Below are 989,701 nucleotides of genomic sequence, written 5' to 3' on the forward strand. Positions count from 1 at the left end.
AACTTCCAGGGCACAATCATAACTGGATATGAAAGAGCATGAGACTCACATCCTCAAAATGCCTTCTTTCAGACATCTTTGTCTTTTGGGGAATCGTGTCTGGGTTTTCACCACAAGATATTCAAAATATTCCACCCACTTTCAGTGGAATTGCTAAAAGATTTAGTCAGATTTGAAGCAGAGACCAATTCAACAGTCTTTTCTACCCGGGTTATTTGCTCCCGTGTGCCTCACAAATATCCCCCCTTATGCTTTCAGCATTCTTGTTGAATAAATTTCCCTAGGCCAGTGAAAGCCTTAGGGAAAATGTGTACAGCAGAAGCACAGAAGTAAGGGTCTGCCCTTGAGTGTTCTGCTTCATTTTCAATAGATATTCAGTGTCGAGCAAAGAGGATCCATCGCTGCTCTAACCAGACAAAAGATGAGGAGAAAGAAAGAGAGAGAATGAACACACAAACTGAGATTCTGGTCAATCTGCTCCCTACTTTGAGTAATAATTCTATAACAAGAAACTCTGTTTTCCCCTACGCTCCTTCACTGAATCAACCAAAGCTTCTATTTCTGCATCCTTCTGCAGGGCCTCATTGCTTGACAGGGTTGTTCCAAGACAGCTATTTCCCTGAGTCAAGTGGTAGAAATTCTCTAATTTGCATCAGCTCTAGTCTAGTCCTGGGAGCCTGTCCAGTAAAACAGGAATAGGAAAATTTACATTTGGACTCACAGATTTTTCACAATCTAATTAGCAGGTGAGAGAGAATCCCATTGCAAAATATGCATCTAAGGATCGTCCTTAATGTCAGTGACCACGTTTTTCAAGGTTGGTATTTGACAATTAGCAACCTTAACATTTGCTTCACTTGAAACACCATGGAGTAGCCATATTACAACAACCTTAAAAGAAACCAGTGCTTTATTTCAGCAAATAGATATTGTCTTCCTCTAAACCATCTCTCCAGTGTTGCTACTAACAACACACAATTAAATTCTTAACCAAATCAAAGAGAAATAAATTTCTTTCACCGATCATTTTCCCCTATAGATTCAAGGTTATTTTTAGCTTCCTGGGGGTTTTTTTTGGCACAGGCAGGCTCTGGAAATTGAACCCAGGTCTCCAGCATGGCGGGCGAGAATCCTGCCACTGAGCCACCGTTGCCCACTCTATATTCCTGGCTTTTGATTGACTAAATTGGTTCTCTCCAAGAATCGAGAATGAGGGGCTCACCAGTAAATAAATGACAATTGGATGTGATTTAGGAATGTTGCACTTGAAGAAATATTTCTTGTACACACACCCCTCCTATGACTGACCAAAGCTTATGGGCCTTGTGGTGGGAAGCATAAACTACCATCTGTAACTTTTTAATGAAAAATGATCTCAAGCCATAAGAAGCAACTAACCCTCACCACAGCAGCTGGACCCTGTCTCCAAAGAGAATTATTGGAGAACGAGTGCATGCATAGCATTGCTTTTCGAGAATCTGATTAGATACAGTGTGGTAACCAGTCAACGTGAACTTAGCAGGACACAGCTTCAGAAAGTGAGATTTACTATTCTGTTCAGTTCAGGATACTTTCTGGATTTCATGAGTAGAAAGGCATTGTTTCTCTAATTTCAGCAGAAGCGGGGACAAAATATTTCACACTGTCTGTTACTAACATCATGGAAGGAGAAAAGTTAAATGGAGGTAAGAAAATAAAAATCAAGGTTAATCCCCCATATTACTTCTAAAGATTGAGGGGCCATACACTGGTAGAAAATCACATCACATGATTTTCGATAATTGAGGGAACGAAACACCATCAAATGCAAAGATCAAAAGCTAGGGTACCTACAGGGCCCAGGAAAATTGTGGCATTTGGGCACACAGGCCCCATGTTGCCAGACCTCCCAATTGTTTAAGAGATGTAAGAGACGAAAATTTTACTCTTTTAAAAGGATTGCAGCCCAAGCAAAACACTTGTGCACATTAGATTTAAGTCATGTGCCACCAAATTGCAACCCTTTCATTTCACAAAATGAGGACACTGAAGCTCAAGGAGCTTAGATCCAAAGTTAAATAACTACTTGCGGGAAAATCCAGGCTACTTGTGTGGCATTGGGAGACCCAATGCCAATTCTGTGTTGTGTGAATACTCTTCAGTGTAACTAGCTTATCAGCATAGTTATATATTTTTATGTCAGCAGTTCAACAGAGTAAAGACTACAGAAAGTAGGGGGAAAAAGTAACCAAGAAGGCCCTTCCACTCTCCCATATTAGCTACCCAATATGCAATTATGCTGCTGAAGAAGAGATTCTAAAACTTCCCAACAAGCACCCACTATGCTATGTGAAGTGAGATGCTTACAGATATGCAAACACAGATTCATTGCAAGATAACACAGGAGCACACAGAACACTTCTCAGATTAGAATCTGACTCAAGGAGTGCAAACCATCTTCTAGGATTGTGACACTTTCACAAAATGACAAGCGTGTTGACATAAGGCAATGAACACAATTGACCAGTATTTTCTAAGATTTTACTTGTTAATGCCTTGAAATAGCAAACATTATTTTAAAATGTTTTAAAATAACTCATACGGCAGTATTTACTTGTTCCTGTTGAGAACCAAGAACAAAAATAGCCAATCATGGAGACTTGCATAAGAATAGTGTGCTACATTTTTTAAATAAAATCATGACCAATTCTCTAAGAAGCAAAACCCACAAAACTTTCACAAAATAAGATAATGCAAACTCAGGGGGACATTTCACTCCTGCAAAGAGAAAACAAAAAGTAATGTTCTATGTAAGAATGTTATCGGAGTGCAGTGACTTGCATCTTGCAAGCATGTAGAATGCATTATGTATGCATAAGAGGTTTGCAATAAAACTGGGATTTAATAAGTTTGCATAAAGAAAACTTCAGTTAACACATCTAAGATGAACATTTCAGTAACAAATACTACCAAATACTTGAAGTACAAATCAAAAGTTTTCATTTTTAAATACATGTATTTATGTGCAAATTAAATGTGATATATGTAATACATACACATTTAATATATTTTTATAATAAAACTGACAATCAGAGCATGACTTAGAATATTCACTAACCCAAATTTTTGCATCTGTTTCATTTAGAACTATATAATCATCAAAGGAAAGTAGTTGAAAAAAATCCATTTACAGAAGGATTGACAATTTCTTATCGTATGTTACTATTAAGGAGAAACATTGATCAAATACTTCAAAATTACATAGTATTTTTAAAAAGTTATTGTTTAGCTGGCTTGCCTTCTACCATTGTGCAGTCTCAGAAGACTTTAGGAGAACAAAACAAATAATATCTACTATAGACCATATAACTAAATGTTCTCTTAGGTTATCAAAAAGAATCAAATTAGAACAGAAGCACATTGTAAACAGCTGGTCACGTGGTCACATACTTTAAGCTAGGAGGTTATTTTGCACGGTCGGAGGAGCTTTAAAAGGATCTAGGAAGACAGGAAACTGAACCAATCACTAAATACTACCATGATCTCATGCTTCACTTTGGGAAACAGTGTAGTGGCAATAAAGAGAATTTTAGGGCTATTTTAGATACAAGTATGCAAGGATGGTGAGCTTGCTGTCTGCAAGGGAGCTAACTGCTCCCTTATAAATGTCAGAACCGACTTCAGAAGGATCTGGGCCAATATAACATCATCTCAAAAAATAACAGTTATTAATATAGCTCACACTGCAAATGGTATTTTGAATCATACCATCCATACAAAATTAAATTTCCAAAAGTTAAATCCTGTAATCCCACCACATTTAAGTGGCACAGCTCTAACCAAGTTCTTAAGACCCAACATTCTCATAGGTATTAAATGCTTGGCTGCAATTTTATAATTGTATTTCCCATAGTGAGAAATAATTTGTTCTCCCAAATATGCAATGCTTCTTTAATGAACATGCAGATTTCCAAGCTTGCATTACATTTGTCATGTCTTATGTAAAAATGTTTTAACAGCAAAGACTAGGATTATCTGTCTTTATATTTCTTACAATTTAACAATGCTATACACAAAATAGATGCTTAATATATGTTTGTGGTTAATATTCATCAAGTTCCTCTTTCATTCAATCAATCAGATATCTATTCAGTTAATTCAAATAAAAAAACAGATCGAAATATGAGATGTGCTATTTGTTTCATGTATTTTCTTTGATGCCTTTATATGAATTAAGGTTTTTCTTAACAATGTGTTCTGGATTCCATGGAGCATATCTTCTCCGTTGATATTCCTAGCTTTATAGTCACAATCCACAGAAAAATAAAATAATGATTTTGAGTACTGTTTATAACAGAGAATGGTCTTTAAACCTTTTTCCAAACATAATGATATATAAGTGTTCCATCTTCTTATGGAAAACTTAAATGGATTTTAATACTAACCAATCCCCAATGTCATGAAACTTAATCCTCCAGTGTCTGGCCAAGTTTAGATTGGGGCACATCCACTGTGCTTTCATATCCAGCAAGATGGAAGCAGGAAATCTGTGGTCATTTATCTCATCCTTCTTAGTTAATGGGGAATCCCATCCCCATTTTACTCTGAGAGATACCATTTGGCATGGTCCTTAAGACACTGCTGCTTTGTGATTTTCAGCTAGCAGCTTCAACTGACAGTGTCAAATTCTGGCCACATTAGGCCAGAAATTGCAGCCACTCTGAGATCACACCTCTGTTGATTGCCTACCTCGTACATGTCCAGACCAATTCTCAAAGCAGCATATGGCAATGGAGGGAGAGAACAGAGCTAGGCTTTTGATTCTGGATAATGCTACTTTCAGTCAAGTAGTGTCACCTTTTACACCTATTTCGTCATGAGTAAAATGAAGGGTTTGCATTAAAAGGCTTTCTGAGGTGCTTTCCAGAGTTGGAAATTTAGTATCTCAATCTGTCAGAACCATCACATTCTCGTCTATTAAATTGGGACGTTGTGAAGATTAAATGAGATAACAGACATATTAAATCTTTAATTTGGGACTTTTATCACCTTTGTCACTGCTATAGCCCAAGTGACCAGAACAGTGTCTGCCACTTCACAGACATCCAATAAATATTTGTGCATGAACAGGGAAAGCTGGAAAAAAGCCCATGAATGTGAGTCTCTCTTGGTGGTTGACTACACTGATGCTAACCCAGGAGAGCCCCAATCGGTCTGCCTGTCCACTGGCCAGTACCAGTCATGAGGAAGAATAGCTGTGCCCCACTTCACATCTCGCCTGCTTATCTCTGGTGCAGTTTGACATCATGCCCATCATGGAAAGATTCCCACAGCGTTTGCTCTAAATCTCTTAAACCTCTAGGTAGCAGTTTTATGGTTGTGGGATTTGTCTGCATCACCCCACTTTCAGTATTTGTGTACCCATTTTTTTTTCAATGATGCTGCCAACTGCTGAGAACAACTTTGGCAAATGAGAAAGACACTTTTTTTCAGATGCCTGCCTGGCAGTTTGCCAGTTCTGAGCCATCTCCCATCACCCTCTTGGCATGAAGCACATATTAATCAAAAGTCCTGGATTATTCAAGGCAGATCCAATTTCAAATTGTTCTTTTGTCAAAAAACATGTCAAATCATGTGTACCTCCCTTCTCTGTTCAATCTGTTCTCAGTTCTTGTTTCAGAGCTCTAAGGACATGATTTCCCAGGGTGTTTTCCCCAAACCCTCATCCTCTGAGATGTACTGTGGGGGGGGGGGGGGGGGAAGTGCTGTGGGAAAATAGTGTGGGGAATTACTGCATACACAATTCATTTAAAGGCTCTGAGAAGTCCTGTAGAGAAGAATTAGTTTTTCTAGCATTTCCACAAATCTTTTTTGATCAGAAATATTGTACTTTTCCGCAACACCTATTAACACCCCTAGAATGAAGGAACACTGTTGGAGAACATGCTCATTAGTCTATTTTAATTTGGTCCAAGAAGGAAATGCAACAAAATTTATGAAGAATTATCAACCTTTAAATTATACTGCAAACAGACGTTCTAGTGAGGGGGTAGCTCTAGCTTTGATAGAAACTAGCATTATATTTTTAAAAGGCAGGGCCCCAGTGAAGCATCTTATCTTCACAAGGGATCCATCTGTAACCTCACCTATTGCAGCCAAGGTTGGGGGAGGGCAGAAAGGATTTGATAGCTTCAAACAGAAAGCAGCCACAGAGAAAAAAAATTCTGGCCCGTAAAGGGAAATCTGCCAGCCAACATGCAGACAAGAGATCAGCTTCTCCCTAGATAACCCCACATGGATTCATTTTAGTTACAGCAGAAAGTTGTGTTTGTTTTGTTTTAAAGAGTGTATTCACACTGGAGGAAAAGCACATATCATAAATTTCTCCCACTGGATGAATTTGCACAAGAGCAACAAGAAAAATCTGAACCAAGAAATGCAATTGATGAAGGTCACGTGTGAAATCAGAAAATATCTGTCTGTACTAAAGAATGATGTCCTAACAGGGCTGATTCCTTTATGGGCATGCTGTCCCTGAGAGCACACACTGAGTCCCACACCACCACAGGGGTCTTTTGATTGCTCAATACAACTGTGGGTGGCCCGTGTCTCCTGCTTTAGCAGGACCACCAAGGAGTGTTCTGCGGAGAACTAGGTAAGCTGCCCCCTGAGGGTTCAGCATCAGGCACCTGGGCATCTACACTTTATTAACAGCTGTACAACTAACTGATCCCAATGCAGCCAGAATTGAGGGCCATTGTTTCATTCTCTTCCAGAAGATGCTTAATCCTCCTGGCAACACAGAGAAAGAAAAGAAGACAAGCCAGAGATAAACAGAACTGGAGTCAGGATTCTGGCTTCTTTGGCACACCCTTCTCATCTTGAGTGAGCACTCCATATGCAAGTTGGTAATTAGCTGCAGGTGAGGGGTGGACAGAGCTAGAGGCTGAAAGTGACTTCAGATGAGAATCGTGTACAGCCTGATGTTGACAATAATAACAGAGAGTAGAGGCAAGACAGAAGGCCTTTACAAACCCCATGAATGCTTTTGAAGTACAGGAAGATTCCTTATAGCAAATTCATTTTAATCAAATCCCCAAAGACCAATTTCTTTAATATCATGATATGAAAACATCTACAGTTTGCAGAGCATTTTATTGCAATGTCTCACCTGGAGTTCCAACTGCATCTTCCCATCAGATAGCCACTAAGAGTACATAAAATATAAAACATAAAATAATAAAAGCAGCCAGCATTTACTGAGCTCTCATTACATGCCAGGCAACATGCCTGGTGCTGTAAGTACAGTAGCTCAGTTATTCTTCACCACAACCCAGGGGGGTGTGTAATGACACAACAAGAAAATTGAGGCTTGGAGAGGTTAAGCACCTTGCCCAAAGTCACACAGCAAATGAGCAAGCCATGAGGCAGGGTCAAGCCCAAGGCCTCTGACCAGAGTCCACTCTCATGGCCGCAGCACCAGGCTGTGCCTGGATGGATAAAGCTCAGTCACTTGCCTTGCACGGTCGGGAGATGTGTGTGCTCCGGGGGAAGACCAGGCAGACTCCTCCAGCTTTCTTACTGTGGCTGATGCTCCCTACCCCACCTATGACCTGCAGGATAACATTTGTCCTGTGGGTCAAACACCTTCAGAATTAACTCATTCTCAGGTGATCCAACTTTCACTTTTCTGGTATTTCTGAGCAGGACCCTTCCACAGCACAGGAAGGGTGTGTTTGAAAAACCCTAATTCATCCCTGATGGATCCAGTGCCATCTGCTTGGTCCATACCCTAGCTCTATACCCGGACGGTTGCAGCCTTTATACAGGCTTCCTGCTGTCCCTTCAATGAGCTTGTACTGTATTTGTACAATTGATGAGAGATCCATTTTCTTTAGACATGGATCACTAAACTCAATTCTAGACTATAAGGAATAGTATATTCCTCCGTTAGTGGCCTTTGGCTAAATAATAGCAACAATTTTCAAGAACAGATTGTTTCATTCCAGACAGGTAAAATACCATTTAATCAGTTCAGCTTAGTACAGCGATTTCCAGGTCTCCAAGGATAGGCCATAGTAACAGTGCTTTGCTGATCCGGTTTCCACAAAAATCTATTAAAAGAAAATCCTTTAGAACAGATGTGTTCACAAATCCCTGTCCACAAAGCAGTCAAGCTATTTAACAAAAATGTTGGTTCTGTATTTGTTTTACTTGTGATAACTGTGTTTGCTGCATCTCCATGGGGGTGGGATGGAGGAGGTGGACTGGAGAAGAGGGAAAGAAGCATTGGCAGAGGCAGGCAAGGATGAAAGGAAACAGCAATGGGGTGAAGTGAGGGGGAGAGAGAAGGAGACGACAGGGCAGGACAGTCAAAACCAAAGCATCAGAAAGATTTTCCAGAAAGCAAGAAAAATCATACCACAGGTCCTGCTTTTTCCTGAATTTCAGCAATTCTTCCCCAATTCAGTACTCTTACATCACTTTCCATCTCACACCTTTTCCTCCCCTCTGTGTATCCTCTCTCAGTGCAAGAAACCACTGGAGCCTCTAGCCAGAAATCTGTGAGTCTTTTTTGACTCCCCTCTCTTTCTCACACCAGCACTGAGTCAATCACCAAGTTCCATTAACTCTTCTACTTTATTGTTGCTCACACCTGTTCCCCTCTCTCACTGCCACGGGTCTCTCCTGCAGGCTCTGCTTGCCCTCCAATCATAGCAGCCGAAGGGCTGTATTTCAAATGCAAAGTCATCACCTAAGTACTTGTATCTACAGACACTCCGCTCCTATCTCAGTCCCATGTCCCAACCCCCACTGACACTCCAAGTAAACATCAAACTCAGCATGGCAGACAGGACTTTTGAAGATGAGTCTCTGCCTCTATTTCCAGCTTGATCCTTGTTCCTGACTCTCTTTCTGGTCCCATCTATATTCCAGCAGCTTCCTAAGTATTCCCCACCTCCCTGGCTGTCCACATGTGTGGGCTTCTACATGGAATGGCTCAACCCCCCCAACTTCCCCCATCTTCCTGTCCCTTATTCTTCTACTCCAGGGGTGCATCTTCGCTGATGCTCCCCGCTGTCCTGCCCCTGAGCCCCCACAGTCTTTTGAGCTGGCCTCATTCAGAGCCATTGTCACTGTCACACCAGCTTTCAGTCTCCAGAAGTGAGCGCTTTGGGACCAAGGAATTCTGTAGGATACGCTCAACATATAGCCTAAATGCTCCCTACACAATAGCTATTTAATAATTGCTACTTGAAAGAATACGTGCCCACACCAAAACTTCCACAGTTCAGAAACTTTTATTTGCAGAGTGCACACTAAACCAAAAATAAAAAAATAAACTTTCCATACCCTGCAGCACTAGGTTTTCACTTTAACATAATATGGATTTAACAAGACCATCTGATTAGCCCATCTGGTTGATTAAAATGATTTTCTTTACCTGCGAATACGAATAGGAATTAAAAAGAAAAAAAAACTATCATATTTGGATTGTTCTTTCTGATGAAATACTCTCTGCGGTTTAGTCACAGTGTTTATTGATGTTTCCACAAACATATCTATCCTGAAGCACAGTTTATTTTCTGGACCACAGCGCTCTAATTTCAACCACCCCAGAGAATACCCATCATTTTCATCCAATTCCTTGACTTTATAGGAGGTCTTCCTTTCTCCTCAATGGGGCAAATGAACCATTTTCTGTCAGTTAAACTCACAGTTGCTGCCTGAGATGTCCTTTGTGCAAGAGAGAACAATTCATTAGGCAGTCAACAATATCACATGAAGCACCATGAGGAAAATCAAGGACCTAGATAAAGAGCCTGCAATTGAGGACCATCCATTTTCAGATGTTCCTTGGAGAAACTGTTGCTATAGATAGCCCTCATTCTTCCCAGCCTATAAACATATTTTCCCTGTTTGCTTTTGCTTTTCCTTTTCTGCTTCCCCAGCCTCTCTGTCCGTTTTCTTTCTTCCTTTCTTCCTTTCCTTCTCCCTTGCCCTGGCCTGAGCCTGGCATTGACAGCTCCTTAGCATCCAGAGAAGAGGGGATTTCGTCCCACCCCTTCCCTCAGTCCTGCCTGTCCCAAGCTCCAGGGGAAAGTCCCAGCACCCAGCCCCCATTCGTGAGAAGCCCTTCAGCAAAATATTAAACTTCTCTAAGATCCTTTTCTCTTGATGGAAATCTCCTCTTGCACAACCTTTTACGCAGGCTGCTGTATTCGGTGAGATAACAAATATAAAACGCACTGATGCCAAAAAGTGCTACATGAATCTCGTCATCACGATGTTTATGATCATTTTTTTACCTAAAAAGGTAAGAAATAATCATGTGTCTCTCACCTGACCAAAGTAGCTACTCCGATCTTGATTTACACACCTCTGCCCAAATTTACAATCCCATTTTTTAAGAATGTAAACAATGATGGATGGGGGAGAGGGAAGTAGGCAGTGGTGGGGGGTGGTAAATTTGGTAACAAAAGACTGGGATTTCCACACAAATCCCTTTGGGAAGCATTGCTCACAACAACTGAATGGGTATAGTCATAACAACAATGATAATAATAATAAATAGCATTTATTAAGTGATTTACCACGTGCCAGGTACCCTTTAAAGAACTTTACATGTATTAACTCTCTGATCCTCCCAACAACGCTGTGAAATAGATACTGTTATTGACCTCATTTTGCAGAGAGGGAAACTGAGGCACACGAGGCTAAGTACCTCAGCCATCTGAGCAGAAGCCACACTCTCGAGCAGAATGCTTTGCTGCCTTTCATCTTAGAGCTGTGCCTAAGCACCGGGGCTAGAGCCAAACTTCCCAGGGTTCAAGGCTATTACCACTTACAATAACATTCCTATCAATGGGATGATAAATACTGCATACATGGTAAGCACAATAAACGGTAGCTATCAACACGCTGCCTCAATTTACTTTCTTTGCTTTCAAAACAATGAACTGGCTTTGCTGATGGCCCCCAAAGCCAAGCAGTTTCTGAAAGCAATAATTTAAAATAAGATTCCAAGTTGCAACCCACTTAGACACACAGTGAGGAAACTGAACTGGGATCACTAAATACATTAGATTCAGTTCTTCCCAGGCTTCATGGCAGAACGGGGCAGCAAGAAACCAGCAACACTTATGTTGCCATTTACTCAGTGCTGAGATGGCCCTCTGTGAATAGAATTAATTTAGTTTGTTGGCCCCAAATCGACCTATACAGGGTAAAGCAGACACAGCCTAAGGTCTGTCTCTCAAAACAGATAAGGTGAAATAGGGAGCAAGGCAATTTTAGATCATTTTAATGCAGTTAGTCCCGAAGAATAATTTAACCTAAAAATGCCTGTTTAGCCTTAATGAAGGTTTTTTAAAATGAAATAATTTGGATAATTGTCCCAGATTTCCATTTCACTTTGCTTGTATCGACAGAACTTAAACTTGGAATTGAGAAACCCATGTTTAAAAAGGATCAAGAACTTGGTTATCTGTTCAGGTAGAAGGGAGGGCCTACCCAGTTAGGGCATCTTTGGCTATTTTTCTTTCATGGACCCTGTCAATACTGTCTCTCTAGTTCCTCCTATCATAGGAAAGACACCATCAATTATTTCATCATACAGTGTGATATATCCAGCATATTACTCCTCACCGAAGTATTTTCAATTTAGGAAAAAGCCACTATATAAGGGAAAGTCTTAATAGAATGCAATGAATCATTATTAGTGGCATTTCAAATATCCACAGTAGGCCCGTATCTTTGAGCAGGGAAACTTCCCAGCTTACTGTCAAATCCACAGGCAACTATTTACTCTATATAAAATGAAAACACTTTAGACTTGGGGGCATCTTAAGAACCAGAAATAATACATCATGATATTATAAAAATCAAAGCAATACAAACCCTCATAAATGGAACCTAATGGACAAAGGGATTATCTGCTCAGTATACCAAAAAGCTATAAAATAACAAAAGACATTTTCTGACCAAAAATGTAAATGTGTTCTGTGGTTTCCTATGTTTTAATACAATGTGAAAGCTACAGGAGATATTCTCTTCAAATGTAATGATGCATACACTTTACAAATTGCTGCAGCGGTGGGGAGCGAGGATGGATTTCCAGGGAACACGGTGGAGGAGGGAGCTCCGGGACTCATCCTTCCAACAAAACTATTATTCAGGCAGAAACAACTAGGAGCAACTATTATGAAAGTCCAGAGGCCAGAAGAACACTGTATAGCATCCAGGAAGGAGCAGGAGTTAGAGGCAGATAAATTACAATAAAGAATTTAAATTGTTCTTGCCACATAGTGGCTATCTGCGCCCCTCCACCATTCTTGAGGCAGGCTGCTTGCCGTGGGGTCCGGTCTCTGGCTGGCTGCTGGTGAAAGAGACATAAAAATCCTTTTCCCTGAGAACAGGGGTGAGCTCAAGGGATCTCTAACTTTTGGTTAGAGAATCCTATTGGTAGGTCCCAGCTCTGAGGGCAGGTTTGTTTCAACCCTGCCCCGACAAAGGCAGCAGCAGCAGCCATCGTTTCAACCCTCCCAGGACAGAGGTGGAGGTGGTAGAGATTTAAAGTCACACTTTTTCCTCAGGCCATGGGGGACAGTTAATTGAAGGGCTGCATTTGCTAGGCAGACCAAGAAAGCTCAGTTTGGAGAGCCACTGTATAAGCTTTTGGAGCTGTTCCTGATCCCCTCCCCAGGGTGCTTTGGAGCCAATTTTACCCCCTTCGTGGGTCGCTCACCCTCTTTTATCCGGGAAAGTCCTCCCTCAGGTGTCCCTCCTACCCGAATTTGCCCTCCATGCAAAGACAGTGTGAGACAATGAAGGGAGTGTAAAAACATATGGAGGCAGACGGTCTGGGACGAAGGCCTACCAGCTTCAAATACCCAGGACAGGGAAGGCCTGTGCCCTGGGGAGGAGAGGGGACAACCAAATGCCTATAAATAGGGGAACTGCAAACAGAAGACAAGCAAAACCCAGGACAAGACAGAGGCCAAGAAAAACAGGGGGAACTCTTCACACTGCTTTTGCCTTGGGAGGATCTCCCTGATAGGAAGGCTGAAGCTCAAGAAAATCTCTGTCTTATCACTACCTGGCTATAAAACCAAGAAGCAGACATCCCAGGGAGTAGATCCCAATGTTAACATTTTAAAATATTAAAATGTACAGTGTGCAACAGAAGAGTACAAGACAAAGAAACAGGAAATAATGGTCCAGCCAAATGAAGTGGATAAAACTACAGAAAACACCACCAGAAAGACAAGAATGTATCCATACCAAAAAAGGCCTTTAAAAAAAATTATTATAATGGTTAAAAATGCTCAGGAAGATGAAGGAAAACACAGCAAAAGAATTAAAGGATATCAAGAAACCACTGAATGAACAATATGAGTGTCTAAGTAAAGAGACAGAAATTTTAAAAAGGAACCAAACAGAACTAATAGAGTTGAAGAACACAATAGCTGAAATGAAAAATGCCCAGAAGGATTTCAAGAGCAGATGGGAGCTGACATAAGAAAGAATCAATGAACTTGAAGATAAGATGCTAGAAATGAGCCAGGCTGAGAAGCAAAGAGAAACAAGAAATATTAAAGTGAAAATAGCCCAAGAGAGTTGTGGAACACCTTCACGCATGCCAATATATGCATTACGGAAGTCATAGAAAGAGAAGAAAGATCAAAAGGGGCAAAAGGAATAGCCAAAGAAATAATGACAGGAAACTTCCCAAACTTACCAAAAGACATAAATATGCACATTGAAGCAGCTCAGAGAACACAAAACAGGATAAATAAAGGAAAACCACACCCCATCATATATTGACTATACTATCAAATGCAAAATACAAGGACAGAGTTCTGAAAGCTGCAAAAGAAAAGCAACAAGTCCCAATTAGATTCATCAGAAACCATGGAGGCAAAAAGGCAGTGGGTTGAAATTCTTAAAGTGCTGAAGGAAACAATTTCCAGTCAAGAATTTTATACCTGGTGAGATTCTCTTTCAAAAATGAGGGAGAGATTAAGAGATTCTCACCACTAGATTACATGCACTGCTAATGGGAGTTCCTTCAGATTGAAAGGAAAGGACAAAGGACAGTGGTTCAAAGCAACATAAAGAAATAAAGACCTGTGGTAAAGGTAACCATTTGAGTAATTATAAATATAAATATTATTGTATTGCATTGTTTGGTATGAAATTCTACTTCTTTTACTTCCTAAGTGTGCTAAAATGCAAATCCATAAAAGGTGATGATAAAGCTGTGTTTTGGGTCATGCAATGCACAAAGATATAAGTGGTAGCAAATACATAAGAAATAATGGGGGATAGAGGGGTAGAGGAAATGTATATGGGCATGCTATTGAAGTTAAGCTGGTATCAACCCAAATGTGGTCGTTATATACTTAGGATGAAACATTTTAATGCAATGATAACCACAAGGAAAATAGACGAAAAATATTTCCAGATAGAAATGAGTACAACACTTTTTGTGTGTGGTATAACACCAAAAAAGCAAATAACTATAAAAATAAGCTTTAACAGAAGTAAGGGTCCAAAAAGTACAAGAGGTTAAATAACAAATGGCAGGGCGGGCCACGATGGCTTAGCAGGCAGGAATGCTTGCCTGTGATGCCAGAGGACCAGGGTTCGATTCCCAGTGCCTGCCCATGTAAAAAAAAAAAACAAATGGCAAAAGAAAGTCTGGTATTAACAGTAATGATTTAAAATGTAAATTGGTTAAACTTTCCAGTCAAAAGGCAGAGATTGGCAGAATGGATTTTAAAAAAAGCATGACAACTATATTCTGCCTGCAAGAGACTCATCTTAAAGTCAAAGACACAGGGAGTTTGAGGGTGAAAGGCAGAAAGCTTTCCCTCTGAGATCAGGAACAAAACAAGGATGCCCACTTTTACCACTGTTATTCAGCATTGTACTGGAAGTTCTTGCCAGAGCAATTAGGCAAGAAAAACAAACAAAAGGCATCTGAAAGGAAAAGAAGAAGTAAAACTTTCCTTATTTGCAGATGACATGATCCTGTATATAGAAAATCCTGAAAAATCCACAACAAAGCTCCTAGAGCTAAAAAAAAAAAATGAATTCAGCAAAGTGGTGGGTACAAGATCAACACCCCAAAATCAGTAATGTTTCTATACACATGCAATGAACAATCAAAAGAAACCAAGAAGAAAATTCTAATCACAGCAGCAGTTAAAAGGATCAAATGTCTAGGAATAAATTTAACCAAGGATAGAAAGGACTTGTGCACAGAAAACTACAAAATATTGCCAAAAGAAATCAAAGAAGACCTAAATCAATGGAAGGATATTCTGTGTTCATGGACTGGAAAACTAAATGTCAACACACCCAAAGCAATTTTTAGATTCAATGCAATCACAATAAAAATTCCAACAACTTACTTTGCAGCAATAGAAAAACTAATCATTAAAATTACATAAAAGGTAAAGGGCCCAATAGCTAAAGCCATCTTGAAAAAGAAGAATGAAGTTGGTTGCTTCACACTTCCTGATCTTAAAACTTATTACAAATCCAAAGTATCAAACCAGCATGGTACTGGCACAAGGACAGACATATAGACCAATGGAATAGAACTGAAGATTCATACGTCAACCCTCACATTTATGGCCAATGGATTTTTTATAAAGTGACAAAGACCACTCAATTGGGAAAGAATAATCTCTTCAACAAATGATGCTGGGAAAACCAGAACTGTATTTGCAAAAAAAAAAATGGAAGAAGGACCTCTGCCTCACATCATATAGAGAAATCAATTCAAAATGGATCAAAGATTTTAATGTAAGAGTTAAAGCTATCAAACTCCTAGAAGAAATCATAGAGAAGTATCTTCAGGACCCTGTGTTAGGCAATGGTTTCTTAGACTTTACACTTTAAGCAAAAGCAACAAACAAACCTCAGAAAGGTAAGTATAGAAGACGGACCTCATCGAAATGAAAACTTTTGTTCCTGAAAGGACTTTCTCATTAAAGTAAGGTGACAACCTACACATTGGGAGAATATATTTGGAAAACACATATCTGTTAAATGATTAATACCTGTAATATATAAAGAAAACTTCAATCTAACAACCAAAAGACAAACTACCCAAATAAAAAAATAGACAAAAGAGTTGAATGGACATCTCTCCAAAGAAGATATAGAAATGTCTAGAAAGCACATGAAAATATGCTCAACATCATTACCCATTAGGGAAATGCAAATCAAAACCACAATGAGATACCATTTCACATTCATTAGAATGGCTGCTATTTAAATAAATGGAAAATAACAAGTGTTAAAAAGGATGAACAGAAATAAGAACACTTATTCTTTGCCAGAGGCAATGTAAAATGGTCCAGCAGCTGTGGAAGACAATTGGGTTCATTCCTCAGAATGCTAAGTAAAGAATTATCACATAACCTGGCTATCCCTCTACTAAGTATATACTCAAAATTATTGAAAGCAGGGATTCAAGCAGCTATTTGCACACTAATGTTCATAGTGACATTAATCACATTTGCCAAAAAATGGAAGCAACCCAAGTGTCCATCAACACTTGGATAAACATAATATATACCTATTAAAGGAATATTATTCAGCCATAAAAAGAAATGAAGTCCTGATACATATGACAACATGGAGGAACCTTGATGAATCATGTTGAGTAAAATAAGCCAGAAACAAAAGGACAATTATTGTATGAGCTCAGTGACTTGAAACAATTAGAATAAGCAAACTCTTAGGATCAGAATTTAGGATAGAGGATACAAGGGGAGTGAAAGGGGTGGAAGAGGGAATGGGAAGTTAAGGGTTAAAATGTACAGGATTCCTATTTGGAATGATAGAGATGTTTTGGCAATGGATGGTGGTGATGGTAGTACAAAATTGTGAATGCAATTAACAGCACTCAAATATATATCTGAATATGATTAAAAGGAGAAATCTTAGATTGTATATGTGGCAACATAATAAAATTTTTTTAAAAATCTACAGAACTGTACTACACAAACAGTGAACCCTAAGTTTAACCATGGACATTAATTAATAGTACAATTATAAAAATGTGTTATCATCAATTGAAACAAATGTTCCACATGGATGCAGGGTGTTGGTGGTAGGGTGGTATATGCTTATCCTGTGTTTTGAGAATGATTGTTCTATAAATCCACACTTCTGTAATAAAAAAAACTTTAAGTGTTGCGGGTAAGTCAGACTGATGACTGACTTCCAGCATGTGTATTTTGAACTATAAGAAAGGAAATGTTCTACAGCTAATTGTAGCACTGTCCATTGAAATTTATTGTTTTTGGCATATATGTTATTTTTCACAACAAAGAAAAAAGTGATGATTAAAAAAAATACATATATTCCTTCTAACCTCCAATATTATGGAGGAGCTAGAAGGAAAAATCTGAGATGACGGTATGTGTGTCAGTTTGAAAGGATGTATGTAGCCTAGAAAAGCCATGTTTTAATTCTAATCCCATTTTGTAAAGGCAGTCATTTCTTCTAATCCCTATTCAGTACTGTATGTTTGAAACTTTAATTAGATCATCTCCCTGGAGATGCGACCCAATCAAGAATGGTTGTTAAACAGGATTAGGTTAAGATGTGTCTCCACATCTCCTACATATGGGTCTTGATTGGTTTACTGGAATCCTATAAAAGAGAACAAGAGAGAAAGTCACAAGATTCAGAGAGAGCAGAGCAGAACGACATAGCCAGGAGAAGCAGAGAGTCCACCAACCAGCAGCTTTTGGAGATGAAGGAGGAAAATGCCTCCCAGGTTGCTTCATGAAGAAGGAAGAGAGGAGAGAAACCTAGCAGAAGAACCTGTGTTCGCCATGTGCCCTTTCATCTGAGAAACCTTGCCTGTGTTCGCCATGTGTCTTCTCACTTGAGAGAGAAACCCTGAACTTCATCAGCCTTCTTGAATCACAGTATCTTTCCCCGGATACCTTAGATTGGACATTTCTATAGACTTGATTTAATTGGGACATTTCCACAGCCTAAAAACTATTAACTTGCCACTTATTAAATTCCCCTTTTTAAAAGCCTTCCATTTTCAGTATATTTCATTCCAGTAACAGTATGGTAGCCTGTGACAAACTCTGGGATCTCTCCTGTAACTACTTGTTGAAGAGTGCTTTGCTTTGAAAACTATTGCTTTTTTTTTTCTTTTTTCTTTTGCTTTGTATATATGTTATATTATACAATTAAAAAAGTAAAAAAAAAAAAAAGAAAAGAAAAGAAAGATTAGACAAGCACACCCCTTACACAGGGAAGGTTCTCGCTCATTAAATAATAAAGCTTTTTAGAATAAATTATGTGTGGTGGAGCTGTGTGTCTGCATGCACATAATGTATATGCATGTGTGTCCCCAAGAAAATATGCCTCCAACCAAGATTTAGAGACAAGACATGATGTTTTGAATTTTCACCAATTTTTCTTAACAACTTTTCAACACCATGATGATCTTTGTAAAAATTCTTTCTGTGCCTGTATGCATTATTATATAGTAGAAGTCCAAATTCTGAATGTAGAAAATTTGTATCTTTTAAGGAATTGACTACTCTCACCATCAGAACAACTACCTTCAATAGCAAATTACATTGTGCTGTGTATTATTATACACAGCACAATGCTAAATAGTATTTCAGTCTGGCCTCTATGTTTAATAATAATTTTTAAAACATATTTTCCTAAAGTCAGGTAAAAGATTATTGATTGATTGAACCCAGATCTCTGTTTTGTTGTTAAAGAAAGTATTTAGAATCAAACATGTATGGGTTCAAATTGCAACTCCAACATGTTCTGGTTTATTCTCCAGTGAAAGAAGAATATTCATACCTTCCTTATAAGATTGTTCTAAAGATGAAGTAAATTAATCTACATAAAGCAGTTAGCACAGCACCTAGCATACTGTAAGTGCTCAAAATGGTAACTGATACTGATATTGGGCCTAATGTTGGAAAAGGAAGGCATAAGGTACTCACTCATAAGAATCTTACCATCTTGTTGGGAAGATACCACTAATTCACATTAAACATCTAAATAATGAGACTGAACTCTGGGTCATCTAGAAAGTGTTGTAGGAGTACAACAAAAAAAAAGAAATCAACCTAAAGAGATCAAAGTACTTAATGTTCTGTGGAATGTCTGAAGAATAGCATTTCTTTCCACCTCTTTCTCTCAAGTCCATGATTTTTTTCCCTCTAGGATCACCTCCAGGTTAAAAAAAGAAGTCCAAGCTGCCTATTCATTCATTGAAATCCAATACAAGGAGTCAGACAGGGGATCAGCAGGTGGTTAACTGGCAGACCAAACCAGAGGGATCAGGAACTAGCGATGCAGATGTGGCAGACTCTTTGGGAAGGAAGCTCAGGAGATGAACAGGTGTTAAGGAGTCAGGTAATAGGCATAAGCCTGGGAAAAGAGGTGGTGAGATCTGTTACCAGATATCAAGGATTTAGCCATAGGGCTTAGGGAACCAACAGCTGGATTCTAGAAACCAGGAAAGCTGTTAAAAGAAAGATACATCCTAGGATTATTGCTGTGTCGGACAAAATATCAAGGCAGACAAGGACACAGTTATTGAAATTGAGGTACTGATGCAAAACAAGAGCGTGATCACTAGCTCTGTGCAGAAAGTAAGAGGTGACCAATAAGCAGAGTCTTCAAGCCCCTGGACTCATCTACAAAAGTCTCTAACAAGAAACAGACTTAAGACAGCAGACTAAGTGCCTCCATCTGAGAGAACCAAGGAATTGTGGCATCAAGGAATTAGAGTGATCTGCTCAAGAGCTCTGCCTCTGCTAAAATTGGAAATAAACTGGAATGCAGATTGTAGGGTGAGCTCACACTCCAGGTGCTTAATAAATATATGTTGAATGAACAATATGAAGCTAATTAATTCTCTCTAGCATGATGCCTGTCACTTCCCCCCATAGTCAAGTCATTCATTTATTTCTTCCACCAATGTTCATTGAACACCTACATACTGGCCCTATTCTGAGTGCTGTGGGTACAGAGCTGGCTCATTCCTACGCCACAGTCCTGAATGACTATCAACAAGCTCCCAATCTAGTGGGAAGTGAGAACCTCTTGGCAACCAGGAATCTTTAGATCAGGCGCTCTTCTCAACAGGCAAGTCAGCTTTCTGCCAGCATTATATAATGGAGCCAGTACACAAAGGGAAAGCTCATAGGGGAGCCTACACTGTACCTCTGTAAACAGGCACAAGAGGTAGAAGAAGAAAGTAGTTTTCAGAACATTTCAGGATTTAGCCAAGCAGATGGCCTCCCTCCTCTATTCACTAGCTATGAAACGTTGGGCAAGAACCATACAAAACTGTTTGTGCTTCAGTTTTCTCATCTTTAAAGTGGGAAAGATAATGGTATCTACCTCAAGGGTTCCATTATGAGTGGCACAAGATAAGCAATGAAGAAAATTTTCTCATTTTTAAATTTATGTTGCTAATAGCTTCATACTATGCCTGTTAATTCTTAGAAGTGGGATTAACTTGGCCACTTTGATAAATTAACTAGTGGTGGAATTGAAAACAATACTTAGACTTCTTTTTTCCAATTCTTTCCAACACATGGTTTTGGTCCTCCTCATCTCAAATCCAAAATATTGGAAATATTTCTTCAGTATTAATAAATAAATAAGAAATAATTAAAAAAATGTTTTGTATCAGAGTAATGCACTATATCTTAAAATAAAGTAATTAAACAGTATATTTTCAAAACCAAAGATTACTAGAAAGAAGAGGAAATAGAGAGAGAAAAAGAGAAAGAAAGGAGAGAGCAAAAGAAGGAAATCACAGTTACATTTGGTGTTAAAGTTTATTATACTTGGTAATTTGAAACTTGGTATGCCAGTTTAAAACTGTTGTATACCCCATAAAATCCATGTTCTTTAATCCTCACACAATATTGTTGGATGGGATCTTTTTGATTAAGTTATTTCCATGGAGATGTAGCCTACCCAATTGTGGGAGGACCTTTTGATCAGGTGGTTTCATGGAGATGTATCCACTCATTCAAGGTGGGGTTGCTTACTGGAGCCCTTCAAGAAGGAACCATTTTGGAAAAAGCTTCAGAGCCAACAGAGCCCACATGAAGCCCAAACGGTTGGAGACGCAGTGAGTAAATGCCCCAGGGAAGGCTGTTTGAAACCAGAAGCCAAAGGCTCAAGAAGATGCCAGCCATGTACCTTCTCAGATGACAGAGGTGTTCCAGACCCATCAGCCTTTCTTGAGTCAAGGTGTCTTTCTCTGGATGCCTTAGTTGGGGCATTTGTATGGCCTTAGAACTATAAACTTGCAACTTAATAAGTTTCCTTTATGAAATCCAACTCATTTCTTGTATATTGTATTCCTGTAGCATTAACAAACCAAAACACTTGGTATGAGCTCTTTGAAATGTGTGGCTATCCAGCATTCATTCATTGAGTGCCTAACATGTGCCAGGCATGTTATAAGTGTAGACAGTCTAAGTGAGCAAAGGCAAAGTCTTGATCTCAAGGAGAACACAACAAATTGGGAGAATGGACAATAATCAAATAAATATAATTCAGGAAATTGCAAGGGCTATGAAGAAATATAAAGCAAGGTCAGGAGATAAAGAATGATGAGGTAGATACTTTACATAGGGTGGTCTCTCTGAGGATGTGGTCTTTGAAGCCAGAATAGAAAAGGGAGGAACATAGGCAAGAATCTGGGGAAAAGTATTCCAACCAAAGAAACAGCAAGTGAAAAAGTCCTGAGGAGAGAAGGAGATCAGTGCATTCAAAGAATGGCAAAGATACTAGTGTGGCTACTGGAAAATGAGTGAGAGGGAGATGGCATAAGATGAGGACACAGAAGTAGGTGGAGGCCAGATCATCTTGATCATGGAAAGGGTCTGAAATTCATTGTAAGTACGATGGAAAATCATTGGACAATATTGAATAAAAATGTGACATGATCTGAATTTTTCAAAGATCATTCATACCTCTGTGTGAAAAATAAACTATAGCAAGACAAAATTGGGAAATGGAGGCTATTGTAGTCATCCATGTAAGAAATGATATTGGTTGGACTGTGGTGGTGTCATAAAAGTAGCAGTGGTAATAATAATGGGAAGTTTCGGACACATTCTAAAAGTAGAGCTGGCAACTGACTGTTGAGCTGGCCATTGGGCATAAGAGAAAGAGATAAAGCAAGGATGACTCGGGTATTTTATTTTGATAACTGGTTGAATGATGGTTCTCTTTACTGAGATGGAAAGGACTTGGAAAAGAAGGGGCTTGGGTGGAGTTAATCAAGAGTAAGACTCTGGACATGTCAAATTTGAGATGCCTATTAGACATCTGGCTGGAGATGCTAAGGAGGCAGTTAGACAAAAGTCTGGAGCTTAGGAAACAGACTGGAGTTGGGGGTACAAATGTGGAAGGCATTACTTCCTAAATGGAAAAGGGGTAATCAATAAGTAATGGGAGCAAAAATATATATAAAAGAAAACAAGGCTAAGAGTGATTTGATCAGTGAGTGGAAAAGTATCTGCAAAGCTCCCTTCGGGAAGTGGTGAGAATGGGGAAAAATTCAACTTCCCCAAGTTGAATTCTTGATATTCTCACAAACAGTGTGGACAACCAAAGCTATAGGCTGAGCCCCCAGTCTTGGGATTTGTTCATATGAAACTTAACCCCACAAAGGATAGGTCAAGCCTACTTAAAATTTATGCCTAAGAGTCACCCCCAAGAGAGCCTCTTTTGTTGCTCAGATGTGGCCCCTCTCTTCAGCCAACACAACGAGCAGTCTCACCACCCTTATCCTCTCTACGTGGGACATGACTCCCAGGGGTGTGGACCTTCCTGGCAACGTGGGACAGAGATCTTGGAATGAACGGAGACTCAGCATCAAGGGATTGAGAAAAACCCTAGAATGAGCTGAGACTTAGCATCAAGGGATTGAGAGAACCTTCTCGACCAAAAGGGGGAAGAGTGAAATGAGACAAAGTGTCAATGGCTGAGAGATTCCAAACAGAGTCAAGAGGTTATCCTGGAGGTTATTCTTATGCATCAACTAGATATCATCTTGTTATTCAAGATGTAATGGAGAGGCTGGAGGGAACTGCCTGAAAATATAGAGCTGTGTTCCAGTAGCCATGTTTCTTGAGGATGATTGAATAATGATACAGCTGTCACAATGTGACTGTGTGATTGTGAAAACCTTGTGTCTGATGCTCCTTTTTTTTTTTTTTTTTTTTTTTTTTTTTTTTTTTTTTAAGAGAGAGGGAGGAAGGGAAGGAAAGACAGAGAGAAGGAAGGAAGGATAGAAGGAAGGAAAGGAAACATCTTTAAACATTTTCTTGTTTTATTGTATTTTGTTTGTTTGTTTGTTTTTTACATGGGCTGGGGCCGGGAATCGAACCGAGGTCCTCCGGCATGGCAGGCAAGCACTTTGCCCGCTGAGCCACCGCGGCCCGCCCTGATGCTCCTTTTATCTACCTTGTCAACAAAGGAGTAGAACATATGGAATAAAAATAAATAATAGGGGGAACAAATGCTAAAATAAATTTAGTTTAAATGCTAGTGATCAATGAAAGCAAGGGGTAAAGGGTATGGTAGGTATAATCTTTTTTTTTTCTTTCCTGTGTTCATTTTATTTCTTTTTCTACTGTCTTTTTATTTCTTTCTCTGAATTAATGCAAATGTTCTAAGAAATGATGAATATGCAACTAAGTGATGATATTGTGTATGTTGTTTTATTTTGTTTCTTTATTTTTTTAATTAGTAAATAAATTTTAAAAAAAAGAAAACAAGGCTAAAGACCAAGCCCTGAAGTATTTCAACATTTAGAGGTCTATAGGAAAAGATGACTCAGCCCAAGAGACTGAAAAGGAGTAATCAATCTGGTAGGAGGAAAATCAGAAGAATGTAGGATACTAGAAAGCAAGGAATATAGAGTATCCAGAAGAAAACAAATGAACTAAGTATATGAAAATACAATTCATAGAAAATGAAGTACAAATGGCTTTTGGAAAAGAAAAGATATTCAATATCCCTCATAATAAGAGAAATTAAAATTTTAAATTCACTGCTATGTCATTGTTCACCCATCTGTTTAATAAAGATCAAAAAATTTTATAACACCCTATGTTGGTGAGGCTGTAGGGAAACAGACACTTTCATACATTTCAGCATGTTATCTATCTCTTATATAAGCAAATAGTAGAACATTGATATACATAACCTTGTATGTGCCTTGAACATCTTCCAAAAGATAAACAATAATCTGGTAACTGCATTACCCCCAAGCATGAGAAGTATGTGTGGTGGAAGAGAGACTTATTCTCAGTTTAAACACTTTTGTACCTTTTGACTTGTTTACTTTATGCATGTATTAACTGTTCAAATATTATTTTACAAGTTTGAAAGAAAGAATACTGGCGAGAGGTCAAGTAACATAAAGACTGGGAATTGACAATTGATGAGGCAAGATGAAGCTCACTGTGACCTTGATAAGAATGAGTTCACTAAAGAGGTATGGATGAAAACCTGATTGGCTATTCAAGAGAGAAGGGGTGGTGAGTATGTGACAACAGTGAATATCACCTGCTAGATAATTGGATTATTGCCTACAGTTTAAGAAATGCAGAACTCTCTTTCCTACTAATCCCTGGACCAAAATCATTAGGAATCATCCAATTTAGACCTGAATACAGTGGTGAATAACATATTCCTACTTGAAAGAGAAATTTTAAGACATAATAAATATTCTTTTTAATCAAATTACTCTTTGTCTGCATAAGCAGACCCATCTCTAGGGTATGTCCAAGAATAGAATTTGCACATAAATCATGCAATATACCTCATTCTACAAATGTGAATTTGCAAGTTGCAAAATTTGGCATGCACTGCAATGCTGAAGACACTTGTTTTCCTTCTCTCCTAATTGTACTTCATTAAGGTAACATCAGTACTCACAACAATAGCAAATAAATGCAGAAATAGCCAATTTTAGCCATATAGACAAAAAGTAGTTTTTCCTTATTATTAGTCTTTTCTTTGTAATTTTGCAATTAAAAAGAGCATGCTGATTATGAAAAGAATGAGAAATCGTAAAAAGTGTCCTGGATTAGAAGAAATTAGTCATGCTGTAACTCCCTGTGTGTCCTTTAGCAAGACATTCGCTTTCTCTGTTTCTTCCATCTGTTAAAATGAGTCAGGTGGACTAGAGACCCACCATTAGAGTTAATATTCTGTTTATTCAAAGCAAGAGGGATGTTATAGCACCTAATTTTTCTAACACCATCTAGAATTAATTTCTATCCAGCCATGAGAAGATGATTGGATTATAATCTCCCTTTCCCTTTCAAAAATGATCTCTTTGCTAAACAAAAATCCAGTTTTGCTGCTAGAAATAAATTTCAATATCTAAAGGATAGTTTCAATGTGCAAAACCATGTTTAATATATATCATCTCTGACGAAGAATTAACAGAAACGTTAGGGAACAATCCACCAGAGAAAAAGTTTAAATGATTTAAAATTTCTTATTAATTTCTTTTCATCATCACACCTTCATCTCTAAATTTACTCCTTCATACTACAATGCTATTATGACCAAATTTAATACAATTAGTAATTTTTCTCCTTTCATAGTGATACAATTTTAAATTGCCTAACTCTCATTTGTGAGAATAATATATAGGTTATATGACTGTCACAAGACACTTTTTCAGATACTGAAAGTCAGATAATAAGTAGTTAGGAATTCTGTTATTCATAGGAATCAGAAATTTTATAAACTCTAAAGTTACTCAGTAAGTATTTATTGAGAGTTGAATAGTGCCATGTAGATCAAGCAATAATTTCGCTGTTAAAAGGGATAGTCATGGAAGATATTTGACAGTTGAGACTCAGGAAGCTGTAGAAATGATTTCTACACAAAGGGGAGATTATTTTTCAGGTTGAATCCAACCAGTAGCTGTTTCCTCATTTCAAAAAAACCATGGAAATACATATAACTATTTCCAGGCTCTCAATGCAGATTAGAAAACTCTGAGAGAGATAAAAGTACAGCAATGATTTGTAAAGATCAACCTCACTCCAGGAAACAAAGGGGGGGCAAGGATTTTGCAGAGTATAGAGGAGTCACAGAGATCTTACCCGCTTTTGATGCGATTATGGATTTGATGCAAATTATGTTTGATACAATTACCTGAGGAAATGGTTTATGCCAATTCCATTAAAGGTTGTTCTATGTACTTGCGAATGGAGCAACTGAAGATCCTCTTCCAATTGTAACCCTAAAATTGAGGCAACGTAGGACCATTCTGAGGCAGCAGATGGAAGACCCAAAGAGTGTAGGACCCAGAAAAAGAGCCACACCCAGAGACCAGCACTGGGTGGGAGAGATTTCTCTGGTCCACACTCACCTGAGGGCTCACCAGTTCCCTCATGTGAAGGGATGACATGACACTGTCAAAATAAAGTTTAATGTTTACTGTAATTTGTTAGATGTACACTCATGTTTAAGTTAATTGTAAGTACATAGTATTCATTTCATAGCACTAGTTAAGTTATTTTCAATTGTATAAACTTCCTTCAGATCTTATTAAAGAAAGCTAGTAAGTGGGTGATCCCCAGGACCCCAGATATCAACTTCAGTAACAATTCAGTTACCCAAAATGACTAGACCAAGTAAGCATTATCCTTAGCACAGGGTGTCTGAACAAGTATTATTCCTACCTGGGTATACATATTACACTAGCCTTTAAGTAGGCACTAATGGGGTAACAAATAAGGTATCCATAACATTGTGCCTGACTTCTAGAAACTCATTATTGGAAACATATAATATAGTTGGAGAGGCAAAGCTGATATACATATACCCAAAGCCTATATACATACACTCCATTGGTCAATGAAGGCCTACATACAAGATACCATCCTGAACTAAATATAAAGATGAATGAGACATGCACCTCAAAAAATCATAATCTTATAGTTAAGGGAGGATATATTAATAGCAAAAAAAATAATTGCTAACATCTATTGAGCTCACATAATATGCCAGGGACTGTAGCAGGATCTTTATATAGCACATACATCATCTCATTTAATAATCATACTAACACTATGGGGTTGATATTATTAGCCCCATTTTACAGATGAGGAGACTAAATTCACAGAAGTGAAGTAAGTGGTCCCAGGTTGTAAAGTTAGTAAGTAGGACTTTTCTTCCTGGCTCTTTAGCTTTTTGTAAACACTATCTCCCACATGTTGACAATTTATTGTGATACAGAAAAGGTCATAAGAGCAGACCAGGCAAAGAACCACAGTTTTTACAGAGGTCATTTTCATCAAGGGAAGTGGAAATGTTTGGTGGAGAAAATGCCTCTGAGTTGGCCATCAGTGATGGCAAGGATTCTAAAAGGCAATGGGTAACTATAGGAAGTAGGATTATTCCAGGAGGTAGGAGGTGCATGCATGAGCAAAGGCATAGAAGCTGGAAAGGAAATGCTTTGTAAAAGAGGAATTATTAATAGCCTGGAAAAGATATGGTTGGTTAGAAAGAAAAGCAGGTTGGAATCAGGTTGGAAACCAATGGTAACAAGCAGATTTTAAATGCTACTTGAAGGAATTTAGGCTATTTGGTAGTACCATTGACCTATGAAAAGATTTTTGAGAAAGAAGAGCATAATCAAAGCAGTTCTTTTAGATGGTTAAATAAGAAAACAACAACTAGGTGATGATACGTGACAATTATTAACAAACATGAGCTCAGCATGAGGAAATATTCCTGCTGTAATATAAAGATAGCGCCAGTAGACTGTTTCAGGGATGGCTAGTCAAATAAATGAACTGATCTCATCTTGACCAAAACATCAGTCTAGACTGGGACAAGAAGTTTACAACCTAGTTTCATTGGTTTCACCCCAGCAGTTTGATCACCCTGGGAGAAATGCTCAAGTATCAAGGAAAATAAAATAATATTGTATAATAATGCTAATCTTTACAGAGCTCATACTGTGTGCCAGGAACCATCCCCCAAGCCCTTTACAGTAACAATCAGGTGGCTAATTCAGGAATCAAAAAAGCCCAATGCAAAAGAGCTTAAGTGTTGTGAACCGTTGAAATCAGGTTGTCTGAGAGACTAGATACTTCACTCACTTTTCAAGTGATCAGATTACTAGTGGCATCCGATATAGTCTCTTCTTCCTCCTGGCAGTCATGAATCAACATCAAGAAATACCAACTTTCCCTTTTCTGAACTCCATAAGGACCATTTGTCCCTAACTTGCTTCCACTTCCAAGATTATGGTTTATTTTACATTAGTCACATTTTATGGTGTTTGTTTCCTGGCACTCCTGTTTCTTCAGTAAGTTTCTCCAAATCACAGTGTAGGACGGGTTATTTCTAGGAAAAGCACCTCCAAATAAACTGATTCCACCCACTATGTATTCGCTCCAGTGCCTTGTTTCTGCATTTTGAAGCACTTCTGGAACCTGAAGCTCACTGTCTGTAAGTGCCTAAACTTTCTCAATGTAAGTGGGGGAGGGAAGTGCAAAATCAAAAAATAAAACAACCAAGAAAAAGATTTTGCAACCACCATCAGTCTTAAATAGCAAAGGAGATTCACTGACTGTGTGTAAGTTAAACACTTAAGTAAGTTTATTAGGACACAATGGGGATGAGGGGGAAGGCGAGACACTAGTTTGAGCCAAAGTATTACACATAATCTTTTTAACACTATAAATTATTTCTTAATTATCTTTGTATCTTTGAGTTGCCTAGCACAGTGAACTGTACACTCTAGACACTGAATAAATATCTGCAGAATAAATGACATAAGCCATAGGTTGGTGGAAGGGAGAGGAAATAAAATTCAAATAGGAGCAATTCACATGTTTAACAGTTTGAGTTAAAATATCTGAGGAAGAATGGAGGATAATGGCTAAATATGAGCAGAATATTGGATTTTGATACAGATTTAATGATCCATTCTTTTACAGGCCAATATAATGAACACCTTTAATAATAGTACCCAATTCAACAACTCAGACTGTTACCAGGTATCCTCTCAACTAAAAGAAAAATAGTGAGCATTTCTTCATCCACCCCAACCCACCTGCTTTACCCAGTCTTCTCTATTTCTATAGGAAATGGCAGCTCCTTCCTTCCAGTTGCTCACCAAAACCCCTTGACTTGCATCTTTCTCTCACATCACCAATCCATCCATCAGCATGACTTTTAAAAATATATACAAAATCTGATCACTTCTTACATCCTGCATCATTCCCGCTGGTCAGAACCACCATCCTGGATTAGTTTTTTAAGGAAACTTCCTTAAGGTCTATGTACCCTATGGCCAGACAGAATGAACCTTTAAAACCTAAGTCCTATCATGTCAAAATCTTCCTCTTGCTTTCTCTGTGCCACTGCAAGGGAAGTTCTCTCTGTCTGAAAAGTTGTTTCTCCAGGTATCTTCAAGGCTCACTCTATCACTTCCTCTAAGTCTTGCTCAAATGTCACCTTCTCAGAGGTGAGTAAAAACTGGTTGAAGAAATAAATGAATGAATGGATTTCAAATCAGTATCTTTTTATAATTATCAGACAGTTTTGTTTTGTAATTATTCTATTTTCCCTATTATTATTTTTTAATATATGACCTGGTTTTAGTTTGCCATGCATTTTTCTCAAGTTATGCAGATTTAGATCCCTTTGTAATGTTTTATATGTTAACTCTATGATTACTTGATGACCTGGGATGTTTGGAAATATATAATCAAAACCAATATTTTCTGCGGTAGTATGCCAAGACTTTATATTTACAAAATAAGTGAAGTAATCTTTTCTTTATGATCAAGGAGATAATTGTGTATCTACCCGTTTTGCCAAAGTTTTGCCTACTGTCACAAGCATGAATGTGATTAATGAAAAAAGTAAGAAAGCGGTGAGAATAATACAGAAAGTTAGCTTCAAAGATGAAAAACAACAACAAAAAAGCTATTTCTCCCATATGACCAGGATGTAGAAGGTATAGTATCACTACAGGAAGCAAATTTGGCTGTTAAGTTGATGAAGAATAATTACAGTTGTCAGGCAGAGAAATGAAGAGATTGTGGGAAATAGAGCATTCCAAAATTCTCACAAGAGTTTGACTTCACGTCATAGTCCCAAAACTCATTTTTTTTTAAAATATTTTTTTTTTTTTTTTTTTTTTTTTTTTTTTTAAAGAGGGAGGAAGGGAAGGAAAGACAGAGAGAAGGAAGGAAGGATGGAAGGAAGGAAGGGAGGAAGAAAGGGAAACATCTTTAAACATTTTCTTGTTTTATTGTATTTTGTTTGTTTGTTACATGGGCTGGGGCCGGGAATCGAACCGAGGTCCTCCGGCATAGCAGGCAAGCACTTTGCCCGCTGAGCCACCGCGGCCCGCCCCCAAAACTCATTTTAATGCTCTAAGATCCAACTCACTTTTCCAGAAGTCATCGTTGCCAGTTTTCATCCTGCCAATTGCAAGATGTTCCAATGTGATTTTTGTGTTTGTTTTGTTTTATTTGTTTGAGAATTCATTATCACATTGTCAGATTTCTAGGTCATTGCTTGGAGAGGCAATTTTAGCTGTATTTTAAATCACCCATGTGATAAACCTTTCCTTTGGAAAGACCTCTGTCCCAATCATCCAAAATAATTTCATAATCTCTTGGATTGAGAGTTTATAGAGTTGAGGCCCACATAATTCTTTCCTTGACTAAGATAATAAACTTTTCCCAAGTTGAAAAGAACTTTCCCAAATCATGTTGTAAACAAAATTGTGACACTCTGAGTGTCAATTTCAACACACCAAATGTTTTTTCAAATATTCAAAGTAGAAACTACTTGGTTCATTCAGTGGGACCCTTTCTGGTTTTGCTTAGGTACAAACATGTGGTGTTTATATTGGGGTAGAACCTCTCTTGAAGTCAGTATTCTTGAAGTCTCTAGAAGCACTGGGCTTGGATAAGTTCCTCAGTGCTATACAAAAGACAGAGTTGGTATAATTGTACAACAGCCCACAGTACATGCTGTAATTTTGCCAGGTTTTACAAACTAAGGAGGCTTGACCCTAATCATTAGAGAGATGGGCAGCCTCTAGGGTAAAACCCAAGTGCTGTAGAAATATCATTAAAACTATTATTGGACATCTATCTGGTGCCAAAAATACAACCAACTCATCCTAGCCATCCAGAGAGAGACAGTGCTTCTGCACTTCACTCAGGACATGTGAACTCTTTGGCAATTTTAACCCAAGCAAATACTGAAGTGGAAAAGCACTGGTCCCAGAAGGCACCCAGGCAACATTATCCTGCCCTTTCTGATTCTGGATTACTTCCAATTCCAGTACCCTTTATCTTCTCCTTATGTAGCCAAGACTTTGATGTAGGTTGATCATGTTTGACCAATTGTTATCTGTAAAATACTTCTCATCTCTAGCTCCTCTTTCTTCATGCCAAATACCTCTGCTTAGTTCAGTCCTTCATAACCGTGACCTGGACTAATACTAGAGCATCCTTATTGGTCTCTCTAACTTGTCTACCTACCTGCCCCACCACCACCATCTATCCCCTTACATACACCTTCCTCATTGCAGCCAGAGTGATATGCCTAAAACATACGTGGAATCATTTCCTCCTAAGTTTAAAGCCCTTCAATGCCTCCACATTCACTTATTCATTCAACAAATTCCCAGTGCTTCCAGCACAACAGTAAACAAGACAAACAAATCTTGGCCTTCTTGAAGCTTGTTTACATTCTTGTTTATGGATAAAAGAAAATAAATAGACAAATATGTAATGTAATATATATCTATAAAGCATAAAAAAGAGATAGAGAGGATAGGGATAGGGAGATTGTAAGTTTTAGTAAGGGTAACCAGGGAAGCCCTTTCTCAGGAGAGACCTGAAATGAAGGGAGATGGTCTACTCCAGAGTTGTCATGAGGAAGAAAGTTCCAGGCAGAGGGAGAAGCAAGTGTAAAGCCCTGAGCCTGAGAGATGTCAGACATATTCAAGGCACATCAAGAAGGCTTGTTTGATTGGAATGCAATGTGTAAGGAGGGTGGAAGATGAAACCAGAGGGGGACACGGGTCAATTCAAATAAGAACGTAGATTTTAATTTAAATGTCTAAATGTGAAGAAGACATTGGAGCTTTGAGCTCTGGGGAATGTCTTCTGATTTATGTTTTAGCGGGACCATTCTCACTTCTGTGCAGAGGGTATACTGTAGAGAGGCAAAAGTAGAACCAGGGAGACTGACCCCCACTGTCACAGCTGTGCTCTTACTGAGACCCGGGCAGAGGTGATGGTAGCTTGGGCTAGGTTGGCGATGGTGGTCAGATTTGAGATAACTGGTTGTATTTGTTTCTTAGAGCTGCCACAGCAAAATACCACAAACTGGGTGACTTAAAACAACAGACAAAACCTGTGTCTGATGCTCCTTTTATCCAGAGTATGGGCAGATGAATAAAAAAATAAGGATAAAAAATAAATTATGGGGGGTGGGGATAAAGGGTAAAAAACTGGGTAGATTGTTTCTTTTCATTTATTTTTCTGGAGTGATGCAAATGTTCTAAAAATGATCGTGGTGATGAATACACAACTATGTGATGATATTATGAGCCCCTGACTATATACTAAGGATGGACTATACGCATGTGAAGATTTCTCAATAAAAATATTAAAAAATAAAAAACAGACATTTTTTCACTGGAAAATAGTCCCTGCAGCTTCTCTTTTGTCTTCAAATATCTCTCCTCTTACAAGGACAACAGTCACTGGATTTAGGCTCCATCCTAATCCCAGCATATGGCATCGCCTTACCTTGAGTACATCTGCAGACTGTTTCCAAATACGATCACACTCACAGGGTAGGTCTTCAACATCTCTTTTTTGCTTTCTGCAGGGGGAGGGAAGTACAAGTCAAAACACACCACTGGCCAATAGGATTTTCTGAAGGATGGAATGTGGGGTATGAGTGAAAACAAGAAGAGAAGGGCTTAGCATTGCCTATGGAATAAGGTCGAAGCTTGCGGCACAGCGTCAAGTTCCTCCCAATCTGATGTCTGCTTCCTTCTCTGGCCTATCTCCCACTACTCTGTGCCTAATATATTCTACTAGGAATCCTGAATTCTGGGGGTTTTCCTGCCCATATCCCACCCTATTGGTGTTTCACAGGTTATTCTTTTTTTTGTCTGGATTTCTCTTCTCACCTATAATTCTTTCTTAACTTCCAAGACTCAGCTCAGATGGCATCTCCCCAGGAATCCTTTCCAGGTTAGACTAAATACCTTTCTGTGTGCTTCCCTTGGCAACCAGGAGTCTTATCTTAGCATTAGTCACATTATAGCAAACCTCTGGTTTTTGTCGCCCTCTCCCACTAGGCTGTCATCTCCCCAAAAGTAGGGAACCTGCATTTTTCATCTTGGTATTCCCACTAGCTTTGTCCTTGCTTGCACATAGCAGAGGATTAATAATTGCTTGTTGATCTGAAGGGAACCTAACAGGGACTCTTCATGCCATTGGATCAGCCTGATCATAGATCAGAGGGAATTATATGGCCAAAGAGATAGAGAGCATAAAGCTTTTCTGGATAAATCCCATTGCCTAGAAGGGGAAAACTGACCACGCAAGCTCATGCTTTCCATACGGAGAACTCAGGGCCTGTGGCCAAATTTAACCAGCCCCAGAGCATCTCTGGATGTGATCAAGACGGGGTCAGGGGTTAATAGATTGGGGGAAAGGAAAGAAAGAACACAGTTACCTACTTTCTTTTGCACATGTACATAACAAGCAACCAGAAAAATGGAACAGCCAGGCACTGGATGTCTGTTGCCTTCACCTGAGTCCTCAACGCCAGCCCATGCTGCTTTTCACTGTTATGACTGACAGAGAATATTAAGAGAATCAGTCTGCAAGCTGCAGGTACAGAGCAATATTCAGGAGATCTATAATCACGTTACATAAAGTGGGTTTATATAAAGTTGACAGAATGTGCTGATGTGAGCCATTTACAGTTCAATTGTAACAGAGCAGTCTGGCAAGCAGCTAGCTTTATCTGGGAGATGATGTACTTTGGATTCTGCTATCAAGTCAGATTTAGAATAACAATCTGAAGAGAATGCAATCCCCCCTTTTAAAACTCCTGCCTTTTCTTCTCTTGGATTCAGAGAAGCAAAAGAAGCTAGAAGAGTCTGCCTAATCCCAGCAGACTTTTCATTACCTTTTACAGAAATACATCTCTTCCAGAGATTTTGTTCAAAGGAAATATATTCAATATACAAAACTTGATTTAATACAGTAGGCAACAAATTCTTTTTTTAAAAGAGATCGGTGTCTTTGCACTTAAAAAATTGCCAGATGAATTAATAAAAGCTTTCAATATTTTTCAGCATAACTTTACTAGTTTCTATAAGGCAAATAGCCAAAGAAAATTTTATAAAGGGACTAAATTAAAAACTTTCAATTTATATATGATTCATGTATGTGAAAAGGCTGAAAACTGCTTCCCTTAAGCTCAGGACTATAATGTCACTTGATTCTATTTTAAGAAACAATCACAAATATTAGTTTCAAATAGTTGTTCCAATTTTTTTAGGTTCTGTCTGTTTTAATTATGTCTTTTTTTGCTATATTGAGTTTTTCATTTTTAGGTGTAAATATTTCAACATTTTCCTTTAAAATGGGTGTGTGTGCTATGATAGTAAATGACTTTCCCTAACACAAAAGCATTAAGACTAGCTACCTTTTTTTTCTGTAATTCTATGGTTTACTTTTTCAAAAAAATGTTTTTATTGTTAAATATAACATATATACAAAGAAAAGAAAGAAAAAGCAATAATTTTCAAAGTACACTTCAACAGAACAGACTTCAGAGTCTGTAGATACAGAACAGACTTCAGAGTTTGTTATGGGTTGCCATTCCACTATTTCAGATTTTTTCTTCTAGCTGCTCCAAAACACTGGAAGCTAAAAGAAATAAAATTTTTTTGTGTGAAAAATAACATATATACAAAAAAGCAACAAATTTCAAATCACATCACAACATTTAGTTGTAGAACAGATTTCAAAGCTTGGTCTGGGTTACAATTCCACAATTTTAAGGTTTTGCTTCTAGCTGCTCTAAGATATTGGAGACCAATAGGAAGCTCAATATAATGATTCAGCAATCATACTCATTTGTTAAACCCTACCTTCTCTGTGTAACTCCACCATCACCTTTGATCTTTCTCCCACTCTTTAGGGGTATTTGGGTTATGCCCACTCTAGCTTTTTCATATTGGAAGGAGTTGTTGATAATATAGGATAGGAGGTTGAAACTAGTTGATATTCCATAGAAACTGGCCCCTCTGCATTTCAGGGCTTACCTGGTCCAGGGACCTAGCTGGAGGTTGTAGGTTTCTAGAAAGTTATCCTAGTGCATGGAACCTTTGTAGAATCTTATATATTGCACTAGGTATACTTTAGGATTGGCAAGAATGGTTTTGGTTGGGGTTTGGCAAGTTATGATAGGTAGCAATGTCTAAATGAAGCTTGCACAAGAGGCTACTTAACTCTATCTGAACTCTCTCAGCAACTGATACCTTATTTGTTACACTTCTTTTCCCCCTTTTGGTCGGGATGGCATTGATCCCATGGTGCCAGGGCCAGACTCATCCCTGGGAGTCATTTCCTACACCGTCAGGGAGTCTTTCACCCCTGGATGTCATGTTCTATGTAGGAGAGAGGGAATGATTTCACTTGCAGAGTTGGGCTTAGAGAGACTGAGGCCACATCTGAGCAACAAAAGATGTTCTCTGGAAGTAACTCTTAGGCACAGCTATAGATAGGCTAAGCTTCTCTGCTACATACATAAGCTTCACAAGAGCAAGCCTCAAGATCAAGGGCTTGGACTATTCATTGGGTGTCCCTAATGTATGACACAGTATCAGGGGTTTCTCTGGTCGTAAAGTTTGATAGTTTCATATTTTTCCTCCCATCCCTCAAGAGACTGTGCCAATACTTTCTGATTATCTGCTTAGTATACTCTGGATGTATCCAGGCATTACATTAAGCTATACAGGATTGAAAGCCCTCATTCTTATTCTGGGCTCCCTGTGTTTAGATTTTTAAATGATCAATCCAGACAGATTGAGTTAGATTATTTGGCTTATGTTTTTACACTAAATCTTTGATCTATTTGGAATTTTTGCTAACATAGTGACTGAAGCGAGTATTGAACTTTTTTTTCCCCTAAGTAATTCACCAGTTGTCTTAATACTCATTGAATAATCCATTTTTGACACTAGCACCTTTACCATATATTTCATTCACGTATTTACTTCAGTCTCCTTCTGGACTCACTGTTGTATCTCATCTTTCTGTCTATTCTTGTTTAGGAGAACCACACTGCTTTAATTACTGATATCTTGCTTCCAAGTAGAAAAAGTTACCCTCATCAGAAAGATTACCCTCATCATCTCCCCTTTTTTTTGGCCTGGGCAGGCTCTGGGAATCACTCTCCTTTTTAAGAATTTAATTGGCTGTTACATTCATTGGCTATTATATATTTCAGAATATTGTTGACTATCATACAAGATTATCTATAAAATCTTTAGTCAAGCTCCCTCCAAAAACTCTTTTGGGGGGTTGGTTAAGATTGCCATTCACATATAGGTTGACTTTGCGATCACTGACAACTTTAGAGAGATTTTGTGTCTAGCCATGAAAAAGTGTTTTTCCATATCTTGTCTTGTTTTATGTCCTTCAATATTTTTTATCATCTTCTTCATAGCTTATGTATATTTCATCTTAAATTTACTCCTAGGTATTTTGGATGTTTATAACTTAGAAATGATAACTTGCCCAGGTACCACACATCAAGATTCAGAAAAGATCTTAGCTCCCAAACTTTAGTCAGCACATACTGTTAACATGTTCCCTAATTTCTAATTTCTAGCTCATCCTGAAATAAATGTGTCCTCACTGAGGTTCTTTAGTCATATCTTTTGGAACTTTGTTATTTGCAACTGCCTAATATCCTTTGAACACTCTTTTAATATTTTGGTGGACTTGTACGTTGTGAATTCAGCCTTTCCAAAGCAAAATTAAAAAATCAAAACAACTAACAAATAATACTCTCTTTCTAGACTCTCTTGCAGCTGTCATACAATCGTTGGGCCCAGGTTTGCTAAGCAATTACTCTCTAATACAAGTGAAAAAGTAAAATATGGAAAGTAGCAACATAAATCAGTTTGGCCACAAGTGGGGAGATCCATCTTCTGGCAAACGAGGTAGCACAGGCTTTTGAATCTTCAGCAGGAGTCTATAGCTGAGTTCCCACATGTAACACCAAACATAAGCAGTGGAAGGTAGTAGAAGTTGTGTCTTTGCAATAACAATCCTGCAGCATGTGGGAAGGGGGGACAGTGTCCAGGCCAAATTATTCCAGTATGTGTCACATTCAAATCTTGTCCATTGGCTTTTGCAGAGAATCTGTGAGCTACCTGAAGATACTTTGATAACCCTCTCTCATGCCAGAGTGGATTCTGTGGCTTATAACTAAAAACCTTGACCAATTCATAATTTAAAGACAGAAACCCAACTAATCTGAGGAAAAAGAACTATCAGCAAAAGTGGATGGATTATGCCTACGCTTATCTCTCTATTCCCTAGGCATTTGTTTAATTATGGCCTTTACTATGCCTCTGGCTAGTAAACAAATTTTTTGTTTGAATTCCTAAAGTGCTGCTAAACTTGGCTCCCTGGTGTGAAAAGCAAACATACTTTCATAGCACAGGACTTTGATCCCTCAGATGTTTAATTAACCATGTGCTATGGAGAAAATGTGTGAATTTGTTAATTTGTTTTGTTTTCTTCCTTGTGAATGTTGGCCAGCAGTAAATCTAGTGCAATATAGGTATGCTTGCAAGCACATTAAGGATTCATACATGACTATTAATCCAGGCATAAAAAATAAGCACACATATTATTTTATTGCTAAACTACATACTGGTCTCAGCTACACCATTCACCATAAACCTATTTTAGTGGGTTTCTAGAGCTACATTAATAAGCTAAAAGAGACCAAAGTTTCAGAATCAAATGACTGGGTTTATTGACTTTGTTATTGGCTTCCCACACCTGAACACCAACTGAAGGTATAAAAGCTCTCTTCAAGATTGATGGGTATAAAATATGTAACGTAAAGCTGAATATATATTCCATTTTCTCCTTTTCCTAATTCCATATTTTCCTCCCACCTCATACACATGAATGAGCTTCCCGTTTCCAGTCTCCTTTCTGTTCCCTTAACTAAGATAGCAAAATATTTCCTCTATTCTGTTCTTCCTTAATCAAAGTTTAAAGGTATCCAGGACTTCTTTTTTATTTGCCTTAACCAAGACCAAGATCACCCTTACTCTTTCCCAAGAGTACACCTCATGCTCTGTTTAAGGCATCTGTTAGTCATTGGAAGAACTCTTATTAATTCCCAAAGTGCTCATACCAACCTCAGGTGCCATTTAATTTCTCTAGCTTCAGAACCTCTCACCTATAACCTCCATAAGCAAAGAGCATTGCTGGAGCTTAACGCAGTTCCTGGTACATATCAAGTGCTAAAGCAATATTTATTTAATGATGTTTGAAGTTAGATGGTCACTGATAGTTTCTTGGGTGTACATGAAAATGTATTGTATTCTAATTTCAAATTTCCACTGTGTTTGAAATGGTCTATGGTCCAACAAGCAAAAAATATTTTAAATGAATACGTATTTTCCTTCTGAAACTTAGTTTTCATAATTTACTATGGAGCAAAGAGGATTAGAAGGAAATTCATATTCATCCCTAAACTGCTTTAACTGGATATTTCTCTAAAAACTTTAGAGCTCTGCTTGTACAAGCAACTTAAGTACTAGAAGTAGATTATTCAAGGGAAGTAAATCACAGGGACCATCCAATAGAATTGGACTGAAACATCTAATCAGTGAGAGTCAATTATCTTAACTGTTTTATGTAGTGGAATCAGTATTTCTAGATTCCATATTACAATGTCATTACGTAGAAAGCTTCTATCAACTTGAAAAGTCTGACTTTCATTATGACCTGACTAATAGTCCAAGCTGTCAAGATGGCCTTTTTTCCATGAAGATATGGCTAAAATGTTTTTTTAAATACCAGTTTCTTTGGGTCTAGATTTATCCAATTGTCCTTCTGAGAGAGAGGTCAAAGCTCAAGTAGCTGCAACAGATCTTCCCTTTTGTGCAGCAACTCATTTTTCTCCTATTGACCTTCCTTTTTCAGCAATAAAAATTGCAGAAAAAACTAATAGCAATTAGGAAATCAAGAAGAATTTTACACGCGAAGCTTTAGAGTATTGTAGCCTGAAACAATATTGTAGGCTGTCTGCAAGAGCCTCCAGGAACGTTACGCAGAACAGGACTAGGTACGAGGCTGCAAGCCTCCAGGAACGTCATTCGGAAACAGAACAAACGGGGATCGAGGATCCAAATTTTAGGCTCCAAAGTAAGTTTTATTAGTCTCGGGCCATATGGCTCAGCCAACCAGCCTCTGAAAGTCTGAGCCCGGATCAGGGTCTGATAAAAGGTACTTATAAACAGAATGGCTGGTAGCATCTTCCTAATATGGCAATTGGTTACACTTGAGAGAGGTGATTGGCTGCTGGCAACATTTCCCTAATATGGCAACTGGCTACATTTAAGGTGATTGGCTGCTCACTGGTGGGAGGTGATTGGCTGCTGGTAGCCAGAACCAGGAAGGGTTGTGAAAGCTAACAGGAGTGGATGAGTGTTTACAGGGGGGAAGGGTCTGCTTGCTGCCAGGAGCTTGCTTGCTTAACTGAAAACTTGAAGAGTAGTGGCCTTTATAAGTACTTGAAATCATTTGTTTATTGCCTCAGATTAATCATGTTGCTTGGAATTAATTGGCTTGCATATAAGTACAATTAAAAACATTTTCTTTTCATACAAAAAAACAGATGGGTACTTGGTTTCTAATAAAGCAAAAGTGATGACAGAATGAAAAAAGGAAAATAAGGGGAGCTTTCCAAAACCTACAAAATTATAATTGCATCTTCCTCTTAAAGAATACTAAGGGGTAGTTTTTCCCCTTCACCCACTGGGAGTTTAGTTTCTCAGCTTCAACCACACTTAACAGGCCCTTACAGTTTAATGCCCATACAGCACATTGAAAAGATAGAACAAAGCTATAAATAAGCACTTTAAAATCATGAGTTTGCTATTTGAGCTCTTTTGAAGCCACTCTGCAGAATATCAAGTCCATAATGGTTGGAAACAAACAAAATAGGTGACTGTTATTAATATTAAGTGACTACTTACAAAGTAGAGCCTTCTTTTACGCACAGTCTCTCCATTGTTGACTTCAGTCTGGGTGACCCATTTCTTTGCTATTTCAAATTGTGTCAACTCCAGTGATCTCTTTTCTTTATGTACCACATTGCAGATTAAGGTCATTGATTTTTCATAGAGCAACAGAGAGAAAAAAAAAGAAAGAACCAAGAACCCAATTTTAATCAGTCACTGGGAGGAAAAAGGTTAGTCTGTTAATTATCTGTTAGACAGCCACTGTGTGCAGAGTCCTGGAATAGATTCTTTAGGGGGGACCGAAAGCAAAAGATGGTAGTCATGACTCTTGAAGAGCTGACAACCCAACAAAGCCAGAAAATACAAAAATAACAGCATACAAAAATATAGGAAAAATACGTAGAATGAGTCTGAGTATTCAGCGCAGGACCAAAATCAATGATGAGTATGATTTGCCATCTGAACTTTTGAGGTACAGTCTCCCCCACTCCTCCTCTGGGTCTTCACTGCTCTGCTGGACATATGGGATGGACCATAGGACAAGAAAACAGGGTCAAGCAGATGCAACACACGTGTACCCATCTTTCATTACACAGTAATCTGAACTATTCAAATTTCACTTCTGATGTGTGAATAAAGTCCTGGGAATTTCAATACCGGGACTATATTCTAGAAAACTATTAACTTATTTGAAGGTGAATGTTTTTCCCCAGTTCTGATTTAATAAAAACCATTCAATTTGGTTAGTAATTTGTATTGGATTTCTTAAGAAAAAATAAATTTTAAACAACTCTCCTCTTGTGAACCTGGGCCAAATGAGCAGAAGACAATGTGAAAAATGAAAAAATAGTTTTGATTACCCCATGCAGCATGAAGAAGAGCATGGTGTTACTTCTCCTGCTTCTCCTGATAGGGACTATCCACACAGAGGACACTTTGTGAAAAGCAGGGAAAGATGAACACAGAACAGCAACCTGGGGAAAACTCACCAAGCATGCCCAACCGCTAATGCTCTAGCTTTTCCTTCCTGTTTTTCCTATACATTTTGGCAATGAGAATCACCAAAACAAAGGATCATATGCATTAAACTTTTTCAAGGCAAGCTCCTATTCTAAAGATAGTAAATTCTTAATGAGAACAGAAAAAGAGGTATGTGATTCTTTTGCAGATAGATGGTTACTACTGTGGATACCAGCATATTTGTTGGGTTTTTTTTTGAAGTGCTCAATAAAAAAATACCATCCATCTGTCCTTAATCTGGAAGTGACTCAGTGGTTTAGAAGCTTTTATTTAAAGCTCACAGGATTGCTATACATTGACTTAACTGCCTAAATGTGAAACTCAGGCCTTCAATTAGACGCCCCAGTGAGAAAATTATGAGTAACAGAATTATGTTTTTTAATAACCACTTATTGTCTTCCAGAATATTTAACTTAATATCTTATGCCTTCCTTGACATCTAGTTAAAATGTTAGTCGCATCTAACTGAAATTGATGAAATCTAAAATGTATAATTAATGACCTCTTTTGCAGAAGAGTAGAAAATTAACTTTATTTCTTTTAGAAAAGGTGTTATTCTCATGAATAACCAAATTTCTCTAAGTTGTTGGAAGTAGTTTAGCTTAATAGTCTTATAAAAAAAGATCACAGAATTTTTATTCTTCCTTTTGCAAAAGAAATAAAAGCTGCATGCACTGTAACACCACTGCACAAAATTAGAAATTGTATGCTGGCTACTTCCATGCTCAGCCTCCACACTCACTGCTTACCATGCCCCTTTTGTGCCTTCCATATTATTCTGTGTTTATTTACCTCCCTCACAAGACAGTAAGCTTTTTTTGGAAAGCAGGAAATAGTCTTGCTCATTGTAAACTTCAGAGCACCCATCTCTCAGCCCAGTGATAGAAGAAAACTCAATAAATGTTTGCACAAAAGTATTTTACAATTTAAATTGGTAAATATACAAGCAACTATTTACCATATACAAAGAGAGTGAGTTTTGACATCACAGCCCTGATGACATCAAGATTTCCAAGGAAATAGTGTGTCAGCAATCCCTTACCTACCTCCACGTTTCTCCAACCTGGCTTGGAGACGCTCTGACTAAATACTGCAACATCCCTCTTTATTCCCAAACTGCTTTTGATACCAAATATATGTCATGTTCTGCAAGGTTGAGAAAGAGCCCATTGTCAGCAGAACTTAACTGTGAGTAACGCTCTATTCTGAAGGTATAGGTCCCTGGAAAAACTGCTCAGGACTTTATTAGTCCCTAGTTTGTGGACCTAATACAGTTGGACATGAAAAGGCAGCATTCCTTAGCCAAAGAGCATATGTCCTAGGAAGATGGTCCTGTAACCTAGTTTTGATTAGAGAAGGGAAGATTTTCCAGCTGCTGAAGCTGGGTTTAAGGCAGTGCAGGCATGGTGATGGTGAGTGTCATGAGTCTACAGCGTGTTGACATCTTCTTGGGGTTTACTAGTGTTTCAGTTCACATGGGTTAGGGTGCTTGGCTTCTCAATGCCCACTTCCACCCACTCTAGTTGAACACAGGGATATCATATAGGGAATGAAAAGGCTGGAACAGAAATCTTTTGGATTCAACTTCCCCAGCTCCAAGAGTAGCAACATCTAGAAGAGTGAGCAGGGCTAGCTTGAGGCTCAGCCAAAGGGAACTCCTATCCTTGGACCAGAGAGACCAAAGCATGAAGCCCAAGGGTGTTGCAGACAAATGGTCATAAGCAAAAAGTTTCAATAGAAGGAAAAAGGTCAGCTGGTTCAGGAGAGTCATAGTGATATGTCAAGGGAGGATGCCTTTGGTGGATTTTCATACTAAAATCTATCAGTAGGCAAGGAATGGTTAAGGGCTCTGATCAGTTTGGACTTGTTGTTGCCTTAGTTACCAAGGATATCAGAAAGGGAGTGAGAGCTTACAGGTGTAAATTTATCTAGGAACAGTTTTTGGTATGAAGTTGTTGTTGGGGGGGGGGCATTTTGTTTGTTTTTAGCTCATTTTTTTGTTTGCTTGTTTGTTTTTTTTCCAAAATCAGAATCAGAGAACCTCCTTTTGCTCTGGGTAGGGGTAATAGTATTGATGCAGGAGGTGACGGAAATGCTGGTAGAAGAAACATGAGTGAAGGCAGCAGAAAAAGCTCCAAGGAAGTCTCAATTAAAGATGACCCATTTATGGTTCCAGGAGTAGCACCTCTGACTGAGACCAGTGAAGGGGAAGCCAGAATAACTCAACTGGTTGCACTAATGCATTGCCTTTGGCACGTAATGCCAGGTATTTGAGCAGCTGAGAGACCAAGGGAGCCAAGATAACACAAGAGCCAGAGTTTGCTAAAGGAAACCATTGTGAGAGCTACACTCCCTTTGTGGTGTGCAAAAGTATACTCTTCCAGTGTATGTTGGACTGGATAGCTGAAATTTTCCTCCAAGAAAGAGCTATCCATGTGAGACTGGCACTACACCTGGATGCGTTGTAGAAAGGCAAGAGAAATCAGGACCTGCCTTTGTCATCTGCATCAGCATTCCTCAGATATTTATTGAATGATTATCAGGCACAAGACATTGTTCTAGACACTGGGGATACATAGTCGTGAATAAAAAAGGTAAAATCCCTGCTCCCATGGAGCTTTCTTTTTACTTGGTGAAAGTAAAGATTAATAAGTAAAATATGAGAATATATGGAGAAAAACAAACAGGCAAAGGGGATAAGGAATTTTGGGGAGTGGAGGGAAAGGGTGTAATTAAAAATAAGTTGTCCAGGGAAGGTCTCACTGAGAAGGTGATGTTTAACAAGTGACGTTTAACAAGGTGATGTTTAACAGATTCTTCAAAGAACTTTGTTTTATATTATCCTTAAATCAATGTTAAGGGCACTCAAGAAAGATAAAAGAAGAGGAGATGGGCTAAGATATTTCCTGAGAAGCATATGTGATTAATGAAGAGGACATATGTTGCCCAGCAGCAGTTCTGTTGGGCTCCCATCCCCACCTTCAGCAAAATGGCGATCTTTGCCTTCTGGGTGCAACCACAGCCTGTTCATAGTGCCATGTCCTCTCCAGACACTGCTTCATCCCTGATGGATGCCCCGATGGATGATGGATGCTCTGCGGGATACCCTTCAGTGCTAGATCTCCCACAAGGAACTCAGAGCATTACTAAAACCTGGAAGAGGATGTGATGGAATGGGTCTCCCTTCCTTTTGCTACAACAGCCATTTTATTTTCCACAAGAATAACTCGTCAGGCTGTTCAGGGAGGCAGATTTCTTTTCTAAAGAATTAGTGAAATTTCAGAAGGGGATAAAAACAGAGGAAGATCAAATAATAAGATTCCAGCAACTTGGACTTTCCCCTTGAAATATTTCAAGACTTAAACCATCATAAAGGGTGTCCCCTATGGACCCTTTCCTTCAAATCTTACCCTGAATCTCTTACACACATGTATACACACACATACACACACTCACACAACTTTACCTCGACCACTTACTTCTCACAGATACCTATTAATGCTAGGGGGAAAAACAGCAAAAGCAATATAAACCAACTCTATCTAGCTTTTTCATGTTACCTAGTATGGAGGAGGGGTGGTGGTAGCTAATTCCTCATTAATGGACCTTCTTTGTTTTTTATAGTTATAGTTGATAGAATTATTTCCTTCTTAACCCATACTCTGTCTCCATCTTATAACCAGACATTTGGTTTCCAAACTGACTGCATTTGAGTAACAGCTCCAAACCCATAAGCCACGTGGAAATCCAGCCACTTGAAGAAAATTATTTGAAAGAAGAGAATTAACCCAAAGTATTCTCAGAAGTTAGAAAATAAACCTTGAAATTTGTCTCTGAAATGTCTCCTTCAAATGGACATCCCATTGAATAAAGAAATTAAAGTTTCCACTATGTCAGGAATTGAATAGCTATTAAATATTCAGAAGACTGAAGGTAGAATAGCTTGGTATTTTTTACTCAATAAGTCATTGTAGAGAAAAAAGCCCAGTTTACATACAGCTCACACTGGACCATGCCACAGCATGGGAAAACTGATTGGCATGGCACTCAGATTTGTCAAGAATCATTTGAGTGTTTAATAGAGGAATAATTAAATATTTCTCTAATATTTTATTAGAGGAATACCATGTTTGAGAGCTCAAAATGATTTGATGAGCTCAATCCCTTTTCCTTTCCCCAGAATATTTTATGTAAGTTTTTCTTGATAAGGTTGTATTTTCATCTAATATTCTCTTTATGCAAATGAATGTTATTTACATATATAAAACCAGTTAAGAAATCAAAGTGACACCCAATTGATATTTACAGGCAATTTCATCTGCTTATTTTTCAGTTTCTTAGAATTTAAATTTAGCATTTTCTGACTCGTATCCCATTAGATTGGTACACTTAAGAGTTAAGCTGATTTTCTTTCATTAAAGTTTACTTTATGTGGTTTAATCAGTGAGCATATAATTGCTTAAAGTATTCATTTTATAAGATTTTTCAATAAATTATCAAGGCTGTTTAAATCTGAAAAACAGTGCTATTTCTGTACTTGTGGTCATAGATACACAGCACAATCTTACAGCTAGTCAGCTTGCTCTTCTTTAATCTAATAAACCAGCTAGAAAAAAAAATGACTCTGTTTTTTCTCTTCTGGATTTCTTTTTCTTTTTATCTATATGATCATGGCCCTTTTATAGCTTATCTTTTTTTCTCAGAGGCATGAGTTTTTATTTTGAATCACTTCTTGATCCATTGGGTAATATTTAGCATTGATTGACTTATTTAATCCTCATAACAACCTAGGAGATACTTATTATTATTCTTATCCTCATAAATATAAGGAAACTGAGTGCACAAAGAAGTTAACTTTCAGGTTAGTAGTACTGAGAGTACGACTAATTGGGTCTCCCTCATACATAACACATTGCTTTACCCTAGTAGCTTTCAGAAATTTCTCCTTGTCCTTTGTATTTGACAGTTTGACTACTATGTGTTTTGGCATATTTCTCTTCAAGTTTTTCCATTTTGTTGTTCATTGGGATGTTTGGATGTACATATTTGCATGCTTTGCTAAGTTTGGGAAGTTTTCACTCATTATTTATTTGGATATTTCTTTTGCCCCTCTTTTTCTTTCTTCTCCTTCTGGGCTTCCCATAATGTATATACTGGTATGCTTGATGTTGTCCCAGAGTTGTCTTAGGCTACTTTTGCTTTTCATAATGCTGTTTTCTTTCTGTTCTCCAGCCTGACTCATTCCAAGTGTCTTGTCTTGTTTTTTCTTTTTTTTTCTGTTTACATGGGCAGGCACCAGGAAACAAACCTGGGTCCTCTCGTAAAGCAGGCAAGCGTTCTTGCTACTGAGCCACCATGGCCTGCCCATGTGTCTTGTCTTCTTGTTCACTGATTCTTTCTTCTGCCAGTTCCAAACTATTCTAGAAACCCTCCTTGGAATTTTAATTTCAGTTATTGTAGTCTTCAACTCCAGTAGTTCTGTTTGGTTTCTTTTTACATTTTCTTTCTCTGTTTTAATATTCTCAATTCAATTAATGAATTGCTCATTCATTGTTTTCTATATAATCTTTAGTTCTTTCCATGCATTTTCCTTCATCTCTCTGAGCATATCAAGGATAATTTTTAAAAATTGTTTGTCCTGTATGTTCACAGTTTGGTTTTCTTCATTGATATTTTGTGGATTTTTATTCTTTTCCTTTGGATGAGCTATCATTTATTCTTTCCTTTTTTTTTTTTTTGTCTTGTAATCATTTGTTTCACACTGTACATTTTAATATTTTAAAATGTTAACTCTGGGATTTATCCCTGAGCTGTTTCTTGAATACCTTCCCAGCTAGTGATATGACAGAGATTTTCTTGAGTGCCAGGAGCTAACAAATCCAAACAAACCAATGCAAAAAATAAATAAAAAATACCTTTTACAGTCTTTGCCAATTGGCTTTGTGTTAGTTAGTGCTGGTCTTCAGAGTTCAGCCCTCCTAGAAAGAAGGTCAGCCCCAAGGCTGACATAATATACAGGGTCCATCCTGACTTTTCTATCTGTGTCTTGTCCTGGGCATGCACTTGCTAGTGTTTATAGGATTTGAATACACCATCTATTCCCCTGGAAACAGACCTTCTCTCTTTCCAGGGTGCGCACTGCAGGACTTAAAACAGGCAGGACTTTGTCCCAGGCCACCCAACTCAATTGTTTCTTATACTACTTTAGTTGTCTCAATCTGCTTTTGCCTAGAGGGCAGATTCTGGGGAGGGCTGGGGGAGGAGGGGGGCAAACAGAAGATGAGTTTCCTAGGTCAGCCTCATCTCACTCTTCCCTGGATGCTGCTCAGTGTTCTACTAGACTGTAGAGTTTCAAAATAGTTGATTCAGACCATTCCTACCTGTTTAATCATTGTTCTAGCGGAAGAACCAATTCCTGGATCTTCCTATTACATCATCTTCCTACAGTCCCATCTATTTTTTTTTAACTTTCCAAAAAGACAAAGGTTTAGTGTCGCCTAAATTGACAGCACTTGACTTATGAGCTGCTTAGTAGTGCTTTCTTTGATGCCAAAAAAGCATTTGATTTGACGTGGCAAAATAATACAATCTACTTAAGGATAATATTTGAGCTGAATTCAAGGTTTGCTTTTTTAAAAAAAAAAGCAGCATGTAATCTTCAGTTACCAATGGCTGATTTCCAGGTTCTATTTTGAACGTGATAATTAGGCCTGGAAATTTTTTGCTAACTTTGTTATATAAATCACACCTTTGGAGGGAAAATTGGACAAAATAACACAATAGCAATAGAAAATGATTTTGCCTTGAATGATTTTTTTTTAATCTATTCAGTCAGATAAGCTAGGTGCCAGGCTTTTTGCCACATGTAATGATTCCTAGAGCATTTAAAAATTCAGTCCCTAATTTTTAAAAATGAGTGGCCCTTGTTTTTGTTTATTCCACCTTCTAATACAACCTTGAGTTCCTGGGGCCTTGATTTCCCATCCCTTGACTGGCCAGAGACTCATTACAGAATGAATGCCCTGAACTATCAGAATCTTAAACATTTCTCTTTTACATGATATTTTTTTTTCATTTTCAACAACTTTTTCTGGAAAGAATATAAATTAACTCATTTTCATGTTTTTTTATTCCTATTTCTACAACCTTAAAATTTTTTGAGACTAAATTACACAGATCTTAAAGATTTTTCTTAGTCTAGGCAATCCCCAAACAAAAACCCCGCATTGTGCAACTGATGAGAGATAGCCCTGTAAGAGTCAGCCAAAAAGTGAGTAACTGTATCAGGTCTTGCCACAGTACTGCTTCCCACAGTGGAAAACAAAATAAAGATGGTCCTACTGAGTAGCATTGAGTGTCCTATTCTGGCTCCTCAAGAAGCAGTGTCTGGTTTTGATGGGAAAGTCCAATTCCAATGATAGACTCAAGACATCTGCAGAACTAAATATATCTTTAAATACAGCACAGCTTGAAAAACAGATCAGCTCTCATTTCAAAACAGTATATTGTTAACCCTTTTCAAGGAGTGGAATTCCTTGAAACAATTATCATCATAGAGAAGAGCTACCACAGAAAATAATTTGGATCCAAATCATTTCCTTTTATCTCAAAATAGGACATTCCCATGGTAGCTGCATCCTACCTTAAATTACTTTATGACATCCAATGGAGTTCCAAACGCTGAAGCCAAGAACAAAAGCAAAATGGATATAATTCTCCTATTCATGGATTGAGGTCAGAATCGAGAGGCTGACTCATCATAGAGTCCTTAGCAAGTCATAGTCCTTGTCTGCCATCCATTTGTTCATTTGCTATTGTGAGCTATTCAATTGCTGGTTTTCTTTCTTCATTCAAGGCAGAAACATAAGGTCTAGGCCAGAGAGTGGAGTCCTTAATGGCTCTTTTCTCTCTCTCGCTTTCCTGCTTGACAAGATAGCCAGTTGGCTTATGTAGCCAGTTGGACACAAATGCCTTTGTCATCTCATCTCCTCATGTGTTCCTGCTTTTACCCCATGCTAGTGTGTTTTTGTCTCTTATCTTTTCAGAGTGCAGTTTTCCTAAGAGCACATACTCTCTATATTGTGAGATAGGATACTTACCATGGTGCAGTTTAAATTATATATATATGTATTTTAGCAATTCACATACTTTAAGGAAATCACTTTCCCTTTATTCACTTCCTTCTCATTGATGAAGATCCTACATTATTAAGGGGACTTTTTGCTTTCAAAATCTAGGTCCTCGTTAATCTAGGTTTTGGTAAACAGGCATTTTCAAAGAAATATTTTGGATTTCATAATTATTTTTCCCTTTTTTGTACCTTAGCACTATTATATGGAGTACATGTTGAATAATTTATTCCATTCTGCCATTCTCAACTTGCCTATCAGTGGTTTCTGAACCTGCTGCATATCAGAATCACTTGGGGAAACCCTTCCCTTACAGATTCTGATTTAGCAGTCCCTGAAATACCCAGGACTATTTTTAAGCTTTTAATTTTTTTTTTCTTATTCTGACTCTCACCCTTCCCCTCCCCCCCAAATAAAAAAAGAGTGTTTGCATTGCACAGTCAATGTGAAGTAGTTGAAGACGGCCACAAAACCTACAAACATGTGGCTTGCGAATACAAATTTTTTTAAGTAGCCCTAGTGATTCTGAGGTAGACAGTCCCCTGGCCAGTAATTAAGAAACTCTTCTGGCAACTTATAGTAGCAATGAGAGACATCAAAGTGGAGGTGGTAATGGAGAAAAGACTGATGCGGCTGGAGCAAACAGGTTGGAACTAAAATGAGTGGTTGAGCTAAAAGGATAATGATCCTTAAATGCTAAGTTAAGAAATACAGATTTATTTTATAGATAATAAAATGCTACCAAAGGTTCCTATAGAAGTATGATCCAGCCACAATTTTTAAAAATATAATTCTGAAAGCATTAGGGTGATGATTTGATGGAACAGAGATAGGATGAGGAGACCCTGATTAATGAAGGAGGGGAAAGAAGGAATAGATATATGAGACAGCAAAGGACAACTGTTAGGTCTTAGAGTTAGAGTGGGGATGGGAAGATCAGATGGAAATAGGAGTTGAAAGTGATCCTCAAGTCTCAAATAGGAGTTGAAAGTGATCCTCAAGTCTCAAACTGGATCAGAGGGGAAAATTGTGATTCTAGTAACTAAAAACAGAGGTACAGATTTTTTAAAGATAATAACTATAGTGATACATTTCTTAGTTGAAAATCAAAATCCACATAATTCTGGAAAGATACTCATTAGTCAGTTGAAAATTTCAGTCTGGAATTCAGAAGAGAGGTCAAAACAAGAGCAGTATGGTTAAGGTCATCAACACAAAGGTGCTAATTAAAATAAGGCAAGAGACCACTTCTCAGGGAATTAAGATATATAGATAGTGAAGGTGTTGTGATTAAATGGGGCCTTAAATTTGAGGGTAGGCTGGCTGCCTCTTCTGTCCTGCCATTGAATCTAGAAGTTCAGTGAAGAGGCCATGTAGGGCATACGAGAAGAAATTAATTGGGGAAGAGAAAAAAAAAATCATCTAGCAGCATCAATAGTCGTATCAGTCAGGACATACCAACTATTGTAACAAACAGCCCCCAAATCTTAGTGGCTTACCACAATGAACAGTTTATTTCTCACTTATGTCACAATTTGATAGGATTGGTGGGGAAGGGGGAGGAGCAAAGGGTTGGAGTTGATAAGGGCTTGACTTTGATCCTTGTGGCCATGCAGGGACCCCAGTCTGTTTGCTCTTAAACTACAGTATCAAGGCTACCCTGGCATCAGACAACCAGATGAGAGAGAGAGAGGGAGACTGTGGAGGATTCCACAAGACATTTTAGGTGTCAGACCTACAAGAGGTAAATATCACATTTACCTACATTTCACAGGTCAGAACTGAGTTACAAGGCTTTATCTAATTGCAGGAAATGCTGGAAAATGTAATTTACTTGTGTGCCTAGGAGGAAAAGGAAACAGATTCTGTGAGCACATGAAAGTCTCTCTATCATAAGTTGCCCTTCTGTTTACACTTATCTCTTACACATCTCCTCCAAGACCCAGAACAAACAACTACCTCCCTGTGCTGGTTTGAAAGGAAGTATGCCCCCTAAGAAAAGCCATGTTTTGATATAAATCCCATTTCATAAAGGTAGAATAATCCCTATTCAATACTGTATATTTGAAACTGTAATGAGATCATCTCCCTGGTTGATGTGATTTAGTCAAGAATGGTTGTTAAACTGGATTAGGGGATGACATGTCTCCACCCATTTGAGTGGGTCTTGATTAGTTTCTGGAGTCCTATAAAAGAGGAAACATTTTGGAGAATGAGAGACTCAGAGAGGGCAGAGAATGCTGCAGCACCACGAAGCAGAGATTCCACAAGCCAGTGACCTTTGGAGATGAAGAAGGAAAATGCCTCCCGGGGAGCTTCATGAAATAGGAAGCCAGGAGAGAAAGCTAGCAGATGACGCCGTATTCGCCATGTGCCCTTCCAGCTGAGAGAGAAGCCCTGACTGTGTTCGCCATGTGCCATCTCACTTGAAAGAGAAACCCTGAACTTCATCGGCCTTCTTGAACCAAGGTATCTTTCCCTGGGTGCCTTTGATTGGACATTTCTATAGACTTGTTTTAATTAGGACATTTTCTCGGCCTTAGAACTGTAAACTTGCAACTCATTAAATTCTCCCTTTTAAAAGCCATTCCATTTCTGGTATATTGCATTCTGGCAGCTAGCAAACTAGAACACTCCCTATGAATGGTAACTCCAAATTCCCATTCAATCATTGCATCCAGCACAAAGACCAGAATTTTGAGTGATGATCAGACCCCCACCAAGACTAAACAGGATTACTCAAGTTCGTATAAATTATGGGCTAAAAATGCCACAAACTTTCTGCCCCTCACCTCATGTACTCCCTATATTCAGTGGCTGAATGGGCACAAAATTACTACCAAAGGCACTTCCTATAATGGCCTAGCTGAAATTTGGTAGCCTAAATTAGAACGGGAATGACTTCCTACTCAGACCAGGAATTAGTCTAATATCAGAAGAGAACTGTGAAAGAAGCAGAGGGAATACTTTTCCCAGTTATTACTCAATTCATTTGGTGCTCAAAATATTGCAGTGAAATATCCACTAAATAAACATTTGTTGAGTTCATTATACACACAGAGCACAAAGGGGAATGCTTTGAGAATTTCCCAGTCCATTAGTGCTATGGGTGGATAGATAGGTAAATAGTCGTAGGGATATTATCCCGATTTTATATATATGTAAAGAAAAACACAGAAACATTGACTCACATAAATCATACAGTTAGTAAGTAATAGTCAATACTTAAATATATATATATATATGGATGTATAGTGCCAGGAAGGTTAGTAATAAATTGCTAGTCATATCAGTCCACCCTTTTCTTTTAAATTCAATGCATTTTTCACAGATTACATGGTGTAATCAAGTACATTTAAAAACTAAGTTAAAGGTGCATTACAAGAAACATTATGCTTAATACCTCTACACATCTACCCCTTGTTCTGTGGCACCACAATGAAGAGGGTAACCTCTTGAACTGGGCATTTAGGATTTTAGACCCTTCCCACCCAAACTACCCAACTTAAAGACTCTGCTATACTCACCAGTCATTCCACCAAAAAAATAAATGCTATGAATGACCCCATTTCCTTGTGTTCTTTCATCCTTTACTTACCTTTTGGAATATTAGGTCTTTTTTTCTCTGCCTATCTAAATCCTGTCCATTCTTCAGGTCTCTAAGTAGACTCCTCTATGGAGCTTTTCCTGACTATTTCAGCATACCTCAGTTTTCCATTATCTGAATTTACTGTTTATAATATTATTTTGGCACACCATCTAAGGTGGGTTGAATGGTGTGCCCAAAACTATATGTCTACCAGAACTGTGAGTATGACCTTATATGGAAAAAAGCTTTGCAGATGTGATTAAGTTAAGGATATTGAGATGAGATCATCCTGGATCTCCCAGGTGAGCCCCAAATCCATAATGTGTCCTTATAAAGGTAGAAGAGAAGACACAGACACACATAAGAGAAGGCCATGTGAAGACAGAGGCAAAGATTGGAGTGATGTATCTACAAGCCAAGGAACACCAAGGATTGCCAGCTGTCACTAGAAATTAGAAAACAGGCATGGAGTAGATTCTTCCTCAGAGGCTCCAAAAGAAACAACCCTACCAAAACCTTGATTTCGGACTTCTGGACTCCAGAATTCTGAGAGAATAACTTTCTACTGTTGTAAACCACCAAGTTTGTAGTAACTTGTTATGGCAGCCTAGGAAACTAATTTTGCCTTTTTTCATGCCCAGTAGGTGTAGAATTATATATATATTTTATTTTCTAAACTTTTGGTATTTTTAAAATTCATTCTGTGATTAGAATAAGTTTTCTTTAATTCCCTGCACATTTACTTCATACAAAGTCATAAGTTGGCAGATCTTTTTTTCAGTTTCCTTCCCTGGTCAAAAATATGAAAGACAAATAACCTTTCAAATCTTTTCTACGCATACCTGCCTTAAAAATCAGAAAAGAACCCTATGCCATCTTTCCATCCTTCTCAGGGCAGCCAGCCTTCCTGATCTTATAGGTTTACCTACCGTAACCCTTATGACTATACAAACTCTGATTTTTTCTCCATTCTTTCCTTACAATGTGCCTGTCCTCTCCCAGTCCTAGGTGTCCAAACCTAACATAATAAACTTGCAGGAAGAGGTAGATGCTGAACATGGCTCTTCTGAGGTGGCAGTTTCAGGACAACCAGTATGTGTATGCAAAGTGTAGTCAGTGAGATAAGACTGGAAATAGGAGGGCAGCATGTGAATAAATTTTGAGATCCCTCAGATAATAAAACCATTTGTACATCGGCAAAACCCAGTGGTCTAACATTGCTCAGCAAAATATCATTAATATACAAGGAAAAACCTACTTTAAAATGGACTCAAGTAGAAAAACATCATAAAGTAAGTCATCTACAGGAATAAATTTTAGTGTTGAGGTCTCGCATCCTTTTTGTAGCTTTCTACATTATTAGTTTGTGGTTATAAAACATAATTATATGGAAGCTGGCCAGCTACCTAAAATAAAAAGTTCAATTCTTAAAGGAAAAAAAAAAAGAACTGTGTTCTGGCTTATGAACATTTAATTAGAGAGAGATAATAATGAGCAATGCTTTAGAGGACAGCTTTCTGTTTAACAGCAAATTGGCCTAGTAGAAAAATGAATAAATTTAAAGCATGAACATTATCTGCCTTCTCTGCAAGTCTGCTGCCTGGCAGGACCACAAATACAATTTTCCAGGCCCATCAGAAGTAGGGCAGGCAGATTCTGACCACTTCTGAGAGAGACTTGTGAATGGGAAGATTGTATTTGTTTGATTATGAGCCTCAGTACTTGGAGACCATGTTCTGTTGATTCCCTTGGCACACCCTTGCTCCGTGTCATGTGCATTTTTGGCAATCACAAGTCTTTCAATACTGGTATTAGAAGCCCCTTCACCTTTGCTCATGAGCCTCAAGAACAGAAGAGGAAGCTTCCACCTAAGCTAGAGTCAGCGTGGGTACTTCCACACCACTTCAGGCCCAGCTGCCTGCCCATCTGAGAAATTTTCCCCCATTCCATCATAAAATATTTTATTATGCCAGTTATGGGAAATCCAATCACTCCTTCATAGTGAGATGGAATAAAATACCTGGAGAACCAGAGGAATAATCATAAAACTGACCAAGGATGTGAGTGTGATGATATAAATGTCTTTCTAATTTCAGTGATTCCTTATTCATGAAAATAAAGGAAATGAGACATTCATTCCCCTTTTAACTACAAATCTAGATATAAATGTATTTAAATAGAAGAGTTAGGTTGAGCATGATAATCATCAACTTTTCATTACAGAAAACTAGTATATATATATATATATACATACATATATACATATATATACTTATACACATGCATACATATATATAACTATACATATAAAACTTAGATTCACAAATTTTTATTTTAAATTTAAGCACCATCAGTATAAAAGAGATACACAAGATGAAAAAAGTACAAGTCTCTTTATTTCTTTTTTATTTTAGACCACTCCTCTATTTCAAAGAGCATCAAAGGGTAAATTGTTTACTATAAAACTAAGATGGTGTACTAATTACCTGCAAAGTTTTTTAGCTCTATTATCTATCACACAAAAATGGAGAAAACTGCTCTTTTAGTTTTATTATCCTTTTTTTTTTTCATTTCATCAACTTTACCACCAACTGAATTAATAAGTAATGTGTCTGTGAATCTTAAAAACGGACAAAGCTCTGAACAGTAAAAAGTCTGCTTCCTAGCCGTTTTTGTTGTCAGGAATTCTTCTGATCATCATCTTTGCTGTGTTACAATAAAGGCACTCTTGAATCTTATTATAAATGGCAAAACAAGAATATCTTTAAAAGAAAAACTAGTTTCAATGATCCTTTTTCTTTTCATTGCAATGCAATGCTTCCGATGAACCAATGCTTTTGCACAATTCCTCATCAGAACTTGTATCTGTCCTATATTTAATCTCTCTAACTTCAAATATGCTAAAGAAAGATGAAAAAAATCTCAAAACAGAATGAAATCCTGTGGCTACATCTCTGAATGGATGATTAGTCATCTTTGCCTTCCTAGTGTTCTCCTCTCCGTCAGGGAACTGGTGCCATGAATGGAGGTGGCAGATAGGTGGTGGCCTCACGTCCCTAGTCATGGCTGAGCCCGCAGGAGAAAATACAAAGGGTTTTACCCAGTCTTGGCTATTAAGACACTTAAAGGTGCCGCGCACCTATCTTCAAAACTTACTTCCTGCGGATCTCTGTTTAAACGAAAACATCAAGCCCCAAAGAGTGGCTTTCTAATGCTTCAAACAGACAACCTGCATCCTTGCAAGGAAAATACATCTTTTAAAAAACAGTTCTCATTTATTTAAAAAATATCATCTGTGCTTAGGACCAAAACATTCTTCTAAACAACATCATGTAATGGAAAGCAAAAGGAACAAAGGGTGTTTTAGTAACTAAGTTTTGTTTCGTTACATGAATGCAGCACGAAGTTTACATATTTATGTGGGTGTAATGATGTAATCCAATCTCAGAAAATTCATACATTAAATTATGTTGGATGTATGCATTCCTGAGCACTGAGAGTAACAATACATCCTGAGCACTGAGAGTAACAATACAAAACTACAAACATTGTTGACAAAGAAAAAAACTTTGCCACCTTCATGAAAAAGAAATGAAGCTATTTATATAAAGTATTTTGATCAGTCCTCTTTTAACTTAAAATTGAATTATCCCAGGACTTTCCTTCCAGTTTAAAAGGGCGCAGCAGATCTTCCCAAGGATCCTAACCCAGGCTGAATCTTAATTTCCTACTCTTACTTCTTTCACTTTACCCTAAAATTTCCCCTATTATTTTTTTTATCCTATTGTATTGTGCATAAACTACAGCAAATCCTATTTGAACAATGTGGGAAACACACTGAATCACATCTCTTTCCCTGTCCCAAGAGGCAGGTGGAACCTACTCTGTCTTGTTCAGAGGGTCTATGTCCAGAGCTCACCATTCCGCTGCCTTGGGAAAATTATTTGGTCCTTACAGCAGCCTCACTCATCGCTTCACATTGGCAGAGAAGAGAGTTTGTATGTATGTGTGTGTGTGTGTGTGTGTGTGCATTAAGAATCACCATGCCCCCAAGAGAACCTCTTTTGTTGCTCAGATGTGGCCTCTCTCTCCAGCCAATGCAACAAGCAAACTCACCACCTTCCCCCTGTCTACGTGGGACATGACTCCCAGGGGTGTGGACCTTCCTGGCAATGTGGGACAGAAATCCTAGAATGAGCTGAGACTTAGCATCAAGGGATTGAGAAGAACCCTAGAATGAGCTGAGAGTCATTCTATAATAGGGGGAACAAATATTAAAATAAATTTAGTTTGAAATGCTAGTGATCAAAGAAAGGGAGGGGTAAGGGGTATGGTATGTATATACGAATTTTTTTCTGTTTTCTTTTTATTTCTTTTTCTGAATAGATGCAAATGTTCCAAGAAATGATCATGATGGTGAATATGCAACCATGTGATGATATTGTGAATTACTGATTATATATGTAGAACAGAATGATCAAAATAAGAATGTTTGTGTTTGGTGCTTTCTGGTACTTAAAAAAAATTTTTTAAATTAAAAAAAAAAGAGTCTACAGTGGTTGCTACATCTTGCACACTAGCTCTATTTAGCATGATGCCCTCTATATAATACAACATTGTGATGTCTTGTGGAAGGGAAAGGCAAATCAACTCCCTGCAGTCTACATTATATTATATGGCTGGAGAGTTGGATAGTGAAGCCATCTTATAAAAAAAAAAAGAAAAAAAGAATCACCATGTAGATTTTTGTGGTACATACAGACCCAGGTACTTGCATTTTAAAGTTGCCAAATTAAGCTTATCTCAATTTTACCCCTTCTTCCTGGTAACCTCAACAAACGGAATTGCCCTCTTTACACTCCTTCTCTGGTATTGTTAAACCCTTAAGTGACAAGATTATGCCCCCCAAATTCTTTAGCTCCCTCTTTGCATGTCCAATGGCCTCGCCCAATGCTATGCATATAGTAGTTAATATTTGTGGATCACTTACTGTATGCCAGCACTTCTCCTATTGGTTTACATATACTATTGCATTTAATCATTTCAACAATGCTATGGATTCAGTATTAATTTTATCCACATTTTACAGATCATGGAACTAAGGCAAAGAGATGTTTGGTAGCTTATTTGTGCTTATTTCTGTCATGTACCCCGGAAAAGCCATGTCCCTTAATCCTTATCCAACATAGCTGGGTGGGATCTTTTTGATTATTTCCATGGAGATGTGTTTCCACCCATTCAAGGTGGGGTTGCCTACTGGAGCCCTTTAAGAGGAAAGCATTTTGGAGAGAGCCAAGAAAGCCAACAAGCCTACACAGTCTTTGGAGCAAAAGAAAAATGCCCCCAGGGAAGCTTTATGAAATGAGAAGAGAAAGCTAGCAGACATTGCTTTGTGCCCTCCCAGCTGAGAGAGAAACCCCAAACTTCATCAGCCCTTTCTCTGGCATTAAGATATCTTTCTCTGGACATTTTAATGGCCATAAAACTGTAATTTGGACATTTTCATGGCAATAGAACTGTAAACGTGCAACCTAATAAATTCCCTTTTTAAAAGCTATTCCATTTCTGTTATACTGCATTGCAGTAGCTTTTGCAAACTGAAACATTAACCAAAGTCCAAGTCTACATGAGTAAGTGGCAGAGCCAGGATTCAAACTCCTGTACACTAAGTATGAACTCCAGTTCACTAAGCAACACTTCCTTCCATTAACCACAGAAGCTTAATCAACTATTTTTAAGCAGTCATAGAAACATTTAATGATGTAGAAAACATGAAGATACAAAATAAAATAATTTGGTTTTTTAAGATGTATGTGAGCATATATAAACATATTTTTAATGTTCCTATAATAAATGTGAAATATTTTATAACTAAAAAATAAATACCTTTTGAGCAATGGTAAGAATTTGAAAAGGCTGTGACATAAAATTTTATTTTTTTAAAAATTGCAAACAGAAAGAAACACACTTGGCTTTGGCTATAATCAGGACCCTATAGTTCTTTTAAAGTACAGTATTATGATGCTTTCAAAAGAGAGCCTACATTATCTGATGCATGGTAACAGTGTTATTTATTACATACAATTTCCTCACAACTCTTAATTTTATGATTGGAGCATCTGGGATATAAAATGATAGGTAATTTTTAAAATGACTGCATCGATATAATAATATATGCTTTAAAGCCTTCAAAAGTAAAATAGTTGCAATCAGTTGTCTTACATTAAAGTAGTCATTTGAAATTAGTCTTATATAATTAGCATGACCATACTCTGATGTACTTTGAGCAGTTCCAGGTTACATCCATCATCCTGGCATAACTGTCAACAGTGCCCCCTTTCACTCTCGTAACCCTGGTTTACTATGGTTACACTATGTAATCAATTGCAGACTAGTTATGCTGAAGAAATTTTATAAACTGTCACTAAAATATGGGAAATGTGGTTGTCACAGTACGTAATATTCAATTATTTGAATAATTTTCTTCCACCGGGAATCAAAGTAAATTTTGTTAATGAATTGAGAGTACTTAGAATAACCAGGTGCCAAAATATCTTCAGATGATTTTTCAAAACACTCAAGAATTAAAACTTTTAATTTTTTCAAATAGAGTTAAATTTATTCAAAGGAAAAACCTAAACACAAGAATTTTAGAATGGATCTACTAGGTTTTAATAACGTAGAAATAAATAATTGTGAGTTTATCAACTATTCTGGAAGATATATGTTTCAGACAATTTCTGCATGAGATAATAGCTCCAAAGTCCTTTCTTCAACATTATAAAACACACATAGAAAGTGTACTGGTTTGAAATGATGTATGTACCCTAGAAAAGCCATGTTTTAATCCTAATCTCATTTTGTAAAGGCACACTTCTTCTAATCCCTATTCAGCATTGTATGTTTGAAACTGCAATTAGATCATCTCCCTGGAGATGGTACTTAATCAAGAGTGGTTGTTAAACTATATTAGGTGACGACATGTCTCCACCCATTTAGGTGGGTCTAGATTAATTTCTGGAGTCCTATAAAAGAGGAAACATTTTGGAGAATGAGAGATTCAGAGAGAACAGAGAATGCTGTAACACCACAAAGCAGAATCTACCAGGCAGTGACCTTTGGAGATGAAGAAGGAAAATGCCTCCCAGGGAGCTTCATGAAACAGAAAACCAGGAGGGAAAGCTAGCAGGTGACGCCCTGTTTGCCATGTGCCCTCCCACTTGAGAGAAGCAAGGTGTCTTTCCCTGGATGCCTTAGATTGGACATTTCTATAGACTTGTTTTAACTGAGAAATTTTCTCAGCCTTAGAACTGTAAACTAGCAACTTATTAAATTCCTCTTTTTAAAAGCCATTCCATTTCTGGTATATTGCATCCCAGCAGCTTGCAAATGAGAACAGAAAGTTTAACAAGTGGCTTAGATTTTAGGATACAGCGTACTAAAATCAGTTTGGTCAGTTAAAAGTTTTATCTTACTCATAAGACTGAATATGATGATATACTGACTCATGATACTACTTCCTTAAAACAATAACATCTGTCACTTTTAAGATTATCAAAGTCACTTTAAAACAGAGAACAAAAGATTTTCTAGACAATTTTCAAAGAAAGCAGTGGGGAGTGTTCTGAATGATAAACTCAGACTGGTCACATGATCAGTTTTCCAAATTTGTGAAACACCATACCTGTATCATCTCTACTGAACGTTATAGAAAATGAAAACAAAACTAAATATAATTGTAGAATGGTGCTTTAAAAGAACTTTTTCAGAGAATCATATTCCTTAATTATTTTTCCCATTCTCTTCAGTCTATTTCTGATTCACTTATGCCATAGTAGATGTTTATATTTTAAAGTAACAAGTCTACTACTTGAACACATTGAATCTGCAGGCATGAATACATTTGCATACTTTGAGATCAGTCTTTAGATCACTGTTCTTGTGACCCTTATGACCATTTCTGGGAATTCAAGGAAGCTTCTATTGGCAGTAGCAACAACAGCATCTCTAAATCCTCTAGACTCTGCTTTTGGTCCCAGTGAAAGATTAACCATATAGTAGCAGCATGTCCCCAACTTTCCTCTAAAGCAGGCACCAGTGAGGTCTGATCTCTATCAAACTTTGTGGTTATTTGATTGGTTAAAATTATAATTAATCTGTGGTTATTTGCAAGACTGATCATTTGCTGGGCTAGGTCACTTAGTAACTGAGTACAAAGTGATAGGTCATCTAGATCACAATGAAAAATAAAACAATAGCATCCACTATCACTATTTGAAGCTTTGAGTGTTGTAAAAAGAAGTCTGGAAGGAGATAAACTTGTGCCAAAAATTTTGTGTAATCATGACAATGAAGATAATAAATATGGGAAAGAATATTTTCAAGAGTGAAATTCTTCAAAATTTTTTGATGCTCCTCTCCCATGTGTTCCTACTATAAGATGAAGGAGCTAATTGCAGGCAGTAGCAAGGTCTATCACTCTTTTCAACCATAAAACTTCCCTTTGTATCAATAAAAACTGCTATGCCTCCCACTCCAAAACATTCTGGTATCTTTTACATCTATTGCCAATTGCATACATAATTGTATTTTCCAACATCAGGTGCACCACAGATTTCTGTTGTTTTGGTTAAGCTTACTCCACCCCCAAGAATACTATCTAGTGCTGAACAGAAGGAGATTATGAAGCCTGGGGTATTCTCCTGCTAAAGAATTTCCAGTGCGGTAACACTACTAGCCTGACTCAGATATACCAGCATGTCTTGATATATTTAAGAGACATTCTCTTCTTATAATTTCTAGAGTGTCTAAGACTTTCTCTTTAGATATCCCAATTTCTTGGCTGAGCTCAGAGGATTTCCCCTCCAGGAGTTCCTATGCAGTCTGTAAACATGCAGAAACTAGTTTCACCTGCTGTGGACAGCAGGAAACTCCCTGACTCCAGCTGCATTTAGAAGCTAACACTTGAGCACCATTCCCATGTGGCCAAACTCTGCACATCAGCACCCGGCCAGAGCTGTGTCCTTAACTGATTTTTGTTTGCTTATTTCTTTGCTTAATTAATTTTTGGTATGAAAATGGAAGATTTCAGCAAGCGAAGGTCATGAGAATGTGAGAAAACAGTTGAAAGGCCAATTGTTCAAATAAAAGGAGAGTGTCCATTTTAACTCAGAAGCTCTGCCTTACAGCAAATGTTCAGGGACCAAGTAATGGCATCTCCTGGGTGTGACTTGGCTGTGGAAAGTGCTCAGCTTGAGGGAGCGGGGATCTGTCCTCCCTGTCCCCAATCTCTCCCACTTCTAAACCATTTTCTATACTTTCCAAATTGATTATTATAAAGCTCTTATTGTAGACTAGGTCAGAATAGTTTAGTAAAATTATTTGTCTCATTTATTTGTCTCACTAAATTGAAGCTCATCAAGGTAGGGACTATATCTTATCCATTTTTATATCTTTTATATTGTATTTCAGGCAACAGCTTCTAATAAACATTGAATTAGTTGAATGAGTGTCCTGTTGGGTTTGGCTACTCTTTGGGGCATAGGATAGGGTAAACTAAGAAGGAAAGAATAAGCAAACCTATTCATCAGTATGCAGTTTCCTCTTTGAATTCTGTATTGTTAGGACTGTGTTCAGCTACAAGTAAGAAAAAGACTAATCCACTGGCTTAAACTAATAAAGAGGGATCATTGTTGTTTTTTACCTCACACAAGGCCAGGGCAGTGGTTGTTCGAGTGCTATGTGCTGACAGCCCAGGTAGCTTTTATCACCTTTTAGTTTGCTAAAGCTGCTGAAAGTGCAATATACAAGAAATGAGTTGGGTTTTAATAAAGGGGACTTATTAAGTTACAAGTTTACAGTTTTAAGTCCATAAAAATGTCCAAAATAAGGCATCCAGAGAAAGATACCTTGACTCAAGAAAGGACAATCCAGAAAGGCATGTGGCTGGCATCTGCTGGTCCTTGGGCTTCTCATTTCAAATAGTTTCCCCAGCTGGGCATTTTATATCTGCATCTCTAAATGTCTCTATGTCAGCTCTGAGATGTTTCCAAAATGGTTGCCCCTTAAAGGACTCCAGTAAGCAGATTAAGACCCACCTCAAATGAGTAGAGACACATCTACCACACTTGGGTAGGTCACATCTCTATTGAAGCAACTTAATCAAAAAGACCCCATCCTACAACAAGTCTGCCTCCACAAGACTGGACTAGGAAAAAGAACACAGCCTCAAACCAGCACTCTCCTCTTCACGATATTAAATGTATTAGCTTTTCCTCTGCATGATTTAAATGAAGCCCTTTGTTCTGTGGCTATACTCAGGGCAGGAAGAAGGGAATGGGGTATCAACCATCTCTTTTACCAGTAAAGCAAAACTTTACCAGAAGTCCCTAACTGGCTTTTACTTACATATCATTGGTCAGCATTTTCGTGACATGGCCACTCCTCTACATGGAAAGTTGGGGAAATAAATAAATGGCTTTTCCAGCCTTGTTACTGAAAGGAGACAAGAGAGCAGGGAGATGGAAATTGCTGTTGGCTCAATCTTACAGTCTTCCTTTCCCATTTCCTTTGCCCCTAAGAGAGCATCATCTCCAGAATATCCATATATACATGCTCTTTCTAACACTTTTACCAGTCTATATATCAAAACTTGTTCCAAGAAAAGGATCTAGAACTTATAGTAACTTCTGACAATGGCAATGTGAAAGGAACGAAACTCTTAAGCTAGACAGCATTAGTGTCTCTTGCCACATGCTCTGCTGGCATTTTGAGTAGGACCATTCCTTGTTCTATAGGATATTCCTCGTCATATTAATTGGAGCAATTTAAAATGTCTCCTCTCATTACCAAATGCCCCCTAAAGAACTCCCAGTTGAGCCACTGAGCTCAAGGAATGGTTCTCCAGGATGAAATGTCAGAAATCACAGCTAGGACCTGGGTAAGAAATTAAGTTGGGAAAGAGTGTGGAAAGGAACATTTGATAAGACAAAGAAACTTTCTCAGAACCCCTATAAAGTTAATGCCATCTGAAAAGAGAAAAGCCTAAAGAACTTTTCTCCATCATCTGCCATTAGCTCTTAAGAAAAATAGAAACCATCTGAGGTCCTGGTCTGGACACCACCACCATATTTCACAGTCCATCAAAGACCACAGAGGAATAAGAACAGGGCTGGTGAACTGGGTTTGTCACTAAGTTTAGGGATGGGCCAAAGGAACAGACATCTACATAAATACACACACTTTTATTTTTTATCACCACAATCGACTTTTTTTCTTTCTTTTTTGTGAAAAATAACATATATACAAAAAAACAATAAATTTCAAAGCACAGCACCACAATTAGTTGTAGAATATATTTCAGAGTTTGACATGGATTATGATGCCACAATTTTAGGTTTTTACTTCTAGCTGCTCTAAGGTACTGGAGACTAAAAGAGATATTAATTTAATGATTCAGCAATCATATTCATTTGTTAAATCCTATCTTCTCTGTATAACTCCACCATCACCTTTGATCATTGTATCCCTCTCTTTAGGGATATTTGGGCTATAGCCATTCTAACTTTTTCATTTTGGAAGGATCTCCACTAATATGGGATAGGGAGATGGAACTGGTATTCTGGAGAAGCTGGGCCCTCTAGGTTTCAAGACACATACACATTTTTTAAAAACCTGTTTTCTTCAGTTATCGTTCACATACTATAAAATTCACTCATTTAAAGCGTACAATTACAGTTTTCTTTTCAAGGTGGGTTTTACTTGCTTCAAGGGAACTAAATTATTTCTAAGGGATTTGCAGCTCAGGGATTTTCCAGCTTGTTGTGCTCTCCACACCTACTCTATTTCTGAGGGGATGAAAGGTGATGGAAGAGGGGTTGCCTACCTCTGAGACCATTGCTGGAGGCAGAGACTCTTCACCTGCTTCCTCATCCTTGTACCAAATACACGGTGAATGAGGACGTGCCCTGAGCAATAATCCTCACAATTATGAATGATATTGTCCTGCATTACTTTCTAGGAATATTCATGAAGCTAGTATTACTTTGTATATTTTCATGTCTGCATTAAGTAGGTAGGGGTTAAGTATGGTTATCTTCACATTGCTAATAAAGAAACAGAAAGATATTGGTTTTAGGTAACTTAGTCAAAGTCCAACCATTTATAATTGGGTTAACTAAGCTGAGATTTCCAGTGAGAATGCTCTGCTTTTATCTCTTAGGTGAATAAATGTTAATGGAAGTTTTCTACAAAGCTGAAGAGCAAAAATTACAATAAAATGCAATTCCTTTGTAAAATATGCTTAATGTATTCTTTCAGATTTGATCTTTTGTTACTAACAATGAACATTTAACACTTATATAGCACTCCTAATCCACAAAGCACTTTTCAGATGTTAACTAATTAAACATCACAAGCACCTTGGGAATGAGAAAGAAAGTTATTATATTAGAATTACATGCTTTCTGTAAAATGTATATTAAATACTTTATTTTGAGCTCATCAGAATATTAGTGACACGTGAAAAAATCCTATTTTCACTAATTAATTGTTTTCTCTCTATAAAAAAGTATTAAAGTATTAGTTAGAATCTCTGAAGTTTTTATATTATTGAATAGAGTAATTTGGAACTTGAGACTCAATATATATTTGATATGACATATTATGACATGAAAGTGTAATAATGGCATTAATGCGGATTTACTCTCAAGAGAAGGTGAAAAAAATAATCAACAACAATAAAAATTGCTAACATTTGTTGAGACTTTATTGAAAAAAGTTTGGGATCCATGGACATTGTTAGGATACATAATGTCTAGGTACCTTATAAGTCATAAACATAATTAAATGTGAATATAGGAAGTGAGCTAAAGTTCTAGCACCATTTCAGATCTGGGGAAAAAAATGATAAATTTCATATTTCCAAGATGAATTTTAATGCTTGATAGTTATTTTGAATGCACATATATTAAAAGTGTTCTCTGGCACCAACTACAGTTAATTTTTTATTTTTTACTTTGTTAATAACTTTAACACAACCGTTAAACCTACTATTGAGTGGGGAAAATGCCATATGTAAAGTTTCTTCTGTAGATTTACAAAATGTTTAAAGATGATGTGCATATGTGTGCTGTTATAGTATAAGCTAAGACCAAGTGAAATAAAACCCTCACATCAGGAAGGAACCAAATCTAACTTAACTTGTTTAAGATATAAATGGTTTCAAATATTACACCAAATTCAGTGGATATTCAATAAGCATTCTCCATGCACACAGTGTCTATACAGCTTTTGCTAGGAATTTTTAGTAAGGAGGAAGAATTTTTTTAATTGTCTAACATCTTATTTATATTTGGCTATATTAGTACAAATTAATTTTATTTGTACACACTTCATATCCACCAAACATACATACCCGCCTTCCCCCTTCCCCATCCCCTGGGAAACTCTGATCTATATTCCATCTCTGCAGATTTGCTTTTTCTAGAGATTTCTTAAAAGTGACATTATGCGATATTTATCCTTATGTGTCCTACTTATTTCACAGAGTGTAATGTTTTCAAAGTTCTTCCATGTTGCAGCATATATCAGACCTTCATTCTTTCATATGGCCAAATAATATTCCATTGTGTATATGTACCACATTATTTTTATTCATTCATTTGTTGATGGACACAAGTTATTTCTACCTTTTGACTGTTCTGAATAATACTACAAACATCTTGATAGAAATGAAATGCTTATATACTATGATGTAATATACCAAGATATACAACTTAACATCTGGGGTGAATCAAAGAATAGCACCATCCTGTAATAAGTTGTCTTATATTACTGTGGATTGGATTTATACTTAATTTCAAATAATGACCTTAGTAGCTCTCTCACTAAAATGCAGAAAAACCTAAATGACAAATGTAAATGTTATCTTTGTCATAATGCTACAACAGTGGCTCCATTGTTTCCTCAATGTTTTAAAAGGATGCCATGTTCACTTGAAAATCAACTGAGAGTAAATCTCTGAAGTTTCACTGTACTTCCTTATCTTCCTTCTCACACCAAAACATTCCCCCTTTCTTCACGGAGTAAGAGGCACAACCCTAAAAAGCCATATATGGTCAAAGACATTAGAAAATAACTCAAATTTTTTAAAACACCCATGATATTACATCATTTATTAGAAAGTGGCATACATTATACACTATTTTGTTACTTTTTTCCCAGTTAATAATTCCATCACTCATCCACATTGCTGAAGACATAAATATACCCTCATGACAATTACAAACAACATAAAATTAGGCATAGAGCTTACAAATCATCCATGTCAATGATATTTCGAAATTCTTATTAGATTAATGTCAGTTTTATTAGACCTCCACTTTGAATAACTCATTTCCTTTGCTTTGTCAGAAAGACAATTAACTACTTTAAAGATATATGTCAAGATAGGAACAATAAAATTTAGAAATGATTAGATAGTGCATAGAAAATCATTAAGGCATTTTAAACTTACTTTCAAGGGTGGAAAGTTTTTCTTTTATTTTCTCTTCATTTATTAGCTATTACTTTAGGAATGAGAACTCTTGTACCTGATACGTGTGTTATGTAAGGCCAACGGTGCCAACACTACTCACATTTCTTTTTCATCACAAGCAAAACTCTCTGATTCAAGATATAGGGCCTAACCATCAAACAAATCTTCCAACTTAGGAGTCAATCATTTTGATAAAACCTCCAAATTTGATGATGCTAAAAAAAGTTACAATGAAAAGAGGAAAATGTGACAAAACAGCAGGGCACACTATATTCTAACTTGTCTCACTAAGGAATTAATGTGCTACAATGTTTGATCACAATCCAGTTGTTGAATGAAATGACTGCATGACAAATGAGCATAACATATCATATGCTGCAAGTATCACAAGGACTATCCAGATAGTAAAGGGGAAGTTTCATGCCCAAGAAGGGCAATATCTTATGTTAGTAGTGCCATAGAGGGTGAGAATATTTTAAATATTTTTTAATGAAAGTAACATTTTCCCATGTGTTTCTACATGGGATTGTGCTATATAGAGACTTTGAATCTGCATTTTTCATTTAGCATTACACTTATGTTACATTTTTTTGAGCAAGACTTTTGTAAGTGTGATTAAGGTTTCTTATCCTGATACACACTGAAGTCAAAAAGAAGGAAAACAAAGAGTGAAAAAATGGGCAGTCAGCCCCATATGCCACAGTGCTAAAGCAGGACTTTAATTAAAAAAAAAAATCCTTGTCACCATTATTGGTCACCTTGGCTTTCCATAGAGCATATAAATAACGGCAACAGTGTGGCACATGGTTATATTACTCTTTCATGTTGCAAGTGACAAAAAATTCAACTCAAACTGCCTTAAACAGTAAAAGAAATTAAGTTTAAGAAGCTAAGTTCCAGAGGCAGTTCTGACTTCAGGTAAGTCTTGATTCAACAGCTTCATCTATCTTACCCATGGCCCAACATGACTGTATCTCACCACTTTACCTTCCTTGCATTTAGTTTTACTTTCAGGTGCCACAAAATTGCCCTTTGTGGCTCCATCTGCAGCAGCTCAAAGCCTGACATCCTCATATCATGCCAATAAGAAAAGACCCTACGAGTAAAATACAAATCTCTGGTCTGGGACGTAATTGGTTCAGGTTGGATCACACACCTAACTTCAAACCAGTCACAAGGGCCTTGGTTTGAATTAACAAACCAATCAAAGGCCAGCCCACAGCTGAGAATTGTGTCAATACCACCTACCAAGATATTGGCTGAGAACAGAGGGAGTTAGGTTGAGGAAATGAATGTTGCAAACCAAAACAAAAGAATAATAACATAAAACAGTAAAATGATGCACTCTGTACCAGTCCATCATTGTTCCACTCTGCTTGGCTCACACCCATCTTCCTTAGTCCGCTGTCTTCACAAAATAAAATGAGAAGCATTTGTAGAAAATTCATGGGTAAGCAACAAAGATAATTAAATTTATGTGGATTATTTAGCCTAAGGAAGAGAAATATGAAATCTGACCTAACAGGTTCCACAGAAATCACAGGAATAGCTGTAAAAAAAAATTACAATCTACCTAATTTTCCCTTTCTAAAAAGACAAAGGTACTAGTGTCCTAGGTTTTTCCTGTATTGAATTCTTCTCACTATTTGTTTTGATTTCCTAGCTGCTAAATCAAATATCATGCCATTAATGGGTTGAATTAAACAATGGGAATTTTTTGGTTCACAATTTTCAGGCTAGAAGAAACCCAAAATCAAGGCATCATTAAAGCTGCACTTTTTCCCAGAAGACTGTGGCATTCTGGGACTGGCTACTTGTGATCCTTGGTCTTTGGCTTTTCTGTCACATGGCAATGCATGTATCAGCCTCTTCTGGTTTCTTGGGGTTCCATAGACTTCCAGCTCCTTCCCATGTCCTTTTTCTCTGTTTGACTTTCACTCTGCTTTAAAGGACTTCAGTAATCCAGACTAAAGCCAAACCTGATTCATGTGGGCCACACTGAAATTGAAGTAACATCTTGAAGGGATCTTATTTACAATGGGTCCACACCCACAGGAATAGATTAAATTTGAGAACATGGTATTCTAGGGTACATAGCTCCAAGCCATGACAGTCTACTCTCTGGATCCCCAAAATGCATAATTTTTTCCCATATGCAAAACACAGTCATTTCATCAAAACATCTCATCAAAACATCTCAAAAAGCCTTAAGTCATTTCAGTAACAATGCTATGTACAAAATCTCATCAAAATCAGTAATGGGTATTATCTTTCCAGGGGCACAGTCCCCTCTCTGTGGACTAGTAAAACCTAAAAACACACTATTTGCTTTCAGTACACAATGGAGGGATAGGGATAGGTTAAACATTCCCATTTCAGAAGGGAGACATTGGAAGAAAAATAAGAGTCATGTGTCCCAAACAGGTCCAAAACTCAGCAGGGAAAAGTCCATTAAATTTCAAGGACTGGGACTCATCTATGGATTTGATGTTTTGTTCTCTATGTCTGATGGAGTAGCAAATCCAACCCTTCCAAACATTTGCACAGTGAACACTGGGGTGCAGGCTCCACCCTCTCTTGGCATGGGGATTGTGGCCAGGCTCTCCGCAACACTACAACAGAGCACCACCATCTCCAAGCATTGGAGTGACAACACCCTCCCTGAACATAGCACAAGGCCTGCCCTTCTGAGCACTTTTGCAGATAGACTGCCCTCTCCAAATGTAGGGGTGAACCTGCCCTTTCCACACACATGAGTGGGCCTGCTCTCTTGTCCTCAGGAGATCTCTTGGATCCAGACCTCAGTTTTGATAGTTCTGCTCTTGAAATCATTCTTCCTTCAGTTCATCCTTCCTCTATCCCTTTGGATCCAGGCTGACAGTGACTCTGTTCACACAAGTTTCACCAAAAAAATATAAAAAATTGTTGGCTTTGAGTGCAGTTGAGAGGGGTCCAAACCATCAGACAATAGATCTTTCCACATAGCCTTCCTACATAACTGCATGTCCAATCCTTAATTCCACTGAAATGTCTGACTGGACCCATTTACAGTTAAACCCTCACATGGAATCCTATTCTCCAGGGACTCATTTTCCAGAAGCTTAAGAAGGTCCCTGAGAAAGCTGCCTCCAGCTCTAGTCTCAGCACACACTATTGGGATAAGCTCAGAATTTTCCAAACCATCAATTTCTGGTTTCTCTGTGCTTAAGAGTTCAGTTCTCAGCTTGTCCCTTTCCTTTTGCATTTTAGTATAAGCTGCAAGGAGAAACCAGGCTGCACCTTCCACACTTAGCCTGGAAATCTCCTCAGCTAAATATCCAAGTTTATTACTTTCATGTTCTGCCTTCTGTCCAACATCAAAATACAATTTTGCCAAGTTCTCTGCCACTTTAAAATAAGGATCACCATTCTTCCAGTTTCCAATAATACATACAACATTTCTTTTTAAGGCTCAAAGGAAGTACTTTTAGCATCCATATTTCTACCAACAGTCTCTTCAAAGCAATCTAGACTTTCTCTATTAAACACCTCCCAATTTTTGAGGGCCATTACCCAATTCCAAAGTCATTTCCATCAAATACATATTTGGTATTTGCAATAGCAGCATCCCACTTTCATATCAAAAATTGTTTCAGTTTCCTGGAGGATAAATCAAATACCACCCAACCACCCAATGGGTTGGATTTTAAAATAGGAATTTATTGGCTCACAATTTTGAGAATAGGAGAATTCCAAAATCCAGGTGTTATCAAGGCAATGCTTTCTCCCAGAAGACTGTGGCATTCTGGGGCTGACTGCTGGTGATTGTTGGTCCATAGCTCTCCTGTCACATAGCAATGCACATGATGGGTTCTCCTGGTTTCTCTAGGTACATTAACTTTTGCCTCCTTCTGATGCTTTTTTTTTTCCCTATCTCACTTTCACTCTGCATATAAAGGACTCCAGTAATCCAGATTAAAACCCAAATGATTTATTTGGGCAAAGCTTAATTGAAGTAATATCTTGAATAGATCTTATTTAAAATGGCTCCAAACCCACAGGAATGGATTAAATTTAAGAATGTTTTTTGGGGGTACCTAGCACCAAACCTCCACACTATTAGATTCCCTGATGTGTCACAGAGCCAGGCTAGAAAGTTCTATCACTCCACTATGGTTTAGAGTGGCAGAACTAGCCTGATCTCTTGTCTAAGCATCCTGTCACTCACAAGCATAAAAATCATGAAAAGAAATAATTTCTTTTGACTGCTTACTATGTGTCAGACAGTGTGCTAAGAGCTTTTTATGTATGCTTTTGTTTAAGTTTCATAACTCCACAGAGTAGTAACATTATTGTCCTCATTTTGACTGAGAAGGAAATGAAGTTGAATTTCTTCCCCAAGGTCATACAGCCTCTAAGTAGTACAAAATTCTCCCTACATATCCAAGTGAGTAGCAGTACTGAGGCAGTGGCAAGGCTCTTAGAAAAAGGCACTGTTTTTAAAAAAGAAGACTAATAGTTTTATTAAGAACTCTTTGAGGATAGCTACCATGTCTTATGCTCTTTGAATGCCCATAATAGCCAGTCCAAGTCTATGACCATAATTGGTACTCATTGAATATGTTGGCAGATGGATTATTCTGACTAATGATAGGCTTAAACCATTGTTAAAATCCATCTATCTAATTATAATAGATTCATAGACCTAATTGGGTCCTAGTTTCTTTTACATGCTTTATCTATACATATAGTTTCTTTTACATGCTTAATCTATACACTAGCCCTCTCTAAAATCAGGTATTGCTTCATAACAAACCATCCCCAAATTCAGGTTATAGAACAATAAGCTGGTTCTCAGTCATCTGCCTCTGGGTCAGCTGAAGTGACTTTGTTTCAGACTGGACCAGGACTGCTCTGCTTCACAGGTCTCATCCACAGGCTCAGGTAGAAAGGACAGTGGCTCCCTGGGGCATGTTCTCCTCTTGGTGGAAGCAGAAGAAGAGCTCAAATCCTATTGTGGAAACACATGGCAAACGTTTATTCACATCATATCCTTGAACACTTTGTTGGCCAAGACCAGTCACATAGCCAGGTAGGGAAATATACTTCTCCCACTGAAGGGTTTGGGGTGCGGGAAGGGAGTAAGTATTTTCTGAACAGTAATTTACTCTATCACAGATCTTCAAATAAAGGCCTAGGAGAAGATTTTTACTATACACATACACCTTTATTCAATTTAGAAAATATTATGAAGTAGGTACAATATAGCAATTATTGAGATGTGTACTGGACCAGCAATAGTGAACATTAGTTTAATGGTAAAACTAATATTACTCCCTTGTGAGTCCCATTGGTAGATATACTCTTCTTCTTTTTATACTTGAAGAAACTAAGGCCACAAGAGGTTAAAATAATTTCATCAAATCCACACAAATAACAGTGGTAAAAGTAGACTGCAAAGCCTAAATTCTAAATATAAAGCCTGATCATAAAGCCTAAATTCTTTCAACCACATAAATGCCATTCCTAATAAGAGATCAATTCTCACGGCTTCAGAAATGAATGATGTAAAGTAGGTCACTATGGGCATCAGTTAGGACTTGATTAGGCAAGCAGAACCAATATGTGTGATGGGGAATAAGGAATATATTATAGCCATTAGTCCTTATACAACCGTACGAACTGGTTAAGTGATCTGTGTAAGTCTGGATCTGGTGCTGAGCCTTAAGGGCCTGCAATTAGAAAAAGAAGATGGCTATGATGGGACACATGGACAAACTAGAACATGCAAAGAAAAACTAGAACTTCATCTAATCCCTCACCACCTCCAGTCCTGATGATTCAGGTGACTTTGGATAAGTTCTCAACATTTACCTCAGAGCTGAACATGCTCCTGGATTCACAGAAGGTAAAGGAGATGTCTGATGGGAGTTGGAGGAACTGTGGACCCAGCAGTTTCCCCTTGCCAACAGGAGATCCAAGGGGGAGGGGGTCTCTAATCACAACAGCACCTGCCCTGCAGTGATCTTCAGAGCATAAAAATACTGCCCTTCATTTCCAAACCCTGTCCAAATTTCTCTCGTGGTCAATTCTAAATTAGAACCATATGGGAAAGGAAACTTGGGAATTTGACATGATACAAAGCCATCTTGCCATGTTAGTACTTCTACAATGAATTACCTCAAAAGTGTACTTGAAACATGAAAGTACGAAATAAGATTTGCTAGCACTTTCAAGTGCCACAGGGTAAAAAATACTGAAAGATGTCAGAGTATTTGTGTCCAGAAGCTTCTTCCCCTACTTTTTTTTACTGTCATATTTTGAAGTTACCTCTTTTAGGGGATAGTCATAAGGCTATGAGTACTCATTATTTATTTAACAATGATATTTCATACTTAAAGAGCCTGAACATTTAGTATTCTCAGCATAATGCTACTCTGATATATACTATTTTGGTTGCAAGTAGTATATATCCACCTTAAGTGGAAAAAAGGGAACTCATTGGCTAATGTACCTACAAATTCAAGGACAGATATTGCTTTAGGCATGGCTAGGTTGGGGGATGCAAATAGCATTATGGGGATTTACTCAATATCTCTCAACTAATCTCTGCTACTCTTTGTGTGTAAAGTTCAATAAGATTCATATTTTCCTACTCCAGAGTCCAGATGTCATAAAATATAAATGTCAATATTTCTAAGTGCACATCCTTACAACTTGAGATCACAGAATTAAATAAGTCCTTCTTTCTCACCACCTATATACCAAATTTCATTGAAGGATTCTAGGCCCACCTATCTGAGTCAGATATACACCCCTTGGATCAAACACTATGGGCAGAATGAAATTCCATGATTGGATAGACTTGGGTTTTCTGCTCACTCCTACAGCCAGGAAGCCTATGTTATTCTTTTCTAGAAAGCATGACAGTGGCATAACAAAGCACCTTTATTAGTTATCTGATAACAGACGGAGGATAGAAGTAAAAAAACAAAAACAAAAAGCAAAACCAGCTCATGTTGGCAATAGAATCAAATGCAGTTTTCTATAGATAACACTGCTCTGCTGCTGTCTCAATTTAAATTACATTCAAAAAGTGCCACTAAATGAACTTGGTTGCCAGTTTTAGCTTAGAGGAAAATAAAAGAAATCCGCCCACCAGATATCCTATAATGGATTGCTTTTGTTTGGGTTGTTTTATTACAAATAATCACCCATACAGTTGTTACCCCTTGATCATGTACAGTTCCTTTGTTATACCCCCTCGAAACACATACGAATGGAAAGGTTTTCTAATAATGAAGAATACCTTCCAAGTGTAATGGATTTTATTTTGAGGTAAATTGATATAAGCTATCCTTTTACACACATAAAAATGAAGAACACTTATTGAATGCTTTCTATGTGTCAGGCACTGATATAAGCACTTCATACATAATATTCATTTAATCAGTATTCAAATGGACTTACAGAAACATGTACATGATACATGCATGCAGTCCTACATACCCACAATTGGCACCACTGAACTTCTGTAAAATAGCGTGCCACCATATACTACAGGGGCATAAAGTGAAAAAGCTCTCAGCTGCTACAGTTTCTCAGGAAGGTTTCAGGTGGGGTGTTTTTTATTATTTTTAATACAATTTTATTGAGATGTATTCACATACCATATAATCATACAAAGTATACAATCAATGGTTTACAGTATCATCAATTTTAGAACATTTTCATTACCCCCCAAAATAAAAACAAAATAACACCCAGAATGTCCCATCCCATTATCCCCTCTTATTATTCATTTATTTTTATCTTTATTTTCTTACTCATTTGCCCATACACTAGATAAAGGGAGTATCAGTGATAAATTTTTCACCACCACATGGCCACATGGTAAAAGCTATATAGAATATAAGCTATTTTTAATAGCATGATTTAAAATTATTTTCTTAGCAGCTTTGTTTCCAGACAGAATGTAAATCCAGAAGTAATACCACTAAAATTGACACACAACTAAAAGCACAAAGGATTTAGTCATTCACACATTCCTTCACTCTACATTGACAGCTTGAGCTAAGAACTAGGAATCTCCAGAAGCATAAGACACATCCTTGCCCTGGAGAAGCTCACAGTGTAGTGGAGGAGAGCCCAATGCAATGCAGGCAGTGCTGCAACCCACAGATGTCCAAAGAGCTATGCAAACACAGAGTGGAAGATCATTAATTTTTGCATAGGAGTGTCAGGTACGGCTTTTAAGATGAGAATCTTGATGGAGAAATAGGAATTTTCTAATCAGAGGCCTACAGAATGGTATTCTAGGAAGGAAAAGCAGTACCCACTGCTATAAAACTTTGTGGATTAAATGTGTCACTGGCAAGATGGGAAGGAATGCCTGGGACACTAAAAGGGTAGATCAGACAGAACAAGTCAGGAATATGATATCATGCCAAGGGGTTGGAAAGATAACTCTGGAGGGAGTAAAGATGGTGGGTGACAAAGGAGAGAGACTCACAACACATAGAGCTTTAAGAGGTGATAGAGGCTGAAATAAGACAATGCAAGTCTACAGATACATTTCACAGTTTGATGAAATTACTCAGTAATGGATTGAATGAAGAAGTCAAGGAAGAGGGAGGAATCAAAGTACCTCTCCTGTGTCCAGTTTAGGAAACTTATTGGTTGGGGATACCATTAAAGATATCAAAGAGAAGAGAAGAAGCATTTGGGAAAAGAGCTCAGGGCATGGGTGGATTGGGAGAGAGAAGAGAGTAGTAATAACCGAGGATGCTAGTCATTAACTTTGTATTTTACCAATCACTATATAAAATAATCTCTTATCCGTAATACATCATTCTTTGATATATTTTTATTAATCTCACCTAATGTGACCATCATGCTCAATGCATGTTATTAAATAACAGTATGAACCAAGTTATCTATTTCTATATTTCCAAAACTACATGAGGGGTATAAGATTTTGAGGAGCAGAAATCTTATGTTATGTTTAGTATTTTACTTTCATGAATATTACAAATGCTTTGGGGGAATAAATACCATCTGTAGGGTATGTGATTGCACACTATTTGGGGGAAAAGCATTTCTTCTGACCTAAACTAGTGATCTCTTTATCAAGGCTGAGAATTGACACAGTGCATATTTCATAACCTCCATTTTCACATGGAAATGTTTTCATCTGTAGGAGTCTAAGGAATGCTAAACCTTTTCAAATGATATCTTTCATTTCATTCACAAAACTAGAGGACTACAGATTCTATCAGATTAGGATAATACTGTACACAACAGAAATAATAACAGCCACTAGTTGTTGAATATATGTAGCACTTTTCAGTGATGTTTTGAAAAACTTGCTTCCTACATATTATAACTTCCACAGTGATCTTATATAAGCCATTCAAATGTATTATAAGAGAGGTAGTTGAGCTTTTTTTTTTACCGGATTTCAGGGGGAATGGGGAGGGGTGATGTCTAGTCTCATTTCAAACTGTCTTTTTCATTTACTTTTCTTAATGCATTCAAAAGTTGTTAAAGTTTCTTATATAAAAATATGATTGATTGTTACAGTGACAGTAATTGCATTTTAGCAAAAGTAACCATTATAGTAATTTCTTCAGGGAAGAGAAATCTAACTAAAGTAGCTAGTTACTTCCTCACACATTAACTTTGAAAAATTTTTAACATAAAAATACTTGATAAAGGGAGTTGAGACTGAAGAACATAAGATGGCATGCAGTATTTATAAAAAGGCTTCCATTAGATGGTTCACAATTTTATGTAGCTGTTAATCACAAATTAAACAAACAGAAGAGGAAAACACTAAAATTTCTGTACTAGTGGGTCAATTAAACTAAGTCGTCAATTCAAGCTTTTTAAAAAAATGACACTTAGATAGCTCTTATGTTCACTTCTAAACTACAGAAGGTAGTGATTTTCAAGCCATCAAGATTTATTTATATCATACCTTTAGAAGACTGAGTCAGATGAATACATGAAGATATTATGATTGCAAATTTTAAAAAAAGAAAAAATAGCAATTATACATGTGCATAGACAGAATAATGCTGCAATAGTAATAATTTGTACATGCTAAATCACAAATGAATCAGCATTAGCATTTAATTCCATGTACCCACTGCACACCCGAATACTAATCAGCAACTAAAATAGGAAATGTGTGGTACTGCATGTATTGACAAAATCTCAGTTCAGTATTCTTCAAACACCAGCAATTTAACATGTACTGTATCCTAGGAAAAGCAAGTTTAACATTTTTTACAGTTATCTCTCTAAAATTCCTTTTCCCCATTATTCAAAGTAATATACTAACTTCAAAACTGGTCAAAGATAACTGAAATGTTGTTTAACCTGGAATTGTGTTTTCTAATATTTATTGTCAACCATGTATAGACAGTACCTGCCATAAGGAGGATAAAGCAGAAACCTCAAACTCAATATGCAAATAGAATGTAAGTCAAAGTAACCTAAATCAACTGCATGAACTCTTTTTTTTTTTTTTTTTTTTTCATTTTGAGGAGTGGGGACACTAAGTACACAGGTATATTTCTATCCTTCCTTAGCCTTGTTTTTGAAATGGACACCAGAACTGTAAAAGAAAAATGTATTTTTAAGGCTTTGACAGTGGTAAAGAGGTTTAAACTGCATGATTTTCTCTTGGCCACCTCTATTCCTCGCTCTCCTACCTACGCTAGCTTTGTATTTAAACTGGCTCTTGTACTACTTCATTTTTAGAGTTGTCCTTATAGAAGAGAATCTCGCTCACAAAGCCATATTTCTTTGAATTAGTACCTTCCTTTACTTTGTTCACTATCCCCCATTTGGTGGTTTGGAGCTATGTACCCTAGAAAAACATGTTCTTAAACGTAATCAATTTCTGTGGCTATGACCTCTTGTAAAGAGGACCTTTTGATGAGGTTACTTCAGTTAAGGTGTGGGCCAACTGAATCAAGATGAGTCTTAATCCTATTACTGAAAACCATATAGGGAAGGTCACAAAGAAAGAGGAAGAGGGAGCGGCCAGAAGTAGAAAGTTAGTAGAATCCAAAAGAGAAAGGAGAAGCCAGGAGAGGCTGCTATATGCATTGTCATATGACAGAGAAGCCAAGGACGAAGGATCACCAGCAGCCAGCCCCAGAATGCTATCATCTTCTAGGAGAAAGCCTTGATGATGCCTTGATTTGGACTTTTCCTAGCCTCAAACCATGAGCCAATAAATTCCTGTTGATTAAGCCAACCCATTGCATGGTATTTGCTCTGGCATGTAGGAAACTAAAACACCCACAGATTCCAGATCCTATTTCATTTGTCTGTACCATTTTGCCCATTATAGTACAAGTTAATTCCTATGTATAGCAGGAGTACAGTGAGAAAGTTGCAAATGTGTGTGTGTGTATATACACATATGTTATCTGTTTCCTTTAAGTTTTATTGTATAAGGATTTAGAATAAAGTTGGCCCTGAATGGTTTTTCAGGAAAGTACTATTTTCTTGAAGCCTAGCTGGTATCTCATGTATTTAGTAACACAACATAAAGGTAATTACAGAATAGTTACAATAGAAGACATCAAAACAAAATGCATCAGGGCAAAAGACCTGATAAGCATCTGCTAAGGAAGTTACAGGGACTGTATCAGTTAAGATGCTTTTAGTTACAAGCAGCAGAAAACCCATTTCAAACTTGCATAAACAACAAAAATAATTTATTGACTAGGGTAACTAAAAGTCCAGAGAATGAAAGAGACTCAGGTGCAAATTATCATCTGGATTTGGGACCACTTATCTCTGTTCTTCCGTTCTTTGCTTATTGGCCCTGCCCTTGGGCTATTTTATTGGCCCTGCCCTTGGGCTATCTTAGTGCAGTACTGCCAGCACTAACCAGGGCCACATTCTTTCTCATTCACATCTCCCAAGACAAGGCATCTTCTTCCCCAGCCAGAGAATAAAAATCCAGAGCTTCCTGCTGATTGTTCCAATTCGTAATAGCAAGAAAGGAAAGACCTATTGGTTTGGAACAACCAGAACACACACCTGGCATGCACTAATGCAACACTATAAGTTTTAATAATATTGAAATCCTTCTAAACCAGACAATAAATAGCCAACGTTCTGAGTCTCCCCAAGTGTCCATTATTGCACAAGCAACCCATGCTGGGTAATCCTCTATCCTGCAACTAAAAAGTCAGCACCTGCAAGGTAACGATCCATTAAGACTATGCCTGCTCCAGCAGGACAGCTGGCATCTCTTCTGTTCGATGGATCTTGTACTAGTTGTTAAACATTTTGAATATCATCCCAACCTATAGCTGAGTGCAGGACCAATGCCACCTGAGTTGAGTTTGAAACTGTTATGTACCCCAGAAAAGCCATGTTCTTCTAATCCAATCTTGTTGGGTGGGACCTTTTGATTAGGTTATTTCCATGGAGATGTGACTCCACCCATTCAAGGTGGGTCTTAATCTGCTTACTGGAGTCCAGTAAGATGCTCAGCTAAGAGATGAAATCCAGAGTTTGCCCCATAGAAGCCAAGAGAGGACCCTAGAAGCTTAGAGAGAAGCTCTGAAATGCTATGAGAAGACCTGCAGGACACAGAAAGAAAGCCACTGGAATCAGCAACTGAAAGCATCAAACCAGGAGCAAGGACCCACAGATGCCAGCCATGTACCCTCTCAGCTGACAGAGGTGTTCCAGATGCCAGCACCCTTTCTTCACAGTCCAGGTATCATCTTGTTGATGCCTTAATTCAGACATTTGCATGGCCTTAGAACTGTAAATTTGTAAACTAATAAGTCCCCTTTGTAAAAGCCAATCCATCTCTGGTATATTGCATTCCAGTAGCTTTAGGGAACTGAAAACACCAACCAAGTGAAATGACTTTTATGCAAGGAGGAAGTGGCAAAATGTTGGGGAGGTAACCACAATGTCCCCTACAGACACTGGACCCTCTGGGCCTTTGCTTTCTTCATTCATCTATTATAGTCAACAGCTTCATAGATGAACTAGCATTTCAGATTTCATGTCCATCTTCTAAGCTGGATCCCATACTGTCTAACCTTATTTTTAACTCTAAAGCCTAACTGATGGACTTCAAAGAGGGGTATGGGAAAGAGGTATAGCAAAAGTCCTTAAATCCATATTCCAATCCAATCATTATCAATAGATTGAATATAAGAAATATATCTCACATAGACAAGTACTATTGTTTTAAAATGTATGTAGATGCTATTAATTAAATAAAACATTTTAAATTGTCCTGCACTTATTATACCTCTTTGTCATTAAGTATATTCTCTATCAACAGTTACTCAACTACAACTACTATTGTAATTTAGCAAGCAGGGCTTTATTTCACAGAAGGACCATGAATAAATAGAGATACAAGTCTGGCCACTGTCACAGAGGCCAGAAAAACAGTGGCTCAAACAATGGGCTCTGATTTCTTTCTCATGTAGGAGTTGGAGCGAATGCAGTCCAGGAGTCATACAGCAGCTCATCAGTGTGCTGGATTGAGGCATTTTCAATTTTGTTGCTCTCTCGTTCTCAAGATGTAGCTTCCAGACCATGGTCTACGATGGTTTTTGCAGCTCTTACCATCGTGGTTGCTTTCTGTTCAAATACCATCCACCAGATCCTAAAATATATGGCCAGACATAGGAACAAATGTAGCTAGGAATGTGCGCAGTTAAAAGTTGGGGGTTCTAAGGGGTGCATGCATAGTTCAGTGGTAGAATGCGTGCCTGCCGTGTGGGAAAACCAAATTTGTCCCCATCCATGCACCCAAAAATAAAATAAAATGAACTTTGAAACCAAGCTTTATCATTGATTGTATACTTTGGATGATTACATGGTCTATGAATATATAATATATATCATAAAAAATAAATAATTAAAAAATAAGTTGGGGAATCTATTCCCAAAGAAAGAAGGGGAGAACCAATACTGGGGGACAACCAACAGCCCTCACCAATCCACTTGGGAGAAAGTAATGGGTATTTGCAAAAGGTTTTCATATTCCTGGTTATGAAGCTTGTTATCAGATCATTTTCAAGATAACATTTCACACCCTTTAAGTTTTGTGGTTCCTGTCTTTAGTCCATAACTCATCAATTCTACTTTTATAATTGGTCTACATCCATTCACTAAATGTGTGCAGTGAAGAGATTTTAGAGTCAGTACAAGAACATTACAAACATTGAGGTCAGCAGGAAACTTTAACAGTATATGGAGGGGGGAAAACAAATTTGGGAGTGACTCTTCTGCTAGAATGAGACTTTTAACCCCCTTTCTCTGATGACAGGCTATCCAACTACAACTAAGAGGAAGAAAAATTAGAGTAGATTCTCAATATTGCTAAGACTTCTAAACTTATTTGCACAGAACTACAGCCAAATTAGACTTTGTATAGCTTGAAAACCTGGTGCCCTTCTTTAAAGCAGATTCTTCTCAAATGTCAAGGTCTTCATAAATGTTAACAAATATGTACTGAACTTTGCAGCTGAAACAAAATAAAACAAGTCAAACCACCAATACAAACAACAACAAAAACAACCAATGTTGCCAAATAAAAAAGGAAACTGGTGGGGGGTGATGGTGAAAGAATGAAAAAAAATGCAAAGAATTTGTATCGCTAGTGCTAAAATTATTCAGAATAGTATCCCTAAAGTAATCCTGTGATTCATCTCATCATTCTTTAACTTTTTCCTGAGCCTTATTAAAAACATTTGTGTTTTTATGGGGGTAGTCTCCCATAAAAGAGAATCCTGGGTAGTCTCATGTGTCCCTCAGATTCACTGTCCATCTTTCCCCTCCCTGCTCTTACCCTGGAGGCTGGCCTATATGGACAGCCTCCTTGGGTTTGCTTACTTAGTAGCTTCTTGCTGGATTCCACAAATGAGAGGCACCAGCAGGACACCAGACAATGGGAGGAGAGTGAAGTTGCTTATTTATTCCTCTGGTTCCCGTCACGCAGACTACATGCTGGCAGTGCCTGTCGTCCTCTACTAAAGCTCATAGTTCCTGTCCCCTGGTCCTCTCCTACTGCAACAGCCATGGCTGCCTTCCCCGCTCCCTTGGGCCTATAGGAGATCTAGGTAGCCCCCTTTTCTTGGGTCCTTTAAGCTGTCTACAACTTTATAATTTAATGAACTCCTTCATTAAATTCTCAATTGCCCCTTTTGAGTGAGCTATCTGTTTCAGGCTGGGCTCCTGATACCATAAGGAAGAAATGACTCACTCAGCAAAAAACCATTCCTACTAGTCCAATAGCTACTAGGCCATTCTTGATTTTGAAACTGTTTTCCTTTCTACCTCCTAAACTTGGATCAGTGCTCTTTTTTAAAACTTTCATAACCATTTCCAAATCAGCCACATGGCTCTCCTTATTAAAAACACTGGCTATCATTTCCCAACCTTGTCCATTCCCCCACTTTTTTTTTTTTTTTTTGATCATGGAATAGGCAACCACACCTCCCTGCCATTCCCCCACTTTTGAACTGCTCATGTATTTGTAAGCCATTTCTAAATTTACTGATGCTTGCCCTAGAGTTTTCTTTTTCAGGGCTTTTAGAGTTTCCGTTATGGAGACAGTTTTTTTTAAATCTACTTTCTGTACACATTCCCTGAATATGTTTCTTAAGCAGTGGGTATGTGATATTTGTTATTTCAAGGAAGCAAATATCTCATTCTCTTTCGGCTTGAACTGGGAAATGAGGTGAATATAGCTAAACTTCCTCAAAATGTATTCCTCAAACTGCACTTTCACTATAAGCAGCACATTTGCAAATGAAATCATTACTCCTCAACTGCAGCATCTCTTAATGTTATGGGGCCCGGAGATTTCATCTTTGAACTTCTTCTCTACCGAACTCTTCCCTTGGTAATCCTCAACAAGACTCGTGGTTTTAAAAGCCAAATGGACACATTTTAACTTCAAACTTAACATATCTAAATCCAGACTACTAATCTGCCCTCCACCCCAAATCTGTGAATTCTCCAATCTTCCCCTCTCCATTATTGATAACTCCAGTTTCCAAGGCCAAAAATTTTGAAGTCATGCTTTACTCCTCTCTTTCTTTCTCACACCCTATAAATAATCCGTCAAGAAGTTCCATCAGCCCTATATGCAAAGTGTATACAGATGCCAACCCCTTCTCACTGTTTTCTCTGCTGCCATTCTGGTCTGGGCCATCACCATGGAGTGCCTGGACTACTGCAGTAGCTTTCTTGCTGGTCTCCCCTGCTTCTGCCTTTGTTCTTCTAGAATCTGAACAGACCAGCCAAAGTGCTTTCTTTTGAAACCTTGGTTATACCACATCATCCCTCTGTTCAAAACCCTCACTGGACTCTGCTTTCACATGGAGGAACTCCCAAAGGCCTTATATAGCCCACGAGGTCCCACAAGATGAGGCCTCTGCTGTCGGTCTGGCTGCATCTCCTGTTCCACTGCAGACACACCAGTCCCCTCGCCTGGGGATATTGTACCTGCAATGTCCTCATCTGCCAAGGTATCTACCTGGCTCAGTGCCACCATTCTCCACCCTGTCTGTCCTTCAAGTCTCTACTCAATGTTAACTTTTTAGGGCATGACTCTCTCCCTCCCATAGTTAGCTATCATAATTTGACATATTATATATTTCATATGCTTATTTAATACAGATTCCATGAGGGCAGGCATTGTTTCTTGGTTTCATCCACTACTTATTTTCAGCTCTTAAACCTGCGTCTGACATAAAGCAGGTGCACAATAAATATATGATGAATGAACGAACATATATTTTTATGTATTTTAAACAAAACTCCTTTCACAAAACAAGTGGGCAAGTGGAATGCCTCAAATAAATTATTTTAGAAACTCACATAAATGGAGTTCCAACCATGTGTTAGGTTCTGGGTAGCACTTTACAAGCATGATCTCAGTGAATTCTCATAGCTGTCCTATGAGATTGGTCTTATTATAACCAACTTACAGATGGGATGTTATATAACTTGCTCAAGAAGTGAAAAAGTCAGTAACCTCATATCTGACTGCAAAGTCCACTCTCTATTATGATTATTCCATACCTCCTTGAACTTAAAAAGAATAAAAATAAAATAGATGGACTAGAATTTTCATCTAAAAGGGCACAACTAAATGCCTTACTAAGGTTCTAAGTGTGTGAAAATTTTAATTCCTAGCTTTTAGAGGGAAAAAACTGGGTGTACCAGGCAAAACTCTGAACAGAGATTAGAGAGGCAGATCTGCACACCAGGAGATGTTGGCTAGAGAAACTCTGCTCTGAAAGCAACATCTTCTCAGCCCTATTCCTGTGGTCTACTCATTCCCACGTACTCCACCATCCAAAAGGATGAGAAATCATTTCAAGTTTGTGTTTACTGATTTGACCTGAATGTGTACAAGAAGACTGAGATCATTAAAGAAGTTCAGGAATAAAATTAGTGCTCTTTTTTTTTTAAAGAGCACCTCTATCTTTGTCAATTATGAAACAGTAGGGAGAGCCTTCCTTTGCCCTTCTGCTGGCCATTGGAAGCGATCTGGGTTTGGCACAGGCCCTAGTCTTCTCTGAGTCATCTTTGCTTTGAAAGATAAAATTCGCCCCACCATGTTTTAAAAATAATCCAAAAAAAGAAAGGTGGTAAAAGTTACAGTACACCCCAAGACACAAGGTAATATACCTGGGAAACATTTGCAAGTAGGTACCTGAAACTTTTAAAACCACATCAATAAAGGAAGAGGTATGTGAATGACTTGAATATTCAAACTTCAAGTATGTTGGCAAATCAGAAGGCCTATAAAACAAGGCAACACCCTTTATAACATACCCTAAGGTCTCTATCTCATAAACAGAGATTCTTAAGGAACATCTTGCATAAGTAATTCACATTTGGGGCCAGCAAAAGCCTCCTATCAATGAGGAATTTTAAGTGCCAGCTTCTTTCAGATAACATTCACAGGATAAATGTCTTAAGATTTCAATTCCTTGTCATTTGATCTGAAGTTATACTTGTTTTGTTTCAGAAGTAACGTCTCAGAATAAACAAAACTTACATAAAACTTAAGATTTTAGAAGCATTTTATATCTTGATTTTCTTTAGAAAATTTAAAGTAGAAGAATCATAAAATACCTGGATTCAAATATATCTGAAACAAGGCAGTAAAGTTAAATTTACCAAAGCAAAATCAAGATTTCAGTACTGATAGATACAAATCTATGTATTTACAACCTTTGGTTTTTCTATTGTACATCTTATATATTCATTGACACAACTTTCCAATATATCTGTTTCTGTTTTTTCAAGTTATTAACATAGCACAGCTTGTGATATACCTCATAGGAGAAGATTCTTCAGCACACCCAATTTCAGGTTTATAATGGCTAGCTCATACTAAGACTTGGGTGACAGCTGCAGCTCTCCAGAAACTAGTACTAAAAGGTGCTAATATCCCAGGAAGCACTTAAAGAAGACAAGTTGTCTCAGTCTAATTTAAGGTTGAGCACTGTATATAGAAAAAAGCTGGCAGAAATTCAGCAACCAGAATTCTGTGTCTCCTAGCAAAAGACAGTTGGACAACTCCTCTAAAAGATAGCAAGATGTTACTCAAAGTCAAACATTTGCTTCTCCATTTGCTAGCAAAAATTGTACTCTTTCATCAAATTCACTATACATTATTCTTTTAAAATTACATACCCATCACTAAGTGGCTGAGTTCACTACATATTTGAGCTAACATAATCAAATAAAGAAAACAGGTCTGTCTGTAAAGTCAATGCAAGCAAAATTAAAAGCCAAACTTAACAGATGAGATCAACAAAGGAGATCACTGTTAGGTGAAGAGGGTTTAGAAACTTCAGCTATGAGGATTTGCCATGCCCATTGCCAACAGAAAGCAACTCACTTAAGCCTCTTAAACAAAAATCCTAGTGAAAGTGGAATCTTGGTTGCATACAACCATTTTTGTTTTTGTTTTTGTTTTCCTTTACCATATGGTATTAAAGTTAAGCTCCATTGAGCCTTACATGAATATCTAGGAGATAGTTTTTTCATTTTTGGTAATAACAGTGGTAATAACAGGTCGGTAGTTTGGGATTAATTTTTTAAATAGAGAGAGTTATATAAATGTAAGATGCGATGGCAAGTGCGATGACTGAGATTAAGATAATAATGCACCATTTCTGTTTTTTTTTGTTTTTTTTTTTGTTTTTTTTTTTTTTAAAGGAAAGACAGAGAGAAGGAAGGAAGGAAGGAAGAAAGGGAAACATCTTTAAACACTTTCTTGTTTTATTGTATTTTGTTTCTCCGTTTTTGTTACATGGGCTGGGGCCGGGAATCGAACCGAGGTCCTCCGGCATAGCAGGCAAGCACTTTGCCCGCTGAGCCACCGCGGCCCGCCCACCATTTCTGTTTTAATACAATTCTCCTTTTGGGACATCCCTCCTAAAATGACCTACAGCTTTTGTACACTGTGCATTACCTTTGTAGTCAAGGGTACCAAAGAGTCTATAATACAACCATATTTGTCCTTCCTGAGATTTTCAGAAGGGACTTCCATCCACTAAACTTTACAAAAGCAAAATTTCTTCTCTACAGCATCCATTGCGATTTTTCCTGCCAGGTGCTATAATTACATATCTAGAAAACTGAAAAGAATCCACTGAAAAACTATTTAGCAAAGTAGCGAGGCACAAAATTCATACACAGAAACCAAACAAAACTCAGAATGACCATATAGTGGAAGAAAATACACACTTCAAAGAGTAAATAAATGATAAATTACACAGGAATACACTTAATAAGAAATGTTGAAACACTACTGGAGGGTATATAAGGAAATCTGAAGTAAGGGAAGATGTTCCTGGTTGGTATATTTAATGTCAAAAAGATGTCAATGCTTTCTATGTTAATCTGTAATTATAACACAAGTGTTTATTCTTTTCTTTTTTTCTTTGAGATGATTCCAAAGGTTTTTTATCAAATGTTAAAAAATATTACTGTGGTAAAATACATATAACATAAACGTTACTATCTTAATCATTTTCAAGCGCATAATTCATGTTAAATACTTCATAATGTGCAACATCACTATTTCCAAAATGGTTTCATGGCCCTAAACAGAACCTCTGCATTCAATAAACAATAACTCTTCCTCCCTCCGACCCCCAGTAACCTCTAATCTAACTTTCTGTCTCTATGAATTTGCCTATTCTGGTTATACATATAGTGGTAATGGTTCATGAATAGACAAACAGACCAAGAGAATATTGTAGAAAGTCCCAAAAGAATTCCAAGTGTATACTGCAGTTCAGTATATAATAAAGGTAGCATTTCAAAACAATGGGGGAAGAGACCACTTCAATAAATGGTGGTAGAATATTTGAGGGATAGATGTGGGAGTCATACCTCACATTATATTCTAGCAAAATCAGCATAAATTTCAAATGAATAAAATATTTACATGTAAAATAATCAGAGCATATAAGTAAGTACTAGAAGAAAGCACAGGAAATTAATTTCTAACATCTGTCTTAGTTTACCAGGTTGCTATGATGAATATGAGTTGGTGAGAACACCAGGAATTTATTGGCTTATAGTTTCAGAGGCAAGAAGTCCAAATCAAGGAATTAGAAAGCTTACTTTTTCCCAGATCTGTAGCATGCTGGTTGGCTGGCAATCCTTTGGGTTCGTTGGCTAGCATCTCTGCCTCCCTTCACATAGCCAAGTCCTCTCCTATCTCAATTTCCTGCTCACTTCTGGTTTCTGGCTCCTCCCTGGAAGAGAGAGCCAGAGGAGGAACAGGAAGTGAGAAGTTAGCAGAACTGGAAGAGAAAGGACAGGGCCTCGCCGTACGACCTGAGGCAGAAATCCCAAGGATCGCAGGAGTTGGCACCAGAACACTGTAGTCCTCTGGGAGGAAGCCCTGCCAGTATCTTGACATTGGACTTCTCATCTCTGAAACTGTGAGCTCCCATACGCTTGTTGTGTAAGCCAACCTATTGCGTGGTATTTGTGGTATCTGCTAAGAAAGAACTAAGACAACATCTCAGAGTAGAAAGTCTTTGTATTTATGACTCAAAATCGAGAAGCCGCAGTTAAAGAAATAATAAATTCAATGACATAAAAAAAATAAAGAAAATTAAAAGATTAGTGACAAACTGTGAAATTCTTATCATAGAAAAAACCAATCTTCCTAACATATGAAGAACTATTAGAAAACAATAAACCAGCCATATAACAGAGAAATGAGCAAAAAAAAAAAATACATTTCAAGTCATAGAAAAAAAAACAAATAACTTGAAAACGTAAGTAGATGATCAAGTTCACTCAGAATCAGAGAAATCCACATCAAAACTTTACAGAGATACCATTTTCAGGTTGGCAACGATCCAAAGGCTTCATAACACATTCTATTGTTTGTAGGAAAACAGGGCCTCTCAAATGTTAGAAAGAGTGTAAATTGATTCAATGTTATGGAAGGAAATTTCACAAGGTTTATCAAAATCAAAATGATGTATCCATCAACTCCACAATTTCACTTGTAACAATTTATCCTGCAAAAATACTTGCCCACATGTGAAATGACATTATGTGTAACATTATCCATGCCAGTATTGCTTGAAGTAACATAAAACTGGAAACTCATATGCCCATCAACAGGAGATTGGTTGAAAATTTTATAGTACATTTACACAGTGGAGAACTACCCAGAGGTTTTAAAGAAAAAAATGAGAAAGATCTGCATGTATTGATCATCAAGTTGCATTGTTACATGCACAAAAGTGAGGTATAGAATAGTGTGTATTATGTGCTACTTTTTGCAGTATTTCCTGGTATATGGATAAAGAAACTCTGTAAGATCCTTTAGGAAAATAGAATAATTATGGCTGCATTCATGTGTACATAAGTGAGTAAGAGAGCTCTGCAAATGGCAAATAGGGTGAGACCTAACGTTTTCCCCATGTTCCTCTTTACATTATTTTAAAATGTTGAACTCTGTGAATATATGACATTTTAAAGGAGAAAAAAACACTGTTTTTGCCAGGAAGAGCTGTTCCTTTATAGCCCCAGTTACAAGTAAGCCATTTGTTGTTGGGAAGAGTGGGAAGTCAATTAAAACTATCTTTTTCACTACCAGAAGGACTCTTTCTACTAAAAAGTATACTGCCCAAGCCACACTTTGGGGAAAGAAATAAGTAAAATACATACTTCTTTTGGTTGTTTTATCTAAGAAAAAGGGAATTATGCCCAAATGTTGTATTCCTCCTTTAAGTCTTCCTCTTCTTTTTAATCCTTCTTAAATAGTAAACAACTTTTCTGAACCTTCCTCATAACATGCTTCAGATTTTCCTTTCTTTGTAAATTGAATTTTTTTCTATTTTTGCTGATTTTGACATTAATCTTAGAAGTCTCTTTAATTTGTCCACAAAATTTTTAAAGTTCACTGTTTTAGATAGACACATTGTTTTAGTATAAGTCCATCAAATTAAAAGTATGGTGAAAGAATTACTTCTCAAATTAAATTGAGGGAACGTTTTGTATAATTAACCTCACCTTGTATTTGTTGCCTATGATTTCACACCCTGTTTTCAGTCTAACATTTTAACTATTTATCCAGGTCATTTCTCTCTTTTCTCTAGGATGTTAGCAAACTACCAATTCAACCACTTTAGTCTAACCAATATTCCGAATTCTTTCACCCAGGACATCAATAAAGATAGGAAGAAAACTATCTTCATAGCAGATTTCTACTAATTACCATTTAATGCATCTCTCTGGAAATACAGCCATGCCTAAGTCCTCTAACTGTAACTTTGCTAAATGGTTTAATTACCTAGAAGAGGTGTAAACCAAACCATACTACTGCAGTTCTTTGAAAGCTTCTTTGCTCTTCTTGCAAGTGCTGCAGCTAGTAATATTTCAATATAGATATACCCAGACCTGAACCCACTTAGATGGAAACGCATCTAATCTTCTTTCCAAAGGTTTCACCAAAGAATGAAATGTAGGAAAATCATTATAATACCAGTGTGATGACAGAAAAATAAACATCACTAATGTAAAATTATCTTCAGCTAATGTTTCAAAGGAGAGTTAATAACACACTTTACAGCTATTCTTATGTGGTAAAGATATTGTGGAAGAGATATGCTGGGAATTAGAAAAACTGTGAAAAGCCTATGTTCTTTTAATCCAGTCTTGTGGGGGCAGACATTTTGATTAGGCTGTTTCCATGGAAATGTGACCCCTCCCATTCAAGGTGAGTCTTAATCCACTTACTGGAGTCCTTTAAGGGAGAGACATTTGGAGAGGGATCAGAGCCAAGAGAAGTTAAGAGAGAAGGTAAACACCTGCGGAGACATGTGGGCTCGAAGGACCAGAAGACATCACCATGTGCCTCCCATGTGACAGAGGAACCCCAGATGCCAGGAGACTTTCCTCTGAGAAGGTATCCTCTTGTTGGTGCCTTAATTTGGACCTTTTCACATCCTTAGAATTTTAACTTGTAGCTTAATAAATCCCCTTTGTAAAAGCCAATCTATTTCTGGTATATTGCATTTCAGCAACATTAGCAAACCAAAACAATGATGTTTAGAGGGAGAGGGAGGGTGTGGTGTGGAGTTATATAAGTTTGCTGTATGGAAACAAAGTTTTAAAGAAACTCTGGGTCCAGACAGTAAAGAACATGGGAAAACAAGAGAAAGAACAAACTGAGGAAGGGCTCATAATTAAAGCTGAACTCAGGAATCTCTGCATATTATCACATATCCAAAGTAAAGGAAAGAAAATGATCATGAAATGGCACTGGACAGGCTGAACAGCAAGATGGCTACAAGAACTGCAGCTTTAACCTGAAGCTGGTCTGGGCAGGAAAGGATCCTCCATCTTCAAGGGTATAGTTTTCTGAGAAAGGTCTATCTGCCCTGGTCTTGAGAATGGAAGTAGAATTGACTAAAAAGAAAAGCCAGAGATTTCCAGGGTTTGGACTTGAGAGAGCAGCAACTGCAAGGAGGGAGATAGCTTAGGAAAGATGGTTTAGTGCTTTCAGCCTAGATTGAACTAGTGAAGCACTATACACTAATATCTCATTTCTTCTATTTAGTAGTTTGTTCTGAAATTATCCAAGAGATAGTAATATTAGTTGTGGAATTGAATAGATTGTGTGTACTATATTTTGGCTGATATCACAGAACAGACATGTTCCTGAGAAGAAAAGGGGGGTCAGGCTGTAGAGAGTTATTTGGAGGAGAAATCCCTGCCCCTTACCCTGGGATCCCAGAGTGATTGAGAAAGTAAGTTTTGCTTGGGATGAGGGGCAGAAAAATCCAGCTAAAGATACTTTTTCTCTGGGGTCTGAAATTAGTGCTTCATCAACCATTTAGAGTTTAATTGCAAAAACATAAATAAATTTCCCAAGCCCCTTGTTCCCTTTATAAATAGCACTTTCTCACTGGTATGCTATTCTTCATTTACCTAAAAAGCAAATTTAGGCTTTTTAGTAGTTATCCACAAATACATAGCAGCTTTGTGGATCCTGATTTATTTATTATTGTTATTTGTGGTCTCAGTATTGGTGTTGCAAATATACTTATTAAGTTAGTCAAAGATGCAGAGTTAGTTAACATGTATGTTACTTAAACATGACAGAATTCAGTCATCTTCACAAATATGATAAGTTTTAATGGGAATGAATGGAGATTAAATCACTTAAACAGAAGAAAGGGATATTAGAAATTTATATAAGCATGGAAGAATATTATTAGTAGTCATGATATATCAGAAGCAACAACAAAACTTTTATATTGTTCACTGACCAGATGTTTAAATACTGTGTTCCAGTTTAAAGTCTTATGACATAAGTGAGATGAAAGACAAAGATTTTTTTCTGATGGAGAAATATTCAGAAAAGTGTAACCAACATATGAATGCTTGGTAAATGACAGGCGGAAAGCCTAAATGTAGTAGGGTAATAGACATTAGAGAAAAGACCATTAAGGTAAGGATACATTTTAATATTCGTCAAATTTTAAGAAAGCAATCATAGATAATTGTGATCAATTTTTCTATATTTCAGTAGAAGCACAGAAAAATTAAGCTGCAGAAACAGAGTTTAAATATGAAATGACTTCCTTTTCATAATGACTACATGATATTGTGAAATATCACCAAAAGATATATTTAAGTTCGATGACAAATACTCCTCTATCTCACAGATAGACTCAAAAGAAGAAGTGCAAAATTCTTTCTATCCCTAGAATCTTGAGATTACCTATACAATTAAGGATTAAAATCATCCCTTAAAAATGATTTAATAGAGAGTTTTTTGATCTTGGGCACCAATCAAATTTTTATATAGTGATGACTAGTAATATTCTTTAATAACTGATATTGTACTAAGTGTGGCGGGAAGCATAAAAATCTAAGAGTAAGACACTTAAAGTTTGGGCTTGACCCCGCTATTCACAAATTCTATGATTCTACAACTGAGTCCCCTCATTTAGAAAATATAACATCTGACTTCAACAGTTTGAGAAATGATAAAATACCATATGTAAAAGCAGTCTGAGAAATGTAAAGCTTTGAACACATTTAAGCTTTTGTTATTGGAAGTAACAATAATACTAAATGTCTCAGTGGCACATATTTCTTAATTAGGAATATGAAACTTTTCTTTCACTCCTTAACCAAAACTCTGTAAGGCAATCTATATTTAAGAATTAGGGTGCACAGGGAATTCAGTGGTTAGAATGCCCACCTTCTATATGGGAGACCCAGGTTCAATTCCTGAACCATGCACCCCCCCTGCAAAAAAAAAACAAAAGAATTAAAGAAGGACCCTGAGGTTAACCATTTACTTTTGTTATTTTTTGACAAAAATATATATTCAAAAAATAAAGTTTACAAAGTTCATTGCTTGAAGAATTTTAACAAATAAATGTACTTGTGTAACCATGTCATGGTTTGAAACTGTATGTACCCTAGAAAGACATTCTTAAACTTAATCCATTCCTGTGGGTGAGGACCCATTGTAAGTAGGATCTTTCGATGGGGCTACTTCAGTTAAGGTGTGACTCACCTCATTCAGGATAGGTCTTAACTTCTTACTGGAGTTCTTTATAAACAGAATGAAGAGAGAGAGAGAAGCTGAAAGCAGCAAAACCCAGAAGAGGAGAAACCAAAAGATGCTACTACATGCCTTGCCATGTGACAGAGGAATAAAGGATTGCTGGCAATTTGATGATGCCTTGATTTGGATATTTTCTCTAGCTCAAACTGTAAGCTAATAAATTCTCATTGTGTAAACCAACCCATTTCATGGTATCTGCTTTAAGCAGCCTAGGAAACTAAAATAAATCTTCTTCCAATTCAAGATGTAGAACACCACCAACATCCCATAATATTCCATCAGCCTTCATCTCAGTCAACACCCTCTCCCTGAAGTTAATCACTATTGATTCATAATGACTGTTTTGGAAGTTCATGTAAATCAATCATATTGTATGTAGACATATCTTTTTTCTAGCTTCTTTGCCTCTATGATTTTTGTGAGCTTCATCCATGTTGTTGCATGAAACAGGAGTTCATTCTTTTTATTGCTGTAAACTATTTCACTTTAAGAATATATCACAACAGAAGTGCTTCGGGGATGGCAGAGATAATAAGCCTCTGAAAATTTTGTTCTCTCTGAAAGAAATTCAAAAACTGGCAAAAATAATCAAAATCACTTTTTCAAAACTCTGGGGGAAAAAATGAAGGGCTGCAGTGAACCAAAGAGCATTTATTCAAGAAACACAACCGAATCTTGGAAAGAGCCGTGAGCTTTGTGATGTTTTAATTTGCCCTATTTCCATCCTCCCCTATGTGGATCCCGTGTAGTCTTGAAAATCAGCAACCTTGTACAATGGAATGGTGAAAAGCAGACTAGCAACCACTGAAGGAGATAAAATGAGATTGAAACTCCCAGAAAAAGCTGAGTTCCCAGTGAATTGTCACTATTTGACCTGTGTGGCAGTTCCCTGGGACGAACCCAATCACAGAGCATGTCTTTCTTTTACCTGACTCAGAATTCTCTCAGTGAGGAGACTGCTTGTCTAAAATAATCAGTGGCAATTGTTTAACATCAGGGCTGCCTGAAGCAATGATACTGTTGGACCAAGAAGAAGCTTGCCAAAAAATGTATAAAGAAAATCTGGGGAAAGACATGTTCACATGGAGTACCAAATACCTTCAACATATTTTAGGGTATCTAAAACTACATGATTGTGCAGAGCTGGAAATGCCTTTGAAAGATCTGTGAAGGTTCAAATCTCTCACCTCTAGTTGAAATTGAGGCTCTATGTAAGCAGGTAGTGAAGGCTAAGACAGATGCATAAAGTGTCTGAGCAATGAGGATGTGCCCCAACATACAAAGACAGCATCCCTTGACAAAAGCTGGGAGATTTACTGGTTCAAGAAATTTAAGGAACTCTCCCTGTAATCATAAGAAGGCCTTTATGCTAACTGAGTGGAGATTTCAGTAGATGCTCTTGACAAAAAGTCACAGAATTACTCTGGGTAAGTCACTAAACAAAAAAGATCAATAACAAACAGCAACAATAACAACCTCTGTGGGGGGGAATCCTTATTTTGCAGTTACCCCATTGTGTTATTTTTAAAGTCCAGTAGTCAACAACAAAAATTGCATGGCACACAAAGACACAGCAACATATGGAAGTTAAACAACCTACTCTTAAACAGTCAGTGGGTCAGAGAAGAAATTGCAAGAGAATCAGTAAATATCTTGATGAATGAAAATGAGAACACAACCTACTCTTAAACAGTCAGTGGGTCAGAGAAGAAATTGGAAGAGAATCAGTAAATATCTTGATGAATGAAAATGAGAACACAACATATCAAACCAAGGGATGCAGTGAAGGCAGTGCTGAGAGGGAAATTTATAGCCCTAAATGCCTACATGAAAAAGTAAGAAAGAGCTAAAACAAAAGTCCTAGATGAACAATTGGAGAAACTACAGAAAGAGCAGCAAATTAATCCCAAAGCACACAGAAGGAAAGAAATAACAAAGATTAGAGTGGAAATAAATGAAATGCAGAGCAAAAGAACAGTAGAGAAAATCAGTAAACCAAAAGTTGTTTCCTTGACAAGATTAATAAAATTGACAAACTGTTAACTAGACTGTCAAAGACAAAAAGAGAGAAGATGCAAATAAACAAAATCAGAAATGAGAGGGGGGATTCATTAACAAGAACCCCAAAGAAATAAAAAGATCATAAGTGGATACTATGAGCAACTGCATGCCAAAAAACTAGACAGCTTAGATGAAATGAACAATTTCCAAGAAGAACACAAACAACCTACATTGAACCAAGAAGTAATAGAAGACTCAACAATCCAATACAATCATAAGAGACTGAATCAGTCATCAAAAACCTCCCAAATAGGAAAAGCTCAGGACCAGATGGCTTCACTGGTGAATTTTATCAAGAATTCCAAGAAGAATTAATGCCAATCCAGTTAAAACATTTTTAAAAATTGAAGAAGAGGAAATACTACCTAACTCAATCTATGAAACCAACATCACCTTAATACCAAGCCTGCTAAAGATACTACAAGAAAAGAAAACTACAGACCAATCTCTCTAATGAATATAAATGTAAAAATCCTCAACAAAATACTGGCAAATCAAATATAACAGCACATTAAAAGAATTATCCACTACGTCCAAGTGGGTTTTATTTCAGGTATGCAAGGGTGGTTCAACACAAGAAAATCAATTAGTGCAATATACCATACCAACAAATCAAAAGGGAAAACCTACATGATCACCTTGATTGATGCAGAAAAGGCATATGACAAAATCTAGCATCCTTTCTTGATAAAAACACTTCAAAAGACAGGAATCAAAGAAAATGTCCTCAACATGACATTTCACAGCTAACACCATACTCAATGGCAAGTTATTGAAAGCTTTTCTTCTTTTATCAGGAATGAGACAAGGATGCTCACTATAACCACTGTTATTCAACATTGTGCTTGAAGTTCTAGTCAGAGCAATTAGTCAAGAAAAAGAAATTAAACTTTTCTCAAATTGGAAAGAAAGAAGTAAAAATTTTGCTATTTGCAGACTATCAGGATCCTGTATTTAGAAAATCCAGGAAAACTATGAGCAAAGTACTTGAGCTAATAAATGAGCAAAGTGAAATACAAGAACAACATGTAAAAATCTGTAAGGTTTCTATACATTAATAATAAGCTATCCAAGAAGTAAAAGAATTAACAATCTAGGAATAAATTTAACTAAGGATGGAAAGGATCTGTACACAGACAACTACAAAACATTGCTAAAAGAAACCAAGGAAGACCCAAATAAATGGAAGGACATCCATGCTCCTGGATTGGAAGGCTAAATGTCTTTAAAATGTCAATACTACCTAAATTAATCTACAAATTCAATGTACTGACAATCAAAATTCCAACAGCCTATTTTACAGAAATGGAAAAGTTTATTATCAAATTTATTTGGAAGGGGAAGGGGCCCCAAATAGCCAAAAACGTCTTGAAAAAGTGGTATGAAGTGGAGGACTCATGCTTCCTGATGTAAATAATATTATAAAGCCACAGTGGTCAAAGCAGCATGGTACTGGCATGAAGAAAGATACATCAATCAATGGAATTGAACTGAGAGTTCAGAAATAGATCCTCAGTTATAGTCAATTTAGCTTGAGAAATAATTATTTCATCATACTTTTCATTTAATGAACTTTTATTAAAGCATCTGAAATAGAAAACCATGTGCCTTGCCATGTGGCAGACGAGTCAAGGATCACTGGCAGTCAGTCTTCCAGAAGAAAGCATTACCTGCATGACATTTTTCTTAACCTTACAAATGTAATTTAATAAATTCCCATTGTTAAAAGCCAACCGGGAGCCTGCCCATGCCAAAAAAAAAAAAAAAAGCTTACCCATTTTGATGGTATCACTTTCAGCAGCCTAGCAAACTAAAATATACTATCCAAAGAAATTAGGCAAGAAAAAGTAATGTAAAGAATCCAGATTGTAAAGGAGTAAGTAAAAGTCTCTCTATTTGTAAATAATCTTGTATATAGAAAATCCTAAGGAATATATGTGCACACACATGCTCACTAACATACAGACAAGCTAGTAATAATAATACATAAGCTCAACAAGGTTTCAGAACACAAAATCAATAAACAAAAATCAATTGTTCTTCCAGGGCAGGCCATGGTGGTTCAGTAGGCAGAGTTCTTGCCTGCCATGCCAGAGATCTGGGTTCGATTCGCAGTGCCTGTCCATGCAAAAAAAAAAAAAATTCAATTTTACTTCCATATACTAGCAATGAACAATCTGAAAATGAAAGTAAGAAAAATTTCATTTACAATAGCATCAAAAAAGAATAAATGTTTAGGAACAATTAACAAAAGTGCAAATCTTGTACACTTTAAACTACAAAATATTATTTGAAGAAACTAAAGAAGACCTAAATGAATGGAAAGACATGCCGTGAACATGGATTGGAAGACTTAATGCTGTTAAGATGGCATTACTACCAAATTGATGTACATATATAACAAAATTCTTTTCAAATCCCAGCTCTTTTGCTGTAGAAACTGATAATCTGATTCTTAAACCAATATGGAAATGCATAAAAACAATCTTGAAAAACAGAAGCATATTTGGAGGCTAATACTTCCTGATTTCAAAGCTTACTACAAGATTGCAGTAATCAAGACAGTGTGATGCTGGTATATGGATAGACATATCAGTCGATGGACTATAATTGAGAGTCCAGAAATAAATCCTTATGTTTAAGGTCAATTGATTTTGACAGGTTGCCAAGACAATTCAATGGAGAAAAATAGTCTTTTCAACAAACAGCATCAGGATAATTGGATATGCACATGCAAACAAATGAAGACGGACCCCTATCTCCATCAGATGGAAAAATTCACTCAAAATGGATGAGAAACCTAAATTTAAGGTATAAAGCTATGAAAATGTTAGAAGACATAGAAGTAAATCTTCATGAACTTGGGTTAACAAGTTCTTAGATACAACAACAAAAGGACAAATGACAAAAGAAAAAAATAGGTAAATTGGACTTAATAAAATGAAAATATTTATAAAGAACTCTTGTGACTCAATAATTAAAGGACAAGTAACCCAATTAAAAGTAGGAAAGGATTTAAGTGAACATTTTCCAAAGATATACAAACTTCTGATAAGCACAAGAAAATATGTTTAACATCATTAGTCATTAGGGAAATGCAAATCAGAACCACAATGAGCTGTCACTCCATACCCACCAGGATGACTGAACTAAAAAGACAGAAAGTAAGGGGCATTAGCAAAGATGTGGAGAAGTTGGAACCTTCATACAGTTCTGCTAAGATTATAAAATTGTGCAGCCACTTTGGAGAATAGTTTGGAGTTGCTCAAAATGTTAAACATACAGTTACCATAGGACTCAGAAATTCTACTCCCAGGTACACAATCAAAAGAAATGAAAATATATGTCCACACAAAACCTTGAATATATACGTCCATAATAGAATTATTAATAATAGCCAAAAAGTAGAATAATCCAAATAGCCATTAATTGATGACTAGATGAAGAAAAAAATGTAGACTATCCATACAATGAAATATTATTCAACCATTAAAAATAATGAAGCACTGATATATGCTATTACATGGATAAACTTTGAAAACATTATGCTAGGTTGAAGAAGCCAGTCACAAATGGTCATATATATTTCCTTTTTTTATGAGTGTCCAGAATAGGTGAATCCACAGAGATAAAAAGTAGATTAGTGGTTATCAGGGGATGTGGTAAGCAGGGAATAGAGAATGACTGGAATGAGGAGGGGATTCTGTCTATGGAAATGAAAATGTTCTAAAATTAGTATGATGGCTGCACAATTCCAAAAATACTAAAAACCACTGAATTGTACACTTTTCCAAAGTAAGTTTTATGCTTCACGAATTAAATATCAATAAAACTGTTATATAAAAAATATATGCCACACTGTATTTAGTCATTCTGTTGTTAATAGGTGATTTTTGATTTTGGCTATAGATAAACCTATATGAACATTCTTATACATGTTTTTGGTGGACATGCATTCATTTATCTTAGATCTAGAACTAGAACTGAATGTGCTGGGTTATATAGTAGTTATATATTTAACTTTAATAGATTTTGTAGTAGAAAGTGAAGCAGCAGTAATATAAAAATAAACTACTAGAGTCAGAAAGTGAATTTAGCAGTTTCCCTGGGTAAGAAGTCAATTTTCAATCATATTTCAATCTAACAACAATTGGAAAATGAAAATTTTAAAAAACCACCAATTTTAATAGTATCTTAAAACATCAACTATCTAAAAATAAGAATAAGAAAAGATTTAAAAACCACTACACAGAAAGGTACATAATACTAGGGAAAGAAATTAAAAGAGGTCCAAATAAATAAAGGCATATACTATGTTCATGAAATGCAATACTTAATATTCTTGATTTCAGTTCACTCCAAATCACCTCCTTAGATTTAATGTAATACCAATGAAATCCAAGTACCTTGCAAATTATGTATGAGGGTGGATTTGAAATAAGAGGGATGAGTCAGGAAAGAATTTATACAAATATTAAAATAAATTCACATAATTGCTGTTTTTTCTATATTTAGCCTAACTTATCAAGAGAAAATGGATTTCTAAATTATTTAGGTGCTTTTTTATTATTGTAAATCCATTATTCCATATATCCAAAGTCTATGGTCAGTATTGAAAAGCAACATCAAAACATTAGCATAAATTTCAGTGCTTTTTGTGACGCAAATTTTGTATTAATTTTTGAATTTATAACATGTTTGTTTTTTAAGAGAAAATGAGAGTTTGACAGTTTTGGTGCACAATTTTTTTCTAAGTGAAGGAAGTAGGTCTCTTTACAGAGTTACACAGGTCTTCTGAATGGGAACATGCTCCACTTAGAGCTCTGTTTCCTGCTTGAAGGGACAATTAATATGCTTACTACTTGTAAAACAGCATGGCTCATTGGACTAAGCTTTGAATCAGTAGTTTAGAGTTATAATCTCACTTTTGCTACTAATTCAATTTGTGCCCCTAGGCAAGCCATTTAACTTTTGTATTTGTTCATCTGAGAATGGGATAAAATTATCCACTTATTTGCAAGAGTAGCTAGTAATAACTGATTTTGAATATAAAGAAAAGCATACACTATATTCTGACAAGTTAAAATTACTACAAACATATTACAATTCAGTTTCTCCTAAAGGCTCAGTACTACTTTGATTGAAATTTGTCTGATCTAAGTTAAATGAAGCACAATAAAAGTGCCGTTAAGTGCTTTGTTCAATTTGCATGGTTAAACAAGTGGGAAAATCCAGTGAAGTTAACTCTGTGAAGACAATTTTTTTAATATTGAGGAAAATAATTTCCCCTACCCCAACCCCCACCAGTCTTTCTTTCGTGAGTATGCATATGTATTATTCTCTTTCTATCACCAAAGTACAAAACTTCACATTCACACAAAAATAACAGCAAACTCACATCTATTCTTTTCCTGTTCTTATTTCTAATTACTTAGACATAGATTTTAAATAATTATTATTCTTAAAAATTTCTCATAATTTTATCTCATCACAGATTCTTTAAAAATGCTCTCTCCATATTATAAAAGTGGGCAAATATTCAGAGCCTTCCTTTGTCTGGTACTTTATCTTACTTTGTACAATATGTGCAAAATATATAATATATCTGAAAAAATACAAAGAATGAATTTTTTATATACAAAGAAATTTAAAATGTACTTAGGAAAGTTCCTCTGAAAAAATTTTAAAAGAATACTTTTAAATGTTCAATAAAAAGGTTGCAATTGATTTCCTAAATTTGAATTTTATTGAAAATAGAGGACAATGAATTGACTCTTTATAACTGCTTCAGGTACATTTATTGTTTCTCTGAGACTCAGTTTATTTTCCTTACCTACAAAATGGCAAGAACATTAGCAAGGCTGCCATTCTCACAAACTGATAATGAGAATCGAATGAGAATGCATAAGGAAACTCTTTGAAAACTGCTTATCTTGTTAGAGATGCCATTGAGGAATTTGTCATCTAACCAGTTCCTGGTAACATTCTCCCACTCTTTCAGTCACAGCATTTTTACCTAACAAGTTTACTTTATATCCCAATTTTTGTCATAATTCTAACATCTTTGCAAACGATGCTCCAACTTGCCAAATGCTTCCACAGGATTCATGGATCTTCTCATCTGCAGTGACCATTTCTCTATTACTCCAACACTAACTCTTTAGACATTGTCATCATTAGGAGCAGCCCCTCTCTGAAACCTCTAGTTCTTGTTCTAGATCATAACTCCTATCTTTCTAGTTCATTTGCTAAAAGGCCTGCCAAAAAGCCATAGGGGACTTCTGGTTAACCAAGATGGTGATATAAGATGGTCAAGGGTGCCATGCTCCACAGAATCCTTGAACAACTAGCAAAAACTGGGACAGCCATCTCCCTCAAAACTCCAGAAAACAGTTAAAGAGTTAACTTGCAGTAACTGGGCAAGGGCTGAATCAAGAAAACAGAGCTATAGAAATGGTAGATGCTTGGGGCACACTTGCTGGGCCCCTCCCTTATCCCCTCCTAGGCACAATGTGGAACCAGTCTCTGCTCCCATTATGGGTCCCTGGCCCTGTTCCATAAGGAACAAAGAAACTCCCAGGCATACATTGGGGTTGGGGTTTCTATATGTTGGTGACAGTCTATCAGGTGGCAGCCTGAAAGAGTGAACCAGGAACCTCATCTCTGGCTCACCCTCTCAGAACGTGCCCTGGAGTCAGAAGTAGCTTGCAGAGAGCTAATGCAGTATAAGATACAATTAATTCAAAGTAGTCTGGGGCAAAGGATTACCTACTTTAAAGCATACAATACAGCACCCAGGAGAGGGGAAAGAGTCTTTCATAGGGATAGAGGAGGCATTTAAATTCTTGTAAATGGGGGAACTCCTAAGGCCACCAGTGAGTATAAGCCAAGTACAAGACTCAGGCTGGGAAAAAATAGAGAGGACCCTGCACTACACTTTCACCTTGGGCTGATCTTCTTGATAGGAGGGCTAAATTGTGAAGGAGAACATCAGCCAATGCAGAGTCAATTTACAAAGACTGTGAAAGGTGTTCTTTTGTTTTTGTTAGCTCCTCCTACTCAAGGAAATCTGTGTCATATAACTCACTGGATACAAACTTAAGTAACAAATAGCTCAGTGACTGATTTTTAGAATTAACACACAAACTATCTATACTGATTCAAGAAGAACAGACAAGCCCCACCAATATTTTTTTACCAATAAAAAGTAAAGAGATTGATTCAGTAATCAGAAACTTCCCAACAGAGAAAACCCCAGGACGATGGCTTCATAGGTGAATTTTACCAAACATTTCAAGAAGAATTAACATCAATCTTGCTCAAGCCACTCCAAAAAATTGAAGAGGGACACTTCCCAACTCATTCTATAAAGCCAGCATCACCCTAATTCAAAAGCTAGAGAAAGTTACCCCAAGGAAAGAAAAATATCTTTTATGAACATAGATGCAAAACTTCTCAACAAAATAGTTGAAAACCAAATCCAGCACATTAAAAGAATGATACCATGATCAAGTGGGATTTTCCCAGGTATGCAAGGTTGTTTCAACATAAGAAAATTGTCTAATGTAATATACCACATTAAGGGAATGAAGGAAAAAAATACACCATCATCTCAATTGATGCAGAAGCGATATTCGACCAAATCCAGCACCGCCTCTTGACAAAAACATTTAGAAAACTGGGACTAGAAGGAACTTCTTCACCATGATAAAGGGCACATGTGTAGAACCCACAGCTAACATCACACTTAATGGTGAAAGACTGAAAGGATTCCCACTGTCCCTACTGTTATTCAACATTTACTGTGCTAGACAGAGCACTGAGGCAAAAAACAAAAGGAAAAGGCAACCAAATTGGAAAGGAAGAAGTACAATTTTCCCTAGTTGCTGATAACATGATCCTATATAAATGCCTATAAATTCCTGGATCATTTTCTCTAAATAGAGCTCTACTTCCCACATTTTGCCATCCTTGCATTATTTTAACATGAATATTTATAGTAGCTTTATTTGTAATAGCCAAAAATTGGAAATGAATGGTTACACAAACTGTGTTACATCCACACCCTGAATTGTATTCAATGATAAAAAGAATGAACCATTGATTCACCCAATAACCTCCAGAGAACTGTGCTGAGTGATAAAAGCCAGCCCCCAAAACATACTCTTTCTAGTTTGCTAAATTGGCAAAAGCAGATATCATAAAATGTGTTAGCTTTAACTATGGGAATTTCTTAGCTCACAAGCTTATAGTTTTGCGTCTGAGAAAAAAATTCAGATCAGGGCATCATGAGGAGATACACTCTGAAAACTGGTTACTGGTGATCCTGGACACGTCTGTCACGTGGCAAGGCAAATGGCAGTGTCTGCTGGCCTCTCCCTTCACTTTCGGTTTTGTTGCTTTCAAATTCTTCCTTCTGTGGCTTTCTCCCCACCCTTGTTTTTCACCCCAGTATCCTGTCTGTTTTTATAAATAACCCTTTGCATTGTGCAATAACTTGTTTACTTGTTATTTTTCTGTCTTCTGTATGAGTCTGTAAGCTCAATGAGGGCAGACCTATATCCATTTCCTTCACCACTGAACAAGCAGCACCTTGCACAAATGCTGTATCTAATAATTACTTGCTGAATAAATGAATAGCACAGCTAAAGATGGGCAATATAATGAAAATGACCAACTCTTATACAGTCACTCACCATGGAAAATTATAGGATTATCACAGCAAAGATTTAAGATTTTTAGTGTGTCAAAGTGGATGTAGGGCTCTTGGGTATGTAGCCTATTTGCTACTCCAGTGCCACTCAGATTATCTATAGTGAAATTTCGGTTCCATTTGGGATTGGTTCAGCTAATGTATTTCAAAGTCTGGACTTTGTTGAGTAGGACTTCCAAGTACTGTAGGGCATTTAGCCTCCTAGTCTCAGGACATAAAGTGCCAGTGATACCACCCTTACCACTCATTATGCAAACCAACACCCTCCCCACTCCTTTTCCCCTATACACATTTCCAACTGCTGTGGGGGTAGAGTCAGTAGCACCATTATCCAGAACTGCTATGGGTGGGCGTTTGTTCTGCTATTACTGGGTAATGTTTAGAGTAAAAGTAGGCTCTGTGGTTATCACTCTGGGGAGGACTTGAGATCTAATAGCTATTCAAGAAAACTAAGGCGTGGTCATGAATATTAATTGCAGTCTTGGAAAAATGCTCCCCAAATTAGTTATTTTTATTTCTCACACATTTACTGGATTTTGAAGGGGGTGATAGTGGGGAGAAAAAGTCAAAAGTTACTCTTGGGATATTATGGAGAAGCTAATTGGTTGTTGAGATTAATATTACTTACTAGGTAATAGTAGCCTTTTTCTGCAAAGAGCTGGATACTTTATTTACATCCCAGCTAGTTCATCTTAACCCTTTTAACTTACTTTCTCCACCCTAAAATAATCTGCCTCTTTCATGTTTTGCCACTTATCCATTTCCACATCTTTATTTTCATTAGTTTGTATCCTTTTGACTATTTGGCACAATACAAATTTATTGTTGGAAATAAGTAGAAGGGGAGGAATAAGCAGTACTAAAAGCAAGGATATAGCCAGTTTTCTTTCCACCCTGGACACTTATGGAAAGGAAGATATTCATCGGTGTAATGCTGATTGTTATCTGCCTTCCTTTGACATACCAGGTTACTGAGTATTATGCCTAACAGTGTTGGAATATAAAATTTCGTTACCCATGCCTCTTAAAAAATGCCCTTGTTATCTGAACACAGGAGTAGACTTTAAAGAAGCTAGAAAACAACAGAAATATTTCTAAATCCTTTATCTAAGGGGACCTCAGTATTCCTCACACTACAAAGTGATTCACTCATCTTCTTGAAGATAAGCAAAAGAGATTTGATGTTATCTTGCTTGTGCATGGCTGTTGGTATGTCCAAAGGCAGGTGAATGTCTTAAGATGAATTTTCCCACAATATATGGGGTACTACCCAATCTCAAAGACAAGTTCAATTCCAGTCCTACTCCAAAGTTCGAGGTTTAAACTTAGTTTATACCTTTTTTGAGCCATATGAGTTTCTAGCACAAAAAGGAATTATACTTTATCGGCGAAGCAGTCTGTAACACTTCTTTACGTCTCCTCATTCAGTCTGCACATACTTGAAACTTGCATTGGAGTGGCTATAGGGCCGGGTCTTAAGTGGGGAGTGAGCAATTTAAGCTAACGCTATTTATTCCATAAAGACTAATGCCCTGGCAGACTAAATATTCATGTTTCCTTTTCCTTTCCTTTTCTTCTTAACCTTTTTTTCCCCAAATCCCAGTGTAAAGCTTAGGGAGGTGTTGGATTGGTGAATAAAAAAAAACTGATCCTAGGAGATAGGGAGGAAGAGGGGCAGTAGAATTTGCTGCAACTACCTTTATCTTCTTTTAAAGTTTTGGAACTCCAGTGGGAATTAGCCACATACTCCCCATGTTTAATTAGGGTAAACTGTTTTTTAAAAAAAAAAAAAACTAGGGGATGGGGTTAATGTATATTTAGGTACAGATTTAGATAACTGCTGTTACTGGATGTTAATAACTTCTGTGGAGCTATTTTAACTCTTTATTAGAAAAGGATATTTTAGTGAAGACTGACTTGTAACTCCTCTTTAACATTACAGAAAAACATTTTTCACCTTCTCATATTCTCATACTGGCAAATTGGGGTGGCAAGATAAGGAATATATTTTCAAGTTTTAGTCCAGTTCAAGTTATTCCAGTTATTCCACTTGCTCTGGTTTCACAATTCAAGAAATATTGAAGTGATGCAGAGATTAAGACAACAGTGAGACCTGATCCAGGGAATCAGATTCCCTGAATGACTAGAAGGTGGTTCTAAACAAAATATTCTTCCATTTCAGAAACATTAGCAGTGACTCTAGATTTGACCAGCGACGGGAAGGTTTATACTTACTCCTCTAACTAGTTCATAAAATTGGGAGCACCCTACAACATGAGATCATCCAGACACTTTGAAGACAAACCTGGGACTTATCTTAATTGTTGCATAATATCAGTCAAAATCTGAGCACCAACACTTGAGAACTGGAAATCTTGGAATGAGTTTAAAGAGCCACAATGATTATTAATAACCTTGACAAGCTGTAGAAATGGGTAGATAATTATAGGATGAATTTAATAGAAATACAGAGTAATTTAGAGGAAGAGAAAGATAAAACAGTACAAATACTAGGGAGAGGGCCTGGCTTTGTGGGAAAGTTGTGGGAATCAGTAAACCACAAGTGAAGTATAAGTTAGCCTTATAGTGTGGTTGCTTTTTTTTTTTAATTAAAAAAACAAAAATTCGTAGAATACATGTAACGACACTGTGTTTCAGAGAAAGGCTAAGTCATCTTTCACTGACCTATACACGCATTTATTAAGGTCTTATAAGCTAGACGCATCTGGGAGCTGGGATAAGATGAGGAAGCAGACAGACAAAATCCTTATCTTCACAGAGTTCACCAAAATTTATTAAATGACAGGCTCGGACCTTTAAAACTGTCTTTAGTTTGTGTTCCGTAGCCAACTTCGAGTATGGTAAATACTCTGAGCTCATCGAAGGGGGATTTTACATTTTGGTTCCCATTCCAAGCTTTGCACAGCACCTTGTAATCAATCAATACGGATTAAGAGTAAAAAGATGACCCAAATTTTGAAAAAGTAACGATTTGTCTGATCATCATATATGTCGATCGAAAGTGGCAAGTTTTTTTCTTCAGGGCGTGATAAATATTTGGAAACCTTTAGCGCGTCAACGGTTCTCCACACAATGCTTTGTGTATAAAAGACAACGGTAGGAATGGATTCAAATTGTTAATAATGGTAGTTGGTATGGACAACCTGACCGAGTAAATGGCTCGTCTTCCATATATTTATATATATATGTGTGTGTGTGTGTGTGTGTATATATAATTCTGTTTTTTCGCCGAAAGACAAAACGCTCGGCAGCCGCAGAGGTGGGACGTATTTCCAAGTCCGGAGGACAGACACTTGGTCGTGGGCACCAAGCACACCGGTGGGCTGCCCGGCAGGCGCGGGGACGTGCTTCCAACGCCAGCTTCCACCGGTTCGGCGCCGGGAGCCTCCGAGCGGACGAGGTGTCACCCTAAAGAAAAGGCAAGACGCCGCACACGCCCCTCGGAGGAGTCAACAGCCACCCGTAGCGACTGGGAGTCCTGTTTCTCTTGGACAGCCCCTCATCACTCGGACGTGTGCTTAAGAGAGGTCAGTGGGGTACGATTTGGAAACCAAGCGTACCAGGTGCACTTCTACTCACCCACCCACCTGGGCCCCTCAGCGAAGCCACGGCTAGGGGACATCCAGGAGCCCGCACCCTCTCTCGCGGGATCTCTCGCCCAAGAAGGCCGGACGCCGACGCCTCGCGGTATCAAGCCTCCGTCCGCCCCGCCCCCTCTCCCTTCATTCGGCTCCGCCTTCAGGCTCTCACACCTCCCCCTCCCGCCTCGCTTCCCCGACAATCTCCTCGCGTTCTCCGCCCGGCACGCGCGCTGCGCCCGGCCGCCGCTACCACCGTTGCTGCTGCCACTGCCGAGCATTCTCCGCCGCTGCTGGCTTCCAGCTTCGGACCGGAACCGGAAGCTTGGGGGGCGGGGCTCGGCGGAGGCCAGGGGACCGAAAACGCGGCCGAGCTCGGAGCCTGGAGCCGGAGCCAGAGCCTGGACCAGAACTTGGCCGCCGCTTGCACCGCGCCGCCGTGGTCCGCCGCTCCTTCTCGGCGCTGCCGCCACCGTCTCTGCTGCCACCGCCACCTCGGTTGCCACCACCGAGGGCTTAGTCGCCAGTGGTCCGAGGACTTTGGGTGTCCGGGTTGAAGGTCGGTCCGGACGTCGGACCGAGCTCGGTTCCCGGACTGTCCGGGCGGCAGCGGGCGCCGCCGCAGCCTCCTCCTTGTCGCCTCAGCCTGCCGTTTTGTTCCGAGAGACCCGAGAGGCGAGCGGAGCTGACAGTGATTTTGACAGTGATTTAAACCTGCTTTTGTTGTTGTTGGCTTTTCGTTGTTTCGTTTTGTGTGTTTTGCGTGTGTGTGGCGGTTTTTCCCCTGTGGTGCATTTTTTTTTTTATTGTTGTGCTCTTTTATTTTTTATTTTCTCCTTTTTAAACCCCGTGAACGTTTTTTGGTCGGGGCTTCCGAATATGTTTTATGACGGTTGATTTTACACCAGGAGGTTTGTCTCCGAGGAAGACCCAGGGAACTGGATATCTAGCGAGAACTTCCTACGGATTGCCCGGCGCCTCGGTAAAATGGGAGCTGCTGCAAAGTTGGCGTTTGCCGTCTTTCTTATCTCTTGTTCTTCAGGTAGGTGCATGGAGCGCGGCGAGGCGGCTGCTGCTGCTGTTGTTGCTATTGCTGCTGCTGCTGTTGCTATTGCTACTGCTACTGCTACTGCTACTGCTACTGCTTCTGGCAGCAGCGGTTGTTGGGTCGTTGAGCTTCGCTGGAGCCTGGGGAGGTTCTTGCCCCCATCCCGAGCCCCTCGGCTCCCCCCAAGCCCCCCCAGATCTGATAGTGATCTGGAAACCACCATGAATTTTTCTCGTTTTGAGTTAGGTTGGTGAACTGATACGAGTGACTGCTCTGTTGTGGAAGTGAGAAAGTCATGGTTTGTGGCCACAACGCTGGCTGACAGCGCCGGTTGGATTGCTTTTAAGCCGCAGATACCACAAGTGACAATTTATGCAAAGGCTGAGACCTGAAAGGCATATTCCAAAATGTCACTTAATATGCGATCCTCCAAAATAAGGTGTTTTTTTTTTGTCTGTTAGTGATTTACAGGTGACCATAACGACAGAGATCGAGTGAGTTGCTACTGAATTTTGACCGTGAGAAACAATGCGTCGTATCAGCAATTTTATCTAGGTCTCCTCTCACGTTTTCTTCAACTTCATTGTCCAGCAGTGTTAAAAATAGTTGTAGTAGTTGTTGGAATATTAACTCTAACCCAGTGCAGAAGAGGTATGCCACTTTCATGTTGGTAATGTGCTGGCTTTCAACCACCATTTGTGTGCTCTGTACGGGCATAATTTTGCTTATCAACGGAATACTTATTTTAAGCGCTTTGCTTTGGAGCATTGTTTTCGAGTTGGAACAGCCCTTATGAAATTGTTCTTACTGTTAAATACGCTGTAGTCGTAAAATAGGTTTTGGCCCAAGGTTGAAAGAATAATCTGGCCATTTTATATTTGAAATTTTGATTTTGTGAGAACGTTCTAGCGTTGCAACCAGTGGTTGAAAAACTATCTAGTCTTTTGTATTTGAAATTCTGTTAGTGAATACAGCATCTAGACCAAAGATGTGCAAATGTACTTAACAGGAGAGTTAGGTCAATAGATGAAACAATTTTAAAGTCACAGTGGCTCTGTTCATCATAAAATTTAATCCTCTGTCATTAGGTTGTGAAATAGAAAAAATTATAAGGGTAACAAACCCCAGAATATACAGGTTTCATGGTCATGTCTTTATCTCTTTTGCCATAGGGAAATTATAGGGTGGCAGTCTTTTCTTTGTGTACCTCTGTAGTGTGTGTATGTGTGTGTGTCCGTGTGTGTGTGTGTCTGTCCGTCCGTGTCCAAACTACCCCCCTTCTCCTTAATAGAATCTTTTGTAATGTATAGAATTTTGCTGAATGGTACGTTTCCTTGTGGTTAATAAATGGATAAAGTCTAGTCTTATGTCTGTAGAGGTATTGATCAGTTCCGGGTGGGCTGAATGTGTTGTGAAATGGCGATCATTGCCAGAGATTAACCAAAAGAATCATGTCTGTTTAAATGGAAGAAGGCTTAAGGCAGGCTGACAGTTCTTTTTGTGCAAGGTTTGGGTAGGAAGATAAACAATGGTATGCCTGAAATGAATGAAGGCCTTAATAATATTAAGCGTCTTGCTTTTGCAATGTGACTTACCCATGTAGTTTTTATTTTTTCCCATAGTACTCTTTCTCTCATTCCCCTATATGTTCTGGGTGGTGAAGTCCTCTTGTTCAAATCCTTTTTCTGATCTAATGCCCTTGAGGAGGAGGGGCTTCGTGGCCTCTGACCAAGAAATTTGTGGACATTAGTCCCTCCCAAACTCACCTGAACCACATTAATAGTAAATGAGGTTATTCTTGAGCAGTTTCAAGGCATTACTTCTGGGAAAGCAGGCTGTCGCTGCAGATCTTACAGCTTTCTCTGTTTGGTTTGAGAGTAAGAATTGAGCAGCACCTTCTTATAGGATTATTTTCACTGGGTTAGGAGATTAATAGCCAAAATTTAGAAATAAAGTAATTTCAATGCTATAGAACATAAAGGTATTTTACTTATGTTAAACCAATATTAAATACTGTTGCATAGTTTTTTTAAACATGACCATTCCTAATAGAACTAAAATATGCAATTCTTTGAAGATAATTGAAGTTTATCATCAAGACATTAATCCAGATTTATACCTGAAGCTTTTTAATACTTGAAATGCCTGATTTTTAAAAAGGGCTTTTGTTGTGAATCAAATGCATTCTTAAAAAGGTTTATTGTGTTTCTTTTCCTAATTGATTTTTTCTGTGTAATATGTAATCGGGCATGCTTGCAAGTATGAGGATGGCTATGTTCATGAGAATGTAAAAAATTTCTCAAGTTGTCAATTTTTTTTTGTTTCTGGATATTAGATTTTTATTTTTTATTTTTAATCAAATGGAGAACAGTAGTGAAGAGCAGTTTTATTCCAGGTATTTAGGATTAATGTCTACTGTTTCCTGTAGTTATTTTGTAGACTGTGATTTTTCAGTCCATTCCATAGTATATATTCTAGAGACTGATTATGCAGACTATTTCTGTAGGATATGGCCAAGTATATAATTTCCTCCTCTCATTCCAGGGGAAGCATTTTAAGCCTTTGCCCTCATCCTGGAATGCCTTTAGATTGTCCTTCATTTTGAATTTTTTCATTCCTCTTTCCCACCTCCAGATTCTGTTTCAAAACACAAATCTGCTTCTCAGTTTTTGTTTTTGTTTCCTCTAAGCACTGTGGTTAATTTGAATCTTTCTCCAAAGTTTGTTAAAATGTGAGGATGAGTTTAATATTTGTTTTGTTACCTAGGTTTATCATACCTAGAGTGATGCAGCTATTGTGGTATTTGAGTTGCATTGAAGTTGGAAATTCCTTTAGAGTAGCTGTCCAATATATTTGGTCAAATACGTAATGGAAATGTATTATGTCCATTTTTGTCAGTTCAGCAAGGTAATATTTTGTTTATATGTGGGTGTGTATAAATGAGTGAGTGTATGTGAGACTCTTCTGGGACTCTTATAAACTTTGGCTAACAAGTGGTAGATATTAAATCCTTTGTTTTCTAAAGCACAGAGTCTCTGTGGTCAAATTCAAATATATTGAAACATTGAGATCACAAGAAAAATTATCATCTCCCACAATCCATTTGAACTTTTTCTATTTATGATCTAAGCCTGTAGTTCTCAACTGGTATGACCCCCCCACCACCCCCACCCCCACCCCCAGGAACATTTGGAGATATTTTTGGTTGTCACAGCTGGGAAGGTGTATTACTGGCATCTAGGGGGTAGAGGGGTGGGATGCTGCTAATCACCTTACAATGCACAGGTCAAAAAGAATTATCTGGCTAAAAATGTCAGTAGTGTTGTGGTTGAGGGTGGGAAACTTTGTCCCAAATTCTTAATTTTTAAAAAGTTTATTAGTAAAAGGACTCTATTCTCCTTCCCCAAAGACAGTTCTCTAAATTTTACAGGTATATATTATTGTTGATTTCCAGGTGACCTTGTATTGAAAGTTTTCATTATCTTTTAAAATTACAATTTGGTTAAATTAGAGAAACAGACTACAAGTATAAACATTATTTTGTCCTATTATATGCTAATAAAAATGTTTTCTGTTGTGAATAAACCTTCTCCAGTCACTTGTGATAGAGTGCTTATGAAAACTGTATGTTGGTGGATATGATGAGTGATTGGTCAAGATATCAAGCTTAATTATATTTGCTGTTGATCTAGTAATCTCTTTTCCATAATAATCATCTTTAAGAATATTTCTTTTTAACCGTTTTGAGATAGCTGTCTAGGTGGCAGTGGTGATGCTGCTGCTGCTGGTGATGTTTATGGTGTGTGGTGATTGGGTGTGTGTCTGTGTGTGTGTTTAGCATGGTGCCTAAAAATTTTTAAGTATTTGTAAATATCGTAATGGAAGAAATACTGTTCCCTATTACATGTTTTCTGAATGGCTTCAGGGGGTAAATAGTGTTGTTTTTTTTAAGGATATTTATTTTATCTAGCTAATTTTAATTTCAGGAAACTTTAAAAGTGATTTCTTAATTATATAGTTTTCATGAGACTCAGTAGTTGGGTTTTGGTTACCATTAGAATCATTTATACTATACAAAGTAACATTCTATCATCTGTTGCAGGCACTTGCCCTTTTAAAGGTTAAATCTTGACCATAATTGTAAGTGCCTAATTTGTTTTGAACTCTGGTTTAGGAGAGTTGACCCAGCCAGCCAGTCTAACAATTACAGTGAAACTTTTAACAAAATAGGTAATACTGTACCATTGAGAGGGAATTCAGAAGTAACTCCCACAAAAGGAATGCATATAAGCTTCATACTGTCTCTGTTAACACCTCTCCATACAGCTCTCTGGTACTACTGACATTTTTACCTTTTTGGGTCCAACAGTCTCGTTTTCTGAGAGTGAAGTATAATTAAACCAAATGAGACTTTATAATCTTTAAATTGTCTCTTTAGATTCTAAAATTGTATTTTGTTGCTTTTCACCTTTGTAAGTATTATTTCTCATCTTTGTTGTCTCAAAAGTTTGTGATTTAGGTTTGTCTTCTCAGGCTCTCTTATGTTGATACATGTCATGGTGTACCTTAGATAGTAGTTAAATAAGGGTGGCAACATTTGATGCTGTGGTCACTGGTGCTCCTTCACTTTTTACATATGTTCTATAATTCATCATTTCTCCCATTCCCTTTCATTATTATTTCCTTTCCATGTTCCTCCTTTCCTTGTCTATTCCCTTTTCCCCTCTGTTCCTTCTGTACCTCCGCACACTGTAGGCTGCTTGCTGGTGGAACCCAGTAATTGCTTAGCCTCAAGGGCGACTCAAGAGGGCTCAGTCCTGCTTTAAATGAAAACATGTTAAATTTAGAATGCTTGAGAATTTACCGGATATTCTTTTCCTCTGTGCTTTCATTTGTTGGTTTCTGGAATCACACACACAGACACATGCACACACACACACGAACACACGGGAGTAGTGTTAGTCTTTTGGAATCAATCCCTTTTTAATATTCAGGTTCTCTTTCACTCTTTTCAGCTTTAAGGTCTAATAACTCTTGTTACTCATCATTCATCCATTCTGCTTAAACCAACATGACCAGAGCAAAGAATATATTTATTGCTATTGCTTGAAACACATTAGACTTCCTCTGTAGTGGATTTGGTTCTGTTAGGTTATAAAAGTCATGTCTAGACAGAACATTGATTTCAGATTGACTATTGAACATGAAAGTTCCAGGAATAGAGTATAGAGGAAGGAGAAGATGAAATCATGATGATAAGAAAGCTACTGTAGATAGCAATTGACTTTCCCTTATTCTCCAACTAGATTTCTATTAGTCGCTTTCAAATACCCAGTACGTCTAGTGGTCAGATTTTGTTTAGAAAGGAACCTAAAGTGAATGTGTTGTTCCCTCTGTGAGGTTAGATTTCTTGAGCTGTTGAAATGATTGGCTAAAGATGAAAAAAATTGGGAGGTTCTTGTGGATACTAGGTGAGAGTGTGGTTGTGGTGGTCAGTAGATTTGGGTTCTTGTGCCAGCACACTGCTGTTGTCTAGCTCATCTGTCATTTCTCCCACTTAAATTATTGTAACACCATTCTAGCTAAGACTTAACTAGTTTCACAGTCATTACTTCCTCTTCTTTCTAAACCATCCACAGGGAGACCTCATTAAAAAATAAATCTTTATATGTCACTCCTGCTTAAAACCTTTCACTGACTTGAATCACCTGTAACATAACATATAAAGTCTTAGAATGGTGTATAAGGTCGTTCTCGTTTGTTTCCTCTAACCTTTAATTATGAAGGCTAAGAGTATAGTTTTTGGAATTAGACTTCCTGGATTTAAAGCCTGCCTTCACCACTTAACCTTGCACAAGTCACTTAACCTTTGTGTACCTCAGTTTTCTCATCTATAAAATGGGAACATTAAGATCTGGGAGCTTGTGCTTATGAAACTTACTCCTGCAAAGGAGAAGCTGAGCCTAGTTAGCTTTGTTTGCTAAGAGTCACCCCTAGAGAACCTCTTTTGTTGCTCATATGTGGCATCTCTCTTGAAGCCAACTTGGCAGGTAAACCCACTGTTCTTCCCCTCTATGTGGGACATAACTCCCAAAGGTATAAATCTCCCTGGCAATGTTGAACATGACTCTCAGTTCAAAAACTGATTGTGGTGATGGATGCACAACAATATGATGATACTGTAACCATTGATTGTACATGTTGATGATTATATGGTATGTGAATGTATCTCATTAAAATTGCATTTAAAAAAAGTGCCTACGTCAGAGGGTAGTTTGAAGATTAAATGGCACATAAATACTAGGCATTATCTTCTACTGGGGCTCCTCCCAGTATGAGTCCTGTATACTAGCCAAATAAACTCTTACTTGTAGTTTTCTAAATGTGCCATTCTTTATTTATATCATTAGGTGTCTTTGTACATGTTATTTTTTCTTCTTTTTTACCTGGCTAACTCATTATTCTTTGGTATTAAGAAGTGTCACCTTTTTTAGGGGCATTTTCTTTGCTACCCAACCTAAATTAAGTTCGGTACTCTCTGTTCTAACACTTGTAAATCACCTTGATCTCATTACTTGCTTGCTAATGAATACTTGCCTATTTCCATTTTAGACTGTGCTCTCTTTGAAGGCAACCTCTCTCTCTTTGGAACCAATCCAAGAACCTGGGACTCAGTAGGCACTCAATAAACGTTTATTGGATGAATGAAATGTAATAATTTCCCTTCTCTGAGTCTTAATTGACTTCTTAATTACTAAAATGTTGAACTTGGGTTAGACGATCTCTAATTTTTTTTCCTTCAATAGAAATATGATTCTATAGTTTTAAGGTTAGTGTTCAGTAGCAATGTTTTATTAAGAAAAAAATGATTTTTCTGGTTGATTTTTTTGGTATCTTTAAGTTCTGTTCAGTTTTTTGTTGTTTTATTTTTATATTTTTTGTGTGCTGTGTGGTGGGGGTCACATTTCATTCTTTTTCCATGTTGGTATCCTGCTGTTGGGGCACCATTTGTTGAATTTTTTGTTTGTATGTTTTTCCTGTTTTGTTTATTTGTTTTATGGGAAGTGCATGGGCTGGGATCTGTTCACTTTTTTTTTAATGTTGTATCTCTGAGATATGTTGTATCTTAGAGATCCCTTCAAATTCATTGCTTTCAAACCTTTGACCACAGCTCATACTAAGAGATACACATTGCGTTATGACCCAGTTCTCGTATACACATACACCCACCCATATATATATATATTTGTGTGTGTAACAGGTATAGAAGTTTCATGAATGGCTCTTACTCTGAGCAGGACACTTTTATTTATTTTTATATTCTTTTATTTTAAAAATGCTGATTATGACCCATTAATTGATTCATTGATCACCTAATGGATTGTAAATTCCTAGAAACATTGACCTAGTTCAACAATTCTCTATTCTCCATCCAAAACTCCGAGTAGAGAATGAAATCACATAAGTAAATGTATGCACTGAAAAAAACCATGAGCTGAATAATATGGTCATTATTTTAATTACGATAGACAATGTGTGGCTTGAGAGAGAAAATAGAGAAAAATGGCCCCAGGGAGAACCTGAGCCTGTCCTGCCTGAGCTCTTCTCTCTTCAGTCCTAGCTGAGTGGATTCAATATACAGAATTAGATACTGGTTTTCAGAGTCTAGCTCTTTTTATTTAGGAAAGACTTACTGGAGGAGATAGATCCTAAAATCTTAGGGAAAAAATTACTGGTTTAGGAAAGATACTCATTTTAATATGAAGGAAAAGACATGAAATAGGATTAGGAATACAGAGGAAATTGGAAAGTAAACATGACCATGGATGGAAGACAAATTGTGATAGAGGAATTTTGACAATGTGAGGAAGAGATTTGTGTGATGGAAAGATATTCATAATTGCTTGAAGAAGTAGAACTATTTCAGTTGAAGAGGTTAAATCCAAATGAAAAGTAATTAAAACTGGGAGGAGATAAGAGGAAATGATACAGATTTTTGATGGACGTCCCAGATATGTATTTGTGGAATACAGGCTAGAGAAGCCACTTGAAGATTAATGTGGGGTGGTAGCACTACTAAATAAATTGGTAAAGAAATAATGAGCCAGAAAGAAATAGGAAGCACTTTCATAACTAAAGACGTCCTACACTCAGTATGGATTGAGAAGATAGGTATAAATGAAAAGCATTGATTTGGAAAAATCAGAGTTAGTAAATAAAAACCTGGAAGTATGCAATAGTCTCTTACAGGGTTTGGCAGTCAATAATAGATATTTCTCCATTGGGATGTTTAGGTAAAGAATTCTAGGCATTAGATGCTCAATATTTTTGTGTTTAAATAATGGTCAGATTCTAGTAAGTATTCGTACTGATCATCCAGATTTTATTCTTTAAAATTTAGGTGAGGCATTTTCCTCATGGTAGATCATACTGCTCTACTGAAGTAAATTTGGAAACTTTTTTGAATTTGAAATATGCTATTCATGCCTAAAGCCTTAACTTTTTCAATACTGTTCTTTGTTAGATAAAAACTTTTTTTTTCTTTACTTGGCTGTTTTCTTCCTAGCTATGGTCACATTGGGAGTCATTTTATTTTCTAATGTTGCTGAAGAAAATAAATGTAAAACCAGAAAATAATTATTAGGATGATTGGCTATACATTGGGGAGGGTTACCTTTAAAAAATATTTTAGAAACTGATCAAGTCTTTATATCTTGTAATAAAATAAGCCTATTTATAAAACTTTGATGGGAATTTTTCATAGGTTTAATTACTAACTTTGCAATCTATATTTTATAGAAATGACCTTTATTAGGAAAGATCTGTTGTTCTTCACATCTTTATGACTATGTGCAGTGAATCAAACCTGACATAGGGAAGTGATGAGATTTTGGCAAGGTTCTAAAGCTCTGAGATTTTTTTTCTTTAGTTTGAAAATCAAAATATTGTGGGCATTAAATGAAATGTTATACCATATAACACAGTAGCTGGTCCATAGTAGATTTCATATAACTAACTATGTTAATTTTAACTAAGTCTCATTTAGTAAAATATAGTATATAAAACCGTTTAAAATATAGATTCATTCTTAGGGGTATTTTAATTTTTTTGTTATTATTATTTTTTTTTACTACTTGGGCAGGCACTGGGAATTGAACCCGGATCCTCTGGCGTGGCAGGCAAGCATTCTTGCCTGCTGAGCCACCTTGGCCCGCCCAAGGGTATTTTTATTTTGCAGGGAAATTACTTATCAGTTAATTTAGCCAAAGAAAATATCAATATAGAGTGTCAAATAGGGGGCAGGAATTATCTAGAACATTCAGAAACCGTGGTGCTTTTGAAAAGAGTTCTCTTAAGGTCTTGTTCTAGCATGCATTAAAAAGAAACATTGGTATAAATCTCTATCTTGTTTTATTTTTTGGAATTAAAAATATTTTTTATGCACCTTGCTTAAACCTTAAGCATTTAAAAAAATTTTATGTAAAAGTAGTCTCAAAAGATTCATAAGCCCATTTTTAGGTACCAGCTGCTTAAACTTTGGAAACACAGTTGAAGTTTTGAGGTTACCATTTAGAGTGTGGTATGATACTTTGGACTGAAACTTAAGTCTTGCATTCAAATTCCTACTTTTCTATTGATTCTCTTTGGCTCTTTTTTTCACTAAGGCCATACTTTACCCATCTCTAAATTAAAGAGGATGAAACAAATGTTCATTCAACAAATAAATATTGAGCTACATGCTAAGTACTGTGCTTTCAATTCAATAGGAGCAAAGAAGACATGAATTGGCCCTATGGAGCTTACAGTCAAATGAAGAAAATAATTACAAATTGTCATGTGTGCTCTGACAAGAACAATCAGAGTGCTGAAAGAGAGAATAATTCTATTTGTTTCCTTCATATCATACATCACAGTTTATATTTACTTACTACCTACTGCCCTTCCTAATACTGAAGTGTGAGCTCTGTGAGGGAAGGTCTGTGGCTTGTTTATCAAGGGTGTAACTGTTTCTGGCATAAAATAGAAACTCAATAAATAATTGACAGGCTGACAGGCTGACCTGCTGCCTGAAGAAATGAATGCAAGGATGGGGTTTAAGAGAAGACCGACCATGCAGGGCTTTGTAGATATGGGAAGGAGTTAGAGTGAAATCTAAAGGTTAGTGGAAAGCAGTGAGTTTTAAGGAGAAGCTAGATTTGGGCTATGTGTTAAGATCACATTGGCAGCTGTCTGGAAAATAGGAAGGAGTGTAGGAGTGAAGAGGTGTGAGCACTTAGGAGGCTGTTGCATCAACCTAAGCTACAAAGATCTCCAAGATCTCTTCTAGCTCTGATGTCTTCTAAAACTTGCCTACACTTACCAGCCTTCTTCTTGTATTGTCATAGTCCCCCATTTTTTCCCTAATCATTATTACTAAAAAAATAGACAGGTAGGCTTCTTTTATACTGGGAACTTTGAATACAGTTTCTCAAGAAAACTCAAAAAAGGAGAAATAAAATGCAGACCAGAAGTTATTCAATTTTTGTGGCAAATTCCTATCTTTAGATTTTGTACATCTGCTAATTTATATTCTTATTTACTTGAACATTCCTATTTCTCTCTGAAACTTTGGCTTTACTTTTTTTAAAAAAAAAAAGGTCTTTTTTTTCCCATAATCACTGCTTTGTTTCATGCAAAAAGTACATTGTGTCAGCATGGTTGAAGATTGAGAAGTAGAAACTCAGCATATTTTGGATTTTCATTCTTAAGAATTTGATATTCTTTCAGGTTATTGAAGTCTTGCAATAAAGGGTGAAATAATGAATAATGGTGAAATAATTAATACTGTTGGCTATTACTTTTACTCATTGTTATGGCTTCTAACTCTAGATTTCAAGGTTCTACTGTTTGGGAGGGAGGTAGGGAAGAGGTGGTGCATGGTGTGGGTAACTCAACCTTTTTATTAAAGCAGGGGTTTCAGCAGCGGTATCTTTGACTAGGAAAAACTGCATTATTACAAAGAGGTAAAAAGAGAAGAGATATTAAACTTTATTGGTTCAAAAATACATAATAGCAGCTCCCTCTTTTCATTTGGTTTCTTTCATTTCGGTGGCAGGTAAAGCTAACTATCTTTGGTAAGCCAACTTCTATAAAGAAATGTAGTTTTGTTTCACCCTAAAAATATAGGCCATTTCACTATTACCTCAAGTAAAGTAGTTCTAGAAAAGGAACTGGTGGCTAGGTTTTATGTTACCTGGTAGTAGAGTTTCCTACTGAAGGATTAGTGGATAGAATTTGCTAATTATTTTAATCTAAGCTAGTACTCAAAATTAACTTGTATAAGTGCATTTTAAAATGATGTAGAGGGCAGTGCAACAGTGGCTCAGATGGCAGAGTTCTTGCCTGCCATGCCGGAGACCTGGGTTCGATACCTGGTGCCTGCCCATGGGAAAAAAAAAAGAAGCAAGTTAAAATGATGTAGGGAGAAATGAAAAGTAAAAGCATAAAATAGAATGATGATAATGAGTGAAGACAGTTGCAATATATTAATTTATTCAAGATTGGACTTGATAACAGTGAAGTAATTAGATTAGCAGCCATTCAGAAGTAAGAGTGAAACACCTTTCTAAATATCAAGGGAAAATGATTGAATAGCCATTCACCACCGTTTTTTTCCCCTCTCTTTATATTATATAAGAAATCTTACTGGGTAACCTTTTTTATTCTCTTCCCTTAGTTCTTTAGAGATACATAAACTTGATTTGGGTGTTGAATTCAATAAATTGTTAATTATTTTGTTTGCTAAAATGTAAATGGAGAAGGGGTGCACAGGTAGTTCAGTGGTGGAATTCTTGCCTGCCATACCAGAGACCCAGTTTTGATTCCATGCCCATGCACTCCAAAAACAAAAAAGAAAAACAGCATTCAACATATGGTACTGTGATAATGGGATATTCCCATAAAAAAGAATTAAATGTGACCCTCACCACACAGCATACAAAAAAAAATGTAAATGGAGATTGCTTATTAGTTGAGAGGGCTAAAATAGTAGAGAAGCAGTTGTATTAGGAGGCTTTTCTGAGAGGCGTAGCACTGTCAGGTACTATTTTCTCCTTTAAAAAGTAACTACCTTTATCATAATGATTCTTATGGAGAGTAAACTATTTAAGCTGATCTTCACTGCTCGAAGATGGAGTATAAGGGTAAAAAGTTAGTCTCAAAGAAGAGAGTTGTTGAACTTCTTTTCTTTTTAATCAGTGTAGGGTGGTTTTTGATGGATTTATCCATAGATCTTATCTTTCACCATTATAGCTCAAGAATATCCCCACACCAAGAATTGTAGTTAGTTTCTACTCTAGCAACATGTATTAGTGGCCTTGATTGAAGCTGTACTTTAATAACTAATATCTAGCCGTGTATCTATGATATGGAGGGAATCAGCTTGGTAAGCTAACAGCTGCATTTTATCAACAAATAGCAGAAGAGTAGATAAACCTAGTTTTTTACAGATTATAGAATTTTCTGCCATGTAACAGCATGAGATTTGCCAGTAAGGGCTGGTTAATGGAAATAAAACTTGGTACAAATGTTAGTTGTTGGCAAGGATAGTTTTCTCGAAAATACAAACATCTGTAAGAACTTCCTTTACCTTCAAATTCAGTGAAAGTAATTATGCAATTTTTTTTCACTGATGTAATAGAAAGAGCAAACATTCTACAGGGAGAAAGCCTTTCTGTACCAGGGTGTGATGATATATGATGTGACCTTGGGAAAATTTAACCTTAGTTTCTTCATTGGTGAAGTAGAGTTTATAAAACCTCCTTACAAGATTACAGTGGGGATGAAAGGCTACACACAGAAGTGAGGGCATGCACACAATACATACATATATATATACACATACATGGTCTAGAAAGACTACATAGGTACATATGAATGATTTCCTCTCTCTAGTGGTGAATTTATGGCTTTATTTTCTTCTTTTTAAAATGTATTTTATAATTATTTCTGATGAGTATTGCTTTTGTAATTAAAAGTTATTAAACTAAAGTCTTTATAACAAGGAGCTCTTAGGAGTCTAATAAACATACATTTATCTTTTACCTTGAAAAAAAAATATATATATACACATACATGATATGTGTTATATATATGTTTCATATATATATATGAAACTCTTTAAACTTCAAAATGTTAAATCAGATATGTTAATTATTTGGAGTAGAAAGCAACAGGACGGGTTCAACTGAACTATAATTACACTTCTGACTCAGGATTTGTGGTGCTTTATGGATACACATTTATCTTTAAGTTGTGAATAAAGGGCCTAATCTGTAAACAACTGCATATAAAATGTTAGAGAAATGTTTATTATTTACAGCAGCCTACAAGGCACTGCATGATATGGCCCATCTACAACCTTATGTTTTGCCATATTGGTCCTCTGGTGGTTTCTCCTAGAAGCCATGTATTTTTTTAACTCCTCCTGAGCTTTTTTCTCTTTTACCTTCCATTAATACTTATGAAGGAGACTTATCTGTCTTCATCACTATAGTTTCCCCAGTGCCTGGCACAAAATAGGTGCTTAATAAATATTTGTAAATGAATATTGAATACTTTCAAGCACGTAGGACATGGGTCCATGACTTTTTTTTAAACAGCCAGATAGTAAATATTTTAGGCAGCCTTTGTTGAAGTTATTGAACTCTGGCATTTGTTGCATGAAAGCAGCAATAGATATTTTGTTAATGAGTGACTATTAGTGTGTTCCAATAAAACTTTATTTATTAGACACCAAAATCTGAATTTCATATAACTTTCTTGTATCACAAAATATTCTTTTGATTTTTTTCAACCATTTCAAAATATAAAGACCATTTTTTAGGGGGCTCTACAAAAACAGTCTGCAGACTGAATGTGACCTACAGGCTATATAGTTTGCCTGTCTCTGACAAAGAATATTGTATTGGTAGCATCCCTCCTCCAACTTAGAAATATATTGTGTTCCAAAAAGTTTGCTTGGAACCTAGGAAGTATTTTCTTATAGAATCATTGTTATATGTGTTGATTAAGTGCCAAGACCAGTGCACAAGCCAGTTTTACTTCCTGTGTTCTGTGTTTCAGCAATACAGTTTTACCCCAGGAATAACACTGTCTCTAAGGAAAATGGATTTAGTTTTCCTTGTTTGTCCAGAAAGAACACCGGCACTCTCCTCAGCATTATCAAAATTTCCTTCTTCCCTGATTTGTCTTCTCTGCCTGCTGAACTTTACATTCTGGGAAGTAGCCATCTCTAAGCTTCTGGGGGCTCCAATAGAGTGGTGTGATGGCAAGACTAAAAATAAGTTGATTTTTTTCTTTTTAAGTTCAGAAATTTACAAAAATTAGCAACATACTATACTCACCAAGTGACAACTTTCCCATATCCCCCCGAAACCTCTAATCTACTTTCTGTCTCCCCAGTTTGTCTCTACACATTTCATGTAAATGAAGTCATACAATATTGGTCCCTATGTGCCTTTCTTATTTCACTTAGCATAATGTTTTCCAAGTTTATCCGTGTTGTAGCTTATATCAGAACTTAATTCCTTTTTGCAGCTGAATTATATTCCATTGTCTGTATGTACCACATTTTGTTTATTCATTTCTCTGTTGAGGACAACTGTTTTATTTTCCTGCCTTTTGGCTGTTGTGAACAGCACTGCTATGAAAGTTGAGTCCATCTTTTCAATTTCTTTGGGTATATACCTGGGGTGGGCTTGCCAGGTTATATGGTAATTCCATATTTAACTTTCTGAGGAACCATCTGAGGTGGATGTTTGTTGCACTTACTTCCAACATGGGGTCCTCAGTGTGTGCATGATGGAGAGGTCACAGGGTTGGCTGGAGGCGAGGAAAGGTGAGTTTTCTTGGTGAAGATTCTCTAATCCTTGGTGAAGAGTCTCAGCTAAAGTGCTCACTTGCACTGGGCTGAACCTCGGAACCCTTTGGAACTAGTGTCCCTTTGGGAGGGGTTATCAAAAGGCATGGGAAAGGGCGGACCACGGTGGCTCAGCAGGCAAGAATGCTTGCCTGCCATGCCAGAGGACCCGGGTTCGATTTCCGGTGCCTGCCCATGTAGAAAAAAAAAAATGAAAAAAAAAAAAGGCATGGGAAAACTTTGGGGTGGCTGTGTTAATGTTTCACAGGTTTATGCCCAGACGTATCAAATTATTTACTTTCAATATGTGCAGTTTATATGTCAATCATACCCTGATAAAGCTGTTTAGAAATGAAATAAAATTAAACCTGCACTCCTTCCATCACACTCACCACATTTTGAGTGCTCAGCTGCCATGTGGGGCTGTGCAGATGGAGAATATTTTCATCATTACAGAGAGTTCTCTTGGACAGTGTGGGTCTGGAGCAAGGCCTTCGACAATGGCTGCACCATTTTACATTCCCACCAATAATGCACGAGTGTTCCAATTTCTCTGCATCCTCTTGAACACTTTAATTTTCCTTTTTAAAATAATAGCCATCCTTGTGAGTTTGAAGTGGTATCTTCTTATAGTTTCCATATGCATTTCCCTAATGGCTAACCATGTTGAGCTGCTTTTCATATGCTTATTGACCATTTGTGTATTTTCTTTGTAAAAATATCTATTCCATCTTTTAATTGTTTTTTTTTTGTAAAAATATCTATTGTCCATCTTTTAATTGGTTATTTGTCTTTCTGTTATGGAGTTGTAGAAGTTGCTTATATGTGCTGAATATTAACCTCTTATCAGATATATAATTTGCAGCTATCTTCTTCCATTCTGTAGATTGTCTTTTTGCTTTCTTGATGTATAAAAGTTTTTAATTTTGGTGAAGTCATACTCATCTATTTTTTTCTTTTATTGTTCATGTTTTTGGTGTCTTATGCAAGGTTATGATGATTTGTCCCTATAGCATAAGGTGTTCTAGTTTGCTAGCTGCTGGAATGCAACACACCAGAGACGGATTGGCTTTTAATAAAAGGGGATTTATTTTGTTGGTTCTTCAGAGGAAAGGCAGCTAACTTTCCACTGAGGCTCTTTTCTTATGTGGAAGGCACAGGATGGTCTCTGTTGGTCTTCTCTCCAGGCCCCTGGGTTCCAACATCTTTCCCCAGGGTGACTTCTCCAAAGGCCTGGGCTGAGCTGCAAGTGCTGTGATGAGGAATGCTGAGCTGCTAGACTGTGCTACATTGCGTTCTCTCATTTAAGCACAAGCCAATTAAGTTAAACGTCACTCATTGCAGCAGACACGCCTCCTAGCCGACTGCGGATGTAATTAGCAACAGATGAGATTCACCTACCATTGGCTCATGTCCACAGCAACAGAACTAGGTGCTTTCACCTGGCCAAGTTGACAACTGAATCTAACTACCACATGTCCACCCCTTGTCAACTTGGCAGCTACTCACATCACCTTAAACAGGTGCAAAATATTCTCTTCTGGCTGTGGACCTGTGAATCTCAAAATAAGTCCGGTGCCAATATGCAAAGGAGGATAGTCAAAGGATACAGATTTTCATTTCCATAGGGAGAAATTGGAAGGAAGATCTGCAGGCAAACACCATTGGATTTCCAAGTCTGAAAGTCATTTATCCTTCGGCTGTAGAAAGTGGCAGTCCCACCCCTTCCAAGGGCCTATGCAGTGGCCGGCCTCTTTCCAAATCAACCTTGGGGAACATCGAGGAGACCACCTCTGGGCTCCACTCTCTCCAGGCATCAGGGCCACCCCTGGGCTCTCTGCCATTTCTGGGGCGCACGCTCAACCCCTCCACATGGTGGCAGCCAGGCTCTCCCAGTCCCCCAAGGAGCGTGCTATGCCTTTTCCAAGGCCCGAGGCTGCACAACTATTCCACTGCAATGAGAGGGGAGACTCACCCTCTCCACACATACAGGTGGGCCCACTCTCCTGGCCGAGGTTTCTTGGCTTCAGACACGAACTTCCATGGTTCTCACTCTGCAAACTCCAACCTCTCCCTTTTGTGTCCTCCTTTGTCAAGACTGGCGGTGGTTTCATTTACACCAACAGTCTCTTCAAGCCCTCCAAGACTTCTCCATCAATCTCTTCACAGTTCCTCCAAAGTCTTCCCCTTAGCCATCCAAAACACAGTTCCAACAGATCTGGCATTTGCAAACCGTAGCAGCACCCCACTCTCCGGTACCAACTCTGTTCTAGTTTGCTAGCTGCTGGAATGCAACACACCAGAGACGGATTGGCTTTTAATAAAAGGGGATTTATTTTGTTGGTTCTTCAGAGGAAAGGCAGCTAACCTTCCACTGAGGCTCTTTTCTTATGTGGAAGGCACAGGATGGTCTCTGCTGGTCTTCTCTCCAGGCCCCTGGGTTCCAACAACTTTCCCCAGGGTGACTTCTCCAAAGGCCTGGGCTGAGCTGCAAGTGCTGTGATGAGGAATGCTGAGCTGCTAGACTGTGCTACATTGCGTTCTCTCATTTAAGCACAAGCCAATTAAGTTAAACGTCACTCATTGCAGCAGACACGCCTCCTAGCCGACTGCGGATGTAATTAGCAACAGATGAGATTCACCTACCATTGGCTCATGTCCACAGCAACAGAACTAGGTGCTTTCACCTGGCCAAGTTGACAACTGAATCTAACTACCACACATACTCATCTATTTTTTTCTTTTATTGTTCATGTTTTTGGTGTCTTATGCAAGGTTATGATGATTTGTCCCTATAGCATAAGGGTTTTATGATTTTAGCTTTCATGTTTAGATTCTTGGTCCATTTCAAGCTGATTTTTGTATATAGTGTGAGGTATGAAAGGTTCAACTTCCTTTCGTTTTTCAGTGGAAATCTAGTATTCCCAGCGCTATTTGTTGAAGAGACATCTTTCCCCACTGCATGTACTTGGCACCCTTTTTGAAAGTCAAGTGGCCACGGATGTGTGCGTGTATTTCTGGACTCCCAATTCTATTCCATTGGTCTATTTGTCCTTCTTCTAGTGTCACACTGTTTTGGTTACTGTAGTTAAAGTTTTGGAATTGGGAAATGTGAGTCCTCTAACTTTTTCTTTTTCAAAATTGTTTTAGCTACTTGGGGGCCCTTGAAATTTCATATGAATTAGAGGATCAGCTTTGTGAATATGTGTAAAAAGAGCTTTATGTATTTGATTAGAAAGGGGAGAGCATGGCAGAAGGGTGAGGGGAGAGATAGAGTGCAAGTTAGTTTGTTTTCAAATTGTAGGTCCTAACCCATTGGAGAAAGTAAGAAAGTAATAAAATAGGAAATATTAGAATGACTCATAAATAGGGTAATATTATTATATGTGTGTATGTACTGGGTCACAGTGAAAAATGTATTTCTTAATGTGGTTTTTGGTCAGGAGAATATCAAAGCTGTATTCTACAGGACTTGAGATACTGATTGTGCTAGTTTGCTAACTGCCAGAATGCAACACACCAGAGATGCATTGGCTTTCAATAAAAGAGTATTATATACTCTTTAGTTAACATTATAGTTCTTCTGAGGAAAGGCAGCTAACTTTCAACTGAGGTTCTTTCTTACATGAGAAGGCACAGGGCGGTCTCTGCTGGCCTCTGGGTTCCAACAGCTTTCCCCGGGGTGATTCCCTTCTGCATCTCCAAAGGCCTGGGTTGAGTTGTGAGTGCTGAGAAGAGGAATGCTTTGGCTGTGCTACGTTGAACTCTCTCATTTAAGCACCAGGCAATTAAATCAAACATCATTCATTGCAGTAGACACATCTCCTAGCTGACTGCAGACGTAATCAGCAACAGATGACGTTTACATGCTATTGTCTCAGGTCCACAGCAATAGAACTAAGCACCATCACCTAGGCAACTTGACACCTGAACCTAACTACCACACTGATCCTGGAATTTTCCGTTATTGTATATAAGAGCCAAATGAAAAATATAAAAAAACCTCTTCACTGCCTGCTATAGTGTGTTTCTGGTGCTGTGCCTTATGAGGAAATTACCTGTTTTAAAGATGAAAAAACAGGATCATAAAACTAATAAGCCTCATAACTGAGATTCAAACAGAGGCTTGACAGTAGTTTAGAATATGTGCTTCATCCATTATGCCATGTTCTCCTTGCAGGAAAAGAAGCCATGCATGACTTCAGTTTGTTTCACCGGGGAAAAAAGTCCCAATTCAGGTAGCTCACCTGATTTCTTAAGACAATGGTTTGACTAAAGTAATAAGATTAGGACCACTGGAAAGGAGTGAAGGAAATGGTTAGGGATCCTATATGAAGAACGACGCAATATATAAGAGAGGAGGAGGCTCTATCATTTTGCCTTGCTTTTTTCTCTTTCTTCCTCTGTACTACTAACCCTGCTCCTTTATATCTTACCATCAGTATGGACTTTTAATTAATAGACATAACAAAAAATTGAGAATTGAGGGTTAGTGGAGAAAAGTAACATAATCGTGCCTTTAACTGTACGGGGAATGAAGAGGGAAACCGAAGTAGCAACGCCACCTGGGTCCCAGCAGGGTTGACCCCAGGTGGCAGTTTATTAGTGGGTGTAAGTAAAACAGGACCTGCTTTTTAAATTGTGTTACAAACAGCATTCTTGGCTTTGGAGACTAGTAGCTTTGATATGCTAATTAAAAGTAATTCTCTTAAGAAAAAGTGTCCATTAAGCAACATTTGGTTAGTCCAGATTTAGTTACCAAATATAAGTACTTAAAAGTCATAATATGTGTCTTTAAATCATCTAGTTTCTTTTATATATTGAGTTAACAAGTATGGTGAAAACTAATTCGGGCTAATTCTGAACTCTAACCTGATTTGAAATTATCTTGAGGAGAAAAGGATTGATGGGAAGGCTGTTCTTAACTAGAAAAGTAAAAAAACCCTAAGAGACAGATTCCTGGTTTAATTGAATGCAAAGATGGCATACCTTATAAAATGTGTTCTTCTTTCCCAGCCTGAGTTGAGATTCTTGCTTCTGCAATGGAAATTACTAACCCATATGGAATTAGTTTCCACTAGTAATATCTGAAGACTTAAATGCTATCTTTCGGCCCCATTGCTTACCTCTGTGTATTGCTCACTATTCTATATTATAATTGCTTGTTGATATGTAAATATAACAGCTGGCTCTAATTTCTTTGAGATTCATTCAGTGTAGTATTAAGTTAGTGTTGCTTGTAAGTTAAGATCATTGGAGTCAGATTGCTTGGTATTGTATCTTGGCTCCATCATTTTCTGGCTGTTACCAAGGGCAAATTACTTAACCTCTCTGTGCCACAGTTTCCTCATATGAAAAATGGAGATAAAAATGGTACCTGTTTTACAGTGTTGTTATAAAATATCATTGAGTTAATATATGCAAAGTGATTTCGGTGATGCCTGGCATGTATGTAGTAAGCATGAAGTAACTCAATATATATTAGTTGCTGATGCTGGTGATGCCTAGAATAGTGTGTTGCTTCAAACTATTTGCTGAATTTGAACACATTACAATGTAGTGAATCTAAAACCAAGTGAACCAGAGCATTCCAGTATATTTAGTGAGACTTTATGCTTTTGTAGATGTCCATGTTGTTTTGTTCATGATCCAAATGGTGTGTTTGTTTTATTTATAATTATATTATCTGTTTATTTTTTACTCTGGTTTAATTCTAGAACATCAGTTAGTTTTCAGGGAAGAATGCTAACATTTTTACTTTTGTAATTTGGTGGTATTGTTTTATATAGAGATATTTGAGGGGATCTATTTAGAAAATTATAAAATACAGTGGAGCAGTACGTCATTCCCAAATGAGAGCACCTCAAAACCTTCTTTCCCAAATGAGATAGATATAAAGGAGGATGGGCATGTTAGGGAAAAACTGAAGTTTCCAGATGTGTGCCTCGTTTTATTTTCTTGATATCTTAATATCACCACTTCTGGGAAAAAAAATAACTCTTCATTTATATAATGCTTTATAGTTTTCTAAATGATTACAATTTTTTTTTAATTTAGAAATAATTTCAAAGTTAAGGAGAGCTGCAAAAATAATCACTTGGGTAATCAGTGGATCAAATAGTCAAAGTAAAGACACCTTTTAAAAGTGATTATATCTTGATTCAGAGAACTTGAATTAATTTAAACTTGTGCATGTTGAAGAAAACAAGCCCAGGTACTCTTTGACTCATTTGATAATGGTAGTTAATTGTTTATTTAATGCTTGTTGCCCATGCTGGGTGAGTGAGGAAGAACATGTTAGATTAAGTGTGAATGGTTTTGGCTTTTCAATTTGTGGTTCTCTGGTGTACATTCCTATTATGATACATTGAAAAAGTTATATGACACATAACTTTGTTTTTCCAAAGGCAGGGATTTCAATTTTCTATTACTATAGCTTTAATGTATCAGTTAGCTTGCAGAAAATTGAAAGATGATGAAAGGAGTAGGAAGAAAAGAAACCCCTTTTCTTACTTTTGTGTGTTTGAAACACACAGAATGGCAAATAAACAGTGGAAATAAATAATAATTCCATAAATATTTTATTTGAATTTAGGTGACTGAAGTTATAGAAAGTCTATTATTAAATCATTTCCATAATCAAGCTAAAATTGGAGTCATCCAGCATTAAGGGTTATATATTGTGTCCCAACATGTCAGGGACTATGGAGCTGTTACAGAAGGAGTAGCAACTCCTTGAGTATTTAAGAAGCTAGTCACTTTGAAATGCTAAACCTTATCCTTTAAACATAGTATACATTTTAAAACTGAAAATGAAATACAAGAAAATTTGACACATTGATCAGTAAAATTACTAGTACCAGGCACCAGAGGACTTTTTTTTTTGAAAGCTCTGTTTATCTTTTGAGACTTGACTAGGTGAAGGATGCATTTTAGATTCTCCTTAATTTAGCTCTTTTGAATCTGTCTTGGCCTTGTTTCTTTCTGAAATTATTACTGCTAAAATAAAAGCAACCATGAGGATAGGGATTATAGCTATCATGCTTATCACTGCATTCATAGTGCCCAGTGCCCAGAACATAGAGGGTGCTCAATATTTGTTGAATAATAAATTGATGTGAAAGTCTCCTTCTTACCTTTCACTATCCAGTTTCTTGAAAGGTTTCTATACTAATTCCACACCTGCACCTGTGTTCTCTCTTCAGCCCACTTTTACCCTAAAATAAATGAAATGTTTCTTTCAGATGTTGATTTTCTAACTGTCTAATCTAAAGGTTTCTTCTTTATCTGTATTAGGTTACTACTTGAATTTTTCTGTGACTTTGACCTGTTCCTTCTTGAATTATTTTGTCCCTTTACTCTCTCAGTTCTTTCTGACCCCAGCACCTCACCTTCTCAATACCCATTCTGCCATCCTTTTAGTCTTACTGTTTCTTAGACTGCAGCCTGTGGAATTCTTACTCAATACATCTCCCCTGCTGAAATAATCCCATGTCTCATTCTTGACTTTTTTTTTTTTAATATTTTTATTGATAAAACAGCATACAAACATACATTCTTAACATACAGATATTCCGTACATGGTGCTCAATCAGTGGTTCACAATATCATCATATAGTTATGTATTCATCACCATGATCATTTTTTGACCATTTTGCATTACCCCAGAAAAAGAAAAAAAAAAACCTCGTACATGCCACACACCTTACCCTTTCCTCTCATTTACCACTAGTATTTCCATCTATCCAATTTATTTTAACCTTTGTTTCCCCTATTATTTGTTTATTTTTTATCCATATTTTTTACTCATCTGTCCACACCCTAGATAAAGTTTCAGGTACTTCCCTCTACTACTCCAATACATCATAAACTGAAAAGGGTATATCTGTATAATGCATCAGGATAACCTCTCGATTTTGTTTGAAGTCTCTTAGCCACTGACACTTTATTTTTTCTCATTTCTCTCTCCCCCCTTTTAGTCAAAGTTTTCTCAGTCCCTTCAGGCCTGGTCCCATCTCATCCTGGGATTTCTGTTCAACGTTGCCAAGGAGATTTACACACCTGGGAGTCATGTGCCACATAGAGGGGGAGGGAGTGAGTTCATTTGCTGTGCCAGCTTCTTTTAGAGATAGAGGCCACTACTGAGCAACAAAAGAAGTTCTCTGGGGTGTGTGTGTGTGTGAGAGACTCGTAGGCCTAATTTTTTTTTTGTATGCTGTATGGCAGGGTCACATTTAATCTTTTTCCATGTGAATATCCTGTTATTGCAGCACCATTTGTTGGATTTGTTTGTTTGTTTTGCTGGTTTCTTTTTGTTTGTTCATTTGGGAAGTGCATTGGCCGGGAGTCAAACCTGGGTCTCCCCCATGGCAGGTGAGAATTCTAACATCGAAGTATCCTTGCACCCCCTTCTTAGGCCTAATTTTAAGTAGGCTTAGCCTATCCTTTGCAGGAATAAGTTTCATAGGTGTTCTAGTTTGTTAGCTGCTGGAATGCAGTAAACCAGAAACAGAATGGCTTTTAAAAAGGGGAATTTAGTAAGTTGCTAGTTTATAGTTCTAAGGCTGAGGAAATGTCCCAATTAAAACAAGTCTATAGAAACCCGATTTAAGGTATCCAAGGAAAGATACCTTGGTTCAAGAAGGCTGGTGACGTTCAGTGTTTCTCTCTCAGCTGGAAGGGCACATGGCAAACATCGAGGCATCTGCTGGCTTTCTCGTGGCCTACAAAAGGGTCTCTCTCCAAAATGTTTCTTCTTTTAAAGGATTCCAGTAAGCAACTACACCTTCAATGGGTGGAGATACACCTCCATGGAAATCATTTAATCAAAAGTTTCCACCCACAATTGAGTAGGTCATGTCTCCATGAAAACAATCAAAATGCTCCCACCCAACAATATCGAATGAGGATTAAAGGGCATGGCTTTTCTGGGGTTCACCACATATTCAAACTGGTACATTCCACCCTTTGGACCCCAAAAAGACATGCTCTTTCCAAATGCAAAATACGTTCATTCCATAACAGTATCAGAAAGCCTTAAACCATTTCAGTAACAGTACATTTAAATACAAAGTTGGAATCAGTATAAAATCTCATCAAGTCAGTTACAGGCATGGTCTATCCTAAGGCAGAATTCTCCTCTGGCTCTGGACCTGTAAAACTCAGAACATGTTTTTTACTGCCAACATATAAAAGAGGGAACATTCATAAGATACATATACCCATTTCCGTAGGGAGGAAGGAACACAGGGGTCACTGGATCCATCCAGTTTCGAAAACCTGCAGCAAGAAGTCCATTAGATTTTAAAGTCTGAGAGTCATTTGTTTTCGGGGCTTTAGAAAGCAGCAGTCCCACCCTTTCCAAGGGCCTATGCAGAGGCCTGCCTCTCTCCGAATGCAACCTTAGGGGACATTGGGGAGACCACCTTTTTCTTGGCTCCACGCTCTCCAAACATGAGGGCCACACCTGGACTCTCTGCCATCACCCGGGGCACATGCTCAGCCCTTCCACATGGTGGCAGCCAGGCTCTCTCCCAACCCCCAAGGAATGTGCTTCACCCTCTCCAAGGCCTGAGGCAACATGACTTTTCCATTGCAATGAGGTGAAAGGCCCATCCTTTGCCTTTGGGGCAAACTCACCCTCTCCACGGGCTTGGGTGGGTCCGCTCTCCTGGCCTGAGACTTCTTGACTTCAGACCTCAGCCTCCATGGTTTTGTCTCTGAAGTTATTTTTCCTCCAATGTATCCCTTCTCTGAACCTCCCAGTCCAGACTGGCAGCAGCTCTGTTTATACAGGTCCCACAGCGCTCTCATTGACTTTCTATGTAGTAGCCTTGAATCATGCCCATCAGACATAAGGAGTTTCCACAAATCCTTCCTGGATAACTCATGTCCAATTCTGGCTTTTTCTGAGATGGCTGACTGTTCCCACATTTGGCCATATCCTCACATGGAGCACTATTCTCTGGGGTCTGCCTTCCTGGAAGCCCAGAATTTTCCAGGACATCAGTTTCTGGTTTCTTTGTACTCAAGAGTTCAGTTCTCAGCTTCTCTCTCTTGCGTTTCACTATAAGCTGTGAGGAGAAACCAGACTGCACTTTCCACATTTAATTTGGAGATCCCTTCTGCTAAATATCCAAGTTCATGGCTTTTAAAATCTGCTTTCCAGCAAAAGCCACTAGTCAATTTTGCTAGATTATCTGCTATTTTAAAACAAGGATCACCTTCCTTCCACTTTGCAATAACACATGCCTCATTTCTGTGTAAAGCTTCGTCACAGGTAGCTTTAGAGTCCACATTTCTACCAGCAGTCTCTTCAAAGCATTCTAGGCCTTCTCTATCAAGCTCCTCACAACTCCTCCAAAATCTTCCCTTTATCCATTTAAAAAGCCGTTCCAGCATGTTTGGTATTTGCAAACCGCAGCAGCACCCCACTCCTGGTACCAAAATCTGTTCTAGTTTGCTAGTGGCTGAAATTCAATAAAACAGAAACAGAATGGCTTATCCCCTTTTTAAAAGGGGGATTTAATAAGTTGCTAGTTTACAGTTCTAAGACCAAGAAAATGTCCCAGTTGAAACAAGTCTATAGAAATGTCCAATCAAAGGCATCCAGGGAAAGATACCTTGGTTCAAGAAGACCGATGAAGTTCAGGGTTTCTCTCTCAAGTGGAAGGGCACATTGTGAACATGGTCACAGTTTCTCTCTCATCTGGAAAGGCACATGGTGAACACAGTGAGGGCTTCTCTCTCATCTGGAAGGGCACATGGTGAACACAGCATCATCTGCTGGCTTCCTCTCCTGGCTTCCTGTTTCATGAAGCTCCCCAGGAGGCATTTTCCTTCTTCATCTCCAAAGGTCACTGGCTGGTAGACTCTGTTTCTCATGACTATGTCATTCTGCTCTGCTCTCTCTGAATCTCTCTTTCTCCAAAATGTTTCCTCTTTTATACGATTCTGGTAAGCTAATCAAGACCCACCCGAATGGGTGGAGACGCATCTCCACCTAATCCATTTTAACAGCCCCTCTTGATCACTCAAGATCACATCAAGATGTGACTCCCTAAATCACATCTCCAGGGAGATGATTTCATTACAGTTTCAAACATGCGGTACTGAATAGGAATTAGAAGAAACAGTTGCCTTTACAAAATGGGATTAGGATTAAAACATGGCTTTTCTAGGGTACATACATCCTTTCAAACCATCACAGTAGGGTGAACCCCAAGATCAAGGGCTTGGCCTATTGATTTGGCTGTCCCAGCTGTTTGCTAGAATATCAGAAGTTCTCCAAATGGGGAGGTTGAGCATTTTCCCCTTTCTCCTCATTCCCCGAAGGGGACTTTGCAAATACTTCTTTATTCACTGTCCAAATCACTCTGGGATTTATTGGAGCAGCACACTAATCTAGACAAACTAACAAAATCTCATGCCCTATTCAAGATTCCATGTACTTATGATGTTAACTAAACTGACCATACAAGTTAAATTAGGAAATGCACTACCCAAAGTATAAATTTTGCTCCAAATATGCATCTCTCCTGTTAGTCTCACATAGAAGTTGAAGTTTTAAAATATGGATGATATCATCCTTTACCTAGTCTTCTGGTATACCATAGTCCCATCCAGATCAGCTTCATTCATATCTCTACTGATGTCTAATCACTTTTTTGACTTTTTAAAGAGTTCCTGTATAAAGTGCTCACTTTCATAGTTTCAGAGCTCTAACTCTGAGTCTCAGGTGTCACATAAAAATCTGAAGTTTCTGGGAAAGACCTTGTTATATACAAACAGCTCAGTATCTCAGAATTTAGAATTAACTGTTACACCTCCTGAATAGATGCGATTGCTATAAGAGCTTACAATCTGGGAACCTTTGCAGTATCATCTTGACTTTTTTTTTTTTAACTAAATGTGATATCCAAAGTTACATTTCTGACTTTGATTCTTCCTCCGCTTGAGCTCTAGATTTATTTATTGGTCATCTCGTAAATGGCTAAGTATATGTCAGGAGTAGGGATATACAGATGAGTAAGATACAGTCTTTATCCTAGAGGACGCGCATCCTATTTGGAGGAAAATGATTAGTAAGCTAACAGTTATCCAGTATATTGTATCTATATTATAATGCCTAGGGATTACAAAAATAAGGGTGGCCTAATTCAGTTTGGAGGGGTCAGGAAATAGTTCCCTTCAAATGAATCTTTAGATGAATTTTAAAGGACGATTAGGAGTTCACTAGGTGAATAAAGTGGGAGGAATATTTAATGTTGTCTGCTTCAAGCTTTAAGAGGTCTGTTCCTGGTGATGAGACAGCTCCCAGAATTGATAATCCCCAAGGTCTGAGGACATATAGCCAGGTCAGAGAGTGAGAAATGTCCAGAGAAGCCAGTGTCATTGCCAGCAGAATTGTAGTAAACATTAAATCTGTATATAGAGAGACCAGTATGGAACAGAAAAATTAATAACAAGATCTATTACTAGTCAGTCAAAAGTGGGGAGGAATCAGATGGGAGGAAGGTGTGTGAGGGAATGATTTAGACTAAGGCTCTGAAAGTGACTTGTGCTAGATTTGCCCTTTTCCGTGATACCTGCTATAGTGAGCATGATAGATTAAAGCACTGCTTCTCAGACTTTAACATGGATATGAATCACTAACAGACCTGTTCCAGGTTTTGATTCACTATGTCTGGAGTAGGGCCTATGGTTCACATTTCTAACAAGTTTCCAGTAATGCCGTGCTGTTGGCTAAGGGGCCATACTTTTAGTAAAGGATTAAAGGAGCCAAGAATTCTGGGCCATATGCAAAAGAAACAATTTATGTGGGTGTGTGAATACTTGATACCTGTTTGGGAAAGTGGAATTAGTTGAGGAAATCTATATCATAAGGCATGTGTCAGGACTTGGGGAAGAGATGGGGAATGAATTTACAGAGGTAGGTAGGGATCAGATAATGAAGGGGTTGATTTCTGAGAAGTGTTAACTTCGTGCTGAAGGTTGTGGTGGTGGTGGGGGGGCGCATTTTGAGCAGAAGAGTGCTATCCTAAGATTAGCGCTTTAGCATAAAGAGATGCATTTCGGTGTTTTGTTTGTTTGTTTGTTTGTTTTTATCATGTTGAGTTTAAAGTCCTTGTGGATCATTCTCATAGGGATATCAAATAAGTAGTTGGTGGTATAGATCTGAGCTGGAAAAGTAGATTTGAATATTCATCCAATAGAAGTACAAGCATGAAATCACTTAGGCAGAATGAAGTATGAAAAGAGACCTAATGATTATAAACTACGTGCAATACTAACGTCTCTGGGGCAGGGAGAGAGGACAAGAAGAAACTGTGGAAGAGAACAAGTTGTGGCCAGAAAAACAGATATCGTTTCATGATAAGAAATCTAGATGGAGGGAATATTGACAGTGCCAAGAGAGATCAAATAAGATAGAGCTTGGAAAGTTGCCACTAGATTTGTCAATTTGGAAGTTATGTGTAAACTTTAGCAATGGAAGTTTCAGTGGAGTGGTAGAGACAAAAACCATGTTGCAGAAGATGAAGAGTAAATTGTTGATGAGGAGATGAATTCAGCTGTGGTCTGTTACTTTTTCAAGAAATATTGGCTGAGAAGAGATATATAGGGATGGAGAGAAAGTTAGGGTCCATATATTTATTGTGTGCTTGAAGAGTAGGTTTATGAGGGAGCTTATAGGAAGAAAAATTAAAATTGAAGCCATTTAGAGCCAAAAATTTGGGTGCCATTTTCAACGCTTAAGTCTAAGCATTCTCCCAAATCTATGCAATTACTAAACCCTCTAAATACTGCATTCTGAAAATTTCTTGACTCTATTTCTTGAATCCATTGCTACTACCATTGTGTTAGTTTGACCTTTACCATTCCCTTTAATGGACCATTCCCTTCTCCACTCCCCAAACAAAACAAAGCAAATTTAAAATGAAAACCTATCTTCCATGTTCTTTACTGGAAACCACGGAAAACACAGGAACTAAGAGATCTGTTGTGAATGTGGAGATCTGCCCCTGATGCAATCAATTGTTTAAAACCTCTCACTGACTTCTCTTTGTCTATACGGAGTGAAGGTCAAGCTTTTTAACATGACATTCAGTACTCCTTGGCACTGTTCTTTTCCAACTTCGTTTCCTGTTACTCACTACCTCCCACTTTGAACCTGTAACACTAAAAAAATTATAATTTCCTGTGTTCCCACCTGTTTGTTTTTTGCCTACAAACTACTCCTGTACCCCTGCAATTCCTGTGAGACCTCTTTACATTTCCTTTCTTCCTAGCAAGTTAGGTGCTTCTTTCTGTTCCTATCACACTTTATTGTTACATGTGTTGTTTACACTTATTGTTATCCTACCTACTACATTTTCTCTCTTTGTGTTAGATCTGTAAAGATTTTGCCCAATTCATCTCTATATCCTCAGTGCTGGTGGAGTTGGTGCTCATGTTAGGATATGGTTATTTTTTTTAAAAATGTGCCGGCTTTTAGTCATTTTTGCTTTTGTTTTTGTTTTTAGTTACTTCCCTAAAGATTATCATAATATATTGCCCTTTTTGGATATAGCAGTACTTTTTGTCTTTTAATATCTTTAAACGTATTTTTTTAAAAACAGTCTATGATGACTCCTAGATAATTTTTCTCAGTGATAATCATCTAATAAGGATAGTTGGCATTATTTTTCCTTTAATATTAGAAATTATTCTAATATCTAATATTTACCTACTTTTTCACCAATTGGAGAACTTTCTAAAGTTGCTATCTTTTGGGTTGGTAACTTGCTATCCAGAATTTCTTAGTGAAATCTTGTAGGTTTGGCACTTTTGTTATACACATGCTTTTTCCAGATCATTTGTAAAAATGTTAAAATTGATGTTGCATCATTCTTAAAGTGATGCTGACTATTAATCCTGGCCTTCTGATTATTCTTTTAAGCCGGTATCCAGTTCATGACTGCAAGACTCTGTTATGTGTGAATGTGTTTAAATTTAAGTGTGATACTGTCAAGTTGTAGAAAGCCAGGGATAAAATGTGTTTGGAGAACTATTATACAAGATCAGATCTAAGAGTGAAATAGCTTTTAGGGTAACAGCCATTTGAAAGTAGTGTGCTCTTTATTGTGTTGCTATAAATAGATAGAGAAAACTGAAAGATTTGGCCTATGCTTCTATTCTAGTTGAAGAGAGAAGTCTATGTAAATCAATAGTAAACATTATATTACAGTATATATTTAAAAGCTAAGCTGCCTGATAAACCAGCTAAATACCTACTGAGTAACTAAGAAATCCAGGACAAAGAAAAATCAAGAGGCAAAGTAGCCTAGAAGGCTTCATAAAGAAAATGAGACTTCAAAGATGAATTAAAATTTGGATAGATGGGAAAATGAGATGTGAGGGAGGAAGGATGATGGTAGGGGGCATGAACAAAGATAGGGAGGGACAGTGAGAAACGCATGTTTGAAGTGTAATGAGCAGAGCTGGCACAGGTTATTTGTATAGCGTCTTGAATGTGTAGAGTAGAGTTGTTAAAATGTTTGGGGTATGAATATGCGTGTTTGAGGTTGTGTGAGAGGGTTTGTGTGTGCGTGTGTGTGTGCTTGTATGTGTGGTTATGAAGTTGTGTATGGGAATGTGTGAGGAGGGTGAGAGGTGTGTGGGTGTGTGTAGAGGGTTTGACAGTGAGTGTGTGCTCTCTCTAAAACAACCAAAAAATTTAATGGAATGAAAGAAGTCTGAAAAATAAGAAAACCTTCAATATTCAGAATTGTCTAATGAACAATTGTCTGTTATTACTAATAATCAAATAACTGTCTATTATTAATAGACAGTAATGTAATATTCTCATGTAGCATAGCATGAGAATTGCTGTAGCTTTTTCTTATTCTCCTTAATATTTTACTTGGTCACCTTTATTTGTTATTTCTTTGACAAAAATGTTACTTTTAATCTCAGATAATTCTATAAGTTTCTGCCTTTTTTGAAATTAGTATTACTTGCCAGAATGCTGAATTTAACATGCCTTAAAATACCATTTCTGATTTTTTTATGTTAGAGTATTTAGTTTTTGAGAGCAGTTGTCACATGTTGTATAATTCTTTAGCCTTTGTAGTACCCTGCAGGGTGCCTAGAATGGAGTTGGTACTAAATACTGAAAATTTATGCCTTTACCCCTTATGTCTTTAGGTTTCCTAACCCATAACATCAATATGTAATGACTCTGAATACCAGAGAAAAAGCCTCAATTTTTCTCCTTCCATGCTTCCATTTAGTTAATCCACTAAATTATCATTAAGAAAATCCCATTTCTTCTTTCCTTCCTTTTAATAAGCCTTTTTCATTCCCAATGCAGACTTCTTTCTGCATGTGTGCCATTCTTTTCCCTAACTATTCTCTTCCTTCTTCAGGCAGTCAAAAATCTTTACTTTTCAAATATAGCTTGACTCTTTTTCATATACTTCTTCTGTGAAGCTTTTTCTTATTATTCCTTTTTATTTGTCTCTCTTATTATTTCTTCACATTCCTTGCTCTGTTTTGCACATAAGCACGTAAATTATAATTCCTAAATTTTTTTTTTTTTTTTTTTTATGTCTGGTGTTCAGAGTGGATTGCAGATTCTCCAAGGGCAGGAAAAGACTTTTTTATTTTGTGGTGGTTGTTGTATTTCCCTAGTATTTCTCAGTATCTGAGCACTCAGATATGCTTATTGGTATTTCTATCCTGAGTCCAGAGCTCATGTGTGGAAAGTATTTCCCCTGCTGTATCTCAGTTCCTCTGGTTTTAATTCTTGTTGATTCTTTATAATGTTAAAATTTTGCTAGGAACATATTATTTTCCTTCTTTTTGGTCAATATTAACTAAATGCCAGTAAGTTAGTACATTAATGGTTATCAAATTAATTGCTCTAATACACTTTCTTCTAAACTTGTCTTCTGCTAATCACTTTCTTTGCATTTTAAAATACCTAAATTCTGACGATCTGAAGGGACATCAAGAAATAATTTGGTCTGCTTTTTTAAAATCAGGGTTTCATTTAAATTAAAATTTCTTAATCTTATCTCTCATAAGGAACTTTGCAGAATATCTGGCCAGGGTGTTGTACATTATATGCGTGTATGTAAATTATGTATCTAGTTATAAATTAATTTTTGCAGCAGATATATCAATATTTTGTGAAAACAGATGGGTAGGCAGATAGAGCCATGCTATGTGCAGCAGGTAAGTCCTAACAAGCAAAAATGTAGAACAGCTACTCTATGTCTTATACTGTCTTTTTAGTTTCAGTGGAATTGAGCATATATATATAAATACTGAAAACTCTTATACAAATAATTCTGAGGACTAAGTCCTCTCATTAACTAGCCTTTTGGTGTCATTTTGAGAGCTTCTTAAAATTGCCATCTTGCTTTCTTCAAGTTGTCACGTTAATTTTTCCTCTTTTACTCCTCCATTTGTATTCCTTAAGGCTTGATTTTGTTTTTCTGTTGGTCTTTCATATGAGGAGAAAATCTGTAGTGCCTACTGCATTAAGAACTGTTATTTGTGAAGATTGCTTGCTCCCTTATTCAAGTTATTTCATCCTAAGTGTCGTGGCAAGCCTGATCACACTCTTTCCATTTCCTCCTTTGAATTAACATTGAAAACTTGGAGCACATGGTTTGGTATGTGTGTATTCTACCACAGTAAAATTTTAATAGTTCATAGCTACTTCTTAAATATGTCCCATCTGTCAGTTTTGCATCTTCTAAAGAAGAACCATCTAATATTTTTTCCACATTAAATATGTAAAACTCAAAAGTGAAATATGACTTGAGGTCAAAAGATTCTTGCTGTGTTTTAATGGAAAATCAGAGTCTGTGGATATTTAGTATATTGAGTAGTTGATTTAAAGCATTGACAGCTTACATTGTATTGTATTCGAAGTATTTTTCTCAAAACTACCATGGATTTTCACTTGATGTTTTGGTTTAACACTGTTGTCATTGAGACATTTCTGTCTCATACAAACTAAAAGCCATTGATTTAACTTCTTATTTTGAAAAGAAATGCTACTAGATGACCATGATAGGAATCTCTGTCACCTACTATTATCCTTGGGTCATCTGTTTAAGCAGAATTTGTGACCGATGACATAAATGCATCCATTCTGAAAACAGTAATGTTTTTTTTTCTTCTTAATAATGTCTTCTGACTCCTAGCATTTTATGTGTTTGGTTTTACGTATAAATATTTTAGCAATAGAAGTTGTACTTGTTTATAGTTCCTAGGATTTTCTTTTTTCTTTTGTTATAGAGATCCCTTACAAACCTTATTGTCTGTAACTTTTAATTACATAGGATAGAAAGTGCTGAGCAAAGTTTCAGAAAATAGTTTCCAAGGATAGGACTACTACTAGAATAGGCAGGGTGGTTTATGTGTCATTGATGAGTTCGTTTGTTTTATGTCTAACTTGTAGTTCCCACTTTAGAAGCATGATAGCTTTATTTCTGGATAGTGTTCCTTGAAATTCACACATATGTATATTATCTTGTGATAAAACATTGTTTTGGTTTATTCTTAAACATTCTTATTATGAAATATAACACATACACAAAAGTAATCAATTTTAAAGTACAGTTTAATAAATAGTTATAGAGCAAATTTCAAAGTATAGTATAAGTTATAGTTCCACAATTTCAAGTATTTTTTTACTTTTTGGGATTTTTTTATTAGATTGAACTAATTGATATGTCTTTGAGGAGATGGTTGAATAGATTGGATGTATTCTAAGAGTGTTTCACAGGACAGATATTTTAAGAGTGTTGGTCCAGTCAGTTTCAGGATGATATAGATTCTAAAACATTGCTATCCAAGAGAAATATAATGCGAGCCACAATGTGAGTCAGAAAGTGTAATATTAGATTTTCTAGTAAACACATTTAAAAGTAAAAACAAAACAGAACAAACAGGAAATTAATTTTAATAATATATTTGTTTAATCTAGCATAGTCAAAATATTTCAATTTGACATGTAATCTATGTGAAAATTACTCATGAGATATTTTCCCTTTTTTTTTTTTTTTTTTTTTGCCACTTAAGACTGCTATATCTGGTGTATGTTTTACACTTAGAGCAAGTCACAACTTAGATGCCACATTTCTAGTGCTCAGTAGCCACTTATGTCCAGAGTGTCGAAATTGTGGTGGTCAGGAAATTGGGGAAGACATGAGAGGAACAAACATGAATCTCTAAGACAGACTTTGTGAAGGGAATTCTATTTGAAAAGGGGTATAGTTTCTGGAGAGAGTCAGAATGAGAAATGGTATATAAGAGAGCTTTGGTAGATGCTGGGGAAACCATCAGGAGGATGAGAACAGCAGAGGAGTCAAAGAAGGTGAAAAAAGGAAATGGCAGGACTTGATGATTGCCAGTGTTCTATGAAAAGAGCAAAGTAATTGATTATCCTTTTAAAGAAAACATCTTTCTCAGCCAAGGGCTTTTTAGCCTAGACTGTGTAGATATGTAATTTGGAAGAGAGAGGTGGTTATTCATAATGACACCCAAGAGAAACCATTGAGATCAGCAGATGAAATTGATTACAGAGTAATAATGTGGGTGTCAGGGAGGCAGGGGAGGATGATTTACACTAATAAAGTAGAGAGGAAGGTTCTGAGGTAAATGATTGATTTTTATGAAGTAAGAACCAGACAAAGTTCTTGGTGACCTAAGAGCAAAAGAATTATGCAGACTACTATATCAAAATTTCTTGCTTGGGCAGTAAATAAGAGGTCATATAAAAAGTAGGGAACATTGGCCACAGTATATAGGCATGGTTGAGAGAGCTCATGCTCTGGACCTGGGTCCAGTGCTCTCCTGACCACTTGTTTTTATATTCTTTGGCAAGTTACAACCACCAAAGCTTCAATTTCTTCTTCTATGAAATGGGCAAAAATAGCATCTACATCATAGAATTATACATAGTACGTGAGAGTATGTATGTAGTTACCTTGACCAGCATGACACATCTGTTATTCCTCTTAGTTTGGCACTTTCAGTGGGGAAAAAAAGTTACCATCGTGTTCTCTTTGAATAAATGTTTACACATCTTCTGTGCTGTTTACCTTTCAAAGCAGTTTTCAGAGTTTCAAGATTGAGAATTTCACTGTGTTAGAATCATTTTGGGTAGAGGAAAAATGCAGATTTTTGGGAGCCACAATAGACCCAGCAAGAGAATCGATCTCTGAGGATACAGCCAAGGTTTAGTTAACACTCAGGTGTTGCTGATGCATGTGTATATGGATTGAAAACCATAGTAAGGATGTTTCTAAGTTGTAGTTCAAGTGTGAATCTACCCATTGTTATTAGGAGTCTAGAATAGCAGTTGGGAGAATAATGATATCTATTCCTGTTTACCCTGTAGAATTGCTGTGGAAATCAAATAAGATATATATTTTTAAATTTTTATCAATGAAACCAATCAACATAGAACATGAACATTCTTAACGTCTGAATATTCCATACTTGGTGTGCAGTCAGAGGCTCACAATATCATCACATAGTTGCATGTTCATCACCATGATCATTTCTCAGATTTACATCACTCCACAAAAAAAAGAAAAAACTTATACATATCATACCCGTTACCCCACCCTCTCATCACCAGTATTTCCCTCTACCCAATTTATTTTAATATTTGTTCCCCCATTATCTATTTATTTTTAATCCATATTTTTTCCTCGTGTGTCCATACCATAGATAAAAGGATCATCAGAGCAAGGTTTTCACAATCACACAGTCACTTCATGTAAGCTGTATCATTATACAGTCATCTTAAAGAAAAATGGCTACTGGAACACAGCTCCACAGCTTTAGGCACTTCCCTTCAGCCTGTCTAATACTCCTTAAACTAAAAAGGGGCTATCTGTATCATGCATTAGAATAACCTCCAGGATAAACTCTCGACTCTATTTGAAATCTCTCAGCCACTGACACTTTATTTTGTCTCATTTCTCTCTTCCCCCTTTCAGTCGAGAAGGTTTTCTCAATCCCTTGATGCTGAGAACTCATTCTAAGATTTCTGTCCCATGTTGCCAGAGAGGTTTACATCCCTGGGAGTCATGTCCCATGTAGAGGAGGGAGGGCAGTGAGTTTGCTTGTTGTGTTGACTGAGAGATAGGCCATATCTGAGCAACAAAAGAGGTTCTCTGAGGGTAACACTTAGGCCTTGTTTTAAGTAGGTTTAGCGTATCCTTTGTGGGGATAAGTTTCATATGAACAAACCCCAAGATGATTTTGTTGTCCTCACTGCTTGCAAGAATATCAGGCCTTCTCCAAATGGGGAAGTTGAATTTTCCTTCTTTCTCACCATTCTCCCAAGGGGACTTTGCAAACACTTTTTTTATTCACTGTTCAAATCACTCGGGGATTTATTGGGGCATCACTCTGAACAAACCTACAAAATCTCATTTGCTACTCAAGGTTCCGTGGATGTACGGTGTTCAATTAAACTGTCCATATAGGTTATATTAGGAGATGTACTAGTCAGAATATAAACTTTGTACCAAATAACATTTTTTGCTTTAGTCTCACACATAAGTTAAAGTTTAAAAGTATTAATTAACATCTGTTTTCAGCACCCTGCAGTATTGACATTCCTTTGTTCTTCCTCATGCAAAAACATTTTTAATTTGTACATTTAGTCATTATCATTGTACGTTCTAGGCATTTCTAGATTATACCATCTCAGTCTTTATCGTCTATCTTTCCTTCCTGTATCATTTGTGCCCCTAGGCTTCCTCCCTCTATCATTCTCACATTCAGCTTCATTCAGTGTTCTGACATTATTCTATTAGAGTTAGGTACTATTGTGCTATCCATTTCTGAATTTTTACAATCAGTCCTGTTGCACAATCTGTTTCTCTTCAGCTCCAGTTACCCAATCTCTACCCATCCATGTTGTTATATACTTCATAACTTTATTCTGTCTTACGACTGCATAATATTCCTTCATATATATATATACCACAGCTTGTTTAGCCACTCATCTGTTGATGGACATTTGGGCTGTTTCCATCTCTTGGCAATTGTAAATAATGCTGCTATAAACATTGGTGTGCAAATGTCCTTTTGTGTCCTTGCCCTCATGTCCTCTGGGTAGATACCTAGCAATGGTATTGCCGGATCATATGGCAATTCTATACTTAGCTTCCTGAGGAACTGCTAACTGCCTTCCACAGTGGTTGTACCATTTTACATTCCCACCAACAGTGGATAAGTGTGCCTCTTTCTCCATATCCTCTCCAGCACTTGTCGTTTTCTGTTCAAATAAGGTATTTTTAAGTGGGTAAAATTAGGTTTAAGTGAAAAGAAAAAGATATTTAAATTTCGAACTCATATCGTGATGTCTAAAGTACAGTGATTTTTTTTTATCTGTAATGACTTTTGTGCTAGGTGAGTTTTGGTACCACAGTTCTCATAAAATAATGAGTTTATTTTTATCTCCCTTGCTCCTCATTTAGTTTTTTGACAAAAACACCATCCCTTCAAACCAGATGAATATCTAATTTGAAAGAAAAATTAATGTGTTTTACACTTTTAGAGGTTTAGAGTCTGTTAATACTGTGAATAAATGTTTTCACAAACCGCTGTGACTCTTAATTGTTTAAAGTAGAGTTGTTTAAAAGAATCCTTTTTAGGAGAAATTATCTGAGATCTACCTTTAATATTCATTTCCCTTTGCCTTCAGCAAACAAAAACACCAACCCTGAACAAAAAGACCTCCCCTCTCATGCCGTACTTTTTGGGGATAAAATATAATTCCCTCTTTTCTTCGTTTTCAGAGATGTCAGGCTATTACTGAGCATTATTTTGGGTTAGTTATAAATATTTCATGCTTTAAAAATCCTATTTAATTCCTATAGATACCTTCATAGAATTCGTCTTTTATTTTTTGCTGGATCCCAATGTTGTACAAAAAGAATCACTTCAGGGGCTTATTAAAAATGCAGAGTTCCAGATCCACAACACCCCTTTAGAGAATTTGATTTATTCTCTAAAGTCAAATTAGGTCTGGAATGGGGTCCAGAAATAAGCAGTTTTGGAGATTTTGCTAGAGATGGTGCAGGGCCATCCATCCGTTTGAGAAACATTGCTTTGTGTTTCTTGTTGATTCCAGAGACATTAACTGTAGGTACTGACTCCATATCATAAATTAGGAATAGTCTCCTTCCAGCTTGAAAATGACTGTCTACATGTTGCACATAAGATTTTTTTCCAGAGGAACCCAAGATGACATAAACACAAATGTCAGATGAAAGGAACAAACTTACCACCTGCAGGTTGAGGTTGTTTAGTATCATAGAAAACATTTTTTTTTTTTTTTACATGGGCAGGCACCGGGAATCGAACCCAGGTCCTCGGGCATGGCAGGCAAGCATTCTTACCTGCTGAGCCACCGTGGCCCGCCCAGAAAACATTTTTATAAAAAGGAAAATCATAGGAAATGCCTGGCTTTCAAAGAAGTCTGCATTTCTCAGCCTTCTCTTTTGAGTTTGTTTCAGGGAGCTAGAAGTGGCTCCTGAAATTTTCCCATTAGGGAAATTTTAAGGTTATATGGCAGAATAAATAGGGAAGCAGAAATAAAATAGATCAGTGTCTGGTACTTCTGTTAAGAAAAACTGTCGCACTTTATGTTTTGCCTAGTACTCTGCTCCTGCATGTGTCTTCTACAACACTCATGTTCACCTCTTGAATCACAGAAAAGGATTAAATGATACTGACCTTGACTTCATCTCATTGAATATCGTCAGTTTTTGGTCTTTTTTCTTCTTTCTCATTTAAGCAATCTGCTTACTACCTGTTATTTCTGTTCTTACTATAAAAGTCTCATTTTTTGGTTTCTCTCCCTGACTTTTTGATCTCACTTTTTACTATTTAGTATAATTATAAAATAGTTTTAAGAAAGGGTATTTAGAAGTGATAATAATAGAGTAGTAATGTGGAACTTTGTATCTTATGCATGATTTTTCTGTGAACCTACAACTGCTTTACTGAAAAGAAAAAAAAGGAAATTTAGGATACCTCAAGGCCAAAGTAAGCGAAAAAAATAACCCATTTTATTCTTCTACTAGTGTTTGCTGGCTTTTCTCATGGATATTTACCCCCCCCAAACTTCTCCTTAAGAATTAGAATTATATAACATAAGCGCTTATTTATATTTTTAAAATGTCAATATTGAAGATTGAAATAATTGTGTTGTGTCACACTGTTATTTTCTTCTTCAGACTTTTGAGGCTGTAGATATATAAGTTCCTATAGGTAATTCCTTTTGGGCTCTAACTTTTATTGCAGTTTTTCCTTCTTAATTTGTTTTTAAAAAGTGAAATTGTTTTTCACTGAAAATTGGTATCTGTCAGTGATAAATGGGAAGAGAGTATGTGAATTCTAACCAGAAATTGGTCTGCAGATTTCTAGGAATTAGAATTATTGACTCCTGACTCACCACCCAGCCAGCTGCCTGAGAACAACTCTTATGGATGCAGTTGTTTCCAGAGTCCTTTCAGCTGCTCTCCATCCTTTTCTTTCTTCTTGTTACCCTGCCCCTTTCCCATCTCTTCAGTACACATATACATCACTGAGTATGGAAAGCTGCATTATTTCTTAAGTTGCTGTATCTGAATTATTTTGCTTTCTACTATACACATCCTTGTTCCTGGATTCTGTTCTGAGGGTAGACCTGAGCTAAAAATTGGCCGTATGTGACCTTAGTCGGAGAAATAGTTTTTAACTTGTAGGAAGCTGCTCCATATTTAAACTTTTTTGAATCTTATTTTAGTATCCTTCACTGGCCCACTAGTGAGAATTTCTTTCCTCATGTTTAAATGTTTCACAAGTAGAAAACCAGTAACTGTTATGGTTTTATGGATCATTGTCCTATTAGAGAATGATGGATATACACGTATACGTGTAGGAGGATGTAGAATAAATGATGGCATGGTATTCAAGGTGGGCTAACAAAAAATAACATCTTTTTCAAGAAATTTATTTTTAGAACATAATCAAAAATATATTCACTTGTTAAATTCTTCCTCTGTTGATTTAAAAATAAATAGGACAACTTTTCCAAAATTGTCTGTCATACCCTTGAACTCAAAAAGTTTCCTTTTAATATTAGCTTAGTAGGTAGGAGTTTTTCTGGTTTTATTAATGTAATAAGTATGGTGGCATATTAGGAAAGAAACTTAACTGTTCACATAGAAAAACACTTATCAGTTATTGATTACTATTAAAGTAAGCATGTCTTGTTTTCAGTGTAAATGTGACATTTAAAGTGAAAGTTTTATTTGTGAAGGTGATAAAATTTGTGGACTAAGTGGGTGTAATATGATTTACAGATGTTTATTCAGAAATGTTCTGAGGGTGATTATGCTAGACTCTATGTTCTGCTATAACTTTGATCTTTTATTACAACTGGTAATATTACATTTCACATACTGCTTCTTTTACTTTTTAAAACCTTTATTTAACTTCCAATTGGTTATATAGGGAGATACATATACGTGTTATACAGTAAAACCTGTAGCCTGAAGTATGTATATTTTGTTCCATTGAATAGTGGAGGGAAAAAAATCATCTGAAAAACTATTAAAATGATTCTTTTGTAGTAATTAACAGAATTATCTGTTAATTAGATTTTGGGCAACATATATTTAAAAAATTTTTTTGTGTGGCAACATACATATAATGGAGTTTCCCATTTTAATCATTTTTAAGTGTATTTCAGTGGTGTAAATTTCATTCACAATGTACTACCGTCACCACCATTCATTACCAAAACTTGTCATCACTAGTAAGGAACTCTGTACATATTAAGCAAATACCTTCCCTTTCTTCCTACCCCCTGAAATTTTGGGCAGTATTGATAGAACAAGACTATTAAAGTATTTCAAGAGAAAAAAGATTTTTTTTTTTCCTGCTTAGATTGTAAAGAATCAAGTTGAAGGATTTGGAGGAATTTTTTTTTTTAATTTTAAAAGAAAAATTTAGGTTAAATATACTTTATAATATCAAGTAAAAATGTGTTAATCTAAGCTTACTATTCCTGCTGTTTTTCCTTTATTGTCTAGGCAAGCCAATATCTAAAACAGTTTTGGTGATTGTTGAAAGGTGCTGGATGGATGTATTTAACTTTCAAGTAGGCAAACATGGCTTTTACATGTATTTTGCTAAGCAGTAGGTTAGGGTCTATGAACTAGATTCAGATGTTCAGTTGATTTAGAATCTAAAATTTTGGATTGGCTTTCTTTGGGTTTTAGGGAGGCACGCCCATGTTTTGTGTTGTTGTGATTTAGGAATTTTTAGAGGGATATTAGATTCAAGAGCTTTCCCTTGTCTCTTATGATTTAAGTAGAGATGAGGATCATAAATATATGTATTTTAAAAACTTACAGGTGATTGTACTGAGTTCGCAGTGGTTTGAGAACTACTTCCAAATTAGAGGTGATATTTTGTACTTTTTCTTTTCATGAGCTGCTAACTTTTCCTCAGCATTTTCAAGCATTTCTCAATGTTTTAATTTACTCCATTTGAAGAGGGTTGGAAATTGGGGAGGAGGTGGTGGAAAGAATGTATGTATCAACGCCTAAAAGAGTTTGGTGTTCCAGAAAAACAGTTCTCTTGTCTGTTGTGAGTGGAGCTGAAGAGGAGCCAAACTCTGGAAGGCCTTATAAGACTTGTCAGATATTTTGATTTTATGTCCAAGGGCAGTGGAAAGCCATTAAATAACTTTAAGGTGGGGGAAGTAACTTGATTTTGTTTGTTTTAACAAAGGATCTGTCTGATTTCTGGATGAAGAACTGATTGAGTAGAATAAAGTAAAAGCTGGGAACCAGTTGCTATAATCCAAGGAGAGAGATTGGTGATTTGCTGTAATAACCTTCTTACTCCAATGACCTTTATCTCTTTCTATAATTAGCTTAGATTTTCTCTAACTCTGTTGCTTATGACTTAAATTTCTAACCTGTTTATGTACTTTTGGTTTTAGTTATCTATACATTTTCATTCGACAAGCTAAGTAACATAATTTTATTGCTTTATTGATTAAGGGTGCTAGTATTGAATAATGTCTCTTTATGGAGGTCTTCCTTTATAGAGAATTTATTTACTTTCTGAGGTCTCTTAGTACCTACCAATAAAGAGTTGATATGACTGCTCGGTAATGTCAAGCAGTGATAACGTATAAATACTTTTGTATTCTAATTCTGGATATTTTTATACTGTATACTAAACTTCTATAGAATATTTATTATTATAAATTCTTTATTCTCTATTTTCTGAATTCAATTCCAGCTTGTACTTTCCAGAGGTATTAACAGGATTTTTTCATTTAAATGAAGTGTATTGATAAGAGATATTAAAGAAGTGTACTTGAAATTTCCAACTCTTTTTTATTTTCTTCTGGTTATTTATCATTACTGTCTTTTAATGTACCTTTCTGGAGAAATTAGAATAGGCCTTATAACTGAGCTCAGTTCAGAAGTATCTAAGGACTTGTAAGTTTCTCTCTTACTTTCTGCTTTCAACCCCTTGTTTTGAGTACCTCTCACCTTTTCCCTTCTTCCCAGGTTGCAGTTAAAGATTTCTTGAATTTTGAAATTGTTTTCTTTTTCATTTCTGCTTAGCACCTATTCTGTCAGACTGCCTGGTGCTTAGTATACCAACCACCAGTGTGTATTTGTGGATGTAGAAGACCTGCATGAAAGGCATAACACCTTCTAAGAGTTCATGTGACTTGTCACCAAAATAAACTTCAAAAAGTATCTTGCGTAGGGATGGCAAAGGTAGAAGGGTGGAATTTTTCTCATTTATGAAGGGGACAGCTTTGGGTTATTTTTTCCCCCTCTATTCTTTGTTAAAAGGAAATCTCTCATTTACAATGTTATAAGAGGCCTACTTGTATTTGTATTGGTTAAAATTAGAAAAAAGCAAGTAGGCACAAGGAGGTTGAGGTCTGAAAATTTGCCAAACTTCCTTGAAATAATCTAGAAAAGTAATTTTATATGTGGTCCCAGGATCTGTTCAATTGAATGAGAAATCTGGAGTTTTATGGTTGCTCTTTTCTTGGTACTGTTATTCTGTATAAACTTGTTTTGTATTAAGGAAAATGAAGTTCTTTGGCAGCTGATGATAAAACCGATGCTTTGTTCCGTTACCAACCAAATATACCTACTTGAAGTATATTTCTGCCCCACCAGAAGTCGGAACATTCCTTAAGACTTTGAGAACAGTTACCTTTAAAGATGATACCTTCTGTTCTAGTTTGCTAGCTGCTGGAATGCAATATACCAGAAACGGAATAGTTTTTTTAAAAGGGGAGTTTAATAAGCAGGTAGTTTACAGTTCTAAGGCCGAGAAAATGTTCCATTTAAAACAAGTCTGTAGAAATGTCCAATCTAAGGCATCCAGGAAAAGATACCTTGATTCAAGAAGGCTGATGAAGTTCAGGGTTTCTTTCTCAAGTGAGTAGGCACATGGCGAATACAGTCAGGGTTTCTCTCACATCTGGAAAGGCACATAGTGAACAAGGTCAGAGTTCCTCTCTCATCTGGAAGAGCACATGGTGAGCACAGCGTCATCTGCTAGCTTCTTCTCCTGGCTTCCTGTTTCATGAAGCTCCCAGAAGACATTTTCCTTCTTTATCTCCAAAGGTCGCTGGCTTGTGAACTCTGCTCTTCTGGCTATGTTGTTCTGCTCTGCTGTCTCTGAATCTCCCTCATTCTCCAAAATGTTTCCTTTTTTATAGGACTCCAGAAACTTATCAAGACCCACCTAAATGGGTGGAGACATGTCATCACCTAATCCAGTTTAACAACCATTCATGATTAAATCACGTCTCTAGGGATATGATCTGATTACAGTTTCAAACATAACAGTATTGAATAGGAATTATTCTGCCTTTACGAAATGGGATTTAGATTAAAACATGGCTTTTCTAGGGGACATACATCCTTTCAAACCAGCACACCTTCCATATTCCATTTTCTTTGGGTATATAGTATCAGTGTGTTTGTATCTATGTCTTAAAAAGTTGGAAAAAACATTATAGTGGATATCTTTGTTTTTTAGTAGTTTATTCATTGAACACAAGTTAATTAGCATCTTTTATTGAACAAACTCTTGTAGAATACCTTCTGTATTGAAAGAAGAGTTTAAGAAATGAGGCCCTCTGTTTTAGTTTGCTAAGGCTGCTGGAGTGCAATATACCACACATGGATTGGCTTTTATAAAGGGGATTTATTTAGTTATAAATTTACAGTTTCTGGGAATTTCTTGGTTTCTCTGTCATGTGGGAAGGCACATGGTGATGTCCCAGCTTCTGGGTTCAAATGGCTTTCCCTGAGGTGTGTCCTTTCTGCACCTCTAAACATTTGAGTCTCCAGTTGATCAAATTGAAACATCACTCAGTGTGGAAGGCACTCCCTTTAGTTGATTGCAGATGTTATCAGCCATAGATGAATTTCACATGCTGATTATTTAAGTCCACAGCAACAGAACAACTGGGCACCACCTTCGTCTGGCCAAATTGACATCCGAACCTAACTACTACACCCCCTAAAAATTTTACTAATACAAATGCACCGTTTTGCATTGAATTATGTCTGTAGTTGAGTGAACTAAAAAATAAGCAAGTTGAAAGTAATTTTTTTTTATAAAGAGCGGCTGCTTGCTTGTTTCATGAAAGAAGCTTTATCATTACGAATTTTGTGCTCTCTTTGGGACTCTAAAACTTTATGTAGAGGCTTTTAAAGAAAGGCTTGGGAAATTAAGAAATTTGTGTTGTTCTTCAAATATTGGGCTGTATAAAAGCAGTTATATATATGTATGTATATTATGCATTAACAATGTTGAAATACATTAAGGGGGTTACCTTTGTAATTTGTCAGCAGTTAACATTAGAAGTTCATAAATAACCAGTGGTTAAATATTGGCTTGTAAGTACCTTTTCTCTTTATTTCACACACATACATGCATGCACATACACACACTCAGTGTCTAGTGTCACAGTGTACAATGTTTATGTTTTTTGTTTACTTCATGTTACTTGTGTTTTTTAAGTATTATTTGAGCTAGATGGACAGAATCTTACAATATTTTGTCAGATTTATGGTAAGTACTGAGTATGGAGTGTATAACAGGCAAAGCAAAAAAAAAATTCTGGGAAGAACGCCAGGAAAGTGTTTGTGTTTTCCTTTAGAAGTGATTGTACCCTGGTAGGAAGGTACTTAGTTTTAAAAATGATAATGTTCAGATTGACAGGGTCTCAAATGTTGCATTGCCATGCAGAGATTTTATTTGAGAATTTACTCCTTCTTCATATTTGTAACTTTTCTATACAAGGTCCTTCAGGAGACTTGGGACTTTAGGGCAGGTTTTGGGCAGTATTATTTTCTTGAGTGCTTAAAAATAGCCTAGAGCAGCCAGATAGGGTGGGTGACTCTAGTCTATGATGTGTATTAATATAGAAAATAAGGATACTAGAAGACCTATAATATTTATAGTTGCACAGAAATAAATTATTAAAATATATTTTGAGGTGGGAAATAAATATATAACAAAAAAGTAATAAACAAGAATTTTAGATTTTTTTTTCCATTTTTAATACTAGGAATCTTGCAGTTTATAAGATCAGGCAACCTGTTTTTATCTATGAAAAGGACTGTTACTGATTTAAAAAAATAGGACTAGTTCAGTGATTTTATATCTGTTATCTAATAAATAGTTGGTTAATTTGTATTCTTTCACTTTTATAAATGTGTATTGCTATTTGAAGCTACTCAAATACATATTGCTAATTTCCTTCAATTACTTGCTTTAAGCTGATTTTGTAAAAACTTTTGTGATGAATTTTTCTCTCTCTTTTTTTTCTTTATAAGTTTCTCACTCTTGACATTGCCAGATCCTCAAGGATGATATTTCAGATTACCATCACAGCAACTGAAGCAGTCCATTTTTACTTTTTGTATCAGAATTTGGTTATTTACTGAAAAGAAGGCTGTCATTTTCCCAAGTAAATAAAGCACTAAAAATGTTCAAAATGTAGGTAGTGTCTTCAGTGTAACTGAGACTTGTAGATTATTTTTAATAGTGTATGTTTCCATAATATATCTTTTAGGAGCAATGCTCTGATTTTGAGAATTTACCATTCATATCTTATTCTTCTTCTAAATTTATGCCCAATTTTGATTTTGTACAATTTTTTAAATAGCTCATTAATTCTGAAGGGAGTATTGGCCTCTACTGTAAACATCACTGTCTAATACCCCTCCCTGCCCCCCCCCCCCCTAATATCTAATGTCAGAAATCTGTTATGCACAGTCTACGAAATACTTTATCTCTTTTGGTGTAATTTGTCTTGTGAATGAGTGCCAAAGAATTGCATAGAGCTATTTTGATCTTGAGACCTGGGCATTTATAGCTAATCTGCACATTTTGTGACTGTAGGCAAAAATAATTTTCTTTTGTGCCTTATCTTTGAAGATATCTCACTTATTCACTTCAATGTATCGTTCATGAAAGATAAAATTTTGGGTGGGCTGTGATTTGAAAACATTTATAAAACTAATTTAATTCAAATAAGTATACATTGGATTGTTTGTGTAATATTCAAAGATAGTTATATATTTCAAGTTGGTCACAATTAAAAAAAATCTTGTTGGGGAAATTCAGAAATCCCTCATATTGAGGGCTGCCTAATATTCACTCATTAAAATGGTAGCTTTCAGGTTTCTGAGTAGTTGGAAGACTACTTATCACACTGAGAGTCTATTAAATAATACTTTTTGAGCAAATAAAGTTCTGTATTTGTTTACTTATTTTAGGAATTCTTGGTAAATGTGAAGATTGTTCTATGCCGGAATTTCCCAGTTTCTTAGTTACTTAGTAGCTAAAATAATTCTTTTGAATAATGTTTTTCATACTAATTTTTTCCCTCTAAAATTTGTACTATAAGATATTTTGGATTAAAAACATCATTCATTTTGATTTGCCTTCTATAGCTGATTCTGTTTGGATGCGTTGTCTGCCTTTAGAGTGGCAGAAGTAGTGACATATGAAAGAGAAACAAGAGTTGCTTTTCACATTGGATTTCTTGGTTTTGAAATGTTATTAACCCTTCTTAGAAGATTTAGGACTATGGGAGGCTTGAATTTAGGGAAGGCATTCAGCGGCATGCCTGCTTCTAGAATACATGCTCTGTATTCTCAGAGACTTGACAGTTTCAGACAGCATTACAATAGTTTTCCAGAAGTGAGCCTGGAAATTTTAAGTTGTCAGAGAACATTTTCTTTTTCTTTCTGTTTAATATTGATTGTGTACATAGGAAAATTGAAATAAAGTATGGCTGGTCACAGGGCCATGAAAGACATGACATGTTAATCAGAGGAAAAATTAATGCAACTTATAATTTGTAAAAGATATTTTAATTCTACCATTTCAAGGAAGGAAAACAAAAGCAATAGTAGTTAGTGGGTTTTATTCAGTTGTTCTATATTACATTTTTGCATTTTATAATTTATTAAGTTCATATTTGTGCTTGGAGGGCAAGAAAGATGGATAGTCTTAGACCTAATAGCGTTCTGACATGTAAAAAGGACATACATAGACAGTTGATTAAAAACAATATTAAATAAAGCATTTTACATTGGATGCAGGTAGTGTGCATTTGTGGGAAAGGAAGAGTCGTGATTAGAGGACTTTTAGGCTTTTGTTATACCTACTTTGAGAAAACTTGAAAATTGTCATTTATGGGAAATTTAGTCTGGGAGGCTATTTGTAAGATGAGGATTTCTGGAACTACTGTAGCAGCTGGGAGGGATTCAAGATATATTTGCTTGGAGCACATTTAGTTGCTCCAGCGTCATTTATTGAGAAGACTGTCCCTCCTTCACTGAGTTGCTTTTGTTCTTCGGTCAGAAATTAACTGAGCATATTGTATGAATCTGTTTCTGAGCTCTGTATCTGTCCTATTGATCTACGTGTCTATCTCTCTGCCAGGTCACAGTGTCTGATTACCGCAGCTCACCATCAGAAAAGGGTGCTTTCTTCCACTTTATACTGTTTTTCAAATATATTTGTCTATTCTTGAACCTTTATCTATATCCAAAAAGAAATTTGCTGAGATTTTGATATAAATTGCATTAAATCTGTACATCAATTTAGGGAGAATTGATATCTTTTCTGTGTTGAGTCTTCCAGTCCATAAACAAGGTATGTCTCTCCAAGTATTTAGGTGTTCTTTAATTTCTTTCATCAGAATATTCTTATTTTTATCATACAAAGTCTTATGCATGTTTTATTATTAGATTTATACCCAAATCTTTTATTTTTTTTGAAGCATTTTTAACTGGTACTCCATTTTTTATGTCATTTTCCGTTTTCACTTGTTTATTATTGGCATATAGAAATGTAATTGATTTTTGTGTGTTGAGTTTGTATCTTGTGATAGCTTACAATATGTCAGCTCATGCTATTATTTTTCCACAGTTGTTTTGATTGAAGTATATGAAAGAAATCTGGCTTCACATAGATATATAGCTAGAAAAAGGAGGAATATTTTCATAGCTTTTAAGGATAATGATGGATGTTTTTCTGTGATACCATAGCAAAACTCAACAAGTAATAGTTTTTCTTTTCATTTTTTAAAGGTCAGGTTTATCAAAGTATAATTTGCATAAAATGTATTTTTTTTTAGATGTGCAGTTCTATGAATTTTGGTTAGCCCTGCATTCATAGTAAAAATATAGCATATTTCCATCACTATTAGAAGTTTCCTCATGCACTATTATAATCAACCCTCTCCCTTCTCCCTTCACCCCCAGCCCCTGGCAACTTTTGATCCGATTGCTTTTCCTATGGTTTTACCTTTTTCAGAATGTATGTAAATGAAATCATAAAATATATATACATATATATATGTAGTCTTTTGAGTTTGGTTTCATGCACTTAGCATAATATATTTGGGATTCATCCATGTCATTGCAGTTATCACTAGTTCGTTCCTTTTTATTGTGTGGTTGGTTGTTTTTACATTTACTGGTGATAAATGTTGGGTTGTTTCTAGTTATTAGCGACTATAAAGCCACTATAAACATTTGTGTATCTGTTTTATGTATTGTATAGTGTGTTTTCTTGTTATTGAATTGTGAGAGTTCTTCATTTATTTTGAATAAATGTATTTATTTTGAATACATCCGTTATCAAGCATGTATTTGTAAATATTTTCTCCCAGTGTATGACTTTTATTTTTTTTCTTAACAACTTCTGAAGAATGGAAACTGTAATTTCAATGAAGTCCAATTTCTCTGTTTATTCTTTTGTAGCTCATATGTTTTGTATTTTTCTAAGAAATCCTTTATAACTCAAGATCATAAATATTTTTGTATGTTTTCTTCTAGAAGTTTTATAGTTGTAGGTTTTGATTTTAGATCTATGATACATTTTTAGTTAATATTTGCAAATAGCATGAAGTATGAGTTGAGGCTTGTATTTAGTTTTTAATGCTGCAATTTAATATACCAGAAATGGGTTGGCTTTATAAAGAGGATTTATTAAGGTACAAGTTTACAGTTCTAAAGCCATAAAAATGATCAAACTAAGGCATCCAGAAAAAGATACCTTGACTCAAGAAGGGCTTATAGCATATAGAACACCTCGGTCAATTGAGAAGATGTGGCTGGCATCTGCTGTTCTTTGGTGCCTTATTTCAAACAGCTTCCCTGCAGGCGTTTTCTTTCTGTAATTCCAAATGTCTCTGTCTGTATAGGCTCTGAGCTTTTCCCAACATGGTTCCCTCTTAAAGGACTCCAGTAAGCATATTAAGACCTACCTTGAATGCATGGAGACATATCTCCGTGGAAAGCACCTAATCAAAAAATCCTGCTCACATTTGGGTGGGTCATATCTCCATGGAAACAATTTACCCAAAAAAGATCCCACCCAAACAATAGGTCTGCCTCCGCAAGATTGGATTAATATAAAGAACATGGCTTTTCTGGGGTACCTAACAGTCACAAACCAGCACAAGGCTCATTTTTTTTTTCTTCATACAGATGTCCAGTTGTAGAATCCATTGCTGAAAAGACTATCCTTTCTTTTTTATCTTGGCACTTTTGTTATACATTAATTGACCATGTATATGTGGGTCTTAAACTCTGTTCTGTTCCTTTGATGTGTGTCTGAGTTTTCCCTGAGACCGGACTGTCTTGATTGCTGAATTTTGTTATAGTAAATCCTAAAATCAGTAGTATGAGTTCTCCTTTATACTTCTGTATCAGAATTGTTTTGTCTAGTCCAGTCCCTTTGCATTTCCATATAAGACAAGAGTTAGTTTCTTAAAAGTTGGTTTCATTATACAATCTGAAACTGTATCAATGAACTTTTTGTTCTGTTACTTTAAAATCTATCCATCTATCTTACACATTGAATGGATTTTTTTAACCCATGAATGCTTTTGTACCATCACATAATTCATTTAGAGAATACTGATTCTCTCAGTTATGCAGACCTTTTAAATATTGGCATCATTTAACAAATATTTTAAAATCTCATTTGTTAATATCACCAGTGGTCTCATCAGAAAAGTCTTATATTGGAAAGATGTCAAGCTAATAATGGAAGATACAAGTTTTCAAAAATTTGTAATTTTCACTTGAAAGCTCAAGTTTTATCATTGGCAATGCATTCTTTCAGTAGTTTTTCTTGAAGTGATAGTCCCACTCGGTTCACTTTGAGAATAATTTTGAGAATAAATCTGAATAACCATAGTTTGTTTAGTTAGTGATTCAGTCATCAAGGCTTTTTCTTCAGGCAGTCATCCTATTTTGACATGCAGCAGAAGTACTTTTGCCTACTTCCTATTTTATCATATAGAACATTGAAAGAAGTCTATTCAAGGGTTGAGATTTGGCAACACTATTAATTTCTACTGCTTCATCAAGGTCATTATTAAGTGAAATGAAATTGGTCTTTTTCAGAGAAATCTCATGATATAGGTGGTCTTGTCAGTTTCTACAGTATTATACTTAAGGTACGTGGATTGGCCTGGGAAGACAGTAAAATGATTTACGTTTTAGGACTACCTGGAGTTGAATTTTGGGAGATAGCCTCTTACTTTAAGAGCTAATATAGTTATTTTAAACTGATGTTTTATTACCTTTTAGGTGCTATTCTTGGAAGATCAGAAACTCAGGAGTGTGTTTTCTATAATGCTAATTGGGAAAGAGATAGAACCAATCAAACTGGTGTTGAACCCTGTTATGGTGACAAAGATAAACGGCGACATTGTTTTGCTACATGGAAGAATATTTCTGGTTCCATTGAAATAGTGAAGAAAGGTTGTTGGCTGGATGATATCAACTGTTATGACAGGTAAAGAAACAGTTTATTTTTTATAGTAATGTTGAGTAATTGTCCACTTACCCCCTTTATAAAAGGGGAAAGTATAGTACATGGATTTTCACATAAGTATTTCTTGCTTTTTAAAGATGGGATTATGAAGAACATTATATAACTTGTGCTAATGATAGGATAGGTATTTTAAAGTAATACGTATTTTTATGCTTATTTTTATCTTTGATACATTTTAAATAATTTCCCAAGTAGTGAAAACTCTAGATAAGAACCATTTCTCCCCCAATGTTGGTAGGATTTTAAACTTTTTTTTCCCCTGTGCCAATTTTAAGAAAAAGGGGTTTTTAAATTGCTTTAAAAGAGAGTATCTTTTATCTGCTGTCAAATTTATCCTCAAGGAGAATAAATCTCAAACATATTATTTAATTTCCTTCCTTATGTATCTGGAAGAAATTGATCTTACTACATTCTCCACCACTCCCTTATTTTCTCTTGCAAAGTAGGCCTTTGTTCTTCACCCTAAGAGGCATTTTAAATTGATATTCAGAATTACATCAGAACAAACACAATCCTCATATAAAGCTGCATTTTATTTAAAACGTCTTGCTTTATTCTGTGCTGTATGAAATACAGTGGTTATATTTTGATTGCCTGTGATCTTTCTGCTCAGCTCATAGGCATTGGGCTGATGACTTAACTACCTCGGCCACAGTATCACTGAGGGTGGATACTGATGCCTGGCAGAGGTTGCAAAGTCTTAGGTAACCAGACATTTTGGAGTCAAAAACTGGTGATTTGGTAAATACTAGATACTTCCTGGACCCCTTTCAGGAGCCTCCATTGATTATTATAATCCTGTGATTGATTTGCTGTACGTGACTAATACCAGAATGCATTGAATAAGCCTATGAAAATTGAATTAGCTCCAGTTTTCATGAGACAGGAAAACACAGTCATTTAAGTATGCATTTAGTATTTAGGACATACTTCTAAATCTTTGACTTATCAGGGATTATTTTTCCCTACTTATTCATTTTAGCCATATTTCTGTTTAATAGCCTTTTTAACAGAAGTGATAATCAACTGATAGCTGCTATTATGAAAGGTGAGTAGGAAGAAATGGGGGAAAAATGAGGTTTGCAGATCATGTTTATCATTTGTTGGTTGAAATCAGGGATCCCTATTCTTGTAGTAAAATCCCCCTCTGCTTCTTACCTAAAAACCAGTATTTCAGTTGGGTGAGACTTGGGTGGTACTAAAATATCTCTTTTGCTTTCACTAGAGCCATTTTCACTGGTGGTAGAACTTTGGTATAGATCATGGAGAGTGACTTGTTCAGTGCACATGCTTGCTTTTAGAGTGATAGCACTATACCAGCTGTTTCTGGGGAATTAAGAGTATGTGAATTTTCACTTTTATGCTCTAAATTTGATTAAAAAACAAATATAGTAAGGGTGATGCAAGAAGTAAGAAACGAAAAGAAGATTCAAGACTTGTCAAAATTTGGAGAAAAAAATGTTAAAAGAAAAATTAAACTGGGTGAGAAAAATAATTTTCTGGAATTCATAAATTAGATATTAGGCAAATTGTAAATGTTGTAAATTAATGTTTAAGTTTATACATTCTCTTTATTGTTAAAATTTAGCTTTCATTTTTCTTTTTACTTCCTACTAAATAGATACTGATGAACCTTTCATTTTAAAGTTTGATTTTGTTAAAACTACCTTCCCCCTAAAATTTCTTGATCTTTTCACATTAGAATTAAATACAAAAAAAGGGTTAAATTCAACCATATTAATATAACTATCACAAACATTCACAGTTTATTTGTAAGATATATCTTTAAATTTATCTGATGTATACTAGCAATATTTAAAAGTTTGATTCCTGTTTTTTCTTTTGTAGGTATAGCTGTTTCTTAGGGCTTCATTAGGGTTTGCTCTAGATGCTAAATCCATATCTTTTTCAGCAACTTCTGTGTAGAAGCCTTTTTTTTTTTAATTAACCTGCCTACATCTAATCAGTTTTTAAGTTTCTAGGTCTGTATTAGTTTGCTAAAGCTGCCAGAATGGAATATACCAGAAATAGAATGGTTTTTGAACAAAGGAATTTATTAAATTGCAAGTTTACAATTCTAAGGCTATAAAAACGTTCATTCCAAGATATCCAAAGAAAGATACCTTGGCTCAAAAAGACCGATGGGTTTGGAACACCTCTGTCAACTGGAAAGGCACATGATGATATCTGCTACCTTTCTCTCTAGACCATTCATTTCAAAAGGCTTCCCTGAGGGTCAGAGGTCTCTGGCTGTGTGGGCTCTGTAGCTTTTTCCAAAACTACTTAAAAACTACTTAAGTTCCCACTTAAAGGGCTCCAGTAAACATCATACCTTGAATGGGTGGAGACACAGCTCAAATGAAGCCACTTAATCTAAATGTCCCACCCAACAATACTGAATCAAGATTAAAGAACTTGGCTTTTCTGGGGTATACAACAGTTTGAAACCAGCACAAGGTCCTAAATGTTTGTTGTTACATATTTGTTTTTTGCTTGTTGTTTATCTCAAATTTGTTCATTGTTTTTGAGGAACTGAAATCTGCTGTAGAAAAATGATGCCATTAACTCCCAAGCCTGCTTTGGGTCTTTAATATTTAGATATGTTCTGCTCATAAGATAAAAGAGCTTATGCTATTTAGCTTTTATACTCTAGTTTTATATATAGATTCTAGTTTTTGTATTCATGAAATGGTGAAACTATATTTCTGTGAATAGAAGTACTCCTCGATCAAATTTCCTAATTGGATTAATGAAAAATAACAAAAGATGGTTGCCTTAGATTGACATTAGGAACCAAATTAATGCACTATGGTCTCAAGGAACCAGTGTGACTGTAATAAAATCAGGCATTTTTTTTTTCTGGTGAGATTTAGTAAGAGGAATCTAGGAACATTTTTGGCTTTTAAGAATTAAACATTGAATATTAAAAATCTTAAAGTTGAGTATAAATTACTTACCTCCTTGTAGTATTGCTGAGAAGACTGTAGAAAAATACCTGTTGTGGGTTCAGTAGAACAATGTTGATTTAAATTATTTCTCCTCTCTTTGGTTTATAGGACTGATTGTATAGAAAAAAAAGACAGCCCTGAAGTATATTTTTGTTGCTGTGAGGGCAATATGTGTAACGAAAAATTTTCTTATTTTCCGGAGATGGAAGTCACACAGCGTAAGTGTGTGGTTAGGTCTTTTCAAACAGTAGATTAAAAACAAAGTATCCTTATGTTAAGTGGAATAATTTACTCAGAAGTCCTCTTCTCCTAAAATTTGGCACTACAATAAATCAGTATTATGGAATTTTGTAGATCAAATCTGAGTTGGTTTCTTTCCCCTCTTTTCCACAGCTACTTCAAATCCAGTTACACCTAAGCCACCTTACTACAACATCTTGCTCTTTTCCTTGGTGCCACTTATGTTAATTGCTGGGATTGTCATTTGTGGGTTTTGGGTATACAGGCATCACAAAATGGCGTATCCTCCTGTACTTGTTCCAACTCAAGTAAGTTATTGTCTTGTACTTTGTACTGTTTTAAAATGATGTATATGTGAAGATTTTAAAATAAGTGAGAATCTTTTTTTTTCTCCTCCTAATTCTATATTAAAAAATCTATTAGATTTTTACAAATCACTTTCTTTGGAAGTTAAGTTTTGAATGTTTATTGTCTTGGGAACTATATCTAAATTTGCAAATTTATTTATTGACAGTTCCCTAAACTTTGCTCATTTAAGGGTATTCCCATTTCTGTTCTTTGCAGAGTTTACTTTCATTTCACTATTTTTAAGTATGAAATGTACTCTACTTGTTCCTTGAGAAGTAATTAATGATGTACAATGGAGATATCACCACCCTTTCTTTCCCTTCCATCTTCTCCCCATTCCTGAATGTCTTTGTCTTTTTCAAAAGTACTTGCCAAATACCCTTTTAACCAACTAGGTAGGAAGAGAGACCCAGGAAGGTAACCAGTAAAGTATAGAAAAGAGAGGTTTCATAAAAGCTTCAGAAAGAAATACCCATAACATGTGTTAGGAAAAAGCATAAGAGCAGCATTTCACATTACTTGTTGATAGTTCCAAGTATTTTGTTTGTTTGCAAAATATCACATTTGTACTGAAGACTAAAAACTTTTTAATGCCCTAAATTCTTACCCCACCCCTCCCAATATTTCTGAATATGTATGCATGGTGGGTAATTAGATTACATTCGTTAAATATTCCTCCTTCTGTATCTTGTGGGCAGTTGACATTGGTCCAGGGCTTTACAAGGACTTTTAATGGAAGTAATTAATATTCTTCATGCCCAAGAAAGCTGATAACTTTTGGTTATGTTTTCTCGAGATATCTCTGAATTCTAGTTTTTAATTTTGTTTCTTTTAACTCTTAAGATCAGATATCCTTGGCCTTCTGGATCTCTTGGTTTAACTTTGTTTTGCTAATACCTGCCGGATTAATGACTAAAACTTGATAGAAGAAAGTACTATAATTTGATGATCAAAATAACTCCTTCTCTCTAAAGCTTTATTTATATAACACACTTCTTTCTTAGTACTTGCAGCAATTTGTTAGCATTAGATCATTGATACCCATAATCTTTGTAAGATGTGCATATGGAGAAATAAACCCAAAGATAAAATGCCTTGTTCAGTAAATTAGGTAAACATACTATCTTTTACAGCTTAAATATTTTAACTTTTAAGCAACAGTACCTAAGTTGTGGGTTTATTAAAAAATCATCTATAAAAAAGTATCTTAAAATATAAGATTTTAGTGCCTACCATATATAGTTTAGTCTGAATGGCCATGGACACACACACTTTACCTTCTGTTGGTGGGACCATTTTTATTTGTTTTAGTATCTAACTTTAGAAGAGATAGTAAAAATCTTATAATAGTTTCCTGAATTTACCTAGATTTGTGAGATGATAGAACAAACCAGAAAACAAATTTTTATTAAAATATTTTAAACATTTTTATTGTGAAAAATAACACACACAAAAAGGTAATAAATTTCTAAGTACTTTTTAGCAAATAGTTATACAACAGATAAATAAAATTCTAATTTTAAAGAGAGTTTTGATTGGTATACAGTATTGATACAAAAGCATGGTTAAGATATATTTTTAAAAGTCAAGATATCCTGTTTCTGGAGCTAATTTATTTAAAAATATTAATTAATTTAAGGGTTTAGGTTTTTTAAAAGGAAAGATTCAATATTCATAAATTACTAAGAAGCAGAAATTTTCCATGAGGGTCTGTCTTCCTTTGTCAGTTTTGGTATATGTCACCATGATTGATGCTATTGTACTGATATATTTGGTACTTGGAATGCTATGTTATGAATTTACATGAATTGTATGAATTGCCGAAAGGTAAGAGGGAATAAATTTAAAGGTTTTGTCATGGAGTGACCTGGAAAGGTTACGTTTTGTTATGAAAGACACAAAATTTGTCTGATTTTATGCTTTCCTTCTGTTGTAAGCTATATGATAGAAAGGAAGCATTGTCATCACTGTGGAAATTCATCTCTGACTCTGAAACAGGGTTGTATCATACTTTTAAGTTTCATATGTGATGAGAGGTTTATACAAATGTAGTTCTACAGGAGTCCTTAGTCGCTTTTTTGTTACAAAGGGCTCAGTTTTATCTCTTTTTAACAAATGGCTATTGATCATTACATCAAGCATTTATTGGAACATTCACAGTGTACTAGGGCACTGATAAGATTTTTTTTGTATGTAAATATATAATATTCATTGATTTCCAGACTCTGGTGTGTGAGGATCGTCTTTGGAATTTGGTAAAAATATACAAATTCCTGGACCACACCCCTGAAAGTTATATTTTTAATAAGATTCCTGGGTGATTCTGGTGAACAGCCAGGTATGAAAAACATTGATTTAAATTTACCTCACAGGATGATTTATGAAGTATAATCCCATTTTATAGATAAAGAAATTGAGACATTAAAGCTTATAAGTGACAGAGCTGGAATCTGAACTAAACTTTGCTCTTAATGCTTATTGTGGTTCTGTCTCTTTTTTCAGCCATTTCTGTAATTCAGTAAACATCCCTGCCGTCTCAGAATTATTCTATAGGCTAATTTACTTTCCTGTTTTTTGATGTTAATAGTTTGTGTAACTACTAAAATGAGCAATATCATAGTCTCACAAAGAACAAAGGGAATATAAGTAAACCATAGATATGTAAAGGACATATTCAGGTGTTTTCTGTTAAAACAATTTAGCACATTTTAGAATAGGGTTTACGGACCCATGTGATAGGATTGTGGATACAGATTCTTCTGCTTCTGAGTGGATACTGCCAATGCCTATTAGTTGTTCATTACTTTTTGGAGGGGTAGGAGAAGTAGGTGTTCTAAATTTGGAGTCTTAAGGTGACTTCCATATTTCACATCAGAGTTTTGCTCCCATATTCAAAGTTTAATTCCAAGACCATCTAGGAAAAGATCTTACATTCTTATTAATAGATTTCTGGAACAGAAATTTACCAGTTTTTTTTTCCTTAGGGAAAGTTCCTCAAAGCTTTGGCTAAGGGCTTGTTTTGTGAATGAAGTGCGGTCTGTTGTAAGGCATTGGTCTCATCCTGACAGTTATCATATTGAAGTGTCATTCTTACAGTAGGTACCATATTTAACAAGAATTTACAGCAATTCTCAGAAAGAAATCTAAAATGATATATTCTGTGCTCTTTTATAAGTCTGATCTCAACTTTTATTCTCTTTGGGGAATAAAAGATCAGTTGCCTGGGGCATCCTGAAGGACTAAGAGAATATCTATAATAAGCTGGTTCTGGCAGTTAAATGATGGGATTCTTTTTTCTAAGGTATCAAGCTATGTAGAATTTCTAGTTTTGTTAATATTTTTTAAAGAAGTCCTTAAGAGATATAAGTACTTTAAAATCTGGTCTTTAATTGTGGTTCTTAGTAACCAATAGAAAATATTTATTCTAAAATAAATCTAGCACAACTAAAAGCATAGAAAAAAAGTTTTTCTGATCTTTACAAAAAGTGTTTAGCTTTCTTTATAATTTACAGCTGCTATGTTTCTGACTTGTTTCATGGATAACTGTCTTTTCAGTCATTCTAGGTGAAAAGCCTTAGAGACAGCTACATCTCCTATTCTCCACCCTGTGATTTACCAAGTCCTGTCCATACAGCTTTTGTCTTACTGATCCTTTGTAGTTCAGGACATTATTATGCCAGTGGGTGAGATCATTTGTATATTCACCAAATTGGTTGTCTTGGTTCTGGTTTCTCTTCTGTCTTCTATGCTGTTGTTAGAACAGTATTTTATATATCTGATTGTTATTTCTATGTTTTAAAATTTTCAGGGTTCCCCAGTGATCCAAGAATATGAAGTTTGGAGCATGACATATGTGGTCTTCCATAATCTACCTTTTGATCTTTTTCCCTTACACCTTAAGCCATCCATTATATGCATCTAAAATGGTATTAGTTATGTACCATCCTTGAAAAAGTTGAGAAAATAGTGCTCCTGTTTTCTGTCTTTGATTCAGATGAGTAACCCCAGTTGAGAAAGTCTTAGAGTCATTTTCGTACCTGTTCCATTCTTCCAGTAGGTTAAGTTCGTGAAGACAGGAATGTATTGTAATCACTACATATCTCATACAGTGTCTTGTTTGTAATAACCATTCCATAAGTGCTGAATTGAATTTGTTGCATTTAGCATTATCCTGAGATGATAATGCAATATGCCCAGTAAGTAACTCCTTTAATAAACACCCAGGTGCTTCAGGGCTTTGCCTTAAGGTAGATCTTTTTTTTACATGAGCAGGCACTGAAAATCGAACCCGGGTTCTCTGGCATGGCAGGAAAGCATTCTTGCCTGCTGAGCCACCGTAGCCCACCCTTAAGTTAGATCTTGAGGTCCTATATTTTTTGGGTAAAGTAAGTTGGAGCATTCCATGCCTTTCTGAAAGAATGCCATTATTAAGTTCTTTCTATAGTTATAAACTGAAACATCCTATAAGTTTCCGTCATCCAGGTCACTTTTCTTCTTTTGTCTGCACTGAAATTTCTTTCCATGTAAAGGAAGATGCTCTTAAAATCTGCAGAGAGTAAACTAGCTAACACAAACTGGTTTTTCTGGTGCCAATGAGTCATGAATTTGAGGGAATTGATGGCATTGACTCTATTATTAAGAAGACTAATTGTTGTTAAAGTTATGCAGTTTCAATAAAACTGTTTGCATCACCTTCATAACCATACATGAGCTTAAATTTTCTGCTTACCAGAGCTGTATTTGTGCTGATAAATTATACAGCCTAATAAAATGAATTTTAGGGTCTAGAAACTTTTACAAAGATAAGGAGTTAGCTTCTTGTTCGTTTTTAAAGAGTATGTGAGGGTGGGCCACGGTGGCTCAGCAGGTAAGAATGCTTGCCTGCCATGCCCAAGGACCCGGGTTCGATTCCCGGTGCCTGCCCATGTAAAAAAAAAAAAAAAAAAAAAAAATTAAAGAGTATGTGAATAACACTTTAATATTGCAACACTGATAATTTTCTTAATGCCACTATCCTCTTCAGTCCTTTTATCATGGAAAGTCATGACATTTTGTTTAGGTTTTGGCCTGACAATGATTAAAGGCCTTTAGATGTTTGGGATACCTGAGTTAGGCATTCAAAATAATCCTGCTGACCTTAATATTAAAATAATAGGTTGTCACTGCATGCTGTGTCAAATTACTATCCACTGAGAAACCATTCTATCTGAGAAAATGTTTTATAGGATTTTCCTACTGAACATGAGTCTATATATGCACCAATTTAAAATTAATAAGATACTAAGAGGGTAGCATAACATCGATCATAAGGCCAAGTCAACTTATGAAAAGATGCTGCTTCCTTATGTGGGGAGGCCACAAGGGGAACTTACTAAATTTTATTGAGCGTTTAATATCTTATGAATATTGTTCTCTTTACAAAATAAATACTACATCCATGAAAGCACAACTTGAAATAGGTTCACTGCTGAATGGCTAGAGTATATGAACACATCTCTCTCTCACTTTCTCCCTTTTTCACTTTCTTCTTTCTTTTGAAACACTCTAATGCTTAAAAATTAATTATAAATACCTGCTGTTGTAATAAGACAGATTGTATATGTGTGCCGGGAGAGAGAGCGAGCGAGCGAATCAGTCATTTGCTCCTCCTCTTGTCCCTTTCCCTATCACTTTCCTGAAATAACCCATTTTAACAGGTTGGGCATATCCTTTGACACTTTTCTCAAATATCAAATGTTTGATATATACTTTTTTCTCCTTTATAAAATATTATTCCACGACTGATTTCTTTTAATTTAACAGGATATTAAGGAGAGCTTTTCAGATCAATAACTTCAGTCTCTCTCATTCATATTAAATAGTGTGCTTTTAAGTGAAATTTAGTGGAGCTTTATTGTATGCTCATGAAACACCAAACTTTGGTGTGTTTTATTAACATAAGTTTGTGTTAGGTTTCCAATAAGAACTGGAACCTACATTTCACAGATACTTTATTCTTTAATTATTCTGTTAGCATGTTTAGATATGTTTAAACTATGGTGATATAGTGCTAGTGATTATACTTGTGTGTCTTTTTCTTTTATATATATGCCTAAGAAATAGTACAGAAATACAAAGGATGTCTGTTTCTTCTGTGTTCCACCTTAGTGTGTGATTATTTTTGCATTGGTATCCTAAATGAGAAGATACTTTATATAAACTTCTAAATTAATTCAAAGGGAAAGTGTCATAAATTATCCCTAGATGTTCAGCTTGACAAAAAAAAATTTGAGAAAAGGAACAAAAAATTAAAGCTTTATCAAAAGCTTGAATCAAGTTAAAGCAGTACGTTAAAACTAATCAGAGCACTTGATCTTGCATTCAGTTTTCCTTTGGCCTTCACTAGGGCTCCCCAGTGTACAAATGGGACTCATCCATTTAGATCAGAGTACATACTTTATCCTTTTTTTTTGTCTGGCAAGGAGACAGCAGATAGGAGGAAGTGAATTTGTTTTTCTCTATGATCTTCATTTCTGGACTTTGTCCCAAACCTGTTCCTTCATTCCTAGCTATGTCATCACTGTCAAATCTTTTTCTACTAATTGAAGATAATAGAATTGAAAGAAAAGTCTGTTAGTGAAAACTGATTGTATCAAATGAGCTGCACGATATTCAGTTTTCTGTGGGTTTATTTTGCTTAACTGCCTACCCAGTGCTTGAGTGCTTGCTGTGTGTCAGGCACCATACAGGATGTACAGTGACAAGTGGAGGAGATTTGATTGTCCTTCTGGAGCCTACAGTGAATGTGTAGGTGAACTAAAACCAAGTTTTTGCTTGTTTGTTTTACTTTACAGCTGGGAAATGAAGGGTAAAGAGAGTAAGAAGGGAGTTGCTTCAGTGATTTTAGGCAAAAAATGGTAGAAGGAAAGAGATAACGTCTGATTCCAGTTTTGTAGTGATTAGGGGAAGAGCCACATCTAGCCTTGTCTTGATAAGCACACTGTTTTATTTCTTTGTTGATTCTATATCTATTTTGCTTGACAATGGTCCCTTTTTTAAATTAATAATTGTAAAAATTCTTAGAACATAAGATAATCAGATGACTAAGGGGAACCTTGGAATTTGTTGATTTGGTAGGGGGAACTTAAGTTCTTAAGAGGTTGCTGAGGTTCCGTATATACATATGGAAATCTTGATATTGTTTTAATAGTAAATAAAGAAAATATCTGATACCTGTTATTTACATGTATTTGGGTGTTTATTTATTTATAGTACATAAATGAATCAAGATCTGTATGTCTGCAAAGATTTCTTTGAATCCCAGATCTCTGTATATAACTGCCTGCTATACATATTTCCACCTGGATATTTATAAGCACTTAGCATTCATGGTTAATGCTTTTCTCCCCTAAACCTGGTTCTTAGTAAATCATACCACACTATATGTCTGTTTGCACAAGCCAAGCTAGGTGGCATCTCAATACCATTTTTTACCTTATCTACTCTTACTCTGGTTTTTATTTCTTGAGGGTCCCCTCCTCAGATAAATCTCCTATTTCATCTGCCAGTGTAAGTCAGGTTTCTTTTTACAGGTGTTTGTTACTGAATTCCTTTTTATTACTCGGTTTATAATTACACATTTCATTAGTGTGATTCTTTTTTAATGCCTTTCTCTCCTCTACTGTTGTAGGCCTCATGAGAGTCTGGGCAGTCAGTGCCTTGCACAAACTAGGTGCTCAGTAGAGAATGAATGAATGAATGAATGAATGGAGAAATACTGTTCATTGTTTTCTGATGTTTGGCCAGCCTCTTTCTCAACCGACAACCTAATTACTTGATATTAATGTGCTGGCTAGACTATGACCATTCCCAATACAGTACATGTTATTCAAGCTACATTTTTCATGTTGTGTATCCAGACTAGGTTTTTTGTGGGGGTTGCTTTTTTATATATTCATGCATTTTAGTAATTCTATTTTTTGGATTCTGTTTTGACCCTTCTAATTTTTCAGTTTATGCTTTGAGGCCTGTTTATGGTTTCTTGTTTTGCTTGAGTCTTTTAATAGCATATTCTAATGTTCATTTATTGAGCGTTGTATTAAGCAAAGCTATACTTTAGTAAGCTGCACAGAGAGCATCTACCTGGACAGTGTTGGTCTGTGGTATCTTTAACTCTGAAAACACTCTGAAAATAGGACCTGAGAGATCCTTGAACCTTGGGAGGCTCCAGTCTAGTTGAGTTGGCATGTTTTTCTTTCACAGAATGAATTTTACTCTGGAGGGCCTGTAAGAGATTTTGATAGTAGAATTAGCTAAGCCTCTCAGATGAATTATAAATAGACCTGAATCATTTTCATAGGAGTAAAATAAAGAAGAAAGAAAAACTAGTTAAGCGACGTATACATTAACTGTTAAGAATTCTTTTTTATCAGTGCTATTTCCCAAACACATCAAGAATGAAGGAGTTCAGCAGTGATGGCCTTGAGAACGAATATACCATAAATACTTCTAACAGTCTGAGGACACTCAGATCTGAGAGAGAATACAATTTCATTCTTCGAATCATCCCCAAATAGGCAAGGTTTATGGTTTCTTGTTTTGTTTGAGTCTTTTAATAGCATATTCTAATGTTCATTTATTGAGCATTGTATTAAGCAAAGCTGTACTTTAGTAAGCTGCACAGAGAGCATCTACCTGGACAGTGTTGGTCTGTGGTATCTTAACTCTGAGAAATGTTGGGAACTAGGGAATATAATCAGCTTTTGGAGGTGCTCTCAGCTTTGCTTTACAGTAATGACAGTATTTCTTTAAAAAATTTTTTTTTAATTTAAATTTGGTCCTTGCTTATTTGGGGATGATCCGAAGAATGAAAATTGTATTCTCTCTCAGATCTGAGTGTCCTCAGACTGTTAGCAGTATTTATGGTATATTCATTCTCAAGGCCATCACTGCTGAACTCCTTCATTCTTGATGTGGTTGGGAAATACATTAATAAGAGGCCTGGTCTATCACTGTGTTCTACTTAATTCTGATGATCTTTTGCTGTCTTATTATTCTCTTATCCCAGCGCATCATTTATTGTACACACACTCAGTAGACACCAGAAACATTTCTTTGTCTTGCTACTAGCTACTGTGATTGATTTTACAGTCTTCCATGAAAGGGGAGTGAGGCAGTTCAGGAAGCAGGAGATTCTAGAGATTGCTAACACACTTGTCAAAAAAGTGTGGTCTTAGAAACTTAGGCTAGTTATATAAAATTCCGTTAGCATTGCTCACTAGTTTTTTTTGAAAGGCAATACTGCCCTCTGGTGTCCAGAAGCCAAATTCAACTCACATCTTCCTTGATTGCCTAATTCACTCTAGAACTTTTTAGAAAAATAAATAAGAATCGTTTAACACTTGGTTTAGTTTATTTTCTAGCTTAAAGTCCACTAGATTGGGTAATTGTGGCTACACTACAGTCAAGAATTTATTTATTACTCCTCATCTGATAGGTAAACATCCAAGAATTTTCTTGATACTACTTTCTTCTGTTTATAAGGAAAGTATTCCCAACCCTCACTATCAAAAAGTAGTAAATTGATTCACTGCCAACTTTTAAAAGCTAAATCATTATTCTGTTTCCTTCACTTTTGTAACTTATGTGTCATTTTTCATTTCATTCTGGGTATAAATCATAATTTCTTTTGCCTGTGTTTTTTCTTCACAAGCACGCCTTTCATATAATGATAGAGGTAAGATGCATTGATGTTTGTTTTATGGTTGTGGAACTTTTTGTGGATGCATACTAAACATTTTGTTCTTAGATATTTTTGTTGTTGCTTTATTGTGCATCCCTTACAGTTTTTGAATTTATGTTATAAGGTTTTTGTTCACTTCTTTTAGTGTTGAAAACAGGATTGATTTGACATAGTAAGAGTTTTTGGTTTGAATGGATTGTTAATATTATTTATACTGTTTTAGTTGATTAACATTGAGAGAGAAAATGAAAGTACAGAAGATGATAATTTCTAGTGGTCAAATTTCTTGCCTTAAAAACATTGAATTGTTTTATTTTTGAACGAAGTCATTAAATGTAATGTCAATATGTTCTCATTCTTTACAGGGGCTGACTCTCTGGTCCATTCCATTTATCTTTTAATGCAAAATCTGTATTTTCAGATAACTTCATCTTTGGCATCTTTAGCAAAGGGACTGGCTAGAAAAGTATAAGTTTTGATTGCTGTTTGAAGGGTTAAGGCCATATTTAGTTTAGAATTCACCCTTCAATTGGAAAACTTAGAATAAGTAAAATGATCTTAAACGGCTTTGATATAGCTCTCCACCTCCAAAAATTTATTCCAATAGTGATTATAGTAATGATATTAGGTGGTGGTAGTGTGGGGGCATTTTTTCCAGCTCTTGTCGTTCTTTGCTTTCCAACATTATGTCTTTAATGCCATAATTTTCATATACAAATGGATAGAACAGAGATATAATCAGAGCCATGTTTTAATGCATACCTCTCTAGCTTTGCCAGATAGCTTGGATGTTATAAAAGAACTGGAAATGTAGGGAAATTTTCAGTCTTTGTAGCTGCCACCAGAAAAGTGGTTTTCTATGTAGCAAAACCAAGCCATGTTTTGTGCATAATGTCAGAATGTTTCTGTAAGTTATGAAATCTAAGTTTAAATTTGTCTCCCCAGGCATTCATGTATTTTAAAGCTATAAATGTTTATTCCTAGAATCAGGTATTGAGGTTTTTGTGGGTAAAATAGTATAATGATGCTAATGAACAAAAATCATTTCTAATATTCTTAGATTGTAGGAGAAATAATAACTAGATATTACAGATGCAGTTAAAGCTTTCTATAAACATAATGAAGAGCTGAAGACTTGAAAATAGAACATTTTCATAATTTTTTTGTTAAAAAAAGCAAAATAGTATATTGATTTATTGATTAGTGGTACAGGTTTTACACAGTTATAATCTGTATTATGAAGTTACTCATCTTTGAACCCAGCTCTTTAAGTTTTATAAACATAATTAAAAATTGCATTTATAAACAAATATTCTAAAAATTTGACACTTTCCAGGAATGTGCCTTTGTAGACTTTTTTCTCACCTTTTGAAAATAGGTCAGTGTTCTTAGTCGAAGTATCTTACTTTTAAGTTATCTTTATTACATTGGTTTTTTTTTTTTTTTTGGCTGTCATGATATAGTGTGTTGAATATAATTATAATATCATTAGGAGGGAGAGTTACACTTTCTTTTTGAAATATATTAGTTTAGAAACTTGCTGAACAGAGCCTTGGAAACATATATTTGGACAACATTTAATTATTGGTTCTTTCTAAAGAAGACATTAGAAATTAGTATATGTACCTAAAATTAAGGTTAATATAATAAAAAACTGTATTTTGAACTGCTAATGTAGTCTTAATTTGAGATGTGGATTAAATAATCTAAATCATAGCTTCAATCATATCTTTATGTGGTTGGAACCTTTTAGAACAGAATGGGGTTATGTGTGGGTTCTCTAGAGAGAAATTACTGATTTATGTAAAAGTTAATAAAAATCTTATGTTTCAATTTAGAGCCATAGTATGCTTTACCTGGTTACTTTCCTTCTTTAGCTTTCAGCCCTTATCTGCTGTATTGCAGTTTTTGGCATCCCTGCTTTGAAAACTCTGCCTTTCCAATTTATCTCTACAAGAGGAGAATAATTGACTTTAACATTACAGTTATGCTTAAAATTTCCTAATACACTTAAATTTTTTGAGTTGAACCTTTTATCTTTAGGTTAATTATTCCTTTATGTAGTTATGCAGTAATTCTTGGATCTTGATTTTCTTTTCCTCCGGAAGAATAGTGGAAGAATAGTTTTTACCTTTTATTTTTCCTCCCCACGTTCTTGTAAGCAACACACTCCTGTCAGTAGACTCTTATTGCATGTAAAGATGACTCTTATTGCATGTAAAGATGACGAGTTTAAGAGTAGGAGTGAAGAAGGTACTTCGTTTTGATAAAATCTCTCTAGAGATTCTTGTGTTCCTTCCCACTGAGAATCATAACTTTAGAGATTTAGAAACCTTCCTGTAAGATTTATAACTGGCCTCCTTTATCCTTTGCTCCATTACACTAAAATACTCTTTAGCTCTACTAACTTTACGTGTTTTGAATGTGAGAAGGAAAAGCCATTTTTGTAGACATTTTATAAATATCTCAGGTTGAAATGAATCATAGGAAGTCTTCTAGTTTATCATATGTCTTTAAAATAGGAATTCTTCAATCACTTTGTAAAGATTGCCTAGTTTAGAAGAAGAAATAGCATATCTTTTCCATTTACTTCCTTGTGATGTTTCTTTTATTGAGGGTACTCCTAATGTAGATGTCAACTTTTTAGAGTGACACCAGCAGTCCGAGTAGTGCCTAAAGGAGCACTAACATTCTTAAGACCTTAGAAGAGAAGATAAAAAGAAAGAGAAGGGCAGAATTCTTGTCTGCCATGTTGGAGACCCAGGTTTGATTCCTGCCCATGTGAAAAAAAAGAAAGGGAGAAGAAAGACTGTCAGAGATGCCTTGATAGATGGGTGACATAACATTTACAAGTGTTTTAGGTAGCAGCCAGTGTCATAATGTCTGTTTGTCACACAGAAATTTTTAGTTCCTCAATAATACTCATTTGGCAGCCTTGAAACAATTTTATTGCTTTTTTCTGAGAGGAGCCTTTCTGCATATCACTTTAGTTGTAGATATTGAACTGATATAGTGCTTTCAATGAAGGGTTGCCACTCTACTTTGTATAGAGAGGATTCTCTTGTGATTTTTAAATGCTGTAGTCCAATTTATGTATTATACCTGCTTTATTTTATTTATTAAATGTAGCAATATACTTCTCTTTTATTTACCCTACTTTATTTACTGTGATGACCATATATCTTCTGGGTTATTGTCATTCAGCCCTAGAATACTGATACTTTTTAATCCCAGATCTATTTTGGAAAGTAATTATAAAGAAAAAGATAAGTTGTTAATGTGTTGGAAAATAAGAATGATGGAGCAGTGTGCTTATTACATTATAGTGCTAACTTATACATTCCTTTGATGTGCTGTTTATTTGATATACCTGTCTACAGTGTGCTTGTGAATGCCTAGGATATCAGTGAAATTAATGAAGAAAAGATTTAAAGTAGATTTATAAGATTTAAATCCACTGAGGAAAGTAGTGAATTTTGAAGAAAGGTTTACTTTGAGACAGCAAGATTTGCTGTTCCTGACACTTTTCAAATTTCTCACCATGTAAGGAAGTACAAACTGGATGAAACCAATGAAATTCTGTGAGCAGTATCCTAAAGTTCACAGAAAATCTTAGTTGGGAAAATTAGTGAGACTGAGAGCAAAAAGATTTTAGATCTTTTCTCCTATTATACATGCATAGCACTAGTGCTATTATGAAAACCCTTAATTCAAGTTGTATGCCTTATGATCACTGTAGATAATTAGTAATGCTTGAAAACTAAGTTCTAGCAAGATTGAAGTTAATGTCGTTTGTATGTGTTTACCGTTTCTGTCAATTGATTCCCCGGTATACTCACTTTTTAAATATTGTTTTAGTATTGATATGTATCATATGCTGCTTATTTATGGTACTATTATCATTTATCTATAGGATCCAGGACCACCTCCACCTTCTCCATTACTAGGTTTGAAGCCACTGCAGTTACTAGAAGTGAAAGCAAGGGGAAGATTTGGTTGTGTCTGGAAAGCCCAGTTGCTCAATGAATACGTGGCTGTCAAAATATTTCCAATACAGGTATGTTTATTGCAGTTTTCTAATTCCTTTTAATTTTTACAAAGATGCAACTGGCTTAAATAATTTTAACTCAGAAACAACCTGCAGACACAAGCCATATATTTCAAGGTAGTTCTTTGTGATACTGAGAAAAGCATTTTATGTCGGCCTTCTCATCTGAAAAATGGAATTATTAGTACAATAATCATCATGTTTATTTGGAAGGCTAGAATTACAATAAGTGAACGTGTAGACTTTTTGCCAAAGTGAAGATGAGGATTCCAAGAAAAAACTCATTATCTGAGTGGTTAAATTTTTAATATCCCATTGACATATCAGAAAAAACATATAAAAGGCTAAAAGAATAGTGTGCTTTGTGTTAGAATAGCTATTTTGAGGTCTGTTACCATACTTGATTCATTTTCATTTTATTTCATTCTACTTTGTTTATGTGAACATTTCTATTTTTGGTTAATTTTTAGAGACGGTGAATCAAGACTGCATATAATTGGTTTATTGTTGAAATCTTTTTCCTTCAAAGGGGGCAAGCATCCTCATAAAACTATGGTCTAATGCACCTCTGAACTGTTACAATGTTCCTTTTGTTCCACTGGTCATAGAGATCTGTGATGAGTCCATCTCCCAGTCTCTTGCTTAAATCCCTACAGCTAAGGATATGCAAAGTATAGAGATCCTGGCTGGGTTTGGTGAAGCAGGCTCCGCCAAAGTGGATGGATCTCCTTATCACTACACTAGGCAGTAGATGTTCTTTATTCCAAAATTGTTATGTAATCAGTTTCATTGCTTAATATATTTAGATTTTAGCCTTCTTGGCTCCTCTGATGCCTATTTGTTACATAGTCTATGCGAAGATATTTATTACTTTTATATTTTTGGTAGCAGTGTGGATACTGTAATTATAGTTCAGTTCTCAGAGGAAGAGTCTGTTCTTGTTGGTCCAAGATTCATACATAAGATCAGAGAAGAAGTTATTTAATTGTGTGAGGAAGATTAAAAATATATTCAAGAAAGGCATTTGGATGCTAGTAACTTGAGTAACCACATCAATAGTTACAGTAGCTATTTGCACCATAGTGTTAGGTATGGATTACTAAGGTTAGTACTCACTAATATGTATACATATCTTATACATCTATCTATGATACAACATGTATGCACAACATATAGTATGACATAAAATACAACAACCCGGAAGGCAGATGATTTCATCCTCGTTTTACTAATGAGGAAACTGAATGATTATGTATCTTGCCCAAAGGTTAGTGAGAAAGCCAGGGTTCAAATCTAATTTGAATCCCAGGGATTCCTAACCATTATGCTAAAGTACCTCCCACTTTTGTTATTCTTTCATAGCAAAAAGCAACTAATATTTTATAAGTAGATATTTATTAGATCACTTTCAGGCATAAATGAATATATGGTATTTTTAATGATTTTTAGTGCGTATTTATGCCCCATTGCACTCTTGTTGATTTTTAAGTGCATTCTAACCGTTTTGTTAAGTTTTTGATATTATGCTAGTGTTTGACACAAACATTTTTCTGTTTAGATCCAGTCATTCTACCTGAATCTCGTCTTTCAGGTATATTATTCTGAATTAAAATCGAAAAGCATTTCACACCATGGTGAAATTCCCCTGTAATACTAACTTATAAATAGAATGTGATGCCATTGTAAGATATCTAAGTGCAGCATTTACACTCACCTCTTTTGTACATACCCTGGGAATACAGAAAAGTATATTTTGAGGGAATGGGGCAGAACAGGTATTTAGTATGGAACCATTACCGATTGTTAGAGTTTTCTCTTATTAAAACAGGGTGAGAGAAATTCCCTGTAATTTAATACTTAGCTTTTTTTTTTTTAATTTTTGCCTTAGAATTTGAGTAAGCTCTTAGATATGTATCTATATTCTTTGTGTTCTAACCATTCTTTTTCTTAACTCTAGGACAAACAATCATGGCAGAATGAATACGAAGTCTATAGTTTGCCTGGAATGAAGCATGAAAACATATTACAGTTTATTGGTGCAGAAAAACGAGGCACCAGTGTTGATGTGGATCTCTGGCTAATCACAGCATTTCATGAAAGGGTAAAAACTGCTGCTGTTTTGATTTAGTAAAGTCAGGGTTGACCTTCTTACCTAATGTTGGCTACAAATCCCTCAGACTTACCCTTCTGGGCATGGAATGTGGTTATAGTTGATTATTATTTAACATGAAAATACAAAAAAAAGTATTTTTTAGAAGTAATTTATTGCAGTAGAAAAGCAAAGCTGGCCTACCTAACCCTGTATTCATATATTGCCAGTCTTATCTTCTTTTGTCCTTGTTTTCCTGTGCTGTAAATACCTCCTTTGGTGATATAAGTACTTATTTTATCTGACCAATGCATAATAATTTTGATTTATTATTTAAGATCCATTTCAATTGCATGAGCCATTTTTCAGCTTGAATTTTTTGTTGGAAGTCTCCTTAATCAATCTAGCTTAGTTGACAAAAGCAGAGTCAGGGTAATAATCACCAAAATTCATTTGCTATTTTCCTCGGTTTTTTGCCTTCTGAGTTACTATGAAGGTACCATTAATGAAGTAGGACATTGTATTCTCCTTGGTGATAGGTTTCACCATTGTCAGATGTTAATGGCTCTTTTACTTCCCTGTATGTGGGTTTTCTCAAAGTGAAGGAAATAATCATTTAAGGAGGAATTGTTGTTTATGTCTTACTTTTGTATTCTCCTAGTCCTATGATAGAATATATCTGTAGTTAGTATATTTTAACTTTTTAAACACTTTCAAGAACTTTAGATTTTCAACATTTAAAAAAAGAACCTTTATCTTCTAAATAGATAACAAGTATTAAAAAGATTAAAAGATACAGATTAATGGTATTCCTTTCCAGTCAGTTGTCTATGACTGAAAGGATACGTGAACCATTCCAGAAAATTGCTTTTTGGAAATTGTTATTCACTGAAATGTGAGATACATTGCCTTCCATTACCTCTTAATAGTAGAAAGAAAGTTCTCCATAAGTTTTTTTTTCCCCTCCCCTTTCTTTAGGGTTCACTATCAGACTTTCTTAAGGCTAATGTGGTCTCTTGGAATGAATTGTGTCATATTGCAGAAACCATGGCTAGAGGATTGGCATATTTACATGAGGATATACCTGGCCTAAAAGATGGCCACAAACCCGCCATATCTCACAGGTAGAGCTAAATTTATATGTTTTTCCCATATAACTCAATATTTGTTTATTGTTTAAACCTTTAACTCCCTGGATAAAATTTATTTTTCCCCTAGTTATCTAATCACATTATAGGAGGAAGTTGATTTCCTTTTGTTTTTAAATGAGCTTTGAAATTGGCCAGAAAGTGTTTTGGATAATGTGTAAAATTTAAATATCATCAGTAAAATTTAATTGTCTACTTATGCTTTAATTTGACTCGTTTTTGAAAGCAGGTTAAGAATGAAAGTATATTTTCTCTCTCAAAACAAAGAGGAATTTGTTATTACTTCATGATGATTATAAATAGGTACAAGGGGATGTAATTAAAAAGAGACTTTGAGTATCTTGTTTGCTTGTGTTTTGAGCGACCATATGACCTTACCTGAGCTAAGGGATAGGGAGTCATCATTTGAAGTACTTACTGATTTATTTACTGAATTGCCTTTTCCAGAGAAGAAATAGTACTCAAACCCAACAATTGTCATACCTTCAAAAGGAAAAATTTAATTCCCCTGAGCATGGGATTCAATTTTATCACCTTGTAATCAATTTAAAGTTGGTTGTTTTAAAAGTAGGCACTGATTTGTTCATTCAGCAACTATTTAAGTGCCATCAGGTGGGGTTTTAGGTTGCTTGGAGGCATTTTTTTTAATCTAACTCAATATAGATTTCTGTTTTTACAAACCTCAAATGTCTTCTAACCCAGAAATAGCCCCCCTTTCTTCATTCCTTACAACATACAATCTGACTGCCTTCTCTTGAATTTCTGCTTGCCCCACCTTTCCCTAGGAAACTATTTCTTTGAAACCTCCAAAGATTAGAAGTGGGATACCTGAAAACTTTGAGTCTAAAACGGATTGGTTTTTATACCTTTTATGGGCATATAATTGTTCCTCCTTTATCCCACTGTTAGTCGCAGTGTCTGAGTCTGTGTATATAAATTTAGCCATTGCTCATGGCTTAAATGTGTCTAACCTAGGGTATAGTAATCTCTAGGATGACTTAGTTGAAGGAAGTGTGTAGAGAAAGATATCTCATTTCTTAAAACTGTTACCCTTTTCAGAATACAGGATCTAGTTAAAGCAGTAGTATATGTTTTCAGTGGAAATTTTCTACGTTATACATTCCTAGAGGATTTTTCTAGGAAGGTGACATTCTACAGCCAGGTGGAATAAGGTCCCACTAAAGAAGGGATTGTTCTGAAATGTAGGCCTACATTTTGGGCAAAAGGCCCCAATTTCTCTCTTTTTAAAAGGTTGTTTCATTTTTTTAAAAAAATTTTTGTAGTTTTATTTATTTGGTAGTTTATGTAGCTATAAACTCTAAAATATTCTTTAACCAGTAATTTTATTGGCATGTTGGAGAGACATAGCTGTTGTGTAGGGATGTACTGTATTTTTAGAAGCCATCTCTTAATAAAACTGCTTTATGGAGGGGATTCCTTTGTATTTTCCATGCTATGAAGAGGAATTTGTCACTTTCCATATCTTGTGCATCAGCTTATCTGGGGACCTACTTAAGCTTTTTTGCCCTCTTCTTTTCTCTGCCATTTCATATGAGTAACTATTCTTTTATAACATACATATTCTCTTTCCTACTTTCAGTTAAAATTAGTAAACAATAACTTGTTTAAACATAACTTGATATTTCTCTTTCTATTTGCAAGGGACATCAAAAGTAAAAACGTGCTGTTGAAAAACAATTTGACAGCTTGTATTGCTGACTTTGGGTTGGCGTTAAAGTTTGAGGCTGGCAAGTCTGCAGGTGATACCCATGGACAGGTAAGGATGATAACTATAACATAGAAGACAAATTAAGCTTGTTCATTTTCTTAGAATGGTGTATCAGGGATGATTTGGTCTAAAATTGTTGCTGTCGTTATTAAATCAGCATCTGATATAAAATGACTCTCTGAAGAGTTACACATTAACGTTTCTGAGGAAGACATTTTCATATGATGTTAGAGGATTGTTGGGACCTTCAGGTGGGTTAGGTTGAACAATTTGTAGACCAACCCAGGCAGATGACATGACATTCTTTTTTTAAAATGGATCAAAGGAGAATCCATCCACTTTTAACAGACCTTGTTCTTAAGGAGTTCTTACATCTAACCTGAGGATTCTTTTGCCATCTAAGAGGCATACTTGAAAGGGTATGCAATTCTGTTTGGCCACGTAGTCTGGTGGTCTTTATTTAGTAAAGATATACCTGATATTAGACCATATTTCATTTGCTTTGATTCCTTTACAGAATCATAAAATACTGTTCAAAAAATTAATGAGGGCAGGGCACAGTGGCTCAGCAGGCAGAGTTCTTGCCTGCCATGCCAGAGACCTGGGTTCGGTTCCCAGTGCTTGCCTGTGCAAAAAAAAAAAAGTTAATGAGTTCTGTGCTTTCAACATCTTTTTCAGGTTGGTACCAGGAGGTATATGGCTCCAGAGGTATTAGAGGGTGCTATAAACTTCCAAAGGGATGCATTTTTGAGGATAGATATGTATGCTGTGGGATTAGTCCTCTGGGAACTGGCTTCTCGCTGTACTGCTGCAGATGGTAAGGAAAACAATATACTTTTAAAAATATATATATGCATGTAACAGGATGATTACATTCTAAATACAAATTATTTTTGTTTGTTTAAATAAACCCCAGGAGGTGGTAAAAAAAAAAAAACCTCACATGAGCTGCAGTTTTGGTTTGGTCATGTGGGTTCTAATCCCCAGGTTCTAAAATGAACTCTTGTGACTAGATGAGCTGCATGTAGATTGGGGAGGGGAGGAGTGCTCTCTATACTGTGCCTGTGTCCAGGATACTCAGGCTGATACTGTTCAGCACTCAGGTGATACCAACAGACCTAACAGATTGAATTTACTACAGTTGCTCCTCCTTTACACAGGACTAGAAGCATACATTTGGATATACCATGGGTAAAATTATGTCTCCTTAAAGCTCTTAAGGTGTGATCTGACACAGCCTTTAATGTTAACATTATCACATTCCCTAGCACAGCACCTCTATTCTTACTGTTCCTGAAGTCCTCATTCAAGTCTTCTAAATATATAAGGTTTATTTTTTGTTTACTTTTTCTCAAATCTGCATACTATATTTCAGGTGTAACAAAACTATAAGTAGTATCTGCTAAGTATTCTTTTCAGTGTTCCTTTGTAGGGCTCTACTCTCTTTACATATGTTGTGGCACTTTTTTTTTTGGATATAAGGCAAATTTCCTGATGCTTACCTCCCAGACAAAAGTAAATGAGCTTAATCTGTTTTTTATTTTAATTTATAATTGCGTAAAACCTTCCTCTGAATTGTCCAAGTTCATAGAATAAATTGTGTTGAATATTTAAAAATATATAACCGACTTAACCATTATGTTAATAAATATATCTTATTTGCTCTGAGTACAGTCTTTAGTGTAGGGCAGACTACTTCTGGAATATGGAATTTGATTTTGGATCCTGTGATTTTAAAAGGAACTTAGTAGAGTGCGTACAGGAATGGGGTGCTATTCATTCTTCCGGGATTGGGAGTCTAGTGTGGGAGCATCAAGCCTCTCAAGACAATGAATTTTGTATTTTGTGCCAAAGAGACTTTTAATTTCAGTACCTGGGATATAAAATTGGTGGGGAGGATCCAAGATGGCGTCTTAGTAAGGTACATGCGTCTTAGTTCCTCCGACTCCAAATCAACTAATAGGTGAACAGAAACAGTACAGAACAGCTCCCGGGGCTACAGCAGGGAATGGACACACAGCGTAACCCAGTCTGGGCTGGTTAGTCTGACTGCGAAACTCGGCTGCGGTGAGTGAGATCCCCGAGCGGCAGGCGATTTCCCGAGCAGCCGCAGCTGCGGCGGTCCGAGCTAATCCCTCCCTCCTTCCCGGGCTGGCTGAGGGACGCGGAGAGACAAGCTTCCCAGCCAAGGCGGCCGGCGCCACACTTTTGCGGGCGGCTTCGAGTCCGCAGCTACGAGTCTTGGATCAGAGGGCTATACAAAGTCTGGGCTGGCAAGTCTGACTGCGACTCTTGGCTGCGGCGAGACCCCCGAGCAGCGCGTGATTTGCCGAGCAGCCGCAGCTGCGGCGGTCCGAGCTAATCCCTCCCTCCTTCCCGGGCCGGCTGAGAGTATCGGAGAAGCAAGTTTCCCAAGCCGAGGCAGGCGGCGCCCTTCTTCTGCGTGCGGCTTCGAGTCTTGGCTTCGAGTCCGCAGCTATGAGTCTTGGATCAGAGGGCTATACAAAGTCTGGGCTGGCAAGTCTGACTGCGACTCTTGGCTGCGGTGAGACCCCCGAGCAGCGCGTGATTTGCCGAGCAGCCGCAGCTGCGGCGGTCCGAGCTAATCCCTCCCTCCTTCCCGGGCCGGCTGAGAGTATCGGAGAAGCAAGTTTCCCAAGCCGAGGCAGACGGCGCCCTTCTTCTGCGGGCGGCTTCGAGTCTCGGCTTTGAGTCCGCGGCTACGAATCTCAGATCAGAGGGCTATCCAAAGTCTGGGCTGGCTAGACTGGCTGCGAGACTCGGCTGCGGTGAGACCCCCGAGCGGCGCGTGATTTCCCGATCAGCGGCAGCTGCGGTGGTCCGAGCTACTCCCTCCCTCCTTTCCGGGCCGGCTGAGAGTATCGGAGAAGCAAGTTTCCCAAGCCGAGGCAGGCGGCACCCCTCTTTTGCGGGCGGCTTCGAGTCTCTGCTTCGAGTCCGCGGATACGAGTCTCGGATAGGAGGGCTATCCAAGCCGCGGTAGCCACCCCCCCACGGGAGGCTTCCTGGTCCGGTGGGGAATCCCCCAGGCCCGCTGCGGCACGCAACCAGCCACAGGGTCCCCTCAAGCCGCGGCAGCTGACGCCCCCACCACGCGCGGCCCCTGAACCAACGGAGAGAATTGGATCCGAAATCCCCAGGCCACGGAGATCGGTGACTGGGGGAGACCCATTCCAAACACTTGAGACAAACGTGTGCCACGTGCGCCACATACTGGGCAAGATAAGAAAAACAGATCCCAGAGATTTCACAGAAAAATATTACAACCTTGCTGGGTCCAACACCAAGAGAAATCTGAATAAATGCCCAGACGCCAGCAGCAGAAGATAACTGTCCACGCTCAAAAGATTGAGAATATGGCTCAGTCAAAGGAACAAACCAATAGCTCAAATGAGACACAAGAGCTGAGACAACTAATGCTGAATATACGAACAGAAATGGAAAACCTCTTCAAAAATGAAATCGATAAATTGAGGGAGGACATGAAGAGGACATGGGCTGAACATAAAGAAGAAATAGAAAAACCGAAAAAACAAATCGCAGAACTTATGGAAGTGAAGGATAAAGTAGCAAACATAGAAAAAATAATGGATAGCTACAATGATAGATTTAAAGAGACAGAAGATAGAATTAGTGATTTGGAGGATGGAACATCTGAATTCCAAAAAGAAACAGAAACTATCCGGAAAAGAATGGAAAAATTTGAACAGGGTATCAGGGAACTCAAGGACAATATGAACCGCACAAATATACGTGTTGTGGGTGTCCCAGAAGGAGAAGAGAAGGGAAAAGGAGGAGAAAAACTAATGAAAGAAATTATCACTGAAAATTTCCCAACTCTTATGAAAGACCTAAAATTACAGATCCAAGAAGTGCAGCGCACCCCAAAGAGATTAGACCCAAATAGGCGTTCTCCAAGACACTTACTAGTTAGAATGTCAGAGGTCAAAGAGAAAGAGAAGATCTTGAAAGCAGCAAGAGAAAAACAATCCATTACATACAAGGGAAACCCAATAAGACTTTGTGTAGATTTCTCAGCAGAAACCATGGAAGCTAGAAGACAGTGGGATGATATATTTAAAATACTAAAAGAGAAAAACTGCCAACCAAGACTCCTATATCCAGCAAAATTATCCTTCAAAAATGAGGGAGAAATTAAAACATTCTCAGACAAAAAGTCACTGAGCGAATTTGTGACCAAGAGACCAGCTCTGCAAGAAATACTAAAGGGAGCACTAGAGTCAGATACAAAAAGACAGAAGAGAGAGATATGGAAAAGAGTGTAGAAAGAAGGAAAATCAGATATGATATATATAATACAAAAGGCAAAATGTTAGAGGAAAATATTATCCAAACAGTAATAACACTAAATGTCAATGGACTGAATTCCCCAATCAAAAGACATAGATTGGCAGAATGGATTAAAAAACAGGATCCTTCTATATGCTGTCTACAGGAAACACATCTTAGACCCAAAGATAAACATAGGTTGAAAGTGAAAGGTTGGGAAAAGATATTTCATGCAAATAACAACCAGAAAAGAGCAGGAGTGGCTATACTAATATCCAACAAATTAGACTTCAAATGTAAAACAGTTAAAAGATACAAAGAAGGACACTATATACTAATAAAAGGAACAATTAAACAAGAAGACATAACAATCATAAATATTTATGCACCGAATCAGAATGCCCCAAAATACGTGAGGAATATACTGCAAACACTGAAAAGGGAAATAGACTCATATACCATAATAGTTGGAGACTTCAACTCACCACTCTCATCAATGGACAGAACATCTAGACAGAGGATCAACAAAGAAATAGAGAATCTGAATATTACTATAAATGAACTAGACTTAATAGACATTTATAGGACATTACATCCCACAACAGCAGGATACACCTTTTTCTCAAGTGCTCATGGATCATTTTCAAAGATAGACCATATGCTGGGTCACAAAGCAAGTCTTAACAAATTTAAAAAGATTGAAATCTTACACAACACTATCTCGGACCATAAAGGAATGATGTTGGAAATCAATAATAGGCAGAGTACCAGAAAATTCACAAATACGTGGAGGCTCAACAACACACTCCTAAACAACGACTGGGTCAAAGAAGAAATTGCTAGAGAAATTAGCAAATACCTCGAGGCGAATGAAAATGAAAACACAACATATCAAAACTTATGGGACGCAGCAAAGGCAGTGCTAAGAGGGAAATTTATTGCTCTAAATGCCTATATCAGAAAAGAAGAAAAGGCAAAAATTCAGGAATTAACTATCCATTTGGAAGAACTGGAGAAAGAACAGCAAGCTAACCCCAAAGCAAGCAAAAGGAAAGAAATAACAAAGATTAGAGCACAAATAAATGAAATTGAAAACATGAAAACAATAGAGAAAATCAATAAGGCCAGAAGTTGGTTCTATGAGAAAATCAATAAGATTGATGGGCCCTTAGCAAGATTGACAAAAAGAAGAAGAGAGAGGATGCAAATAAATAAGATCAGAAATGGAAGAGGAGACATAACTACTGACCTCACAGAAATAAAGGAGGTAATAACAGGATACTATGAACAACTTTACGCTAATAGATACAACAATTTAGAGGAAATGGACGGGTTCCTGGAAAGACATGAACAACCAACTTTGACTCAAGAAGACATAGATGACCTCAACAAACCAATCACAAGTAAAGAAATTGAAGCAGTCATTCAAAAGCTTCCTAAAAAGAAAAGTCCAGGACCAGACGGCTTCACATGTGAATTCTATCAAACATTCCAGAAAGAATTAGTACCAACTCTCCTCAAACTCTTCAAAAAAATCAAAGTGGAGGGAAAACTACCTAATTCATTCTATGACGCCAACATTACCCTCATACCAAAACCAGGCAAAGATATTACAAGAAAAGAAAACTACAGACCAATCTCTCTAATGAATATAGATGCAAAAATCCTCAATAAAATTCTAGCAAATCGTATCCAACAACACATTAAAAGAATTATTCATCATGACCAAGTAGGATTCATCCCAGGTATGCAAGGATGGTTCAACATAAGAAAATCAATTAATGTAATACACCATATCAACAAATCAAAGCAGAAAAATCACATGATCATCTCAATTGATGCAGAGAAGGCATTTGACAAGATTCAACATCCTTTCCTGTTGAAAACACTTCAAAGGATAGGAATACAAGGGACCTTCCTTAAAATGATAGAGGGAATATATGAAAAACCCACAGCTAATATCACCCTTAATGGGGAAAAATTGAAAACGTTCCCCCTAAGATCAGGAACAAGACAAGGATGTCCACTATCACCACTATTATTCAACATTGTGTTGGAGGTTCTAGCCAGAGCAATTAGACAAGAAAAAGAAATACAAGGCATCAAAATTGGAAAGGAAGAAGTAAAACTATCACTGTTTGCAGACGATATGATACTATACATCGAAAACCCGGAAAAATCCACAACAAAACTACTAGAGCTAATAAATGAGTACAGCAAAGTAGCAGGTTACAAGATCAACATTCAAAAATCTGTAGCATTTCTATACACTAGCAATGAACAAGCGGAGGGGGAAATCAAGAAACGAATCCCATTTACAATTGCAACTAAAAGAATAAAATACCTAGGAATAAATTTAACTAAAGAGACAAAAAACCTATATAAAGAAAACTACAAAAAACTGCTAAAAGAAATCACAGAAGACCTAAACAGATGGAAGGGCATACCGTGTTCATGGATTGGAAGACTAAATATAGTTAAGATGTCAATTCTACCTAAATTGATTTACAGATTCAATGCAATACCAATCAAAATCCCAACAACGTATTTTTCAGAAATAGAAAAACCAATAAGCAAATTTATCTGGAAGGGCAGGGTGCCCCGAATTGCTAAAAACATCTTGAGGAAAAAAAACGAAGCTGGAGGTCTCGCGCTGCCTGACTTTAAGGCATATTATGAAGCCACAGTGGTCAAAACAGCATGGTATTGGCATAAAGATAGATATATCGACCAATGGAATCGAATAGAGTGCTCAGATATAGACCCTCTCATCTATGGACATTTGATCTTTGATAAGGCAGTCAAGCCAACTCACCTGGGACAGAACAGTCTCTTCAATAAATGGTGCCTAGAGAACTGGATATCCATATGCAAAAGAATGAAAGAAGACCCATATCTCACACCCTACACAAAAGTTAACTCAAAATGGATCAAAGATCTGAACATTAGTTCTAAGACCATAGAACAGTTAGAGGAAAATGTCGGGAGATATCTTATGAATCTTACAATTGGAGGCGGTTTTATGGACCTTACACCTAAAGCAAGAGCACTGAAGAAGGAAATAAATAAATGGGAACTCCTCAAAATTAAATACTTTTGTGCATCAAAGAACTTCATCAAGAAAGTAGAAAGACAGCCTACACAATGGGAATCAATATTTGGAAACGACATATCAGATAAAGGTCTAGTATCCAGAATTTATAATGAGATTGTTCAACTCAACAACAAAAAGATAGCCAACCCAATTACAAAATGGGAAAAAGACTTGAATAGACACCTCTCAGAGGAGGAAATACAAATTGCCAAAAGACACATGAAGAGATGCTCAATGTCCCTGGCCATTAGAGAAATGCAAATCAAAACCACAATGAGATATCATCTCACACCCACCAGAATGGCCATTATCAAGAAAACAGAAAATGACAAGTGCTGGAGAGGATGCGGTGAAAGAGGCACACTTATCCACTGTTGGTGGGAATGCCAAATGGTGCAACCACTGTGGAAAACAGTTTGGCGGTTCCTCAAAAAGCTGAATATAGAATTGCCATACGACCCAGCAATACCATTGCTGGGAATCTACTCAAAGGACTTAAGGGCAAAGACACAAACGGACATTTGCACACCAATGTTTATAGCAGCGTTATTTACAATTGCAAAGAGATGGAAACAGCCAAAATGTCCATCAACAGACGAGTGGCTAAACAAACTGTGGTATATACATACGATGGAATATTATGCAGCTTTAAGGCAGGATAAACTTATGAAGCATGTAATAACATGGATGGACCTAGAGAACATTATGCTGAGTGAGTCTAGCCAAAAACTAAAAGACAAATACTGTATAGTCCCAATGATGTGAATCGACACTCGAGAATAAACTTGGAATATGTCATTGGTAACAGAGTTCAGCAGGAGTTAGAAATAGGGTAAGATAATGGGTAATTGGAGCTGATGGAATACAGACTGTGCAATAGGACTAGATACAAAAACTCAAAAATGGACAGCACAATAATACCTAATTGTAAAGTAATCATGTTAAAATACTGAACGAAGCTGCATCCGAGCGATAGGTTCTTGTTTTGTTTTGTTTTGTTTGTTTTGTTCTTATTATTATTACTTTTATTTTTTTTTCTCTATATTAACATTCTATATTTTTTTCTGTTATACTGCTAGTTCTTCTAAACCGATGCAAATGTACTAAGAAACGATGATCATGCATCTATGTGATGATGTTCAGAATTACTGATTGCATATGTAGAATGGTATGATGTCTAAAAAAAAAATGGTCAGCACAATACTGCCTAACTGTAATGTAATTATGTTGGAACGCTGAATGAAGCTGCATCTGATCTATAGTTTTTTTTTGTTTCTTTTTCTTTCTCTTATATATTTTTGTACTTTTTATTTTTATTTGTGTTTTCTCTGTTATCACTATTTCTTTTTCTGTTGTCGTGCTATTTCTTTCTCTAAATCGATGCATATGTACTGAGAAATGATGACCATACACCTATGTGATGATATTAAGAATTACTGATTGCATATGTAGAATGGATTGATTTCTAATGTTGTGTTAGTTAATTTTTTTTAATTAATAAAAAAAAAAATTGGTGGGCCTCCATGTTTGTTTAGTTGGATCATAAGAAACATGCAAGGTACTGGAACCGTTTTCTTGTTTAGGGGCAACATTGTATCAACATGGCATTCTCGATCACCTGGATTAACAGCAACTAAGTCTCCTCTATTTCAAATCTTGTCAAATTTGCCAGTATTTACTCTGGAAATATAAAAAATGCTAAAACAGTACAATAAAATAGTCCCTGAAGAACTCTTCAATACTTTGGCTCCAGGAATTTCAGCAGTTGGCTCTACTGAGTAAGAACGATTCTGCTCTGTAAAAATTCTTGACTCCCAAGTTTAGTGATCTCCACACCAACTACACTGTGCTCCCACTCTGCAGACCATCCCATCTCAACTACTTTTCCACAAGGACGAAAAATATCCTGAGTCCACTCTTGCTGTTAAGAGAAGTATCCAAATGTTTCTTTAATAGCTGATGTCCTTGTTCTTAATGATGTGAAATATTGCAGCTCACCCACTTTTCCTGCCATTCTTCCAGTTAGTACTTCGTTTTTCTGTACCTCATTCTCGGGTTACTCATTAATTTTGAGTAAAGTTCTTGTGTCATTCATAGTTTTATAGACAACTTTACCTCACAGGCAGCTATCTTTAAGCCTCTTCAGCTGCCCACTGCCTGTCCCTCCTGGGAATCTTATTGGAGAATGCAGTTCTGGGGTGGGGCCTGTGATTCTGCATTTCTTATAAGCTACCAGTTGATGCCAGTGCTGTTGACCTGAGTAGCAAGAGTTGAATGGACACCTTAAAATGTTAGTACTCAGAGTCAGTGGAAATGCTCTAACAAAACTCTATAGCTGTCAGAAATTCTTAAGTTGGAGGACTGCGTTATGATGGCACTTCATGATTCATTGTTTATAATGTTATTAGTTCATTTCAAGGGGTTGTACAAAGTTTGTATCTAGGGACAAATGCATCTGGTCACTGAAGTAGCTCATTAGTGACCCTGTCCTGCCTATCATGGGGAAATAGTACAGTAATTGAAATCAACATAATTAAGAGCTATTCAGAGATGGATTCAAATTCCTGCTTTGCCACTTAAACAGCTGTGTGCCCTTGTTTAAATTATGTAACTTTCTGAGCATCCTTACGTATAAAATAGTGGTAATGCCACCTTCATGCTGTAAAGATAAAGTAAATGATATATGTAAAGTTCCTGGTCAGAATAGTTGCTCCTCAAATATTAGTTATTATTAACTCCTACATGCATATTCATATTTATTTGAGTAAGCCCAAGAAAAAAAGAATTCAGATTTATTGTTGAATAAATCTGAAGGTACATTATGACTTGTTGGGAACACTGATTGGAGAGTATGTCGGTGATTTAAAACAAAAATAAGAACCCATGCTGTAGATCTTGTGGGGGCAGAGAAGAGGTGTGACTCTGAAGGGTGAGATTCTTCATGTGGATTTTATGTGGGGTTTGGGTATGGCATAGAATAAAGATACTTATAACAGATTGAACCCAGAGTTGTCAGAGAGGGAAACACTAATGGAATATTGTGATCTGAAAGGCAAGGAGTAGGTGGCTTAAAGGGGTATTATATCCTTGATTTGCAAATACTGCTTTCTACGTTGCATAATACAGATGGAGATAGGCATTCCTGAAACAGAAAGCTCTTTATACAATCTCAACACAGATCACACACTTTAACATCCTTAACATATACTACAGACTTTTTGATTTATCCTAGTTTGGTGTAAGTATAGTTGAAAGTCTGTTTCTCTCCTGCCATTTTGGATAAAAAAGTGAGTTATGTCCTAGGAGTTTTGTACCAGTTTGGAAATCAGGAAGATTTGAATATAGTGATTTTCTCTTCTTTTTTTTTTTTTTTTTTGTACTTCAGGACCTGTGGATGAATACATGTTGCCATTTGAGGAGGAAATTGGCCAGCACCCATCCCTTGAAGATATGCAGGAAGTTGTTGTGCATAAAAAAAAGAGGCCTGTTTTAAGAGATTATTGGCAGAAACATGCTGTAAGTTATAAATTAGCTTCTAATTTGAAATCCTAATAAAATGCTTTACAGAGGAACGTTTATCTCTGCACATTTCTTTTTCTTCTGGAAGGATTTTCTGGGGAGGTGATCTTCATGCAGGATGTTCTGCAGTTTTAGAACTTTAGTGTACTTGTGAGGGAGGTCCTGAAGTCACAGAGCCTTAGGAGACTCTCATCTCTGTGATCCTATGCAGATGAGTATGCCTACTTGGAAAGCTTCCTAGGAAAGACAGTGCCTGACTCTGAGCCTGTGGATAGTTGGGTAACCTTCCCATATGGTGCCATTTTTAAAAGCTTATTATGTATTTATTTATCATTTGGTTTTCTCCTCTCCACAGGAGTTTGTTTTAGCCATTTGATTTGGGAGAGAAAAACCTTCAAGTTCTTAAGAATGCTTTAAAACTAGACTAGGCAAAGGCTGGAACAGTATTGCACTGATTGTTTTAGTCTAGCTATAGACCTTGATAGACTAGAAACATGAATGTAAAACCAAGTAGAGGATCCTCGGGGAAGATCTTTTAACCATCTTTCTATTTAACTGCAAGATAGAAATGCTGGTAATACCTAAGAAAACAATAAAAGGTAATAGGTTTCTATAGCCTTGGTTTTGAGTTCAGTTCAAGGGTTAAATTGAAATGACCTGGTTTATGAACAATGAATAGAGACTTTTGGAATTAAAAATTATATATTTCTGCTGTTACGCTCTCTGATGTTTTAAAAAAAACTTGATGCTTTTCTTCATGGTCCTGCACACAACAGATGCTCAACAAAAGTGAATGTTGACAGGTATCAAACTTGGCTCACCTTAAAACTTTCTTTGACCCACAAAAATAGCAGTTTCTTTTATGGCACTTTTATTCTACTTCCTAGTAGGAAAAAAAGCTCTGATGTTTCAATCTTTTCCTCCTTTTTTAGGGGATGGCAATGCTCTGTGAAACGATAGAAGAATGTTGGGATCATGATGCAGAAGCCAGATTATCAGCTGGATGTGTAGGAGAAAGAATTACTCAGATGCAAAGACTAACAAATATCATTACGACAGAGGACATTGTAACAGTGGTCACAATGGTGACAAATGTTGACTTTCCTCCCAAAGAATCTAGTCTATGATAGTTGCACCATTGTACACTGATACATAGGACTTGGAACTGGAGCTGCTAAGCTAATGAAACTGCTTACGGTTTATTTTCTGTGTGAAATGAGTAGGATGTCTCCTGGAAATGTCAGAAAGAAGACCCTCGTTTAAAACTGTGGCTCTGGGAGACTTACTTAACCGCCTACAGCACAGAAGCGAAGGACCTGAGAGTAAAAGAAGTTGTGAACTCTATAAAGAAACTTTTGAAAGTGTACATGAAGAATGTGGCCCTTTCGAAATCATAAGGATCTTTTTGGACCTGGTTAATCAAGTGTTTGAAAACTGACATCAGATTTCTTAATGTTTGTCAGAAGACACTAATTCCTTAAATGAACTATTGCTATTTTTTTTTTAAATCAAAAACTTTTCATTTCAGATTTTAAAAAGGGTAACTTGTTTTTATTGCATTTGCTGTTGTGTTTCTATAAATGACTATTGTAATGCCAATATGACACAGCTTGTGAATGTTTAGTGTGCTGCTGTTCCGTGTACATAAACAGTCATCAAAGTGGGGTACAGTAAAGAGGCTTCCAAGCATTACTTTAACCTCCCTCAACAAGGTATACCTCAGTTCCATGGTTGCTAAATTATGAAATTGAAAACACTAACACAATTTGAATAAATTGATCATGTTTTATAACAAGGTATTACAAATTCACTGTGTTATTTTAAAAAAAGGTAAGCTATGCTCAGTGCCAACACTAAGTGGCCGCTCGTAAAGCAGTGTTTTAACTTTTCTTGTGCTAGCCTGTAATTTAAGAAAAAGTGATTTTTGAAATGAGAATGTGGTGTCATTTCCCTCCTTCTGCCCATGTTTTTAAAGCTTCATCTTATAGCCGGTTCCCAAAATATTGCATTTACCTAAGTACTTTGTTTTCTTTTAGATGTGCTGTGTGGGGAATATTTGAAGCATGATTTAAAATTTTTTTTAAGTGAGCTGCAACACTGGAAAGCTCTTCATTTTTATTCTTTTAAAATAGATTTTTCCTATTTATATATGTAAAATTGTAGTATATTTCTTTCGACTAAACAGTGTGTGGACATTCTTTATCACTGTTTTGGGATCACCTCAGGAACTGGGATTACCCAAGAACTCCTCACTCTATTTTGAGATTTGTAACTTTTATCACTATACTTCTGCTTGGTGCCATCTTGTCAGAGTAATAGATGATGTCTGTGATCTGTAAAGAATTGTCCTAGGATAGAGACTCTGAATTTTTCGCACAGATTTCAGATGTTACTGCTTTAAAACTGATCAGGGATAACAAGTTAGACTTAAAATTTAAAATATGCAATGACATTTAGAGATAGCCAATATTGATATAGTTAACATGGTCTAGTCCTCCTCCCCAAAATTGCTTTCTGATATCAATTTAGGATAGTTCATGCCTTATTCTTGCTAAGAAAATGAAAGTGATGGTAGGTGCCAAAGTACTTTATCAAAACAATATTACATTAGGATACAATTGGATTCTTCTTCAAATTCATATAGGCCAAAGTAAAATATTAATTTCCTGAATCCTAGATTACTGACCAACAAATAACCAGTATTATGCTATGTTTTTTTGTCAGGTTGTTTTTAAATCCACCTATTAATTTTATAAAATAATTTTTTACATGTCACTATCAGAAGTTCACTGTGAATGTGTTATCTTCAAATGGCTATTTAACCACACAGCACACTACATTTTACATTTAATCTCTGGGAATAATAAATTGTAACTATACGTCCACAGACTCTAAGCAGGGAGGGAAAGAAGGGTAATAGTATTATCATTTGTGTGTCACACACCAAACAGAACTATATGTGCTCTTGGTCACATACGTACCCAAGGTTTCATTGTATTTCTAAGAATTCCCATTTCAATGTTGAGTTCACCTCTTTATTTCTGAAAGTACTTGATTTCAATTCCTTGATTAGCTGTTGCTTCCATTTCAAAACAAATTAAGAAAAAATATGGAGAAATGTGCATACATGAAAGGAGTTTGCCTCTTGAAGACTAATTTCTACTGTTTAAACATTTAACCCTCTTTTAAAAGTTTAAGAAATAAAAACAAGGGATATTACAATGAATAGGTTTGGCTCACATGAGCACTAGAGATAAATTTTATAAAACCAGTTATTCACAACATAAAATGTTTTCTCTTCGTGTTAGAAAATGTTTTTAGAAACCCTGGATACTGTACTTAGCTCGAGCTAACCAATTTTAAAGCTTGTATCCTTTTGAGAACTATGTTAATAGAAAAATACTTTTTATAAGCAGTAAAATAAGAAAGTTCCAGTGACTACCTGTCCTGATACCTAGTCTTGTTAAAACTTTCTTTTGCAGGGCATTTTAGTGTTTGGTTTACAGTCAGTGCAGAGTGGGCAAGTTATTAAGTTTGGTCTAGGGATATTAGAAAAAAGAAAGAATGAAAATGAGAAAAATGGTGATTTGCTTCAGGGTAAATTGAGACCCTGATAATTTTTTCCTCATGTGTATGGTGCTCCTCATGATTAGTCTTATATTTTGCCTTTCTGATACCCATCAGAACTGCTGCTCTAACTTATATTCTTTACCTTGCCCAGATCTCCATGGGAGGACTGCTTTATGATCAACTGCCATAGGACTGATGGATAACCAGTGTTGGCTTTATTCGAAGTCTATGCCCTGCACAGCTTTGTATGTATATTATAGGAGGTTTTTAGCATGTGATGTGTGATTCTTGTTTGAATGTTTATTACAGGTACCTTATGAATTTCAGAACAGAGACTGTGCCTCACAATTGTTGGTCCCATGAACTTGCACTATCATTCATGGTGACATTTGAAAATACAATCAGGAAAAAACCCCAACACCTTTGGAATTTAAAAATAGGATCATATGTTATGAAATTAAAAAATAATTTCTCCCTCCTCTTTTCCTAAGTACCATCTACATTTAAGTAAAATGTAGGTATAGGGGGAAAAGCCCTTGACGGATGGTAGTCTAGTGGGATTAAATTACTGTTTAAAAAAAAAATCTTCTCACATATTTTCCAGTTTCTCTTTTTTACCTTTTTTAAAAACTACTTTTTAGGAACATTTGGTATAATGTGTATAAATTTACCGGTTTAGGGGCAAAATGATAAAAGTAGCATCTTGATTGAACATCATTTACCTCAGATATGCAACCAGCAGTACATTTTTTATGCAGTCTCAACCCATATCCTATTTGTTACCTCTCAAGATATTGGTAAGCAGTTATTTTAGCTTTACTCTGTATTTCTTGTCAGTGTTTTGGGCACAGGTGTTGTACTACTGTCAAATTGTACTTGCTATTTTTTCTGCAAGTATTTAACAAAAAGCTTAAAAAAAAAGCCCCATAAAACCCCACCTTGGATAAGTGATTGTTAAATATTGTACAAATAAAATGTATAACTATTCCCATTCCATCCCCAAGTTAAATAAATAAATGAATATGGTATGATTTGCATATGCAGTCTTTCTTTAGCTATACATTCTAAAAGAGGGGACCAGCAGCTTTGTAATCTATGTTGACACTTATATATTTGAGATTTTCAAGAATGGAGATAGTGGTGAAAGAAGGAAAGTTTGCCAAGTATGCCATTTCCTTTGTTGGCTAAGCAAATTATATTACTATGGGAATATATGTTGGCCCTACCAGTTTTAGGAAGCCTTGTTTTCCCATTGAGTGTCTCAGTTTATGCCCCAATGGATTCTTAATTTTAAGGTGAAGGTGAATGAAAGGGCAGCACCTGAATTATGTTGTTTTGAAATAACCTGCACTATCTTCTAAACCAAATTAAAATGCAAATAATAGTGGAATCTGTATGGAGTCTTTATAGAAAAGACTGAATTGTTTTCCACAGCATGTTCCACAAAACACTGATTATAAATTCAGAAAGGTAATACAGTATATACCACATACATATATCATTATAATACAGTAAGTTTGGACCAGGTTTTAATTCTTCAGACTATTTTCATGCATGTGCATGGGAATCTGATTTGTCTTTTTGTTTTATAATATCCTGTGGGTCAACCAAAGGGAACATAAGTAAAATGAACACTGAAGCCTCTAACAATTCTTTATCTACTTATCAATCTGATGATCCAGGGGAGACTGATCTGATTTTGTTTTTGTTGTATAAGGTTACGTTCCTCTTCTAGTAAATGAAGATATCTTTTCTTCTAGTAAATGAAGAGTATCTTTAAGCCATGCTGGCAACTTTATTCTAAAAAGTTCTCATTTGGTTTTTATTTTATTGACGATGGTTTAGGCAGTTTAAGAAATGAAATTAGTTAAAAAAAAAAAACTAAATAGATTTAAGCATCTTTGTATTAGGGAGTATGATAAAGGGAACGTCAACATTTTCTTCTATCTACAAAAAAAGCCTTTAGAATGCAGGCTTGTATAACTTTAACCAAACCTATCTTTTTTTCCTAATTTGCTTTATAACTTTCATGTTTACCTCAATCAATGATAATTAAAACCACCTTTCTAATTTTTTTTTTATCTCTTATTACCTAGATGTTGTAGCTCTTAGTGTAGCCATGGAGACAAATGAGGGTTATCAGCCTTTCAATGGCATCTTAAGCTAATAAAAATTTGCAATCTTTAAATCAGTTCCTTAGGCTGTCACCCTTTCAAGCAGATAGCACCCCCTGAAGATAGTTCAGAATTCTTTTGAAGAAACAATTATTGCTCAAAAGTGTGAAATCCTTGTTTCTAGTAGTAATAGTGATGCTACAGTGTTAAGGTATTTTGGCAAAATGTACTGGAAAATCTTTAGAATATCGAGTGGATCCAAATTTGTACACCTTAGCCTTAATGAGACACTGCTGAAAAGGAAACTATCTCAAGACTTAGAAGACATAATTGTTTTGCAGGAGGGAGGAAAGGCTTTATGTGCAAAAGAATAAGTTTTAACTACTGAAGAGCTATTTTTATGCATAGAAATCTTGTATTGCATTCTATATCAAAGTTTATAAGACAGATAAATTGTTCCTTAGCAAATTTTAAAAAATACTCAGTCATGAACCTATTGTTGAACTTTAGGTCTAATGAAACCACCGGTTTTGGTATCAGTCAAACCTAGGTTGAATTCCAGGATCATTCCATACCTACGTGATTCTAGTCACTGCCACTGCTGGGGTCTCTTTTGCCTGTGCATACAATAGGCAATCAAATACTCTTGAATAAATAGTCATTAACAATGACTGCTTATTAAAGGTCTTTTAAAACATAACTGTGTGAGTTCATGGATCCCTTAATTATAAGGTGATGTGTCCATTGACTTTTCCACATTCCCCTTAGGTATTTATTTATTATTTTTTACATGGGCAGGCACCAGGAATCGAACCCTAGTCTCCTGCATGGCAGTTGAGAATTCTGCCACTGAGCCACTGTTGCACTGGCTGGGATTTATTTTTTATACAAATAAATTCAACTAACGCTGCACTGCCAAAGACTAAAATTTGTGGTAGTGGTTTTCTAGATATCTCCTAAAATAACTTGCTAAAAAGACAAATTCTAATTATTTCGGCCTAGGATAGGCCTATGAATCTGCATTAAAAAAAAAAAAATCCTACTGATTCTGATGCAGATGGGATGAAGGCCAAATTCTGAAAAGTCTAGATAGAACAAACTATTCAAACTCCCCTACCTTTTTTCTTCCATGTAAACCATTCTCTGGCAAAATTGGTAAGACTCCTTAATTAGAAAACCTGGGTCTGGGATAGAATCCAAAATTTCCATGTGTACATAAAGCAATGCACCACCATCTACTGGACCAAAAGATTTTTCTTTACATCTCAACTCACCACTGTTTCTTTGCTGCTTTGGCTTAAGTTTGTAAAAACATCTGCTGGGCTAAAATGAACCTTTTGCAATATACCACATAAATATTTCACAAGTGTGTTAAAAAAGCATATGGCCCAATTCCTAAAATAGTCACATTTTATTCTTCTGAACTGCTACTTACAACATAATCTAAATCAATCACTAGAATTATAAATCATGTAACGGTGCTCATGATTCAAAGGCAAGATACAGCCAAGATATCACATATGCGAGTCTTCCATAAATACAAAAATACATGTTTATAAATATAAGAAACTGTAGTAACATATCTTTGATAATAGCTTAGTTCTTTAGAGAAGTATGCCTGGAATTCCAACACTGAAGTCACTCATTATATTCATAACCAGCTTAATGATGATGTTGCCCATTGCCTAACATCTGTAGGACAGTTGGGGTATTTTTGTAGAGCATTCATAATTTGAGTGTTATCCAAAAGGAGTTTCATTAGCTGGTACTCTCTTTGTGCATTTACTGATGTTCTTTCCATAGGCTTTATTAATTCTAGCTGTTGTAAATGTTCAAAAGCCTGGAAGATGAAAGAAATAGTTTAGGTTGAATGGGGGGAGGAAAGTAACAAAGTTAATCCAGCCAACAGTTAAGGCTTAATCCATGCCTGGTAAATTACCTTTTACTGGAAATCAGTAGGGTTCATAAACAACTCCTACCAATCTCATAAAAAACTTTGTAAATCATATATTTAAAAGTGTCAACACAGTTATCTGTCCCTGCATCATTGACTATAAAAAGAGCAAACCTTAATTCAGTCTGTACAATATGATAGGGGTTTTGTTCCTAACCTTATTCTATGCCACATTTCCTTTCATTTCAGAAAGGATTCCAGTTTTCTTCTCTCAAAAAAAAAAAAAAAAAACTTAAGAATCCAATAAGACCTTTCTGTACTTTCTGATTACCTATGCTACTGTAATTTGCATTTACATTTTATCTCTACCTTCTCAAGACTTTGCTACATAAAAGTTTAAGACATGAGGATGATTGAATAATGATAATAGTTGTCACAATGTGACTGTGTGATTGTGAAAACCTTGTGTCTGATGCTCCTTTTATCTACCTTGTCAACAAACGAATAGAATATATGGAATAAAAATAAATAATAGGGGGAACAAATGCTAAAATAAATTTAGTTTGAAATGCTAAAAAAAAAAAGTTTAAGACAGCTTCAGTAAAGAGGGAGGCAGTAAAGAACCCTAAGAGCCCACCAGGCTTGGCCAGCTGATCCTGAAAGTAAATGATTCAGCAGGTGTCATGGGAATGGAGAAAGGAAAAGCTCCTGTTTCCTTAAGATGTGTGGCTGACACTACTATAATCTGTCAACAAGTATCCTTCTTCAACCTTTCCCTCCTTCATAGGGCTCTTTCCTGTCTGCTTCCTTTTGTCCCTAATATTCATGTCTTGGATCTCTTCCAACCTTGATTGTTGTTTTACATATGTAATTAGGGTATTGGGGGGGGGACCCAACAATACTGAATTGTGAATCACTAACCATTAAATATTGATACCCTGAGCTTTCTAGTCTTACATCCTCACTGAAAAACAGCATTGGCATATGTTCTTAAGTATCATAAAAACTTTCTAATGCTAAAAAAATGTTAAATCTGTTATGATAGATAGTATTCATCTCTGAAAATGAGAAAATACTGGAGGCTACTGGTGTTGGGCTGAATAAAATTGAGATTTAAAATATTTCTAGGCAGCAAAGTACTTATTTAAAATGTGAAATGAGTAGCTGTGAACTGTTTTTAAGAATTTAAATGCTTAGGTGACCTTTCTATACTTAACTCTCACAAATTCTATCAGACAAATGTAGACATTAGGGTAAAAAACCCTCCAGTATTCTAAATACTTTTCATTTTGCTGTGAAGAAACAATACCCTGTACTCATATTTTTTTCTTGCTACAAGAAATAAGATTCTGACTACTAGGGTCTAATAAGGGTTGCTAATAGACTATGGGGCTCACAACTCAAAAAAAGTTTTCCATAAAAATCCTTCAAAGCTGCTCTCTCCAAAACCACCAGCTACACAAGGCTCCTAAACACTCAAAATGTGGTTAGTATACTGAGACTCAATTTTAAATTTTAATTATTATTCATTAAATTAAAAAAACTGATGGCCAATTCAATTAAAATTTTTTAAGTTTGGAATAATTTGGGGATGCCAATCAATCTTTTCAAATGAATTTTGTATGAATCTAAAGAAAGATCAAGTCCTTCTGGTAAATATTTTAGTGAGTTAAGAAGTGCTCTAAGTGTAAAATAGATGCCAAATTTCAAAGATTTTACACAAAAGAAAATGGAAGGTAAAAAGACTTCATTAATAATTTTCTATATTATGTATTGAAATGACAATTTTTAAAATAAATCAGCTTATAACAGTATTATTAAAGCTCATTTCACCTTTTAAAATTTCTTTCGCAGTTACTAGAAAACTAAAATTACATTATGTAACTCACATTATAATTCTAGTGTACAGTGGGGCCCCAGAAGAATGTTCCTTGTGTTTTTTCCTTTGCATGGGCAGGCACTGGGAATCGAACCCAGGCCTCCGGCATGGCAGGAGAGAATTCTGCTGCTGAGCCACCATCACACTGCCCTGCTCCTCGTCTTTTAAAACACCATGCCTCGTGCCCTGCCCAAATAAAACTTTCTCTGTATACCCTCACCAGCCAATGAGATTTGGTCCTTCAGTTTAGTTTTTTAACAACTCTTATCTACATTTTTGCCTCTTTTCACTGTTGAGATTACAAAGGCAACTCCTGAACTGGAAACGGATGGATTTACTAACTGTAGATTTATAATCTACAATTACAGATGGTAATGGAAGTTGTTTTCCAGGATGCAAGTGCTAAGAACAGACACCAGAGGGCAGTATATACCCTCAGAACCGTAAAACAACTGGCTGTATATGTCAGAACTGTTTGCATTTTTAGGTAAATTTGTTCTGGGAAAAAAAAATCCCTATGATAGATAGCTAAAGTTTAAGAATTAAAGTACAAATTTGATATGTACAATCAAATTGTACATAAAAATATACCTGTCTACAGAAAATTAACAGCAAGCAAATCTTACCTTCATGACAACAGGTTTCTCAAAATTATACACAGAATGGGCTTTTCTTTGAACAAACTTCTGAAACTCTGAACAGAAAGCAATGATAACATTAATATCTTCACATAAAGAATCAGGGAGGGTCAGAAAGAAACTACCGAAGTCTCATCTCACCATTATAGACCATTTGAAAATTAAAGGGCTCATCTTCATAGATGTCATTTAAATGTTTCATTGCTATTATAAGACATATTTCCAAGACAGACAGACCTACAATAAAAGGAAAACAAAAATTATGAGTTGTACTTTATTTAGTGATACATATGACTGAGATAACTGTCCTCAAAATAGTATATGATGAAACAGCATGGTTTTGAGAGGTAGGAAAGATCAAGATCCCGTGTGTTTCAGTTGCTATTACCTACATAAACATAAGCACGTTATTTAATCTCACTGAGTTTAGTTTTCATCCCCGCAAGACAGGATTTTTCTAAATTAACGGGGATGTTACAAAGAGTAGAGACAATTTTATCAAGCACTCACAATACAGCCCACAGTAAACAATATATACTGCAATTGTTATGTGACTTTAAATTACAGAGCCCATAGGATTTATTCAGAGAATCGCTAATCCCCTGGAAATTATATCCAAAATTGCATGTATAGGCATACCTCAGAGATACTGTGGATGAGGACCCAGATTACTGTAATCAAGCAATTCACACAACTATTTTGGTTTTCCAATGCACAGAAAAGTTTTCACTATACTATATTCAGTGTGCAATAGCATCATGCCTATAAAAAGGCAATGTACATGCTTTAATTAAAAAATACATAATTGCTAAAAAAAAAAAGTTCACATTCAAATGAGCCTTCAGTGAGTCATATATTTTTGCTGGAGGTTCTTGCCTAGATGTTGATGGCTGCTGACTGATCAGAATGGTGGTTGCTGAAGGTTGGGGTGGCTAAGGCATTTTCTTAAAACAAAAGATAAGTTTGCTGCATAAACTGACTCTTCCTTTCACAAGAGATATTTCTCTGTAGCATGCAAAGCCACTTGATAGTATTTTACCCACCACAGAACTTCCTTCAGAAGTGGTGTCAATTCATTCGAACTCTACTGCTGCTTTATCAACTAAATTTAGTAATAATGTAATATTCCCCCAGAAGCAGATTCCATATTGAATCTACTCTGCTCACCTATAAGCCACTTGTCATCTGTTAGTTTCATCATGAGATTGCAGTAATTCAGCACACCTTCAGGCTCTACTTCTAATTCTAGTTCTCTTGCTATTTCCACCTCATCTTGCAGTTACTTCCGTCACTGAAGTCCTGAACTTCTCATGTTGACCAGGTGTGTTATCAATGAAGTAATATTTTGAAAGTAAATTTTTTTTTCAGAGAAGGTCTCACAGTGGGCTTACAATATTCAGTAAACCATATGTTGTAAACAGATGTGCTGTCATCTAGGCCTTGTTATTCCATTTATAGAGCACAGAGTAGACTGAGAATAATTCTTAAGGACCCTAGGATTACTGGAATGGTAAATGAACACTGGCTTCAACTTAAAAGTTACCTGCTGCAGTAGCTCCTAACAAGTCAGCCTGACCTTGTAAGTTCTGAAGCCAGGCCTTGACTTTTCCTCTCTAGTTATGAAAGTCTTAGCCGGCATCTTCTTCCAGTATAAGGTTGTTTTGTCAACACTGAAAACCTTTCGTTTACTGTAGCCATCTTTATCAATGACCTTAGTTAAATCTTCTGGATTACTTGCTGTATCTTCTGTATCAGCACTTACTATTTCACCTTGCACTTTTATGTATGGAGACAGATTTTTATCTTAAACCTCATGAATCAATCTTACTAGCTTCAAACTATTTTTCTGCAGGGTCATCACCTCTCTCAGCTTCACAGACTTGAAGAGTTAGGCCTTGCTCTAGATTAGGCTTTGGTTTAAGGGAATGTTGTGGTTCATTTAGTCTTCTATCCAGACCCCTAGAACTTTTTTCATATCAGCAATAAGGACATTTCATTTTCTTACCATTCATATGTTCACTGGAGTTTATCTTTAATTCCCTTCAAGAAATTTTTCTTTGCACATATAACTTGGTTGTTTATAACCTAGTTATAAGCTAAGCCTAGCTTTTGGCCTAGGTCTTGGCTTTTGACATGTCTTCTTCATTAAGCTTAATCATTTCTAGCTTTTGATTTAAACTGAGAGATGTGGGGCTTTTCCTTTCACTTCAACACTTATAAACGCCATTGTAAGGTTACTAATTGGCCTAACTTCAATATTGTGTGTCAGGGAGGTCCGAGGAAAGGGGAAGAGATGGGGAACTGCAATTGGTGGAGCAGTCAGAACATACATAGACAGCATTTATTAAGTTTGCAATCTTAACAGGCATGGTGTGTGACACTGCAGAACAATTGCAATAGTAACATCAAAGATCACCATAACAGACATAAGAATGAAAATTTAAAACATTGTGAGAATTACTAAAATATGTTATAGAGACACAAAGTGAGCGAATATTATTGGAAAAATGGTATAGATAAGACCTACCTAAGAAAGGGTAGCCCCAAACCTCCAATTTGTGTAAAAAATGCAGTATCTGCAAAGCATAACAAAGTGAAGCACAATAAAACGAGGTATGCCTGTACATGTTTTTTTCCTAGAGATGGTACATTAGATTCTCAAAATAGACAGTGAACCCAAATGGTTATAAGTCCTATCTAAACTTCCAGTGGGGCAAGGAAGACAGAGTAAGCTTCAAGTTTCTTTCTCTTTATATAGGAGTGATAATACATACTTAAGGGTCTAGATTAAGGGTTGTATGAAAGTATGGATGTAAAATCCATATATAATGCTGTGTATAAAGCACTATGCTTACTGCTAAATATAATTAGGATTTTGAACGGTATTTCATTATCTAAGTTCAAATACAAAAATAAAAAAATACTGAGCAGGTTTCTCACCATGTACAATATTTGCTTTAGAGTCCATGCTACACAACTGGTTTGCTTCCATGAGATCTGCTGGAGTTATAAATGGGTGTGATGTTGTCACATGATTTAAAGCAAGCATCTAGGAAAAATGTGAATCAAACAAACAATTACATATTTACTTGAGCATTTTGGAGATATTCCTGTTTGAAACTGCTTAATTACTGAATCTATTCTTATTGGAGAGTAAATATTTATGTTTGGGAAAGGTATTTTCTCACTTAACACTATTAAAACATAATATTTCAATAAGCATGCCACAAAATTCTATAAACATAAAGCACAATAAAGGTTTTGCTGCTTTTTCCCTTACCATTTTCCATTTCCATATTTTATTTACAACTCCTTTAAAAAAAACATTTAAAATGATGAAGTTGTCAGGCATGATGTGAATAAACCTATGGGACATTTGGTGAGGTAAAATAAGCCAGAAACAAAATAGCAAATATACGATCTCATTTAGAAAATACTTATGAGAAAACTGGGCCTTAGAGCATAAGCTCTTACAGCAGTCACATTTAGTCTGGAGTGGTAACTGTTATTTCTGGATTTTGAGGGGCTGTTTTGTATATGTGTAACCTGGTATTTAGATATAAAAATGAAGCCAGTCAGGTTGGGATTAAAGTACTTCAGAATATAGGGGTGAGGAAGACATTGCCTGTATTTTAGAACTTCACCTAACTCTTTGAGATCAAAGGAAGAATCCTTTATTATGTCCAGAAACTAGGTTTGCTGTAGCACATAATCTAACTCAACCTGTCTAGATAGATGATTTAAACAATCCAAACATAGAGAGCCCAGAATAAAAACGAGAGCCTTTAATCCTGTATAGCTTAATATAATGCCTAGCTACATCCCAAAGTATATTAAGCAAGTGATCAAAAAGTACTGGCAAAGTCCCTTGAGGGATGCGAGAAAAATTATGGAACTGTTTAACTTTACTGCTGAGAAAACCCTGGATACTATGCCAAAGATCAGGGACACCTAAATCAATAGGCCAACCTCTTGATCTTGAGGCTTGCTCTTGTGAAGTTTATGTATATAGTGGAGAAGCTTAGCCTACCTACAGGTACGCCTAAGAGTCACCTCTGGAGGACCTCTTTTATTACTCAGATGTGGCCTTTCTCTCTCTAAGCCCATCTCTGCAAGTAAAACCATTGCCACACACACATGGGACAATGCCATCCAGGGATGAAAGTCTCCCTGGCAGCATGGGAGATGACCCCCAGGGATAAGCCTGGCCCTGGCACCAAGGGATCAACAATGCCATCCTGACCAAAAGGGGGAAAAGAAGTGTAACAAATAAGGTACCAGGGGCTGTGACAATTCAAATAGAGTCAAGAAGCTATGCTGAAGGTCACTCATAAGCATGCTTCAGCTAGATAGTGCTACCTATCATAACTTGCCACCCCCCAACCAAAACCATTCCTGTCATTCCTAAAGAATACCTAGGGCATTATATAAGATTCTGCAAAGATTCCATGCACAAGGGTAACATTGGGTAACCAGATAAGTCCTGAAATGCAGAGGGGCCAGCCCTTCCGGAACATCCACTAGTTCCATCCCCCTATCCCATATTATCAACAGCTCCTTTCAACATGAAAAAGTTAGAATGGGCATAGCCTAAATACCCATAAAGAGTGGGAGAAAGATCAAAGGTGATGGTGGAGTTATACAGAGAAGGTTGTAGGATGAAAAATCATGGAACTGTAACCTATATCAAACTTTAAAATCTGTCCAGAACTACTTGTTAAAATGTATTTGGAAATTTACTGCTTTTTTGAATATATGTTATGTTACACAATAAAAAAGAAGTTACAAAAAAAAAAAAGAAAAAAAGAAAAGCATTTAAAATGGAGTAAGGAAAGAAGACAGGGAAGATAAATGAAAATTCTTATCAAAGCCTCAGACAGAAACCAAAATGACAGGTCAAGACAGGTATACACTTTTTTTGGGAAGGGGGGGGTTATTTACTAACTTCTAAATCATGATGGCACATACTCCTCTTTCCAGCCTGATGAGATGATCTCATCAAAGAGCAGCAAGAGAAAGTGAAAAAAGGTAAAATATTAAGCTACTGTAATAAGGATGCAAAAATTAGATTAGGGCATCTAACTTGTATTTTAAAATATAAGCTCCTTTTAAGAGCAGTCCTGACAAACAGAAAGAGCATTCTCTGAAACATAGGTAGATGGTTCTCATCCAGAAACCAGCAAGTGTGCCTTTTTCTAGTCATTGTCTTTTTTGTACATATTTCCCCAAAGACTTGGAAAACCTGTAAGCACAGTCTTGCAGGGGGTAGGATCTAACAGCAGGAGAATGATTTGCTATAGGGATTATGATCAGGAAGGAAAATACAGGGAGCTCTGGGGTACCAATAATATTCTAGCTTTTGTTCTAGATAGTAGTTGCAGAGATATTTACTTTGTAATTATTTATTAAAATGTATCTGTAAGTTTTATGTGTATTTCTATGTATGTTGTATTCCACAATCTAAAAATGTCTAAACATGTTGAAGGAATGTAGGAAGGCATACACATATTTTATAAATGTATAAAATATATTTTGGGCATATGTAATCATAAATATATATATTTTATTTGACGTTGTAGAAGAATTGTTTTATTGCAGAAAGCTGAGTATCTAGCATGGCCTCTTAAGATATGAGAAAAACACCTAAGCTGAAAGGACTAGTAGGGGGTGGTTTCAGGTTTTCTTGTCAAGAAATTTTATTTTATCATCTGAACAAAGATCCACATGGACTAAAAATACCTAAGATTTTCTTTTAATAAAGTTTAAAAACAAGTGATGAGGCTTGACACAAAAATACAGTCTATCAGGTTACAATAATCAACATTTCAAGGATTTCTTAAATTTGTTTCTATTACTATAAGTAATTTTTAATAATTACTATGGATTCAAATATGAAGAATCCAGGGATTACAGCTTGGCTTAAGCAATGCTGAATTAGAAGATAGTAAATTAGTATCTATATAATGTTCTTGGGAGAAAAGGTGATTCAAGTTACACCCAAACTGTTCAAGAATGAAGGCAATAGGTATTCTTATATATTAATATATATAAGATCTTAAAGAAAATGGTTCCCATAAACTTTTGAAAAGTATACCAGAATGAACCTAACCCAACCAATAGAAGACAAAGGACTGGCTACACCAGATGAAGACAGAACTAGAAGGACATACCTAGATATTATGGCCTGAGATGATTGGCATTTTTTTTTTTAAATTAGGATTTATTTTTATTTTTTTTATTAATCAAAAAAAAAAAGAAAAGAAATTAACACAACATTTAGAAATCATTCCATTCTACACATGCACTCGTAATTCTTAGTATCATCACATAGATGTATGATCATCATTTCTTAGTACATTTGCATCGATTTAGGAAAAGAACTAGCAAAACAGAAAAAGATATAGAATGTTAATATAGAGAAGAGAATTAAACTAATAATACTAATAAAAAATATATATATATATATAAAAGGAAAAAGAAAAAAACAAAAACAAAAGATACAAACAAACAAACAGAAAACTATATTTCAGGTGCAGCTTCATTCAGTGTTCCAACATAGTTACATTACACTTAGGTATTATTGTGCTGTCCATTTTTGAGTTTTTGTATCTAGTCCTGTTGCACAGTCTGTATCCCTTCAGCTCCAATTACCCATTATCTTACCCTGTTTCTAACTCCTGCTGGTCTCTGTTACCAATGATATATTCCAAGCTGATTCTCGAATGTCGGTTCACATCAATGGGACCATACAGTATTTGTCCTTTAGTTTTGGGCTAGACTCACTCAGCATAATGTTCTCTAGGTCCATCCATGTTATTACATGCTTCATAAGTTTAGTCTGTCTTAAAGCTGCATAATATTCCATCGTAGGTATACACCACAGTTTGTTTAGCCACTCGTCTGTTGATGGACATTTTGGCTGTTTCCATCTCTTTGCAATTGTAGATAATGCTGCTATAAACACTGGTGTGCAAATGTCCGTCTGTATCTTTGCCTTTAAGTCCTTTGAGTAGATACCTAGCAGTGGTATTGCTGGGTCGTAATCCATTCTGCCATTCTATGTCTTTTGATTGGGAAATTCAGTCCATTAACTTTTAGTGTTATTACTGTTTGGATAATATTTTCCTCTACCATTTTGGCTTTTGTATTATATATATCATAACTGATTTTCCTTCTTTCTACACTTTACTCCATACCTCTCTCTTCTGTCTTTTCGTATCTGACTCTAGTGCTCCCTATATATCATCCCACTGTCTTCTAGCTTCCATGGTTTCTGCTGAGAAATCTACACAAAGTCTTATTGGGTTTCCCTTGTATGTGATGGATTCCTTCTCTCTCACTGCTTTCAAGATCCTCTCTTTCTCTTTGACCTCTGACATTCTAACTAGTAAGTGTCTTGGAGAACGCCTATTTGGGTCTAATCTCTTTGGGGTGCGCTGCACTTCTTGGATCTGTAATTTTAGGTCTTTCATAAGAGTTGGGAAATTTTCAGTGATAATTTCTTCCATTAGTTTTTCTCCTCCTTTTCCCTTCTCTTCTCCTTCTGGGACACCCACAACACGTATATTTGTGCGCTTCATATTGTCCTTGAGTTCCCTGATACCCTGTTCAAATTTTTCCATTCTTTTCCCGATAGTTTCTGTTTCTTTTTGGAATTCAGATGTTCCATCCTCCAAATCACTATAATTCTGTCTCTTTAAATCTATCATTGTAGGTATCCATTGTTTTTTTCATTTTTTCTTCTTTGTCCTTCACTCCCATAAGTTCTGTGATTTGTTTTTTCAGATTTTCTATTTCTTCTTTTTGTTCAGCCCATGTCCTCCCTCAATTTATTGATTTGGTTTTTGAAGAGTTTTTACATTTCTGTTCGTATATTCAGCATTAGTTGTCTCAGCTCCTGTATCTCATTTGAACTATTGGTTTGTTCCTTTGACTGGGCCATATCTTCAATTTTCCGAGCGTCATCCATTATTTTCTGCTGGTGTCTGGGCATTTGATCAGATTTCCCTGGGTGTGGGACCCGGCTGGTTGAAAGGTTTTTCTGTGAAATCTCTGGGCTCTGTTTTTCTTTTCCTGCCCAGTAGGTGGCGCTCGTGGCACTTGTCTGTCTGCAGGGCCCACCAGTAAAAGATGCTGTGGCTCCTTTAAATTGCCAATCCGAATCTTGCAGTCGGTTTCACGCGTGGAGGGGGGGTCGCCGTCCGCCGCGGCTTGGGGGAGTGCCGGTCCAAATTGCCCAGCTGGCCCGAGATGCCAAGCGTGGCGGGAGGGCCCCGCTATCCAATGTTCCCAGTCAGACCGGGGAGCCACATGCGTGGAGGGGACCCCAGTCGCCAGCCGCCCCGGCCGGGAAAACGCACGCCCTTCGGGTATCTCACCGCAGCGGATTCTCCCTGCCCGTTCAGCCATTCCTGAATGGGGTACGCTGTCTTTCTGGTCTCTGTCGTGGCTCTGGGAGCTGTTTCGTATTGTTTCTGTTTCTTTAGTTGCTTTTCTGGAGGAGGAACTAAGACCCGCGCGTCTTACTAAGCCGCCATCTTCTCCGGAAGTGATTAGTATTTTTTAACAGCTCGGCAATATGGTGTTTGGATAAAAATGGCTAGTCTGGCTATGAGGGTTGCATCCTTTGTGGAGAGGGTAAGTGAATCTGCACAATGGTGCTGACTTCCACATTATCAGTTACTGGAACAATTCCTAAATTATCTTTATCATCACCCCCTTGGATGGTATTTAGAGATCCCCAGCTAATACTCTCCCCAAAAAAGATACTTAGAGCACTTCCTTGTACAGCAAATAACAGCGAGGAGAGGGCCAAGATACTCCCCATTATCTTGATCCCCTCATAATGGTGAAAAGAATTCCTTCATTAATATTCCCATCAACTACTGCTTGGAAAAATTCAAAATTAGTTCTGTGGGATGATATGCTTGAAGATATTCCATCATTTCCCCTTATATCCAAGTGCCTGATAAGATGAAAGAAACCCAATGTCCCGAGAAAAGCAAGGGAAACCATATCCTTAGAATTCCAGTCTGAATTAGATAGGTCTAGGACCAAGAGGAAGGGAAGGTAGGGAAGAACAGGAAGGAGGCAGCCCACAAGCCTGTCTGAAAACATCTCCATTAGCAATAAGAAAAAACTTCCATTTTTTTTTAACCACCTGATCAACTAGTCAGGGTAGTTTAAGAGATAAATAGAAGTCAGCTGTTTTACGTTTAACTGTACAAAAAAGAAAAAATAACCAAAATTACACCCAGAAATAATTCTCTGTGCAATAAGAGTCTTTCTACAATGCAGGTAGCTGTATCTTTTCAACAATTAATACAACTCTTGGATCAAAGTTGGAAAAATTTGCTCAAATATTAGAAATTTTTCCCCTATTTATTTGAGCTTTTCATTAAGCTAAACTTACTAATTTAAATGGGGTTTCCAGATTAAGCTAATAAGATATAAAGATATCTTTAGCAAGACATCCAGTTAAATTTGAATTTCAGATAAACAATGAATAATTTTTTTATTTTAAGTTATGTTGTATGCAATATTGGGAAACACTTATACTAGAACCTCTCTGTCCAACCCTATCCAAGGCCCAGATGCCTAGGGCTGAGCAGAAGAGTATGGCAATCCTTATCTTTCATTCTTTTACTGAGTGGGATCCTGGTCTCCAATAGCTCCTTCACTTCCTCTTTACTTTCCTTTTTTAAAAAAAATTTTTATTATGAAATATCTTTGATATACAAAAAAGGTAAAAGAAAATAATGAATACCCATGGCCATGCCCCCAGATTAAGAAATACAATTTTATAGAGTTGAAGCTACTTGTGTCCTTCCCTGATTGGATTCTCTACTCTTCTCAATAAAAAATGACCTTAGATAAGGGGTTATTCTGATGCATATCTTTTATCACTATTTTATACTTCTAGTATGTATGTATGTATGTATGTACTTTTGGACTATATATAGAGATTTTAAATTTTTTTCCCCAGGACCAAGGCTTTTTATTTAACCTCTGCGATCTTACATCAATATGATCTAGTTCTCAATAACACTGTGAATGACAGAAGTAGAATATCACATGAGGACTTATTTTATCTCATAACATACACTCAATAGTATCAGAATATACTACAATCATTACCATTCTGATTATTTTAAAAGTTTAAGTTTTTTTTTCCAGCTCTTTTTTAAAGATATATTCCACTGATGCCATACACACTGTTCTGGTTTAAAGTTACTTAGAATATTGTTTTCTTTTGTGGTTATACACCAATTGGATACACATTCAGTTTCACTTTATTTAGTTTTTAGGATTTTTTTCTATAAATTCAATCCTGTTACATGATACATAAAATATATACATGGTTCCAAAGTCAAATATAGAAACAAGGCATATTCAAAGAAATCCACTTTTTATCTATCAAAAAATCAGCATTTATCCTTTTTATGCTTTTATATGAATATATATTTGTAATATAGTCACATGTATCTATCTTTTAGTATTCATAAAAGTTTGTATTTTCTTTTAATGATTAGCTTTATATATATTCCTTTAATAGTCTCTGTTTCCCTATTTTTGGCTATGCATTTACTGATAAAAGTAGAGTCATTTTTAAGTTTTATATTAACAACCTTTTATACCTTCTATCACACTTCTTTTAACTGAGCCCCTGAGAATTTGTGATATGTCAATTACAGTTCATTTTTTTAACTGAAACCCTGAGAATTTGTTGTCAATTTCTCTTGTATTCCATGCCTTTGAATATACATGCACCTTAACTATTCTTTACCTTACTGATGTACATTTGCCAGTTCTTTTTTTGTGTGTTTATAAATAGAAACAAAATAAATTATCCTCTACATATCTTCTTGTATTATCTTAGTTTCCCTAGCTACCTAATTTGCCAAACTGCTCTCTGAAGTGCCTATACATATTTACATTACCAGCAGCAATAAATTTAATAGTAACAAACACCATACCATCAGACAATTATCTTATGGCACCCACCAGATTGGGAGAAAAAAAAAATTTGTAATGCTAATCTGTATTTTCCTGGTTACTTTAGAGGTTGAACATCTTTTTCTATAGGTCACGTGAGATTTTATGCTGGCAGATTGCCGTTACACATGTTTAGTTCATTCTTTCATTGATTATATTAGTCTTCATGTACAAGCTCTTTATACATTATGGATGGTGGGCATGGTAAAATGCATTGTATATATCCTCTCTCAATTAATCTTTTTGCATGTAAACATCTAAAAATTTGATGTAATAAAGTTTATCTTTTATCCATATTTTCTTTCATGGTTTGTGATTTGTAAACCCTGTTTAAGAAAAATTTCCCTACCCCAAGTTATTGTTATATTTTCTTCTGAATTTTTAAAGTTTTGTTTGGTATATTTCAGTCTATCTAGGTAGAACTTACTTTGGGGTATGCAGTGAAAGTATTTTCTCCTATGTGTATAACTCTTGAATTTTACATTTAAAAATTATCCAAACTATATAATTAATCTCAGTCAAGTCTTTCTCTTTTTACTATAAGATTACCATCTCTGAAGAAATTCTCCCTAAACAAGAAAAATTAAAAAATAACAACACAGGGGTGCAAGGGTAGTTCAGTGGTAGAATTCTCATCTGCAATGTGGGAGACCTGGGTTCAATTCCTGGTCCATGCACTCCCCCACCCCAAAAAAACAAAACAAACAAGCAAGTAAACAAAAATTCAACAAATGGTACTGCAATAATGGGATACTCACCAGGAAAAATAATGAAATGTGACCCTGCCACACAGATTACAAACAAAAAAACCCAGGCAATTCCCATCAATTTAAAATGTAATACGAAAATCGTCAGAATAATAATTGTTCATGTTGACAATTTTGAGGTACAGACATTTTCCCAGAATAGTGGGAGGTATGTATGTGTACGTATATGTATATGTATACGTATATGTATAGAGAGAAAACCTCTATATACAATAAAATAGTAAATAAAGTCAAATCTGGTATATCAGCAACTAAAAACCCTACCCTAAAAATACTTAGTCCCCAAAACCATATAATAAAGTACGACACAAGCTTTAAATTAAAGCCAGAGATCCATGAATTTTAGTCCTAGCTCTACCATCTTAGCGGGTCACCTTGGGTAAATTATTTAACATCAATGAGCCTCAGTTTCTTCAAGGATAAGGATAAAAATACCTAAGGATAAATAAAAAAACCCCTAAGGATTATTGTAAGAGATATAATATAAGTTACCTGGCTCATGTGCTATTCAATAAATGGTAATTATTATTATTATTATAATTACTGAAATTGACCAAAATCATCTTCCTCTTGAAAAGTATTTCTCATGAGCAATTTTCTACAAATATTAGACTAATATCAATTATTCTAACTGAAGGAGAGTCTTTAATTTTCAGAATAATCAGGTACCTCCTGATTTATACTGATATCATTTAAGCTTAAGGTATAATTGTTTTGTGAAACACCATGACCAAGTAGGATTTATTCCAGATATGCAAGGCTGGATCAATATTAAAAAATCAATCAAAGTAATCTATCATATTAACAGTCTAAAGAAGAAAAACAGTATTAACTTGGCACTTGACATAGAATAGTGTTTGATAAAATCCAGCACCCATTTGCGATAAACTCTCAGCAAATTAGAAACAGAGGGGAATTTCCTTAAATTGATAATGAGCTCGTCTTAAAAAATCTATGGCTAACCTCATACTTAATGGTGAAGGTCAAATGCCTTCCATTATGATGGGGAACAAGATAAGGATGACCACTCTTATTCAGCAAAGTGCTAGAAGTTCTAGGCAATGCACTAAGGCAAGAAAGAAAATTAAAGAGTATAAAGATTGAAAAGGAAGAAATAAAATTGCATCTCACTTCAGATGATATGATTGTCTACACAGAAAATTCCAAGGAGACTTTTAAAAAGAAAAAAATTCCAGAATTTTTAAGTGGGGACTGCAAGACCAGAAGACACAGATCAATACACAAAAATCAACTGCATATTACATACTAACAATGCACATTAAGGAACCAAAATAAAAAACAAAATGCCATTCACAATTACTCCAAAGAAATTAAATACTAGGTATACACTTAAAATATGTATGGGGTCCATGTGGTAAAAATTACAAAGTGATGAAAGAAATCAAAGAAAATTTCAATGAAAGGAGAAATGTACCATGTTCATGGATTAGAAGACTCAATGTAATAAAAATGCCAATTCTCCCCAGATTTGTCTCTACATTTAATGCCATTCCCATCAAAATATAATTATCTGGTGAAAGAAAGAGACAAAAATGAAACTACTACAAACCAACAGCATGTGTAATGACCGCAAGTTTTTGCTGACATTGAAATGCTTCTGTAGTACTTCTCGTACGCTTCTATCTTCCGAAAGATACTACAGGGAAAAAGAAATTAAGAAGGAATTAATGAACAATGTAGTTTAAAACCTAAATGTAATGCACAACCTAAATATAATCTAACTGGTTGATACATCTAATGAACTCTGACATTTAGTCATTATTAAACAGGTGTCGGTCTTAATTATAAAACACTAAAACAAATCAAATTTCCAGCCCACCAATTTCCTTCTTATCCTTTCATATTACTTTAACAGACATAAAGTTTTAAACATCATCCTTTTTAACCCAAAATTTTTAGTCTAAAAAGAGAAAATATACTCTGTGATGGTTTGAAGCTGTGTGTACCCCAGAAAAACATGCTCTTAAATCTGGTCCATTTCTGTGGGTGTAAACACATTTTAATTAGGATATCTGATGAGGTAATTTCAGTTAAGTTGTGACCCAGTCCAGTCAGGATGGGCCTTAATCCTCTTATTAGAGTTCTTTATAAGTGGAATGAATTTCAGATAGAGTGAGAAAAAACCAGAGAGGAAACAGCCGGAAGATGAAACCAACAGCATCCAGAAAGAGGAGTGAGAGGGCAGAAGAGGCTGTCATATTTCACAGCCAACTGACAAGCTAAGGACATAGGATCACCAGCAATAAGCCTCAGAATGCCAGTCTTCAGGAAGAAAGCTTTACCTCGATGATGCCTTGACAGGGACTTTCTCTTAGCCTCAGACTATAAGCAAATAAATTCCCTTTGTTTAAGCAGAACGATTGCATGTTATTTGTTTGGGCAGCCTAGGAAATGGAAACAATCATACTTGCAAGATGAACAAAATGCACTACAAAACAGAGAATGAGAGTTACTACATCTGGGAAAAGAGTATGAGTATTGTAGGAAGCTTGCAGTATATTGAGAAAAGATGAACAGTCAAATACCCCTAAGTTTTAGACACTGGCAAAGGGACTGTATGGACAGACAAAGGCAGAAAATTTAACTGGAAGCAATTGCAATCATCCATAGAAAAGACATAGTGGACCAAGTTAAAAGAGTAGTATAAAGACTAGAGGAAATTAAGACATTTATAGAAGATGTATCTAATGAAGAATTAACTGTTTGGTGGAAGGTGAAGAAGGGTTTGAAAAGAGAAAGAAAAAATTTAAAATGACACTATGGAGGATGTAATGTCCCAGGAGGACTGAAGAGTAAAATGTAGCTAAGAAGTGAATCTTGGATTACCAACATTTAGTAGATGGAAAAAGAAAAGCAAAGTAAGAGACTGACAAAGATACTACATACTGGAAGAGAATCTAAGAGATTGGTTGTGCTGGTCTTAAACTGTTGTGTACCCTAGAAATATCCACATACGTACAGTCCAACCATATCAATGGCTCACAAAATTACCACATAGTTTTGTATTCTTCACCATGATCATTTTGAGAAATTTATACCACTCCAGAAAAAGAAAAGATTCATACATCCCATACCCCTCCCTTATCCCTCTCTCTCATTGACCCACAGTATTTCAATCTACCCAATTTTTACCTTTATTTCCCCCTATTATATATTTTCTATCCTTATTATTTTTTTACTCATCTGTCCATACCCTGAATAAATAAAAGAGCACTGGACACAAAGTTTTCACAATCACACAGTCACACTGTAAAAGCTATATCATTATACAGTCTCCTTCAAGAATCAAGGCTACTGGAACACAGTTTAACAGTTTTAGGTACTTTCCTCTAGCCACTCCAATACACCATAAACTAAAAAGGGATATCTACATAGTGTGTAAGAACAACATCCAGGATAACCTCTGAACTCTGAAATCTCTCAGCCATTGAGACTTTGTCTTATTTGTCTCTTCCCTTTTTGGTCAAGGTTTCTCGTTCTGAAGATGCTGGGTCCCAGCTCATCCTCAGGAGTCAGGTCCCACGTTGCCAGGGAGATTTACACCCCCGGGACTCATGTCTCAGGTAGAGGGGAAGGCAGTGAGTTCACCTGCCAAGTTGGCTTACAGAGAGGCCACATCTGAGCAACAAAAGAGGCTCTCCAGGGGTGATTTTTAGGCATAGTTACATGCCTCATATATAGCTTAGCCTCTCGTTTGCAGGAATAAGTTTCACAGGGGTGAGCCCCAAGATCCAGGGCTCAGCCTATTGAATTGGTTGTCCCCACTGCTTGTGAGAATATCAGGAATTCTTCAGACGGGGAAGTTGAGTATTTCCTCCTTTTTCACCAGTCCCCCAAGGGGAAGTTGCAAAAATACTTTTTTATTCTCTGCCCAAATCACTCTGGAATATATTGGGACATCACCCTTGCTTGCACAAACCAACAAGATCTCATGTCCTATTCAAGATTCCATGTAATTATGGTATTCAAGTAAATTGACCATATAAGGTAAATCAGATAAAGTGTTACCAAAAACATAAATTTTGCACCAAATAAACATTTCTCCTTTTGATCTTGCACAGAAGTTGAAGTTTGAAAACATCCTTTACCTACTATTCTGATTTACCTTAGTCCTATCCAGACTGACTTCCTTCATATCTCTAGACAAAGTTTGATTGCTTTTTTCAGCCTTTTTAAAAACAGGTTGAATGAGGTAATGCTGACTTTCATAGCTTTTGTGCTCTAATTGTGAGTCTCAGGTATCACATAAATACCCAAAGTTTCTAGGAACAGCCAGGTTATACACAAATAGCTCAGTATCTCAGAATTTAGAAATATCAGTTACAACTCCTAAATATATGTAACTGCTCTAAGAGCTTATAATCTAGGAACCTTTACAATAGGCCCCAATCTGATAACACATGATTTCGACTTCAATTCTCTGAGTTTGTATGTTACGGTTAATCCGTACGAGGCATAATATCTTTTTGTTTCTGACATTTCACTAAACATAATGTCATCAAAGTTCATTCACCTGGTTGTATGCTTCACTACATTCCTTCTTGCAGCTGATCAGTAGTCTGCTGTATGTATACAGTACAGTTCACCCTTCCATCTTTCAATCTTATGTGCCCTTAGGTCACCTCCATCTACTGCAAATTTGGAACACTGCCACCATAACACCAGCATGCAAAAGTCCATTTGTGTCCCCACCCTCAGTTCCTGCAGGAACTGACAGGGTTGCAAGATCATACGGCATCCCCACCCCTAGCATTCTGTGAAACATCACATTGCTCTGCAGAGGGGATGCACCTCTCTGGCAGGGAGCTTTTGATTAAGTTGTTTCCACGCAGCCACCCAAATGTGGGTGGGACATTTTGATTAGGTAGTTTCCATGGAGGTGTGTCTCCACCCACTCAAGGTGGGGTTGCTTAATGGAGTCCTTTAAAAGGGTCCTTTGGAAAAAGTCCTTTGGAAAAAGCTATAGAACCCACACATCTAGAGACCTTTGGAGGTGCAGAAAGAAAACACCCCCAGGGAAGCCATTTGATGAAACTGGGAGAGAAAGCTAGGAGACATTGCCATATGCCTTTCCAACTGAGAGAGAAACCCTGAATGTCACTGGCCCTTTCTTGAGTCAAGGTATCTTTTCCGGATGCCTTAGTTTGGACATTTTTTCTGGCCTTAGAACTGTAAATTTTAACATTATAAATCCCCTTTTTAAAAGCTGTTTCATTTCTGGTACTTTGCATTCTAGCAGCTTTAACTAATCCTACAGCGATACAGAAACCAAGGGAAGAAAACTTCAAGAAAGAAGTGGTGATCAACGATACAAACTACTCTGTAAGATTATATTAAGTCATAATTTTTAGAAGAGCTAATGACTTTGGAAATCAGACAAATAAGGCACTGTGATAAAGCAGTGTCTTAAAAGAGCCAAGTGACTACAGTGAATTAGGGATTGAATGGAAAGTGAGCAACACTTGGCAATGAAGAAAAGATTAGGAGAAAGAATAAATTGACAGGTGACAGGCAAGAAGTTTTATTTGCAATGAGGAAGACTGACATAATTTTTTGAAAATCACCTCCCTAGAATAAAGACAAAAACAAACAGAAAATGAAAAAAAAAAACAAAAAACAAAAAACAGAAGAGGAAGCATTTCTCTTTTATCTAGAGCTCAAACTGTATGTCTATTTCTACTGCATGAAAATCCAGTTTCAGGAATAAGTTCTAGTCTAATGGGATGAAATTTCATGTTCTCTGTAAATAAACTACCATAGTTAAAGTTCCTACTCCCTTGCTATTCCTTTTAATCTTCTTTTTCTGTTTCAAAGGGATTGCTGATACTGTACATGTCTTTTTATCATAAACTTTGCAAGCAGCCGGGGGAAATAAAATTAAATAAAGTAATATAAATGAAAACCTTTTGGAAATTGTTAAAAACAATTTAGCTCTTCAGCAGTTTGCAGTTTTCAACATATAAGAAATTTCTAATATAAGGCTAAGTACTATAGGAAAACTGCAGTCCTGGTTTCTGTAATCTTTGACTCTAATCAAGTAACTTATAAGTTGACACAGCAAAATCAGAGCACTTAGGAAACTAAAGAAAATCACATGGGATGAAACTGACAAAACAAATTTTCTCTGTAAGAATTCAATTATTTTTAAAAGCAATATTTGTCTTTTTTTATATTATGTTTCAAAGGGTTAATCTTCTACACCCTGCCTTCCTGCTTATGTCCTTATTTTTAGATATCTGCCTCCAATTCTGCTTCTTATTGAAAGCTATCATCACCTTGCTTCTATTACTTAATCTGCTTAAAAAAAAAAATTCTAAAACATCTAAATGTAAGCCATTTAAGAAAAAACTGTCTAACTTACTTCATCATATCTTTAATTCCCCCTTGACTCAAACACTGTAAACTATTTTAGGATAAATCTATTATCAATAACTACTTATTGGATACCTATTAAGTTTACCAAACTGTGGTGGTCATTGATGATATCTTGGGTGTGGAAATGACTAAATTTCATTATCACTGTAGATTCAAAGTTTCCTTCTGGTTGGTCAGGAAATGCCATAAAAGATATATGACTGACTGACATAGCCCGTTACAGGAACATGGGGGATATCCTTAGAAATGAGGCAGATTTCCCCTTTTATTCAGGGAAACTGACAGATTTTCTTGTCACTGATGAGCATATGAGCAGCAGTTGCAGAAGCAAGTTCTACTTACTGCACAGTTTATTTGTCCAGCGGCATCCTCAAAGATAGCTTCTAAGCAAAAAGTTACATGTTTATACTATTACCTTACGACTCATGTTCCATGGATAACTTAGTGGCAGCAGTGTACATATTAGCTCTCTTAATTCCTGCTAACACTTCTCCCCTTCTGTTAACTAAGCAGGGAACTTAAAACAGTAATTAAACCTTCCTTGAACTGAGCTGCATTTTGCATTTTGGGGGCATCTGGGGCATTTCCTCTGAGGAGAACTAGCTAGAATTCTTTTAAATTCACTTTTTTCAGGTATTTCTCTTACACTGAGATGCTGAGATCAACAGACTACTTTGCTTACTTATTTATTTGACTTATTTGGGTAAGGCTCAAAGAAATACTCAAGTTAGGCAGGATGCTCAGGTTCAATCCTAGCCTATAGTTAACCTCTCTTCCTGGAGGATGTGAGATATTTTTTAGATGAGATTCCATAGGTGACCTCTTATTCACACCACTGCTTTTGCTTTAACCTTGCAATTAAAGAAAAAAAAAATTCCGATTGTTAGCATAAACAAGAAGGAAAGCTCCCACAATGCAGATTTTTCCCACTCTAGTCATGGCTTCTGGCCATGGTGCTGACAGATTTTTCAAGTAAAAATGGCAGAAGAGATAGTGATAGGAGAAGAAAATAAAAGCTAAGAGCCTATCCTAGTTTACAAGCTGCCGGAATGCAACGTACCAGAAACAGAATGGCTTTTTAAAAGGGGAATTTAATAAGTTGCTAGTTTACAGTTCTAAGGCCAAGAAAATGTCCCAGTTAAAGAAAGTCTATAGAAGTGTCCAATCAAAAGCATCCAGGGAAAGATACCTTGGTTCAAGAAGGCCAATGAAGTTCAGGGTTTCTTTCTCAAGTGGAAGGGCACATGGTGACACAGTCAGAGTTTCTTTCTCATCTGGAAAGGCACATGGTGAACACGGTCAGGGTTCCTCTCTCATCTGGAAGGAACATGGTGAGCACGGTGTCATAGCTTCTCCTGACCTCCTGTTTCATGAAACTCTCTGGGAGGCATTTTCCTTCTTCATCTTCAAAGGTTGCTGGCTGGTGGACTCTGCTTCTTGTGGCTATGTTGTTCTGCTCTGCTCTCTCTGAAACTCCTTTCTGCAAAATGTTTCCTCTTTTATCAGACTCCAGAACCTTACCAAGACTCACCCAAATGGGTGGAGACATGTCACCTAATAGAGCTTAACAACCACTCTTGATTTAAGCACATCTCCAGGGAGATGATCTGATTACAGTTTCAAACATACAGTATTGAATAGGGATTATTCTGCCTTTACAAAATGGGATTTAGATTAAAACATGGCTTTTCTAGGGGACATATATCCTTTCAAACCAGCACAGAGCCAGAACAGTAGTGCTAGTTCTACTTTATGAAAAGGAAATGCAAGACTCTCAGAAAATAACAGGATAGTGCTCACATTCATTTCTATCATGTGTCCCTAAATTCAGGATATATGGGCTTCAAAAAAGGACCAGAAACCGATGGTTAGCCACCCTATTACATACCATCTTCTGAGTCATCCAGAGTCATGCTTCAGCAATCCTCCTCAACCTCTTCCTTTATATACCCATGCTCAGAATGCAACACAGCTGGGAAGACAGAAAGATAGGTGATGGCACAGTGCAACCTGGGCTATGTGGTCGCCTTAGTAAAGAGAAAGAGCAGGGATGGAAAAAAATAAAATCCTTGAGGGAACACACACCTTAAATACTTTAAAAGACTATTTGAATCTCTAAAACCGTCAGAAAAGCAAACTATTGGAACAAGACAATCCAGTTCAGGAGTTACAGAAGGGTGAAAGTCTTCTGTAAGAAAGATGGAACCAGAAGCTGAGAATAGGGCCCCTATTCCAGACCTAACTTAAGAGAGGAGACAAACTGGGAGCACCAACTATTAAGAAAGTGTTCCTATAGAATGGAATCCTATAATTAAATACAGTATCAAAGAAAACTACCCTGAACTAGTCTCAGAGCATGCTACCTGGACAGGCTGAGAATTTTCAAAACCATCAATTTCTAGTTTCTTTGTGCTTAAGAGTTTAATTCTCAGCTTAACCCCCATTCCTCCTACATATTACTATAAGCTACAAGGAGAAACGAGGCTGCATCCTTGCACACTCCGCTTGGAAATCTCCTCAAATAAATATCCAAATTCTTTGTTTACAAGTTCTGCTTTCCACCCAACAGCAGAACTCAATTCTGCCAAGATCTCTGCAATTTTATGACAAAGGCAACCTTTCCTTCAGTTTCCAATTAACACATTCATTTCTTTCTAAAATCTCTTTCGAAGTACTTTTAGTGCCCACAATTCTACCACGGTCTATTCAAAGCAATCTAGGCCTTTTCTATCAAGCACGACACAAGCCTTCTACCCATTATCTAATTTCAGAGCAGTTTCCACATTTTAGATATTTGTAATAGCAGCACCCCACTTTCCAGTACCCAAACTGTTCTGCTTTCCCAGATGCTAAAACAAATACCACAGTGGGTGGGTTTAATGGGAATTTACAGGCCCACAGATTTGAGGCTCGAAGTCTGGAGTCAAGGTGTCAGCAAAGCACCACTTTCTCACTAAAGACTGACATTGTGGAGTTGGCCCCTGGAGATCCTTGGTCCTTGGTTTTTGCATCACATGGCAATGCACATTTCCTTCCTCTTTTGGGTTTTATTGACTCCCAGCTTCAGGCTGGTCTCCATGGCTTCTCTTCCAGGGTCCAATTTCCTTTGCATTAATGACTTCATCCTTATTAGATTAAGGCTCATTCTCATTCACTTTGGGCACACTTTAATACTTTTCAAAATACCTATTTATAAATAGATTTATATCCACAGGACCAGGGTTTGGGACCAGAACATGCCTTCTGTGGGGGGTATGATTCAATCACCAAAACCCTTCCAAGTGAAAATTATTTTCTACAGAAGATAAACTGATGCTAGTATATTGAGCTGATACAACAATGGTCTGAACAAGTTAGGCTGTTCAGTTGAAGTGCAGATTAATCTACAGAGTCCACAGGGTTAGAAAATCTTTGCATATGTACTTAAGACTCTGAGGAGTCCAATGACTCCACAACAGGATACACCAATGATAACATAACCAGAAGCACCACAGCCCAGTTTCTCTCTTAACAGAGCCAACAATATGAAAGCTAAAGGTTGGTAATTGAGAATTGGTGGGGAGGGGAATCCACATAGGATAGGTAGGTATGAATCAAAAACTAGTATATTGCTGAATTTTCAATATACAGAAAACGAATTTTCTATCTTGGGAACTTATTAACAAAATTGGAGTTGTGATAACACAACTTGTGAAAATGTGTGTGTAATAAAATGTGAATCAGATATAAAACATTCATTATTAGTTAAGATTACTTCAAACTACTCACAAAAGTCCTGTAGCCTAACTGTGTTCTTCTGAGAAAAAGACATTTTGAATGTCCTTTTAAAGAAAATATATACGTATGAATTGCATTACTATAATTCCATGCCAAAGGAACACTAGAAACTGTAAATTTAACTGCTTTCAAATAGTATAGTAAGACAGATCAATTACTTTAATACTGACTTTGATCCACGTTACCTGAATATTCTCATTCCATTTCTCAGCAAAAAGCTTGTCTGGAAATTCTAGAGGTAAAGATAATTGTTCTTTAAATATTTTAAGATATTGTGGAAAACCAAAGGAATTCATTAAATGTATTTGCCGGTGGGAGAATCGTGACTTCACTCTTTTTTCTAAGAGTTCCAAAATATCCTTAAAAACAAACAAAACCCCCTTTAAAATGCATTGTTATAAAACATTACATCAATATTAAAGATACAAGTATTTAAACCATCACCTACAGTTATCATTAATATTATCTAATGATTTGACTTAGTAAAACATCTTCCAAAACAATGAGAAAGAGTTGTAGGAAAGGAGAGTAAATAAATGGGTCTGACAGAAGCTTGCGAGGAATGGAGAGGGTAAAGGAAGGATAAAAGCTACAAGAGGCACAGCAGATATATGAGCATAACAGAAGTGATGGAATACCAATGTTATATGAATTTCAATAACAAAATTCATACTATGAGAGTAAAAGGAAAACAGAAAAACACCTGTGTAGGAAGGTACACAAAGCTCAACATGCATAGAGAGCCTTCCCAAAGTGATGTGATAGTGACATCAAGACTAGGGATAAAAGCATTTTAAAATCCCCCAAGAAGCAAAGAAGCTACTATCTGCTGACAGCTAGACAGATATACTATATTGCACTTCTGAAGATGTTTACTTACAAAGTTGGGATAGTATTCTGAATTAATTTTAAATATTTTCAAAATACAGAAAGAATACTAACTTCACATTTTTTTGTTCAGTGAGTCCATTGGAGGGAGGGGAATATTAGTTTATGAGTATGTGTGATAACTGTTTTCTGGTTTTTCTGAGTTGAAAAGTGAGATAAATACATTGGGCAATGGTAAGAATTAAAAAAAAAATGAACAGAATGATCTGCAAGAGTGAAAAAAGAATTACGTGAGTAAGCTTGAATCTCTAAATATTATAATCTATTTTTTTTTAAAAGAAAAGCTTACCAATCTACACGTAAGACCAATAACTGCTACTGGAGTGTGTGCAGACTGAGAAATGTCAAAAAGATTATAGAGGAGAGTTTGGTTTTTATGATGAGCAAAAAGATCAAATTCATCTAATATGAAGATCACTGGGCAACTGCTAGTCCGGTCACCTAAGATAAAAGAGAGTTTCATGTTAAAAAGAAATCATATCAACTTTTCTTAAACTTCCAAATTATTTACTACATTTCAGTTTTTAAAATGCAATTCAACAACCATACATAACCTACTCTGGATAGGGCACTTACTGATGAATGTACACTTATTCAATGACAACAAAAACCATTCAGAGGATAGAAAGCCATTCAAGTGGTTTAGAGCTTAGTTATTAGACTCTATGGTTTTTGTTTATGAAAAAATTAAGAAAATTATTTAAATAACTCAAGGCTCTTGATTTTTTAATTATGTAAATATAATACATGTATAATCAGAAAATTGACAATGAACTTTCAACACCTAAACAGAACCCAAACACTTTGAAATGAAAATATAAAGAGTTACTAATTTATGGACAAAAATATTGTTGCAAAAGAAACTTGTTTCCGTAGTACAAAAAGAAATGCAAATTATATCTTCACACAAAAAATAATATTTATAAATAATGGTTAGTCTATCAAGTTAAATGAAAGCCACTTTAACTCCTTAAACCACAACTTTTAACATTTCAATTATGGTGGAAATTTCAACATGAGACTCTCTCTGGATGTATTTTCCTGCCACAACAATGGAAGCTACATAGCAGAAGAGCTACTACCTAGGATTTAAAGGCTTTACATTTACATAAAAATGTGAAAAGAAAAAAAAAAGTAGAAAGAAAACCTAAAGGGGAGACTTACTCCACCAGATAATAAAACATACCAAAATGGTTAATACTGGCACAAAACCTAAGGGACCACTCAAAAGTCTAGGATCAGACTCAAATAATTAAAAATTCAGTATCTGACAAATTATAGCACTATATTAATGGGAAAATTAGTTTGTTTACTTAGTTAGATCTTCATTTTACATCTCAAAATGAATTCTAACTAAATCACAAATTAAAAATATATATATTAGAGCAGGCAACAGTGGCGCAGTGGTAGAGTTCTCGCCTGCCATGCTGGAGACCCGTGGACTCGGGTTCGATTCCCAGTGCCTGCCCATGCATATATACAAAATATATATATATATTTTCTAATATATATATATTAGAAAAAACGAAGGATGAACATTTTCATAATATAGGGGAGAGAAAATCTTTTTAAAGAGATGTGACTGTACAAAATTTACATTCTATTTAGTAGAAAAACGTAAGAGAAGAGAAAAATAAGTATAAGAGTAAAAATAAAAATTTTTTGCCATAAAAATAAGGCAAAGAGGGTGGTATGATTGTGGCTGAGTGGCAGAATTCTTGCCTGCCATGCCGGAGACCTAGGTTCGAGTCCTGGTGCCTGCCCATACAAAAATAAATAAATTAATAAGGCAAAGAACAAAAAGAAAATATATAAACCAGGACAGGAAATATCAGTGGCCAAAAACATGAAAAGATGAGCATTATTACCACAACCAAAATTACGCAGGCTAAACTAAGAATGTATTTTTTTCTATTAGACAAAAAAAACTGTTAATAATATACAATGTTTTTTAATTTGGGAAGAAAAACATACTTTCAAATATATTTAGAACGTGAACAGATAAAGCATTCCAGTGTGGTTTGACAATATTCACTATTTTTAATGTGGTACCTTTTAAGCCAGAAATTCAACTTATTGAAATTATCCCAGGAAATACCTGGATGATCATTTAAGCATTTCCTTCTAATCATAAAAAACTAGAAACAAACATCTGTAACTGATGATTAGCTAATAAATGATAGTAGCTTTATAAAGTGTAAGGTATATCAACTCTTACTGACATGGAAAGATGCTCATAACATTCTGCTAAGTGAAAAGCAGATTAGAAAACAATATAAAATATGATTTTATTCTTGTAAAAAAATTGCATTTATCTATATAGCTATATTGATGACCGATGATATGCAGGTATATAGAGATAAGAAACAAAATGTTAACAGAAATAACCCAAGTGTTGAATTACAGTGAGAATTATTTTATTCTTCTGATTTTTCTAGGATTTCTTTTTTTGTGAAATCATTTATTACCTTTATAATCACGGGAAATACAATGCCAAAAATATTTTTGATAATATAATATATGCCATTATTTACCCTTTTTTAATGCTTCCAGAAGAAATGAAAGGTTTTCAGCAAAGCTTCCCTAAATAACAACAAAAAGATACCATGATTAGAATTTCAGAAAACTAAGAAAAAAAAAGAGGGTGTCAGACTTTTAGACACAAATAGGCTCTTTCAATTTTTTTCTAGTAAATTAGAATTACGCCCAGATTCTCAAATGAATATTTCCATGTTTAAAATTTAAAGTTACATTAAATATAAACAGCAGAGAGGGTAAAGCACTGGAAATGGTAATGATATGTCATGTTTGAAATTTATATTTTTGGACAAAATTTTTATAAAGTTGTCCATTTAAAGGCAGTTTTGAAGAGCTGCTATATTCTCAATATAACGAGAGAACTAGAAACACACTTTGTATCTTTGAACACTACAGGTTTTCCCAACCTCAAATTAATCTGTACTGCTAAAAAAAAAAAAAAAAAAAAAAAAAACCATGACTTTAAACAAGATACCAAAGAAAAGGCACAAGAAATCTGTTTCAAATATTAGATAGTATAATAGTTTCTCTATTCAAAAGCAGATTGAAGATCTTACATATCAAATCAAATTTGTCTATGTTTACTTAGAATACAAATCGTTTTGGGATACAATTTAAATATTCTAATAGAGTAGTAGATGCATTATCCAGATGTCCCAGTTTGTGGGAAGAGGTACTGTTTAGATATTCTTTCATTTAAGTCATTAATTTTTACTTCATTCACATTTTTAAGTTAAAGAAATGGCCAACTTTAAATTTCAGTGGAAATAAAGGAGAAAAAGAAATCTGCTTCTTTGTTTCCCAACTGAGAGAACTGATACAAAATAGCATAATGTGCTTTTAAGAGCTTTCACATATTTTGTGCTGATTTCATGCTGTGAAGTCAATACTATATCCAAGGTAGGCAGGTCAAGAAGTGTCATCAATAATTTAACTCAAAGGTTGCTTGTCTTTTGGCTTTTTTATTTTCAAAGACTTTGCATCTGACATTAAGAAAATACAGCAAAACAGAAAAGTTCTGGGTGAAGTGACTTAGGTTCTTAATGTGCAGTCTCAGCCATTTTATGATCTCAGGAAATTAATTGCTCTCTGTGCCTCAGGTACTTAATCTATATAACAAAGGCATTAAACTAATAATATCTATATTTGGTCATTATGATAATAATAGTGATGATAAGATGATAAAGAAGCAATTATGTTTTTTAATTAGCTTATTTATGGATCAAATATGAATAGGTCCATCTAGGAGTAGGTGTATCCAGATTAACAGGAAACCAAATCACTAACTGAGTTTACAAGAATTCTCCTTGTCCAAGTATGACAACAGCTTCAACATTAAATTCTGAAAAGGAGGGAGAACCAGAGATTTAAAGGAGGAATACTTTGATTGCATTGACATTTCAAAGACCTGAAAACTACGGATGGAGAACAACATATGGTTGGCCCAACTTTTTATAGAAAATTAATAAAAATTCATAAATGCTTTCTATCTAGATAGCTTACATAACTATGGCTGTGTCACAGCAATAGAGCACTCATTTGAAAGACTGGAGTGACAGCATTCTACATGACCAGTGACCAGAAAAATAAAACTTGAAATGCATATAAAGCCCTTCTAATGTATAAAGAGTATGAAGATGGGCCTTTTCATCAAGAAAATTTGGGACAGCTGCAAATTATGTTTATGTTTCCTTAAGCCCTACAAATTTGAAACTTTAAAATTTCAAAACATTTCTAATCATATTGAAGTCATTTAAGTCACTGCTTTCACCATCCTAAGACCCAAGCTTTTATGTCAGTGAGGTATGAAAATATTTTAATGGTAAGAAATAACTGCCATTTGTATAGTCCATTATCATCTTGCGAAGTTGTTCTTTTTTCTTTTTACATGGGCAGGCACTGGAAATTGAACCCAGGTCTCCAGCATGGCAGGTGAGAATTCTGCCACTGAGCCACCGTCCCACTGCCCTCAAAGTTTTGTTTTTTAAACATAAATTAAATTATATTTAATGTTTCCTTTCATCTGCAGAATTATACCACAAGAATATAAAATAACACCTTTTCAACAAATGAAAAATCTGAAATTCAAAGACATTCATTAGCCCATGAATCACTAGCTAGTTAAGTTGCGGCTTTTTATTCAGTGTTTCTTCCACCACTCCCATTCTACCTGAGTCTCTGAAGATGAGAAACAAACTTCTAGAATGGTTTCTAATAAAATATACGCATATTTCAAACTGGAATTCCTGAATCCCTTCTTAATCTTCAAAAAAAATTAATATATTGGTCATCTTTCTCTTGGGAACAACGAAATTACCTAAAAGTGAAAAATAAAACCTACGCTACAGAGACTTTACTTTTAATTTCACTTAAAAGAGCTAAAATACTCACAAAAACTTTATCTCCAACTACATTTTCCAGATTTAACTGCCTTGTGATTTCCTTAAGGGCGATTTTATCATTGATCTGCAGCAGTCCTGAAATAAAGGTCCATTAAAAAAATATCTAATTAGAAGGAAATATGTATTTGATGCAATGCAGATTGTATCAAAATCAAATATATTTTCCAATGCCTTTTAAATTGAACTGGAGAAGAAAAAGTTGAAGCCTGTTTCCCATAATTTATATTGTAAAAGTCATGAATGAAGTCATTTGGTAGACTAAAAAATAAACATCTTCCTTGGGGCTATTCTTACTTAAAAAGAAAGACAGGCAAAATACAGAGCAGTACAAAATCCTTATTTGTCTCTTTTATTTATATTTAAAATAATTCATATATTGCATATAGAGTGCTAAGATAGAGGTTTTTAAGAATGGATCTTTTTTTAAAATCTAATTTTTAATACTAATGCAAATACATTTAGTTTCATAATATAAAAAGCCCATGTGATTTCTATCATTTCCTATGGCAAAATGACATACTCACCATTCAGGTGAACTTGTAATACATTTTCACTCACTTCTTCTATTTCCATGAGTTCCTTCAAAGCATGATTTACTATCTTAAAAAATAAAAATTTTATAAAATATTTAGTAATAAAAAAGTGAAAAGCCTTTATTCTTTTAATCTATGAATAGAGGAAAGATAATACAATATAGCTCTTTTTAATTAACAAATAAGTGCTCAGATTATTTACATTTAAATGGTTTAACTAGAACATCAGATGTGTGACTCTTCCTAAGATATCAAAGCCAGAATTGATGCCTCACTCTCTCAATCATCTACCCAAACTTTTTTTTTTTTGTGGTATGTATATGCTGGGGTCACATTTCATTATTTTTCCACGTGAAAAATAATGAAATCCTGTTATTGCAATGAGTATTCCATTATTGCACCACCATTTGTTGAACTTTTGTTTGTTTGCTTTTCTTGTTTGTCTTTTGGGAAGTAAATAGACCAGGTCCCTGGTATAGCAGGCAAGAATTTTAGCACTGAACTACCCTTGCATCTGCAACCATAAACCATACTTTTAATAAATGTTTAGAAGCAACTCTCAAGTTTTAAAAGAAGCATTTTTGTACAACTCATACAAAACTCTGGCTTTATGAATTTAATATCTCAATACATTAGAAATCTCCAGATATACTCTTTGAAATGTAATTTAAATAATTTAAAAGCTACTGCAAAATATATTTCAGAAATTAAGCTATAAGATTTTATTCAAAGTCTGCTCCCCAATACATTTCTACAGAATACTTTGAACTATATTTTTATCATGAAAAAAAATCTAAAAGTAAGATATATCAGGTTAAACTGAAAAAGAAACATACCCTTCATTAGTTGCTAGGTACATAAAGTTCATATTAAAGAAACTTAGAGTGAGCAATGAAAAAACTATTAGTAAATGTATAATGATTCTCAGAAACTTTCCATGGACTGTTCAATTAGCTTCACATATATGCCACATTCTTTAAATATTTTTGACATAGTGTATTATCCTTATATTGAAATACCATGTGTAACTCTATATATTACTGCTGCATAACATTTTTAAAAATTTGAGAATGGATAGATTTAAGAAAAGCCAAAACAGCTTTTTGAAAAGAAGAGTAATGATGAAGGACTTTATTTTCCAATATAAAAATAGAAGGGTACAATCACAAAAATAGTCCAAGAAAAAAGGCTGTATCTATAAAAAATTAGCACAAATTATATCAGGATTTTGTGAGGACAAAAAGGATTGTTCAACAAAGGTACGGACCACTGGTAAACTAGTCTGAAAAAGAAAATATATCTGTATTTATTTTTACAACATTCTCTATTTGTCACTGCAACATCTCTGTACAATAGGAAGAAGGAACCATCATCCTCATTTTAAATTATTAGATTTCACAATGAGATATCAAACATAACCAGCTATTCCTGGTATATCTGCATTGTGTTGAAAGCATGGGGAATTCTACCTCAGATAATAAAACTCTAAGGAAAGGGACAACTCTCAAAATATCAACTAATATACTACTAGTAAAAGTCCAGCTTAGAAGTGACATTTAAAGAAAACTATCTGAAAGCCAGATGGTTCCTCTCCGGTTCTGGATCAGATCAGATCCTACCCTACCATAGTTGAATTCCTACAGATGATATTAGCTTACTCCTTCAAAATAATGCCTTTAAATACATTTTCTTAATAATCTGCTGTGTTCTTTGCTCCAATTCTTAATATTTTATGTATATTTGTGTGATTTTGTTAAATTATAAACCACTTTGTTGATGTTCTGATGAAATGTTGAAACCCTTTTCAAATTCTTTGCAGAATGAAGCAGGGGAATAATACCTTCATTTTACATATGCATAAAATGAACTTAAGTTTATAGCGTTTTCCCCATTAAATTTATTTTAAATAACACATTATTAAATTTTCGTTGGATCAGCCCACAACATGTTTATAGTATGTGTGATCTGAGATGATAGATAAATGTATTAGAAAGTATGTTTTCAGATAATTATTGTAGTTCTAATCTGCAACTGGCTATTGCTAAAACTTTAGCTATGTAATGAAGCTATGTAACCAACAGTATAATTTAAGTCAGTTTTTACACAGATATACAAATACTCAAATATTTTAAAACTACACTATATACAAAAAATATTAGTTAGATATTTATGTTAGACAAACCAGCACAACAAATTTAAAATGAGGGTGGTATTTCCTTCTTCCTATTGTACAGAGACGTTGTAGTGACAAATAGAAAGAGCATACTGCAAAGCAGCTAAAATTTAATTTTACAAATATACCAGTGGCAACTCTTAAATCTGTCAGCATCCAGGCATTCTGAAGCTCACTTATTATTTCCAAATATTAAAATAAACACAAAATCAATAATATGCAATTAGAAGAACTAGAGGAAACATTCAATCACCTTGCAAGTTTCTGTACGAAGAGTAATTTCTGTATTTCTATATAGAAGAATACTTTCCAGGGTTCAATATGTCACTGGGAGCCATATTACCATTATTTAAAAATAAAAATGTATGAATACAACAAATCAATTAACCTTAGATTTTGAATTTTGTATATTTCAGATAGTTTGGTCAAGGACAGCATTTTTTTTTTTAACTTTTTAAATTGTATAATATAATATATATATATATATATATATACAAAGCAAAGAAAGAAAAAGGCAATTAATTTTCAAAGCACTCTTCAACAAGTAGTTACAGAACAGATTCCACAGTTTGTCATGGGCTACGGGCTACCACTACACCATTTCAGAGTTTTCCTTCTAGTTGCTCCAGAAGAGTGGAGGAGCTAGCAGGAATTTTTTTTTTAGTGGAGCAGGTAGCAGGAATTTTTTTTTTCTTTATCATCACAATTGACTTTTGTTTTTTCTTTTAGGTGAAAAACAACACATATACAATAAAAGCAATAAATTTCAAAGCACATCACAACAATTAGTTATAGAACAGAATTCAAAGTTTGGCATGGATTACAATTCCACAATTTTAGGTTTTTACTTCTAGCTGCTCTAAGAACCTAGAGATTAAAAGAAATATCAGTATAATGATTCAGCAACCATACTCATTTGTTAAATCCTACCTTTTCTGTATAACTCCACCATCATATTGGAAGAGGCTGTCGATAGTATGGGATGGGGAATGGAACAAGTTGATGTTCTAGAGAGGCTGGCCCCTCTGCATTTCAGGACTTATCTGGTTCAGAGACCCATGTGGGTGGTAGGTTTCTGGAAAGTTACCCCAGTGCATGGAACCTTTGTAGAATCTTATAAAAGTACCTAGATTGCCTGAACGGTTTTTGCTGGGGGTAGACAAGTTATGGTAGGGATCAATGTCTAACTGAAGCCTGAATAAGAATGACGACCAGAGTAGCCTCTCAACTCTATTTGAACTCTCTCAGTCACTGATATCTTATTTGTTACACTTCTTTTCCCTCAAGGATAGTATTTTAAATGTGCTAATCTTAATTTAAAAATTTAACTAAATGATTATACTAGAGTTTTCCTGCTTAAGAATAAACTATATCTGATCCTTTATTCAATAGCTTTTCTAGTTCAAGATACTTCTCCACACACATAGATTACAGAAGTGGTACAAGTCAAACAATGCTCATCTCATCTCTAAACACTGGAATACCTTAAGAATAAATCAGACTATTCACAAATGAAATGCAAAGTACGGGATTCTTCAGAGTACTGTGTAGTCACATTAGATAAATGACTTCAAAGGACCACAGGGTTCTGGTTTAAGAAGTAACAATTAGATTAAATGTCAGCATAGACCAAAATAATTCATACATTCTAATAGTTGATAAATACTATGCCTTAATGGCAATCCCCTTGATTAAACTTGAGTAAATACAATAAAACCAACAAAGGGGTTATAAAGAGATGCTGTGACATTGGAAAAAAGGAATATTGAATTGATGAAACTTACTATTGATAACATATATTTTATGAAATATAATGTTTAGGGCTATTTAAGACAAACCACATAACATAAAACAACACACTAAGAACGTACATGAAAAGAAGGAGTGAAACAAAAAGAAAAGACTGTTAAAACACAAAAATGCAGTATGAGAATTAGAAGGAGGAACTCTGCTAAAAGAAATCAAAGAAGACCTAAACAAATGAAAAGACATTCAGGCTTATGGTTTAGAAGTCTAATATCATTAAGATATCAATTCCACCCAAAGCAATTTATAGGTTCAACACAATCCCAATCAAAACTCCAACAACCTTCTTTGCAGAAATGGCAAAGCCAATCATCAAGTTTAAATGGAAGAGAAAGGAACCATGACTTGTTAAAACAACTGAAATTGAATGAAGTCAGAAGACTCATCACACTTCTTGATCTCAAAACATATTATGAAGCCAAAGTAATCAAAACACCATGGTACTGGCACAAGGTCAGCAGACAGACCAATGGAATAGAACTGAAAGTACAAAAACCAACCATTCACAATTATGGCCAACTGATTTTTGACAAGGCTGCCAAGTCCACTCAACTGGGAAAGAACAGTCTCTTCAACAAATGGTGCAGGGAAAACTAGATATCCATATACAAAATAATAACAAGAAACCCCTATGTCATACTGTATACAAAAATCAACTCAAAATGGATCAAAGACATATTTATGAACAAGAACTATAAGACTCCTAGAAGAATATATAGGGAAGCCCACTGTCAGGACCTTGTTTAGGCAATGGTTTCTCACATTTTATCCCAAAAGCACAAGCAACAAAAGAAAAAATAGATAAATAGGGCCTCATTAAAATTAAAAACTTTTGTGCCTCAAAGGGCTTTACTATGAAAGTAATACATCAACCAACACAATGAAAGAAAATAATTTTGGGTTTAATATCCAGAATATATAAAGTTAATATACAACTTAACAACAACAACAAAAAACAATTAAAAAATGAGCAAAGGACATGAACAGACACTTCTCCTAAGAAGATAAACAAATGGCCAAAAAGTGCATGAAAAGATGCCTGATATCATTAGCTAAAGGGAAATGCCAATAAAATTCACAATGAGATACCATTTCAAACCCACCAGAATGACTATTAAAAAATGGAAAATTAAATATATTGAAAAGGACGATGACAAGTGGGAACATTCATTCATTGTTGTGTCAATGTAAAATGGTGAAACAACTGTTTGGCAGTTCTTTAGAAAATTAGGCATAGAATTGTCATATGAGTTGGCAATCTCACTTCCAGTTATATAACAACAGAATTGAAAGCAGGGACTTGAATAGATGTTTGCACATCGATGTTCATAGCAGCATCATTCACAATTGCAAAAAGATGGAAACAGTACTGAACAGGGATTAGAAGAAACAGTTGCTGCCACAAGATTGATTAGGATTAAAACATGGCTTTTCTAGGGTACATAAATCCTTTCAAACCAGCAGAGATAGGCAGCAACAGCAGTGGGTAAATGAAAGGGAGGAGTATGGGATACGGGATGTATGGGTTTTTTCTTTTGTCTTTTTATTTCTTTTTCTAGAGTGATGAGAATGATGATGATGATGAATATTCAACTATGTGATGATACTGTGAACCACCGATTGTGTATTTTAGATGGACTGTATGGTATATGAAGATATCTCAATAAAAATACTTAAACAAACAAAAAATAGATGGAAACAACCCAAGTGTCTGTGGAAGGGTTAAACAAAATGTGATAGATTCACACAAATACACACACAATGGAATATTATTCAACTATAAAAAGGAATAAAGTTCTGATACATGTGACAATATGGATGAACCTTGAAGACACCATGGTGAGTGAAAGAAGCCAGAAGCAAAAGGACAAATACTGCATGATCTCACAGATATAAAATAATCAGAATAAGCACTTATCGAGTCAGAATCTAGAATACTGGTTACCAGAGGATGGGGTAGGGATAAGTAATAGGGAGTTAATGGTTTAACTGTACAGAGTTTCTATTTAGGATGAATGGAAAAGTTCTGGTAATCAATGGTGGTGAAGGCAGCACATATGTGAACATAATTAACAGCACTGAAATAAATATTTGTGGTTGAAAGGGGAAATTTTAGGTTGTATATGTGTTACTACAATAAAAATTTTAAAAAAAATCTATGGGGTTGTATGACACTAAGAGTAAACCTTAATGTAACCAATGAACTTTAGTTAATGATGAATCAATACTGGTTCGTTAATTGAAATGAATGTACCACAGTAATGCAACATGTTAATAACAAAGGAAACTGTGCATGTTTACGTATGGAGAAGGGTTATTAAATGGGAACTCTATACTATATATTGAAATTTTATTAAAAATATATACATATATTCCACACATTTTCTAGAAATTTAGCTAATTTACTACCTAATGAAATGGTATATAGTTCTATTTTGTATATATTTGAACACTTTGCTAGCTCTACTTCTTTTTTTCTGAGTTTTCTCCATGACCATAGAGGCAACTTAAAAAGTTTCATTTTAGGAAAAATTCAGTCATTAGCTACACAAAAATACATTTTTCAGATTGACACATGATATAAAATAATTGAAATTGTTTCTCTGTTGAAATGGCATTTTGTTTCAAGATGTATAGTTGATTACAGAATGATAGGTCTAATGTATTGATTTCCTATATCTCATTGTCTGCTAATATTTTACTGATAAAATTCTTCTTGAAGATTTAGAAGATCTAAAAATGTTTAAATATTTATATTTGTTTTCCCAAATATAGTAAGACAATGAATATTAAAAAAAATTATCTTTTACTGAAAAAAGACTTATGTTCATACTGAGAGGGTCTGCAGAATATCAGCTTTTTATGACCAACACTTATTTTTCACATTTCTAAGAAAAGAAATTCTATCATTCACACAGTGTAAAAAAACATAAATATCAACCCAAAACAAGTGAAGTGAGGTGGTCAATAGTGACAATCAGCAAATACTTCAAATTACCTCTCTTCTAGGTAACCTGGAATGATTAACTTCCTTGCTCTCCTGAAGTTCAGAGTGCTCAATGATTTACTTGGCCAATGAAATGTGAGGAAATATGCTGTGTATTTGTGGGGAGGAACTTTAAGAGCCTGTCCATTATTCACCATGTTTTCTTCCCTCTTTGGGGTAACTGTGGTGAACATGCTGAGATGAACTACTATCATTCTTCCCAAAAGACTACAAAGAGCAGAGCAATACACTACTGTTGCAAAATAGCTTTACGTTAATGCAACTTTACTGAGATATATTCATACACCATACAAACCATCCAACGTATACAATCACTGGTTAACAGTATCATCACATGGTTGTGCATACAGCCCCATGATCAAATTTAGAACATTTTCATTACTATAGAAAACAAATAAAAAGAAAATCCAAATCCCTCTATATACCCCTAGTTTACTTATTATTATTGACCCATCATATTGGTGTGGTACATCTTACTGTTAATGAAAGCTATTAAAATATTACTGTTAGCTACCGTCCATAGCTTGCAATAGGTACATTTTTCCCCATACACCCCGCTATTAATGTAATAATGTACAATTGTTCTAGTTTATGAAATAACCTTTGTATATTTACACGGTTAATTGCAGATGTTGTCCACCACAGATTCACTGTGTTATACATTCACATGCTTTAACCTCCAACTTTTCTTCTGATGACATACATGACTGTAAACTTCCCCTTTCCACCACACTCACATACCATTCAACACTGTTAATTATTTCTACAATAATGTGCTATTGTCACCTCTTTCCATTTCCAAGTGTTTAACAATCACCCAAGTTAAACATTTTGTACATATTAAACAACTGCTCCCCCATTATTTAGCCTCATTCTAACCCTGGTATGGAATATATATTCTATATTGTATGTCTTATGAGTCTATGTATTATAATTAGTTATCAGTAAGATCATAAAATATTTGTCCTTTTGTGTCTGATTTATTTAACTTAACGTCCTAAAAGTTCATCCATGTAGTTGCATGCTTCGGGACTTCATTCCCTCTTACTGCTGAATAATATTCCATCATATGTATATACTATATTTGCCCATCATTCATTTGTTGATGGACACTTGGGTTATTTCCATCATTTGACAATTGTGAATAATGCTATTATGAACACTGGTGTGTAAATATCTGTTTGTACCCCTGCTTTCAGTTCTTCCAGTATATCCTGAACAGTGGGACACGTATAGCTTACTGAGGAATTGCCAAACCATCCTCCACAGTGGCTGTACCATTTTACATTCCCATCAGCAGTGAATAAGTGTTTCACTTTCTTCACTTCGTCTACAATATTTGGAGCTGCCTGTTTGTTTAACAGCAGTGGCAAAACAGCATTTGAGGTTTTTAAAGCATTCTAAAAGCTCAAAAGCACATAACCCGCTAGTCTTCTTGTAACAACTACCCAAAATAGCACAAAGTCAAATGTGTAGGAATAGAAATATAACGGTTGTGTCACATGAAAAACTAAGCAAATATTGTAAATATAATTATGAAATAAATATAAAAACTTACTGAAAGATAATTAAAATAAAAATTACCTAGATCTAAATAACCAGGTGTATACTTCAATTAATACAGGATATGAGAGATGACTAAAATCCTAATTTTCTCATTTTACATAATGCAGTCAACATACATTATTTATAAAATAAAAATATATAATTTTACTTCTATTACCCACTTAAGAATATGGCAGAAAACAGATTTTACATAAGTGAATCCTTTAAATTTAAATACTAATACAATCCCATGTGTATGATATATCACATTATAAAGAATGTGAAAAGAGAATGAAAGAAAGAAGCAAAAATTTATTTTTGTTAACTAAGCAGGTATAATAAAGAGGGAACATAGAATAGAATTACAGAAGATGTGAGTGTGTGAGATGTGAGGAGATATGAAAAAAAAGACTTGTTTTATGGCTCAACAATAAACAGGAAAAAAAAGGGAATAAAAGAATATATGGAATGATGGTTCCCCTAATCTATTAAACAGAGACAATACCTACCTTGCAAAGTAATGAATAAATGAGAACATGTATAAAAGGCACAAAGTGTTTAATAAATGCCAGTTTGCATATTTTCACTGACAATCTCTAATTCCTCAAGGACAAAAAATCCATGATGGGACAAACATCTTTTGAGAACTGCTACTACAGAGAGAATTAAGGTAAAAAAGCTATGTGTTTTTCAAATATATCACCCACAAGTCTTTTCCATCTCTTCTACGATTTAAAGAAAAGCGAACTATCAGTAACAAAATGATGAACATAATGAAAAACATTTCAGTAGCAAATAAATAAGAAATCATCTGCTTGCCAAAGAAAAGTAATGTGAGACTTCAATAGTTTTTATTTACCATGGTCTTTCCTGATCCTCGTGGTCCAATAATGAGCACAGAGTTACTTTCTCCTTGGATAGCAGTTCTTTTTAGCAGCTCAATTAAGTGTCTGAAATAATATAAACGGATTAAAATTGAAAAGGGAAAGTGGGAATAATTTGTTCAATAAGTCTTTTACAAGTTGAAAAATCATAATAACTCTGAAAAAGAATCTGAAAATGCACAATAAACAGGCATTCCTCTCTTCCCTCCCTTTGGTAAATTCTCTTACAATCTAAATATTCTCACTCTGAAAAGGAGAGAAGAGATAGTAGGCCAATCATGCTTTTCTGGAAACCTCAAGGGGAAACCTACTAAGTTTGGAAACCTTGATCTTTATGATAAGGAACTGCTCTAGTTTGCTAGCTGCTGGAATGCAACACAACAGAGACGGATTGGCCTCTAATAAAAGGGGATTTATTTTGTTAGTTCTTCAGAGAAAAGGCAGCTAACTTTCAACTGAGATTCTTTCTTACTTGGGAAGGCACAGGATGGTCTCTGCTGGCCTTCTCTCCAGGCCTCTGGGTTCCAACAACTTTCCCCAGGGTGATTCCTTTCTGCATCTCCAAAGGCCTGGGCTGAGCTGCGAGTGCTGAGATGAGGTATGCTGAGCTGCTTGGGCTGTGCTATGTTGCACCCTCTCATTTAAGCACCAGCCAATTAAGTCAAACATCATTCATTGCAGCAGGCACGCCTCCTAGCCGACTGCAGATGTAATCAGCAACAGATGAAGTTGACATACCATTGGCTCATGTCTGCAGCAACAGAACTAGGTGCCTTCACCTGGCTAAGCTGACAACTGAATCTAACTACCACAGGAACAAAGGAAAACAGCGGCAGCTCTTAGGTCCCTAAGATTCACAATCTCCCCTCTCACATCTAGCACTCTTGCCTTTCACTCCACAGCTGGTTGCTGGGTTTTAGAGGCAAGAGGCTCAGAATCATTATAATCCCAGATAATATAAACAAAATATGATGGAAAGTTAAAGGACTTTCTCTTTATGGAAACATTTATATCTACTCCTCCTTTATTGCATTTAAGGCATCTAGATGCAAAGCTAAAATATCTGCCTCAATAAAAATGTTTGGGTCAAATTCATGCAAAACCTGGAGGGCAAATGTTAGGTTCATAAAAGGCAAGGGAAAAAATAAAAAGAAATAAAAGGCGAAAAAAAAGAAAAGACAAGGACCAAGGAGATAAGGAGATAGTTAGACTTACTTGTATTGTACCTGAACTCCAAATAGGTTACTATGTGGACTCTGATGACAAAATCTTTCACGAAAAATTCTTTGCACCTGATAAATAAAAAGTGAATAAATATAAATGAATATTACACATGCAATAAAAAATGAATAAGAAAAATGCATTTACAGCAGTAAGGATTGGTTATTAATGAATCGATTACACCCTCCTTAAATACTGTCCTCTAGAGTTCTGGCATCATTTCCATGAGTTAAAAAATTAATGGTTCTTTTCCTAAATTAAACCAAGGACTTTATTTAATACTATAATTATTTAAAACTGTGCTAATACTACCACACTAATATAAGGTGTTGGTAGTGGGGTGGTATATGGGAATCCTGTGGTTTATACATGATTATTTTGTAAACCCACAACATCTCTAATGAAGAAGAAGAAAAAAAATGTAATTCAAGAAAAAAAATAATTGCTCATTTGAACCTATCTCAGGTTCCAGAGAAAGGATAAGAATTTCAATATGAAGTTTCTGACAAGAGAATTACCTACCGTTAGCTACATCAGCAATATGAGGTCTATTTTAATGCATGTGAATGTAGAATATTCACTCTGTAAAATATGTTAGCCAAGGAACAAAGACGGAGGGAAACTAATAATGCAATCTAATCCTACAATGCTCAGGCATCACGCACTCAACCTCTAGAGACCAACAAACCTATAATGACTTACCTCAAGCCCTATCAACCTGTATCTATCATACAAGTCAGGATTCTGAGTAAATAAAAGAAATTTTAAAGCCCATGTGGCTACTGAGGAACTACCAAACGCAGATCGCAGCAGTACTAACAGGGCATCAGCTATGCCTAAAAAGACATCACAAGTAAACGGGAAAAGAAATGATACATTCAGCCTATAAGCCAATGCTAAATTTTGAGGCAGAAACTACAAACAACTAGACTATAAAGTAAGGAATCACTGGAATGAAATAAAAAATTCTCATAAAGAGCTAAAACTTAAAGTGGCCTTGGAATGAAAGGTTTAAGACTTATTTGTGAAAAATGTTAGACAATCTGGCACATTCTTTAAAAAGATGGACTATTGGAATAATTCCTTTTCTACATCTGCTGCTAATACAGAGTTCTTCCAGGGACAAAACATTTTATGGGGCTGTTTCAGGTCTGGCTCCAAGACTGAAATAAGAAGGCTCCAAGATTATTTCCTTCTCTCAACTGACAGCATGGGACTGATCTTGTAACTATCCAAAAGAAAAATCTGTGTTCTCTTTACACATACCAGAGAATAAGTAAAGAAAATCATTCACTATGGATAAATTGGTGAACATAATTTTTAAGCCTCTCCACTGTCAATACATTATGTATTACATATTTATACATTATGTATTATGTATTTATACATTATGAAAGACATAAATATACATATCCAGGAAGTACAACATAGTCCAAATAGAATAAACCCTAAAAGACCCACTCCAAGACACATACTAATCTGAATGTCAAATGCCAAAGAGAAACAGAGAATTTTGAAAGCAGCAACAGTAAAGCAACTTTAGACATGCAAGGTGTGCTGGTCTGAAATTATTATGTACCCCAGAAAAGTGATGTTCTTCTAATACATTCTTGTTGGTACAGACCTATTGTGGGTGGGAACTTTTGATTAGATTGTTTGCATGGAGATGTGACCCATGTAATTCAAAGTGGGTCTTAATCCTGTTTATTGCAGTCCTTTGTGAGATGATAAAAAGAAAAAAAGGCTAAGAGAGCCCAAAGACATTTAGAGAGAAAAGAAACACTCCAGAGATGCTAAAAGCAGACCTGCAAGACAGACAGCCCAGAGAGGCATTCCCAGAGGAACGCTGTGCTTTTCCATGTGGCAGAGGAACCCTGGATGCAAACAGCCTTTCTTCACAGTCAATGTGTAATTTTTGTCTTGATGCCTTAATGTGGACATTTCATGGCCTTAGAACTGTAAATCTGTAACCTAATAAATTCTCTTTGTTAAGGCCAATCATTTTTGGTATATTGCATTCTGGCAGCTTTAGCAAACCAGAACACAAGAAATCCTCAATAATATAAGGTGCTGATTTTGCATAAGAAGCCATGAAGCAGCAGTGGTATTATATGTTTAAGGTGCTGAAAGAGAAAAACCGCCAGCCAAAATTTCTTTATCCAGCAAAACTGTCCTTTAAAAGTAAGAGAGAGTTTAAAATATTCACAGATAAACAGAAACAGAGAGTTTGCCAACAAAAGACCCACACTACAAAAATTACTAAAGGGAGTTTTACAAGTAAAAGGAAAAGACAGGAACTAGTGGCTTTGAGTATTGTGAGGAAATGAAGATCTTCAGTAAAAGCAACTAAAACTGTAAATGCAAAACCCAATAGTACTGTATACTCAATACACAACTCTACTCTTTAATTCCTATGACTCATTTCAAATGAACAAGAAAAAGGTATATTTCTTGATAATGGACACACAAAATATAAAAAGGTAACATGGACAAAACAACATAAAGAGGGAAATAGAGGAATACAGGAGAAGCAAATGTGTATGATACCGAAGCTAAGTTGGTATTATTTCAAATTAGTAGCACCTTTGGAGTATAAATGTTAATGGATTAAACTGAACGTAAATGCATCAAACTCACCAATTAAAAGACACAGATTAGCAAAGTGGATAAAAAAGATGATCTAACTATATGCTATTTACAAGAGACTTGCTTTAGACACAAAGACATAAATAAATTAAAGTGAGAGGCTAGAAAAATAATTTTCATGCAAATAATAATAAAAAAAGAGCTGAGGTAGCTATACTAATACAGGTCAAAAGAGACTTTCAGTCAAAAGCCATTACAAGAGACTAAGAAGGACACTATATTAATAAAAGAGTCACACTAACACGGAGAAATAATAATTATTAATATTTCTACAGCTAATCATGGTGCCCCAAAATACATGAGGCCAACCAGTGGCAAAATGAAGGGAGAAACAGATACTTTTATAATAATAGTAGGAGAAGTCAATGCACCATTCTCAAAAAAAAAAAAAGAACGTCTAGGCAGATGATTAGGAAATAGAGAAACCTGAATAAGATAAATGAACTAGCCGTAACAGACATATACAGAACACTGTATTCCAATACAGCAGGATATATGTTCTTCTAAAGTACACATGGATCACCTCCAGGATAAACTACATTTTGGGTCACAAAACAAGTCTGAATAAATTGAAAATGATTGAAATTATACAAAACATTTTCTCTGAACATAAAAGAATGAAGCTAGAAATCAGTAATAGGTAGACAACTGAAAAAACCCATGAATATATGGAAGTTAAATAATACATTCTTAGACAGTTAATGAGTCAAAGAAGAAATTATAAGGAAAATCAATAAATATTTTGAGATGACTGAAAACAAGAACACAACACATTGAAACTTAAGGGATACAGCGAAGACAGTGATGAAAGAGAAATTTATAGCCCTAAATACATACATTAAAAAACAAGAAAGAGCTTAAATCAAAGACCTAATTACACACCTGGAGATATGAGAAACAGCCAACTAAACCAAAGCAAGGAGAAGGAAAGTATAGAGCAGAAATAATTTAAGTAGAGAATGCAAAAATAATAGAGAATGTTAACAAAAACAAAAGTTGGTTATTTGAAAAGCTCAATAAAACTGACAAACCCTTAGCTGAACTGACAAAAAAAAAAAAAGAGAAGAGGTGTGAATAAATAAAAGCAGAACTGAGACGGGAGACACTATTACTGACCTACAAAATACTATGAACACACATATGCCAACAAATTAGACAACTTAGATGAAACGGACAAATTCCTAAAAACACATGAACAATCTACACTGACTCTAGAGGAAACCGAGTATCTCAACAGACCAACTGCAAGTAAAGAGACTGAATCAGTCATCAAATTCTCCCAACAAAAAAAACATCCCAGAACATATGGCATCAAAGGGGAATCACACCCAACATTTCAAGAAAAATTAACACCGATCCTGCTCAACTTTTAAAAACTAAAGAGGATGGAACACTACCTAACTCATTCTATGAGACCAACATTGCTCTAGGACTAAAGCCAGATAAAAATACAAGAAAAGAAAATTACAGACCAATTTCTCTTATGAATTTGGAAACAAAAATCCTCAATAAAATGCTTGCAAATTGAATCCAACACCACATTAAAAGAATTACATACCACGATCAAGTGGGTTTCATCCTAGGTATGCAATAGGGTTTCAACATAAGAAAATCAATTAATGTAATACACTACATTAATAAAATGAAGGGGACAAAACACATCATCATATCCATTGAAGCAAAAAAGGCATTTCACAAAATCCAGCATCCTTTCTTGATAAAAACATTTAGAAAAAGGAAACTTCCTCAACATGATAAAGGGCATATATGACAAACCCACAGCTAACACCAGACTCAGTGGTGAAAGACTGACAACTTTCTCTCTAAGATCTAGAACAAGACAAGGATGTGTACTGTCACCATGTTATTCAACACTGTGCTTGAAACTAGCTAGAGATGTTAGGAAGAAAAAGAAATAAAAGGTATCCAAATTGGAAAGGAGGAAGTAAAACTTTCCCTATTTGTAGATGACATGAACCTATCAATAGAAGGTCCCAAAAATGTTCAACAAACTACTAGCGATAGTAAATGAATTCAGCAGTGATAGGGTAAAAATCACATGCAACCCAAATGTCCATCAATGGATGAATGAATAAATAGAATATACATACAATGAATATTATACAGCCTTAAAAAGGAATGAAGTCCTGGATACATCCAGTAACACAGAAGAACCTTGAAGACATTATATTGTGATGAGTAAAATAAGCCAAGCACAACAGGACAAATAGCATATGATACCCCACTATGAAATAATTAAAATAAGTAAAGTCAAAGAATTAGACACTAGAATTTAGGTTTCTCAGGGGCTGAGTTGAAGGCTGGGAATGGAGAGTTAATGCTTAATTTACACAGAATTTCTATTACGGTTGACTGAAGAGTTTTGGAAATGAATGGTGGTAATGGTAGTACAAGACTCTGAGTGTAAAACAGCAGTGAATTATAAATGTGAATGTGGTTAAAAGGAGAAATTTTAGGTCATATATGTTACTAGGATAAAAAGTAAAAGATAAAACCTAGGACTGTACAACCCAGTAAACCCTGCTGTAAATGCTGAACTACAGTTAAAAGTATAATTATAAAAATGCTCTTCCGTGAATTGTAACAAATGCACCACACTAATGCAAGATGTTGATAACAGGAGGTATATTACATTGGGAAAAAACACACACCCTAATGTAAACTATGGATGACAGTTATCACTACAATTCTAATATTTTTGCATTAATTGTAACAAACGTACCACACTAATATAAAGTGTTACTAATGGGGATAAGGCCCCTAAGTGGGACATGATGCCCAGGGGTGTTGATCTCCCTGGTGATGTGGAACATTACTGCAAGGGACAAGCCTGGCCCTGGTATTGTGGGAGTGAGAAAGCCTTCTTGACCAAAATGGGGAAGAGAAATTAAACAAAATATGGCTTCAGTGGCTGAGAGATTTCAAAGATAGACAAGACACCATTTTGGAGGTTATTCTTTCACAGTATATAGATATCCCCTTTCAGTTTTTGGTGTATTGGAGTAGCTAGAGGGAAGTATCTGAAACTGTTACACTGAAATTCAATAGTTTTGATTCTTGAATATGACTGAGTAATTGTAGAGCTTTTACGATGTGATCATGTGTTGGTGAAAACCTTGTGACTGACACTCCCTTTATGCAGTGTATGGACAGATGAGTGAGAAAAAAACAAGACAAAAATAAATAAACAAATAAATAAATAAATAATGGGGGGATCAGATATTCTGGGTGTTCTTTCTCCACCTATTTTTAGCTTTATTCCAATTCTTATTTTTTTTTTTGGAGTAATGAAAATGTTGAAAAACTGACAGTGATGAATGCATAGCTATATGATGATAATGAGAACCATTGAATTTGTACAATTTGGATGACTACATGGTCTGTGAAGATGTAATACATCTCAATAAAGTTGCATTTAATAAAGTGAAAGAGAAAAATTATTGAGGGGTAGGTTGGTTGTAATATGGAATGCTATATATTTTTACATGAAAATGTAAAAATACATGATTTTCCTATAAATGTACAATTTCTCTAATTAAAAAATTTTTTTTTTAAAGAAGCACAAAGAATCCTTATAGAGCTCATAGAAAGAAAAGGGATATTGGTGCCAGAAGAATCAATTACGTGAATTTTAAAAGATGATATAACCTTTTCTAAGCTTGATAATGTCAACTTTGTAGCAGGCCTGTTTTGAAGAATAAATGATGCAATTATTTATAACATACTGTAAGTACCTACAGGTAATAAAATAGCTGGTACCTGTAAAATATTTAAATGAGCACATACAGGAACTCAATTAACCATAATATTTCTTTCTTTCCTTAGATGAGATCAAAAGACAACCTCTCAACTTGATTCTTTTATAAAACAAACCTTATTAAAGAGAAGAAACAACTATGCATAAAATATAAGATAGGGATAAAGGGAAACAAACTGCAGTGAACAGTCAGTAGGTTCATAATCAACAACGTGATCTTGGATGGAGGTTAAACAGTTATACACATGTACAGAAATTAATCAAGTTGTACACAGATCTGGGTACTTTACAAAGGTTTATATATTGTATTTCAGTTAAAAAAATTCTTTGAAACAAAACATTTTTCTTCAAAAAGAAAATAATATCTTCTAAAGGGATACCAATAACATTTAGGTTTTTTTTTGTATGCTGTAGGGCAGGGTCACACTTCATTCTTTTTCATGTGACTATTCCGTTATTACAGCACCATTTGTTGAAAATTTGTTTTGTTGTGTTTGTTTTTGTTGGTTTCTTTTGCTTGTTTAACTATTTCTCTGATAGTCTTTGCATATTAACAGGACATGAAATTAATGAGATTAATGAAAATATATACTAACCTGTGAAAGGCATTCTGTATGTATTAAGTTGTTATTCTTTGATTTACGACTGCTCATTTCAACAAACTCAAATCTTTAAAAAAAGGAATACAAACATTTAAACATTTTAGCATTAATAAAATAAAGACTATTGGCTTAAACAGATTGCTTAAGAGATATTATAGAATCAAAATAAAAACAATTTTTCAAACATTGAAAATGTTCAAATTTCTCAAACTTTAAAATCCTCAATGGCTCCCTTTTGTCTAAATACAGATTTGGCACTGACACATCACACTTTTAATAGTTCTTAACAGATCAACTGCTCCTCCCCTCCCCCTCAATCTATTATTCTTTTTACCTTTCTTACTTTTCTTTTATTTTCAACTTATGTGCTCCCTTTGTGGAGATGTATTTCCCTGTTTCCATCCTACAGAATCATAACACCCAGAAAGCCTTCCTGCTCTCACTCTACTAACTCAAAGGGAAATTAGAGACTAATTAAATGCCTTTTCCATAAACACCCAAAACTACATTCCTCTTTATCTATAATCAAATCATACAAACAAAATGATCTGTTTACCTTCAGTGTCCTCACTGAATTTTAAAATTCTGAGCATTTTAGCCTAACGACCAAAACAAAGCTGGAAAAGAAGTGATAACTAGAGTGAAAAAATTATGCACCTTTGAATAAATTTATAATTTTTGTAAAATCCCGCTCCAGGACAACATACTCATAAATAAACTTCTTTGATTAAAAGATCTAATTTCTTGGCACTGATTTTCTATAGGAGTAGTTTAACAGTCAGTCATTGATATGGAACAAATACACAGGGTTCTCTGCCTGATGTGCCTAACACCACCAATCTATGACAGAGGGGTTTCAAAGGGACAAAGAGCTTAATGCCATGCATGAAGCAGGAAGCAGGAGATCAGGTGACCAATGGGTCAAAAAATCTGCCTCCTTAAGCCTAAGGAGTTCAGGATTTTTATAAATTCAAAAAGGAGGAGATGGAGTTGTTACTACACAGGAAGTATACACAAGGTTGAGACTAAGCTAGAATAACCATTAGAAAAGTATATACAGGGCTGGGATTGAGTTTCAATAATTTTGAGTACTGAGTTTCTTTCTACAATAGAGAAAGAAAACATCTATACAATGATTCAGTTATCGTAATCACTTAATTCTTAATTTTCAGTTTACACTGGTAATAGCTTAAGTCACGTTTACATATATAGCAGGCATTGTTACAAGCGCTCTGGATTTATTAACTCATTTAATTCTCATAATTACCCTAGAATAAGCACTATCACCATAATCCCCTTTAAGATTATAACAGACAGAAAATAAAGGGTCCAAAGTCAAAAAGTAAATGGTAGCAGATTTGAACCCAAGACAGTTTTATACATACATACATATATATATAAATATATATATATATATTTATTTATTTGCATGGGCAGGTACCAGGAATCGAACTTGGATCTCTGGCATGGCAGGCAATAACTCTGCCACTGAAACACTGTGGCCCACCCCAAGCCAGTTATATTCTTAATCAACTGTTACTTCCTTAACGAACTATTATAACAAGTAAATAAAAACAAACACCAATAACTTAAAGGCAAATCAGTTACTATGGAAATATTGTATTTTTACTCATATTTATTAATTTCATTATTTGGTAGTGCAACTACGAAAGCCAATTCAGGGAATTAGTGAGGTCCTGAAAGATACCAAGCAAATCTGTCTCTTCCCTTACTGTGTAAATCAGGTACTAAGGCCTGAACTACTGAGGACACTTGACTCTAGGCTCCCTAAATGGAAACTTAAAAACAACTGATAATCAATATTTTCCCTTAAGAATCTTTTTTTCTTAGGAGAAAAGTGGTGTTATCAGATACCCTAGGTCAGTTTTAAGCAGGCTTTTATGTCTACTTGAAACACTTGGCTGGAGAATCTTTACCTTAATTAACTGTATTCTATTTTATCTTATTCCACTTATACTGAGCTTTTTCCCCCCCTTACACGAGGGTTGAAAACAAACAAAAACCCTTGCAGTAGCATGAAATGATATCCTTTCTGTGATTAACAATATTCTTCTCTGCAAAAGAAGTGTCTGTGTCTACGAGCCAATAGTTAAAATCATAAGAAACAAAGGGAATGACTATACCCTAGACACAGGATTGAAAAGTTTTAAAAAGCACAGTAGGGGTTTTGCAATATGTTTTAGAGTTATATTATTTATTTTACATTGTTGCTGGAATTAAAAGCTAATTTCCCTATTCACAGATTAAGAAAACACTGATGAGAAAATTTAAGCAAGAGGTCTGAGGATACAGGATAGGTTTCTCATCTGACTCACACATAAAACATAATTAATTTAAGTTATTAAAAACGCATATTTTTCTTCATTAAGTGATGGTTTATAAGAATCAACAATAAACAACAGAATGGCTGTTTTGGTTAAATGTTGCTTTTAAATTCAGAATTTACTATGTTAAAGTTTATAGTTCTAAGACCATAAAAATGTCCAAACTAAGGCATCCAGAAAAATGATGGATTTCTTTCCTTGACTCAAGAAAGGCTGATACCTGTCACATGGGAAGGCAATGTAGCTAGCATCTGTTGGTCCTTGTTCCTGATTCTATTGCTTCCAGTTTCTGCTACCAATGGTTTCCTCTCTAAGTGTATGTGGGCTTTCACTTAGCTTCTCAGGTACACAATTCTGGGTTCTGGCTTGCCAAGCATCTCATGGGAAGGCATATGGTGATGTTGCTGGACTCTGCATCTCCAAACATCCTTGTCTAGGTGTCTGCTCTCTCTGTTGGCACTCCAAGCATTTCCAAATGTGTGCATTTCTGTCAGCTCTGAAGCAACTCTTTTCCAAGCGCTGGCACCTGAGGTTTCCCCAAAATGTTTCCCCTTTTAAAGGTCTTTAGTAAACTAATCAAGACCCACCTTGAATGGGCAGTCACACTTCCATAATCAAAGGTCACACCCACAATTGGGTGTGTCACATCTCCATGGAAACAATCCAATCAAAATGTCTCACCCACAACTGGGTGTGTCACATCTCCATGGACACAAATCAATCAAAGTTTCCACCAAACAAATCTGAATCACAGGAAAAAAGGACATGGGTTTTCTGGGGTACATAATAGCTTCAAACTGGCACAATGCCAACCCACAACCTACATAAATTAACTGTAAATAAAGTCTTAGTTCAAAGTTTATTTTTTTCTTTACAGTGAAATCAGTATCATCAATAAAGCAAGCCATAAAGTCACGTGACTTTCAATGGTAAAACATAGAAAAACCACAACTGACTAAAAAGGAAAACCTTACAAAGAGAATATATTGAGAAACATTTCCTTTTGGAATCATGACAGTACATAAGATGCCCAGCAATGAAGAAAATTCCACATAAACATAACATCTCAATGCAGATAAAATTTACTTGGCAAAAAAAAAAAAAAAATTAAACAGCATTTTCCAGGATTCTATACAATGTAGATGAGTTTAAATATTGCTAATTGCAAGAAATGCAAACTGTCTTCTTGTTAAATACATACTTTTTTTCTTTATTAGAGAATTTATGCACTTTAAATGTACACTTCTAAATTATCATGTCCTTTCCAAGTAATGGTCATACCTCCACTGTACAATAAAGAATATTTGTAATTTTATGGACGAAAAGAAAAGCTATGGACTGGGAAAAATATTTGCAAAAAAGATACCTGACAAGGGACTTGTATAAAGAACCCTCAAAACTCAATAATATAAAAATAAGCAGCCCAATTAGAAAATGGCCAAAAGACACGAACAGACATTCCACCAAAAAGAATATGTGGACAGTAGGCACATGAAAAAATATGCAACATCACTGCCATACAGAAAATGCAAATTTAACCTACCATGAGATATTTCCACAACCATTTTGTTACCGGACAAAGGTGGTGAGTTCTTTGTTTGATTTGCTCAGAGATCAATTCCTGAGACACCAGAGTTTCAAAGACAGAAAGAGTTTGGTTTTAGTTTGCAAGCTGCTGGAATATGGTACACCAGAAACAGAATGGTTTTTAAAAAGGAGAATTTATTAAGTTGCAAGTTTACATGTTCTAAGGCTGTGAAAATATCTACATTAAAGTAAGGTTATAGAAATGTCCATTCTAAGTCACCCAAGGAACGATATCTTAGTTCAAGAAGGCTGGTGATTTTCAGGGTTTCTCGTTCAACTGGAAAAGCACATGTGAACATGGTGACATCTGTTAGCTTTCTCTCCAGGCTTCTTGTTTCATGAAGCTCCCCCCTGGGGGTATTCTCCTTCATCCTCTCCAAAGGTCTCTGGCTGTGTGGGCTCTTGCTGCTCTTTCCAAAATGGTTCCTTCTTAAAGGACTCCAGTAAACAACTCCACCTCGAATGGGTGGAGACACTTCTTCATGTAAACCACCTAATAAAAAGTTACTACCCACAATTGGGTGGGTGATATCTCTATGGGAACAATTAAAAAGATTCCACCCAGCAATACTGAATGAGGATTAAAGGACATGCCTTTTCTGGGGCCCGCAACAGATTCAAACTGGCAGAAGTTTATTGCTAGATACGAAGCAGGAGATCGATACACTATCAGCCCAAAAATCTACCTCCCCAAACTGCAGAATTCTGATAGTTTTATTGTATCAAAAGATGGGCAGATTTTAGGATAATGAGGACAATGCCTCCAAATGATGAAATTAGAGATGATCTAATTATTAAGTATGCATAGACCAATTACATTCTTAGTTACAGAATTTATGTAAGAAAATGGCAGCCTTTTGTTAAGATGATAATGGGGGTGATTTTTGGTATTATGGAACGCTTCACGAATTTGCGTGCCATCCTTGCGCAGGGGCCATGCTAATCTTCTCTGTATCGTTCCAATTTTAGTATATGTGCCGCCGAAGCAAGCACTGTGGGGGGTGGAGGAGAGGGTATGAAATGTTAATTTACTTGTTTATATTTTTCAGTATATAACACATTTTCTACAACGGACTAACGAATGTTATTTAGAAAGAAAAAGTCACAACGGAATTTATAAAGTTAGAAAGAATTTTTTTTTTTAATTTTGCGAGCGTGTTGCAGGGCAGGAGGGAAAAAAGCGAGCAAGTGTGAGTAGTGCGAGGGGAAGAACAGAGACCTCCCTCCTTGTCCCCGCTGGATTAAGAACGCGAGGTGATGTATATGTGTTATCAGAATAAAAATTATAAGACAAAACACAAAAACGAAAGCAAGAGGTGAGAGAGATTCCACCTTCCACCACCGATTTTTGGTATTATAATGAGGTATAGATAACATAGAGGTTAAAGTTTAAGCTACTGCACATGTCAAGCAGGCCCATTTTGGTTAGATCCAGTTTTGGTTATCAAGATAACTTTGGAATTGGGGTGGGTTAGTTTTGGGTCGGCCCAAGGTCCTTCATTAAGATTATATTATCTACAGGAAGATGTGTGCACCCAACTGTGGGTGTGGCCTTTTGATTAGATGGAGATGTGACTCCACCCATACATGATGGGTCATGATTAGTTTGCTGGAGCCTTTAGAAGGGAAAACCTCAGAGCCAACGCAAACCCTTGGATAACAATTACTTCAGAGCTGACAAGCCAACACAAGATATGGACATTTGGAGATATAGGCCTAACAGACATCACCATATGTCTTCCCAAGCCAGAACCTAGAGTTGTTTTGAGGATGAGCTAAGCAAAAGCCCATATACAGTAAATGAGGAATTCCCTCCAGGAAACACAGGCTGAAATCAACTGAGCTCAGGAGCAAGAGACTAGTAGATACCAGCCACATGCCTTCCCATCTGACAGGTGTTTCAGATGGATCAACTTTTCTTGAGTAAAGGTAACCTCTGGTTCATGCCTTGTTTGGACACTTCCTCAGCACCAGAACTGTAACTTATTAAACCCTCCTTTACAAGTGCCATTCATTTCCTGTATAGTACATTCCAGAAGCTTAACAAACAAATACACTATCATTATCAGAGATCTAGGCAGCTGGATTACAGTTCAGAGATTTCAGGTATTTCCCTCTGTACACTCCAATATATGAGAAGGTAAAAAAGGAGTATCTACATAATTATTCAGTACCCACAATCATCCCTTAACTCCTAACTTCTTGGTTACACTATTAGGAGAATAAAACTAAAAAATAGTGGCAACATCAAATGCTAGTGAGGACGCACAGAAACTGGATCTCTAATACATTGTAAGTAGGAACATAAAATGGTAGTTGTTCTAGTTTGCTAGCTGCCGGAATGCAATACACCAGCAACAGATGGCTTTTAAAAAGGAGAATTAAATAAATTGCTAGTTTACAGTTCCAAGGCCAAGAAAATGTCCCAATTAAAATGAGTCTATAGAAACGTCCAATCAAAGGCATCCATCCAGGGAAAGATACCTTGGTTCAAGAAGGCCAATGAAGTTCAGGGTTTCTCTCTCAAGTGAGAAGGTACATGAAAAACACAATCAGGGCTTCTCTCTTGGCTGGAAGGATACATGGAGAACATAGTATCATCTGCTAGATTCCTCTCCTGGCTTTCTGTTTCTTGACGCTCTCTGGGAGGCATTTTCCTTCTTCATCTCCAAAGGTCGCTGGCTGGTGGACTCTGCTTCTCGTGGCTATGTTGTTCTGCTCTGCTCTCTCTGAATCGCTCATTCTCCCAAATGTTTCCTCTTTTATAGGACTCCAGAAATTAATCAAGACCCACCTAAATGGGTGGAGACATACCTCTACCTAATCCAGCTTAACAACCACTCCTGATTAAATCACGTCTCCAGGGAGATGATCTAATTACAGTTTCAAACATACAATGCTGAATAGGTATTAGAAGAAACGGCGGTCTTTACAAAATGGGATTAGGATTAAAAAATGGCTTTTCTAGGATACATAAATCATTTCAGACCAGCACAGTAGTCAATCAGGAAAATAACTGGGCAGTTTCATAAAATACTAAACATAGTTTTTTTATCATATAGCACAGCAATTACACTTAGCCTTTGTGCTGGTTTAAAGGATTTATGTACCCTAGAAAAACCATGTTTTAATCCTCATCAATCTTGTGGGAGTACGTTTCTTTTAATTCTCATTCAATAATGTAGGCTGGAAACTTGATTAGGCTATCTCCATGGAGATGTGACTCACCCACTTGTGGGTATTAACCTTTCATTAGAGGGAGATGTGACTCAACCCACTCCAGGTAGGTCTTGAGTAGTTTACTGGAATCTTTTAAAAAGAGGAAGCATTTTGGAGAAAGCTTAAGAATGACAAGAGAGCAACAGAGCAGAGTGATGAGAATGACAAGAGAATCACAGAGCCCACCAGTCAGTGACTTTTGAAGGTGAAGGAGAATGCCCCAGGGAGCTGCATAAAGCAAGAGGTTTGGAGAGGAAGCTAGTGGACACTGCCATGTTCACAACATGCCTTTTCAGTTGAGACAGTAACCCTGAACTTCATCAGCCTTTCCTGAGTGATGGTAACCTCTTGTTGGTGCCTTAATTTGGGCATTTTTATAGACTTGCTTTAACTGGGAGATTTTCTAGGCCTTACAACTGTAATCTAGCAACTTATTAAATTCCCCTTTTTAAACGCCATTTCAGTTCTGGTATATTGCATTCCAGCAGCTAGCAAACTAGAATGGGCATTAAAGCCAGAGAAACGAAAATTTATGTTCACACAAAAAAACTGTAAACAATGTTTTTAACAGGTTTATTTGTAACAGACAAAAACTGGAAACAAGCCAAATGTCCTTCAGCAAGTCAATGGTTAAATAAACTTTTGAAAATCCAAACAATGTAATGCAACTGAGCAACAAAAGGAATGAACTATTAATATATGCAACAATTTGAATGAATCTCAAGGGCATTATTAGTTAAAAAAAAAAGTTTATCTCAAAAGGTTACATACTGTACGATTCTATTCATATAACATTTTTGAAATGACAACACTATAGAAATAGACAAAAGATTCCTGGTTGCCAGGAGACAAGGACAGGAGGGGTGGGTATGATTATAAAGGGGTTGCACAAGGGATTTTATTTATAGTGATAGAAGAGCTCGGCATCTTGATTGTGGTGGTGGCTACCTACATCTATACATAGGAAAAAACTGCAGAAGAAAATCTTTATTTCTCACACACAAATGAGTGCAAGTAAAAACTGATAAAAACTGAATGAAGTCTGTAATCCAGTTAACAGTACTGTACAAATGCCAATTTCCTGGTTTTGATAAGATGCTGGGGAAGCTGGGTGAAGGGTTAACAGGGCTCTTCTTTTGGAAACTTTCTGTGAGCTGTAATAACTTCAAAATAAAAAGTTCTAAAAAAATAACAATTCTAATTTTTAGTTCTTCAACTGCCTAATGACCAAAAAGAGTAGTAGTGATACAATTAAATCTTCATTATCTGCAAATAGTTTATCACAGTAAATTGGGTTGAATTTCTTCTCAAATTATGCCAAACTGATGTCCTAAATGATCCTGGGACCACAACTTCCTCCAAATATATGATCTAAACTATGATTTTACTTACCACTCTAAAATAGAAGGCCATAAAATTTATAAGCTCACATGCAAACTTAGCTGACTGCAATAATTAAGCGGGAGACATTTCAGTAAATCCATTATGAGTTATCCACATGACCACAGGGAGTTGTGAAATGGGTAAATCTCACTAAATTTTTCTCTCTGTGGTTTGGTAAAATTAATAAACCTAATTTTGATTCTCAGAGTTATAAATAACAACTAGTCCAACTCTACTGCCTAGAAAATTTCAATGCAATCCAGTTCTGTCACTAGCTGCCTCTATCTCAGTATGGATTGCCAGATTTATTTTTTTTTCTTTTTCTGTTTTTTTAATAAATATACATTATGGAATATTAGCCATAAAAGGAATGAAATTCTGATACATGCTATGACATAGATGAATCTTTTTTTTTTTTTTTAATTTTCATTAATAAAACCAACGCACATACAACACAAACATTCTCAACGTATGAACATTCCTTACTTGGTATGCAATCAATGGCTCACAATATCATCACATACTTGTATAATCAGCACGATGATCATTTCTTAGAACATTTACACCCCTCCAGAAAAAGAAATAAAGAGAGAAAAGAAAAAACTCATACATTTCATACCCCTTACCCTTCCCTCACACTGACCACTAGTATTTCCCTCTACCCAATTCAACATTTACACCCCCTATTATTTATTTTTAATCCATATTTTTTACTCATCTGTCCATATCATAGAAAAAAGGCGCATCAGAACAAGATTTTCACAATCACATAGTCACTTTGTGAAAGCTGTATGATTATACAATCATCTTAAAGAAACATGGCTCCTGGAACACAGCTTTACAGTTTCAGGCACTTCCCTCTAGCCTCTCTAATACACCTTAAACTAAAACGGGATTATCTATATAATGCGTAACAATAACCCCCAGGATAACCTCTCAACTCTATTTGAAATCTCTTAGCCACTGACACTTTGTCTCATTTCTCTCTTCCCACTTTCAGTTGAGAAGGGTTTCTGAATCCCTTGATGCTGAGTCCCAGCTCATTCTAGGATTTCTGTTCCATGTTGCCAGGAAGGCCCACACCCCTGGGAGTCAAGTCCCAAATAGAGAAGGGGAGAGCAGTGAGTTTGCCTGCCATGTTGGCTGAGAGGCCACATCTGAGCAACAAAAGAGGTTCTCTGGGGGTGACTCTTAGGACTAATTTTAAGTAGGCTTAGCCTATCCTTTGTGGGGATAAATTTCATATGAACAAACCCCAAGATTGAGGGTTTGACCTATCGATTTTGTTGTCCTCACTGTTAGGCCTTCACCAAATGGGGAGGCTGAATTTTCCCTCTTTCTCACCATTCCCCCAAGGGGACTTTGCAAATACATTTTTATTCACTGCTCAAATCTCTCTGGGATTTATCGGGGCATCACTCTGGACAAACCTACAAAATCTCAAGCCCTACCTCAAGGTTCCATATACTTATGGTGCTCAATTAAAATGTCCATGTAAGTTATATTAGGAGATGCACTAGTTAAAATATAAATTTTGTACAAAATAAACATTTTTTGCTTTAGTCTCACACATAAGTTAAAGTTTGAAAATATGAATGACCATCTATTTCAATACTCTGCAATATTGACATTCCTTTCTTCTTCATGCAAAAACGTTTTTTAATTTGTACATTCAGTCACTATCATTGTACACACTAGGCATTCCTAGATTATACCATCTCAGTCTTTACTGTTTATCTTTCTTTCTGATATTATTTGTTCCCCCAGCCCTCCTCCCTCTGATCATTCTCACATTCAGCTTCATTTAGAGTACTAACATTATTGCATTACAGTTAGGTAGTACTGTGCTACCCATTTCTGAAATTTTACAATCAAGATTGCCAGAATTTCTTGAATAATAAACTGTAACAGTTTCTTATGGGTCTTCAAGTCTTGCTACCTTTCACCACCCCTATGTTAAAAACCATTCAATTCCATTCCCAATACCAACAATTCAAAATCCTAACATGATTTAAAAGGAAGGCCTTGGATAATGAGTTCCCAGTTTAACTTATTACCTCCTTTTCTTAATATTCTAAACTGAATAATTATCAATTCTCCGTATGCTAACTTCACCCTTGGGTCTTAGTTGAGATATTCCTTCTTCTGGGATACTTTCTATAACACTCCTCTCATTCACATGTGGGAAATCTTGAGATTTATGTATTCCTCATGTGCTTTCAGATTATTTGACGTCTCCCCCTTTCCTGGAACATAATTAGAAGACAGTGATGTAACTATGTGTTCACATGTTTGCTGCACTGGATGATACGCTCAGTGAAGTAAGGGATTCAGAATTACGCCATCATGGTACCCAAATAAACTAGAACATATCAATACACAGTGTATTTTCAAAAGAATATTTGTAGAATGAAATCTAGCCAAGGGAGGTGATACACACGTACATTCATTGACAAAAACCATTTAGGTTAGGTTAAATCAACTACTAGGCCAAAATGATTAATTTTCAATAATTAAATACCATGGCACTCAAACTACCAATAAGATTTTAGAAAAGGTTAAGTTCATTAATGATTCAATGGAAATATATGCAGCAAATTATCATACTTGTGCATAGCAATGGAATTTCAGAGTGATTAGAATACAATTCGTTTAGATAATTAATTTGTTTTAAAAGACAAGCAAAAGGATTTTAAAAAACAATCTTTTAAAAAGTTAGCAAATGTTAATTTATTTTTAAAAATAACTTTTAAAAAACATTTTGAAATAATTTCAAATTTACAGGACAACTGCAAAAATAATACAAAACAATAAAGAGAACTCTAAGTCACCCATACCCAGAGACCATATTTGTTATATCTATCCAGCTTCTAAACACTTGACAGTAGGCTGCAAATATCATGCTCCTTGGACATGCAATACTTCCATGTATATCTCCCTAGGACAAAGATATTCACTTATGCTACCAAGTTAAGTATAATGAAGTTCAATAAATTTAACAATGATATAAAGGATATACTCTATATTCCAATTTTTTCAATTGTTACATATTAAATTTTTAAAATATATACTTTCACAGTATAGAAGATAATGCTTTCATTATGGTTTCTGATTCACCAGTAATTTTTTTGCTGGGAAAAGTCAAAAGGCCTAGACTAATAAAAATTAAACAAAACCAAAAATCAGTACAATACACAAAAATTTTAAAAAGGTCATCAACCCAGGGTCAGTCTAAGATGGGTTTCAAACCGCATGGAAGGTTTCTGATACAAAAAGACAGGGAAAAAATGTGTTCTGATTCAGGAGATGAAGACAGACATTTACTGTGATGAAGTCAGTTAACTTAATGGAGCTATCTGTGGATCACAGTCTCACAAACTCAAGCTCAGGGTGAATGGTTAAGAACTAATACTCTAACACTGTTAGATAGGCTGTCAGTTACGATTCCACATTCAAGGTCAATAGCAAAGAACAAGTAGTATACGGGAAGAACAACATGGATAAATATTCATCAAAAAAAAAAAATCAATTTCCAAGGCAGCATACCTGAATCTTTGGGTACTGAAACAGCCTCCTTTTGTATTTTAGTACTAGCAGGTGATTCTGATTTACAAATGAGCTGAAAAAAATTGGATTGTGTTCACAAAGCATGTCTGGAGAGTTTGTGGTAAATGCCAGTAGGATTCCTTTTATGAAACCTGAGGAATGCATGCCTACCTCAGTCGAGTCTTTCTGGACACTTACCACTTGAGCAGTAAACATCACATATGAGCCTCTTATAGCTGTATTGAGAACACACTGACAAAATTTACTGCTAAGTACCAGAGAAAGGAGGTACTTTTCTTTGTTAAATGACAGGTGTTTCAAGTATTGCCCAGAATGAGATGACTGCATTGAAAATCAAGGTAGACCAGCAAAGACATTCTGTTTGCTGAGAGCAGTAAAGCAAAAACAAAACAAAACACACCCTCCCCAGACCTTTTCTTTTTTTTAACTTTATTTTATTGTTTCAATTCTTTGGTCTTGATTAAAGAATAAAATATATACCTTCACTTATTATATGTGTTTATGTAAGTGTTTAAGCAAATTGAAGTTAGCTCTAAGCTATATAACCTTTTCTCTACACACTACTACCAGATCAAATTGTTCAGAATATAAGCAGTATAATTATATTATAAACACGGCAGTCATCGATTAATTATTGTTTTAAAAATTTTTAATTTGAGAACATAAAAAATCATTAATTGGATAAATAATAATCAACAATGGCATTTTACCCATGCATAAACATGCAGACACATAAAACTTCCAAGCCAGAATATTCACTCATACCACGTCCAAGCACACCAATCACAAACATTCACCTGTGATGTGATTCCACTACTCCTAATTTCTTATAAACCAGTGTAGCTAACAAAGTATCTTAACGTGGTACGTCCAATCAAAGCATTCTCCTTTACAAAATAACAATAAACTCACAAATTCTGGACCCTATTTTTAGACTTTACTTTTTAAAATGCCAGGAAAAATCAATTGGCATTAATGAAATTTTATACTAAGTGTCTAAAATTCCCATGTTTTAATCTCCAATTTTCCATCTGGTGATACACATGACTCTTTCCACTACATTCACACACCATTCAACACTGTTAATTATCCTAACAATAATGTGCTACCGTTACCTCTATTTCCAAATGTTTAAGTTCAACTTAGTTAAACATTCTGCATATATTAAGCAACTACTCCCCATCAAGAAACACTTTAAAAAAATTATTTTTGAGATTCAATTGCACTTTTGGGAATGTTCCCTGGCTGCTTCTACTGTTCCATCAGGTCTAGAACTACTGCTCTACACTACTGGTGAAATAAGTGAGTACCAATGTAGATATGATTTTCTACAGATATGATTTTCTACAGACTTCAGTTCGTCTACTGGGTTCTGACATATACACAGAATTGGACATACAGAAACATATATATGGTGGAGAATGTTCTCATTACTCCAACTTTAGAGCATTTCTGAATTATAAATCAGAAAGCTACTGACCATTTAAAGTTTATTCATGCATCAAAAAGGACAAAAATGACAGGCATTGTAAAAATATGTCACCTCCTGCTGCCTGGTCTTTGAATAGTTTATCTACATTTCCCTGTAACAATAAGATCCCTACAACTACACCTTTACAAATCAGAGTTTTTCAATGGTAAAATTCTGAAATAATATTAATCATCACTATTTACTGTATTTAAAATTGGAATTTTTGAATTTTACATTAAGTTAAACAGTGCAGGATGGCTCAAATGTTGGTACATTATCATTTCAACTGAGATGGCTAATTTTATTACACTTAATTCTCCATTCCCATACTTTTGAAGGGTTATGTGCTGATAAAGTCATAAGATTACGAAGTACGTTGTTTCACTATTCCTCAGATTCTGTAGGTTATAACTCTGCTTTCCAATGGTGCCCTGCTCAGCACCAAGCCCTCACCTTCCTCAGTCTCTCTCTACTTCAATGACTCTATAATAGTGTATCTTAGACCAAAACTAAAGTTAACAGTAGTTAACAAAGCTAAGAGTAACAAGCACTGTTTAGTGAACTCTCTTTACTTCTAAACATATAGAGAAAAGAATAGGTGACACTAATAACTTACTCTCAAATCCTGCTCAATATGTGGAATGCTTTTCCACACGCCACTCAATACAGGCACCCTGCTTAAGCTCCTCATCTTAGGCTGGTGCTAATCATTGTCTTTGAGAATTACACAATTCTAAACAAAAAGGGAAAGACATTGAACTTCTCCTGGAGACAATGACTTAAATAAGAATTTTTTAAAACTCTGGCCAATTCACTAAATACCTCTGCTTGCTGACTATCTATAGCATATAACATTTATATTATAAGATTAAACTTAATCTAGAATATGATTGTCCTAAAAGAACTCAGAATGATCAAATTTTACACTTGCTCTGGAATACCAAAAGGTATATTTGAGAGTAACTTGCTTAAAAAATCACTGTTGACTTCAGATAATGCAACATAGGTTTCAAAGACAAAAACTGATTTTTGGGTGGAAACTAGGCATAGAGATTTTCAATGGCTTGCCCAATATCATGTAGCTTACTATACAGCAGGAGCAGCTGTTAGGTTTAGAGACTGCCAATGCAGTGTTGTCTAGTTTGTTTCAACTGGACATAGAAAAAACCCTCCAAACATCAGAAAGGGTATCAAAATTGTCACTGGGGACTTCCGGGCCAAGATGGCCGCTTAACAATGTGCGCATTTTAGTTCATCCTCCAGAACAACTACTAAATAACCAGACACAGTACAGAACAGCTCCTGGGGCCATGTCAGTGACCGGACACACAGTGTACCCCAATCTGGACCAGCTGCGAGCCCCCCTAGAACCATGAGTTTCCCAAGCCATGGCGGCCAGTGCCCCTCCCCGACAGGCTGCTTCCCAGAGGTGAAAGGACTTTACCAGCAGCAGGGGCTGAGCCCAACCAAACAACAATTGTGGAATTAATTAACAAATTCTGACTACTAAAAATAGGCCCCCAGCTCAGGTGAACATGGTCAAAGTGGAGGTCGCTCATTTTTGCCCTGTCGCCAAGGGGCCTGACGGAAAAAGGAAAAAAAAGAAGGAAACAAAGGTTTTTGTGGCTGTGTTTCTACAAAGGATTGACTGCCTTTGGATACAGCGGCAGGGCTCCTCTGGCTGCAACTGCCCCAGGCATAGGCAGAAGTGAGCTCTTTTGGGGGCTTGTCTGGAGCCTGTGCCTTCCCCAGGAGAGGGGTGAAGCCCAAATCAGGTAGGATCCCTCCCTCAAGGAATTCAGACACCAGAGCTTGGTAATTTGAAGCCATAAAACCAGCCTACAACCTCTGTCTCAACCACACCCCCCCCAGCCAAAGTTAAAGGTACCGCATCATCTTACGCTGGTGGGACCTGCAGGCAGACAAGTGCCACATACTGGGCAGGATAAGAAAAACAGAGTCCAGAGACTTCACAGGAAAGTCTTTCAACCTGCTGGGTCTCACCCTCAGGGAAAACCAACACAGGTCACTATTTCCTCCTGATAGGAGGCCAGTTTGGTCTGGAAAAATCCGGCTGCAGTCTATAATACCTAAGTAGAACTCCTAAGTGTGGGGGGAAAAATGCACCATACAAGCAGGGCAAGAAACAAGGAAACAAGAACTGAAAAATTCTCTGTTAAACAAAACTTAAGCTAGAGGTCCAGATAAAGTTGAATTGAATGTCAAAGAACAAATAGACAACAAATTCATTCAGCAAGAAAACCCTAGGTAAAAGAAGTAAAAGCAATCTCCAGAATAAACTAATTAAGGTAATTAAATGCCTAGATGGCAGCAAAAAATAATAAATCACACGAGGAAAATTGAAGATATGGCCCACAGGAACAAACCAACAATTCAAATGAGATACAGGAGCTGAAACATTTAATTCAGAATATACAAGCAGACATGGAAAACCTCATCAAAAACCAAATCAATGAATTGAGGGAGGATATAAAGAAGGCAAGGAATGAACAAAAATAAGAAATCAAAAGTCTGAAAAAACAAATCACAGAACTTACGGGAATGAAAGGCACAGCAGAAGAGAAGAAAAAAGCAATGGAAACCTACAATGGTAGATTTCAAGAGATAGAACATAGGATTTCTGAACTGGAGGATGCAACATCTGAAATCCAACAAGAAAAGGAAAATAAAGGGGAAAAAAATGGAAAAATATGAGCAGGGACTCAGGGAACTGAAAGACAATATGAAGCACACAAATATATGTGTTGTGGGTGTCCCAGAAGGAGAAGAGAAGGGAAAAGGAAGAGAAAAACTAATGGAGGAAATTATCACTGAAAATTTCCCAACTCTTATGAGAGACTTAAAATTACAGATCCAAGTGCAGCGCATCCCAAAGAGAACAGATCCAAACAGACGTACTCTAAGACATTTACTAATCAGAATGTCAGAGGTCAAAGAGAAAGAGAGAATCTTGAAAGCAGCAAGAGAAAAGCAAACCATCACATACAAAGGAAGTCCTATAAGATTATGCATAGATCTCTCAGCAGAAACAATGGAGGAGAGAAGACAGTGGGGTGATATATTCAAATTATTAAAAGAGAAAAACTGCCAACCAAGAATTCTATATCTAGCAAAATTGTCCTTCAAAAATGAGGGAGAAATTAAAACATTTTCAGACAAAAAAATCACTGAGAGAATTTGTGGCCAAGAGACCAGCTTTGCAGGAAATACTAAAGGGAGCACTAGAGACAGATACAAAAAGACAGAAGAGGGAGGAGTGGAGAAGAGTGTAGAAAGGAAGATTATGAGTAAAGGTAAAAAGAAGGAAAATTAGATATGACATATAAAATCCAGAAGGCAAAATAGTAGAAGAAAGTACTACCTGTGCAGTAATAACACTAATTGTTAATGGATTAAACTCCCCAATCAAAAGACACAGACTGGCAGAATGGATTAAAAAACAAGACCCATCTATATGCTGTCGCTACTCAAAGGACATGAGGGCAGGGACACAAACGGACATTTTCACACCAATGTTTATAGCAGCATTATTTACAATTACCAAGAGATGGAAACAGCCAAAATGTCCATCAACAGACGGGTGGCTAAACAAACTGTGGCATATACATACGATGGAATATTATGCAGCTGTAAGATAGAATAAAGTTATGAAGTATGTAACAACATGGATGGACCTTAAAGACATTATGCTGAGTATGATTAGCCAAAAACAAAAGGACAAATACTGTATGGTCTCACTGATATGAACTGAAATTAGTGAATAAAACTTGGAATATTTTGTTGGTAACAGAGACCATCAGGACACAGAAATAGGGTAAGATATTGGGTAACTGGAGCTGAAAGGATACAGATTGTGCAACAGGACAGAATATAAAAACTCAAAAATGGACAACACAACACTACCTAACTGTAATACAATTATGTTAAAACACTGAATGAAGCTGAATGTGAGAATGATAGAGGGAGGAGGGCCGGGGGCATAAATGAAATTATAAAGAAAGATAGAAGAAAAAGATTGAGATGATATAATTTAGGAATGCCTAGAGTGTATAATGATAATGACTAAATGTACAAATTTAAAAATGTTTTTGCATGAGGAAGAACAAAGGAATGCCATTACTGCAGGGTGCTGAAAATAGATGGTAATTAATATTTTAAAATTTCAACCTATGTGTAAGACTAAATCAAAAAATGTTTAACTGGTACAAAATTTATATTTTGACTTGTGCATCTCCTAATATAACTTATGTAGATAGTTGGTTGAACAACATAAGTACATGGAACCTTGAATAGGACATTAGATTTTATTGGTTTGTCTAGAGTGATGCCCCAATGAATCCCAGAGTGATTTGATCAGTGAGTGGAAAAGTATTTGCAAAGTCCCCTTCGGGGAATGGTGAGAACAGGGGAAAATTCAACCTCCCCAAGTTGAATTATTGATATTCTCACAAGCAGTGCAGACAACCATAGGATGAGCCCCCAGTCTTGGGGGTTGTTCACATGAAACTTAACCCCACAAAGGATAAGTCAAGCCTACTTAAAATTAGGCCTTAGAGTCACCCCCAAGAGAACCTCTTTTGTTGCTCAGATGTGGCCTCTGTCTCCAGCCAATACAACAAGCAAATTCACCACTCTCCCCTGTCTATATGGGATATGACTCCCGGGGTGTGGACCTTCCTGGCTATGTGGGACAGAAATCCTAGGATGAGCTGAGACCCAGCATCAAGGGATTGAGAAAACCTTCTCAACCAAAAAGGGGAAGAGTGAAATGAGACAAAGTGTCAATGGCTGTGAGATTCCAGACAGAGTCGAGAGGTTATCCTGGAGGTTATTCTTACACATTGAGCAGATATCACCTTGTTATCCAAGATGTAATGGAGAGGTTGGAGGGAAGTGCCTGAAAATGTAGAGCTGTGTTCCAGTAGCCATGTTTCTTGATGATGATTGTATAATGATATGGCTTTCACAATGTGACTGTGTGACTGTGAAAACCTTGTGTCTGATGCTCCTTTTATCTACCTTGTCAACAGATGAGTAGAACAAATGGAATAAAAATAAATAAGAGGGGGAACAAATGTTAAAATAAATTCAGTTTGAAATGCTAGTGATCAATGAAAGGGAGGGGTAAGGAGTATGGTATGTAAAAATTTTTTTTTTATTTTTCTGTTGTCTTATTTCTTTTTCTGAATTGATGCAAATGTTCTAAGAAATGATCATGATGATGAATATGCAATCATTTGATGATACTGTGAATTACTGATTATATATGTAGAACGGAATGAGCATATATTACGGATGTTTGTGTTTCTTTCTTGTAATTTCTTTTTAATTAATAAAAAATTATAAAAAAAAGTCAATGGGCCTCTCTTTGAAGGACAAAAGAATAGTCAGATGCACCATGAAAGGAAATGGTTCACATTCTAGATGTTAAATTTGGACAATCCACGTCCCTTTGAATGTACAGCTGTACAATGTATGTATTTTGTCCACATCTATATATATTTTTCTGTTTTTCGCATGGGCAGGCACAGGGACTCTAACCGGGGTCTCTGGCATGGCAGGGGAGAATCCTGCCACTAAGCCATCGTCGCATGGCCCACACATCAATAATTTTAAGACTAAATTTATTTATTTTTCTCATTAGAAAGTATACAGGTCCATTACAGAAACTTTGGAATATCAATGGTCATATGGAAAATGATTATGAAGGAAAATGTAAACAGTAACATTGCAATGAGAAAGGAAAATAGAGGAAAGCGGTAAAATGAACTGAAGCTGTAAAACTGCATAATGAGAAAGCATTTACAGGGGAAAAGAACTGTAAACATGTCATATTTAGTTTCGAAGTTGCTCAAGTGTGTCAAGGTTACAACAGATAAAGTTTTTGTTTTCCTACAGATCAGTGGTGCCCGAAGTAGTTGGTACAAAATAAACCAGTAGGATAAACTACATATTTTGGAACTTGTATTTATATATGTTTAATCTAAAAAACTGAACTTAAAGTTAGTTAATTTTAATATATAAATTGACACTAGTAGCAGCACATAGACCTGTATCAGCAGGTCATGTCATGCCACTTCTCCAAGAGCAAGAGTTAACTGGGAGAGGTTAAAAACAGCACCATCACATTGTTTAGTTACTTTCAGCTCATTACCACACAATGTAGGCTCAATAATGCAGGCTCATAGGCCCAACTGAGTGGAATTACTGAATTCAATCGACAAATTGAATTTAAATGTACTATTATTTTTAAATGAAAGCCTAATAATTCAGGTATTCCAAATGCAGATCTTTCCTGGAAAGACAAATGACTGACAGTTAGCAGCACATTATTTAGCAGATAGAAAAGAACCAAAACCACATACACACAAAAATACCCCAGAATTTAAAGATAAAAGAAATGACTTCATAACAAAGTCATACCATGGGAAACATTCTCAAATGTTTCTATCATTGATGCTGGCAGAGTACAAAAGAAAAATTCTTGTATCAATACAATTAAAACACTTATTAACAGGACTTTCTTTTGTATTAATAGACCCTTCTATAAAGAGTTTGAGTTTTTTATCCATTTGTTAAAAAACTAAAAACTTGCCACCTTCCAACTCATTTGTAAGAAAACTAATTTATAGCAAGGCTGAAATTTACTAACAGTTCCTACTAAAACTGCGAATGGGAATGAAAAATGAAGAATATGATTTAATAAAAAACAGCAATGCATTTCTTCTATATGAATCTATGTATCACTGCCAAGTTATTTGTATCAGCTATAACAGAAACAGAGAAACACGGTACAGTTTAAGGGTTAAGGGAACAAACACTGACTCTAGAAGCAGACTATCTGTGTGTTTGAATCTTGCTCTGTCAGTGACTAACTCTGTGACTTAGGACAAACCACTATTTCTTTTTTCCTCAGTTTTCTCCCCTACAAAGTAGAGATAACAATAGTATTTACCTCCTAGTAGGGTTATGAGGATTAACTGAGTTAATGTTTATAAGAAGCACAAATAACAGTGCCTAACATGTAATAAGTGCTATATAAAATGTTTGGTATTTAAATAAAAATTTAAAAATATTAAAATAAACATTGCACAAGACCACCCATTCATTGCATCAAACCTTAAATCAAGAATTTAAAAAAATGAAGGATATCCAATCATATTGCTTCCATTAAAATGTCTTTTTTTGGGTGAAGGTGAAAAGTATTTTATTTGGTAAATAAAGATTAAAAACTATTTTTTGTTATCCATTAAGAAATTTATATTTTATATAGGTTTTACAGTATATTTATTTAGATGGGCAGCAAACATATCCAATACATAAGAAAACGTGCATATTCAATTTCCTTTGTTTTTATTTTCGGAAAAAGGGAGAAAGTTTGGAGAGCTCTACTCTAGTTTATTATATATACTAAAGAGAATAGAAAAAAATGATACCATTGATCAGCAGGGGGAAACTTTTTTTCTAAAGGTAGATTAACGCCCTAACGTAAAGAACAATGGAAAAATACAGCAACATTCCAAAGTTTATCTTTACATTCAGTATTGAGCTCGAGTCACTAGAAACTCAAAGTATATTTTCTTTGCCTTAAATATCCACTACTGACATGTAATAGGAGGCGGTTTCCTAGATCTTCTATCCAAAGCACAAGAAATATGGGAACTCCTCAAAATTACATACTTTTGTGCATCAAAAACTTTTGTCAAGAAAGTAAAAAGGCAGCCTTCACAATGGGAGAAAATACTTGGAAACCACATATCAGATAGGGTCTATCTAGTATCCAGAATATATAAAGAGATTCTTGAACTTAACAACAAAAAGAAAAACAACCCAATTAAAAACTGGGCAAAAGACATAATAGTCACTTCTCAGAAGAGGAAATACAAATGGCTAAAAGGCACTGGAAAAGATGCTCAATTTCCCTGGCTATTAGGGAAATGCAAATCAAAACCATAATGAGATATAATCTGACACCCACTAGAATGGACAGTAGCAGAAAATGATAAGTGCTGGAGAGGATGTAGAGAAAGAGGTACACTTATCCACTGTTGGTGGGAATGTCAAATCATACAACTGTTATGGAAAGCACTTTGGTGGTTCCTCAGGAAGCTAAATATAAAATTGCCATATGATCTAGCAATCCCATTCAGAAGACATGAAGGCAAGGACACAAATAGACATTTGCACATCAATGTTTATAGGAGCATTATTTACAATCGTCAAGAGATGGAAACAGCCCAAATGTCCATCAACAGATGAGTGGCTAAATAAGTTGTGGTATATAAATATGATGGAATATTATGCAGCTGTAAGACAATAAAGTCATGAAGCATGTAACAACATGGATGGATTTTGAAGACATTACACTGAGTGAAATTAGCCAGAAACAAAAGGACAAATACTGTATGGTCTCAGTAATATAAACTAACATTAATGAATGAACTTGGAGAATTTCAGTTAAGAACACAGGTCATCAGGAGACAGAAATAGGGTAGAGATTGGGTAATTGGTGCTGAAGGGATACAGATAGTACAACAGGATTGACTAAAAATTCAGAAATGTATAGCACAATACTACCTGACTGTAGCACAATAATGTAAGTACAATGAATGAAGCTGAATGTGAGACTGATAGAGGGAGAAGGGCTGGGGGCATAAATGACACCAGAAAGAAAGACAGATGATAAAGACTGAGATGGTATAATTTAGGAATGCCTAGAGTGTATAATGATAGTCACTAAATGTACAAATTCAAAAATGTTTTTTCATGAGGAAGAACAAAGGAATGTCAATATTGAAAATAGATGGTCATTCATATTTTAAAACTCCAACTTCTGTGTGAGACTAAAACGAGTAAATTTGGTGCAAAATTTATATTTTGACTAGTGTATTTCCTAATTTAACTTACACAGACAGCTTAATTAAACATCTTAAGTGCATGGAACATTGAATAGGGTTTGTTCAAGTTAGTGTGATGCCCTGATAAAATCACCAGAGTGATCTGAACAGTGAATAAAGAGTGTTTCAAAGTCCCCTGGGGGGAATAGGGAGAAATAGGGAAAAATTCAATTTCCCTATATTAGTTAGGGTTCTCTAGAGAAACAGAATCAACAGGAAACACTAGCAAACATAAAATTTATAGAAGTGTCTCACGTAACCGTGGGAATGCAGTCTGTGAAGCCAATTCTGATGGAGGGTCTGGATGAACTGCACAGGAGAGGCTCGCTGGCGAAGCAGGAAGAGACTGTCTCTTCTGAATCCTCCTTAAAAGGCTTCCAGTGATTAGATTAAGCATCACTCATTGCAGAAGACACACCCCTTGTTGATTACAAATGGAATCAGCTGTGGATGCAGCTGATGTGATCGTGATTTAATTCTATGAAATGTCCTCATCACAAAAGACAGGCCAGCACTTGCCCAACCAGACAAACAGGTACCACCATGTGGCCAAGTTGACACATGAACCTGCCCATGACATTCCCCCATGTGGAGAATTCCTGATAACCTCAAAAGCAGGGGGGACAACCAAATCAACAGACTGAGCCCTACATCTTGGGGTTTGCCCCTATGAAATTTATCACTGCAAAGGATAGATTAAGCCTACTTAAAATTAGGCCTAAGAGTCACCCCCAAACAATCTCTTTTGTTGCTCAGATGTCACCACTCTCTCTCTAAGCTGACACAGCAAGCGAATATACTTCCCTCCCCCCTCTACGTGGGACATGACTCCCAGGGGTATAAGCCTTCCTGGAAGAAATCCTAGGATTATCAGGGACTCTGCATCAAGGGATTGAGAGATTTAAACAGAGTTGAGAGGTTATCCTGGAGGTTATTCTTACTATACAGATATCCCCTTTTTAGTTTATGGTGTATTAGAGTGGCGAGAAGGATGTACCCGAAACTGTAGAGTTGTGTTCCAGTAGCCATGTTTCTTGAAAATGATTGTATAATGATAAAGCTTTTGCAGTGTGACTATGTGGTTGTGAAAACCTCATGTCTCATGCTGCTTTTGTCTACAGTATGGACAGATGAATAAAAAATGTGGATAAGAAATAAACAAATAATAGGGGAAACAAAGGTTAAAATAAATTGAGTAGACTGAAATAATAGTGGTCAATGAGACATAGGGGTAAGAGATATGGCATGCAGGAGTTTTTCTTTTTTTATTTCTTTTGGTGGAGATGCAAATACTAAAAAAAATGATCATGGTGATAAATACCAACTATGTGATGATACTGTGAGCCACTGAGGGTAACCATGTCAAGAATGTTTGTATTTTTGTTTGTTGTTTACAATAAAAAAAATCCACTATTTTCTCCTTATAACCAATGAACAATAACAAAAAAAAAACCATGATAATACACAAAGTCTATAAATTAATCTGCTGACCCTTTTGGGCAATTTTTAAATAAAGCTAATACACAATACTGATACACCTAGGAACCAATAATGTCAAACAAGTTACTTACTTAGCCATGCAGTAGGACCTTCAATTTAAACCTTAAACCCACTGCAGGAGGGCCTTTAATTTTATTATTTTTTTGTTTTGATTTTTTTCCTTATTTTCATTTACCTGATCTCTAGTATTTGTCTTTATTTTAAAATAATCAATTTATCAAAATGTATTATTAATGAAGCCACCTCAAATGCTTTAGGAATTTATTCATGTAATTATAAATAAATCAGTCAACTACTATCAGAATCACTCAAGTGTGCAAGAATTTATTCTGGTCTCAGATGTCACTTATGATTATGATAAACTAGAATTTCCTCTGTATGACCCTTGAGGAGCACAATCAGCATTGGCAGTAATAGACACAAATTTTTAAAAACCTGTAGGTATGTGTCTACCTAAAGATAATCAAATAAAAACTTTGTATAATCTCTTTATCTTTTGTGATATGGATTTAGTAACACAATTGTGACCATATAGTGTGTTACATATGGTAGCATTTTTTTTACACTATTTTAAATGCAAAAATATTCATTTTTGCATTTAAATGAATTTTTGCATTTGACTTAGTCAAATGAATATTTGAATAAACTATTTAGCTCCCTGTGCTGGTTTGAAAGGATCATGTACCCTAGAAAAGCCATGTTTTAATCCTGATCCAATCTTGTGGAGGCAGCTTCTTTTAATTGCTATTCAGTACTGCAGGCTGGAAACTTGATTAGATTATCTCCAGGTACCCAACTGTGGGTATTACCTTGGATTAGAGTGAACTGTGACTCCAGCCATTTCAGGTGAATCTTGATTCGTTTACCGAGATCCGTTAAAAGAGGAAATATACTGGAGAGAGTCCCTTTTAGAGCCAGACAATGAGAGCCCACACAGCCTCCCTCCTTTGGAAGACATCCTGCAGGGGCTTCATAAAACAAGACTGGAGAGAAAGACAACTAGCAAATGTTGCCATTTTCGCCATTTGCCTTTCCAGTTGAGAGAGAAACTCTGAATTTCATCAGCCTTTCTTAATGGTGCCTTAATTTGGACATTTTATAGACTTGCTTTAATTGGGACATTTTCATGGCCTGAGAACTATAAACTAGCTACTTAATAAATTCCCCCTTTTCAAAGCCATTCCATTTCTGGTACATTGCATTCTGGCAGCTAGCACACTAGGACATTCCCCTACTGCTGGATATTCATTGGTTGTTTTTTTTTTACTTTTTCTAGTAAATGACCAAACTCTGGAAAATAAAAATAACTATTTTTTATACATTCTCTAAACATAACAACGTTTGTTGTCTGCCTGCTTAAAAAAAAAAATCAACATCAATTTTACATGGCAAATTTTTTTTAAAGATCATAAGGTAAAAGACTATTGCTGATAATAATATCCAAGATGAATCAAGGTTTATTACATGCCTGCATTGTTCCCGGCACTTTCTTTGTTTTCGATTTTTGTAAAAATCAAAAAATTGACCCTGTATGGTAACTACTGAGATAATTCTCATTTACCTAAGATCATGTATATAATTAGTGGCAGAGACACGATTCTAATTCAAGTAGTCTGACTCCTGAGACCACGCATTTCATTTAACTCCACTGAACTGTTAAGAAAATTACTCCCTCCTTTCCATTTTCAATTGATAAATAATTCCATCTATCATTGACTTTCTATGGAACAAATAACTGATCCTGATTCACCTATGATGATGTATTTTGCTATCTGGTATGATTCAAGTGTGATTCAGCTTATAAAATGTTAACCAATATAACCAACAAAACTCACTGTTTCCTTTTTCTCTATGATGTTCATGCCTCATACTCTATTTGCCAAATTTACAGGAAGAAGAATATTCTGAACTGTTTTATTCACCAACACTATAAATTCTTCTTATATAACTTTGTTTTAATATCTAATAGAGCTAGATACTTCTCAGAAGTATTTTCTTAAAATAATCACTGTTATAGCAGTAGAAAAGAATTTAACTATGCCCAAAGAGAGCATGCCTTCCACTACCAAGAAGTAACTGCTAAGTCCCTGGAAAGCCTTGTCTGTTAGGAGTGTTTCTGTTTGCCTTGGGGACTTGGATCAAAATGGAAAGTCTACCAACGTGAATTAGGGAGAGGAATGGTTAAGGCATGTAAATCTTGCTCTACGCCAACACTGACTGGATATACTACAGGGGAACCAATAAACAGAGATGTAAAGCAGGTTATATGAGATCTGGGGATCACTGAAACAGACAAGGTTGGAAATTTAAATCTATAAGTCCTTAGTGATATTTAGTATATGGTAGATTAAACAATGGAAGTGGATGAAATAACCTAAGGATAATGAAGAGTGATACACAGATGGCCTCAGATTAAATTCACAAGATTTAAAAGTCAAGTGGAGACCATGATAGCAGTCTAAGACATTCCAGGGTTTCATGGCCCCAGAGAATCTTTAAACATCTAGTAAAAACTGGCACAGCCATTTTCCTCAGAACTCCAGAAAATAATCAGAGAGCTTCACTATAGTGTTAGTGCCATATCAAGAAAAACATAGTTTAAAACAGGTAGGAGAAGCTGATGGTGGCTGTGCTGGTTAAAAATTGTTACATACCCCAGAAAAGTCATGTTTTCCTAATCTTGTCGGTGCCAAACCTATTGTTTACATGGAACCTTTTTGATAAGGTGGTTTCCATGGAGAGGTGACCCACCCAATTCATGTGGCTCTTAATCCTTTCACTGGAGCCCTGCAGGAAGAGAATAAAAGGCAGAAAACATCTTGGAGAAAGCTTCAGACACGTTTATAGATCTAGAAAGCACCCCAGCAGAAGCCAGAAAGAACCATAGGCGCTGAGAGGGCATTTGAATCTAGAAGTTGGGAGAGAAGGATAACAGACATTGCCACGTGCCTTCCCTGGGTATGATTGGCCTTTCCCCTCTCTTTCATTCTTGTACGAATTTTGTTGTGAAATATAAGATGTATACAAAAAAGGTAATAGATTTCAAAGTACATTTTAACAAACAGTTAAATTTCAAATTCTGCTGTGGGTTACAGCTCCACAATTTCAGGTATTTTCTTCTAGCTACTCTAAGACATTGGAGACACTGGAGAGAAAAAAGAAATATCAATATAATGATTCAGTTATCATATTCATTGGTTAAATCCCATATTCTCTGTTACAACGCCTCCTCCTCCTTTGATCTGTCTCCCAATCTTTAGGGATATTTGGGCAATGACCATTCTAATTTGTTCATGTAGAAAAGAGCGGGTTACATTATGGGGTAGGGGATATAACTGGTTGATGTTTTTGGACAGACTGGTAAGCCTGTGTTTCAGGTCTTATCTGGCCTAGGAACCATTTAAAGGTTTTGAGTTTTCTGAAACATAACTTAATGAATGAGACCTTATACAGTCTCAGAAAGAACTCTAGGTATTCTTGGGTTTAACAGGAATTAACAGGAATACTGTTGATTGGGGTCTGGCATACCATGGCAATTAGTAATATATAGCTGAAGCTGGCATTAAGAATAACCTCTCAACTCTATTTGAAATCTCTTGGCTACTGATACCTTATTTTGTTATATTTGTTTCCCTCCCTTTGGTTTCAGGTAGGGATTGTCCATCCCACTGCATCAGGGCAAGGCTCATCCCTGGGAGTCATGTCCCATGTTGCCAGGGAGACTGTTGAAATAGGCTAGGTTAGAAATTAAAATTTTGAAAATTTTAAAAATGTTTTATTACATTAATAACAGTAAAACCACTATAAAACTAACACAAATAAGAAATGTTATGGAAAGACCTTTTTTTTTAATCCAAAACATAACAATGTGGTGAGAAATGTAGCAATATTTCATTTTTGCAAATCTTTTTACTAGATGGCAGCTGAATTTTCACCTACCTTTATAACTGATACCTAAGAATTTAATCTTTATTTCTGCATTCAGTCTGCTATATGATACACTATTTTGGTTAAAGTATGTGAAAAAACTTAAGATATTCAGCTGGCAAAGTGAAGGGTAATTTACTAATGTCTTAGACAATCAGAGATATTCACTAATACTACACGCAAAACTTGACAATTAATAGTATATTAAAAATTAGTTGCAATGTTTGTTCTAGTTAGCTAGCTACCAGAATGCAATATACCAGAAACGGAATGGCTTTTAAAAGGAGGAATTTAATGAGTTGCTAGTTTACAGTTCTAAGGCCAAGAAAATGTCCCAATTAAAACAAGTCTATAGAAATGTCCAACATAAGGCATTCACCCAAGTAGGAGACCTTGGTTCAAGAAGGCCGATAAAGTTCAGGGTTTCTCTCTCAAGTGGAAAGACACATGGTGAACACAGAGTTTCTTTCTCATCTGGAAAGGCACATGGTGAACATTGTCAGGGTTCCTCTCTCATCTGGAAGGGCACATGGCAAACATGGCATCATCTGCTAGCTTCTTCTCCTGGCTTCCTGTTTCATGAAGCTCCCCGGGAGGTGTTTTTCTTCTTCATCTCCAAAGCACTGGCTGATGGGACTCTTTGCTTCGTGGTACTGCAGTATTCTCTGCTCTCTATGAATCTCCCATTCTCCAAAATGTTTCCTCTTTTATAGGACTCCAATAAACCAATCTAGGCCCACCCAAATGGGTGGAGACATGTCATCACCTAATCCTGCTAAACAACCACTCTTGACTAAATCACATCATCCAGGGAGATGATCTGATTAGTTTCATACTGACAGTATTGAATAGGGATTATTCTACTTTTATGAAATGAGATTTTGATTAAAACATGGCTTTTCTAGGGAGCAAACATCTTTCAAACCAGCACATTCAAATGAACTGTTTAAAAAGTTAAAAAAGGGATCAGACTTCAACTAGAGATAAGAATGAAGATGATTTGGATAGGCCTGGGACAGATCAAAATACAGAGGAAAGGATATCATCCATATTTTAAAACCTCATATTCTGTGTGAGAGCAAAGGGAGGGATATTTAGTTGGTGCAAAATTTATATTGTGTGTAGCACATTACCTAATTTAACTTGTATGGTCAGTTTAGTTGAAAACCATAAATACATGAAATCTTGAATAGGGTGTGAGATCCTGTCGGTTTGTCCACATTAATGTGATGCCCCAATATATCCCAGAACATTTCAGGAAGTGAATTACAAAGTATGTGCAAAGTCCCACTGGGGGAAAGGGGAGAAAGGAGGAAATATTCAGATTCCCCAATTGGAGAATTTCTGATATTCTCACAGGTAGTGGGGACAACTAAACAGACTGAGTGCTCAATCAAGGGGTTTGTCCCTGTGAAACTTATCCTGCAGTCTTCAAGAGAGCTCACAGAAAGGGAAAAAGTTCAAAGCTGACAGAGATGTAGACATTCTGGGATGCTTTGAGTGCCAATAGATAGAGCAGATGCAGAGACACAGATGTTTGGAGATGCAGAACCTAGGAGATGTCACCAAATCCTCTCCCATTAGATGCTTATTAAGCCAGAACCCAGAATTTTCTAACTAAGGAGCTAAGTCAATGCCCACTTAAGAGAGGAAACCATAGGCATCAGAAACTGGAAGCAAAGGAACCATGAACAATGACCAGCAGATGCTAGTCATGTGCTTCCCGATGTGATAGACACTGGCCTTTCTTGAGTCAACATGTCCTTCTCTGGATGCCTTAGTCTGGACAATAGGCCTTAGAATTGCAAACCTATAAATTAATAAATTCTTATTTTTAAAGCTGTTCCACTTGTGGTACACAGCATTCTGGAAGCATTAACAAACTAAAATACCAACCCACTGAACTTACTGCAGAGATACATCTGAATGTCTTCACGTCTTTATTTGTTTCCAAGTCTCTGCCTTCTCTGCTGTTTTAATTTGGTCATTTGGCTGGGTCATATTTTCTTGCATCTTCATATGCTTTGTAATTTTTCGCTGACCTTGAAGCATTTGAGTATTCTAATAAGGTCATTTTGAAAGTTGATTTCCCTTAGTCGTCTAAGATTTTGTAATTGCTTGGTGTGAAACTATTATGTTTCAAACTTGTTTTAAACCTGACCCAGATGTATGGGTGCAGTTGTTCCTTTTAATTGTAATTCAACACTGAAGGGTCAAAGCTTCTGACTGGATTATACACACAGAGATGAGGAATATTCAATTGTGATGGAGAAGTGACTCCCCTATTCAATGTGGATCTTGATTAGTTTACTGGAATACTTTAAAAGAGAAACATTTTAGAGAGAGCTCAGGGCTGACACAGATATAGACACAGAGGTCTGGAGACGTCTGGAGTGCCAAAAGAGATAGCAAATGCCTAGACATGGGCACAGCCCAGCAGACATCAACATTTGCCTTCCCATGAGATGCTGAGAAGTCGGAACCCAGAGTTGTGTCCCAGTGGAGCTAACTGAAGGCCCACAGATACTTACAGAAGAAACCATTTGCATTAGAAGCTGGAAGTAATGGAAGTGGAACCAAAGGACCAGCAGATGCCAGCCACATGCCTTCTGAGATTAGCCTTCCTTGAGCCACGGTATGTTTTTCTAGATGCCTTAATATTGATATTTTCACAGCTTAAGAAATGTAAACTTGTAACTATTAAATTCCCTTTTTAAAAGCTGTTCCGTTTCTGGCATATTGCATTTTGGCAGCTTTAGAAAACTAATACACTTATGTTTGCATTGAAGGACCCCTTTTGCATTTAGTTTGTCATTATTTCCCCACCAAACCAAGGCCAGGACCTCATACAGGAGGTGCAACTCTAACTGAAGAACTGTTAAAAGGTAGGCAGAGATAATTTCTGGGGGACAAGATGGCGGCTTAGTGAAGTGTGGAATTTAGTTTGTCCTCCAGAGCAACTAGTAAATAGCCAGGAACAATACAGAAGAACTTCTGGGGCCAACCAGTAAATAGCCAGGAACAATACAGAAGAACTGCTGGGGCCAACAACTGGACACAGAGCATATACCAGTCTGGACCAAGTGGAAATGGCTGAGACCCCGCACAGAATTTAAGTGCCCCAAGCCACAGAGGTGGCACCCCTCCCCAACAGGCACTGCAGGATGCTAACCCAAGGGGAAAGGAAACAACTTTAATAGCAGCAAGGGCTAAACTCGACCAAGCTTCAATTGTGGAATTAATTAACAATCTCTCACTACTGAAAATAGGCTTTTTGAGTTGGACAACACAAAGCACTGGAAAAGGGCTGGACCCTGAGAAAAGGGTTTCTACTCCCTTATTAGCTAGAAATGGAAGCCTTCTCAGGTTCTAGCACTACCTCAGACAAGGGCAGAATTAAGTTTGTCTGAGAGATGAAAGGAGTTAATTCCCTAAAGGTTGTACTTTCCCCAAAAGAAAGATGAGGTCCAGCTTAAGTGTAATCCCTCTTTCAAGGAATTCAGGACCCAGGACTGGAAAACTGAAGAAGTTAATGCCAACCTACAACCTCATCTCTGTCTCAACCATGACCTGGGCAGGGAGAGTCTGTTGAAATTAAAGGCACCACATAACTCAATGCTGGTGGAAAGCCATGGGCAGACAAGCACCACATGCTGAGCAGTACAGGAAAAGTACGGAGTCTAGATTCTTCATAGGAAAGTTTGACACCCTACAGGGTCATACCCTTAGAGAAAACTGATACTAGCGACTCAATCCTCCTAAAGATGTGGGCCAGCCTGGTCTGAAAATCTGACTGGGTTCTTTAACATCTGAGGAAACCCTCTTCAAAAAAAAAAAAGAGGCTCCATATAAGCAATCCTGCAAGAAAACCCTAGGTAAAAAAGAGTGAAAACAATCTCCAGAATAAACTACTTAAGGAAATCAAATGCCTAGATACCAGCAAAAAATAATGAACCATATAGGAAAATAGAACACATGGCTGAATCAAAAGAACAAACCAACAATTCAAGTAAGACACAGGACCAACAATTCAAGTAAGACACAGGAGTTGAAACAATAATTCAGGATGCTTGAACAGACATGGAAAATCTCATAAAAAATCAAATCAACAAGTTGAGGGAGGATACAAAGATGACACTGGGCAAAAAAAAAAAAAAAGAATTTGAAAGTTTGAAAAAACAAATCACAGAATTTATGAGAATGAAAGGCACAATACAAGAGATAAAAAAGAAAAACAATGGAAACCTACAATAGTTTTGAAGAGGTAAAAGAAAGGATTAGTGAACTAGAAGACTGGACATCTGAAATCTGACACATACACAAAAACATAGGGAACAGGATGGAAAAATATGAGCAGGGTCTCAAGGAATTAAATGAAAACAGGAAGCAAATAAATATATACATGTTGTGGGTGTCCCTGAAGGAAAAGATAAGGGAAAAGGAAGACAAAAATTAATGAAGGAAATAATCACTGAAAATTTCCCATCTCTTACGAAAGACACAAAACTACATACCCAAGAAGCATACCCCAAACAGAATAGATTCAAATAGACATATTCCAAGACACTTAACTAATCACATTGTCAGATATCAAAAAGGAAAAGAATTTTGAAAGCAGCAAGAGAAAAGCAATCCATCACATACAAGGGAAGCTCAATAGTTTGTGGATACATGGATTTCTCAGCAGAAACCATGGAGGTGAGAAAGCAGTGGTATGACATATTTAAATTTCTAAAACAGAAAAACTTCCAACCAAGAATTCTATGTCCAGCAAAACTGTCCTTCAAAAATGAGCAGCGGTTTAGTATATTTTCAGATAAACAAAAACTGAGAGAATTTATGACTAAGAGATCAGCTCTCAAGAAATACTAAAGGGAGCACTTCAGGCAGATAAGGAAAGGCAGAGAAAAGTCTGGAGATGAGTATAGAAATGAAGACTATTAGTAAAGGTAAAAAGAAAAAAATTAGATACAACATATATGCCAGTTTAAATCTATTGTATACCCCAGAAAAGCCAAATTATTTAATCCCCATTCACTATTGCTGCTTGGTGGGGGCTTTTTGATTGTTTCCACAGAGATGAGGCCCACCCAATTGTGGGTGCTTACTTTTCATTAGGTTGTTTCCATGGATATGCGTCTCCAACCATTCAAGATAGAGTTGCTTACTGGAGTCCTTTAAGAGAAAACCATTTAAGAAAAAGCTCTAGAACCCATGCAGTTAGAGATCTTTGGAGATGAAGAAGGGAAACACCCCCAGGGGAGCTTCATGAAACAAGAAGCCTAGAGAGAACGCTAACATTGCCATGCTCATCATGTGACTTTCCAGTTGAGCGAGAAACCCTGAACATCCCCAGCCTTCTTTCTCTGGATGCCTTAGATTGGATATTTCTACAAGACTTGCTTTAAAACATTTTTATGGCGTTAGAACACATAAACTTGCAACCTAATAAATTTCCTTTTTAAAAAACCGCTCCATTTCTGGTATATCTCATTCTGGTAGCTTGCAAAGCAAAACAACATATAAAATCCAAAAGATAAAACGGTAGAAAAAGTACTGCCCTTACAGTAATAGCATTAAATGTTACTGGGTTAAATTCCCCAAACAAAACACATAAACTGATGAGACAGGGCAAGTTCAGGGTGATGAATACACAACTATGTGATGATATTCTGAGTTACTGATTGTACACCATGCACGGACTGTATGTGTATGAAGATCTGTCAGTAAAAGTATTATTTCAAAAAAAGAGAAAGTTTCTCCACACCTTTTGTCAACACAATGTGTTATCAAAATGTTTTAGTTTGAAATAATTTCAACTTATAGAAAAGTTTCAAGAAGAGTAAAAGAGCTCATTTCTCACCCCAAGACATCTGAAAGTAAGTAAAAGACTTCATGTCTCGTCTCCCCTGGACACTAGTATATTTCCTAGAAACAAGGACATTCTTCTATATACTCAGAATACAACCATCTAAACAATATAACTGGGGGTGGGGGGAGGGAAAATATATATACTCATGATTATATCACATTTGATACATTACTACTATTTAACACAGACCCATTCAAGTTTCACCAACTGTCCCAATAATGTCCTGTACAGCAATAAGATTTTATACAAGGCCATGTGTTGCATTTAGTTTGTCATGTCCCTTTACTCTTGTATTTGGAACAATTCTTCAGTCTCTAAGCATTCCTAGATTACACCATCTCAGTCTTTATTGTCTATCTTTCCTTCTGATTTCATTTGTGTCCCCAGGCCTCCTCCCTCTATCCTTCTCACATTCAGCTTCATTCAGTGCTCTAACATTATATTTCAGGTAGGTAGTATGGTGCTATCCACTTCCAAATTTTTACACTCAGTCCTGTTGCCCAATCTGTATCCCTTTAGCTCCAATTACCCAATATCTACCCTATTTCTATCTCCTGATGGTCTCTGTTACCAATTGAAGTTTTCCAAGTTCATTCACTAATGTCATTTCATATCAGTGAGACCATACTGCATTTGTCTTTTTGTTTCTAGCTAATTTCACTCAGCATAAGGTCCTTAAGGTCCCTCCATGTTGTTACATAATTCATAACTTTATTCTATCTTAGTTGTATAATATCCCATTGTATGTATATACCACAGCTTCTTTAGCCACTCATCTGTTGATGGACATTTGGGCTGTTTCCCTCTCTTGGCAATTGTAAATAATGCTGGTATAAACATTGGTGCGCAAATGTCCATTTGTGTCCTTGCCCTCATGTCCCCTGAGTATAGATACCTAGCAATGGTATTGCCAGGTCATATGGCAATTCTATACTTAGGTTCCCAAGGAGCCGCCAAACTGCCTTCCACAGCAGTTGTACCATTTGACATTATCACCAAGAGTGGATAAGTGTGCCTCTTTCTCCACATCCTCTCCAGCACTTCTCATTTTCGGTTTTATTGATAATGGCCATTCTGGTGGGTGTGAGATGATATCTCATTGCGGTTTTGATTTCCCTTTCCCTAATAGCCAGGGAAGTTGAGCATCCTTTCATGTGCCTGTTGGCCATTCGTATTTCCTCTTCTGAGAAGTGTCTGTTCATGTCTTTTGTCCATTTTGTAATCAGATTGTCTTTTTGTTGTTGAGTTCTAAGCATTTTTAACAAGAAAGGATCCTGGACTCAGTCAAATGATTTTTCTGTATCAATAGAGATGATTGTATAGTTCTTTTTCTTTGTTAATATAGTGCATTACATTAATTGATTTTCTTACCTTGAACTACCCTTGCATACCTGGGATAAACACCACTTGATTGTGGTGTATAATTCTTTTATCATGCCGATGGATGTGGTTTGCTATTATTTGTTGATGATTTTTACATCTGTGTTCATAAGAGATATTGGGTTGTGTTTTTCTTATCGTAACTACCTGGTTTTGGCACGAGGGTGCTATTGGCCTCATGGAATGAATTAGGGAATATTCCGTCCTCTTCAATTTTTTGCAAGAGTTTGGGCAGAATTTGCATTGATACTTCCTAGATTATTTGGCAGAATTCTTGGGCAGTTTTTTTTGTTGGGAGATTTTTTTTTTTATTAATTAAAAAAATTAACAAAACATTTAGAAATCATTTCATTCTACATATAAAATCAGTAATTCTTAATAACATCACATAGTTGCATTTTCATCATTTCTTAGTACATTTGCATCGATTTAGAAAAAGAAATAAAAAGACAACAGAATAAGAAATAAAACGATAATAGAGGGAAAAAAAAACCTATACCTCACATGAAGCTTCATTCAATGTTTTAACATAATTACATTACAATTAGGTAGTACTGTGCTGTCCATTTCTGGGTTTTTGTATCCAGTCCTTTTGCACAGTCTGTATCCCTTCAGCTCCAATTACCCTTATCTTACCCTATTTCTATCTCCTGATGGTCTCTGTTACCAATGACATATTCCAAGTTTATTCACTAATGTCGGTTCATATCAGTGAGACCATACAGTATTTGTTTTGTTGGGAGATTTTTGATGAGTGATTCAATTTTTTTTTTTTTTTTTTTTACTAATAATTGGTTTGTTGAGAGCTAGTTCTTCAGGCAAGCTAGGCTGCTTGTATTTTTCTAAGAATTTCTCCATTTCATCTAGGTTATTTAATTTATTGGTATACAGTTGTTCATATTATCATCTTTGTGCTTGTTTGAATCTCTTCTCTACCCCCAGAGAAGCTTATGTTCTTTTAAGCCATCCATGTGAGTACAGACCTACTGTGAGTGGGATCTTTTTCTTGGATTGTTTGCATGGAGATGTGGCCCAGCCCATTCAAGGTGGGTCTTTAACCCCTTGCTGGAATCCTTTATGAGGAAAAAAGTCAGAGACATTTTGGAGAGAGCTAAAAAAACAGAAAAGCCATGGGAGAAATAAACCAGGACCCACAGAAGCCCAAGGACATTTTGGAGAGAAGGATGATCAGATGTCACCACACGCATTCCCATGTGAAAGAGTATCCCCAGAGGCCAGCAGCCCTTCCTCAGAGAGAGTATTTTCCTCACGACACCTTAATGTAGACATTTTTATTGCCTGAGAATTGAAATCTGCAACCTAATAAATCCCCTCCATAAAAGCCAATCCATTTCTGATATATCACATTCTGGCAGCTTTAGCAAACCAAAACCATAATCCTTTACGTATCAGTGAGTTTCATAGTAGCATCCCCCTTTTTATTTCTGATCTTCATTATTTGTATTCCCTCTCTTTTTCTTTTTGTCAGTCTAGATAAAGATAAATTTTCTCAAAGAACCAACTTCTGGTTTGTTGATTTTCTCTATTGTTTTTTTTTTGTTGTTGTTGTTGTTGTTCTCTACTTCGTTTATCTCCACATTAATCTTTATTATCACTTTCCTCCTGCTCACTTGTGTTTAGCTTATTATTTTTCTTGTTCTTCCAGTTCTGAGGTTAGGTTTCTGATTTGACATCTTTCTTCCTTTCTAATGTACGCATTTACAGCTATAAATATGCCTCTCAATACTGTCATTGCTGCATCCCATATGTTTTGTTATGCAGTATTTCATTTTCATTTGCCTCAAGATATTTCCTCAATTTGCTTCTGATTTCCTTTTTATCCCAAGGGTTCTTTAAAAGTATTTTATTTAATTTCCACATATTTGTGAATTTTCTGTTTCTAGCTTCTTTCTGTTGCGGAAGAATTATGTATTGTATGACTCTTAAATATTGTATGATTCCAATATTTTTAATTTATTGACACTTTTTTGTGACCTAAAATATGGTCTATCCAGGAGAATGATTGATGGGCATTTGATAAGAACATTCATTCTCTTGCTGTTGCGTGAAGTGTTCTATCATTCCTGTTATAACTAGCTGGTTTAGAGTATGTCAAGTATTGTATTTCCTTTTTGATCTTCTGACCAAATGCTCTATTACTGAAAGTGGGATATTAGTCCTCCTACTATTAACAGAGAACCATCAATTTCTCCTTTCAAATTTATTAGTATTTGCTTCACACATTTTGAGGTTCTGTTATTAGGTTTATATATATTTAAAATTCTTACATCTTCTTACAGAATTGTCCCTTTTTCAGTATATAATGACTTTTTGTACGTCATAACTTAAAATCTATTTTATCCAATGTTAGTATAGTTACCAAAGTTCTCTTCTGGTTACTCCCTCCATGGCACTTTTTTTTTCCATCCTTTCCCTTTCTACCTACTGGTATCCTTGAATTTGTCTTAAAGACAGCACATAGTTGGGTCACGCATTCTTGTCCATTCTGCCAATCTCTGACTTTTGATTATAGAGTTTAATCCATTTACATTTAAAGTCAACTACTGATAATGCAAGAGTTCCTTCTGCCATTTTGCTATTTAGAGTTTTCAATCTTCTACCATTTTTGTCCCTTATGTCTGTTAAAGGTTACTTTTATACTTATTTCCTTTTTGTTTTGTTCCACGTTGAGAGGCTTTTCTTTTCTATTAGAGTACATTTTTCATCAGTTTTCTTTGTGATTACCATGGGGTTAAAATTTAAAATCCTAAATACATAACAATCATATTTGCTTTGATACCAAATTTGACTTCAGTAGCATACATATATCCTATTGCTCTGTGCCCTTATCTTCTTTTTGTACTTGTTACACTTATATCTTTGAACACTATATGTCAAAAAAAAATGAATTTACTATTGCTTTCCATTTATTTGCATTTTGGCACCTGTAGGAAGTAGGAAGTGGAGTTACATATGAAACAATACAATATAATACTGGCATTTATAATTATTTAAATGGTTACCTTTAATAGAGATCTTTACTTTTTTATGATAGACTGAAGCACTGTCTAGTGTTTCTTCTTTCTCAGTCTGAAGAACTCTATTTATCACTGGTTGTAGGGCTGGTCTAGTGGTGATAAACTCCCTCAGTTTTCACCTATAAATGTCTTAATCTCTCCCTCATTTTAGAAAGAAAGTCTTTCAAAATTTTTGGATGGCTATTGTTTTCTTTCAGCATTTTAAGTATTTTAACCCATTGCCTTCTCACCTCCATGATCTCTGATGAGAAATCAGCACTCAAGTTAATTGGGATACTCTTGTATGTAACTTTCAGAAATCTCTCCTTGTCCTTTGCATTTGATAATGTCATCAATACATGGCTGGGTGTATTTTTCTTCATGTTTATCTTGTTTGGTGTTCTCTGAGCTTCTTGGATATGCCTATTCATGTCTTTTGCTAAGTTTGGGAGTTTTCCTTTTTTGAATAATCCTTCTGTCCTTTTTCTTTCTTTCTTCTATTTCTGGAACTCACATATGCACATATTGGTAAGTTTGATGGTGCCCCAGAGGGGAGATGTTAAAATTACAGAAATGTTGCATAAATTGTATAAAGTTTTTTGCTTTATACAATTGCTTGTTCTGCCACATTAACTTTATCAGTCTCTTGTTCTTTCAGCCTATCTATACATATGAATACGTATTATTTATTTCTGAATCATTTGAGAGCAAGCTGAAGACATCATGGCCATATCAGCACATGTAGTTTTTAACTCCCTGAAACTCACCACAGATGCATGCCTAGAGGTTCATGGGCCCTAGCCTAAGAACCCCAGGCTGAAATACTCCATCTAAGACTTGGTTCTTTCCATTTTGGCTGAGGACCAGTTTATCTCCCTCAGAAAGAGACAGCATGATTACCTGCTCTCTAGGCTCCCTCCTAGACCCTGGCAGTGCTATGTACTGAGTCCTGCCCCTGCTGACCCCAAGTCTTGGGGGTGCTCCTGGATTTGCCTAGGATGGCGAGAGAATAGTGGACTGGAATTTCAACATGCCCTCCTCCCCAGCAAAGAGCCAAAGCAGCACCTCCTTGGAGCAGAGGCAATGGATAGCCTTCAGCTGCCTATTTTCTCCAAGAAATCTATTTTTCCAAGTACCATCTTCTCCATCACTTCTTTCCAATGTTGTCCCAGCCCCTTCCATTCTTCCCCAGGTGTCCCAAAGGACAAATATTCTATGACTTCTCCTATATGAAATAATTAGAATAATCAAATTCATAGAGACAGAAAACAGAAGAGTGGTTATCAAGGCCTGGGAAGAGGATAGAATGGGGATTTATTCCTTAATGGTATAAGATTTCACTTGGGATGAGGAAAATGGGAAATAGATAGTGGTGTACTTAACATCACAAAATTGTTCCACTGCTTTCAAAAATGACATTTATAAATAGAAAGAATGTTAACTGATACCCTGATGTTAAAGCAAAATAAATTAGAAAAATACCAAAATAAACCTCATCTTTGAAACCTGTGGTTCTTTATTAAAGCCAAACAAGAAAACCGTGCTTTTTGTTAAAAAAAAAAAAAGGATTAAATAAGATGCAGTTTCAGCACATAAAAGTTTAACTTTAAAAAAGTCACATTAACACGAAAGATGACGAGATTGTGGTTACTAGAACAAACATACAATAATAGTGTAAACACATTACTAGAGGCTTCAATTTTGTATAGCCTTTGATCCAGTAATTCTACTGTTTCGCATTTATTCAAAGGAAATAATCATAGATATACACAAATATCTAGCTATAAGGATGTTTAATTGAACACTGATTGGAAAACTGAAAAATAAGAGTCAACAACAGAAAATTAGTTAACTAGTTATGACACACACACTAAATACTTTTATGTACAGATATCTAAATCCAAAAACTCTCTTTTTTATGATGAACTGTGAAAAAGCTGGGTGGGATCAAAACCTCATGAAAGATTTGTGAAAATGAAATACAAACACAAAAGGTAGTCAGTTTCAAGCTAGTAAGGCAAATAACCTATACAATGAAGGAAAAACTCTGCAAAATAAAATGTACAGGAAAAATTTCTGCCTTTGTGACCCTATAGCAATGTTTGCAGAACAAAGGAAGGTAATTCAATGGAAATGTTAGCTACTAAAATAATACTTTTTGGGGGGGGGGGGGCAAGGGTATTTCAGTGATAGAATTCTTGCTGCCGTGCAGGAGACCTGAGTTCAATTCTCAGTCCATGTACTTTCACACCCCCAACCACGGCACCAAAAAAAAATAAATAAATAAAATAAAAAAATGGTACTGTAATAATGGGACAATCACATGGAAAAAGAATGAACTGTGACTCCCACCAGACAGCATACAAAAATAACTTAAATAATACTTTTAACTGAACGCATATTTTTTTTAGAAAGAAAACAGATGCCTCAAAAACATCTACATAACAAATTAAGAAAACTATTACAAGTATTTTTTCATTATTTTCCTTTGCCCATGCCAACAATGGCATTATTCAGAAACATAACTCTCTACATCTGCAATATAAAGCCAGTAAATATATGAGTATTTAGTGAAGTGGAAAAATAACAGCTCTAGGATTATCTCTTTCAAGAAAAGGATTATGACCCCACTTGAAAACAACATAATACAAACATAGCTTAAAAAGATTAGAATTACAAATACCAGCATCTTAGTATTATTCTAGGTGATTTTCAATTTTCTTATTACTTTTATACTAAATGTAGACTATCTTTTTGTAATTTAAAACTAATTACTTGTATATTTAAAATCCTGTGTTTTATAATTTGTATAAATCTACCAGTACTAATTATGACATTACGATGGTTAGCTTTTAGGTATGACATAAATATAAAATTTCTCTCAATGTAAATTTAAAAAAACATAATGCCAATAGACATTGCTGAAAATAATGCCATAACATGTCGGGCATGATCCAAGCAATGGAAATCGAATAGTTATTGGCTAACCCAAGATTTGGGGCAAATATTTTTTGTTACTCATTATAAATTACACTGAGATACACATAAAACTGGAAATGGTTATTTTTAAGACAGCAATGTAAGTTGACATTTCTGGATCATATATATAAAAAATGTAAATGATTGTAAATGGTGGAAAGATGATAGCACATGGGAAAGAGTGAAAATGTACATATGTACACCAAAAGAAAAGCTAGCACATTTACAAAGTCTAACCTCAGCCATTTGCTCAAAACTTCCTAAAATTCTTAATTCCCATAGTAAACAAGAACACAGGAAAGAAGCAAGATTTTGGTGTCTGTTATGGTCAGGTTCACCTGTCAACTTGGCCAAGTGGTGGTACCTGTTTGCCTGGTTGGGCAAGTGCTGGCCTGTCTGTTGCGATGAGGACATTTCATGGAATTAAATCACGATTATGTTAGCTGTATCCACAGTTGTTTCCATTCGTAATCAGCCAAGGGGAGTGTTTTCTGCAACAAATGATGCTCAATCTAATTACTAGAAGCCTATTAAGGAGGATTCAGAAGAGACAGGCTCTCTTTCTACTTTGGCCGTGGAGCCTCTCCTGTGGAGTCTCTCCTGTGGAGTTCGTCAGACCCTTCATTGGAATCCTCAGCTTCACAGCCTGCCCTGCGGAGTTTGGACTCTGCGTTCCCATGGTTACATGAGATACTTTTATAAATTTTATATTTGAAAGCGTTTTGTGTTCTGTTTCTCTAGAAAACCCTAACTAATATAGTGTCTTTTTATTGACGAGAGGGAGAGGGATTATGAGAAGAGTGAGGGATAAAGGAGAAAAAGAGAGTAGGCAAAAGCAGCAACCCCAATACAGATCTACTGGAACACCAATACTTAGCGCTGATTCCTGATGCCCATAAAAACGGGCAATAAAACTGAAATGAAAAGACAACCAACTTTCTATTCCAGATTTTACCCACCTCTAAGTTAATAATCTTCAATTAACATGAACTAAAATTTTCCAATTTAAACATTTGGAAAATTTACAAAACCATCTAGTCTCTAGCTATATGTATAAAGATTCAAAGAGTTTTATAATGTGAACTTAAATGTGAGCACACAATCAAGGATCACAGAGACAAGGAAAGCTTCTAATATGAAAGCCAAAATATATATGTAGAAAGATTATGAAGAAACTGGGGTAAGCAGGGAGAAAACTTCAAAATCAAAACCTAACATAATTAAATCCAAAGAGAGATAAGGGATGATATTGCACCCATACAACAATAATAAGATGCCATAAAGAAACAAAAACATCCAGAGAACAGAAAAGGGTTCTTGGAAATTAAAATGGTAAAAGAAATGAAGGTTTAAAAGGTCTGAAAAATGAAGTAAACAATTTTTCTTTCTGAGAAAGTAAAGCAATTTAAAAAGAAAGAAAAGAGGTAATGGGACAAAAGAAATAAAGTCCAGGAAGTACAACCAACAAAGTACAGAGGTAAAAAAATAAATGAGAAATTTTCCCATAGCTGGGGGATACAAGCTGCCAGACTGAAAGGACTCACAAAAGGCAAGCAATACGGATAACTATTCTGATGGCTTAAATTAATGTATCAGGGACAAATATGCTCTTAATCTAATTACAGGACCTTTTGATGAGGCTACTTCAGTCAAGGTGTGGACCAACTGAATCAGTCTGCATCTAAATGCTATTACTGGTCGCCTTATAAAAAATTAACCCCAGTTGAGAAGCACTCACCTTGAGGAAGGAAACTAGAAAATCCTTCTCATGGGAATCTTAACCAAAGAAAAGACTTCCAAATACCTAAGGATGTTAGCATCAGGGATTTCCCCCCCCCCACCACCACCACCACCAAAGGGTCCAGCCAAATCTTTCTACAAAGAAGGTCACAGAGAGAGAAGACATTTGGGAGTAGCCAGAAGCTAGAAGTCAATGGAACCGAAAAGAGAAGATGCCACCATGTGCATTGGTATGGACAGAAAAGCCAAAGAAACCCAAAGACCTATTGTTGGATGAGACCTTTTGATTAGGTTGTTTCCATGGAGATGCGACTTCACCCATTCAAGAAGGGTCTTAATCCTTTCCTGGAGCCCTTTATGAGACAACTCAGAGCTGACACCCAGAACAGAGATGAAAGCAAGTGAAGGATGCTTGATGGACCCACAGGAGCTGAGAGAGTTACTGTGAAACCAACCCAGGAGAGAAGGGCCAGCAGACATCACCGTGTGCCTTCCCATGTGTCAGAGAAACCCTGGACATGCTCAGCCTTTCTTGAGTGAAGGTATCCTGTTCTTTTTGCCTTAATTTGGACACATTTGTGGCCTTAGAATTGTAAACTTGTAACTTAATAAATCCCCTTTGTAAAAGTCAATCCATTTCTGGTATATTGCATTCTGGCAACATAAGCAAAGCAAAAAAGAATTTGGTACCAGAGAAGTGGGGTGCTGTGGTTTGCAAATACCAAACAAGTTAGAATAGCTTTTTACATGGATAAGAAGAAGATTCTAGAAGAACTGTGAGGAAGTGAATAGGGAAAACCAGGATCGCTTTGAAGAGACTGTTGGTAGAAATATGGATGCCAAAAGTTCTTTCAATAAGGCATTAGACATAAATAATGAATGAGTCATTGCAAACTGGAACAAAGGTGACTCTTGTTTTAAAAAGGGCATTGAATATGGCAAAATTGAGTCCTGGTGTTGGATGAAAGGTAGAATTTGAAGGCGACAAGCTTGGATATGTAGCTAAGGAAATTTCCAAACTAAATGTGGAAAATGCAGACTGGCTTCCTCTTGCAGCACACAGTAAAATGTAACAGGAAAGGGATAAGCTCAGAATTGGACTCTTGGGTGCAAAGAAGCCAGAAACTGATGGTGTCGAAAATTCTAAGGTTTTGGAAAGTGAGACCCAGAGAATATTGCCTCAAGTGAGGATTTAAGCAAGCATGGAACCAGTCATCCATTTCAGAAAAAGCCAAGATTGAAGATGGAGTTATCCAGAAAGGATTTGTGGAAAGTCCTATTGCCTGATGGTCTGGATCTCTGTATGCTGCATGCCAAGTCAACAATTCTCAGAAGGTAACTAGAAACCATTAGAATGGGCAGAGCAGATACTGAAAGACACTAACCTACACATTCAAGAATCCCAACAAAACCAATGAAGAGAACAAAAAATTACACTAAAAAATATCACGGTGAAGACAGAAAACCTTAGACAAAGAGACTATTTAAAAAAACAGATTTCCTTTTAAGCTGCAAGAGTTAGACTAATAGGCAACTTCTCAACATCAATAATGCATATCCCCCAAACAACAGAATATTATCTTCAAGGTGCTGAAAAATATATAGCCACAAACCTACAATTAAATATCCTGTGAACATTCTTCAATGCTGAAGGTGAAATAAAGATACTATAAGGTAAGCAAAACTCAAGAGAACTTATCATCAGTGTGCCTTTATTAAAGATTTTCTGAATAGTGTACTCAAGCAAAAGAAAAAGATTACAGAAGAAAAGTCAGAGATATAGGAAGAAATGAAGAACAAAGAAAGTGGTAAATATGTGGAAGTTAACTCAACATCAATGGTAAAGGACATTGTCCAAGTATAATGCCACCTACATAATGTGATTTTAAATTTTCTAGCACTTACATTAAAAAAACAAAATGAGATGAAATTATCTTCTTATAATTTAGCATGTAATCAGAATTAAAAACTGAAGTTATTTTACATTGTTTTCATAATAAGTCTTACAAATCTGATGTGTATTTGATGTTTACAGCATATTCCAAGTCATAAATTTCCATTATAAACATTTGATCTATATGTTCATAAAATGTACAGTTGAGAATGTAGATTCATACACTCAAGTTGTTCTAAATATACTTAAAAGTTTTCCAATAATGGAATCAAGTATCAGTTTTCAAAGTTAAGTTGACATTAAATAAAACCAAAAATTCAGTAGTCACACTAGCCATATTTGAAGTGCTCAACAGCCACATACAGGTAGTGGCTGCAATACTTGATAATCCAAATACAGAACGCATATTCTGGGGCTGAAATTATATATATGAAATTCAAATAAACAACAACAGCATCATATAAATTTGTAGGAATTTAACGGAGATAAAATATTATCCAGAAAGAGAATAATACTTTAATAATAGAGAAGATATTTGCCACACATCTTCAAGTAAAATAAAGACAACACAACAGAAAAACTGTGGAAAAGATTTTAAAAGACAATTCAAAGAGAGGAAATCCAAATGCCCAGTATACTTCTGAAAAGGTGCACATCCTCACTAAAAACCAGGGGAGGCAAACAAAAACAATAAGGTAATGCTAAATTCATCATGTTGGCAAAATTGAAAACATCAACTGTTGGTAAGAATGTAGATAAAAAGGGAACTCTTACATTCTAGTGGTGGGAGTACAAATTGCTATATACACTTTAACAAAGTTTGGCATAATCTCCTGGAGTTGAAGATAAACATATATATCCTACAAAAATGCATGCCTATGTGTACAAGAATACACGTATGACATTCAGAGCAACACTGTAATTGCTAAAAGCTGGACAAAGCCAAATGTCCATTAATACTAGACTAGTTAAACTGCAGTTTATATATAAAAAGACTTAATATCTATACTATAATTGCTATATTATAGACATACTTTACAGAACGAAAATATGTAAGTTATAGCTAAAGGTAATAGGGTTAAATCTCATCAACTTGAAAAAAAATAGCACACAATGTATAATTCCATTCACAGATAGTTTAAAACACAGGAAAAACTAATCTTTACTGCTTAGGAAGGCTAACACCAGTGGTTTAAAGATACTAGAAAGAAAATATGTAAATATAGAAAAATCAGGATACTGTCAACCTGAGAGGGATGAGGAAGGGGCAATGATAAAGAACAAATGGTGCTTTTGAAGGGTAGCTTCTCAAGTGCTAGCAATATTTTAGTTCTTGATTTTGATAGTGGTTCCACTATACTGCATATCTATGTTTTGTGCACATTCCTGCACATTTTTTATTTTACCATTAAAAAATATTTTAAAAATTGTATCTTAGGTCTCTCTAAGCCCAACTCTGAAAGTGAAATCATGTCCTCTCTCCAACGTGGGACATGACATCCAGGGGTGAAAGTCTCCCTGGCAGCATGGGCGATGACTCCCAGGGACGAATCTGGTCCTGGCACCATGGGATCAACAATTACATCCTGACCGAAAGGGGAAAAGAAGTGGAACTAATAAAGTATCAGTGGCAGAGAGAGTTCAAAAAGAGTTGAGAGGCTACTCTGGAGGTTGCTCCTACACAAGCTTCAGTTAGACACTGCTACCTATCATAACTTGCCAAGCCACAACCAAGACCATTCCAGCCAATTCTAAAGAACACCTAGGGCAATATACGATTCCACAAGGATTCCATGCCCTTACTTTTCAGAAACCTACAACCTCCAGATGGGTCCCTGGTCCAGGTAAGTTCTGAAACCTAGAGGGCCCAGCCTCTCCAGAACATCAGATAGTTTCATCTCCCTACCCCATATTACTGACAGACCATTCCAACATGAAAAAGTTAGAATGGCCATAGCCCAAACACCCCTAAAGAGAGTGATAGAAAGATCAAAGGTGACAGTGGAGTTATACAGAGAAGACAGAATTTAACAAATGACTATGAATGCTGAATCATTAAAATACCTCTTTTAGTCTCCAGTATCTTAGAGCAGCTAGAAGTAAAAACTTAAAATTGTGGAATTGTAACCCATGCCAAACTGAAATATGTTCTACAACTAATTGTAGTGCTGTGCTTTGTAATTTATTGCTTTTTTGTACATGTGTTGTTTTTCACAAAAAAGAAAAAAGTTGATTGCAATGATAAAAAAAAAATACATTTATGCCTTCTAGCCTCCTATATTCTGGAGCAGCTAGAAGGAAAAATCTGAGAGGATCATATGGGACACCATGAAAACTGGGATCTGTTCAGTAACTATTTGTTGAAGAGTGCTTTGAAAAATACTACTTTTTTCTCTCTTTGCTTTGTATATATGTTATATAATACAATAAAAAAGTTTTAAAAAATTGTATCTTAGGCACTTCAACTGCTGCACTACAATTTTTTTTCCTGCTATAAACTGGTAGACCTTTGGTTTCAACAGATAATTTCAAAGCACAAGTCTAGTTTTTATTCTGCCTGACATGATTACTGTATACACTGAAAGGAGCAAGCACCAGACAGTGATGGATAAACAGGGACCACTGCCAAGACATGTAGGAAGTCAAACCTGGAAAGTTAAGTAGTAGCTCTAATTTAGGTCCCAAAGTCCTCACTACAGAATTAAATAGTAGCAACAAAATCAAATGAAGTTTAGATTCTTAAGTCTTAAAAGAAACCACACATGGGTGATGAACACTCAAAGTACCTCCTCAAAAGAAGACATCTGAAAGTTCTGAAATGTTTTTACTTAAGATTGTATTAACCGAATGTGAAAAAGAAACAGTGCTGTTTTATTTCACTGACGGTTTTATTAAGGTTCTATAAAAGCCTTTCCTGAAAATTTCGAATTATGATTTTTTAGATACGTAGAATTTAAATTGAGGTGAAACCAAAATCCGAGGCTGGTATCCAAAGAAGCTTATGACAAAATGCCCATTTTAAAAATCTCTGATGTATACTATAAGAGGGGAAAACTGTGACGATGACGCTTTTCGTCCCATCAACCGTAAAACTCATTATCCAAGGACTACCTTGGATATCTAATCCCCTATGCCTCTCTTGAAAACAGGCATAAGCATTGTTTTTTTGCACAAGTCTAGAACTCCTGGCTGTTCCTTTCCCAAGCCACACTAGAATTCCAGAGAGGATTGTGAGGTAAGGACTGAAGGCCGCAATACATCTTATAATAGAAACTGGTCACAAAAATACACGCGAGGCTTGTTTCCCTCCCTGAAGAGGTGCCCTGCTATGACGAGGAAAGTCACCAGAGCCATCTGCTGAGGCTCCACAGAGCTCATCTTTCTCTTCCTCCCAGACCATCACATTCTTTACCAACGAACGGGTGTAGCCGCCACTCCGCCGCGGATCTAGTCTGCTTAGGACTCCCTGTGCTCTCAGGGCTTCGCCTGTAGCCTCGCGGGGAGCCCAGACGGAATGAGCTGCCCGTTTCGTGGTCCCGGCCTTCCTGGCCTACAACAAGCCTGCCCCTTTCTGCATTCCCACTCTCCACAGCTTTCTATCGTCCTCCTTTCGATTTGCTTTGCGTCCGTGGAGCCTGTGGCCTACGTTTTCAGGTCAGCCTACTTCAAACTACCCCTAGAAGAAAAACCTATTCTTACCAGGACACAGCGAGGATCCAACAACCTTGGAAAGAGCTTCACAGACTCGCCTTACCGTACTCACGTTCCGTCTCACCTGCTGCTGCCAACGACACGGAACCACTCCCGGCATGCCCCGCGCACGCACCGCCTTTCTCACCCCGCCTTCCCGCCCAATCACGTGACCGTCGTTTGCCTCTGTCCACGCCCACTTCCGTTCTTACACTTTCTCTTAAGAGGGAGGAGGGGGCGGGGGGAGTCAAAGAGGGGCGACTTCCTCCTCCTCCCCGTCCCCTGCCTTATACCCCCTGCTACAATGTCTTCCGGGTCGCGAGCGCCTCGACGCCTTCTGGGAAATCATTTCATTTCCTCCCCTCCCCCTCCTCCTGCCCTCAACCAACCAGCCTTCCGTCAGGAAGGAACATGCGCAGTGAGTGCCTCCTATCTCTTCTACCCGACCCCCCCTCCCCCCCCCCAAGCCAAGAGACCCCAGCAGCAGCAGCAGCTGATGATGAAGAGAGAGGCAGTGGCAGAGGGGGGGCACCTTTTATTTCTATTTTTAAAGAGACAGGACACTAATTTTACCCCACTTCAACCTTGAATTGAGGGGGGTGGGGGGAAGGCGGCTGAGTTCCTTCCCCCACCCTCCAGCCCTGAGCTCTGAGAGGGGGATTGAGCCAGAGAGAGAAGGAGAAGGAGTTTCTTCTTCTTCGAAACCCCCATCTCCGACTCCTACCCCTTCACCCCTCCACTCGCCTCCCTCCCGAGCCCCCTCCACCCTCCTCCTCTTTGGCCGTGAGAGGAAGAGAGAAAGAGACCAAAAGCCTCTTAGCAACACAGACCCTTCTCTGCTGCTGGTGCTGCTGGTGCTGCTGCTGCTGGTGCTGGTGCTGCTGCTGCTGCTACTGCTGCTGCTGCTTGGCCCTGGCTGGAGACATCTCACTACACCCAGGAGCAGCCACTTCCCCGGCTCTCCTCCTCCTCCTTCGCCTCCTCCTCCACTCCCCCCTTTATTACCCTTTGTGTCATCCTCCACAGCTCCAGGGAAGGCACTCAAAAGTGGGGGGCAGGAAAGGTAAGTGTGTCTGTGGGGCTTCATTGCCTTTTTCTGGCTCTGACTTTCACTCCGGGGCAACAGTAGCACCAAACCACATACGCAGTGGAGCTTAGGGGTGAGGAAGGGGTGGTGCTGGGGGGTGGGGGGATAAAGGAGGGGTTGGAGTGGGGAGGGGTGTGTGAGGTGGAGTGCCCATCCTGTCAAGGAAGGAATGGCACTTTTATTTTTATTTGCTGTTGTCAAAAGTGGTTTCTTTCCTCCAGCTAACATCTGATTGTATCTTGCTCCAGAGGGGTAGAATACAAAAACAACCCCCTCCTTCTTCCAATGAGTCGCCTGGGAAAGAGACAGAAAGCGGCACACTTTCTCGATGTCACTTAAAAAAATTCATTTGGAGAGCTTTTTTTCTCTTTTCCCAGGAAAAGCTCCACGGCATTTGTTTCCGAGTGGGAAAATGTCGGGATCTGGATTGTATTGGAATTGCTTATCCATTTGTAGACCTAAATGTTTTTCCCTTTTTGGTCTTGCATATGATTTGGATATTGACTTCAGTGTTGGAACAGACTTGATTGGTGTTTGCTTTGAGGGTTTAATTTTTCAATTTTTTCGTTTTATCTCATTTGCATAGAAAATTTCAAAATTTTAGTTGTAGAGGCCTTTCGTTACATTTTGACGTGTATTATTGCTTTTTGTTGCTAAATGTTTGTTTCACGTATCAGTACATAAAGTTAAAGCTCAAAATGCTAAATACCACTGGTATTGTCTCTTCCCACATAAGTTCCTGATATTTATATTCCATAAAATGAGAAGATTAGCTATTTCATAATAAATCTCGGAATTTTTCTAATCTTTGTAACTTGTCTGAACAAGTAATCCTCCCCATTGAAAACTTTACGTTGTTCTTGCTTCATGGAAGACCAGACCTCTCCATCAATAGTTTGCTGGATTGGTACCATCTTCAGTTTTAACTGAACTATTTATATACTGTTGTAAAATGAGATTTTCTTTTCATTTCTTGGAGTACTGAACCAAATTGCTCATTGTATGTGAAAGGAAACAAATTTCTAAAACGTTTTCATGAGCATGAAGTTGTAGTTAGTATATTAATTGTAGTTAGATATACCTTGAAAGATAAATCCAAATTTAGGTTTATAGGGTAACAATCTTGATAAAAATCACTGTTCTCCTTTTTTACATGGTATGTTGCTAGTGAATGGTTTCAATTCAGTGCTTTATTTTTATTTCACAATTGCTAGAAAGTAGGTTTCTAGTGAAGGCCTTTTAAAGGAAATTTTTGTTCCATACATGCATTTCATTGATTATCCTTTCCTTGAAGATGATGTACATATGCAACATACACACATACTCCCCCCACCCAACCTCACGTACACGTGCACACATACACACACACTCACATCCTTTTTGTAACTTCGTTGGTGTCTTTGATCCCATAAATTATGTCAGCAAAAATATTCTTCTGTAAAGCAGTAATTTTAGCTCAGATGGGCAATATGAAAAACAGCAATATGATCAACTTGAAGGGATTGAAGAAAAAGAAATCTAGAAGGATATTTGACGTAGATAATATAAAGGCATGATAATGCTTTTAATTTTTTATTTTTTTCATGGTAAAACCAGTATATAATATACTCATGTTCTGGTGGCAGAAAAGCATTATATATATGTAGAAACTTGTTCTGTAAATTTTTAATTATAAGATGTGTGCAGAATTAGATATTTATGCCTGGGGGAAAAAACTGTAGCAGTAATAAACAATATGTTCTTATTTCCCCCCTTTCTGTTACAAATTTGAATAGTTCTTAACATTTCTCTGAGGTGTAATTAGTACAACAAAAACCTGTGCTGAGTCCAAGTTTTTCCTCCAACATCAATACTACTATTCCAGGACTATCTCTGTTATCTTGTCCTCACCTTAAAACCTCAAGAACCTTAAGTTAGTAGGTAGAAAGTAGAACTCAGTGACAAAATCAGTTTTAAGTAAAGTATATTGAATTGTATAAATAACTGTGGTGATTCAAGATAGTTTTCTTGAACCTCTGCAACTGAGTAAAAAATTTAGTCTTGAGTGTAATACCTTTACTTACTTTGTTTTTGTTTTCCTTTGAAAGTATTTTCTATCACACCACCCCTAGGGTAACCATTTTATGGTTTGATGATTTCACACTTTCTCAAAATTGGGGAATGATTTACTTTTCAGAAAACCCTTTTTTCGTATGTGACTTAATTTGTATGTATTAAGAACTATTGATATTTTAGGATTGTAATTTTTCAACTAAGTAACCTCTTGTAAGTCACTTTCTCTATTCTTCCTTTTCCATATTTCTGAAGTTCAGAGAGCTTGAGGATTTTGTCCAAGGTTCCGTGGCCTGTAATTGGGCAGAACAGAAACTAGAGGACTCGGGTCTCTTAACATTCACTATGCTATACTACCTCATTTTTGTCAGAAATGAAACTTTGATGCACCGTTCTGTGCATACCACTCAAGGGTTTTATAAAGAGACATATTCTAAGAATATTAAGGTAAATAACTTTAAAGCCAAAATTGTGTCCATTTATAATTCAAAAATTTGTTACTGGTCTTCTTTAAGAAATACTAATTTCACCCATCATGTATTAATACTATTTTGAGAATTTCTTTACTCTGATATGTGGGATTCCCTACTTCTTCCTCTCCTCCCTGCTCTGATTTCTTCACTACCATCAAAATGTTTTTACTGAGAAAGTTTTTTCTGTATCTCTACTATTACTCTCACTTTTTCTAATTAATAACCAGATTAAATCCTAACAGTGTTGGACTAATAAGTAAAAACATACTCCCTCCTAATCCATGTAAATGATATAACTTGACTAAACTGACTTATTTTGAATAAAAGATGATAAAAAAAATTACACTGAAGATAAATGTTCAGGATACACTCACTTATATTTGATTTAATTGACTAACTGGTGTAATTAAGTACCAGGAATGATTAGGCCACTTTTACCAGCTCTTTAAAGTAACTGTTACTTAGATGACAAATTTCCCTGACTTTGTTTTTCGGTCCTTACCTAGACAATTATTAACTTTCCTGTTTTCTGTGGATATGAAGATTTACTCCTAATCATCAATGGGACCCCCTGAAGTCAGCCAGAAAGCCTATGTCTAACTTATGTACCTTTACAAATTTGTCTGGGTTTTAAATATGCGCAAAAGTATCTAACTATTCATTAAACATTTATTGAGCACCTACTGTTTGCCAGACATTTGAGAAACAAAGATGGCCCCTGCATTTTAATGTGAACAAGCATCTTAATTGTATTCCAAAATTGTGTTGGTCATATTTTTACTTTCATGTTTTTCCATAGATTTATAAATTAAATGGATTCTGTTAGGTGGAAAAATACATGTTTAAAAAGTCTATTACTGTATTTTATTAAAAGAGAAAAATATAAAGAACAATTTTCCCCTTAATACTATGTTCTGTGGATTTTTATTCTCTATACAGTTCAATTGTTTGAGACCATGAAAATAGTCTGTGAGAAACTTTGCTGGTTTTTAAGAGCTAAACCATAATGCTCTTATTTTGAACATCACCAGCATTGCTCATTAAAGTCACTTATTAAATTATTCCAAGAAATAAACCCAAGCCTCAAAATTAAATTTTTCCAAGTAACTTTTAAAATTTCATATAATAAATTATCTTTCATGGTTCATTGGAAGATGTTATATAATTTTCCTCTGAGTTTTTGGATGTTTACCATATTTTAAATCTGCAGGATGACTTTTGTATGACTTAATTATCATATTTTGTATGGCAATATGATACGATAACTTAGTATATTAATTAATATGCGTTATTTAGGAGTTTTGAAATTTTTTATGTTTACTAGATATATTCCTCCAAGATCCTCATTAAAACTTCTTAGTTCTAGGTACTAAATCAGTTATAATTTATAATGTTTATTATGTGAGATTGTTTCTATAGCTTAGTAAGTGAATGTTTCACAAAACAAAGAACACTATCTCAGTTTCTATCATGGCTTTCATATGTCGTTGAGATGTATATCAGGGAGAAGGAAGACTGGATTCCTTTTGATCTCCTTAAAGTATGCCTTTTAAAATAGTACTGACTCACAATTTAGAAGGAGAGAATGCCTCTGCTGGTGCAGTATCTTGTGAAGTAGACTCTTGAGTAGTCAATTCTTTGGTTGTTTTTTTTTTTTTTTTTACATTTTGTGTGTATGTGTGTGTGAAAAATAATATGTATACAAAAAAGCAAAAAATTTTCAATACATTTTAACAACTAGATATACAACAGATTTTAAAGTTTGGTATCAGTTACAATTCCATAATTTTAGGTTTTTATTTCTAGCTACTCTAAGTACTGGAGACTAAAAAGAAATGTCAGTATACTGATTCAGCTCTCATACTCTTTCGTTAAACCCTACCTCCTCTGTATAACTCCATCCTCACCTTAGATCTTTCTCTCACTGTTTACAGGTATTTGGGCTATGGCCATTCTAACTTTTTTCATGTTGGAAGGAGCTGTCGATAGTATGGGATAGGGGGATAGAACTAGTTGATGTTCTGGAAAGACTAGCCCCTGTGCATTTCAGGACTTATCTGGTCCAGGGACCCATCTTGAGGTTGTAGGTTTCTGGAAAGTTACTCTAGTGAATTGAGCCTTTGTAGAATCTTATATAATGCCCTAGGTATTCCTTAGGATTGGCAGGAATGGTTTGGGTTTGGGTTTGTTAAGTTATGATAGTAGCAGTGTTTGAGTAGTTAATTCTGATTACTTTCGCATTCGTCCTTAAGTTTCTATTTTATTAATACTTACGGTTACCTTTTATTGTAAGTACTTAACACAGTGATAAATAATCAAATCATTATTTACAGTAGTTCTGTGAACTCTGCATTATTGTCCCCATGTTACAGAAGAGAAAATCAAGTATTGACAAAGCAGCCTTATATCATTATATACCACTAATGTTATACCTAATAGTACCGCAGTTAAATCCATGACACTCTGTAATTCAAAATACATCCACAATAAAGGGTTTGTATCAACAGTACTCTGGTATAGATTAGTAAAATTATGGCCCCAGTAGCTTATGATGGAAGCCTATGATGGGATAATTCTGAAAATTTATAAGGACAGAGAAACAAACAAACAAAAAAGCCAATCATTTATTAAGAACATAGATACAGACCAGTACAAAATTTGAAATAAAATATGCATAAAGTCCATCTTTCTTCTCTTTGTATGGCAAAAAAAAAAGACATTTAGGCCTTCTGTATATTGAACTTCCTTTCATTTTCATAAAGTTGCATTTAGCATTTTATTACATGATGTTTGAAGGTACCAATAATTTGTGACCCAATGAATATTTACCATAAACATTTTTATATGTGTATTGATAGCATAAAACCTCTAAACAAGGGGGAGTTTTAAATTTTCTAGTTCCTTGGTGTATGTGCACATACCTTCTACATTTTCATAATTACTATTATTACATATAATAATTGGATTAAGTTTAATGTACTTTTTTAAATTACTACTTATAAATCAGAAATATTTTAAGTATAACAATGGAGAACTTGCTGGATTCTCCAGATTCCTAAGTTATTACATAATTCTTTAATTCCTTACTGAATTAAAATACTTTTTGATCCAGCTAACCAGAGTTGATTTTTACATTATCTGCTTTTAGGAGAAAAGAGAACTTAAAAAAGAAATTCCATTTTATTAATCAAATAACTCATATACATCAAAAGTAGATACACATTCATCCTATATGCTTACATTTACTCTATTTTCCTATAAGCATTTTATCAATGTATTATGACCTGCAGATTTTGGAAACAATTTAAGATGCTAAAGAAATATTTGACAACATCTATTATACTTTTGAAAGGTAGGTTTATTACAAATTTGTTTTCTTGCTTTTATAACAATCTTCACAACCAGTGGAATAGAATAAGTCTATGGTTCCAAATAATTTCCTTCAATAACCTGAAGTTAATTCAGTTAAAAGTAAAAATTTTAACTCTTCTGGTATTTCTATATCATATAACGACATAAGAAGTTGGAACGAGTCAGTGTAACTCTTTGAAGAGACCAGGTGAGACTCAGGCTTAAGGTATTTTAGGTTATATCTTCTAATATAGCTGGACATAATTAAAAAGAAAATCACTTATTGATATCATACCTGATGGAAAGCATAAACTTCATTTAAAATCTTGATTTGAGTCCTTGTTTCAGCTGACCTATATAACCTTTTCTTTTTTTTACATGGGCAGGCACCGGGAAACGAACCTGGGTCCTTGGGCATGGCAGGCAAGCACTCTTACCTGCTGAGCCACCGTGGCCCGCCCATAACCTTTTCTTAAAGAAGTTGTAATTAAATTCAGTGTCACTAAGTAAATTATTAGAACACATTGTCTTGAAGGACTAAAATGGGTAATGTAAATCAGTTACTGACCTTGCATTGTGAGAAATTTTTGTACTTCCATACTTTGTTGAGTTCTTTACAACCAACTAAGATTCCAGCAGTGAGAGGAAAATTTTCTTTATATTGATAATGTTAAAACTTACATTTTTGTGCTATTTAAAAAAAAAATTTAACATTCATATCTCAGAGGTCAGAAGTAAACTTAAAATGTATCTTAAGATTGGCCAAGTACTAAATTATGTTTACATATGTCCTGTCTTTTTGATTCACCTTGAATCCAGAAGTGTCTACTAATGTTTTGGACATTAATTAACTTAATCCATGCATTCTTTATATTATTAGTACCTAAAAATAATCTAGACTGCATAAGTATACTGATGTTAGGGGAGGGAAGTAACTCACATTCAACACAAGAAAATATTGATTTTTAAATAGCTTTCTTACTTGGGATATGCTGATCTAAAAAACAGCTGTCACAAAATGTTAAAAAGGATTTTGATTTATTTGTAAAGTTAGATATAAAGTTTATCACTAATGAATATTAAATGACCTCAAAATATGCAGAAAGTGAAATGCATGATCCAGTAATGACAAAATATAGAGACTGTTTTTTAACGTTGTTCCAAAAACATTTTCTTTTTTCCACATTTGTCGCATAGGAGTTTGTGCTGAAGGATTTCTAGGCCATTTTTGAGACTAATCTAGTTAAAAGGTTTGTTTATGTTTCCCATCTCTGTTCTGCTGATGGTATTAGAATGCACGCCAGAGCCAGACATCTAACTGTTTATAACATTCAAACTTCAATTAAAGCTACAGTGTTCAGTTTCTTTTGTATCTGAAAGCTCACACCAGCTACCAGTAGCACCAGGAATGATGGCAATGATTTTGTTAAGCCATAATTTTCCTGGATCATGCCACTCCTTATGAATACTTTTTTGTTTTCATTTTAGAGGTGTTAACATTTAATTCTTTCATAGAATTCTAAAAATGAAATTTATTTTCTACTAGGTACAGGATAGACAGGAGAATAAAAGAGATGTGAAATATTTTAGTATTTCCTTTGGTAATAAACCTAACAGGTTTTTTTGTTGCATTATTTAGATGGTCCAGTTTAGTTAAGACTGGTTACATTCTGTAGTAGATTTTAGTTTGCTATTCATTGATTTGATTCCTGTTTCCAGCCCAAAGTACATATGTTCTTAATATTCTTAAGAATATGTTTCTTAATAGAAAATAAAAGTATGTCATCTTACTTTCTATTCTTATATGAGAGGAGTCTAGTCCCACATAATACAGATTTTAATTTAATTTTTTTCTTTTTTGGAGGGTGGGGTTGTCATTCTTACTGTTTGTGGTTACAATGTCTTAAGCATATTGGTAAACTTTTTAAAGTTTTTTTTTCTGTTTCAAGCTATTAAGAATTTTTAAATGTTTCTTCATTAGGTTTTTTGCAGTATACCTTGGTGAGTCAGAAAGTGGCATGGATTTTGCATGTTAATTTCATTAGTCAAATTTGCTAGACTGCATAATTTTCTTTTTTTATAAAACTGAATTTTAGTTTTTATTAATGTTAGACCTTGATCAACAAAATGTATACATTCTTTCTATATGTACTTTTTTTCCATTGAAATCTACATTCATAGCAGGTATAAACAATACACAATTTGGGACAGATGAAAAATTATATTAGGTTGAATAGTTGGTGAAATGCTATATAATTAACAGATATTCCAGTGGAAAGATCTACCTTATTCATTTTCCTTGACACTGAAAGAAATGATCAATTTACTTTAGAATATTATAACATGAAAAATTAGGAAATACTACCAATGACATCTGAAAATAAGAACTAAAAACAAGCATACAAAATTTAGATTTGTAGATTAAGAACATGGAAAGATCTATCAGATGAAGAGCAAGTCACAAAATAATATTACATAGTATGATCCCATTTATGTGAAAAATGGATGCATAAAAACATGTATATAATGTTAAAGAGCAAGTATATTGACATACATCATTTAATACTATATATATATAAATATATATACTATATAAAAGATACATGCCATGTATGTATGTAAATATTTTAAGAAAAGGTCTGGAAGACAGTATCAAATTATATCCTTAGTGTACACTGTTTATATGTAGCCGTGAAGAGGAGGGTTTTTGTGGGAGGCGGTGGGGGGGCACTGCTAGAAGCTTGAAAAACTATTTTGCATATTTTGTATTATTTGGATTTATTTTTAACAGTAAGCTTATGTTCATGAGGTAATTTCATATTGAAAAAATACATTTATTTATTAAAGGAATGAGAAGAAGAATGACTGAAGAAAATTGCAGCCCTAACCTAATAGTCACATGAATATATCCTTTGAATGCCTTGAAGAGAATTGAATATTGGCTAACAATCATGATAGCTTGATATAGAATAAAGTCTGTCAGACTGATCTAATCTCTTTTATGTAATAGGGTGAAAAAGCCTAGTCATTTGAGGGAAAAACAATGGATATGTCTATCCTGATTTTAAAATATTTTGCTCCAGACAACAAAATGTACTTTGCACTATCCTGAGAAAATATAGACTAGGGAGACAACGGTGGTAGTAGAAGCTCGTCAGTCATAAGTGGTAGACAGAAGGTCAGATTCAGTCCAAGATATATAACCCAAATTATTGTATGTTCACTTAAAGATAACGTTGTCACTCAAAATTTTTTTTTACTGTTTTCTATATTCAGGTAATGAATTGCATAAAGGAAAAAATAGAACAGAAGATTTGAAGATTAAATACTTTTTAGAAGTGACTGAAACGTGTTTGAAAAGCACTTTAGGAATCTTTGTAAAATAACATCAAATTTAGTACGTGAATATTCAGAGTAAAGAAACAATTAGAATTCCGTGAACTTAGTCACAGTGGGCTTCCTTGGAGGACATGTGTTAATCAGAGTTTAGATTGAGAGCATAAAGTTGACACAGTCAAGAGGGTGAATTAACTTAAGACATATTTCTAACCAGATGAAGGGATCCAGAAGCTTATGTTTACTGTTTGAAAGCTAGAATAAGCATTCAGAATAACTTGGTAAATTAGTGAAGTGGTTAAAAACAATATATTTTACATTTATGTTTTTAAAACTTTATTTTGTAGTATACAGGTCAGAAAAGAAAAAGTAGAGAAGGTATATATCAAGAGGGAAAAATAACTTGCACAAAAATTAAAGAAATGAATAGCTCCTTGCATTTGTGACTAGAAAATCCAATAGATTATGAAGCAAACATATGCTGAGTATGAGTTGGAAATGAAGCATTATAGTTAAAACAACAAAATGTTTCCCAAGTATAGTAACCTTTGGGTTAAATTTTTTTCCTTTGATAAAATTCATACTAAAGTCAATCCTGAGGATCATTAGCAAATAGTATATTTAAATGAGTATAAATCTTTTATATAAATAAGTGCTAAAAGTAACAAAAGAACATAGCTTATGCTTTTCCATTTACTTTATACATTTTATTTGCATCTACTTTATTTCCAACTTGCCCTAATGTAAAGTATCATCCCATTCACACCTACCACCAAGAATTGAACTTTATTAATGTTTTTTCTGAAAACTGGCAAGTTTAAAGAATTCTACCAAAATGACCCTTTATTTTGTTTTCAGCTGAAAAATCATAGTGATTAAACAACAACAACTATGTAGATGATATTAACTTGGTGTTTTTGTTTTTTGTTTTTTTGTACCTTTTTTACCAATGAAAATATCTTTCATTATTTTCATTTTAAAGATAATGAAAATTTCTTGATTCATTAAATATGTGTTGACAACCATTATATGCTCAGTGGGATAGTGAGCAAAAATAGACATGAATCATGCCCTTCTGGAATTTAAATCCTAGAGACAGAGAAGGATATTAATCAAATAATCATACAAATAAATGCGGAATTACAGCTGTTCCAATTGCAGTAGAGAGGTACATGGTATTGCATATGAGCGCTTTTAGAATGAGGATTTACTAATCAGTGATATCAAGGGAAACTTTCCTGAGGAAGTGTTTAGTGACTGATATCTTGATGAATAGTATTTAACTTGACCAAGAGGGAGAAGAGTTTTTTTAGGAAGAAGAAACAGCTTGTATGAAGGCTTTCAGGTGGGAGACATTGAAGAAATGTTAGCATGACAGAAGTTAAGAGCAAGAGGGGTGCGTGGTGAAAGGTGATGCTAGATAGTTAGGTAAGGGCAGTTAGGTAAGGATAACGTATACCAAAGTACTCTATCCTAGGATTAGTATTTAAACTTAGATTAATGTTCTTTATGCTTAACAGCAAAAATGTATTAGTACTTTTAAAAGCGTTGTGTTACAAAAGTTTATTTTTATTTCAGTTTAGAACTCTTATTGCTTTTTCCCATAGAATCGTTCTTAGAGTTCTTAGGTCTCATAAAACTCCTTTAACAGAGATAATAGCAATGGAAATTAATGATCATATAACCTCGTGTCCTAAACATTACCAGGTAGGAGTTGGAAAAGAAAAAAAAAGAAAGGGGGTTAAAATTGATATCTGTATGTATTCAAAAGAGAATGCCTTGAGTGTGATTATCTAAGCTATGACTAATGAAGAAAAGAAAAAACATACTGCAAGTATACTAGGCTGGTATAGGAGATCGTAACAAATGAGGTTAAGGGATGCATTAGTTGGACAGCTTGAGGAGACCCTCCACTGGTATCTGGATCTATAGGTCAGTATGATGTCTGGAGTAAGCCAAGATAGACATCAGATTCACAAATTGAATGTTCTGAAACTAGGACATATATGTGTCTTAGTTATTAGTTATTAGAATACAAAAATTTATGCATTTATATATATGTAAGAAAAGTAGAATTGCATAATGATAGTAATACAAATGCCGACTTTATTCTGGTTATTTTTAGGGTAACTCATACAATAAGAAGTGGTTACAAACTACTAAGTTACATTAACTGTTTCAGACCATGATGCTAGCCTTGGAAATATTGGTATATCTCACTTGGAGTAATGCTTTTGAAGACAAAGTTGAAGAAAGTCCATTTTTAATTTTTATTTCCCATTTAACTTATAACATTGTCAGTATGGTATATTAATTTCATGTTTTTCTCTAACTTTTAAGTCTCTGTACATCAGTTTTTGTGTTAAGTAATCAATGGTCTAATAGCTAAAAGTTCTATAAATGCCGAAGGTATTAAGAACACTATAACAAATAAATGTCATTTGACTTTTATTAGAAACAAAATATTATGAAGATGGGTAATCATTCATTGAATAGATAGGGTGTATCACATTAATGTTGGTTGATAAATTCTTCTAGTGCATCAATTTGAAGATTTGAACAAATGGTCTTTATCAGGTGATCATTAGCTTTCTGGTATTCTTAATATAACAGATCAAGCTTTTAGAGGACATTAACATCTAAAAATAACTACAGAATTGAGTCTAGTGTTTATTTGCCCATTTATTTGTTTTTAAAATGTTCTAAATGAGACAGTATCACTAGTATTGATTCATTTTTCAAGTCGTGTCTAGACCACTGATGTTCTGAGCTCATCAGTGCTGGGGGCCTTATTATGATGTTTGAAATGTGTCTTATAACTCCAAGGGATCAGTGTGTCTCCTAAGTAGAAATGAAGATTCACTTGCAAATTATTCAGGGATTAATGATTTCCCTTTGTTTTGCAGCCACCTGCTTGCTTCCTATTAAAGTGTATTCCAAGGATCCCTAGTCCAAACAAACAAAAATATCCCTTTTGTAGAATTAAGGAATTAAAGATTAAAAAAGGTTGCACAGGATTTTTTTACTGTAATATCCTTGAGAGCATTGATATGTAATTCTTCTGAATTTCAATAACATTTGACTGCTTACTTTGTGCCATACTGTGGTAAGCATTTCACTACTTGTAAGCACCTATGCAGAAACTTCTGCGAAGAATATAAAAGTGAGGCAAATATTTTCATGAAATTTATCTGTAAAGTTAAGTGTTAAAATTATCAGTGTCAGGCGGGCCACGGTGGCTCAGCAGGCAAGAATGCTTGCCTGCCATGCCAGAGGACCTGGGTTCGATTCCCGGTGCCTGCCCATGTAAAAAAAAAAAAAAAAAAAAATCAGTGTCTTTCTATACTGTTCTAACCATAGTATTCACAGTGATCCGCAATAACCATTACACCCTCTTTAAATAGACAACCTTTAGAGGTTCAGAGACATTCCTGGGTTTGAACACTGACTACATATGCTGAAAACTAAAGTATGCAACCTTCAGTGACCTGCTAAGGTTCTAAACTTAGTTTCTTTATCAGTAAAATTAAAATATAGAGGTACATATCTCATGGAGTTGTTATGACTATTAAATGACACAGTGCATATGAAGTCCCAGCGCATTGTGGGCATTTGCTAAAAATTGATTCCCTTTGTCTTCTCTGCTTCTACTATTCATAATGACCATGTTTCAGAATCTTTGTGAAATTATGTTATAAATTAAGAATTTCTGGTTTATATCCCTAATTTAAAAAAAATAAATAAAATTGATGATTAGTCCTAAAGCTATTTTGAAAGTTTTCTGAAGTCTTAGAGCTGAGAACCTTGTCTACTGCTGTTCTGCTGCACTTAACTAATGACAGACACCTACAAATGAGATCAGTTAAAACTTAACAAATTTGAATAAATGGTCATGCCTGATTCATGTGAATATTCTACTCATAGCGTTTTCTGTGATTCTTTTAAGTTAAATGAGTTTCCTCTTCTAGTCTTAGTTTCTTCATGTTAGATAGACAGTATTGTAAATAACTTAAGAGCTTGCACTTTAGGGCTAGATTGCCTAGATTCAAATCTGTGCTCTACTACTTAACTAGCTATGTGACGTTAAAGTTATGTAACCTTTCTGTGCCTTAGTCTTCTCATTAGTAAAATGGGTCTAATAATTGTGTCCACTTCAGGATTGTTTAATAAGTATATGAGAATATATAATGTAATAAGTGTATGTGTTTATATGTATGGTATGTGTGTATATATGTATATGTTTATATGCATATATGTTTAAAATATATATATTTATACACACGCACATACCATTACATACCCATATAAATGGTTTAGAGAAATGCCAAGTACCATAAAAGTATTAACTATTCTAATGATTCTATGTACTGCCCATATAGTAGTTGTAAGATAGAAGGAAAATGGTGACTACTATGTTTTGCTAAGTGTTAAACTTGATAACTTTTCATTTGGTAGAATAAAACAGAACAGTTTACAGTTCTTTGAAAAGTATGTCAGAATTTGATTTAGCATTTCACATTTGTCAAATTCTTTGTATTATTTTCATACTTCTTTATCTTAATGTTGAGAAAGATAGTGGAAAAAAAATCTTTATTTTCTCTCATAAAGACACCGAGGCATACAGAAAGTTCATGACCTTTTACAGCATAGTACAGAGTCTGTACAAAGACTAAAATTAGAGTTCAAAATATTGTAAGGGCTGTGTGTTGAGCCAAACTATTTCTCTTCTCCTTATTAGAATTCAAATAGTAATACTATTTATAGAATACTTGGTGGAATAAATGTTGATAATATTTCACTCTATTCTTCAAAATTTTTATTGCCTTGTATCTCCTTTGAATGTGTCCTCTTCAGTTGATTCACCCATATGGTTTCAATGATACTTACAGTTGATTGTGTAAAATTCATTGTTGTGAATGGGCTAAGCCTTGCTTTGGGCTCAGATCTTAGGTAAGGGTTAAACTTTTTCTTAAACTATTAATTGCTTTTTCCCATTCTTTAATCAACTACATGTAAAAAATTCTGGGTTATAACTTCTTAAAATACCTGTTTATTGTTTATAAATAATTGTATATAAAAAGCCATTGATTTTTTAGAAGAGATCCTTAATATGGCAGTTTATTTTATCTGGAATTTTGTAAAACCAAAAAAAACGCTAATTTAGGATTTTGAAATCATTTTATATGGTTGAAATGATGAGAATTAGTTGCTGAATTTAGATTGGTTGAAGAGCTTAGCAGTGATTGTATTTCCTGTTGAAAGATTTGCTTGTATGTGTATGCAGTGTAGTATTTATTTATTTATTTATTTATTTAATTCTATTTTTTTTGAGTTGGCTTGACTACCTTATCAAAGAACAATTGTCCATAGATGAGAGGGTCTATATCTGAACATTCTATTTGCTTCCATTGGTCAGTATATAAAGATAGATATCTTTATGCCAGTACCATACTGTTTTTTTTGTTTGTTTGTTTGTTTTTAATTTATTTATTAATTTAAAAATTAAGAAACAAAATAAAACATCAACATACATAATCAGTAATTCACAATATCATCACTTAGTTGCATATTCATCATTTCTTAGAACGTATTTATTTTTTAGAATTTGATTGAGACATTCAAGGCTTAGACTAAATTAAATGACCAAGGAAAAAATTGCTAAGGAGTGTAATTCCAATAAGATTAATAGGATTGATTTATTTTTCACTGCATGGTAATCAAAATATGTTGCCTTCTTTTACACTAAAACTTCAAATGAAGTAATTTCAAATCCTTTCAAAAGCAGAAATTTGCAAGCCTTTAACCTGTATTTTCAAATTTCTTTATTTGTTATGGCATAATAGACTAGATTTCTGCTGTACAGTACACAGAAAGCCCCCACACACACAACCTCAGATTTTCTGAGACATCTGAGAATGGGCTAGCTAGGGACACCCATTCTGACTATTCCCTTATTTGCTTTAATATTTCATAGGATTCATTGGGCAGTATTTTGCATTATCAAAATACTTGCCCTAATAGGTTCTTTTTCCCTTTCTGTCCACCTTAGAGTGCCAACACTGTTCCCGTATCCTAATATATATGTTCTGCTTATGCTAGGATATGAAAAAAAATGCAATCCTTGTTATTAGATTTTGGTCATACATGATTTTTGTAGATGAGGCTTTCAAAGAAATAGCTTGTACTTAACATAAAACTTTGTACAAGTCCCTAGAAGGTGGGGAAAATAATATGGATTAATTGGAAGGAATTAGGAAAGTTGAATAGAGAAAAAAAATTGACAATATAAAAATGTCTGCCAATTTTATAAATATGAATTCTAAAACTACCTAATATGCTATAAATAATAGAGTTCTTAATAGAAATTTGATGTATTAATAAATTCATATGCAAATATAAAAATCAGTATTAAAGTTGGATGTGATAATGTAATTGATTTTGGAGTATTATAGAGTAACCCTAATTTACAGAACACTAATACATATGCAGTGTTGATCAATGCCTTCTAACCTCTTTCTGTACCTCCTATGACTGTGAAGAGATGGGCATGGAGTAGGGTAATAGAATAAGTGTTTTAGAATATTTATTGTTTCTTAAAGAAAGAAAGGCCATACCTGTCAATGATCAGAACACTTGGGGTATTGTTAAAGGAACATCTTTCTCCCAGTTAGAATTATCTACCATTCCCTTGTATACCTCAACATATATGGATGTGTGAATATATTTTTTTACTGCCAGATTTTTTATTGCATGTCATCATATAATCTAAAAAACGTCTAGTAAGAGATTAATTTTGGGTGACAGGACTTTTCTTTGGAAGTATGCTAATGCCACTTGGAAAATTACCCTACTGTTGTCTTTTTTTTTTTTTTTTTTGGCTTAAAATAAGTGGGAGAATAAAATGACTGGTTGTAGAGAAGGCACAGAAAATTGATGGAGAATGTGGAGATAGCAGAGGATACTAAGATTTTGAAGAAATGGGTTCTAAAGTAAGAAACGTTACTCAAATCTAAAAAATGGAAAGATGGCTAAAGGCTGAAAAAGTGTCTTCCACTTCCCTGTTGAACCTCTTGTCTCAGAATCGGGAATGGAGATATCAAACACATGATTAAACCAAATGACTTGTGGTATCTTTCCCTATTTCTCATATTATCAGTAGTGTAGTACTATATAGTACGGGTTCAAAGTGCTTTTTTTTTCCCAAATAAATTCAAACTTAACCAAAAGTTGCAGAAATAATACAGAAGTAGTATGTAAACCACCAACATACCCCCCCCAGATATGCAAATTTACCAGCTGCTAGCCTTTTGCCACATTTGTTATACCATTCATTGTTTGGTAAAGTATCTATTCTAGGTGAAATGATGATAGCATTGCTTGCAAAGGAATAATGTAAATATATTTCTATATTTCTATGTGTCTATGATTTTTTTTTCCGTTTTTGGTGGTTTTTTCTTTTTAAATTTTAGTAGAAGAAGTTGTAAATTTACAGAAAAAACACGCAGCAAGTATAGACCTCCCATGTACCCCATATCACACATGCTGTTTTCCCAATTATTAACACTTTGCATTAGTGTAGTACCTTTGTTACAACTGATGAAATAATATTATAATTACGCCATTAAGTATAGTTCATAGATTGCATTAGGGCTCACTGTGTCATAAAATACTATTGTTTTTAAAAAAATTTATTCTGGTAACATGTAAAACCTAAAATTTTCTCTTTAAGCCACATTCAAATATATAATTCAGTGGTGTTAATTACACTCACAATGTGCTGCCATCATCAACATCCATTACCAAAACTTTCCATCACCACAAACAGAAACACTTTACCAATTAAGCAATAACTCCCTATTCCCAATCTCTGCCTCCCGTCCTTACAGCCTCTGGTAACCAGTATTCCAGTTTTTGATTCTCTGAAATGGCTTATTCTAATTATTTCATCTAATTCCCTGAAATAATTCCCTAAAGGAAAATCATACAGTATGTGTCCTTTTGTGTCTGGCTTCTTTCATTCAACTTGATGTCTTTAGGGGTCATCTGTGTTGTAGCATGTATCAGAACTTGATTACTTTTTATGGCTGAATAATATTTCATTGTATATCTATACCACATTTTGTTTAGCCATTCATCTTTTGGTGGACATTTGAGTTGCTTCCATCTTTTAGCTCTTATGAATAATGCTATGAACACTGGTCTATGAATATCTGATTCAATTGCATTTCTTTTGGGTATATACCTAGAAGTAAGCTTGCCAGATCATATGGTAGTTCTATGATTAATTTATTGAAGAACCATCAAACTGTTTTCCACATTGCACCCAAATGTTTATGATTTCTCTTCTACCAATACTTATTGTTTTCCATTTTTAAGTAATAGCGATTTTCTGGGGTATGACGTGATATCTTGTGGTTTATATTTGTTAATTCCTTATGGGTAATTATGCTGGTAATCTTTTCATGGGTTTATTGGTCATTTATATATATTCTTTGGAGAAATGGCTATTCACATCCTTTGTCCATTTTTTTTCCATTAGTTTGTCTTTTTATTAGTTAGTAGTAAGGAGTTCTTTACATATTCTGGATGCTAAATCTCCCACATATTTTTTCCCATTCTGCTTTCTTGATAATGTCTTTTGCACAAAAGTTTACAATTTTGATGAAGTCTAATTTATCTCTATCTTCCTTTCTGTTGTTATGCTTTTATAATAAAGTCTAAGAATTCGTTGCAAACTCATGTTCAGGAAAATTTTTGCATATGTTTTCTTCTAAGAGTTATTGTTGTAGCTTTTATATTTAGACCATTGATCTATTTTCAGTTAATTTATGTGTATCATGTAAGGTAGGAATCCTTCTTCATTCTTTTTTTAATTTCATTTTATTTATTTATTTATTTTTTAGAGAAGCTATGGGCTTACAGAACTATCATGCATAAAATCCAGGATTCCCATACACCACCCCACCACAACACCTTGCATTGATGTGGAACATTTGTTACAATTGATGATAGCACATCTTTATAATTGTACTATTAACTGAAGTCCATAGTTTAACATAGGGTTCTCTCTTTGTGTGGTGTAGTTCCGTGGATTTTTTTTATTTTTTTAATGCAATTTTATTGAGAAATATTCACAAAACATACAGTTCATCCAAAGCATACAATCAGTGGCTTGCAGTATCATCACATAGATGTGCATTCATCACCCCAGTCAATTTTAGAACATTTTTATTACTCCGGGGTAAAAAAAAGAGAAAACCCTAAACATCTCATACCATTTATCCTCCCCCCATTTAATCTCTAGCATTGATGCCTACTCTAAAATAAAAAAATATTATTCTTTTACCCTATATACAATTTATTACCCTATATGCAATTTATCATTTCCCCTTTTAATTATATTCAGATATATATTTCACTGCTAATTATGTTCACAATAGTGTGCTATCATCATCAACTCTTCTATAATTCCAAATAGGAGCCCTGTATATTTTAACCCTTAACTTCCTGTTCGCTAGTCAACCCTCCTTCCCCCATCCCATGGTAACTTATATTCTACCTTCTCACTCCAAGAGTTTGCTTATTCTAACTGTTCAAATCAGTGAGATCTTCAATATTTGTTCTTTTGTGTCAAACTAATTTCACTCACCATGTTTTCAAGGTTCATCCATGTTGTCACATGTATCAGGACATCATTCCTTTTTATGACTGAATAATATTCCAGTGTTTATATATATCACATTTTATTTGTCCATTCATTGGTTGATGGACACTTCCATCTTTTAGCAATTAAAAGATGCTTCCATCTTTTAGCAATTGTGACTAATGCCACTGTGAGCATGCAAATATCTGTTCAAGTTCCTGCTTTCAGTAGTTCTGGGTATATACCTAGTAGTGGAATTGCCAGGTCAAATGGTAGTTCTATATTGTTAGCTTTTTGAGAAATTGCCAAACTGGCTTCCATATGATTGCACCATTTTACATTATCATCAGTAACAAATGAGTGTTCCTATTTCTTGCATTCTCTCCAACACTTATTTTCTTTTTTTTAAAATAGTAACTACTGTAATGCGTGTGAAATACTATCTCATTGTGGTTTTCATTACCATTTCCTGTTAGCTAATACTATTGAGCATCTTTTCATGTGCTTTTTGGCCATTTGTTTGTCTTCTTTGGAGAGATACCTATTCAAATCTTTTGGCCATTTTTTAATTGGTTTGATTTTTTTGTTTTTAAGTTGAAAGATTTCTTTATATATTCTGGGTATTAAACTTTTGTTGGCTATGTCTTTCCAAGTATTTCCTCCTATTGTGTGGATTGTCATTTTCATAATTAAGTCCTTAGAGATGCAAAAGTTTTTAATTTTGATAAGGTCCCATTTATCTATTTTTTCTTTTGTTGATTGTGCTTTCAGTGTAACACCCAAGAAACCACTGCCTTACTTAAGATTCTGGAGATGCTTACCTATGTTTTCTTCTAGGAGTTAGATAGTTCTGGCTCTTATATATAGGTCTTTGATTCAATTTCAGTTGATCTTAGTATATGATGTGAAGTAAGGGTCTGCGGTTTTTCTTTTTTTCAAATGAAGATCCAATTTTGCCTGCACTGTTTGTTGAAGAAACTGTTCTTTCCCAGTTGAGTGTCACTGCCACCTTGTCAAAAATCAGTTGGCCATAAATGTGAGGGTTGATTTCTGAGCTTTCAGTTGTATTCCATTGATCTATATATAGGTTGTTGCTGTGCCAGGACCAAGCTGTTTTGATTACTGGTGGCTTTGGAACAAGTTTTAAGATCCAGAAGTGTGTATCCTCTAACTTCATTCTTCTTTTTCAAGATGGCATTGGCTATTCAGGGGGGGCTCTTACTGTTCCATATAAATTTGATGATTGACTTTACCGTTTATGCAAGGAAGATTGTAGGAATTTTTATTGGGATTGCATTTAATGTATAAATTGCTATGGTTAATATTGACATCTTAAGGATATTTAGTCTTCCTATCCAGAAACATGGAATGTCTTCCATTTATTTAGGTCTTTGGTTTCTCTTAGAAAGGTTTTATAGTTTTCTGTGTATAAGTCCTCTACATCCTTGGTGTGCCAGTTTGAGGCTATTATGTACCCCAAAAAGCAGTGTTTTAATCCTGATCCAATCTTGTGGGGGCAGCCATTTCTTTTAATCTGGATTCAATAGAAGATTATTTATTTTGTAGGGTAGAAACTTTTTATTAGATTATTTCCATGGAGATATGTTGTACCCAACTGCGGATGTGACCTTTTGATTAGATAGAGATGCAACTCTGCCCGTTCAAAATGGGTCTTGAATAGTTTACTGGAGTCCTTTAAAAGGAGGAACATTTTGGAGAAAACTCAGATGCAGACACAGACTCAGATGTTTGGAAATACAAATGTAGGTGCTTGGAGAACAGTTGCTTCAGAGCTGACAGAGGCACAGATGTTTGGAGATGCTTGGAGTACTGACAGAGAGAGCAGATGCCTAGACAGAGGCAGAACCCAGCAGACCTTGCCACGTGCCTTCCAATAAGATGCTAAGCAAGGCAGAACCCAGAGTTGTGTCCTGGAGGAACCAAGTGAAGGCCCACAGATGCTTAGAGAGGAAACCAGTGGCATGAAAAGCTGTAAGCAACAGAATTGGAAATAAAGAAGAGCAGACACCAACCATGTGCCTTCCCAGATTTCAGGGGTGTTTCAGATGGCATCAGCCCTTTCTTGCATGGCGTCAGCTTCTTGTTGGTGCTTTAATTTGAACATTTTCACAGCCTTAGAATTGTAAATTTGTAAGTTATTAAGTGCCCTTTTTAAAAGCCACTCTACTTCTGGTATATTGCATTCTGGCAGCATTTAGCAAACTAATATTCTGGTTAGATTTATTCCTAGATATTGATTCTTTTAGTTGCTACTGTGAATGGAGTTTTCTTCTTGATTTCTTGATTAGAAACATTACTGATTTTGAAGTGTTGCTCTTGTACTGCGCCACTTTGCTAAATTCATTTATTAGCTCTAGGAGCTTTGTGGTGGATTTTTTAGGATCTTCTGAATATCATCTGTAAATAGGGAAAGTTTTACTTCCTTTCCAACTTGAATGGCTTTTATTTCTCTTTCTTGCTCAATTGCTCTTGCAAGAACTTCCAGTACAATATTGAATTACAGTGGTGGCAGTGGACATCCTTGTCTTGTTCCTGATTTTAGAGGGAAAGCTTTCAGTCTTCCACGGCTAAGTATAATGTTAGCTTTGGGCTTCTCATACATACCCTTTATCACGTTGAGGAAGTTTCCTTCTATTCCTAGTGTTCTAAGTGGTTTTGTCATGAATGGACACTGGATTGTGTCAAATGCCTTTTTTGCATCAATTTATATTAACATTTTTTTCCTCCCTCCATTCTGTTAATGTGGCGTATTACATTAATTGATTTTTCTTTTTATGTTGAACCAACTTCGCATGCCAGGAGTAAATCTCACTTGATCATGGTGTATAATTTTTTTAATATGCTGTCCGATTTGGTTTGCTGATTTTTTTGAGGATTTTTACGTCTGTATTCATAGTAGATATTGGTCTGTAGTTTTCTTGTCATATTTTTATTTTGCTTTAGTATTAGGGTGATGTTGGCCTCATAGAATGAATTAGGGAGCATTCTGTCCTCAGTTTTTTGGGAGAGTTTGAGCAGAATTGAAGGTACGTCTTCTTGGAATGATTGGTAGAATTCACCTGTGAAGCCATCTGGTCCTGGGCTTTTCTTTGTTGTTGTTGTTGTTTTATTACTGATACTATTAATTTGATTACTCTATACCAGTAATTGGTTTGTAGAGATCTCGTTTCTTCTGTAATCAATGTAGGTAGTTCATAATTTTCTAAGAATTTGTTCATTTCATCTAGGTATCTAATTTTTTGACATACAGTTGTTGCTAGTATCCTCTTAAAGTCCTTTTTATTTCAGCGGGATCAGTAGTTAGTCCCCTTTTCTTAACTGATGTTACTTATTTGTATCTTCTCTCCTTTATTCTTTGTCAGTCTAACTAAAGGTTTGTTAATTGTATTGATCTTTTCAAAGAACCAATTTTTGGTTTTGTTGATTTTCTCTACTGTTGTTTTGTTTTCGGTTTCATTTATTTCTGCTCTAATATTTGTTTCTTTTTTTCTGCTTGTTTTGGGTTTAGTAGCTCTTCTTTTTCTGTTCTTCCAGTTTTGAGGTTAGATCTCTGATTTGAAGTCTTTCTTCTATATTAATGTAAGCATTTATAGTTGTAAATTTCCCTTTGGGTACTGCCTTTGCTATATCCCATATGTTTTTTATGTTGTATTTTCTTTTTCATTTGTTTCAAGATCTTTCCTAATTTTGCTTTTGATTTCTCTTTAACCCATTGGTTGTTCAAGAATATTTTGTTTAATTTCCACATATTTAGAATGTTCCATTTCTTTTTCTATTATTGATTTCTGACTTCATTCCATTATGGTCAGAGAATATGCATTTTATGATTTCAATATTTTTTTGAGTTTTATTTCATAACTCAACATATAGTCCGTCCTTGAGATTGAGCCATGTATACTTGACAAGAATGTGTATTCTTTTGTTGGGTGAAGTGTTCTGTATATGTCTGTTATGTCTAGTTGGTTAGTTGGTTTAAAGTATCGTTCAAGTCTTGCACTTCCTTATTGATCATCTGACTAGATGTCTTATCTATTATGGAAGAGTGTTAGAGTCTCTTATATTAATGTGGAACCATCAGTTTCTCCCTTCAAATGTGGCAGAATTTGCTTCTCTATTTTGGGACTCTCCTGTTAGGTTTACAGGAGATATTTATATATAGATTTATTTATATATAGATATTTGTAATTGTTATATATTCCTGTTGAATTGTCCTCTTTATCAGTTTATAATGACCATCTTTGTCCCCTGTTACTGTTTTTTGTTATTAGTATGGCTACCCAGCTCTCTTTTGGTTACTATTTGCATGGTATATATATTTTCCCATTCTTTCCCCCTCAACCTACTTGTCTTTGATTTTAAGGTGAGTCCCTTGCAGACAACATATACTTTGGTCATGCTTTTACATCCATTCTCCCAATCTCTAACTTTGACTGGAGAGTTTAACTCATTTGCTTTAAAGTCACCACTGATCATACAGGTCTTTTTCTGCCATTTTGCTTTTTAGCCTTTGTAAGACATAACTTTTTTAGCCTTCATTTCTGTCAAAGCCTACTTTTAAAAATCATTTGTTTTCTTTTATTGTGCTGTATTGAGTGCCTTCTTATTTCTATCGATATATTTTTATCGACTTTGTGGTTACCATGGGGTTAAAATTTAACATCCTGAATATATAACAATTATATGTGGTTTGATACCAACTTGACTTTAATAGCATGTACATATACTTTTCCTATACCTGTCTGTCCCCTCACAATTTTTTAAATATTTGTTAGTACTTAGTCTTTGTACTTTGTATTTCCAAAAACAAAGATTTGTCATTACTTTCTTTGCATTTGTATAACACGTATATTAGTACCTGTAGGAAGTAAGAAGTAGAATTAAACACCAAAGAATATACTATGATAATACTGTCACCTTTAATTATTCAAATTTAAAATATTACCTCCAGTCTTTATTTCTTTATGCCTGTTTGAAACACTGTATAGTGTCCTTTCCTTCCAGTCTGAAGTATCCTGCTTAATGTTAGTTGTAGGGCAGATCTAGGGTGCTTTTGATTATCTGGAAATATTTTCATCTCTCTCTCATTTTTGAAAGAAAGTCTTGCCAGATATAAAATTCTTAGCTGGCTGTTTTTTCAGGGCTTCTAGCATTTCAGCCTGCTATGTTCATGCCTTCATGGTTTTTGAGGAGCAATTAGCACTCAATCTAATTGGAACTCCTTGTATGTAAAACATTGCTTTTCTCTTGCAGCTTTCAGCACCTTCCCCTTGTCCTTTGCATTTGATAGTCTCCACTTTATGTCAGGGTGCATTTTTCTTCCTATTTATCCTGTTTCGTGTTCCTTGGGTTTATTGGAAGTGCATACTCACATCTTTTGCTATGTTTAAGAAATTATCTGTCATTATTTCTCTGAATCTTCCTTCTACCCTTATCTCTTCTCTGTCTGGGACTCCCATAATGTGCATATTGGAGCGCTAGATGGTTTCCGCAGTAGGTATTTTAGACAGTTTTCGCTTTTAATATTTCTTTTTCCTACCTGTTCTTCAGCCTGAATCATTTCAAGTTTCTTGCCTTGAAGTTCACTGATTTTTTTTTTTCCTCTGTCAGCTCCAATCTGCTCTTGAAACCCTCCTGGGACTTTTTCATTTCAGCAATTGTGACCTTTAACTTCCGTAGTTCTGTGTGGTCCCTTTTAAAAATTTCTGTATCTTTACTAAGACTTTTATATAGCTTGTTTATTTTCCTGATATCCTTTCTTTCTTTCTTTGTATTTTCCTTCATTTCCTTGCAGATTTTTAAGATCATTTCTTTGAAGGCTTTATTCAGTATATCCAGTTTCTCACCTTCTCCACTGGTGGTGGTCTGGATTTTTATCCTTTTCCCTTGGATGGGCCATTATTTTCTTGTACTCTTGTTGCATACTGTACATTTTAATATTTTAAAATGTTAACATTGGGATTTATCCGCTGAGATATCTGTTTTTTTGTTTTGTAACCAGCTGGCGATAAGACGGATTTTCTTCAGCTTCAACCCTCCTATCAGGAAGGTTTTCCCAAAGAAAATGCAGTTTGTAGGGTTTTCCCTGTCTTTTCAGTTCTTTGTCTTGTCTTGGGATTTTGTTTCTTTGTTGTTTTGTAATTCCTTGTTTATAGGAGTTTGGTTTGTCCCCTCTATTTTCTAGGAGACACATCTCCCTCCCCAGGGTGTTGGAAGCTTCCATGTCTATTTCCCAGACTATCCACCACTATAGTTTTTTTACATTTCTTTTGTTGACTCAAGTTTCTTTGCCTGGGGGAAATTGTGGAAGCTGGGCACACTGGAGAAGACTTTCCAATGTCAGTCTTCCCCTGCCAGAACTGGACCAGGGACCCATGAAGGGAATGCATACTGGCTCCAAAGTGCCCTGGGATCAGGAAGAGAGCCAAGAACTCCAATGGCTTCGCAAAGGTGAGCTTATCTAGAGTACCCAGCCAATGTAGCCCTTCAGTTAACTGTCCCCTGCAGCCCTGGAGAAGTGCAGTGTCTTTAAGTCTCCACTGCCACCTCCAAAACCCATAAGAGCAGGTTGAAACAATGACTGCTACTGCTCTTGTCCAGGGAGGATTGATGCTGCCACCTTTGTCGGGGGTGGTGGGAGATTTGAAACTGCCCTCAGAGCTGGGCCCTCAGCTGTGATCGTTGATCAGTCATGCCCAACCCCATTCTTGGGGAAATTATTTTTATGTTCCTTTTGTCACCAGCAGCTAGCGAGGGACCGGATGCCACGGTGGCCTGTCACAAGAGTAGGGGCACATGGGCATCAGTAGCCATCACACGGAGAGAGAAATTTACTCTTCTTTACCATACTTTATCAGCCTCTTTCTCACCCTTTTCCCAGCATGCTATACAGTGTTCTTCTGGCCTCCAGAGTTTCAAAATAGTAGTTCCAGAAAGTTCCTGCCTGTTTACTAGTTGTTTTGATAGAAGTACTGTATCCTAGAGCTCACTTCTCCATCATCTTCCCAGAGTCATCTTTCTATCCTTTATTCTTTCTCATATGAATATCCAGTTTTCCCAACACCATTTGTTGGAGAGACTATTCTTTCCTCACCTAGTTGGCTATAGGTGAGGGTTTATTTCTAAACTCCCAGTTCCACTTCATTGACCTATATGTCTTTCTTTGTGCCTGTACCACGTTTTGATTACTGCAGCTTTGTAATCTGTTTTGAAATCAGAAAGTATGAGTCTTCCAACTTTGTTCTTCATCTAGTTTGTTTTGGCTTTGCGAGCCTCCTTGCATTTTCATGAGTTTTCCGTGTAACTTTTCCATTTCTGCTTAGGTTATTGTACTTCTGATTGGCATTTTGTTAAATCTTTAAACTGCTTTGGGTAGTATTGACATCTTAATGATAATAAGTCTTCCAATTCATGACCATATTATATCTTTCTGTTTATTTAGTTCTTCTTTAATTTCTTTCAGTTATGGTTAATAATTTTCTATGTGCTAATCCTTTACTTACTTGGTTAAATTTATTCCTAGATATTTGACTCTTTTAGTTGCTCTTATAAATGGAATTGTTTTCCTGATTTACTTTTTAGACTGTTTATTGACAGTGTCTAGAATCACCTGTCATTTTTGTGAGTGGATCTTATATCCACCCTTTGCTGAACTACTGGTGTTTGGAGAAAAGCTTTCAGTCTTTTACTATGGCATATGACATTAGCTATGGGTGTTTTCATATATGCCTTTCATCTTATGAGGATGATCCCTTCTATTCTCAGTTTTCTAAATGTTTTATCAAGAAAGGGTGCTAGATTTTGCCAAATGTCCTTTTCATGTCAGTTGTGAGATGATTTTTTTTTTATTCTATTAATTTGATATATTTCATTGGCTGATTTTCTTATATTATGTAACCCTTGTATTCTGGGAATAAATCCCAAATGATCATAATGTATAATTTTCTTAATGTGCTGTTGAATTTGGTTTGCTTCTATTTTGTTGAGTATTTTTTGCATCTATATTCACAAGGAATACCAGCCTGTAATTTTCTTTTCTGTGCTATCTTTAACTGGCTTTAGAGGTTGGGTGACGCTGGCCTCATAGAATGAATTAAAAAGTGTTTCATTCTTCAGTTTATTGGAAGATTTTGAGAAGTGTTGATGTTAATTCTTCTTTGAATATTTGGTAAAACTTTTTTTTTTTGCCTTATTTGTTTATTTATTTATTACTTGGTAAAATTCACGAGTGAAACCATCTGGATCTGGACTTCGTTGTGTTGGTGGTTTTTGATTACTGAAGCTCTCTCTTCTTTTTATTGATCTGTTGAGGTCTACTTTTTCTTTTTGAGTCAATTTGTATAATTTGTATGATTCTAGGAATTTGTCCATTTTATCTAGGTTTTCCAACTTATTGACATATAGTTGTTTATAGTATCCTCTTATAATCCTTTCATTTCTGTGGAGTTGGTAGTAATGTCCCTTCCTTTCATTATTGATTTTAGCCATTTGGGTCCTCTCTCTTTTTTTTTTGCCAGTATAGGTAAAGGCTTGGATACTTTTGTTTATCTTTTTAATGAACCACCTTTGGGTTTCCATGATTCTCTCTTTTTGACTTTCTACTGTTTATTTCATTTATGTCTGCTCTGATTTTTATTGTTTCCTTCCTTCTACTCACATTGGATTTATAATTTAGTTTGTTCTTCTTTTTCTAGTTCCTCCCACTGAGAGTTTAGATTATTAATTTGAGATTTCTTTTTAGATGTTAGCAATTAGAGCTACAGATTTTACTGAGCACTATCTTCACTGCATTCCATAGAATTCACTATGTTGTATTTTTGTTTTTGTTTGTCTCCAGGTTTTTATTTCCTTCTCAATTTCTTCTCTGGTGCACTGGCTGTTATGTACATATTTTTGAATTTCCACACATTTGTCATTTTTCCAGTTTTCCTTCTGTTTTGATTTCTAACTTCATTCTGTTGACATCGGAGAAGAGTTATCATATCCTTTCAGCATTTTAAAATTTATTGAGACTTGTTTTGTAACCTAAAATTACGCTCTGTCCTTGAGAAGGATCCATGTGCACTTGAGAAGAATGTGTATTTTACTATTAGATGAAGCACTTTCTATGTGTCTCATACATTTATTTGGTTTATTGTTTTGCTCAAATTCTCTACAACTTATTGATCTTTCTTGATATACGTTAATAAAAAGTATCCTTTCCCTCAGCTTCTTAAGAGAATGGAAATGTAAGTTGATTTGTAAGGCAGACATTCTATGTTATAATAATAAAGACATCCTGTAATTTTTATCCTCTTCATTTTATTTGTGGGGACTTGGAGACCCAGAAAAGGTTGGTGACTTTCCAAGGTCATATAGCAAGTGATATATATAGAACTTAGGTTCCCTCTCTTCTAGTGTATTATATCTGTTATTTGTAATAAAACAGGAAACAGAAATGGAGAAAAGTTATGCAAGGTGCCGTGAAATCTAAATCAGACACTTTGGATTTTAATGTAGTTGATATAATCTAAGGAATTTTACTTTTGTAAACTTGTGTTTTCATGCTTTCGAATTTTTTTAAAATTTCTTTTGGTTCTCCATTAGCATTTAGTAACTAGTCTTTTAGGGATATGCTAAGTCCAAACTTGCACAAAATTTTTAAAGGGAGCATTGTGCCCTGAAATCCAAGTATTTTGGAGCCATGGTTCCTCAAGCTCCTTACTAAAACTTTCTGGAGTTATATGTTTTTTTCCCTAAGTAAAGGAGGTTGTTTCTTATAATCCATGTTTAATTATCTTGCATTTACTAAACTACAGTCCGCTTGTTAGTAGAAAAAAAGGAAAAACAAGGGATGTTTGACTTCAGACAGGTCTTGACCTAAAACTGATTTGAAATCCTGTTATTATGGGCCAATCCGGACTGTGTCTGGTTAAGCGAAGAATTCATAGAAAATTATGAAAGATATTCTAGTCATTTATAAGGTTTTCACTACATTAATGGTTAGAGATAAGGATTTATAAGGAAATTACATGACTTTTTTTTGTTTTTTTGTTTTTGATGCTATTCCTTAAATTCCTTTAGGTTAACAAATAGTTTGACTTTTTTTTTTTTCTAAAAGGGGTCTTGAATAAATTCTTTAAGAATCCAGGCTACTGCTTTACTGTTCAGTAGTTTCAGGTATTTCCTTCTAGTTATTCGAATACATGAGAAACTCAAAAGAAGTGTTTATATAATGCCTAAGAATAACCTCCAGAATGACCTCTTGATTCTATTTGAAATCTCTTAACCACTGAAACTATTTTGTTTCATTTCTTTGTCCCCTTTTGGTCAAGAAAGCTTTCTCAGTCTCACAATACCTGGACCAGGCTCATCCCTGGTTAGTCATATCCTATGTTGCCAGAGAAATTTACACCCCAGGAGTCATGACCCACATAATAGGGGCAGTGAGTTTATTTGCTGAATTGGCTTAGAGAGAGGGGCCACATTTCAGCAACAAAAGAGGTTCTCTGGGGGTGACTCTTAGGCATAATTATAAGTAGTCTTAGCACTTCTCCTTTGCATGAATAAGTTTCACAAGGGCAAGCCCCAAGATCAAGGGCTTGGCTTATTAAGTTGTTAGTTGCCAATGCTTGCAAGAACATCAGGAATTCCCCAGGTGGGGGGATTTAATATTTCTACATTTTTTCTCAGTCCCTCAAGGGGACTTTGTAAATACTTTTTTATTTTCTGCCCAAATTACTCTGGGATATATCAAGATATTATATTAACCTGTACAAAATAACAGGATCTCACTCCCAACTCGAGGTTCAAAAATACTACTTATTTTTCTTCCTTTTCTTTTTCACATAATAGCGATTAGAATAACTAAGCATGCTTATAAACAAGGCACTGCTACAGTCAGAGTTCAGTGATTGTACATCTCTGCCCCTTTCTTGGCAATTTTTTCTACTAATTCTTAGTTTCTAACGTTTTAAAGTTGTATCTTCCTTTACATAACTGATAAGAAGCTTATGCCTCTATGAGAAAGAAAAGGAGTTTTATGACTTACAGATAAAACATTTTTCACAGCTATGAGTAAGCTGTAGGAAACTTCATGCAAAAAACCAAAGAGCTCTTCCTTTTAAATAATGCCCTGGAGGGCGGGCCGCGGTGGCTCAGCGGGCAAGAGTGCTTGCCTGCCATGCCGGAGGACCCCGGTTCGATTCCCGGCCCCAGCCCATGTAAAAAACAAACAAACAAACAAAATATAATAAAATAAGAAAATGTTTAAAGATGTTTCCCTTTCTTCCTCCCTTCCTTCCTTCTCTGTCTTTCTTTAAAAAAAAAAAAAAAAAAAAAAAAAAAAAAAAAAATAATGCCCTGGATACCTAAATATATTTAGACCATTCAAAACAAGGATGTTTGGAAAACTGATCCCTTATAGTGTTAAAATCAATGAGTATACAGTTCCTCTACAACCTACATTAAATGAAGAGTTAAATAAAATTTGTTTTAACGAATTAGGGTGATGAAAGGGCAAACAGAAAATTGCAAGTAGAGGAAATAAGAAAAGATGATCTCTTCCAGTTTAGGTGTCCTCCCCCAAAATATTTTGAACAAAACTCCCTATGATATACATATCACATATCTACCTCTGTGTGTGTGTGTGTGTGTGTGTGTGTGTGCGCACATGTGGATATAGAAAATACATATGTAGGGAGACACATTATAGAAAAAAAGAAGTAAAGATGAAGGTCTCAAAGTCTCTTGGAAAGAAAACATAAAGAAAAGTAAATTTCCTTACTAGCATTTGACAATATTATGAAGACTACAAGGTGACTACCTCTAAAGTGAAAAAAGGAAGAGGAGACCAGTCTAGTAGTTCTAAAGAAATCTTACAGATTATGGTTATCCTGTTGCTAGTCAGGTTTTAAAAAAATTTTATTTGGATCTGTGGCCCCCTAAAGTAATGTGGCTTTTACTTTTTTACAGGTCTTGGCTCCCTTGAGAATCTGATGAGAACACTGGACTTTTGTGGGGAGGGAGAAAAGCGATTGAAGGGGATTGATATGAGAAATTCTATATGGGTTTGCATATATATATGTTACTGGATTATACAAATAATGCCATCAGCGTAGGAACAAGATTTTCTAATTCCCACTCCAATGATTGACCTACCTTATTTCTGTCACCTACCAAATTCTAATCTACCAAAGAAGTATCAGCTAGGTGCCATTAATTTAATGAGTACCAGGATCTTGAAGAAATACAGTTATTTGCACTGGGCTGGCCCTTTTAATTAAAAGATCTTGGCTCTGTGGGTACCCAAGGATGTGCAAATTTAGGTAATTCAACTTATTTCTAGTCTTATATAAAATATGTTTGCTCTAAAAATATATCTGCAGTTATCAAGTAATTAATAATAGATATCAGTCACAGTTTCAAATCATAGGTACTTGAAAGTATTGCTGATGCAGAATAATTGAGGTCGGACCAGTGGTGAATTTTGCAAAGAGATTTATGGAATTATTTTCAACTATATTTAGCTTTACTTCAGATATACTAGTGATATGAACTGTCTCCAAAAAGAGTCAACTCTGTATCAGAATGAAAAAGGCTTATTTGTAATGCTCATATTAAGTAATGGTATGTAAATGCATGCTGCTAAAGGAATTTAAAGACCATTTGAAAATTGTATGTAAAACTTAGCCAAACATTTCCTTCCAAATCTTGTTATGCTCTTAATTTATTTTTGTTGTTTACTTCATACGTAAATCCAAGGTTGAACTTCAGACTAATGGGGACATGCCATTTTCTTATTTCAAATTGTCGGATCTGGATTAATGACCTAGTATGCCCATGGAGCTGAGCTATTTAGTATTAATGCGTGACATTTTTGCACCATGGCACTGAGAGACAGGTTATGAATCCAGTCCTCTCATGACTTTTTTTTTTTTAAACATAGCTTATCTAGTCAAGAATTATACTATTTATTTTCTTACCTAAAATGTTGTTGGGGGTTGAGGGAGATGTGGATGAATCAGTGAAGGATCATTATTGCTAAAAAGAAAAAAATAGTTATACAGTTCATCAGTGGATAAGTTAACACCGTTATCTATGTGAGAAAATACTTCTTTCTCTTGTATCATTCATTAAATAAAAAGACATTACTGTTCAGCCTGTATTTCTTTCTTAGAAGCAAATTAAAATTAATTCAGTAAATATTATCATGTAAAACCTATTCCTAAGGTCCTTGTTTCTGGAAAATACTCTGTTAATTTTTTTTCATCATCCACATTTACATAAAAATATCAGTTTAATTATTCTAAAAAGATTATAATTTCGTTGGTAATTCTCCCACTGCCTTTTATTTCTGACTAAAAATTAATTGATGTTTTCCTATAAGATACTCCTTTTATGGTATATTTGTCACTTACTGTTGAATTTAATTTTTTGATTCCCTTAAGCTTCCTCCTCGTGTTCCTCTTAAGCGCATATGAACATATGTGCTCACACACACACAAATATAATGTTTTTTTTCTGCAATGAGCAATGAATTATATTTCATATTGGCAAAATGGGTTATAACAGTTAAAATAGCAGCTGACTTTTTGATTATCATAGTAATTGGCCTACAGTAAATACATTCTTTCCATGCTTTATGTCATTTAGTTCACACAGTCACCTTCAGTTATTGTTTTCATTTTGAAGATAAGAAAACAGATTTAGGTGAAATAACTTGACTGAGGTCACACAACTAATAAATTTTAAACTAGGTTTAATTTCAGTACTTAATATCTTAACCCCTATGCTATACTAACTTTGAAAATGACTTTAAAATACAATGTCCAGAGCCTATATTAAAAGGAATACTTAAAAAAAAAACAATGTTTTATAGATTCTTCTCCCCACTTATGAAAAACACATGAGGGAAAGAAAGATATTAACTTGGCTGCGTAATATATGCCAGGCGTTAGTATAGACACATCATGCAGCATTTAATGTGAGATACACCTTATTATCCTTTTCTACTGATGTTAAACTAAGGGTCCAGTTTAGTAGCTTGCTCAAAGTTACAATAGTTAGAATGTGGCACCATACTACTCATGGTTAGCAGATGAGATACTAAACTTGAATTAGGTCACTTTCTCAAATAGACTGGAGGCTAATTGTTGGCCAAGAGTTAGAGGGAAAAATGTCCTCTGGCTTTCTCTTCTTTCTCCATTGCCTTCATTCTATTAAATTAGGATTTGTTATACATAGCAGTTTAGAAATTTTGAAGACTTTTCCTTAATCCTAGAAGGAATAATAAAATTATTTTTTAATTTATGTGTATTATCATAGTACATACAAGTCAGATCAACTCACCAAAGGTTTGTTGTTGCTTTAATGAAGGCTTTATGTATGCTAGCAATGCTCTGAAGAAAATAAAATCTGCTATCTTCAAACATTTTATCACTGGTTGAGAAGTCTACATCAATACATCAAATTAGTTCAATACATATGATTAAATCCTAGACTACTGAGTGTTTAACAGTAAATCCCAGAGGTCCTTCAAACTCAACATTTCTATAATTGAACTTATTAACATCTCTAACATACCTCTCTTTTGCTTATACTTACTCTCTTTCATCCTGTCATCCCTGTTCACCCAAATTCACCCCTTTCTACTTTCATAGTGAGCCAATCACCAAGAACTTTTCTCCTTCCACTCAAGTCTCTGTAGTTTTGTCTTCATGTAATATCTATTGTAACTTCCTTAGCATAGGTTCTCATCATTCTTTGTCTGGACAAGGTAGTAAGTAGTCTTCTTAGCTAACTAATCTGCCTCTATAGCTTTCCTCTGGTCCATACTCTATTTGTGCTGAAGTTAGTTGTTCCCTAAAAGTCATGTCACTTACTAGTCTGCTTAAAAACCTTCAGGGCATCCCTTCATCTCAGATTAAATAAAGTACAGACTTTAGTTTGGCGTACAAGCTTTTCATCTTTACTACACTTCAGCTTAGACCTCAGCCTCATCTCCTGTTATTTTTTCCCTTTTATCTTTTTCACAGCTCACCACACTGCTTCTTCACATTTATGCTGTGCTCATTCAGGTGTCCTTGCCTTTACACATGTGTTGTCATCTGTGGAATGCCTCTTGCTTAACTATCCCTAACATAGTTTTACTGCAAGTCCCAACTCATATGCCACTTCTATCAAATCTCCCAGTCCTCTTTAGGTGAAATTAAGTTGTCCCTTTTTAGCTAATGACATTCAGATTTATACTTTTTATCTTCCTATTAGGTGGTTATCTTTTTAGTAGTGTCATCTCCAAGATTATGAAGTCCTTGGTTTGTTTTTTATGTTTACTTTCATATCTAGCCCAAGCTATAACTCATCTATGTTCTAAGTATATTGTAGTTATTAAGACCATTAGAGTTTACAAAAAGTCATACAGAATTGGATTGAAATAAGGACTTTGCAACTAAAGAGATTAAAATACATGTTGCGGGAAGACACAGGAAGTTAAAAAAGTAAAAGAGCATGGACAATGACAAGTCTGAACGTTTTTCACATCATGCTTGACTGAAGTTAGTGACTGGGGTTGGTGGCAGTTAACGCAAGTGTATAAGAAGAACAAACTAGGCAGCATAGGAGCTCAGCTAATAGTACCTAACACCTTGAGGTGGGCAAGGCTCTGTGCGAAATAGGCACTTGGGGTTCAAAGATGAGTCAGAGAAGGACTCTGCCTTTGAAGAAAATTATAGTCAATAGTTGATAGACATGTAAATACATAATTATAATGTTATATAGGATTGTGCAGTAATGAAGTAATCAAAAGACGCAGAAGCCTCTGATACAATAAGAAGTTATCTTAAATCTCAAATACCCTAGCAAAGTTTTAACGAATCAGAATTATACAGATGGATAAGATGATAAATGCTTCCTAGGCTAAGGGAAGAGCATGTGCTAGTACACATGGTACAAAAGCAGCAAGACTGGAGAAACCATTGTTTGGAAGATCTCATGCATAGAGTTCTTTATTTTAGAAAGCTCTCTCCCACTTAAGATAGCATAGAAAACCTCCCAATTTAAATAAGCTCTCTTGAAATAATCCTTTTATATCAACATATTTGTTATCCCTTCCCACTGAAATATAATGTGGTTAGGAGCATCAGGATTTGGATTATAATCCTGAAGTATTCAGTCTCTCAAATCATCATTTTCCCCATTCAAAAAATGGGGATTAATAACACTGCTCTCAGGGTTTTAGGAGGATTCAGAAAGAGAATGCATGTAAAGCTGTTAGCACAGTGGCTAGTCCATGAAGATTTCAGTAGGACTTAATGTTAACTGTAAGTATTGTAGCTCCTAACAGACCTTTTTGTCTTTTGCTCATTTATTTAAGAAATGATTTATTGAGTACTTACAATATGTCAAGCAATATGCTAGAATTACAAAGATGAGTAAGGTACAGCCTCCCCCCTTGAAGAGTTTAGTAAGAATATAGACCTACATATTTTGAAAATCTGTGATTATAACACAATCTGGAAAACGCTTTATTGTAGGGTTTTATCAGAAAATAACTGAGAGAAAGAGCTCCTGAATCTTCTGAGGGATTTTAGGAAAGTTTTAATCAAAGAAGACTGTGACTTGAAGAATGAAGATGGGTTTGCTGGTCTGGGAGTACAGGTTGGACAAAGGATACACCTTTCAAGGAAAAGAGAAAAGTATATTCCAAAGAGGATTAAATAAACATGACTTTTCAGAGAAATACAAGTGATATGAGAACCTCCAAAAGAAGAGGGGATGGAAGTAGAAAGCCAAACATGTGGTTGGATTTGCTCAAGGAAATTCTGTGGCTGAAAAGTCCCAAAGAGAGCCTGATGTTGCGGCTTTCCTGCCTTGAGAAAAGAGAAATGAATAAATCTGCCAGGCTGGGTATGATAGAATCCTCTGTGAAATACTGTCTCACTCAGAGATGGTAGGGTAGTCTACTACTCTGGCAGAAAGTCTTGCTAGTCAAAGTAAACACAACTAGTTCCCTGAGCATTGGGCAGTAGGTCAAAAAAGGGTGAGGCAGAAGGAACAATAGGAGCAGAATTTCATTAATAATGCTAGGGTCTAAGAAGCTCCAGCCACGAGAGTAAAATCAACCTCATTGTGGGGAGATGGTAAGAAAGAAACATTTTCCTGTGGTTACTAAATGTTTCTGGTAACAATATTATATATAACAGATTGACTGGGCTGTTTCTACATGGAAGAATGGTGTCTACTGGCATATTCTGTGGTTCTCAACAGCCCAGTGATTTGTACCAGAAATTAGACAGCGTGTTAACTCTCTAAAAGCTAGAAACGGGCAAGTGGACTTTGTGTGATATCCCAGAGAGTCATTCACTGTTCATCTTTCCTTTGAACTATAGGAAGAATTTGGAAATTCTATCATTTTGAACTGTATTTCCAAGCTAACGAGGCCTTTGGCAATATTTTATGAATGAAAGCAAAGCGGAAAGAGAAGGGACTTTTTTTTTTTTGAGCACACTTACTATATACCTTGTATTGGGTATTTTTTCAATTTTAAAAAATTTCATTAAACAAATTTCACTTCTTAACCATTTTGAAGTGTTCAATTCATTGGTTTTAAGTTTGTTACAAAATATTTTAGAACCATCACTACTATCTAATTCCAGAATATTTCTGTCAACCCCAAAAGGAATCTGATACCTGCTAGCATCCGCTGTCAATTTACCCCTACCCCCATGTTTTGGCAACCACTAATTTACTCTATCTCTAGAGATTTACCTATTCTGAACATTTCATATGAATGAAGTCATCCAATATATGGCCTTTTGTGCCTAGCTTCTTTTTCTTAGCATAATGTTATCAAGGTATATCCATGTTGTAACATATATCACTATTACTTTTTTTTTTTTTTTTTTTTACATGGGCAGGCACCGGCAACTGAACCCAGGTCCTCCAGCATGGCAGGTGGAAACTCTGCCACTGAGCCATTGTGCCACCCCCCCTTTTTTTTAATGCCGCAATATTTCATTTATGGATAATACTACATTTTATCCATTTATCAGTTGACGGACATTTGGTTTGTTTCCACTTTTTACCATTATAAACTGTGCCACTATAAGCATTTGTGTAGTTTTTGTGCAAACATATTTTGTTTCCACTGGTTATGTACCTATGTGTAGAATTTCTGGGTCATTTAATATTTTTAAGTTTAATGTTTGAGGAACTGCCACAGTCAAGGTGGCTTCAGTTTATTTTCGTACCATTGTCTCTGAGGGTTCCATTTTCTCCTCATTCTTGCCAAAACTTATCTGTCTTTTTTTATTGTAACCATCCTTGTTGGTGTGGTAGTACTTCATTGTAGTTTTGGTTTGCTTTTCTCTGGTGGCTACTGATATTCCACATCTTTTCATGTGCTTATTAGCCATCTGTTTATTTTCTTTGGAGAAATGTCTGTTCAAGACCTTTGCCCATTTTTTTTTTTTTACATGCGCAGGCACCGGGAATCGAACCCTGGTCCTCTGGCATGGCAGGCGAGCACTCTGCCTGCTGAGCCACTGTGGCCCTGCCCATTTTTAAATTGTGCTGTCTTCATTGTTGAGTTGTAAGAGTTCTTTTTTTTTTTTGGTACTAGACCCTTATCAGATATATGATTTGCAAATATTTCAAATGTGTTTTATTTTCATTTTCTTGCTTATATTCTTTGATGTGTAAGAATTTTTAGTTTTGATGAAGTTTAGTTTATCTATTTTTAATTCAGTTGCTTGTGATTTTGGTACCATATCTGAGAGTGAAAGTCTCCCTGGCAATGTCAAATATGACTTCCAGGGATGAGCCTGGCCCTGGCACTATGGGATCAACAATGCTTTTCTGACCAAAAGAGGGGAAAGAATTGTTAACAAGGTATCAGTGACTGAGAGAGTTCAAATAGAGTCTAGAGGCTACTCTTATTCAAGCTTCAGCTAAATATTGCTATTTATCATGTTTTGCCAAACCCCAATCAAAGCCATTCCTACCAACCCTAAAGAAACTTAAGGCTTTATCTGGCTTAAGGCTTTAACTTCTACAAAGTTTCCATGCACTGTGATTACTTTCCAGAAACCTAAAACCTCCACATGGGTTCCTAGGCCAGATAAATCTTGAAACTCTGAGGGTCCAACCTCTCCAGAGCATCAACTAGTTCTGTCCCCCTGTCCCATATTATCGACAACTCTATCCAACATATAAAAGTTAAAATGGGCATAGCCCACATATCCCTAAAGATTGGGAGAGCGATCAAAGGAGAAAGTGGAGTTATAACAGAGAAGATATGATTTAACAAATGAATATGACTGCTGAATCATTATATTGATGTATCTTTTAGTCTCCAGTGCCTTGAAGCAGCCAGAAGGAGAGTCCTAAAGCCATGGAATTGTAACTTATACCAAATTCTTAAATCAGCTCTATAACTGATTATTGTGGTGTGCTTTGAAACTTACTGTTTTTTGTACATATGTTTTTTTTCACAATTGACTATAGATGTGTAAGTTCAATTGAATGGAATGGAATTGAGAGACCAGGAATTCTCAATTGGTTATTAGGTGTTTCTTGCATTTTTGTATGAATTTTAGGATCTTGTAGACCAATTTAGGGAGTATTGTCATCTTAATATGTTTAATCTTCACCCATTAAAGCAGAATGCCTTTCCATTATGTAGATTATTTTTAATTTCTTCAGTGTACAAGTCCTATATTTCCTTGGTTACAGTTATTTCGAAGTATGTTATTTTATATGCTGTTTTAAATGGAATTGTTTTCTTTATTTCAGGTTCAGTTTCTTCATTGCTAGTGTTTAGAAATACTTCTGTTTTTTGTGTCCTGATCTTGTGTCCTGCAACTTTTCTTAGCTCTTAGGTGCACTATTAACTCTAATCATTTTCTATGAGATTCTTTAGGGATTTCTATATATAATATATATGATATCATGCTGCCTGTAAATAGAGATAATTTTACTTCTTCCTTTCCAATCTGGCCGCCTTTTATTTCTTTTTCTTGCCTAATTGCCCTCACTAGAACTTCCAGAACAGTAATTAAAAGTAAAGAGACACAGATTCTTTTGTTTTTCCAGAACTTAATGGAAAAGATTTCAGTCTTTCACCATTAAGTATAATGTTAGCTGTGAGTTTCTCCTATATTCCCTTTATGAGTTTGAGTATGTTCAGTGTTTTTATAATAAAAGATTGTTGTTGGATTTTTTCAAGATTCTTTTTCTGCATTTATTCAGATAACCATATATTTTTCCTTTATTCCTTTAAAATAGTAATTACATAGATTTTCTTAAGTTGTGACAACCTGGCATTCCTGGAATAAATCCCACTTTGTCATAGTATATAATCCTTTTAATATGCTGCTGGAATTATACGATAGTAATTTGTTGATGATTGTTGCAATTTATAGTCATAAGGGAAACTGAGCTGTAGTTTTCTTGTGTGTTTTTTTGTTGTTGTTTGGTTGGTTTTTTGGTGTTTTTGCTGGCCTTGTAGAATGCGACCGGAATTTTTGTTCTTTCCTCTTCTAATTTTTGAAGAGTTTGCAAAAATAAATTTTATTCTAACATTTATTAGAATTCAACAGTGAAGCCTTCGAGTCTGGACTTTTCTTTGTTGGGAGGTTTTTGATTATTGATTCTGTCTCTTACTATTGGTCTATTGAAATCTTTTATTTCTTCTTGAGTTAAATTAGGTGGTTTTTGTATTTCTGGTAATATCTCTGTGTCTAGATGGTCTAATTGGTGGTGTTGCTGTTGTCATTTATATATATATATTTTTACTTTCAGAAAACCTGTCTAATAATTTATTTGTAGTCTCTTATAGTATTATGTGTGTTGTATGTGTGTATTTAATAGATGCTCATTCTCAGGAACAAAATACTTTTGTTTGTTCATTTCCAAATCTTAAAACTTTTATTTCTGCTTTTTACCTTTCTGAATTGGCTAGAACCTCCAGTGCTAATAACGGTCATCCTTGTTATATTGCTCAACTTAAAAAGAATGCTTTTCCTTAAGTATGGGTCTTTCTGTGTGCCTTTCATTACATTTTAAAAGTTCCTTTTTTTTTATTTTTAATTTTTATTTATTTATTTTTTATTTTTTTTACATGGGCAGGCACCGGAAATCGAACCCGGGTCCTCAGGCATCGCAAGCAAGCATTCCTGCCTGCTTAGCCACTGTGGCCCACCCTAAAAGTTCCCTTTTGTTTCTAGGTTACTAAGAATTTTTATCATGAGCACATATTGAGTTATATTAAATGCATTTATTGAGATGGTTATATGAATTTTCTCTTTAATCCCTTAATGAAGTAAATTGCATTTAAGCAATTTTAAATTGATTTGGCATTCCTGATATAAAACCAGTTGGTCATGATGTATTAACTTTTATGCATTGCTGGATCAGTTTTAAGAATGTTTAGTTTGGGTATTTTGCATCTATTCTTTAAGAAATATTTATCTGTAAATTTCCCTTCTTGTAAAATTGATTGGGGAGTATACACTTGTTTTTCTGGTCTCTGTAAATGTTTGTGTAAGATTAGAATTATGTTTCTTTCCTAAAGAATATCAAGGGCTCTATCTGAGAGCCTACAAAAGTTTCAGGCTCTAAGTTTGCTTTTCAGAATCTGTAACATTCAGATGGTTCCTAGGCCAGATAAGTCCTGTGACCCAGAAAATCAGCCAGTTCCACCCCCATCCCATATTGTGGACACTCCTTTTCAAAATGAAAAATGTTAGAATGGGCATAGCCTAAATATCCCTAGAGATTGGGAGAAGGATCAAAGGAGAAGGAGGAGTTTTAAAGAGAAATTAGGATTTAACAAATGAGATGAGATTACTACTGAATCGTTATATTTATGTTTTTTTGTCTCCAGTGTCTTGGAACAGTTGGAAGGAAAAATCTAAAAGTGTGGAAGTATGGTAACCCATACCAAAATAAGAAATTATTCTATAACTACTTGTTAAAATGTACCTGCAAACATTGTTTTTTTGTATATAGGTTATATTTTTGTATATATGATTTCACAATTTTAAAAAATCTTTAAAAAAAAAATGAATTGGGTTTTTTAAATACATGCTGAAATTCACCTCTAACCCATCAGGGAACATTGTTTCTTTGTCAGAAGATTTTAAAGTTTTATTTACTTTAGTGGTTTTAAGTACTATTTTATGTTTTGGTTTATTCTTTAGACAATATGTTGTATTTTTCTAGAATGCATCTGTCATCTATATTTTCACATTTATTGTATGTTTCTTCATAAAATCCCTTTGTCTCATTAATATGTGCATTATTTGTTATTGCATCCCATTTTTCATTTTGAATAATGTTTGTTTATGCTTCCCTCACTTGTTCTCGATTTATTCTGTAATCAGTTTATCAGTTTCATTCATCTTTTCAGAGAACCAGCTTTTGGTGCTGTTCATGCTCGCTACTGTTTGCTTATTTCCTGTTTCAGTTATTTCTGTAGCTGTCTTTATTATTCCCTTCCTTCTACATTCTCTTTAATATTTTGCTTTATTCATTATGTATTCTTCTGGCTTTTTAACTTTTTAAGTTAAGCATTTTCCCATTATATTTTAGCCTTTTTTTATCTTTTTTACTATAAGCATTTAAAGCCATTAAATATCCTCTAACTTTGCTTTAGCTATATCCTACAAGTTTTGATATTCTTTATTATTTCCTAATAAGAATTTTCTAATTTCTTTTATGATTTATCAGTGACTCTTGAGTTCTTTAGAAGACTCTCTCCCCTGCCCCTCCCCCACCATGCTTTTGAGGTTATTTTTCTTTGTTACTGATTTCTATTTTAAAGTGTGTTGTGGTCAGGAAATATGGACTCGATGAAAGCCTTGTCATTTAGCAGGAGGGTTAAAATTGTTAGGATCCCATGCCATAATTACTAGAACAAGTTTTTCCAACTTTAAACCTAATGTGCTAAAAATAAAAAAAGCCAATTGCTTTAGGATTTGTAATTTCATCAAGTGCATTAGCAATGCTATCATTATTTAGGTTTTTCCCCTTGAATCTTAGATCCTAGAGTTGAGCAGCAGCAAGAACAGAGTGTTCACAAAAGTAATCATGTAGTTTTAACATTATAGTTATAAAAATAATGTTATATTTTAAGAACTCTAAAGAGTTGTTTTATTATTCTAATTTTTTTGGTTTTGTTTTCTGCAACAAGCACTAGGGTAAATCTAGTTCAGGATTATTGATTATAAAGAAACTGACATTAACATCTTCAGTGTGATTCATAGTCCATTCCAGAAGACATTATATTTGGATCATATTCTTCACCCTGTACTTTAGTTTTTAAATGCAATTTTATTGAGATATGTTCACACAGTATAGAAACCATCCAAAGTATATAATCACTGGTTCACAGTATCATCATATAATTTGTACATACAGCCCCATGATCAAACTTAGAACATTTCATTACTCCAGAAAAGAAAGAAAAATAAAAAATAAATCCCTAATCCTCCCATGCTCCTTAACCCCCCCATAGTATTGATGTGGTACATTTGTTACTGCTAATGAAAGAGTATTAAAATATTACCATTAAATAGTCCATAGAGTACTGTTTTAAGGGTGGATGATGCAATAACTCACCTCCTCTCAACTTTTTTTTACCTCCAGGTTTGGATAAGTTTTTCTCTTTTTTTAACTCCTACGTATTCCATCTTGCAATACACATTCCACTTATTTAGGATTCAACTCCTGATTGTTTTCCACTCACATGGTTTCTTAAATGTTTGGTCTCAGTTACCCAAAATTTAGATGTATCCACATTTTCCAGATAATGAAACCAATACTGAAATGTTAAATTTAAGAACTAGAACTAAAACCCATATGACCCCATTGCTGCCAACTTTTATTTTGCCTAAATTTTTCTCTGGATCTCCTGTGGTATGTGTGATCTCATTAAGAAGCAAGTTTAGACCATGGGTGGCTTAACATGTCTAATATATGGGTATTTATTGTGGTTTTCCAGATTGCTTTTATTTTATTTGCACTACAAATGGTAAAAAAAAAAAATTTAAATAATGTTTTCTGTGGCTCTTCTTACTTCTGAATATTCTCCACTGTCATTTCTCTTTCATTTCATAGCTTCATTAAAAATACTTGAGCAAAGTGTTCTCTCTCCACATATTTTTCCATAGACTATAAGGACTATATAAAACAGACACAACACTTTAAGTTTTCCTTGAGTAAATTCCATTGTTTGTTTCTGTCTGGTTTATATAAAAAGTCATGTATCTATTTCTATAGTATGCTTACTCTATTCATCCTATCTTCATTTATAAATATATATTTAACTGAGGAGTTGTCAGTAGCTTATTTAGTATGAAAATATTTTCACATGCATGAAATCTGGTTCTAACAATTTTTTAAAATTTTAGTTTACTTGTTTTTTGTTTGTTGTTTTTGTTTTTGTTTTTTGTCTTATTTTTGCAATGCAGTAAGCTGCAACATTTAGACATTTAGTGACGGGGCTTCACCGTAACTGTTAAGTTTGAATGTAATGAGGCCATCTTAACTTAATACATTAGGTTAATAAAAATGTAATTAAGTTAGCTATGTAAGTATACTAGTATTATTTAAATGTTGTTTAATAGTCTTATTTTAAATATATTTAGAAATTTTAATAAATACCAAAGAAATTATTCCAATTCCTTGAGGATTTCTCTAACACAGGACCTGGAAGAATCTTTGTTCTTAGTGACTGGTAAGATGCTTTCAGGTTTGAAGTCCTCAAATGCATAAAACCATGCCTCTGATGTCCCATTGGTTAGGCATTATTTTAAACTCTTTGAATTATATGATTTCTGAAAAACTAATTTTGTCATTCATTGCTAATTTTATACTTTATGGTTTCTTTCCACTGGTGAGGGTTAATTGTGTTATTCTGCTTTCATGTTGTATGTACTTCTAAGCTTATTATTTTAGGGCCTGAATTGTGGACTGCTCTCAAGTATTGCAAATTACACTGAGATTTTTTGGGTAGGCAATGGGAAAATATTACCTTCAAGTTTCTTTGTCTTGTAATGACTGATAGCACAATTATATTCTTCACAAATATACATTTGTCAAAGTTCTTCACAAATGGGCGGGCCACGGTGGCTCAGCAGGCAAGAATGCTCGCCTGCCATACCAGAGGACCCGGGTTCGATTCCCGGTGCCTACCCATGTGAAAAAAAAACAAAAAAAATTCTTCACAAATGCCTCACATTTAGCTCATTCAAATCAAATGTACCATTACTGCCCATTCTTTATAGATGTAAAGATGGTTCTGCTATTTGTCTATCACCTTGTCATTTTACTATCTGTTCATTAATTAAAGAGGGTTTATATGTTTCCGTCAAGATTATAAAAAGGTTAGGTAGGACTAATTTTGTCGAGATATTTAAAAATCAAATATAAATAATTTCTAGAAATAATTTTCCATTTTTCTGACCTTATTTACCAGCCTAGAGAATTTTTATTATGTTATTCTGTAAAATGTTCTTCCTCTTTATCAAAAATTAACCCTGTTTGCCTGATAGAGATGGAAGTCTACCAATCTGTAATTATGAGATTATTGTAATTATTGTTATTATAAGTAGCTAGTAGTAGTATTTAAATGATCAGTGGTACAGTGGCCATTTCTTTTCTTTGTTTTGCGTTTTTTTCTTTGTGTGTCTGTCGTGCTCACTGTGGCATATCTTAAGACTTTCACATCTTTCTTCGTCTTTTTCTCTTTCCTTAACTTCATAATTAAGATCATCTTGTGCACCAAGTTTTTCTTACTCAACACCTTATCAAAAATAGTTTACTGTGCTATTAAAAACTTTTAAATGTAATATTAGCCATGCTCTTAATGTTAAACTTTGTTTTTTTTTAATGTTTCACTGTTATACCACAGTAATGGATTTTTTTTTTTTTGCATAAGATTTTGTTGACATACCTATTATGTCAACATAGAATAAGTTCTTAAAAATGAAGTTCCTGAATCAAAGTCTGTGACGAGTTTTAAATAAAAAGGTAAAATTGGTTTAAATTTCCTAGCTGGCAGTATATCTGAATGTCTCACTGTTCCATTGAAAGTGTTTTCTCCTCTTAAGAATATATAATTTTTACTTCTTTGATTCCCCTTTTTTTTGCCAGTTATATTTCCATTTTTTAAATAAAGTGTCTATTCATGACCTTTGTATTTCCATCTTTAGAAGGCTTAATTTTTTTGTTTTACTCATCAACTTTAAGAGTATTTATATAATATGGATATTGACATTTTGTCATGTTGGCAGAAAATATTATCCACATTCAATTCCAATATAAGGCTGAAATCAAAACTATGATAGAATTGTTTTACAAATTCCTTTGTGTAAGTGATCTTAACCTTAGAATGAATAGATGTAGTAATATAGATATGTGCACATACATATATATCATTTTTGCTTTTTTTTTTGTTATTATTAGAGGAAAGTTACAAGATGCCAAAATTTTACAGTAATCTTTAAGATCTTAATTTATAAAGAGTCAAAAATTACACATTCAAAACCTTTAGTCTCTATCCAAAATTTGCAGTTTCTAAACTACACTCTGTAGGGCTTGTACTACTAATCATAGAAAGTGCGAGTCCCTAACATACTTCTTACAAAATGTATATAATTTTATATTTTATTTGACAATTTTAACATTATAATATTTAGCTGTTTATATTCTATAAGCTCAAGATAATATAAAGACACTTGCTAAGGTCTTTCTTTCCAAATTTATTTTTTATTGTGGTGATATATATATAACACAAAATTCCCATTTTTACTGTTTCAGGAAAGTGTTCAAAGTTGGTCTTAATTGCATTTACATTGTTGTGCTTCCATCACCACCATCCATTACCAAGACTTTTTCATGACCCTAAACAAACTCTATACCTGTTAAGCATGCCACTCAACCACCAAATCTGAGTAATTTCTAATCCATTTTCTGTCTTAATTCATTTTCTTACTTCAGATATTTTATATAAATGGAATCATGCTATATTTTTCCTTTTACATCTGACTTATTTCACTTAAAATAATGCTTCCAAGGTATCCACATTGTAGCATTTATCAAAACATCATTCTTTTTTACTGCTGAATAATATTCCAGAATATGCATATGCAACATTTTGTTTGTCCATTCATCTGTCAGACACTAGGGTCGTTTCTGCTAAAGTTCTTTTAACTAGAAGTAAAAAATGTTGTTTTGCAGGTGTGTGATTACTGTTTTATTACTCTATCCTAACTAGCTTTGGTTTTAGGAGTTTTTCATTATAAATAGTATTGCAGCCATAAATAAAAACTATTTTGTAAACTGTGTTGTTACGATTCTTTGGGTTCATTATTCTTTCCTCCCCTGATGTACTCTGTTAAGTGTTTTGCAAATTTTGCTACTTTATTTATGCCTCTCAGAGAGAAAAAATATTTCAGACTCGCCCTATTTACCTAAATCCTTTTCTTTTTCTATAAAGTTTCTTAAATATGCATATAGATATAAACCAGTTATAAATCCATTTCTTATATTACTTACATAGCTTCTGAGAAATAGTTCACTTAGCCTTTGTATTTTAGTATTCTAATGAAAATTTTGGCGAGAAATGATGTCTACCTTTGACCATTAGTAGGGAGAAATGTTTAGAAAGCACAAATATTTATAAAGAAATTTGAGGTACACGTTATTTTTAGAATTTTCTTTAGGGTTGTGCATGGATTTTGTAGCAATGTTGCTTAGATTTCTTCAAATTTTCTTTATTCTTCCATTTTGAGTTTGTGTTTTTCCTGTAACTTTATGACCTTTGTATATTTCTTGTCCTTGGTTTTATACAAACTTTCCTTTGCAAAACATTCTGAAATCAAGTACATACCAAAATCCAGACTTTAATTTACCTGAGAATACAGATAGAGTAAATTACAAAGAGGGGAATTGGGGATCCTTCCACACTGAATTGCTCTAAGTCAGTGCTCAGCACACTTATTCTACAAAAGACCAAAAAGTAAATATTTTAGGCTTTGCAAGCCAGATTCACCCCTGCTGTTATAGCACAAATGCAGCCATTGACATTAAATGAAAGAGTGGACATGCCTGTGCTCTGATAAAACTTGTTTACAAAAACAGGTGTCTTCTGCAGTAATGTATATTTTCAGGACGCTGCCTTTGTGTGAGCAAGTGCCCACTTATTAAAAAAAATTTTTTTAAGTGTCAGACTTGGTGGGAGCATCTCTAATGATGCCCTTTGCTGCTACTGTACAATGTATGTATCATAAAAAGTATCTGTAAATGTACCAGTTGTAATGTATCTGCTTTCCTATTTCCTAATATCTAAGATGTTTCATCTGAGGATACTACCTAATCCAATTCCTGAGCCAGGTTATTGGTGGTTTCATTTCTGCTCTTTCTGTTTTTAGCCCACAATCCTGATGCCTCAGTTGAGTCCATAAGTGCCCTAATGCCAACAGTTGTAGCCTTCTCCTACCTGCAACTACCCTATTTGCTAAGCCTGAGGACTTGGTAGCTTATCTAGTACTAGCAAACTTCTTTTTCTGAGTTTCAGTGGATCTGAACTGTAACCTCATATGCCCAAGGCAGAATCCTTATACCTCTGGCTTTGCCCTATACAGGATAGATCTCCAGGAAACTTACTACTCCCACCATCTTCTGATGCCACCACTATATATATATAATCCTTCCATATTGATCATCCTCCTCCCAGATGAGATTATTTGGAAATTTAGATATACTTTTTCATAACCTCTTGAACATTCTATTTTATTTTATTTTTGGCATGTGCAAACTCCAGGAAATGAATCTGGGTCTCCCTCATAGTAGGCGAGAATTCTACCACAGAGCTACCCTTACACCGACCTTGACATTCAGTTTCGATTGTTAGTCACCCTGCTCTGAAGCTAGCCCTTTATGAAGTAGCTAATTCCTCCAGGTCCAGCCCTGCTCTTTCCCAACCATTTTGCTTATGGCTCTGCAAACCTCACAGCTGAACTCACCCTCCACTTTTCCCAGTGACAAACAAATAAAGACTTGGCCATCTGAGGTAACCACTTGAAAGATAATTGAAAGCTTTTTATTGGTTAATTTCCACATCCCTCCTCCCTCCATCCCTCTCTTCACTTTTCTTTCCTTCCTTCTTTCCTTTGTTTCTTCCTTTAATATTGATACATGAAAAACAGAATACTTAACAATATTGACAGCAATTCATACTTATATATCATCTGCTACTTTTACATTAATGTTTAATGGAACATGCTTGAGAACTGAACTTCTATATTATGGTCACTTCCCAGTATCTAAAGTTATGATTCCTTCTTTTCTTACCTTCTTCAACCCCCACAGTCCAGTGGGTAGGTGAGATTCTTTAGTGCTTTGGAGTTTAGATAGAGATGGAGTTGCACATCTAGCATAAATATAGGTAGCACCATATTTCAAGACGTTTCCAACTCACATTCTAGTCTTTACATGTACATACTTCACCAGTCTGAAGTAGGAATAGGGAAAGAATGTAAATATCTTTGTTCTCTACTAAAACATGCACTAAGAAGAGACCTAGCAGGCCTTTTTCCTGGTTCAGAAATCCTCATGATGAGGCTCTTCTATCTTTAGATAGCCTAGTATTTACCAGCGTTGTTAAGGCAGATAGGGAAGGGGGGGGGGGGTGCAGTGAGAACAGCTTTAAGATTAGAGAAGTCTGGACAAGTTTGTGAGCCATGTGTTCTGGATATCCACTGAGGAGAGCAAACCTGTGAGTTTGTCAGGTGCTTCTATGTTCCCGTAGCCTGGGAGCATTCTTTGTCCCATGGTTGGGACCAGACTGTTTTCTTAAAGGTAACAGCTCAGAGGCAGTGCCATGAGTGTTTGAAATCATCACTCAGCAAATGATATAGGAAGAAACAAACTCAGAAAAAGAAATGACTATAAGGTTATCACAGAATAATGTATGAAAATAATGGGGTACTTGAAAGTTGAATGCATTATTGACTGCCTATAAGGTAAAAATATGAGAAGTGAGAAATAGTAATGTCGTGAAATACTAGATTTGAATATTCTTGGATTATAGACTTTTTAATAGAAAACATTGTAAACAGCTTTGAATGAGCTTTCTTGAAAGTAGGAAGACTCTCTTTCCATTTATGCTTATTGCTTGGCATATATGCAAAGCAAAGCTAAAAAGCTGAACCTAGCATTTAATTCATGTGCCATTAATAAGACATCTATTATTTGTATGTTCCAAAATTAAGCAGATGCTCTTGTTAAAGCTTTGGATGAGGAGAACAAGTGAAATTTACAACATTGTTTTCACTTAGTAAATTTATGGACGTTTAGTAATTTTAAATGCCATTGTGCTAATTGGTAAATATTTTATGTTCATCTTTTGATGAAACATCATTTCTCACTACCTCCTCACTTCAGTATTTAGTATTTCTTTCTGCAGCACTAAACTGTTTTTAGAGCTACCACATATACCATGTTTTTTTTCTCATCTTCCAGGCCTTCATTCTAGCTGTTCCTTCAATGCAGAATGCATCTCCCTATCTATGTTTCTCTAAATTGTAGTAGATTTTACTTAGAAACCACTATGAGGAAGACTTCTTTTGCCCTTCTTCATTGCATTTGTGGCAAACATCCACTTTTGTACTCTCTCTCATTGTGTTACACTTTGGGGGGAACACCTGAACAAGAAAGGTGGTGTTCCCAGCACTTAGCATGGAGCATGGCACATATAGGTGCTCAGTAAGTATTTGTTCAAACAAATGTGCGTTTACAAGTAGCTTGAACCAGTTGTGGTTAATATTAAGAAATAGTAGTTAAATGTTGATATTGATAGATGCAAAAGGTACACAATCCATATATTTATTAAATACATTTATTGAGTACCTACTCTGAACCAGGTACTGTGTTAGACATTGGTATATCAGTGAGCTTTAGATGTATCTGCATCAAATAAGAATTTTGAACTCCAATTAAGAGCCACTCAGTAATTGTGACAATAATAACAAAGGCATTTTTGTTATATTTGATTTTTACAGATTACCATTAGGCATAAAGCAAGATAAACTCTAAAAGATTTCAGTGAGCAGCTTATTTCATTTACCCAGATGATGACTGCAGCATATATTTTTCTTAAATTGTACCTCTAAGGATGCAAGAGTGGCTCATTGACTCTGTATTGTACAGATTCATTCTAGATGTATTGTTACATAAGTAAATGTAAGTCTAGGACCTCAATCTATCTGCTGACCTACAAAATAAAAACAATCAATGTAGATTCTGTTTTTATATATGTTAAACTGGAATAAAAACAAATAGAAATTGGATACTGTTTAGGGTTAAAAGAAAATTTAATTCAAATCCCTTCCCTGGTCTCTTCAACCTACAACCCTTACTTCCCTAAATCTGGCTTTTAAAATATAATGATATCTGAGTGGTCTCTCTCTTTTTTAATCTCTCCTGAATGTTACAAAAAAGTTTGTGGCCTTATGTGGGCCAAGGTTTACCAAAACCTTTTCCCCTTCTACATGGGAGTTTAACCTTCTGTTAACTTTCTAGTTCTGTTTCCTTGGGAACCTGATAAGGGTAGTATATCAACTAAGTTACTAGGCAACATTGTTTGTGGTGAAAATGACTCCTAATTAGTAAACTTTGAATTGGTGGCACTTAAAATATCTGGTAGGAAGCCATAACTTTGGGCTTGCCTGAATGTGTTGATTATTGTAAATGTACATGTTCCTTGAAGGGATCCTGAAATCTATGCTTATGGTGTTCTTACGAGAGATATGGACTCTGTGGGGCATGAGGCTTTTAAGTCAGTGCGACTTCCTTACCTGCTTGATGTGAGTTTCATCTTGCTCCTGAGCCATCATCTAAAGAGGTGGAGAAGAAAGCTCCCTTAGGTTATATTTAAACCAGGACTCTTGCAGAAGAGGAACCCTTTGCTGTCCTGCTTTCAAGTGATGGTTCTTGACCCATAGGGTTCTGTGTGTCATGTGATCATCTTTAAGATTGCATATTTAGTTGAATTTAAGAAGACCTCTTGATGGGCACTGCAGACCTGGCTACAGAGAGAGAGTATATGGAAAGAACTGAAGCTGATCTTGGATTAATTATTTCACAGTGATGCTCTTTGTTTATGATCATAGAACCCAAATCTTCTGAGTTAATGGTTCAAGAGTTCTTTCAAAACTAGATTGTAGAAGGAATACTTCAAACAAGTAACTTTTGTTGGAGGAAGCCTGGTGATTCAGTCATTAAATATTCCCACTGATGGTGCATTAATAAATTCTTTTGCTGTTGTTTTTGTGCTTTAGGGACCATCTTAAGGAGTGCAAAGGTAACAGGTGATAATTGTAACATACTTTGTAGGTACCTTATTTCACTTTTTACTATATTACTCTTTTCTGTACTATATTGATTGATTCTTCTAATTTTAATCAGTGAATTATCTGCTGCTTTTATTTAAGATTTGAACTTTGAGGGTATTTATAATGAAGCTTTTCAGTTCCTGGTCACAATTTTAAATGATCTTTTAACAGTAGATAAGAGAAAATATCAAGAGTTTTTTGTTTGTTTGTTTAAGAATTGAAAAACACTTTGGATTAAACCCCAGTTTTTAGCTAATATGCTAATCACTCTTCTAAAATTTTTCCATCTTAGAGATACTATGACTGTTCACTGTTGAAAAGTTACAATGTATGGATAAATGAGAAAAAAGTTTCAAAATATATAATTCCAATGTTCATTGATGCCCACTGTTAGCTCAGTCATTTTTCCAGTCCTTTTGTTGCTCTGTGTGTATATAAATAGAAAGAAAGGGAGAAAGTAAATATTACTGTTTTTGTTTTATTTTTATGGAATCAAAATATGCATATTGTTATACTGCCTCTTTTCACTTGATACATTGCATATTTTCATGTCAATATGTATTCATCACCATGATTTTAAAATACAGAATAGAATTCTATTAAGTGAAGTACCAATATTTATTTGACCAATCTGTTATTTTTGGCATTATATTTTTAACTTAATGACAGGATTCTCTTTTAATAGCTCACAGCAAATGATCTTCTAGCCAGTGCTTTTTTCTGAACTTAACAGTTGTATAAATGTCATCTTATAGTATGTTACTGGGGTTTAGCACCTCCGTCACAATGTTAGATATAATGAACTGGTGGGGCACTATGACAGTTCCTGTTTATATAAACAGATTCCCCTCATCTTTTCAATGTCTTAATTAAATAATAAAAATACAGAGTAAAAGATAAAAAGGCAAAAACATCTGATAATTCTCTAAGGACCTCTCTATATTAATATAGGATTCTACTTTGGGGAACAAGGTTGTTTGGCCAGAGACACATCTGTGCGATGATGATCTGTAGAATGTCCATTTCAATGATTTGATGTTGGCGGTGAATTTGTTACTAGTAGGACGGAGAACTAATCTCAACTGCTTTGTTAAAAACATATCACCACAGTTGTTAAAACAACATAAATCATATAAAAAGCCTTGTGAAGATTTTTTTTTTAAACCCTCTGGCATATGTTTTCATTATGATGGGATCATGGTTCTTTGATGGGGAAATTGGTAAGATACAAAGTATGAAAGTTTGAAGGCCACATCTTCAGTTCACATTTCACCGTCTCATCCACAAGTATATTTGGGGAGCCTTTTGTCTATATTTGGAATCTTTTTATTTGTTGCTTTGTTAAATTTTATGCTGTTACTCTGATATTCCTAAGTATCTGGCACGTTTTGGGTTGTTAGAAGTATAGAAAAGTCTGGCAACTTGCTTTGTGTGAAAACTGGAAATACAGAATTAACATTAAACAAAATTTTAATACTATTTTCATCAATAATCTTTTAAAGTAGAAATGTCAGAATTAGCCATAGTAGTACTGTAAATTAAAATAATTACAAGTAAAACTTCAACAGAATAACATAGGGACAACAAAATAACAAAAGAGACATAGATGTTAAAATATTGAGAACCAACTTGTTCAAAGATAAAATCATTTATATTGGCCTAATAGATTGATATTTTCTCCTTTCTGATAAACACCAACTTTCTTACAGTAAATGCACATAGATATTCATATACAGTAAATTATTTTCTTTATACATGTGTGTATAGATGTAGGTTTATATACGTGTGTCTGTAAATGTATGACTAATTAATAGGAGGCCCCACATATTGAGGCAGGCACTATTCCTCATTTAAATGCCTAAGAACTGAATGAAATTGAGTGCTATTCTTATCTCCTTTTTTTGAGATGAGGAAATTGAGCCACAGAAGGGAAAAGTAACTTGTCCAAGGTTGCGCAGTCACACAGATAATAGACCTAGGAACTCAAGCTGAGATCACAGTGCTTTCTGGTATTGTAACTAATATGTATGACCAATGTGTTTCTATTTGTTGGATGATCCTCATTAAAGATGATCTGAGATATTTTCTACCTGAAATATCTGAATAAATACAGTATCACCCTTTTTTTCTTGAGTTCTCGCAGATATTCCCTTGCCCTTAAAATGCTTCAGTTGTCGAACACTTTCAGAACACAAATATTTTCACAGGGAATGGAGAACCCTTTTTAGTGGAAAATGGAACAAAAAATTGGCAATACTCTGGGTTTTGTTATCATGAAATTTTATTCTTTGAAAATGTTTTTGGTTCTAATATAAAATTTATTAGAACTATGTGAAGAAAATGTAGAAAATTCATTAGACACTTCATTTTTAAAAAATGTTTTACATTATCAGCCCTTCTAATCTGGAGGAAACCATAGCTAAATGTATATATCTATATTCTGTGCTTTAACCTTTTTATACCGTTGTTCATTCACCTGGAGAATTCATAAACTAATTGTAAGATAGATGCTGATCTGTTCATACTATCCAGTATAGGAGTAACATATGTTGTAATGAATTATAATTCTTGAGACTTACTGAAATTCCATAACAAACAGCTTTAAGTAATGGAACTATGTAAATATATGTAGTTACCTGAAATCTGCATTATGAAAATGAGTCATCATTCAGTTAAAAATAAGTTTACTATTATACTATCTCAAACAATGATATCCTTCAAGATAATATATTTTTAAATGGAAAACATTTAAAACATATATGGTCCAAACTTCAGGCCTTAGTCTTTACAAGTAAAACTTCTGATTTTTAGATGTCATTGACATGGTTTGCTAAAAATACTTTTCAAAGTTTATATATTATATAGTATAAAGAAAAATACTAGATATTTTTGTTGTGATTTATTTAAGCTTACCATTATTTTTTTCCAGGAACATAATCTATATACCATCAGTAGGGGATTATTTAGATACTTTCTTATAATGGCATACTGCATGGCCATTAAAAATGACAGAGGTAGAAATAAAAATTATTTTATTAATATTTATTAAGAACATATTGAATGTGCTAGGTACTATTCTGAGTATTAGCATGGAGTATCTCGTATCCTCCCCACAACTCCAAAAGATATGTACTATTTTTGTCCCCATTTTAAATATGATTTATGAGATGAAGAAAAGTAATTTACCCAAGGTCACACACCTATGAAGAAAAAGAGCTAGGTTATTGACACAGGTAGTCTGATTCTAGAGGCAGAGGCATTACTATTAACTACTGTGTTACTTAAATCTACATTGCTTATATGGAAATGTGCATTATTTATAAAACCATAGGTAAAAGCATCACATGTAGTATAAATCTATTTGCACAAAATTATAGGCCCTTATTAATTTTGACTTAACAGATTTCAGTAATGTTCTTTCCTTTCCCTTTTATGAATATTTTTAATGTGAGCATTTATGATTTTTCAATCAGAAAAAATTAATATAGCTTTCCTATTAAATAAATTGTCTTGAGAGAGAGTCATGAAAACGCTGAGTGACTACAAGAAATAAAAACTCTATGAGCATGGTTCTTCAGTCAGTCTTAATATTATACTTCTGGCTTATAGTATTTTACTTATTTATATTCCATTATTTTATTTTATATATAGTACTTTGTTTTTAAAATCATAATATTTTGTTAAGGATCTGTATTTATGTTCTGTATTCATTCAGTAATCCAGCAAATGTTTATTAAATGCATAGCTTTTTTGCTCTGCTAAATTGAGGGTCTAGTGATGAAAGATACCCTGTCCTGCAAGGTATTTCACAGTTCAGTGATGGAGCTAAGCAAGAAAATAGTAATTCATATAAAGTATAGCTGCAAGGAAGGGGAACCTAACCTTGCCTGATGAAGTTTGGGAAGATTGCTTGGAATTGGAGCTGAATTTTGAATGATGAATAAGAGTTTAGTGAAGAAAAAATAGGATAGGGTCAGAAATTGGCCAGATTTCTATAGCAGCATATGCACGTATTTAGAGAAATAAAAATTTTGGAACTTGATGTTTACAGATAATGCAAGGAATTGGTTACAGCAGAAACCTAAAGGTATTCTGGGGGAGTATTGAGAGATGGTGCTGAAGAACTAAACAAGGAACACACAATAAATCGAGCACAATTGACTTCTTCACCAAAAGGGGAAAGAGAGAAATGAGGCAAATAAAGTTTCAGTGGCTGAGAGATTTCAAACGGAGTCGGGAGTTTAACCTGGAGGTTATTCGTATGCATTATATAGATATCCCTTTTTAGTTTATGGTGTATTGGAGTACCTGAGGGGAGGTACCTGATACTGTTGAGCTTTGTTCCAGTAGCCTTGATTCTTGAAGATTGTATAAAGATATAACTTTTACAATGTGAAAACCTTGTATCTTATGCTCCTTTTATCCAGGGTATGGACAGATAAGTAAAAAAAATAAGGATAATAAATAATAGTGGGGATAAGGAGTAAAATAAATTGGGTAGATTGAAATACTAGTGGTCAATGAGAGGAAGGGGTAAGGAGTATGGTATGCATAGTTTTTTCACTTTTCTTTTTATTTCTTTTTCTGAAATGATGCGTATGTTATTAAAAATGGTCATAGTGGTTAGTGCACAGCTGAGTGGTGATATTGTGAACCATTGATTGTACACCATGTATGGAATGTATGTATGTGAGGATTTGTCATTAAAAATACATATTTAAAAAACCACAATTGGCAGAATTGGGAGGAGTGCTATGTAATCATTTCAATTGTGTTTTGATTTGTTCAGGATGCTGAATTGAGAAAATTGGAGCGCTGATAAGGAAGTGGCAGTTTAGAGAGAAGATAAACTTGGAAGATATTTTTAAAATGCAGCGAAGAGTGAGTTGCAGAGAACAACTTCCAGATTTGTGGCATAGTTAACAAAGCTACTTGATCATGATCACTCTCCTTCATACATTGTTTTTTCGCTTGTATTCCAGGATCCCACAATCCCTTGGTTTTTTTCCTACCATCTCACTGATTCCTCTTTCTCAATCTTCTTTGGGATTCTTCTTACTCTTCATGTCATAGTGTCCCAGATAACAGCCATTGGTTTCCTGCTCTTTTCTGTCTCTGCTCATTCCCTTCAGGAGAATTGAGCCATTGTCATTGTGAACATCTCTTTGCCTACAACTCCAAATTTATTTCCCTAGCCAAAACATTGCTACTAGCCTCCAGACTTATATATGGAAATGCCTTCTCAAACCACCACTTGAATATACAAAGCTGAATCTCTAATCTTACTTCCCAAACCTTCTCTACCTGTAGTCCTTCCTATTTTAATTAACGGCAACCCCACCCTTTCAATTCCTTAGGCTAAAAGCCTTTTAGACATGCTTGCTTCCCTTTTCCCTTTATACCATACATCTAAAGTACCAGGAACTGATACAGCCTTTATTGTCAATATGTATCCAGAATCTGACCTGTCATATACCCCCACCTTATATGAGCTATAAGAACTAAAAAACAATTGTTAAATTTTGTAATTTAGAAGCCAAAAGTGACCTTCAAAGGAGTATTTTGAGTGGAATGATATGTTGGCTGTGTCAGAGTTATTTATCATTGTATCTCCATGCCCATAATAGTAATTGTAGATCCTAAATGTAGAATATTCTTTTCAAGAAACTTGGCTGTTAAAGGAATCAGAGAAGGGGGAATGCAGGGTTGAGAACTTCATTTTATAAGATCAAAGAAATTTGAGCCTATTTTTATACTTTGTAAATAAAAACTATTATAGAAGGTATAATGAATTTGTAGAAATAACATAGGAAGTATATGCCATCACTTTCTGAAATCTTACTCCAGTAGTACACTTTCTTAAAATAAAGCCTTGCCCTCTGCCTCTGTAACTTACATATTCTCAATTTTCTCTCTTGTCTCATTTCATTCTCATTCAGCCTAGGCTTAAATCTCATTCAGCAGGGATCTGTCACTGTGACCATTTCCTTGCCCTACCCCCAATTCATCACCCTCAAGTACTTCCATTGTGCCAATCCTGACTGGTTTTTGGCCTCCTCTTCGAATTCCCAAGGTGTTTTGTGTAACTTTAGAAAATCAGACAGTTCTATAGGCCGTTGTCACTAGACATGTAAAGCTTCACATTTCACCTTTATCCTCAGCCCCGCAAGTCTGTAAGTTCCATGAAGGCAGGGAATATTTTTTCTTGTTCTTTGCTGAAAGCATATAATTTCAAAATGAATTGCCATATTCTGTCTTTTTTTTTTAACTTTTTTTATTGTAGAATATAGCATATATACAAGACAAAGAAACAACAAAGCAATAATTTTCAAAGCATACTTCAACAATAGTTACAGAGCAGATCCCAGAATTTGTCTTGGGCTACCATTCCATTATCTCAGATTTTTCTTCCTAGCTGCTCCAAAACACTGGAGGTAGAAGAAATTTTAATATAGTAATTCAGCAGCCTTACTTGTTTGTTAAATCTCATTTTCTCTGTTATACCTCCTCCAGCTTTAATCCTTCTCCCAATATATAGGGGTCATTGGGCAATGCCTGTTCTGACTTTTTCATGTTGAGAAGGAGTATCCACAACTAAAGGATAGAGGGATGTAATTAATTGATAATCCTGGAGAAGCTGGTCCCTCTGAGTTTCCAGATTTATCTTAGGAACCCGCTGGGAATTATATGTTCCAGGAAGGCAAACTGAGTACATGAAACTTTTATAGAGTCTCAGTTTAAGAGTCAACAGGAGTGATATTGATTGGAGTTTAGCAACCCATGGCAATTAGCACTCTCTAACTGAAGCTTGCATAAGATCAGCCTCCAGAGTAGCGTCTTGACTCCATTTGATCTCTCTTGGCTACTGATACCTGATTTAATCACACTTCTTTTCTCCCTTTTGGTCAAGAAGAAGTTACTGATACCACTGTGCCAGGGCCAGACTCATCCCTAGGAATCATGTCCCACATTGCCTTGACTTGTTCCTGAATGGCTCGTACCACGTAGTGAGGGAGGGCAATGATTTTCCTTGCAGAGTTGGGCTTAGAGAGACTGAAAGTCACCTCTGAGCCACAAAGAGGCTTCCTGGAAATAACTCTCAGGCCTCATTATGGGTAACCTTAGCATCTACATTATAGAAATAAGTTTCATGAGGCTAAGCCTCAAACTCCAGGGCTTGGCTATTTTCTTGGGTGTCCCCAATGGTTTAGAGAGTACCCCGGGTTTCCCAAATGGGAGAATTGAATAGTTCCATGTATATATTTCCCCCTCAGATCCTCAAGGGACGCTACCAATACTTTTTAATTATCAGCCAACCATAGTCTGAGATATATCCTGGTATTATATTAAGCTGTAGGGATTTGTAAGGCCTGGTTTCCATTCTAAACTCCAAGAGTTTGGGTTGTTTAAATGAGCTCTCCAGAGAGGTTGATTTAGATTATGTGTTACAGAAAGTTTAGATTCTAGACATAATAAACCTCTCTGCCTTTGATCTCATTCAGTAAATGAAGGGCTAGAGTACATACACTATCATCTTTTAGCCTACATTCTAATTTACTTTAGAACCAGCCAGATTGACTTTGTTTTAAACTCTAATTGAGGCCTGATCTCTTTTGTGGTTACTTTGTTATCATATATAGCTATGCTAACTTTCAGTTCTGAAGCACTCCATTTTTAGGACCTAAGTGTCACAGAGCTGTTCAAAGTTCCAGAGAAACATCAGCTGATTCATATACAGCTCAGTGTCTCAGAGTCCAGAAATGCATTTACAACTTCAGACCTAATATGGCTGCCTGCCATAAGGACCCACAATCTAGGCTCCCATTTTCTTAAATTTTCTGAGAGAGACCTTAACATATTTGTTCTTTCATTTCTGGCTTATTTTGCACAACACATTATCCACAAGGTTTATTCAGTTTGTTGTGTACCCTTCGAGTATCTCCTTTTTTGTAGCTTCACCAGATTCTATCATATAAATATATCACTTTTTGCCATTGTACTTGTCAGTCATTGTATCCTTCAGCCCCCTCCATCTATTGGGCATAATGGATAATGTAAATAAAAGCTATTATAGAAGGTATAATTAATTTGTAGAAATAACATAGGAAGTATATGCCATCACCTTCTGAAATCTTACTCCAGTAGTACACTTTCTTAAAATAAAGCCTTGCCCTCTGCCTCTGTAACTTACATATTCTGAATTTTCTCTCTTGTCTCATTTCATTCTCATTCAGCCTAGACTTAAATCTCAGTCAGCAGGGATCTGTCACTGTGACCATTTCCTTGCCCTACCCCCAATTCAAACCATGTCTTATGGTGTCTTTGATTATATAATCAATAGCACTCTCAATTTTAGAAAGTTTTCATTGGTTCATGATGACAATGGACCAACTAATTTCAAAATGAATTATGTGATGACAATGTCACCAACTAACAAATCAAAATTACTCTTTATTACTTGTCCCTCCCCCATCCCAGTTAGTTATCCCTGGTAGTTCTGTAGTCTTGTTAATGTCTTCCTGTTAAGTATTAGCCATAGCATGCATTTTTAGTTTTCCCCCTATATGTCTCTACTGTTAACTTTGTCCACTATCAAACCATTGAAATAGTTCATGTGAGAACTTATTTATAACTATTGATATAATCAGTGGGATACATGGCAGTATACATCCCCTTTCAATCATATTCACCTTCAATATGGCAATGTTATTTATAAACCTAATTAGTTACCATCACTCCTGTCCATTCCCTTGCATTTAGATTCAACCTCTTTGGGTAGCTTTTCCTCCATCTCTCGCTATTGTGTACCTCTAGGTCTGCTATATTCTACAGTGTAACTTCTGAGATTACCTGAGTCATAATAGCGAAATCATACAGTATCTGTCCTTTTGTGTCTGACTTATTTCACTGAGCATTGTGTCCTCAAGGTTCATCCATGTTGTCATATGTTTTGTGACATCATTTCGACTTACTGCTGCGTAATATTCCAACATGTATTTACTGCATTTTGTTTACCCACTCAGCTTTTGATGGGCACTTGGATTGTTTCCATCTTTTGGCAGTAGTGAATTGTGCTGCTATAAACATTGGTGTGCAAATGTGTTTCACTGTTCTCAGGTCTTCTGGGTATATATTGAGTGTTGGTATTGCTGTGTCATAGGATATCTCAAAAAATTAGTTTTCTGAGAATCTCCAAAGTGTCTTCTACACCAGCTGCACCACTTATACATTCCCACCAACAGTGAGTAAGTGTTCCTGTTTTGCCACATCTTCTCCAACGTTTATATTTATCTGTCTTTTTAATAGCAGCCATTCTTATCGATGCGAGGTGATATCTCATTGTCATCTTAATTTGCATTTCCCTTATAGCTATGAAAATGAGCATCCCTTCATGTGCTTTTTAGCCATCTGCATTTGCCCTTTGGAAAAGTGTCTATTCATATCCTCTGCTCATTTTATAATTGGGTTGTTTGTTCTTTTGTTGTTGCATTGTATAATTTCTTTATGTACACAGGATATCAAAGCTGTATTTGATAAGTGGCTTCCAAATATTTTCTGTCATTAATTGGCTTCCTCTTCAACTTTTTGCAAAGTCCTTTGCGGTGCAGAAGCTCTTGATCTTAAGGAGTTCCCATTTTTCTATTTTTTCTTTCGCGGCTCATGCTTTAGGTGTAAAGTTGAAGAAGGTACCTCCTATGACTAGACTTTGAAGTTATTTCCTGGCATTTTCTTCTAGAAGTTTTATGGTACTGGCTCTAACATTTAGGCTTTTAATCTGTTTTGAATCAGTTTTTGTATAAGGTGAAAGGTAGGGGTCTGTTTTCATTCTTTTGACTATTGATATCCAATTTTCCCATACCCATTTACTGAAGAGACTATTATGTCCCAGTCCAGTGGATTTGGTTTGCTAAACCAAACTGTTTTGGTTTGTTAAAGCTGCCAGAATGCAACACATCAGTGAAGAATGGGCATTTTTATTATTATTATTATTATTATTATTATTATTATTATTATTATTATTATTATTATATAAACATTAAACCTTTACGTGGCAAAAGATACTTTCAGACAATTAACAAATGATGGATTTGGAAACATACTTGTAATACAAAAGACAAATGGTTAATTTCTCTAATAGATAAGACATTACAGATAAAAACAAGAAAAAGATAATACAATTTTTAAAAGGGCCAAAGAACTTGTGGAAAGATGTTCATTCTGACCAGCAACCAAGGAAATGAATGTTAGGTATCAATGAAGCAGAACTCTATACCTATCAGACAGAACTTCAAAAACAATTTTAAGTATTTTTGGCACTGATATAGAAGAAAGTATGTCTTCATATTGCTGGTACAACTATCAGTTGTTACAGTAGTATGTTAATTTTTTTAAACTTTTTTTATTGTATAGTATAACATATATACAAAGAAAAGAAATAAAAAAGCAATAGTTTTCAAAGCACTCTTCAAAAAGTGGTTACAGGAAAGATCCCAGAGTTTGTCATGGCATCCATACAGTTCTCATATTTTTCCTTCTAGCTGCTCCAGAATGTAGGAGGCTAGAGGGCTTAAATATTTTTTAATCATTGCAATTGGCTTTTTTCCCTTCTTTTTTTTTGTGAAAAATAACATATATACAAAAAAGCTATAAATTTCAAAGCACAGCACCACAATTAGTCGTAGAACATAGTTCAGACTTTGCCATGGCTTACAATTTCACAATTTTAGACTTTTACTTCTAGCTGCTCTAATATACTAGAGACTGAAAGAGATATCAATTTAATAATTTGGCATTCACATTCATTTGTTAAATCCTGTCTTCTCTGTATAACTCCACCATCACCTTTGATCTTTCTGTATCTGTCTTTAGAGGTGTTTGGGCTATGGCAGTTCTAAATTTTTCATTTTTGAAGGGTCTATCACTAATATGGGGTACAAAGAAGGAACTATCTGATGTTCTAGAGAGACTGGGCTGGGTTTCAGGACTTATCTGGACCAGGGACCCATCTGGAGGTTCTTAGTTTCTGGAAAGTTAACTCTAGTGCATGGAACCCTTGTGGAATCTTATGTATTGCCCTAGATGTTCTATAGAATTGGTTGGAATGGTCCTGGCTGGGGGTTGGCAGGTTATGATAGGTTGCAAGGTCTACCTAAAGCTTGCGTAAGAGCAACCTCCAGAGTAATCTCTCGACTCTATTTGAACTCTCTCTGCCACTGATACTTTATTAATTGCAGTTCTTTTCCCCCTTTTGGTCAGGATGGAATTGTTGATCCCACGGTGCCAGGTCTAGATTCATCCCTGGGAATCCTCTCCCACATCATTGGGAGACTTTCACTCCTGGATGTCATGTCCCCCGTAGAGGGGAAGGCAATGATTTCACGTCCAGAGTTGGGCTTAGAGAGACTGAAGCCACATCTGAGCAACAACAGAAGTCCTCCAGAAGTAACTCTTAGGCATGCCTGTAGGTAGTCTAAGCATCTCTCCTACCTACATAAGCTTCTCAAGAGTAAGCCTTATGATCAAGGGCACAGCCTATTGATTTGGGTGTCCTTGAAGTTTGACACAGTATCAGGGGATTCCCTGATAGTAAGGTTTAATAGTTCCATATTTTTTCTCCCCTCCCTCGGAGGACTTTGCCAATACTTTTTGATTATTTGCTTCTTATACTCTAGGATCTTTCCAAGCATTACAATAATCTATACAGAATTAAAGGAACTCTTTTTTACTCTGTGCTCCCTGTGTTTCAGTTGTTCAAACGAGCTATATAGATAGGTTGAATTAGATAATGCAGTGCAGAAAATTTCAGTTCCAGATGAAATAAACCTTTTTTCCATTTGACACTGTCTTCCTTACTCCTATGTTCTGAATTACTTCAACCCCAACCTGTTTGGCTTTGTTCTTTTCTCTAAATATCAGGTTATATATATAAAACAGCCTCTCAAAATCCAGAAGTATTAATCACCACTCCGGACTTAACGTGTCTGCTCTAAAAACTTGCAATCTAGGCCCCTGTTTTTTTAAAAGCATTTTCTAAAGGTGATCATACCATCGTTGTTCTTTTGTTTCTGGCTTATTTTGTCTCACCAAACGTCCCACATGTTATTCACGTCATTGCACGCCTCACAACTTTGTTCCTTCTTGTAGCAGCACAACCTTCGTTCATAAGTATACACCATTGTTCACCAATCTGCTTCTCCGTCAGTGTATCCTTCAGCTACCTGCATTTATCAACATTCTCAATGATAATTTCATTGTTTCCAAGAGAAAGAAAACCAATAAACACATCCTTGCCATATAGAAAATCTAAACCTCCTCTTAACTCTTGTCCCTCACCCCATATATTTTTTTTAATTTTCCTTTTCCTTGTCAAAAATCAGGCCCCCCAAATCCTTTTCTTTTTTATTGATATATATTATGTATTCAGAAGCCATGTAATCTTCCAAAGTGTACACTCAGAGGTTCACATTATCATCATAGCTGTACATTTATCATCACAATAGACTATTTTTTTTCTTTTTTGTGAAAAATAACGTACAAAAAAGCAACAAATTTCAAAGCGCATCACAACAATAAGTTGTAGAACAGATTTCAGAGTTTGGTATGGGTTACAATTCCACAATTTTAACTTTTTACTTTTACCTCCTCTAAAATACTGGAGACTAAAAGAAAATCAGTATATTCATCAGTCATGCTCATTTGTTAAACCCTATCCTTTCTGTGTAATTCCACTATCACCTTTGACCTTTCTTTCACTCTTTAGGGGTACTTGGGCTATTCCCATTCTAGCTTTTTCACGTTGGAAGGGGCTGTTAATAATATGGGTTAGAACTAGGTGATGTTCTGGAGAGGCTCAGCCCTCTGCATTTCATAAGTTATTTGGTCCAGGGACCTATCTGAAGGCTGTAGGTTTCTGGAAAATTACCCTAGTGCATGGAACCTTTGTAGAATCTTATATAATGCCCTAGGTGTTCTTTCAAATTTCCAGGAGTCTCACCCCATTATTTACCTCTGCTGTTGCTGTGGTAGTGCTGATGGTTTCCTTTTGAACATAGCTCTGAGCATGCAATAGCAGTTTTCCCCCTGTACCCTGGACTTAAAAACTCTTTATACAAGAATCATATCTTTGAAGTAATTCTTACGAGAACTAGTTCATATTTCTAGTGTGAATCAGCAGGACATGAGGTTCTATACCACCCCTTTCAATCTTGTTCATCTTCAATATGGTAACATTACTTCTAGACCCACTAGAGAATCACCTTTGCTCCTATCTATTCCCATACATTGGAGTTCAACCTCACTAGCTAATGGTTCACCCATCTTTAATTTCTATGTTCATTAAGTCCCCTATATTCTGTATTATAAGCCTCTGATTATACCTTTATGTTGGTCATAAAAGTGGAATGATACAATATCTATCGTTTTGTGTCTAGCTGATTTTGCTCAGCATTATGTCCTCAAGGCTCATCCATCTTGTCATGTGCTTCAGGACCATTTTTTCTTACTGCTGCATAATATACCACATTTTGTTGATCCACTCGTCTATTGATGGACATTTGGTTTGTGTCACCCATCTTTTGGCAATTGTGAATAATGTTGTTCTGAACATCAGTGTTGAAATATCTGTTTGTATTGTTGCTTTCAGCTCTTCTGGGTATTTACCAAGTAGTGCTATTGCTGGGTCATAGAGCAATTCGATATTTAGTTTTCTAAGCCAAACAGTCTTCCATAGTGGCTGCACCATTATACATTCCCACCAGTAGTGCATAAATGTCCCAGTTTCTCCACATCCTCTCCAACATTCAGTTTCCTGTTTGTTTAGACATAGAAGCCATTCTTATAGGTGTGAGGTAGAATTTCATTTTAGTCTTGATGTGCATTTCCCTTATAGCCAATGAAAATGAACATGTCTTCATGTGCTCTTGAGCCATCTGTATTTGCTCTTCAGAAAAATGTCTATTGATATCTTTAGCCCATTTTATAATTGGGTTGTTTGTTCTTTTGTTGTTGAGTTGTATGATTTCTTTGTATATATAGGAAATCAAATCTTTCTCCAATATGTGATTTCCAAATATTTTCTCACATTGAGTTGGCTGCCTCTTCACCTTTTTGACAAGGTCTTTTGATATGCAGAATCATTTGATTTGGAGGAGTTCCCATTTATCTATTTTTCCTTTGTTGCTTGTGCTTTGGGTGTAAAGTTTAGGAAGCTACTTCCTATTACTATGTCTTGAAGATGTTTCCCTACATTGTCTTCTAGGAGTTTTATGGTGCTAGTTCTTATATTTAGGTGCTTGATCCACTTTGAGTTAATTTTTGTTTAGGGTTTAAGATAGGGGGCCAATCTTTTAGCGATTCATATCCAGGTCTTCCATGCCTAATTATAAAGACTATTTTGTCCCAGTTCAGAGGATTTGGGGGCCTTGTCAAAATCAGTTGTCCATAGTTTTGATGGTCTATTTCTGCACTCTCAATTCAATTCCATTGGTCAATGCTTCTGTCTTTGTGCAAGCTTGTTTTGACCACTGCAGCTTTATAATAGGTTTTAAAGTCAGGGAGGGTTAATCCTCCCACTTCGTTCTTCTTTTTTAGGATTCTTTTAGCTATTTGGGTCTCTTTCCTTTCTGGATGAATTTGGTAGTTAGCTTTTCCAAATCTTCAAAGTAGGTTGTTGGGATTTTGATTGGTACTATGTTGAATCTGTAGATCAATTTGGGGAGAATTGACATCTTAACTATATTTACCCTTCCTATCCGTGAGCAAGGCATATCTTTCCACCTATTTAGATCTCCTTTGATTTCTTATAGCAATGTTATGTAGTTTTCTGTATACAAGTGCTTTACATCCCTAGTTAAGTTCATTCCAAAGTACTTCTTTCAGTTGCTATTTTGAATGAATTTTTTCCTTAACTAACTCCTCAGATAGGTCATTGTTTGTGTATGGAAATGTTACTGATTTTTGCACATTAATTGTATATCCCACTAGCTTGCTGAATTTATTAGCTCTAGTCACTTTGCTATAGATTTCTCAGGATCTTCCAAGTATAGTATAGTATAGTATAGTATAATCCTATCATATTGTATTATATAGTATCATTTGCAAATAATGAGAGTTTTACTTCTTCCTTTCCAATTTGGATTCCTTTCATTTCTTTGTCCTACATGATTGCTCTAGCTAGAACTGCTAGCACAATGTTGAATATTAGTGGTGACAGTAGGCGTCCTTGTCCCTTGATCTTAGGGGAAAAACTTTCAGTTTCTCATCATTGAGTACGATGCTGACTATTGGTTTTTCACATGTTCCATTCATCATATTGAGGTAGTTAACCTTTGATTCCTTTTTTTTTTGGAGTGTTTTTAATCAGAAGAGGATGCTGAATTTTTCTAATGCTTTTTCAGCATCAATCGAGATTATCCTGTGATTTTTCCCTTTTGATTTGTTAATGTACTGTATTACATTAATTGATCTTCTTGTGTTGAACCATCCTTGCATTCCTGATACAGATGCCACTTGGTCATCGTGTATAATTCTTTTAATATGCTCTTGGATTTTATTTGCTAGTATTTTATTGAGAATTTTTGCATTGATGTTCATTAGGAAGATTAACCTGTAGTTTTCCTTTCTTATAGCATCTTTAGCCGGTTTTGCTATTAAAATGATATTAGCTTCATAAAATGAGTTAGTAAAGTTCCTTTTTCCCCAATTTTTTGGAAAAATTTAAGTAGGATTGGTGTGTGTTCTTTCTGGAATGTTTAAGAAAATTCCCCTGTGAAGGCATCTGGCCCTGGGCTTTTCTTTATAGGATGATTTTTGATGACTGATTGAATCTGTTTACTTGTGATTGGTTTGTTGAGATCTTCTTTTTCTTCCTGAGTCAGTGTAGCTATTTTGTGTGTCTCCAAGAATTTGTCCATTTCATCTAAGTTGTCTAGTTTGTTGGCATACTAGACATAGTATCCTCTTATGATTTCTTTTATTTCTCCAGGGTCTGTGGTAATGTACCCCTTCTCATTTCTGATTTTATTTATTTGCATCCTCTTTTTTTTTTTCTTTGTCAGTCTTGCTAGTGGCCCATCAATTTTATTGATTTTCTCAAAGAACCAACTTTTGGTTTTATTGATTCATTCTATTCTTTTGTTCTCTCATTCATTTATCTCTGCTTTAATCTTTGTTATTTCTCTTCTCCTATTTGCTTTGGAGTTAGTTTGCTGTACTTTTCTCAAGTTCTTCTAGGTTTGCTATTAAGTCCTCAATTTTTGGTCTTTCTTATTTTTTAATATAGGCATTTAGGGTAATAAATTTCCCTCTCAGCACAGCCTTTGCCACATCCCAGAAGTTCTGATAAGTTTTATTCTTATTTTCATTCATCTCCAAATAGCTACTGATTTCTCTAGCAATTTCTTCTTTGACCCACTGATTGTTTGAGAGTGTGTTATTTAATATCCGTTTGTTTGTGAATGTTCTCATTCTCTGGTGGATCCAGCTTCTTCCCATTGCGATCAGAAGAAGTGCTTTGAATAATTTCAGTGTATTTATATTTATAAAGACTTGTTTTGTGCCCAGCATGTGATCTATCCTAGAGAATGTTCCATGAGCTCTGGAGAAGAATGTATAACCTTGTGTTTTGGGGTACAATGACCTATATATGTCTGTTAGGTCTAATTCTTTTATCAAGTTATTTAACTTCTCTATTTCCTTGTTGATCTTCTGTCTTGTTGTTCTATCTATAGAGGAGTGTGGTGTATTAAAATATCCTACTATTGTTGAAACATCTACAATTCCTTTCAGTTTTACCACTGTCTGTCTCATGTACTTTGAAACTCCTTGATTGGGAGCATAAACATGACTGTTATATCTTCCAGGTATATACTAATTAATTATATTAATTATTATATTTTTAATTAGTATATAGTGTCCTTTAATTAGTATATAGTGTCCTTCTTTGTCTCTTATGATGTCTTTAAAGTCTGTTTTGTCCAATATTATATAGCTACTCCTGCTTTCTTTTGATTACAAGTTCCATGGAAAATCTTTTTCCATCCTTTCACTTTCAATGTATTTGTATCCTTGTGTCTAAGATGAGTCTCTTAAAAGCAGCATATATCTGGATTATGTTTATTAATCCTTTCTGCCAATCTGTCTTTTAATTGGTAAGTTTAGTCTGTTAACATTCAAAGTTATTACTGAAAATGCATTTCTTTTTTTTATTAAACACACCAACATAGAGCCACAAACATTCTTACCATTTGATCATTCCATTCTTGATATATAATCAATAACTCACAATATGATCACATAATTGTATATTCATCATCATGATCATTTCTTAGAACATTTGCATCAATTCAGAAAAGTAGACAGAAAAAAATCCATACATACCATACCCCTTACCCCTGCCTTTCATTGATCACTAGCATTTCAGTCTACTACATTTATTTTAACATTTGTTCCCCCTATTATCTATTTATTTTTAATCCATATGTTTTGCTCACCTCTTGATAAGGTAGATAAAAGGAGCATCAGACACAAGGTTTTCACAGTCATACAGTCACATTGCAAAAGCTATCTCATTATACAATCATCTTCAAGAAACATGGCTACTGGAACACAGCTCTGCATTTTCAGGCAGTTACCTTAGGCTCTCAGTTACATCTTAACTAAAAAGGTAATATCTATATAAAGCATAAGAATAACCTCCAGGATAACCTCTAGACTCTGTTTAGAACTCTCAGCCATTGACACTTTATTTTGTCTCATTTTTCTCTTCCCCCTTTTGGCCAAGAAGGTTTTCTCAGTTCCTTGATGCTGAGACCCAGCTCATTCTAGGATTTCTGTCCCATGTTGCCAGGAAGGTCCACATCCCTGGGAGTCATATCCCACATAGAGAGGAGGAGGGCAGTGAGTTTACTTGTCATGTTGGCAGAGAGACAGAGGCCACATCTAAGCAACAAAAGAGGTTCTCCTGGTGGTGACTCTTAGGCCTGATTTTAAGTAGGCTTAGCCTATCCTTTGCAGGGTTAAGTTTCATGTGAACAAACCCCCGGTTTGAGGGCTCCGCCTATTGCTTTGGTTATCCCCGCTGCTTGTGAGAATATCAAGAACTCTCCACTTGGGGAAGTTGTTTTCCCCCTTTCTCACCATTCTCCCAAGGGGGCTTTACAAATTTTGTTTTTACTCACTGTTCAAATCACTCTGGGATTTATCGGGGCATCATTCTGGACAAACCTACAAAACCTCATGCCCTACTCAAGGTTCCATATACTTCCTGTGTTCAATTAAGCTGTCAACATAAGTTTTATTAGGAAATGTACTAGTCAAAATGTAAATTTTGTACCAAATAAACTGAAAATGTTTTTCTTGATTCCACCATCTTATCTTCTTTATTTTATTTGCTTGATCTGTGTATTCTTTTCCTTCTTTCTCTTTGTATTCTTAAAATTACCCTTTTTGGTACTCTTCAATTCTGCGCCCTCCTCCAGACCTCCCTCTCCTGTCTTCTTATTTCAGCCAGCAGAACTCCTTTTAGTATTTCTTGTAGGATTGGTCTCTTGTTGACAGATTCTTTCAGGACTTCTTTGTCTGTGAAAACTTTAATCTCTTCATCAGTTTTGAAGGACAATTTGACTGGGTACAGAATTCTTAGCTGGAAGTCTTTCTCTTTCATGATCTTGAATATATCATACCACTGCCTTCTCACTTCCAGGGTATTAGTTGAGTAGTCTGAACTCAGTCGTATTTGATTTCCCTTGTATGTAGTCAATTGTTTTTTCTCTTGCCAGTTTCAGGATTTTCTGCTTCTGTTCAACATTTGATAGACTGATTAGTATATGCCATGGGGAAGGCCTATTTGGACTTATTCTGTTTGGGGTTCTTTGGGCTTCTTTGACTTGTATATTTATGTCCTTTATGGGGGTTGGGAAGTTTCCACCATTATATCCTCAACTAGTCTTCCTAGCCCTTTACTCCTCTCTTCTCCTGGGACACCAATGATTCTTATGTTTATGTGGTTTATTTTGTCTATCGTTTCCCTGAGTTCGCATTCAGTTTTTTCCATTTTTTTTTGCCATTTGCTGTTTTGAGTCTTCGAAGTCAATTATCCTGTCCTCTGTATCACTTATTCTTTCTTCTGTCTCTTCAAATCTGACATTGTGTGTCTCTTGTATGTTTTTCATTTGGTCAACAGTCGTTAATCTCTGTGATATCTACTATTTTTCTATTTATTCTTTCAGATTCTTCTTTATGCTTTTAGTAGTCTTCTTGATCTCCTTTATGTCATTTGCTATCCCACTTATTTTATTAAGTAGAGTTGTATGAACATCTCTGACTAGTTGTTCCAGCATCTGTGTCTTCTCCGGTGTTTTAATTTGTTCATTAGATGGGGCTATATCTGTCTGAATTGTGGTATGCTTAGTGATCTTCTGCTGTCTTCATGGCATGTAAATATCTTGATTGATTTTCTTTGGGAGTTGATTTCTTTCAGTAGTCTAAGGCCTTGTGTTTGCAAAATTGTTGTACAGCAGGGAGCAAGGCATGGGGTGGGCCCTCAGTGAGGTGATTTGTTTCAGGGCAGGTATAGGTGCAGGTTGGGGATGTTATCCTGATGCTTGTCAGCATGTGCACCTAGCGGCCAGGGAGGATGTTAACTGTGCTGGGGCAGTGGGGGGGAGCACCAGTTTGGGGAGTGTAAACCTGGTGTGCGCTGGTCTAAGGCACAGGGCACTTTATGCGTATACATAGAGCTGTGGCAGCAGGTCTGTATTATGCCTTCATGGATTGGGGGCAGATGTGATCTGGTTGCATAGGTCAGCACTTTCTCAGAGCTGGGAAGTGAGGCTGAGGTTTTTGATTACTGATTGACTTTCTTTGCTTGTAATTGGTTTGTTAAGATCTGTTTCTTCTCAAGTCAGTAAAGGTAATTTGTGTGCCTCTAGGAATTTACTTTTCTCTAAGTTGTCTAGTTTAGCATATGTTATTCATAATATTCTCTTAATGATTTTTTAAATTTCTTCCTGATCTGTGCTAATGACCCTCCTCTCATTTCTGAATTTATTTGCATCTTCTCTTTTTTTTTTTTTCATAAGTCTAGCTAGGGGTTCATCAATTTTATTGATTTTTTTTTCAAAGAACCATCTTTTGGTTTTGTTGATTCTTTCTATTGTTTTATTGTCCTACAGTTTATTTATGTTTAATCTTCATTATTTTTCTTTTATTTGCTTTGAGGTTAGTTTGCTGTTCTTTCTCTAAAATCTGCAGGTGAGCAGCTAAATTCTCAAATTTTTCTTGTTCTTGTTTTTTAATATAAGCATTTAGTGCAATAGATTTCCCTCTCAGCACTGTCTTTGCTGCATTCTATAAGTTATATAACTTATATTCTCAATATCATTTGTGACAAGATATTTACAGATTTCTCTAGCAGTTTCTTCCTTGACCTACTTACTAAGTTTGTTGGTTTTTTTCTTCACATACTTGTAAAAGCTCTGGTTCTTTGGTGATTATTAATTTACAGCTTCATCCTGTTGTGGTCAGAAAAAGTGCTTTGAATAATTTGAATCTTATTAAATTGATAAAGACTCAATTTGTGTCCCAGCATATGATTTTTTCTGGAGATCATTCCATGTGTGCTAGAAAAGAATATATATCCTGGTGTTTTGGGGTGTAATGATCTATACATGTCTGTTAGGTCTAATTCATTTATATGTTTAGGTTCTCTATTTCCTTGTTGATCTTCTCTCTAGTTGTTCTATCTATAGTGGAGAGTGGTGTATTGAAGTCTCCCACTATTTCTGCTGAAACATCTATAGCTCCCTTCAGTGTTGCCATGTTTGCTCATGTACTTTAGAGTTCCCTGATTGGGAACATAAACACTTATGATTGTTATTTCCTCTTGGTGAATTGTTCTTTTTTTAATATGTGTGTACATCTTTGTCTCATGTCTTTACATTTAAAATCTCTTTTATCTGGCATTCATATACTATTCCTGCTTTCTTTTGGTTGCAGCTTGCAGAGAATAGCTTTTTCTGTCCTTTTACATTCACTATTATTGTGGCCTTGAGTCTAAAATGTGTTTCTTGCAAACAGCATAGAGTGGATTATGTGTTTTAATCCATTCTCCCAGTCTGTATCCTTTAATTGATGAGTTTAATCTTTTAACATTCAAAGTAATTACTGAAAAAAGCAGTTCTTGAATATACCATGTAATACTTGAGTTTTTGTCAAATTGATATATTCTTTTCCTTTTCTTTCTTTTTATCCTTTAAATTACAGTTACTCCATCAGATGGTTCCTTTTCTGTACCCCATAGTAGTGACAGACCCTTCAAAGATGAAAAATTTAGAATTGCCATAGCCCAAACACCCCTAAAGAGAGGGATGGAAAGATCAAAGGTGATGGTGGAGTTATCCAGAGAAGATAGGATTTAACAGATTAATATGAATGCTGAATCATTAAATTGATATCTCTTTTAGTCTCCAGTATTTCAGAGCAGCTAGAAGTAAAAACCTTAAATTATGGAATTGTAGCCCATGTCAAACTCTGAAATATGTTCTACAGCTAATTGTGGTGCTATGCCTTGAAATTTATTGATTTTTTGTATGTGTATTATTTTTCACAAAAAATGAAGGAAAAAAAGTCGATTGTGATGATAAAAATATTTAAGCCCTCTAGTCTACTATATTCTAGAGCAGGTAAAAGGAAAAACATGAGAGTATCATATGGTAGCCCATGACAAACTCTGGGCTATGTCCTATTACTACTTGTTGAAGAGTACTTTGAAAACTATTGCTTTTTTATTTCTTTGCTTTGTATATATGTTATGCTATACAATAAAAAAAGTTAAAAAAAAAATTACCATTACTCGTATTCAATTTAGTGCTCTCCTCTAGACCTTTCTATTTCTCTTCAACATTTGGTAGATTGATTAGTAAGTGTCTTGGAGAGACCTATTGAGATTTATTCTATTTGGAGTTCATTGGGCCAATTTGATTTGTGAATTTATGTCTTTTATAAGAATTTGGAAGTTTTCCCCAATTATATCTTCAACTAATTTTTCCAGCCCTTAACTCTTCTCTTTTCCTTCTCGGACACCAGTGATTCTTATATTTGTACACTTCTTGTGTCTGTCATTTCCCTATGATCTAGTTCCGTTTTTCCACCTTTCTTGCTATTTGTTCTTTTATATGCTCTAGTTAAATTGTTCTGTCTTCTAGCTCACTTATTCTTCACTCTGCTTCTTTGAATCTGCTATCGTGTGGCTCTAGTGTATTTCTAATTTGGTCTACTGTATCTTTCATTTCTGTGAGGTCTGCCATTTTTCTATTTAATCTTTTGAATTCTTCTTAATGCTCTCCTTAAGTCTTCTTTATAAATATCTTTGAATTGTTGTTCAATATTCTGTGCCCTGTCTGGAGTTTTGATTTGGTCATTTGGCTGGGCCATTTCTGCTTGGATTTTCCTGTCTTTATGATCTTCTGTTGTGTTTGCGGCATTTGATTATCTCAGTATGGTTATTTTGCAAGTTGGTTCCCTTCACTCGTCTAAAGTTTTGTATTTACTTATTTTGTATTGAAGGCTTCTTTTTGCACTTGGCTTGTCAGTTATTCCCACCAAACCAAGATCCGGATCTCATGTAGGATACATTTCAACTTGAGAGTCTACTAGAAGCTAGGCTGGAGTGCATGACTACTTCACTGGTAGAACAGCCGCCCATCATACAGGAGATCCATGCTTGACTACTTGCCTATGCACCCATAAAAAAGGAAAAATGATAGCAATAATAAAATAAAATTTGAGTATAATAAAAATATGAAAAAACAACAACATAACATACTTCAATTGTAGTAGGCCACAGAGTCAGCTGGAGACACCCCAAAATATATTGGGAGTGAATTCAGATTTTTGCCCACTGAAGGGAGAGAAAATTTTTAAAATAATAATAATAATAAGTGAAATTAAATAGAATAATACAAAATAATGTATAAAATAAAAAACTAAAATACTAATAAAATATATATTGAAAAAATATTTTTATTTAAAAAAAGAAGAAAAAAGAATATTAGGAAAAAATATAAACCCCTAGGCATATAGGGAGTTAGCTTTCCTGCAGTTACCCCTTCCTTCCAGCAGGTGGCTATCCTGAGACGACGACTCCTCCCTCAGACCCCACCATCCCTGAGTGCAGCAGTGGACTTGCATTTACAGTTTCTTGCCAACAGGTGGCACTGTTTTGCCTCTTCCTCCCTTAGGTCCACTCCTCCTGGAATGCGGGGTTTCAAAGACCACATGCATAGCGAGAGCATTATTCCCTACCCTTGGCAGCCGGACAGCCAGTCCTGACCCTTAGGACTGGGGTGCAGATTAGCACCCAGGAGATCAGCTGACCAGTAGCACCTGACATCTGGTGGGTGTGGCAGACACTGTGCCCATGGAAATGGCTACTCCTGGCACCTGGCCAGGCGATCACTCCTAGCTGTGGACAATCTGGTCAGCCTCTGGGTTCCCCACAGGTACTGTCAACTGCAGACCAGTGGAGCTTTCCCCATCCAGCAGCTGATGATCAGTTCCCTCTGATCACACTTCCCCTAATACTGCAGCCCCCCCACTGGTGGGAATCACAGTCATTCAACCCACCCCACTTTCCCCATCCCAATTCCCCTGCATCTCTCTTCCCCAAAATACCCTAGAGAATCTGTTTGTTTAACTCACATCCCAGTACCTCAGTCCTGGGCATTTTCTCCCCATCCCCTATCTTGTTCCTCAGAGTATCCCATTGGGTCATCTTCCTGGAAATCACCATATTCTGTCTTTATAAGGATGTTGCCTTTAGGCTATTTAGTTTGGAGGCAGCATGATATAAAGAGGAAGTTTATATTTTAGTGTCAAAAATAACTGGATTTGATTCCCAGCTCTGCTAGTTTTTCACTCTATGACTCAGGGGTGGGTTACTTAACCTCTCTTAACTACAATTTCCTTATCAACTGGGATAGTGTTGTAAATATCAGAGAATTTTAGATATTCAAGGGCATAATATGTTTTAAATACCTGCCAGATAATAGACACTGAGTGCATTTTAGTGTCTTCTACCTGTTTCCCCTTCCCTAAACATTGCAAGATTTTAAAGTATAGACTAAGCAGAGAGGTCAGTTTTATAATAGCAGGTAATACTATCTACACTACCCATTGTCTTCTGGAGAAGTAACTTATAGTGTTGAAGTGTTGGCAGGAACTGTTTTTATTTCCTGCTGTATCCTTAACTTTTTACTTTGAAATATATTTTAGACTTAAGTTTCAAAAATAGTATAAAGGCTTCCCTTATATTTTTACCTGCCTTTTTCTGATGTTAACCCCTCTTTCATAACCATAATAAAATCAGAAAATTAACTAAAAACTAATTCAGATTACTCTCATTTGAGTTTCACCAATTTTTCCATGTCCTTTTTCTGTACCAGGATCCTATCCAGGATGCTCTTTAGTGTCTTCCATTCTGTAACAGTTTCTCCATCTTTCCCTTTCTTTCATGATCTTGGTATTTTCGAAGAATATTAATGAGTTATTTCTTAAAATGTCCCTCAGTTTGAATTTATCGATAAATTGAGTGAGGGTGTACATTTTTGGTAAGAATACTATAAAATCGATGTGTGTCTTTCTCACATTAAGAGGTTCATGATGTCGATGTCTTAATACTGGTGATAGTTATCTTAATTTCTTGATTAACTTTTTACTTGCTAGGTTACCCACTAGAAAGTGATTGTCTTTCCATTTGTGTTTTTTGCAAGTTCCTTGTAGGTACTTTGAAAGTATGCAAATCCTGTTTCTCCTCAAACTCTTACCCACTACTTTTAGCATCCCATAGTGGATTTATTTGCAGCATTTATTGCTGTGAAGTTCTCCAAATGGTAGTCTCTCTTCCCCCTTTCCTTTATGTATATTAATTGGAATTCTATTGTGAGAAAGGGTTGCCTTTTCTTCTTTACTTATTTATTTAAATTACTTGATTATATATGCTGAAATAATTTTGCTTGGGAAAAATGTAGGCATTTACTGTTTTTGGTTTTTTTTTAATGGATAGATGGACGGGTGAGGATTATTGTGAACCAGGTCAGGTGCCAAAGCCCTTGATGAGTGTGTGTGGTGATCAGGAGATCTATAGATTATATTTAGAAGTGGAAAAGAGAAGAAAGTATATCTGGCAAAGCTCAAAAGAATAGAATTTTTACTTGAGAATATGGCAGTAATGATTTGAAGTGATCATGAATAACTAGGAAAATGTTAACCTTCTCTTTCTCCCAAATTCTGTTATAATATTATATACGGGTCTTGAGAGAGTAGAGTCTTCCTCTAGAGAATAACAGCAGAGTAAGCTGTCCTCTGGGTTTCTGTTCGGGTGAGAGGAAACATTCTGTCAAGACAATTACATATGGGAGATTTTTTTTTTCAATACTTTTATTGTCAAACGTTAACAAACATACAAATATTCTTGACATGCAAACATTCTATACATGATATACAATCAGTGGCTCACAATATCATCACATAGTTGTGTATTCATCACCATGATCTTTTTTTTGAACATATGCGTCTCTCCAGCAGAAAAAAAGAAAAAACTCATACCATATCTCTTACCCCTCCCTCTCATTGACTGCTAGTATTTCAATCTAGTCAGTTTATCTTAACCTTTGTTCTCCCTAATATTTGTTTATTTTTAATCCATATTTTTCACTCATCTGCCAGGTATGGAAGGTTTTTAATTAACATAATAACAGGAATAGAGGTGTGGTAGAAAATATTTGCAGGAAGGGATTATTGGAAAGAGAGCTCAATGAGGTAGCCCAGCATAGAATAAGGCAACTAAGAAAGGCTATCAGTGACAATAGCAGAAAAGTTTACATATTGAGGAGTGGCAAAAAATGACAAGGCTAATCAGAGGCTCAGGCAAAAAACTGATCAATGCTGTTTGAAACCCCAGTGGGTACCAACCCTGCCTACTGTACCTCTCTTTCTTGCCTGACTGTCATTCCAGGGCCTGTCTTACTAAAGCACTAGCCTGGCCTAAGAGAAATAGAAGCAGTTATCCTTAAAGGGCTATGACATCAAGCTATTAAAACATTTTTCATCAATAAATATTTCTATATGCCTATCTTAAAGATAAGCACTCAGTTTTAAATAACCACAATATTTTCCATTATTATACTTTCAGAAGTTAGAAATAGACCTTAATTATCATATATCAATTTTCAGAATTTTTTCAGTTGTTGTTTTATCTGTTTGTTTTGTCTTTATATAGTTGTTTGTTTGAGTCAGGATGTAAATAAGATTTTGTATATATTGCAATTGTTTGATGTATCTCTTAAGTATTTCTGAATCTATAGGTTTTCTCTGTCTTTCTGTTTCTTTCTCCCCCTGCAATTTACTGGAGAAACTGGGTCATCCCTAAAGTTCACCATGATCTGGGTTTTGCTGATTGCGTTCCCATTGTGTTGTTTCATGTTCCTTGTCTCCCAGCATTTTCTGTAATTTGGTAGGCTTGATTTGGAGACTTGATTAAATTCAAGTTTGATATATTTTTTTTTTTTTTGGCAAGAATATTTTGTAGGTTATTTTGTCTGTCTCTATTACAAAGCACATAATGGCTGGTTGGCTTTGTATATGAATGCATTGTCACCAGACATTTATGATCATTGCCTAAAATTATTGTTTCATTAAGGATTGCTGCAAAAAGGTGATATTCTTATTCTTCCTTCCTTGTTTATTAGCTGAAATACTTGGCAAAGAGAAATTCCATCACTGATTATTTGGTTTCTCCAAGGTAAAGTTGATAAAATTTGTTAAAAGGTTTTTGTTTATTCTTCTATAAGTAGAATATGCTTTTAAAAGAAAATTTGGAAAAATTGCTACCCAAAGATAACCAGTGTTAACATTTTTGTATTTATTTTTTTTTTAAGTAGAGTCAAAATTAAATTTATATATACATACAGATAACGTGCATGCAGGCTTATATGTTGCCCCTTTCATTTAATATAATTTAATATATTAGTTTATGTACCTACAGATAACATGTGCGTATGGGTTTATATGTTGCCCCTTTCATTTACTATTAGATCATAAGCATTTTTTGTCAATAATATTATTTATAAGTTTCATTATTTGTCCTTTCATAATTCCATATAGTGGGTGTGCCTAATTTATTTCTCCTTTTCTCTGTTTTCAGACATTTGGATTATTTCTGTTTTTATTATTTAAACAAATCTGTAATAGCTACATACCTTTTAGGGATCATTTGTTTCTATGTTACAGAATCCACATCAGCTCATTTAAACAAAGTAATTTATTAGAAGTCTACAGAAGTATTTCAAGAGCAGAAAGTACAGCCAGGATTTATATGAAACTACAGTCAGAAGCAAGAAAATCATCAGGATTCTCTCTTGCTTGACAATGTGGTTCATCTCTCATTTTCTGTGAGCATCCAGTTATTCCCTCTCTCTCTTTTTGGGCACTGACTTACTTGGTTCTTTTTGCAAAAGAGCCTAACATAGCCATTCCTGCATTATGTTGCCTTCTGTTATTGACCCCTTGTTCTGAATCCTAATGCCAGTGATAGGGAATCTATTTGGCTTAGTTTAATCAGTGGATTGACTCCCCTGGCATCAGTCATCCTCTGTGTATAACAGATACTCTGGCCAAAGGGGCTCACATAGCATAAAATATGACTGATGTGAATATGAGAGAGAAGAGTGGAAGGCTATTCTCAGAGAAGCGGAGCGTAGCTTGTTATAAAAGGGAATAGTTAGATCGTAGAAGATGAACATTATTCATATTACTGAAATATTTTTAAAACATGTTGTGTGTTTCACTCCCACCATTACTGCCTATTCCCATAAAGGCCTACCAAATCAATTCTTTATAGAAATTTTTCTAATTTGAAAGATTGAAAATAATAGTTTATTGTTCATGTTTATTTTCCTTTAAATACTAAGATGTATTAAGTAATAATAAATAATTACATAATAAATACTAAAAATGCATATTTATAATATTTTTTAACCATTTGTATTTATTCATCTGTAATTTTATTTTCATATCCTTTCTCCATTTTTCTGTTAGGTTCTTAGTGCTTTTGTTATTAATTTGCATAAATGCTTTATAAATTAAATCTGTAGACCTTTGGCTAATATTGTAGTAACTGTTATTTTCTTAATATGTTGCTTGCCTTTTCCCTTTGTTTGTGATATATTTTAATGTATGTAAATTTAAAGTTCTATAGAACAAAGTCCTTTTCTTTTTCCATTGATAATAAGCTTAGAAAATTCTTTTCTAGAAATTGTTTAAATATATATATCTGTAGCTATATCTAGACTTTAGTTTTTTAGTTAATGCTCTAATTAATCTAAAATACCTTAGGTTGTATTTAAGCTGATATTTTTCTAAATAGCTGGAAAATTTTTTTAGCATATTTATTAAGAAATTAATCTCCTCCCTGATATTTCTGATCAATTTACTTTTTATTTACTCTACTAATAAATGCACTAATATCAAATAATCCTTTCATTTCTGGAATAGATTTTACTTGGCCCCAACTAGATAATCCCTTAGACTAGATCCTTAATAATTGGTAAATTATTGGTGATATCAATTTCATTTATAGTTTTCAGTATTTTCCAGCTTATTTGTGTGTACAGTGAACTCGAATGTGCATTCCAATATGATCAGGTAGAAAAAAAGTAAAAATAAAACAGCTTAAACCATAGCTAGAAATTATTTAGATTTGATAGAAGAAAGGTATTTGAGTTATTATTTGATGGCTTGTCAGTAAAGGTCAAAACTACTATCTTTTTCTAAAAATCTGTAGAAATATGTTTAGTCTTACATGGGTTCTTATTTCTGGATTAGATTAAATTCTATTCATTAATTCAACCAATATTTATTGAGCACATACTATGTGCCAGACTGTATTGGACTTGAATCCTTAAAGGCTTGGGATTCCTTACTTGAATTGCTTTTATACTATTGAATGTCTGTCTTCATTTGAAAATGTAGTTAATAAAACTTTATGTTGTCAGTGCTATTAAAATTGAAATTGCCTTATATGTAATCAAAATTTAAATGAGTAATTGCTGAAAAGTCATTTGGAAATATATTATGGGGATATGATATGCACTGAATGTGAGAGCCTCAACTGAGGATTTCAGTAAAATAAGCTAGACCATAATTATTGATCTATACTCAATCAGTGATTATTTGAGTGGTCTCAAGATTAATTTTAAGTCTAATTAAATTAAGCTAAATAATTAATTAGACAATTTTATTTGTGCAATTTCTCTAATATAGTGATTTTTGAAAATATCATTCTATATTTCAGTTAAATGTATCAGAAAGCACTATCCCAGTATGAATGTAAATACTTTAGAGATCTGCAACTTGAAAATCTTACCCAGTTTTTTATTCAGTTTCCATATAAATGTGTTAGCAATCAAAATAACTAGTGTGCAGAATATCAGGAGCCACTAGCAGTTAGCCAGCTTGTTCAGTTGTAAGTAACATCTGTATAGTTGCTTTCTTAATTTGCCTACAAGTAAGGTCTTTAGAAAGTAATTGTCCTGATTATTCTACCCTGATTAGGAAAATAGATCACAAAGTTTTGGTGATTAACCCTAGATCAACTGTCTAAACTAGTTTGAAAACTCAAGATACTTGATTTTTTAGCAGAGTGATAAAAGTGCTCCTCTCTTTCTGCTTTGTACTGCAGCCAACTGTGTGTTTTAAACAGGTTGCTTGTAGCCTGCAGATGAGATTATGAATGATAGTGTCAGGGTAGGTTATATTATGAAATAGAAACAGCCACCAAGCCTCAGTGGTTTAAAACATCAAAGGTTTATTTCTTGTTCTCCTTGCACGGTCATCATGGTCAGCACCATCTTTGCTCGTAAAAGTCACTTAGGGAACTAATAGAGCAGCCGTCTTCTCAATCATCACTGTTCCCCATGCTGCAAATAAAACAAAGAGCCACTGAGGGTGTAATGTCTCCAATTACATGTTCCAGTCACATGTCCAGTCACAAGGAGGCTAGGAAGTCTTCTATGTGCATAGGAGGGAAGAATCAGCTATTGGTGAGCAGTACTAATGATAAGCATAGTAATAATTCTGTTTTTGGACTTCTAACAGAATTCATTGAGTCATTCACTCATTTCTTCATTCATCCATCAGATATTTTTTTGAATGGCTGCTGTGTGCGAGCCACTGAACTAGTAGTGGAAATATTAAAGTGAATATGTTATCACAGTGTAATAGAGGCAAAAGGCAACTAATTCTATATTAGTTATAGAATTATAACTAATTCTATAACCAACAGACTATGGCCCACGGGTCTCATCTGGCTTGCAGCCTGTTTTTGTTTAGCCCTTAAGCCAAAAATGTTTTTGACATTTTTAAAGGGTTGTAAAAACAAAGACTATACAACAGCTACAGTAAGTGGCCTGCAAAGTGTAAAATGCTATCTGACCCTTTACAGAAAAAAATTTGACAACCTATGCTTTATAAAATCTGTGCTTATATTTGAAGCTCTTCAAACTAATTGCTCTGTTAGCCCATTGCCTGGTAAAGGCACACAATTATCTTGTAAGTTCTGGGTACCTCTTAATAGTATGCCTTTTGTTTGATGCGATATTTACATTGTAATGGAAATAATTCATTTACATGGTATTGGAATGGTGATTTTTTTGTTGGCACTCAGTTATGTTATTAATGTTTAATGGGAGCCTATTTGGTTCAATGTATAATTAAATAGCCACAATATGGTCAGAACCCTAAGATGTCTTCTATGCAGATCATAAGGAATAATTTATTTTGGAACAAAAATTTAAGTAGCCATGAGGCAATCTGCTTCCTCAGACATATAGGACCTAAACTTTGGATTTCAGAAATTGAAGTCAGTGAAAGGAAGAACATATAAAAGTAGATTTTTGTTTTCTGTACTATGGTTGGGCTGTTCTATTAAGAATTAGAATTCTAGACATTTTTAAACCAAGAGGGCTGTAGTTCAAAGTGTGTGGGGTTCAAAAACAGTCCCTGCTGTGTATGAAGCACTTGAGATAAAAGGATGGGTAAGAATCATTCTTGTTACTTAAATTCAAAATAAAGGAAGAGGTATTCTGATTCAGACTGAGAGGAATGAGATTATATAAAACAATTTCAGCTTACTCTAAAACAATTTTGGAAGAAAGTCTGAACTTTTATAGCATGAGGGTGAGGTGAGCAACAGGTTAATAAAATGTAGTCTTGTAATGACTGTCAAAGCTTAATTCAAGTATATGCCCCCTTTTTTTGCATACTAGATTATAGAACTCTGCCAGGTTCCACAGCAGCATTAGACCTACCAAGGTTTTCCAACATGTGGAATGTAGATTGTCAAAGCCAAATAAATATAGCTGTTTAACAACTCTGTAGGAAATTAATCTTCTCCAAGGTCAGTTTCTATCCTCCTGCCTCTTGAGTTGCTTATAGGAACCAGATTTTTATATATTTGGGAAAATCTTTTTTCAGATCTGGTGCTTTAGAGCCTGAAAATAAAGCTTTATAGACTCTTTTTGGATAGTGGTCCTATACAGAGATACAATATTTTCTGGATACTCTCTACTCTTTTATCAGCACTCATCAGTTTCCTTAACAATGAGTAAGCATATTTCTCCAAGTGATTCTTAAGGTTCTTTCAAATTTAATGACTGATTATGACAGAGTAACATACTTGGCTCAGGTCTATGATTCCAGTACTCTAACTAGATTCTGAAATTGTATGCTGGATGACTTATATATTCAGTGGGTGCTTGTTTACTTTTGTATGTCAAGTCAGTATAGTATTTTACCAGCTTTCTGTTTGTTTGAAGACTAGAGGGTTGGTCTGTATATATCAGGTCTGTATATACACCAAATATGCCATATCTGCTATGGATTATGTAAGATCCACTTCTCATGGCTGTGGATTACTGCTGTATGTCATTCTGAAATTATCTAAAACCCTCTTTTCCTTGTGTAGTAATTTTGATTGCTATTTCCAGCTATGAAGTCCTACCATATAATCATCACAGATATACCATTATATAACAAGATCACATGACTGATGCGCCTTCTATAATTGCTTAAATAGTCTGGTATAAGTATACATTATCATTACCCTTTTATATCTGATTTCTACATTACAGATATAATCTTTTTGTTGGTAGTTGTGAACTTCTTTTGGTCAATGCTAATTGCAAATGTAGCTTCACATAGATGATACCATACCTATAAAATAATTTGGAATAATACTTTAATCAATAATCCTGTCCTTATGTTGGAAAATTTAATATCATAAAAGAGCAAGAGTGTTAATTTTATTTTTAGCATCACAAATAATTGTGGTAATTGTTCATGGAGATAAGTAGTGCTATAAAAATTAGAAGAAATGACCCCATACCCAACCTTCTAAGACATTCTCTAGAAAAAAAAAATTAATAGTGTTAACTTTCCTCTGTCAAAGGTAGTGATCTTCTTGTGTAGTTTTATGGCCTTCTCTCTTCATTTTGACTATCTGTTTAAATATATTTCCTGGTCAATATTGTTAAAAATTTCAAAACAAAATTGAAATGATTAAGTATCCAAAATTATTAACTGCCACATAAGCCAATTCTAATTAATAAAATGCTGACCTGTGATCTTGGAAAAATTGTGACTAGTTTGCATCTCTTCCCCAATCCCAAAACCACTGCCTTTGTGTTGGCAATACCCAGCGTTCAGTTTGGCCCAACCTCGTTAAGCCTGTCTTATGTTGGTGATTTTTCAAATGTTTTAGAGAGTGACAGTAGTGTTAGCAACATAGATCCCTGGGGATCTTGTTGCAGTTGGAGAAGCATAGTCACTTTTGATGATACAAAGTAGAGAAAATAAAGCTTTATAGAATCTTTTTGGATAGTGGTCCTATACAGAGATACAATATTTTCTGGATACTTGTAATTCTCAAATCAGAGTGGCCGCCCCTTCCTATCTTCTGTATCACCATCTCACTTCTGCTTGTACTCACTCTCCTTCCCATAAAAACTTGCTTTTGCCTATTTTCCTTAGGGCCCAAATCCATTAAACTAGATAATGTAATAAACTATGTTTTTCGTTTTTAGATATTTCTTTATCAGGGAAAGGCATTAAATAAAAGAGTGGATCTTTTATAATTACTAAACAAAACAAAATCACATGAAAAACCTTAATGTGTAAAGGAAGTTTAGGATCAAGGTGATGGTCTGTTGGAAGTATTAATTAGGGGCAGGTGGTTAATCTTTCTCTCCCTTGTCAATTTTACATCGCATGCACATAGCCACATAAATTTCTGAATAAATTGTGGTCCAGTTGAACATTTATATCTTGAAATGAAAAAGATGTATTAAACTCATAGCCCTTCAAGAAGATTAGTTTATATGGAAATTTATTATATTTTGTATTTAATTTCAGACATGTCTTCTATAGATAAGTTTTGCTAACTTCAAAAAAAAATGCATGTTGGACTATGAAAGAAGCAGAAGTTTAGTTTGAATAAATTTGTTTTTTTAAGTGATTCTCTAGTTTTCTGAACTTTACGGTTATATTTGGAACCTGATATTTTTAGTATTTGTTAAGTAACTGTTTATTGTGGGAAAAAAAGTGATTTCCTTAATTTTTCTCACTAATTGTATTCAACCACAAATCTAATGGCAAAGTTTATGGTAATGTTTACACAAAATTTTGCTATATGTAGTGGTGATTTTCAAAAAAAAATCTTGCATTAGATTTTTTTTTCAGATTTTGAATCTAACATTGTCTAGGCTTAAATCTTTTCTATTGATGCTCAATCCATAGACTACTTGGGCTTAAAATAGACTTTTTCCCATTTTAAAGTTTTTAGATGGTATGGGAGAAAGGTAAGTACACATTCTGCTGCTTTGCTAATTTTTGGACCTTCTAGGTTTGAAAGTAAACCAAAATTATGGAAGTCATGAAAAAACTTAAGATAAAACTTTTAAGTAAAAGGAATTTAAACTTTTTTGATGTTGCGATTGCAACTACATAAATATATAACTATTTAAACATTAGAAAATAGAAGTTGTTGTACCAAAATATATGGAGTGGTTGAATTAAGTTACTAGAATTAGGGCCTTTTCCTTCTGCATTCCAATTTTTCTGTAATACAGTTCTTCTATGATGTGAAGAGAAAATATGTTTTCTTAAATGGAATAAAATAAACTAAGATTAAATGTGAAAGGTAATTGCAACTTCTAATTGTGGAAAATGTTTCAAATGTCCTTATATTAAATATAAAGATAATGCATGTGCCCCAAAGACCATACTTTCTTTAGAGTATATTTCAGTACAAAAGTCTCACAGGGAGCGAAGCAATTTGCAAAATCAGTATCAAACAAGTTTTAATGTAAAAGGGGTTAAACCAATAAATGGTAACTTTTTATTGTCTCTTTTACTGTACCTTTCAATCATTCCTCCTATCCCCCAAAACAAAAAACTTTGTAAGGATGGTGTCTTGCCTGACTTTTTTTTTATTGCTGTAACTCCAGTATTTACAGTAGTTCTTGGCATATAGTAGAAGCTTAATAAGTATTTGTTGAATGAGTGAATAAATAACACATGAAGAATATATGCAATTAACTCCTAATTATCTGTGCACAGATATTTCCAATGTAAATTATGTTCCTTGTTCCCTTACCATGCTTCCTGGAAGCCAGAGACATGTCACAAGAATCAAAAATGCCTTGAATTGTCATAGAGAGTGGAGCAACTTGGAGCCAAGTGAGACCAACTATGATAAGGAATTACATCCCATTCCTCACAGCAAAACAACCTTCCTGGCCCTAATGAGAAATGAGAGTAGAGTAAGGAGGGCAGAGAGGTGGTAGGAACATCTCCAAGTTGTGGTGTGCTTTCTACAAATGGACCCTATATTACAGAGCAACCCAAGGTGGCACCCAGTCAGAAGGCTTCCCAAATGGTTTTGTGCAAACTTGGATGACTAATACTTTTCTGGGAACTCCAGAACTGAGTTATCTTCTGAAAACATCACTGCCCCAGAATCATAGCTTTAACCCTTCTGCTTTTTTCACATAGTGCCTACTACTGCACTGTAACTCATACTTTTGTGGGAAAATTCCAAGTATCCTAAAATACAAACCATCCAGAATGGAAGTAACTGCTTTTTTTGAAAGTGATGTCATTAATTTAATAGGTACATTATTTAAACTTGCAGCCAGAACCAGAATGCTAAGAGTCTTCAGAGAGAAATTTAAAAATGAAATTTATAAAAGAGAACAAGACACATAGTTCCCTGCAAAAGTTGATTATGTATAGTGTGCTGATTTGAAAGGATGTCTGGACCCTAGAAATCAAAATCCCATTTCATAAAATGGCAGAATAATCCCTATTCAATACTGTATGTTTGAATCTGTAATTAGATCATCTCCCTGGAGATGTCTCCCAATCAAGAGTGGTTGTTAAACTGGATTAGGGGAGATGTGTCTCCACCCATTTGGGTGGGTCTTGATAAGTTTCTGGAGTCCTATAAAAGAGGAAATATTTTGGAGAATGAAAGAGATTTAAAGAGAACAGAGGAGAATGACATAGCCTAGAGAAGCAGAGTCCACCAGCCAGCGACCTTTGGAGATGAAGAAGGAAAATGCCTCCCAAGGAGCTTGGTGAAACAGGAAACCAGGAGAGAAAGCTAGCAGATGACGCTGTGTTCGCCATGTGCTCTTGCAGATGAGAGAGAAACCCTGACTGTGTTTACCATGTGCCTTTCCAGATGAGAGAAACTCTGACCGTGTTCGCCATGTGCCCTTCCACTTGAGAGAGAAACCCTGAACTTCATTGGCCTTCCTGAACCAAGGTATCTTTCCCAGGATGCCTTTGATTGGACATTTTCTTGGCCTTAGAACTGTAAACTAGCAACTTATTAGATTCCCCTTTTAAAAAGCCATTCCGTTTCTGGTATATTGTATTCTGGCAGCTAGCAAACTAAAACATATATTTATAAAATTCACTTAATATTATTTCATCCAAAAATAAGAAATAGTACATTCCAGTCACTATCTTGAATATTCAACCCTACCCTTATCCAAATAATTCCCTTTTTATCCATTGTTTATACCTTTATTAAAAATATTTTTGTATTCTTCATATTTTCACTCCCAGGAGACTTTTCTCCCTAGATAAAGGATTGCTTAAAAAAACTGAAAACCTGACATAGAAATATTTTATGAAGTCTCTCATGTTTTGCTTATTTCCAATTTAATACTTAGTTTTATGTTGTAGAGCCAAGATTTATGTTGTATATGAAAGCATTGGACCCGAAGTCAAACACCAAAATCTCTACCTTGCTTCACCATTAGTATTGTATGTATTAATTTCCTAGGGCTGCCAAAACAAACTGAGAGGCTTGAAAGAACAGAAATTTATGTAGTTGTGTCCTAGAGACCAGAGGTCCAAAATCAAGCTGTAGACAGAGTCATGCTCCCTCTGAAGGCTCTAGGGAGGAATCCTTCCTTTTCTCTTCATAACTTCTGATCATTGGCATTCTTTGAGACGTGGCTGTATTGACTTCAGTTTCTGTTTCTGTCTTCAGGAGGCTGTCTTCACTCTGTGTGTGTGTCTATGTCTAGGATGAAAACCCACTCTAATCCAGTATGACCTCATCTTAATTTGCATCTCTGCAAAGACCCTGTTTCCAAATAATGTTGCATTGACAGGTACTTGGGATTAGGATTTCAACATACCTTTTTTGTGGGGAACAATTTTACCCACAATATTGGGCAAATAACTTAACCTTTTTCATACTTCTCTCTTCATATAGGGATGCCACTAACTCCCTGTGACATGTCTAACTAGAAGATTCGTCTTTACATTGGCATTATAATAGACTAAAACTCAAAATATCCTCCAAACAAGGACATGTAAAAGAAATATTATTATAATAGTCATCCAAGCAAAAAAACGATTTTGACAGGCCTAAAGTAATATCTATCCCAGTTTTCTCCCTTTTAAAATACAGCTTTTAAAATATTTTGGTACATTGTTCCTGACTTATAAGTCATTATTTCAGTATAGGTTTTCCATCATTATATTGATCTTTTAGAAAAACTTGGGCCAAGTCTTTGTTTTGTAAATGATGCAATATCTTTAACAGGTTCTGCTTTTTTTTAGGACCAAGTACTTCCTTTTTATTATGTGATTATCATATACTTTGAGTGATTCAAGCCTAGTTTATTTTTGCTCTTATATATTTTTTTAACTTGTCTTGACTTTTAAAAATACATCACCATGAATTCTTTGGAAGAAAGCCATTATGTAAATACAGGGTATTTTGTTACTATTTATAGACTATTTTGCCATTTTCTTTTGGTCGTGGCTGATTTTTTCTGAGGCCATTTTTCTACATAACATTCTAAGTAACCCCCACCCCCTTCCCAGTTAATATTTCCTTGTTGCCATCATTTTTTCCTTATGTATTTGGTTAAAATGCATAACAATAAGAACAGTGGTTTTTTTAAAGAGTCATGTTAAATGCTTTTCATTTTCTTTATATTTGCCCTTTTTTTCTTTGGAGGGAGGAAAGCAGTAATAAACTGGTTCTTCCATGATAAAAACCAGTTTTATGAAAAGGCACTGAAATCTAATGTCCACATAAAACATTTTTTTCCTTTTTTGAAACATTTTGCTAATGATTTCCATTTTATTTGATTAAGGAGGTTGATGGGAAAGGAGTATAAGGAAAGAAGAAAAAGTACAGGGGGTGGACTATTTTATAACTGTGAAGCAGTTCTTTCAGAAGCATGACAGTGCTTTCTTTTGCTACCTTTGGCACAGAGTAGTGCAGGTAAAGAGTAGTCAGGTACTAAAGTTGATTTAGGCTGATAAGCAGTGACAGATAATGAAGGTTTCAGCAAACAAAGAATTTAGCCAGAGTTTAGCTACTCTCCAGAGGATAATATAAATTTGTAAACAATAGAAGCTGAAATCTAATTTGAAGTCAGAGAAGTCCATGAAAGCAGAAGTATTTTGATTTCAACTACTGAGATAAAAGGTGGTTGGTACCAGAGGGTTCAGTAGGAATGAGGCAGAACAATTTGGGCTTTTTGACCCTGGGATAGCATCCTCTGAGTTGGTCTGTGCAGGTTGTGAATACTCAAATAAGGGCAGAGATGTGCAACACTGCCTAGGTTTGGAGCATTCATTCAAGTATGAAGAAACAAGGAATGGGAGTTTTATTGTAGCCAGAGTGAAGCAAAGGTCCCCATATCATTATAATCATTATTACTGGTAGTTATTGTTGATTGTAGCAGAAAAGCTAATCTAAATCGTATACTTTGAATAATGACATTTTCTAACATCCCATCCAAGAAAAACCACACTCTTCCCCCATTATCTTAACCTCTTAACACTGACAAAAATTCTCGGGAGGCAGATCAATTACTGATATCCAGGACTTTTAAAAACTTTATTTTAATCCCTTAGCCCCTACATTTTCCTTTTTAAAGGTGACCAGAGATTATTCATGTGAGGATGTTAGAAGATTAAAGTAACATTTACAGATACCCTTATAAGTGTCTGTAGTCCCTTATCTATAACTCTGAACTCCAAAAAATTGGGGGTAAAAAAAACTTTTCTTAAGTAAAAAAAAAATTTGTAAAAATAAAATATTTGGTTTAGGCAGCAAAACCTGACTTGAACCAACCTCATTCAGTGGCAAATCTAGAGCTGAAGTCATGTGAGGCTATGTATGGATTTTGTATTTCTCATATGTGAATATTACTGTATTTCACTGCAGAAATATTAATGTGTGTGATTTTGGGATGCTTCCTCTGACCCTGCTGGGGAAGTTATACAGTATTCAGTATATTCACTATATTATTTTTCTAAAATTAAAAAAAAAAGTTCAGAAATTCTACTGGTTCCAAAGAATTTGAATCTCACCAGAGATCATTTGGACCATTAATGGTTTTAGTCATGTGACTGTAGAGTGACTGTGGAAACGCTTATTTGGTAATCACTGTTAACGATGAGAGGCCCCATCAACCTAGAGACTAATGTAGGCAGTCTCTAATTTATGTATCAATTTTGTTATTCAGAATCTGTTTTCTTATAGAAAGACTTGTTTGGCATCATGGATGCATGGTGTTGCATTATGTCCATTTAATAAAATCATAATTATGTAAGATATAACATTAGCAGTATATAGAAATTAGGCACTGTTTCCGTGGGAAAATATTTTTAGAGTATATGTATGTCCTTGGCCCCACTCTAACCCATTCCCAAACGTAAATGTAGGCCTACTGAAGCCCTCACATAAGCTTTTGAGGTTCAGTTCTCACACTCATGCAAGGAGAGTGGGAATTCTATCAGGCTCAGGTCCCTAGCATATAGGATGCTGGGTTGGGGTGGAGTGGTTCTTGCCTCTCCTAGCTTCACCAGACCCTGGTAACTTTAGACCCTAGAAACTGCTCTGCCTAAATCTTTTTCCATTTTACCACTTGTAGCTGTGTATTTATTTGGAGGTAAATGGATTTAAGTTCCCATCTTTTTCTACCCATCTCACCTTTCTCTTTAATTTTGCATCCTCCATTTAACCCCTCTCTACCATTCTCAATCTTCTTTTCATAAGAAAAGTCAGTGGTTTTACTGCTAATCACTGAGGTATCAGAAATACTTTACCATAATTAGAGCAATAAAGTAGCTGAATCTGGGAAGAAAGAATATGGAGTATTACTGCCAAGAAGTTAGAAAAGCAAGAGCAAGACTTCTTTTCTATCACATCTTTATCAGTCTCCTAAAGAATACACCCATTGGACCATTTTCCTAAAGGTAATCTCTCAGTCTCACTCCATCCTGTGCATATTCACGTGATGTATATTTTGTTGTAAATTGCAAACGCAAACTGAAATTTATCCATCCAAACGAGTGTCTTTTCTTAGAAAGTCATTATATGGAAAACTATGTACTTATTTCCGTGATATTGCTTTACTTAAACACTTTGGTAACTCTTTAGGTGTCTTTAGAGCCTTTGCCATTATTTTGAATGTTACTGAATTAATTAGCAGTTGTATTTTGAGGCTAAATTTGAATTTTACAAACAACTGTCAGAGTAATATCTGATGAGCAAGGTTTTAGTTTTTGTTTGTTTGGGGACCAAAAATGCCAAACGTTCAAAAGCAGTAGACTTTTGTGGGGCTTTTAGATTGATTCCTGTAGTGGTTCTAGTGGAGGAGTTTCAAAGCTATTTCAAACAATTATAGTCCTGTAATCCTGTACTTTGAATGGAGCAGTATTTATTTGGTGTACGACATATTACATGTTGGTTTAAGATAAATACTCATTATTCTTTGATTTGCTATGGTACAGGTGTATTTAAACATTCATATATAAACATATTAATATGGGCTCATTGGAAAATTGAACTTGTGGGAATTCAGATTCAAGAGAAAAGCTTTTTTTGAATACCTAGCATGTTTCAATCCTTGATTATTTTCAGCTGATGAGTATATCTCTAAGAGCAGAAGAAACTGACCTAGAATATAATTATTATAAATATTATTTATTAAATATCTATAAAATTACTGGGTGTTTTATATTCGTTACCTTAGTTACTCCTCATAACAATTCTTGAAGACACTCTGTCCCTTTTATAGGTAAGAAAAGTGAAGCCTAGAGAACTGAAGGAACATGCCATTAATCATATGGTTGGCTAATAAGTGACAGAGACTTCCAAGCCTGTGAAGTCCCAAACTGCCCCATAGTTCTTATATTGCCCAATGCTACTGGTACCATCCTTTGACCAGTTGGAAGTTGTACTCTATAATTTATAAGTTGAGATCTTTCTTTATTGAGAAATACCAACAGAATAATTGCATTATCCATTATTTGTACTCTAATGACAGCATTTTTAAGTATGGGTACATTGTTGTTCTTCCCCCACATATAACCCTCCAAATTTTACTTTGGCCAAAAGGACCCTATTTGAATGATTTAGCCCCTGACTGCCTTTCTGCCCTTATTTGTAACTCAAATTGACCTATTTCTTGAACAAGCTAACTTTTCTCCTGCATGCGGACATTTACACAAGTCGTTCTCTCTGCTTAGAATGTTCTTCCTTTTAGTCTTTTTTTGGGGGGGCGGGGGGGGGCTGGCTTCTTTTACTCAGGTCTCGGCTTAAATGTCAACTCCTCAGAAGTTTTCTCCAACCACCAACAAATCTAAAGAAATCACTCTGTCATTTTTTTTAAAATTCTGTTTATGACAGTTACTACTATCCAGTATTTTCTGGTTTATTTACTTGTTAATTGTCTGCCTTACCAGTATAACTTAAACTCTGTGAGAACATGAATCTTGTCTATCTTGTTTGTCACTTTGTCCTAGAACCTTAAACAGAACCTGACCAGGAAGTAGTTGCATGAATAAATGCATGAATTGGGTCTAGAAAATGTAAGGTTATTCAGACTAAAGAAAACTAAGTATAAGATTTGAGAATACCTGAATCAATGGTTCTTAAAGCATGCTGTGCTGTCCTGGTCAGCAGCATCAGCATTACTTGGGACCTTGTTAGAAATTCCAAGGAACTGCTCCAGATTTAATGAGTCAGGAACTTTGGAGGTAGGTCTCTGCAGTCTGTGTTTTAATAAGCCCTCTAGGTGGTGATTGTGATGCATATTAAAGTTTGAGGAGCTACTGGTTTAGACATTACTTTGGGCCAATTGATTGTCAAAATTATCAGTCTTGTTTTGTTTGCTTTTAAGATAGATTACCATACTTAAAATCTACTTTTTTCTGTTGTTTTTAGCAATATCTAAAGAAATCTTTGTTTGAAATTATCTTGCCTAATTTGAGACACCAAGAGTAATTAAAGTTTTAATTTTTTTTTATTAACAGAAAGAAAGAAAAATAAGAAATTAACACAACATTTAGAAATCATACCGTTCTACATATGCACTCAGTAATTCTTAACATCATCACATAGATGCATGATCATCGTTTCTTAGTACATTTGCATCGGTTTAGAGAAACTAGCAACACAACAGAAAAAGATATAAAATGTTAATATAGAGAAAAGAAATAAAAGTAGTAATAATAGTAAAAAAAATAAAAAACCCTGTAGCTCAGATGCAGCTTCATTCAGTGTTTTAACATGATTACTTTACAATTAGGTATTATTGTGCTGTCCATTTTTGAGTTTTTGTATCTAGTCCTGTTGCACAGTCTGTATCCCTTCCGCTCCAATTACCCATTATCTTACCCTGTTTCTAACTCCTGCTGGACTCTGTTACCAATGACATATTTCAAGTTTATTCTCGAATGTCCGTTCACATCACTGGGACCATACAGTATTTGTCCTTTAGTTTTTGGCTGGACTCACTCAGCATAATATTCTCTAGGTCCATCCATGTTATTACATGCTTCATAAGTTTATCTTGTCTTAAAGCTGCATAATATTCCATCGTGTGTATATACCATAGTTTATTTAGCCATTCTTCTGTTGATGGACATTTTGGCTGTTTCCATCTCTTTGCAGTTGTAAATAACGCTGCTATAAACATTGGTGTGCAAATGTCTGTTTATGTCTTTGCCCTTAAGTCCTTTGAGTAGATACCTAGCAATGGTATTGCTGGGTCGTATGGCAATTCTATATTCAGCTTTTTGAGGAACCGCCAAACTGCCTTCCACAGTGGTTGCACCATTTGACATTCCCACCAACAGTGGATAAGTGTGCCTCTTTCTCCACATCCTCTCCAGCACTTGTCATTTTCTGTTTTGTTGATAATGGCCATTCTGGTGGGTGTGAGATGATATCTCATTGTGGTTTTGATTTGCATTTCTCTAATGGCCAGGGACATTGAGCATCTATTCATGTGCCTCTTGGCCATCCGTATTTCCTCTTCTGGTAGGTGTCTGTTCAAGTCTTTTTCCCATTTTGTAATTGGGTTGGCTGTCTTTTTGTTGTTGAGTTGAACAATCTCTTTATAAATTCTGGATACTAGACCTTTATCTGATATGTCATTTCCAAATATTATCTCCCATTGTGTAGGCTGTCTTTCTACTTTCTTGATGAAGTTCTTTGATGCACAAAAGTGTTTAATTTTGAGGAGCTCCCATTTATTTCTTTCTTCAGTGCTCTTGCTTTAGGTTTAAGGTCCATAAAACCACCTCCAGTTGTAAGATTCATAAGATATCTCCCTACATTTTCCTCTAACTGTTTTATGGTCTTAGACCTAATGTTTAGATCTTTGATCCATTTTGAGTTAACTTTTGTATAAGGTGTGAGATGCAGGTCTTCTTTCGTTCTTTTACATATGGATATCCAGTTCTCTAGGCACCATTTATTGAAGAGACTGTTCTGTCCCAGGTGAGTTGGCTTGACTGCCTTATCAAAGATCAAATGTCCATAGATGAGAGGGTCTATATCTGAGCACTCTATTCGATTCCATTGGTCGATATATCTATCTTTATGCCAATACCATGCTGTTTTGACCACTGTGGCTTCATAATATGCCTTAAAGTCTGGCATCGCGAGACCTCCAGCTTTGTTTTTTTTCCTCAAGATGTTTTTAGCAATTCAGGGCAACCTGCCCTTCCAGATAAATTTGCTTATTGGTTTTTCTAATTCTGAAAAATAAGTTGTTGGGATTTTGATTGGTATTGCATTGAATCTGTAGATCAGTTTAGGTAGGATTGACATCTTAATTATATTTAGTCTTCCAATCCATGAACACGGTATGCCCTTCCATCTATTTAGGTCTTCTGTGATTTCTTTTAACAGTTTTTTGTAGTTTTCTTTATATAGGTTTTTTGTCTCTTTGGTTAAATTTATTCCTAGGTATTTTATTCTTTTAGTTGCAATTGTAAATGGGATTCGTTTCTTGATTTCCCCCTCAGCTTGTTCATTACTAGTGTATAGAAAAGCTACAGATTTTTGAATGTTGATCTTGTAGCCTGCTACTTTGCTGTACTCATTTATTAGCTCTAGTAGTTTTGTTGTGGATTTTTCCGGGTTTTCGACGTATAGTATCATATCGTCTGCAAACAGTGATAGTTTTACTTCTTCCTTCCCAATTTTGATGCCTTGTATTTCTTTTTCTTGTCTAATTGCTTTGGCTAGAACTTCCAACACAATGTTGAATAATAGTGGTGATAGTGGACATCCTTGTCTTGTTCCTGATCTTAGGGGGAAAGTTTTCAATTTTTCTCCATTGAGGATGATATTAGCTGTGGGTTTTTCATATATTCCCTCTATCATTTTAAGGAAGTTCCCTTGTATTCCTATCTTTTGAAGTGTTTTCAACAGGAAAGGATGTTGAATCTTGTCAAATGCCTTCTCTGCATCAATTGAGATGATCATGTGATTTTTCTGCTTTGATTTGTTGATGTGGTGTATTACATTAATTGATTTTCTTATGTTGAACCATCCTTGCATACCTGGGATGAATCCTACTTGGTCATGATGTATAATTCTTTTAATGTGTTGTTGGATACGATTTGCTAGAATTTTATTGAGGATTTTTGCATCTATATTCATTAGAGAGATTGGTCTGTAGTTTTCTTTTTTTGTAATATCTTTGCCTGGTTTTGGTATGAGGGTGATGTTGGCTTCATAAAATTAATTAGGTAGTTTTCCCTCCACTTCGATTTTTTTGAAGAGTTTGAGGAGAGTTGGTACTAATTCTTTCTGGAATGTTTGATAGGATTCACATGTGAAGCTGTCTGGTCCTGGACTTTTCTTTTTAGGGAGCTTTTGAATGACTAATTCAATTTCTTTACTTGTGATTGGTTTGTTGAGGTCATCTATGTCTTCTTGAGTCAAAGTTGGTTGTTCATGTCTTTCCAGGAACCCGTCCATTTCATCTAAATTGTTGTATTTATTAGCGGAAAGTTGTTCATAGTATCCTGTTATTACCTCCTTTATTTCTGCGAGGTCAGTAGTTATGTGTCCTCTTCCATTTCTGATCTTATTTATTTGCATCTTCTCTCTTCTTCTTTTTGTCAATCTTGCTAAGGGCCCATCAATCTTATTGATTTTCTCATAGAACCAACTTCTGGTCTTATTGATTTTCTCTATTTTTTTCATGTTTTCAATTTCATTTATTTCTGCTCTAATCTTTGTTATTTCTTTCCTTTTGCTTGCTTTGGGATTAGTTTGCTGTTCTTTCTCCAGTTCTTTCAAGTGGACAGTTAATTCCTGCATTTTTGCCTTTTCTTCTTTTCTGATAAAGACATTTAGGGCAATGAATTTCCCTCTTAGCACTGCCTTTGCTGTGTCCCACAAGTTTTGGTATGTTGTGTTTTCATTTTCATTCACCTCTAGGTATTTACTAATTTCTCTTGCAATTTCTTCTTTGACCCACTTGTTGTTTAAGAGTGTGTTGTTGAGCCTCCATGTATTTGTGAATTTTCTGGCACTCTGCCTATTATTGATTTCCAACTTCATTCCTTTATGATCCGAGAAAGTGTTGTGTATGATTTCAATCTTTTAAAATTTGTTAAGACTTGCTTTGTGACCCAGCATATGGTCTATCTTTGAGAATGATCCATGAGCACTTGAAAAAAGGTGTATCCTGCTGTTGTGGGATGTAATGTCCTATAAATGTCTGTTAAGTCTAGCTCATTTATTGTAATATTCAGATTCTCTATTTCTTTATTGATCCTCTGTCTAGATGTTCTGTCCATTGATGAGAGTGGTGAATTGAAGTCTCCAACTATTATGGTATATGTGTCTATTTCCCTTTTCAGTGTTTGCAGTGTATTCCTCACGTATTTTGGGGCATTCTGGTTCGGTGCGTAAATATTTATGATTGTTATGTCTTCTTGTTTAATTGTTTCTTTTATTAGTAGATAGTGTCCTTCTTTGTCTCTTTTAACTGTTTTACATTTGAAGTCTAATTTGTTGGATATTACTATAGCCACTCCTGCTCTTTTCTGGTTGTTATTTGCATGAAGTATCTTTTCCCAACCTTTCACTTTCAACCTATGTTTATCTTTGGGTCTAAGATGTGTTTCCTGTAGACAGCATATAGAAGGATCCTGTTTTTTAATCCATTCTGCCAGTCTATGTCTTTTGATTGGGGAATTCAGTCCATTAACATTCAGAGTTATTACTGTTTGGATAATATTTTCCTCTACCATTTTGCCTTTTGTATTATATATATCATATCTGACTTTCCTTCTTTCTACACTCTTCTCCATACCTCTCTCTTCTGTCTTTTTGTATCTGACTCTAGTGCTCCCTTTAGTATTTCTTGCAGAGCTGGTATCTTGGTCACAAATTCTCTCAGTGACTTTTTGTCTGAGAATGTTTTAATTTCTCCCTCATTTTTGAAGGACAATTTTGCTGGATATAGGAATCTTGGTTGGCAGTTTTTCTCTTTTAATAACTTAAATATATCATCCCACTGTCTTCTAGCTTCCATGGTTTCTGCTGAGAAATCTACACATAGTCTTATTGGGTTTCCCTTGTATGTGATGGATTGCTTCTCTCTCGCTGCTTTCAAGATCCTCTCTTTCTCTTTGACCTCTGACATTCTAACTCGTAAGTGTCTTGGGGAGCGCCTATTTGGGTCTAATCTCTTTGGGGTGCGCTGCACTTCTTGGATCTGTAATTTTAGGTCTTTCATAAGAATTGGGAAATTTTCAGTGATAATTTCTTCCATTAGTTTTTCTCCTCCTTTTCCCTTCTCTTCTCCTTCTGGGACACCCACAACACGTATATTTGTGCGGTTCATATTGTCCTTGAGTTCCCTGATACCCTGTTCAAATTTTTCCATTCTTTTCTGGATAGTTTCTGTTTCTTTTTGGAATTCAGATGTTCCATCCTCCAAATCACTGATTCTATCTTCTGTCTCTTTAAATCTATCATTGTAGGTATCCATTGTTTTTTCCATCTTTTCTACTTTATCCTTCACTTCCATAAGCTCTGTGATTTGTTTTTTCACTTTTTCTATTTCTTCTTTTTGATCAGCCCATGTCTTTTTCATGTCCTCCCTCAATTTATCGATTTCATTTTTGAAGAGGTTTTCCATTTCTGTTCGTATATTCAGCATTAGTTGTTTCAGCTCCTGTATCTCATTTGAACTATTGGTTTGTTCCTTTGACTGGGCCATATTTTCAATTTTCTGAGCGTGATCCGTTATCTTCTGCTGGCGTCTGGGCATTTAGTCAGATTTCCCTGGGTGTTGGACCCCACAGGTTGAAAGATTTTTCTGTGAAATATCTGGGTTCTGTTTTTCTTATCCTGCCCAGTAGGTGGTGCTCATGGCACACGTTTGTCTACGGGATCCACCAGTAAAAGTTGCTGTGGGTCCTTTAACTCTGGAAAACTCTCGCCGTAGGGGAGGTTCGGCAGCCGATGCGTCTTGGAAGAGTGCCAGCCGGCCCAGGGGTTCGAACGCGGGGAGGGTCGCCAGCCGCCGCAGCACGGGAGAACGCCCAACCGAATTTCCTAGTTGGCCCGGGGCGCCAAGCATGGCGGAAGGGCGCCAGCTGTCGCAGCCCAGGAGAGTGCGCTGTTCCCAGCTGGACCAGGGAGTCACGTGTTTGGAAGGAACCCCCTGGTCACTGTTCTCCGCAGTCTGGGGATTTCCGACCCAACTCTCAGTTGGTCCGGGGGGCCTTGCGTGGTGGGGGTGCCAGCCGCCGTGGCCCAAGGGGATCGCCTGCCCAATTCTGCCAGCTGGCCTGGGAAGCAGGAAGGGAGGGACTCCGGCCGCTTGCCGTCCCGCCCAGGAAAGCCTGCGCCCCTCGGTGATCTCACCGGAACTCTTTCTCCCAGACAGTCAGCCGTTCCAGGATGGGGTACGCCGTTCCTTTTATCTCCATCTTGGCTCCGGGAGCTGCTCTGTATTGTCTCCACTCCCCCAGTAGCTGTTTGTGCATCTCATAGCGTGGGTTCCTGAATCTCCTCTGGTCACGCGTCCCCGAGCCCTCGCAAGAAGCGGCCGCACAGCTCTAGCATTTCCGCCACAGCCCGCTTCGAGGTGCAGCGCACCCTGAAGTCCTCTCGGGGCACACTGGGGACCGAGGTCAGGTCGTCTGTACCGGCCACTGTCACCTCGTTCACCGGAGGGGCGAGGACCGGCTCCGAAGCCCCCGCCGTTTTTCCAATTCCTAAAGTTTTAATTTTTAACAAGCCGCAGACAAAGCTTGATCACAGAAGTGCATTGGCATTCTAGGCTGAGATGATATAATAGCTCCTTTATATCTCCTACAGATCTTTAGAAGGAAAATTCATTACAGAGGCCTGTATTTGAAGCTCACAGCTCAAAGCTGAAGGTTTACTCAGGGACTTTAAAATATTTTCCAAACTCTAATCATTTTGTATTTTATCTGTTTGAAACATTTCCTGTCATTTTCATAGGTACTTTTTAAGTAATATTAAAGTATATTTAGTGGTACACATATACATAAAATAGTTTTTTTTTAAAAAAGAATGAATCCAAGATGAGAATCTGCATTGATATTTTGAATTATTGATGTTTTTCCTATCAGGCACAGTACCAAAGCCTTTCATTTTTTTTTTCTGGAAGACAATACCTTGAAAATTAAGATATTTAATTTTCAAAAAATCTGATTAAATATTTACAAAGAAGAAGAAAAATAAATGGAATGCCAGCCACAAGCCAGGTACATATAGGTATTAGAGCTCATAGATATAAAATCTGTTACTTAGACTGTAAGATAAGTGACTTAGCCAAGGTCCCATGGGCACTATGCCTCAGAGAAGGGATTCAAACCCAGGTGTGTCTGATTCCAATGACAGTGCTTTTTGTACCACTCCATGCTGCCTCATAACACCAATTCATAAAAGTCCACATAAATCATCTTAAATCATTTGACGCTAACACAGTATAAATAAAATAGTGGCAAGTGATTGCTCTTTGTCTAAATCTACTGTCTGAATGTAGTTGAGGCTTGACATTATTTCCAAGTTATGCCTAACCGCTTGAAAATGTTGGATTGCAATTAAGAAAGCCAGTTTTCAGCAACCATTTTTAACAGGTACAATAATGTTGTTTGTCATAGAAATAGTTATTTTCAAGGTCCTAAAAGAGCACAGTGAATATTAAAAGAGCATTTAAAGAAGAATTTGAAAATGATCAAATTTCCCGTTACTTTATTGCTTTAGAAATTAAAACTACTCCCTTATGCTATTTCTCCATTGGCTCCTGAAGGAAATACAGAATATAAATCATACTGCCCAGAAATTTAGTTACAATTGACCACCTGTCATATTTTATATTATTGGTTGCATTTTTTAATCCCCATAATATACAATCTGTAAGTAAAAAGTATACTTGCTTTACTTAGTATTAAAGTGCTATAATAATACAGATTATATTTTAAGGTGATACTTTTTATAGAAAGACTTCATTTTTAGATGCTTAAAATTCATTCCTCCCTTATAAAGAGTGAGAACATTTAATTATTAGATTTAACATTTATAAAATGTTTCAAAAATATGTGGTATAATGTCAATACAAATTACTTGTGAGTATCACAAGTTACTCTGCACAAAACACATTTTTAAAATCAATTCCATTACTGTGTATTAGATTATTTTTGAAATCTGTTGCTACCCTTAACAGACTTGAAAAATAATATTCCATATGAAGAAAGCAGTTTCAGATGTGGTAAATGTTTGGAACATTAACAGTTAATTGGGGTGCCTGCCCATGCAGGAGAAAAAAAAAAGAAAAAAGTTAATTGGGATCCCTGAGTTATACAGCCACCTTAAACTATCCCATGTGCAGTAGAATGGAAATTGAGTACCCTTTTCTTCTTACAAGAGATTATAGAAAAAGTAATTGAAATATTACTTTTATGAGTTTAAATGCACAACGTTATAAATTTTTAACTACCCATGTATGGATTATATAATCAGTTATTTACACTTTTCCATTTTCTTCATTTCTCTGATAAGCTTTTGACCAGAATTCTTATTTGTCCAGAATAAGTTGAACTGAATGTCAAAGAACAGATAGACAACAAAGTCATCCAGTAAGAAAATCCTAGGTAAAAAAAGTGAAAACAATCGCCAGAATAAACTAATTAAGGTAATTAAATGCCTAGACACCAGCAAAAAATAACAAATCATACCAGGAAGATTGAAGATTGGCCCAGTCAAAGGAACAAACCAGCAATTCAAATGAGATACAGAAGTTGAAACAATTAATTTAGAATGTTCAGACTGACATGGAAAACCTCATAAAAAATCAAATCAGTGAATTGAGGGAGGATATAAAGAAGGCAAGGAAAGAACAAAAAGAAGAAATCAAAAGTTTGAAAACCAAATTACAGAACTTATGGGAATGAAAGGCACAGTAGAAGAGATGAAAAAAACAATAGAAACCTACAACATCAGATTTCAAGAGGCAGATGATAGGATTAGTGAGTGGAGGATGGGACATCTGAAATCTGACAAGCAGAAGAAAATCTAGGGAAACGAATGGAAAAATATAAGCAGGAACTCAGGGAATTGAATGACAACATGAAGCACACAAACATGCATGTTGTGGGTGGCCCAGAAGGAGAAGAGAATGGAAAAGGAGGAGGAAAACTAATGGAGGAAATTATCACTGAAAATTTCCCAACTCTTATGAAAGACTTAAAATTGCAAATCCATGAAGTGCAGCATACACTGAACAGAATACATCCAAATAGATGTACTCAAAACATTTGCTAATCAGAATGTCAGATGTCAAAGAGAAAGAGAAAATCTTGAAAGCAGCAGGAGAAAAGCAATCCATCACATGCAAAGGAAGCCCAATAAAACTATGTGTACATTTCTCAGCAGAAACCATGGAGGCGAGAAGACAGTGGGATGATATATTTAAGATGCTAGAAGAGAAAAACTGCCAACCAAAAATTCTATATCCAGCAAAATTGTCCTTCAAAAATGAGAGAGAAATTAAAACATTTTCAGGCAAAAAAATCACTGAGGGAATTTGTGACCAAGAGACTGGCTATGCGAGAAATACTAAAGGAAGCACTAGAGACAGATAGGAAATGACAGGAGAGAGAGGTGTGGAGAAGAGTGTAGAAATGAAGACTGTCGGTAAAGGTAAAAAGAAAAATTAGATGTGACATATAAAATGTAAAAGGCAAAATGGTGGAAGAAAGTACTGTATGGACAGTAATAACACTAAATATTAATGGATTAAACTCCCCAATAAAAAGACATAGACCGATGCAGAATGGACTTAAAAAACAGAACCCATCTATCTGCTGTCAACAGGAAACACATTTTAGACCTAAGGGTAAACATAGATTGAAAGTGAAAGGTTGGGAAAAGATATTTCATGCAATCAACAATCAGAAAAGAGCAGGAGTAGCTATACTAATATCCAACAAATTAAACTTCAAATATAAATGAGTTAACAGAGACAAAGAAGGACGCTATGTATTAATAAATGAACAATTCAATAAGAAGACATAACAATCGTAAATATTTATGCACCAAGCCAGAATGATCCAAAATACATGAGGGAACACTGAAAAGAGAAACAGACACATCTACCATAATAGTTGGAGACTTTGGTTCCCCACTCTCATAATGGACAGAACATCTAAACAGAGGATCAATAAAGAACTACCGAATTTGAATAATACTATAAATGAGCTAGACTTAACAGGTAATTATACAACATTACACCCCACAACAACAGGATACACCTTTTTCTCAAGTGCTCATGGATCATCTTCAAGGATAGACCATATGTTGGGTCACAAAGCAAGTCTCAATAAATTTAAAAAGATTGATATCATACAAACCCAGTATAAATGTCTGTCTAAATGTAATTGAAGCTTGACACTTTCTCAGATTATAAAGGACTGAAGTTGGAAATCAGTAATAGGCAGAGGTCCAGAAAATTCACAATTATATGGAGGCTCAACAACACACTCTTAAGGAACCGGGGGTCAAGGAAGAAATTACAAGAGAAATCAGTAAATATTTCAAGGCAAATGAAAATGAGAACACAGGATATCAAAATTTATGGGATGCAGCAAAGGCAGTGCTAAGAAGGAAATTTAGTGCCCTGAATGTCTATGTAAAAAAAAAGAAAGAGCAAAAATCAAGGAATTAACTGTCCACTTGGAGGAACTAGAGAAAGAACAGCAAACTAACCCCAAAGGAAGCAAAAGGAAAGAAATAATGAAGATTAGAGCATAAATAAGTAAAATTGAGAACATGAAAACAATCGAGAAAATCAACCAAACCAGAAGTTGGTTGTATGAGAAAATCGGTAAGATTGATGGACCCTTAGTGAGGTTGGCAAAAAGTAGAGAGAGTTTACAAATAAATAAAATCAGAAATGGAAGAGGAGAAATGACCACTGACCCCACAGAATTAAAGGAGATAATAAGAGGATATTATGAACAACTTTATGCAAATAAACTAGGCAATGTAGATGAAATGGATAACTTCCTTCAAAAGCATGAACAATCAACATTGACTGGAGAAGAAATGGATGACCTCAACAAACCAATCATAAGTAAAGAAATTGAATTAGTCATTAAAAAGCTCCCCAAAAAGAAAATCCCAGGACCAGATGGCTTCACATGTGAATTCTACCAAACATTCAAGAAAGAATTAGTACCAATCCTGCTCAAACTCTTCAAAAAAAATTGAAGAGGAGGGAAGCCTACCTACCTTATTCTACAAAGCCAACATCACTCTCATACCAAAGCCAGGCAAAGATACTACAAGAAAAGAAATTTACAGACCATTCTCTCTAATTATTATAGATACAAAATTCTTACAAACTGAATCCAGCAGCACATTAAAAGAATTATACACCATGACCAAGTAAGTATGCAAGGATGGTTCAACATAAGAAAATCAATTAATGTAATACACCATAGCAACAAAACAAAGCAGAAAAATCACATGATCATCTTGATTGATGCAGAAAAGGTATTTGACAAAGTTCAACATCCTTTCTTGTTGAAAACACTTCAAAGGATAGGAGTAGAAGGAAACTTCCTCAACATGATAAAGAGAATTTATGAAAAAGCCACAGCTAACATCATCCTCAGTGGGAAAAAGCTGAAAACTTTCCCCCTAAAATCAGAAACAAGGCAAGGATATCCACTGTCACCACTGTAATTCAGCATTATGTTGGAAGTTCTGGCCGGAGCAATTAGGCAAGAAAAATAAATAGAAGTCATCAAAATTGGAAAAGAAGACGTAAAACTCTCACTGTTTGCAGATGATATGATACTATCTGCCAAAAACCCTGAAAAATCCACAGCAAAACTACAAGAGCTAATAAATGAATACAGCAAAGTGACAGCTTACAAGATCAAAACTCAAAAATCTGTAGTATTTCTGTACACCAGTGATGAACAATCTGAGGGGGAAATCAAGAAACAAATTCCATTTACAATTGCAACCAAAACTATAAAATATTTAGGAATCAATTTAAAGATACAAAAGACCTATGCAAAGAAAACTACAAGAAATTGTTAAAAGAAGTCACAGAAGACCAAAATAAATGGAAGGGCATATTGTTCTGGGATTGGAAGACTAAATATGGTTAAGATGTAAATTCTACCTAAATGTGTTTACAGATTCAATGCAATACCAATTAAAATCCCAAAAACTTTGCAGAAATAGAAGAAAACAATAACCACATTTATCTGGAAGGACAGGGTGCCCCGAATAGCTAAAAGTATCCTGAGAAAGAAAAATGAAGTCAGAGGTCTCATGCTACCTGACTTTAAGGCGTATTACGAAACTACAGTGGTTAAAACAGCATGGTACTGGCATAAAGATAGATAGATTGACCAATGGAATTGAATAGAGTGTTTAGATATAGACCCTCTCATGTATGGACAATTGATCTTTGATAAGGCAGTTAGGCCAACTCCCCTGGGATAGAAGATTCTCTTCAATAAATGGTGCCTAGAGAACTTGATATCCACATGCAAAAGAATGAAAGAGGAGCAATACTTCACACTTTGTACAAAAATTAACTCAAAATGGATCAAAGACCTAAACATTAGATCTAAGACCATAAAACTTTTAGAAGAAAATGTAGGGAAATATCTTACGAGTCTTATAATAGGAGGCAATTTCCTAGACCATACACCCAAAGCACAAGCATTGAAGAAATAAATAAATAAATGAAACTCCTCAAAATTAAACACTTTAGATTATCAAAGAACTTCATCAAGAAAGTAAAAAGACAGCCTACACAATGGGAGACAATATTTGGAAATAATATATCAGATAAAAGTCTAGTATACAGAATATGTAAAGAGATTGTTCAACTCAACAACAAAAAGACAGACAAAATAGACAAAAGACATGAACAGACACTTCTCAGAAGAGGAAATACAAATGTCCAATAGGCACATGAAAGGATGCTCAACTTCCCTGACTATTAGGGAAATGCAAATCAATACCACAATGAGATGTCATCTCACATCCACCAGAATGGCCATTATCAATAAAACAGAAAATGACAAGTGCTGAAGAAGATGTGGAGAAAGAGGCACCCTTATCAACTCTTGGTGGGAATATCAAATGGTACAACCACTGTGGAAGGCAGTTTAGCGGTTTCTCAGGAAGCTAAGTATAGAATTGCCATATGACACAGCAATACCATTGCTAGGTTTCTACTCAAAGGACACGAGGGCAAGGACACAAATGGACATTTGCACGCCAATGTTTATAGCAGCATTATTTACAATTGCCAAGAGATGGAAACAGCCCAAATGTCTATCAACAGATGAGTGGCTAAACAAGCTGTGGTATATACATACAATGGAATATTATGCAGCTGTAAGTCAGAATAAAGTTATGAAGTGCATAACAACATGGATGGACCTTACGACATTATGCTGAGTGAGATTATCCTGAAACAAAAGGACAAATACTGTATGGTCTCACTGATATGAACTGACATTAGTGAATGAACTTGGAAAACTTCAGTTGGTAACAGAGACCATCAGGAGATAGAAATAGGGTAAATACTGGATAATTGGAGCTAAAGGGATACAGATTGTGCAACAGGACTGATTGTAAAAATTGGGAAATGGATGGTAACATACTATCTACCTGAAATACAATAATGTTAGAAAACTGAATGAAGCTGAATGTGAGAAGGATTGAGGGAGGAGGGCTGGGGGCACAAATGAAATCAGAAGGAAAGATAGATGATAAGAATTGAGATGGCATAATCTAGGAAAGCCTGGAGTGTATAATGATAGTGACTAAAGGTACAAATTTAAAAATGTTTTTGCATGAGGAAGAACAAAGAAATGTCAGTACTGCAGGGTGTTGAAAATAGATGGTAATTCATATTTTAAAACTTTAACTTATGTGTGAGACTAAATCAAAAATGTTTATTTGGTACAGAATTTATATTTTGACTAGTGCATTTCCTAATATAACTTATATGGACAGCTTAATTGAACACCATAGTTCTTGGAACCTTGAATAGGGCCTGAGATTTTGTAGGTTTGTCCAGAGTGATGCCCCGATAAATCCCAGAGTGATTTGAATAATGAATAAAAAGTATTTGCAAAGACCCCTTGGGGGAATGGTGAAAAAGGGAGAAAATCAGCTTCCCCAAGTGGAGAGTTCTTGATATTCTCACAAGCAGTGGGGACAACCAAAGCAATAAGCTGAGCACCCAATCTTGGGGTTTGTTCATATGAAACTTAACCCCTCAAAGGATAGGCTAAGCCTACTTAAAATTAGGCCTAAGGGTCACCCCCAAGAGAGCCCCTTTTGTTGCTCAGATATGGCCTCTCTCAGCCAACACAACAAGCAAACTCACTGCCCTCCTCCTCTCTTCATTGGACATGATTCCTAGGGGTTTGGACCTTCCTGGGAACGTGGGACAGAAATCCTAGAATGAGCTGGGACTCAGCATCAAGGGATTGAGAAAACCTTTTTGACCAAAAGAGAGAAGAGTGAAGTAAGACAAAATAAAGTGACAGTGGCTGAGAGATTCCAAACAGAGTCGAGGGGTTATCCTGGAGATTATTCTTACGCATTAAATAGATCTCACCTTTTTGTGTAATGGAGAGGCTGTAAGGAACTGCCTGAGAATATAGAGCTGTGTTCCAGTAGCCATGTTTCTTGAAGATGATGGTATAATGATATAACTTTTGCAGTGTGACTGTATGATTGTTAAAACCTTGTGTCTAATGCTTTTTTTAATCTACTTTATCCACAGACAAGCAAAACATATGGATTACAAATAAATAAATAATGGTGGAACAAATGTTAAAATAAATTTAGTAGCTTGAAATGCTACTCATCGATGAAAGGGAGGGGTAAGGGATATGGTATATATGGATTTTTTTCTGTTTTCTTTGTATTGCTTTTTCAACATTTGAATTGGTACAAATGTTCTAAGAAATGATCATGATGATGAAGATACAACTATGTGATATTGTGAATTACTGATTTTATATGTAGAATGGAATGATCATATGGTAAGAATGTTTGTGTTTGTATGTTGGTATGTTTACTAAATGAAAAAAAAAAAAGAAAAGAAAAAATGGTGGCCTGTGTAGAGAATGGAAATGGAAAGAAAATTATTTAAGAAATATAATTTTGAAACTTAGTATTATGTTGGGTGGACAATAATAAGATTGAAGGAGGGATGTAAGGGATCAAATATGATGCATTTATTTGGCTGGGACAGTTGGTACATAGTGGTAACAGTCATAAATAGGTGATCCAGAAAGAGGAGTAGGTTATGTAGTTGATTGTGGGGGTGGGGGCTAAAAGTATTCTGAGAAAGATTGGTTCAGTTTGGAACATGTTGCATTTTTGAGGCATTCAAGACATGAAAGTGTTTATGTCCAAACAAAAGGTTTGAATATATTGTCAAGTGCTCAGAAGAGAGATCTAAGCTGAATATATAGATTTGGAATTTATCAGCATATAAATCATAACCTAAGCTATGACAGTGGGTGAATTTGCTCAGGGAGAATGCTTAGGTTGAGAAGAGGAGAGGTTTTAGGACAGACCATTTAAGGCAGAAGTTCTTAACTTTCAAAGCGCTTCTAAATCATCTGGTGTGCTTTTTAAAGATATGGATACTTGGACTCCATGTTCTAGGGATTTAGATTCAGTTGGTGTTGGGTGAGTCCTAGGATATCGTATTGTGCTGGTTTGAAATGATGTTTGTTCCCTAGAAAAGCTGTGTTTTAATCCTAATCCTATTTTGTAAAGATAGCCGTTTCTTCTGATCCCTATTCCGTATTGAATGTTTGAAACTATAATTAGATACTCTCCCCAGAGGTGTGATTTAATCAAGAGTGGTTATTAAACTGGATTAGCTGTTTAATCCAGACCATTTGGGTGGGTCTTGATTAGTTTCTGGAGTCCTATAAAAGAGGGAATGTTTTGGAGAAAGAAAGAGATTCAGAGAGAACAGAGCAGAACAACATAGCCATAAGAAGCAGAATCCACCAGCCAGCAACCTTGCCTCCTGGGGAGCTTCGTGAAACAGCAAGCCAGGAGAGGAAGCTAGCAGATGACGCGTGCTCGCCATGTGCCCTTCCAGATGAGAGAAGAACCCTGACCGTGTTCACCACATGCCTTTCCAGATGAGAGAGAAACTCTGACTGTGTTCGCCATGTGCCTTTCCACTTGAGAAAGAGACCCTGAACTTCATCGGCCTTCTTGAACCAAGCTATCTTTCCCTAGATGCCTTAGATTGGACATTTCTATAGACTCGTTTTAATTGGGACATTTTCTCAGCCTTATAACTGTAAACTACCAACTTGTTAAATTCCCCTTTTTAAACCCCATTCTGTTTGTGGTATATTGCATTCCGGCAGCTAGCAAACTAGAACTTTTCAAATACTCCCTCACTAATTCTGCTGTGCAGCCAAAGTTAGAACCATTGATGTAAGGGTTAGGCAGAGGTTGAAGAGAACCCAAAGGAGACTAATAATGGTCAGTGTTTCAGTTTGCTAAAGCTACTGGAATATGTTATACCAGAAATAGTTGGCTTTTGCGATGAGGATTTATTAGTTTACAAATTTACAGCTCTGAAGCCATGAAAATGTCCCAATTAAGGCATCAACAGGATGATACCATCTCTGAAGAAAAGGCCTGTGGCATCTGGTGTTCCTCTGTCACATGGGAAAGCACATGGCCGAAGTCTGCTCGTCCTTGGCTCCCAAGTTGTTGCTTTCAGCTTCTTGTTCTAGTGGCGTCCTTGGTGTTTCTTTCTCTTTTATCCTCTCACAAAGGACTCCGGTAAAGGATTAAGACTCACCTTGAATTTGGTAGGTCACTTCTCAATTGAAACAGCCCAATCAAAAGTTCCAGCCACAATAGGTCTGCACCCACAAGAATGGATTAAAAGAATATGGCCTTTTCTGGGATATATAACAGCTTTAAACCAGCATAGTCAGTGAGATAGGAGGACAACTATCTGGTGTCTCCAAGCCTAAGGAAAAGAAGTTTCAAGACATATATATTTAGCTGAGTCAAAAACTCCTGAGAGGTAATAAAAATAATGATCAAAAAGTATCTTTTGGATTTTTCAGTGTGAGTATGAATAGGTGACCTCAGCAAGTAGTAATGGAAGCCTGCTTACTGTAAGTTGAAGAGTAAGTAGAGAAAAGGAGACTATCACTGTTACCACTCATTCATGGAGTTTGATTATGAAATGGAGCAGAAAGTGTAGTAATTGGAGGGATCTTGAGATTGAAGAACTCTTTCTATAATGGGAGAGACTTTAGCAAGTTCAACTGCCAAGGACATTAGAGCGATTGAACAAATTAGCAGCAGAAAGAATAAAGAAGAACTAAATTACTTGATAGAAGATGAACTAGAAATAAGAGCACAGGAAGAGGAACACCTTTCCATGATAAGAGGAGGGAAGAAGATTTTGAAATGGTAGAAATTCATAAATGTCAGTTTGTGGCATTAGTGGTAGAAAGTTGAGGGAGTTCTCATTTGATGGCTTAATTTTTTGTGTGTGTTAACCAGCATTTTATATCATCTCTTGGGAGTGAGGGAAAAGGTGGTAGGATCAGAGTTTTTAGAAGAGTGGTGAATGTTTGAAACAACCACTGTAGAGGATGAGAAAGGGAAAGCTATTAATATGGCTAAGCATCATTAATACCAAATTGAGGATATTGACCAAGGACTTATAGTTGCCAGTATTTGTAGTGTTCTGTTCCTATTTGTGTTTTTTTTTTATTTTATTTTTACTCCTCAAACACTCAGGAGCCTAGGTGCAAAGAAAGGACAGTGGGTCAGGGGAAATGAAAATATTGATAAGTGAATGGTTAAAATGATGTACAATGGGATAAAAATAGATTAGGGAAGGCAGTGAAGACAAAAGAGGGATAGAAAGTAGCCTACAAAGTGGTCTCCAAACTTTTTTTAAAACACATACCATGAATGTATATATGTATTTATAAATTTTATGTTTTTACCTCTATATTTATGTACTTTAAATTGTAATATATAAATTACATAAGTATGCTTTATGCTAACTAGACTTATAGAAATTATAGAAATAGTAATTATAAAAAATAGAGAAAATAAAATTTGAAAATAAATTCTAATGTTTTCATCCTGTAGTCTGCTGGATCATCTTGAATACCCTGCTTTGGAGATAATGTGCCTCAAGAACCAATATATTGGAAAATAATTAAATGACAGTGTTAGGAGGTGGTATATCATGGTCACATGGTAAGATGTTTGAGGTTGAAGCAGTTATGACAGCTTGGGCATGTCCTTGACAATGGTTGATTGAATTTGAGGGTGAATAATTCCACCAAGGAAATAAAGAAATAAAGATTAGGGTATTGTATGGGGTGATACCTGTAGCATGTTGAAACCACTCTGGTTGATTGCAGAATTTGGGTTTGACGGTGCTAGGGTTCTCTAGAGAAGCAGAACCAACAGGAGACATCTGTAAATATGAGATTTATAAAGATGTCTGATGCAACTGGGGATGGAAGAGTCCAAAACCTGTAGGGCAGGCTGTGAGGCTGGTAGCTCCAATGCAGGTTCTGATTGAACACCACAGGAGAGGCTCACTGGCTGAAGAAGCAGTGAAAGAGTCTCTCCTCTTCCTTAAAAGCCTTCAACTGACTGGACTGTCTCATTGGAGATGCAGCCCAGTCGATGGCAAATGTACTCAGCCACAGATGCTGTCAGCTGACTAATGATTTAATACACCAGCCTTCTTGTTTATTAACCAGCCTCAAAAGATTCGTATAGCAACACTCAGGCCAGTGCTTGCCTGACCAGACAATTGGGCCTCATCACTTGGCCAAGTCGACACCAAAACCTAACCATCACAGAGGGAAAGGCCGCAATTCAGATACCAGTCTTCATTGGAGGGTTGTTTGAAGAGGATGTTAACTGGTAGGTAGCAGCAAGGTAGAGGGGTAAAGACTAGCCTCTCAAAAGTGTGGGCTTTTACTCCTTATAGTAGGCAAGGAATACTGAAACACTGTGTTGGTTTGAAGCTGTATATATCCCAGAAAAATATATTCTTGAAGTTAATCCATTCCTGTGGGTGTGGACCTATTTGTAAGTAGGATCTTAGAAACACCTTATTCAGAGTGGGTTTTAATCCTCTTACTGGAGTCCTTTGTAAGAGAATGAAATTCAGCGAGAAAAAGTCACAGAAGCAAGAAGCTGAAAGCAACTGGAAGAGAAAGGAAAGATAGGCAGACATCACCACGTGCCTTGCCATGTATTAGAAGAGTCCAGGATCAAAGGCAGCCAGTCTTCAGGAAGAAGGTATCATATTAATAATGCCTTGATTTGAGCTTTGTCATGTCTTAATAGATACTAACCTCCTCTTGGCTACCCTGTTTCCTTTATCAGATGTATGGTTAGATTTTTCCTACGGATACAAACCTCTACATGACCTCTGAACTATAAGCTTATAAACTAATAAATTCCCTTTGTTAAAAGCCATCCCATATTATGATATCTGCTTTCAGCAGTCTAGTAAACTGGAACAAAGACCTTCCTAACTTGAGTAATTCTTGTTCCTGTTCCATTGTAGGAGATTAATTTGAATAAAAAGATTATAAGTATAGGATACTTGTAGGGCAGCTCTGGATAAATTAGGAAGTTTTGGACATCTGCTGGAGTTATCATAAGGGTTGTACAGACCAGGATAACATGAGCAAGTGAGAGACAATGACTGGAGAGAAAGAGAAAACAAGCTTGTGGTAATGAGATTCAGTTGTAAACTTGACCAGGTGAAGGCACCTAGTTTTGTTGCTACAGACATGAGCCAATGGTAGGTGAACCTCATCTGTTGCTAATTACATCTGCAGTCGGCCAGGAGGCGTGCCTGCTGCAGTGAATGATGTTTGACTTAATTGGCTGGTGCTTAAATGAGAGAGCGCAAAGTAGCACAGCCCAAACAGCTTGGCATACCTCATCTCAGCACTCACAGCTCAGCTCAGGCCTTTGGAGGTGCAGAAAGGAATCACCCCTTTGGAAAGTTGTTGGAACCCGGAGGCCTGGAGAGAAGGCCAGCAGAGTTTACCCTGAGCCTTCCCACGTAAGAAAGAACCTCAGATGAAAGTTAGCTGCCTTTCCTCTGAAGAACCAACAAAATAAATCCCCTTTTATTAAAAGCCAATCTGTCTCTGGGGTGTTGCATTCTGGCAGCTAGCAAACTAGAACAAAGCTGAAGGAAGATTGTATCTGATATGCAGAATTTTCTGGAACCTGGATGGAGACTGCTTTACCTTGGAACATTATCAAACTTGATGCCTTCGGTGTATTTTGGATATTTTTAATTTGGAAGGCTGGTAACTTCAGTGTGTCTTTGTTAAAACTGTCTAGCCTAGTACAGTTTTTCAATTCTGGTTCCTCCAGTTTTTCAGGGTCTTCCCTTCAAACAAATGTGCCTTTCACATGCATTTTCTGAATATCCAGTTCCTCCTGCTTTCCATAATCTTCCCTTCCAATCCATTACTTTTCGGCAGGATATAGGGGTGGAAAAGAACATTCATTCACTCATACATTAATTCATCTATCTGGTATTCATTGATCATCAGGCACTATTTCATACTTGGTAAGCAATTGTGAAAAATAAGTTCATGCTCTCAGGAGCTTACTTTCTAGTGGGATAGATGTATAAATAAACAACTGAAATATCAGTTAACTAAGATTTGATAGGAAGGGTACCCAGACTCAGTCCTGAGCAGTTAGATTAGTTTAATTTCATGTGAGGAGAATGTGACATTTCATGTGAGGTCTAGCACCTTTAAGGAGAGTAGAAACTTGCCAAGAGGAGGAAAGAATGAGTGTTACGTCAGTAGGGAAGATAAATGGTCCAGGGTGAAAGAATAGCTAAAGTAGAATATTCTTGAGGCAAGATAAAACTAGATTAGATATTAATCTCTTCTTGGCTACCCCATTTCCTTTATCAGATGTATGGATAGATTTTTCCTACAGGTACAAATCTCTACATATAGCCCTCAGATGCCACAGTTGGAGTCTTGGAGCTTCTTTTTCCACTTATCTAGTGTTGCATAACAAATTACCCAGTGTTCAGTAGTATAGAAAAACTCTTTATTATACTGACAGATTCTGGGTTAGGAATTCAGACAGGGCACACCGGAGATGGTTTTTCTCAGCTCCATGTGTGGAGTCTCAGTTTGAGGAATGGAAGGCTTCTGAGGGCTGACATCATTGGTGGATCATTCATTTACATGTCCAACAGTTGAGTCTGGCTGTTGATCTAAGGACTTAATTCTCTCCACAAAGTCCTCTCCATATGGTCTCCCCTCACGAGCTAGTTTGGTTTTCTTGCACGTGGTGACAGTATCCCAAGAGCAAGTATCTCAAAAGAAAAAAAAACAGGTGGAAGCTTGCCTTATCCTTTTTATGACCTAATCGTAAGTCTAATAGCTTTGCCTTTGCCATACGTACAAACCCTTGCCCATATTCAAGGGATGGGTACATAGAACTTACCTCTCAATGGAAGAAGTGTCAGTCACGTTGAAAGAAAAGAATGTAGGAAGGCATATACACATACACATGCATATATAATATACTCAGACATAAAAGTGTGTGTGAATGTGGGTTGGCATCTTTAGGAAATACATTTTGCCATACTCCTCCCTTAAGAATGTTCACGAAGAACAAATTTATATTCCGCTGTACCAATAATAGTCACAAATAAACATTTTTAGTTTTAGCTTACATGTTGAACATGTATCCTTTAGGGCTTTTGAGGTTTTCTATAATGTTAATAGTCCCATCCTGTCTGATATGTGCAAAAGCAGAGAGAAGACAGAGAAAAGTACTAAGAAAAACGATATGGCTCCATTGGAAATCAATGAAAATATTTTTAATGAAAATGCTAATAAAACTACAACTACTATTTGTTTGTTGTTTCTTTAGCTGTATAGATAAATGGACTTAGAAACATTCTTTCAAAACCTAAAATGATTTTAAGTAATGTAACTTAAGCACTGTTTTATCCTCTTTATAAACCTGTTAGGTACATAGTACAGTTGTTTGTGTTTTTTCTTACCTCATTTTATTATGCTCTACTGTCTGCTAGCCTCAGCTGTAATATAAACACTCTACTAATCTAAAATAATTATGTTCTCCAATGAAAATAGTCGCTAAAGTTAGGAACACAACTTATTACATTCCTGTTTGTTTTCATTAGTTGGCCCTGATTTTCTCATGCATGGAATTGTTTTATATATGCGTGTATGTGTGGGATTTGTGTGTGTGTGTTTACATACATACACAAGCATGTTGAATAATCTCTGTCTACATGCATACATAACTCATAGCCACAAATCCAAAATTAAGCCTTTCCTTTTTTTATTTTATTACCCATCTACTGCATCCTCTGATTTAAAGTTCAACATTTTTAAAAACTCAAGTATATATCTATTTTTGATGTCAAGTCTGCTGTTCTAATCCATGCCCATCCTCCCTTTTCCTGGCTCAAAAATATAGTATAACTGGTGCCCAGCTGGCCATAGTGTTCCAGGTTCGTTAGTCTCAAAGCTAAAGAAGTTTAGAGATAAGAGGGCCAGTAGGAATAAATACCAAAGTTCATTATAAAGAGAAAGAGAGAATACATGTTAAAGAAATAATGTGGACATTTTCAAGGGGGAAGCACACTCTGAGTGGAGTGGGTTAGCTTATTTTATAGGAATGTTTTACTGGGTGGCAGGTTTCCATAGTAACCTTTGAATACTAGGCGCTCCCATGGTTTGTATTAACCAGGTGTTTCCAAGGCTAGCATTGTTTCAAGAAGAGCTGACTATTGATGCTTGTGGCCAGCCTGACACATATCCAGAGTTTGTCTTTGGGTAGATGTTAAACAATCTTTACAACCCCAGGTTTTTGGTTATTAGCTCAGAATTTGCTTTGGCCTCTGATTGTACACTTTTATGGTTTGTGGACGTTTTGACTTTTTGGGGAGGTTTGGGGGTTTAAGGGAAATTTTTGTTCCGTGAAGTTTGCAGCTATATTTTGCAGTTGGAATAGATAAGAAACAAGGGACTTGGAGTTGTCCATTAACGCTTAAGAAGTAGATAGGAAACTAACCCTTTCAGAGCTAGGCAGGAAACCAGGGACTTGCAGTTGTCCTATTTTATCCTGCTTTAATAGGAACAAGGTTAAACTGGACTTGAAGTCAAGCAGAATATTGTTTTCACTTACTTCAGCCAAAACTCAGAGACTCACTAACCTGAGAAAGGCCTACCTGTCTACTTTGATAGTAGTCACTGTTTTTGCCAGGTGTTTACATTTATTACCTCACTTAATCCTCACAGCAACCCAGAGGCATGTGTGTTTAATGTCTCCATTTCACAGAGAAGAAAGCTAAGGCTGGAAGGCGTGAAGAAACTTGTCTGTTACAGAGCTAGTAAATGGTGACAGTAGAATTCCAGGCCAGATCTGCCTAACTCAAAATATTGTATTTTCAGTTTGGTATCAGTACCTGTAAGTTTTCTGTAATATGTCTCAGTTGAATTTGATTTTGTTTTTGATTTAACATTTATATGAGTCACCAGAATTGAATTGCCCATTTTACTCAGCAGATATGTACATATATAAAACTAGATTGTTTGTGTAGGGCATTCATAGGAGCAGTAGAAGGCTTACAAAAGCAGACCGTTGGCACTGGTAGGAGCTCACAGTCTCAGTTCATTGACAGATTAAATGTATTTTTTTAGCTCTTTGTTATGACTAAAAAAAGTATACAAAAGAAACTATAAAAAGCATAATTTACTGCATGCTGTACAAGACCAAAACTTTCGAACTTACAAACAAAAGAGATGAAAAAATTTAATCAGAATATAGATTGCCTGTAAGAAAATATAACTAATTCTGTAAGAAAGCAAAATGTTGCTTTAAAAGAAATTTCTCCAATATCCATGAAAGCAGTGTGAAGAAAATAAAACATATTTACTCATTTGTTTTTTGCTCTTCTATATTGTACCAAAGCCAAACACAGTCCCAGCTGTGTTGCTACTTACTGCTTGATCTTTGTATTATTTTCCTTTCCATTAGTGGCTGTTTCCTCTTCAGGGTAACATATATCCCTAATGGTGGGGTTGCATTTCTTATCTAGTGTGTGATCAGGTTTTGCAGAAGTTCTGGAAATATACTTGCTAATAAAGTGTACTCTGGACTAAAGGTACAGGTTTTTGTATATGTCCATTAGTTCAGGGTGATTGCTGTTCAGGTCTTTTACGTTCTTATGACATTGTCTGCTTGTACTTTCAATTACTGAGTTGTGTTAAAAATGGCCTATTTGGGAGTGTTTATTTAGTTCTCCTAATCAAGTTTCACTTATAATATTTCAGGGTATGTTATTTCTTGCATGCAAATTGGAAATTATTATGTCTTTGTGGTGAATTAAACCTTTTATCATTAGTAATCCTCTATTCCTAGTGATGCTTTTTGCCTTAGAGTACATTTTGACTGATACTAATATAATTTTTGGTAGCATTTGCTATATATATCTTTTCCCCCTTGTACTTTATACTTGTTATGTGTGTGCATATATGTTGCTTGAGAAAAACCACAAAGTTATTTTTTTTTAAATCAGGTCTAACAGTTTTTATCTTTCATCTGAATGACATAGTCCATTTACATTTATTTTAATTACTGATATATTTGGGTTTATTTCTATCATATTATTTCATGCTTTCTATACATCCCACCTTTTCTATATTTCTTTTTTTTTTTTCTTTTCATTTTCTTCTTTTTTTGGTCATGATTTTTTTTTTCCTCATTCATTTTCTTTCCTTCTGCTTTAGAAGTCACATACTCTACTTTTAGGTGGTTACCATAGAAATTTAATCATGTACATTCTCCAAGCAAAACAAGAGCTTAGAGCACAACATTTTAACTCTGAATACCTTTTCCTAATTTGCATATTTTTAGTTTGCATATTTAGTTGTATCATTTTAATTCCAAAGAAATAATTATAATTACTTCATAACATTAATGTTGCTTATAGTTACTTACATATTTACCACTTTGTCATCATTTCTCTGGCTTTTCATATCTTCCACCTGAACTCTTTTACCTGAAGAATATTCAGTGAGGCTGTGAAGGTGATAAGCCTTGTCAGATTTTATTTATTTCTAATTACCTTATGTCACTGTCTTTCTTAGAAGACATTTTTGCTGGGTGTGAAATTCTATGTTGCTAGTAGAATTTCTCTTAGAAGAGAGCTTGAATGTATTATTTTACTGGCTTCTATTTCTCTGAAGTAGAAACTACTATTGATATAACTGTCTCTCCTTTGACAATAATCTGCCTTTTTTCTGTGCTTGCTTTTGAGATATTTCTTTTCTTTTGTTTTCTACAGTTTCACTATGATATGTGCAATGCAGATTGTCTTACTTTATCCTGACTAGGAATAAATGGAATTCTTGAATCTGTAAATTGTTTTTTGTTTTATTGTCCTTTGCATTTTTAGAAATTCCATTTTCTCCTTTTTCAGACCTTGTGGTCTTTTCTTTTAATTTCAAGCTTTTTATATCTTGAAACATATTAAACATATTTATGTTGGTGTGTGGTACCTGAAAGCTGCTTATGTGTGATTCTGCCATATAATTTGTTTCATATTTAGTGTCTTGTTTCCATGTGATTTTTAAAAAAATGTAGACCTATTCATTTTTCTTGGAACTTGACATGTGAAAATATTTTGAGGCCTATGATCAAAGAGGATTTTTGAGGAGAAAACACATTAATTTCTGTTAGGTGCCTGACAACACTATTAGCATGATATCTTTAATATAGGATTTAATGTAGAATTTAAATTCTTGGCTTGAAGTTTTGTGAAGCAAATGAGTGATTGGATTCTGACTGCTGATTTCAATGACAGCTAGCTTGTGGTTGCAAAATCTTAGAGTGTATTTATTTTTCTAACCCACCCAATGCCAAAGTTCCCTACAGGCATTTTCTTGTTTAGCCTAAGAGAAGTGGGAAGGGCAGTATGGTACAGTGTTTAAGAGCATTGTCTCTAGACTCAGACTGTTCTGAATTGACATTTTGGCTCTACTACTAGGCTTGAACAAATTATTTAACCTTTCTGTGCTCAGTTTTGATCTACAAGTTGAGGATTATAATGGTGCCCTTTTTCCTGTCTTTTTTTTTTTTTTTGGTGAAGATTAAATCAGTTCATATCTTTGAAGCACTTAGAATACAGTAGACTCTGTGTTTGTCATTCTTATCATAATTTTTGTTGTTTCTAATTTACTCTTAAGCTAGGTAGGTAGCATTTTTTTAGTTCCAGTGCTATGGAGGGTCTTCCATTTGACTTCCTATGTTTTGAGGTCACAAAGATTAACGCTCAAGTTCAGCCAATTTAACAAATATTCTCAAGGTAAAAGTTAATTGAAGGTCTTGGCTTACCCCTCTCAAGTACCAGTTTTCACTTCATCTTGGCCTCAGTATTCTTTACTTTATTGTGAGCTCATGGATATATTTAAGAAAATGTTTTTTAGATTCTATCTGATATTTTAGTTGTTTTCAAGAGGTGCTCCATATCATGAGAATTAAAAGTTCATTACACAACTAGTAAAGGCAAAGTCAAAACTAAAATCTCAAACTGACTTTGAGCATCTGCTTCAATATATACCTGGACAAAGGACATAAGCAAGCACTTCTCAGAGAAGAAATACTTCAGGGGCAAATAAATAAATATTCAAAATCACTAAGAATCTAGGAAATACAATTGGAGGTATCTATACAGTGCCATGCTTCTTATCAAGTTAGAGAAAGAAGGAAGGAACAAGGAAGTAGAATTTGATATTGGATATTGGCAAGGATTCAAGAATCCAGACATTTTCATATCTCTTCCTGGAAAAAATGTTAATTGGTCCAACTCCTATGGAGAACATTGTGGCAATGTATATCAAAGTCTTTAAAATATTTATATTTGTGATACAACAATTCCATTTTCAGAATTTATAAAAATAATAAGGATATATGCAGAGATTTAGCCACAAGCATGGTCATTGCATCTGTTTATAGAAAAGTAAAACATTAGAAACCTTTCATTGTGTCCAATAAGAATATGGACTGAGTTGAATGTAAAATATCCATATAATGAAATGCTAATAACAATTTTAAATGATGTCTTCAAAGTCCATTTATGCTGTTCAAAGAAGTTCATAATACGTTGTTGAATGGAAAAAATATGATTACAAACTTAAATATGTAGAATACCTAGGTTTTTTTTTTTCAGTATTTATAACTGTAAACAGCCTGAAAGGTTATTAGTAGTTTTTCATGGGAAAGGCAATTTGAATGATTTGTAAAACATTCTTTTTTTCTCATTTGTATTTCCTACAATGATCTCAGAATTATTAATATTAGATAACATAAAGTACACCTTAAGAAATGTGATCATTCACAGTGCTGCAATACTCAAATACAACTTCGTTCATTTTTGCATATTTACTTCTAAAGCTTAAGCACATGTATATTTATGTAGTTAAAATTATTCTGTACATACATTTTATAATCTGCCTTTTGCTTTGGTACTTTCTCAGATTTTTCCATCTTTCTACATGGCTTTACAATTATTAATTTGACGACCACATCATATTCTATTTGTTTAAGGTACTAAGGTTTAAAATATTTTCACCAGTTTAAATATTTACTTTGTTTTTAGCATTTATCTATTATGGATAATACATCAATTTAAACAATTAAAATGATATTTTTGAAGATAATAATAAAAGCCACAATTTACCTAGTATCTTTCTGTTGCTTCACAAAAGTTAGATCACATTTACTTCTTAGAACAATCTTTGAATTAGGCATTATTATCCATTAATTGGGGGTGGTGAAACTGAGGCTCACAGATGTTAAGTGATGCATTGGTTACATAAATAGTGAGAGGATGAACTAGAATTCAGTCCAGGTTTGTCCATTTCTAGCGTCAAGATTTTTCTGTTAATTTTTCTAAAACTTTACCGTGAATATTAACAACATTTATCAATAGGAATGAAAATTACTTTGCATTAATTCTGTTTGCTGGGTTCCTTATCTATTTCAAAATTGTTAAGGCCATTGTCTTTTAATTTCCAGTATTGATGTTGAAAATACCAATGCCATTTAGATTCTCTTCTTATGTATAAAACTCCATCTTTCCAATTTGTGGGACCATTTTAGGATCATTTCTTTGTCCCCAGTATTTTGTAATTTCTCAGTGATACACTTGTAGGTTCTGTTTTCATCTTTTGGCCTAAACAGTAAATGAACATCTGCAGTTTGGAAATGTTTTGTGTATTACTTCTTCTTTTTTTACATATTTTTCATTTAAGAATGCAAACAATATACTTAGAGCCACCAAAAATGAATATCTTAGTTAGCTTAACCATAGGTATATTTAAATAAAGTATCCATATAATCATTGTAAAGCCTGTGTTTGCACAGTAAGTTTCATAAACCAATTTAAAATTAAGGCAACAAAGAAAATATATATTCAGATAGCATAGTTCTTAAATTCTAAGTATTAAAACTCACTTAGATACCATTTTGATCGGCTGTCAAAACTGTGAATGTTCTCAAAATATCAAGTAGAACATTCTTACAAATAACTGCATTGTTATTGTAATGACCTATATAACTAAATATTTTCCTTATTTCAGGAAAATAGGAAGATACAAATATTTTTACAATTAACATATGGAAATCTTAGCCACCTAAAATGGATATCTTAGTTAGCTTATCCATAGGCATATTAAAAATATATATCTAAGTAATCATTGAGGAACCTGTTTATACAATATGTTTCATAAACCAGCTTAAAATTAAAGCGAGGAAGGAAAAAAAGCCTATAAACATGGATACAGAGTTACTTGAATTCTAAATACTAAACAGTGTCTTAAATACCATTTTGTTAACTATCAAAACTGTATATTCTCAAAATATCAAGTAAAAAGTCATTACAACTATCAACTTTACAATAGAGTGAGTTATGTTGCTTAATATTTTCAAATTTTGATTTCAGGAATTTACTTTATCTAATATTACTATAACTGTCTATAGTTTTTATTTTTAACCATTTTTTAGTTGTAAAATATAGCATATATATACAAATAAAAGAAAGAAAAAAGCAAAAATTTTCAAAACACACTTCAGGCAGCAGCTACAGAACAGTTCCCAGAGTTTGTTATGGGCTACCACGCCCTCAACTCAGATTTTTCCTTCTAGCTGCTCCAAACACTGGTGGCTTTATCAGAGTCCTAGAAGTAGAATCATACAGTATCTCCCCTTTTGTGTCTTAACTGATTTTACTCAGCTCCTCAAGGTTCATCCATATTATCATATGTTTTGGACCATCATTTTATCTAAATGCTGTGTAATATTCCATCGTATGTATATACCACATTTTGTTTATCCACTCATCTGTTGATGGGCACCTGGGTTGTTTACATCTCTTGACAATTGCAAATAGTGCCACAGTGAACACTGGTGTGCAAATGTCTGTCTGTGTCATTGCCCTCGACTCTTCTGCATAAATACCGTATATTGGTGTTGCTGGGTTATATTTAGTTTTCTGAGGAATCGCCAAACTGATTTCCACAGCTGCTGAAGCATTTTACATTCCCACCAACAGTGAATAAGTGTTCCAATTCCTTCAAATCCTCTCCAACATTTATAGTTTCCTGTTTGTTTGATAGCAGCCGATCTTATAGCTGTGAGGTAATAGCTCATTGTCAAATTATCTCATTAATTTGCATTTCTCTTATAGTTAATGAAGATTAGCAGCTCTTCATATGCTTTTTAGCCATCTGTATTTGTTCTTCAGAAAAGTGCCTATTCATTTCCTCTGCCCATTTTATAATTCTGTTGTTTGTTCTTTTGTTGGTGAGCTGTATAATTTCTTTATGTATACAGGATGTCAAAAGCCTTTATCTGATACGTAGTTTCCAAATATTTTCTCCCGTTGAGTTGGCTGCCTCTTCACCTTTTTAACAAAGTCCTTTGAGGCCCAGAAGCTGTTGATCTTAAGGAGTTCCCATTTGTCTATTTTTTCTTTCACAGCTTGTGCTTTAGATGTAAAGTTTAAGAAGCTACCTCGTATTACTAGATGCTTCCCTCGTTTTTTTTCAAAAAGTTTTATGGTACTGACTCTTACATTTAGGTCTTTGTTTCATTTTGAATTATTTTTTGTATAGAGTGTAAGATAGGGATTCTTTTTCACTCTTTTGGCTATTGAAATTCAGTTCTCCCATGCCCATTTATTGAAAAGACTGTTCTGTCCCCATTCAGTGGATTTGGGGGCCTTATCAAACAAAGATCAATTGTCTTTAAATTTGGTGGTCAATCTCTGCACTCTCGATTCTGTTCCACCGGTCAGTCCTTTTGTCTTTGTGCCAGTACATGCTATTTTGACCACTGTGCTATTTTGACCAAAGCATTTATTGTGTGCTTTGAAGTCGGGGATCATAGACCTCCCAGTTCGCTGTTCTTTTTTTAGGATATCTTTAGCTATTCAAAGTCTTTTTCCCATCAATATAAATTTGATAACCAGTTTTTCCAAGTCTTCAAAGTAGGTTGTTGGGATTTTTATTGGTATTGCATCGAATCTGTAGATCAGTTTGGTTAGAATTGAGATCTTAACGATATCAACCTTCCTATCCATGAACGTGAAATATCTTTCCATTTATTTAGGTCATTTTTTATTTCTTTTAGCAATTTTTTGTAATTTTTTATGTATAAGACCTTGATGTACCTGGTTAGGCTTGTTCCTAGATTCCTAATTTTTCTGGTTGCTATTCTGAATGGAATTTTTTCCTTAGTTGTCACCTCAGATAGGTCATTGCTTCTGTATAGAAACGTTACTGATTTTAGTACATTAATCTTGTATACTGCCACTTCGCTGAATTTGTTTATTAGCTCAGGTAGTTTTACTATAGATTTCTCAGGCAAAGAAATTTATAGAATCATGTCATCTGCAAATAATGAAAGTTTTACTTCTTCCTTTCCTGTTTGGGTGCATTTTATTTCTTTTTCCTATCTAATTGCACCAGCTAGTACATCTAATACAATGTTGAATACTAGTAGTGACAGTGGTCATTCCTGTCTCGTCCCCACTCTGAAGGGGAGTGCTTTCAATTTCTTACCAGTAAGTATGATGCTGAGTATGGGTTTTTCTTACATGCCCTTTATGATATTGAGAAGGTTTCCTTTGATTCCTAACTTTTGAAGTGTTTTTATCAGAAAAGGATGCTGTATTTTGTCAAATGCTTTTTCAGCATCAATCGATATGATCATGTGATTTTTCCCTTTCAATTTGTCAGTGTGTTAACATTTATTGATTTTCTTATATTGAACCACCCTTGCATTCCTGGTATGGATCCCACTTGATCATGATGTATAATTCTTTAAATGTGGCATTAGATACGATTGCTAGTATTTTGTTAAGAATTTTTGCATCTATGTTCATTAGGAATATTGGTCTGCAATATTCTTTTGTTTTATCATCTGTATCCGATTTTGGTATTAGAGTGATGTTAGCTTCATAAAATGAGTTAGCTAGCATTCCTTTTTCTTAAATTTTTGGATGAGTTTGAGCAGGATTGTTGTCAGTTCTTTTTGATAGTTTAATAAAACTCTCCCATGAAGCCATGAGGTCCTGGGCCTTCTTTTTGTGGAAAGATTTTTGATAACTGATTGGATCTCTTTACTTGTAATTGGTTTGTTGAAATCTTCCATTTCCTCTCAAGTCCATTTAGGTAATTTGGTCTTTCTAGGTAATTGTCCATTTCATCTAAGTTCTCTAGTTTGTTGGCATATGGTTGTTTATAATATTCTCTTATGATTTTTTAAATTTCTTCATGATCTGTGGTAACAACCGCCCTCTCATTTCTTATTTTATTTATTTGTGTCCTCTCTTTTTTCTTCTTTCTTAGTCTAACTAGGGGGCCATCAGTTTTATTAATTTTCTCAAAGAACCAACTTTTAGTTTTGTTGATTTCTTCTATTGTTGTTATTGTTCTCCAGTTTGTTTATTTCTGCTACAGTCTTTATTATTTCTCTTCTTTATTTGCTTTTGGGTTAGTTTGCTGTTCTTTCTCTACATTCTTCAGATGGGCAATTAAATCCTCAAGTTTTCCTCATTCTTGTTTTTTAATGTAGGCATTTAGGGCAATAAATTTCCTTCTCAGCACTACTTTGCCACATCTCATAAACCGAGTCTCTACAAATTTAATAAGATTGAAATTATCCAAAACACTTTCTCTGATCACAACAGAATAAAGTTGGCAATTGATAATCACCAAAGAACCAGAGCTTGCACAAATATATGGAGATTAAACAACACACTCTTAAATAATCAGTGGGTCAAGGAAGAAATCACTAGAGAAATCTGGAGAAGAATGATAATGAGAATACAACATATCAAAACTTATGTCCAGTATATGATCTCTCCTGGAGAACATTCTGTGTGCACTAGAAAAGAATGCGTATCCTGGTGTTTAGGGATGTAATGATCTATATATGTCTATTAGATCTAATTCATTTATCTTATTGTTTAGGTTCTCTGTTTCCTTGTTGATCTTCTCTGTGGTTGTTATCTATAGTGGAGAGTGAAGTATTGAAGTTTCCCACTATTACTATTGATATGTCTATAGCGCCTTTCAGTTTTTCCAATATATGCCTCATGTGCTTTGGAGCTCCTTGATTGGGAATATACACATTTATGGTTGTTATTTCTTCCTAGTGAATTGTACCTTTTATTAATATGTAGTGTCCTTTGTCTCTTATGACATTTTTATGTTTAAAGTCTATTTTGTCTGATATTAGTATAGCTACTCCTGCTTTCTTTTGGTTACAGCTTGCATAGAAGATCTTTTTTCATCCTTTCACTTTCAATCTAACTGTGTCCTTGAGTCTAAGATGTTTTCTTTTGTAAACAACATATAGATGGTGTTCTAGTTTGCTAGCTGCCGGAATGCAACACACCAGAGACAGATTGGCTTTTAATAAAAGGGGATTTATTTTGTTGGTTCTTCAGAGGAAAGGCAGCTAACTTTCCATTGAGGTTCTTTCTTATGTGGAAGGCACAGGATGGTCTCTGCTGGTCTTCTCTCCAGGCCCCTGGGTTCCAACAACTTTCCCCGGGGTGACTTCTTTCAGCATCTCCAAAGGCCTGGGCTGAGCTGCGAGTGCTGAGATGAGGAATGCCAAGCTGCTAGGCTGTGCTACATTGCGTTCTCTCATTTAAGCACCAGCCAATTAAGTCAAACGTCACTCATTGCAGCAGACACGCCTCCTAGCCGACTGCAGATGTAATTAGCAACAGATGAGGTTCATGTACCATTGGCTTGTGTCCGCAGCAACAGAACTAGGTATGCTCACCTGGCCAAGTTGACAACTGAATCTAACTAACACAGATGGATTATTTTGTATCTTTTAATTTATGAGTTTGGTCCATTAACATTCAAAGTAATTACTGTAAGAACAGTTCATGATTCTACCATCCTGTCCTTTAGTTTTTGTCAGATCTGTATATTATTTTCCTTCTCTCTCTTCTCTTTTAAATTACCTTTACTGATACTCTTCAATTCTGTGCCCTCCTCCAGACCTCCCTCTCATGTCTTTTTTTATCAGCTGACAGGGCTAACTTTAGCATTTCTTGTAGTAGGGCTGATCTCTTGTTGACTAGTTCTCTCAATCTTTCTTTATCTTTGAAGATTTTAATCTCTCCTTCAATTTTGAAGGATAACTTTGCTGGATAAAGAATTCTTGGTTGAAAACCTTTCTCATTCAAGATCTGAAGAATATCATAACAGTGCCTTCTTGCTTCCATGGTGCCTGTTGAGTAGTCTGAAGTCAGTCTTATGTGTTTTCCCTTGTATGTAGTAGATTGCTTTTCTCATCCTGCTTTCAGGACTTTCTGTTTCTCTTCAACACCTGACAGTCTGATTAGTATGTGTCTTGGAGTGGGCTTGTTCAAATTTATTTTATTTGTAGTTCAGCAGGCCACTTTAATGTGTATATTCGTGTCTTTTATAAAGGTTGGGAAGTTTTCTCCAATTATATATTCAATTAACTTTCCCAACCCTTTGCTCTTCTTTTCTTCTTCTGGGACACCAATAAATCTTATATTTTTACACCTCTTGTTGTCTGTCATTTCCCTAAGATCCAACTGCATTTTTTCCACCTTTCTTGCCATTTGTTCCTTTGTGTCCTCTAGTTCTACTGTTTTGTTTTCTGACTCACTTATTCTTCCTTCTTCTTCTTCTAATCCTGCTTCGTCTATCTCCAGTATATTTTTTATATGGTCTGCTGTGTTTTCCATTTCTGTGAGATCTGCCATTTTTCTATTCAACCTCCTGAATTCTTTATGCTCTTCTAGTGTCTTCCTGATGCCCTTTATTTCTTTACAAATATCCTTGAGTAGTTGTTCCATATTCTCTGTCCCCTCTGGAATTTGATTTGGTCATTTGACTGGGCCATTTCTGCTTGGATCTGCATGTGCTTTATGATTTTCTGTTGTGTTCTGGGCATTTACTTACCTTGATGTGGCTATTATGCAAGTTGGTTTCCTTTACTCTTCTAACATTTTGTATTTACTTAGTTTTTGCTGAATGTTTCCTTTTACACTTTGTCACTTATTCTTTGCCAAATCAAGGTCCAGATCTCATGTAGGGGATACAGTTCAACTTAAGGATCTATTAATAGGTAGACCAGGGTGCACGAGTACTCCAGTGGCAGAATGACTGACTACCATGCAGGAGACCCAACCTGAACTCGTAGCCTATGCACACACACAAAAAGATAATAATAATAAAGTACAGTAATAATATAATATAAAATGAAACACAAAAACAAGAAATAACATGATACGCCTTGACAGTAGCAGGCACCAGAATCAAAAGGAGACAGCAGGGGCGGGCCGCGGTGGCTCAGCGGGCAAAGTGCTTGCCTGCTATGCCGGAGGACCTCGGTTCGATTCCCGGCCCCAGCCCATGTAACAAAAAAACGGAAAAACAAAATACAATAAAACAAGAAAATGTTTAAAGATGTTTCCCTTTCTTCCTTCCTTCCTTCCTTCTATCCTTCCTTCCTTCTCTCTGTCTTTCCTTTAAAAAAAAAAAAAAAAAAAAGGAGACAGCACAGAACATACTGGGAGTGAAGTCAGGCTGGTGCCCACCAGAGGAAGAAAAAATTTAAGAGAAAAATAATTATAGTAATAATAAAAATAAATGAAATGATATAATAAAAAGTATGAAATAAAATATAGAAAATTAGTACAATATGATATAAAATATCTATAATTTTTTTAAAAAACAATGAAAAGGACAATTATATTACTAATAAAAAGATATAGAAAGAATATGTTTTAAAAGGGGGAAAATTAAAAAAGAATATTAAGAAAAAAATGAAATAAAATAGAAATAAAGTCAGGCAGATAGGAAGTTAGTTTGCCTGCGCTTAACCACTTCTCCCCAGCAGTTGGTGACCTTGAGGTTCCTTGTCCCTCAAACTCTCCCTTCCCTGTCTGGTGCAGCCGACCTGCATTTACCGCGTCTGGCCAGCAGATGGCGAGCTCGAGTTTCCTCCCTCAGCCGCACCCCTCTTGGACAGAGTGCCTCAAGGTCTGCGTTCTCAGCAGGCAGGGCTACTCTGCCAGGTGCAGCCTGCCTTCACGTCTCTGCCCATGGACCAGGGAGCCAACCAGCTGGTGTGGGATCAGCTGTTGCGCAGTGCTGGTGGGCCTGCCAGACACCAGGACTGCCGGCTGGCTGTTCTCACATCCAATGGGATGATCACTCCCCCCACCCTGAGGCCCACTCTGCGGTGGACAATTGCCAGCCTCTGGGCACGCTGCAGGCACTGCCCACCGCATCCACATGGAGTAATTTCCCTAGCTGTGCAGGCTGGAGCCAAGGACGCTCAGTTCCCTCCAATTGTACTTCCCCAGTGTACAGCAGCCTGCCTGGTGGGGATCCCTGTCACCCAACCTACTCGCTCTTCCCTGATGTTCCTACTCCCCCCCAAAAGAAACTGCCTAAAGACCCTCCTAGACTACTCATACCCCAGCACCTGCAGTCCAAGAAATTTTATCCCTGTCTTCTATCTTGTTTCACAGAGCAGGTGTGAACTCACTGTGCTCTGGTCAGCCATCTTCCCAGTCTTTTGCTCTTTTCCAGTCTTTTGATTTTGCTGCTGTTGTTATTGATCTGCATCTTTTTGAAACTCTTATTTGAATACTGGACTTCTTAATCAAGTCTTCTTATTACCTTACCTCTGTTTTCTGTTGTTTGTTTCTCTGCCAAAATTTTGTTCTACCTTGTGGATTTCTTCAACCTCATCTTCTATTCCTTTTTTTTTTAATAAGTGTATGCTATTATTTTTTAAATTTCTGATATATCTTTCTTGTGCTTTTGGTGTTTCTTTTCTATGTCCTCTGGTTATTGTTTTCTGGATACAATATAGTTTCTTATTTCTGTGAAGCTTCTAAATATATATTTTTAAGTTTCTTTTGTTCCCTCAATTGTGTCGGTTTCTACAACTTCATTGTTTTCTGTTTCTAACTATTGGATCCTTTTTTTTTTCCATCACTAGTTGTGTATTCATCATGATAATCACATTTAGAACATTTGCATCACTTCAGAAAAAGAAATAAAAAGAACTCATACTCCCATGCCCCTTACCCCTCCCTCTCATTAACCCACAGTATTTAAATCTACCCAGTTTGTTGTCTTTATCTCCCCCTGTTATCTATATTTTTATTTATATATTTTTTACTCATCTGTCTATACCCTACCCTGAAGGAGCATCAGACACAAGGGTTTCACAATCACACAGTCACATTGTAAAAGCTATATAGTTAGACAGTTTTCTTCAAGAATCAGGGCTAATGTTATACAGTTCAGCAGTTTTAGGTACTGCCCTCTAGCTCTTCCGATATACCATAAACTAAAAAGGGTTATCTATATAATACATAAGAATAGCCTCCAGGATAACCTCCCAATTCTGTTTGAAATGTCAGCCACTGAGACTTTATTTTGTCTTATTTCTCCCTTCCCCCTATTGGTCAAGGAGGCTCTCTCATTCCTGTGATGCCAGGTCCCATCTCATCCCATGATTTCTGGCCTACATTGCCAGGGAGGTTTACACTCCTGGGCCTCATGTCCCACATAGAGGGGAGGGCAGTGAATTCAACTCCCAACTTGGCTTAAAGAAGTCACATCTGAGCAACAAAAGAAACTCTCTGGGGGTGACTCTTAGGCATACTTATCAGTAGGCTTAGTCTCTCCTTTTCAGGAATAAGCTTCATAGGGGCAAGGCCCAAGATTGAGAGTTCAGCCTATTGAATTGGTTATCATCACTGCTTGTGAGAATATCAGGTATTCCCCAGATGGAGAAGTTTAATATTTCCTCCTTTCTCCCAAGTACACTAAGGCAAGTTTGCGAATACTATCTTATTCTCTGCCCAGATTACTCTGGGATTTATCAGGGCATCACACTAACCTGTACAAACCAACAAGTCCCATACCCTATTCAAGATTCCACATAATTATAGTGTTCAAGTAATACAAGGTAAATTAGATACTGTGCCACCTAAAATATAAATTTTGCACCAAATAAATATCTCTCCATTTGATCTCAAACAATGGTTGAAGTTTAAAAATATGGGCTGTATCATCCTTTACCCAGTATTCTGATTTGTCTTGGTCCTATCCAGCTCAGCGTCACTCATATCTCTAGATGAAATCTGATCACTTTTTCAGCTTTTTGAATGGTTGCTGAATGTGTTAATGCTGACTTTCATAACTTCAGTGCTCTAACTCTGAGTCGGGTGTCACATAAATACCCAAAGTTGCAGGAAATGCCCAGATTATATACAAATAGCTCAGTATCTCAGAATTTAGAAATATCGGTTACAATTCCTAAATATATTTCACTACTGTAAGAGCTTACAATCTAGCTTACAATAGGCCCCAACCTGATAACCCATACTCTTGACTTCAATTCTCTGAACTTATATATTATGGTTAATCCCTCTAAGTGAGGCATGATAATATTTGCCTTTTTGTTTCTGACATTTTATTCAACCTATTGTTCTTAAGATTCACTCACCTAGTTGTATGCCTCACAACTTCATTCCTTTTTGTAGCCTCTCAGTTTTCCAATGTATGTAACCACAGTTCCTCCTATTCCTCAGTTGTTTTACCCTTAAGCCACCTCCATCCATTTCTAATCATAAACACTGCCACCATAAACACCACTGTGCAAATGTCCATTAGTGTCCCCACTCACAATTCCTCGAAGGATATACCTAGCAATGGGGTTGCAAAATCATATGGCAACCCTACCTGTGTTACTCTGAAAGCTTCCAAAATGCTTTATACCAAAAATGGACCAGCTTTTATAAAGGTAATTTAATTGAAGTTACAAGTTTGCAATCCTGTTCCTATTAAAATGTTCAAACTAAATCATTCAGGGAGAGATTCCTTAATTCAGGGTTGGTTAATGGGTCAGGAACACCTCTGCCAGCTGGGTAGTCACAAGGCTGGCATCTGCAAGTCTCTTGCTCCTGGGCTCCATTACTTTTAGCCTCTATTCCTATGGAGGTTCCTCATTTGCTCCTCCAGGGTTAGTCTTCATCTTTTGGCTTCCCTTCGTTCTCTCCAAATTCTGGCTTGCTTAACATCACATGGCAATGTTTGTTGGGCTCCAAGCATCTCCAAACATCTGTGACTCTGTTCTGCATGTTTTGGCATCTTTGTCACATCTGCTCTATCAGATCTGCTCTGTCAACTCGGAGGTTTATGTCATTTCTATAGGCTCTGAGGTTTCTGTCTTTTCTGTCAGCTCTAACTCTCTCCAAAAAAGTTTCCTCTTATAAAGGATTCCAGTAAACTAATCAAGACCACCTGGAATAGGTAGAGTCATATCTCTATCTAATCGAAAGGTCACATCCACAATTAGGTATGTTACAACTCTATGACAATAATCTAATTGACAGTTTCTAACCTGCAGGATTGAATCAGGATTAAAAGAAATAACTGCTCCCACAAAATTGGATCAGGATTAAAACGTGGCTTCTCTGGGGTACATGATATTTTCAACCTGGCACACCACCCCTAGCCTTCTGTGGGAGCACCACACTGCCTTCCAAGGGGCTGCACCTCTCAGCTGCCCTGCCAACAGTGAATAGGTACATCTCTTTCTCCACATGTTCTCTAGCACTTGTTTCTCTCTGTTCATTTTTTAACAATTATATTTGCACATCATACAATCCAACCCAAGTAAATAGACGTGCCTTCACCACCATAATTTATATGAAGACATTTCCTTTTCTTCCACATAGAATGTATACCCTTTCCCCATACCCCCTGCTTGTTGACATTTAGTTTTGGCCTTTGTTATATTCTGTGAGAGCATATTACATTGTTACTGTTGAGTATAGCCCCTAGCTTGTGTTGATTGTATCTTTTCCTGTATATCATCCATTTTCAACTCCTTGCAATGTTGACATTCATTGAGTCTCCCTTCTGCAAAGATGTTTTCATGTTTGTACATTTAATCACCATCATTATCCCATCTAGGCTTTCCTAAGTTATCCGTCTTAGTCTTTATTCTCTAGCTTTCCTTCTTTTCATATGTGCCCCCAGCTCTTCTCCCTCAACCATACTCACATTCAGCTTCATTCAGGTTACTCATCTTATTGGCCTACCATCAAGTAGTCTTGTGCTATCTCCATTTCCGAATTTTTACAGTCAGTTCTGCTGCACACTCTATGCTCCTTCAGAACCAAATGCCTAATCTCAACCTTCTTTCTCTGTCCTGATAACCTGTGTTCTTAACTTTAACTCTCAAAGTTCACTCATTAATATTAGTGAATATTAGTGAGACCATACAATATTTGTCCTTTTGTTTCTGGCTAATTTCACTTAACATAATGTTCTCAAGGTTCATCCACGTTGTTACATGCTTCAACTTTATTCTGTCTTACAGTTGCCTAGTATTCTATTGTATGTCTATACCACAGTTTGTTTAGCCACTCATCCATTGATGGACATTTGGTCTGTTTCCATTTCTTAGCCATCATAAATAATGCTACTATAAACATCAATGTGCAAATCTCCATTTGTATCCTTGCCTTCAGTTCCTGTGACTGTATACCTAGTATTGGGATTGCTGGATCATATGACAATTCTATACTTAGCTTCCCGAGGAATTGCCATACGGCTTTCCAGAGCAGTTGTACAATTTTACATTCCCACCACAGTGGATAGGTGTGCCTCTTTCTCAACATCCTCCTTTCATTCTTTTGCGTATGTTTTATCCAGTTCTCCAAACACCATTTGTTGAAGAGGCTGCTCTGTCCCAGGTGAGTTGGCTTGACTGCCTTATCAGAGATCAGTTCAGTTGTCCATAGATGAGAGGGTCTATTTCTGAACACTCAGTTCGATTCCATTGGTCAATATATCTGTTCTTTGTGCCAGTATCATGAGATTTTGACCACTGTAGCTTCATAATATGCTTTGAAGTCAGGTAGTGTGAGACCTCCCTCTTTGTTTTTCTTTTTCAGGATATTTTTAGCTTTTCAGGCTACCCTGCCCTTCCAAATAAATTTGATTATTGGTTTTTCTGTTTCCACAAAGTAAGTTCTTGGGATTTTAATTGGTATTGCATTGAATCTATAAGTCAGTTTGGGTAGAACTGACATCTTAACTGTATTTCGGCTTCCAGTTCATGAACTTGGTATGCCCTTCCATTTATTTAGGTGTTCCATGAATTCTTTTAGCCATTTCTTGTAGTTTTCTATGTAATAGGCCTTTTGTATCCTTAGTTAAATTTAATCCTAAATATTTTATTCTTTTGGTTGCTGTTGTAAATGGGATTTTTTTCTTGATTTCCTCCTCAGATTGTTCATCACTAACATAGAAACTACTGATATTTTTAAAATATTTTTATTGGTAAAACAGCATAGAAACATACAAACATTCTTAACATGCAAACATTCCATACATGCTGTACAATCAATAGCTCACAATATCATCACATAGTTGTGTATTCATCACCATGATCATTTTTTAATTAATTGCATCACTCTAGAAAAAGAAAGCAAAAAAAGAAAAACTCATATATACCGTAACCCTCACCCCTTCCTCTCATTGATCACTAGTTTTCTATCTACCCAAATTATTTCCACCTTTTTTATCCCTATTATTTATTTTGTAATCCATGTTTTTTACTCAACTGTCCATACCCTAGCTAAAAGGAGCATCAGACACAAGGTTTTCACAATCACACAGTCAAATAGTAAAAGCTTATATCATTATACAATCCTCTTCAAGAAACAAGGCTTATGGAACACAGCTCTACAGTTTCAGGTACTTCCCTCCAGCCACTCCAATACACCATAAACCAAAAGGGGGATGTCTATATAGTGTGTAAGAATAACATCCAGGATAACCTCTTGACTCTGTTTGAAACGTCTCAGCCACTGGCACTTTATTTTTTCTCATTTCTTTCTTCCCCTTTTGGTCAAGAAGGTTTTCTCACTCCCTTGTTGCCAGGTCCCATCTCATCCCAGGATTTCTGTCTCACATTGGCAGGGATGGTCATGTCCCATGTAGAGGGGGAGGACAGCGAGTTCACTTGCCATGTCAGCTTCGAGAGAGAGGTGACAGCTGAGCAACAAAAGAAGTTTTCTGGGGGTGACTCTTAGGCCTAATTTTAAGTAGGCTTAGCCTGTCCTTTACAGGAATCAAGTTTCATAGGGACGACTCCCAAGATCAAAGGCTCAGCCTATTGATTTGGTTGTCCCCTCTGCTTGCGAGAATATCAGAAATTCTCCTAATGGGGAAGTCGAATATTGCCCTCTTTCTCCCCATTTCCCCAAAGGGACTTTGCAAATACTTCTTTATTCACTGCTCAAGTAACTCTGGGATTTATTGGGGCATCACACTAACCTAGACAAACCAACAAAATCTCATGCCCTATTCAAGATTCCATGTATTTATGGTGTTAACTAAGATGACCATACAAGTTAAATTAGGAAATGCACTATCCAGAATATAAATTTTACACCAAATAAACATCTCTCCCTGTAGTCTCACACAGAAGTTGAAGTTTTAAAACAGGGACAAGGGGGAACAAATGTTAAAATAAATTGAGTAGATTGAAATACTAATGATCAATGAAAGGGAGTGGTAAGGGGTATAGGAAAAAAAAATACGGGAAACAAAGATTAAAATTTATTGAATAGATGGAAATACTGGTGGTCAATGAGAGGGAGGAGTAAGGGGTATATTATGTTTGAGTTTTTCTTTTTATTTCTTTTTCTGGAATGATGCAAATGTTCTAAGAAATGATCATGATGATGAATATACAACTATGTGATGATATTGTGAGTCACTGATTGTACACCAAGTATGAAATGTTCATATGTTAAGAATGTTCATGTTTGTATGTTGTTTTGTTTTGTCAATAAAAATATTAAAAAAACAAAACAAAAAAGAGATGGATGATATCATCCTTTACCCAGTCTTCTGATACACCTTAGTTCATCCAGATCAGCTTCATTCATATCTCGTCTCGATGTCTGATCACTTTTTAACAGTTCCTGCATGGGGTGCTGCTGACTTTATCATAGCCTCAGAACTCTAACTCTCAGTCTCACGTGTCACATAAACACCCGAAGTTTCTGGGAAAGATTATGTTATATATAAACAGCTCAGTATCTCAGAATTTAGAGTTAACAGTTATGCCTCCTGAATAAATGTGACTGCTGTTAAGAGCTTACAATCTAGGCCCTTTACAGTAGGCCCCAGCCCAATAACACATGCTCTCGACTTTAATTTGCCTAATTTTTATATTATAGTCCATATGATTGAAGCATGACAATATTTGTCTTTTTGTTTCTAACATTTCATTCATCATATAGCTCTTCAGGTTCGTTCATCTAGTTGCATGCACAATGTCATTCCTTCTTGTGGCAGCTCAGTAGTCCATTGTATGTATACACCATAGTTCCCCCATCTATTCCTCAGTCCTTGTATCCTTAGGCCACTTCCATTCGTTGTAGATCTTGATCCTACCCCCAGAAGCACCAGTATGCAAATGTACATTCATGCCCCCACACTCAGTTCCTCCAGGTATAGGCTAAGCAACAGGGTTTCAGGATCTTATGGCAGCCCCACCCATAGCCTCCTGTGGAACTACCACATTGCCCTCTAAGGTGCTACACCACTCATTTCCCTACCAACAATGAATAGGTACATCTCTCTCTCTCTTCAGTGCTTATTTCTCTCTGTTCACTTTTAAACAGTTTTATTCATACATCATACAATCCAGCCATGTCCAGTGTATAAACATGCCTTTCCCACCATTCTCTACCTGAAGACATTTCTTTTTCTTCTACACAGAATCCATACCTGTTTCCCAATCCCCCCACCTGTTGATCAGTTTTGCCATAATGCCTTTGTTACATTCAGTGGAAGCATATTACTTGTTACTGATAACGCTAGACCCTAGCTTACATTAATTTTACTTTTTCCCATATTAAAAGAATTAAAAAATGTTTTTACATGAGGGACAACACTAAAGATTTTGTGCATTGAGTTTGTACCCTACCACTCTGCTGTACTCAGTTTATTAGCTCTAGTAGCTTTGCTGTAGATATTTTGGGATTTTTGACATATAGTAACATGTCATGTGCAAACAGAGTTGAACTTCTTCCTTTCCAATATGGATGCCTTTTATTTGTTTTCTAGTCTAATTCCTCTGGCTAGAACTTCCAACACAATGGTGAATAACAATGGTGATGGTGGACATCCTTTTTTGTTTCCTGATCTTAGAGGGAAAGGTTTCAGTCTTTTCCCATTGAGGATGGTATTAGCTGTGGGTTTTTCATATAGTCCCTATATCATCTTGAGGAAGTTCTCTTCTGTTTCTAACTATTGGACCTTGTCTTTTATGGGTTTTTTTAAAATGTTTTTTTAATTGTGAAATATAGGTATGGAAAAAAGAAAGAAAAAGCAATAATTTTCAAACTATATCTTAACAAGTAGTTACAGAACAGATTTCAGGGTTTGTTATGGGTTACTAGTCCATTATTTCAGATTTTTCTTTCTAGCTGTTCCAAAACTGGAGATTAAAAGAAATATGAATGTACTGATTTAGCAGTCATACTTATTTGTTGATATATTTTCTTTGTTGTAACTCCTCCTTCTCCTTTGATCCTTCTCCCAATCTATAGAGATCTTTGGGTAATGTCCATTCTAACTTTTCATGTTAAGAAGGGGTTCCGACAATAAACGATAGGGAGATGTGATTAGGTTATAGACTTGGGGGAGGCTGGCTCCTCTGGGTTTCAAGATTTATCTGGCCTAGGAAGCCTCTGGAGGTTAGAGTTTTCAATAAAATAAACTTAATGCATGAAACTTTTATAGAGTCTCATTTAAAGCCCTAGGTGTTTTTAAGAGTAAACAGGAATGATATTGGTTGCGGTTTGGCAAAACAAAGCAATTAGCAATATCTAGCTGAAGGTTCTTCCATAAGGGTAGCCCTCCAGAATAGCCTCTCAACTCTATTTGTACTTTCCTAACCACTGATGTGTTATTTAGTTATATTTCTTTTCCCCCTTTTGGTCAGGAAGGCATTGCCAATCTCCTGGTGCCAGGGCCAGACTTATACATGGGTGGGAGTCACATCCCACATTGTCAGGGAGACTTTTCACCCCTGAATGTCTTGCCCCACATAAAGGGAAGGGTAATGATTTTCCTTGCAGAGTTGTTGTTCTAGTTTGCTAGCTGCCGGAATGCAACACACCAGAGACGGATTGGCTTTTAATAAAAGGGGATTTATTTTGTTGGTTCTTCAGAGGAAAGGCAGCTAACTTTCCACTGAGGTTCTTTCTTACGTGGAAGGCACAGAATGGTCTCTGCTGGTCTTCTCTCCAGGCCCCTGGGTTCCAACAACTTTCCCCGGGGTGATTTCTTTCTCCATCTCCAAGGGCCTGGGCTGAGCTGCAAGTGCTGAGATGAGGAATGCCAAGCTGCTAGACTGTGCTACATTGCGTTCTCTCATTTAAGCACAAGCCAATTAAGTTAAACGTCACTCATTGCAGCAGACACGCCTCCTAGCCGACTGCGGATGTAATTAGCAACAGATGAGATTCACCTACCATTGGCTCATGTTCACAGCAACAGAACTAGGTGCTTTCACCTGGCCAAGTTGACAACTGAATCTAACTACCACAGTTGTCTTAAAGAGAAAGAGAGCCCTTATCTGAGCAACAAAAGAGGTTTCCTGGAAGCAACTCTTAGATCTCATTATAGGTAGTCTTAGCTTCTCCACTGCAGAAAAAAGTTTCATAAGGGCAGGCCTCAAAATCAAGGGCTTGACCTGTTTTCTTGGGAGTCCTCAATGTTTGGGAGGATACCATGGGTTTGCATGATGGAAAATTTAATAGTCAGTTATTTTTTCTGAGTCCTCAGAGGACTCTTCCAATAGTTTTTACTTATCAACCCACCATATTCTGGGATGTATCCAGTATTACATTAAGCTATGCAGAATTACAAGGCCTCGTTCTTGTTCTGGACTCCATGTGTTTTGGTCGTTTAAATGAGCTGTCCACACTGGTTGATTTAGATAGTGTGTTACAGAAAATTTAGGTTCTAGATATAGTAAACCTCTCTGCTATTGAACTCATACAGTATGTGAAGCTCTAGAGTATATGCACTATCATCTTTTACCTTATATCCTGATTTACCTTAGTCCCGCCAGATCAGCTTCTTTTTTATTCTCTAATTGAAGCCTGGGATCTCTTTTTTTTGTTACTTTAACTGTTATTGTATGTAGCAATGCTGACTTTGACTAGTTAGGGTACTGTAGAGAAACAGAATCAACAGGGAACACTCACAAATATAAAATTTATAGAAGTGTCTCACATGACCATGGGAACACAGAGTCCAAAATCCACAGGGCAGGCTGTGAAGCCAGCGATTCTGATGGAGGGTCTGGATGAACTCCACAGGAGAGACTCACCGGCTGAAGCAGGAAGAGAGCTGTCTCTTCTGAATCCTCATTAAAAGGTTTCCAGTGATTAGATTAAGCATCACTCATTGCAGAAGACACTCCCTTGGCTGATTACAAATGGAATCAGCTGTGAATGCCGCTGATGTGATCATGATTTAATTCTATGAAATGTCCTCATTGCAACAGACAGGCCAGCACTTCCCAACCAGACAAACAAGTACCACCACTTGGCCAAGTTGACACATGAACCTGACCATGACACTGAATTACAGAGCTGCAGAGCGCCAGCTCTGTTTTTAAGTGTCACAAAGGTACTCAAAGTTTCAGAGAAAATACCAGCTCACACATTTATAGCTCAGTGTCTCAAAGTCTATAAAAATCCTTACAGCTACAGACTAAGTGTGGCTAAGAGCTCACAATCTAGGCTCCAATTTTCTTATAAGCATTTTCTGGAAGAGACCATAAAATAATTGTTTTTTGTTTCTGGCTTAACTTTATACAACACATTGTCCAAGATTCATTCAGTTAATGGAATGACTCACAATGTCATTCCCTTTTGTAGCCGCACAGTATTCCATCCATGTGTATATATATGTATATATATCATGGTTCACCCTTTGGCTTCTCGGTCATTGTACCCTTTGGCCCCCTGCATCCTTTGATCATCATAGATAATGTCCTAAATAAACAAAGTATGTCTCTCAGGGTCCTCACTTGGTTGTACCATCAACAATACCCTCAATTTTAGACAGTTTTCATTGATCCTATGAGATAAAGATCTAAGAAATACAGCCTCTCCAAATGTCAAGTCAAAATTTCCCCTAATCTCTTGTCTCTCCCCCCAGTATTTTAACCCTGGTATCTCTGTGGTACTGTTGATGTCTTCTTATTTACTATAAGGCATAGTATACTATTTTAGTTTTTCCCTTATATCCCTCTATTAACTGTTTGTGCAAGTTCAAATCTTTGAAATTGTTCAGGCAAGAACTTATTTATAGCTGTAGGGTTCATTGGTAGGATATATGGTACTATATATCCCCTTTCAATCATATTCACCTTGAATATCGCACTGTTACTTATATCCCACCAATTTGCTACCATCACATCTATCTGTTCCCTTACATTTAAGTTCAACCTCATTGGGTAACATTTCCCCCATCTCTAGGTTCTGTGTACCTCTAGATCACCTATATTCTACAGTATAAATCTCTGAAATTACCTTTACCTGAGTGATAATAGTGAAATGATAGAGTATCTATACTTTTGTGTCTGACTGATATCACTTGGCATTATGTACTCAAGGTTCATCCATGTTGTCATATATTTTGGGACCTCATTCCATCTTATTGCTGCATACTAGTCCATCATATGTGTATACCACATTTTATTTATCCACTCATCTGTTAAGGTGCACTCGGATTGCTTATATCTTTTCGATTGGTAATAGTGCCACTGTGAATGTCAGTGTGAAAATGTCTGTTCCTGTCACTGCTCTCAGCTCTTCTAGGTATATACCAAGTATTGGTATTGCCAGGTCATAGAGCAACTCAATAGGTAGTTTTTTCTTGGGAATTGCCAAACTGTTTTCCACAGTGGCTGTACCATTATGCATTCCCACCAACAGTGGATAAGTGGTCCAGTATCTCCATACTTTTCAACATGTGTGGTTTTCTGTTTGTTTAATAGCAGCTATTCTTATAGGTGTGAGGTGATTGTAGCCTTGATTTTGCTTATGCCTTGCCATGTAACACCTTATCTGAATGATTAATTCCACATCACTAATAAAGGACACTATGATATCATGTGCCTCCTAATGTGATTCACTTCAGTAGGACAAAAATATTACTTTTGTTGTACTCCTGCCAATAATGTTCAACCTAAATCTAATCATGAGGAATTAACCAGACACATTCAAATTGAGGAAGAGTCTACAAAACAGCTGGCCTGGACTTGTCCGAATTGTCGGTAATGAGAAAAAGTAAACAAGGATAGAGTCTTGCTTAGATGAAAAGAGACTAAAGATTGATTGGATCCTAAATTGAAAAGGAAACAATTACAACTGTGGTTATCTAGGACACTTTGGGGACAACTGGCAAAATTCAGATATGGATTGTAAATAATAACAAATATCAATGTCAAATTTCAAGAAGGAGTTAATCATTAATATGGATAATAATATTGTTTTCAGGACATACATACTGAACTATTTATGGGTGAAGTACCACAAGATTTTGCAACTAACTCTCAAATGGTTCAGCAGAAAAATAAAAGTATTTATATATATAGACACATACACACCTCACGCCCACCCTGAAAATGTGGCAAGAGATTAAAAATTGTTATTGGGTTTTCTATGGGAATTTTATTACTGGAACTTAAATTTGAAGTTTTTCAAATAAGAAATTAGACTAAGCGAAATGTATTTTGGTATTAGTGATAAATAATGCCATAAAAATTAAGTTTAGCTATCCTGAACTTTAAACTCTACCTCCTTAGTAGTAGTTTGTTTTGATTCACGTTTTCTAAGACCAAGAAATTATATGCATATGTATATTATGTACATACATTTGTGAGACTGTTGGTTCTCCACCCAAATCCTATTCCCCAACAATCTCTTCAGCCGGCGTCTATTTTTATTGGAGGCTTTTTGCTCTGGTCATAAATTCCCTGAAGTAGAATGTGTGTCCCGTCTTTAAAAGCAATGCCATTTATTTAGCCTCCCTTAAAATGTTTTCCTAAAATAACCTAACAGACTTTTATACCAAATACTTAACTTGGTAAAAAATGAATGTCTTTATGAATTTTCAAAACATTGTAAAATAAACATGAAGGATTGTCATATGGGCCTTTTTTCAATTCAAGCTTTTCAGTACTTAATTCAAAGGGTATTAAGTGCTATTTCTTAACAAATTTACAATTTTTAAGTTCTTATCATTGAATCATTATCTACATTCCCTTTATCTACTTTGCCATCCAATTTTGCTTAATGTTTATTTAAATTTAATTCCCATAATATTCTGCTTATGGCTTGTCAGTCTTACTTAGTTTCTTAAAGTATTGAACTTGAAAAATAGATCTTTCAGTCTGAGCTCAGAAATCCTAATAAGCCCTGCTTACCTCTAACTACCTCTAAAACTCAGGCATTTGATTGGTCATCTAAATGTCTGCATCTGTTTAATCATCTAAAAATTTCATTAGACTAGATACCGAGATAAAAATCACCAATATTACTTCTACACTAGGATAGAGTGAGTCTGCAGTGCCACTGGTCATTGGGTGGCTTCAATAGTTGTTCTTCTTCAAGCTGTAGCTAAAAGTTTGCCCTGTTTATCAAACAGATTCTCAAGTGAGCTGGGAGTTGAGAAATTGTGGCATGACCTGCACAGCTTCTTCTTACCCCTTATAATAATTCATTCAGTGATTTTGTAATGGATGCTTCCCTTTTGCACCAAAAGTTAGTTTATACATATAATGGACGGTGCATTGTAATTGTTTCGTTTGCTGAGAATAATTACCTTATTGAAAACTTTCGTATTTATGATCCTTATTCACAAACTTATACTATTGATATTTTTGGCATTTACTATTAACAGCTACTAATCTCCTTAATAATTAAATGTTTTTGACATCTCCAATTTTGTTAGAGTACCAAAGGACAGAGGAGCTTAAAATGACATGTATAGAGGAACTATTTCATTGCCTCCTCTGTTGCAAAAAAATTTGAGTAGCCTCAAAATATTCTTTGTGTGATGAATAATCTACTTTTCAGTATGGAATGGGGTTGCTTAGAATAGTTCATCAGTAGGACAGGGTGGTGAGCTCATGTGCCTGTCAATTTTTTTTCGTTTTGTGAATAATCTAAAGATCACTGTGTCGCAGATATGATGTGCAATTTTGATTCTTTTTCTATTTTTTGTACTAATTTTGCTCTTACAAAGTGGATCTGTTCATGTTAGAAAATATAGAAGTGAAAAAGAAGAAAATAAAAATTATGTGTAATTTCACCATCTAGAAATAAATTTGGTTCTTACCTTCCAAGATCTTTCTGTTTAGGGTTTTTTATTTTTTAAATGGCTTCATATTGAATATGCCATTTAATTATCTGATTTTTTTCATTAATATATTTTGAACATCTTCTGAATTATTTAATTTTCTGCACTATTATTTTATATGACTAATTGTATAGTTATTAGCTGACTAATTTAAACAGTTATCTATTGTTGACTCAAATTTACAGTAGTTCTCTGATGGCATTGGTCAAATAAATCTTATGTCACCATTTCTTTGAAATAAAAAAATAACTAGGATTCAGAATTTAAAATGTTGGTACATACTGCTAAACTGTTTCTTCTTGAGTACTCTATACTGAAATAGCTTAATATAATTTTCAGATGAAACTGTTAAGGAAGATGATTTGTTTAACATTATGTCTGAGAACTCTAGTTAACCTCTTAGTAACCAATGAAGTTAGTATTCTAAAGCAGACTTTGACATGGGTTACAGTTTCACATTTAGGTTTTTACTTGTAGTTGCTCTAAAACACTGGAGACTAAAAGATGTCAATTTAATGATTCAGCGTTCATATTTGTTAAGTCCATCTTCTGTGTATAACTCCACCATCACCTTCGATCTTTCCATACCTCTCATTGGGTTTGTTTGGGTTATGGCAATTCTAAATTTTTGATATTGGAAGGGTCTGTCACTAATATGGGGTAGGGAGATGGAACTATCTGATGTTCTGGAGAGGCTGGGCTACGTTTCAGTGCTTATCTGGATCAGGGACCCAATTGGAGATGTAGGTTTTTGGAAAGTTACTCTACTGCCTGGAACCCTTGTGGAATCTTGTAAATTTCCCTAGGTGTTCTTTAGGATTGACTGGAATGGTCCTGGTTGGGGGTTGGCAGGTTATGATAGGTAGCAAGATCTACCTGAAGCTTGCATAAGAGCAACCTCCAGAGTAGCCTTTCAACTCTATTTGAACTCTCTGCCACTGATACTTTACTAATTACACTTCTTTTCCCCCATTTGGTCAGGATGGAATTGTTGATCCCACGGTGCCAGGTCTGGATTCATCCCTGGAAATCCTCTCCCACATCGCCAGGGAGGCTTTCACCCCTGAATGTCATGTCCCACGTAGCAGGGAGGGCAATGATTTCACTCGCAGAGTTGGGCTTAGAGAGACTGAGGCCACATCTGAGCAACAACAGAGGTCCTCCAGAAGTAACTCTTAGGCATGCCTATAGGTAGTTGAAGCTTCTCTGCTACCTACGTAAGCTTCTCAAGAGTAAGCTCTATGATCGAGTGCATGTCCTATTGATTTGGGTGTCCCTAAAGTTTGACACAGTTATCAGGGGATTCCCTTATGGTAAGGTTTAATAGTTCCATAGTCTTTCTCCTCTTCCTCAGAGGACTTTGCCAATACTTTTTGATTATCTGGTTAATATACTCTAGGATGTTTCCAGGCATTACAATAATCTGTATAGGATTAAAGGACCTCTTTCTCATTCTGTGCCCTCTTTGTTTCAGTTGTTCAAATGAGATATACAAATAGGTTGAATTAGATTATGCAGTACAGAAAATTACAGTACCAGATCAAGTAAACCTTTCTTCCATTGATCTCAGAGTATGAGTGGTTCTAAAATATAGACATTGTCTTCCTTACCCCTATGTTCTGAATTACATTAACCCGAGCCTGTTCGGCTTTGTTTTTATCTCTAAATATCAGGTTATATATATAAAACAGCCTCTCAAAATCCAGAAATAATAATCACCACTCTGGACTTAATGTGTCTGCTCTAAAAGCTTACAATCTAGGCCCCTATTTTCTTATAAGCATTTTCTAAAGATGACCATGCCATTGTTGTTTTGTTTTTGGCTTATTTTGCCTCACCAAATGTCATTATCATGTTTTTTACCTTGTTTTGTGATATCTTTTGCTGTATTTAAGTTTTACATTTTTGTTTAGTAAAATGCATCAGTTTTTCTTTTATTGCTTCTGGCATTTGAGTCATACAAAGAAAGAACATTTCTACTCCAAGATTATAAAATTATTTCCCTATATTCTTTTTGTTACTTTCTACATTAAAATATTTTTCTACATTTTTATATTTTAAGTATTTAATTTATCTTCATGTATTTTTCTGTGGTTAGTACATTCTTCTTCTGTTTCCCCTGACCAAGGTACATATTGGAAATTTTAGGGTCTTTTTTTTTTGGTTGTCATTATGATTGAGAAGGCGCTACTGGTACTAAGTAGTCAGGAGCCAGGAATATCTGCCAGACTTCTGCAACACATTGGACAGCTCCTGAAAAAAGAATTGTTGAGTCCTACTTGACTTTTAAATGTCCTTCCAACTCTCTGAATCTTAACATTGCTTTCTGTTAATAACAAGCATAAGAAAACTAAACATCTAAGAACTGTGAATAAAAATAGCAATGGAATTCAGTCATTGCTTTAAGATTAGCTGAATTTTTAAATAATGAAGATTCCTAAGTATGTGGACAGAAGGTAGATTTCATGTATGGTTGACTAGTACAACTGGTCAACTAGTGTTGATTAGTACAACTTTTGTTTTACTGTTAACTACCTCTTTTCATAATAGTATATGTTCCTGTTTTACTGAAAGAGTATTTCTCAAATATAACAAAACAAAACTTGAAATTTTAAATTGTCTCTCATTTCTTGCATCTTTCTTCATTGACCACCCTTTGTATAAATTGTTCTGATTGCTTACCTTGGTCTTTCTCTTTTGATCTGCTGATTATCCTTGTATATCTAGTAATCCTTATTCATATCTTACTCCATTGATCTGTATTGTTAGCTCACTGGGACTTCTTCAGACATTAGGTAGATTTGACTGCAGGAGTTCCCTGGTAGGAATGGGTTGGGAGACAGTTAAGTTTTAATTGCTGAATATGATAAATTAGTAGAATAGAAATGCAGGGTTTTTTCTATACATTACAAACACTGGTCAGATAAGTCATTTCTTGTTATTTTATACCTTTTCATACAGTACAAGAGTAAGTTAATGTAGTTTGAGTTTGTAACCTTCTTATGGTTAAAATTTATTTTAAAATCGTACCTAAAAGGTTTGATAAAGACATAGCTTACAAATAACTTTCCATAAATATCCTGTCTATCAATTTTTTCAAAAGTAATCACTATGTGTCAGGGAGTAGTCACCTACAAGAGAAGCTGGAATAAAAGGCTTTTCTCAAATGTAAAAGCATCTTTGGAGATTATGATAAAAGGTGAATAGCAATAGCTTTTGCAGCATTTCTATAACAAGAACAGAAACGAATTTCTTATGTCTGTTTCTTATTTGTTTCTTCAATTTAAAAAGATGGAGTTTCTGCAAAGGGCTAAAATATATAAAGGGTTCAAGTTTGCAGCCTCTGGAAGTTGTTTTATCTAAGGATAGAACTTAATTCTTAGAAGAATCAATTAATTACATCACCTTTAATTAATTTTCCACATATCACTGCTTTCAGCTAGACCTCACATAGAAGCTGAATAGGAAGCAGTTGTTCATAGTTGTCATTTGAGGACATGTCCATGTATTTTTGAATGGCAGATGAACCAAAGGTAAAGTTAACATGCTTTTTAAATAATTAGAAAGCCTAACCATATCTGGATGAAGAAATAATTCATCTCTATCCATAGAGGATCACCATATATAAACTGCCACTGCTTCTGTCATCATCCCCATCCTGTCATCATCAACATCATCATCATCACATTTATTGAGTACTTACTATGTGTCAGGGAGTAGTCTAAGTACTGTATATTCTTTTATCTCATTTAATTGTCACAAGAACCCAATAAGGTACATATTATTATTCTGACTATTTTGTAAATATGGAAACTGAGGTACAAAGAATCTGAGTACTTGTTCAAGGCCTCATTGTTAGAAAAAAATCCCACAGACTGAATTTAAAAACCTGTACTTACAGCATAGCGCATCTTCAGTAAAAAAAATTTTGGCCCTTTTTTAGCACATGTAAAAATGTGTTGACTGAGTCCTGAAAAATCTTCATCATGAAGAATGGTGGACATTATCTTGTTCTACTTAATGCCAGAGTAGGCATTTCCAGTGATCCACTATAGCCTCAAAGTGTGGTCACCACCAGTATTGAGCTCTTTATTCTTGATACAAGTCTATTATCAGATATATAATTTGCAAATATTTTCTTCCATTCTTTGTGTTGTCCTTTCAGTTTCCTGATGATATCCTTTTCAATCAAGAGTCCTTAATTTTGATGAACTGTAATTTATTATTTTTTTCTTTTGCCGCTTGTGTTTTTGGGGTCATTTATAGGGAGGCTGTACCTACCCTAAGGAGATGAAGGTTTACTCCAAAGTTTTCTATAAGAGTTTTATAGTTTCAGCTCTGACATGTAGGTCTCTGATCCATTTTGAATTAGTTTTTGCGTATGATATAAGGAAGCATTCCAACTTCATTCTTTTGCATGTGGACATCCAGTTGTCCCAGTACCATTTGTTGAAAAGACTGATTGATCTTTCTCTGTTGAATTATCTTAGCACCTTTGTTTGAGAGTCAGTTGATAATAAAGGTCAGGATTTATTTCTTGACTCAATTCTGTTCCATTGATCTGTACATCTGTCCTTAATGCCAGTCCTATGCCATTCTGTTTATTGTAGTTTTGTAGTAAGTTTGATTCAGGAATATGAGTCTCTTTGTTCTTTTTAAGATTGTTTTGGTTATTCTTGCATTTCCATATGAATTTTAAGGTTAGTTTATTTCTGAAAATTTATGCAAAATCTCCAGCTGGCATTTAGATCTTAGATGAGTTGAATTTATAGACCACATTGGAGAATATTGCCATTGTTTTGGTTTGCTAAAGCTGCTGGAATGCAATATGCCAGAAATGAATTGGACTTTACAAAGAGATTTACAGTTCTAAAGTCATAAAAATGTCCAAACTAAGGCATCCATAGAAAGATACCTTGACTCTGAAGAAAGGCCTATGGCATCAGGGTTTCTCTGTTACATGGAAAGGCACATGGTGACACCTGTTCCTTTCTCTGCTGGCTTCTGGTTTCAAACAGCTCTCTGAGCTCCTGTGGGTCTTTCTGGCTTCTCTTAGTCCTCCTGCTGCATCTTCAAAACATCCATGTCTGGGCATCGGCTCTCTGTACCCCCACACTGAGCTCTCACTTTCTCCCTGCACTCTTTTAAGAACTTCTGTAAACTAATTAAGACCCACCTTGAATGGGCAGGGTCACTTCTCCATGGAAATAATCTATTCAATAAGTCCCACCCACAGTTGGATGGGTCCCATCTCCATGGAAACAACCTAATCAAAACATCTCACCCATGATAAGTCTGCACCCATAATATTGGATTAAAACAACATGGCTTTTCTTTTCTGGGGTGTATAACAGCTTCAAATCAGCACAGCCATCGTAACAATATCTTTGATTCATTAACGTGGCGTCTTTCCTTTGTTTGATCTTCTTTACTTTCTTTTGACAATGTTTTGTAGTTTTCCAAGTATAAGTCTTCCATTTTTTTGCTAAATATATTCCTAAATATTTTTTCATGCTGTTGTAAATGTAATCATTTCCTTAATTCCATTTCCAGATTGTTCATTACTGTGTGTTCAAATTCAGTTGAATTTTACGTATCTGTTATCCTGCACCCTTGCTAAACTCATTTATTATTTCTGAGTTTATTTGAGGATTCCTGTATTCAGGATCATGATATCAGCAAATAGAGATAGTTTCAATTATTCCTTTACAACCTTCATGACATTCACTTCTCTTTCTTACCTAATTACCCTGGCTAGATACTCCAGTTCAATATTGAGTAGAAGTAGAATGTGTGTCATCCTTGTTCTGTCACTGATTTTAGAGGGAAAGCATTTTCACTATTAAATATGGTCCTGGGTGAATGTTTTTTGTAGATGCCATTTATCAGGTTAAGGAAGTTCCCTTCTATTCCTGGTTTGTTGAGTGTGATGTTTAACTTATTGAATTAAAAATTACGCATTACTGCATTTTTTTTTTTTTTTTTTTTTTTTTTTTTTACATGGGCAGGCACCAGGAATTGAACCTGGGTCCTTGGGCATGGCAGGCAAGCACTCTTACCTGCTGAGCCACTGTGGCCCGCCCACATTACTGCATTTTTATGTTGGGTTCAACATTCTGAATTTTAGAATTTGCATCATATAGAGACTGCAGTAACTGAAATGTCCTCCACTTATATTAACAGCATAGTCTTGTGCTTCTCCCTTTTGGCTCTGTGTACTTGGACAGTTTTCGCTTCTGTATGCCTCAGTTTCCTCATCTCCAGAATTATATTTGATATTAGTACCTGCTTCATAGGACTTTATAAAGATTAAGCTCTTTACAAGTAAAGCATTCAGAATAGTATTAATATATCTTAGTTATTAAAAATATATATAATTTTTGGGGGGGTTGCGTGGTTGGTTCAATGGTAGACTGCTTGCCTGCTATGCAGGAGACCCTGGATCAATTCCCAGCCCATGCACCAGAATAAATAAATAAATACACATACACACACACATATAATTTTTGCATAAATTAATCCCTGTATTTTTTCACATATACACCTTATTTAGAAAAGTATTACTTTAAGAAAATCCCATATTTTATTCAAAGCTTTATTTCAATTCTTGTTCTTTGACAGTGATACTCTTGTATTTCTCTTAGAATGTTTGAGCATACTTGTCTATGGCTGCATATCTAGCATCTATAAAATAAGGAATGAAGACTTAGAAACCATTGTTCAATTTCTCGAAAGTTTGTAAGTTAATCTGGTTTGTGCTTATGCCTTGCCTGTTCTTACCATGACTTCAGTTCTTCATGTGATGTTTCTTTTAAAATGCCACATACCAAGTCTGTAAAAAACTTGAGAGGCATCTTCATGACTTTGCTATTTAATTAGCTAAATGACTTCCTAAGAGAATATGAAGGAGTAGCTATGGTAAACATCACATTTAACCATGAGGACTAAATTCATTAAGGGCATCCTAAAATTTAAAGAACTAAGTTTCTAGCCTTTTTATAGCAGAATAAAAATAATAATTTAATTATTATAATTAAATATTAATTTAATTATCAGGAATCTGATAATTCCTTTGGATATAAATTGAAAAAGAGAAAGGAGACAGATATATTGCTCTCTTATTTCCTGTTGACAAGTTAGACATGAATCTGAGAAGAAATTTCAAAATTAAATTCTCTAGATTTCCTCATAGGCAACTATGAAAGCATCACCTTCAACATGCTAAATTTCCTTATATTATGGACAACCATTGCATCTGATTTACTCTTATGAAACTTACATATGTTTTTTAAATCATTCCTCTGGCTATCTAGAAAAACTGGATTTAAATGAGACTATCCCACTTTTGACAGGAAATAAATTTTTCCATAAGCCACCCTTTGAACACAACTCCTTATACAGAGATAAAATAATATAAAGGCACATGGCAACAAAAATAGTTATCACAAAGCTCTTACATTAAAGTAATTTTGTTTCTTCTTTGGCCCTCCCTAACTTTATTAATTCTTAACATAGTTTCCTAGTTATCCAGTATACAAAGGCTTAGAAGTTGTACCTGAATATAAAGATTTGTGGAAGTATTTGGATAGAAAAGAGAAGCCTTCATTAAGAGAGGAATCTAAAAAATGAAAGATGTAAAATAATATTGTGAAAGTGTATCAAAATAGATGGGCTGGAATTATCAAGTAAAGTTAAAATTATTATTCCTACTTATAAAGGCAGAAATATGTCTGATATATTCTAGAATGCTTTCTTTACTTTTTAGTGTTTTGACATTTGATTACTTAGAAAATTACGTAGAAAATTAGTGTGTCGACCAGTTCATTTCCTAGTAAACTGAATAAGTTAGAGATTTTATTTTCTCAACTATTTCCTAAGGGTGGCTGGGTGAAAATGAAAGGTATCTTGACCTATTCATTAGTTGCTACATAGATGTTCATTCTTAACAGTTTTCTTCATTTTCAAAGCTATACTTCTATGTACTTCCTCTTTTGCTTTCTTCCTTAAGGTACATTGGACAGGTGAATGTGAGAGATTATGTGTGTAAAGGACATGACTGGGCTAAAGGCAGAGAAATGAGAATGGCGATGAGACCTGGGCAGCAAGTAGTAAGAGCCAAGAATATGCAACTTCGTAGTCTCATCAATTACTGCTCTTCTACTTAGGTTTTACCTCCAATGCTAATGGTCTTTTGAACTTATCACATATGCTGCCACATAGTAAATACATAATAAATGTTTTTGGAATTATTAAAAACTAAGGAGTTTGAGCTTTATTCTGTAGTATTGAGAGGTCTTCCAGAGTATTAAGTTAGGAGTGCTGGTGGAACAGACAAAGTTTTTAGGAAAATGATATTGATATAAATTGACATGGAGATTAGAAACAAAGAACTCAGCAGACTATTATAATGTAATCCAAGTGAGAAATGTACACAAGTTATGGGACTTTGAAAAAGGAGCAGAAATGTAAGAAAAATTATAGGTATAAATTTAACAGTATTTGAAGTCAGTCTAAATCATTGACTAGATAAGGAGCCGTGTGAAAAAAAGGTAGGAGACAAAGGTGATTCTCAGGTGTCTACCATAAAAAGTTTGTGATTCCGCCAATTCCAATTTATGACTCCACCAAGATGTGGAATAAATGTCAGGGTAGAATTGGAAATCAATAAGGTGGGTTGTGTTTTGAATATTGTTCATTGTGCATTGATGATGTGATATACACTTGGAAATGTCCACCAGACAATTTGGTAATAAGCCTCTACTATTCACAAGTGGGTTTAGACTTAAAAAACAGATTTTGAGTAGATATTTATGAGTTGACACCATGAAAATAAAGTCCTCAAGGAAGAAGACTGCTGAGAACTGAAACTTACTGGAGACATATATAAAACTTGGTACTAGAAGATGATCCAGTGAAGACGATCTGAAAGAACACTTAGGAAGGTGAGAGCTCAGAGTAAAGGATCAAAGAATAAATGGAAAGATTAGGAGAATTGTTAATCACTTCAGTGATGACAACGAACATAAATGTTCATAGTAATCTTTTAATTTTTTTAAGAAGCTTTAATTTCAAAAGTGGTATGTGTGTTATTAAAAATATACATCTACTGAAAGCACTTTAAAAAATAGAATGTAAAAACTAAGTGGTCTTCTCTTGACAAAGTTCATCCCTGGAATGTTAATATTAAATTTCTTCTGCAGCCTCCCAATCATTTTTCTTCATATACGAGCATTACTGTGTTCCTTCCACTTCAAAAAATGCACATTTTTCACATTGCACTACTTCTGAAATCAGACTTTGTCTTATGATGGATTTGCATGTTAAATTTAACAGATTTCCAGAACGATTGGTATTAATACCATCTGAAAATCAAGGAATAGTAAAAATAGAAATGGATAAAAAAAAGTACATATATTTACAATATATCAAAACAAGAAAATGTGGTATATAAATATAAGAAACTTATTATGCATGATATGTGTATAAATTAATACATATACACATACATGGCCCTTTTATATACATGTAGAATTAGGACTATATCCATTATGTTCTTAAACATCCTTTTTAAACTTAAAATATTTTTGGAATACATAAATATAATTATATATGTAAAATCACCATAATTCATCAATTCTGAGATGTACTTTTATCATATTATAACTCTGAGTTCAAGATGCATGCTTCTATTTGTAGCATCTTGGGCTCAATGAACATGCAGTAATTATTCTTTCTCTTTGCTGTATTTCATTCCATTGCATGAATGATTTATTATATTTAACCAGAACCTTGGTTATACATATTTAAGGTTCTTTTCTTGTTCATTGTGGTTTTTTGTTTGTTGTTACTGTTTTGTTTTTACCTTTTTACTATTATCAAAAATGGCTTAGTAAACATTCTTTTTCTGGATCAAAAGTTGTATTTATTTCATTTTATATAACGTTTACCCTATGTTATTAATTTATATATCTTAGGAAAATGAATAGTGATAAATATCTTGTTTTTGCCCTTTTCTGATCATTTTCCATACTACAACCATAATCATCTTTCTAAAAGGTAAATGTGATCATTACAAATATATTATGTACTATATGAATTCTTCTGATAGAGACTGAGCAAGATGGTGGTGTAGTGAGTTGTGGAAGTTAGTTCATCCTCCAGAGCAGCCAGTATATAATCAGGAACTATATGGAATAACTGTTGGGGGGACATCAGGAACAGGACACACATCGTACACCGGTCTGGGGTGGGTGGGTTGCTGAGATCCCACGCAGAATTCTCATTAGATAGAACTGAAAACACTCTCAGGCTTCAGCACTGTCCCAGGCAAGGGCAGAGTGAAGGCATGACTGAGAGACAAAGTAAATAGGTGAAAAGTGGACAATTCTCTAAGGGGGTGTATCTTCCCCAAGAAAAGGGGATGGGGCCCAGCTCAAGTGGTGGCCCTCCTTCGAGGAATTCAGGCCCGAGGGGCTAGAAAATAGAAGCAACCCAAGCCCATCCTCTACATTAGCCTCTGTCTCATCCACACCACTGGCAGGGAGAGGGTGTTGAAATTAAAAGCACCACATCACTTTATGCTGGTGGGAAGCTGTGTCAGACAAGTACCTCATGTTGTGCAGGATAGGAAAAGCAGAGTCTAGAGGCTTCACAGAAAAGTCTGACAACCTGCCGAGTGTACCCTCAGGGAAACCTGATACTGGCTACTCTCACCTCTTGAGACATGTGCCTGTCTGGTCTGGAAAAATCGGACTTGGGTTGATCATATCTGAGGAATCCCTCCTCACAAAAGGTTCCATATAGGCAGGGTAAGAACCAGAAAAACAAGAGCTGATCAGTTAAACAAAACCTATGCTAGAGGTCTAGAATAAGTTAAACTGAGGCCAAAGAGCAGGTAGAGAACAAATTCAACCAACAAGCAAACCCTATGTAAAAGAGTGAAAATGACCTCCAGAATAAACTAATTGGGAAAATCAAATGCCTAACCAGCAAGAAGTGAGTCATACTAGGAAAATTGAAGGTATGACCCAATCAAAGGAACAACCCAACATTTCAAGTAAGATAAAGGACTTGAGACAGCTAATTTAGGATGTTCGAACAGAAATGCAAAGTCATGTAAAAATTATATCAGGGAGTTGGGGAAGATATGATATGCTGGTTTGAAAGGATGTGTGTCCCCTAGAAAAGCCATGTTTTAATCTAAATCCCATTTCACAAAGGCAGAATAATCCCTATTCAATACTGTATGTTTGAAACTGTAATCAGATCATCTCCCTGGAGATTTAATCAAGAGTGGTTGTTAAACTGGATTAGGTGATGACATGTCTCCACCCATTTGGGTGGGCCTTGATAAGTTTCTGGAGTCCTATAAAAGAGGAAACATATTGGAGAATGAAAGAGATTCAGAGAGAGCAGAGCAGAATGACATAGCCATGAGAAGCAGAGTCCGCCAGGCAGTGACCTTTGGAGATAAAAGAAGGAAAATGCCTCCTGGGGAGCTTCATGAAACAGGAAGCCAGGAGAAGAAGCTAGTAGATGATGCCGTGTTCACCATGTGCCGTTCCAGATAAGCAAGAAACTCTGACCGTGTTCACCATGTGCCCTACCACTTGAGAGAGAAACCCTGAACTTCATCGGCCTTCTTGAACCAAGGTATCTTTTTCTGGATGCCTTAGATTGCGCATTTCTATAAACTCGTTTTAATTGGGACATTTTCTCGGCCTTAGAACTGTAAACTATCAACTTATTAAACTCCCCTTTTTAAAAGCCATTCTGTTTCTGGTATATTGCACTCCAGCAGCTAGCAAACTAGAACATACGGTAAAGGTGATGAAGGATATAAAGAAGACATTAGGCAACTATAAAGAAGAACTTCAAAGCTTGAAAAAACAAATGGCAAAACTTACAGGATTGAAAGACACAGTAGAAGAGATGTAAAAAAACAATGGAGACCTATAACATCAGATTTGAAGAGAGAGAACACAAGATTAATGAACAAGAGGACAGGACATCTAAAATCCCATACACAAAAGAAAAGATAGGGAAAATAATGGAAAAATAAGAGCAGAATCTCAGGGAATTGAATGATAACATCATGCACAATACATACTGTGGGTGTCCCACAAGGAGAAGAGAACTGAAAAGGGGCAGAAAGAAAGGAAATGAAGGAAATAATCACTGAAAAATTCCCCATCATTTATGAAAGACATAAATTACAGATCCAAGAAGTGTGGCATACCCTAAATAGAATAGATCCAAATAGACCCACTTCAAAACACTTACTAATCACATTGTCAGATGTCAGAGACAATAAGAGAATTTTAAAGCTGCAAGAAAAAAGTAATCCATCACATCCAAGTGAAGCTTGATAGGACAATATGTGGATTTCCTAGCAGAAACCATGGAGGCGAGAAGGCAGTGGAATGATATATTTAAGATTCTGAAAGAGAAAAACTGGCAACCAAGAGCAAAACTATCCTTCAAAAAAAATGAGGGGTAATTTAAAACATTTTCAGACAAACAATCAGAGAGTTTGTGACTAACAGACTGGATCTACAAGAAATACTAACGGGAATACTACAGGCACATAGGAAAACACAGGAGACGGAGTTCTGAAGATCAGTGTAGAAATGAAGACTATCAGTAAAGATAAAAAGAGAAAAAATATTAGGCATGACATATAAAATCCAAAAGAGAAAATGGTAGAAGAAAGTACTGTCTTTACAATAATAACTGTCTTTACAATAATAACAATAAATGTTAATGGATAACTCCCCAATCCAGAGACTTGGACTGGGAGAATGGATTTAAAAACAGGACCCATCTATATGCTGTCTAAGGAGGCTCACTTTAGATCCAAGGACAAAAGCAGATTGAAAGAGAAAGGTTGGAAAAAGATATTTCATGCAAACAGCTATCAGAAAAGAGCAGGGGTAGCTACACGAACATCTGACAAATTAGACTTCAAATATAAGACAAATAAAGAGATAAAGAAGGACATCATGTATTAATAAAAGTAGCAATTCAAAAAAAGATATAACAATCAAACATTTATGCTCCAAGCCAGAGTGCTCCAAAATACATGAGGCCAACACTGGCAACACTGAAGGAAGAAATAGACTACAATAATAGTTGGAGATTTCAGTTCACCACTCTCATCAATGGATAGAACACCTAGACATAGGATCAATGAGGAACAGAGAGTTTGAATAATTTGATAAATGAACTACATTTAACAGACATTTACAGAACATTACATCCCACAAAAGCAGGATACACATTTTTCTCAAGTGCTCATGGATCATTCTCAAGGATAGACCATATGCTGGGTCACGAAGAAAGTCTCAATAAATATAAAAAGACTGAAATTTTACAAAACACTTTCTTGGATCATACTGGAATGAAGTTACAAGTGAATAACAATCAGAGGGCTGGAAAAGTCACAAATTTTTGGCAGCTAAACAACACACTCTTAAACAGTCCATGGATCAGGGAAGAAATTACAAAAATAAATCAGTAAATATCTCAAGACAAAAATGAATACTCAACATATCAAATTTTACAGTATTTAGAGATAAGAATGAAGCCAATCAGGTCAGGATTAAGTTAATTCAGAACACAGGGGTAAGGAAAACATTACCTATATTTTCGAACCTCACCTACTCTTTAAGGCTGAAGAAAGGTTTATTTTGTCCAGAACCTAAATTTCGTATGTGTATTATTTTTCACAAAAAAAGTCCACTGTGATGCTAAAAAAAAAATATCTATTCCCTCTAGTCTCCAATATTCTGGATCAGCTAGAAGGAAAAATCTGAGATGATGGTATGGTAGCCCGTTACAAACTCAGTGATCTGTCCTGTAACTACTTGTTGAAGAATGCTATGAAAACTATTGCTTTCTCTTTCGTTGCTTTGTATATATGTTATATTATACAATAAAAAAAAAGTTGAAAAAAACCAATCTTTATGGTATACAGCGAAGTTGGTGCTGAGAGGCAAATTTATTGCCCTAAATGCTTACATTAAAATACATAGTCAAAAATATTGCTAAAGGGCAAGCCATGGTGACTCAGTGGCAGAGTTCTTGCCTGCCATGCCGGAGCCCCGGGTTCAGTTCCTGGTACCTGCCCATGTTAAAAAAAAAAAAAAATATATATATATATATATATATATATATATATATATATATATATCGCTAAGAAATAGCAAAAATCAAGTAATTAACTGTTCACCTGGAAGAACTAGACAATGAACAGCAAACTAACTGCAAAGCAAACAGAAAAATTAATGAAATTGAGAATAAAGAACAATTGACAAAATCAGAAAATCCGTAAAATTGATGGACACTTTAGCTTGGCTGACAAAAAATAAAGAGAGAGGATGTAAATAAATAACTTCAGAAATGGAAAAGGGGACATAAAACTGACCCCGCATAAATAAAGGAAGTGATGAGAGATTACCATGAATAGCTATGTGGTAATAAACTAGACAGCGTAGATGACATGGACAACTTCCTAGAAAGCATGAACAACCAATATTGACTAGAAACAATACAGACTACCTCACCAAACCAATCGCAGGTAAAGAGAGTAACTCGGTCATGAAAAAGCTCCCTGAAAAGAAAATTTCAGGACCAGATGGTTTCACATGGGAATTCTACCAAGTATTCAAGAAATAATTACTATCAATCTTGCTCAAACACTTGAAAAAAATTGAATACAAGGAAAAGCTACCTACCTCATTCTAGGAAGCCAACATCACCCTTAATACCAAAGTCCGACAGAGATACTACAAGAAAAGAAAATTACAGACCATTCTCTTTTATGAATAGCAATGCAAAAATCCTCAACAAAATACCTGCAAATCTAATCCAGCAGCACATTAAAAGAATTTTACAGCATGACCAAATGGGATTTATTCCAGGTTATGTCAGGCTGGTTCAACACAAGAAAATCAATTAATGTAACATACAATATCAGCAAGTCAATGCAAAAAAAAAGCACAGTCATCTTGATTGATTGAAAAAAGGCATTTGACAAAATTCAAAATCCTTTTTTTATGAAAACACTTTAAAGGATACGAATAGAAAAGCTTCCTCAACATGATAAAGGGAATATATAAAAAACTGAAGGGGAAAAAGACTGACCAAGATAAGGATGCCCACTGTCACCACTGTTATTCAACATCATTCTTGAAGTTCTAGCCAGAGCAGTTAGATGAGAAAAAGAAATAAAAGGCATCCAAATTGGAAAGAAAGAAGTAAAACTTTCAGTGTTGCAAATTGCATGTTGTTATACTGAAATCCAGAAAAATCTACAGCTAATAAATGAGTACAACAATGTGGCAGAGTACAAAGATGAACACCCAAAAATCAGCAGTGTTTCTCTACAGTACCAGTGAGCAATCTTGAGGCCAAAATCAAGAAAAAAATTCCATTTACAGTAGCAACCAAAAGAATCAAATATTTAGGAATAAATTTAACCAAGGACACAAAAGACCTATACACAGAAAACTACAAGAAATTGCTAAAAGAAAACATGGATGACCTGAATAAATGGAAGGGCTTGCCATGTTCATGGATTGGTAGACGAAATATATTTAAGATGTCAGTTCTTCCCCAACTGATTTATAAATTCAATGCAATACCAATTAAAATCACAGCAGCTTACTTTGCAGAAGTAGAAAAAGGAGTAGCCATTTGGAAGGACAGAGTGCCCCAATAGGAAAAAATATGTTGAGAAAGAAAAATGCAGTACGAAGTCTCACACTACCAGGCATCACAGCATATTATGGAGCTACACTGTTCAAAACAGCATGGTTCTGGCATAAAGACAGATACACTGACCAGTGGAATCAAATTGAGTTTTCAAAAATAGACTCTCATTTATGGACAATTGATGTCTGATAAGGCTGTCGAGCCAACCCACTTGAGACAGAGCAGCCTCTTCAACAAATCGTGTTTGGAAAACTGGATATCCATATGGAAAAGAATTAAAGGATTCATATCTCACACTCTATAAAAAAAATTAACTCAAAACGGATCAAAGACCTAAACATTAGAGCTAAGACCATAAAGCTTTTAGAAGAAAATGTAGGGAAATATCTTATAGATCTTGTGATAGAAGGTGGTTTCCTCAACCTTACACACAAAGCGTGAGCAATAAAAAGGAAATATAAGTAGATAAATTTTGTCCCTCAAAATTAAACACTTTTATGTATCAAAGAACTTTGTCAGGAAACTGAAAAGGCAGCCTACATAATGGAAGATAATATTTGGAAGCCACAAATCAGATAAGGGTTTAATATCTAGAATATATAAAGAGATTTTACAGACTAGAAATAAAAAGACAAATGACCCAATTTAAAAATGGGCAAAAGATACGAGCAGACACTTGTCAGAAGAGGAAATACAGATGGCTAAAAGGCACATGAAAAGATGCTCAACTTCACTGACAGGGAAATGCAAATCAAAACGACAATGAGGTATCATATCAGACCCACTAGAATGGCCATTATCGAAAAAACAGAACAACTGGTGGAGAGGATGTGGAGAAAGAGGCACACTTATCTGCTGTTGGTGGGGATGTAAACTGGTACAACCACTCTGGAAGGCAGTTTCGTAGTTCCTCATATAGCTAAATGTAGAATTGCCATATGATCCAGCAATCCCATTACTAGGTATATATTCTGAGGAACTGAAGGTAAAGACACACATGGACATTTGCACACCAATGTTCATAACAGCATTATTTATGATTACTAAGAGATTGAAACAGCCTAAATGTCCGTCACCACACGAGTGGCTAAACAAGCTGTGATACATATGTATGATGAAATATTATGCAGCTGTAAGACAGAATAAAATTATGAAGCATGTTCCAATGTGGATGAACCCTGAGGACATTATGCTGAGTGAAATTAGCAGGAAGCAAAAGGACAAATACTGTATGGTCTCACTAACATGAACTAACATTAATGAATGAACTTTGAGAGCTAAAGTTAAGAACACAGATTATCAGGAAATAGAGGGTAGACCTTGTGCACTTGTGGTGGAGTACAAAGTATGCAACAGGACTGATTGTAAAAATTCAGAAATGTATAGCACAGTACTACTTGATGGTAACACAATAATATGAGTATACTGAATGAAGCTGAATGTGAGTGTGTTTGAGGGAGAAAGACTGGGGCCGTGTACAACATCAGAATGAAACAACACGAGATAAAATCTGAGACACTATAACTTAAGAGTGCCTAGAATGGACAATGATGGTGATTAAATGTACAAATATAAGTATGTTTTTGCATGAGGGAGACCAAATGAATGTCAACATTGCAAGGTGTTGAAAATGGAATGGAAGAAATTCAGTGAATGCAAGCTAGCTTCTATAGCCAACAGTAACACTGTATTATGCTTCCACTGTATGTACCAAAGGCAGTATTGCAAAACTAAATGTCAATAAGTGAGGGCTATAGGGGAGGGGTATGGGATTCTTTGCATAAGAAATGTAAATGTCTTCATATGGAGTGTGGTGGAAAAGGTATGGCTGTGTGATTATACCAGAAACCATTGATGTTTTACTTAGGTTGAATTATATGATGTGCGAATAAAACTGTTTAAAAATGAACAGAGAAGATGCATGGGTGGTTCAGTGGTATAATGCTCGCCTTCCATGTCGGAGACCCGAGTTTGATTCCTGGCCGATGTACTCAAAAAAAAAAAAAAAAAAATGGACAGAGAGATACAAGTGCTGGAGACAATGTGGAGAAAGAGATGTACCTATTCACTGTTGGTAGGAAGATGAGAGGTGCAGCTCCTCTGGAGGGCAGTGTGGTGATTCCACAGGAGGCTAGGGATGGGGTTGCCAAATGATCCTGAAACCCTGTTGCTATTTATATACCTGGAGGAACTGAGAGTAAGGATACGAATGGACATTTGCACACCGGTGTTTTGGCAACCATGTTCGAGATTTGCAATGGATGAAGCCAACCTAAGTGTACATAGACTGAAGAATGGATGGGGGAACTGTGGTGTATACATACACTGGGCCACTGAGCAGCTGCAAGGAGAAAAGAAGTGAGGCGTTCAACTAGGTGGATGAACCTTGATGACATTATGTTGAGTGAAATGTCAGAAACAAAAAGACAAATACGATCACGTCTCGCTCATGGATTAACTAGGAGAATTGAAGTTGCAAGCATGGGTTATCAGTATGGAGCCTATTATAAAGGTTCCTAGATTGTAAGCTCTTAAAACAGCCACATCTATTCCAGAATTGTAACTGTTATTTCTAAATTCTAAGATACTGAGCGAATCTGGTCATTCCTTGATGCTTCAGGCGTTTGTGTGACAGCTGCAACTCAGAGTTAGAGCTCTGAAGAAATGAACATCAGCATTACCCCCATATGGCAACTGTTAAAAAAGTTGAAAAAGTGACCAGTCTTCAACTATAGATATGAATAAAGCTGATCTGGATAGACTAAGGTTAATTAGAATACAAGGTAAAGGATGATATGGATATGGTCTGTATTTTAAAACTTCACCTTTTACGTGAGATTACAGGAAGAAATGTTTATTTGCTGCAAAAATTATATTTGGGTTAGTGCATTATTTAACTTTTATCTTCTGTGGTCAGTTTACTTGAACACCATAATTACATGGAATCTTGAATAGGGCATGAGATCTTGTTAGTTTGTCCAGGTTAGTGTGATGCTCTGATAAATCCCAGAGTAATTTGGGCAGAGAATAAAAACATATTTGCCAAGTCCCTTTGGGGGACTGGGGAGAAAGGAGGAAATATTAAATTCCCTACCTGGGAAATTCCTGATATTCTCACAAGCAATAAGATCAACCAATTCAGTAAGCTGAGCTCTCGATTTTGGGACTTGCCCCGTGAAACTTATTCCTGCAAAGAAGCAGGGCCTAGAGTCACCCCCAGAGAGCCTCGTTTGTCGCTCAAACATGGCCTCTCTATCGAAGCCGATTTGGCAGGTGAACTCACCGACCTCCCCGCCTATGTGGGATATGATGCCTAAGCATATAAATCTCCCTGGACCGTAGGATGTGATTCCCAGGGACGAGCCGTGACCTGGCATCATGGGATTGAGAAAGCCTTCTTGACCAAAAGAGCGAAGAAAGAAATGAGACAAAATAAAGTTTCAGTGGCTGAGAGGTTTCAAGCAGAGTCAAGAGGTTTTCCTGGAGGTTATTTTTATGCATTATATGGATATCCCTTTTATGGGATACTTTATGGAGTATTGGAGTGGCTAGAGGAAAGTACCTGAAACTGTTGAACTGTATTCCAGTAGCACTGATTCTGGAAGATAGTTGTGTAACTATAGGGTTGTGACTGTGTGATCATGCAAATCTTTTGGCTGACTGCTCCCTTTATCCAGGGTATGGACAGATGAGTAAAAAAAAATAAGAGACAAAAAAAATAATAAATAATAGAGGATGAATAAGGGGTAAAAAAAAAATGTTAACTAGATTGTGATACTAGTGCTTAGTGAGAGGGAGGGGTAAGGAGTATGGGATGTATGGGTTTTTTCTTTTTTTTATTTCTTTTTCTGGAGTGGTTCAAATGTTCTAAAAATGATCATGGTGATGAATACACATCTATGTGATGACATCATAAGCCATTGATTGTATTTTTTGGATGAACTGTATTTGTGAAGATATCTCAATAAAAATATATAAAAATTCTCACGATAATTCAACTGCTGGAAGGATTTGTAGCAATTTTTTGTCTTCCCTATCAAACTTCTGGTCTCCTCTTTGGTGTCATCTTGGAACCTACGCTCAACCTCTAAGGTGCCTCTACCATAGCCCAATAGCTCCCTATGCCTGACTCCTTCCAACACATTCCATTTCACTGCATTTGTCTTATTTATTATTTTGTGTCCCTGCTAGTGTTTCTTGAGGTCTGAGATTATATAGTCAACACAGGGGGCATGGCTGTCAAGTAAGTGTCTCAGTAAATAATGAAAAAATTAATGAACCTGTTAATGTGTTAAGGATTTCTTCAACAGTTTTAAAAATGGTCTGTGAAATGTTCTTTACTGTGCTGACAAAGAAACTAAAAGCAAAATTTATAGAGCTGTAAGACTGACTTAGATAATAGCTGGTATATACATGCATGCCTTCTACTCTTTTTGGATATTTTAAGAAGACGCAGTAACTGAAATAAAGATATGTTCATGAAACTTGTTAACTGTCGAACCAAGGCATTGGGAATTGTTGGTCAAGGAGTCAGTACCTTTACCAAGTAAAATCACTAAAGGTTTGGGTGATTTTTGTGAAATTAGATTGCTAATTTAGATATTTCATGTGTAATAGCCAGAGTATTCATACTAGCTCTCAATATATATGAGTCCTTCCTTCCAGGTACTTCCCTCCCATACTCCCCACATGCACCAAAGGAAAACACAGAGCATTTTTAACATTTCTGAGAATGAGGTATTGAATGAGATAGAATGTTAAGAAGAGGCCTCTAACTTGGGCTATGTTAATAATTGTGTGCCTATTTGAAGCAATTATGTACCCCAGAAAGGCCATGTTCTTTAATCCTCATTTAATATTGCTGGGTGGAATCTTTTTTATTGTTTCCTTGGAGATGTGACCCACCCAGTTGTGGGTGGTAACTTTTGATTAGATGGTTTCCATGGAAGTGTGTCTTCACCCATTCAGGATGGGGTTGCTTACTAGAGCCCTTTAAGAGGGAATCATTTTGGAAAGAGCCACCAGAACCAATAGAGCCCCCACAGCCAGAGACCTTTGGAGCCGAAGAAGAACACCTCCAGGGAAGCCTTATGAAATGAGAAGAGAAAGCTAGCAGATGTCACCATGTACCCTCACAGCTGAGAGAGAAACCCTGAATTTCATCAGCCCTGTCTTTGGAGTTAAGGTATCTTTTTCTGGATGCCTTAATTTGCACATTTCCATAGCCTTAGAACTGTGAACTTGCAACTTAGTAAATTTCCTTTTTAAAAACCATTCCATTTCTGGTATATTGCAATTCCGGCAGCTTCAGCAAACTAAAATGAATAGGAACAATTATAATAATACCATCCTGTCTCCCATAGCTCTTTATACTTAAATAGAACTTGGCATCTCTTTTCTAATATGACTGTATGATGGACAGTTCTCACAACACACCCCTTACTTGAGAAAGCATGTCACAACGCACTTTATTGAGAGAGTTTAATTCATTCTCTAAGGATAATCTTGAATTCTCTTTAAACTAAAAATAAAACTTTTTGCAAATTTTAGTTCTTAGTTATTAGTAACAAATTACTTGTGACATCCTAATTAGGACACCCTACTTTAAAACATGTCTATGTATGCTTCTTTACTGATCCTTACGATCTTGTATTTTGGGTAGGAAATGTCCTAAGATCCTGAAGGCCAGTGACAAGCAGTTGCCCAAGTTCACACGTAATTTAGATGTGAACCAGCAACCAAGTCCCCATTTCTTGCTTCATGAACTTGTTCTCTTTCCTTCATGCATATATTACCAATGAGACACTCTTTAGATATCTGAAAACTGCTTTACCTTCAAATATCTAGGTTTTACTAATGGTTTTACATGTGTGCATAGCATTTTTATACTTGTCCTTATTCAATGTACCAGTACAATTCCTGTTTCTTTAAGAAAAAAACATCTGATACTTGATTGAATGTTCTTATTAGCACAACTGTAATTTAAGATTTAGTGCAAAGTTTTGATCTCTAAGAATTGAAGCTTTTGCTCTCTTTGTTTTAGACTAGTAATTTCAAATTCCTTTTTGACGTTTTTATAATCTCCAAAATGCCTTTTCTCATCCAACCCCAATCAAAGATCTATACACTCCAGGAGAATTAAACGCAGCAAGGATATGTTAGCATCCCTGACCAGGAGAACAAAACACAAGCCATGTTGAGGAAAACTTAAAGAATTCTGAGCTTAGAGAGTAATTCAGATTGTGTTCTTATTTCTAAAAAGAGAGGTTCGATGAAAGTACAGCTCATATATTATACAAAGAAGATTGTCTTTGCTTTAAAAGTGTCACTGTGCATTACAAATGGAACATTGTGTTCATAATGAGTTTTAAGAATATGGCAAATGATGAAAATGCTGAAATTTGAGGAAGAACTCAGTAGTTCTAAATCTATTTGTTTTTTTTTGTGGTTGTACACTACAATAATTGATGCTAATTAATAATTCAGATAGTACAAATACATTATACTGAATAAGTGAATAAGCAAAGGCAAAATGTACTCATATCACTTTTTGTACTTCTATTCAATATTTAAAAATAATTTAATAGCATTTTGAAATTGACTAGTCTTTGACACCTCCAAAATTTTTTAAATTAATTGAATTTTGAAATTAATTTTTGAATTAAGATTTTTCTATTGTTGAAATGTTTGTGATTCAAGTACTTATTTCAGATTTAAGTAGCTTCATCATATGGCAGTCATATTAGTAGTTGCTGTGGGCCTTAAAATAGCTCCATTATAAAATTATAGATCTGGAAGTAAAGTCTCTGAATATAAGGGAAATAATAGCCTCAAAACCTATGCATATTTTTTCCTAAAAGAGCAGAATATAACAGTTATTACTATTTTGAAGAAAATATTAATATAAATTTTAGTTTAATTAAAATTAATCTGGTTTCTCCTACAATTCTCAATTCTTTCTTCCTATGTAATAGATTAGAAAAGCTGTTCTTCTAGAAGCTGGCACTGTATAACAATGACCATGTACATATAAGTTGCTTCTACAATAGTTGCTTCTAGGACAGAGCAGTAAGTGATAAACTAGGCCACTGAAACCATGCAAAAATTATTTTTGGTATGTTGTTTACTATGATAAGGATATTTCTGTTTATTACCACACAAACAATTAGAAACAAGCATCTAGAAATTTTCTTTAAATTTGAAAATTTTGAAACTTTTGTTTAAGATGGTCTAACTTAACGCTATGTGACATAAAGTTCAATTTGGGCATCCAAGGAACCTATCTCACAAACCATTTAAATTATCATACCAAAGAGGTTCTTGTGAGTCCAGATCAGGAGAGGCATGCTGGTGTATTAAGACAATCTTGGGAAAGAAAGAAAAGAAAAAAAATAAAAAGATGAGTCTTCAATCAAAAGTCACAAGTATGGACCTGTCAGATTGTGAGCCTTGACTGGCTATCCAACTGCTTCTCATGTAGCATTCTTCAGGGTGAGCAGCAACAGGGATTTACTTACTTAATGATGTTTAATGATTCTCCAGGGCAGGGTTATGGAAACCAGCTATTATGTGATATATTTTAGGAAGCTTTTCAACAGTGATAAGAGTCAAAATAGTTTTGGGTACTTTATAAGAGAAGCTTCACTTACCTGAGCACTGCATTCATCTATAACATCCCATTTCCTGATAAAAAGAGTTGAATGAAGAGTTCTTTATCATAAAATGCAGTATAGAGGTCATTCAACATGATTTATTACTATGTTTATAAAGAGGATTTATGGATCAGGTTATATTATCAAGTAATTGCAGTAGCCATTTGTCCATATTTTTAAATAGAAATTAATTAGGGATTATTATGTGAAAAGCTTGCTCATTTTACTGTCCTTACAAACATTAGAGACTGAGCTCTTTCAGTTCAGGGATATCTTTTGATGATCTCTGTGCTCCCAAAATCTAGATACATAATATGACAAGTAGTGAATGTTCCATAAATCTTTAATGACTAATCTTAATTAGTCATTTATCTTTAATGACTTACATGCCTTTGCATGTAAGATAGAAAAATCTATTTTAACTTAGTCTAAGAATATTTTACATTTAATATTGTTACAAAATCACAATTAAAATTGTTGTAAAGGACTATTTGTATATTCTGAGAAGTGAGTTTCTTAAAAATCGGGATTTTTAGGCATGGGCCTCAAATCTAATTCAGTAAATCTGGGTAAGGCTCAGGAATCCTCATTTCAAAAAGCATTCTGGGTGATTGTCAAACAAGTGTTAGGTTAGCCATCCTGAGAAACACGGCACCAAAACTCTCACATCTGTCTCACACCTTAATTGCCATAGTTACTCTCTTGTTTTTCGAATCTATGTAAAACTATACCTTTATTAGAGAAGTTGTAGGTTTACAGAACATGCATAAAGTACAGTGTCCCCATATACCACTCCACCACCAACACCTTGCATAGATATGGAACATTTATTACAATTGGTGCTAGCACATTTTTATTTGCACTATTAAAGTCTGTGGTTTAACTTAGGGTTGACTGTATAGTATAGTTACATATTTTTTTAAAATTTCTGTTACCATATATGCAATCCAATATTTCCCCCCTTTAGTCATATTCAAATATATATTTCAGTGCTGTTAAGTGTGTTCACAGTCTTGTGCTAACATCACACTATCCATTATGAAAACATTTCCATTGTTCTAAATAGGAACTCTCCATTTTTAGCCTGAACTTCCCATTCTCTAGCCTTCTTATCCCTAGTCCCCTGATAACCTATATTTTAGATTCTGGCTCTGTGAGTTTGCTTGTTCTAATTGTTTCAAATCAGTGGGATCATACAGTATTTGTCCTTTTGTGTCTGTCTGATTTCACTCAACATAATGTCTTCGAGGTTCATCCATGTTGTCGTACATGTCAGGACTTTGTTCCTGTTTACAACTGAATAATATTACATTGTGTGTATATACCATATTTGATTTATCTGTTCATCAGTTAATAGACTCTTGGATTACTTCCATCTTTTTGCAGTTGTGAGTGATGCTGCTATGAACATCAGCATGCAAATATGCTTTCAGTTTTGGGGAGTATATATCAAATAGCGGGATCGCTGGATCATATGGTACTTCTACAATTAGCTCTCTGAGGAATGGCCAAACAATATTCCGCAGTGGCTGCATCATTTTACCTTGCCAGCAGCAATGAATGTGTGTTGCTATTGTTCTGCATCCTCTCCAACACTTGTTTTTTTCCATTTTTTAAATAGCAGCCATTCTAATGTGTGTGAAATGGTATCTCATTGTTTTGATTTGCATTTCCCTGATGGCTAATGATATTGAGAATCTTTTCATGTTTCTGGCCATTTGTATATCTCCTTTGGAGAGATGTCTGTTCCAGTCTTTTGCCCATTTTCAAATTGGGTTGTTTGTCTTTTTGTTGTTAAGTTGAAGCCTTTCTTTATACATTCTGGGTATTAATCCTTTATTGGATATATATATAGTTTCCAAATATTTACTTCCATTATATAGGTTGTTTCTTAACTTTCATGATAGTCTTTTGAGATGCAAAAGTTTTTAATTTTGATGAGTTTCCATTTATTTATTTTATCTTTCATTGCTTGTGCTTTGGATATAATGTCTGAGTGACTGCCTAACACAACATCATGAAGATGATTCCCTATGTTTTCTTCTATGAGTTTGATAGTTCTAGCTCTTATATTGAATCTTTTATCCATTTTGAGTTGATTTTTATATACTGTGTGGAATTGAGATCTACCTTCTCTTTTTTTTGTAAATGGAGATCCAGTTTTCCCAGCATCATTTGTTTAAAAAGATTGTTCTTTCCTCATTGAATGGTCTTTGCCACCATGTCAAAAATCTATTGACCATAATGTGACAGTTGATTTCTGGACTCTCAGGTCTGTTTCATTAGCATTGCTTGTAGGGTGGATCTAGTGGTGATGAACTCCCTCAGCTATTGTTTACCTGAGAATGTCTTAATCTCTTCCTCATTTTTGAAAGAGAGTTTCACGGAATATAAAATTCTTGTCTGGCAATTGTTTTCTTTCACTTACTGCCTTCTTGCCTCCATTGTTTCTGATGAGAAATCAGCACTCAATCTAATTGGGACTCCCTTGTAGGTAACACGTTGCTTTGCTCTTGCAACTTTCAGAACTCTCTCCTTTCCCTTTGCATTTGGTAACTTCGTCAATTTATTATTGGGTGTATTTTTCTTCATGTTTATCCTGTTTGGTGTTCTCTGAGCTTCTTAGATTTGCATATGCATGTCTTTTGTTAAATTTGAGAAGTTCATTATTTCTTTGACTATTCCTTCTTTCCCTTTCTCTCTTTCTTCTCCTTCTGTGGCTTCCATAATGTGTATATAGATGTGTTTGATGATTTCCAATAACTGTCTTATTGTGTTTTCGCTTTTAATATTTCTTTGTCTTTTTGCTCCTGAGTCTGACTCATTTCAAGTGTCTTGTCTTTGAGTTCACTGAGCCTGTCTTCTGCCAGCGCCAATCTGCTCTTGAAACCCTCCTGGGCATTTTTCATTTTATTGTGATCTTCAACTCCAGTGGTATTGTTTGGATCCTTTTTAAAATTTCTGTCTCTTTACTTAGACTCTCATATTGTTAATTCAGTGTTTTCCTCATATCCTTTAATTTTCTTCTCTATAATTTCCTTCATCTCCTTGAGCATTTTTACAACCATTTTTTTAAAGGCTTTGCTCAATATGTCCACATTCTTGTCTTCTTTGTTGATGTTTTCTCTATTTTTAGCCTCTTTTTTTTTTTTTGGCTAGGTCATCACTTCCTGTTTCTTTGTCTTGTACTCTATTGTTGCACACTGTACATTTTAATATTTTAAAATGTTAATCCTGGAGTTTTCCCCCTGGGATGTCTGTTTCTGGGTTTTGTAACCAGCTGGTGGTAAGACGGAGATTTTCTTGAGCTTTAGCCCTCCTATCAGGAAGGTCTGACATAGGGAAATGTAGTGGTCAGATTTTTCCTTGTCTTTCTGGTCCTCTGTCTTGTCCTGGGCTTTTGCTTATGTGTTGTTTTGGAGTTCCACTGTTCACAGTAGTTTGTTTGTCCCCTCTGTTTCCCAGGGGACACACCTCCCTGTCCCAGGTATTTAAAGCTTGCAGGCCTTGGTCACAGATTACCTACCTGAATTGTTTTTAACACTTCTTCCTTGTCTCAAACTGCTTTTGCTTTGTGGACAAATTCTGGGAGAGGAGGGTCAACTCAGGGAGGACTTTTCCAAGTTAGCCTTTCTTAGCCAAAACACAGGCACAGACCATGAAGGGAGCACAGAATGGCTGCAAAGTGCCTAGGATTAGTAGGGTGCTAAAACCTTCTCTGATGGCTCCCCAGAACTAAGCTTTCCTGTCCTGCCCCACAAATGCACCTCTCCTGCTGAGTGACCTCTGCATCCCTGAGGAAGTGCTGCATCTTTAAATCTCTACCACCTTCACCTGTGTGGAGAGGGTTGACACAATGGCTGCCAATGACTTTGACCAGAGCTCCTGAAACAATAGCTGCTCTCAGCACTAGGACCCAGCTTTTTTCACTAATCAAAAGCCAATTTTGGTGATTAGCCATACCCAACCCTATTCTAATGGAGGAGGATTTTTAAATCCCTTTCTGTCACCAGCTTACCAGCAGCTAGCCAAGAACTGGACACTCTAGTGACCTACTGTGAGAGCAGAGATGAGTACCAGTACCTGCCACAGAGAGCAGTGTACAATTCTTCACTGTAATTTGTCAGTCTCCTCCTCCTGCTCTTCCCTGGATGCTGTACAGGATTCTTCTGGTGTTTGGAGTTTCAAAATAGTTGTTTCAGACAGTTTCTGCCTATTGAGTAGTTGTTTTGGTGGAAGGACTGGGTCCTGGAACTCCCTATTCTGCCATCTTGCCCAAAAGTCCTGCATACCTTATTTTTTCAAGTGTAATATCTTATTTCCCCCCCAATATTCCTGTAATGTTATGTTTAAAGAAGTGTGAATCCTGGACCACTAGCATCAGAACACTGGGTGATTTTAAAAGGTGTTCCCAGGCAGAGTCTTAGAACAAATAATGAGGATGGGACACAGTAGCTCAGTCATCTGATTGGCCAAAGTTAGTGAGTTCTCACTTGTTTCTAGATCCCAATATGATAATGATCATAGGCTTCAAGTGTCTCTTTTATTTGCTCCTGCTACTTTGTTTATATTGCTGCCTTCATCTTTTCTCTTACTCTATTTGGGCTCCGTTACTGTAAGATTCCACATTTACCTTATCCTCTACATCATCACAATATCATTTTTCCACCTGGAATGTGATATCTTCTTTATGCTCAAGAAGCATGAGGCCTAAGTTGTGGAGACATTGTATGAACTTATCCCATCTGGTAATTCCTTTCTCACTGTACAAGATAAGCTTTATGTTTATGAGCTGTGTGTCCTAACAATGACAAAAGAGTTAGTATTTTTAAGAAGTTGCTCATATATCAGTCATTTTCTTAGTTGTTATAAGTTGAAATCTAATTCTCACTAGCATCTAGCACAGTGTAACACCTTAAGTAGCTATCCAGTATTTGTTGAATGAATGGACAGAAGAAAGGAAGGAACATAAGAAGGTTGAAAATAAACTTATTTTTCTGCCTTCTCAATCTACAGTTGTTTTGGGATAAATTTTTTTTAAATGGAGTTAGGGGCATACTAAGTAGAGGTAGGCATACTTATTGTAGTCAGCTGATAAGGAGAAATAGGAAAATGATTAGGAAAGATTTAAGAAATTAAAAAGAATCATCACCCATGTCCTCTTACAGTTGGGCAAATAACACTATGCTCATTGACAAAAAAGGTCACCACTGTACCTATAGACCATTGACTGAATTGTTATTTGTAAGAATAAACTTGTATCGTCAACAAAAGTTATCTCATAATATTCTTTGAATGTTTTTAATGGTGAATGGAATACTATGTTTTAGTTATCTGGAAAAAAATCTCCTTTCATTATGGTTTCTAATTCCTTGATTGTTCTAGGTGATAGGTTATTACATCTTTTCAGCATGAGAACACCTTCAACTAAGGTGTATGTATGTGTGTGTCTCTGTGTGTATGTATGCATATATATATTTTCCCTTTTTTGTGCTGTTCACTAATGCTTACTTTTATAAAGTTTAGAGTTAAATGTTTTTTATAAATTATCTTTCCATTATTTTAGAGGAAAGAGCTTTGAAGTCAGACTTGAAATAAGATCTTGCTCATTTGATCTCTCCAGGTTTGTTTCCTCCCTAGTAAAATGGAAATAATTATGCTGGCCCCATAAATTAAGTGAGATAATGCACTGAGTATAGTGCCTGACATTTTGAAAGTGTTCAGTAGTAAAAATTGTTTTTACAGGATTACAAAAGAGAATATAAAAGCAAACTTCCAAGCCAGGATATGCACTGTGTTGCTTTGTTAGGATCTGTTCCTTTACCTCACTATTTTTCTAGAGCCCTTAGTCCACTGTTCAAAACCTGAAATGACAATAAAAATATAGACAATGCATAAATTATCCTCTCTTGCTTTTAAATCTTACTGTAAACAGAAGTTCTCTAGGCTTTAAATATGAATGGCTCTTCAATGAAGTACATACATATGGCAATTCTGAAATGTAGAAACTGCTTTTTTAATATTGAATAAGCATAAAAATCATGTTTCTTAAAAAAGAATACTCATGCATCTTTTCCCATCTTGTATAACACAAAAATAGCTAACTGCTTTCACTCCTTAGAGTCATATTTGGAGGCTGACTAAGCATGAGATAGTTCCCAAACAAATCTTTGAGAAGTTAAGCAGGAGGAAAAGTAAGATTTTAGCTGTAATCAGTCTCCTCATCTAAATTAGTCCGGTGAGGGTAAGCTAGTAAATTTTTTAAATCATTAGTCACAGATCATTTTTCAAGATATTTTGGATTTTGCTGAAATATTTATATCTGATATGATTTCTTTTTAACCAGAACTGGTTTTGTAGGCTACAGCCACTATGTACTTTTTTCTTCATATGCACATCCCCCATATAAGCACTTTTTCAGTTACATAACATGTATGAAACAGTGAAACCTCATCTAAAAAAGATTACTTAGTAATGTAACTTATTTTCCTTGCTACTTAAAAATAATTGAGTGATCCAAGTTTAGCAACCAAACATAGTTTTTAGTGGGAAGTAGGGATGTTGATTGTGTTCTATCCCAGAATGATCCTTTAAAAAAAGTTATGGTTTGTGACAGAATAAATCGTTTGGAGGGATTATGCAATTACTTAAGAAGGAAACCAAAATGTTTGCCTCTGCTGATTCTTAGGTTCAATAGTAGTTTAATTTGTAATTCTTAATCTCCTGAAAGAGCTTTTATGTCATATTTTTAGAACAATCTCCGTATAATAGCTTTTGGGGGTATTTAATGCCATTAAGGTAGAGAATGTTTTCCTTATTTCTTTTATCATATTTCAAGAAATTGGGTGTTGCACTTTACCTTATAAACGTTAAATTTATAAATTATACCATGCCAAGTAAATTATTCTCAATAGCATATTAAGGTATAAATTTGTGCTTATTTATCCACAATTATTTATTTCTATTGGGATAAACCTTTCTTCTCTGAACACTTCTGAATTCACTTTTTTCCCTTGTTTTCTTGTCATCTTGCTTATCAAATATAGAATTTAAATGTTTAAATAAAACCATACTATTTTCAGAAAAAATGTCTAAGTTAAACACAGTATTTTCACATTTTGAAGCGAAAATTTTCTTTACAAAAAATAACATTTCATTAAGAAAAATTTTTGAAGATATGGGGTAATAGGGCAGGAATCAAATCTATTGCTGTGAATTCATGGACATCTACAATGGAAAATATTCCTTCAGTATAATCCAATAAATCAAAAAAGTGTTTTTTCTGGTAATGACATAACATCCAGTCTTTGAACTAAATTTGATTTTCCTTACTACTGACCATGCCCTACGTTTATTTTGTCTTAACATTATATGTTTATGTGTATGTATACGTACATGTACATGTATATGTTTTTGTTTATATTCATTCTTTTAGGTTCAAGTTCTCTGTACTAAAATGAGGTACTAAATAAAACCCCTACCAAGTCACTCTATTTCATTCTCCCAGATCCAAATTCAAAAATGTTTTATTCCCTTTTCCAATGTCACTTCCCCCTCCCAAATGAGATCTTTAGGATATTTTTGCTTTCCTCCATCCCCTCCTGACTCCTCTATTTTTCTGATATAGTTAAGTATTTTTGGTTCTAGATATATTAAATTTTCCCTTGCCGTAATTGTCATCTATTTTAAGAATCCTTCCTTAGGACTCACATTACAAATTCCTAGTTGTTCATTATCAACTTAGTTTTAACATTGTTTATTGCAAAGCTTATTGCACTGTTTTCTGTTCATCTTCCTCTATCTTGAAATTTCTGTTCTGATCTCAAACCAAACCATATGTTGTTTGGTTTGACTACTTTCTTGAATATTTTCCTCAGATGGGGTATAGGGGCAGTATAATCTCTGTCTTCACATTGTCCACGATTGTATTTCCTTTAGTGTGTAAGATTAATGATAACTTTTATTTGACTCCGGCTTTGTTTTGTGGGTAGTCCTTTTCTCCCATTATTCCAGTCTCTTCCAGCTTCAAGTATTGCAGCTAAGATGTTATCTGCTTCTTTTTTTTTTGGTAACTTGTTCTTTCCCTTTGAAAACTTGTAAAATTTTCTTTTAATCATTAAAATACAGCATTTTAACCAAAATATGACTGCTTCTCTTATTTTGATTAATCTACCTAAAACTTAATGAGCCCTTTCACTCACAAAATCAATTTTCCTTCAAACCAGGGATCTTTGCTTATGTTTTTTCTTTATGCCTAACCTCCATCTTTTCATTTTTTTCTTGTGTATATTGTCTTACCTGAGATTTTCTTGAAGTTATTTTCCATGGCTATTTTTCCTGAAGATTTCTCTCTCTTTGTAACTTTGCTCCTTATTTTGAGATATATCTTCCATTTGGTCTTATAGGCCAGTAATTCTGAGCTCAGCAGGGATATAAATTTATTTTAGTTCTTCTATTTTTGAATTTTAAAAATCTTGTTTTCAAATTCCAGAATGTTTTTTAAATGCTATTATTCTTCTGTTTTGGTGGTGGTAAAAGCTTTCCTCTCTCTCCTCCAGCAGTTCCATTCCACTGAGAGCCCTCCAAGTTTCAGGTTCTGCCTAAATTTTTTCTCTGATTGTTAGCTTACTCTGAGTGCATTATTTATCTCCCTTTGCCTAATAATGGCTCTCTGCAGTCTTTAAGTGATGAAAAACCCAGCAGTCACTGCTCTGCAAGCTTTAGATGTACCATTTGACAAGCTTGTTGGCCATATCTTCAGGCAACAGAAGGAAGCATTCTTGTTGCCAAGTCATCTTAATTGCAGGTGTTAAAATTCTCCTAAAGATAAACAGCAAGTCTGCCCATCTTGGAAGGTCCTCCACAAATACTAGTCAGGCCTCCTAGAACCACACAAGTAAGCCAGCACTTATTTCAGGGAAGACAAAAGTTTCTCAAGACTCTCAGGGTTCTGGTAATACCCACCAGCCCCCTCACCCACAGCTTCTCTAGTCTGTCAGCCCCAGAGGGGAACAAAATTGGATAGCTGATTCTTCCTTCTGGAATCCCAGCATACCCATAGCTTTGCTCATGAGAATGAGGGGTACTAGAATTGGAATATGATAGTTTTGGAAACATACTCTCTGAGTAGGCAAGTTAAATGGAAAGAGTTTAAATTGGAAGTCCAGCTTTTTCAGAGAGCTACAGAATCATGGTCTTAGATGTACTCTAGTTGTGATATGTTGTTTTATAAATAAGGAACCTGAAGCTTATTTGTAGTTATTCTACATTCAGATTTAATAATCCAGGAAAAAAATGGAGTGGCCACATGTAAGTTATATATAGAAAAAGAAGAAGTAAAAATTTTGTCTAAAAGAGGAGAAATTACAAGAGATTAGATATAGCAAGTTAGGCAACGTGATAAAACGTTGATCTCTTTCTGTGTGCATTGGCTGTGATCACAGCAAGTAGTTATGTCTCCTTGTACAACTGTCTTTTCTAATTGCTCCCTTTCTGAAGAGAATGCAGTAATAGCAATTATTAAGTCAACAAAGTTACTTAACTAAAAGTTAGGTTTTATATAGTGGCTAGTGAAGATAATAGTTAAATCTAATAGTAGCTGCTTTCAAACAAATCCTTTTTATAAAATCCTTAATATGAGTTCATTGAATCGAACTTCATCTTAATCTAATCTGTCTGTACCTGATTATCAGTGACTTACTTCTCTTCTTAATATGCTTTGAATCTTTTGCCCAAATTCCATAAGTATCCTTGTGTTTAGCCAAAGGTCTGCTACTCCTGACTTTCTCATTTAACACATAGCAATTGCATCCATACCACATGTGGTACATATTCCCAGTTCATGGGTAATAACTACCAGGTCTAGTCTTCCTGAAACTTTTTCATTGAAATGTTACTACGTTTTTCAATTGCTAACCGTATTCTCCCAACTCATTTTGAATCCGTCCTTATTGACTGTTATTTCTGTGTTTTACCCTCTAATCCCTTCAAATTAGGCCATTCTTCTGCCATCTGTATTCTCATTGCATTGCCCCTCCTTTGTTACTTTTGTGGTCATCTCCCCTCCTCCTGGATCATCCTTCTTTTCCATCTTTGCCTGTTAAAATCTTGCCTATCCTTCAAAGTGCATTCTAAAACCCCATCTCCTACAATGTGATGGATGAAACTAAATATAAATGGCAGGTTGTGAAGTGTAAATTATTTCTCAATTTAAAGACATTAAAAAAGAAACTTAAATCTCAGATAACAACAAAGAGAACAAAAATAAGGATAATGAAATGTAGGACCAGTAGAAGTAACTAATGTGTACTAAACTCCCACTTCTGTGAGAGGCCTTGTACTAAGGTTTGACATAGAGTGTCAGCATAGGTTCTAAGTCTTTTATGTATTTTTACACATTTTATCCTTAAGACAATTGTGTAAGATATTCCTATACTATTCTTATTTTTAATACAAAAAAAAAAAGAAGCACTTGCAAGTTAAAGAAACTTGTCCTTGTTTACGTTCAAACCCAGACAGTGTAGCCATAGATTTCAGGGTTAAGTTTTAATCATAATAGAGAAAAATTATAGTTTTCAAAGGATTTTGTATAAATTATTCAGAATAAATTTTATTGTTAAAATGGACTGTACATATAAATTTGAGAATATAACATGTAGCAACACTTCACTTTTACCTGTATAGAAGAATTTTGCCTAATGAAACATAATGGGTTAAACAAGTAGTTAGAAAGCAGATTTTAAAGTTTGGTTTGGATTACAGTTTCTCGATTTTTTGTTTTTGCTTCTAGCTGCTCCAAGACACTGGAGACCAACAGAAATACCAATATAATGATTCAGCAGTCATAGTCATTTGTTAAATCCTATCTTCTCTGTTATACTTCTCCTTTTGTTTAAATAACATATATACATAAAAGCAATAAATTTCAAAGTATATTGCAACAATTAGTTGTAGAGCAGATTTCAGAGTTTGGTATAGGTTATAATTTCAGAATTTTAGGTTTTTATTTCTAGCTGCTCTAAGATACTGGAGGCTAAAAGAAATATCAGTATAATGATTCAGCACTCATACTCATTTGTTAAACCTAACCTTCTCTTTGATCTTTCTCCCACTCTTTATGGATATTTGTACTATGCCCCTTCTAACTTTTTCAAGTTGGAAGGGACTTTCGATAGTATGGGATAGGGGGATGAAACTAGTTGATTTTCTGGAGAGGCTGGCACCTCTGCATTTCAGGACTTATCTGGTCCAATGACCCATCTGGAGGTTGTAGGTGTTGGAAAATTACCCTAGTACATGGAACCTTTATAAAATCTTATATAATGTCCTAAGTAGTCTTTAGGATTAGCGGGAATGGTTTTGGTTGGAGTTTGGCAAATTATGATAGGTAGCACTGTCTACCTGAAGCATGCATAAGAGTGACGTCCAGTGTAGACTCATGATTCCATTTGAACTCTCTCAGCCACTGATACCTTATTTGTTACACTTCTTTCCCCCCTTTCTCAGGATGCCATTATTAAATACATGGTGCCAGGGCCAGGCTCATCCCTGTGTGTCATCTCCCACACCGCCAGGGAGATTTTCATCCTTAGATATCAAAATATTGGGTTTTGAAATTTCCAAAAATATTTACCTTGGAAGAATTATTGAACTACTAATTTAAATTTCAGGTCAAGACATTACCAAATACAAATCTTGGTTCTTTGGAGTCAAATGTCAGGGAATGCAATGTCAAGTGTATTTTATGTCTTTATAAAAGCTAAGTTCATAGTTTATGGTGATGTTAATATTTTAAACTAAAATACTTTTATACATTGTCTTAAAGAGTTTTTTACATTTTTAAATTATGATTTTCAGCTTAGTTTGAAATTAGGTTCCAATTCTCCCCCCTCCCATCTATAATTTATAAAATTAGAGGCTGGCATCAGGGAATGTCTTGGTTCAGGGCAAATCATTAATTACCTGACCATATTGTCCCAAAATGATTTCTTTTTTTAAGGTAATATATAGGTGTGATAATTCTTAACTCCCTGATGCAAAAGCAGCAGCAATGTGAGAGCTGGACCTTGGTATATATAGAGAAAGTAGTCATAGAGCCTTTTTATGTACTCTCACCAGACAACCCAAGTGCAAAACCAGTCAGTCTTGTATGCTGACCACCAGGATGATTTCTCCAATAATTGACCCTCATTACCCTTCTGTTCCTATTATCCCTTACTATACTCACTGGAAATACTTACCCTTGCCCACCTCTAAGCTTTGATTCCTGGTCTTCCTGGAACATAACCTTTTCACTTTTCCAACTCCCAGTCTTTAAGTCATGCTGTTGCTCGTTATGCAGAATGAATATTTGTGTTAAAACGTAAGTATCAGGATTGTAAAACTATATCCATCACCCCAATTATCAACTAGTAAATATTATTATTTGCCCACAAAATTATTAGCAACAGACTAGAACTCAGATTTCTCTATTCCCATTTCAATACTCATCATACTGGACCTGTAACTTAAATATCGTCTCAAAAAGCATTTTGTTTGGGCATGATTAATGAAAATGGAGTTTTACTTAAGAATGGATTTTTTATCTAGCTAAATAAAAAAGCAGCAAATACCACTAATTTAGTATTTATCAAATATCACAAGTACATGGGTTGGTTTAGACAAAAGCAAGTAAAAACAAAAACTAAAACATTGTGTTGTATATAGTTTTAAATATTTTACTACTTATTCTTTTGAAATTGATTTATATTTTGGTATCCCATACAAAGATACTTAACTAGTCACAGTTCTATTACATTAATCTTCTGAAGGGGTGACTCAAATATTGCTTCCCATTCTGTAAAATAAGGAGGTTGATCTGGACTGATAGCTCACAATCTTATATGGTTCTTATTTTTCTGAATCAGAGTTATTTCAAACTCCAATTTTAAAATGCTATGTCATCCAAAGTATTTATTTCCTAACGGATATTGATGTAAGAACGATGTTATAGACATGTCTAGCATATTGTAAAAATCTGTGTACTTGACTTAAATTGTTTGAACTTTCAGTAAAAAGCAGTTTAAATTGAGAAATCATTTAAAATTATAATCAGAATTTTTTGGAAAGCAATTTTTACAATGTCAGATTAGATGCATTTAATTATGAAATATCCTTGAGATTGCTATATGTGTTGGTCAGCCTCCTTGAAGTAGAGTTTCCATTAACTCAATGAAACCTAGCAGTAAATTGATAAGACCTATCCACACATTCCCCTTTTTTTAATCTTTTACCTACAAACGAGTTATTTATTTATTTTTATTTATGGTAAAATATATATAACAGAATCATTTAAACCATTTTAAGTAGACACTTCTTTGGCATTAATTACATTGACAGTACTGTGTAACTTTTACTGCTGCTATTTCCAGACTATTTTCATCGTCCCAAACCAAAACTCATACTTACCTAGCAAAAACTCCCATTTCCCCTGTCCCACCCTATGTAACCACTATTATTTTCTGTCTCCTTGATTTTGCTTGTTCTAAGAATTTCATATAAGATAAACCATACAGTATTTGTCACTTTTTTTCTGGCTTGTTTTACTCAACATAATATCTTTAAGGTTCATCCATGTTGAAGCATGTCATTAGTAAATGTTATTCCTGTTTTAGTTATTTGTGTCTTCTCTTTCTTTTTTCAATGTTAGTCTGGCTAAAGCTTTGTGATTTTATTGATCTTTAAAAAAAAACAACTTTCAGTTTTGTTGATACTATTGTTTTTCCATTCTCTATTAAATTTCTCTCTGCTTTTATGTTTACTGTTTCCTTCCTTTTATAACTTTGGATTTGATCTGCTGTTCTTATTCTGGTTTCTTTAGGCATAAACTTAGGTTACTGATTTTTTTATCTTTTCTTTCTTGATTAGAGAAATGGGTTTATAGAACAATCATGCACAAGATACAGGGTTCCCATATATCACCCTATTATTAACACCTTGCCTAGATGTGGTACATTTGTTACACTTGATGAAAGCTCATTTTTATGATTGTACTATTAACTGTACTTCATGGTTTAACATAGGGTTTGTGTTTTGGGTTGTTCAATTCTATGGTTTCTTTTCCTTTTTTTTTTTTAATTTTATATTCAAATATCCTGTATGCAAGTTAACATTTCCCCTTTTAACCACATTCAGTTATATGTTTCAGTGCTGTTAATTATGTTGATTATGTCTGTAATTGTGCAACCATCACTGTGCTCCATTACTGAACATTTTACATTCCAAGTAGTAACTCTGTACATTCTAAGTCTTAACTCCCCACCCTATCCTCTGGTAACATATATCCTATATACTGACTATGAGTTTGCTTATTCTGTTATTTTATATCAATGAGATAATACAATGTTTGTCCTTTTGTTTCTGGCTTATTTCGCACAACATGATGTCTTCAAGATTCACCCAAGTTATCGCATGTGTCGTAACTTCATTCATTTTTTACAACTGAATAGTATTCCATTGTGAGTATATACCACATTTTTTGTTCAGCTCTTTCTTTATTTAACATAGGTATTTAGAGCTATAAGTTTTCCCCTGAGTATTGCCTGCCATATCTTAAGTTTTGGTATGTTTGTTTTCATTTTTGTCTCTATTTTATAATTTCCATTGTGATTTATTCTTTGAACCATTAGTGGTTTAACAGTGTATTGTTTAATTTCCACATATATGTAAATTTTCCAGTTTTCCTTTTGTTATTGATTTCTAACTTTATTCCGTTGTGACCTGAGAGAATACCTTGTATTATTTCAGTATTTCAATTTTAATATTTAAAAATTTGTTAAGGTTGCTTTTGTGTCCTAACATATGGTCTATCCTGGAAAATGTTCCATGTGCACTTCAGAAAAATGTATATTCTGTTGTTATTGAGCAGAGTTTTCTACGTATGTCCATTAGGTCTAATTGGTTACTAGTTCAAGTCTTCTATTTCCCTACTAATCTTCTGTTTAAGTGTTCTATCAGTTATTAAAAGTTGTATATTAAATTTTCCAACTGTTAATGTAGAAGTATGTATTTCTTGCTTCAATTCTGTTTATTATTACTTCATATATTTTTAGCTGTTGTGAGGTACATACACATTTGTAATCATTATGTCTTCTTTTTAGGTTGAACCTTTTACCAATATATAATGCCCGTTTTTGTCTTTTACATTTTTTTACTTAAAGTCTATTTTTTCTAACAATACTATAGCCACCCTGTTTCTCTCTCAATTACTGTTTGTATGGAATATCACTTTCCTCTCTTTTACTTTCAAACTTTTTATTTCTTTGTACCTAAACTGAGTCTCTTTTGAATAGCACATAGATGGATTATGCTTTCTCATCTAGTCTACCAATGTCTGCCTTTTTTGTAGGAGAATTAATCCATGGACATTTAAGGTAATAACTGAGAAGAAAGGATCTACTCCTGGTAATTAGTTCCTTGTTTTCTGTATGATATTTTTTTCCTCAATTATGCCATTACCCTTTTTTGTATTTAGCTACTTTTTTTTTAGTTTACCATATTGATTCCCTTGTTCTTTCCTTTTGTCTGTATTTTTAGTTGTTTTTTCTGTAGTTACCTTTATAATTACCATTAACATCTTAAACTTATAGTATCCTAATTTGACTACTACCAACCTTGTTTCATTAGTATGCACACTCTCTACTCCTTTATTTCCATCCCTTTCCCTTTTGCTCTTACTCTCTCAGATGAGGTCTGTCTTACTGTACATTCATGTCTTTCATCAAATTTGGGGAGTTTTGGGCCATTATTTCTTCAAATAATTTTTCTGCCCCTTTCTCACTCTCTTGTTCTTCTGGGACTCCAATGAAGCATATGTTGGTATGCTTGCTGGTTTCTCATTGGTACCTCAGTCTCTATTCATCTTTCTTGATTATATTTCTTCTGCTCCTCACACTAGATAATTTTAATTGTCTGTCTTCAAATTTGCTGATCATTTTTTTCTGCCTCTTCATATATGCTGTTGCATTTCCCTGAGTTTTTCATTTCAATTACCATATTTTGGAGCTCCAAAATTTCTATTTGTTACCCTTTTAATCATTTCCATCTCCTTATTTTGTTCAGGCAATGGTTACCAAATTTTCTTTTGGTTCCTTGTGTATGGATTTCTTTAGGTCATTAAACACATTTGAGACATTGTATTTAAAGTCTTTGACCACAAATTCCACTGTATAAGCTTCCTTGCAGATGATTTCTTGCATTCTTTTTTTTTCTTATGAATGTGCCATGCTTTCCTATTTCTTAGTCTATTTTGTAATTTTTTGTTTAGAAATGGACATTCTAAGTCTTATGTTTCAACCCTGGAAATTTAATTCTCTCACTTCTATGGGATTGCAATTTCTTTTTTGTTGTTGATGTTTTTGTTATTATTAAGGGTGAAAGGCATCATTTTGTGACTTCTGAAAACTATTTTTGCTCTCAAATGGGGAATGGAAGGAGAAAATAGAAAAGTATTACTTCATTAAGACTCCTCTACCATGTTTGTCTTCAGGGGATTGAAACAGTGGTCACCCTTAAAGCCACTCCCTGACCATCTGAGGTAACTGATCAAACACTGTGTTCAGTGATCATACCACATACCCTGGGATTTTGGAGCACTAGGTCCTTACAACCCACCCTGGCATCAGCAAGCTACACCTGGAACTTGGGCTACAGTCCCCATTGCTGCCTGCTATGCGATTTGGGAATAAGAGATCATAGCCCCTGCATGGAGGGTGATATTCATCAATATTTACTGAAATTTACCAGCATCTTTGTCCACATCTTCCAGGGATGCTGTATAGTGTTCCACTAAACTCCAGAGTTTCAAAATAGTTTGTTCAGACAGTTCCTACCAGTTCAGTAGTTATTTCATTGAGGTACTCAATATTGGAGCTTCCTACTCCATTGTCATTCCACAGTCCCTCTTTATACACACTTCCTTTTGTTGCTTCATTTTTAAATATGTTAAAATGTCCAATAGTAATCAGCCGTTTAAGGAAGACCTTCAACATGAAAAAATAAATGAAAACCAGCAGTATAATGGGAACTGACAATGAAGATAGCCAGAAGATTAAAATATAGGTCCAAAATCAAATCACAGCCAAACCACTCAAGTTAGGGAAACACAGACTATAATTAATATATTCAAAGAATTAATAGAAGATATTAAGCCTGTAAAATAAGAATAAGATGGTATTTATCTAAAATAATTAGAAAAATACTGAGCTTTGCTATTTAACATATGATAACATGAATAAAAAATTGAGTTACCAACTTAATTAGCCATTAGAGAAAGTTATGGATTACAAATAGAAAATAGATCAAAAATTTAAAAGTTGAAAAAGCATGAATCTCTGAAATTCCCAGTTGGCCCAATACATTGCAAATAGGAACCCTATGAAGAACAGAAAAAAGTAGAGTGGAGGAGAAGTTATCAAAGAAATAGTATTTTTAAATTCACCAGAATTGAGAGATATGTGTTCCCACGTTGAAAAAGTCCAACTGACTATCCAACACAATAAATGCAAAATGCTCATACCAAGGAAACTCATCATAAAATTTCAGCACATCATGGATAAAGAGAAGATTTTTTTTTGTCATTTACACTTTTTTAATTGTGAAATTTAATGAATATACAAAAAAAGCAATAAATTTCAAAGAACATTGTTACAAGTAGTTATAGAGCAGATTTCAGAGTTTGGTATGAGTGACAGTTCCACAATTTTAGGTTTTACCTTCTGGCTGTTCCAAGACACTGGAGACTAAAGGAAGTATCAATATAATAATTCAGGAGTTATACTCATTGGTTAAATCCTATCTTAACTATTTAATCCTCCTTCTCCTTTGATCCTTCTCCCAATCTTTAGGGGTGTTTGGGCTATGCCTATTCTAACTTTTTCATGCTTAGAAGGAGTATTGATAATATGTGATAGGATGATGGAACGGGTTGATATTCTTGGAGAGGCTAGTCCCTCTGTGTTTCAGGACTTATCTGGGCTAGGAACCCTCTAGATGTACATTTCTGGAAAGTAATCATAGTGCATGGAACCTTTGTAGACTCTCAGATAAAGCCCTGGGTGTTCTTTTGGAGGGGCAGGGATGGTTTTGGTTGGAGTTTGGCAAACTGTGGTAATTAGCAATATCTAGCTGAAGCTTGCATAAGAGTAGGCTCCAGAATAGCCTCTCAACTCTATTTGAACTTTCTTAGCCACTGATACATTATTTTGTTAGGTTTCTTTTCCCCCTTTTGATCAGGAAGGCATTGTCAATCCCATGGTGCCAGGTCCAGGCTTATCCCTCGGAGTCATGTCCCACGTTGCCAGATAGACTTTCACCCCTGGATGTCATGTTCCACGTAGGGGATAGGGTAATGATTCTACTTGCAGAGTTGATCTTAGAATTAGAAAAAGAGAAGACACATGTGAGAAACAAAAGATTTTCTGAAAGTAACTCTTAGGCATAACTATAGGTAGACCTTAGCTTCTCTGCTATGGAAATAAGCTTCACATGACCAAGCCTCAAGATCAAGGGCTTGGCCTATTGATTTGGGAGTCCCTAATGTTTGAGATAGTATCAGTGGTTTCCCCACTGGTAAAACAATTCCTCCATATTTTTTCTCCCATCCCTCAAGGGACTTTACCAATATTTTTAAATTATCTGTCCAGCATACTCTGGGATGTATCTGCATATTACATTAAGCTTTAAGGAATTACAAGCCCTCATTCCCATTTTTGAGCTCCACATGTTTGGGTTGATTAAATGAGTTATCCAGACAAGTTGAGTTAGACTATATGCTACAGAAATTTTAAGTTTTGAATAAAATAAACTTCTCTTTCTTTGGTCTCATACAATAAACAAAGTTCTAAAAAACAGACAATGCCATCCTTACTCCTGTATTCTGATTTACCTTAGTCCCAATCTTATTGGCTTCATTCTTATTATTAACTGAAATGTGGTCTTTTTTTTCAGTTTCTTTAACAGTTGTTGTATGTGACAGTGTTGACTTTCAGAGCTGCAGAATTCCAATTCTGAGTCTTACCTGTCACACAGGTAGCCAATGTTCCAGGGAGATACCAGGTTATACACATACACACACACACATACACATACATATATACACATATATATACATATAAATATGTACACATATATAGCTCAGCATCTCAGAATCTAAAATAACATTCACAGCTCTGGACTAAATGTGACTGCTTTAAGAGCTTACAATCTGGGCCCCAATTTTCCTATAAGTATTTTCTAAAAGAGACCATACAATATTTCTTCTTTTGTTTCTTGCTTATTTTGTACCACAATATGATATGCCAAAACTGGAAAGACTTTCAAAAAGGGGAATTTAATAAGTTTCAAGTTTACAGTTCTAAGCCTATAAAAATGTCCAAAGTAAGGCTTCCAGGAAAGATACCTTAATTCAAAGAAGGCCAATGGGTTAGGAACACCTTTGCCAGCTAGATATTCACACAGCTGGCATCTGCAGGTCATTTGCACCTGGGCACTGTTGCTTTCAGCCTCTCTTCCTGTGGGTGTTCCTCTCTTTGATTCACTGGGGCTGGCTTTCATCCCTTGGCTTCCCTTGGCTCTCTTCAGGTTCTGACTTGTTTCACATCTCATGCGAATGTCTGCTGGGCTCCAACCATCTCCGAACATCCATGTCTGTACTTTCTCTGTCAGCTCTGAAGTTTCTTTTGGTTCTGTCTTTGTCAGCTCTGTCGTTTCTGTCATTTCTAAGGTTTCTCCAAAACGTTTTCTCTTTTAAAGTAAACTAAGCAAGACCCACCTACAATGAATGGAGTCACATCTCCATCTAATCAAAGGCCACACATACAATTGGGTATGTTATATCTCTGTGGTGGTAACCTAGTCAAAGGTATCCAACCTACAGTATTGAATTAGGATTAAGTGACACAGCTGCCTCAACAAGGTTGGATCAGGGTAAAACATGGCTTTTTTGGGGCACATAATATTTTCAAACTGGCACACACATCGTGACCCCAAGGTTCATTCACCTCATTGCATGCTTCACAGCTTCATTCCTTTCTGTAGCCACAGAAAGGAATACATACATCCTATGTATACACAACAGTTGACAATTCTACTTATCAGTGTATCCTTCAGCCATCTCCAACCATTGGGCATCATGTATAATGTCCAAACTCAACAATCCACGTCTCATATTATCCTCACTTAGTTCTACAATCATCAACACTTTCAAGTTTAGACAATTTTCATTCTTCCAAAGATAAAAATAACTGATAAATATACCCTCACCAAATAGAAAATCCAACCTCCCCTTAACTCTTGTCCTCCTTCCACCCCCCCCCCCCACAGTAATTTACCCCTGCTATTGCTGTGGTACTGTTAATGCCTTCCTATTAAATACAGACAATAGCATGCAATAGTAGTTTTCCCCCTATATCCCTTTATTAGTGACTCTTTGTACGAGATTCATACCTTTGAAGTAGTTCCTACATATTTTACTTATGTTGAAGTGTTAATCAGTGGAATACAAGGTTCTTTACAATTCCTTCAATATGGCAATATTACTTATAAACCCATGAATGAACTGCTGTCACTTCTGTCCGTTCCTCATTAGCTAACTGTTCACCTATCTGTAGCTTCTGTTTATCTCTAGGCCTCCTATATTCTATATTATAAGCCTCTACACTTACCTTTACCAGACTCATACTAGTGAAATCATATAGTATCTATCCTTTCATGCTTGGCTTATTTCACTCAGCATTATGTTCTCATGGTTAATCCTTGTTATCATATGCTTTGGACCTCATTTCTTCTTACTGCTGTATAATATTCCATTGTATGTATATACTACAATTTGTTTAACCTTTCATCTGTTCATGGGCACTTGAATTGTTTCCATCTTTTGGCAATTGAGGATAATGCTGCTGTGAACATTAGTGGTGTGCAAATGTCTGTTTGTAGCACTGCTTTCAACTCTTCTGGATATATACTGAGTATTGATATTACAGGTCATAGGGCAACTCAATATTTAGTTTTCTAAGGAACTGCCATACTTCCTTCCATAGCCACTGTACTATTACACATTCCCACCAGCAGGGCATAGGTGTTCCAATTTCTCCAGATCGAAGATTTTAATAACTTCCCAAGGGCAGGGAATGAGGATAGGTCATACCCAAAGAGTTGAATGGCACTGGACTTCTCCACAGCCTCACTTTAAACCTTTATCTAAAGTGTGTTTCTTAATTGACAAAAAATAGGTGGATTACTTTTTTTAATCCATGATGCCAATCTCTGTCTTTTGATTAGAATATTTATTCTATTTACATTTAATGTTATTGCTGATAAGGTGGGGATTATGTCCACCACATGATTTTTGCTTTCTGTGTTTTTTTATTCTTCTATTCCTTCATTGCTGCCTTTTCCTGCATATGAATTTTTTGCATATAATTTCATTCCCTTTTTGTTTCTTTCACTGCATATTTTTGAGTTATGGGAATTATAATCAACAAATTAAAGCAGTCTGCTTTGTACTAATGCCAATTTCAATTTTTAAAAACCTCCACTCCCAGGCGGGCCATGGTGGCTCAAGTTCTCTCCTGCAGAGTTCTCACCTGCCATGCTGGAGACCCAGGTTCGATTCCTGGTGCCTGCCCATTTAAAAAAAAAAAAAAACTCCACTCCCTTGTCTCTACTTCATACTATAATGGACATATAAATTACATATTTATACATTATAAGTCCATCAGTATAATTTTATAATTATACAGTTTCCTTTTAAATCTGATAGAAAAAGGAAAGCGTTACAAAGAAAAATATATTTTTACTGCCTTTTGTACTTAGCTATGTAGTTACCTTGCCTAATACCCTTTATTCCTTCCCATGGATTACAGTTACTAATGTCCTTTTATTGCATCCTGAAGGAATCTCTTAATTATTTGTTATAGAGAGATCAATTTTTGTTTTTCTGGCAACATTTTAAGTTCTCTTTCATTTTTGAAGATTCTCGGTTGGCAGGTTTTTTTCATTCACAACTTTGATATGTCAGTCCAGTGGCCTTTTGGCCTCCAAGGTTTCTGTTAAGAAGTCAGATCTTGATGCTGTTAAGGTCCTGGGTATGTGATGGTGCTCTTTTTTTTCTTGCTGCTTTTAAGATTATTTCTTTGTCATTGAATGTTTGAATATAATGTGTTTGGGTGTAGATCACATTGAGTTTATCCTACTTGAGTTTGTTGGCTTAATTTGTTGTTGTTGTTGTTGTTATTATTATTATTATTATTATTATTATTATTATTATTATTATCCCTGAGAAGTTTTTAATCAGTTTCCTCAAATATTCTTTCTGCTCCCTTCTGTCCTCTTTCTATGGGACTCCCATGATTTATATGTTGGGTTACTTGGTGGAGTCCCACATGTCTCTTAAGTGTGTTCAATCTTCTTTTTTTTTTTTTCCCATTTTTCAGGCTACATCATCTCAATGATCTGTACTCACATTCACTGATTCTTTTTTCTGCCATTTCAAATGTCCTGTTCTCTATCCAACTAATCTTTTTTTTTCATTTTAATTATTGTACTTTTTTTCCCAGAATTTCTATTTGTTTCATTTTTTAAATAATTTGAATATCTTTATTGTTGTTCTATATGTGTTGAGACATCATTCATACTCTCCTTTAATCCTTAGACATATTTCCTTTAGTTCTTTGAACATATGTATGATAGATGATTTAAAATCTTTGTCTGCAAAGTCTGGGCTTCTCCAGGACAGTTTCTATTTACTTTTTTCCCTGTGTTTGGGTCATACTTTCCAGACTATTTAATGTATTCTGTAAGTTTTCATCGAAACTGGATTTTTTAGATAATATGTGTCAACACTGAAAATCAGATTCCCCTTCCCCAGGGTTTGTTGGGATTTTTTGTTGCTAATTTTTTATCTTTTAGTTTTATTGCTGTAAAATATATTTTGCTTTAAATTTATCACTTTAACCATTGTTTAAGTGTACAGTTCACTTTATTATTATAATATGCATTAATTACATTCACAGTGTGCTGCTTGGTGTTCTAAGTGAAATTTCTGTCAAATCTGTTATCTTTGTTGTCTCTGCTGTTACCTTAGTGATCACCTAATGACTGGAGGGAGATTTCCTTAAAAGCCTTGAACCAGTAAGTCTCCTAGCCTTTGCCAAGGAGCACTGATGTCAGTGCTACAGTGGGCAGTTTACAAGTTACTGATTACATAAAGCCTAGAGGTTAGCCAAAGACTTAGAGCCTTCCCAAATCTTTCCTGGTCTTCCACACAGCTCTACTCATGTGACCCTATAGCTTCCCAGAAATATGTTGGGAATTTCAAGTCTTATGGACCTCTCATTCCCCAGTTTTTCCTTTTAACTTTTTTGGTCCACTCTTATTAGCCCCAATTGTTAATAATTGTTCCAGTGGCTCCTGTGCTAAACAGTTCCCTCTGGTTCTTTTTCACAAATGCTCTGTGAAAAGGACTGTTTACATGAAGGCAACTTTAAGTGAAGTGAAATGAAGACAGTATCTGAGAATGGAGCTTTTACTAAGCTGCCAGATAGGTCAAATAGTGACAGTTATCTGAGGATAACTGTTGGGGAAATCTTAAAACTATTCGACCCTTCTTATAGCTACTGCACTACTGGTTTTCACAGCTGCCATGGTTGTGAGGTTATCAAGGCTGCTGCAGAGGTGGTGAGAGAGTGGGATTAGGGCAAGTTAAAACACCAAAGTTTTACTCATATCAGGATTCAACCATTTTAATTGAATAAATACACCTTGGTAGTTGTAAGGCTTTAATTAACTTCCAGAGTTCTGAAGAAGGTGGTTTTGTCATTTTTTGCAAGAGTTATAGATGCTTTTATGGAGAAGCATATTTTTGGAAGTTCTTACTCTGCCCTTCCAAAAGTAAAACCGTGTTCTTTAAAAATAATTCAAATAGAACAAAAGTGTATTGTGAATGTCTTACATACTAATCACCTAGTCTTGCTACTCCCATCCAGATTCTTGACTATTGTTAGTATATATTGTGTCTTCTTCTACGCACCTAGAAGCACAGGCATTTGTATAGAGATGGTATCTATATTCATTTTTATACATATAGAAGAATCTATATGTTTTCTTCTTCACCATTTATTTTTTCCACTTTGCAGATTACCTCAATTAGATTACCAGATTGACCAATATTGAGACACACAAGTGCTATCTCAGTTTTGATTGTTTTGCTGTTTGGTATTCCACAGATGGATAATGCATAATTTACAGTTTTCTAGTAACAAACTTTTTGGTTGGTCTACTATTTTGTTTCTGAATGGAATGCACATTGTTGCATTTACATTTCTTTTACTATATGTACTGGTACAGCTTTAAGATAAATTCCTGCCTCTAGAATTGATATCTAGTATTTATTTTAAATTTACTCTATTGCCTCTCCATTGAGGTTTCATCAGTTTATGTGTCTGTCTGTGGTGAAGAAGAGTGTAGTTTCCCCTCTCTCTTGCCTACCACATTGCATTATCAAACAGATTTTATCATTTCAAAGAGTGAAAATTTTCTTTTAATTTTTAAAAATTTTCTCCTCTTCAATTATAAGTGAAACTGAATACCTTTTCTTATACTTGTGAACCTTCCCCACCCCACTACCACCAAGCACCATAGCCAGGAGTCTTTTTCTTATTGGTTTGTAATACTTTTTGTTGTAAGTTAAGGAATGATAATTAGTCCTTTTGTATGTTTTATATATTACAAATATTTGTTCCCCCAAGTGATTGCCATTTGACATAATTTACAGTACTTTTTTTGCCAACTTTTAAAAATGTAGTTAGAATTAAATCTTTCTCTTTGTGCTTTTAAATCTTATTTAGCAAGGCCTTCATTTGTTCTTGGTTTGTAAAAATTAATCCAAGGTTTCTTCCAGTGATACATTGTTCCATTTATTTCTTTCTTCATTGGTTAATTTGTTTCTGGGTGCTAATTAGTTTTCTCTGCACCCTCTGATTTAAAATGTCATTCTTGTCAATTACTAAATTCCTTTATCTCTGGATTTTTTATTCTTTTCCATTGTTCTCTTTGCCAGTTTATTCTTCTCTAGCAAAATCTTAACATTGATTTTTTTCCTTATGGTTTTAGAATCACCTTGTCTAGTTCTGCTGCCCTCTGAAGGAAAAAACATCCTGTTGTTAATTTTGCTGAGATTGTATTAATTCATTGTTTCTCATGTTTTTGTGTGCATCAATCAGAATCACGTGGAGGGCTTTAACCACAGATTGCCAGACTCTACCTCCAGTGTTTCTGATTTGGTAGCTCTAGAATGGGGGCTGGGAATTTGCATATCTGACAAATTTCCAGTATGATGTTGATGCTACATGGGCACTATACTTTGAGAACCATAAAGTAAATATGTACATTAATTTTGGGATAATTATCACCTTTCAAATTAAAACATCATTCTAAAATCAAGGTATGTTGTTCCATTTACATTTTATTTCATTTCTTCAGTAGAATTGAAAAATTTCTTTATAATTATGCTACATAAGTTCAATCTTACCCAGTTATTCTTTTCGTTGCTGTTATGATAAAGGTTACTTTATCTTCATTATTTGATATCTGAGACCCTCTTTATTTGCCAATTTGTGATTTATTGTTTTAAATACTTATCATTAGTAATTTCTCTTTCTTTAACTTCTTGTGAAAGTAGGGAGGATAGTATTAAGTTAGCTACTGGAAAAGTGAGAGAAACATTGCAGGGAAAGTGAAGATGGAGAGCTATGATGAGCAGGTGACCCCAAACCTTCCCCTTTTTGGTTTAAGAATGTCTCCTCCATGTATTTCTGTTGCTTGAAAAATTAGTTGGAATAATTAGTTGTCCTTCTAAAATGCAGTAAATCCTGTAAAAATTTTGTCTTCCTCATCATTTAAGATGAATTACCAATATTTGCACTGTATCTATAAATTTAGAGACCAAAGGGCAAGCATAGGAAGGGTGAAGGTTTTTGTAAGTTCCAAGGGCAAGGGCTGAAGTTTCAGAAATGGAGAAAGACTAACAAAACATAGACTTAATTTTACTGAAGTTTTAACTAGAACACTATGCTGCTAAATATTATTGCCTAGACTGAGAATATCTGATGACTGATATTTGCAATCAGGAAAGATACTTTTTTAAAATTCAATCTGAATTTTCCCTCAAGATTGTGTAACCCAATTTAGTAATTCTGATTCATACTAGTATCTCTTTCCTTTTCCTTCAAGAGGAATAATGAAAAACAAAGTAGGGAACAAATCTTCATCATCATTTTTAATATCAAGGTCATATTTTATTATAATTGAAGGATTTTCCTGGTTGTTGTAGTAGACAGAATAAAGGCACCCCAAATATATTCATGTCCTAATATCTGGAAACTGAATATATTATATGGAAAAGGGGAGTTAAGGTTGCAGATGGAATTAAAGTTACTAATCAGTAGACCTTAAAATAGAGAGTTTATCTGGGTTACTCAGGTGGACACATTATATGATCACAGTAGTCCTTAAAAGTAGAAGGGGGAGGCACAAATGGGGGTCAGTATGATTCTGTGTGAGAAAAGTTTTACCTGTCCTTGAGGGTTTTGAAGATTTAGGAAGGGGAACACAACCCAGGGGAAGTGTATGGCCTCTAAATGCTGGAAAAAGCAAGGAAACTGGTAACTCCCAGAGCTTCCAAAAAGCAAAGCAACCTTGCCCACACCTTGATTTTAGCCCAATGAGATCCCTATCAGACTTCCAATCTACAGAGCACTAACATAATGAATTGTTTGTTTTAAATTACTACATTTGTGGTAATTTGTTATTATAGGAAATCAGAAGTTAATATGTTCATAAAACCATTAGGACAGACAACTCAAAGTACTTGTGGTTTGCTGTGTTAGCAAACATTTAACAGCCAGGTGAGGTTATGCTTATTGTCATGTTTCCATTTTTTCCTCAAATTTTTAGTATTTGTTCATCACAAAAAGCTTAACATTTTCTTTAATTAACCTTTAACATTTCTGGAAATGTATATCTCATTGTTCAATTAGGACAATACCTGTTCTATCTGTTATTACTTAACTGGACATCTGGACTTTCTGCAAAGTAACTAAGGACCTGGTTCAAAAACCAGCATGGAACACAGCTGAGTCAGAATTTAAAATGCAAGGGAGTTGGAGGCCCAGAGACATAGGAACTGTGTTAGAATTGGCTATGTGATATTGGATATTTAATCTCTACCTCTTTACTCTTAATTATAGGACCTATGTCATAAGGTTGTGGCAAGGGTTGCATGAAATAATGTATGTATAACATTTAACATGGTTCTGGCTTATAGGCTTAAAAAATCATGAAGTGAAGAGATGAATACGCAAAAGAAAAAATTCTAACACCTTTCTTCATGAACACAAAAGCTCTAGAAAACTCAACTTGAAATACAAGTATAGCAGTTGATATGATGACATTTCTAAGTCATCAACCAAAAGGTACTTCTTAAATTTTTGAAAAATTTTAGTGTTTAATGTGCAGGGTTTTTGAACCTTGAAAATTAACTGATATGGAATTTTTTTATCAAGGATGTCAAAGACAAAACCATTTTTTAAGTGTATTTCTGTGATATCTCAAACTCCAACTCTACCACTTCTTAGCCACCCATAGCCATGGCCACTTAACCTCTCTGAGCCTAAGTTACTGCTATAAAACTTAAGTAATAAAATAGTTCTTTTACGATATGGTTGGAAAGATTAAATATATTATATATTGAGCCCTAAGCATCTTGCATAGCATATAAGTAGGTGTTCAATAAGTGGTGGTTATTCTTGTGATTGTTATTTTATGCTCCTCAAAATAATGTGTTACCTAAAGTCAATAACAATCTCATTATGATGCCCTATGCATTTGTTTCTTCCTTTATTTTAGTTTCTTTGTTGGATACCAGTGAATATATCTTGAAATTTTCTCTTTTCTCCTATTCTAGTGTTCTGCCTACCTCTATTCATACTTCTCTGCTTGCTTTCCTTCCTCTGCCCTCTCTTTAAATATTGGTGTTTCCCAATTTTTTTTTGTTTACATACTGTCTTTTGGTATGGTAGGCTTGATGGCACCAGCTGAAACCTTTTCCCTGAGCATTTGTTGGCTATCCCAGAGAAATCTCCTAATTCTCCTAATTGAGCAGGTCTAAACTGAACTTGTAATCATGTTCTGCATACTTCTTTCCTCTTTATACCCCTATGGGCAACACTGTTCATTCACTTAATCATTTATTTATTTATTTATTTATTTATTTATTTATTCAACTAATATTTATTGAGTGCCTGTGATGTTTTAGACATTGAGGATACAGTGATAAAGTAAATTAAAAGAAAAATCATTCCCCTCAGGAAACATATTGCTAGTAGAAGAGATGAAGCAAATAAATAAAATGTGTGTTGGATATTAATAAGCTCTGTGAAGAAAAATAAAGCAGAGAGGAGAGATAAGGAGAGCCAAGGTAAAGATGAGGTTTGCAGTTTTCAGTATGATACTTGGAGAAGGCATCATTGAAAAGGGACCATTTAGCAAAGTCCTAAAGGAGGTAGAGGAAGAGCTATGTGGATATGTGGGGGAAGATTGTTCCAGGATGAGGAAATACGAACTGCACAGTATTAAGGCAAGAGTGTGCCTAAGATGTGCAAGGTTGAACAGTAGGAGACAGTTCAGAGATATAATAGGGAACATGATTGTGTTGGTGCCCTATACCCATTTTCTTAAGCATTGGGAATTATTCTTCACTATTTAATCTCTTTTGTTGTCATCCCGTCCTTTCCTCTTCTAATATCTAAGAAATCACCAGATTTTACTGATTTAAACTCCTATTTTACTGTCTTATCCTCTTCATTCTCTCTACTTTTGCCTTAAGTTTAGGTCTTTATCATTGGTTACCCAACTACTGTGCCACTAGCCTCACACCCAATATTTTTAAATTCAATTTTAATGTTAAATGTTATATAGTCACATACTATATAATCATCCGAAGTATACAATCATTGGTTCACAGTACCATCATATAGCTGTGCATTCCTCATCACAATAGATTTTGAACATTTTCATTATTCTAAAAAAAAAATTAAAAATAAAAGTAAAAAAGAACACCGAAAACATCCCATACCCCGTCCCCCCATTATTATTTTTATGTCTTTATTTTCTTTCCCATCTCTCCATGTACTGCCAGGATAAAGGGAATGTCTGTCACAAGGTTTCCACAATCACATAGTCATACCTTAAAAGCTATATATTATATTATTATACTTAAAAGTATATATATATAGTTATATAATCATCTTGAAGAATCAGGACTATTTAATTAAAGTTCAACAGTGTTCTGGTTTGCTAACGCTGATGGAATACAAGATACCAGAAATGGATTGGCTTTTAAGAAACGAAATTTATTAAGTTATAAGTTTACAGTTGTAAGGCCATAAAAATGTTCAAACTAAGTCATGCAGAGAAAGATAACCTTGATTTAAGAAATTGCCGATGATGTTCGAGGTTTCTCTGTCATGTGTCAGTAATGCACATGGCAAAGCCTGCTAGCTTTCTCTCCTGGTGTTTTCTTTTTGCATCCCCAAATGTCTCTGTGTCAGCTCTCAGTTTCCACCATTTTTAGGCCTGCATTTGTGTGTCACATGTCGAAAGTTTCCACCCTAAAGAGTAGGTCTTTCCCCACAAGATTGGATTAAAAAAGAATGTGGCTTTTCTGGGGTATTAGCTTCAAACTGGCATAAAGAATATCAGGTATTTCCCTCTAGCTACTCCAGTACACCATAAACTGAAAAGAGTTATCTATATATTGCATAAGAATAACCTCCGGAATGACCTCTTGACTCTATTTGAAATCTTTCAGCCACTGAAACTTCATTATATTTCATTTTTCTTCCCTCTTTTGGTTAAGAAGTCTTTCTTAGTCCCACAATGCCAGGGCCAGGCTCATCCCCAGGAGTCATGGCCCACATTGCCAGGGATATTTACACCCCTGAAGTCATGTCCCATGTTGGGAAGGGAAGTGAGTTCACCTGCAGATTTAGCTTAGAGAGAGAGGCCACATCTCAGCAACAAAAAAGGTTCTCTGTCATACCTGACATTAAGCACTCATTCAACGTATGTTAATTGAATACCTTCGCACTAGGCACGATGGATATAGTAGCCAACAAGCTAGACATGATCACTGCCCTTGCAGAATTCTCAGTTAGACAGGGGAGAAAAATATGTAACAGTAACATATTGTATAGTGAGCATTTGGAAGGTGAAAGTCCAAGCAATCTTAGTAGCCATGCAGGAAAGGAGGGGAGGCCCAGGACCTGATTCATGAGATTCTAGTAATAGCTTTCCACAGAAAATTGTACTCCAGTTAAGAATTAAATGATTAGTGGGAATTACACCCTCAAAGAGAGAAAATTGAATACCCAAACAAAGAGACCACTTTTATGAATGTGCAGTAAAGAAGATTAAAAGCTGTTTGATATCACAGTATAGAGAATGGAGAGTGGCTCAAAATCAAGCTGAAGAGGTATGAAGGAGCAAGTGATGCATGATATTATAAGGCCTTATTGAAGCGTTTGGTTAATTTGTCACCAAAATGATCATTTAAAAATTTGAATATGGAGTGATATTATCAAGATGGTAGCATAAGACATCCTTAGTTGTGATACCCTTTAGAGACACCTAAATAAGAGCATGGAGTCGACTTGCTTGGAACTCTAAGAGTATGATAGAGACTGGAGAAAGACTCCATAAAAGTTGAATTGAGAGGGAGAAAAAATGCCAAGAAAAAAGGTAGGAAACCGACACAGACCTGCCAGTCCAGACTCCTCCACTATGTTCAGTCCCATGCAGTTAAATAGAGGCAGTACTTCAACTGGGTGCCTCCTACCATGGTCTCTGACCTCAGAGCCACCCATGGCAGTGACTTAGTCTCATAACACACATTCAGGAACAGGGACCCAAGACCCACAGTGAAGACTTGGCAGTTAGTGTGAGCATGCATACAAAACAATCCCCCCAGAAACTAGAGTAGTTCACAGAACTCTTAGCAAGCTGTGCACACTCTCAGCGAGGTCCCTAATTGCCAGTGCAGTTAACAGAAAAACTTGGTGTGATTTTGAACTTTGACCTCACCTGACTTGGGTGATTTTGAACTCTGACTCACCTGACTTCATGGGTCAGAATCCCCTAACATGGAAGTTACCCCTAACGTGGATGTTACCAGAGGCAGAAAATCCCCATGGAAAGGGAAGAAACTAAACCCACTGTAAGGCAGGGAGGATCCGGGACTGAAAGCTGGAATGAAAAGGCAGTCCAAAACATTAGAGAGGAGTTGTGAAAATCATAGCCACTAGAATTTGTATAAAAACAAAAAGAGCAACCTAGGACTCCCAGACAAAGAATGGAGGAAAGGAAATATTCTGTTGAGGAGAAATAGTCACACATCATAGGCTAAACTAAAATGTTACTGCAAATGCCCAAAGCAAGAGGCAGGTGCAGAAAGATCTGAAAAAAAATCCTAACTACTAAACACAGGATGCTGTAGAAGTTTCAGCATAAATTAGAGCAAGCATTGGAAAAGAATCTTAACACATCGCCAGTTTTACTAAATCCACAGACAAGAGGAAGAATCTAGTTCACTTCCACAGTTAGCATATGAAGAAAACAAATGTTCACACATAACAAAGGAAGAAACAGGAAGAGATGGCTCATTAAAGTGAGCAAATTAAAACAACAGAGGAAGCACAAGCACTGGGAAAACTAATCAAAGATGTTTGATCAAATATCCTAAATTAGTTAAAGGAGCTAAAACAAAATGTGGAAACTGAACACAAAAATAAACTAAGTAGACTCAGAAATAAACTTTAAGTGTGAATAAAGAATAAAGGACAGAATAACAAATAAAAAGTAGATGATGCATGAACAAAATGAAGAATTAGAACGCTTATATGGAACACAGCAGAACTTATGGGTATGAAAATCACAATAATGAAGTTAAAAATACACTAGAGGCAAGGGAAAAAAAGTCAACAAAAACTTTTAAAGAATAAGAAAAGAAATACACTAGAGGCATTCACCAGCAGATTTGAACAGGCAAAAGAAAGAATCAGTAAACTATGAGACAGAACAATCAGAATCATACAATCAGAAGAATTTTTAAGGAAAGGAATAAAAATAACTGAGCAGAGCTTCAGGGAACTGTAGGACAACATGAAGCATATCAACATATGCATTATGCGATACCCAGAAGGAGAGGAGAAGGCAAAGAAGGCAGAAAGAATATTTGAGGAAATAATGGATGAAAATTCCCCAAATCTTATGAAAGACATAAATTTATATGTCTACGAAGCACAACAATGTCCAGTCGACTAACATGGCAGTGTAAGACACTACAGGGTGCCATTCCCTCATAGAATCCTTGAAGAATTACAGAAAACAAGCAGTCATCTTTATCCTCAAAATGTCAGAGAGCAGTTAAAGGGCCACAGTAATCGGGCAATTGTCAAATCAAGAAAATATTAGAAGCTTATGGTGCCCTTGCTGGTCCCTATACCATTGCCTCCTGGCACAGTGTAGAGCCATCCTGTGTTCCCATTTCGAAATCCTGGCTCTGTTTTAGAGGGAGCAAAGTAACCACTATATAAATACTGGGGTGCTTCTGTGTTGATGCCAGTCTATTGTGTGGCAGCCTGAAAGACTGAACAAAGCTCAGTCTCACCTCAGAACTTGCCCTGCAGACAGAAGCAGCTTGAAATAACACAGTGTAAGAAGCAATTAAATTGAAGTGGAAGAGAGAACTAAATGCTGAAGGAGAATACCTGCCAATGCAGAAGCAATTTGCAAAGATCATGCAAGCTATTTTTTATATTGGTTTAACTGTTTTTGTTTATTCCTGTCACTGAAGGAAATCTGTCATATTACTAGCTGAACACAAACTTAAGGAACAGACAACTCAGGCACTAAATCCCAGAGCTAACACATTAAAATATTAAGTTGTACAGTGTGCCACAACTTATTATGAGAAAAAGAAATAGTAAATGATAGCCCATCCAAAGAAATAAGATAAAAATTAGAAAACCTTCAATGAAGAAAATCAGACTTTGAATTTACGTAATGGGCAAATACTTTTAAAAAATGATTTTCAGTATGTTCTAAGAGACAGAAGAAAACAGGGAAAAACTAAAGGATAACAGGAAAATGATAAATGAACAATGTGAGAATCTCAGTAAAGAGTTAGAATTTTTAAAAAGAAATGAACAGGTACACTAGGTGAAAACTACAATAATTGAAATGAAAAATTTCCTGGAGGTTTTCAACAGCAAATTGGATCTGGGAGAGAAATTAATTAGAGAATTCAAAGACAAGACAAATAAATGGTTCTACCTAAGGAGAAGAATGAAAAAAGTTTTGAACAGAACCTAAAATGCCTGTGGCACACATGAGTTTACCAATATATACATTAGGGAGTCCCAGAAAAACAAGAGAGAAAAAGCCAGAAGGAATATTCAAAGAAATAATGGCAGAAAACTCCCCAAATTTAACAAAAGACATGTATATAGACCTTCAAGAAATCCATGAACCCCCAAAAAGACAAACTCAAAGATATTACACACAAACACATAGTAATCAAATTGTGGAATGCCAAGGATGAGTTCTGAAATCTGCAAGACAAAAGCAACATGTTATGTACAAGGACACCAAATAAAATTGTACCTATTTCTCATTAGAAACTGTGGAGGCAAGAAGGCAATGGGATGAAATATTTAAAGTGCTGAAAGAAGCAGTTGCCAACCAATAACTTTATAAGTGGCAAGAATGTCTTTCAAAAATGAGGGAAGAGTTAAGACGTTTCCAGATAAACAGTAGTTGAGGTTGTTCTTCTTTCAATTTTTCCTTATTACAGGTTCTAAAATGCAAACGAATAAAACTTATTGATAAATCTATGGTTTTGAATACAGAATGTATAAGATACAATTTGTAATATGTACATCTAAAAGAAGAGAGGATGAGATTTAGGAACAGTGTTTATGTATGCTATTGAAGATGTTAGCACATATCAAATATGATTGTTATAGATTTAGGATGATTTAAACCCTTGGGGGGATACAAGGGTAGTTCAGTGGTAGAATTCTCACCTGCCATGAGGGAGACTCGGGTTCTATTCCTGGCCCATGCACTTCCCCAAAACACAAGCAAACAAAAAAATTCATCAAATGGTGCTGCAATAATGGGGTACTCACATGGAAAAAGCATGAAATTTTACCCCCACCATACAGCATTAAAAAAATTAAACCTCTTGGTAAATACAAAGAACATATCTGAAAAATATATCCTGAAAGAAATGAGAAGGGACTCAAAATGGTAAACTGCAGAAAATCCAGTAAATATTAATGTAGGCATTAACAGAATAATTCAGGGACAAAAAAGATATAAGACTTATAAAGACAAAAATAGCAAAATGGCAGAAGAAATGTTAATAGAATTAACTCTCCAGTCAAAAGGCAGAAATTGGCAGAATGGATAAAAATGCATGACACCACTATATCCTGTTTATGACTCATTTTAAATGAAGAGATATGTAGGTTGAAAGTGACAAATGGAAAAAAATATCATGCAAATAATAACCAAAAGAGAGAAATGGAGTAGCTATACCAATATCAGATAAAATAGACAAGTCAGAGACTTGTGAGGGATAAAGAAAGTCATTATGTACTGATAAAGGGGTCAATTCAAAAAGGAGCTTTATCAATTCTATTTATTCATTGAACAGGAAAACTACAAAATACATGAAACAAATATTGATGGATATAAAGGGAGAAATTGGTAGATCTACATTAATAATAGGAGACTTCAATATACCACTTTCAATAAGAGATAGAACATAAAGATAGAAGATTAGTAATGAAATAGAAGACCTGTACGACACTGTAAACCAACTAGATATAACAGACATATTTAGAACACTTCCCTCAACAGCAGTAAAACATTCTTACCTAGTGCACATGGATCATTCTCCACTATAGACCATATGTTATGTCATAAAACAAGTCTGAATAAATTTAAAACTACTGAAATTTTCCAACAATAATAAAATGAAGCTAGAAATAAATAATTAGTAGAACTGCAAAATTCACAAATATGTGGAAATTAAATAAGGCACTTTTAAATATCTAGTGGCTTAGAGAAGAAATGACAAGGAGAATTTGGAAATATTTGAGGCGAATGAGTGAAAACATGATATACCAAAACATTTGGGATGCAACAGAGTCATTGCGGAGAGGGAAATTTATAGCTCTGGAAGCTCACATTAAAAGACAAAAGATCTCAAGTCACAGATCTAATTTCACAACTGGAGGACTTAAAGAAAGAAGAGCAAGCTAAATCCAAAGCAAGCAGAAGGAAAGAAATAACACTGATTAGAGCAGAGATAGTTAAAATAAGGAATAAAAAGCAATACAAAGAATTAACAAAACCAAGAATTAGTTCTTTGTAAAAGATCAAGCTTTAGCTAGACTATCAATGAAAAAAAGAAAGAGAACACAAATAACTAAATTTGGAAATAAAGGGGGAGCTAATAGCACTAACTCCACAGAACTATAAAGGATTAGAAGAGGCTACTATGAACAGCTATATACCAAGAATTTATATAACCTTGACGAAATGGACAAATTGCTAGAAACATACAAACCTACCAACAATGACTCAATAAAGAAATAAAATACCTCAGCAGACCAATAACAAGTGAAAAGATTGAATGAGTAATCAGAAAACTCCCATCAGGGAAGAGCCAGGACCAGATGATTCACTGATGAATTTTACCAAACATCCTAAGAAGAATTAACACCAAACTGCTCACTTCCCAAAAATTGGGAAGGAGGGAACACTTACTTATTAATACTATTAGTCCAACATCACCTTAATAGCAAAACCCAGGTAAAGATTGAACATGAAAAGAAAATTACAGACTGATACCCCTATTAACATAGATGCAGAAATTCCCAGCACAATACTAATAAGCTGAATCCAACAGCATACTGAAAGAACTGTTAACCATAAGCATGTAGGATTTGTCCCAGATATGCAAAGTTGTTCAACATAATCAATTAATGTGATATACCTATTTAATAAAACAAAGGAAAAAAACATAATCATGTCAGTTGACATAGAAAAGGCATTTGATAATGTCCTTCACCCCCTTCTTCATAAAAATGCTTAGAAAACTAGAACAGAAGGAAATTTCCTCAATGTGATCAAGGGCATATATGAAAAACCCACAGTTAACATCATTCGCAATGGTTAAAGACTGAAAGTTTCCCTTTAAAACCAGGAACAAGACAAAGATGCCTACTGTCACCACTGTTACTCTAGATTGATTGTAAATCTTGCCAGAGCAATTTAGGCAAGAAAAAGAAATAAAAGGCATCCAAATTGAGAAGAAGTAAAACTTTCCCTATTTGAAGATGGCATGATCCTGTATAGAGAAAATCCTTACAAATCTACAACAAAGCTACTAGACCTAGTTAATGATTCAGCAGAGTGGCATCATAAAGATCAGCCTACAAAAATCAGTAGTTTCTGTGTACTAATATTGCAATATTGCATAATCTGTAGAGGGAATCAAGAAAAAAATCCGTTTACGATAGCAACTAAAAGAATCAACATATAGGAATAAACTTAACCAAGGTTGCTAGACTTATACATGGTAAAATTCAGAACATTGCTAAAAGAAATCAAGGAAGACCTAACAAAACTGGGGGACTCTGTGTTCCTTCACTTGAAGACTAAATACAATGAAGATGGGAGTTCTACCAAAGCAATTTGTAAATTTAATGCAAATGTAATAAAAATTCCAATATTTCTGCCTTCTTTGCAGAAATATAAAAGCCAATCATCAAATATATATGGAAAAGTAAGGGGCCCTAGATAGCCAAACCATCTTGCAAAAGAAGAATAAAGTTGGAGGACTCACACTCCCCAATTTTAAAACATGTCAAAGCTACAACAATCGAAGCGGCAAGGTACTGGCACAAGTACAACATATAGAACAAGGGAATCAAATGTGAGTTTGGAAATAAACCCTCACATTTATGGCCAGTTGATTTTTGGCAAAAGTGTGAGGTCTACTTGATGGGAAAAGAACCATCTTTTCAACAAGTGATGCTGGGAAAACTGGATATCCATATGCAAAAGAATGAATGTGGAGCCCTACCTTGTACCATAAAAAAATTAATTCAAAATATATCAAACACCTAAATATAAGAACCAGGTCTATAAAATTACTGGAAGAAGATATTGGGAAGCATCTTAAAAACCTTATCTGTGTCAATGGTTGTTTAGACTTTAAACCAAAATCATGAGCATCAAAAGAAAGTATAGATAAATGGGACTTCATCAAAGTTAAATACCTTTGTGTATCAAAGGAATTCATCATGAAAGTAAAATGACAACCTACAAAATGGGTGAATATATTTGGAAACCACATGTCTGTAAGGGTTTCCTATCTAGAATATATAAAGAAATCATACAACTCTGCAACAAAAAGACAAGCCAGTTTAAAAAAAATGTAAAATTTCAAATAGACATTTCTCTAAAGAATGTACAAATGGCATAAAAGTACATGAAATTATGCTCAACATTATTAGCCATTATGGAAATACAAATCAAAACCACAATGTGGTACCACTTCACATCCACTAGATGGCCACTATTAAAATATGGGAAATAACAGGTGTTAGAGAGGAAGTGGTGAAGTAGGAAAACTTGTTTGTTATTTGTGGCAATGTAAAATGGTGAACCTGTTTTGGAAAAGAGTTCAGCAATACCTCAGAAAGTTAAATATGAATTACCATAAGACCTGGCAAACCCACGTATAGGTAAACAACCAAAGCTATTGAACAGATATTTGCATGTTGATGTTTATAGCAGCACTATTCACAAATGCCAGTAGGTGGAAGCAACTCACATGTCCATCAAACAATGAATAAATGAACAAAATGTGTTATATATGTACAGTGGAATATTATTCAGCCATTAAAAGCAATCAAGTTCTGTATATGCTACAAACATAGATGAACCTTGTAAACATATTGAAAGAGATAAGCCAGACACAAAAGAGCAAACAGTGAATGATCTCATTTATATGAAGAAGCAGAATATGTAAATTCAGAGTCAGAAATTAAATTATAGATTTCAAGGGACCATGTGGGGAAGTGGAAATGTTTAAGTGGTATGGAGTTTCTGTTTGTGGTGATGGAAAAATTTTCATAAGGGATTATGGTAATAGAATCCCAAATTTGTTGATGTAATTAATACCACTGAATTATACATTTGAATAGTGATAGAAAGGAAGTTACCATACACATAAAACTATTTACAGCACAATAGTGAACCGTGATGAAAGCGTTAGGCTGGAGTCAGTAGTATAACAGTAATAATATTGTTACATCAGTGTAGCATATGTACCACAATAATGCAAAATATTAGTAATGTGGGAAATTATGCTAGTGAGAGGAGCATGTGTAGAAACTCTACTTTCCACGTGATTCTTATGTAAACCTGTAACTTCTCTCATTAAAAAATAATAATAAATTTTAAAACCTTGAATATAATCCTTTGTCTCCCAGAATTAAAACCTGCCGATGATTCCCTATTGCCATTAGTTAAGTTTAAGCTTCATGACATAGCACACAATGTGCTTTAATTTGATTGATTTGTGAATCAGCTCCCACAAACCCACTCTTGCCTTTATGTACTAGCAATGCAGAACTACTCTTAATTACCCCCCAGAAGAGAGATTTAAATCTGCAGGCCTTAGCCATTTTTCAGATGCTCTGTGATCCTTGACAACCTCACAAATTCGTATTTGTCCTTCAGATTTCATCTCAGATATCTTCTACAGAAATCTTTCTATGAAATCTTAGAGCTAATCTTTTCCTCTTCTGTGCTATGACTCACTTCTGTGAGATCTTTTCATTACATTTATGACAATCTATAACAGTTTGTCTATATGTTAAATTCTTTTCTGTGTGAGCTCTTTGAGGATCTTTGATTTTGGAGTTTGTTTTTAGTCTCTGTATCCTTAGCCCCAAGGATAGTCCTTGGTACTTAGCCCTACATAATAAATATTTGGTAAATTTAATTAATATAAAGGAAGGTTCAGTTCATTTTGACTGAAAAACAATGAGAATAATCTATAGGAAAGAATTAATATTAGTTTATAAACTACTTAAATCACAAGAGCATGGTAGCACTCAGTACACTTGTTTTTATTGAATGACCTTAAATATTGCTGTAATGTAACTTAATATTAAGTCAGGGATTTTATCTAATTTGTTGACTGTGGTGTCTCCAAACATAGCAATTTTTGGCACATTAGAATGTATTCCATGTACTCCTTCACATATGGCCTAGCAGCTAGTTGTATACAGACAGTATAGCAAAGGGGTCACAGACTTGGCTCAGATATCATCCTGCCAAAGTCAGTTGGATATATGAATCTGAACTGCATCTCCTTAAAAAATCTGAAGGTATAGCATTCTTACTTCAGCAACGTTTTTAACTCTGACTTTCAAAAATTTATCCTGTTATATTTAAATATTGTTTTTGCATTTTACTTTTCAATCCCAGAGTCACAGTCAGCATTAAATATTTAAACTTTATAAATTAATTTTATTTGAATCAAAATGTTTATTTTTGTTTTCTTACAGAAGTGGTTTTAAATTTCCCTTTCTCATTACTATTTTAAAAGCCTTTTGTTTTATCATAGGTATTCATTCTTAAAAATATTGGAAGTGTGGACTATCTATAATGATTTTACCAGAATGGGTATTTAAGTCCCTAAAACCACAAAACTAAGCTTGCTGGCACCTCCTCAGACCTTAAATAGTGTCTTGTCATCTAACCCAAGCTTTGGTATCCCTTGCCTAAAAGCATTTAAAGTGCCCATCCTAAACACTTATGCATGCACCTCACAAAATAACATCTCAGAATTCTGTCATTATTATGGACTGTTCTAAAATCAGAAACATAGATGGCAAGTAAATATTTTATGAAGTTAAAGTGCTCCTAGTATTTACTTAGTCAAAAAAAGATAATATTTTTAACAACCCCACTATCATATTTTTTTTAATACTAACTATATACTTACTTAAAAGCAAAATATAATTGTGACGGCAGTGCAACGGTGGCTCAGTGGCAGAATTCTCGCCTGCCATGCCAGAGACCCAGGTTCACTTCCCGGTGCCTGCCCATGTTAAAAAAAAAAAAAAAAAAACATAACTATACTATGAAATGGGCTCTATTAGATACCACTAGTGAAAGTGTAAATTGTCTACCTTTTTTTGGAAGATAGTTTAACAATATGTATTAAGCACTTTAAAATGTTCTTAATTACTGGAGAAATATTTGTCACATGGAAATAGTATAAATAAACAGATATTTATGAATAAGAATGTATAATGTAGTATTATATATAATAGCAAAAATGTAGAACCAATTATTAAGTATTTCACAAAAATAGAGTGGTTATATATGATATATCCATATGCTAGAATGTTAAGCATCCATGTCAAATAATATTTTAATGTAATTTTTAATGGTATGGGGAAATCCTCAAAAGAAAATTTTAAATAAAAAATATTGAATGCAAAATTATGTACTTTGACAGTTTTTAAAGCAAGCTTGCATAGAAAAAGATTAGAAGAAGATGTTAAGTGTTTCTTGAGCTGCTAAAGCACATGAAACCATTGTCCCAAGGGTTCAAATGGCAGGTTTTCCATTAGTGTCTCTTGCAGTTATCTCTGTGTTAAGACTTTCAGTCATGAGGACTCTGATATTGACAGTAGTCTTATCGTTAAACCCAGAGCCTTAACCATCATGGTACGGAGAGTCAGAACAAGAAAAAGTTTTACTTGCATACTGAATTGAGAGGTTGTACTTAATGGTACTATGTATATTATCATTCAGCTATGAGTAGGTTAAATCAAGCTTTTTTAAGCACGTTTAGGGCACTGAATTTATAGAATATTTACTCTGTGTCTGACCTTGTACTGGGTACTTTTCATCCATTATCTCCCTGTACTCTTCACAGAAAAAACGTTATACCCACTTCATAGATGGTGCAACAGAAAGAAAGGTCTAGTGACTTGATTTTGGTTATACGAGTGTAAATTGAGACTCAAATACTAGTATCCTGCTTCTAAATCTGTGTTCTTTCTACTAGCATATAGGGCAAATGTGCGTTACTTGATGAGGTACATCAAGGAAATGAATACAGGTAAAGAAGTTCGGTATAGTACCTAATACATTAAACTATCCAAAGTTTCATGTAGTTATATAAATGTACACTGATACCATGGTATATGATGTTATGGGAAAAATGAACTGAGGAAGCTTCCTAAAGGTGATAGCATTTTCAAGGGTCATGTAAAATACATGTCAGGAAATTTTGAGTGGGATCGTTCCAAGGCATAGAATGATAGGAGATATCTTTGAGAAGAATAAGCAAAATGATTTTGTGAATTTTTGTTGTAAGTTATAAGTAGTGATAGACTTGAGTCTAAGGTGCTTAGTATTGGACATTGAATCTCAGTCCACCATAATCTAATTTGTTTTATGTCAATTCTTTAAGTAATTGCAAAGACATTATTAACCTCTCCCTTCTCTTAACTTGTATGGCATTTTTCTTACACCTCTACTTTTATGCTGGTTTGTGTGCATTTGATATCCCCATCTCCTTTTTTCCTTAAATAACACCCAAAAGCAACTTAAACCTGTCTCAAATATAGTAGGGGTTCAAAAATGTTAATTGGATTAAGGGAGAATATCTAGTTATCTTCTCCAATATTATTTTCAAAGAGGATTTATAGCATTTATATTTATAGCATTTTATATATATATAATATTTTATATATTGATATATATATATATATATATATATAAAACACCAACAACATGGAAGACTAAATAACAAACAGATCCAACTGTACATATGCAGAGATACTTATGTTAGTGTTAATAAGGTGTTTCTGGAGCTTCTAGAGCCAGGTTGTATTAATAATGCAGATAGAGGTTTTTGGTAAGTGAGCATTTGTTATTTCTTTAAAGATCTTTTCATAATATTTAAATTTTAGTGTAAAACTACTGATAACTGTTTCTTTATCCATAGTCTGGAAAAGTAAGCAATACCATATATTAATTATCTATCTTTGAATTTAAAAGAGTGGGAGTAAAGGAAGGAAGGTAGGTAAGTAGCTTGGCAGAGTGGAGAATTTAAAAATGTATATGATAAGTAATTTCCCCTTAATGTAATTGTTTCCCCTCACAAGATCTTCAAGAATGTTAGCTTCTCAGTAAACCAGTAAACTTGGAGTTTTGAGATTTCAGCTATTTCCTATTTAATGATATATTACAGAAATACCACACCTTCTCCAAAACCAAAGTACATCCTGATCATTAACATGCCATACAAATGGAACTGAGCCTGTGCATTTAAATTTCTTTCCCTTTGCACTTTTCCTAACATATCAGTCATTTCTTAGGGTTTGAATTTAATTTAATATTGATAGACAAGCTTGACACTTCACACTTTAGCCCAGTTGAGGGGTGTGTCATGAGTCTTCACAGTAGTGAGGAATTTGCTGTGTTACAAGAGCTAAAAGCATTAATAGGATAAAAGCCAAGCTTGTAGTAAATCTTGTTATACCACACACTATTTTTGTACTATGGTTAAATGGATGTACTCTGCTCTTTCCCAAGAGAAAATTGTGGGTTGAATTCTAATTAATAAATACTTAATTGAAAAGAGTCTTTGAAATGGGTTTTACAAGTGTTATTTGTTATTTTGGAAAGGGCCAAAACTTAGGATGTTATCTTTCAGAATACTGCTCTAGGAACCTAATTCCATTTACTACAATATGATCAAAATTCAACATTATAATATATGACTTATTGAAAAGTGTTTTCTCTGATTTGAATTAAAATCCCTTTGTGTATGAATGTATTAGGAACTAGAAACAGCTGCTTAGAGGTTCTTGGTCATTGTAGTAGTTCTAACATAGACTTTCTGTAATATATCATTAAATAGGAAATAACTGAAATCTCAAAACTACAAGTTACACATAGAATTTTTTTTTTTTTTTTTGTAATTTACTATTTTGGAAGTGGGAATATAGTTCTACCTATAAATATAAAGTAGTAAATGGGAATAGGTTCCTAGGGCAGTGTTCCCAGAAATCCCATCATCATCATCATCGTCTGAGGAAAGGGAGACATTGTCTGATTTTGGATCATTACTGATAACTACATCACTGGAAACCAAAGGAACCCACACAGAAGAGAGTCCCAGGGGGAATTACACCATACAACGTCACATCTCTGAGCTTCCCATGCGTTTCTATTTTGGTAATGATATTTTGAACAAAGAGCTATATTGCTAAAGCAGATCTTATACATTAATATATGTCACTGTGCCATCATCACAATGATATGTAAAAATACTTGTGTCCGACATCTTTTTTCACCTTAAACTTTTCCAATTCATAATTTTCCCTTGTCCCTGTTTCTTCGTATATTTCCATTTTAATATGTGATGCTGATATTTTTTAAGCAACCTCAGTCACGTTGGAATGAAACAAGGTTAAATAGATAAATATATTTTAAATGTAGTAAATCTTAATTTAACCAACCATAGGCCATTATCAGAGGTAGCACAAAGCAATATGGAAGGACTTGGGTTCAAGTTCTAGCTCTACTATTTTCCAACTCAGAGCCAAAGGCTTTGCCTTTCTTGGTCTCAGTTTTCTCTTCCACTAAATGAGCATAACAACTGTACCCCAAGATTTTAATAATAGTTAAAACACATTATATTTTGAAAAGTATATGGTATAAACCAGAAACTTTTTTGTAATTGTTAGTTGAATCTGGATTGGATTTTCACAGGTTGGGGAAAGAATATTTTTATTTTGCAGGAGGGGACTTTGAGTTAGAGTGCTGGGTTACTTTTTTAAAGATGTATCATGTTCACTTCCCCCCTTTACCTTAATTGGCTTAATTTTAGAAGGTAAGCTGTTTAGAACCTTGCTCTTTGAGAGTAGGGACCTGTTCTAAATTTAAATGAAATTACAGTAATTCAGACATACTTCATGTTAATAGAATTGTTGAGAATACAGGTAAGATATAGTACTTAATATATAGTTAAATCCAAACATCTTCTCTTAAGTATTCTCTTAGTAAGAATATAAATTAAAAACAATCTGAAATATGTTCTTGTTGGGAGGTGGTACAATGCTAATAACACTCCCTACATTGTTAGCATTACTGTGACAGTATTATGTCGTTGAGCTCAAATGAAAGCTTAGCAAATTTCAAAACTGTGATAATAATACTTTAAAATTATTTGTGAAAAGGACATCTGAAAGGAAACAAGGAGACGTGGATTCTAGCACTTCTTCTGTCACTGATTGTGACCTTCGCAAGTCAACATTTTAGCTCCTTTTGAAAATAAAGGCAAGGTCTAGGGAATTGCAAAGCCTCTTTCTAACTGTAAATTTCAATTCTTATTAAAATTTGAGATGATTGTTTAACTCAGGAGTTATTAATAGTAATATATAATTTTATATTGAAAACTGATCTTTTTAGAGTATACAAAAATTCTATTTTTAAATCTTTTCCTAAGTGTTTACTGCTTTATGCACAATATTTCATTTCCAGGTTTTTTCATTTTAAGGAGGAATGTTTTTCTTATGTAGATTACTCCTCCTCATTTCCTTCTTACTTTTCACCATCCTCCCCCCCAAAAAAATAACTGTCCCTAACCCCACATACTTTAAAAGTAAGCTAGCAACCCAGAAACCCACAGTAAGTATAATAGCAGAAGAGCTGTGACAAATTCTGGGACACTGCTCTCTACAATAGTAACAGACCCATATTTGGTGACTGTGTTGTGAAATATAATTCAGGAAGTAAATGTTTGCACATAATTGTCCCAAATGATTTGTAGCATAGCATGGTTTAAGGGAAAATGTCATTTCTTCACTTTCACACACACTCCTGCTTCCTACCTTTTTCCCTACATTATCTGTAAAAATATAATCACAACCGCCAATCAGTTTCACAGCTACTAATGTGGGTCTTGGTACAGCTTTATAGTTTACATACACTTAGCTTTATCACTGATATGTTTAACTTTCAAAGGATTAACTACCTTTAAATCAGCACATGTCTGTGGACAGTGTGTGACCAGACATGCCCGTATCTGGCCCAGAGGGCTCAAGACTAAGCCATCCAGTCTATTTTAGCCATTGAGCAGGGCGGAGGTCCAGAAATAATAATACTCCATCAGACTTGTCTGTCCATGAATAGATGAGCTCTGGTATCACGGTGATGGCCAGGACCCAGAACCGAGCCCTCCAGATCTGTATCTGCCTCTGACCCATGAGAAACATAAACACCATGAAACAGTCCAAAAGAAGAAGGCCTTAAGAATCAAGTCAACAAATACTGAGGGAGACCAAAAAAGATTTTAAAGTTGAAAGAAAATTAAAAACTGAATAAGAAAAATTCTACTTGGTTGGGTTGGAGAATACTGCCTACTCAGTGAAAGTATTTGTAGATCTCCCAAATGACTTTAATCCATACCTGACTTTCCATAGTATCTTCCTTTAAGTTCCAGTGGGGATATAGCCATTTACTGGGGGAACAGCCAGACAGATTATTTGAAATAACATTTCACATACTTTACCCTTATTCTGGTGTTTGCCCTTATTATAGTTTGGACTCCTGTGGGAATATGTAAAGATTATTTCTTGTAAGCGTGAGATCATAGGTTGATATTATTCCTTGAACTTATTTATATTTCCTAGAGTCCAACTACCAGGCTTCTAGTTTGTTAGAATTTGACCTGAAAAGTTATAAACTACTTTATTACTAATAATACTTAGAAATTGAAAGTATACTTCCAAAGTATACTTTCGCAACGGGTTTGCCAAAATTTTGCCACCATTCAAGTCTAAATTTACTGTCAGAATGATCACTGTGACCAGTAGGGGAACTTAATGAGTTTTGCTATTGTGATAGATGATGAGGGTGCTCAGCCCATCAGCCCTGGAACTACTTACTGTTTTGTGCACATCAGTATTCCAAAGGTGCATCTAAGCCACAGGGCTGACTTACCTTTGAGCTGCTGGAACTTACACCTTACCCTGCAACTGATAGGTTTCAGCATATAAATACCCCAGCTTCTTTGCTCCAGCTTCACCTAATTCAGAGGCATGTGTTTTAAACTGTTTGCAAGAGTTTCCTCCATGGAATTAAGCTTCAGTTGTCCTCTGTGATACCTGGCTTAATAACTGTCCCATATCCTTGTTAGAGAATTGAAAACAATAAAAATGGTGAAGTAAGAGCCTAAGACACTAGAAACTAGTATTCCGAGCACAAACTAATAAAATACTGAATAGCCACCTTCATAGTAAAAGTAAAATGTAATAAAATATTCAAATGAAAGTATTAAGAACAATATGAGAAGTAAGAACATTAGAATGTAAACAATTTTAGCATGCCAAAAACTGAATTCAAAACTATCTTTCAATGCCAGAAATTGGTCTAAGAGCTTTCAAAGGAGTCTCAGAGTAGAAGATGATGGCCTGGCCTGGTCTACAGAAGATGGGAATCAGGAGGTGGCTGAAACAAATATGTCCATTCTTTTTGATATGTTGGGACAGTTCCAGGCAAAAGCCTGGTCACTGCTAATAGCCAAGTATTGGGAATCCAGAGTGATTACAGTTAGGCTGCAACCTGTCTTTATAAAAATACTCCCTGCTGCATTTCCCACCCTCTAAGTAACATTTTATAAGAGCCAGTGATAGATAAGTAAAAAAGGAGAGGTAAACTAAACTCCTAGAAGTATTAGCTGTGATGAAAAACCAATATGACAGCATCATTTAAAGACTGACAGTAGACATGAGTCCACTTTATATCTCCATAACTCTGTTTCTCCTCAGCCTGCTTTTCCTCATAGATTCAGTATATTTTCTTGCTCACTTTAACCAGTTTTATTTCTATCACAAGTTGAAAAACTACCATGTATTTTATCTAAATATTTTTATTTTATATATATGTTTTATGATTCAAATAACACAGACCCTAACGCATAATTTCCTGGGTCCAATCTTAGCTCTGCCATTTCCTAGCGATGACAGGAACATAAAGACCATGTTACTTCCTAACACTTAGAGCATGTTACTTCACTTCTTTGCCTCACTTCCTTCATCTGTTAAATGGGGATGATAAAAGAATACTCTTATATGGTTGTTTGAGGATTAAATAACTTAAACTGTTTAGAATAATACCTCACCTATAGTGAATGCTCAATAGTGTTCTGAATTTTTTTTCCAGATTTGAGAACAGTACATATGGGTTAATTTGGAATTTATGAAATTTTTGAGGTACATAAACATCTTTTGTATAATGATTATTAAGGGCAAAATGCATTCTAATTACAAGACTACTAATTTTTAAATAGCTAGATGAATAAATAAATCAGATCCATTTGTAAGTTTAGTACTGCAGTTTTTGCCTATTTTTCCATGGAGTATTTACTAAGTTTCTATTAAGGAGAAGGCTAAGTAAAGGTATGCCTACTGAATGCTAAGCACATTGTATCATTTTGTGTAATCTGCAAACAGCCCTATGAGATGGCTAGTGATAACTCCAATGCAAAGGAAGAAGATAGGACTTCAAAAAGTCTTTTCCAGTGATTTATCCAGGTAGTAGAGCTGCTACACTTACAGAGTAATGGGGAGGTGGTTATTGGGGAGGTTGAAGCAGTGGCCATTTTCCAACCAGTTTGGAAATGTTTTATTGTATTTTATTTTATTATAGTGTTTGAACAGCAGGTACTGCCACACTGTTCATTCTGACCAAACATCAGCTATATCAAAAAAAATTTTTTTTAATTAGGTAACTTTAAAATTTTTTAAAATACACCTGCTTTTAAAATGTTATGTTCTTAGTTAGAAGTGCTATCTCGGGGTGCGAGGGTAGTTCAGTGGTAGAATTCACGCCTGCCATGAGGGAGACCCAAGTTCAATTCCCAGCCCATGTACTTCCCAAACAAACAAAGAAATGAAAAACCAAACCAAACAAAGAAAAAAAAAATTCAACAAATGGTGTTGCAATAAGGGGACTCACATGGAAAAAGAATGAAATGTGACCCCTGCCATACAGCATACAGAGAAAAAAAAAATGCTGTCTTAATTTTTGTTTTTAGGATCACAAACAATTGGAAATTCTTTTCTGGTTATTTCTGCTAACTGTTATTACATCATATGGAAATCTTTAATTGCATTGATTGATTGATTGCCATTTACCATAGATTACATTTATTTACATTCAACCTTTTTTTTTTTTAATTATAAACTTGCAATAATTTGGAAGAGGAGGCTCTCACCTTACCTTTGGCCCAAATATTTAAGCTATTGCAGATACTATCAAGGATTTGTTGATTTGCATTTTTCCAAATGTAAATTTGCTCTCAATTATAACCTTCCTTTTGTTATAATATTCTGTCTCTACATCCAAAAAAGTATAAAACATGTTTTTTTAATAAAATATTTTAATTTAATAAAAATATTTTATTTACATACAGTTCATACATGGTATACAATCAGTGACCTACAATATCATCAAATGAGTTGTGCGTTCATCACCATGATCATTTTTAGAGCATTTGTATCAATCCAGAAAAAGAAATGAAAGAAGAAAGAAAAGACTCATACATACCATACACCTTACCCCTCCCTCTCATTGACCACAAGTATTTCCATCTACCCAGTTTATTTTACCCTTATCCCCCAATTATTTATTAATTTTTATCCTTATTTTTTTTACTCATCTGTCCTTACCTGAATAAAAGGAACATCAGATACAAGGTTTTTACAATCACACAGTCACATTGTAAAAGTTATATTGTTATACAGTCGTCTTCAAGAATCAAGTCTGCTGGAACACAGCTCAACAGTTTCAGATATTTCATTCCAAAACAGCATAAACTAAAAAGGGATATCTATACAATGTACAAGAATAACCTCCAGGATAACTCTCAACTCTTTGAAATCTCTCAGCCACTGCAACTTTATTTTGTCTCATTTTTCTCTTCCCCTTTTTGGTCAAGAAGGCTTTCTCAGTACCCTGATGCTGGGTCCTGGTTCATCCTGGGAGTTCTGTCCCATGATGCCAGAGAGATGTACCTCACCCCCGCCCCCAGGAGTCATGGGGGGGGGCAGTGAGTTCACCTGCCAAGTTGGCTTAGAGAGAGAGAGGCGACATCTGAGCAACAAAAGAGGTTCTCTGGGGGTGACACTAAGGCACAGTATTGATTTTTACCTAACAATTTGGGTAGTATTATATACTAAAAACCCAATCTTTCTTAATTTCATAATTAAAGAGCAACAAATCACTAATAGTATTTACTCCTCTTTCATCTTTCTTGTGTGGTAGAAAAATTATTTTAAATTACAGATTTTAGGAAACAGATATATTGGTTTGGTTTGTAACACTATTTCATAGAATTAAATGAAATATGTTAAGTCCAACACTTTTAGTTTGCACTACATAAAATTACCAATATTCATCATTTTTTAAGGGCACTTACACGTGGTTTAACCGAACATAAAGGCATATATTGCCAGCACAATTACTGCTTTTTTTTTTTTACTTTCCTATGTATTAACTGAATATTTTATTTTATTTTTTGTTTCATTTGCTAATGTTTTGGTATTCTATTGCAAGCAGCCTATTAATAAATATTTTTTATATTTAGTTTTTACTGAAAATTAACCCATAATACTAGGGTTTACTTCCACATATTGATTTGTAGCTTCTATATCCAATTAAGATTATATGTATGTGTGTGTATATATATATTTTTTTTACATAGAGTGCACATTTTATTATTATATCTATGTCTGCAATAGTATCTACAGCTATGTTTTTAGTGCTAAGGAATCATCTGAAATTGTAGCATTATCAAGTACCAGTCACATAGGGAACAGTTAATATTTTATTAATTTCAGTATCACTTAGAGCTATTGTGAGATGTGGTATTAAGATTTAAATTACTCAGAGCAAAATGGCTGATAATGTTTTGGTTTATAAATTTGAGTGGTTATTTCCCTGCGTAGTTGTTTCTTTTCATTATAAACACAGGATCAAGCAAGTTTCTGGAAATACTTCACGTTTTATATATAGCTTTTGATTTGTCACCTTTGAAAGATCTAAAATTTTTGTGCAGCTCAAAAGTATCTGGCAGGACAATCGTATAAATCTGAAATATCTCTAATGAACAAAAGCAACTCAGAACTTCTTTGTCATTGTATTTGCTTATATTCAGATTTCATTTCTTGATTCCCAAATATATGTTACTGAATCAGTAATGACCCTATCTTTGTTCATTCCTGAAGATAGTTTGTGTAACCCAGGCATCTTTTTTGTTTATAAGGATTTTATTCTTGTGTCAGTGTGTTATTTTCTCTATCAAAATACTCCATTATTTGACAGGCTGGCATAATATTGAGCTATAGTTGGTAGAATTTGAAATAATGTTCTCTTTTGGTAAATGATAACTCTTTGCAGACATCATAAAATCAGGCATTACTGCTAGCTCACAGAATTCCTCCTGCAACATGGCTTCTTTTGCTGTTATGAGTACCTTTACCAAAAATCTGCAGAAAGTCAGGGCCTACTATTGCCCCCAAGCGCTGGCTGCTTTGATGTTTCAGTCACATTAACCTCCTTTTGAGACATCATTTAGAGCAGTACTGCTATTCTGTGTATTTGCATTTTCCATCCTTGTCATTCTGTTTCTTCAGTGGGTTGACATGTGGGGACTTCTCCACCTCCTTGAACAGAATTCTAACACCTTTTCCATGAGTGGTCCATCCTCCCTGCTACCTTTTTTTGCCTATTGGGAATTACTGTAGAGTTTGTTTTGCTTATTTAGGAAATTTTCATTTTGTTGTTTTCTACCTTACCTTCGTTTCTTTTCTAGCTTTTAAATATTTTTCCAAGATGTAGCTACTTGCTTTTTATCATTTAGCCTGACAAAAAGATATTGCTTTGAGGTCTCTTCGTTTTAAATTTTTATTTTAGTGGAGGTAGGGGAGGGCTGGTAATTTGAAAAGTCACTTTGGCTGTAGCAAACACTATATTAAAATATTGTGTTTTACATTATCAATGCCATAATATTGGAACAAGAGTTCTTACACATTACAAGAATTTTTAAAAGTCTTATGCTATAATATTTGATGTTTGTATATAAGCCGTTTATTTGCAAATTTTGATAATCCATAGCTGCATTCTGAAGCTGCTCCTTTAAAAAAATTGCTCATAAGACAGCAATTTTAATCTCTATGCACATATTTTTAAATTGTATTTTAAATTTTCTTTAAGTTAAATCAAATATATCTTCTTTCTAATTAGTTTTCCCTCAAATTAGTCTTAATTAACAAGTACTAATTAATAAGTCTTCCATATTTTATTAATGTTTTTAACTAATGTGATCTTTTGTTTTTATGCAGAGAATGTCTGAGAAGACTTTCTCTGAGCTTCCCAATTTCTGATTCAGTATTTTTTGCTTAATCTCCTTCAGCACTCCCATAATTTGTTCAGTTCGATATAGTAGAATTGCTTTTACAGCTATCATTATCTTTTTTACCATCATTGTGAATAAAGCACTGTAGTGCATACTCTGGATCTGGATTTCCATTTAGGCACAGAAGTGGATTTGTGATAGTTAAATAAAAACTATCTTAATAGTAGTGATTGTCTTTGGGATAGTTGTGTCTTGTGTGTCACTTGCTCAAAAATGTTATCGTGGTACCATTAAGTATTTGAAAATATGTAAACCCTCTTTAGGGCCTCCTAATTTTCGATCATAAAAATAGCTCTCTTTCACTCTCTCTCTGTCTCTCTCAATTGTCCAGGGTCATGGGTTCATTTTCTATTTTATCATCATCAGGAACCTCAGTTTGTGTGGGTTAAATCCCATATCTTCTGCAAATTTATATTTGGTGGCATGAATTTTAGCTTCACTCCCACGATTTTTATTTTGTTCTTTATGTTGGTTGACTACCAAATTATGATGTTTGTTTTAATCTTGAGATCCGTTAAGCATTTTAGATAATAGATTGGTGATTGATACAACTACTCTTTATAGTTTGTCATATTGTGTTAGAATTGAAAAAATTCATGATATTCTATTAAATGCTTCTTAATTTCTGTTGTCTACCTCCAAAGAGTACAGTATAGTTTTGTTATTTGTGAATCCTTTTATTAAAATATCCTTCTCCTATTGGTTCATAAAAATTCTTGTGACTCCTAATTATAGGTTATAGACTCATGGAATTGAAAGGGAACTTCAAGGTTATCATGTAATGACTCCTGATGCTTAAATTTCTTCTTTAATATTCTTGCTTCTCATCCAGTCATTCCATCTACTCTTTCAACATAATACAGAGCAATGAAATAGTAGTAGTTATCTCTGTTCCTTTTCTTTTTCCTCCTGTATAGAACTTCTTAGCATTGAAAAACAATACCTAGCTTTCTGGAAATGTAGCTGAATCTTGTTGGTGATGATAATGATAAAAGAGGAAAATGATGTTTGAGAAAGAAAATGGAGGTGATATCAATAGTAGTGATTTTTTAAGGAAGCCATGAAAAAGATAAAGTCTGCTGTGGATTGCACACTGTACTCCACTGGTAACAATGAGGAGAAATATGCTGTTTGAAGTGCGTAAGAGTGAACACTAAGTCAGGACCCAGAGAGGCAAGAAGCAGAATCTGAGAAGACATTTAGGAGTTAGCATCAATATAATCCTATCATTTACTTCTAAAGATGTCAATATATAGATGGAGGCAGACAGCTAGGTAACTAGTATACATACTATTTCCAAAAGCAGAATAGCTTTATAAGTATTTCTATGACACTGCTCCAGAGGGAGTTCCTGAAAGGCGCTCATGAGCATGGAAGGATGAATGGAGATGGTTACACAAAAGTTCAGATGTGTGAATTGTCCTTGATTATGTGTTTAGTTTCCTGTCCTTTTTAAAATTTTTATTTAGGGAATTTAAACCTATTAGCATGTTTTTTCATAAATTCACTCTCCCAATCCTGTTTTTTTTTTTTCATCTACCACGTATTCATTTTCTCTACTTTGAGTTCTCCATATTTAGTGGTTTTGAAGACCCTTGATTTCAAGGTTGGAGAAAGACTATATAGAATCAGAGTAATGAATGCGCAGCCAGCCCATTTACTAAGGTCCCAACCTGACTATTACTTATCTTTTTATCAAGAGATCTAATAAGTTGCAAAACTAAGATCGAATTTATTATTATCAGGATATTAATATCCATGTTCTTGGTACTTTATTTAGCAAAATGTGCTTATTTCTTTATCCCCTAGAAAAGTTTTAAAGATGCTTGCATATTTAGGTATACATACATCTCTTACAAGTATTCCCCAAATTACAGACTATAATAAACGATCAGAACCAATCCATTATTTTTTCCAGTTGAAAAGACGTCATGTCCGGATTGGATGGACATTTTTAGAGAATGCTGGTGGAAAAAAAAAAACCTTGGGCAGGACCTCAGCACTCTCATGTCCACCTGGTTTTCAAATCAGTCCAGTGACAGTTTCACAACATACCAGCATGTTGGAGTTCCACCACAAGCTATTGATCTGCTTCAGAAATGCCTGGAATTTGCATCATCATTGATCTAGTTATTAAATCTCCTGATTGCATCAATGTTGAACTTCATCAGCTCCCCCAGAAGATCAGAGTAACTCTAGAGTGCATCCCCTCACTTAAATTCACTGTCCATAACACAGTTCATGATGTATTCCAAAAAGCCTTGCTTCAGCAGGACCAGCTGGTCTGCATAGGAGGTAATCCCTTGAAGGAAACTCTCCACAACCTGAGCTTGCCAAAACCTGAAAGATAATTCAGATGGCTCCTTCTTCATGACCTGCAGCAGTCAAGTTAATAAGCCCCTCACCAAACTCCTGTCAATGTTGACAGTTCCCACCTTGAAGATGTTGACCTTGAGAGAGGTGGCACTGAGTTCATTCAGCTCCTGGCTGTAAAACAGATACTTGTTTTCATGGTGGTCACTGAAACTCTGACGGAAACTCATAAACTCTGTCTTCAAGGTGATGTCTGGGTCACAGTTACAGTTCTGGTTTTAACCAGGGAGGATACGGGCCAATGCTGAACGCTTCTTCCATGTCAGCCTGTCATATAAGTTATGGAGCCTGAGGATCAGCTTGAACTCTGCAATCATTCTGTGAACCTGATTTTGCTGACACCTCATCAGCAGCACACAGAGAAAATAGAATGCTTCCAGTTTGAACATGATCTCATGCCTAATCTTCATTGACTGGGTCACATGTGTCCTAGTTGAAGTGTGAGGTAAGCCATTCTCATCACAAGCTGCTTGATTGTGCTCAGGTTCCTCATTGGCCACTCGTATCAGGGCATCCAACACCAGAGCATTGCTTCAACAGGTGTACCACTGAACAGCTGTCTTCCTGAAGAAAGCTGACTGTTCCCATTTGTCTCTGACACCTTTTGAGTAGCCATCATGCAAAGCTGTTCAACAAAGCCAGGTAGGCTGAAAAGGCCCATTTGGTTGATTTCAACTGCAGAAGTCCCCAAGCTCAAGTTCTTCTTGTGTTGAACATTTTAGGTGAAAAGTGTGTGTTTGTCATCATTGCCTGCATCCGTCTCTGAATGGTAACAGCTAGATGTCAGAAATAAGCAAGTCGCTGCTGATCAAAATTGGATACTAAGGAACTCAGATTTTTTACTTAATCTAAACCTAAGTATCTTCAACGAGACTTCCTGTTTGTAAGAATGTTTTCTTGTCATCAGTATAAACATGAAGATCACAAAGTCATTCTTTTCAGCCACTCATGTGAAGGACAATAATCTAATACCAACACTTTGAATGAAAATTTGTTTCTCTGCCGTAAACTGAAAGCTTTTTTGTTGTTGTTAGGGAAATTGAAACTCAAACTTAACTTTGAGGCATCGCAACCATGCAGCTTGAAATCCAAGTAGCACTCAATTTTATTATTACATATGTGTGCAGTAAACCTCCCAGGAGACATGTCAACATTTGTGGTGAAGAGCGTAAAAGATTTCTTAAAGAAATAGCAATTGCACTGTTATCCTGAAAAGCCAGACAAAGGATCAGGATTTAGGTGTATACACACCAGGGAGAAGTGGACCCAATGATGAACAGGTATCCAAATAGAGTGGTTTGGAGATTGATGATGATCGTCACAGCCTGCCGTAGGATCTTAGTGTTTGGACTGACCCGTTTGAAATTTCCTACTAATCAGTGAAGAAGGACCAGTGAAAGTGCTCTATGTGGATGATAACAATGAAAATGGGCATGAGTTGGATAAGGCACTCAAAAACAACTTTAACCCAGAGGCCCAGCTTTTTATGCCCATAAATGATGCAGGTTCATCAGTGTCCAGTGCTCCATCACCTCCTTTGTTCACACTGCTCCTGTAAGCCTTACCGTCTTACCCCAATCCACTCAGCCTTTAACCTTTCCACTCCCACTTTTGCTGATACCAAATTTGACTGTACGAAAATGAAGGATAGTAGTTGAAGCAACATGGATGCATATCCTTCTTTTTAGTAGACTAAAAATTATTTTAAATATATGGCTAAACTCAAAAGAAAAAAAGTGAATGCTTCCAGGTATCAAAAAGGAGGATAAAAGCAGAGTGGTAACTTAGTAGCTGGCAATACTGTGGTCACTCTAGAAGGAATAATATAATGGTTTTGAGTGTTAAAATTATAAGACACAAGATATAGGGCTCAAGGCAAGGTAGGGTATTGGAACAGAAACCTCAGCCTAAAACTGGGACTCTTAAAAATGATACCCTTAATGAAAAGTTGGACTAGAACAAAACCTGTGAGTACAAGTGAGCAGTAATTGAACAAAATCTATCAATACAGATAAACAATAAGAAGTCCTGTCTGTCCCTGCCTGAGTTTTTGATGAGCAGTAGGTCTCCACTGGTGACTAGAGATCCAAGGTTCAAATTTATATTACCTACATCTTCTAGAAACTCCCCAGTTGAGAAATTAGTATAAAATGAACAATTGATTCATCTGAAGCACCTGGAAAAAGCAAAACTATTAACGGCACAGAGATTCATGGAGGAAAATAGGCTAACCTAAGATATGCCTACAATGTATAATTTCGAAAATCACATAAGGAAAAGGCATAATATACCATAAATGCAATATCAGGCTCTCAAGAACATGAACAAATAGAACTAAAGCCTGAATCAGAATATAAAAGAAAACTTTATAGCATTTAAAATAATTGAATATAATGACAGAAAGAAACCTTGAGAAAGTATAATAGCAGGTGCCTGTAGAAGTTTTGAAATGTGTGATTAACAAGCTTGATCTAGTAGACATATATTGAACCCTGCACCTAAGAATTAGAAAACACACAGTATGGGGACTCAACAACCATCTCAACAAACACAAGACCACTAATACCATATAACCACATTCTTTGGCCATAATACAGTCAAAATACAAATCTGCAACAAAAAAAGGTAAACCCAAACTCCTGTCTGTTTGGAAATAATTCATGAATCAAGGAAGAAATTTTAATAAATATTAGAAAGTATTTTAGACTGAAAGAAAAGGAAAATATCATATGTCAGAATTTGGAGAATGCAGCTATATAAGCTATGTGGAATTCTATGTAATGCATATGTTAGAACGTAAGAAAAACTGAGAAACAATGGGCTAAGAACCTGTTTTACTTTGTTAATGCTGCCAGAAATGCAGTATACCAGAAATGGGTTGGCTCTAATAAAGGGAATTTATTAAGTTACAAGTTAACACAACTGGGTGGGTCACATCTCCATGGAAACAACTTTATCAAAAAGATCCCACCCAACATTACTGAATCAGGATTAAAGAACATGGCTTTCCTGTGGTACACAACAGTTTCAAACCTGCACAGAACCCAACTCAAAAAGTTGGGAAAAGAATAACAGGCTATTAAAGAAATAAATAAAACATGGAAGAAGTTTTAGCAATTTATATGATAATTCAATATTTAACTATGTATGTTATCTAAAAACTTGCGTTTTAATCATTAAAGAATAATATGTATTATTTTGAGATATAAACCAAGTGTGTGAGTTGAAGAATTATTGATTCTTATTGAAATATGTATTTTTCTAAGGATCTTAGCAAAGAAACTTTGAACCATGTTCTGTGTAACTTCTATGTTAAGTATATGAAAGTAAAATCTGATTCAATGAAAAAAAACATAATTCTTGTTAATTTCATGATTATTAGCAAATAACAGTAACAATTACACCATTACTCTCAGCTAACCCAAACCTCCTGAATTATGGAGATTAAGATACTTTGGTGTGTCATTTGCAGAACAGTTGAGAAAATTCATGCAGCATAGGAATTACAATTTTTTTGTTCTTCGTAAAATTTGCTGAAGAAAAAGGCTGGGTGCCTTACCCAATCACTGTAATAGACTGTATTCCATTATTAGAAAGACCAACAAATAAAATCACCACATATTTATTAAGTGCTTTCATGCTAGGTCCTTCTGGGAAGTTATAATCTCATTGAGGAAATAAGATAAACATGCCAAATCTTAAATGATAGCAAAAGATAGAAAAAGATGACTATGTTAGTTTCCTAAAGCTGCCATTATAAAGTACCACAAACTAGGTGGCTTAAAGCAACAGAAATGTATTTACCTTACAATTCTGGAGGCAAGAAATATGACATCAGGTTGTTGGCAGGGCCGTGCTCCCTTGGAAGCCTATGTGGGGGAGAATCCTTCCTTGCCTCTTCCAGCTTTTGGTAGCCCCAGTTGTTCCTAGGCTCCTGACAGCATAATTCCAATCTCTGCCTCAGTTTTTACTTGGCAGTCTGCTCTCTCTGTGTCTCTTCTTAGAAGAAAACTAATCATACTGAATTAGGGTCCACCCTACTTAACTTGATTAATCTTAACTTGATTGTATCTGCAAAGACTCTATTTCCAAATAAGGAAATAGGTAATACTGGGAGTTATAACATCATCCTGTCTTTTTGGAGGACATAGTTCAACCCACAGCAGAGACCATAAGTGAGTACATGATTAATTAAGTAATTTGGAATAATTAGTATAGGAAATCAGGGCTTTTGGTATCAGATTGCTCAGAATTGCCTCCAAAGAGGAAGCAGTATTTAAGCCAAGTTTTGATTGACCAAGAGAAGAGGGAGAAAAAAAAAAACCAGAAGCTGGGTTCAGAGAGTGAAAGATCAAGAGTCTTGCCAAAAAACATCCTAGGTGTACTGGTAAGCCACAGAAACAGATGTGCAGCTGAACCTGCAGATTTGAGAGATGGAACAGCTTCCTGTTAGTATAGACATTTGGAAAGTCCATGAATGTTTGCTACCTATTAAGCATTAGCAGTAGGCCTGGGAAAAAAATTTTCCCTAGTCATGAACTGTAACTTGATTTTAACTTTAACTTTTTTAACTTGAGCTCTTTAGTGACACATCCATATACAAAGAATATTTCAATAATAGATTTCCAAACTAGATAAAACAGGTAAGAGCTAAAGTGTAATTTTCTTTCAAGATTTAGAGGTTATTGAAGTCACTGACCATCCTTATTTATAGCAGGGACTCACCTCTATTAGAATTTTCTTTTAAGACTATATAAATATCTTATTTTTATTGCAAAGTATTTCAGGATCTGTTCATAAGACTTTTCAAAACTAAAATGTTCACAGCCTATTTCATGTTATTTTTAGTAAGTTATATTAATATGTTCTTGAGGAAATTGATTCAAGCGTTTTTCTTTTTAAAAAATATGATCTTCGTATTTAAATAGAGCAAATGATGCTAGAAGAGCTTTATTCCCCCACTCAGTAAAGGACAAAAAGTTTAAATTCTAAGACATTGCAGGCATGTTTCCAATTTTCTATGAGATTTTAGGTTAAAATTTTCATTATAGAATATAACCTATTTCCTCTTTTTTTGTCACAATGCTTATTAATTACCTACTTATGCAGTCTACTTAGGGGGGATAGCAAATCATACAAAATATATAAATCATGTACATTTATTTTATCTATATTAATCATTGATTTATTGTTAAAGTCATATTTACTATAGGTTTAAAGTTCTTTCCTAAACTATTGTCTTGGGATTATCTTTTTAAAGTAGAATTATAGCATTAGAATTACTCAAGAAGTATTTGAGCCCTGTTTTTATAAATGCTAATAATGAAAGTCCAGTTATAATCAGTGTTCATAAATCTTTAGCGCTTTTTTTATAGTCTGTGGACCTTCTACGTTAGAATCACCTGGGATGCTTGTACAACTAGAGAACCCATGGGCTCAACCTTGTTTTACTGAATCAGAATCTCTGGGCAAGGCCCCTGGTAATCTCCATTTTAAAGTAGTACTTTTGGTTTTTAAGTGTGTTGTAGTTTCAGTTCATTGCAAGTATTATTTACATCGTGCTAGGATTCATGTAATCTAAAACATTACATGGTTCTTGAGATAGAGTTGTGTGTGCCATGCAAGCTTTGGCGTCATTTTCAGTATTTAGTATTCAGATTAGCATGTGCCTGAGTAGTTTTCATAGACATTTCTAGACAGTATTTTTTTTGGAGTTAGTGTTTTATTACTTAATCTGTAGAAATTCAGTAGTATAGTTGCAGTGAGATTCTTCCTTACACAAAGAAACAGTCACCTGTCCTTAATCATTTTAAAGTGTACCTGGGACCCGAACCCACTTTGCAATATCAGAGTATCTAAAGAAGGAACTGAGTCTCGTTATATTTTCAGAGTGCCTAAATGTTTTTAATTTGCAACTATGATTGCAAAACACAGATCTACACTAAAGACCAAAAGGAAAAGTGATATTGCTGATTGAAAATTCCTTGATATTGTTCTTAAAAATCCATAGTACTCAAAACCACATACTTAAAGATATGGCCCTGTAGTAGCCACATTCTGTTTTCCTAACTGAATTGTCTCAGACTGATTAAAAATATTATCAAAGGAAATCGCAGTAGAGTTCTCTCAACAAAGAACATTTTCTCTGGGTAATTTGGTTCTCTGTTTTTCTCTATCTGTTAGAGGCAATTTCTTTTGAAAGGCGTTCTTTGCCTAGCTTTACTACATTGGTTTAAAGTATTGACTGGGCAGTTTAAGTGATAAGGGGGGGAATAATATTTTGACTTTTTCATATAAGAAAAATATACTTACTAATTGAATTAGGGATTCCTAGGAATTTGACTCTTACAGGCAGCTCAAATATAATCAAGAATATATTTTAGTAATTATCCATTTTGAACAAGAGAAGTATTTTCTAGATATTTATCTAGGACATCAGAATCAATGTATTTAAAATTATATTTTATACGAACTTTGCATAAAAACTAGGTAGCCAGATAAAATCAGTAGTGTAAAGAGCATTTGACACTATTACATAGGTCAAAATTATGTTCCACAGAAATTTCAAGTTCTTCTAAAGGGGAAATCTCAATATTATTACTGTTTGTTTATATAAAATAGCCCTGTAATACAATGCCTTTGCCCAAACTTACATAAATAAGTGTCATAATGAATTTTTTTTTTTAATTCATCGTGTATTTATTGGCCAGCACTGTGTTTGTCACATTGTAGGGTTTTGATGGAGATCGCTAGTTGTCCCACAATGCCCTTCTCTTCTTTTCATAAAGAATAATTTTAGATATGCTTTTATATTTAAAATTAATAGAGCAATATCTATAACCTGAAATTCATGATATTGCCTTATTTTTCTTTTAGATGTTCAATGAAGATATTGGTTTCTGTGTGTGGGAAGAAGATATTGAAGTTTTTATGGTTTACAGACAAGATCTTTAAAAGTTAGACACGCAAGGTAAGTAATACCTATAGCCTAACAAATAAATGAAAGTCAGTAGTTAAGATTGCCAGATTAATTTCATTTGCTACATTTGCTTACTTTTATCACTAGCCCTGCTAAACCAATCGCACAACCACATTCATTCATATTCAGACACAAATTTTTGTGCCATTCTAATTCCATCTTCACAGAAAGTATCAGATTTCATATGACAAGCAATAAAACCTGACATATTATATGGAAAACAAGGCATCTAAGAAGAAAGAAGACAAAATGAAGTAGCTTCTACCAAACCTGGGAGCACAACTTAGTCAGCAAGGAAGTTTAACTTGGAAAAATAATCAAGAACTATTATTCACTGTACTGTTTTCTTTTTAATGTATTAATTAATCAGTTCATTAATCATGGTAAAAATTTATTCTTTACCTATTCTAAAAAAGCCCTGTCATAATTTCATTTACTCCCAGTATTCATAACTCTGAATACCAATCCTTGTTTTAGTATTTCATAACTCCCCAAAGATTTCTCTTGACCTAGCATACCCTTGCACTTAGTATTTTCTCTTCCTGACTCCCATGACTGCTCACATGCTTATATGACTAAGTAAATTTCTCACTACCTTTTGGTAGAATTTTGAATGAGGTAAGGCCTCACTCAAAGGCCTCCAAAATGACACACACAAAAGGTACAGGCGTATACTGGAGACCACCGCAATAAAGTGAATATTGCAATAAACGAGTCACATGAATATTTTGCTTTCACAATTCAAATAAAAGTTATGTTTTCACTGTACTGTAGTCTAACAAATGATCAAGGTGGAGGTTGCTGAAGGTTTCAGTGACTGTGACAATTTCTTCAAATAAGGCAACTCTGAAGTTTGCCATGTTGATTGACTCTTCCGTTATGAAAGATTTTTTTGTAGCATATGATGCTAATTGGTAGCATTTTACCCACCATAGAATTTCTTTCAAAATTGCAATGTCATCTCAAACCCTGCTGCTGCTTTTCCAACTAGGTTTATATAATACTGTACATTCTTTGCTATCGTTTCAACAACATTCACAGTATCTTCACCAGGAATAGATTCCATATTGAGAATCTACTTTTTTTTTGCTCACCTGTAAGAAGTAACTCCTCATCCATTTAAGTTTTATCATGAGATTGCAGCAATTCAGACACAACTTTAGGTTCCACTTCTAATTCTAGTTCTCTTATTTTTTTCCACCGTATCTGCAGTTACTTACTCCACTGAAGTCTTGAACCCCTCATAGTCATCCAGCAGGGTTGAAATCAGCTTATTCCAAACTTCTGCTAATGCTGACTTTTTGACCTCCTCCCTTGAATCACTGGTGTTTTTAATCACATCTAGAATGATAAAACCATTCCAGAAGGTTTTCAATGGACTTTGCCCAGATCCATCAGAGGAATCACTATTTATTGCAGCTGTAGCCTTGGGAAATGTATTTTTAAGTAATAATACTTGAAAGTTGAAATGACTCCTTGATCCGTGGCCCGTAGAAATGGTGTTGTGTTAGCAGACATGAAAACAAAATGAATTTAATTGTACATCTCCATCAGAGCTCTTGGGTGAGGAGGTGCATTGTTAATGAGTGGTAATATTTTGAAAGGAATCATTTTTTCTGAGCAATAGGGCTCAACAGTGAGCTTAAAATATTGAGTAAACCATGTTGTAAACAGATGAGCTGTCATCCAGGCTTTGTTCCTTTTACAGAGCACAACCAGAGTAGATTGAACATAATTCTTAAGGGCCTTAGGATTTTTGGAATGTTAAATAAGCATTGGCTTCAACTTAAATTACCAGCTGCATTAGCTCCTAACAGAAGAGCCTGTCCTTGGAAGCTTCAAAGCCAGGCCTGGACTTCTCCTTTCATTATAGAAGTCTTAGATGGCATCTTCTTTCAATATAAGGCTGTTCTGTCTACAGTGAAAAATCTCTTGTTTAGTGTAGATTCCTTCATCACTTATCTTCTGATTTATCTTCTAGATAACTTACCATGGTTCCTACACTAGCACTTACTGCTTCAGCTTGCGCTTTTATATTATGGAAATGCCTTCTTTCCCAAAACTTGATGAACCAACCTCTGCTAACTCCAGACTTTTCTTCTGCAGCTTCCTCATCTCTCTCAGCCTTCGCAGAACTGAAGAAAGTTAGGGCCTTTCTCTGGGTTAGGCTTTGGCTTAAGGGAATGTTGTGGCTGGTTTGATCTTCTATTCAGACCACTAAAACTTTATCTATATTAGCAATAATAAGACTGTTTCCCCTTCATATTATTCACATGTACACTGGAGTAGCTCATTTAATTTCCTTCAAGAATGTTTCCTTTGGACTTACAACTTGACTGTTTGGCACAAAACATTTAGTTTTTGACCTATCTCAGCTTTTAACATGCCTTCCTCACTAAATCATTTCTAGCTTTTGATTTAACATGAGAGATATGTAACTCTTTTCACTAGACCACTTAAAGGCCATTGTAGAATTATAAATTGGTCCAGTTTCGATATTGTGTGTCAGAGAATAGAGAGGCCCAAGGAGAGAGAGAGAAATGGGGGAACAGTTTGCGTTGGAGCAGTCAGAACACACATTTATGAATTAAGTTTATCTCATATGCGCATGGTTTGTAGCACCCCAGAACAATTAAGGTAGTAAAACAATTAAGGTAGTAACATCAGAGATCACTGATAACACATCACCATAACAGATGTAATGATAATGAAAAATTTGACATACTGGGAGAATTATCAAAATGTGACAGAGAGACGCAAAGTTAATACATGCTATTGGAAAAATTGTGCAGATAGATTTGCTCAACTCAGCCTTGCCAAAAATTTTCAATGTATAAAAGATGCAAAATATGTGACACTCAGTGAAGCACAGTACAATAAAACAAGCTACACCTGTATTTTAAATAAAGTTGCATGTCAGGTGGGGACAATGGGGGGCTAAAGAATTTGATGCCTGTAAATAGGATACCTGTACTGAGCTCTAGAATCCCTTTGTAATGTTGCTCTAAAGATTTTGCCTCTGAAAAATCCACTTTTGCCACTGTGGGCCAAATAACATGATTTACATCCTCTAGTGCAGAAATTTGTTTCTTTGATTCTGTTTTATTATTATTATTATTACTGTTTTAAAATACAAGTACTATGAGTCTATTTTTTCCTCAATTTTGTGATTAGCAGTTTAGTGACTGCTAGTTTCCTATGATGAATATTATTGTTAGACATTACTTCTGTTGAAAAGGTGTGATATTACTTGTTTGTAATTCATTTTTGTAGTGCTGTATGGTGAGTTGGTTACTTAGACCAGCTATTCAATTGATTTCCTGAATTATAATGATTAGATCATCATTTTTATAGTGCCTTTATCCCCAAGTCTAAAAAGATCTTTCAGATTAAAAAATAAAAAATGACCTTCCCTATTTAGAGAGTAAAGTTCATCACTGCTTAGTTTGTGACATCATTATTCAACCATGCAAAGCCTTTCTTTTATTTATTTATATGTTATCTTTTGTTTCCATTTTGTATTCCCCCTCTGTTTTTTTCACGTGGGAGGCTTTGGGAAATGAACCCGAGTCTCCAGCATGGCAGGTGAGAATTCTGCACTGAGCCACCATTGCACCACCTTATACTCCACTTCTTTTGATCCACACCCAAAGGAAACCATTCTAATGTGATATTCTAAAATAATAGCCGTTCTACTGTTCTTTTTTTTTCATATATATACTTTATTTTTATTAGAGTAGTTGTAGATTTGCGGAAAATGCAAAGATCCCATGTAATCCCCTATTATTAACACTTTGAATTAGTTACAATTGATGAAAGAATATTATTAGAATTAAACTGTAACTATCGTCCATATTTTACATTATGATTCACTGTTTCTGTTGTAATTCCTATATTTTTACTAAAAATTTTATTTTAGTAACATATATACAATCTAACATTTCCCCTTTAAACATATTCAAATATATAGTTCAGTGGTATTTATTACACTGACAGTGTCATGCTACCACACTATCCATTACCAAAGCTTTTCCGGTGCCCCAAAGATTCAAACTTAGAATCTGGAGAAATCCCAAAGAGAAATTCTGTACAATTTATGCATTAACTTCTCATTCCCTATTCCACCCCAGCCCCTGATTACCTGACTCTGAATTTGCTTACTCAAATTATTTCATATCAGTAAGATTGCACATGATTTCTTCTTTTTGTATCTGCCTTATTTCACTCAGCATGATGGCTGCAAGATTCACCTGCATTGTTGTATACTTCAGAATATCAATTGTTTTTATGGCTGAATAGTATTCCATTGTATGTATATACAATATTTTGTTTATCTCTTTACCTTTTGATGGATATTTAGGTTGCTTCCACCTTTTGGCAATTGTGAATAATGCAGCTATAAACATCAATGTGCAAATATCTGTTTGAGTTCCTGCTTTCAGTACTTACGGTACTAGGTATATAGCTCAAAGTGGAATTGCAGGGTCATATGGCAAATCTATGCTTAAATTTCTGGAACTACCAAACTTTTTTCCACCATGTTGTCGTCATTTTACATTCTTACTAGCATTGACCAAGTACTCCTATTTTCCTATTTTTCCACATCATCTCAAATACTTGTTATTTTCCCTTTTTTTTTTTTCTCTGTCAGTAGCCATTCTAGTGGGTGTGAAATGGCATTTCCTTGTAGGTTTGATTTACATTTCCCTAATGGCTGATGATCTATGAGCATCTTTCCTATGCTCTTGAACATTTATATATCTTCTTTGAAGAAATGCCTATTCAAGGCCTTTACCCAGTTTATAATTGGGTTGTCTAGTAGTAGGACTTCTTAATATATTCTGCATATTAAACTGTTTTTGGATATGTGGCTTCCAAATATTTCCCCCCATTGTGTAGGTTATCTTTGTACTTTCGTGATGAAGTCCTTTGGGCAGAAGTTTTTAAATTTGAAAAAATAGGCTCTTTGTACTTGCATTTTTAAAAGAATAAAATAAAATTTAAAGAATAAAAAAAAAAAAAAAGAACCAAAGGAAACATTTCCTACACTAGAGGGTATAATCTATCTTATTTGACCACGAAGTGACACAAGTGGATTTTTTCAGAGGCAGAATTTTAGGACCATATTTGAAAAAACCCTAGTGCTGACTAGGAGTTCCCTGTTTATAGCTTCATATTCTTCAGTTTTGCATTGTCTCCACCTAACATGCAACTTTAATTAAAGTATAGGTGTAATTTGTTTTATTGTACTTTGCTTCATTGCACCTCACAGACTGTTGTTTCCAAACTGAAGGTTTTTTGGCAACCCTGCAACAAGCAGGTCTTATCAGTGCCATTTTTAAAACAGCATGTGCTCACTTCATGTTTCTATGTCACAGTTTGGTAATTCTTGCAATATTTCATTAATTTTGATGAAGTCCCATTTATCTGTTTTATCTTTTGTTACACATGCTTTTGTTGTTTAATCTAAAAACCATTGACTAATACAACATCCTGAAGATGTTTCCCTTTTTTTTTTCCTAGGAGTTTTTTAGTTTGAGGTTTTATATTTAGGTCTTTGATTCATTTGGGGTTAAATTGTATCCATGATGTGGGGTAGGGGTCCAACCTTTATTCTTTTGCATATGTATATCTGTTTTTCTCTGCATCATTTGTTGAAGAGACTATTCTTTTCCCATTGTATGTACTTGGAAGCCATGTCAAAAGCCAATTGACCATAGATTTAAGAATGTATTTCTGATCTCTCAATTTGATTCCATAGCTCTATATGTCTTTCCTTGTGCAAGTACCATGCTGAGATTTTTTTGTTGGTTTTATTTGTATGTTTTTAGGTTTCATTTCCGTTCTATTTATTTATTTATTCATTCATTCATTCATTCAAGAAGTTGTGAATTTACAGAGCAATCATATATAAATATAGAATACCCATATACTACCCTATTATTAACACTTGACATTGGTATGGTGCAATTAGTGAAACCCAATTGAATGATTGTACTATTAACTATATAGTGCATGGTTTGACACAGGTTTCACTGTGTTGTGCAGTTCCATGGATTTACTTTAATTTTTATTCTTGTAACACATATATGACCTAAAATTTCCCCCTTTTAACCTCATTCAAATACACAGTTCAGTGCTCTTGATTACATTAACAATGTTACGCTATCACCACCACCATGCACTGCCTAAACTTTTTCATTATTCCATAGAAACTGCATATTTTAAGTCTTAGCTCCTATTCCCTACTCCATCCTCTTCCCTAGTAACCTGTATTCTAGATTCTTACTCTGTAAGTTTGCTTATTCTAATTATTTCATTTCAGTGAGATCATATAGTATTTTTCCTTTAGTGTCTGACTTCTTTCACACAACATGATGTCCTCAAGGTTAATCCATGTTCTTCAAGGTCTCAGGACTTTTTTAACAGCAGAATAATAGTCCATTGCTTGAATATACCACATTTTGTTTATACATTCATCTGCTGATGAACAGTTGCTTCCATCTTTTAGCAATTTAGAATACTGCAAATATGAATATATGAATACTATTATTTGAATATGAAAATATCTGTTCAGTTACCTACTTTCAATTCTTTTGAGTATTTATCTACAAATGAGATTGCCGGTTCATATGGTAGTTGCATATTTAACTATATGAGGAACTGCCAAACTGTCTTCTGCAGCAGCTGCACCATTTTTCATTTCTACCAACAATGAATAAGTGTACCTATTTCTCCACATCTGCTGCAACACTTGTAATGCGTTTTTTTAACAGTAGTCATCTAGTAGGTGTGAAATGATATCTCATCATGTTTTTAACTTGCCTTTCCTTTTTGCTAATGATGTTGAGCTTCTTTTCATATACTTCTTTGGCCATTTGGAAATCTTTGCAGAAATGTCTGTTCAAGTCCTTTGTCCATTTTTTCATTGGGTTGTTTGTCTTTTGAATTAAAGAATCTCTTAATATCCTGAATGTTAAAACACTTATTGGGTATGTGATTTTCAAATATTTTCTCCCATTGTGTAAGTTGTCATTTAGTTTCATGATAAATTCCTTTGAGGCATAAAAGTTTTTAATTATGATGAGGTTCCATTTATCTACTTTTTTCTCTTATTGTTTGTGCTGTAAAGTATAAAAAATCCTAATGGCACTTTGATTTGTTGCTTACACTGCTTTAGCTATCTGCAAGCTGCTTCTGCCTGAAGGACAAGTTTTGGGAGCAGGAGCTGGACATAATTTTCCCTATTCGATCTTTCAGGATCACATGTTGACTGCACTCCTTGCAAGGAAGGAATTAGGGGAGAGGCCAGTAAATGTGCTATGAGCTTCTCCTTGTTTTGAAGCTGCATTTTCTTGATTAAGCACTTGCCTGGTTATTGCAACCCTTAAACTGTTTTCTGGAGTTTGAGAAAAATGGCTTTACTAGTTTTTGCTACTTGTTCAGAGATTCTGTAGTACAGTACCCTAAAGCTTTTATGCTGCCTTCTTGGTCAATCGGTGTTTGTATTTGTTTCTGTAATATGAGTATTGTTTTCTATAAATGTATTTTTTAATTTTATATGGAAAATTTCATATACACAAAAAATAAAAAGGAGAATTGTTTTTAATGTTTGTGTTCATCTCAGCATCAGTAATCTTCTCATGACCAAGCTAGTGTCACCTATATTTCCCTCTCCTACCTTATTTATGCATATGCAATTGTTATTTCATAAATAGGATTGTACTATGTATCTCATTATATTTCTTATTATTTTATTTTACTTCAGGTGATGTTCTTATCCTTTATCTATGTGTTACCTTGTTTACATAGTTTCTAACTGCTGCATAGTATCCCATGGTCTATAGGTGCCATGTTTTAACTATCCATTTTCCCGAGTGATTGTCACCCAGATTGCTTCCAATTCCCTGTCACCACATAGACCATGCTGGATATCCACTCAGAACTTTCTAAGAATTCCTTAGAAATATATAGCCAAGACCCAGAAATACTGGGTTATAGAATATGAGTATCCTTAATTTAACCAGCTACTGCCAGATGCTCCCACAAAGAGATACATTTGTCCAAACTCCCACCAGCAGCAACCTTTGCATATCTGCAAAGCTTTGGCAGTTTTCAGCTGTGCAATTTCTTCTTGTCTAATGAGTAACTCATTGAAAAATTTATATTTCTCTTACCACCAATAACTTTGATGATCTTTTCATAAACTCATTAGCCTTTTGGCTTTCCTATTCTAAAATGGTGTGTTCATATTTTTAATTTTTTTCCATTTGGATTCCTGTCTCTTTATTAATATTTTGTAAGAATGTGTTATATATTCTAGATATTCATTTCCTGTCAATATTAGATTTTAAAATAACTTTTTCCATTCTTTCTTCTTTTGCATCTTTTGCATGATGTCCTTCATTAAATAGGCATTCATTTTTAGATATTCAGTTAAAATATTTTCTAGATTTCCATTTCTGGAATACAGAAATACTTCTGATCTATTTGAAGGTTCATCTAGATTTCAACAATATTACCAAACACTCTGAATTAATTCTTAGATTGCTTAGTTTTTCTATATAGATGATCATATCACTTACAAATAATGACAATTTAATTTCTTCCTTTAATTCCAGCATTATACTTTTTAATTCTCTCTTCTTTCCTTTTGCCTTTCACCAGTTCTTCTAAAATTTTAAACAGTACTTAGTGATAGTGGGGCATCTTCCTATACCTATTCATAGAAGGAATACGTCTGAAGTTTCTCAATTAAGTACAATGTTTGTTTAGATGTTTTAACATAACCTTTATTATGTTAAGTAGTGTTCTTCTATTTCTAGTTTGCTGAACATTTAAATCATAAATAGTTACTGAACTTTATCAAATGGTTTTTATGCTTCTGTTAAAGTAATCATATGATATTTTTCCTGTAGTATATTAATGCAGTGACTTATAAGGATAAGATTTCTAATGTTAAACCACCCCTGGATTCCTAGTTTATGCTCTACTTGATCATGATATATATTTTTTTATACTAATACTCTTTATTAGTAGAAGTAGTAGCACTGTAATAATCTTTACTCTTTTTCTGTTTTCTGGAACAGCATCATAAGATACAAATTTACTCTTCTTTAATGTGTATTAACCTTTGATGCATTTGTAAAACTATCCAGTTTTGTGGATTTTTGTATGATTTCATTGACTACTGTTTTTACCTTTAATGCTTATTGATCTTCAAGTTTTCTCCTCAGCTTCAGCAAATCTCTCTCCCAAGGGTGACAGAGGCACCCAGTGTTCTTCCTACATGCAGGTATAGCCCAGACCCAGTTTCTTTGAGTCAGGAAATAGCTAGACTGTCTCAGTGTCCACATCCATCTAAGCCAGGTGTCATAAATTGAATTATGTACCCCAGAAAAACTTAATCTATTCCTGTGGGGTTAAACCCATTGTAAATAGGACTTTTGAAGATGCTATCTTCGTTAAGTTGTGGCCAACTAAAACCGGATGGGTCTTAATTTGGATTACTAAAGTCCTCTATAAGCAAAAAGGAGTTCAGTAACAGGAAGAGAAATCCATATGGAGGAGCAGAAGCTGGAAGTCAGTGGAACCTGGAAGAAAAAGGAGAAGCCAACACATGTGCATTGCTATGTGACAGAAAAGCCAAGGGCCCCAAGGATTGCTGGCAGCCAGCTCAGGAAACAACAGTTTGGGGGAAGAAAGCATCATTCTGTTGCCTCAATTTTGGACTTTTCTTACCCTCAAAACCATAAGCTAATAAATTCCCATTGTTTAAGTCAGCGATTGTGTGGTGTTTGTTTTAGAAGCTGGGAAACCAAGACATGAGGATTCATTGTCCTAACCTTGACCACTAAGCTCCCAAACAGCTATCTTTGAGCTGTTTGATCTTGCTTCAGTTAAACCAACACTGACATATACCTTAATTAACCCTGCACTACAAAAGTTTCTGCTTTTTCTAGCCAGAAGCTTAAATATTAGGTTGATAATGCCCTGAATTGACTTCTTTACACCTCTTTAAACTGTTGCCATATCAAAGCTGGTATACACCCCATGTATGGGTTCCTGTTTTTTTTTGTTTGTTTGTTTGTTTGTTTATTATTTTTTTTATTAATTAATGGAAAAAAAAGAAATTAACCCAACATTTAGAAATCATACCATTCTACATATGCAATCAGTAGTTCTTAACATCATCACATAGATGCATGATCATCGTTTCTTAGTACATTTGCATCGGTTTCGAAGAACTAGCGATACACCAGACAAAGATATAGAATGTTAATATAGAGAAAAGAAATAAAAGTAATAATAATAGTAAAAAAAAAAAAAAAAAAAACAAGCAAAACCTATAGCTCAGATGCAGCTTCATTCAATATTTTAACATGATTACTTTACAATTAGGTATTATTGTGCTGTCCATTTTTGAGTTTTTGTATCTAGTCCTGTTGCACAGTCTGTATCTCTTCAGCTCCAATTGCCCATTATCTTACCCTGTTTCTACCTCCTGCTGGACTCTGTTACCAATGACATATTCCAAGTTTATTCTCGAATGTCCGTTCACATCAGTGGGACCATACAGTATTTGTCCTTTAGTTTTTGGCTAGACTCACTCAACATAATGTTCTCTAGGTCCATCCATGTTATTACATGCTTCATAAGTTTATTCTGTCTTAAAGCTGCATAATAGTCCATCATATGTATATACCACAGTTTGTTTAGCCATTCTTCTGCTGATGGACATTTTGGCTGTTTCCATCTCTTTGCAATGGTAAATAACGCTGCTATTAACATTGGTGTGCAAATGTCCGTTTGTGTCTTTGCCCTTAATTCCTTTGAGTAGATACCCAGCAATGGTATTGCTGGGTCGTATGGCAATTCTATATTCAGCTTTTTGAGGAACCGCCAAACTGCCTTCCACAGTGGTTGCACCATTTGACATTCCCACCAACAGTGGATAAGTGTGCCTCTTTCTCCGCATCCTCTCCAGCACTTGTCTTTTTTTGTTTTGTTGATAATGGCCATTCTGGTGGGTGTGAGATGATATCTCATTGTGGTTTTGATTTGCATTTCTCTAATGGCCAGGGACAAGCATCTCTTCATGTGCCTTTTGGCCATTTGTATTTCCTCTTCTGATAGGTGTCTGTTCAAGTCTTTTTCCCATTTTGTAATTGGGTTGGCTGTCTTTTTGTTGTTGAGATGAACAATCTCTTTATAAATTCTGGATACTAGACCTTTATCTGATATATCATTTCCAAATATTGTCTCCCATTGTGTAGGCTGTCTACCTACTTTCTTGATGAGGTTCTTTGATGCACAAAAGTATTTAATTTTGAGGAGCTCCCATTTATTTATTTCCTTCTTCAGTGTTCTTGCTTTAGGTTTAAGGTCCATAAAACCGCCTCCAGTTGTAAGATCCGTAAGATATCTCCCAACATTTTCCTCTAACTGTTTTATGGTCTTAGACCTAATGTTTAGATCTTTGATCCATTTTGAGTTAACTTTTGTATAGGGTGTGAGAGATGGGTCTTCTTTCATTCTTTTGCATATGGATATCCAGTTCTCTAGGCACCATTTACTGAAGAGACTGTTCTGTCCCAGGTGAGTTGGCTTGACTGCCTTATCAAAGATCAAATGTCCATAGATGAGAGGGTCTATATCTGAGCACTCTATTCGATTCCATTGGTCGATATATCTATCTTTATGCCAATACCATGCTGTTTTGACCACTGTGGCTTCATAATATGCCTTAAAGTCCGGCAGCGCGAGACCTCCAGCTTCGTTTTTTTTCCTCAAAATGTTTTTTGCAATTCGGAGTACCCTGCCCTTCCAGATAAATTTGCTTATTGGTTTTTCTATTTCTGAAAAATAAGTTGTTGGGATTTTTATTGCTATTGCATTGAATCTGTAGATCAATTTAGGTAGGATTGACATCTTAACTATATTTAGTCTTCCAATCCATGAACACGGTATGCCCTTCCATCTATTTAGGTCTTTTGTGATTTCTTTTAGCAGTTTTTTGTAGTTTTCTTTATATAGGTTTTTTGTCTCTTTAGTTAAATTTATTCCTAGTTATTTTATTCTTTTAGTTGCAATTGTAAATGGGATTCGTTTCTTGATTTCCCCCTCAGCTTGTTCATTACTAGTGTATAGAAATGTTACAGATTTTTGAATGTTGATCTTGTAACCTGCTACTTTGCTGTACTCATTTATTAGCTCTAGTAGTTTTGTTGTGGATTTTTCCGGGTTTTCGACGTATAGTATCATATCGTCTGCAAACAGTGATAGTTTTACTTCTTCCTTTCCAATTTTGATGCCTTGTATTTCTTTTTCTTGTCTAATGGCTCTGGCTAGAACCTCCAACACAATGTTGAATAATAGTGGTGATAGTGAACATCCTTGTCTTGTTCCTGATCTTAGGGGGAAAGTTTTCAATTTTTCCCCATTGAGGATGATATTAGCTGTGGGTTTTTCATATATTCCCTCTATCATTTTAAGGAAGTTCCCTTGTATTCCTATCTTTTGAAGTGTTTTCAACAGGAAAGGATGTTGAATCTTGTCAAATGCCTTCTCTGCATCAATTGAGATGATCATGTGATTTTTCTGCTTTGATTTGTTGATGTGGTGTATTACATTAATTGATTTTCTTATGTTGAACCATCCTTGCATACCTGGGATGAATCCTACTTGGTCATGATGTATAATTCTTTTAATGTGTTGTTGGATACGATTTGCTAGAATTTTATTGAGGATTTTTGCATCTATATTCATTAGAGAGATTGGTCTGTAGTTTTCTTTTTTTGTAATATCTTTGCCTGGTTTTGGTATGAGGGTGATGTTGGCTTCGTAAAATTAATTAGGTAGTTTTCCCTCCACTTCGATTTTTTTGAAGAGTTTGAGGAGAGTTGGTACTAATTCTTTCTGGAATGTTTGATAGGATTCACATGTGAAGCTGTCTGGTCCTGGACTTTTCTTTTTAGGGAGCTTTTGAATGACTAATTCAATTTCTTTACTTGTGATTGGTTTGTTGAGGTCATCTATGTCTTCTTGAGTCAAAGTTGGTTGTTCATGTCTTTCCAGGAACCCGTCCATTTCATCTAAATTGTTGTATTTATTAGCGGAAAGTTGTTCATAGTATCCTGTTATTACCTCCTTTATTTCTGCGAGGTCAGTAGTTATGTGTCCTCTTCCATTTCTGATCTTATTTATTTGCATCTTCTCTCTTCTTCTTTTTGTCAATCTTGCTAAGGGCCCATCAATCTTATTGATTTTCTCATAGAACCAACTTCTGGTCTTATTGATTTTCTCTATTTTTTTCATGTTTTCAATTTCATTTATTTCTGCTCTAATCTTTGTTATTTCTTTCCTTTTGCTTGCTTTGGGATTAGTTTGCTGTTCTTTCTCCAGTTCTTCCAAGCGGACAGTTAATTCCTGCATTTTTGCCTTTTCTTCTTTTCTGATAAAGGCATTTAGGGCAATAAATTTCCCTCTTAGCACTGCCTTTGCTGCGTCCCATAAGTTTTGATATGTTGTGTTTTCATTTTCATTCGCCTCTAGGTATTTACTAATTTCTCTTGCAATTTCTTCTTTGACCCACTTGTTGTTTAAGAGTGTGTTGTTGATCCTCCATATATTTGTGAATTTTCTGGCACTCCGCCTATTATTGATTTCCAACTTCATAACTTTATGATCCGAGAAAGTGTTGTGTATGATTTCAATCTTTTTAAATTTGTTAAGACTTGCTTCGTGACCCAGCATATGGTCTATCTTTGAGAATGATCCATGAGCACTTGAAAAAAAGGTGTATCCTGCTGTTGTGGGATGTAATGTCCTATAAATGTCTGTTAAGTCTAGCTCATTTATAGTAATATTCAGATTCTCTATTTCTTTATTGATCCGCTGTCTAGATGTTCTGTCCATTGATGAGAGTGGTGAATTGAAGTCTCCAACTATTATGGTATATGTGTCTATTTCCCTTTTCAGTGTTTGCAGTGTATTCCTCACGTATTTTGGGGCATTCTGGTTCGGTGCGTAAATATTTATGATTGTTATGTCTTCTTGTTTAATTGTTCCTTTTATTAGTAGATAGTGTCCTTCTTTGTCTCTTTTAACTGTTTTACATTTGAAGTCTAATTTGTTGGATATTACTATAGCCACTCCTGCTCTTTTCTGGTTGTTATTTGCATGAAATATCTTTTCCCAACCTTTCACTTTCAACCTATGTTTATCTTTGGGTCTAAGATGTGTTTCCTGTAGACAGCATATAGAAGGATCCTGTTTTTTAATCCATTCTGCCAATCTATGTCTTTTGATTGGGGAATTCAGTCCATTGACATTTAGTGTTATTACTGTTTGGATAATATTTTCCTCTAACATTTTGCCTTTTGTATTATATATATCATATCTGATTTTCCTTCTTTCTACACTCTTTTCCATATCTCTCTCTTCTGTCTTTTTGTATCTGACTCTAGTGCTCCCTTTAGTATTTCTTGCAGAGCTGGTCTCTTGGTCACAAATTCTCTCAGTGACGTTTTGTCTGAGAATGTTTTAATTTCTCCCTCATTTTTGAAGGACAATTTTGCTGGTTATAGGAGTCTTGGTTGGCAGTTTTTCTCTTTTAGTAACTTAAATATATCATCCCACTGTCTTCTGGCTTCCATGGTTTCTGCTGAGAAATCTACACATAGTCTTATTGGGTTTCCCTTGTATGTGATGGATTCCTTCTCTCTCACTGCTTTCAAGATCCTCTCTTTCTCTTTGACCTCTGACATTCTAACTAGTAAGTGTCTTGGAGAACGCCTAGTTGGGTCTAATCTCTTTGGGGTGCGCTGCACTTCTTGGATCTGAAATTTTAGGTCTTTCATAAGAGTTGGGAAATTTTCAGTGATAATTTCTTCCATTAGTTTTTCTCCTCATTTTCCCTTCTCTTCTCCTTCTGGGACACCCACAACACGTATATTTGTGCGGTTCATATTGTCCTTGAGTTCCCTGATACCCTGTTCAAATTTTTCCATTCTTTTCTGGATAGTTTCTGTTTCTTTTTGGAATTCAGATGTTCCGTCCTCCAAATCACTAATTCTGTCTCTTTAAATCTATCATTGTAGGTATCCATTGTTTTTTCCATCTTTTCTACTTTATCCTTCACTTCCATAAGCTCTGTGATTTGTTTTTTCATTTTTTCTATTTCTTCTTTTTGTTCAGCCCATGTCTTCTTCATGTCTCCCTCAATTTATCGATTTCGTTTTTGAAGAGGTTTTCCATTTCTGTTTGTATATTCAGCATTAGTTGTTTCAGCTCCTGTATCTCATTTGAACTATTGGTTTGTTCCTTTGACTGGGCCATATTTTCAATTTTCTGAGCATGATCCGTTATCTTCTGCTGGCGTCTGGGCATTTAGTCAGTTTTCCCAGGGTGTTGGAACCCACAGGTTGAAAGATTTTTCTGTGAAATCTCTGGGTTCTGTTTTTCTTATCCTGCCCAGTAGGTGGCGCTCGTGGCACACGTTTGTCTACGGGTTCCACCAGTAAAAGTTGCTGTGGGTCCTTTAACTTTGGAAAACTCTCACCGTGGGAGAGTTTCGGCAGCCGAAGCGTCTTGGAAGAGTGCCAGCCGGCCCGGGGGTCCGAACGTGGGGAGGGTCGCCGGCCGCCGCAGCCCGGGAGAGCGCCTGACCGAATTTCCTTGTCGGCCCGGGGCGCTAAGCGTGGCGGGAGGGCGCCAGCTGCCGCAGCCTGGGAGAGTGCACTGTTCCCAGCTGGACCAGGGAGTCACGTGTTTGGAAGGGAGCCCCCGGTCACCATTCTCCGTGGTCTGGGGATTACCGACCCAACTCTCTCAGTTGGTCCGGGGGACTTCGCGTGGTGGGGGCGCCAGCCACCACGGCCCGAGGTGACCGCCTGCCCAGTTCTGCCAGCTGGCCTGGGAAGGAGGAAGGGAGGGACTCTGGCCACTTGCCATCCCGCCCGGTAAAGCCCGCGCCCCTCAGCGATCTCACCGGAGCTGGTTCTCCCAGACAGTCAGCCGTTCCAGGATGGGGTATGCCGTCCCTTTGATGTCCGTCGTGGCTCCGGGAGCTGCTCTGTATCGTCTCCACTCCCCCAGTAGCTGTTCTGGAGGAGGAAAGGTGAGGGTGGCAAGGCTGTCGAGGCCGGTGGCGGAGGAGCCGGTGAAGGCGGAAGAGGGCACGGTGGTGGTTGGAGAGCCGCTGGAGTAGGAGGAGAAAGGGAAGGATAAGATGGCGGATGGAGCGCCGCCGGAGCAGAAGGGAGAAGAGGGAGAGGAGGGCGGGCTGGCTGGCGGGGCGTGAGCACCGCACCGGGCCGGCGGACAAAGAGGGAGAGGAAGGCGGGCTCTGGGTTCCTGTTTTGATTGAGAAATGATGCTGACCAAACTGTCAATGCAATACCCTAATACAAACTCAGGCAACAACTAAATCCTAAATAAGAGAGAGAAACTGACCTTCAGAATAGATCTATCAAGATAATCAGATGACCAGATATCAGCAAAAATCACAAGGCACACTAAAACTCAAGATGGAATTGCCCAAACAAAGAGCAAACTAAAAAGTTGGAGGAGGTATAGAATCTGGAATAACTAAGCAAAGATGTTTAAACAAATCTCCAGAATCAATTCAAAGAAACGAAGTAAAATGTGTATAAAGAGATAAAGGAGTATAAAGAAAATACTAGAAGAGCGTAAGATTTTGAAAGAATACATAGAAAAATAATGAAATTATGAAAATAAAAGACACTGTAGATGAAATTAAAAATATACTGGAGACATACAACAGCAAATGTGAAGAGTCAGAAGAAAGAATCAGCAGGCTAGAAGATAGAACAACCTAATGTGAACAAAAGTAAAAAGGAAAAAAAAATGGAAAAAGTTGAGCAGGATCTCAGGGAAGTGATTGACAAAACAAAGTACACAAACATATGCATCATAGGTATCCCAGGAGAAAAAGGAAAAGGGGGGCAGCAAGAATATTTGAAGAAATAATGAAAATTTCCCAACCCTTATGAAAGACAATCATGTACAAATACAGGAAGCCCAGCCTATTCCTAACAGAATAAATCCAAATAGACCCACCCACTCCAAGGCACATAGTAATCAGACTGCCAAAGAAAAGGAGAAAATTCTGAAAGCAGCAAGAGAAAAGCAATTTACTACATACAAGGAAAGTCAAATAAGGCGAAGTGCTGATTTCTCATCTGGCAACATGGAGGTGAGAAGACAGATAATGAAAGAAAAAAATTGCTAGCCAAAAATTGTCTGTCTAGCAAAGCTAACCTTCAAAAATGAGAGAGTGTTTAAAATGTTCACAGATACTAGAATCTAAAAGAATTCGTTAATAAAAGAATGACCCTACAAAAACTACTAAAGGGAGTTCTACTGGATGAAAAGAAATGAGAGAGAGGGCTGGAGGAGAGTTCAGAATTGAAGAGTATTAATAAGGATAACTAAAAGAAAAAAGAGAGGGAAAAAAAATAGACCAGAAAAATAAAGACCAAAGGATAAGATGGTTGAACTAAGAACTGCCTTTACATTAATAACTTTGAATTTTAATGGATTAAACTCCCCAATCAAAAGGGGAATGGTTTGGCAGAATGGATTTTAAAATGTGATCCATCCATAGGTGTTTATTAGAGAATACAAATAGCTTGAAAATGAAATGATGGAAAAAGATATTCCACCCAAGCAACAACAAAAAAACCTGGATAGCTTTACTAATATCAGACAGAATAGACTTTAAATACAAAAATGTTATAAGAGATATGATGGTTCATATTTATCACTACCTATGCCATGCCCCCTTTTCCCTCAGCAAGCACTTCAGCTGGCCATGGTTCTTTGCCAGGTGGGGTGACCCAGACCTTCTTTCCTAAAGTTTCTGGGCCATTGGTAGTCCTGCATAGATTGGGTTATTGCCGTTTTCCATTGACAACATAGAGCATGGTAGTACTAAGAGACTCCCTAGGGGATTTCCTGTATTCCAGGAAAACTCCTGTTTATCTTTATTGTGTAGTTAGAGCTCTATTTCCCCTTGGTAGGATCAGTCACCCCAACCAGTACAGTAATCTCCTTCCCTGACTGTTGATTCAGAAGCATGAGAAGCTCAAAGTAGCCAGATGGCAGTCTTAGTTTCCAGTTCAGTGGAGTCATTGTTATGCATCCCTGGTAGAAGCACTCCACGTTTGGAACTAAAACCTTAGACCAGCAGACTTTAAGATTGCAGGGACAGAAAGCAAAATTTTTTCTAGTGAATCACTAGGGGTAATAATGAGTGGTGCCACTCCCTTTTCTGCCCCTTGATTCCTGAACCAGTGAATCCTGGCTGTGGAAGAAACAGCACCAAAGAGTAGATGCTGATTCAGAGAATACACAGCCTCCTGGAGAACATTGCTTCAGCACTGCAAGGTATTGCTACCTAATTGGTGCCATAATGGGGTCTCTGAAAGGCCATTCCACTGTCCTATCAAGTCAGCTGCCTCTGGATGATAGGGAACATGGTAAGACCAGAGAATCCCATGATCATGTGCTCATTCCCACACTTCATTTACTATGAAATGGGTCTCTTGATCAGAATTAATGCTGTGTGGAATGCCATGATGATGGATGAAGCATTCTATAAGTCCTCAGATGTGTGTTTTGGTGGAAGCATTGTATGCAAGGAAGGCAAACCCATATCTAAAGTATGTGTCTGTTCCTCTTAGAACAAATCACTGCCCTTTCTATAATGTAAGTGGTCCAATGAAATCAACCTGCCACCAGGTAGCAGGCTGATCATCTCAAAGGATGTCATATCAGGGACTGATTGTGGATCTCTGCTGCTGGCAGGTTAGGCACTCAGCATGGTCATAGCCAGGTCATTCTTGCTGAGTAGAAGTCCATGTTGCTAAGCCCATGCATAACCTCCATCCCTACCACCATGCCCACTTTATTTGTGAGCATATTGGACAATGACAGGAGTGGCTGGGAAAAGATAATGGCTGGTATCCATATAACAGGTTATCTTATCCACTTGATTATTAGAACTTTCCTCTGCCATATCACCCTCTGATGAACATTCATGTGGGACACAAATATCTTCATTTTTTTTTTGCTCACTCAGAAAATTCTATCCACATACCTCTTCCCTAGACCTCTTTGTTGCCAATTCTCCAATCATGCTCCTTCCAAGTCCCTGGCCATCCAACCAAACCATTAGCAACAGCCATGAGTCAGTATACAAATGTACCTCTAACCAGTTCTCCTTCCCAGCAAAATGAATAACCAGGTACACTGCTCGAAGTTCCACCCACTGGGAGAATTTCCCCTAATGCTGTCCTTCTGGGACATCCCAGAAAGGGGCTATAGTGCACCAGCTGTCCGCTTTCGGGTAGTATGTGCATATCACACATACACATCTCTGTATACAGGCCTCACTTTTCTGTTCCTCATCAACTGATTATAAGAGCTCCCTGAGAGGCCATAGCTCTGGTCTGAAAAAGAGAAGGTATGTGGCAGGAGTAGAGGCCATGGGCATTTGGGCCACTTCCTCATATAATTACTTGTGCCTTCAGGACCTGCTCAGGCCCTATCTCATATATACCATTTTCATCTTATGATGGAGTACTACTGTGCACACCCAACTTTAGGGCTTAGTGGGTCAGACTACATCCCACTCATGAAAGGCAGCTCAGGTCTCATGGTATCTCTGTGGCCAATGGTTAAGCATTCAGTCTCTGCTGAGGCCCAGCAGCAGGCCAAAAGCTGTTTCTCAAAAGGAAAGTAGTTTTCTGCAGAGGATGGTAAAGCTTTACTCCAAAATCCTAAAGACCTGCTTTGTAATTCTTCTATAGTGTCCTGCTAAAGGCTCCAGACATTATCTCTTTTTGCCACTAATATGTCTGACACTATTGGATCTGCTGGATCATATGGCCCAAGTGGCAGAGCAGCTTGCACAGCAGCCTAGCTCTGTCACAAAGCCTCCTCTTGTTCTGGTATCCACTCAAAATAGGCAGCTTTTCTGGTGACTTGGTAAAAACATTGAATGCAAAATCTCTGCTTAGTGAATCCATATCAATAAATTCAACCTGATCCAACTTTATATTCCTTCCACCATTATCCCACACCCTTAATATCCATTCCTACACATATTTGCCTGATTTCTTTCTAAATCTAAACGCATGCAGTTCTTTTGGAGTATAGTATACCTCTTCATGGGTCACACTTTGTGCCTCGCCTTTTGAGGCCTATGAGACTTTAGTTATAGGTCTTGAATTAAAGAGGGATGGTGGGGGTAGGTCATGGAAAGAGAAGTGACTTTCAAACCAGTTACCTCACCAGTTTCATCTGGTGAAAGAGGATTAATTGCTCCAGACGTAGGAATGGGGGCTGTTTCCCCAGGGTAGGTGATTATAGGTTTAGCTGGCACTGAAAGGTTAATCCCTTTAGGTGGAGGTTGGATGGCAGACTCCGCAGGGCAGACTGGAGGCCAGGAAGTTGTTTCCTCAGGGCAAGATGGAGGTAGGGTGGCTGTTTCCTTAGGACAGATCACTACAGGTCTGTCTAACAAAAACTCAGTGGAATCCATGGTGTCCCTGTCCCCATCCGAAGTTTCAGGATCCTTTTCTTTCCAATCAAAGTCCTTACTTTAACAGCAGACACCCTGCAAGGTTGAGAATTTAGTTGTGTTGTAAATCTGCTACTTGCACAATGCGACTCTGGGTCTGATTTTCAGAGATCTCAAGTCTTCAATCACAAGAAATTAGGTTTTCTTTCAGGGCACATATAGAAACTTTTGCATCTTTCATGCTTCACTTAAGTTGTAAATTTGAAGGCTTCATCCCTTTCTGTCATAATTGTGCCCCGCATATCAGAACAACTGGCCAACATTATTATACCTCTTAACTCCACAAAATTCTGTTAAGGTTTCAAGAACATTGTCACCCAAGAGCCTTGCCTCCTACAAGAGTATGATAAGGATAATCAAATGGTGATATTTATATTGTCAGCTCACTCCATGAATTGTCAGTGCCATCTTTATTATTGGAAACAGAGTCATAAATGCCTTTGATTCTAGTTAGACTAGAAAAATAAATTGTAAAAACCCATTTTTAAGATTCTGTTTCTCAAGAACCACACCCTCACCAAGCTGTATTAGTCAGAGTTCTCTAGAAAATCAGAGCCAAGAGGAGATATCTATAAATATTAGATTCATTAAAGTGTCTCATGCAACCATGGGGACACAAAAGTTTACAAGCCATAGGGCAGGCCACAAGGCTGACAACTCTGATGAAAGTCCTTGACAAACTGCACAGGAGAGACTAGCTGAAGAAGAAGAGAAAATTCTCTCTTCCTACTTAAAAAGATTTTAAGCTGATTAGATTCTCTCATTGCAGAAGACCTTAGTTGATTGCGGATATGATCAGCCGCAGATACAGTCAGTTGACTGATGATTTAATAAACTATCCTTTTGGTTTATTAACCAGCCATGAAATACCTGTTCAATAATGGTTAGGCCAGTGCTTACGTGAACAGACAGTTGGGCACCATTACCTTGCCAAGCTGATACTTGAACCTATCCATCACACTATGATATCCCTTTGACTTCTTCACCTTCCCTAAACCCATCCTGTTGCTATCTACTTTAAATTCTGAACAATTATGATCATATATTTCCTTTTCTTTTAACTTTCTTTAAAGACAACAAGAAACTTTGCCATATTTGATCACCACTACTTCATGCATCTTTTAAGTATCTTCTGTATTTTTTTTTCTTATTATTTGTGCTTTTCATTGAAAACTTTATTCTGAGGCCTTGAGTGCTTGAAAATATATTATCATAGCTTCATGTTAGAATGTTCACTGTATATAAAATTCTAGGTTTTAAGCTTTCTGCCTTCAATACATTGAACATCTGTGATCCTTTAGTCCTATTTTTCTGCTTTTATTTCTTCAAATACATCCTCCTATACATTTTTACTTTGTCTCTAAGCCTCTTTTTATTTAGATATTGGCACTATCATAAATTTTAGCCTTTCTTTTATGGTTTCTGTTTCTGTATACTTTCTTTAGTTGGAGATTTCCTCCAACTGGTCTTATAATCCATTTATTCCTCATTTTGCCATTTATCCAACCTATATGTTTTAAGTGTTATAAATTTCAGATGTAATATTTCTGCTTCTTTCTTTATCCTCTTATTCTTACATATTGCAAATATTTTCCTTTATCTCTTTTCAAAGGATATAAATTCTGTGACCATTGAAACATATATTTCTGCCTTAGATTAACAATTTGATGCTTCATTTCTATGCTTTACTTTATCCCTGCCCTCACAAGGGAGAAGCTGTATCCAAAGCTGATGATTGTAATGTACCTGCTCTATGGCTTGGTGGGAGAGAAGAGGAAAATATTCCTGAAGGTTACTTAATTCACACTTGCTTTTCTGAGCTGTTTATAAGCATTCTGAGTCCCTGCAGATACGGGAACAGTCAATCATTTTTTCAAGATAATGACTGGGAAAAATCAAAACTAGACTCTAATTGTTCATTTCCTATTTGTCTTCCCACAGCCTGGAAGGGTTGCCTCCTGCCTTATGTTCTAGGCTCCCAGGTATATACCACCAGCCCAGCATACTTACCACTTCAAAATGGTCCTCCTTATGGTCTGCCTTCCATAGGAATGGTCTAGTTTTCCTATTGGCCTCTTACTTTCTATAGTTTTCAGTAAAGTTGGTCTTGAGAGGGCAATGCAGCAATTGTACTATTCCCAAATTGTTGGTGTTATCTTTCTGGAGGAAATTCTGGCAAAAGTTTTAGCTATGTGGGTTACTGTTTTTAAATTCACACACTGTATAATCCATCCAAAGTGTACAGTTAGTGGCTCACAGTATCATCTTACAATTGCATGCTTTCATAACAACAGTTTTAGAACATTTTCATCACTCCAAAAAAAAAAGTAAAAATAAATAAGAACATCCAAAACATCCCATACTTCTTATCTGACCCCATTATTTTTTATCTTTATTTTTATTACACATCTACCCATACACTGGTACAAGGTAGTACAAATCACAAGGTTTTTGCAATCACATAGTCACATGATAAAAGCTATATAGCTATGCAATCATTATCAAATATCAAGAGTACTGGATTACAGTTCAACAATTATAACCATAACTGAGTAAATTTCAGTTATTTCCTCTAGCTATTCTAATACCTGGAAACTAAAAAGAAATATCTATATAATGAGTCAGTAGTCATAACCATTTGTTAAAACCTAAGTTCTCGGTTACACGTTCTCCCTCTCATTTGATCATTCAGTATTCAGGAATAATTGGACAATGACCACTTCAACTTTTCATGTTAGAAAGGGGTGTTGACCTTATGTGGTAGTTGAATGTAACTGGTTTCATCATGGTTGTTGGCCTTGGAGACATTGGTACTTCTGCTTTTCAGAGCTTTTCTGGATCTAGACAATCTGGAGGACTTAAGTTTCTGAAAAAATAAACTTACCAAGGAAAACTTATAGAATCATAGGTCAAGCCCAGGGTATTTTCTAGGGTTTGCAGGAATATTTTTGGTGAGGGCTTGGCATACTGTGGTAATTTACAATGTCCAGGTGAAGCTTGTATAAGAGGAACCTCCAGAGTGATCTCTTGACTCTATTTGAAATCTCATAGCCACTGAAACCTTTTTTTTTTCACATTTCTTCTCATCAAGAAGACATTTTCAATCCCACAATGCTAGGGCCAGGTAAAACCCTGGGAGTCATGTCCCACATCGCCACAAAGACTTACACATCTGGGAGTCATGTCCCATGTAATGAGGGTAGTGAGTTTATTTGCAGAGGTGGCTTAGAGAGAGAGAAAGGCCACATCCGAGCAACAAAAGAGGTTCTCTGGGGATGACTCTTAGGCCTAAATATAAGTAGGCTTGGGGTGCAAGGGTAATTTCAGTGATAGAATTCTCATCTGCCATGTGGGAGACCTGGGTTCAATTCCCACCCCATGCACTTCCCAAAAAACAAACAAAAAAACTCAACAAATGGGGCTGCCAAACTGGATACTAACATGGAAGAAGAAAGAAATGTGACCCCCACTACACAGCATACAAATAAATATTATAAGTAAGCTTAGCTTCACCATTTCAGAAATAAGTTTCATAAATGCAAGCTGTTCTAGTTTGCTAGCTGCCAGAATGCAATATACCAGAAATGGAATGGCTTTTAACAAGGGGAATTTAATAAGTTGCTGGTTAAAGTTCTAAGGCCAAGAAAATGTCCCAGTTAAAACAAGTCTATAGAAATGTCCAATCAAAGGCATCAAGGGAAAGATACCTTGGTTCAAGAAGGCTGATGAAGTTCAGGGTTTCTCTTTCAAGTGAGAAAGCACAAGGCGAACAGTCAAGGCTTCTCTCTCGGCTGGAAGAGCACATGGAGAATACCGCGTCATCTGCTAGCTTGCCCTCCTGTCGGGAGGCGTTTTCCTTCTTCATCTCCAAAGGTCACTGGCTGGTGGACTCTCTGCTTCGTGGTGCTGCAGCGTTCTCTGCTCTGTCTGAATCTCTTGTTCTCCAAAATATTTCCTCTTTTATAGGACTCCAATAAACCAATCAAGACCCACCCAAATGGGTGGAGACATGTCATCCCCTAATCCAGTTTAACAACCATTCTTGACTAAATCACATTATCCAGGGAGATGATCTGATTGCAGTTTCACACATACAGTATTGAATAGGGATTATTCTACCTTTATGAAATGGGATTTATATTAAAACATGGCTTTTCTTAGGAGGCATACTTCCTTTCAAACCAGAACACAAGCCTCAAGATCAAGAACATTCTTATTAAATTCGGAGTTCCAGGAATTCCCCAAGTAGAGGGAATATTTCCACTTTTTTTTCCCAGTTCCTTATGGGGACTTTGCAACTACTTTTTTATTTTATGCCTAAAATACTCTGGAATGTATTGAGGTATTACATTTACCTGTACAAAATAACAAGACTTCATTCCCTAGTCTAGGTTCCATGTAATTATTTTGTTTAAATAAACTGACCAGACAGGTTAAATTAGTTAGTGTGCTACAGAAAATTTAAATTTTGGCCAAATAATCATCTTTTCATTTGGTATCACACAGAAGTTTTAGAATACAGACAATATCATCCTTTACCATGTATCCTGATTTACCTTAGTCCTAACCAGATCCATTTCATTCACATCTCTAACTGAAGTCTAATCTCTTTTACTGCTTCTTTAACAGTTGCTGTGTGGAATAATGTTGACTCTCAGAGCTGCATAACTGCAACTCTGAGTCTCAGGTGTCACACAGATACCCAAAGATCCAGGAAACTACCAGGTTATACACAAAGAGCACAGTATCTCGAAATTTAGAAATAATAGTTAAAACTCAGGAATAGATGTCACTGCCATAAGAACTTCCAATCTAGGAACCTTTACAACGCATCTTATTGAACATTTGTACTCTTTAATTATCAGTTGCCCAATCTCTGCCCACTTTCCATCCCCTGCCAATCTGTGCTTTCATATTCAGTTCTCAGAGTTTGCTCATTATCATTAGCTCACATTAGTGAGACCACACGATACTTGTCCCTTAATTTCTGACTTGCTTCATTCAGCACAACATCTCGATGTGTAACTTTTGACCAGAAATCACATTTCTGGAAATTTCTCCTGTGTATTGTCAGGAAATATTTTTTATGGTTTTGGAGAACAGCCTTAATGTCCAAGAATTGGGAATTCTTAAACAAATGTATAGTCATAGAGTAAAATACTATAAGATCCTACGCAATTCATTTTTGTTTTTTAAAAATGATCATGTGTTCAGACATGAAGAAAATATAACAAAGCTCATTTTTTATCATAAAATTATAGGTGCATTTATTTTGTTTTCCCTTTTTGTATCTCCTAAACTTCTCCAATAAACACATATTTCTTTTGTATTGCAAATAAACCAACAAACAAATAAATAAGGGTATGTTTTAATGAAGTTGAAGCCACCAGCAGGAATGTAGTGGAATGGATTACAAAGCATCTAGTCATCATTTTTCTTCTATATTCAGTTTTGATTTTTGTCTGAGGTCTGAAATGAAGTAAAAAAAGGAAAAGTATTAGACTATGTCACATCATTTTCATAATGTTATCAAAATAAGCAAACTAGTTCATCTACATTATCAGCTATTTTTCTTAGAGATGTAAGGAATATTGGAAATCGCAGTACATTGTACCATTTATTTAAAAACCTTTCCTGATGGGGAGCCAAGATGGCGGCTTAGTAAGGTGCACGCGTCTTAGTTCGTCCTCCAGAACAACTACTAAATAACCAGAAACAGTACAGAACAGCTCCCGGAGCCATGACAGAAACCGAACACACAGCGTACCCCAGTCTGGACTGGCTGGACCGACTGCGAGACTCCGCTGCGGTGAGATCCCCGAGTGGCGCGCTTCCCCGGGCCGCAGTGGCTGGTGGCTGGCACCCCTCCCTCCCTCCTTCCTGGGCCGGCGGAGAGTCTCAGAGAGGCAAGTTCCCCAAGCCGCGACAGCTGGCACCCCTCCCTCGCAGGCGGCTTCCTGGACCGGCTATGAGTCTCAGATCAGCGAGATCCCCAACCGCGGCGGCCAGCGGCCGACGCCCCTCCCCCACAGGCAGCTACCCGGAGGGAAAGGAAAGAGTCTCCAACAGTAGCAGGGACTGAGTCCAACCAAACACCAATAGTGGCATTAATAAACAAATTCTGACTACTGAAAATAGGCCCCCAGCTCAGGCGAAACTGATCAAGGCGGAAGTCGCCTATTGGGCTAACTGAAAAAGAGGAAGGGGGCGAAACAGAGCCTTCTGCGGCTGTTTCTATGGAGGCTTGGTGCCTCTGGGCTCAGCGCCAGGATTACACAGGTTGCAACTGCCCCAAACGCAGAAACAGGCTGCTTTCAGGGCTCTCTACCACCTGAATCTTCCCCACGGGGAGGGGGGTGGGGTGAAACGCATCTCAGGTGGAATCCCTCTCTCAAGGAATTCAGATCCCAGGACTTCGCAATTTGAAGCCATTAAAACCAGCCTACAACCTTTCCTCTGTCTCCACCACGCCCCCAGCAGGGAGAGCCTTCCAAAGTTAAAGGAACCACAACATCTTTTGCTGGTGGGACCCGCAGACAGAGAAGCGCCACATACTGGGCAGGATAAGAAAAACAGAGCCCAAAGACTTCACAGGAAAGTCTTTCAACCTGCTGGGTCTCACACTCAGGGAAATCTGATTAAATGTCCAGATGCCAGCAAAAAATAAGAAATCACACCAGGAAAATTGAAGCTCTGGCCCAGTCAGAGGAACAAACCAATAGTTCAAATGAGATACAGTAGCTGAGACAACTAATACTGAATATACGAACAAAAATGGAAAACCTCTTCAAAAACCAAATCAATAAATTGAGGGAGCACATGAAGAAGGCAAGGGATGAACAAAAAGAAGAAATGGAAAGTCTGAAAAAACAAATCACAGAACTTATGGGAATGAAAGATACAGTAGAAGAGATGAAAAAAACAGTGGAAACCTACAATGGTAGATTTCAAGAGACAGAGGTTAGAATTAGTGAACTGGAGCATGGAACATCTGAAATCCAAAAAGAAACAGAAACTACGGAAAAGAATGGAAAAATTTGAGCAGGGGCTCAGGGAATTGAATGATAATATGAAGCGCACAAATATACGTGTCCCAACTCTTATGAAAGACCTAAAATTACAGATCCAAGAAGTGCAGCACACCCCAAAGAGAACAGAACCAAATAGGCGTTCTCCAAGACACTTACTAGTTAGAATGCCAGAGGTCAAAGAGAAAGAGAGGATCTTGAAAGCAGCAAGAGAAAAACAATCCATCACATACAAGGGAAACCCAATAAGACTATGTATAGATTTCTCAGCAGAAACCATGGAGGCAAGAAGACAGTGGGATGATATATTTAAATTACTAAAAGAGAAAAACTGCCAACTAAGAATTCTATATCCAGCAAAATTGTCCTTCAAAAATGAGGGAGAAATTAAAACACTTTCAGACAAAAAGTCACTGAGAGAATTTGTGACCAAGAGACCAGCTCTGCAAGAAATACTAAAGGGAGCACTAGAGTCAGATACAAAAGACAGAAGAGAGAGGTGTGGAGAAGAGTGTAGAAAGAAGGAAAATTAGATATGATATATATAATACAAAATGCAAAATGGTAGAGGAAAGTATTGCCCAAACAGTAATAACACTGAATGTTAATGGACTGAATTCCCCAATCAAAAGACATAGACTGGCAGAATGGATTAAAAAACAGGATCCTTCTATATGCTGTCTACAGGAAACACATCTTAGACCCAAAGATAAATATAGGTTGAAAGTGAAAGGTTTGGAAAAGATATTTCATACAAATAACAACCAGAAAAGAGCAGGAGTAGCTATACTAATATCCAACAAATTAGACTTCAAATGTAAAACAGTTAAAAGAGACAAAGAAGGATACTATCTACTAATAAAAAGAACAATGAAACATGAAGACATAACAATCATAAATATTTATGCACCGAATCAGAACGCCCCAAAATACGTGAGGAATACACTGCAAATACTGAAAAGGGAAATAGACACATCTACCATAATAGTTGGAGACTTTAATTCCCCACTCTCATCAATGGACAGAACATCTAGACAGAGGATCAATAAAGAAACAGAGAATTTGAATATTACAATAAATGAGCTAGACTTAACAGACATTTATAGGACATTACACCCCACAACAGCAGGATACACCTTTTTCTCAAGTGCTCATGGATCATTCTCAAAGATAGACCATATGCTGGGTCACAAAGCAAGTCTCAACGAATTTTAAAAGATTGAAATCATACACAACACTTTCTCAGATCATAAAGGAATGAAGTTGGAAATCAATAATAGGCAGAGTGCCAGAAAATTCACAAATACGTGGAGGTTCAACAACACACTCTTAAACAACCAGTGGGTCAAGGAAGAAATTACAAAAGAAATTAGTAAATATCTCGAGGCGAATGAAAAAGAAAACACAACATATCAAAACCTATGGGACGCAGCAAAGGCAGTGCTAAGAGGGAAATTTATTGCCCTAAATCAAAAAAGAAGAAAAGGTAAAAATTCGGGAATTAACTGTCCACTTGGAAGAACTGGAGAAAGAACAGCAAACTAACCCCAAAGCAAGCAAAAGGAAAGAAATAACAAAGATTAGAGCAGAAATAAATGAAATTGAGAACATGAAAACAATAGGGAAAATCAATAAGACCAGAAGTTGGTTCTATGAGAAAATCAACAAGATTGGTGGGCCCTTAGCAAGATTGACAAAAAGAAGAAGAGAGAGGACACAAATAAATAAGATCAGAAATGGAAGAGGAGACATAACCACTGACCTCACAGAAATAAAGGAGGTAATAACAGGATACTATGAACAATTTTCTGCTAATAAATACAACAATGTAGATGAAATGGACAAGTTCCTAGAAAGGCATGAACAACCAACTTTGACTCAAGAAGAAATAGACGACCTCAACAAACCAATCACAAGTAAAGAAACTGAATCAGTCATTCAAAAGCTTCCCAAAAAGAAAAGTCCAGGACCAGATGGCTTCACATGTGAATTCTATCAAACATTCCAGAAAGAATTAGTACCAACCCTGCTCAAACTCTTCAAAAAAATTGAAGTGGAGGGAAAGCTACCTAATTCATTCTATGAAGCCAACATCACCCTCATACCAAAACCAGGCAAAGATATTACAAAAAAAGAAAACTACAGACCAATCTCTCTAATGAATATAGATGCAAAAATCCTCAACAAAATTCTAGCAAATCGTATCCAGCAACACATTAAAAGAATTATACATCATGACCAAGTAGGATTCATCCCAGGTATGCAAGGATGGTTCAACATAAGAAAATCAATTAATGTAATACACCACATCAACAAATCAAAGCAGAAAAATCACATGATCATCTCAATTGATGCAGAGAAGGCATTTGACAAGATTCAACATCCTTTCCTGTTGAAAACACTTCAAAAGATAGGAATACAAGGGAACTTCCTTAAAATGATAGAGGGAATATATGAAAAACCCACAGCTAATATCATCCTCAATGGGGAAAAATTGAAAACTTTCCCCCTAAGATCAGGAACAAGACAAGGATGTCCATTATCACCACTGTTATTCAACATTGTGTTGGAGGTTCTAGCCAGAGCCATTAGACAAGAAAAAGAAATACAAGGCATCAGAATTGGAAAGGAAGAAGTAAAACTATCACTGTTTGCAGATGATATGATACTGTACGTCGAAAACCCTGAAAAATCCACAGCAAAACTACTAGAGCTAATAAATGAGTACAGCAAAGTAGCAGGTTACAAGATCAACATTCAAAAATCTGTAACATTTCTATACACTAGCAATGGACAAGTTGAGGGGGAAATCAAGAAACGAATTCCATTTACAATTGCAACTAAAAGAATAAAATACTTAGGAATAAATTTAACTAAAGACACAAAAGACCTATACAAAGAAAACTACAAAAAACTGTTAAAAGAAATCACAGAAGACCTAAATAGATGGAAGGGCATACCGTGTTCATGGATTGGAAGACTAAATATAGTTAAGATGTCAATTCTACCTAAATTGATTTACAGATTCAATGCAATACCAATCAAAATCCCAACAACTTATTTTTCAGAAATAGAAAAACCAATAAGCAAATTTATCTGGAAGGGCAGGGTGCCCCAATTGCTAAAAGTATCTTGAGGAAAAAAAACAAAGCTGGAGGTCTCACGCTGCCTGACTTTGAGGCATATTATGAAGCCACAGTGGTCAAAACAGCATGGTATTGGCATAAAGATAGATATATCGACCAATGGAATCGAATAGAGTGCTCAGATATAGACCCTCTCATCTATGGACATTTGATCTTTGATAAGGCAGTCAAGCCAACTCACCTGGGACAGAACAGTCTCTTCAGTAAATGGTGCCTAGAGAACTGGATATCCATATGCAAAAGAATGAAAGAGGACCCATATCTCACACCCTATACAAAAGTTAACTCAAAATGGATCAAATATCTAAACAGTAGGTCTAAGATCATAAAACAGTTAGCGGAAAATGTAGGGAGATATCTTATGAATCTTACAATTGGAGGCGGTTTTATGGACCTTAAACCTAAAGCAAGAGCACTGAAGAAAGAAATAAATAAATAGCTCCTCAAAATCAAACACTTTTGGGCATCAAAGAACTTCATCAAGAAAGTAGAAAGACAGCCTACACATTGGGAGACAATATTTGGAAACGACATATCAGATAAAGGTCTAGTATCCAGAATTTATAAAGAGATTGTTCAACTCAACAACAAAAAGACAGCCAATCCAATTACAAAATGGGAAAAAGACTTGAACAGACACTTCTCAGAAGAGGAAATACAAATGGCCAAAAGGCACATGAAGAGATGCTCAATGTCCCTGGCCATTAGAGAAATGCAAATCAAAACCACAATGAGATATCATCTCACACCCACCAGAATGGCCATTATCAACAAAACAGAAAATTACAAGTGCTGGAGAGGATGCGGAGAAAGAGGCACACTTATCCACTGTTGGTGGGAATGTCAAATGGTGCAACCACTGTGGAATGCAATTTGGCGGTTCCTCAAAAAGCTGAATATAGAATTGCCATACGACCCAGCAATACCATTGCTAGGTATCTACTCAGAGGACTTAACGGCAAAGACACAAACGGACATTTGCACACCAATGTTTATAGCAGCATTATTTACAATTGCAAAGAGATGGAAACAGCCAAAATGTCCATCAACAGATGAGTGGCTAAACAAACAGTGGTATATACATATGATGGAATATTATGCAGCTTTAAGACAGAATAAACTTATGAAGCATGTAATAACATGGATGGACCTAGAGAACATTATGCTGAGTGAGACTAGCCAAAAACTAAAGGACAAATACTGTATGGTCCCACTGATGTGAACCGACATTAGAGAATAAACTTGGAATATGTCACTTGTAACAGAGACCATCAGGAGATAGAAATAGGGTAAGATAATGGGTAATTGGAGCTGAAGGGATACAGACTGTGCAACAGGACTGGATACAAAAACTCAGAAATGGACAGCACAATAATACCTAATTGTAATGTAATTATGTTTAAACACTGAATGAAGCTGCATCTGAGGTATAGTCTTTTTTTTTTTTTCTGTATTATCGTTTCATTTCTTTTTCTGTTGTCTTGCTATTTCTTTTTCTGAATCAATCCGAATGTACTAAGAAATGATGAATATGCATCTATGTGATGATGTTAAGAATTACTGATTGTATATGTAGAATGAAATGATTTCTAAATGTTGTGTTAGTTAATTTTTTAATTAATAAAAAATTAAAATAAATAAATAAATAAATAAAAACCATTCCTGACATTCCTGGACTTGCTTAGGTGGCCCTGATACATAGATATTTAGGACTATCTATATGTTCTATTAAAATGCTTTGAAATTTTAATTATTTCTTTACTTTTCTCTAACAACAACATCCTTTTGAAGAAAGAATTATATTTACCTGATCATGTATCATCATAGATATGACACATGGAATATTAGAACTGGGAAAGAATGATTGGACTGGGCAGTTAGATCATCTGTTTTCTTTTTTTCAGAATAGAACTTTAGTGAAAGCCAAAGATGTTAAGGCAGTGGAAAGGAAGGAAACAGATGTGATTACAACTCTTTCACATAGTTCATCGATAAGAGGATAGGTTGAAACATCATGGAAGAAAAATTTTGTGGGGCTCTGAACATTACCCAAATCAAATAGTCCTGAAAAGTTTAAAAATGAACTAAAACACTTATCAAGAAAAAGGGACTCAAATTAGAATCAAGGACCTGTGTTTATAACATAGCATAATTTTGCTCTTGAGGTTTCATGAATTTCATCATCCTTCTTGTTCTATAAATTCTTAATCAAATTGAGAATAGATGTTAAAGGCTAAATGGAAACAGAGCAAATCCAGGTATTTAACAAAATCTTCACAGTCTCCAGCAACTTGCCAAGAATTATAAGCATATGAATAAGTGGTAAAATATGAGACCCAAAATTAAGAGAATGTATAGTTAGCCAAGCTGAGAAGTACTGAAGGCGATGATGTAATTAGCAGACAAAAACTTTAAAACAACTGATTGTACATGTTTGAAGATTTAAAGAAAACTACGAAATAATAGAGTGAGTCATGGAAAATGTGTTTTTCAGCTCTAAAAATTCTCATATCTGACATGAAAAGTCCACTGGATGGGTTTAATAATACATTAGGCACTGCAGATAAAAAGATTAAAAATGGACTTGAAGAAATTAATAAAATAAAAATAAACGAAAAAAATGAGCAGTGCTCGGTGTCCTGGAACCATATGGTGTAGTAAATGTGTAATTGGAGTTTCCAAATGAGTGGAGGGCAGGAAAAAAATTTTTGAAAAAACAATGGCCAAAGTTTTTCCAAATTTAATGAAAATAATAATCTCACAAATCAAAGAAGCTCAACTAACGCCAAACAGAAAAGAAAACCACACCAAGACATATTATTTTAGTTTGCTAAAACTGCCAGAATGCAATATACCAGAAATGGAACAGCTTTTAAGAAAAACATTTATTGGGTGCCGGGTGGTTCAGTGGTAGAATGCTCGCCTTCCATGCAGGAGACCCGGGTTTAATTCCCAAACCATGCACCCCCCCAAAAAGGGGGGGATTTATTATGTTACAAGTTTACAGTTCTAAAGCTCTGAAAATATACAGACTAAGGCATCCAGAGAAAGACCTTAAAAACTCTAAAGAAAGGGCCAATGAAGTTCAGGGTTCCTTTCTCATCTGGGACGGCGTATAACAAAGTGTACTAGCTTTCTCTACCACCTTTCTCAAACGACTTCACCAGGGGCATTTTCCTTCTGCATCTCCAAAGTTCTCTAGCTTTTGTGGGCTCTGTCAGCACTCAAGGTTTTTCCAAAATGGTTCCCACTTAAAGGGCTCCAGTAAGCAAAGCCACCTTGAATAAGTGGAGATGCATCTCCAGAGAAACTACCTAATCAAAAGGCACTACCCACATTTGGGTGGGTCACATCTCCATGGAAACAATAAAAAAGATCCCACCCAGCAATATTGAGTGAAGATTAAAGAACATGGCTTTCTAGGGTACACAACAATTTCAAAGCAACACACACATCATTTCTGAAAACCCAGGATAAAGAGAAAAATCATAACTATAAAAGAGAAAAATGGTGAGTTACATACAATAAACAGATAAAAATACAGTGTCTTCTTATCATTAACAATGCACATCAGGAGACAATGAAATGATGACAGCTATGACAGGAGAAAAGTATAAACCTAAAATTCTATATCCTGTGAAGCATCTTTCAAAAATAAAATAATCGTATTTTCAAACAAGGAAACAAAAAGAAATGACTGAGAGAATTCATTGTTAGCACACCTGGAATTCAAGAAATATCAAATGTAGTTTGTAAGGCATAAGGCAATTCATACCAGATAGAAACTAAATGTATACAAAGGAATGACGGGCTATAGAAATGGTAAATATATGGGTAAATATAAAGACTTATTTTCTCATCTTTTAAATTCTTCAAAAGATAATAGACTGTTTAAAGCAGATACTGTAATGAAAATATTGTGGGGTTAATAACTCAAGTAGAAGTAAAATATATGACAAGAGTGCAAGAATTGAAGGGAGAAATAGAAATATAATGTAAGGTTTTTACATATACATGAGGTTGTATGCCATTATTTGAAGGTAAACTGTGATAAGTTAAAGATGCACATTTAAATCCCAGAGCAACAGTTAGCATTATAAAATGAGGTAGAGCTAATAAATCAATAGAATAAACTGCAGTATTAAAAATTTGAATTAGTTCAAAAGAAAGCAGGAAAAGAGAAAGAATACTAGGAACAAATAGAAAACCAATAGCAAGATGGTAGACTTACATCCAACTATATAACTATGTTAAATGTGAATTGTCTAAATGCCTCTGAAAATGCAAATTTCTGTCAGACGAATAAAAACCTTTAACTGTATACTTCAGGGATTGGCAAACTTTTCTTAAAGGACCAGATAGTGAATATTTAGGCTAGATTTAGCAACAGTTTCTGTCATATCTACTCAAATCTGCCATTGTAACTCAAAATCAAGCATAGACAAAATGTGTTACAATAAAACTTTATTTACAAAAGCAGCTAGCATTTAATTTGCCAACACATGTACGCTATATAGAAGAAAAAGATTTTGAAAACTGATAGAAAAATTGAATGGTAATGAAAAGAGATCAGAATTTGTGGAATGCTGCTAAAAATAGTGCTTAGAGAGAAATTTATCACTTCAAAAAGAAAAATATATTAAGCCCAGAGCAAGTAGAAATAAGGAGATAACAAAAAACAAACAGTAAATAAGATGTAGACCAAGCAATAAAGAAAGCCAATGAAACCAAAACATGTTTTTTTGAAAAAAATAGTAAAACTGCTAGACTAATCAAAAAAAGGGAAAAATGGAGGGAGGGAGGAAAAGAGGGAGAGAAAGAAAGGTGGGGGAGACATTAAAATAGCAGGTGGGAAATTTTTTTTTTTTTTGGTACATAACCACATACAAACACAAACATTCTTACCATATGATCATTCTGTTCTTGTTATATAATCAGTAACTCACATTATCATCACATGGTTGTATATTCATCATCATGATCATTTCTTAGAACATCTGCATCAATTCAGAAAAAGCAATAAAAAGAAAACAGAAAAAAAAATCATACATACCATACCTCTTAGCCTCCCCTTCACCGATCACCAGCATTTCAATCTACTAAATTTAATTTAACATTTGTTCCCCCTATTATTTATTTATTTTTAATCCTTATGTTCTGTTTGTCCATCAATAAGGTAGACAAAAGGAGCAGCAGACACAAGGCTTTCACAACCACATAGTCACGCTGTGACAGCCAAATCATACAATTATCCTCTAGAAATATGGCCGCTGGAGCACAGCTCCACATTTTCAGGCAATTCCCTCCAGCCTCTCCATTACACCTTAACTAAACAGGTGATATCTATTTAATGTGTCAGGATGACCTCTCGATTCTGTTTGGAATCTCTCGGCCATTGACACTATTTTGTCTCATTTCACTCTTCCCCCTTTTGGTCGAGAAGATTTTCTCAATCCCTTGATGCTGAGTTCTGGCTCATTCTAGGATTTCTGTCCCACATTGCCAGGAAGGCCCACACCCCTGGGAGTCATGTCCCACGTACAGAGGGAGAAGGCAGTGAGAGTTTGCTTGCTGAGTTTGCTTGCTGTGTCAGCTGAGAGAAAGAGGCCACATCTGAGCAACAAAAGAGGTTCTCTTGAGGGTGACTCTTAGGCCTAATTTTAAGTAGGCTTAGTCTATCCTTTGCGGGATTAAGTTTCATATGAACAAACCCCAAGATTGGAAGCTCGGCTTATTGCTTTGGCTGTCTCCACTACCTGTGAGAATATTAAGAATTCTCTACTTGGGGAGGTAGAATTTACCCCCTTTCTCAGCAGGTGGAAGATCTTGATGATGACACTATTTCAATTAAAGTCGCACTATTTCGATCTGGCCAGGCTGCAATTTCTACTTATGCAACCCTCATCTGGTATTTATCTTCCCCTTTCATGGGGGTTCCCTTTTTCACTCTTCTATGTTGAAATCCCTGTTTCTTAAAACTTTTTTCTTTTGCACTCTCATTTTGTGGAGTAAGTCCTCTAGAGGCTTCTTGAGAAAGGATATAGAGGAGGTAATTTTTTGTAATATTTCCATTTCTCACAGAGCTTTAGATTTCTGTAGACGATTTCTTTCCACTTTGATTTCATTTATATTGCTTTAATCTCTTATGTCTTGCAAAGATAATTAAAAGTAGCTATTTAGCACTGTGGGATCAACAATACATGCCATCCTGACCAAAAGGGGGAAAAGAAGTGTAACAAATAAGGTGTCAGTGGCTGAGAGTTCAGAATCGAGAGACTACTCTAGAGGTCACTCTTACGCAAGCTTCAGTTAGACATTGCTACGTATCAAAACTTGCCAAACCCCAACTGAAACCATACCTGCCAATCCTAAAGAATACATAAGATTCTACAAAGGTTCCATGCACTAGGGTAACTTTCCAGAAACCTAAAAAATCCAGATGGGTCCCTGTAACAGATAAATCCTGAAATGCAGAGAGACCAGCCTCTCCAGTACATCAACAAGTTCCATCCCCCTATCCCGTATTATCGACAGCCCCTTCCAACATGAAAAATTTAAAATGGACATAGCCCAAATAACCCTAAAGAGTGGGAGAAAGATCAAAGGTGATGGTGGAGTCATACAGAGAAGGTAGGGTTTAACAAAAGAATATGAGTGCTGAATCAATATATTGATACTTCTTTTAGTCTGCAGTACCTTAGAGCAGCTAGAAGTAAAACCTAAAATTCTGAAATTGTAACCCTTACCAAATTCTGAAACCTGTTCTACAACTAATTGTTGCAATGTACTTTTAAATTTATTGCTTTTTTGTATATATGCTATTTTTCACAAAAAAAGAAAAAAAATAGGAGGAATATAACAGAGAAGATAGGATTTAGCAATTGAGTATAACTTCTGAATCGTTATATTGGTATTTCTCTTGGTCTCCAGTATCTTGGAGCAACTAGAAGAAAAACCAGAAACTCAGGAAACTGTAACCTATACTAAATTTTAGAATCTGTTCTATTACTACTTGTCGAAAGGTACTTGGAAATTTATTGGGTTTTTTTGTGTGTGTATATTTTACAATGTAAAAAAAAAGTTAAAGTAGCTATTTAAAATGTTTTTATTACTCAGAGTCATGTTTACAAAATAGGCTTATCTTCATTTGCATAACTTTATTTGTATTATTGATATCAGTATGATTTAATATCCAGAAAACTCTGAGGCTCTCATGAAGCACTATAGTAACCGAAGTGATTAATGGCAAATCTGTGGGCTGGAGACAGCCCTAACTCCTATTATTATTTCATGTACATTTGAATGAGAATTTCCTAATTCATTCACAATATTTAGTACTATTTTACTGTATCAAACAAAGGGCACTTTTCTCTAGACCATGTATGTGTGGGATTTATATATGTGTAAAATATATTTATTATGTTCTATATATAATGCTTTTTCTGTACATCCTTGACATTTACCAAATAATTCTGTCTGACAGGGTCTTCCAGAACCACTCCACTCCCCCATCAAGAGGGTAGAGTCTATTTCCTCTCTTTGAAATTTGGATGTCTTGATGGATAGAAAGCAGTAGAAATAATGCTATGTAACCTCAGAAGCTTGATTATAAAAGGCGATACAGCTCTGCCTGGCTCCCCTTCTTTCTTGTAATGCTCATCCTTGCATTCCAGCTCCCATGTTATATAGAGCCCCAGGCAGGAGTGTGTGAGTTTTCAGATGATTCCAGTGCCCAGCCTTTGAGCTGCTCCAGCTGGTACTGAGGTGACAGAGGCAAGCTATCCCTGCTGTACTCTGCCTAAAGTTCTGTACAAATAAGTATTGTTTGTTATGTAGCAATAAATAACTGGAACAAAAAGGATTCTGTTTTCAGATAAGTTTGACAAATACCAGGTTAAAGAACAGCAAAGGAGATTTCCTGACTCCAGGAACATCTTCGCTGTAGTAATATACCTAACACTCTCCAGAAGATCATAGAGTATGCACTTTTTATAGAGAATCTCACATAATTGTGTTCCATGGCACACACCTTGTGAAATGCTTCTCCATGTGGTGTTCATATGCATCATTTTAATGGTTATATATCCTATTAATAAAACATAATTGTCTTCTTTGTGCTATACTTGCACATTAAGATTATTTACAGCATTCTGGTGTTACATATGTTTTACTAAAAACTTGTTTATTCATTTAATTATTTCCTTAGGCTATATTCTTTGAAGCCCAATCACCATGCCAAAGGTTCTGACTTTTTAAATGATTGGCTATACTAATTTCTTAAAAGTTAAAACATTTTGCATTACCATAATCGATACAGATTGTATTTGTTTCTCCAAAGCCTCAATAACTTTTAACATTTCCGTTTTTTTTTTTTCCTAAAATGTAAAATGGAACTGCAGAGTTGTGTGAATTTTCATTTCTTTAATTTCTGGCAAGGCTGAACTTTATTCTTCTTGTGGATTTGTTATTTGTAATGTATCCTCTTGTTTAGCACCATAACGGCCTATATTCTCAATGTTTTATGATAGCTCCACCACTAAAAACCTAGCTTTATTTCTCAGTATCTCTGTGCTTCCTCATTTTTAAAATGGGAATATGATTAATACAAATATCATCATCTGTTCTAAGAAGTAAATGAAATAATGCACATAAAGCATTTGACATAATATCATATATATTATGACATTATTTTAAACACAAAAGATGCCTAGTAAGTAGGTTTTCTCAGAGAACTTGTAATTGTTTTATAAGTCTTTGTAAGTTCTGCATATATTTTAGAGTCAAGATCTTTGTGATAGTTCTCTCGGTGTTTTGCATTATATATTTTGATTTCATTGTATACAAGTTATAAATGTTTATATGATAGTTCCTATTAATGCTAATAGGAAAATTACCTCCCAGCTACCTTTTGAATTGAAATTCTTTCCTGTGATTTTATTTATTCCTTAAAGAAAAACTGTGCTATGAACCATTCCAGATGCATAAGACATGATGCCTTCCCTCAAGTCACCTCTAAAACATAGGCTAAGACTAGGACGGTATCATTCAGATTCTCCAGGGAATTGGAACCAGTAGTATATATAATTCTACATATATATATATATATATTATTTATACTGCCTAAAAGGGATTTACTTCAAAATATTAGCTTATGCAGTTGTGGAAACTGACAAGTCTTTGATCTGGCAAAGTGGCAAGCTGGAAATATAGGGGAGGAACTGATGTTTTTGATGTGGAATCTTTTTCTTCTTCATGGAAACCTCAACTGTTTGGATGAACTCCATCAAGATTATCGAAGACTAGCTCCTTTATTTTTAGTGATTGTAATGTTAACCACATCTATGAAATACTTGTACAGTTACACCTATATTGGTCTTCAGTGGATTAACTGAGTACTACATCCTAGCCAAGTTGATGACAGAAAACTAACCATCACTAGGACAAATAATGTGGCAGGCTTTAATATTAATGCATCTTAGCATTTCAGTATTAATTCACTCCTTTAATTGTGGCATTTGAAAGAAGAAAAAACAAAGAAAGAAAATGGGCAACTGTGTTAAAAGGGCAAAAGTTTTGTGATCAGTACAGATTCCATGGATTTCTTTATTGATACAGGTCTCTATAACAGATTTCCCATTGATATTTCCTCTACAAAACAATATATGCAGTTTGCAAAGTATGACTAAAAGCTAAAGTGATTTGACTTTTAAATAAATGTATCATGTCACCCTACTGAATGCCAAATCCTCCAAAATAATCAAATTGGATGCTGTATATTTATCTTGTCATGCTAACATTTCTCAATATTTTGGACCTCCTCTTCTAAGTTTGCCTTAAGGGTCTGAAACACATTCTTTTGACTATTTTGATAATTCCTTCAACTTCTTTAAGTATTAGCTCAAATATCACTTCAATAAAACCTAGTAACCGTTATATTTTAAATTGTAACCCTCTCCCACCTTAACTTGCTTTATTTTTATCTATAACACTTGTCATTTTCTAATACATTATGTAATTTGCACATTTATTGTCTGTCCACACTGGAAGCTAAACAATAGTAAGGCAAGGTTTTCCTGTATTTTGTTCTTTGATGTATTACAAAGTACTACGACAGTGCCTGGAACATAGCAGGCACTCAGTAAATGTTTGTTGAGATGACTGTATATATGAGTGAATGACCATCCTCATTGAAAGTCCTGAAAATCCATGGATGAAAAATCCAAAGGATTAAAAAAATGTGTTCTTTGATCTTGCATTTTACTTTATAAATCTGAAAATAGTCAGGAATGAGGTATGTGCTCAAACCAAGTAATACCTTTTAACTCCATAATTTGAGTATGACCAAGAAGTAAGAAGACTCATCTTGTTTGTTACATAATTGACTAGAAAAACCATCTGTACCCTCATTGTATTCAGCCCTCATCTCTTTTTTGAGGACAATTTACCCCTAGGCCTTTTAGTTCTTTCCTAATCAACATTTGAACTGGGTGTTTTGTAAATTAAAATTCACATTAAATAGTTCTTTGAGAAACACCACACAAAAATCAACTGCAATGAAACACTTTCTCAAAGAGTTTGTACGTATGAAGTCTGTTTTATAAAGAATGTAACATTTAAAGCAAATGTAAATGAAGCTTAAATTGTTCTCAAACAGAAATTTAATCTGGTTTCACCACTGAAAAAAATGATGTGTTATGTATATACCATTGAGTTCTAAGACTATTTAACATATCATGAAGGAAAGCTTAAAAAGAATGGACTTCTTAAGAAGCCATTCTGATATAGTTTGCCTTAGTATACTCCCTTTGTTGCTAATGGAGACCATTTTTTTAAAGCAATTTTAAAACATTTCTTTAAAAATTAAGCATTTGAAATATTAATTCATTTTATTAATTCATTCATTTAAAAAATTCTTTTGTACAGCAGTATTTGCGGGGGATTGTTCTAGGAGCCGGAATAAACAGTGAAGGTGGCCCTTAAGGAGCTTCCTATCTATTGCAGGAGAGAAACAGTTAACAAGTGAATAATTAGGTGAAGTAATTTCAAAAAGTGATGTGTTCTAAAAAGAAAGATACATTATCGTAAGGATATAAAGAGTGGCGGGGGAGTAGAGAAGTGCTACTTTAGTTAGGGTGCTAGGAAAGACTTCTCTGAGGAATTGATAATAAGCAGAAATCTCCTGAATGAAGGAAGTAGTAAGCCATGTCTGGGAAAGAGTGTCCCAGACAGCAAAATGGAATAGCAAATGAAAAGACTTTTAGGTCAGCAAGAACTTGAGAGTTTGAGGTATAAGAAATCTAGTGTATTCTTTAAGTGAGGAAAAGAGTGATTTGAAAGGAGACTAAAAGGAAGCAGGATCCAGCCATGTAAGGGCCTTAACAGATCATATTAACGAATTGAGCTTTTGTTTTAACCATAACAAGAAGCTGTTGGTGGGTTTTCTTAGCATACAATTAATGTGATTTGTGAATTTTAGAACATCTTTGTAATATATATCTGATCTTTTAAGATAACTACTTATTTTAAAGTACTAACTACATTAGTGTCTTATTTCAAAAGCAGCTCTTTAGAAGTCATAAAATAAAGGACTAATAATTTTTTACTAGAAAATTTTTTTAACTTATTAGGGGAAATCCACAATTAAAGTAAAAGGTACCTGAAAACCTAAGACTTAGTATTTAGTAGATATGATAAAGAATGTGCTGATTTTTTAAATTTTTACATGAGCAGGCACCGGAAAGCAAACCCAGGTCTCCAGCATGGCAGGTAAGAACTCTGCCTGCTGAGCCACCATGGCCCACCCTGTGCTGATTTTTTTTTTTAATTTGCAAAGAGTTCTAACAATTCCAAATGGAAACTGATATGAAATAATTAGAATAAGCAAGCTCATAGAGTCATAATCTAGAATATAGGTTACCAGGGGACCAGGTGGGGATAGGGAGTTAGGCTCAAAGTGTACAGAGCTCCTATTTGGAATGATAGAAATGCTTTAGTAATGGACTCTGGTGATAGTAGCACAACATTGTGAACATAATTAACAGTACTAAAAATATATGTATCTGTGGTTAAAAGGGGAAATATTAGGTTATGTATCTGGTAATAAATTCAAATTTTTTTTTTGTAATTCATGGAAGTTATTTTAAAACTTCAATTTCCATGTGAGAAAAAAGGGAGAGATGTTTGTTGGGTGCAAAATTTTTATTTTGGATAGTGCATTTCCTAATTTAACTTGTATGGTCAGTTTAGTTGAACACCATAAGTACATGGAATCTTGAATAGGGCATGAGATTTTGTTGGTTTGTTCAGGTTAGTGTGATGCCTTGATACATCCTAGAGTAATTTGGGCAGTGAATAAAGAAATATTTGCAAAGTCCCCTTGGGGGAGTGAGGAGAAAGGAGTAAATATTTAACTTCCCAATTTGGAGAATTTCTGATGTTCTTGCAAGCAATGGAGACAACCAAATCAATAGGCCAAGCCCTTGATCTTGGGGTTTGCCCCTATGAAACTTATTCCTGCAAAGGATAGGCTAAGCATACTTAAAATTAGGCCTAATGGTTACCCCCCAGAGAACCTCTTTTGTTGCTCAGATGTGGCCACTCTCTCTAAGCCAACTTGGCAGGTGAACTCACTACCCTCTCTCCTATAAAGGGCATGACTCCCCAGGGGAAGGTGGTGGGTAAATCTCACTGGCAATGTGAGACAGAAATCCTAGGAGAGCTGGGACTCGGCATCAAGGGACTGAGAAAGGCTTCTTGACCAAAAGGGGAAAGAGAGAAATAAGACAAGATAAAGTTTCAGTGGCTGAGAGATTTCAGACAGAGTCAAGAGGTTATCCTGGAGGTTATCCCTTTTTCTGTTTATACTATAGTGGGATGGGTATAGGGAAATACCTGAAACTGTTGAGCTATATTCCAGTAGCCTTGATTATTGAAGATGGTAGTATAAAGTTACAATGATTACAATGTGACTATGTGATTGTGAAAACCTATTGTCTGATGATCCTTTTACCCAGGGTATGGACAGGTGAGTAAGAAAATATGGATAGAAAATAATTAAATAATAGTGGAGGTAAAGGGCAAAAATAAATTAAGTAAATGGAAATACTGGTAGTCAATAAGAGTTACTAGGGGTAAGGTACATGCTATGTTTTGAGTTTTTGTTTGTTTCGTATGCTATATGGTGGGGTCAAATTTCATTATTTTTCAGTGTGAGTACCCCATTATTACAGTACCATTTGTTGAATTTTTGTTTATTTGATTGGAAGTGCATGATCTGGGAGTCAAACCCAAGTCTCATTTTATTTCTTTTTCTGAAGTAATGCAAATGTTCTAAAAAATGATCGTGATGTTGAATACACAACTATGTGATGATATTGTGAGCCACTGATTGTGCGCAATGTATGGAATGTATGTATGTGAAAATTTCGCCATAAAAATATTTTTAAAATAAATAAATGAATAGCTTAACAAAGCAAAAAAAAAAATCCATTGAATGGAATTACACAAAAGTGAACCCTGGGCTAAGTTAAACTGTGGGCTATGGTTAATAATAGAATTATAAAGATGTTCTTTCATCAGTTGTAACAAATGTAACACACCAGTGCAAGGTGTTAATACTAGGATGAACTATGGGAATCCTGTATTTTATGCAAGATTATTCTGTAGCTCCACAATATCTGTAATAAAAAAAAGCAGGTGATGGTCAACAGATTGAACCATGTGACCCAAGAATTCCACCATGAGGAATCTACCCAAGAGTTGAAAATTATGTCCACACAAAAACTACTACACAAATATCCTAGCAACATTATTCATAATAGTCAAAAGTAGATACAACCTAATGTCCATCAGTTGATGAATGAATAAATGAAATTTAGTCTATCCATACACAGAACATTATTCAGCCATGAAGAGGAAGTTCTGACACATGCTACAACATGGATGAGCCTTGAAAACATTGTGCTGAGTGAAATATGCCACACACAAAAGTCTGCATATTGTGTGATTCCATATATATTGTACAGATTAGATAAATCTTTAGAGACAGTAGATTAGTTGTTGCCAGGAGCTGGGGAGTAACTGCTTTTGGGGTGATGAAATGTTCTAAAATTGATTGTGGTGACAGTTGCCTGACTCTGAATACACTACCAACCAATGAATTCCAAACTTTAAGTAGAAGGACTTTATAGTATGTAGATTATCCCTCAATAAAACTTATATTTAAACAGCAATAAAAAAAATGCAATCCATTTTTATGAAAGACCTGAACATTGGGCTGTGCGACGGTGGCTCAGTGGCAGAATTCTCGCCTGCCATGCCGGAGACCCAGGTTCGATTCCCAGTGCCTGCCCAGGTGAAAAAAAAAGGAAAAAGACCTGAACATGTAATATATTAGAGGAGCAATACAAATGGCTAATAAGCATGTGAAAATATTCAACTTTCAGCCTTTCCTTTGCACTTTATGGTAACATTCTTCTGATTGTGTTTGCTGCCTGTTAGTGTGTTTTCTTGGAATATCTTTGTATTTAATGCTTTGTTGGTTCCTTTTTATCATTCCTAACTGAATGTAATTTTCTTCCTGACTAGTCTCAGAAGGTGGGGCGGGGGGGTTGGCGCGGGCCTGAGGTGGAGGAGCAGTAGGTGATGGAGGGTCCAGAGTAGTGTCCTGATTTTTCTAGTCTTCACAGTGGGGTGTTTACAGTCTTCTGCCTGCCACAAACAGTGCTTCCTATAAAAATACTGTGTTCTTTGGTATCTTATCTCCTCTGGTTCTCTGAGTCTGGCCCACTTCTGTTAGCATTTCAGCTCACCTCAGTTTGCTTCCCTTTTATTATAGACAAGGCTGTAGCAACTGTGTTCTATGCCTTCAGGGCATATAATTTTGCTGTCATTTTCTAGAATCTGCACTGCTAGGCCCTTTACCACTGATGATTTCTCAAGTACTGCTCCTCTTCACTTATTCTGTTGTGGTTCCTACAATATCTCAGCTACTTTTCCCCAATTTTGGGGTTTGAAGAGTATAGCTGAATTATAATTTTGCTGAAAATAGAGTGTATAGGTTTCTGCAGGAAAAAAGAGAGGGAGTGCAGGAAAAAAAGGAAGGGCTGGGCAGTGTGGGAGAGGAAGAGGGACAAAGAGACTAAAGAACAAAACCAAACATAACAGAAAAGAATACATTTTTAAAGGTTGAATTCAATAACTATCTTATAAAAATAGAAGACAATTTGGATCTATATATTGAAAGGACATACTGTGGACCAGGGAAAATTGACCTAGAACAGTCATTACTGAGACGTGTCCTAGTAAAATTACTGAACTTTAAACATGTAGCAAGATTGATCAAGATAAGAAGCTTGTCTGATTCATCCACACTGATACTCAGTGCCAGTTGACTGTGGAGTAACATCTACAGAATCTTGTAGAAAAGAGTTCCATATATTATATTCAGTCAAAGTGTCATTAAGTAAAAAGGCTACAGACAGTCTCAATCTCAATAGTGTTCAAGTGTGCCCTTAAGAAAATTCCTAGAAAACGAACTATGGCAAATCAGAAATAACTGAGAATATTACCACAGACGGTCTGTCAGTGAGCACTGAAAGGTTTTAACTGTAAAATTTGAGAATACAAGTTAAAGAGCAAAATGTGAACATTATATTTCCTAATTATGGAAATCATACTCCACTTTCTGTTTTTTTCTCCCAATTTTTGCACTCGTAAGTTTGCTAATTTCTTCAACTTTAATGTCAGTTTAAACTGGCAAATATTAAAATATAAGCATAATTTAACAATACCAAGAAAATATTAGCTAAAATATGAAGGGAAGAAAGAGTAATAGAAGACATGCTAATATTATAATTGCTTATAGAAGTGAAATAATGGATATCAAAAATAGAAATAAAGAACAGAGTTACGTAAGTTATGTAAGTTAATTTTTAAATAAAACGTTGCTTAGTATGGTTATAGACGTAATTACCAGGACAAAGCTACATTTAGAGCAACTAAGAAAAATAGGAGAATTAAAGGTAAAATATTTTCTTTTTGAAAATAAGTTAAAATGTCAACAGAATAGACCAATTCTGTTTGTCAAATAAATCTAGTGGCTCTACTCACTACTCACTTACTGCTTTTTAAAAAGTAATGCATTTGCACAAAAGCCAGGAACATCACAAAGATGCTCACTATCAATTGTCGTTTAACATTGTAGGACTGTGCTAAGAGAAAGATATTAAAAGTAAAAAAAAACTCAGAAAGGTGAAGTTAAGACCTCTGGGTGCAGATAATTTTATATACCTAAAAACACCACCCAAAATAAATTCAACTGAATAACTAGTAAATAAGAGAATTCAGTAAGATGTCGTACCAGATCATGTTCAAATAGATAACTTTTATATATATATATATACCAAAATAAATTTCAATTAGGCCTAGTGCCCTAAGACATATTGTATATATATTACAGTTTCCTATAACTGCTAAAAGAGATTACCACCAAACTGGGTGTTTAATGAAACAAATGTGTTTTCTCACAGGTCCAAAGGTAAGAAATCCAAAATCAGTATCACTAGGCCAAAATTCCTCCAAAGGCTCTAGGGGAGAATTCATTCCTTGTCTCTTCCAACTTCTGATACCTGTAATCATTCTTTGGTTTATGGCTGCATCATTTCAATTTTTGCCTCCATAGCCACATTGCCTCTTCCTTTTTTGTGTGTCATTTCCTCTTCTATTTCTTAATACCAAGAAAATATTAACTAAAATATGAAGGAAAGAAAGAGTAATAGAGAACATGCTAATTTTTTAATTGCTTATAGGAGTGAACTAATGGATATTAAAAATAGAAATAAAGAACAAAGTTGTATAAGTTAATTTTTAAGTAAAATATTGCTTAGTATAACTATAGACATAATTACTAGGAAAAAGCTACATATAGAGAAACTACTGTAAAAAACTCAGAAAGGTGAAGTTAAGACCTCTGGGTACAGATAATTTGTTATATACCTAAAACCACCTCCCAAAATAAATTCACCTGAGTAACTACTAAATAACTACTAAATAAGAGAATTCAGCAAGATGTCGCACCAGATCATGTTCAAATAGATAACTTTTATATACAAGTTAAATATATATAAAAGCTATATTTATTATATAAGTATGTAGATTATACACAGAGATAATCTATATACAGATTATCTAGTATTATCTGCCTCTATGTATAATCTGCCTCACTCATATAAGGATACCTGTGAATAAATTTAAGTCCTGCTCAGATAATCCAGGTTGCTCTCCCCATCCCAAAATCCTTAATGTAATCATATCAGGAAAAACCCTCTTTTCTTATAAAAGTAACTTTTTCAGGGATGAAGACCTGATATCATTGAATGACCATTATCCAGCCCACTACAGTTATGTAATGGAATAACTTTCTTACTATGCGCTTATAATACTACCAGCTATGCATCATCCTTGGGAGAATTGGGAAAGTACCACCGTATGGATAATTGGGTAGAAAAATATTACACATTTTTTTCCATAACTTTTAATTCTTTCACAGAACCCTGATTGAAAAAGGCTGAGTTGGTGCATGAATTGACAGAATGAACAAGATTATGAACTCCATAAATAGACCCTGGGAAAATAGTAAATGGTAATGGTGGCATCTCATATCAGTGGAAAACATGGGCTTGTCTGTACATGGTATAGGGACAATTGATTAGCTACCTAGAAAGAAGAGTTGGATCCATACCTCAAACCATATACCAAGATATATTCTAAATGGACCATAAAATTTTAATGTAAAAAATAAAGTAATAAAGGTACTCAAAATGGAGGATTTTTATTATTTAACTACAGAGTAGGAAAAAACCTTCCAAACAAAGTCTAGAAGTCATAAAGGAAAATTATTAATAAACTTAATTACCTAAAGTGTAAGCAAATGGGAAGACAAACTACAAATGCTGAAAAGAAATATTTGCAATTCATGTTGCAGAAAGGGGCTAAATTTCCTTAAGTATAACTGTATAAAAATTAAAAATTGTAAGATAAAGTCCAATAATGTTGGAATGAAATGGGCCAAAGATATGAACAGACTGTTTACAGAAAAAGAAATACAAATGGCTCTTAAGCGTATGAAAATTTCAACCTCAAACGAAAAGTAGATTTAAGTCACACACAATAAAATACTATTTTTCACCTATCAAAATTCCCAAATATTCCAAAATTTGATATAATGCTTTTGGTGAGACTGAAGAGAAATGGGACTTCTCTTACATTGCTGGTGGGAATGTAAGTTGTCACAAACCCTTTGGAGGGTAATTTGTCAGTATCTATAAAAATTACTAAAATATCTCTTCCAATTACCAAGTTATTAAGTTATTACTTTTTGGAATTTATCCTACAGACATACTCCCAGATGAAGCAAGTTTTGTACAAGTTATTTTTGGGAATTCATTAAAAGCAAAGGTTGGCAAAACCTAAATAACCATCTGTAGGGGACAAATTGACTAAACTATGGTATGCCCAGAGTAGAATACTACGTAGCATTTGTAAAAGAACAAATTCTAATTTGTTATTTCTAATATTTATTTCTAATATGGGAAGATTTTCACCTATTAATTTTTAAATTAAAATTACCGTTAAAATGTTTTAATTAAAATTACCATTTTAAAATACAGAACTGCATTACAGGTTTAAAGCAGTATGTTTTTGGTTTAGAGACAGTAGAGAAAAGAATGTTCATTTATAATTGCTTATGCAAAAAGTTATTGCAAATATACACAAAGAAATAATAATGATGAGGACATCATCTCATGGGGAAGGGATAGGGAATAGGTAGATGGAGAACAGAAGTGGAAGAGAAATTTTACTATGTAACATTTTAAACTTTTTTAAATTTTTGAACTAAGGAAAGCATTAACTCTTCCAAGTAAATGAATAAATTTTCTTTCTCAAGTATTTATTAAGGGCCTGCTTTGTACCAGGCACTGTTCTAGGTGCTTGGGACCAGTGAACAAAACCGACAAAGATCTGAACTTCTATGATGCTTATGTTCTCAGACATTAAAAAATGATCATAATATGTAAGTAAATGATGCAGTGTGTCAGAAGATAGTATGTGTTATGGGGGAAAAGATAAACAGGGTGTGTTGGGTTGTTAGTGTCTGTGGGATTGGGAGGATGTGCTGTAATATTAAATAGGATTGTCTAAAAAGTGGAATTTAAGAAAAGACAAAGAAAGTGAGGGAGTTAATCACGTAGATATTTGGAGAAATGATGTTCCAGGTAGAGAAAACAACCAGTGCAAAGACCTTGAGAGAAGAGTGTCTGTAGGATAAATTCCAAGAAATAATAACTTAATAACTTGGTAATTGGAAGAGATATTTTAGCAATTTTTATAGATATTGACAAATTACCCTCCATAGGGTTTGTTTCAATTTACATGTCAAGGATGTGTATAATCAGTGTGTATAATCAGAAGCATGCCAGATGTTTTAAAGAAAAGAGTAAGAGACCATGGTGGCTTGCACAACTTAAGTGGGATAACAGTGGAAGATGAGGTAAGAAAGATAATGATGGCCATTGGAGTTTGTTATAGTGAAGAAATGATAGAATCTGACTTAAATTTTAAAAGGCTCACACTTCTTCTATATTACAAAGAGGCTGATGGGGGAAGCATGGCAGAAACTAGGAGATAATTTACAAAGAGGCTGATAGGGGAAGCATGGCAGAAACTAGGAGATAATTTAGAGAGAATAGTTACTTATACCAGAGAAATATTAGAGAAAGTGGTGAGAAGTAATTTTGGAGTTTGGATCTATTTTAAAGTTAAGCCAACTGGATTCCTGACAGTGTGAGAGAGAGAACTCAAGGGAGAAGGTGTGGAATCATCATCTAGGAAAACAGAAGATTGAATGGACAAGGGAAATGTAATATGATTGTCAGAGAGCATTAAGGAATAACTTGAGTTCTTCATGAATTTAAATTAAAAGTGATACCAGTCAGCATGTTCATAGATTTTTCTCTGCTTCTGCAGTTGAATGGTATAGACCTCATCATGTCTAAAGCAGTAGATCTATGTAATATTATGGACAGAGGCCCTTGTCAAATTAAAAACTAAGTTCCAGAACACTATAGATAGAATGTTCCCATTTGAATAATTTTATAAGGAGGTGTGTATATATATATGTATGTAAATACTATAAATTTGTATATATTTGTACAAAACATATGTATGTTGTCCAAAGGTTTAGCTAGTTTTCATTTAAACAGATGGTAAATGTGTAAGCATCCAGTGATCCTGAGCAAAAGATTTCTGTAATCTTCTCGATATTAACAGTGTCAAATATGAAGTTGGTCTCATTTATGAAACTGAGGTGACAGGTAAGTGAATGCTTTTAAGATACGAATGCACTTCTAAGTGATGGCTGACTTAATCTTTTAAAAGTTAAGCTTAGATTTTATATAGTCTAACATTAAACATGTTATTTTATTTTAACTTAACATAGTATATAAAATTCTTATATGAACTGCATGTGTTTCTGAGCATTTTTTTACTTAAAATGCTTAAAAACCTTAGTGTGTAAGAACTTAAAGAAACCATCAAGCAAATACATATGAAGTATTAGAAGAATTATGGATTATAAGCCACATTGAACATCTAATGAATAAATTTAAAAAGAAAACATGAAAAACAAAAAAACAATATGAAAAGAAAAGAGAAATGCCAAAGGATGTATCAAACATGTCAAGGATGTGTATAATCAGTGAGCTATAGTCAGAAGCAAAGTGGAATTGTGGGATGCATCGGGAAGTACTGCAAGAAATTATTTTGGAGACGTTAGTTGAAGATGTGTCTTTACATGACCCATTATCTGAATTCTCTATAAGATCTGCTTGTACAAAATGCACTCAAAGCCAAAAACAACTCAGAAATGTGATTTTTACTAATGGGTGCTAAATTACTACCTCTGTTTAGTGAGAGACAAATATATAGTGTTCTCTAAAGATTTCAGTCACTGAACTCATTGAATACTGTCGCTGAGAACAAGATTGTGTTTCATTCACAGTGAAACCTGAATTTATAAAAGGTAGCACTTTATCATTATACATATCTAGTAGGAGATTGTGTGCCATGGGTAAAGTTAGTGTGGAGCTATAGTTGCATTCTGAAGTTAAATGGCTCTGTTTCCAAAAGTGTCTTTTCCCCCAAATTCATTTGTTGGCAAAACCTAACTGACCTGGAAGCATTAAGGGCCTACTTGAGTTTATCATGAATTTAAAAGCGATTTATGAATATATGAAACCAATATATATTTTATACTGAAGGGTGATTATTCACTACAGGAAGATTAGTGTGTTTGATTGTGAGATGTTACTTAGATTCCATTCACTGTTGTTTAACAGTAAGCAGTGAATGCATGGGATTACCTTTATACAGTCTGAAAAGTAATGAATTTCAAAATGTATTTGTCCCTAAACAGATCTAAGACAGGTGCATAAAATTTCTAGAATGAGGCATGCAAGAAATTATTGATGGTATTTATCTGTAGAGAGAAGTCGACTTTTTATTTTCGCTTTATACCCTTCTTTCCTCCTTCAATTTACCGTGAGCATGAATTAATTGATATATCTCTGTAACAGAGAAAACTCTATTTGCTTTTTGCTTTATCTTATGATTTCTGAGTTGTATTCTTTTAACCAAGAGTCCAGAGGAGGGGAAGATAACCGTGAGCTGGAGTCAGTAGGATGCATATTTTGGGAAAGTTCGGGCTTGGGATAAGTCTAAGACAGGAGGATCTGGAGAATTGGAAAGTCTTTAAGGAACCAGCATACAAGCAGAGAAGAATGATGTTAGGTGAAAATACAAACCTTGATTGGTCTAGTGTCCTTGTTGATTCTACAAATCTGTTTGTTTTTACTTTTCAATATCCACTTACACTTTAGTTCTTATGAATAGTACTTGAAAATATCTTATAATTGAGAATTAATTTCTATAAAAATTTTCCTCATTATTCCTCTTTAATTGATTAATCAGTTAATTTTTTAACATTTTTATTGTGAATTACAACATATGCAAAACAGTAAATTTCCAAGTACATTTTAACAAGTAGATATAGAATATTTTAAATTTTGGTGTGGTTTACAGTTCCACAATTTTTCATTTTTTCTTCTAGCTGCGCCAAGACACTGGAGACCAAAAGAAATATCAGTATAATGATTCAGCAGTCATAGTCATTTCTTAAATCCTATCTTCTCCATTATAGTTCTCCTTCTCTCTTTTCTTTTTTGTGCAATATATACAAAAACAATAAATTTCAAAGCACATTGCAACAATTAGTTGTAGAACAGATATCAGAGTTTGGTATGGGTTACAATTCCACAGTTTTAGGTTTTAACTTCTAGTTCCTCTAAGGTACTGGAGACTTAAAGAAATATCAATATAATGATTCAGCACTCATACTCATTTGTTAAACCTACCTTCTCTAAACTCCACCATCATCTTTGATCTTTCTCCCACTCTTTATGGGTATTTGGGCCTTGCCTATTCTAACTTCTTCATGTTGGAAGGGGCTGTTGATACTCTGGAATAGGGGGTTGGAACTAGTGGATGTTCTGGAGAGTCTGGCCCCTCTGCATTTCAGGACTTATCTGGTCCAGGACCCATCTGGAGTTTGTAGTTTCTGGAAAGTTACCCTACTGCATAGAACCTTTGTAGAATCTTGTGTAATGCCCTAGGCATTCTTTAGGATTGGAAGGAATAGTTTTGGTTGGGGTTTGGCATGATAGGTAGCAATGTCTGAAGCTTGTGTAAGACTGACCTCCAGAGTAACCTCTTGACTCTATTTGAACTTTCTCAGCCACAGACACCTTATTTGTTACACTTCTTTTCCCACTTTTGGTCAGGATGGCATTGTTGATCCCACAGTGCCAGTGCCATGCTCATTCCTAGAGTCATCTCCCCTGCCACCAGGGAGTCCTTCATCCATGGATGTCATGACCCATATAGTGGGGAGGACAGTGCTTTCACTAACAGAGTTGGGCTTAGAGGGAAAGAGACCACATCTGAGCAACTAAAGAGGTCCTCCGGACATGACTCTTAAGCATACCTATAGATGGAAGAAGCTTCTCTGTTACATACGTAAGCTTTACAAGAGCAAGCCTCAAGACCAAAGGCTTGGCCTATTCATTTGGGTGTCCCTAATGTTGGCGCAGTATCCAAGTTTTCCCCAGTGGTAAAGTTTAATAGCTCCATATTTTTTTCTTCTATCCTTCAAGGGACTTTGCCGATACTTTTTGATTATCTGCTTATTATACTCTAGGATGTATCCATGCATGACATTAAGCTATACATAATTAAAGGCTCTCATTCTTATTCTGGGCTCCCTGTGTTTAGATTTTTAAATGATCTATCCAGACAGGCTGAGTTAGATTATATGCTACAGGAAACTTAGGTTCTAGACAAAATAAACTTTTCTTCCTTTGGTCTCAAAGAGTAGGTGAAGTTCTGAAATACAGACAATGTCTTCCTTGCCCCTGTATCCTGAATTACCTTAATCCCAACCTGATCAGCTTCATTCTTTTTTTTTTGGCATGGGCAGGCACCAGCAATCGAACCCGGGTCTCCAGCATGGCAGACGAGAGCTCAGCTTCATTCTTAATCTCTAAATACCAAGTTATACATACACAAAACAGCCTTTCAAAATTCAGAAATAATAATTACCACTCCAGGCTAAATGTGGCTGCTAAAGAGCTTATAGTCTAGGCCCCAGTTTTCTTATAAGTATTTTCTAAATGAGATCATACAATATTTATTCTTTTGTTTCCAGCTAATTTTGTATCACCAAATGTCCCATAGGTTCATTCACATCGTTGCATGCCTCACAACTTCATTCCTTTTTGTAGCAGCACAATGTTCAATCATATGTCTACACCATCATTCACTAATCTACTTCCCAATCAGTGCATCTTTCAGCCACCTCTATCTACTGGGCTTCATGCATAATGTCCAAAGTCAGCAGTCCATCAGCATTCTCAATTTTAGATAATTTCATTGTTCCCAAGAGAAAGATAACAAACACACTCTCACCAAATAAAAAATACAAACTCTGCCTGACTCTTGTACCTCCCCCCATTAAGTACCTCTGGTATTGCTGCAGTACTGTTGATGTTTTCCTTTTAACATAGCCCATAGCAGAAAAATGCAACAGCAGTTTACCCCTGTACCCTGAAATGATATACTCTTTGCACAAGATTCATACCTTTGCAGTAGTTCATGCAGGAACTTATTTATATTTGAAGTGTTAATTGGTGGAACACCTGAGTCTATGGAATCTTTCAATCATGTTCACCTTCAATATGGTGATATTACTTAGAGCCCCACTAGTGAACCACCTTCACTTCTGTCTATCCTTTACAATTAAGTTCAGCCTCAATAGCTAACTGATCACCCATCTCAAGTTTCTGTGTATCTTTAGGTCCCCTGTACGCTGTATGGTAAGTGGCCCATCAATTTTAATGATTTTCTCAAAGAACCAACTTTTGGTTTTATTGATTCTTTCTGTTGTTCTTTTGTTCTTCCATTCATTTAACTCTGCTTTAATCTTTGTTATTTCTCTTCTTCTTTTTGTTTTGGGGTTGATTTGCTGTTCTTTCTCAAGTTCCTTGAGGTGAACAGTTAAGTCCTCGATTTTTGCTGTTTCTTCTTTTTTAATATAGGCATTTAGGACAATAAATTTCCCTCTCAGCACAACCTTTGCCATATGCCATAAGTTCTGATATGTTGTATTCTCATGTTTATTCGTCTCCAAATAGCTACTGAGTTCTAGCAATTTCTTCTTTGATCCACTGGTTGTTTAAGAGTATGTTATCTGATCTCCGTATATTTGTGAAAATTCTCATTCTTTGGTGGGTATTGATCTCCAGCTTCACTCCATTGTGATCAAAGAAGTGCTTTGAATAATTTTAGTATTTTTAAATTTTGAAGACCTGTATTGTGCCCAGCATATGATCTATCCTGGAGAATGTTCCACAAACACCAGAGAATGTATATGCTGGTATTTTGGGGTATAAAGACCTTTATATTCTACTAGGTCTAATTCATTTATGAAATTAAGTTCTTTGTTTCTTTGTTAATCCTCTGTCTGGTTGTTCTATCTGTAGAGAAGAGTGTTGTATTGAAGTCTCCTACCATTATTGTTAAAACATCTATCACTCCCTTCAGTTTTGCCAGTGTCTGTCTCATGTACTTTGGAGCGCCTTGATTTGGGAGCATAAACATTTATGATTGTTATTTCTTCTTGGTGAATTATCCCTTTTATTAATAATTGTGTCCTTCTTTGTCTCTTATGATGTCTTTACATTTAAAGTCTATTTTGTCTGATATTAGTATAGCTGCTCCTGCTTTCTTTTGGTTACAGCTTGCATGGAGCATCTTTTTCCATCCTTTCACTTTCAATCTGTTTGTATCCTTGTGTCTACGATGAGTGTCTTGTAAGAAGCATATAGCTGGATTATATTTCTTAATCCATTCTGCCAGTCTGTATCTTTTAATTAATAAGTTTAGTCCATTAATTTTCAAGGTTATTACTGGGAAGGCATTTTTTTAATCCACCATCTTATCCTTTGGATTTTATTTGTCAGATCTATATCATTTCCCTCTTTCTCTTTTTTATCCTTTGAATTACCCTTATTGGTACTCTTCAAATATGTGCCCTCCCGCTCCTGTCTCTTACAGCCACAGATCTCCATTTAGTACTTTTTGTAGTGCCAGTCTCTTGTTGACATATCCTCTCAGCCTTTGTTTGTGAAAATTTTAACCTCTCTCTCAGCTTTAAAGGACAGTTTGGCTGGGTACAGAATTCTTGGCTGAAAGTCTTTCTCTTTCAGGATCTTAAATATATCACACCACTACCTTCTCACCCCCATAGTGCCAGTTGAATAGTCTGAACTCAGTCTTATGTGGTTTCCCTTGTACGTAGTAGATTGTTTTTCTCTTGCCGCTTTCAGGGTTTTCTGCTTCTTTTCAACATTTGACAGACTGATTAGTATGTGTTTTGGAAAAGGCCTATTTGGATTTATTCTATTTGGAGTTCATTGAGCTTCTTTAGTTTGCATATTTATGTCCTTTATAAAGGTTGGGAAGTTTTCCCCCATTATATCCTCCACTAATCCTCCTAGCCCTTTAATCTTCTCTTCTCCTTCTAGGACACCAGTGATGCTTTTATTTGTTCACTTTGTTTTGTCCATCATTTCCCTGAGATCCAATTCAAATTTTCCATCTTCTTTGTCATCTGCTCCTTTGTGTGTTTGAAATCAGTTGTCCTGTGAGGGTAGTGCATTCAAGGAGTACAGCTTGGCTTACTTCCCTGTCCCTGTTACCCAGTCATTGCTCTCCTGCAGGCTACTGGCCTCCATTTGGAAAGGGCCGCATTAGGCTGTTTGCACTAGCTGTATGTTCTCTGGTTCTCTGTGTCTCAATTCTTCTGCTTTTTCAACAATTGCCTCCCTATGTGGTGCAAAAAAACCTCCCAGGTCACTTACACCCTGGAATCACTGCCCCAGTTGTTTTTCTGTCACTTCTCTAGCTGTTCTTTGGAGTAGGGGTGAACTGGACCTATCCTATTCTGCCATCTTCCCAGAACCAGGCGATTAATCAGTTAATTTTAAATAGTTGTATCATGTGAGCTGAAAGATATAAGTTAAACACAATATACTGTATTTTTGCTTCACCAAATAGCTAATAAGCTTAATATTATTATGGGGATGGTTATTTCTTCTAGATGAAATGTGTGACTGGAAACAGTTTTGTGATTTTGCTACATTCTTTTATATTTTTAGGTATCTACTTTTTTTCCCCCAAGGTTGCTTGTAAACACCACTTGACTATTACAATGTCTTCGTTTCCCAAGATAGTTTTCTTTATAATCATTTTTCATAGAAACTCTAAAATCAAACTTTTAGTAGCAAAGAAAATATTCCCATGAATTATTAAGTTTTTTATTACCAAGTGCCTGTGTTCTGTAAATTAGAGTAAAAAGAACTTATTTAAAGTAAATTAAAATTTAATTGTGTCTCATTGTGTTTCTACAAAGGATTATTAAACACCCTTATATTTAATATATTTTCCTAATCCAATTGTGGTTTTTAACCCTTATTGTTACTTATCTTTTTAGTAAATTGGCATAAAATACTGTAAATTTTCATTTGTTTTTACCATGAATACATAATTTTTTGTTGCCTTCTGAAACTGATTATATCGACACAATAGTAGTCATATAGGTGAGTTGGCCACACATGACTGTTTTATTGTATATATTCTGTATTGTTTGACATTTTAGTTTCATGCATTACTGAGCAGTACAAATATAAAATAAACACTATTCCCTCTTAATGCAAGGCATTAATTTTTCTTTGCTTTTTAAATTTGCATGTTATTTAATAGCTTTTAATGTGATTTTCATTTCAAAAAGAAAAGAAAACTATAACTAATTTTTTCCAGCTGCAAGCATTAACCAAATTTCTGTCATTCTAAAATAAGGCCTCCAGAGTGATTTTCATACAAATTGGTTGCTGCTGTTATGTTATCTTCTAGATATTTATATCCTACCTATCATCTCTTTCTTCCTCCAGTGTTAGGGGTGTGCCATTTATGAAAGACTACTGAATTTTTGTTTTAATACTTCAAGCATACCCCATGATTTCACACTATTCAAGGAATAGTAGGTTTTATAAAATGATTATCTAGATTACATTTTGCTAAATTACTTAGATCCAATTATATTTTATAGTATTTTTATATTATCAAACAAAACCAATACTATTATGATCTTAAAAAGACAGAATAGATATTTTTAAATTGTTGTGATTTGCCATATATTGAGGTAAAAACTGGAAGCTACTTAGATTTGGTTTATGTTCATACACTAGAATCTAGTAATCATATTATTATATTTTTAAATCAAGGCCTACTCCGTTCTCTTATATTGTTAAGTATGAAGAAAGCAGATAAGTTATAAAAGCTAATTTGTAAGGCTATATGAACATTGGTAATATGGTAAGAATTTAATCCTGTTATGATTTTTTTCTGTGAATATGAAAATGTGGTTTCTCCTACATGTTTTTTATCCTTCTAAATTTTCAGTGGTATCTGTGTTACATTCATGTTCTAAAATATTCTCTCTTTAGACAGTTCTCTTTCATACATGTTCACACATACACATATATACAAGATTATGTAGTTATAAATTCAATATAAACTTTCCCAATCTGCTAAAGTAAATTTCTCTCTTTACCCATGGCAGACTAGCTGTGATCTGCCAGTGGAAGGAGTCATTCAGCAGATCTGCATTCCTGAATAAGCCAGTTAGGAATTCTAGCAAGTAATATATTCAGCTCAAGCCTCCTAGAACATCAGTCTGAGAACCAAATGAAGTCAATATAGATTGTGATGGACTTTGCTGTCGCTTTTTTTTTTTACCTTGTTTCTTTTTCCTCTACTTTTACATGTTTTAAAACTTAAAATTAGTCAGTGTTAGACAGATTTTAGTTTCTTTATTCTTCTGGTGAATCTTGAACTTTGTATTTTCTCCAGTTTCCAAAAGCCATGGCTGTTCACAGTAATCCTGTTACAGTGGCTTTAGATTCATTTATAAACATTTCATAACATAATTTTGAATAAAAATAATTTGAACTTTGGGTTCAAAGAAAAAAATCACAACATTAGCTCTTAATGACTCCTTTTCATATTTGAGTGAATTTTTAAATTTTGTTCTGTCTTCAAAGTAAGGACATTAGACAGTCTAGCACAGGTTTATCTTATTAATTTATTCTTTTCTTATGTTTATTTATCTATAGTAATTAAATATATTCTGTGTTTAGATTTTTAAATGTGAAATATTTGAAGAACTCGCTATGTTCTTCTAGATGTATCCTACAAAGATAGATGTAGTTATTCCCAGTCACAATAGAAATATTTATCCTACTGTAATTCCTCATGCCTGCTTATTTTAAATATTGACCATTTTCTTTTAAAATATAGATTAATTCTTTTACAAAAAATTAATAGCTGCATTATTGAGATATAATTCATACACCATAAAGTTCACCATTTCAAAGGGTACAATTCAGTGGTTTTTGTTATATTCACAATGTTGTACATGAAACATCATTAAATCCAGAACATTTTTACCATCACAAAAAGAAACTTATGCCCATTAGCAGTCACTCCCTGTCCCCACCCCTACCTTTGGCAACCACTAATCTATTTTCTGTCTCCTTGTATTTATCTATTCTGGACAGTTCATGTAAATAGATTCATAAAATATGTGGCCTTTTGTGTCAGATTTCTTTCATTTAGCATAATGTTTTCAAGGTTCATCCATGTTGTAGCCTGATTCAGAACTTCATTCCTTATTATGGCCAAATATTCATTGTATGGATACAGCATATTCTATTTATCCACTTGTCAGTTGACAGGGATCCATTCATTTTTAATCAGGTGTTAATCTTCAGAGATAAGAAATCTGTAATTATGGTAGTATAGTTCAGTGTTTGGTATATTTTCTGTACTTTAAAAGCTTGTGTGTTTTTTTGTTTTTGTATGTTTGTTTGATAGTTGTGATGAATTTAAACTTACCTGTCAAAACTCTTAAAAACATTGTTAAGTCAGAAACACATCTGGCCTCCAAAGCTTTTGGAAGAGAGATTAGGATAATACCTACAGGAGGAAAGAAGAATTTGTTCCTCTGTAGAACAGAATGTTCAATTTATCCTTTCTTCTTGGTAAACATTTACTAGACCTTTTCTTCCTCTTTATAACCATAAATAAAAAAATAATATCCATCCTTATTGGCAGTCATTGTAAGTCTTTTTCTTACGCTCAATTTTTTTTCTATTTTTTAGCCATTTTCTCAATGTTTTGTAACAGGGAGACCTTAAGAATTTCAAAAATGATGTTATTGCTTTTGTGTTACCAAAATTTTAGGAAGTTATATCGTTAAAAATTGCATAATAAACCTTATTAAATATAGACTAACAGTGTTAAGTACACATGATAAAGACATTTAAATCTTTTTTTTGTATTTAATAGTAAATGACCTACAGATTAATTTACTTTGAATTAAATGGGGAAAAATGATTTGACTACAATAAATTTTTAAAATATCCTGTATTCAGTCTTTGATTTTGAGACCAAATGATTATTTAAATGTATATTGAAAAGTAATTATATAACTTCCGATTTCTCCTCTGACATGTAAAGAGCTTGAAAGTTGCAACTCCCATCTTCATAACAAGAAAAGAGTGAAGAAACTGAAGAACAACTCTTCTTGTAGCCTTTGAGAATTGAGGTCACAGAGCACAAGCCACTGTCTCAGAAACTGAAGGGAGAGACAGATACAGGGAATCACAGCTTCCTGGGAGTAGTAGCCTGTTCTGGGGCCGGTGCTGGTAAGAACCCTTAAACTTTAATTGACAAACTGCTGGAAGTTCAAAGAGGACAAGCTTGAGAGTTAAAAACGCTGAGGGTCCTAGTCCTAAGGATTTTTACTTTAAAAACACATTTTCATGAGTTTTATCTCCACAAACTGGACCAGATTGTCGCTGCAAGAGGGAAATTTCCTTGTGCTTTATTGTCTTTTCTTCCTTCTGTTCTCTTTGTTAAAAAGGCCAGTCCTCAAGGGAAACTACTTTATCAAGCCTTGTCTGACCTGGGGAAAGGAAGATAACCAACTCCAGCCCCCTGTAACTTTCCTGTCTCACTTAAGAGGGGAAAAAAGAAAATGTCTGAACAGCATTTATGAAGGGCACAGCCTAAGCATAGGCCACTAAAAGACTGAGCCATAATCATAGGATAATAGAATGTACCTTATCATTATCAACAGTGCTCCTATATAATAACAAAGGAATACAACTGAAAGAACTACAAGGCTCAGACTCTAAGAAGAATTTTCTAGGGAAACCCAAAGGTAATAAGAGAGACAAAAACAAAGAACTAGAGACTATCCAAGCCTCAGTCATCTAAAGTAAACAGTATACACAGCATTACTCATGGCCAAATAAGCATAAACTCTCATACTATCTTAATTCCTCTTACTCAATATCATGTCTGGCTTTCAACAACAACAAAAAATTACAAAAATATGCTGAAAAACTATTTAAAAAACAATCTGAAGAGACAAAGCAAGCAACAAAATCAGAAAGATACGGCAGAAATTTTGGAATTTATCAGAGCAGAAATATAAAATAACTATGGGTAGCATGCTAAGGAGTCTAAATGAAGAATACCAGGGCAGGGGAAACTCTTCAAGAATCAATCAAGAGACATCCGGGCCAAGATGGTGGCTTAACAATGTGCGCATTTTAGTACATCCTCCAGAACAACTACTAAATAAACAGAAACAATACAGAACAGCTCCTGGGGCCACATTATTGACCAGACACACAGCATACCCAAGTCTGCACCAACTGGACCAGCTGTGAGCCCCCCCAGAGCCATGAGTTCCCCAAGCCGTGGCGGCTGGTGCCCCTCCCCCACAGGCTGCTTCCCAGAGGGGAAAGGAAAGGAACTTTACCAGCAGCAGGGACTGAGCCCAACCAAAAGCCAATTGTGGAATTAATTAACAAATTCTGACTACTAAAAATAGGCCCCCAGCTCAGGTGAACCTGGTCAAAGCAGAGGTCACTCATTTTTGCCCCGGTAGCAAGGGGGCAGGGCTGACGGAAAAAGAAAAAAAAAAAAGGAAACAGAGGTTTTGTGGCTGTGTTTCTACTAAGGCTTGACTGCCCTTGGAAACAGTCGCAGGTCTTCTCAGGCTGTAACTGCCACAGGCATAAGCAGAAACAAACTCGTTTGAAGACTTCTCTGGAGCCTGTGACTTCCCCAGCGGAGGGGTGTAGCCCAACTCAGGGGAAATCCCTCTCTCAAGGAATTCAGACACAGGGCTTGGTAATTTGAAGTCATTAAAGCCAGCCTACAACCTCTTCTGTGTCTCTACAATGCCCCCAACAGGGAGAGACTGCCAAAGTTAAAGGTACCACATCATCTTATGCTGGTGGGACCTGCAGGCAGACGAGTGCCACATACTGGGCAGGATAAGAAAAACAGAGTCCAGAGACTTCACAGGAAAGTCTTTCAACCAGCTGGGTCTCACCCTCAGGGAAAACCAATGCAGGTGACTGTTTCCTCCTGATAAGAGGCCAGTTTAGTCTGGGAAAATCTGACTGGGGTCTATAATACCTAAGTAGACCCTTCTAAGTGTGGAGGGAAAAATGCACCATACAAGCAGGGCAAGAAATAAGAAAACAAGAACTGAAAAATTCTCCTCTGTTAAACGAAACCTAAGCTAGAGGTCCAGATAAAGCTGAACTGAATGTCAAAGAACAGATAGACAACAAATTCATCCAGCAAGAAAACCCTAGGTAAAAGAAGTGAAAGCAATCTCCAGAATAAACTAATTAAGGTAATTAAATGCCTAGACACCAGCAAAAAATAAAAAATCACACCAGGAAAATTGAAGATATGGCCCAGTCAAAGGAACAAACCAATAGTTCAAATGAGATACAAGAGCTGAAACAATTAATTCAGAATGTACGAACAGACATGGAAAACCTCATCAAAAACCAAATCAATGAATTGAGGGAGGATATAAAGAAGGCAAGGAATGAGCAAAAATAAGAAATAGAAAGTCTGAAAAAACAAATCACAGAACTTCTGGGAATGAAAGGCACAGTAGAGGAGATGAAAAAACAATGGAAACCTACAATGGTAGATTTCAAGAGGTAGAGCATAGGATTAGTGAACTGGAGGATGGAACATCTGAAATCCGACAAGAAAAAGAAAATATAGGGGAAAAATGGGAAAATATGAGCAGGGACTCAGGGAATTGAAGGACAATATGAAGCACATGAATATACGTGTTGTGGGTGTCCCAGAAGGAGATGAGAAGGGAAAAGGAGGAGAAAAACTAATGGAGGAAATTATCACTGAAAATTTCCCAACTCTTATGAAAGACTCAAAAGTATAGATCCAAGAAGTGCAGCATACCCCAAAGAGGATAGATCCAAATAGACGTGCTCCAAGACATTTACTAATCAGAATGTTAGAGGTCAATGAGAAAGAGAGAATCTTGAAAGCAGCAAGAGAAAAGCAATCCATCACATACAAGGGAAGCCCAATAAGACTATGCGTAGATTTCTCAGCAGAAACCATGTAGGCAAGGAGACAGTGGGATGAAATATTTAGATTATTAAAAGAGAAAAACTGCCAACCAAGAATTCTATATCCAGCAAAATTGTCCTTCAAAAATGAGGAGAGAGAAATTAAAACATTTTCAGACAAAAAATCACTGAGAGAATTTGTGGCCAAGAGACCAGCTCTGCAGGAAATACTAAAGGGAGCACTAGAGACAGATACGAAAAGACAAAAGAGAGAGGTGTGAGGAAGAGAGTAGAAAGGAAGACCATGAGTAAAGGTAAAAAGAAGGAAAATTAGATATGACATATAAAATCCAGAAGGCAAAATAGTAGAAGAAAGTACTATCCATGCAGTAATAACACTAAATATTAATGGGTTAAACTCCCCAATCAAAAGATAGACTGACAGAATGGATTAAAAAACAGGACCCATCTATATGCAGTCTCTACTCAAAGGACATGAGGGCAAGGACACAAACGGACATTTGCTCACCAATGTTTATAGCAGCATTATCTACAATTGCCAAGAGATGGAAACAGCCAAAATGTCCATCAACAGACGGGTGGTTAAACAAACTGTGGCATATACATACGATGGAATATTATGCAGCTTTAAGACAGGATAAAGTTATGAAGTATGTCACAACATGAATGGACCTTAAGGACATTATGCTGAGTGAGATTAGCCAAAAACAAAAGGACAAATACTGTGTGGTTTCACTGATATGAACTGACATTAGTGAACAAACTTGGAATATTTCGTTGGTAACAGAGACCATCAGGAGATAGAAGTAGGGTAAGATGTTGGGTAATTGGAGCTGAAGGGATGCAGATTGTACAATAGGACTGAATATAAAAACTCAGAAATGGACAGCACAATACTACCTAACTGTAATACAATTATGTTAAAATGCTGAATGAAGCTGAGTGTGAGGATGATAGAGGGAGGAGGGCTGGAGGCTTAAATGAAATCACAAAGAAAAATAGACGATATAGATTGAGATGGTGTGATCTGGGAATGCCTGGAGTGTATAATGATAGTGACTAAATGCACAAATTTTTAAAGTGTTTTTGCATGAGGAAGAACAAAGGAATGTCATTACTACAGGGTGCTGAAAATAGATAGTAATTAGTATTATAAAATTTCATCGTATGTGTGAGACTAAATAAAAAAATCTTTAACTGGTACAAAATTTATATTTTGACTAGTACATCTCCTAATATGTAGATAGTTGACTGAACAGCATAAGTACATGGAACCTTGAGTAAGACATGATATTTAGTTGGTTTGTCCAGAGTGATGCCCCGATGAATCCCAGAGTGATTTGATCAGTGAGTGGAAAAGTATTTGCAAAGTCCCCTTTGGGGAATGGTGAGAACGGGGGAAACTTCAACCTTCCCAAGTTGAATTCTTGATATTCTCACAAGTAGTGTGGACAACCAAAGCTATAGGCTGAGCCCCCAGTCTTGGGGTTTGTTCATATGAAACTTAACCTCACAAAGAATAGGTCAAGCCTACTTAAAATTAGGCCTAAGAGTCACCCCCAAGAGAGCCTCTTTTGTTGCTCAGATGTGGCCTCTCTCTCCAGCCAGCACAACAAGCAAACCCACCGCCCTCCCCTTGTCTGCATGGAATGTGACTCCCAGGAGTGTGGACCTTCCTGGCAATGTGGGACAGAAATCCTAGAAGGAGTGGAGACTCAGCATCAAGGGATTGAGAAAACCTTCTTGACCAAAAGGGGGAAGAGTGAAATGAGACAAAGTGTCAATGGCTGAGAGATTCCAAACAGAGTTGAGAGGCTATCCTGGAGGTTATGCTTATGCATTAAGTAGATAGCACCTTGTTATTCAAGATGTAATGGAGAGGCTGGAGGCAACTGCCTGAAAATGTAGAGCTGTGTTCCAGTAGCCATGTTTCTTGATGATTATTGTATAATGATATAGCTTTCACAATGTGACTGTGTGATTGTGAAAACCATGTGTCTGATGCTCCTTTTATCTACCTTGTCAACAGATGAGTAGAACATATGCAATAAAATTAAATAATAAGGGGGACAAAAGTTAGAATAAATTTAGTTTGAAATGCTAGTGATCAATGAAAGGGAGGGGTAAGGGGTATGGTGTGTATAATTTTTTCTCTGTTTTTGTTTTATTTCTTTTCTGTTGTCTTTTATTTCTCTTTCTGAATTGATGCAAATGTTCTAAGAAATGATCATGATGATGAATATGCAACCATGTGATGATATTGTGAATTACTGGTTATATATGTAGAAAAGAATGATTATATATTAAGAATGTGTTTCTTTGTTGTCATATTTTTTTATTTAAAATTAATTAACATAAAAATAAATGAAAAAATCAATCAAGATGATAGAAATAAAAAAACAATGTATAAAGTGAAGGAGGCCATTGATGGGATCACCAAACATGCAACCCAGGAAAGAATCAGTGAGCTTGAAAATATGTCAGTAAGGCTTCCCAAACTGAAATATAAAAAGAAAACGAAGAAAAAAAGCAGAGCAGAATCTCCAAGAACTGTGAAACAATTACAAAAGGAGTAACATACGCATAATGGGAGCACCAGAAAGAGAAGAAAGAAGAACAAGGCAAAAGAAATATTTGAAATAATAATGGCTGAGAATTTTCCAAAATTAGCCACAGATATCAAACTATGGATCCAGGAAGCTCAGAGAACACCAAACAGGATAAAGACTAAGAAAATCCGCACCCACGCCTATGACTCAAACTGTAGAAAACTGTAAACCAAGAGAGAATCTTGAAAGAAGGTAGAGTAAAAATTGGAAAAACAAATAAAACAGTACTCATAGAGGAACAAAGATAAGAAAGAATTCCATTACTTTTTTTTACAAACCAAGAATTCCAAGTCCAGTGAAATTATCTTTCAATAAACAAATTCATTTGTAGTATGTTCCACAATCCCTTGTCTGCATTTCCAATACTAAAAACTCTAAAAGTTTTTGTAATTCATTTGGTGGTGAGCTCATATAGTGGTAAACTCTGACCTCATCTTAACTTGTTTTATAGTAAAACTGATATGAGACTACTTACATAGTCTGTTTTAAAATCCCACTTAGAATGGACATTTATGTCTGCTGTAGAGATAGTAACATATTTGATTTCAGGGTGCTGTCTCAGATCTTTGCAGGGAAGTGAGTAGGTGTTAAATAATTACAGTACACGTGTTATCTTTCAGATCCCTAAAAAATTCCTAATCCCAAAAGATATCTGGCCCCCAAAGGAATTGTGAGCCTATATAATATGTAGAAATTACAAATACTTTGAAGAGGAATGAAGATGATATAGCTATAGAGAATAAGGACCATTAGAGAGGGGCCTGAGTGGTAGCAGTTGGGAAGGTTGTGGTAGAAGAATGGTAAAGGAAAGCTCCTCTGGGAAGTCACATTTGAGCAGATTACTGAGACGAGCTATATAGCTCTCAAGGGAAAAGGAAATTTCTGTCACAGAGAACAGACATGTGACTATCTGGAAAAGGTGTTCCAGTCTAAGGAAAGACCAAGAATCAGGGGTATGCATAGCATATTGGAGGAAGACCAAGAAGGCTACTAAGACAGTAGAATACCCAGGAAGGGGGAGGTTGATTGGCTAGGCAGCCCGAAGGTAACAAGGGCCCCAGTCATCTAAGGTAAGGATAAGGCCTTTGCATTTTATTGTAAATATTGTGGGAAATCATTGGGCTTTAAACAAGGAAGCGTCATAAAACCAACTTTATTTGTAATAATGTCACTCCATCACTTGTGGATAATAAAAATAACCCTCCCTTGCAATGTGGATAATTGATTGTTGTGGTAATAAATTGTGGGGAAAAAATGATCATGGCTATGGATGAAATTCAGAAACTTAGTGGTGACTGGTCACTTAGGTATTTTTTAATCAAATAATATCTTATATCTAGGTGAACTAATATCCCTTGGATATCTAAGTACTGTGCTATGAATTAATAATTAAAATATTGTTAAACTATTAATGTCTGTTGTTTGTCATTCTATATTTTTCTCTTAGCATTAGGGCTGATAAATTAGCCTGGTCACCAGGATGCTTTTCCTCATCTCTGTCCCTCTTCCCAAAGATTTTTCTATTCTACATGTTGAGAGTCATAAAGGAAAAAGCCCTGAATTTGAAGTAATTAAAACTGGTTTCTCCTCCTGGTTCTCCTGCTAACTACCTGTAACATTGTTTGAGCTTAGCCTCTCTCAGTTTTAGTTTCCTATCATGTAAAATATCAGGATTAAGTTACCTCATTGATATGGCCTGCAGTCATAAATTTAGCAAATCTTGTGTGTTTGATCCCAAATTTCTATAAATTAAAGTAGAAACTCATAAAAATCTCAAAATTTACATAAATATGTATCTAAAGAAAGGTAGAACAATCTATATCTTTAAAATTGATACATCTGTCCTTACTTCCTTTTTAACAGGGCCAAGTAAATAAATACCAGAAGCCAAGAACGCAGAATATTTTCATCAGTCCATAGAATCCTGTCTAATTCCATGAAACAAAGAAGAGTGGCCCCTTTGGCAAATGGCCACAGAGGATGTCAACAAAATTTTTGAGGCAAGCAATGAAATATTTGTGTTATGAATTTTCTATTATATTATGAATTATAATGAAGCGAGTAGAATTTCCCTGGGTTTTAATGAAAACTATAAAATGTTCTTTCATGTGACAGTTTGTAGAAGGATGGCTCTCTCTGTCTCTCTGTCTCTGTTTCTCCCCTCCCCCTTCCCTTCTTTCTTGCCTTTTTTTTTTTTAAGCACTGTTGTATGTCAGAAATTATATTAAACTGCCTTTACCCTTACCTGGAGTGTTACATAATATCAAGCTACAAAATTAATTCCTTAAATATAAAATAAGAGTTTAAATAACATATGAAGTACCCATATTTGAAAACAATGCCTTTTGTAACCATCTTGGACATATAAGGGACATTAGAATCATTTTCTACATAGCTTAGAATTATCAATAAGATTTATGAATTTTTTTTAGTTAAAGTAATTCCAACATTTTTTGTCCCCAATCTTTGGTGACCATTCGAAAATACCCAAAATCTTGGAAAGCCGTCCCTCTTCATCCCTTACAGCTTACATTTTGTGAGGAGCCTGTATCACAAGATTTCACTGAACTGTTCATTTCATGGCAGCTCCTGTTGTTCTGGAAGAACAGTCAGGCAAAGATTTTGGACCACAGCTCCATCTTCAAAATTGAAATTCACTATAATTGTATTTTCAAAGTGTTTGAATATACAAACAGACACTCTAGATATTCTCAGAAATTGTTTTTTTCATTAATTAAAGAAAAGAAAAAGAAATTAACCCAACATTTAGAAATCATTCCATTCTACATATGCCAATCAGTAATTCTTAACATCATCACATAGATGCATGATCATCATTTATTCTCAGAAATTTTAATTTAGTGTTAATTCAACTCATAGGCCTGCAGTCATTGAGCAAACTTGTCTGCATTTTAAGTCATACATAGAGGAATGTTTTCTAAGTAGCAGAGGCCATAAATATTTTAAAAGCCCCGTGTAGAGCTTCTGAGTTTTCTTTCAGTAACTAGAGTCAGAATTAATTCTTGCTTTTGTTAAAAGAAAATTTCATCTAATTACATTCAAATTATTCCATAACCTTTTGGACAGCAAATCCTCATCACCAGAGAAAAAGCAGCTGTGTTGCCTTTGTCTCACAGTTAGAACAATAGCATTATTATGCAGTCACTCTGCTTTACAGAACCATGAACTGGTTATCCACTGGCTACCTTCTGGCGGAGACACAACTAAACCTTTTTTGAACTACTTATAACGTATGTCTTCTGTTTGTAAGGATCTTCAAAGGAATGGATTCCATTGCTTCCTTTAGCAAACCGCTCTAGTGTAACAGCTCTCAGGAGCAGGAAATTCCTTTTTATAAACCTTTCCACACTGTTTCTAAACAGTGTTTCTAAAACACTGTTTTCCCAGTTGCCCTTTAATCATGATTTAAATCTTTTCTTAATTTGATGTACTACCAAGTGCTTTTTGGTTTTGTTTGTTTGTTTGTTTTGAATTTTTTTTTTTTTTTTTTTTTTTTTTTTTTTTGGCATAGGCAATCTCCAGGAATCAAACCCAGGTCTCTGGCTTGCTTTTTTTTTTTTTTAATGCTAGAAATTGGCCATTGCTACATTAGTGGAAATAGTTCCCATAAACCACACTTCTCCATAAGCAACCTACCGTCATATTTTCTTTTTAACTCATCACATATCCTATCTTATTTTAATCTTTAGGTATTCTTTAACTACAGCAACATATCTCAGTTAAAGTTATATTTTTCCATATTTATCTTAAAAACCAGCCCTTTGTTTCATTTTTTTATGACCACATTGTTAATAAGCCACAGAAATCTGCAATTCTAATCAAAAGTGCTGACCATTTCATTTGTTTACCATATTTTGGGATTATTTGGAAGCGATAGTGATAAAAGCGTTTAATAGTTAGAAGGGCAATTGGAACATAGCAGATATGGTTTACAAGAATATAAATTCACAGAATAGATTAAGACTGATTAACCACAACTGTGCCACACATGGACTGTGACCTTGCACTAACTATTGATTCCTTTTGACTCCCAATTTGTACATCTTTAAAATTTGGTTGCTAATAATAATAATAATAATGTAATTGTGAGGATTCCATGAGATAAGTAAAAGGTACTTTGCAATTGCCTAGCACATGATTCAGTAAACTTAAGATGTAGTTATTTTCACAGAATTACTTTTTTCCTTAAGTAAGCGGAGCTCTTGCCAAAGAAATAATTAATTTGTTCATTATTCTCAGCAAATTTCTTATATAGTACGTCTGTTGTACTGCTACAAATTTTCTTCACCTCAAAGTTTAAAGTTCAAGTATGAGTATGAAAATGAAATTTATCCAGAAATCTTTACTTAAAGCTATTATACTAATGGTCATTAACTTTTTAGACTCATGAAAGCTGTATGCATTCCATATTTTGCCAGAAATTTTAAGGTTTTCATGGAGTTACTGCCCATTCTAAAATTTTATCTTTACATCACTCACTATTATTTGGAGAAGTATTCCATTTACAAGGTAGGGTAATTTGAAGAATTTTCTTGTTGGGATTAAATATCATTTATGTATATATTCATCAGATGTATATTTAGTCTGAAAAACCGATTTACTATTTCTACTAGAAAAAGTTAACAGGCAGTTTTACTCATCCTTTTTTTTTTAACTGAGAACAGACTTAGGAAAGAAAAAGGGATTTTAAAAAGAGAATTTTCTTCTCCTAGGCAGGAGATTATTTCACTTATGACAAGACATGGTCTATGTGCAGTGTTCATGTTTTACTTATGAATACCTGCCAGCTCTGTTGCTTTAACATAGTTTCTTATTCATTTCATCATTGACTGTTTTTTTTAAATTATCAAGCAATAGCTATCATCAGTTTGTTTGTTTACTTGAGATCAGTCAGAAGTCAAATATAGGATTACAAATAATAGTGTTATCATCAAAGACTTGTGTTATATTGCATGCATCAACAGATGAGATGCCCTGAAGACTTGAGAGTATAGCATTTACATTTGTAAATGTACTGGTGGTTATACTTCATAAATGAACTGACTCCATTTTTCCTTTACTATACTTGGCTTAAACCACGCTACTTTTCATTTTCTTGAATAAGAAATTCACTTTAAATTGAAATTGAGATTCAAAAAAACCCATGCACTTCCCCCTGAAAAAAATCAACAAATGGTACTGTATTTATGGGATAGTCACATGGAAAAAGAATGAAATGTGACCCCCACTAAACAGCATACAAAGAAAAAATTTGAAATTGAGAAAAAATGTTGACCTTTTGAAATAAACACAGCCATTATATATGTATTTTTAACATTAATTCTGCTTATTCTAATAAAACTCATTACAGTGAAGATTCCTTCTAATATGTAATGTGGTATCCATTATATAAATAATCAGTACATTTTTGTCATTATATCTTCTTTATGTTTATCTCCTGTACATTTAGTTGATTTTCACAGATTTCTTATGCAGTGAAAACTTACAAAGTTTGTACAGTCTTATTTTAGCACTTCAGGAAAAAGATATACTCTATGTTTTCTTCACTTTGAGTTTTTAAAGGAAAAGAAAGATTATGATTGTTGTATATTTGCATTCTTGCAACTTGAAACACAGAGAATGTTCAGAATGCACTTTTCCTTTCAGGTAAAGCCTGCTACACATACATATTCTTTTCAAATTGTTTATTAAATTAGTGAACAAAGTTAAAGCAAGCAGGCCGGTCACAGTGGCTCAGAAAGCAGAGTTCTCGCACCATGCCGGAGACCTGGGTTCAATTCCTGGTGCCTGCCCATGAGGAAAAAAAAAAAGGTTAAAACAACCCCCTCTGCTTGTAGACAACATCCAGAAATAGAGCTATTGAAAGATACGGCAATTCTGAAACTAACTCAGTTATACACTTTTCACGTTAGCTACTTTTCTTAAATTTTGGTATGAAAAAACAAAGAAAAACAGGAGCTAGAGTTTGTAGCACTGTAAAGTAGAAGCTGAAAAACTTTGCTTTATATTTTTAGGTCATTTTTCAAATAAAGTTTAAAACTTTGGAAAAGTGCATTAAGTACATGGTTATATGAGCAATTAACTATATTTAAGGAATGGGATTTAATTTTCCAAACTGTTTGTTAGGTTACTATGGCTGTGGTTCTCCACCTTGACTGTGCTTCAGAATAACCTTAGGAGCTTTTTAAAAATATAGATGTTTAGCTCTCTATCTATTAGTTAATCTTAATTCTGCTAATTAGCCATATGTAATAGTTATCCAGCTGGGATTACAAATATCTCAAAATGGGTTGTTCAAACAAAAGAAATTTATTGGCTCATGATTTTGAGGCTAGGGGAAGTCAAAAATTAAGGCATCAGCAGGAGGATTCTTTTTCCCTGAAGTCTGTGACAATATGGGGCTGTCTTATGATCCTTGGCATTTCTGTCACATGGCAATGCACATGGCTGCATCTTCTCCCTTCTCTTCTGGGTTCCTTTGATTTCCAGCTTCTTCTCCAGATGCTTCCAGTAAAAGGATTAAGTTACACCTTCATTCATTTGGGCCACACCTTAATGAAAAATAGCATCTTCAAATGGTCCAGTTTACAATGGGTTCATACCCTCAGGAATGGATTAAAGTTAAGAACATGTGTTTTTCTTGGGTACCTAATTCAGACTATAAAACTGTTTAACTATGAATATATTAAGTCACAAAATCAGAATCTTTGGATATGAGGACAATACTAGAATAGTGGGCTTTGGGGATAAGAATTAGCCTTACAACAACTGGAAATAAAATGCTTACTTAGAAATGCTGATCTATTTAGATGAACTTTAAACTGAAAAATAAGGTGAGAAAATTAGAGAGACTAATAAGCAAAACAACAAGAGCCATATAGTATAGAAAGGCTTGGTAACATTTAAGGAAATACCCATTATTATTGGTGAAATGCCTGGGAAAAGCATTATGAATTGTACTTTTGCCCACAAATGTCTGCGTTCCAAAGCCAAGGGAAAGTCTGAAACTATAATAGACTAACTCGTTAAGGTAGAGGGTTTAATCTTCGTGGGGTTTTTCACAGTAAGATTGAATAGCCATTTGCTGGGAGTATGATGGTAGTAGATGTATTGGCGATTACGGTAGGCCTGGGGTGGTTTATGGGAACAGATTAGAAAACCTTCAAGATCTTACCACCTTTCACATGCTATTTGTAAATAATTAACAGTCTCTTTTTTTGCATTCATTTATTCACGTATTTTTGAACATGTGTACCAGGCATCATACTGGAAGATAAAATTTATGGATATGTACAAAAATAAATGAACTGGGTTCTAATAATTTCTGCAGTACAGTGTCACAGAGGTAATTAAATGAAATAATTATATGTGAAAATATATGTTTTAGTTATTCCTATTACCATTTAGAAGCTAAGGGAAATCTATGAAATAGGAATTCCATTATACTTAACTATTCAGAAAGGTACTGTGTCATGATCACTAGAGAAGGTGTCATCTTGATCCTGGAAAAAATTCTTGAAATCCTAAATTACCCTGCCAAAATGTAAGACTCAGATTCAGATGTTAATTATTGCCATTGCTCCATTACCTCCATGCTTCTTTAGTGAACAGAGTTGCGTTTGATGTAGCAATTGCTTGCTAGTAACCAGAATCTTGAGGGGAAAGGCCAGTTTCTTGGAAGAAAAATGCTGAGGGTACAGAAGCAGCAGCAATAAGAGAAAAGCTAAATGTGATGAGCCTTGGAGGATAGGACATGATTGATTCCATAGTCCCAGAAGGAGTGAGAGAAAAGGAATTCCTAGAGAAAACTTCTGACCTGAAAGAATTGAAATTAAAGCAGCAATAATTATTTTCTCTTTTTTTGCTGCATAATTCAGAAGCAATTTAATACAAGCAATAGGAATATAAGCTCACAAATAAATTGAGCTACTTTTATTTATTTAACTCCCTTACTCTAGAGTTTTACTGCTTTTAGAGTTTTACTGGATTTTAGTGAGTCACTTCCGTTTTCGAAATGATTTAACCCTTTACTAGAATTTAATATGCAATTGTATTAGTTTGAAAGCTGTTGGAATACGATATGCTAGAACTGAAATGGCTTTTAAAAGGGGAAATTTAATATATTACAAGTTTACAGTTCTAAGGAAGTGAAAGTATCCAAATTAAGGCACCAACAAAAGTAACTTTCACTCAAGAAAGACCGATAATGTCTGCCAGCTGGATAGTGACGTGGCTGCCATCTGCTGGTCCCTTGCTCCTGGGCTCCATTGCTTTCAACCTCCGTTCCTGTGGGGGTTCCTCACTTTGCTTCTCTGTGGCTGGCTTTCATCTCTTGGCTTCCCTTGGCTCTCTCTCCAGATTCTGGCTTGCTTAACATCTCATGGCCATATCTGCTGAGCTTCTAGCATCTCCAGACATCTGTGTCTATGTTCTCCAGGTGTCCGCATCTGTGTCAGCTCTGCTCTGAAGTTTCTCTTTGCTCCTAGGTTTCTGTTGTTTCTGTTGGCTCTGTCATTACTGGCTCTCGCCAATATGTTTCCTCTTTTAGAAGATTCCAATATATTAAGACCCACCTGAAATGGGTGGAGGCACATCTTCATCTAATCAAAAGTTCACACCAACAATAGAGTGTGTCACATCTCTGTGGAAATAATCTAATCGAAAGATTCCAACCTACAGTATTGAATCCGTATTAAAAGAAATGGTTGCTCCCACAAAAGTAGATCAGGATTACAACATGGCTTTTCTGGGGTACATAATACTTTCAAACCAGCCCAGCAATATAGTCAGTAAGAAAAGAGAGGGACCACAAAACTGAGATGATACCAATTCCATCAATCAGCATATGACTGATGGGGTTCTTCAGAAATATGTTTTGTGTTAGTTTATGGTTTTGAATTATGAAAACAGTATATACTCATGTTTTTTAAAGTCGAACAACAAATAATACAGAAAAGTGTAAAATAAAAAGACAAATATGTCTGAAGTCCTATTCCTAGTTCCCACAGGTAGCTTTTTTGTGAGTGTGTGTTTCAAAAATTTTCTGGTCATATGTGAGTTGTTTGCATACTTATGCATACATACATACATACATACACTTTTTAATACTTTCTTTCACACAAATATAACTGGTCTGTTTTTCATTGCTAATGATCTTTTCAATATTTACCTCTTTATTATGTCTTAAAGTTCTTTGTATACTAATAACATGTGGCTTTTTTCATGTATTTCAAATATTTTTCATAATTTAATTTACCCTTTAACTCAATTTATGAAGTTTTATTTTCCCATACTGAAATTTTTAATTTTGGCTCAGTCAAATTATCAGGTCTTTTCATTTATGGCTTCTGGGGTTCTGTCCAAGATTATAAGATATAAAACACTATTTTTTCTACCCCCCCCACAAAGACTTAATTTTTATGTATAAATCCTTAAGTCACCTGCAGTTTAGTTAGTATCACCTTAACTTTTATTGAATGCTGTATCTTTTCTCACTGGTTTAAAGTGTCATCTTTGTCATACTTAAAAAATATATTTTGTGTATTGAATTGTATCTCAGTATTCTCCATTAGATATTTTCTGCTTCTCTCTTCCTTCTCTAGAACTAAACTCTTTCATTCTTATATCGCTACAGTATTTTTAATATCAAGAAAGGCTTGTTCCCTCTGCACTCTTCTTTTTTCAAAATATTTATATATTCTCACATGCGTTTTACCAAATGAACTTCAGTAGCATTTTTCAAATTAATAAGAAAATGCTATTCATATTTTTAAATGGAATCTCATTAAAGTAATAGGTTAATTTAGGCAAAAATGGTATCCTTAGAGTATTGATTATGTCTATAATAAAAAACAAAAGAATATGTCTTGCATATATCTATTTTTATTTATTCTGAGTTATTTTATTTCCATACTATTCTTAGTAAATGGATGTGTTTCTAGGTTTTGTTTTCTAACTGGACAAGGTTTATATAAATATAGGAGAACTATACATGTATTAGAACTACTAATTTTATAACTAGTTACCTTTCTAAATTCCTATTTTTTCCTCAATTTTTCCATTAGTTTTCTTGGGTCTTTCAAGTATTCATTCGTTTCATCATGAAAATAAAGGTATAATTGCCTTTTCCTTTCTAGTATATCCCCTATGTCTTTCTCTTTTCTAATTAGTTAGTACATATAGAACGGTATTAAATATGATAGTTTTTCATTTTCTGGGCCAGAAATATTCTTACTTTGCCACTACAGATAAGACTCAAAACTTAGCAATTTGTTGTCTCCGAATGAGGTGAAACAGGTATGTGAAAATTATAAAATTCTAAAATAAGTGAAATAAATAACCATGGATAATTGAATTCCTAGATTTATATGAACTAATTGTCTGATGCCAAAATTATACAGTATCTATTTTCTGTTGGTACCTTAAGATTTTCTCTTTCGTTGATCTCCAGCAATTTAGTATGATGAGCCTAAATATAGAAAGTTTGCTGAGCTCCTTCAATCTAAAAGTTGAAATTTTTTTCACCATATGAGGAATTTTGTGCATTACTTCTTTTCTTTTTTTCCTGTTCCATTCTCTCTCTTCTCTGAAACTCCAAATACAATATTATCTCATGGGTACATAGGTCACTTAGTCTATGTTCTTTTTTTCCCCCAATCTATCTGAGCTTTCATTATGATGACCTTTTCCTTTTTGCCCTTGATAATATTTATAATAACTGCCTTAGAGTACGTGCAGGGTCATCTCAGAATCTGTTCTATTGACCCCGTTTTCTGTGGACTTAGATCACATTTTCTTTTTTCTTCACATATCTGGGAAATTTTTATTGTATACTAGATGTCAATGATACATTTTTATAAACTATGGATTCTGTTTATCTTCCTCTGAAGATTACTGACTTTTTTTCTAAGAGACAATTAAATCCCTAACTATTCACCTTTATCTAGAGAAGTCAAGGTTTTGTTTTATTATCGTGGGTCTGTTTTGGTTTTGCCCGTAATATTAGATTGAATCCTTTAGTACTGGAACATAAACTTTACTTCTAAAATATGGATTTTTATGGAAAGTTTGATGAGTTCACCATGCTGATTTAATCTGGTGGGACTCAAACTCCAAACTTTTTGTCTCATGCGTTGGGCAGCAGCAGAAATCCAAGTTTCAGCTTTCCAGCTATTAATCTTCCCTGGACTCACTGGAGTCTTCCCAATGCTTATATAGTTCAGAGGTCAACCAAGGTGCAAGTATATATGCAAACTTTGGAACTCCCCCTTCTCCATCTTCTTCCTTCCTGAAAATCCAGTACCTAAATTTTCATCCACTCTGTCAGCCCTGAACTCTGGCCTCAGATACCTCAAGCTAAGACCCTGGCTTTCTGCTTAAAAGAAAAGCCGTATCCACATGGATCTTGCCCAGTTATTTTCTCCTCTTACAAGGGCCTCTTTCTGCCTTCTTTGGTCATTCACCAATACCTTGAAATAGTTGTTTTTTGTGTGTTTGTTTTAACATTTTTTCACAGTTTAAAATTGTTATCAGTAAAAGAGTTAATCTGATTCAACTTACTTCACTGTACCAGAATTGCCATTCCTATTTTTTGTTTTGTTTTTCAGTTCTTCATAATTATTATTTGACTTCATGATCAGTGTACAGTCTGATTCCTAGCTCTGACACTTATTAGTACATTACTTAAAGTATCTGATCTCCAGTGTCTTTATACATAACGTAGAAATAATATATACTTCCAGATGTTTATTTTGAATATTAATTGTGAAAATACATGTAAAGCAAGTGTCATAGGGCCTAGAACTTAGTTGGCACTCAACAAATGTTACTGCCCTTTATCATTATAATTGTTCTGTAAGGTTGGAAGGTCATATATTGCAACATGGACTAATTTACACAAGATCTTACTACTAGATACCAGAAGTACAGAGAAATTTATTCTGCAAAATGATTTTATGCCTCCTAGAGACTCTAGATTCAGTTATTATCCAATTTCATATAAGAAAGAGAAATTACCTGATTATGATTCAAAGGAGGAATAGCAAAACAGGGATGGGTATCAGCAAGGCAATGTTGTCAGTGATCTGGCCAACATCCTATTCTCTTCTGGGTGCACTTAAGAGCCAGCCAACTGTCTGCTATTCAGGAGAAACGTTTTTAGGTTTTTTTTTTCTTTCTTTCTCCTTTCAAAGAAGAATGAAACTATGAATTTTCTGATTCTAGAGCCAGACAGAATATTCAGTGGAAATTATCAGGCCCAGTAATAAAAAATAACATTTGGGTATATTGTCAGTACTGAGTATAATAAAAAAATAATAAAATAAAGCAGGATGTTATAGCTTATTTTATTCTCAGAGTTTCCTTGTAAGAAAAATGAATGATTTGTACATGGGCAAACACATAATTTCAGAAATTGGTTGTTGAATGAGCTTTTCTATGAATAGTAATATCTGTGTCTATTCTGTCATGTTATGAATGTGTTTGTATGTGTTATTTCTTGTTTTATTTAAACAATGCATAGGATTTTGTGTGATTTTCAAAAATATTTTGCTATAGTAGAAGCAACTGAATTATTCAAAGATAAAAGGGAAACTGGTTGTGGTTGCATCCTCTCTCTCTCTCAATAAGCATTATTACAGTTACTGTTCACATTTATGCCTGTCCAAATAGAAACCCATCAATAATGTAAACTTAGGACAAATTCTAATCTTTAATGCTTAGCACGAATCATCACATTTCTTTTTTCCAGCGAGAAAAATGCTCAGTAACATGTGAGATTAATATCTGCCCTTTCAAATGATTTTATTTTTATCTAGACTAAGAGGCAAAATACAAAGTCAGGAGAGGAAATAAAATCATTCCTGTCAGGATGTGGTTTCCTTTTTGTTTTTCAAATAATTCTTATATAATCATACATTTCTGTATTCATTATAATGGCTGTGAGAAAAAACAAAAATTATTAGTTATCCTTTTCAAAACAGGATCTTTTATAAATGTGCAATCACATGCACTAAATTGGATTATAGGGGAAGCCCATGGTATAAAAAGAATGTTACTTATGGTTATAATACAAAAAAAGCAAACTAAACCTGTTTGCATAGAACCATGAAATTTATCAGGATAGATTTTATATTTGTTTCCATGAAAATTTAGCAATTTCATTAAAACTTAAAAGTAAATAAAATATTTAAAATATTAAAACTTTGTTTTTGGCATTTTTTATTTGGCATTTTTTACAGTTGTAGGATAATTGCACAGAAGATTTGAAATTAAAGTCTCTATTTAATCATCTAAGGAAAATTAGTTTAGCTTATACTTACTGTTGTATTTCATCCAATGTTTATTAAGAAGTTCTTGCAAGCAAAGCACTTTGCTAGGCATTTTTAGGGAATGAAAAAACATGAGGCAGGCCATGGTGGCTCAACAAGCAGATTTCTTGCCTGTCATGCCAGAGACCTGGGTTTGATTCCCAGTGCCTGCCCATGCAAAAAAAAAAGAGGAATGTGACCCTACCCTGCCTCAAAATATTAATATCGTAGGACAAACAGAAGAACAACTTAGCACTCATGGATATGAACAGAGTGTATTTCCCATTCTTAAGGTTCCAAAGAAGAATGTTGCTGTGCCCCACTTTAATCACCCAAGTAACCTTTAAGTGAGCCTTGTATGGAACCTGGAGCATATTAGGTATTCAATAAATGTTGCAAGAATGGATGGATATTCTTTCATGCCCGGAATTGGCGAGCAGGCTGGATGTAGTGCTTGTGTGTATTTGTGTTTTAATTATTTCTTTAGTTATAACAATTGTTTTAGTATTATATTTAATTTTTCTGAATTCTACCATCTTTGTGAGGTTACTTACCAAAAAAAATTACTTCTTTACAGTTTCTTCATCTGTAAAATGTGGTAGTAGTAATACCTACTTCATAAGTTTGTCATGAAGATTAAATGAGATAATGTATGTTAAGTCTGTGTTACAGTGGCTCTAATAGTGGAAGTATTCAACAAATGACAAAATATTTTTATAATTACTATTCCTACTAGTTTACTAATGAGGTAGGGGAAAGTACTTCATTATTAAACAGACGTAATTAGACCGTAACGATGACTTTGCATGTGTATAAGTAACAGATTTTTACTACAAATGGGAAATACCTCATTTAATGTACATTATTTGATGTAATGGAAAATATGAGTTATAAATAAAAATAAATTCATTATTTACTTTGTATTTGATCATTTTGTCTTTGCACAGTGAAAACTCAAGTGATTACTTAGAAATTATTATTTATTAGTTCATTCATTTGTTTATTCAAGAAATATTTATTGAGTGTCTGTTATTTGCCAGGTATGGTGATGGGTTCTGGAGATGTAGCAGTGAACACATTTGATAAAGTCCTACCCTCAAGAAGTTTCCGAGTAATTGAAATTCTAGTTCATTTTTAAAAGACCTGAATTTGCAAGTCCAGCCTTTCAGAGGTGTTCACAGGTGGCTAACACTGTCCTAAACACTGTGCTTAAGATTTAAAGGGCAGCTGTCATATGAATGAGGTTTCTTTTTGTGACTCTATAAGTCAATCAGGACAGACTTAGTCAGATTTATTTTAGTTATAGTATAACTCACTTTCCTGAAAGTTATATGTAATTTTTCTCCTCTGTCATTTTAAAGGAAAGATCAATTTTAGAGAATGCTTTACAAAATTATAAGGGCCTAGGTACAAATGAATATCAAAGTTATGTCTGAAAGGTACATCATCCCAATTGGATCTAACTCATTTTCACTATTCTGATTTAAGTAGGAATAATTAAATTTCTCTCCCCATTTTCTGAGTATGAGAAAACCTGTGGCCTTGGACTGGTACATAAGTTCACAATATTTAGTTTGGAGCTCTTCTTCTTTCTTCCACACCATTAATCATTCTATTGTCAACTAGAAATGAAAGAGCTTTGTTGATTGATGAAAAGGCTACAGGTCCTTGCTTTATCTTGCATCATCTGTACATGAGATGCAACTACTTTTGAGAGAGAAAGAGCATGTTAATCTTTTGCATTTTTGTTTCAAGTTTAAGTTGTCAGTAGGAGAATTTGGACAAATTTGCTTGTTGGATATGGTGCAGATGATAAAACTTATCTCATTGTTAAATGATTTGGGTTTAAAAATGAGAATGAAGGTTTAGAAAGCATGAAATTTGAGGTTAGCTGTAGTTTGTATTGACAGGAAGAGAGATGATTAATTATTACAACTAATAACATTTGATTGGTTATTTTCTAAGTGCTATATGCTTTACATAGATCATCAGTAACCCCTAACAGTAACTCAGCATGCTAGGAATCACTATGCTGTATAATATATGAATTGATACGGTCTCAGAACTTTAAGGGACTTGTCCAAGGACTCTTGAATTAGTCAATTGCAAGCCAAAATTCGAACCCAGGTTTATGTGGATCTGAAGCTTACATTCATTATATCAAATTGCCTATCATTTGAATACTAGAATATAGAAGTGGAGGAGTGAAAATATATATGCATCATTGAATTCCCTATTGTGGCCTTAATATTTTTCCACTCTTATTTTTTATTCATGTATGTGAATAATTATGCAAGTATTTAAAAAGTCAGATAATATTGAGTGTATCCTCTTTAGTAATCTACCTACAGATAACTACATTTAATTTTTGCCCTGCTATTTAGCCACCTATTTCTAAATAATATGTTTTTTACTGCTGTTTCTGAGTTTGCCAATTGTGGGTATTGTTTGTAAGTGAAATTGTAATTTTTCTATTGTTGTGGATTATGACAGCACACTTGTACCACCTGGTACCCTCTGTCACTCCATCCTTCCAATATAGTTAGTTAAACCAAAAATAAGTGTTTACCTTATTAATATTATGTAGATATTGTTCACAGCAAAAAGCAAGTACTATGCCATAATTACATGTGCTTTCTTGTATGGCTTTTGTATTGCTTTGAGTTTTTCTCTCATTCTCTATGTTATGAGGTTTTTATAATTAGAAAGAGATTTTATTTCCACCTATTCCGCTTTTCTCATATCTACCAGTATTCTTTGAAATAATTCCATTTATTCTTTGAATAAATGTTGATTTTTATCCATTTAGTATCTTTGTTAAATTTTGGAGCAGATTTCCGTTTCTCAACTGCTTAAAATTAATACCATTCAGTGGGTTGACTCAAACAACAGGAATTTATTGGCTCGTGGGTTTTGTTTTGTTATTTGATTGTTTTTTTATGAATCTCTAGGTACTTTCTTTAAATGCAATTTTATTGAGATATATTCACAAATACCCATCCAAAGTATACAATCAGTAGCTTAGAGAATCATCATATAGTTGTGCATTCATCACCACAATAAATTGTAAAGCATTTTCATTATTCCAAGAAAAAATAAAATGAAAATAAAAAAACACCAAAACATGCGATACCCCTTTACCCCCCCACACACACTATTTATTTATTTCTTTGTCTTTATCACTCATCTGCCCATATACTGGGTAAAGAGAGTATCAGTCACAAGGTTTTCACAATCACATGGTCACAAGCTATATAGTTACACAATCATTAAGAATCCAGTCTACTGGATTGCACTTCCACAGTTTTAGGTATTGCCTTCTAGTTATTCTAATACACTAGAAACTAAAAAGGAATATCTATGTAATGCATAAAAATAGCCTCCAGAATGAACTCTCAACTCTATTTAAAATCTCTTAGCCAGTGAAACTTTGTTTTGTTTCATTTCTTTTACCCAAGAAGGCTTTCCCAATCCCACGATGCCAGACCCAGGCTCATCCCTGGGATGTACCACATTGCCAGGGAAGCCCCTGGGAGTCATGACCCGTATAGTGGGAGGGTTGAAGAGTTGGCTTAGAGAGACAGAGACCACATCTGAGCAACAAATGAGGCTTTCTGGGGGTGACTCTAAGGCATAATTATAAGTAGGCTTAGCTTCTCCTTTGCAGGAATAAGTTTCTTAAGGGCAAGCCCCAAGATTGAGGACTTGGCATATTAAATTGGGAGTCCTTAATGCTTGCAGGAATATCAGGAATTCCCCAGGTGGGGATGTATAATATTTCCACATTTTCCCCCAGTCCCTCAAGGTTCCAAGCAACTATGTTGTTTGAATAAACTGACCATACAGGGTAAATTAGATAGTGTGTACAGAAAACATAAGTTTTGTACTACATAAATATCTCTTCTTTGATCTCACTCAGGAGTTGAAGTTTTAAACTATAGTCAGTATTATCCATTACCTTAATGATGTATTCTGATTTACCTTCTTCTTAACCAAGTCCATTTCATTCATATCACTAATTGAAGTCTGATCTCCATTTCAGCTTCTTTAACAGTACAGTTGCCTTTGCTATATGGAATAATGCTGTCTTTCAGAGAAGCAGAACTCTAACTCTGAATATCAGGTGTCACACAGATACCCAAAGTTCCAAGGAACTACCAGGTTATACACAAAGAGTTTAGTATCTCAGAATTTAGAAATAACAGTTAAAATGCAGGAATAGCTATGACTGCTATAAGAGTTTACAATCTAGGAACCTTTACAAGTCTTATTGAACATTTTGTACACCTTAATTGTCCATTGCCCAATCTCTGCCCATGTTCTATTACTGGCTTATGATTTTGAGACTAGAAGAAGTCCACAATCTAGGAATCTAGGTGTCAACAAGGTGATGGTTTTTCCCCAAGGACTTTGGCATTCTGGCACTGTATATTGTCCTTGGCTTTTTTGTCACATGACAACGTATATAGTAATGTCTTCTCCCTAAACCTTGGGGTTCTTTTGACTTCCAGCTTCTTCTTTTGTTTTTTTCTATATATCTGAATTTCATTCTGCCTATAAAGGACTCCAGTAATCCAGATTAAGTTGGGCCATACCTTAACTAAAGTACCATCTTCAAGATATTCTATTTACAGTGGGTCTGTAACCACCAGAATATGGACTAAGACCAAGAACATGTCAAACTGAGGTTGACAATCCCGTCTACCACATCATACCTGCCAGAAATTCATTTTAATTCTTAAAGAGTCTATGCCCTTGTTTCTAATCATTTTCCAAAATCCACAGCTAAAATATCTTTTAATGAAATGAAAAAGCTTTAAAAAAAAAAAAAAAAGATCTACAACCTTCTCACAAGAAATAAATTCTTTGGTATGAGAAGTATTTTAATCAGTATTTACTTTTGATAAATTATCATGGCTTTTCAGCACATCTTTTTTTAAAAAATAAGTGTAACCACTATTTTCTGTGTCAATCAAAATCCAAAAGATTGCAGATGGTAGAAGTCAATAACTGTTCATTTAGTACCTCAGAAGAGCCCAGGAAATGCGCATAGCCAGAGAAGTTGGTAGCCCAAAGCCAGTTAGAATAGTGGTTCCTTTAACAAGTGTAACAGCTACTTGAAATCTATTTAGTGACATTTGAAATTAAAACTTACACAGCATACTGAGAATATTTCATACATGATATACCTGATGACTTTTTAAATTCAAAATCTGTTGATCATGGAATTTTATAAGAGAGAAATGACAATGTCAAACTTTGAAAATATTCAATGTTGAATCTACTTTTTATTAATAAATAATGTAAGTAAAATGTGATATGTAAACATTGCATGTTTAATAAAAAGTAAAATATACTTTCAGAATGTCTTTCAAGAAGTAGGATTCTAAATTGAAGGAAAGAAAGAAATTCAAGATTTATAAGACAATCTGTTTTCTTTTGAAAATATTCATGTGGTAGATAATTACAGACTTGTTATTTTTTTTTAACCATACTAAACAACAGTAGCAGAATGTGAGTAGCTATACTACTATTCCTGTAAAAATAAGAAATATATGTCATGTGAGAGCAAACTATTGACAGTGTTTTTTCCTTATAATTAAGTGGAGATGGGTGGAAGAGCTGTGACTTTTACTTTTATATTCCCATATTATTTCAAAATTTTAAAAAAGAATATGCATTACTTTTTCAAACCAGAAAAAAAGGAATAGAGATATTTTAAAGGAAATAAGGTAAAGGATAGTGTTGTAATTTGCTAAAGCTGCTGGAATGTAATATACCAGGAATGGATTGGCTTCTTTTTAGGGGAGGATGGGAATTGGCTTTTACAATGGGAGTTTATTCACTTGCAAATTTACAGTTCTAAGACCATGAAAACTTCTAAATTTAATGCATCAATTAGGGCAATATCTTCTCTGAAGAAAGGCTGCCAGCATCTGGGACACCGCTGTCACATGGAAAAGTACATGACCAGCATCTGTTGGTCCTTCTTTCCTGGGTTTCTTTGCTTCCAACCTCTGGCTTCAGTGGCTTCTCCTCTCAGCTCTTCAGGGGCTTTTCCTCTCCAAACTTCTCTGGATATTTCTCTCTGAGCTTTCTTAATTTCATCTCACTTAAAGGACTCCAGTAAAAGGTTTAAGACCCACCTTCAATGAGCTGGGTCACAACTGCAATGGGTTTCTACCCACAAGGATGGATTAAAAGAACCTGACCTTTTCTGGGGTACGTAACAGCTCCAGCTACCGGAGATACACAAAGTAAAGGAAAACTAAAATTTAACTTTCATGTCTAGAAGTATGGTAAACTAGATATCTTAACATCTCATGGTAAACAAATAAAAATTATGTGAAAATTATAAAAATAGTGTTTACATGCAACTATAGTCTGGAAAGATGGTATGAATACTAAGAAGCTAAAAGAAATGAATCAAACTGAATAAAAGTAGGGTCCAGAGAGTAAACCTTAAGGTTATTTGCTGGCACCTGGTAAACCCTGGGCTAGGGTTTTCTCATGCCCTCATGTTGAAAGAGGCAATGTCCACAGCTCACCCAACTAGAGAAGTGTAAACATAAGAGCACTTATCATAGACTCACAAATCTTTACACATTAACTATAAGCATTCATAATAATGTCAACCCACCACCTCTCAGGGCATTGCAAGGAAAATTGATGATTCAAACCTTGACGCTGAGTGTAGGAGAAAATCTCCTTAATCGTTTGTAACTACAAACTGGTCTTGTGGATTTGCTACCAAAATTTATATATTAAAAAAAAAAAAAAAAAAAAAAGAAAGCCAAGAATGTAAAATGGTCCCAAGCTTAAGGCTCCAATAAATATCTGGCAGAAGCAAGCACAAATCCTCTGTAAAAGAACTTACCTTTAATATAGGACTCAGAAATTTCCCACAGGTAAAACTCTAAAATATGTTTACAATAAAAAATTACAAAACATGGCATTTTGAATGAGCATCAGCAACAATATTCAGAAGAATTAAACTCACAAATATTTTGGATATTGAAATTACCAAACAGAATATTAAATAATAAATATTCTGTTTAAATGAAGAAATAAAAGGGATTAGGGGAAGTGTGGGGAGACTTCTCCTACCAATTATGAAGATTTGGTTTAAAACTTTATCAAGTTTTACTATATATTTAAAAATATATAGTATAGTGGAAAGATAGATAAATTGATCAGTAGAACAAAATAGAGAGCCCAGAAAATATCCATGTATGTGGAGGATATGTATATAACAAAACTGGCATCAGAATAAGTGTTGACTTTTCAATAAATAGTATTGCATTTGCAGATTATCCATATGGGAAAAAAAATTGACCCCTATTTTTAAGCATATGCAAAGATCAATTCAAGGTGGAATGAAACCTTAAATATGAAAGGCAGAACTGTAAAATTTTAAGAGAATATCCTAAGAGCAGGGAAAATTTTGCTGTACAAAATGAAAAAGCCATTAAGGAAATAATTACAATTGTGATCTCTTTTCCCCTTAAAAAACTGTCTTAAAAATAATGAAAAGACAAGTTACAAACTGGAGAATATATTTTCAATGCATGTAACTGAGAGAATTATTACAAATCAATTCGAAAAAGACTATCTAGTAGAAAAATGTGTAAAAGACCTCATATCTTAATCTTCTTTTGCTTTCAAATGACTCTTATTTCTGATTCAACCTCTCACTCCACCTGCCCACTCATGTAAAAGGGAAAATTGTACTACCTGTATGCCTCAGTTATAGTGTTAGAAAAAAAGTTTCAAGAAGAAAATTAAAATTAGGACATTGAATATGTTACCCTTGAGCTGATAAACTCCCATATCTTTCTCTACCCCTACCCGATTCATTGTATTCTTCACTTGTCTTCTGACCTTTGACCCAATCATTATATTACATTCATTCTTCTGTAATAGCAAGAAGGTATTATAATATCTATTTCAGAGCTACTACTGACATGATTCATATAAATGTAACATTTTTGAGTTCACAAATCTTTTAAATTTGTGACTTTTTAACTGTGAATTTTATGGGCGGTATTATTACTTAGCCTACCACTTTTTCCCTGCTTTCTGTCATCCTCTAAATCTGTGTCTCGGGAACAATTCTGTGCACCCAAAGGAACATTTGATGATATCCAGAGACATTTGTGTGTCATTACAGGATCAGGGGTATGCTGTGAGGCCAGACATGCTGCTACAAGAACTACAATACACAGGTAGCCCTCTGCAACAAACAAGTATCTGGTGCAAAATGTCAGTAGTGTCATAGTTGAAGAATCCTACTTATAACTGCCTTTCTAGCTATTTTCTTATCAAGCTGGTCTTCTATATTTGACTCCTCTCACATATCCGCTCTTTTAGACCCACTTATCTTTCTAATGTTCTCAAATCTGCTACTTAAGTTAGCATAAGTACTTAAGTTTAAGATACACCTTTTTCTCCACTGGAACCCACAAAATAGTACAAGAATTGGATAATGGATTGGCAGAAATATTGAAGACTACTAGGACTTTGCTGTACTTCTACATCGGCAGATTATAGAATTTAGGCAAATTCATGGAATAGGTTAAAAAGTTCCACTAGACAGTGATCCTGCCTTGTTTTTCATTCCTAGAATCTGAAAGAAGAAAAATTTATTGGGTGACTGGTGATTTGTACCAGTCATTATACTGTGCTGGTGCTTTCAGAGACTTAGCTCATTAATTCTCACAACTCTAAGAAATCTTCTAACTCACATTCAGTGTTCTTTCTACTGCCTGCCCTCCCCCCGCCCCTTTATTACTTACAGCATACCTGTTTCTTTTCTTATTTTAATGGGATTTTATTGAGATATATTCACCCACCATACAATCCATCCAAAGTGTTTTCTTAAGGCCTTATATATATACCTAGATAAGAGTGAGGTTTTTAATGTATCCTATTCTCTTGGCCTTCCTTCATTCTTCACCCTGACGCAATTCAGGTTGCCTAGTATAGTGCAGTGGAAATAAAAAGTATGTAACGAATGTCTTAAAAAAGAAAAGAGGGGCCACAGATAGGTGCAGGGAGGAAAGGTAGGCCCTCTTCAGAGCAGTGTAAGAAGCCTGCCAGAACAGTTTTTTTCAAAACAAAAAGGTTGTTTTCACTATAAATAGAAACTTTTCACTCAAGAAACACTATACTTCAGAATCCCTTATTCCTTGATGTATTTGAATAATTTATTTCACTGATTTTTTCATGTGTTTTTCATTGAGGTTATGTGTCATGATAAGAAAGGAAAAGTAAGAATTTCCATACATTATGGATATAGTTGTGATTTTCCATTTTCTTAATCATCAAATAAAACCTGGTTGGTCTTCATTTGAGAGTATTTTTGGTTTTAATGTTTGGATGACCATCTTGAAAATGATAAAAAGGTATATGAAAATGTACAATACGTGTTCATAATATTAAAGAAGCTGTCAATAATTTACTACACAGAATAGCTAGATGTAGAGTGACTCATAAATTTATTTAAAGCATACATTTTACATAATTTCTACTTTAACTTAAAATACCTGTTGCTCATTTTTGAAGTTATTCCTTCATATTTTAAAGTGCCAAATTCTGCATATTTAGTTTAAAATTGAGTACATGTTAATATTCAATACATGTTCACATATTCACCAATTAATGCAAGTACTGATTTACCCCTTACATTTTACTTCTGTATGTCAAAAAGAGCAGGTTGTTTTAAGAGGAGAATGAAGTAATCAAAATCCTTGACAACTCCCTACCTTACTGTCATTGATGAGATATTCCTTGACATCTAATATAAAATAATAGTTGTACTAGATAAAGTAGTACATTTAGAAGTTATGTAAATGATCTAGCTAAAGATGATCCTGAGCCAAGTGTGTTAATTTTTGTACCCCTACCCCTGCCCCCTGCCAGAGAGAGTTTGGAAATGTGTAGAACTATTTTTGCTGTCAAAAATAGCAAAATAGTGAGATTGGAGGGAAATCCAATCACTGCCAACCAAACTATTGCTATTTATTTGGAAGAGTCTGGGAATGCTAAATTTCCTCCCAAATAACAGATATTTTTCCCATCCAGAATTTCAGAGGTTACCCCATTAAGAAACACTGAAAGATACTGATTCATAATCTGGTTATGAATTTGTGTAAAGTACTAGATATCTTTATGGGGAATCGCTGAGAGTTAGAGCATCTCCAAGGCACAATCTTTAAACTTAAGAAACATCCCATCCATGAAGATTTTAGTGGCAGAATGAAGTTCACACATGTCACCATGGCATCATGGTATTTAAAAAATGTATCCAAAACTGTTGTTAGATACATTTTTTAATAAACTTTTTTTTATTGTGAAGTACAACATATATACAAAAAAGCAATAAATTTCCAAGTGCATTTTTTTTTTTTACATGGGCAGGCACCAGGAATTGAACCCAGGTCCTCTGGCATGGCAGGCAAGCATTCTTGCCTGCTGAGCCACCGTGGCCCACCCTCCAAGTGCATTTTAACAAGCAGTTATAGAAAAGATTTTAAAGTTTGGTATGAGTTACAATTCCTTGATTTTTCATTTTTTCTTCTGGAGACCAACAGAAATATCAATATAATGATCCAACAGTCATACTTATTTGTTAAATCCCATCTTCTCTGTTATACACCTCCTCCTCTTTGAAAAACATATATACATAAAAGCAATAAATTTCAAACTACAATGAAACAGTTAGTTGTAGAACAGATTTCAGAATTTGATATGGGTTTACAATTCCACAATTTTAGATTTTTATCTCTAGCTGCTCTAAGGTACTGGAAACTAAAAGCAATATCAGTATGATTCAACACTCATACTCATTTGTAAAACCCGACCTTCTCTGTAAACGCCACCATCACGTTTGATCTTTCTTCTACTCTTTAAGGGTATTTGGGCTATGCCCATCCTAACTTTTTCAAGTTGGAAAGAGTTGCCGATAACATGGGTTAGGGGGATGGAACTAGTTAATATTCTGGAGAGACTGGCCCCTCTAGGTTTCAGGATTTATCTGTTCCAGGGACCCTTCTGGAGGTTGTAGGTTTCTGGAAAGTTACCCTAGTGCATGGAACCTTTGTGGAGTCTTATATAATGCCCTAGGTATTCTTTAGGATTGGCAGGGATGGTTTTGGTTGGGATTTGGCAAGTTATTATAGGTAGCAACATCTAACTGAATCATGTGTACGAGTGACCTCCAGTATAGCCTCTCGTTTCTATTTGAACTCTCAAATAGAACTCTCTCAGCCACTGATACCTTATTTGTTATACTTCTTTTCCCCCTTTTTGTCAGGATGGCATTGTTGATCCCATGCCACCAGGGAGACTTTCACCCCGGGATGTCATGTCCCACATAGGGGAGAGGACAGTGGCTTCTCACTTGCAGAATTGGGCTTAGAGAGAAAGAGGCCACGTCTGAGCCACAAAAGAGGTCCTCCATAGGTAAATCTTAGCCATACCTATAGGTAGGCTAAGCTTCTCCACTATATACATAAACTTCACAAGAGCAAGCTGTTAGATGTACTTGTTGATTCTAGTGTTGACCCTTCAGAAGAAGGCCCAGAAATGGAAATGGTGACTCAGTCTTTAAAGAGATTTTGGTAGTTCAGGTTCTGAATTTCAGCACTGTCAATGGGCTTTTATAAGGTAAAAAGGCTCACCTGATGACCTGATACTTCATACTAAAGGTCAAAATAAAAAGTCTGAGAGTAGGAAATTGTCATACCATCATCTTCACCACAGACTAAGAAATTGCTGCAGGGAATTGGCATATATTAATCACCTACTCTAAGCGTGCTAGGCATGGGGAAAGGGATATATATTCATTTATTTGTAATAAAATTTTGCTGTGGTGTAAAGGCAGTAGGAAAACTACTGGGGGATATATAGCTCTTGCAGTCAAGGAATGTCCAATGAAGCAGAGAAATAGTCAGTGGTAACTACACATGATAAATGCTGTGATATGGAATGCACAGCAGGTATGGTAGGAGCATATACATCTTTTCATTCCTTGGAAAATTGAGAGATCAGAGGATGCACCATCTAAAGTAAGTCTCTTTATAAAATTTAATAATTTTTTTTAAAAGCCTATGTTACAGTTTCTGTTGGGGTTGATAGAAAAGTTTTAGTTATGATTGGTGATGTAAGTAGCACAACACTGAGAACATAATTAACAGCACTGAATTATATTTGAATGTGGTTAAAAGGGGAAATTTTAGATTGTATATATGTTATTAAAGTAATTTTAAAAAATTAAAAACACAAAAAGCATGGGACTGTATGGTGCAGTAAAACCTATTATAAGCAATGAGCTATAGTTAATAGTACAGTTATAAAAATTTTCTTTCATGAGTTGTAACAAATGTACCACCTAATGCAAGGTCTTAATAATAGAGTGGTATATGTGAACTCTCTGTTATGTATGATTTTTCTGTGAACCTACAAGTTCTCTAATTAAAACAATCAATGCTAGCCTTGTATTTGATACACTATAACGTGTGTATTTTCATATATATTGTATTCCCAAAAACAGCCTAATAAAATTGAAATTCCATAGGGGGGGAACCTAATGTGGTACACATGATTATTCCTTTTTATAAGTGAGGAAACTGAGGTAAAGAGAGGTTATGTAACCTGCATAAAGCCATATAATATTAGCAATGTTTATTTGGCTTTTACTATCATGTAATCCTCACAACTACCCTATAATATAGACACTTTTATCATTTCAAGTTTTCAATTAAGAAAACTGAAACCGTACAGGGTTAAGTAATTTGTCCAAGGTCATAACACTAACCAAAGCAAGGGATTTGAACCAAGTCACATATATGTAGTGTCTGTGTGGTTAATCACCATACCGTATACTCTGCTTCCTAGTTGATCATTAAACCTGGCTCAAAACTCAACAATCAGACTCCAGAACCCCTGTTAATTGACAGAACTTTTTTGGCATTTTAGAAAGATTGTTTTGAAAATAGTAAAAGCAATGGATTCAAGAGAGATAGAACTGGAGGCAGGAAGACCGAATGGAGAAAAGCATGAATGCTAGTCTTGTCTGGCGTAGTGGCAGCTAATGTGTAGGAAAGTATACAGCTTAGGAAAATCTGTAAATAATGGAACATGGACTATGAAGGCAGTAGGAAGGTCAGGGATCACTACAGGGCTTTTGGTTCAACTGAGTGTATGAGATGTTGATAGATACATTGGGATGGGATTACAGGAGGGAGAAAGTTGAGATTTTCATTCTCTAAATTTCGTGTTTGAAATGCCAAAGGAAGATGTCCCAAAGATAGCGGCATTTGTGAATCTGGAGCTCAGGAGAAAGATTTGGACTGGGAAAAGGAAAAAGGAGCAAGTAGAGAAATATAAGATTGGCAAGCCTTTTTAAAGACAGTTAAGTATTTAGATCAAAATATATCATGGTGTGTGTGGGGTGGGAGGAGGTAGAAAGAGAGAAGAAATTTTAGAAGGCATGGGGAGGGAGGATGAAAGATGTGAATACCCAAAGTTAATATATCTTTCTTTGTTTGCCTGCTCAGTATCAGCCAATTTTGTGTGCTGATTTATATATTCAGAAGGAAGGAGAATTGAAAAAGCTGAGAATGGTAGATTGATTTACATTAGGAAGGTGGAGGGAGGAAATAATCAAAACTGAAAGATTGGAGGAAGGGGTGTATTGGAGAAAAGATTTATATTGGGTGGAGCTTGGAGAAAGGGTTCAAGGAAAACTTGGGAGCATAAGATAAAATTCTGGAATCACTAATCTGCTGTGATTTGTGAAAGGAAAAAAGAATTTTTAAGATTTGCTATGCATTAGCAATGCAGCCCTACATTAGTGCTTCTTCAGAGTTCAGTAAAAATTTAAATCGTTTTTCGCTTTTCAATACTTTTTGGATATAGACTGCTGCTTTCTTTGTTTTGTCAGAACACAGCATTAGATAGAGCCTGGTCATAAGACAGCCTGAATTTATATGTAAATTCTCATACTAGATATGAGTAATCCAGCAACTCATAACTAGTGCTGAAGAAAGCAGATATTTGTATTTATTCATAGAAGTTTGGTAGTCTGATGAGATAGCGTTGATAATATTGGCAAGTGGTGTACAAAGTAACAAGAGATTTCAAAGTGCAGCTGTAATGTGAGTCATGGAACAAGGAAGGAGAGTTAGGATAAATATGTAATATATGAATTTTAACATGATCTCATTGAATCCTCAACATAATTTACAAATGAAGAAATCAAGGTTGAGAGGGGTTGGGTGTATTGTCCAAGGTCACACACTAGTAAATACTATAGCTGGTATTCAAGTTTGGTCTGTCTGACTTCAAAGCCCATCTTTGTAATACATTTTTTAATTCTCTAGAAAAATAGTGCTAATATAAGAAATGCAAGTGCATTTTATTGGTGATAATTGTTAAACCATTCACCATTTAGGATTTTAGGTTATAATCAAGAGAAGCCATATTTAACTAAAGCAGAAAATGAATTTTTTATTTTTAATTTATCATAGAGTTCATGGATTCTAAAGGGAAACTGGAGAATCAAGCTTAAGAAACTGGTAGAAACCAATGAAAGCAAAGCCTAGCCAATACCATACCATAGGAAAATTGTTTCAGAAGCTGCTGCTGGTATAGTTTCCACTGTACACTTTATCATGATACTCATTGTACTTTGGTATTGTAACGTGGCTATAGCTTCAATGAGTAATCACTCGTTTTTCTACATCTCTGCATTACTCTCACAGAATTCAGAATCCTGGGAGGAAGCATTAGTTTGGCTGAACCTGGGTCACATGATGCTCATTAGGAGCCAAGGAATCTTCTTCAGATTCCAACTGAAGAAGATAAAGGGTAACCATCAACAAATGTCATTTGCACACACAAACACAGACAAATGCAGTTAAATATTTGATATTACTTCCTAATGCCAGAATTTTTGTTAAATTTGATAACTGCACGTTATTAGAATTCTGTTTAAGTTTTTTTGCTACCAAAAGCATGCTATAGTAGAAGAGTAAAAAAAAATGTTAGAGGTAAGGAAAAAAAAAAACTTTGTTAATCACAATACCTGATGATAAACGCAACATTTTTGCGTATATTCTTCCAGATTTTGTTCAATGTATGAAAATAAACTTTTTAACCAAAATGGAAAGATACCATACGTTGTACTGTGATCATTTTTTTGAAGTTCACAATTTATCTTAAACATTTATCTGTGACAACTTTACAGGTTTTCTCACTGTAAGTATGTATCAAAATTGTTCACATATCATTGAAACGTTAAGCTATTTACATTTTTTTACATCATAAAAGTGGGATTTCATTTCTTTCATTTCCTTCCTCTCATGGAGATTACTTACATTCTAGTGGGTATATGAAATGATAGGCCAGTTGAGGGGAGGCAATCTGGGGACAGGGAAGAAAAAGAAGTATTTGTTTGAAGAGAAGGGAGGAAATAATAGAAGTAGGAAGACCAAGTAAGAGGATAATTCAGATGGTGACTTTGATTTGGGTAGAGAGGGAAAGAAGTGTTTCAGGAAAAGATGGAAGGCTTTTCTCTTTTGATTTTAATATCCAAATCAAACAAAGATGTTATAAGAAAGAAAAATAATATATCAGTCACATAGAAAACTTTGATGCAAAAATCCTAAATAAAATATTAGCAAATGCAAGTGAGTAATGTTTGTGTATGTTGGTCTCTCCTGACCATAAAGGGTTTATCTGAGGAATTCAAGACTGGCTCAACCTTTCGTTTTATTTTGTTTTTTAAATCTATTAATGTAATCTAACTACATTAAGCAAAGTAAAGTAGAAAAAACATATTATCTCCAAAGGTTCAGAAAAAGAATTAAAAAAAAAAATCCAACAATCATTATGAGTAAAATTCTTAATACACTAGGAACAGAAGGAAAAATTCTAACCTGATGAAAAGATATCTGCAAATAAAAATTTAAAATAAAACAAACAGCAAGCATGCCATATTAAAGTCAGACAAAAAGAAAAGGTTGCCTATTATTATTCCAACTTTTCAACATTGTATTAGAATTTCTCTCAATTATAATAAGAAAAGGAGAAATAAGGGATATATAAAGATTGACTAGCAAAACACAGCTCTCATTCATTACAGAGGTTATTATTGCCAACATAGAATTAATAGAAAAATAGCCAGTTTGCTGAATAAAAAAAAAAAATCGACTTACAAAATCAGCAACTTCCCCATCTACCAATAATCAATTAGAAAGAAAAAGGGAACCATTAATAATAAAGCTAAAACACCAAGGATAAACATAACTGGGATTTCATGAAAATTTTTTTTGTGGAAACTATAAAACTTTGCTAAAAGTTATTTAAAATACTTTAACAGATAAATGTTGGAAAGACTGGGTCAATAAAGATGGAATTTTTCTCTCATATTACTGTGTGAATATAATGTAATCCTAGTTTTAGGGGGGTTTGTAAAGTGAATGAATTTATTTAATGACATATATAAAGTCCCTGAAAGCTGTGGGAATGTAGCAAAGAACAAAACAGGGAAATCCCTGTCTTCCGAGGGCTGACATACTAATGATTCTAAGCTTTATCAGGATTCATTCAAAGTCTTCTAACATTTACTTTGAATGCTAAGAGGAACAATAAACATGCAGGAAATGCCAAGCTAACACTGATTTGGAAAGTAGGGGAGGGTAATGAAGATGGAGGAGTAATGCAGACTTGGTCACCAATCCATTTTTAGATTTGTTTTAAACAAAATTTTAGCAATTTAGAACACAAAAATTGTGATTTTGAGACCAGAATAGACAGAAACAAACAGTAGAAAAGACAGAAATAGATGCAAGTATAAAAAATTTTATAATATGATATAGGAGGTATTTCTAGTTATGGGAAAATAATAGGTTATTCAGTGAATCATGTTGTGACACTTGGGAAAAAAATAGTATTGTAACCTCACAGTTTCCACCAAAATAAAGATCATATGGATTAAAGATCTTTCAATTTTTCTGAAAACATCCTGAAAAGTATAGAAAATAATTACTTAAATCGCTTTCTATCAATTTAAATCATGATCCTGATTTCTCTCCCATTTTTTTTAAAGAAATAATATATTACTGACAAAGCTAATCCTTCTCCTATCTTCCGTCCCGCACTATTCTGAAATTAATGTGTGTATATGCATGAGTATTTGTATACTTTTACTAAATATATATGTATTGATAATATATAGTGTTCTTTAATTTTTTTATTTAAGTTCAGGTTTTCATGTTTAGGTCTTTAATCCACTTGAAATTGGTTTCTGTATGATTTGAAGTGCACATTTAATTTTTTATCCACATGAATATTCTGTTGTCCAGAAGACCTGATCTTTCCCCACTGATTTTTTTTGGGGGGTGGGGGACATGGGCAGGCTCCGGGAATTGAATCCAGGTCTCCAGCACAGCAGGTGAGAATTCTGCCACTGAATCACCAGTGCACTGCCCTCCTCACTGATTTTAATGGTACATCTTCCATGAGATTTATTCCCAAATATTTATACTTTGTGTTGCTATTATAACCCATTTCTCACTTTCTTCTATCACATTTCTATTGTTTGTATTTGTATCAAATTCTTCTTGTCTTATTTTTATTACTTTACTTACTTACTTTTTTATTTTTTGCATGGGCAGGCACCGGGAATTGAACCTGGGTCTCTGGCATGGCAGGCAAGAACTCTGCCTGTTGAGCCATCATGGCCCGCCCTATATCTTTATTTTTGAAAGAGCACCTTCCTGAAATATCTCATTAGTTTAGTTTATACATTTGGATTTTTTCATGTAGATAGTTTTATCATTAGCAAATATGATTATTCCAAATCCTTTCCAATTTTTATGTCTCATATCATTTCCTCATCTGTTTACTTTGGCTAATTCTTACAGAATAATGTTATATAAAAATGTGTCCCTGTAGTTTTTCTAGTTTACTAGGAGTATCTTATATACAAGTGGATAAGGAATTTTATCAAATAATTCTCATCATTTATGATGATAATCATATGGCTTTTCTTTGTGACATATTAATGTAGTGATATATTTTAATAAATTTCTCAACATAGAGTTTCATATTCACCATATAAACTATACTTAGTTGTGTATTTGATTTGCTAGTTTTTAGAAATTTTAACCTCCATGGAAGTGAGAATGGGAGAGGGGAATTTTTATTTACTGCCTTATGCTTTGAACCTGATACAGTGCCTGGAATAGAGTAAACATACAATAAAATTTACTGGATGAGGCAAGTAGACACTTCCGGGTCAAGATGGCGGCTTAACAATGTGCGCATTTTAGTTCGTCTTCCAGAACAACTACTAAATAACCAGAAACAGTACAGAACAGCTCCTGGGGCCACGTCAGTGACAAAACACACAGCGTACCCCAGTCTGGACCAGCTGGGTCGGCTCTGAGCACCCCCCAGAACCATGAATTCCCAAAGTTGCGGCGGCCAGCGCCCCGCCCCCACAGGCCGCTTCCCAGAGGGGAAAGGAAAGGACTTTACCAGCAGCAGGGACTGGGCACAATCATATGCCAATTGTGGAACTAATTAACAAATTCTGACTATTAAAAAATAGGCCCCCAGCTTAGGTGAATCTGATCAAAGCGGAGATTGCTCATTTTTGCCCCGGCGCCAAGGTGGCAGGACTGACAGAAAAAGGGGGGAAAAAAAAGAAGGAAACAGAAGTTTTTGTGGCTGTGTATCTACCAAGGCTTGACTGCCTCTGGATACAGTGGGAGGACTTTTCAGGCTGCAACTGCCCCAGTTATAGGCAGAAGTGAGCTCTTTTGGGGGCTTGTCTGGAGCCTGTGCCTTCCTGAGAGGAGGGGTGAAGCCCAACTCAGGTGGAATCCCTCCATCAAGGAATTCAGACCCCAGGGCTTGGTAATTTGAAGCCATTAAAACCAGCGTACAACCTCTCCTCTGTCTCCACCATGCCCCCAGCAGGGAGAGTCTGCCAAAGTTAAAGGTACCGCATCATCTTATGCTGGTGGGACCTGCAGGCAGACAAGCGCCACATACTGGGCAGGATAAGAAAAACAGAGTCCAGAGACTTCACAGGAAAGTCTTTCAACCTGCTGGGTCTCACCCTCAGGGAAAACCGACCCAGGTGACTCTTTCCTTCTGCTAGGAGGCCAGTTTGGTCTGGGAAAATCTGGCTGGGGTATATAATATCTAAGTAGACCCTCCTAAGTGTTGGGGGGTGGGGGGGAAGGCACCACACAAGCAGGGCAAGAAATAAAACAAGAACTGAAAATTCTCCTCTATTAAACAAAACTTAAGCTAAAGGTCCAGATAAAGCTGAATGGAATGTCAAAGAACAGATAGACAATAAATTCATCCAGCGAGAAAACCCTAGATAAAAGAAGTGAAAGCAATCTCCAGAATAAACCAATTAAGGTAATTAAATGCCTAGACGCCAGCAAAAAATAACAAATCACACTAGGAAAATTGAAGATATGGCCCAGTCAAAGGAACAAACCAACAATTCAAATGACATACAGGAGCTGAAATAATTAATTCAGAATGTACGAACAGACATGGAAAACCTCATCAAAAACCAAATCAATGAATTGACGGAGGATATAAAGAAGGCAAGGAATGAACAAAAAGAAGAAATTGAAAGTCTGAAAAAACAAATCACGGAACTTATGGGAATGAAAGGCAAGGTAGAAGAGATGAAAAAAATAATGGAAGCCTACAATGATAGATTTCGAGAGACAGAACATAGGATTAGTGAACTGGAGGATGGAACATCTGAAATCCAGCAAGAAAAAGAAAATATAGGGAAAAAATGGAAAAATATGAGCAGGGACTCAGGGAATTGAAACACAATATGAAGCGCACGAATATATGTGTTGTGGGTATCCCAGAAGTAGAGAAAGGAAAAGGAGGAGAAAAACTAATGGAGGAAACTATCACTGAAAATTTCCCAACTCTTATGAAAGACTTAAAATTACAGATCCAAGAAGTGCAGCGTACCCCAAAGAGAATAGATCCAAATAGACATACCCCAAGACATTTACTAATCAGAATGTCAGAGGTCAAAGAGAAAGAGAGAATCTTGAAAGCAGCAAGAGAAAAGCAATCCATCACATACAAGGGAAGCCCAATAAGACTATGTGCAGATCTCTCAGCAGAAACCATGGAGGCAAGAAGACAGTGGGATTTTATATTTAAATTATTAAAAGAGAAAAACTGCCAACCAAGAATTCTATATCCAGCAAAATTGTCCTTCAAAAAATGAGGGAGAAATTAAAACATTTTCAGACAAAAAGTCACTGAGAGAATTTGTGACTAAGAGACCAGCTCTGCAGGAAATACTAAAGGGAGCACTAGAGACAGATACGAAGACAGAAGAGAGAGGTGTGGAGAAGAGTGTAGAAAGGAAGACTATGAGTAAAGGTAAAAAGAAGGAAAATTAGATATGACATATAAAATCTAGAAGGCAAAATAGTAGAAGAAAGTACTCCCCATGCAGTAATAACACTGAATGTTAATGGATTAAACTCTCTAATCAAAAGACATAGTCTGGCAGAATGGACCCTGTTAAAAAACAGGACCCATCTATATGCTGTCTCTACTCAAAGGACATGAGGGCAAGGACACAAATGGACATTTACACACCAATGTTTATAGCAGCATTATTAACAATTACCAAGAGATGGAAACAGCCAAAATGTCCATCAACAGTAGTTGACTAAACAAGCCGTGACATTTACATAAGATGGAATATTATGCAGCTGTAAGACAGAATAAAGTTATGAAGTATGTAACAATATGAATGGACCTTAAGGACATTATGCTGAGTGTGATTAGCCAGAAACAAAAGGACAAATACTCTGTGGTCTCACTGATACGAACTGACATTAGAGAATAAACTTGGAATATTTCCTTGGTAACAGAGATCATCAGGAGATAGAAATAGGGTGAGATATTGGGTAATTGGAGCTGAAGGGATACAGATTGTGCAACAGGACTGAATATAAAAACTCAGAAATGGACACACAATAATACCTAACTGTAATGTAATTATGTTAAAACACTGAATGAAGCTGCATGTGAGAATGATAGAGGGAGGAGGGATGGGGACGTAAATGAAATCAGAAAGAAAGATAGATGGTAAAGATCGAGATGGTATAATCTAGGAATGCCTAGAGTGTATAATAATAGTGAAATGTACAGTGTACAAATTTTAAAAATGCTTTTGCATGAGGAAGAACAAAGGAATGTCATTTTTGCAGGGTGCTGAAAATAGACAATAATTAATACTTTAAATGTCACCTTATGTGTGAGACTAAAGCAAAAAAATGTTTATTTGTTACAAAATTTATATTTTGATTAGAGCATTTCCTAATGTAACACATGTAGATAGTTTGATTGAATGTCATAAGTACTTGGAATCTCAGGTAGGACATGAGATTTTGTTGGTTTGTCCAGAGTGATGCCCCGATGAATCCCAGAATGATTTGATCAGTGACTGGAAAAGTATTTGCAAGCACCCTTTGGGGAATGGTGAGAGTGGGGAGAAATTCAACTTCCCCAAGTTGAATTCTTGATATTCTCACAAGCAGTGTGGACAACCAAAGCTATAAGCTGAGCCCCCAGGCTTGGGGTTTGTTCCTATGAAACTTAACCCCACAAAGGATAGGTCAAGTCTACTTAAAATTTAGGCCTAAGAGTCACCCCCAAGAGAGCCTCTTTTGTTGCTCAGATGTGGCCTCTCTCTCCAGCCAACATGACGAGCAGTCTCACCACCCTCCCCCTCTCTGCGTGGGACATGATTCCCAGGGGTGTGGACCTTCCTGGCAACATGGGACAGAGATCCTGGAATGAACTGAGACTCAGCATCAAGGGACTGAGAAAAACCCTAGAATGAGCTGAGAATTAACATCAAGGGATTGAGAGAAACTTCTCGACCCAAGGGGGAAGAGTGAAATGAGACTAAGTGTCAATGGCTGAGAGATTCCAAACAGAGTTGAGAGGCTATCCTGGAGGTTATTCTTATGCATTGTGTTAGTTAGATTCAGTTGTCAACTTGGCCAGGTGAGCATACCTAGTCTTGTTGCTGCAGACATAAGCCAATGGTGCATGAACCTCATCTGTTGCCAATTACACCTGCAGTCAGCTAGGAGGCGTGTCTGCTGCAATGAGTGACGTTTGACTTAATTGGCTGGTGCTTAAATGGGAGATTGCAACGTATCACTGCTAAGCAGCTCAGCATTCCTCATCTCAGCACTAGCAGCTCAGCCCAGGCCTTTGGAGATGCAGAAAGAAGTCACCCCAGGGAAAGTTGTTGGAACCCAAGGGCCTGGAGAGAAGACCAGCAGAGATCATTCTGTGCCTTCCACGTAAGAAAGAACCTCAGTGGAAAGTTAGCTGCCTTCCCTCTGAAGAACTAACAAAATAAATCCCCTTTTATTAAAAGCCAATCCGTCTCTGCTGTGTTGCATTCCCGCAGCTAGCAAACTAGAACAGATTTGGTACCGGAGAGTGGGGTGCTGCTGCAGTTTGTAAATACCAGACCTGTTGGAACTGTGTTTTGGATGGCTAAGGGGAAGACTTTGGAGGAACTGTGAAGAGATTGATGGAGAAGTCCTGGAGTGTTTGAAGAGACTGTTGGTGTAAATGGAACTACTACCAATCTTGACAAAGGAGGACACAAAAGGGAAAAAATTGGAGTTTGCAGGGTGAGAACCATGGAAGCTCAGGTCTGAAGCCAAGAAACCTCAACCAGGAGAGTGGACCCACCCAAATACATGGAGAGGGTGAGCTTACCCTGAAGGGCGAGGATGAGTTTCCCCTCTCATTGCAGTGGAAGAGTTGTGCAGCCTCGGGCCTTGGAAAAGGCGTAGCACGCTCCTTGGGGGACTGGGAGAGCCTGGCTGCCACCATGTGGAGGGGTTGAGCGTGTGCCCCAGAAATGGCAGAGAGCCCAGTGGTGACCCTGATGCCTGGAGAGAGTGGAGCCCAGAGGTGGTCTCCTCGATGTTCCCCAAGGTTGATTTGAAAAGAGGCCGGCCACTGCATAGGCCCTTGGAAGAGGTGGGACTGCCACTTTCTACAGTCAAAGGATAAATGACTTTCAGACTTTGAAATCCAATGGTGTTTGCCTGCAGGTTTTCCTTCCAGTTTGTCCCTATGGATCCTGTGTTTATCCTCCTTTGCATATTGGCATCAGAAAATTTGTTTTGAGATTCACAGGCCCACAGCAAGAAGAGAAGTTTTTGCACCTGTTTAAAGTGATGCTTGAAGTTGCCAAGTTGGCAAGGGGTGGACATGTGTTAGTTAGATTCAGTTGTCAACTTGGCCAGGTGAGCATACCTAGTCTAGTTGCTGTGGACTTAAGCCAATGGTGCGTGAACCTCATCTGTTGCCAATTACATCTGCAGTCAGCTAGGAGGCATGTCTGCTGCAATGAGTGACGTTTGACTTAATTGGCTGGTGCTTAAATGGGAGATAGCAATGTAGCACTGCTAAGCAGCTCAGCATTCCTCATCTTAGCACTAGCAGCTCAGCCCAGGCCTTTGGAGATGCAGAAAGAAGTCACCCCGGGAAAAGTTGTTGGAACCCAGGGGCCTGGAGAGAAGACCAGCAGAGACTATTCTGTGCCTTCCACGTAAGAAAGAACCTCAGTGGAAAGTTAGCTGCCTTTCCTCTGAAGAACAAAATAAATCCCCTTTTATTAAAAGCCAATCCGTCTCTGGTGTGTTGCATTCCGGCAGCTAGCAAACTAGAACATGCATTAAGTAGATATCGCCTTGTTGTTCAAGATGTAGCGGAGAGGCTGGAGGGAACTGCCTGAAAATGTAGAGCTGTGTTCCAGTAGCCATATTTCTTGATGATTATGGAACAGTGATATAGCTTTCACAATGAGGCTCTGTGAATGTGAAAATCTTGTGTCTGATGCTCCTTTTAGCTACTATATCAACAGAAGAGTAGAACATATGGAATAAAAATAAATAATAGGGGGAACAACTTCCGGAGAAGATGGCGGCTTAGTAAGACGCGCGGGTCTTAGTTCCTCCTCCAGAAAAGCAACTAAAGAAACAGAAACAATACGAAACAGCTCCCGGAGTCACGACAGAGACCAAAAAAGACAGCGTACCCCATTCTGGAACGGCTGAACGGGTAGGGAGAATCCACTGCTGTGAGATACCCGAGGGGTGCACGTTTTCCCGGCTGGGGTGGCTGGCGTCTGGGGTCCCCTCCACGCACGTGGCTCCCCGGTCTGACTGGGAACATTGGATAGCGGGGCCCTCCCGTCACGCTTGGCGTCTCGGGCCAGCTGGGCAATTTGGACCGGCACTCCCCCAAGCCACGGCCAGCGACCCCCGCCTCCACGCGCGGTTTCCCTGGCTGACTGCCCCGCAGACAGACGACCGCCACGAGCGCCACCTACTGGGCAGGAAAAGAAAAACAGAGCCCAGAGATTTCACAGAAAAACCTTTCAACCAGCTGGGTCCCACACCCAGGGAGATCTGATCAAATGCCCAGACACCAGCAGAAAATAATGGATGACGCTCGGAAAATTGAAGATATGGCCCAATCAAAGGAACAAACCAATAGTTCAAATGAGATACAGGAGCTGAGACAACTAATGCTGAATATACGAACAGAAATGGAAAAACTCTTCAAAAACCAAATCAATAAATTGAGGGAGGACATGAAGAAGACATGGGCTGAACAAAAAGAAGAAATAGAAAATCTGAAAAAACAAATCACAGAACTTGTGGGAGTGAAGGACAAAGAAGAAAAAATGGAAAAAACAATGGATACCTACAATGGTAGATCTAAAGAGACAGAAGCTACAATTAGTGAACTGGAGGATGGAACAACTGAATTCCAAAAAGAAACAGAAACTATAGGAAAAAGAATGGAAAAACTTGAGCAGGGAATCAGGGAACTGAATGACAATATGAAGCGCACAAATATACGTGTTGTGGGTGTCCCAGAAGGAGAAGAGAAGGGAAAAGGAGGAGAAAAACTAATGGAAGAAATTATCACTGAAAATTTCCCAACTCTTATGAAAGACCTAAATATACAGATCCAAGAAGTGCAGCGCACCCCAAAGAGAATAGACCCAAATAGGCGTTCTCCAAGACACTTACTAGTTAGAATGTCAGAGGTCAAAGAGAAAGAGAGGATCTTGAAAGCAGCAAGAGAAAAACAATCTGTCACATACAAGGGAAACCCAATAAGACTATGTGTAGATTTCTCAGCAGAAACCATGGAAGCTAGAAGACAGTGGGATGATATATTTAAATCACTAAAAGAGAAAAACTGCCAACCAAGACTCCTATATCCAGCAAAATTGTCCTTCAAAAATGAAGGAGAAATTAAAACATTTATAGACAAAAAGTCACTGAGAGAATTTGTGACCAAGAGACCAGCTCTGCAAGAAATACTAAAGGGAGCACTAGAGTCAGATACGAAAAGACAGAAGAGAGAGGTATGGAGTAAAGTGTAGAAAGAAGGAAAATAAGATATGATATATATAATACAAAAGCCAAAATGGTAGAGGAAAATATTATCCAAACAGTAATAACACTAAAAGTTAATGGACTGAATTTCCCAATCAAAAGACATAGAATGGCAGAATGGATTACGACCCAGCAATACCACTGCTAGGTATCTACTCAAAGGACTTAAGGGCAAAGACACAGACGGACATTTGCACACCAGTGTTTATAGCAGCATTATCTACAACTTCAAAGAGATGGAAACAGCCAAAATGCCCATCAACAGACGAGTGGCTAAACAAACTGTGGCGTATACCTACGATGGAATATTATGCAGCTTTAAGACAGACTAAACTTATGAAGCATGTAATAACATGGATGGACCTAGAGAACATTATGCTGAGTGAGTCTAGCCAAAAACTAAAGGACAAATACTGTATGGTCCCAATGATGTGAACCGACATTCGAGAATCAGCTTGGACTATATCATTGGTAACAGAGACCAGCAGGAGTTAGAAACAGGGTAAGATAATGGGTAATTGGAGCTGAAGGGATACAGACTGTGCAACAGGACTAGATACAAAAACTCAAAAATGGACAGCACAATAATACCTAAGTGTAATGTAACTAGGTTGGAACACTGAATGAAGCTGCACCTGAAATATGGTTTTTTGTTTGTTTGTTTGTGTGTTTGTATCTTTTGTTTTTGTTTTTTTCTTTTTCCATTTTATATATATATATATTATTAGTATTATTATTTTAATTCTCTTCTCTATATTAACATTCTATATCTTTTTCTGCTGTTTTGCTAGTTCTTTTCCTAAATGATGCAAATGTACTAAGAAATGATGATCATACATCTATGTGATGATACTAAGAATTACTGAGTGCATGTGTAGAATGGAATGATTTCTAAATGTTGTGTTAATTTCTTTTCTTTTTTTTGATTAATAAAAAAATTTAAAAAAAAATAATAATAAATAAATAAATAAATAATAGGGGGAACAAATGTTAAAATGAATTTAGTTTGAAATACTAGTGGTAAATGAAAGTGAGGGGTAAGGGGTATGGTATGTATAATCTTTTTTTTTCTCTATCGTTTTATCTCTTTCTGTTGTCTTTTTATTTCTTTTTCTAAATCGATGCGAATGTTCTAAGAAATGATGAATATGCAACTATGTGATGATATTAAGAATTACTGATTGTATATGTAGAATGAATGATATCTTAATGTTTTTGTTTGTTAATTTTTAATTAATAAAAAAGTTAAAAAAATTTACTGGATGAAAGAATAAGTGAGATTAATTTTCAGTTTTTTGTTTATCATGTCATGTTTTAGTGACAGTATATATACATCAGTTTCTTAAAATGAATTTAAAGGCCTTCCTTCTTTCTCTAAGAACAATGAAAATGTTGACATAACACATTTTATTGGCCTTTTAAAAGAGCCAGTTTTTGGTATGGTTATCCAAGCCTGCTTTTTGTTTTTTATTTTTATTCTTTTTTTTTTTTTTTTTTTGGTTTTCGTTAGGTTAATATTCTTCTTTTCCAGCTCCTTGAATCAAATGCTTAGTTCATATATTTCAAACTTACTTTCTCTTTTAATAAATGATTTTAAAGCTCTAAGGTTTCTTCTGGCACCATCATTTCTAAGTAGCTTATAATTTTAATTTAGATTTCCTCTTTAATACAGATATTCTTTAGGAAAATGTTTTTTTTTTTTCATTCAGAGAGCATATGACTTGGGCTATTTTTTGTTGTAGATTTATAGTTTATTTCATAGTTCAAGTAATCTGTCCTTGCACTATTACTAAATTTGGAATTTATTGAAATGTTCTTTATGGTTTAATATATAATCAGTTTCCATGGGCATGTAAAAATAATGTGTAGTCTCTGTTGATAAAGTATTTGTCATATATTTTTAATTACTTGATTAGTTGGGTTATAGAGGCACTGCATTTACCTTTGCATCAGGGTTATAGACTTGACCATTCCTACTTGTTTTACTATTAGCAGTACATACAGATAAATATATTAAATATATATATGATTAAAATATATACATAAAATTAATGGTAAGTATGTGTGAGTAGTTGCACACATGCCTTATTTTTATGTGATGAAAGCTTCAAGATACTATATTTTTTTTGGAATTTGACTTTTATTAATTAAAATATCCTTCTTGTTCCATTTAATTAATTTTTTCCTCAATTTAAAAACTGTTTTGTAAGCATTTTCATGGTTTATCACATTCTGTCCCTTGGCTTTCAATATTTCTCCATCATATGATTTGTGTACCTTTTAAAATTAGCATGTAACTGAAAGCATTTTTTTGTCTTTTACTTTTTCTTTTTTTAAAAAAACTAGTCAGTCTGTTAATGCAGGAATAAAATTCATTAATATGTATTATGGCTACTGGTATATTTCACACTGATTCCTGTCTCTTAATTGTTTAGTTTTTGTTTGATCTTCGACTTGTAGCCTCTAAACTGAGCCAATAAGTTCCTTTTGTTTTAGCCACCCGGTTTGTGGTATTTTGCTATAGCAGCACAAACAAAAGAAGACAATATGTCCACTCGTGGGTTTGGATTTTTGGAATGGTTTGTGTTAGTTTAGTCTTTTACACTTGACATTCAGGAGACCCTTTTAATTTGAAGTCTTAAATCTTTTTTTGTGTGTGTATGGGCAAGCACTGGGAATTGAACCCAGGTCTCCAGCATGGCAGGCTAGAAATCTGCTGCTAAGCCACCACCATGCCACCCTGCATCCTTTTTGATATGTAAAAAATTGTCTTCTGTAATTATTTTCCCTCTTTCTGGGACTCCTGTTCGTTTAGTGTTAAGTCCTCAGAATCAATCCTCTGTAACTCTTACCTTCTTTCTCATATTTTATCTATCATTTGTTCTTGTTTTTTCGTTTTTTTTTGTTTTTTTGCATGGGCAGGCACTGGGAATCGAAACTAGGTCTCCGGCATGGCAGGTGGAAACTCTGTCACTGAGCCACCATCGCACCGCCCTCTATCATTTGCTTTTTATTCTATTTTTTGAAGATTCTTCTGAATTTTATTTTCTAGACTCCCATTGAGTTAGTTATTTTTTATTTGGCAATCATATATTGAATTTTCAAGATCTCTTTCTTGTTTCTTTCTTAGTCCTTCTTCAAGATATGCTAATCTTGTTTTACGGATGCAGAATATTGCAAGTTTTTCAGGGTTAATTTTATATTCCATAAATACTCTCCATTTTCTCCAAGGTCAATATTTTCCTATTTGTTGTGTTTGGTTTTCTTTTCATTATGGTAGATATTCAAGTATTTGGTGATCTTTAGTTCCTGTTTACTTTTTCAATAAAGTAATAGGAAAGCTCCGTGTCTATGTTCATGAACAGACTAGTTTATCAGCTAGTTTCGTTTTGAATGAGGAATGCATGAATACAGCCACTAGGTTTTGCAAAAACCCTAAAGGCAGAAGCCTCCTCCTGTCTCTGTTGGGGAGTACTGCCTCTCATACTAGCCAACCTGGTTCTCCTCAGGCGGAGTATTCAGGTTAGGTAAAGCAGAAACCTCCATTTTTTTTTTGACGTTGCCTGTCTGCCAAGCATTTTAAGGTGACAGGTAAAGAAGTCCACGACTTTTGTCTTCCAGCTTTCAATTATTTACTGTTTTTACCCCCACATCCCTCTTCTAAAATCCATCATATTTTTAGTTTCCAATTTCCCTGACTCTCCAGGGATCCCCCCTCCTCTGCTATTCTATCCCGTCTTCTACTTGCTTTATCACTCACCACTCCTTCTATTTCTTTCTAAAATTACTGAAATCACATCCCATTTCTTTGTTGTATGTTTTTCCTTTTAAAAAATGTATTTATTTACCAGCGTCTTAATGAGATCTTAAAGAGAAAGCAGGTAGAAATATGAACTCAACCTATCATCTAATAAGAGAAACCCATCTTAAGAGTGACACCCTTTATTATTTTTTTAATAGGGAATCTTTAATGTCTTGATTTCCTCGTTGGAAAATGATTTTTAGTCTCTAGGTAGTTCTGTGTATTCTCTTTATCTTTAGTTAGTAGCTTCTGTTTTTATATAGATTAGCTATGACTGGTCTATAAAAATTTTAATGTTGGTAGTTCATTGAATTTTTCTTTGTGATGTGGAATATAATCAGTTTTGGTAAACATTCCGTGTAGTTTTGAAGAGAGTGTATGTTCTTTGTTATCTACAAAGTTATGTTCATCTGTTGTATTAGTTAATTCTTTAATTTACTCTTGTATACTAGACTTATCAATGATATGTAACAGAAATTATCTTCCCAAAGTAATTGTTTCTACTATTCTCTGTTCTCTTTGTATTTCAGATAGCATTTATTTCATATTTCAATGCTGTTATTTGTAGTGTAAAAGTTCATAAAATGCATATTCTCAGTTTCAGCCTATACTCTACATCAGTTTTCAAAATAACTCACTTTGCCTAATGTAATACATTTTGCCTTGATTTCTCCAAATACACTTTTAAATGTTGCTCTCTTGCTTTTTTTTTTTCATATTTGCCTGAGATACTTTGCCTATTCCTTTAGTTTTAAGATTTGCTTAGAAATTTTAAAGGTGCAATTCGTATAAGTAACATGGAATTAGATTTTTTTTTTAGAAAAACCTGAAATGTTTTTTTCTAGACAAACAATTAGATACATCCTATTATTGTAAGATTAAATATATTTGGTCTTATTTTATGTTCTCTGTTCTTTTATACTTCTTAGAAAGGATTTCTGTTCGTCTCATTCTTTTTTTTGTAATTTAATTTTTTTTAAACATAACAGCATACAAGCATGGACATTCTTACGTATGATCATTCCATTCTTGGTATACATTCAATAACTCACAATATCACATAGTTGTATATTCATCACCATGAACATTTCTTAGAACATTTGCATTAATTCAGGAAAAGAAATAAAAAGAAAAAAAAAACTCATACATATCATACCCCTTACCCCTCCCTCTCATTGATTGCAAGTATTTCCATCTACCCAATATATTTTAGCCTTTGTGTACCCTATTTTTTTCTATACCCCATCACGCCTTTCAATTGATCACTAGCATTTCAATCTACTAAATTTATTTTAACATTTGTTCCCCCTATTATTTATTTATTTTTAATCCATATGTTTTACTTATCTGTCTATACCGTAGATAAAATGAGCATCAGACCCAAGGTTTTCACAATCACACACTCATATCCTGAAAGCTATATCATTATACAATCATCTTCAAAAAACATGGCTACTGGAACACAGCTGTACATTTTCAGGCACTTGCCTCCAGCCTCTCCAATATACCTTAACCAAAACAGTGATATCTATATATTGCGTGAGAATAACCTCCAGGATAACCTCTTTACTCTGTTTGAAATCTCTCAGCCATTGACACTTTATTTTGTCTTATTTCTCTCTTCTCCCTTTTGGCCTAGGAGGTTTTCTCAATCCCTTGATGCTGAGACCCTGCTCATTCTAGGATTTCTGTCCCACGTTGCCAGGAAGGTTTTCACCGCTTGGAGTCATGTCCAGTGTAGAGAGGGGAAGGTCAGTGAGTTTGCTTGTCATGTTCACCGAGAGAGGCCACATCTGAGCAACAAAAGAGGTTCTCTGGGGGTGACTCCTAATTTTAAGTAGGCTTAGCCTATCCTTTGCAAGGATAAGTTTCATATGCACAAACCCCAAGATTGGGGGCTCAGCCTATTGCTTTGGTTGTCCCCACTGCTTGTGAGAACATCAGGAATTCTCCACATGGGAAAGTTGAATTTTCCCTCTTTCCCATTAATCCCCCAAGGGGACTTTGCAAATATTTTTTTATTCACTATTCAACTCACTCTGGGATTTATCGGGGCATCACTACAAAATCTGATGCCCTACTCAAGGTTCCATTTATTTATGATGTTCAGTTAAACTGTCCACATAAGTTATATTAGGAAATGCACTAGTCAAAATATAAATTTTGTAGCAAATAATCGTTTTTTGCTTTATTTGCAAATAAATATTTTTTGCTTTATTCTCACACATAAGGTAAAGTTTTAAAATGTTAATTACCACCTATTTTCAACACCCAGCAATGTTGACATTCCTTTGTTCTTCCTCATGCAAAAACATTTTTTAATTTGTACATTTAGTCACTATCATTATACACTCTAGGCATTCCTAGATTATACCATCTCAGTTTTTATCATCCGTCTTTCCTTCTGATTTCATTTATGCTCCCAGCCCTCCCTTCCCTCTATCATTCTCACATTCAGCTTCATTCAGTGTACTAACATTATTGTATTACAGTTAGGTAGTATTGTGTTATCCATTTCTGAATTTTAACAATCAGTCCTGTTACACAATCTGTATCCCTTCAGCGCCAATTACCCAATATCTACTCTATTTCTTTCTCCTGATGGTCTCTGTTCTTAGCTGAAATTCTCCAAGTTCATTAACTAATGTTAGTTCATATCAGTGAGATCATACAGTATTTGTCCTTTTGTTTCTGGCTAATCTCATTCAGCATGATGTCCTCAAAATCCATCCACGTTGTTACATACTTCATAACTTTATTCTGTCTTACAGCTGCATGATATTACATTGTATTCATATACTGCAGCTTGTTTAGCCACTTGTCTTTTGATAGACATTTGGGCTGTTTCCATCTCTTGGCAATTGTAAATAATGCTGCTATAAACATTGGTGTGCAAATGTCTATTTGTGTCCTTGTCCTCATGTCCTCTGAGTAGATACCTAGCCATGGTATTGCTGGATCATATGGCAATTCTATATATAGCTTCCTGAAGAACTGCCAAACTGCTTTCCACAGTGGTTTTACCATTTGACATTCCCACCAACAGTGTATAAGTGTGCCTCTTTCTCCACATACTCTCCAGCACTTGTCGTTTTCTGTTTTATTGATAATGGCCATTCTGGTGGGCGTGAGATGTTATCTCATTGTGGTTTTGATTTGCATTCCCCTAAAAGCCAGGGAAGTTGAGTATCTTTTCATGTGCCTTTTGGCCATTTGTCTTTCCTCTTCTGAGACGTATCTGTTCATGTCTTTTACCATTTTGTAATTGGGTTTTGTCTTTTTGTTGTTGAGTTGAACAATCTCTTTATATATTCTGGATACTAGACCTCTATCTTTTATATATTACTTCCAAATACTGTCTCCCGTGGTGTAGGCTGTCTTTTAACTTTCTTGACAAAGTTCTTTGATGCACAAAAGTGTTTAAGTTTGAGTAGTTCCCATTTATTTCTTTCTTCACTGCTCATGCTTTGGGTGTAAGATCTAGGAAACCGCCTCCTATTATAAGATTTATAAGATATTTCCCTACATTTTCTTCTAACAGTTTTATGGCCTTAGATCTATTGTTTAGGTTTTTGATCCATTTTGAGTTAATTTTTGTATAGGGTGTGAGATATGGATCCTCTTTCATTCTTTTGCATGTGGATATCCAGCTCCCTAGGCACTGTTTATTGAAGAGACCAACTGTACCAGGTGAGTTGGCTTGACTGCCTTATCAAAAATTAGTTTTCCATAGATAAGAGGGTCTGCATCTGGGTGGGTCACAGTGGCTCAGCGACAAGAACGCTTGCCTGTCATGCCAGAGGACCCGGGTTCGATTCCCGGTGCCTGCCCATGTTAAAAAAAAAAAAAAAAAAAAAAAAGAGGGTCTGCATCTGAACACTCTTTTCAATTCCATTGATCAGTGTATCTTTCTTTCTGCGAAAACCATGCTGTTTTGACCACTGTTGCTTCGTAATATGCCTTAAAGTCTGGTACAGTGAAACCTCTGACTTCATTTTTCTTTCTCAGGATATTTTTAGCTATTCGGGGCACCCTGCCCTTCCAGATAAATTTGGTTATTTGTTTTTCTATTTCTGAAAAATTAGTTTTTGGAATTTTAATTGGTATTGCATTGAATTTGTTCATCAATTTAGGTTTAATTGACATCTTAACTATATTTAGTCTTCCAATCCATGAACACGGTATGCCCTTCCATTTATTTAGGTCTTCTGTGATTTCTTTTAGCACTTTCCTGTAGTTTTCTTTGTATAGGTCTTTTGTATCCTTAGTTAAATTTATTCCTAAATATTTTATCCTTTTGCTTGCAATTGTAAATAATTTTTTTCTTGATTTCCCCCTCAGATTGTTCATTACTAGTGTATAGAAACATTACAGATTTTTGAGTGTTGATCTTGTAACCTGCCACTTTGCTGTACTCAGTTATTAGCTCTAGTAGTTTTGCTGTGGATTTTTCAGGGTTTTTAACATATAATATCTTATCATCTGCAAACAATGAGAATTTTACTTGTTCCTTTCAGTTTTGATGCCTTATATTTCTTTTTGTTATCTAATTGCTCTGGCTAGAACTTCCAACACAATGTTGAATAACAGTGGTGATAGTGGGCATCATTGTCTTATTTCTGATCTTAGAGGGAAAGTTTTCAGTTTTTCCCCATTGAGGATGATGTTAGCTGTGGGTTTTTCATATATTCCCTTTATCATGTTGAGGAAGTTCCCTTCTATTCCTATCCTTTAAAGCATTTTCAACAAGAAAGGATGTTGAATTTTGTCAAATGCTTTTTCTGTATCAATTGAGATGATCATGTGATTTTTCTGCTTTGATTTGTTGATATGGTATATTACATTAATTGATTTTCTTATGTTGAACCATCCTTGCATACCTTGGATGAATCGTACTTAGCCATGGTCTATAATTCTTTTAATGTGGTGCTGGATTCAATGTGCAAGAATTTTGTTGAGGATTTTTGTATCTGTATTTATTGGAGAGATTGGTCTGTAATTTTCTTTTCTTATAATATCTTTGTCTGGCTTTGGTATGAGGGTGATGTTGGCCTCATAGAATGAGTTAGGTAGCCTTCCCTCCGCTTCAATTTTTTTGAAGAGTTTGAGCAGGATTGGTACTAACTCTTTCCTGAGTGTTTGGTAGAATTCACATGTGATGCCATCTGATCCTGGACTTTTCTTTTTGGGGAGCTCCTTAATGACTGATTCAGTTCCTTTACTTGTGATTGGTTTGTTGAGATCATCTATTTCTTCTTGAGTCAACATTGGTTGTTCATGCCTTTCTAGGAAGTTGTCCATTTCATCTACATTTTCTAGTTTATTAGCATAAATTTGTTCATAGTATCCTCTCATTACCTCCTTTATTTCAGTGGGGTCGGTGATTTTGTCTCCTCTTCCATTTCTGATTTTATTTATTTACATCCTTTCTCTTCTTCTTTTTGTCAACCTCAGTAAGGGTCCACCAATCTTATTGATTTTCCCATAGAACCAACTTCTGGTTTTGTTGATTTTCTCAGTTGTTTTCATGATCTCAATTTCATTTATTTCTGCTTTAATCTTCATTATTTCTTTCCTTTTTCTTGCTTTGGGGTTAGTTTGCTGTTCTTTCTCTAGTTCTTCCAGGTGGACAGTTAGTTTCTCCAGTTTTGCTCTTTCTTCTTTTTTGATATAGGGCATTTAGGGCAATAGATTTCCCTCTTAGCACTGCCTTTGCTGCATCCCATAAATTTTGATGTGTTCTGTTTTCATTTTCATTTTCCTTGAGATATTTCCTGATTTCTCTTGTAATTTCTTCCTTGAACCACTGGCTGTTTGAGAGTGTGTTGTTGAGCCTCCGTATATTGTGAATTTCCTGGCCCTCTGCCTAATATTGATTTCCACCTTCATTCCTTTGTGATTTGAGAAAGTGTTTTGTATGATTTCAATCTTTTTTAATTTATTGAGACTTGTTTTGTGACCCAGTATATTGAGAATGATCCATAAGGACTTGAGAGAAGAGTGTATACTGCTGTTGTGGGGTATAATGTTCTATAAATGTCTGTTAAATCTAGCTCATTTATTGTATTATTCAAATTCTCTGTGTCTTTATTGATCCTCTGTCTAGATGTTCTGTCCATTGATGAGAATGGGGAATTGAAGTCTCCATCTGTTATGGTAGATGTGTCTATTTGTCTTTTCAGTGTTTGCCTCGTGTATTTTGTAGCACTCTGGCTCAGTGCATAAATATTTATGATTGTCATGTCTTCTTATTGAACTTTTCCTTTTTTTAATATATGGTATCCTTCTTTCTCTTTTAATTGTTTTACATTTGATGTCTAATTTATTAGATATTAGTATAGCTACTCCTGCTGTTTTCTGGTTGTTGTTTGCATGAAACATCTTTTCCCAACCTTTCACTTTCTACCTATGTTTATCCTTGGGTCTAAGATGTGTCTCCTGTAGACAACATATAGATGAGTCCTGTTTTTTAATCCATTCTGCCAGTCTATGTCTTTTGATTGGGAAATTTAATCCATTAACATTTAGTGTTATTGTGTAAGGGCAATACTTTCTTCTACCATTTTGCCTTTTGGATTTTATATGTCACATCTAATTTTTCTTCTTTTTACCCTTACTTATAGTCTTCATTCTGCACTCTTCTCCACACCTCTCTCTCTCTTATCTTTTCCTGTCCTGTCTAGTGCTGCCTTTAGTATTTCTTGCCTAGCCAGTCTCTTGGTCACAAATTCTCTCTGTGATTTTTTTGTCTAAAAATGTTTTAATTTCCCCTTCATTTTTGAAGGACAGTTTTGCTAGATATAGAATTCTTGGTTGGCAGTTTTTCTCTTTTAGTATCTTAAATATATCATCCCACTGTCTTCTTCCTTCCATGGTTTCTGCTGAGAAACCTATGCATAGTCTTATTGGGCTCCCTTGTATGTGATGGATTGCTTTTCTCTTGCTGCTTCCAAGATTCTCTCTTTCTCTTTGACATCTGACATTCTGATTAGTAAATGTCTTGGAGTACGCCTATTTGGATCTATTCTGTTTGGGATACACTGCACTTCTTGGATCTATAATTTTAAGTCTTTCATAAGAGTTGGGAAATTTTCAGTGATAATTTCCTCTATTAGTTTTTCTCCTCCTTTTCTCTTCTCTTCTCTTTCTGGGATACCCACACATGTACATCCATGTGCTTCATGTTGTCATTCAATTCCCTGAGTCCCTGCTCATATTTTTCCATTCTTTTCCCTATATTTTCTTTGGCTTGTTGAATATGAGATGTTCCTTCCTCCAGTTCACTAATCCTGTCTCCTGCCTCTTGAAATCTAACATTGTAGGTTTCCATTGGTTTTTTTTTTTCATCTCTTCTGCTGTGCCTTTCATTCCCATAAGTTCCATGATTTGTTTTTTCAGACTTTCAATTTCTTCTTTTTGTTCCTTGACTTCTTTATATCCTCCTTTAATTCACTGATTTTATTTTTGATGAGGTTTTCCATGTCTGTTCGAACATTCGGAATTAATTCTTTCAATTTCAGTATCTCATTTGAATTGTTGGTTTGTTCCTTTGACTGGGTCATATCCTCAATTTTCCTAAAATGATTCATTATTTTTTGCTGGCTAGACATTTAATTACCTTAATTAGTTTATTCTGAAGATTGTTTTCACTTTTTTTACCTCAGATCTTCTTGCTGGATGACTTTGTCATCTATCTGTTCTTTGACATTCAGTTCAGCTTATTCTAGACCTCCAGCTTAGGTTTTTTTTAACAGATCAGAATTTTTCAGTTCTTCATTTCTTGTTGCTTGCCCTGCCTGTATGGTGCTTTCTTTTTTCCCTTAGGAGGGTCTACTTCGGTATTATAGGCCCCAGTCAGATTTTTCCAGACCAAATTGGCCTCCTTCCAGGAGGAAAGTGTCACCTGCATCATTTTCCCTGAGGGTGAGACCCAGCAGGTTGAAAGACTTTCCTATGAAGCCTTTGGACTCTGTGTTTTTCCTATCCTACCCGGTATGTGGCGCTTGTCTGCCTGTGGGTCCCACCAGCATAAGGTGATGTGGTACCTTTAACTTCAGCTGGCTCTCCCTTCTGGGGGTGTGGTTGAGACATTGGAGAGGTTGTAGGCTGGCTTTAATTGCTTCAGTTTTCCAGACCGTGGTGTCTGAATTCCTTGAGGGAGGGATCCACCTGAGCTGGGCCCCACCCCTCTCCTGGGGAAGGCACAGCCTCCAGCCAAACTCTCAAACAAGCTTAATTCTGCCCATGCCTGGGGCAGTTGGAGCCTGAGAAGCCCTGAGACTGTATCCAAAGAGCAGTCAAGCCTTAGAAGCACAGCCACAAAAAAGAAAAGGAAAAAAAATCTTTTTCAGAGCAGGACCCCCTTTCGGGTTTGCCAATCAAAAGCTTAAGTTGGTACATTGCTCTGTGTATCTCCAGGTCCTACGTGCTTCCTCCTTTCCTTCAGGACCCAGGCCCTTTCAAGTATTTTGTCCTGTCCGATCCAGAAACCTCTAGGTTTTTGTTGTTGTTTTTTTTTTTTTCCTTTTTCCATCAGCCCTGCCCCATCTACACCAGGACAAAACCAGCAACCTCAGCTTTTACTCGAGGTTCAGCTGAGCTGAGGGCCTATTAGTAGCAGTTAGAGTTGAATTAATCCCACGATTGGAGCTTGGTTGAGCTCAGCCCCTGCTGCTAGTAAAGTCTCTTTCCTATACCCTCTGGGAAGCAGCCTGTGCAGGAGGGGTGCCAGTGCCGCATCTTGGGGAACTCACCATTCTGGATGGGTTTGCAGCCAGTCCAGCTTGTCCAGACTGGGGTATGCTGTGTGCTGGTCACTGACGTGGCCCCAGCAGTTGTTCTGTACTGTTGCTGGCTATTTACTAGCTGCTCTGGAGGAGGAACTAAATCCCGCTCCTAACTAAGCCACCCTCTTGGATCCTCTATTTGTCTCATTTTTATCTCATCTCATACATGTCCTGGAATTCTAGAGTGCTTGAATTTGCCTGTGTCCTATATATATATATATACATATATGATGAATTTTCATTGTCTTCTCATCTTTAAAGAGCAGTTCTATATGTATCTGTGTTAGAATATCAGATTATTTGGTAAGAATTGTGTTGGTCATTGCTCCAAAACTTAAACTCAGAGAAAAAAGTTTGGAAAGGGAAAGTTTCTGTTTTCTCTAGCTTTAAATGTACTCAGTCGAAGTACTCTTACCTCTGCAATAATTGTGTCTCCCTTTTCTTCAACATTGCTTTTTTTTTTTTTTCACAAACACTACCCCTTCCCATTAACTTCTCTGCTTTCTATCTTGGCAAACTTGCTATTTCTAGTCACCTCTGCTAAGTGATGTCACAGTATTTTACCTTACATGTCTCACTTACTTCACTGACCATAATGTTTTTTGTTCTTCCATGTTACAGCATAGCTAATAACTTCCTTTTTAATTATGACCAAATATTATTCCATTGTATGTATGTACCACATTTTGTTTATCCATTCATTTGTTGATGGACTCGTTGGTTGTTTCCACCTTTTGGCAATTGTGAATAATTGTGCTATAAACAGTGCTGTAGAAGTATTTGTTTTAGACCCTGTTTTCACTCTCCTTTGGGCATATACCTAGAAGTAGGAGTGTAGAATCAAATTGTAATTCTGTATTTAACTTTTTGAAGAACTGACATACTGTTTTCCACAGCAGCTGTACCATTTTAGATTCCTATAAACATGCAGTAGAGATGCAATTTATCCACATCCTCTCTAACGCTTGTTATTTTCTTATTTTTTAACAGTAGCCATCCTTGTGAATGTGATGTGGTATGCTTTTAAATATTTTTATTGAGAAATCTTCATACACATACATTCCATACATGGTGTATAATCAGTGGCTCAAAATACCATCACATAGTTTTGTATTCATCACTATAATAATTTTTATAACATTTGTGTAGTGATAAATTTTTTATTTTCATTTCCCTAGTGGCTAGTGATGTTAAGCATCTTTTCATGTGTTTTTGGCTATTTTTATATCTTCTTTGGAGAAATGTCTATTCAAGTCCTTTGCTCATTTTTTATTTGGGTTGTCTTTTTATTGTTGCATTATAAAAGTTCTTTACATATTTTGGGTATTAAATCCTTATCCAGTATGTGGTTTGAAATTATTTTGTCCCATTCTTTACACTGTCTTTTCACTTTCTTGATTTCCTTCAATGCCAAAGTTTTTTTAATTTTGATGAAATCTGATTTATCTATTATTTCTTTTGTTGCCCATGCTTTTGGTGTCATAACTAAGATTTCATTGCCAAATCCCAGGCCATGAAGATGTCTATGTTATCTTCAAGACTGTTATAGCTTTGGCTCTTATATTTAGCTTCTTGATCCATTTTAAGTAGATTTTTGTATGTGGTATGAGGTAGGGGTCTAACATTATTCTTCTGCAGATGCATCGTCCAGTTTTCCCATCAGCAGTTTTTTAAGAGAGTATCCTTTCCCCACTGGATGTTCTCAGCACCTTTTCAAAAATCATAGACTACAGATATGTGGGTCTATTTCTGGATGTTCAGTTCTTTTCCACTGATCTTTTTGTCTGCCTTTTTTTGCCAGTACCACATTGTCTGATTACTGTTACTTTGTAATATAATTTGAAATCAGGCAGTGTGCATCCTCCAACCAGGTCTTCTTGTTTAAGAGTGTTTTGACCTTTCAGACCCCTTGCAGTTCCTTATAAATTTGAGGATCAGATTTTTCCCTTTCTGCAAAAAAGCTGCTGGAATTTTAACGGTGGTTACATTGAATTTGCATGTTGCTGTAAGTAATGTTGACATAGTAGCAGTGTTAACTCCTCCAATTCATGAACATGGAATGTCTTCCCATTTATTTAGGTCATCTTTAATTTCTTTCAGCAAGGTTTTGTAGGTTTCGGTATACACATCTTTTTATCCTTAAATTTATTCCTTGATATTTTATTCTTTCAGTTGCTCTTGTAAATGGAATTGTTTTCTTTTCCTCTTCAGATGGTTCATTGCTAGAGTATAGGAACACAATTGTTTTTTTGTTTGTTGATCTTGTACCCTGTCACATCGATGAATTTGCTTATTAGTTACAATAGTTTTCTTGCAGATCCCTTTGGATTTTCCATATAGAAGATCATGTCACCTGCAAATATGGTTTTCTTTCTTCCTTTCCAATTTGTAGACCATGAATTTCTTGGGCATCCCTCCTATGGTCTTAGTTGGGAAGCTTTAAATCTTTCACCATTAAATAAGGTGTTAGCTGTGGGTTTTTCATAAATCGTTTTTATCATGTTGAGAAAGTTCCCCTCTATTCCTAATATTCTGAATGTTTTCATCAAGAAAGGGTGCTAGACTTTGTCAAATGCCTTTTCTGTGTCTATTGAGATAATTATATATTTTTTTCTTCATTCTATTTATGGTTATATTACATTGATTGGCTTTTGCATGTTGAACCCCCTTTGCATTTCTCTATTAGTCATGTTTATAATAATTATAAACACATATGTTAATTATATTTAGCCCTAGGGTAATAGAAAATTCATGTGGGCTCAGAATCAGAAGATCAGGATTCAAGTCTGGACTTTGCCTATGTCTGCAGGTAGGATCTTATCTAATTACTTCACCTCTTAGTTTCTTCATTTATAGCACATAATGATATTCACATCACAGGATGTTTGTAAAAATTAAATGAAATAAGATACACAAATGCAATCTGTAACACTAAAACACTCTAGAAATGTAGGCTATGATTGCTGGTCTTCATTATTGAAGGGGTTATATGGAAAACAATCCTTTTCCTGGAAAGTTTATTGGATCTGAAATCTAGCCTGCTCTGTTTGTAGTGAGAAAAAACTCTCAGTGAGAGTTCTATAAAGAATGATTCTTAAGGGTATGGCACTAAAGTAGATATGCATTATCTGGTGTTTGTATTTGACAGTTCTATTGCTGAAACCAAAGTCTTAGAATCATCTGTTCTTTCAGCCACTGCATATAATATTTAGTTCTTAGCAATTTGAAACAGATATGAAGGAAACCTAATTTTAATTCTGAGATTAGTTGAGCAGGCATTTCCTTCCCTATTCAGCTAAAATTATTATATAATTATATATATAATTTTATATATGAACAAACTTAAGAACTATGCTGCTTATCCTTAGCTGACGGCTTTAAGTCACCAGAAATGTGTTCCCTTATCAGTCCTCTATACTGTTTTTCACCTCTTTCAGACTCAGATGTAGCAGAAGCTTCTCTGACTGGAATACACTTTGTTCTTGCTAGAATAGGACAGTAGTTAAAGTAAAACTGCTGCTTTTAGGACCCAAGTCAAAGATTAGCACATACGCTTATAGCGCCATTCAGTCACCTCTTAACCTCTTTCTTTCTTTCTAAACTATCATCTACTTTCCACATATGGTTCACAAATCAAAACAATATGAAAAGGTATACTGTAAGTATCTTGCTTCCACCCTGCCTCCCTCTGCCCCCACCACCACTCCCTGCAGGTATTTGCTGTTTCTAGTTTCTTGTATATCCTTCTGGTATTTGTTTATGCAAACACAAATATATCAGTGTAGATAGAAATACATACAGATCTATTTTTATTTCACCCTTTATTACTCAAATGGTAGCATAGTTTATATACTGTTTTACACTTTGGTTGTTTTTTTTTTTTGTCTTAATTATCTTGAGGATTTTTTTTTTTACCATCCATATGTAGAGAGCATCTTCATTCCTTTTTAAAGCTTCATGGTATTCCACTGGAAAGACATGTCCATAATTTATTTAACAAGCCTGCTGCAGAGGAGCACTCAAGTCATTTTCAATCTTTTGCTGATACAAACACTGCTGCAGTGATAACCTTAAATATCTGACAATTGTACATTGAAGACTACTTATTGGGCAAATTTCCAAAGGTAGAATTGCTGGGTCAAAGAGTAAATGTATTTTTAAAAATTTCTTTATTGTTTCAAAAACTCCAAAACCATAGTAATCTCTGGTGTTGGAATGGATCTCATTGGTGGAGTTGTACAGACAGACTTTTGTTTAATTTAGGCTCCATCACTCCATGTGGCTTTGGGCAAGTACTTCCCTTCTCACAGAATCTTGGTCTAGGTCTATAAAAATTGGAATTTAATCTTTGTCTGAATTAGGTTATTATAAGATTATATAAGCCAATATATAGGAATTGACAGCACTACCCAACTATAAGGTGCCAGAATTTTTAACTGAAAAATTCCCATAATTCTGATGTCCATGTGTTGGGCTTACTTTCTTCTCTCTTTAAAAAAAAAAAAGTATATATATATATATAGTTATAGTTATAGTTATATAGTTATCATACAGTAAAATGGACTTTTTTCTTTTGATATACAGTTCTATGAATTTTATCGCATGCATAGATAGATTCATGTAACCACCACCATTATCAGGATACCAAACAGATAGTAAATGCATTTTAATTTTGATTTTGATAGATATTGCCTGGTTGCTTTCTGTAAACCAGAAATGTAAAATGCATTTCTGTAAAGGTTTGGCACCCACACTGTTCTCCTTCCGTATCTGAGTGACAGTTTCTCACGGTGTTGCCAAAAGATAATGTTGATTGATTTTTTGTTGTGTATTTATTGTTAAATATTCCCTGTACAAAGATATAAGCAGTGGACTAGGGCTACAGCAGCTGTCTAGTCCATCTCCCCTTGATTAAAGTTGCTTAAGTCTAAAATCTGAAGCTTAAAAAGAAAAATAAATATGAAATAGAAGCCTCGTATTTTAATCATATTTTAAATCAGCTACTTTTCCCATCTGCTCCCAGGACAAACAGACTAGTACAGTACTCTCTATTCTGAATAACTGTGGGATAACTGAAGGAAGGCAGAAAAGCTATGTCTAGATTATAGTTGTGTACCTTAGGGATTCTTCACTAAGTATTTTTCACAACTGCAGATGCCCGTAAAACTTATTTCTCTCTTCTCTTCTGCCTCCTCCCCAATGTCAAAACATCCAGAAATGCAAGCATAATTAAGAAGATCTTGTATTTTTTATTTCTATCAGTAAGCTTACTAAATGAAAGAATGATTTTAATAGACTTGACATGAGAAATATGAAATAACATGATGGAAACCCTTTTCTTTTTTACTGTAAATGTGAATTAACATATCCAACTAAGCTCTTAGCTTTACTTAGAATGTTCAGATGTAGAATTAAAGTAGATTAGAGATGCTCCTCCAAATGGCTGAAATACAGTTTTCAAGTTAACTTTCCAAACCAAATTCTTACCATCTCTAATAATTTCAAAATGTACATACTCAAAATAGCATTCCCTTTTACCAGGTTTACAAACACCTGACCTGTAGGCGAGATTCAGCTAGCAAGTTTGTATCATTTGTCTCATAGTCTTTCAAAATTGGGAGATTTAAATTAAGATCCAACTTCTGGCTTTTCTTGAATAATCAGAATGTATGGCCACGTTTGCCCATGTTATCACAACACAACTGTTGTTGGGGCATGCCCTCTACTTCATTAAATTTTTATACAGGACCAATTTTTTTCTACTTATATTCGTAGTGATATATAATTAGTAAAACTTTTAACAAATTTTAATATCAGCAAGCATTTATTTTTATTATTACTAGTATTTTCAGGTTTCCATATAGGAATCCTTTTCATATTTTTCCTTAAAAAATTAGTTATTGTGATATAAGTGTTTCTTCCTACAAATATGAAATCTGCCATTTTACTTGGTGGTTAGGCTACTTAAGAAAAAGCTCCCCCACCCCCCGCACCTTTTAATAAGTAAAATATTTTATTACCATCTTGGAAAACTATTTTTTATCGCTTTCCAAATGATTCTTGCTTTTTTTTCACTTGATTGATTATTCCATCCCCTTGTCATTTGATTTTTAGCATGTATCTTCAGAAAGCTTTAGTTGCTGAGAAATGTTGTAGCTAACTATTCAGAGTTATGACCATATTTTTCCTGGATTTTTTTTTTTTTTTTGCATGGGCAGGCACCGGGGAACCCGGGTCTCCAGCATGGCAAGAGAGAACTCTGCCTGCTGAGCCACCATGGCCTACCCTTCTTCTGGATTTTGATTTCTGAGTTAACTAGCTGACTTGCCATGTAGCATCTCATCAGTTTTAATCTTCCAGACTTTGCAGACCCCTCTTTAGGTGAGTTTTAATCACTGTTCACCCCACACCCTACATTCTGTCCATTGAAATCTCTCCTCATATAAGCAAAGATTTGTCGTGATGGGTATTGTTTTCTTTGCTAGCCTTACACCAGACTGTGGAATGCTTAGTTTATGAGCACATTTAATTAATATTTGCAGCTGTTAAAAAAGAATTCACTTATGCTTGTTCTCATTTTTAAGAATGCAAATTCTGTTTATGACTTGTCCTTTATTATTGTCATTATCTAAGAATAATAGGTACAAAGAAAAGGAATCCAAAGAGGAACCAAAAGTTTATAGAAAATATCAGGAGCATGGGGAGGGAAGGTTTTGTGGGGTTTATTATGAAAAAAAATTAAACCAAAGGCTGTTTAAATAAAGTTTATAATTTTAGCTGTGTTAATAATGAAAATCAACAAAGAATAAATGACATTTGATTTTCTTTTTTGTAATTTCTAACAAAGTTGATAATGAAGTGACATCCTACCCTTAATGTTGAACTTTCCAGCATGATTTTAAGGAGGTTCCTCTTTGCCAAAATATTCAAAGATTTTTAAAAATTTTCCCAAGTGCCCCTGCAATCCTTTTATATTCAAAATTATTCTCCTTTTGAGCACCCATTGAATTATAATCCTTGCTGATTTACTCTGCTTCAATTTTCAACTAGTCTAAAATGACTTTGTGTGATCTGTGTAGTATTCACCTATCACTTTTATTAACTTCATGAAATCCTTCATTTTTCCCAGTTTTGATTTTGTAGTCATTTTGCATTATATTATTTAAACCATAAATAGAATCCTAAAAGAACAGATATTTTATAATATCCAACAATTAAAGAAATAATGACCAACAAAATTTTTATCATGATAGGTAAGGATAGGCTCTTAAGTGTTGAGTAAGGAAGAATATTTAAGTGGATATTAATTAGTGAGTGATGTGTACTTTAGCCAATATTTTAGGCTATGAAAACTTTTAGTTGGATGATAAATATTCAGGTAATGTAAATTTCCTGTCTTCTCTTCAGTGTTCTGGGTATGGGAAATTTGACCTACTGGGTGGCAGATTCTGAACCTTTTCTAGGTTATTGTAAAAGCTCCATCATTAAACTCATCAACTTTAACATTTTTAAAGACTACCATAAAAAGGTAGTATATGTATATGAGTCTGTGTATATGTGTATGCATATTTCAGATCCCGGGATAAAAAAGAAAGTTGTTTCTTAAAAATAATAAGACAGAAATTCATTCATATTATTGACTAGAGTGGCAGCCTGTGTTGATAGTGACATTTATTTATCATGAATAGTAATATTCCATCCGAGAACTATTTTTTTCTACATGATTGATAGTAGACAAAAGAACCTAGTACCAGTTTTCTCACCATTTCATTACAATAGATGCCCCCGATCCAAATCCATACAAGGGAAAAGAAAGTCTTGATGACAAGTATAGCTAGTTGCTAGTTTGTTAGACGTGAGACTTGAAATAGAAATAATAAAATGAAAAAAACATTAATCTAGAAATGGAGAATATTAGAACTTTCTAACAGTCAAATGTTTGCATATTAATTAAACATCACAATTTTTTTAATCCTGACATGTTAGAACAGCAAACCTAGACTGTTCTAGGTTTCTTGTATACATGAGTTCTATAATTAAGAAGCAAATCTTATCCTAACCTGAAGTAATCTATTTCTCATCTCTGAACTCTAGAAACATTCATTTTCTTTGACAAATAGTTATGTACTGACCATGAACGACTTTTCTGCTATTTTCTGAAACTATTTTATTCATACCTCATATTGTTATCATACTATATTTGTGCTTATACTCTGATGACCAAACTGTAAGCTTCTTACTCCTAGACATCTACTGTAGTACCTTGGAATAGTAGATATGGCCAAAATCTGATACAAACCCATTCTTTTTCAAGATAAGAAAAATAAGTAGACTCCCAACAATATATGGTACATTTTCTCATAAAGCCATGCAAAGCCTTTATAGTACATATTAAACATTTCCCCTGTACCAGACTTATAATGAGGTCTTATTCCAGTAAAATTGTGAGTGGAATTCCCAATACATGCTCTTAAAGACGCTCTAAAATGATGATGCTCATGAGGGTGAGATGACATGTTTGTGAGGGTATGCAGAATCAGACATTTTCTTTCGCTGCTGGGGGCTATAAATTATTGCAACTCATTGGAAAGCAGTTGAGATACATGTATATACTGGAAGCCTAAAGATATTACTGTCCCTTGACCCAGTTATTCTAATTTCTTGAAATATCTTCTAAAGAAATAGTTATAAATATAGGAAAAGCTTTATTCCAAAGAACTTTGCGACATTATAATAGCTAAATTTGGAAACAACCTAAATAATAAACAATAATAAATTCCACCACTACAATATGATGCTATTATACACAATATTTACAATCTGTTTAAAAACTTTTCTTTAAAAAAAAAAAGGCCTATGGGAAAAAAGTCTAAAAGAAGCTATGCAAAAACATTGTCAGTTTAACAGTGATTTGAGCAGTGTGACTATTTTCTTTCTTACACTTATTTGTATTTTCTAATAATCCTATAAGAATCATACTATTTTTAGAATCACAAATGAAAGCTGTTTTTAATCCAAGAATAAAATAAGTGCTTAAATTTTGTCTGTCTTGAAAGGGAAAGACTTAAAAATGAGAGCCCTGCCTTTTTACAGTGTTTTGGTTTCTTTAGGAACACAGATTTTAGGAACTTTAAAATAGAGGAGCTTTAGGACTAATGTTAAAGTACTGACCATCTAATCAAATTCACAATCATACTGCTTTGGCTGTTCTTTCCAGTGAGGGAGGCCTAAATACAAATCATGACTCCTTTTCACACCCTAACAGGTCTTCTCTTGATTTTTCAGAAACTGAACAAAATACCTATCCATTTCTAGTGTGGCAACCCCAGATTCCTGCCTTTACTACCCATATATGCCCATCATTTCCTTTTTATTGGCCCTGACATAATGACCCTTCTCTGTTTTGATCTAATCATATGGACTGTGTCCTACCCTATGTTTCAAAGAATAGAGATTAGTAAAATGTCAGTGATGCTTTTCTGCTGTTTGAGTTAGACTGCTCCTTGATCTCTCATGTGTGGTTTAATGTCAGTGAAGTGGGTAGCAAACCTCTGATACAGAGCCTCATTTTATGAGAACCAATTCATGTCAGAGTCTAACTTGAGCATTGTTGTTCAAACTCTATACATGCTAGTTATAACTGGGTCATTAACTTTTTTTTTCTTTTTTTGGTGGGGTCATTAACTTTTAAAAATATATAAATAATACTTTATTGAGATATAATTCGTATACCATACAATTTACCCATTGAAATTGTGCAAGTCAGCAATTTTTAGTACATTCACAGTGTTGTGCAACCACCATCAAAATTTCCACTTAGGAACTATCAGACTCTTCCAAAGTGTCTATACCATTTTACATTCCCATCAGAAATGAAGATTCCAGTTCCTCTACTTATTCATCAATATTTACTATATTATCATCTTGTTTTATTATAACCATCCAAGTCGATTTGAAGTGTTGCCTGATTGTGGTTTTGATTTGTATTTCCCTAAGGTCTAATTATGTTGAGCATCTTTTCATGTGCTTATTTGCCATTTGTATATCTTCTTTGGAGCATTGTCTATTCAGGTCCTTTGCCCAGTTTTAATTGAGTTGTTTTTTTTATTATTTAGTTTTAAGAGTTCTTTATAGATACTAAATACAAATCCCTTATAAGATACATAATTCTCAATTGTTTTCTCACATTTGTGGTAGGTCTTTTTACATTATGGTATTCTTTGAAGCATAAAAGTTTTTAAATTTTGATGAAATTCAATGTATATTTTCTTTAAATGCTTGTAATTCTATTGTCAATCTAAGAAGACTTTGTCTATCCCAAGGTGATGATGATGTACTACAATATTTTCTTTTAAGAGTTTTATAATTTTCACCTTTACATTTAAGTCTGTGATCTATTTTGAGTTTGTTTTTGTATAGGGTACAGAGAAGGGGCTCAATTTCAGTATTTTTTCATATGGCTATCCAGTTTTGACAACACTATTTGTTGAAAAGTCTTTTCTTTTCCCACCGAGTTGTCTTGGCATCCTTGCTAAAAATCAATTGACCATAAATGTGAGGGTTTATTTCTGGACTCTCAATCATTATCCAGTACCATACTCCCTTGATTGCTGTAGTAGTTTCTGGTAAGTTTGAAATTGCAAAGTGTGAAGTCTTCAACTTTGTTCTCATTTGCAAGATTTTTTTTAGCTACTCTGGATCCCTTGAATTTCCATATGAATTTTAGAATCAGCTTGTTAGTCTATGCAAAGGAAGTAAACATTTTCGTAGGGATTGTGTTGAATCTGTAGATCAATTTGTAAAGCATTAACATCTTAACAGTGCTTCAGAACCATGAACATGGGGTTGTCTTCCCCTTATTTCAGTTTTTAATTAATTTCTTTGAAGGGTTTGTAGTTTTTAGAATATAGATTTGCACCTTTTTTTTTTTGCTTGGGCAGGCATCGGGAATCGAACCCAGGTCTCTGGCATGGCAGGCAAGAGCTCTGCCTGCTGAGCCACTATGGCCCACCCAGATTTTCACTTCTTTTGTTAAATTTATTCTTAAACCTTGTATTCCTTTTGATGCAGTTTTAAATGGCATTCTTTTCTTGATTTCATTTCAAACTGTTCATTGCTAATTAGAAAAAACTTCTGATTTTTTAATATTGATCTTCTATCTTATAGCCTTGCTGAACTAATTTTTTAGTTCTAATAGGTTTTTAGTGAATTCCTTTGGATTTTCTACATACAAGATCATGTCATCTAAAGTAGAGGTATTTTCTTTCTTTCTTTCCAATCTAGATGACCTTTCTTCCTTACTTCCTTTCTTTCTTCCATTCTTCCTTTCTTCCAAAGGTTTTGGCATAGCTGCACTAACTAGAACCTCCAGTATAGTGTTAAAATAGTAGTGATGATAGTGGACGTCTTTGTCTTGTTTCTGATCTATGGTGAAAGTATTGTTATTCACCATTACATATAATCTTAATTGTTGACTTTTTTTTTTTATGCTGTGTGGCAGGGGTCACATTTCATTCTTTTTCCAGTATCCCATTATTGCAACACCATTTGTTGAATTTTTGCTTGTTTTCTTTATTTCTTTGCTTGTTTTTGGGAGAGTACATGGGCCAAAAATTGAACCCGGGTCTCCCGCATGGCAGGCAAAAATTCTACTACTGAACTACCCTTGGACCCCCTAATTGTTGATTTTTCATGGATGCTCTTTAACAGGTTGAAGAAATTCCCTTCTATTTTGAGTATTTTTTATCTTGAAAAGGTGTTGGATTTTGTCAAATGGTTATTCTATCCATTGAAATCACATAATTTAATCTTTAGCCTCTTGATGTGGTGGATTACATTAATTAATTTTGGAGTATTAAACTAACTCTGCATTCCTGGAATAAATTCCAGTTGGTCATGATATATGATTCTTTTTATATGTTGCTAGATTTAGTTTGCTAGTATTTGGTTTAGGATTTTTCATCTTTACACATAAGAAATATTGGTTTGTACTTTTTTTCTCATGTCTCCGTCTATTTTTGGTATCAAGGCAATAATAGCCCCATAGAATGAGTTAAAAGGTCTTCCCTCCTCTTCTATTTTTTTGGAAGAGTTTGTGAAGAATTGGTGTTAATTATCCTTTACATGTTTACTAGAATTTACCAGTGAAGCCATCTGAATCTGAGCTTTTATTTCTAGCAAGTTTAAGTTACTACTTAAATTCTTGACTTGTAGGTTTATTCAGATTTTCTATTTCTTCCTTAATCAGTTTCAGTACTTTGAATCATTTAAAAAATTTATCTATTTCATCTAAGTGATCTAATTTTGGGGCCTACAGTTGTTCATTGTATTCTCTTATAATCTTTTATTTTATTTTTCGCTAAGAGATAGTAATGTCTCCCTTTCATTTTTTTGTGTTAGTAATTTGAATCTTCTCCCCTTTTCTGGATTAATCTAGCTAAAGGTTTATTAATGTTTTGATCTTTTCAAAGAATTATCTTTTGGTTTCGTCAATTTTTCCCTAGTCTTTTTTTCCTATCTCTTATTTATTTCTATGCTAATGATTATTATTTCTTCCTTCTTCTTTCTTAAGTTTAGTTTGCTCTTCTTTTCCCAGTTTCTTAACATGGATGATTAGGTTATTGATTTGAGGTCTTTCTTTTATAAAATAGATATGGAAAGCTACATATTTTCTTGTAAGTATTGCTTTAGCTGCATCCCATTAATTTTGGTATGTTATATCTTCATTTCATTCATCTCAAAATATTTTCTATTTTCTCTGTTCTTTTTTGAGCTATTCATTATTGATGAGTGTGTTGTTTAATATCTACATATTTGCGAATATCCCAATTTTCATTTTATTATTTTCTAATTTTGTTTCATTATGGTTCGAGAACATACTTTGAATAATTTCAATCCTTTTAAATGTATTAAGGCTTGTTTTATGCCCCAGCATATGGTATCTCCTGAAGAACATACCATGTGCATTTGAGAAGATTGTATATTTTACTGTTGTTCAGTTGAATGGTCTGTAGTTGTCTCTTATAATGCTATTCAAGTCTTCTGTTTCCTTGTTGTTCTGCCTAGTTGTTCTTTCTATTATCGAAAGTAGGATATTGAAGTACCCAACTATTATCATGTTGTATATTTCTTCCTACACTTCTGTCAGTTTTTGCTTCATGCATTTTGGATCTCTGTTTTTTAGATGTATATGTGTTTATAATTGCTTTATGTCCCTGATGCATTGACCCATTTATCATTGTAAAATGTTCCTTTTTATGTGTAGTAACATTTTTTTGCTTTAAAGTCAATTTCATTCAGCTTTCTGTTGGTTACAGTTTGAATTTTCTGTGTTTTCCATTCTTTTATTTTCAAATTATTTGTCTCTTTGAATCTAAAGCGTGTGCATAGAATTGAATCTTTTTTTATCTGGTCTGCCAGTCTCTGCCTTTTGATTAGATTGTTTAATCCATTCATATTTAATGCTATTATCAATGTATTTAGATTTGCAGCTGCCATTTTACTTTCTGTTTTCTATATCTCATTTTTTATGTTTCTCTATTATTACTTTACTGCTTTCTCATGCATTAAGTGAATATTTTCTAGTGTAACATTTCAATTCCTTAAATGATTTTTTCCATTGCGTTTTTTAGTTAGTTTCTTACTGATTGCTTTAGGGCTTACCATATTATGCATCTTATTTTATCAGATTCTTAAAGTTAAATATATAAACAAATAATAGGGGGAAGAAAGGGTAAAATAAATTGGGAAGATGGAAATACTGATGGTCAATGAGAGGGAGGGGTTGGGGTATGGTATGTATCAGTTTTTTATTTTTTCTTTTTATTTCTTTTTCTGGAGTGATGCAGATGTTCTAAAAATGATCATAGTGATGAATACACAACTATGTGATGATATTGTGAGCCAATGATTGTATACCATGTATGGAATGCTTGCATGTTAAGAATGTTTGGGTAGTATGTTGCTTTATCAATAAAAATTTTTAAAAATGAAGGTGAATTGAACACATTTCCAGATAAACAAAAACTGTATACTGTTTTTTAAAATGTATACTGTTGGGCGGGCCACGATGGCTCAGCAGGCAAAGACGCTTGCCTGCCATGCTAAAGGACCCAGGTTCGGTTCCTGGTGCTTGCCCATGTAAAAATTTAAAAAAAAAAGGTTAAAATGTATACTGTTAATTTCAGTAAGCTATAAAAAGATATAAGATATAAAAAAGATATGATATAAAAATATTTCTCCTATATATATATATATATATACCTCTTTCTTCTGCCTCCTTTTTTTTGCTATTATTGTTAAGCATTTACATTTGTATGTGTTATAAACCCAACAATACATTTTTATAACTATTAATTTGTATAATTGTATGTCTTTTAAAGAAACTGAGAGAATAAAGGAGAATAGGTATGTATTTATAGAGGTTTCTGTGTCAGCTTTCTTATTTACCATTACTAGTTCTCTTTATTAGTTCTTGTGGGTTTGAGTTACCCTCTGGTGTCATCTCCTTACTCTGGTACAGCTTTACTCTCACCTACCTTCTTTGTACTATTATCTAATATATTACATTTCTATATATCATAGGCCAAACAATATAATTATGTACATATTATTTTATACAATTGCAAATCTGCATTTATGCTATCTTTTATAATTAACTAATAATCTTTATCTTTCATTTTCTGTATATAGTCAAATTTCCATCTAGAATTACTTGTTTTAAGACTTAAGAACTTTCTTTAGTATTTCTTGTAATATAGGTCAGCCAGCATTGAGTTACATGTTTTTGTTTATCTGGAAATATGTTCATTTCATCTCCATTTTTTTTAATTTTTATTGATAAAGCAACGTACTACCCTAACATTCTTAATATGCAAGCATTCCATACATGGTATACAATCATTGGCTCACAATATCATCACATAGTGGGTGTATTCATCACCATGATCATTTTTAGAACATTTGCATCACTCCAGAAAAAGAAACAAAAAGAAAAAATAAAAAACTAATACATACCATACCCCAATCCCTCCCTCTCATTGACCACCAGTATTTCCATCTTCCTGATTTATTTTAACCTTTGTTCCCCCTATTATTTGTTTATTTTTTAATACGTATTTTTTCCTCATCTGTCCATACTGTAGCTAGAGCATCAGACACAAGGTTTTCACAATCACATAGTCACATTGTAGAAGCTATATCATGATACAATCATCTTCAAGAAACAAGGCTGCTGGAATGCAGCTCTACAATTTGGTACTTCCCTTTTAGCCACTGAAATATACCATAAACTGAAAAGGGATATCTATATAATACGTAAGAATAACCTCTGAGAATAACCTCTCAACTCTGTTTGAAATCTCTCAGCCACTGAAACTTTATTTTGTCTCATTTCTTTCTTCCTCCTTTTGGTCAAGGTTTTCTCAAGCTCTTGATGCCAGGTCCCAGTTAATCCCAGGATTTCTGTCCCATGTTGCCAGGGAGGTTTACACCTCTGGGAGTCATATCCCATATAGTGGAGGAGGACAATGGCTTCACTTGCCATGTCAGCTTAGAGAGAGATGCCACATCTAAACAACAAAAGAGGTTCTCTCGGGGTGACTCTTAGGCCTGATTTTTAGTAGGCTTAGCCTTTCCTTTTCAGGAATAAGTTTCATAGGGGCGAACACCAAGATCGAAACCTTGGCCTATTAATTTGGTTGTCCCCACTGCTTGCAATAGTATCAGAAATTCTCCAAATAGGGAAGTTGAATCTTTCCCCCTTTCTCCCAACTCCCCTAAGGGGACTTCACAAATACTTCTTTATTCACCATCTGAATCACTCTGGGATTTATTGGGGCATCACACTAACCTGGACAAACCAACAAAATCTGTTGCCCTATTCAAGAGTTCATGTACATACGGTGTTCAATTAAACTGACCATACAAATTAGATTAGGAAAAATACTACCCAAAATATAAATTTTGCACCCAATAAACATCTCCCCCTTTAGTCTCACACAGAAGTTGAAGTTTTAAGATATGGACAATATCATCCTTTACCCAGTCTTCTGATATACCTTAGCCCTATCCTGATCAGCTTCATTCGTATCTCTACTCAATGTCTGATCACTTTTTCAACTTTTTAAACAGTTTATGTATGGGGTACTGCTGGCTTTCATAACTTCAGAGCTCTAACTCTGAGTCTTGGGTGTTACATAAACCCCAAAGTTTCCAGGAAAGACCATATTATATACAAACAGCTCAGTATCTCAGAATTTAGAATTAACAGTTACACCCCCTGAATACATGTGACTGCTGTCAGACCTTACCATCTAGGACCCTTTACAATAAGCCCCAACTTGATAACCCATGTTCTCAACTTTACTTCACCAAATTTTCATGCTATACTTTGTCCATATAATTGAGGCATGATAATATTTGTCTTTTTGTTCCTGATATTTCATTCAACATACAGGTCTTCGGTTCATTCGTCTACTTGCATGCCTCACAACTTCATACCTTCTTGGGGTGACACAGTAGTCCATTGTATATATACATCATAGTTCCCCTTCCATTCCTCAGTCATTGTACCCTTAGGCCACCTCCATTCATTGTAGATCAGGAATACTATGCTCAGAAACACCAGTGTGCAACTGTCCATTTGTGTCTCCACACTCTGTTCTTCCAGGTATATACTGAGCAACAGAGTTTCAGGATCATGTGGCATTTCCACCCCTAGCTCCTGTGGAACCACCACACTGCTCTCCAAGGGGCTGCAGCTCTCATTTCCCTAACAACAGTGAATAGGTACATCTCTTTCTCTGCACTTTCTCTACAACTAGTTTCTCTCTGACCATTTTTAAATAATTTTATTCACATATTATATAATCCAGACTAAGGATATAGACATATCTTTATCACCATACTCTATCTGGATTTCCTTTTCTTCCACAAAGAATCCATACCCCTTTCCCATGCCCCCTCCTGTTGACATTTAATTTTGGCATAATGCCTTGGTTACATTCAGTGGAAGCATATTACAATGTCATTGTTGACTTTAGACCCTAGCTTACATTGATTGCACTTTTTCCCATATACTGTCTATTTCCAACACCCTGAAATACTGACATAGCTTTGTTCTTCCTCCTGCAAAAACATTTTTTAATTTGTACATTTAATCACCTACATTGTACACTCTAGGCATTCCTAAATTATACCGTCTCAGTCTTTATCCTCTGTCTTACCTTCTGATTTTATATGTGCCCCCAGCCCTTCTCCCTCAACTGTACTCACATTCAGAGTACTTACATTATTGTGCTACAATCAGGTAGTATTGTGCTATCCATATCTGAGTTTTTACAGTTAGTTTTGTTGCACTATCTGTATTCCTTCAGCACCAATTGCCCAATCTCTACCTTATTTCTAATTCTTTTTTTTTTTTTTTTTTTTTGATATTTCAGGTGCAGCTTCATTCAGTGTTCCAACATAGTTACATTACACTTAGGTATTATTGTGCTGTCCATTTTTGAGTTTTTGTATCTAGTCCTGTTGCACAGTCTGTATCCCTTCAGCTCCAATTACCCATTATCTTACCCTGTTTCTAACTACTGCTGGTCTCTGTTACCAATGATATATTCCAAGCTGATTCTCGAATGTCGGTTCACATCAGTGGGACCATACAGTATTTGTCCTTTAGTTTTTGGCTAGACTCACTCAGCATAATGTTCTCTAGGTCCATCCATGTTATTACATGCTTCGTAAGTTTAGTCTGTCTTAAAGCTGCATAATATTCCATTGTAGGTATACGCCACAGTTTGTTTAGCCACTCGTCTGTTGATGGACATTTTGGCTGTTTCCATCTCTTTGCAATTGTAGATAATGCTGCTATAAACACTGGTGTGCAAATGTCCGTCTGTGTCTTTGCCCTTAAGTCCTTTGAGTAGATACCTAGCAGTGGTATTGCTGGGTCTTAATCCATTCTGCCATTCTATGTCTTTTGATTGGGAAATTCAGTCCATTAACTTTTAGTGTTATTACTGTTTGGATAATATTTTCCTCTACCATTTTGGCTTTTGTATTATATATATCATATCTGATTTTCCTTCTTTCTATACTTTACTCCATACCTCTCTCTTCTGTCTTTTCGTATCTGACTCTAGTGCTCCCTTTAGTATTTCTTGCAGAACTGGTCTCTTGGTCACAAATTCTCTCAGTGACTTTTTGTCTATAAATGTTTTAATTTCTCCTTCATTTTTGAAGGACAATTTTGCTGGATATAGAAGTCTTGGTTGGCAGTTTTTCTCTTTTAGTAATTTAAATATATCATCCCACTGTCTTCTAGCTTCCATGGTTTCTACTGAGAAATCTACACATAGTCTTATTGGGTTTCCCTTGTATGTGACAGATTGTTTTTCTCTTGCTGCTTTCAAGATCCTCTCTTTCTCTTTGACCTCTGACATTCTAACTAGTGTCTTGGAGAATGCCTATTTGGGTCTATTCTCTTTGGGGTGCGCTGCACTTCTTGGATCTGTAAATTTAGGTCTTTCATAAGAGTTGGGAAATTTTCAGTGATAATTTCTTCCATTAGTTTTTCTCCTCCTTTTTCTTTCTCTTCTCCTTCTGGGACACCCACAACACGTATATTTGTGCACTTCATATTGTCATTCAGTTCCCTGATCCCCTGCTCAAGTTTTTCCATTCTTTTCCCTATAGTTTCTGTTTCTTTTTGGAATTCAGATGTTCCATCCTCCAGTTCACTAATTGTAGCTTCTGTCTCTTTAGATCTACCATTGTAGGTATCCATTGTTTTTTCCATTTTTTCTTCTTTGTCCTTCACCACCATAAGTTCTGTGATTTGTTTTTTCAGATTTTCTATTTCTTCTTTTTGTTCAGCCCATGTCTTCTTCATGTCCTCCCTCAATTTATTGATTTGGTTTTTGAAGAGTTTTTCCATTTCTGTTCGTATATTCAGCATTAGTTGTCTCAGCTCCTGTATCTCATTTGAACTATTGGTTTGTTCCTTTGACTGGGCCATATCTTCAATTTTCCGAGCGTCATCCATTATTTTCTGCTGGTGTCTGGGCATTTGATCAGATTTCCCTGGGTATGGGACCCGGCTGGTTGAAAGGTTTTTCTGTGAAATCTCTGGGCTCTGTTTTCCTTTTCCTGCCAAGTAGGTGGCGCTCGTGGCGCTCGTCTGTCTGCGGGGCCCACCAGTAAAAGATGCTGTGGCTCCTTTAACTTGCCAATCCGAATCTCGCAGTCGGCCCGGGAAACCGCGCATGGAGGGTGTTCGCCAGCCGCCGTGGCTTGGGGGAGTGCCAGTCCAAATTGCCCAGCTGGCCCGAGATACCAAGCATGGTGGGAGGGCCCCGCTATCCAACGTTCCCAGTCAGACCGGGGAGCCACGTGCGTGGAGGGGACCCCAGTCGCCAGCCGCCCCGGCCGGGAAAACACACGCCCCTCGGGTATCTCACCGCAGTGGATTCTCCCTGCCCGTTCAGCCGTTCCAGAATGGGTACGCTGTCTTTTTGGTCTCTGTCGTGGCTCCGGGAGCTGTTTCATATTGTTTCTGTTTCTTTAGTTGCTTTTCTGGAGGAGGAACTAAGACCCGCGCGTCTTACTAAGCCGCCATCTTCTCCGGAAGTCTTATTTCTAATTCTTGATAACTTGTGTTCTTAACTTCAGTTCTCCAAGTTCACTTATTAATGTTAGTTCATATCAGTGAGAACATATAGTATTTGTCCTTTTGTTTCTGGCTAATTTCACTCAGTATAATGTCCTTACAGTCCATCCATGTTGTTACATGCTTTATGACTTTATTCTGTCTTACAACTGTGTAATATTCCACAATAGGTTATATCACAGCTTGCTTCGTCACTCATCCATTGATGGACTTTTGGGTATTTCCATTTCTTGGCAATTGTGAAGAATGCTGCTGTAAACATTGGTGAGCAAATGTCCATTTGTGTCCTTCCTCTCATGTCCTCTAAATAGATACCTAGCAATGGGATTGCCGGATCATATGGCAATCCTATACTTAGCTTCCTGAGGAACCACCAAACTGCCTTCCAGAGCAGTTGTACCATTTCACATTCCCACCCACAGTAGATAAATGTGCCTCTTTCTTCACATGCTCTCCAGCTCTTATCATTTTCTGTTTTTTTGATAATGGTTATTCTAGTGGATGTGAGATGATATCTCATTGTGGTTTTGATTTGCATTTCCCTAATAGCCAGTGAAGTTGAGCATCTTTTCATGTGCCTTCTAGCCATTTGTATTTCCTCTTCTGAGAAGTGTCTGTTCATGTCTTTTGCCCAATTTTTAATTGGGTTGTTTTTCTTTCTGTTGTTAAGTAGAAGAATCTCTTTATATATTCTGGATATTAAGCCCTTGTCTGATATGTGGTTTCCAAATATTGTCTCCCATTGCATAGGCTGCCTTTTTAGTTTCTTGACAGAATTATTTGATGCACAAAATTGTTTAATTTTGAGGAGTTCCCATTTATCATTTATCTATTTCAGTGCTGTGCTTTGTGTGTATGATCCAGGAAACTACCTGTGGTAGTTAGATTCAGTTGTAAACTTTGCCAGGTGAAGGCACCTAGTTCTGTTGCTGCGGACATGAGCCCATGGTATATGAACCTCATCTGTTGCTGATTACATCTGCAATTGGCTAGGAAACATGCCTGCTGCGATGAATGACATTTATCTTAATTGGCTGGTGCTTAAATGAGAGAGCTCAATGTAGCACAGCCCAAGCAGCTTGGCATACCTCATCTCAGCACTCGCAGCTCAGCCCAGGCCTTTGGAGATGCAGAAAGGAATCACCCTGGGGAAGGTTGTTGGAACCCAGAGGCCTGGAGAGAAGGCCAGCAGAGATTACTCTGAGCCTTCCTACGTAAGAAAGAACCTCAGCTGTAAGTTAGCTGTCTTTCCTCTGAAGAACAAACAAAATAAATCCCCTTTTATTAAAAGCCAATCCATCTCTGTTGTGTTGCATTCCAGCAGCTAGCAAACTAGAACACCGCCTCCTGTTACAAGTTTTTTAAGATATTTCCCTACATTTTCTTCTACAAGTTTTAGGGTCTTAGCTCTAATGTTTAGGTCTTTGATCCATTTTGAGTTAATTTTTGTATAGGGTGTGAGGTATGGATCCTCTTTCATTCTTTTGCATATCAATATCCAGTTCTCCAAGCACCATTTATTGAAGAGGCTACTTTGTCCCAGGTGAGTTGGCTTGACTGCCTTATCAAAGATCAACTGTCCATAGATTAGGGGATCTACATCTGAACACTCTATTCAATTCCATTGGTCAGTATATTTTTATTTATGCCAGTACCATGCTGTTTTGACCACTGTAACTTCATAATATGCTTTAAAGTCAAGTAGTGTGAGACCACCTTCATTTTTCTTTTCAAGATATTTTTAGGTGTTTGGGACACCCTGCGCTTTCAAATAAATTTGGTTATTGTTTTTTCTATTTTTGCAAAGTAAGTTTTTGGGATTTTAATTGGTATTGCATCAAATCTGTAAATCCATTCGAGTAGAATTGACATCTTAACTATTTTTAGTCTTCCAATCCATTAACACAGTATGCCCTTCCATTTATTTAGGTCTTCCCTGATTTCTTTTTAACAATTTCTTGTAGTTTTCTGTGTAAAGGTCTTTTGTATCCTTGGTTAAATTCATTCCTAAATATATTGTTATTTTGGCTGCTATTGTAAATGGACATTTTTCCTTGATTTCCTCCTCAGATTGCTCATTACTAGTGTATAGAAACACTACTGATTTTTGGGTGTTGATCTCATCTTCATTTTTGAAAGATAATTTTGTTGGGTAGAAGATTCTTATTTAACAGGTGTTTTTCTTTCTTTCAGCACTTTGGATATGTCCTCCCTTTGCTTTCTGGCATTCATTATTTCTAATGGGAAGTCAATTGTAACTTTCATTGATGTTCCCTTGTTCATGATGCATTGTTTTTCAAGATTTTCTCATTGTTGAAAACAACAGAACATTTTTTACCCGAGAACGTTTAATATAATATGTCTAGGTGTACATCTCTTTGTGTTTGTGCTTCTTGATGTTTCTTGAGCTTCTTAGATGTCAATTAATGCTTTCCACCATTTGGGGAAGTTTTCATTTATTATTTCTTTGAATATTATTTCTAGTCCTTTCTCTTTCTACTTTCCTTCTGGTACTCATATTATGCCTAAGTTGGTGTGCTTAGTGGTATCCCACATTCCTCTGAGGGGTCAAGTTCACTAATTCTTTCTACTCTTAGTTTAAATCAACTCTTGAACTCCTCTAGTTAATTTATTTTCATTTCAATTATTGTATTTTCAACTCCAGGGTTTCCATTTATTTCTTTTTTTAAATCTCTCACTATTGATATTTCCTATCTAGTGAGATACTTCATCATACCTTTCCTTAGTTCTTCAAGCATGGTTTCCCTTATTTCTTTGAACATATTTATAATGACTCCTTTGACGTTTTTGTCTGTTAAATCCAGTCACAGGCAGTTCACTGCTTTTTTTCCCCAAGTATGGGTCATGTACTTTGCTGTTCCTTTGCATGTATCAATTTTTTGTTGAAAACTAGATGTTTTAGATAACATAACAATTCTAGATACTTATCTCTGAGGGATATACTTTTTATTTTTTCCTTGTTTGTAATAAAATAAACTTGGCTGGACTATTTCAATGAAATCTGTTTCCTCCACTGTGTAAAGCCACTGATGTTACCCCTCAGAGGTCACAGCTTTAGCCGTGCCTACAGTCCTGCTGGGGTGACAGTGGTTCAAACAGGGCTCTTTTTGACTCTTTCTTTCCCTGATATCTTTGTTAAGCTGTTTCCCTTTCCTGGTATCAACATCCATCTGTGAAGTTCCACTAATTGCTGATAAATGTTCTGTTGTTTTCAACAATGACCTGTAGTACATATTGCCCCATAATCTGATCCAATTAAATTCTGGTCCTTTTTTAGAAGTAGTTTGGGGGAACATTCTTTGAAGTTTATTATTACCCCAGGAAGTCTCTTCTTAAGTTGTCTCTCTCCTTAGTTCTCTCTAATAAATACCCCTCTCTTCTGAGATTTTTTGTTTTTTTGTTTTCTTTAATAACCGTTATCCATTCATTCCCCTTTATTTACTGAAGTGGCCCAACATTAGCTTGTTTCTGTCATGTAGTTGCCAGCCTTCTCATAAGTGCTTACCACCAAAGTCTTCATTGTTTTCAGAAGCACCTTTAGGCTTGAATTTCCCCACTTTCTGATCTAAATAAATTTGTTTCCTTTGGTGAGAGCATTTGAGCTCTCTGTTCTTATGGTTACCTCTCACTTGGACAAAATCTCTAAGCCACTGTTCTGGCACTAACATAGGAGCGGTAGCCTGCTTCTCTGAATGACATTCCTGCTCTTTGAGGACAGTGGTTTCAGGATAGTAGCCTCTGGTCTCTAGGCTTGCCTCTTCTAGCATGGAACCTGTGCTTAAAGAGTGAGCTGGAACAAGGGTGAATGGTGCCCCAGTATTGTCAGCCTATCTCATCTGCAGCAGAGCTTCTGTCCTACTAATGGGGCTGGATGGGGCTGAGTTCAGGAAAGGAACCCTGTCCTCTCAGTTACACTTACCTGAAATTTAGCCTTTACTACACATAGATGGGAGTATGAGAAATGTTGGTACCCTGTCCCTCCCTCCCAAGGAGATAACAGAGCCCTTCACTGGGACCTGGGGAGAGAGGGCACCCTGTATTCTTGCCCACACCCACCCTGAGTGAAGCTTCGGTCACACTGAGCTGGTAGATGGGGTTGGGGGATGGAGTAATTTGCAGCTCAAGGGCCACAGACTATCATTCTTCTTACTGAGACTTATTGTCTTGCATAATGATTTATTTTCTGTATGCCATTAGGATGATTTTCAGAAACTTTGAATGTTTTTTATTCTTATGATTTTTACCATTATGGTTTCCCTGTCATGATGCCATTCCAGAAGTAGATTTGGGACATTAAGTTTTGTATGGCATCCCATCAACCTCTGTTATTCTCTAAAGGACCTTTATGACTGTGTGATTTATAGTTTAACAGTATAATGTTTTGGTTCCAAAATGCAGCACTGTCATGCCACAGACCAAATTGAACTCTGCGTGTCAATGAATTATAGTGTCCTCAAATATCAACAATTTTACATGGGAAATTAGAGCCAATATGCATCAATAGGCCCAACCTAATGTTATATAGACAACATTTTGTAGATCACATGTAAAGAAAGGGAGTAAGCATTTCTGGGTCACAGCTGATCTTTGTTGTCATCACATTACTGCTTCTAAACTCAGTATGACAAAGCAGGGATGGGGAAGTTTCCCCTTTTCCTGGTTGAAGATAATCACACAATTAACTCAGACCAGGTCAAACCTAACTTCCTTCTCCAGCAGCCATTCTTTTCCTGGAGTTTCCCTTGCAAAAGCTGAGCTTAACTGAATCATTTGTCTTTAAGATTTCTGCATTGCTCCTGGAACACTCATTTCTCCCCTCCCAATCTCCTTTGACTACTAAGGCTCCACTCTAATACACCCAACAAAAATGTAGGAACAGAGGGCGGTGCAAGGGTAGCTCAGTGGTAGAATTCTCACCTGCCATGTGGAGACCTGGGTTCAATTCCCCAGACCATGTACATCCCCCCTCAAAAAAATGTGGGAACAGACCTTCTACATCTACCATTTGATTCAGCCATAAGTCATATGGTTGCCAGATATATAAAGCTATTGAGAGTTTTTAACAGGCGGGTGTTATATTCAAATTTGTGTTTTGAGAAAAAAAAATCACTCTGGCTATAGCATGAACAGTAATTGGACATGGAGATATATTGGTGATTTACTTGGATTTGAGCTTTGCTCATGGTGTTTAAAGGTTCTATATTGTTCCAAGTTGATCAATGCCTCCTACCATGTCCTACTAATCGTTGTCATTCTTTTTTGGAGCAATCTAGAGTGAAAACCTTCCCTTTCCCATTGAACAGCCCTTTAACCTTCATTTTGCAACTAGCTAAGATGCAGAACAGGCCAGGGCAATATTTTCTCTACTTTTCTTGCTGTTATTAATGGTTTTAGCTAATGCATTTAAATTTTTATTGTCTGTTTAATTTCGTATAGATATATAACTTAGATTGTTTTTTATATATAATCTAAATATTAAAGAAATACTGATCTTTTTTTTGAGTGGGTGTGGTTTCATCTTATTCTGTTAAAAACAATAAAATGTAAAGTAAAAAGAATATACTATACTAAAACATATGCCATATAGTGTGTCTTTATATATTATTTCAAGAACTATTCAAAAATTAAGTTTTAAGATAATCATTTTTATTTTCATTTGGTTTCAGAAAGTGAAATAATGATTGCAAATGACCAGATTGCAGATAGCCAGCCAAATAATTGAAAGTGTTATTGATTTTATTAAAGTGCAACCTCCTGAATTTTAGCAAATCCCCCAAATCATTACAAAAGGCATTCAATGATAAATCAAATAAACAATTTGGTGCTTCATTCATTGGTAAAGTCAAAGGCCTGTAAGCTTCTGAAGAATGTTACCTTGCCAGAAAATCTTTATAAGCATACTTTAAAAAGCGATATCCCAAAGAAAGGCACAGCATTTGGTGGCTAATATATGTAGAGTTGGTAGGGAAAAGTCTGTATGGCTCCCTGTCAAAAGCAAGCCTGCTCCACACAGCAGCACTGCAGAAGCCAGGGAAGAAATCAAAGCTTAAAGGCAGGGACAAAGAGGAGTTTTCCAAGTTCCAGAGTGTCAGAGGGATTTTGCTTTCTATTGTTGACCTTATTTATCTACATCATTTCTTGGTTATTTTAGCCAGCAAAAAATAAAGGTATAGACTTGAATTAAAAGAAATAAAAATATCCATTCTTTGTCCAAAGTACTTTAAGAAAATATTAGATTGAACCATATATAATTATGATTTTTATAAGTCAGAACCAATTGAGTATGGGCAATTTCATGTGGTTCAACCTAATAAAACCTTGCAGTGCACGGTAACATACCATAATATACAGCATATCATCATCATTTAATTTGCCCATTCTGAGTAGATTTGTATACATTTTTCTTTTTCTCTCTTTTTTTTTCTTTTCAGTATTCATATAACAGACAAAGTTTGCTTAGAGCAAATAAATTTACTTTTGTTATTTATCAGAATCACCTGGTGTATACGTTTTTAAAAGTGATTATAAAACTCAAGAGACTTCTTAATACTAAAGAAGAAGCTTCAGAGTACGAATAAACTAAAAGCCTGAGAACAGACCCATATTTTTAACCCTCATCCAGCTTTTCACCGATCTTCTAGGATATAGGGATTTTCCAGAGCCATAACAGAATTACTGAATATGCATTCACACCACAGATCACTTTGATTCCTTGGGAACGAGAAATCTCAGGAAAGATGAAGGTCAGTACAGATAATAATAATAATGACAGTTAACACAAAACTAATTTTCAGTGTAAAGAGGGTCTAATATCACTGAATGAGTTCTAATATATTGTAGGCATTGCAAATTTAGTTGATTACTGAATCCCTTATTGGAACTTGTCAACCTTCTTTTCATTCCAATAGATAGCATTCTGTATTGTTACAAGAGTTCTCTGTGGAGGTTACAGATTTCTAGTCTTCTCCATGTTTCAGGCCAGACTACATACATCCTGCTGCTAGATTAATATAATGAAATCATCAATCCTGTTACTACCTTGCTCAAATCTCTTTCAGGATTCCACATTTCCATTGCCAGCAAAGGATGTAAACAAGCACCCAGTATGATCTGGTAGAAAACTTCTCACCACAAACTCAACATTTCTATGAAGTCTTTTGTTTCATCTTACAAATTCACCAAAATTTACATCCCACTCCATAACACATCTATTTGTCAACATTTACAATATTACATCTATTTATTTTATATAAAAATAGTGTTTAAGTTGGGTATCACTTAAATTATTTCACTTAATTCTTCAGATTTTCCAATAAAATTGATAGGTCAGAATGATGCACTGTGTTTATCCTGGGCTTTCCAGTGCCTCATAAGGTATACATTCCTCTGCTTGAAGAGTCCACGTACACAGACTAGATTTTAGACAGCTGTGATGGCTTGAATCTATGGTGGACTCCAGAAAAGCCATGCCCTTTGATCCTCATTCAGTATTGCTGGGTGAGAGCATTTTGATTGTTTCCTTGAAGATGTGACCCACCCAATTGTGGGTGGTACTTTTGATTAGATGATTTCCATGGAGGTGTGTCTCCACCCATTAAAGGTGGAGTTGCTTGCTGGGATCCTTCAAAAGAGGAAGCATTTTGGAGAGAGTCCCTTTTTGGTAGAGCCACGTGAAAGCCAGCAGACGCTGCCATGTTTGCCATGTGCCCTTTCAGCTGAGAGAGAAACGTTGAATGTCGTTGGCCTTCTTGAACCAAGGTATCTATCCCAGGATGCTTAAATTGGGCATGTCTGTAGACTTGTTTTAATTGGGACATTTTCTTGGCCTTAGAACTGTAAACTAGCAACTTATAAAATTCCCCCTTTTAAAAGCCATTCCGTTTCTGGTGTTTTGCATTCCAGCAGCTAGCGAACTAGAACAACAGCCCTGCTTCATATTGAAGTCTCTCAATTATCTAACCCCAACTCAACCTTCCCATTTTGTTACTTGCTTTTTCCATGCATTAAACCTCTGATTACTCCATTCAGCTATCCGCCAACAATTACTTACTGCATAACCACTATGAACGAGACACTGCCTCCTAAAAATGTCTTGCACCGTGTATCACCAACATATCTTTGCTTATGTCCTTTCTCCCTATATGATATACCTTCTTTCTCATCCATGAAAGTGCCAATCCTTCATGACTTAATTCAAATTCTAGCTTTGGACTCTGAACTCCTATAGCATTTACTTGATACTTGCTATATCATGGTTTATATTTTTGATATTTGTGTGACTAGGTCTTATATATAAACTTTAAAAGTAAGAAGGGATATTCCATGCAGTGGACATGGCATGTGCAAAGGCACAGGTATATGAAGTGGCACCAGAGATTCAAGTAAATATACATTTTTTGGAGTATAGAATTATAGAATATATACTGAGAATGTGAGAAAAATAAGAACCAGATCATGAAGAAATATATAAATCATGCTAAGAAATGTAGATCCCACCCCTCCCCTGTAATTAATGTTAACCCTCAAAATATTCAAACAGGGCATAATGATTCATTATATTATTCATAATCAACTTTGTTATAAATTCTCTAGTTTTTAACATTCTTCATTTTCTTTGATCTAAGTTTTATTTTATATAAATATAAAATTATGATCATATACAGCCTTTTTTGTACAAGTTTTTATTTTCTTACCATAGTATATATCCTTCCGTATTTTTTTTGTCTCCTATAATGTACATATATATAGAGAGAGGTGATTTATTTTCATTGCTTTAAAAATATCACATACACACATACACACACACACCATTTATCTAACTCTACAGTACTTGGTAGAAAGTAGCTTCAATTTTTTTTATTGTGACAACATATATATATAACATAATATTTGCCGTTTTAACCATCTTATGTCCATCATGCAGTGGCAGTACTAAAATTCACATAGTTATGCTACCATCACAACTATTCATTATCGAAACTTTTCCATCACCCAAAACAGAAACTATACCAGTAAGCAATAACTACCCAATTCTTTTTTCCCAACCTTTAGTAATTCTTCCATAAATCTTTCTGTCTCTATGAATTTTCTTATTATAGATATTTCATATAAGTGGCATCATACAATATGTGTCCTTTGGCTTGTTTCACTCAACATAATGTTATCAGGGTTCATCCATGTAATATCATGTATCAGAACTTTATTCCTTTTTATGGCTGAATAATATTCTATAGTATGGACATATCACATTTTGTTTATCCATTTATGTATTGATGGGCACTTTGGTTGTTTCAACCTTTTAGCTATTGTGAATTATGGTGCTATGGACGTTGGGGTACAAGTATCTGTCTGAGTCCCTACTTTGAATTCTATTGTTTATATAGCTAGAAGTAGAATTGTCAGATCACTTGGTAATTCTGGTTTAACTTGTGAGGAAATTTTAAGTGTAGTGAAACTACAATAATCTTTTCCAGACTGAGATATTAATAGGAATTTCATAACAAAATTAATGGGGGAAGATGTACTGGATTGAACTAAATTCAGCAAGCATTCATTGCCTTTATCTAAGAATTTATTGCTCCATGAAACACCATTTGATAAATAGTGCTCTAAGTTATTCCAAAATGTTAGACAGTTTGAATTGTATTCAGTCATATGGGTAAGTCCCCCAGTGGTACTACTCTGAGAAATCAGACCCACTCAGATCCCTACTACCTTATCTCAATGCTTCCACTACACTCCTACCCATATACACTAATCATTCAATCACTAACACCTAAAATTCCAATGATACCGGATTATGAATATTTTTAAAGCATACCCAGTATTTTTTTTTACCTTCATGCTATTGCAAACATTTTCTTTTTCCTCTGCCTATTAAGATCCTGAGTTTCTTTAAATGACATTCTTTTTGAAACTTTTCCCGAGCTCTCCAGTAGTATTTAAACTGTTTTTTTGTTTGTTTGTTTCATTTTCTCATACCACTTTGCATGTATTTCAAAGATAGCACATTTAACATCATGCCTTATGATTCAAACTTTTGCTGCACATGTATTCTGTGCAAAGCAATGTGCCAATTTTAAGTCCTTGCAGTGGAGGAGTTCATAGGCTATCTGGGGAAACAGATATAGAAATATACAATTTAATATTACATACATTTATAAAAGTACACCCTGCTAGTGGTAATAGAAGTAACATGAGAAAATATGGACTAAATGGCTTGAATATAAATCAGCTTATACATGTGAGCTTTTAGCTTCATTTACAAGGTTTAAGTCTAGAACTGAAGTAGAATGGTTTGGTAGTGTTGTACATAACTTCCTCTTCCACTAGCTTTAAGTGCATTTGGGGACCTGGCCTGTGATTATTCATTTTTCTTGTCCTATTGTACCCTCGCACTACTTTGGGTACATAAAATGCACTCAGTAAATGTTTGTTAAAATTGAGTTAACCTCTAGGAGTTGCTCATTCTTTTTAAAAAATTTAGACTCACAGACTGCAATTAAATATTACTTTTGCATATTCAGACTCCTATTTTTTCCCAGTTTAAGATATAATTGCAAGCTAAAAAGACAATCATGCATAATGTACAGGTCTGGATTATTATTTGACCCTTTTTCAGTAGCACTTTAGAAACTGCAGACTTATTCCTGCCTTTGCACAACATATTTATGGAATTGCTTTTGTTCTTTGACACATTATTTTAAATAAACATTATAGTTTCATCTGAATTCTGAAACCAGCTAGATGTCATTGTCATCTAAAACTAAATTTGATGGGTCAAAAGTTATGTATGAACAAATACTATATAATTCCACTAATATGAACTAGCTAGAATATGCAAAAGTAGAATACAGGTTACCAGGGTGGGGGGAGGGAGAATGGGAGTTAATGCACAATGAATGTAGGGTTTCTGTTTGGAGTGGTGAGAAAGTTATGGCTATCAGTGGTGGTGAGGATAGCATAACATGTTATATTAATGTTATTAATCCCACTGAGTGGTATACTTCAGAGTGGTTGAGTTGGAAAAGTTTGTTTTATATGTTTATTCAGTTTAAAAAAAAGAAGAAGAAAAACAAAGAGTCAATGACAGTTAAATTCAATGCATGATCCTGGTCTGGATCAAATAAGAGAGGAGAAAAGGCTCAGAGAACATTACTGGGCCAAAAGAAAAAAAAATGTGTTATAGACTGTAAACTTGATAACACTGTTAAATTTCTTGAACTTGATAACTGTACTTAAGGTGATTAGTTAAGTATATATCCTTGTTCCTAGGAAATGTACATGTAAGTATTATGTAGTCAAGGAACTTGATGTATACAACCTACCCTCAAATGTTTAGAAAATTGATAAAGAAAGAAACCGAAAGAGGTAGAAATAGAGAAAGGGAGGAGAAATAGCACTTATAGCTAAATGTAAAATTGATGGATCTGTGTATCTGGATGGAGGGTATGTTGGTGGTGTCTGTATGGATTTTGTATCATTTTTACAACTACCCTGTAAGTTTGAAATTCTTTCCAAAAAAAAAGTTATGTTTGCCTTTTTAGGTCAAAAACCAAGAAAAGATCTTATGTGATACAAAAAAACAATTCTAAAGGCAATTACAACAGAAAAATTCCAAAAATGTTTTAAACAGGTCCAGCTTTAGAAGCTTGATTTATAGCTTCCTAAGATGACCATTTTGAAGGACAAAACTGATTAAAGATATATTTGTTAAAATGCTAGTCTTTTCATCATCCAGGTTTATAATTCTGGTTTCATAAGAAGAGTTGTTGGTCTTATTAGACTGGAATTTGAACATTTTACTATGTTTTCTTACTAGTAATCAGTCTAATAAATTTTGAATTGGCATTAAACTTTTACCTATGATCCTATTATTATAATTTGTTTTTAATTAGAGCGTACCATCTTTATTTCAGTATTTTTTCTTAAAAATGCATTTTAGCTAAATGCTTTCATTTTTCAAAGAATGTCATAAAAAATGTTTACATTCTTGTTCATGATGATTTTCATTGTTATATTCATTGTTGCCATCAGTAAGGATAATGTAGAGTGAGACCAAAATTCAGCCTCATTATCTGATCCTTAGCATAGAGGATCCTGTTTTGCTTTGTTAATGCTGCTGGAATGCAATAAACCAGAAATGGGTTGTCTTTTTTTGTTTGTTTGTTTGTTTGTTTTGTTATGTGGGTTCACATTTCATTCTTTTCCATGTGAATATCCTGTTATCGCAGCACCATTTTTTTATTTTTTATTTTTTATTTATTGATTGATTTTTTTTTTAGTTCATGGGCCAGGAACCAATCCTGCCATGCAGGTAAGAATTCTACCACTGAACTACCCATGTACCCCTGGGTTGGCTTTTATAAAGGGAATTTATTCAGTTGCAAGTTTACAGTTCTAATGCCATAAAACAAATGTCCCAATTAAGGCATCCAGAGAGAGATAATTTGATTCCAGCAAAGCTAATGGGTCCATGACACCTCTGTCTGTTTGGAATGCACATATTGCATCTGCTGGAGTTTTTGGCTTCTGGTTTCAAATAGCTTCCCCGGGGGCATTTACTTTCTGCATCTCCAAACTTCTTTGTCCCCTTTTGCCTCAGTCTCTTCTGAATTCTCTCCAAAATGTTTCCCTTTTTTAAGAGCTCCAGTAAACTAATCAAGACCCACCTGGAAAGGCCAGAGTCACATCTTCATCTAATCAAAAGGTTCCACCCACAACAGAGTATATCACATCTCCATGAAAACAACCCAGTCAAGGTTTCTGTGCTGGTTTGAAGTATTATGTACACTAGAAAAGCCATGTTTTAATCCTCACCCAATTTTACGGGAGCAACCATTTCTTTTAATCCTGATTCAATTCTATAAACTGGAATCTTTTGATTAGATTATCTTTGTGGAGATGTGACACACCCATTCCAGATGGGTCTTAATTTAACTAATTACCTAATTTAACTAATTTAAAAGAGAAAACATTTTGGAGAAGCAAAGTAAGGAACCCCTAAGGAACAGTGGCTGAAAGGCAGTGTACCTAGAAGTCCATTGATTTTATTGATTTTCTCAAAGAACCAAGTTTTGATTTTATTGATTTTTCCTATTGTTCATTGTTCTTCAATTCATTAATTCTGCTTTAAACTTTGTTACTTCTCTCCTTCTATTTGCTTTGGGGTTAGCTTCCTGTTCTTTCTCAAGTTCCTCCAGGTGAGCAGTTAAGTCCTCAATTTTTGCTCTTTCATCTTGTTTAATATAAGCATTTAGGGCAATAAATTTCCATGTCAACACTGCCTTTGCTGCACTCCATAAGTTCTGATATGGCATGTTCTCATTTTCATTCATCTCCATATAGTTAACCGATTTCCCTAGCAATTTTTTCTTGGCACCCTGGTTGTATAAATGTGCATTGTTTAATCTCCATGTATTTGTGAAAGTTCTGGTTCTTTGGTGGTTATTCATTTCCAACTTTATTCCATTGTGATCAGAGAAAGTGCTGAGAATAATTTCCATCTTTACAAATTTATAAAGACCTGTTTTATGCCCAGCATATGATCTATCTTGTAGAATATTCTGTGAGCACTAGGAAGAATGTATATACTGGTGTTTTGGGTGTAATGATCTCCATATGTCTGTTAGATCTAATTCATTTATCAGATTGTTTAACTTCTCTATTTCCTTGTTGATCCTCTGTTTTTTTTTCTGTCTATAGAGGAGAATAGTGTATTGAAGGCTCTCCTACTCTTATTGTTGAAATGTCTGTTGCTCCCTTCAGTTTTGTCAGTGTTTGCCTCATGTGCTTTGGAGCTCCTTGATTGGAAGTATAAACATCTGTGATTGTCCTTTCTTCTTGGTGAATTGTTCCCTTAATTAATATATAGTGTCCCTCTTTGTCTCTTTTGACTTCTTTACATTTAAAATCTATTTTGTCTGATATTATTAGTATAGCTGTTCCTGCTTTCTTTTGGTTATAGCTTGCATGAACATCTATTTTCCATACTACCACGTTCAGTCTATTTGTATTCTTGGGTCTAAGATAAGTGTCTCGTAGGCAGCATATAGCTGGATTATATTTCTTAATCCATTCTGCCAATATCTATCTTTTAACTGGTGAGTTTAGTCCATTAACATTCAAAGTTATTACTATAAAGGCATTTCTTAAATCTGCCATCTTATACTTTGGATTTTGTCAGATCTATATATTCTTTTCCCTCTTTCTCTTTTTATCCTTTAAGTTACCCTTACAGGTAGTTCACATTCTGTGCCCTCCTCCAGACCTCCCTGCTCCTGTCTTTTATATTCAGCCAACAGAATTCCCTTTAGTATTTCTTGTAGGACCAGTCTCTTGTTGACAGACTCTCTCAGGCTTTGTCTGTGTGTGAAAATTTTAATCTCTCCCTCACTTCTGAAGGACAGTTTGCCTGGGTACAGAATTCTTGGCTGGAAGTCTCTCTTTCAGGATCTTAAATATATCATACCACTCCCTTCTGGCTTCCATGGTGCCTGTCAAATAATCCAAACTGTCTTATGTGGTTTCCCTTGTATGTAGTAAATCACTTTCTCTTGCCACTTTCAGGATTTTCTGCTTCTCTTCAACACTTGACAGACTGATTAGTATGTGTCTTGGAGTAGGCCCATTTGGATTTATTCTATTTGGGGTTCTTTGAGCTTCTTTGATTTGCATATTTAAGTTTTTTATACTGTTTGGGAAGTTTTCCCTGTTACCTCCTCAGCTAATCTTCCTAGGCCTTTGCCCTTCTCTTCTCCTTCTAGGTTACCAATGATTCTTATGTTTGCGCACTTTATGTTATCCATCAGTTCCCTAAGATCCAATTCAAATTTTCCCATCTTTTTTGCACATTTGTAGTCAATTGTCCTGTCCTCTAGCTCACTTATTCTTTCTTCTGACTCTTCAAATGTGTTGTAGGTCTCTAGAATATTTTTTATTTGCTCACAGTATCTTTCTTCTCTGGAATATATGCTATGTTTCTATTTATTCTTTCATATTCTTTATATTCTTCTTGTGTGTCCTTTATGTCAGTAGCCGAGCCATTGAGTTTATTTAGTAGAGTTGTATGATCATCTTTGATTAGTTGTTCCTTTGTCTGTGTTTTATTTTGTTCATTAGGCTGGGCTATATCTGGCTGCATCTTCATATACTCTTTGATTTTCTGTTGACTTTGAGGCCTTTAATTATCCTGATAGGGTTGCTTTGGAAGTTTACTTTCCTCAGTTGTCTAAAGTTTTATATTTGCAGGATGGGTGTGGGACAGGGCATGGAGCAGTGTGCAGCAGCGGGGTGGTATGGCATGGCATAGGGCTAGGCACGGGGTGGGGTTCTATGCTGGTGCCCAGGAGCATGAAATATGGGGTGCAGGGGCCATGGGGCTTTGTCCAGCTTGGGCAGGCCTTGGAGCACAGGAGCAGGATGCAGCGCAGGAAGTGTGGAGGCAGCGCACAGCGGAAGGCAGATCTCAGGGGCTATACATGTGCCCAGGGAGCAGGAGGGCAGGGCCTAGGTATGTGGGGGCAGGTGCACTGGCAGTGCACAGGTGAGTGGGGTACGGGATTTGTGGAAATCAGGGTGTGAGGTTCAGGTCATGGAGGTCAGGGTGTACATGGTGGTGGACAGGGCATGTGTTCATGGTGCTGGAGGACCAGGCACAGGGAATGTGGGGTGCAGGGGTGGGGGGGGTGCACAGGGGCAGGTGAGGGGGTCAGGATGTGCGTATGCATGTGCTTGGGGCGGAGGGGTTGGCAGGACGTGGATGCACATTGCGCACTGGGGCATGACGTTGGTTGTGGGGGGCTGTGGTGGAGATATTGGGTGCCACAGGACAGGGCCCAGGTGTGTCCAGTGGTGGGGGGTGTTGTAGGATATGGGCCTGGGGTACTTGGGGCTGGAAGGGGGTAGGGCTCGAGTGCGGGCTTGCAGAGCATGGGGCACGGGAAGAGATGCCAGCATGCATGGGTGCGTGAGTGTGCGCATTCAAGGAATATGGCTTGTCTTACTTCCTTATCCTATCTCACTGTCTGTTCACTCCTGAGGTCTCCGGGTCTCCGTTTGGAAAGGGGTACATTAGGCTCTTTGCACTAGCTGTATGGTCTCAATTCCTCAGTTTTTTCATCCAGGACTTCCCTATGTAGTGTAGAAGACCCTCTCAGGTCATTTGTATCCCGGAACCACTGTCTCAGTCATTTTTCTGTCACTCCTCTAGCTGTTCCTTGGAGTAGGGATGAAGTCAACTTATCCTATTCTGCCTTCTTTCCAGACTTATTCTCTGCCAATACTTTTAAATTATCTGCCCAATATACACTTGAATGTATGTTGGTATTGCATTAAGCTATATGGAATTGTAAGACCTCGTTCCTAATTCTAGAATTTTTGTGTCTTTCATGTCACTGACAATTTTTGAAAACTCCAGGCTAATTCTTTACAAGATGTCCCTTAATTTCGGTTTCTCTGAATGTTTTTTTATCATTAGGTTAAAGTTAAATGTTGTTGTCAAGAATACTACATTGGTGATATTATGCCATCTCAAGGTATCACATTAAGAATTAGAGGAAATTAGACAAACACATTGTTGCTTGATGGAAGATCTAATTTGAGTTTTCAATTCTCTCTGCTTTAATTTTATGTCAATCGGGTAATCTCTAGGTGGTTGAGTGCTTAAAGTAGACTTGATATCAGTGAATAGTGTTTTACCCAAACCATTTGGCTGTCATTTTAGAATACAAAAAAAAATCACCTTTTGTGAATTGAAGGTTTTGTGAGTTTATTTCTAAAAGCCCAATCAAACCTTGAAGCACTGATAAAATCATGCTTCCACTTTCAATGCTGAAAGGTCAGGTGACAATAATTTTTGCCTTCAGGGCTGAGGTGAGGATGACTTGAAATGTTAACAAGTATAAAATGTGGCGCAGAATAATATTGTCTATTAAGGGTCTCTATTATTGTAATTAACCCCATCCAGGTACTTATTTAGTTATTTTTTAATACACTTTTGTAGCTTTTACTATTATCCTTTATACGTATTACTCTTTATAACAACCCTGTTTAATCTTTATAAAAAACCTATTAGTTAGGTACTGTTCTTATCCTCATTTATAGAAGAGGAAAAGGTTACAAAAAGATAAGTAACTTTCCCGTTAAATAGCAAATAAGTGGTGGTATTTCCTACTGTTTATCTGTAAGGCCCCTATCCTGGCTAAAACATCTGCCATTTCCAGCAATCTGCATTTTAGGGTGATTTTCATTCCTCTGCCCCTCCCTAGACCCATTCTGTGCCTGGGTGCTTGGGTACTCTTTTGCTTTACGGTGCAGGATATGTGTGTGTATATCAGACTGCTTTTAAATGAAGTATTCTAGCTACTTTATTGCTTTCTCCATTTTAATATGCTTTTTCTTTAGTTGTTGCTCATCTTCTTTTTGAGATTTTAAGCCTTGGAATTAAGCATATACACATTTAAGTTTGGTAACTATGTCACTATCTCCTCGAGCCACAGTGTTCTCATCTACAAAATGGAAATACTAACACCTGTGTCATAAGATTGTGCAAGGACTAAATTAGGTGATATTGCAAATTACAAAGATTATATAAAAATGAAGAATTTTAGTTATATTCATGGTACAGGTAAATGAGTTATTATCCTTTCAGTAATATTGTCGTCTCCATTTTTATATAAAATGTTCTGGAGTTTTGTTTTTTTTGTTGTTGTTTGTGGTGGTAGTGATAAAACTTAGAATTTGGTAAACCCTTTTTATATTAATTGGGTTGTAATAGAAAGAGTGGCTTTGAAATTAGGCTGCTTGGGATCAAATCCCAGAGTCTCAGTTGCTCATTATAAAGTGAGACTGTTAATAGCTACCTTGTATCATGCTTGTAGTCCCCGGGGTATCTCCAGCGACTCCTATAATACCTGGCATTTTGTAAATACACAATAAATATTGATGAATAAATATTGAATTAAATAAACTATAGGGAAGGTTAAATGAGATGTGAAGGATCTAGTATAGTGACAGCATGTATACAAAAAATCATTATTTTTTATTAATAATTTTTAAATGATTAAATATTTTTATTTGGAATGTATTAATAAAAATATGAAAATAAATAGCATACTATTTCCTTTAATTATTGATGGCATCCATCATAGTGTTATTAACAGTGGAGAGAAGAGATGAAAAAGTAAGTGATTGAGTCCTAGATTTAAATGATATCTTAAAATTGGCATTTCTGCTAGGTTGCTTCCTACAATGTGGCATTATGAAGTTATAATACCTTAGTCCTCCCTTGTTTTTTGCCAGAGACCTGTTGTTTCAATATTTAGAAATGGAAAGAGTATCAAATAACATTTTAAATGTAATTTTGAAAATCAACCTTAAAAAAATGTGTGTTCCCATATTGTTTCTGTTACAGAGAAAAGAGGTACTCCCTTACAGGGACCCATAAAGGCATAAAACATCTGGAGATTTACTGCCCCCATTACGCTACTGGATCTTACAACACTTATGTTTTCATCAGTTTCTCTCCAGAAGGTAGGAATTGCATTTTCTTCCAATAGATTCTTTATATGACTCTCGTTTTCTTGTCGCTGAACTTAATTTTTATTAAATAGAAAAGCATCTGATTTCTATAGGTTAAAAGACAGATGTCTCCAAACAGTTAAGACTCTTAAATACTTTGCTAAAAAATATCTTTATTAGAATATTAATATATGTTCATCATAAAAAAAGATAATACAGAAAAATGCAATAATCCTACCACCTCAAGATAGCACTTTTTTTATTCTGTTGTATGCCTTTCTGACTTTACTGGTATATGTGTATGTTATATACACTATGTCTATCTATAGAATTATTATAATTATGACTAGAAACAATGATATAAATGCTCATTCACTCACCTGCTTCATTTACTTAGAAATTTATTGTGGCATTTTTCATGTCAATAAATATTATCTACATCACCATTTTGAATGGCTGTGTCATACTCCAGTTTAAGATAGAACAAATTGTAACCACTGTCCTACTATTGAATATTGGGTTGTTTCCAATTTTTCTCTGTGGTAAACATGATTTGAGTGGACATCCTTGTACATAGGTCTTTGTACTTTTTTAGGTCAATTTCCAGAGGAAAGTTGTGCTTTCTAAAGAAAATACTCTCTAAAGAAAATGGTTCCATTGCACATAACATAAGAAAACATTGTCTATGATTCACCGTCGTGGAGAAAATCACAGTAGAGTAGTATACCATGGTCAGGGTAATCAGTTTTATTTGACCATGGAATCCTGTTGTTATTTTTACAATAGCATCTATTACGACCTCCCCCTGAACACTTTGGAAAATTCTGACATGGTAATTCTTAGAAATGAAATTGTTGGATGAAAGTGTAAATATATTGAAAGGCTACATGAATTTGCACTGCCACAAATAGGGTGTGAGTATATGTGTGACTTTCCCTATAGTTTTGTCAACACTTATATTGCCTGTTTTTATTTTTAAATAAATCAGACATGAGAAAAATTTGTGGCATTTTAATTTTCATATATTTGATTACTAGTGAGATCATTATCTTTTCATATTTTCATTTTATCTTTCTATTTCTTGTGTGAATATCCTGTTCGTGCCTCATGCCAAATTCTTCTTGTGGTCTTTGATTTTTCCTTGATTCAGAAGAATCAGGAAGCATATTAAGAATATTAACTCTGTAAATTTTATGTTGCAACTATGTATTCCTATTCTGTCTTTCTTAGGTATTTTGTTTATGATATTTTGTTTCTGTTGTGACTGCTTTATTTTTGCCGTATAAAGTTAATATTTTTATGAGGTTTAATCTATTTTCTTCTCCATGGCTTTTGATTTTGTTGTCTGTCTACACATTGGCTATATGTTTATGGAAAGTTTCAAACATAAAGAAGTGACAAATAGTATAATAAACCTCAAGTATCTCAATCTGCCTTTAACAAACTGCCTTTAAGGATCTCATTTATATTCCTGTATTATTTTGAAACAAATCCCAGACATTTTATCTTTCATTGGTTAATATTTCAGTATATACATTTACTCTAAAGGTAATTTTGTCTAACCTGGATTTTGCATCTAACATAATTATCTTGCAAAAATCATTGATTTCTTCTACACCATGCTTATATTGTTACATCAGTTTAGCTAAGATTTAGTGCTACCAAATTTACAGTTTTAAAATAGCCTCTATAAGAATATAATTATATAAATATTTGTGACAAAAAAAGAGTCATGCATATCTCTCATGGATTAAAAGCATAGTCAACTATACATTTACATGACCCATATGTTTTTTTAAACTCTTATTAGAAAGCCTCAGTTTCCTTTTTTTTAGCTAGTTATATCTTATTAAAGGCTATAACTCCATTATATAAATCTCATTTTTCTATCCTCAAACTGTGTTATATCAGCAGATGTGGTTCTTCTTCAAAGTGGAAGGATAGAGAAAGAAAGTTACATAAAGTAGTCTCTTCTAGAAATAGAGGTGGAAATATGTATAAAAAAAGCAGAACAGGAAAATAAGTCTGAGTTTATCATGTAATGTTTTCTATTTAAGAGAAAACTTTAATTTAACATATACTCAAATCATTTCATTTTGTCAATGAGAAAACAAAAGAGAGCTTAATTCATTTTGTCCAGGGTAGCACAAATATTTCTTTTCATCACTGTCAGAAGACACTGGAATAGTAAATAAAAGGTTCTAAAAAGTTATCATAATTATTAACAATAACAATTATTGAGGCTTGCTGTGGTACTCTCTACCAAATACTTGGTTTGTCTCATTTAATCCCCATCTATCCCTTTGAGGTAAGAACTATAATTATCCTCTTTTGAAACTTTAACCCACATCGTCCACACTCTTAATTGCTGCTCTTGAGAGAGGAAACTCTTAAGTGTGACCATGAGTAAAATATTGTATTTCATTATCAACCGAAGCAGTGGTCAATGTTAGAAATAAAACAAGTGTGGAAAGTTTTAACAGGATAGATGTCAAGAGGAAATAATATATTTTAATCCTAAGTAAGAAAAAGTGAAAGTTCTAATTAAAGAAATTTGTGCCACGATTTCACTCTAGTTTATCCCCTGGTTTTCAGAGACCATTACATCCCTAAATTCTATTTTTTGCATTTATAAAAATATTTTGGTTTTTCAAATAAAAGATGACTTGGAAGAACTGTATAACTATAAAATTCTAAATGTACTGAACTGCTTTTCATAGTCCTTTTAAGGATTTTATATTCCAGTTGCCCTGTGATCCTTCAGCATTTTTGTTATTAGAATATCTTTTTTTAGGGCGGGCCATGGTGGCTCAGCAGGCAAGAATGCTCGCCTGCCATGCCAGAGGACCCGGGTTCGATTCCTGGTGCCTGCCCATGTAAAAAAAAAAAAGAAAGAATATCTTTTTTATAAATTAGTAAAGAAAGCAACACTCAGAACATATTGGTGCTCTTGATTTTAATACTTGCTGCAGTTGGTATCTAAAGGTACTTGTGAATTAAGCAAAAAATGAAATCATAAAAGCAGCAGAAAGAATTTTCAAAAAGGAATTTGCAAGTTATTTAGTTTTAAATAACAATCACAATTTTAGCTTCAGGCTTTTCTGGGGAACTTTGAATAATGGTCAGGTGAGATTACAGACCTCAGGCAAAACCTCGGGACATTAGTGCTCCCAGGCAGTCATTCATCCCTGAAAAGTAGTCCTTATATTTTGCGGTATTGTTTGAAGTACAAGAGGGAATTAAACTTGAATCTGTCACTTTTCCCAAAAGTCATCTCAGAGATCTGAAGCTTTAATGGTAAGATAAATATTTACCAAAATGAATTGGCAGGCTTTTCATTTATTGTTGTTGAGTGTTACTTATACTTACTGGTTGGGCTATATATTTTTATTTATTTACAGAAGAAACTATGTATTTAAAAATATCATAAACCTAAGAAAGTTATATCACTACTCAAAATTGTGTTCAACTATTGAGCATCTATTCAAAGGATGTGAGGTAAGAATTTTTTTTTAAATATAATAAATTCCACCTCTCACTTTTATTAGATTTTCATGGAAATTTTTGTTGGAGGGAATTCTGATTTACTGTTCTTTGCTTAAAATATTCTTCTAGCCTGATCTTATCATGTAAAATTATGAACTAGTTAGTATGGGTATTTTGAAAACCCTGAAATCTTGTATTCGTGGTTAATTATATATTTTCAGTTATCAAAACCGTAGTTTCCTTCTGTTTTTCTAGCTACTTTCTCTAAGTAACTCTTCAGTGAAAATTTTGTGAGTTAGGTTGTAAAAATGACCCCCTACACACATTTTTTTAAACATACTTACATAATACTGAATGGGAGAGAATTAACAAAACATTTTCTTAACTCACCCAGTTCATGGAATAATGATGGTGATAATAGTAATAAAAATAGTAATATAGTATAATCATGTAATAATATGAATAACCAGGATTTTAGTGGGGTTTACTGTATACCAGACATTATTCTAACTCATTTTTTCCTTACCACATCTCTAATATTATCTTGTTTTGCAATTGGACTGAAAATATAGCCCACTTATAGAAATCTCAGATTTAGGGCAATGCTTTTCATCAGCTAAGACCATGTTTCTTAACCCTTTTTTGAAACCAATACTCCTGTTTCCTTTGATAAAACATAAAATCTCATGATTTCTATGTCTATAGAAATAATTTAGAAAAAATTAAATATGACTGAAAAACTAACCACATCCATGAGACAGAGCATTGATGCTTTTAAACTACCTTCTTTTCTCCTGTTCCTAGTTGAGGCTTGCTAGTCTGAAGTAATATTAGATCAGTTCATTCAACAAATAATTATTAAGGGCCTACTGTGTGTCAGACATTGTTCTGGGTGCCGTTATATAAACAGAAAACAAAAACGTTCAGAACTAGGAAAGCTGGGTAACTTTCTGCTGACCTTTCAGTTAAGACTTACTGAAACTCCTATGCAAGTACAAGGACAAAACCCATTATAAAGCCAAATAGACTTGACCACAGTTTTGTAATGTCTGTACCAGTATTGCCTTCTGTTAGTGCAAATAAGAACAATTGAGTTTATTTAGAACTTTGTGAAAGAACATGTCAAACAAGGTTTCTCATAAAGGTTGAAATTAAAAATGTGAACAAAGACAAAGTTTTACAAAAGGAAGCTGAGTTCATGGTATTAATATCAAACAAGGTTGAGTCTAAGGTTTAAAGGAGCAACCAAAACAAAAGATGGCATTTTTTAAGGACAAAGGGTACATTCTACAATTAGGCTAAAACTTCAATGATATGAAAGCAAAAAAGTACATAGTATCAAAATGATCAAGCATGAGCTTTCAACAGACACTGACAACCATAGCTCTTGGTCATCCATGGATGACCGAGAATATTTAAAAAAAAAAAATTTAGGTGATCTGTATTATTTCATAAGGCTGATTTGGAAGTTTTTCTATCACATGCCATACACTGATAATGAAGAATCTATCTTATTTTAATATGTCTATGGATATTTTACAATAATCAACTATATATTAAGTCACACAGAAAATTTTATGAAAATTTGAAATTTACTAATAGTGCAGACCACTTTATAAACCCCAATACAATAAAACCAGATATAAACCAACAAATAAGAAGGGGAAAAATACCTTACCAACAGCCTGGGGAGAAAAAGAATTTTTATGTCAAAGAAAAAGTTTAACATGGGTTGTTAGCAGAAAATAAACGAATGCATTAGTGAAGGACAAGGAAAATAAACAGATTAGAATCAATCAAGGAAGTTAGAAAAAAAGAACAAAACTTCCTACAAAATTAGAAGGAAGAGAATAATAAACAATTTACTGAATTAGAAAACAAAACAAAAAAGTAGAACTGATAAATTTAAGTGCTGATCTCTTTGAGGGGTATAATGAGAGAGTGAAATGAATAAACTACTGAGTGAACTAATCAGGGAAAAAGCAGAAAAAGACACTGTTAGAAATAAGGAAGGGAAATGATGACTTAACCTTGAGGAGAGTAAAAGACTTAAGGGAGTACCTTGTAAAATTTGGTACAATTAAATTTGAAAATCTTAATGAAATAGATTATTTTCTAGAAAAATAGTCATACCAAAATAAACATAATTTCAGAAATCTTAAAAAAAACAGTAAGCAGAAATGTAACTAGAAATATTATCAACTAATTCCCCACCAAAAACCCACCATATACAAAGAGTTTCCTAAAGAAACTTTTCCAAATAAAATACTAAGTAATTCTACTTTCATGTAAATTTTTTTAACTTTTTTGTTGTATAGTATAACATATATACAAAGCAAAGAAATAAAAAGCAATAGTTTCCAAAGCACTCTTCAGCAAGTAATTACAGAACAGATCCCAGAGTTTGTCATGGGCTACCATACAGTTCTCTCAGATTTTTCCTTCTAGCTGCTCCAGAATATAGGAGACTAGAAGGTTTAAATATTTTTTATTACCACAATCAACTCTTTTTCTTTCTTTTTTGTGAAAATTAACAGGTATACAAAAAAACAATAAATTTCAAAGCACAGCACCACGATTAGTTGTAGAACATATTTCAGAATTTGACCTGGGTTACAATTCCACAATTTTAGGTTTTTACTTCTAGCTTCTCTAAGGTACTGGAGACTAAAGGAGATACCAATTTAATGATTCAGCAATCATATTCATTTGTTAAATCCTATCTTCTCTGTATAACTCCACCATCACCTTTGATCTTTCAATCCCTCTCTCTAAGGGTGTTTGGGCTATGGCCATTCTAAATTTTTTATATTGGTAGGGTCTGTTACTAATATGGGGTAGTAGGGAGATGGAACTATCTGATGTTCTGGAGGGGCTGGGCCCTCTAGGTTTCAGGACTTATCTGGTCCTTGAACCTATCTGGTGGTTGTAGGTTTCTGGAAAGTTACACTAGAGCATGAAACCCATGTGGAATCTTATATATTGCCCTAGGTGTTTTAGGATTGGCTGGAATGGTCCTGGTTGGGGGTCAGCAGGTTATGATCTTCAGCTATGTCTAATTGAAGCTTGCTTAAGAGCAACTTCCATAGTAGCCTCTAGACTATTTGAACTCTGTCTACCACTGATACTTTAGTAGTTACAGTTCTTTTCCCCCTTTTGGTCAGGATAGAATTGTTGATCCCACAGTGCCAGGGCCAGATTCATCCCTGGAAGTCATCTCCCATGTCGCCAGGGAGACTTTCACCCCTTGATGTCATGTCCCATTTAGGGGAGAGGAGGGCACATCAATTTTATTGATTTTCTCAAAGAACCAATTTCTGGTTTTGTTGATTTTTTCAACTGTTTTCCTGTTCTCAATTTCATTTATTTCTGCCCTAATCTTCATTATATCTTTCCTTTTGTTTTCTTTGGGGTTAGTTTGCCGTTCTTTCTCTAGTTCTTCCAAGTGAACAGTTAATTCCTCCATTTTTGCTCTGTCTTCTTTTTTAATATATTAAGGCATTTGAGGCCTTAAATTTCCCACTTAGAACTGTCTTTTCTGCATCTCATAACTTTTGATATGTTGTTTTTTCATTTTCATTTGCCTCAAGATATTTACTGATTTCTTTTGTAATTTCTTCCTTGACCCACAGGTTGCCTAAGAGTGTGTTGTTTAGCCTCCGTATATTTGTGAATTTTCCGGCCCTCTGCCTGTTATTGATTTCCAGCTTCATTCCATTGTAATCCAAGAAAGCGTTTTGCATGATTTCAATCCTTTTCAATTTATTGAGACTTGTTTGTGACCCAGCATATAATCTATCTTTGAGAATGATCCATGAGAACTTGAGAAAAACGTGTATCCTGCTGTTGTCAGGTGTAATGTTCTGTAAATGTCTATAAGTCTAGTTCCTTTATTGTATTATTCAAATTCTCTGTTTCTTTACTGATACTCTGTCTAGATGTTCTATCCATTGATGAGAGAGCGGTGAATTGAAGTCTCCAACTATTATAGTAGAGGAGTCTGTTTCTCCCTTCAGTGTTGTCAGTGTTTACCGCATGTACTTTGGAGAATTCTGACTCAGTGCATAAATATTTATGAGTGTTATTTCATCTTGATGAATTGTTCCTTTTATTAATACATAGTGTCCTTCTTTGTCCATTTTAATTATTTTAATTTGAAGTCTAATTTGTCAGATATTAGTATAGCTGCTCCTGTTCTTTTCTGATTGTTGTTTGTATGAAATATTTCATTCCAAAACTTTCATTTTCAACCTATTTTTGTTTTGGGTCTAAAATGAGTCTTCTGTAGACAGCATATAGATGGGTACAGTTTTTTAATCCATTCTGTCAGTCTTTGTTTTTAGATTGGGGAGTTTAATCCATTAGCATTCAGTGTTATTCCTGTAAAGTGCTTTCTTCTACCTTTTTTGTCTTTTAAATTTATAGGTCATATCTAATTTTTTTTCTCTTTTACCTTTACTGGTAGTCTTCATTTCTACTGTCTTCTCCAGACCTCTCTCTCCTGCTTTTTCTTAACTTCCTGTAATGCACCCTTTATTATTTCTTGCAGAGCTGGTCTTAGTCACAAATTTTCTCAGTGATTGTTTGTCTGAAAATATTTTAATCTCCTCCTCATGTTTGAAGGAGAATTTTGCTGGGTATAAAATTCTTGGTTGGCAGTCTTTCTCTTTTAGAATCTTAAATATATCATACCACTGCCTTCTTGCCTCCATGGTTTCCTATCTGCGTGTTATACTCCCTTTTATATTTCTTGCAGAGCCAATCTCTTGGTCACAAATTTTCTCCGTGATTGTTTGTCTAAAAACATTTTTGAAGGACAGTTTTGCTGGATATAGAATTCTTGGTTGGCAGTTTTTCTCTTGTAGAATCTTAAATATATCATACCACTGCTTTCTCGCCTCCATGGTTTCTGCTGAGAAATCCACACATAGTCTTATTGGGCATCCCTTCATGTGATGGATTGCTTTTCTCTTGCTGCTCTCAAAATTCTCTTTCTCTTTGACATCTGACAATCTGATTAGTAAGTGTCTTGGAGTATGTCTAATTGGATCTATTCTGTTTGGGGTATGTTGCACTTCTTGTAGCTGCAATTTTATGTCTTTCATAAGAAATGGAAAATTTTCAATGATAATTTCCTCGATTAGTCTCTCTCCTCCTTTTCCCTTCTCTTCTATTCTGGGACACCCACTACATGTATATTCATGCACTTCATGTTGCCGTTCAGTTCCCTGAGACCCTGCTCATATTTTTCCATTCTTTTCCCTCTATTTTCTTTTGTATGTTGGATTTCAGATATCTGGTCCTCTAGTTCACTGAGCCTTTGTTCTACCTCTTCAGATCTGTTTATCTAGGTTTCCATTTTTTTCCATCTCTTCAGTTGTGTCTTTCATTCCCATAAGCTCTATGATTTGTTTTTCCAAACTTTAAATTTCTTCTTTTTGTTCAACCAATGTCTCCTTTATATCCTCCCTCAATTCGTTGATTTGATTTTTAATGAGATTTTTCCATGTCTGTTCAAACATCCTGAATTAGTTGTTTCAGCTCCTGTATCTCATTTGAACTGTTGGTTTGGTCCTTCAACTGGGCCATGTTTTCGATTTTCCTAGTATGACTTGTTATTTTTTCCTGGCATCTAGGCATTTGATTTCCTTAATTAGTTTATTATGGAGGTTGTTTTCACTCTTTTACCTAGGATTTTCTTGCTGGATGGCTTTGTTCTCTGTCTGTTCTTTGACATTCAGTTCAATTTATTCTAGACCTCTAGCATAGATTCTGTTTAACTTATCAGAATTTTTCAGCTGTTGTTTTTCTTTTTCTTGCTCTGCTTATATGGAACCTCCTCCCCTACACACACACGTTTTTTTGTAAGAATGATCTCCTCAGATATTATAAAGCCCAGTCAGATTTTCCCAGACCAGACTGGCCCACATCTCAGGAGTAAAGCATCATCAGCATTAGTTTTCCCTGAGGGTGAGACCCAGCAAGTTGTCAGACTATCCTATGAAGCCTCTAGACTCTTTACCTCTCGTATCCTTCCCAGTATGTGGCATTTGTCTGCCTGTGGCTTCCCACCAGTGTAAGTGATGTGGTACCTTTAATTTCAGCAGACTGTCCTGCTGGGGTATGGTTGAGACAGAGATGAGTTGTTAGGTTGGCATTAATTGCTTCAGTTTTCCAGTCTCTGGGGCCTGAATTCCTTAAAGGAGGAATTCCACATGAGCTGCCCGCCCCCCCCCCCCCCCTTAAGGAAGATACAACTTTGGGGAAATTTACTCCTTTCACCTGACTGGTTACTTTATCTCTCAGACAAGCTTAATTCTACCCTTGCCTGGGGGGTTGTCAATCAAGAGCTTAAGTTTGTGGCTCTATATATCTCCAGGCTCTGTGTGCCCCTTTTCTTGGGGCTCAGCCCTTTTCCAGTAGTTTGTGCTGTCTAACTCAAAAACCTCTGGTTGTTGTTGTTTTTTTTTCTTTTTTCTTGATGTTGTTGTTTTGTTTTTTCCATCAGCCCTGCCCCTTCTCTGATGGGGCAAAAAACACCTAATACCTTTAGTGCTTATTCCAGATATATCTGTGCTGGGGGCCTATTTTCAGTAGTCAGAATTTGTTAATTAATTCCCCAAGTAGTGCCTGGTTGAGCCAAGCCCTTGCCAATAGTAAAGTCTGTTTCCTTTCCCCTCAGGGAACCAGCCTGCCATAACCATGTGGGAGGGGTGCTGACCTCCATGGCTTGGGGAACTTAGAGTTCTGTGTAAGATCTCAGCTGGTCCACCTGGTACAGAATGGTGTGTGCTGTGTGTCGGTCACTGATGTAGCCCCAGCAGTTGTTCTGTTCTGTTCCTTGCTATTTACTTGCTACCTTGGAGGGCAAACTAAATTCCACACCTTACTAAGCTGCCATCTTTATCCCGTCAATTTAATTTTATCTCCAATTTTGGTTTCTCTGTTGTAACTGTGGGTAACAGACTGATACTCTATTTCTTGACCCATTATGTAATTGTGCTCTGCCAGATGAGGATATTAGTGCATCTGTCTTCCCATCAACTCTTTCTCTCCATGCTCTGTCCTCTGCTTTCATTTTTTATATTTCTAAAATTGATGCCATTTATGTATATAACCACAATTAGGTATTTATATTATTATTGTTTAAAATGGGCCTTTGTATTTGCTGTTCGTTCTAACTAGAACATATATTCTTCCAGATGCTCACATGACTTGATCTCTCTCTTCCTTAAGTTCTTGACCTAAGGGACAGCTGTTCAAGAGGGCCTTCCCTAACCACCTTATATTTTAAATAGCAACTCTCCTACCTGGATCTCACTCTACTTTCCTTATTGTGTTTTTCTCCATAGCATTTATTGTTAATACAAATTATGGGGTTTTTTTATTTTAATTTTTTATTTTTTGTATGATGTATGGCTGAATCACATTTCATTATTTTTCCATGTGAGTATCCCATTATTGCAGCCGCATTTGTTGAATTTTTTGCTTGTTTGTTTGTTTGCTTTACTTGTTTGTTTGTTTTTTGGGAAATTCATGGACCTGGAATCGAAGCTGGGGCTCATGCATGGCCAGCAAGAATTCTACCACTGAGCTACCTTGCATCCCCTGTATATTTTATTTTACTTTGGAAATTACTGTCACTCTCCTCCTGGACTGTAAACTTCAAGAAGACAGAGATTATTTTCCATTATAACTAATTTGTTTGGTTGTTTTGTTTATTTTTGTCACCTCACTGCTATATTCTCAATAGCTAAAAGATGCCACTAATATTACTTGAATTAATGATTAACTACTGTGCCAAGTAGTCTTCTTTGATTATATTTCCTTACTTGTGTGATTTTTCATTTTTCCTAAAATTTCTAATTGCCTTTTGTTTCACCGTGCATTGATTTTCCTTATCAAATTCCAAATTTCTTCCAAATCCATTGTATGAAACACTTTGAGCTCTCTCTCTCTCTTCTCTTTCTCTTCTTCTGCTTCCCTGGGAATTGTTCTCCCAGAGCTCTGTAACCTCTGGCTGTACACTATCATTCTGGGGCTTCCCTTTCCTGCTTTTCTGGTTGGTGCTACTGCATCCTACATTTTTCTCTTTTTCATTTTGCAGCCTCTTTCATGAAGTATGTCTGTTAGCAACTGCCTAAGAAAGAGTATATGGATAATAAATTTTCTGAACCTTTGCATGTTTGAAATTGTCTTTCTTTATTCTTGCTAGAAGTGTATCCCAGGAGGTACAAGCCTGGGAGTAGGGCTCACCTGAGGGAAAGTGGGGAGGCATTGGTATTGGAGGGAGTGAAAGCACATTAAAAAGTAATGCTTTTTGACTACCTTTTCTACATGCAACACTCTCTGAAAACTGACATTTTATGCTTCTAACTTCTTTTTATAATAGTCTTAACAATCATGTTAAAAACTGTAGAAGTCTTATATATAAAGAATATGCCAAGAAAGAGGAATTGCTGCCAATCTAACTGCTTGCCATCTTAATTCTAGAATAATCGTTTGCCTGGTAGTCTAGGTTCCAAATTGTTTTCCCTCTGAACCTGGAAGACAAGGCGCTACTATTTTCTAAAATTCAGCAACACAAGCCTAAGTTAGTCCTTTGTACTTCATATCCTTTTTCGTCTCTGGCAGCCCTTGGGATCTACTCTTGTTTTTCTTGATGTTTTCAGTTCTTAATGATGTTTAGATGTGGGCTTTTTTCCATTCATGTTGAGTTTCATTCAATGAGCACTTTTATGTAAGAGTTGGGTCCCTTATCTCTAGAAAATTATCTTGTATTATTTCTTTAATAATTTCTGTATTTCTGCCCCCTTTTTTTGTTGTTGTGTTCTTTCCTTCTATGTTGGCTTCCATTATTCTATCATGGACCAGATGGACAGAACATTTCCTGGTAATGCTCTCAATTTCTAAATATGATAGACTATAAAAAGGTATAGGAGAGTTGAAATATAAAATTACAATTTTATTTCTCAAGAGTTCTTTAATATTCTCTGGAGTTTTTGTTCTTTTTTTTAACGAAATATAAAATTATTTATTGTCCACTGTTCACCAGTATTTACAATAAAGTAAATAATATACAGTTGGATAACATTCTAATTACAATGAACTTATTGTTTTCCTGACTTCTGCTAAATCAATAACCCAAATACTGAAAAGATTGAGCCTACATGTAAGGAATGCATTGGGAGTAGGGGTGAGGAGTGGGCAGGATAAAGAATAACCTTGCAGGTCAGTAGTTTAGATGACAAAATCTGTTTACCCATTTATGACAACAGGTACTAAACCTAAGCATCTCTAACCATCTGATTAGGCTTCCATGAATCATGACCTTTTTAATCAATGTAGCACAGAGATTTCTACTTTCCTCTAGAAGGAACCTTTAAATGCCCTTTTAATTCAGCCTTGCTTGGCTAGTGAAAACCCAACAGTATTTACTTTGTTTTCTCTTCTGGTTGGGGCAATTGTTGGTTGTCGTAATTTTCCTCTCAGAGTTTTGCAAATATTTTGCATTCATATGCCAATTGATAGAGATCTTGATCTGGCTGCTTTAAATTATGTAATTTAAATTATTTGTGTAATATTTAAATTGTACTATATTTAAGTTTAAATTGTCCACTTAATTACTGAATCATCTATTTATTTGAAAGTTTGTGACTTCAGAAAATTTTTCAGTGTAACTTGAAGTGATTTCTTGGTTTGCTCAGAATGGTGTTATCCCAGAAGCACCTGGACTTATCCATGATTGTGAAATGCTGTTTTGTTTTGAAAAATATCAAAATGGTTAGATTAGTCCTTAGGCATATTTGAGGTTAAACACAAGTTCTAATTCAGTAATAACTATGGAAATTTTTTCCCACATTTAGGAAAGCTGTTCTCTAATGCAAAGGAAATAATATACCATGGTATCAATTGTTCTTTTCTGATAATTGAAGCAACTACATAAAACTTTTTTGGGTTCTAAGTAGCCAGTGATATTGATGCAAAAGCAAAACAAAACCCAGGCGCAGAGGTGGTTCAAGGTAGTTCAGTGGTAGAATGTTCACCCACCACACAGGAGACCACCCAGTTGGATTCCAGCTGGAGTGCCCCCCCCCCACCACTACCACCCCCTCAAAAAAACCAGAACTCCCCCAATGATACTACGTCCAAGAAAACATATCAAACTTGATTTCCATTAGAATGCAGTTATTCTTCACACTAATGAATCAAAAAACCAAGACCCAGACTTGCAACAATTATCTTCTGGACAAGAATGCCAAGTTATAAAAAGCAATTTCATATTTGCTTTATAAAAGCAATTTCAATTTGAAGATGCTTCATGTTTGCCTCTTTTGTCAGCACCAAGTCTGCCTCCTCTGAATCTTTCCATTTCATGAGAAACATTAATTCTCTACTACTGTCTGTGGCACCAATTATGGGTTCAAGATCAAGACCTCTAGCAAAGCCTCTTTGGTTTATCAGCAGCATCTCTTTTCTTCTTTGATTTGCTGTCATAAGATTCACTGTCAGATAAAGATTTTCTTTTTGTACCATCTCTTTCTTTACCAGCTTTTTGTGAATTAAATGCTTCAATTAACTCTGGGTAATCTAAATTTTCTTTAGGCTCAAGAATCATCAGTGTCTGTAAATCCCTTCCTCTTCAGAAAATACTTCACCTTCTCATTCACCACACATCAATCCAATACTTTTTCCACCACAAATTCTTCAGGCTGTGCCTCTTCAACTTTTTTTACTCTTTCCATTCAGCTGCTTTCTGATTTTTTGCGTTCTTGGCATGGCAGAGGGAGAGGGGTGGAGGAGCAAAGACAGTGGCCAGAATCTTCTCAGTGGATCTATTCATTTATTTTTCCCTATTCATTTATTTATTAAGCTGAAGAGGGAATAGTGATTGAGAGCACAGATTCTAGAGCCAGACTGCCTGAATTTGAATCCCCATCCTCTATGCTGTGACCTTTTACAACTTTAAACTTCTCTGTCTCTGTCCTGATCTCAAATGAAGATAATGATAGTATACCTATCTCAGGGTTATGAAAATTAAATGAGTTAATAATCATAAAGCAATAAGAACAATATCTGGAATGAAGTAAGCTTTATATGTGTTTGCTACTATCATTTCTTTTATCATCATTATTATGATCATAATAATTATTACTGTTATACTATAGAAATGCTATTTTGCCGTTGTCCTTGAGGATACTACCTAGAGTTCTTTTTAAAGGACATTTTTTCCCTAAATTAGTTCAGCGTTTTTTTTTCTTTTTTACAATCCACAGGTATTTTATTTTTTTTCACCTTTTATGCCATAAATTCTTAAGGAATAGATTCCAGGAACTCAGGCTCCTTTCCATTGGTTTTCACAAAGTGTGCTTCCCTGGGTGGAGTAGACCAGCACTTCAGTTAAACCCAGGTACCTTACTCTTTGACTTCCTTTTTGTTCTGATCATTTTCCTTTACATACTTCAGGAAGTTATCTCAGCTCTTAGAGTGCTTAATATGCTCAATCAGCACATTAATTTTCTTGGCAAGAATCTTGCCCTTCACTTACTTGTTTACAACAATACCAGCAGCATGCTGGGTAACATTATAGACCCTTCCAGTTTTGCCGTGGTAACATCTGTGGGGTATTCCATTTTGAACAGCACCCATTCCCTTGATGTGTACAATATTGCCATGCTTGTAGATTCACATGTATGTGGCTAGAGGAACAATTTCATGTTTTCTGAAAGGTGTAGAAAACATATATAGAAGCCTCTCCTCTTTCTCTGTGTGTTCATCATTTTGGCAAATTACTGCAAGAAGGCGATTCTGGCTGAAAGGCTCAACTTGTTTTTTCTGTGTAACTTTTATTTCTCCTTTTTGTTCAGGAGGCTTTCTGTAAATATCTGATGATCCTTGATTGTAGGTTTATATTTAACAGAGAGGCAATAAGCAGTTAATGGGGAGCTGTGTGTACAAAGGCAGCTTTTTTCTGATCTCCAGTGCTTTAGTTTGGTTGAATGTGAAACTAGCCATTACAGTGGGGAGTCCCTTAAATACCAGAAGTCAAAAACTATTTCTTGCGCTAAGATTGATGTATTTCTTCAAGAAGAATCCTTTAATTTTTGCCTATGGAAGAAAATTCTTGTCTCAGTGGATGGGTATGATAACTGTTCCTAATACATTCAGTTAATCTCCCCATTTTCCTGCTCACCTCTCATTCCCATTCTCACTACTGCCCTCTTTCAAGGCATCTCTGAGCCCTTAGAGCCTCTCTGTGATTCTAGGTCAGTGGGTCTCCATCTTACTTTTACCACTTCATGTGTACTCTAAACTGAGACTTCCTCTGCCCCACTTCAGAGTTCTTCTGTCCCTATTCTTCCAGCCTAAATTAATTTGCAGGAATAGCTCATCTGTTGCTAGTCTATCCCATCTTTATTTTTGTGGTGTTATTTTTTATTCCTGTACTGTCATTTTAGTGGGTCTTCAAGACAAAAATATGTCTTTTACTAGAAGTCATTGAAGGTTTGTAAGCAGAAAAATGACAACATCAAATAGCATTTTACAAAGATCACTCTACCTAAAGTTTAAATTATAGCCCCATTAACTAACAGACTAGGATTTCCTGGATGTAATTATGTGATGGTTATAGCACTTAATAGAGATTTAGGTTATAAAACTATTTAAATAATGACATCAATATTATATTCTTAGATTTAAAAAATATGCAAATCTGGATTTAAAAGAATGCAGTCATCTAGGAAAAAGTTAAATCCTTCTAAAAGCAAAATACAGTTGTTCCCTAAATCAAAATTGAAATGATTTTCCTTAGAAACAGTCGAATCCCTAACCTATCTAGAAATGCTTTCAGCCCATCACTTGATCCCAATTCATATCTTGATCTTGAATGTAAATGTTATTTTGCAAAGGATGGTAAAGAATTAGCCCAAAACCAGCCTTTAATTCTAGAAGTTTATAATATTTCATTTGCACTTAGTTGACAGACATAAAGATGGGAATACTATCCCATAGGGTAGTAGTGATAATTAAAATGAGATAAAATATATAATACTCATTTTCCCCCTTCCTTCTTTTTATTATTGACTCTAGAATTTCCATAACTAGACTAAATTCCCTAGCTCAAATCCCTTAGCCTATATCCATATGAGTATTTGGGTGCTTTAAAGGGAAACTGCCATCAACTAATGGAATGTTACATGTAAAAATTGGTTTTCCTGCTTTTTTGTGGTCATAAGTAGCTCCTTTGTGTGCTTAATTAAAAGATGCTTGTAAGATTTACTGTTCTTAAAAAAATAAACTTTGTTTATAGCTAATTCTATAAATAATTTTGATAATTCAAAATAATCTATTTTTAAAAGCTCTATCTCTATAAATCATAGTCATTTAAATATTATTTCTCATTGTTACCTATCTTAATTGTGCTGGCCTATGTGTGCTTTCCCTTTAGTGTGATGAAATAGTTTAAGAAAAATGCACTTTATCTATGGAAGAGATTAGCAAAGATGCAGGTGCTTTCATTTTCCCTGTTCATTTCATCCCCCTTAAGAACTATATTTATATAAAAAATTATATGTGGTAGAAAAATTTTGTTGTAGATTATTAGGGTGTCTTATTTTATTTTTGAAATATATTTACTTCCTGTCTTTCACATAATAACTTGGGGTAAGGGTAAGGAGAGATTTTAAATATGTAACCTAATAAATTCAGTAGATTTCAAGGAAAACAATAAAATTATAGTAAAGACTATTTCACACTCCAAATATCTGCACCTATATGTATGGCTAAAAGAAACTGCAAAACCACTGTACATTTTTCATAATTAAAATATATTACAAACCTTCAGTGTCTTTTCCCATGTAAAGAAGATTGCAATTTCAGATATAATTATCATATTTATTTACCTTTATTCTTTGGAATCTATGGTTTCTGATTACTACTAACTATTCCAGGATTTTTCCCTAAATTACATTTGCTTTTTGATTTACAATGCGTTTATTTTCGGGATGTGTTCTTTTTGTCTGTTCCTTTCCTGACTGTTCGGTGTATACACATACACACACACACACCTAAGAGATTAGTAAAAACGAAAGACATTATATGAAGTAAATAATTTTTGAAGCCTTTATTGAAGGCTTTATTTGAAGGCTATGTATAAATAATAGAAGAGAAGTTCATTTTTAGACTATCTTCTATTTTATATAGTAATTTTTTAAAAATCCAAGTTACGATGCGTTTTTCAAAATTTGAACATTAAGTGCTATGATTTCTTGGTGGTGCTACAGAAATCTCCCTGCTTTTTTTTTCCAGTTTACAGTATTCAAAGTAGTCCATGTGACCTAGATATTGAAAATTGATGCAAAGTGTGCTGCATTGCTGATATTTACTATGAAATCTCAGAAACATTCTGGTTCTACCTGCTAGAATTACAGGGTACGCACTAACATTGCTAGTGTTTTTAAAAGGTCTCTAAAAGTCTGTACAATCATTTTTTAAGCTGGCATTAAAAATTATCTTAAAATTTTATATTCACATTTTTAGTGTAATACTTTTATACTCCAGTTTAAAATGCATCAATGTTCATTTTTAAATTTTAGATCATAGTAGATAAGATTTGTTATAGTCTCTCCCCCATTGTTTACTTTATTTAGCATTATATAATCTACTAATTTACAAATCTAACTCCCGTAAGGTGCAATTAGTCTGTTGTGATTTCCTAATTTGCAGTGAGTACTGTTAAATTATTTAAAAATGAAATATTCTGTAGAATATGCATTATAAAATTATGTTCACCAAAATAAGTTGTTTATCATCTGTTGGTTTGGTGTAGAGCATCTTCTCCCAAAAATCAGCTTTTATAGTCAGGAAGCCACATCCTCCCCCATGGAAAGCTCATTTCATCCTTTATGCTTCTATATGATAAATAAAACCCTGAAAGGAAAGCATTGGATGAGGTAGGTCATCTGCACAAGTGACTGACTTTCAAGTATAGAATCATATATGTACTGAAAGAATCTGATTTATTTTCTCTTTACTCATGGCAAAAATATTATAAAATCAAAGAAATAGCAGATTATGTCACAATTCTTAGTTGAGAAAATTAAAGCACAGATGTGCTAAGGATGAACTCTGTAGTTTTGTCTGTGTCTTGATAACAGAAAGAATACTAGCCCTCTCAACAAATGCCTAGGTTTTTTTTGCATCATCTGGGAGGACTACAAAATACCAGGGTAGATAATCAAAATCAATGTTGAAAAGTCTGAGGCCATAAACTGGAAACCCACTGCCTAGAATCAAATCTGAATTGCAAAGAAAAGAGAAAAATGTTCAGATTGCAACTGGGTGATGCCGAAGCTGAACAGTCAGATGCAAGAAACAAATGCAAGAGAGTGGCTCAGAACCAATTTTAACCCAGTGTGTGACAGAGCATTAGTGAGTGGGCATGGGAGACTTATCAGAACTGGAAATTTACTATAATTGAACAATATACCTGGTTCTGATTTGTCTCCAACTCCTGGTTGAATTTGCTCTTCCTTTTTTTCCCAAATCAATGTTTCCCAAACTGTTTTTTCACAGAGCAATCTTCTAAAAGCTGTATCATGAAGGAGAGAGGGGGGTAGAGAATATGAGTTTTCAAATAAACTTAGGGAATTTTTAAAAACGTAGGCACACACACACACACACAGAGATATTCTTCATATTTCTCTTTCAGGAATTCATAATGCCCTTACCATATAAGAGTATCTGAAAATCCTAGAGAAAAGAAATCTGTTAAATTAACATTTCCCAAATTAGTCTGATCATCAAACACTATTTTGCAGCACATCAAATCCCGTTTTGAGGAGCAGTATTCTCCAGGAGACCAGTTTGGGAACCTGGCTATCCTCTTTTATTAGTGTTTCAGTATAGTGAGCTATTGCAAAGCCATTTTTTAAAATTAGAGTATATGTTGGATTAATGAATAATTTTGTCCAGTATTTACTAACCTAGCTCTTGCACTTTGTTTTAGTTTCCCAGCTGCTACAACAAATACCATACAATAGGTTGGCTTAAACAATGGGAATTTATTGTCTCATGGTTTGGAGACTAGAAAAAGTCAAAATTCCAGGCATCAGCAAGGTATTGCTTTCTCCCGAAAGACTGGTATCCTGGAGCTGCCTGCCAGCAATCTTTGGTCCTTGGCTTTTCTGTCACATGGCAATGCATATTGGTGGTGTTTTCTTTTTTTCCTTCCAGATTCCATTGACTTCCAGCTTCTAGCTATTCCCCATGGATTCTCTCTCTGTGGTCTTCTCAATAAGTCCTCCAGTAATAGGATTAAGACCCAACCTGATTCTCTTGGGCCACCTTAATAGAAGTAAACTCATCAAAAGGTCCCATTTACAATGTGTTCCTATCCATGGGAATGAATTAAGATTAAAAGCATACTTTTCTGGGGTACATAACTCCAAGCCACCCAGACCTATATTCACTCTGCACAGGATCCAGACTGTAACATAAAAAGGGTTTACATTATTTATATAATGAGCAGTGTTTTTAAAAGTCACGCAGTGTGTTAAGTTGTAGAAGCTAGACACCATAACACAGAAGTTACAATGTTTTGTGTAGACACACAAAACTACTAGTTGCTAGGAGACTGCATTTTCTATTCTGGATCTGCCATCCAGAATAGAAGATTTATAATATCTTATAGTTATTTATAAGATATTATAAAACATAGTTCACTTCTGAAAAAATGAGGAAATTACTATTTTCCAGCTAGATAGTAGGAATAATACATTTTAAAATTCTCAATTCTGTGCTCAAGTTTGGGAAAGAAATTAAGCAAACTTCTTTACTGAATGTTAATGTGTATTGTGAATTTCCAAAAGATGGGTATGTTACTAAAGGTTTCCCTGTTACCCTGTATCTGTACCACATATATTAAGTGGTCCTCAGAACACAAGTGTGGGAAGTACATTTCTGAATTTATGCCATCCTTCCTTCTAATTCTAAAATACTATGGTTCAGTGATTTAAAATTATCTATTTACATTTTTCTCCTTAAAAAAAAAGGAAGTGGGCGGGCCACGGTGGCTCAGCAGGCAGAGTTCTCTCCTGCCATGCTGAAGACCCAGGTTCGATTCCTGATGCCTGCCCATGCAAAAAAAAAAAGAAGTTTACATTCATAAGCAAAGAATTCCAGTGGTGTGATTATGAGGGACAGTGTTATTTGAAAATGTTTTGGGTTGAAACATTATAACAATCCGTTAATTCTATTTAATTAATTAAAAATAAGGCGATGCAATGGTGGCTCAGTGGCAGAATTCTCCTCACCTGTCAGGCCAGAGACCCGGTTCGATTCCTGGTGCCTGCCCATGCAAAAAAAAAAAAGAAGAAAGAAATAGAAAAATAATATATGCATGGTTTTAAAGAATTAAAGATTTTAAAAGTCATTATATAGTGTTAATCTTTATTATTTCTAAAAGAAATACTCTAAAACCATGTGTATATTTTTTATAACATTTAAAAAATTGGATGCCTTTCAACTCTAAGAATATAATGGCTAGAGAAGAAATAGTTTTTCCAAAATAGGAACAATATTTTAGCACTTAATTTACTAATCATCAGTGTAATTATTCTTCTGGCATATTGTTCTTCTACATTTTGGATTTGGCTTTTCAGTAGTTTTCTGCTATGAAGAAAATACGAAAATAATGGAGTAATATTTTCTTTCTTTGGAGAAAGAGTAGAATGTGAATTGTGTGTTTTGTTGTTGTTTAAAGCAAGTTTACTTGAAAACTTTGAAGGCCGAGTCAGCTTGCAGGGACTCCCACTGTCTAAATCTGTGACAATTTGAGCATCAAAATAAATAATAATAGTAATGAATTATAGTACTGAGTAAAATAAGAGTCCATCAGTCCAAACTGATAATAACTGAGAGATAAGGGAAAGCTCATTCTTATATTAGAATGCCAACTAATAAATAGAAGGGTTAATGGAGTTAGAATATCATCAGTGGATACTAAAATCAATGGGTAAATTTTATATTAAGTAGTTTCAAAATATCTCCCCACAAATTATTCATTAATGTTGAGGGGAAAACTAACAATTTGACAGTAAAGAAACTGAAGGACATTGCATTAATAACTAAGTGATTAAAGTTAATACCACTAGTATTGGGATAAACTGACATCTCGTGTGCCTCCTGATACTGAGAAGGACACAACATCACCTGAGTAGTGTCCCCTCCAAAATGTGTAACCTAAATCTCATCATGAGGAAACATCAGACATTTAACAAAATTACCGGTCTGCATTCTTTAAAAAAAATCATTGTCAAGAAAGACAGAAAAAAAAGCTGAGGAACTGTTCTATTTTGAAGAAAACTAAAGAGACTACTGCATGTGATACATAATAATGGATTGGGTCTTGTCCCAGGCATTGGGAAAAAAGGAGTTATATAATGCTACAAAAGACATTATTGGGACAATTATCAAAAATTGAATATGGACTGTGAATTAGATTTATTAAATTTATTGATTTTTATTATCATACTGTGGTTACATAAGTAAATGTCTGTGTCCAAGGAAATGCACACTGAAGTATTTAGAGAGAAATCGACACATTGCTCCAACTTACTCTCAGAGATTACATAAAAACAAACTAGATAGATATATAGCTAGATGACAAAGCAGATGGGGCAAACTGTAAACAGTTGAGGAATCTGGAAAGAAGATTATGATTGTCTCATTCTATTCTTGCAATTTTTCCATAAGTTTGAATTCTAAACCAAAATTTTAAAACCATAGTATTTTTTTAACTTAATTGTGCCCATTGAGAATTAAAGCCTATTTTGCTATAATGGGCAAAGTTGTTCTAGGTGTGTCAGAGCAGAACATTCATATTAGAAGGCCAAACCTTAGAAATTTATCCACATTGATTAAATTATAAAGAGAAATTATTATTGTAACTAATCCCTCTCCCCCAAGAAAAGGTAATTTATAGTATATTTGTGAGCCATTGGAATTCTTTATGTTAAATGTACTATATGCATTCAGGATATTGATATTTTAAGTGAATGCACTTAAAGGATATTCATAGATAAGCTATTTCAAAAGCTTTACATTACATCCATTCTCCGCTCCCACCACCCCCACCCCCACCATGTGCCACACATTTCCACATCCTTCACCCCCCCATTTTACCTCGTTACTTCAAGTGTAACAAAACCTTTACCGAGGAACATTTCCCCCTCTGTATTTTATACTAAATCATTGTCACTGTTTTATAAAGGTAATAGAGTTTGTATCAAATTGAGAAACATGTTTTTAAAATAATTTTGTACTAAGAAATTGCCTAGTTTTTTTGCTTGCCTTGTGGCATAAATTACTGCAATAATTTTTTTTTAAATAGAATAATTAGGGTGGGCCATGGTGGCTCAGCAGGCAGAGTTCTCGCCTGCCATGCCAGAGACCTGGGTTCGAATCCCAGTGCCTGCCCATGCAAAAAATAAAAAAATAGTAAATAATTTTTAAAAAATAGAATAATTATTAAAATATCCTCACTTTAAAAAAATTTTATTTATCACAAGTTTTAAAATCCTAATATTACATATATATATATATATTTACATTATGTTTCACTTCTTTTACCTTTCTCAAAGTATGAGGTATGCCCTCATTATACTGATAGGCTATATAGTTTTTATTCTAAAAAATGTGCTATGAATATTTTTCTCTTCAAAATCAAACACTTTTTGGTTGATTTGACAATAAGAATTGATAAGTCAAAGTAAAATTCGGTGGACTAAATCGTATTATTATTTCAGGATATTTACCACTTAATACACAAATCAGGAGACTAAGAATATCATACATTCAGATATCACCTGCTGTAATTTCTTAATCTAAGAGTCTAAAGCAAAAGCAAAAGCATAGGTAAAAGGGATAAATTAAGAGGCCAAATATATGTAAATATGCGAGTATGTTTTAAACTGGATTTCACAATTATGTTGATGCTTCCATATAAGAAGGAATAATATTCTTAATATTATAAATGTTGAGAGAGCTATAGGATTGTTTCCTCATGGAAAATTTAATAGTATTTTAAAGGAAGGGTAAATGTATAAACATTTAAGCAAAGATTTACTTTTATCTTGTGCTGAATCTTAGTTTTTTTTTATTCCACCAAACATTTTATAATCTACGTCAAAATGTATTGAGTAAAACAGTTTAATAATATTGTTCATATTATTTCTATGAGAAAATTATCGTGTGTCATTATTTAAAATTATTTTATAAAATTAAATCCTAGAGCTCTTATTTACATCGGAAGATTTTACCAATAATATCGACACACTTTTTTCTCATTTACATTTTTTTAGCGAGAATATAATTCTCATACCAACATGTGAAGCCAGAATTTTTATTGTAACATATGCAAAAAGAAAATGAAACTCATCCTTACTGTGTTTCTGTAATCTAAATATAAGGCTACTCTGTATCAATAAACAGCAGATGGGGGGATAAAAACACTGTAGGAGGCTAGAGTATAAGTACTAGGTTAATTCTTCCAGAGCTTCAAAACTTTGAAAATTTTGCTAAAACTTCCCTAAACTGTCTGATCTCTTAGGAAGAAATTATTGGATGTCCTTTATAACTTAGCATGGGAAAGAATGACACAGAATCCCAGGTTAAGGTCTGTTTATTATACAGACGGTTTGTATCATCTTACACTTAGTTTGAGAGCCCTTTTTGGATCTCCTAATGTATGATTTCAAAGAAATGGTTCAATCAGGAATGAAAAAGTGTCCTTTTTTTTCCCTCCACCAGTGTTATAATTATGTCCATCCTATAAAAGCATCAATATATTAAATTCACCCTTGGTGTTGGTATTTGACTATACTGTTGTAAAAGCTGCTTTGGCTTACATATATTCATTCATTCAGCATAAATCATGAATATATGTCCCTACCAAAGGCTCCAAATAGCTACTGTATTTGATAATGATAAATCTATGGTTTTGAATTTTTTTTTTTTTTAACATGGGCAGGCACCAGGAATCGAACCCAGGTCCTCTAGCATGGCAGGCAAGCATTCTTGCCTGCTGAGCCACCATGGCCCGACCAAATCTATGGTTTTGGACTGCAGTGTACAAAGATGTAATTTGTAACAAGTTAAAAAACAAAGTAGGGGCATAGAGGGGTTATGGGAACAGTGTATATGCATGCTATTCAAGTTAAATTAGCATCAAATCAAATGTGACTGTTATGGTTTTAGGATGTTAAATTTTAATGCATGGTAGACACAAATAAAATATATGAAGAAATATATACAGAAAGAAATGAGAATGGACTCAAAATGTATAATACATAAAAACAAACAAATATTAATGTAGGCATTAACAGAAGAGTTGAGAAACAAAAAAGGTATAAGACTTACAAAGACCACATAGCAAGATGGCAGAAAAAAGCCCTGCATTATCAGTAATTACTTTAAATATAAATGAATTAAACTCTCCAATGAAAAGGCAGATATCAGCAGAATAGATAAAAAGCATCACCAAACTTTATGCTGCTTACAAGGGACTAATCTTAAATTGAAAGACACAAGTAGGATCACAGTGAAAGGATGGAAAAATATATACCATGCAAATAGTAACCAAAAGAAAGGTGGACTAGCTATACTAATTCAGATAAAATAGACTTGAGATCAAAACTGGTATGAGGTACAAAGGTATTGATGGAAGGGTCAATTCGAGAAGAGGGCAAAATGATTATAAATGCATATGCATCTAATGACAGGGCCCCCAAATATATGAATATGGACAGATATGAAGGGAGAAATAGACAGTCTACATCAATAGTAGGAAACCTCAATACACCCCTTCAATAATTCATATCAATATGGAATATTGACAGAATATCAATATGGAAATAGAACTAAACTATAAACCAAACAGACCTAAAAAACATACATAGAACACTTCAACGAGAAGAATACACATTCTTCTCTAGTGCACATGGGTGAATTCTTGTGATAGCCCATATGTTAGATCACAAAACAAGTCCCAATAAATTGAAAAATACTGAAAGCGTGCAGTTTCTTCCCACACAACAAAGGAATAAATCTGGGAATCAATAGCAGAGGGAAAAATGGAAAATTCACAAATATGTGGAAGTTTAACAACACAAACTTAACCTATGGGTCAAAGAAGTCACTCAAAAAACACCTTTTATAATCTTTTCAAATTGTCTCTGAGCTTCTTCACAGTTTGACCTTCCTATCAAGAAGAGCAACCCAATGTGAACATGAAATGCCTGGTCCTTTCCATCTTTTCTGAGCATGTGCCTTGTCCTGGGTTTGTGCTTGCTCCTAGCCATACGAATTACCCCCTTTACAGAAATTCAAATGCCCCCTGTAATCCTATGAAATAGACTTTCTGTTTCTGCAGGGTGCTCTATAACTTAAAGCAGGAGATTCTTTGCCACACATCACTTTATTTTTTACACTGTTTTAGCTGTGTGCAGGCTGCATCTGCCTGCAGAGCAATTTCTGGGAGCTCTAGCCAAAGTTTCCTTAGATTCAGCTTTTCAGGTTGCCACCTAATAGATTGTCATAGACATACAGGCACACCAGTATGCACATAAGGTACTCTGCTCCCTCCAGAACAGATCCAGGGGCTGCCAGTGGTCATGCAGGCTGCCTCCACACTGCACCAGAAAGAGGGTCAGCAACAGTGCCAGGAGCTTCTCCTGTGTTTAAATCTGTGTTTCCTCAATTCAGCCTGCAACCAGTTACTGCAATCCTTTAACTATTTTCTGGAGTTTTGAGGAAGATGGTTCTACCAGTTTTTTCTAGTTGTTCAAAGATTCTGTAGGGAAACAGCACCATAGAGCATCTTACACTGCCCTCTTGGTCAACTGGAATCCATAGTATTGCTTTTGATTTACCTTTTTTGCCAGGTGGATGCAATTCTGCTCTCTTGTACCTGGACATTCCTACCACACTAGCCCTCAGTCCACAAGTCAGGGAACCAGTACGAGGGTTCTGCCTATTGCTGAGTATTTCTATTCCAATTATGCATTCTTGAATTTGGGAAATAACCACAGAATGGGCTCAGGGACCCACTGTACCCACCAGGAGAAAGACCTTAGTTAAAACTCCATTGCGTGCTCGCCTCAGCAACACAGATACTAAAATTGGAACGAAACAGAGAAGATTAGCATGGCCCCTGCGCGAGGATGACATGCAAATTCGTGAAGCGTTCCATATTTTTAAGAAAAAATAAAATAAAACTCCATCGATCACCTGACCTCCATAAGCCCCTAGTGGTCCACAGTGATGGTTTGGGTCCTCCGGAATTCATTTGAGCCAGTGTCTAATAATCCCTGAAATGTCTGATCATTTCCTTTTCCTCAGTGCACAGGCATCCTAGTAAAATGCCATAGGGCCCTTTGGGGAAGATTAGGAACAAGATTAACAGTATAAATTTTTGAAGGGTAGCAGACTCCTTCCCCAAGGAATCCCAGCCTCCCTTTCATTAAAGAGGTCCTGGATCTTTAAACAGTCTCAAGTCTGGGAATTGATTGAGGTGCCATGACTTTCTTGTTTTTGTGATTCAAGTTGGACTTTTGTTATTTGACTTAGAACTCTCTGTTATAACCGATCAGGTAAGACTTTAGTAGACTGCCCATCTGTTTCACTTCTAGGTACACCATCAGTGCCATAGATCTTTGCATGCCAGTCTGTTCTCATTACTTCTTTGACTCTGCTGTCCCATATGGTAGCCATCCCCATCTTATCTTTGACAGTTAAGACTACCACTTGGCTCCTGCCAACCTGCAATTCAAAAATCCCCATTGTGTTTAAGGATCAAAGTTCAGTGACAGAAATTCTCACAGTGGTATCAGTGGTATCTGCAGTGGCCTGCAGAGAAGAGCACCCACAGAGCTCTTCATAAATGATGGAACTGCTCGCGCAAATTTATTCCTCACGGTCCTGTTGAAAGGTTGTCTCTGGACATTCCTGGGTGTATGAGCAGGTCTTATGTGATAGATCTACTCTAACATTTCAATCTTTCTAAGCCTACATTATAACAAGGCAGTTCTGGCATTTCAGCCTCAGGCAGCGTAGGCCACCTTTTGGTACATTCTTCAGCCAACCACCCAAACAAACAGAACTCTTCCTAACCCCTTGAGCTACAACATTGAATCCAAAATCTCTGTTAATGGGCCATATCAATAAATTCAGCCTGATCCAACTTTCTGTTCTCCTACTATTATCTCACACCCTTAATATCCATTCCCACACACATTCCCCTGATTTCTATTTAAATTAGAAAACTAATGCAATTGTTTTGGAGGTTAGCACATCTCCTCATGGGTCACACTTTATACCTCTCTAGTTAATGATCTGGAAGAAAAGAAGGATGGTGGAGTGGGTCATGAAAGAAATTAGCAGTGTCTTGCAAGCCAACCACATCAGGGCATTCCATTACAATTTCTTCTGGTGAAACAGGGCTAATCTCTCAGATGGAGCTGTGATGGCTGTGCCTCAGGGGAAGCAGTTATAGGTTTATTAGGCATAGCAGGGTTTTAATCTCTTCAGGTGGAGGCAGGACGGCCAATTCTTCAGGGCAGACCGTTACAGTTTTATCTGGCAAGAAAAACTTGTGTGGGAATTCAATTTGCATTGTACTTCAGCCACTCCTACAATGAGACTCTGGATCTAGTTTTCAGAAATGTTAAGCCCCATACTACAAGAAATAAGAGTCTCTTTCAGGGCACACATATAAGCTTTTATATTCTTCATATGGTGCTTAAGCTGGGAATTCAAAACCTTGAGCACATCCCTTTCTTTAACTGTATCCAGTGTATTTAAGAACAACCAGTGAATATCATTATTCTAACTCCACAAAACTCTGATATATATCAAATACACCGTCACCCAGAGCCTTTGCATCTTAAAAGCATTTGAGTGGGAATATCCAGTGGTGATATTTTGTGTATCTGTATGGCAATCCATGCCATGGACTATTGGTGCCATCTTGATAATTGGAAATATAGTCATTAGTGGGCTTTTAATAATATCACATTAGTAACCAGTTCCATAATCCCCCAGAACTAACTTAGAAATCTCACCCTTAATATTCTGTTTCTCAAGAATTACTCTCAGTACCAAAATCTGTATTATTCAGTGTTCTCCGAGAAAACAGAACTGACAGGGTTTATTTATTTATTTATATTTATATAAATGTGTATGTGTTTTTACATATTATGAAATTTATTAAAGGAATTGGTTCATATAACCATGGAGATTGGCAAATTCAAATTCCGTCAGTCAGGTCACAGGTTGGGAATTCCAATGAAGGTTTTGATGCATTCCCCAGGAAAAGCTAACCAGCTGAAATCGAGATAGAAATTCTTTCTGATTGCTGAAATCTTCACTTCTCTCTTTAAGGCCTTCAACTGTTTGGATGAGACTCTTCTTATTGCTTAAGGCAATTTTCTTTGTTGACTGTGAATGCAATCAGCCAGATATAATGAACTGAGTAATGATTTAAATCAAAATACCCTTATAGTAACAATCAAGACAGTGCTTGCTTGGCCAAATAACTGGATACCATAACCTAGCAGGTTGAAAAATGAACTTAACCATCCCAGATCTCATGGGTTTCAAAAGTTTGAAGCAGTGGTTCTCAAATCTGGTTTGCACATTAGTAAAACCTGGTCAGGTTTCTCAAACTTTACAGTGCATAAGACTCACTTTAGGGTCTTACTAAAATGCAGATTTTTTGCTCAATAGGTCTTCTTAATAAGGCCTGAGATTCTGCATTAACAACAATCCCCCAGTTAATGCTAATGCTAATGCTCCAAGGATCTCTTGAATAGCAAGAATTTAGGCACTTTAAAAAAATTACTGGTCCCAGCCCCAACCCCAACCCCAATCAGTAAATCAAAGTTTCTGGAGATGGGCCCAGCATTGATGTTTTTAAAAACCTGACATGATTCTAATATGCAGACATAGGTGAAAACTATTAGTTTGGGGATTGAGATAACATCTGAGCCCAATTAACCTAATACCTAACAATTGTTTAACTAGGAGAATCTTGCATTCTAGGTCATGTAAGTTATTATCTTTGTATAGGTTCAAAAGACTTATTCTTGAGCAAAACTTTTATAAATCTTTAATCTTCATTGGCTCTACCCTGTAAGTCCATATAAAGTGATCTTCAACCTACTAAAGCTACTTATAGTTATTTCCTAAGAAATACAGGCAATAAAGTATATAGCTAAAATAATTATATTACAAACATGGAGCCCCAGGAGCATTGTTCAAGAAGCAGTAAGGAACTTAATTCTTCCTAATATTTTACAATTTGGAGTTGAAACACTAGATTCTGATAACAACATCACCGACTTTCAGAGTAATCACTTAAACATTTGCAATTTTATCCTCAGCTAAAAAATTATTCTTTAATATTACACACTTTAATGAGATGGTTTAATGATTAATGACTTTATCATACCATTTTGTCTCTGGGGACACATTGTGTCTTGATAGACAGCAGAGAGGAGTGCCTCATCTTCCTAAAGTCTCTAGGTATATGCTTATACCTGGTAACCCTGGAGTAACTTTACTGCCTACACACGTAGAATCCATATTGTTCTTTTCTGTAGACTAATATTCCCTTGAGCTTTATAGAGTGTCATAATATAATAACTATAACTGGATATACCGTCCTTCCATTCCATTTCTGCCTAAGGCTGGTAGAATTGTTGTACCCTAGCCTTGCTCTTCTCTTTACACAAAAATACATGATTTTCATTTTGTTGTGATAAAATACATATAAAAAGACATGTTTTAACTCCTTTCTTAAATATCCTTTTACTAAGGTGTTTCAGTTTATATATTTTTAACTGCCTTAATAGTTGGTTGATAAATTCTTATTGAACACTTTGTAAATGTAATGTACAATTTAAACTGATATTAAAAGAGGAGAAAATTAAAGTCTAGCCCCTCGTAACCTGAAGATGACAGATCTGTTCCTTTGTCCTGGCATTGCAATAGAAATGTACCTCCTTTTAGGACTTGTAAAACAATGATACTGAGGAAGATGATTTCTCAGACAGATGTACAAACTGGTACAAAAGATAGAAAATAATAATAACTAGTATGCTATCCTATTGGAATTGTCATATCTAGCTTCTAGCTTTACACCAGACATACATATGACTATAATTATATTTCAGACCATTTATTTTTTTACTTATATCTATGCTTTTTTCCCTTATTTTTAGAGAACAATACTCTTAAATACTTGATCACTTGTCCGACTTAAGGATATCATATTAAATTCAATTATTTAATCCTCTTAAATTGATTTAACCCCGGCTATCTACAACTTTATGTTAATATTGATCTGAATGCCAAAGCCTTGGACTTCTCTCCTATTTTAGCATTCTTTCCAAAGTATAATGCATGTCATGAATGAAAATATCATAAACACCAGATCCAAAATGCATGTGTTAGGCCTACTACTGCTTAATCAATCTCTAATAATTTATATGGAAGAGCTTGGGATAAAATCATTTTACTTTCTACATTTTTTTGTCAGTCAAAATTCTTGTTTGCAAATAACGGAATCATCTCTGGCCAGTGTAACCAGAAAAGGAATATGTGAAAAGGTTTTAGATGGCTAACAAATTCCAGCAGGACCAGAGAGCCAGTTCTGAAGCTTCCCAGCTAGAAACATTGTGCATTCACGTTCCAGGATCTGCTCCAGAAAACACACCATTATCATTGGCATGTTTATCATGCATGAGTCCAAACCCTACTGTCATCCCCAACGAATCCAATGCCTCTGCCAACAAATTGAGTTCTCCAAGAATAGTTGCATCCCTAGGTTGCATACTTCCAATTCCATCTCACTCTGTGGATTTGATTCTAAAATCAAGGGTACTTGGCTAGCTGTAAGGTAGTCTTAGAATGCTCATTTTCTTTTCTCTCTTTTTAAATTAGAGAAGTTTTAGGCTTACGGAAAAATCATGCATAAAATACAGAGTTCCTATATACCACCCTGTTAGTAATACCTTGCAATAGTGTGGTACATTTGTCACAAGTGATGAAAGAATATTTTTATAATTATAATATATAGTCCATGGTTTGTATTACATTCACTGTTTGTGTTGTATAGTCTTATGTTGTTTTCTTTAAAATTTTGATTCCAGCAACATGTATACAGTCTAAACTTTCCCCTTTTAGCCACATTCAAATATATAATTTAGCACTGTTAATTATGTTCACAATATTGTGCTATTGTCACAACTATCCACTACCTAAGGAACGCTGGTTTTCTGATTTCTGCCTTAAGAACATTGGATTCATAGTGTAGAAAATTACCAAACTTTAGGGAAAGTATTCACAATTTGGAGGCAACCACAGATAACAGATGTCCACATTTACCAATATACCAAATTAATTTTTGTTGAAACCTTCATGTGTCATTTTAATTGTGTATCGGTCACGTACAGGTCACTGTTATTCTGAAAAATTTATCCCTCTTTTTCCCTATAATCAAACAAATTATATCCTCAATGAAACACTCACCAGATGTTAGCTCCTCTAACCATCATCACTCATGCTTGAACTCAAAGAGATGAGCATATCTGGGGGTGTAAAGCAATGTTTCTCAACCTCAGCTCTATTAATATTTTGGACCAGATAATTCTTTGTTGGAGGGAGCTGAAAGAAGGGAAGAGAAGGAAAGTTAGCTCATAGTTTGAAATTTGTACCTCAGAAATTTTGTGAATTGAGTATTTGTTTCTTAAAGTTATGATAAGAATAAATGAAATAAAAGTATCAATTTTGTTATTACATTATTTTACTTGAAAAGATACTGCCACTATACAGAAATTAGCTATTATGTAATCAAGATCTGGGATTGAGCCCGGAAGCCCTCTTTAAATAACCTTTCCATTTTTCCTTTGGTAATTCAGAGTATATTCTAGGAAATATAGATAAATTATATGAATCACACTTTTTCTTTTAATCCCTTCTGCAGTATTCATTAATCTATGCATATTTTCACTCTTTAAAATGATAGTTTCTCTGCATAAAATGATTTTATATGTTAATTCTTAACCACTCCAAGGAAAGATAAAATAGTTAATAAAAAAATCAGTTTAATGACATTAGGTTTCCTAATAAATCTCAACGGTGACCTGAGTCATATTGCCACTTCTTCACATTAACCTCCAAAGTTGCTAAGCTGTTTTAAGAGTTTAGGAGTATGCCTAGCCGAAATTGAAGAGCTACATCTAATTTCCTTATTTTAGGCATTTCTTTTACTGCCTAATAAATTATAGCTTTGTGGGTATGAGAACATGATTAAATTTCTTTTCATATTATTTAAGTAAAATAAATAATTCAGCTTTTTATGAGGTAGTTTCAGTTTTCTGTATCATAAATAGCTCATCGGCTGTGTTAGAGAGAATTTTTTCCTTTGCCGGAAATACTCTAGGTCTTTCTATTATTAAAAAAGTGAGAGAGAAAATGATTATCTTATTCTGTTTCAAAATGAGTCACTAATTCTAATCAATGCATCTTTTAAAAAGTATTCATTTTGGATAGCTTTGTCTTTAATATATCTCCATAGTGTTCATTACTTTAATTAAAATTCCCTTAGAATTTTGTGTAGTTTCAAAATAGTTTAATAACATATAGGAAAATACATATTTACAGTTGGATGATTAGGTAATTTCAAACATTTAGTTATTAGCTACACATTGACCCATTTAGAAAGAAGTAAACACCTTCCTATTTTTAATATTGATGCCATTTAAATGTTATACATTATTGAACCAAGTGAAAGCAGTTTGAGAAGACGTAGGGCATCATATTAAAATATTTGAAATTAAATATAAGAAATTGATATTCATACTGTATTCTTCCCTGTTAAAATTAAAGGAAATCTTAAATTGGAAATAAAATAGTGTAATACATTCTTTCTAAAGTCTGTATTACTGTGTTTATTTTTTTAAAAAAACTCGAATTTTAGTTATAAAAATACTAATAATACTCATTTTTAAAGCACAGAAGTGTAGTGAGTTAAAATCAGTGTGAGGATATTCATTTCCAATAGTATAACAGATTAGTTACTCCAAAGGGCTGTTCTATTACAGAACAACCAAATCCTACATAAAAGTTATATTTATTCTATTGCTAGGTTCCACAAGTAGAAGTAAAATCTCAAAGAACAGAAAAAAAAGAGATGTGCACTGAAGCTAAAACGTGAACAGTCACCATACAAGACAGATAGAGTTGTCTTAATGGCAAATGAAAATAACCAAATTTAATCCTGAATGAAAGTTGTAGGCCAACAGCTAGTTGGAGCAGCTAGAATAAATAATCCTTACTTTAAACCCAAGTGTGTTTTGTTTCCTTTTGTTACAGATTGTGTCAACCAAATATGAACTCACAATCAGGGGCCAGCAAACACCATAAATAAGAGTTAGTAAAAATAACAGATTCAGACCCTCAAGGACTAAGATATTGAAATTAGTTAACATAAAATATTAAAAGCAAATCTGAAATGTTCAAAGGATGACACAATAGATGGAATTTATAAAAATGGAAAATACAATTGTTGAAATGAAAAAAGGGGGGACTTTTAGTGGTAGTGGATGGATGTACTGGTCGGTGTCTAGTCAGAAAAAAAGAAACTGCATTTTAAACAAAGGGAATTTCATACGTGGAATTGGCAATGCAAATATTAGGAAGGACTAGAAGAACAAAAGAGAGTAAAGGAGATATGGAAGAACAAATAAAAATGATAAGCTGTGAACTCTAGAAATGTTAAAAGCCACTAGCATTCATAAGCCTAATCCCATTGAATTGCCATTGTAGTCATTTCTGGATCCACCAATGTGGTATCAACCAACCAGGACTGGAATTGCAAAAAAGTTACTGCCTTTTTCCAGAATCTGGATTCCAGAATCACCTTACCCCTTCTGCTAGAACTGTAACTATTTCCTTATGATCTCTCACCAGTGTCTCTTAGTGGAAAGGTTTAACAGGAAACCTGTCAGTGGGGCAGGATTTTGCAGTCTCCTACAATACACAACGTAGAATGGAAGAATGCGAATGCGAACTTTAAGAATGAGTAAACAAATGGTTGGCAGAGTGAGTTACACAACTGAAGAGAGAATTTGTAGATTAGGAGAGAAAAAAAAGACCCAATATACTGTATGGGAAGACAAATAGATAAAATTATAAAAGAAAGGTTAAGAGATATGTAGACTAAAATTTAAAGGTTCACTAGTAATCAGGGCCCCCCAAATCAATGGAGTAATATTTTCAAAGTGTCAAGAGAAAATAACTGTCACCCTAACTGCCTTTCAAGCCAAGACTGAAAAACAGATGACCAAAAACTTAAAAAGTTTACCACTGACCAACATAAACTAAAAGAGCAGAATAAAAGGAAATAGTTGAGGAGGAAATTCTGAGATGCTAGAAAGAATGGCACATATATAATGGTATATAAAATGCCATTACTTTTACTACTATTATTAATAGCCATCACTATTATTGTTGTTGTTATTATTATATCTAGTTTCAGGAGTTGAACAGGACAAAAATTAAATATTGGACAATAGCATGAAAACTGGGGAGGGGCTATGGAGTAGGTTGCTTTATGATACATCATGAGAACATTGGCTTAGGCACAACAGAACTTGCTGCAAATTATCACTTTATTTATTTAGTGTTACTTACACAGCACAAAGGGTCCAAAGAACAGAGAAACAGTCCATTTGTGGCTTTTCCTCTGGGGACATTTTCTACTCAAGTTAGGGTCATCTCTCCGCACACCCCAGTTCATGTCGAAAATGAGGGACACTTGTACTGCTTTAGTGTTGGATGTTTGTACATACCCCACCACATACCAATGTTTGTACACACCCAACACATGCCGGTAAGCAAAAGGCATTCATCAAGCAACTCCTGTTCCCCAGAAAGCATCTGGGGCTAATTGAGATTTAACATCTCCATGGCTGTTTGTGGTCTGTTGCAAAATGAAAACATACCAAACGCTTGCACACAAACAAGAGGGGAAAAGAGTTGGGGGTGGGGAGTAGGCAAAGGCAGGGAGACGGCCTTTGAGTGTCTTGTCTCCATGACTTCCCCAGCAGACGCACAGCAAGGATCAGAAGTAAAGTGTTTCGTAAGGAATATATGCTTGGTTGGTAAAGTTTCCAAGGTAACCCATAAAAAGATTTTTAAAAGAATTCATAAGGTCCAATCCAATAGAGGGGGGAAATGAAGTAAGTTTTAAAACAGAGAAAAACACACCAGTCAAATTTTTTAAGGTAAGAAGTTAGATACTTTTTTTCAAACATAGAAGTGAAACACATTAAAGTTTAAAGGTAAAATACCTGAGACAAGTCTAAATACATTGACAGTTACAATAATTGGCACCCTGAAACATAGACATGAAAAGTCTGAAAATAAAAGAATAGTAAAAAATTATGCCAGGATGAAACCAACCAAACAAAATCCAGGCATCTATTTTAATGTGAAAAGTGTCAGTGGAGATGAAGAGGGTCATTATATATTCGTAAAAGGTTCGTTTCACTAGGAAGATATATTAGTAGTAAACCTCTATACCCTTGATAGCAGTAGCCTCAAAAATATATTACCAGGAGATAGAATGAAACTACAGAATGGAAAGCAGTTTCTTAAGCTGTGTAGAATTTTTTACTAGATTGAATTTAAAAGAGTGGAAAATTTAAAAGAGGTGATGGTAGCACATTATTATGAATATAACTAACAATGCTGAATTGTGTGTAAATGTGGTTGAGAGGGGAAGTTTGGAGTCATATGTGAACAGCCAGAGGTTAAAACATGGGACTATATAACTCCGTAAATCTTGTGGTAGATGATGATGGTGATTACTGGTACAAATATAAAGAACTTCTGCCATGAACAAGAACAAATGTACAAAACTATTACAAGCAGTTGATAGAGTGGTATATGGGGGAAAAAAACACACTTATTGCAAACTGTGGACTACAGTTAACAGTTATATCTTAATATTCTTTCATCAAAAGTAACAAATGTATCGCACCAATGCTAGGGATCATTGATGGCTGGGGATGAGGGGTACAAGCCATTTTGGGTGGTCTTTTTTTCTTTTTTTTTTTCTGATGTAATGAAAATGTTTGAAAATTGATTGTGGTAATGAATGCACAAATATGTGATGATACTGTGAGCCATTGATTGTACACTTGAATGGATTTTATGGTGTATGAATATGTCTCAGTCAAATTGCATTGACTAAATATATAGTAAGGTGAAAAATCAATAAAACTTCAAAGAGCTGAGAATAGCTAAGGGCTCCTAAAAAAAAATAAAATATATGAATTTGCCCTGTCAACTAACAAGATTTGTTATAAAGCTATAGGATTTAAGAAAGTGTAACACCAGCAAGAGGGATAGACAGACTGACCAAAGTAACAAAATATATTATTTTGAGATACCTACATATATGATGAAACCTTTTCTTTCCAAGCAAAGGATAATTTTATATTATCCTAATATAATATAAAATTTAGGATAATGATTCCTTCTAGAGTACAGGGTTTGAGGTTGGTGAGTAGCACACATGTAGATGGCAATCATTCCAAAGTTCATAAATTAGTATGAATTAATGGACATTTATTATTATGCTTCATATCATATAGATATGTTATATAATATAATCACAATATAATTTTAAGTCAAAAATTTATATAGAGTATGCACCCCACACGTTTATGCTTTTTTTAAAAAATATATTAACTTCTTCTGGAATTCTTTTTCATATTTCTCTAGTAAAAAATAATTAGAAGAACCTGTACAAGAGAGAACATTTATGTCCTTTCAACAGGCATTTTCACAGATCATTCTGCATGAGTCTGGAGGGTCTGTCCTTCAAGCTAATATATTGAGATGCCCAGCATTCTTTAATAAACCTAGTAAGGTAAAAGACAGGAGGAAAAAAAAATTGAGATTTCTGAATATTGTATTTAATCTTAGCTAGTCTCAAGTAATTTCCAGGTATTTTTTTCTTCCTTAAACGGCTTAGAGAAATGTTGACTATTGATGTTTCAGAAAACAGCGTTAAAGAACAGCACTCAGAAAAAAAATCCATATCTAAAAATTGTTTCATCACATGAGTTTATATTTCAAGACACACACACACAAGAAATTTACAGGTTTAATTTGCAGCCCAGCTATATTTTTGACTTTTTTTTTTTTTTTTTTTTTTTTGGTTTGCTCAGACTGAATGACTCAGTGACTTAATATTTCTCTGCATTGAATACTAGGGATTTTAGCAAATACCAGCATGATTTCATGTAATTTGTACAATTTAAATTCCTTTTTCCTTCCTGAATATAATTTTGACTCTAAAAAGCTTTTCTTTTGACATCATCTATTTCACAAGTAATGTATTTTGAGGATCAAGAAGTGGGTTTCTTATCAGCAGACAGCATCCCCAGTTAGTATATTCATCCGATTTTAGAAAGCATGTAAGTAATAATTAATGGAAGCTTCCAGATGCTTTTACAGTAGGCATATTTCCTCAATTATTCTGTATCCCATCAAAGCGTAGTAGACTGAATACTAATAAATGTATTGATAAAGTTGTTGGATAAAAGCAAATATTTACAAATAATTGTTCAAAAAAGCAGACATTAATGCTCATTTGTCTTAGATTTCACCTTTGTTCATCAAGAAATATAATTATAAAATATGTATTCCAAAAAAAGATATTTTAGTTGTATTTTGTAGGTAGCTGCTTTTTCTTTTCTCTCTGATTTGTGTTAAATAATTGAAAAACAAATGGAATATTTAATTTTATTGTAGCTTACTCTGATATACTACATTAATTAAATTTCTGTGTTTTTTCTCACAAAATAGAAATTACTTTCTTGTTTCTGAATATCTGTGAAGTTATTCATTGCAAATATCTATTTTTCTAATAATATAGACAAAGGTCATATTAGAATAAGTTTTCTAGAAAACATGGTATGACATTTCAGTATTGATTGCCATGGCTATTTCTGTAATATGAGCAATGTAGACAGAGCAATCACTCAGCATGAATTCAAATTTGAAATTTTTGATATGGGGCTTGATTGGTTTTTATTAATGAAGTCAACTGAGGAACTGCCAAATATTCTATTTCTTTTTTATATAATAGATTAGGGTTTTTCAGTATGTGATCTCTAGACATCCATTTCTATCAAAATGGATTGAAGGTAGAGGTGATTTTTAACTTGTTAAAAGTTAAAACATCTAAATGCTACCCTAGACTTTTTCTATCAGAATATCTTCACTGTGACCTGGGAGTCTGCATTTGAGCAAACAACCCTGGTGATTCTTAAGCACACTAAAATTTGAGAACCATTAAGTACTATACAAGCTTTATTCCCTGCTTTTTGGGTTCCATCCTCCAAAATACTTCTTAATAGTTCTTTTATGCTTTAGTTTAAAGTAAATAGCAAATTAAGCCAAGGGGAACCAGTCTCAGTTCTGGTTCTCTACCTTAGTTTACCTGAGAACCTTAACTTCATCATTTACAGCCTGTCTGCCCTGTGTTGGTCAGTGTGAGACCTGGAATACAGATAGCATTTGTCAAGTCCATTAGGAATCATTACTTTTGGGCTCATTTAAAGAAATATTTTAGTTCAGTAGTAACTTGGGATAATGGTTACAATGAAAGAGTCACTTTTAGTCCTTCATTCAATATAATTGCAAATTGCAGAAGTTTAAAACTAAATTTAAAAAATCTGCCAGTCTCTCAAATATAACCTTTATTTCTCCAGTAGGAGTTAAAGTGTATTTGTTTTAGCTCTTCATTATTGTGATTTAGTCAGTTCCAGAAATGTTATAGGGCACAGGTCTTTTGATACTCTTTTTGTTATTTAGAAACAAAAGGAGCTAAAGATAAAGGCCTTCTAACAAATTATTCACCTCTTACTCCTGTGAATGTTGGTGAATAAAGAAAAAAGAAACTATCAGTATATGTTAGATCACTGAAAAGAAGATTGAATAAAGGAAAAAAGAAACCTTCAGTATATGTTAGATCACTGAAAAGAAGATTGGCAATCTTCTGGGACAGTAAAATGTTCTTATTTAGTGTTTCGAATTTATACTCAATCTATTTTTAGTAGATTTCAGAATCTCCTCCTCAACCCCTAGTGATACTAACATGAAGAAATAAATAACCTCCAGAGTCAGATGTTTGAAATTAAGGAAAATAAACAGTACATTATCCAGACTTCTCTGCCCCATTAATTAGTTAAAAATACCAAACAGCAAAGCAGCATGGTTTTAGGTTAACACCTCTATTTTCCAAAGACACATCTGTAGCCTTATCTTCATAGATTACACCAAGGAGTAGATGTTGAAGCAATATTGAAAAACAGATTGTGCACCCCAAAATTAAAAACAACAAATGTCTAATTTCACTGACACTTATACATTATAAACCAACACGTCTAAGTTATCCTAATCCAACTTAACTAGACATACCAGTTTGGGGGGACACCAGCAAATATCTCATCCGTGACTCTGGTATCTTTTCACTTTTATCCTGGTTTGGGAATTCTGTTCTTAGCCTGTATTTCACTAATTTTGAAAAAACAAGTCCAGCCTCTTCACACATTAACTACAGAGAGTGCAAAGGTTCTCAGTGTTCATTTTTCAATCCTAACACAGAGAGTGCAAAGGTTCTCAGTGTTCATTTTTCAATCCTAACACTTGTGGAGGATTAGTAACAGTGGCAGGGAGGAGGGCATAGCTGATTGGGGGTAAGAAGAGGACTTGTTGAGGATCACTAAGGGTACATAGTAATTTTGATTACTTTACAGTAGACATTAAGTAATATTAACTTATTGTTACTGTCTTGTATTTATTTACACTTTGTAGTGCTTTATGTTAGAAATCTGACTTAAGATTTTACACACAGCAAAATGCATCTTTTGTATCAGTAAGCATGTGAGGTCCTATTTTTGTTTTCTGATGTACTTTGGATGGTTGGACTGTTTATTGGGATATTTTTACCTTGTATTAAGGATCAGGATTATATTAACCTCATAAATTATTTGGGTAGCTTTTCCTATTTTTGTGCTTTCCAGAACAACTTACCGGATACAGGAATTAACTGTATTTTTAAAACTTGGTAGAACCTACCAGCAAAGCCATTTGGTCCTGGGGTTTCTTGAAAGGTCTTTGACCAACACTTCAAGTTCATTATTACTTATTCAACTTCTCTATTGCTTCTTGCAATAATTTTGGTATTTTATAAATTCCTGGGACTTTATATATTTAACCTCTTTTTTCAGATCTTTTTACGTGCATATACCCATTCTTTTTTTTTAACAATCTCTGTAGTATCTGTAGTTATTTCTCCTTTTTTCAGCCTTGCCAGAAGTCTTCTTATTTTAGTAATCTATTTCAAAGAAATAGATTTGGCTTAGTTTTCTTTTTTGTTTTGTTATTGTTGTGGTTCTTGTTGATGGGTTCTCTAATTCATTTGCCCTTATGTGTATTATTTTCTTCTTGTTTCCTCGGGCTTGCTCTATTACTCTTTTCCAGCTTTTTTAGGTGGATGCTTAACACATTTAATTTTAACCTTTTTTAATTCTTGATAAATATATCTGAAGCTATAAACATCCTTCTGACATCTATACCCATCCTTGCTATCTTTCCTAAGATCACTGAGGATTATATTTTCCCTTCCTGTTCAAAGCCAATGCTTTCCACCTTGGTTTTATTTTTTGTCTCTTCCATGAACTTTTAGTCATTGTATTAGTTTGAAGGCTGCCAGAATGCAGTATACCAGAAATGGAATAACTTTTAAAAGGAAATTTATAGTTCTAAGTCTATGAAAATGCCCAAACTAGGGCATCTAGGGAAAGATACCTTAATTCAAGAAAGGCTGATGGGTCTGGAACAGCTCTATCAGCTGGGAATTCAGCATCTGCTGATCCCTTGCTCTTGGGCTCCATTGTTTTCAACCTCTGTTCCTGTAGGGGTTCCTCACTTTGCTTCTCTGGAGCAGGCTTTCATCTCTTGACTTCCCTTAGCTCTCTCCAAATTCTAACTTGCTTAACATCTCATGGTGACATTTGCTGGACTCCAAACACCTCTAAACCTCTGTGTCTCTGTTCTCCATGTGTCAGCATCTGTGTCAGTTGTGCTCTGAAAGTTCTCTTGGCTCTGAAGGTTCTGTTGGCTCTGTCATTTCTGAGGTTTCTCCAAAATGTTTCCCCTTTTAAAGACTCCAGTAAACTAACAAAGAGCCCCCCTGAAATGTGTGGAGCCATATCTCCATCTAATCAAAAGGCCACACCCACAACTGGACACGCCACAGCTCCATGGAGATAATCTAATCAGAAGTTTCCATCCTACAGTATTGAATCAGAATTTAAAGAAATAGCTGCCCCCACAAGATTGGATCAGGATTAAAACATGGCTTTTCTGGGATTCATAATAGCTTCAACCCAATACAGTCATTGTCTCAGCGTTGGCATTTAAAGTGCAAGGAACCATTCATGTTAACAAAAAAGAGAAGTTGGTATAAGGATACCAGTGGACTGAAACCATAATGTTGTCAGTAACAAGGCAACTCTTTCTCTTTGTCTCTTTTAGGGGAACATGGTATCTCTCATGGAACCTCTGCCTCTCCACACAGCTCTGCCCTGTTCAGCTTCTCTTAAAGTTCGCTTCCTCACATTCTACCTTGTAAAGGCTTTCTTTACCCACTCATGGTCTTTGTTTTGGCATAAGCTTTTTCATGACTCATTACTACTGTAGTATCCCTTCTCTTTATGTCACTACTTTTTCATCTGAGATTCCTCCACTAACCAGCCAATTATTTCCATATTTTTTAGTTCATGCCTCTAACAAAAAGAATTCAGTTGGCCCAGCTCATCTTTTCATAATAGGTTAACAGGTCATTAACCAACTTATATGCCTACCACTAGGCTTTTACATGTCCTAAATTGAATTCATCAGTGCCCCTTCCAAAATGTGTTCCTCCTACTTTTCTGTTTGTTTCATTTGATTGTGTAATCATTCACAAGGCAGGCAAACTAGAAATATGGAAGTTTTCATAGTTCAGGTTTGGAACACATGACAACACGCTGCCATTCCCCATCCCATATTCATAACAAACATGAACTTTTGAATGCATGTTGCCACTACCTCATCCCACTTTCAAAACAGACATATGCCTCTCAGGGATATCTGTCCTAATGAGGTTGGATGACATCACATAATCCTTTTCTACATAGTACTTTAGACAACCACTGTCCATAAATTTGAATTGGTAGCTGCTAGTCTTCTACCTGCTCTTTGTGCTATCAGTTTTAGGATGATCTCAAAGAGCTTTCTTGCTCTCTGGCTTCCTATTGGGTTTGGCCTAGTGGGAGGCATTTGTAGATCAGAAGATAGGAGGAGAGTCAGATTGGGGCATTTATTCTTACAAGGTTTCCATGGGTAGTCTGCATCACTGACTGAAAGGCACAATTCCTATCGGCTCCCTCTGCAGTTCCAGTAATTCCTCCCTCTCTTGCTCTTTTCTGATTTATGCATGATAATATCCCTCTAGTGTTACTGACCATGGGGTCATGCACTATACCTTGTTGGTTCCCCTAAATTTTGCCCCCATTTTTGTAAATAAAAATTTCTACAAATACCCAATTTGAGTGGGCTATCTTGTTTTCTGCCAGACCATGACTGAAATAGTATATGAGTTAAAACTTACTTGTTGTCCCTTTCCTAGACTCCATACATCATCTTTGGACCCTACATGTCCATATAATTACCAAGACTGCTTTATTTAGATCATAAATATTACTCAATTATATCTCTTTTCTCTGTTCTCAATCTCAAAATCCTAGCTTAGGCCCTCAATATCTCTCTATGAAATGAGAAGTCTGTGAAATAAAAGAAGATTGATATTGAGATAAACTATTTGGCAAAGGTTGCCAACCCCTGGCAAACTGATTATATAGTCTTATTGATTATGTATGATTCTGTCATTTTCTGTTTAATTCTTGAATGTGTATCTTTCTGTCCCATGCTTCTATCTTCTAATCCTTATAGTTTAAAAGGTGATTTATTTTTATTTTGTTTTATGATATTTGTAAATGAGGAATCCTTTTAACTAATGGCATTAGGACTCCTAATATATAAAATAAATAAGAGTTGGTTCACGTTAAAGCAGTGGTAGCACCTAAGACACAACAAGAAAATGACTGTTTAACCAGTGCTTTAATAAGTATTTATCTTCTCCAGTTCTAATTCTACTGCCTTTCTGACCATATACTGAATTGGCACACCTGAAATATGCTTATTCGACCTCAACCATGCTACACTAGTAAATATACTGTTCTCTTATACTAACAGAGAGGTTTTTTTCTGCCCATATTCACCAGCATGCTAAATAACTGCTTATAATGTGATCCTGGCTCCTGTTCCATCTGGTCAAGATGATTTTTTGAAAAAGATTCTTGTTTCAAAGGCATTTGGAATTTCCATCTGTAATGAAGATTGATTTATTCTTATTGTCCTAGGAAATAAAGAAATATGGTGACCAAAATATGGAAAACTTTCCAGTTTATCAGAAGAATTATCCATTATAATGTAGTCTTAATGCCGCTCTGATAAATTTGAAAGTTGAAAACACTATGATGATATTTATAACTAAAAATTTCTAGGACAGTTTAGCAATTATAGTATAAAGATGTAAAGTTAGAATCAGATGTCTATACTTTGAAAGTTGATCATCATTCACCTCCTCTCATGCTCCTTCTTAAATAGAGTATAGGAAGGGAAAGTGATATTTAGTGGGGATCTACATTGTTCCAAATATTGGAGAAGGCATTTTCACATTCAAAAACTCACTGAATCATCATGACATTTCTTCCAGTTAGTTATTATTCTCATACTTTCAGATGAAGTTCAGAAAAGTTAACCGATCAAAAGGCACCCGTCTATCTGTTTCCATAGCTCATGTTTTTTTCACTATGCTGCCTTGATTATGAGATGTGATTAGAAAGTAAGGACACTGATTTCTTCTGTGGTTTATAGAGAATTAGTTTCACAACTTAGGTTATCAGGTCTTTTAATCTTGTTACTTTTAAACCAAAGAATCATAAAACAGTAGAGATATTTAGAAATCATCCAGACCATTTCCCTTTTTGTCCTTTATATAATATCATGAACAAATAGATATTCGTTTGCTTTGTGAACACTCTGGGAATATGAAAATCACTAGTTCACCAAATAACCCATTCTAGATTTGGTGAATATGAACCATTAGATAATTCTAACTTTATACTGTAAAATCAAAATGAATCTTCTGTAATTTCCATTTATTATTCATCTAGGGTCAGACACAATAGTTATACCTCCTCTGCTGTAGAACAGTTCTTCTAATGTTTGAAGAAAGCTGTCATGTGTTTTCTTTATTAGATTATATAACCCAACCATTAGACCTTGAGTATTATTTGCCTCCTCTGATTTGCCAATGTTCCTTTTATACACAGCATCAAGCATTGTATATGCTTGATCCACGCATGATCTGACCAACGCAAAAGGAAATAGGACAATTATCTCCCTTTGAACACATTTATATTAACGCAGCCTAAGACCTGTCAGCCATTTTTACCCAACTATATCATACAATAGGACTTACTGAACTTATACTTAGCCAAAATTCACATCTTTTTTATTTCATCTTCTATCAATCATATCTCTTCTCTCTTCCACTTAATCTTATCTTTCAAACATGCATTTTTCTACCCTTTAAGGATATTTATATTCTAATTCTGTTCCACAACTACCATCCATCTTTCCAATAGTTTGTCCACATAGTTGCTATTATCGTCATCTTAGCTTATGGAAATAATGTTAGTTTTGTCTTGTGATCTCTGGTAGAGTCTTATGATTTACCAGTAGAGACCTGTCTTTAGTAGGAGATCGAACTTGGCATTGAGTCATGAATCTGTAGTCATTCAATCAATAATGACTATATCTGGCTTTTGAGATATCATCTAGCTCAAAGTTTACCATTTGGTCCACAAGAAGATTTTGAATAACTTTGCCACTGCCTTCTTAAAATAAAATATATTATCTCTGGAGCATGTTTCAGATTTTCCAGGCTAGTAATGCTTTCAGAAAATGATTGAGGTTAGTCTGACATGACTATTAGCTCATAGTTATTACTGCCTTTCTTTCTAAACATAATGTAAAACTATTGTTTCCTAATTCTTTTCTAGAAATCTTGTGAGATTTAACAGAAAGGTTTAACGCCTGCCTGATTTGTAATTTGATGTCCTCACATTCTTTTCTGTCAGAAGAAGAGGCACCTAAAGAGATGTCAGCCCACTCCAATACAGGTGTCAAGGTCACCAGCAAAAGTACAACTCACACAGGCTCTGACGGAAAGTCAATTTACTAACATAGAGAAGAGACAGAGTAAATTCAGCCTCACTAGTGGGCATTGGTTCCCTGTAGCCAGTCGGTCTCAATCTGTGGATAATACAAGGAGATTTTGTTTTACGCCCAGCGCCCCTCACATGCTTTTGTGCTGCTTCAAGGAGGAACCCTGCCTCCTCTCTGCCAGAGACACCTATACCACCAGGGTTTGAACCAGATGTCATAAAATATGCCCACCAGAGTCAAACTGTCTTCAGTGAATGTTTACATATGCTTGAGGCATTACCGGAAGGAATGGACCAGCAGTCCTCATATCTACTTGGAATTTGTGTTTTATCCTGCCAGGCTGACACAACTGGTCCTGAGCACAGGATGTAATGGAAAGGTGACAGGCTGTGTTAAGACTGCCCCCTACAACATTTTCCTTTTTAAGAAATTGCAAAAAAGACTGCATTCTCTAGTCTTCTAGGGTCTCTTCTAGTCCCTATAATTCTTCAAAGATTACTATTACCAATCTAGTCATTTCATGTGTAGGTTCTCTCATTCATTTATTTCAGGAAATCATGTGGGTCAAGATGCTTGACCTAATTTAAAGCAGGTAAGAGATCTGTTACTATTCTTCACCTCACAGTTTATAATTTATTCTTTTTTTAATAATTTTATTTTGAAATGATTTTAGACTTAGAGAAGAGTTACGAAAATAGTACAGAGCATTTCCATATGCCCTTTACCTAGCCTTCATTAGTGTTAACATCTTTTATAATCACAATACTATTAGCTAAACCATAGACTTTATTCTGATTTCACCAGTTTTTCTATTGATGTACTTTTTCTATACATAAGAAAAATCCAATCCAGGATCCCACATAATATTTCGTTTCCTTGCCTCCTTAGTCTCCTCCAATCTATTAAAATTCCACAGTCTCTCTCTATCTTTCAGGACCGTGACACTCTGAGCAGTAGTCAGGCATCTTGCAGAATGTCCTTCAATTCAGATTTGTCTGATTTTTCTCCACATTAAACAGAGATTATGCCTTTTGTGGATGAATTCTCTGAAGTGATGTGCCCTCTCATCAAGATAGCAGAGGGCACATGATGTTGATATGTCTTACTGCTGATGATGTTAACCTTGATCGTTTGGTTTAGGAGCTATCTTCCAGGTTTCTCTACTGTAATTAAATATTTGGAAGGAGATACTTTGAGACTGTGAAAATGTTCTCTTTGTCCTTAAACTTTCACCCACAGTTTATGGCATTCATTAATGGATCATGCCACCGTAATTATTCCTAGTTGTTCTAAGAGTGGTATTCTGAAAGAAGAGTTGTGCCTTTTCCTTTTATTTAGTTATTTTTAACAGCTTTATTAAGATATCATCAAAATGCAATCTTTACATACATATATTTAAAGAGCACTGCTTGATGTTTTAACATATGTGAAAGCATCACCACAATCAAAATAATGGACTTATCTATAACCTTATATTCTTTTATAATCCCTCCCTCCTGCTTTTCCCTATCCCCTCTTCCCATCCAAAAATAATTACTGATCACTTTCTGCCACTACTGATTAGTTTGCATTTTCTAAAATTTTATATAAATGGCATGATATAGTATATATACCCGTTTGTTGTCTGGCATCTTTCATGCAGGGTCATTATTCTTTGAGATTTATCCTTGCTGTTGTGTGTATTAATAGTTCTATTTTCCTGAGACATATTCTACTATATGAATGTACTACAATTAGTTAATTAGTTTATTCACCTCTTGATGAATATTTGGGTTGTTTTCAGTATTGGCTGTCAAACATGGCCAATTTAGTTTTCTTTTGATTTGTGTTAATATGGTTTATCTATTTCCATAATTTAACTTTTAACCTATCATGTCATTATACTTAAAGTGTGTTTCTTTTAGGCATCATGTAGCATACAATCTCACAACCTCTGCCTTTTAGTTTGGTGTTCAGACCATTTACATTTATTATGCTTATTGGTATGGTTAGATTAAAACCTATCATTTTGCTTCTTGTCCCATCCTTCCCATTTTCTATTTGTCCCATCTGTTCTTTGGTCCTCTACTTTTCTGTCTACCTTCTTTTGGATTGAGTACTTTTTATTATTCCATTTTTATGTCTGTTTTTGGCTCTTTAGCTATGATTTTTTGTTTTCTTGTTTTAGGGTCTATAATGAACATCCCTGGTTTATCACCGTCTACCCTCAAGTGATATTTTATATCACTTCATTTATAGGATTTACAACTTTACAATAGTGTACTTCTATTTCTCTCCTTCTGACCTTTGTCTTAGATCTACATTTCAGTTTAGTATCATTTTCCTTCTTACTTGTTCTTTCTTTACCATTACTTATAAAACAGGTCTGCTAGATCAACTTTTGTATATCTGAAACATTCATTTTATCATCTTTGTTATTGAAAGATATTTTTGCTGTGTATAGAATTTGGTTTTTGTTTTTGTTTTTTCAGTACTTTAAAGATGAAAGCTCAGTCTGCTCACATTGTTTCAGCAAGATATCGGCTATTGTCCTTAACCTTGATCATCTGTATACGCATGTCTTTTCCATTCCCACCACTCTCCTCCCTGGCTGCTTTTTAAGAGTTCTTCTTATCACTTACTTTGAGAAATTTGATTTGATGTGCCTAAGGATAGTTTTTCCTTGCTTTTTCGTTTTTGGGACTCATTGTGTTTTTAGGATGTGGGAATTTATAGCTGTCATCACATCTGGAAATTTTTCAGCCTTTATTTCTTCAGATATTTTTTTCTATCCTTCTCCCCGCTTCTTTCCTTTAAGGATTCCAATTATATGTATAGTAGGCCACATGAATTGTTCCATATCATATTATCACTGATGTACTGTTCTTTTTTTTTTTTTTTTTTTTGGTTTCTTTTCTCCCTTTCTTTCATTTTGGATAGTTTCTATTTTTGTCTCCAAGTTCGTTAGTCTTCTCTTTTTGAATGTATGGAATACAGTTATAACTATTCATTTTCTTGGATGCTAGTTCTAATCTGTATCAATTTTGGGTGAGTTGTGACTGATCAGTTTCTTTGTTTGCTTTTTTTTAACATGGGCATGCATCTGGAATCGAATCCAGATCTCCAGCATGGCAGGCAGGAACACTGCCTGCTGAGCCACTGTGGCCTGATCAGTTTTTTTAATGGAAATTTTTACTCAGATAATTATAGATTGACATACAGTTGTATGAAATGATACAGAATGAGCCCATGTACCCTTTATCCCCCAATGGTAATATTTTGCAAAATGGTAGTAAAGTATTTCAACCAGAATATTGACACTGATGCAATTGAATTGGTCTTGTTCAGATTTCCCCAATTTTATTGTACTCATTTGTGTGTATGTGAGTGTATTTACTTCTATACAAGGATTCTTCCTGTTGCCCATTTATAACCAAACACTCATCTGCTTTCTCTCCCCATGGATTTAACTATTCTGGATATTTCATATTAATGGAATCATACAATATGTGGCTTTTATGTCTGGATTCTTTCACTTAGCATAATGTTTGCAAGGTTCATCCACACTGTAGCTTATATCAGTACTTAATTCCATTTTATGGTAGAATAATATTCCATGGTATGGATGGACACAATTGTTCATCCATTTATATGTTAATAGATGTTTGGGCTGTTTCTACCTTTCTTGCAGTTAGTGAGGCTATAGACATGTGTGCACATCTGCCTTTACTACTACTTTTAAAATATGGCCTCTTTTTCTGAGCCATTTAGACTTAAGTCTGCTTAAGATTCCATAGATCTCTGGTTTCTTTGCCTTTGGGTTTAGGCTTAAATGTATAATCACTGTTTCCCTTCCCCTATTATTTTTTCAATAGCGTCAAATCTTCTAGGTTCTTTCTTATAGCAGATGCTGGCCATGTGCTTTTGTCTGTCTTTAAATTCTGTGAATTCTGCTTTCCCAAGATCTAGAATACCTGTCTGATCATTTCCAGTGTGCACACTTGGCTATTACAATCTCTAAGATAACATGACCCTTTTCCCTAATTATTCCTTATTGGTCAGAGTTAAATACAAAGTAGTTTTAAGAGAGAATTGTGAGCAAGGCATCCATCAGCTTTTATCACTTGTCCTTCTAACAGATTGCTCCTCCCAGTCCATTCTCAACACAACAGCTAGAGATATCCTTCTATAGAACAAATAAGATTTTGTCAGTCCCTTACTCTGATGGCTCCCCGTTGCAATTCAAATAAAATTCAAATCACAATTAGGGCTAACAAGAACCTACATGATTCCCTCCCTCTTATTTCTCCATCCTCATCTCATGCCACTGCTTCCTTCTCTCATTGCACTTCAGCACCATCAGACTTCCTTCTGTTTCCATAATACACCCAGCTTTTGTCCAGCCCTGAAGTTTTTTTAATTAATTTTTAATTCAATTTTATTGAGATATATTCATACACCATATAATCCATCCAAAGTATACAATCAGTGGTTCACAGTATCATCATATATTTGTACATTCATCACCACAATCCATTTTAGAGCATTTTCATTACTCAAAGAAAAATAAGAATTTAAAGGAAACACAAAGGATCCCATACCCTTTACTGTCCCTATTATTATTATTATTTTGTCTTTATTTTATTACTCATCTACCCATACACTGGATAAAGGGAGTGTCAGTCACAAGGATTTTACAAACACACGGTCACACAATAAAAGCTATATAGTTATACAATCATTATCAAAGATAAAGGCTACTGGATTACAGTTCAACAATTTCAAGTATTTCCTTCTTAGCTATTCTAATACACTAGGAACTGAGAATAAATATTTATATAATGAGTCAGTAGTCATAATCCTTTATTAGAACCTAACTTCTCAGTTATACCTGTTCTCTCTCATTTGATCATTCTCTCAGTCTTCAGTGATATCTAGGTAATGACCTATTTAACTTCTTCATGCCGGAAAGGAATGATGACCTTAAAGCGTAGAGGAATAAAACTGGTTGATGTTCTTGAAGTGACTGGTACCTCTGGGTTTCAGAGCTTATCTGGCATAGGAACAACCTGGATGCCTTAAGTTTCTGAAAAAATAAACTTACTAAGTAAAGCTTCTATAGAATCTTAGATATAGCCCAGGGTATTCTTTAGGGTTTTCAGAAATACTGTTTGTTAGGGGTGTGGCATACTGTGACAATTTGCAATATCTGGCTGAAACTTGCATAAATGTAACCTCCAGAATGACCTCTTGACTCTACTTGAGTTTCTTGGCCAGTGAAACTTTATTTTGCTCCATTTCTCTTCTCCCTTTTGCTCAAGAAGTCATTCTCAATCCCACAATGCCAGGACTAGGCTCATCATTGGGATTCATGTCCCACGCTGGGAGGGAGAGTTACACCCCTGGGAGTCATGTCCTACATAGGGAGGAAGGTAATGAGTTTATTTGCAGAGTTGACTTAGAGAGAGAGTAGCCACATCTGAGCAACATAAGAGGTTCTCTAGGGGTGACTCTTAGGCATAATTATAAGTAGGTTTATCTTCAACGTTGGAGAAATAAGTTTCATAAGGGCCAGTCTCCAGATCGAGGGCTTCAGCCCTGGAGTTCTGCAAATGCTGTTTATTTTGCCTAGAACATTCCTGATTTTTCTTCTCATAGCTGACTTCTTTCTCATCCTTCAGGTCTCAAATGTCATCTCCTCATAGAGGACTTCTCACCTACCTAAAAAATGTCTTTCCAACCCCTCACCCTTTTTCTCTCTCTTTTTTTAAATTTTTTATTAATTAAAAAAAAAATTACAAGAAAGAAACACAAACATTCCTAACACATACACTCAGCAATTCACAATAGCGTCACATAGTTGCATATTCATCATCATGATCATTTCCCAGAACATTTGCATCAATTCAGAAAAAGAAATAAAAAGACAACAGAAATAAAACAAAAACAGAAAAAAAAATTTTACATACCATACCCCTTATCCCTTTCATTGATCACTAGCATTTCAAACTAAATTTATTTTAACATTTGTTCCCCCTACTATTTTATTTTTATTCCATATGTTCTACTCATCTGTTGACAAGGTAGATAAAAGGAGCATCAGACACAAGGTTTTCACAATCACACAGTCACATTGTGACAGCTGTATCATTATTCAATCATCCTCAAGAAACATGGCTACTGGAACCCAGTTCTACATTTTCAGGCACTTCCCTCCAGCCTCTCCATTGCATCTCGAATAACAAGGTGATATCTACTTAATGCGTAAGAATAACCAACCTCCAGGGTAACCTCTCGACTCTGTTTGGAATCTCTCAGCCGTTGACACTTTGTCTCATTTCACTCTTCCCCCTTTTGGTCGAGAAGGTTTTCTCAATCCCTTGATGCTGGGTCTCCACTCCTTCTAGGGGGTGACTCTTAGGCCTAATTTTAAGTAGGCTTGACCTATCCCCTGTGGGGTTAAGTTTCATATGAACAAATCCCAAGACTGGGGGCTCAGCCTATAGATTTGGTTGTCCACACTGCTTGTGAGAATATCAAGAATTCAACTTGGGGAAGTTGAATTTTCCCCTCTTCTCACCATTCCATGAATGGGACTTTGCAAATACTTTTCCAATCACTGATCGAATCACTCTGGGATTCATCAGGGCTTCACCTGGACAAACCAACAAAATCTCATGTCCTATACAAAGTTCCATGTACTTAAGGTGTTCAACCAACTATCTACAGAAGTTATATTAGGAGAAGCACTAGTCAAAGTATAAATTTGTACCAAATAAACATTTTTTTGCTTTAGTCTCACACATAAGTTGAAATTTTTAAATATTAATTACCATTTATTTTCAGCACCCTGCAGTAATGACATTCCTTTGTTCTTCCTCATGCAAAAACATTTTTAAAATGTGTACATTTAGTCACTATCATTATACACTCTAGGCATTCCTAGATAATACCATCTCAATCTTCATCGTCTATCTTTCTTTCTGATATCATTTATGCCCCAGCCCTCCTCCCTCTATCATTCTCATATGCAGCGTCATTCAGTGTTTTAACATAATTGTATTACAGTTAGGTAATATTGTGCTGTCCATTTCTGAGTTTTTATATTCAGTACTGTTGCACAATCTGTATCCCTTCAGCTCCAATTACCCAATTATCTTACCCTATTTCCATCTCCCGATGGTCTCTGTTACCAATGAAATATTCCAAGTTTATTCACTAATATCACTTCATATCAGTGAGACCATACAGTATTTGTCCTTTTGTTTCTGGCTAATCACACTCAACATAATGTCCTTAGTCCATCCATGTTGTTATATACTTCATAACTTTATTCTGTCTTACAGCTGCATAATACTCCATCTTATGTAAATGCCACAGTTTGTTTAGCCAACCGTGTGTTGATGGACATTTTGCCTGCTTCCATCTCTTGGTAATTGTAGATAATGCTGCTATAAACATTGGTGTGTAAATGTCCATTTTTGTCCTTGCCCTCATGTCCTTTGAGTAGAGACAGCATATAGATGGGTCCTGTTTTTTAACAGGGTCCATTCTGCCAGACTATGTCTTTTGATTGGAGAGTTTAATCCATTAACATTCAGTGTCATTACTGCATGGGGAGTACTTTCTTCTACTATTTTGCCTTCTGGATTTTATATGTCATATCTAATTTTCCTTCTTTTTACCTTTACTCATAGTCTTCCTTTCTACACTCTTCTCCACACCTCTCTCTTCTGTCTTCGTATCTGTCTCTAGTGCTCCCTTTAGTATTTCCTGCAGAGCTGGTCTCTTAGTCACAAATTCTCTCAGTGACTTTTTGTCTGAAAATGTTTTAATTTCTCCCTCATTTTTGAGGGACAATTTTGCTGGATATAGAATTCTTGGTTGGCAGTTTTTCTCTTTTAATAATTTAAGTATAAAATCCCACTGTCTTCTTGCCTCCATGGTTTCTTCTGAGAGATCTGCACATAGTCTTATTGGGCTTCCCTTGTATGTGATGGATTGCTTTTCTCTTGCTGCTTTCAAGATTCTCTCTTTCTCTTTGACCTCTGACATTCTGATTAGTAAATGTCTTGGGGTATGTCTATTTGGATCTGTTCTCTTTGGGGTACGCTGCACTTCTTGGATCTGTAATTTTAAGTCTTTCATAAGAGTTGGGAAATTTTCAGTGATAATTTCCTCCATTAGTTTTTCTCCTCCTTTTCCTTTCTCTACTTCTGGGATACCCACAACACATATATTCGTGCGCTTCATATTGTGTTTCAATTCCCTGAGTCCCTGCTCATATTTTTCCATTTTTTTCCCTATATTTTCTTTTTCTTGCTGGATTTCAGATGTTCCATCCTCCAGTTCACTGATCCTATGTTCTGTCTCTTGAAATCTATCATTGTAGGTTTCCATTGTTTTTTTTCATCTCTTCTACCTTGCCTTTCATTCCCATAAGTTCCGTGATTTGTTTTTTCAGACTTTCAATTTCTTCTTTTTGTTCATTCCTTGCCTTCTTTATATCCTCCGTCAATTCATTGATTTGGTTTTTGATGGGGTTTTCCATGTCTGTTCGTATATTCTGAATTAATTGTTTCAGCCCTTGTATATCATTTGAATTGTTGATTTGTTCCTTTGACTGGGCCATATCTTCAATTTTCCTGATGTGATTTGTTATTTTTTGCTGGTCTCTAGGCATTTAATTACCTTAAATAGTTTATTCTGGAGATTGCTTTCACTTCTTTTACCTAGGGGTTTTTTTGCTGGATGAATTTGTTGTCTATCTGTTCTTTGACATTCAGTTCAGCTTTATCTGGACCTCTAGCTTAAGTTTTGTTTAATAGAGGAGAAGTTTTCAGTTCTTGTTTTCTTGTTTCTTGCCCTGCTTGTGTGGTGCCTTTTCCTCCCCACCCTTAGGAGGGTCTACTTCAATATTATAGACTCCAGCCGGATTTTCCCAGACCAAACTGGCCTCCTAGCAGGAGAAAAGAGTCACCTGCATCGGTTTTCCCTGAGTGTGAGACCCAGTAGGTTGAAAGACCTTCCTTGAAGTCTCTGGACTCTGTTTTTCTTATCCTGCCCAGTATGTGGCGCTTGTCTGCCTGCAGGTCCCACCAGCGTAAGATGATGCAGTACCTTTAACTTTGGTGGACTCTCCCTGCTGGGGCATGGTGGAGACAGAGGAGAGGTTGTAGGCTGGTTTTTTTTTTTTTTTTTTTTTTCTTTTTTTTTTTTAATTAATTAAAAAAAGAATTAACAAAACAATTAGAAATCATTCCAATCTACATGTACAATCAGTAATTATTAATAACATCACATAGTTGCATATTCATCATTTCTTAGTACATTTGCATCGATTTAGAAAAAGAAATAAAAAGACAACAGAATAAGAATTAAAACAATAATAGAAAGAAAAAAAACAAAAAAAACAAAAACAAAAAACCTATACCTCACATGCAGCTTCATTCAGTGTTTTAACATAATTGCATTACAATTGGGTAGTATTGTGCTGTCCATTTCTGAGTTTTTATATCCAGTCCCGTTGTACAGTCTGTATCCCTTCATCTCCAATTATCCCTTCTCTTTTTTTTTTTTTTTTTAATTAACGGAAAAAAAGAAATTAACCCAACATTTAGAGATCATACCATTCTACACATGCAATCATTAATTCTTAACATCATCACATAGATGCATGATCATCATTTCTTAGTACATTTGCATTGGTTTAGAAGAACTAGCAACATAACCGAAAAAGATATAGAATGTTAATATAGAGAAAAAAATAAAAGTAATAATAGTAAAATCAAAACAAAACAAAACAAAACAAAACAAAAACCTATAGCTCAGATGCAGCTTCATTCAGTGTTTTAACATGATTACTTTACAATTAGGTATTATTGTGCTGTCCATTTTTGAGTTTTTGTATCTAGTCCTGTTGCACAGTCTGTATCCCTTCAGCTTCAATTACCCATTGTCTTACCCTGTTTCTAACTCCTGCTGAACTCTGTTACCAATGACATATTTCAAGTTTATTCTCGAATGTCCGTTCACATCAGTGGGACCATACAGTATTTGTCCTTTAGTTTTTGGCTGGATTCACTCAGCATAATATTCTCTAGGTCCATCCATGTTATTACATGGTTCATAAGTTTATCTTGTCTTAAAGCTGCATAATATTCCATCGTATGTATATACCACAGTTTGTTTAGCCACTCTTCTGTTGATGGAGATTTTGGCTGTTTCCATCTCTTTGCAATTGTAAATAATGCTGCTATAAACATTGGTGTGCAAATGTCCGTTTGTGTCTTTGCCCTTAAGTCCTTTGAGTAGATACCTAGCAATGGTATTGCTGGGTCGTATGGCAATTCTATATTCAGCTTTTTGAGGAACCGCCAAACTGCCTTCCACAGTGGTTGCACCCTTTGACATTCCCACCAACAGTGGATAAGTGTGCCTCTTTCTCCGCATCCTCTCCAGCACTTGTCATTTTCTGTTTTGTTGATAATGGCCATTCTGGTGGGTGTGAGATGATATCTCATTGTGGTTTTGATTTGCATTTCTCTAATGGCCAGGGACATTGAGCATCTCTTCATGTGCCTCTTGGCCATCCGTATTTCCTCTTCTGAGAGGTGTCTGTTCAAGTCTTTTTCCCATTTTGTAATTGGGTTGGCTGTCTTTTTGTTGTTGAGATGAACAATCTCTTTATAAATTCTGGATACTAGACCTTTATCTGATATATCATTTCCAAATATTGTCTCCCATTGTGAAGGCTGTCTTTCTACTTTCTTGATGAAGTTCTTTGATGCACAAAAGTGTTTAATTTTGAGGAGTTCCCCTTTATTTATTTCCTTCTTCAGTGCTCTTGCTTTAGGTTTAAGGTCCATAAAACCGCCTCCAGTTGTAAGATCCATAAGATATCTCCCAACATTTTCCTCTAACTGTTTTATGGTCTTAGACCTAATGTTTAGATCTTTGATCCATTTTGAGTTAACTTTTGTATAGGGTGTGAGAGATGGGTCTTCTTTCATTCTTTTGCATATGGATATCCAGTTCTCTAGGCACCATTTATTGAAGAGACTGCTCTGTCCCAGGTGAGTTGGCTTGACTGCCTTATCAAAGATCAAATGTCCATAGATGAGAGGGTCTATATCTGAGCACTCTATTCGATTCCATTGGTCGATATATCTATCTTTATGCCAATACCATGCTGTTTTGACCACTGTGGCTTCATAATATGCCTTAAAGTCAGGCAGCGCGAGACCTCCAGCTTCGTTTTTTTTCCTCAAGATGTTTTTAGCAATTCGGGGCACCCTGCCCTTCCAGATAAATTTGCTTATTGGTTTCTCTATTTCTGAAAAATAAGTTGTTGGGATTTTGATTGGTATTACATTGAATCTGTAAATCAATTTAGGTAGGATTGACATCTTAACTATATTTAGTCTTCCAATCCATGAACACGGTATGCCCTTCCATCTGTTTAGGTCTTCTGTGATTTCTTTTAGCAGTTTTTTGTAGTTTTCTTTGTATAGGTCTTTTGTCTCTTTAGTTAAATTTATTCCTAGGTATTTTATTCTTTTAGTTGCAATTGTAAATGGGATTCGTTTCTTGATTTCCCCCTCCGCTTGTTCATTGCTAGTGTATAGAAATGCTACAGATTTTTGAATGTTGATCTTGTAACCTGCTACTTTGCTGTACTCATTTATTAGCTCTAGTAGTTTTGTTGTGGATTTTTCCGGGTTTTCGACGTATAGTATCATATCGTCTGCAAACAGTGATAGTTTTACTTCTTCCTTTCCAATTTTGATGCCTTGTATTTCTTTTTCTTGTCTAATTGCTCTGGCTAGAACCTCCAACACAATGTTGAATAATAGTGGTGATAGTGGACATCCTTGTCTTGTTCCTGATCTCAGGGGGAAAGTTTTCAATTTTTCCCCATTGAGGATGATATTAGCTGTGGGTTTTTCATATATTCCCTCTATCATTTTAAGGAAGTTCCCTTGTATTCCTATCTTTTGAAGTGTTTTCAACAGGAAAGGTTGTTGAATCTTGTCGAATGCCTTCTCTGCATCAATTGAGATGATCATGTGATTTTTCTGCTTTGATTTGTTGATATGGTGTATTACATTAATTGATTTTCTTATGTTGAACCATCCTTGCATACCTGGGATGAATCCTACTTGGTCATGATGTATAATTCTTTTAATGTGTTGTTGGATACGATTTGCTAGAATTTTATTGAGGATTTTTGCATCTGTATTCATTAGAGAGATTGGTCTGTAGTTTTCTTTTTTTGTAATATCTTTGCCTGGTTTTGGTATGAGGGTGATGTTGGCTTCATAGAATGAATTAGGTAGTTTTCCCTCCACTTCGATTTTTTTTAAGAGTTTGAAGAGAATTGGTACTAATTCTTTCTGGAACGTTTGGTAGAATTCACATGTGAAGCCGTCTGGTCCTGGACTTTTCTTTTTAGGAAGCTTTTGAATGACTAATTCAATTTCTTTACTTGTGATTGGTTTGTTGAGGTCATCTATGTCTTCTTGAGTCAAAGTTGGTTGTTCATGTCTTTCCAGGAACCCGTCCATTTCCTCTAATTGTTGTATTTATTAGCGTAAAGTTGTTCATAGTATCCTGTTATTACCTCCTTTATTTCTGTGAGGTCAGTAGTTATGTCTCCTCTTCCATTTCTGATCTTATTTATTTGCATCCTCTCTCTTCTTCTTTTTGTCAATCTTGCTAAGGGCCCATCAATTTTATTGATTTTCTCATAGAACCAACTTCTGGCCTTATTGATTTTCTCTATTGTTTTCATGTTTTCAATTTCATTTATTTGTGCTCTAATCTTTGTTATTTCTTTCCTTTTGCTTGCTTTGGGGTTAGCTTGCTGTTCTTTCTCCAGTTCTTCCAAATGGATAGTTAATTCCTGAATTTTTGCCTTTTCTTCTTTTCTGATATAGGCATTTAGAGCAATAAATTTCCCTCTTAGCACTGCCTTTGCTGCATCCCATAAGTTTTGATATGTTGTGTTTTCATTTTCATTCGCCTCGAGGTATTTGCTAATTTCTCTTGCAATTTCTTCTTTGACCCAGTCGTTGTTTAGGAGTGTGTTGTTGAGCCTCCACGTATTTGTGAATTTTCTGGCACTCTGCCTATTATTGATTTCCAACATCATTCCTTTATGGTCCGAGAAAGTGTTGTGTAAGATTTCAATCTTTTTAAATTTGTTGAGACTTGCTTTGTGACCCAGCATATGGTCTATCTTTGAGAATGATCCATGAGCACTTGAGAAAAAGGTGTATCCTGCTGTTGTGGGATGTAATGTCCTATAAATGTCTATTAAGTCTAGTTCATTTATAGTAATATTCAGATTCTCTATTTCTTTGTTGATCCTCTGTCTAGATGTTCTGTCCCTTGATGAGAGTGGTGAGTTGAAGTCTCCAACTATTATGGTATATGAGTCTATTTCCCTTTTCAGTGTTTGCAGTATATTCCTCACGTATTTTGGGGCATTCTGATTTGGTGCGTAAATATTTATGATTGTTATGTCTTCTTGTTTAATTGTTCCTTTTATTAGTAGATAGTGTCCTTCTTTGTCTCTTTTAACTGTTTTACATTTGAAGTCTAATTTGTTGGATATTAGTATAGCCACTCCTGCTATTTTCTGGTTGTTATTTGCATGAAATATCTTTTCCCAACCTTTCACTTTCAACCTATGTTTATCTTTGGGTCTAAGATGTGTTTCCTGTAGACAGCATAGAGAAGGATCCTGTTTTTTAATCCATTCTGCCAATCTATGTCTTTTGATTGGGGAATTCAGTCCATTGACATTTAGTGTTATTACTGTTTGGATAATATTTTCCTCTAACATTTTGCCTTTTGTATTATATATATCATATCTGATTTTCCTTCTTTCTACACTCTTTTCCATATCTCTCTCTTCTGTCTTTTTGTATCTGACTCTAGTGCTCCCTTTAGTATTTCTTTCAGAGCTGGTCTCTTGATCACAAATTCTTTCAGTGACTTTTTGTCTGAGAATGTTTTAATTTCTCCCTCATTTTTGAAGGATAATTTTGCTGGATATAGGAGTCTTGGTTGGCAGTTTTTCTCTTTTAGTATTTTAAATATATCATCCCACTGTCTTCTAGCTTCCATGGTTTCTGCTGAGAAATCTACACAAAGTCTTATTGGGTTTCCCTTGTATGTAATGGATTGTTTTTCTCTTGCTGCTTTCAAGATCTTCTCTTTCTCTTTGACCTCTGACATTCTAACTAGTAAGTGTCTTGGAGAACGCCTATTTGGGTCTAATCTCTTTGGGGTGCGCTGCACTTCTTGGATCTGTAATTTTAGGTCTTTCATAAGAGTTGGGAAATTTTCAGTGATAATTTCTTCCATTAGTTTTTCTCCTCCTTTTCCCTTCTCTTCTCCTTCTGGGACACCCACAACACGTATATTTGTGCGGTTCATATTGTCCTTGAGTTCCCTGATACCCTGTTCAAATTTTTCCATTCTTTTCCCTATAGTTTCTGTTTCTTTTTGGGATTCAGATGTTCCATCCTCCAAATCACTAATTCTATCTTCTGTCTCTTTAAATCTATCATTGTAGCTATCCATTATTTTTTCTATGTTTGCTACTTTATCCTTCACTTCCATAAGTTCTGCGATTTGTTTTTTCAGTTTTTCTATTTCTTCTTTATGTTCAGCCCATGTCCTCTTCATGTCCTCCCTCAATTTATCGATTTCATTTTTGAAGAGGTTTTCCATTTCTGTTCGTATATTCAGCATTAGTTGTCTCAGCTCTTGTGTCTCATTTGAGCTATTGGTTTGTTCCTTTGACTGAGCCATATTCTCAATCTTTTGAGCGTGGACAGTTATCTTCTGCTGCTGGCGTCTGGGCATTTATTCAGATTTCTCTTGGTGTTGGACCCAGCAAGGTTGTAATATTTTTCTGTGAAATCTCTGGGTTCTGTTTTTCTTATCCTGCCCAGTAGGTGGCGCTCGTGGCACACGTTTGTCTGCGGGTCCCACCAGTAAAAGGTGCTGTGGGACCTTAAACTTTGGAAAACTCTCGCCGTCCTGGGGGTTCGCTAGCCGAAGCGGCTTGAGCCGGCCCGGGGTCCGAACGCAGGGAGGGTTGCTGGTCGCCGCAGCCAGGGAAAGAGCCCGTCCGAATTTCCTAGTCAGCCCTGGGCAACAAGCGTGGCGGGAGGGCGCCAGCGGCAGCGGCCCGCCCGAGAGAGTGCACGTTCCCCGGCAGTCACGGGGTCACCGTTCTCCGCGGCCTGGGGGTTTCCGATCCAATTCTCTCAGTTGGTCCGGGGGCTGCGCGTGGTGTGGGCGCCAGTCGCCTTGGTTTCAGGGGACCACCTCTCCAATTCTCCCAGCCGGCCCGGGAAGGGGGAAGGGAGTAACTCCGGCCGCTTGCCACCCTGCCCGGTAAGGTCCGCACGCCTCCGCGATCTCACCCGAGCTGCTTCTCTCAGCCAGCCAGCCGTTCCAGGATGGGGTACGCTGTCTTTTTTATCTCTGTTGTGGCTTTGGGCGCTTTCTGTATCGTTTCTACTCCCCTAGTAGGTGTCCTGGAGAAGAAACTAAGATCCGCGCGTCTTACTAAGCCGCCATCTTCTGTAGGCTGGTTTTAATGGCTTCAAATTACCAAGCCCTGTTGTCTGAATTCCTTAAGGGAGGGATTCCACCTGAGTGGGTTTCACCCCTCCCCTGGGGAAGGCACAGGCTCCAGACAAGTCCCCAAAAGAGCTCACTTCTGCCTATGCCTGGGGCAGTTGCAGCCTAGAAGTCCTGCTGCTATATACAAAGGCAGTCAAGCCTTTGTAGAAACAGCCACAAAAACCTCTGTTTCCTTCTTTTTTTTCCCCCTTTTTCCATCAGCCCTGCCCCCTTGGCACCAGGGCAAAAATGAACGACCTCCACTTTGACCAGGTTCACTTGAGCTGAGTCCTATTTTTAGTAGTCAGAATTTGTTAATTAATTCCACAATTGGCATTTGATTGTGCTCAGTCCCTGCTGCTGGTAAAGTTCCTTTTCTTTCCCCTCTGGGAAGCTGCCTGTGGGGGAGGGGTGCCGGCCACCACAGCTTTGGGAACTCATGGTTCTATGGCGGCTCGCAGCCGGTCCAGCTGCTCCAGACTGGGGTACTCTGTGTGTCCGGTCACTGATGTGGCCCCAGGAGCTGTTCTGTACTGTTTCTGGTTATTTAGTAGTTGTTCTGGAGGACGAACTAAAATGCGCACATTGTTAAGCCGCCATCTTTACCTGGAAGTCCACCCTTTTTCTCTCTTAAGTCTTAGTTTATTTCTTTCATAACACTAAACGTGACCTGAAACTATTTTATATATGTATTTGTTTATTGGTTTTTGGTCTTCGTCACCACAATGTAAGCTTCACTGGAGGCAGATCCAGATCTCTGTGGTTTTCTGCAGTGTGCCTGGTGCCTAGCAGTGTGTCTGATACATAATGGACCTTAATCATTGATTTAAATAAGTTCATTCAAATCAACCCTACTTCAAATATTTTTCAGTGAGTAAATTTATAAACATATTAGAAAGAAAATCATAAAACTGACTTTTTAATGAGGATTTTCCTCAATACTGAAATATTCAAAAATCTATAGAGGGAAGAAGGACATAGGTATTATCACCTCTTCATTTTCTAAATTACCAACTCAGTGTGACCCAGTTACTATTTTGTGAATCTACTGCTAAACAAGATGAAAAATATTAACATCAGTGTTATCATTTAACAATACACATTTTTTCTAAATCCATTTTAATTGTTTATTACAATTTTCCTCCTGTATTTTATAAGATTAATAGAGACTTGGTAATGTAAAGTTTTCCGGTGCCTCTATCATATTGTTGTTGTTGTTATTTTAAGAACTAGATTGAGATGCCCAGGAATTTTCTTAGAAAAATAGAATTTTTATAATAGTGAGTTATTTGGTAGTGCCAGATGTAAAACCATGGATAAAATATGAAATACTATTGAATTTTCTCTCTTTAGCATTTAGCATTAGATATTTTTACTGTTAAATCAGAAGTCATATATTGTAATATCCTGGCTTGTTTTTTTTCAAATGATATTGTCTGTTGAAGTGTTCATGCTTAAAATATACAAATTATCACTGCAGTTGTCTATTGAAGTGTTCATGCTTAAAATATTAGAATTATCACTCTAATCATGTCTTTGCATTTACTTATCAATTGTGTGTAACTAATAATCACCTCCCAGTCTAAAAATTAAGTTTATTTTGAAGTTTCAAGACTAGTTTCTTGTAAATTTGATGAATTCCTTTTATTTGCCTTTCTTTAGTGTGAAAATTCACGTTTATGTTTTGCAGTTCCCCACTGTGTTTAATAGATTATTTATATGTCAGCAGCTCTTTTCTGATTCCATTTTTGGATATCTTTTTTGTTAAAAAATAATGAATTGTTAGCTAGTAATATCATTTAGCCATGAGCTAGAATTAATATATACTCTTAAAAATTATGTAACATATTCCAGAGACTTTTACTCTGTAAGTCATTAGGGTTTAGCTTGTTTGCTGATTGGTTAGTTTGGTTCATCAATATCCATTTAGAAAACTATAAAAATAAAGAAATTAAAATATGTTCCCCCCCCCCAAGAAAAAGTGTCCCAACCGATGTTTAAAAAAAAAAGCAACTGCAATTAAGAATGAAGTCTTTAAATGTTAACTATGGTTAGAACTAAAGAAGGCTTTATCTTTTTATTCTGCGCCTTTGCTTCTGTATCAGGTTGCCATGGAAATTTTTTCATTAACATTAGATTGATTTGCCAGAGATAAAATTGCTTGCATCATCTCATCTCCTAATGTTCCTAAAGCCTTCTAAGCCAACTTTAGCATTTTAACCTCTGAGTCATTCCAGATTCCCAAGGGTTTCTGTAATGCTGAGTTTTCTTGAAACTCAGATATAATGCATTTATGTGTTCGAGTCAAGGTCACTGTCATATTTTCATTCTTTATTGGTGAGAAAAAAACCTCTTCAAGCATTTTAGTCATCAAGAAAAAACTGAATTATAAGCTGAAGAATTTTAAGGACATTTACAAAATAAAAATAAAGAAATGAAGTCAAGTTCTTTTATAATGGCTGATGTTAATGTTCCAAGTCTTTTTGCTTTGAAATATTAAGGTGTATGTTAGTAGTATACAGAAGGTGCCTAGGGGTATCAGACTTAAGAAACCACTAGGAAACATTCCTTTGTAGAAAGACTCTGAGAGAGAGTTGCCGTCAGCTGTGCCCGAGACTTCCAAGGCTTGCTAGGGGAGAGAAAGGTATGGAGAATGCCCAGGGAAACCCCAGAGGCATGTCTCAGAAAGTAAACATATCACTTTAGAAGGAAGGGTTGAGTCTTTGATGACAGCAGCCTCTCAGGCAGCCTTAAGAAATCCGAGAAGCCCAGGACTTGTTTTAGCAAAATTAACCCGGCTCAAGAGGGTAAAAAATAAAAGAAGGTACTATATTATAAATAAATGGTCTGTTTCTATGGCAACAGAGGAGGTTGCCCTTAAAAATTGAAGTGGGAAGTTACTCTGGTCTCTCCCTGTCCCCCTCTCACTCACCCACCCCACGTACATAAATACAGGAACTTCCTGCAATAAAACCAGGAAAATCCAACTCATACAAATATGATGAACCAAAAAAAGTGAATATGCACAGAATTCATAGAAAAAATACCAAAGAACAGCACAGCTTTCTTACAAACTACAGAAAGAAAAAAAATGGCACAGAGCAGATAAACATTGGCTCCAATATTCCCACATGAATTTTTGAAATATAATGATGCAATCATGGCTACAAAGGAAGACAAAATTTATATAAGAATTCAGAAAACAAATGACTAGACAACAGGAGGATTCAAGATGGGAAAGAAATAGAAGAAAAAGTCAGACAGCTTCAGAAATAAAGTCTAAACTATAAAAAAACACAAGGGAGATTAGATATCATATGAAACATGGTAAGGAGCATACGAGTTAGAAATGAGAGAGAGGGAGATAGGTAGATAGATGGATAGGTAAATAGATTAGATAGAGGGAGAGAGAGAGAGAGAGAGAGAGATAGACAGACAGACACATACATACATGCATATGTCATACATAGTGACAATTATGGAAGACCATCAAAAGAGATGCAACACAATAGGAGTTTTCAAAGATAACCAAAACAATGCAAAAAAGTTTAAAATAATTTTAAAAACCTTATCTGAGATTTAAAAAAAGACCTGAATCTACATATTGAAGAGGTATTCCATGTGCCAGGGAAAATTTATCTAAAATAATTAACAGCTAAACTTCAATGAAACAATTCTTTGGGCACCCAAGCAATAAGACGAAGTCACCTTATAATAGAAAGAAAATCAAATTCTCATCAGATTTCTCCACAGCAACATTCAAATGCCAAAAGAAATGGAACAACACTGGAAAATACCTGAAGGAAGAAAGTGTGAGTTAGGGATTTCCTATGCAACCATATTTGTCTTTCAGGGATGAAGACAAGTCATTTTGAAAATACAGGAACTCAAAATATTAATACTTAATGAGGCTGTCTTGAGGAAACTACTAGTGTATGTTCTCCAGAGCACCAAGAGATGAATGGGTATATTTAGGATTAGTGACTAAAAAATAAGGCACAATATAAACTAAGAAGGAAAATGCCATTATTTTTAATGTACCATTTTGTGTGTTCCTATAGGTTATTTTGTAGCTAGATTTTAGTAGTTTTGATGGCTTATTTCATGTAACTTAGATAGGTTATGGTATCCAGTTGTTTGGTCAAGCAAACGCTAGCCTGATTGTTACTGTGAAGGTATTATATGGATCTAAATCATTAGTCATGATTGTAGCTATGGGTGATTACATCTACAGTCAACAAAGGAGAGTGTCTTCAGCATTGAGAATTCTTCTCATCTAATAGGTTGGAGGCCTTAAATGAAGAAGGATTTTAGCAGTCAGAAAGAAAAATTTGTAGCTCTACTTAAGATAGATATATATCCTGTCAGTTCTGTTTCCCTGGAAAACCCTGAGTAATACAATAGGTAAAAAAAAAAAAAAAAAAAAAATTATCCTTAGTTTACCAGGATATTTTTTAGTCATGAATTGCTTTTGAAGTTCATGAAATGGTTTTCTGCATCTGTTGTAGTAGTCATATGGTTTTATCCTTAGTTACTCAAGGCAATAAAATTATATGAGTACATATCTAATGTTAAGCTGTCTTGCATTCCTAGGATAAATTCTATTAGGCAGTGTTGTTATATGTCACTTTTGCATTGCTGATTTTTATTTGTTCATATTTTTATTTAGGTTCATGAGTGAAATTGTTCTCTAATTTTCCTTTCTCAATCCTGGGTTTTGTTTCAAGGTCATAAACTCATTAGGATGTGTGTTTTGCTTTCTGTTCTCTTAAAGATTTTTTTTTTTTTGTAGTGTATAAGTTAAGATACTTGTTAACCAATGTTTATGTTAGAGATGCCATGGATATATAATACCAAAGCTGGTTTTAGCTTGTGTGCATTAGGATGCACCCTCTACCAGTAAATTGATCTGCTTTTTAAAAGCTGTATTTCATGATACTCCTAATACAAGTTCTCTTCAGTCTGATCAGGATCTTCCCTGTCCCATTAGTGTCTTAGCTAGCTAAAGGTGTATAAGGTTGAGATTAAGAAAAATAATAAAATCATCTTAATAAAGTCTTTGATTTCTAGTTTACGTAAAAATGATAGAACTGGACCGGAATGAGCCCAAAAAAGGAATTTCATAGTTTTCCAAATGTTAAGCATGAATTTAAATTTTAAACACATATTCTTAAATAGTTATAAACAGTAATAAAAATAACATGCATGCTCAAATGTATTATATCAAATTGTAACACATTAAAGATAATGAAACAAAAATAAGCTGTGTTGCTGGTTTATATTAGTATGGACTGTTGAGTAAAGCTTCCCCACAATTTTCGTGTAGATATTTGAATGCCTTATAAATGTCTTTATTTTTAAGTTTATAGCTGACCTTTTCAAAAACTTGTGTCCATTATATATCTGCTTCACAAAGAACACTGCTGCAGCATATATTCAATGTAGGTTCCATTGAATAAATACAAACCAGACATAGAGACATCATCTGGCATGTATCCTTATCACTCCTCAACAGTTTTGCAATGTCAGGTTATTGTAATGCTGTTGTATTATAGAAACTTTTCCTGCTTAACCTAAGTTTTGGATAGTTCTTGCGTATTTTTTGTATTCATGATCAGATTAAACATTAGTCTCATTCAATTTTTAACCATTTTGTTTTTTTATTGTTTTGTTCTTGTAGTCATTCAATTTTGAAAACACAGTTTTCTATTACTCCTTCAAGTTTCTGGATCATTTTAATTGCAGAGGTCTTAAGATTGTAATATTACCAAATTAGCTACTAAAAGAAACACAACTGTTGTCATTTACAATAGCTTATCTGTAGTAATCAGAATTTTCTCAATACTATAAAACCAAAACAAAATATCAAAATGAATTTGTTGATGAAGATTATTTAAAATGGAAACTGTTACCCATCTGCCCGATTTCATAGTTTTTACTCTTTGAAATAGTCCATTATTCTTATTGATGGATTTTAATAAGTAATATTATAACTTGGTCTTATTAAATAAATTTTTACTACCAGACTTATTTTTCTGTTTTATATAATGAAGGTCCCATTCTGTTTTAGATAATGGATGACAAAATAGATCTGCTAAAATTATTTGAAAACCAAAACTCTGGTCCAATCCCTTAATCTTGCAAATAAAGAAATTAAAGCTGGAGCCTAGAATAGGGAATGAGATCTGGTGATTCAGTATAGCTTAATGTAATACCATGATGCATTCTTGAGTATTTGAGGCAGATAAAAAATATATATATATTTGCAAAGTCCCTTGAGGAACTGGAGAAAAAATATGGAACTATTAACTTCGCCACCTAGGATATTCCTGATATTCTCTTAAGCACTGGGGACTCCCAATTTAATAAGCCAAGACCCTGATCTTGCGGCTGGCCCTTATGAAAATTATTTCTGCAATGGCAACGCTCAGCATAATTATAAACATGCCAAAGTGTTACCTCCCCTAGAACCTCTATTGTTGCTCAGATATGGCCGCTTTCTCTAGGCCAAATTCTGCATATACATTACCCTCCCCCTATGTGAGACACAACTTTCAGGCAACATGGGACATGACTCCCAGTAGTGAGGTTGGCCCTGGCACTGTGGGATTAATAATGCCTTCTTGACAATAAGAAGGAAAAGAAATTTAACAAAATAAGGTTTCAATGGCTAAGAGAGTACGAAAAGAGTCAAAAAGTCATTCCAGAGGTTACTCTTATACAATCTTCAGCCAGATGTTACAAACTGTCACAGTATGCCAAGCCCTAATCAACCATATTCTTGAAAACCCTTAAGAAAAGCCAGGGCTCTATGTAAAACGCTATAAAAGTTTTACTTATTGAGTTTATTTTTCAGAATCTTAAAACCTACAGATTGTTCCAAGGCCAGATAAGCCCTGAAACCCAGGGGTACTAATCTCTCCCAGAACATCAACCTGATGCATTCCCTGTCTCATAATGTCAAGACCCCTTTTCAATGTGAGGAAGTTAGAATGGTCATTGCCCAAATATCCCTAAAGATTGAGTGATCACTTGAGAGGGAGGAGTTGTAAAAGAGAAGTTAGGAGTTAACAAGTAATTATCACTACTGACTGTTTATATAGATATTTCTTTTTAGGTTCTAGTGTAATAGAACAGCCATAAGGAAATTCCTGAAAAAATTGTGGGACTGTAACCCATACTATACTTTGAAATTTGCTCTCTAACTACTTGATAAACTGAACTTTGAATTTTATCACTTTTCTCTATATACATGTTAAATTTCACAATAAAAAAAAATGTTTTAGAAAAGGAAATAAACCTCAGGTTACATGGCTTACTCAAAGTTATAGAGCTAGAAAATAACGAAACAAAACCTCCTAACTCTTTAATTCACTATTCTTTCTATGCTTTATCTCATTTCTGAGTTTCTGCAATATATTTAGTTCATATCATGCCATTTGTCATTTAATGAGATAGCATGTATATAGGCATTCATTTATTCAACAAGTAATGTTGAATAAGGCACTCTTTTAGGCACTGGGAACATCCTCTGTGTGTGAAAACTATGCTGAAAATAAAATAAGGAAGTAGATTCTGTTCCGCTTCCTTTGAATTTTGGCTGAATACATATCTGCAGTTAACCACCTTGTGTGTGTGTGGTTTGTATGGTTTTGTATTATTAGAAAAAACTTTTTTGTATGGCTGTATTGTAGGGGAGTAAAAATCATTCTTTAGTATTTTGAAAGGTGAGACAACTCAGAGCACAAACTCGCAGTGCTTGGCAACTGTGGGCACAAAAATGAATGAAAGGAAAAATATGTGTTCACTGAAGCAGTGTAGGGTATGGTGAGTACACAGGCATGGAGTTGTCAACTGGCCTGGCATTTCCACAGAAGTTCAGTGCAGCATGATACTAGCGGATCTTTTTTTTTTTTTTTTAACTTTTTAAAAGGGAATTTAATAAGTTACAAGTTTACAGTTCTCAGGAAGTGAACGTGTCCAAATTAAAACATCCAGGGAAAGATACCTTAATTCAAGGAAGGCCAATGGGTCAGGAACACTTCTGTCAACTGGGTAGTAATGTGGCAGGCATCTGCTGGTCCCTTGCTCCTGAGCTCTGTACTTTCAGCCTCTGTTCCTATGGGGCTTCCTCACTTTGCTTCTCCAGAGCTGACTTTCATTTCTTAGCTTCCCTTAGCTCTCTCCAGGTTCTTGCTTGCTTAACATCTCAGGGCAATGTCTGCTGGGCTCCAAGCATCTCGAAACATTCATGTCTCTGTTCTCCAGGTGTTGGCATGTGTCAGCTCTGCTCTGAAGTTTCTGTCAGCTCTGTCGTTTCTATAGTTTATCTCTCTGAAATGTTTCCTCTTTTAAAGGATTCCATTAAACTAATCAAGACCCACCTGGAACGGATGGAGTCACATCTCCATCCAATCAAAGATCACACCCACAACTAGATATGTCACATCTTGGTGGAGATAAATCTAACCTAAATTTTCTGCCCTACAATATTGATTAAAAGAAACTGCTACCTCCACCAGATGGAATCAGAATTAAAACATGGCTTTTCTAGGGTACATAATATTTTCAAACCAGCTCAAGACCCTTTATCAGACAGCTGATAAAATGGCTAAGGTAGGAAGCTGCTGAAGATGAGTAAGAAGTTTTTCCCCGTTGTCTTGGCTAAATGTGATCTGCATTTAAGGCTCAGAACTTGCTGTTGTTGTTGTTGTTTTATAATATTTTTATTGAGAAATCATCACACATATAAATTCCATACATGGTATACAATCAGTAGTTGTGTATTAATCACCATGATCATTTTTTAGAACATTTGCATCACCCCAGAAAAAGAAATAAAAAGAAAAAAGAAACAACTCATGCATATCATATACCTTACCTCTCCCGCTCATTGACCACTAGTATTTCCATCCACCCAATTTATTTTACCCTTTGTCCCCCCTATTATTTATTTATTTTTTTATCCATAGTTTTTTACTCATCTGTCCATACCCTGGGATAAAAGGAACATCAAACACAAAGTTTTCACAATCACACAGTCACATTGTAAACATTATATCTTTTCACAATCATGTTCAAGAATCAAGGCTACTGGAACACAGCTCAAGTGTGTCAGGTACTTCTCTCCACCCACTCTAATAAGCCATAAACTAAAAAAGGATGTCTATATAATATATAAGAATAACCTCCAGGATAGCCTCTCAACTCTGAAATCTTTCAGCCACTGAAACTTTATTTTGCCTCTTCCCCCTTTTGGTCAAGAAGACCTTCTCAGGCCCTTGATACCAGGTCCTGGCTCATCCAGGATATCTGTCCCACATTGCCAGGGAGATTTAACCCCTGGAAGTCATGTCCCATATAGGAGGGAGGACAGTAAGTTCAGCTGCAGAGATGACTTAGAGAGAGAGGCTACATCTGAGCAACAAAAGACGTTTTCTGAAGGTGACTCTTAAGCCTAATTTTGAGTATGCTTAGCCTGGTCTTTGCAGGAATGTTTCACAGGGGTGAGCCCCAAGATCGAGGGCTCAGCCTAGTGATTTGGTTGTTCCCACTGCTTGCGAAAATATCAGAAATTCTCCAAATGGGGAAGTTTGATATTTCTTCCTTTCTTCCCAGTACCCCAATGGAACTTTGTAAATACTTTATTCACTGCCCAATTACTATGGAATTTATCCAAGATTCCCTGTACTTAGGATATTCGACTAAACTGACCATACAAGTTAAATTAGGAAATGCACTACCCAAAATATAAATTTTGCACCAAATACACATCTCTCCCTTTAGTCTCACGCAGAAGTAGAAGTTTTAAAATATGGACCATATCATCCTTCACCCTGTATTCTGTTATATCCTAGTCCTATCTAGATCAGCTTCATTCATATCTCTCCTCAAAGTCTGATCACTTTTTCAGCTTTTTAAACAGTTCCTGTATGGGATACTGCTGACTTTCATAGCTTCAGAGCTCTAACTCTGAGTCTCAGGTGTCACATAAATACCTGAAGTTTCTGAGAACTACCATGTTATATATGAACAATTTAGTATCTCAGAATTTAGAATTAATGTTACACTAGGGGGTCTTGGAAGAAGTGGTGAGTAGACATTTGTATACCTGGTTAGGTGACTGAAGAATGGAAGTTCTAAAATATGAGAACTTATCTTTTTGTACACTAGGTATTCCTCATGCTTCTCTCTTATTTCTTTTCCTAAGTTTTAAGTTTCTTGAGAGCAGAAAACATATATATATATATATATATATATATATTTTTTTTTTTTTTTTTTTTTCACATGGGCAGGCACCGGAAATCAAACCCGGGTCCTCTGGCATTGCAGGCAAGCATTCCTGCGTGCTGAGCCACCGTGGCCCGCCCAGGAAACATATTTTTTACTTTTATATCTTAAATAGTGACTAAGCACGGCAAGGGCTCCAGGTATATTTACTAATTAATTGTTCTCTTCATTCACTCAACAAATACTTTATGGCTCCAATATGTGTAAGGTTCTGTACTTGGGCTATGAGAAATAAAAGAGACAGAGAGATGTGATACAAGGCCAACCTTCAAAGAACTATTGAACCCAAAGCCAGAAAATAGTAGAGGTTTTATCTCTTGTGATGACTGCTACATCCACGCACTTAGGGAACTTAGATTCTTATCAGGGGAGACAAACAATAATAGGGTAAATAGTGAAATGTATAGTATGTATGCGAAAATACTAAAGAGAACGAAAGGGGAAAGGTATATATGAAGTATTAGACAGGAAAAGAAAGGGTAAAGTTTCTTAATTTCTCTTGCCTCAGTTTCCTCAACTTTAGAAAGGAAAAATAATAGGGTTAAATAAGTTAATATGTATTTATAAAGTGCTCAGCGCAGTTCTTAGAAGATGGCAAGATAAATGTTAGACAATATTTATAAATTGGGTTAAAATAATTTTATAGAGTAGACATTTTATTTCATTTTCATTACTTGTGGACTCCTTTCATTAAAATACGTACTTCCCAACACTTTTGGGCTACTTTACCTTTAGGGTGACTCCCTCACCCATGTCTTGTTCCTTTTAGCTTCTGCTTTCAACACACTCAATCTAAAATTATTTTCTTATTAAAGTGAATTGTTATTATTTAATATTACTTCTTCTAGAAAACAATATTTGTTTATCTCAATGCCAGGTCATGATTTTCTATTTCAGGCATCAGGCAAACATCCAGATTTTCCTTTGGAAAATATTTAATATTTCACCATTTATTGCATCTCAAGGATAAGAGGTCTGACAAAATGAGACCTTATGCTTGCTTACCAGTGAAAAATGAGTACAGTTTTGGAAATTTTATTAACAGAGGTACAAAATCTTCGATATTAATCTTTTCGAACTAAGATCATTTGTATGGTTTAGGTGAAGTTGCAGATCTTCTAACCATTTTTTGCCTAGCTACTCCCTTTGCAACCTTAAATGAATCCTGTCTCCTCCCTTCATTCTCTGATCCCAGAAAACTAGATTACCTCTTTCTTTGAGCTCATTTAGCACTTCATACTTAGCCCTGTCATAGCTGATATCATTTGATGTCATAATTACCTGCTTACCTGAATATCCAGTCTCCACCCTCCACTGAAAGGCTGTAAGCTTCTTGAAATGGCAGCTATGTTCTCTTTATGTTTGTAGCTGCAGTAGCAGTTACAGTACTTCATACACAAGAGGTGGTCAATAAATACGTAAAACATTAAATATAATGCCTGTAGTGCCTTTATAGTAATTAGGATTATAGAAACATGGGCATTTAACCTTGGTTTCACATCCCCTATTTTCTCCTTTGTCTCTCCTGGCTGCTTTCTGGGGAAGAGCACTGCTCAAGCATGTTGCCACATCATACCCTACACATTTCTCTGTCTTGCTTTGGCTCAAATCATTTTTATTTTTCTAGTAAATAATGTGTAACCAGAAGAAGACCACACACACAAAGAGTAGTCATCAGGATAGATGACAAAGTAGCATGGTACTCTATGGAGCAAAAGTGATGCAGGACATTGTCCTTAGCTCTTCCAAGTAAAAAACTTGATTTTATCTTTGCACTCAAGGGTAACGGTCCTCTTGGAGTCTGGCACAAACCTATATTTACAAGAGATTTTAAGCTCTTTATAAACCAGGTGACCTACTTTTATTTATATATTCATTCATTCACTCATATTGATTTTCAGTAACTGAAATTCTTGTACCTGCCATCCAGAGGTCTAACTTAATGATATCAGAGTACCTGTGAAAGCCATCTGATAATCAGAAGTTTGTCTAATGACCATGGAAACAGAACAAAATGAATTAGAACTGTTCAGGATTATTTTATCCAGACTGAGGAAGGGCCTAGTAAACTATCCTGTGCCCACCACAGAACACTATCTCCCTAGTGGTGTAGAGAAAATAGTGTAAGCAATAATAGGTCTTAAGCAGACCTTTGAAAGTACATGATTTTTTTTTCTTGTTTGCAAAAACAAAGCAATTTAAAAATCTAGGAAATAAAGAGATCAGTGGCATTTCATAAATATTACTAATGATTAGTGTACAGTTTGGTTTTATAATTACTTTAGCTCAAGGTGAGTTCCTGATATAATGTGGTATTGCCAATGGTGGTGATTAAGGAAGAAGGAAAGAGTAGATTGAAGTTGGGTGGGAATTCTCTGTACACTGTAGCTCCCCTAATTCAAGACTCACCACAGTTTCAGAGTGAACTTCTTCAGGGTGAATTTCATTAAAAAGTTAATTCTCCTTGGGGTTTTAGCTGGTTTACTAGCACTCTGCACTTAATAACATTGCGTGATGGTCTGCTGAGAGTGTTTCTCAACTCTTTCAAAGAGACCATGAAAGAATAGGTTAAGCGGTCATTTAAAAATAAATTGTACCTCTTGTCAAGGGCTACAGTGAGTCCTTCTTGCCTTATCTCAAGGTCCTTTCTTATTCCAGAGGTTGGAAACCCAAGTGCCTACAGAGGCCAGGCTGGTGGGAATGAAGCAGGAAGCCACTGCAGTGACCTAGAGGGGCAAGTCCTTTCTGGAGGAGCAGCCAATGCTCCATTCCAGATAATTGTACAAGGCAGGAATCTTGACCTAGTGTTACCACATTTTCCAGTTTTTCAGGTAAAGGAGAAAATCTAAATTTTCACATGAAACCCTTTTTGTCAGCTAATACCCTTTTATTATTTTCAAATCGTGTGCAAGCCAAACAAACTTCTGCAGGCGGGATTTGGCCCAGAGTCCTCCAGTTTGTAATCTTGGTGTTATATTTTGTTTATCTACGTGTTAAGTTAGAGACATTATCTTTCTACAGGTTTTGCTTTTCTTCAGAACATTCTCTAAAATATGCTATGCCTGATTTTGTAATATTAAAACCCTCTTCCTCTCCAGTTTGGGTACTTTGTATAAGTTTTCTTTGGTGGCTACATTTTCTCTGCCACCATCACCATTGCAGTGAACAGTCCAAGGCTAAATTGAAACATTTTCTATATAACACTGCTGAACATCCATGGGCCTTACTACTTAGTTATTTTATACCCTGTCTATAAACTACATAAATACAACAAAAGAGCATTTATTTCATGGGACATGGAAATTTGTATGTTCTTTGGGCACCACTTTTCAAAAATCCACACAGAGATGATCTTCCTCACCTTGTTATTGAAACCTTACCAGACAATTGATTAGGCTATGGTATCTTTTACATTTAACCATGTTTGCCGGAGATGTTGTTTGGAATTGAGAATTCCTAGATGTTTATATATATTTAGAGACAATGTCTTGTGGGTGGGTTTTTTCAGTGGCTGAAGAGTCTTACTGTTTTCACTTTGAGATTAATCTGATTTTCAAGGTCTGGAGGACATATTACTTTACCACTAGGTAGTACTGCTTAGTCCAATTAGGAACTTGACATCTACTGCCAGGTGAATTGAAGAACACTAAATATTTTTATAGCAAAAGAGTATATAAATTTTAGTTGTTTCATTATATTCACAACCCTAAATGGGCATTGTTCACAATAGTTTCATTCTCATAGAACATTTTTGGAAAAAACAATATTGAGGTACATCAATTTTCAATAATCGTTTGTATCTATTGAGCTGCCTCTTTAGTAGTCAAAATGTCAATAATGCATGGATAAGATATGAAAATTACTCTTTACAACTTGCTTAGCACACTTTTAAATAAATTATGTAAATGTAGGCAAGTATTTTTTTTTTTATCAGTTTTCCATAGGAGAAATTTCACTAAACTGCAGAAAAGCAAAAATGACAGAATATGCTAGTGGCTAATGAACAGAAATAAATCTGTGTTGAATACATCAGTTTGTTCAAAGATATTCTGGTATGGTTTATTACTGTTCTTTAAAATAGTTTTCTAGGTTTTTTTTTAAGGATATGTATTTGAGAGCTAGTGATCCCTTTTTAGATTTTAAGAAAGGCACACATAGTGAACATTTTCTACGTATATAAACAGACCCTCACTTTCTACTTCCTTAAATATATTGGGGGGAGGGAGGTACATGGACCAGGAACCTTATATATTTTTCAAGATACAAACGGAGGCTTTAACTTGAAGTTACCTGTCTGAACTGCCTTTTCTTTGCTATTTATAGGATGGCAGGGCCAAAGAGAAAGCTCATTTATGTGTAGTAATTCATGTGAAGGAAAAGGAATGGATATTTTAAGGGAAAATTACAAGAAGAACCTCATTTGGATTTTAAAAGCCAAATAAATTTTGGGGAAATTGGGGAATGCATCTCTGAGGAAGTGGCATTTAAGCTAAGATAAATAGGAATTAGTTTAGGGAAGAAGCAAGAGGATGAATGAGTAATAGCATTCCAAGCAGAAAAATGGAATAACATCCTGAGCATTTTAGAACCAATCAAAGAGATAACCTTAATTTTTCTATGCATTATTTAGTTCATCCAGCTTAATGTGGTACCCTTTCTGGCTTTCCACTTGACTAAGACAGAAAATGTAATGCTAAGTACTAAGCTTGTGAATTTCCAGTAAAAAGGTGGCAACTTCCCTATGATTTCAAGGATCAGGGATATAGACATATTTTATAGACATAAAATTTAATTTTGTGGGAATAATATTTCTCCTGATTACAATACAAATATGTGTTTACTATAGAAAATTTTTAAAATCAACATAGAAAATAAAAATCATTTATGTTCCTACTATCCAGAAACAACTGGAAGGATAGTGCTGTTCTGTTCCTATGTCTGTATAAATGGCAGCATTTTTTAAAATATGCATGCAAGTTTGTAGTATGTTTTTCCAACTAACAATATCATGGGCTTTTCCTATTGCTATAAAACTTTCTGTAACATGATTTTAGTGTCTATGTATGAAATAACATTTTGGATACTTAGTATATGGTAGATACTATTTTAAGATTTCATATACATTAACTTATTTTACCCCCAGAACAACCCTATGAGATTAAAATCTCCATTTTATAAAGAAAGAAATTTTATACTTGCCCAAGGCCACATGCTAATAAAGGTTAGAGCCAGGATTCAAACCCAGATAGTCTGATTCCAGAGCTTACACTGTTTATCAGCAGTGTTACGCAGCTCTTGATACTCTTAATTCATTTGAGGTTATTTCTAGTATAGTTTTTGACTATTTGAAATAATATTCATGATTCTGTGAGTTGGCAATTTAGGCCATATGTCTGGGCCTCAACTGGACTGGCAGGACCAGTAGGCTTTCTCTCTCTCCACATGGTCTCTCATCCCAAAGGGAACTGGTTCAGGTTGTCACATGACATTGGTATTCCAAGAACACCAGACTATAAGATTCAAGGCCTCTTGAAGTTTGGGTTCAGAACTAAACAACATCACATGCCAGTTGCATTTCGGTTAGTCAAAGCCACCCCAGATTCAAGGTGTGAAGTAACAGATCTTACCTCTTGATGGAAGAAGCTGCAAAGTATTTGTGGCCACTTGCTATCTACCACTCTCAGCATAGTGCTTTAAAGGCTTCCAGGTGCCTAGAATGTATAAGTTGCTGAATTTGTATAGCAAGAAATAGCCTGGTAGAAACATTCCTGACCATAGATGGGTGTGGGTCAGAATGTTTGCCACTTGACTCTGAGGCCTGGCCTTACTCTTAGTACCCTATCCCCATCTCTTCAGAGTTTGTAGAAAATGTAGGCTTTCTTCATGAATCTGACCCCAAATGCTCAGGTTGTGAGCTTCTGTTCTATATTCTTCCACTCTTAAAGAGCGAAGACACTGGAACTAAAGAGATTTGGTTATCAAGGCAAGAACGATGTGCTTAGTATCTTCATACAATTGTCTAAAACAAATGTAAATATGCTGGGAGTAGTTTAAGATAAGTAAGTGAAGCCTGGCAGAGGTATTGAGTTTCTTACAAAGGGTATATCTGAGAGCTATAGAAGAGGTGGCTACACAGTGAAGATAAGAACCAAATGGAAACAAATAATTAGAGTGAAAATGGTGCTATTCTATTATGTTTTAAAAAAAATGAAAAAAGATATAATGCAAGATAAGTATGTTCATACATAAAATGACATAACATGGATAAATAGATGACAGATGAAACAGAAGGGAGAAGGTTGAATGAGGGGGCTGGCTAAGTGCTGTGAAGGAGCTGTTTTAGTAATTGATATGCAGGTAGAAGAAAATTGGAAAGGAAAAATGTCAGGTAGGGTTACCCAAACAAGCATAATTTAACCAACTGGCATATTTTATAAGGATGAAGAGATTTATTACCCAATCAAATGATAATTATGTTGTAGCCTTTCAGATATTACTCTCCAAAATGTTATTGTTGATGTTATTTTTAAATCCAATCATATTTTGTCATGTTTATTCCTTGTTTGGGAGTGTAAATATAGAGGCAGGTCTTATGTGGGGCTTATTTGCAACTAGGGAATATGAGGCATTTGCTCTCACAAATATAGAAATGGAATGGACTTCTCATTTATCTTTAAATATTTCATGAGATAAGTGAATAATCATAGCATAAAGCATACAATTGATGACAGACTTGTAAGCATATAAAATAATAGTTTTATATAATTTACAGACTCACCTTGATAAACAATTTGTTCATTCAGTGTTAATTCTGTTTAAAGTTGTATCCAAGTATCCTCGCTGAGCACATGATGAATATGTGATGTCATTATAATTATTTGTAAGAGAGTTATTCATAATATCACATAACTCAAAATCAGCTCATTATTTTTACTGTTTAATCAAGTTTGACATTATTCAGGAGGTCTTGTGACATTTGACATTATTAAGAAGGATTCATGTAGAATAGCTATTTACTTATCTCATGATGTCATATTCTCTGATTTTTAGTCATTATCTTCATGGTGCTTAGGGTATAACTTTTGAAATACATGTTTGACACTACATAAAGTAGTGATTTTATTCTTGGGTTGACAAGTATGTCAGTAAAGCAGATTGAGAAAAAAGGTCTGTTGCATAAATTAGCATCCTGTTGAAACATTGTTTAATTTTTACAGTTATATTCATTTATATTAATGGTTCCCTTGATAATCCAATTAGAATATGTATATAAGCCACTTAAATAAAACTCTCATATAGATTACTAGTAAAGTATAAAATTGCATATTCATTTTCTTAGAAGCTCTATCACACAGAAATTATTTTGCAGAGACTTTGAGATCATTAGGGGCAAATCTAGACCAAAGAGTCATTTTTATACTTTGCCAATACCCATACTCTTTTGGCTTCTTTTAAAAACCTCTCTTTCATTTTAGATACATACATTGCTAAAATTCTATAGGCCTTTATGGTAAAAACAAGAATATAAAATTTTGTTAACTAATTACAATATGCAGTTATTCAGAAAATATTTAAACACTTACTGTATGCCAGGCATTGTACCTCCACCTGCGAATAGAGGAGGGACCTAGACAGATCAGGTCTCACTCTGAGGGTGTTTGCATTCCTGTGGGAAGAGGGAGTCAAGAAACAAGCAAATAAATGCTTTTTTTAAATTCAGATAACAACATGAGGTATCAGCGAATTAACAATGAGCTTGGTAGTAATCAGGGACACCTCTCTGAGGATATGGTCTCTAATTTGAACTCTGAATGGCCAGAAGAAGGCAATTCTGCAGATTAAAATCAAGCCGCCAAAAAAGCCGATTTGCTCAGAGATTAATTTGCATTTTAGAGGGAAGCAGAGGTGGGTGCAAAGGTAGTTCAGTGGAAGAATTCTTACCTGCCACGAGGGAGGCCTGGGTTGGATTACTGACCCATGCACTTCCCAAACAGAAACAAGAAAACAAACGAAAATTCAACAAATGGTGCTACAATAACAGGATACTCACATGGAAAAAGAATGAAGGTGACCCCGCCATACAGCATACAAAAAAAAAAAAGGAAGCAGAGAGTGAAAATATTGGTAGAATTATGGCAGATATCCCCCTCAGGATACACATACGCACACACACACACAACAAAAGCATCCTTTCTTGAACTTCATTAATATTGCTTCATAACTGTGAAATAAATTTGAATTACATCCTAGGTATAAGACCCATCCTGGATCCTAATTATTAGTAAGAATAAGAAGCCTTTAATATCACATCATCTTCTCTGTTTTAGTCTGAATCTATTGGCCTTAAACCAAGCCATAAAAACACATCATTTTTTAGTCATTATAGAATCTTTAGGGGAGCTGAAACAAAGATATGGAATAATTAATTTTTTAATATTAATAATACATTGAATTAATTTTTAAATATTAATACATTGAATTTTGAGAACAAGAAAAACATTTTTTCACAATGCAAACTATAAAAATAAAGCTTAAAGAAACCTTGCATGCTGGGTCTATACAGAAGAAGATTATGTTATCAGTGATTCTTTGAAACAAGTAGAATAGATTTTTGTGTTTAGCAAAAGAGGGCCTGGATTTCAAAAGTTTAACCAACAGGGCTTGAAATGCTTCCCTAAAACTACCCTCCTGGCACTTTAAGAAATGTTGAAGGGCTCTAAAATTATGCAATTCTATTTTGGCAGACAATTCTAACTGCATTATTAAAGATAGGAGTAGATTTATGTATAGAAATATTTATCTGATGTTTATTTGTAATTGTGAAAGGTCAAGAGAAAATCTTTATCCATAAAAGAGATAGTGAATAAATAAATTATATATATCCAGTGAAATTTTATCCAACAATTTAAGTTGTATTTTAGAAAAATATTTAATTCCATGGTAAAATGCTCAAGAAGAAAACAAGCTACAACATGGTAATGATTCAGTATATAAAGAAAAAGACACATTTATACATAGAAGAAGCTGGAATTGGTACAGCTACTTTGTAGGGCAATTTAGCATTGTCTGTAAAGTTGAAAATATGCAGACCCTACAACCCAAATTAATTTTATTTATATACAATAAATAAATAGTAACATAATCATATGATAGCATATTATTCCATTGTTAAAAATTAATGAGTTGGATCTGTATATCGGCAACAGAAACAGATCTATATATCTCAACAGAGATCACTCTCCAAGCAATGTTAAGTTTTAAAAATCAAGTTGCAAAGTGATATATGATGTATAAAAGAATTTATATAAAATTTTAAAAACATACATGGCAACACCAAATGTTGTTTGTGTAAACAAATAGGTAATAAAACATAGCCTGGAAAGATACAGACCAGTTTATGATAGTGGTCACTGGGCAAAAGGGAGAAGAATGGGACTGAAAAGGGAAAGAAGATGGAGGTGGAGAATAGTATATGACTTCATCTATAATGTATCCTGTATTCCAAGTCTTTTATTGTTAAAAAAAAAAAAAGAATAAGCAAAAACGAAAAGATGTTACATTGTGAATTTAGAGTGGTGATACATTGTTTATTATATTTTGCTCTTATTTTGTGTGTATGCTTTTAAAACTTTCTAAAAAAATAATTTAAAGAAAATACCTCAGTGTTTGCAGTGGTTGTTATTCAGCAGTGAGATTATAGGCAAATTTTTATTTTCATCTTGAAACATCTCTGTATTTTCCAGATTGACAGAGTGAATGTTATAATCAGGGAAACAATGCTATTTATAGATAAATGAGATATCTAGATAATTACTGGATAGTAACTGGACTTCTGCTCTATGCTGTATCTGGAAGGCTGAAATATCAGCAAAAAAAGGATGACCCCCAGGGAAAAAAAGGAATTAGAGTTCTGGCTGCCTGCGTTATGTGGAGGTATAAATCAGCCAAGACCTGGAAATTAGTAGTTTAAGCTAGAAATTCTCAAGCCTGAGCATGCATCAGAATCACCTAGAGGGCTACTAAAACAGATTGCCCCCAGAGTTCCTGACTGGATATGTCAAGGGTCAGACCTGTGAATTTACATTTCTAACTAGTTCCCAGGTATTACTGATGATAATGAGGCTTGTGCCAGGACCGTGCTTTGAGAACTGCTGATTTAAGCAAAACCAGACCATCAGATATTTGTATTTATGATTACTAAAATATGAGGAGACATTTGGCAGGAATCAAAATCCACAAATTACTTAATGGAGGGAGCCAGTCAGTCTCGGGGAAGTCGGAGCCACATGCAAAGGCAGGCAGACAAAAATAGGCATCAAATTGTCAGAAAGCTCAAAAGTAGGGAATAAGGAAGCAGATCCTCTAATCATCAGAGACTGCTGAAGAAATTTCTTTTGAAAAAGCAGGTTAATAAAAGGGCATGAAAAGGGATTCTAAAAAATAAAAATGGGTTTCATCATCAGGATCTATTGCAATTTGATGAAACCAGAAGTCCAGGATGGCACAAAATTCATTTCTGTTACAAATTTCACTAGCATTTGAGAACATTTTGAGAGGAAGAACTGTCACTTCCGTGCGCCCTCCTTCTTTTTTTTCTCCCTCCCTTCTTTCTTTTTTTTTTTTTCTTCTTTTTTTTCTTTCCTTCTACATTAAACAGCTTCTCAGAGCCAAACATTACACTGGCTTTGGGCTAAGTGGCACCTTACCATCTTTGCCCAAAGCAGACACCTAGCACACACTCAACACCTAGCACAGTACCTAGTATATAGTAGATGCCCACTACCTATTGAATGAGAAATGTGAATAAACACATACATGAACACTGGCGGTCATGATTAAAGGTGCAGAATGAAAGACAGAAATAGGACTTCTGCCTGGCAGTAGGTCATTTCTATGAGACGCATAAACACAGTGGGGTGGGCACAGCAATGCAAATAACCACTTTTGAGGCCCCATTGGACTATTACCTGGCACTTTTCCATTATTCTTGGAATTTTTCCCGTAAATTTTTGCTGTTTTTTTCCGCTGACTGCCAGCATTTCCACATCCATACCCCATGACTTGCTTTCAGTTAAATGAGTATATGTTTCACTGAAACACCCTCAACTTGTCTCAGAGCCAAGTCTACAAATAAGGCATATGTCTGAATATATGATGACGTTTACGATGGCAATCTCCTGCTTTCCCAATGAGAAGATCCAAAAAAAAAGGTTTAGGGCCAACTTGAATACATAGACTTCTAGAAATGCAGATTAAGTAGTTGATCTATCTACATTGTTTAGTTTGATGATTAGGTTATACATGCATATTTTAAACTCTATTATCTAAAATAATATATTAAATATGTCCATTTACATTTTATGAAAGTTTTGATTCAGTATTTCCATATGAATCTTAAGTCATCTAACACAGTTTTCCAGAGCGTATATCTTCATTACCATATAAGCTATTTGAGGTACATTTTTTGACATTTCTGGTTGGTACTGTGACTAGAAATTTTTATCACAAGCCACAAGTCCCATTCATATAACACTAGAACAATTTTTTTCATTCATCCTTTAATGTAGTTTCATGAGTCCCCTAGTGTAACCACATACTATATATTAAATTGATCTTTAAAAGATAACAAATAAAAAGTATAAAAAAGTTTTAAAAAAAATAAAAGATAACTAATACTACCAACTGTGATGTAATATTCTCCACCAAAATTAAGTACTAAATCTTTCTAAAATTTTGTCATCTTTTAAAATTTAACAGCTCCGTCTCAGTGACCTCTCTGAGCATTCCACTGCACTGAATACTGCTGATTCAAGCTAATATGTCTTGCCCAAACATTTCCTTATAACTTAATTAAGGAATTAAAAGAACAGCACTCAGTAATATAAGGGATTTTGCAAAGTCTGAAATATAAAGCAACTCCCACTCTAATGATCCATAACATTGTGGGGAGGGGCCTTGTCTTATATTTGTTTGTATTCTAAGTTTATTTTCTGTTAATTTTTTTTCTCAAAAAAAAAAGGAAACCATTTCTTCTTTAGGCCAGTAATAATGTGTAGAAAGGACAAGTGTATCATAGAGGGAGGTATGTAGAATTGAGAGAACAAAATGTAGTTGGATTAACACAACTTTCCAGTTGTCAAGTCATAACAGAGGTAATGAATGTATTTTTACTGGCAGGAGGCTGTGTGTGTGTGTGTGTGTGTGTGTGTGTGTGTGTGTGTGTGTAATGCTATAATTATGGTTCTGTATCTAGTAATTAGAAAGTTACATGTGGTAAGGTAAATTGGTTTAACTGAAATAAGTGGATCAGTTTGGAAGAAGGACATCAAAGTGGTTTGGTACATTTAGCAGTTTATTCTGTTTTAAAATTGTGTGCTTCTCAGTTTTCCAACATTAAATATGCAATTTACATATTTGCATATGTTTCAGGCTGCGTTATTGGAATTTTAAAGACATGAAAACATCAGATAAACCAAGCTGCAACACCTTGAATTCAGATTGGAAGATCGCAAGAGAAAATTTAAAGAATGTGGTCTATGAAATTAGATACTACCTGGAAATATTAACTGACTCACACTAAAAATGAGACTGTTTTCTAAACAATAGAGGTTATTTTAGACCACCGTAAAGGTTGAAGACAAAATGGTGAACTAAAAACTTGACACCTCCTTCCCTCCACTGCTTCAGACAGGTACCAACATAGGTGAATTATGATTTTCCTTAACTGGAAGCACTCATTTTTACCCATGTAGACCACCTTTAGGAATTAAATATTGGTTATTTAATGTAGAGTATAATGGGAAACTGATTTTTTTCACAATGGCAGATTGCAAAGACTTGGTTCTAAACTGAACCGAAGTTTCCCAATGCATTTTGTAGAGTCTGGGAAAAACTGTGCTGCTTTGGCCCATTTTTGAAGGCCATCATGCCATGTAATATAAGGATATCATCTTATTGCTGATATCTCTGAAGAGTCCCAAGCAGACACGGAAAATGAATGGAGGCAAGGAGTGTGACGGAGGGGACAAGGATGGAGGTCTTCCAGCTATACAAGTTCCTGTGGGTTGGCAGCGCCGTGTGGATCAAAATGGAGTGCTTTATATCAGGTGACCCTTTATTATTACCTGTGTTACTTCCAAGGTTGCAGTCCCAAGACTGAGGAGGTAGAGGCTGATCTTCTTTGAGGGAGCTAAATAATGTGACTGACAAAACTTCAAGTAAATTTGACCAAATTACCTTTGTGCTAGAAATACTTGAGTATTTTCATTCTCTACTGTTTTGCAGTGTAAACTCCCTCAGATAACCAGAGAGAATTTTTACACCTTACCTGTGTTTATATAAGATGTCAAGCTGCTTATCTCTTTAAAGAAAAATATGAAGACTTCTAAAAAAAACATATAAGTATCGTTACCACATTCACAGGAGAATGTAAAACACTGGATCAATCGACCCCAATTCTCATGATACTGTTTTTCTATTCTTTATAGTAATTCAACTGGCTTTTCTGATAGAAAGTTGAGTACTTATCTATAGGCAGTTTCAATTATTATACTTCTCAAGGCCTGATACTACCTAAAATTAATTACTATATTTTTTGCAGTTTTTAACCTATTCACTTGCATTTAATAGTAAAAAAACAAAAAGTCATGATGGAGCTAGTTGTCTAACAAGTAAAATGCAAATGCCTACTTTTTAAAACTTTGATGGTATATACCTCTGTAGAACAATGGGAATGGAATAACTATACTGTTGGCAAGAAGTTTTAGTCATTAAATAATTGCTATCTAAGTTCCTTACTTTGTAATTTTTCATAGAATCTATAAAAGATTAGACTATTGTAAATCTTTATGATGCAATAAAAAAACTATTGGAAATAGATTTAGAACTTTTAAAAAGATATTGTATTGCATCACTTAATTAATGCTATTACTTTTAATGTGATTATTTGTATCCCAGCTTCAACAGAATTCTCCATTTCTTCAATGATGCATTTATATGAATGAGGTATTTTCGTTATATGAACACAAACCATTTTGTGCTATATTTATTCAGAAAGTCACTTCAGATTCTGTCCTGGGTTTTATTTGTTTTGTGTAAGGTGTGTCTTGAGTAAATTTAACTATTTGAAATTCTTTTGTCATGTAAGTTTTTGACTCTGAAACATTAAAGATGTCCTCTATATTAATTGGGGTACAGGAATAAAAAGCAGGGAATATGGAGCTCATTTCATGTCATAGTAACCCTGTTAGATAAGTTAGATGTGGATACATGGAGATAACTTTCTCAAAGTGTTCCTAGTGCAAATGTTGTTAACAAGCTGCGAGGAATACTTTATTATAAATATGACATAGCAAGATACCAATGTTGTACACTTATATGTATGATTACTTAGACATGTGTTTATATTTATGGTTAGTCTATAAATGTTTATATATATAGTTATGGTTATATTGTGGTTATATTATGGTTTACTCTGGATTTCTATTTATGGTTATATTTCAATTATCCTATACTCATGCTTTTATATATTTATGGTTATAAAGAGCAGGTATATATCCAGCTTATAGCAAATGTTCCTAAAATCTTGATAATTCAATTTTTTTCCATTTTAACTTCAACCCTATGAAAGAAATCAGCTTTTTAGATTGCAGAGAACAAAAATCAAGTTAAGTCTGGAAATCTGTCAGTTGTCTTGTTCATGATTTTCCATGTCTGACTAGACTTTACCATCTGTTAACCCTGTTAATATGAGCTCCCCAAATCCAAATATGTATACTAAGAATTATTTTAGAAACTAACTTTCCTTGATAAGGTAAAACATTCAAATTAAATTAAGCTAGCATTGGTTTTGTTTGTATACAACTGGCTAAATTTCTACTTGAACATATATAAGAAGCTAGCCTGCTTCTACAGCTCCCTTCTCAATGTCAATTTGCTTGTAGTTTTTAGTTTAGTTTCCAGCTGCTCCTGCCTCAGAGTGGCATTATGGCTATACCTTAAATTTCCCACCTGCTTCCACTCTTCTAAGCTTTGTCTATGACTCAGTACTTAACTGTTTTTACATTTATTATTACTCCCAAAAGTTAATTAAAGAGCTACAACTGAAGGGAAGAACCCACCTGACTGATTGCAAGGAAATGTTTTTAAAGTGTCTAGAGCAGAATACTCTAAAATAATTCTAGAATTCTTGTCCTCGTTCAGTTTTACAGTTAAATTCCTCCAGGATTAAGTCCCTACACTTTTTTTGAACACTAAAATGTTGAGCTCTTTCTTTTCACAAAATTCATTAATTCCTCACATGAAAAATCAATAAAATGTTAATTGTTTGGTGATTTTGTTTTAAAATACTACCAGACCTCCAAAAATATTGCATTGCCCTTCTTCCTGTGGTAGAATTCAGGTCTATAATATACAGAGTTATTATTTTTTACTTATTATCTGAAAAAAACTTGCTAGCCTAAGTAAATGAATAACTGATTTGACAAATTTAAGGATTTTAATTTATATTTTCTACATGCATTAGTTATAAATATGATTGTCAGTAAACAAAATATGAATTGCATTTTAAAGCTGGTTCATTTGTAGGTACAAAACTACTACCTATATTTTTGTATAGGAGGAATAGTCTATACCCAGTAGTGTGATGCTACAGAGATGAAATGAAATGTATTGCTTTTGAGTAAATTTGATGAGAAGTCTTCAGTGAAAAATTTTGTGAAATTCTTAAATAATAGATATTCTCAAATGAAAAGCAGATAATAATTTTCTAAGCTGTAAATAGTTTTAAAAGTTGTAAAATTAATGTTAATAAGAAAAGTTCTAAAATGCAAATTGCCCATTTTAATAATCCCCATTGTAAATAAAAATCAAAAGCTTACCCTGTCATCTGAATTTTAGTGCCAAATCTGTAGACTTGATCTTGATTGGTATTCACTTAGCATACTGACTTTTGTGACCTGACAAATAGTAACATTGAGAGCACCTACCAGTTACCAGCCAGAAGACATGCATTGCCACCTGAAACCCTGTTACCTCAAAAGTTCCCTATCCTTTGTCAACTCTGGCTGACTCCTTTCTTTCCTTCTCTGTATAATTTGAGTTGAACCACACTGGATCTTCTGTCTTCAAAGGAGCATAAGGGTAAAAAGCGAAAAAAGAAAAAAAAGAGAGAGTGAGAAACCTATCTTACATAAGGGCAACTTGGTTCTGGACTCCAAGATTAAAAGGGAGGGACTTTTTAACTCCAGCTTTTGTAGACTCACTGTCTTTCTGTTGGACCATCACCATATACCTACATCTCAGTTTTTCTACAAACAGCTTTAAAAACAGATCTTCTAGTTTAAAATGGTAATGATTACTTTTATAAAGTTCTCTTGCTCCTTACTCCTTTCTTTCCTGCTTCTAAAAGTCCTTTCCACAGATATAACAGCAATCTTCTAGAATTGCATTTCCCCTTCTTAAGTCTACTCTTGGTTTTCAGAATACTTTTATTTAACTTTACATGACAGTCTAAACTTTTCTAAGAAATATTTTGATTCAAAAGAAAAAAACAGACTGCTAGAAGCTATAATTTAGTAGCTAACATAATATTGACAAAGTGTTTTTCTGTAGTGGGAAAATAATTATCCTGTGAAGGACAGTAAGATTATAAATTATGTCTCTTTTCATATAATGTGTGCAGTCAGAATTATTTCCTGATGTTTTTTCAAACAATTTTTACAGTCCCAGTGGATCTTTGTTATCTTGCTTGGAGCAGGTTAAAACGTACCTACTTACTGATGGAACATGCAAGTGTGGCTTGGAATGTCCTCTTATTCTTCCCAAGGTAAAAATTTCACAATAGATCTATCAGCAATTTGTTTTATATATTTACTTTTCTCATTTGGCATTTCACTTTTATATCACTTCTTCAATCATAAATGCAATTTAAATCTTTACCTAATTAGACATCTTTTGCATGCAGTTTGAAATGTTTAAAAGATTGTGGAAAATAGTTTAAATCCAAGAATCACTTTCAAAGTTAGCAAACCTATATTCATATTAACTGTTCCATTAAAACTACGTTTCTACCTTTTCATTAGAGCTATACCTATGCTCAGCTTTTAATAGTGCAATATTTTCTTTCACCGCTATAAATGCTCAAATCTGCAATGTTATTTTTAGCGCTGGTGATGGTGGTGATGTTAAGTCTGCCACAAAATCTTTCTAAAATCACACAGCTGAACCCACATAGCCAAAAAGTGAAACTGTTTTACTCCTGTCCAAGGTAAAAGGTCAAATTATTTTAAATGGCAAAATATTATTTACTATAGAAATAGGTCAGTGCTCTTTGAATATCTATTACAATGCTATTTTTAGAACAAAGATTAATAGACAACTTTTTCCTTTCTATTTTGCAAGTCACTTCATTCTTTAAAAAAAGGATTTGAAGGTGTTTACAATGATATACACAATAAATAAGATTTTTGTTAAAATAAATTTTTAATATCAGAGTGAAAAGGTAATAATGCTAATTTAGTAATGACATGAGGCCAAAGAAAAAGTTGACACATAGGAATTATCAGTTTTTTTAACTATACTTCATCTGTTTTAGTACTGTTGGAACATCAGAAAGTACCTAAAATTTGGGACATTATCAGATATTATACTCTCCATGGATTTATCTTGATGATCTTAGAATTAAGATAATTTTAATTACTTACTTTGCCACTAAAAATCATGAGTTTGGCAGTAGTATTTATTGTTATATTAAGTTGCTTTTCTTAGATTTAAGAACTTGAAAAAGTTTTATCAGATTTATGGTCTAATCTTTGCACAATATTTTTATTTAAACAAAGGTGTCATTTCATTAATTTTTTAAAAATCTTTCTGCTTATTTATTTTGAATCTGCAGATTTTGTTGAGATACATAGCATATATTCTATCTAAAATAATCAATGTTTCACAGTATCCTCAACTATAAATTTTTTTTAACTACAAACATAATTAAAGACTATTTTTTTCAGGTGTTTAATTTTGATCCTGGGGCCACAGTGAAACAGAGAACTGCAGAAGATGTTAAAGCAGATGAAGATGTCACAAAGCTATGCATACATAAAAGAAAAATTATTGCAGTGGCCACACTTCATAAAAGCATGGAAGCCCCACATCCTTCTCTGGTGCTTACCAGTCCCGGAGGAGGAACAAGTATGTATATGGTGACGAGTTTAGGAATTATCCTCCCACACTACTCTGTTAGAACTGGGATGGTTAGAAATCACTTAGCCGAACATTTTCCCATTCTACTTTACAAACACACACAATGCTTTTAAGGTTATGTATGTTCTCATTTTGTTACAAAGCACAAGTTAGTTCTGAAAAATATCATGAGATTGTTTCCCCAAATTTCCCTATCCAGATCCTCTAGTTAATCAAGCAAAAATAACACTAATTAACACATACAAATGCTATGCAGTTGTGTAAAGCTGAGCTAATAAGAGGAAGTGTCATTGCTTTTTAGGAAACAATGTAGGATAAAAGGAAACAAAACCTTTTTCCTAGGGTTGGTATCTGAATGTGTGATATGTTGCATTTGAGGAACTAGCAACATTATTACCTCAGGAACTAATAACATTCGTCTTTAGCTCATTTAATATTTACTTATTGAATACCTACTAAACAGAAATCACTTAGCCAAAAACTTTCTATACCTCTCCCCAGTGTACACGTGAAAGTTTTTTTGAAAACTTTCAAAGCTGCAGAAAACCTGCAAGAATAGTTCATTGAGTACCCATGCACACTTTACCTATATTCAATAATTAACACTTTATTGCATTTGCTACCTTCCTTCATCCCTCTCATACTTATTGTTTGTTTGCTGAATCCTTTGAAAGGAAGTTGTTTGTATTGTGACAATCACCCAATACTTCAACACCCAAGGACATCTACTACATAACCACATTATAATGATCATATTCAAGAAATTTAACAGTGATAAAGTCTTTCATGACATTGACATTTTTGAAGAGTCCAGACCATTTTGCAGAATGATCCCCAATTTGGATTTGCCTGATTGTTTCCTCATATTTATACTCAAGTTAAACACTTTTTGGTAAAAATACTGTATGATGGCATAGCCTCATCAGGAGACAGAGAATGCTAATTTGTCCCATATTGATGACATTAAGTTTGATTGCTTGGTTAAAGTTGTGCCCACCTGGTTTCTCCATTTTTAAGGTACTTTTTCCCACTCTTATGAGTAATATGTACTATGTGAAGTTATACCTTGAGACTGAAGAAGATTTTTGTAAGGGCTAGAATATGAATTCCCTCAAAAATATTACAATCTTGATTATTGTAATAATCCAAAAATATTACAATCTTGATCAAAAATATTACTCTTGAATAGTAATTCAGGGTAAATTATTACTAAACTAATGAAACATTTGTCTTTGAGGGTTAAATTAATACTGTTCTATGGAGTACTGAAAAACAGGGATGATCAGTATAACGTAGTGATCAGAGAAGGCCTTAATGGAGAAATGAAATTTGAGCCAGCCCTGAAAAATAATGGGATTTATATATATGAAGGGAATAAGAAAATTATTGTCCAGAATGAATGTAGCATAATTAAGGGAAGATTTGGAAACTAATCCAATTTCAGTGAAAGATTAAGCCTGTGTCAGTAAATTGGAACCAAATAGTTGAAAGCATTGGATGTGAAGAGGAGCAGTTTTGACATCATATAGGTAATTAAAGATTTGCACTTAGAATTCATATGAAGAGGGCAGAGAGAGACAAATTTGGCAGTTTTAGCATAGATTTCCTTTCCAATAACTCCCTAAACTTTAACAGGAATGATCAGAAAAAAAATTGCTTCACTGAGGAATGCAAGAAAAAGCATTTTAGGGAATCTTTTCTCTTAATGAGCTACACTTTTTAAAGTAAAAGATATTACAATGATTTAAAAACATATTTAATAGTAATAAATTATTTAAAATTTGACATTATCCTGCCACCTTGATGTGGCTATTTTTTTACTTTTTCATATTACCTTGTACCTATGTGTGTACTCCTTGCTGCTGCTCTCATTTCACATTATATCATAAATAAATAGTTTTACCTGTTTCTATATGGTCTGCCTTACTGCCATTATAATAACTCTAACAGAATTTTGACCTAGGTCTTTTGTCATACCTATATATACAAGTTAAATTCTTGATATTGAAGGTAAAATATTTAACTACTACAGGTATAATAGGTACATCTCCATCCCCTTTTAAACTGGCAGATTTTGTTAGATTAATTGTTACTCTTACTAGCTCCAAGCATAGCATTCATTATGATTTACTAATTTTAAAATATTACCATATGGTTGAGATTTAAATAATCAAAAGTTCAAACAACTCCTATAGTATATTTAATGTCTCTTTATTATATATACACATATATATTTAGATTCTGTTTATCTTTTGAAAGGTCTGCTTGAATATACATGAAAGCACTGGGTGAGTGCCTGGCATTTACATTTGTCAACTCTTGTATACTTTAGTTCCTAACTGTAAGGTAATATGGGTTGGTCTTTTGTTTGCTTGCTTAGTATTCCTGTTATTTTAAAGATAGTAACTATCTTTCCCCAAGTATGGGAGAAATCTCTTCTAAACCATAGCTACTTTCTAAATGCTATTAATTGAATATCAGAAATGCCAGTGTCTGTATTTTTAAACATTGAACTTTAGATAATTAAATATGAAAATACATTGGCATCTAAGAAAAGTTATGTTTTGTCACTGAAGAGAACACAGGTAATCCCATAATGCTAATTTTGTTAGTACAAAAACTATGTGCTTACTATATGCCTAGCATGATACCCCAAATATTTTCCATCTGTTATTTCTTTAATAATTTAAAGGCACTTTTAAAAATCTCTCTTTAACAAGAAAATCATCTTCATTTCAGTTTATCTGCTGTGATTCTCTTATGTCATTAGGTCTCATCTTTTTATGTACTATATTACAAAAAAATCACTCTGTCGAGGAATCTGAACTGCATCACACTAGAAACAGAAAACCCACACTTCCCCCAACCAAAAAAAATGTTCACTGCCTCTCCTACAACTTGAGTATATCCCACCTAGACTTCTGTGTACCCCAAGTTGGCAACCACTATCTTAGAAATTACTATGATACAATTTAAAATCAATATATGATAATTGATGATATGTGATAATATCATAGTAATTTATTTGTCTTAAATGTGGAATAATACACTTAAGTAAGTGTACCTCTTATTGCAAATGAATTTAGGTATACTTCCTAATATATTGTTGTTCTCAGATTGGATATGACAAGTATATAGTATGAATGGTTCCACTCTCATTCCCTGTGTCTATAAGAGACTCACTGGCATATTCTCATGAGCTCAGCTAAAGCTCAGCATCCTTTTCAACACAATTCTCTAAGTAGCCAATTGTATTAATGAGGATGGGCATATGAAACAAATGTATTTACCATGCTTGTTTTAGGAGGCACAATTTTATAAAATAGTTAAGCACTCTTAGGGGCTAAAAAACTTAAACGTAGAATTTCAACATGATAGAATGAAAATTCTGTATGATGAGCCAGCTTGCTTTTTTGCTTGTATTCTGTCTGATCTCCAAAAGAACTGAAGAGCTTCCAAAAAAGCAAGGAGTAAGGATGTGTTCACATAAAAAAAGAATATTCAATTGGAACCTAGTATGGATGATTTTAGCACCCTCGCTAAATTTTGCTTGAAAATTCTATTTTAATAAAATAGTTGCCATCTTTTATCTAAGTTGGTTGTCTAATGTTGTTTTTACAGTAATGACTAATTAAGGGCAAATAAATGGCAGTGTTACAGACATGATAAGAAGCTAAACATGACTGAAATATCGCTACATTTACTCTTTTATCACTCCCATTATAAAAGATTCAGAATCCCATTCCCTTAATTCACAAAATTAAAACTCTTACTTTCACAGTGAAAAATGGTGGCTTAAGTAAGTGTTACTGTAGCTGTCAGAGGCGATTTCAGTAGCATAGCAGATTTTCTGGTGCAAATGGCAATTCATTCAAATCACCCAAGAAAATATTATGCCACACAGATTGCAATTTTTTATTATAACTGTGTTCTTAAAAAATCCAAATCCAACAAAATAGTAACATCACCATTCCCATATGGGCTGTCAATCTTGATTTTGCATATTCTAAATATTATTAGAGTGGATAATGTTAGTATGTACTGATTTAGATCTCCATCCTTTCTCAACAGATAAAGGAAGTAAACAAGCATAATAAGCAGTTATTGGAAACCTTCGGTCAACTATGAGAGATTTGTGTGTGATTTTTTTTAAAGTCAGAATTTAATATAGAATGCAAAACTTTTTTTTTAATTGCTAGAATCACAGCTTCTAATTACAGATACCCATTTCCAGATGTCCTCCATTCTCTCCCTTCCTCATTTCTTCCTTTCCTTCCCTCCCCAACTAATATATACACAAAATAATTGAGACTATTAATAGTTTGTTTTTTTTCTCCTTCACATTAGATGCAACTCCAGTAGTACCTTCACGGGCAGCAACTCCAAGATCAGTAAGAAATAAGTCTCATGAAGGAATTACAAATTCTATAATGTCCGAATGTAAGAATCCTTTCAAGTTAATGATTGGATCATCCAATGCCATGGGAAGGCTGTATGTACAAGAACTGCCTGGAAGCCAGCAACAAGAACTCCACCCTGTCTATCCCCGGCAGAGGTTGGGCAGCAGTGAACACGGACAGAAATCTCCCTTCCGTGGCAGCCATGGAGGCCTGCCTAGCCCAGCATCATCAGGATCCCAGATATATGGAGATGGCTCAATCTCTCCAAGGACTGACCCACTTGGAAGCCCTGATGTTTTCGCAAGAAATAATCCTGGTTTTCACGGAGCTCCCAATTCTAGTCCTATTCACCTAAATAGGACTCCTCTTTCTCCACCTTCAATAATGCTACATGGTTCTCCTATACAGTCATCCTGTGCAATGGCTGGAAGGACTAATATACCTCTTTCCCCAACCTTGACTACAAAGAGTCCAGTAATGAAAAAACCAATGTGTAATTTTTCAACTAATATGGAAATCCCACGAGCAATGTTCCACCACAAACTACCCCAAGGCCCACCTCCCCCTCCTCCACCTTCTTGTGCTCTTCAGAAAAAGCCATTAACATCTGAGAAAGATCCACTTGGCATTCTTGACCCTATTCCTAGTAAACCAGTGAATCAGAACCCTGTTATCATTAATCCAACCAATTTCCATTCAAATGTCCACTCTCAGGTACCTGTGATGAATGTAAGCATGCCTCCTGCTGTTGTTCCTTTGCCAAGTAATCTCCCTTTGCCAACTGTAAAACCTGGTCACATGAATCATGGGAGTCATGTACAAAGAATTCAGCATTCAGCTTCAACCTCTCTTTCTCCTTCTCCAGTGACATCCCCAGTGCACATAATGGGGACTGGAATTGGAAGGATTGAGGCATCGCCCCAAAGATCACGCTCATCTTCCACATCATCAGATCATGGAAATTTCATGATGCCACCTGTAGGAACTCAGGCCACATGTAGTGGTATTAAGGTTCCACCCAGGTCACCACGATCAACAATAGGGTCCCCAAGGCCATCAATGCCATCAAGCCCTTCTACCAAGTCCGATGGACATCATCAATACAAGGATATCCCTAACCCATTAATTGCTGGAATGAGTAATGTACTAAATACCCCAAGCAGTGCAGCTATTCCTACTGCATCTGCCACAAGTGGTTCTGTAAAGAGTCAGCCTGGTTTGCTGGGAATGCCTTTAAATCAGATCTTGAACCAGCACAATGCTGCCTCCTTTCCAGCAAGTAGTTTACTCTCAGCAGCAGCCAAAGCACAGCTAGCAAATCAAAACAAACTTGCTGGTAACAACAGTAGCAGCAGTAGCAATTCTGGAGCTGTTGCCGGCAGTGGCAACACTGAAGGACATAGCACTTTAAACACCATGTTCCCTCCAACTGCCAATATGCTTCTCCCAACAGGTGAAGGGCAAAGTGGGCGAGCAGCACTAAGAGATAAGCTGATGTCTCAGCAAAAAGACTCATTGCGGAAAAGAAAACAGCCACCTACCACAGTATTGAGTTTGCTCAGACAGTCTCAAATGGATAGTTCTGCAGTTCCTAAACATGGACCCGACTTGCTAAGAAAGCAGGGTCAGGGTTCATTTCCCATCAGTTCAATGTCACAGTTACTACAGTCTATGAGTTGTCAAAGCTCAAACTTGAGTAGCAATAGTACCCCAGGTTGTGGGGGCTCGAATACTGCTTTGCCTTGCTCTGCTAACCAGCTGCATTTTACAGATCCCAATATGAGCGCCAGTGTTCTTCAGAATTCACTGACACAGAACATATCTTTAAGAGGGGAAGCCGTGCACTGCCACAATGCAAACACTAACTTTGTTCACAGTAACAGTCCAGTCCCAAACCACCATCTTGCAGGTTTAATAAATCAAATTCAGGCTAGCGGGAACTGTGGGATGCTCAGTCAGTCGGGCATGGCTTTAGGAAATTCATTACATCCCAATCCACCTCAGTCAAGAATTTCTGCGTCCTCCACTCCAGTGATACCAAACAGCATTGTTAGCAGCTATAATCAAACAAGTTCTGAAGCAGGTATGGTTTTATTAGAAAAAAGTACCCAAAGGTACTAAATTTTTCTACTTTTTTAAAATGTGTACCAAAATATTTATTATGATAAGAAATGATCCTTTCCCTATTGTGAAATTCTCATCATTTCTTTAGTATTTATAATTTTATTTACAGAACGCTAGACGTTTGTCTAGTAGAAAGAATGACAGCCGAGGGGATTCCATGTGTTTCCGTTATTTGTTGCCAATCTGTGTCATTTTGAACATTGTTCAACTCTCAGTTGGTATATAACCGTTGGACTATAAACTGAAAAAGAAGCCATAGAAAGCAGGGTTTCCTGGTTCATGAGACATGTACTTGTTCAATGCCAATATAAAAGCCGTTTCTCCTAATTTTTGTTTGTGTTCAGGTAAATGAATGCTCGCATTGGAAAAATCCAAATAGGCAAAAATAAATGGATATTTTTTTCTTGCTGCTGACCACAAATAGGTGAATGGATAGGAAAAGATAACTCAAAGTTGTATGAAGTAGAAAGCTGTCTTCTAATGTGTTTCCTTATCCTAGTTTGCTATCCTTTATTATTATTTGTTTGAGAAATTCAAAAATGGATATTGACTACTCCCTTTTTTATTAAAAAAAGGTAATAATTTAAGTTTTCTAATAAAAAAGGCTTGAAAACCTTATTTCCAGAATTTTCTATCTTGAAATTATTTTAGAATTTCTTATAGAATTAAACCATTATTTTTGCCATTGACATTAAGGTTTTGAATCCAAATTTATTGCATTTATTCAACCAATATTAATGAAGGAGACAGTTAAGTTTATTTAGAAGTAGACACATTAGGAAAAGAACTGTGTTATGTAGAGTTCCCAGAAATGTTATAAAGAAACTGGTAAGAAGCACTAAAGAGATAAATGCATTGAGACATCAGAAAATTTGACCATGAAAACATTAAAAAGGATCCCCAAACTGAACACTGATGATTTAAGAGATTGGTGAGAAATAACAGGGAAGAAATACAAGATGACCATAGAGACGATATTGTTCAGATGTGAAAATAGCGGGCTTTAAAAACCAGATTGCTGCTGGAAATGAGAAAACTGCTGAGCTTTTAATAATAAGCTATTGTGTAGACATGTATAGACTATATTATACTACCATCCTGGAAAAGCATTATAACCTACATATTTTTGTTGCTGAGCTAAAATCAAGCGTTTTCCTTCCTGGTGTTGCCACCTGTAACTGCCACCCTCCACAACTTATGAGTTATGTTTTGATGTCAGAATTTAATGAAGAACTATTCAGTGACCTCTTGTGTCAAAAAGAATATGAGGTTTAGAAGATGTTTGAAGTGATTAGTGCCTTCTTGATATTTTTAGTCTAAGAAATCTCATGAAACTTCATTTATTATGTGTTTAACAGGATATTTTTCATATAAGAGGCTTCTAGTTTTTCTCAAGTTCCTATTCCTTTTGAGATAATGTAGAATATCATGCATTTATCAAATTAAAGCTACGTATAAGTCAGCAACTATTTTAAAATACACCATATTTATTGAGCATACCATTAATCATTTACATGAGACATTGTCTCACTGTATTATATATTTAAATTTTGAGACCCCTTACCTCAAATTCATTTCAGGTCTACATTCATAGGTACAAAGTGTGTGTATTTTTTAATGTTGTATTTTTAATTAATTTATAACAGGAAAGACCAACATTTAATTATATTCTTGTTTCTTCCAGTTGTCAAGTTTGCATATATTTTCAGTAGACTTGTACATTTATTTTCTTGTTCTATACATCTCTGTAAAACATCTTACCTGGATTGCCAGTGGTAGGACTGTCAAAATACACAGGTTTAAAATTTATTAATATAACAAAAGTGCTAGCATATAAATAGCTAAAAGGTACAAGAATAAATGACTAGTACGATATGAATAGAGCCAATCATATATAAACTAACAAAAAGCATATGCTTAAAAAAGTCTAGGTCAGTAAGAATTTTTAAAATATTAAACCTAATAAAGTTAAATACTAATTTGGTTAGGAAAATGTTTAGGTTTACTAATTAATATAACTTAGAATGAACTAAATATTGAAGGAATCTCTAATGCCCTTTTTTTATTGATATGTAATGAACTGTGACAACTGAACGTACCGTCACTGTAATTGCATAGCCTAAATATCTATTTATGCTATTTACACTAACATTTAATAACCCGTCAAATAATCATTGAGTTCCGAGGCTGGGCATTCAGAATGAGACAGTTATCCCTATACTTTCACTAGGAATTTCTAGCATATCAATATGACATTAGAAGAAAAATACATTTTATTCTAAAAATGTTGATTATAACTATCAAATTCCTATTATGTGCCAAATGATTTGCATATATTATTTCTAACCTGTGCATCCTTCTAAAGTATAAGGTATTATTGTGCCCATTTTATACATGAGGAAACTGAGCATCAAGAACTTAAATAACTTTGTCGAGGATCACGCATAACTGAATCAGTATTCGAACCCAGAGTCATCGGATTCCAAAATCCATTTTCTTCCTAGCTGCATAAGTTCCTCATCTGAAACATTCAGGGACAAGAGTATTGTGTTCACTTCCAAAATCTTTAAAAACATTGAACAGACAATGAATTAAAGTACATTGATGCATGTTAGAAGCCATGTTGTAAGCCTTTGTTGTACTTTTAGATATCAACAGAAGTAAATTATTTTCGCCTTCTCTCTTTGGATTCTGATATCATAGAATACAAGGATTAGAATGTTTGTGTCAATGCCAAGGAAATGTCCAGAATATCAAGAAAACTGCCCGTCATTTGTGAATCACGTTTGGTAACCTTTTAATGACATATCACCTCACTTAGATATGACTGCGTTTCCCGGTGGGTAATGTGTCTATCAGCCTTTGAAAAGGATGACTGTGCAGATGCAAGTCATGCATTGCAAGCATGATAGCATGGTGAAGCTGAAAGAGCCCCACAGGCAACATGGTCCAACTCAATCCTGTCTTTCAAAGATGAGGTCTTTGGGCCCAAAAGGGTATGTAACTGTGGTGACAGCCTGCTTAGAACTCACATGACCTTCTGTTCAACCCAGTGTTTTTTTTTCTGCTCTCTTTAGTAGTCGCTCAAAAATAATATTACATTAAAATAAGAAATCACTTGCTCTGAAAACATTTAATTTGATTGGTAATTTATTTTCAGAAACTTCTTTTTAAAAAACTTCTCCATCTTAAATAACTCAAAGGTTGTTTAGGCCTATTTGTGAATTACATGGGATACATTTAAAATGTATTAAAATCCAAGTGTGGAAATTGATGACGCAGATGGTAAATAAATGAGATAAAAGATATAAAATTCTTAGAAAACATTTTTAAAACTTAAGAATATACAAGATTTTTATTATATTTGGTGTTTTCAAATTGCCTTTCCACTAAAGCTCTAAACACTTTGCCTTATAAAGTTTACAGGTTTCTATTAGGTTTTGTAATTTTATGAAATTGCAAGTAAAGTTTAATATTTTCATGTAGCAAATTTAGAAACTAACTTCTTAGGGTACTTAGTGACATTCCTCAAATTGTAAGGCAAAGCTCTGGTGGAGTTGACAACCAAACCCCAAAGTTAACAGTTCAAACTCTCAAATTGAAGAATACAGGTATGTTCTGGAAATCCATCAGTAATACACGTTTAAAGCAACTTCAGTTTTTGAAAAGAGACAAGTTTCTACATATGTGGTTCCAGCACATGTCTGTGATACTCTGGTTTGGGCAGGAATTCCCTGACAGGCAAACTTCATCAGGCCCACACCTCCTCAGGCCTCTGACTACTGCCAGCGTGCTGACATATAAAAAAACCCACATACCAGTAACCTGGACCTCTGAAGAGGATTTACCCCTTGTCGGTGTCCACACAACAATCCAACCCTTCCATGGCTCTGCAATTTCCCACAATTTTCAAAAAAGAAAGATTTAGACCACTCTACTAATCAACTTTGACTGAACCCTACCTTCCTCCAATATGATAAAGTCATTAAACACAATTTAACTTTTTCACTTTAAAATGCCTTTTGTAGGTTGCATGGGTGGTTCAATGGTAGAATGCTTGCCTTCCGTGCGGGAGACCCAAGTTCAATTCCCAGACCATGCACACTACCCCACCCCACCCCCCAAAAAAGGCTAAAAAATTAAAATGCAATTTGTGCTTTTTTTTTCTACCTAATTAAAAAAAATTTTTTTAGTGACCTCTTCCAACCCTCTGAAGAAACCAGGGTATGATTTGTACCAGAAAAGAAAATTCAAACATTTCTTTCTGCCTTAACTTAAAGATACATTGACTAACAAGAATATAAATAAACCTATAAATAAATGTTTATGGAAAAGAAAGTGTTTTCTTTCAGCACAAAATACATTTGGTTGAAATTCAGGACAACAATTAATATGGTAGGTATAAGAAAATGAAATAGTAAGAACACAAAAAGAACACTCTGAGTAAAAGAGTACAAAGTAATAAGCTTGGTTTGTTTATTCTTTGTATTTGTTTATTCTCAAAACATGCCAGAATAGAAAATAAAGAGAATTTGTCATTTCCTTACACTTCCTAGATGAAGCTATAGGTACAGAAAGATTATAGGATGACCATCACCAAAGGGGAATTGTACTATATAGATCAGCTGGATATGGGAGATTTGCTTAGGAATACGCTTCCAGCCTTATATAGACTAAAACAGAATGAAGAAAGAGGTTCCTTCAAGGTTGTAACTGAATAACTAATAGTTACTATTGAAATTCTTTCCACTTAAAATCTTAGATGCCTAGATTTTATTCCCCATCTGATGGCACAAGACTTCTAGGTTAAAAGTTGCCTTCTCCTCTGGCTTTTTAACCAGACATCACAACTGAGTGTTACCCTTTGACATTAAATTCTTGATTGTGTGATTTAAAAAAAAAACCTATATATAGTCTTTGGTTAAATTTTTGCAAAATGCGTCATTTTTTTCTTTGCTATAAGATCATTTTGCCCCAGACAATGTCTTGATGTTTAAGGTTTCCTAATTTCAGTTTAAAGTACTTATTTTGTTTACATATTCCAAGTTTGTTTCTTTGAATATAAGGGTTAAAATATTTTTTACTTTAGGCATTTAGTCTGTATAATCAAAGTTATGATAAGAGAACTGAGAGTGACATAATATTTGCTAATTCAGGATTCTGTTTTGTACCTTTCAAGAAATAAATGGCCCCAGTGTGTAAACTGGGAGAATTTTATTCCATTCTAGTTCATAGGCTCACTTATAAAGCCACTAGAAATCCTTCAATTCTCTAGGGGATACCTAAGCTATTATTTACTAAAATCGAGTAGTGTGGAGAAGTTTAAGCAACTTCTATAAGTACCCATATTCTCCAGAATAATTAACTTCTGTATAAATTTGACTCATTAAAAATGCTAATATTTTTATGGTTCATCAAAATTGATTTATTTCCACATGCATACAGTACCAAATAAATTATGAATAAATCTCTTGCACCCTAGGAACTTGTATAGACAACATTAGCACTAGCCAAACAAAGAGTAGGGTAAAAATTATTTTCTAAATGATACGCTTCTTGCAAATTCAAAGTTAACGTCTCACCTTATTACAGATTAAAAGTGGAACTATCCAACAGAAGTCTTAAGGAGTTGCTGAGGTACTACTTGAAAGGAAGCAGTACCTTCCTTTCAAGCGGATTGAGGTCTATCCGTTCCTTCTTTTCGAGCATTCTCCTCCTCTACACTCCTTCACTTTCCTTTCACTGCTGAGGTTGGAGCTAATCCAAGGAGTGTCAGAATATCTATCAAGGACCGGTGTGTACAGGTGCCAAGAGTGTTCATCACAGACATCCTAGGGCAGGGTCCTGTACTGCACAACTACACAGAGACACGTTTCACACTGTGTCTCATAAATGTGTCCCCTGAATCACAACTCCATAGTCCTCCCCCCAAAGAGTTGAGGAACTCAGAGGTCTCCACCTAAAGCACTATTTTTCAAACATTTTTTAAAGTTAACTTGCATTATAATTCAGTGGCCATGCATTTTTAATGGATAACTGAAATAAAAGTTTCATGAAAAGATACTTATTACATGTGATACACTGACATTTTCTGTCTCATCCTATCTTATCTTATCCTTTTCCTTTTTTTTACTGATAATCCCAACCCATTCAAATAATTTTATCATCCCCTAATCCAGGACTCATATATAAGCGACAGAAGCAGTTTCCACAAACTAATATCTACCCTGGCTGTGCAATGTACTGTATATTTTCTAGTTCGTCTGCTAATGATACTGATTGGGGCATACTCAATTGATATAACACCCCACTAATAGATTTCAATAGAATATTCATGAAACATTTAATTCAGCAAATGTTTGTTGAGTACCTCCTGGGTCCTAGGCACTATTCTAGCACTACAGATAAAGCAATGAACAAAGGATGTGAAGTTTACCATATTAATAATCTTGCTCTGTTCCTTAAACAAAATAAGGCGATAAAATCTCCAGTTAGAATATTGAGAAGCCTTTAAACTTTTACTCTAGTGCATATTCAGACGACAGCAGTCCAACAAAGCAAACCCCTCTTTTTTCAACATGTTTCCTTATAATAAATATTAAGAGAAATGTGATGAGTCACTTGTTTAAAAAAAAAAAAGTTGTTACTTGAGTAAACAGTGAAAAATTCCAAGCATACTTTTCGTAATTCCAGCAGTTTTCAGGATAATTTATGTATTAAAAGGAACAAATATGATCAGTAGCAAAAAAAAAGAAAGAGAGAGACTGAGCTCTCTTTTCTGGCTCCATTATCATCACATGACCGAGCTCCTTGATACAATCAAAATTACTCAGGCATCGTTCCAAGATCCAAGCTGTGTGCCTACCACTGTTCTCTACTCCTCTCCAACAGCTTGGCCCTGTTGAGAGTGGGGAGCCTTTCCCGGATTGCTGTTCTCGCTCCCTTCCCTCTTCCCCGCCTCCCCCTAAGTGCCTTGTTTTTGGGTCCCTCTCTCCCTTTCTTGTGGAGACAAAATAGCCATGAGTCTATTTTTCCCTGGGCCTCCTCTCTATTGCTGACAAAGGAATGGAATTTAGAAATTTACGTTAGGATCCAAAGCACAAAGGAAGAGATTGATATATTTTCGTAGATACACATTACCAAGCCTTGTTGCTAAGGCTTTCAAAAATAATGTCTTGGAAGATCTAGACTTCTCATAAGAATTATCTTTGAATTTATTGTTATTTTTAAAATCAATCCTTTAAATAAAGAAGAGAAATCTTCACTATTTCCATCAGATTGAAAAGGGAATTATATTTATTAGACTAACTAGGCCAGGATGTTTTTTCTTGTCTCTTAGAAGCATTCATTTTTTTTTTTAAGCATTACCATTGACCCTGTTTGCAATTAAAATTTGCCAAAGCAAATGATAAAGGTCAAACAGTGAAAGAATGCCTTCAGTATGGAATGGCACATATAGAAGCATATCAATTTAGAAATTTTCTAGCATAAAGTAGTGTTTATTCAAAATTGGAAATACATGTCAAACTGGTATAATGAAATTTTAACACCTTGTGGGTCTATTTGGTATGGGCTTTATGCCCTTTCCTGTATAAATATATCAATAGTATTGATGGTATTAATTTTTAAGACAAACATGTAAGAGTTTAGCATAATATGACAAATGACTTTTCTCGAAAAATATTGACTAGGAAGATAAATCTAAAGTGTTAGAAGCTATCTTTGTTTTGAACAGCAATAAAAAGAGATAAAACATCTCAGTAATTAAATTAATAGAAAAAATCCTATAAAATTTTGCTGTTGGTATTTCTGCATACAGATACGTACACTCACATATACATTGCGCGCTGTAAATTATATGCGTTTGCAAAGAGTACTATTTAAACCTGGAAATCTACCTCACTGGACAATCTACCACTGCGGTTTCTTCATCATACTAGACTATCTTAATCTCTGTTTGATGGTCCAGGCACATTATTTATTCGGGTGGCTCTCCAGTCTTCTCTCCCACTTCTTTAAAAGCAACCGAGTGAGTGAGAAAGAGATCATGCCAATTCATGATACTGCTGACTGGTGTGAAATAATTTTTTCCAACTTAAGGACTTCTCCAACTTACTGACTTGTTCCAGGCTCCCAGCTCTCTTTTGGTTATTTAACTGCTAACTGTTTAGTGAATGATTTGCTTTAAAAAAAAAAAAAAAAAAAAACACTTAGCAAAACTCCCTTTCGTTAGATTAAGCACAAAACATCTTGGCTGCAAAAATTCAGTTTTAACAAGACATGTTTTTCCCCACATGCTCTACCAGACCATAAGTTTTACATGCAGAGCTAGAAATTAAGTTCACCAAGAAAGTGCCTATTCAAGATTAAGTGGTTTAGATATAAGCAATTCCAATTTCCCTCCAGCTTTAAAAATTCATACAAACTCAGGGTCTACCTCTTTGACCCAAGCATTAATGAGTGACTTTCAGAACTTATAGGGTACTTTGGGGTAGAGCTCTCTCCATCTCTGTGAGGTGATTGGAGCTCCTGGAACATTCTAAAGTAACTTCTCATCTTCCAAATATCTCCTTTCCAGCATCCTTTATCTCCTGTATTGGGCCAATACACTGCAAAGTAGGCTTTTGCTTTCTCCACAACAAGTGGTCTTTCCCTTTCTCCACACATCTACACACGTACACATGGTATCAGATTATCTGCTATCTAGAAGTTGGGCATAAGTTTTATGATCTTAATAGAGTCATACAACCAACAAAATTTTTTTGTATGCCAACCATATGTCAAAGACTGTTAGGTCTTGGAAATACAGTGGAAAATAAATGATCCTTGCCTTTAATAACTTATAAAAAGATTATTTCAAATTTCTTCACTGCTTGTCTAAGGCTTTGTAATCATGGGGTGGGAGAAGCTGAGGGGAGTAGGAAAACATCACACAGCATTTCCCATCATATTTCTTCCTATTGAAGAAACACAGAACTTTCTACTATCCTCCATGCGCTTTATTATCTCCTTGTTTTGTTTTTTAAAGTACTTTGCTTTACTTAGATATCCTATCTATCTCCTCTTCCTTTCTCAAGTCCCACATCAAATGTTACCACTTACATAGTTTTCTCTAACACCTTTAGTTATATAAATTGTCACCTTGTCACATCCTTATGTGATGTCTCTTAGCAAACTACATTATAGTTATATAAGCGGATATCCGTAAATAGCTTTAAAAGTGCCTTGCTCATAATAAGCTCTCAATAAATATATATTTGAGAGAAAAAGAGAGATGGAGATTTGTATGTTTGTCATTTTGCCTGAACTCTGAATTCCTGCACGAGATGGCTATGTCTGTTTGTTTTTCATATTTGTATCACCACTTCCAGCTTATTGTCCTCAGGGTATCCCTGTTTTTTGAATTGACTTGTTGATAATTAAAGAAAAATTTTAAAAAATAGGTCTTCATCTGTATATTACCCTTAAGAACTTTGTGGTATTCACCACTTCTTGTTTGTAAGGCGAAACACATCCAGAGTAACTATATTCTTTATTATTGTTCCTCAAGAATATTTAGATGGAGAACTTCTAAAATAATGTCACAAAATGGCTACATACTTGAATACTAAATGTGGTTGCTTGTCTGTTGCAAATGATAGATAATAAAATAATAATAACCTCCAAGGGAAGCCTTCATCTATAAAGCCTTGCCATGTGTACAATACAGCATTTTGAAAATGTGCTTTGACGGTGGTTAGAGGAATGGTGATCTGTTACATTTAAGTATGTCATTATTATTTAGCAGATAGGAAGAATGGCAGTGATAGTGATTACTAGCAAATAAAACTTTTTATTAGCTTATTTTAAAAGATGGTTTCCAAAATGCTAATAATGCACAGTACCTTTTTATGGAAATAGTGGCAAGATTTAAGAAGGAATGAAATGTTTAAGGTGTTGATGGTTTTATAACAAATCTGAATTAATATTTAAATAATTATATACCGTATGCCTACTTCAGCTTTGGTATGTCTTCTTAGCCTGCTCCTTGAGGACATAGTCATTATTTCATGATAATATTTCATAAATATTTATATTTTTTCAAAGAGTTTTTTTAAATCTCATCTTTAAAATAAAATACTGAGAGCTTAAAAAAGCAGAGCATGAAGCTGGGAAAAATTATGAAGCCTTGCTAAAGCAAGCTTTAAGGCTCTATAAAGCATGTTGGATATGCTAATTTTTACTCATTACTATTACCACATCACCACTATTAATTACAGCTACTAATGAAAACAAAAATGATAATTCCTTATTTGTATAGACTTCTACACAAAAACCTTTCATTTGTATATTTTTTATTCTCACAACAATTATACCATATTTCCTTAGAAAAAATTCAAAGGAGGGAAAATAGTATATGTAGGAAGATGTTCACCCCTTTGTTAGATATAATAATGAAAAAAATATAAATAGAAAGGCCAAACTTTATCAGAATGGATCAATAAATTTGGTCAATCCGTATGCTACAAGATTAAAAATAAAAATATATTTATATATCAAAAAGGAAAATGCTTATGTTATTCTGTTAGGTGAAAACAAGAAGAATGTAAAATTATATTTGCATTGGAACTACTGTTACAACTTTGGAAAAATTTGCTTGTATTTGGACAAGGCCTCAATGGTAACATTTTCAAACATAAAGTTTGTTATGATGGTATAGCACACTAGTAAAGTATTTGAATTATTTTAGATTTTCAGTGCATTGTTATTGTTCATTTAGTTATATTTAATATTTTTAAATAAAATTAAATGCATATGCTTATATAATATTTATCAGACATTATTTATAAATATTTACAAAATAAAATATTTATCAAAGGTATGTATTGCATAAAACAGTGCATCTCTTTGTGGGGAGACCTTTTATGAAAAGATGATTGCAGGTTTCATTTAAATATAATGTGATTCTCATCTCTCATTGTGCATCTGGATCACCAGAGGAGATTTTAAAGAATACTGTGGCCTCGAATGTAATCAAGAGATGAGTTTTCAACTGGTCTAGGGGAGGGCCCAGGCACTGGTATATTTTTAAAGGCTCCACGTAATTCAATTATATAGCTAAAACAATGTTAATAAACAATTGAAATTTTGTATTTTCAAATATTAAATTCTGAGAATTTTCTTCTTTAGCATAATATTTTCAAGAATAAGATTGTTATATAGTAAAGCTTCAGTAATTTGGATGAAGACTGCTCTGATTTAAGGAATCATGAATACCAATCATGAATATCATTATACTATCAGTGACAAAGACTTAAAAAAGTGATAAAATACAATCATGGTGAGAAAAATGAGCAGTCTCATACACTGCTTATGGGGAGGTAAATTGAATGTATATTGATAAACTTTGTTGAAGGGGTTTTTGACAATATGTATCCAAAGCTTTCAAAATACATAAATCCTTTTATCCCTGGAATTCCACTTTTAAGAATTTATACTTAGAAGATAATTGGGCAAACTGGCAAAGATATGTTAATAAGAATGTTTATGATAAAAGTGTTGTTTACAATAGTAAAAGATTAAAAAAACAAAATACCGCAACTGGGGATTGATTTAATTATTGTATTTCCATACATAATACTAGTAAAATGATTCTATAGTTGTATATGTGTTAACATGGAAAGATATTCACCATACATTGGTAAATGAAAAAGACATTACAGCATGAATACTATGCTTCCATTTTTTGTGAAAAAAACACATGTAAATATGTATACATGTCTGCATATGTATGTGGATAGCCATGGAAAAAGCCCAGAAGCTATATATTAATGGTTATTATCTTCACAGGTACTTTTTATTTTCTGTTTTATACTTCCATGAACTTTTCGAGTTGTTGCTATTGCTGTTGTTTAACTAAGAACAAGTACTAGTTTTATAAATAAAGAACAAAACCTTTTTCAAAAATGAAAAAAAATATTTTGAAAAATAAAATTTTGCTACTTTTATCTATCCAGATGAATAAACTACAGCACAGATTCTCCTACTTTTATCTGGTCCAACTGTGAAAAGCAAGCTATTTGATAATTAAGAATAGATATCTCTTAATATACTAAACTTATTAAATAGATTTGCTTTCAAAGTAGGTTAAAAAGCCTAAGGTTAGAAAGTATAAGCCCCATTTGCAGATGTCAAATCATCACTCACAAAGATGCCATGCAACTAATTAAAATGTGTCTCAATGCATGTTATAGGGTAGTCTTTCTTAACATTTATAATTAATGTGAATTTGTTTTTCCCTTTTATTCATTTTAGGCAGTTCAGGACCATCATCCTCCATAGCCATAGCTGGCACCAACCACCCTGCCATCACAAAGACAACATCTGTTCTTCAAGATGGCGTCATAGTCACCACCGCAGCTGGAAACCCAATGCAGAGTCAGCTGCCCATTGGGAGTGATTTTCCTTTTGTTGGCCAGGAGCACGCACTTCATTTTCCATCCAACAGCACTTCAAACAACCATCTTCCACACCCCTTGAACCCCAGCCTCCTCAATTCTCTACCTATCTCTTTGCCAGTGAATCAACAGCATCTCCTAAACCAGAATCTATTAAATATCCTCCAGCCTTCAGCAGGAGAAGGCAAGTCTGAGATCAACCTCCACCCTTTAGGTTTTCTCAACCCGAATGTAAATGCTGCTTTAGCTTTTCTCTCCGGTGACATGGATGGGCAGGTATTACAGCCTGTTCACTTTCAGCTCTTAGCAGCCTTGCTTCAGAACCAAGCCCAAGCAGCTGCTATGCTTCCCCTGCCATCTTTCAATTTGACCATCTCAGATCTTTTGCAACAGCAAAATGCCCCTTTACCCTCATTAACCCAGATGACAGCCCCACCAGACCACTTGCCAAGCATTCAGTCAGAGAGCAGCCGAGCTGAGACCCTTTTAACCAGCCCCCTGGGGAACCCTTTACCAAGCTTTTCAGGCAGTGACACTACTTTTAACCCCCTGTTCCTCCCAGCTGTCACTGGGGCCTCAGGATTAATGGCCTTGAATCCCCAACTGTTGGGAGGTGTCCTGAACTCAGCATTGGCCAACACCGCTAATCATCCAGAGGTTTCCATAGCAACCTCCTCGCAGGCAACCACTACCACAACCACTACATCATCAGCAGTGGCAGCACTGACTGTCTCAACACTTGGTGGGACAGCAGTGGTGTCAATGGCAGAAACATTGCTGAATATATCTAATAATGCTGGGAATACACCTGGTCCAGCTAAACTCAACAGTAACTCTGTGGTGCCACAGCTACTTAATCCTCTACTGGGGACAGGTCTGCTTGGTAAGTTAAATTTTTTCACAAATTTTTACAAAAGAAAAGTTTTTCTAATTCTCTTTTCTCTTTTTAAAATCTCCATTTTGTCACACTATTTTTAAAAATGTTTTTGTTATGTCACAGCTTGCTTGAGGAACTAAATGTAATACCACCCACACGCAATCATAGTTATGCAAACATTAGGATGACTTTTTCCTTTTCCCCAATTCCAGCAATACTAAATATCATTTTAATCTGCTTTCTCTTATCTTCTAATCCTGATGCCACCTAAACCTAACCTGCCCATCATTCTCTTAAGCCAATTAGAGTCTTATTTTCCAAATAACTAAGCACAGGTACATCTTAAAAATAACTAGTTTATTTGAATTCTTGTTGATGTGGCATCACAGGGTTAGTATGAGCAGCTGCACTGTGGATGGAAACAGTTTGAGGAAGTGTTTTCCAGGTGAACCCTAAATAAACAAAACTAAATGTTTATCCAGCACAATAAGAAACAAGGTATAAAAACACTCCAAAAATTTACCCAAGTTCAAAGAAACAGCCTCAATAGCTGTTGCAACTAGATTTCCTCCGACAGTATAATTATTTAGATATGTTGCTTGAAGACACACAGAAAGTTAGAAAATGGCCAGCACATCTAATTGACCATTGTGGGTAAACATAATTTAGAGTACAGAGATGGTGTTCTGAAGTCTGGAAACAGGCAAATACATACATAATGTCGTCAATGTCATCTTCAGTATGTAAAAATAAAAATGTTATTTCTGTTTCCAGAATTTATGGACACCTTTATGATACAATATAATTACATCTATTGGGCATTAAAATCAATGTAGTTAAATAATCTAAAAAGCACTACAAATTTAGGTATTTCAAGTCCTCAGACAGTTTCTATGACGTTATCCTCAAGATAATGTCAGTGTAATTTCAAAATAATTTTGAATTTCAAGTTAAATGTAATTATTAATTAACCCTATCTGATAATGTAATAGTTATTTTTAATGACTATGACAATGAATTTAATTTTTATTTAAATAGTATGATACAAACACGAACTAGGTTATTTCTATTATGTTGTTAACTTTCTTTACAATTTTACTTTTAAGTCACCAACTTTTACTCCAAAAACAAAATGCATACTTCTAAACTAAATATCTAATTTTGTTTGTGATTTTTATCGATAAGTGTGGCTTAAGAACGAAATTTGTCAAACAAGGCCTGATCAGGCCCACTCATTTTAATCATCTAGTTAGGTACTTACGTGTGCTAAAACATTCTAGGACTAATTTCAACATTTAATTTTAGATTCACTAATAAGAACAGTTTCAAGAAATGGTATAACACTTAAGCTCAGTGTATAAGGGTTGGGTAAGTAGTCATGCCACAATTTAAAATGTGAACGCTAATTATAAAAAATAAAACCAAATAATAAAACTACTCTTTCCTTACTACTTAGTGAAACTTTGAGGAGAAAAAGATAAAAGGGTACCCACTTAATTCTAGCTTTTAATTTTTGTTTCAGGAATCCTTAGTTACAAAGATAGGCATAAGATCTCTGACCAATCATGTTGACTTATTTTTTATGTTTTTCGAACTACAGGTGGCATGTCATCAATTAACAATACTTTGAATAACCATCAACTGACTCATCTACAGTCACTGTTAAACAACAATCAGATGTTTCCTCCAAATCAGCAACAGCAGCAAATTCTCCAGGGGTACCAGAATCTCCAGGCGTTTCAAGGACAGTCTACAATTCCTTGCCCAGCTAACAACAACCCCATGGCTTGTCTGTTTCAGAACTTTCAGGTACTCTCCTTCCCTGGGTTACTTGATTAGAAAACAATGTTAGAGTTTGTTTTAACAGTCTGGGGAGAGGAGGGCAAGGAGGATATGTGCCCTTTTGTGTGCAATTGCTGTTATTTCTCAATACTGAATATTGTTAAACATCCCACTCTTTTGTGTGAAGGTTATTTTATTTTGTCTGGAGCATCTCACTGATCCCTTGGGAGATGTATGTAGACGCTGATCATGTTGCCCTCTTAAGCCCTTTTGTGGTTTCCCATCACTGTCATGATGAAGACAAAGAAGCAAGAAGAGTAGAAGAGGCTGAACATAAAGAAGAGAGGAGATAACAGATGAGGCAAAATCACTATGGAAGGGGACTGGGATCCAGAGCATAAAAGGAAGGCTTAACCTCAGAGGGCAGGAGTTTGTCCCTTTTACACTGAGAAGCAAGACAAGATTAAGGACAGGTACAGTTGCAGAGAAGTCTGTGCTGACAGGGGGCAAGTATAGTTGCAGAGAAGTCTGTTCTGACAGGGGGCAGATATATTTCTTTTATCTGTGTATAAGAAATGAAGAAAATTACTACCTAACAAACTCCATTTTATGTGTTAAGTATGGTCATCTGCCACAGATCGTGCAGGAGATGGTATAGCAGTAGGCTTAAGGGGGCAGGCGATGGTTTTAATTGTTGTGGAGGACCTGAGTGATATCTAACTAGAGGATCACAGGATTGATGGGCAGCACTAAAGCCTCAGCAGAAGTTGGAACCCATAAATACCTGTAGACACCATTACTTAGCATCCCCACTGTAGATATAGATAAGGCAGACAGTTGAATGAATAAAAAAATGGAATTTTATCTGTAGGTGTAGACACAAGGTGATAGTGGCAAGAGAGTGGTAGATGTGCTCATGGGTCCCAGGTTCTGGTATGGTAGAGAAGGATGTGAAGACCAGAAGGGATTGATCATTGGGGGGAAATTTGAGGTATCAAGGGCCCAGAGCTACCTTCAGGGCCTTTTCAAATTACACTCATCCTTCCTGCCCTGGAGATTCTCTGGTGGACATTCTCTCCTTTTACCTCTTCCCAACTGAGAATCACTTCTATAGAGAGCCACTGTTACTGTTGACAGCATATGCTAATCCCTCTTCCAGTGGCCTGATAAGGTTGAAGAGCAGGTGTCACCACCCTATTGGAAGACTTCAAAAATATTGAGTTTCATATCAGAAATATTTTAGTATTTAAGAAAGGAGTTATGTATTTTGTTTTATTATATTTTATTTAGTTAAATAGAAATATCAGTGAGTTAGAAATCATCTTCAAATTCTGGTTCCCTTTGTAATTTGAACAGTGCTGGTTTGGTTATCTTGACTTGACTGTCTCTTTGAATCCCAAGGTGCAAAAAGACCTATGATGATGCTAATTATGTAGCATCATCACCTGGAAATATTTTGTGTCCAGCTACCTCATTTTAATTTTCCTAGAGAACGTTTAGTGATGATGTCTTTTAAATGTGTTGAATGATTTCAATCAAAGAAACATTACCCTAGTATAATTAAGACATGCCCTTTTCTAAACAGTGACTTCATATTTATTTTTCAAGTCTTGTTCTTTATTTATAGCTCCTTCCTTGTATCTTTTTTTTTTTTCTTTTGGTAAACCTTGAAATTATGGTCTTTCTCTTTGAGGCCTTTAAAGTTTTGTTCTCTCATTGCACACTGTCTTTTTCTTTAAGGTAAGAATGCAGGAGGATGCAGCTCTTCTAAACAAAAGAATAAGCACTCAGCCTGGGCTCACAGCACCTCCTGAGAATCCAAACACAACACTTCCACCTTTCCAAGATACATCTTGTGAGTTGCAACCAAGGATTAACCCACCTCTTGGTCAGCAGGTGAAGGACGGCCTGGTTGTAGGTAGCCAAGGTGATGCGTCCGTTGATGCCATTTACAAAGCAGTTGTTGATGCAGCCAGCAAAGGCATGCAGGTTGTCATCACCACTGCAGTTAACAGTACAACTCAGATTAGCCCTATTCCAGCTCTGAGTGCCATGAGTGCCTTCACCGCCTCGATTGGTGACCCATTAAATCTCTCCAGTGCTGTCAGTGCAGTCATTCATGGAAGAAACATGGCAGGTGCTGATCATGATGGTAGGCTGAGGAATGTAAGAGGGGCTCGGCTGCCCAAAAACCTGGACCACGGGAAGAATTCAAACGAAGGGGATGGGTTTGAGTATTTCAAGTCATCAAGTTGCCATGCATCCAAAAAACAGTGGGACAGGGAACAAAGCCCTGGAGGGGAGCAAAGCAGGTGGAGGTGTGAGGAATTTTTAGATCATCCAGGCCATATCCACAGTAGTCCTTGTCATGAAAGGCCCACCAATGTTGCTACACTGCCATTTCTGCCTGGGGAACAGCACCCAATACTGTTACCACCAAGAAACTGTCAAGGGGATAAAATTCTGGATGAAAATTTCAGGTATAACAGCTACAAAAGAACTATGATGAGTTTTAAGGAGAGACTAGAGAACACTGTGGAGAGATGTGCACACATTAATGGGAATAGACCTCGACAGAGCCGGGGCTTTGGAGAGCTGCTGAGCACTACAAAGCAAGATCTGGTCCTAGAGGAGCAGTCTCCAAGTTCCTCAAATAGTTTGGAGAGTTCTCTGATCAAAGACTACATCCATTACAATGGAGACTTTAATGCCAAAAGCATTAATGGGTGTGTGCCTAGCCCTTCAGACGCTAAAAGCATTAGTAGTGAAGATGACCTAAGGAATCCAGATTCTCCCTCTTCAAATGAGTTGATACATCATTATAGGCCAAGGACGTTCAATGTTGGCGACTTGGTCTGGGGCCAAATTAAAGGACTGACTTCGTGGCCTGGAAAATTAGCAAGAGAAGAGGATGTACACAATTCATGTCAACAAAGCCCCGAGGAAGGGAAGGTATACCCATCTTTATCCATTGTGAAATACTAACCTTTGTTCTCATATCAGTTGTGTTTTATATTATCATTTGGTTTGAATGCAGGACTCTTCATGACTCATTGAGGTCTCACAAACTTCTGGAGCATAAGTAAAGGGGATGGTTATAGGAACCAAAATGTCTTATCAACAAGGGTTGAGTTGTAAATCATAGGTAGATCCTACCAGGGTCCAGTGTGGTTCCAATCCAGGAAACAGATTTCCAGAGTTTTGTCATCTGCCTGCCTTCCTTGCATTTACCTAATCCTACATTCCATACCGGAAGAAAGAAGGCAAGTGGCAATGACTGGAAACAAAAATCAACCCTGATGGCCATTGGAGGTCCAAGAGTGTGATAGAGGTAGGGACTCTCCCAGACAACAGGAAGTACATCCCCGGTCACCAGGATCACCAGGATCACCAGGAGGCAGTGTCCTTTCAATTTGCTTACATGTGACACATAGATTCAGGGAGAGGTAAAATCTGGGCAGAGTTGCACCTACTTCTGGAAGTAGCAAGTGATGTCTGAGTTCAGAATGGTAGTGTCTTCTTTCAGGAAAAATTCCTGGCCTTTATAACATATGGAAATGCTTAACTCTATAGTCTGGTTCTACTTAACACAATCTAATCATATAAATTAAATGAAAACTCCTCCATGAAACTACCATTCAATTTAGAAGAAATTAGTAGGGATCTTCTGAGCTTTTTTCCCTTTACAAATGGTAAAATTGGCTACTAGGCAAGAAATATGCAGTATGTTTAAAGTAGATAGAAAAATTTATATCTGACCAGGAGGAGATTATTATGCACATTCCCCATGTATGATGAAGAAATATATAATTTTTCATCTCCTTAGGTAATAAAAATTACTCTTACAGGTATGTTATTCTCTTAAAGCGTATATTGTCTGAAGCTCTTTTAACTTTGCTCAAACTTCCACTGACTCTCAGGTTTAATGACAGGAAACCAAAAGCATTTTTGCCAGCACAATAAAAGGATTGTCTTTCTTCAAATGACCAGGAGGTCCTTAAACCCTTTGCTTATAATGCCTAATATATACTTGTCAGGATACACTCTGGGTAAAATGTTTCTCCATTTGATAAGAAAATGAATTCCATACTCCCCTTTGCAAAATGTTTTATTCTCTGTATTCTCTGAGACCAGACAAACATTCTTTTAGGTTGGTAAACCTAAATATTTTTGACAGTTTATGCAAAATATAATTAGAAACAGAAACAGTGAGCTTTTATGGTATAAATGGAGCTTTTACAAATACAAGATGTAGACACTGAACTGGTTTTACAATCTCTGCAAATGAACTAAGCCTTTTATATGTCTATTTTATAAAAGCTTAACTAAAGAAACGATTATAGTCTCCCTTCCCTAGAAACATCCTAACAGCCTTATGTCTTCAGAAGACTAAAGGCATGTACTTATGACACATTTCATTTTCAACAATGGTCCTGATCTTCTGATCAATCTGTATTTATCAACTCCTACTTGAGGTTGCATTAGTCTCTGATGTTAGGAAAAATGCGCTTGAAAAAATTAGTTAGGGTGAGCCATGGTAGCTCAGCAAGCAGAGTTCTAGCCTGCCATGCCAGAGACCAGGGTTCGATCCTGGTGCCTGCCCATGCCAAAAAAAAAAAAAATTACTTAAGTGGAGTCCCAGAAGCATTTATTTTGTTTTGGTTAAATAAGCAACTAGTTTTCATTCACTATAGAATAGTATTGTCTTTCAAAAATCCAGATTTATCTTCCTTATTTTAGGCAATAAGTGCATTCCTAGTAGAGCAGAAAATTGTGTCCATAAACAAATAACCCTCCCTCCAATTGACTTACATTGCAATTTTATATCCTCAAGTAAAAATCTTGATACCAAGATATAATTATTTTTAGTAATTCAGAAGAAATAATTTAAAGCATGCATTTAGAGGCTGAAAACTGAAAATATAAAACAATATTAATGATTATACATGAAATATTTATCTATCATTACAAAGCAAGGTGTGACTGCCTTAAAAGCTTTCGGACACTTAACATTTTAAAAAACCTCTGGTCTTCAAAACCTACCTCACTTTTGCACACACACAAAAAACGGTACTACTTCACAAACACTCTTTTTTCTCCTATAGTTTACAAAACAAAGGAAGGGCTTCCTCATGCCCGGCAAGCCAAACATTGTTCTCATTTTATAAAACCAGAAAATGAAATGTCAAACACAGATCTGTCTGACTCCCAGCCAAGTGGCCTTTGCCTGATGTTGTGGTGGCTCTGATTCATCAAGAAAAGATTAAACTATGTTCAATATCTGTATAAGACAAAGTTTGATATATTTCAGAAAAGTTTCCAATAAAACATTTTTAATTTGTACTCTTATACAAGTAAACCAATTATGATGTAAATTTTATTGACATAGAACCCCTTTGTCCTCAGCAAAAGGAAGTACTGTGTATTAATAACCAGATTTCTGCTTTTTAAAAAGCAAGCCATGCATTAGTTTCCCTTGTATTTACCATGGCAACACCTGACAGTTTAATAAAGTCAGAGAAAAGAGGTGGGGGGTAGGGGAACTGACTCCAAAAACAATAAATTTATTATAGTAAATCTTATTAATTCTACCTTGCTAATGTGGAATGTGGGACCGTTTCCCCTGAGTGTTTATCTTTGTAGTGTCTCAAAAGAAAGGGTTTGCTAAACAATTTTCTTACGTGTTACCATTTTAAACCTTCTTAGACTCTGAGCTTTCCATAACCTGTTTCTATGCCCACCAAAGTAAATTAACCCAAGATCCTGACAGAGCCCACCAGATTAAATCTGTGTTAACTCAAGTTTTGGAACAGATTTATTATCTCCCCATCACCAAAATCTATCATTTATTATTTTCACTTACCGCTTTGTTCTCAGCAAGCCACTTCAGATTCTTTTTTGGAAGCAGGCAAACCAGAAAAAATAAATAATTAACAAGGTTGCAAGTTACTAATTCAAAGCAAGCTGGCATGTCTCCATGTTTCAGACATGTCTAGTCTAAGAGAGGCCAGTGCTGGGATTAGAGCACTGAAATCTGCCAAGGGCTGTGATTTCTAAATTGTCCGTGAATTAATATTTTAGCTGACTGTTTGTCATGATGGTAAATGACTTGCTCAGTTTATGATCTTACAAAAGCATTTTTTCTAACTTTTAAAAAATATATATTTTTGTTGCGCTATCTTCACAACATGTAGTCCATGCAAAGGATACAATCAGTGGCTCACAGTATCATCACATAGTTGTGTATTCATCACTATGATCATTTTTAGAATATTTTCATCATTCCAAAAACAGAAATAAAAAGAAAAAAGAAAAAACTCATACACCCCATACTCTTTACCCCTCCCTCTTATTGACCTAGTTATTCAATCTACCCATTTTTTTTTACCCTTTATCCCCCGCCCTGGTATTTTTTGTGTGTGTGTGCTTATTTTTTTTACTCATCTGTCCAAACCTTAGACAAAAGAAGCATCAGACACAAGATCTTCACAATTACATGGTCACATTGTAGAAGCTGTATAGTTACACAATCGTCTTCAAGAATCCAGACTACTGGAATACAGTTCAACAGCTCCAGGTCCCTCCCTCTAGCCACTCCAATACACCATAAACTAAAAAGGGATATCTATATAATGCATAAGAATAACCTCTAGGATAACTTGTCAACTCTGTTTGAAGTCTCTTAGCCAACAAAGGCATTTTTACTCTTTGGTGTGGTGTGTTAAATGTAATAGAAATTACTGGTAATGCAACAGTAATGTTCTACAGTTTCTAAGATGAATTTCCTGAAAGGTATGATTTCCAAATATCAAATACCATATGAACACAGTCTACAGAGAACCAGAGAGGAAGGAGCCCAAAACTGAAAAGGGATCTCTATATACTGCATAAGAATAAACTCCAGAATGACCTCTCAATTCTGTTTGAAATCTCTCAGACACTGAAACTTTTTTTTGTTTTATTTCTCTTTCCCCTTTTGGTCAAGAAGGGGACCAAAATAATATTCAGGGATATTATTATCCATGAATAACCATGATTAAAAGATTTACTAACCAGGTTAAGTGTAAATGTATTGTAAGGAATATACTTAGTAGATAAAAGAGTTGATAACTATTGATGTTAACCCAAGCACATAACATACGAATTGGCATATCTGATTATAAATTAATATTAGCTGATAATTTTAAGTAAAGGTTCTGCTTGGAAGCATCTTAAAGTACTCAATTTCTTGAGTGAAATTGGAAGTCTTCCTGGCCCAACCCCCCAGTGTTTTAAAAAATATAGAAACTAAGACTTCCCTCCTATCCCCACCCTTCTCAACAACAATTTAATTGGTAGAGATTTATAACAGCCTGTGGAAGGCTGGACTGAATCACCCCTTAATATTACTGTTCCAATATCAAAGCCATTTTACAACATTGAAGGACAACAGTGTATGTCCTCAGGAAGTGGCATCTCCATGCTGACGGTTCTTTCCCTTAGTTTCCAGTTTGTAATGATGTACCTTCTGGGAGAGATTTGTACTTGTTTTTAATAATGATGCGAGTTTCTCTGTGCATCATGAACCCTTTTTAGACTGAGGTTCAGTGGCCAAGAATGAGACCTTAGGGCTGTGCTCCAGACCATAGCCATGGCCAGATGGATGCACTTCCAGATCTTGACCCACATCTGTTAGGGAATTCTTGGAAAGGAAAATGGCTAGCACTGGCATTACTCCTATATGCTATAATGTGCAAACATTTCAAGCTTATGCGACTGTGGAGGGAAGCCAATTAACATCATGTACTTATTTTAATATTTAATAAAAAAGGAAAAATGCTTTTGTTTCCTTAAATACACTTTAAAATTGTCATCTGCCGTCTTTGATCTTATACATACTAGGCCAAAAGGTTTGCCTCTGAAGTTATAATCAACAAATAAAATTCTTATTTTTTTCTGAGTAGATTATTTTTACACTTTTTTGAACATTGTTCCATTGGTCTTCATATTTTACTGCTCTTAAATTTCATGTGTATTCTGACCCAAGCCAAATTCAGGAAATGTTTTAATGTTAGGTTGGCAAAAAATGCACATTTCTTTTCAATCGAATGTTTGCTTTTGTTGGGCATGTAGAGATGTATGATTACCAAGAAAAGGTCTACATTTTGGGGCAACACCGCATGATAAATGAAGACGTGTTTTAAAAAGTGCCAGCGCATAGGGTGCTCTCTCTATAATCACACTTTGACTTTTGTTCCTTATAGTTATATGTGGCAGGTAAAGATAAAAATAACTCTCTCTGAGTAGTTATTCAAAACAGACAAAATTTCATCATTATTGAAACTCATAACCAAATTTATTTGGGGATAATATACTCTCTGTGTCAGTTCAGTGTCACACACACAGGTTTTGACAGTGTGGAAAATAACCAGAGACAGATTACCCTCCCATTCTGGGCATTACCACTTAAGAAATTGAGCCTGGAGACTAAATGCAGAATGTATGCGCTCCTGTGATGTTTAAATTTTTTACTTTGAAGAATAGTCTTTCTGTGATTATCAGTGTCAGCAGTTCACATTCTGGGTAATTCTCTATGAAAGTATTCCTTATATATTTTCTTAACAGTTGTTGGAAATGAACCCTCTTTTCTGTACCCAATCAATAGCCACAATATTTGGGCTGCATTTTGGCTGATGGGGTGGCAGGGATGATCAATGCTCCACTAGCAACAGAATCTCCTTGAAAAGGGAGCAAAATATAGGGACCGTTTTTGAAAACTAATAGGATAAAATCTAGGCTAAATGAAGTCAGAGCCTGGTAAAAATTATAAAGATAATATAAATGAAGAATTAGATAAGAGTATTTTAAAAAGAGATCAAACTGAGTAGAAAATGCAGGTAAGACTTAATTTTACTGTAATGAATTGGTAAAATTGTGAACTTTTTTTTCCTGAGCAAGATTAAAGAGGGAAAGAAGGCCTATCTCTATTCACACAGATAACTGAGACCCAACTAGAGTTCAGGAGCTTGTTCATAGAATTTTCGTAGATAGTGGCAAATGGAATCTTAGGTCTGAGACAAATGCATATTTCTGTTATAGAAACTTACAGTGTTTCTTTAGAAATATGGGTTTAGCCAAAATATTTAATTCTATTTATGTGTTGTGGATCAATATGAAACATGTTGTTACACTGGAATGGATTTACATCTGTCTAATAGAATAGTTCTCTAGCACCTCAAAACGCTACCTAAAATAAAAAGGGAAAGGAATTAGCAAAAAATCTCATTGCCACTGACTAAAATTACAATAATGTAAATTTGGTTGATTCATTTAAAGAAAATAAGGACTAATCCAAGCGAGTTTTTCCATGAGTATTATTGTTGTGCTATTGTTGGAAAATTAGGCTCATACTTTGTCACAGATGAATCAACTTTTTACCCCAATCATTTATCAGTAATTCCCATTCTTTCAAAAATATTGAAACATTGCACTTTCAATGTGCAGTTGGCTGGGCTTTTCCAGATGTTATTTTTTTTAATTTACTATTATTTTTAGTGTTTACTATTTAATAAATATTTGATCATAATGAACCTAATAAATGCCTTATATAGCTTATTGCTTTAAAGAAGTGTTTCCCAAACTTCAGCTAAAGCTACATGTCACCTATACTACTATTTACTTAAAATTTTTCTTTAAATTTATTCATTCACTTATTTATTTATTGGACACATGTTCTAAGAACTATTCAAACCACTTTTAAAATTTAAGTAAATTCTTTATTCTAAGGTATAATTTGCATAAAACCATAGGTATATTATATCATTTATACTTTCCTAATATAACTTTCTATAAATAGATATATATATGTCTATTAAAATGTTTAAAGTTGTATCCATGTTCCACCTAAAATAATTTCACATACTGCCAGTGACACTTTGGGAAAATCTGTTTTGATGTTTATAAAGCACTTTCATGTTCATTATGTTTTTGGATGCTTTCACTGACTCATAAAAATGTGCATTATTGTCCCCATTTTACAGGTGAGAGAACTGCAGCTCAGAGAAGTGACAATCCTAAGGACACACAAATCACAGGCAGTTAGGGCGCAACTGTGGTCATCTTACTCTAAGCTTAGTACTCTTTCCCTAATACCATTCCCCAAAAAACAGGAGCTGGTGACATTGTAGAACTGGGATGAAGAAGTGAACCATGAAAAAGAGAGCTTTAGGTCAAGTGTCTCAATTCTGTTGTGAAATCTGTGATGTGGCTTGTGCTCCAAGCTTTGACCCTTGTCTGGTGGCTTTGCCTCAGCACTAAGACATAGCAAAGGAACCGCTAAGAGAGTTATTGGGATGAAAGCCTGAAAGGAATCTTGTCATCATTTCTAGTTAACTGGCTTTGTTCAAATGTGATCCAGGATCACAAATCCAGGTCCTTCTAATGTGCACTGTACCTTACTGTTAGACGGTCACTTGGACGCTCTGAAAGCTTTGTGTTTCCTCTTGTCATAAGGCTCTTCGTTTAATTCTGAGATACATGACATGCTACTACACTGACCCCAAATCAAGCTTAATTAATTTACCAAATATTTAGTGTGTGCCTTGAGAACTAAGCAGCCAGAGATTCAGGCTTGTTCAGAAAAACTCTCAATCCCCCACCATGTGATAGTGTCTGATTTTGTAAGTGTGTTTCTAACCATGCTGAACAGATGACAAAACTACTTAGGTTGAGGAATTGTTACATCTAAAGATGTTGAATGAAAGAAAATAGGTTTTAAGAGTCAAAAGTACAATGTGTGTGTGTGTGTGTGTGTGTGTGTGTGTATGAGGTAGTATGTGACTATAAGTACATCTACATTTTGGATATCTTTTTTTATTTCTCAAATGGCATACGTATAAAAAGATATACTATGATGGCCATTGTTATCATCACCATTATTAAAATGAAAACAACTGGGCAGATTATAAGTAAAGATAAATTTTAAAGTCTTCCCCCAATTTCTCACCCAGATAGGAATTCAATAATTTATGAAGCTCCTGGCTTGTGGGTATACAGGAATACAAGATTATAATTACAGATAAAAGTATTGTATTTTAAATTACTTGCTACCTTAGTATAAGTTCTATAAAAATATGTTTAACTTTTTTAATGTTATATTTATAAATTTGACTTCCCAGTCCTTTCTTGATTTACAAATTAGCTAGGTAATTTACATGGGACTGTTCATGAATCATTAAATATGATTTCTATTTGACTAAAAATTGAATTTACTTTGTTCCTCTCTGATAACTTTTTGGGGGATATCTTTAAAGAGTTTATTGAATATGGCTCAAGTCTATGAATATTTCCTCAGAAACAACATATGCATTTCATATCTTATATTTTACAATATAAAGTACTAAAATTCTGAACCAAACTAAACATTTACCTCTGGATGTGTAAGATCATGTCATACCAAAAATACACAGTGATGTGTATCTTATTTTTATTTAGTTTTAGAAAGTACCACTGTTCCTTTCTGTTTCAAGGTTATTGAATCTTTTATAAATAATGCAGTCCACTATGAGAGTACCTTAGAGCTTTCGAGTTAGAATTACATGAAGAAATCATGATAGTGAATTAGTTCAGAAAATTCACAGGAAATTATCCAAGGTTTATAAATACATGTTGATTTCACTAAAAAATTTAGGAGATCAATTTGAGCAAATTATTATCTAAATTTCTATAAAAATGTAATTTGATTTAAAATAGTTTGATCTAATTTTTGAGTGTATACATGAACACACATATACATATATAAAACAATATATATGTGCATATATTTGTATATGTATTTATATGTGTTCATGTATATGTAGTTCAATGTTTATTGGCGTTGGTATGGTGGAAAGTGGTTGAGCTTTGGAATCAGACCTGAATTTCAATTCCAACCATGTTTCTTAAACTCACTGTGTTTCATCTGTAAAATTACAAAAATAATACTAGCTTGCAGTACTATTATATTAAATGATAGAGCTGTGCCTTTTACATAGTAAATGCACAATAGGTGACTTTCCTACCCCTTCTTCCTGATTTAATCAAAAATAAAAATTGAACTTTAAAAAACAGTTTCATCTAACTATTTAATAGTTTTTTTAAATTAAGATCAATGGAGCAAGTTGTCATTGTGCTATCTTGCTTTGTTTCATTGTGAATATGCATTCTCTTGCCTGTACCAGTCCCTCTTGAGGTTTCTCACTATATCAGTGGGCCCTGTTTATATCTAATGAAAGTTTATGTTACAGGAAAGCATCCTTCCCCCTACCAAGACGTTCATTTAATATGAGTGGAATTTGCTATAGATTCCATAAATGTAATGTGTGAAATATATTTCATACTCTCTTCATGTGAGCAAATACTAAACGAAACCTCATTCCTAACACGAAATGTGAGAAGTACCCAGGCACCTTTTTTTTTTTCTTAAGAAAACGTTGTAAACCATTTGCAAAGTGTTATTGGGACCAAGTTGCCTCTTGTTTTGGTACACAATGGATTGGGTATCCCCAGTGAACTTGTGTATATAAGATATTTGTACCTTTAGGACAAAATACAAAAGTCATAAAAAAGGGAAAACTATTATTTGGCTGTTTTTCGTATTGAATAATCAGAAATACCTGTTTTCGGACTTGATCATGGAAACCCTTTGTTAATCCTTACTGTGTACTACATTTGAAGGGGTCAAAGAGAGATTATGAATAATGTTCATGAATAAGTCAGGAAAATGTTAAGAAAAAAGCTGCCAATATCCTTGCTTATTGGTGTTTACTTTCTTATCCATGAGTCATTGGCAACCTCTGCTTTTTTATATGAGTAACAGGTGTGGGGAAATATCTGGGAGAAGAGATCACTGGGGGGACTTAACTTGAAGTTGTGTTTGCAAGCCATGCCATTCTTACTTAGATTGTTTTTCTAGAGATCAGTAATAATAGCCATGTCTTTTAAAAGGCATTCTTATTCACAAGTCACATGCAAGTTTCCCTATTTACTAATTGCTTTGGGGGGACTGACTGCTGGAACATGATAGAGATTATTGGGTGGCTGAAGGCGTGGGCACCCCTTGGTAGTAGATGTAGCCACGCCCTCTGGCTCTCCCACGTTAGCTAGGACTATGTATACCTACTGCCCCACCTGTTTTGTGACTCTGCAGAGCCCAACACATAAAAGGTAACGATAGTTGCTCTTTGCTGGTCTTAGCGGTCATATTGCATTTTAATTCTCCTAGCAATTCTAGCAGGAAGATAGCTATTGTCCTCATTTTAAAGAGGAGAAAACTGAGTCTCAGAATATTTAAGAGTTTTACTCATGAGAGGAAGTGAGGAGGTATGATTCAGACTCCATCTGCTAGCTCCAAAGCCCACCACAAACCACTGCTTTTGTCCTCCTCTGATGGAATACAGATTTGCAGTTGCTGAGCATCAGTAATGGAGAAAGGAAGAAAGGATCTTCATTTATGTGATTTTGTGACTTGAAGGTTACTTAAATTTCAGATTTTTGATCCTGAAACATTGATTTCAAAATGTAAATTTCAAAGCCAAATGGTCTTTTGTTTCCATTGTTGTTGCAGCCTGGAGCCACAGAATCAACAGGGCAGTGAAAGTTAGGCTTTCCTACCCCAGGGGAAGCTCCTGCTTGTCCTGCAGGAAAGGAAAAACGATTTAACAATTGCAGGTGTGGGTAATGTGGTTTGGTCTCATGCCTTCACTCAGGTGGAGCCAGAGAAGTTGAGGACACTAACAGAAGGTTTGGAAGCCTACAGCCGAGCCCGAAAGAGGAACAGAAAGTAAGCACTTTTTTCCATTTTGTTTTCCAAGGATATAATGTACTGGTTTTTCTTCAAAGAGATAATGAAATATTACCGATTTTGTCCATCTCATAGGCCTTCCTAAGTGCAGTTTAATAGTTATCACCAAAGATCTTATAGGCAAGCAGAATTATCTATTACAAAAAATATTTTCTTAATTTATGTTTATACTTGTGTATAGGATTTGCCTCTTCATCATCTCTCTCCTCATTCCCTCCATCTCCAACCCTCTCATTTAATGGGAAAGAAAATATAGCTAATGCAACTTTTAGTAATTAAATAGTCTCTGGAAGTATAGCAAAAGTATATCCATTTTCTATATGGATACTTTGGGGTAAAGGACCCTCTATGGCCACACGCAAATAACTATGGCAGATCAACCATTCATCAAAGTGACACTACATTATTTGGGGGGGGTGGGAGGCAGAGGTGTGGCCTTTAAAAATAGATTTTCTTTGGAATTGTAATACTTTTACAACTTTGATAAGCATTATTTTCCAAGTTTGCTGGATCTTTACATGCTTAGTGAATGTAGTATGAACAAACAGATGATGTTTGAAACACCATTTCCACTTTGATATAATGGAATTTTATGTATCATAATTGTTATCTCATATTAAGGTAGAGAGCTACAGATGTGCTCCTGTATATAAGCATGGAAAGTTAAAATATTATTTACATATATAATTTAAATGTATATTTTAAACTATATGACAGTCATGCCTTCTCAGTTGCTATAATTGCCACATTATCAAACAACCAAGAATTAAATATTAATTTTTTTATTAAATTGTAAAATGGTCTTCACATTACCCCCAAACATTGACACATAGGCTTAATGTTTTTGTATCTTACTATCTTTTCAAAAATATCACTTAATTTAAATTTGTGCATCAAGTTTCACAAAGTGGAGATTAGAATGACTAATAGTGTAGCTTGTGTAAAATGCATATATAATGGCATCAATAATATCTAGTAAAGGGCTCTCTCTTTGCCTTGTGGTATCTTCAACAGTTCTTGCTAGAGGCAAAATTTTGGAAGTCAGCAACTCTTAGGGGAGAATCTCTTCACCTTACTAGAATGTCTCATAAAAAGATGAAAAGCACTAGGGGCAAATGCCTTTGCCCTTATGTCCAGGACTCCTCTGGAAGGTGGCAAGATGGCATTAGTTGTGGTGAAGGTTGAGTTACTGGGAAACTTCCCTGTTTATCTAATAATGAACTCAGTGACCTAGGTCTCCTCTTCTGTGTCTGAAATGACAAATTCCTAACAAAGAGCTTAATAATAGGACTAGGGCCAATAAAATTAATACAAGGTCTGGATGAAAGGAGAGAAATTGAAATTACCTACATCAACAGGATCCATTTCTTTGGGGCAAAACATCCCTAAAATGTTTCCTACACTTAAGTATACCAGTTAGCTTGATTATGTGCAAAAATATCCAAAGTAGAAATGCAATATCTACTGCAAATATTTAGATATACTGCCTTGAAATGAGTGAATTTTCCCCAAACATTCGCTACTAAGCATTTTCTGAAAGGATGTTAAAAACAGCAATTTTTAAAATTTTCCTTCAAAGCCAATTTGCTATTTGTGTTTAACTAATTTGAGCCCTAAATGTCACTATCAAAAGGAATTCTTCTCAAGATCATCATAAACTTAGAAGACTTACTGGGGAAGTAAAAGGAGAAAATATGAAACAAATGTTAGCTAAAGCAACCAGTTTATCGTACTATTGTCTATCCAGGTCATATTGTCTAGCAGATGCCCAGAAGAATGCTTTACGTTTTGTATATGTGATTTCAAATCATTTTTATAGCCTCCCAATCACAAGATGGGCCAGAATCAGTGAGCCCATTTGAAGATGATGACACTCAGACCCAAATAGCTTAAATAAGTAGCTGAAAGTCACATAGCCCAATCAGATATTTATTTATTTACTCTTACAATTTAAGGACACTAATTTAGAAAGAAAGAAAAAAATATGTGAAGGCCCAGTGCATATGAGCTTACCATTTAGTGAAGGAGACAGATCCAGAAACAAATAATGTAAAAATTGCAGCGAAAACAACTTTTATAGTGTACTTGGGGATCATAGAGAAAGAACATTAAATCCAGGTAAAAGAAGCTTTCCTAGAGGAGATGATAACTGAGCCAGGTCTTAAATGCTACATAGGCATATCTAGAAGGGCCAAGGGGTGGTGGGGTAGAATAGAATTTAAATGAGATCAGCAGTTTAGATTTATGAGACTGTAAAATGTCAGAAAGAAAGTTTTGAAAGTTGTGGCCAGAGGTAATCAGGAACCAGCTCCTGAAGAGCCTTGTAGGGGGCACTAAAATCTTTCACCCTGTGGGGAGTGCCTGAAGTGGGTAAGTGATTCAATTTGCACTTTGGGTATGGTGGTGGGAAATAATAAATAAATTTTAGAGGAGCAATATTGGAGACATGGAGCTCATTTAGGAGGCCATGGCAGACATCCAAATGGGAGGATGAGGACCCAAACCAAGAAGGGGTAACAGGGGTAGAAGAGAAGGAAGGTGGTGAGGAAACATTCCAGAGGTAAGACTGACAGATCTTGATATTTAGTTGAAATGTGGAGAGCAAAGAATCAAGAACAACTCTCAGGTTTTTACCTTGGGTGACTTGGTAGCCAGTTGCAACGTTGACTGAAATGGAGAAGAAAGGGGGAAACTTGAACATGATGAGTTTGGGGTGTCTGTAGGGTAGGCTGTGGTGCACCTCAGTCTGAAACCAGGCAGTACTGTTTGGCAATGTAAAAATGTCTGAGGTACCACATCCAATTTGAATAGTGGACTAAGGATTAAACTCCAGAGCATTTGGACATTTAATAGGGAGGATGAAAAAGATGGAAAAAATGGTCAAAAGGAGGAGGAAAATTAGGAGAAGAGGGTAGGATCTCAAAAGCCAAAGATTTGAAAGATTTCCTGAATGGCAGAGTGATAAACAGAGGTCCAGTGAGATGAGAACTGGAAAGTTTAAGTTGCACTGGATAATTTAGAGGCCACAGGTAACTCAGTGGGAGCAATGTCCAGTAGAGTTGTGCATATAAATACAAAGCAGCCATGGACTCAAGAGTGAATAAGAATAAGGTACTAGAGAGAGCAGATATAGAATATATATACTCTTCTTTCTACTCTTTTTTTGTTTGTTTGTTTTTTTCATTTGTTGTCTTTTATTTCTTCTTTCTACTCTTAATGTGAAGAGTTCCTGAAAAATAACCTTGGAAATTTTTTTTTAAGAATGACAAATGCATTTGACTGCTTTTGTAGAGTGAGGGGAAGTAGGAGAGAGGAAGAGACTGAAAAAGGAAGGGGTGGCATTTGGAACAAGTAGGTTGAGTCGGTTTTTTGAGTCATAATGACCTGGGTTCAAATCTTGTTTCTGCCATTTCATAGCTGCGTGTTCTTAAGCACATTGCTTACCTACTCTGAGCCTAAATTCTTCATTTCGAAAGTGAACATATTAATACCTACCTCTTAGGATTGTTCTAAGAATTAAATGAGATAATATAGAAAGAGAGCCTTCAACTGTACTTGGCACATAATATTTAGTAAACAGCTATTTTTATTATAAAGGTACAAATGAAGGAAACAAATTATCTGATATTTTTCTAGTTGGATCATTTGATTGCCTAATTATATGCTTAAAACTTTATGTAGTCATGTTACTTCTTAGTATATCCTACAAACTGCACAATAAAATCATCTTCAAACTGATAATGCATATTACTTCCTAATTGCAAAAGAAATAGTAATATATTTATTTAACATATTACTCAGGGTAATTTTGTTCCTAAAATTGAAAATGGCATCACTAAAGAAAAAATTCCACAGCTTTTAGATGTGATTTTCTTTTCAGTGAGAATCAGATCTTCTGTCCATGTGCACATATAAATGTATTTAGTAACCTGATTTTTTTATTAAGCTAGAAAATGATAAAATAAATCACATTTTCACTTGAAAAACGAGAAATGGTACTTAGCATATTCAGTTTTCTTAAATCTGCATACTTTCTCTATGGATTAGTTTTCAGAGTCTAGGGTTCTTTATTTTCAGATCTCATCCTAATTTGTTCCATTCTACATGAAGTAAATCACTTAAATTCTAAACTGACTGTAAACCAGCACGCAGTTTATCATTTCCCTCCTATTTCTTGTGCTATTCACAGATGTGTACCTGGTATTTTTTTTTAATTAATGGAGATAAGGATAATGTGTGACAGTATAGGTAATGGAGATGAGAAGAGTCAATTATCTCCATTAATAATTAGAAATGTGATTATATGAATATCTAGTGCTTAATCAAGTAGGTTTTAGAGTGTCCATTAGTAAAAATGTTTATTATTAAATGTCAGCGGGGAACAGAAAATAGTAGAAGAGACTCCACAGGGAGGCCCTCTGAACTAGAAGACTGAATTTTGACTAATCATTTGCGTCATGAACTGACAGAGCTTTTTCTTCCTAAACTCCTTCTTCTCTGACCTGAACATTTGACAAAAATCATCTCTGTGGATTAGTCATCTGGGAGAGCCTCTGTATACCTCTTGAGTCTCATATGTGTTCAAGTGATTTAATATCCCAAATTGATGTATTTATTCTCTCTTCCAAAGTACTCGTTTTTCCCTCTACTAACTATTCAAGTTTGTAAAAGGAAAAACATTATACTAATCTAGCTTAAATTAACACAAGGTATTTATGAACATTTTAAAACATCTTGTTGAAGAATGGAATGGCAAAACTCCTCTAACATTCTGTCTTTTCATTCAACAAGTGATGTTGTTAAATCATTTTTGTACTCTGATGGTGATGCTATGGTCATTTTTCATCATTAGGTAACAATTTTTCATAACTCTTTCTGTTTAATGCTTTTGAAAACTATTTGTAGTTAAGTCTCCCATCTTCCACTTTATGAAATTAGAAAAGGGGTTTTGCCAGTTCTCCATAAACTGTTATGAAGTATTGCATACAAACATTTGTAGTATTACCTACTTCGTAGAATTGGTGTAAAGATTAAATAAGATGTGATATATAAAAATATGACACAGTTCTTGACACTTAGTAAATTTTCAATAAATATTAGCTATTTTTGTTATTAAGATAAAGATAGAGACCAAGGTTCTCTGATGGTTTTTCACTGAAAACTTTTTTTCTTCAGATGTTTTATTTTTAAATAATTTCAATCAGGATAGTTGCAAAAATAATACTAAATCCATACAGAAAAGTCCAACATACACCCTCCCCCCCGATACCTAGAGCCATCGATTTTAACATTTTGCCACATTTGCAGTGTCATTTTTTTATCTATCTAATTTATCTATCAATTTGTTTTCTGCACTTTTGAGAGTAGGTTGTACAGATCAGTTTCCTTGAACACGTAATACTTCCATAAACATTTCTTAAGAACAAGGATGTTCACTTATGTAACCACTTAAGTATACTTATCAAGTTCAAGAAATTTAACATTGATGTAGGTTTTTCATTTATATTCCAATTTTTTCATATGTCCCAATAATGTCTTTTAGAGCCTTTTCATTGAAACGTTTTATCTTCTTTTTAGATATTTAGGACATCCTAAGGTCAGTTTTAAACCCACAAGGGCTACAATCAAAATGTGTGACAAATCAGTGTCTTTTAAAACTTATGTTCATATTTCTCAATACAAAAGAGATATTAAAGATATATCTGTTTTCCACATTATACAAGTTTTTTTCTAGTTGGGCAATGGGGCAGGTTGTGATACTGTCAGAATCCCCAAAAAACAAACCCACAAAATGGGCCCCAGCCCCACCTTAGCCAAGTTTATATCGTCCTTCAGAGACCTGGGATTAGATTACCTCCAGGTAATCCAAAAAAATGGCTCCAAAACTTTGCTCAGAAAACTGGCTCCAAAAAAATGCTCAGAACCTTTAAAAATGAGATGGGTAGGTAAATAAAAGACAGTGTATATGTGATGGAATATTTATATACCAGTTCAAAGGAATAAGTAGATTATGTCAACTTGGACAGTGCTCAAAAACAATGAAAGGGGCAAAAAGACAAGTTGCAGAGTGATATATAAAGCATGACACTTTCATAGATACACAAAAGCACATAAAACAATACTATATACTATTCATGGATATATCATATAAAATATCAAAATGAACTGGAAGGTTACACAATTTAGTTGCCTTTGGAGAGGAGAGGAGGAAAGAAATGAGACTGGAGATTGGTGATAAGTGGGAACTTCAGCTTAATTTTTTTTTTACTAAAAAAAGACTTGGAAGGATGTAATTTGTTAACAGTTCATTATGGGAAGAATTAAAAGCTCGAGACTAGCTCACAGGCCAACAGAAGGGTGTGTGCTGGGCAGGTGTTGGAGGGTTTAAGGGGATAAGTGCTTTATTAGTATATAATGTTGACCTTAAATTTGTTAACGTTAATACACTAATCTTTCAGTGCATATATGCTTTCCATAGTTCAAGGACAACCTCTGCATAGATATTTTTATTAAATATTGGAGCATATATTTTTATTAAATATGTGGAGCATCCACCTAGCAGCATGTTGAAAACTCAGAGCTCTCCAAGGAATAGACAGGAACTAAATGTGTGAATTGTTCAGTCCCAGTGTCTGAGGATAAAACCTAATGAAAGTTTATGGTAAACTGAAAATCCTCATCTAAAAGGTATTCAAGTACAAAAATGTTTTTAAACACTCTGCTAGCCAAACTAAATGGGACTGTGGGTCAGATTCTCTCATAGCTATGAATTTCCAATCTCCATGTAGATGCTGAAATAGGATTTAACGTGGAAAACCATTCTAAAAGCCTGTCATGAAAAAGTTTACATCAGTAGCTTTTCTAGTAATTGTGGTAACAGGATAAATGAAATGATTCACCTTAGTACTCAGAATAATTGGATAATTATTTATATGTAAAAAGGAGGAAAAATAATTTAGCGGTCTGAATGGGCAAATGGTACAATAGGTAGAGACATAGGTAGTGTGGATTTGCCTGATTTTAATAATTAGTTCAGCTTCATAGGTATAAGTTTCAAAAAATGGCAGATGTACAACGTGTGTGTTATTCAGACCAAATGTACATGATGGTACGCTGAATGGAGAGAAAGGGTTAGGTGAGTGACAGACACTCTGAGACCATCACGTTTTGTCTGGGGGGAAGGTGCAGGCACAGAGCCTTAGGTGTGGTGTGCTAAGCTGTTTGCCACTTAGAACGTGCACCCGGATTTCAGCCTTCACTTGCTCAAGCCCAGAAACTACGCTCCACAGAGAGCAGCGGGAGCTCCCTAGTGGCCAGAGCCTGCAGCTCCATGCCCCGCCCTTCCCGAGCCACATGTAGCCTGTCTGCTTGAGAGACAAACCAGGAAGAGAGAGAGTGCAGGGGCTGAGCTCAAGGACACGCCACCAAGTCGGATGTCTACAGGAATAAAAAGGCTTGTGGCTCAACGTTCCTCCAAAATCACCGTAGAAGGGAGAAGACCCCATTTCTCCCACTCAGGTGTTCAATTTTTAAATAGTTCCTTGACTTTGTCATTAGTATTCGGTGGTGAGAATCCTAGAGTGATATTTTGTCATCTGAATTTTCCAAATGTGAATATAAATTGAGTTTCTCTGGTGTAATTGTTACTTTTGCTTTTTGACTAGGGAATTAAACTGAGCTTTGTGTTTCTTTAATTTATTAAGCTGGTTTGTTGTTTTCATTAATTCCAGAAGTGGAAAGCTAAATAACCATTTAGAAGCTGCTATTCATGAGGCCATGAGTGAACTGGACAAAATGTCTGGGACTGTAAGTTAATTTATTTTTCCATTATACTGGGTTTCTTTGAAAATAAATTATATTACACTTTTTTGCAATCTCTTCAATATTTCCACACAACTCACGTAGCAGTACTAAGTTATCAGGCTAGAAAAAAGACACATCAAAAAAGATTCAAAGTAATTTAAAAAACTAACCTAGGAGTAATAACTATGTCTTTTTTTCTAAGATAAGTAACATTTGTTTTTTCCATATAACATTCTTTTAAAGTGTGAGCAGCAAAATATTGAAATTCAAACCATAGCTTTTTTGAAGATGACTTTGTGGAATAACAGTGGCCATTACTGTTGCTGAAATATTCAGTAATGCAAATTTCACCCTATCCATAGAAAAAAAAGTGAAATTGAACAGTTGGGTCCAGATCAAGAGTGTTCAGACCTCTCATTTTCTTTCTACTGTTACCTAAAAAATAAAATATTGGGCGGGCCGCGGTGGCTCAGCGGGCAAAGTGCTTGCCTGCCATGCCGGAGGACCTCGGTTCGATTCCCGGCCCCAGCCCATGTAAAAAACAAACAAAATACAATAAAACAAGAAAATGTTTAAAGATGTTTCCCTTTCTTCCTCCCATCCTTCCTTCCTTCCATCCTTCCTTCTCTCTGTCTTTCCTTCCCTTCCTCCCTCTCTCTTTAAAAAAAAAAAAAATAAAAAAAAAAAAATAAAATATTTAGCACAAAATTCTATTGTTAAATAAAACACTGCAAACTTTGGTTTTAAAGTAGTGTCTGCTTTACATATCCAATGAACAGCACATATATAGCATTAAATGTGATAAGTTTAATCATAACCCTCTATTTATCATATTGGCTAATATAAACACTTGAAATGTAATTTTGATAACCTCTAAAGAATGTAAATTATCTAAAGCTATTCGGCAATGAAACGTAATTTCTTTTTCTTTCACTTGACACTGCTTGTTACAAGCTTGTCTGAATCTCAGTATCCCATCCGGTGGCAGTTGAATAACATGTAAGTTATGGATTCACAGGGTGTTGGGATTGGTATGGGTTTTAGGGGCTTTGTAATCTAACCCCCTCATTTCACAAATGAGAGAATCGAGGCCCTGGGAAATAAATCTCCTGATAGAATTATAGGAAAGGTCTAGAGCAGAGACTGCAAACTCAGATGCTTTCAAGAGCCAGACAAATAATATCAATAAGTAAAGTGGGCCGGGTATAAGAGAAACGGCGATTCACACGGGTTTAGAAAGGACAAGGATGCATTGGTGAGGGATGTGACCCTCCTTAGAGGCTCAGCACAGTAGTAAGTTATTGCTCACTAGTGTCTGGTTCTCCTTGGGGAAGAGGTGGTTCCACACAGTCACACAGGGACCCAGCTTCTTTCTTTTTCAAGGGTCCGCCATTGCTTGCAATGCATAAAGGACCACCAGGATAGGTTTAATGGCCAGGCCTGGAGGCACATCACTTCTGCTCACTTTCCACTGGCCTGGTGCAATCACATGGCCTTCTTAACTCAAGTGTACCAGAAAATGCAGTATATACTGTACAATCCCAAAAGAAGAGAAAATGAATTTGGCCAGCGTCTCGCTAACCGCTACCTCAAGACATTTGGCCGTTTGTGACCGGCAGGCAGTCTGGATTGAGGGGGACCGAGGCACCGGGGGGCATGTTCTCTCTCCAGAAGGCGCCTCCTTCACACGCTGCAGATCTTAGCATGGGGGAATCTGTGCCGGGATTGCAAAATCTTCCCCTTCTTCATAAAAAGCTAGAAATCTAGATTTTTATGTAAAGTTTCTCATTTTTTAGTGTTGACAGACAACTATTTTAAAAATATTAAAACACAATATGACTAAATGAAATACCTGTCCAGGCCGCATTTGGCCTACAGAGTATTAGTTTACAGTCTCTGACAGAGGTGTCTTTCCTCAGTTACAGTTTTCAATGATGGCTTTTTTACCAGAGACTAGTGATTTTTAAAATTGTTTTTGAGGGGGTTGGGGGAAGAAGAAGTTTGAGAAACTCATAAACATTATTCTAAATTTTAAATACCATGAAAAAAAAAAACTTTGTATTTGACTCCAAATACAATTGGCCATTACTTATTGTCTAAACATTGTTTTTAAAACATATAATTGAAGTAAAAAGGTTATGAGAGGTCTGAACACTCTTGGTCTAGACTCAGCTCTTCAATTTTGCTTTTCTGTTCCATGGATGGCAGTAAAATCTGCTATACTGATTTTGTAACTACTTTTAATGGTACAAACAAGACAAAGTACAGTTGTTGAAAGAGCTTGGTTGATTTTCACTTTTCCTCCAAGAGTGGTCTTATAGGTTTCTAATACAGTTGGGAATATTATAAGTTCCATATGTTTTACTCAGAATTGTTATTTCAAATTGGCCAATGATTTCTGGCTTTGGGCTGGTGGATGCTGGAACCAGCTTGTAGTGGATCTCTAGAGTTCACCGTGCAGTTCTCTTCCCAACTCTGAATTCCATGACCTCACATTGGTAGCTTGAAAATAGCCATGGTAAAATTATTTACACCATGGAAATGGGTGAATGCTCTAATGGTCCGGTGTCCCCCCAGAGAGCCAGTTGTTAAACATTTACTACACCACTGCCTTGGTCCTTTCCTGCCATTCCAGCATCTTGACCTTGCTGCCTCCCATCAGTGTACATAATACAAGGTGGGGCATCTAATCACCTCCCTGCCAACTCTCCCCTGTCTCTCAAAACCATACCAGGAATGTAATATCTAGCAATCTTGCTCTAATACTGCTGTAACCTCTGCTTAATCTGATACACAGCCCTAAATGCTGCCGGTGCCTGCATTAGTTTAATAAGATAAATTGTATTAATTATGCTTTCCAAACTACATAAGCTCAGATCTGTCAATGGTAGTGCTATTCTATTTTCCATCCCGAGTCTTCTCATAATAAACATTCTTTCTTTATTTATTTATTAAACATAACCACATACAGACACAAACATTCTTACCATATGATCATTCCATACTTTTTTTTTTGATTGTTCCATTCTTGATATATAATCAGTAACTCACAATATCATCACATAGTTGTATATTCATCATCGTGATCATTTCTTAGAACATTTGAATCAATTCAGAAAAACAAATAAAAAGAAAATAGAAAAAAATTCATGCATACCATACTCCTTACCCCTCCCTTTCATTGATCACTAGCGTTTCAGTCTACTAAATTTATTTTAACATTTTTTCCCCCTATTATTTATTTTTTTAATCCATATGTTTTACTCATCTGTCAACAAGGTAGATAAAAAGAGCATTAGACACAAGGTTTTCACAATCACACAGTCACATTGTGAAAACTGTATCATTATACAATCATTTTCAAGAAACATGGCTATTGGAACACAGCTCTACATTTTCAGGCACTTCCCTCCAGCCTCTCCATTACACCTTAACTAAAAAGGTGATATCTATTTAATGCGTAGGAATAACCTCCAGGATAACCTCTTGACTCTGTTTGGAATCTCTCAGCCATTGACACTTTATGTTGTCTCATTTCGCTCTTCCCCCTTTTGGTTGAGAAGGTTTTTTTCAATCCCTTGATGCTGAGTCCCAGCTCATTATAGGATTTCTGTCCCACATTGCCAGGAAAGTCCACACCCCTGGGAATCATGTCCCACATAGAGAGGGGGAGGGCAGTGAGTTTGCTTGTCGTGTAGGCTGAGAGAGAGCGGCCACATCTGAGCAACAAAAGAGGTTCTCTTGGGGGTAACTCTTAGGCCTAATTTTAAGTAGGCTTAGCCTATCCTTTGTGGGGTTAAGTTTCATATGTACAACCCCCAAGATTGGGGGCTCAGCCTATTGCTTTGGCTGTCCCCACTGCTTGTGAGAATATCAAGAGTTCTCCACTTGGGGAAGTTGAATTTTCCCCCTTTTTTGCCATTCCCCCAAGGGGTCTTTGCAAATACTTTTTTATTCACTGTTCAAATCACTCTGGGATTTATCAGGGCATCACTAAAATAGACATTCTGGAATATGTTCTTCTAGTCTTTGACTCTTCATGGTAGTCATAAAATAAGTAGGATGATTAAGTGAAGAAGAGACATATAGAGCATGCCTTTATCTACCTTTCCAGGCTATAGTGCAATTGGCAATCTGTGGGTCTCTGGCAGAGAAGGCTTCATTTTGGTCTTACATGTACAGCAGAGATAACAACTGCATATTGCATTTTCCACACTTAGTTTTCCCCAGTTCGTCCTTTGTGCTCCACTGGCCGTTGGAGCCCTAAGAGTGTTGCTTTGTTCATCAGTTTCTGGACTCTTCATTTTCTGTAGTGGTTGGGGGCACTCTGAGATCATGGGCCTCAGTGAAGATTTTAAATGCCTCAAGGATATCAGTGATTTAAAATAAAAGTCAGAGTCTATTCTCTGCCCTGATATTTTGTCAGAAATTGTATAATGTTTGTGATTTCAACCGCTTTTATTCCCCCGCCTCTTTATTTCCAGGTTCACCAAATCCCACAGGGAGACAGACAGATGAGGCCCCCCAAACCCAAGAGGAGGAAGATCTCCAGATAACAGGGACTACTCCACTAACGCGCGGTGTCTATCAAATGGAACGTGCACAGAAATAGCTGTGTATAGGTGTTGATATAGCCACGGTTATGTCAGTATCTATGCTATGGCAGAAAGCTACCACCACCACAGGGTGCTAAAAGAAGCAGTGATGCAGTATTTTTTTTTTGATCAGGAAGGATAATGAATGCTGGAAAAACCAATCAAAATCCCTGAATGATGACAGTGGTAAATGGTCAAGAGATTACTGAGAAGCTCTTTTTCTATAATACTAAAATTGTGATTATAAGAAATAGTACAAATGTTTCTGAAGAATTTTCCATGTTGTATATAGAAAATACAGAATTTCATGGTGATATCAGAAATGTAAATACTGTACAATATTGTCATGTACAAGCGTACTTAATGCACACTTTATCTTTTATTGTACAAAGAAATAGTGTACAAAATTCTTTGGTTTCTATTGAGTACACCTACCAGAGACTACCAGTGTAAAGTGATAAATAAAAATACAACAGAAATGCTTTTCTATGATAATGTAAAAGATGCTGTTTTTGTATTTAACAGCAGTGAAAAGGCATGATGATGTATTACCTGAATTACTACACACACTTCACACCACTAAGTGTTCATTTATATTGTCTGTTTGGAATGAAACTTGCCTGGAAGCACTGGACTCGATTTTGGGTGTCTAGGAAATTGCAACCGTGCAAATTTCTAACGGGATGAGGGCTCACAGGTCTAAATTAAGAATTCAGAAACTGCAACCATTTGTTGCATATTTTTTTTACCTAAGTTTTAAAGTAGAATAGGTTTTATAAAAAAAAAAAAAAAAAACTTAGATGGAATATTTTATTCAGCCATTTCTGGAGTTGACATTTCCTAGCCACCTTTTGAACTAGATAGCTTGTTCTAAGCCACCACAGATGATCAGAATTGGGGGTTTTTTTGCAAAACAGCATCTTTAAGGGAAAACTTCTGTATCCATACATGGAGGCAAAAACTCCAGATCCAAACCATTATCAGAGTTGAGGTTGAGTATAATTCTTTTTTTTTTTTGTAGAGGCAAAAATAAATATGAATCATCAAAGCGATTTTCATATCCATTCATCAGTATTACTTAAACCAGAAGTTAAGGTGGCTTAAGATTATTAGCAATGGTAATTTTTTATCAGTATTATGTAACATATCAGATTTATTTTATTTAAAGAATTATTTATACCATTAACAGATTCTTATATATATTAACATGGCTGAAATGTGCAGGTTAAATCTATTAACCAAATTATTTATATTATATGAAGTAAAAACAAAAATGTGAAACAAATGTAGAGAGAAGTAATACATTACAAGTATACAAACCTAAAACTGTGAGCCATTATAAAGTACAAGGTAATAAGAAATGTAGCACAACATAATTCTCCGTCTTTCTTTCATAATATTTGTGGTGGTGGTATAACTCTATCTCCCAGGAAGTGATACAGAGCTTCAGGCCTCCAGCCTGACTTCAGCTGACAAGAGTGTGAAAAGGAAGGATCCATTATCTCTTTACTCTTGGAACCACACGCCCCTACCTTAAACCCCTGCTGAGCGCTCCCTCGTCCTCTAGCCTGGGCTCACTTAGCCACAGGAGGCGGGGCTGTGGGAAGGCTCTCCAGTTGCAGACTCTCCACCTCCACGATGCCTACCACCTTCCCTCCTCCTCCTCCCTTGCCCATCCCAAACTCCTCAGTCCCATGATGTAGCAGAGTTCCAGTAACTCAGGAAAAAAGGAGACCAAGATCATTCTTCAGGTTGGTTTCTTGGGGCCACAGCACAGAGCACACCACCTAGGCTCGCTTTTGACAGCAACAGCTCTTCGGTCTTCCCCCAGGTCTCCTGTTTCTCTCTGTCCGGTCCACTCCCACCCTCATCCCTACCCCCAAGCCTATGGGAATGCACCTGGCTGTACTAGGCTTCATGGCCTGGAGGCAGGAACCCTTCCTTCTGGGGGGGGGGGGGATAGGCTGGTTTTGTTTTTTTGTGTAATGGTGGTGGGACTTTCATGCAGAGTCATGTGAAATGATTTTTGTGTAGTTTAGTTGACACATTTTTGTTACAAGTTGATATGTTTGGTATGTTTACATCATTAATGTTGTCCTTTTTTTTTTTTGTTTCACCAACCTGTCTCCTTTCTCTTATTTTGTCTACACACGATTGTTTTTATTCACAAAGACAAACGTAAGTGTGTTTGTGTGTTGTTGTTGTGTGTGTTAGATTTTTATTTATTTGATTTTTTTTTTTTTAGCCTTTACTTTTCTGTTTTGGGACTAAGTTTATGTTGACCATGTCTTCTTTTTGGTATTTTAAGCTAATTAGGTTTGTATTTCCTCACCAATGTATACTTTACATCAGTAGCACATGTAAAGTATGTTTGTGCCCATGATTTCATTGGTTGCTTATGGCTTTGATGTGGGTGCTAGGTGTAGTTGTTTCAGTTTACACAGACTATTTTTTTTCTCTCTCTCTTTTACAGTTTTATGGTTTCATGTAAGCAGTTAATGTAAATATTGTTAGCATTACAGGTCGTAGTGTTGTAACATTTTTTTAAATGTTGCACCAACTTTACAATTAAAAAATTGGTCACTCATACTTGAATTTTGCCCATAGAGCCATTTCTTTCTCTTTCTTTGTATTGAAGCTAATTCATTTTTTTATGAAGGCCAGCCCTTCTTACTTCAGTTAATTTTTTATTCCCTAAAAGAAACCCCTTTTTAAGAACAAAAACAAAATCCAAGAATGGAAACAGAATGAAAATATCTTGTTCTTTGAAAGAACCTAATAGTCCCTGCTAAAAAAAAGGAAATCTAATTTCATTTTGTTCCTCTTAACAGTCCTAGGAAGCACAAGGAGAATAGGCTGTACCTTTAAGTAGTTTTTTAGATGATTTCAAATGAGTGAAAAGTAGCTCAGCTGCTCTTGTGTGATTTGTCTTATTTGTACCATTGAAAGTAGTCCAGGGTTTTTGTTTATTTAAAAGAACATTTTTATTCCTTTGTGAATGAAAATTTCTGTCCCATTGTGAATGAAAACAATTTAAGAAGAACATTCACCCCTTGTGGTATATCATGGGCCACGTTTACTCTTTTATTTGGACTCTGACATTGAATTAATTACTATGTCTGTTTTTTAAGTAAACATACCCTTCTTATTTGAACATAGAGCTTCAGTAAGTATCATGGGAGGAGCTGAGGGGGCAGTTCTTTCACTTTCGGTAGGTTTTATGAAGACTCCCAACTGACTTATCCCGGGAGGTGATTCTTTTTTCACTTCAGACCATGATAACACATCGCAGTCACCGTTGGTAATTTTCCACGCGGTTTGCAGTGTTTCCTCACAAGTTGCAAGCAATTTTGCATTAAGATTTTTTTTAATCAAAGATGTTTACAATAATGGTGACCTTGTTCTTCCTGAAAAGTTAGCTAAGACTTTAGACCTTACTGAAAATCTGAACTCTTGTTTACCTTGCCTGCTCATGCCCAAATAGTGTAACACAAGACTCAAGACTTTTCAATGTAGTGTATAAAATGAGCTGTGCATTACTTGATTCATTTGAGGGCTATGAACAAAAATTATTAATCAGCAAGAGCTGTAATATTGAATTAGTCTATCTTTTTCTTTCATTCACTCTATTGCATTTGCATTAGCCAAAGAGATAAGAACATCAGTAATTCATATGTGTAAACAACCCAGAAGTGAATAATAAATCAGTAAGCCAAAAAGCAATAAACAACTCAAGCATTGGAAAACCTGCTAACAGTGGGGGAGTCTGATATAGAAAAATATATATATAAAAAGCATTATCTTCAAATATGAGAAATTAATTTGTATCTACTGTAAATATGTATTATCAGCCTTATCTGCTTTTATACACACTGTGTGTGTGCCTCAGTGACCTTTTATAAACCAGAAAATGGTTGATTTAATAATCTGTTATGTAAATACAAAGTTGTCTATAAATTGGAAAATTTGATGCCAGATGGCTTCACAATATACAAATGTGTGTTGTAGCATCATGCCTTTATGGATTAAGTATAAATACTCTGGATCGTCTGTGTAGAAGAGTAGCAGCTTACATTTCACCAGTATTTCAAATGGATATTTTTGTCCAAATGGTCATACTCTTAGGAAATGGAAGTGACCTGAACATTTTTGCTGTGAAAAACAAATATGGTTTGGGTTTCACTGAAACTCCTTTTCATATTCAAGAGTCTGCTCAGTTCCCTGCCAAGTGCTTGCATTATACAATGTCCACAGTGGATTCACTGATGCAGGACTGGGGTCTGCTGAGGAAAACTCCCCCAAACTGGATTATTCTACTTAAGAGACAGGCTGTGCATCATTCTTCATAATTATAGGCAGGGGAAGAAGCACAGCCACCGTCTTGCTTTCTAAACTTGTTCTTTTCTGCATTGATTCCACATGTCTTAGAAAGTGCCACAAAGATAAATGAGGCCTAGGTCTTGTGAGCCAAGGTGGCTCCAGAGAGTGTCACCCCAACTCGGGGCTTCTTGGCCTTGGCCCTGTTGACATTTTGAGTAGGCTCCTTGTCTGTTGTGGGGATTGTCCTGTGCATTGTAGGGTGTTGACTGAGCAGCATCTCTGGCCTACACTCATCAGATGCCAGGATTCCCCTTCTCAAGTCGTGACAATAAAAAATGACTCCTGACATAACCAAATATCTCCTGGAGGGAGAGAGGGTAGCAAAATGGGATTTGAAAACCAGTGCCCTAACGGAATCAGTTAGGAAGCACATGTATCTGTGTAAAACATGGCCACATTTTGTATACTGTAATCAGTAGGAAACTGTTAGAAGTAGCCCACATCCAAGCCCAAGAGAGCTTCTTAGCCCATGGTTAAGGAAGTGAACACATTAGCTTCACCTTCATTTTGAAGACGTTTATCACTTTTGATTGTAAGTCCCAGGACAATCATATTTGGAGAACTCCCAAGAAATGGCTTTGTAGAATCACCTTATACTTGCGGCTAGTTTGTGAAAGGGCTGGCATCCACTTTGGGTGATGCAAGGAGTTTCCAGGAGTGGAAAGCTTCTAGATGATATGTAGCTGCCACCTTTTGGTCAAGATGAAGAATTTTGTGAAGAAGCCATGTTGTGCCTGTATTTTAACAGCTTTTTACAGCAGCCTGGTTTGGCTATCAGTAGTTCTTGTGTGATCTCTTACACGTTCTGATAGAAGCATTTCAGTAGATCTCAGAGGTGTCATTGATCAACTCATTCATTCAATAAGTATTGAGTGCCGCTGTATACCACATGCTGTACACAGCAGTGGGGATGCAGTGGTCAATTAGATGGCCCATTCTCTGCCGTTACTGAGCTCGTGAAGGAGGTGGCCAATTAAACATGCAAGTACCACACAGAGTGACAAGGGATAGGATAGGGGCCCTGACCTAGTTAAATGAGGGTGGGGGTTTGTGTGAGGCTCAAAAAAGGATAAATAGGAATTGGGCAAAGGAAAAGTGTGTGGCATGGGGGGCAAGGGTGAAGGGTGAAAGAGACCATGTTTGAGGCTATGAGAACAGCATGTGCAAAGGATTAGTGATTAGAGGAAGCTTGAGAGAAGAAGAATGGCCAAAGGGTAGAGTACAAGGAGGAGCCATGAAGAGAAACATGGCTTTGGAGAAATCTAAGGGCTCTGGACAAACTTTGTCAAGACATTGCACGTTAGCATGACAGTGATGGGAAGCTATGGTTTTGTCTTACTTTCCTAGGATTGCCTTAACAAAGTACCACAAACAAAGTGACTTAAACCAACAAAAGTGTATGCTCTCACAACAGCAATCTCTTGATAGAAATGTAGCAAGGTCTGGGAAAGGTTATGGCTTCCTCTTAAACCTGTAGGGGAGAACCTATTCCATGCCTCTCTCCTACCTTCTGGCTGTGGCTGGCCGGAAATCCCTGGCCTCTGCCTCAGCTGTCACATGGGGTTCTCCGCTTTGACTGTCTGTGGCCAAATTTCCTCTTCTTATAGGACACCAGTCATGTTGGATTAAGGGTGCACTCTACTCCAGTATGACCTCATTTTTTAAAACTGTTTTTATTGTATAACAACATATATACAAAGCAAAGAAAGAAAAAAGCAATAGCTTTCAAAGCACTCTTCAACATGTAGTTACAGGGCAGATCCTAGAGTTTGTCATGGGCTACCATACCATCCTCTCAGACTTTTCCTTCTAGCTACTCCAGAACTTCAGAGGCTAGAAGGAATAAATATTTTTTTATCATCACAATCAATATTTTTTTCTTTTTTGTGAAAAATAACATATATACAAGAAGGCAATACATTTCAAAGCATAGCCAACAATTAGTTGGAGAACAGATTTCAGAGTTTGGTATGAGTTACAATTCCACAAATTTTAGGTTTTCACTTCTAACTGCTCTAAGATACTGGAGACTAAAAGAAATATCAGCATAATGATTATGTAATCATACTCATTTGTTAAACCCCACTCTCTCTGTATAACTCTACCATCTCCTTTGATCTTTCTTTCCCCCTGTTTAGGGGTATCTGGGCTATGGCCATTCTAATTTTTTCATGCTGGAAGGGGGTGTCAATAATATGGGGTAGGGAGATGGAACTAACATATTCTGGAGAGGCAGGCCCCTCTAGGTTTCAGAACTTATGTGGTCCAGGGACCCATCTGGAGGTTGTAGGTTTCTGGAAAGTTACCCTAGTGCATGGAACCTTTGTAGAATCTTATATATTGCTCTAGATGTTCTTTAGGATTGGCTGGAATGATTTTGGTTAGGATTTGACAAGTTAAGATAGGTAGTTTGTCTAAAGTTATGATAGGTAAGGTCTAACAGAAGTTTACGTAAGGGCAACCTCCAGAGTAGCTTCTTGACTATTTGAACTCTCTCAGCCACTGATACCTTATTTGTTATACTTCTTTTCCCCCTTTTGATCAGGATGGCATTGTTGATACCACAGTGCCAAGGCCAGATTCATCCCTGGGAGTCATCTCCCGTGCTGCCAGAGAGACTCTCACCCCTGGATGCAGTATGACCTCATTTTGATTTGCCTATTTCCGTCCGTAATGACCCTATTTCCAAATAAGGTCACATTCTGTGGTACTTGGGAATAAGATTTCAACATAACTTTCTGGGGGATACAATTCAACCCTAACAGGTTTAAGGAGGGGGTGATGTGATCAGGTCCGGGTTTTAGAAAGTTTATTGTGGCCTGAGTATGAAGAGCAGGCAGTTGGAGGAGGACTGGACTAAAGATCTCATTTCAAGTGCAGCATTTTAAAAAAGCATATACTTCATCAAAAAAAAGTTTTGTTTTTTTTTAAATTTCAGACCTGCCCTCATAATTCTTCATATTACATTTGTTGAGCAAGTTCGATCCCAGTCATGATATATGTATATGTAAATTCATTTTAATAGTTATGAAGAAATGCTGTTCGGTTCACTTAGAGTTACTGCCAACATTATTTCCTGTTTCTTCTGCACAAATGGGAAAGCTGTAGTGTTTCTCCTCTGATGATAAGAGGTTGGAAAGTTCAAATGCTAAAGCATTTTGTTAAAGCCATAGGAAGCAAGGCTAGCTAGCCGGAGTGTATAGATGCCTGTAGGGCAGGTATAGGTCATCAGCATGATGTCCTCATTCTAAACCCCTCCACCGAGGAAAGGAAGCCACAGGGAGCCCCCATGGTGCCAGAGGCACTGCCAAGGTGCCAGAGGCACCACGTGAGCACCAGGGATTATGAAAGCATAGGAAAGTGGGGCTACTGGAGCTCATGGCCCAGAACAAGGTAAGGGCATCTCTACCCCTCAGCAGGAAAGACCACTAATAGTCTTTCATCATCCCGTCCAGCCCAGGATTATGTCTGTGCTCTTCAAAGTCCTCCGAGCCACAAGTCACCTCCTACACTCAATGAACAGTGAACTTGAGGGCTATATAAAGCTAATTATTGGTTACAAAAGAAAGAGTGAGCAGAGGCAATGCAATTACAGGCATCCAATCCTGTGGTCCAGAGGACAGGGAAAGCCGCCCTCTTGGGACAGTCCTGTAATAGGAAAGGGACCCCAACAGGGAGACAGCCCATTGTAATGGATACGAACTGAGCCCTGGAGGGGAATTGGCTATATTCAAATCTGGACTGTGCCACTGACTAGTTGTTTGACCTTGGGTGAGTTACTTATCCTATTTGTGCTTAGCTTCCTCTTCTACAAAACAGGCATCATAATAGCACTTCCATCATGGGATTACTCTTAATTAATCCTTAATTGAGTGAGATAATGCAGATAAAGCTCTTACTGCCTGGCACCTACCAGTCACTTGGGGAATGTTTATTGTTAAACTACAGTATGAAAGATTTAAATTAGTAAAGGGAACTTCCTGTCAATGAAAGGTGCTGTCAGGCATAAGGAGGAGTCAAGCCTAGAACTGCTGTATCTCTCCAGGAAAGTTTGAAGGCCATGGTTTACCTGTCAAGAGCAATTTTGCCAAAAAGCAGCCCTGGCCCTTCCTTTCCAGTCCAGGGGTTCTGGATCTACTATCCAGGGTGTTCTGTTGATGAATTCCACCATCCACAATGCCACATGCAGAAATGGGCTAGCGAAATTATTTCCCAATAAACTCAACTGGAAAATGATTTCTGCAAGAAGGCTGAGTTCTGTCCTATAGTAACCAGGACAGAAACAGTATTGGGTAGAATTCAAGAGCTTCCACCCTTCAGCTTCAGGGTTAGGATGAGCCTGGTTCTACAGGTAAGTTGTTTAAGACTTGAAAAGTTTAAACAACCTAAAATCAGTCAAATCAGAGAATGCTGAGTTTGGTACAGAGTATTTGATTTAAGAGATTTGATTATGAGGTTGAGATTTGATTAAGAGGTCTCTTTCTAGCCACTAAAGAGATCATTGAGCCATACTCCCAGAGTTTGAAGTCATTCAATAACTGTGTGACCTCAGGCAAGTTACTTACCCTCTCTGGGCCTTAGTTTCATCTTTTGAAAAAATGCAGGTGGTAAAAGAACCTACCTCATATAAGCTCTTGAGGACTAAATAAGTTAATGTAAATGAAACACTTCGGAGAGTAGTGTAATATGAGTGCTTACTTATTGTTATTATTCCTGTTGATAACCGGCTGAGCCTCTCTCAGTTTCTTCATCCATAGATGGCAGTAATTTAACGAAAATATCTCTTACATATTTTAACAAAAAGACCAGTCTTCTGTGGGGTTATTCACGTAAGAGGATCCCACTGTTCACTTTTTTTGGGGTGGGGGGAGAGGTGCATGGTCCAGGAATCGAACCCCAGTCTCCCGCACGCAAGGTGAGCATTCTACCACTGAACCACTTGTGCACCCATCTCGCTGTTCACTTTTTTTTTCACATGGGCAGGCACCAGGAATGGAACCCAAGTCTCCGGCACGGCAAGCGAGAACTGCTGTTCATTTTTAACATTATTTTGTCTTCCCTGATTTAAGTGCTGATACTCTTGAGAGGAGAAAGATTTTGATCCAAGCAAAAGTCAAATAGTTCCCAGAAGACTTGAGAATATGGAGTTCAATATAAGGTGGGGGAGTTCATAAGTATCTTGGAGTTAGCTGAACTCACAAGACTAGCAGAAAATAAGAAGTGATAATACACTGAAGTGTGCTTTTAAGAGGGGGAAGAAAGGAATAGTATCATAAAGGGGTAGCATTTTCAAATGTTACTAAGAACTATTACTTATTTTTTAATTGAAAGTTTTTGTCCAAATATTGAACCTAGACTTTTCCAGTCTGTGAAGCCATGGCCACATCTTGCTAAAAGAGAGTTCAGAATTTGTTAAACACTGGTAGAGAGGCTAGGTTTAATTTAGCTGAGTACTCAGCTCCCCACTGTCCTGGGCTTCTGTGAGTTTCCTTTCTGTCCAGCTCCCTGGGCCCCTGCAGAACATGGCATATTGGGAATGCTTCCAGCATAACTGGTAGCCCAGGCTTTGGTCCCTGGACTGCTACCAAGCCCCTCCAGAACACAGCTTTCCCCACTGAGTTAATCTTAAATAGCTTTCGTGGCCTGGGAGGATATCCTGAGAAAATCTTCTATGACCTTTTGCAGGCTCAGTTCCCCCTTTTCCAATCAAATAGGGATTACCTAGAATCAGCAAGTTCCTTCAAATTTCAAAATAAGCACAGAGGTCAGGAGCTTGTGATTTCAGATTGGTTCTCATGATTTGCCATTTGGCAAAGACTGGGAGGCAAAAATTCACAGGAGCTGGGAAAGAAAGCATGCAAGAATTGGAGTGACTAAACACACAGGGCTCTGGACAAGCCATCTGTCTAGGCAAGAACAGCAAAGGCCAGGAGAGATTGCTTCCTCTCCTTTTCTCCTTTTTCTTGGCTCCCAGGTTCTTCCTAAATGTCAGAGGGGACCGCGAAAGGGGTGAGGTATCTTCGGAGGCGGAGACAGCATGTGTTTGGTAAAGCAACCAAGTCAGCCAGAGGAAGGCAGACAAGAACGATTGCCACTCGAAGAAACCATATCCTGACGGGGGGGACAAAACCATAAAGAGGTATGGTTCCTGCTTTAGAGTATGGTTTTCTTTGCTCTAAGGCAATGATCTCCAGACTTTATTATTGGAAATCTCTATCAGTAAAGTTAAAATAAAATGAGGACACATGTACATGTACAAATGTATACTATATGTATATATGCCTTTACATGTACTACTGAATTAATTAATGTATCATGTGCATTATAAAACATACAAAATAGAAATTAGGAAAGACTGAGATGAACCAAACAGAAAGAGAAGATTTTCATAATATCTTCCCTCACCCCAGTGGATTGTCTCGCATGGCCCCTGGGTTCTGTGAATTCTACTGTGGAGATTCGTACTCTATGGTGACAAAACACCAGGAAAGTCATAATGTAAAGACTGTGATTGAATTGAGTCATCAAAGAGGGCTCTTGAGGGAAGCACCCAGTTTTTTTAATTCAACTTTCTTTGCTCAATTTTAATTAAATGACGGAGGAAATAAAGAAGAGCCCTACTGAAAGTTCGGATAACTTGCATAGGAATCTACATTTGACATTAGGATATGTGGATAACCTTGATCTTTCTATAAGCTCAAAGTTTCTATCCAAATATATTTGTTTGGATGTGAATCAGGGTCAATGCCAGGCTCTGCTGCCTGCTCAGGAGAGCCACCTCCTGGTATGTAAGGGAATGACCATCGCCTTGCACTGCCAGGTAGGCCCTTATTAGGACCACTGGCATGTGCCAGTACCTCTGGAGAACTTCCAGTTCACAGACCTGGGCCAGTCACTCTAATTGTGCACAAGCATGTGTATTCCATGCACCCCGGGCCTCAGGATAGCTCTGGAGATTTCTTGTTGAGTAGAAGAACCCAAGGAGCGTAGTTCTAGGCAGTTTATTCATTAGACCATGGTATTGTGGAAAAGGAGCTGAACTGGGCTCTAGTCCCTGTTCTTCAGTTGTCTGTGAGACCTTAGGCAAGTGCCATAATTTCTCTGAACCTGAGTTTTCTCCCCAGGGACACCAATATTATCATGAACTTCACATGAACCTACATATGAAGTTGCTTTGCAAAAACTGCAAAACACTGTAAAACTAATTCATAAGGTATCCAGACCCACGCGTTAAGGTTTTTTCAAGGCACAAAGACAAAGTTTTCTTGGAGATCCTAGAGCTAACTACACTGAGGAATTTTGTCTTGAGGCTTTCGCTCAGAGAGCAGCTGGCTCATGGTATATTTCTAATCTGAACTCAGAGCTCTGGGGGCTTTATAGACCTAAAAATAAACCAGGTAGACAATGAAAACTTTCCTAAAGCAATTAGGGTGAATTTCCATGCTTCCAGCTAATGCTAAGGTTTCCAAGGGATGTCGTTTGGTTGTTCACTCATTCATTCAACATTAAATATTTATAGAGCACCTAATCTCTTGAGAAAAAAGTAAAAAGTGCCCCTCAAGGGGTTCATGTTCCAGTGGATGAGAAAGACATGTAAATAATCAATCCAACAAGACCCACAAACCAGCTATGCATTGGAAAGTGCTTTGGCACACTGGGAGGGGTAAATATGGCGACTGAGGTAAGTGCCTTAAAAAGAGTAAAAGTTCAGGCATTGCCAGCAGGAGGACAGGACATTCCAGGGAGAGGGAACAAAGTGCAAAGGATGAGGGCGGGTGCGTTGGACAAAGGATATGGGGAGAACAGCATGATTTCATAGGAAATGTAAAGAATTCAGTAAGTCTTAAAAATAAAGTCCAGGAAGGAGAGGGGGAGAAGATGAGCCCATGAAGGTAAGCAGACGCCAGATCATGGGGGGTGGGTGGGGGGTGGGGGGGTGGGCAGTGAGGTGTCTTCCAGGCCTGTATGAAATGGGAAATCATTTGAAACTTTTTAAGCCTGCTGACCAGCAGCCATTCATCTATATGCATTTGGCCAATATTTATTGTGTATTTCCCATATGCCAGCACTGTTCTAGGATACGATGGTGAATGGGACTACCTCATTCCTACCCTCACAAGACGTATAGTCTTGTGTCAAAGACAGAGACCAAGTAAATAATTACAGTGTAATGAATATTATGATGGCAGCAGGAGTCCATGACACCTTGTAATTTTGCATTAAGAAGATAACCCTGGCCAGAGTGTAGGGATGAATAATTTTTCTTGTCAATTTGGGAAAATGCCAGCAGCTCAGGTTTGCTCCACTGACTCCAAGGTGAATACCCAGCTGTCCTCTGAGAGGTTCATTTGAGATATCATTAACCTCTGAAATTAAGGCATGAGGATGGCCAGGTTAAAGTCGGTATGTTTACTAGGATTTTATTTAGAACCCAGAGCCATAGGGTTGGAGTCAGAAGGCTTGTACTGTGTCTCAGTTTTGTTCTGGTGACTTTTGGCAGGTCACACCATTCATTGGGCCTAATGATTTTAAGGAGACAAAAGAGTGCCATTCCAATTAATAGCCTAAGATTCTACTGAAGAAGACCAGTATTCAGAAAGCAGGTTCTTATCAATCCTTGTTTGCTAGGGAGACATCTACTGGGATTGTCTGCGTTAATCTTTGTTAGATCTACCTCCTCATGGACTGACGGTGAAAAGAATCTCCCGAAGCCTTTTCTCCATGCCATTTGAGTCTTTCTCCCCATCCCTGCCCTGTACTTAACACTGTCCTTTTTGTTGGACTGAATTAAATCAAGCAGATGGGGTGACAAGGAAAAATCCAATTTATGCGTACACATTGTCCTTATACCTCACAGCAGGCTATTATCTCCCTTGGAGTGGATTTTGCCTTTTTTTTTTTTTTAACACATTACAAAAGATTATATGAGGCAAAACTCCTGCAGAAAAATGATAATTTTTTCCCTGGGACCCAAATAGGGTCATCCTGCATAGGATGAGCTTTGAGGGGCTCCAAAACCATCTTCTTCATCAGCTCGTCACAACATCTGTAATTTCCTTGTTCAAGGTTCACAAATTCCTGTGAGATCAAAGAAATCACCTGAGAGCTTGATAACTGTGGCAAGATGGCAGGGGAGATGGGGTTGGTGGCATTCCAGCATCACATCGTGACATCCCAGGGACAGAAGGATGGCTACCTGTCAACATGCCTCAAACTCAGGCCACTTGGGTGACATGTGACTCATGTTTTTCTGTAACTGTGACACTCCCACATTCTTCAAGACAGAAAATAAGGACGAAGAACCCCAGTAGCCACTCCAGACAAGATCCAGGCAGCTCTGTCCTCACCACCGCTCTGTACCTCACTGCCCCACCCACCAGCTTTTCATACTAGGCTGGGGTGGAAATCATATCACCCTGTTTGTAACTGCACCACATTTTTATGAATTCTTTGATAAGTTTCTTAGGATAGAGCAGGGCTTTGGGGAAAAGAGAGAAAGGAAAGATAAGGAGAGGAGAGAAGCAGTCAGAAAGAACGGCAAAGGACGGCATGAATTTCCTGGGCCTAATGCCTGGCCTATAGTAGGCATCCAGTAAAGGCTGATTAACTATGAAAATAGGCAATTTTATTGAGAGTTTACCAAAGGCTAGGCTCAGCAGCAGGGATTTCACATTTATTATTTCATTTAATCCTCAGAATCAGGATACTAGTTCACGATCCAGCTGCATCACAATGAAGACACTTAAAATAAATGCACATTCCTAAGCATGACCCCACAGGCAGAAATTGACTCTGTTTGGATGGGCCCAGGAATCTGTATTTCAAGAAATAGCCTGAGTGGTTGAAATGCGCAGCTAGCCATATTTGGACACACACTGTCAACTAATGAAGACAACACTATTGCTATTCTCATTTTATAGATGAGGAAACTAAGGTAAAGAAAAGTTAAATAACTTGCCTAATTTTGCACCGTTTGGAAAATCATTTGATCCCAAGTTCATATTCATAATCACAAAACTATAATTCTCCACCTTGTTAATGAATAAATGAATGAACTACAGAAAGAACTGAGGCAGGACACCAGCAGGGAGATATCAGGGAAAACAGCTATGGGCTGTGCAATGTGACCTCTTCCTGTGCCTCCAAAAATCTTCACTGAAAGTGCAAATCCATCACGATGGGCTTGGTGTGAGTGGATCTATAGTCAGAGCTGGTTTAGAAGCTGATTTCATATCAGAGAATGCTCAGAATCAGCCCTGCTGATAACAGGGTGGGGAGAGCAGACCTCAGATTCTTAAATCATGCCGTCTAACTAATAGTTCAGGTTCTCCACAAACTGATCAAATTCATTCAGTAGTCTCAGTCCCACTGGGGACCTCATTATCCTTCCCAGGAATTTTCATCAGGCCCAATCTACTCCAGAAAGAATGAACTTTTTCCATTCAGCATATGCTTACTGAATGCCTACAACATTGGTCATACCCAAATGCAAACAAGCTTTAATAAGACTAAATTGTGGATTGCTTTTGTCTACCCAATTAAATTCACCTGGTTTTGCCCACTCAGGATACCAGTAATCTAATTGGAAGGTAGGGTCCACTCAATCCAGATACACAATTCCTCAATGGGTTTATGAAACCACCCTCAAGTACTTGTTGAAACTAAGCCAATATGCTGTGGTGAGAACCAAATAAATTTTAGTCTCAAGGATTGTCTCTGGTTCCTTGTCAAAAGGGAAGTAGCCATAGCCCTTAACTGGCTGAGGTGAAAGCCAAGTTCTGATCTAGGTCACATTGGGTTTCTCATGTTCTTATCTAGTGTCATCTAATGCCTCTTGCCACAAGATTCTAGGTGGTAAGTCTTAGCCTTTGCATGTGCCCTTGTTCAAAACACCGCCAGTAAGCACCAAGTGCCAACTGACAGCTACAAAATGCTTTGGTTTCCTCCATCAAGCTCCGAAAAATAGGGCCCTAGTATTGTGGTTTTTGTAACTCCCCACCCCTACCACCTGGACATTCTGATGGCTGGTTGTGCTTTCCCTTTGGGGATGGATAAACATTCACAGCACCAAAAGGAGCAAGGGCTTTATACCCCTCATCACAGGAAAAGTTATATTCTGATTGGAGTCAGAACATAAAACAGGTCCCCCATCGTGTAAAATGTGAGTGCTATGACACTCCCTCCACAATACCTTGAAGCATCTTCCCGTGGTTGGCCAAGGGAATAGTGTATCATTTTCCCTAATTGCTCACACACCCCCCCCCCCATAAAAGGACCTCACTGACATGTGTGGTGCTTTCATAGTTCCCACCTGTTGACATTGGCTTGCTGGAGACTAGTTTTGGCCCCTTGATTGTGATTATGAGACAGCGTGCCTGTTCCAAGAAGACATTTTAAGAGCCATTGCATATTTCTGCCAACTCGCTTGCTGTTATTTTCTAATCCAAAAATGTATATTTTAGGTGGTGACTATTCATTCAGTCTGCATCTCACAATGAAGACATGTAGAACAGAGCTGGGGCTGACCTGCAGGAATCATGTAATGTGAGAAAGAAATAAAACTTTATCATTTTAAGCCATTAGGATTTGGTGGCATTACTGTAACATAACCTAGCAAAAGTTGACTAAAACACTTCCACGTATATTACATGCCAGCTAGAAGTCTGTGTGGAATGTGAAATTGTGCAAGACAGTCTCTGCCTTCTAGAAGCTTACAATCTAAGGCAGAAGACTAGACATGCAAATATCTGTTGAAGTAGCAGAAGTAGGTGAACTGACAAATAAAGCAAGAGGAGAATAAAGATGGGTAGTAGGATGGAAAAAAACAGAGGGATTTCCCAGAGCAGAGGATCACAGAGGGGATCAGTGATGTAGGCAGTTCAAGAAGAAAAAGGACGGTAGCAGATGTCTATGGATTTTGTTTCCAGGAGATAAATTGGGACTTCAAGGAAGTTCTTCCAGGTGCATGGATAGAGAAGCCATTCAGATGAAAGGGGTTAAGGAAATGGAAAGAAAGAAAAGTCTCAAAAGAGATTACCCTGTCGACATATTTTGCAGTTAAAGAAACCACAATGAAAAGCCAAAGGACTGAAGCAGTTTCTCCGGATGATTTGTCAGGCCTATTTGGGGGGTTCTGCCTTCCCACCACTCTTTCTCAACACTGCCCACAGTGTCTGCAGAGTGAAAAGGAAACCAGGTTACCCCCTGCTCCCAGCCTCAGATGATGGGACTGACATGGGCACCTCATCTGAGGAGGGCCAACCAAAACAGCCAGTGACACATCGTTTGCATGTTCAGGCTCCAAACGATAAACAGGCACAATCAGATTCTTTCCACAGGAACCCTGAGCTAGGAGGCATGGATAAAAGATGGCCGTTGGGAATGAATGGGTCCTTGAGCTGAAAATTCAAGCACATGGGAATAAAGTGGCTATTATAGGATCTGTGCACATGTTTAACTTATGAAGACCCACAGGAAGTCCTTGGGAAAGAAGGATCAATGGATACAAGGAGAAAAGTGGAGGAGCCATGTGTAAGAAATAACAATATTATGCCATGCTTAATATGTGCCAAGGGCTCCTCTCAGTCCTTCACACCAATATTCGCTCATTTACTTCTCAAAACAACTGTAGGAGATGGGTACTGTGATTATCCTCATTTTGCAGATGAGGAAACTGGGGCATGAGGGGTCGTGGTCAAGATGACTCATGGTAAGGCCATGAAATACACTAAACTGGCCAGGTTCTGAGTCTCCACTTTTAGACATTTTGCACTACTGCCTCTCAAGAAGGAGATAACAGAGAAAGGTGCTCCCTGAAGTCACCTGGGAACCACCTCTTCCTGAGCTTTGGCCACATGGGTGTTATTGGATTTTCCTGAGACACTCTGAGCTTATCTGAGTCATCCAAATGAGTTTCAGTTCTTTGTAAGCAAAAGAACCTCTAAATAAATGAGACAGAGATATTTGAGCTTTCTGGGTGAGAGAGACTGAGAGAAAAAGGGATAGGTGATGAAGCAGATATGCAAGGAAGCAAGACGAGATGGGATCCAGAGAGAAAGAAAGATTTTTTTCTTCTCACATAGCCAGGACCATCTGGCTTGGTTTTTACCTTCAGGCACCCACAGTGCCATATGGGGAGTCAATTATCACCCAAACTAGCGGGGAATTACACATAATCCAGTGGCTGTGCCCTTCCACTTGACTCAGCCACCAGTGGAATGCCTATCATGCCTCCTTCTTTTTGAGCCTTGATTTTTTTTTGTAAAATGCTGATACGATAACAGATGGAAGGAATCTGACTCATCAGGACTCTGGGGAGACTGGGGAAATGCAGGTTGCCATGATAGGGCTGCTCCCTGAGGCAGCTAGACCTGGAATCTGTTTCCAGCACCACTAACTTGGTGGCTTCAAACAACAAAAAAAGTATTGTCTCACAGTTATGGGGGCTAGAAATCCAAAATCAAGGTATCAGCAGGGCCGTGCTCCCTCCGAAATCTGTAGGAGAGAATTCTCCCTCACCTCTTCCTGGTTTCTGGAAGTTCACTGGCAATCCTTGGCACTCCTAGACTTGCAGCTGCAGCACTTCAGTCTCTGCCTTGTTATCACATGGTCACATCTCTCCTGTGTCTATCTGTCTTGGTGTCCAAATTTTGCATTTCTTATAAGGACACCAGTCATATTGGATTAGGTCCTCATCTTAACTAATCACATTCTCAAAGACTGTTTCTAAATAAGGTTGCATTCATGGGGCAGGAGGTTAGGACTTGAACATACCTTTTTGGAGATCACAGTTCAACCCACAATACCAGGGGTCTTAAGTCATTCTCTGAGATGGAGATTTGAGTGCAGGGAGTTTATCAGGGAGAGCTCTCAGACTCAACACCTGGGGGAGAGAGAGAGAGGGCAGCAAGGGAGATATCAAGCTGCTAAGTAGTTGTAGCAAAATTCTCAGCGCACACCACAGGCACTCTGGACCTGGGAGGGCCCTTTGGAGTTGCCCCAAGCCGAGGCAGGGGGGCCCAGCTTTTGTATGCCACCCCCCACTGAGAAGCAGTTGGGTCTAGGATGCCCTGTTAGTTGAAGGAGCTCCCGTCAGCCAAGGCCATGCCTGGGAAGGGCCTCAGCTGTGGGCCATCAGGAGGTGATATCTCAGGCAGTTGGGAGGTGAGGCCCTTGGTCCCAAAAGAGGAGATCTGGATGGCACATTACAGTGTCCAGTGCACAGGAGAACTGGACCATGTTTCCCAGGGTTTAATAAGTCAGGAGAGCCTGGGTTTTGGGGAGGAGCAGGGATGTGAGAGGAGCCAGGAAGAAATCACAGACAACTGTCCCCACTTGAGCCCTTCAGGAAACTAACTCATAAAAATGCTGTTTCTGACGATGTATGTGTGTGTGGAAACCATAAAGGGATAGATCTCTGTACCTAGTCTGAAGCCAAGAAGCCCAGTAGACTTATCAAGGAGTCAGAGAGAAGCTGGAGGTAATGAGGCAAGGAAACCTCAGGGAGCTCTAGAATTAGAGTTTAGGTTAAACCTAACTCTCCAAGGTCAGGGATGTCTGAAGTGGGTCATATTAGACAAGGGCACATTTCCCAGCTTTCAGGATTTCAAACCTCAAAGAGCAACACAGAAGGAAACTGCTGTCTGCCATGCGTGTGCTTCCAGCCCTTGCCTGGTGCTATTGAAAGAGCTACTGAGAATTCTACCAGGCCTGATTCAGGAACACACAGCACGAGTGCAGGAGGATAGGCCTCTGTCGCTAGCATCCTCACCTCAGGGGTGAGGGAGGACAGGAAGCCAGTAAGGGTTTTGGTGTGGGAAGCAAAACCCTTTGGTGCTTCCTAGGCTTTCTGTCTCTTCTCTGTTGTGACTCACATGACAGGCTCTGGAGGGGCTGCTCAGCCTCCGGAGGCAGAGATGAGTCCCCAAGCTGCACGTGCGAATGTGTGAAGCCAGAAATCAGAAGCTCCCAGGTTGCCTCGCCAGTTGGTTCCCAGGTGGTGTTCCCTGCACACACCTCAGAGAAGATGCTTCACCTGTGCCTCACCCCATTTCCGGTTGCTCCCTTGTTGGCCGTTACTAATGTCACTGACCTGAATTCAGCCTTCAAAGGAAATCTGTTTTATTGTCATTTCTTGTGGCTCTAGTTTGAACTTGGATAAAAAGTACAATCCAATTTTAGAAAGCATAAAATGCCCAAAACAAAAGTGAAAAAGAGGAAAGTGAGAGAATTTGCCCTCTGGGCCTCCTTAGCTGAAAAAACAAGGCAATGGCACTAAATTTGTGGTTTTCAAAAAAAAAAACATCATTTTCTTAAACACAGGAAGCCTTTCTTCAAAAGAGACTTTACCAGGAAGCAGAAACGAAGGAGGTGCATAAAAAGCCGAGCTGCTCAGATCAAAGTGAGGGTTTTACTTCCAGAATCCGGCTCACAGGTGTTCTCTGGCCACAGCTCACCGCATCAGGGTTCTGCAAAGTGGAGCCTAAAAACCGTCTCACCGTCATCTCCTAAATTCTCCTCCAACCTTGGTCTATGGATCCATGAAAACATAGTTGTCCATACCCTCTGTGCCCCAGCCAGTCACCATGGCCTGGGACATTCCTTCCCATACAGCAGAAAGCAGGGGAGATGGGAGAGCAAGGGGTCTAGGTGAGCTGCTCAGCTCTCAGTCTCACAGATCTGATAATACTCGCTGCAGGGGAGAAGGAGTGCTGGTGGAGAGAGAAGCCAGGTGAGCTGGTTAGTTTTTGTGTTCTACTGCCGGAAAATGGGTGTGTGTGTGTGTGTGTGTGGCAGGGGGAGTGGGGGTGGAGTGGGTCTTAAGTGATACATACTGCGCCAGAGAAGGTGGAATCCGGGAAGTGCTCCTCTCACCTCTCAAGACCTAAATGACACACTGCCCTCTTCCATCCTTTCCTGCTGAAATTCTTCTTGCAGCAGCAAAGCCAGTGTAAGATCAGCCCCTCTGTCTGCACCATGAACCCACCCCACCCCATTCTTGCTCCCTGGAGACACTGCCCTGGTTATCTCCCCCAAGCACCTGCACCCCTCTTCTCTACCAGCCTAGCCCAGTCAGCAGGCCAATGTGCTCAGTCTCTCTGTTCATCAAAACATACAACAGCAGATCTCCATACCCTTGTTCTTCTCCCTGTTGCCTTTTTTGAAAGAGTGCCTACAATTGTAGTCTTCATTCCCTTACCTTGCATTAACTTCCAAAATATTTTTTTTCTTGCTCTTTTCTTGATTTGCATTGCCAGTTTTTGTTGTCTGATTTATCTTGGGTGCATGTCACCCACTGAATAGAAAGGTGTTGAACTATGTTCCTTTGCCAGGAGGGATTTAGAAGTGGATGTCAGAGCAGCTTCAGGTTGCTCCCCTGCTATGAGGCATCCGCATAGCCCCACTGTTGAAACCAAGCTCACAGCCAGCCTTCTTGCTGTTGGGTCCGCAGGACTTATCACACATTGTCTCTGCCACACAAGCACCACAACTCCAAGGAGCTCACAGAAGCCCCTGTAGATGTGCTCCTGAGCCCACCTCTGCATCCTCAGGGAAGAGCAGCCCTCATCACCAGAATGCCCCTCTCCCCTACTGCAGCTTGTCACCATTCTCCAAACCCCTCGCTAATCAGCCCAATTCTCTCCATCCCCATAAGCACTATTTTCATCCTACCATCATCAACTCCATTCTGCATTACTGCTAAGACTTCCCACCTGGGCTTTCTGCTCCTTCTCTGAGAATCCACACTGCTCTCAGATTGAACTTTTAAAACGGTACATCCGACCTGTCGCTCTGCCTTGGAAACCACTTTGATACTCTGCCAACCTTTCATTTCTGCCCACTTACCATACCTGTCCCCTCTCACACCAGTGCTCCTGCCAGAAGGAAGTGTGTGTATAACCTTAAATGCACCACACCCTCTTTCAACTTAAGCTCTCACCATTTCCTTTGCATGGAAATGTTCCCCTAGCCCACAATCCCTACCAAATGGATTAATTCAAAATACATACTGGTGATAGAACCAGTAGGACTTTGCTGTGGATTTGGGCTGGAAGAGTTGTCCACAATTGTGGTCTCTACTTCATCTCCTATTCATTTTACTTTTTCTTTTATTTTATGTAAATTGTTGACTTCATATTTCTTTTCTTAATCTTTAATTGTTTTTTTACATTTTTAATATTTATTCTTGGGTGTCCTCTGTGCTTTATGATCCCTTCTAAAGTCATCTTAAGCCCAAAAACTTACTTTTCAGAAATAGTAAAACCAATAACCAAATTTATCTGGAAGGGCAGGGTGCCCCGAATAGCTAAAAGTATCCTGAGAAAGAAAAATGAAATCGGAGGTCTCACACTACCTGACTTTAAGGCATATTACGAAGCTACAGTGGTCAAAACAGCATAGTACTTGCATAAAGATAGATATATTGACCAATGGAATCAAATAGAGTGTTCAGATATGGATAATTGATCTTTGATAAGGCAGTCAAGCCAGCTCACCTGGGACAGAACAGTCTCTTCAATAAATGGTGCCTAGAGAACTGAATATTCACATGCAAAAGAATGAAAGAGGATCCATGTCTCACATCTTATACAAAAATTAATTCAAAATGGATCAAAGACCTAAACATTAGCTCTAAGACCATAAAACTTTTAGAAGAGAATGTAGGGAAATATCTTGTAAATCTTATGATAGGATGCAGTTTCCTAGACCTTACACCCAAAGCACAAGCATTGTAGAAATAAATAAATAAATGGGAACTCCTCAAAATTAAACACTTTTGTGTATCAAAGAACTTCGTCAAGAAAGTAAAAAGACAGCCTACACAATGGGAGGCAATATTTGGAAATGATATATCAGATAAAGATCTAGTATCCAGAATATATAAAAGATTGTTCCATTCAACAACAAAAAGACAGACCACCCAATTACAAAATGGACAAAACACATGAACAGACACTTCTCAGAAGGGGAAATACAAATGGCCAAAAGGCACATGAAAAGATGCTCAACTTCACTGGCTATTACGGAAATGCAAATCAAAATCACAATGAGATATCATCTCACACCCACCAGAATGGCCATTATCAATAAAACAGAAAACAACAAGTGCTGGAGAGGATGTGGAGAAAGAGGCACACTTACCCACTCTTGGTGATAATGTCAAATGGTACAATCACGGTGGAAGGCAGTTTGGCGGTTCCTCGGGAAGCTAAGTATAGAATTGCCATATGACCCAACAATACCATTGCTAGGTATCTACTCAGAGGACATGAGGGCAAGGACACAAACGGATATTTGCACACCAATGTTTACAGCAGCATTATTTACAACTGCCAAGAGATGGAAACAGCCCAAATGTCCAACAACAGACAAGTGGCTAAACAAGCTGTGGTATATGCATATGATGGAACATTATGCAGCTGTAAGACAGAATAAGGTTATGAAGTATGTAACAACATGGATGGACCTTAACAACATTATGATGAGTGAGATTAGCCAGAAATAAAAGGAAAAATACTGTATGGTCTCACTGATATGAACTGACATTAGTGAATGAACTTGGAAAACTTCAGTTGGTAACAGAGACTATCAGGAGATAGAAATAGGGTAGATATTGGGTAATTGGAGCTGAAAGGATACAGATTGTGCAAGAGGACTGATTGTAAAAATTCAGAAATGGATAGCACAATAGTACCTAACAGTAATACAATAATGTTAGAACACTGAATGACGTGAATGTGAGAATGATAGAGGGAGGAAGCCTAGGGGCACAAATGAAATCAGAAGGAAACATAGACAATAAAGACTGAGAGGGTACAATCGAGGAATGCCTAGAGTATATAATGATAGTGACTAAATGCAGGAATTTTTAAATATTTTTGCGTGAGGAAGAACAAAGGAATGTTAATACTACGGGGTGTTGAAAATAGATGGTAATTCATATTTTAAAACTTTAACTTATGTGTGAGACTAAAGCAAAAAATGTTTATTTGGCACAAAATTTATATTCTAAGTAGTGCATTTCCTAATATAACTTATGTGGACAGCTTAATTGAACACCGTAGTACATAGAATCTTGAGTAGGGCATGAGATTTGTACGTTTGTCCAGAGTGATGCCCCTGATAAATCCGAGTGATTTGAACAGTGAATAAAAAGTATTTGCAAAGTCCCCTTGGGGGAATGGTGAGAAAGGGGGAAAATTTCAACTTTCCCAAGTGGAGAATTCTTGATATTCTCACAAGCAGTGGGGACAACCAAAGCAATAGGCTGAGCCCCCAATCTTGGGGTTTGTACATAAAAATTTAACCCCACAAAGGATAGGCTAAGCCTACTTAAAATTAGGCCTAAGAGTTACCCTCAAAAGAACCTCTTTTGTTGCTCAGATGTGGCCTCTCTCTCTCTCAGCCAACATGACAAGCAAACTCACTGCCCTCCTCCTCTCTTCGTGGGACATGTCTCCCAGGGGCATGGACCTTCCTGGCAATGTGGGACAGAAATCCTAGAATGAGCTGGGCCTCAGCACAAGGGATTGAGAAAACCTTCTCTACCAAAAGGGGGAAGAGAGAAATGAGACAAAATAAAGTGTCAGTGGCTGAGAGATTCCAACAGAGTCGAGAGGTTATCCTGGAGATCATTCTTGTGCATAATATAGATATCACCTTTTTAGTTAAGGTATAATGGAGAGACTGGAGGGAAGTGCCTGAAAATGTAGAGCTGTCTTCCAATGGTCATGTTTCTTGAAGATGATTGTATAATGATATAGCTTTCGCAATATGACTGTGTGATTGTGAAAACCTTGTCGCTGATCCTGCTTTTATCTACCTTATCGACAGACTAATAAAACATATGGATTTAAAATAAATAAATAATAGTAGGAACAAATGTTAAAATAAATTTAGTAGACTGAAATGCTAGTGATCAATGAAAGGGAGGGGTAAGGGGTATGGTATGTATGAATTTTTTCTGTTTTCTTTGTATTTCTTTTTCTGAATTGATGCAAATGTTCTAAGAAATGATCATGATGATGAATATATAACTGTGTGATGATATCGTGAGTTACTGGTTATATATGTAGAATGGAATGGTCATATGGTAAGAATGTGTTGTATGTTGGTATGTTTAATAAATAAAATAAACTTTTTTAAAAAGGGAACATTTTGGAGACAGCCAACAGAGCGAGCAGATGTAGATGCTTGGAGAACAAAGACACTGATGTTTGGAGAGGCTTGGAGCACAACAGAGATTGCCATGTTCTTCCCATGAGATGTTAAGCAAGCCACAACCTGGAGAGAGCCAAGGAAAGCTAAGAGATGAAAGCCAGCTCCAAAGAAGCAAAATGAGGAACCCCCACAGGAACAGAGGCTGAAAGCAAGGAGCCCAGGAGCAAGGGACCAGCAGATATCAGCCATGTGATTTCCCAGCTGACAGAAGTGTCCCAGGCCCATTGACCTTTCTTGAATTAAGGTATCTTTCCCTGGATGCCTTGGTTTGGACATCTCCATAGGCTTATAACTATAAACTTGTAACTTATTAAATTCCCTTTATAAAAGCCATTTTATTTCTGGTATATTGCATTCTGGTAGCTTAATAAACAAATACAACTAAAACCTAAATAAATAAATAAATAAATAAATAAATAAATAAATAAAAAGTCATCTTAATGCTTACTCACCTCACACCACATACAACAACTAACTAGACATGGATCAAATACTTAAATGTAAGAGCTAAAACTATAAGCTCTGGGCAGTGCAATGGTGGCTCAGTGGCAGAGTTCTCACCTGCCATACTGGAGACCCAGGTTCGATTCCCAGAGTCTGCCCATGCAAAAAAACTGTAGGTTCTTATAAGAAAATATAGGGGAAAATCTTTATGACCTTGGATTAAGAAATTGTTTCCTATATATTACACCAAAAGTACAAGCAACAAAAGAAAGAAATTGGACATCACAAAAATTAAAAACTCTTGGGCTTCCAAGGGCACTGGTAAGATAATGAAAAAACAACCCACAAAATGGGAGAAAATTGTGGTAAATCACATATCTGGTAAGGGTCTAGAATCTAGACTATATAAAGCATTATTAAAACTCAATAATAAAAAACAAATCGCCCATCTGAAAATGGGCAAAGAATCTGAATAGATATTTCTCCAAAGACAAACAGGAAATAAGTACATTATACTCAACTCCATTAACCATCAGGGAAAAGCATTCAAAACCACAATGAGATGCCACATCACACCCACTAGTATGACTGTAATAAAAAAAAAGGCAGATAAAAGCAAGCATTGGTGAGGGTGTGGAGAAATTGGAACTCATACATTGCTGATGGAAATGTAAAATGGTGTAACCAATTTGAAACACAGTCTGGCAGTTCCTCAAATGATTAGAGCTAATAGTTAAACATAGCCAACTTGAGACCTACAAGAAAGAAAAATATTATAGCTTTAGAGTCACCTCTTGTTTGACCCTAAATGCTATTACCTAGCAAAATTACCCACATATTCACTAGATTTGCCCTGAATGACTGTCAGTAGTTCTAGAACCAAACTTATCTTTTGAACGATAAAGTTTGCCATTATCAAGGTTATTCCAAAGAGGGTGGTTAAAGCAGTTCTGAGACATTCCAAGGAGAACTGGAATAAAAAGATAACACCTTGAGTGAAAAAAACACTCCTCTGGTTGTAGAAATCCCAAATGTGAATTTGAAAACATCAGTCATGAGCCCCATGGCTACATCTGACATGTCCCCAAAATAGTTGGAGCCAGATCCAAAATTGGCTGTGTGGTTCAGGCCAGAGGTGGTAGAGACACTCACTGGAGGCAAGACAGATACAGGCTCACTGTAAAAAAAAAAATTAAGGAAATATAAAATGATTAATTCATATAAAAGAAAATCGTAAACTTGAATTGGAAGTGAGGATGTGGAGACCTCACTGACTCTAGACAGCCCCCTCACAGAACTTGGCTATGTGTGCATCAGAAGTAGAGCGAGAAATGCATCTGGGGGTAGCTCGGATCATTTCTTCCACATAGATTTCTAGAATTGGGCTTACTGGGCCAAAGCTCTGCACAGTTTAAGGTTCAATATTCACTGACAATTTGTTTTTCAGAAAGTTTGTTTCTGGTACATCACTCTTGAAAATCCTTAAACTGTTATCATGTCTGATTTGCATTTCAGAATGCATGAGCCACAAAGACCGAGGGAAAGTTATTCAGTACAAATCCTTCTCCTCCTCGTCATACTGTTCCTCTGCAGGCCACTGCAATCATTTTTAGCCCCCCTCAAATAGAACAGGCTCAGAGCATCTAAAACGTGCCCACGGCTGAGGCCATGACCAGACGGCCGTTTGACCTGAGCCTACCATTTGGTTCAGGAAGAAATTTCCTTTTAAGAAGAAAAGAAAAACAGAAAGGGGTATTAAATCACACCGGTTGTCACTGCTGTGGATACCCTATCTTAGACCTGCCCTTCCCCACACCTGATGCTGTTTGTTCTTTACGTTCTCACGACAGAGATGGGCAGGTATAGGAGTTTCCTTTCACAGGTGAGGAGAGAGGAGAACAAAGAGGTGACTTACTCACCCAGGTTCTGAGGATGGACCTGGGCTTGCCAGCTCTGTTTTTATCCCCTCTAGTACCTCACTTGTCTTGGCCAATTTACTCCTTCACTCCGTATATATCTGCAATGTACCCGGTACTGCAAGAAGCCCTAGGGAAGCCGTGGAAACAAAACAGGTTACAGCCCCTGGGACTCCAACTCATACTTACACCCACATCTGCTTGACAGGTCTACTCGGATGCCTCCCAGACTCTCTGATTCAATGTGCCCCAAACTGAGCTTGTGAGCCCCCACCTCCTGCCCAGCCACCAACCTTTCCCTATCCTCCTTTGGTGCCATCCACAAGCCAGAAAGCCAGGAGTCATCCTGTACACCTGCCACCCCTCCACCCCACATCCAACCCACCAGCAAGTCCCTACTGATGCCCTGGAGAGTTTCCCAGCTGTCCCACACATATCTGTGCAATCAAGTGGGCGTGACTTTTAAAAGCAAATGACTTCAGGCTTTGCCCATGTTGGTCCCTGGCCATCATTGATAATCCCGCATCCCCGAGAGCCAGGCTGAGCACTTGAGTATGACTTCACTGTACTTGAAAGAAAAACAGCCAGTTCTGATCCTTACATAGATTTTAATCAAAGGAGAGAAATAGGACAACAATTTTAAATGACAGAATGTTTGAAAAATATTTTTAAGTGCATGATATTTAATTGGGGGAAAGTAGAAAAACCTCCTTTACTTTTTTTGGGGGGGAGGATGCATGGTCTGGGAATCGAACCTGGGTCTCCCATATGAAAGGCAAGCACTCTACCACTAAAACACCCGTGCATTCTCAGACCTTCTCTACTTTTTATATGACTAAATTTCCTATTCTTTTTAAGTAAACCAAACTATCTTCAAAGAAGTATAAGAAATTCTGCCATGAATTGGCCATGTGCTCTTGATTAAATCATTTTCACCTCCATTTGCTCTGTCCATTTTTTTAATAAGGGAGTTGGACTCCGGAATCTCTAAGTCCCTTCCAGTGCTGGGTTTATTTTACACAACATTCAGGCATCCTCTCTGAGAGAAGGTCTTTGTTCGAGGCCCCAAGAGGCCAGGCAGCAGGGTAAGAGTCTCGAGCCCTGGTGTGCCGGGTTGAATCATGTAACCCAACGAAAGACATGCCCCTGGTCTTCAGCACATTCCTGTGGATGTGAACTCCTGTAAACAGGACCTTTTGATGATGTTATTATCAGTGAAAGTGTAGCCAACTGAATCAGGCTGGGTCTTAATCCATCTTCCTGGAGACCTTAAGAGGAGAAGGCCACAGCTACAGGTCAGAAGCCAGAACTCAACAGAAACCAGAAGAGCAGACACAAGGAGAGAGAGAGAGTACTACATGCCAGGAGACAGAGATGCAAGTCAAGGAGCCCCGAGGATTATGGCAAGCCAGCGCCAGCATGCTAAGACTTCAAGGAAAAAGCACAATCTTTCCAATATCTTGATTTGGGACTTCTAGCCTCCTCCACCATGAAACAATAAATGCTTATTGCTTAAGCCAAACTGGTCTGTGGTAGTTGTCATAGCAGCTGGGAAAACTAAGACCTGCCAACAAGTATATATACACACACACATACAAACACAGAGAAATAGCTATCATATATGACTAATAAATCATGAAGAAGTAAACAAATGAGGTAGACCAGACTTACAGGAAGACCCCTTAGATAAGGGAAGGGCTGAGCCAAGTTCTGAGGAGGGTTGAGATATCCTGCAGCCACAAAAAAGACATTGGTGGAGAAAGGTTTATGGGGTGGACAGTTTGCATGCAGGGGAAGGAAAGTGGTTTAACCCTGGCTCATTTTCCCATAACCCTTGTCTTATTAAGCTTTCCAACTAGCACAGGGAGAAGACAGGGCAGCCTGACGTTGGATTCCCCCAGGTTTTCTTATCCCATCTTGGTTTGAATGGATGTCTCTTGGTAAAACTCATTAAGCAGGTCCTTTTGTTGCCTGCCTCTCCTAGACCTGGGGCCACTTTCAGCCCAGACTTCTGAGCTTCAGTTTCTACCTGTGGGCCTACTTTCCATAGGCTGAGCTTTGTTTTTCTTTTATGGCTTTCAGATATGGAAACCTATTTTCATAGCTCCCACACCGAACTTAGAAATCTCTATTTAATGTTCAGAAACCTAAAAGGGCTAAGTAGTAGAATTTCTGTTTGTTTCGACCCTAGGCCTGCTTAACAGAAGTAAGCTTAAGGGGGCAGCAGGGAGGGGGCTTCTATGGCATTTCTGTGCCTGAGGGATTGTCCCTGTTGGCCTCGAGCCCCTTCTCACTAGAGGCTCCAGGGTCAGGAAGCAGCCTGGAAGAATGCGGCTAAGCCTTCATTTAGAACAAAGGTCCTTCCCTTGTCGAGTCACACAGCCTCTGCCCCATGGCTACCCATTCGCGAGAGCCAATCTTCCGCTGTCTTTGACAATCTCTCCAGCACCAGAGAGAACCTGGGCAGGAAAGCCAGCCACCCGTGTTAGGACAGGTGGGGATGAAGATAATCCCTGCCGCCCCACAGAAATCTCTGCCAATAATACTGTTTTACTTAAGATATAGTGCCTCAGAAATTAACTGCTAAAATGCAAATGCAGGCGTGAATCTCAGATGACAATTCTGGTACTGGAAATGGAACATTTCTTTATTTCCTTTGAAACCTTAATTTTGAACGCATAGCCCCAATCCTGCAGGGCTGGTGGGAAATTCAGTGGTCCAGAGTATTGCAGGAGGCCCCATGGGACCCCTGTGCACAGTGGCCTCTTCTGAGCCAGCGGTTCCTGGCCCAACGTGGGGTCGGGGCCACAAAGCTCTTGGCCACTTCTCCCTCATAGATCCACCCAGCCCCCCTCTCCATTTCCCAGGTCATAAGAGCAAATGGCTTTTCAGCGTGAAGGCCCTCCTTCTCTCCTTCCCTATTTTCCTTCATCATCTCTCCAAAGAGCTTGGACTCTTCAAAAACAAAATCACAAGTCTTGATTACCTGCTGGGAAAAAAAAAGATGAAAGGAAAGGGAAGGAGAAACTACAAAGAACAGGAAGAAAACATAGCCATTTCCCCCAAAATCTTTGTACTATACATATCCAAACCCATAAAGAGGTCATCACATTAAACCTTGAAAAGGTGCTTGAATGCTATAATACCAATCAGTGCACCTTAGCAATCAGCGTCTATTTGAGTCCCCACAACAACCTATGGGCTGGGCAGGGTTGTTTCAGAGGAGGTAAAGGACTAGCCCAAGTCTACCAGTTAATAAAGATGGAGCTGATGATGGTCACCCCTCTCCCCTGACCTTCCTTGTCCCCAGGAGGAAAGCAAAGCCCAGGAATGTTCACTGGGACCTTTCCTGGTGTGTTAGTTAGGGTTCTCTAGAGAAACAGAATCAACAGGAAATACTCGCAAATATAAAATTTATAAAAGTGTCTCAAACAACTATGGGAACGCAGAGTCCAAAATCCGCAGGGCAGGCTGGGAAGCCGACGATTCCAATGTTCATTCATTCCTAGCAGCCCCACTTGTTAAGTTACAGCCATTCTCCCCTCCCCCCTCAGCCCTGCTTAGCTCCCCCAGAAGTGCCCCAGGTTCTCCAAACTCTCATCACCATTAAAAAAGCAATGTGCTTACACACCCAGGACTTTGTGGCTCACAAATCACCCCCAGCATCACCTGAAGAGCTATTTTAACATGCAGATTTCCAGGAAACCCAATGAAGTTTATAAATCCTTGTTTTTAGCAAAGTGCCCAGCCCAGGTGATTCTGAAGCACACTGCCCTCTGAGAGCTGCAGGAGCCTCTCCGGATGCTCCATTCTCTGTGTGTGTATGTGCATATGCATGTGCGTGTTTGTGTGTGTGTGTGTGTCCTGTTCCAGATCCTTTCCTGGCAGTGCCCTCTCTCCGACAGCCCGAGCTGGATTTGTGTCTGCACTCCGGGAACACACCCACAGGGAATGTTGCGTCTGCAGGCTCTTGTTGATGTGAACTAAAAATGCAACTGTGGATGTACCCAATTTAAGAGTAAACTGTTCCCCATCCCATCTGCTCCCTTCCCTCCTTCTGTGACCCCTGGATGTCACAGACAAGCCAGGTTTCTGTCGCTGACACTGCATCAGAGATGGCGCTTTCCCCAGCAACCTCCCACATGAAGGGTGAATGTGGAGAGGAGGTGGGTAATGAACAGAACAGGCAGTTGCTCAGAGGGACTCTGTGCACCCGGCAGCAGGAGCTGCCCTGCCTGATCCCCTGGGTCTGGGAGCACCACAGTCTGTCCACAGGCTCTGCCCTGGAGGACTGGAGGCCAGGACAGTGGGGCTGGGGTCCTGCTGCCAGCTGGGTTTAAGGCGGGGCAGGACCACCCTCTGAAAGCAACACAGGATACCCTAACTCAGAAACTCAGCAGGGGATGTGGAATGGAGAAGAATGGAGAAGAACAGAGAAAGTTTCCCCCACCTTTTTATGAGGCCAAAGATCCTCATTTCTCCTGTCCCCTTCCCCAGCCTAATCTCCATGCAGGGAGTCCTGCCATGCACCAGGGTAACAGCAATGTGTATCCTTAGAGTCGTGTTAAGATGTGCCACAGGTCAGGGACTCAGCTATCAGAACATCTCACAGGCACATTTAACAAGCCATTATTTCATGCTGACGATATGCCAGGCTCTTTGCAGGGTGCTTTGGCTGTCGTCGTGCAGTACTGCCGGCCATCTGGGCTGGACACTTCACGCGCACCTTCTCATCCCACCTCCGGCCAAGGCAGCAGGAACCCTTCCAGGCTGAGGGGGATCCGAGGCTCGGGAAGACCCCCTGGGGGTAAATGGCACAGCTGAAGTTGAGCCCAGGTGGCAGGGCCAGGACCTGGGTCTGATGCTTCGAGACACTGTGCTCACCGGGCAGCTGCATTGGGGCCTCGTGGCCACCTTTTGGCCACCCCTGCCCCAGAGCTGGATCTGGAGTGGGGATGAGAAGCCTGACCCTGGCTTGCTCTGGGAAGCTGGGAGGCGCCGGCAGTTAGGCAGCCTCAGGGGTCCCCACCACCACCACCAGGGTCTGAGTCTGAGGACCTTCTCTGCAAGAGGAAGAAGCAGCTCAATAAGTTTTGGGGATAGGCAGGGCAAGTCCTCCAGAAAGTTACCTGCTGGATGTCTCCTGCACCTTTTCTCACCTGACTATCACTACAACTGATTTTTTTTAAAAAAGAACCAAAAAAAGAGAGAAAAGGAAGGAGGGAGGGAGGAGGGAAGGAAGGGAGAGGGAAACGGGGGAGAGGGAGGGAGAGAGGCTGGCTGCCATGACTCATGCTGACCAGGAACCATTTGGTCCATGTTCAAGGTCTTCATCTTCTGTTGGTGCCATCAGTGGAACTCCTTGCCCAGACACCCATAGCGTGTATATCTCGGTCTGCTACTTCGTTAAATGAAGACCTGAGAGAAAAGACAGCCAACCTGCTCACAGTGTGGAGCTGTGGCGGGGCCTCTCCCTGGCCCAGGAGGGGGATGGGGAGCCGCCTTGACTCAGCCAGGACCCAGAGCTCGAGGCTGCCCCTGTGCCAGGAGGGTAAGGACTCTAGGAGCATCATGACCCAAACCCGGATGTAAAGGAAGAAATGACTTGATCCCAAACGTGCCATTGGCCCTGTGGCCCAGCAGGCAGGAGCCTCGGGCAGCCAGCAGCTGTGCAGGAGCCACACAGCTTGGCCAAGAGGCAGAACTTCCAGGGAGCAGGCCTGATGCTTCCTCTTCTTCCTGAGAATGTGCCTCCAAATTCCATTGCCCCAGGCCCCTGGGCAGATCCCCTTCTCCAAGATGGAATGCCACTAGCATGCTGCAGTCCAGATTTAAGATCTCTGCAATCATAGAGGCCAACGTGAGGGAAAACTGATGGAGAGGAAGCTCTTGCTGCTTTGGCTGGGAGGTTTTCCTGGGTGTGGACACCAGGAGGCAATTGGAATGCTGGTTACAGCTCTGTGTGGCACTAATCTGGTTTATGCAAAATCAATCATTTCACAACCCACAGGGAAGGCCAGGAGGAGGGATCTGCTCTGATCTACTATCAAAGATGTTGCATTTATTTGGGACTGGCTAGTGCTAAAATTATTGCCATTTGGGAGAAACCTGGGCCCATTTCTGCCCTCAATTTTTACTACAGCATATCTAAAATGATGCTGTAGTATCTTGGAGCAGTCAGTATTAAACAAATGTGAAATGCCCATTTCATCTTTCAATTAAAGACAAAACGAAGGGAGGCAAAACATCCAAGTGATTGTGTACATGTATAAAAGTCCTCTGTGGCCCCCAAATTTGGCCATAGCTTTCAGAAAGCAGAGAAATGCTTTTCCACTCAAAGATCCTTGCACAACTCTGGCGCTTGCATTGATCCCCTGGACTTGATTCAGCTGCAGCATCTGTGGGTAACCTCACACTAGCCCTGGGCCTTCTTATCATTCTTTCAAGATGGAAAGTCCTGGCCTAGAGAATTTGATTGGGAGCACAGATCCGGAGTCCCTCTCTGGTTGTACCGGGGTGGAGAAAAGACCATCCATGAATGCTGTTTCTGTCTTAAGGAGTAAAGCCCATTCTCTCCATCACTCCATTCCTGGCCCTATCATAGGATTCCTCCCAACTGGGAAGGGTGCTCAATACGGGGGCCGAGTCTTGGGAACCAGAGCTATGCCCCTGGGGACCTTTGTTTCAGAAAGAAGTTTCTCCTACATTCTGGTCCAGGGAATGTGATTTTAGTCAGGGAACTGGGTTTGAATCTAACCTCTGCCACTCACCGCTGTAAGAGATTAGCTTGTGCAAGCTTTTAACCTCCGAGTCTAGGCTTCCTCATTTGTAAGATGGAAATAATATTTGACCTTCTCCCTCATAGGGCTTGTGTGAGCATCAAATGGAATAATGTAGGTGAAGGTAGTTATAAACTCTAAAGCATTTTGGACTCTGCTGGGGGCATATGCTGATTTTGCCACTCAGCATCTTTTACTCTGCCTTTGAATAACAGTATAATGGTTATACTATAATCCAGATTTTCTCAGGCTGGCCACTCTTATTCCATTATATATATCCCTGGGCTTCAGGAGGACTTGACTGTTCCCCAGTCCCAGGGGCTGGGCAGGGGGCTCGGGCCTGGCCAAAGGAAGCCTTGTACCCTCTCGGCCTCTCCCAGGATGGGGTAAAGGCCCTTTCCGACCTCCCTCAGAGGATTATCCTGTATTGCAAAGGGGCTGCACACCTAAAACGTACCTTTTTTCCAGACTCTTCTACAGGCAATGATCTGAATGCAAATTATTATCTGAAATTTTCCACTCAAACATGATTTGAAAGGTAAAAATGCAGCAGAGGCAGCTTTCCTGTGACCTTCACATTTTCTGTAGGCATGCATGCTCACGGAGAGGTTAAATTCCTCTGTTTTAAGTATCTAGAGTGGCTTCTTTTGTCTTCTACAAATGATCCCTGACTGATATACATAGAAGGGGTACTTGGAACCCAATTTGGACCAAGGAGAGTCAGATCTCAGAATTTCATTCACACAACTGGAAAAGAGAGGCTAGCTTTCTGATGGACTTGGGAGGCATGATGCCAGGCAGCTGGCAGCCATTTTACTCACAAGAAGAGCTTGTCTGAGAATGAAACCAACATGAAGGGACCAAGCCAAGGGACGGAAAGGAGCCAGATCTTGACACCATTTGGGTAGCTGAATCGAACAACATCTTTGCCAAGCCTACCTCTGGACTTCCCAGTTCTGTGAGCCAACAAATTCCTCCTTCTGTTGAAGATGGTTGGAGTTGGACTATTCCATCATTGGACCATGAACAAAATGTATTGGGCACAATGACAATCACAAGACAGCATGGTCAGGCAGCTATAAACCACAGATTCTCAAGCAGTGGTTCCAGCAGAATAATCTGAGAGCATTTTATAAAATACAAGTAAACAGGTCTGGGTGTGACCCTTCTGGATCAGAAACTCAGAGGATGAGGGACAGGCGTGAACAACTGGAGAAATCCTTCTGGTTGAGGAAGTTCCAATGCACAGTCCTGGGGTGGGGGCTGGTGCCTGGACCAACTCATAGAAATGGAGCATTCCAGTTTCAGGGATTATTTTTTCACTTAATTTTAATTTTCTTAGTTTAAGTTTGAAAACAACAACAACCACCACCTTGCATTAATCCACTCAATATTGTAACTACCAGATGAGAATACTCTTGAGTGAAATATTTCAGCCCAGCTTGTGTAAGCCGAAGCAGCTGGGCCATTTTTCAGAAATTGTAATAAATAAGTGAATATATAATCAATCCCTCAAGTTTCAGCTCTCTGTCCCGTGTGCCCCCAGAGCTGTGCTTTTCCATCTTTATTCTATGGCTCCGAAAAGAAAAGCAACGTAGGGAAAAATGTTGACAGACTGTTCTTGGTGACATTCACCAACAGAAAAAGCTAAATGTTCGATGTTCATTGCAGAAGGCGCTGTAGGTTTGGCTAGGCATGGATTTAAAATAACCCTTTCTTTTCTGGAATTATTATTAACTACTTAATACCAAAAAGCCACCCGAGAAGAAAAGGCAATTCTGATTTTGGGGTCTGTACTGCGCATAAGAATTATCAGCCCTGTGAAGTGGAGTGAAGAGCACAGAAATACCTGATTAGGCATTTGTGAGGTGCCTGGTCCCAGGGTCAGGGGCCAAAGCTGAACCATTCATGTGCCTTTGATTCAAGAAGTTTACAGCCTAAGGAGATGCAAGTTCGGTGAAAGAGCATAATTATTTGCTAGAGGATTTTATCTTTGGAATCAAACAAAAATCTTCAAAGGCAAATCTGAAGGAGGTGGGTGATTAAACCAGCTGGCTGTAACGTGTGAGTCATAGGATGACTCTAAAATCAGTTCCCAAAGAGGATTTTTGAAAACATCGTAAGCATCTTGGAATGCATACATGGCCTCTTGAGATACCTTTTTGAAGGTGACAAGCTCGTTTACATTGATAAGCTCCACTTTGTTTTCGTTTTGTTTAATTTGTCTGTTTTTAGGAAACAAGTCTCTTTCCTGTTCGTTTCACCTTCAGCTAAATCATTTAGTGCATGGGCAGAAAAAAATCACGTGATAAATTGCTTGATTAATGGACATTTTCTCTGAACTGAATTTTCCCACCCCTTCCCCAGATGTGTATATTTATTAGCCTGCGTAACCATTAGCATTAAATCACACTGGCTCATCACCTTTGCCCTGGTGTCCCTTTACAGCCTCTCTTTGGGGTTGCTGGGGTCGCCTCTCATTTTGACCATTTTGACCAGGCTTTCCGGGAGCACAGCCTTACCCTGGGTCCCTTGTGCATCTCCTTGGGCTGTGAACTTGAAACGAGCAGGCAGCGGCCTTAAGAGGTTAGATTCCCTCGGGTCACTTCTCTCGGTTTCTGGCAAAACTGATTTTAAGCTTACCTTTCATGAGCAGAACGGGACGTGGGCAGGACGCCACTGCTCCCCCTCGAAAAGGCGGAGACCTCGTCTGCCAACCAGCGAACAAACGGGGCTCGCCGGAGAGACTCCAGGGGCAGGGCGGCTCCCCACGCGGCCGACGGGGTTAGAGGGGCCTCAGGTACTGGGCACACGGCTTATTTCAGGCAGTTAGACTGTGGGAGTTCATTTCCTGCTTTATAAATTCTGTATTGTTTTAATTATTTCACAATGAAGATGTTTCCACTTGAAAAAAAAAAAAAAGCCTCTACCTCAAAGAATGGTGGAAAAATTAAGCCAGGTTTTGCTATGAGGACCAACGCTTCCCTCCTCTTCCTCACCGTCGGTGCCCCTCCCCCAACAAAGCCCTAGAACTGTCCATTTTACTTGAATATTTGAGGAAAATAATATATTTCTATGAAAACAAACATTAACAAATTATGGGGCAAGAGGCAACGTTCACCTGGATTTTAAGCCCGTGCAGGGACTCCGAAGACGTGTCCCGCCTGCTGCCCCAAGGCGTGCGCTCCTGCCGTGAGGGATGCCCCGCAGGAGGGATGGAACGTCCTGATGCCGGCGCCTAGGAGGCACCGACAGGCCCCTCGCCGAGGGCCGACAGGATCAGACCTGGATTTAGAAAAATTGCTCTGAAGGCAGTCTGGTGACGTGGAAGGAACGGAGGTCACAATAACTGTATGAAACGCTTCTTTAACCGGGGACATCCCCCATGCGAGGGACTCCACAGCGTTTCTCTGAAGTCCTCACGAGACCTATGTACGACAAGAAAGGAAGTCGCGGGAAGATGAAGAGCACTAAGTGGCACAGCCTGAATTCAAAGCTAAGACTTCCGATCCCACTACCCCCTGCCCCTTCTGACACACTCCTGATCCCTCCTGCATCCGACAGTCCCATTTTCAATATGGTGGGCTCCTGGAGGGGACCTTGATGCCTGAGCTGCCTGGGCTGGGTCCGCTGACCAGCCACGATTCTTTCTTGACCCAGAAGAGAGCGTTGGCTTGGGACCGCCGAAGGCATCTATCCAGGAAGGAGAGGGGCAGAAGGACACTCTCTTCCCCTAGTTAGTATTGCAGGTAAGCAGGAAATGGCCTCAGCCTTTCTTCCTTCAGTCTTTGCTCTCTGTTTCAAGTCTGTAGTCTATATCTTCGTTTTTTTATTTTTTATGTATTTATTTATTTATAAGCATAACATACAAACACAAACATTCTTACATATGATCATTCCATTCTTGGTATATAATCAATAGCTCATGATATCATCACATAGTTGTATATCCATCACCATGATCATTTCTTAGAACATTTGCATCAATTCAGAAAAAGAAATAAAAGAAGAAAAGAAAAGACTCATGCATACCATATCCCTTACCCGACCCCCTTGTTGACTGCTGATATTTCCATCCACCCAATCTAGTTCAGCCTTTGTTTTCCCTATTTTTTTCTTCTATACCCCTTATCACTCCCTTTCATTGATCACTACTATTTCAATCTACTAAATTTATTTTAACATTTGTTCCCCCTATTATTTATTTATTTTTAATCCATATATTTTACTCATCTGTCCATACTGTAAACAAAAGGAGCATCAGACTCAAGGTTTTCACAATCACACAGTCGCATTGCGAAAACTATTATCATTATACAGTCATCTTCAAGAAGCATGGCTACTGGAACACAGCTCTACATTTTCAGGCAGTTCCCTCCAGCCTCTCCAATATACCTTAACTAAAAAGGTGCTATCTGTATAATGTGTGAGAATAACCTCCAGGATAGCCTCTCAACTCTGTTTGAAATCTCTTAGCCGTTGACCCTTTATTTTGTCTCATTTCTCTCTTCACCGTTTTGGCCTAGAAGGTTTTCTCAATCCCTTATGCTGAGTCCCAGCTCATTCTAGGATTTCTGTCCCACGTTGCCAGGAAGGTTTACCCCCATGGGAGTCATGTCCCACATAGAGAGGAGGAGGGCAGTGAGTTTGCTTGTCGTGTTGGCTGAGAGAAAAAGGGCACATCTGAGCCACAAAAGAGGTTCTCTGGGGGTAACTCTTAGGCCTAATTTTAAGTAGGCTTAGCCTATCCTTTGCAGGGATACGTTTCATATGAACAAACCCCAAGACTGAGGGCTCGGCCTATTGATTTGGTTGTCCTTACTGCTTGTGAGAATATCAAGAATTCTCCACTTGGGGAAGTTGAATTTTTCCCCTTTCTTGCCATTCCCCCAAGGGGACTTTGCAAATATTTTTTTATTCACTGTTCAAATCACTCTTTGATTTATTGGGGCATCACTCTGCAATTTATTGGGGCATCACTCTGGACAAACCTACAAGCTTTCATGTCCTACTCAAGATTCCATGTACTTGTGGTGTTCAATTAAACTGTCCACATAAGTTATATTAGGAAATGCACTAGTCAAGATATAAATTTTGTACCAAATAAACATTTTTTGCTTTAGCCTCACACATAAGTTAAAGTTTTAAAATATGAATTACCATCTATTTTCAACACCCTGTAATATTGAAATTCCTTTGTTTTTCCTCATGCAAAAACATTTTTTAATTTGTACATTTAGTCTATAGTCTATATCTGTGAATCATAGAAAACATTTTAGAACAAACAGAAACAAGTGTGCTTACACAGGGAACGTTCTGAATTCCAATCAACCATATTCTCTCTGTAAAGCAGCAGCCCTCCTTCCAGGTTCCAAATTGCACTCTGGTTCTGTCTACATCTGATGCTTTCTGATGGGAACTTGATGGGTGTAAAGCTCTGTAGATCCTGAAAAGTCTGACAAGTGTCTCCAGGGGTAATCAAGGCCTGATGGGCAGCCACCCAATATTCATTTACTAATTACTGATGATGTGCCAGTCACTGTGATAGATGCTGGGATGGGTGTAGAGCAATGTGGACAAAATCCCTATCCTCGTTAAGCTTAAATTTTAGTGGGGAAGAAAGATATTAAGCAAAAAATTCCAATATATTGAATATTATAAAGGAAAATGGCAAATTGCTGTGGACACATACAGAGAGAAATGTAATGCTCTTCAAGTGGGAGATGGTAAGAAACCTTCTTCCCAGGGAAGAGACATTTAAGATAAGACCTAAAGGAGTTAGCTCTAGGAAATAGAAGGGTGGAGGGAGTAAATAGTTCCAAACCAATGAATGAGTTTATGTGAGAGAAAATGAAACTCTCTCACATTCTCTTGTATTTTGAGGAACTCAAAATATTCAATATGTGGAGAGTGGAGAGAACAAGGGATAGAATGGAAGGGAGGTCAGCAAAGGCACGGAGATCATCGGAGGCAAGGGGAAGCAACTGACAGGTTATAGGAAAGGAAAAGACACTATCTGTTTAGCATATTTAAAGGAACTCTCTAGCTGTTGTCAGGAGAGTAGAATTAGAAAGAGGCAGGAGTTGATTCAGGGAGACCTGTTAGGGGACTGAGAGATGGTGATGACTTGCACTTGCTGGTGGCAGAGCATGCAAAGGGGTTCATGATGCAAAAAGAGACAGAGGAAGTCATATGGTAGAAACTTGGGGCTCAACTGCATTTGGTGGATGAGGGAAGGAGAGAGAAGAGTCTAGGATGACCCCCTACTGTTAGGTTTCCTGCAGTAACATATTAATTGCTTCCTGAAGTTTCAACTCCACCTCCCACTGTAAACCCAATAAGCAAGCTCTCCACTTTGTTGAGGACTCCTAAATTCAGTCTTGATGAGGCTCAATGTAGGCCACAATCCACTGGATTTCAAGACCATTTATGAAGGATGAGACAGATGAGAGACCTAGATGAAGTGGGAGACCAGCAATCCAATCTCTAATGCATGGGAAAAGCCTGAGCCCTCAAAGGCTGTGCACCCTGTTAGTCTCATGGTGCTAGGACTTAGTCGCATGGCCAAGCCACGTTGCAGTCTCTAATGGCCTCTCTCCATATCCCTTAATAATAAAAACGGATTTGCATAATTTCTTCTGTGAAGATTCTGCCAAATGAAGGGTGCCGTCAGTATTCCCAGGGCATCCACAACAGAGTGGGCTGGGCACAACTTTCCTATTTGCCCTTTAGAAGGTGATACCTGATCCTGTGCCTGGAACTTCTACTTTGTGTCATTCAAAGAAGAATGGTCTAACAGCAGGAAAAACTGTCTGTTTGGGCTGAAGACGGTGCCAGGGAATGCCAATGTCCCCACCTTCTGATAGATCCCCTCCTACCACTGCCCATCTTCTCTCCTTAGCATTGTCTGCTCCCTGAATTCCAAACAATGGTGGTGACTGTGGGGCCGGGAGGAATTCCTGACTTAAGTCCTCATCCCACATTGTATGTGTGGGGTAATCTCAGTTATAAATACTCTTGGTTGTAAAACAAAAAGCAAAACTGGGTCAAACAATAATACAATTTATTATGTCTAGTAATGGGGAGTGCAGAGAAGGAAAGATTTCAGGGTTGTTTGCTCCAGCAGCTCAGCACTAGTATCACGGATTCAGGGCTTTCTCCTCTCTCTACTCTGCTGTTCAGCCTGTTGGCTTCATCCTGACGCTGGTTTCCAGCTTGCAGCATGGTTGCAGGTGGCATTTGGAATCACCTCCTGTCCTCCTCTTGCTTCCAAAGACCTTCCAGGACAACAAGGCAGGAAAACTTCTCAGAAGCCCTAGCAAATGTCACATCCTTCCAGAACCCATCACTGGTAAGAGGTTGAGTTGACTGATTGGCTGAGACTAGTCAGGGCAGGAGTTTGGTGGGGTCACCTTTCCTTGAGTCACAGGGGCTGTGAGTGGAAGAGGGGACACCTGGATGAAATTGGGATTGGGGAGTGGGAAGTTCTTTTAAGAAAGAACAAGGGAGCAAAAGATGTTGGGTGAGCAAATACCAGGATTCACTAAAAATTCTGATTGGAATGGATGGTTAGATATAGACAGATCGATCGATCAATTGATAGATAAATAGATGATAGATAGATAGGGATGATATAGATAGGTACAGCAAATGTGGCAAAATGTTAAAATTCGTAGATGGCTATCTGTTGGGAGAGGTATGTTGGAGTCCTTTGTGTTTTGTATTATTTTTGCGACTGTCTATAAGTTTAAAATTATTTCAAGATAAAAAGTTTAGGGAAAAAAAAGCAGAGTTGATTTTTTTTAACGTTTTATTATGGAAATTTTCAAACATATAAAAAATAGACAAAACAGTGTAACAAACGCCCACATACACATTCCCTGCCTTAGCAATTATTATCTCAGGGCTTATCCTTTTCAACTATTTTCTTATCCTGCTCCCAATTTATTATTATCTAAATCCCAGACATCTTATTTCATCCAAAATTACTTCAGCATGTATCTGTAAAAGATAAGGACCATTTTAAAAGCCAAACCATACTTCTATTATCTCACTCAAAAGTAATTAACAGGAAGACCATAACACCATCAAGTTATCAAGTTGGTGTTCACATTTCTAGTTGTTTTATGTGACAAATACTCTTTTTTTGCCATTTTGCACATCAGCCTCATTCAACCTTCTTATCTTACAGTATAAGGAAAGCAAGATCTAAAGTGGTAAAGTAACTTATCCAGGGTCCTCGGCTTCATTTTATTTGGTAATCCTACGATTTATTGATTGATAATCCTATTCTGCCTGTTTGTGAGGAACTATTTTATCACATGTGGAAGACCCAACAATTCTTTCATTTATTTAGCAAATAGTGGTTGAGTATCAGCTATGTGTAAGGAGCTTAATTAGGACAGTGTGGTCAATAGCACCTGGCTCCATAATCAGAGGACTTGAGCTTTGACTCCTAGAGTTTCCACCTACAAGGCTCTGCATGTCTCCCCCATCCATCTGTCATGGCGGCTGAAATCCCCATGAGAATCATTCTTTGGGATTAGAGAGGTTGTCTTGAGAGATCTTTATGAACATAACTTCATTACTCTACTGGACAGTTGTTCTTTTGGCTGCCCATATTGAGCACCCTTCCCAGTTTGGAGGAATCCTATGATAGGGCCAGGAATGGAGTGATGAAAAGAATGGGCTTTACTCCTTAAGACAGAAACAGCATTCATGGATGGTCTTTTCTCCACCCTGGTACAACTGGAGAGGGACTCCGGATCTGTGCTCCAAATCAAATTCTCTAGGCCAGGACTTTCAATCTTGAAAGAATGATAAGAAGGCCCAGGGTTAGTGTGAGGTTACCCACAGATGCTGCAGCTGAATCAAGTCCAGGGGATCAATGCAAGCGCCAGAGTTGGCAACACCAGGAGCGGCCGACCACGAAGACAGCTCCTAGGACATATCTCTGCTTAGCCTTGTTTCCCACAGCAGCCTGGCTGGCCTCCCACCCTTGGCATTGTGACCTATGGCCTATCCTTTCAATAAGCCACTTTTCTGCTTTAACTGGGAGCCAGCTTCTGCTCTTGGCAACTAAAATCTCTGACCAAAAGAATCGATTGAGAATAATCATCTATTCACGCGTTGGGTCTTTTAAAACAGTGTTATGATTGCCTTATCAAATTAAATAATTACTACCTATTAGGAAACAAAATGGAACCCAAGACAGGTACGTTTTGATGGACGTTACCAGGGTGTATATGAGGTTAGAACTTTGGGGTACTGTGTGGTAAGGTAGGGCTCACTAGGAGAGACCCAGAAATCTAGGGTGCTGCCCAAGGATGCTGGGTGACTGAAGGTTGGGTGTGAAAAAAGGGGCCAATGTGTGGATACCACCTTCACCTCGTTTCCAGATTTGCTGAGGTACAGCATTGTGTCTGGAGAGAGGAGATACTTGGTTCCTCAGAGCCCCAGCAGGAGAAATCCACTCCCACCTCCCTAAATCATTCATTCTCTGTTGGAACTATAATTGAATCCCCTCTGAGCAGGGTTTGGCAGGATGGTAAGCCGGAAATTATAGCTGGCTGCCAGGAATCCAGCTCCTTCCTGAGAGACTGGGAGGACCTCAAGCTGTACCTGCTCCGAGTATGGGATAGGGGTGGGCAGTGTCCACCCAGGCCCTGGGTCCAGCTCCCTCAAGAAGCAACTCTGCTCCTTGCCGGTCATCTGTCAGGCTGGTCTTAAGTCCCCAGCTCAGGGGATCTGACACAAAATGCCTTGCCCTGGGTTCCTCTTGGGTACTTTGCCACCTTTTAAACCAAAATGAAACAAGATCATCAGCTTGCTGAGAAGAACACCCACTGTCTTCTAGCCTCACCCAGGAGTTGTTTAATGAACTCCAAAATAATTAGTCACAAATGACCTGATTTCCTACATTGGGACTGTGGTTTCCTGTCCCTCAGAGCACACTCTGGTCTCCATGGACTCAGGCACCCTCCTCCTTCCCTCGGCCTCCCTCCTCTTCCTTGCCCTACTTTCTCTCCCCACCCCTCACTCTTTTCTTTGCAAGATTCCTCTCACTAAACCGTACCCTTGTGTTCAGTATTGTTTGCTTTTTTTAAATATTTCACTTTTTAAAGGATTTGCAGCTATTCCTGGCTCTCTCTCCTGCTGGACTGACAGCTCTGAGGCCTCATCTCTCTTTGGCCCTCACCCATTTCTCCCCAATCCAATGCCATCAAGAAGATCCCAGGAACCTCCTTCCTATGACCTCTTCCATCACCAGCCATGAGCTCCAAGATCCTATCTGAAAATATTCTTGGTGCTAATAAGGTTCATGTATCCTTAAATAAAAGAGTTCTGGAGAGGTTGGAACTCTATGACCCACAAAATTGGAAGTGGTTGAAACTCACTGCCTGTATGTTTCCCCAACACCCAAGTACTTTTCTCCATGGCACTCAGTCACCTTCTAGCATACTAGGTAATGCTATTATGGACTATGATATTGTTTAGTGCCTGCCTCCCCCCCTTCTGGAATATAAGCTTCGTGAAGACAGGAATCTCTTTTGTTCACTGGCACATAGTAGGCACTCAATAAACCTTTGTTGGATAAACAATAACTGAAGACAGGATCTTTCAAGTCCTTCCCACATGGAGAGGATAAGCCTCTCTTCTCTGGGGTGGAAGAGGGGGTGGATAGGGCTGGGGACAGTAAATACAGTGATCAGCTGATAAAGAATGAAAAGAGGATTATTTTTCATATGCCTGAGGAATTCACATGAGAGACCATGAAGGTAGGGCCTGCTTTGGTTCTTTGCCATCTTGTAATCTTCAGTTCTCTGCTGCTGGAGAACCTCACAACCCTGGGCTCTCAGTGTGGCCACACTGGGAATGAGAGAGCCTTCCCAGGTGACTGCCATCCTGCCTTCCATCATTGGGTCCCCAAGGGCCACCTTGGCCAGCACCAACCACGGATTTGATGGAGGAGCCGTGGAGCCCACAAGCCGCATGTTGGAGGCTGAAATGTTCTCTCTCAACTCTGAACCTGAGTACCACACATGTAATAAATCTTTGCCATTTATGGAGTCCCTACCACTGCAAAGCATAGTGCCAGACCTGGTGGTGAGGGTGGTGGTGATGGGGGGTGGTAAGCAATTGCAAGATAAATAACCCAGAGTTTGTGCTCTCAAGAAGCTGAAAGTGCATCTAGTTGAGAAACTAGAAACATCATAACAACTTTAAGGCAGCAACACATGTTGTGGAATTGGGCAGCACAGGAGCACTACTGGGTTTCAGAGAAAAGAAAGTGTCAGTGTGGATGAGGGAAGAGGATAACTGGGGGATGTCACAGGACCTAGAAAAGCAAGGGCAGCCCTTGAAGAAATGGAATGAGTGGGAGGTCATTTCAGGGGCACAATATGAGCAAAGGTTTCAGTATGGGTAGTGTTTAGGAGACAATCAAGGCAGGGGACTGTGTATGAGCAGTAAGTGCAGAAGCCAAGTCATAATTACACTGCCTAGGTAGATGGCACTTGGACCTTCTCACCTGAGAACAAAAGTGCCTTGAGGCCAAGAGAGATACAGAAGGGTTGGGTTCTGAGTTGAAGAGGGAAATGCCAGCCTTTTTTCAGCTTGGATAAATAACGTCCTTATAGTTTGGTAATGGGCATTTCAAATAAAATAAAGTGACAGAGGTAATACAGCATCAGTCAAGTTACCATTAAAAATAACAGGAGGTGTTTGTTGGCACCTTTGAGACAGAAATACTATTCCCCTGAGGAGCTGACATTATCTGAAGGCTAGCAGAGGGGCCTCTTTTAATCTCTGGCTGGTTTGTCCTTGCTTCCTCTCCAGCATCTGCAGAGTGGTAGGCTATTTAGGTGCTGACTCAAAGTGGACCCCACTAAGAGCTTGTCACTAAGAGCTCACTAAAAGCAGCACACCCACCCTCATGGCCATTTGGGAAATGCATAGTGTTTGTTTAATGAAGGGAATGTGATGAAGGGAGAGGATCAGCACCGTGTGAATTATCTGGTGATGGTGTTATTATGGAGTCAATTTCCAAGAAGAGGTTAGCATTAGCCACCAAGGCTCACATGATGGAATAAATGGATACAAGTCTAAAAAGCTATTAAACCAACCATGTTCATAGTAGGCAATTGCTTTTCCTTTTAATGGCAATTATAAACAAATTGATAACATGCTGTAGAAGTTATGAATTGATATTTTAGATGTCATCCAAAGGCAGGAAATTAGAGGAAATGTATTGCTGGCTTAAGCTTCTTCTGTGGAAGATCATCAAGTTGGCATTTCTCTGGGCAAATGAAGTGGCTTTGTTTTCCCAGACTTGACTCATCCCTCTTCCTTTTCAACCCAACTTATTCAGTGGCTATGTATTTCCAGAACCCTCTTGCCTCCCCCCAGTATTGGCACTATTTAGATGCTCATTTGATCATTAGGTGCTTAATTATTGCCATCTTTGTCACCTCTAAGCAGTCTCAGTGCCCACATGCATGATGAAGGGCCAAATGTCTATCTCTCCTTTGCGATCCATCATTTTTTTTTTTTTTTTTTGGCTTGGGCAGGCATTGGGAATCGAACCTGGGTCTCCAGCATGGCAGGCAAGAACTTTGCCAGCTGAGCCACCCTGCTCCGCCCCCCATCCATCTTTTATGATATTCTGCAAGTAGATCCAGGTGGGCTTTTTAAAATATGAAGTTTAAATAGGGTGAGGCTGAAGGGCTTATGTACTAAACCCTGTTTGAAAGATGTGCTGTGTAGACTGCTTAGAGCATTGCCTGGCTTGTAGTGGCAATCCATGGATACCCACTATTTTCCAGAGATGACCAAAAAATAGTTAAGAGGTGAATGAAAACAGGAGAGACATGTCATAGTCACATGCAAACTTAGGTAATTCAAGTTCAAAATACTTGGCCAAGAAATAGAAGCAGGGGCAGATTTTTAAAAGGCAACTTAAATGACAACATAATTCTGTTCATCAGTCTATCCAATGATCAGTTGCCCCTGTGTGAAAGAAAAATGGGAGATACAGAACTGCTCTGCTGCACTCAGGGGTCTCACTGCCCTCCAGCCTCTCACAGTTATGAGCACACCATGTGCTAAGTATGATTTTTGGGTTAAAATAAATATATTTTTCACACAACATGACTCCTAGATGCATGCCAACCATATATTTGGTATTTGACCAAAGAAACAGTGATTGATTCTTACTTGACCAGAAGAAAGAAATTGAACTCTATATTGGACATTTTCAGAGATGGTGTAGGGGTCTCCAATGTAGCATGTAAATACTACCTTGTGAACTCTAGTCTGTGACCAATTTCAGGGATTTTTTTTAAGAGCAGTTTTTACTACATGCAACTTTCATCCAATGAGTGACCCTCAGGTGAGACATGAAGGCACTGCGAGGAGGATGCTCAAATAAGCCCTTAGTTACTTAGACTGCTGTCCACTTTGATGCACTCAGTGAGCCCCACTCAATCCCATTCCCCCTAGTCTGGTGAACAGTGATTCCCTAGACCCATCTGTTTTAGTTTACTAGATTATGCAAAGCAAATACCATGAAATGGGTCAAAACATTGAGAATTTATTTGCTTACAGTTAGAGTCCGGGAAAATGTCCAAAGCAAGGTATCATCTAAGTGATGCTTTCTTCCCAAAGACTGGCTGCTGGCAATCCTTGGCTCCTCTGTCACATGGCAAGGTAAGTGGTGGCATCTGCTGGTCTCTCCCTTATCTTTAGGGTTTTGTTAATTTGGCTTCTTGTTTCCATGGCTTTTTTTTTTCCATGTGCTGAATTCATTCTATTAATAAAGGACTCCAGTAATAGAATTAATACCCATTCTGATGAAGGTGGGTCACACCTTAACTGAAGTAGCCTCATCCAAAGATTCTACTTACAATGGGTCCACACCCACAGGAATGGATTAAGTTTAAGAACATTTTTTGGGGGGTATATACAGCTTCGAATCACCACACCATCACTATTCTATGTTCAGTCAGAAGTAATTGGATGGTGAGAGGAGGAGAGAAGTTGATGAGGACGAAAAGTTTGGATAGGAACACTGGTAAAAAGGGGATGAAGTCTTGCCTTGCTGATTCTACCCAAGTCCTGGAAGAAAGTAACCCTCTGTTTGCCCTTTTCCACTTGGAGTAGGCTTTAAATTTCCAGACAAAACAAATGAGCTCTAGGGAAGAGGCCCAGGGAATAGTCTGCCTTAGTGAGAAAAGAGCCTTGACAAGCAGGAGAAAGACCTGCGACAGCACTGCTGACAGGACCACCCTACCTCAGCTCCAGGTATGAACTGATTCTCATCTACACCTCTTCGCAGGTTTCAGTGGAAGCTTCAGCAGCAGCAGCAGCAGGCAACTGGGTACCAAGCCTGGCTTCCATCTTCCCTCTTTTCATTTTCTACGGCAGCTGTCTTCAGACTGGGGTTCAGACATACTTGAGGGTGTGCAAAGGGGTAAATTTTCATGAATAAATTAAAGGGAATCTGCTTCCAGGGTCTTCACTTCTGAAGTACTCGATTCTAAAATCGCCTCAGAAAAGTTCCTCTGCCCCCCTCACCCACTGTAATTACCGTAGTGCCTTGCACTGGGCTATAAAAACCTTATAGAGTCAAAGAGGGGGATGATTGATATATTGCTTTCTGGGGAGCTTTTTTAATGATTCATCAAGGCATCTTCCCCTTCAGGGCTTCCTGTTTTTCCCCGTCTTACATGCATTTCTGTTAAAAGTAAAGCATGGTCCACTTTAAGATATCCTAAATTTGGAACAATTAAAGCGGTATAAGTTAGTGGCATTAAATTTTTTACACCATTTCTTTCAGATTCAGTCTGCATTATTCAGTAATTAAAACCTATCTTATTAAACCACCTCATGAATATTTATTCTAATTGTAGTTACTCTTCATCTTATCAAATGTTTAATCTTTTGTAACTCATAACAAAAATAAACTTTTAAATGAAGGATGAAGCATTTAGATGTCAAGTTTAGTTTGTGCAAAGGGTATTTAGCTCTTGAAAATTGTTTAGGAAGTCCATAGGCAAAACTGTTTGGAGACTATGGAGCCAAGGGCTCTCATGTTCCTCCGTCCCATCTCTGTAAGCTCCCTCCATCTTCCAGAGCATTGCTGTCCAATATTTAGCAACTAGCCACATGAGGCAATTTAAATTTTAATTTTAAAAAAAAATTTAAAATTTTGCTCCCTGTGCTGGTTTGAAAGGAAGTACGCCCCCTAGAAAATCCATATTTTAATTAAAATCCCATTTCTTAAAGGTAGAATAATCCCTATTCAATAATCCCTATTCAATACTGTAATCAGATCATCTCTCTGGATGATGAGATTTAGTCAAGAGTCGTTGTTAAACTGGATTAAGTGACAACATACCTCCGCCGATTTGGGTGGATCTTGATTGGTTTGTTGGAGACCTATAAAAGAGGGAACGTTTTGGAGAATGGGAGATTCAGAGAGAGCAGAGAATGCTGCAGCACCACGAAGCAGAGAGTCCACCAGCCAGCGACCTTTGGAGATGAAGAAGGAAAATGCCTCCCGGGAAGCTTCATGAAACTGGAAGCCAGGAGGAGAAGCTAGCAGATGATGCTGTGTTCGCCATGTGCCCTTCCAGATGAGAGAAGAACCCTAACCGTGTTCACCATGTGCCTTTCCACTTGAGAGAGAAACCCTGAACTTCATTGGCCTTCTTGAACCAAGGTATCTTTCCCTGGATGGATACCTTAGATCGGATATTTCTATAGACTTGGTTTAATTGGGACATTTTCTCAGTCTTAGAACTGTAAACTAGCAACTCATTAAATTCCCCTTTTAAAAGCCATTCTGTTTCTGGTATATTGCATTCTGGCAGCTAGCAAACTAGAACAATCCCCAATCACACTAGCCACATGTCAAGCACTAAGTAGCTACATGTGGTTACTGGCTGCTATATTGGAAGGTGCAGCTAAGGAATATCAACATCCTTATCTGGAAGGAAGCTCTATTGGGCAGCACAGGTCCAGAGTGTCCTGGGAACTGACATAGCCTCTAGACGCAGGTATGGCTGCAGGCAAAGCTCTGACATGGTTGAAAACTCTTTAATCAATTAATTTTTTTCCCAACGATAGTTCACCCACATGGTACAAAATTTAAAAGATAAAAAATGGTTTCTAGGACAAAGTAAGTGTCTTCCCAACCCTTCTTTCCAGTCACCCAGTTTCTCCACTCACCAGTTTCTTGTGAATTTCCTCCAAAGATACTCTACTTAAAAGCAAGTAGAAACGTATACGTCTCTGCGGTCGTTTTTAAAACATGCAGGCAAAGTCTTTGACATTCCTCCCATCGAGAGGCAAGGTTTGTGCCCTTTCCCCTTGAATCTGGGTGGGCTTTCTGACTGCTTCAACTATTACAATACGGTGAAAGGGAAACTGTGACATCTGGTCACATGAGGTCATAAGGTCATAAAAGGCTGTGCAGCTTCCACCTTGTTTTCTGGAACACTGGCTTTTGGTGCCCTGAACTGCAATGTGAGAAGTCTGATTGCAGTATGACAGTGTGCTGGAGAAACCACAGATAAGAACATAGTTTGATGCTCCCATTTGAGCCCTTCTTCCACCATGACAACCAGACAATGAGTGAAGAAGCCATCATGATTTGCTACCTGTACTTGTAGTGAGAGGGGTGTTACGCTTTGATGGGAAAGTTTGGTAAAGCTTATCAAAAAATATTTATAAGTGAAGTAATGAAAAACATGAGGAAATGAGCAGCTCAAAGAAAAACAAAATATTTTTTGGCATTGCCCTGTCAAAGAATAACATCCTATCTGGTTCAGCTGGGAGTCCTTATAGGCAAAGTGAGCATTGATTTAGCCACAAGTGGTGATGCAGCTACATTGGGAGGATGGAAAGAGGGAAAATGTGCATGTGGAGGTTACAGGAAGGCAATAGAAAGTGTCTGAAATTGGAGAAGTTAAAAATAGCTGTTTTGTTTGAAGTACAGATATAATTACAGAAGAAACAGATGAGAGAACGAAACCATGTGCATATGCCAAGGGGAAGGATCCGATAGAGATGGAGATGCTGATGGGGTAAAGGTGAGTGAATAAGGGTTGGCTGCTCAGAGCACCAGTGCCATGATGGGCCTTTGAGGCGGGAAGAGGAGACGATGCCAGGAAGAACAGCTATGCTTCTAGATTTAAGGATGGGAAAATGAGGGCATTCGCATGAAATAGGAAGAGAGTTCATCAGTTGATAGTAAGAATCAGGGAAGGTTGTAGGAGTTTTAAGGAAATAGAAGGTATGAAAAATGAAGTGTGAAAAACTCATCTTGAAAGAGACCCAAAAAACCCCAGCAGATTGCCTAGCAGTTCTGAGTACTCCTTTGAGGTTTGTGATCATGAACATAAAGTAGTAACATTCTGCCTGTATGACTTTTCCATAGTACTATTAAGTCGCTTGAGTGTAGACATGGAGAAATGTATGATTGGATTCATTTAGTGTTTTGTGGGAGGCTACACCCGAAGGTGATAGGATTCTGAGGATGAGAACTTTTGGAGGAAGTGTTTACACTGAGGGACCATGAACTCTCAGCTGAACAAGAAGAATAAACACAGGAGGTAGCTGAAGGTAGAAAAACAGTTAGCAGAAAGCTGTGGTGGAGAGGGGCTGCACACTTGAGCTTGCAGAGGCACGACAATTTCTGCTGATGACAAGGTCTATGCTATGACCTAGAGGTGGAGTGGAGTAAGAAAAGGTCTTTTAGAACTAAGAATATCGAGGAACTGAGAAGCCAGGTAGCTGAGTGGGGCATCTGTATGGTGGTCAACTTCAGTTGGAACAAGGAAAGGAACAGTGCAGGGAGGAAGATGGGGAGCCAAGAGGAGAGGAAGCAAGTGGCTGAGCCTTGACCTCTAGCAGGACCTCTAACAGGCAGGGACTTTTTTAAGAGATAAAAGGTAACAGGAGTTACGGCCTGCAAGCAGGCACCAGCCATGAAGTTCACAGACTGAGAGAAAACAGGTTCTGCCAGAGAAAGCTTCAGGAATGCAAGGCAAGGGGGTGGGGGGAGCTTGATATAGGCTAAGGATATTGAAGAATTATAGATCTGATCATGGGGTTGCAGGTGGCACAATGGAAATATGTGAGAGGAAATGGGAGGAAGGGTAGGAAAGCACATCAAATCCAGTGATGGACAAAGCAGGAAATGGATGACTGGAAAGGTCTGCTCTTCTGCTGGTGAGGAAATGAAAATGGGATCTAGTCACCCCCTGCTTGGAATCCTCCATTGGCATTCCCTCACACTTAGAATATAAATTATCTTTGCATCAGTGGTTCTCTAAATATGGTTCCCAGATCAGCAGCAGCAGTATCACCTGAAACTCTTGAGAAATGCATATTCTTAGGCCCCACCCCAGCTCTACTGGATCGGAAGCTCTGGGGTGGGCCCAGCAATTTGCCTGAACCAGCAAGCTCCAGATGACGGATGCACACTAAGTTTGAGAACCAGTGGTGCAAATAATCTGGCTCTCCCATCTCTCTGACTCCAGAGTCTCCCAGTTTACTAAGCTCTAGTCACTCTGGCCTTCCTTCTTTCTGTTTCCAAGCTCATACTCTGTGGAGCCATTGCTCTAGCTGTGCCATCGTCTGGAAAATTCCTGCCCCAGACAACCAGGTGGCTCCCCGTCTCTCATCATGCAGGTCTAGCTCAAACCTATTCAGACAGTTCCTCCCTGACCCCCGTGACTCCCAGTCATTCTCTGGCCCATGTCTCTCTTATTTCTTCAAGCATTAAACACTTTCTGATAGCTTTTGTTTTAACCTTGTTTATGTCTCTCTCCCCTACTAGAATATCAGCTGCGTGAGAATCAGGAATTTATCTCCTTTTTCTCCTACTAGGTCTCAACTCCTTAGAACAGATCCTGTCATATAGAAGGGTATGCAATAATTATCCAGTTTATAAATAAGCAAATGAGTCAAGTGGGATTAATCCTGATGTTTCTTCAACCAGTATTTTTTAAAATTTATTTATTTATAAACATAACCACGTACAAACACAAACATTCTTACCATATAATCATTCCATTCTTGATGTATAATCAGTAACTCACAATATCATCACATAGTTGTATATTCATCATCATGATCATTTCTTAGAACATTTGCATCAATTCAGAAAAAGAAATATAAAGAAAACAGAAGAAAATTCATACATACTGTACACCCTACCCCTCCCTTTCATTGATCACTAGCATTTCAATCTACTAAATTTTATTTTAACATTTGTTCCCCCTATTATTTATTTATTTTTAATCCATATGTTTTACTCATCTGTCCATAAGGTAGATAAAAGGAGTATCAGACACAAGGTTTTCACAATCACGCAGTCACATTGCAAAAGCTATATTATTGTACAATCTTCAAAAAACATGGCTACTGGAACACAGCTCTACATTTTCAGGCAGTTCCCTCCAACCTCTGTTATGCCTTAACTAAAAAGGTGATATCTATTTAATGTGTAAGAATAACCTCCAGAATAACCTCTTGACTCTGTTTGGAATCTCTCAGCCACTGACACTTTATTTTGTCTCATTTCTCTCTTTCCCCTTTTGATTGAGACAGTTTTCTCAATCCCTCGATACTGAGCCCCAGCTCATTCTAAGATTTCTGTCCCACGTTGCCAGGAAGGTCCACACCCCTGGGAGTCATGTCGCAAGTAGAGAAGGGGAGGACAGTGAATTTGCTTGTTGTGTTGGGTGTGAGAGAGAGGCCACATCTGAGCAACAAAAGAGGTTCTCTTGGGGGTGACTCTTAGGCCTAATTTTAAGTAGGCTTAGCCTATCCTTTGCAGGGATAAGTTTCATATGTACAAATCCCAAGATTGGGGGCTCAGATTATTGCTTTGGTTGTCCCCACTGCTTGTGAGAATATCAAGAATTCTCCACGTAAGGAAGTTGAATTTTCCCCCTTTCTTACCATTCCCCCAAGGGGACTTTGCAAATACTTTTTTATTCACTGTTCAAATCACTCTGGGATTTAATGGGGCATCACTCTGGACAAACCTACAAAATCTCATGCACTGCTCAAGGTTCCGTGTACTATGGAACATTAAGTTGTCCACATACGTTATATTAGAAAATGCACTAGTCAAAATAAAAATTTTGTGCCAAATAAACATTTTTTGCTTTAGTCTCATACATAAGTTAAAGTTTTAAAATATGAATTACCATCTATTTTTAACACCCTGCAGTATTGCCATTCCTTTGTTCTTCCTCATGCAAAAACATAAAAATTTGAACATTTATTAGACCAGTATTTTAATGTACATACAGATCATGTGGGGATCTGTTAAAATACAGATTTTTCTTGGGTAGGTCTGGAGTAGAGACCCAGATTCTGCAGTCTAACTAGTTCCAGTAATAGCAATGCTTCTGGTTCAAAGAGCTCACTTAGAGATGCAAAGTCTTAGATCGGACCCTTGGGTTTATGTCTGAGGTCTCATACATCTGATGATTTAGTGGCTTCCAGGCAACATCCTGAACATCCAGTTACATCTGTGATAATTCTATTTGAAATATTTTCTGGCCAGGAACAATAGCAGTTTTCCTGAACCAGCTCTCCTCAGGGAGGAGAGATGTTTGGGCACTTTCCAAAGATACTAGAACAATGAAAAGACACTTATTAAGAAGGTTACTGCTTAAAGGGAGCCAAGTTTTGCTGAGAACAACTCAGCAGAAGTAACTTCCCATTTCCAAGACTTATAAAGAAAAGAGGGTCTAGATAGTTACAATCTATGACTAATCTGCTAACTATAATTAAAGAATTGTTTAAACCAGTTCCAAACCTGGTTTAAAAAGCAACCAAGAAACAGCCAAGTTTCCAGTATGACTTTTGCCTCTTTTTTTCCCTGCTTGCCTGCTATGGGGTGGTAATTGGCTAGGGAAATGGCAAAAGAAGGAAGTATTGGGACTGTTTTATCTGAAAACTTGGATGACAAGTACTCTAATAGAAAACAATAAACATTAGATAAACATTTATCAGAATATGTTATTAAGAGCTGAACATGTGTATGCACTAAAGAGTACTTTGATCAAAATAGTTTGGAAAACACAGGATTACATAATCACAAATTAGGCTTCCCTGCTGCAGGACTTCCCAGAGGCATTCTTTCGCTAACCTGTTTGTGACTCTCCAATGGCCCTTGGTACACAGCATATCCCAAATTTATTTGATTACAGAATGGAATCACTGTTCCATGGAGAATATCTTGGGAAAGCTCCTTGGATGAGGTTGGCTTGTATTTAAGCAATTCTTTACAAAGGAAAGGTAAACAGAGGAAGGAAATAGGACCAAGAAAGGAGGTAAAAGTAGGTAGTTTGTTTATAAGACCCTAAATCAGCCTTCTGCCTGCCAGGGATTTCCCAACTTGATTATCCTATCCATACAGCTTTCCCTAACAGCAGTCCCTCATTCGCTCTCACCGTCATCCCCCAAATTTAGCCACCCATTCTCTCCAAGCTCTCTGGTGAAGAACTCAGAGATTACCCATTGCAGTGAAGTAAACTGATACCCCTCCCTTAGGTGTTAGTATTTTAAAGAGATGTCATCATGAGGTCCTACCTTGACCCAGAGAAATGGCTCACCATTGGGTATCAGGTTGGCAGGGGTGGTTTGGGATGGAGAAACCTGTCTACGCTTACTGAGGGTGACTCCTTCCTGGACCTGGAATTAAGGGTCGAGGGTCTTGACCAGTGAAGAAATCTGCCTCTCTCGACCAGTTTGACCTTGTGAAGCTTGATTGGGAAGAGCAGGATGCCATTGCTGCTCCTCCAAGCTTTGCACCAGGTCTCTCCCAACCGAGTCCTTGGGAAATATTTGCTAGAGGTCCAAGTGATAATTGACAAGGAGAACATCATTTTCAGCTTATTTTGAGGTAAAGATCAGTTTTGTCCCCCATACTTCATTTATGTGATAGTTCTGCATCAAATTCCCTTCTATTTTTTTTTTTTTTGCCCGAACTGCACTCACTTTGACCTTGTAACGATTCATTTCTCACTAAGAATATAATCAACAGCAGTGTAGAAAGTGAATGGTGTAAGTATTGCTGGATGACCAGCTTTGCATTATTTTTTCATGACTTGGATAAAATATAACCTGGGGAGAAAAGATGCTTTGTTTTGTTTTGTTATTAAAAATAATATTACTCTCTGCCACTCAAATGTGAGTACATATAATCATGAAATTCTATCAAGATTTCTCAGGATTTTGAAAGTTCTTTTAGAAAAATGTGTGGGGATATTTAAAACAGGTTTAGTATATTTGCCTTGAAGCAACATAGAGCCCAGATAATTCTCCACCATTTAATTGCTAGTAGGCTGCCAGCCACTAATGACATAAACCCAAATTGAAATACGTGATATAGAAATATATCATCTCATGTGACAGGAAGGCCAGAGTAGGATCCACCATCAGGTGGATTCATTGGCTCACCAGTCGGCTCAGATTGGTGGCAAGAAGGTCACAGCAGTTGCAGGCGTTACACCCAGACAAGCCTATGTCCAGAGGAAGAAGAGGGGTAGAAGCACAGCTCCTCCTGTGGCTTCCTCACAAGGGTGAGGAGATTTCCCAGAAACTCCCAGATTTCTCTCTGATTTAGAGCATGTCCAACCCTAAACCAACAACTTGCAAGGGCAGTAGGGTTACTTTGACTGGCTTGGACTAATCAGGATCCACCCTGGGGTAGGGGGTAGTTCAACTTGTCAGGGACACGTGGCGGAGGTGGGTACCCATATCAACGGGAAATAGGCAGCTTCCATGAGGAGAGTTTTAACAGTGGGACTATTTTCAAAGGTGTGGGCAAGATATCAGGAAACCACAAAAGCTAACTATGACATAACAAGGCCAGTAACAACAGGGCAGGTCATTACCACCTGCGTTCATTTCCTGCCGTCGCCGTCACAAATCACCACAAACAGTGGGTGGCTTAAAACAAACAGAAATGTATTCTCTCACAGTTCTGGAAGCCAGAAATCTGAAATCAAAGTGTCAGAAGGACCATGCTCTCTCTGGAGGCTTTACTGGAGAATCCATTCTTTGCCTCTTCTAGCATATCCTAAACTTATTTGATCACAGAATGGAATCAGTGTTCCGTGGGGAATACTTGGGGAAGCTCCTTGGATGAGGTTGGCTTCTATTTAAGCAGCTTCTGGGCACTGCCAGTATTCCTAGTGCTGTAGCCGCATCGCTCCAAGCTCTGCCTTGATGCACACATTGCCTCCTCCCCTTCTGTCTGGCAGATTTCTGCTTCACTCTGATAAGGACACTTCTTAATGGATTTAGGGTCCACCCTGTTAATCCAAGGTGTTCTCCTCCTCTCAAGATCTTTAACTTACTCACATCTGCAAAGGCACTTCTTCCAAATGGGGTCACATTCACTGATTCAGGGGCCACTATGTGGGGGAGGACACCATTTAGCCCACGCCACCACCCCAAGGCCTGCAGGGGTAAGGGGTAAGGGGAGGGAGTAGAGACACAGAAAGTGTGTGGAGAGGAAGGGGTGTCTGGTGGTGCTGTGACCTTCAAAAGAGAGCCACAGCCAACCCAGGAGAGAAAGCCAAGGAACCAATACCCCAGCATTATGCTCTGCTCTCCCTGCCATCTACTGCTGGGGCACTCTGTTAGCCTAAGCCAAACAGAGTCATTGATGTAGTTCCTCAAGGTCAGCTTCCCGGGACACAAAGTAAGGTAGAGAGAAGTGGGGAGTGGGAAAATGGAAGATACGGAGCATACCAGAGCAAAATTGGGGCTCTGGTAGGAAGGAAGAAGAGGGGAATGGATGCTGGCAGGCCACCCACCCACAGCCAAGCCCCTTCTCGCTTGCCCACAGACTATCATCTAAACCAAGCCAGTGCTACCATTTAAGTAAATAGCTATTGTCCTCTCAGTTTACAAAAGTGGGGCCTGTTGATTGAAGAAATTTGGAACATTTAGAAAAACACGAAGAAGATAAACGAGACCCACAATGCCATGATACAGAGATAGGAGACTTCCTGGAAGATGGCGGCTTAGTAAGACGCGCGGATCTTAGTTTCTTCTCCAGGACACCTACTAGGGGAGTAGAAACGATACAGAAAGCGCCCAAAGCCACAACAGAGATAAAAAAGACAGCGTACCCCATCCTGGAACAGCTGGCTGGCTGAGAGAAGCAGCTCGGGTGAGATCGCCGAGGCGCGCGGGCCTTACCGGGCGGGGTGGCAAGCGGCCGGAGTTACTCCCTTCCCCCTTCCCGGGCCGGCTGGGAGAATTGGAGAGGTGGTCCCCTGAAACCAAGGCGACTGGCGCCCACACCACGCGCAGCCCCAGGACCAACTGAGAGAATTGGATCGGAAACCCCCAGGCCGCGGAGAACGGTGACGGGTGGGGGAGGCCCCTTCCAAACCCGTGACTCCCGGGGAACGTGCACTCTCTCGGGCGGGCCGCTGCCGCTGGCGCCCTCCCACCACGCTTGTTGCCCAGGGCCGACTAGGAAATTCGGACGGGCTCTTTCCCTGGCTGCGGCGACCAGCAACCCTCCCTGCGTTCGGACACCCTCCCTGCGTTCGGACCCTGGGCCGGCTCAAGCCGCTTCGGCTAGCGAACCCCCAGGACGGCGAGAGTTTTCCAAAGTTTAAGGTCCCACAGCACCTTTTACTGGTGGGACCCGCAGACAAACGTGTGCCACGAGCGCCACCTACTGGGCAGGATAAGAAAAACAGAACCCAGAGATTTCACAGAAAAATATTACAACCTTGCTGGGTCCAACACCAAGAGAAATCTGAATAAATGCCCAGACGCCAGCAGCAGAAGATAACTGTCCACGCTCAAAAGATTGAGAATATGGCTCAGTCAAAGGAACAAACCAATAGCTCAAATGAGACACAAGAGCTGAGACAACTAATGCTGAATATACGAACAGAAATGGAAAACCTCTTCAAAAATGAAATCGATAAATTGAGGGAGGACATGAAGAGGACATGGGCTGAACATAAAGAAGAAATAGAAAAACTGAAAAAACAAATCGCAGAACTTATGGAAGTGAAGGATAAAGTAGCAAACATAGAAAAAATAATGGATAGCTACAATGATAGATTTAAAGAGACAGAAGATAGAATTAGTGATTTGGAGGATGGAACATCTGAATTCCAAAAAGAAACAGAAACTATAGGGAAAAGAATGGAAAAATTTGAACAGGGTATCAGGGAACTCAAGGACAATATGAACCGCACAAATATACGTGTTGTGGGTGTCCCAGAAGGAGAAGAGAAGGGAAAAGGAGGAGAAAAACTAATGGAAGAAATTATCACTGAAAATTTCCCAACTCTTATGAAAGACCTAAAATTACAGATCCAAGAAGTGCAGCGCACCCCAAAGAGATTAGACCCAAATAGGCGTTCTCCAAGACACTTACTAGTTAGAATGTCAGAGGTCAAAGAGAAAGAGAAGATCTTGAAAGCAGCAAGAGAAAAACAATCCATTACATACAAGGGAAACCCATGATACAGAGATAAGCAGTGTTGGTGCTTTGGTATACTTCCAGGATACCACAGAATGCCACACTTCCAATGTGTCTCTGTGCACATTCAACAAAATAATTAGAATCAGTATATTCTGCTTTAAATCATAGCTTCTCCACACTTACAAATGTATCATGAGAATTTCTCCATACATTTAAATATTCTTAAAGAAAAGAGTTATTTTTAATGGCTACATGGTATTGTATTATAAAGCTACACAATACTTGTCTAGAGCTTCAGGTTTTGAAATCACCCTGGACCCCTTGCTGGCCTGGCTCATAAGAGGCGAAGTGGGCAGCAGTGACAGTGTCTTGCCCCCCAGTGGGCCCTGCCAAATGCCCTCAGCCCAGCACTCAGGCCCTGCCATCAGAATGGGTTTTCTCCCCTTTCCTCCCCTAAGGAACCTGGAGAAGGTGCTTAGGCCAGGGCTGCGTGAACCCTCAGCTTTGAACTTTGTTGTTTTCTTTTCTTTCCTCTGCACTCTCTTCCCCTTAAGGGCACCCACACTGCCCTGTGATTGAGGACACCCCTTCTGGGGCACCCCCAACCAGGTCTGTGGCAATGAACTCAGAGCCCCACCTCCCTGGTTATCTTCACACCTCTCCCCACCCTGGCCACTTCCCCTGCACCTGCCTTGTTAGCCGCACCTGAATTAAGGTGTTCGCAACCTAATGTTACCCACCTCTCTGGGTTTTTGCAGCTGACAAAGATGAAGCTGTCCCAGAAGAGTGTTTCGAAGGAGGGGTAAGACACCCATGCCCCTCTGCTCTGGTAAAGTCCTAGGCTCTTTAGACTGAGACCTGCCCCAGGGATCATTGATCAGATTTAGGGACAGATCAAGTGGCTGAGGCCTGGCTAGGATGTGTGGGAGGCCAAGAGGTGGAGGGGACTTCCCTGGTCTCCCCAGCCTCTTTCCAGTCCCCTGACTGGGCCCAGCAGCATTTTCTATGTTCCTAAAGGTGACCAGAGCCAGCTGGTAAAGGGCCCAGGTTTCAGGGCCTTTTCTTCCCAGAATATCTGAACAAGCTCAGGACCCCACTCAGCTGGGAATCAAAGGGCAGCATCAAGAGGAGACCAGGCCTCAAACCTGGCCCAGAAACCTTGCACACAGTCAACCAGAGGCAGCCTCCAGAGGCTCCCAGGGGGAGCTGAGGGCCCCAGCTGGACATCAGCGTCTTCCTCAGGATGGAGGGCTGAGGGTGGCCAGAAAGGGAGAATGAGCCCACTCTAGTACTGTCCCTTACTGGTGGCGTTACGTCCATTGCCTTGCTTGGAATCCTTGCCAGATCTCTCAAGAGGCCATGAGAAAGCTCACCCTGCATACCTGAGATCGGTCAGGGGGTCCCAGGCAGCGCTGGAGCTTCCAGCCACTAGCCTGACCACAGGTCCTATTTCCCAGGGTGTATACATAGGCCTGGAAAGAACTCAACCCACACTTGAGGCTTCAGTCAAGGTAATTAAGTAACCGCTGGGATTTCAGCGGGGCATGGTTCAAATTCACGAGACAGCAAAGCCCGGGGAGGGCACTCCGGGTGCGGCGAGGGGCAAGATGAGGAGACTTGGAAAAGACCACCCAGGCCCGACAGAGGGTTCTGGGAACAGAACACTTGGGAAGGGTTAAAGAAAACTAGGTAATTTCCTGACTCAGCTGAACTTTCCACATGGCTTGATTGGATGGCTCCTGTTATGGGTTGAAGTGTATATTGTATCCCCTCAGCCCCCACTCCCACCCCACCCATCCTTTCCTCTGTAGCTGCCTCCTCTTCCACCTTCCCCAGCCCCCTCACTCCCCGGGCCACCTGTCCGAATGGCTTTCCTGGCAAAACCCCCTCTCAGCCTTCCTGGCCCCCATGAGGCTCCGTCCCTGTTCTCTCCACAGAGTCTGGCTGTGGTGGTAGCATTAGACTCTCTCATCTCCCTGCTGAGGTTCCTTGAAGCCCCTGATGCTCTGGAAGGGCTCCCAGCTGCTGCAAGTAGTGAGCTGCAACTCCTCCAGGCCCCTCAGGAGGGAGAACCTGGGAGGGCCAGGAATGTGCAGCAGACAGACCAGACTTCCTGCTCTGCTGCCCTCTGACCTGCAGTAATTACAGCTTCAGAAGCAGTCAGCTCTCCATCTAGAAAATGGAGATAATGAGCCCCAACTTCTTGGAACTATTGAAGTTTAATTGATTCATGGTGGTGAAGTAGTTGGCAGTCCTGGTCTGGAATTCCACTGGGGCTGCTCTGTCAACAAGGTAAGGAGCACCCCACCTCCTGAAGCAACCCTGCAGGCAGTCGGGGAGCTGGCTGGCTGCTGGCCTCCCTCAGCCCTGAGCTCCCCACTTTCCCCAAACCCCACTAACCCTTCCCAAGTGTTCTGCTCCCAGATCCCTCTGCTGGCCTGAGTGGTATTTTCCAAGTCCCTTCATTTTGCCCCTCACCCCACCCAGAGTGCCCTCCTTGGACTTTGCTGTGTTATGAATTTGAACCAATGCCCAGCTGAAATCCCAGCTTGCCTGCAACCATCACCATTTACACAGGCCCGGCCTGATGCCTCTTATGTGAAATCCTACAGACTGTGCTTCTCAGGCTCTGCCGTCTGGGATCTTGTTAAAAAATAGATCTTGATTCAGGAATTCTGGGGTGGAGCTTGAGGCTCTGCATTTATGTGAAGCTCTCGAGTGGTGCGGGGCTTCAAGGCTATGAATCACATGCATGAGCCATCCACTGTACTGGCCTGTGTCCCAAAAGGCTTCAGCTATCATTAGCAGCATGGCCGGCCCCCACCCCCACCCCGTGACATCAGTATTTCATTAACTCAGATTTATAAGTTCAAACTTAACAACATTGATTTTTAAAGTCTATCAATTAGGCTGCTTGGTAAATACAGAGATAGGAAATTGAGTGTTGTGAATGACAGTTTTGTAGTCTCACATCAGCCTCAGCTCCTAAATTGTTTTCTGTATTTTGCTGAGAAAATGCTCTTGCATACAAATAGAGGGAAATGCTTAGAGGGTTTGTGTGTGTGTGTTTTAATAATTGCTCACCTGAAAATTCAGAAAACTCTTCACTGTGGGTAATCTTGTTAAGAAATTTTCTTCCTTTACAATCACTGAGCCAGGAAGTTAGTCCAAGTTCTCCACAGAGCCATTTAATTTGGCAGCACAAGTGAATGCTTCAGTGGGTATGGTGTGTTAAAATGTGGTATGTAGAAATTTTGAGCACCTCTCTTGTTTTGTTGCCACTTTAAAAAAAAGTGTAATTTGAAAATGAAATTCAAATCAAGTATTTGTGTTGCCCCAGAGCAGGTTTTTCAACCTTGACACAACTGCCATTTGTAGCCAGATAATTCTTTGATTAGAGGGCTGCCCTGTGTGTCGCGGGATGTTTAGCAGCATCCAGGCCTCTACCCACTAGCCTTTCCCACAGTAGTCATGCTAATCAAAAATGTCCAGATACTGCCAAATGTCCCCCATGGGATAAAATTGTACCCACCTTTGAGAACCATTGCCTATGAGGCACCATTAAAAAACTAATGGTTTGTAGAATTCATTTAGCACTTAGCATGCATGCCTACACTGTTATACAGGATGTAGCAACCCCTTCTAGACTGTGAAGTCCTTGTGAACAGGACTGCAAACAAAAGTCAGCAAATCCTATGAACAGTGACGTACTCTGTGGCATTGCCCCACATATGTTTTTTGATTGATTGATACAGATAGTAGCATCTTCCCTGGCTGCCTTATGTAGATATTTTGAGAGAATCTGAGATAAGGAATGTGAATATGTTTCAAAAACATGAACATAGAATAAACATAAGGTGTTTATAAGTGCAGTTCGTTCATCCAAATTTCTTATCGGCCATATTTCTTCCCCTAGCCAGAAATATGAACAATGAAAAATTCTTACTTTGTACTTCTTTCCAGATGTTACCTTGGCTCTCAGAGTAGCATCAGCTCTGCCGTTTATTAGCTGTGTGACTTTGAGCAGATTACTTAATCCCTTTGAATTTCAATGTGTTCATCTATATACTGGGAATGATGCTCATTTTGAGGATCGAATGAGGTAATATAGGTAATGTGTTAGTTTGCAAGTTGCCGGAATGTGATATACCGGAACTGGAATGGCTTTTAAAAGGGGAATTTAATAAATTACAAGTTTACAGTTGTAAGACTGTGAAAATGTCCAAATTAAGGCACAGCTATAAAAATGTCCAAACTAAAGCATCCGGAAAAAGATAACATGGGCTCAAGAAAGCCAATGACCTTTGGGGTTTCTCTCTCAGCTGGAAAGGTACACAGCAATGTCTGCTAGCTTTCTCTCCAGGCTTCCTCACCGGCTTTTCCGGTGCTCTGTTGATTCTGGTGCGTTGTTGGTTCCTTGCTCCTGGGCTCTGTTGCTTTCAACCTCTGTTCCTGTTGGGGTTCCTCACTTTACTTCTCTGAGGCTGGCCTTCATCTCTTGGCTTCCCTTGGCTATCTCCAGGTTCTGGCCTGTTAACATCTCATGCCAATGGCTGCTGGGCTCCAAGCATCTGCAAACATCTGTGTCTCTGTTCACGTGTCTTTATCTGTGTCAGTTCTGCTGTGAAGTTTCTGTCAGCTCTGAGGCTTGTCATTTCTCTCATTTCTGTTGTTTCTCCAAAATGCTTCCCCTTTTCAATTCTCTAATAATCTAATCAAGATTCACCTAGAATGGGTGGAGTCACATCTCCATCTAATCAAAGATAACACCCGCAATTGGTTGTGTCACATCTCCATGAAGATAATCTAATCAAAAGATTACAACCTACATTATTGAATCAAGATTAAACAAACAGCTACCTCCACAAGATGGAATCAGGATTACAATATAGCTTTTCTGGGATACATAATACTTTCAAACCAGCACAGGTAGAGTACTTAATGCCCAAAGAAGTCTCAAGGGAAACTGTTAGTTGTTTGTTGTGCCTTTGGAGTGCCTTCAAATATTCCCACTCTAAAGAAGAGGACAGGTCGCAAAAATAATATAAAATGGAAAATAAGCTAAGAGTATTTTTTTATTTAGCTTCAGCTAGCATCATTCTCTAATTCCACTCCTTCTACTCATGAAAACGCACACATACACACAATCCCTTAGCCACTCAGATCTCCATCCAGCATCCAGAAGGAAATGATCATTCCCACCTGCACATGCTCTCTCGCTCTCTTTTTTCAATGCAATTTTATTGAGATGTATTATATATTCACATACCATGTAATCATCCAAAGTGTACAATCAGTGGGTCACAGTATCATCATACAGCTGTGCATTCATCATCACCATCAATTTTTTTTTAACATTTTCATTTCTCAAAAAAAATAAAAATTAAATAAAAATTTAAAAAGTGAAAAAGAGCATGAAGAACAAAAGAATGTCAATATTGCAGGGTGTTGAAAATAGATGGTCATTCATGTTTTAAAACTTAAAAAAAAAGTGAAAAAGAACACCCAAAAATATTGTATATCCACCCTCCCCACTATTGTTTAATTTTTTTGTCTTTTTTTCTTACTCATCTGTACATACACTAGATAAAAGGGAGTGTTAGTCTCAAGGTTTTCACAATCATACAGTCACATTGTAAAAGCTATATCATTATATAGTCATCTTCAAGAATCAAGGTGTGCTGGTTTGAAAGGATATATGTGCCCTAGAAAAGCCATGTTTTCATCTAAATCCCATTTCATAAAGGTAGAATAATCCCTTTTCAGTACTGTATATTTGAAACTGTAATTAGATCATCTCCCTGGAGATGTGATTTAATCAAGAGTGGTTGTTAAACTGGATTAGATGACAACACGTCTCTACCCATTTGGGTGGGTCTTGATAAGTTTCTGGGATCCTATAAAAGAGGAAACATTTTGGAGAATGAAAGAGATTCAGAGAGAGCAGAGCAGAATTACATAGCCACGAGAAGCAGAGTCCACCAGCCAGCGTCCTTTGGAGATGAAGAAGGAAAATGCCTCCTGGGGAGCTCCATGAAACAGGAAGCCAGGAGAAGAAGCTAGCAGATGATGCTGTGTTCAGCATGTGCCCTTCCAGCCGAGAAAAAAGCCTTAACTATAACACAAGGCTACTGGAACACAGCTCAACAGTTTTAGGTACTTCCCTCCAACCACTCCAATACACCATAAACCAAAATGTAATATCTATATACTGCATAAGAATAACCTCCAGGATAACCTCTCGAATCTGAATTCTCTCAGTCACTGAAACTTTATTTTGCCTCATTTCTATCTTCCCCCTTTTGGTCAAGAAGGATTTCTCAATCCTACGATGCTGGATCCTGGCTCATCCCCGGGAGTCAGGTCTCATGTTGCCGGGGAGATTTACACCCCTGGGAGTTATGTCCCACATAGTAGGGAGGGCAGCGAGTTCATTGATGACTTAGAGAAAGAGGCCACATCTGTATGTTCTGTCTCTTGAATCGTCTTCATCTACTCTAGTCACCCAAACCAGAAACCAGGGAGTGATCCCTTCTCTTATCAATATCAAAGTTCTACCAATTACTCTTCCAAAAGGTATATCAGCCCCACCCCCTGGATTCCTTCTGCTTTGACCCAGACCTGTATCAGCTCCTACTTGAACTATTGCAAGAAGTCCCTAATATTTTTCCGTTGCTCAACTGTACTCTCTTCCAAACCATTCTCCACTGTGTTCTAAGCTCAACACCATTCATTGATTTCTCATAACTCAGAAAGGTCAAGTTCAAGTGCCCAGTCCAGACACACAACATCCTAGCCTAGTCCCAGCTCTCTAGCCTCATCTCCCTTTCCTTGCACTTTATGCTCATATAATACCCTATAGCTGTGTATTCTGTACAAACCATGTTTTCCTCATATTTGGGCTTTGGACCCATTCTCTTTCCTGGTTGGAATGTCTGTTCCCTCCTTCCTGGAAGCTCTTCTTCAACCCTTTGTGACACCCACATTAAAGCATTTTTTAACATGTACTTGACAGGTAATTAATGACATGAAATATAATCAAATCAATAGTGCTCCCCACCCTTTTTCCCATCATTCCCAAGAATATGGAAAGTACTGGATAAATCCTTTTCATTTTACATTAAGAAATTTAATCAAAAGAACATTCTGTATAACATGCAACAAAGGCTGTGTGTGGACTGAATTCTTACGAACTCTTGAATTCCTTGGGTGCCCTTCACTTGCCCCAAACTGTTGAAGCTCTAGTCATTTCCTGGGCTGACATGTGAAACTTTGAGGTGTGTATCCTCCATAGTTGTGGCCTTGCAGTTTCTCAATTTCCTCAGAAATCCTCTAAGTGTACTCATGTTGGGTCCCATGAGACCCTGGCCATTGCATCTTCCTTGGACTATACAACTCACTGCTTCTCCAGAGGGATAACCTCCCACTTGGCCCCCTGAGGCATGGAGGCATGTAGGAAATTCTCTCGTCCATCCCAGGGATTTGCCTCCCTGTTCCTCTCCTTTTCTTCACTCTTCTAACCCCAATTTTTTTCTCCTCTTCCCTCCCCACATCTTGTATTCTGTTTTTTCTGTACTGTTTTATCTGTCTCACAAAATGAAAAGATTCCTGTGTTTGAAAGTATAAAAGAATAGGTTCTAAAATTGTCTGCTAGCTAATATTTAGCTATTAGCTAATACTTAATACATACCAGGGACTATGAAAAGACCTTACATGTGTTAATTCATTCGATCCTCACAACCCTGTGAGATGGGAACTTCTGTTCTCCCACTTTTATAAGTGGACAACCTACAATACAGAGAGATTGAGCCACTTATCCAAGGACACACAGCTAGTGAGGAGTAGAGGCAGAATTTGACCTCAATTATCTCTCTCTGGGGTTCATATGGCCATTAAGCTCTCCTACGATAGTTCTATGGGATGGATTTCAAAATCCCACCTAGGTGTATAATGTTTGGAGTTTCCCAACCACCTCCTATTCAAGAAAAAAATTAGAGAAAGTAAGAAGAGAATGATTTGTTCTTCCTCTATGTTGTTTTTGTACACATTTTTATTATTGTACTTGCCATACCTCAATGACAGGACTTTATGACCAATACCTTCTTAGTTATCTTTCTATCCTAAGAGCCTAGCACACAGAACTCTCTCAAGGTGGAGAGATTTTTCTACAAAAATTTTCTAATCACAAAGTGATCATTGATCACCAGCTCACTCCACCAGAACAGAGGTCTCATTTCATCTCTTCTGTGGTTCAGATAACTGAAGTCCTGGGACTGAAAGAGATTGCTGGATCTACAGACAGTGAGAAAAGCTGATGGAAGGATGTGACTAACAAGGTAAAAGGTACAGAAAGATGTTCAAGAAAAACGCCTCTGCTCAGTGACTGACCTCAGGGCTCCCTCTGTTAAACCAGAAGGCTTCCTGAGCCTGAGTGTGGGCCTTTTGCTGGACCTCTGGCTGTCCTTGCTGATTAAAACAGTTTCCAAATGAAAACAAAGCAAGAGATTTCTGAACTGTAGTAGAAAATGTCTCCTGTAGGGTCAGTTTTGCTCAGGTCGGGCAGTGAGCTGAGGGCTGTGTGTAAACACATCCCCTTGGCCTCCTCCCACCAGCCACCCCTTAGCAGTGTACACTGGGGCTCCTCTGTGTCACCACATGCTGGCTCAGGTAGTGCTGATAGGTGCAAAGTTGAAGTAAATACCTCCAGCCCTCTGTGGGGATCACTTGACCACAGAGAACTCTTGGGCCTTCTGAACATATCCCCACCCCGACTCTCTGAAGAAGAGCTGGGGAGAAGAAAGGAAAGTCAAGGCCAGTGACCCCACTAAGGGAGAGGACAGGGGAGTCGTGAAGGGCCTTACTGGGCTCTCTTTTCCTTTGTCCATGTAACCGCATACTCCAACCTTGAGTCATAAAGTCGTCCGCTAGGAAAAGCAAAAGGCTCATTGGGAGCTCAGCCTCTGTAACCAGCAGGGAACAGGAAAAAGGAGAGTCTGTTTATTAGCAGAGTGACACTGTGGCCACTGGAACATCATGTGGCTGGCTCTGTGGTCAACTGGCCCTTTAGTGATGGGAAGATTCTCAGGTGGCAGACAGCTCTGTCCTATATATCAGTTCTCTCTGTGTGTGACAGGCAGCCAAGGAAGGTTGAAGTAAATACCTCCAGCCATATCTGCCTGTGCCCCTAGTCAGCCCCTCCCAACTCTCTACCTTCTGCCAGGAGAAACCAGATTGAGGGTAGGGCTGGGGAGAGGAAAGAATTATAATAAGAACCAGCACCATTCCCTATCATTGCCTCCCCAGCCCTGGAGAAAGGGCACAGGTAGGGGCAGGGGGTGAGATGCTGGCAGCCTAGTGTCTTTGAAGCTGTCTTTTAGAGGGGCCTGTTTTCTCCAAGTCCTTTTGTATAATTGAATGATGGTAGAGAAGAAGCAGCAGCAATCCTTCATTTACCATTTTTTTTCATTCAACTTGTCCTTTGTCCCATCCTCCAATGCTGACCTTATAGGTTGGAGATGTCTATATTTGTGACTGTGAAAAATCTGACTAAAATACATACAGACAAATCCTTGCTTTGTGCTGGGCCTGAGAACCCCAAGTGGATATCATCTAATGCATTCATTGTCTCTCTAACCTTGTTTCCAGTTTGTTCTAGATGTCTTTTCTGGTGACTAAGAGATTTTGACTAGGACACATTATAGAAGTCAAAGAGAATTGAAATGTGAAGGAATAGTATTGATGTTGATAAAACTTCCTTTTGGATAAAGAAGCTCTCTTTTGCCAGAGACTGCTAAAAATGTATTTTAAAAGGAAGATGTTGAGCCATGTCCTGGTTAGGAAATATCCTTCAGGTTCTCTTTGAGGAGAATTTTAAGAGCAGAGTGGAAGGAGCACTTTCATTTTCATTCCTGGTAATAGTTAGCTCTTTCACTGGTTGCTTAACAGAAGGCCTCTGAACCACACCAAGATAGGCAGAAGCAAAACTAAAGCAAAAAAATGATGAGATGGGTCCTCTGGCTTCAGGCTCTGTGAGGACCATGGAGAGAAAAGGAAAATGTGCAAGACTTGGGAACTCCTGGCTTCATCCTTCTGCTGCTATGGCCTGAGGAGCCAACTATTAAGCAAGGAAGTGTTTCTGAGATTTCTCTGCTGTCTGAGTGCACTCCCCATGCCTAGCGTCCCTTTGCCTCTTAAAACATTGATGATTGGTGTCGTGGATTGACTAGTTCCCCCACCACCACCACCATTCATGGCCACCTGGGTCCTGTGAATGTGACCTCATTGTAATTGAGTTAAGATGAAATCATACTGGATTAGGTTGGGCCCTAATCAATAACAGTTGTCCTTTAAAAAGAGGGAAATTTGGGCACAGAGACACATAGAGAGAATTCTCCAGACAACCGAGGCAGAGACAGAAGTACTGCAAGCCAAGGAATGCTAAGGATTGCTAGCAAACCACAAGAAGCTAGGAGAGAGGCTTGGAACAGATTCTCCCTTAGAGCCTCCAGGAGGAACCAACCATGCCAACACCTTGATTTCAGACTTTTTAGCCTCAAAACTGTGAAAGAATATATTTCTGTCATTTCAGTCACCCAGATGCTTGATACTTTGCTATGGCAGCCCTAGGAAACTAATACAATTGGTTTCCATAAAAAAAGTAGGTGGAGATAGCTTCTAAAATGTCCAATCAGCAGTATTGTCACTTAGGATTCCTAGCAAACAGACTCTGAAATGGAGATCCGTGTGTAGTAGGACTGCTGGGAAGTGCTATCAGAAACAACACTGTCAGGGCATGAGGGAAGCAGGTGGGCAGAGGGAGGAGTTGATTGCAATGCAATCACAACATAGGCCTCAGCCCATCAAGCTGGGACGGCCCTCCAGAGATGTCCCAGATTGAAGCAAGGAGGCCAGGTCTTTGTGTTCCCATGTTGACTATCACTGGACCCTGATTGCCCCATGGAGGGGTATAATTTAGATGTGCCAGATACCTTCAGCTGAGTGCAGTTTTTGGGGAAAGACTCAACTGTGAGCTAAGCCATTAGCAAGCAACACTCCTTTAGTGGCTGGAGGGATGAGTGCCTTCATCCCAAAGAGGGATTCTGAGCAGCACACCACAGCATCCACTATAACCCACCCCTTGTGTTGGATCTATTTTTTAATATAATAAGTTCACCACATTGGAAACAGGTCCCCCAGGGTTACTTAGTTCCGTGGGGAATTCAGAGTAAGGTTAATGACACAAACAACAACCCGAACTGGTCTTGATACAATTGATACTCATCATCTACCTGTTTTAGATTCTGCTCACCCTCAGCTAATGTCTCTGCTGGTCTGGGTGGCTTACCTATTGGGTAGAAATCTCATCCCTGAGATTCCTAGGTCCCTGATTGCGATGGCCTCCTCAGGCTAGAGTTGCTGCATTTGTTGATTTACCATCACAACTCGGCACAGGAATATCCAGAGATACTCAGTGGTTAACCTGGGTGCCAAACACAAGCCCATTGTATAACAGCAGACCACCTACTCCTGCTGAATACCTCTGGCAAGAGAGTAACTTCTCCACTTGTCTGCTGGTCCTTTTGCTCAAAAAGCCCAAGGTAAATAAGCAACAGTCGTAGCTTAAAGTTGAATGAGACTTTTGCTGTGCCCCCTCATAAGTGGGTTTTCCAGTACCAGGACCTCCAAATCTGCCATATCAAGATTTTCAGGAGTAGGAAGCCCACATTTCCCAAGTGGATTACTGACAAGGTTGGCAAGCAAGGTCTTCCTTTTTCCTCCCACTTGACTCCTGGACCCATGAATTCTACCTTTGGGTGCACAGCCCCAAATAATGGTTATTGTTTTAGGGTGCCTCCTGCATCCTAGAGGATGATACTCTTTCTAAGTTGGCAGCTGGACTATGCCTTCAACAGGTCATTCATCTCTCAGACAGGCTGGCAACTCCTGGGTGGGGCATTATGTGCTAGCCATCCACAGTCAAGTGCTCCCAGCTCACCTCTCTGCTATAAGGTAACATATAGTAACATGTGATGCTATGTTAGCAGGCGAAACATTCTGGAAGCCCTGGGTAGTGGTGCTGGCTGAGGCCCTGTACACAGGAAAGACATATCTGATCCTGGAATACGTGTCCATTCCAGTTAAGAGGAATCACTGACCCTTGCAGTGGATGGATGAGAACAGTCCAATATAAGCAACTTGCCACCAATTGGATAGTTGGTCTACATGTGAGAAGGAGCTTTATCAGAAACTTAATTTCCTCTTGCCAGTAGGTTAGATATTCAGTAGTGGCAGTAGATAGATCAACCCTGGTGAGAGGAAGTATAGACTATCTGTTATATTAGGGTTTTGTTGTTGTTAAAGTATCAGCTTTGGATTTCTTTATATTAATTCTACTCTTTTTCTATTTTCAGTTCATTAATTTCTCCTTATAGTTTTCTTCATTCCTCCTTCTTTTACTTTCCTTTATTTTTGTTGATGTTGCTGTCCTCCTCTCCCCTTTTTAATCAGCATGTCCCTTGAGTGGCTTGTCTTAGAAAGATCTTGGGTCATGTCTTAGCCAGAAAACTGCAGAGTCTGCTGCTCTAATGGCTCAGAATTACTTCCCTTCTTCCCCTGCCTCCTGAGGTGAATAGTCACCTGTGGGGAAGCAGACTTCTTTTTGCTCTAATTCGTGGAGATCAAACACTTTTTCAGGAAGGCATCTAGTTTCCTTGCTAGGCGGAGAGGCCAGTTTTACTTTTGGTGATTCTTTGTGGACTCCAGGGAGGAATTTTCCTTTGGATCCTTGATCCAACCCTTGGCTTAGAAGGGAAGTAGTACAGAATATATTCTTGGACCTTAAGGATCCAAGGAGTAGCTTCCTGAGGACACCACCAAATGGACAGGGTGGCTCCAGGTTGCCTAAGTACACTTCAAGTTTCAGCAGAGCAGCCAGAGTGGGTTTTCTTTATATATTACTTAGACTGCCTAATCTTCAGTTCCTTGCTCTGTATAATATCCTTGCTGGGTCACTGGATGGATTGAATGAAATGCCTAACACAGCATTTGGTACTTACTAAAAAAGTGCTCATTATTATAGGTACTTGCAGACTGGGCTCTCTGTGCTCATCCCAGGCCTTCCTGAGAGTGGGTAACATCCAACCTCCATCTGAACTTTGAAGATACTCAGGGAATGTTTGTAGAGCTTCACTGAATAGTTTATATTGTGCAAATCTGGTATCCCTGTTACAGAATTCAGACCTGAATTTTCTAATGCACCCCCATACCTGGGTGTAGTTACCACGAATCTTACCCAAACACGGCCTCCTGTACAGCAGCACTGAATGATACCGCTGTTAACTTGGATTCTCTCCAGAACCTCATTTGCCATGGCCAGCCCAGGTAAGGTTGTTTACATGGCAAAAATCCAGCAGGATGAATGAGTAATGGAATTATATCATGGAGATCCTGCACAGTCTCTGCTATAGGCAGTGCACACAGGGAATCAGCAGGGAAAATGAAAGCCTTTAGGATTAGCCTATCTTCTTCCATCTTTTTTTGCAAAGGACCAATTCAGAAAACATAAAAGTGATTGCATCCACATTTTTTTTAACCATTCAAAATGAAAATAGCTCTTTTTGATTCATAAATAAGAAGCAGGTTCTTAGAACCAAGAATACCTATTTTATCAAAAAGAAAAATGTCAACAAGAAAATTGGCAGTGAATTTATTCTCTAAAGTTTTATTATCTGATCATGTTTAGGAAGTGACAACATGGAGGCAGGCATCTAACTCCTCATCCTGAAATCAGAGTATTGGCTCAGGGATCACGTTGACTTGTCATTGTGAGCTGTTGTTTCATTTTCACACATGTTAAGGAAGCCAAGTCACAAGTTCAGTAGGGAGCTAGTGAAGGGTTATGAGGAGCTACTGGGGAACAATGTGACTAAAGTAGGATTTTGTGAAGATTAATATGTCAGCTTTGACATGAGCAGATTCAACCACAGGGAATAGAGGTGGCGAGAACTATTACATGATATGATCACAACACATATAATGAAAAGGGCCCAAACTCTGGCAAGAGCCATAGAGCTAAGAAAGAAGTATGAAATGTAAGCATGAGTTAAAAGTCAAGACAATTGAGGAAACTGGAAGGAGTTCAGCACTGGTGTGGATTTACAGTCTTCTCTCTTGGGAGGCAGCATGGCTAGAGTGAGGCTGAGTCTTGTTTCACATATAGAGGCAGAGAATTTCAAAGCTGAATGAACCAGAGTCACCCTGGGAGTAATGAAGCAGACCAAGAGGCTAAGATTACCTGCTCTCTGTGCCTTTTCCACATCCCACCAGGAGGATTTGCAAGTTAAAAGTGGGAGAGATATATAAAGGTAAATACCATTGTATAACAGCTTTATGGGTTGAATTGTTCCCCTCAAATGATATATGTTGAAATCTGAACCCTCAGCCACTGTGAATGTGACCTTATTTGGAAATAGGGACTTTGCAGATGTGATCAAGTTAAGATGACGTCATGAATTTGGATGGACCCTAATCCAACATGGCTTCTGTCCTTATGAGAAGAGGAAAAAACACACAGACAAAGAAGGAAGATGGGCATATGAAAATGGAGGCAGAGTTTGGAATCATACTGCCACAAGCTGAGGAATACCCAGGCTGCCAGAAGATGGAATACTCCCCTAGAGGCTTCAGAGGGAGCAGGAGCCTACCAACACCTTGATTTCAGACTTCTAGCCTCCAGAACTGGGAGAGAATAAACTTCTCTTAGTTTCAGCCACCCAGTCTATGGTTATTTATTGCAGCCACCCTAAGCAATTAATACAAACAGTATGAAAAATTATACAAGTTCTGGATGATATTTTCTTCCTCCAGAGAGGATTTACTTTTGCTTCTGGAAAACATATGGATTTTGGCAGTTCACCTTAATCCAATCTTGGATTGATCTGATCTGAAGCTGGTTTCAGTTTTGGTGAGGACAGAACTGTTTCTGGCTCTTGCTCTTGTCTGGGGGGCAGCCCTTCCCAGATCCCAACAGAGAGACTGATGTTTACTTAGGCCACGCCTCCCTGGTGAGGGAATATTGGTGAAGCCAATATTTGTTTCTTCAGCATTGTGAGACTGCTAAAAGTTCTGCCGGTTTTTCTGTTCCCCTTCTTAACCCCTCAGGACCATCCCTCATATGAATCAGCAAATTCCTGGAGGGGAGAAGTGACCCCAATGTTGGTCTCACCACAATGCATTTCCTTTCTCTCCAGGAACTTGCCCCCAGTTTCTGCCTGCCTTGGTGATTCGCTGATGCCTTCAAACAGATGGATCTTTGTAAAATACAGCTATTCTCATCGTTCTCAACAGAGTTGGTCTAATACGAGTTAGCCTGTTGTAACTAGAAGTGGAAATTCAGTTAATGACCCATTTATTGAACATCTACTATCTGCTCAACGTAGAGAAGCTTCAGTGCATAAAATAGAAATAAAAGAATCATTTGCTGCCCTTCATTTAGTTGAGGAGACAAGATAATTTAGTTGTAGAACAATTACAACACACTACAAAGACAGTGTATAATTAGGAAAGAAGGGAGACACAGGAGCGACCTATAATAATCAAAGAAAGTTTCCTTTGTTCTTCCACTCCTATGCCAAAACAATAATACAGTTTCCTTTTCAACCTGGCAACGTGTGTATACAGGTCAGTGTGTTATGTGTGCACACAAACACACACATTCAGAAGGAGAGACTGGGTCTGGACTGGGGAGCATGGGGCCAGAGTAGCCTCTATGCGCGTCATCTCAGCCTTGCTTTGGAAAACTGGATGCATTTAGAACAGGAGATGCCCAGTAGGGAAGTTCTGCATACCGGGAGAGGCTTCAGCCCTTATGCAGCTAGTTTCTTTTCTCTCTTTGGTAGTCTCTCATTTTCTTGTCCATTCCTTTCCTGCCTTTGAATCAGAATTGTATTGAGATACTTCTATTGAAATAGGGGAGTGAATTTGCCTCCAAATGGCCTATAGAGGTAAAGAGCTTATTAATCTGCATTGTCACTTAACATTCACCTTTGTCCCCATGGGACACATTTAAAAAGCAAAGTCAAGACTCAGGTTGTCACATCGATGTGTTTATTATTCCAAGGTGCATGCGCTTCCCACCACACACACTAGGTATACCCTTTGCCAAAATCTTTTCAAACAAAATGTGTTTTCCCTTTTTTATCTCTTAGTCTCTCTGATTCCCCTAATAATCACCCTTTTGGAAGGTTTCATGCCCAGATGAATTGGCAGGTGAGTCTCAGTCTCTGTTTTTACCTAGGTGACATACAAAAGTTTCCCTGAGGCAAAATTACCTTTTATTTCGGTTGATGTTGGAGCATCAGGAGAACACAATGAATACAGATTGTTGAGCTGTGAGTAAAATGTTGACTTTTCTTTTGGGAAAAAAAGGGTACGACCCAAGCAACCACTCAGCTTTGCAGCTTTGTCCTCCTAGGCCTGAGAGATAGTTGGAGGGGTATGCTCTCTGAAGCAAGGAGGCCAACAAGAAACGGGTGGGTTGGGAAAAATGAGCAAACCTTCAAGCAGAGTTTTCTAGATGGCTACAGTGGCACTCCCTTTATTTTCTGCCTCATTCAAGTGTATTTCCCCTAGGTGTAGCATTTTCAGCTCATCACACTGACCTCTTTCCTCACTGAGAAGCTTATCTTTTATCTCAGTGATTATCTTCCTCTATAGAAATGATTAAGAGGGACAAAGAGGTCACAGCAGGAAGGCTCAAAATTTCTGCTGTTTGAGAAAAAGACCTAGAGAAACTGCTTCTCTGACTTTCTGCAAAGCAACAGGTGGTAACTTAAGCCAGAGAGCCTTCTGAAGAGGGTCAGAAGAAAATGTCAGATGGGGTGAGAGCTTGGGAGAAGGAATGGGGAGAGGGGACAGATGAGGAGGGACAAGGCATAGGGTATGAAGAGTGTGGCTGAGTTTTGTTCTCTATAGGGATGATAAGCAGGTTCTTTGAAACCGAGTCACTAATTTCACTGTCTCCAGCAATGACTGTTTCCTTTTAAGGATGGTGATACCAAGTGAGGCTAATGGTATGTGGCCAAAAGGTAGAATGAAATTGGAAGGAAATATCCATTGACTAGTCAAGTTTGCTGTTAAGAAAGAAATGCATAGCCCAGTCCGGCCATGCACAGCACAGAAAAAGATAATCTCCTCTGGTGTCCAATTCTAATTCTCAACCATATTTCCCTAGATAGTTGCTGTCATTTCCTTCCTGTAAAGAAACTGAGAAATTGAAGGAATCGTGAAAGGAAAAAAAAAAAAAATCAAACTATGGACAACAGAGCAATCTTTTATAAACAATATCCCAGGAAAGTTTCATGTCAGGAAAATGAAGGCAATATGGCTGGCACCTTATGTAATTTCCTTCATCATAATTCTTCCCTGGCAGTTAAATATCAGAGGAGGGAAAAGAACTGATTTGATAAATCGGTGGTTGAAAGTTTTGGAGAAGCTGAAACAATAAGAAAAATGCTATTGGAAAATTACAAGAGGAAGGAGGAAAGAAATAGGGTGGAAGGAAAGTTGATAAGGCAGCAATTCAGTTACCAGTGAAATGGGGTGAACTATGAAAATAGGGACAAAACAAAGAAAAAGTGAGATGCTTAGATCTATGTACTTTTACATATCATATAGTATATAGATATGTATTTATGCCCTAATACCTTATTCTAGAAATGAAGTGCATTTTAAATGTAATCAAGAACACATACACAAGAACTCGAAAGTGAAGGTTTGGGTGAGGGCATAAGTGAGAGATGGAATTACTTCTAAAGACATATGAGTGACCAAGTAAGGAGGTGAGAGTTGAAAGTAGGAGCATTGTTTAATTTGTTTGTACAATCCTTCTCCTGCAAATGTGCCATTGTACAGAAGTGAATCCTCTTCCTGCCAATGTTCTCATTTCCAGATGCTATTGTGGTGCAGATCCGTGGGCAGCAAGGGCCCCGGAGGAATTTGCTGCTGCCCTTGTGTTTATATCCAGTGATTGTTCTTTGCCTGTCCCTCTAAGAAAAGTGGTTCTTCCATTTGATCTAGCAGCTTCTCAGGCAAGACACCTGGGAATTGTAATCACTTTTGCAATGGCTGGTGCTGCAGCACTTGTCATCCTCTGGGAATATCCTGCATAGAGCCTCCCCCAGCAGGTGCACAGAGTAATGTCAAATAGTCAGAGCTTCTTTATCATGCTGGAATTGGGGTGGACTAACAGCCTACAAAGAGGCAGACCTGTCAGAACATGTGTTTTATAGTAAGAAATTATGGGCTTCATAAAACAATTTTGATCCCCAATGTATCCAAATCCCTGTAATAAAAGGTTATATTGCTACTATAAGAATACAGTGTAATACAACTTGTATAGTATGTGCCAAGACAGCATGGATATTGCATGGATTCTGGCATCACAACATGTTCTAAGGAGATCTTTCATAGAGGTGGCATTTAAGTGCAACTTATACCTATAGACCCATGTACCCATGCATAAGTTCCCTCAATCCTAAGAATTTCATTCAGTGTCCAAGAGCTCAGTCCACTGTAGTCAGTCATATTAAAACAGACAGTATTTTAAAGGGCAAAATGGTTGAATCCAAGTAAGAACATAGTGGGGAGTTATTGTCATAGCAGAATTCAGTCACTGGCTGCCAGAGCCCATGAGAACTGTAGTGCCAATGTCCTTTAGTGCCAAGGTCATGTCCAGTTCTGCCACCTAAGACTTCATTGCCCAATCATGACTTGACCCTAGGAATGAAGAGCGTCAGATGAAGTAGGGGAGGGCCCAAGGACCCTCACAGCTGCACTAGAGATGAATGCATGGTTCTTAGGTCAATCTGTGGTAAAGAACACATGATGGTCATCTGTAAAGAAGATGGATAACAAGTGAATCACTGTAGCTAACAGTGATGGGAACAGTGGAGCTAGTAGAGTTTCAGTGCCTTCCTTGTTTCAGGAAGTAAGGTGGTACTAGGTCAACCTCATCATCATTCCTTAATGAATTATAGCACTTTTTCATATAATAAACATGTATTAGGTACTTGAAATGGGCCAGGCATTATGGGTATGAGTTTAAGAAGCTTCCTAGTCAATATAAAGATCTTCAGCACATATTTACTGATTGTACACTCAGTCTAGGTACTCTGATGTATTTGGAGGTATAAAGACTTGTCCTTGTTCTCATGAAACATAAAGAAAGAGGTTCCATCCAGGATTTACACAGAAATCTCAATAGAGTTATCTAATTGACTTACATACAGATCATTGTAATAAACACTATAATTACATCTCAAAGCAGTTGTTCTCAACCTTGGGCCATAGACTGATCACTTAGGGAGCTTTTTATTTTTCTCCTAGTTTTATGTGGCTCTTTTAATATGGGGTGTTCTAGTTTGCAAGTTGTCAGAATGCAATATACCAGAAACTGAATGGCCTTTAACAAGGGGAAATTATTAAATTGCAAGTTTACAGTTCTAAAGCCATGAAAATGTCTAAATTAAGGCACCAATAAGAGGTTACCTTTACTCAAGAAAGGCCCTGAAGTTTGGGGCTTCTCTCTCAGCTGAGAGAGCATGTGATGATGTCTGCTAGCTTTCTCTCCTGACTTCTTGTTTCATGAAGCTCCCCCAGGGGCATTTTTCGTTTTCATTTTCCAAAGGTCTCTGGCTGTATGGACTTTGTTGGTTCTGGTGATTCTCGTGGCTCTATAGGTTTTTACAGAATTGTTCCCTCTTAAAGGGCTCCAGTAAGCAACCCTACCTTGAATGGGTGGAGACACATCTCCATGGAAACCATCTAATCAGAAGTTACCACCCACAATTGGGTGGGTCACATCTTCATGGAAACAATCAAAAAGATTCCATCCAGCAATATTGAATGAGGATTAAAAGACATGGCTTTTCTGGGGTACATAATAGCTTCAAACCAGCACATGGGGCCATGTTTGCATTGTTGACTTCAAATAAAATTCTTCTTGAGCATCTTAGCAAACCAGGATTAATATTTTTGAGTCATCAGTTTCAATCAGCTTGTATTAATTTATTACAATAAGCATTATGCCTTGGAGACTAAGAACTTAGGACATTGTTACTCAGTTCCCATTGATTGCTGTACATGTGATACCCACAAACATCTATTAAATCTGTTTTTATTTTAAACTAGCAAAACAAATTATTGGTCTAATATGTACAATTTTTAGAATGATTTTTATTTTGCATGTAATTATTACATTGGTTATTTCTGTCTCTACTACTAGCTGCTCATATATAGATTTCTAGGAATGATTTTAAAAACTGACCAAAGTTGATTTCCCTGTCATCTACTGATAATTTTTTAAACATTTTTTATTGTGAAATATATATACAAAAAAAGACAATAAATTTCAAATTACATTTTAACAAGTACTTGTAGAATAGATTTCAAAATTTGGTATGAGTAACAGTTCCACAATTTCAGATTTTTCCTTCTAGCTGCTCCAAGTCATAGGAGAATAAAAAGAAATGTCAATATATTGATTCAGTAGTCTTACTCATTAGTTAAATCCAAACTTCTGTGTTATAACTCCTCCTTCTCCTAAGGAGCATTTTTAAAACCCTGATATCCCCAGCAACCCCAGGCCAATTGAACTAAAATCTCTAGGTATGAGGTCCAGCTATTAGGGTATATAATGTTCCAGGTGAGAACCTGGAACCAGTGCATTAGAGTTTCTGACTTAGACCCTTGGTGCCTGAAATAGAACCTGACACCGAGTGCTTCATTTATAATACCTTTTAATCTAATATTTTATCCATCTTTATTTTTGTACCAAGCACCCAGTACAGTGCTTGGCAAGGAGTAGGGGTGCAGTAAATGGCAGTTCCTCCTAATCTTCCTATTTACTGGAATGTACCTAGAGAAAATATTATGGACAATACATTGGTATTTAGGGTTTGAAATGGTGCTTGTCCAAATGTACATGGTGAGGGACCTTTAAACTCAAATAAGTGACTTCATTCTTACTCATACAGCTATATAATGGTCCTTTATTATTTCTTTTAATCTGTTTTATTTTCCTTCAAGAACAGTCTAGGGATTAAACACATCACATTCTTATATAAAATCATTCACTTGAATCAGAAACACTGCATCAGTGCTATTCTCTCTTAAAATTAGCATGATTTTTGTTTTCTAAGATTAAAATACCCATAAGCCACACAAAGCTAAGTTAAGCAGTTTATTTTTGTTCTCCAGACAACAGATTGATTTCCTACCACTTCCCTCAATTAGGAACTTAAACCTTAGGAATTAAACCCCATTGCTCAAACAGTAACACATTACTTTTGCCTATTCATCATAAGTAATGGTGGAAACAGAAAATTTAAGTAAGGGAAATTCATTCCACTTTTTCCAGTTTTGATATTTTTTTGCAAACTTTCAACCATTACAAAACACACGAACAAAGAGAACTAAGGAATATTAAGGCCAGTTGTGGTAATTCAATTAGGGGAACACAGATACATTTAGCAGAAGCAAAAGATATAGTCCTTTAGTATATAAAATTACATGAGATAATATTCTAATAACATTTAGCCATTCTCAACAGCAGATATTCAGAGTTAATTGGGGGGCGGGGGGGGAAATGTGAATATGCTGATGAAATATGACACAGAAAGGAAATGCTGACAATATTGGAGCCTGGGATGTTTTGAGTAGAGAATGAAAATCTGGGAGTAAAGAAATTGAATGAGCTGAAAATAAAACACCTTTCTCTCATTTCTAAATATTAGAGTGTGGCTCACCCTAAAAGATTCTCTGTGGTTATGTTCAGCCACTCCATTGTTCGTTTACTTGTTTTGTTTTCTGATTGACTCATTTCATTGACATTCTTAGTAGCCAATTTCTGCTTAGTCATTGGAAATTTTTAATATACTTTTGATTTTATTGTGTTGTTTGAAAGGCAGAAAACATATTATCAACAATCTCGGCAAGAATTGGAATTTCTTCAGAGGCTGAAAGGGAAAGGATGCTTTCTGGGCTTTTGCCCAGACTGGTGAGTTATTTCATTCATTCATTCATTCATTCATTCATTCAATACTTGTTAAAATTGAGAAATGAGCTAAAGAAGGAAGGGAAAGGAGTGCTGAGATCTGTAAGGTAGTACTCTAGGTTCATGCTTCCCACGGAAAATGTTTTCTCATAGAAATGCCCATGCCTCGGACATTTTTTCCCATGTGAATAAATTCACCTGTAAATCTCTACTTTATATGGATCTTTTATCATTTTAGATATTAACTCTGGGGCTTGCAATTTTACAGTGTAGGACAGGTTATGCTTCCAGGCCAGAGAGTACAGGAGAATGAGATGGTAGAAATCTGGTCAGAAGAAGAATAGAAAATGAGTGCTATTTTTATCTTATTCTTAGCCTCTGTTAGCTGAATGACCACAAGTTATGGTTTGAGGTTTTTATTTTAGTTAAAACCGATGTTTATTTCCCCCTATAAAAAATAAACTTTCACTTCCTAAGTCTTCTGTGTAATGTGGTGTCCCTCAAACACTGTGGAGGGAAAACACATAATAATCTAATGCTTTTAATCTATCAAGGACCTCTGGTCCCCTTGCCCCCTGCCCTGGGATATGTCCTGGGATAAGCAGTGGTGGAGGTAGGTAGGTCTGGGTGGCATAGAGCAGTGCAGATTCCAAGGGACTGGGGCTAGGACCTGAAACAGACACAAAAAGACAAATACTGTATGATGCCACCTATATGAAACACCTAGAATAAGCAAATTCATAGCGATAGAAAGTAGATGAGAGGTTATCAGGGCCTGGGGAAGGGGGAGTGGAGAGTTGTTGTTTAATGGGTACAGAGCTTATGTTTTAGGTGATGAAAAGGTTTTGGTAATGATGGTGTTGATGGTAACACAACATTGTAATGCGATAAATATCACTGAATAACTTAAAAATTGTTAAAATTGGAACTTTTGCTATATAAATATGTTACCACAATAAAAAATAAATTCTTAAAAAATGAGTTAATATAAAGACAAAAATTATATGAATATCACTATTGTGGCATATGCATGATAGCAAAAACTGTGAGAACTGTAAGCAAATAACTGAGACTTTGTAAATATTATTTAATCTACCACTAGAACTCACCATTGAGGAAACTGAAACTCAAGAGTACCACCAGGTTTCAAAAAGTCTAAGATGCCATGGGTCATAGAATGTGTCCAAATTTCAGAGGTGCTAAAATATAGGGAAATTTAAAGAATAACCAAAATATGGAAGTGAATTGCTCAAAGTCAAACATCTATGATTGAGAGTGTTTTAAAGGTTAATCTCTTCTCATAAGAGCATTTCTACTTTAATAGGTGATAAATTGTTGACCAAAAGGAATAGCACTCTCGTGGTAAAATGTCAGGTACTACCTCTGGCAAATAGATACGTAAAATACTTCAGGCAGGAGCCATTCTAACATCGCTTGAAATCACCTCTGATAAGGGATGGCCTATTCCATCTGCCAATCTCTCCAGCCAAAGACCACCAGGAACAAACCTGCAGATGTGAAAATTGCATTTATTTTACATTGCAATGAGAAAACACACCACAGGGAACCGTGGGGCATCTCAGCAAAAGGTGTTGGAAAGGACCGATGATAGGATTTGGGCTCCTGCTATGTGATTTCAAGGAGGGTTCAAGGAAGTGAGGTTTTGCTCTGGATTGGGTGCTGTCAGAATGCAGGGCTACTCCTGTGATTTGATATCTTAATAAACCTTATCTAGATGTGGGAGAAATAAAGGGAAGCTAAAGCTGTGGTTGGTAAGGAGGCAACAGTCATTCATTTTGGCCAGGATAAGGAGATGTTTGGTCATTTTGTGATTTGGACAAGGTTCATATTTTTGTCTGTGTTTAGACAGATAACAAAGTGCTCTGGTCATTGTCGCCATCTATCATGGTCACACAGTGGCCTTGTGTGATGTTAGTGTGCCATAAAATTGTTTTATGTGCAGCAGGAGAACAAGGCCCGACTGTGAGTGCCGGGCCACCTCCTGGGTGTCTGGGCTACTTGTCTTTCTCACTCTTTTCTATGTAGCTCTCCCCTGGGCAATCACTTCATTTCCAGACATAATGCCACCCACAGATTATTATCAAGTTAAGAATTTTGTAGTAAGTGAATGAATTTGAGACTCAATTTTGGACTCTGTGATGGCAGATGCCTCTGTTTAACTTGGGAAGAAATTTCCTTGCTATGTTATCTCAAGAGAATGTTATCTGAAAAAGAAAGAGAGAAAGAGTGTCATCTTCAGCCATACATGACAATCCATACTCTCTTTCAGCTAAGGCAATAATCCATAAACTCATCATTTAATCCTTACTTAGACATTTTACACATCTTCACACCCCCACCCTTTTTATATGGCGAAGCATAATTGCCCTACAGAGATTTGCTGGGATTTCTGTTGGTCAATAGCATTTACTGATGGTGGCAGAGAGAGAAAATCATCTTGGGAAACAAAGCTCTCCCAAGGCCTGGGTGGCTAACAGCTAGCACTTCCCCAAAGCTAGAGGCACTGTGACCTAAGGGTGAGCAAAAGGAAGTGAAGGTAGGTTAGTGGTTACCAAAGGTTGGGGAGGTGATGGAGAGTGTCTCCTTAATGGGTTTCTTTTTGGGATGATGGAAATGTCCCAGAATAAGCCAGTTGTGATGGATGTACAACCTTAAGAATATACTAATAAAAAGCACTGAATTGTATACTCAAAAGGGTGAATTTTACTGTATGTGGATTCATCTCAAGTAAAAAGTATTTTAAGAAGTGACAGGCAAGAGAGGTCAGATAACATCTCAGAGAGACTTCTCTTATTGGCCATTGTTGGGTTTTATTTTTATTTTTGTTCCCTAAATTGTAGAGTTTTCAAGGTTGTTGATGAATGTGGCATTTGACATGATCTTTCCACTTAGTAATGGAATTGCCATCAGTTATCAAAGCTTTGTTTTCTGGAAGAAGGTAAGTGTGGTTAATTCTGGCTCCAGAGCAGAGGAATAGAGATGTGAACTTCTCTCTGGAATAGTGTAGCTGAACTAGGGCGGAAGATTATATTCTATCTTTACAATAAGAAGCTTTGTGTTTTTCATAAACAATTTTATTGAGATATATTCATACACCATACAATCCATCCAAAATGTACAATCAATGACAAATTTCATTTTTAAGAAGTCATTCATTTTGTTTTCAGAGGTAATTTGTACTCATCTTCTTAAATATTTTGTTACCAATTCTAGCTCAAGTTTAAATCAAAAGCACCTACACTAGTCATTTCTAAAAGGTTTCCTCCAAGGGCTAAAGCCCAATCACAATGAGAGCGAGCAAGGTATTTGAAAGCATGCTACCTTGCACAAATGTACAGAGGGTACAAAGATGCTCAGTGCAGCACTCATTCATTCAATTGCATGCCAGGTGTTCTGCCAGGCACTGGGGAGGCAGAGATGGACCAGACACACCCTGCTGTTGAAGATCTCCAAGTGCAATGGCACAAACTCAGCATGTTTTTTTTACATCATCTGAACTGATTTTTTAAAGGCATTCTCTGCTTATACTGATTCCACAATAGTCTTAATTAAAACCCAAGAATCTGGAAACAAAAAAGAGACCTATATACCTTTATCCATTATTTAAGAAAAAAGTCCTCTCAGACTTACCAATCCCTGGGATCTCTTTGAATCCAGGGGCAGCTGAAATGGTATTTGTATCAGTACAGAAGGAAAGACCAGCTGCCAGGGCTGTCCTCATCCCAGGCTGTGGCCTGCCATTTTATCTGCATTGTATCGGGTAGAACTTTCATGCAGACAAGAGCCCCAAGCAATCACAGGCTTTCAAACATTTTTTGTATGAGCACTCTTTTTTGAATGATTGTGGTATAAGGAGCTGTTGGTAAGAAAATTCAAAATGACAAATATAAATCCTATGGATGAATAACACATGAATTGATTTTGTATTTCAACAATCCTAGCAGCCTCTAGATACACTTGACATGTACAACGGTATGTATTCAATTTACACACAATTCTTCTCAACCATAAGATTTCCAGAAATTAAAAGTTCTATAACACTCTGTATTGTGAAGAATGTGGCAAAAGTTCCATACCATGTTGGTGGGGTAGAAAATTGATATAGCTTCTTTGGAAAACAACAGAATATCAAAAATTTAAACATGCATTCTTTTTGACTCAGCAATTCCAATTCTATGAATTTACCTGTGGTAGATTGAATTATGTAACCTAGAAAAATATATGTTCGTAGTCTTAATCCCATTCTCACGATGTGACCCCATCATCAACAGGACATTTGAAGATATTATTTTTAGTTAAGGGGTGGCCCACAAAAGCAGGATGGGTCTAAATTCTCACAGAGAGAAAGCCATGGAGAGGAGCCGGAAGCTGGAAATCAATGGAACCCAGAAGTTTCTATGTGATGGGAAAGCCAAGGAATCACAAGGATCTCTGGACAAACACAATGCTACCACTACTGACCCCAGGAGGAAGCAAGCATTCTAGTCTCTGAAACCATGAGCCAATAAACTCCTGAGGTTAAACCAACCCATTGCACGATATTTGTTAGAGTCACCGGAAAACTGAGACATTCCCCTACACAAATTCACAAGGAGCAATGATATTGATCACAGTGTTCCTTATGAGAGGAAATCTGGAAAAAATATCATATCCATCATTAGGAAACTGACTAACCAGTCGTGACAGTATACTCTACAGCTATTAAAAAGAATGAGGTCTCTAATATACTATTAAGTAAAAATTCATGTTATAGAACAGCATGCATGGGAAGATAGCATTGAAGTAAAAAGAAAATACATATATATATGTACTCTAAAATCCTATAATAGGAACAAGATATTTTTTTTAGCCTTGCACCAGAATTTCTCAAATTTGAGTAATAAACAGGTCCCACTGAGAAAAATAGTTCTTTGGATAATAATATTGGTTTAACATTTTTTTCTCTTCAATTTTACTAAATCAATTGAGAAATCAATCTACACTTTGCGCTTTTAGCATTAATAGAAATATAAATCCAAAGTCAATTTATATGTTGAGTCTCCAAAAATCTATGAAATCAGAACTCAAATGACCAGCCTTAATTAATATGACAGATAATATGTTCAAATGAGATCTCTGATGAAAGTGTAATTGTAGAGAGATATATTAACTCTTCTATATTAAATCTTATATAAAGTCTTTTGCATTTGACTTTGATAATACTCTTTGCATTGCTATTAAACTATAAAATTATATACTTTCAAGTCTATATTTATGAATTCAAGATAATCAGACCATATTTAACTGAAATTCTGGACCAAAATTCAACAACTCAAAATAGGTCTTATTCACTTAAAAGTAAGATTAATGTTGTGTTGGGTTTTTTTAGAGCATTAAAGGGCAGTCTGAAGTAGGTCTGTGTTTAGCAGATGTTTTAAAAATGCATAGTTTCAACAGAGTTCACAAAGTTTAGAAGGAAATGAATCATTCATATCATTTAGAAATATATCATGATTCAAATTTTCTTGTCATATTTTCCATTTTTTCTGCAATTGAGACATTCTAATTGCTACCACTGTCCCCTGTATACAATACATGATATTCTTTGGCTTTCAGATGGCCCAAATGCATCATCCTTATATGAAGTCTCCTTCTAGTCTCTTCTGATGACCTCATTAATCAAAGCAGTACATTATTCATTCTAATGACATTAATTTTTAGGATGACGAATTTAAATCTCAATGTATTAAATGATTTGAGAAAATTAAGTCTTTGTATATGAAACTGCCACTCAATTGCAGATGATCCCAGCCAAAAGGAAGTTTTATCTTGATAATTAGGTCATAAGGGTAACAGTCATCATTTGGATGTTGGAAACTGCCAACATAATGACACACCTTGTCTTTGTTTCCTGGGACTGACATAACAAAGTACCACAATTGTGTGGCTTAAATCAACAGAAAGTATTGTCTTGCAGTTCTAGAGATTAGATGTCGGAATTCAAAGCGAAGGGAGAAGAATCAAGCAAGGGTGTGATTCTGGTCAAGTTTGGAGAAGGAGTCCATAGGGTAGAATGCTCTTTCTATCTTCTGGTTATTTCTCGGCAATTTGTGACATTCTTTGTTCTGTCTTTCTCAGAGTCTGTGTTCACATTTCCTCTTATACGGGTGCTAGTTGGATTAAGGGACCACCTTACTCCATTATGACCTTGTCTTAACTTGCCTAATACCATCTGTAAAACCCCATTTCCCAATAAGTTCATATTCTGAAGTACTGAGAATTAGGACTTCAACATATCTTTTTGGGTAGATGCACTTCAATCCATAAAAGACCTGCTTTTCAACTCATACAAGCTTAAAACCCAGAAAACCATATCCAAAAATGTTTGTGACATTAGTGGTAGGATTTTGGTGATTTTTACTTTGTCCTTGCCCATTCATGTATTATTTGAATGCTTTTAAGTGACTTCAATCATTTACATAAACTTGTAAGTAAACAGGGTGGGCCACAGTGGCTCAGTGGCAGAGTTCTCGCTTGCCATGTGGGAGACCTGGGTTCATTTCCCGGTGCCTGTCCATGCAAAAATAAATAAATAAATAAATACACAAATGTAAACAATATAGCTCATTTCATCGTGAAAAACAAAAAGGTAAAATGCCATCACTTGAAGTTATCACTTGACTTCCGAAGATGATAAACAAATGAAAATGAGAGAAAGCTAAAATTGAGGATGAGTTTTGAGCTGTATGCAGTCGTCTTCTAAAATCTGGATGATGGAGTTTACATGCTCAATGGTTGAGGTGGTTATCTGAATGAATAGAGCAAATTGAAAACTATTTTAATCCCAAACTTCAGACAGTAAGCTCCAAATCCAGACAGGTCCTTAGACCTGGTTGAAGGAATGCTCATATCCTTCTGTGTTTGAAGTTTTTAAAATGAGCAAACTAAAAACAAAGTAATGCCAACCTACAGTCACTACCTGTTCACCACCACCTGCATTTTGCCCCACCCCATTTTATTTTCAAGTTCTATTCTCCCCTACATGTCTACCTAGCTCATCTGCAGGTTCACTTGAGATGCTCTTGTCTCTCAGGAAGGTGCTATGATAATACTGATAGAATTAGTGCAAAAATGGTCAGCTATGGTACATGACCGCAACAGAAAAGAATAACAGATCAAAGGTTGGGTGCCAAGCAGGAAACTTAATACAGCTTATAGCCTGGGTTGGGGGTGGAAATGGGGAAGGGGAGAGTCTGAGGGATTTAAAGTCTTAAAACTACACGTTGTCGGGCTTCCATATGAGGCCAGCAACATCTCTGAGTGCTGCTGATTGGCTGTGGAAGTCTGCAGAGAGGAGTGACCGCGGTGCGCTACGCCGCCTCTGCAGCATGGGTGAGTGATGCGCTCCAGACAGGATTTGGGAGCCCTGTCAGGTTTGTAGGCTGTACCGCCACATCAGAATTTGACATCGTCTAGAAGATTATTTAAACCGCCTCCTTCATAAGGAGATTCAGAAGTTTACAGGAAACTTTAAAAATTAGCTAGAATAACTCCTTCTTATCAAGTGGGGAAAAAGTCTGAGTGATTGTGGATTGGTTGGTATAAGAATCTAATTTTTTAAAACTCATCTCAGAGCTCTTTGAAGCTACAAAACATTGCAAATACGCCTTACATGTCTTTTTCTTCTTTCCAAAAAACAACATCAATAAAAACAACAACAGTATGCAAAGGATCCACATTCAGGTGGCACCCTACTGAGCCCGAATTTTTGTTCAAAAGAGTGCCCATTCTGGACTCTCTCCCCCTCCTTGGCTCTCTTAGGATGTGTCCTTCTGAAGCAGGCTGACGATGCACGAAGGAAGTTGCCCTGGAGATCCTGCAAAGGAGGGGGCAAGCCCGAAAGCGAAGGGAGAACAATCAAGCAAGGGTGTGATTCTGGTCAAGTTTGGAGGAGGAGGGCACTTCAGCTCGATCCCACAGAGGACCTCTGGAGTAGCCGTTAGAGGGTACGCAGGTGCGGAGGGAGAGGCACACGAAACAGGAGAGGGGGTGCGAAGAAGTCTGGGGAGCAGCGGCAAAGGGTCCACGACACCCCAGATTACCCTAGTCCAATCCTCTGTCAGATCATTTTCTTATTCTACAAACCAAATGAAACAAATCTACAGACTTGAAAGAAAAATGCATCATAAAAATGAGTCCTCTAGATCAGGAGTGGGTCATCCTTTTCCGTTAAGGGCTAGGTAGTAAATATTCTAAGCTTTTTGGGCCATCCAATGTTTGCTGCAACTACTCAATTCTGTGGAAAGCGGCCAGATTCAATATTTAAAGAAATAGTTATGGCTGTGTTCAATGAAGCTCTATGGGGCTCAGGGCCGCCCTTCCCCCATCCCAGCCTGAGTAGGGACAGGTCACCGTCTCGCACACCTCTCCACCCCGTGCCTATGACCCCGCACTGAGCCATGAGTGGAGGGTGTGCCCCTCCAGTTCTGCCTTCATTGTTCTCTCCCTTTACCCAAAAGCCTCAGAAAATTAACAAATCCCACTGTGACAGGCTGATGACCAGTTGGAGAAGAAGCTAGGAAACCCAGATGAGCCAGCAAGGCATTTTATAATCCTCAAGAAACAAACCCCAATTGAAGAAAGAGGTAGTATATTTGGAAAAACATTTAATCAGAGTACAGACGTTTCTTTAAGATACATACCCTGTAAATATGACTTATGTGAAACAACTTTGAAATGTAATTCAGATTTATTAGTAACAGTTGTGCAAGAAAGAAAGCTGTTGTTAGTAAGGGATTTGAGAAAGCACTCTATCTGAAGCAAGAGAAAAAACATACTGGAGTGGAATACTCTGAATATAATAAAAATGGAAAAGCCCTAAGCCATGAGGAAGCCATATTTAAACATCAGAAAATTAGAAATTTGTTTCCACCTTTAATTTGTCATTACTGTGACAAGGTCTTCAGTATTAAGTCACTCCTCATTTGTCATGAAAGAATACATACTGGAGAAAAGCCCTATGAATGTAATGTATGTAAGAAAACCTTCTCCTGTAAGGCAAATTTCACTAAACATGAGAGAATTCATACTGGGGAGAAGCTCTCTGAGCGTCCTGAATGTGGAAAAGCTTTCACCCACCAGTCAACCCTCTTTGTCCACCAGAGAGCACATATGAAGAAGAAGCCCCATGAATGTGGTGAATGTGGCAAGACATTTGCTCAGAAGTTTGAACTCACCACACATGAGAAAATTCATACAGGAGAGCGACCCTATGAGTGTAATCGATGTGCCAAAACGTTCTTCAAGAAGTCAAACCTGATTATACACAAGAAAATTCACACAGGGAAGAAATCCTGCAACTGCAGTGAATGTGGAAAATCCTCTATCCAGAACTCACAACTCTTTATACATATGAGAACTCATACAGGAGAGACACCCTATGAATGTACTAAATGTGGCAAAACTTTCGTTCAGATGGCAACCCTTAGATCATGCTTGTGGATTCATAGAGGAGAGAAACCATATGGATGTTCCGAATGTGGAAAGGCCTTCCAGCAGGGAGGCTCGCCTCAGTGTCCGTCAGAGAGTTCATTTAGGGACCCTGAGATTGCAACAAGATGGCATTGCAGAAAACTCCTCCACAAAAACCCTTCCCATGGGGGAGAAACTTTGTGAAGGAACTTAAATAATGTGGAAATTCATACTGAGATAGTCTATCAACACGAAAATGTGCTAAAAATAGGATCCCGTAAGAATAATATTATATTGGAAGTTAGATATGATACCCAGCTAATGAATACATATCAGAATATATCCAATTATGAATAGACATGCTCAGCTAGCTATATTACAGTGAGCTTTTTTGAAATTTTGAATGTATTGGATAGTCCAAGCAGCAGTATAAAGGATATACAAACAGTACCAGAAGTATGTAGTGGTTATGTCTGAGATTGCACCACATGAAACAAATTGTATGTTTTGGACCTGCATATGTGAATTTAGCACAGTCGCTGGGAGTTTGAAATTCTTATCCTATGTAGTAATTAGGATACATCAAAAAGCATTTTCCATGCTAAGCATCACGGTTGTTTTCCAGTACTTTCCCCCACAATATGCAATCCAGCTCCGTATGTATGCCAGCAAGCAGCAGAAGAGAAGAAATGCTATGTGCTTCATTAAAACTGTTAACATACATACTGAGCTGTCTCTTCAATAAACACAAGACAATGTTGTTGAAGTTTTAACCTTCTCTGGGTTTGCTGAAGGTTTTGGTGAGGCATTATTTACATAAATATGCAAGTATGACATAATTAAGAGGAGATCTAGAGAGTGAATGGAGGCAGATGTGGGTTGTGTTACATAGTATGCACCACAGAATTTTTTAAAATGCTGTATGAAGAGAATAGCCTCATCCATCATGTTCTCATTAATTTTCAGAGGGGTATTTACATAAACTTTCATGTGTATTGCCAAAATATGTATAACCCAGAAACAACCTGTATTTTTGTGTTACCCTGTTTCTCTTAATATTTTAAGGATCATCTTGCAAAAAAAGTTAGAATGATTACATAGTTCATAACTGTTAGTTACATTTCAGAGACTTTAGAGAAAAATTAATTTTATTTTGAGCAAATGTCAAGAGATGCCTGTTTCCATTAAACTTGCTTTTTAAAAATTTCCATTTGCATAATCCATTTTAGAAATGAAGTTGTTTAAAGAGGTATTTCCTCTTCCTTGAGTTTCACTACCATCAGCCTAAAACATGTACTTTGGAACCTAATTTACTGTAAGTTAGACCTTCCCTTTAAAAGTTCACATAGCAAATAATTTTTCTAAATTAGATTTTTCAGTGGTCTCATCATACATTGTTTGATGATTAACATAAAAACATTTTTTTCTTTTTTATAAGTAGATACACCATTTTAGGCTTAATTCCGGCTTCACAAGTTCAGCCTTTTGCTATCATTCACAAATTAGGCATTTGAACTGTAAATGGCAGCCTTAACTGTCCTTTTTCCTCCTGTTAGTTATTTTTAAAGATCATTGATGTGCTGTGACTGCATATGAGTATGAAGGAGTTTCTGAACAACCATACTCCAATAAGTCTTTGTATGTCTCAGTTGTCATCTTCCTTATTAATGTCAGGGAAGCAGGGCTAAAAGTTAATTTCATGTACTGCTCTTGGAAATGTAAATTGTGACAGCCTCCTTGGAAAACAGTGAATTTGTCTTTTAGTGTTATGGATATACACCCTCTTCAATCCAAGGAATCTCTCCCTAAGATGAAATAAAGTATCAGTCCCTAAGATTACATGTTTAAAAAAAAAAACAAAACAAAACTATATGGACATTGAAATTTGAAATTCACATAATTTTCAAGTGTCATGAACTATTCTTCTTTTGACCTTTTCTCACCATTTACAAATGTAAAAACCATTCTTAGCCGGGAGGCAGTGCAAACAGCAGGCCTACTGCGTTTGGCTCCGTGGCCTCTGCTATAGATCAGCGGCTCTCAGAGTTTTTTAACTGTGAGAAATGACTTTTATGAATTTATTTTTTTGTATACTGTATGGCAGGGGTCATATTTCATTCTTTTTTTCTATGTGAGTATCCTGTTATTGCTGCACTGTTTGTTGAATTTTTGTTTGTTTGTTTTTTGGGGGGTGGAAGTGCATGGACCAGGAATTGAACCTGGGTCTCCTGCATGGCAGGCAAGAATTCTACCACTGAACTACCCTCACAACTCCCCTACTGCATTTCATTTATCTTAGAGCCTAGAACATACATAAACACACATATGCAATTAAAACTTAAAATGCATAAAACAATTCTTACATTTCCTATGTACTATATGCTGCTTTTTACAAATTTATTCTACTTGATTTTATTTTTAAATGCTGTCATGATCCATTGAAGTTTTTAAAATATTTTTATTGAAATCCAGAAACCTGGGTTCAATTCCCGGTGCCTGCCCACATAAAAAAAAAACAAAAAACAAACATACAAACATTCTTTCTTATTTATTTTTTGTTTTTATAAATATAACATACAAAAATGAACATTCTTGTAGAATGGTATGATCTCTAAATGTTGGGTTAATTTCTTTTTTTCCGTTAATTAAAAAAAAAAAAAAAAAAGAGAAGGGATAATTGGAGCTGAAGGGATACAGACTGTACAACGGGACTGGATATAAAAACTCAGAAATGGACAGCACAGTACTACCCAATTGTAATGCAATTATGTTAAAACACTGAATGAAGCTGCATGTGAGGTATAGGTTTTTTGTTTTTGTTTTTTTTTGTTTTTTTTTCTTTCTATTATTGTTTTAATTCTTATTCTGTTGTCTTTTTATTTCTTTTTCTAAATCGATGCAAATGTACTAAGAAATGATGAATATGCAACTATGTGATGTTATTAAGAATTACTGATTGTACATGTAGATTGGAATGATTTCTAATTGTTTTGTTAATTCTTTTTTTAATTAATAATAATAAAAAAAAAGAACATTCTTTTCATATGATCATTCCATTCTTGGTATATAATCAATAACTCACAACATCACATAGTTGTATATTCATCACCAAGATCATTTCTTAGAACATTTGCATCAATTCAGAAAAAAAAGAAAAAAACTCATACATACCATGCCCCTTACCCATCTCTCTCATTGATTGCTAGCATTTCCATCTATCCGATATATTTTAGCCTTTTTCCCCTTTTTTTTCTATCCCCCTTTCATTGATCACTAGCATTTCAAGCTACTAAATTTATTTTAACATTTGCTCCCTTATTATTTATTTATTTTTAATCCCTATGTTTTACTCATCTGTCCATACCATAGACAAAAGGAGCATCAGACACAGGTTTTCACAATCACACAGTCACATTGTGAAAGCTAAGTCATTTTACCATCATCTTCAAGAAATATGGCTGCTGGAATACAGCTGTAAATTTTCAGGCACTTCCCTCCAGCCTCTCCAATATACCTTAACTAAAAAGGTGATATCTGTATAATGTATAAGAATAACCTCCAGGATAACCTCTCAGCTCTGTTTAAAATCTCTCAGTCATTGACACTTTATTTTGTCTTATTTCTCTCTTCCCCTTTTGGTCTAGAAGGTTGTGGTAGTTAGATTAAGTTGTCAGCTTGACCAGGTGAAGGCACCTGCTTGATGTGGACATGAGCCAATGGTACGTGAACCTCATCTGTTGCTGATTACATCTGCAGTCGATAGGAGGCATGCTTGCTGCAATGAATGATGTTTGACTTAATTGGCTGGTGCTTAAATGAGAGAGCACAACGCAGCAAAGCTCAAACAGCTCAGCATACCTCATCTAAGCACTTGCAGTATAGCTCAGGCCTTTGGGGATGCAGAAGGAAATCACCCCGGGGAAAGTTGTTTGAACCCAGAGACCTGGAAAGAAGACCAGCAGAGATCACCCGATGCCTTCCCACGTAAGAAAGAAAGTTAGCTGCCTTTCCTCTGAAGAACTAATGAAATAAATCCCCTTTTATTAAAATCCAATCCATCTCTGGTGTTTTGCATTCCAGCAGCTAGCAAACTAGAATACAGATTTTTTCAATCCCTTGATGCTGAGTCCCAGCTCATTCTAGGATTCCTGTCCCACATTGACATACAAACATTCTTGATGTGGTTATAATCAGTGGTTCACAATATCATCACATAGTTGTGTATCATCACCATCGTCATTTTTTTTTAACATTTGCATCTCTCCAGCAAAAGAAATAAAAAAGAAAAAACTCATATATGCCATACCCCTTATCCCTCCCTCTCACTGACCACTAGTATTTCAATCTACTGAATTTATTTTAACATTTGTTCCCCCTATTATTCCTTTTTTCTTATTCATATTTTTTACTCATCTGTCCATACTGTAGATGAAAGGAGCATCAGACAAAAGGTTTTCACAATCACACAGTCACATTGCAAAAGCTACATTATTATACAATCATGTTCAAGAAACATGACTACTGAAACACAGCTCTACAGTTTCAGGAACTTCCCTCTAGCCACTCTAATACACCATAAACTAAAAAGGGGATATCTATGTAATGTTTAACAATATACTCCAGGATAATCTCTTGACTCTGTTTGAAATCTCTCAGCCACTGACACTTTATTTTGTCTCATTACTCTCTTCTCCCTTTTGGTCGAGAAGGTTTTTTCAATCCCTTGATGCTGAGCCCTAGCTCATCCTAAGATTTCTGTCCCATGTTGCCAGGGAGGTTTACATCCCTGGGAGTCATGTCCCACGTAGAGGGGGGAGCTGAGAGAATTTGTAACCAAGATACCAACTCTGCAAGAAATACTGAAGGGAGTACCAGAGACAGATAGGAAAATACCAGAGAGAGAGGTGTGGAGAAGAGTGTAGAAATGAAGACTATCGCTAAAGGTAAAAAGAAGAAAAATTAGATATGACATATAAAATCCAAAAGGCAAAATGGTAGAAGAAAGTATTGCCCTTACAGTAATAACACTAAATGTTAATGTGTTAAACTCTCCAATCAAAAGACATAGACTAGCAGAATGGATTTAAAAACAGGACCTATTTACATACTGTCTACAGGTGACATATTTTAGACCCAAGAATAAACATAGGTTGAAAGTGAAAGGTTGGGAAAAGATATTTCATGTAAACAACAATCAGAAAAGAGTAAGTGTAGCTATACTAATAGCCAACAAATTAGACTTCAAATGTAAAACAATTAAAAGAGACAAAGAGGGATACTGTGTATTAATAAAAGGAACAATTCAACAAGAAGATATAACAGTCATAAATATTTATGCACTGAGCCAGAGTGCTCCAAAATACATGATGTAAACACTGAAAAGAGAAATAGACACATCTATTATAACAGTTGGAGGCTTCAATCCCCCACTCTCATCAAAGGACAGAGCATCTAGACAGAGGATCAATAAAGAAACAGAGAATTTGAATAATACAATAAATGAGCTAGACTTAACAGACATTTATAGACTATTACACCCCACAACAGCAGGATACACCTTCTTCTCAAGTGCTCATGGATCATTATCAAGAGAATTTGAATAATACAATAAATGAGCTAGACTTAACAGACATTTATAGAATATTACACCCCACAACAGCAGGATACACCTTCTTCTCAAGTGCTCATGGATCATTATCAAGAGAATTTGAATAATACAATAAATGAGCTAGACTTAACAGACATTTATAGAATATTACACCCCACAACAGCAGGATACACCTTCTTCTCAAGTGCTCATGGATCATTATCAAGGATAGACCATATGCTGGTTCACAAAGCAAGTCTCAATAAATTTTAAAAGATTGAAATCACACAAAACATTTTCTCAGATCATAAAGGAGTGAAGTTGGAAATCAATAATAGGCAGAGGGCCAGAAAATACACAAATATATGGAGGCTCAGCAACACACTCTTTAACAACCAGGGGTCAAGGAAGAAATTACTAGAAAAATCAGTAAATATCTTGAGGCAAATGAAAATGAAAACACAACATATCAAAATTTATGGGATGCAGCAAAGGCAATGCTAAGAGGGAAATTTATTGCCCTAAATGCCTATATCAAAAAGGAAGAAAGAGGAGAAATCAAAGAATTAGCTGTTCACTTGGAAGAATTAGAGAAAGAACAGCAAACTAACCCCAAAGCAAGCAAAAGGAAAGAAATAACAAAGATCTGAGCAGAAATAAATGAAATTGAGAACATGAAAACAATTGAGAAAATCAACAAAACCAGAAGTTGGTTCTTTGAGAAAATCAATAAGATTGATGGACCCCTAGCAAGGTTGACAAAAAGAAGAGAGAGGATGCAAATAAATAAAATCAGAAATGAAAGAGGAGATATAACACTGACCCTACAGAACTAAAGGAGGTAATGAGAGGACACTATAAGCAACTTTTTGCTAATGAACTAGACAATGTAGGTGAAATGGAAAACTTCCTAGAAAGGCATGAACAACAATATTGACTCAAGAAGAAATAGATGACCTCAACAAACCAGTCACAAATAAAGAAATTGAATTAGCCATTAAGAAGCTCCCCCAAAAAGAAGAGTCCATGACCAAATGCTTCACATGTGAATTCTACCAAGCATTCAAGAAATAATTCGTACCAATGCTGCTCAAATTCTTCAAAAAAATGAAGAGGAGGTAAGGCTACCTCATTCATTCTATGAAGCCAACATCTCCCTCATACCAAAGCCAGACAGAGATACTGCAAGAAAGAAAATTATAGACCAATGTCTCTAATGAATATAGATGCAAAGATCCTCAACAAAATACTTGCAAATCGAATCCAGCAGCACATCAAAAGAATTATGGTGTAGAGGGGGAAGGTAGTGAGCTCACTTGCCATGTTGGCTGAGAGAGAGAGAGAGAAGCCACATCTGAGCAACAGAAGAGGTTCTCTGGTTGACTCTTAGACCTAATTTTTTTTTGGAAGGTCTACCTTTATTTTATTCAAGAATGCAAGAGAATCACGTTAAGTCCAAATATAGAAAAGGAAAATTTTAGTTATGGTGCAGAGTTAAGAATACAACTCATGCATCATCATAACTTTTGGAGTCCTGGTTGATGTATTTTGACCACATCTCAACAGCACACTTTAAATGAATCATGGTTTTATGTTATCAGAAGCTATGATACAGAAAATTAAATAGTTAACTACAAATTAAATTAAAGAAAATAAACCATTGGCAGTTTTGAGTTTCACTCTGGAAATGAGATTTGACTCACTGCACTTATTAATGCTAAATTTTATGAGTCATTCAGCTATAAGTATTACTTATATCCTACTTAAATAAATGTTTTTACTAATTCATGATAAGGTGATGCTTTCCCCTTTTTCCTTTCCACCACTCTACTCCAGCCTCTCACATTAACTCTTTTGGGTAATCACAGTAGCCTCCATGTTTCTCACAGGTCCAATCCAGAATTATTATAAATATGAGTATTAATAATAATTACTATATTGAATGAGCACTTATGTGGGCCACATATATAGTGTAGTGTTTTAATTTAATCCTCACAATAACTCTATAAGATCAGTATAATTATTAGCCCTTTTTAACAATTGAGGATATAGACTGAGGAGGTGGGTTAAGTAATTTGTGTAAAGTCAAATAATAAGAAAACAGTAGACCTTGAACAAGTCTTGTCTGATATACCTTTAAAACATGTCCTGAATCCTCCACTTCTATTTACATCATTTACAAATTTAGCCAGTGTAAGTTTTTTTAATATAAATCATATCTTGTCCAAATTTCTGCTTAAAAACTCCTCTAATTAATAAAAAAAAAAACTCCTCTAATGGCATCCCATTACAACTAGGATAAAATACAAAAAAACAAAAATGTAAATATAATACAAAAAAATACAAAAAAAATTAAAGGCCTAATTTTAAATAAGATAGCCTATCCTTTGCAGGGAAAATTTCATAGGGGCAAACCCCAAGACTGAGTGCTTGGCCTATTGATTTGGTTGCCCCACTGCTTGCAAGAATATTAGTAATTCTCCAAATGGGAAAGTTGCTTTTTAACCCCTTTCTCTCCATTCCCCCAAGGGGACTTGGCAAATACTTCTTTATTCACTGTTTAAATCACTCTGGGATTTATCAGGGCATCACACTAACCTGGATAAACCAACAAATTCTCATGCCCTATTCAAGGTTCCATGTACTTATGGTGTTCAATTAAATTGTCCAGGTAAGCTAAATTAGAAAATGCATGAGTCAAAGTATAAATTTTGCACCAAATAAGTAATTCCTGCTTTAGTCTCACACAGAAGTTGGAATTTTAAAATATGAATGACTTCCTCTTTTAACACCATGCAATATTGACATTCCTTTCTTCTTACTCATGCAAAAACTTTTTTAAATTTGTACATTTGGTTACCATCATTGTACACTCTAGGCATTCCTAAATTATACCGTCTCAGTCTTTATTGTCTATCTTTCCTTCTGGTTTCATATATGCCCCCAGTCCTTTTCCCTCTATCATTCTCACATTCAGCTTAATTCATTGTACTTACATTATTAGGCTTAAATCAGGTAGTATTGTGCTCTCCACTTCTGAATTTTTTACAGTCAGTTCTGTTGCAGTCTGTATCCCTTTAGCACCAATTGCCCAATCTCTACCTGTTCTAGTTTGCTAGCTGCCAGAATGCAATATACCAGAAACAGAATGACTTTTAAAAAGGGGAATTTAATAGGTTGCTAGTATACAGTTCTAAAGCTGAGAAAATGTCCCAGTTAAAGCAACTCTATAGAAATGTCCAATCTAAGGCATCCAGAGAAAGATACCTTAGTTCAAGAAGGCTGATGAAGTTCAAGGTTTCTCTCTCAAGTGGAAGGGCACATGGCGAACACGGTCAGGGTTCCTCTCACATCTGGAAGGGCATATGTTGAACACAGCATCATCTGCTAGCTTCTTCTCCTGGCTTCCTGTTTCATGAAGCTCCCTGGGAGGCATTTTCCTTCTTCAAGTCACTGGCTGGTGAACAGTGCTTCTCGTGGCTGTGTCATTTTGCTCTGCTCTCTCTGAATCTCTCTCATTCTCCAAAATGTTTCTTCTTTTATAGGACTTCAGAAACTAATCAAGACCCACCCAAACGGGTGGAGACACATCTCCAGCTAATCAAGTTTAACAAGCACCCTTGATTAAGTCACATCTCCAGGGAGATGATCTAATTACAGCTTCAGACACACAATACTGAATAAGGATTAGAAGAAACGGCTGCCTTTACAAAATGGGATTAGGATTAAAACATGGCTTTTCTAGGGTACATACATCCTTTCAAACCAGCACACTACCCTATTTCTATCTCCTAATAACCTGTGTTCTTAACTGAAATCCTCCATGTTCACTCATTAATATTAGTTCATATCAGTGAGACCATACAGTATTTGTTCTTTTGTTCCTGGCTAATTTCACTCAGCATAATATCCTCAAGGGCTGTCCATGTTGTTACATGTTTCATGACTTTGTTCTGTCTTACAGTTGTGTAATATTCCATTTTTACAGCTGTGTAATATTCCATTGTATGTATATACCAGAGCTTTGTTTATTCACTCATCTATTGATGGACATTTGGGCTGTTTCCATCTCTTGGCAATTGTAAATAATGCTGCTATAAACATTGGTGTGCAAATGTCCATTTGTATCCTTGCCCTCATGTCCTCTGAGTAGATACCTAGCAATGATATTGCTGGATCATGTGGCAATTCTATACTTAGCTTCCTGATTAGCTGCCAAACTGCCTTCCACAGCATTTCTACCATTTTACATTCCTACCAACGGTGGATAAGTGTGCCTCTTTCTCCACTTCCTCTCCAGCACTTGTCGTTTTCTGTTTTTTGATAATGGCAATTCTAGTGGGTGTCAGATGATATCTCATTGTGGTTTTGATTTGCATTTCCCTAATAGCCAGTGAAGTTGAGTATGTTTTCATGTGCTTTTTAGCCATTTGTATTTCCTCTTCTGAGAAGTGTCTGTTCATGTCTTTTGCCCATTTTTAAATTGGATTGTTTGTCTTTTTGATGTTGAGTTGAAGAATCTCTTTATATATTCTGGATACTAAACCTTTATCTGATATGTGGTTTCTAAATATTGTCTCCCATTGTGTAGGCTGACTTTTTACTTTCTTGAGAAAGTTTTCTGATGCACAAAAGTGTTTAATTTTGAGGATTTCCCATTTATCTATTTCTTTCTTCAATGCTTGTCCTTTGGGTGTAAAATCTTGGAAACCACCTCCTGTTACAAGTTTTATAAGATATTTCCCTACATTTTCTTCTAAAAGTTTTATGGTCTTAGCTCTAATGTTTAGCTCTTTGATCCACTTTTAGTTAATTTTTGGATAAGATTTGCGATATGGATCCTCTTTCATTCTTTTGCATATGGATATCCAGTTCTCCAAGCACCATTTAGTGAAGAGACTGCTCTGTCCAGGTGAGTTGGCTTGACTGCCTTGCCAAAGACCAATTGTCTATAGATGAGAGGATCTATATCTGAACACTCTATTCAATTCCATTGGTCAGTCTCTTTGTCTTTATGCCAGTACCATGCTGTTTTGACCACTGTAGCTTTATAATATGACTTAAAGTCAGGTAGTGTGAGATATCTGACTTCATTTTACTTTCTCAAGATATTTTTAGCTATTTGGGGCACCCTGCTCTTCCAAATAAATTTGGTTATTGTGTTTTCTATTTCTGCAAATAAGTTTTGAGATTTTAATTGGTATTGCATTGAATCTATAAACCGATTTAGGTAGAATTTAACTAACTCTTAGCTGTAGGTTTTTCATATATTCCCTTTATCATGTTGAGGAAGCTCCCTTCTATTCCTATTCTTTGAAGTGTTCTCAACAAGAAAGCATGTTGAATTTTGTCAAATGCCTTTTCTGCCTTCATCAAGATGATCAAGTGATTTTTCTGCTTTGATGTGTTGATATGTTGTATTGCATTAATTGATTTTCTGATGTTGAACCATCCTTGCATACGTGGGATAAATCCCACTTGGTCATGGTGTGTAATTCTTTTAATGTGCTGCTGGATTCAATTTGCAAGTATTTTGTTGAGGATTTTTGCATCTATATTCATTAGAGAGATTGGTCTGTAGTATCTATGTCTGGCTTTCATGTGAGGGTGATGTTGGCTTCATAGTGAGTGAGATAGCCTTCCCTCCTCTTCAATTTTTTTGAAGAGTTTGAGCAGCATTGGTACAAATTATTTCTTGAATGCTTGGTAGAATTGACATGTGAAGCTATTTGGTCCTGGACTTTTCTTTTTGGGGAGCTTCTTGATGATTGATTCAATTTCTTTACTTGTGATTGGTTTGTTGAGGTCATCTGTTTCTTCTTGAGTCAATGTTGGTTGTTCATGCCTTTCTAGGAAGTTGTCCATTTCATCTACATCGTCTAGTTTATTGGTGTAAAGTTGCTCATAGTATCCTCTCATTATCTCCTTTATTTCTGTAGGGTCATTGATTATATCTCCTCTTCCATTTCTGATTTTATTTATTTGCATCCTCTCTCTTTTTCTTTTTTGTCAATCTTGCTAGGGTTCATCAGTCTTGTTGAGTTTCTCAAAGGACCAACTTCTGGGTTTGTTGATTATCTCAATTGCTTTCATGCTTTCAATTTCATTTATTTCTGCCCAAATCTTCATTATTTCTTTCCTTTTGCTTGCTTTGGGATTAGTTTGCTGTTCTTTCTCTAGTTCTTCCAAGTGAACAGTCGATTACTTGATGCTCTTTCTTCTCCTCCCCACCACCCCCACATTTTGTCTATCCATTCACTGATTGATGGACACTTGGGTTGCTTCCATTTTCTGGCAATTGTGATAATGCTGTTACGAACATTGGTGTACAAATTTTGTTTGAGTCTGTGCTTTCAATTCTTTTGTTTATATACCTAGCAGTGAGCATGCTTTCTGAGGAATCACCAAACTGTCTTCCATAGAAACCACACCATTTTACCTTGCTATCAGCAATGAATATTTCTATTTCTCTGCATCCTCTCCAACACTTACCATTTTCCAATATTTTAGTATTAGCCAATCTAATGGGTATGAAATGTATGTCACTGTAGTTTTTTTTTGTTTGTTTGTTTGTTTTTTTTTTTTGCATGGGCAGGCACTGGGAATTGAACCCGGGTCTCTGGCATGGCAGGTGAGAAGTCTGCCTGCTAAGTCACCGTGGCCCACCCTCTCATTGTACTTTTGATTTGCATTCCCCTGATGACTAATGATGCTGAGCTTCTTTTTATGTGCTTTCTGGACATTTATGTATCTTGTTTGGAGATATGTCTGTTAAAGTCTTTTGCCCATTTTATAATTAGGTTCTTTGTCTTTTTGATGTTAAATTGAAGAATTTCTTTATATGCTTTGGGTATTAATCTTTTTCAGATAAATTGTTTCCAAATATTTTCTCTCGTTGTGCATGTTGTCATTTTACTTTCATGATAAAGTCCTTTGAGGAACAAAAGTTTTAAATTTTGATGAAGTCCCATTTATCTATTTTTTATTTTCTTGCTTGTGCTTTATGTGTAAAGTCTGAGAAACCATTGCCTAACACAAAGTCCTGAAGATAGTTCCCTATGCTTTCTTCTAGGAGTTTGATAGTTCTAGCTCTTATATTTATGTCTTTGACCCATTTCAGTTGATCTTTTATATCAGGTAGGGCTACAGCTTTTATTATTATTATTATTATTATTATTATTATTATTATTATTCTGCAAATGGAGATCCAGTTTTCCTGGCAGCATTTGTTTGAGAGATTATTCTTTTCTAATTGACAGGTCTTTGCCATCTTGTCAAAAATCCATTGACCCTAAATATGAAGGTTGATTTCTGAGCTCTCAGTCTATTCCATTAGTCTGTATGTCTGTCTTTGTGCTAAATCATGCTGTTTTGATTACTGTGGCTTTGTAATAGGTTTTAAGATTGGGAAGTATGAGTCTTCCAACTTCATTCTTCTTTTTCAAGATAGCTTTAGCTATTCAGAACACTTTACCCTTCTATTTAAATTTGATGATTGGCATTTCCATTTTTGCAAAGAAGATTGTTGGAAGTTTGATTGTGATTGCATTGAATCTATAAATTGGTTTGGGTAATATTGACATTGTAATAATATTTCGTTTTTAAATCCATGAACATGGAATATCCTTCTTTATTTAGGTCTTTGATTTCTTTTAGCAATGCTTTTTAGTTTTTGTTACACATGCCTTTTATATCCTTGGCTAGATTTATTCCTAGATATTTGATTCTTTTACTTAGTATTGTGAATGGGATTTTTTTCTTCATTTCTTCTTATGATTGCTCATTGCTTATATATAGAAGCACTACTGATTTTTGTTCTTGAAACCCGCCTGGGAATTTTTCATTTCAGTTATTGTGGTCTTCAACTCTAGTAGTTCTGTTTGGTTACTTTGAAAAATTTCTGTCTCTTGGACTCTCATATTATACATTCATTGTTTTGCTGATATTCTTTAGTTCTTAATCTGTACTTTCCTTTATCTCCTTGAGCATTTTAAGGACTTTTTTATTGAGAATTTATTTTTTTATTCAAACACATACAGTCCATACCCGGTATATAATCAGTGACTCACAATCTCAACACATAGTTGTGTAGTCATCACTGTGATCATTTTTAGAACATTTGTGTCACTCCAGAAAAAGAAAGTAAGAAGAAAAAAGAAAAATCTCATACATCTCATACCCCTTACCTCTTCCTCTCATTGACCACTAGTATTGCAATCTACCTATTTTTTACCCTTTCTCCCCTCCCTTTATGTGCTTTTTATTTCTTTTTTGATATAGACATTTAAGGCAAAAATTTCCCTCTTAGCACTGCCTTTGCTGTATCCCATAAATATTGATATGTTGTGTTTTCATTTTCATTTGCCTTGAGATATTTACTGATTGCTCTTGTAACTTCTTCCTTGACCCACTGATTGTTTATGAGTGTGTTGTTTAGCCTCCATATATTTGCGAATTTTCTGGCCCTCCGCCTGTTATTGATTTCCAACTTCATTCCTTTTTGACCCAGGAAAGTGTTTTGTATGATTTCAATCTTTTTAAATTTATTGAGACTTGCTTTGTGACCCAGCGTATGGTCTATCCTTGAGAATGATCCGTGAGGACTTGAGAAAAAGGTGTATCCTGCTGTTGTGGGGTATAATGCTCTATAAATGTCTGCTAAGTTTAGTTCATTTATTGTATTATTCAAATTCCATCAAATTATTTTTCCAACCTGTCAATGAGTTACACGACCCCAGTTTGAAAGACCTGTGCTAGATCAGTTGAGGTTGGGCTCTGTGCCGTGGTGGTGTAGTCATAGTGACTGTTTTGTATTCATTAGCACTGATGTTACTTGGAATTTGCCAGTAAATAACATAAAAAACAGATGCCATTACAAACCTGTCAGGGCAGCATGACAGGTTCTCCTGCCTCAGCTTGAGCAGCGTCAGGTGTTTCTGGAAATTTCAGATGGATCCCTGTCATTCTTGGTGTATGAAGTCTAAATGTCATTTGAACTGAGCAGAATTTAGAGCAAAGAGAACATGTAAAAGCAAGGCACACTCGCCTGCCATGCTGGAGACCCAGGTTGGATTCCCGGTGCCTGCTCATGTGAGGGGGGAAGAAAAGCAAGCCACAGCTTGAAACCTCAGGTTGAGCGGTTTCGAAGAAGACTTTGGGTAATTTGCATTATAACCATGTTTGTCATCAGCTGAGGCATTTGAAAAGTGTGATATTTCAAATAGCAACTTCCTGATATAAATCAACTAAATGAAGATTGGACCATAGTTGATTTTTTTTTTTTTTAAGTTCACTTCAATCAAAGGGCAAAAAGCTGAATGCCTTGTACTCTAACCAAGATCAGCGACACAGTCTTCATCTTGCCATACAGCGCGTAGGAACTGGTTTCTGGAAAATTTGCCTTTGCCATTTCCGACCATCCATTTCTCTCTTGTCACTCTACCCTGGCCTCCCTGTCTTGCCTTCCCCATCTAGATTTTAAACTTGGGATGAGGGAGGTGGGGAGGAGTAGTCTGTCATCCTGTTAAAAGTCTTCCTGCTTAACTCTGTTTTCTACGTTCTTCTATTCGGCCCTCCCTACGTACCCCCCCTCCCCCACTGCCCGCCCACACCGTCCCCAATGCACATGAATAATTTGATCTTTTCTGCCCCTTCCCTGCACACCCAGCCTCAGTTCAGTTCAGTTTAGAAAACATTTATTGAGCACATTGCCTGAGCTAGGTCCTGGGTATACGATGATTAATGAAATAGTAACCTGCTCTTAAGGATCAGAAATAACATCAGAGCCCCTTGGTTCAGTGTGATATGTGCAGAAGTTCTTTGTTAGCTGTGAAAGTTTAATTGTAGTAATGTTAGTAATTTATCATTCTTTATAGGCATAGTCATCCTCTGGGTAGCTGGATTATGGTCAGCCAGCAGAAACCCCTTATTCCCAAAGTCCCTGGCTCTTTTCTCTTCAGGTACAAGATGACAAACTCTTAGTAACTGAGTTAGAGAAAATTTTTTAAATATATATTAGCACATGATAAACACGTACAAAACAATCCTAAAAAAAGGAAAAAAAAAAAAAAAAAGATTCCAGGATATCATGAATGGCAGATTCTAAGAAATTTTATTTTCTTCTTTAAAGTTTTCTCTTTAAAATATGCTGTAATGTGCACATACTATGTTTTGAACTTTCAAGATATTAAAAGAAAAACGTGCTCAATTTTTCTAATTCTAGGAGATTCAAGTATGTTCATTTTAAAAACTTTAAATAATAGCAACAAATAGGAAGTAAAATTTCCCCCAATCTCATTCTACCCTCATTCTCCAACAATCAACATTAACAATTCAGTGTATGTTTCTCTAGCCTTTATTTTTCTCTAAATTTACAAATTTATATGCACACAAACATACATTGTGAAGAAAAATGGGATCATTATATATAGGTATGTATATATATAGAAGCAATTTCAAAAACCTTTTTGTAACATACAATGCATTGCAGACATCTTTCCGTATAAACCTAACTTACCATTTTAGCAATAGCATAGTATTCCAATGTATGGCTGCATCACTAAGTTGTTTCTAGTTTTACAGTCTTAATAACAAAGCTACAGCAGATGGCATTAAACCTTGTTTATATGTGTGCAAGTATAAGTGTAAGATAAACTCTTGGAGGTAATGTTATTAATTCAAAGGATCTGAACATGTTGTGCCAATTTACTCTTCACCATCAGAATATATGAGTTTCTCTACAAACATGCAATGCTGTGTGTGTGATAATTCTTTAAATGTTTGCCAATCAAGTAATGGAAAAAAATGATTCCTGATTTTTGCTTTAATTTGAATATTCAAGATTGTTAGTGAGATTGGATATCAATTCCCATGTCTAATGGCCATTGTCTTTTTTATTATTTTTTATTAACATATAATTCACATACCACAAATTTCACCATTTTAAAGTGCACAATTTAATGGTTTCTAGTATATTTTCAAGGATTTATAAACATCACCACTATTTAATTCCAGAACATTTTCATCACCCTGGAAGAAACTATGTACCCATTAGCAGTAACTCCCCATTTTCCTGTCCCCTCAGTCCCTGGAAACCACCAGTCTACTGTCTGTCTCTTTGGCTGTCTGTTATGGACATTTCATATAAATGGAATCAGAAAATATGCAGGCTATTTCTGGCCTCTTTCAAGGAGTTTCATCCATATTGCAGTGTGTATCAGTACTTCATTATGTCTAAATAATACTCAATTGTGTGGCTAAGTCACATTTTGTTTATCCGTTCATCACTGGTGGATATTAGGGTTACTTCCTCTTTGGAGCCATTGTGAATAATGCTGTTTTAAACATTTGTGTACAAATTTTTATATGAGCATGTGTTTTCAGTTTTCGTCAGTGTGTACCTAGGAGTTGAATTGCTGGGGTATAGGGTAACTCCATGTTTAATTTTTTGAGGAAGTTCCAAACTGTTTTCCATAGCAACTATACCATTTTATATTCCCATAAGCAAGGCATAAGGTTTTTTGTTTATTTGTTTTGTTGTGTTTGGGTTTTTGCATGGGCAGGCAGCACCAGGAATCCAACCTGGGTCTCCAGCATATACTGTCGCACCTGCCAGTATGAGGGTTTTGATGTGCATTTCCCTAAAGACCAATGAAGACAAGTGTTTTAAAAATGTACTTTGTGGGAATTTATATATTATCTTTCAAGAAATTTCTATTCCAATCCTTTGCCCATTTTTAAAAATTTGTTTTAACTTTTTTATTGTATAATATAACATATATACAAAGCAAAGAAAGAAAAAAGCAATAGTTTTCAAAGCACTCTTCAACAACTAGTTACAGGACAGATCCTAGAGTTTGTCATGGGCTACTACACCATCATCTCAGATTTTTCTTTCTAGGTGCCCCAGAACATTGACGGCTAGAAGGAATATATATTTTTTTATCATCACTTTTTTTTTCCTTTTTTGTAAAAAACAACATATATACAAAAGAGCAATGAATTTCAAATTACAGTACAGCAATTAGTTGTAGAACAGATTTCAGAGTTTGGTATGGGTTGTAATTCCACAATTTTAGGTTTTTACTTCTAGCTGCTCTAAGATAATGGAGAATAAAAGAAATATCAATGTAATGATTCAGCATTCCTATTCATTTGTTAAACCCTACCTTCTCTGTATAACTCCACCATCATCTTTCATCTCTCTCCCACTCTTTAGAGGTATTTGGGCTATTCCCATTCTGACTGTTTCATATTAGAAGGGCTGTCAATATAAGGGGCAGGGAGATGGAACTAGCTGATGTTCTGGGAAGGTTGGCCCCTCTAGGTTTTGGGACTTATCTGGTCCAGGGACCCATCTGGAGGTTGTAGGTTTCTGTAAAGTTACTCTAGTGCATGGAACCTTTGTAGAATTTTGTATATTGCTCTAGGCGATTCTTAGGATTGGCTGGAATGGTTTTGTTTAGAGTTTGACAAGTTATGATAGGTAGCAATGTCTAAGTGAAATTTGAATAAGAGGTAGCCTCTCGACTCTATTTGAACTCTCTCAGCCATTGCTACCTTATTTGTTACACTTCTCTTTCCCGTTTTGGTCAGAATGGCATTATTAATCCCACAGTGCCAGGGCCAGACTCTTCCCTGGAAGTAATCTCCTATGCCACCAGGGAGACTTTCACCCCTGGATGTCATGTCCCATGTAGGGGGGAGGGCAATGATTTCACTTGCAGAGTTGGGCTTAGAGAGAGTGAGGCCACATCTAAGCAACAAGAGAGTCCCTCCAGAGATGACTGTTAGGCACATGTGTAGGTAGGCCAAGATTTTCTACTAAATACATAAGCTTCACAAGAGCAAGCCTCAAGATCAAGGACTTGGCCTATTGATTTGGGTGTCCCTAATGTTTGAAACAGTACCCTTTACCCATTTTTAAGTTAGAGTATTTGTCTTTTTATTGTTGAGTTGTAAGAGTTCTTTATTTGTTCTGAATATTGGACTGTTATCAGATGTGCGGTTTGCAAATATTTTCTCCAATTCAGTGGATTGTCTCTTTACTTTCTTGATAGTTTTCTTTTGCCACAAAAGAGTTTCTAATTTTGATGAATTCCAATTTATCTTTTCTTTGCTTGCTCCTTTTGTTTTCATATCTAAGAAACTTGCCTAATCAGAGGTCACAAACATCTACATCTATAGTTTTATAGTTACAACTTACATTTAGGTCCTTGAGCCATTTGTGTAATTAAATTTTGTATATGGCATGAAGTAGGTGTCCAAATTCATTCTTTTGCTTATTGATATCCAGTTGTCCCAGCACCCACTTGCTTTTTTTTAACCTTGTATATTTTCTGTTTGGATCTTTTCCCCATTTTTTTCTTACTGGGTCATGTTGCTTTGTTTTGTTTTGTTTTGTTTTACCAACTTGAAGAGTCATCTGTATAGCAAGAAAATTAGTCCATTGCCATACGAATTATAATTTTTTTTGCAATTATGATTCATTTAACTTTTGGTTTGTTGATTGTTTTCTTTTTGATATTTTCTTTGTTTATTGTTATGTTTTTTTCAGGCAGGTGATTTAAGTTTCAGGTTGTCAAATTTTTCAGTATCTACCTTTATGACTTCTGGCTTCCATGTTAAGCTTTCCTTTGTGGCATTTCTTCTGAAGTGGTAACAAAGCATTGAAGGAATGGCAATACCATGACATGTCTGAAGGTGATAACTGAAGCCATGAGAATGAATTAGTTCTCTGGAGGAAAGTATACAGAGACAGAAAGGTAGAGGACAAGGACAGTGCCTTTGGGGACAGAGGGTACAAGAAGAGAATGCAAAGAAAATCTAGAAGTAATAGATAGACACGGAAGAAGGGAAAGATGTCATGGGTCACTAACCAACAGAGGTCAGAGTTCCAAGCAGGGGGTTATTGAGGGTGCCCCTTCTCAATAACTGCAGATGGTTCCAAGAAAGCTATTTCTATGACCATGAGAAGTCATATTGCCAAGTACTTCACTTTAGTGCAGAGGGAGAAAATAGAGACCACTCATTTAGGAAGTGTAGCAATGAAAAGACAAAGAAAATGAGAGGGGGCAAAAGGGTCTAATAAAGGTTTATTTTCTTTCCAAAAGAGAAAATGAGGGGAATTTAGGCAGGATTTAAGGTTAACAAGCAGGAGAGATGTGGCCGGTAGGAGTGAGGACGAAGGAAACTTAGTTGTTTTCCATACTGTTGGGATTTCACAGTCTAACAATTTTTCAAAACTTTATAAGTAGGAACTGGAGGGGGGAAAAGGCAAGCATTAAAATGAGTTAATATATGCAAAGTACTTACAACTGTACTCATGTTAATTATATCCCTCTGGGAAGTGGACTCTGAGATGGAGTTAAGAATGCAAAAGATTATTGGGGTGTACAAGTAGGTTTTATTACAGGGTATGCAAGGGTGGTTCAACACAAGAAAATCAATGTAATGCATCACACCAATAAATCATGAGGAAAAACCACATGATAATCTCAATTGATGCAGAAAAGATATTTGACAAATTCAGCACCCTTTCTTGATGAAAACATTTCAAAGGATAGGAATAGAAGGAAACGTCCTCAACATGATAAAGGGAATATATGAAAAACCCATAGCTAACATCATACTCAAAGATCAGGAACAAGTCAAGGATGCCCATTGTCACCATTGTTATTCAACATTGTGCTGGAAGTTCTAGCTAGAACAATTAGGAAAGGAAAAGAAATAAAATGCATCCAATTAGAAAGGAAGAAGTAAAGCTTTCACTATTTGCAGATGGTATTATCCTCTATGGAGAAAATCCTGAAAAATCTTCAGTAAAGCTACTAGAGCTAATAAATGAGTACAGCAAAGTGGCAGGATACAAGATCAGCATGCAAAAATCACGAGTATTTCTATTCAGCAGCAATAAGCAATCTGAGGAGGAAATCAAGAAAAAACTTCCATTTACAATAGTAACCAAAAAGTATGAAATATCTATGAATAAATTTAACCAAGGACATAAAAGACCTATACACAGAAAACTACAATACTTTGCTAAAAGAAATTAAGGAATACCTAAATAAATGGAAGGATGTTCATGGATTGGAAGATGAAATACAGTTGAGATGTCAATTCTGCCCAAACTGATTTACAGATTCAATGCAATATCAGTTAAAATCCCAACGACTTACTTTACAGAATTAGAAAAACCAATAATCAAATTTGTTTGGAAGAGTAGGGAGCCACAAACAGCTAAAAAATATATTGAGAAAGAAAAATGAGGTGGAAGGTCTTGCACTAAAATGACTAAAGCATATTACAAAGCTACGGTGGCCAAAACAGCATGGGAAAAACATAAAGAAAGGTATAACGACTAGTAAAAGATAAATTGAGTGTTCAAATGTAGACCCTCACATCTATGGCCAATTGACCTTTTATAAGGTGGTCAAGTTACAGATTCTTCAATAAATGGTGCTTGGAAAATAGGATATCCATATCCAAAAGAGTGAAAGAGGAACCCTATCTCATACCTTATAAAAAAATATTAACTGAAAATGGATCAAAGACCTAAACATTTAGAGCTAAGACCACAATGCATTTAGAAGAAAATACAGGGAAGTATCTTAAGGATCTTGTGATCAGCAGTGGTTTCCCAGACCTTATACCAAAGCGTGAACAATGAATGAAGAACTAGATAAATGGGATCTCTTCAAAAATTGACCACTTTTGTACATCAAAGCACATTTACAGGAGAGTCAAAAGGACGCCTATGCAATGGGACACAATTTTTGGAAACCACATATCAGATAAAAGTTTAATATCCAAAATATATAAAGACATTCTATAACTCAACAATAAAATCCAAACAACCCAAATAAAAAAGCACAAAAGATATGGGCAGACATTTTTCTGAAAAGGAAATACAAATGGCTCAAAAATATTTGAAAAGATGCTCAATATCACTGCCTATTAGTGAAATGCAAAGCAAAACCACAATGAGATACCTTCTCACACCTTATGGCCTTTATCAAAAAAACAGAAAATGACAAATGCTGGAGAGGATGTGGAGAAAGAGGCATACTCATTCACTGTTGGTGGGAATGTAAAATGGTGAAACCACTCTGGAAGGAAGTTTGGCAGTTCCTCAGGAGGCAAAGTGTAGAATTGTTTAGCAATCCCATTACTAAGTATTTATTCAGAGGAACTGAAGGCAAGGACACTACAGACATTTGCACACCTATGTTTATGGCAGAATTATTAATGATTACCAAAAGATGGGAATAAGCCAAATATTCATCAGTGGACAATGGCTAAACAAACTGTGGCATATACATATAATAGAATATTATGCAACTGTAAGACTCAATAAAGTCATGAAGCATTTAGAACATGGATGAACCTTGAAGACTTTATGCTGAGTGAAATTAGCTGGAACCAAAAGGACATATAGTGTATGGTCTCATTAACATGAACTAACATTAACTAACATTAGTGAGTGAACTTTGAGAGTTAAAGTTAAGAACACAGGTTATCAGGAGACAAAAAGAGTGTACAGATTGGGCATTTGATGTTGAAGAATGTTCAACAGGACTGATTGTAAAGACCCACAAATGGATAGCACAATACTATCTGATGGTAGCACAATATTGTAAGTACACTGAATGAAGCTGAGTGTGAGAATGGTTGAAAGAGGAGGGCTGAGGGCATGTATGACACCAGAAGGAAAGATAGGGGATAAGATTGCGATAGCATAATGTAGCGTTTCCTAGAGTGAACAATGATGATGAGTGAATGTATAAATATAAGAATATATTTCCATAGGGAGAACAAATTAATGTCAACATTGCAAGGTGTTGAAAATAGGTTGATATATGGGGAAAAAATACCATCAATGCTTACTGGGACTTACAATTAGCAGTAACATTGTAATATGCTTCCACTGAATATAACAAAGGCAATTAGCCAAAGCTAAATGTCAGTAAGTGGAGGGTATGGGGTAGGGGTAGGGGTTGCTTTGTGGAAGAAATGGAAATGTCCTCATGTAGATTGTGGTGATGAAGTCATGGCTATATGATTATACAGGGACCCATTAGTTTTTTACTTAATTTGGATTGTATGATGTGTGAATAAACTGTTCAAAAATGAAAAGAAAATATTATAGGGGTCTAATGCCCATAATAGATCAAATTAAGAGGCAGCAAGTTTGGGCAAGGAAAGGCTGCAGATCTGACAAAGTCTCTGTCAACCCAATGGGAACTCTAGAGTAAGAATGCCCATCAAAGGAGTCCTGGGTTTGGCAGAAATGGCCAGGCCCTAAAGAATTCATCAGATGGTGGTAAGTGCTAAGGCTGCAGGGCATGGAGATGTTACAAATTGAAACAGAGTCAAAAAGGCAAGTATGGTCAATGTGGAGTGAAGAAATGAGATGAGAGTAGTAAGGGAAAGGAAATAGCATGTGGAGCCACTGAAAGGATTTTGGCTTTTATGTGACTGAAATAAGTAAAGATTGCAGGGTTTTGAGAAGGAAGAATCATGATCTAACTACTGTCTTACAAGAATCATCGATGCTCCTTTTTATGGCAGTCACTTGTAGCATATTTTAACATTTTTTTTACTGTGAAATATAACATGTGGTAGTTAGATTCAGATGTCAACTTGGCTAGGTGAAGATGCCTACTTCTATTGCTGTGGACATGAGCCAATGGCATGTGAAGCTCATCTGTTGATGATTACATCTGCAGTCAGCTAGGAGGCGTGCCTGCTGCTGAATGATGTTTGATTTAATTGGCTGGTGCTTAAATGAGAGAGCTCAACATAGCACTGTCAAAGTAGCTCAGCATACCTCAACTCAGTACTTATGGCTCAGCCCAGGCCTTTGAAGATGAAGAAAGAAATCACCCCAGGGAAAGTTATGGAGCCCAGAGGCCTGGAGAGAAGGCCAGCAGAGATCGTCCTGTGCCTTCCCATATAAGAAAGAACCTCAGTTGAAAGTTAGCTGCCCTTCCTCTGAAGAACTAAACATTTTAAATGAAATAAATCCCCTTTTATTAAAAGCCAATCCATCTCTGGTGTGTTGCATTCTGGCAGCTAGCAAACTAGAACAGATTTTGGTAACAGAGAGTAGAGTGCTACTACAGTTTGCCAATACCAACCATGTTGGACCAGTTTTTTGGATGGATAAGGGGAAGATTTGGGAGGAACTGTGAAGAGAATGATGGAGAAGTCCTGGAGTGCTTGAAGAGACTGTTGATGTAAATGCAACCACTGCCAATCTGGACAAAGGGAGACACAAAAGGGACAAATTGGAGTTTGCAGAATAAGAACCATGGAAGCTCAGGTCTGAAGCCAAGAAACCTTGGCCAGGAGAGTGGACCCACCCATATACATGGAGAGGGTGAGTTTGCCCTGAGGGCAGAGGATGAGTCCCCCAACTTGTTGCAGTGGAAGAGTTGTGCCGCCTCAGGCCTTGGAAAAGGTGTAGCATGCTCCTTGGGGACTGTGGAGAGCCTGGCTGCTACCACATGGAGGGGTTGAGCATGTGCCCCAGAAATGGCAGAGAGCCCAGGTATGGCCCTGATGCCTGGAGAGGGTGGAGCTGAGAAAAAGGTGGTCTCCTCAATGTCCCCCAAGTTTGATTCACAAAGTGGCAGGCCACCGCATAGGCCCTTGGAAAGGGTGGGCTGCCACTTTCTAAGCTGAAAGATAAATGACTTTCAGACTTTGAGATCCAAAGGTGTTTGCCCTGCAGGTTTTCCTTCCAGTTTCTCCCTATGGATCCTGTGACTGTCCCTCCTTTGCATATTGGCACCGGACAACTTGTTTTGAAATTCATAGGTCCACAGCTGGAAGAGAATTTTTTTGCACTTTAATATTGTTTAAGGTGATACGTGTAGGTACCAAGTTGACAAGAGGTGGACATGTGGTACTTAGATTCAGGTGTCAACTTGGCTAGGTGAAGATGCCTAGTTCTATTGCTGTGGACATGAGCCAATGGCATGGTAACCTCATCTGTTGCTGTTTACATCTGCAGTCGGCTAGGAGGCCTGCTTGCTGCAGTGAATGATGTTTGATTTAATTGGCTGGTGCTTAAATGCGAGAGCTCAATGTAGCACAGCCAAAGCAGCTCAGCATACTTCATCTCAGCACTTGTGGCTCAGCCCAGGCCCATGAAGATGAAGAAAGGAATCATCCCAGGGAAAGTTGTTGGAACCCAGAGGCCTGGAGAGAAGGCCAGCAGAGATCACCCTGTGCCTTCTTGTATAAGAAAGAATCTCAGTTGAAAATTAGGTGCCCTTCCTCTGAAGAACTATGCATTTTTAATGAAATAAATCCCCTTTTATTGAAAGCCAATACATCTCTGGTGTGTTGCATTCCGGCAGCTAGCAAACTAGAACATAACATATTTAGAAAAAAAGCAATAAATTTCAAAGTACATTTTAACAAATAGTTTTAGAAAAAAATTCAAAGTATGGTATGGGTTATAGTTCCACCATTTCAGATGTTTCCTTCTAGCTACTCTAAGACACCAGAGACTAAAAAGAAATATCAATATAATGATTCAGTAGTCATACTCATTTGTTAAATCCTATCTTCTCTGATACAACTCATCTGTCTCCTTTGATTCATCTCCCACTCTTTGGGGATATTTGGGCAATGGTCATTCTAACTTCTTCTTGTTGAAAACAGGTGTTGATGTCATTGCGTAAGGGGATGCAACTGGTTGATGCTCTTGAAGAGACTGGTAACTCGGAGTTTCAGAGCTTACCTGGCCTAGGAATCATCTGGAGGTTTTAGGTTCCTGAAAAAGAAACTTAGTGAATGAAACTTTATAGATTTTCAGGTAGAGCCCTGGGTATTCTTTAGGGTTTATAGGAATACTGTTTGTTGGGAATTGGCGACCATGGTAATTAGCATTATCTAGCTGAAGCTTGCAGAAAAGTAACCTCCAGAATACCCTCCTGACTGTATTTGAGATCTCTTAGCACACTGTTATCTCATTTTGTTCAATTTCTTTTCCCCTTTTTGGTCAGGTAGGCATTGTCAATCCCATTGTGCCAGGGCTAGGCTCATCCTTGGGAGTCATGTCCCACATTGCCAGGGAGATTAATACCCCTGTACATCATGTCCCACATTGTGGGGGAGGGTAATGATTTTACTTGCAGAGTTGGGCATAGAGAGAGAGGCCACATCTGAGCAACAAAAGAGGTTCTCTGGAAGAAACTCTTTGGCATAATTATAAGTTGGCTTAGCTTCCCCATTACAGAAGTAAGTTTCATAAGAGCAAGACTCAAGATTAAGGCTTGACCTATTAACTTGGAAGTCCCTAATGTTTGAGAGAGTATCAGGGATTCCCCAGGTGGGAAAGTTCAATGGCTTCCATATTTTTTCTCTGGTCCCTCCAGGGACTTTGCAAATACTTTTTAATTATCTGCCCAGCATACTCTGGAATGTGTCCTGATATGACATTAAGCTATATAGAATTGCAAGACCTTATTCCTAACTCTATGTTCTATGTGTTCTGTGTGTTTAGGTTCTTTAACTGTATGAGCCAGACAGGTTAGATTGTGTGTTACAGAAAATTTAGGTTTGTTTCAAAATAAACCTCTCTTTCTTTGGTCTTGTACAGTAGGTGAAGTTCTAAAATATAGACAATGTCATCCTGTATTCTGTCTGATTTACCTTAGTCCCTACCAGATCAGCTTCATTCTTATCTCTAATTGAAGGCTGATCTCTTTTTCAGCTTTTGAACAGTTGCTTTTTGTGCCAATGTTGACTTTCAGAGCTGACCTCTCCAGTGGAGTTTGTTGAGTCTTCACCGGAGTTGCCAACTTCACAGCCTGACCTATGAATCTTGAACACCTGCGTTCCCATGGTTGCATAAGACAGCTTTATAAATCTTGATTTACAGATATCTCCTGTTGGTTCTGTTTCTTTAAAGAATCCTGACTAAGATAATATCCTTTGGCCATTTTATAATTGGGCTTATTTTCGGGGGTGGGGGGAGGTGCATGGTCTGTGAATTGACCCTGGCTCTCCTGCATGAAAGGCAAGCATTCTACCACTGAACCACCTATGCACCCTATAATTGGGCTTTTATTCTTTTGTTGTAGATGTGTGATTTCTTTATATATACTGGATATCAAACCCTTATCAGATGTATGGTTTTCAAATATTCTCTGCTGCTGAGTTTGCTTCCTTTTCACATTTTGACAGAGTCCTTTGAGGCACAGAAGCATTTGATTTTGAGAAGTTTTCATTTATCTGTTTTTTTTCTTTCATTGCATGTACTTTGGGTTTAAGGTCTAAGATGCTACCTCCCATTACTAGGTCTTGGAGATGTTTCCCTATATGTTCTTCTAGAAGTTCTGTGGTACTGGCTCTTATATTTAGATAATCAATCCAGGGTGTGAGTAGGGGTCCTCTTTCATTCCTTTTGCTGTGGATATCCAGTTGTCCCAGCCCCATTTATTAAAAAGACTATTCTCTACTAGTTTAATGGATTTGAAGGCCTTGTCAAGGATCAATTGACCATAGGTCTGGGGTTCTATTTCCAGATTCTCAAATTCTATTTCATTGATCAATATGTCTATCTTTGTGCCAATACCATGCTGTTTAGACTACTGTGGCTTTATAAGGTTTAAAATCAGGAAGTGTGAGTCCTTCCACTTTATTCTTCATTTTTAGTATGTTTTTGGTTATCCAGGGGCCCCCTTCCATTCCAAATAAATGGATGTTCTTTTAAGAACAAAATGAGGTTGGGGAAAAGTGGATGCAGGGAGACCAGTAAGGAGACTATTGTCAAAATTCATGTGAGAGATGAAGGTAGCTGGAGTCAGGTGGTGGCAGTGGAAATGGGGGGAAATTGTAACATTCTGAATATGTTTTATAGTAGAGCCAACAAGATTTGATGGTGGGTTAGATGTGGAATGTGAGAAAAAGGGATATTAAAGATAAAGCCATGAATATTAGTTATCTGTTGTTATATTACAAATTACCCCTAAACTGAGCAACTTAAAACAACAATAAACATTTATCTCATACAATTTCACTGGATCAGTATTTTAGTTTGTTAATGCTGCCAAAATGCAATATACCTAAAGCAGAACAGCTTTTAATAAGGGAATTTATTAAGCTGCAAATTTACAGTTCTGAGGCTATAAAAATGTCCAAACAAAGACATCCAGAAAAAAAGATACCTTGGTTCAAGAAAGACCAATTTGTCTGGAACAACTCTTGTCAGCTGGGAAGGCATATGGCTAGCATCTACTGGGGTCTCTGGATTTTCATTTCAAACATCTTCCCTAGGGGCATTTTGTTTCTTCATCTCCAAAAGTCTCTGGCTATGTGGGCCCTGTCAGCACTAAAGGTTTTTCTAAACTGATTCCCTCTTAAACAGCTCCAGTAAGCAACCCCACCTTGGTGGGGTGGAGACGCATCTCCATGGAAACCATCTCATCAAAATTAGATGATTTCCCACAATTGGGCAGGTCACATCTTTGTGAAATGATAAAAAAGATCCCACCCACCAATATTGAATGAGGATTAAAGAACATGGCTTTTCTAGGGGTAGACGACAGTTTTAAACCAGCACATTCCATCCTTTGGACCCCCAAACGGCATGTTCTTTCTAAATGCAAAATACATTCATTCTATCACAGTATTACAAAGCCTTAAACCCTTACAGTAAAGATACAAATGCATTTCAAATTAGGAACAGTACAAAATCTCAACAAAGACAGCTACAGGCATAGTCTATCTTAAGGCAAAATTATTCTCTGGCTCTGAACCTGTAAAACAGCCATAGGGTACATATTTCCATTTCCATAGGGAAAACTTGGAATGAACACAGGAGTCACCAGAACCAAACAGTTCCAAAAACTTGCACAACAAATTCCACTAGAGTTCAAAGTCTGAGGGTCATTATGTTAGTCTGGGTTCTCTAGAGAAACAGAACCAACCAAAGAGATCTATAAATATGAGATTTATAAAGGTGTCACACACAACCATGGGAATGGAAGAGTCCAAAATCTGTAGGGCAGGCTGTGAAGCTGGCAGCTCCCATGACAGATCTGGACAAAATCCACAGGAGAGTCTCGCTGACAGAAGAAGCAGTGAAAAAGTCTCTTTTCTTAAAAGCCTTCAACTGATTAGGTTATCTCGCTAATGGAGACATGCCTTAGTTGATCACAGATGTAATCAGCCGCAGACGCACTCAATGGACTGATGATTTTAATACACCAGCCTTCTGGTTTATCAACCGGTCACAAAATATCCTTGCAGCAATGGTCAGGCCAGTGCTTGCCTGATCAGACAACTGAGCATAATCACTTGGTCAAGCTGACACCAGAACCTAACTATCACAGTCATTTATCCTTGGGGCTTTAGAAAGCGACAGTTCCACCCTTTCCAAGGACCTTTATTCCAAATGCTACTTTGCTCTCACCAAATGCAGTTGTGAGAATTGGAACTTTGAAGAACATTGGGGAGACACCTTTTTCTTGTCTCCATCTTCTCCAAGCATGGGGCAACACCTGGTCTCTCTCCTGTCTCTAGGGCACATGCTTAACACCCTCAGTGATGTTGTGATGGCAACAAGGCTCTCCCCAATCCCCAAGCAATGTGCTCCACCCTCTGTGAGGCCTGGGGCACTGAAACTCCTGCCCTCTGCCTTCTGGGCAAACTCACCCTTACCAAGTACATGGATGGGTCCACTGTCCTGGCCCCAGGTTTTTTGGCTCCCATGTTTCTGCCTTTGAGGTTGCTTTTCCTTCAATTTGTCCCTTTTGTTTCAGACCAGCAGTGGTTCCATTTATACAGATCCCACAACACTCTTGTTGATTTCCTATGCATTATGCTGGGATCATAACTATCAGACAATAGGACTTTCCACAAATCCATCTCTAATCCTCAAATTTTCTCAAATGGCTGACTTTTCCATGTTAGGTTAAATCCTCAAATGGGGCACTATTCTCTAGGGTCTGGAAAAACCCAGAATTTTCCAGACCATCAATTTCTTGTTTCTCTGTACCCTAGAGTTCAGTTTTCAACTTATCTACTTCCTCTTACATTACACTATAGGCTACAAGGAGATACCAGGCTGCACTTCCCACATTTAATTTGGAAATCTTTTATGCTCAATATCCAAGTTTATGGTCTTTAAAATCTGCCTTTCAGGGCAGGCTACGGTGGCTCAGCAGGCAAGAATACTTGCCTGCCATGCCAGAGGACCCAGGTTCAATTCCTGGTGCTTGCCCATGTAAAAAAAAAAAAAAATCTGCCTTCCAGTATCAATTTTGCCAGATTCTTTGCCACTTTAAAACAAGAATTGCCTGATTGCCTTCCTTCCATTTTGCAATAACACATGCATCATTTCTGTCTAAAGCCTCATTGGAGGTTTTTTATTTCACATTTCTAACAACAGTCTCTTCAAAGCATTCTAGGCCTTCTCTATCGAGATCCTCATAACTCTTCCAAAATATTCCCCTTATCCATTTAAAAAGCCATTCCAACGTGTTTGATATTTGCAAACCACAGCACCCCACTTTTCTGGTACCAAAATCTGTATTAGTTTGTAAGCTGCCAGAATGCAATATACCAGAACTGGAACAGCCTTTTAGAAAGAGAATTTAATAAGCTGCAAGTTTACAGTTCTGAGGCTATAAAAGCATCCAAACTAAGACATCCAGAAACATACCTTGATTCAAGAAAGGCTGATGGGTCTGGAACACCTCTGTCTGCTGGGAAGGCATGTGGCTGGCACCTACTGGGGTCTCTGGCTTCTCATTTCAAGCATCTTCCCTGGGGGCATTTTCTTTCTTCCTCTCCAAAAGTCGTGGCTGCATGGACTCTGTCAGCACTGAAGATTTTTCCAATTCCCTCTTAAATGGCTCCAGTAAACAACCCCACCTTGACTGGGTGGAGACACATCTCCATGGAAACCATCTAAGCAAAAGTTACCACCCACAATTGGGTGGGTCACATCTCCATGGAAACAATAAAAAAGACCCCACCATGAATATTGAGTAAGGATTAAAGAACATGGCTTTTCTGGGGGTATAGACAGTTTCAAACCAGGAGTCAGGAATTCAGGAGTGGCTTAACTGGAAGGTTCAATGCAGATGTAAGCCAGGACTGCAGTTATCTCAAGGCTGGAGTCAGGTTGGGGGGATCTGCTTCCACGATGTCTCACTCACATGGCTGGCTAGTTGGTTTCAGCTGTTGGCAAGGACGTCAGTTCCTTGTCACATGTGTGTCTCCACAGGGTTATTTGTGCATCCTCACCCAGAGTAAGTGATCCAAAAGATAGCAAGCTGGGGGCTGCAATGTCTTGTACAACATAGCCTTAGTGGCACACACTGTTATTTCTGCAATTTCCTATTAGTTACACAGATAGCCATATTCAGTGTAGGAAGGGACAAACAAGGGCAAGAATACCAAGAGGTGGGACTTATTGGTGGCCATCTGGAAGCTGGCTATCATAGTCTGTTCTTTGGCCCTCAGTGATATCCCTCCCATTGCAAAAGTTACTTTCTCCCTCCCAATCCCCACCCCAAAGCCTCATATACATTATTGATTCAAAATCCATGATCTTGGGCGGGCCGCGGTGGCTCAGCGGGCAAGAGTGCTTGCCTGCCGTGCCGGAGGACCCCGGTTCGATTCCCGGCCCCAGCCCATGTAAAAAACAAACAAACAAACAAAATATAATAAAACAAGAAAATGTTTAAAAATGTTTCCCTTTCTTCCTCCCTTCCTTCCTTCCATCCTTCCTTCCTTCTCTGTCTTTCCTTCCTTTCCTCCCTCTCTCTTTAAAAAAAAAAAAAAAAAAAAATCCATGATCTTGCCATCTAAATAATCTAACCGTGAAAGAATAGAGTGTCATTGTTGGGACTGAATCATGTCCTCCACAAAAGGCTTTATCAGGTCCAACCGCTGCTCCTATAAATGTGGACCCACTGTAAATAGGATCTCTCTAAGATGTTATTTCTGTTAGGATGTGGCCTAACTGAATCAGATTGGACTTTAATACAGATTATTGGAGTCCTTTATAAACAGAATGAAATTTAGAAACACAAAGAGAGAGAGAGAGAAGCCAAAGGGAGCAGCAAGACACTGGAAGTAAACAGAACCTGTAAGAGAAAGGAAAAGATGCCACCATGTGACAGAAAGCCAAGAAACCTCAAAGATTGCTGGCTATGAAGAAGATACTCACTCTGGGAAGAGGCAAGCCTTATAGCCTCTGACACCATGAGCCAATAAATTCCTTTCATTAAGACAACCCATTGTGTGGTATTTATTTTAGCAGCTGGGAAATGAAAACAGTCATGTAAAGAGATAAGGAAGACTGGGGTAGAAGCAAATTTTGTGGGGAAGAGCAAGTGATGGTTTTAAGTATGCTAAGTTTGAGATGTTTATTGGATATGTGAGTGGAAATTTTAAGTGTATGGAATGGAATATACAAAACTTGAATTCAAGGGAAAGATCTGGATGAGATATATCAAAGTGGGAGTTTTTGGTATACAGATAACATTTGAAGTTTTTGAGTTGGGATCAGATTACCGAGGAAATAATTGTACATAGAGATGAAAAGAGGACTCAAAATTGAGCCCGAGGACTCTCCAGCATTTAAAAGTCAGGCAGCACCAGGAAAGAACAGCATGGTACAACTGAAAAGGAGAAAGAAATGTCCCAGGACACACACATGCAAATCACACAAGGCTTCCTGTATTTTCTAATGTCATGCTGCCATTCTACCTATATTAGCTGGAAAGTGTTTAGGCTCAGTCCAGCTCCAAAAAGGACTCGGTCTTACTCATAGTTCATTGGGTGTCAGAGGATTATGCAATCATTTCCTCGTGTTGCCTTTTGGCCAATTTCAGATTCTCCTTGCACAAACAGCAGAAAGTCTTCAATCTTGGTCTTTTCCTTGCTTCCCTTTTCTACCCTTTCTTCCCAGGCACCTGCCTCATCTTACCTACCCTTTTTTTAATTTGCACCAACCTGTTTGCTCTTCAGGATGGAGCATACTAGGAGGTTCTACCCAACATGACACTTTTTCTCTGTTGTCACTGCAGTTGCCACCATCATGGCAGGCACTAACCTCCAGGACTTTCCTACACACGACACCGACCTAACAAAGTATGTCCTCCAAAGCCCTTTAGGAACCAGCCACAGAAGCTGTTTAACTGTGTAAAAAATGCAAAAACAGCAGAAAGCAACACAACACAACACAAGATGACAGGCAGAGTGATGCCTGGACTCTACAGCTGCCAGCCTTCAATCAGAGAGCCAGGTCTGTGCTGCACCTCCCTGGCACCAGCCTGCTATGTGCTGAGGTCATGAATTTGCCTTTCAGCTTCTCCAAAGCATCCAGAACTGGTGAAGGGATCTGACTGGGCTTGGTTATCCTGACAACTACATCATGTTCCTCCTTTTCCTATATTTTATCAAAGGGAGAATGATAGGAAGAAGGTACACTGGCATCTAGGCTTTTGTGAGGCTGCACAGATTAGCATTCAATGCTGATTGCTTGAGGCATGGACTCAGCATTGTGCTGATCCACACATGTACTCCATCTAGCTTGATGTATCTCAGTGGGGGCTCTATTAGCAGTTTGGGAAGAATAGTTCTTCACTGTGCAGGACTGTGCAGGACCACATATTGCAGGACATTTGCTATCCTTGGCCCACTCGCACTGAAATACCAATAGTACCTGCCAGTCATTGTGACTACTGAAAGCTCCCTACATTTCCCAATACAGTCCTGCCCTAGTTAGAGTAGTTACAGCACTAACTCTCTTCTGCTACAGTCAATGCCTTTTCTTCAGCATTAGTTTTTTTTTCCTCAAGGACAGGGAACTCATTACCTTCTGTAGTAGGCAGAATTCTAAAGCTCTCCTCCAAGATTCCCATCCCCTAGTTGTTAGGTCAAACTCTAATGCAGGTACTCTGTGAAAGGACTTTGCAAATACATGGTGGCTAATCAGCTGACCTTAAAAATAGGGGTATTATCCTGGGTTACCCAGTGTGCCCAATGCAATCGAAGGGTCCTTAAAAGCAGCAGCAGAAGATGAAAAAGTAAGTCAGGGAGATGTAGCAGAAGAGGATGTTAGAGCGATTTAAAGCATGTGCGGGACTCACCTCGTTATTACTAAATGGGGTGGTAAACACAGAAAGCTTGAGAAGCAATGCATATAACCTCTAGGAGAATAGACCAGCCCCTGGCTGACAGCCAGCAAGGAAATGGGTGACCTCAGTCCTACAACCGCTTGGAAATGAATTTAGCCAACAACTTGAATGAGCTTGGAAGTAGATTCATCCTCAGAGCCTCCAGGATGGAGCTCAGCCTACAGACACCTCGATTTCAGCCTTGTGAGACTCTAAGCAGAGGATCTAGCTAAACCACACTGTACCTAGACTTCTGACCTACAAAACTGTGAGATAATAAATGAGTATTGTCTTAAGCTGCTAATTTTTGGTAGTTACGTCAGCAATAGAAAACTAATAACCCTCTTAAGAAACTTATTCTTTGAATGCCTTTCTTTGTAAGGAAATGATTCCCTATTTAGTACACTAAGATCAATGTCTCCATTCTTTCCACCATTATACCTCATTTCATTTCTTGGAGCCATATAGGCTGCTTATGCTATGTTTCAAGGCAGCCCACCTGAGCCTTGCCTATTTGGGGCCAAGGATTTCCTGTGTCTTCCCCATCCTGGTTACTTTTCTCTAAATATATTTTGTTTTGTTTAGGTCCCCAAATTTACATTCTAGATAAATAGTAATTTCCTATAGTAACAAAGTAAGTTTGAAAAGCCCTTGCTGATCTGGAGAGCTTTACTATTATAAAGACAGTTTCCATTTTTATCACCAAAGACAAACATCATTTTCTGGACTATCAACCATTCTATTGTCCAAAATAGAAAACAATCATTTAGAATGACCTGGAACCAAGGAAGATGAAGTAGAAAATCATCAGGAAGTTTTCCAAAGATGAATCTGTGTGAGCTTTTATAGATCGTGATACTTAATTAGGTCTCAAATTCAGTGCTTAAGGATAAAAGGAAACATTCTTGAGGGAGGCAAGTTCAATGAAAAGCATCAGCTGAAAATTAGGATGCGGTATTGTATCTGTCCAGGTGGCTTCTGATTGGAATAAGATTCCTTTCTTGGTTTATGGAACATGGGGTAGTACCAATAGCTCTGTCAAATCGTCACGGGAAGCAGGTGGGGCTGGTTATTGCCATGACCCTCAACCAAGTGCTCTTAAAATCGCCCAGCAGCATGAGTCACGGTCAACCAGAATAAAAATGGATAACAAGAGAAAACAATATTTCAGATTGGAAAAACTGAAGAAACCTAGCAGGGGAGAAACCACATCTCAATGATCATTAAAATGATCAACTATTCCATTAAAAAGTGACTTTGAAGATACACTGACACAAGAGAATTAGAGATATTGGGAATACTTTGGAAAGTGACCAAGAAAAACTACTCAATAACCAGAGATATTAGATAATTATCCTGTTTACTTTGTATTGCAATTGAACCGTTTCCAGTTTCATGCATATGTAGGTGTTTTTCTTCAATTAAATCTTCCACTCTTTTAGAAAAAAAAAAACACCATGTCTTAGGATGTCCTTGAATAAGATAAGTAGCAATCAATTAAATTGAATGAAATTACCTGTTGATTGGTCAATAACAAATGGAATAGGGACTTTGTTGTTCTAATTAGAATACAGGTCCCCTGGGAGAAAGCTAGCTTAAGTCAGAAGAAACCATATGTTCCTGAATCCTCTAACCTTCCTTCTTAAGTGGGCTGCTGCTCTAGAGTGTTTTTCAAAGTGTGGTTCAAGGACTTCTGCATTAGAATTGTCTGGAGATGCTTGTTAAAAACGAAGACTCCTACACCCTACTGTCCTAGATTTGGTATAGAATGTTCACTCTTTCTAAGCTCAGGAAAAATGTTGGGAATGAATCGGTATTCTTCAAATTTGCTTCCTGAGTGGTCCTCCTCCTCATTCTCTCCCTCCCACTACCACCCCAGCATCCCCTGCCATTCCAGTGAGACACAGGCATACACACACTCTACACATACACAAACATCCCCCACACGCACACATGTGTAAACACTTGTACGTGCACATAAATGCACATGCTAACAGATGCATGTACACAAGCATCACCCTGATGGCTTTATTGTCCCTTTGCTGAGCATTTCTCACAAACAAAAACAAGCAGTGCACTCAACTAGCACAGACATCTTCCACCCTTGCACACGATTCTCATTCACTAATGAATGCCTCCCCTGGGCTTCATGGGCAGTGAAAACAAATGCGGGACTGGGGACGCAGAAGTGAATTATTGATCTCTTGGGCACAAATATCTTAATGAAGTGGGAATGAGCCGGCAACTTGCCTAGCCTTTGGAAAGCCATTTGTTTACATCTTTAGTAAATATGTTCTGCCTGGCCTCAGACCAGGTAGATAGCTGCCCACATAAAAAAATTTCATGAGACACAAGAAGTGCATTCATTAATTCATTATTTGTGCATTAATAAGCACTTTTGAGTACTTACTATGTGCAACGTATGAAGGATGCCATGAGGTGGTGGCCTAATGGGAGACACTGAAGAGTAAACAGGCACCATAAGTGCTGCATTCAAGGGAAATACAGGGCCCTTGGGAAGAGGAAGGAGACTGCTGCCCCTAGGCAAGGTGGCAACAGCTGGGTCATAGGGTAATGACCAGTAGGAATTAGCCTGGAAGCATTTGTGGGGGCAGAAAGAATAAAATGTGTGAAGACCCAGAGACACTGGTGTTGCTGGATCCTGCTCATACTGATTCAGGAAAGCTGCTTGGGCAGCTTTCTTCCCACCTCCACATTCAGTGACATCACACTGATAGCTTGAAATCAGTCATGATGGAAATATTTATACCTCAGAAAATGGCAAAACTATGAATTGGGGCTTTATTTCTGAAGAGTCATTTGGTAAGCATTTACCAAGACACCACTGCCCAGAGATGATAAAGAGCATATCTGTTGTTAAATAATGAGATCATTTTGCAGATGTGGCTACTCATCAGGGTTCATGCCATGAAATGCCTTGCGCACCATGCAAAGGAGCATAAGAGTAATGCTATCTTGCCAAGATATTTGTACTAGATATTGGTTGTTTTTGTTTGCCCAGAATTCATTCCTCTTTCTTCTGGTAAAAGTGGTCCAGGTTTCCTCTTGGGAACCACCACAACCTACCACAGTTCTTAAGGTTACAGAGGTAGGTTCACTGCCCAACATTGGTTAATCAAGATGCTGTTCTCTATGGCCACAGTTGCCCAATGAAAACAGCCTTGGGTTTTGTGCTGGGAGCAGAATTTAAAAAGATATATTCTTTCCACTAGGATTGTTAACTCTGGGACTGTTGATGTCCATTTTACCTCCATGATCTGAGAGCCTACTTGAGACTGAAGCCAATGAAAGTAAAGGAGACTTGAGAGATGGAAAGAGACTCATTCCTGATGACATTATTTAAGAGCCTCAATTCAGATGTGCTCTATGCATCCCAACTGGACTTCTCAGATATATGAGACTATTTCATTCAATTTCTTCTTATGGCAGCTTGAGTTGGATAACTAGTCCTAATGTAGTATCTGAAATTCCAATATCACTCCTCCAAATTTCAGTAATTTTTTTAAACATCATTTTTTTAGAAAATGCCTTTAAAGATGTCATTGCATTACTGAAAAGAGTAAAACACAACTTGATATTATTTATCATTGGTTAAACAGTGGAGAACATATGTATAAACTTGTATAGACACATACATCTAAATCTAAATGATCATATTCTAGTATGAACAACAGAATGAATGAGAACAAGGAAATTACAGAATCTTTTTCTAAGAATATTTGTTTGGTATTTATGCACACCTACCTAGCTGCAGCTTTAAATGAATTACACAGAAACTTCCAATAGGATCTTGGGCTTCAAAAAGGACATGGGCAGTCAAATGGCCAGTTTCTGTGACTGGATTTTAAGGTTAGAGGAAAGGATGAAAGAAAATGTCTGGCAATGGCCAAGGAGACATTCCTGCCATTCTCCAAAGAGAAGTTGCCTTTCCTCATTAGTAATGATCTGCTCAGCCTGGAGCCAGCACCAAAGCAGAGCACATATTCCTTGTAGAAAGAAATAGCAGGGGTTTGTTGACACCCCATGAGTCATGGGTCTTGGGATCTCAGAAGTTTAGATAAAGACATAAAGTGACTGAAGTTGTTAAATATATTCATAAGATGAATCAGCAACCGCAAAGCTCTAGGCAGGTGAAAATCTCTGGACATTTTTTTGTGTGGTGTCTGCCTGTTCTTTCACTAATAAGCCATCACTGGATATATCACTGGGAAGCAGTTCTTTACATATAAAATTCACGTGGGGGCAGTGATCACTCAGTGGCAGAGTTCTTGCCTGCCATGCCGGAGACCTGGGTTTACTTCCCGGTGCCTGCCCATGTAATGAAAAAAAAAATACGTGTGGTTTTTACTCATCTGTGTCTTCAGTTTCCTCATCTATAAAGTAAAAGGGTGTGTCTCACTGTACGATTTCTGTGGTCCTTTTAGTCTAATGTATAAAATGCTATATCATGCCATTTCTCTGCATGTTAGTCAGGGGCCCACAGGGGAATTAAAGGTATGCTCAGCTGGGGATTTGAAGAGATATGGGTAGAGTTAAAGGAATTAACAAGTGATGTGAGTGTATCAGTTATGTATAGTTACCTAACAAACCATACCAAGAACTAGAGTTATAAAACAATAATAATTACTTTATCATTGTTTTCCTCACAGTCTGGAGATTGAATGGGCTTAGCATGGTAGTTCTCTCTCGGGACTTCTGAAACAGTTTTAGTCAGACAATGACTGAAGCAAAAATCATCAGGAGGTTACCCAGTCACTTTTCTGGCCCCTGGACTGGGGAAGCTCAAGCAGCTGAAGTCTAGAACAATCAGGGCTCCTCAGGCATCTGTATCTCTTTTTTTTTTTTTTATCAAAAGCCTGAAGTAAAGAACATTGCAACAATCCTTTGTACAAACACTTGCATATGTAGAAGATTTTTCTATCTCTGAAATGAAATAGTTCTATATTGTGTAGTCAAAGTATCCTTAGGTTTTTTCCTTTAAATTTTCTCTTCTAATATATCTCTTAAACACCATACTTCCAGGATATCTGTTTTATTTGCTAGTATAACTTCATGCCCTTGGACAGGTATAACTCAGAGTTGACCTGCAACAGCAACATAGACAAATTTCTGACAAAAAGGTCATCACTTGTTTCAATAGTCTTCAATAGTTGTAGTGAAACCAGGCTGAAAACTCGTAGGACTATATAAGGCAAACATGAAAATGGAGTCATTGATTATCAAAATTCATGTTAATAAAATAATACAGTATACAACTTGTTACATTTCAGAAAAGTGAATGATGAAAAACAAAATATTATTTAAAAATCAACTGCCTGTACATAGAATGAAAATACATTGCTTGATTTTGTTCCTGAAATTTTTCTGTTCTATGTCTAAATGTAAGTTTGAAGGCTTTCATACTTTTTTTAATATTTCAAAATATTATTTTATTTCAAAGATTTATAAGGATTCTCTCAGCTTGACACTTAGTACTCATTCAAAAATTTTTTTTTATTAATTAAAAAAAATTAACTAACACAACATTTAGAAATCATTCCATTCTACATATGCAATCAGTAATTCTTAATATCATCACATAGGTGTATGATCATCATTTCTTAGTACATTTGCATCAATTTAGAAAAAGAAATAGCAAGACAACAGAAAAAGAAATAGAATGATAACATAGAGAAAAAATTGAAATAAAAAATATATATAAAAAAACAAAACAAACAAAAAAAAACTATAGCTCAGATGCAGTTTCATTCAGTGTTTTAACATAATTACATTACAATTAGGTAGTATTGTGCTGTCCATTTTTGAGTTTTTGTATCTAGTCCTGTTGCACAGTCTGTATCCCTTCAGCTCCAATTACCCATTATCTTACCCTGTTTCTAACTCCTGATGATCTCTGTTACCAATGACATATTCCAAGTTTATTCTCGAATGTCGGTTCACATCAGTGGGACCATACAGTATTTGTCCTTTAGTTTTTGGCTAGTCTCACTCAGCATAATGTTCTCTAGGTCCATCCGTGTTATTACATGCTTCATAAGTTTATTCTGTCTTAAAGCTGCATAATATTCCACTGTATGTATATACCACAGTTTGTTTAGCCACTCGTCTGTTGATGGACATTTTGGCTGTTTCCATCTCTTTGCAATTGTAAATAATGCTGCTATAAACATTGGTGTGCAAATGTCCGTTTGTGTCTTTGCCCTTAAGTCCTTTGAGTAGATACCTAGCAATGGTATTGCTGGGTCGTATGGCAATTCTATATTCAGTTTTTTGAGGAACCGCCAAACTGCCTTCCACAGTGGTTGCACCCTTTGACATTCCCACCAACAGTGGATAAGTGTGCCTCTTTCTCCGCATCCTCTCCAGCACTTGTCATTTTCTGTTTTGTTGATAATGGCCATTCTGATGGGTGTGAGATGATATCTCATTGTGGTTTTGATTTGCATTTCTCTAATGGCCAGGGACATTGAGCATCTCTTCATGTGCCTTTTGGCCATTTGTATTTCCTCTTCTGAGAGGTGTCTGTTCAAGTCTTTTTCCCATTTTGTAATTGGGTTGACTGTCTTTTTGTTGTTGAGTTGAACAATCTCTTTATAAATTCTGGATACTAGACCTTTATCTGATATGTCATTTCCAAATATTGTCTCCCATTGTGTAGGCTGTCTACCTACTTTCTTGATGAGGTTCTTTGATGCACGAAAGTATTTAATTTTGAGGAGCTCCCATTTATTTATTTATTTCTTCAGTGCTCTTGCTTTAGGTTTAAGGTCCATAAAACCGCCTCCAATTGCAAGTTTCATAAGATATCTCCCTACATTTTCCTCTAACTGTTTTATGGTCTTAGACCTGATGTTTAGATCTTTGATTCATTTCGAGTTAACTTTTGTATAGGGTGTGAGATACGGGTCCTCTTTCATTCTTTTGCATATGGATATCCAGTTCTCTAGGCACCATTTATTGAAGAGACTGTTCTGCCCCAGGTGAATTGGCTTGACTGCCTTATCAAAGATCAAATGTCCATAGATGAGAGGGTCTATATCTGAGCACTCTATTCAATTCCATTGGTTGATATATCTATCTTTATGCCAATACCATGCTGATTTGACCACTGTGGTTTCATAATATGCCTTAAAGTCCGGCAGCGTGAGACCTCCAGCTTGGTTTTTTTTCCTCAAGATACTTTTAGCAATTCGGGGCACCCTGCCCTTCCAGATAAATTTGCTTATTGGTTTTTCTATTTCCGAAAAATAAGTTGTTGGGATTTTGATTGGTATTGCATTGAATCTGTAAATCAATTTAGGTAGGATTGACATCTTAACTATATTTAGTCTTCCAATCCATGAATACGGTATGCCCTTCCATCTATTTAGGTCTTCTGTGATTTCTTTTGACAGTTTTTTGTAGTTTTCTTTGTATAGGTCTTTTGGGCATCTGTATCTTTAGGTGGTCTCTCTACATCATCCCTGCACTATGGCCGCTTCAGGGTAACCAGACTTCTTACCAGTGGCTAAAGGCTCCAAAAGTGCAAGTCCCAAAAGAGAGGCAGAAAGGTTTATCGCTTTTGATGACCTAGCCTCAGAAGTTACATTACCTCCCTTCCGCTGCATTCTATTTGTCAAGCCAGACACAAAAGCCCACCCAGTTTCAAGAAAGGGGCCATAAGCTGCATTTTTTGATGGGGGAGTGGCAAGGTTTGGAAGAGTATAAGGGATGGGAAATATTGTGGTTTACATTTTGGGAAATACAGTCTGCCACATCAAGGCACCCAGGGACCAGCAATAGTGGGAAGCTGTTAGCACACCTAACTTCCCTAAGACCAGGGAAAGGAAACAGTGAGATCTCAACCAATGGAAGGAAGGTGGACTGGCAAGACCTGTAGTCCAGAGGGCTAAAGCTACCAACAGAACCACAATATCAAGAACTGGCAGGAAAGCAGAGTAAGAAATACCCCAACTAGTCTCTAGCTCTCTGTTCTCCTGTTGATGCCTCCATTGGCCAAACCCAACCATAGACCATAGGTCGAGAGAGTTTGCATGATACAGAACTCCTGTAAAGGGCAGTCAATAGACGGGGGAGGGGATGGAGAATGACCAGCACAGTTGGCAATGCCTTGAGATGACCACAAATATTCATCCCAGGATTTTAAAATACAGCTAAGCTACAATAGTAGTCACACTTGATTTTCTCCATGGCTAATAATTCCAATAAAGTTTGCAAAATGCTGTAAAATTCTCCCCAAGACTTCCTTCAGACCATACAAATCAATTCTGTTCTCCCAGAACTTCTGATTCTCCAGAACTTTCTTTCCTAAGAAAGAAACCATACCCAGAAGGAAAATCAGGCATAAATTATTAGTTTGGTGGCTACAGAAGTAAAGGAGGAGGGTTGGAAATGAGAAGGTGCTCAATGGTAGGAAGAATTAATTTAATCATCAAACAAATGCTTACATAATGTTAACTAGATACCAGACATATACTAAATGTCCCGAATAACTTGGTTAAAGATGGCAATATGACACAGAAATAACAATTCAGAGCAAGAAACAAAACTGGCTCTAAAACAAGGGGGAAAAACGTATTTGAAGTATTAGCATTCCTTCAACTGCCAAGGTAAGATAACCCACCCTCTGGCTTAAACAAGAAGGGGCTCATGGGCCCATATATTTGGAAAGTCCTGGTTAGGACTGGCTTTGGGCACTGCTTGGTGCAGTTGCTCAAAGGATATCACCAACACCGAGGCCTCTTCTTTTCACTTGAGGGGATAAATGTATGGCCTCTAGAATCTGAGTACCTGGGATCATAGCCAACTACATCATTTACTAGCTGTATCACCTTTGGTAGGTCAGTTAACTTCTCTATGCCTCAGTTTCTCCATCCATTAAGTGGGGATAATAAGAATATCCATCTCATGGGATTGTTGTAAGGATTAAAAGAACTTTCTCTTTTTTTCACTTTTCAGTAAGTTATTTTATTTTATCTCAATATATATAAATATCTCAAAAGGATTATATATCCAAGGACAAAATTAAGAAAGTGTAAATAAAAAAAACAACCTACAGAATAGGAGAGAAAATCTGCAGTTTCTTATATCTGATAAGAGTTCAATATTGAGTATGTAAAGAACTCCTATAACCCCACAGCAAAAAGACAGACAATCCAATTTAAAAATGGACAAAAGGACTTGAATAGACATTTCTCCAAGTAAGATATGTAAATGCCTAATAAACATATAACAGATGCTCAACATCATTAACCATTAGGTAAATGTAAATCAAAACCACAATGAGATAACACTTCACACCCACTAAGATGGCAATTATTTAAAAGAAACGGAAAAACAGCAAGGATTTGGTGAAGATTTGGAGAAATTGGAGACAAATGGTGGGAATGTAAAAAGATTCAGCCACTGTGGAAATCAGTTCAATGATTCCTCTGAACGCTGAACACAGAATAACCACATTACCTGGCAATCCCACTTCTAGGTATACAATAAGGAATTGAAAGCAGGGACTTATATAGAGACTTGCACACTAGTGTTCATAGCAGCATTATTTGCAACAGCCAAAAGTTGGAAATAACCAGTGTCCTTCCAACAGATGAATGCATAGACAGAATGCAGAACACATAAAATGGAATCTTATTCGGCCATAAGAAGGAACAAAGTTCTGATACATGCTACAACATGGATGAACATTGAAGGCATTATGTTAAGTGAAATAAGCCAGGCACAAAAGGACAAATATTGCATGATTTCACTTAAATGAAATATCTAGAATAGCAAGGTCATAGAGACAAAAAGTAAGCGAGAGGTTTCCAGGGGCCAAAAGGAGGGAAGAATAGGGAATTATTGCTCAATAGCTATAGAGTTTTGTTTGGAATGGTGACAAAGCTTTGGTAATGGATAGTGGAGATGGTAGCCCACTGAATGTAATTAATACCACTGAATTGTCCACTTAAAATGGTTAAGGGCGGGCAATGGTGGCACAGTGGCAGAGCTCGTGCCTGCCATGCCAGAGACCTGGGTTCAATTCCGGATGCCTCCACACGCGACAAAAAAAAATGGTTAAGTTGGGAAACTTTATGATACACACACACACACACACACACACACACACACACACACATACATTACCACAGTAAAATTAAGAAAAATATAAAAATAAGTACCTGCATACTAGGTAAAGAATAACCTGAGATATAAAGCTTATATTAAATTAGGCCTGTTGGTGAGTATTGCAATTCAGAAACTCTGGCCATGTGACCTGAAAGCGGGTTCTGAGCAATGCAGATTCCTGGAACTTGAAGAGGACTTGACACCTTCTATTTAATCACTACCTTCATATTTAATTGGAAGCAATAGATAAGACATGACATGGACACTGGTCATGCCAGTCTTGGTGATAAATGGAGTAAGCTGTAATCCTCTAAGTGCAGGCACCCTTGTGGTACCCTGTTGATCCTTGCATTGATTTGGTGGGGAATTTCAAATCAAAGTTCTCCCAATTTCAATGGCAGCACTATTTCTCAAAATGTCGTCCTTAGCTCACTCACATCAAAATCTTTTATAGTGATTATTTAAAATGCTGAACCCTGGGCTGTGCCCCATAAGTGTTCGATCAAAATATATGCAAGGAATCTGCATTTTTAACAAGTTCCAAATGATTCTTCTGTGTGCTCAAGCTGGAGATCTAAAGACTACCAAGTACTTTTTTTTCCTCTTTGGCATTCAACATCATCTCCTTCATTCATTCATTCATTTAACAAATATTTACTTGCATCAGGCACTGTCTTAGGTATGGTCTTAGGTACCAGAGAATAGAAAGGTCAACAAAAATGACCAAGTCCTGCCGTCAAGGAACTTAGAGTCTGGGAGGGGGTAGACAATATATTACAAAAAAAAACAGTGTTATTTCAGGTAAGAGTTATGAAGGAAATAAAGAAAGTGATAGGGTGCTGGGGGCAATGGGCTGAGCAATTCCTTTAGCTTGAGTAGTCAAGAAAGACTCCATGAGGAGGTAATATTTCTGTTGGGATGTTTGTTCAGTGGCAATTGTTTGTACCTGAGAATTCTTGTTAAAGATAAAGCACAGAGCGGGCAGTGGTGGCACAGTGGCAGAGTTCTTTGCTATCATGCTGGAGACCAGGGTTCGATTCCTGGTGTCTGCCCATGCCAAAAAAAAAAAAAAGATGAAGAGCACACACACACAAGCATACACTTCAGTAATATTAGAACTAAATGTTAAAAGTCTTTAATGTAAGTTTAAGTAAAGAGTTGATTTTAAGTGCATACTCAACCATCTACATGAGGCAAGTTGATCATGGACCCACCATTGTTAATAGGAACTGCCCTGCCCACTGTCCCCAAACAAGAGTTTTGTACCACATGATACTTATTCCTAGACCACAGCTGATTGTATCCAAGGTCAGCCAATTCTCAGATGGCCAGCAGTGTAGGAAAAGATGAATCGGCCAATCAAATTTTCTCTCAGAAAATGAAATGAGGAAACACACAGTGAATGAGGCAAGTTACAAACTCCGGAGCTGAAAGGACGTATTGAGAAACTCCATGAGGTACAGTTGGGTCCACACCTGGCCAGCAGAAGTTAAGGGGAAGTGAAAGTATGAATAAGATGATGTTGCAGAAACTATAGAAAGCAGAAATAATGATATGGAGACACAGATCCACAAAGGGTGACTGACTATCACAAGAATGGCAGCCCACCTGGGTGAAGTTGGACAAATTCCTCCTCTCCCTTTTATCTGGCTCCACTACAATTCCTGATCTTTCTGTGACTAGGGTGTTTGGCTTTTCCTGGTGTGCTGGTTTGAACTCTTGTGTACCCCAGAAAAGCCATATTATTTAACCCTGATTCAGTATTCCTGGGTGGGATCTTTTGATTAAGTTGTTTCCATGAAGATGTTACACGTGCAATTGTGGTGGGACCTTTGGATTAGGTCGTTTCCATGGAGATGTGTCCCTACCCCTTCAAGGTGGGGCTGCTTACTGGAGCCCTTGAAGGGGGACCAATTTTGGAAAAACTTCAAAGCCCACACAACCAGAGACCTTTGGAGATGCAGAAGGAAAACACCCCCAGGGAAGCCTTATGAAATGAGGAGTGAAAGCTATCAGAAGTCACCTTGTGCCCTCTTTGACAGAGGTGTTCCAGACAGCATCAGCCTTTCTTGAGTGAAGGTAACCTCTTGTTAGTACCTTAATTTGGATATTGTCATGGCCTTAGAACTTTAAACACGCAATTTAATACATTCCCTTTTTAAAAGCTGTTCTGTTTCTGGTATATTGCATTTTGGTGGCGTTAACAAACTAATACACCTGAGTCAGCACCACTCCCAACATACGTTACTGAAGGTAATTTGAGTGTTTCTCTGTCACTGAAACTATTGATATTCTTATTTTGAATGATGTAAGCTTGATTACAGGTTAATCACACACACGCAGGCACACAAACACACTTATGCACACATACCTGCACCTTTTTTGTTCTGCTTCCTGGATATAAAGGAAATGGAACAGCCATGTACTTATTCATTTACATATCCCTTCTGGAATTCTACTCACATCCCCCCAAATAAAGGTCATTACTTTAGAGTGCCCCTAGCACATTATTTCCTACTTTTCTACCTGGTAAGTGAACAGAAGGTGAGGCTTTTTCCAAGAGGCTGTGACAGTTTTAAGAGATTTGAAGTTTGTTGATCCCAAATAACAGGTGTACTTTGCAGTACCTTCTCTCTCCTAAAGTTAATTTTATTCTAATGAACTCTCGTCAGTGAGTGGTTGTTCCCTAAAAATAGTTTTTGAAAAGGCTTAAGCATTGGCTACCTCTCCAAAGAAAGAAAAACAGAACACACAAATAGAAAATGCATCTGATGTCAGACCCTATCACGGTCCCTTTGAGTAATATGAAAAAGAAATGTTTTGGAGCATCTGAGATATTTAGCTCTGAAAATTAGCCAGTAAGGAACTACTTGGATAATGTTGAGATCTCTTTTTTTTTTTTTTTTTTTTTTTTACAAATCCCCCTTTGAAATAAATTAGACAGAGGTTCCATTCACTTCCATGGGAGTTTTCAGCAAAAGGAGAAAAGAGGACTTTATAAGCCCTAAACAGCCTCAGAGGCCATTCATAGACTTCCTAGCATTCTCTGCCATTTCCCAATGCCGAGGACCCTGAATGTAGCTTCTCACTGTCGTCATTGTCCCTTTGGGCACTAGCCTGGCAGCTGAGCTCTCTGAAGCTTATAGCCTTTGAGGTATGGGAAGAAGTTGCCATCAGGCATGATCATAGGCCACACAGAGAAAGAGATGAACTGCAGCAGTGGGGAATTGAAGAACATAGGGCTATTTTCATGCCATCCTGAATCATATTTCCTGTCTCCTGGGCCTAGTGGTCCTATTGCAAGTTTGGAAAAACCTCTGCTGGGGGCACACAGGGAAACCATTCAGACAGGCAGAGATTTCTCTGATTCTGCCTCCAGGCACAGGGCCTATGTTGCCTGCTTTTTCTTTGGAACATCCTTTTTCCTGCTCTATTGCTGTTGCCATTCCATTGACTTGGCTACAAGAATCACCAATCTCTGGCGGGGTGGGGGGAAGTTAGAAGCAGATTCTGGCACCTGGTCACTGCAGCAGATGCTAGTTTACCATTTTCTCTCCCAGAAAACACTCATCCTCTTCAGGTTCTTAATTTTCCACACATAGACATGTTCATTTCAAATTTCATTTCTCTCTTTTAATTTGTATAGCTTTTAGAGAGCCCCACCACCCTCTCTACCGCTCTCTTTAAACTGCTTTCATTGTTTTGTAACCTGTGAGTGAATTTTCTAGACATCCCTTCCGGTAAACATTCAAAAGAACTTGGGGCAAAATAATCCTAAGAACAATGACATCATGCCCAGAGGAATAACCCAAGAGTGGGATCTCGAGATGTCAATGTATGAGCCTATTTAAAGACTTCAAAGTTATATCCACCCATGCTTGACTCGATTATAATAGCTGAACAAATCCACACAGGTCCAGAAAGAAGTCCTCGGATCCATCAATATCTCCTTCCCCATTCCATACTTGTCTTCTCCTTCCTGATAACTAGGTCTCCTCTCTCTCTGAGCACTGCACTCTTTGAGATTAGAGCCAGGATGTGCTTTATGAATAGATATCAACTACAAAACAAAATCTGAGGAACTTTGAAAAGACAGCTACCCTTGCAATATTTTGTCCTCATTGTATTAGATAGAAATGCTTTTGGCTGTCAGTAGCAAAAAATACATAATTGTGGTTTAAACCATTTTTTTCGAGAGAGGCAGGGCCAGAGTTCAATCAGTGGCTCAATGATGTCATCATGCAAATAGACATTTTCTACTCTTCTACTCAGATATCCTCAGTGAGTTGGGTTTTTGTTTTCATTCCTGCCTTTTGCCTTATGGTTTCATGGCATCATATACTCACACCAGTGTGGATGGACAGAAAAGAGTTCAAGGGATTTCTTTGAAAGGGCTCTGATTTTTGGTTTTGTTTTTCCTAGGAAAGGAAGGCTAGAACTCAGCCATATGCCCACCCCTCTCAGGGGTGAGAGAGAATCACATCACCATCACTGACTTTGAGCAATCATGACCCACTCTTGGGGCTGTAAAGTAGGGTTGGGTCCTAGCGTCCCTGAAATCAAGGAATCTTGTTCTGTGATGAGGGAAAAGGGGCAAGGCATGGAAAATGGTTGTTGGGTAGGTAGTCACAGAATGACTGTGAGTATCTGCCATAACCAGTAAGTTTTCTGATGTCTAGTACCCCATGCTTTTTTCAAGAGTGCTTTAACCCAACTGAGGCTCTGCACCAGTGAAAGATTTCCTTTTCAAGATGTTTATACTAAACAAATTCTTGATTCATCATATTTTTTAGAACAATATTGAAAAGGAAATATCAAGGGGAAAATACATTTATTATAAGCATTAGTGTGCTTGTAAATATTTAGCAACCAGCTGAGGAGGGGCTTTGATTTGTAGAGCTTGTTGATTTCTGTGGTGTACTTTGCCTACCATAGACAGTTTCATGCTACCCATGGTTTCACAACTGGCTAGCAAAATTCCTGAAAAATTAATAATCAGCTCTTGTGAGCTCATATGAGCCAACATCAGCACACCACTAAATGAATCTTCGAGTGCACAAGGCATTGTGCTATACACTTTTACTTGCAGGATATCTCCTTTAATATAGCACTTACAACACCTCATGAAGTAGATATTATCATCATGTTTAATAAATGGGCTCGAAGAGTTTGAGATTTTTCTAAGTGTTGTAGATTGCAATCCCATTCTTCTGACTATAGGTACAAACAGGAGGCTAGTGGTAACTAGAGTCTGAGGGAGGCCCAGATGCTGTAATTTGGGGTAGGTACCAATACTTATTACTAGGACATGTGAACTGTCAACTCTTGATGCCCTTGCAGTAATAAAGACTAAGGCAAAATGAAAGTTACTAGAGGCTTTCAGTATTATGTCTTTAAAAAATATTTTTATCAGGGATGAGCCTTGAGGACATAATGCAGAGTGAAGTTAGCTAGATGCAAAAGGATAGACACTGTAGGATTCCACTTTTATGACCAGCATAAAGGTATAATCAGAGGCTTGTAATACATATATAAGGGACTTAGAGATACATAGCTGGAGATGGGTGAACCATTAGCTAAATAGGTTGAACTCCAATATAAGGGAAGAGATGGGAGTGAAGGTGATTCTCTGGAGAGTCTATAAGTAGTATTACCATATTGAAGATGAACAAGATTGAAAGGGGTTGTATAGACCTATGTGTCCCATTGATTAACACTAGAAGTAAGAATTCTAGTTATATAATATTCTCTTTATTATTATATAAAATTTATATTATATAAAATTCTCTTTATATAATATTCAAATATATGAATATTATATAAAGCGTGTTCAAGTCCAGGGTACAGGGAGAAAATAGCTATTGCATGCTATGAGCTATGTTCAAAAGGAAATCATCAGCACTACCACAGCAGTGCTGTGGTAATAATAATGGGGGGAGGGACAAGAGGTAAGAGGAGGTTTAGATTTCCTCTTTGGCCAGATTGTATTTATTGGTTTTCTTTCTCTTGGGAACAATGAAATTATCTAAAATTGAGAATGTTGATGGACTGTGGACTTCTGGCCCTCTATGTGATGCCTGATGAATGCAGGTGGCTGAAGGATGCACTGATAGAGAAGTAGATTGGCAAACGATGGTGTATACTTATGAATGAAGGTTGTGCTTCTACAAAAAGGAACAATGTCGTGAGGCATGCAAAAATGTGCATGAACATGTGTTGCTTCCTGTTGAAATGGAGCTCGAAGGATATTAAGGAATGATGAGAAAGAAAGACACAGACGGGCTCAGGGGTTCTGAAGCTTGAGTTTACTTCAGACAGACTTCAGACAATTTTATTCTTAACCAGATTCTGGTTATATACCACAAGATATCAATAGGCATGCATGCGGTCAAGGGATCCAAGATGGCGTCTTAGTAAGGTACATGCGTCTTAGTTCCTCCGACTCCAAATCAACTAATAGGTGAACAGAAACAGTACAGAACAGCTCCCGGGGCTACAGCAGGGAATGGACACACAGCATAACCCAGTCTGGGCTGGTTAGTCTGACTGCGAAACTCGGCTGCGGTGAGTGAGATCCCCGAGCGGCGGGCGATTTCTCGAGCAGCCACAGCTGCGGCGGTCCGAGCTAATCCCTCCCTCCTTCCCGGGCTGGCTGAGGGACGCGGAGAGACAAGCTTCCCAGCCAAGGCGGCCGGCGCCACACTTTTGCGGGCGGCTTCGAGTCTCGGCTTCGAGTCCGCGACTACGAGTCTCGGATCAGAGGGCTATCCAAAGTCTGGGCTGGCAAGTCTGACTGCGACTCTTGGCTGCGGCGAGACCCCCGAGCGGCCGCAGCTGCGGCGGTCCGAGCTAATCCCTCCCTCCTTCCCGGGCTGGCTGAGAGACTCGGAGAGACAAGCTTCCCAGCCAAGGCGGCCGGCGCCACACTTTTGCGGGCGGCTTCGAGTCTCGGCTTCAAGTCCGCAGCTACGAGTCTCGGATCAGAGGGCTATCCAAAGTCTGGGCTGGCAAGTCTGGCTGCGACTCTTGGCTGCGGCGAGACCCCCGAGCAGCGCGTGATTTGCCGAGCAGCCGCAGCTGCGGCGGTCCGAGCTAATCCCTCCCTCCTTCCCGGGCCGGCTGAGAGTATTGGAGAAGCAAGTTTCCCAAGCCGAGGCAGGCGGCGCCCTTCTTTTGCGGGCGGCTTTGAGTCTCGGCTTTGAGTCCGCGGCTACGAATCTCAGATCAGAGGGCTATCCAAAGTCTGGGCTGGCTAGACTGACTGCGAGACTTGGCTGCGGTGAGACCCCCGAGCGGCGCGTGAATTCCCGATCAGCGGCAGCTGCGGTGGTCCGAGCTACTCCCTCCCTCCTTTCCGGGCCGGCTGAGAGTATTGGAGAAGCAAGTTTCCCAAGCCGAGGCAGGCGGCACCCCTCTTTTGCGGGCGGCTTCGAGTCTCTTCTTCGCGTCCGCGGATACGAGTCTCGGATAGGAGGGCTATCCAAGCCGCGGTAGCCCCCCCCCCCACGGGAGGCTTCCTGGTCCGGTGGGGAAACCCCCAGGCCCGCTGCGGCCCGCAACCAGCCACAGGGTCCCCTCAAGCCGCGGCAGCTGATGTCCCCACCACGCGCGGCCCCTGAACCAACGGAGAGAATTGTATCCAAAATCCCCAGGCCACGGAGATCGGTGACTGGGGGAGACCCATTCCAAACACTTGAGACAAACGTGTGCCACGTGCGCCACGTACTGGGCAAGATAAGAAAAACAGATCCCAGAGATTTCACAGAAAAATCTTACAACCTTGCTGGGTCCAACACCAAGAGAAATCTGAATAAATGCCCAGACGCCAGCAGCAGAAGATAACTGTCCACGCTCAAAAGATTGAGAATATGGCTCAGTCAAAGGAACAAACCAATAGCTCAAATGAGACACAAGAGCTGAGACAACTAATGCTGAATATACGAACAGAAATGGAAAACCTCTTCAAAAATGAAATCGATAAATTGAGGGAGGACATGAAGAGGACATGGGCTGAACATAAAGAAGAAATAGAAAAACTGAAAAAACAAATCGCAGAACTTATGGAAGTGAAGGATAAAGTAGCAAACATAGAAAAAATAATGGATAGCTACAATGATAGATTTAAAGAGACAGAAGATAGAATTAGTGATTTGGAGGATGGAACATCTGAATTCCAAAAAGAAACAGAAACTATAGGGAAAAGAATGGAAAAATTTGAACAGGGTATCAGGGAACTCAAGGACAATATGAACCGCACAAATATACGTGTTGTGGGTGTCCCAGAAGGAGAAGAGAAGGGAAAAGGAGGAGAAAAACTAATGGAAGAAATTATCACTGAAAATTTCCCAACTCTTATGAAAGACCTAAAATTACAGATCCAAGAAGTGCAGCGCACCCCAAAGAGATTAGACCCAAATAGGCGTTCTCCAAGACACTTACTAGTTAGAATGTCAGAGGTCAAAGAGAAAGAGAAGATCTTGAAAGCAGCAAGAGAAAAACAATCCATTACATACAAGGGAAACTCAATAAGACTATGTGTAGATTTCTCAGCAGAAACCATGGAAGCTAGAAGACAGTGGGATGATATATTTAAAATACTAAAAGAGAAAAACTGCCAACCAAGACTCCTATATCCAGCAAAATTATCCTTCAAAAATGAGGGATAAATTAAAACATTCTCAGACAAAAAGTCACTGAAAGAATTTGTGACCAAGAGACCAGCTCTGCAAGAAATACTAAAGGGAGCACTAGAGTCAGATACAAAAAGACAGAAGAGAGAGATATGGAAAAGAGTGTAGAAAGAAGGAAAATCAGATATGATATATATAATACAAAAGGCAAAATGTTAGAGGAAAATATTATCCAAACAGTAATAACACTAAATGTCAATGGACTGAATTCCCCAATCAAAAGACATAGATTGGCAGAATGGATTAAAAAACAGGATCCTTCTATATGCTGTCTACAGGAAACACATCTTAGACCCAAAGATAAACATAGGTTGAAAGTGAAAGGTTGGGAAAAGATATTTCATGCAAATAACAACCAGAAAAGAGCAGGAGTGGCTATACTAATATCCAACAAATTAGACTTCAAATGTAAAACAGTTAAAAGAGACAAAGAAGGACACTATATACTAATAAAAGGAACAATTAAACAAGAAGACATAACAATCATAAATATTTACGCACCGAATCAGAATGCCCCAAAATACGTGAGGAATATACTGCAAACACTGAAAAGGGAAATAGACACAAATACCATAATAGTTGGAGACTTCAACTCACCACTCCCATCAATGGACAGAACATCTAGACAGAGGATCAACAAAGAAATAGAGAATCTGAATATTACTATAAATGAACTAGACTTAATAGACATTTATAGGACATTACATCCCACAACAGCAGGATACACCTTTTTCTCAAGTGCTCATGGATCATTCTCAAAGATAGATCATATGCTGGGTCACAAAGCAAGTCTTAACAAATTTAAAAAGATTGAAATCTTACACAACACTTTCTCGGACCATAAAGGAATGATGTTGGAAATCAATAATAGGCAGAGTGCCAGAAAATTCCCAAATACGTGGAGGCTCAACAACACACTCCTAAACAACGACTGGGTCAAAGAAGAAATTGCTAGAGAAATTAGCAAATACCTCGAGGCGAATGAAAATGAAAACACAACATATCAAAACTTATGGGACGCAGCAAAGGCAGTGCTAAGAGGGAAATTTATTGCTCTAAATGCCTATATCAGAAAAGAAGAAAAGGCAAAAATTCAGGAATTAACTATCCATTTGGAAGAACTGGAGAAAGAACAGCAAGCTAACCCCAAAACAAGCAAAAGGAAAGAAATAACAAAGATTAGAGCACAAATAAATGAAATTGAAAACATGAAAACAATAGAGAAAATCAATAAGGCCAGAAGTTGGTTCTATGAGAAAATCAATAAGATTGATGGGCCCTTAGCAAGATTGACAAAAAGAAGAAGAGAGAGGATGCAAATAAATAAGATCAGAAATGGAAGAGGAGACATAACTACTGACCTCACAGAAATAAAGAAGGTAATAACAGGATACTATGAACAACTTTACGCTAATAAATACAACAATTTAGAGGAAATGGACGGGTTCCTGGAAAGACATGAACAACCAACTTTGACTCAAGAAGACATAGATGACCTCAACAAACCAATCACAAGTAAAGAAATTGAAGCAGTCATTCAAAAGCTTCCTAAAAAGAAAAGTCCAGGACCAGACGGCTTCACATGTGAATTCTATCAAACATTCCAGAAAGAATTAGTACCAACTCTCCTCAAACTCTTCAAAAAAATCGAAGTGGAGGGAAAACTACCTAATTCATTCTATGACGCCAACATTACCCTCATACCAAAACCAGGCAAAGATATTACAAGAAAAGAAAACTACAGGCCGATCTCTCTAATGAATATAGATGCAAAAATTCTCAATAAAATTCTAGCAAATCGTATCCAACAACACATTAAAAGAATTATTCATCATGACCAAGTAGGATTCATCCCAGGTATGCAAGGATGGTTCAACATAAGAAAATCAATTAATGTAATACACCATATCAACAAATCAAAGCAGAAAAATCACATGATCATATCAATTGATGCAGAGAAGGCATTTGACAAGATTCAACATCCTTTCCTGTTGAAAACACTTTAAAGGATAGGAATACAAGGGAACTTCCTTAAAATGATAGAGGGAATATATGAAAAACCCACAGCTAATATCATCCTTAATGGGGAAAAATTGAAAACGTTCCCCCTAAGATCAGGAACAAGACAAGGATGTCCACTATCACCACTATTATTCAGCATTGTGTTGGAGGTTCTAGCCAGAGCAATTAGACAAGAAAAAGAAATACAAGGCATCAAAATTGGAAAAGAAGAAGTAAAACTATCACTGTTTGCAGATGATATGATAATATACGTCGAAAACCCGGAAAAATCCACAACAAAACTACTGGAGCTAATAAATGAGTACAGCAAAGTAGCAGGTTACAAGATCAACATTCAAAAATCTGTAGCATTTCTATACACTAGTAATGAACAAGCAGAGGGGGAAATCAAGAAACGAATCCCATTTACAATTGCAACTAAAAGAATAAAATACCTAGGAATAAATTTAACTAAAGAGACAAAAAACCTATATAAAGAAAACTACAAAAAACTGCTAAAAGAAATCACAGAAGACCTAAACAGATGGAAGGGCATACCGTGTTCATGGATTGGAAGACTAAATATAGTTAAGATGTCAATCCTACCTAAATTGATTTACAGATTCAATGCAATACCAATCAAAATCCCAACAACTTATTTTTCAGAAATAGAAAAACCAATAAGCAAATTTATCTGGAAGGGCAGGGTGCCCCGAATTGCTAAAAACATCTTGAGGAAAAAAAACGAAGCTGGAGGTCTTGCACTGCCTGACTTTAAGGCATATTATGAAGCCACAGTGGTCAAAACAGCATGGTATTGGCATAAAGATAGATATATCGACCAATGGAATCGAATAGAGTGCCCTCTCATCTATGGACATTTGATCTTTGATAAGGCAGTCAAGCCAACTCACCTGGGACAGAACAGTCTCTTCAATAAATGGTACCTAGAGAACTGGATGTCCATATGCAAAAGAATGAAAGAAGACCCATATCTCACACCCTACACAAAAGTTAACTCAAAATGGATCAAAGATCTAAACATTAGGTCTAAGACCATAGAACAGTTAGAGGAAAATGTAGGGAGATATCTTATGAATCTTACAATTGGAGGCGGTTTTATGGACCTTACACCTAAAGCAAGAGCACTGAAGAAGGAAAGAAATAAATGGGAACTCCTCAAAATTAAACACTTTTGTGCATCAAAGAACTTCATCAAGAAAGTAGAAAGACAGCCTTCACAATGGGAGACAATATTTGGAAATGATATATCAGATAAAGGTCTAGTATCCAGAATTTATAATGAGATTGTTCAATTCAACAACAAAAAGATAGCCAACCCAATTACAAAATGGGAAAAAGACTTGAATAGACACCTCTCAGAGGAGGAAATACAAATGGCCAAAAGACACATGAAGAGATGCTCAATGTCCCTGGCCATTAGAGAAATGCAAATCAAAACCACAATGAGATATCATCTCACACCCACCAGAATGGCCATTATCAACAAAACAGAAAATGACAAGTGCTGGAGAGGATGCGGTGAAAGAGGCACACTTATCCACTCTTGGTGGGAATGCCAAATGGTGCAACCACTGTGGAAAGCAGTTTGGCGGTTCCTCAAAAAGCTGAATATAGAATTGCCATACGACCCAGCAATACCATTGCTGGGAATCTACTCAAAGGAATTAAGGGCAAAAACTCAAACGGACATTTGCACACCAATGTTTATAGCAGCGTTATTTACAATTGCAAAGAGATGGAAACAGCCAAAATGTCCATCAACAGACGAGTGGCTAAACAAACTGTGGTATATACATACGATGGAATATTATGCAGCTTTAAGGCAGGATAAACTTATGAAGCATGTAATAACATGGATGGACCTAGAGAACATTATGCTGAGTGAGTCTAGCCAAAAACTAAAAGACAAATACTGTATGGTCCCAATGATGTGAATCGACACTCGAGAATAAACTTGGAATATGTCATTGGTAACAGAGTTCAGCAGGAGTTAGAAACAGGGTAAGATAATGGGTAATTGGAGCTGATGGAATACAGACTGTGCAATAGGACTAGATACAAAAACTCAAAAATGGACAGCACAATAATACCTAATTGTAAAGTAATCATGTTAAAATACTGAACGAAGCTGCATCCGAGCGATAGGTTCTTGTTTTGTTTTGTTTTGTTTGTTTTGTTCTTATTATTATTACTTTGATTTTTTTTTTCTCTATATTAACATTCTATATTTTTTTCTGTTATACTGCTAGTTCTTCTAAACCGATGCAAATGTACTAAGAAACGATGATCATGCATCTATGTGATGATGTTAAGAATTACTGATTGCATATGTAGAATGGTATGATGTCTAAAAAAAAAAAAAAAAAAAATGGTCAGCACAATACTGCCTAAGTGTAATGTAATTATGTTGGAACGCTGAATGAAGTTGCATCTGATCTATAGTTTTTTTTTGTTTGTTTTCTTTTTTTTTTCTTTCTCTTATATATTTTTGTACTTTTTATTTTTATTTGTGTTTTCTCTGTGTTATCACTTTATTTCTTTTTCTGTTGTCATGCTATTTCTTTCTCTAAATCGATGCATATGTACTGAGAAATGATGACCATACACCTATGTGATGATATTAAGAATTACTGATTGCATATGTAGAATGGATTGATTTCTAATGTTGTGTTAGTTAAATTTTTTTAATTAATAAAAAAAAATAAAAAATAAAAAAAAAAGAGAGAATGTCAAAACATCATTCTCACAGATAAAAAAAAAAAAAAAAAAATAGGCATGCATGCATTTCCTGAGGGAGCAAAGTTCTTATCTTTCAGTGTTCTTCATACTTAACATAACCATTTGGGGTAAACATTCTCTTCCTCCCAGACTGCTCTACATAACAATCTCCTCAATTTACTGCCGCCACCACCCTAATGCCATCTACTCCCAAGTAGTTCCACAGGTCTTATGTTAATCCTATCTCCTACAAACATGTGGGACATTTGCTGAGACAAAGTAAGCCAGAAACAAAAGAACAAGAATGGTATGGTCACATTTAGAAAATGCTTGTAAGAAAACAGGGGCCTAGATTGTAAGCTTTTAGAGCAGACACATTAAGTCCAGAGTGGTGATTATTATTTCTGGATTTTGAGAGGCTGTTTATATATATAACCTGATATTTAGAGATAAGAACAAAGCTGAACAGGTTGGGGTTAAAGTAATTCAGAACATAGGGGTAAGGAAGACAGTGTCTATAATTTAGAACCACACATACTCTTTGAGACCAATGGAAGAAAGGTTTATTTTATCTGGAGCTGAAATTTTCTGTAGTGCATAATCTAATTCAACCTGCCTATATAGCTCATTTGAACAATTGAAATACAGGGGGCACAGAATAAAAAAGAGGTCCTTTAATTCTGCATAGATTATTGTAATGTCTGGATACATCTTAGAGCATATTAAACAGATAATCAAAAGGTATTGGCAAAGTCCCCTGAGGGATGGGAGAAAGAATATGGAAGTATTAAACCTTACCATCAGGGAATCCCCTGATACTGTGTCAAACTTCAGGGACACCCAAATCAATAGGCCATGCCCTCAATCCTGAGGCTTACTCTTGTGAAGCTTATATAGGTAATGGAGAAGCTTAGACTACCTATAGGCATGCTTAAGAGTTACTTCTGGAGGACCTCTTTTGCTGCTCAAACGTGGCCTCAGTCTCTCTAAGCCCAACTCTGCAAGTGAAATTATTGCCCTCCCCCCTACATGGACATGGCATCCAGGGATGAAAGTCTCACTGACGATGTGGGAGATGACTCCAGGGATGAATCCAGACTTGGCACTGTGAGGTCAAAAATTCCATCCTGACCAAAAGGGGAAAAAGCAGTGTAATTAATAAAGTATCAGTGACGGAGAGAGTTTGAATAGATTCCAGAGGCTACTCTGGAGGTTGCTCTTATGCAAGCTTCAGTTAGACCTTGCTACCTATCATAACCTGTCAACCCCCAACCAGGACCGTTCCAGCCAATCCTAAAAAACACCTAGGGCAATATATAAGATTCCAAAAGGGTTCCATGCACTAGAGTAACTTTCCAGAAGCCTACAACCTCTAGATGGGTCCCTGGTCCAGATAAGTCCTGAAACCCAGCCCAACCTCTCCAGAATATCAGATAGTTCCATCTCCCTACCCCAAATTAGTAACAGACCCTTCCAATATTAAAAATTTAGAATTGCTGTAGCCCAAACATCCCTAAAGAGAGGGGTGGAAAGATTGATGTTATGCAGAGAAGACAGAATTTAACAAATAACTATGAATGCTGGATCATTAAATTGATATCTCTTTTAGTCTCCAGTATTTTAGAGCAGCTAGAAGTAAAAACCTAAAATCGTGAAATTATAACCCATGTAAAATTCTGAAATATATTGTACAACTAATTTTGGTGCTGTGCTTTGAAATTTACAGCTTTTTTTTGCTTATATGTTTTTTTCACAAAAAAAAGAAGGAAAAGAAGTTGATTGTGATGATAAAAAAATATTTACGCCTTCTAGCCTCCTATATTCTGGGGCAGCTAGAAGGAAAAATATGAGAGGATCATATGGTACCCCATGACATACTCTGAGATCTGTCCTGTAACTACTTGTTGAAGAGTGCCTTGAAAACTATTGCTTTTTTATTTTTTGCTTGTATATGTTACACTATACAATAAAAAAAGTTAAAAAATATTTTTATCAAGAAAGATCCACATAGAGCCCAACCATATTATATAATCAATGGCTCACAATATCATCACATAGTTGTGTATTCTTTACCATGATCATTTTTCAAACATTTGTATCACTCCAGAAAAATAAATAAAAAGAAAAAGAAGTCTCATATATCCCATACCCCTTACCCCTCCTTCTCATTAACCCATAGTATTTCAATCTACCCAATTTTTACCCTTTATCTCCCCCTATTATTTATTTTTTATCCTTATCCTTTTTCACTCATCTGTCGATACCCTGGATAAAATGAGCATCAGACACAAGGTTTTCATAATCACACAGTCACATTGTAGAAGCCATAGTTATATAGACTTCTTCAAGAATCAAGGCTACTGGAACCTGGTTTCATATACTTCCCACCAGCCACTCCAGTGCACCATAAACTAAAAAGGGATATTTATTTAATGCGTAAGAATAACGTCCAGGATAACCCCTCAACTATTTTTGAAATCTCACAGCCACTGAAACTTTATTTTGTCTCATTTCTCTCTTCCCCCTTTTGGTCAAGAAGGTTTTCTTATTCCATGATGCCAGGTCCCAGCTCATACCTGGGAGTTAGGTCACGTGAGTTCACCTGCCAAACTGACTTAGAGAGAGGCCATATCTGAGCAATAAAAGAGGTTCTCTGGGGATGACCCTTAGGCATAATTATTAGTAGGCTTAGTTTCTCCTTTGCAGGAATAAGTTTCACAGAGGCAAGCCCCAAAATTGAGGCTTAGCTATTGAATTGGTTGTCCTCACTGCTTACTAGAATATGAGGAATTCCCCAGATAGGGAAGTTGAATATTTCCTCCTTTCTTCCCAGTTCACCAAGAGGACTTTGCAAATACTTTTATTCTTCACCCAAATTACTCTGGGATATATTGGGGCATCACACTAATCTGTACGAACCAACAAAATCTCACACCTTAGTCAAGATTCCATGTAATTATGGTGTACAAGTAAACTGTTTTAGTCTTGTTTGAAAAAAAGAAAATTAAAATGTAAAGATCTCATCAGAAACACCTAAACAAGAATACCTTCTGTTTTCATTGTGATTGTGCTACATTTAAAAGAAACTTTAAGTCCTTTTGTTTTTTTTTGTAACATCAAGAAGAAAAATTTCAGAAGTGCTCATCTTGGCATTCATTCCTATCTCTACTTTAGCTTTACACCAAGTAATAGCCTCTTCAGTGGCTCAAATGTAGGAGCAACTTCTACAACTTGTATATTTCCTTATTTTGGGAATAGTCCGTGACATTTCTGTGAACTGTAAGTACAGCTTTGCCCTTCCCTCATTTGGTTGTAGTGGTAATGTGAAAATGCTACATAAAGGGTAAAGTGCTTTTAAAAATGTTAAGCACTATTGTTTTTGTTATAATGAGCAACCTTGGCTCAAATTGAGTTTTCTCCAGTCAGTGAGTCTTTCCTCATGAGATGAAAAACTCTCTGGCTCCCTTTCCCCCTCCTCTTGGTTTGGTTCATATTTCATGTTTTTAACTCCTGCTTATTGGTACAGCTGGCTGGAAAAAAATCCTTATGGTTCCAACTCACCAGACAGAGTTTCAAGTAAGGTCCATGTCCTATACCATAAGGACATGAGGGTGCTGCTGACCCATTTCTGGGATTTCACCACTGTGTCCACTTTGATTCTTTATGTAACTCTACTCACAAGTTCAGGCTTTCTGGTCAATAACATCTTTCAGTGTTTCAGGCTTACTGGCCTGGTGCTGAAGTGAAGTTTTGACTCTTGTCTAATCCTTAGGAATGGGACGAGCTCTGCCTAGGAGAACTCTATCTAGAACTCTGAACTCTACTGTTCAGAGCCAGGGAAGATGCCATAAGGACAGTTTTCTTTTCCCTAACAACAGTCATACTGTCCCAGTATGATGAATATGGCCTTTTTTCTTGTCTCTGTCCCTTCATCCGGGTTCCTCCTGTATTGCCCTGTCTCCAAGTTCCCCTCCCTAGAGTCACCATGCAAACACAGCATCCCAGGTTGTTCAACATTACATAAGGGGACTTAGGGAACAACTCTATGGCTGCAACATTCTTTAAAAGAATGATTATGATCTTCATTTTAAAAATAAAGGCTCCCCCTCACCCCAAAACAAAGGCAATAATTGCCTTAGCCTTATTTTCAAGGTTGTCCTCAGGCATGTATTAATTGACCACTACCACAAGCACCCTGGAGAGAGATAGAAGACGAAGAGAAATTGGCTGAAAGTGATAGTTCAAATCAGACTAACGGAAAGCAACCAAATTTTTCTAAAAAGCCCATTCTAGTTGTAAAAAGTCAGACATCTCTCTGAAATACTGTTGCCTTTCGCCCTCCAAAAACAGCAAACTCACATTTCTGTATACTCTGAGTAGTAGGAATTAGTGGAAGCCAGCAAGATACAAGTGATAATCAAGACTGTCTTGAAGCGTATTGTTGCATTTTTAGGCAAAGAAAGGCAGATTTTAGAATCAGCGTCACTGTAATTTGTATCCAAACACATCATAACAAGCATTGCTTATCGTGTTTATAACCCAGTTTCTCTTCTCCCACATTCCTTTTTTTTTCCTCCTGTGCTTGAGCCATTTTCCAGTTTCAAGCTTACATACTGTTAAACCAGTGTTATTGTCTGCCCACTATCATACTAGAAAATAATTAATGCCCCAATTTTGCAGAAGGATCCTAGAAAATTTAAAAACAGAAGACTAATATAGTACTTCTCAAAGTGTGGTCTGCAGACTCCTGGGGGTCTACCACGATCCTTTCAGGGGATTGGAAAGATCAAAGCTATTTTCATTAAAATACTAAGATGTTATTTGCCTTTGTCCCTATACTGATGTTTGCACTGATGGTATAAAAGCAATGGTGGAGCAGGTGCAAGTGTAGTTCAGTAGCAGAATTCTTGCCTGCCATGCAGGAGACCTGGGTTTGATCCCCGGCTCATTCACTTCCCAAAAACCAAACAAACAAGCAAAGAAAGAAAGAAAACAAATGAACAAAAATTCAACAAATGGTGCTGCAATAAAGAGATGCTCACATGGAAAGAATGAAATGTAACCCCAGCCATTAGGCATACCAAAAAAAAAAATGTAAAAAAAAAAAAGCGGTGGGCGTTCCAACCTTCTGGTCCCTTAGCATAAGTCCAGACAGCAGCACCAGACAATATAGTCCTTACTGCGACTAACTTAGAGGGAGACAAGAACAGAAAGAAAGTTATGAATTTTCTCAATAGGGATGTAAAAATTACTATTTTCTTTAATTCTTGAGCCTTGAGTCCATGTCTTTTTCATATCCTTTCTAACAAAATGAAAATTGTGTATAAAGCACTTCTGCCCTTATGCCCAAGTACAGTGTAGCTCAAAGAAAAGCATTTGAGTGATTGTTTGAATTGTGAACAGAACTACTGATTTTTTTCATGGTTATTTGGCAGGTATTTTTGTGAAAGTGAACAAATTAAGAAAGTGGTCCTGCCACTGTCAAGGAAAATAACTGACAGTATTTGTTGCCATTGATAAAACTCAAGTTTTCAAACACAAATTATTAATTTTGAAAAACTTGTATATACCACCATGAACTTGACAGCTTCTTAAAACTTAAAGACTTGTCTGATGATATCAGAAGTGATATTAATGAATGTTATTTTTCATATTATATAATAAATGCAGGGGCAATTTAAAGATGTGAATAACTCAGTGAATTAATATTTCCCAAGTGACCAAATACATGATATTACAAAATTATGCATGGGTCTAATGGTGGTTTGAAGCTGTATGTACCCCAGAAAAACATGTTCTTAAATTTAGTCCATTCTTGTGGGTGCAAACCCATTGTAAGTAGGATTTTGATGAGGTTATTTCAGTTAAGGTGTGGCCCACAATAATTGGAATGGGTCTTAATCCTATTTCTGGGGTCCTTTATGAGTGGAATGAAATTCAGACAGACAGAAAGAAAGCCACAGAGAGTTACCCAGAAGCTGAACATTAACAGAACCTAAAAGATAAGGGGGAGGTCAGGCTATACCACCATATGCCTTGCCGTGTGACAAGGTTAGGACCAAGGATGGCCGTCAACCAGATCTAGAACACCAGTCTTTGGAAAGAAAGCATCACCTTGATGATGTCAAGTTTTGGTATAGGATCAAAAATATTCACAATTATCTGAAAAGGCAATTCAGAGTCAAAATGCTTCTTCCTTTTCCAACTACATATATGGCTGGCATTGCAGTTTTTCATATACTTCAACAAAAACAACATATTGAAAGAGATATTTTTACATGATTTAATAAATAAAATGTCTCTGTTTTAATTTCCAGTATGGTAAATACTGATGGATTTAACCCCTTGTTAAAGCTCTTTGTAGGTCCTTCCTAATTGTAAGAGCATAAAGCGATCCTGAGAACAAAAACAATGAGGACACTGGACTAACATGGTCACATATGCGATCTAATTAGGAAACAATAAAGCTAATAGTTAACAGATATGCTAGAACTTATGCAATCAATTGAGTGTTTTCTCCTTTAAACTGCACACTGCACAGGACCGCTGCCATTGAGGAACCATTAGAACCCCTAGTCTGTAGCTTCTATAGGACACACACATAAGCTTATTATTTTATAATCATATCACATTTTGCACCCAAGTTTTGTTATCTAATTGTGACAAACTTTCTGCAAATGTGACCTCAATAGGTGTTCAACTATCTCTTAAAATCAAATCTACTCTTTTTTTTTTTGTTTTGTTAGTATAACAACTTTTTATTTGACATCTACAAGATTTTGGTTATCTTGCAGCTTTTGATCAGGTTTATACAATCTCAATTTCTCAAATCTACTCTTTAAGGATGAATATTTGCTGTCTCAGCAGTAAGCAGACAGTAAAAAGCAATTGTCAGGCTTGACAATTTAGGCATTGGATGGAAATGTGGAAGGTTTTAAGGTGGGAAGAATGCCAGAAGGGAGTCTATTTATTCATTTATTTCTTCATTCAAAAGATATTGACTGAGAGGGTGTGCAATGGTAGTTCAGTGGTAGAATTCTCACCTGCTGTGCGGGAGACCCAGGTTTGATTCCTGGTCCATGCACTTCCCCCAAAACAAACAAACAAGCAAAACAGACACAAACAAACAAAAAAAATTCAACAAGTGGTGCTACAATAACGGGATACTCACATGGAAAAATAATGGAATGTGACCCCGCCATACAGCATACAAAAAAAAAAGAAAGGAAGAAAAGAGAAAGATTGACTGAGGGCCCACTGCAAGTCAGTTACTGAGCCGAGTGCTGGGGACACGGTGCTGAGCAGAGCAGACTCTGTTCCTGCCCTTGAGGAGCAAGAAGACACATTAGACAAGGAAACACATAAATGGATTTTTATTGGGATAAATGCAACAAAAGGGAAAACAGGACACCAGAGAATGTAAACTGAGGAGACCATCCTCATACTGGCGAACAGAGGTCTTTCTGAGAAGGAAACATGTAAACTGAGACTTGGAAGGGTGAGAGGGAGCCCACAATGTACAGACTGAGGGAAGGTGTTCCAGACTGTGAGGCACAGCTTATGTGAAGGTCCTGGGTTACCCCCTTACTAGAGGATTATTAGAAACATTCTGGGCAGATGTAGCACCTTGGCTGAACACAAAGGCTCAGAAGTCTGACTTTAGGTTCTCCTCCCAGCTCTACCACCTGCTGGCTACCTGGCCTCAGGGAAGTTACCCAACCTTTCTATCTGTAAAATGGGAAAGGCAGGAATGCTGGGCTTATAGGATAAAAATAAACAAATATCAGCACTGTAATATTGGTTTACAGTAACTTAGATAGTTGACCTTGGCTGGGCTGGCGTCCAAGGACAGAGACTCACTAAGTGTGCTTAGTATCAGGTCCCAGCTGGTCCTGGTGATAATATAGGAATAGTGTATAGCCAGAGCCAAGGCAATATCAAGAATCCCAAGCAAGATTGGGAGAAATATATTGTTGAGGAAAACAGCTATCAAAACTGGTCATTCACATGCATTCTAGCTAGGGCTAGAGTTTGGAGAAGGGGCTTATAAAAGGCACTGACAGGTGGAGGTTGAGGCTATGAACAGGGATGAGTGCCAGGAAGTGAGCAGGACAGATGGAGCATGGAGACAAGCCCAGATCAGGACTTGAGAGATGGGACAGGCAGAAGCCAAGGCTTGATCTCAGGCAGCAGCTAGAATCATCCTTAGTAGGCTTCATTCACCTGATAGGGGTCTCTAAGTATGGCTAACGACCCTTTTTTTTTTTTTATGTTTGGACCTATTGTATGTTTTCTCTTTCTTCATCCATGAACCCTCTATATAGCCCTTGGTGAAAGTGTTCTCTCTTCCTGGAAAATGGGGCGAGGGGCGGGGTGGGTTCACCTGGGCATCTTGTGGAAGCTGGCATCCCTGAGTTTCCATGCCCTTTGTATTTTCCCCCTGGCTCTAGGGCCCCTGTCCAGATGGCCATCTCTTCTTTGCCTCTGTAGCCTACATGAGGCTGGGACGACTTGGGGGTCTCTTCCGATGAGTTTCATAGTTAAATAAAGAATTAGGAAGCAATTTAAATCTTTTCTTCAGTCTCTCAGATAATTCCAAAGAGGGGTTGGTGTAATATTACATGACACAGGCAAACATTCTAACATTCCTTTTTACCTATCTGTTGCCCCAAGGTCCCACTCATCCAAACTAGCTGCATTCTCCCCACACGTGCCCTTCCAAAGTTCCTCGAACTCTCCCCATTTCTCAGGCTATGGCAGATTTTCTACTTCTTTTGTAGGGAAAATTGAGGGGAAGGTAAACAGTGTTATTGTGCAATCATATCATGCCACTGAAGGCAAGAGGCAGAGGTCAGACAGTGTATTAAGTTTTACCCAGGCTATTCAGTGCAGCCCTGCTCAAGAGTGTGATGGGGGACTTGGAAGCTGATGCTAGCCTAGTTTTTATGAAACTATCAAGTCTCAGAGACAGCCATGCAGGATTTCTCTATGTTGTGTCTACTTTCAAAGTATATACACACTTGAAGGTATATGGCACCTCCCAGTAAAACAAAATGTCACAAAATCAATACTATCTTATATATCAGTGCTGTTCAGTCTGAAATAATGCTATCATCTCTCCTCTGGAAATGGTGTATAATGATACACCGGACTGGATATTTTCTGCTGCCCCTCTGGGTCCTCTGCAATATTCTCTTCCCTGTCTTGGGCCCAGGAGGCTCACCCTTGTTGGCTGAATCAGCAGGTGACCATGCGCTCTAGGTTGTATGTGTGTGAGAGAAACAGACAGAGACCGAAGAAGAGGAGAGTGAGGTGGGGTATGATACTCTGGCTCTGTTCTTGCAGGGTCCCCACAGGCTGGTTGCATCCCAATTCTGAAGGACACAGCTCCTCCATTCCCAGCTCTTTCTCTCTTTCTCGAGTCCCATAACCACTCTCTCCCCTTTACCCCTTCATGCCTAGAGGTGGCAAAATGCCCCACTGTTACTACATCCTAGACATGCCATTGCCCCTTGCAGTTTTCCAACATGCTCTGTAAATTTTCCCTTTGTCAAGTCCATCTTTCTCCTGCTAAGACCCTGACTCTACCACCCTTCAAATAAACAAATAACAAACAAATAAAAAACAAAATGGTTTAAAGCAAGAAAAGATGAGAACAATTTAAGACCCCTGATTTGGAAAAGGCTGACAATAAATGGATAAAATGAAATCAATTTGTTCATATGTGATTTACATCTTCATGAAGAAGAATGATCTGTTATTCATTCATTAAAGGATGGAAAATAAATGCTTACTTTGTTTCTAATTTAGCCATGGATACAGAATATAACAGAAGCTGGGAACAGATTCTGCACAAGCTCCCAGCTTTACCCCTATCCTGAATCCCTTTAAGGGTCACAGCTGCTGACAATACTTTTCATGCAGGTGGTGTCCTGCCTAAGCAGAGTATTGTAAAATGCATCCTCTATGGTCCAGGCCATTATGAGTCTCAGCCTCACTCTGGGTATCACCCTCCATGACACAATTCTTATGTCTTCTCTCAATTTTTCTAATTTTTATTATTGAGGGAAGGATGATACTTTTATTCATGTACCCTCATTCATTCTTTTACATATCATTTATTTGTAAGGTACCTAACATGAGCCAGGCACTTTGCTCAGGAATGGTGAGTAAAACTAAGACCCAGACCCTACTTCCATGGACCTTATAGCCTAGGAGGAAAATAACAAGAAAATAAGCATTCTAACAAATGGATCATTGACATATGTTATGAAGGAATGGTATACAATGTTATAAAAGCACATAACAGATCATTTCATCCACACAGAGGGGTCAAAGGAGGCATCCAAGAGTTAGATCAGTAGCTCTTAACTGGGGTTGATTTGGCTCCCCAGGGGACATTAGCAATGTCCGGAGATGTTTTCAGTTGTCACAACCTAAGGGGGAGAGGCATGTAGTAGGTAGAGCCAGGGATGCTGCTAAATATTCTACAAAGTACTGAAAGCCACCCCAACCCAAGAGAGAATTATCTGGCCCAAAATGTCAACTAGGTAAAGAGTCCAGCCACAGGGAAGAATATGTGCAATACCTAGTTTCACACCATGCCTGGCACAGGGAAGGCATCTGATTATTGAAGTGAATTTCTGGTTTAAATTTGTTGGGATATCACTTCTTTTTTTCTTTTCTGTCATCACTTTTCTTGGGTAAAATTCTGCTTTACACAGCACTGGTGGGGGTGTGAATGAATATGACAAAACCATTTTGTTCCAAAATGTGTGTGTGTGTGAGAGCTTGACTTAAGCAAGAGAGTGGAATATAGATGATGGATGTGAGGAGTTTGCTCCATTCTAGACCAAAGTTGCTTGAAAATAGGAAGTAGCTTCTTTGCCATGACTGGTGATAGGACACCCTAAAAGTAGACATTTGTGATTGGGATCCCCATACAGTGACCTGGATTGAACTACAGTGGAGATTATGTCTATAAGGACTAAGGAGTATGCAGAATAGGAGAAATGGTGAAAACGAGCTAAGATTTGTGGAGTACTTTCTATCGTCAAGGCTTGTGTGTGCACTATCCATTTAACAACTGTTCATCGAGCTCAACTGTACTAGATGTGACAGCAGGGAGAATAAAAGACTCAGGATCTAGTCAAGAGGCAGATGAGCAAACGACAACAACATAATATGAATAATGCCCCAATAGAGCTAATTTTGTATTAAGTCTTGAGAGAAGGCCGAAATCAGCAATACTCTGAGGTGGGGGAGAATGGGAGGGTATCCTGGAAGGGGCTGATAGATATGAGACTTAAAAGGTGGAATACGGAAATACCAAGCAGAAATTCCAGGGAATGGTATGTGAAGAAGAAAGGCAATTGTGAAAGAGCATGGTCCACTTGGAGTGTAAAGGGTGTATGGTATGATGTAAGGATGAGAACGTTGGGGCTTGTGGAGTGGGAGATGGAGAGAAGTGGCAGAGGGTGAGCTCACAGAGACACAAATAAATGTGCATGTCAGAATGATCACTCTGGCACTGTTGACCATTGTGGAGACTGGGAGGGAGGGCGGCAAAACTGGAAAAGAGGGTTTAGTTAGATCGCTGGAGTTAGGAGGCCATTGGGAGTCCAGGTAAAATGATCTGAACATGGAGAAATGGTGCTGCAGTAGAGACCAGTAAGGAGGTGTCAGGGGCATGATGATCCCACCACAACCACAAGACATTCATTTTTATCTTTATTTTAAATGGTTCTATTTTGCAAATAATCCATTGTCAAGAACCAATGAGTTAAGCTTAAAATAAAATGAAGGCCAAGAGAAATGTAGAGATAATGTCAGTTAAACTTCCACTGGAGATCCTTTGAGACATTGTCTCAGATAAAAACTTAACATGCACCTTAATCAATTTATATTGTTTTCACCTCTGAGAAGAGGGCATTCCTTTCAATCTGAGGTGAGTCATGGAACTTGGGCCCAGGCCAGAATTTGAGTCTAATTCTTCAAAAATCAGGGGAGCTGAGAGTCATGGCCCAGCATGGGCCTGAGAGTAGACACTGTAAGAACAAGAATTGCAAAATCGCGGCCCAGTGGTCCAGGGCAGAGACCAAACCAGTAGCCTAAAAAAGAGTAAACTGGGAAATCTGGAAGGCTGTACTTCAAACTCTGTAGCCAATTTATTCAATAAGGTGAGTAACAGGTGTGTACTTTACCAAATGTGTATATAACTGGTGTGCAGAATTATATTACACTGTGTAAAAGAGGTGTCTGACTTTATCTGGGAAGCAATGCCAAATCTCTGTGAAGGATCTGCTCAGTCAATCACATGCAAACCCCTTAGCCTGATGTTCGGGGTCCCTATCATTTGGCCCTACTCTACGGATAAAAACTCCTTATGCCTGTATAAATTTTTTTGTGGTTTACAAAGCATTTTCACTGATTTTTCTGTGAGTTATATTCACAAAAATCCTGTGAGATTGGCAGGTAGATCTTTTGTCATTTGCAATAACAAAAACTGTAGGGCGGGCCACGGTGGCTCAGCAGGTAAGAGTGCTTGCCTGCCATGCCCGAGGACCCGGGTTCGATTCCTGGTGCCTGCCCATGTTAAAAAAATAAAAATAACAAAAACTGTAAATGAAAGAAATGAAGTACTTTGAGTAAGTGACCACTAACAGGCAGAGCTAGAACTGGAAGCTTTGATGACTGTTTCTTAGATCTTTCCACTTTCCATGCTCCATCCTTCAGGTTCCTGATAGTGGAATGCATCCTATCCTCTCCCATTAGTGCCTTTGTTCACACACTTCTTTCTGCCAACAATGAACTTCTTGCCCCATTGCCACCTGTTCATGTTTCTCAGGCTCAGATGTCATTTCCTTGCCAAAGCTTTCTCTGATATACTCCCACCCTGAGTGCTAGGAGTATTCCCTTTCTAGTCTCTCTCCCCATGGCATTTCTGGGTGGGTTTCTCTTAATACACATCCATTTCTGTGTTTCACCCTATTAGCTATGCACATGTCTTGTATCTTCTACTTTGCTGTAGGCACCAGGGCAGATACTTTGTCTTTCTGGTCTTTGAGTCCACATAGCACTTAGTAGAAAGATTTAGACATTGTAGGTATTATTGGATGTTTGAATGAACAAATGAAAAGGAAAAGGTGAAGTCCTAGACACATGATGTTTGGAAAAGAAACTATTTCTGACACTCTCTTCCTTCCCCAATATCTCCTCTTAATTTCAGGGCTGAGGGCAGAAAAGTTCAAAGATGCCCAGCCAGTGAACCTCCTATTTCATTTCTTTGGAGACGTCACCTAATTTCTTACCCAAAGTCAACCATAGAGGACCAAACTTGGGTCAAAATACAGTGGTGAGCCTTTGTCATGTTTGGGAGTCTTGGACCTTTAATTTATGTCATCTCCAACTAAGATCAATGGTGCCTGGGCCATGATGGGGAAATTCTCGGACTGCATTTCCCATTACTTCCTTGTTTCACTCTCCTCAGCAAGTGCTAACTGCCAATGGGCAGCTGCAAGGACATGGAGGGAGGACTTTCTGGTAGTTTGGAAAAGGGAGATCCCCGTTGATGAGGGTTTCCTGGCTCTGACACCTGGAAAAAGAAATTGAATATAGCACAGTGGGGCATGGAAACTGAGATTGGCTCCACAAGACACTGGGAAATTTATCTCCAACTCACAGCTTGTCTTTCTTCTCCATGTTTTTTAATGGATGGTCCCTAAATTTATTTCATGACCTTTCTGATTGTTACATATAGAATATATTTCTAAATGTTCAAGCAAAAACAACAAGGAACTCTATGAAATCCAAGGAAATTGAGCTTTCAGGCTGTTAATGATTTCACTTGCTTTCCCTGGGTAGACATTAGAAACTGGAGGGTAATATCCTCATTAATTTAGTTAATTGAGTAAAAGGAGGTAAAACCTGCTTTATAGATTTTGAATAGCTCTTTGCTCCATACTACTTAATTCATTACCTGTATCAGGTATAGGACAGAAAAGGAAAGGTGTGTTTCTGTCCTTTGCAGGGTAGGAGAAAGCATTTTAAGCTTTATGAATTGTAATAAATTGCAAGTTGAGCAATGCAAAGAATATGGGTAAAGAATACTGACTTTCAAAGATTGTTTAGGATTAAATGACAGCAAAGGCCAGGTCTTCCTTGCTCACCATTCTATGCTCAGCTTCTAAGTTACACATAGAAGACTCTCAAAATTAGTTACTAAGTGAATGAAAAATGCCTAGTATAGTGCATGGTAAATTGTTTTGTTTCTTAAGAGTTTGTTTCCTCCCTCCCTCCTCCTACTCTCCCTGCCTGCAGTTGCCCTCCTTCTTTCTTCCTTGGGCAGACCATTGCCACAAAAGCTGATACTTTGTGTGCAAGCTGAAAGGTTTTCTATCCTAAGAACTCCATATGCCTTAATTCAGTATCACATTACCATCTTTTTAATAAGCATTCAGAAAAATTTTAAATAATTTCCTCATGTTATTTAAGGGGCATTTAAATATGGATTATGATAATAAAATGTTCTAACCTATTCAAATTGTTTAAATTTTAAAAAGCTTTCTAGTAGTTTCTTTAAAAGATAATCATGATAAAAATAAGCTATATCCTTAATAATAACGAAGTTTAAGAAACCAGTAGTTTAATTAAAAACATTAACCTCTTTTAAAGGTTGTATTTTACCACTCAGACACCTTTGATGATGGCCTAACAAAAACTGTAGGAAATTTGGCAGCCATCTAATTCAGACTCTAGATAAGATGCTGTTAGTTTTAATTTTTTTAAGGACAAAAGTCAACGTATGTTGGACATTAAAAACTTTGTTATGATCCTCATCTCGAAGCACTGTAGGAGAGTAATATGACTTTATTCTGCATAATATGGGGACTGAGATGGGCACTGCAGGTAACTCCCTCACTTTATGGTTGAGGACAATGAGACCAGAGAAGTTATATGACCCGTCCAAGATCACAGGTTAGCTCATGCCAGGACCAGACAAGGACACAGGCCTCCTGACTCCTAACTTAGCATTCTTTCCATGTATTACTTCACCCATGTTCAAAACTCAGACCAAGGCAGAAATGAACAAAACCAAATGGCCAGTAGGTAGGGTGAGGATCTGGGGCTAGGGGACAGAGAGAGGAGATGACAGTGAATACTTGACCTTCAATATTTACAAAGACCATTGGTGGGAAATTGAGACAATATTTGCTCCTATCCTAGGTTGGCTGTATTTTAAATACAGCCCTTTTAGTTGGAGGAGACAAATTCAGACAATTGTAGGTTCAATCCAAGATCTCTATCCATCTTCTCTTGGCTGTGGTGACCTCCCTCAATTAACCATGACTGTAGAAAATTAGGTGGCATTGTCTGCGTGCTACCATTAATGGGGTACGTGGAATATGGTGAGGCTTTGTACAGCTTGGGAACATGTATTTAGCCTTATGAAATTGGCAGGATTTTCATTTTCTTTTCCCAACCTCTCCATCCCTGCTATCTCCAGCATCTTCCTGCAGATACCTAGAGGAAAAAAGGGGTGAGCGGGTGGGAAAGAGCCAAGGAGAGAAAGGAGACAAGCGCATAGGAGAAGAGATATAGGGAAAGCAAGAGGAAGAAAATTAGAGAGAGGAACGATGGGGAAGAAAAGACAATCTGACATAATGAAGCTGTGTAAAGTATTCTAATGAAGAATCACCTGGAGTATTTGTTAAATGTACATTTCTGGGCTACATTCCAGATCAACCAAATTGGAATTTATGGGAGTAGAATCCTTTAAAAGTAAATGAAAAGCTTTTTGATAAAATAATTACTCTCCTTTTTATTTGACTTCAAATTTTATTTTGATTTCAAATTTTCAAATACACTTGTTTCTTTAAAGCTGGCCAAAAAGAAGTATTCCATTTATTTGTCTAAAAAGCTTTTCTTATTTTACACTACACAACTGTTGATAATGTTACTTTACTTGTAAAACACAAGAGAAAGAAGTTGGCTTATTTTCACATACATTAAAGCAGCTCAGAGACAAAGTACCTTCCATCAAAGGATCTGCTCTAATGAGAATAGCAGAATAATGCCAAATAAGGACTCGTCTGTCAGAGGCTCTGATGCTGTGGGTACAGGAAAATCCACTCTTCACACAAGACAGTGTGCTCCTTGTCTTTTTTCCTTTGGGTCCATTTGTTATGATGTTTTCTAAATGAGAGATCTTCTGTTTGTCATCTGGCCTTTTCTTATTGGCAATTGGTTAACGCCAAAATATGGCCTGCCATGTTAGCAGTCCTTTTGGGACTTGTTCGCAAGACCAAGGTCCACTGTTTCCATTCCATCTGTGGTCAGATTTCTCTATGGCAGAACAGACTGTGCTACATGATTTTGTGCAGGGTACATGCACCTGCATGCACATGTTAGGTATTAGGTGACGTGACCCCGTCAAACTGTTTCTGCAGGGATGGCGGTTGCACTCTGGATGCATGCAAGTTGCCTAGTGTATTAGTCATGGCCATGTTAGGAATCCATATTGAAAAGGGCCTGCTGTGTAGTGATGTTGTCTAACGATATTGAACGGTGCCTACCGCGTAAGTGATCATGTTGTGTATCCATATCTAGCTGGGCCTGCTGTGATAGTGATCACGTTGAGTGTAATTGTGCAGACACCCTGGGAATTTATTGCTACAGATCAGGCAACAGGGCAGAGAAGTCAATAATTGTGCCTGCTCTGGGTGGTTAGCTGCACTATCAAGAGCAAGCATCAACTTCTAGTGTGGGAAACAAACCTTTGGTTTGGGAATGGAAATGAAGTTGACATCCTCAATTTTAAATATTTGGGAGCTATTCCCTTTCTTCTGTAATGGTAAGCTATTTTTAATTAGTATACAGTGACTCCAAAAGTGATGAAATCTGTTCAGACCAAAGGCTACATTAAAATTAACAAATACAATCAAGTTTTACTAATCTCTATCCTATTCTAAAGGGTTGCCTTCAGAGCTGTTCATAAATTAATAAAAATGATAGAGAATAAATACTTTGTCAGAAAAAGTGCCATTATATGAAATTTACTGTTATTATTCTTTTTTGGCTGAACTCTCATCTGGAGAATTTTCTCATCTTTCAGGAGTTAGGAATGGTTGAAAAAACCAAAGCTATAAGCCCTAAGTTCCAATACGTTCCTCTAAATTAAACTATATCAGTGGATAATAAAGAGAAGAGAAGGTCAGTAGGTAATGAGCCTGGCTTAATCATACCTCAATACCTGTATATCCAACTCAGTGTGCTACTTCTTCAGAGTGGAGACTTGGCAAGCTTATTTCATTTTTGGACGCCTTCTCTTGGAAAGGCCTTCAGAGTTAGCTTACAAAGCGTTCAAGTAAAACAGCGTCATTGCCTCCTTTCTTTATGACCTCCCCACCACAAACATACACACACAAAAGCATCTTCTCAAATGGTTCATTCATTTTACTCACCAGGTTTGACTCCAAGGGATTCCTGACTCTTTGCAAAACCACGGTACTTGTGTGGAAGAGTGGATGTGTTCCAATGGATTTGTAGAAAATAATCAGACATATGCTATTTTCAAACATCATTTGTAGATTCTTACAGAAGCACTCCCAGGATATTATAGATATCATCTGACTCTTACTAATATACTTTATGATATCACTTATGAATGTGGTAGCAATATTTTACAGATGAACATAAATTTATATACAAACTAGCTCATGGATTATAATGGGATTTTTTGTTAGTAAGTAGCCAATCTCTTTCAGGTTTTTAACAGGAGTTAACAATGTTGCTGTTCAGACAAAAACTTGAGCTTTTGTTTTTTGCATGGGCAGTCATCAGGAATCGAACCAGATCCACAGTGTGGCAGGTGAGAACTCTGCCTGCTGAGCCACCATTGCCTGCCCTTTTATTTTTTTCCTAGAAACTTGAGCGTCTAAACCTAGTTTTATAATTTCCTAAAATAAGAAGAGAAAGGAAGGGAAAGAGGGAGTGAAGGGAGTAGGGAGGGAAGGAGTGGGGAGAGGGAGGAAGGGAGAAGGAAGGCGGAAGGGATGAAGAAAGGAAAAAAGGAAAGATATGCTCTCTCCTTTCAAATCTGGGCTCAGGGTCATATGATTGATCTTATCATAGTTATTGAAGAGAACGTTTGGAAAATGATAAATAAATCTGACTTTTCAGATAATCTGATTATGTATTTATATATAAGTGTGTCCATCCTTAATAAAGATATGATCTTCCCATTTTGAAGGCTCTAATGTTCTCTCCTTAGCAGGGCTCTTTAGCCATGATGATCTGAATTATAGTTCCATTCCATGCCTGTGTGGTTGATGACACTGAAATTGGGCCTTGGAATGAGGTATTAACAGGGGAGAAAAATCTTCTGTTTAGCTTAGCCTTGAAAAATTAAAATAAACCAAAGAAAAAATGCAAAGTTTCACTTTATATGTGTTACAGTTTTATTTTAATTTTAATCACCTCAAGCCCTGTAAATAAAAGGCAGAAGGGAAGGGGAAAGAAACATTGGTTTCAGTGTTGATTGGGCCTCTGCTATTTGACAGGCACTGTATTAGTCAATGTTTGTATTATGTTATCTCATTTAGTTCTCATAAGATGCCTGTGAGAGAGGCACATTACATCTAGTTCACAAATAAGGCCACTGAAATACACAGAGGTTAAGCAATGTTTCAAGAATCATAGAATGTGTTGGAGAACAGCCTTTCCTGAGCCCAAAGCCCAAATGTGCCCCATTACCTGACTTTGATTCTGTCAAGTGAGTTTTTTAAACCTTCTATCTAGATTTTTTTAAATCAATACAGAAGCGTTTATAAAGTGAAAAAATAAGAATCTCCCTTTAACATCACTCTGCAATCTCGTTTTTCTCTTTAGAGGGACTAAGGAAATTCAAGAAATTCAGTAGGACCATCAAGTCAGCAAGCTCTAGACCAGTGTATAGCTGCCCTGAAAGCACCAGTTGAAGGCACCAGTGTGGTGGTGAAAATCAGCCTTCAGACCAATATCCACCCTCTGGCGTGCCTTCGTCTGAGCGGAACCCTTTCTAAAAGTCTAACATGGCAGGTCCGTGTCATCTGCTGGGCTAAAAAAAAGCTGCCTGTGGTAAGTTGCAGTACGAGATGAGATTGCTCGCTTTCTAAGTAAAGGCATAACGTGAGCACTGGATGCAGAGTCAGAGCTAGAAAACAAAACTGGCAAACAATAGCTATCACGGCTGACTAGAGGCAACCTTCACGTGGATGTTGTGCACAAGAACACTTCCTCTCTCTCTCCCCACTCCCCCAGTTGAATATCTGTGGAAAAGCACCCTTTGCTGTGCTGTCTAACCTGAGATAGCAGTGCACACCTTGTTTACACAAAGGTCAAATTACCTCTTGGCCTTGCCAATGGATACACCCTTGTCTCACTGCAGGAGCAGGAGGATGGCTTTCTACTGAGGCATTGGTCCTTGATAAGTTCCTTTCTTTCCAGAGAAGGACACTAACTCTGTCCTCCATAACATGATCATTTAAGGTATATGGGTCTGCCTTGACTGCGCACTTGGAAGAGCTGCACTTTAGGCAATTGTAAGAGAGCACAATTTTGAACTTGCACCCACACAGTTTTTATCAGTAGACAGTTGAGTAAAACACTATACAGGGAGGATTGCCTGGAGGTCTTAGAGCCCATTCATGTGGGCTCATCCCACTGGAGTGGGACACCTGGTCTCAGACATTTGGGTCCATCCTAACACCTGCAGAATTGTTGGTGCTGGACTATGTATGATGCCATTAGCTTATATTGAGTGGCACTATAAGAAACAGCCCTAAGACACCCCTTTGTGTCTATTGTAAGGATACTGTTGAGATGTCCATTACGTCGCTTAAGTTGCCCCATCTTTGAAGACCCCTGGACATTCCTATTCGGACCAAACATACTTATAAATCTCCTAAGTAATGATTTTGCCTGATAAATAGTGTGATGTGAAGTGACAAGGTATTCTATTTTCATATTCATTACAAGGAAGCTTAGAGCTCAAATGCTGTCCTAGCACATATTAGCTACCCTCAAAAGCCACCTGAAATCCTTTCTGAAGTAAGGTGAATGTGGGGGTGGGGTGAACCAATAAATATCCAGGTAATTAGTGTTTTATTCCAATGGTTTTGGTTTCTTCTGCTGCCAAAGTCACCTTTAATAGCTGATGAAAGACAGGTAGATCTGTTTTCTAATTTGGAGATATAAATTTGCTTACCTTTCTGCCTCCTGCCAACTCACTCTAGGGTTTAGAGGCCTCTCAATATGCTAATCTAGAACATTTTTTTAGGAAACAGATCATTTTGTTCTAGGGGCAGCAAGGATAAGGTCAATAAGGCGTGGCTGTCACGCCTCTCAGCTGGGGCCCCAGCTAGCATAGGGCTCTGTGCCTGCTTCAGTTGTCTGAGAGGTGCCAGCAAGTCAGGAAGACTAAGCTGCCTCCACAGGCATATAGAGATCACCTTCTAAGTTACCTTCCAGAGATGCTTGAGGAGAAAAGGATGTGTGAGCGGAGACCAGGGAAGGAATCTGAGGGGCACGGATGTGACAGGATACCCAAACCAATAGCAAATGTATACTTGTAGCCCCCCAAACCCCAGGATTTCCCCCTCCAACTCCCTTTTGAAAAATAATATAAAAGGTCCAGTCAGTTCCATGGCTGTAATAATGGCTTCAGCTGAATGGCAACTGTGCTGAATTGAGAGCTGGTTTCCTCCAAGTGTGGAATTTCTCAAGGGCAAGGTAGCTGGATTGCAAAGGATCCTATTTTACCTCCCATGACCTTGCTCCAGTGAACTGTATTTCTCTGTTTCAAACTCAGTTATTTTTTAAAACTGTCATGCATTTTACTAAAGTAAGTAGGATTATATTCATCACTTCTGTGAAATTAGGCCTCTCAGAAATCCAAAGTCCTGAAATTAAATCTATGTAGCTTGCTTGCTGTTTGGACACAGATAGTGGTCCCAGTCAGAT

At 36.4% G+C, this 989,701-nt stretch overlaps 4 protein-coding genes, 4 long non-coding RNA genes, 2 other non-coding genes and 4 pseudogenes across 38 annotated transcripts; 6 read left to right on the forward strand and 8 right to left on the reverse strand.

Annotated features, from left to right (window-relative positions):
• Positions 1 to 61,031: 61,031 nt before the first annotated feature.
• On the reverse strand, positions 61,032 to 62,083 carry LOC143675745 (DNA repair protein RAD51 homolog 3 pseudogene; annotated as a pseudogene).
• An 18,906-nt stretch (positions 62,084 to 80,989) lies between these two features.
• LOC143676307 (uncharacterized) lies at positions 80,990 to 108,230 on the reverse strand. The gene is made up of 3 exons (XR_013171990.1): positions 108,122 to 108,230; positions 88,260 to 88,393; positions 80,990 to 81,261 (listed from the first exon to the last, which is right to left on the reverse strand). It is a non-coding gene; the product is annotated as an uncharacterized LOC143676307 (long non-coding RNA).
• A 255-nt stretch (positions 108,231 to 108,485) lies between these two features.
• On the forward strand, positions 108,486 to 198,328 carry ACVR2A (activin A receptor type 2A). Of its 3 annotated transcripts, none has more exons than XM_077153728.1 (11): positions 108,486 to 109,162; positions 160,259 to 160,466; positions 163,562 to 163,671; positions 163,847 to 164,001; positions 177,676 to 177,819; positions 179,768 to 179,911; positions 180,878 to 181,023; positions 182,710 to 182,824; positions 183,455 to 183,593; positions 193,567 to 193,697; positions 194,633 to 198,326. In XM_077153728.1, the coding sequence occupies exons 1-11, from the start codon at positions 109,108 to 109,110 to the stop codon at positions 194,825 to 194,827; spliced, it is 1,542 nt and encodes a 513-aa protein (XP_077009843.1). In that variant the 5' UTR covers positions 108,486 to 109,107; the 3' UTR covers positions 194,828 to 198,326. The 3 variants fall into 3 exon arrangements, with proteins under 3 accessions (XP_077009843.1, XP_077009842.1, XP_077009844.1); XM_077153727.1 differs by lacking the exon at positions 108,486 to 109,162 and adding an exon at positions 126,324 to 128,305 and having other exon boundaries at positions 194,633 to 198,328; XM_077153729.1 differs by lacking the exon at positions 108,486 to 109,162 and adding an exon at positions 161,507 to 161,553 and having other exon boundaries at positions 160,428 to 160,466; positions 194,633 to 198,328.
• On the reverse strand, positions 195,845 to 299,195 carry ORC4 (origin recognition complex subunit 4). 12 transcript variants are annotated; one of them, XM_077153735.1, is made up of 17 exons: positions 298,252 to 298,564; positions 276,398 to 276,530; positions 260,345 to 260,533; positions 250,310 to 250,370; positions 249,748 to 249,820; positions 242,722 to 242,798; positions 241,482 to 241,572; positions 232,083 to 232,158; positions 231,548 to 231,633; positions 229,153 to 229,201; positions 226,908 to 227,059; positions 225,916 to 226,089; positions 217,128 to 217,214; positions 206,736 to 206,844; positions 203,937 to 204,032; positions 203,784 to 203,851; positions 195,846 to 201,224 (listed from the first exon to the last, which is right to left on the reverse strand). In XM_077153735.1, the coding sequence occupies exons 5-17, from the start codon at positions 249,802 to 249,804 to the stop codon at positions 201,036 to 201,038; spliced, it is 1,311 nt and encodes a 436-aa protein (XP_077009850.1). In that variant the 5' UTR covers positions 249,805 to 249,820; positions 250,310 to 250,370; positions 260,345 to 260,533; positions 276,398 to 276,530; positions 298,252 to 298,564; the 3' UTR covers positions 195,846 to 201,035. The 12 variants fall into 12 exon arrangements, with proteins under 12 accessions (XP_077009855.1, XP_077009857.1, XP_077009850.1 ...); XM_077153733.1 differs by lacking the exon at positions 276,398 to 276,530; XM_077153732.1 differs by lacking the exons at positions 260,345 to 260,533; positions 276,398 to 276,530.
• LOC143678409 (U6 spliceosomal RNA) lies at positions 254,572 to 254,678 on the reverse strand. Its single transcript, XR_013173220.1, has one exon. It is a non-coding gene; the product is annotated as a U6 spliceosomal RNA (small nuclear RNA).
• MBD5 (methyl-CpG binding domain protein 5) lies at positions 298,475 to 822,508 on the forward strand. 15 transcript variants are annotated; one of them, XM_077153719.1, is made up of 17 exons: positions 298,475 to 298,660; positions 299,269 to 299,305; positions 479,925 to 479,989; positions 480,880 to 480,935; positions 526,429 to 526,522; positions 594,953 to 595,089; positions 682,631 to 682,749; positions 767,044 to 767,720; positions 771,337 to 771,439; positions 772,620 to 772,800; positions 777,160 to 779,295; positions 791,631 to 792,656; positions 794,251 to 794,459; positions 796,173 to 797,384; positions 808,157 to 808,230; positions 815,982 to 816,057; positions 820,539 to 822,508. In XM_077153719.1, exons 8-17 carry the CDS (start codon positions 767,608 to 767,610, stop codon positions 820,608 to 820,610), a joined length of 5,202 nt encoding a protein of 1,733 aa, XP_077009834.1. In that variant the 5' UTR covers positions 298,475 to 298,660; positions 299,269 to 299,305; positions 479,925 to 479,989; positions 480,880 to 480,935; positions 526,429 to 526,522; positions 594,953 to 595,089; positions 682,631 to 682,749; positions 767,044 to 767,607; the 3' UTR covers positions 820,611 to 822,508. The 15 variants fall into 15 exon arrangements, with proteins under 15 accessions (XP_077009834.1, XP_077009837.1, XP_077009830.1 ...); XM_077153722.1 differs by lacking the exon at positions 480,880 to 480,935; XM_077153716.1 differs by lacking the exon at positions 298,475 to 298,660 and having other exon boundaries at positions 298,698 to 299,305; positions 480,880 to 480,904.
• On the reverse strand, positions 398,510 to 520,619 carry LOC143675746 (short transient receptor potential channel 4-associated protein pseudogene; annotated as a pseudogene).
• LOC143677609 (protein Tob1-like) lies at positions 516,995 to 522,465 on the forward strand (annotated as a pseudogene).
• Positions 696,419 to 696,968, reverse strand: LOC143675747 (chromobox protein homolog 3 pseudogene; annotated as a pseudogene).
• Positions 701,451 to 800,366, reverse strand: LOC143677613 (uncharacterized). Of its 2 annotated transcripts, XR_013172752.1 has the most exons (4): positions 800,296 to 800,366; positions 762,198 to 762,280; positions 714,811 to 714,945; positions 701,451 to 701,812 (listed from the first exon to the last, which is right to left on the reverse strand). It is a non-coding gene; the product is annotated as an uncharacterized LOC143677613 (long non-coding RNA). The 2 variants fall into 2 exon arrangements; XR_013172753.1 differs by lacking the exons at positions 762,198 to 762,280; positions 800,296 to 800,366 and adding an exon at positions 722,779 to 722,836.
• Positions 709,371 to 709,477, forward strand: LOC143678403 (U6 spliceosomal RNA). The gene has a single exon (XR_013173215.1). It is a non-coding gene; the product is annotated as a U6 spliceosomal RNA (small nuclear RNA).
• Positions 822,509 to 850,269: 27,761 nt separating the features above from the next.
• LOC143676308 (uncharacterized) lies at positions 850,270 to 857,661 on the reverse strand. Its single transcript, XR_013171991.1, has 5 exons — positions 857,510 to 857,661; positions 857,032 to 857,239; positions 852,910 to 853,027; positions 852,140 to 852,410; positions 850,270 to 850,595 (listed from the first exon to the last, which is right to left on the reverse strand). It is a non-coding gene; the product is annotated as an uncharacterized LOC143676308 (long non-coding RNA).
• A 4-nt stretch (positions 857,662 to 857,665) lies between these two features.
• LOC143676309 (uncharacterized) lies at positions 857,666 to 868,877 on the forward strand. The gene is made up of 4 exons (XR_013171993.1): positions 857,666 to 858,137; positions 861,571 to 861,739; positions 867,994 to 868,095; positions 868,724 to 868,877. It is a non-coding gene; the product is annotated as an uncharacterized LOC143676309 (long non-coding RNA).
• A 40,899-nt stretch (positions 868,878 to 909,776) lies between these two features.
• Positions 909,777 to 912,094, forward strand: LOC143675748 (uncharacterized). The gene is given in 4 exon segments (XM_077151773.1): positions 909,777 to 910,046; positions 910,480 to 910,678; positions 910,681 to 911,480; positions 911,482 to 912,094. Coding segments are annotated over 4 exon segments (1,401 nt in total). The 3' UTR covers positions 911,614 to 912,094.
• The last annotated feature ends 77,607 nt before the right edge of the window (positions 912,095 to 989,701 follow it).

Source organism: Tamandua tetradactyla, chromosome 3 (genome assembly GCF_023851605.1).
Source record: "Tamandua tetradactyla isolate mTamTet1 chromosome 3, mTamTet1.pri, whole genome shotgun sequence".
Lineage (NCBI taxonomy): Eukaryota > Metazoa > Chordata > Mammalia > Pilosa > Myrmecophagidae > Tamandua > Tamandua tetradactyla.

What these genes read in the sequence shown, in the direction of transcription:
- MBD5 (XM_077153719.1), top strand. Translation starts at nt 767,608, where the DNA reads ATGAATGGAGGCAAGGAGTGTGACGGAGGGGACAAGGATGGAGGTCTT. An exon ending in CAGTCCCGGAGGAGGAACAA is followed by an intron (nt 772,801 to 777,159) that starts GTATGTATATGG and finishes CCTTCACATTAG; the next exon opens with ATGCAACTCCAGTAGTACCT. An exon ending in ACTGGGGACAGGTCTGCTTG is followed by an intron (nt 792,657 to 794,250) that starts GTAAGTTAAATT and finishes TTCGAACTACAG; the next exon opens with GTGGCATGTCATCAATTAAC.
- ORC4 (XM_077153744.1), bottom strand. Translation starts at nt 249,804, where the DNA reads ATGAGCAGTCGTAAATCAAAGAATAACAACTTAATACATACAGAATGC. An exon ending in GAGGATCAGGAAAGACCATG is followed by an intron (nt 232,159 to 241,481) that starts GTAAATAAAAAC and finishes TTATTTTTTAAG; the next exon opens with ATAGTAAATCATGCTTTGAA. An exon ending in AATGGAATGAGAATATTCAG is followed by an intron (nt 217,215 to 225,915) that starts GTAACGTGGATC and finishes TTTTCCCTGTAG; the next exon opens with TATCTTTCGGAAGATAGAAG.
- ACVR2A (XM_077153727.1), top strand. Translation starts at nt 128,212, where the DNA reads ATGTGCTTCATCCATTATGCCATGTTCTCCTTGCAGGAAAAGAAGCCA. An exon ending in GGAGATGGAAGTCACACAGC is followed by an intron (nt 163,672 to 163,846) that starts GTAAGTGTGTGG and finishes TCTTTTCCACAG; the next exon opens with CTACTTCAAATCCAGTTACA. An exon ending in CAGGTGATACCCATGGACAG is followed by an intron (nt 182,825 to 183,454) that starts GTAAGGATGATA and finishes CATCTTTTTCAG; the next exon opens with GTTGGTACCAGGAGGTATAT.